General features: G+C 38.0%; 2 protein-coding genes and 2 long non-coding RNA genes across 14 annotated transcripts; 3 read left to right on the plus strand and 1 right to left on the minus strand.

Moving 5' to 3' along the window:
• The first annotated feature begins 160,101 nt into the window (after positions 1-160,101).
• On the plus strand, positions 160,102-573,654 carry CACNA2D1 (calcium voltage-gated channel auxiliary subunit alpha2delta 1). 2 transcript variants are annotated; one of them, XM_064504936.1, is made up of 39 exons: positions 160,102-160,625; positions 216,481-216,562; positions 235,401-235,517; positions 351,911-351,970; positions 379,637-379,681; positions 401,651-401,780; positions 451,172-451,303; positions 468,919-468,988; positions 469,821-469,871; positions 471,262-471,361; positions 491,746-491,904; positions 495,155-495,259; positions 513,716-513,794; positions 515,876-515,925; positions 517,688-517,777; positions 520,789-520,857; positions 522,720-522,794; positions 523,666-523,740; positions 530,950-531,021; positions 531,804-531,875; positions 536,053-536,114; positions 538,184-538,260; positions 539,479-539,493; positions 540,204-540,264; positions 541,484-541,581; positions 544,756-544,840; positions 545,088-545,150; positions 546,615-546,718; positions 547,890-547,976; positions 548,351-548,418; positions 549,776-549,814; positions 551,110-551,181; positions 551,666-551,818; positions 551,909-551,961; positions 554,517-554,572; positions 554,719-554,848; positions 557,444-557,556; positions 560,577-560,659; positions 569,072-573,654. In XM_064504936.1, the coding sequence occupies exons 1-39, from the start codon at positions 160,531-160,533 to the stop codon at positions 569,186-569,188; spliced, it is 3,264 nt and encodes a 1,087-aa protein (XP_064361006.1). In that variant the 5' UTR covers positions 160,102-160,530; the 3' UTR covers positions 569,189-573,654. The 2 variants fall into 2 exon arrangements, with proteins under 2 accessions (XP_064361006.1, XP_064361013.1); XM_064504943.1 differs by lacking the exon at positions 539,479-539,493.
• A 5,735-nt stretch (positions 573,655-579,389) lies between these two features.
• On the plus strand, positions 579,390-690,919 carry HGF (hepatocyte growth factor). Of its 10 annotated transcripts, XM_064504974.1 has the most exons (20): positions 579,390-579,847; positions 595,853-595,924; positions 605,740-605,962; positions 643,235-643,400; positions 648,244-648,356; positions 648,954-649,068; positions 653,601-653,743; positions 655,480-655,600; positions 660,411-660,529; positions 669,371-669,545; positions 671,488-671,615; positions 673,146-673,248; positions 675,335-675,474; positions 677,594-677,632; positions 678,127-678,223; positions 681,048-681,122; positions 681,718-681,864; positions 682,560-682,666; positions 684,502-684,647; positions 686,842-690,919. In XM_064504974.1, exons 4-20 carry the CDS (start codon positions 643,288-643,290, stop codon positions 687,004-687,006), a joined length of 2,046 nt encoding a protein of 681 aa, XP_064361044.1. In that variant the 5' UTR covers positions 579,390-579,847; positions 595,853-595,924; positions 605,740-605,962; positions 643,235-643,287; the 3' UTR covers positions 687,007-690,919. The 10 variants fall into 10 exon arrangements, 8 of the variants coding, with proteins under 8 accessions (XP_064361044.1, XP_064361051.1, XP_064361055.1 ...); XM_064504981.1 differs by lacking the exon at positions 605,740-605,962; XR_010387280.1 differs by lacking the exons at positions 579,390-579,847; positions 595,853-595,924; positions 605,740-605,962 and adding an exon at positions 631,065-631,197 and having other exon boundaries at positions 686,842-687,085; positions 689,452-690,919.
• Positions 690,920-764,664: 73,745 nt separating this feature from the next.
• On the plus strand, positions 764,665-780,094 carry LOC135328134 (uncharacterized). Its single transcript, XR_010388880.1, has 3 exons — positions 764,665-764,907; positions 767,578-767,698; positions 778,748-780,094. It is a non-coding gene; the product is annotated as an uncharacterized LOC135328134 (long non-coding RNA).
• A 10,503-nt stretch (positions 780,095-790,597) lies between these two features.
• On the minus strand, positions 790,598-822,844 carry LOC135328148 (uncharacterized). The gene is made up of 3 exons (XR_010388894.1): positions 822,520-822,844; positions 802,641-802,700; positions 790,598-791,061 (listed from the first exon to the last, which is right to left on the minus strand). It is a non-coding gene; the product is annotated as an uncharacterized LOC135328148 (long non-coding RNA).
• Positions 822,845-1,058,656: the final 235,812 nt, after the last annotated feature.

A 1,058,656-nucleotide genomic window follows, 5' to 3' on the forward strand; every position in this document is an offset into this window, starting at 1 on the left:
TATTTCCATACCTGATTCAAAATTAATTTATGCAGGACTGAATTTCTCCCACAAACATTTCAAAGAATACAGCAGTCAGAAATTGATGGTTTTAGGCTTTTGTGATGCTCATAGAACAGAGAATTTGAAAGCAAGGCCTGAGGAAGTTTGTAAATGGCTGCATCCTAGTGAGAATATATGAGAATTACTAACTTTTCAGCCAGTAACATCTCAAGACTTACCACACACAAAGAAGATGATTATAAAAATTTGCAAGCTTTTTCATCAATGCAATCTACAGAAAGTAGAGGAGAGTTATTCCTTCTCTTTTGCAGATGAAGAAGCTGAGGCTCAAGGAAGCCGGAAGTCTCTTTCCATAGCTTCAAGCTTCTCTGACATCCTCATCTTTCCTTTGTAAATGATAGGCCTTCCTCAGTTCATTCCTCTAAGAAGAAATGAAATAGGAGAGAATCTAATTTTAACACTGTGTTCTGAAAATCAAATTAATAGAAACTGGAATAAATTTTTGTGTCCAAAGAGAGGAGGACAAAAAGCAAACTCAACTAAAGAGTGGTAAGCACTCATGCTGACAGCAAGTGCCTGGAGCTTGCACTCTGTCTTTGAAGTAGGCTCAGGCTGAGCACATTTGGGTAACTGCTCAGAGCCATTTGTAGTTTCTTCTGTAATTGACAGCAGTAATAATGGGCTCATTTTCATCAATGGCTTTGAGAATTTGGAGCAGCTTTTACAACCTGGGGGCAATTCATTTTTTCTTCATCTTGAGGTTTTGAAAGATGGAATGAAAAGAAATAGCTACTGGAAAGCTAAAACTTAGTTTGTTAGGAGTATATTCTGTTCTCAATCTCATCTACTTTGACCTAGGGCAGAGTAGAAGTTAGTATTATTTTCCTTCAGTCTTTCCTTTATTATAGCTATTGAGCGAGGCAGGCATGCAAACTTTTTAACAGCTTTCTACCAGAGTTCACTTGATGTCATCTTTGTTCAGTTAATCTTGGTGATTTCTGCACACTGCTCCTTCACAGAGGCTTTTTGCCTTTAGATCTGGAGAATATCACACAGACTGGCATTCCTCACCAGATTCACTCCTTATCTCCCATATGCATGCAATTATGGTTCGTCTTAGGTTAACACCATTTATATTTTAGGAGAGAAGGGCAACTCAGAGGCAAAGTTCTACACCATAGACATTTGAATTTAGGTAAGATAAATCCCACTTAGGATGTCGTAACACTCGTCATAAAATTGCAAGCACAGAGAATACTGCAATTTTAGGAGCAAGAGTTCCACCTGATCAGCAGACAAGGGTGCTACAGTTTAATGAAAATTAATGCTGTGCATAATCTATTCCTGACAAGCAAATTGATGTTATATGAAATGTATAAAGTTGTTTGAGGAAAAAATCTCCAAAGCTCTAAACTGGGTTTATTTAACATTTATTCACATGAAATGGATTCCTCTGTGATGTTCAGGGCCCTAGGATAACATCTAAATCTACCTGAAATGAATCCCACTTTCGTTGCTTTACTGAAAGCACAAGATTTCTCTGATAAGCAACTATATGTGCTTTCAATAATTTTTAACATGTTTCTTAGTACATGGTGTAGTGACCAGACAAAAAATATGAACAGCATGCACCCTAAACATTCAGAAACAAGAATAAATAGTCAATATCTTAAAAACAATTTTAACTTTTTAATACAGTTTTTTCTTTAATGATTTTTGAATGCTTTTACTGACAATACTGGAATCAATGCTTCCAAGAGGAACTGTATTACAGCGTTACTAAGAATTTTTCTAAAGAGTAGGCAGTGCGTGCATGCCAGGAAACATAGCATAAAACTTCGAAGGAGCAGTATCTGCTGATGTGCAACATAGCAACATTTATATACACATTTGCATTAGAATAGAACAGCACGTCTGTGCTTTCTCAATAATGTGCTGGGGGAAAAAAAAGTTTATCCTAGCTGCATTAAAAGCTTATTGAAATCAATTAAAAGACTTCTAAGTTAGGTAAAACAAGATTTTCTTAAGTAAAAGCTTATGTTTGGAATAAGAGCTCTTTCTACATTCCTACCATGATGCTTATTAAGATATTCAAGTTCAACATGGTTTTACAGACCATGTTGTTCTGATGCCATGAGACTTCTCAAGCAGTATCAGGGAGGGTGAGATTGGGCTGTATCATTGTCATTAAGCTCTTTTTTCTACAACCTGGCATGATCAACCCAAAAAGTAATTGATTGAGGATGCAGGAAAACAATGCATCTATACAGAAATTCTACAGGGAAATATTAATCATTATAATAAGCTCTCCCAGGTGAGGTTTAATCACATAATATAATCAGTTAAATCATGAAGCAGTTGTTAGTATATAGGTCAACAAAAGAGTCAAGAGAAACAGAAAAAAAAATATTCCATCTGAGTGCTAATGAAGGAGCAATATTCTGAAGTTTGGTGCCTGTTGGAAAAAATATTTCCTTGTAGCACTAAGTTACCCTGAAAAAGTTTTAAGAGTAAATCTTTTCGCATGTTTGGAACAGGCGGAAATAAAGAGCCCTTGCAAAACACATTCTGTATAAATAAAAAAGAAATGTAATTAATATTTGAGAAAAGACCATCAAGTGGTGAAAGAGTTTAGCTGATGGGCTACTAATCACCTTGTCCGAGGGTGAGCGTGGAGCAGAAAAACACACACACATACACACATACACACACACACACACACATACAATGCACAAAAATTCAGCTGATTCAAGTAGTTACTTAGTGTCTCTTCATTTAACATTCAGTCGAGCTACTTCAGACAGTAGCTTAGGTCTGTATCTGCAGATGCTCCAAAAGCCTGGATGAGAGTGCAGGAGCCCAGCCTGAAAGTCATCAGAAACTCCAAACCCTGTTTACGATGAAAAGCCTCTAGAGTGCTATTGTGTTAAAAGAAGGAAGCAATGGTTCACAAAAAGAAAAACTTCCAGAAAGCCACTAAGGAGGACTCCAAGTAGATCAATAAAATATGAAGGTTATTCTTTTAGAAGAACAATAACTACTCGAAAGGACAAATGGCTCATGAAATGCTTGTTCGGTGCTATGTACCAGCTACAGCTACAGGGGTGCAAAAGGCCCTAAGAAAGGGAGAGAGACAGCAAGAAAAAAGCCACTTGCTGCTGTTACTGGAGAAACAAATTCCCCATGAAGCTGCTGCTGTTTGGACAGAAGGAACTGCTGCATCGAAGTGCACTGACTCTGGGCTGCACTACTAATCACCTTGTCCAGTGTGACGGGTGGAGCAGAAAACACACACACACACACACACACACACACACACACACACACACACGCCTGTGCACACGAACACAAACACATGCACACAGAGCTGCTTAAAATGCAGATACGCTTAACCTGGTTACACAGCACAAGCTAGCCACTGTGCAGGTGCAGCATCCTTAACCATGCGGGGATGTTTCGCACGCGTTGCACACGTGTTCTCCCTGGTGCCCAGCGTGCCTCAGCCCAGTCCTACCCAGCTCACAGGGCTGCATCTTGCTGGGACCAGCAATGGAGCCCTTGTGATTTGCGCTCATGCCCTCAGGAGCTCTGATGCAATTAGGTGCTTGTACTCTTGGGGCCTTGGCTATGTGTAGGGAGAAGACAATGCCAGTGACCTGTTTCCCTTCTATTATTACAGTTCCAGCTGGTCAGTGATAACCAGGTTCCCGTGGACCAGGCGACTTCCCGATTCTGCAGCCGCCTGCCGTGGCTGGGCCATCATTCATCGAGGGCTGAGGGTGGGAGCCTCCGCTTGCAGCAGCTCCCCAGCTGGGGCAGAAGGTTATTTACACTCCTAAAGCAAAAATCTGCTGAAATTTGGCTCCTCTGACTTGTCTTTCTCAGCCATTCCTATTTAAATTATTACACTTTAAAGCTAAATATTTGCTGGGAACAGGAGCTTAAATAAATTGTTCTGAATCACCCTTCGTGGAGCACACCACCATAGTGAGTCTAACTTTACTAGACACCTAAATTTAGTGTCCTTAAAGACAGATGCCAGTAACAGACTGAAGTAGCTTTGTGGAGCTCACCCAACAGAACATCAGCCATATCCAGCTCCCTATCAGCCACCAAACCCAGACACTTTAGACTTGTTTTAAACCTTGCATGACAGCAGAGGCTATGGCATTTCTACTGTCACTCAAAATCCAGAATCACTTTGGAACTGATCTTAAAAGCTTAGTTATATAAAATTCCATTTGCGAGGATCAAAAGCTAACCTTGACTATCACAAATTTATGCCACAGATGTTAAGCCTTAATGAAAGTTTAATTAGAATTTTGCTTGTTAAGACAAAAAGTTAAAATGGACATTAAATACATCTCCCTCACTCCAGCCCAGCTGAACTCATGTGTTCAGAAATAGTGGGTGTCCAGAAAGGTGCCTGCAAAATTAACATTAATATGCTTGACCCTCCGTAGATATTCCAGTTTTATTCCTCTGTACTCACACTATTAAGTGATTAGCCTGACAAGGAACCATATCAGGTGCAGATGCAGTGTGGGCTTTTCCAAAATACTGCAGTGGTTTGTAATCAGACATTTCTGAAGAATACTTTTTTTTTAATGTTTGTACTTGATAGTAAAAGTGAGTGACAAAATGGAAACAGCAGTTTTTATGTAGAAGTTGCTGATTTCATTCTGTGCTAATCAGAACAGCGATAATAACTCTAAAAAGCTATTTTTATTTGTAGAACAGGCATGAATTATTATGAAGATACACGGGTGTTCTCAATTTTAATATATACATCTTAATGATAAGCTTGGATCTGTAATACATTTTAAGCAAGGCCGGGAAAACCTTGATTCAAACTTCAAAAGAATATAAAGACTGCTGACTAGGCAACAGCCTAGCGATATGAGGACAAGGAATAAAAGAGTGAGTAACCTCTCTGAGGAAAAATAGTCCCAGCGGCCATATAAATCTGGAGCACTCCCCACAAATACATGCTATTTTTGTTAAGAAAACCACAGGTGGAGACAATGTGACTAAATCTTATGATAATAAAAATATGGTGATAAACTTCTAAAAAATGAAGATTGTGCTAAAATAACAAGCTAAATATAATAATTATCATTTATTTTATGGAAATACTGTATTATGCAGACAGTGTTGTTAAGTTGCATTTATTTTAAATGATGAATGTTACCTAGAAGCCAGTGATATCTTTTATATACATATATATTTATGTAGTTTAAAACAGAGACCAGGAGTAAGCTACAATCTTTTGATCTTTTATTAGGACTTGCGAAATTCTGAAGTTTAACTCTAAAATTAAGTTTCGTGTCAGTGTTTGCTCCTAACATTTCAAAGCTGTTGATTTCACAGTAGGCCGCAGATGGCAGCAGCGGCAGCAGACTTTCCCTCGGGCGTTAGCAATGAAGTTTTCAGACCAAGAGCCACATAGCTATCAAGTCTTGTAGCTTCCCGTAGACTTCAGGGAGAGCAGCTGTACTATCTGATCTCTCGGGACCTCAGTTCTAAGGAAAGAATTAAACAGAAATGTAAAATGGTGGTTTTACCTGAATAAAATGTTCCACAAAAACATTTCTTTAAAAATACTCCCTGTTTAAAAATACTCCTAGTTGTTTTGAAGCCAGCTGTTTACATGCAAAGTGGCATTTTTGGGTGGCAGGAGGTTTTGCAAAACCAGAGGGGAAAAGATACCTTTCCAACATTAACATTACAATATTAACTTCTTATTAATGCTCTCATTTTCATACAGGCCTGGCAACCCAAATGAGAAGGTATTTGTTGAAAGGTTGTATCCCGATACATGCAGTGTTAGTGTGTTGGGGAATCGTCTGGGGCCTCCTCTGCTCAGACAAGATGCTCATGCATGTAGGAGGCTTGCTGGGAAACTAGGGACTGACTGGGTGTGCACCAAAACGCTATTTCTTGTTCAGGGTAGGGCCTGAGGAAGGAAACATTGGTTAAAGTTCTCTCTCCATCTCTCACTTTTCCCATGCTCCGTCTATACCAGAAGTAATTTGGGTGAAGTTCAGACTCAGGCACATTATTATTTTTAATGTTTGTTCTAATTTAAAAAATGTAATAGAGTTTTATTTTTTTAATATGCCGAATATTTTGGATGTATTAATATAATCTTATATATTATTCAATAAAATAATTTTAACAAAAATAATCCCATTTTAAAGCTACAGGAATTGTACTGATAAATATATTAATCTATGATTTTATTTACACGTCACTACTTGAATATTAGCAAACCAGACTCAAAGACATAAATGAAAATCCATTGCTGAAAGAAAGATGAAATTGCTTAAGGATATATTTTTCATCACTGTTTTACTGATGATTCCAGCTAAGTTCAGAAAAAGAACTCTTTGTAATACATAACATTCCCCATCGTTGGATACTGCTGAGTATCTGTGATTTTGTAGAAAGAACTTCCAGTTTCTCAGATGCCTCGGAGACTTGAATATTGTTCTCCTAGGATGCTTTATGCAATTTTGAGCATTAACAGCTGACTGAAAAGGTGAATCTCCTCAAGCAATTTACCAACCTAGAAGTAAGCCTATCTTCTGTCAGGAGGCTGTGAAATGATAAGATATGACTGAAGAAAACCTTCAAAAACAATCAGAAGTTTAAACATAACCTTACAATCCTAACTTTACATTTTTATTTTTAAGCATTTTTTTTCTTTCTTTTTTCTTTTTATAATGTTGTTATCTTCTATCAACATTCATCATGGATCATGACTCTGTAAAAACAGGAGAAAGAGAGGGTGACGACCCAAAAAAGTTTACAGTGTGATATGTATGCTAAAGAGACTTGTTCATGCTGTATCGGCTCCAGAGAGAAGGGGCAATTCAAACAGGTGACTAATACCGCTAATAGTTCAGACCATTTGAGAAGTTAAAAAGAGGTCTTGTGATAGTCTTGCTGCTCAGTACAGTTTTTTAAATACCTAGACCTGACTACAAACAGAAAAAAAGAAAAACATGTATTTGTGAACTGTAGATTATTTTTTCACTTATAAATATACAAGCAATTACATGCAAACATTTTTAAATTTAAATCCTAGATTTCTTTTTACAGAGCAGGTATTAACATTCTGAAATATTCATAAAGGGCTAATTACTGCAGAACCTTTTACATTTTAATAAGAAAACTTGCCCATTACTTCTCACATTAAAAATACTCTCATGTGGGAAGATGTGGGAATAGTCAATACCAGTGTACCAGCAGAAGTCTTAGCTGTCTCATATTAATGCTGCCACATTTGCATTTGGACACAGTAACAACATAACATGAGTCATAAATAACTATATCTTCCAAGAGCTCCCTTTGGACATACATTAGTAAAAGTATACTACATCTTCTTTCAGGTAAGCAGGGACAAAATTTAAGTTATTGATGCAAATGGGGCATATTACGGATCACAGAAATTAGGAACACAGTAGAGTTAATAGTAAAAGGTTGCATGCTTGTCTGCTCCACCAAGGCAAGTTTGTCCATGTGATCATGTAAATTTCTACATAACCAAAATGATGGTGTGACCAACATTTTCTTGCAAAAGTGCTGTTTAACAGGTTTTACCATTAGCATATCCATCCTGACAATCTGCAATTTTAGGTTGGTTTAATTATATCATTTCTACAGCTGCAATAAGCAATATCACTATGTTAATAGACTAGCAGGCGTTATAAAGACATGATACAGACCAGTAGCAATAACTTCTATGTCCAAAAATCATGAATCAGACTCCAGAAAATCATCAGTTTTGTTGTGTATAGGTATTTGCATGTTTCTTCTTTCACCTCCAATATCTTCCCCAGAACTAGAAACAATGAAATTATTTCATGAAGTCCAGAGAATCATACCACTGAGGAATTCATGGGATCATGAGATGGTTGAAGTTGGAAGGGACTTCAGGAGGTTATGGCTGATGTGTCTTGGAGTCTCTGCTGAGCAGGAAGCATGAAACAAATGACTAAGTATGATGAGAAAAATTACGACCTTCTGCTTATGCGGTAACACACACTTTCTCATTTCAAAGCTGAAATTCCTGTTCCTGATTTTCCATGCCTAGTCCTCAACTGTCAGATTTGGATTAGGCCCTTGCATACCCCAGTGAAAGGGGGTAAAGGATTGATTAAGAAAATAAAGGTGAGGAAAAGTCAGTCTCTTTTCACAGTGAACTCCCACTGTAACATTTTATACTCTAAGAGGATGTGTGTAGCTGAACACATCTCCGTGCACAACTGCTTACTGGTGCTTTTCAGAAATTCATGGGCATTTGTTTGGTTTTAACTTCCATTTGGTAAATAACTGCAAATAATAGGTGCCTGCTCCCCAGTCTCGATTGACATCTCATGAACTGCTGGGGGCTCTAGCAATGGAAATGCGCAGGAGGAGGATGGAGAGAGTACTTCAGTATCTCTTTGGCTTTGTTTTACAGGACATTTTATCATTTCTGAGCTAACTCTCCAGCTTGCCAGAAGATGGTGCCAAAACTCCAGAAAAAGAGTTCTGGTCCACAGCGAAGCAGAAAACAGGCCATGGATGAAAATTTTCTTTTTAACAGTTTTATACAGAAATTTAAGTCCAATACATAATCCAGAGTTTGATTAGTTTAGTCAGTTCTTAGAGAATCATTATGTTAGTTTACTGTAGCAAACTTGGATCTATTTAATTTTTAATTCATGCATTGAAATTAGTAAGAGTCCTCTACAGCCAGAAGATTGATCCAAATATCTGCTAGTTCTTATGAACTAATATCAAAATAGCCAGGTATCTATGGGACAAAATATTTTGTAGTGATACATAAGGAAGCATGCTTGATTTCAGGATTAATTTACATCTGTAAAACACTCAGAAAATATACCACTACTTTGGGAAGCTTGGGGACATTCCAGAACCTCCTTTCCTGCAGAATTAACCATTCTTAAAACGAAAATTTTGAATAAGAATAAAAATGGCCCATGTGAATTTCAAATGGTCCAAGTTTTTCCTGTGCCATTTACTTTATTATCCATTTTGGAACGTTTTATCTTAAAAAAAAAAAAAAAAAAAAAAAAAAAAACTCCCTGCTTACTTGTGTTTTGCAGAACTTGAGCAGATACAAGACAAAAATGAAAACTAGTAAGCAGCATTGCCATTTTCCAGATTTTTAGACAAGGACCTGACATAAAAGGAGAAATATAACTGGCAACAATTCTGTCCCTTCCACACCTTAGCAGAACTAAGGTAAGTAGGTGTAAATGCTTTTCAGGCAAACATCTATTCCACGGCACAGCCAGATGGAAAAGGAAATCACTTGTTTTCTGCTTCAGATCAGCTGTATAAAATATGAGAATATTCTTTATATTTTGTAACGTGAGACTGTATTTAGATATATGACTATCAAAGTTACCTAGCAGATTATCTCATTTTTATTGTACCGAAAGACCTCATGATTAACAATCATTTTTAAATCTTCATTTCCTAGACCAAATCAGTGAATTTTCTTTTGAAAATATCTGAAAAAAGTGCTGAGGAGAGGTGGTGCAGAAAACTTACTTTGCACTTACTGAAATTATAGCGGTGCAAGCATTAAAATTTTGGCCATATGTCAGTGCAATACGGTGCACTGAAACATGCTTTTTCTTCTACAAGGAAAGAGGGGTAAATTATCTCAGGGCTCAAATCTGGCCCCTGGGGTTCACAACGATGAGCCTCACTGGTCTCTGGTAAAATGTAGGCTTGCTCAAATGAAGTCTCCTTTCAGTTAGCACTTGGCTTCTAGAACCAGCTCAGAGTTTTCTGTAAATATTAGCCTGTTGGAAAGATCTGTTGCAACACCTGATGAATTTATCAGGCTATTTATTATCTAAGTCTTGCCTAGGCTGAATTTGTTTGGATCTGGTTACAGGTTCTAGCATAAGCTATTTGTGCCCGAAGGGATCTTAGTACCCTCTGATCAAATTGCAGTGCTAAACTAAGCAGTTGAGCTTGCCGGCCAAAGCTGTTTAAGCTCAGTTACAGGAGGAGCCTGAAGTGCCAGTGCACAGTGAGGGGTCAGCCCTCAATGTCCATTTTGTGCAGCCTGAGCCACCTCTGAGCTCAGGCTCCTTGCAGGGCCCAGCTGCCCTCTAGGACGTCTCCTGTCTACTCTGACTCAAGTCAGTTCAATGACACATGTAGGACCTTGAGCTGGGCACAGCATGATCTATCTATGCTGCTTATAAAGTCAAAGAATAGTCGAGAATCGCTGTCTCTTTTCGCCACCAAATGTGCAACAGCTGATTCAAGCAAACTCTTGACTGCAGCGTACTCCAGGCTTAGTATTTCCTTCTGTAACGCTGCCCATGACTGTTTTTTTCTTAAGCAGATGACAGTAGCTGAAGTCTTCTCCAAGGAAACGAGATAATTTCTCAGTAGCACCAATCTAAAGGAATCTACCATCTTCACTAAATTTATTATATATTTTATTCCAACATGCTATTTTTTTCCTCTCAAAATTTTTATTTGGTGGCCAAAGTCAGAAATCTGAGATATTGACAGACCTGAGAAGACAAAATCCAGATACCTTGAAGATAACTGTTCACAGACTTTATTTAGATATTGCAAATTTTGTTGATTGACGGCTTAGAAGTGGTAATTATGTTAATGATGATGTTTTCACAAGTGATGATAAGCATATATATGCATTGTAAGCTTACTGGTCAAAAATTTTTATGTAAGTAAAGGAGTAATAATTATCTTTGATTTTTAGTGAAAACTCACCAGACATACTTAAAGGCATTAATAAGACAAGAGATTCATCCATCCACATTTAGTCATTGTAAATTTGTATCCCTGTAATGTGGTATTGCCACTGTTAGTCATAGCAGTGTCAAGCTTTGTACTGAGTTTACAAGGCCACAGGACTGAGACCTGCCAGGCTTGCTTTGTCTGAACTTTTACTGACCTTCCTGCAGCTTTGTTTTACTTGGTTTAGCTGTGACAGCAATTTCTCTAATTGACCAGGTGTCTAAGGAGGCATATAGTCCTGCTCCAATACCAGAGACCTTGTGGAGAGGAGACAGGATGCGACATAGAGAAGTGCAGGCATAGGCCGATAGAAGATGGGGCACTGGCTGGCACTAGAGTTCCCACACCTATAAACAACTCACCAATGATCAGTTGAAGAAATGAAGACCTAGAGCTGTAAAAAAATCGGGTTTAGGGGTAACAAAGAGAACAAAGAAATCTAACATTTCCTATCTAACACATGTAAAAGTCACCACATACAATAAATTTGGATGTAACGTGGAGCTGCAGATCAACGAAGAAAAAGAAAAGTGCAAAGGCATGTTAGCAAACATAAAAATGACCCCAAGTGCATCCTAGAGTGAGGAACATCATATTTCTCCTGGTGATGGTCTCCAGATGCCAACACCCTGCCATAACACCCCCAATGCCAGAGGAAACTGCCAACTTAGGACCTGGAGGAGCAGTGGAAGGGTGAGCATAACGCCAGGAAAAGAGGTAGAAGCCAAGTGTGCGTATAACAATTTCAACTGAATTGTTACTTTTATTGAGACTTTTTATCTGTATAGAAGTATTCTAACTGTATTATTAGTCTTTCTTTTCCTGTAACAATTAAGACTTCACTTTTGATATATATAAGGTGTGCTTCCTCTTTGCCATAAACAAGATTGTGAGTGCCACACCATCTGCATCTGAATGTATCAGGGGTAGACACTTCTAGAGCTGCTTTGATATGTAAGTGAATAAGCATCTAGATTCCTCTGCTTTGTTCCAGGCATTGCAACTCTGTCACAGTCTCCATGTGACCTTTCTATACCTGTAAAGGAGAAGGTCCAGCACTTTTCTATACTTTGCAGTCTGACAGAGGCAACACTATAATGCTCACTGCTTTCCATTTATATTTTCAGTTTTTCCAAGTTCTGTGGCAGGAGATTGAATAAGACTTCTACTTGCATGATGCAATGTTTCTGTACTTCTCTCAGAGTCTATCAGTATAATCCTAAGCAAGTTTAGTTTATGCTGGAGACTGAATGTCTAGGAGTGAGCTAGAGAGAATAATTGCTGGAGGTAAAGTGCTCTATAAGTCATATTCAGTTACCAAATAATGTACACAATATCACAGTCCCTTTAGTACTTGGATGAACACTCCAAAACAAGACTGTAAAAGGCTACATGATGAAGATGAACATTTCTCACAAAAAAAAAAAAAATCTTTCTTATCTCTAAGTCTTTATCCTCAAAAGAAATGAACAAACTGTATTTCTTCAGCGATCTTAGGAACTAAAATTAATCATTCTACTGGATACCTCAAAATAAAACACAGTAGTGGAACTTTTTAGGGCGTATTGTTATCTTCTTTCCCCCCCCCCCAATAAACTCTAATAAAAATTGCTTCTCTCTTTTCCCTCTTTTCCCTCTAGAAGATGACTACCTTATCATCTCTGTTTCTCTCCTCCTTCCCTGCCCCCATGCTTCTCCTATGATGATATACGGTCTGCTCCACAAGCACAAAACACCTCAGAGATGACCTTACTGATACATGTCTAGTTAAGCAATTATTTTCAACTTCTGCTTAGTGTTAAAATATGCCAAGGCTATCTTAAGCATAAAGAAGGGTGGATTTTAATCCTCAAAATTTTGTCTAATTTTTCCAGCTAAACCAGTTACTCCAGTAAATGATATTATTTTGCATAAAATCCCCCATGCTTGGTAACAAATGCCAGCAAAAGCTATCTTGGTGGATTACTGCTTCTCTCTATGGAAACCAAGCTTTAGTCAAAGGACTTCATCAATTGTTCTGCTCTGGCTCATAGGCATAGGGATTCTTACTGTGCTATTTATGTGAAGAAAGCACATGATATTAACTGAATCGTGATTCAGTCCTGAGATGTGAGGAGAGCATGACTCATTCACACCTGGTATTTTGATGTCTCTTCTACTCAAAACTTACTTGGTTACATGCTGATTTTCATTTGGCTGCTGAGCCTCTGTTTCTAGCACTAGACTATCTCTGGTAAGTTTTCCCTCCAAATATATCATGCTATATTGTCCGAATACATGGTACATTGCCCATTATGGCAGTGGTTGGTATACAACATTCATCTAAACTTGGTCACTGACAGGTGTGTCGCTCAGTTCATTCCTTCATCTCTTTCATAAATGAAAACAATCCTGCTGTAAAGTATGAAATTATTTCCACTTCAAGAACACCAAAAAGGATATTTTTTATGAACTCAAACGGTCCTGGTACTGCAAAGCAGCTGGTGTCTGGTTATCAGCTTTTAATCCTTCAGGCTGGGCTGTACCAGGACCCCAAGCACAGGATGAGAGCAGAGGCCCTGAGAGTACAAGTATAAGATAATACTACTGGTTCAGGGGGCATAATGTAAATCACAAATGTCTAATAATTTAAATAGGAATGGCTGAGAAAGACAAGTCAGAGGAGCCAAATTTCAGCAGATTTTTGCTTTAGGAGTGTAAATAACCTTCTGCCCCAGCTGGGGAGCTGCTGCAAGCGGAGGCTCCCACCCTCAGCCCTCGATGAATGATGGCCCAGCCACGGCAGGCGGCTGCAGAATCGGGAAGTCGCCTGGTCCACGGGAACCTGGTTATCACTGACCAGCTGGAACTGTAATAATAGAAGGGAAACAGGTCACTGGCATTGTCTTCTCCCTACACATAGCCAAGGCCCCAAGAGTACAAGCACCTAATTGCATCAGAGCTCCTGAGGGCATGAGCGCAAATCACAAGGGCTCCATTGCTGGTCCCAGCAAGATGCAGCCCTGTGAGCTGGGTAGGACTGGGCTGAGGCACGCTGGGCACCAGGGAGAACACGTGCATGGTTAAGGATGCTGCACCTGCACAGTGGCTAGCTTGTGCTGTGTAACCAGGTTAAGCGTATCTGCATTTTAAGCAGCTCTGTGTGCATGTGTTTGTGTTCGTGTGCACAGGCGTGTGTGTGTGTGTGTGTGTGTGTGTGTGTTTTCTGCTCCACCCGTCACACTGGACAAGGTGATTAGTAGTGCAGCCCAGAGTCAGTGCACTTGGATGCAGCAGTTCCTTCTGTCCAAACAGCAGCAGCTTCATGGGGAATTTGTTTCTCCAGTAACAGCAGCAAGTGGCTTTTTTCTTGCTGTCTCTCTCCCTTTCTTAGGGCCTTTTGCACCCCTGTAGCTGTAGCTGGTACATAGCACCGAACAAGCATTTCATGAGCCATTTGTCCTTTCGAGTAGTTATTGTTCTTCTAAAAGAATAACCTTCATATTTTATTGATCTACTTGGAGTCCTCCTTAGTAGCTTTCTGGAAGTTTTTCTTTTTGTGAACCATTGCTTCCTTCTTTTAACACAATAGCACTCTAGAGGCTTTTCATCGTAAACAGGGTTTGGAGTTTCTGATGACTTTCAGGCTGGGCTCCTGCACTCTCATCCAGGCTTTTGGAGCATCTGCAGATACAGACCTAAGCTACTGTCTGAAGTAGCTCGACTGAATGTTAAATGAAGAGACACTAAGTAACTACTTGAATCAGCTGAATTTTTGTGCATTGTATGTATTATCCATGCATTTGGAAATGCATCCAAATATCACTAAACAGCTACATAGATAAAACTTTTACATCTGTAACTTGAAAATTATACATATTGAAACTGTCCCAAACTTGGTCAGAATCATCTAAACAAGAGCAGGGTTAACAAATATTTATGATATTTACACACACAGTTTCCATTTCAGAGACCATCTTGGAAAAACTACTTATGAAATTAGATGTGTAAGACCAGTCTGCTAAGTTATCAGCTTACATTTTGCCATTTCAAACAATATTGTCACTTTACATAGATGTTTATGACCATAGACTTTTTCAGAAGAGGGTTAAACCTCTAAATTCTTCTGGGAATACTGGCCAAAGTGAAGAAAGGAATTACATTCACACTAGTAATATTTTTTGGAAAGGGCTGCTTGCTTGGCAACAGTGCATTCTTTTAGAAAATGTGCTATATTTTCCTGGGAAGGATCCTATTGATTTTGGTGAAAATTGAAAAATTGGAAGATGGAAGTGTGGGACCAAAAAAGCTATGGCAAATGATAAGTCCATTCATCACCTAATGGGATTATAATTGCCTATAGATCAAAGAGCTGGAACAATCTGATGGCTTTTAACCCTGCCAAACAGCTCAGTTAAGATTTACTTTTCTCCCAGAAGGGAAGAACAGAAGTAATTTAGCAAATTACAAGTTGTAAATGGCTTAACTATTAGAAGACATAAAGTGGGATGAGAAGGTGGTACACTGGGAAATCATGTGGGGAATAAAAGGATGCAGGGAACTCCTGATGTGTTTAATGAGCTCAGCCTACAGAAGCAATAATATATATGACCCTCCAATAGTTTTGCATCCATACATCTCTCCCTCTAGTCTGAAATATGTTCTCAATTAATTTTTAATGAGACAATGTAATTTAATGATTCCCATTTCAGACATAGCAATCTTTTCTATGCATATATTTGCTAGGAACTATAGTCATGAGACTTTTCTGAGACTTTTCTAGGCCGCTTTTTGTCCATGCACTGCCCATTTGTACACTAGATGGCACTCAACGCTTATCACTCAACCAGCCTACGTCCCCAAACCAAAAAAGAAATGACAGCAAACAGTGAAATAATTACTGAGTCCAGCTTCTTGTTACCCAGGGCTTGAATTGTTGAAGCTGCTAAAGCATTAATGGGAACTGATAACTTTCCCAATTATGCCTGCAGCTGAAGGAAATGCAGAGAAGACCTTGACTACCTTCAGTTAACAGGCAGTATACTTACTACCTCAAATCAGACAAGAGTGAATACCCACGATGTTCAGAGTCCCCTTTAAACACTCTGTGCAAAAGGTAAGCTGAATGTTAACACCATTTACATATCATATGAGTTCTAAGTGTTTTATGGACTTTTAAGCTCTTGTTATTGCATACTTGCATCTATCAGTTCTTTGAGTTTTACTATGTTGGAGCGCAGTGTTACAGAAAAGCTTAGAAGTCCTTAAATTCAGACCACTTTGGTGGATAGTAAGAATACAAAGTAAAATAATAATATTACCGAAAAAAATCTCCTAAGCTTAAATTTCAATGTATGGAGTCCAGAATTCTCACTGACATTCAGGGAACAAAGTTATACTTTAGCAGACACTTCTACCAGACGCAAATAATGAAAAACCAATGGAACTATGAAGAAAACCCTATTTCATATAATGTTTCTTTTTTAAGGGTCTATCCAGAAAAGGCAAGGGGCGAACTCCAAAGCAGGCTTTAGAGCAGAAGACACCAAACTATGACTTTCGCACTGATATGCCATTAATGTGATGTGTGTTCTGGGAAAAGTATGTTAACTTTCTACAACCTAGTTTTCTCAAACATAAAGGAGGAAGGACCCTTTTCTTTTCTTTAGCGCTTTGAGCTCTCAAAGAAAAAATTGATAAGCATCAGTATATATGCATTTAATTATAAAATTCTGCCTTTGTTTCATTGCAGTTAGGTTGATCAGAACACAATCTACCATAAAGCAGGAAAATGCAGAGTTAATGGAGGTATCTCCTATGCTCCTTTTTACCCTTTCCTTTTGGAGTGTATATTTTTCCTTTCATACACAATCATGTTCTTCTTTTCCAAGCACAGTAAGCCTGGGAATGTAGCCAAATTCCGGTTCCCATTAACTTCCAAAGTCACACAGGAGCAAATCTCTACAATCTTTCTCAAGAATAGTGAAAAGTCGTACATGAGCAGCAAAATTATCCACCTAAAGTACCGAGCAGCTGTGTCCCTGGCAAAGTTTTAGAAGCTGGTGTCACATCAGAGCACTGTTCTTGGCTCACATATCTGTCTTTCAAATCACAGAGTCCCTGGCACCCTGTCTCAGACTGGGCTGTGAGTGGGCTCTTGAATCATCATCAGTCATCACAAGCCGCTGCATCCTATGTGCCCGCTAAGATTGCTGCCACTCAACGCAGAGGTAACTTTTACGATCATGAAGTTTGAACCTCTTTGCAGTGAACTCCAGAGGTCAGGGAACAAAGACAGTGTCTAGTCAGTGCTGCACAGTTGTGGGAATACTGTGTAGCATTTTGAAAGGAAAATGCCAAATGGCAATTAAAGTTATCAATTCCTTTTTAACAGTGTCTTCTATCACGCTAAAATTCTCACTGCTATGGACATGATATTCCTACTTACTGACTTCAAAAATTCTGGAAGCTTAGAATTCCCAAGACCTATAACAGAGAAGGAGTGTGCCGTGATCATAATGATGCTCATCAATAGGATTTATACAGATGTACTGATCCAGAATGTCACCTTAATGATATTAATTCTCAGTGAGTCCAGAGGGAAGGTATAACAATTATCAGAGTTGAAATATTTGGATTTTAAAAGGCTAGAGAGTAGAGGCAAAAAGTTCTGGCCACCATTTTAGAGGAAGAACTGAGCATAACCTTCCTCAAAGGATATTCAGGGCAAAAGCTGAGAACTTTAACGTTTCTACACAAAATCTGGATGAAAAACCCTGAGGAAAGATTGGCTAATATACATTTCACAGAAACAAACAACAGATTTGCAGAGATTTATTACTGACTCCATCCTCATACAGGGGGAGAATATTACTCCCTGATCTTGTGACAGAAAGGCATTGCAGGGACAGAGAGACTGTTATCACTTCACACACAGGTAAATCCTAATAGGAGACTTCAATTGCAGTAGTTGATCTGGATCATTAGCACTCCTTGACTGGAAGAGAAACAGACAGTGAGAGAAAAGCTCAGATTTAGATGAAAAGCCAGACATGACTCTTAACTGGTGCTATTAAAGTGAATAGTTGAACAGTTTGCCCCCACACTCCATGAGTTGTTTCACACTGTCACCAGGAAGCAGCACAGATATTACAGTCTTTCTTCCTTTACTATTGGTCCATGCAGAAGCAGATTACAAAGACTGGCGATATTACTCAGTGCTGTTTTTATGCTTAGGAAACTCGGGACTGCACAAATTCCAGTAGAAAACATGCACACTACCAATTTCCCTTTGGTGGTTTACCTTATCAAGGTGCTTAAAATACTCATATACTGTGGGGTCTCAAACATATTCTTTGGCTGCAACACAACTTTTGTTGAACATCGTTAATATGTAGACTGAGTATTGCCAGTCACCCAATGAAGAAAGAAGGCTTAAGAAAATTTTAGATAGCTTTCAGCAGAAACAATCATACTTAAGTATCACTTCCATTCCATTGCAGACTCATTTTTAGAGGAAACAACTTGAGTATGGCGATCAAGTACAAAAGACTGCTTTAGTAGGACTTAAATCCTACCTGCCCACACCCCCAAACTAATGATTTTGACAAACTTCATGGTGCTCTGGTGAAATCACTACACAAAGAGGTTCACCTCTTCCCTGCAGCTTGGAATTGACAGTATAGAGTCTCAAAAGTTAATTAAGCAAAGTATAACAAACATTAATTTTTTCAAAATAATTTTAGAGCTAAATTCTGTTAAAGAATAAAATATGGTTTCTTTGGGCTTCGATTACTTGCTGGATTGGTGAGAGCTTCTCATCAGATTTTCATGAAACTTTCTACTTCTGACATTAAACATTTTTGAAAGTCAAAAATGTTTTGGTGCCTTTTTGATTCTAAGACCTTCTGAAAATATTACTACCTGTGCCAGTGGGGCTGTTATTGAGAAACTTCATACGATATCTCATCAGGTAGCTATCACAAGCTTGGTGTTGCTTTGCTCAACATGTTTTTCTTTCAATAATAATCTACTTAGATGGGAGAGAAACCTTTTTTTAATATTATTATTATGGTTCGAAGAGAGAGCTTTTCCTGAAAGGATAAGTGTCCTTTATTTAAGCCGAACATCCCATAGCAAATCAAATTGTCTTTTTCAAGGAAGTCTCCAGTTTTTTATTGTTAAGGAACAAGTCTAAGTGCAATGCTCTGTCTCCATGTGTGGAAAGTTTCTGGACAGAGTTATTAATACCAATTCTGGCTTCACTGTATTTTATTACTACTGGAGTCTTAAAATAATTTTATTTACACTCTCTTGTGGACTGAAAGCTCTCTACCTGTGCTTTTATTTTGTGATACTCTTTCTGTAGGCAGTTGGAGAGTTTTATTTTCATTTTTATACTCTGTCAACCTCTACTACACATATATACAGCTTAAGCTCTGCTTATCATCTATACAGAGAGCAATAACATATTGTACTGGAAACAGTGGGAACATACAATACTCACACTGTTATTGTGCCTCATCAGTGTGTAACACTATGTTCCAATGAGTGAAATCAGGTTTTAGCACCATGAAGCTTTAACAATTTTAACAAGAATTATTGGACTGAATACTATATAAACACCCTTGTTTCCATTCTACAAACAGTAGAAATTAATTCAAGAGATTGTAAATTTGGTTTAGCTTGTTACTGAAGAAAGAAGAAAAGTGTCCCAACAATTTGTTTTACTGCAACAAGAAAACTAGAATTTAATACCTTCTATTACAGTAAAGTCAGAGAATAGCCACTCTACTTAGCTATTTTAGATTATCTCCAGGCTTTTAAAGCTAAGTACCCGTTATGGTGGGCAGGCCTTTTCTAAAGGAACACCACTCATTTTTTACCCAGACTTATGTTAATTAACAGGCAATTTAGGTGACCACAAATTGCAAGTCCTGCAGATACAGCCATCACAAAGTAAGAGTATGATACATCATGCGTAGGATCAGGGCACTAGAACATTAGAATCGATGTGATCAATACAAGAGAACATACCATCTCTAGTACTTTTATCGGTAAGATTGTAGCTTCTACTTAAGCTTGTGCATCTGTTGGAAAGATAAGTAACCGCATATAATAATCTTTTCGTTAAGTTGTTCCCATGCTTGATTTTATTCAATATTATTTCTAATCTGAATTCATATTCTTTCGTCTTTTTGCATTTGAGTCAACTGCATTATCTGAAGTGAAAAATACCGCGCCATCTTTCTTAGTTACCTATATTAAACATTGCTTCATGCAAATTTATCTGTCTGATGCCTGGAAGGAGATAAACAATTCTGTCTAACATACTCACCTATATTCCTTATACAGGCAGTGGAGAGAAATAGATGCCTGTGAATATCTATGTCGGGAAATCCAGTCCACCCCTCAACTGATGGATGAGAGAAATTAGTCAGTTCCAAATGGTAATTTAGCCTGCTTGTTAAATGCCAACATATTTTCCTGGATACAGGTAAGCAACAGAATAAGACAGGCATTTTGACCCACCTAGGGTCTCGTTTCTCAAACTTTCTTGCTGAAGAAGCACAGACTACAGGGCTGCTCTATAGCATGCAAGCCAGAAGAGCAGGGAAGTGGTATCCTGAGCCTGACAATGACATTGGCACATTTAACCAAGTCAGAGCAGAGTTTGGTCCCTGCCCATACGAACTGCCCTGGGTTTTTTAACCTGATGAAGATCTAAGATATACATGCCTGTTTCAGTGAGTCAGGTTCAAAGCTTTCTGCCTTCTCCAGGCGGCTGTCCCAGCCACAAGTGTTTGAATCGGGTTCTTAATCGGTTCTCCAACCGGCCTTATGTTTCTCGCGTGCCTCACAGGACTGAAGAGTCTTTTCCTGCCCACAGGCAAGCAGGCTGGGAGAAGACAAACTGCAATGTCATCTGGGACTAAAACCTGAGGTTTAGCCCCTCAGGCCTAAGTGGCACCCTAGATGGGATTTAAGAGGGTTAGATATTGTCTAATATAGTTAATGAAAATATGCTCTTTACAGATTGAGGCATGAAAAAGTAAATAAGAGCAAGGACAAGTTATTACCTAAGGGATGGGGAGTCAATGTTGGGGAGCTGCCAGGGGGGCAGGGCCAGGTGTGGCCGCCGGGGCCCATCCCCTCACCCCGAGGAGCCGAGCCCCGGGGGCAGCCAGGGCACCCCTAGGCCCCGCATCAGGCAGCACCGCAGGGATGGGCTGAGGCTGGGCCGGGCTGGGACAGCGAGGCTGGGCCCTGGCAGTAGAGGAGGTGCAGGAAGGTTTTGTGCAGAAAGTCCACATTGTTAAAACAAACCAAAGATACTAGTGGTTACACATGGACAAAAGTTACCTTGGCTCAAAAAGCCAAATGAACATTCAAGGCAGTCCTAAACAGTAGATGTGTGAGCACATTCACTGAAGTCTGTGTCACCATGGAGGTGGTGAAATTGCAGTCTATCAGAAAACAGCAAAGACACCTTTGAGCACGAGAAATGAAATGGCACTTGGCTGGAGTTTATCTGAATCATGACTGGAACAAGGATAATCATCAAAACCTATCACAGGACATAGGAAGGACTAGCTGCACTATAACTCTGGGCTCTTCTGGAAGGAGAAGTTTGGCCAAAGAAGCACTATTCCATGCAACCACATTTAGCTTACTTTTGCCCTCTTTGGGTACTTTGCTACTCCCTACTCATTCAGCACATTGGTTTTCAACCTCTGATCCTTCTGAGAAGCCTGGTAAAGGTAATTAGGACCAACAGGTCTGTTTTCAGTAGGTTTAAATTTATTTTAAAGCAAATGACTCCCATATGAGTAAAAATGTAGGGAGCCGCAAATTGAGAAAAAAAGAAAGTAAAATCATTCTATTAAGGTGCTCAAACAAGAGAGAATTCCTAAAAACAGTGCCTGGGTGCGTTGGAATGGGCTTACAACACAACCAAGCCTTTAAAAAGTATTTAAATTGAGTTAAGTTCACAATCAGGCTTCATCAATACTTAACATGGTTGGTCATTACATAGTTTCATAGAAGTTCATTTAATTGAGTTAGAGTATGATTTTCACCTAACATCTGTCTGTAGACAGGATGCTGTTTCTATCGAAATCCGTGGGATATTGGTTGTTTACCATCTTTAGAAAATGAGGCCAGAGTTTTAGTTAAATTTACTTAATTTTACTTTGGAAAGTGAAGTTATAGTCATGCAACAAAGGTTTAGACCATTCAGCACTGTTCTAGGCTTCGTTTTAATTAGTGCTATATTTTACTTTAAACAATTCCTTGCTTTTAAAGCTTCTAATTTTATAAATATTCTTATTCAGCACAAGTCCAGCACAAATGGCAAAACACTAAAATACTAGATGTTTCTCAAAACAAAGTAGTTGCTCCAGTTGCCTTAAAGTTATTATTGTATTCAATCATATTTATGAAGATATGGTACAGCTATGAAATATAATACAAACAAGGATGCAGTTAAGAACATAGCAAAATAGCTCATTATATTAGCATGACAGTTTCATTACTGTCCTACACCAATTTCACAATCGTAATAAGATATGTAGTAAATTTAAGTTATTTTGAGACTAAAAAACACAGCAGGCTAAAGTTCTGTGTAGCTCTGCAGTTTTTAATTTTTATGAATCATAATATCTTACTTGAAATTTGCATTAAAATAATGCTAAAAGGAAAGAAATAGATTGTGGGACTCTTGTGCATCTAATTTAGGCATCTTTAATGCCTACTTCTTAGGATTAGAACTAATACTACAAAATAATTTCTGTAGGGAGAGAGGGAGGAATTTTTGAAGGCCTCTAGAGAGAGATCTGGTCTGTTTAAGTTTAGGCACTAAAATGATGTAAACTGGCTTTCACCCTAACCAGCCAGACAAAATAGCTAGGAGACACTAGTGCCAGGCAGATGACAATGACCTCTTTTAAGTTATCACAGTATTTTTAGACAAACAGGCAGAGCCATTTGTTCCATAAAGGTCAATTGGTCCATTTAAGGCAAGATCATCCTTACCCAATTAACTCAAAGTATGTATCAGGTATTTATTTTAGGTTTTTATGTGAGGTAGTTGCTTTAAAACTTCAAAAATGGATAATTCATAATCTTTCATGAAAATCATTCCACTGCTTAATTATCTGACTCCTAAGATGTGTTGTCTTCTATATAACCTTATACTTCTTAGCAAAAAGTAAATCGCCTACATTTTGTTTTATCCATACTGTGCATATATCCTGTGTTGGAACTGAGCAGCAAGTGCATGCTCCTGATTATAGAGATTGCAGATACTACTTGGCTATCATCCGATTAGGGAGATTATTTGAGGAGAAAGCGACTTGTCTCCTTTCAGCCAAGATTTGGAGGACAGCTGATAACTGAATATCTCCCTGACAAGCCATGACCTCAGTACATGAGTTGGAAAGGACTTCCAGATCCACCAGCTTAGAGATAGCTTCCACTTTCTTTGAGATTTCTGTTCCAAGTTGTGGGTATCTGTGAAGCCATATCTGGATTTCACTCCCAGAACTCAGGCATCTGAAAGAACTGTCATTTCTTTTTGCTGGGTACTACAGTGTACTAGGTTATTTTCAGAGTTACTTCCATGGTTCCTGGCTACACGGCCAGTGCCTTCAAGACTGTAACACTACAGTTATGTCACTAAACTGAACAGGACCTAAATATTTCCTACTATGCTATCATCTACACTGTTAATTTTTTGGATTAATCCCTGGTGTAGTTTTGGTCCTGGCCATGTAAGAGTCTCTTACAAGGTCCTCCAGCATGTTTGAGGAGTTAGTCTGGACAAAAGACACATGGAGGGTTGAGGCAGCTGCAACGGGGCCACCTTTTTGGAGCACGGGTATGGAGGTGAGCGGTCCCATGTCAGCTGGCTTAGGTGTCAGAGCACTACACCAGACAAATTCTGTTTTTCAGCCTGCTGTTTGTTACTTTGCTTTTTGCGGGGAGTGAGGGTGTTTTACAAGACTCACCCAGCGGACAGAGCACTGGGACTTCCTGGAGCTGAGTTCATTCTCCCGTTCAGCTTCATTTTTGGTATGATATTGATTAAATCAGTTACTCTTCCTACACCACAGGACTTACATCATAAAATGGGGTGATATTCCTTTATTTAACATGTGGTTAACAGGAGTGATTTCCATTCCTGACTGAAAAGAGGAAACCCTATGAGTATCCAGCTGTATAATGAGATAGGGTATTTTTTAAGGTACAAATATATCAAAAAATTTTGATAGGGGGTGGGGATTTGATTCTCTGCTGCTGAGCACATTTTAATAGCTGTAGCTTGTATTAAAAATAAAGTCTGACAGTGGAAAAGATTTTCCACTGAAAACTATGTTCTAAAATGGAGAATTTTCTAAAAGAGAGCTTTGGAAACAAGCAGCTTTGGGGAGAAAACTTGCTCTCATTACACTACAATATCCCTTGTGATTTCTGAGTATGAAACCAATGGGATTCTGTCTGCTGATTTATCCTTTTTTAAGTCTAATTTTTAACATTTTTTTTCCTTTTGTTTCACCAAGGGAATTATTTGAAGCTGCACATTCCTCGCAGCACAGGATTCATTTGCCTGAGAACTTTAGGAGTACAAACCTTACAAAATATAGAAGTATATGAGCTTTTCACAACACTTGTGAACTGAAACCATTAAACATCTGAGTATGCTGTAATCACTGTTATGTCTCCCACATAATGTAGGCATCCTGAGCCAGTTTTAAACTAGCTGAATAGAGAGCCAGTAGTCATTTCTCATGTTTAAGATCTACCTCTGAGAATTCACTTGGAGATCTGCAGCACATCCTGAGATCTATGTTGTCATATTAGACTGCTTCTAGCACCAGCATCACCTACTTTAAAGTTGAGAATGTCTGTAACTGAAGTTAGCTCTGTTCCCAGTTTTCCATAGCAATGCTAATTCTTTTCTGGTACTTTGGGGATCTGGAGCACAAAGAATTGTTGCTTATTAAAAACCCAGCCATCTCTAAATAAAAAATGTAACTAATCACTTGCCCATGGTAATGAATATCCAATCAGGTACATTCATCACTTTCTACCTTATTGTATTTCCCTTTAAACTGAAACATAATACTGTTCTTTAGAGACCTAAAAAGCAGGTTTCTATCAGTGGTTCAGTATAAACTATATACTTATTATGACTAAATGTAGAAGACTCCCTAAAATGTCTGCAGCTTCAAACACACCTGCAAGAGAACTCCTTTGACTGCGGGGAACTCAGTATACGCTGGGGATGAATTTGGTCCTAGGAGCTTAAATCTTGAAGGAAAATCTAAGGGAACCAAGGGAAATCAAGAATATTCAATGAATTCCTGAAGCATGTGCATCCTTTTATTGGGTTGTTTCCTCGGGGTTTATTATGGATGCATAATTTTTTGTTCAAAAAAGGTGTTCAAGATTTTTTTCTTGTAAAAAAAGACAGTCGTACCATGAAGGATTATAAAATTATCATATATATTAATCTGCTGTCAAGTCAGAGATTTCTGCCAAGTTTATAAGATGGTTAAGTAGTAGTTCTCTCTACACACAGTGAATTTGAAATATTTTAGGCTTCAGTGATGATGAGCATCTCAGCTGCAAGATGTTCTGCCACATTCATATACATCTCACATCTCTCCTCTCAGGCTTGTATTCTTCATGGTTGTTATGAGATAACAGCAACCCACCACCAAGTCCTACTGGTGGCAGCCAAAAATCTGGTCCTGACAGTTGCTATGACCAACTAATCAATCTCAAATTATAGTCGGACACTTTCTTACCAGCTACACCAAATACATTACACAAAACACAACGGAGAAAATCACCAAGCTGTGGTCCCTTCACAAGAGTGTATTACAAAGAACTGTTTTTAAATTTTGATTTTCTGTTCCAAACAAATGTTCAGCTCTTCTGTACAGACACTTCAAGAGCTAAGTAAGGAAATCAAACAAAAAGAAGGCAAATATCTGACTCACAAATCTGGTTTACTGAACTAATTTCAAAATGCCAGCTGTGAATTATAAGTGTCCCTAACATGGACATCATCAGCAACAAATACTTTGCTAAGAATGCTGCTAGCACCAGATGTTATTCGTTATAATAGTGGTCACTATAACTAAGCTTTTCTCTGCAGCTTGCAGTGACCCTATCTAATTCAGCCTGCTGGTAGTAGGTTGAACTTTCAGTTACAGCCAAAACAGTGCTTTCATGGCAGTGATCCAATGACATGTTCAATCAAACAGATGCTACTGCTTTGGTGGCCTTTTGGGCGTATTCTTTCCATGCTGAAGCTACTTAGGAGAAAGTGGCCAGATTTTTGTCTGTAACCAGTAAAAGTAGTCATAATACAAATAAAATAATTACAAACTACTTCCAAAGCATCAGCAAGGATACAAATTCAAGTATCCAAGAGTCTAGTGATCTTCCTTTGGCCACAGTATGTATATTCACTGCAATGTAGTATGTAGTATTTATTATACGATCACTTACTATGCTGAATACACCCTCATTTTTGTCCAGAGTAGGTCTTTCCCCAGGCCTCTTACTGAAGCGCAGCACTCCCTCCGTCTCTGTTTCCACATAACCCACGTCACCTGGCTCACAGTCTTCTTTTCCCTGATAGCTCATTCCCGGCTGCGTACTCCTTGTACCTCCAATTGCTTCCTTAGTCCTAACACATAATCACTCTCTCTAACCTTCGTGCTTTTTTCACTTCCCAGCTCTTCGTCCCTTTCTGCTCCCTACAGTATATGTGCAAAGGGGAAAACTGAGACAGATATCTTCCTTTTCCGTGCTTCTATCCAAGCACAGGAAAAGGGGTGACTGTCAACAAATGTGTCTGCTCTCCATTCAAGTGTCCTGAGCTGTATATAGCAGAACATGTAGTGGCCCAGCTCAGACTTCAAGGAGAATCCTGATAATTGAGCAGAGGGCATCTTAAATGAGTCTAAAAAGTTAGAGCAAGTATGTTTTGCAGTTTAAGTAATTTGACCAAACGTGATCATTTTTAAAGCCGTAAGTCAAATTTCTGAATTGAAAAAAACACCCACATGTCACTTACCAAGTTCCTGTTGCTGCAGGGCTCTAGAGTTTTCAAAAGAAGAGATCAATATACTTTCTACCAAGACACTTTTTCTTTGCCTTTTCTCAGAAAGAGCTGAACTCATTTGAGTGAAATTGTCTATAAATAACCAAACTTAACAACAAAACTGAGGCAGATATCCAATGTGACAAAAATCAGTCCAGATAATTAGCTTCTGAAGCAACTGAAAGGGTTTTATTTTAGAAAGTGTCAGGAAAGCAATGGCATTCACCAAGTGATAATGCAGCAAGTGAGATGCACCCACAAGTGCAGAGGGAGTTGGCCGATGTCATTACAAAGCCATTCTCAGTTATCTTTGAAAACTCATGGCAATCAGGAGGTTCCTGGAGAATGGAAGAGAGCAAATGTCACCCCTATCTTCAAGAATGGCAAGAAGGAGGATCTGACTGGTCAGCCTCACCTCAGTCCCTGGGTAGGAGATGGAGTAACTAATCTTGGCTACCATTTCCAGACATGTGAAAGACATGAAGGTGATTGGGAGTAGTCAGTATGGATTACAAGAGGGAAACCACTCTTAAACAACCTGAGTGTCTTATTCAATGAGATTACTTGCTTGGTGTATGGGGGGAAAGCAGTGGAAATTGTTTATCTCAGTTTTAGGAAGGCTTTTGACACTGTCCCACATAACATCCTCATAGACAAGCTGATGAAGTATGGGCTAGAGAAGTGCTCCATGAGGTGGACTGAGAACTGGCTGAACTGCCGGTCTCAAAGGGTTATGATCAGGGGCATGAAGTCCACCCTGAGGTTAGTCTGCAGATCTGGCATAAAGTTATGGTCTGTCTACACAGAGGAACATGGCAGGACTACAGCATGGAGTGCTTATGTTCTGCACAGCACTATGTGGTCTAGAGATTTTAAGACCTGCAAAAAAAGATGAGATTTTCAAAACCATCTAAGAAATTTGGATCTACGCAGTTCTTTTTCTTCTTCTGTAGTTATGTGCTTTCAGTGGTAGAGAGCCAAAAAACTAAATGTGTCTACTAAAACTGAACTATCGTTTCAGAGATCCATAAGCCTTGTGCATCTTTCTGTAGGTTGGTATAAGAGAAAACCGGGATGCAGACAAGACTGAGGAAGCTGAACCACTCTCTGACAGTACCTCTCTTTTTTCCACTGACTGTAGAAGGCACAAAGGCTTATATGAAATGTCTGTATTTTGAGAGAGCTAATCCTAGTACAATGTAAGAGGGTTCTAGTGTTGCAGGTTCATCCCCACTCAGTCTTATAATAAATCGCAGGAAGGTATTACACAGCTTAAGCTATCAATTTAGTAGAATACCAGCCTCACTACCTGAGGCATAGGCATGGTTAAGAAGCAGTGCTTGGCAAAACTAGAATAGCAAAACTTTGGAAAGATTTCAAAATCTTAAGAACTATAGAGAGCTGAACAAAACAGTTCCAATTAATAAATCTTCAATTTTATAATTACATGCACAAAAGTTGCAGGATTCTTTATAATTAGCTGGATAATTTCAATATATTTGTAACTTTCTAGTAGAAATTCCAGGATTTTTTTTTAGCTGAAAATAAAGTTTTTTAACACAAGTGAGCCATGAGAACTGAAGAGTTAAAACCTGACACTTGCAGAAGGAACAGAATCATAGTATCAAAAAAGCATATACCTTAGCAAAACTTCTATATAAATGTTATCAGGATAACAAACTAATCATATTATCTGAAGACATTATCCATAGGTATGATTAGGCAAAAAAGGATTAGGTTATAAAATCATAATGTAATTTGCTTTTATGGCAAAGAAGAAATTTATTCCTGAGCTGGAACTCAGTCTGTTTCACACAAGTCAATATAATAAATGTGAGTATATTCAAAATGAGCAGGAATTGTAAACTATACTATTCTGTATTTTTTATACAACACCTCTAAACAGAGGTTCTCCATTTGTATTATTATTTCATAGTCTTCAGAGGCTGAAACTTTTGTAAGGTCTCCTATTTCCTCTGCATCAGTATGCCAATTAACCATGTCAGTTCTATTAAATAAGAGGATGCTGGACTGAAAAAGCTTAAAGCTTATCTTGGCAAGTAATTGCACAGATTATTGGTTAATCTGCATAATACAATATATCAATGAAAACAGCTTCTTCATGTGACAGTGCTTCATTAGTTATCAGAGATAGATAGTCCAAATCCTGAAGACAAGCCTATCTGCAGACTTCTTGGACTGTCAGTAACATCAACCCATCTCAGTCCTTTTTATTGATAGCATGTGCTCATTCCTGCATTTGTGAGTAAAAGTTATGCACTGGTCTAGTATCTCTGCTAAAAATGAGGGGTAATATAGATATTAGTCCTTTATTAGTCCTTTAACATATCTTGGTATGTATGTTTTACAGAACTATACCAAAAAGGATTTGCTACTTTTACTGGCATATTACTAGTACATGCACACTTTGCAATAGATGTTTATCTAGTATTTGTTATAGAATAAAGGCATAGCAGAAGAACTTCAAAAATACATCATATGTGGCTGAGGTTAAAGTGTGAATATTATAGGATTTCTTCTTTGTCTCAAGAAGTGTCTAGAAAGATAAAGCATACTGTATATCATGAATAAGAGCTTGAAATAAAGGATTTGACTCAGGTCCAACAGACAAAGCTCCTGCAGGAAAGACAAACTGAAAACAGTTGCAAATTAAAGATGAATGGTTTGCTTCTTATATTTATCTGAATTTTTATAGGGTTTAATTTTTTTTAGATTTCTTATTTTCAGTCTACATTTTCTTATGTCTAATTTTATCCAACAGCAGTGCTTTTCCCTTTATGCTTACACTCCTCCAATCTTGGTACAACAATTTTGAACCACTCTTAACCCTAACTTAGTCTAGGATGGCAGTAAGACCTTCTGCTGTGCTAAACTCAATGCACCTGATTAACATCATTTAATTAAGAGGGACTTTGCATGCCACAGAAAGCTATGTGTCCTGGGTGCTATCCTCATAGACAATAGGACAGAAAGAGAACTGTCAGAGAATAGATGGATTTTGTATGATAAGAGACAGATTTTGATGCCCATCCTGGAGAATCAATACTGATGCTGCTTTGAAAACAATGACAGTTCAGGTGCATATGAGACATAAAAGCAATACAAATGGTCCTCAGTTATATAAGCCAAACCATTACACTATGGATCTCTGCATTATTGCATTAAATCAGTGCCCTGAAACTTAAAGCTCTGCTACCTTTTGCCTAACCTAATAACTTTCATTCCTCTCTAGGAAGAATATGAATTCTAATGAAACACTTAGAAAGAACAATGAATAAATCATTGAGTTAATCCCCCTTGATAATGCATTTTCTGAAAAAGTTAATTCTTAATTTCTGTTCACACACACAAAAAATGAAATTTTCTTTTCATTAAAACTAAAATAGCAGATATGAGGAGTTTTTTATTAACACTGATGGCAAGCAATGAGTTTTTAAAGGTTTTTAATGCTGTATTTGCTATCCAAGGTACAAGTAAAACATCCCCCTGGGACTGAGCTGTGATGCTAGCTTACTGGTGATTGTTAGTGACTAAGATTTTATTTTCTCTGTTATATTAAAAAGTAAAGAAGAAATAACAGCACTAACACAAGAGCTCAGGGCTCATTAAAGTGTTCTTTGTTCATGAAATCTAATGAATGTCATTGAGAGTTATAAATATCCAGCAGCAAGTGTAAAAGCAGAAAAGGAAAACTTTTAGCATTCAAATGATCTAAAGAATGTAACAGAAGAAACATTTTATGTCATTGTTTATTTCGATGGGTGTTTCTTGTGTTCAGGTTCAATATCAAACCATCTTATTTAATAGGCACCTAATTTCTTCATAAGAGAACTTAGGCACACATTTACACTGAAGCATTTATATAAATCCATATCAAAATCAAAGGCTTAAAGACACCCAAAAAGTGTGCTCTGAACCCATTGAAAGTAAGGAACTATTTGCATTAATTTAATTAGCTTTCAATAGGTTCTACATCTGTCTAAATGTGTTTGTTATTCCTGTTTTCTATGTCAAAAGTAACATTGATATATTGTTCCCAATGCATTTTTCCATAAAGAAATTCTTCATAGCACACAAAAAAAAGTGATGTAGATTCCACAGCTTCTGCAAGAAAAAATCAAGTAATAAACCTGTATGTGTTTTTATGTATTAGAGAACTCACAAGACCTGTGATACAATATCCCATAGAAAGTATTAAAGATGGATCATTTGAAGCTTCAAAATACAATGCAAGGACTTAGAATTGAAGATTTGAAAGAATATTCTCTCCTTAATTTGCTGTCACTAGAAATTCCTAGTAGAAACCCTTGGTATAATCCAGGTTTCTTCTGGGATTAAGTTGTCTCACATGTAAATATGATAGAAAGTTACAATTAATACTTGAATCTAAATGTCATAATGGAATGAAATGAAGCAGTGAGACCTAGGCATTTTCCTCATCGTTTCTTATATTCCTTTCCTAAGCACCAGCTGCTGGCAACATCTTGAGACAGGACAGTGGGCTTGATGGACCTGTTGTCTGACAGAATATGGCAATTCTGATGTTCTTACCGTCTTATAACAGTGCTCTGCTTTTTGCAAGCAGTGAAGCTTTAAAGTGCAAAAGCAAAGATAGGGGGAAGCTGATTGAATGTATGAAGCATAGCTTATGATAGGGAGGCATGGAAAAAGTAGAATGCATGTGCCTCAGGCAAATGCATGGCCTGGGGCAGCAAAAAGAAAGTATTGTCACTGTAACGCACCATGAAGGGGCACACAGGAGGCTCCCTGGCTCCAGCAAATAGTTCTGTCCTTTGAGACACCTACCTGAAAAAGTGGTGAGTGGCAGGCATACAGTATCCTCCTCCTTCTGGGAGTGACAATGCTTCCACTGAGCACAGTTTGAACATGGTGAAATCCATGGTTCTTGGTTTCAAACGTTATGTTTCTTTCATGCACCTTCCCATTTTTACCTACCCCAATGGGCAGGTATGAATTAATTCCGTTCTGCCCAGTTATATTAAAGCACCTCCTTTTGCCTTTGTGCCTGCTGCTCATAACGTTACACCTAACCGCAATGCCTGTGTAGGATGACACTTCTGGACAAGATGTTACTGGGGAAGTGATATTTCAGAACATGCTATTCAGTTTCTTTAGGCAGTAGTCTGGAAGACAGAAGGTAAAATCCATATATAAAGGAATGTACTTTCTTGTCAATTTAACAAGTTCCCTACAATAATTCATTCTGAATTCATAAAGATTTGAGGTAAAAAAAAAAAAAAATCAGATTATAAAACACAAGTGAGGGAAAATATACTGGAAAATACTAGACCAAAATCTATGTAAGTCTATGTAACTCCATTAAATAAATAGAAGTCCACAAAAAAATCAGTAAAATTTTACTAACAATATAGCATGAATGAAAAGCCTCATTTCAACTGCAGTATATTTGGATACAGGTCATACGTGCATACAACAAAAGACTAAGGTTAACATTACTGAAAATTTAGGGCTAAACCAAATAGGATTCAAATACTGAAACAGCCCTCAAAACCTTTACTGACTGTATAAAAACATAGGTATGTTTTTAGCAAAATATTCATCACTAATTAAATTTCAATTTCCTCCCCTCTCAGAATGGAGGAAATGAACTCTAGCTGCTTTGAATTTATTTTAACCACCAGGATACTGACTGTTCTGAATGTGGTCCCCTAAACAGAAGGCTCTAGAAGTGCTTAACCAGTATCACATTGTTCTGAATACTGCTTAGACTTAAGCATGTGGAGGAGCAGAGCACTGCTTCCTATCAAAGATATGTCAGATACAGCAGGAAAGCACATATAAAACCTTAGCACCTACAAGGCTAGGTTGAACATAGGCATTTCAATTCTACTTCATTGCTACGTTAGGGTTCTTATTTCAGGGTGACATGATCAAGATGACAGACTTGGCTAGTGGCAGAGTCATGAAAAAACTAGGAATTCCTCATTTCCACTCCATTAACCCTCTACTGAAACACATTGCATCTTCTGCAGAAGTGTAATCATATCAGAGGGAATTAGACCTTCTAGCGGCACAGCCTTCTGGCACTTCAGCAAGATGCTCCACACCTCGCACTTGGAGGAGCAGACCAGCAGACAGAAATTTAAACTGAGCATCATCAGAATACATGCCAGCTCATTCTTTCCTATCCATAATGAAGACATCCTAATAAATTGCCCAAATTGAAAATGGGGGTTTCATGAAAAAAGTATTCAGATTCCCATATCTATGGCCAACTGAATCCTTAAGGCTTCATTTCATAATGGCTATATAAAATATTTTCAAGAATCTTTAGAAGCATATTTTAAATTATTCCCTTAAGCCTACTCAGAGCTGCTGTATGATGAATGTGGGAGTTTGAGTGAGAGTAGCTTATATGCCAAGGAGCCCGGGAAGAAAAGAATGACAAAGGACAAATTTAATAATAGGAAAGAGGGGGTTTAGTTAACTTACGCATTCTTACAGTTTCTTTTCTTTAAGCCTGTATAGTGGGCCCATTTTTACTCCCTTACACCTTACCCAAGCAGGCATTACTGGGACTAAAGGAGCCTATTGGGTGTAATTTATACTGCCTTTTGTATCTATTCTCATGACTGTATCTCTTTAAATGGCACTTATAGAATCAACCAAAGCAGTCTACCTGATCAGCAGTGTTTTTAAGATGCTTGTCATCTTGATTTCACAACTGGATAAATTAAAGAACTGCAGTTAAAACATCATTAACCAGGTTACTTTTGCTGTCTCTATGATGCAGACCTAGTTCTGTATTCCTCTAATTACCTTAACTTCTCTATGATTAATATTGTTTTTAAAATGTATTCGTCTTCATTAAATACTGGTATCCACAGAATGATTTCGAATTAGAATGAAATACAGATTTTCACAGACTCTGTCACAGTTCTTCAAAAAGTGCTTAGCAAAGGACAACCATAACTTTTTAAAATCAGTAACAAACCATTGACTCAGCAAGTGAACTCAGAAGTTTACATCAGCATGACTTGATGGGTTACTGCACATCTGTCCCGAAACACCAAAGCTGCAGATCAGGACAGCTATCATTTATGGAAAGATCAGACCTTCCGAAAAAAACCACTCCAAGGGTATATACTGCATGAAGGTAATAAACCAGCTTGACATTAGTAAACAATGTGACATCTGAGGGACATATTAGTCAGCTCAGACTACAACTTCTTTGACTGCTGTCCAACAGGGATAACACAGAGACCTCTTCATACCACTGAGCACTAATTATCTGCTACCAATCTTCTTTGTGATACCAGTTATAAATATTAATATCCTTGTATGTTTTATTCATTTTTCTAAGTAGCAGCTTTAGGATTCTTCTCATTTTATGTGGTGATACTTCACATTTAAAAGTGCTAAGTGAAGTCAAAAAGTCAAGGTGAAATGGTCTCTATATTCGTCGTGAAGGTAAAAGGGAGTCACGTGTTGCAGTTTCTGAACTGATGTGTGCCCCCACCTGTTGACAGATAAGATTCCCACTGTTTCACTGTTATGCTCTCCTTACATCCCTTTGTTTCATCACATAAAGATCAGGTCACCTTTTTTGATCTTCTCTTAATGCAATTATCCTATTGTCCTGATTTTTCCAATATTGTCCCAGTTTTAGATGACACCCTTCACTTCAGGGATACAGATTGTGCATACCTTTCTTTATGGTGAAGTATCACATGTGGTGCCCAATCTTTCAGTTTAAATTCGGGAATCAAGCAGCTAATTCTCTGTTGCTTTTCCTAATACAGTCTTTCCTACCTACACAAATAATATTGTGTCTGACATCTACTTTGCACTCATAGGGTTGAATTCTCCTAACCCAACATCAAGAGGTTAGTCATCTCTAAGTCTAGTTACCTCAGGCTCCCTACACAGGCAATATGCGCCTTGTCAATGGCAAGTCTTTGACCTGTCTTTAAAAGCTTTCTTTGGGCAGGACAAGTCATCTACTGCAGAGTCTATTCTCTTCACTGACTGTAAGGAAAGTGTCAGAAAACAAACTGAGCTTTAAACATATAGCTTAGATGCCTAAGATAGGAGAAATGGATTCCATTCAAGTTGTCTGCATGTACATTTCTGTGAAGGTGGCACTGGAGAATTGAGATTTAATTTCTATTTCAGCTGTGCTCATGAGTCACAGGTGTCCTTGAACAAATCAATCCCCCTTTCTTTACCAAGAAGTATTTTTTGTAGAAGATAAACCAGCATACCGATTTGAGGTGGGGGGAGGAACCTCAGCATGAAAATCTGCAGCTGCCTCTACAGGAGTATTTAACTGCAGAAGAACAAAAGACAGCCAGCATTTCCAAAAATGAGGGATATGTCTCCATAGCTAGGAAAATAGAATACTCAAGGGATAGGAAAAGCTTACATTTTAGTACAGAATAGGCCTGCAGATTTCAGAGTAGGCTGCTCTGTAAACATCTAATGAAGGAATATTAGCTAGTATACAGCTGGTTATGCCCAATCATTCAAGGGCAGGCCAGAAGCAGGTTTCAAAGCTGAAGTAAACCCAGGTCAAGAAGCAAGAAGTTTGGCTTTACAGAGTCTTTGGTCTCTACAGAGTCTTGGTGTTGTTGGAGTCTTTCCTGCAAAGTATTTCCAGACAAAATAACACCATGCAAAGCCAAGGAAAGCTAAGCTAAGCATACAGAATGAACCATGAGAGGGAATCTGCAGCCAACTACCAAGCAAGCAGCTAAGCGCAGTCTCACAAGCGCTGGGAAAGAAGCTATCACTGGCCAATCCAAAGTCCTTTTCAGCTGGGTTGAACTCATTAAGTGTTTAGTTACGAAAGAAACTGCCTGCAACCAAGATGCCAGATGTAGACCTTGTTTGCTTGATGGTGCTGATCAGTGAGCCAGCAATCCTGTCACACAATATACTCCTGAGCTATTTGGTAGGGCATTCTCTCATGGGTAGCTAGAAGGATCGCATGTGGTTTGGGAGTGCTCAGATAAGGTGGTGAAACAAACCGATACAAATGGTGTAGAATCACTTTTCTTGAAGATGCTCCAAGCTGGACATGTTATTCTTCTATTATAAGAAGATTATTCAGGATAATTTGTAACTCAGCGGAATCCTTTCTAAGTTCTGTCTCTACGAAAAAACAAAAAATTCCATGTGACTAATACTTTTGGGAAATATATTTAGACATCATGATCAGTAGCTTGGTTAATCCACTACTCTATGCAGGCAGGTAAGTTCCATAAAATCTTTCCAGTTTCTGTGAAGGCAGTAGTTAAAAGAGTAGCTGTGTATATTGATAGGCTCCATTACATTGGCATCAGAAGCTGAATTACAAGTAGCAGTAAATGCTGAGGGAGAAACATATCTGATTGCCTTCAGTAGTACTTCCATTAAATCTCTAATGGAAAATGCAGACTTCAACTTTAAAATTACATAAACAGTAAGCAAGAGAAGGAGAAATGACTCCAGAAAATCAGTATTTAAAATTCTGTGTGCTGCAGTAAAGAAGGAAAGGTAGGGAGAACTGTGAGCGGGCAGCTCATAATATCAAATTCAGACTACAATGTAATTCTCCTACTCACATTCTGACTAATCTTGCAGAAGTCAATGGCATTATTCACATAATTACTCACCTCTGTATGACTAAGACTACGTAAATCTATTCTAGATGATGAGGAGCAATGGTATAACTCTTCCTGTGGCGCTTACTTCTTCGGTCAAATCTCACACCCTTTTCCAGGGGAAATCTGCCCCTTCTCAAACAAAGCATTAGAAACTGGTGCCCATAGAAGCATCAAGAGGCAGAGGGAGAGTAGTCAGGCAGTTCCTGCAAGGTGCTTGATGGACTAATGACCTTGAGGGCCAGAGAGGCCCATTCATTCTGCATACAGCTCGTGCCACCCCAGCACCTTCTCCCACCCCTTCCAGCCCTCCTGGACTCTGTGTTGCTACAAAGCGTCATGCTACATGCTCGTCTTCTCTGCGCTAACTGCCGGCACTTATCTCCCAGCTAGGGAGTATTGCTAAATGTCAAGAAGGAGTCAAGGGGCTGCCGAGATGACGTCAAGGAAAAGACAGAAATATCAGTTTGTTATAAGTCCAGAGCAGTTCTCAGCCCCCCAAATGTCAATGAAAAAAAAAGTTTTTAAGTCTGAGATATATGTAGATATAAACAAAATCTTTATCTAAAAACATTATTTACACTCCTACAACCTTTGGCATTAAAGGCTGAAGTAAAGTGCTCAGTCTCATATTAGGGCCAAGAGAAATAAGATGGAATTTTTAAATATCTCATTTTAGGTGATATTTAGCAGGAGCAACTGGAAACACAGCAGCATTATTCCACAGAGACAAGTGCACTTCTGAGATGCACAGTTAACCTCAAAGAGAAGGAAACTGTTTATGCTGCCTTTGTTTACTAGGTTCCCTGAGAAGCAAAAATTGGCATGAGGAAAGTACATTGCTCTGATCATTTTAATTAAAGCTTGTAATGCATCAGTGGCTACCTAAAAACAAACATCACTCTCTTCAGCTGTTCTCCCACTCCTCTTTCCCCCAAACAGACACAACACATGGAGTGGATAGAACTTAAGACCTAACGATACACCTCCCTCAGCTATAGTATTTCAGTATTTCAGTATTTCACATGGGCCTGAGCAGATCCAAGAATCATTTTGCCAGGTGGTATTGGCAACAGCAAGGTTTAGGTTCAATCTGTCTGGGAGTCCCTTCAAAAATAAGTAAAATGATGGCATGAGCTCTTTCCTGTAGCCAAGCTTTTTATTCCTGTCTCCTGGCGATTGAAATAAAATTTCCTTGAATAAATGACTAATCAAATTTGTATACAGAAACTCCTCTTTGGCAAAACAGTTGATAAAGACCAGACATAGCTAGCTGTAGTGGAGATTGGTGCCATAATCACAAGCAATCACGGTTAATGCCATGAGCAGTGGCAGACCTGCAGGCTTTATGCCAGACAGCACACATACTTGGGAGTATTTCTCTTTACTCTCTTCCTCTATGTTCCTCCTTAACTCCCTGCCTTTCTCAGGCCCCTTATATTTGAAGGCTCACTGGCCCTTCCCTGACTCCAGTCTCACTGCTTCCCAGACCAAAAATGCATGTGTCATCCTCTACCTGGGTGTTGCAGCCGTCAGTATGCTGCAGGCTGCCCCAGCTCCTGTATGTGAATTTATAGAAGCCAGCTCCTAATATTTGCATTTATATTGTCTATAAAGTATGCACCCACATGTGCACTATCCTCTCTTTCACGTTGGGCTTTACCCAGTAGATGGTCTAGCTGGGTTGCTTCAGGCTGGAAACTAGAAACAAGCCAACTGGAAACTTACTTACAGGAAAAGTCTTGTTAGCATGAAAGAAAACAAGAATAGGAATTCTGCTTCCCTGATCATCTTGATCCTGAGAAAACTGGAAAGACTAAAGAAAAATACCAAACTAGTGCTGAGGAAGTTTATGGAAATAGAACTGGGAAATAGACAATTTGTTGCTTCCTAAGACAGCTAGAGATATCCCTGCCAATATAATAAACCCCATCCTCTCCGAAGTCATGTCTGGTACAAAAAACAAGGAGGTCAGAACGTTTTACATGGGAGCTGAAACTTAGAATAACCTTAGTGTTAATGTGTATACTTCTGTCTTGCCTTGCTGCCCTTTTCTTTATAGATTAGCTGTCAGAAATATTCCAGTGAGTTGTAGAGTAAAATAAATGTGTACAATAATGAAGTGAACAAATAGGAGAGACAGAAGAAGAAACTTTCTTTCCCAAAAGCCCAAACATATATGTTTAGGGGATAAGAACCAACATTTTCATGCAAATATTGCAGCAAACCTAAAGTAAATGTTATGTAGCTAACAGTTTGGGAACATACATGTTGCTTAAGTGCAAATATCCAGAGAAAGGCTTTATCTAACAGTTGTCTTGCTGCCTTCATTACTATATTATACATATAATATAGTATAATATATTACATATGATAAATGTATATAATATAGTATAATATATACTTATATACATGTAATATAATGCACATGCAATATATTATACTAGTATCATGCATAGTTGGTGAATCAGTACATTCATCTGAAATGTAGAGAACAGAGTATGCAAACAAAAATGAAACTTAATGCAAGTAAATTTAACTATATCCACTAATTTATAAAAGCTTTAAACATGATCACTATCCATAATCTAGAAAAATACAGATCCCCATGTTTCTAACAAGATTCCTAGCATTCATACAACTAATCCATATACAATTTATCACAGCACTATGAACCAAAGACCCGAAGCAAAGTCCAGTGACCTCAATGTGAGCTTTTCAAGACTTCAGTTCCACCTGGAAGATTAATGGAATCTGCATCATATCAAGAAATTTTTTTTAAGGCAGGGTTAAGTCAAGCTCCAACAGCAGCAAGATGAAGTGACCTCTTGAGTCTTTTTACTCACTGTCTGTGATCCTGTGCCAAAAGAAGTGAAGAGGAACAGCAAGAGAACCAGAACCTAAAGCATCCCAGGGAAATTTCTTTGATTTCAATGTCAGTGGATACGCTGAGATTTCCCAGCACTAACTCCATGATTGTTTCCTGACATCTGCTTTTAACTATAGTGTGGTAGGGGTGTAGATATGCAACAGTGGTTACAAGACAATTGTAAGACACTGGTTTTAGACATTGTTTACAACTTAGTTAACCATTAAATAGTCAGTCTAAAATTTTTCATTCTGTGAGTCTACCAAAGGCAATTTTGGAGAGAGGATTCCTGCAAAAACAACTCAACTTTTATGCAAATAGGGATAGAGGAAATTATGCTGTTCTGCTTAGACAAAGAAATGTGCAGATCTTTGAGAGCTTAACTACGTCCTCTGCCTGGAAAAGCAACAAAACACCTGACAGAGAATGTGTCCTTGCCTGAGAAATGTTTTAGCATTGTCATGAGATTTTCCCCAAATGTGAATATCTGAGAATCTCTTTGTGTGCAGGCTCAATAAAAAATATAGAGTTCAGCAGAACACCGTATCTGCACTGAACGTGTTCCATCCTAGGACAAGTTTCTGAGGCAGTTAGGAATTAAGCTTTTTTTTCTTTCTTTCTTTCTGAGGAATAATCTAGTGCTGATTGCAGGAAATGAGATGAAGGAGGTCATGTGGGGGTTGCAACAGCCCCAAGGGGGACATGTATCGTAATTCATATGCAAAGGGATATAGAAAAGGTTGCACAGTTAATGTCGGCATTTGAGTATACCACCATAGCATTTTGTTAATTATATGTAATTTCATGTAAATTAGAAACGGGAAGAGCATGTATCTAACTTCTCTCTTCATCAGATCAGGCTGTTCCCATTGTATATTTGTATTTGATTCAGTCTTATTTTAGAGGAATGCAATCTTCTGCTACTTCTCCTAGGAAACATTTTCATATATTAAGAAACCTTGTTTTAAGAAGAGGGGTTTTTTTTCCTCCTCCCTTATTATGCATATTAACTTTTCTTTGTTCCCTTTTCCTCCCTGTGCAGCAAGATCTAAGTGGGATCTTCTGTTCCTGTGCCCTTGCAGAATGCCTGCACCAGAAGGGCTAGTCAGATTGGGCTGGGTGGGCACAGCGTAAAATCAGAGCCAAGGATCTCCAGGTGCCGAATGCCTCAGAAAAAAAATATTCTGTTCATAAGGACAGAGCAGGAGAGAACTGCAGCACCGATCATTGTATAAACTGATTGTTCATGCACCCTTACCGTGCGGGTGAACCACGGAGGCCCATTAGCTGCTAGATGTACTGCGGATTACAGTCTGATAGCCACCAAACACAACAGCTGTCACGTCTAATGCAGCCAGCAAACGACTGTTGGAAAACTGACACCATGCACAGTGGAATCCCCAGCTCCCAGCCCAGTCCATCTTGGTGCATCTTTGCAGCACTCTGAACGATGCTTTCTATTCCTTCATGCTTGATCATTTTATTAAATCCCAGGATTCAAGTGTGGCCAGACCTTCCTGCATTTCAATAGCTCTTATTTATGTTTTCTTCCAAAAAAAAAATGTATTGTAAGGTTGGTTTATTTGCAAGGCAATGTTTAACAAAATAGTATGAGATATATCTGATTAAAAACCCAGCCAACAATAAAGTGATTATCTTTCAGCACAGTGTGTGGTGCCATATGGTGACTGAGCAAGTGGGAAGAACTGATGCTTAATATGCAGCTCCAGTGATTTATGGTTACTGACTTCCTGTAGAAAATGACTGTTTCTTTCATAAAAACCTAATTAGTTTAAAAAGTACACATTTGCAGAGAAAATATATGTTGATAAAGTTGCCAATGCATTTTCCAAATATATTAATGATCTATAAACAGCTCCAGTGGCAGGTGCATTCTGAGCCAGCTGTCTCAATCTGTCCCACTGACCCTGATCAGAAGAGTTTCTTGAAATTACCGTGTGCAGCTGTTTTTTTTTATTATTATTATTTATTATGTTTATGAATTTTATACAATTGCATCAAATCAGGGAATAAATCTGTGAGCAAAAATTATCATTTGACTTTTTTTTTTTTTTCCTGCTGATGACTCAAAGATTTTGTAAAGAAAGAGTTCTAATCTTTCCTAAATTCAGGGTGTTCTTTCTCCTTACAACAGTATAAAAATACAAGACAGCAACCTACAAAACACATGAAGAAGAACTAACACAGTAGTTGCATTTTTTTATCAAGAAAAGTTTATAAGATAATTTATTCACAGAATTACAGTGTTTCTCCTTATTAAATCTATCCAAAACACTTCCTCTCTTATTAGTATAAATCCAAAATAATGCCACTGAATTCTGTGTTAATGGGTATAATTCTGGAAGATAGGTGCCTTAAGAGCCAAAATTAGAGCATATTAAAACTATTCGGAGCCTTTCCACTCACCTGAGTCCTTAATTCCATAAATTCCATGAACAGACATTTGTCTTGAGCAAAAGATATTAGATGATTTCTAATATATATAAAATTCAGTCCTATGGGGTATCACAGTAGGTATTTCCTTTATTTCTGTATATCCTGTTTCAACCCTTTTATATACGTGTTTAATCCCCCTTTTTTATCTTTTGAATGCAATATTGCATAAATGAATTCCTTTCAGTCATTCAGCCTCATGTTAAAGAAAGGCTGGATCTCACAGAGGCCTATAGTGGCTCAAAACATGTATTTCATTTCTCTCTGAAGCTAACAAGCTCAACTGTCCTGTCTCCATCCTCCTCATTCTCGATAGTCTCATTTCTCCTTTTTCCTTTCTCAGAGCTCACTATTTTCTTCTAATTCTTTTTTTCCCCATCTTATTTATTTCAGAGGCTCACCTTCTTGATAGAATAAAACTATTCATCTGTTCTCCCATTTGCTTTTGTTCTCCATCCTTACCTTTTTTTCAGAAAAAAAGTAATCATTCTTTTCACCAGATTATGTACTCAGTTCTTCGCCATGTCTTGTGCATATGTTAGTTTAGTGACACTGTATGGTGACTCTGTTTTCTTGTCTTATCTGCTCTATATTTACCTGCAAACTCTTTGGCATGGGGTTGAGGTAAGGTGTCATGCATATATATGTATTTGTCTTCATAATGACAGTGATGGTTGAAGGTTCTGTATTGCTTTAACACCAGTGTTAAACAGAAATATCTTTACTGAAAATAGCAGTTACACTAAAATTTATATTTGACTCTAATTCAAATTTAAACCCAGGTGGACATGAGAATGAAGACTGGTATACTATAACTGCTGATTCAACTCCACGATAGCGCATACAGCTTCTCAAATGAAGAAAAGCAAGTGAGTGACCTTTCTATTAGCTAAAAAAGAATAGCTATGGGAATTTCTTTCTTCTGCATATATGCAAATCTTTAAGAGAAACTTTAAAAGGAATATGCATTAAGAGGATATCTTACATCACACATATTTGTTTCTTTAGTAATTTATTGCTAAAAATAGTAAAATTTCTAGTTTAATTTGAAAAAAATTATGATTTACAGTCTAGCTTTAACAGCAAATTGCAAATATTTTCACTAGTGTTAAGCAGAATATTAGACTAGATTCAGTTGAATAGTCTGAACTTGGCTTTATTCCTAACAAAAAAAAAAAAAAAAAAAAAAAAAAAAAAAGAAGAAGAAGAAGAAGGAAAATGATTCTCTGCTAACTTTACTTCCAAGGTACTATGGTAATAGAAGTAGTGTTGTGAAAGTAAAATCGTCATGAAGAAGCCCCTGAGAACTCTATGAAATGAGGTTACAAAGAAATAGAAAATAGAGGGAAATTAGTTAATATCAAAGTTTGTTTGGTTTTTTTTTCTGCAAGAGTTAAAAAATGGAGAAAACCAAGATGGAGGCAATGATCTCAGCTGGTGTAGGGGGCAGAATCATATCGGAAGAGAGGACATCAATGTACAGTAAACACGAAAACTGCAAGTTTACAGTGTGAAAGTACGTTCCCTCCTCCTCCAAAATATCCTTTCTTCCCTGGCAGGTTTTGTGGAACAAGTGAGAGGTGCAGGGAAGAAAGCAGGGAGCTCACTGGCATCCCACTTCCACAGGCAATCAGAAAAGGCAACTAAAGTTGTTCCTCTTTGGTTGGGGAGGAAAAACCAGACAGGACAGAGGGTACACAGGACATCGGATGAACTCTGAAATAGACTGGTAAAATCATAGAATAATTTAGGTTGGAGGAAACCACTGGACATCATCTAGTCTGAGCGCTTGCTTAAAGCAGGGCTTAGAGTTGGATCAGATTCCTCAGGGCCTTTGCGCAGTCAAGTTTTGAGTATCTCCAGTCATGGAGATCTTATGCTTCCCTGGGCAACCCATTTTAATGTTTGTCCCTCCTCACTGTGAGCAATTTTTTCTTCATATCTGATCTAAGCTTATGTCAGTGGAAATTAAAGTATCAACAATGATTATTTAACTCAAATATGCTGAAGGAGAGGATTAATTTTGTTATGATTAATAATATTTTCATTGGTTTATAATTAACACGGAAACATGAGATCAGCAAACTTAAACGGAGCCAAAAGCATTAATAAAACAGGGAAGCCAAGCATATTTGGTGATGACAAATTCCAGATCTTTTTCTTGTGGTCTTGAGAAACTGGACATGTTAGCCAAAATAGCACATAGATCAGTCCAGAGATGGCATCCTAAACTTGTCTCTTCCAAAGTACAGTGTGAATACATAGAAATAAGGAATACCACACTTCATCTTAAATTGTGTTGTTGCATTCTGAAGTTAACAGGAAAAAATTACAAGCAATATAAAATAGAAAGCAAAGATTACTTTATTCAACTCAGTTTGACAGGATATTTTTACATAGATATATTTAAATTTCTTAAATTGTATTTTAGGCAAGAGGCTAGTACTAAAATCCTGATTTTTCATAATAGGATTTTTAATGATTATAACTGTTTTATTCTTGACTTTTAGCTCTGATGTCCTAGCTCTAATTATTAAGAAAATGTAGGAAGGGTTGGTTTATTATTACCAGGACAAAGAGGTGATATGATATAAAGGTATGCAAAGTACAGTAGGAACTTTAGAATAATTGTGACCTGCAGACCTGCAGAAAATCAGAAACTATAATATGAAATCGGCAGCTGCTTGTCATTCAGAAAGATGAAAGTGCAAAATAGACAGCCTTATTTCAGCACTGTTCAATAATAAATCAACAGACTAGACATGACTCAGAATCTGCTTATGAATGAGTTGCTTGACATGGAACAAGGAAACACAAGGAAAGGCAAGCGAGAAAAGAAAAAAAGGGGAGAAGAAGGAAAATGGCCTCATCTAGCTTTCTGCTCTATCACTCTCAGACAAATATAAGCAATATTGAATACTTACATTACTGGCAAAAACAGTGTTAAAAAAACATGCTATAATGGACCAGATTATTGAAATCAATAATCAACCAGCTATAAATAGATATAAGTTCATTGCTGATGTAACTACCCCATTATATAGAAAGCTGGTCCCAGACGTATGATTCTCCCGTTACACAAATTTACCACTGCGAATTCTATTGAGTACAGCTAAATATTCCTTATTCTCAGTGATGGCTAGTTTAGTGGGAAGGTAACACGTTCAGCTTGTACCAAAACTACTGGCTGTAGCCAGTATACCGGCTACTGGCAGTATTTTATTTTCCAGTACAAGATGGGCCTGAGTTACAAGTTAAATAGCTATTTAATTTTAAAGAATCTTAAGACCCTTGAATGAATCTTAAGCACATTTGCAGTGTCATATTAGGGTAAATTGTGAAAAGAACAAGTGAGTATGAGATCCAGTGGTATAAAATCCAAACTGGTAATCAAATTTTCAAATGTGTCAAGGTGAAGGAAATCCTAGAGGAGTTTTTCGTGGCATCGGTGCTACTATACATGTCCTGGCTTTGTGTTCCCATCTTGTGATTAAAGAATAATGACAACTGAACAGTGAGAGAAGTATTGAGAGAGAAAGATGAAAGTGAAAAAAGGAAAGGTTTTTGAAATGTAATGGGCTCAATTATGGATCCCAAAAGTACGAGAGTGGAAGCACAAATGAAATAACATAAGTTTAATTTAGAAATGATGACATTAATTGCTTTGTTAAGCCTCTGAGCATGCCCAGGATAAACAAAATGTTTTACATTTAGATTTAATTGGAAGCTCATTAAATTGTTATGTGCAGGATCTGTCACTTGTGAAGCGTTTCATTTAACATTACTTTTCTCAGTCCAGAGTGAGCATAAAGGACTGATCTAGTCAGCACGCTGAGTGCAGACCTGTGCTAGGGTTTGAGTCTAACCATGATGACCAGCCACACTCTGCGGATGCAAGTCTGACAACAACTTGAGATAACTTTTAAAGCATCTGAATGGGGGAAAATTCAGGTCCACAATACCTCTTAGCATACACTCAAGAACACTTTATTTTCAGTGGGGGCTCTACTAGGCATACTGCACCTATAAAGGGAGGGTGATATATCCCTGCCCGTTCTTTTTGGATACCAACATATTTCTATGGATCAGTGAAACTAATTCTGTTAGTCTGAGTCAAAGGTGATGTATTTTTTAAAAAAGCTCTGCAGGCTCTGCAGCTTCCAATATTCCACAAAATTTATAGATAGAAGAGACATCCGTTTTGCTTATCTACAAGAGCCCTAACATCACCTGCCAGGAGGGTGAAGGGAACTGCAGACAAGAGCTCAAGCTGCCCTTATGATGTGTGGTCACTAACCCACAAGAAGCCCACAAGTACCAACAATGATGTGCAAAGTAGAGTCAGAGGACAGACTGTTCATCAGTCTGTAGCCTGATCCTAACCCTCTAACCGTGATCCAGAAGTAGCAAAAACTTCCATTCATCTGAGGGAATTATTAAACTCAGCTCCCATCCTAAACATACGCCTGTGCTTAATTCCCACTGAAATGAGAATTTAAATTGAAATTTGTGCTGTTCAATTAAAAAAAAAAATCTTAAAGGACAAGTGTAGGGCAGATGGTACTCTGGAGAATAATTCCACTTTTTCTCAATTCTTGTATCACTGCCTGCTTTCTCCAGCATAACCTCCAGAAACTAGACCATAATTTGTCCATGCCTTTGGTTATCACCTTCTGTCTTTCCGCACTCCCCTGTCCACCCTCTATAGTACCTGTTCTTTTCCAGCTGTAAATTGCTAACACTATTTCAACAGTAACATCCAATGCCTGCCACTGTTTTGCTCAGTGCTATTTCCCACAGTCATCCAGCTATACAAATCAGAGGAGAAACAAAGCCGGTGGCACTGATTCCAGTGCTCACACTGCCCACCAGAGTTCCTTTCATACTCTTTCTCCTGTTCTTGTATTCACCCAGGATCCCAGAAGAAGACAAGCAGGGAAATCAGGAAGATGCACTGAGTTGGTGTATTGTGTCAAGACAGTGGAACTAGAAGGGCAGCAGTTCAGCTTGTTTCCTCAGGCAAGCATTACTTTTGCTGGGTCTCAAATAATTGAGTTTTGGTTGCCTCTGTGGTGGGTTGCCAGAACTTTAGATTTCTGAGGCATCTGCATGGTTAGCATGATGAGTTGACAGAAAGAGCAGGTGAACGAGCATCCAGTTCTATCATAGCTGACTGGGTAGGGAAAGAAATAGCTCATGTAATTGCATTTGCTAGCTGAAGAGTCATCTCTGTGACGTGGTAGGCCATAGTGTCTGGAGCTAGGCAGCTAGTATGTACTGAGTATCCTGGTGCTAATGCGACTGAAATTGGTGAGTCTCACTGGAGGAGTTATCTGGGAGTGAGTGAGTGCTGAGAAAACATAGGTCTGAAACTGGCAGCAAGTAGTTGGAAATTGTTACAGGAACAGACTCAGGTAGCTATTAGGGATTGGGAAGTCTTAGATCAAAATTATAAGACTCTTGTTTTGTATCTGTGCTTTGCCTTTGTCCCAGAAGAATTTTCCTGGTTGGGATCAGAATATGGAAAAAAATGGATAGTACATATCAATATAGAACAGTTACGAGCAAAACTGAATAATATTTATGACTTTTTTGATGTTGTAAGGGAGAAATAGCAGAAGCCTTTAGTTGTTATTTGGATAATTAATAGTGCCTTTTAGTATTAGTCTATCATTTACAATCAAAAAGAAAGCAATACATTAGGACATTTGAAAACTGAAACAGGTTTTTCTTTTACCTTTTTTTTTCGTTTAGCACATTTATCTTAAGATTTCTTGTGGCTGTTTTCTAGCATGAAAAATAGCCATTTGAACCTCCGTCTTCACGTCTTCATCGTGCAATACTAGTCCACTGGGGGGGGGTGAGACCTTTGTCTCACCTACATAACACAATGAAGGTTTGTCAAAGTAGCAGGAGCAACTCTTGAAGAAGTAGAAATAAGAAAGCCCCAGTAACCATACAGCACAGAGCAGGGTGAAGAGGTTCTTCAAGTCACATATTTTTGATGGGTAATGGCAGGAAAAACTTGTCAGTTAAGACATATTCTTATACTAAGTCTGATAATATCATGATGCTATTTCTTTACACATATCAACTGGAAAAAATGATAGTCCATTTCAAATATTCTTTTTTATCTAAATATTACAAAAATAATGAGCAGCTCATCCAAATGTAACTTTTCTAATTGCAGTATTTCTAATAGTGCACTTGAGCGCTGTTGGAATAATTTATTTCAAGATAAAATTATTTCCTCAGAAATTAGTGAGCCTCAGTTCATCAAAGATTAATTAGACAGGAATCAGATCTGGGCTTGACAGAGTGTGTGCTTTAATGAGATTTCACAACTGTGGATACTTGCATAGACACTACCTAGAGATACTGAGTACAGATTCTATTGGCCTCACTTCTGTGTAAGTCCTTGTTCCTGTGGTCTAGCTATCTGTGAAGACCATAAGGGAAAGTTAATCTCAATGACTTACATGGCCATTAACGTCTGCCTTTGGGACCTACATACTACTGTGAGCTACATCAAATGAAGGCGTTCAAAAGACTGAAACTCAGTCTTTCTTGTGGTGGACCAAATTCAGCGTTTTTTCTGTATACACTTAACTTGTCTTATAACATATTGATAAGAGTTTCTTTTTCACTGTTTTCCTACCTCAGGTGCTCCTTAGAAACTGATTTGTACCATTTAATTATATCTCCCATAGGTAGAATCTTTGCCCTTTTGGATCAGGTTAGGACATAAAGCTTGATCATTTTCCTCCTTTTATCTCAATTTGGCAGGCTTCAACCTCCAAAAGAAAGAGAATGGGTTTCTGCTAAAATTGTATTTAAGACTTTAACAATGGTGAATCAAAAGTGTTTTTGATCTTTCTTTATGATCTGGTTCCTTAAGGTTTTCCATGAGATTTTGCTTAAGGATGGTTAAGAATTTTCCATTTCAGGAAATCCTTTAGATCCCCAGTGAGATGAAGCTCCATGGCATGGCATTTGGTCATTAAGCTACAAATCAGCATGTTAATCAGCACGTGCTTAATGCATATTAGCTCAGATCCTAAGGGGCACCAGACTGTATCTTCTACTGCAATTTGAAGGCTAGAGTTAGCTGAGGGGTTAAGATTTTTGTGTTCCCAATATTGCCGTGTCCTTACACCAGTGACTTGTTCAGGTCAATATACATACAGTGCCAACACCTAGAAACAATAATGAACTTCATGGGCTTCAAGAGCAATCTTTCTTTTCTGCTCCCATTTGACTTCTAGCTATTTTGTTTTATTTACAGTATATATGTCATTTTCCATGGTAAATTAAATTAACAAAGAGGAATTGACTATTATGTATATTTTGAGCTACTTGTTAAAGTCCCATGGCAACACCATTCAACATTTCTTTTGGGGTTATACTAAAATAAGATTTTTTTTTTAAACCTACAGTTGAACACAGGCAGAAAAAAATAGAGATCACAGGCCAAGCAAGAGAGTAAAAGCCTTTGAATATCATAATCCCACCGGAAAACACAATGAAAAATGAGCTGTGCATTTTCTCTATTCCCCCCACCTCCTGTTTTTTAGGGAATGGAATTAGGAATCTCTAGAGGGAAAGAAAAAATTTTGGCAGTGATTTTTCATCCTACAGAACTCACAGAGGAAATGTGCTGCATACAGATTTCTTATCATATTCTTATTTGGAACATTAATTATAATGAAATGTATTTCCCATTATCATGCAAAAAAAAAGCAAGATGTTTGCCACTCATATGTCTGATGTGTTCTGCTACTCTCATAGGAGGTCCTATTTTATTTATCATTAGAAAAGTTTCAAAATCAGTAGCTTAGATGTAACCTACCTGAACAACTGGAAAAGTTCAGATCTTGGTGCTAATTTTCTAAATGACTTTCATCTTTATAAGATTGGGTTAAAACTTTAAGTACCCTCTGTTGAGAAGGATTATATCCAGAGTTAAGCTGTGTTTCTAGCAGCGTCTCCACATCTCTACTTCTTACACTTACCTGAAAATGGTCTGCACACCTGATTCCAAGGCATGGATCAGAAACTTTGCAGTAGGTCGTTATGGAACCTGCTTTGTTATTTTGTTAAAGGATATTGACTGAACTCATCAGATTATGGGTAGTGACCTGTTTAAGCATTTATACTCTAAAGAAATGGGTTTTCCTATTAGCATAGGCATGGCCAGGATTTCTTTCTTTTTTTTTTTTTTCCTGGATACTATTTATAAGACCTGTCTCTACAATGGAGATGAGATGCTAGGAAAAGTTTTAAATTTAGGCACAACACAGTGTTAGACTCTCACTTTTCAGTTTCAAATGTGGCATAGAGATGACATTGGTGTGGCATAGAGTGTAGGAAGGGGAATAATATATCATCTGAAATGAAATACTAATTAATGATAAGATGAAATGAAGACTTTGTAGGAAACAAGCTATTCTCCAGCCACCTCATCATACTAGCCAGGAAGTGTGAGCTGGATTTTTGCTAGAGAAAATATAACTGTGAATTGTGGGGAAGCTTGAGAGGAAGTGGGTAAAGCAATGCAAGAACTTCCAAGAGATTTTCTGCCACCTTGCCCTCCCATGTTTTTCTATCTATCTGCACTAAAGAAGTGATGCAAATAGCAGATCTCTTGAAACTACTAAATGTTAGATGTTTAGATGGGATATTTGAATTTATATTTCAAGACTACAGCAGAATACAAAGCATAAGCAAAGGCAGAGATTTATGGCATGAGAATGAGAAACCTCTTGCATTAATAAAACTTTAGAAGAACTCAAACCCATGCTTCTAACAAAAGTAAAAGCAAGTGTCAAGGACTCTCCAATGGGGAGATTTCCTATTATTGATGTACACATGGTACATATGATTCCCCAGTGTTTGGAGAAGTTACCGGTTTGTGTTTTATGTGCCTTGGTAACAGAACACTACTTGAAGTGACATTTTAAGCTAACAGAAGAAAGCAGGCTTCTTAACAGAAACACATATACATGAATTGTGATATTCTTTCTGTTCACAGAATTCCCGCTGTTTTGCCTTGTTGTACAAAAAAATCTTGCACTGAGTGTGGAAAACCTGATTTTTAGTATATACTGCAGGCAGAGGCAAAGGTACATGAAATCCACTCTCTCACATCTCTTGATCTGATCTGTTCACTCAGATATAACTGTCACTAGCAGTCACCAGCAGTCCCATTCTTTCATTTTTATTTGTTTTCTATTTTCTTTCATGAACCAGGACTGACCTGATAGCATCAGCTCAGTTTAGACAAGGTCCATATCTGTGAATCCTAAATGGAAGGAAGAATTTGCTCCACTTCCAAGTTAGGCATTCTGAGGAACAGAACTTCAATATCACCCCTTTCCTCAGCTGTATGTGTGGCTACTCAAACGTCTTTTCACCCATAGGACACTTTCTGTGAACTTGTATTTAAGCACCGAATTGCTGTGTAAAAGGCACCTTCTGTTTTAAGATTCCCATAAATTATAGCACACAGAAAATCTCCTACTGGAACACCAAGTCTAAATTTTCTGGATTTAGCTGAAGTCTCTTGCCCCGTGTAGTTATGTTGTTGGTGTACCAGCCATGAAGTAGAATGCAACCTCTATAGTGTAACCAGGCTACAAGGCGGACAAGGGGACAATGTAAGAAAGGAATACAAAGAAAGTGGATTTTAAGAAAGGATTAAAAGAATCAGAAATACTGTAGCCAGGATTCTTTCCTTTTTATCGTCCTCACCAAATTTATTTTCTCTGCTAAGGCATTCCTCTAGAAATGATACAACCGCATGTGAAATCAAGACCGGAACAAAATAAAAGGAGAGCAAAAAAGCTAAGCCAAATAAACTCTGGACTGTGAACAGGGAATAAACAGACTCTTCAGAAATCAGTGGCCTGAACCAGAGTCTAATGACTTTCGACTGGCCATTCCAATCAGGAAATTGTTAGTTGCATCTCTAGTTTATTGTATGCTGTTTAATTGCATGATGTTTCTAACATGAGAGAGAAGTGTTTGCAATGAAGAGCCCCCCCCCCATCTTAGTTAAATCTTACTGCATTTTTCTGCCTATTTCCATCATTTTTTGGCTATTTACCATTACTTTATGGCCTGGTCACTATCATGAGCCATGGCCCAGATAGATAGCTGCTAGGTTAGGTCTTCCAATGTACTACAGCTGGCAGCGTTTTGTACATATATACAACAATTACTCATATTTAAGGAAAAATATAATTGCACAGACAATTCCTACTGTATTAATCAAAGAAGTGTGGTTTGTAGTTCTTCTATTTTGACTTAAATATTCAACCATGAGTTGCACTCTTTCTTCACTACAATTATATTTAACACATGAAGATAAAATAACCAGACAACAAGTTGCAATGATTTAAAGAGCTTTTTGCACCAGCTATTCTATAAAATTTTAATGAGTACACACAAAGTGATAGACGTTAATGCATTCTGTAGAGGGCAGACAAATCTGCAGATATTTTTTACAGGACTTCTAGTAGTACATATAGAGTTTATTAAAAACAATATTTTACTGAGGCTTATGAAACTAAACAGCTCCAACATCGTGTCAATATTTTATTGACTAACAGTTTTGAAAAGTTAATTTTCAAAAGAAGCAGTGGGAGGGCCATGACAACTTAAATTCCACAAATGATCTTTCATCTATCAGCATTTGTAAAAGAAGAAAAAGCATTGCTGAAAGGATTTTGTACAATGTCACTGTATGCTATGGCTGGTCAGCCTTGTTGGCCCTAAGAGATACTTGTCAAAAGCTTAGCCATAGGACATACATGGAAGGATAAGGGAAGCAATTTGCAAGCTGGAGATAGAAAGTGTTCGCCACTGCAGGATCTGAATATGCTGCTCAAGAACTACAGTCTTACCAAGCTGATTATATTTAGATTCATGCTTCCCAGCAAACCAAGAAGTCTGACTAGTGCACAAGAACAGTATCACAATAACATGCAAAATGTCTTGCTGTTTAAATTCCATGGTCATGGGATAATAGCAATAATCTTTTTTAAAAGCCTAAACAGCATGGCAGAAACCAAACAGAGAGGGCTGAAAAGTACATTCTGTTTAAACTACTTTAAACTATTTCTGAAATCCATGGGAACGCTTGGATTTTTAAATTGTTATAATTATATCACCCTTTAACACTTTCCTTCTTGTGATCTTGGACAGCACAAGTCCAAACAGCTATTTAAGTTCTATTTTAACATCTGAAATGCACCATGACAACAGCTTTGTAAACTCAGAAAATTGAGAAGGGAAGGTAAACTCCTTCCCTGCCTGAACAGATTCTTCTCTTCAGTAGGCATCACATCCCAAATAGTAGCTTTGACATCTGCACTGTTTGGAGGCCAATATACTGAGTGCCTCATGAAGCAAGTGGCCTGCCAATGGAAATTTCTCCAACTACTGTGCAGACCCCTTATCAACATCCCAACTGCATCCCTGTTGCCCTCTGTGGACAGAATAACTCCCATACTGGCTGAAATGGATTTTAACTAAAAATATTATCCATACAACTTGACTTTAAGAGCCAGATTTGAATCTCTGCCTCTAACATTTTAGTGAATTGGAGACAGTGAAGGGTATATTATTTATATTGACCAGTGGTGACAGGGGTGTTTAGGATAAGTATCAGATTTGCACTTATGTGTATATCCATTAGTTTCACCAGGCAATCAACTACATAAAAATCCAGCATGGATCTAAACTTCTGCAGGAGCAGGAATACTTCTGTTGTGACATGTTCAGATTCCCTGATATATGCAGAGAAGAAGTTGGCTAAGGAACTCATTTTATTTTGCTTGTCTAGGATTTTCCTTCTCTAGGATGTGGTGCAACACACACTAACTAGGACAAATGGCTTAATCTTCTCATCACTGCTTGTCGTTAATTACTTTTAGCTGAATGAACACAAAATGGGCTGTTCAGTTTCAGACAGTATGATTCCCTTCAATTCAAAAGCTAAAATTTACAGGCTGATACAAACTACGCTATATAGTAAGTCTCATGCAGTTGTCTTGATCCAGCAGTACAGCTACAGGATCAGGCCAACACCGAAGAATATGTAACAACCTACGGTCAAATAAATATGCATAATTTTTTTTAAATGAGAAAAGCTGAATCTGAAAAAATTGTCTTCAAAACCTTTTCTTAATTGCTCAATCACTGGATGGTTATGCACCTTTAAAACAATCCTGTTTGGTTTGGTCAGACGCATAGAAAAATCGAAATAGAACTTGTTCTCTATTCAAATATGCTAATTTCCTGAATCATATCATGCACTATATTGGCAGAGGACCAGGAAGTATTCATTTTAATTGCTTTCAAAGAAAAATTTGAAATGAAATTGGTTGATCCTTCAAGTACATTGTAGTAGAGAGAACACATTGTAATGATCTGGATGTTGTACCGTTGGCTAAAACAAAAATGAAAGCTTATGGCAGAGATGTACTTTGAGTTAGACAAAAATATCAAGAAAAAGAAAGGAATTAGATTATGCAGGGCAAAGAACTCAGATCCCAATTCTCTGATCATCATGCTGTGCTCTGATTAGAATCCAAAAAATTGCCTTATTTCATCTTTGCTACTTCATACTGTTATGCTTAGCGGGAAGCCAGCACAGTCACCAGACTAAGCTGGGTCAGCTTTAGCTGTGTGCCAGATTGCATTCAAATAGCTCAAAGAGTATCCCAGTGACCAGCAATCCCTGAAATGTCAGCAGCCTCTGTCAAGCCTCTTTGTTCCCAGATATGACCCAGGTGCTAGAACAGAGCTTGGATTTGATGTAGGCATTATTATTTCAGCTCCATCTACGATATTTCATTTTGACTGTAACCTTTGGATTTCTGGACCTGTTGTGTCATGTCCTTCCCTAGCACTTGTGTGAAATGGAATCATTTTAATTTCTCCATTTAAAACTCTTCTTTGAATTCCTTCTTCAGTCTGCTTTTTCTTTTCTTTTCTCTTTTCTTTTCTTTGCTTTGCTTTGCTTTTTGCCTTTTAAGAACACAGAATTCAAGCCAGAACTTTCTCTTATATCAATTCCAAGTTTAAGAAGATACCCACATATATAAGAAACACAATGGTATCAGCATGCATACCGAAAGTTTGAAGGACAAGAGTCTTTTCCCATGTAAGGAATCTCTCCTTTTATTTACATATGGTATACTGCCAGAGATGGACAGTAACTGGTCACGTTTGTGCTAATCCAAAGAAGTATAAAGAAAGGAAAATATTTAAGCTTTTCATCCCATATGAAATCTTCTGTTCTAGTGCAAAGCCTTCACAATCAACAAGAATCCTTTCACTGATTTTGAGCGGCTATAGACTAGACTTTACTATTTAATTTTAGACCTTTTACATTCCAGTAGAAAGTGCTGAGATAAGATACTTTTTGTCTGAACTGTGATTGAGTATCTACAAGGAGGGGATATTTGTCATAGTTTGAAAATAGCTTCTTAAAGTACTGTAAGCAAGTTTATTCTCTGCTTATTGATCTACTTTAAATTAATGTTATTCAAAATGTTCAGACTGTGGGAACTGTAAAATTTAATTACTCTGGCTGTGGCCAAATATTTCTGGTACAGTGGCAGCTTCAGTCCTAAATTCTGCAATATTCAGCACCTGGTGGCATGATCAAGCAGCGTTCCCAGAAGCCATTAGCACTGTTTTTTTCTTCTAAAATGAGTCTCGGTGGCACTAACTTGGAACAGCCAGTCTCCAGTGAAAATCATGAAAAATGATGTCAGAAAGTACGATGTCAGTCCATCAGGCAACCTTGGTTAACCCACAAATATGCCTCTGATCTGATCACAGCTAGACCATAGAATTTTAATTTTGTATATTATTAATATATATAGCATAAACATGCCCAAAGAACTTCTGAGAACAAACTGTATGCCAGCATTTTTCTTTTTATAAACTTTTGAATAGCTATCAAGTAATAATCATACCCAGTCATTGCACTAGGATGAATTCAAACCAGCTCCTATTTCTTGAATTATCCAGTCTTCCAGCTGCACTTCTTTTGCCTTAAAGAGCAAAATTATTTTTCTTTGCTTACGAAGCCGGTTGTTTTCATTAAACTCTTCTTAATGAAAAACGTCCTTGTCTTAAAAGAGCGGACAAAGCAAACAACTTCTTCTGCACCTCTAGGGACTTTCTATAGGTAGACAGTAAATTTAAAGTGACTACGGTTTGATCAGAGTTTATAGACCCTCTTTTAATAGTTTTCTTCATTGGGTCTTTTTTCCACCTGAGTGCAGGTTTCAAGAACAGTATGTAACTCTTTGACATTGGCAGTGAACTGCTTGTTAATGCGATGCAACAAGGCTTTGTTGTTTAATTCACACTCCCCGATGTACCGAAACACCTCACAACTGGACAACCTAGTACTTCTTGCAGGGCAAAGTCCTTTACTTTTACCGAGCTCCTGATATATTGGTAATGTCAGGCTGTCATGTCACAGAAACTTTTCTCATGTAGAATGACTTCCAGCAAGCATTTCTACTGCTTCTGGTCAAACCCTGCACAGCACTCTGCCATGAATAGCTTCATGCATCCTGCACATTTGCTTCCTGAATTATAGGCTATGCACTGGCCAGCTTCAGATTGCATTTTGATAACTTTTTTGTTAACCAAGGTGGAATTGCCGTGACTGTGTGCATTGCTTTATAGCCCTTATAAATATGTTGAAGACTTATGATTCAATATGGTTATTTTTATCAGCATAGGTTTTAATTCAAGCCATTTACACTCTATAATTTATTCCCATCTGATCTTCATAACAATTTCAATATGCAAAACATTGCCATGCCAATTTATTTTTGAGTATTATGCCTTTGGTGCCTCATCTGAAAATGAGCATTTGAAATACTGAGGATGTACAGAAAGATTCATCAGAATACTGCTTATTAGAGCACATCTGCTTTCCTTCTGAGGAGAGCAGCAGTCTTGTGCCAGTTGCTGCATATCTGTCAACAAGAAGGTCTTCTGTTTGTCTGCACTTCAGGAATACGTAATAGTCAGTTCAGCACATTAAGGTCAGTGAGATTTTCAATATTGGAAGTGGGAGATAAAGGGGTTTTTGGTGGGGGTGGAAGAAGGAGTCAGTAGAAAATAGTCCCCTTGGCTCACAACTTCTTCAATATTGTTATGAAAGGGAGGTTAGTTCCACGAGGCTTTCGTGACACTGTTCCATTACTCATCATAACCTGGCAGTCCTTTTCTGAAAGGATAGTTAATGAGGGTTGCTGTGTGAAGAGCTGTTGCTTGAACACAGTATGAGAGGAACATGATGGAAAACTGCATAACTACTGCTCCTTACAAGACTTTTTAAAGGGTTACTTGTCAGTTCTCATCAACACCCACCAGATTAAATAACATCAACAAAGTCTTGTTTTCATTAATCAACATGCATGATTCATCTTGAAAGAATAATGTGAAACAATATGTTCCTGTAATTATAGTGTAATACAGTACCAGATCTTTATAATCCATAAGCACTTTTTTCCTTGAGTGTTATAAAACAAAATACATACATGTGAGTAAGCAGCCAAGCAAACAGTGAAAACACACAGTACTGGCAATAAAAGTAAATGCTGATAGACACTGTTTTAATATACTGAAATAGCCATGTCAGGCAACTTCTTAGATGGAAAAACACAGCAAAACAAAACAAAAAAGCTGTATAAAGGCTACCTAGAATCCAGTCCACCTATATTTAGGAACATAAAATTAGACAAAAAGGACCTTTCTCTTTCAAAGGTAACTACCTGTCTCTATTGACCATAAAAGGAAATTTAGGATGTTACTAGTACGTGACGTAGAATATACATAATGCTAGATATACAGGATAATGACACTGAATTCCATATCTTCATGCTTCATGAAGTACTAACTCCTCTTCTAGACTCTGCTACTGGGCACATTGCTGACTGTGCCTCGGCTTTCCTATTTGTAGGGACTGACTCTGATGCTGAAGAAACTGTCTACAAAAGCACCATGGAGATGGAGAGGGTGGGTTTTACATAAGACTGTAAAATGCTGTTATGTCGCTAAGAGGATTCTGGTGGCAAAGACAGTGCAAATAGATTCCCTTGGATTCAAGTAAATGCTAGGAAAATATTTAGTCTCAATAAGATAATGAGACCAAGATTGGAGGAAATGGGAAAACCAATTCCTCTAGAAAAAAATCACATTACATTATATACTTCTGCTACTATATTTATGTATAGTGCAGACTTAAAAAGAAAAATCAGAACAAAAGGGAAGCAATACGTGATTGTTTATTCCTGTAATAAAAAGCAATAAAAAGCATCTGCAGTAACTCTTAAGCAACTTCTAAGCCAGAGTGTTGTAAACTGAACAGCTCTGCTCAACTCCCTGACATAATGCCAGGTTACCCCCACAGAAGGTCTAGCCTGTGACGTTTGCATTCTGAATGTTGCATCTTTTTTCTCTCCAGCAGCAGGTGAAAGCAACCTTGCTGTTACTTTGAGTATTGCCACTTCCTAAATAACCCAGAAATTTCAAGAGAAAAAAGATTTTAGATTTCCCTGAACATGTGTACTTTGGAAAAGATAGATGGAAGTATTCCTTACATTTGACCTATCCTTGAAATTTCAGAATTGAAATCCATGTTTTGCATTTTCCACAAGGTGCCACGCTCACAGCAGAGACAATAACCATGCCTGCATGCCCTGCTAGTTGGAATAGCTGGGCTCCAGGAATAGGCCTGAACACTACCGACTCAAACAAATAGATTATAGTTTCTAACTTGAAGGACTGCTACGGCAAATGCTAAAGGACCACTCAGGTGGTCGGAGCTCAGGTGAAGGCTATGTTTGAGGATGATCTAGAGAGTAAACTGTGTTCATCGTAGGTAAATCCAGGTTTGAATTCTGTGTCTACACCCAGCCAAATATGATAGTTGTTTGGAGTTTGGAGCACTTTTCAGCTTTCTAAAACTTGAAACATTCACCTAAGAGCCAGGAGTCAAAGCAGTATGACTATGTCCATCCCTTAATTAATATTCTTTCCTTAGTCATTCTGGTCCTTCGCTCTTGTGTCTGGAAGTCATGCTGGCTGCTTCTGCAGTATTTGCATTGTTTGACTCTGGCCATAGGAAAGAAAGCTAAAGGCTGTATTACTAATATAGGCCAGATCTCTCTTAGTCCAGAGTATTGAGATTATATTTTCTAAATCAACATAATCAAATCTGTGGGTTGTCTGAGTTATCTTTTGGGGAAGACCTTGTACTTATTGTGCACACAGTGAGAAATGACATCAGTCTGCAGGGCTGCCATCATAGTTTGCATGAGGGCAGAAAGGGGAAAGTTAAAATTTGTCCAGTTCCTCTGCTCATTTGTGTGCAAATTTAGTGTACTGCAGGAGATGAATAACCTCTAAAGTAGTAATTGTCAGGTCTGGGATCCCAGGCATTGGCATATTGTGGAGGATTTTGACCTTCATCTGACATATCATAGGTCAACTACTGTCAGAAGCAGACATATTATTCCCATAGCTCCACTCACTTTACAGACAAACAAAAAAGGACAGGATCCTGCCCTAAGGATCTTGCTTCTAAATTGGCTACAATAAGCAACAGATGTCAATAAGGAAAAGACAGAGGGTCATACAGCTAGTTGGAGGTTGCAGTACTGGAACATGTGCAATAATGTCAATAATTTTCTGGATATTTACTGAGCATTCAGGTCTCATGATCAGGCATGTAAATTATAAATTCCAGTGGCTTCTTATAGATGTGTGATGAGTATAAGGATATGGATACAGAAACAATCTGCCAAGAGCAAGCGATGCTGTGGATTTGCAGAACCATCGTTTGCATAGTAAAGTATGAGTATTGTCATATTAACTTCTGTTAAAAAGATTTAGCATTCATTAGGAAATAAGCCACCTAATTTACTAGAAGTTAAAATCTTGCACATGGGCAACTGCTGCAGAGTAGTTAATAGCCTGCAAATCTACGCATGACCTTCCTTATGGCAATTTGAACAGCCATGCTCTAAATAAGCAGTCCCCAGCTTTTACTTTGTGCAACTGAGTACATTTTACTATTTCTTTCCTAACAACTTTAATTCTAGCACTAGAACAAATTCATTTTGGCCTCATTCACACCTCTTATCAAGCTTTCCCTGTGCAGGCATTTTTGTTACAGAGTTCTACTGGCAGAAGTGCTCAGAGAAAGTCAATTTAAAAACTGAATTCTGAAATAATCATGAAAAATGGACAGATTTTGTTCATTTGTTTGTTCTTAAATTTATGTGTGTAACTCTTTTCAACAAAAATATTCAGACAATTTCGAGGAAGAAAAACATTTTGCTGCTTACACAATAAATCTTAACAAGAATTGCTTTCAAAATGAGGGGACCAGAATTTCTAATGAGGAATTTCAGCTTGTTTACTGAAGAATAATTCTACAAATCTGACAATATTTTTCTACAATGGTTCACTAGCTCTAGTGTCATTTCTTCTTCTCTGGTTTTTGATTATTAGAATTATGAATCCCTGGTTTTGTATTATTAGAATTATGTAGTGATATGACCTATTCCCACAAACCCTACAGAAGCTTTCCATCAGCCAAAATACAAGACTAGAGAACCTTGCACACTGGGGCTGGTCCCATTTCAGAATTCACATCGATGCTTTGTCTACTCTACAAAAAAACACACATAGTCTAGAAAACTTACAGAGGAGTTTTAATGATGATTACTACAGCTGCAACACAATTTTTAAAAGTCCTAGACTATTAGAATCCAGGGCAGACTGTACGTAAGATTCACTCAAAAGATTGATGACTCAATTCAGAAAGTTTCAAAAAGATCTAAGTACCGTCTTTATGCCTGGAAACGCTTGCAGCAAAAGCCAGCAGCTCTTAATTTCTATCAGTAACTTACCCTTTAAAGTAGGAATAATACAAATGTGAAGGCACAGCAAATTTTTTGTCACACTTCAGATTTAACTGTCTTCTAGAATCTACATCTTCCCTTAAGGAAACACAGAACAAACGTTTCAGGGAACGGCTTCGTTCAAAGTATCCTAATGAAGCGTAGGCTCTTCCATTAACAAGCAGCTAGTTTAAATCAACCCTCATTGGTAAGCAACTAAAAGCTAGATTCAGAGCCCATTAAAGTAAATGACAGTCTTTCCATTGACTTCAAAGGGTTTTAACTTAGGACTGAAAATCAAAAGCATCAGACATCTGCTGGTGTCTGTTCAGAGGCCAAGATGAAATTAATTATTGTTGTTGGACTGTGTCTTGATACTGAATTTGGAATAGGCAGGAAAATGAGGCAAAGCACTCGCAGTGCCAGTACAGAGGAGAAGACACCAGGAGAAGAACCACTGTTTATGCACCTCAGGAAGGGAAAGCTCCATCTTTCCTTCTTCTCCTTACACTCCAGTGACAATTAGCCTACCCCACCGTGTGAGTGTGGTGATTTAATCCATATACCGTGACATACTATAATGACTATGGGTATCTACAATACACAAGCTAACAAGTTCCCATACGCTACTGACGTACATCAGAGGAGGAACCCCAATTTACTACTGTTTGGATTCTAAATATACACCTGAATTATTACATGCCTAAACTATCATGTAGCTCACATCAGATAGATATTTTCTGGAACCTCTGAGGCTAACCATCTTCAGATAATTTCATAATTCCCCTCTGACATATCATCTTCTGGGACAAGCTTCAGTTACTCCCAACACCCCTGATTTCGGAAGTTGTTTATGCTGCAGCCTACCAGCGTAAGCTTAGAAACCTCAACATTTTATACCCTAGTAGCTGTCCTAATTAGAGTGAACCAGTTAGTGTATAAGAAAAACTGAGAATTTAAGATTTGGAAGTGCCAGGATCCTGCCAAGAAGTCAGCTCTATCTATAAGGATCCACTGGATGTATCCTAAGAGAAAAATATGGGGAAGGAATTCAGTTACAGAATGCAAATTAACATGTAGATGTGCGAAGAGTAGAGCTATATTGGGGCAGAAAGGAATATATAAATAACTGTTAACATCTCATCAGTCATATATTATCCAGACAGTAAAAATAATCTTATAGTTTCAGCTAAAAAAAAAAAAAAAAAAAAGATACACAATCTATCTTTATATACACCCACCTAGCTACCAGGTAATTAGTGTCTGGAGATTGTTTAATAGAACCTAAAATATTTGCAGCAGTAAAGATTTCAATTCCTACACGGATGTAGTATTGCAACATTGGGAAATCAACCAGTTAGTGAATACCAAGCAACATAAGAAGCATTTCCAATAATAAACACAATTAGCAATGTAGATGAGAAATCTATCTGATTTATGGGCTGCATATGCAATTATAACACATTCATAAAATATTACCCACAGAGCAATCCAATACATTTGTTTATCCTTGCTCCCAGATTAAGAAAGTAATGTTGTCAACCAACCAATTGTGGGCATTACAGATTCAAGATTAATTACCATCTGCATGGGACAGATGTTAAATCTTCAATTTCACAGCGAGGCATCTATAGCTTATTTCCCATGGAGTGCTTCTTTCTCTGATCAATAAATGTATCAGCCTCGCTGTTCATCTTGCCACAGAGGTCAGAGGAATGACAGAGGTACATCTGTTTTTGTGTCAAATAAGGGCTGAGGAGATGAATCCTATCCAAGCAGATAAACAGCCCTGCTACAATTGTCCTTCAGTCTTCTACTCAGCTACTGATGATGATTAAGTTTTAAGCACTTGGGAATTTGTAAACGTTAGCATATTAAAAAAAAAAAAAAAAAAAAAAAAAAAAAAAAAAGCAAAATGCAACCTTTTTCAGATTCTCAAACCAGAATTTGTGTCCAAAGTTTTTATGCACTAAGCCTGATTCCCCTCTGCGACTTCAGTTGATTCAATGACTGCCAGTATATATAAGATCAGATTCTGAGGCTATACTCTTTTTCTTATTATTTCACTTTATGTATAAAATAAGAAAGTGAATAGCCTAATTAGCTGTCGTGTTACTGATTGGAGAGTGTTGTCTTTGAAAAAGATGTAATAAATACTATGCTAAATGCACTGTTACTTCACAGAACAACATAGAGGAATCCACTTAAATTAGGACTAGACACAGAGTATTCCAAGACAGCAATCCAGCTTTGCCTAACCGTATTGGTCTCTATAGTCTTTAGATACTTTCCTGTGACTTTGGTAACCTCAGTTCCTGTAACCTGGGTCACCCATGACTGTTTTGAATTGCCTGCTCTGCAAAGATGGGAGCTCTAATGTAATGCTGGTTAGACAGATGGCTGCTTCTGTTAGCTTAAGTCCCCTAGAGATGTCCAAAGAGACAGAAAGAGTCAAGGCTACAATTATCTTCATCTGATGAAGTGGCAGCTTTGCTCACCTCTTGCATATAAGATGAGTTGTCTAGTTCTTCGATTCTTATCAGTCCAAGGAAATGAACCTTTATCTGCACATCCCACAGGAGTGCCCTAACTGCCATGGAGCATCCTGGGTAAAAATGCCTTCCTCCCCTCCTGCTGAAGCCCAGCCACTGTGCAGTCTGGTATGCAACAGTCAGGGAGAGAAGAAAGGGCCTGACAACCGCTGGGGAGGAGAGACTGCCTATCCCTGCCCTTACAAGGGGTTTTAATAAACTCAGCAATGTTCTAATATGAAACACACATTGCTGGAAGGTGGGTTTGAAACCTTACATATCCCTCTACACAAATTCGGGAATTCTTTTCACCGAGGTAATCTGTGGCTAGATCCTCCTTCTACAGCCTGGGCTCTGTCCCCGTGGCTGAGTAGAATCGTTTCACTTTCTGGGCGAGTGACCTGGCTTCAGGACAGCCATCAGCAACATCATCGCTTGCCATCCCACTAAACATGTTCTCAGTGAGCGTTGGCTGTATTTTTTTCCCAAGGGACTGGAGAAGCCAAACATTTCTGCTTAGTTTCTTGTGCTCCCAGAAGTAGATTAAATTGGATCTCTTTGTGAAGATGGAGAGAGGTAGTAAATTCAGAGGACTGGATCTCCTGCAGAGACAGCTGAATAAGGCATTCAAATGTTTGTATTACATTAGGCTGACTGAATTTTCCCGCATGACAATCTGTATCTAAAATTTCTATGAGGCAACACCTACGTTAAGCATAAAAAAAACCAGACATGGGTTTGGATTGAGTTTCAAGTTCTACATGAGAATCTAAGTGCAATAAAAAATAAATTGTGTGGTATATAACATTTACTTTAAAAAAGGATGTTAGCAAGTGCTAAACTATCATGTCACACTGTATAAAGGCAGAATTAAGATTGCACAACTAAATTTTACTTTGAATTTTCATACTTAGTCATTTTATCTATACAGACTGCTAGCACTCCTGCTAGATTGGAAAATATATCCCAATCTTACAAATGGAGATTTCAAGAACAATGTAGATTCAGTAATTTGTCTCACCATTTCAATTACATGTGCACTAACTCTCCCAAGTCCACTACCAGTGAATTACCTTCCAATAATTCCTTTTTATTTCTAAGAGGTGTTTCAGATATACCACTACCATGATTGTGACGAAAAGTTTATTCTGTGCTGAAGACAAACATGCTGTTCTCTCGGGACGTTTTATCTCTTGGACAATGTGTCCAGGAGTGTCTGAGAATCTGGTTTACGCTGGACCTCTTTATCTAATTTCGTTGACAGTGCGCTCTATAAAGATAGGTGCACAGCTGTGCTGCTGGAGATTCATGCAAGAGGAACTCATTGACTTTGAACCCTGTTCTTTCAGTTATATCTTTTTCAGTGCAGAAAGGATAAACATGGCTCTGAATCATTTTACACAATCTGTAGAGAACTTGAAAAATTCACTTATACTCTCAGCCATGAACTATAGGAAAGCCGGCATTGTCCACATAAATATAGTTTCCATTAAGAATAAGCTTTTCTAGCTGCTATTGTTGCAGCAACATTTAAAATGGGAAAAAAGTCAAAAGCTAACACTGCTATTAAAGACCTGTGGGGGGCTGGCAAGAATTTCTGTTGTTGCTTGAGAAAGTTAAGTGGAAGAGAGGAAACAGGCATGAGTGCTATTCTGAAGGAGGGGGAGCCAGAACAAGGCTGAGGACTGACCAGGTTACAAAGACAGTACAAAGCTCTCATACAGAGCCAGGAGCTGCGACAAAGTGAATTAATACACACAACAAAGAGGAGTTTTGATTTGGGAATGGGAACTAAGATTGTTTAGGGTGGATTTCTGTTTTTTTTCTTTTTTCCAATATCCAGAGAACACTGTGAAAAAGTGGTGCTATCATTTTCCTGGCACCAAACTCCAGATGTCTTTTGCACTCATCTTTGGTTATTGTAGGCTCCAGAAGCCAGTTTTAGCAGAGGGTAGTATCCAGTAGTGCCCAGGATCCCTCAGGCACCCTTCTACCTGGTGGAACTGGCAACAGTGATTTTTTTCACTAGGCTCTAAGTCTAGACTTTGTATTGTGAGCATCTGCTCTTCTCCGGCTGAAGACGTGTCATTTGGCAGAAAATAATTAAAAATGCAGAGAGGAAAGAAAAGCACAGGGGGGAAACATGATTCTGCAGCTTAGCAGTACTGACTTAGGAGGAAAGCAGTTTGGAGTTTTAATAAATACTGAATAAGAGAAAGAAAGGCAGCACAATAGGTACAGTGGCAGCACTCATCTCGGGCAGTCCATCCTGGATTCTGGTGTTTGTTTCTGGAACTGCTTCTCTACATCACATATTTACCAAATATCTAATAAAAGGGAGGAGAGTGCCTTCTGTGTGCAGGGCCCAGACTATGGAGATAAGTGGGGGTTTACAGGTGCCCCACAAAGCAACATCTACTCTCTAGCTCTAGACAGTTTTTCCCAGGGAGCACAGAGGTGGCCTTGAACTGTTATTGAAATACTTAGCTTTCTTTTTCATTGTCTTGGGATCTTCTGCTTTTTGTTAGTGTCTCATACAATTTCCAGCTTGCTTCCATGATGCAATTTTTATGAAAAGGAGAAAAGAAGTAATCACCAAGAGAATAAAATAGTGGATGGGTAATGACAAGTGGCAATTACAATAAGGGGACTTGTGGGATGAAGAAAAGAACAAATCTTGAAAAAAAATCAAAAGCAAAAATATATCATCAGCTAGAACTGACAATATGGAGCAAAACCAGCAAATGGACCAAAAGTGGCCTGCTATACATAATTGCTTTAGTTCTAGAATATATTCAGAGCATAGTCCTGTTAATTATGGTTTTACATGTCTCTCTTTGATGTCATGACAAATCTTCTTAAACATGAAAATATTATATTAACCTGTTTTTCTCCCAGGCTGAGGTAAAATATACTGAAATGTCCCATGAGGAACAACTGTGGTGCACAGTATTGGCACTGCTAGAGCTGTGGGCCAGAGGAATGTAATCTAGCCCACAGCAGATACTGGAGAAACGAGGGACTAAGAACCACTACTGTTGTTTTTTGTGTATTGCTTTGAAATATTTTCTGTACCACTAATAGTGGTTCAGAATCTCTACTTTATCCTAACACTTAATCCAAAGAGAATATATTCCCTAGGAAATTAGCCCTAGACTTCATCACTGTCACAGAGAAGTACTTTGCAGTGACAAGGACAGAACATGTGATCCTCCCTTTGTAAACTACAGTCCCTTTTCCTTATCACCCAAAGCACATACCTGAGATAAAATAGAATATTTGTAACTTTTAGAGTATTGTTCTACATGGAGCAAAGCAATGGAACTTTTTCCACAGGTCTTTGCTGGTCATTGTGGTCATTGCATGCAGAACTAGATAGGAACACAGAACAAGTGAGGTCAGTTCCTACTTGGTGTCACTCACCTTAATGCTAAATAGTATCTTTTAGTCTAAGTCTTGGTTCTAGAGCAGCACAAGCAGAATGATTCTCTTCTTGCATGTCGTTTTTGTTGTGAATTCTGTTCTTCAAGTCAAAGTCTTTTTTTTTTTTTTTTTTTTTTTTTTTTTTTTTTTTGCTATTTCTGAAATAGCACAATGAATCATCAGTCTTAATTGGGGGAAAAAAAAGGCTCACCCTCAGTAGAGGAGGATCAAGTCAGGGAACATTTGAACAAACTGGACACATACAAGTCCATGCGACCTGATATGATGCACCCACAAGTGCTGAACAAGCTGGAAAATGTCATTGTGAGGCCACTTTCGATTATCTTTGAAGGTCATGGCAATCAGGAGAGGTTCCTGAGGACTGGAAGACAGCACAGGTCACTCCTATCTTCAAGAATGGTAAGAAGGAGGATCTGAAGAACTACATGCCAGCCATGCCACCTTGATTCTAGGCAACATGATGGAGCAAATTCTCCTGGAAGTCCTTTCCAAGTATATAAAGGACAAGAAGGTGATTGGGACTAGTTAGCATGGTTTTATAAAGGCGAAATCATGTCTGACCAACCTGATAGCCTTCTACAATGAAATAGCTAGGTCAGTGAATGAGGGGAGAGCAGGGGCTGTTGTTTATCTTGACTTCAGCCAGATTTCCAGTGCTGTCTCCCCTAACATCCTCCTATGTTCTAGATAAATGGACAATGAAGTGGACGGAAAACTGGCTGAACTCCTGGATTCAGAGTGTTTTGATCAGTGTCATGAAGTCCAACCAGAGGCTAGTGGTGCACCCCAGAGCCTGATACCAGGGCAAATACTGCTCAACATATTTATTAATGACCCAGATTATGAAAGTGAATGAGTGCACCGTCAGCAAGTCTGCAGATGATATAAAACCAGGAGGAGTGGTGCTGCCATTTAGAGGGACCTCAACAAGCTGGAGAAATGGGCCATCAGGAACTTCATGAAGTTCACCAAAGGGAAATGCCAAGTCCTGCACCTGGGGAGGAATAACTCCATGCATCAGGACATGCCAGCGCCCAACCAGATGGAAAGCAGGTTTGCCAAGAGGGAGCTAGGGGTCCTGGAAAGCAAAAAGTTGGCTGTGAGTCATCAAGGTGCCCTTGTGTCAAAGCAGTCCAACAGCTTCCTGGGCCGCATTAGGAAGAGTTGAAAGAGGTCATCCTTCAGCTCCACTCAGCACTGGCAAGGCCACACCGGGAGTGCTGTGTCCAGTTCTGGGATCCCCAGTACAAGGCAGAGCGAGTCCAGTGAAATGGCACAAAAAAAGGGGGAACTGGAGCATCTCTCACATGAGGAGAGGCTGAGAGAGCTGGGACTACTTAGCCTGGAGAAGGGAAGGCTCAGGGGGAATCTTGTGGGATCTTATAAGACATATAAATATCTGATGGGAGGGAGTGAAGAAGACAGTCAGATTCTTCTCAGTGGGATTCATGGAAAGAATAAGAGGCAGTGGGCCCAAACTGAAATACAGGAAGTTCCACTTAAACCTAACAAAAACTCTTTTACTGTGAGGGGTGGTTGGACACTGGAACAGGCTGCCCAGGGAGGTTGTAGAGTCTCCATCCTTGGAGATATTCAAAACCCAACTGCACACAGCCCTGAGCAACCTGTTCTAGGTGACCCTGCTTTGAGCAGGGTGACCAGACTGGATGATCACCAGAGGCCCCTTCAACCTCAACCATTCTGTGATTCTATGATAAATACAACTGTTATATCCATTATCATTCACAGCAAGAAATACTTAGAAGCACAGATTCATGAGCTAGATCTTTTTCTTATATTATTTCTCTCATTCTGGTATCAGTAGCATCAGGACCCTGGGTTTATTTTTTCTCTGGATGGAAGATTTCTCCTCTTTTATCTGCTCATAACTGCCACTGCTTCTGCAGTCTTTTCTTGTATTTCCCCATATTCACAGCAATATTTCTACTTTTGCTGCTGTGTTTTGCCTCAAATATGGATGATAAATGACTCATAACATTAATCTGCCTTGTAGATTAATAAAGAACTGTGCAGTACCAGAATACCAGGTGGATAGTTTATACCACATAATGAGACAGCAAAGACACTGGAGCAGCAACACTGTAATTTCAAAATGACATGTTTTTGCAAAGTGTATGAACACCAGACAGATACCAATAATCATAGGTAATGAAATCCTGCGGGTACCTTGTTGGAGTCCTCGCCAGTGCAATAACGCCGTAGCCCACAAAGGGGCACCCAGGTGCTTTGTTTAAAACCCTTCTCCTCTAGTGCTTTCTCCTGTGTACCTGCAGACACTTAAACTTCAGAAGTTTCCAGACAAAAGTTTCCTCTCACCATGACACCATTCCCAAGCCTCAGTGAAACTCTAGCCTATGAAAAAACCCTTCAAGTCAGTGGAGTTCATTTGAATACACATTTAATTAATCTCTCTTCATTTATCACCGTGACAACTATGATACAAAAGTAATTTATGGGTGCTGCTTCTTTACAACCCCCCCCGACACTTTTTAGGCTAATGAAACTGAGCAACAACATTAAAAAAAGCAGCCTCGGAGGAAAATTGCCAAGTGCTTATTTGGCCAGAATGTTTATTATAAAAATAACATTACACATGCTCAAATTCTTATCAGTCAGCTGCTGCTTGAATTTGCTCCAGTTCTGATTGGCTGTGGTCTTCTGACTCCCTCTGCTCTTAAAGCAGATCCACACAGACATTGCAATTTTGCCCCCTTCCATTGCTGGAAGTTCAGGTATGATTCAGCTTTTCCAATAACCCCACTGCATTCCCACTTTGCCTAGCAAAGTGCACTTAACATCCGTACGCCGGTCCTTTTTCCAGTAAAATCTATTTGCTGTCTGAGACACTGGAGAAATAGAGAAGGGATGGGACCAGTGTTGAGGCAACCATGATGTTAATGTTATACCCAGCTGATAATAAACCTGAAATTAAAATGGCTTTATAGCGGTTGTACAACATTAAAAAATTCATAATGAATATATGGCTGTGATTGCTGTAGAGTACCTTTGCCAGACCACTCCTTTAACTGGCTAATGGTCTCTGAGAAAGCAGTGGTTTGTCTGCCATATTGCTGAGAGGGGAAAATGGAAAAAATCAGACTCACTCAGCTAATGGAGGGAACGGCACTACTGCGAAGCGGCAGACTCCTAACTGTACATGCGCATACCAGTGATGTTCTGACCGAATGAGGACATCCTGCTTCCCAGACACTGAAGGCACTTCTAGCCTACAATTAACTTTTCATTGTTATGGGTCTACAACTCTGTTAATAAAAGAGAAAAACTATTTAACGATTGGAGGGTGGGCATTAAGGTAACGGCATGGCATCAACTTCTGTGGCTACAAATTTGGCCTGTTAGTTTTAATTCTGCCATTCTCTTCTTTTCATAACAAAGCCTACTACTGTATCTAAAATGACAGCATCTGATAATATGTATTTGTACAGGTTTGACGTCACTTTACAATACTAAAATAGGTATCACATTTCCAATGCTAATTATCCATTACAGCAAGCAACAATAGTTCGGGCTCAAGTTGCCAGCTGTTGATGGAGAATGATAGTCACATGTAAGCAGTATGATTTAAGAGGTTTCATTTGGATTGATGTGTTCCCATCTACCATTGGAACACCATACAAAAAACACTTAACTATCACCTGAGAAACTTGAAATAAAACTGATCAATTTTATCTGTTTTCAAAATAAAATTGTAAGTGGTAAAAATAGTAAGCTTAAAATGGTACATCCACTCCTTTTCGTGTTCTTTTGCAGACTAAAGTATCAAAGATTGTAAGGCTGTATGTGACCAGCAGCATTGCTATGCTTGGAAACCTCTTTGGGAAAAGGGCCATTTTTCACCACCTCAACTTGTATTAAACCATTCAGCATATGCTTACTTAAACTCTTGCTGCAGTGAGATATGAAGTGTCATGAGACTCAGCTGTAAGATAATAGTACACAGTCAAACACATTTGTATCTTGATATGTCTGGTACAATGGAAAGATTTATTATATCCTATCCATTTACTGCACATTGCAGTCAGAGTTGTAATTGGCTAGGATGGCAAGATTTGATTTAAGGCAGTGATTCTATCAGCTTGGGTTTTAGCTAATAGGACATAAGTGGTCCAAACTGCATTATATCTCCCTGTGTTATAGTCTGCCCTAGGTTAACTGCATGCTGCAGTCTCGTCTATTCCTGCCTTTACGTCATTTTCGATGAGGAAATACAGATACATGTTTTTGATCACTCTCCATATTTTTAAGAGAGAAGAATGATATTTCTCAAAGGCTTAACCCAAACTACAAACATTCTCAAATCAATAGCAATTGTTGCGAGGATTACAGCTTCCATTTAACTCACTAAGACATTGGATAGATTACAATGATCAAAGCTAAATATCCTTTGGCATTAGGCTGAGGTCTCTCATTCTGTACTTGCTATAGCCTAATGCAGAAAAATCAAAGAATTAGATGATGAATGAACATTTATGAAGCAAGTAATTAGAAGTATGGTTTATGGCCAGTAGTCGTTAAATGACTTCATTTTTAGATATATGTGATGAACCATATTAGCAGAATGGAGTGTAATGAAAGTAATGAATGCCTAATTCTTTTATGGAAATGAACAATGATGGTTTCAAACAGAATCCAAATTACATAATTGTGCATGAGATCTTTTGCTTGTTTGTTTTTCTGAAGTCAGACCTGTGAACAGTTTTAGACTATATTCCCAATAGCTTTTCCTTCTTCTTTTTTCCTAAGAGACTAGATGACACACAGACAGAGATTTATGTGGAGTTTCATCTCTAACACATTATGGCAGTGATTTGGATCCTTCCCAGGTTGGTAGCAGTCATATATTAATAACATTATCTAGTGGCTTTTTTCAGTCAGTTTCCCAGTTCATTTTCTAGTGGACACGCGTGTGTATGACAGAACTACCAACAGCACTGACACCTTTGCTGGAAGCACAAAAATTCCTCGAAGCTGATGACTGAGGCATGCTGGCGGGACAAGACAGCATTAAACTCGATAACCACAGCAGTTGGTAGCAGCCGCTTAACTGTCTGGTAAGTAAAGAAGCAGGATTCTGCAATTCTTTTACTATTGTATCTTTCAAATGCATGAAAACAAAATATCAACCCAGATGTTTTATGCAATGGGATTCCCAGCCAGTTCCTACCTCTTCTATATTATTATTTCAGGTTAAAACTACAGGCACCTCCTTGCTGTTGCAGGAGCTCTGGTTTATCCAGAGTTTTGTAGACACTTGTGGTTTGAGCTATGGCCAGGGACTCTGGAGATAAAAGTTCAAAATTCCTTGCTATGATGCCAACTTCTCATTTTATCCATGACAAGCCAATTAGTCTCTCAGACTCCTTTTACCATGCGTGGCAGCAGCGCACCATGGTGTGTTTGGGCTACCCAGTCTTCCAGTTCAAGAACTGGCTGTAATGTTCCACAGCTCCCTGCTGGCCCAATATCCAAGTTTCCTTGACATACAGAGCAGAGTCTACAAAGGAGGACAGCATGGAGGTGCTCTCAGGTCCCAAAAGTTAGAGCTAGCCAGAGTTGCAGCTTTTCATTCCTGCTGTGGAAAAAAAGAGCATTTTCCTATTATGCTGCTGTAGAGATTGTGAAACACTCAGATACTGTGGAAGTGGACTCAGAGAGCTCACCTGACACATTAAAAAAGAGCTCAGTTTTGTATAATATTTTAGGGAGTGGTGTTACCAATGCCAAATACAGACACAGCACAAATGTTCAGTTGTGAGACAATGGTCATGCTACACACACAACCTGCTGTCATGCTTGCAAAGACAATGCCAATTTGTTAGGTTCCCTTAGTATCTTTTGGAATCACTGACTTACAGGTTTCTTTCATCACAAGTCTTCATTTCATTAGAAAGAAAATCTAAGCAAGGTGCCTGCCTTACACACCCACCCGAGCTCTCTCCTTCAGCCTTCCTTTCTGCAAAAAGTTGGTATAAGTCTGAAGCAGCACATAGAGTATCTTAGTAAAATAACAGGCATATTACTGGTGTCCTGAGAGAGAAATGTGAGGTTATTTGGTAAAATCGATATTTTAGTGGACTAAGAATACCAAATTTTGGAGGAAACCTCGAATAAACCTTGAAGTTCTCATTGTTTTTAAAAGCTAAGTAAAAGCTTTGTGCTTTCCTTGACCACCTTTCATCAGGATCCAGGCTGCTGTGATGTTTCAGACTTTAAAGGAATGTGAGAGTGTTTATTCTTTACACTTTTTGCTCTTCCAACAAAAACTAATATGTAAAAAAGGTCCATGGGGCTGTGAGTGAAAGGAGACATTGAGCCTTGCATAGCTCTAAGAAGAAGCCACATTTAAAGCTACTTATCTTCAGACACTGATACTTTCAGAAAAATGCCCCTGGCTAGTGGGTTTCTTGCAACTCCCAGTTTAATTCTTCTCATAGAAAGTAAACTTTGAAAGTCGCTCTGCTATTGGGGAAAAGATATTGAAAGCAATAGCTAGATTACTGTGTGTTGGAGGGCAAAAGGGGTCCAGGGGGAAAGCTAGAGAAAAAAAATACCAGTAAAAGTCAATGAAAAAAACAGTACACTTCTAATAATGTTTACCAGGTATCACTGTTCTACCATTCTTTTCAGTCTTTCTCCATAAAAAACTCTTCACAAGGGAATGTTGGGGTGTACACAACAAAAAAGACAAACACAATTTTAAGGAAGATTGTTTGAAAAGAAATGAATAAGAAACATTAAAGGCCCTCAAGGGAATGCTCCAAAGGAACAAATGACTTGTGCAATTCAGGGTATGCAATACTGGCCCATGATAGGCCCTCACAGGGCAAAAGATTGGCCATGTCCTTTTAACAGCAAGATTATGATTTTAAACCTGTACAGGGTTCCTTTATTAGTCTATGAACAAAACCACTCTGGTAAATGGGAAATTTTCTAGTGACTGTGCTGATATTTAAGCTAGGACTGTAACTTTGGCTATTTTTATCACTTCCTTTAATGTGCATGGAGAGATATGTACATTAATAGTAGTAACATACCACAACATTCTTTAAAGTAGTATGTACTGTGTCAGGTAAGTCTGATTGGAAGAAATCATTTTGCTGTTTGTGATTTTAGTTGAGTGGGCAGAGAGAATTCACTTACCAGCCTTTCTACCCAGCAGTGGTGGGAACAAACCTTATAAGTGTATCTGTAACCTCACAGTATCAAGATGTTCCAGCTTTACTTCTAAGTGCAAAAAAGGAAAGTAATTTTTCACATTGAACTCTAACATTTTATTTTGAGGTGCCGGTGAAACTACAGCTGGTACCAGGGATAGCAGTAACTAGTACTTTACTTGCCCTTTAAATTTATACATACGTTGAGGAATAGTTAAGTTGCTGAGCACTGGAACAGCTTGCTCAGGGAGATTGTGGAGCCTCCATCCTTGGAGCTATTCCAAACCTGACTGGACATAGTCCTGAGCAACATGTTACAGGTGACCCCACCTTGAGCAGGGGTGTTGGACTAGATAGTCTCCAGAGATCCCTGCCAACCTGAACCATCCTGTGACTCTGTGAAGAGCCATTGTATAAACAGCTGTGATTTTCAGAGCTAACAGTCTGAAGCCTGGGTTGGTCTTTTGACAATTGAAATCTTTTAGACAGCTTCTCAATTTTTACTACGCAAGTTTCATCTAACACATTCTGAACATCAGTCTCTAATTAGCAAAGGATTTAAGTGAAGATATTTTAGCAGACAAAATTTAGAAGGATAGATCTGGAGAAGATGTATACAATGTATATAAGTGACCAAAATGCAGTTATCCAAATTTGAGATAAGACTTAAAATAAAACAAAGCAAAATTCCAAATATCCTGAGTTTCTAATTAGGCTTGTGGTTGAGAATTTTGTCCTGTAACAAATGTGACCTAAACATTTTAAACCCTACATGTAATTTCTTAGTTGATACTAACGTAATTGTACATTGCTGTCATATAAAAACATGGTCTTATATTACCTATTCATCTGCAATATGCAGTATATTGGGACAACTAACTTTTGACTCTTGACCCCTACTATATAAGTCTGGCTAGTGTGCCCCCTTGCTAGAGGGTCCAGTTGCTGTAACTCATCCATTCAATCATTGTGTTTATGTGCACCAATAAACTAGTTGATATTAGTGCATATGAAACAACGTAGAATCCTGTCCCGAGCAGAACCGTGGAGTTCCTGTCCACGTTTGCCCCAGTGCTGTTGAATGTATGGCTCCTCCCTCCCATAACTTAACTTTGACTCCTTTAGATTCATTCATAGCACCCCATAACATGATTTGTTGTCTCTTATCGTGAGTGTGATGTATTGCTATTTCATCAAAATTTTGATGTGGCCCATCATTCAATGTGTTCCAGGTAGCAAAAGTTTCAGTATATAAACAAGCATTGTTTACAGTGGTTCTGCATTGCATTTAACGTTGCAGGTTTATTGGTGCTTCAGGTAGCTCTGTTATCTAGGATACATTCAGCTTTTGCTTTTCCTTTTCTCCCTTCATCAAAAAGTTAAAAATAGGATTGGCTTTGATGAGGAGCATTTGTTCGAGGGAACTGATTCAAAGACCACAAACGAAAGCTGTCATGCCCCACCTGCAGCTTCATCAAATGTGAGGTGGTCTAATTTGCCAAGTTTCCTAGAGATGTCAGGAATAGCTGCTACTCATTTATGGCTTATAAAGGGCCTTTAATCAAAGCAATATGGGCTCCTGGGGACTAGCACCAATAGCAGGGAAAGGCTGAACTCACTAGGTCTTTATTTATTAGTGTTAGGTTAATAGGTTTTTGAAAAAAATAATATCTGGCTGCTGTAGCTGGAAAGGTTGACAGGATTAGGTATAAGTACAGAAAAGGCTGTACAATAGATATTTGGACAGGAAGTCCACAAAGATGTAGCTCCTGAAACATAAATGATGCAATGATAAATGTCAAATATTGGAACAATATTAAGGAAGAGATTTAATGTCAAATGTCTGTAGGAGGAGAGCCAGATAATGAAAGCATTGAGGTTATGCATAAGGTGTTTCTTCACGTGGCAGTTAAGAGGTATGGACAGAATCAGGAGTGATAATACAAAAATAAATAGAATTAGAAAGAATTGCAGGCTTGTTCAACAATAATGAGTATTGATAACAAACAATGTCTCTGAGATGGGCTTGAAGACTGAGTAACAGGCAATAAGTCTCATGTAGAATTTAGTCTTCCCTTTCCTTGGGAGATTTCAATACAAATCTCTCGTTTCTATTAATATTTCTATTTTCAATGGAAAATTTCAGCATGGAAGCTAAATGCCTAGACAAACCAGACGGACTTTGGTTTTCTGGGAAAAACAACAAAAAATTTGGGAAGATAGGTACCCATGAATATACAGCCCCCAGTATAGAAGACAACTGACAGAGCTTGTATGTGAAGGATATGCAGGCTGACATAAACCATCATCTCACAGTTCAGCAAGTGGCTGTAGGCAAAACCGGTGATACGAGTCTGAGGACAAGCTGTATTGTGAAGGTAAAAGCTTGTGTCTAAAGTGTTACATTAGCTGCAGGTTTTAAAAATGGAAAGCTTATCTATGTCAGCTATGATCTAATTATGATCTGATAGTTAGATGCAGGGCACTTTCATTATCAAAAGAAGAGCTAAGGTGTATCTGGCTGGCTGCTTGTAACTAGGTAATGGATTATTTACATGGGTGACTGCAGCGGTCAGGGGATCATAAGCCAATCATAACAGGATGACTGTGTGCCAGCAAAAGACTAATGAGCATCTGTACACATAATCAGTGGTCTGACTTGAATAGTCATAAAAAGGGACCACAAAAGTTATAGGGACCACACAATCAACAGAACAGAGCTTAAGTGGGGGTACTTCAAGCATTTGCATGAAGGCAAGGAAGTGTCTACAAGACTAGACTACAGGAAAACCTGTGGCACCCCTTTGGGGAAATCAGCATGCTCTGATACCTCTCCAAAGTTCCTGTACACAAATGCACACAGCATGGAGAATAAACAGGAGGAATTAGAGATCTGTGTGCAGTTGCAGGGCTATGATCTCATTGCGATTACAAAGGCATGGTGGGATAGTTCGCATGACTGGACTGCTGCGATGGATGGTTACAGGCTCTTAAGGAAGGACAGGTCAGGAAGGCGAGGTGGGGTCTTTATGTGAGAAAGCAGCTGGAATGTACTGAGCTCTTCCTGGGGGTTGACAATGGGCTAGCTGAGAGCTTATGCGTAAGGATTAAGGGGCAAACTAACATGGGTGACACTGTTGTGGGTGTTTGCTACAGGCTACCTGGATCAAGAAGAAGAAATAGATAAGGCTTTCTACAGAGAGCTGGAAGTAGCCTCATGTTAGCAAGCCCTGGTCCTCGTGGTATAGGACCCTAGAAGGAAGAAGAGTCCAGGAAAGCTGGTTGTTATTCAAGAATGATTCATCCCAATCAGCAAGAAGCCAAGCAAAGGGGGCAGGAGACCTGCATGGATGAGCAAGGAGCTGCTCCTGGCAAAACTCAGATATAAGAAGGAAGTATGTGGAAGGTGGAAGCAGGTAACCTGAGAGGAATATAGGGATGTTGTCCACCCAGACAGGGGCAGGGATGGGGCTAGGAAGTCCAAGGCTCATTTGGAGTTTAATCTGGTGTGGGATGTCAAGGGCATCAAGAAGGGCTTCTGTAAATACATCAGTAACAAAAAGAAGACTAGAAGAAATGTGGGCCCACTGCTGAATGAGGCAGGGGTCCTGGTGACAAAAGATACAGAAAAGGCTGAGGTGCTAAATGCCTTCCTCACCTTGTTTTTACTGCTAAGACCGGCCTTCAGGAATTCCAGGTGACAGAGACCAGGAGGAAAGTCTGGAGAAAGGTAGACTTTCCCTTGGTGTGGAGGAGGATCAGATTAGGGCTCAGTTAAGCAAACTGGACATACACAGGTCCATGGACCCTGATGGGATGCACCCATGAGCACTGAGGGAGCTGGCTGATATCCTTGCTAGGCCACTCTCAGTCATCTTTGAAAGGTCATGGAGAACAAGGGAGGTGCCTGAGGACTGGAAGAAAACAAATGTAACTCCAGTCTTCAAAAGGGGGAAGAAGGAGGACCCAGCAAACTACAGGCCAGGTAGCTTCACCTCAGTTCCTGGGAAGGTGTTGGAACAGCTCATCCTGGGTGCCAATTCCAGGCACTTGAAGGATAAGAAAGTGATCAGGAGTAGTCGGCATGGCAGGGAAAATCATGCAAAGGGGAAATCACGTTTAGCCAACCTGATAGCCTTCTATGAGGGAATGACTTGCTGTGCAGATGAGGAGACAGCAGTGGATGCTCTCTACCTTGACTTCAGTAAGGCTTTCAGCACTGTCTCTCTCCCATAACTCCATAGGCAAGCTGATCGAGTACAGGCTAGATGAGCAGACAGTGAGGTGGATTGAAAACTGGCTGAAAGGCAAAGCACAGAGGGTTGTGATTAGTGGCGCATAGTTGGTGGCCTGTAGCTAGTGGTGTATCCCAGGGCCAATGTTGAGTCCAATGCTGTTCAAATTATTCATCAGTGACCTGGAAGATGGGATAGAGTGCACTCTCAGCAAGTTTGCTGATGATACAAAATTGGGAGGAGTGACTGATACACTAGAAGGCTGTGCTGCCATTCAGAGGGACCTTGATGGGCTGGAGAGACAGGCCGAGAGGAATCTCATGAAGTTCAACAAATGGAAGTGCAGAGTCCTTCATCTAGGGAGGAATAACCCCATGTACCAGTACAGACTGGGGGCTGACCTGCTGGAAAGCAGCTTTGCAGAGAAGGACCGGGGAGTCCTGGTGGACAGCAAGTGAGCCAGCAATGTGCCCCTGTGGCCAAGAAGGCCAATGATATCCTAGGCTGCATTAGGCAGAGCATTGCCAACAGGTTGAGGGAAGTGATCCTTCCTCTCTATGCAGTGCTAGTGAGGCCACACCTGGAGTTCTGTGTCCAGTTCTGGGCTCCCCAGTATAAGAGAAATATAAAGCTACTGGAGTGAGTCCAGCAAAGGGCTACTAAGATGATGAAGGGATTGGAGCACCTCTCACATGAGGAAAGGCTGGGAGAGCTGGGCCTCTTCAGGCCTGCAGAAGAGAAGACTGAGGGGGGATCTTATCAGTGCGTGTAAATATCGGATGGGAGAGTGTAAAGAGGATGGTGCCAGATTATTTTCAGTGGTGCCTAGTGACAGGATGAGAGGAAATGGGCGCAGACTTTTGGAACAGCTCATCACAGGCAGTTCTGTCTGAACATAGGAAAACCTTTTTTACTGTGAGGGTGACTGAGTGCTGGAATAGGTTGCCCAGAGAGGTTGTGGAGCCTCCATCCTTGAAGATATTCAAAAGCTTCCTAGAAAGGGTCCTGGCCCTGCTTGAGCAGAGAGGTTGGACTATATGATCTTCAGAGGTCCCTCCCAACCTCAACCATTCTGTAATTCTTTGAAGGGCACTGCAAAACAGCATATGCAGACTGGAAAATATTCAAGTCTGACATTCTAGGTTTTTTGCATGAGTAGATGAATTAAAGACATGACATTGATAAAACTGGATCATGAGTGTGTGATTAATATGTGGATAAAATAATTCAGAAATCCTTGATTAAGGGGATAAACATACTTTGGAGGAGTCAAAATGTGGAAACATTTTTATTTTGTTGGGATGCTAGAAGAAAGAAGACCGGAAAAGGAAGAGACAGACCATAGGATAGAAAAGAACAGTGGATGGATATGAACTTTTCCATAGTCGCAAGACATTTGGCGCCCAAGTGCTTTCTCCAGGTCATCCTCAGAAAGTAGATTGTCACATTTCTGAAAGTAAAAGTATGAATAAAACATTTTAAAAAACCCAGCTTTTCAGACATTCCTAGGGCAGATAGGCTTTTTCACTTCCAGTGAAGGAGTTCCCACCTGCTAACTTGAGGAAGTCAAGTCCTCCCAGTACTATATTTCAGTCATCTTATCCAAACCATTGACATCAGTCTGGCTTTACTCCAAGACTGCCCTGTTCACATGGTACAATATCTGTTGACAGTCCGGCCTTATCCTCTAACTTTTGAGTGTTTTTTCTTTAGTCTATCTTTAAAGAACATTTCCTGCTTTCTCTTTCCCCCCCCCCCCCTTCAGATTTTTCTTCCCAGGCACCTTCAAACATCTGCTTTACTTATTTGCTCTTTCTCTCTCAGCACAGGATCTCCACATACTCTTATCCAAGACTCCGTTCCATAACAGCTCAAAACAACACCATACTCTTATAAATAGGCCACCAGTTAGTCATCTGCTTTCTCTCATATGAGAAGGAGAAGCTGGGGAATAAAGTAGTTTAGACCTGGGATTTGCACATCTCAAAAGGCCCAATGCATCCTGTGATGTGCCATATGTTTCATATCTAAAATGGAAAGGCCTCCTAAATTTAACTTTTAACCTCTGGATGAGAATGCAGACTCACATACTTAGCAATCTGAGAAAGAAAGGGTTTTATTTTGGTTAAAAAGAAAAAAAAAATCTAGAAAGCTTTTTGTTTGAAGTCTGGTATTAAGGAAAGTTAGAAGTAACAAAGCTATCTTTCAGAGGAGTTTCTTAACACCGCACAGCCTCCAGATGGATTTTAACTTCCAGAACCTGCTACATCAAAAATAATTCATAAGAAAAATAGGTTTGTGCCTTGGAGCTTTCAGTATCAGTTGTGGCAGGATTCCTTTCTGGGAGGTGATGCTATGGAGCTGTAAAGTAAAGCTACTCACTCTAAATTGTGGTAGGGATCAGTCCCATTTCCACTGCTCCCAAAACTGGAAAAAAATGAGCCCTTCTTTTATTCTGTTCTCATCTCATGTACACTAGAGAACCAAGCCTGCTCCTTTCAACACTGTGTAATTTTATATGGATGGTGTCTGCAGCTGTGGACTTTCCTGAGTACATCTGAGCTGCTACAGGAGCTCTAAGACTAGTGCTCTGTTCACCAGGGAGCTTAGACAACCTCTTCTTTCAAAGCCAGCTAGCATCATTATTCACTTTTTAGAGTCTCTGTTCAGGGCTAAATATACCCAACCAGCCAGACCACCATAAAGACTGAGTCTGGAAAACATGTTAAAGTCTGTCCAGGTAGTGAAAGGTTTGTGCAGATGCACCCTGGAAAACTGATTAAATGAAGCACAGGCAGCTTTTCTAAACTTGCTCTCACAGCAAATACAAAAATAAAGCAGAACAGGCTAAGAACTGTCTGTTCTTCTTGCCTGTGCCCTGGTCAGGTTTCCTCATTTCACTTATGGTCAATGCAGTGACAATACAAGCCACTTAGACCCCTTTTGACAAAGTATAGTTGACAGGAATAACTTCTCTGAATTATCCATTGCTTCTAATCTCACATATTGGCATTTGGATTTTTGTTACAACACATTAGCAGTAAAACTCTTAGAAAGTGCTTTGATATTTTCTTTATTTAATTTTTCTTCACAGTGCAAGGACATATTCTGCATATATTCTAAATTATGGAAGAATCAAGAATTGGGCTCTACTAGAGAAAAAATACATAACTAATTTTTTTACTGTACATTTGGATTCCAGATTAGGAAGCCTAGGGCACATTTGCTGGTTAGAAAGCAGGCCTAAGGATTTATGTTCCATCCCCATCTTGCCTTATCATCTTAATGTAACTGTGTCACATAATTTCTATGTATCTATATTCTCCCATCCGTAAAACAGATATGGCAATACTTTTTTCCTTTGCAGGAACATTATGAGATATAACCAATTAATATTATGAAAGTGCCTGAAAGTCACAGAACAAAGATTCTCTTTCAAATCATTATTATTCTCTAAAAGCCTTTTATTTCTCAGTAAGGAACTTGATCTTAACTTCTCCCCTTTCCTCCTCCTCGTCTTTACCCTTCCCACTATGAATTAACGTGTATGCACTGGACAAGAGGTCGGCCAGCATTTTTCAATGCTGTAATCTAACAGAATATGTATACTAGAATCATGGGATAATTCAGGTTGGAAGGACCTCAGGAGGTCATCTAGTCCAGCCTCTACCCCAGGGCCCTGAGTACATCCTTTCTTCAGGCAGGCCTGGCCTGGTCGTGGCCTGCTGATCTGTGCCCTGACCCTGGGCACAACCTGCAGGCAATCATCCAGCCTCGCCTCAGCCCATCCCCATCCCCATCCCCACAGCCCTCCGCCATGGGGCTGGGTCTGACCCCGGTTACACTCTCCAGGCCTGATCCTGACCCCACCCATGGGCAACCACCCAGCCCGGCCTCAGCCCAGCCCCATCTTTAGGAGTGTGCTAATTTTTCTGGACTTTTTACCCTGGCTGCCATCCCCAGCCCAGCTCACTCTGGCAAACACCAAACCTCCCTAGATAACCAGTCAGATTGGCAGATAAGGTCCCCACATCCTGCAGGAGGGAGTCTCCCGCTAATATCACTTGCTTCTTTGTCTTGGTGCTGTGGTAGGCTTGGCTTGCTCTGATATCTCTCCAGACATGGTTTTCTCACTGTTATCTGCTACCAGGGCACTGAACCTATTGTGTAGTTGCACATCTGCAGGTAGACAAGGAGGCTGCCAGGAGTCACAAGCTTCAAGCCTTCTCCATCATGGGAGTCTCCATTTGCTACACAACTGATCTAAGACTCTGGCTGCCTGTTCATCTGTGCAGTTAGGGGTTCAGGCTCTCATCTCTGCAGGGTCTCTGTGAAGGTCCTTTCCAAGCTCTTTTTAATCTTCTCCGATACTCTGCAGTCTGCTTGCTTCCTCCCAATAGTCTTTAACCTGGTGACAGCACCTTACCCAGCACACACCTCCTGTAGGCAAGGCCACCACCTCCACCTGCCCCAGTCCCAGGCACTCCCTGCAGCCCCAGGCTTGTCAAGCTGCATCCTCCCTCTGGAGTTCAGGCTGAGTTGAAGACCCTGATGTGCCCAGGGTGGTTGCTTCAGTGTATGCTGGTGACCATGCCCTGTGGCATATCAGCACCATGGCTGATCAGTCCCATGCAGTCTTCATGCACCTTTTTGCACAAACTGCTGCACAAACTGCTAGCCACTTCTGTTAGCTGCTTCTGCTAGGTGTGCTTTGGGCCTGGTACTTGTATAGCTCCCTCCCTGGCACTAGCTGAATGGGTGTTCGACAGGTCTTTATCTGGAGGCAGCCTTTTCCAGAAGCCTCTCCCACCTGAAGTTCCCAGAAGCTCTATAAGACCTAGAAGCAGAGCCTAGAAACTTGTGTTTTAACTGCAAGTCCCAAGAGTGAACAGCAGCCTGAGTGGTGTCCCTGTATGCAATCTATCACACCGAATGCTGAATCTTCATTTGCAGCCCTTGTTTGCAGTTCTCCCCAAATGCCAGTTAAATAGCAAATAGAAGCCAGACACAGGCACCTCCTGCTCTGTGTGAGGCTTTCCCCAGTGGTTCTCTTCTCACAAGACTACAGGTTCCCTCAAAAGCCTCCAGAGAGCAGCTCACTTAGGTTGTGAAAGCCATTATTGCTACATCTACTTAAAAATCAGGTGACATTGATTTTGTGGTCAAGACTGAACCTTCAATTTATTTAAATTGGTTAATCCCTAAACATATGGTGAGTTTGTTGGTCACAAAGACAGTGATCAGACTCAGTTAAAGATTACAGCTTGACGCCTCTGTTTAAATCCATCTCAGAAGAAACAAATAACTTGTTTATTCCACACATCTTCTAGATAGGCAAAAATTATTCTTTAACCAAGAAAAAATAGTAGGCCTCAGAATTATAAACTTGGTCTCTTTCTACATGACACTCAAGCATCCTAGATATAAATGTGAAAGTAGAAATTCCTCCAGTTCAGAGGTCTTTAAAAACAAGAGTTTTGAGTTCTCTCTTCCTCCTGATTAGAATGTCAGAAATCTTTGCTGGATGGTTAAAAGAAAGGTCTCGTAAAACTGGTAGTTTCTGCACAGGAATATAGAAATAATTATTTGAAGAGCTGAGGAAGGATTTCAGTGTTGAAGGATCATGCAGAGACCTTGTGAAATCTGCCAGTATTTCACATAGTAGGAGGCTAGAAATAGTCATTTGAAGATCTGGCAAAAAATACACTCCCACAATCTCATCATGATTCGATATTTACTGGGAAAAGGAAAGCTTCATCTAACTTAATGCATTGGTTCTATATTATGGGTAGACAAATACCTCCCTCCCCCCCACAATAAAAAATGTGTGCTACTATTTAACAGAAGAACCTCTGAGCATCCAACTCTCATTGAAGTCCCTGGGGAAATTCCCATTAGTGAGCAGGATCATTCATATTTCTTTTTTTAACAGATTAGTGGGTGTTTACATAAAGGCCCTGTAGGCACCATTTAATCTGCATTCACATAGCAAAGGCAAAGCTTAAAAATCCCTGACATTCTTTCTCATTGGTAATTCAGAAGTTTGCTTTGGCAAGCAATAGGTAAGACTGATAGCATTCATCTTTTTCAGAAATTAAACTTCCAGTATTTATTTGTTTAAGATTTATTTTTAACTTATGATTCTAAACATGAACCAAGTATAAACCAATACAACATCTTTTTAAGGCTGTAGACACTCAATTGCAGAGTTTCTGCTGCAGCTCACAGCTTTGCTGAGAAGCCTCAGAAAGAAATTTAGCAAAACTGTTCAACTTCACAGTTACAGTTACAGACCATGTGGGCAGAAGAGAAAGAGTCAAGAATCACATGCTGCTGCTACTTGGGAAATGTTGAGCAGCAACAGAGGAAGACACAGACGAAATTCACAAAATAAGAATGGTCAAAAATCAACTATTGCACCAAAAATCACCTATTTGACCTTCAAAGAGAAGTCTCTGGAGTTTTCTCTTCTAGTTCCTTGCCCATCCATACACCTGCATGCTTACAGACTACCTACAGGTGCCCTGTGTAGAGGAATATGGCTGCATGGTGGGAATAATGTGCTTTGTGCACTCTGGAGGATGTGTTCCAGCTTCTCATAAGGCCGGATTTGCAAGATTGTATTCTGCATGATCCATGGATTTGGTCTTGAGATCAGCCTAGAAGCTGTCTTTAGGACACAGTGCAGAAGAACACAGTGCACCTATCTTCAGCCAGTCGGCTGAAGGAAAAATAGACTATTGATGAACATTCCTCTTATTTTAGTCAAAGGCCTCAGGAAGGGGAAAGTGGCAGAAATCTATCTTTCATCCAGCACCTACAGCAGATGGGCACAAGACCTACAGATAGACAACGGTTTATATTAAAAAAAAAAAAAAAAAAAGAATGTCAAGGATCTTTCAGAAGCTGAGATTTTAGATTATTATTGTTGCGGGGGTTTTTTCCCCAAAAAACCTTATCAGTGTCTTCTATTTCTATCTTTTATCTCTGCTTAGTAAATTTAATTCTGTGAACTGAACCTCACGTACAGGGAATTGGATTGTGGACCTTCTCATCTATAATATGATGATGATGTTGTTTATAATACGATAATGTATGCTATTTCTTTCTGCTCAATATAGAATTTTAAAGCAAATGCAAATTTATGCTGATAGCGAGTATTTTTGTTAACAACTGTTAAACTTTACCTGCCTTTGCAGGCCAGCGCTGGTGGATGTAGACCTCTGAGGCAGAGTGTGGTAGCTGATTACCTGAGCCTTAGCAACCCAGGTAAGTGATGAATGAGGAATGAGACTGGGAGAGAGAAAATCTCATTAAATGAGGGGAGAAAAGAGGCTGTGTATAGTGCTGTGTAGAAAAGAGCTGCAAGTAGTCAGAAAGACCAGCATTATAATGGAAGGGCTGTCATGTGAGGGGACATGAGAGTATGACTTATTCCACATAGTAAAAAAAGGCTGAGAGTAGTTTTGATTTTTTTCTAAAAATACACAGGTGGAGCGAGGGAAGTGAGAAAAGGAGAGTAAATATCATCAGGGGAGAAGAGCTTCACATTCTAACCAGTTCCAATACAGGGATTAATATATAAACTGTCCAAGAATAAATTCAGGCTGACAATTAGAAGAAATCTCTTACAACTATAATGGCAAAAATACTGAAGCCACAGAATGGACTAAAAAAATCTTCAGTCTTAATAAAATAGAATTTGTGGATGGTCTGATTACCAGCAACACAGGAGGAGTGAATGATCCAAAATATTCCATTAATTTCTCTAGGAATGACTGATAGAGCTTCAGGGGAAAACAGCTAGACATACAAAAGTACTAAATGAACTTGTCACCATAGGTCGTATTTCAAAGAAGGAAGATTGAATTTATCCCTCATTTAACCTATATTTCCATCAGTGCAGTTCCTCAGGAAACAAAAAGTCTATTTCTGGGCACACCTGGAACTACCTAAATGGGCAAAAGAGATAAAGTAAGGGGTAATATTTACAAGTTTGTTTACATGCTGTGATTTTTCCTTTCTCAGTGCCCTGGAGCTGGGTGGCTGTCAATGAAGCAAAAACCACAGAGTTCCTGAGCATGTCATGGAAGACATTTTTAGACAAAAGACAAAATTATAGGCTACCTAAGGCAACCAGAAGGTCAAAGCATGTTGAAGAGTTCTTTGTGAGTCACCTGGTTACTTCTAAGTGCCTGAAAAATATCTGTTGTCTTTATGGCTCTTAAACTTTGGAGAGTCACAAATTAAAAATCTTGCTAGATCAGCTGCATAGTCTCATCTGTAGGCATTTTCACTGGATCAGGACATGCGTTAAAAATGTCAAATGCAGAGGGACGAGTAGGAGAGACTATTGCCTCTTGAACCAGGTTTGTAATGACTGTAAAGCAAATTCAGCAAGGGTGTGGAGGCTCCAGCTCGATTCCCCTTCAAGTCTAGGGGTATTTTACATTTAAATGCCCTGCCCCCTTAGGAGGGGGATCAGCCTCTTCAAAATGGATAACTAACTATATATTAGGCCAGAGAGAGTGTATATAACCATAATCTAGTATTCAGGACACCCCTGTGGCAAAGAGAAGACTACCTTCTAACCCGTGCTACAGTCTGAGATTGTGACTGTTGTCAACAAGAAGTTCCAGTGACCGTTCTTTTTCCTACATCCTCAAAGAAAATAAAAGGGTTCACACACATCAGGATGTCTTTAGTGACTGTCCATGCGCATGTCCTAAGTCTGGAGAAAATGTGAGGCACCTGGAGTTAATTAAAAGGGCTTACACCTCCAGTTAACTTCTAACTGGAAATACCTCACCTCTACAGCACACTAAGAGTATGCGCTGAGAGATTTCATACCATGGATGGGAAGACGTGATACCATTTGTTCAAGTGTTTACATGATAAGTCATTTGTATTGCCAAAGTCACTTACCTCAGTCAACAGAGAAGTGCAGGGAAAATTCCCTGGAGTTGCTAGAACTTTTATCAAAAATATATAACTACTCTGGATTCCAGATGACATAAATTCTACAGTGTACACCTCTGTAGAAATAAAATGACCCCTTAAAATCTTAAAGTAGCTATTGATATGTTTTAGCCATATTAAAATTTATGTAATCTAAAATATTTAATCATTAGTATAAATGGTGCTAGGTGGTTCTGATTTCAAACTACAGTGTTTGGTTGAAGCTGTCAGGCATTCTCACATTTTTTTTTTTTTTTTTGCCAGACACAAATCCTTTCAACCTATACATGATAATTATGAGGATTTCTCACATAAGTGCAATAAAAACTGGGACTAGTCCAAGCTTCAGAAGCCTCAGGCACTGTCTTTCATTTGCCAGCTTCTAGCTATTATCCATTAGAAATACATGAGAGGGCTCTGGGAGACAGCTGTACTTGGATTTATTTTTCTGGAGTCTGATGCATCTTTACAGAGGGCATTGGAGTTGGAGGAGGTCAAACAATATGGAGTAATAACGCATTTTGTACCACATCACTGGTACCAACAGCCCTCTTTCCCATTGTGCTGTTAATTATATTTTAGCACAGAAAGGGCCATACAGGCCAAATAGACACTGCTTCAAGTATCCTCTAATAAAGAAAGAAAATATATCACTGCTTACATGATACACATTAACCCTATTGCTTAAAATGGCTCCCATGTTCACTCCCTTGGAATGTGGACATTTCATCATATATCTCCTTTTTCCAATAAGAAGTTTCTAGTCCCAGTTGATAATGTATGGGAAGAACTTATTTTCTATGAGGTTGACTCAATGTGCAGTTTTCACAGCCCTTAAGAGAAAGTTTTGCAGGCCATGTGTTACAACAGAGGAGTGATTTCCTGGCCATGTCCTTCCAGTACAGTGTAAATAACATGGACCAAGAAATGTTTGAACGGACATCAATGTCGCAGGTGCCAGTTGTCTGATTTATTCCCGCTCGGAGGAATGTACTGGCATATATGTGGATAGCAACACCTTGCCAGCTGGCCAGGAGGTGACATCAGCTGCCCTTTCAGACAGATGAATTACACAGTGTGCCTGCCAGAGGACAGACTTTCCAAGAGAAGTACAGGGAAAAAGCACCTCCTGTTTTTCTGACAGTAGTTTTTACTTAATATTTGTTTACAGAATTAACTTTATTGGACCAGCTTATCACCAAAACTATCTTTCTGACACTGCAGTAAGTTACTGGGACTGGATGCTATAAAGCACAGCAATTCACATAGGTATTTGCATTCCCTCTAATGCTGCTGAGCAGAGTATATTTTTCTCAGTGTGGTCATAACACTGTATGTGCAATACGATCTTATTTAATCTCCTTTTTTATAACCCTAGATCACGGGGCCAAAATAAATATCCCTGCCTTCAGGCATCTAAATTAAATAGCCAGGTTTTAAAGCCTATTTAAATGGGCTGAGCACTCATAACTCTAATTGATAGTCATCCACTTGTGAAGGCATGTGACAAAGTCTCAGCTGGCTTTAGGGGACAGAGCTCTGTTAAAACCATCACAGATCACACATCAGCACCAGCCAAGAAGCTGGCAATGCTGATGTAGTGGTTCTCAACACTCACTATAAAAGAATCCCAAATGGGATTTGGGACTCTATGAAAATTGGAGGATCCTATGCAATTTAATCATAAAGAAACTGAGAATGGGTGGACCTAATTTGTTTGCAGACTGAAAATGCACACTCCAGTGTATAGGTAAGGAATGATAAGAATGATATTTAGCTGAGGTTGAATGAAGCTGAATCAGTAAGAAAGGATAAATATTGTGTGAAACAATTCCGCAAGATTTGTAAGACTGCCAGATTAGAAATATAACAATGGCATTCTGATATTATGAGTAGTGGTAACATTTTTTAAAAGCTAGTAGTGTCTTTCTTCTTCATTCCTGGGAAATGTTAGTATAATTGCATCTATTCATTGCTAGAATATGCCCCTTTTCTTCAGGAATGAATTAACAGTGATTTTTTTTTCATGTTTATGGTCTTGTTAATGACCTCCTCTGATTTTCAGTTCATTCTGTCTACAGCAGCTATGTAGTTCGGCACAGGCTCTCTTACAATGCCAATCATATTGTGTGAATATAAGAACTCCATGCTATCTATCCATGCTTTTTTTTTAATGATATGCCTGCAGTTGTGAATGCTCATTGTTCATGCTCTTCGTGCCTTATGCCCTTTAACGCAAGTGTTTAATATATTTCAGCTGAGTGAATTAAAAGCAGAATTAAAGAGAGTGAATGGTAATTTCTGGCTTATCTGGGTGCATCTGATACTTCCCAAATAAGGTACCTGGCTTCTCCAGAGGAGAGAGGAGATTATTTTCCTCCTTTCTAATGCACTAACTCATACATGTGATATTCACAGGCATAAAATCAGATCAATGGTTGGACAGTGTTCCAAGCTGTATAGTCTACTTGAAGTGTAAAGTCTTATTCTAGGAAATTGGGATCTTCTTTGTATATAGAATAGTGAAGGAGCTGCTGGATTTTGTCTCAGATATGTGACTTAGGTAAAAGAGGAAATAAAGCACTGGAATACTTTTACATCTGCATCACTGAAGAAGAAACAGGCATAGCGAAGATGTGATGTGATTTAGAATACAGATGAGGTCTTAGCTCCGCAGTTACAGTAGTTTAAGCTTTTGTCCAAAATTAATTCTTATTCCCCCTTACCTGACGACACCATCTCCATGTCTGAACCATGCCAACACCCTGAGATGGTTTGTCACCAGTTGGAAGTCACCTGGCTTAGAGTGAGTCACCACTGAGGGTTTATTTAAAGTATGTCAGTGGACTTCTCATTGAAGATGAGCAGCTTTCACACAATTAGTTACTGTGACTTTGTTGTGCAAACGTGAGTGAACAGCGGGGGCAGTGCTGTCTTAAAGCACCACAGCTACCAGACCACACTAGTCATGCCCAGAGTTAACGTTCCCATAATACCACCACCTGTTGCTCACCCCAATTAGATATAGGCTTTGCTCAGTCTGCTGGAAACTGAAGGAGCTACTCACAAAATCAACCTCATCAATCCATGCACATGTCACAACTGCTGGACTCCCCAAACTGTGTTTTCTTGCTTTAATTAAAAATATAAATCTGTGTTATACTTCACAGAGGGACACTAGCAACATAAGTCTCTGTCATTTTCCTCTTCACGTAAAATATCAATGTCAGGCTCTGCGATGCAAAGTAGCAAAATACCCAGTGCAGAAGCCATACAAATCTCATCTGGATTCCCAAAGGATTTTGACCCATCCTAGCAAGTACCCTTTAGACTGATTATGTAGCTGTCAATTACATTGCTGTTTCAGGTGCTGAGATTACTTGGACTGTACTCTTTATTACAACCAAAATAAACCCACTGCCGTGGATTGTTTTTTTCTACTAAGCAAATGAATATTGAACATGCATAAGTAATCTAAAGCACTCAATCTTTTTACTCAGTTTTGTCATTGACTTACCTGGTAAATGTGCAAAGTTCAGAGTTGACAACAAATGTACAGCTATAATTCTGCTGTGAGATTGTATAAACATGGCTTTTTGAGTTATGAGATGCAATACTCATTCTGTATGTATTATGAGATTGCATAGCATTAACAGCCTTGGTCTCCATGACAATAACAGCAGAAGATGTTGGATGAAAAAAATGGCTATAAAGAAGATGATTTAAACAAATAAGTATTACAGTACTTTGAAGGCCTGTTTACCTAGCGAAAGTTTTAAATAAGTTGGAAGTAATCAAACTATCATTCTTCCTTCCTTATCTGCTTAGACAACCAGTTTTCTAGGACAGAGACTGACTTTTTCCTACATGTATGTAAGCACCAAGACACTCACAGATGATGGGTCTTATCTGACTGATGTATTTAGCGATCCCTGGACTCCCTTTCTGGAGTGGTGAGGGGTGCTTAAGTGCTTATAGAAACTCCAAAATGTAATGTCAGTCATAAGTAACTGACTATATCACAGCCCCAAAGTCTCCGTTTCTCTCTTCTGGTTGCAAAGATTGCCTCAAGTGTGCAGGTCACCCATAGACACATACTATGAAGTAAGTGAAAGGAACATTAGCCCTGCAGACGGACACAAACTTGCTTGACCAGCCCCTTTCTGGAAGCCACATACCTGTATTTGAATGGTGATTTTAACATTTTTAGTAGGGTAACACAGTTTCCAGCCCCGGTTGATTTAAAGACACGTCAGAAGTGGTTCTGGAATGAGCTCATGCCTATGATATCAAGCGGACTTGTGGATATTTGTATGCTGGGAATTAAGGTTTGTGGGGAGATCCTTAGCGCTATAGCTGTACAAACAAGAAAAATCAATCATTTTGTAACAGGATCATTTCTCAGTCATCCCTCCTGCCCTCAGTTCTTTGTCTTTGAACTTCAGTTCTACCTTGTAGATGAAGTCTTCATTTTCCCTTTCAGAACCACTGGTTCTGTGAAAAACAAAATCTAATGTCAGTAAAAAAAAAATCAAACTCACACCAAATATACAGGTACAGGGTCGATGGTGAAGGCAGGACCAAATAGCTTGTAACAAGGAATTTTGAAAGGAGCCACCAGATGGATGGTAGCTAGCCATGGGTATTTACCCTGTAATAAATAATACGCCTAATTTTTAGCCTTAGTTTTTTGGGTTTTGGCTTTTTTTAATCTACATGGAATGGTCACTGGAAGCATGATCTAGTACTATTACTCCCTCAGCTATCTCACCCAAATGGCATAATTAAAATTTTAGTCACTTTTAAGTTCTTGTTGTTAACTTAGGATCTGAGCTCTTTCTAATCTTTAATATATATCTTCTCCCAGCCCCTCTGTGAGACAAAAAGTGCTATTCTTCTGCCCACCTCTGACATGCCAGCTTGAGCAGTGATTATGGGAACTGCACTAAGTAACTCCTGCCCTGGAGTAGATGCTCCTTGTTTTATTACTTCTCAGCCCTTTTGCTTGGCCTTTTGCAAGAGAGAATAGCAAAAGATCTCAGACAGTGAGACTCAGATTTAAAGACTTCCTTCTTTCTGTAGGCACACTATTAATCAGGAAATTTTCTATTCTGTTTTAACCCCGTTGCTTTCAGACATCCAAACACTGCCTGACAGCAAATAAAAGTATCCCATATGAAACCCCGGTTTATCAGAGCCCTAGTGTGGGGAGCACCTAAATGCTCTGTGTGCACATATTTGCATCAGCAAAGGTGCCTAGATCCAGAAGTGGCTGTGCTGAGTATGCTGGATGGTTAAATACTAAATTCATACCCGAACCCTATACACAGAATGAGCAGTCTTCTCCTGCATCCCTCCTACCTGGCACTCTTCAAGAATGCTCCCCCCTTGAGTCCACCTCAAGATGACAGTGATGTGGCTTCCCACGACATCCTTTATTTAATTGTCCGGTAGTTCGAATATCAGCTTTGGTAAACAACAGACTGAAGCTTCTGGGGACTTTTTTATTTCCCTTTTGAGGAAATGAACCTTTTTACTTTTTTAATTTAATTTCAGATCTGCTTTTGACACAGCATTATTTAAAGGAAAAATATAAAGCTTCATATTTTGAAAATGTGTTCCCTAGTTCTCTTTTCAGAGATTTCACTATTTATTAGAATACAGGTTTTTAATGAAACATTATGTTAGGATAATAGCAGCTGCAATTTATACAGCAGGTGCTCCATTTACACCAAATACAAAATAAATGAGTTAATTTTTCTTTCAGAATAATGCATTTCAAGCACAACCACTATTTCAAACTAGCCATAGGGCATTGTTAGGGAACCCTATTCCTGGATTTCATTAACCAAATAAAACCATTTCAGAAAGAGTAATTGTAATCATTCTGTATTAATAACTGTATTAATAAACATGAAGGCTCAAGATATCTTCAGATGATCATCTCCAGTAAGTACTATTGTGACATTGTCTTTAGCAATTTCCTTTAGAAAAAAAGATAATGCAAAGCAAGGTTATTTTTCATATGCATTGGCAACAAGGCCCTTTGCTGTCTCTCAGCTGGTCATGAACTCTTAATCATAGCTTATTGCAGTATCTTTTACAGTATCTTGGAGATCTCTCTCATCTCAAAATCAAGTTAACGGTTGACTTATTGCAACTAGCACTGAAATATGTGGTAAAAACCAGTAAACCAAAGAGACAAGGAAACATTTTCTCAGATACGTGGTGGGTGTAAAGCTTCCACAAAACAGTGAACTCAATGTCATTTTCAAGTCAAATTCACTATTTTTGTGTTTCATCAGCCATGTGTTCTAAGCAGCCGAACCAAACAGAGTGAAATTGAAACCAGAATGCCAGGTAGTTGCAAAGAAAGATAAAAATCCCTTAAAAGTCCATTAAAAACAGAAATACAATTTTTTTAAGAAGGATATAGAATATGTAAAACATTTCTATCAGCCTGCTTTTCCATGAAACTTTGAGTGATTTCAGTTTTACTACCATTGTTGTGAAAAATGCCTTCCATAGATGATTTTGATTTTTCTTTACAAACATGAATATCTGACACAGATTGTCTCAAACTCAAAGTGTATTGGATTGCATCAAAATACTTCAATTTCCAGGAAATATTTTTTGTATTTCATTTTTTTGAGAAAAAAAATAATATATCCCTGAGGCTTCTTTTCATAATTTCTTTTAAATTTCCGTGTGACAATTGCAGCTACATTTCTCAGATGTTTGCTTATGGGTTCAAAGACACTGTAACAGCTGTTCCTTCCATCTTCACCTAGAGTAAGATGTATGCTACATATCCAGGAAAAACTAAGGCTGTGCTACCAACATCTAAATTACTTATTAAGTCTTCAGTGTGTCAGCTGGGGAATTTGGTGTTCTTCAATCTCTGGGAAATAATCCTCTTTACCAGTCTATGCAAGATCAAAGCTTCCTTGGGCTCAGTTCATGTGGAAACATCAAGATGTGGAACTATCTCTCCAGCTGCCTTGTAGTGTGTGTTATTCCAGCCTCCCACTGTCTCTTAGATGTGAACACACCAAAGAACCTTTCGCAGCTTTCCCCTGCTCAAGAGTAGGTAGGATCACAGGCTGCTTAACGAAGCAAGAAGCCATCTGCATTGAACCCCTATCTCCAAGCAGATGTAAAACTGAGTCACCTCCATCAGTAACTGCATAAAATATGCTGGAGGACATCAGTAATTCACAGAGTTCCCAGAGTAAGATGCTTTATGAGCCCACGTCTCCTATAGAGAGGAGAACCCACCCTGCTTTGCAGCTATCCCCAACCTGGGGTTGAAATCCAATTTTTTTACTTTTCTTAACATTTATTGACAGACAAGTAGCTATCTGTCACTCATCCAATATAACCAGAAGCTGAAAAACTAGACCTGGTTAATTTTGTTCTAAAATGAGAAAACAAGTAAATGGAAAAATGAAATCAAGAGACAGGAGTCTGCACCTACAGTGAACATACTGAAAATTATATCCCAAATGCAAAATCCCTGGTCTATGTTCAAGCATGTGCAAACATCAGCCAATAGTTACAAACTGGAATACAAAAGTGACTCTCATAATCATGCACACACACCAACACACATGCAGGTAAACCACTGGAGACAGAGAAGGTTCTGAGCTTGCACCCTTACCCCAGTGACTTGACATTTGCTCTCTCTTTTCTTACCTTCTCCTTAATCCAAAACCTTGCATTCAGTGCCTGATCCACAAACCTCCTGAAATGAATCTTTTCACTGGTTTTAGTGACATCACATTGGGTGTTTTATGTTTTCCTGACTTCATCCCTCCTTCTCATGTTGTAGCATTTCAGTATTTCTAAGCTTTTACTATATAAGTTTTAATTCCAAGAAATGTATGTCAGCAACCTGAGTTTTAGCAGAGAATACGAATGCATCGCACAGTGTTTATACATAACCATTTCCTGAAGCTGCGTTAAAGCAAAGCCTCCATGCTACCTACGAATTTGCAGACCTATGTGTGTCTATATTTCCAGCACCTGCAGAATTCAATTAGAGGAGAACCTCACTTTTTTCTGTGTTACCATCTCAGGCTTCTACTAGAACAGGAATTTGGCATGATAGCATTACTATCTGCCTCTAACTTTTCTGATAACTCTTACCTATTTTCTCCCAAACATCAGACTTTAATCCAAATGGATCCAGCACAATACTGCAATGAACACTGACACCAAGCTGTCCAAATATTAGAGGAAGCAGGCTCTTCTCATAGGCTTCTCCTTTGACAGTAAAATATGTTAACTTTGTGAGTGCCTGGGTCTATTTATCAGCAAAGATTGTGTTTTATAGTAGAAATGCCACAGATAACAAGATAATGGAATTTGCTATAGAGGAAAATGAAAAAATCTAAGCTGGATAAATGCAGACCCTTTTTTTTATGCTTTCAGAAACTTACTACTATATTTTGAAATTGTCATAGGCCAAAATACAGTATAGGCTAACTGACTGATCCTTCAAATACCTCTGCAAACATGGTTCCTTATATCAGTTTCATGAATACATTTAAGTAGCTTTGGGCACTAAAGTTGAAAACTGATTGAAAGAGGTATTTGAATAATATTTGAACTTACATGTGTAGGGAGTATCTTAAAGGAACTTTCAAGTTTAAAGTGTCCAGTAGAAATCCAAAGGCTTTGTTGCCAAACGGGTATATCCTCTAAATATAATTCAAATTAATATTTTTTAATCATAAGGTGTGTTCCATTTCTTCTATGTATAAGAAATTATGTATATATAATTTCTGTAACCTTCCTGAATATAAAATTTCTGTAACCTTTTCCGCCACAAAGAGAAGCTAGTCAATCTAGAAAAAAAATCATTGTTTCTACAATACAAGTTGCTGTGATTTAATTACTGTACTAGATAAGACAAATGTGTTTGACACATGTGCTAGGCAAAGCTTTGGCTAGTGCATTCATGCATAGCAAGTGGACATCTCCCTTGAGAAGAAATGCATCATTCTGCTCCATTCCTGTTAAAAAAAAAATAGATTTTGTTGTGTCCTAATTAACAGAAACAACAGCAGTTACAGGAGTAGAACATTTCAGCACCTGCTCAGCTGGGGGAAACTGGTGAGAAAGGGTTCATGGCTTTTCAAATTTTAAGGAATAGACAAAGACAATACAAGAAAAAAAGAACCTGATCCAAAGTAAGAACCACTGGAAAGACAAACATTGACTTCAGCAGGCTTTAGATCAGGGTCGAGGAGAATTAATCAAGGAAGTGCAATTTTGAACAGATCATACATACAGTGCTTCAGCAACATTGAAGTCTGTCAGTGATGCCTGCAGAAATTTCTTGAAGAAATAAACACTTTGCTTCAAATGTTCAGAAAAATTTATTTTAGTATCATGTTACAATCTACTTTCCTTTCCCCAAGTGTAAGAAACATTATTTGGTTTAATAAGGATGAGTTAGGGTGAAAGTATCTGTATATTCTTTTTGCCTGGGAATATTTCGTAAATTAATGTCAGTGTCAGGCATTCAAAAACATCTTTAAAAACTGCATTTGAAAACTCATGTTTGTACACAGGTTGAAATGGGAAAGTTCTCATGTAAAGATAGACATTGTAACAGTAGAATACTTTTGGAAGAAACAAGGAGTGGTTTTCTAAGCTAGAGCTGCCAGAGTCTGCAGCAGCACTCGCAGCCTGTAAAGTAGTGTAGGAGCTAGAACACATTCGTGTGAACACAACTGAGCTCCTTTCTCCCAGGACAACTTACTTATTTTTATATAAGTTCTAGTTATTTCAAAAAGATATGACGGAACTGCTGGTCCTGTGGCTGTTCGTGAGGTACAATGCACCTTTATTTATCCAGTTGAATCTCTCAGGGAAGGTCAGCAGCACTTCCCTAGTTTCTGGATCCTAGTTCTGGAGCTAATCTACCAGTGTTGGGTAAATTCTGGTATTGAGGGATCTCTCACATCAGGAAATGAGTCACCTCGTGATTTAAGGCATTGGCTGAGTAGGTCTGGAGGTCTTTCCAATTCAGTGCCACTGTGGTGTGTTACATCCCTGAGGTGTCTTTGGGGAAAGTCTTTTCCTAAAAGCTCACTTCTGGTTGCATCTGCAAGATGCTGCAGGTCACCACGCCTGTGTGGTATTCGACAGGGAAGGGGACTCAATGGGAAATGAAGGCATTTGCACTTATCTGTGTCAGGCCTCATGAAAGAGATTTTAATCTGCACTGTTTTTTTGCAGTGGAACCAATCAGGACTTGCATTTCATGTCCGTACGAACAGAACTTCCCTATACCAGGAGCGGTGATAACAAACTCTCCTGCATTATCCGTAATTTCCTCTCTCCGTACGTCCCTGCTGCATCCTGGGAACAGCGTATACCCTTCCCGATGGCCTCTCGGAAGGTGTGGGGAGGCAGAAAGTGCGGCAGTAGTACAGCCAGCATCTGCGTTGCGTTGCTAGGCAACTCCGGAGAAAGGAAATCCCCAGGCAGGTCGGGCTGCGCAGACACCTGCCCACAGCCCCGCTCCGCTTGTTTAATTAACAACCCGCTCCAGCACAACGAGGCTGGCCGGAGGGTCACCACCACCGATCGATTAGGACCGTATTAAGCAATCCGCCCACCATGTGTTTCCATTTAGTGTTTCAGTGAGCTGGAAACGTGCATCTCCTGAGCTGTGTTTACTCTGGTTGGCTTAATGGGAGGTATCTCAGAGCAAAACATGGACTGATTCCGCTCGCATGTTGCTGGAGCTGAAAGCAAGCTGTCAGATCTGTCTCTTCCCATTACAGATGCATCTTAGGCAGACCATCTTGCATCCACATGAGAAACACAAATAATAACATGGTTTCCCCCAAAAAGAAACTTTAGTATCATTTCATATTGCAAGCGTGCAACTGAAATGTATCTATTTGTTATGTTTGATGGAGAGATAGATGTATAGGTATATACAGGTATAAAACAAAGGAAATCCCTAAGAAAACAATAAGGAGGGTGTACCTGTTCTTTTTTACACTTCCTACTAATGAATACCCTCTGCTCATTGTAGGTATCTGCTGATGTGTAGTATTCTGCTGATGTCTTCTTTTCATATGTTTCCAAATTCCTCGTATTCATCATATCAAGCAAAAGGCCTTGGAACTAGGTTTGCCCAAGTGAAACTCCCCCTTAGAACCAGTGAAGCTTTGATATTATTCCCGGATGTGCCAAGTGCACTCGTTTCCTCAGAGCTCGTACCTGGAGGCTCTGCTCTCTGGAGAGCAGCTATACATCAGACAAATGCTTTGCAAAAAGCTCTGCTCATGGTTCAATGGCAGATTCATTTTTAATATCTGTAAGGTACAACACCTAAAGTAGAATTTCATGTAATCATAGATTTTACTAATTTCCAGAAGCACTGTTTCGGTTGTGAATGAGTTCTTAGCCAGGACCGAATGCACAAAATCACCAACAGAAAGCCGTGTTGTCACACATACATTAGACTCTTTTTTCCCAAACCCTCAAGAGGGTTTTATTGGTGTAGTCTAAGCTGCCAGGCTAAGTTGGAGAGCCTCAGTAAAGACTGTCAGATGGAATAGAAACTAGTAAGAACTAGTGAAGAATGATTTTTAAGTCAGAGGCTGTCTCTTTTTACTTGTATCAGAATACATCCCCTGTAAAAATATTCAAGTTAATGAGCTTTTTCAATGTGATACTGGAGTGAGCTTAGGGTATTGGCAAAAATCTGTAGAAATCCATACTTTTAAAGATAAAGATGAAAACTTTTTTTTTTTTAACATAAAGAAGAGTATCTATTTACCAGAAAGCCCTTTTGTTGACTTTAGCAAATAAACTTTCAGTGTACACAAAGGATACCGCTCGTGTGACCTTTTGGAAATAAAACCTGAAATATCTGTGCCTGGGCACGGAGGTGCCCTATAACAGTACTTCTCATATCTGAAGCCTGAAATGAGCATTGCATTTGCCTGTTAATGAAGGTAGTAAAAAACAGCTATGCAGTCATGGCAAAATGAGCAACAATGCAAAAACAATTTCCCCACCCACCTCTTCAGACTCATTGGATGTATATATAATCTATACTAGCAGTAAGCAAGTAGCAGCCAGAGGCTCCAATTAGTTTAGGGCCCTCACTATGCTAGATATTGTATGAACATAAACAGGAGATATTCTTTGCCTCAAAAAACCTATGATCCAGACACGAGCAACACACAAAGGGGACTGTGGAGAGCGGTGTGGAGGAAGCATGATGAACCTGAGGGCAACTAATTGGAACACAGAACTGCAGAAAAATTATTGGCTGAACATTCAATTGGAAGCCTTAAAGATTTTTTTTTCCATAAAACAAGTGGACAAGAGATACCAATGAATCACTAGCAGCATGTCTACTTAAGCACTCTTATTAAGCTCAGGTATAATGGTGAAGATGGATCTTAAGACAGAAACTCAAGGAGAGTAGGATAATGGTTGTGTCTGTTGTGTCTAATGATTTGGCTGTAAAGGCACAAAATCTAATAAGGCACAAGTTAATCAGCTCACACTATTAGAGAGCTTAACAAGACATAAATGCATGGTGCTGGCAGAATTTCTATAACCAGCTTATACAAATAACATGGGTCGGTGAGGAGAGCTGTGGACAGTTCTCCACACTTAATATTAAGCACTTGCATTGCCTGAGCTAAAAAATCTATCGTAATAATCAGAAAATCATTGCATACCCTTAATTTCTGCGATCAAGCTATTAGAAGGGGAAATAAAAATCAATAAAACAGGAGTTCAGTTCAAAAATATTTACAGTATCTGTGATCTGCAACCATTCCCATGCTGCTGTTTTCCTGGTCATCCTTCTCAGTGTGCCACGGGCTCTGAGCAGAGTCTACCATTCCTGAATCACACTTTCTGACAGCCAGGAGTTGTGTGAGAAGAGACAGACTTATCGTTGCAAAGTCAATGACTTGAATTTTCAAAGACTTCTAGTGAAAGCAGAATATGTTAATGGAAATCTTTGGCTACCTCTTCACAGTTTACCATCTTTTGTGCAACTCCACCAGTGAGTAACCAGCAATGGAAAGGTGACCTGGGAAAACACTTGTATCCTTTCAGCAATGTAAATTTTGTTTAGGAAAAGAAGTCTGTTTTGCAGTTTGAAAAAAACTGAACAGTGACTGGCAAAAGCAGAGCTTTCCAGTACATGTGCAGGCAAGACATTGGTCTGATATGAGGTCTATCTTTGCTAATTAATAAAAGCTCTTGTTATATTTTTTCTGCTTCTTCATCCTATGATACATTTGCTGTTTCTGAGATTCAAAACATTGCGTGAGTCACATTCATAAATATACAGTATAAAGCCTAATGACTTTTCTCACATTTCAAACAACTTTTTTTCTTCTCCAAAGTAAAGCTTTAGTAAGTCACAAAAGGTTATGAGTCACTCAACCTAGAGTTAGGTCATCTAAGTCTAGCCCAGAAAACGTCTTGAGTGAAAATCCTGGTCTCTGTGAGGTAAAAGAAAAAAAAAGGCAGAAAGAAGGAAAGAAGAAAAGTAAAAGATAGGCAGTGGATGAAGGAGAGGGAGAAGAAGAAATACAGTTCAGGAAATTTCCTATTTCAAAACTGTTCTTAAAGAAATTACTTTGTCTCGGAAAAGAAACGGACAAAAAGGGTTTGTGTATCCACTGCTGCTGGAGAATTAAAAAAAAAGAGAAAACACTTATAAAACGTGAGTAGCTTCCCAAGGAAGAACAAAATGTTCCCCGTCTCCTTTTTCACAGGTGGGAGGTTTTTGTCTCCTGTGCCCCCACCATGGCCTTCCTTGTCTTTCCCTGCTCAGCTCCTCTTCTTCGCTCCTCACCTGCTGGTGCACCCAGCGATGGCCCAAGGCAACAAGGACAGGGGACAGCCTGCGAGGAGGAGGTGTGTACAGGGCAGTGGTACTCGAGGATGAGCTGCTGCAGCCAGGGAGGTTTTTATCTGAGCTTTTTATTATTGCCAGGCACCAACACAACTGCCTCAGCTCCCCTTTCTCCTCTTGGGGTCTTTGATGGGAAGTGCGCTGGAAAGCTTCTTACCAAGAGCAGCCCAACTGAAGACAGAAAACAGAATAAACTCTGCGCTGAGGAGTCATCACTCCATCTTTTCTCATCGTGTATTTGACAGACTCACATATACCTGACATGACAGTTGTCTGCAACTCGCAGAGCCATACAGCCAAGGGGAAGGGGGAGGGAGGAAAAAGTGGGATAAATAATGATACATCCCCAATAACAAGGCAGCGGTGTGGAAATCTGTCAAGAAATACACACTGCTGATAATAGGAAGAAAGCAAGGCCTAATCTTATTTATTACAAGACGGGAGTTAACACGTTCTGCTACATGGGAAATAAAGCAGTTCTCTTCGCATGAGCAGAGGTGCCCCTCGATTTGCATAATAGCTGTGCACAGCTTGTGATCGCTTGATCTTCTAGACCCTCCTCTTCTCCTCAGCTGTGTTGTTATCACCCTCTGCTATTATCTTCGTATTTCCCCTGGTTATTATCAGCACGTTACCTTTGCCTTTATGCTGACAATCTACCTGGCAATTTTCTCCTCTCCAGCTGGCTTCCCTCTTTCCTGGGTAAGAAAACTAATGCTCTTCACTCCAAAGTGAATGTCCTATTCATTATTCTCAATGTACTGTGACACAGCAACATGGAATAACAAAAACACCTCCAGTAAATTCTCATCTATTTCTCAGTCATACAGAACAATTAACTGAACAGTACAAGTAGCAACCTGCCTTTAATGGTCCCCAATGAATTTAGTTTTGACTGTGCTTATATTTCACAATTGCCCAGACTTGTGATGTGAATGAACACGTGAGCAAATATTGTTGAATATTATACATTATGATATGCCAGAGAGCACTTCCATTGCACTGCATTCAGGATAGTAACCTGGATAAATCATTTTTCATGGCTAAACAGGCTGAAACAGAATACAGTTAGTGAAAAGAAACTCCTTACTGATTCACGATGCCTGTGTCCTGCAGCCATCTCTATCCATCTGCTCCATAGAGCAGGGCAGTAGAGTGGTAGGCAAGGGAACTCACCTCTTGCCATAGGTTTGTCACCAACCCATTCTGTACCCTCTGTCAGGTCTAGATGAATAAGGGCTTCTTGATGTTACGGTCTGTATATTCTACTTTACCCACAGCGGTACTGAAAATTGTAGCAAGCGGTATCCCCAAAAAATTAAAACAAAACAATACTGGTCTTCAGGAAGCTACTGAGTACTTCATCATGCTTGAGCATCACCTTGAAGCACACACTAATAGGCTGGTCTTCTGGTCTTTCAGTTAAAGATTAAATCTCCTCTCGTCCTTTAAAATTTACCATGACCACATTCTTTCACCTTTTTTTATAAACCCATCAAAATCTGTAGACCTCAGCAAAGACACAGAAACAGTAGCTAGCATTTCTTGTGATTAGAAACTTAAAGTTTTACAAACTTTAGTAAACCGAAGGTCAAGCTAACCATAAAGTCATGGCATGTGAAAAGTAAGTTATGAAAAAGAAAAAACTCAGAGATTAAAAAGCACATATGAACTATCCATCTAAAACCAGTAATCAAAACTAGTAATTAAAGCAGTAAGCAAACCAGCATTATTCACCTTGCTTCTTTATTTAAAACTACAAAATTCTAAGAATTTAAATGAAAATGCTATTGTCAATTTCCATTTGAAAAGAATATATAAGGGGGGTTTAACAGCTTCAGTTTGTTAAAGCCATTTTGTACTCATGGTTAATTAAACACACAAGGACTTCCACTGAGAATCAGGATGTTCTAAATAATATAATAATAATTTGTGTAACCAATTACTGTAAAATAAAACTGGATTATCCAATATGACCTGTCTGGCTTTGGTATTCATAAGTTTAAATCCCATTTAATTAAATCCTCAGGGTACCATATTCAACATAAAAACAACCATGACCTTCTTTCATAATATAAATTTAGTAGCCGTAGTGGGTCAGGAATGAATTTTGGTTCCACAACTGGGTGACTCATTCATCAGAAAATTTTCTAGGCTGTCATCATATTTAAACAACATTATGAGCCAGTTCCTCAGCTGGTGTAAATAGGCTGTTGTAAACTGACTATAATGGTAGTAAAGCTTTCTACCACTGCTCTTTATTGCTAAGCAAAAGAGAACAGAAGAAAATGTAAACATATTTCTTGATTGTAGTGAAGATGAGGTTTATTAAAGATAGCTGTCACTATTCTTTGTCCCCCACCACCTTTTTTTTTCCTTTTAGGGGAGAAGGCTTTTTTCACTGTGAGATTGTATTCTGTGATTTTTTATTAATTAGTGTGATGCTTTCTAGAGCAGCATCAAGGACAGTTGAGAACTTGTCATCTAAAGGTCATGACAATAAACATATTAAATTGGGGAGTGATTTTTCTATGATGGTAGCAATCTACCCACACAAGTTATAATAGTCTTTCCCTTTTTCTGAATTTTTCCCATTCATTTTTAAACCAGCTGTACTCTCTTCTCTGCACAGCAATGACCTGCAAGTATGTTGTCTTCTTATCAGTCAACATATTATATATGTAATTGCTGCATCCATAAAATATAGATTATTTTCTCAAAATAGAAATAGGCAAAATTTACGTACACATGCGCGCACACACACACACAAACAATTTATTATCCAGTTATACAAAATCTTCATCTCCAGTATCTAGGGCTCAATATTGCATTACATAAGTCTCATCATTTGCAGATAACCATAATGAGAGCTGGATCAACCCATTAGTGTGTAATTTCAGCAAATACAATGCTGTGTCCATCATATGATCCATAGGCCCAGATCCGTACCATGATGAATTCATTGCCTTTTTCCGGTGACATCAATGAACTGTTGAAGAGATCCAAAATATACTGTAATTAATAGAGGGGAACAAGGTGTTACACACTAAATAAATAGATTATTAAATAGACTTCATCTACTTTACACATACTTGAAACAGACAAAAAGAGGTTGGACCAAGTAATGACATGAGCATGTAAGAAGGCTGATTATAGATATCTCTCTTTCCTCCTTTTTTCTTCTCATTGCCCTTCTGAGGATGCCTACAGAAGTTTAAATCATAGTTTAAGACCTTGACATTCTACAAATTTAGCAGAAGAATTATGTAAAAAACTACTCAGATTTTTTATTCATCTGCTTTTTTAATGCAAGGAGGAAGTATGTAAGGGAATCACTAATGATGACAGGTCAGACAGTCCGCTGTCCTCAGCATCGGGCAGATACACAAAGCATTTATTGCCATGCAGCCACACAGTTGACATTTCACTCAGAATTTCCACCTTCTTGTAGACTGTCTCTTCAAATATGATTTTGCTAATCAAAAATTATCAACTATTTAACAAGGTTTAAGAGATTTTTCTTTCACAAAAACCACTTTATTCTTTTCTTTTGGACGATTAAGCAATCTACCTGGTTAAACTGTCTTAGTCTTTATTATCCTATTAGCAAATTTACTGTCTATAGAATCCAGTCCCAAAATATGTTCTACCATATAACGGTCCTGTCATGTCAGAAAAAAATAAACCTTTTTTCTTGCTTCTTTTAAAACCTAACCCACAAAAATCTCATTCTTTAGTGGACCTAACTCTTTTGGGACTGGAATGATGGAGCTAGGGAAAATTGCTAGCTACTGCTGTAGACTGAGTCGAAATACGTGCTGCAACCATGAAATTTCAAATACAAGGTAGAAATTCATAAGGAGAAAAAAAATCATAGAAAAGAAGCAAAGGTTCAGTAACAGATGTGTTTTTTATTGTTTTCATATTCAGCCTTTTATGTTAATATAGAAATAAGCACTCTGTGTGCACATCATGTAATCACCTCATAGGGTGAGCAGTTTGTTTCATTACATTAGTTCCTATTTTCATGCTCAGCACATTGATGAGGAGATGAACAAAGCATATATCACTGATTTATAATTTCTGATTTCCAGTGGGGAGTTGTCCGGAAACATTAAATCAAGAGCCACTGAACCATCCTCTTTCTAGTTGTTATTGTTTAATAGATTTTTCCTTTCCCTTCTCACTTTCCCAAGACTTCTTGGTTTTCTTTTTCCGTGGACAGCTTCTGCTAGTTAATTAGCAAACAAATATACATATTTGTTTAAATATATATATACACATACACACTTACATACACATATACATTATATATATATACAAACACATATGGATTTTTTTCAGTAAGATCAAGGAGTTTTGGAAGAGATCCTAAATATATAAACATAATATACACGTGTATATGCACATATATGCATATATATACACATACTTTTTTGCATTATAAATGTTCTTTCTTGTGTTTATAGTAACTATATGTACATCACCAAGGATCAGTTTTGACCACGAAGTACATACTATTTGCAGGTCTTAGAAGAGAGGAGATTTTCCCTTTATCTTTTTTCAGTGTTTCCGTCATTAATCCTTCCCTGGCAATACTTTCCTCTTGCCTGAAAAAAACACAGGAACCTTACTTTACCACTTGAGGGGCCTGTTGTTATCTTAGACACTCCTCCATCCAAGTTGTTGCTATATAGGTAGGTGACTTAAGTGAGCTGCTCTTTATTTGTATTAGTATTTGATTTGTAGGCTATCTTTTAAATTAGATTAGAACAGAAAACACTTCAATCATGCTGGTGTTTCATAGTTACTGTAGGCATTAGCTACGTAACTCTTTCCAGCCACAGTCTTTTAGCCTTCTTGGATAATCTTAAGTACTCAGACACAGCTCACATATAAACCACTTTATGGATAAGTTAGTAGCACTCTCATTTGGCAGAGCCCTTTCTGCTGGTTGTTTTTAAGTGCCTACTCACTTCACCAGATAGAGTAAGAACTCTTGCTCAGGCTGAATACTTATTATTCTTAAAATAACCTCACCATGTGGATAGTGCAATTTGTCCCTAATTAATCTCTTAGCAGGAATTAGCTCCATGCACAAAAATAATACAGTGAAGACATTTCAATATATTATCTGCAAATTACAATCTCTACTGTCTTCCATAGTTTTAGTCTTTTGGTTGAAAATATAGAGGTTAATTATGATGGGAAAATAGGCATCATTCATCAAGAAATGTGTTGAAAATATGTCCTTCCTTTGAAGAATTTCTAGTCACTTTGCAAACATTTATTAACTATGACTTCTTGCACACTTTTGTTTTAGAAAATTTCATTGCTGCTATTGTATATATGAGCAAAAAAGAGAATAAATTTCTTAACTATGATGTCAGTAGCAGATCCAGAGATAGCACCCCTGATTAACTGTGTCGTGAGCCTCATTCTTTAACTTCAAGACTATTCTTGGAGTCTTTAATAATTAATGTTGCAATAGTTCTCTAGATTAATGTCACATTGCAGGTCCTGTCACAAACCACTGTATATGTTTAATGTACATGCATACACGAGCACTTTCTAGGAAGGACAGTAGGACAGTGTCAATAACAAATACTAATAGATTAATATAATGGTATGAATCAGACATGTTTTCTAGGATAGCAGGTGTCACCCCAAGTCCTCTATGTAGGTTAGATAAAGCAACTTAGTTCAAGATGGAAATACCCTGGCTGTCCCATTCTTTGGCCTGTGATGAATAGAAGCTACCACGTGTACCAGCCTGCCAGATTTACATATCAGCTATTGTAAATCTCACATGGGCAAAACAGGGAACAAAATGAAATCATAATATTCACTTTATCTCTTCAGATGAAAGCCAGGTATATTCAGAGGTTTTTCTTTTGTGGTTTGCAATGGTAAGAAGAGAAGCTTAAATAGGCAAAAACACAGGAAAACATAGTTGCAATGAAGTTTTACATTCATGATCGCCGAAGCACATATGTAGTTGTCGTCATTACAGCTCGCAATAACTGCCTACGTATAGTCACAAGTGCTTGGGGTTTACCAGAAGCCAAACAGGCAGATGGATTCTTTGTGTATGTGTCTACATAGTTTTATTCTTACTGCATACCACTGATCAGCCTCCTTCCATCTGCAGTCTGTCTCTCCAAGTGCCGTTTGTCCTTTTCTAAGCCCATAGCAAGCTTTTACAAATACGAGAACAGAAGGGTGAGGTGGTATACAAAGATGTTCTACATCTCTGTACACACTTGCCCAATGTCAGTGGGCATGACAGTGGCTACATATACAAACCCTCGTCATAGTTTATTCTTTATTTCCTGCTTATGTCCTAACTCCTACATTCTCCCCACTGCCTGCATTTTGGCATGTATTGAAATTCAGCTTTGGAATGCACCGGGTAGTGTCCCATAAAGAAACTTGGTTGAAAGAGAATATACGAATGTAAGAATATCCATATTAGGTCAGGCCAGTTGGGTGGCTACTCCAGTAACCTAATCCTAACAGTGGGCACAAGTCTGGCGGACATGACAAGAGCTAGAAGGGTAACAGCATCTGCTACTTCTCCCTAACTAACATTCTCCTGTCCTCCAGGTATTTCCAGTTCAAAGATTTGCTGAGCCAGAGGAAGGTTTTGTCTATTTAGTGAACCCCAATGGATTTCTTTGACGTAAACTTGTTCAGTCTCCCCTCGAATCCACATAAACTTTTCTCATTCAAAATAGCCTTCTGCAAGAACTCCCTCAGGCCTCCTGCATTCTGTGAACAACTATGTCTTCTCAGTTGTCTTGAAGAAACAAAAGGTGGCTTCTATGAGTTTCAGGCGCTCTTGTTTTTCAATTGTAAGAGACTGAAAAATTTTATCTCCACCCACTCTCTTCATAATTTTGTAAACTTATAGCACATCCTGCTCCCATGTCATCTCTTTTCCAGAAGAAGAATCCTAGCTTACTTAAGGGTTCCTTGCGTGGAAGCTGTTACAGACCTTTGATCACTCTTGCCACCTTTCTCTGAACTTTTCTGAGTTCTACTTTATGCATTTGAGATGAGAAGACCAGGACTGCATAAAACATCTTAGGATATGGGTCAACCCATGAATTTATATATAGGGACAGTGATCTCTGTTTTGCTCTCTATTGCTTTTTTAATAATTCTTAACATTTGCTTTATGACAGCTACTGAGTACCATCTGACATTTCAATGCAAATATCTCTCTCAGCCACAAAAGCTTGCTCCTGAATGGCAATGGTCAGCTCACTGCACATCATTTGTATATGAAAGTAGAATTGTCTTTTCTTTTGCTCATCATTTAAGTATGCTGAATTTCATCTGCCATTTTATTGCTCTTTCACTTATCTTATACAGCCCTTCTGCAATTCTTTGCAGTCAGATCTCATACAACCCTGAATAATTTAGTATCATCATTCAACTTTCTTACATCATTGCTCACCCCTTTATGCAGGTCACTGATGACTATATTAAGCAAAATAATCCCCTGAACATATCCCTGAGGAATTCTGCTCCTGACCTCCCTTCACTGATAGAACTGACTATTTACTCCCACCCCTGTTGCCTGTCTTGTAGCCAATTATTTATCCAAGTTATGACCTTTTTTATTTCTTATGCATGGCTGCTTAATATCTAAATCTAGATAGATCATATCAATCAGTTCAGCTTTATCCATATGCTTGTTGACCCTTTCAAAGAACTCCAATAAATTTTCAAGACAGTATTTCCCTTTGCAAAAGCCATGCTGACTTTTCCAAGCTATAGTACATTTACCTTCATGTCCACTAATTCCATTTTTAATTATAGTTTCTCCTGTTTTGCGCAATGCAGACACCAGGTTTACAGGCCAGTAATTCAGCACATCTTCTGGATTATTATTATTTTTTTTTTTGTGTGTTAACTAGAGTCATACTTGCCATCCTCCAGTCTTCAGTTAGCTAGGCAGTTTTAAGCTAGAGTTTACATATCAGTGGTGATAATTCAGCTACTTCATCTCTGAGTTCCTTTGGAACACCTAAATAAACATTACCTGGTCCTAGCAAGTTGTCACTGGTCATTTTGATAGTTAATTTCATAACCTCTCCTACAGTCACTTCAGTATTGAATATCTCCTCTGGAAAGTCCTCTGCAAAGAAGAGACAGTATGAAGAAGTCTGCATCATGAATATGTATAATCAGGACAGTTAGTTACTCCTGATAGATGAGGGAAGTATGCTGTAGAATCCCCTAAAAGGCAGAAAGCTTAGGGGGGCTTGTTTCCTTTTATAGCCACAAAGCCAAGAAGTTTAGCCTTATCTTTCTATTCAATTCAGATACTCGCTATCGATATAACTTGAACCTTTCCATCCACTTATCTATAGGTTATTTAACCTGATATGGCCAACATGTTTTTCTTGAGCATTTTTTGGCATTTCAAGCCTAAGACATGATTTTTTTGCTTCTCCTCCCCTTCCATAGACACCAGATATATAATCAGTTATATCTAGATGAGAAACACTTTTTGTGCCATATGATAACTAGAACTTTCTTTTAACATTTTCTCATCCATTAAAATAGGTTATCTTAAAATACTTCTGCTAAATTCTGCTTGTTCCTCTTATGCAGAAGAACATGGTACATTCTTATGCAAGCAACAAGTAACTGTAGAAGATGAAAACTTGTGAGAAAAATAATAAAGCCTTGTGATAAAATTGTGGTATATGGCAACACTGACAATGTGGAAAGATGATCACAAGCACTTGTAGCCTGCTAGAGCACTTTTCATCAACCTAGCTGCAGTAGCTACTGGTACACTCTGCAGTGAAAGTGGTTTAGCAGGTCTGACATTGCATTTACAATGGGCAAGGTGCTCATTCACACTCAGTTACTGCAGCTGAACTCAGATACCTTAATTCATCCAGCTGTGGTAACCCAATTGCATTTATATGTTTTGAATAAGGAAAACTCTCTCTGACAACAACAACAGCAACAACAACAAATATACATATATATATATATATATATATATTTCATAATTGTTTTTATTGCAAATTCTAATACAATAGAAAACCATCATGGGCTTGGTCTCTGAAGGCCAGCTTGCTTTGTCAGCAGATGTTCTGCAAAGTGGAAGAGGGCAATATATGTGGTAAGCCCCTGTGCTGTTATACTAGTCATTATCTTTCTTTTTACTACACAGCGTTATGCACTCTGAGTTCTCCTCTCATTATAATCTTTTATTCTATTCAACTATAAACTCATTAGGCTCCATCAATAAGACAAGCTGTCCATTTTGTATTGCTCAGCTATCTGAATCTTTGCTAATAATCATCTTTCCTTATTTCACATCCATAAGTCAGCATAAGTAATGTACAACTTCAGCCAGTTTGTATGTCATCATAATTTGGCCATTGGCAAAGTCTGACAGTCTGCATTTTGATCATCCGGCTTAACCAAGCCATCTTTTTTAATATATTTTTTCTATACATTGGTGTTACACACTTGCAGTTAAAACACATAAAATTAAGACTCCATGTTTCATTTTGGAACTAGATGTAATTTTCCTTACAACATACATACATACCCATAACCTATTGTTCTTTATTGCTTTATATACCTCAGAAAATTTAATTGAAAATTCCAGACTGGGTCTCACAGGCTATTATAGTCTTATCCCCTTTACTGTAACAACTAGATTTTAAAAAATGTTATGGGAACTCTTTTTTTTTTTTTTTAATAAGATAATTTCACAGAATTTCTCTTGCTTGTCATAGTATGCATACAAAGCATGGGCATATATATTTATGGATTTGTGTAGGCAATTCTGGCAATTTTGTCACTCACGAACAGGAAAAATAAGGCTATGATTCCAAATGGTGAACCCTTTCATTGTGAAATGGCCATCTGATTCCTTAACGGCAAGACAAGAATAAGAATAAGAAAAATCTCTTTTCTTTTGATATCAACAGGAAGAACAAGGGAAGTGGAATGTTGCTTGTGGTTATATTTCAGAAAACTTTAGAAAAAAATTCCAAAATTTTGGCTTGCTTTACAGATTGCATTTCAAGCTCCTCTATTTTTAAGTAAAAAAAAAAAGCTGATGAAACTCATCAGCAAGTTAAACTTATTTTTAATTTTACTAATAAGTAAATGTAGAATGGCTGGTTCTCACTAAGTGAAATAGTACCCCGCCATGGAATTTATTCTAACTTTCCATAAACACAATATAACCTTAAACTCTTGTACAGGTGGTACCCTTATATTGTCCGGATATTATGCATGAAATACCATGCCAGTGTCCTCAAAAATCACCTCATGCAACATGATATTTTAAAATGTTGTTGGCATATTGCAGGTTTACATTCTGCATGTAATGCAAAATATTCACTATTAATTAAACAATAGATTTAAATGAAACTTCTCTAAATTGTTGCTCACTAGTACTGACTTAACCCACACATACCACACCAATTAATATCATCAGGGGGGCCTAACATCTTGGAGAAGGATATCATAAAGTGAAATAAATCTATGTCTGTAAATTGTAAAAAGAAAGGAGAAGGACAAGAAGGCTTCCACCTTTAGGTAAATCAATGATCTGATATCTTAGAATGTCCAATCTCTAGAAAAGGAAAAGAAAAAAATACGTTCAGTACCTCCCTTCTAGAATGTGACTGGTCTCCTCCAGTCTTTGAAGGAGGCTTGTAAAGAAGAAATGCTCTGTTTTCTGTTTGCACTGCAACTTATATTCAAAGTCCAGAGAAGCTGTGACAGCTGAACGCATCTTTAAAACATCATAAATACTCAATATTTTATTTTTCAGGTTTTTCCTCTTTTACTTTGCTAATTGAGAGACACACCAGCATTTGATTTTAAGCTGTGAAAATATGGTGTACACAGCTATGTGACTGCATGAATTAAAGCTGCTACAGGCAAGGTGTAGGAAGAAATCTTCCCTGTTTTTGACAGTTTCATTAATATACTCACTAAAATATAGTCATCTACAATTTTTGGTAAATAATAATGAATAAATTCATTTTTGTATTGAGAACATTGTCCTACAAATTCCATATCTCAGTTGATGGAAGTAGAGGAATAGCTTCTGGTTAAAAAAAGTCTAAGAAAGAAGGATTATAATTTGTTCTAAGCTATGATTTAGTCATTAGCTAACAGCATGGCTTCAGTAGTAGAATTTAAAACATATAGGTAAAATGCTTGATTAACTTTAGAAAAGTTATTTAGTTTTGGTCATAATGAAATGAAGATCATCTTTTACAGCACTCACAAAGATTATTTATTTCTAATATAAATTATTTTTTGCTCCAGCACCATTTCAATTACTGAGGCTAAACTGTTAATTAACTAATTTGAACTTGATTGCATATCTGTATTGTTTATTTTTACTTAAATACTAGCAAAGCCTTCTCATTGATGGTAGTTATAATTGATTTATTGTTGCTTTTATTTAAATGTTTTAATACAAATATACAAAGGTGATAAAATTACACGTACATCAGTAAGCTTTCAGTGAGTTACATGGACCAAGAACATTTGAGAACCTGTACAGATGGACAGGTCTTTGTGTCTCAAACATCAGACACAAGATTTCAGAGTTTTAGGCAATAATTTACTTCTTTTTATTAAAATATCTCCAGAAGATAGTTTATGGGAATTTTTCCTGAAGCAAGCAGAATGTCTAGATATTAATTACAGAACGAAGAATCAGGCAATGTTTTGTCAGAAATGAATGATATCTGAATTAATCCCATCTAGAATGTTGTACTTCCCACTCTTGGAGCACTTGATTACTGAGGTATGATAACATACTAATGCAAATTATAGCTCAGCTTGTTCAAATGACCCATTATTGGCTGTAAAGAGTGGCTGCTGTGCACCAGGCTTTAATGAAAGAACCTGACATGTAAGTTTTTCCTCCCTAAGATCTGAACATGTTACCAAGTGCCCCAAAGTGTGCAGGAATTCAATTTACACTTCCAAAATTGCACAGAAGATCTCTGTGAACACTTGAGGCCACAGCTGTAATACTTCTGTTTTCTGTAAACCTTCTATTTTCTCTATCACCAAACTGGGAAAGGTTCAGAGCAGTTACTTTGGACACCCAATTTAGGAATAGTGATGTCTAAAAAGATTGGCATATTATCCTGGCCAAATCTCTTGGAGATCCTAAGGTGAGCTCATGAGATGGCAGTGAAATCAATGAAAAGATGCCTTCATCTTTGAAGAGAAATTCAGGTTGTCTCAGATCTTGAATCTCCCTCTTCAGTGAAAGGTATGTGGTACCCAAGCATATGCTGCTGGTCATTTGATGCCTTTTAACTCTTAAAAGTAAACTTTATAGACCTACCTAGCAGGAAGCATTGACTGTCTGACCTTCTGTGGAGCTTAGGTGCCTAAACTTCAGTAGGAATTTGACACATAAGCCTCATCTGTGGCAGCACATTAATCACTTCTGCCCATCTGGCATTGCAGACAGTTGCTCTTTAGGTAAGGACTGATGCACTGTGATGTTAATGAGGTCTCTGGTTATCTAAGCCACCGTGGTGCTGCTGTCCATCGTTTACAAAACAGTATCATAACTGCGACACACCTATGAAGCAAAATGGCTAATTTGGCTAATTCAGTTAGCCAAATCTTATCTCCCATCTTCAGAAAATGCACCCTCTTTGGCACATTAGAGACCCTTATGATGACTTCTGCTGCTTTTGTTCATACCAAACTGCTGCTTCACCTAGAATGCAGGAATCATGCTGATACTACTAATTGCTGGTCAAGTCACTGCCCTTTGAAAGAAAAACATGAGTGATCCCTACACTATTTTTTTTTAATCCAATAACTATCTAATGTAAAATGCATGAACAGTCAGAAACGTGGTCCCATTTAGTAGGGCAGGCTTTCCTTCATCTGCCTATCCTTTCCAGTGGAGTACCTTAAAACAGGAAGAGAAGCTCAACCGCCTGTAGGAATAATTGAAAGTAGGGCCCCAGCTCCATGGAGTAGCTGTAATCACCTGCTACAGATAACACTGTTTTCTGCCCCCACAGGAATTTTGTGGTTTTCAGAATGTTCCCATCACTTCTGTGTTTTGTGCTAAGCTTGACAGCACCAGAATTGAAAGATCGTTCAGAGCACACCTACAAACCTATGCCTTTCATAGAAATTCCTCTTCAGAGAACCTCTTACAGTTCACAACAGAACTGGGAAACAGAGATGCTCAAAACAAAATGTTCAGCCGTTCAAATACATGTAATCGTGAGATAAGATGCTCGAAAAATGTGCATCATGGGGTTAAAAAGACTTCTGAATCTGGTGTCCAAGTCTCAATTTAGGCAGACTGCATGTGGTCTGAGTCTTGCCCTGGACTCTGTTCTTCCTGAGTCCCTCACACGTTGAGTACTTCTCTCTGGAATTTCATACAGCAAATTTTGGGACTGACTGTTCATAAGTTTATTGTTTATTTTGCATGACCTTCTTGTCTCTGCAAGACCTAATATTCACCTTTTTTTTTTTTTTTAATAATAATAAGGTTTTGTGTTCTGGATGTGATTACTAAACAAAAAATATGCAATACTTCTCTAAATTCCACTCTCACATGGAAAAGTGCCACTAAATTCAGCTAGGATCTCAGAAGTCTAAATCAGTGCAAAATTTAATTCTTTCCTTTCTTTATATCCAACATATGTGCCACAACAGGTATTCCACTAAACATTTGTGCCTGGCAGTTTTTGTGTCCTGTGAGTGCAGAATTAGTCAGTGAAGAAGAAAATGAAATCCAGTCTGCACACAGAATAGGAATATTTAAAGTTAAAACAAAGTAGGATAGCTGTTACTTCTGTAGTCTCTACCCTGAATCTGTGCTGCAATCAGTAAACAGCACTTCATGCTTATGTGAACCCTTAGAAACATCCAGCAACCTATGCACATCACCAAATAGCCTCAAGGCCTAGGGTCAGGTTATCCCTCACATGTCACTCAATCATACCAACAAAAGTCTGGGATACAGCTGTTGCAGCCAAGATAAATGGAATAATTGTTTGCATAATAAAAAAGAAAATGTCAATCTCTGATACTTCAGTAGGATGAATTCATGAAGTCTATGGCAGCAGAGCTGAAGACACAAAGACTTACTTTCTGTTTTGTAGATCAAAAAAAAAAAAAAAAGATGAAGAAAGGCACTTAGAGTGCAAGAAGAAACCTTTTAGCAGCTCTTGAGCCAGTCAATATTCCTGGGCTACATGTTTTCTTTTACATCCCATGTGTACTAATGACAGATTAACAAGCCACATAGGTAGAAGTGGGAGTTTGAAGGCCAATTAGATGCTGTGAATTTTCCCAAACGTGTCAAAATAAGAAAAGTGACTGTGCTAAATAACTCAGTGCTGATACACTGCAGAAAATGAGTGATTAATAACCTTCAGTGCTTTTATTTGCTTCCTTGTGGCCTGGTGACATGGCTGCTCTGCACTGTGAAGCAGAGAGGTATATGTGCAACACAGGCAAGACTAGTTAAATATCTTCCAAATCAGTGTTTTATTTTAAGGTAAACATCCAGTCTTCTGCTTAACAATGAATATTCATTCATATGTCATATTAATAAGGGTACCAGAGTCTCTTTCTCACCAAAATAACCAGTTCCTGGCCCCAGCCCTAAAATGATTTCAAGCAAAAGGGAATATTCTGAGATATGTCCTGGTACTGCTCTGTACTGCTTCATACCCATATGCCAAGACAGCGACCACACTTTTGGGCTCCCTCTAATCAGATTGGCTTTGGGAGCCCATAACTGTGGTCATGGGGGATTTTCTGTTTGTGATGTTCTGAAGACATGCATGGCACCTTGATGGATGGCTCCTTTTGCCAACATTTTGTGTATGTAGACAAAAAGCGTACTCATAGCTAAGCATCACAAGTCTCCGCTTCTCCAGGACCAGCACCCGGAGAGAAACTGGGAACTGAATGCCTCAGCTTCATGTTTCACCTCCAGCCTGCCTGGCTCACTAACAGTCACCCTGTAGAGGTAGGAAAGGAAATATGGGGAGGAAAACACTCTCTGGCAGCCCACCAGAAAGCTGGTGTCAATTTTAGTTTTGGCCTGAAGTGTGAAAGTGAAACTGTCAAGAGCTTTTGGGGTAAGATACAACAAGAAAAGATTTATATCAGTTTTTCCAAAAAGATCGATTTCTAGGACTGTCCTTCTACCAAAAAAGAAAAAAAAACAGAAAATTTCCTGTTTCAAGACTGAAAATTCAAAATATGACATGATTTGGAGATTTTTCATTCTGATTTCTACTCCTGTATCTGTGCAATAGCAATGGGTGTCTTCGCCACTGGAAAAGTTTCTATGACCTGGATATGGAGAAATTCCAGTTCAGTGGCAATAATGCTGTAGAAAACCTAACTGTTACAGATCACCTCTCCAAAACTAACACATAAGTGAAAATTTGTTATTGATCTTTGCAGTGTTGGAAGTTTTAATGTCCTTTGAAAGACAGAAAAAAAGGGGGCTTGAAAGACAGGAAAGTCAGGGCACTTGCATTCCGAGTAAAGGTCAAAGGCAAGCCCATTATCCATGCAGTACAGATATGTACTCTATATAACCACGGTTCATGCTTTAAAGTAGCTCACCTGCTTCTAGATATTTTGTAAATTTGGGGGAACTGTGTAAACAGCAACAAGGACTTCTCCTGAATCTTAACACATCCAGCGGTAGAAATATTCCAAAGGTAGCCTTGAACCTCAGCGGGGTGGAGTGGAGGAGGAATGATGAGCTCCCACACTGCAATTTTAATTAGTAGGAAATCAAAGTTGTACATCAGACATAGGATTTTTTCTCTCTCAATCAAAAGGACAGCAGCAAAGTCATCTGCTTTGTGCTAGCAGAGGAAGGGACATTCCCTAAAGAATGCATGATCTAAGAATGCATTTCAAAATAACCATGGCAGTAGCAGAGAAAGAAAAAAAAAAATCTGTGAGAAGTCAGCTTCCACCTGTACTGACTTGGTGAAAGGTGAAAAGGAGGCAAGCAGAATAAAGCCAACACTGTGTCCATATGAAGTTTTCAGGCTGATACTGTCTCCAGAGCTGAATTCGGTATTGGGATTTTGCTGACAGAACTAGGGAAAACACTCTTCTTTTTTATTTGATCTCTCATAAGGAGGAAGAAAAGAGGTCATCTTTTATAATGACTACTGACTTTTTTACTAGAGGCAATGTCCTCACTTAAGATCCCACTTAAATGAGACAATATGTTAAAAGAAAGTTCTTAGATCAGAAGCTTGATACTGTCACTATTTAGAAACATCAAAAGTATAAACCTGCCTGTCTGGGGCCAACTCATAACAAACAAAGCAATAGATTTATGCTGAATGCCTAAAACATCTTCATATTAAAAAGGGTAGAGGGATAAAAAGATCTTTGTAAACAGCAGTAAATGTGAGCTTCAAACCAGAGAAAGGAAATACAAGGTGAGCCAGACACTGTAAATGTCACACATATTTATCTGTAAGGCTTTGCTGCCTATCATTTGCTTTCTGAACCCTACTCTAAGAATAAAAGGGAGTATTTCTGATTGTCAGTGATCTCTTTGACAAAGAAATTTAATGTATTTTTGACAAAAAAACATAATTTAATTTATACGCACCACCCCCACCCCCATGATAGGCCCACTGTTCCACAGAAATTTCCCTGTTTTCACCTTACCTTTTTCTCCCAGGTTTTACCAAATGCTTTGACATTTCTGGGGGCAACTCAGTAATGTTTCTCGTTGATTTTGCTGTAGGGCTAAATCTGGTACAATCTCTCATGAGATTCCTCAGAATGGGCAAGGATAACAAAAAAAAGCAATGTTTTCCATTTGAAAGGCATTATGTGGATGCTTTCTTCAGACTGGAAAGCTCTTCAGCACCACAGAGTGGCCAGTTTGGAATGATATCACACACCCAGGAGCTCCTGGTATCATTCTAAATATCCTAATATAACGCCCTAATGTGATGAAGAAGCAGTTCCACTAATACTACCAGCAGAACAGGTATTTGCCATAATCATGCATTTATGGAGACCTGCTCTTTCCTAGAAGTCTAACATGATGATTTAAATATGACAGCCCAGAAGGAACCATCACAAGTCCTACTCATTTAGGATTGTACAAAGCAATTATCATCAAGTAATGACTATAATATTAAGAAAATATGTTGCTTTTTTGAGCCTAAGGCTAAGTTTACTTATTCATTGTCTGAGACTGAATCTGAAGAAGTCTCCAACATTGATACAGACATTTTAAATACTTTGCTAGGGGCTAATTTTTAAATGACTCACTGATTAATTAGTAGCATCAAAGTGTGGAGCTGTACATCACCTTAGGTATTTACTGACTGCAATGAATAAATCTCATCATATGCTGTGGTAGTATCTTCAGTACTGCGTTGCTGTTGACTACTCTTTGAGTGAAGGCAAAGGACAGTTTTATAAACTAATTGAAATTGTGCACAACAGGACCATAGCAGATGTAGTCTGCAGACTGCCAAATCCCCGTGGTTAAATGGCTGTCTCTTCTCACTCTGCTGAGCATGACGCAGGGTATCACACCCCCTCCAACTTGAACCCCGGCAGCAGGGAGTTTTATGTACATGTTCTGCTACCATTCTCTCTACTCAACACCTCTTCCCCACTGTCATCACCTCATTTCACTTCCTCTTTAGGATTTTGTAATTATTATTCTCCCTGCCTCTACTTCTAACATCTTTACTTTTGTCTTAAGCTGTTTTCTCTTGGAAGACCATGTTTGACTTCTCTGCTCTGCCAACTGTTTCTGGTAAGACAAGAATGAATCCATGAGAATTTAGGGTCAAACAGAACAAAGAAATCCATAGTGAATGCTGAGGGCTTTCTGAAAGATAGGAATAACTCCACGGTTTTAATTCCTAGCAGGCTGTTAGATCCAGGGCATTGGGTTTTCATATGCTATTGGTAACTTTGTGAGTAACATCGAATCTCTCTTTCTGTTCCTGATCTCTCAAAGTCACTTAGCCTTTCTACCTGGGAGAGTGGAAAAAACAGCATAAGGAAGGTAGATCACACTCTGCCTTATCTTTTGCTTTTGGCAGGTACAAAGTCTGGCTGCCAGCCTTTGTCTCTAGGCCTTCAGTCCACTAAATTCTGCCTTGGCAGTGCTACTGGAGATGCAAAGAGAAGACTGTAACTTGATTGACTGCTACCCCATGTCGGCACAGCATCTTCTTGTTGCAAGAAAATAGCATTCTTTTAGTAAAATTAAAAAATCAATGTCAGACTGCAGCCTTTGGGATAGAGCCCAAGTTTGGATTGTAAAAGCTAGGTCAGCCTGGCAAAAGAAAAAAAAAATGTTGGCAGATAATCATAGTTCAGGCCCTGAAAACAGCACCACTCAGACTCATTCATTCATCAGCAAAAACACAAGAGAAGAACACAATTAGACGTCTTCATAGAGCCAAACTAAACTCTGCATGGAAAAAGGTGAAGACTGTCTGTATTTTTTATTGAAACAAAGTGATATATCAAATTAATAAAACTAATTGACATAACTAAACATTCCAAGGATTTCCAATGCCCTTATTATCTTGGTATATGACTATCTCACAATCTTCAATGCCTTTTTGCTTCTAGTATCACTGTGAGACAGTAAAGTATTATTAGCTCCATTTCACAGATGGGAAAGTGAAGCTCAGACAGACTGCTGAGATGGTGTTGGGCCATGCAGTGATACTCAAGCTAGCCTTGAAACAGAAAAGACTATAGTGATAAGTGGTAAGATCTATGGATAATTATTACATGGGCTAGAAGTCATGCAGCTTCCAGGAGTCAAAGTCACATCCTGCCAACATCAAACCACGGATGCAAATAGAGCTAGTCAAGTGCTTGTATAGCATATTGTTTTGTGTGGTGTTAGTGACATAGCACAAATAGTAAGAACAGGGACCTGAACTTGGGTTATGTAAATGAGAGGACTAACATCCTCAATGCTGGACCATCCTTTCTCCTGAGGCGTTGAATAATGCTAATATCACATGATATTGTGGGAAAGGCAGATGCTTTGGAGCTGATCTTGGTCTAACAGCTAGTACATGGTATCAGGAATGATACAGCAGAAGCATGTTAAGAAAATGCTATCTCCTTTTTAAAACTAACATAGAAATAGCATAAAGCTTTAAATAGACTTTCTAAGTTAACCCTTGCTCTACACATCCTGAAGTCATTTGTACCAGTGAGAATGGGGGAAAAAATTACCAGACCAGGATAGTAGCATTTCATACCCACTTTACACTAGTGTAATTGATGACACAGTCACAAAGAGACAGCAAATTAGATCCCCTGTGTGTGTTGTTACATTATTTTCCACACCTGGATGCTAATGGATTCCACATTCAGTCAGTTCACAATGCGAAAGCATATAAAGTACTCTGACGCAGACAACACCATGGAGTTTGCCCTGCAGGGTCAGTTATATTCCAAATAAAATGGGCTGTAGATTTTTTTCAGTGACATTTAGGCCACATTATTTTATTGATTTTCTAACATACAGTCTAGTGAAATCAATGGGCAATTCTGCTTAGTAATCAATGGTACTATCTGGCCATTAGCTTGTATCAGAAGGGAGATCTGGACATCTGATAGACATATCTAATAGTGCAAACATCTCATTACAGCTGTGCAGGTCAAAACACAAAAGTGATGGCCACTTTACCTCCACAGGGAAACACTAATAAAAGAAAAGAAAAGAATGCTGGATTTTTCTTTTTTTTTTTTAGTCACATTATTTCTTAAAGCAGCAAAATCTTTAGAAAGCAAATCTTTAGTGCATTCTTTAAAGAGTAAGCATCATTAAGTTAGGCAATCAGCATTTGCAACATTTGAAATTAGCAAGGAATCCATGGGTGAAACCTTGAACCCATTAAACACCAACTTTTACTGGCTTAATCTTGTGCCCAGGATTTAATTTCCATCTTTCTACTGAAAGAAGTTCTGAAACTAAGCATGGCACACTTTTTACCTTCAGTTAATACTTAAGAAATAGAACTAACAGAGTTCAGTAACCTTAAGAACTGAGCTGATTCACCAGACAGGCTTTGAAGTCACGCCTTGCACAGTCAAACATGTGTGTTTTCAGGACTTGTGATATTTTTAACCATGCTGCTTTCCTTGATCTGTGCAGTTTTCAATTGTTCAGACTTTGTTCGATCGAGCTAAACAGAAAAAAAAGGGCATATGTGTGTTATGGTGTCTTCAAGTGGAAACACAGATAAATCAACTTGCACGGAAGATGAAGACTTTCTGTACAACGTTTCAGGTTTTACGCTTCATAGGGCTAGTCTTTAGGGGGAGCAGCCTAAAGCTTTTAGACAGCTGCTGGAACCAAAGCAAAAAGTTTAAAGCTATCTCAGGTATCTTTAGTCTATATTGCATTAATTTCTGCATGAATATTCCCAGGTTTCACTATGTTTTTGGTATAAAAATAGCTTCTTTTTCACAACATTGTGATTAATCAATGTTTCCAATTTTTGTTGATTCATTAATGCTATTTACCACAACACAAACAGCTTTGGGTGGGCCTGACTAGATGGAATCACTTGATTTACTCATTCTAGGACTGCATTAAGCACCTGTCCTTTGTCTACACCAAACATTTAAGTATTACTGGCTTTTAAGAGAGTTATAGTTCTTATTGGTATCTTCCCTTGACCATGCACTGATCCATTTGAGTACTGACAGCCCTGAGAGCTATTTTGAAACTTCTAGTAGAATTTATAAACTAAAAATATCTACCCCAGTTAACACATTACAAGAAAAAAACCATCAATGATTCACATTTCATCTTGCGCAACAGATAGCAAGGTGGTAGCAGAGTGCCATTTATACTTAGAAGCACAGCAGGTTGAGCATCCAGGTGGCCTACCAGGGAGCACAAGAATAAAGTCTTGTTATTTCTGATTTCTATCTACTTGGGCACGCCATGAGCACTGGTCCTGAGGTGTGTTGTTATGAATCTTTCTTTGTATGCATAATTATGTACTCATTGAAACAGGGACTGGAATCTGGGACTCCAAGCTAGATGCCCTAACATTCTCATTCTCTGTTTCAGTGAATAATTATTTTCATAATAATAATTATATTATGTAAAGTGGAAGACCTTCTCTGATGTCAAGAAGTAGGTCTCCATTTGCTCAAAAACATAAAGCATAAAAGGGTAAAAGAAAAAGAAGTCCTCTAGATACGCAACTCCCCTTTTCTACAGTTTATTTTTCCCCGCAGGTAGGTGAGTTCCTCAATGCCAGGGTAAGACTGGTAGAAACAGTCTGTTCAGTGTTAAGTTGTGTGGTTAAAGGTTAGTCATCACCAATGCAACGGCCTGGCAGGGCTCAGAAGAATAATGCCAGTGCAAATGGGGCATAATGAATGGGATACTCCTAGGGCTATCCAAGGAGAAGGCTTAGAGCATCATACCTGGTGTGAAACCCAACAAGGTGGCTCAACCAAAGACACTCCTTTCCAAGAACGACTTGCAGAATGAAGGGGGTTGCTGCCTGTAGAGGTATAGGATTCATTATGGGATGCAGGGAAAGGGCTTTTGGGGGCAGCATGAAATGTATTATATTTTAGGGGAATTGTGGGAATATGCAAGACAAGATTACAGGATGTGTAGGAGAAGGACCAAAGGCAAGGAAAACTGGGGGTAAAAGTGGATTGGGCAGGAACAAGCACAAGAAAACAGAGCGGAAAGAGATTAAAGGAGCTGGTTGAATGCAAAGGGGTTTCTGGTCAGTATGCTTATCTGGTCTGCCCTGTGCCCGATCGCTGCAGTCTGTCCTATCTTCTTATTTCCATGTGATCTCATGATCCTCTCTGTGTGATGTGTATGTCTGTTGAGAGGTCTAAGTGCCAGCAACTGGAGATGGGGCCACAGATCACAGATGCCCATAGGTCTAGGTGCCAGCAATTACAGAGACTGGAGTGTATGTTCCTAGGGAACCAGGCCTGCATGTGTGAGTGTGTGTGTTTGTATAATTTGCTAGCAAACTTCAAGACAGAGTAGCTGATGAGTAAGATGAGAGGTCTGGGATCCAGCGACTGGAGAGCTACTGGGGCCCAGATACCGGGCAGACCAGGGAGTCTGAGAGCTGGCTGCTTGGGAGATCACAGGTCTGGACCAGCTACTGAAGAGATCTGTTTGTATCTGCATGCATATAATGAGAAGACCTCTGAGTCCCAGCAACTTGAGTAGGGCTACGGGCCTTGGGGACTCATATGTCCCGCTAAAAGCAAGTGAGGACCGGCTACTGGATACGCTGAAAGTTTACAGTCAGCTACTGGCGGGGTCTGTCTTGTCTGTATGTACATGTGCATATACCAGTGGACTTCCATCCTGATCAGCCAGAGAAAGGGAACAGGATCAGGCTGTCTGCACTGTTCATGTTTGTATGGGTGCCATATGCGTTTATGTGGGTGCTGGTATGGCTGGACCTGGGGATACGGGGCCACAGCAGCCTCTTGTCCATTAGGCTGCCAGATTCAGGTGCCTCTAACAATCTGACTGCTTGATATCTCTTCATCTTTCCTTGAAAGCCTGAACAGCTTTCTTTAACCCCTTCTCCCTTTTCCAGAGCCCAGCTCTATAGGCTTTACATTTCCTTTTAACGTCTTTCTTCTGCTTTGCAGAACAGCTGTGTCTCAGACTTACAGAATGGCTGAGGTTGGAAGGAACATCTGGAGAGGAACCTCATCTAGACCAAGACCCCTGCTCAAGCAGGTCACCTAGAGCAGGTTGCCCAGGGCTGTGTCCAGTTGGTTTTGAATATCTCCAAGAGTGGAGGCTCTACAACCTCCCTGGACAACCAGAGAGGACTGAGGACCAGAGGGATCCTCTTCATGGATATAGCACAGGCTATAGCATTGTAATATTGTTGAAATGCCCTCTACCGGAACCATTGCATTTCTAGATGAATGTGGAACGTTGTGGAACAAACTCCATTGTAAATAAGCCACGGTAAAGCCACAGAACCATATACCATATTCATTAAAACAATACATATTTCCAGGTTTATTGCAGTGAGCACAAAATTTGATGTATATGTGTTAACTACTAATCATAAATCTGAATAGTACATCTGATTTATTTGTTCCTATGATGAAAAATAATCACAACATAACCACAAATGAGGTGAAAAAAGAGACAATTTCTTAGCAGGTGAAATTTAGTTTGCTTCCATATATTCAGCTGTGATCATTTACAGCAGCTAAAGTTTGACCCAGCAAGCCAGCTTTGGATTTTCAATTGCATTTGTCACAATACACTCAAGATTTGTTAGTTGTACAGTATCACTCATCATGTTATATGCCATTTCTTTGAAAATGTAAAGGGCTAAAGGGACCATTATGATCATGTAGCTTGACATTCTGCACAGCAATAAGAAACTGTGTGTTTTCCCAAATATTTGATATATTGAGTTTGACCTTAAGCACATATCTTAAAGATTTATTCCGTCTTTATTTAAAAGAAGTCAAGTGGTGGAGAATTTATGAAGTGATGGAGAATTTATGAAACAAACTGACAATCTCTTCCAATGATTAACTTCCATCTCTATTAAAAATATATACCTTTTTCAGTTCGAATAATAACCATATTTAATAGGCAGCCTTTTTCCCAAATGAGTAAGTATCACATGATCAAATAGCTGAATAAATGGCATGTATGTTTGGCTTATTAACTGGATTGTGCATGTTAGAGACCAGCTAATGAATCCATCTGAGAACTATGTCTGCTTAGGAAAAAAATCTCATCAATATTCTCAGCATAAAGGACCAATGTAGGAGTTTCATTAATGTCTCTTTAACTGCTTTCTAATTAGCAAACATGGTGCTTTCCTACGATTTTTCAAAAACTAGTACACAAATGTAATAAAATGTTTTTCAAAAAGAGTAGCAGTGCTTTAAAAAGAAAATCCCCTTGTGCTATAAATAATATGCTGAGAAATAATTGCCAGCTGGGTTTTTAAATGCTTATTTTCAACTGGACAGAGGATGACAGCTATATTTACTCCAAAGAGACAGAATCAGTACAGAACTTCATTGGATCTTTTTCTCCCAAACTCCTTTCTCATGCTGATCCATTTTCTTATATCCCTTTCAGCTCTGACAAAGTACCACACATATTTATTAATGTATATCATGTGTTAAAGAGGCTTAAGATGCCTATTCCAGAAGTGCAAAGGCAATCTGCTGTACATGAAGGGCTAGGGACTTTAACAGTGACTCAGTTAGCCCCTCTTTGAATTAGTGAGCTCATGAGTACTGAAAATTAACCCAAACCCATGTGCAGAGCTTCTTCTGAATGTGTGAGCAAGCTTGGCAACTGCCAGTTGTAGCCTCTGAGACACACAGTAGATGCCCTTTACATAATTGGCCCCAAGAGAGAAAATGCACATTGTCCCTTGGGGGTTTTCCTGTGGGAGTAAAGAAAACATCTGCCCTGAGAGGGTCTTTAAAAATATATATACATATATATATATATATATATATATTTGGTTCAAGTCCAGCAAAAATCTTCAGTTTTATGAAAGGGTAGATATGCTTGGAAATAAATAATATAAAGTAAAAATAGCCATGCTACTGACTTTGAAAGACATTTTGGCTTATTTTACTTAGAGTTTTGAGCAATCTGGCCCTCTGTTTTCCCTCTACCCAACAGGTACTCATCGTTTCTTAGAAAACAATCTATTAATCATTTTCTAACAAGAGCATAAAATTCATATATTGCTAAGCCAGGGTTACTATGAAAATGCAGTTCTAATGATGTATTTGTCCACATGCCAGACATGAAGAAGGCTTTAGGCACATAAACAAAACTTGCATCAGTTTAACCAGCTGAATCCAGAATTGCTACCTAAAAAAAAGAAATACCTACTACTCATTGCCTTCCCGATATAAAAGAAGACTAAACTGACCGCTTCAATTTGACTCAATGATTGTATTAGCATCCACATGTTTAGGTGGTTGGTCCCATCTAAAACCCACCAGAAGCTAAAATCTAGGTGAAACAATTTTACAGTCCTTTAAAGGGTCAGACACAGAAGGCATGTTTAGATCATGATAACACACACTTTTCTACTAAAGCAAGCGGAGCCAGGGCATGAGCATGCAATAATTGTTAAAAATGAACACTATTTAGGCATCGTGCTGTAGATTATACAACCCCCAGCATGTTCCTGACAGGTAGTATGTGGATGAAATTACCCTGTTTTAGGAGGGGAAGAGAATCTAGCCATATGGACATAGGTCCTGCTGCATCACTTGCCAACAGGTTGGAAGGACAGGCTCTGGCCTGTTTGCTTTATTACAATAGATGTAACTAAAAATATTGAACAAATAAATTACAGCAGCCAGAGTCATATTCATTCAAATCAAAGTAAGAGGAATCAGTGATGCCCACTACCTATATCACTTATTACACAGTTGCCCGAAGACTGTGCCTTAGACTCCTATCTTACCTTCAACTTAAGGGATTCAAATGCATATAATTTGCATCCCCCCAAAGTCTTAATCACCAGATGGCTTCAGTGTGCCAATTTCCACTCCTCCCATTGAAACTGGACCTCCTGACCAGCAACAAAAGTAAGATTCATAGGAACAAAATGGAAAGAAGCAAAAAAAAAAGAAAAAAAAATCCAACCCTCTTCAAATGGCCTAATATAGCATTTAGGTCATTCACCTCAGTGAGAGTCCTGAACTCTGGTAACTGTTCCCAGCACTGTTTATACATTTTATATTAGGCAGTCATTGGATAAAATTAAAAATAATTCTGAGAGCAGGAATATGGAATGCAGGCTTCCTATCACTTCTTTGATGAATATCTTAGCGACTAGTCTGTTTTATTTTTAAAATGACTTTAATCCCTAACTTAGCTGGGGTGGAATACTTTGTGTACAGTATATTCCTGCAATGTTTTCTTGGCCAAACAACAGAAATTAGTCATTAGTCATTAATCAAGCTAGCCATTTCGTGCCATGAGGTATTAATTGTGCTGCTTCACTTTTTACACTCTTTTCTTTCCCAGTCAAATAGCGAAGATCGAGACTTTTTGTGCTGTCCTAGACCTTCTTTAGAATATCCCAGTGCTATGACAAGTAGAGCTGCTGAACTATTTTAATGATGGGGACTGTTATAATAAATCACTTAAGTGAAAGGCTGCTATATTGTTTAGTTAAGGAAGAGGTAGAAAGATCACCATTATGAAAAAGAATAAAAACACATTCAAAACATACTTTGTGAATGTTATGCCGAAGAAAATCCTGCTGGTTCATTGTGAGTCCATTAAGATGACGGCATCAGATTTGTGCATTGTTGTGTATGCTTTTCATCCTGTTTAAATATGCTTCTCAATGACTCCATGCATTCAAGCTAAAATGAAAATATTTTACAGGCAATCTCATTCTGCCTGCCAACCGAAGGATCATTGCAAAGATGTACTGATACAGAGTGGCCTCCTTCAACTATTTCTTCTCTCCAGGCCACTTAAGAAATTATCTTCCTCCTTCCTCTCCCCACAATGTTCTTCTTCTAATATCTTTCCCTTTATTTTCTGTAATGTTCCTACTTTGTTCATCTGCAGTGGTTCTGAATGCTAATGAGTTCATTTTTGCTTTAGCATTTTGTGAGGTCAGTTTGTGAGGAGACTGGAATAGACTTTTTAGTTTGAATCCCAGATTATTTAAGGAAACCTTGAACACGGATTCAAGACTCATTGTTGGGGTAGAGAAGAAAAGGAAAATGTAGGTTAAAAAATATTTAACCGGCAAAAAAAATCTAGGGAGGGGGTAGTGACAAAAAATGATGGAGACAGTTCATAGACCCTATAACTTAGGGAGAATAATTTCAGTGCTTATTAGTGTTTGCAAGGCACACATCGATTGTGGTGATGGGGGAGCCCTGTAAGCACCTATGAGCACATGCTTCCAGAGATATTGCCTAAATGCAAGATTTGTCAGGATCACAATGAATTCTCTGTTTTTAATGGACTTTTTTTTCTCTATTCAAAAATAATAAAAGCATGGTGGAAGTTTTCAACTCTGATCATATACATTAATAATTCTTTTTTTTAGTTTGGATTTTAGTGGTCTAACTTACACTTTGCTTGATGAGTACACGTCTTATAGTTTTATCCTCCTCTTCCAGACATCTATCTTCAACAGTATGCACTTAGCTTGAAAAACTGAACTCAAATTGTTTTGAGGACACCTTTCAGGGGTCCTCTAAATATCTTTTACATATATAGTGAAAATTAACAAATTAAACCTCAGCTATTTACCCTGGCAAAAATCAAGAGGCTTACTTTCTTGTATTGATAGTATCACTGTGGTTTGATAAAAAGTTACCTTTCATCACAATGAATTAATAATATCCTGGGAGCTCACTATTCTATTAAGGATAGGTATTACCTCAGTAAGGCAATGCTTAAAGAAGTCTGCACGTTAGCATAGAAATAGTGTTATCATACAAGCCAAGTACATATAAAAGTGGACCTTTCTGTGTGCCCAGGGCAATCTGTGTCTAGACCAAACTCTCCCTGAAGAAAGGAATGTGCTGCCTTAGTTCACGTTTTGGTTGCAAGACTGCACGTGGGTTGTCTACAGAATATAGGACAGAGAAAAGCAGGGAATAGTTGTCAAGTCTGGTGTGCTGTTGTGATTAGAAAAGTATGAGTGCATACCCCATATGGGCTTACCTTACATACAAATGTTCCAGATGCAATTTATTCCTTTGTGTAGACAATATTGAAATAACTCCCCTGAAAATACTGCACCATCACATCACTGGACATATTCCTTTGTGTCCAGTCCCTCTTCCCAAGGCTGCTCTGTTTTGCAGGAAATACTTACGGTCAAATACAGAGTTCAATATGTCTTTATGAAGTGAAATGATGTGACTGCAGAGATTACTTAAGTTTAAATTATTGAAACTTAAATTTTCATTAGTTTAGGGCATTATTGAAACTTAAATTTTCAGTAGTTTAGGGCAATGACTAAATCCTCTTTTAGAGAATTGTGGGCACAAAAACTTCAAGAGTGTGTTTCACAGATGTATTGTCAAGGCAAGGCTTGTTTGGGAGGTTAGTGGAGCACAAAAGCCACATGCCACCATGTACATTTATGTCCACACTCTGTCTCTGTTAATTCACGGCCATTAAGACTATCCTCTAGAGCAAGAATGGGAAGATAAATATTTGTTGTAACCAAACCCACATTATTGGGGAAAAGAAGAGAGATAACAGTAAAATCAAATGGTTTTCAACATATAGAAAATCCAACTGAATGATCCATTTCTCCTCTCTGGCCTTAAAGTCTGTGAAATCTATGCCCAAATAATGACAAATCTGCTTATGGTTTCCTTCCATCACATTCTTACAAGATGGAATGCCCCCCAAATTTTATTTTTGTCTCCACTTAAAATAGAGGCATTTACCAATTATTGCCACATGGTAATATTGAAAGTACTCAACACTTATCTTTATGAGGATAGGAAATAACTTCAGAGGAAATATATCAGAAATCATCAGTGTAGGTGTTAGCTAACACTGACTTTTTCAATTTTTGTACATAAACTTAGGTCCTTAGTCCTAAAATGCTAATAAGTGTCTGTCTCCTCTGTAAGGGCGAAGGAGAGAAACAACACAAGAAACAGAAGAGGGGTCTACGGAGGCCTCCAGAGGGAGAGCCTAGTCATATAAGGCAGGCACTCTAGATATACTATGTTTTCCTCCAGAGGTATTCACAAGGACTTCATTTTTTTGTGTTGCCTGTATAAAGAGCTTAAATACTTAGCTGGAAGAATGCTTTGTTAGATACCTAAAATTTAGGCAAAAATTAAATGTGTAATGTTGATGGAATTTCATCCAGCCCTGTATCTACATGACATTATACAGTTTCAGAGCCAAATGGCTTACAGATACTCTACTAGTCTAAACCAGGAACAAGAGTAATTTCAAAACTTTTAGATTAATCAAATATTGACCTGTAACTAAAAAGCACAATAATCTGTGTATTGATTTCAGAATAGGTGCCAATCAGTAAATCCAACCAACTAATCAATATACATTTTTTGGAACCACTGCTCATTTGTGCTTTATCCTTAAACTCTAATAAAACAACAACAAATCTTTTGCAGATATAAAGCCTATAGTACATTTCATCTGAAGTTTATACCAGGATGTAGGGTCTGTAATATCCTGTAATGTGAAAAAAAATCCCTTTAAAGAATGTCAGCTTACACCTGTATTGGTTAGAAATGTCTTGGCATTATTGCAAATAATATTAATTGTATAGTGGCAACAAAGTGATTTTAAACTTCTTTATAGACCTTTTTAGTGTATAGATTCTTTTTTTTTTAATTTTGTATCTTATTGATGTTATATAACACACAGTATCATATCACTTACATACATATCATTAAATATTTAACAATTTTACAAGGAATAGAAACAAATGTTAACATGGAATACACAGTATGTAAAATGTAACAAACACGGATTGCAAATGGTGCTTAAGTGTGTATGTATTCATGATGCTGGTTTTAGAAATCTTGATAGCTAAACAAGACAGTGTTCAAGCTATACTGTTGGCACTTTTGGTATTATTCGCATCTATTTCATGTGTTTAAGTTGGGTGTGAAATGTATGGAAATTTTTAGGCAGGCAGTGAAGTAGTTCTAAAGTTATATGCCTACCTTCTTCTGCAGCCAGCAGAGAAAGATTTAGAGATTGCTTTTAGATCAACTGAACCTCTCTCTGGAACCCCTCAGAAATGAGGAATGCAGGTTTCTATGTTGCTTTTACAGACATTGATCTCTTCAGAGGAAGAGTTATGCTGATTGATACTGATATTTATGTGAACAATTCTCCTTTAGATTTAACCATATGACAAATTTAGGACGCTCTAATCTTTTATATGTATCTGGGAAAGAATAAAGAGAACATAAAGAGCCTCCCTAAACCATGCGTGAAACAGAGCCCATGGAGGATCAGAGTAGCTATAAATGCCGATGCTTTTCTTTCCCTCAGAGGGTTGGTAATCTATGCCAGTAACAGGGATATAACTCACCGAAACAAAATGCTATGGCCAATCGAGAAACAATGAATTCAGTGATCGACAAATTGAGTCAAAAAGCAGCTAGCTTACTGAACACAAGCACAGTTGTTTCACTGCCCGTATGTGCCTGTGCAACCCGATTGCCTACGCCAGGGAAACCAAAGAACCAACAGTGATGCAAACAAAGCACCACTACGCAGTAAAGAGAGAGCAACAGCAGGTAATCTCAGATATTCACACATCAAAATAGAGAAGCAAGGAATGGTGCCACCCAGATAGTCTGGACAGTTCTCATGGAAAAGAACGTATAATTTCTGTGGGCAGTATTCAGGGGCTTCAGCACCACAATTTGCTGAGGCATAACATCACCGTCCCTTCAAATCTGCCCCTGTCTAACTGAAATTGCTCATGCAGCTTCTCATGGGATTTCTGCAGTCGTTCACATGTTTTTACTGTTTCTTAATGTCATTGCCAATTTGGAACAGTATCTACCACATTCTCTTGGATTACGAGGACCAGTCTTAGGAAACAAATAAATGGACGTATCACTTTGCCCAAAACCCATTTGACTGACAGAAACCAGTGAGATCTAAGTTCAGTTCAAGCTGAAGTTTGGAAGGGGATGGAGAGGTATAACGAACAGTCTTCCTAATAGAAACAAACTGAAAAACACAGTTTTGTCAAATTATGCTTTTCATTTGACTTAATTTTAAAAGTTTTCTTATGAGTATTTCTAAAAGCAGTAGAAGAAATGGAGAGGAAGGATCCTATTTTAATGAAGAAGACAGTAGTTAGGGTAGTCACTGCAAAAATTTAGGTTCAACTCCCTTAGCTGAATGAGGAGATTTAAATTCACAGTTTATATGTAACTGTGCTAACAGCTAGCGCAGGGTGGGCAGCTCCAGTTGAAGAAATATAAATTGGCAAAGGGAGTGAAACTCAAGGAAACCTTTTTCTCACATGAGTAGTCAAAGTCATGCAAGCATGGTCTCTTGCTCTTTGTCAGTGAATATTTTAGTACTTTACACTTCAGTACTTAAAAAAGTCCTGTTTTGCTATACCTCATAGCCTGATGAAGGGAGGAGAGGGAACATGTCTCAGAAGTTCATCGTGATTATCTATCTACTTTGCTTGAACCAAGGTTTCTCAGTACAGGAACGGTGTCCTAACAACCAGGCAAGAGCTAGAACTGTCATACCCTTTCTTTAATTTGTATTTAAGATACTGTGTTCAGTGCTTCCAGACAAACAATCATGGAATGTCATTATAACAATATCTTGAATATATTTGCATGCCAATAAGTATACTCAGAGGGTGCCTATCCTAAGGAAAAAAAGGTACTAACCCACAATTATTGCCATTCGATCTATAAAGGACAATCCCATTCACTGTTATCTTTTCTCTCACTGATGTGCTAATCACTCAGTTGGACAACCAATGCATTGTGCTGAGCAATGAAAACAATATGGTCTTGCCAAGTGCTCTGTTTATAGCCCCTCTGTTAGCTTAATCTAAGACTCCTCCTTAGCTACAACTATAATGGGTGAAAAGTTTTAAGAGCATCCAGAGTATCTTCATCCGGATCCTCGAATTTCATCCTTCTGGTTATTACGGGGCATTGAGGGAGGCAGCTTACACAAATGACAAGTAAACACAGTAACATGGCTACTAGACCATGCATCAAATACTTCTTCATAGCTGCAAAACGTGTCCAAGCCAAACCTTGCTGCTCAGTCAGAAGCTGTCCCTATGCTGCATTCACTGGACATGCAACAGGACAACAAGGTGCACCCCAGCTCCATTCCCTGCATCACTCTTTTCAAATGCAGAGTACACATGAGCTCCCCAGAAAGAAAAGATCCTTTTTTGGCATGTCTACATGTCATGCATTGGGGAGGTACCAGCAACCCAGAAACCACACCTCACAGCTGCTGCTTTTGTCTTTTTCTGTTTTCATTTTAATTCATTTCCAGGGCATTTCAAAACACATGTTCTTTCAGCAGCTGGACTACTGTAAATGTTATGAAGAGTTTAATAGCAGATGCTGCTAGGAGAATATAAAACTTTCTCTCAGAAAACACCAGCCACGTATATTACAGTCTGGCAAAGTGTTATCATCTACATCATAGATCAAATGTTCAGAATGACAGAAGTTGGACTCCTTGAACCTTCCTATACACGCTGCATTATGACAGAATGACAGCTCATCCCCTGAAATTAAACAGCAGGAAAGAAATCAAAAATATCTCACATAGGGTCCTGTCCTGAATTTTATTTTTTGTCATGTTTTTGTGACTTCACTCCAACAAATTCACATCAAATTTGAAAGAAAACCTGAGCAGTGAACCCCAAAGTTTTGATTTATTTTTATGTAATCCATTTCTGGAATAAATCAAAACAAACATCTTCAGTTACTTCACACATACTAGGTGAGGTACTGTAGGTGGACTTAGAGGGCACTTCAATAGGTTATGGTAAATACCATGAAAGTATTGAGGAATTTGGGCTCACATCCTTGATTCCTGGATAACTAGCATTTCTGTTTACATTTTCCTTTCTTTTATGTTTCACTCTTTAAAACACTGATTTCTTTCCAAATTTTAAAGAGCTTCTTTCAATGTTATTAAGGAAATTTACTAGTGGTCTTCTGGAGACTCCAGTTATCTTGAGACATATGTAAATTGTACTAAAATCAGTGGACCTCTCCAGTGTCTTCGAATCAGGACTTTTTAGACTTAACTCATGGACAGTCAAACATGATTGTTAACTAATAGCCCATAGCTTTGTTTGGGGCTCTCTGAGTTTGTCATTAAGGAAGCTTGCCTCTTAGGAAACAGGCAAAATAGAGGATGTTTAATCCTCTTTGCCTAAGCAGAGAACAACATATCAGTACCTTGCACTTTCCATCATACCCAGTTCACACCAGGGGAATTGATTATGCAGCCATTAGACCAAGTTCATTGAACACTGGCCATAAAAAAAGATTCCCCTCTAGGGAACTACATAATCCAAAACAGACTATCTAGTAATTCTCTTAGCTTATGTTCTGGCTTGACCAAAAGAGAAGCCATAGCTTTGATCAGAACATCCCAAGAACTCCAGATTTTTGGTGCAGATGGGTATGCATTCAGCCTTTATAAACCCCCTGGCTTTACACAATGCTGTACCCACTTCATCTTAAAAATCAGTGTCTGAAATGAAGGAGACGGTTGGAAATCACAGATGAGAGGGTGAAGAAAGAGGCACTCAGTATTTTTAAACAAATGTATTAATCATAGCTCAAAAAGGGCTAAGAATGGGTGTCTGCCTGGGGAAGAAGATGACACAGAGTGAAGTATTGGTTTTCTAAATATCTGCTTTTCCAGAGCTCAGAACAACTACTCCATGTGCAAATGTACAGCTGGGATGTGGAGAAAAGAAAGGAAACGGGTATTTTTCCACACTAACACTCTGAAGTAAGCCTACTCATTCTTCTGACGCAGTGGAAGAGTGGGAGACTCACAGAAGCAGGGTGGACGTGTGAATGTGAACCTGTATTAAAATAGCAGTCATCATTAAGTTATCCGTATGCTTCCTAATTAACACAGTTTTTAAAAGAAAATCAAATAGACCTGACAATGCTTTTAAGTATCTGATTATTTACGGCAATTTGTTCATGATGATTTATTTCTCATGTGCTAACTTAGACTGGAGATGCACTGATGAGACTGCTTTATTGCTCCATTTTCAATATATTGTTGTTGAATTTGCAGTCCCACAGCTGGGTGTGATTCCGAGCTGTTCAGTGAAATGAACTTTCAGCTTGGTGTACCAAAAGTCAAAAACAGTTAAAACTTAATCTCTTCTTTAATGTGCATAGACCATTAGCCAAAGAGGAAAGTTCAGTATCATTTATCAGTGGAGTTTACTTTATATACACTGCTTATGCCAGTTTATAACCATATATATACATAGTATAATTTGGAGCACAAAGGGTTTTAGGGCAAGGTAGGTAGGTAGCCTTTGGGAGAGAAAATGAAAACACGAGAAAGATTTAGTTGGGGAGAAAAATTCAGTAAAGAGAGGGGTGGGTTTGAGTTACTTTTAAGCACCTCAAAAGTGATTTATGAGAGAATAAATTAGAGAGACAGATCTGAAATAATGACAAGAATTGAGGCGCTTGTTGGAAGCTGGAACAGAAAAGACAAAAAAGCCATTTACAATTCTGAAAGCAAAAAGGTTGTTTCTGGTAGTTTCCCTACATATTTCAATTATCCTTTCCCTAAAAATTGTTAGGGCTTTCATTTCCCCTCCTTTTTTTTCTTTTTTTCTTTGAAAGAAATGGATTTTTCTAGGCAGTCAACATGGGCAGGAGGATGAACACCTGACTGCTGCTGCTTGGCTGTGCTGGCTGCCCCGCGCACATCACTTTGCCTTCTAGCGCTTTCCTTGCCGAGGCTGTAAGCTCCTCAGGAGAAAAATGGGCCCTTAGCATTCACACAATGCCCAGCACGTCCATGTTGGGGCACATGGGCATGACTACAATACAAATAATAATGCACCTTACTCCCCAGCCAGGAGGGTCTTATCATAATGCTTTATGTTAAAAACTTACTAAAAGCCTTCGCTAGGAAGCTCCTTTACATTCTTTTTTCTTATTCCTGAATTAAACTGGCCAAAAGTAATTGATTTCCATTTAAAGCACTAAAGAGAAATGTTATTTGCATAACATTTCATGAGCACATATTACCAATAAGCAAAATAGTGCAACTAAATAGTTTTGTTTGGGGTTAGTTTAAAAAGAAACGCAATCGTAGCAGTTGTCCAGCTGCCGCATGAAATGAAACTGCATCTATCATCTGCACAAAAGGAGGCAAAAACTACCTACCACTGTATTCCCCTGAAAGCGTGAGTCATAGACCTATTGAGAACAAAATATGGATGTCAGATGGTTAGCCCCTCAGGCTGTCTGGCAACCCGCTTGCTGCTCAGAAAGAGGTAACAGCTGCTTCATATAAGACTAATAAGGATGATAGGAAGGCCTACCCGGCATGCAGGACTCAACACCTGAAGAAAATAGGCAAGGCAGGCAGTGTTTGAACCTCAGAAAACAACAAAATCCTAGCAATGTTTGTGGAAACAACCACTGGGTAGCATTCAGGTATAAAGAACCTTGGTCCACTTTAGTAAGGCTTTTTTTTATTTTTTAATTATGTTTTAAAACCTTTCAAAAATTTAATGCTGTTTTATGGTGTCTATGTTATATTTCTGTTCTCATACTGAGATATATGTCATTTTATATTATATTTATACTACATAAAATATGTCATATTTCTGTTCACATTTAAAAATGAATTGAGAGAACTCAGCAGCCTGCTTTGATTCCAATGAAAGCATGTCTGGCCTCTTTGGTAACCCCACCCTGTTCCTTCAGGAAGACTGTTTGGGAACTCTATGAAGAAAAGAGAGCCAAAGAGCAGAAATCCACCAAAACTCTGTAGGAACTTCAATGCTAGAAGCTTTCAGTTGCAGGAGGTGAAAGCACAGGAGCTGGACCAAAAGTTCCCACTTACTCTAGAACAGAGACTTTATGGTTTTCTTTTCAGGTGCTGAAAGCTAAAAGGTTTGGGACTTTTTCCTCAAAAATATTTTCTTTGGCAGAGAATTTCAGTTGCTAGATCAGACACAAATGATGTCCACCGAAGCATTGATAAGCAAACCAGGGATCAGGAGTAAGTGCAACATGTGGCTGATATGTTGGATTATTTTCAGTGAAAAACACAATTGTGGCAACACTAACAAGAGTTCACAAATGTGCACTGATTTTGCCAAATTCTTTACTCTTTTAAAACACCAATGAAAATATCATATAGGTCTAAGATTGAAAATATCAGGGTGAAAAAAGGAAAGCTTTGATTTTTTTTCCTGTGCAAAATGTTTTTCATTATATTTTTTTTTCAAGAAGAAAAGACCTGAAACTAAAATGTTTTACTGCTGGTCAAATGCAATGTTGTATTTAAGCTGGGTTTTTTGTTGTTTTTGTTTGTTTTGTTTGTTTGTTAATTCTTGATTCCCCAAGAAGCTAAAATCTTGGCTTGACCTAAAAAGGTGGGTTGTTTTTTCCCATTTCAGAACTTTCAGGGGAAATAAAAAAAATCCTTTATTCACACAGCTGTAGCAAGGCAGAGGGGGAGAACTGGATAGCTGATGAGAGGAAACATGCTCAAGTCTTTCTTCTTGAGAGATGCTGCAGCTGATGTACCTCAAGACCTATTATGCCATAGCTGTTTTCTTTCTCTCTCCTCACAAAACAAATACCTTGTCTTCTCTTATCCTTTCTGCTCCCCCTACAAAGAAGCCAAACACAACTGAACATGAGGAAGTGATGTTCTACCCTTGGAAACCAATAACCATTAGATACTTAGACCAGCAAGGACAGAAGCCTTCTGAAGGGTTCATGGGTATTTAGATACAGCTTCAAGTAGCTGTTCACGCATGTAGGAAGTTCTTAATTCAGCCATCTGAGATAGCATGAAAGAATTCACAGATCATCACCAAAACAGCTGGATATTCCTCACTTCTCCAGAAACCTTGATGTAAACAAGGCATCTGGTACAACAGAACCTCTGTTCAGATTCTAGCAGGATACCCAGAGGTCATCTCCAAAACACAAGACTCAGTCCAGATCCAAAGATTTAACCTGCCATTTTCCTGTCCATGGCTTTACTTGTTTTCGGTCAACAGTATCAGGTCTAACAGTAAAATTCAAATCAGCAGAAAGAGTGGTTTCACGACTAATACCCTGGGAAGAGAAGTCTAGAAATAGAAATTTTGACATGCAAGTCTATTGCAGGCTTCCTTCATGATCTCTGGGGAGTCAAACCCTCCTTCCTCAGTCTCTAACCTTAAAAGATGACACTGAATTTTATTTTTTTTACCCTTTGGCTAAAAAAAGTTGTTTTGGAAGTTGTTTGCAGCAGCCGCTATTACAGAATTCCTGACACCGTGCACGTCTAGAGGGTTCCTAAACTGCACCTAAAATATATAACAGCAGACGCCTCATTCAGGTCCAAAACTGGACTTAAGCTCCCTGTCAATGTGTATATGTTTCAGTGTTTAGCTAAAAGCAAGCCCAAATCCTTGGCATTTCACCCATGGCTGACAGAACAAGTAGAAATGGTTAAAATTATTTTCTAGATCTAGGTTATAAAAAGATATTCAATGAAACTGTGTCAAAATCTCACGGAAATAGGGGAGTGTCTTAAATGTCAGAATGCATTTAAATGCTAATGAATGTCTGATTCACATATAAATGAACAAGATAATTTAGGAAATAAAAATGACCTCCCTCCTCCATGCCCTATTGATTATGTGCTTGTAATACCTCAGTGAATAGGATACCACCCACTTCTTTGATCATTATGGATATTCTGAGGTACCAGGCAACTGTCAACATGTGTGTTTCAAATATGCAAGAGCTGCAATGGCTGAAGGGCAAGCTTGTTATCTATTCAGGTAATGAACAGAGTTATAACTGCACTCGTTATATTAGATCCTGGAAGAAATTGAGTATTATCATCTAAGTGATATGACGTGCATTTTTTTTTATAAAAACAGCTTTCCAAAACTTTTCAAAACCTAAATTAGTTAAATGAAGATGGGGGAAAAAATCTCACAGCAATAGCACAAAAATAAAAATATGCCACTCTTGATTAAAAAAATCTATAAAATATTATTTACATTAATTTTTGTTTTAGGAACAGTCAGGTTTATGAGAACACTAGTTATCATCCATGAGTGGTAAGTCCTCTTTTCCTAACTTCCCATCCCAAGCATAGACTGAAGAATTCTTCTGTAGGTTTTATAGAAGAAAGAATTCATCTGGAATTTTACTCCAAAATCATCATTGCAAACAAAACCCGCAACTCTACCGATACTAGAATTCCCATTCTCAAAGAAACAGGCACTTCTGAAAATAATTTGTCTTTGAATCTAGAGAAAGGCTTATATATGCATATTTTTCAATGGTAAAGTCATTTTCCTGCAGGACATTTTTGATGGGTATATGATTTTCCAGTCCAAGCTTACAGGGCTCTCGGGCTACACCATATGAGTTGCTCTGGGGGGACAAAACCATTGCCTCCCCATCAGTCCATAGAGACCCCCAGCTCTGCAGCAGTTTGCCTTCTTTGAGGAATAAGGAAGACCTAAGTCTGCCTCCATATCTGCCCGCTACCATCTTGCAGACTCTTAGACTTGTGTTTCTGTACAGTAGATCATGCAGCACATATAACATTTTCTCAAATACTGTTGAGATCTGGATCAGAAATTTTTCAACGAATAGAAATTTTTCCAGAATTACAGCTCTAGGTAGGCCAAATATAGATATGAATTTAAACTGAACTTGATAAACAGCTTCATCCCTGACAGATAATGTACATTTAAATTTCCGATTTTTCAAATGATTTGTTTCCCACACTCACAAAATTAAACATTTTGATGCTTTGAAACAATGTTCCATTTCCAGTCTTAATTTTATGCTTTGAAATAAAGTTAAAGCTCACATTAAAGCATTTTATTGTTGAGAATAAACAGTGTTTCATTTTAAGTCTTTTTTTGTAAAGAAAAATATTTTTAAGTTGGGTCTAATCAAAATATTTTCCGCTGTTTTTTTCTGCTCAGCTAGTGGATCAAAACTACATTATCTGAACAACTTTGTGATTAAATATGGGATTTTACTGATAGACCCTTTCTTCTTCAAACTTCCTCAGTAGACAAAGCAGAGGCAGGTGTTTCAGTTCCTCAATTAATCCTTGCAGCTTTGATTTCTCCAGATTCTGAGGGTACAGTTTTCAACATCAATCTATTAAAATACACATTCTGATGCAGCATGCAGTCTCGTATAGAGAAGACAGCACGTTTCATGCTAGTTCAGGAAAGGGAAAGAGACTGATCAAAGATATTGCAGTTCTAATCACTTCTTCAGAGCAATCCTAACTTCCCAGGTAGCATCAGAAGTAGCTAGCCTTATCAACGGAAATCAAATTCTTTAGATATGTGTGACCAGCCAGAACTACGTCTTTGGTCTTTCCATGGGAAAGTCAGAAAAGAAGTTGTTTCCAGCACATCTCTAACATGTTGTTCTGCTAAAGGGCAGGATTTATGGGGTTACTAAAACAAACATCAGCCAAAAGCTTTCCCATGTCCCCCAAAGGTAAATTAATGCTAAGAGCATCCTTTTCTCTAGAGCCAAAATCTTCATTTTTGGCACTCTGCAAAATGGAGTGGATGCAGAGTACAAGTCCTCCCAAAGATCATCAGTCATTAACTTCCATCCCACAAAAAATACACTTTGGCCACTGTATCAGAGAGCTGGCTTATGATTCTTAAGACATTAGCACACAGTAGTGCATCATATACAAGAATTATAGCAGCAGCTATCAGCAAGGAGTGAAGTTACTTTTCAGAGCTGAGTATATGCAGATCTGCCTGGATATTTTCCTCCTGCCATAAGTTCTGTGATCTATCTATTTGAATTTCTTCTGAAATTATATGAAAGTTAAACTTAGAAATCAGAACGACAAAAGCAGATTTTTAGAAATGGAGGGTGTTTGACAGATTTTTCTTTTCTCCATCCTCCCCTTTTTTCTTTGATAGTTTTATGCTATTTTGAAGATTAATCTTATAAAACAAAATCTTTGTTCCTTTTCTCCTCCTTTTTCAAAAAAGCCTGTATTTCTGAGTGATAAAGAAATACAAACAAATAGCTTTTCTTTTCTGAACACCAAATATCTGAATTTCAGCAATAATTAATATGTGAAAGTACATATACTACAAATGATCACTATCATCAAATCTGAAGCGAGTGAACATATGGTGGCAGGATAAATCAACACCAAAGCAGTACGAATAACAATGCCAAGTCATTAAGTAAATAGGGAGGAAAGGAAGATAACATTGCATGAAATAACTGATGACAGGATAACATTTGTGAAGAGAGTTTATGTTTAATGATGTTTCCCTTTTCTATGGGGCAACTGAGGGTAACATATGAAGCCAGTGATCTAGATATAATTTGGCTGCATTTTGCTAATTAAGTAGAATAGCTTTTAAAGCAATGGTGAGGAGATCACAGAATACTTAAACACTGCTCTTCAGATTCAGATTAGGGTTGCAGTTCCATGCACAACACCAGCTAAGGTATGGAAGAGGTTAATGTGCTTTTCCCCCATCCCCCTTGCAGCACCCTTCCCCTATTTGCATTCAAGCAAATGGCCCACAGGACTACAGAGAAAGATGCAGCTTGTTAAACCATTGCTGTACTCTCTCAGGACATCTACGACCATAAAGTCATAATAGCATGCTACAGACTGATATCATAACTGACAGACTGCCCTAACACAAGCGCATTGCTGCGGGATTCTGGGCACATCGAATCCCGGGGAATTCAGGAGCTAGGCAAACACATTGCTCCAGTATAGGATGACATTAGAGTGAACGGATCTTGAAGCAGTAGCACATATCAAACACTTTGGATATTAACCCTCTTGAATTTTAATTTGGCACACGGCCAACGATGACTGCCAGCTCCGAGAAGGAGGCGGAGAAAGGATTGATATCAGTTGAAAGGGTGCTGCTTAGGATTGTTTCTCTGGAGATAGAAATAGCATAAAGCTGACGGAGGCAGCTCCAGGGACAAATAACATTCCCTGGTGAAATCTTACAGAAATGGCCTGTACAGTACTTTTACCATGTCACCCAGGGAACAGTGACAGTAGGCAGAGGGTATTCCTATGCAGAAAATTACTGAAGAGCAGTCATAGGAGCAGGAGGCACATTACAAGATCAACATGACAAAGTGAGCAATGAGGGCTTTCCTGAAACAAAGGACAGACTTTTTCTGCACCCTGTCATCAGCTCTCAGGACTAAGGGTAATGCATATGACCTTACACAGGCTGATCACAACAGGCCATCCTAGGTCAGGACCTATTGAGTTACTTGCTTAAGTGCAGGTGATGGAGTTCATTCCAAACGTAGCTACTCTGAGACATTAAATTAATAAAATATAGTATTTATTAAAAGGGCATTATTAAGCTTACAAAGGTTATGAAGTCAGGCATTCAAAAGCTACCACTGCACCCTGAATTCAATCCCCACCCACGTATTTTCTCAAGCTTCACATGACACCCCATTTGCACATCTATAGTAAATTTTATTTACACAATATGCTGTGTATCCTATCTCACTCCAAGCAGTTGGTTTCCACATCTAGTTCAGGCCAGAAAGTAGAGACCACAGGAACCTGCCCTTGAATTTCTCAGAGCAACCTCTAAAGAGAAAACTCAACATCACTCCGCAGCCTTGACATGGAGAGAATGTGTACATTTACTATATAGGGAGGGGTCCTGTGTGCTCTAATCATATAAAGGCACTGGAAGGTTTAGTATGTTCCCTGAGGACAGACCTTCTGGAAATATCTGCTCTTAAGCTTTAGAAAACGTTTACCAAATGTGTCATCTGTGCTTTTCTAAAAGCTTGTAAATTGGCAAAACTTGAGCTGATTTTTTTGAGAATAATAGAAAGTACCTTCCTAGTGCGAAGTCTGCCTCATGCCAAGGTTAATATCCGTGTATGAAAACGTGGGTACACTACTGCACTTCAGATGAAAGGCCACAAGAGGCTTTAAATACAGGAAAAATATTTGTTCCTTTGCCCCAAAAGTTAGTGTTGTTTTGGATGACGTGCTTTCCCCAAAGTTACCTTGAAAGAGCAACTTTCAGGGAAAACTCCCCAAAATGTCACAGTTTATCTACAGTATAATCAATAGAAATGATGTATTTGTTAAGGCGAGCCTTAACAGTAAGCAGATCTGCTAGATCCCTCTCAGACTAAGCAGCACACAACTATAGTGGCAGATAGAGGAATATGTGTCTGTGGAATCAAACACATGGACTCAAAAGCCACCTTATGCGGCCTGATATCCATGACCAAGCTGATGTGTGTTAACAGAGGGCAAGGATTGTCTGCTGGGTGTATATTCAATTACATTTATTTTTCTTTGAAACCTTCAGGTTCTTGTACGCAGAAAACTGCAAACATGGATCAATTGATCTTCCAAGAAATGAAGTCCAGAGAGGCTGTTGCAAAGCCATGCCAGTGATCATTCGCAAAAGCTGCTGGTGGGGATAATTCTTCGTGCAGCTCTGCACTCGCAGCAGACGCATCTTGGTCTTTCTGCTCTGCACTTCTTGTCCCTCCCTTCCAAGGTCCCTGGGCCCGCTGCTTGCAGAGAGAAGCAGCAGCCCTAGGACGCAGGAGCTAAGGCCTACAAGCCCATGCTCTTGCCCCAGGAAAGGTTTTCTCCTGCTTCCGTTGCCTTTTCCCTTGAATGTGCCCTCAGATGTGTTCCCCATACTCAGTGAAGCAAAGCCTTAAGCTTTGTAAATACCTTTACAGGAAAGCAGGGAGCACCTCTCCTCCGCTGTCTGCTGGCTCTCCTCAAAGAGCAGCTCTTCCTCTGTGGAGACAGACCTCTGGGTCATGCACATAGGCACTCTCCTCCAAAAAGGCTGTGGAAATAGCCAAGAAAACTAGTGACTGGCCATTTGCCTCTGACAGTCCCTTCTTTAAAGACATAAATAAGTGGATAAGAAGAAAAACAATGCCTAAATTCTAACTAAAACAATCTGAAACCAACTGAAAAGGTAAGTCCTAGATCCTGCCGAAATGAGCCCAGGTCTCCTCCGTTCCCTGTCAAACTTTATTTCTGCCACAGCTCACATGGATATATAAGTTCTCATTTATTTGCTGCTATTGGGAAACTCCATTAAAAGCTACTCAACAAGCTAGAAATTACCGTAGTCATAACTTAATTTGTCCTCTGGGAAGGGCACTGTCGGCAGGTCAGGTATCCTCAAGTCATGGTGTTAACGAATTTCAGTTGTTAAACTCTTCCTAATGCAATCAGTGTTTGAGCAGGAAACTTGTTAGCGAAAGCCGCAGGTACTGATGAAAGTAGCAAAGAAAATGCACTAAATCAGCATTGTACCAAAATCATACTATTTTCTCTGGCTGGGGGTTGCATTTATATGCGTTTTATGCCTGCAGCTTTACACCAGCTTCATTTCTCTGACTTTCTTGGGCCAAACCTCTTCTCTGCACAAATGTGCTGAGGTGGACGTATGGCCAAACGGGCACTAGTGCTATTGAGCTTTTATGTCATGCCAGGTTTTGTGTTTGTCTGGGAGTAAGTTTAGTTCACTCCTTTGGCCTTGAATTTGGTGAGAATCACACTTTTCTTTCCAAACTTTCTCCTTGATTTCTGCAAAATAAGAGAAAGGTTCATGAAATGCCATTTGCAGATGGGCAGCGTGTGGGAAGAGCAGAGGAGCGAGCCAGGAGCTGGGTTTCCGGGCCGCATCAGGCCCGGCACAGCCACAGCAGCAATGCCAGGGCCCGGTGCCACATACACTTTCTATTATAGGTACCTGCCCTGAAGCATGACAGTCACCTAAAATCCTTCATTTTTTTTCCCCTCTCTCTTTTTTCCTCTTCTTACTTCAGGGTCTTGTATCGATCGGGTTTGTTCTTCGCCCAACAGAAGGCTAGAGGTATCCATCCCCTCTTCTAACCCTGCCATACAACATAACCAAAGATCATCTGAGGGAAAGAGCTGAGTGAATGATGGACTGGGAGGATTCACTGACTGAGAGATAAACAAATAGATGGCTTTGAGTGGAAAAGAAATGCTCAAACTGTGTGGTAAAATTAAAGTTTTTAAAATTTAAATAAATATAAAATTTAAATAAAATATTTCAATCAATTTGGTATTTTAAATTCTTCCATTATATCTTTTTAATTCTATTTCAGCTGCTTGAAAACCAGAGTGTGTGATTTTGCAGTGGAATATTGAAATAAAATGTTGCACACATTCAGAAACCTACTGCTCCTTTTTTCAGGAAAAAAAAATCCAAAACACTTAGCGAATTCAAGCTAATTGTGATAACTGTTTCAGTACTGCATTTGCATTTTTCAGCAGAGTTAATGTTTTTAAATGTAAAATCAAGCCAGTGAGTAGCTGTCTGTGGTCTACCATTTTATTTATGTGGAACAATTTGAAGCATTGGGGGTTTCATGCTTAGCTGGAACAAACCCAAATCTGAAAATTCTTTATGAAGGATAATGTCCCACTCAACACATCCCTCATGACAGACCTTGCTCTGACAGCAGCCGGCTATGAAGGTTATAACGCATGAGGTATTCCTCTAACTTTGGAAAGCAGGGTAGGCACGCAACTCCTCTCTGACCATCTTAACCCTCTGAAACGGAGAGACCTCATCGCCTTTATCGAGGCTTGCATCACTTCACATATCATTAGTTTTAAAAGGAGACAGAGATCGTACATGATATAACTGAATTTAGCAGTCGGACTTCAGTCTGAAAGAATTTCAAATTACAACTGAATTTTAGTTGCTTTTACTTCCATGGTCCAGAAGCTGAGTTAGCATGCAAGCCTACTAAAGGGCTCTTTCCCCAAAACAGTATTGCTGGTAATTTCGTTATTTGAAATCAAAACGTTTAAATAGCCTGCTAGAAGAAATTGGGCTAGAAGACATCAGGCTAACAGACTACTGTTGTAAACTATTTTGCCTTGCCAAATGTCAGAAAAAGAAAGAACTGAACAACTGTGTTTCCCATGGCTTTTTCCACTCCTGATGCCTGTTCAAGAAGACATTGGACAAAAGCGTTATCTGTCTATGTCTAAGCAAGTAAGTGTCAAAAAATAATGTGACCAAACCAGGGTTTGGTTGCTCTATACTTGATGAAAGGGGGGCAGAGGACTTCTGGGGTGGGTAGCTGCACATGGGCTTACTCTCTGGAAAAAGGTAGAGAGAAACAGCCCAGAATATTTTTGGTGTGTCATTAAATTGAGTGGTGAATCAACGATACTAATAAATAATAAGGATGATGGGGAAAAAGCAACTGAAATAGTTTATTCTTGTATCAATCCAAGAAGTAATGCATATTCTTTCTGGCTGTTCCTGTCCTGTGTTCATGAATTTTAAGGGAAAAAGGCTCCTAAACACTAAACATGAAGGAGGCAGATTACAGCAAATGTGCATTCTCTATTAATAGAGAATTTTTACATAATTTCCACTGCCTGGAAAGGCTTAGCAAAGTGATGTATTAGTAAAGAATGGTGTTACTCTTGTTAAGTGAAATACAGGCTCACTGTGGAAGTGAAAATGAGCTGTGAAACTGGTTGGGGCAAAAGGGCAATTGCACTGTTGTTTGTGTGTTTCATGAACTGGAAACAGGCCTTCTCTTTTTGCTCTTATAAACTATTACTGCTCCAATGGTTTTGAGTTCCCCTTTAAATCTTTTCCTGACTAATTTGTGCCCATTCATTCTCGCATCAGCATTGAACATTAACTGAAATGGTTCTTCTCTCTCTTCTGTCTGCATGATTTACTTTTTCAGAGGGAAGTCCTGCTCCTTATTTGCCCTCATTTTGCAAGAGGAAACTACATTTAATCCCAAGAACTCTTCTTAGCACTTGCTGCAATTTGAATGTATCTTCATTGAACACAGTTGGCCAGAAATATATTCCCTATTCAGGACAGGGTCTTATAGGCTATACCTAGATGGCAATGTAAGAAATGGGATTCAAACCCCCATTTTTTCACACTGCAAACTCAGATTGCAACCAAGCACCTTAGAAGAACAATATAAACACACAGAACCAGGTTGCAAGATCATACCTGGTGATTTTGTTTCTATATTACTTTAACTGATCATAGTCATCCTGTGAGGAGCTAACATGTCCAACAATGACATTTTTCTACTTAGTCCTTAAATTCACTGCTTTCTCCTCACCCTCTTACTGCTATCATCAGAGTCATCTTGTCCTTCCTGCCTAGTGTTTGACTCTCGCCTTGTGTTGGCAGTTCCTCTGCGGCATCAGCAAATTTTAACAGAAATTGTTGAAACACATCATGAGCCTAATGAAAATATTACATGGGATAAGTCTCTAAGCTAATATTTAAGGTAATCTTCTCCCCAACATTTTACTCAACTTAACCTTTTTCCCTTTTAAGTCAATTTTTACCCACTTTAAAATTCTTGTACTAATCCCTGACTTCTCTACTTTAGCTAATAATTTCCCTTGTGGAGTTGTGTCAGATGCTCTGTTAAAGTCCAGATAGATTAGGTGCACTTCACTTCCCTTGTCCAGAAAATCAAAGAAAAATACTAGCTTAATCCACCATGATCAAGTCATTGTTAAACCCAGCTGTATTTTATCCCATTTTTTTCTATGTCTTTAATTACTTTCAAAAACTCTTCTGAAGCATCTTATACTACTGAGGTAGTACTGAAACTTTTAGTATTTGTCTTAATTTTAGTTTGATTTTTATCCATTCTTATTTTATTTTAAAACTTCCTGACCTCAGAAACGCAACTTCTTCTGAGCATGTTTTGCTTTCTCCTAGCATGCTTATTTCATACACCAGAATCAGCAAGAAATTCAATCTCCAGGTGGTGGAAAGCTCCAAGTCCATCCATAAGCTCCCTCCTTCATCTGCTAAGAATCCACGTTGCTTCCACCCCAAAAATTCCTGTTGCTTGAATGACCAAAAAGCCTGAGCTGGGTCACTCTTATCACCTTCTGACCAAAGAGTAAGGCATGCTTTCTTTCCAGTGCAAATTCCCCAACAGTATAGATAGAACTAAAGAAAAAAGTAAAGAAAAAAATAGAAAAGAGGAAAGCATATATAACAAGAACAAGTATTTTTTGCATTATTAAATGCTCTACTGAAAAATCAGTCAAATTCTATGGTGTAGAAAAAATATATCAACGTGAATAAAATGCAACAAATTAGACCTGCCACCTGTGCACAGGCAGTTGCACTTGCTGCAAAAGCCATCAGCAAAGCAAGGTCTCTGTAAACAGTGACTCTGCAGCACGTCCTGACCTGGTGCTGAGCAGAGTGTTGCACTGGCGCAGGATCCCAGGGAAATGACAACACATCCCATCGGGAAAAGGACGGCGGGGTGCTCCCCTAAACATTGGATAAAGCAGAATCAGCAACTTTATACCCCTAGTTTTCAGACAGAGATATGAATATATTCATGTCTCTAAATGAAATAATTAACTAGACTGTGCATTTTAAAATCTGTGATATATTTTACAGTCTCATTACTGTTCTTATAGCTGCTGGTTGCTTCATCTAAACTGACTGCATAGCTCTATGGCCAGCATATGCCAGTTTGTGCTCGGCAAGGTTTTAGCAACCTGCCATACCCAACTTTTAATACTTTGCTCCTCAGTACTGATGTCATCTTCTAGTTAATTTTTATGTATGAGCTGAAATGATCTATAACAAAGGAAATTAACCTGTCAGGCTGTTGTACTGGAAGTAGCCTTCAATAGAATAAGCTTATAATCACATTACTCTCTGTTTTGCACACAAACTCTCTACAACAACTCATTTAACAGCATAGAGTTATTTAAAAAAGGTAACAAAATGCCTCTAAAAATACCTCTTGCTAAGCATCTCTCACAAAATAAAATCATATTAGAAAGCCAGATGAAACACAAAATGAATAGATGATATTACAGGACACGAGGTAGTACAATAGTGGGCTAGAATTTTTCACCATTCCCATAATAACCTTGGTGTTTTGGGGTCATAGTGAGCCACTGTAGATTGTATTTGGAATGAAACTATAATTTAAGAATTTTTGAGTTACCAAGAGTTTTACAAAGCAATTTTTAAAGTACTAGAGGAAGAGGAAAATGTTGGGTATTTTTTTTTACCGGTTGTTTGTATTCTTCTTCCTTTCCTTTTGGTTGCTTTTACAAAACAGATTTAAAAAAATACAGAATATTCTTTGAGAAGACTTCTACATTTCCGAGCATTTTGTGGATATTTTGTTTGAAACATTGGAGATTTTTCCAGTTGGAGAAAAAAATAGCTACCCAGCAGATGCACTAGCTATTTCAAAATACTCCCTCCCGCTACTGCAACAGAAAACGGCACTGTTGATTGCCACTGCTTAATATTGTCTCCCACACATTTAGGAAGCCATGATTTTGAGAGTGAAATATCCAGGACAGTTCACTGAAATGAGGCTTGGCATAGAGATTGCTAGCCGGGCTGTAATCACCCTTTGAGCTATAGAGCTTGTAAATCACCTATCAAAACAGGGGAACACATCAATTAATGGGCTACTGGAAACAAATCAAGGACAAGCCTACAGTGTGACATTCTACCAGTTTTATTTTGAATAGACGTGGGGGAAAAGCTGAAATGTTTGGTCACAGCCTTTATTTACCCAATCTGTCTTATATACTATTGCATAATGCTATCACAATATTAATATGCAAATTGCTACTCCAGTAAAAGCCACGCTTTCCCCATTGATTCTCAGTAGAGCTTCAGTTACAAAGAAAAATACTCAGCACTTATATTCCCTTTTCATCTTCAAAACTCTTCTAGTACATTTTAATTAATCCTTTCCCTTTCATTTCCCTGACCCAGCATTCGGTTTTCTGCCTCCTTTCCCCACGCACTCTCAAGGTTACGTCCTCCTTTCAGTGTTTTCCTCAGACTTTTCTTGTTTTCGAAAACGATCTCTCTCTCATCTCTTTTTATGCCTAGAAAGCAGACCTCGGGAGACCGGCCAGACGGAAAGGCCAGACAAGGGCAGGAGAAGTTTCCAAGGTCAAAACCAAACAAAGCCACTCTATTTCCAGGGAATAATGAACAGAGGATCCATCCCCTGCTGCTGCTCCTTCTTCGTAGCAGAGACTCAACTTGGTCAAAGTCATTCTTTGAAGGGGTTTGCAAGGTGTTTTTTTTGATGGACCCAATGCAAGATTTGGTTCAGCTGGCCTAAAGGTAGGTAAAACTGTCATTCCAAAATGCTCCCCTTAAACACTGTGTATTAGGAGCCCTCTTCCTCTAGCTTCTGTTTTCGTATTTTAAGTTATTTCATTATACCATGGGTTGCTATGAATTACCATGTGTTTTAGGTAGATGTTTTGATGATAATTTTAAATACCGGACTATTAATATATGTCAGTGGTTGGGGTGCTATTTACCCTTCTAAGGAAGATTAGGCACAAACGCTGGCACCACTTCTGACCTACTTAAACCAGGATTTAAGGAAGACTCAGGTGGTGCCCAGGGCAACTGCCTATCTGCTTCAAGAGGTTGTATTTCATTCACAGAGCACAGATGGGAGTGTGTAGGACTTGACAGTGGGTTTCCCCTGGTAGGAATAAGGGAAAAAATCATATGGTACTGAACAGTCAACTGCATTTAAAAGTGGGGGAAAGGATTCCTATCTTCTAGAGAATAGATATTTTAAGCAAGATTTTGCATCGTAGCTGTTAAGGGAATGCATGTACCTCAGATTATTATAACTTTCATATGACATTTTAAGGATTATAGTGTGATAAACGGTCACTGCATTTATTTATAGAGAAACAATGATAGTAGTTTTCCAAACTGAAGGGGGCTTCCTTTTTTAGAAAATGTGGATTTTGTTAATAAGCATATTTTCTGTTTCCTTTTTTAGTTTGTTTTTTTTTTTTTTAAGAATGAACACTTAAAAGTGTAAAGACATACTGGAATAATCCTTTGAAATGAAATACTTCAAACTGTTGTTTGAGTTTATCATTTTGAAATATCGAAATAATTCTTGTCTTCTTTTCCCTACCGTATTTCCAAGTTGCAATCTTTTGGAATTTCTTTATCACTAATTGCTTTTATTTTCACTTTGTTTTCTGAATTGAGAGAAGAATATTAAACTGTCTATATCTCCCTTTTTCCAGGAGATTCTATCCGGAAGCTTTCAGAATATTTCTTAATCCACAGCAAATGTTGTTAAAAGACAGAATTTAGAGATGATTAGAAGGTAATAACTGGTGCTCATAGTTTTAACTAACCCATTTTGCTACTGTGCTTGTAAATGTGCTGGGCAGTTGATGTAAAAAAGCTGTATTTCAATTTCAGGAGACATAGCCACATGATTAATTTATAGTTCACATAAAATGAAGCTGGGGACAGACCTAGCTATGCATTTGTACTGCATGCAGTCTGCCTTGATTGGACTTTCCAGACTGTACTAAAAAAGCGCAAACTAGAATTAAACTAAAAGGATCAAGTAAGAGCAAAGATTGCTAGCTTAATTGATTGATTATTTAAGTTCCTTGGGATCTGAAAATCCCAGTGTGCGTTCTGTACTGCTTTGTGTTATTACATTTTGTTTATCTTGTATTGCTCTGGGCTTTAGGTTTTGGGGATGGGAGATGTTCCATTGCCTTTTTTCTTCTTAAAAAAAAAAAATTACTCAATTTACTTTCCCTCACACCTTCTTTAAAGTCTCCTAGTTACTATGGAAACAGCTATTAAACCGGGAGTGGCAGTAATTAATAACATCTGCAAGTGCAAGATGAAGTCTACGACACAGTCAGTCCCAGAACTGGGAGTGGATGGTACCTAGCTGCCCTTTTCGCTTCGCATGGAAGCGCAGACTGCACAGAGCTGATTACAACAAGGGGCCTTGGCACCGTACTGCTGCGGTATGGCTTGTGAAATACTTTGGATAATACAGGAGTCTTAACCAATATGAATAAGTGACATCATTATTATATAGTTTAATATATAATTAGTTGTACTTTACACTTTTCAGACAACAGAAGAATATTCACTAACTGCTAAAATGACAGCAGAAGCTTCAAATGTAACTTCTAAATTCATTTCTTCATTTTAATTATAGAGACAGGGGTTGGTCAGATGTGTGAGCTTACCTATGGCTGCTTTTATCTTTTGACTTTTGACTTTAAAAGTTGAATTGGAATGTTTAAGAACTGCCAATTAAATATTTTAAATAAAACATGAAGAAATGGAGAGAATCCGTCAGCCCTCAGGCTTCACCAGTGAAGGAATATTATAAATATTTATTTATTATTTTATTATTGATTAAGGGTACCTGGCGTAAATTCTACCACGTGCCCCACTAACTTCTCGCATCAGAAACTATGTGCACACAAGAGATTCAAGTTTACCTTAAATCAGTTTTGCAATTGGTGTAAAATGTGTAGAAGACACCAGTATCTGCTTGCAGATATACTGCATCATACACAGACCTAAATGAGGTCTGTCCACACCCTCAACAGAAATAGCAAGTCTTTTGCTCCTAAACCAGCAGAAGCTACATCATGGCCTCAGTGATCTGAGATAATAGTCTCTGTTGACAGGCAAAACATGATAGATGGGGCCCAATCCCAGGTAATGGGACCACTTGGTGTTTGATCCATCACAGCATGGTTACAGCAAACTCATGACCGTCTACAATATGCTCTGCTGATATACTTGAAGACATACTGAATGTACTTTTTTTCTCCTTTTTTTCAGCCCTATTAAGGCTCCAAATTTGCCATCCTTTAACCCTAAAATAAGTGGAAATGTGCACAACAGTATGTGTAGACCAAACACCTTCCCCTTTCTCCTCTTTGTTATCCTTCCCATTTACCTGCACCTCCTCCTTTTCATCACTAAATTTTCCTTCCCTTTAGTGTCTCATCTTTTCCCTTCTCAGTTTCTTCAATTACCTTGTTTCACTTTAGTTTTCCTCATTTTACTCTTTCCCTTCATTTTTTCCAGTTTATCTGCTTTTTATGATACATGAAATCACTGTTTTGACTTATTTCCCATGTCCCATGCATAGCATTCCTTCTTACTTTAAGCTCTTTCCTGTTCTTAACTCTTATTTTTCTTCTGTTCTCTTTCGTTCCTGTTTTTTTTTTCCCTGTCTCTCCCCTGCCCCACATTCCTTCTGAGTTATTTCAGTATTCATTAATAGCTTGCAAGCTGGATCAGATAGGAGATTGATCTCTCCTATCTCAACCACCTATTTTAGGACAGGATGCATGTCTCTGGAGCTGCTGGCTATGTCCAAATGGATCCTTGATCATTAAATCCAAAGGCATGGTAAGGTCGGTGATCCAACACCGGTTGCAGACACTGCTCTGAGAAGCATGGTGCCTCGTGCAGGCACAACACCTGTCCAGACTTACCAGTGCCCAAGTGATTTTCACTATCAGCTGGGAGCACAAGTCACCTGCCCAGCCGTTATTTAATTAAATGCACAATACTTACAGTTGTTACTGGACAAGACAAAAGAAAGTTCTCTTTCCTGAAGGGGCTCCCTCTGCATTCCCCGGTGTGCAGAACGAAAACAGTGATAACTATGATCCCCAAAGTAGGGAGCTGGATGCAAACCTCAGCTAAGCTTTAGCTCTCCTTGTTGAACTTCCAAAAGCAGTGTCTGTGGCTGGCGGCTGTGAGAGCTCATCACCCCTAGGTGATAACATATTTGGTCTCACTGTTGAGGGAATACAAAGTATGGAAGCAGTGCTTCTCCCATTTTGCACCATTTCTAAAGAATCCCAGGAAAATCCAGGGAAAAAAAGACGGTTGTCAGAGCCATGGACAAATGATTACTATTAAAAAGAGAAAAGGAGTTCCAGTTGTTCTGCCAGAGTTCAGGAGATTGGATTCAATTATTTTCTGTCACAGGCTCTTTGTGAGACCTTTTAAACTTTCTGTAATATTGTGCTATATCTGCTAGAATTTTCTCCTTATCTCAGCACTGTGTAGAAGTGTATAATAATAATAGCCAATAGCAGTGTTCAGTTAAGTATTTGAAATAGGTAGACAAGAGACCTATAGAGATGTTAAGTAAGATTGCTTACTTACAATAGGTTATTTTGAAAAAAATGCTTAAATGGTTATTATTCAATATTTATAAAATAACTGCACATCTCTATTCCTACCAGGTCAGTAAAACATTGCATTAGAAGATTAGTCACAAATCAAAAATGAATACACAATGCAAGGACATTTGTTAATGCAAGGACAGTTCTAGCCCAAGTGCTCTGAGGAACAGGATGAACAAAGTTTTATTGTACAAGTATATTTATAGTTAAAATCTCAACAGTAACTTCAGAATGCAGCTTTCCTATCAACTGGTTAGTTAGGTTGGGTAGGTGAACTAGGTGTGAGTTACTGGGGTGACTCCAGCTCACCTGGCTGGAAGTGAAGAAGTTGTTTGCTATGCTTATTCTGGCTGTCGTATCAGAAATCCAACTCTCCCTTTCCAATAGGATACACTATTTCTTAGTGCGAAAAGACTGCAAGACAGAAGATTTCAGGACAGTAGCATTCTCATGTTTAGAAAAGCTTCTGCGGGTGTAAGGATGAATTTTGCAGGGTGAAAATTTGGCTGGGAGAAAATTTGGGAAGAAAATGTGTTATTTAAGAGGTGAAAGAGGATATATGCATATTTTATAATACTTTTAGTTGAAAAAAAAGTGTCTGCTCAAAGATGATGGAAGGGATGGAATAAACCAAGTTAAAATAGACTAGGGGCTGGGAGGAAGACAGACAAGGCTGTACAATAATATCTTGTCATATAAGCCTGTCCTTATATAAAACATGTGTTATTTGTATAGACAGTTCTTAGATGTTATAATTCTGTACAAGCTCAGAACGTACTGTGGTTTAACATTTATAATTGAGGGTTTCCTCCAGCAAGATTACTGACATTTACGGTTTTCTGTGAATGGTGTCACAACATCAATATATGAGATTTACAATGAACATTTCTACTTTACACAGTGGGGCAGAGTACAGTGATGTTTGAATGAGAAAGATCATTTTGCTTCCAAACTCAAAAGCATAATAATAATAATAGCACAAATAGACTGCCTTTCAGATGCAAACTATTATCTCCACTTAGTGCTACAGCGTAGAGGTGCCAGGATCAGTGATAACTGAGTAAACCCTGCATTATGCTGCCTCCTTAAAGGGATAAAGTTTTATCTTTTTGGCACTTCATTTTAAATAATTTTCTTCCCTCTTCACAGAGAGAGTTTTTCTTAAGCTAGGCTTTAAGGTTCAATATTAAACTATCCCACAGTAATTATTGTTTTAACAGCAGCATCAAAAAAAACTTTCACAGTGGGAAAATTCATACTTCCCTACTCTCATCACTAAAATTAAACCTTTTCCTCAAATCTAACAGTAAGAAGAAAAAATAACGCCACACTTAGATCAGGTAGGGAAAGATTTCCTACCAGCTTCAGCACACTTATGCAAATGTCAATAAAGACAGGGATGAGAACAAAATTTTTTTTTTTAATCTTCAGAGTATTGGCAGAATTGGATGTAGCTCACAAAGTTTTAAATAATACGAAGTGATATCCAATTCAAATATGCAAAACAATTCAGCTCACTTGCAGCGGGCCAGATCCTGCATTCCCATCTGGTACAGACTTCAATAAGAGGGTTTTTTTCCCCCTGAAAATAGAATTTGAGATCAGGCTGCCTGCACTCTCTAGTCACCCCCGCATGGCTAAACAGAATAGGAGTTATTTCGTATGCTTACCCCTTCCTGCCCTGTATAGCACGCATGCATAAAAATGATACTATGTGCCAGGAAGAAAAGTGTATTTTGGTGGTGGTGTGGCATTGATTAGGACCTTGTCATACTTTTTAATTTACAGTATTTCAGCAAGCACATTCTGGCTGAAATGAATGACATTGGGGGGGCCTATCCAGCACAGTACTTGTTACCCCAACCACAAAAGCGAAGTGCACTTAGCGTGTTGAAGGTTAGGCTCAGGGACACTAACAGCTACCACTGATTCACCGAATCGAACAACCTCCTGCCGAGAAAACCCCCCAGCCAAGAGTGCCACTTGATCACTATTCGCTGCTCATACGAGTGCTGCAATCACTGCGTATGCTAAGCCTTAACCCGCCACTTCTCTCCCCAAGTTTCATGGCAATGTTGATTACTAAAGGATAAAGTTATCCATGAGCATAAAGCCAGATTAACAAAACTTTGAATCTAGTTTTGATTTAAAATGTTTTGTTCTTTTTCTTTTCCTAATGGTTTACAGACTAAAAACCAAAAGGGGAGGCTGGCTCTTCTGTCTCTCATGCTACGTTTGTGGCAATCTAAATCATTTACGATAATGTAAAAAATATATTCAGAAAATGAGATTAAAGACAAAGGCTTGATCAAGAATTCATACTCCTTACTGATAAACTTAATTTAGAAGAAGCCTTTGATGCAAAATAAATGTTGCATTTTTCAATAATAAATTTTATTTGAGATGTAAGGACCACCAAGGTCAATTTAAAGATTCTCAGAAATTTCAGTAGGTGCAGAGCAAACTTTTTGTAAGACCCCTGTCATTATATTAATGCCCGTCAGTCATCTGCTCCTTCACAGAAAGGTCTCAGTCAGACATGACGGGCAATAAATTTAGAATGAGGTAAAGTTAAGAATGATGAAAGATTTACTTCTGTGGTTTGTCATTCAAGTCCATATTCAAGCACTTAAAAAAGATTTGTCAACCGTAATAGATCTCTAGGAACCTTAGCACAGATAAATTATATCAGCAGTGCAACATTATTGTAAGCAGAAATCAAATATTTAAAATACTGTAAAACATGATTGTATATGGAATGTAATCATCAAATGTTAATAAATTGGTCACTTGGGAGGTTATAATGGCTTTTCAAAATTTCATGATGAAATTAGATTTTTTTTCTAGATTACAGGAATATGAGGAAATACCAAGAATCCTGATTCTGTGAATATTATGTATTAAGTCAACCTTACCATCTCATCAAAGCTAGTGGGAAGTCAGCTGAGTACAATTACTCATATCCATACATGTCTGTGGGATGAGGTCAATATTTGTAAACATTTTGCAACCTTTTTAACTGCCTTGCAAACAAACAGACTTTTAAGGCATAAATAAATACGTGGAAGGAGGAGTGAGTTAATAGTAAGTCATACATTACTCCTGGAGTTTCTGCAATCTTTTCTTCTCTTTGCTTCAGGCTGGCATTGATTTTCTGCATTTCAGACTCAAAAAAATGCAAAAATTCAAAAGTCAGTTCTGAGCTTCACGTAATTTTGAAGGAAAACTGTTATTTGGCTCCGGGTTTTCTCAAAGCTGGGCTCAGGTCCAAGCTTACTTGTAAATCTTGTAAAGCTTGCAGGCTGAACTTGGGCTGCGTATCGGAGATCTGAGCCTTCCCACAAGATTCCCAGAGGTAACCCGTGCTGTGATCCACGTTTCTGTTCCAGTTCAGGCTGCTCCTCATACCTGAATTAGCCTGTTTAGAGCTAACCTGGGCATTTCTCCTCCATGCTGCAGCACAGACATCTTCTCTTATCTTCTTCGTCCCAGAGGTTCAGTGAGCTCCATGCAGACAGGCACTTTCATCTAAGTGGTGTTTGTTGCAGGACTGATACCTTGCTCGGAGTCTTGTTATACAGTTGTAAATATTCAGCATGGTAGTCTTGATACTTCAAGTACTGCTGTATTAAAAATAGAAATGTTTTCTCTAGTATCCTTTTCACATTTCATCTACCATAACAATGTCTTGGTACCGCTGAAAGATTACTGCTTAAGATCTGGACCTTACTGTAGTGGATGGGTGCCACCACACCCATGCATTGCACTGTTGCATTGCTACCATGTTATTGTTGCTAAAATTATTAGTAGTAATAATGATGGCCCTGAGGAGCTCTATAAATGATGAATGCAGCATCACATATGCGGGCGTACAGAAAATTATACTAATGATGAAGAAATTCTTCCTATGTAACCCGGAGCTTCCGGATTTACCAATGGCTTATGTTATCATTCTTGTTGTATCATTATCAGTCTGGCTGGCTACAGCTTGGTAAGCAGCTCGTGGGCCTCTGGGGACCCTGGCGCACAGCTGTGCATGGAGCACGAACACCCTCCCGCGGGGTGCCCCACGCAAGCTCTCGCGTCCTGGGCGACTGCGGCGGCCTGGGGGTGGGGAAGGGCAGAGGGGAGTGTAAGGAGACACCACTGCTTATTCTGAACGAGTGTTGCCAGTGTCATCTCCATCTCTGCATGACCCACTGCGAGGCCGCAGGGGTGCCAGGACACCACTAACAGAGGAACATCTACTTTGAGGACCCCAGTGGAGGTGAGGCACAAAATTGGGCTGACCTTCAGAGTCCTGCAAGAAGCAGATGCAGTGGGGTCTGGGGAACAGTCATATTCCTCACTGAAGTGATTCCCTTCAGATACTGGCTAATGCTACCCCTCCACAGTGTGGGGGACCCAGGAGTGAAGAGACGCCTTAAGCTATACTCTGAGAAGATGACTTGCCGTGGTGTTGGGCAACCTCAACTCCTATGCCTTTCCAGCCTCTCACTTCTGTGCTTTTGCTCCAAACTCTGCCTCAGCACACCAAAAACCTTCCTCCACCTTTTTTTGGCATACTTTCCGTTCTCCTGTCCTGTACTCCACTCTCCCAAGTCTCTCCCCACCTTGCGGTCTCATCTAGATGTGTCCTACGTAAAGGAGTCACCACTCATATACCTCGTGGCACAGGCACGGCAACTTGTGCCTTACACCTGTTTCAGAAAGCAGAGGTACGCACCCGAGCAGTGACAGCCCAGCATCTGCAGCGGGCCAACCTGATGTGGGCAAACCGCGAAGCCTGTGGAGACCCACCCATGCGGGAGGACAGGCACCCTCTGACCGAGCCTGCAGGCTTCAGCACTGCTTCAGAAATTGCTGTTTTGGACTCTCCTCCAAACCCTGCATCCTACGTAACTGCAGGTAGGTGGCTAGGTGAAGACGCTGGCAGTTCTGCCCACCATCTCCAAACTGCCAGCGCCAATCCAGAGACACTACAGGAGAGTGACTACCCCGTTTACAGATTGCAACTGAAATATCGTGCTGGCTTGGAGCCTGGGGAATGTGAACATGTAATTCTCCATTTGCGGAGCTCAGCCTTGGTCCTTCTGTCACCTTTAAAATAGAAATGATAGCACTTTTTGGTTTTACAGAAATAGCTGTGAACTAATACATTCAAGATGAGGAGACCCTCAGATACAATAGGAATGGAAACAGTATGAATACTGGCTCTGTCCTTTTATTTCCACCTGTTGGATTAATTAGCAAAAATGTAGAAAAAAAATCATAATCAAAATTGTCACTGAACTTTAATTGCTTTACTAAATAACCAAGAAATAACTCCCCGGATCACTCTCTCCATTCGTATGGACAATACAGAGCTGCCACCGCGATGGGGTGCGTGACCGCGGGCGAAAGAAAGCCTGGGAGAGGAATCCGCCCGCCGAATTTCCCAAAGAGTCTGAAAATACCACGGGGGTCAGAGCCGCCGTGGGGGCGGGGACGCGCGCCCGGCAGCCCCGGGGCTCCGCGGCGGCGGCTCCTGCGCGGCGGCGGCTTCTGCGCGGGGGCGCCGCCACCCCGCGCCCGCGGCAGCTCCGCCGGGCCGGCGCCGCGCGTGGGGCCGCCTCCGCGGGCACGCGCGGAGCCCAGCGGCGGTCCTCAACCCGAACAGGAAGGGAGCGTCGGGCTTTTTTAAATATATATACACACACACACACACACACATCTATATGTATACATCCATATCTGTGCCATGCACTCCAGATCGGCGGCACACGGATTCCCCCCCGTGCGAGGCTGCTGCCTAAAGGGCGGCCGGCAGCAGGGAGGTGTGGGTGGGGGGGTGGACTAAAATAAGGCACGAAGCGCGTTTAGAAATAGCGGCCGCGCGGCTCGGAGGTGCCGCACGAAGTGCGGGCGCGGCGCTGCGCGGGGCGGCGGCGTGCGGCGGCCGGGAGCGCGGCGCGGCTCCGCGGGGCTCCGCGGCTGCCTCGTCGGGAGCGCGGCTCGCCCGCCCGCCCCCGCGCCGACTTCGCCCCGCTCCCCCGCCGCTCGCCGCAGGGAAGCCGGGAGAAACCTCCCCCCCCGCCTCCTTTCCCCAACTCTTCTTTCCTGCTCTCCCTTCAGGAGCCCCCACCCCCCTCTCTCCCTCCTCCCCGCCCTTCTCCTCCTCTTTCCCGTCTGCAATCAGGGAATAAATCAGGGGAGGACACACGCGCGGAGCGGGCGCGGATCCGTTACAAAAGTCGCGCTGATGGCGGCGGATCGGATGGAGCCGGAGCTGCCGCGGGAGTAGCGCAGAGTCGAGTCGCTCCCTCGCTCGCTTCTCCGCTTCCCCCTCTCCACCCACAGATCTCCATCGTTCCTCCTCCTCCTCCTCCTCCTCCCCACCCCGAGCCGCGCTGCCTCTCCGCGCACCGCCGCGCCTGCGAGGGGGTGGGGGGTGGGCTGGGGGAGGCTTTAAAAACCGCCGGCCCCCCCACCCCCGGCAGTAATTTAATTGAGCGTTATTATTCTCGCCGGCTCGCGAAGGGGGAATCGATCTTCGATCGGGAAGATGGCTGCTGGCTGGCTGCTGGTCTTCAGCCTGACACTTTTCCAGTCCCTGGTGATGAACCGCTCCTCGGAAGGACCCTTCCCTTCCGCCACCACGTAAGTGGCCGCGGCCGCGGGGGCGCGGGGGCGGCGCGGCCGGCGGGAGCGCGGCGCCGGCCGAAACCCCAGTGCCGCGAAATAAAGTGAGTCCTGGAGAGCGGCGGAGGAGGGGGCGGTGGGGCCGCGGCTGCCTCCGCCGGGGAGCGGCCCGGCGGGCGGAGAGGCGCTGCCCCCGCCCCGGCCCCGGCCCGGCCCGCCGCGGGGCGCGGAGCCGCGCTCCGTCTCTAAATATACCCCAACAGTTGGAGCTGGGCTGCGAGGAAAGTTTCGAGTTACACAGAGCCCGCCCCTTCCTCCCGCAAGGGTTATTTCAGTTTGGCCGGAGTTTTAACGCTATTTCTTGGAGGAAAACAAAAAAAAAAAACCCTTAACATTTTTATTTAAAACAATGCAAGAAATCGATGTTCTTGCCTCCCCGAGGCACGCTTGCAAAACAGGCAGGACAGCGCTGCTCTGAGCTGTGCATAGGCGCCTCGGCTCGCTCCCACCTGGACATATTCCAGCGCACACCGCGGCTATTTTGACAGTCCCAGGGTTTGTTTTGGGCACGCGTGTGCTGGGCGGCCGCGTGTGCGCACGCATGGGCGGCCGCGAGCTGCCCTCGCTGCTTGGGGCAGCCCCGCTGCGCGGCGGTGCCCGCCCCGGCGCCAGGGCCGGCGTGGCCGAGCGGGGCTCACCCGAGGCGCCTCTGCGGGGTCTCATGAGCGGCCCTAGTTCGGGCAGCTCGGTGTTGTGCATGGCGGTGAGAAAGAAATCTCTAAAGCACTGCGTACTCATTAGCATGGAAGTGTTGCCCAGAGCAGTGCAAGGATCATGCAATGAAAGGCATGCAATAAAAAAAAGAGGAGGGGGAATAATCCAATATATCATATTTCAGACGCGGCTATAGATTTTTTTTTAATAATAACGAATACTATGGACTAGTGACTGTGTTTTCTTCCTTCTTCTCTTCCTTCTTCCTCACCTTGTATTTTTGGAAGCACTTTAGTCCCTGAATCTGGGTTAAAGCTATCAGTAGGTAACTTTTAAGTGGATGACTCACTTTAATGCATTTTACATTAAAAAAGCGGTGCTAATGGTAGTCTTCCCTATTGTTTAACGCTAGATACAATTTATTGCCCTTGTTCATTATGTGCACAAGGATGAGTTTACAGCAATTACCAGCAATGCATTTTCACCAATTAGTAGTGCTGGTAGGTTGTTATAATTGGATTCAGTTCTGAGTATCGGTTCCATTATGACTCAAAGGGATGCTTGTACTGCTAAATAGAAGAAGGGAATATACAGATAAGTGTAAAATAACCACTTAATATCTTCTAAGTGAATAAATGTAGACATGAAGTGAAAATTATCTTTAAATATTTTTGTTGTAATTTATAGAGATGTGCCATGTGAAAGTAAGAGTGAGAAAATACAAAGCTAGGGCTTTTTAAAATCAGTGCTTTTCATGTGTTTGACCTCCTGCATTTGACTGTTGCCTATTGAATTGGGAAAGTATATTGTACAAAAGTAATCACAATTTATCCTCTATGTATTTATCTAATTTTAAAAGGGAAAGAAATATGGAACATACCAAAATGAAAAAAAGGATTGTATAATTTCAGATAGAACTCTAGATCACTTTTTACTGTAACATTACATAGTATTTCTTTAAGATTTGCATTCTCTCTTCTGTCTGTATTTGCTACTTCTATTCGGAATACCTTTACTGTCCGTCATGATAGTAGAAATTGTCAACAGGGCAACATATTCTTTAACCAAACTCTGATTATAAGGTATACCTATGTTATAGTGACTCAGAATATTGTGTTGTGTTAGTCTATAGCATTTCTGTGTTTCACACCATCTACTTACAGTTAGTGTTCTTTTTTCTCATTACTATTCTACTGAAACACTGTAGAACCAATCTACAGTGCTGTCTATCTTTCATAGTAATGTTTCCCCTTTGAAATTAAATCAAAGTGCAAATAAGATTTGGTTCATTTAGGAGACAGCACAACAGGTTGATAAAGGGAGAGCTGCTTTGCAAAAAGTAATGATGTAACAAGTGAAACGGCCAAGAATCTTGTGGCTCTCTTTCAAGGCTTGATAGTTAGTAGTGTTTTGTTTCCTGCTATTGATTGCGAATAGGGAAGAACAAAGAGAAGTGACACAAACAGGAGTGCTCTTAATGTGAATGATTTTGTATTTTAAGAATATTAAAATTAGGGAAAAACTCAGAAGAGAATGAAAGAGAGAAAGGATATTAACAGTTGAAGAACCAAAGGTTAGCTGATGTTATGTGCTTCGCTGTCTGCTTTTTCCCATTGTTTTCAGTCTATTTTTCTCTTTTATGATTTACTTGAAAAGTTGATTTGAGGCAGCAGTATTGTCCACGTATTTTATGAAAAAATATGCATCTTTAAGGCTAGATAGTCTCTGATTTCATCAACAACTCACTACTGAACAATCACTTTTCCTTCAGTCATCTATTCCTTCTGCATCAGTAAATATTTTTAACATACGCTTTCCCGAAAACATCCAGAATTCCATATCACTGCTAATGCAATAGTATATAAGTATGACATATTTTTAGTAAAAAAATGCTGATGGTTTAAGCAATGCCAGTTTGATAGAATCTCATTCATTTGATTGCTTTTACTTCTCCGGCAAGGCAGAAAGGCTTTGATATATTTACCCAGCAATGTATAGAGAATTTCAAGTGAAGGCATGTGGTGTATGAAATGTGAGTCTTAATCTTTCATTGAAAACCTGAGAAGGTGATATAATCACATTTGTTGCTTCTGGTGTTGAATACTTCAATGCAAATATTGAAGCCTTTCTTTAATGGACTTCTTAATTATAGTAGTAATTATGTCTTGACCTTTAGCTATAATATTTAGCCACCGATCAATATATGTTAGAGATTTAGTTAAACTGTATCATTTTAATTGTATCAGGTATTAGGGATCTGTTGTATTTTAGTGTTTTACAGAATACCATGCTCTTACTTTTAACATCCCAACTCCAAATACTTTAATTATAGGTGCAGCATTGCAGATACTTTGTACTTGTATGAGAATATTGTTTTATATGGTCCTCCTGTCACTATAACTGCACTAACGCTAACACAGTACAACACTGCACTTGTTTCTTTGTAACCACACACACACGCACACGCACTCACCCACTTACCATCCGTATCTATCTAGATTTAAGTAAAAAAATACAATTATGTAAATACATTTTTTGTAACTTTTGTGGTAAAGATAGCATAGGACTCTGGTTTTTACTGTTCTGTTATTTATATTGCACCAAACCAAATAGCCTTGAGTTTAAAAATATATTATAATTATTAAGTATACTTTTGATGTAGTCTATCAGAACAATGTTGGCTTTTTTTTTTGATAATGAGTAACATATAATATAAAGATGTACTTAACTGCTTCCAGAGGATAAGTCTGGCTATTCTGATAAAAAAATAAAACAATGATATTTTGATTTTGACAAACTTAGGGCTGAAGCCTTGTAATATCAATGGTACTGTTCCTGCAGCGACAGTATTCTGGATATAACTTAGTGTTTGTATTTTTTTTTTTCTTAATTTTCCTCCTCTACTTCTTTCGTTACCTTTTATCCTTTTCCCTCCCCTCTACTATCTTTTTCAGTATGTCTGGATTTTAAAAATAGAGACTAAAGTTCTTTGTTATACTCAAGACAGATTTGCTACTTAAAGAAATTGGTATAAAACATCTGAGGATAGATATAATATGCATAGAAATATATATATGCAGGTATTATATATTTATATATATATATGAGTGTGTGTGTGTGTGTGTGTGTGTGTGTATAGACATATAGACATATAGACAGGAAAATCAAGGAATTCTTTAGAAAAAGAAGCTGTGACTTCCCATTTCTTTTTTGTGTGATTCATCCTTACTGTTTTGGAGTCCTTAGGACAACTTGGGGAAGTATCTGTGACTCATAGGAATTAGGGCTCGCACAACTGGGACAGTCATGTTTTTGCTTTCTGCACACGGACCTGACAAGCGTAGGGCTACCACTGATGCAAGTGTCACCGGCTTGGTATATAGCATAACTCTCTATATCAGATCAGTCAGTAGGTAGAAGATATTTATGATGTGTTCTTCTCATACATTCCTGCTGTCATACCTAGGAGTTTTGATACCTCTCATATACATATAATCGCATCTTTTTTAGCATAAGATCTTTAATAGAAGAATGTCAAACTTACGGCTGATGTTAATTAGAAAAGACAGATGCCTTAATGGATTGTAAAATATCAGGTCCTGTCTCATTTGAATATTGTATTTTTCAAGCTATTTAAAAATCTTCACAATTAGGAAAAAAAAATGCCAGCTGAAGCGTATCTCTATGTCAGTGAAGAGGAAAGAAATCCGAAGATGTAATCCACTTAGGGAAGTGCAAAATCACCTCCTTGTGTTTTCTCAGCAGCACATGGCTGCGTATTGGGCATTACACAAGATACCACAGATACTTAAAAAAAGCCCCTATCACTCCAATGCATTTTTCTAGTAGAAACATATTTAAAGATAAGTGTGAAACAGCTTGTTGATTGGTGTCGTTTTCTTTTTGTGAGTGTCTGCACATGTGGTAGTGATAAATGAAAATTATTTGGATCCAGAAAACATTTTTCCATTTTACATATTTTATGAGGTAAATTGTGAATGAATGGGTTTTTATTATTCTGGTTTTCTCTCTTTGTTTCCCTCTTAGATATTTATGCTGGGGCCTTAAAATTGGAAAATTCTATAGATTTAGATTTTATTAGGTATGAAAATTCAGCTGAAAACTTCAAAACAGACACTGGTCATAAGAGACAAAATTTCATTGAAATAAATCAGTGTTGTAGAGGTTCTTGCCATCTTTCATTTTGCAGTGATGCTATTTTCAGAACTGCATTGCTCATACCCTGCAAAATGATTTTATCCAAGAATTCAGCTGCTAGAAGGAGAGCTGGAGCTTGGCAGCACATTAGTTTGAAATGTATTCATTGTTAAATACAAGGCCTGTTGTACAGATCTTAAAAATATTTATCTAGCAGAGCATTTTAAATTGATAGAAGCCTGGTCAAATTATTATTACTTTAATCTTTTGTAACAAAGCAACAAAATGGATTATAGTTGCCCACCGATAACGGTGGTCTGAGCTGCTTATGCCTTTTTTCTTTATTCGTCCCTTTCGTGAGAATCCTTTATCCAAGCTAGTATTATCTTTTAGACCAATGTTTGGCTTAAACTTCTGATTATATAGGTTGCAGTTATATTATATATGTTGCAGTTTTGGAGCATTTTAGTATTTGAAGAGAAAAATGGCTTGGTCAGTTTTAATGTATTGTTGAAAATTACCAAAGCAGAATTGGGCTCCGGACTGTTTTATACTTCTTTGCAGTGATACAAGAGCTTTTGATCCCGGTATGCTTGGAATACGTAGTATTCTTAGTGTGTTTATAAAGGTCTTACGAGAAATGTTGATGTTATGGACTACAGAAAATGTTGTTTTCTAGTGCCTTGTTAAAACATCTGCTTAAGCAGAAGAAAAGATTTACCAGAACATAACACTGGAATGGAATTGTTGGACCATAGCTGTGATTTGTTAAAGCCAGATGACATGCTTTATTTATGACTTTTATAAATACTGAACCAGACTTGCTGGTAGAGAGGATGAAGGCTCTGTGTCCAGGTTGAAAATATCTGTCACGCTTGAAATATGCAGAACTTAGGAAAGACCAGATAATCACTGTATTTCCCCCACCCCTGGGCAACGCCTGTGCTTTGTGTCTTGCATTGCACTTAGTCTACTCCTACGTGAGCTTTTTCATGCCATCTGTGTCAGCTGAAAGACAGGTATCAATGAATATTTAAATGATTTTCATCTGAGATTTCAGCATTGATTTTTCTTGTTGCATCCATTAAAGGGCCTGATCCTATTCAGCTTTTCTCAGACATATATTAGGTAAGGCTCTGTTCTTCAGGATCAGACCCAGAGCTGGATTTTGCAGTAATTGTGCCATTGCTAATTATAGAAATTTAGTCATTGTCATTATGCAGTGTTATGATTTTTTCTTTCATTCCTGATTTACAATAGTAAAAGAGAATAGGACCCAATATTGATTGCAGGATATGTTTTTTATATTAAGATGTACTGTGCAATACATACAGTAGTGATTTAGTGATTATGACGTATGCTTAAGGTGTAAATATGTAGCATTAACAGTGAAAACAGTTCCACCCTCAACTGAACTTGCACCTCATTGATGTCCATGTGTTGGATAGTCTCAATTTAGGGCCAGACTATGCTGCTTGTTCTTAAATTAGGAAGTGCCATTGATATTCTTAGAAAAATTCAGTTAAAGAGCGAAGATTTTCAGACAGTGTCTCAGCACTTTTTAATAGCTAAAGATTAAGGGCGTTTGCCTGCAGCCATTCAGCACAAGCGGGGTTTTCCTCTTCCTCCGCCAGTGCTTCCCAAACAATATTTGATCAATTCTGCGCCTAAGCAAACTCAGCCGTTCACACCTTCCCTCCGCTCAGACTTAGTCAGTATGTTGTCAGGGTGAAATATAAAATATACTCACTCTTTCTCAAGCACCCTGTGCGAAGAACATGGCTCACAACTTAGTAACGTTACAGTAATGATGTTAGGGGAAGGCCGGTGTTGAGAAAAGTTGTGTTGCTCTGTGCTGCGCTCCTCCACACGACACCTGCCCGTGTGCCGGCAGCAAGGAGGTGACAAAGACGGGAAGCCAAGTATTTGTTCCTTGTATAATTTTTGCTGTCTATTTACAAAGATTCTAACAAGTTTATGGAAAAGATTGACATTATTTTGCATCAACAAATCAGTGTGCTTTTGCAGTTAATTACAGTAATTCAAAATCAGACTTTTTTTTTTAATCTGAGGCAGGCCCGAAATACCCATAGTGTATGCATGTGAAGTTATAATATTGCTGACTATTATAAAAAATGCTTTATTGGATTTTTCACCCTCTTCTCTAATTACATTCTCACTCCCTCTCATTTGAGAGTTTGTCAGGAAAAGAAATATAGATTGACTTTGTAACAGATTTTCTACATAGTGGCTTAAACGTTCTACGTTTTTGTAATTTCCTCTGTGAGTTCAGAACCATGAATATTGAATCATGAATGCAAAAAGAAGAGTGTTTTTCTTTTCTTTTTTTTTAATAGCAATCATTTTCTTTATATACCTCATGGAGGTATATATTGGTCCTTTTTTTTTTGGTCTTCATGCATATAAAACTTCACTTGAAGTCCATAGAAGCTGTTGTGAGTAAGGACTGTTAAACTTGTTCATTATAATAAATTCTGATTTGGACCTGATTTCTAAAGTAAATAAGAAATGAAATGGTTGCTGAGTCCAATATCTAGTTTTTATAGCAACCACATGATAAATTCTGTTGATTTTTATTTGTAGGAGAACAGCTAAACTCGGTTCATCTAGCCAACTCAAGTGTTCCTGTTTCCTAGCCCTGTGCGCAGCTCACCACTAGACTGGTCTAACAGCTTAAAACATTCCCCGGCTATATGATCTCCCTCCCTTATCTTTGCTAGGGTTTATTATATTTACAAAGTGTGGACTAAATCTTCTTTCAAGTATTCACATAAATAAAGTTATAAAAGTTCTGTGGGCAGGGGTGGTGGGACTGAGGCCTGAGTCAAGGCATGCCATTTATCTCAGGTGTCACTTTTAATATCGTGCTGCGTTTTTCTTTCTGCACTGAGGCAGTCATAAACTAGCCACTAAATGGGAAGTTTTCTTATTGGAGCGACTGGGAACACGCCACACCTGGCTTGTGTTGACTTATGGTTAGGATATGAAACCCATTGCATAGGAGGAAAGTGAGTCATGGAGGCCATTCTGGTGGAGACGGTGGGAGTGGAACAGTTTCCACTCCAAGCTGGAAGAGTTGTTTGCTGCTATCACAGAAAGGAGGAGAATAATGTAACAAAGATGACGGAAATTAGGAATTACGATGCTTCAGAGGTCAGGCCGTGCGTTTAGGCACAGCGAGGTCTAGAAACAGTGCAGCAACAGCAGCCTCCATGGAAGTGTCCTAGCTGGGGTGTTCCCTGCTCCCTCCAAGCTCCCTCTGATATGGAGAGGGGGCAGTTTGCAGCAAGGCATGACATCGCTTACACCAGCTCCGTTAAGGCTTATGCTATTCCTTTCCCCACTCCTACAGGTGAACAACTTACTCCTGCACACGTAGGATTCAATATCCCATTAGACTAGTCAAAATGCTGGGGGAAAAGTTTGACACTCCATTACAATACAAGCTTTGATTTGCAATATTCAGATGTGGACGACTGGAAAAATGGTTTCTTTCTGAAATGGCTGAACAGACTGTCACAGTAAGTATTTCCCCAGGTGTGGGTCTGACTAGGGCATTTGATAATGTCTTATATACCCTTAATACAGCCCGATACTCCGAGGCAATACTCTTTAATGCTCACCGTGTGAGATTTTTGGGGGCTGTGTTTGGTGAGATTAGTCCAGGAAAGCAGTTGTTTCATGTGCATATGATATGAATGCAGACAGTCTTTCTTGCAGAATAGGACTGAATTGTGTTAGTAGGTTAAATCAGATTAAAATACAATACATAGCGTACTGTTCTTTAGTAAGTATTTAGAATGCTTCCTGAAGGTCCATGTTTTATGTTGGACTCACATGTGGTTTTATTCCTTTTACATGTGGATATAACAAGTCCATTAGATTTTTTTCAAAGACAGATTAAAGTGAAGGGGCATATGTACAGGAACGTATGGCAAGTGAGGGTGGGAACAGGGTACAGGGACGAGTGAGGACTGGTGCACTGTGATCTTCTGTGAAAAGAGTTATCCTTCATTAGGATGGATGCCGCTGAGCGCATATATCCTAATGCAGCAAGTATTTCTTGATCCGAGCCTTCGCTCAAAAAAAAAAAAAAAGAAAAGAATGGAAATAAAAGGGATAATAAGCTTCTTTTCCATACTATTTCTGGTTTTGTTTTCTATGAAATTGTATGAATTGTATATGCCCTGGCCTAGCTCTGCATTATCCGCCTCCCTATGGCCTTGTGTTCTCTCTTGAATTTTGTACTTTAGCTTCCCACACTGATTTCTCTCATCAGTAAAATAGAAAGCAGTGGTATCTTATCATTTAGACAGGCAAGGGTTTATTGTCAAGATTAATTTGTTAGCTAATGCCTGTAAAGCCCTCCGTAGTTGAAAGATGTTGTTAATCTGTTCAGTCTTGTTTATTAAGATGTGTGTTTTCTATATTCCCACCTTGCCTCAGAAACTTGCATGACCAAATCTTTCTTGGGTGGGTAATACTTCTGCTTTACCTGTTCCTCAAGGTTTTCTGGAGAATCTTTGTAGAAGAGGTGCCATCATACGTGCTTCTTTTGATAGCTTGAGGTCTGGGGAGCTGCAAGAAGCTACTCCCCACAATCTGTGCTTCTTGGATGTACACAGATTGTAAAACATAAGCTTAACGGCATTTTTAGAAACTAACAGGAGTCAGCAAAAATCCGCAGACAGTATCATGAGAGAAAGCCAACATATCTGACTCATGCCAACACTGCGTGTTAGTTACACTCTCTTCCACGTTGTGAATCGTTGCTCTCAGCAGTGAAAACAGTTGGGGATGAAGATACCCGGATCCTCTGAAATATGGACTGTGAACATTTTGTTTTTTCTAATTAAAATAGAGGCAATAGGGTGGGTACAATGCTAGCCAAGGACTCGCGACACCTGAGTTCATGAACCTGGTCTGCCTCCCACTTCTCCTGCAAAACTGGCTAGTGCTGCTTTTAATCCTTGTGTTCCCATTTCTAAAATGGGAATGACACCCCGTTGCCATCCTGCCTGAATAAATGTGTTGCCTTTTGCAAGATGTCCCGCTTTTGTGTGAAGGGTGGTCATAGAAGTACATAATATAGTGCTGCTTGGGGGTCTGGTATTGATTTATTTCTGGTTACAGTCTGATAAACATGCCTAGGATTATTATTAGCAATCATTAATTACCTGGTAATCACCAAGGCTGTTAAGATTTCAAGTAGGAATTGCAGAATTTTTATAGCAATTATTTTGACTTGTCCAGTAACAGTAACAACAGAATTTGAGCAGAAATTCAGCAATTTTTTTCAGCAAATTTCAGCAGAATGACTATTTATTTTTCTTTGTTATTTACTAGCCACTTTTTTTTACCTTATCTTCTGGGAGTAGACCTTAAACTGTTTGGAAGATATTTTAGATTACGTAGGTAGATATATAAGCTGGGAGAGGATCGCTAATGCATGCAGGAGCATATCTTAAGGAGATTTCACTGTGCTATACACATGGGGAAAAGCTTTGATGTAACTCAAAGCAGAATCTGATCCTTATAGTCACTTTGAATTGATTAAAAATAAACAAAGGATGAATTGGTTTGTTGCATGACTAAGAATATGTCTTGGATATACTCTAAATGTCTGTGGAAATGATTAGGTACCCAATTTCACCCTTCATCCAATTTTATCAGTGTAATTTCAGCAAAATAAGTATCAGTCCTGTATCATTTAAACCCAAGGTGCAAGGAGGAATCCCTGTAAAATAATTTCTGATTAAACACCTACAGGTTTCGTCCCAAAGGAATGAGTCATCACTGTCAAGACCTGATTGTAAAAATTATATAAAGTAAAATGTAATACATGATTGTATTAGGCTATACAGAGGGGAGTAGTAAGATATTGCGAAGAAACCATGCGTGATATCAGATGTGGTCATTTGTCTTCCTCTTAAATGATAAGCTCTGACATCACTTCGTTGTCTGTGCCCCACTGAGCAAGTGTCCATGCAAAAAGGAACTTCCTAACGTGCCGGAAGGCACGGGAGAATGTTCCCCTAGATTAGGAACAAAGATAATTTTATATACATATGGAAATGTAAAGAAGAAATGCTTCTTCTTTTTAAAATGCTGCGTAGTCTAATAATGTGCAGGATAACTGTAAGTGACTTTCAGAGATTTGTGGAGTTTTGGGGTTTTTTTTGTTTTGTTTTCTTAAGCAATCAGTTTTAGAGCTCAGCACCGCATTTTACAATGGTAGGAATGATAGAAGTCATTTATTTTAACCTCTCATTATGCACAGCTGATTAATTAGTTCACCTTCTGGTATGAAATCTTGATTTTTCAGGTAATTAGGTTTAAAATCGGCAAGAAGTTTAAAGAAAAATACTCATCTTTTCTCGTGAAGATGGGTTTACTCTGAAAGATGCTGTTGGTACTTGATGTGGACATGAAGTGCTGCTCTGATAGCATAGCTGTTTTCATATTAGAAGTACTTGGCCAGTATCTTTACTCCTTTACTATGTAAGTGCTCCTACTCTAGATATACTTTCCCAGTCTTCACAGTTGGGATTAAAAACACATACCACTTCCTTGCATGGATAATGAGAGATACAATTAATAAATGTTCGTAAAGAATATTATAGTAGCTGTATAGAGCAATAGTTTGCCTGCAGATACTTTGCCACTAGTGATTTTTCTGTGCATAGCTCCACTTTGCAGGCCATACAAATACTTAATTCTATGAATAAATGATTTTACACAAAAAATGCTCAATTACACTTATAGATATCCATGCATCTACAGACAGATTTATGCATTCAGTCATGATGCTTTCAGCTTGCCAAGCACAGGTTAAACATCAGTGATTAAATATTTGGTTCTATATATCTAATTACCTAGGGCTGGCTTTCTTTTTACTGAATAGATTTCTATTCTGCAATTGTCCCATTATTCACCATGGAATTAATCTGTTTGAGAATAAAGTGCTAATCCATTTTTAAAAGATCTAAATTAAAAGAAAATTGTCAGGTTGTAAAGCTAAACACTTGAACATTAGGAAATGCAAGACTTTGAAATTGCCTTAATTTGACTCCCTTACACATCTTCATTGTGATCCAGTCTTCAGCTAAAAAATCACCCATTATTGTTTCTGCTGGAAACTCATCTTAATGAGGATATAAACCAGATAACACAAAGGGGCAGAATTATGCTTACATGATAAAATGCAGATATTTTCTAATTTGAGGTATTTGACTTTATGACTTTTATGATTTCCACTTAATAAGATTTCTTTTTTTTTCTGTAGGTAATTATTCAAAATGCAAGTGCTACAGAAATCTTACATGACAGGTGTATTTTGTAGATCACTTTGGTAAAGCTACAGGACCTAGCTTGTCACTGGTAATGAAAAGCTCGTAGTGACTTGCACTGCGTGGAGAGTTTGCTGAAGCATCTGTCTCTGAGGACTGAAAATACGTATTGGCAAAAAGCTAGGCTTTGAACCCAAGGCTATGGTAAAGACACTTCACACAAAAAAATTATTTTTGAAATACGTTTGGATGTTTTCTGTTGGTAGGACATTGTTTCACTGCAAAAGAGGAGTAGGTGGCTGATCCTGTGTTTTTTTATGTTGTGTGACCTCGGTAATTTGTACAGCCCTTCACGAGGCTGGAATTATCTCCTAGCTGGGCTTTTTTTTCTGAAAACAAATATACAGAAAATGTCAGCAGTATACCACAGAAATGTCTGGCACTTGAGTTACCTGAGTGGGCTCTAGTCAAAGACAATGCGAAAAAAAACCCATGCTGCTTGTGTGAGCATCTAGCTCTGCATTTAATCTTGAGGTGAGTTTGGGAGCCACCATATCCAAATTTAAAAGATTGCAGCAGCAGCTGAAATTAAGAATTTTGGTGCATCAGATGCAGACTCCAAACCCTGACACTTAATCATGTGTGTTTGGATAGAATTTAGTCAAGGATTTTTTTAATGCACAAATAGATAACCTGCAAATTGCAGATCATCTGCAAAATGATTCATTCAGAGACTGGTTAAAATCAAGTAGTTCTGTAGTTCCTATAGTGCAACATCTCCACAGTATCTGCAAGGTAATAAAATAAGTGTGTATTATTATTATTATTATTATTATTATTATTATTATTGACTTGCAAAATAACAAATGGCTTTTAGTCCAAAGTATTTTAAAAAGTGTATGATAAGTAGGCAAGTAGAGACTGCATGATGTACATTGTTTTGCTTCTTGTTGGGGAATGGAGCGTCTAATTCAAAGGTAGTTTGGCCAGATTCCAGCTTGTGTTTTGTCACTGCGTAATTTGACGTAGACACACACCCTCCATGTGATACTTGTTTCACCTGGGAAAATTGGATAATGAACTAATGAAGGTTTTCTTGGCTTGTCTGTTTTCAGGATGGCGCAATTATAGAATCTTTATAGCAATCAATGTCTGTCTAAACAAAATCAATGCAAAAATAAGCTTTATTTACAGAGAACTATTGTTATTTTACATTGCTTGTGTAGTTTTCTGAGAGGCTAAAATGATACTGAAACAGTGCAATACAAAATTTTTCAGGAGCCTTAAAAATAGGTTGCTTATTGGCTATTTGAGTTTTCTTTTAACTGAAGTCTTTTACAACTCTTCATGTGCTTCCATATGAGTTTATTGCCTTATCATTGCTAGACTTACTTTTTCTAGAAGAAATATTCAATCTATGCATCTCAGAACTAGATATACTTTGAATTCACATGGTTTGGAAGTTGTAAGTTAGGGTTTGATTAAAGCTGCCAAGCTATTTATTTACAAAAATAAAGCAGGAGTTTCAGGGCCTGCTTTTCTGTTCTTACCAGTTTTCTCTTTCATCTATGAGTTCTTCAAAAGGGCATAGAGAATTGTTTGTACAACTCTTTCAAAATGTAATACACTGCATAAGTGCTGAGTTTTGTTATTATATACCAGAGCATAAGACAAGGATGAATACCGATTGCTATTAGAATTCTGCTAAAGATGAATGCCTATTCAGGGTATCAGCTGCTTCTTCCATTTGCAGAGTTCAACCTACCAATTAAGCTGGGGAAAATTCAGATTAAATATACAAAATGTCTTGACAGCACAACTTGGTGGCTTGCAGAGTCGTTCTCTAAGAGTTTTAGTGGGTGCTTCTAAACCATTAAACGTCTAAATTTGTACTGAAGAGGATTCTGGAAGAGCAAAAGCTCTTTTCTGCATTACATAGGAGCTGGACACTATTTTTTCCATTGCTTAACTCTTTCCTTTCCAACTCTTTGTAGTTTTTAAAAAAATATTTCTTATTTTTACATTCACATTGGGAGATGGAAGTATGGAAAGGTTGCACAATATGGTGCCTCAATAAAACATTGTAGACTTTGAGTTTCAGATTTTTGGATCAAATACTGCTAGTTCATATGAAGCAGTATCACTAATGACTCTGTGGTACGGCATATTTTCTAACTTGATTTTTCAAAGGCTCCTCTCAGTATGAGATTTGTGGCAATTTTGGTATGAGATTTTTTTAAATGCTTCCTTGTATGACCACTTTGTTGCAAACATTCTCTAAAGAAGTACAGGGATGATGACTTATGTCCTCTTTTGTCTCGGGCCATATCTTTTAATGAAATAAAACTTAGCATGGTTGTATGATTTAGCACTCGAGAGAATGGCATAACCCCTGCAACAGATAACATCATTAGTGATAGATAGGACAGAACGGCAGTTTGTCCAAAACTTTGTATAAGGTTCTTAGTGTTCTGTAAATACATATTGTTGTCCTTTAGGACTTCATAACAGTTAGTAATTCTCTCTTAAGGTTCTTTCCCTGGAGATGTTTTTGCATGTGAACATTTCTGTGCTGCCCAGTTTTGGTTCAAATAGTCAAAAAGTAGTAAGACTGGGCACAGGTGGTTTATTATAGGAGCTAGATGCATTAATTTATTACAGTATGTCTAGCGTTGTCCTTTTCTGTTTTCAAACTATGGTCATTTGAAGAGACTTAAATTTCTGCATCTCAGCTTTAATGAATCTTCAACAGCTGTTCACACTGATATGCTTTGTATGCGTACATTGGCATTCCACTGGGTTTGGTGGGAGTAGCACTTGATGTATTTTAACCTCAGATACATGCTTTGGCTTATTTCTATGTGCTAGCAGCATTATTAATACTATATGGTAGTATTGCACTTGCTCGTTACAATGTATGGTAATTACTAGTAGGATATTCTTTAACTGCAGAATTACAATTTATAAAATGCTCATCTACTTCATGGCAAAAGAAAAAAGCATAAAACATATCGAAAAATACATTAAAGTATGCTTCAAACTTAATTTTTTTAAGTCCTTTTATGAAATGCTAATGGCTGTAGGCACATGATGTGGTTATCTTTTGCTTTAGTCAACCAGTCTGTACTATGAATATCATTCCCACTCTGTACCAAGCCAGGCTCAGCAATTTGTTTTGGATCTGATTTTCATCAAGGATTGAATCATTTAATCCTCTGTCTTTTAAGCTATAGGACAAACGCGTGGAAGGTGATTGCAAAATTTGTGTTCTCTTCAGCACAGCCAGAATCTTTTCCTATTCTTTTTAAAGTTATTTGAGTGATATTAAGGCATATGGGCATGCATTGCATGCATGTGTTGATCATATATAGATTTCCTCCACCTACCTCTAGTTCTTCAGTGGGCTGAGTGTAAGTTCATTATCTTCTGCATGTGCTTATATTCATTTTCCGCTTGCCTCTGTATAATTAAAATTAACACCTACATATATGTTAGCTATGTCTGTATGTCACTTAGCAGATAAGCACTGACTAGTGGTTAAAACTCACAACTGATAGGCAAATGATCAGGCTTGCTTTTGAGAAGATACAGTGTTATTTGTGCAGTTGCTGTTTGTGCTGCATGTGCAAACCGAAACCTCCACATTTAGGGGTATTTAAGATCTTTCAGAACTGAGCATTTTCTTTCACCCATCCATGCACATAATGAACCTTTAACAAATATGCAATTCATCTGCTATTGACAGGAAGGCAGGCTTTTTTGTTTGCTTTGCAAGAAAGTAGTAGCTACTGAAACTTAAATTAAGCTTGGTGAGTAATAGATGTAGCTTATTGAACAATGGAGAATACTTAAAGGTCATTAGGTTTCCTCTTCCAAAAAAGAGTGCAAGTAAGCTGGCGATGACTCTTGCATATATTTGTTTGTTTGAAAGGTGACTTTGGTTATTGTGATATGAATCAGAGCGGGTGGAGTCAATTTTAGGTTTCTTTGTTTAGGAATTGGCATGCAGCACTTAGAAAAGGATGCGTGTGTAAAGCGAGACAGAATCATTTTCCCCTCCTTCCTCTGCAGTGCCATTTGTTCATCCCAAATACTGTATAAAACCAAAGATTTCTGCTTATTAGGAGATCCAAAATTCTAAAGGAGTGGCACAAGTCGGGTAGGGAGAAGGAAGTGCCCACATGTTGAAAGCAAGCTACTATTATAGCTGGATTTTGTTCCCTTTTAGATGTATTACTCTTTTATTGTGTCCAGAACTGAAAAAGGAACTGATGCACTTACAATAGGATTTTTTTATTAATTGATTATGTAGCACTGTAACTGCAAACTATGTGTTTTTTCCTTTTATTGCATTTGTGCATGTATCTGAGAATCGCCAGTATAGGAAGAAATACTGTCAGATTAACAGCTTGGATTAAGACAGATGTCACTCAAAGTTGGGATGATCTTTAGTGACATTGATAAGCACAGAGCCGAGTATTTACTGGAGTTCAGTCTGGACTGTAAATGCTGCTGCAATGGCCTCGCGTTTTCTGCTAAGGAGCAGCAGGACGATGGACCCACCTGAAGAGCCCAGGTCTGACATAGTTGGACTGCATCCCGTTCTCAGCATCTTTGTGGCTTCCCGTGGGAAGCTGGAGTCACTGATAACTAATGAGGTCCGTACTGCGTTTAGAGGGCTCTCTGACAGCATGTCACACAACAGCGGGGAAATACAAATAATCAGATTTTTTGCTCTGTTTTCTTCCTTGCTCTTATTGCTTTTATTTTTAGCTCTCTGCTACAAGAGCTGGGTCTCTGGATTGCTTGTTCTGTTGCACACACTTTCTTTTTTTGCTGGCTGTCTCTCTCTGTCTCTTGACAGGTGTAAGGAGGATCCTAAATATAGAAGCTACCCGTCAGTTGGCTTCAGCAATCAGCAAGCACTGATTTAGCATTTCTCTTAACCGACTAAGCTCCAGAAGGATGTTTCTTTTAAATGTCTATACAATTATTTAACTACAAGGTTTCTTTAAGATTATCAGTAAATCAGGTTATGCTAGACTATGAAGAATACCATAAGCAAGCGTGTCTCAGAAACGATAGTTGTCAGGAATGGCTGTAGTGATGTAAGGGAGAGAAAAATGCTTTTTAAAGACCTATATTTGAGCTGTTTAGTTAATGGTGTAATATCTTGTTGGGGAAAACACTGACACTAGAAGAAACAAGCACAGTTTCCACTCTTCAGGTAAAGGAACACATATCTAGCCATAAAAAACCATTTTCCTATGAATCTTTCCTCAGGAGAAGAGACTTAGCTGCAAGTTTGGTGATTAGCTGGGGTTTACTATGCTGCACACAGAAATTAAGTGCATGGTAGGAAATGCAGTTGTAGTGATATCAATGTTTACAGTGCTTAATAAAAGCAGAACAGAATAATTTTTTTCATGATGTACATTTATTTGTGGTTCTGCTGAGGTCAGCACAGTACTGATTCTTCAAGTCAATTGGCCAAATTTAATTCATTATCACTTCAAACAGTTCTAATTAAGATAGCTGAAAAAAGAAATACATCTTTACATTAAAGGTAACTTAAAATTTTTGTGTTAGTCTATATGCAGGAATCTCAAATTCTTTTTCTTCCATGGCCCAATTTCCATTAACTTTCATAGAAATTTTGCACGATCTATAGAGAAGGGAAAGAAATTGGAAAATTCAGTATTAATTGTGGCAAGTGAGTTGGGTTGGATGGAGAACCTCTTTAACAGTGAATATGTTTGATTTTTATGTTTTATGATTGTTACACACCTCTAAAATATTAAGCATTATGTTAAACACAGGAACACAGGTGAAGTCAGTGCCTTTAGTGGATCAACACCTCAGTGGTACTTTTCTCATGATTGCTGTAGTTGCTACATGTGGTCTTCCTAGCTGTGAAAAATTCTGCAGCGAAATATAGCATGGGCTTGTCATTATTCAGTGTGAATCAAACCCCTCGAAAGAAGTAGGAGGGCTGCTAGATGAAAGCAGGGCCTCTGACCCTGAGAAAAGGAAAAAGGGGTTAAGGAAGAAGATGCTTCCAAGGAATGGATGACTCCTCAGGAGAGGAACGAGAGCCCCGGGGATAGGCCTAACTGTCTTGCATAGGTGCAGTTTGGATTTTCAGGTATAAAACTTGAGACAGTCTCTTGTTGAGATTGTCTCAAGTTTTATACCTGAGAATCCCAACTGCCCCTTCCAGGTGTACACTCTTTGGCATTTCACAGATCAGAACTTGAGCGTGCTGAAGCCTAGTGATTTTGGGTAGGTGCTTGAGTTCTTGGGTTCGAGTGAACCTGAACATGCTTGGGTGCAAGTCCGTGAGATCTGAGCATGACTTACAGAAGGAGCAAAACAGAATTGGCATAAGCTGGTAATGCAGCTTTTTGAGCATAGCTGTAGTGGCGTATAAACCAATGGCTGAATACACAATATTCACCAATGGCTGAATATACAATATTTTTGATAGGCAAACACCTGTCTCTGCTGAGGTACAGGCCTCCAGACTGGAAGGCAGAAGTGCATGTTTAAAAACGCATGTGCTAAAGACTAATAATTAGAAGTTTATTCTCTCCTCACTCTCCCAGCCATCATTTTTCAGTGCGGCAATACAGTCTGTGTTCTTGGCCGGAGACCTGGCTAGGTTCTGTCTTCTTTTGACATATCCTTTGCTGAAGACAGTAAGAAGAACTTTTCTGCTGGATTTTACTCTTACCAGGATGGTTTTTCTTAGACAGAAGATGTTGTAGACCCTTCTCACTAGCAGTGATCCTTAGTCATGGTATAGAGGAGTGGTGGTGTGGCCATGGGTGTCCACTGGTCTATGTGGTTTTCTTAGCTGTTTATCCAGGACAGAATCCACATCCTCTGCTTTCACCTTCCTCTTTTCATGATCTCGATACATTTTCTGAATAGGTTAAACATTTGGATCAGATAGAAAGTACCGAACAGGAATTTTTCCATCAAACTCCATGGGCGTTATATCAGGTCCTTATCTGGATTCTGTGAAAATATTTCCATTTTTGTATCTAAAAATAAAAATATAAAAATGTGAAAATACATGAAGCAAAAAAAAAATCATTTAGGAAAACTCATACTAAGACAGCTCCTAGCAAAGGTTAAAAAATATATTTTGGTTGTAAGAATTAGGAAACTACCTTCTAAATTGAAATATTTATTCATTCATTCATTTCTTCCTCTATTTATTTATTTATTTACTGGGATAAAAGTTGGGGATAAGGAACAGTGCCTATAACTGGATTAAGGAAGTAAGAAGGTTAACAAGAGGATGTAAAGGTACTCTGTGGGCAGAATGACTAAGATTGTTAACAAAAATAGAACTACTGGTCTTATTAAATCTTTGGCAGTGTTATGCTTGGAGTGAATGTTTTGGTGCACGTACGTTCAACAAAAGGAATCACTGCGAATCTGTAGCATTAGGTGGATGTGGTTTGCAGTACTGACACTTGTTCCTATAGATACATGTATATATATTTGTCCAAATAAGGAGCGTGGGGACTCTGGAAGCACAATTCTGTAATCTTTTATGATGAAATAGATTCAGGAATAATATTTTGCTTTGTGCTTGGGGTCCGTGATGTGGCTACGGGGTGGCTCTGCTTAGGGCAGGCACTATCTCCCTTCTCTGCTAGTAACCGGAGCCCAGAGAGGAGGGTCGGGTTGCACAGTGCACAAACCTCAGGCTTTTTCAGGCGCTACAGTCTGAGATATAAATCTTGAAAAAAGCACAATCACTTACGATTTTCCTGTGGAGAGCAGCAGCCCTTCATTGTTTTCAAAACAGGCTTGTGACTAACAGCTAGCTGTATAAATAATGGATATCTTGTATCTTATGTGATACATAAGAATTATCCTCTCAAGATGTACTGGTAGTCCCTTAAGCAAACAACGTGTTTATTTTTCAAGGGGCTGGATAGTTTTTAAAAGCCTTTCTTTACTCTCGCTTAACAGTACTTATATTACTAGAATTTGCATTGAAGTAATCTGAGACCTCGTGGGGGACATCAGGCATTTTATCTGTTGCGATGGAAGTAGCGTATGCCCTCATTTGTGAGTTTTAGGCAGTGCTGTTCGGGGTAATGGTGAAGAGAACCCCCTTGCAAGGAGTTGTTCCCATGCTCTTAAATGAAGCGATGTTTTGGTCTTGTATCCTGTAAAATACACTTCTTCATGGTAAAAGTTGCGTGGAAGAGGCCAAACGGGGTGCTGTCAAAGTAAAAGGCTCAGTAAACAGATGGGCAGGATGGCGGTTTTAAGAAGCAGGGAAGAGCTGTGATCCTCATGTCTGAGCGCAAACCTACGCCGTGGCAATTACGTAGTATCATCTTTTCTGTCATTTCTGGCTTAGGGTTCACAGGTTCTCCGAACCTGTAGGTCAGACATATGCCTTCTGTTTTTCTTTCCTTCAAGAAAAAATAAATTTTTAAAGATAGATATTTCTAAGTTTCTCTTTGTGTGGAAGATTTGAGTTAACCTTACATGTTATGAAAATTACTCTTGAATGGAAAACAAACAAACAAACAATCTCTTCTGATAACTATTTTTGTTCTTTCTAAATATTGCCATAACATTACAACAGTCTCCATTAAAACATTCTCCATTCCAGGCTAAAACTGAGATACCTCTACCAACAAAATGGAAGAGTTGGTACGAAAACAAGTCCTCCAGTTTGAAACTTAGATCAGTATTAGGAAGAAAAAACACATCCCTGTGCGCATACAGTGTGTAAGCGTTTTGCAAACATTATGAACTTTGAAGTATGAAAGCTGTCAGTGAAATGGGAGGCACAGCAACAGCCCGGCGCTGATTTATAGCGTTCTCCTGTGGTTTTCCCCCCTCATGTCGGCCTGAGGTCTCAAATGCAGCTGAAACTGTGGCCTCCCCAGACAAAACTTTTCAGGAAAGACTACACTGCCTATTTTTCAGGGCAAATTGTATGGCCTCTGTCCCCTTTGAAACGAGTGTGTGGTGCATGATGTCTTAAACTGAAGTGTCAACGCAAGTTGATAGGGCAGCTGTAAAACAGCGTTAGTGGTGAGCAACAGATAGAAGGGCAGAACAAATTGCAGTATATATGTACTAACTTTATGGACTCTGCTGCTGTGACCAAAAGGGAAACTCAGCGCGGTGAAAGAAAGTGTTGTTTTTTCTGAGTAGTTGTGCACCTGAAACCATCCCTCTGCGTAACCCTGCTTGCAAACTTTCCTGACTGCAGTCATCCAATTTCTAGCTCAAGATTTAATCCCCTGGTGGCTGAAGCATACGAGTTGCAAATCCTCAAGCAGCATGATCCTCTTAAGGGAAAAGTATATATGTCAGGAGAAGTGGCTCTGAGAAGTGCTTAGTGGGGCACCTACTGAGAGATTCCCGACAGAGGCCACCTGTGGTTCATCCAAATACATATGTTTCGTTCATATACCTTGTCGAAGTAACTGTGGGAATGGGATGGAGAGAATTAAAGTGACTCTTACTAGGAGACCGGGGCCACCTGGCAGGGTAACAGCTTGAGGGCTCTAATTTTGCAATTAGTCCTTGTAAGCAGAGTTTTGTAATCTCTTACGAATCACTTGTGCTCAAACTAAGCTTGGGTTGTTTTCTTTAATTAAGAAATGTAATCTAGATTTCCGGAATTGGTAGGAATCTAAAGATATAACTTACATATTTTTACTATTTCTAGGCTCTTGCTTCACACAGAGAAGTCAGCTTCTTAACAGTAATCACACAGCAGCATAAATAGTGCTTCTTATATACGTCCTTTTTGGGAGATTCCCACACCCGTATGTGACCATATTGCAGCAGGCAGCAGATAGTTAAGATATTTCCCCCAGTTTTAGGGCCTATATAAGGACTGCCTAAACTTGCAGCCTTTGCAGTCCAGAACTGTGTAGCTCTCAAAGGATAGCTGAGAAAGGGTGGCAAGGGAGCACAACTTTGTGGTTACTGCACTTCACATATTAGCTTTTGGTGTTGTGCTTTCAACTTTTTAAAGAGAGGCGTCAGAGATTTTTCTTTTCCTATTCCTACCAAAAGGCCCAGAGAGGATCTCTTTGGAGCAGGGCTGATAAAGCACAGCTTAAGCTACATGCCAATATATAGCACTTTATAAACAGTCACCATGTTTTAATGGTTTTTATCAGGACACATTTACTGCTTGTCAAAGTGTCAGCCTGACGACTAAAGGGACTGAAATACGCACAGAATAATAAGAGTTTGGGCAAGACTTGTGTTACCTTCCTTCACCCTCTCCATCAAGGCTTTCTGGCATCAATAAAAGTGTTAATTTTAGAGGCCCCCAACCCCACGGTAGTTCTTGAATCTTTCAAGACCAGCATGTCAGTCCTGGACAGAGCAGAAGTGTTTTAGTGTTACTGCAGAGCAATCACAGCTCCGCTCTGATGGGAACCGCGGGGCGCCTGACGTGCACATGGCCACGTTTGAAGGATGGCCAGAGGCATTCAAAAGACTTGCTGGAAGATGTCACTAGCTGTCTCGCGCTCTCTTTTTTCTTCTTTTTAATGTGGTCTGTCACCTCTTGCAGAAGTGATCTAACTCTACCCGGCCAGATTGGGCTTCTGCCTCTGCTTGCACGGAGAAGCAGGAGGATGTATGTTCCTCCCGAAGGGCTGCTGCTCCCTTCTGCCTGGGCGAAGGAGGTGAATCGGTGGAGGTGGGAGACAGCAACAACCTTGGCTGTCTCCTCCATGCATTTGCAGTAGAGCTTAGCCAGGAAGGGAAGCTGGCAGATCAGATCCTTTCCTGAACCAGGATGTGAGTTACAAAGTTGAATTTCTGCGTTGCTGCTCTGGCCCTGCTGTAATGTTGGGCACCATGACAGTAAGCCAGTCCACCCCTTTCTGTTGCCTGAATGTATGTTTTCCCTCTATAAGGAAGAGGTAGTGGCAATAGCCTAAGTCTGAAGAGGCCTGGGAGCCAACTCCTTCCTCTGGCGCCTTGCAGAAGTCACCTGGTTTCTTTGTCTCTCTCTTCCTACCTGTAAAGAGTTGTCACCTTTTGCTACGCCGGGATGCTGAGTTCATTTCAGATTGTAACGCACTGAGATTTCAAAGGCACTGTGTAAATGTATTTCACAGTCTAATATCTGTTGACAACATATTTTTTAAACCCTCCCTCTCCAACTCCGTTATAACCAACACAAAAAGGAAAGGGTTCACCATGTAGTATTTTTATAGGACTCAAGGTTTTTTTTATTTGTAGCTTAGTGAGGACAGTTAGCTGCCCCTGCAGGAGCAGGGTGGTTGAGGTGATACTAAGCATGGAGATTCACATGCTGGCTGCCACATTTGCTCTGAAACCTCCTCTGGTCTTTTGGCAACTGAAAGAATAAGCACCTTTTCTGCACAGATAAATAAAATCAAGCAAAAGCATTCGGCTCCATTTACTGGTAGACAGCTGCTCATAAAACTAGTGTTGTGGTACCTGGTTCTGGCTTCGCTGACTCGCTGCCCATCACCCTGCTCAGGCGGACGGTGGGCTGGGCAGTTCTTCGGGACGTGCTGCTGTGGCAAGGTCCCTGACGGTCTGCCCTGGGGCAGGATTGGTACGTGGCTGTAAAATTCACTCAAGGGAACGTGGGGGCTAATTTTAATAACGTGTAGTAAATATAATGAGATTAGTTGCAAGCTAACAAGGTGGCAGCTCATTTGATAAGCTTGTAATGTGAGCCTGGATATCGTAATTAATTTACATATCAAAACATTTCTCTGGAAAGTAAAGTCTCATGCAAAAAATGTAGCGGGAGCTTTTTCAGAGTAAAATCCCCCCTCAGTCTGAGTAGCTCAGTAGACTAATTGGAGACTTAGCAGTTAGATCCTGCAGCAAACTGCTCTGATGGAACTTAAGCATTCAGATTTTTTTAGTACAGAATTCAAGAGCCTCTTTATATGAACAGGCTGTTCTGATAGATATTATTATAGGAATCATGTTTCTTGAGTGACTGAGCCATAAATGCAACTCGCCTACCTTTTTGCTTTTGTATTTATACTAAGGGACACCTTTATCACATTTATATTTCAGTTGTCAATAAGACTTTAGCAATTGTAAAGATTACAGTTGCATATCTCTGAAAGTTGAGTTGTGTGAAAAGACTGTGCTAAAAAAATCTAAGAAATGGGAAGAGGGAGGAAGTAAGGAAGGGGGATAGGAGCGTATGAGCACAGCTCTAGAGGTATACAAAAGGCTTCTGATTCTGCACTCCGAGTATGTCAACGTAGCGGTAAAATAGGATAAAAAAAGAACAGGAGAGTACAGGGCCTACAATAGCAAAACTTAAAAAGACTTGTTCAAACAATATCCTGCAAAATTAAATGCAAATTACAATGCTGCAGATTTTAATGTTGAGGTACATCTTTAAGACTGTGGGTTAATGGCAAAGATGACTACTCAGTTCTCATCAGCCACAGTCCATGTCCCCAACCTCCGAACATTTGAACTTCATTATCCCCAAGCAGTTGTCAAACTGTCACCTTTGCATACCCCCAAGGAAGCATAACCAAGTATTAGTTAGCCAGACTGATACAGTCTGTAAATGTGCAGGTCCAGACAGCATATATTTTAGAGCTCTGAAGGGACTGCCCCAGAATCTGTGAAAATTATCTGCTATAACTCCTAGATGTCAGAAGAGATATTTGATATCTGAAGGGAAGAAAAAAGTGCAGAACAGTGGCTGACCTAGGGACATACCAACCAATTAGTCTGTTCTGGAAAAATATGCAAGCCATGTCAGGAGTCGTTACAGAGTCTTTCAGAGGGAGTTATGGAGCTAACCAGAAATATTTGAAAAGATATTTCTCTCATTAAATCTAGTCATTTGTAGCAAAAGAAAATCGAAGAGAGCTCTGATATGAAGATACATAATAAAAGTCTAAAATCATCTGTTTAAGCAATATCAGGTTACCGTCGACATTCAGCAAAGTGGCAAGGGAACGAACTGACCTAACTGCACAGAGAGACTAGAAAAAAGAAGATCTGTTTAATGTGCTGAAACTCATTGTTAACTCATTAAAAAAAAAACTCTTAAAGGAGAGAATGTAAGAAAATATATTAGAAATATTTTTGGGGAAGAGGTATTTGGAAACTGTTAAAAGGCAAAAAAAAAGGGCAAACTTGATATGAGGCAGAAGAGTAGCCCATTATAGGAAACAACACTTCTTCTCAGCAGGAAGAAAAAATTTCTTCCTTAACTGAAAAGAAACATATATATGTGCATCTGTACATTTTTCCAAAGGGAGTCCTTGCTTCTAGAGAGGTCACTATTACATATATTTGAGTTCAGATTTTTGTAAAAATGGCCATTCAGTAAATCTGGAAAAATCAGTCCTCGTTGTGATGTCTTGCATATCCGTGCAGAATAATTAGATACTTTTAAAAGTCTTGATCATATAACCTGAAATTTTGAGATATTAAATGTAGACTTGATGTGGACTTCCCTGTGTGGTATATGTTGTTTCTGTCTGCAACTTCTTAGAAAGGATACGAGTATGAAAGAGCTACGGAAAATAAAAAGGGTTTCTTTTTAAAGATCTAAAAATTGGAGGATAGGTCTCTGAAAGAGGTTAAAACAGCTAAGCTTTTATAGTTGAGAAAAGAGAAGACTGTGGTCATATGGTCATACCTTCAAGGTAGTGATATAAATGGAGGAAGGGACTTGTGCAGTTTCAGAAGAAAGTGGGATAAATGAATGGCTGCGTATTTACAGAAAGGTTTTAGATCGTAAGAGCACATGGAGGATGGAATAAACGGCCAATGGCAAGAGTAGCTTGTAAACACTTATATGTTATGCAAAATAATTGCCAGTGACTATCATTGCCTTTATTATTGTATCAATAGTTTATTTTTCCTAAATCTACACAGTACAAAAGAATTTCTGATCATCTCTGGTAATCCTGAGGACTCTGCATGGGTGCCTGGTAAAAAAATGTTTCACACCGTGCCATCAGCCAGCTGGGCCTTGTTTGCCTGTATCACCATATCACACATTCCCTACTTCTGCTTTTCTTAAACAGAGTGATGATGCCTTGAATCCTCAGGTAACTAAGTCTTTTCTACACATGTTGGTATCCATCTTTCATTTGGTAAGACTGTGCACTTAAACAGGCTTTCTCAATTTTCCTTAGCAAACAATGCTTTTATGTATTTATATGGCATGATGTTCTTTCTTAAAGCAGATGTTTCTTGACCTAGCGTGTAGGAGGAGGATAGTGCATTTATGTATAGAATAGTTCAGTTTTGTTACGTATTAGATGCTGACTGTAGTAAAAGCACCAGTGCTTTGTAGCTTTTGGGATGTAAATAAAGACAGATGCAGTGAAGACATTCCAAAACCTTGCACAAGAGAAGAAAGTACATTTTCTTTTCCTTAGATCTCCTGGTATATCTCATGGAAGAAGCTGTAATTTGAGTTCAAATGAAGAAGTTGGAGGCTTGGTGAGTTGGGATTAGAAAAGTATTCCATGCATAATAAATTACATAGATAATTGGATAAAGAAATGAAAGAGGTGATGGGGAGTCTGCTGGCATCCTTTTCAGCCTGTAAGAGCAAGTTGGGGAAGAAGGGCACTATCACAGGGATGCAAAAATATTTCACAAAATGAAATGAACAGACAAAACCCCTTCCTTCTTTTGAATCACCTACTTGGCCATAATAATAAGAAAAAGTGGAAGACAACATGGGCCTGGGATGATTTATGCTGTTTACGTGATCCCAGCATGACCGTGGTTTAAGCTAACTCTCAGACAATGCCCGAGCATACTTTTGAGCATAGCAAAATGTTCTGTTCTCAGTAAACAAGTTGGAAGTGGTCTCTACTTTGGGAAGAGAAAGAAAATTGAGGTGCATGCATGCAATCAGTGCTTTGCCACTTAGGACAACTGTGCCCCTTGTTCTTAAGAGAGCTGCAGATTCTTATACATTTAGTAAGCGTCCAAATTTCATAGCTTTTGGAGTTCTGCTGCAGTTTAATAACAAAAGCCCTCAAAGATGAATAGATTGCTTTTAGCTCTTCTCTGGCCACAGTGGTCTGCTGAGGGCCAAACACTGGAGTGTTGACTCTGCTTTTATTTGGACTATACCCAGGGAAAGCTTGAATTCAAAGGAGTATTTGCAGAAGGAAGGAAAAGTAAAAAAAAAAAATGTGGAATTCTGTTGCTTTATCGATGAACGAAACAGCACAGCTGGCGCTTCCATGTTTGCTCCTGTACTGGAAAGATAGTTTCAATTTCAGTTTAGTCTATGATGATAACTGCCATCAGCAACCTTCTAAAATCTCAGACAGTGTTTTCTCTGTTGCCCATTTTCTTGAGATGACCTCTATGTAAACATCTTAATAGCCAGTGCAAAGTCTTCTCTTTAGGTTTATCTTTAATATTCTCTTTTTTTCTGATTCTTCAGAAAACTTGACAATGGTTAGTCCAGTGATGTGCTGAGGCACTTACCTGTTACATGGAACAACGTTGCCCTGCTGTGTTCTTAAACTCCCTTATTCGCCTGCTATGTCTTGTCTTTGGTTTTGTAGGTTATAATTTACTTGTGAGATAGACACTCTTTGGGCATGACATAAAGGTGGCATAACTGCATACAGTGGATAGTGATATGGTTTATGGCCTATGAGTATGACTGTGTCACAGAAACAACAACACTAATGATAACAGCCATGTACTTTGGGTGCAGGTGACTATTTTCTATTTGTGCCCTATCTTCTATGTTAGCTCAGCAGGGTAAGAATTAGTTACAGATGACAGTTGGTGCCTTACAGATATTTTGTAACAGAGATTGTATTATCACCACAATAAATCTATCCTAATTTTCCCTAAAGATGTGGATGAAATTCATTCATTGTGAGTTCATGTTGGGATAGTGAAAAGTGGCAGAGTATGCTCTATATGCTGGAGTTATATGTCCTAGATTTGATAATCATATGACCTTACTTTTTTCCTTTCTTGGAAAAATGCTAAAGAAATTAAATTATGAGTACAAGGAGGCTGTTAAGACTTACAGCAGATAGTTTGGGCCTAGACCATACAGCAGAGTGATCACCTAGTTTGACCTTCTGGTTAATGTGAAACCTCATGCAGTAATTTCTGTAGTCAGCACATGACCTCTACTAGGGCTATAGGATTGCATATAATTATAGAATTTCCTGTCCAGTTGCAGTTAAGGACACAGGATTCAGTAAGGGCTCGGACTCGAAGGAAGAAGAGAGCAGCGATTAGTGACATGGAGTAGGCATTTTATTTCCATTCATCTTTAAGTACAGTTTGTCAGGCCAGTCTTGTGTCGAAGAGGCTGAAAGCAAAAAGGCCAATAATCTTCCCTGATTGTTCTTCAGGAAGTCAGAGCCCGAGCGCCATGATGCCTCTACTTATCCCCTCTTTTATTTCTGTCTGTATTTTATTAGCAGATTTTCTTTTGTCTATCACAGTCTCACAGAAGCTTCTTAAATAAGGGCCTTTGCAGGAGGACGATACGAGTTTGCTGTGTCCCGAGATGCAAAATTACCCAGCCTGTGAATGCATCCTTCGTTTTAGCGCGACCTTGGCTGCTGCGCTGGGTGGGCTGCGTGGAAGGGCTGCGTTCTGGTTTCAGCAGTGTCCTGCATGCAGAGTCCTGGGGGTTGGACTCCCAAAGAAAAGAAGAGTCACTATCACAATAGCAAAGCAGTTGTGTAATAATTAATTGAAAAAAATCCTTTGTTTTCTGGAAACAAGGCTTTCTCTGCTTGCTTTTGCTTTCTTTCCAGCTCCCTCCAACTACTCTACAACTAACTCAGTCTTCATGATTCTTTCCTTAGTTTAAAATAAACAAATATATATATAACCACCAATCTAAAATGACATTTGAAGGTGAGCAATCATTTTCTATTTAAAAATGATTGATAGGAAAAGGCAGTTTTTGTCAAACTTCTCAAAAATATTAAACTGCTCTGATAATTGATACTTTTTCCTTTGCATTAAATATAATAGGCCACAACTGGGGAATACAAATAAAAAGCAATGATGCTAGAAAGGAATTAACAGAAGCTTTTAAGAATCTTGTAAGACTTTAAAGCATACAAGATTTTTAAATGTTATTTGAAGGCGAGATGTTAAATTTTCATACTTCCTCAGGTTCTTCAAAGAATAATTAACGTGTGTATGAAGGGCTTGAAAGAAATGTTTAAAGCAAACTATTAGTGTCAGAAGGCTATGTGCAAGGGCTGTCAAGAAATCAATGTCCAGATACGGCATGGTTTTACAACATGGTAATGTATTTTGTGCCATTTTCCTGAGCAGACTGATTTGGCACTTGTCGAAAAATTCCTATATGCCAAATGTGGAAAGTGAAAGAGTTCAGAGTGGTTCAGTGTATGTGCTAGAGAGCACGGTAGTCTTGCGAGTGTGATGAGTAAGAAGATTTGGCTATATCATATGATACGGAAGTGTATTCCACCCTGGGAAGCATGACCACATTAGTCGTCGTAAATCCATGCTAGATTCCAGCATTAATGAGAATGGGAAGGTCTGCATTAACTGTGTCCAGCCCAAAGCAGAAGGCTTGACAGCAAGCCTGGAGAGGGTATGTAGTGCAATTCTCTGAATAGGTAGATCAAGGAGGGAATAGCATTATAGGTTGCATGTCCTTTTGCTTTTTGAAATGATTTGTTCAATCACAGGTTGTGGCATACTGACAGGTCATTCTGGGAGAGAGTTACAGTATCACTCCTTGCAGACCAAGAGGTTGCTGGTTTCTGGGTCTGTTGATTTACGAGCTCTTTGGAATTAATGTCACAAAGACAAAATTAGAGAATAGGGAGCAATGTTCATGCTTATTTTCCTGTAGCAGGTAAAACAGTGGCACAGGTTCTAAAGACAGAAAAAAAAATCATAACGTTCTTAAAGTTTTAACATTCCTGGCTTGGTAATACTCAGCCTTAGGGCTCTGTCCTGGAGGGAGGATTGAATGCCACTCTGTACGAAGGTGAGAGCATGTACCAGATAATCCGCTTGAAGGTCAGCTTCTTAAATACTATCATTAAAAAAAGTTTGTGCCTCTGCTGCAGCATCAAGATTCTCCAAATCTTCCCTGTTGCAGCCCGAAGCCTAACTGTCAACAGGTACAGTGCGAGCAACATATGGTGAGATTGCAATAGAGTAATTTGTTAACAGAATGGTTATTTTGCTTTGAGGTGCAGGTTTCTGGCATGATACTTACTTTTTTTTCTTTTCTTTTTTCTTGTACTCTGGCTTATTAACGAAAAAATCTGCTGAGTTTCTAACATCAGGAATGGATCATTGGATAAAATAGCCTCACTAAGCCAGTCATCGCTTCTCAAGATTTGTAATGCGTATAAGACTTCAAAAAGCTGTAAGCCTGAAGGCCAAATTGTGCTCTCAGCTAACACTTTGCAACCATTAGCACTTAGCTTTTGTTTTTTGCTAAGTGTTCTCATTTACCTCACTGCTGATATATTAGAATTTTATGTCTTTTTGTCTTGCTGGATGTACAAAATCCTCTCCTTGGAGGGTGAAATAATGCCAGACAGTTGTGTTGGAAAAGAGATTTGGGTATTTGCCCATAAGGATACTCTCTGTCAACATGGACTGCATGTACACATGCTTGGCACATGGCAATGCTCTTTTGCAAAAGAAGTGTAAAGCTGATGGAAACATCAGAGTTTTACCTGTGACTGAGAGGTGTTCCTTAGGCTATGACTATATGTGTGGGCAAATGCAAGCACACCTTGCTTGAATACTAAGCTATCCGGCAGCTAGACTCTGCGTAGCCACGTTAGCAATAGCGCTGTGCTGGCTAATAAGCCGTGTGGGAAGCGGGTTATAGTAGCCTGGGTACAATGCAGTGCTACCACCGATTTTAGGCTGGAAATGGCTCTTCTGCAGCCAGCTGGAAGCAGGCAGAAAACACTGAATTTCTCCTGAAGATACACACTTTGACTGATAATCTGTTCTTGCAGGGATGATCTTTTGTACTCCCTGTTTATATAGCCACAAGGCATGGTCCATGGGTTCCCACAAGCTACCGCGGAGGAAATAATTATTCAGAATAAAATTCAGTATCCAGGGCTGGGCGTTTTGCACAACTCCAGAGCAACTTCTTACCAACTTGGGAAGTTGCTTTTCACTACAAGTGTGTGCGATATTTGTCTAAGCCTCCTTTCCCAAGCTTGCCTCTTATTTCCCCTATTTATTTTCAGCATGAAACTCCCTGTAATACTTAGGCCTCTGTTCATATAACTAATCTTCCTGTAACACACACAACCTGCTTCATTATCCAAAAATTATAATCTTTTGATATTTCAGTCTTTTTATCAATACACTGCAGACAGGGAAGTTAGAGTTCTTCACATTTGGAACATGAAAATCAGGTAACTGATCTCCTCATTACTGTATGTAGGAGAAGCTGGTAAGGCTTAAAGTCCTCCCTGTGTTGATTTAAAGGACCCTTCTGGCCATGCAATGCCTTCTTTCTTTTCAAGAAGCAAATTAAGAAACTCATATTTTTAGGTTTTTCCCTATCTGGCAAAGCTTTATTAGCTATAAATTAAAATACAAATTGAACTCATTCTGGCTTTTTAGTGCACCAGTCTAATTTCTTATATATATATAATTTTAACTTAAAGTGTCAGAGATTGCATTAGCAATATTTTTTCTGGCACAAGTAATTTTATGTGTGCTTGAACACCTTTGTACATCTAGTCTTTTTAAAGTGTATTAGAGATCTTCTCTTCTCCATTAAGCTTGTATATCACAGCTCAAACTATGCTCCAAGATGACACTGCTGTGGATTCAGATTACTCTGATTAGCCTAAGAAAATGCAGACTGAAACAGCAGCAAAATTCTGTTCTCTGGTCTGCATTGCAGATCTCTAATGCCTGCAATATAGTCCATCTTTGCAATGGGTTCCTGGTGCCTTCAGTGGAAATGGTGTATGGGATGAGAAATACCTGATGCGTAGATAAATCATATACATTGCAGGTAATAAGAGTAGAAATTTTGCTGTTTTTATTAGCTTGTGCAGGGGAGGTGATGTTGCCATACTTGCTCTTACTTGCTCTATTATTTGTAAATTAAAGCAGCAGTTCTTTAATCAGTTCCACATGGGAAGATGCAAGTTAAATTTCCTTTGTACCTTTTGTGGTTTTCACACAGGCACATGAGATTTCCTATGCAGAACAGTTTGCAGGATTAAGGTCTAAGTTTAACACAAGAAGATATTAAAATGGAATTTTAATATTATAAGACAAAAAATCAGATCCTTATTCTCTGAAAGAGTTGCATGTGGAAAGGTATATTTCTGTGTAACCCTCCCACCCCACACACATCAACAGGAGGTTTGTGCATAGCAATAGCACACACAGATTAAAAAGAAATTCAGACATTAATTCACTGAGTACCTTTTAGAAACACTCCTCAACTACAACACAGCTCTGGTAGGGACTAAAGGCTCTGGGATGAGCTTATATATTGCTCTTGGGCCTATGGGCAGGGCAGTATGGTGTGGTGGAGACCCTAGGTGAGGCTGATCAGAGCCATTAAGGCCTGTTAGTGCACTCAGGGCCGTGAAAGAAAATTGGCTGGACTACCAGGCTGAAAGGGTAAAAAACAGTGGTTTGACATCTAGTTGGTGACTGATAACAAGTGGAGTACACCAGGGGATGATAGTGGGGCTGATATTGTTCAGTATCTTCTTCATCGACAACCTGTATGATGAGCCACAGTACATCCTCAGCAAATTGAAAGGTGATACTAAATCAGGCAGGGTGGTTGACGTACTGAATGGCAGAGCTTCAATCCATAAACACCTTGTGAAATTTAAGGACTGAGCCAACAGAAACCTTATGGGTGTTAACAAGGAGACACGCAAAGCTCTTCACCCATGATGGCATAACCGCATGCATCAGAACAGGCTGGGACCTGGCTGGAAGAGTAACAGCCCCGCTGAAAGCAGCTGGAGATGAGGGTGCAGGTCAAACTGAAAATGAGCCCAAAGTGCCCCTGCTTAGCAGATAAGGTAGGCTTTCCACTGGTTACATCAGCATCAACATGGACAGCAGATGGAGTGAAGGAAGTTCTTACCCTCCTTATTGTACAGAGACTCATAGACAGTGCATTCATTAATAAAACCTAATTTATTGGTTCTTTGCATAGGATAATTCTCTCATGGGGAGTCAAATATCTCAAACAGGCTAGTCAGCCACTGTCCAGATGGTGACGGGGGTCCTTGTTGCAAGACTCCTTGCAGTGCTGTTTCATCCAGGTAGGGTGAGACTCGCTGAACTGCTGCCCTGCTGAATTCTTACATACAGCTGGCCAGCAGTCCTACACGACCACTCCAGAGCCTGTGGGATCCGTTGCTGTAAGTTATCTTAAACGATATACAGAACATCTCCTGATTATCTTCACTATGTACAAAATATTGTCCTTCATGTTCATTTCTTCACCTGCAGGAACAGTTTCTTTTGACCGTTTACAAATATTCAGTGTACAATTTGGTTGATTTTGCAGCAGGACCCACCTAGGGGAGTTTCTGAAATGGACATATTCTTCACTCGGGATGTTAATCAACACAGTGACATGTACAAATTATTCTAGGTGCAGTGGGAGCTGCATAAGGGGAATCTTCAAGACTGGCCAAAATTCCCACCTTCTCAGTACGGGCAGAGAAGGGACCGTGACCACAAATTGATGCTAGGAAAGTTCAGGTAGGACATTAAGGAAAAAAAAAAATCACCGAGAGCATAGTGCAGCTGTGGATCAGGTCACCCACAGACAGAAGTTCTGCATTTTCCATCTTCAGTGGTTTCCAAGACTTGGCCAGGTAAAGCCAAGCTGTGCTGATGTAGTGCTGCAACAGACCCACTTTGAGCAGGAGGTTGAACTAGCTGACTTCCATAGATCCCTTCCTACAAACGTTTCTATCAGTCTATTGAAATAAAACTAAATTTTACATATACCTTTTCTGACTGAAGGAGCTCTCAAATCTAAAAATAACATTTTGCCCATATACAGCCTGATAAAAAGAATAAATTAGCTCTCTATATAAATACCTAGACAAATAAACTTTCCTTTTTTAGATTGATAATGAGCCTGAAGAATTTCAGTTATAAAATTATGTTCATAGTGCTTGATGTATTGACGAATTAGGCAGTACATTCTTGTCTCCAACTATTGTGCTAGTACCACAGAATGACACAGTTATTCCAATACTTCAGAAAAGCTTTTTTGATTATCCATTTTCTTACCAGTAGTTGAATGCATTTTGATTTACTTCTGATTTGATGAGATGACTGCAGTGAAGCCCATCATTGTGAAAATAAATGATAAAGGGATAAAGCACACTTAAAAATCAATTCTTTACGTGGCAAATTATTTTACAGTGATCTCAGTTTATAAAAGAATTGCTCTTTGTAAATGAAGAAGGAATAGTGTTTGAAATTCTCATGACTGAGAAAGGGAATACAAATATTATTGCAAAAGCTCACTGAGTTCAGCATTTTAGTTCAGAGCAGGAGTATACATGTTGGATTCGCATTGCAGAGTGATCCTGGTGCACACAGATTTGATTCCAGGTGAAATTAAACTGTAAGATGTGCTTCGAGAACATGACTAATATTCTCTAGCTGCTCACAGGCGTTCAGTCCATGGCACCAAACTAAAGTTAGTCCAAAGTAAAATCCTGAAAATGCACCTGGATTGGACATTTTGTCCTTAGCACCAACCGTTTGGCTTCCTGCATTTGCTCCTGTTCGTAATATGGGCATAGCTTCTTTTTCAGCAATGTTATTCAAGACATTGGCTACCCGCATTAAGTTTTCCTTGGGAAAATCCTGACCTTACTGACATCAGTGAGCGTTTTGGCACTAATGACAAACTCAGCAAGTTTTCCTCCCTCCTACCCTCTCCTTTGTGAGTGTTTCCTTGCAATTGCTGTGATTTGGAGATCTAGCATTTTATGGAAGACACTTGGTGTTTGTAGAGGAACCGGACCATGATAAAGAGGGAAAGAACCAAGTCCCTTAACGTCTTTTCTTTCATTACTGAATTATTCCATTCCCCTGTCCATTCTTCAAGTACCCATTTTTCATTGTGGTACTGCAACTGGAGCTCATCAAATTCCCCCAAAGAATTTCAAGTAGAAGCTGCAGTTACTGTTCAGATGCTTCCAGAGTGTCGGGCTTCATATTTCTGGATGACATTGCTCTGTGTGGTGTAGTGTATATGCTGGTGCGAGGCGTTTTGACTGTTGAACGTTAACGTTCAGAGGCCCATGTTGAACATTGTAGGTATGTGCCGTGAGTTTCCTCAGCTGCTTCCCTATTAAGTTGTGCAATTTTAATGTGTTTGTGTCATGAGTTAGAGTGGCTTTTTACTTAAACTAATTGATGATATAAAGTCATGGAAGTAATTGCAATCATGAAGATGGTAGATAATCAATAAAACTGGACAGGCAGTAAAAATATTTTATAGCTGCTTGACATCTTTTGGAAATAGAGCTGTGTGAAAAAGAAACCATGGACTTGCTTTCAGATAGCAAGCAGCAACAGTTCTGGGTCTCTGTACTACCACTTTTTTGTTACTCTTTCTCCTTTCGCTTTGTTAAAAACTGAGTTTATAGGGAGGATGTAAATGGTTAGCTTTGGTTGGAGCACATGTAAATTCGCTGGAGTCTTTTCAAAAAAGTCATGTTTTTAAAAAAATATAAATAATTTCTCAAAATATCTTCTAGTAATTCATTTTTTCTAAAGGCTTCGTTCAGTTCAATGGATAGAATCACATTAAGCCCTTAGTGAGATTATTTACCGTAAGAGTTTTTTCCTGATTAATAGGCTTAGCTGAATGCAATATGTCACAGCATCCACTTTTTTCTTTGCTTAAGGCTAAAAACAATGTTACGTGAGTCTGAAAAATACTGTCTAACATATGTGTGCCACTCAAGTAGCAGGAGCTTGAGTGTATGGCTGATTAAACAGTTAAACAGTAGATGATTGCTACACTATGTATAGCCACAGCAGTGACTATCAAAGGACTAACACAAGTCTACACGGGCCACCTGTAGCAGAGGATGTGCAGACCAAGAAACATCCAAATATGGCAGTTGAAAATACATAGCACAAATACAACACATGCTGTTTGCTAGTGACTGGAGCTTGAGAGCGTGTTTAGCATATGGCTGAAACAATAAACTAAATAAAAAAGTGTGTGCTAGGAGATGAGAACTGCTGGAAGAATGCATGATCTCATGTGTGAGGAACTTGATAAATGCATATAAAGTAGAGCCATAGTATGGATTCTTTGGATTCAAGCTACAAGACAGCTGACCCCTCCACTTTGCCTATTGTTGGGCTTCTTCACTGTGCTGTGAATAGAAAAAGCCCTCTGTGAGAAAGGCAATGTTAAATCTTACAGCAATGCAAGGTGAGGAATTTGTCCCTGGAAGAGGTGTGAGTAGGTAACAGCTTTCGGGCAGCCAGCTGTGACTAGTGCATGGGACCCCCTGGCTGAGAGGTGACCTAGTTCCCGAGAAGCTCCGAGCCGCTTGTCCATGGCACGACATGGCCTAGCGGCCAGTGGAAGAGAGGAGCCGGCGGTTTGTGGGAGAGGCAAAGCCTGGAGGGAACAGGTAGCATCTGTCTTAGTCCATTATCGGGTAGCTTTAGAAAAGAATAATAGCTTCTCATTTATCTATAAGCGCATGCCAAGCTGTTGGCTTGCCTTTCAAGGTTTTAAATGCTTTGTTGATCAATATCAGTTTTTCACACAGTATAGTATATACGGTATACTAGTAGGACTTGGTTTTCTATCATGTCCTGTCACTCTTAATTCTGGTAGCTGCTAAAACTGATCAATTTATACCAGCATAAAATGAGCAAAGCAATGTAGAACGAGATTCCTGTTATAATGCATCAAGTTAGTGCTGCAGATCTGGGCGGAAGTGCAGAAGTATAACTGCTCTGGGTGGTTCAATAATTTTCCTTGTTCTTTCTCCCTGAGTTTTAGGGGTGAGGAAGGGTTAGGGATTTGCAAGACCAAGCTATCTATTTCTGCTCACCCTTTCTTACCCCAAAGTCTGGTGAACCAAAGACAAGGATGATGATTCTTTTCACGGTTCTGCCATGATCTCCTTTATGATTTTGGCAGGTCACTTGTAATTCATTTAGCCTTTCAGGAAACACCGTTTTGGAGCATGTAGTGTTGACAACAGCCTGATAAGCATAACAAAGAGGGTGGTCCCTTTCACTTGTCTGGGTGACTGATAACAAATAAAGGGCAGTTTCAGATTTCATAGGTCACTTGCTTTTTTCTTTTAGGAACAAAACAAATTTGCCCACTTTCCCTCCCCAAGACCCTTACAAATAGACTGTGTAAATGATGATGTGACTCCTGTTGTGCTGACACACTTCTTGCATTGGCATTTGAAAGGAGATGGTAAAAGTCAAAAGTCGATGCAGTAAGTGTGCACTTGCTAAGGGAAAGAGGGTTTTGGATGGTGCAAGAGAGGATCTAAAATTGTCCCATCAGAACTGGAGGAGAGAGAATTTTACAATCTTACCCTGACAATGAATATCAACTTTTTTTTGTTTTTTTTGCTTACTAGTGCAGAACATGCTACTTGATTAATCTGTATTTAGCAACTGCCAAGAATATGCTAACTGAGCAACCAATACCTTGTTTGTGTAGGAAAGTCAATAGCCATCAGATCATTCTACAGTGCGATCTAATATACATTCTCAATATCTCATTATGTTCTTCTATTACAAAAAGAGTGTGTGTGTGGAGTAATCTTTTGTATTTTGATAGTTAAGTTTATAAACACAGACATTTTATTTCATCTAACACCGTGTATTTAGGACATAGATCCACTTTTGTGGATAACATTAATACTGTCTTCTGCCTTGGCCTTTTTGTGGCACATCATTGTTTTGCTTCCATTTTGTTCTACTGTACCAAGAACTGGTTTTAGCTGTCTCAAAAAAGGATTGCTAGAGAGTGGTAGATGGTGAAAATATATCTATATTTTTTGCCATGCAAGCTGGTCAGTGAGATGCATTTTTCTCCCAGCATCTGATGGTGTTGTTTTTATACAGCAAATGAAGAGAAGCCCATCTCTGATGAGTGCTGCTCATAAACTACAGTTTAGAAATGTCTTATTTCATGTTCACAATATGAAAGTAATTTATTCAGAGAAACAGAAGAGGTATAAAAGATTTATGCACAATTAGCAGTTTAACTTGAGTAGAAATGTCAACATTTTTTCCCCAAATGCTCTTCCTTGAAAGTACTCTCCTCTTTCCCTTGGAGGATATACAGTAGCCTATATAAATCAAAGTATTAAGTTGATTAAATATTAAACATGGATTCTAAACTTTAATAAAAGTGGTCTGTTACCTTCGTAAGACTGAAAGCTCTCTCATCCTTCTTATCCACAGTATAATCTGTTGTACTGCATTCAGCAGATCCCAAATAGCACTGCGCTCTCTTACTGTGTATGAGAAGAGATTATGTTTCAGAGACAGGCTTAGCAGGGGGTATAAATGGATCACATTTTGATTGTACTACTTCGTTGGGTGCTATGGGCCTTTTAACATCAGTTGATCTCACAGTGCTTTCCAGCTAGCCCTCCAAGAGTCCTCCTGATGGCTCGCAGAGAAAAGGCATGCTAATCCTGCAGGTGAGGACGGTGGTGGTCCAACACCTCTGACTTTTTTTAGACTCACTTATACCCACACAGCTCAGGTGGTCGTAAGTGTGCTGGACTGGCCTAGACTCAAACTCTTCCTTGACTGTAAGAGGGGGATTTTGTTGAGAGAGGCAGGTTAAAAATTTAGTGCAGGTATCTTTTCTTTTGCAAAACAACCTTGGGGATTTAGACACTTGTGAAAGCTCTTGTACTATTTGCCTCATGATACTATTCTTAGGTGCAGCTCAGAAAACCCAAGTCAGGCACTTGACTTCCACGTGTAGTCAATGGAGAGGGGCAGGAACTTTCAAAGAGGCAATTTAGAGAACCTGTGGTGAGCACCTAGAGCACGTCACATAAATATCCCTCAGATATTTCTCAGATCCCTCAGAGATCCCTACACAATAGAGACTGGGTATACAGATCCTTTAGGCATTTAAAAAAAATCTCAGCGCAGGAAAATATTCAGAGACTTCGTTCATACTCCCAGGCCCTGAGCCTGGAAAGTTATAGTGAGGACATAGTCTATATCTCTAGAATTAATCATGTAACAGAACACTAAAGGTGTATGGCTTAAACGAGCTAGTCATATAATAAATGATAAACCTACTTTGACATCAGGTGTATGCACACAACCCCCCCCCCCCACCACCTGCCACTGATTAACCTTCAGACAGCAAAATCAGCACAGAGGTTTGTTGTCTTTGCTTCCTCCTGAAGCCTGGCTAATACTTCATGGGTAAAGGACTGTGACCAACTCCCTCGAATAACCCAGATAAAGCCAAGTCAAATTAAAATGTTACTGAATATTGCATTTTAAGTGTAAATAGGTTCTAAATCACACTCTTGAATTTGAGAAATGATTCGTGATTTCTGAATGCTGTTCTTTAGCTGCCTTTGCCACCAACAAGAGATTAGGGGAAATGACAGAGGGAGTAGAATACTATTATTTGTATTCATAAAGGAATTCAGTGGAACTTATTTCTTGGCATGTGGAAATGGCTCAGAAGATGTTTGTCAGGTTGTGTGGCTTCAAATCACCCTTGAGGATCTGGCCCTGTTTGGATCCCATCTGCTACATTGTCTAATAAAATGTCTGTAACCCAAGAAAGAAAAAAAGAAAAAAGAGGACTTTCCAATGCACCTCTGAAGCATTAATCAGTAACTGGGATGTAAGATATGGGAAATGGGACAGGCATTGGTTTTAAAGCTGGCTTTGTGATCACAGCATAATCAACAAGTTCTTATTTGGAGTACAGTCTGACCTTTTTTCTATGCAGTCTAACTAGAATCTTTGACAAAATTTGGATAATGGGTTAGTGCTGCTTGAAGGTAATTTTATTTGACTTACACATGGTGTGAAAGGTGCTTTGGTTACTATTATTTCAATAGATATACCTCTGTGCAAGAGAGTATTTTGAAACAAGCACCTTACCATGCCCTGAGGTTTATTTTAGTTTGCATGCAAGAAAGAACTTTGATGCAGAAACTACTAGTCTATGTATTTTCCTACTTGGTCTCTTCTTTTCCATTTAAAACTTTTTTTGGGGGGGATGAGGGGGAGTGCAGCATTTACCTTGAAAAACCATCTTTGCTTCATGCAGCTCTCAGTCAACAGTGGACTCATTGCATTACATGGGACTAGTTTAAGCCAAGCACTAGATGTTTTTGTCACTAAGGAAGAGAAACCAAGGTGTTGTCTAAAGGTCCAAAGTGCAAGTAGCATATACACAGAGATTTACAGTCTGAGCGCAGAGCTTTTTCTGTAGTGTTTTAACATGTCATATGCAGACAAAAGGAAGACATAATCCTTATGAGGAAGAAAAGTGTACTCACTACGGCTGTTAGTGGATGACTGGCAAAGGAATGGTTGTACTGGTTAAGAGCTATTTCTACAGTGAACGTGAGAACAAAGTTGTACCAAAGTTTTTCCGTGTTAAGTTTCCCTTCCATCTGGGGAATTTTACACGTTAGGATATGTCAGGGCATTTAATATATCCTTGTAATTTGGTAGGTTGTCACAGCAAAATTGTATTATGGTCATGCCAACGAAGAGAAATTCAGAAGTTGCACCTAGTTTAAAAGGTGCCTTCATCTTTCTCTAGTGATCTTGACAGCCTTTTCACTGAGCTGGTTGGGAACTGCCTTGGGTAGCATTTTATACATAAAATTAAAGAAATAAAGTTGAAATGCTCTCAGTCAGGGATATCTGTCTAAATTAAGCAATACAGGTTTTTTTAGTTTGTGCAGTAAACTTGTCCCTTCATTTCAATCCCTGCCAGGTCTTGCTCTCTTCTGCTTACTAACAGTCATCCAGGCCTAAATGAATGCAACATGATCCTGCAGAGCTGACATTTTCCCTCTGCCTCTATAACATTTTAAAGTCTTTTTTCCTGGCTTCTTAGGCTCTTTTCTCAGTTTCTTCTTTTCATTTGCCTGCATACTTCATATCACCCCTGCTAAATGCTCTTTAGTCACCTCTGATGACCCAGGTTGGACCCAAGAGGTCTTTTGCTTGCCGCAGCATAGGGCACAGCAGCCTTTAGTGAGGTGTCTGGAGGTGGAGGCTGGCTTGTGTTATTTGCATGATCAGATGCAAATTACCATTGCTGTTTCAATTTGAAAACCTTTACTTTTTATTTTTTTTATTTTTTTAAGGAAATCACTCCTTTTCTTGACTAGTATCAGTGAATCTGAAATTATATATTAAACTGTTGGTAGCACCCCCCCTTCAGAACAGCTATCACCATTGGTTTGGATTAACATTTTTCTTAATGAAATACTATTTATGGCTCTGTATTTGGAAACCCCCCCAGCACTTTATACTGGGAAACAGAAACAGAAAGATGCGCTGGAAAAGGGAATGAAATGCACTCTTGCGATTTATCTATTTTGCATAACACAGAGAGGAATTACTTTTGCGACTGACTTTTTTTCTTTGCTCACTGTAGTGACTGCTAGAGATACTGATTTAATCAACCAACCATGCAAGTGCTATGATTGTGATTCAGATCGTTGTGAAGCAAACAAATGTTTCGCAGTAAATTGCCAAGGGATACCAACTACTCTGCTCTGTTTTTACTCAAATAGATTGTCTTTTAAGCAGCTGCCTCATAAAAAGCCTTTGCTATGTATGGACCTTTAATCAAAATGTCACTAAAGCCTGAGTTCTGGTATGCTTCATTTGAAACACATCCAATACTCTTATTTATTAAATTGTCCAGTGTCGATTCTAGCCACCATTAACCCTAGTAAGCAAAGATGGATGAGTGAGTGACAAAAAGCTTGTGTCAGAGCTCAGATCAGTTGTGCGTGTGTGATGTCTTGATCTATTTGTACATCCCTCTCGGGGGACCATCGGGCAATGAAGTTCACCCATTTTAAGCACAGCCCTCCCTGTATGCTCTGATTTGATAGGAGAATGGGTAATTCCTGGTAATGACTACTACAGCTGTTCAATTATATTGCATTGTATTGATGCTTAATTAGAGAATGTGTTGAAATTAGGGAAGGGGACAAGTGGAAGAGGGGAGGGTTAGCTCCCAAATAAATGTCAAACACTTCCTTAATAGCCTGTCTTTTTAATGTGCATTGAATACACTGACAAGCATTGTGGCCTCCTGACCTGAGAGCATTTACCCCAGCCTGAGAAAGGAGAGCAAAGCCTCTTTGAGAAGGCATTGTTTTAAAGCTGAATTACATTTAATGTCATTCTTGTTCAGATTTACTGTGAACTGACCCTTACTGCCCTTTGGCCCCCTGTGCACAGCTGGAAACCATTTCTGTGCTGGAGCTTCCTGAATCAAACACATGCAGTCTCACCAGCCGGGCTCTCGAAAGCAGCGCCCAAGCATCAGGAGAGCTGGCTTAAAGTCTTGAAAGTTAAAAACATACTGTTATGTTTCTGAGATTTTTATAAGTTGTGACCTATTTGTAAGTTTTTTTTTTCTTCTTCCCTCTCTCTTATAAAGAAAGAAGCTGAGACTTTCACGTATGCCCAGTAATGGCATTTAGTATATTCCTTCCATCTCCAGCTTCTGGAGCTTCTGCAGATTTAAGAAAATGCTACGTATCATTATCAGAGCATCATAATAGAAATACTAGCCTGGTGAAGCTGTGCCTGACTTAATTGGCCTGTGTAGCCTGGCAATAGCTATTACAAAAGGTTAATTTTGTAATGTGGGGGATTTGGATATAATTTTGGCTGGTGCTCGCTTTTTACAGGGTAATTGTATTCATTTTTTTTCCTGGAAGTTAACAGTATGCTTTCACTTCTGATATACAGTTGGTCTGTCTAAGACACTGGAGAAACTTAGGCATAATTTTAGTATAACTTGAAGTCCATCCATGCTGCTTTGGCCTGATTCTGTGATGAGGAGTACTGCTCTCCACTAGGCTTGCTAGTGTACCCAGACTTAATGGATTTGGACCTTATGGCATAATGGACAGCTTTCAAATTGGTTTCAAGATGGAAAGCTGCACTGTGTATGGGGACAGATTGAGACTTCCTTAAACAGGAGGAAAAGAGTGCATTGATTATTCGCTCACATTACTGTTTTCCTTCTCAAATAGCCATTGATATGCATGTGCCTCCCAGGAACCACAGCATGCCAGCTGCGCTTCAGCAAGAACTCCGTGCAATTCGGTGCGACTTTGTGGAACGGAAAGAATTTAAAGATAGCATGGCTATTGCTAATTTTGATGCTAATTTCTGTGGAAACTTAATATTCTATGCCACAATCTTTTGCTCATACAATAATCCCTACTTTGCCTCTTTTGTGGTGATATTTTACTTTTTGTTTCGTATGGCAGCACTGAATGCAGATAGTGCCTATCTTTCAGAAGATGGAGTCTATTTAGGTCTTTCCAGAACAAATTCTCCTTATGGTATGACATTAGTGGCATGTTAGGGAGGTGACAGCTTTGCACATTGGAAGTCAGGCTTTGAAAGCAAGAATATATTTGCAAATGAAACAGCTGATTAAGTTGGATGCACAGCTTTCAAGCAATACTCTTTGGAGTACACTGTACAACCAAGATTTCTTAATGTATGTAATAATTTGAAACACTATCATAAATTAGAAAAAGAGGAGAATTACATTGATGGAGTGTGGTTGGAGGCAAGCCTTTTTTTTTTTTTTTTTTTTTTTGACTGCATGGGCTTATCAGAAGGTGGCATTCTGCTGTGATATAATAGATACTTTACTTATGAATCTTTGTCATTATTAAACAAGAGGAATGAACATCACAGAAAATGACATTTTAAAGGAAGTTATAAAAATTGAATCTTGGTGGTGAACGGTTCATGGCTGTGCAGTGTTTAAATGATCATGGCATACTTTTAAAATTACTTTCATACTAAATGACCATTCTATAAACATACATTTTTAATATTCATCATTTCACACAGAACTATTAGAAAGATTCCCACTATACAGTCAAGCCCTGTCTTCCAGAGTACATAAGTACCTGCTTGTCTTTAAATGTGTGCTGCTGAACTCAAGCAAAGCTTTGCTGTTATTCTGTTTTATCTGTAACACTATATCTATCTTTTAAATGTGTATCTCTATATATCTATCTTTTAAAAAGGTAAATGTTTTACCACAAACAGTAGATCAAACTAATGGCAGACTTTAATGAAATGAATGTATCTTTGTTATCCTCATGGTCTGTGTGGTTTATTCAGTATGGAGGGCACACAGCTCTAGTGCGTATATGTAGCTTCTGCAGTCTGGATGCATGAAAACAAGATATTGCTATGGTAATGGCACAAATTACGTGGCTCAGATGAAATTCTCACCCAGCTGGAATTGCTCTAGGAACACACATATGTATGGATGTCCATACAGAAGTACATTTTTGAATATGTTCCTGATTTGTGTGAGCCTCTTCACTTGTTTTCTTTAATCTCTTCACCGGTATCCAATATACCATATTTTAATTTCATTATCCTTTTTTTCCTGAAGCTAAAATATAGTGTTTATTATTTTGTGGAAAAATTATTTTGATATAAATTATAGGTAAAGTATGACTCTGAGATGCTAAATAACTGATAATATCATTTTTTTGCCTAAAATATCTTAATAGAATTGTGAATTTAAACACTTTTTAAAGTTCCATTATGCTGAGATTTACTTCTGAATTATGTTTTTTAAGACTTATTTTTTCTTCCCCAGTCATACAATATAATACAATACAATTGTGTAACATTATACTTTTATTGTATAATGCAATAACAGTGAATAATACTTACCAGCACTTACATATTACTTTTTATAGGGATCAGATTCTCATCCAGGTTCCATTGATACTGGAATAACTGCATTAATCTATGTAGATTGAACTTTGGTCTCCTTTTTACTGAATTCAATATATTATTTTAGTGGAGCAACTGTTTGCACTAGAGTAATGAACCTAATCCAGATAGTACTGGATACTCTTTAAATTAGTGATCAGTGTTGAAGCAAAAAGAGGATAAGAGGTGATTTAGATGCCATTTAGATGCCAACACTAGAAAGAGCAAATATACATTTGTCTCTCTGTCTTTTCGTTTTTGAAGCTCAATTTTTCAGCTACAGAAATGATAACCAGATTTTGATTTTTTTTTAAGGCTAAGCAATAAATTGTATTGGATTTATATCTGATTGTAAAAGCCTTTAATGAAACACATCTAAGAACCAGTGACACTTATTTGAGCCATAAATTTGTTATGTCTTATCTGTTAAACTGTTTTAGTACTATAATTTTTGATAATTAAAACATAAGAATTTTTAAGGAGTTCTTTTTATAGCATATAGTAATTTTGGAGCTTATTCTATTTGTCAGACTTGCATTAAAGATTGAACTTAAATTACTGTTGCACAAAATATCATCTAATAATTTGCATTAGAGGATATTTTTCATGTAATTTGCTGGGAAGCTTTCGACTGCAGAAGACCTTTGGCAAAAAGAAGAGAAATATTTGTGGAACAGAAGCTGTAATTATGAACATGTGTGGCTAGACACCTGTCAACCACTTGGTTTATACAGAACAAGCTTATAAAATAGTATGGCCCAGCCCTGATCCTGGTACTTTAAAGCGAACGCCTGATTTAAGGAATTACTTGGTCACTCCTATAAAACACCTGGCTGGTTTGAACTCTGTTTAATACACTTGCTCAACTGGGAAATGTGGTTACGGATAAAGATGCATAAGGAGACCATATTCAATGGGAGTGACCAGCAATGAGTTGGTCAAGGCGGCTGGGTCAGAGAGCACTGTTCCAGTGGCGACCTTTGAAGCCTTCCGGTGGAGATGTTTAGGTGGGCTGCACTGGCCGTTTTAGATGGAAGGAGGAAGCAAAACAGCCATTCAAGCTCTGCTTCAGGGCTACGGAGGAGATGTCAGAGTTGAAGGAGTTAATTGGGGGAGGATGGAGAAGGGGTTCAGCTTTTCTTGGCACTTGGGCAAACACTGAGCTGGTCATAGTGCCACTCACAGTTGACCATTTCCATCCTTGAGCCTGCCACTGGGCTCTAAGGAGAGGAAAACCATTGCTTAGGACATAGCCAGTCACTGGGCTGTGAAAGATCTGCCCTTCACTTGCCACAAGTGTCACCAGTCAGGGCAGGAACTTAAATCTCTGAAGCTGCTGGCCAAAGCAGGGGCCATTGCTTCTCCCTTTTGTTTGTACAAGTGCTGCTTTACTGGGTTCGTATTTCCGCATTTATCTGTGGTGCCAAGGGATAACTTCAAAGAGCAATTGGTGGAACAGTCATCAGTGAATGCTCCTGAATGCTTGTTCTGCCGAGGGCTAAGATGGAGAGGAACCGTGTTTATGCAAGTAAGAGCTTAGTAAAGGAGTGTTTTGCACTTGTTACATTGTCTTTGGATCTATTTTAAAGAGAGCTTTCATTTCTCTGGCTCACTGGAATATGGTAGGGAGTGTGATATTGGAAAATTGTTGAAGTTTCTGTGATTGGACAGCTTAAACATGTGGAAAAGGAGTCCAAACATTAAGAAGTTTGCTACTGAAAATCAAGTGTATTCCGAAGAGTTTGCAGCCTGCATCGATTCTAAGTAAAGCCATTCTACCAGAATAAGGGTGACAGATATGACCCAGAAATTAGGTCTTACTCCCTGAATGTTTCAGTTTAACAAAAGCAAAATAAGCATTTCAAGTAAAATTTTTACATTTTGAAAAGGGGAATAGCAAAAGGCTCCATCTGGCCTTGGCTATTGGGACCTTTTTAAGTAGGGAAAGTTCTTGCAGACAACGTGGCCAGCAGCCTGTCACATTTGGGCAGTTAATACAGATAAAGAGGGCAAAGAAACAAAGTACTGCTTTTTGTTTAGTTTCTCTTTTTTTTTTTTTCTTTTTTTTTTCTCTCTTGATAACAGAGGAAATGTCTTTGCACATGGTGTAGATGATGCATTTTGTGCAGGCCATCAGAGAGCGTGGCTTCCCAGCTTTCCCCAGTCAGGACAGTAGCTAAGTGCCATGGATTAATCTATGCTTTCCTTTTATTAAGCAAAAGTTGTTCTAAACATTTATAAAAAACTGTGATTAACCAAATAGCTAACAGTGGCTATAGATGCCTATATCATCATCACATGGGGAAAGGCAGGATCTCTAATACTTACAACACAAGCTCTTTTCACTTAAAGTTTCTGAATCTGTAACTTCCTTGGAAATTGCTATATGGCATATATATAGTATTTATACTAAACTGTCAAGAGAAATACTTGTACATTAGCAAACAGCAACAGAACAGATTTCCCAGCAACAGAAAGAGGAGTATCTGAGGAATATATGTAATACTTAATGGTTCAAAACTGCAGAGGTTATAGAATGAGTTGAACATATCTCTAGATGACAGATTTGAAGTTCATGCATTCTATAGCACCTAGTGGAACTGTTAAAAATCCTGTAGCAACATTTGGAAAAATCATTTACTGTAATATCAGCTACTTTCCCTTACTGTGTCTTTATGTCACATCTCAGTTCTCTAACCCTCTTTTGTTCATCTTCGACTACTCAGTGGTTCATGGACTGCTGCTTTATCGAGAGCCTAATCTGATAACCATGGGATTTTAGTGATTTTTGCACTAGTCTTTCCATATCCAATCCTCTGCTCTCCTCGATTTAGACTCAGTGGGATTTAGGCACAATGTATGACAATTTGTTCAGTATTTCACAAAACCTGCCTTTTTTACTCTTTGCAGAGTCTGGTTTTCTGTAAGTCTATCCATTCACCCACATATGTGAAATACAAGTACTGTCAGCTTAATAGGTCATCAAAATATATAGCTGTATTAAAACTCGGTAGTTTTGCAGTAGGAGGTATAAATGCAGCAACACTGGTAATTTCTGTGTAGAAGGTTAGTAATTTGATTGTAATGTATGTTCTTCTTTCACATGCCTTCTATAAATTGTAATAATAGTTTCTATCTGCCTTATAGCGTTGCTTAAGAGGCACAAAGAATGGCTGAGAATCCTGCTTTTATGGTAATTTTGTAGCCTTTCCCCCCTCCTTCCCTGTCAGCAAGAACCCTTCTAAAACACATCTGATTCTGAAAGTGAAGGTTATTCTGAGCAAGAAATAGAGTGGCGTTATTTTGAAAAAAAAATACAGCAAAGCTTGCTCTCTCACTGTTTCTGAGTCAAATCTCATTTATCTTCATTTCTGAAATGCCACTTTTCTTAGGAGCAATGTGATATATGCATTTTTTTTCTTTCTGATAAACTGAGAAATATTGACCTATTTTGGAAACAATTCTCTTTCCTCTTGCTACCTACAGCTTTCATTATTTTAATCGCCATTTTTAGGTGTTCAGATATATACAAGGAACTATTCAAAAATTTGGGCAAAATGTAATCTTAACTGGAGAGGGCCATATGTGGAACACCAGCATACAAAATTGGCAGACTCTGAAGCTGTATACCTGCCCCTTTTATAGACAGTATCCAGGCAGAAGGCAGGTAACGGGCCTTAAATTATTAAGCAGATGTGGTCTACAAAGCCATGGTGTGTAAGTACATGAATCTCCTTTCCTTGAAGTCAGTGGGAAAAAACTGCATGAGTTTCAGTGGGAACAATGTTATGGCCAAGTAGTTCTGTGTGTAGATCTCTCCGTTTCCTTCACTCTTGCACTTGCCCAGCGCTCTGTTTTGCAAGTATGGTTTGGTAAAAAGAGATTTTAATGAAGTTAAAAGAAATATTTGTTAGATTGGCACCATTTACTCTGAGTTCTGCTTGGAGCATGACTTGGGGCACATGTAAAAATCCTCTCACTTTAGAAAATGTAATTATGATGCTAGAAGAAAAAAGATTTCTGTGCCGTCAAAATGGCTGTTAGGCTGGGCTGGATGAAACTGTAATGTGGATGGATGGATGGATGTAGTGTTGTGGCTGTTTCTTCATGAATCTGATCAGAGCCTGGGCCCAGCAGCAGGGCTATACCTTCTCATTCCCCGGGAAACGACCTGTGTCTGTCTGTCCTTAACCTGACAGTCCCCTTAATCTTCAGTCTTTTAGAAATTTCTGCTGAAAGGCACATGGGCACGCTTTGCCTCTAGTCATTGCCTGAAATGGGGAAAACCTTCGTGTGTGTGAGAACAGGGTTAAAATCGATTGGAGGGGGACATCCATCGCACTGTTAGTGCCAAGCTAATAACGTTAGAAACAAGCTAACCTTTTGTACCTCCTCTCTCTTGCTGCCCTTTGCAGAAAAATGGCTGCTGCTTCTTTAAGGCATGGGAGCGCGTGTTTGCTGTGACAGCTTTCCGATTGTTAAATAAACTCTGACCATGAGCAGCTGTCAGACAGATATTGCACTGCAGGCTTCGGTTAAAAGGAGTACCAGACAAGCATTTCAGTGCCCACGGGCTCTGGTTTCATTTTTTCAAAGATGCATGATTTAAAAAAAAAAAAAAAGAAAAAAAAAGAAAAGAAAGGAAAAAAGAAAAGAAAAGGTAATGTGCTTCCTTAACAGAAAAAAAAAAAGTTTACATTTCAAGTGTTCTGCTGAATTTTCCCAATAAAGCTTTGGGGTTTGGCTTTGTCCTGTTCAGAAACAGTCCAAGAGGAGCCTGAAATACCTGAAATACATGCTACAAAGACATGCCTGTCTGCTGCCAAGACTGGAGAAGTGGTGTGTAGAAATATGACATTAGACCTTATAAATAATGCTGGTGGAGTTACTTAAATTCTTGTGGGAAGGAGAGCGTAGTTATACTCAGCTTCCACAGAGTTTTAGAATGCCATTTTATCATTTGTACTTTTAATAGTAGCCTAGAAAAACACTTCCTAAGTTATTCATCTTCATTATGTTGGACCTTGTTGTACTAGCTATTTATTGCACAGGCAGGTAAGAGAAGGTCCAATAGGTTAAGATGAATATGCAAGAATAGGCAAGAAAACAATCTTTTAAGGTAAGCATACAGTCAGTGTTGGAAGGAGCTTGATTACTTACATGGAAGTTACAGCTAGGGAGGGAGATGGTCATTACATTGGAATGAAAGTGGACTTTTCCCCATTCCTTCTAAATATCATCTAACTTAACCTACCTAGAATTGAGCATCTAGCCTAACTGTACTGGGGGTCCTAGACTGGGAATCATTGCTGTCTGGGGCTACATTCGAGGCAATGTAGAGAGATGGGTAGTTCTGCTCACCTTTTTAAGGGTAGAATCAGTCACCCCTAGGGATGCTGTTTCCCAGGACTGTAGCAAAAGCCTAGTTTAAAAACAAACAAACAAACAAAAAACCTCAGTCTAGGTGCCTACCCTTCAAAGATTAAGGTCCTCACCATTCCAGGTTCCTCTCATTCTCAATTTTGGCTGAAGAGCAAACTATTGCTGCCTTAGGGAAAAAAGGGACAGAGAGGGAAATAATAAACAAAGCAATGGCAAATGGAAAAAGTCAATTTAAAAATCAATCCTCCCTGATGTCTTCTATTGACTCTTCTTAGAAACAACACCCAGAATTTTTATAACTGAAGTAGATCATAAAAAAAATTGTGTGTTCAATTATTTATTTTATGCTTTGGAAAACACTTGTGTGTAATGGGTTTCACTGTTTCACCTTTTGTATACCTCATTCTTTCACACAGAAAAACGGAAAACATACAAAAATGGCAGATGATAGCAGGGCCATGGAAGACACTTTCTCAATTCCTTCTCCTTCCAATAGCCACTCATGTAGCTTCCCATGAAAAGGCTCTATTGCTACTGAAGCACTTTACTGTTACTAATTTATTAGCAGTTTATTGTCACTAATCAGCTAGGAGCAGACTGAATTCTTCATAGCTGTTACGGTACCCACTGGTGCCAAAGGGCTTGTCCCAGGAGGCATTTTTTAAATTCCATGTATCACACATTCGTCAGAACTCGCACAATTTTGTGCACATCTTGTTTCTCTATTCTTTGCAGAGAATTAGAGGAGTATTTCATATGCTAGAACTCTTCCTATGAGGATGTTTTTGTCCATTTTTCTTTTGGTTGTTTTTTAAGAAGACAGTTGGGGAGAAAAAAGGAACTGTTGTGTAACTAAGAGCGACAGAGGTTAGAAATTTTTAAAGGTGAGAGAGGAATTATTCAGGACAGTGAATAGGATTAATTGTGAGATAAAGGATGAAAGAAGTAGTGAAGAAATGGTAAAAGGGAGAAATAGGGAACTTTCAATGAGTTCTGACTATGCAGAGTCTCTCAGTAGATATGAAAAAATCTGTTAAATGCTATAAAGCTGTAGAACGTGCGTTGGGCTGTGCTACATGTACACCAGTAGGAAGATGAGTTAGGCAATCGAGGAAGTTGAGATAACCTCTGGCGCCTTGGTTTGGCCTCGGAAGCTGCCTGCCTTAGTCTCAGCACAAGCAGCTTTCGCTTGGGAATTTGCTCCATCTGAAGACGTAACCTTCAGAAAAGCTTCGGGTATTATGTGGATTTCTCCAAGGATGTGTAGCGTTTTAGAGACGTGTGTGTACAGGAGGAGAAAGACTTGCAAAGATTTCAGCCCAAATGCTCTCTTGTACCAGTCTTCCACTGCATAACACAAAGGGGAAGGGTCCGTTAGGGCAGCTGCTGTTATATCTTAACATGACACTGGCTATCAGCTTGCAAGACTGCTGTCTCTGTGCATATTGCAACTGTCTCTGTTATGGCTATAGAAGGTGGTAAAGTTCGCCAGAGGACTATGTGATATGTGGGAGGTTGGAGTTTTTGTTGAATATGACCACTTTGCTTCATGATGTGGTTGTGTATCTGAGATTTGCAGCTGGACGTATCTAATCCATTATCTGATATATCCGATATATATCACTACACACACACACACACACACACACACACACACTTCACTATACTGTTATACTGTTCAGTATAACACGCTTGGTAGAGTGTGGTGTGTTAAGTATACAATATAGCTAACTATATAAAAGGAGATTTATAACAGAACCTTGAAAAATAATTTATAGTTATAATTCTCAAAATAATATGGTTTGGATTGAGGAAAAAAAATAAAATATGCTTATTGAGTCTTCAGATCGTTGTGGATGGAAGTAAAAGGAGAGAAAATGGAAAAAATCTGTGACTTCAACAAATCTTACAAGTATTTTAAGACATTGATTTTTAAGAGGTCTACCAAAAGACTTTTAGAAAAGATTTTAAATAATTCTTTTTTTAAAGTAGGTCCAAGTATAAAAAAAACCCAAAACCTGTAAACAAACAAAAAAGTTTAGGTAAATCTAGAAAATAATAACCTGGGTGAGAAGGTCTCGTCTTGCACAGTCGGTTTGGAACACATAGTGGGTCGGTCAGTGCAACCTCCCAAGATTTCAGAATTATAACTTTTATACAGTGGACATTTTACTGTACCAGTGCTACCTTCTAAATCAAAAACATCAGTGAAACGATGTCCCCTTGTGGGGAAAAAAACCCTTGATTACATAGAGGGAATATGGTGTTGCAGCAGTTTGGTAGAGGGCTGGAATGATCTGTATTCCTGCAAGCTGGAGCCTGTTTACATGACCCAGAGCGCAACTGAAGCACAGGCATTATATGTGGCCACTAGCAATTCTTCTTCCCCCCCGTTTAGCCGAGCCATGGCTCTGACTTGGAGCCAGGCGAATGTCCTGCTTCCCTGTTTCGAAAGGAGGCAGAATCACGGCTCCAGGCCAGAGCCGTTCTGGCTCCAGGGCTGCAGGGCGACTTGGTCTGCACCATCGGCAGCGCTTGAGCCTGTGAAAAACGCAGGGGAATTAATGCGAGCTGGAAATTGCAGGGCTGAGGCATTTAATCCAGTCTCAGCGGTGAAGCAGAGAGGGTTAGCCTTGTGATAGGCCTTTTAGTCATCATTCATAAGTGCAGGGTGCCAGTCTGACACTATCAAACATGGAACAAACCATTAAAATAAGGATGAGATATTTTGTTTATAGTATCTCACGCAAATATTATGCTAATACAAAGTGATATAATGGCAGTCTGGAGGATAAAGTCATGTGTGTAGCTTGAGCAGCAAGGTATTAATCACAGTACCATTCTCTAGTTTGGTTTGTATGTTGCCAGTGAAAAGACCTCAATTCTCAAACCATGGGCTGGGAACGATTGAGATTATTATTACAGCTGATCCACAAAACTTTAAGAGTGTTTTCAGTTAAAACACTGATGATAAAAATGCCTGATGCACTGAGAAAATTTCAAGCATTGACAATCTTCTGAAAAGCTTTTGGCTCTGGGAACAAGATCAATTAAAATTGCTCAGTGATGAATGGGACTAGTGAAATACTTTCAGTCTAAAACTTTTTCTTTTTTTTTTTCATTTCTCTTTTTTTTAAGATTTAATTTTTATGCTGCTGAAGCTCCCAGAATCCAGTGAGGAATTAATGGAAGTGCTGAACAGGCAGTGCAGAATCACTATTTTTAAGCAGAGATTTAGAAGACAGAAGTAAAAGATAGGACACAATAGATGAGAGCATCAAACAAGCCAGGCCAGAAGGCTGGAGAGACAGGGTGAAAACAGTAATATCACAGGCAGAAGTTAGGGTCAATGAGAAACTCAGGTTCTAGCTTGCTAGTTGCGTATGTGTTAGTTATAAGGAATGCATAGCTGTATATATGAGGCACTGTCCTAGGTTTTATGAAACCAGACTTCTGTTTCTTTTCTGCTATAGATTTTTTGTAAAAGCCTCAAAGACACTTTGAACTAAATCTACAAAAAATTCTTGTTTAGTATGTCAGTATATTCTGCCTGTGGTTAACTGTCTTAAAATAGGAACCATCAGAGACAAAGTATTGACCGGGGAGCCACCTAATATTGATTGAAAAGAGAGGTTTGTCTCAAGTCTGGCACCTTTGTAAAACTCAGTACCTTTCTGTCTGGCTAGGTCTTTTTCCTACCTGTGCACACCTTATTTTGGGCTGCCAAAAGGGCTTTCCTGTAGAGAAAACAGCCCCAAATCTCTTTTTGCATTTGGATAGCTAATCACTTTCCTCTGAAGCATGAGGAAGGATCCTTTAAAAAAAAAAAAAAAGAGTTGCCAAGTAGCAACTCCATAGTAGAGACTGTGCCCTTTTAAGATACAGATTATGGTTTAACATAAAATACATTGGTAACTGTGAGGAGGATTAAAATCTGGCCTCCATATTCTTTCTTATTCTTCCAAATTTTCCTTGCTAGAGCAAAAATGGAGAGCCTCTCTTTTTCCTGTGTTTTCTACTTTCATGCATGTAAGCAGTCGGTTCCCCAGTATCAAATTGAGGTCAGGACATTCCTAGGATAGATATTTATGTAGGTGTATGTATATGTTTATGTATCTGTTAGAGATTTCAAAGCAGAGAGCTGTGACAATGACAGGGATGACACGGTAGATGAGTGAGACCAAACTGAGTGGCTAGACAAGCTACATAACCTTCTTTTGTCGCTAGAGTAAACACGTACCTCACTGGGATGAACTTGCACCGTGGCTCCTTTCCTCCTATGCAGTGTGACACAACGTGTAAACTGTTAGAGCCAACACTCTTCCAAAGGGTCAGGTTTTCTGGGCACAGGGAGCAGAGGGCATGCAGCAGCTAATCACTGCCTGTTCCCCAGGGAAAACCAGCAGCTGGGAGCAGACTCTTGTTGCCAAAACAACTCATGCTACCTATACTCGCTGCTGCCTGTCCTGCTGGTTTCTCAGAGCACCTGGGGATGGGCTGCAAGCCAGAAGAATTATCCCGGTTTGTTAGCCTGCTTCCAGTTGCCATTTTTCTCTGCTTGTACTATGTGTTGGCTGTGAGTGGGCTGCAGGCCAGAGAGACTGTCCTAGCAGGCAGCGCATGGGCGTATGGTAGCAGCCTGTGCTGCAGCTAGTAATAGATACCGACAGCATGCTTGATTTTACAGCTGGCTTAGTGTGGTGGCCTCTACAGAAAACTATGTGAGAAGAATCCTGTGGTGGGTGGTAAGTTATGCTCTATAATGGTAGGATCTCAGTAACTGCCAACAGGGAACAGCTAGTGTGATCTATTTTATGATAGGGAGGATGTCTGGAGACCGACTACCAGGCAGACTTCAGCTGATGAAAAGAGAAAGAAAGGAGAAAAAAAAGTGCCTTAGATTTGAGTCAGTGAAAGAGAACACTGTTAGGAAGGATGTACCTTGAGTATTTTGGCCCATTCCAAGGAGATGATTTTTTTATCAAAGACAGTTCTTGTACATTGTATGTTCAGTTATGTCAGTGTTGTCTGACTTTTTGCCCTTTTCTTGTGCTAAATGATTGCATACAACTTCCTCACGTTAGGTTTTTGAAAAGGTAAGAGCTTGTATAAGAGTGAGAAAAGGAAGGTAGAGACTGTGTCTAAACTCAAAGCCATATGAGGGGACTTCACCATCAATCTACCACACGGAAGTTAATCTGTCAGCCTTTATTTGTGTTTGAGATCTTCATAGATATTTGCCATTGATCTGACTGGACATCTCTCTCTCTTTTTGGTTTCTGCAGGATAAAGTCATGGGTAGATAAGATGCAAGAAGACCTTGTAACGTTGGCACGAACGGCAAGTGGAGTGGACCAGCTTGCTGCGGTGAGTTAGACAACACGCCTTAGACTGCAGTAATTAGAGGAGCGAAATGAATGGTGTATATCATCTAGGCATTACAGTTATTTCATCTCAACACAGTAATACATTCTGGGGAATTAAACTTGGTAGTGTTTATTTTCTATAATGTTTACCAAGAGAGAAATGAGTAACAAACATCCATTAATTCACTCTTTTTAATTTTGCAGCACTTGCTTATTGCTAATATTCAATCATCTTTGCAGTAATATGACATAAGATTTACCATTATTACAACATCCTACCTGAAGCAACCTCCTTTATATTATGTGTTTGTCAAATATGGTATCCAGGAAGCAACCATTCAAGGTGATGGAAAATTCTGCTCTCTTTTAAAAGGGGAGACCATTTTCTGACATGTATTCACTGAACTGAGGCAGCCTTTGTTGGTCAGAAGAAATGAAGATGGGTATCAAAACAAGTTTTATTCAGCTATTCTAATTTAACCCAAAATATGTTTCAGGGAAGAACTTAAAATTCTTGTATTATTGAGAAGAGACTTTTGCAGTGTGTTTTATGGATGGAGGCAATATATTAAAAGCACATTTCATGACTGCAGAATTGCAAAGTCACAGTTCAGGAAATGTCAGGATTAGGCTGTCTATGCAACTTTGTATGTATACATCGTGATCCAATATGCAACCACATGATCATGTAGTTCCCTCTCACTTTCCTTGAACAAGTCCCATGCTTCTTTCTGTGAAGCAGTGGATCTGTGGGATGACGGAGGATTGTGTAAGGAAAGGAAGTTTTCCTGTTAGGACAGGAACTGAAGTTATTCTGTCAGCCAACAATAGGCCTTGATTTTTTTTTTTTCCTAAATTTCTTCATCTGCATGGTGATAAACCTGTATTTTTGCATTTTATGAATATTTTTTGGAAAATCCACACGTCATTTTATTATAGCTTGGCCAATAGTGAAGGGATGTTAACGAGCCAGATTCAAGTACTAAAGATCTTGCTCATTTAGATGACTATCCAGAGTACTTGTGCTTAGGCACAAATTACAAAATCAATCTCTCTCTGCCTAAAAAAACACCCCTGAAATCATCCTGGAAAAAATATGCCCCAAGGACAGGCTCACTGAAGTTGATCAGAGCCTTCCAAGTGTTTTTCATTTGGCAGAAAGAATATTAAATTGAGAAAGTCACATCACTTCTAGTGAATGAGGTTGTAGATTGTCTGAAAAAATATTATCTGTCTAGTGTTGTAATGAAGGCAGCTGAGCACTGTGCTGGGGAACTGAACATGAAGCCCTGAGGTTTGGGTTTCAGATGTAATAATCTCTCCAAGTCATCCATGAAGTGAATGACAGCTGTGCATCAAAGCTATTAAGTGTAATATAAGAAACATGCAAAAAAAACCCAGGTCTTAATTTTCTCAAATTTGACACTAAAGGTGTGGTACCTGTGGTACCCAGATCTGTACCTAGCTCACATGTATCCTGTCACAGAAGTCTCTTTCTCTTTGCTGACGAATGAAGAGGCCAGATTACTAGCTCATATGTACATGTTTACATGTAGAGGTTACATGTAGACATCTCAGGTTAGATGAGATCATCGCCAATCTCTTTAGGGAAAGACGGTATTGATGCATACTTGCGAGGCATAAAGGAAGGTCATGGAGATGATTTTGGTTTTGGCGTTTCCTAATATTTGAGTTCTTGATATTAAAACATATTTTAAGGCAGATACTTTAGTTACAGTTTTTAATTTTGGAAAGACCCAAACAAGCTGGAAAAAAAAATCTTTGAATTCTAGCACGAAATATCAGATTGATATGTACATGGATTCTAGCTTAGGTTTTCAGCAACGCAGAAACATCTATCACTTGACCTTTTTGAGGAACTGTAAGGTTATCTCAACATGGAAAGCTGATCAGAATTTTGTAGGTGGATCTCACATCACACAAATCTGATGACAGAGGATGATAAGGCTTGTGGATCATGCAAACCACTCCAGGTTTTGGTGAGGGGTTTCCACTAAAAGAACGAAGTGTCCATTTTGCTCATCTGATCTAGGTGCAAGTCCATTCTGCTCCATACTTGCCATGCCTTTTTTTCTTCACCATCTTCTCATTCAAAATCATACCACTGATTGACCAGTGGACTTCACATTTCTGCTGCACTGGATGGGCTAGCTTTCACCTCGTTGAGACCTACTCTATGTTTCTCTCTCTCTCTGCCTAGCCTATCTGCCTTTGTCCCTTATACAGTCTTCCTGTCCCTCCTTTGAAATTTCTGCCCTAAATTTGTTCCCAGTTCAACATCCCTCCCTGGGCTCTATATTCTGCCTTAGCATTTCCAAACGGTGCTGTCCAAGTGTGTGTGGCCAGCAGCCTTACTGCACCTCTTCTCTTCAGCAGGTGTGCTTCTTTCCCGCTTCTCACCTTTTCCTGCATCTCTAGTTCCATTTCTACTCCTCCTGCCCTCCCAAGTCTCTTCTCTTCTTATTCGTTGCCTGCTGTTTTCCAGTTCACTGGCCCCTAGGTCTGTATCTTGTTTGCTCTCTGTTCGTCATTCAGTTTTCATCTCCTCTCTGTGTGGATCGTTCTGGCTCTTTCCCCACGTGCCTCGACCACAAGCGGGGCAGAGATCACCTGAGAGAAGACAGCAAGTCTGTGTTTTAGCTGCGGAGGATGTATGATGCTGGGTGGGATGCTCGCTAGTTCGCAATACACTTGTGCTTAGGATCCTGGGGATTTAGCTGACAAAACTCTGCGGGGACCTGCACTTGTTTTTCAGGCTAAAAATTTGCTAACTTTGGGAAGTGTTCACCAAGGGAAAAAAAGTATATCTTCAGAAAATCATTAAAGATGTCAGCTTCTTAGTCTAGAGTGTAGGGGCAATAGGGCATTTCAAAGCAAAATGATTTATAGAGAATTTCTAAATTGAGCAAAGCAAAGAACTAATGTCTGAACCATTTTGCTTGGCATTTCCAGAAAACAAAGTATAGTAGAATAAATAACAAAAAGCCAAGAGATTGGTCCTGTCACTCTTTTTTTTTCCCTGTGGAAAATTCTAGTTTAAGTAGATAATATTTGGTAAATTTTCAAGCTGCTAAAAGGTCTTATAATGAGAACTGTTGGGCAAACATAATAATATGTAATGCTAGCGGCTATACTTAAAACATACCACAGTGACATGCAGGCTGAAGAAAATATTGGTCTGTGAATGATGTAGGCAAGTTTCTTTTCAAAAGCTAAAATTTATAGCACACAATGTAAATCACAAGTTATCTCAGTGGGTATTTGCAAGGTGGGTTAAAATATGCTTGTAATCCTAGAATTGAAAGCATGGAAGTGATATGTTTCCATGTAAAATATCCCTGTATATTAAGGCCATTTGTTTGACCTAAATTTTCTTCTGTCTTTCACTAGCCACAAGTTTTAATTAGCTCTCTTCTCCGCAAGGGAGAATGAGAAGCCCTGCAAGGTGTGACCCGTGCAGTCGCTCCCGCTTTCATCTTGTTTACAGGGTATTGTTGTCACTTCCAGATTTCAGAATGACATCTTTTCTTTTTTTTTCCCTCTGCTCACGGCCTATTAATGTTTAGTCAGATCTCTTCTGAAATGAACCACAGTCTTGCAAAAATGGAGATTACAAGAAATTAAAAACAGAATGCTTGTACGCCTGTCACTTTTATTCAAAGAGCTTGTCTTCAGTTGCTCAAGCTGTGAAAATGCTGAACAATTGGACTGAGCTTTCAGCTTTGATTGTGACCCATAACTTCTAGTAGTTCCAGCATTCTTTGGAGCAGGGCTATAGTCTTCATGTTTTTGGAAAACTTCAAAAAAGATTTTTTTGTGTGTGTGGAAAGAATCATTAGTATAAGAATAAGGAGCACATTGTTTCTATTATAAAATAGTTGACATGACTTTTTGTGAGCAGCTGCAGTACCAGAGTGTGTAAGGGTGGAAAGCTACACTTTGGATAGGCAGATTTTAGGACGGAAAAATGTTTCCCATGTTCTAGGGAAAATCTGTTTTGATTTGGCTGAGTGATGAGGGGAAAACTCGTAGCAAGGACATGTAACAGATCATAACCATTTCACAGCCTGGTCCATCTCTCCATGGACTCGGTGGAGGAATCGTACTGATTCAGCTGAAGTTACAGTTTGTGTGCTTCGTACATACATATAGAGATTCCTAAAGTGACGCTGAAGAGAGCTCTCAAAGCTGCTCAGTTTCTGCATTAGTTCTTTGAAAACCAGGGCTTTTTTGGTTAGCTGCTATTCCACACAAGTTTACGGTGTTTCTACCAGGGAAGCCTTGTTGGAGATATCTCAGGGTTCACCAGTGCGATATGCTTGTATGTGAGTTGGATGTCCTTGGCTTTTTGTGCTGCAGCAACTTATACTGCACAGTGGTCCATTCTGGAGAACCATAAGATATTTTGTCTTTTTTCTGGCAATTGTAGAGGGGCATAGGAGGACTGCCAGAGCTCTCCGTTCATGTGATTTTAGATTGGGGAAACTTTTGATCAGAGAGAACGTGAAACTTGCTATGTAATCTGTATTTCCAAAGAGGTAAAGAAATTCAAATCTAAACCACCACTAAACTTCTCTAGCTGGAAATGTCTTAGGTGGAGAAGAGACCTGTTAAGATCAGTACTTGTATAAACGTCTGAATTACTCTGCAGTGCAGAAATAGATATCCGAGAAGAGAATTTTTATATATGTACATAAAATATAGATTTAAGGTGTTTACAATCAATATGTACGCAGTTTGACTGAATCATGTATAAGGAGAGGAATACCCTCGAAGGAGGAGTCCTTCTTCTCTGTTCATTGACAAATATCTTGCAATGACTTGAAATCATAATATTATGCTAATGATTAACCACACTTCCTCTTGCTTTTGGATAGATAATAGAAGTACTATAAACTTAATGATAGAAACTTCCATTAATCACAGCTTTTGAAAACCTCGGTATGGTGAGGACACATGGTAATCTACTCAGGAGTATCCCACATAGTGTTAAAAAAGAGAAATTATTTGGAATTTTTTTTAGTGAATTACTTCAATAGTGAATGTTTCAGAAAATACGAAAATGTTTATGCTGACAGACATTTCACACACTCTTTCTCTTATTAGTAGTAATGATGACAGCAGTAGAATACTTGCAGTAAGCAAATTGCCAAAAAAAGCTTGCACCCCATCGAATTAGGAGCTCTAAATTGAGGCTACGGTTATCCAAACCCTTATCCAAGCAAAACAGTATAACTGGAGTAGAAGGAACAGAGCAAATGGATATGTGTAGGAGTTGGAGAAACAGATGGAAGTTGAGGTTTTACATGGTGCAGAGACAAAACATGATCTTTTATTTATAGATGTGCCTTTATCTCTAGATGATTTTGGCCATACAGAGAGAATCCTGGTCTAACCAATAACAAAGCTCAGATTTTCATTTAGAGCTTTAACTCCAGATCATTATTCCTCTAAATTACTTATGCTAAATTATTGGTTTGGTGGTAGGAATCAACAAGAATAGTAGCAACACTGAAATTTAAGTTCTGCTGTCAGTAAGATGGATCACGTTTAAAATGTAGTTCCTCTTTGTGTCCATAAGTCTTATTTATACTATATGGGAATGGTCTCACAATGGTCTTCCAGAAACAGTTTGTAAGTCTACTTTTAAATACTGCTTTTTTAGATGTTAATTAGGAGTTTAGGCAAGATCTGAGAACTCCAAATTGGATTTATTACTGGTTGTAATACCCTCATCATAGTCCCAGTACTGCAAAGATTGCTTCAACAAGGAAGGAAGTCATAATCCAAGATGCCAAAATACTCAGCTGGTCAAAAATTGGCAGAGCTCCACTGACTTTAGTGGATTACATTGATTTACATTTGCCTAACAACTTCTGTTTTAAATTTCAAGCAGGTAAAAAGTACTTTGGAAAAAAAAATACATAACACATATACAAGAAAGAGGACATATTGCAGTCTCGCTGCTATTGCTGTTGTCCAGATGAAAAGGGTATTGTTGGATACTTTTTATGATTTAATATATCTTTTCTTTTTTCCCCTAAGAAAAAGAAAAGGAAAGTTTATGTGAAGGTGTTGTATATACAACAACTTGGGACTGGCAAGCTGGAGGACAGGATGCCTCTTAATGCCTCTTAACAGACACAGCTTCTTATTACTCTTTGTCCTTTCATGTTAAAAAATTGTGGGGTTTTGGTGGGAAAAAAAAAAGACATGAAATTGTCCTTTCAACTTAGAAAGGTTCATGTGATTTTTGTCCTGTTCATGAACTCTGTGTGTTGTCAGGCATTATGAAGCTGCTGTGGTGTAAATGATATGCAGTCCCTCAGAGCAAATAGGCTTTCAGGAAAAATATGAAGATATAGACAGCCATTTAAAAGATTTTTAAAATACATGTAGCAAAATAAATATAGAGGTAATGAGCATGTACGTGATTTCCTTAACTCTGTTTATCAGTAGACATTCTTTCTTAGTAAATGGAAAAAACCGAGCACAAAGTGCTAAGTTGCTTCTTTACCTATCAACAGTTATTTTGGCATGCTCAAAAAATGGGTGGAGAGCCTACTGAATTACAGAATTAAGTAAATAAGTAGTCACTTTTTTGATAGAAGTATGCTCAGCTTCCAGTTTTACATGGACCTTTCACAGTAAAGGCCCATGACTAACCTAATTGACAGCTCTTTTAATTTAATAAACTACAACAAGTATGCCTCTGATTTGCAGCTCTTAAAATACCTCTAGGGACAGGGCAGGAAGGGGAGGGACCCTCACAGTGCTCAGGAGGATCCCTGGGCAGAGGATTTGCCCGAGAGCGACACACAAGCATGTCTGTTCCAAATTGATTGAAGAGAATCATACTTTGCATAAACACTATATTAAAAATGTGGGTCTGCGTTAAGAGCCTTGACATGACAAATATGCGGGAGCTTCACTGTGACCGCTCTGGCAAAAAATGCCATCTTGTACAGTGTAACCTTTTCAAGCAATGGGATAATTGAATAAAACAGCAGTTAGAGACGCTGTTCCAAGGAAATCTAGTCTCTGAGTCCGTTTCCTTTTTGATACGTAGCTGCAGAAGCAATCCATGCATGATGTTCATGAGGCATGCTGTTATCGCAGTCCCAGGAGCTGTGGAGTCAACCCGTGCAGAGCGACTTGGCCTTTAAATGTTATTCATACTAAGACAGAAGCACAGTTTCTCCCTCCGAAGTGAAACGGAGGTACATATGGATATTTGATATGCGACAATAAGTTCCAGTCGCAGAATCGGTTGACCAACAGCTGTTAGAGTTGTTTTTATTTATTTTATCTCTGGAATTCTGGTTTATAATGATGAGCTCGCTCTTGCCGAAGACGCGGCCGGGGCTGTGCGCAGATGGCGTGAGCTCGCTGCGGCGCTCAGCCTGGCAGCGCGTCCCCAGCCCCGGCTCCTCGGCGCCTCGGATCGGTCCCCGGAGTTTAGTTGAGAGGAGCGATTTGTAAGAGAGACTGGTCTCCGGTTTGCACTACCCTGGAGCGTGAGCATTCAGGAAAGCTTCCTTCTGCCAGAAGGAATTAAAACCTAGCGGTAATTTTCTGTTGGACCGATGACAGATTTCAGCCACGGTGCTGCTCCATTCTAGAGGCTCTGTGGGTAGAAGGAGGCAAGGCACTAAGTTTTTATATGTAGAAACTGTCTCATATACATACACATATGTGTGTATACATATATATACACACACACATATATATGGCCTTGTTCTCTTCATTAACTGTATAGAGATCTGTGTAAAGGGAGGCTTGAATAGCTTTCTTGAACTTAATGTAAAATTTGTTTCTGCTCGTGTCTTACCTACCGTAGTAGGTGGTCTCAAATTTCTGGTTCGAAAGGTGGTGTGTCCGGCAAGTTAGCGGTAAACATTATCGTCCTTCCTGTTTTTCTCTGATACGGATGATATTTAGTTAGGTTGCTTATTATTAAAAGTCATAAAATTAACGGGGTGAATTTGTTGAGGCTTTGTAAACTTTGTAATTATTTATTTTAAAAAAACTAAGCCAATAAAGATAATTGAAATTTCCTTTCTTTTTTTTTTCCCAGCAGCTTTATTTATTTTTCCATTGACTTTATTTATCAGGATGGATTCAGCTTGAATATTCTTTAACCAAATGCAAAGAGATTTGTACCTCATGCTAGTCTCTGATGAACTACCAGATGGACTCAGGGAGTGTATGGCCAGCGTCCAGAATATGCTACATCCATCCTCGTTAAGGTTAAAGTAATGGAGAGTTTTATGATTAAGCAAAAGATACAGAGGAAATGTGCCAACTTGATTTTTTTAAAGAGTGGTTCGGGTTTAAGAATAACATCCCAAATACAATTGGTTTGTGTTTTGCTAAAATTATTTTCTATTGACTTTTCAAGTCTGAATTTCATTTGAATGTTTTGATCGTTACAGATTCTGATTAGTGTGCCACTATTTTGATGCAGAATTTTAAGACAACAACTGACCCATAAAACATGTACATATTCTCTAGTGCTTTAAGAAAATAAAGCAATGCTTAAATAAGTGGAATGCAGGTATCAGGGACTTTCTTATTCAGTCAATAAACTGTGCCACCCAGTAAGGTGCATTGTGGCTGATCTCAAAATTCAGAAAAAAACTGGACCTGTACTTTTCTCCTTTTCTCTCTTTTTGTTGTGCATAATGGAACAAAAGACTAAGACACTTTTTTTAACATCAAACAAAATAGGAATTTTTACCTGTGTAAAATAATGCACCTAAATTTTTAAGCAAAGTACCATTTTGAAATGGAAAAAAAAAGTTTTGAAGCTGCTGAAGCACTTCTTGTAGGCTCATCAGGTTCTTGCTTTCAGTTTGTTTTAATATTTGCTGAAACTACTGATTTCAGGGTGTTTTTAATGAATGGCTCTGGTAGGTCTATGACTGCTGTTTTCTGCAAACTTGCACTTTCTTGTGCATGTTTTTCTAAGGAGCAGAAGGAGAAAAATGTGAAGCAAGGAAGCAGCTTTGTAGATTTTTTGTAGGCCCTCTGTAACATGTGGATAGATTGTTTGCAGGAAATTTGGTGTGGCTGGGTGGACTCAGCATGAGGCCAGTGCTCCGAATGTCTTGAATTCTGTGCACAAATGGGCTATCCTGCACTGCTTACATTTGTGTCTTTTGCCCCATACCCTAAGGCGAGGATGACACTTGACTCTCTGAATAGGGTATGGGGGAGGGAAATTAGGTCAGGATTACTTTTAAAATGTAAACTTACAACTGAAGATTGTTATTAAGGGGTTGGTATAATCACGCTACTGAACACAGGCATTGTATGCATTCATTGAGAAGTTAGAGTCCATTTGCCAAAATTGAATAATGTATGAAAGGGGTTAGACAGATTAGAGATTCCCAAAATACAGAAACATTTTTACAGTACTATATTTACAAAGGTATGTCCCATTTAGGGTATATCACTGCCACCACCATCTCCTATCAACCAAATGCCAAAGCTGCGAGCGTTAAGAATAGAATCCTGTAAAGTAGCTTCTGCTGGGCGTACACATTGCTAACCAATGTCAGGAAAACTAAATCACTTTTGAAAATGCAGACTGGGAAATTTGAAGACACATCTGCAAGTTCTCTCTATAATCCAAATGGAAATTAGGAGCTTGTCAAAACACAGGGAGCCTCATTTATTATTTGCAGATGCTACTGTCCCTCTGCTCCCTGAGCAATAAACTGGCATTTTGAAGAGTTCCTTCTTCAAGCAAGTGAAATCAGCTGTAAGACACTAAGGCTAGGTGGCTCCAATAACAAAGCTTGCTCAGACTCAAGGGAAGGGATGGCCTAATATTACCACAATTTTAATTATTTTTTGATGGTCTGGTAATCCTTGAGCAAAAACACTGTTCTTGGTTCAGTTATAACTTTCCATTGGTTTTAATGCTGATAAAGAACTGTCCTATTCTTGCCTGTCTTGGTGCTTGTGTTCTGAGGTTTTCATAAAAGCAGAGAACAAATTAAGTATCTTCCTTTAAAGGTAATCATTTTACAAGTCCTGTGGTTAGTAAAATACCAAAAAGAATCTGCTAGTGCCCCGTTAATGAAAATAATCTTTGGGAAGAAGGTCAGTAGGCTTTAACAGCATTTGTGGTAAGACAGAATTTCCTCTGAATAGGTGAGTTTGAAAAATGACATAAATGCCCATCTCAAAATATGCCAGATATGCAGAAGAATTGTGAAACATTTCTTCCTATTATTCTTCTTTTGACACAAAAACCATTTACTTGTTGTGCACGTTGTATTTGCTACATGAGTTGGGATTTGTGGGGTTCTCATCCAGTCTTGGCTAAAAGTCAGAGCTAAGAAATAAAAATGCTGTGAAAATGTTTAAATGATGTGCTTTTATTACTTATTCCTGCATTGCTATCACTGTGAAACAAAATAAAATGCCTTACATTACTTTTTTTTTTTTTTTTTTTTTTTTTTTAATATAAGGGGAGTTTTAACTCCCTTGTTGTTAGCAGAGGTAGAAGGCTGAACTCAGGTTTTAGGAAGATTTTAATGCAAAATGACAATTACAACAGCTACTTCTTAATTTTACAGTCCTACAGACTGTATTCTTAATTACCAAGGATCAAAAGTGTCGACACAGACACAGACATCCTGCAGAGTATTGCTGATTTCCTTGGAGTAAGCGCCAGAGTGAGCCAACTGACTCTGGGGCTGATTATGCTCTCGCTGATGTCTACTGAGGCAGAAGTGTTCGGGCTGAAGTTCCCAGCACCTTGCAGATTTGAGCACAACCTGCATGTGTTACTTAAGAATGAACTCTCTCTGATAATTCTTTCCTAATGTGCTCGTCACTCCTATGAGATGTCACGGTTTTCAAAATGTCAGCTGCCCTGTCACTTGTCACCTCAGATCTTTATAGCAGTCAGTGATTAGGGAATTGATTCTGAAAAGCAATAGATGTGGTAAACTATAGGGGCGTTTTTTCCCCTTTGTGTTGTTGCAATGAATTTCAAGAATGGAGGCATCTTGTAAGTTGCTGGGGAGCCTCTGTAACCTTATTTATACCATATATTTAGCAAAAAGTAAGACACATTTAAAGTACTCAGTCTGATTTTTTTTTAACATGCAGGACTTGAGGGAGCAGTTTTAAATGTGTTTCACAATGGATAACGTATGTTTCAAACAAAAGAAACATCTTGTTCCAAAAAATTCTGTCGCGTGTATTGGAAATAGCAAGTATTAGTATAACTTTGGGAATAGGATATGGTAGTGAGAAGGCAGAACCTGTTCCCTCTGGGCAGATGATATAGTTGTTTGTGGCTATACAAAAATTGAGTCCAAGGAAAATATCCACAGTAATAAAAAGTTAGCAATGATAATCACTCAAATGAATTGGAGTGGTTATTTCTATTTTCTAACTTTTCCTGCTCTCAAGATCTCTACTTGTGTTGGGATGTCAGTCAAATGGTTTCCCTTCTCTGCTTTCCTCGAATAAGTGCCACAGGACCTTGTGAGATCATGATGTCACTTCGTGGCATGGATGAAGCCAAAAAATTAAAGTAGCTAATATGTGGGTGTTTTTTAATTAACATTTTATTAGCTATACAAGGTTATTAAAATTGAAACTTTTTGTGACTTTGTAAAATGTGATGCATGTAGTTTTGCTGACAAAACAATGTTATTTTGTCAACATTACCCAAAATTTCAGTTAGAAATGTACTTCCTATTTTTAAGTAGGATGAATTCTTTCTCTCCAGAATGAAATACAAAATTTAACTTTGGGCCAGACTGTATGTTTTTGTTTTGGTTGGGGAGAGGGAGAATGGAGAACAATGAATGAGCTCAGAGCTCAGCAAGAAATCTGGTCTATGTTGAAGCAGATGAAAAAATTACAAAATCTCTTAGTTATTCAAGTAGCTTCATTTCTGTTTGATATTCGGATATGGTTCCTTAGGCAAGGATTTTATTTCAATAAAGGGGCAATTTTGTTTATATTTTGTTTAGAAGCATACAGAAATACTCCATATTAAAATAAATAAACCTCTGGAAGTGCCTATTTCTTTAAATAGCTCTAAAGGTGACCTGGGATGCTTGCTCAGCCTTATGTTTAGAAGTCTCAAAGTTACATAAATCCCATCCTAAGTGTTAGCAAAGAGCAAACAGTTCATCAGTCCTTATTGTTTTTTACACAGTGCACACCTTTGGTGTAGAGTTGCCTCCAAGGCAATGCCCCAAATGGCATGATGGAAGTTAGCTTGAACCTGATGGCTGTGCTGGACCCCGCTGATGTCCTGCAGACACTGCAGTATTTTTGCATAGTCCTCCCCTGCAGTCAGGGCTCTGAATGCTCTTATTAGTTTGAGGGCAGCTCTAGACCTAAACTATTTCTCTACATTCATGATATACTGTGCTGCTGCTAATAGATATTCTGGAGTTTTTGGCATGTAAGGTGTCCATTGCAGAAGTAATGGCGCTGAACTGGGAGTCAGATTAGCTCTTTCACAGCCACAGGAAATAAGCTCAGCTGAATCTGGGGTGGCTTCATGAAGAACCATCCAAGTGTCCATGCAGAGTGTTCTCCAGTTCTTCTAGTTCCAGACACTTATTGATGAGATGATGTAGTTTCCTTTGTGCGGCTTCAACTTGAGTCAGGGAAGGAGAGCAGTTTTTAGCTCTGACTGTGCAGTTTCAAGGGAGCCGTACTATTCCTGAACTTCATCTAGTCCTAGAAACTGCATGTTGGCCAATAGTTCATGTCTAGCAGGATTGTCCCTGTGTCTGTGGCATTGCTAACTTGCAACTTGGAGAGTCCAACCAACTTTTGTGAAGTTGGTTGTATTTTAAATATTTCACATAGAGCTTTGGTCTTCCATAACTAGAGGAGGAACTCTGAACCTTTTTGGTGTGAACAGTGGTGATGATACTGTCTGTGGTTTGCTTTGTGTGTGTAAAAGTGGGGATGATGAAATAGCAGAAGGGAGAGCTGTCTGCCTTGCTGGAGCTGTTGCACATTGTGTCAAGTGGAACCTTTGGAGGGACAGAACCTGAGCCTTCCTTGAGGGCCTTGGAGCATGCTGGAAAGGGTGGAAAACCCTGAACTTCTAGGTCTCAAGGGCAGGCTGAGAGCAGGGAGGGCCAGCTGCTCCTGAGGGCAGGCAAGCTGGGAGCCAAGGGTGACCCCAGCGCAGGCAGTGCCCTCACTGACAAGTGCAGTACCACAAGGACTGGGTGCTAGTAATGGGTCCATCAACAGTCCCAGACATGGCAAGTCATGAACCAGGCCCGGGGTCCATCCAGAGAGCCCGATCAGGAGCAACAGGAGACAGGGCCAGAGACGGAGCTGGAGACAAGGCTACAACATATGTCAGAGGGGTCCATCCAAGAGACAGGTACCTACAGGACAGGGCCAAGGTCCATCCAGGAGGCAGCGACAGATGGGGCTGGAGACAGGTGCATCTACAATACAGCTCTGGCAGGGGCTGATGGCCCTAGGCTGAGCTGAAATCTTTTTTCTTTCTCTTTGGAATTTTTTTGAATTTTTTAAGGACACAGAGAGAACCATGTATGTTTTATGGCAACCAAGGAAGGCCCTGGAAAGCCCTCCCCATGATGGTAGAGTGGGCAGGAAGAGCTTAATTTACAACCCTTTTATTTCAGTTCTGCTCCATTCTGAGTTTTCTTTATTTAATAACTTAATTGCTCTATTTTATAAGCTTTTAAAACCTAGCTCTAAGTACTCCTTGTGTTTTGAGGTAGTCACCTTCAGAAAAGGAAGATCCATCTTGAAGTTGTGGTTGATTTGGGATCCCAAGCGTGGTAACATCTTTGAACTGTAGTTATAGCATTGTGATAATCTCCAGCTGGTCAAGGTTGACTGTAAAGCATTGGTTGTTGCTAGAAGCGTCACCGCAGCGTGTGTGAGCTAAGTGGTCTATGTTACAACTGTGCTGTAGACACTGCGGTGTCGAGATAATACAAACACCAATAGATTTAGCTTTCCGTAGACAAGTATTAATGGCTTTGCTGAGGTGTTTTTTTTCTGTATGCCAAAGCACACTTCAAGGTGGGCAGACATACATTGTGATCGCTTAACATCTGGAATTCTGGGTGTGAGCTTCTGAGGACATCATCTCCTCTGACTTCTGTCATGCAGATATTCCCTGTTGGAACTAAGCTTGGCATGTAGCCACCCGAGACCTCTGTTTGGGGCCTTACCCAGGTTACCCCTGTCCTAAGAAAAGGCTCCTTTGTTTCTTAAATTGGGAAACCGACAGTTAAAAAGAAAAGGCATGCAAAGGATTTCGGTTGTGGTTTAGAATGACTCAACATCAATTCCTGTTCTTTGTTAGCTGGGTAATCTGTGCAAACCATGCCAAGACCACTGGCCATCTGAAACACAGATTGTTTCAGAAACTTGTGTGAGAAGCCAGCTTTTCTGAGTTGTGAAGCGTGAGGGCCACTTAAATGAAATGGCAGTGTTACAGCAGGCCCCAATCACCTGGTTTTAGGTAAGTGACAATGTAGCGAGGTTCATACAATGAACGTGCGTCTTTATTCTCTCCGAGTTTGGACAGAAATGCTTGATTTTCCCTAGCAACCCTTACAGAAAAGGGGGAGAATGTCTCTTTGTAAGCGATTTATAAAGACGTCCTTCAAGACTGAGTGGAGAGAGGCATGTTCTGCTGGGGAATTGGCAGTTTTTCTGATATTTACCACATTCAGCTATTGTTCTTGCTCTTGTGTTGTTTCATGCTAAAGTGATCCTTCCTGCCCTATTCTCTCTCCTAATGCCTTGCAGTTCATTATATCAGAATAAATATTCAGCATTTAGAAAGCAATTTTAATATACTCTTTCCTGAACAGAAAAGTACATGGCTATTGACTTCAGAGGAAAAAAAAATTCACTTGGGCGTGCAATGAGACTTTATTCTGTGAAAAATGGCAGGGTTTTACTGACAATTTGAAGAGCTTTTGTCAACACATTAGTGATTAAAGCACTAAAAGTGATTTCAGATGTAAAAGCTAACAGAAATTTCCATTCGCTTGGTCAAGGCAATTTAATAAAATGTATTCAAACGAGCCCCTTTTACCAAGCCCCAGAGCCTGCCAAGTTGCATTTTGAAAGGCGAATGAGTTCACCTTGGCTGATAAGACCCTTTATGGCTGTTTGAGATCGGCTTTTGCTAACCATGTTTGACTGCTCGATGGGAGGCTTGAGAAGGAAAAGTTTGTTGCAGGATGCCAAGCTCGGAAGCAGGTTTCATTTCCCCTGGCGCGGTTGTTCTGAACCGCCACGGTGCTGCAACCGCATTCAAAGAAACGGGGAGCAGACAGCAAATAAATTATGTAAGCACCTCTTAAATAATTAGTGACTGTTTCTTGCACTGCTCCGTGATAGTTTAGACAGGTCTTACACTTCAGGAAAATAAAGAAGGGAGTTAATACTTCGGAGGTATTTCTCTTCCCTTTTGTTTAGGAGTTTGTGGGATCGATCTTGCGCTGTAGGTAGCAGCAGGGGAGGTAGGTGCTGGGAGCCCTGGCGTGGGGCAAAGTGAAGCGGAGGAGAAGGAGAGTTGGTGACTCAACTCTGTTGGATCTTGTGCAGAATTCAAGGGGTTTGGGGCTTCGTTTTGTTTTGTTTTTTTGAGTCGCTGATAGATACCACCTTCTGAGGCCAACCTCTGAGTCAGGCTTTCTCATTGACAGGACCTGCAATGTCCGTTTTAAAGGTTACATGCTGAAGTATGCACAGGATTCATGTCTGTTTTCTCCTTGTTAAATGACTCAGGCATTTGAGCTATTCTTCTGCAGGTGCAGGAGAAAAAAATGAAAAACTTTCTTTTTTTCCTCGAGAATGCACACCCTAGACCACACTTCAGTGCTCCACAGCTTTCAGACCATTCGATTTGGGAGGTTCAGGAACAACTTTCCTATAGCAATGGGAGTGTGTGAAAAACGTGAGTGGTTTCCAAATGGATTTTATAGGGTCATATGTTTGTTTTGGGGGGGATTAGATATAGGAATGCAGATGGACATTTTCAGTCCAGTTTTTTGAGTGGTTTGGGGGAATTTTGCTCTGTATTGAAAGACTGAGTCCAATGACATTGCCATTGTATTCCTGGTTGGTGGGATACAAAATCATACTTATGTGAATGCATGACTGTGTCACCTTAACTTCTTCTAAGGCTGTTGGATCGCACAAGTCTGTTTCCATTAAGTATTTAAACATGTCTAAGAGTCAGCGCTGCGGCGCATGCCTGGTTGGCGTGGTCCCCAAGTCATCCCTATCATTCATTTCCTCCAAAACTGCATTACTCGAACGCATGCTTGCCTAAGCCACTAGTGCCTATTTTCTTTGCTTGTAGTCTTAAAACTTAATGTTTGTTTATAATATTAAGGGAAAATTTTACTTAAAACAAAATGGCTTTTTTGCAAGAATTACTGCTTTCTCCATTTTTTCCCCCAAATGAAACTCACAAATGAAAAGGAGTTATACTTAATCATTCTTTTCACCACTGAGAAGCAAATGAAAAGCAATGCATGGAAAAATGTGAAAAAAGATAAACCAGGAAAAATCTAGATGAAGAATAAACAGGCATTCCCACAAAGAAAAACAAGTATATACTTTTAAATGAAACTTTTTATTTTTAAAAATTATAGTGAGAGTTAGTCTACAGTTTTCCAGCCTATTTGCAAAATCTTGTGAACGTTTGTTTATAAATTTAGTATCAGTTGATGCAGATATACAACAAACAGGTTTTCATAATGGCTTTCACAGTCACAAATGAAATTTAAAGAATTAGGCAAAGCATTTCACTTCAAAGAATAAAACATGAACACCTGTCAAATGCCCATATTTTAGTGGTTGTCCCTTAGGCGATCAGCATGAATATTGGCCGATGATGGGAAAACCTGGTAGTTTTGCCAAGTTTGATGGTCACTGCAATTTAGATGCTTCTCTGAAATTCTCTAATTCAACTGTTGGAGCTATAAAACTGATTTCAAATCCTGCCTGGCTACTGCAACTGTAAGGCTCTTATCTACAATGGTCGCACTATCATAAAGATTGGTAGTCAATTTAACTTAAAATCCAACTTCTGACTGCACAAATTGTAGGGAGTATTACAAGAAAAAATGTAAGAAATTCTGTATTGTCAGTTGTAGGCTAATTTTCTTTTATTTATAATTTCATTGATTAGTAGCTGGCCTCAGAAGCAATAAGATTTGTGGGTCATGGCTTTTCTTCTAATAGGCTGTAATTCTACTATTATCCTATTTCTTCAGAATAAATGAATACAGGATGCACTAGATATAAACTTCTTGTGTGTCAGTTTTGAAAGCTAAACACCTCCAAAATGTCCAGATTATCATCTGAGTTCGTTAGAAACAGTGTGTTCTTTTGTAGGTGGTTTGTTTCTTGTTTTTTGGGTTTTTTTTGCCCGTGATGCACTGAATTTTAAAAATAATTTTCTCTGTATCTATAATTAAAACATATTCCAATTAGTCAGTTTCTTGTGTAAAGGAATCACGGTATCCCTGGGGGAAAGAAAAAAAACCCCACACTTCAGTGTTGTGAAAATCAGAAGTGATGAAAACCTGTGCTAACTTGGGAGAGACATGCCTGATGCAGTTTATCAGATATAGCTGTCGTTGTTCGAAATCTGTGTTAAAGCTCCACCAGCCCTGAGCGTCGGAGGCAGGGTTTAGCGAGCCCCTTTAAGGCCCCCGCAGCGCTCGCCCCGGGAACCTGGCGGGGCTGGTCGGCTCGCGCTGGTCGGCAGCGGCTCGGTTCCCCGCGCTGGAGCCCGGCCAGCGCATTAGTGCTGGACCTGTTCCTGCGTGTGCCTGGAATCACTTCCCGGGAGACGGCATGGCCCCATCAGGCAGCGTTTCGGAGAGGCACTGCACTTGAGTAAACTCAGGCCATCTGTTGGTTGCATAAATTAGTCTTCCCCATTTGCCCATCTAACCATAAGGTACCCATTTTTTTTTCTTTTGCCAAATAACATATTTTTTCTTTATCCAGTTCTAGCAGGACACACAAATGCATTTTTTTTCCTATTTTTCCTATTTTATTTGTTGTGCTGTGTGCATTTCATTATTGCTGTTTTGTTTAACAAAACATCTCCTTTATATAAGCATCCCCACCAAAGATAATTTTTATTCATGATGCAGACACTATTACAGTTTCTTTTCTTTCTCCTGTCCTGTCCTATCCTGTCCTCTCCCCTTCTCTGCCTTTTTCTTTGTCTCCCTCTGTCTTTCTCTTTGTCTTTCTCTGTTTCATTTTGGTTTTTTTTTCTTCTCTATCTTTTTTCTTGTATTTCTCTTTTTCCTCTTCTCTCCTCATGAACACTAATATGGATATGAATAAATAGATAGGGAACTTAATTGATCCCGTCAGCGTAACTTCATTGATTTTACTTCAAATGGTATGTTGTTCAGCATTCAAGGAAGAATTAAAATCAGCAGTAACTATCTGATTTCAACTTCAGTTGTTTTAAAGGATCTTTGTTTTACATTGCCTTTAGCACTTTATGGCAATCAGATTCCTTGAGCATTCAGAAATTGAATACTTAGTCACCAAAATCAGTCAATTTTGAAGATTTCTTGTATGTTTTTTTAGTGCCACCTTCTACCTGTCAAACAAAAGATGAAGTATGTCTTTCACAAGGCACATTTGGGCTTTTTAACAGATTAGTCTTTCTGAAGATCACCAGTAAGAATTGAGGATTTATTGAAGTCTGTTCTGTCAAGCCACTTTGCTTCTTTTGAATGTCTGCTGCTATTTTGAATTATTTCCTTTTTTTCCTCTTGCAGATCTATTTGAAAAATAGAGATTTGTATACTGTAGAAGCCAACAATCCTCGTCAGCTAGTGGAAATAGCAGCCAGAGACATTGAAAAACTGCTGAGTAACAGATCTAAAGCCTTGGTGGTAAGTACTAGTTGGTTAGGTTTTCTATTTCTCATTCTTTTTAATCCTTTATGTATTACTGAAGCATGTTTTTATTGTTATTTTTGCTGCCTTTGCACTTACGGGCGGCATCAGCCTGATGTGTACAGGACATGACATGTGGAACGATGGCTTGTGACTTCATGGTAGAAAAGGAACTCATTAGTTAGCTGGCGTAGGGCAGATGCTTATAACCGTGATGGACAGATTAGGAACCAAGGCCAAGTAACAAATGAAGGCATAAATAGATGGAAAAATATTCCTCTGTGACATACATGAATGTTTATGGCCTGAAGATCACTGTGCTTTGCAAACAGTAATAATCTTGGGGAAAAAAGGCATGGAGCTTTTTAAAAGGTGGTTTAAACATAATGGTATCTTTGAGGTTAATTTTGGTATTAATGCTGAACAGATCTGTTGATATTTAGTCTCTTTGTCTTCTCAGTTCCCCAGTCTTTCATGGTGGTAGCGGTTAATTCTTCTTCAACAAATGTAGCCATGTGTGAAACACATGATTCATTTCCATAGCTATTCTATTTCTGACTTGCTAATTTAATCTGTATTTCAATCATGTTTTGTATCAGCAAAATTAATCCTGAACTACTGGTGCGAAGACTGTGCTGCATTGAAATCTCATGATTCCTTATGCTTTAAATAACAAGTAGCTACTCTTTCAAAGTGCTTCTGCCAAAGCCTTGCAGATCTATCAGCTAAGATGCCAAACCTGGATAACTGATCCTTATAGCTCCTACTCACAAAATCTTGCATCATTTCAGAGTTTAGGGTGTATGTTAGAAGATACTGACCAAACATGCTTAAGGTATTCGGGATGAATTTGTAATCATGCCTTTTATAGAGTCAGAGCTGTTAGCAATAGGCTTAAAGGACCAAATAGTAGACTGGGATTGCTTGGGGAAATACCTATCTACTTTGGTTTGAAGATGAGTTTGGATGTGTCATTTAAAGCAAAAGAGAGAAGGAGGAGGGATTAACTCACCTAACATGTAGTGCTAGATGTTAAAACTCAGCTGGTTACCCTAAGCTCCTTAATGTTCAGTGGAGCAAAATAGGCACTTCTCATGCAGAACGCACCTGACCTGTTCTAAATAAGACTTTAAAATGGGGTGAACTGCAGCCCAGAAGTACTAATTTCTCTCTTTGATTATTAGAGGAGCCCAAGTGCAGATGTCCATACTGTAGGTGTCTCAGGTTAGGGGAGATGGGTTCCTCCCAAGCAATCCTGTCAGTGCAGTTTCACCCTGCTGAAGTACCAGTCTGGGAGTGAAATTGCTGCTCCATGCTCTGCTGAGGACTGGCCTTCTTAACGCTTAGGACAGAAATGAGAAAGGTCATTTGCTTAGTGAGGTGTCTGTGTGCAGGTACCACCGGAGATGCCCATTTTCTTGCTTTTTGTGCTTAGCACGAGGAATGTTAGTTCACTCTTCCAGTTCCCATAGCTTCCCTGACGTGATGTAAATTGATGTTATTTGCAAAAAAGCTTCTCTGTGTGTGTAAAAAATAGTAATAAATGGGTGTAAAACAAGTTCTCATTTTGTTTTTTTGTAATAACTCAGTGGGTGTGTGTTTACATAGCACTCTGAACTTTTTATTATTCATGCAAAGCGTGATAAATGACTTATAGTCCTTTGTGAATATATCGGTCCAGTTTTCCCCTTTAAAAAAAAAAATACAAAACAACTTTTTGGTCTGCAGAACTTCTCAGATAATTTTAAATGGTCAAGTCAATACTTTCCAAAGGCAAATAAAAAGTCTTCCAAGTATATTAGTGGTTAAAGACATGACTTTAAAACCAATTTGATTATTTGGGGGGATGTGACTCATGACATCTTTAATGGTTGAGGTTGGCATTATTGCCAATGCTGCAGTGTATGTACAATGATCATGGTTTTTAGCTGTGTGCCGTAATTTCAGGATGCGTACAATGATCCTGTGCATTTCAGCCAGACTTCTTCATGGCATTAGTGTCAATCTTGCCACTTCATGCAGGCTGAAATTCATCCAGTGCAGATGGAAATAATTGGTCTTGGTCCCTCCTTTCACACAGTTGAATTTAACTTGCTAAAGGACAAATTCGCTGCAGGACAACTTTTTGGCAATGGTCAGTTATAGCTGCTTCCTAAGAAAACTTCCTTTTGTATCAAAAGCCAGACCTAGCATAATCCATACATCCAAAATTGTAAAACTGGCTCAATGTTGATTAAGCTTTTTAGTATTATTTTCAATATTTTATTTACCTTTTGGTTTCGGATTCAGACATTTTTAGCTGCCATTACGAAGGCTAGCTCTTCTGGGGAGTTCTGCTATTGTTTCTTTAAAGAATGTGTTTACCATGTATATTCATGAATGCAGGGGCTTAGCCTGATTAAAGCAACATAGGGGAGAGGAGGCCAAAATTCCCACTTAAGGGGAAAAATAGCCTTTTATTAATCTCAGTCCTACTCAGAGGTCTTTGCTGGCTCATAGTCTTCATGGTTATTAATTTTAGATCTCTTTGTGTTGGTTTCTTTTGTGCTATCACCTGACCTGAAGAGCTGTGAATGGCTCAGTTATTTGTACTGGCTTTTCTGTTTGCAGGAATCGTGGATTTATATCACAGTGATATTCAGTGACTTCTGATTTTAAACATCCCTCCAGGTCACTTTATGCATTTGTGACACTCACTTGTTATCCAGAAATTTTTTTTTTTTTTTCCCAATGACTACCCTTATGTTTGGATTTTATAAATAATTCAGCTTCACTACCTAATGTTTATCTGAAATATAAGTCTTGTTAAATCTCCTGGGTCACATTTTCTCTGAAGTCAGGAGTGGAGCTGAATAGGACTGATACTAATCACTGCACTTAGGGTTTTACCATTGGGGCTAATATGACTCCAAGTGTTAATTAAGACCTGAATGCTGAAGAGAGGATGATTCAAGAGGAGAATAAATCCTCCAGTAATGCCACGAGGAAGGTGCCAGCGAATGACATCAGCAGTCTCGTTGTTCAGACAGTAGTGAACCCCAGGGACACTGCTGATTTTCCCTAGGCATGCCATGCAAACAATGTTGTGGCAAGGTTACAATAAGCAAATATTAGTGGTGACTTTTCTAACAATATATTGGCTCCCCTTGAGCTGCAAGAGCACCTTTAAATGAAAAATAACTCTTGCATAGCAGAATTATTTGTGTTTCTGTGCACCTTTGTGCTAGAAAAACTATGTAAATATGACTTAGAGGTAATAATATTTCATGGTTCTGTGCATTACACATGAAAGGCTCAGGGCTTCCAAGGTAACTTGGAAGACCTATGTGATTTCATTTCTGAAATATAATAATGCATGTGTGGAAATATTATACTGAAAATCTGGACAGAGGTGACTTTTCCCACTGTAAGGAAAGAAATTATATTGTTATTTTTCCATGCATGGGCATTTATGCTTGGAAGCGGCTTAAAAATGGCTTCATGCATAGCTGAGGAAGGACAAAAGGGAAAGCCCTAATCTGAAGTCGAAGTCGGAGGGACTTCATAGATAGCAAGTACTGGAAAATGTTATCGATAGAAGAAAAGGTTAGGATGGAAAGAAGAGGGGGACTTTTCTAGGGATGTGCTATGGTGGAAGAGTGTAGCTTTGGTAGTGAGGAGTTAGACGAGCAACAGCCTTATATATTCAAGGATGTCCAAGGAAGTGTCGTGGCAGAGCTGGTTGTTGAAAGGGTGTACGTTTCTTTTTTGCATTACTCTTGTTTCATGTTGCGTATTTGCCTGGGCTAACCCCTACTGAACACACAGTGTGATGACATTTGCATATGCAAATGTGCAAGTTCATATTATGTCTCTATGTATCCAGCTGAAAGGGAGTGTACAGACTGTCTGTGCCAGCGGTGAGACCCACATTAGCAGGTTTATAACGGCAGAAGGGTGGGGATTTCATTGAACAGGTATCTTGTAGCAACTAAGGGCAAAAAGTTGTTCTCAGACATTTTTCAGGTGCACAAGCTTCCCCAGGGTATCACCAAAGACTCCGCCTAGTCCGTTGGGCAGTTTGGCACCTAAATTGCTACGTTTCATTGAAGTGGTCCTTTTAAAGTTCCTACCCCACACATGATTGCAGTAGCTTTCATGGAGATATGTAGATCACGCTAGTAAATCATGATCTTTGAGTTCAGCTGGAACGTAAGTAATTTAAACAAAACCTTTTCTATACACAAGAAAGTGAAGGCATGTGTACTTCAAAATTACTGATATTTATTTCATTAGTATTATTAGAAATACTGGACATGGTACATGACAGTAATGTATTCATAGATTGTGATTTGAGGAATTACAAATATTTTCCCTCTGGCTATATATGTATAAAAAAGCCTTTTTAACTCATTAATCTATGAGATAGGCTCACGATATATTTATTAATCATGCAAAATATTACAGAAAGCTGAAGATTTGCAAAGATCCTAAGTTTTGCTTTCATACTTTAAAATTTTAAATATTACATTGATTGTATTTTTTAGAAAAGCAAAATTTAAATGGCCAATGTTTTCCAAAGGGTTGTTTTGGAGTTTTATTTTCCTTTTATCCTTTGTGTTGTGAGGGAAGTGAAGAAAGACTTATCCTAATGTAGTATTAGATCCAATGCCACATCCTAAACGTAGAGGTGCAGCTTTTTTCCTCTTCTACAGTGTGAAGTCATTAGTTTTGCAATCCTTAGCCTTTTTCTGCCCATCTGATCATTAAGTAAGAGGGAGAATCATTAATCTTCTACCTCAGGAAAATCTGCATTTTTGCCTTCTTGCTCATTTTTGTCAATATATTTAAATGAAGGAGAGTAAGCAATTTGGGATCTTTTGCTTAACAAAAAATAAAAGTTAAGAGAGAAAATGAAGAATAAAGAACACAGTCTTTTCAATAATGAACAGTCTTCGTAAGCACAGTCTGCAGAGAATTTTGGACGAAACTGTATCATTAACATCTCGCCTTGGATAAGTTTCCTTTCCATAATTCCACATTATTTACCTTTTCACTACTTATTTGTATGATACTTCGAGATGAATCCTTCTTGTTCTTCTTTCGAAATTCAGATGTACTCTTATTCCCCTGCAAATCCTCTTTTCCACAGAAAAAATACCTCTTTGCAGAAAACCTCAGGGTCAAATCCTTGTTGTCAACACTATAATCTATGGTCAGAGTGCATTTATTAATAATTTTTTGTTCCATTGCTGCCCACAGTCTAAGGGAAAAGCATAATCACATGTGTAAGATAGAAAATACTCAAATTCATTAAAATACATTTTGCTGGAGGATGAGAGAAATTCGTATTTTAACTATCGTATTCTTGCTTGATTTTTTTTTTGTTTTGTTGTGGGATTATTTGTTTTTACTTTTAGCTTTTAAAGTCTTACTTTAAGGTCATTGAGGGAAACATACAAGTTTTACTAAAAAGTCAATACTCTCCGGAGTGTTGGACTTGGGCTACATGCACACCATGCAGGAGTTAGGTGCAATTTTGCACCTCGTTGTCTAGATTTCTTCAGACCTCTCAATTGGAGACCTGGACATCATATCTTCATTGCAGCCTTTAAGCCTTGGCTTCTTTTGCAAACTGAGGCAACTGAGTTTCCATGGAAACTGAGGCACAGATTGTGTGCTAGGAGACAGATTCCCCATATATGATGTTGGGCAATGTCCAAGCTATACAACTCTGCCTGAGAACGAGGCGCTCGGGATGTTTATCTTCTTCCTAGTTCAGATGCAGTTTCAACACAGCTGTGCAACTGTGTGCAGATCCCTTCGTATTTCCCTGACCATCTGAAAGGTGGCTTCAGTGTTTCAAATCAAAATCAAAACCAATTTCAGTATAAAAAGAAGCATCAGGCAAATCGTGATAAATTTGCTTTTTTTTTTTTTTTTCTTGAGATCTTCAAGTGTTCTTACCCTTTTTGACTCGCTTGCCACTTACAGGCGGCGTTAGACAACTGGACTGGAAAAGACTGGAGAAGTTCAGAGAAGGAGAACAGCTGGAATCGTGGTTAGTCTTGCAGGAAGCACCACTTTTGCACATTTTGTTAGTATGGTTTGTTTGTTGGCACATGAGAGGCAGCCCATCATAAGGAAGTGGGGCTTGTCTACAAAAATAATTTCAGGTGTGACTTATTAGGAAGAGGAGATACACATGGATGAAAAAGAGCAAATTGGCAAGAGTAAATTGCTGGTACAGCAGTTGCACCAAGTTTTATCTATGCATGATTATGTGCAGTGTGTACATAAACCTATACAGAGGTTTTATGTTGCATTTCACTCTGACATGCTCATTTTCCCCTCAAATTGTTAGGCCATAGCCATTTACTCTATTTTAATCTTTTTGAAATACTTTATTTTATTTTAACATTCCATTTCAAGCTGGAGGTCGAAAAGGAGTTTTAAAATCTGCTCTTAAATCTTGCGCTATATTAAAAGATACTGAAAATTTCTAGACCCAAGTGAAAATATTACACAAAGTGTGTACCAGCATCACAAAATAAATGGCTTTAACTGTGCCAAAATCCTATATTAAAAATACCATTTTTATAGCAAAATAAACATAAAATAATCTTTTGTCTGCATAAGGACTGCAAGATCATGCATGCTATATGTCTGTATATGACAGTATGTCTTGGTTCTTTACGTTTTTCCATTATGTATTTGGTGGAATTTTACAGAGTTAGGACTCTAGCTCTATTTATGTATTTGCTTTTTATATCTCCATCAATTCTCTATATGCTGAGTAATTCACTGAGGTGGAAAATTTCTACATTTTATTTATGGATGCTGCATGTGAATCTTGAGAATAGACATTCTTGTCTCTTTTCTGCAGCATTATATTTAGATTTCAGTCCATAACTAGAATTAGTAAGCCTAAGGTAATCCAAGTAATAGAAATAGCTAATTTGGATGTGATAAAAACTTTGCAAGTATGTTTACAACTGATACTACACCTTTTTTTTTTTTTTTTTTTTTTTAAAGACTGGCTTAATTGGAAAGTTTTCACATTAGGAAGAAGGTTTTACATATGCTTCTTTAGGCTATAATACCAAGTCAGTCAGCGTGTATGAACTTTGCTTAAATCTCCAGATGTAAATGCAGTCTATTTTGAAAGTCAGTAGTAGTTGCTGAAGCAAATGTGTTTTGGAGTGACAGCTAGTGAGATGTGACACTTACGAAGTCAAACATTTGTCAACTTGTCCACATGTCAGCTGTTGGAATTTGTTTTTACTTGTCTTGCCTTCAGTCTTATTTTATTAACCAAAGTCCAGGTTGTATCCATGCTGCATTATGCCTCAGAGGATAAAGTCACAGAGCTCGCACAGCTTGCAAAACATCACAAAGTCTAGAAAAATAAATCAGAGGTTTTGCAGTGAAAGTTCTTGGCCTGTGTCTGTGTTTTTTTTCTGTGGTTTTCTTGATTTGGCTTCTGCACTTTTCGCATTCTTGTTGACACATACGGAGAGGGTCATCCCTCCCACTTCCCTTATCTTCGTAGATAGCCGTGAGTCACCAGCGTGGTTCCCCTGGACCCGAATGGGAGATAGTGCTGAAGTGGCATCTAGTCCGCTAGCTTAGAGAGGCACCTGCTGCCTCTCCGTCCTGCTAGTGCAGCGCATTGCAGTTGGAGTTGGTAAATGTGGCTGAGATGATGGAAGCTAAAAAGAGCCAGAGGAAAATAGTCTTGTTGGGTGATCAGCTTCACAGTTTAACTTCTCTTTCTCCTTACATGGTGGACTGTCACTGATGTCACAGCTTCTGTGTTGCCTTAGCATTTGGTATGTAGAGAAATCAGGAACACTGAGAGCTGTAGCAGTTCCTTTCTATCCATTTCTATTTATTCATTTGAAAAAAAATTCCCTGACAAAATAGACTTGCATGGCTAATTTTCCAGAGGGGGTGCGTGTGTTTAACTCCCTCTTGGAGATAGTTTGTGTGTTTGTTACAAGCTCGTTCCTTTGCCTAAGACTATGAATGCTCAGATCCCATTTCTGAAAGATGTTCTGCAGGTGCATCGCCTCATCACAGTGAGCATTATCCTAAGCCAGTGGGATGTGCTAGCAGCTGTGAAAGGTGGAATGCTGCTCCAAAGACCTCTTTCTGCTTGCTTTGGTTATGACTTATTTTTTCAGCTGTAGAAGTTAGGATTTAAAAGAAAACAATCTGACCCAAACTGCAACTGTTGCTCTTCTTGGATTTGTCCCAGATTTTGTCTCCAGGGCTTTGCTACCTTCCTTACCTGAGGCTTTCCCTCAGGCAGCTTCTGCTCCTGCAGTTATTTTTGTTTTCCTTGTATGTCCCTCTGCCTGATAGTTGAGAGAACTATTTTTTTTCCCTTGATCTGAGGACATCCACTCTGAACCTCTTCCCAAGGAGCAAGAAACATGTTCACACATTCATAGGTGTTGGACTATTTTCCACCATGGCTAGTTGAAAATTTTATAAAAGTATGATTATCCATGGTAAAATGCATAGTTGTCAAAATTCAAATATTTCATACAAGTAGTTTAAGTTGCTCAGATTTATCTGGTTTAATGTAAGGTTGCCTGTCCCAGCAGGCTTAAGAAGAATGTAAGAGTTTACATACAACACATTGTGAGTGTTGGCTTCTGTACCCCAGTGCTATTTGGCTGGCCCTCCCAAGGCTCCTAATCTTTCCTTCAGCCACCCAGTTCACTGTGTAAATCACAGCAAAACTAAATTTTGTAATTTTAAAATCCTCTGTGAAATGAAAAATTTATTTTCTGAGAGCTCTGTTAAACATTACACTGAAGGACCAAGTCTGAGCGGTGACTTCAGTGGTCCAAACTTGCCTGCACAAGTTACACATGCACTGTTGTTCAGCAGCTGGATACTGTTCCAGTCCCTAAGTCTTGAGTATTTCTTTGCAAGGCCTTTTTCCCAGACCTTGGATAATTTTGTCACTTTTTTCTGAGTCTTCTCATGTCTTTCAGTGTCTTTTCTTTGAGAATGTTCATTCCTGACCATGGTTAGAATTACAGGATTTGTCTCAGTGAAATGAGGATTGAGATACCTGTTTTGTGCCTTTGGCATCTCTTCTTCCCCATTCCCCATATCAAAAGCTTATATTATACTGCTTTGCTATAGTGTCCTACTAACTCAGGTTGAATTGTTCACCTACTTCAACTTCTAAATGCTTTTCAGGGTACCTGTGTTTCAAGATAGAGCCACCGTTTTCTGAATATGTTGTGGAATCCTTATTCCTACATCTATTTCTGATGGTACATTCAACAGTGCGTTTGAGCACTGCGTTTGAGTGGGATTGTCTTAGCCTATGTGCTCTAGATTACTTTGTGTGGCCATCGTACCTTCCTTACTATTTACTGCTGTTAACTACATTGCATCAGTAAAAATTTTTATGATCATATATATATATATATATTATTATATGTATGTTTGCATACCTATAGCTATATCAGGTTTTATATTCACTTCCAAATTTTTGATAATGCTGAATAGCCTGGAGCCTACTATACTTGCTGAATACTGCTGGGCATATCACTGGATAGTAATTTCCTGTTTACTATTTTATGTGATTTGTCTGTTAACTACTTATTTATGCTTTTGATGTGTTTTTTTTATTGGTAATGTGCAGTGCTAAGTATTTCAATAGTACATCATATACTAAGTCAAACATCCTACAGTAGGTTGTGGCAGTTAGGCAACTGTCTCTATTAACTACAACAATTGCATGGAATTAAAAATTGCTCTAAATATTTGTTGAGTACCTGCTATTGTTTGAGCTTCTTTAAGACTTCTAAAATCCAAAGACAACTTACACAGGGTTTTTCTGTCATATTCAAATAAAAAGTCAGGCTTTTGCTTATCATTTATTATCATAAGCTTATCATAAGCTTTTACTTATCATTTATTATTTTTATCTTTCCTTTTTTTTTGCTTTAATATATAAGAATAGGATATGTGTTAAGACTGCTGCTTAAAATAAATAAATAAATAAAGTCTTTTCATGGATCCCCTACAGTATCCTCTGTACCAAGAGGTACCCAGAGACCACAGGCTTAAATGACTATCTTTATTCGCCCACTATGTGAAAGATGGTATTTACTGTAGCACGTAAGTGACATCCCAAGCAGGTACAGCAGCAGGTCCTACATCTCTTATTATTTTACATAGTTTACATATGGAGGGATGGTCTGGTCTACAAATTGCAGCAAGCGTAGTCACTGTGTGTTATTACAGGAAGAGCAAAATACAGAGTTTCTGCAAAGCAGGTTTTCCCACCATAGTCCAGCTGACATGTAGTGTCTCTATAGATTTCCTTAAACAATGATGGCCTCTAGGAAATGTTGCTTTCCATACTACTACGGCCTTAATGGTTGATGTGGTAACAAAGGCCACTGGCCAAAATGTCATATCTTTGTTCTTGTAGTAGACAGAATGCATAAGTAGTATGAACACTTTTTAAAAATAGGATATACAGTCCAAATGACAAGAAGAATGAGTTTTACTTTTTTTATTCTCCTCTCCAAAGAGAATAATATAGAAATATATGACAACTCTTGTGATTTGCACCATTTTCTATTAGAATTATAGAGAGCTTTAATAAATTCTGAAAACATCTGAGTTGTAATTCAGTATCGTTTGCATTTCAGAGGGGGAATTAAAGCACAAATGAAAGTGAAAGCTAGATTATTTGCAATGCAACCGCAAAGGCTGGGTACAAAATTGTCAAGGCGTTGGGTCTCCAGGCTTAGCATGTCACTGTTCTGTGTGCCTGGCAATGCTAACTTTACTAATCAAGGTGTAGTATTGGAAACAGGAGATCTCTTGGGGCAAGGCAGAGATTTTAGCAGGGAACAGGTGTCTGACATGCCCTCTTTCTTTTTTTTTTCTTTTTTTTATAAATGCCTTTGTCACACATATCTTCCTTGCTGCTCCTCTTCTTTCCTTCTCATGCTAGTAAGTAGCTGTAAGGGAGAAATCACAGATTTATCAAGGCCCTGTTCTGCATTGAATCGATGATACTTGTTACTGTTTAAGTATATGAGAGAGCTGATGAAATTTGTACATAAAAGTGGAGCCACTGTGGTCCCCCTGTTTTACCTGGCAGGTAAAGCAGCAAGTTAGGTTTATCAATAGTTTGAAGGTCCAGAAAGAGTATTTTTCCCCTCCAGCAAAATACTAAGTTTTCAGCTTTGTATTTGGTTGAAATCACAGGGTAGTGTATAGAGTAAGAACATAAGAAATGCCGTCCTTGGTTGAAGTAGCCCCCGTAGGCGTTATTCTGTCCCCAACATTGGCAAAAGGAGAGAGTGTGCAACAGGAGCCTGCAAGTGTGGCCACTCTGCCGTTATGCTTTTATACACAATTTTCAGATTACAAATTTTAAAGAGGACATACCTGCCTATTCCCTTCAATAATTATTAATGAACTTATCCATAAATTTGCCTAGTCCCTAACCTGCTTATACTACCTCCTGTAGTAAATGATTGCAAGACCTTACTATCTCTTGGGTGAAAAAGTATTTTCTGCTGTTGGCTCTAGACTGATCTCTGACTAGTTTCAGTGAATGCTCCATAGTCTAGTATTGCCAGATTTGGTATATAAAGTTTTGGCATTCACTTTATTCATTCCCATGATGATTTTGTAAACCTCAACCATATCTGCTGTCAACCTTTTCCTCTTACAAAAAAAAAAAAAAAAAAAAAAAAAAAGTTCTAGCTTTCCTAGTCTCTTTGTAAGGCTGAGTAACTGATACATGACAGCTACCTCCATCCCATTAATTGTTTTATGAAGGTGATTGGATTAGGTGTAGTACAGCAGGTTCTTCTAGCTTGTCTTGGCTATGTTAATAGAATTTGAGTTTTGTAAAGTCTATGAACAGTTGGGCAAATTTCATTTTAATACCACTGCCTCATGTTGGCGACTCAGCAGTTTTGTCTGAAATAAGAAAATATTCACATAGAAAAGCATAAATACTTGTGAATGATGCAATAGTATCTGTTATCTTTATTATGTCTTGTCTTCTTCTCTTTAGAATCAGATTTCTTTGTTATCGTGTCTGTTCCAGTGTTATTTACATTTTCAAAAAGTATTTTCCTATTCCAAAATAAAATAAATTTATATCTAAATAAATGCTATCCAAAACAAAATGTTTTAATTATATTTTGTGTTTTTTTTTTTACTTTGGAGGGAAAGTGTAGTTAAATCTGTTTTTCCTAATGAGAAATCGAAACATTTTGCTAGAGTGAAACTATCCATTTTCTCCAGATGTTTTTTCATTTTTTTCCTGGTCAAATATTTAGTACGACTGAGCTGAATTCAGTCAATTGTCATTGTGAAACCAGAGTGGGATTAAACTAACAAATGTATTATCATTAAAAAAAAGTCCGAGTTTTGACTGATGAAATACGTACATGTAACAGACTAACTTTCAACTTCAGCAGAAAGCTTCTTGCAGTAGGAACCTATTAATTTGCCATAAGGGTATCAGAATCTGATTGCAAGCCCCTTGCAAAGCCTTGTTCTTTGCATATCTAAAAGAAAAAACCCAACACTTTTGGACTGGATGCTGGGCATGTAATTAGAAAATACAACATTCAACCATGGGTAGTTGAATAGTCTTTCCTTTCAAACAATCTTTGTAATTTTTTTCCTTCAGTTTAGGAAATCTTTTCTGAGTGTTTACAGCCATCCAGAACATGCTTATAATGCTTATTATATAGCTGCAGTATCCTTAAGTGCCCTGCAGGAAAGGGTAAAGCTGGGGCTTCGGTAGTGTAACAAACTCTTCCCTGGAACATTGGAGTTTTTCCTGGAGCATTTTGGTAGCCTGGTCTGTGTCAGTTTTCAGGCATGCTGTTAACTGGAAGCCCCAGGAAAGAGGGCAGGTACATCTGGAGCTCTTCCAAGTAAGCTTTAAAGGAATCAGATCACTGCAGCTTGAATCCTTGGGAAACAGCTTGCATGAAGAAGAAATGCCTAATTTCTATCGTCCTCAAAGCATGAAGCAGACCCAAGTAGCACATTCCCCTGGCGTCTTTCTTTGATGGGTTCCTCTCACTCGTCAGTTTTGAGCTGTCCACCGGCTACCTTGCTCATGCCTTTTGGGCTTTCTTTGGGAATTTCCGTGGTACAACACTCCTTAGGGGCAGCTTCTGTCAGCTTTTTTGCAACATTGACTTTTGATGTACTTGTTAGCACACAAGACAAAATTCCCCAGAAACCCAGCCATTTCCTTGCACCATAAGTGTCAGTGGAAAGGCTTAGAAAGCAGGATATGCTGAAAAAGAGCAACATAATGAACTGTTTTGTGCTATTTCCTGAAGGTATAAATTATAGTGTCCTGACTCCTCCTCAGAAGGGCTGGAAATGACGACCACTGGATGCAATGCATCTCACTCCAGTGACTCGGAGCCATGGGAAGCCACTTGGCCCTTCATCTTCTGTGCTTCAGCCATCATCATTGCTCCCTCCTCCAGCCACGACAGCCCTGGGCAGGGTGGCAGCTCCCCAGTTTGCAGGTCCTATTCCAGCTGCAGTGAATGTCTGGCAGCTCCCAGTGCATCTTGCTCTGTATTCATTTACAAGCCACGAAGTCATGGTAAAACACTTGACGCACACTAGCTGGTAGGAAATGAGTAAATAGAAAAAATATATTCAATCTCGTTGTAACAGCTGGGCTTATGAGTAGGAGAGGAGAAAAAGGAAGACGAAGAATGTGTTGAGACTGACACCAATAGGAAAAATCAGGTTCTGCATTTTAGAAGACACCAAAACAAAGAAACAAAGAGCCCAAAAAATCTTAATAATCACAGCTATTCCAAAACAAAGCAACACCACAGAGCAGGAGATTGTTTTGGCTGAATAAATCAAATTATAATTTTACAGCAGTACTTCAGGGCACTCCCTGACCTGGTATAAATCTGCATTACTTCACTTGTATTTCGTTAAGCCTAGAACCAAAAGGGCATAGCATTTGTACAGCTAGATAAAAGACAAGTATGCCTGATTTTAACACCTGACTATCATGGTGGAATCAGAAACGCAGAGTGACCTAGGTAGTGCGCGGTCTGGACGTGAGGCGTGCACCTCCGGAGGACCCGCTTCCCACAGAATGACCTACACAGATGTATCTGAAATCCTCTGTCTGGGTCACTGATGTTTGGATCAATAAGGGTGACACCTTAATTTCATTGGGATCAGAGTCTGGCTGGAATTTTCCAGTTATAATTGGTAGTTAGAGATATTTTAATATTTTTAAAGTTTTTTTTATGTGATTGAGAGAAGATTACATATTTGAAATGTATGTCCAAGAAATTAGGGAACTGGGATCAAAGCTATCTTAAGTCTAAGAGGGTTTATCTCTGTCTCCCACATCTCAAAAGAGTTTCCTGATTACTGGTTACAAGATAGACTGAACAGAAAGACAGTATTCTTCCTCAGTTATTCTTCCATCCTACCAGTGCTTAGGCACTGTGCTAGGAAGGGAGGATTCATGAAACTAGACAAGAGCATGACAAAACAAAACCACCATCAAATAAAATCACCATCAGTAGAAGATGTACAGCACTCGTTCCCAAGGGAGGCATATGAATCCACCATAATGGCTTGAATCTTAGGTTTTATAATATTCAGCTAGATGAAGGTGAAAACCTTTCCCATTAGACTATATGTAAAGTTAACACCATCATTGTCACCTTTATTCTGCAGAACATTTAAGATAAAAGGCAGCTGGTCAAAACATGTACTAGACAGGGTACCTCTGACTCAAGCACTCTAGATGCATCTTTGGATGTTGAATAGCTGCTTCTGCAGTTCTGGAAATGCCCCAAAGCCAGACGTACAGTCACCTGGAGAAATCGCTGGTTAAAAAAGGAGATCTCTGAATTTCAGCTGTCAGCAGAGTCAGGCTGCCAGGGAGTAAGATTTTTTTTTTTCTGTTTGGCAGTTTTTGACTACATTGTTCTGTGTCTTGTTTTAGGGTCTTAATTTCATTTTTTTTTTTTATTTTACTTTTGGGCCTTTATAAATTGTGCCTTTGGTACCTTCCAGGCTGTATTTATGAAATTCTGGGCTAACATTTTGCATAGACAAAACCAGTCAGTTTCTCTCCTGGGTAGAAGAACATGGTCTTTGTCAAATAAAATCACCATCAGAAGATGTAGAGCACGTGCTCCCAAGGTGGGCATGTGGATCCACCAGAATGCTTCAGCAGTTTGCACTGGATTGCAAATGCCAGAGAAAATCAGTTTCATTTAATACTTATAGTAATTTTCAGAATTGTTAAAGAAAAAAAAATGGCAAGTGGTCTCACAAATAAAAGTAATTTAGAAGCCACTGTTACAGATGAGTGCAGAATATAACACAGTCAGACAATGGCAGCGGTCATGATGTCTATTTTAGATATAAGAAAATACAGTTTATATTATAAGATGTTTTCCTTTAATGGTCTGTGCCCTCCATCTCTCTCCCTCCCCCCCCTCCCCCCCAAAAAAAAGATTTCTAGTGTTTTGGGTTTTTTTTTTCAGGCATGCAGCCTAGCCATACATCTAAGTTGGAAGAAATTCATTATGGGAGTTTCTAACAGTGCCTTACCTATGTTTAGTTAAGAGTGACATCATTAGCCTGTTTCAAATTTTTCATTTTTTCATAAGAAGAGAAGTTCTGCCGGTCTTAAGGTTCAGTATATCCTGAGACAGAGATTGCTTTTTTGCAATGGCCTTTTTTTATAGAATGGTTTAGGGATTAAATGCATTTTGAATTCAGCATTTCATATTAAAACTTCAATCACCTGCCACTTGATTATAATTAAAAATGCCCCTAGGCAATAAATTTTGTTCTATGTAAATATGACAGGCATAATTATGGCAAACTTAATTGTTCATATATTCCTAGTTTTTATGTGATGATAAGTTGAATATTAAAATAAGTGAAGAAGTAATTACATTTCCCCCCCCTTTCAAATAATGAAACAAAACAACAAAGTTGGTACTTTTCCTTGATCTTGGGTCCATAATACAATCTCCTGATTCAATAAATTCTGAAATTAATTTCATACCAAAAATACAAAGTTGCTAATTTGCATCCTGTTGAATTACTAAAGAGGAAAAAGTGGCTGTGGTTGGAGGGGATGGCAGGGAGGATTCGAACATGCCGAGGGAACTGTGTTCTCCATCTCATTCCTAACACGGTCACTGCGGTGTTCAGGGGAGCAGAGGAACTACGTTTCCCCCTAGATCCCTGCATTGCCATCTTCTTTACATCCAGCTCTGACGTTGCTAAGGAATAATGCTTATTTTTTCTTTAAGTGCAGTTAACAAACCTGTAATTCATCAGTGGTTATGTTTTGAGAGGAAAACCTGGCATGTTTCTGTGGTGTGATCTGTTACAGATCTCAGCAGGTTCATTAGGAAGGAGATTTTTTTTTTCCCCCCAAGGAGCTAGCAAGGAACGCTTGCCAAAAGCAGAAAGATCAATGAAGATGCTTTAGGTCTTGCCCTGCTGTACAGAAAAACCTTACATAACCCTTCAGATTCAATTTTTGCTTGCACACTGGCTACGGCCAGGCTTCTTCTCCTTTGCTCTTTATGCCTTCCCCAAGTTGGTCTGTGTTACAGCAGCAGTGACTCATTAATGCTCAGTCCAGTGTAAAGTACTAAACAGACAGGCTCTGCTGCTAAATTCAGTAGCTATTCCCCAAATACCTTGTCTGAGTCAGAGCACTGTGGAGCGATAATTTTGTTTCTGCTGGCTCTGTTTGGGAGGATGGCGCAGGAGTGGGAGGCTGTAAGGCTCTTGTTGCTGAGCAGGCAGTGAGCAATCCCCCTTGACGTTTGTTTTGGCTTTTTTTCTTTTTTTAAGGGTTTGCATGTATTTTGGATTTGTCCATATGTATTTATGTTTAAACAGGTCTTTAAAAACATTAATGTGCATGAACAGAAAGTGTTAGCGGAGCATGTTTATCTGTTCTCAAGGTGATAAAAGCAGACTGAATTGAAGTCCTAGGGGTGAATATTTTCAGGTAGATTTCAGGCAGAATCAGTCTTTAGAAACACAGAAGATATTGCTGTGTGCAGCCCATGCGGGCCCACCAAGCGCTTACTCAGCATGTCGAAACTGTGCTCATCCACGGCTTTAGCAGCATTACCAGCCAGACTTTCCATGCGGTCAGCAGAGAAGTCCTTCTCCACCTTCCAACTTTTCATTAGTTGATTTTTCTTTTTTATATACATATCTATACATTGTAATGGGTTATAGGAGAAGTAACCATCAAAGAGCACCTTCACCCACTTCCAACTTTTCATGAGTTGATTTTTCTTTTTTATATACATATATATACTGTGTAATGGACTGTATACCAGAAGAAACCATTGAAGAGCATCTTGAGGACATTACATGAACCATGGAGGCGAGTCAAAGGACTAGCCCATGACATTCTGCAATTCTAGAAGTTTCTCCTCAAATGATACATTTTGTGGGCTTCAGCTGCCCCTGTAAGAAGATGACAGTATATCTAAATTTGTTCCTGTCTTCTTATTGGTTCCAAAACTCTGAAAATACTATGTGTAAATGAAAGTACACAGTAGTAACTTCAAAGTTAAGACTATGATCTGAAAAAGTTTTATTGAGAATATATTTCTGTTTTTTTCTCCACCAATAGAAATCCAGTTGATGTAATTTAAGCCTCAATTACCCTTTTACGTATTCTTTCTTTTTTTTCGGTATCGTCTCTCTGTAAACTATGCACAGCAACCTTAACACTAATTTTTGGTATGTGTCTTATTTTTAGGATATCGTTTTCTAAAACAAGTGCTTACCACAGCCAGCCTTTGTGGTTACTAAGAGAATATGGTAAAGAACTGAACACAGAGGGATGAAAGCAAGGAAAAAAAAATATTACACTGTACAAACTATGGTGTAGGATAACTATAATCATGTGCCATTGTGGTTGGGGGAGTGGAGCATAGTACTGTCATAAGGTGCTTTAACTTTTTGGTTTTATGGTTTTAAACTTTTAATGAAGCATGTTATGTTTTTAACAGTTCTAGCATTTCATCAAAGTGCTTTCTGTATATGCAGTAGCTTCGCTTAAGATGCATATTTGCATAGATAATCATTGCTGTATTGTGGGCAAAGTTTATGGCTGCAAGCTATGTCCCTGATTTTGTGCAGAATTAAGCATGGATTTAGCATGTAAATACTATCACTGACTTCTTTTTTTCTTGAGTCAAAGACTATAGTATGATATGTAACTAATGTAAACTATTTAAAAATACTGTAATAGGGAATATAATAATAAACATCACATAAAATTTGAATAGAGTTATATTCAGGCAGTGAAAAGAATCACAAAGTCACAGAGTGGTTGAGGTTGGAAGGTACCTCTACAGATCATCTAGTCCAACCCCCCTGCTCCCCTGCAAGATAAGATATGTTGTCTGGTTTAACCTAGATTTTGAACTTCCACTAGTTTCTCACTGAAATATCATATTAAATGAGCACAATGTTTGAAATTGTGTGTACGTCTGCCTGAAATTTTAGTGTTTCCTGTTTCTGAGTGTTTTGTGTATCACCCTTTTTAGCCATGGTTGTGAAATTTAGGTTGAGCTACTGCAAAAACTCTTCATTTAATTGGCCCCCATTGATAAGAGTTTAAGGATTTGATCTTTCAAACTCAGTGATCCTGAAAGCAGGTGGGAATGCATTGCATGAAAATTCCTATATAAATATTAGTGCTATTTGCTCTATGACAACAGTGTGCCTGGTTCGTTGCAGTTGCACTGTGCCTAGCGTACAGCAGGCCGGATAATCTGGATAGTTTGCCAGGCCCTTGAACAAGTCCAGCCTGAAGTGGTGAGGGAGTACTTTCAGGACATGGAGGTGACATGTCCTTGCTGTAGCAGATGTTAGGCTTTTTACAGTGATACTAAAGGAGTTCACATGGGATGGAACTAGCACTATTCCGGTTCAGGTTCAGACACATTTGGCAAAACTGAATTAGTGGTTCAGAATTGCGTTTATATATATATATAAAACATATATATATATATGTATGCATATGTATATGTATATATGTACAACATAATCTTTGCAACAGTTTTGAGCTTTGGAGGTTTGAATAAGTTGCTATAAATTGTTCATCGATTTGTTTTCTCCTACCCTTAGCCACATAATAACACAACACATCACAGTGCTTTTCTTTGCCTTTTATTTTTTTTTTCCTCAGAGCTTAATTATACTCTGGATAGTCTCATGAATTATTAGCATCATTCTTGGTTATACTGTTTAGATGAACTACCTCTGTTAAGACTTCTTCATCGTGGTCTCTGCTGCAACAGCAGCTGGGTCAGATATTGGCCATGCATTAGGATTTATAGGAGGGACATGAAGCAGCAGAGATGTGGGAAGGAGATGTGCTTTTGCAGGATGCTTGACTACATGCTCTGATTTATTATTTAGCTGCAAGTTATGTTCAGTTCAGCAGGGGAGCTTTTCTTCCTGCAGTTCCACTGAGATCGCTGTGTGTCAAGTTACTATTGTGCAGTGACTTGGACAACATTCCCGATTGCTTGCCCCCCACTGCATGCTTTCAGCAGAATGTATTTTCACAATGGCTTCAATGACTGCAGAAGACTAGTTTATACTTGTTTTTGTACTCTTTAATACTCATCATGTTCACACGAACATTATACTGCTAATTGTTTCTTTACTGGCTACCATTTGTCAACTTGGAAATCACAGAATCCCATTCTGTTATATAGAATTAAAACTAATGTTATTAAATAGCTGCATAATTAAAAGCTCTCTTACCACTTCACAGTAAACTACCATCTTTTCACATTGCATGTAACTCAGAAAAGGTTTTATCTTTTTTGGTCTGTTTGAATGAGGAACAGGCGAGTGGGTAGGGGAAGCTGTAAGTGCTGATAGAACAAAGTTTTCATTAGGTTCCTGTAAGCAGTGTATTTTGATGGAATGAGTTTATATCAACATATACTAGTGGGATTCCTGAATCTGCAAAAGAGTCTTCTATGCTATGAATAAAAACTGTAATTGTGGTCTAGCTAACCTTGTAAGTCATTAATACATGGGAAAATACAGCTGTCTAAACTAAAATAATAGACATAGAAATATAAAGATTAAAAGCTATTGTAGTTAAAAATTTTCATTACATAGTGAGAGTTGTTGCAGTATCTATTCTTTTCAGTATTATAATGGAATAAAAGTCTCAGCTTTGATTTTTTTAGGCAATTTTTTTTTATCTGCAGTTTTAATGACTGTGATAGAAATGGAACACTTTATAGCAAAAACCAATGGGAAACCTTTGTGGTCAGCAAATAAATTTGATAGGCAATGGCTGGGTGACAGCCTGAAAGCTGTCTGTAGCTGCTTTGTTAGTCCCACTAGTAGTTTTGTGAGAAGGTATTTCAAGGCAGCCCACAGCATAAAAAAGGGGGCTTAATTAACCCTAAAAGACAGGAAAAAATGACTGCAGATACTTTCCAACTTTTTGTAGGTTTTTAAAATGAGACTGATATGCCAGCTGTGTTAGTACTGTCTCGGTTTGTGCTCCTGCTGAGACATCTCTTTGTTCTGGAGTCCAAGTGGACTGCACGTCGTATGTACTGCCTCTTGCAGCTGCCTGCAAGAAAGTCTAATTGCCAGAAACACAAGACAAGCCACAGACAGGTTCATTATTTTTAGCATTCCCCATAAGCTATCCTTTAGGATACTTGGTATTATTTATTAGATGCTGCCTATTCTGGGCTCTATATAAGACTGAGAAAATATGGGATATGATTCATTTTGCTTAAATTAAGATACATAAAAGCTAGTTGTCTAGTCTAAGCTGGGAGTGTGGTTCCGCTGTATCTGCTGGAAAATGGGCACTGCCAGAACGAAGATTCATTTCACTGTCTTTCAGGCCCATTGCTGCTATCTCCTCTTCTGCAGCAGGAAGAAACACATGATCCTTTTAAATTTCTTTACAACTTAGCTGCTTCTTACTCATCTGCCTTGTGGATCATTCTCTTTTATGCCAGCAGTGGCCACTGTTTTGCCAACTGCATTGCTTGCAAACTATTATTCTCTTTGGAAAGCTCAAGCTCCAAGAAATTCAAATACAAATACTAATTCTTGTGTGCACTTGACAGTCTTTCCATCTTGACAAACATTTTAAAGTGGAGAGAAAGAAATAGCAGGCTTCTTTCTCACCATGCTGCAAAATGCAATATTAGTTTTCATTAGTATCGTGATAGGTAATAGGTATCATTTATCCATATAACCTCACTAGACTCAATAGAGATCTATTTTTTCCCATCAATTGCAGACAGAAGTGTAAAATCCTGTCCTACGTGTGCCAGTTTTGTCACTGACCGACCCGAAGGGAGCATTCTCCCACTTCCTTCTTCCTCATTGACTGAAAAATATGATGCAAATTATGATGGCTCAGATCTTCCGCTATTGTTGGCTCCACTTGAATATGCAACTTTCGTGTAGGTCTGGCTCAAGGCACTTTTGGGATGAGATCTTTGTACTTTCTGGATTTTTTTTTTTAAACTTTATGTGAAATTAACAATTTGAGGTGAATTTAAGAGACTGAAAAAGAGAAAGTGGCTCAGATCTGGTCCTCTTCCCTCTAAACTACCGAAGTGTTGAAGAATGATGAATGGTTTGGAGGCTGACTTCATACAGTAGTGTTTTATCCTGAGATCACTTACACATCATTTTCAGCAAATCTTCATCTAAGATGAAGAGACTAACAAAGACCAAAATGAAGGGCCAAAAGCCATTTACCAAGATATAAGCAGTCAGATGTGCAAAAAGTTGCACAGTGGAATTTTCCAAAGCACGTAAGAAAATTAGACCTCGACTACTCCCATTGGCCATGGGAGGAGGTCATCCAAGCTCTTCATATGTTTGTGTGTATATCACCAGATGCTTCTCTATCTTCAGAATCATAAATCTTGGAAATCTGACCCAATCTGCCTACTGTTAAGCACTTCTGTTTTCAAAGCATGAAGAGTTCATTCCCATATCAGAAATACTAACAGTTTTTAGCAATTTGCAATTGCATGTTAATTGAGTAAGCAGACGGAGCCATTGGATGTATCCTCTTCCACTGGTACTGCCTGTGGCATGTGTTACCATCTCAGAGGTAGGGTGAGCTCCGGCAGAGCATTTTGATTTCCAGTCCTGCTCTGACGTAGGTTGGTTTGACCGTCTAGGCAGTGCACTGAAGCATGTTGAACAGACGTTGTGGTCTGAAGAGAGAACCAGACAATAAAATGCACACGCAACCGAGGAGCGTTTGGTGGGAATTCAGCTGTTGGAATTGGAAGGATTAAAACATCCGTAGAGGGGAACCACAACAACAACTGCACCATTAAAAAAAAAGGAAGAAATTATTTCTGGATCTGCCTGAATGAACAGACCTTAGCAGACAGGAGATGAAGCTCTTCCACTGTGTCATGGGCCATCTTGCTATAGCAGGGACAGAGGAAATAGGAGACAGCTGAACCACCACACACTGGTTGATTGGCATGTCAGGCATGGAGGAAGTGCTCTTGAGGCCATGTTCTGGAAGCCTCCCCCAAAAATGTCCATGCTAATCATCAGTGTCCTCAGGTGAAGGCAATATGGTGGTTAAAAAATAAAAATAAAAAAGTGTAGAAGATAGAAATAATAAATAGTAGATCACTTGAAATTAGATGACAGTTTGATGTTTTTGTCCTTGGCCGCCAGGCTGTGTTTCTTATCTTCCTGCATGTTCTCGTGAGCTGGACGTGCTGTGTTGCTCTCTGACACCTGTAGATTGGTCAAACTGACCCAAATCAGCCTAAGGGGCAACATGTTATTATTTTTCTTTGGAGATGGGTGGGTAGGATCAATCTGCACTTTAAAAAAAAATGGAGCAAAGCAAGTTTCTCTAGCCTTTTTTTCCCCTATTGCTTTTCTGTCCATATTTTGCTTTGTTTTTCTCCTCTACTTTTTTTTTTTTTTTTTTTAACCTCCTCTCTCCCCCGATGGCTCTGATAACACACAATTGGGTAGTCTCCAGCCTGGGGAGTCCTGCACCATTTGTATTTTTCATATTGCACAAAATAACCTTCCAGAGTGGATACAGGGAAAAGAGAAGTTAATGTCACCATTTGGATGTTTCTCTTTATTTTAGAGAATAAAGAAGTGAAATGTCATGTTTCCCTAAATGTGGACATGGATTATTTTTCTCTGTGCCTGCTATGAGCTTATCAAATGATGTATTGTGAAGGAGGAGTGATAATTTTCACTCCTGTGGAAATGGCATCAAATGATTTTTGTGGTTTCTGAAAGCTCCTAATACCACAAGCTGCTAATTGATTAAAAAAAAATCGAAGTTGCTATCATTGCAACACATCATGCTTACTTTTAACAATCTTATATGAAGGGGAAAACCTTGAATGTTGCATTACTGAAGCAAAAATCTAATTTCTGGGAAAGAAGGAGCCTTTATTATGATATCAGAGACCTTGAGGCAATGTGTTTACCTTCTGTTCGTGAGAGTCAAGGAGCAGCACTGTCATTAAAAAGAATGAAGTGCATTCAGGCAATTAAAACAACAGTAAGATGTCAATTAAAGAAATTACAGAAAAATATCACACTCTGTCCTCTTGTTCTCTATGGGAATTTAATCTGTAATCTTTTTTTACTAAAGTAAAAGTAACAGAAGAGATTAGCACTTTGCTAACATCAGAGCCTAGCAGGCAAAGAATCCTTTGGCAAAACGACAGAACACTTGATCCTTAAACAGCAATATTTTTATATATCAATGTTGTTTTAAATATGTGTGTAAAATTTGTCTTATGGGTCTCCAAACTGCTGTAAATGGAGAGAAGATGTGCAAAAGACAAGCCAAAAACACAGACTGAAAATAAAGAAGAAACTACAAGAGGAGATAAACAGCAGAGGTGGATTCAGGTGGAAGCAGCAGTTGAGTTGTGTGCAAGGAGAGCAAGGTGCAACTTCAAACAGGCACCTCCAAAAAGAGGGAAAAAAAGAAGAAAGCATGATAGAAATTGATTATTTTGTCCATGTTCATAGTTATCTTCATCCTCTTGTTCTGCCTTTCATAATTGATCAGTGCATGATTCTTTATTAACTTTTCATTACAACTATAAAACTTTTATGATATGGATTGGGGTCTTGGACCTGGAAAGAGAGCTGACTCAATCCATGAATGTTAGAGAGCAAGAACAGACTATAAAATAATTTCTGTCATGGCGCAACGGAGAGGGCTGCATGATGGTTTACCTGGTGATTGGCAATCACGGGATTTACCTGATGACTCTACAGAGTCTACAGAGTCTTAACTTAAAGCGTGCGGAGCTGCTGTGGATTGAAAATCTGATATAGACAAACTGCACTTTGCCCGTCGGAAAGACAAGGGGACACGTAAGACACACTGATTTACTGGGCTGATGTAACCTCCGTTGCGGAGGATGAAAGTGCCGGGAAAGGATTTCCCCTGTTGATGTTTTTCACTTAGGAACTGGGGAGGAAACTACGCCTTATCTGTAACTTATGGATTTTTGATTTAGCTCACCATAATTTGATAAAACTAAACACTAGGTCTAACCGAATATATTCAGAACACAACCTCAATCTGTCATGAAAGGAGACAAAATAGGTGGCATGGCTGTATCTAATTGGTGGAACAGTAAATCTCATTAACTTAAACAGTATGTTAGCCTCTGGCACATTAATTAGTTTTGACCCCTTTTTCAGCAGACAGCAGACACCCAACAAGCGCTTTCTTTCAGTAAACATATTTTGAAGAGGAAGCTTATCTTGATGTATGAAGGTACAAATTGCAAGCCTGATTTGCCATCTACTAGGCAGAACTCCTGACTAAGTCCTCCACTACAGGTTATACCAAGAGCCTAATATATTTCTTTGATATTTCTTTAAATCCTTTGTTGGTTTATCTGTATTTTGTATACAAAAAGCTAGTAACTCGCTAAAAGCTGAGAAAATGAGTACTAGAAAAAGCAATAAAATATTAAACGTTCTAGTCTCTATTGATTTCTGAAGCGAGGACTATAAGACTGCAGTTCCTACAGATAAATGTTACTAGGATTTGATATTTCATAACAGTGGGCATATTGGTCCCTCAAGGGAGACCATCTTGTGGGCAAAACATAATTACTCAGGCCTGTTTCTTGCATTCACTTTTTTCTGAATTCAGGAAAACAGAAGGTTTTGCTTGGTTCAGAGCTGAAGTTAAAAGCTGTTGGAAATTTAAAGATATAGAATCACAGAAAGATATTAAAAATGTTCTGGAGACACAAACCACTGTAAATTGGCAGTGAAAACTCCAGCAAGTCTTATGTCTGGCTAGATTTACTGTCAACATAGTTAACTGGTTTCAGGTTTTCTGGAATTTTGCGAAAGAAGCATTACTTCAAATGTAACACTGGACTAGTCTGTGCTCACAAAAGCATCCCTGTACAGTCAAGGCATGTAGTTAATATGAACACAGATTTCTGTTTTAATGCTCATTCTATTCACCAAGACCAGATAGCGGGATTCATGTTTCAGTCTTTTCCTTATCAATGGTTAGCTGAATAACCCTTCTTGCTGGGGTCGAGAATTTAGAGCATATATGACAATTTAGAGCCTTGTTTCCTAGGAAGATTAGGACTTGGATCGCACTGTTTCATCTAATGAAATTCTGGTTTCTGTAATACAAATGTCTACATTAAGGTAGTTGTCTAAGCAAACTTCCCAGGCAGTGGGAAGAAACAACCCTTTGTAGGTCATGAGTCATTTGATAAAGTTTAGACACCTACTTGAAGGTGAGATGGTGAAAGTCTGGACGGCCTCAGGTATAGACCACTGGTAGGATGAATCTCACCTTTCCTGTTTCTCTCCATTTCCCTCTCTTCATCCATTCTGTCCTCTAGTAAGTGGCTGGAAATCAAGAAGAGGGGAAAAATACTGATGGGGCAGTACTGTAGGTGAAAAGGTTAGGAACACACAATATTTGTAGGTTATAGGAAGAGCATAAGCGAGCTAGAAAGTGTAAGTATCTTTCAGTACTAGGACCCTTCATGATGGCTTTGGGGACAGGGATGATTGTCAGGCCTATAAAGTCATGTTTGATTTGTTTGGGCATAAGGAAACTTGTCTTGATTGTTGAGCATTAGTTTTTGATGCAGTCAGTGCTGATTATTGCTGTTTTTACTTTTATCAAAGGTGAAACGTGAGGGCTGATGGCAGAGGTGTTAGAGTTAAGCCTTGGCAAAGTAGCACTGAGAAGAATTAAATTCTAACTGATTTCTTTAAGCATTGCTGTGTTAAGGAAGTGCTCATGTTGCATCTTCCACACCTACTGCATTGCTTTGGTCCTGGCTTGCAGTCTGATCAGATGCCATCTGGGGAAATTCCAGCACATACATGAAATAATATGTTCCTGCTGAATCAATATTAGTTATTAGGGCAAAATCCATTTTATAACATAGTTGAAAAGAAGGAAGGAGGAGAAACTACTGGAAGTGCCTTCCCCCCCCCGCCCCCCCCCCCCCCCCAAAAAAAGCTATAAAACATTATTAAAAATCCCAGAGCACATTTTGTAAGATCAGGATACTTCAATAACTTGATTTAGTCAACTCAGACAAATTCCAGTTTAGGAACTGAACTGTGCTTACCTATTCAAATAATTCCTGCAGTTTTGAAAGAAAAATATATCCTTTACCTTTTCTTATTCTACCCTTAGCTATAATGTCTTAGTGTATTGTGGTAGTGCTGTACATTTCAAAACTTTGTTCTGTTGCAGGAAGTAGCTATATTTCAGTAGTTTGTGAAAATGTTTTGTTTTCAAAGAGAAGGACATATATATATCTGATGTTATTTGTTTACCCTCAAAAGAAAAGGATACACTGTTTTATGCTCCTAGAATTAGTATTGCAATTTTCTGTTGATGAAGGTGACCTTAAAAAATGCTAGTCACCATATGTATCCTACACATCTCATCTGTAATTCTCATCGCTGACCATAAAAGCAGTCCAGTGAATCCCGAGCAGTAAAGGTTCCTACAGCGTTATGAGAAAATAATCAGACTTGCTTTGCACATGTAGCTCTGTATTAAAGGAGTGAATAGAGTAGAACTGATTAAATAAGTGAAATAGTTGTGCAGAGCTAGAGTCGCAGAAGGGCATTAAACTGCAGTACTGTGCAAACGTCATTAAATTCTGGGTCTTTATGTGAATCAACTCTGACGAGATATTCCCCGAGCTGTCTGTGATTTGTCACTTTGTGCCATTGAGAGTATTTGGCCTTTCATCAGTTAAACAGACTGAAGTGTCGCTTTTGGAAGATAATTACAGGTTCTCAATGAAAATGGCAGAGTTAAAGCCTGCTAGATGGTGCTTGTCTCGCTGGAGAGAGTATAAAAGCATACCCAGGCCATGGGCTCTCTGCAGAAGGGCCCCTTCCTGGGCTAATGATACAGCTCCTTGCGGCAGCGATGGATCCGGATAGCAACCTGATGGGAGACGTGCTGTTTTACCTTGTGTGACCAGCTGTGCTCCCCATTCCAGAAGAGCAGCAGAGCTGAGGAGGAAATGTCGAACAATAGGCGGACTCTGCCGACTCTTTTGTGTAGGATCTTTGCATTCAGAATAGCTCTGGTGAAAAGGGGATTTGTTGACTTAGAGATGTTCTGGGAAGTATCCAAAAGTATTATATTCTCCACTGCTCTTTCAGAACGTGGCTCTGAGAGTTACAAACCTCTTGCTGGAGGTCCTTTGTAAAGTCTCATGTTTAATTAAAGTAGTAAGGTTTACATTGCAGCTTAATTGGCATCCCCAGTGAGACATGTCTGTGTGGTGGCTAAAATAATGTGTAGTGCTTGTGTTTAAGTGTTTACCGTAAGTAAAGCCTGTTTTGTTATTGTTTGCATGATCACCCTCTACAGGGTTACAGTTACTGAGCCAAATCTTCAGCTGATGCATAGCAGGGTAAGTTCAAATTAAATTAATGGATCTTTACCAACTTACCCCAGCTCATGATCTTGCCCATAAAATGCAGGAATATTAAAGGGTATGTACGGAGGACTTAACACTTTCAAAGCAGCATGCTGATCTCTTTATATTTGTAATTATATTAATTTATAATTATCTCATTAGGAATTGGATCCTTGAATCGAAAAGCTGTATATGTTCCATTTTTGAATTAAAGAGGAAACTTCTTTTTTTGTTGTTTTAATTATTTCTTACAATTTGTGGGACAGTGGAGGATGCACGGTGGTGTTGAGAGCCTGTTGTTGAAACAAATGTGGAGAGCTAGAGAAACTGTCACGCTGCAGGAGTGTCCAGCAAAATCCTCTATAGGATTGAGCACTTGTCTACTGATTGATATATATTAATCATTTACCAGCACTGTTTGCTTTTAGAAAACTTATACAAATATAATATGAAAGAGAAATGAATCAGTACAGAAATGGCAAGTTCACAAAGAGAGAATCTGGGAGCCAACGATTAGCATCTTTTCAGAAAACTTATTAAAATGCAGGAGGGACAAGAAAAAAAAGACGAGAAGTGGAATCAAAAGAATCGTCACCAGGATGAGTTGGTTGCACATTTCTGGTGCTAATGCTGGCTAAAGACTTCTCACTTCTGGAGAAGCAGACGAGAAGTTCCCTTTGTGAGCACACATCAGATGGCAGCAGAATCGCAAGCAATGTGATTAGTTCGACAAGTTGTCGATTCTCACAGACTCTCTGCTCAGGCAGGGAGCATTGATGGGTTTTGTGTGGGGAAGACAGATGTTCTCTTTACACTCTGTAAGCGAGATAATAAAAGTTCCCTGTCATATGCCAACCTGCATTGGAGCAAACCCAAAAAGAGATAATAATGTGCTGCCACTGCCACTGCTTCTGGTTCTTTTGTGCAAGACATTGGAAGGCACAAGAAAGGGGATCTAAAAATAATAACAGATGCAGAGGCTTTGTGCTACAGAACTGTATTAGTGCTACAGGAGCCTTTACTTTTTATTTTATGGTATTGCTTGTTTCACTTCTGATTATTTTGGAGGACATGTTATAAAAATATTCATTATGGAGAAATGTGCAATGCAGCATATCAGGATAAGAAAACTAGGCAATAAAAAAATTCTACTCTGTTCATGTTAAATTGTTTAGCAGGGTTTTCCACTGACAAGCTGTTAGATCAACCCGAAATAATGAAAGTGCATATGATGAAGGGAGAGAAGAGAAAGGGCAGCATTTAGAGCCAGGCAGTGCTAATTGGTTTGAATTGGCAGTGAAACATTTGCATTCAGAAAAGAGTAAATGCCATTTTAAATCCATACCTAATGCCAGCTCAACTCAAGCTTTGAATCTAATTACCTTAGAAGTTTTTGTTGAATTCATATTTGATTCTCCAGCATTGGGATCTGTTTCTGTAGATTTACTTTTGGGTTGGAGCCAAAACTGCAAGGAGTCTGTGGGCCTGGGTCTCATTTGGATGCGTGCTGCAGCTCACAGGAGCAGCTGTTTTGCAAGACACGTGCCCAAGTTTTCAGAAATTTTATGAAAACAAGTGATTGTATGTGGATTGTCTTTTTGGGCTGAGATCTTAAGATTAAGTGAAATCTTAAATTAGCCAAATTTTAACATTTTTTATTTTAGATCTAATTCTGACTTAATGAGGAAACCTCAAACTGGAAATCTGGAACTAGTTTGTCTTGTTGAACAAGAGGATTAGTCACAAAATTGCTCTTCTGAGCAATGTGGGGACATTCTGGAAAACCCTTCAGTATTAGAGAATTAAAACCAATGGAAAATCACTGGACACTTGAGAGATCATCTGCTGGTAATTTAGGCCTTTGTTTTGCCTCTTCTTTAGCTCCTACAGATTTTAGGCTGTAACTTAGCTCATGGATGCAGGATATCGGCAAAGACATAGTACCCAATGAAGAGAAAGTTGCAGACATGATGCTCTGTTGCTGGAATTCGTATGAGGCTGTATGAACCTAAAAAAATGAAAAATGAAAGTCAAATTTGTAGGTTTCATTACAATACAGAAGGAGCATGAAAAAAATGAAATGATAAAGGACTCCAACACCCTGATATTAAAGACCTTTACAATAAATTAACACATGGTGCTCTGCCTCCGAAAACAGCAGAGAAACATGTTTTGGGACAATCTGTAGTAATTTTTTCAACAGCACTTAAAGCTGGTTTGTCAAAAGCAGTATGAGAAGCTTAACTTCTGTTGACTTGTTATGTGACTTTAGGCTCTGTAACAAAAAATGGGATGCAGAGTTTCTGCAAACTGTACTCTGTCTTCAAGTGTACACTGTAAAATCTGTGTTCAGTAAGATTGCATTAAAAAGCTACTTTTTGCCATATTGATTTAGAAGTCAGCCTTCTTTTAGGTTTGAAAAACTTCAATTTCATACACAGATTTAGGTAGAACATGCACCCCAAAATCTTTATTGCTGAGTTCAACTGGGCTGTCTCATATGCAAAGCATTCAGTGCGAAATATTAGAGCCTCTGGCCTTTCCTACAGGCGTGATTTCAATACCAAAATAAACTCTTTCTCTTTGATTAACTTACTCAGAGATTCTGACTGTTCAATTAATAGTTCAGGAAGAAGTAATTCAGCAGTCAGTAGAAGCTCTTAATTCTGCATCCATGTTTGGTGATTTACATTGCTGACAAATTGTAAAAATTGTTTTTCAGTATCTGGTTTTGACACATTTATTATGTCTTGGTTTCTTTTTGATTTTTTGTTTGTTTGTTTTGGTCTTTTTTGAAAACAATTAATTATTTGATCATGACCACAGTAGCATATAAGGTGAGTGGACAAATCCCATTTTTACATACCAGCTTCGAACTGTGCCTTGCCACAGAAAGTTTCTCCTTGATGCCAAGCAATCTCTTAAACCAGTCAGTCCTCTGACAGTCAATCACGGATTATCATTTTCTGTGAGTTACCTATTTTACTTTACACAAATACTTGCTTACAGCAGGATAATGAAGTTTAGGAATCTCGAACTCTGCTTAGGGCTCTATAGGGAAATGTGTTCTTGTAGGTAGAGAGTCTTTTACTTAATTACCTCCAAATAAAATTGCCATGTATCCTTTCACTCTTCTTGTCCTTTTTTTTGTTTTTCTTTCTCTCCCCCTTAACCTGCCTCCTCATTGCATTCCTGTTTTCCTGGCATAGTAAGTCCTGCCTTCAACTCATAGTCTTTTCATTCTAGCCTGAGTCCTCATTATCAGGAGGAACTTCTGGAGATTTCCCTTCATGTCTCCATCAGCAGTTCCCAATCTTCTGGCTGGCTTCTCATCTCATCTTAATTTTACCTTTTTCCCAGCCTTTTGTTAGAAGGCTGTTTATCTTTTTTGCTGGTCTTCTGCCACTGTTTCCTGTCCTGGAGATTTCCATCCTTTCTATCTCTTTCTACTTTTCTACCGGTCTGAATCTTTCCCCTCTTGGTACCCTTTCCTCCGTCAGTTCTCATTTCTTCCCTATGCTGCTCCCACAATAAAGGATGAGAATGCCATATATCTGTATAATTGCTGCTTTGAAACCTAGACCTTTTTGGCTTTTCTTCCTGGGACTGAATGAGCAGTTTCTAGATGAAATATTTCTGTTATATACCAAGTACCTCTATGTCACAGGCACTATCGAATCATAGAAATATTGGTAGGAAAGGACTTCTGGAGGTCATCTCATCCTAATTTGAGCTCCTGCTCAAAGTAGGACTGTTGCCAGCTCTAGACCAGGTCATCTGTGATTTTACCTGCTCAAGTCTTGAAAATCTCCAAGGATGGAGACTCAAGAGCTTCTCGTGGTGACCTGATCCAGAGCTGCACTACCCTCTTGGTGATTTTTTCCCCATTAATGTCCAACCTGAACTCTTTTAGCTGCAAATTGTAGCCACTGGCTAGTGGCTAGTGGCTAGTATATTGTCTGCCAATACTAAGACTCTGGTCTTTTTATCCCCTTCAGATAGTTGTAGGCTGTTACTAGATTACCCCTTCGCCTCTCCTTTGCTTTGGACTAAACAGCCACAACCTTTCTTTCTGTGTCATGTGCTCTAGGCCTGTGACCATCTTGATAGCCCTCTTCTGAACTCTTCCTAATTTCTCAATATCCCTCTTGAGCTGGGGAGCCTAAAGTTGGATACAGTATTCCAGATGCAGCCTCACCAATGCTGAGTAGAGGGGGGTAAGAACTTCACTCTGTCTGCTGGCCACCTTGCTCCTAGTGTAGTCAGCAGACTGCATGCCCTTTTTGTGATGAGATCCCAGTGCTGGCTCATGTTCAGCTTAGCACCCAGGTCCTTTTCTGCACAGCCGGTCATCTCCCAGCCTGTTCTGCTGCGTGGGATTATCCTGCCCCAGGAGAAGAACTTTGCACTTCCCCTTGTTGATTCACAGGAGGTTTCTGTTGGCTCAGTCCTCAAGTTTCTCAAGGTCTCTCTGGATTGAAGCTCTTGCCATTCAATATGTAAGCCACTCTGCCTACTTTAGTATCACCTTTGCATTTGCTGAGGATGTACTGTGTCTCATTGTCCAGGTTGTCAGTGAAGATATTGAACAACAGCAACCCCACTATTGATGGCTCGGGTGCTCCGCTTGTTACCAGCCACCAACTACAGATCAAGCCATTGATTACTACCCTTTTAGCCTGGCAGTCCATCTCCTTCCTGCGCAGTAATATGGTACAACTTTGTCTCTTTTCTTCACTCTAATTTTCTGTTTTTTAGGAGGGAAAAAAAGTTCAAAATCCCCATGGAGAAGGGAAGGAAAGTTCAAAGAATTTTTGAAGAGAAGATGTGAGAGACAGGAAGCAAAGCCCTAAATCCTGTCGTTCCACTGCTGTTAAGAAGAGTGATAAATACATACATTCACTTTTCAAGAGATCAAGTAGACACAAGATTTATTATTTTTCATTGACAATAAAGACATTTTTCAAGGTAGCATCTGTTTCATTTCCACAGCTGATCAAGAGTCTATTAGCAAAAAGCTCCATAAAAATTTTGTTCAGGAACAGCTGTATTTTGCCAGAATATTTAAATAAATAAATGCCCCCAAAGAGAGTAAGCTTTAGGTTGCATTTGAATAGAAATGTGGGAATTCATAGAGGAAAAAATATTGTATTGTTGGCCTCATTGATCCATGGTCTTTCACTTAATATTTTTGCTGTGTCCATCCTGTTCTCTAATTCTTAATGATATTATTGATCCAAAGAGCAACCTTGTCAAAAAAATCCTCTTCCCCCCAGCCCTTCCCTGCAAAAGCAGGCTAGACTAATATTAACTTCTTTATCGCTGCATCCAGTTTATTCTTCATTTTCAATTTGATTCCTTATCCTTTAGATTTCAAAATTTCCCTTCTGTTCTTTCCTAAATGATGTATATCTCTTGTTTGCATTCCCTTTGTTGCATTTTCTTGTCATTACCTAAACTTTCAGTCCTTGACTCTATTTTTGAGATTTCTATGTGTCATAACACTTTTTAGCTCTGTTAATAAAGAAGAGTCATTCAGTATGCCAAGCTCCTCAAGCATTAAGGGAAATTGCTGCCATGCAAGACTGCTCATGCTGGAGAGTAAACTAGGACACTTCCTATGATTTTTTTCTTGCTCTCATGAAAGGCTGGATGGGAACAGCGTCACTGTTCTTGTTTCAGTACTAGTCTATGATCAGTGAGATCTTCGAACGCTCCATAGAGAAGGTTAGTTATCTCTAAGACCTGGAGTTCACCTAGTCACAGACGATACGGGTATCTCACACTTAAAATAAAGCAACAGTAATACACTAGAATGTGATCCTGTTACTAATGCAGTATCAATCGATTTTGCTAAGCTTCAATGCTTGTTTACTCTTCAGGTTGTAAGTTAATGCCCAGCAGACTCTGTTATTTGAATTATTGATAGAGCATTTTGTTCAATGTAAGAATTCAAACCCAGTTTTGAATCGGGATGGTAAGAGAATGCCCTCTGCTTATTCTCAGGGTGTCATTGTGAATATGTAGCTTGGAATTTAATATCAAAATATAAGTGATTTTGCTTCAGCTTTATCAAATTTACAAATGAATGAGATTATTAAATATGAAGTTAACAAGGAAGCATTTGTCTTGCGCCTGACTCAACAGCCTCCCTGTCCATGGCGTATGAGAGCTTTCCAGATTGCAGCAGTGTCCAAGGTGGCTTTCACAGCAAAGAATGTAGTGTCTCACAGCCAGACTCTAAGTTGCAAACTCAGCCCATTATTTCCTTTTTCTCTGAGTGCAGAGTTGAACATGTTGTCTCTTCCAAACAATAAAAATCAACCTTATGATTTCACTCTTGAAGGACAAAACTCCGGTTTTGAGTCTAAAAGGGACCTTTATGATTCTGTGGTCCTACCCCAGCTCATAACACAGGCTTTAGGAGTTCCCTTAACATTTCTCAAATAAAGTTCACAGGTACAGGCCAAGACTATCCTGCAGAATGTGTCCCAGCTACAGGCTACATTTATTGTGGCATTATGCAAAAAGAATGAACCTAAGACTGAAGCGAGAACTTTTGGAGTCAAATTAAGGCTTGATTAAGCCTTCTAATTTGCAGTCTGAACTGTTTATAGACACCAGTTAAGTAACTGATGAAAAAGAAACACATTTTTCTTCAATATGTTGATGTCTAATGAACCTGCCAGAAGGACTCTGTACCTCATGGTGCAGGATTTACTAGATGAGGCACGTGGGGGTGGATGTCAGGTGGATTCATGACTTTGTTTGTGTGTTTACTCTTTTTAATATATTTTTTGGTTTATGACATGAATAGATGTGGGAATTAATACCTTCTCAATGAACTAGAATAGCTTCTTAGTGAGCACACATAATTGTGTGCACATTCTTTAGTAGGCACATGAACTTAAAAACAGAATTTATTTACTTACGACGCCTCAGCCCTCTCTGAGTCAACACTCACTATTCTGACAACCTGAGCTTTAAGTCTCCCCAATTCATGGGCAAGACCCTACAGTCTTTACACAGGCAAAACCCTCCTGAAGTTGCACAGAGCTCTGATAGGATGTTGGCTGTGCCTATGAAACCCTTTCCTCTGTAGTGATAGCTCAGAAACAGCAGAGTTTCTATTATACAACTTGCTATTCACAAATTTGACTATTAATTCCATTCATTTGTACAGGTTTTATTTTATTGATTCATAATTACCTTGCCACTTCTGATATAGTGCTTATTTCTGAAAGAAGTGTGAATGAACTTTCTGATCTTAGCTTTTGTTGTGGCTTCTTTACCTTGTGGTTCTGTGGCTGCTGTCTTTTAACACATGCCAATTTGTGGCTTTGCTTTGGTTCTCAGTTTGGCTTTGCAGTCCGTAAACACTCACTGTTGGGGAGGAGATTATGAAGAAGAACTCATGTCTTCTCACCAATACGAGGAATATACTGTTTGCCAGGCTTACATTTTGTAGGGTGTCTGTGAAGAACCTAGCACAGTAGAAGCTGTCTGATATACATAATAACATTAAAACTATGATGTTCTCTAAGGTATTCTAAGGAACTCTGAAATAAATATTTATATTTTTAAAACAATTTACCTCGATTTTTTTTCTGTTGCCTTTCATTTGGACCATGGACTTGCAAAGAACCAAGTGTGTTGTATGCTATTTTTATGCTTATTAACAGTCCTAATGAAGTCTCTGTGAAAATGGAAGAATATAATTAAATGGAAGCACATATTCATACATGAGCTTTTGTTGAATTGGGACCAACATGTGTAAAAAGAGCACTGGTGCAGTAGTTAGAGCTTTAGCTTCGGTCACAAGTAATGTCGGTTGAAGATCTTGCATTCCTTCAGACCTTTTGTGTGACTTCAGTCTACTTACTTAGGGTAAGGTTCATCTTATTTAAAGTTGTCTAAGTAGGTGTTTCTCTAAATTTGTTGCATCTCCCTTCCTCTTTAGAAATTGAAGAGAGATGGGTACCTCCAGGGAATATCTGGGAGTGCCTTCTCTTTCCATAGTGAGAACATGGATAGCTAGTTCAGACTAGGCACCTAATATTTATGCAGTTGAAGACTCATCCATTGGATTTTCTGTCTGATTCATTATAACTATCCTGGAAGTGTGGACAAATTAAGTCTTAGGGTGTACCATCTCTGTCATGTTCCTTATTTTCAGTGATCTTAAGTGGAATGCGGGGGCAACCCATGTGGTACACAAACTGGCAGAAACTTGTGGTGTGCCCTGTGCTTCGAAATGCATTGGAAGATGTCCTTGTGTGTGGTGTAAACATCTGACTACATCACACTGAGCCTTGTCTGGCCATTGTCATACCGATGCCAAGTGATTAGTGCTTGGTGAACAAGAAAACCTGATCTTGCTTGAACAGAAATCCCAAGGAGATGTGATTTGAAAGTGATCTGAGTTTCTAGTCTTCAGGGTGCTCCTGGGACTAGCCAGGTCAAGTATAGACGTTTTTGTTCTGCGTTAGCTCATATCTAAAGTGAAAATACTCTTTTGTGTTTACTTCACAAGGCTTTGGGGTAGATGAGGGTGTTCAGGATTCAGTCACATTGGCCACACCTAGCTTGGGCACAGGTGTGTGATGTGACTCCTTTTTGGCCTGTGTATCCAGTTCCCTTCCTGCAGACGCCAAAGAGTTTGTAGGGAGTGGGCCAGCGGCAGGCTTGTAGGTCTGGCCCCTGTGCAAGGCGGGATATGTGCCCACACCGAAACACCCGGAATTGCATCTGGAAACAGGAGCTCAGAAAGGTGCCTTGTCAGCAGCTCCAATTACTCTAGTGATGGGCCACATATACCACAAGACTTCTCAAGAGTAAACAAGCGCAACGTGTATATTTCTGTGGCTTTTAGTGACTATCGCGTTATTTGAACATAAGATAAACAAGAGAAGTCAAAATATGTGGTCTCAGATGAGCTGTGTCTCTTGAACAAAATGCACTGCATTCTGCACTGCAGGCAATTCCCATACGCTTCTGATTACTAATTAAGTAATAAAATTGTGGCAATTTATCATTATCTCACATAAAATACCATTACGACAGTTTTGACAAAACGCGCTTTGGCCTGTCTAACAGTGTGGGCTGAATTCTACAACTCGAGTTCTAAAATTAGAAGCGTGGAAGCCCACGAGCACTGTATATGGTATCAGTATACAATAGTATTTCAGGAAGGGATCCAGACAAACCAAATAGCTGCCATTCAAAATAAATCTCAGGGAGTTTGGATGAAAGCCATAGCAAGTTTGGATTGCTCATTATTTTTTGAAAGAAGTTTTAGAAAGAAAAGTATTAATATGCGCAATACAAATCCAACCCCAAAGGTCACAGAGAGTTTGCAATTTGCAAGTGCTTTAGGAATAGTTGTTAAAGATTGGCAAGGAGGAGGGGTAGGAAGTGTCAGTAGGAGAAATAGGGCTGTAGTGCTAATGAGCAGATGCTCTGCTGCCTATTGAGAGACCTCCTTGCAATTAAAAAATAGTTGTAGGTAGGAGGAGATCATTCAGCTGTCTATGTGCTGTCAGTTTTACCTTGACCAGCTTGTTGTATGACAGATGCATTTTTATTTAACCGAAGGGAAAAAAAGGGGGGGGGGGAAAGAGCCCTTGGTAGCTAGCGGCCAATGTGGCAGCAATGTTATGTGTAGCAGAAGAGTGAGACCTGGGTTCAAAGGGAGCTGCAGGACATCTCTTCTGTTGGTGTCCTTCACATGGTGACAGATAATGATCTCCCACAGATGTGCTGGCTCATCTGTATATAAGGGAATGTGGGCGTTACCTTTAGGAGTGGAGAGAGTGGCAGCTCCCATCTCACCTCTTCAGGCATGGAGTTGTCGCAGAAAAGAGGAGTAGCAAGTATTTGATTTCCTAGCCTTTTCAAAGAGGAGATATAAAGAGCAAGCATCAAAAGCAGAGATGCTGCTGTAGCTCCTTACCCTTCCTTTTCAGTCGGGGGCAATGTGCAGGTGATGGGGACCCTCCTTTGCGCGGGAGAGTCGTGCAGCCCGAGTAATTCACTTAGAGCCGCAGTATGTCTCGCTTACGCGAGGCGCTTTGCTGGGGGGAAGGTGGGTGGGAAAGAAACGGCTTGTAGAACTATTGTCTCCAGCTCCAGCTTTGTGTGTAATTCTGTCATTTTTGTTAGAGCAACACTGAGAGGTTTTAGGAGCAGGTGCATCTTGCATAGGCGGAAGAGCTTAGTAGGAAGAGCTCAGTTGCTGCAGGCATTATTTGATCCAGCATATGCACTTTTCCCCTCTCTGGCCCCCTACCCTTTCTTTATTCCTCTCCAGGTTAGGGGGCTTACAGCATAATTAGAAATTGAATTATTTATGAAGAGTCATTAAAGTGGGTGGCTTGCAGATTAGTCAAAGGCAGCATACATGTGACATGAAACTGCTTTTTTCTCCCCTTCTTTTGCTCATGCTGACTGCACAGAAACCTAGATAAAGCTTTTGAGCCTTGGAACAAAAAACAAGTGTTCTGTGATATTACCTGTGTGTGTGCAAGTACCCATCTGAGTGTTTGGGAAAACTGAAAATACGGTGGACATCAGCCAAGGGAAGGGTATTTTGAGAAAACAAAGGGAAAGGATAGACTCATTATGCAGCTTTGGAAATTAAAAAAAATGTAATTTCTCTGTCAACTAGAGGAGTTTAGGAGCCTAATGAAATTTAAAATCAGTGGGAGCTCATTTAATAGCTGTAAGTCATATAGTATTTACTAATATTATGAGGAGTCTATCTAAAAGTAACATAGGAGGCCTTTATTTATATCCTGCCCTGATACGAAGGACATATCTCTAAGTAGATAAGATCTGTATCTCTAATCAATGAGATCCAAGACAAAAGAAGTTAAGCCTTTTAACTGCACTGCTATTTTTGTCTTTGTAAATCTTACTTTAGAGGAGGAACTCTGAGAAACACACATCCACACCACTGAAATTAGTCTCCTTCTCTCCGGCTTTTCACTTGTTTTCAAGTGCAGTTCTAGGTGCTGATATTTGTCCTTTCAAAGCTAGTTCTTTACAGTGTGAGAAACTCTGCTTTTCACTGCGATCTGTGGTGAATTCAGGTCATCTAAATTACTGAAGCTAGCAGCCCCTATATATTATTAAAGGTGCTTGTGACACTAATAATAGATTTACTGGATTTGTGTGTATGATGAGGAGATGGAAAGGAAGCAAGAATTATTTTTTTCTTCCAATCTTTGGAGCAAATAACTTTCCAGATATCTGAATGTTTTTGAAGTGCATTCTTATGCTCTGAGCTTACTGAAGGCTAATAATCATCACTGAATATGGTTATGCAAGAGCTGAGGTCCTTTACAAAAGGTGCTCTTATTGTCAAATTTTCAGTTTCATCATCCTGGCAAATAATAGCAGTCCATCCCTACATGCAACACTGGAGGAAAGGAGTGAACAGTGTACCTGTTAGCTCTGTGTTCAGAGGGACATAGAAAATTCATAGTAGCATCTTGAAAATAAGTGAATTCCCTGAAATGAGCTTTCTTCCACATGAATTTTGGCTACAGATTTTCTGTTTTCCTCAGTTGTCAAATGAGATAACCTAATACATATCATGCAATAAATAATTCAAATTCAAGACAGACTTTTGAAGTGGTAGACGTCACTGGCAGACATTTTAGTTATCTATTTTTCAAATAATAGCATCAAGCTGCTCTTGCATCTTTGTACAATAATTATTTTTATATAAGCATAGTACTGGAAAAGTAGTCACATTACCAGTATAAGAATAAAAAGAGGAAAAATTAGGTAGTGACAGAAGGAAGAAGTACAAGGAAAGACCAGTAGGGTGTTCTAAAAAGTAATTGGTAATTTAGGGGAAATTTTCAAAGTGTTTTGTTTTTTGAATGAAAGTTCAAATCTTCCATATAGATTATATGTTATCCCTTTTATTCCAGTAGCCTCAATTTTTTGTTGCTGAGCTATGTAAATAAAGTATGTTGTCCATACTAGTAATTCTTTAAATATGGCACACTTACTCATGTGCCCAACAAAGTAATAACATATATACATAAAAAAGGGCTTGTAGTTTTCATTCCGCTCTTTTGAGGTCGTTCCTCTCTTCCTAACTTAGACTTCTTTGATATGTTTCTTTCCATGACCATGCCAATAGAAGTGGATGGTTACTAGCGGATATTAGGAAGGATGCTAAGTGCTGCTTAATAGGATGCAATGTTAGGCATCTCAGGGGATAACTGCAGAGGCATGAATTTCATCACTCTTCCACAGTTTGGGATATGACCTACAACATCTTTTTCCAACACTTCTCTTGGTTCCATGCTGGTTTTTCTGTGTAAGAGTAAACAAGCTTCTTCACTGCTCTGTGCTTTATCCACAGGATGATTCTTTTATGTGTAGAGAGCTTTGGGTTCTACAGATGAAAAGGCACTAAATGAATACTAAGCATGAGGACGTTGTTATTTTACCATTGTGTAAATTGAAGGACATGAACATCAATGGCACTTTACTCTCTTCTGTTTTTCTGGTCTAGCAAATAGCATATAATTCATGAATTCTTGTCCTCGTTACGGATAATGCCAACATTTCTATGTTGTAGTCTTATATTTTTAAATGATTCCTACAATCTGTCAAATCCATTTAGGTACATCCCACATTTGCTTTTATTTATCTACAAAGTGGAGCCTCTTTATTCATTACATTTTGGCTGCCAACATGGGTGGAAACCATCCTAAGATGTATATGAATTTAAATGGCAACAGAATGACTGGCACTAGATATGTGTTTTTAGTGTCAAGGCTATGGTAATGTATATCATTAGTTGTTAAACATAGTCTGCTGTCGGCTCGGCGCCAGTGTGCTGTCTTGTGCGCAGTGCCAACCCTTCCTGGGAGCCTAGTATGTTCTTTAGTTCAACTGCGCATTTTCTCAGTTGTATCTGCAGGAATGAGACACCAAATGTGGTGATACAAAATAACTTCTGAACCATGTTAGTGCTGTATTCGAGTTTAACATGAACATCTGTCTTGCTTTAGGCCAGGTAAGTCGCCATTTTATCTTCCTTTTGGCTTCATGGGGCATAACCCATCCTAAATGAGAAAACGGTAGTAAAAGCATCCCTAAATTCTCCAAAAAGGATGGGTAATCAGATGCAGAGAAAAAGAAAGGCAGTTTCCCAGAAAATGTTGAAATAATTTATTCCCTCTACGGGAGTAGTTAGGAGATGAGACTGAATGGTGAGTCTGAGTTTCAGATTGTTTTCCACCTATTTCCAGGGACAGCTCTGTGCTGCCTCTCACTGTGGGCAGTGGTGAGGTTACAATCTGGCTCTTTCTAGCCTATAGATATATTGCCTACACTAAAATAGAAGATCTTGGAAGAAGACTTTGAGTGCTGTTTCCAGACATGAACATGTGAAGTGAAAACTTGCAGTTCCATAATGCGACTTGTTTTTTGATGCAGAAGTATTCTACCATTGTGAATTAAAATTTGTGTATACTTATGTGTATCTGTATATATACACATACATTTTATATAGATTAGATATAGATATAGATATATGCATTTGCTTTTACCCACTATAAAATTAATCTGAAGCACATTGCATTCAAGGAAATGTGAGACAACTTGGCTGAGACAGATAGTTACAACTTTGATCCCAAAAGGGAGAGGACAATTAACAGTAAGTTACAGTTCAAACTCTAGAGTATCTATTGATGGGAAATAGGCCTGCAGGAAAGAGGGTGAACTGACTAGAATAATGTATAATAATCCAATAATAAAATCCAGTATTATTTATCAGATTAGAGTATTTCAGTTTATTGTATTGTACAGGGAGATGGTTGTCCTTATCCCCTCCTGTCTCTGCAGAAGTGCTACTATGAGTTACCGGACCCAAAGTTTAGAACAGACAGCATAAAAATACATAAATAAGTGCAAGTTCATAAAGGTAATATTTGATGACTCTGTTGGTCATTCCTTGATAACTCTTTTTCATTTGCTCAGTGAGAGAACCCCAAAGTCACCCCATGGTTTTCATGTTGCTATTTATTTTAATGATCTTTGGATGTAGATTGAACTGTATTGCCTATAGTTCCCTTCCATCTCTCTATAAAGAGGAAGGTTCCATTTCCAAGAGGAAATGTTGGACATATATTCTAGACGCTAGAAAAGGGACCTCAATCCTGTCATAAGATCCATAGCCCTCACAATTTAAATATGACAGGCTAAGTGTCACTTCTGTCTAATGGCATTAAGACATGTGCTACCCATCTCTCCAAAATGCCTTCAGATGATTTAGTAACTAGTGAGGACTTTGCATAAAAGTAATCATTGAAACAACTACAAATAAAGCTAATCAAAATGTATAAACCTTTTTTGATTTCCAAATGCTCATCACAAGCTATTCCCCTGCATTACAGCCGTGCTCATGCTGAGCAGTAGTCTGCACTCGGTGAGGGGAAGCCCATGCCCCAGGGATTCACTGCGCCTGTGCATGGGAAGGGGATTTCCATGGTGCAGAACCTCATGCAGGTCTAGCAACAGTGACCACAAGCAGGAGTCCCATTTAATGGGGGACCAAGGGCAAAAGAGGATTTCAAGAAAGTGGCCTAGTCAGACTGATAGAGCCTGCAGGATGCTTCCTTGGGACCCGAAGGCTTTGCTCCATTGGCCTGGGAGAAGATCAGGAATGGCTGATGTTAGGTCCGTTTTGGGGCTTGCTTGCTTGTTTGTTTGCTGCTGCTTTTGTTTTGACTTAAACATTTATTCTTAAAACTTCGGATGCTTTTGTCAACTATGCATGGGTGATGGATAATTTTGTGTTTCCTCAGTGCCCCAGAGTCCTCAGAAGATTTGAGAATTCCTACTTCCTCCAAAGGCTTCCTATTGGACTTTGGGCAAGTCGCTTGCTCTGTGTTTGGGTTTCACTCAGTTGGAATAGCATTTTCTTGCCTTGCAGGATGGGTTAATGGGGCACTTCTGCCGCACAAGGCCACGTGAATACCTACAGAGGAATGCCTGATATCTTTTGGAATTGTGCCCGGGTCTTAGTTCAGTGTTAATTTAGTGTAGTGAGTTCCACCAGCTAATTATCTGTTGAGTGAAAATGTATTATGCATCAAATGTGTTTCACTGGGGGGGCTGTAAAGTGACACATTTAGACTTAGCTTTGCAATTTAGGACTTTTGAGTATTTCCCTTTGGAGCCTTAGTTTTGCTGTGACATCTGTTTCGCTGTGTTTTGTTTTCAGATGTTTCTCTGTAGTAGTTTGTAAAGCCTGTGTGATTTCTCAGAATGAAAAGTGCAAGTAAAGCAACATGTTTTTGCCTTTCACTAAGCATTTAATTTTTATAGAGTTTTTGCCTAGGAGATAAACAATTTTTTTATTTCTCAAGATTTTCCTGCACTACCTGAAGGCATCTGGAGCTTGTATATAGGGAACTCACCGAGACTATTTGCATGAGCCATTTGTGGCCAAAGATTCTTGCTATGTGATTGTGAGTTTGGGAGAAAATTTCAGCCTTCATAGATAGTTAAAACATGTTTTACCTGCTTTAGTAAGCTAACTTTTTTGTCTGTTCTAACTTACTTCTTTGTTCCTGGTAGCTACCTTTATTTTCAGGTTATGTTGTTATATATTGTATATATTATATTATGTGTTTCCACATACCCCAAATGGAACTGAATGCAGAAGACTACTTTTACTGGAAGATATTAATGAATATCAGTTGAACAGTTGAGGCCTTAAGTGTAGTACTTAGTCAGGACTTTGGTTTTCATAGCAAAAAGAAGTAAAACTTCTGCACAGGTGTGAACAAACTGTAAACACAAGGAAAATGCAAAATGTTGCTTTTTCTGCAAGGAAATATATATATGTGAGACTGGATGACAATATGCAATAATGAAGGTGCTAAATAAATAAAGCAATGTCAGGTTTCAGGATGAAAGATCAGTAGGCACCATCACACATAAGCATGAGCATCGGTCTGCAGATGCACCTGATGCACAGGCGACTAGTGATGTGGCAAGAGCCAAATGCTCTACACCATCTTGACACTCCTATGAAATATAAACATTTAGCAGGACTTGAAAATAGCCTGCAAAATGGAAAAGGGAAGGTAACAATTATTCTTATTTTACAGTGCACTGCACAATGTAATTAGTACAGTCTATTTTGAGATCCTGTGGACTTAACACTAAACTAATTAAATAGTGTTTAAGACAAAATGGCTGTGTTAAGGAGTTTGGCATTGGTAAACTGTGCTTGGATCTCTCAATGTAATAAATTACTATCGATCCATTAGTGCACATGGACATGTGCACCCTTGGGCATGGATGATTGTCTTCAGCCAATAAAAGCACGCTATGGAAAGCTTTTAAGGAGATACACTGTCTTTTATTAGGTCAGATGATAAACTAAAAAATGTGGAATGCCTTCTGATCCATGGCTTGCTTTCTCCTCCCAGATGTATAGGCTAAGTTTCAGGTTACCATGTTTGCCAGCTCTTGCTTGGGCCCCTGCCTCTTAAATGTGTGCCTGCAACCATTCGCACCCGAAGAGGAGGAATGGAAAGTACCGTTACGTGGGATACCTCATAGCCACTAGGATGGCACACAGTGTTGGGACATACAGGTTCACTCCTCTGCTTCGTGGGACTCAGCAGGCTGGATCACAAATGAGCGGGTAGGTAGGCTCTCAGGATACGCTTCATCTGGGCAAAGCGTGCAGCTTGCTAGAGAAGACAGGAGAGCCAATGACGCAAGAAAGTTAAATTGCGTAGACTGTATTTCCTTTGAGAGGTCTTTAGTTGCAGATGTCTTCTTTGACTGTGGAATGACCTCTGGGAGAAATGTTGGCTCTCCCGTCCCTTCTGAACAGTCCACATTTATAAGGTTACAACAAGGCAAGCCTAAATTGTGGGTGGGTTGGATTCCATCCAGGAGTTTTATACACATATATAGGTATATGCATAGACATAAAATCTTCCAAGATGAAGGAGTTGTCTTCTTTCTTACACAGATTTAGCTTTATTGCTGAGTAGAGGTTAGATGATTTGCTATGTGCATTAAGGAACATAAAAATAGAACTATTTCTGAATCCAGTAGAGAAGATTAAAAACAAACAAACAAACAAAAATAAAATTTGCAGACTTTTTTTTAATTTGTGCTAGGAAGGATGAATGACATGGCAGGAAAACTTTAATTAAGCCAAAACATAGATTACATTTTCAGCACTCAAAAGTATTATTTACTGCGTTTTATATCTTCTGCAGTGCATGTATAACTGTTTGCACTGTGAATGCTGTAGAGCATGTGGTTCATCACCATCTCTGTTAGTATATGGTCTTATACAAGTCAGATTTGATTATCAGTTTGGTATCTGTACTGAATGAAGAGCAATACACAACTTCATTTCTCCTGGAGGAGAAGAGGGAGGACACTAAGTTTTGATGTCACACAGCTGTATGGACTATGCATTTTGCTTTGTCTGTGGTATATAGTTCTGTTGGCGATTATCAGAAGCCAAGGTTTTGCTTTGTGTATTTATCAGCTATAAAATTGCTTTTTCCACTGGAAAAGAGCATGGTCAACATTCTGGAGCACACTGATCATGACAGTTTTATTTGCAACTATGAAGCTGCACAGTGGTGTTCACTGATGAGGAAATCTAGCTCTTCAAAATTTCCTTGTGCATATCCTCTGTCAAATCAGAAAGCAGGATTAGATTACCCTACACTTAAAGTTAAAAACAGTCCTTGAATATTGTGTTGAAACAGGATTTTACAGACCTGTTTCTTGACTTACAAGCATGAGATTTTATTCCTACTCGTGCTAGAGGTTTTTTTTTTTCCTTTTTATTATGGTGTTAGTTCTGAAACTTCTATTATTTAAGATATAAGGTTCCAGAAGGAAGTCACTTTACGCTACTGTAGTGCATGAAGGGGAGAAGGTGCGCCCTCCAAAAAATTAACAGATAGTGATGCTAACATTTTATATTGCATTTTATTTCATATGTGCTCTGGCAGTTGATAGTGTCACTTCTGCTTTCTAAAAGCTATCATAATTACAGTGTAAAATGTCTGTTTGGACATAAAATATGTTTTCCAAGTTGCAAAATACTGAGGGAAATAAACAATCCACACTGGTTTATAGAATTTATCTTTTTTCTTTTTTTTTTTTTTTTTTTGCTAGGATTCTTCCATGACCTTTGTTGATAGTCATCTCTGTTGAAAGAGGGAAGTGTCTTTGAATCAGATTAGTGGTAAAGTCTGAAAGACTGTTTCCACTCAGTTATCCTAACAAAGACTTTAAAGTTTCACCAAAAGAAAAAATTACAGCAAGAGATGAAAGGCCTCCTGATGTAAATATAGAGGGGCAATTTAACATGGAGAGAAACGTCTGAAAATGTACTGACAGCAAGAGCTCCACAGCACTAGAGGTGTCTCTTCTTAAAGCAGCTTTAAAAGTTCCTCAATGAAAAATAAGCAGCTGCATTTTATGGTTTATTTAAAACTATTACGAGGTCTCAGAGCCCTGGCTTATTAATTCCTCCACTTGTATTAACCGTAAGTGCAGTAACTGTTAAAAGGGGTTAAATTTTAGGTTTGTGTTTAGCCTTTCAAAGCCCAGTACTGATAGAACTATTTTCATAGAACCTATCAAAATATTAATTAAAAGCTTTTTCCCTTTTGCTACATCTTTTGATTTAAGCGTTCCCATGAAGTCTTTGCAGTTCAAATGCGGCAGCAGCTTGCAGAAGAACAGAGAAATGAAAGGAAATGCAAACAAACGAGGATAGTTTCATCCATAATCAGGACTTGCAGAGTAGATGAACAAAAATAAGGATCCCATCTGGCAGTTGGGCCTGTCTACACACAGAAAAGTCAATATTTGTTCAGATTTAGCTACAGCAGCATTAATTGTACTTTCCAGTTTTACATTTGACACTGAATACTTTCCAACCAATTTGATTTGAAATAAGGACTGTCTGGACGTACCTAGAGTTTAAAGAAAAACTGACAGCCAGGAGTGACCTATCTAAAATTAATTAGTGCTCTCATTCTGTATCACGGTCAGTATGTGTCCATCTAACAGAAATGTTGCCAGGTCCAATTATCTCTAATTGGCAGTTCAGCTGACTGTGAAAAACAAGGCTAAGGATTTAGGCACCCACCCTGCTCTCATTAACATAGAGAACAAAAATGCTAAAAAATACTAGAAATGAGACAGAAGAATAATACAAAGAGAAGTCTGTATCCCTGTATTGCCTCCAGGCAGTCGACTGAGGAGCTGATGGGGTGAAATAAGGATTGTTGTGCTCCTAGCAGACCAGCCCAATGCCTGACTTGCAGGAAATCAAAGACCTGGAACAGTGAAGCTGTGTGTGAAATTCTTCATAAAATGGATTAGCAAAAGGAAATTATTATAACTTGGCACCTAAAGCTTTCTTTAGTGATATAGAATGGAAACTGTTGAAAAAGAGTTGCAGTTCCCATGGTGCATACAGGAAACCTATAGATTTTGTGAACTGAGATAAGAAATACCTTTTTTGGGGGGAGAGAAGATTTCTCTTCCTTTCTATATATAAAAAAATAGCAAAAGAAGCTGCAAAATAATTACAAATGGGCTGGACAGTGGCTTTGCACTGAGACAGATACCCTTGCATTGTACAAGAAATGAATCTGTCTGTATAACAAAGGGCACAGGCAATGCTTATATTTCATTGCTCCTTTTCCTTTTCCCTCTGGCAGGACTATTTAATTAGTGTATAGTGGAACTCTCTGCACTTTAGAACTTAACCTCTTCTCATTGAAACGGGGATACTGTGACTGCTCAGCATTGCAGCTGGCTCTTCTACCTGCAAATCTATGCCATATTTCCCTTCATATTAAATAACCATTTTCCCTTGTCATTAACAATATGAAAAAACGATCCTTTGTTTCTGTGAAAGCTCCACATACTGCGGCTACCATGTATTCTGCATTACCACGCTGACAAGGGACAAAATGTTTTTCTTGAAGGAAGGAAAAGAACAAAAGAGGATTTTTCCTCAATACTTGCAATGTGTTGGCATCTTTCATCACGATAAATTTTATACATCACTTGGTCTCTGCAAACTGGTTTGTCCGTGCTAATTCCAAGGCTGCAGATGCCTTCTGACTGCTTGTTGGAGGGATCACACCCAGCCATCACCTGGGTGAACTGTCGTGGTTGCACGAGTCTACTTATTCCACTACAAGAAGTAGGAGCTGTCACACGAAGCTATTATGAAGCTATCAGATAACAGGCTGTATTGGAAAAAGGAAGTGGGTTTTGACACAGCATGGCTGTAGGTCTCTGCAGGTGCTTTCAGGTTGCACTTAACGGTGACAAGCAAGTTTATAAGGAAAACGCCGTCAAGACTCTTGAACAGGGAAGCAACATGTGTGGCTCAGGAATTGCATGAATGGAAAATTACTGAAGGTCGTGAAAGTATCCTTGTTTGCTTGCCTTATTTTATATTCCTGTCTGGATATCCTCTTTTGCTTGCTGCCAGAGAAAAGATATTAAACCAGCTAGACTCTGTACAACTGTGTGTCTGTTTGTCAGGTGGGCCCAGGGCATGGTTGCATTGTACAGTAGGTGGACAGTTGAACAATATGTTCAAAGCCAGAAGGTCTCCTGCTCCTCAGCTGAGTTCCCTGTTTGTTGGGCTTCAGGATCACGTTCGCTCTTCATTCCTTCCCTGAGCACAATATAAATTCAATTGTTTTCTACAAACTGGAAAAAATTAGAAGGACGATATTCTCATTCCCATCACTATCTGATCCTGAGTAGGTGATTGAAGCCTTAGGTGATTGCTTAGGGCGCTTTGCAGGCAGGGACATGAGTTTGGATCTCCTTTGGCCAGCCCGGACTTAGGACTAGCACTTGGAGTGAACAGGCGACCCAGCGATCTGTCCTGCCGGCAGTGGCATCAGTGAAAGCGGAGCTTGGAAAGAAAAGAATGGCCCCTCTCATCCCATGGCAGCTTTCTGCTGGCTGCTGTGGATCCACTAAGAAATGCTTAATAGTTGGCCAAGTTTCTTCCACTACTTTTTCTTAAATGTTTTTGTAGAAATGTAGCATGTTGCATTGCCTAAAGTCAACAGAAATGCTGCAGAGATACAGAGATGTTGTCAAAGTGACTATCTAGTGCAACAAATTTTGAGCGATCTCTCTAAGTTTGCTGGATGTGGAATGAGATAAGCATAAACAAGGATTATAACCTGTATTTCTAACAGAAAAGAAAATCTGTTATGAGCAATCCTTTTCTTTTTTTTCTTTTTCCTGGTGAGATTGATGGAATCAATAAGCAGCAACTGTAATGCGCTTGATGTAGCAATGCATCAGATATTGTGTCTCATGCATCCTTAGTTGCAAAATTAATTACAGTTGGCTTACGCGTTTTCATGCCATTACAAAATGAGTACATGACCACAAACAAAGGCTAATGATGAAAGGCAATGGGCCAGAACCATTGCTTACATAGACTGGTGCAAGTTCTTAAAACTCAGTGAAATTTTCCTCTGTTTGCACCAAGAGTAAATTTGGCCAACAATGTCAAACTGTGGAGAGATGGCTAAAGAAATATCACAGGGGAGATTTTAAGTTAGGCCTGGATTAACATCATCATTAATGATCTGGGAGAAGGAGGTAGTCAGCAGGTTCATTAAATTTGCATGTGTTACAAAGCTTGATTTCAAATACCTTTCAAGGCATAAAATCACAAAGGGGCAGAAGGAAACTTGACAAAACAAAACAAAACAAATAAATAAACTAACAAAATTTGGGTCAGCAAAATGTAGGTTGATAAATGTAGCGATTAATATTCTGAATTACAGTGCAGGAAGGAGAAGCCTGGATAATGCTGACAGAGACAAAGACTTTTTGTATCATGAAGGAAAAAAAAAGTAACAAATCATTTTTATGCTCTTTTAGTGGGATCATACCACTGATACACTTCCTTAAACAGAGATACACATTATATAGACTTTTGGGCATACTCAAATATTGAGAGATTAGAAATAATTCAAAGAAATACCTATAAATGCACTAATGAAGTTAAGTGAGAATGGGTTGATTTAATAGTGGAGGGTTAAAAAAATCTGTACAAAGTACCCAAGCCAAATGGTATTTTCAGGGAGGGGTTAAGATGCGGGGGAATACTGCTGCGTGCGTGTGAAAATTGCAGGAGTGTGCTGAGGGTGATGCTGTGGGGTATATCTGGATTTAGGGGAATGACATTACAAGATAGAATTCAGATTGAGCGTAAGGAAAATATCTTGGAAATAAAATCTTTTAGTCTGGGAAATAATTTCCCCAAGGACATTTCTGGGTATTTTAGCCTCTTTAGTATAGCCGTCTTCCCAAACCCCTGAGGGATAGGCCAGAGCTAGTATCCCCATTTACATGACGGGGCATTAAGGATGCTGGCTAACACCGCTGCTGAGCTGTAGGGGCGCGCTGCTGCTGCCCGGGGACAGCCCAGCCCTCCCGCGTCCCTGGAAGAGAGGACGTGCCTTGAAAATGCCTCCAGCTGCAAAGAGAAGTGAGCAGAGGCTTTTTTGCAAAGGGCAGGCTGAAAGTAAGGCCATTTGTATTTATTGCATCACCCCCAAATAATAACTGCTCTATTTTTCATCTTCTTTCCCAGTGTTGAGGATCTGGTGACTTTATTATAATTTGCCGTGTAGGAAGCAGTTATCTTAAAGTACTAGCTATATTGAAAGGCTGCTTTGCTTTAAATGTGCCCTTGCAATGTCCCACTTAGCTGTTTGAATAATCGCTTTTATTGGAACAGAGCAGGAAAATACATGGCTTTTTCTTCATTAATCATGCTGAAATTACTTATAAATGCTTCAGAAGAAAGCCATCAGTTAGTATTTCTTTTCGCAGAAGAATCTTAGGAGTATGAAGATTTTTGCAGGCAATATATTTCTTCATTAGTATCTTCTGTTTGGTGGTGGCCTCTTCAACTGATGTAGTGAATTCAGTGAGTCCTCCTAATTTGTCTGCTGATTTCAGTTTAATTAATTTTCTTACTAAGTTTTCAGTAGTGGATGTATCGAGGAAGTGGTGATGTAAGTCAGAGATAAAATTCCTGCTTCAGATAGCTTGAGTAAATTGGTAGATCAAAGCAGCAGCTATTACTCACTATCTTCTAGTTTTTTTAAATAAAATTACTTTTTTTTTGCCATAATATGATCCTTGAAGCCTGTGAAATTGTGTATGCCAACTTTCTAAATTACACTTTAAAATAATGTAATTACTGTATCAGGAATGACAACTCCGGAGACCTCTGTTTGCAGAAGAGGCTCAGCGCCTGCGTCTCAGCAGTGTGCCGTGCCAGCAGAAGGAGCCAGCGTTGTGAGGTGCTGTAACTGGTTCTCTGTTCTCGTTCAAAAACGTTAGCGTGACCACAATATTGGAAGTAATCAGAGGAATGGAAATGTCAGCGCCGAAAGACGCTGCGTGCAGGAACAAGAGTCTTTTGGTGAAGACCTGCTTTTCTGCCAGACATCCTGTGTTTCATGATTAAGCCAATTGACTTAATCACTTTATGCTGCTGAAAAATTGGGTAATTATATTTCTCTTTCCATCTTTTTTGAGATAGTAAGCTTTTCACAGTAGGCAGTGTCATTTGCCATGTGTTTGTTCTGGTTGAGACTGAAACTGTTTGGGGATCTCCAGATGATACTGTAATATAGATAATTGACCAAAAGGCTTGTTTCCTGTTGGCAGCAGCCTGCCGGCAGAAACTCTAGCATACAAAAAAATAGTTGCAGTTTTGTCTTTCTGTTGTTTTTTTAAACAAACAAATAATAAAAAAAACTGGTGAAAGATAGTCATTAAAAATGGTGTAATTAAGTGTAGAATGTTAATATAGAAGACCTGAAATAAAAATCCGTGACTACAAGTGTAAAAGATAGCAGTGTGCACAGCAAGCATTCAGCAAAGCATGTGTGCTCTAAGAGTTGCTAGGTGAACTTGTAGAGCCTAATCTCAGGAGAACAGTCCAAGCAGCTCCCACCTGCTCTTCCTAAGAATCCCTTTGCACTGTTTGTGCCAAATTTTCAGAAAAAAACCAGATTGTGCACAGGCCTTCAGACTGCACATTTGGTGCCTGTTCTGTAGTCGCCATCTTAGTTTAGCTGACTGTATAAATGTGCATCGCTGATGCCAAAGGCACCTTAGGCTATAAAATCAGTTTCTTTCTTGCCTAGTTTCCTTGTAGACACGTTTCCTGCATTTTTGGCTGCTCGCTGAGTTAACTGTAACAAATTCATCGGTTGAATCCAGGTCTTCAGAATGTTGGCAACAGATACTGCCTCATAAATGATGATCATTCAAAATAGCTGCTGTATGATCCAGGGAAGGCAGCAATATACTCCTGATCGGAGAGCAATAAAACACTAATTGATGAATAAACTAAAGGGATGAATAGCAACATAAAGCATGAACATCCTGGAAGTAAGATAGATGCATACATCTTAAGGAACCTTAAGAATCAGCTGAGAAAACGTCTGGTCTAGTGGTAATACTTTTTAACATATCTTTAAATAATGGATTTAAATAATGTATCTTTAAATAATGGATTGCAGGAGTCTGGAGGAGCGCTGACATTTTTTCACAATCCATAAAAGCAAACTAAATGACTTGCTGAACTTGGTACTACCAGTCATGCAGCAGTGGAAGTCATGATCCTGTGTTCGGCTGACAAAGGTTCGGTCTGCTTTAGCCAGGAAGTGCAATACCAGCAGATCGGTAGGTCAAAGAAGCTGATTGATGGCCTACATCTACAATATCTGCTTTTTTTTGTTTGTTTTTTTTAGCTTCAGACTGGATTTAGTGTGGTCCTTTGAACTGAATGTGCCCATGGTAAATGTGTTCCTCCAGGCATGAAGGGTATGAGGAGCTCTGGAGAGGACGAGCTAGTGATGCTGCACAGGATATAGAGATCAGAGTAGACAGGCAGTTCAAAGCCGCCTTCCCCTCTTTCAGCTCCTTTGCAGCTGTTCAGATGGCCCCTTCTGGCTTTAAACTCTGGGGAACATATTAAAGTAGCGGAAAGGATTGTTATCAGTATTACTACTTTTGTTTATACAAGAAGTCTGTCTATCGGCAGTGCTAAATGCAAGTGCCGAGCTGTAACTGCAGATGCGCGAGGCATTTCAGCACAGAATCTGTTCTTTAGGTCAGTTGTGAAGTCAAATCTAACATGATGATAAACTCTTTAAAATAGACAGTCTATTGGTTACGCCATATGGCTGCTGCGAAGTGATAGTGATGTTGAGAGCAGGCACATGGAGAAAAGTATGTCTATCAAAAGTTACTGAGACTGTCAGAAAAGGCAGACTGTGCATCAATTACAGATCGACAGAAAAAACATTCTATACAGATCACATTATGGTACATCCATAGTATAATTAACTTATGCTACAGCATTAATTTATTCATTTTATACTGAACTAGCAGTAAGAGTTTTCATTCTAACTTTAGAGCATTTAGAAATGCTCTCTTTGCCTTTTCAATTTTTATTCATTTGCCTTTTCTTTGTAAAAACAAGGTATAACAAGGTAATAACTAGATCATATTGTGATCCCATAACACTTCACCACACCTATGCTAGCGAGAAAGACTTAATACTTGAATAATAGATCTTTAATGAATCTGTGATGGGTGCTATCAGAAATAGCATTCAGTTAGTACTGGGCACTAGAAGACAGGATTTCTCTACAATGGAAATTTTCATTTAATACATTTGTAAATAGAAAATCTATGTGGTAATTACTTTTAGGTGAATTCCAGAAGATTGTCATTTTGCCAGCTTAATTTTGTATTTAAACAAATCTGTTACTTAGAATAGGAAGTATTTGTGGTCTCCTAACTCTGTGGTGGTTGCTTATGGTTTTCATGGTGGGTAGTGCTGTTACATATTTAAAAAATAGAGCGGTTACAGGCTATTTTAGGTAGATCAGAGACAAAAGAGGCTGCACATTGCAGACAGAATTCTGCTGTGAAAAAAGGAGCTTTTAATCTGCAAATACAGTGTAATGTCTATTCCGGGGTTAGTTGCTGCTTTGCTCACTGAGGCAGATGGTGTGAATTGCTTTAAATAGGTGGTGGAATTAAAGTGACAAGAGTAATTTACGCTACCTGAGGTTCTGTTTGCTCCTTTGAAATGAGGAGATGCTCTGCTGAAGTCCTTGAAGACTGCTCGAATTGGGAATGTATCAGGATCTACCTCAAATACATTTCGTAGCTAACATACGCTGGTCCTGAAATGCAGGGGATTTGCACTGCCTGCTACTCATAACATTTCATCCGCAAGCTGTGGTCGTAGCAAAGCATGCCTTAGGCTCAAATGGGCTGGATTGCCCAACTAACTCGAGTCCATGCTGTTTTAAGCACTTGGCCCTCATAGTTAAAGCATGTATGTTGGAGCAAACAAATTCTATTGTAGCTGAATTCCTATCTGGAAAAAGTGGTGTGGGCAAGGAAATGCACAAAAAACAATTCATCCTTCTTTTTATTCCTCAAAGAGGAGCAGAAAGCTGTTGCTTGAGCACTCTTTCCTCAAGCATCTTTCCCAGTAAATTACAGAGTTTCTCTGGCACGCCACATGTATCATTAAGCACTCCGTGCATCTCCCAGTGCTGCTCCAGCCAGTCATCAGATTAATCGACATTATATTTATAGATGCACGACAGGAGTCAAAGGTTTAGCTCAGATCACTAAATTAAGGGTGTTCATCTGTACACTCAGTTTTCTCATACCTTTTCTCGTCTTCTTGTGCTGCCATTATATTCAGGCATTTAAATGCTAATCCAGGGACCCAAATGACTGGTAGTTAACCAGCTGCACTTGGTATGAACTGTTATATCAAAGAGAGGGCAGGGCTTGGAAGTGTGCCTGCGTGCTCGCGGCGGGGCCCGGGGCTGGGCACCTCACACCAGGAAGCAGCATCCTGCAGGAGTCAGGTCAGCATCCTCCCTTCGGTCCAGGCGTCAGACCGAACTCTTAGCCAGAGCTGTCGGTTCAAGGCAATAGCTGATCGGGGCGTCCCCAGAACACCAGGGGGAAGATGGATATGACTGATCCTATGAGCAGATACCCCTCCCTCTGTGGTTAGATCTAAGGAGGACTTAGAGCTCCCGGTTTGTGGAAAGAGATGCGGAAGGCAACACAGATTCATGCACGGGCCTACCTGCACCGCAGCAGCTCGCCAGAGCACGTAAAAATGAAGCAGGGACTCGCTTCTGCCCCAGTTCTCCCCATCATGTGAGCCTTCACATGACAGCGTGCTCTTTCCAAATCGACCTGCAGACGTTATTTTCAGGAGTCTCCCGCAGCTCCCCCGGGGACCTTCCCCTAGTGGTTTTACTCTTCCTGTGCTTCGCTCCCATCTTCTGACCCACTGAATTCTGTTGCGAACAGCCCATACCGCTAGCAAAAGGTGTGGAAGGTGCAAAAGTAAGGTAGTGCAAAGAAGCAAGTGCTGTTCAGGGTGAGAAGCAGCATGTAATCTGGATTGTTTTCCCTTCTCCTGCATGCACGTCGGTGTGAGCGATACTACCTAACTGCGTAGGTACACAGGAACAACGCGCGATGCCACTGTTGTTAACTATTAATTATCTATTAATTTTTACTTGGTCATTTTTTTCTGGGCTTTACAGAAGACTTCATAGGACCTTTGGGCCTTTTCGATAGTGCTCTAGATAAGCAAGATACGGTTAGGAAATTCTCATGAGGGTTTTACCCTCTGCTCTCTTTCTGCATACTTTACTTTCTGTAAAAAGCTTGGTCACGGCTGTTAGCGGACAACATCTATTCTGCGGTCAGGGCATGTCGGCTAAGCCCGAGTCCCGCAGCCCCGAAAAACAGATAGGAAGCAAAAGCAGCTTCCTGATCCCGCCGAGGCGTCAGGGCTGCAGGCGCCAGAGAGACGGCTCCCATCTCGCCGGACGAGCCGAGGTGCCAGCGTGGCAAGAGGCGGTGGTGGGAGCTGCGACGGAGCTGCTATGCTCGGTGCTGAGCCGAGAGGGCTCCTCCGGGTGAGAAGGCTCTGTTGCATTTTAGGAATCCTTCAGGATGGAAAAACGTGAGAAAACACTGCATGTGAAAATGAGAGGGCAGGGTTTTTTCTTTCTTTTATTCAAGCCCCAAAGGGAGTCCGCTAAAGGAGAAATTTGGGAAAAAGGAGGTGATGGTTCACATTCTCCAGCATATATTAACTTCCTTTCAGTAAAATATTTTGACAATATAGGTATGTCTAAACCCTGTTGCTCTGTATATATGTAGCTAATTTGGGACATACAGCAAAAAATCGCTGCAGAAGGGAGGTTTCTAGGTAATTTATTTCAGATTTTTTTTTCCTGTTTTCTGCTAAAAAATAGCTAGGTAGGGAAGGATGTCTTTCATGTAAAATGAAACAGTGATGGAGTTCCCCCCACAGAATGCAAGAGGTGAGTTTGAAACCTCTCAAGATGAGGAAAAAGATCAGCGTGGTCTCATTCTGTGTGCGTGCCCTAGCTACTAGCACAAGGAGGGCTCCAGGTTTACCTTGCTTTGCTTTTTGAAGGAGCGTGAAGGCTAACACTGCATTTTGCACCACATCTGAGCCTCCAGGTATGTGTTAGGCGTCCTCTGAGAATGGCTACCAGGTCTATCCACCCGAGAGGACTGAAAAATGAACTAGTGTCTGGATTTTGCTTAGGTTTGTGTGTGAGGTAGGTGTCAAACTTCTTGCTGTTGTCAAGACCATGGTATTTCTTGGTATGTCCAGAAGCTAAACTTGAGCAGCTTATTAATTGTACATATCTCCAAAGAGAGGTAGCCAAAAAAGTGGATTTCAGGAGACTCAAGACTCCATTTCAGTCCTTCCCTGGGTACTCCCCTCCTCTATGACTCCGCTTCCGCCTCTATTAAAATTGGCTAATAGTATCTGCGTCATGGAGGATTTCCAAGTCCAAATTAATTAAGTCTGAAAAGCATGTTGAGAAATTCAGATGGAAAGCACTATATAACTGCACTAGTATAATTATATAGTGCATAAGTGATCCAAGTACCAGAGAAGTGGAACACGAAAGAACAGCTAAATTTATCCTAGAAAATGGGTTCAGCAGTTCAGCGTTCAGATTTAGATCAGTAGAGCAGCCTCACTGCTGTTAAAAGCTATGTAATCAGCTAATTTTGGCTGATGTACTATCAGTTGTTGTGAAGTGCGGTTTTGTGTGTGTTGTACTTGTTAATTAAAAGACATTTTAGCAAACAATTAACATGTATATATATTTTAAGTTCTCTAAATAAAACATTTATTGCTTTATTTCAATTAAACTTTTAAATTCAGTTAATATATTGCACTTGTATGTTATACAATTCATACAAAGACCATAGCACTGATAGAAAAGATCACAGCATTGATAAAATATTTTTAGAGTATTGAGGTGAACTGCTTTGCACAAATTCTGCACACTGCAAATGAAAACTCAGAAAATTCTTAAAATCCCCCTGATGGTATGCAAAGATTGGGCTGTGAGTAGAATTTTTAATCATTTGCATTTTTCACTACCAAAGTGTCATGTAAATAAGTGCCAGTGTGATCTGCTAGGTACACATGTCCCGGAGGTATACCAGTGTGTTATGTTATTTCCAAATTTTGGGTTTATGGGCGCTTGTGCAAACTGGGATTTTATATCTTACCCTGTGCCTAGGGAACAAATTGTGTTAGCTGACAGCGGTGTTGCCTATGGTTTTCCTGATGTCACTAGCCTAAGAAATCTTAAAACTTTTACCATCTGATTCTTTTAAATGACAGTAACCCCTTTAGAGAAGGAGATCATGTAGGTATCTAGAAGTCAGAGGTGCTGGAACATTATGCATGATGCCCAGAACCATGGTCTAAAAAGCAAATTATGAAAACAACCACCCAACCTGTTCCCAAAAAAGTATTCACAGCCAAATTTTCAGTTAGTGTGAACTGTGCTAGCACTGTTGCAAGCAATGGAGAGACGGTGATTTATAGCGGTGGTACATCTGGCCCAGGGAGCTAAGGCAGGAGCATCAAGTCCTTCCAACCCCTTTTCATAGTAGTAGCAAGCAGAAGAAAGGTCTGTGCTCAGCTGATCGCTGGGTGTCTGGATGAGTGCAGAGTGACAGCCCGAAGGACTTCGCCTTATGGTGAATGACGCTACGGGGCATTACTTCAGCCAAACAAAAGCGTCTGGCCTGAAAAAGAAATTGAGTCCTACCCAAAGAGATGCTGTCCTGTTCGAGGGTTATGTGTGGGGATGGAAATTAGCCCACTGCATAACGTGAAGCGCATGGTGTTCTCAGTGCTGCTGTTTAAGAGGCACTTACTCCTTATTGCTTGCAGTAATTAAAAATACTATATATTTTAGAACTCTACAAGCGCAATTCATTTTATAATATGTTGACGATGGTCAGAATTCTTGCGCTCTTAAATCCCAAAGGACTTGTGTTATTGGATGATGTAGTGGATGCTGGGTTTTAAGTGCTAAAATAAATGCTGCAATTACTGTGGGGTAATGAAAGGGATGCGTGGTTAAGTTTTACTCTGTTTGAGCTCTCGCTGGTGTATGCTTGTTACACGGGAGAGAAGCACAGAACGGTGCTACCGCTGCTCCTTCGTACTCCTGAAATCAGCTTTTCTTTTTCCTACCAGATGCTGACAAATCAGGTAGAAATGTTGGAGTACTCACCTAAAAAGTGATTTCAAATAAAATCCGTACTGAGACACTGGTAGTAATGAAGCCTGCTGGAGAAAAGAAAAAATCATGAAAGATAAGAATAATAAAATTGAAAATGAAATAATTTAGTATTTTTAAGTCTTTGGCTGGCTGGTACTCAGTGGAATGGGTGTTTAAGGATTTCACCGCATTAAATTTTCAAAAAGGAAATCTTTTCTACTGTTCTAAATTATAACTTAATGTATAAAATTGAAAATAACATGTTACTTTTCAAGATAAAGGCATTACAGCCCTATGAGCCCTAGGTGGAAAGTTTCTAACTGAGGCTATTTATTTGAAAAATTTATAATGAGCGTATTTCAATTATAACACATTGGTGAGCATAATTCATAGCCATTTTTTAAATCAAGCGGCTAGAGGCTGGATTTGACTGCTTTCCATGCGGCTGCACGTACGTATTTACTGATGTTAATTAATAATAATAGTAATAAGTTTGTTTCTTTGTTAGGGATTTTCTTAACAGATTGAATCCCTGGTTTTGTTCTGTGTCTCTCCGTATAAATGTCAAGGCTGCTGCTTTATTCCCCGCTGCTGTAAGCAGAGACGGCCGGCCCTCTGCCGGCTGAGCACCCAGCCTCGCCGGAGAGATGCGACAGCACGCAGGGATGGGGCGGCGGGGAGGCAGCGCTCTACCGTAGAGATATCCTTCGGGTCACTCTTTAACCATTGCGAAAGTGGAAATTTGTCTGGTTTGGGTTTTTTTGGTTTTTTTTTGTTTGTTTGTTTGGTTTTCCGGTTTTAAATTAATTGCTCTTTTGGCTTGTCACTGGGCTTCTGCCAGGCTGAGCGTTAGAGACGGAGGGAGCCGCTGGCTCCCGGGCTTTGGCTGCGGGTCCGCGGCCGCCTCGGAGACCCCGGCGCTGCGGCTGCAGCCCGCCCGGCGCCCGGCACTCGGCACCCGGCACCCGGCACCCGGGGCCGCAGCCGGCAGGTGGCGCTGCAGGAACGGAGCGAGCGCTCGGGCCAAGCGCTGCTGCCCCGGCCCTGCCCCGGCCCTGCCCAGGCCCTGCTGCCCCGGCCCTGCCGCCCCGGCCCTGCCCCAGCCCTGCCCCGGCCCTGCCCCGGCCCTGCTGCCCCAGCCCTGCTGCCCCAGCCCTGCCCCGGCCCTGCTGCCCCAGCCCTGCCGCCCCAGCCCTGCCCCGGCCCTGCTGCCCCAGCCCTGCTGCCCCAGCCCTGCCCCGGCCCTGCCGCCCCGGCCCTGCCCCAGCCCTGCCCCGGCCCTGCCGCCCCAGCCCTGCTGCCCCGGCCCTGCCCCAGCCCTGCTGCCCCAGCCCTGCTGCCCCGGCCCTGCCCTGGCCCTGCCCCGGCCCTGCTGCCCCGGCCCTGCTGCCCCGGCCCTGCTGCCCCGGCCCTGTCTCAGCCCTGCCGCCAGCAGCCACTTTGCTCAGCTTCTGGTCACTGCACGCTTTGTCCCACTGAAGTTCCTCCTGATACAAATAACTCTAACCACTTACCAATATCTCAGCTGAGAAATAAGAATTTCTTTTTTTTTTCTTTCTTCCCCTGAAGAGTTAAATTCTGTCAGACTCTTTCCTCAACACTCAAGGTGTAAATCACTGTGTATGTTCAGTGTCCAGCTGCCTTTTTCAAGCTCCAGGGCAGTGGAGGCCTAATAAACCCAGGTCGCTGAGTATTGCCTGTGTTACCTTACTAGCATTGTATACCCTGTTGACTCAGGAGCTGTACAAATTGGAAGCTAAAATGAAGACGCTTTTCCCAGTTGCTTAAGATAAAGGATAACTGATGGAATGCAAGGGATCAGTGAGCCAGTGTCCTTCAGCACAGTGGGAGGTTGTCTGAGGATGCTGGCAGAGCCTAACTGTTACTGTTACCAGTGGTTTTTTTTTTTTTTTTTTTTTTTTTTTTGCTTGTTTTTACAGAAAGAAAGAAGTTTGGGTCTTGTTTTGCCCAGTGGAATTGAGCAGATTGTCAGTCACCTACCAAAAGCTTTTAGTTTGGACAAGTAGTGGGTATGCAATAAGAAATGAGTCTGTGAATCATCAACTTAGTAGTTGAGCGTATCGCGGATGGTGGAATTTGCAGCTACAGATGATCTTACCTTCAGATAAGATATACAGGATATATAAAAAACAGGTCCAAAGTCAGAGCACTACATAATGTCCATAAAAGTCCTGCATAAAAATGCCAGGGTTCTGCTAAACGTGATGCAGTAGAGGTCAAAGCAATGGGAGGAGAGCTGGGAAAGGACAGGATCAGAGAAAATGAGACAGAAAACACTTCCGAGAGAACCTTCTGTGATAGAGGTGATATGTCCAAAAGATGAGGTCTGCGTATGGATTCTCAAGTTTAGCTAGTGAGATTATTAGGAAAGTTAATGATGCTATTGTCATTGTATTACAAAGAACAAGTCTGATTACAGATGGCCAATCCTCTTATTAATGAATTGTGCTTAGCTCACATGATATATTTTCTTTTCATGCTCAAAATTGAGAGTTCGGAGTCTGTAATGGATATTCCTGCAGCCCATATTCTTGAAAAACTTGGCAAGGTTAGACAAGGCAAGACATCCAGGGAGATACGTATTTGTAAGTGATGAAAAAGACAGAGAGAGTTTGGAAACTGGAGAATTCATAGGTGGTTACTGGCCGCCACTGACCCAGGAAAGATTGGCACATGATAACACAGCGAGACAGCCAAATTGGGAGTTACTCTGGCTTGAGGTCATGGCAAGAGATGACTCTTGCCCTAGCTTTGCCTGCCAGAGTAAGAGTCATTTCTAGCCCTGTACTTTCTTTTCTTTAGATATAGATATATATTTCAAGGTGTGAACCTGTCTAGGAAATAAGTTCCTGAAAATGGTATTTTGATGCAAAAGTATGTTATGGAGAAAAAGCTATGAAAAAGGAACTCTCTAGATACCACTGTTTTATTTGCATGCAGCTTGAAAATAAGGGCAGATTAATATTAATCAAATTATATCCTTGCATCTGAAAATTAGGTGTTTTGACTGGGGTATGCTGGACATATATCCCCAAATAATTGTTCCTATTTAATAAGTTACCGTAATACTCGAAATTCTGGATTTTTTCTTTACAAATTTCTCACCCTCATGTCTTTCAGTGTGTGTAAGCTACCATCATGGACGATCAGTTCAGGGACTCATTTCTTTTATGTTTCATGTAAGAAGAGGTGTTTGGCCTTCATTGTGAATACCGTATCTCAACTCAGAATCCAGATTTTCAGATAAGTTCAAAAGCAGGGACTTAGTGTGTTTCAAAATAAGCCTTTTCCCAGGAAACTGCTAAAGAGCTAGGAGTGAAGGGTTTTATATTTTTGTGAGATTAATCAGAAATATTTTGTTAATAAGCTGCTGTAAAGCCTGCTTTGGATAGAAAATTGTCCAAATAATCTAAACAGATTTCACTGTGTGTTTGAAACATTTTTATCATTGATATTATGCAAATTTAATGTTAAAACTGGACTCGGGGATCTGCTGATGAATCAATGATTGGTTTTACAAAGAAGCAATTTGTGAAGCAACAAATGGCATGAAAGATAAAATCAACATCTGTCAATCCTGTAACTAGTCTTATGATTTATAAAAACAAACAACCCATTAAGTCTTCAATAGAAATTTAGGAAATCCCTATTAGTTAACAGAGATGTGCTGTGGTTTGAGGCAAATGCCTAGTTAAGAAGATGCAAAATGCCATTGATAACACACAGTGTATTAACCTGATCGATCAAAGCAGCCCCACGGCTGGTAGGTGTTTTCTTCTCAGAAGCTCTGGTAAAATGCCTCACGAGAGCAGGGAGGCTAAGCCTCAAATAAAGGCCAAAAAAGTTAAATTTGGAATGTGAACTAAACAATGCCTTACTGGAAGGGTCTGACCGAATTTTGCTGTTCTAAACTCACCCCATCAGTCTTGGCTGTAAGTTCATCCTCTTTTTTGAGCTGTCAAAACTCCTCAGTCATTAAAGCAAGAGACATTTATCATTTTACTGTTACACATATTTTTCTAATTTTTTGTATTAGTCATCAAACTTGTGGCAAAGCTTTATGAATGCTGATGTGTTTATGTATTTCTTTTTACGTGATATCGTGCTTACATTTCGCTAGTTAATATGCCTTTAGAGAAGATGCAAGGAGATGTGATACAGGTTTTTTTTGCTGTCGGTGTGTTTATTTTGATAACAACAGTCAGGCCTGGGTACGCAGAAGATACAACTAACTCCTGCTGAGAAGGAGAGGACCACAATTCTTACTCTTCATTGTAAAACAAAATTATCCCTAAAATGATAATGCCAAAATTGCATGTCAGAATCACCAAAAACGAATAATGCCTCCTAAAAATCACAGCTGCTTTTCCAGTTGTCCATATAAATTTCTAGAAGTATTATGGAGATGGGAAATTTTAGTTGCCTTTATTTTCTCTTGGGTAACAGCAGACTATTGAAATGGGAACTTTATGCAAACCTGCGCTGCTTTCAGTGAAACTTCCAGCAGAAATTTAATGAAATGTCTGGCCAGAGAAGACACTCTGAAGTGAGTAGTACATCCACAGTTTATTTGCTGCAGTGAAGCCGAGGTTTTGCATGATCTGCCTAAGCAAAGCAAGAGACATGAACTGTGTTATCTTACAACACAGAGCGATATTTTCTCAGAATAGCCTCTTTGCCTCCAACAGTTTGCAAGCCAGGGATTTCCCTGGTCACAGATGGTTTTAATTGCATTAATAACCCTCAGTAGATTTGCTTTCCATGAATATGTCTAGTCTGCTCTAACCATATGTAAAGTTTTAGCTCTCACAATAATCTGAGACAGGTTCTGCAGTCTGTGTTGTGTGAAGAAGCATCTGCTTTTCCTTGTTTTGAGCTGGTCCCTGTAAACTTGTACTGGAAGAGTCAGAGATCAAACAACCTCTATTCATTCTTTCTGTGCCAGTCATATTTTATAGGCTACTAACGTGAGTCCCCTCAGGGATCTCTTTTCCAAGTTGATAATAATGCCTAAGAAATTGAATTTTATAGGAGTAACCCTAAAATTATGTTCTCTAATGTGACAGCTTATACTTGCCTTGAATTTTCCTTTGTTTCTGTTCGTAAGCATATTTTGCATAGTGTTGGGTCTGAGGCTCACTGAGGTGTCATATAATGTCTGGTTTTAGTTTGAAACCAGACTTGTGCATGTGCCTTTATTAAATATGTTGCTTTTTTGTCTTAATAGATGTTGTAAAGCACTTCAAAGTTGACTGATAGAATGAGCTACGTAATCGGCCTCAAAATAAATGTAAGATGTTTCAGCAATATATATTTGTTATAATTATATCTAGGAGTTTATTTGGGAGATGCTTAGGTGCTTTAATGATAGAGTGGTTGTCTGGGGAAATAGGCAGATATAAAAAAAGAGGAGAGAATTCGTAATAAAAACAACAACAACAAAAAAACCCAGTCCCCAGGTAGCATCTACTCAGCAGGGCCACTAGTTCATGGGCTGAGTTATAACTGACAGCCCAGGATTCGTCATCTGTTGTAAAGTGATGTTGCTGTACGTGTCTGGATAACACTGCTGACTTGAAACTACACAAGTGAGAATAAAACTAGTATAAAATTTGGATGGAAATCAATTGAAATTAGAAGCGATGGCACAGAGTTTCAAAAGCTAATCTCTAGATTATTATTATTATTTTTGATTTAGTGTGGATGAGGGATACAATGAAAGAAGACTGTTCCTCAGATCTCATCTTAACCCTGTGGAGAGTTACTTCAATAGCGCTCTGTTTTATGCTTCAGGGTGCAGCCCGATGTAAAGACTGAAAGCTCACAAATTGCATTGGTTTGTCTGTGGTTTGCTACAGCTTTATTAACAGGGGCAATATGTTATTTTCCTGAGTCTTCCTTTGCCCCCTGACAGGTTTTTAAAGGGTACAACACATCCTTTCCAAAGGACACACTGAACCTGAGCAGCAGAACTAGGGCTGAAAATATACTGGGTATTTGTGGTGACATGGGCCCTGATTAAGATTGAAAGCCCCTCCTGATCACTGTGATATATGCCAGGAGCTAACATGAGTATGTTTTGGGGTTATTTTAAATTGTAGAGGTGATAGACCAAAGGCAGAAAGAAAAAGAGATACAGAAAAGTGATCCCCAAGCATGCCACTAGTTTAGTATTATGTCCCTCTTTTGGTGCTGTCGATGGTTTCATACTTTAGGGTTGTCCATCATACGCCGGGGAGTTTAGTGTCCTGTGCCCAGCACGCTCATCTGCTGTGTGGAAGAAAAAGGAGGTTTCTTGTGAAAAGGAGAAGCTGTTACTGTTAGAAAAAAATTCACTGCGTGAGCATCACAGAGCACCCAAGGAGCAGCTCCTGACTTGGCAGTTCGAAGCTATGCATCATTGTCAAGGAGCAGGGGAAAATTAAATTAATTGATACAGTCTTTCATTTAGAGTTAAACTTAATAGGCAATTTCTTCTCGCTATGAGCATATGTTATTTACTAGTTTTGTGTTTCCAGTGTTTTGTCAGCCTCACATCACCTGATCTTACTGAGAAGAAGCTAAATTTAAATTCTAACTACTCGTCTAAGAGTTCTCTGTCCGGTTTACTCAGATATAATTATAAAAGATCAAGGAATGAAAAGCCAAATTTAAAAGCCTACACAACATTTTTTTTCTAATCTCTGGCAATTATAACTAATATCAAGTTAAATCTCTTACATTCATATGCCTTAGTCATTAAAAAAAAAAAGAAAATTTTGTTTTTGATAAAGAAAGCGAATGGGCAATGTATCATGTAGTGACAGGCTGTGAAGAGCATCAAGTGCCTGAGGAAGTTTAGAAACAACCGAGGAACATGGAATTATTTAATGGGATAATAAAGGAAGAGAAGAACAATAGCTTGGGGACAAAGTGGACAAGGAATGTTACTTTTTTCAGAAAGTGAATCATCTTCCCTTTCATTTTTAATTATCAAGGATGAATAGTATGTCTGGTTTTATCACAGCTGAATACAAATCCTGTGGTGATGGGGAATTTTATTTATAATGAGTACTTTAGTTCCTACGCCACAGTATCAATTTTTGCGTGGTTCTGGTTACATAATATTTCAGGATTCTCTGATTAAGCCATTATTAAGCCTATTTTGTGAGGCTTGATTCATCTTCAGCACTGATTCTGCCTCTGAATTGAGGCTATTGTCACAGCTATCCTCATTTGTCCCGAGATTTGTTTCATGCGATAAGTAGTGTTGGCAAACTAATATATGTGTTTTTAAACAGCCCGATTCAGTGGTATTACAGTGCTACACAAAAATAAGCTTAAGGCAAAAATTAATCATAAAAATAACTCCTCATCGTAAAAATAACATAACTTGTTCAAAATAGTCCTAGCTTATGTCATGGAAAACTGTCAGATATTACTTAGTTCATCTCCTCATGATGAATGAAACTTTGGTTGACTCAAAGTTAAAAAATAAAAAATAAAAGAAATCCTTCTTCCTTTTTATGTAACTCAATTAAAAGAGGATAATTAAAGGGCTTTATTGTCCCCTAAAAGAGAATAATTAAAAGGCTTCATTGTCCCCTAAAACTCATAATCCCTACTTACACGTGGGTAAACCCCATGGTGTCCTTCCGGTGGACAAACTGAAGCGCCAGGAGCTTACGTGATGTGATGAGGGTCAGGAAGGCAGAATTTGGTGTTTTAGTTTCCATCCTTATATTCGATGTGTTTTTCTTGTTAAAGAGGTGCGTTGCTAAAATGAAGCAATACCATCCTGCAACTCTACTGAAGCCAGTATTATTAAAAGCATTCATAAAATCATCAAGTACTTCTTGACACAGGTTTCAACACTGCACCTTCTTAGTGTCTTCTTTTGGAGGGTATTGAAACTGCGTATTTTGAGTCCCAAGTAGAATATCAAAAGACGGATTATCATTTCATAGAGTAAATTGCTAAAAGCATATTTGAAATCTCTAATTTCTGATTATCAATCCAAATACTTGTTTTGTACAAAGTGATTTTTAATCTTACTCCAACTCCTTTTGGATAGGCAGCAGTCAACATTAAAGTCTTCCTTCCTCTTCCAAGTCTGTAAAAGTTGAATAAACCAACATCCAGAAACTCCAAACCTTATTCTTCAACAGAGTTGCTTCACAACAACAGTTTCACAGGTGATGTTAATCAGGCCACAGACAAAAGTTAGTGTTTCATATCTTTAGAAAAACTGGTTGGTTACAGAAAGGTTTTTCCTTATGTTTTTCTCTTATATGGATGGAAAAATATAACGAGCCTAGGGTGTGAAATTACCGAGGAAAAGGTAACGTATACTACAGTAACTACCCAGTTGCACAGTCTTAGCCCAGTTTTCCTTACTTGATCACATAGTTTTAACCTAAAGGCTGAATAGTGTCACCTGTAGTAGGATCTTACCAAGGGCAGGGTTTGAAGCAGGGGAATCTGCTCTCATGCTATAGGTTGTACATTGATCCCATAGATGGATAGTTCATTTATGTTCCTAGATACCCAGCACAGATACGGTTATTTTCTTCAGAGCATGAGAATGAAACACAGGAAGAAAAGTTTAGCTTGTCTTATAACTATTTCCTCCACCTTAAGGTTTGCTACCTAGATATTTATAAACTTATCCAAATGAATGCCTACTACTCATCTGTAGAAAGAAACATCTTCCTTATCCAACAGAGTATTGCTGTTTTCCCTACTGTCCAATGTTATTGGGAAACAATTATCCAAAGGATTAATCTTATCACAAAACTTGCTGTTAAAGCAACAGATCCATTTACTCTTTTCAAAGCTGGCATAGTGCCAATGAAACTCGTGCTATATAAAATTGGAAGCCTGCATAGGGAAGCTATCTAATGGATAAAATGCGTTTATGCTGAAAACCATTCTCCTTCCCATGCTTCGTGAGCTCTGGAACAATGTCATTAATTATCTTGGCTAATTCCCTCCCCTAGTATCTCAATTTGGTCTTTCGTGCTTCATAAACCATGCCATACGTTCCTGTAGTACTTGCACACTGTCTAGCTTAATCTCCTTTTGGTAATTATTCTCGTATGCATTGCCAAGGTCTGGATTTGATTAGCTGACTGATTAAAATATTTATTTGTCAAACCATATTCACGCCTACCATGTATTTTCTACCTGTGTGTTATATGAGAAATATGAAAGTGTGGAAGCCAGCGAAGTATTGAACACAGGCAGAAAAGCAGAGACTTTGGTGTCACTTGCTGCTTTTGAAAATTGGGCAGTAGATACTAACAGGCAAATCCGAAGCTACTCCTTTCTTGCCAGGACTTGGTATGCTGCCTAGATGTAGAGCTTGCTGTTTGATACAATTGTAATGCTAAAGCTCCTATGACTGCAAAAGAAAAGCTACTGCTGCTCTTTGCAGGATTTAACCTGGAGTACCGCAGGGTGATGGTGCCACCCTCATCTGATATAAAGGGCATTGAATAAAATCGCCATTGCCATAAAATTGGGAGGTATGTTTTTTTCTAAAGCCGTATTTTTTTCATTTAACCATCAGATGACTAGCTGTTGTAGAGATCCAAAGGATTTTGGCTCTACCAAGTAAACCACTGAGAACTCTTACAGATTTTATATAAACTAGATATTCATTTGAAAATGGTTTATAAAATGTCTTCCAGCTTTCTTTATACATGTATTCTTCCTTGATTTTAAAAACTGTTCACATTAACATCACAATTTGTAGAAAGAGGAATATTCAAAATATTCAATACTCAAAACAAAAAATACGAAAAACTGAAAATTGCTTGCACTGTGTTTTCCAGCCACATTGCTTTCATTTTAAGATCTGATGCGCCAATATTCACCAGGGTTTGCCTGCCAGAAAGTTGGCCTGAGGAAGGATTGTTCCGCTCTGATGTTGTACGGTCTTCAAGTGTTTGGCCTTGATATTTGTTTAAACTTGACAAATGTTACCCTTTGGTATATCCCAGAGAGACTATTTCAAATTATCTGTTTCGTATGATACATAGTTAAGATAGATAGAAATTCGGTGTCTGATGATACAGAAAGAAAGCAAAACCTATTAAGTGTTTTCAACTTCGAACTTACCCAAAAGCATTAGATATTTAAAGTTTCATGAGCCATACCCATCTTTGCCTTCCTTAGAAACAGAATGATTTAGGGTGGAAGGCAACTCAGGAGGATATCTGGTCTAACCCCTGCTCAAAGCAGAGGTTATGAATACAAATTGGAGATAGAGATGAATAGCTAATTAACAATTTGCCAACGGATTACCGAGTGTGATCGTCGTTCTCTCAGTCAAGTACCTAATCTATTATCAGGTGATAATGGATTAAGGAGAAAGTTGTTAATCTTTTTAACATTTCGATAAATTCACTCAGTTCCCAAAGAGCAACATGACTGTGTTCAGATGTACAGTTCAGTATGAGATTTAAATGAGGAAGGGACATGCTGAAGGGGAAGAGTTAGGTGTTCCTGCCTGTTTACTTACTATCCGAGTTGTCCTTGCTATTATCATACAGAATTGGGAAATCTGGCTTAGAATATTCTGATGCAAATAGAATTACAACTCTCAGCCAAAGTGAAGGGATTTTTTTAAGGTTTCTTTCAACTTTGGGTAGACTTTTTGCTTAAAAAAAAAAGCTCAGTATTCCCTATTGTTTGGAGAATTACTGCACAAAGATCTAAAATTACTAGCAATTCTGAAATCATCTTTCTCATGTTTTTATTATCAGTTGCTCTTCTGATTATGATATAATGAAAAATATTGTGGAGGATTGTATCTTGAAGTAAGAAATGATTAATCTAAATAATAAGGAGATCATATTTTAATAGCTTTTAGAGTTACTTGGGAAATCTCGTTGCTTAAATAATGCATCATGAAAGTAAGTCCAAAAGCAATGTTGTGAATATGTTCAAAGTTGTGAATTTAATATACTGAGAGACATTAATTTATTATCTTTTATAATTTATCAATTATTCCTTCCCAATCGATATGTAGACATATATATTTAAAATTATTTGCATGACTAACATTTGTATATATTATTGTACTGGTACTAGGCTTACTTCATTAACAAACACTTTGTTTTCTTCTTCAGTGTTTACATTTCCATGTTTTAAGAACAAATCAAAAATTGGCGTGAAAGAAATTAAAGTTGAATTAAATTAAATTAAATTAAATTTAAAAAGAATTAAAGTTGTTGTAGCTGGTATCATTAAAAGAGAAATCATTTAAAAATGGATAGTTCTGAATTCCCATGTATGAGCATTGCCTTTTTCTTGAACTTTTGCCCAGTTCAGCAGTTGTTACAAGACCCATCGAAAGTATAAAAGCAATTTCTTAAAAGAATATTAAAAGTGTAATAGGATTTACTACGTTCCATGTTGAAGTCACAGTGCTTATGTTGGGCAGTGCTTGAATGAGAAATAATCTTCCAGAACTGAGTAATCAGGTTATGCCTGTTTCTTGCTCTGCTGTGTCAGGGATCTGCAACAGAAGTGTGTGGCTTATCAGTTTGGAGTAACACTTGTGATCTGTGACTATCTTAGGGCATAGTGCAGAAGATACAGTAGTATGAAAAATCTCTTACATATTGTGTATTACAGAATTCTACATGCAGAGTGCTCTTTGACTTGGTGGAGTTTCCTGAACTATATTTTAACAGATTTAAGATTTTTGGGTTTGGCCTTTAGTTAGCTTGGAGCTGTGATTCATAGAAGTTGAGCAAAAACAAATTATTTGTTAAATACAGTATACTGAATTATTCATTTCGGATATGTAAATAACTATTTCTATTCATAAATCTATTGAAGAATAATCATTTCTGAGAATTCATGTACTAAATAAGTGCATAAAACCAGGTATTTCGGTATGGGAGTGGTTCAGAAACTGGTTGCCACAAGAGTTCTCTTTGTGACTGACAGCTCGAATCATAGGATGCTCCCTGTGCTTCCTAACTAGATAAGTGCAGGTTTTTTTCACCAGGGCATATTGCATAGCAAGTGATAAGACACTTCCAGTATGAACAGTGTTTGCTTAAATGGAATTTGCAGCACTTCTGAAATTTGCCAGCATGCCCACTGCCACTGCCACCCCAATGCCAAATTTAAAATTTATTAAAAAATACAAGCTGAAACTCACACAGTTTACATGTGACCATGTAACTGGTTAGTATTTTGTTTCACCTAGATATTCTTTTAAGGCTAGCTTCAATGTAGTTTTGACTGCTCAGTCTTAGGCTAGCAAACTTAAGATGTTTGACTATATGACTAATTCCATTCATAGTAATAGAATAGTCATATTATAAAATTAAACAAGGCATAAGGGTTTTTCCAGCAGGAGCCCCAGAACTGACCTTTGGGTAAGTACTCAACAGCTTGTTGAGACTAACTTACAGTGAAGGCATCCCCAGGTTACTCTCAGAGTGTACCTGTGTTTTGTGAACTTCTTTAATTGGAAAGCTTTTCATTTCCACTGTGCCCTCTGGGAAATCTAAATTTTCACTTGAATATCTCCAGTGGAGAAATGGGGTCTCGTTTCTCATTGTAAATCTTGGTTAGTTTTATCATGCTGAGCATACGGTGCAGTGAGTAAAGCAGATAGCCTTGCGGAGAAGTAGAGTGGCAGCATGATGGATAACAAGCTGCTCTGGGATGAAGGACACTGTTTCAGATGTGTGTGAAATACTGTGTGGGCATCTGGGATCAGGTAGGCCCAGTTTTATTTCCCTGTTCCTCCCAAATGTGAGAGTGAATGGTTGCAAAAAGAAAAAAAAAAAAAAAAAAAGCAGTTTTAAAACCAGTTAGTCACCATGAATGTTTCCTTAATTCCATATCCTTTGCTTATTCAAGATTCAGATCATCGATAGGGACTTTCAGACCGACTAAACTGTGACCAAGGAAATGTTCTTTCAGAAATGGTGTTCACATCAGGGTTCTTTTCGAAAACTTGCTCTGCAGCTTTTCTCTGAACCCTTCCACCTTTTTGCATTAACTTTTTTTAAATTTTTAATGGAAGAACCATATATGCTATTTAAACATTAGTCACACCACTGATATACACACACATAACATCATTTCATTTGTATGTTAAATATCACTCTATTAGCAATCTTGTGTTGGTCTACTTTGTTGTTGCTTCTTGGGAATCCTTACCAAGTTGGTTGTAAGCAAAGTCCTTTTGCTCATCTTGCTTTGGCCTATCTGAAGAGATAGATGAAGATACTAAGCAGTATCAGTTGACTGAAGATTTTACTACCAGACCCATTTTTAATTAAAGTTGCTTGAGATCTCATGATGCAAGAATCTATACAGTTACTTATAACTATAATCAACTACTATTGAAATTTTGCACGTGACATCTTTGAGAATTTGAATGTTCTCTCATGTTTTTGATGATATTGTTTACCTAGGAATAAAAGTAGAGATTACTTCTACCTGTTAAAAAACATTTCTGAGCCTTTTCATTTCAATAATTACGACACCTTGATGCTTTTTTCTGGGCCCTTAAAATTTGGTGTGGAATATCCTTCATATCTGGGATTAGTTTCAAAGCTCCCCTGGAAAAAGAATTGTAGGAGACCACAGTACTAGATACTTGACCAAATAGTATCACATAGATCAACATTTACATTTGAATAGAGTGCTTTTATTTGGGGATTTTCTAATTTGTGAGACACTGATTTTGTAATTTCTCTCTCCTATGTATATATGTATACATATTTAGAGATAACAAGAATCACAGGAAAATTCAGGTAGATGCTGTCGCCAGTATCACTGAAATTTGTATCCACTGAAGGAGGCCAGTTTAGCATTTGAAAATATGCCTGTTGATAAATGAAGTCATACGGGACTGGTGACTGAAAACAGATAAACACAGATGCGATAGGACCTTGAGCTGGATAGGTCTTTGCGATGGATATCTTGACCTTCTCCTACAGTATGCTCCCCAAAGAAAACCAAAAGACTTCTAAACTTGAAAAAGTCAAACTTCATATGTGTAAACAGTAAAAAATTAACTTTTTTAGCAGGAATAAGAGGTTTCTAAACAACTTTTCCCCTGCCTGCTTTGCCCCTACAAGCAAGTCCTTGCTTCTGTGCTTGGTTGCAACTAACTCAGTGTCATCTTGAGTTGCAGCACAGCAAGCTCTGAGTCTCTTCTGGTTCCTAAAACGTTTGTTCAGTCTGTGAGGCCTGAGAGTCTTCTCCATGCTTCTTACTGAAGTTTCACAGCCTCTTCTGGAGCGTTCAGGACCACTCTTTAATGCCTGCTTCACTTGGTGGTCTCCCCTTGAACACTTCTCACTCTGAGCATCTCTCCCCTTGAGCCTGCTCAGCAGGTGCCATGGAGGAGCATCGTTATCATCTCTCTGGTGGTTCTACCTCACCCGTCTTGTTAAAGGAGGTTAAGGCCTAAAAACAAGAATGCCCAGAGCCATGGAATGGGTTATGCTGAGCTGCTTATGGAGGTTGTTATGTAGAGGCAGGTGGAAAGGAGCTTTTGGGAGGTTAGTGAAGAAGAGTATTTAATTTGGGGGTGGCAGGGCTTCTTTTGGGGACTGCAGAAGTGTAAGAGATCCAAGCTTTCTTAATTTTTTTCACATTTTATTTGCGATGCATTTTTTGTATTCTAAAATATAGTGATCCTCTGGAAGTAAAAAGTGAGTACTTTTTGAGTAGGCCTATTTTTTTCAAGGCAATGTTAATCTGATTGTGTTTTTAGGTCCACTAGTGTAAGTCTAGGGGGCCCAAAGAAGCGGATGGTTTCAATAATACAGAACCTGGCTGGGCAAAGTCTAATTGTTATTTTTATGCCTATAGGGCAAGATCTGTGGATGATACTGAATGCTTCAGCTCTATTGACTTCAGTGAATGTCAGACTATAAACTCCTAAGTGAAATCAATGGAGTTATGGTAGGATATACACAGGGGATTTCACTCAGTGAGTTTAAATGTACTCAATAGCCTTTTACTGCTGAATGTTTAAACTTGTGTGAATTTGTTATTAGACTTCTGCCTTATGCATTTTTCTAAAATGCTTACTGATATGGATTAAGATGCAGTATGATGATCAGTTTTTTATTTTTTTGGTGCATGCTAATTGGTATTTGAATATTGGAGCTACAGTATTATACTTGCAGTCATTTTATTTATTGAAATAAGATCTCAATTAAGTTCTGTTGATTTACTTTCAGTATTTCTGATGGTGTTGGTTGGGAAATAAGTCATTGTTTTTTTCCCCAGATTAAGACTATTATACACTGAAAACTGTCGGTACGGTACAGTATTTTATTTGCCAGCCTTCCTTCTGCCCACCTTCACTTTGATCACTAATCTTTTAAACCTTTCTTGCTTTTTAATCTGCAAGATTGAATGATAACTATCTATTTCTTCTCTTCCCTTGCTCAGCTTTCTCTTGTTACTCAAATACTTCAATTTTTATTGTTGAAACTTTTTTCTTATTGCTTTTTGGCCTAATGGGCTTCCTTGCTGTCATTCACCTTGCTTTTCTTCTGTCTGTCAGAAATGCTTTTGTCAGTCTGAGGTCTAAGGTTGTAAAAAATCCTCTCCTCAGCTATTCATAGTTCTGCTAACAATTTCTTATTATAGCTGGAGTATGGGGCGAAAAGCCTATCACGACCACTTCTTCACTTCTTTATGTGACCATCTGCAGAGCTTAGCTAGTGCAACAGCAAAGGAGTACACAGCTGGTGAAGAGCTGCAGAAAATTAGTTTTTGGTGGTGCAAGAAAGGAACCTAGCGTAAGAGGCATAATTCCTACCTGCGATCTTGGTTGGTCGCGCAGCAGCGACGGATGGTTGTGAGGCTCCAGGTACTCTCGTGGGTCTATTTGCAGTAGGATGGGTGCTAAGCAATGTAAGTAAATGTACTGTCATGTATTCTCAGTTGCTTGTTGACATTCCTTGCAAACAAGTCTTTGGCTTGAAGAGAAGAAGGAAGGTTTGGTTTATGTTCTCTGAGGAGAATATTTCTTTTCAGGCTTGTTTGACATTTTTAAACCTTGACAGCTCCTTTAAGAGTATTTTGTACCAGCACTGTGAGAGAGTGAGTTGGGAAATTTTGTGTGACAGGTTAAAGTGGGACATTTGGGGCAAAATGAAATCGGAGTGTTTCAGTGAATGTGTGACACTTTTGTCATAGAGGTTCATAGTAACTCAGTAATTATATGATCCATTTCTGCTTATGAGACTAAAAGAGGTCTTTCACTGTTTCTATAAAGCTACCAGATAATGGATTTATAAATTTAAACTCACTTTATAGATGTGCTTTTATTATACATTTTATCCTTTTATTTCTGTGTTTAAATAGGGAATTGCATGATTTTCCTAGAAGGTTAGAATTTTACTATGACCATTCTAGCAACATATCCAAAACACTTTACTAAATTCAGAATAGAGTATGGTACCTGTTCAAAGTTTTTAGTTTCATGTTAAAAAAAATAAGAATATTACAAGTGCATGACAGTGTTGATTCTGGCACCTAGGAAACAATGAAGACTAAATGTAGACTGTGTATGACTCTCTTTTACCTGATGCCTGTTGTTTGAGACTGCTACACTGCTTTCTCTGATAGTGCTGTAAGGTAAAGCATGATATTATCAACATTTTCATTACGAAAAGTTGCATTTTAATTTTTCGTTCTTATAGAGAAAAGCTTGTAAAATATTTCATTTTTTAGTTAGAGGATGAGAAGGATATGTTCAAAAATAAAACTGCTTTCTTGGTGTCAACTCATACACATATGGAACTTGGTACATGTATGTCCTCCTCTGCCATTTCACAGCAGCTTTCCGTGACACAGTGAATTCCACATCGAAACATCTTTCACCTGTCTTCCAGAATCCTTTAAACTTGTAGCTAGCAGTCAAGACACAAGCAAATTTATGTCTTTTGGGCTAAATTAGCAGCCAGCCACCGAGGCTGATTTGTCTTGAAAAATCCATAAATTAAAGAATAAATTAATAATTAAATTAATACTAATAATCATGAGAATAAATTAAATTAATCCATAAATTAAAGACTGATCCCCATAACAAGAGGTAGTACTAGGAAAGAAATACCACCGGACTGCCATTCACACTTTTTGATGTTTCAAGTGAAAAAGGTGAATGAATGACCCCAAGTAGTGTTAAAAGTCATCTATGCAATAGGATGTCTTCAATTTCCAAAAAAAACACCATTAATATTTCATATTTCTTTGGCATACAACCTATTTTGCATAGATGGCAGCTGTAGGTTCAAAACAGCATTATATCTCCTCTACTGTCACTATAGTTTAGCAGGTAAATAATGCATGAAGTAAGAAGAGTTGACAAGGCAGATGGTAATGATATATTGGTTCAAAAGTCTTGTCTCTTTGAAAGTACCTGAGTATGAATTACATGAGACCTGTTATTTATTTTGTATTACTGTTCAGTATGTTCGTCGATACAGTATATAATTGTCTTAAGGAATTTACAGCTGGGGGGTGCAGAAGACAAGTAGCTTAGTAAAGTTAAAAAATCCTAATATTCGTATATATGCACGAACAGAAACACTTGCAAACATTTCGGCTGAAAATTGTGAGAAGTATTAATCCTCACTCTTTAGCACACCAGATCAAGGATTTATGTCTAGGAAATCAAATGTTCTTTGATATCCTATGCCGAATTGCCCAATTCAGTCTAGGTGTGATACTAAAAACCACTCCAGTCTTCTATGGCTCATTCGCCCATTTCTGAAGGTTGGCTGCCTGTCTAGCTGCGGTATTAATATCCTTTGAGATGGTGTTTTTTATCCAGAAGGCATCCTAGGAACCTTGACTAAGTAACAAAGAACGTCCTGACAGGTGGAGTTATGCAAAGGCAGTGCTGATAGTCTACATCTGTCAGCATTTTTGCATAATATGACATCTGATAGAAATGCTGGCGGACAAAAACCGATACAGCACCTAGCACAATAAACTGTTTGTGCTCAGATACAGCAATGGGGATAACAGTGGGTATACAGTGGCCATGGAGCAATCGAGGGGGGCAGAAATACCAGGAGCAGACTCCTCCTGTTCATCCTCTCCATTTGTCAAAGGTGGTAGGATCTTTTTGTGACTTAAATTTTTAAAAATCGTCCTATCCCCGTCCATTGCTCACAGTCTGCTTAACCCGTAAAGGTTAATCTCTTGAGCTAGTTTTGGTTACTAGATCACTCTCTGTAGCAACACCTGCATACCTTAACTAAGCCAACATATTTTATATTATATCTGGCAGCTTATTTAATTACTGGTCAGGCATCACTTTTTAATACTGCAGCCAAGCAAAAAGGTAGTTATTCCAGCAGCATTTTTAACATGAGGCTGAGGTATCCGAGCTTCCCTGGAGAACTCTTAGAGCCAGGGCTGGCCAATAAATAGCAGCAGCTCTGCTGCAGCCTGAGGTATTGACAGATGCTTCAGACCGGACGCTTTATCCGCAGTACCTGCTGCGAATAGAAAATCACGAAGGACCGATAGGCCATTCTTTCGTTATGAGTAAGCTGTGCTGATTTTCTTCCTGTCTTTTAATAGGAGATTGTGAGGCAATTCTTCCCTATCTCCACAGTTGTTTTTAACCTTTTTCGCCTCAAGATGTACAAGATACACCACTGACTTACTAGGATTACTGTATTCAGCAATGCAGTGTGTGTAATTCATTACACTGACATCAATTTGCATCTAAGAAAGAAAACCATTTCCTTAACCCAAAGAAGCAGAAAGTAGCAATAGTGCCAGTAGGAATGTGGCAGGACCAAACAGGATGTGACCCAACACAGTAGAGGGGATTAGGCCATTCATGACTGTAATAGAGACTGTCCGCAGTATTCAGACCAAATAAAATAAGACAATAGACTATATCACACAATGGGTATGTGGAGTTGTTCTTTGTAACTGTAAAAAATAAAAATTGTAAAAATACAAAAAAACCTTTACTGTAGAGCCTCCTAGGGAATCGGGATTTCCACTGTGTGTTATGTGCTCTACAAATACTGAGCAAACATACTTCTTCTCAAAAGAACTGACAATACAGGATTGATTCGGCACTGTATCTTTTCCTGATTTCAAGATCTGCTTTGCAGGAAGTATGAGGTAGTGTGGAAGCGTGTACTTAAACCCTATAGACTCCAAAGACATATTAGCATACACTTCTGTTGAGTAGGGAGGGGATGGAAAGGAAAAAAAAACCAAAAACTTTATTTAATGGAGAATGGAGAACTTGGTGAAGGAGCTTCAGGAAGCATGAAGTATAAAATTCAGATGTTTTCAGACTGCGTGAGTATCCGGCACTCTCGTTGCATGCAAGCCCTGGGGAGCTCGTGCCACTCAGACAGCTCTGCATTGGAACTCAGACAGCTGCTAAGGAAAATGACTTTTCCTCTTCCTTCTCAAATCTGTTTTAGCATCTTTATTTATTTATGGCCCGAGTTAGAAAGAGACTAAGTTCGGTTACATTCCCCATTATTGAGAAGAGCATTCTTGCTGTAAAACGTGAAGTCCTCGGGCTGGCCTGGCGGTGGTTGGTCCACCTCAGTTGAATGAGTTAATAACAGTGCCTGGTTTAGGAAAACTGTACACGTGTTGGCACGCTCTGCAAGTCATCTGCAGCTGCTTTTTACTATTGTGCGTGTATATGATGCCATTGTCAAGACATTGATTCATTATCCAGCTTAATGGCCATTCCTAATGTGATTTGCAGTTTAATGCCAAAAGTTATAGCATCAATATGTTCCAACAGAATAAACAGGTTGGAATTAGCCTCAAATGTATATTGAGTTAAAACAGAACATAAGAAGTGTTTAATAGAACTGGAGCCGTTTCTGTAGTGGACTGATTCTGGTTTGTGTGGAGAAGCTTGCAGAAACTGTGATGTTTGAGGCACCAGGATGGTTGTAAGATGATTCATTTCCTGGAATATTTGTAGTGCATTTATCTGTTACAAAGAAGTGCATATATATGTTACAAAGAAGATTGAGAGAGTAAGATAAATGCAGTGTCCACTGTCCACTCAGTGCTTTCCCATTCAGCAAGATACAGTCATAAAATGCTTTGTTTTCTTTTTCTGATAAATTAACCATCAATTTGGGTGAAACAATCATATATTTATATAATATATATATGAATATACATCATATATATATATAAATATTTTCTCGCTTGAAACAATCTTATATTTTCTGACATCTAAACCAGATCCTTAAAAATACCATCATGTGATTGCAGAATAACAGCATAAGAATAGACCATGGTAAAGAGCTACATTATGTTAAAGGAAAGATTAGTAGGGACACATAAAGGCGTCTTTGCTCTTGTTGTTGTTGCCTTTTAGTTCTAGTTTACATGCACAAAATTCCACTCTACCAAATGAGACTTGAAAGTTACATTCATTGGTGTAAAAACTTGACAGTAAAAATTGCTCTGTGAAATACTATAATTTGGAAAACTGATAAATATAATACCATGTATAGTTATAATTACTCATCTTTTCTTCCAAAGGAAAGTAAATTTGGCTTCTGTCACCTGGAATTTGTTCCAATCACTGGCAAGTGACAGGTCTCAGGGAGATTTTCCTGTTAAAAACACATTTTTTCTTTGCAAATAGTTACAGGAAACTCAGAGGTCTAAGCTACTGAGTCTCCTGTGGCAACATTATCATGTAGAATGGAAATACCTTTTTCAGTGTCAAAATCCAGTTGTATCCGATATCTTCTGTTCTGATTCCAAAAGGGATTTTTTTTTAACAGAAGGAGCATTTGGCAGCAGTCAGATTGACCTGGTACATTTTCCCAAGGTTCAAAAGAGCTGCAGCTTCCATTAGCTCAAGAATTAGTAGTGCAATTAATAGGTAGGATTAGTAGTGCAAACAGTAATCTTAGGGCAGAGCTGGGATATTTCTCTTTTATAAAATGTTTGTAAAGATTTAGGAAGGGGAGCTTTATATTTTAGATGCGTTTCAGCATCTGCTAATTTGCATCGTTTGCGAGTGCCATGAGTGAAGAGGTTCATGAATACACCAGTATGCCGAGATGTCAACCGTGTTGCCTGGCCTGCTTTGAACCAAGACCTTTCTATCTTTAAAGACTCGTCCTGGATGGCAGCTGATTGTGTGACGGAGACTCATTTAGGAGATTTGGATGTTGAATGGTTGAGTAGGAGCAATGCACTTCTACATCTGACAGGCTGGGACTGGGTTACAGGAGCTCTGGCTGGGGCACTGGCGTTTCCATGTTGCATGTTAGGCCTGGGGATCCAGCGAGGGACAGAGGCACAGTTAATTAGGGCTCTGACGAGCAGTCGCAGCAGAAGTGCCGAAGAGACACATGAAAGTAAAACAATGAAAGAAAACAAGCTCTTTGGAAGTAAGATGGTGCTGGCAAAGCGTGCGTGTAACCGGAGCTGCTTGTGCTGCTGGGTTTGGGCAGAGGGTAGAGCTGCGGGAAGGCCTCTCCTCGGGCGTGCAGGTGGCGCGGCATGGCGTTGAGAGGCTGCCGCGTGGAGTCGGCCGGCAAGCAGCACCCAAAAGCGCGGGTCTGGCTGCTGCGGGAGGTGCCGCGTGCGACTCGGAGAGCTGCCACGTGAACAGCAGCAAATCCTTTAATCACTCTCCCTTTAAAGTGCCAGAGCCTTGAACATATTAATAGTTGAGCACTGATTTTCAGGAGATAATTGAACGTGCTGGGTAGCTAGGAGTCCCAAGGCAAGGTAAAAAAAGTGTTTAACTGTACCCTTGAGGTCAATTATTAGGTAACACTTACTTATGAGCAGTTTAGTGTCATTAACTATTTCAAATAACTCCGCTGAGTGCCTGTGCGGAAGGACGCTGCTGCCAGTCAAAAGCTGCGTGCACAGAGCTGAGAACAGACTGTAAGGGCAAAAGAGCCGAATATGGTAAGATGGAGAGGAGAAAGACCTGTTTGCCCACATAAAAGCAACTGGATGAGCAAACTGTCAAATAAAGAAAAGCCTTTACTTTTCTCCTTTATCGCATGTTACACGATTCGACAGGGAGGATTTACATGTTCCTGAAGATGAATACCATGAATATTTTCAGCCACACTTTTCATGAATATGGAAAACTGGCTGTGCTTTTATTGCTGTACTCATAAAATATGCATCTGCTGAGTTTCTGTTTTCACAGCATGAAATATGGGTTGGAACTTGGAATTATTTCAGGTATTTTTTTTAGAGGTTTTTTTTTTCTTTTAATAAGGTGTTTTAATGTAATGATTTTGAAGGTGAATCCTGTCATGGCTAGTTATGGAAGAAGTTGCCTGTAGAAGAAGCATTTGCTGCTTCGTTTGCCCTCTTGCCAGTTATCTCATGACTTCAGAGTGAAACGCTTGCACCTCTCTTGCAGGCTGGGGAAATCGGGCTGTTTCTTGACATGATGACGTTGTCTTGTCTGCCTTCAAAACATTTAGCAGACTACTTAGTTTTCAAAAGCTTAGGTAGATGTAAACCTTGGGAAACGGAAAAGAGGAATGTTTGAGGAAGCACTAATGTCATACCAAAGAAAAAAAGAAAAGCATATCTGAAAGGTAACATAAATATTTTTATTGCTTAGTATTCTATGCCTGAAAATACTATTATATTGATATATCACCATTTAATGTATCACAAAGAGGAGCAGTAGTATTAGATAAGTAGAGTTACACACCCAGAATATTTTCCAGTGAGGTTTCTTCATTGCCTTTTAAAATCCTTGCTTTGAAACAAATGAGCTTCTAAAAAGTGTGAATTTTTTAAACGCTATAGCACCCTTTTTCCCTGTGGTGTATAGTTGTGGAGCCACAATATTAACGATACTACTCATACCCAGTGTGTATTGTTCATTTATGATTTTGAAATTAAATGACATTAAATCTTCACATTCAGTTGCTGCTGAAAGGTCCTATGTTGTATCATTAAGTGCCTTTTGTAAGACTGTCTGTTTTGACAGTGCAATGAATAAGAGAAATTAGATTAATTTCTTCTATGAAATGTCTATTTGGAAAGTTTGCTTTTGCTAAAAATGAATGTATAATATTTGCCATAGTAGTGATAGTTAACATAATTTTACACATAATTTGCTGTGAGTATTCTGTACATATGCTTGGTCTGAAACTCATGTTTGAGTTTGAGACAGGCTTCAGTGTTGTGCTGTTGTATTAGATCCATAAATATTATCAGTAAGATTTTCAAAAGAACAAAAGTAAATAAGGAGTACAAATTTTTCAGGAAGTTCAAGGAACTGGTCCATAAAGTTTTAATTGGGATAAATAGCAGATGTGTGTCTCACAGCTCTTCCGTACAATGGAAGGTGAGTCACAAAGTTACTGCCAAAGCCTCTATCTTTGAAAACTTCTCTTTTTTTCTCCAGATTATTCCAATATTTTTGACATTTCAAACTTTGATTTTAGTTTTATTTTAATTTTTATGAGGAACATATTGTAATTGTTGGAATTTATTAGTTAACCTCATGCAACATGCATTTATTCCTTCTGCAGTGTCAGGGGTTTTTTGCTAGCTTGTGTAATGAATTTATTTTCTTGAAGGGTTCAAAGTCAAAAAATCTTTATTCAATTCAACAAACCAGGTATTTTAAGAGTGGGGGAAGAGGGAGGTGATTTCTTAAAACAGTATTACTCATGGAAGGTACATACTAAGTGACAAGTATGGTTTCCTTGAAACTTTTTGCTTAATGTAAATTTTGAACAAATGGGGGAGTGTTTATTGCAATGCAGATTCTTTCATTTTCAGCATATAGTTGAAATTTTCCACTGAAAAAGGACAAGAAGTAATAGAGAAAAAATGCAACAAGAGAAATTGTGATTAGGTATTAGGAAAACCAATTTTAACAAGAAAGGTGGTCAATAGTGGAAGAGATTCCTGGATGCATTTTGGACTCTTCCTCTTGGAGAGGAATCCAAGGGCAGTGGGGTAGGAACACCAGCTGCCTGATTGAACTGCATAGCTGGCCCTGCTTTGAATGGGCACAGGAGCAGGTGACCACCAGAGGTCCCTTCCAACCTGAACTATTTTATGCATCCTGAAATCAGTGTCAGGAATTGAATGAGGATGAGGTGCCTCTTATATTTTATCAAAAATATAAGTTATCTTAAAAGAAAACTGAATCTTAATAAGAAGTACTTCTCACACCTGGAAAGGAACCATTAGCCATGGTGAGGAAAAACATGTCAAACACAAAGACAGGAGTAAAAAAATAAATAGATGTTATCACAACAGTTTCTGCCTTTCAGAGTTGAGCTCAAGATAGTCTGTTTTGTAACATCCATAGATGGCAATTAAAGAAAAGAATGAGGAAGGATAAAGTCCATAGATTCCATTAACAGAGAAGGTATGATATGTTGACAATAAATCAATAGTTATTTTAGACGTTAAAAACAACAAAGGAAATGTTCAGAGAATGACTCCTTTTAGTGGAAGAAAATGACAAATGGTCTCAGATTAATGACAAATGTCAAATTGTCATTAGGAAAAAGTAAATTTTGAAGGCATAGATCAATACTACGTCTTACACTCACAAAGCAGAAAATCTGGAATCAAAGTTAAACTGTCAGGAGATATGAATCTCTCAAAATACAGAAAATACACAGGAAAAGACCCAAATACTGTGATTCTGTCCTAGAGTGGTATCCTTAAAGAAAAGCAGAGATTTGTGTTCTTATTCATCCTAGCCACAGGGAGGCAATCTTTATCTTCATGGACTGACAATCATCCCTTTCAAGAAGAACAAAACTAGGGATCCACATGTGGAAGAGGAGCGGGATTTAAGCAATGCCTGTGCGCTCTTGCAGAGAGATGTTGGCTTCTGTCTGTAGGCTTCTATCTAGAACCGTTATTGGCACTCGGGGGAGATCCAGCTTCACTTGTGGATCTCCGAAGTCACTCTGGAGAGCTGCTCAGCTCGCTGTTAGGTGGATGCCTTCGTTTAGGTCTTGACTCCATTGACTATAGTGATGTGGGCTCTGCTGACAGAAGAGGAAGGTAAACACCTCAAACACGGTATCTGAACCTGAAGCTAAATGCCACCCTTTGTGATGCATAGTGTCTTATTCTGAAGATAGTGTCATTTCAAAGTTTAAGTAGGGAACTATCAGATATAAAGACAGCAATGCTTCCCAATGATTTTCTTTATGACCATTTACAGCATAGTAAGAAGTTAGACATGTAATGTTTTGTTGCAAACATTTTCCTGTAAAACAGACAAAAGGTTTTTACTGAGGAGATGAGAGAGACTGGGACTGTTCAGCTTGCTAAAAAATAGGACTGAGGTGGTTGTGAAAGTGGTGTTGGGAAGCCGATTGAAATATATGAAATCATGACTGATATGGAGAAGAAGAGTTTGAAATGATATGATATTTCTTAAAACATAGGAACTAGGAAGCACCAAATGAATTTTTTGTGTGAGTTTTATTTAAAACAAGCAAAAGATACTTTTGTATTTCTTTCAGAGAACATAGTTAAATTGTAGCCTGTTGTGGATGTCAAAATACAAATGCATTAAAAAAATCTGTTCTATCAGGGACTATTAAACGTGGTGATGGAGATATAAATTCTAGATGAGGAGGTTCACTCCTGTCAGAGGCAGGTTCTGGGCTAGAGCAACCTTTCTGCTAACCAGTACACACCTTCGACATTTCCTATCAAACAATAATTCTTCATCATTTAATTAGGAATGCAACTAAACTGTCTTTAAAAAGAACAAATTCTTTAATAAGAATCTTTTATAAGAACACATACAGGAGAAATGTAAAGCTGACTGCAGACATGAAACACTAGCAAATCTGTGTAGGATTTATCTAGGTGAATAAAGGAGGAAAAAAGCTGTTCATAATTGGGTGGAACAGGGAAAGGACAGGACTGTGGAAAGAGAATCATACATGTATTTTTCTGTGAATGTGAATTTTTGAAATACACAGTATTTTAATATGTCAGTAATTCATGGGACTCAGGTACTTGTGTTAAAATGCCGCAGAAGTGTTCCTCAAATAAAATAAAATGCTATAAGGATTTTGAAGGTGCACATTGCAGAAACGGATACAGATATTTGTTGCTTTGAGAAATTTTAACCATTTTCTCTGAATTTCTTCCTTACATTTGAATCAGGCTGCAGTGTTTTAAATTTTTAAACAGAAGTTGTTTAGCCATTTCCAGGAACAAAGCCGAAGCACAGAAAAAGCTATTTTTGTCCTCAAGTTGGAAATAGTTGAGAATTTGTCTTTGAATCCTTTCCTCTCATGGTTTTAGAATGGAAACTAGTGCTGTAGGGAAGCATGGCGTTCGAATGTGCCTGGTGCTATCCTTGTGCAAATCTAATAAGTGACACAGAACCAATAGAGATGATTACTTATTTTTGAGCAGCACTACACAGTCATGCTGGGGTATGTCTAACTCCTAGATGTGACCAAGCTGTCCAAAAAGAGACTCTTCTTCAGCCTCAGGTCTTCCTGCCTGCTTTGGGCTCGGTTTGAAGGAGGTACCCAAAGTCCAAGCCTGTAGAGTTTCTTTCTACATCTCTTACGCCGCTTAGTGACACCAAAGCATGTGAAAAAGAGCATCCTAGAAAGATTAATTTGGGTGTTAGTTGATTTTGGGTGGTCCTTTGACATCCTTTCTTTTGTTTGTAGTGATATATGCAATGTCAAAGCAATCTTAAAGTTTATTAATATCTCATCTGAGTGTATTAAGTTTTTTTGTCATAATGCCTGTTGGTTTCTCGTTCTTTATAGGTCAGCGTGGTCACAGCATCAGCATCTTTTCCAAGTGAACATATAAACTACTAGTATTTGAAATTCCTTTCTTCCTTCACTTACAAGAATGCTATACTGTACATGTCAGACATACACATCTTTCTTTTGCTGTTTCCTGTCTTATATTCCACCCTGCAATCACTTATACCTACGCTTAAATGTAAGCTTGCCATTCATCAGTTGAAAGTCAGTTGGAGGTTGCTGCTTCACTCACATTTCAAAATGCAAATTATTAAGAACTCAGATTGATAGAATTAATAGCAAAATAATATAGAACTTTTTAAAAAATGAACTATGCTAGGATTTATATTGTTTCATATACAACATTTTATAACATTCATCATCCTTGCATAGCTAAAACAAAATGATATATAGAAACATCACCCTCAGAATGGTGGAAAGTGCCTATTTTTAGGCTTGATAGATCATGAAATATATATTCAATCTGCTACTGGTATCGAAAATAATACACTGGCCTTTTTTAAGCAATATATTCCAAATTTTGATGGTGAAACTTTTGGTCATTAGCTTGTTTTTACTTAGATAATTGCTTATTTTAAACCATATAACATCTAATTGACATTTCTGAAGAGTTTTGAATATTATTTTAGTTTCAGGAGATACAGATTACTGAGCAGAGAGAAGGTAAATGGTCAGAGGCATTTGAAATTAGTTCATCAAATACTGTATCAGCATGGTGAATAAATCTGAGAATGACACAGGATGTAATAACATTTAATTCAGTTCTCAAGAAAGGAAATTTATGGGTGAAAACATATTTGTTCGGATATTTTTTATGCTTGCCTATTTACACACTATTTCGTCCAGAAAGACCTAGCTTGCTCAGTGTATAGTGTGGGTCTATGAGGGAACAAATACAGTTTTATGCTCTTTTCTCAGTTCTTTGAGTTCTTGATTGGGCAACCTAAATATTGTTGTTATTCTAACACTGTAAATCATGAGCAATGAATATTCTGAGTTGGAGCTTTTTAACTACAATGTGTCTTTTGAATAACATTGGCCAAATTAACAAACGTTAGCGAAAGGTGGTAAGGGAGAGGAAGAGTGATGTCCAGGAGCACACCTAGTGCATACCAACCTCTAAGGGGCATTCAGTCCACCGGACTAAAGCTAGCTCAGAGTCAACACCCTCAACACGTATGGTGGCATTGGAGGACCTCACCACCAACTGCTCCTGCTACAGATGGAGGTTCTTGACATACAAGGTTATTTGCTAATATAGACATAGGACTACAGAGGGAGGTTCCTTAATAAATGTCAACGGTTTGAAGGGTCCTCCACAAAATAACGGCCATATAAAGCTAGCCAAAAATTCTCCTCTTGGGTACTTGTGGTAAAAACAGCTCCATGTTCAGCTATTCATTACATACTTTGGTTTCAAAACTGCACTGTAGCTGCAGTTACATGCAATAGGAATTCAAAAACAAAATGAAAAGACCCAATAATAATTTATGAAATAAATACATAAATATATGTATTTTTTAGTAAGGCAAAACTTTATTGAATTTTTCATGTGTTTTGAAAACTGGGATTTTGCTAGTGTGCAGCTAGAGGGAGAAACTTGGATTCTTTTCCCATAGGACACAAAATTGAAGTGAAGCTAGGAGAAAAAATGATGTCAAGGTATAATTTCCAGAACTCTAGCTTTCTGAGCACTGGAAATAGTACCCTTAATACTCAGGCTTGTTTAGAGGTTTTGGGCCTTTTAACTGAGAATTCGAAGTTGTTAAAAGCAAGGTGTGTTAAAGTGATCTCCAGCACTAACTTGGCAGATGGGAGTAACATGACACAACTAGCTGGTTCATTGGCCTACGGACTTAGACAAGAGTGGGAATGGTGAGCGTGTGGAGAGTCCAGGCCAAGAGAGCTTTTTACATTATACAGTAACACAAGTTCATTTTTGATTTTGTATGCACTTGATACATGTGTAAATGTGTTATTAATACTGAAGTAAAGTAAATAAGTACTTCATGAAGTGGGATGACAGAGCAGTAGATTGATGCTGCAAACTATCTTGTATGTAGTATTCTCCTTTTTTTTTTTTTTTAATCCTCTCTGTTGGTGGGTAAGAGGAATTAAAATAAAGAACATCTTTGTTATTGGACAAAGGCAACCAAAAGGGGAGGGAATGTATTGAGTGGAAACAGCTGGGAAATGACAGAGTCAGGAGCACAATAATAGAAATTTGTTCCCATGTGAAGTGACCTTTTTTAATAAATTTCCTTTTCACTGGAACTCCAAGAATTTTGTAGCCTTGGTTAGACTAAGATAAGATTTCTGTTGAATGTTTTTCTTTTCTGCTATGTGCTAACCGTATTTGCGGCATTGTTTTGGGAGGTACAGTTTCCCATCCTTGGCATTTCTAGATTTGTGGTAGTAAAATGAGTAGTAAAACCAAAAATATGTAATGTAATGTAAGTTTGCTTTGCTGTAAAACTGTGTTTGTTATGGAAGCATAATTCTCATAACTGTGTTAGGAGTGGGAAAAAAAGGCAGAAATAGACCACTTTAGCACTAGCGAAATAATAACCCACACTTGGCCTCGTTAATGCGTGACTGGAGCAGTGGCAGGATATTTCTCTTTGACTGCGAGCTGTAACAGCCCCCGTAAGAGCCGTGCTGGCACGCAGTCTGATGGGTTTGTTAGCTCTAGGATCCATTTTCTTTAAGCTCTTAGGAGCAAGGAAACAAAAACCAATCTGTTTGTGCACTGCTTCGTATTCATGTACTTTCTCCTCTCGGAGGCTTGACTGACAGCCTGGGCATCCGCTGCCCAACGTCCTCCCGCCAAGTCGGTGACCTCAATTCACCTGTCGTTCCCGTCCATCATGTCAGCGGGGCTTTTTGTGGGTGCCCACGATTCACACGCTGCTTTGTGCTATGATGAATTACCCTCTTGGGAAGTTTCAGATGTCTTAATCCTAGTCTGACAGAAAACTCTGCGAGGAATAATCGACAAGCCCCGATGCTGAATGCAAGTCGATCAGCGGATGCAGATTTTTGACAGCTTTCACTGAACCGAGAGTAGCAAGAGAGCATGCTCCCAGCGCTACTGAACGGTTTCCATTCCTCATTTTAATTTCCATTGGATGCTTTTCTGCTAAGAAATTGCATGCAGCAGGGGATGGAGATTCATTATGACTTTTATCCTCAATTGCTTTCCTGATAAACAAAATCTATCATTAAGGAAAACAATTATAGTGAATTTATTATAATTTAATCTCACCCTGGCCTCATTCTCCATCCATGTACGTTAAGAAAGGAGAACTTTGTTGTGAGAAAAATCAGTAGCATTCAAAAGTGTGTTCCCACTGACAGTGCCACGTGCCCACGTGCGGTTTGGCATTTAAAGCAAGGCTAACTCCTAGGGTTCACGAAGCTACGCAGAGATAGAGAGTGGGGAATAAAGACACTGTGTTTTCTTATATTGACAGCTTAGGACCAGCCAGAATTGCACTGTATGGTGAGCTGACGGTTTGCAACCAATTATTTTCTAAAAAGAAATGTGGAAGAAAAGGGAATGAGCAGAGGCTAACCTTCATTCCCTACATCCGTGCCATGCCGTTAGCATTAGTGGTGGGGTAGCTCTGACTATATACCCACTGTCTGCGCTTCCCTGGAGTTTGTCGGGTGCTTTAGCACGTGGTGTGGCCCTCGGATCGAAACTTGAGGGGAAACACAGGCGTGCTCCCGTGGTTCCCAACGCGAGCAGGTTTGCAGGTGCCCAGAAGGATTTGTCTGCAGCATTATTTGAGTTTGCTGTTTCTGGAAACCAAAGCCGGGTGCTTTGAGCTTGCCAGAGTTTCAGGAGTCACTCCTTAACAGCAAACAGAGAACAAATTTTGTTTAGAAAATCACAGACTTTGGGGGAGAAAAAGAAGATAAAATGTCAAAAGCATTTCTAGAATGGATATAACACTAAAACTGCTTTTTAGGTGTTCTGGTGTGCCAGCTAGCTGGAGCAGAAGGGAAAAGAAACAGAATAAAATTAATTGTGTATTCTGTAGTATATCACCTTCGTATCATCCCTTTCAGTTACTTGGAAGTAAATGATACTGTTTCTGCCCAAGTGTCCCCTTAATGTCCTTCGCCACACCTGGAAGGCCTAAAATTTTAGACAGGCATGTTCTGTGTATGGAAACTAGTGAGGAATGTCTCTTCTCATTTCATAGCAAGGAGGGTGAAGGGAAGTTCGTATTTATTTCTGTAATAATGCCAGAGGGAAGAGGCTGCTGCTTTTAAACTGCTCTGCACGGAAGGGTGAGATGCGGGAATCGGTGCAGAATACATTATAGCGCTTAGCCCTGCCAAGGCACAAAATAACTTTCAGGTGTAGGTAAGTCTTACTGTCACAGGCATATTTGCAATTTTTTTCTCTATTCTGAATCTAGCTGAGTCTTTTCTTTCACAGTTAGTCCTTTAACTGAGATTTGAGGATCTGTGGTCTGAGTTCTTGTTTTCTCTGATCTGGAGGAGAAGTTTGACCTGTGGATACCTTTGTCTAAAATGTGTATTTACTTTCCCCTTTTCTTTCTCCCTTTCTCCCTTTCTCCCTTTCTCCCTTTTTCCCATTCTCTTTTTCCTTTAATTCTTTTTCGGGCCAATAATTCTACTGTGGATCTGAGAAACCATTTCCTGATAACATTGTTGTCCTTTCAGTAAAAGCTCTTGGTTCAGAAGTGCTGTTTTTGAATTAAGAAAAAATAATACTGTTAAAGGATTCCTTACCCACTTGGGTTGTAGCTGAATTACTGCTGTGCTGATATTTAATTCCAAATATGCACAGCCTCCCTAAAGGAGGTTTGAAGTACAGTAGGTTACTAAACGAAAACAATTCTCTTGGGGTTTAATGCTAGTTACAAAGCTCGTTACAGGCAGTCTTTAAAAATATATTACGTTTTCAATTAAAAGATTCTAGATACGTATGCTTACTAAGTAGACAGTCATTAGCGGATATAAAAGAAAGGTAAGGCCATTAAAGTCTAAATCCTGTAACGCTGAGACCGAAGGTTTAATGTCACGTTTTGCTCTTTCTTGCTATTTTCTCGCATAAGTTGCCTCTTGCATTTAGGCTGAGGCTGCTGTCAAAACCGAGCAGCAGAAGCAAATTCTCATCTTCTGAACTGTCAGCTGCTGCTTTAATTAAGCTACAAAGCAGCTCTCGTCTAAAGCGAAAATGGTAGGTGTCTCTTCTCACCCCGCAGATCCAAGGCTCGCATTGACAGCATAAAGTCGGGCTGTTGCCAGTTCTGTAGTACTGGGCCATGTAGGTTAGACGGTTGGAGGCAGTGTGTGTGTGTGTGTGTGTGTGTGTGTGTGTGTGAGAGAGAGAGAGAACAGTTTGGATAGTAAATGGTAAGGACTTGAGAAGAGCTCTGACTCCACTGTGCTTTTGCTAATGGGCAGCTCAGTGTGCATGGGGATGTTTGGAGCAATGTTACTTAAATATTTCTTGAATATACTTTGGAATATGAATCCCAGTTTTATTTATCTGTAACTGTGACTCACTTTTCGTATTTCGTAAAGAGGCATGGGTGAATAGATTTCAAGACTGCACAATTAAAGAAAGGTCAAAGAGTAGGAATAGATTAACACTTTATTTTCTGAAAATGTCCTTGGAGCTGTGTGCTGACTTTTTGCCCATCTCCGTATGTGACACTGAGCAAGGAAGTGCAGAAACGTGTCTTACTGTGCATTTGAAAACAGGTCATCTGAGGGATAAAATACTTCATTGAAAATTAGGAGAAAAAGAAAGAAGACAAAAAATGAAGAAGCACCTGGGTCTGCTGGTGGAAAGGGCTCCCCCTTTCCCCAGCCCCCCCACCTCTCCCAGGGACACAGAAGCTGCCAGCAAAGCCTGACCTTGGTAATATCTTCTAAGATGGCACTCTGAGGTGGCATTTAAGTGCTCAATGTCTTAATTAAGGAGAGCAATTAATAAGCATGATGGCATTTATTTTAATGTGTAATTACAGAAAATCACATTATATAGTTAAGAACACAATATTTAGGTTTTATTCTTTTAATTATGATTTAAACGGTTTCCCCCTCCCCCAAAAACTCCCCACCTCTTTATTGGTAGCATAAAATCAATGCAACTGAAACCTAAAGGCTTCTTTGTAAGCACATTTTTACTCTGGTGAAAAAATACTACAAAAAATCATTGTCTCTCCAAAACAAAATGAAAGGCAGCTTCAAAACAGAAAGTAGCTATCTCCTTAAAAAAAAATGTATTTATAATGTGTTTGGCTTTCGAGTTTTAGCTTTTAATTAGCTTGTATGTTTTTTCACACTAAATTATTTACAGGATTTTTCATGTCTCATATCAATTTAAATGGAGGGGGAATTAAGTAGGGCATATATAATGAGTTTTAAATAACTGAGGGGAAATCAGTTCAGCTCAGTTTGTGCTGTTAGCTAAGTTGCAATTCAGGATGTGCTCTAATATTGTGTTTGAACCCCTATTCTGTAGGGATTTCTAGCAGTGCTGTCCCAGTATGTGAAAGCTTCATCTGTGCAGAAAGGGTTTGCTTTGTATTGCTGCGTCCCAATTCCGCAGTGATTTCTGTGGCAAAGATAAAAAATCAGGTCGCACGATTGGTAATGAGACTGAGCAGGTCTGCTATAGTAACAAATAATAGGTTTCTGGACAGTATGGAACAGTTTGGTAGCATAGATTGGCAAGGAGTATTTTGGATGTGCATAAGAGTACGACTTGTTTGTAGAGGTGACCATAAAACCAGATTTCACAACCTGTTCAAGTACTAAATAGCTGTTAGTCTCTCAAAAGCAAATACATTAACATATATATGCCATCTCAGATAGAAAAGACATTGTATGCACGTGAACACATACAATTTATTGAATCCTTACGGCGAATACTAAATCCTCATATGCCGAGTGATGATAGATATCTAAATGAAGATTATGAAATTATTAGAGTAGATAAGGGGCAAAACAGAATAATAGTAGTGTAGGTGAGATTGATACTTCCATAAATCTTTTTTTTTTTCCCCCACAGTAAGTTTCCTGATGATGTGGACTGATCTGAAATTGAGGAATTCAGTACTTTTGCACTGAAATTACCCTGTAAGCTGATGCCTGTTCTCCAGCAATGATTTTGAGTGCTTTGTCTCAGACAAGATTTCTCTTTGGCCCAGAATTCAAATAGTGTTACATAGTTATATATAGCACAGGTCTATAATGCAGAACGATTGATTTTGATCAAAATTGTACTGAGGGAGGAAAGGTTTTGTAGTGGCCAACTTTTTGGGCCTCTGTTCTGCCACAGACTTCCCCAGGTTGGTGCCGTTTAGGTTTTTCATGGACCTGGGGTTCATCTTATCCTTTAAAGAGCTGGGACTTCAAGCTGTTACTGAGCTCTGGTGAATCTAGCAGCAAAATTAAGGATATTACAGTTCTGTGTTTGTCCTTTTTCTGTCAGAAATCATTGTCCCGTAACAGAAAAAGTTGACGTGTGCTCATACATCAGCTTTTTAATTCTACGATCTGGTGCGCTAGCTAGAAGTGCTGGAAAAGACAAGTTTGCTATAAAATGCTGGGCTTGCAAAATCTTGCAGCTAGGGTGATTAATGGTCCTGAGGCACTTACATACCATGGAAATGTGGGACAAGTAAATTCATGAGATGAAGATGTTCTGTTCATGTATTTCACCATCTGTATATCGTTTCCTAAATTGTTTGGTATTGGAGGAGGAGAAGTTTACACGTAAAGCTTGCCCCGTCCCAGTACGTGTCATGGGTACTTCCTTCTCTTTTTCATGTTCTGCGAGATTTGGCTTAAGTCAAACTTCTGGGAAAGAATAAGTTTGGATCAGAATAAAATTGTTTATAGATGCCATGTAGCTCTAATAAATCCCACTGGTTTTTAATAATTTACCTGGATCTTTAGGAGCAGGCGTGAGATGACTATCTGATTGCTGCATCTTCTCAGAAGGTTTGCATCCCTCTTCTGACTATTCGGGCTTTGCACAAGTAACATATTTTGCTTAGGAATGATGATATTGTCCAATCAGTCAGTGCTATTTCCAAGATAATGCTAAGAAAAAAATAAAAACAAAGAAAGACATCTCTTGTTTAATCAGATACCTGCTATGTTAAGAGTGAGCAGTTTGGCACAATGTGGCATGAATCCTATTAAAAACAAATCTGACAACTTGACTGTTGAAAAAGAAGAAAGCACGTTATTTCTCTGACACCATCAAATGTGCTATACCTGGAAAGAGCTTTTTTTTTTTGCAAAATAAACATTTCAAGTATTATTAACAAGTTCAACTTCCTACTCCAAACTGAAATATTTTTTTATTATTTTTTTTCCCTGAGACTTTTGACTTGGTTTATGCTAAAATGGTGGGATAATAATACTGAAAACCTTCTGTTTTCAGAATCTTCCTACCTGTAAAAGACTCTGATGTGCCTCTAAGAAAGAAGTATTGCTAAATAGAAAAAAATATTCTTATGAAGAAAGAAATATTCTTATGTCCAGAATCATTAGTCATTCACTCTTGTGATTTTCTTGCATAGGTAATGTATGTATAATGTATAGCCTACTATTAATGTATACAAATGAGAATGATGGTTCGAGCACTGGTCAGGTGAGCTCACTATAACTGTTATAGCTCAAGTTGTCAAAAATGTATGATGACTGATTATAGCTATATCAAACTTCTTGACTCCTTACATGTTGAGAAGAACCTTCTGACATCCGGATTTAGAAATTCCATTATAATCTGAGCAATTTCAAATAAATACAGAATTTGGAAAATGGCAATGGGGCTAATCTGGTATCATTCCCCATGCATGGTGCTCATTTTGTAAAAGTTTTTGTTCCTGCTAGACAATGGAAGAACAGTCTCTACCAGAAAATGAAGAATTTCAATAAAATAGGCCTTTTGTATGAGAAAGTGAGAAAATCATGTCGTAGTGTTGCATACAAATTTCTTTTTAAGGCCCTCTTTTTCTGTTCCATGATTTGGATCAGTTCTTCCCAGACGTGGTCGTGCCTGGATGTGAATATTTTTCTCAAATATGAGCAAAGCTAGTCCAGCTACTTCTGAAGTAGGAGGTAGAGGAAAGGCAGACTTTCCCCTGCTTTGGGGCATGCTTTGTAAGGCTGGCAGGAGGCGGCCTGCTTTGGTATTAGTGGATCAGGGTGGAGATGAAAGGTAGAAAAAGCGTGAGATACCACCTTGATAACTTGCTGAGGTGTCTGGGTCAAATCCTCCTCTCTGCTTGATTCACAGAAATTAGGCACCGTGGCAGTTTCGTATAGTACCTAAGGTCTCTTTAAGATGTGCTCTTATTTCAGGAGACTCTCGGTCTGGTATCTGGCATGACGATGAGCATGATGCTTTTAGGCCGAACTGCATCAGGGTTCTTGATGATTCCAGATGTAAAACTCTCAGAAGATGAAGCTTGCTTTCTACTTACCCTTTTTACTTTTCAAATTTCTCCTTCCCATGTTTTCTTTGTCCTTGAGGTTTGCTTTTTCCTTGAGGTTTTCTTGAAGTTAAAAACACAGAAAATAAGAACTAATCAGTTAATCAGTCAGTTGAGCAATCCAGAAAAAAAAAAGAAAGCACTACTCTAAAGAAGGCATTTCTCTGGATTATATGTGCTGCCCCAAAATCATGCTGTGTGGAAACTATTTATGTTATAGATGATACTTTTTTTTGCATTAGTTACATCATATTTATTTACTTGAGGAAGCATTCAGAGCAAGAGATGTGTACTCCAAACATAAATTTTGTAAAATGGGCATATGGTTTATGAGACAATTTTAACTTAGCTATGTAAACATAAAACATTCCAGTTTGTTTTCTGTAAGCTCAGTTTGACATATGTGGTATATGACAGTGCTATATTCTGCTGCTTACATAGCATACAGTGTCTGTAAAACTCATGCACAAAATGTGAAAGTCAGTCTCCCTTCTGCAGCATTTTTGTTAGGACAGCGAACATCGACTGTGCTTTTTGCCTTTGCTTCCTGTTACATGATCATCGAGGCTGTGATCTTGCCAACAAGTTCGTGCTTCTGTGTGCAGCCTCCTGCATTTCTCTTGGGTAGCTACAGTCTGCCCGAGGGATCGAGACCCACAGCAGCGTTGCATGTGAGCAGCTTCTCTTGGAACTGTAGCTATAAAAAATCATAAGTTGACAGAAGCAGCCACCTTGGGGGTTTTTTGGTACCTTTTTTGGTACTTGGGAGTTTGGCTGCCAGCTACTGCATGGAAAGGTTGGGTGAGAGACCTGGGGGCCAGCAGAGGTGATGGGGAGGGATACAGTGTGTGTCCAGGCGGCCGGTGGAGTGCTTGCTACCTTTTCGGATAGATCCCAGAAGAACTCTTTGTTACGCTGATACCTGTCACCATTACACGTCTGTCTGTACCTGCTAATATTTCCAGTTCCAAAGGGAAAACAATAATAAAAATCAGCTAGATCCCTCAAAATTATTAAAGCAGCTTTATAAGCTCAAGCTTTATAAGCCTGAGATAAATCTAAAGAAGAGAAAAGTCCCATCCCGTCCTATCCCCCTGACCAGTATTAGGGCATATCTGAATTTTTCTTCTGCTTTTTTCCTATGGAGGATGAGATACACATTGAACAGCTGAGAAGAACGCCAGCGATAAGAATCTGTTTTGGCAACTTGACAAATAATAGTAATAAACATCTTAAAATGCAGTTTAGATTTTTAATTTATTAAATAATGTTAATTTTCCTCCTTTTTCATCTCTTACAACCTCTACCCTACATGACTGGCCTGTGCAGTCAGGAATTCAGCTGGCGAGGAATGGTCTTTCATAACCCAAATCTCCAAATAATTACATTATCATAAGATATAATGCAGAAGATGCAGGAGGGGGTCCCTGTTGTCACTGGTGCCTAGCTCCTTATGGAGGTGATTTGCTCTTTTTCATAATTCCCTATGCCCCATGTTCAAGTTTGTTAAAACCATCTGATCGTAGGACACAGGGGAAGAGTTGAGTATATGATTAAATATAGCTCTGGTTTGATTTAGTAAGGCTCTAAAGTTAGGGTTTATTTGCTTGAAGCTTTTGTTCTGTAGGCAGATGAATGTGTTTTCCTGTCATTTGTGGGAACATTAACTTACAGTGAAGCAAAAGTTCTTGTGTGATGCAGCATGTTTTCAGCCAAGATGAAGCTGTGCTTTTATCACAAAATTATGCAGTATGGATGCCTAAATCTAGAGGCTGGTTTTATGCAAGAGAGTAAGGTGCTTCTCTCCTTATCACCAGGAGTTACTTTCTAGTTCCAGGGGTAGAAGCCCAAAATGTCAATGCTGTCGATGACCTAAAAGGGTGCAGGAAGTGTCTGATTTCCCAAATCGTAATGTTTTGTATGGCTGGGGTGGAGCCCAGAGGACTCTGCCTTTGCACTCAGAGAAATTAATTTAGTTATCTCTTTTGCAGGATTCCTTAGAAATATAATCCAGACAAAATCCTAAGGAAGGAATATTCTGTAGATTTTAAGAAAATCACAAACTTTTAACAATTGTTTTAGTCTTTCAGTTTCCTCTCAGATCTCTAAATGAGAGATTGGGATTGTGACTGGTGACAATTCCTTCAGCCGTTTCTGCCATCGGATGTGCCAGGTCAGCCGCGCCGTGGAAGGACGTCCTCCCCGGGGGCAGGTCTGGGGGGTTGTTAAGAGCAGTGCAGGTCACTTGTGCTCAGAGGCACCATGCTGAGTGAGCTGGATCCACCATCCAGCCTGGCACAGCTGCTGCAGTCTTTTACTTTAAGATATACTTGTGCTATGACATTCTTGACACACCCATTTGGTTTCTCTTTTTCATAATAATGCTTTAATCTTTTGTGTTACCTTTTGCCCTTCACAGTTTCATTCTGATGATAACTTTCAGTAAGTAGCTCCAGCTGGAATGAAAGAAAACACCGCTTTTTTGGAGGTGCTAGGTTTGTGGGTATAATTCAGTATTTTTTCTTTATAGAAAAGAGGCATACAAAACTAAAAAAAAAAAAAAAAGAACAAAGTAACACCAGATGTGGAAGCAACATGAGGAAAACAGGAAATCTTGAGATGGGCTAATACTTCTTGATTGTATTCTTTGAGTTCGAAGGTGGTGATTAGATTTTCGTACACAGAAAAGTGTGAGACATCCTAATTAAACACCTTTTGCTGGAAGCCATCCTCGATAAACCCAAACCACTTGTAGTAGCTCTCACATGTGTTACCTCTGAGGCTAATGCTAGAAAAGTCTCTTAACCCCCCCCCCTCCCACCGCCCAGGTTAGAAGGAAATTGTAATTTGAGTGTTGATTCAAGTGTGTACATTGTAGACTTTTTCATTGCTCACTAGGAGAGTCAATCAATATAGTTTAAGCATAACTAGAGGTAAGGTATAAACTCATAGAAAGGGGAAAAATCCCTGGAAGGAAAAGGATAGATTTGCCCAGAGGAGAAATCTTATGTACGGCCTGAGGTTTACCTAGTGCCTGACATTAATATTTTGTGTGACTTTGGTCAGATCATTTGACCTTTCTGCTCTCTGTTCCTTAATACGTGAAATAGGATTGACAAAACTTACTTCACAATGGTTGTGTAAGGCTATTAGAAGATATAGCAATGACAGTATGCTTTTTAAACTTAAAAACAATGCTTTTTCCATATATGAGGCCAGTTTTTAGATCCTAGGGTAAGGTTTTATCTGCTGTATGACATAGCCGTGACAAGAGGTGCTGAAGAGCAGGACTAGACTGCAACAAAGCATGGCCACTGATGAACGCTGAGCCTAGATGAAAAATATCTCTAGTTACAAATTTCATGATCTCATACATATGGCGCTTGAGGAAGTAAGAAGGAAATTTCAACAAAAGTAGCGAAAGTCCTCACTTGAACTGTAGAGGGGTCAGGATTTCAGCCGAAGAGGATGGCTCTTTGGAGTGAACTTGGTGACCTTGAGAGATATTTATATATCTGCTGAAAGGCTTTGCCTATTAAGAAGGATCTTTTAATAGCCCTCCCTGGGGGTGTAACATTAAGATAGTTACATAAAGCCTGTGAGCCTGTACTGTAGGTGGAACTGGGCCTAGATGGGAAATGACCTCTGCAACTGGTTGTGATACAGCTCCAGCAGCAGTTGCCTTGCAACTTCCTCCCATGTCTGAAAAACACAGGAGGATACGGCAGAGGCTAAATGGACTGAGGTGAGGTAAAGACACCATTTTAAACACTCACCTCTTAAATTTTTGCCTACTTTTCTCTTTTGAGCTATTTTTTTTTCCACCTTAGGATCTCAAAGAGTTTTCTGTAAGAAGATGGGAAAAGAGTAGACCCCATCTAGTCCTTTCTAGAAGGGAAATCAGTGGCCAAGGAGGTGAATTGTTTTTACCATCACATAAATACATATGAAAGTTAAAAGTTTAATCTGTTGGGATGGAAATAAAAGGTCAAGGATGCTGTGTTTCCTTTAAAAAAAAGTGGGAAAGTTTAGAGATGTTTTAAATAGAATTAGAAGAATGATTATAAGCAATGGTTATGCTCCATGTTGTAAGAAAGAAGTGAAGGAGATTTGGGCTTCTCACAAGTGAAATGACAGAGTACCTGTTTGGCAGAAAGAACATAGATCATCAGAAGGGAGAGGGATTTATGGGCTGTAAGTATAAAAATGGTTATTAACGTGTGATTGATAGGAGACCGACTGTACGGGTAGAAGCAGAAGAGGTAAAGAAGGAGCTCTGAGGAAAAGGGAGAGAAGGAAGGAGAAAAAAGTCAGAAAAATTAGGGAGAAATAACTATGAGAAAATGAATTTTGAGATTTATGAAGGAAAAATGGTTCAAATAGGTTTGAAAGGTCAGTACTGGCAGAAAGTGTTGAATGATCAGGTATTACAATTTGACCAGAAAAAAATGGTTAGGTAATTGAAACAGCTTACTGGAAGGTGGAATCTGTAAACCAGATGATAAAGAGTTGAAATGAAGGATGGAAACTTCAAAGGATAGATACAGCTGGTTTTCTTAGGACATTTGGAGAAGAAGGGCACAACATAAACTGGTTAATAATTTAAGAGCAAGAGAAAGGTGTTGAGATTTGTTTTCTTTTTAACAGGAAGAAGCAAAATAATCACTGAAATGAGAAAAAATTGGCAAGAATTTTGGTTGCAGGGAGGAGTGAGAAGAAGGGTGGCAAAAGAGGTTCAACGGGGCAGATGATGGGCTCTGCAAGCCAAAAAGCTTGTGAAAGGGACAGCAGGCAAGAAAAAGCCAATTTGCCTGCAGTTCCCATTAGTCTGGCTTCAGCTTGTTAAGTAGAAGCTGGGCTTTTTAATAAATCCTGTGCCAAATTAACACTGGGAGGAATTGATTTATGTAAAGCCATTTGAAATGAGTAGTTGTTATGGTCTATGCCCTTTTTAATGCATACCTGAACATACAAGACAACAAAAATTCCAGAAATAGGCAACAAACCATACATACACAAAGAGATAGAATAGGATTTTCTCAGAAGACAGCAACAACTACCCATTTTTTGCTATTCTACATCCTTCAGCCTGCATTTATAATAAAAGCTGGTCATTTATAATGGAATCGGAGAGTCAGTGAATCTCAGCCTTTGTGTGGAATTAAATTTGTGTTGGAGACTTCTCATGGAAAAAAGCCCATTTTCAGATATTTCCTCTAAGTCCTCATAGCTTATTCCTGACTATGCCTACCAGGGACAGAAAAAGCATTATATGGATTTGGAAAAGAAGGACTGAGGAATCTTAGTGATATCCTAAATGTATTACAATTTTGTTCAATTTGCCTTGGGGATAATGAGTTTTAAAACTACACACTAATACTTTATACAATATTTTTAAAAGGGGGAATTTGGGGAAAGTTGATGAAGTTTAATCCCCATTAGAGTGCTTCACTTTTCTACATATGTGATTGATAGCCAGCAGTTACTATTGTCTTTTAGTAATTAATCTCCTTTGTGCCACAGACCAGCTCTTTTGTGCTGAAACAATTTATTCATATTTTGTGAAATTAGATATTGGCCCACATTCAGAGAAAACTAATTGGTAAACTGATCTTGTTTTTTTAAGGTGAGATAACATTGAAACCATTTTTCGGTGATGAATCATAAGGCTTTGTTCTAGGAAGCAGTAGGAAATTAAGTAGGATTTGAAGAGTGAACTTGCTTACCTCCTCTGTATTCAAAAACTGCCCATGGCACTTTTGACCGGTGTTTCTGTAATTAGTTCAGCATCCCTAACAATTTTATGCATAACCATAATGCAGAATAACTTCAGCTGTGGCTAATATGCTTGTACTTGTTAACGAGCATAGCTGGGTTAAGAGAAGAGAAACAGAAGTGGGGATTCTGAATTTTTATAGTTAGTCCCAGGGTTACCTGTATTTTTAACTGTGATTGTTTAAAGCTGAGCATATAAATGGTCCTAGAAGCTGAAATCTGAATTATTCTTTCCATCCGAGTTTTGTAATATTCAGAGCCGTGCTAGTCAAAGCTTTCTTTCTCTCTGAGCCCATGAAGTTAAATGCCATGTTGCATAGTAGTGCCAGCTTCAAGGGAGGCGCAGCAGATAGTCCAGCCCTGGGTTATCTCACATAATGGTTGGGGCACTACCATGGCAGAATGAGCCTGGGGAGGGAACTGAAATCCTAGTCCTGGCAGCATGCTTCAGTTGTAGACTAAAATCTAAAAAAGAGGCAATATTACTACCATAATTTTAAACCCAAAGTGTGTGATCTGTTCATAGCTTCCCTACAGAGCTAAAGGGATGGCATCTGCCCTAACGTCTGAGGTTCAGAAGAAGATGGGATTTTAGACACTCTCGTGCTTTTCATGTCCTGCCAGCTATTTATAATGCTTCCCTACTTAGTGTGAAGATCTTTCAGATTGCTTTTCTAAGGTGTACAATATCCTCATGCACGATAGAGACAGTTTAGGTGCTTAGCTTTGATTTCAAGTATAGGATCCAGGACCCTAAAACTTAAGTGTTGCTCTAACTTGTACTCACCTAAGTCTTTTTAAGCCTCAGGTAAAATTCTTTGAACAAGGAGTTTACCAAAAACGAAACCAAAAAAAATAAAAAGAGAAAAGGAGAAGGGCTTTCATAAAGAATGTATGATAATTGGTGGAAAAAAATGACTGACAAAAATAAATGGAGAGAAAATATCTTCTAAGTAGATGTGTGTGTTATAGGCAGGCCACTTAAGACAGGTGCACAAGCCTGTTAAATTTATAGGGACAAGTCCTTAAACTGTTTGCAACCCTTTAGAGCAGAGAAAGTCAGGTTGCTGGTACAATGAAATTTTATCTGACATCGTATAGCTAATCAGTGGAGTCGTCTGCACATCTGTGATAGCAAAATCTTGAAAAGCTTTTATCTGCAAACATTATTTTTTTTCTGCAGTTCCTTCTAGCATCTTGGAAAACTGCTGACTTGCTGTACGCTTTTAAAAGAGGCAGTGAGGAAGACAAGGCATGGCAATACGGTCCATTTGAAATGGATTATTTTAGAAAAGTAGTGATGTCAGTTTTGCTGTTAATGACATATAGGCATGATTTAGGTAAAAGGTTTTGCTAAACTGAAAAAAAAGAAAAAGCTAAAGCAAAAAGATAGTATAATAAATAGTTCAAGCTATTGCTATCAGCAGCTCTCCCTCTCTGTCTCATTTTTTAATTTGGGGTCAAGCTTGGGTGCTTGCAAGTTCCCTTGGAGAGGGAAAGTTGTTTAGAGAAACCCTGACCACACTGGACTTCTGCAATTAATAGATTTTATAGTCACAGATTATTTTCCTACAGTCCCTTACAGTTCCAGATTATTTTCATTTACATCAGTGAAATAAGCTTTGGATTATCCAGTTTTGACTCGCGTGACGTTTCCCCAAGGGGAAGGCCAGCACAGGTGTTGACCGAGACGAAATTTTGGTCTGTTTTCAGTATGGTCATCTTAATAACATAATAGCATTTTTCTGAGAAGAAAAGAAAACATTTTTTACTATTTGCCAGGAGAAGGGCATTTTCCTTTCCACTCAATTTTCTATAGGACCCTCAGTTAAACAACTCTTTATTTCTTTTGACTAAAATTACTGCCATCAGGGAAATGCTGCCTGAAAATAGCATGCAGTTTTAATATACAATTTGTTTCTGCTGTTGCCAAGAGTAACATGTTTCCTTGGCTCTTACCCGCTGACTGTTGATGAGATCAATTTGATTATTCAGCAGCTATAGCCTACCACCTGCTCCAGTTTTTTCCTTGACATGCAAAGCTGTTAATATGTTGTCTGCCTTGTTAAGGCCACATTTGTTATTCAGCCATGTTTAAAAACAGAAAAATAATCTTGGGGAAGTGGATTCATTTTTAAACAGGCTTTAATCAGTCACATTCAGAGTGATGCCAGTTTATACTGTCTGAGAGTCTGGGAGAAGATAGAGCTTTTTTCAGGTTCATGTTACCGTTCCACCATTCGAGCTCTGGATTTTATTATGAATAAGGTTGCATATTATGTAGACCCATTTCTGAAAATGCTAATGCAGACTTCGCGTTATCTCGGTTTTATTATAAATCATTAACTACTTTGGACTTTGCCATGTTGTCTTAGGTTATGAATGTGTCCTAATTAAATAAAATCCTTTACTCACATCCTCCAAATGAGGCGGTGGTAATGAGTCCCATTCATTCGTGTTATCTGTTCAACTTCTGGATTTTGTTCCTTTTTCATGTAAATACCTATGTGATTTTAACGGAGCTTAAAGCTGTTTCTGATGACGCAGCCAAAAGAGACAGGTGACTAGTCTGTGTTCTTCAGCAGAGCTTTTAACTTAGCAACTTTCTGCTGAAATTCTTTTGGAATTACAACAATATCATCTCTAAGTGTGCTTTGTAGCACACAGTGTAGGAGGAAATCCAGAATGCAGTGGTTCCTACCTGGTTATTCTCTGCTTCCATGAACTGCATTAACTAGCAGTATACCGTAACTTTTAACCAAGAAATAGGCAACTATTTCTTTGAATTTGAATGAAATCTTGAGACAGTATTCCTGAGCTTGTATAAAACTATAGTATTCTTTTAAATCTGCTTTTCAGTTTGATTGGAAGATGTTGCTGTTGTATTTGAACTACTGTTGCATCCTCTGTTTATTTAAATGTAGCTGCCTTCATTAGTGTTTTTCTTGTATAAATAAGATTGCAGACTATATGAATGCATTCTTCTCCCTGTCCTTAGTAAGGATGCTTTTATGTGAGTTGATCTTTTTTCTCTGATACTTTATTTCTCTTCGTTAGAGCATTGAAAGTAAGCAGAGGTGTGTGTATTTCAGTGCCTGTTCTGATGTGGACTCTCATCAGGTTTGTTGATTGCAATGTAACCGCTAACATGTATAAATTTTAAATATTTTATTTTATTTTATTTTATTTTATTTTATTTTGTTCTGTTTTGTTTTATTTTGTTTTATTTTTTACTAGAACCAGAGTCAGCAGATATTACAGTGAAGCAGGCTGAACTGCAACCATGTCAATTTTTTTTAGGTTAGCAGAAAATTAGAGTGTTGAAATTTTAGAAAACTTGTTTAGGATCAGAGTAATTTTGCTATTTCCAAAGGATATATTTGTAGTCATGATTTCTATTCCCCAGGTTGTTAAGTACTACACATATACTATAGTTGAAAAATCAGGGTGACAAGGCATGCCTACGCAGTATATGTGCCATCTTCTAATCATGGATGTGAAGGTAGAAGCTCAGCTGTAAAGCTTAAAAGGTTTTGCTACAGCAGCCGGGGAATTGTAGCTGGTAGTGTTATGCAATTTGTGATTTGTCAGAGCAGTTGGCAAATTCAATCTAATGGTTTCAGCCTTTGTCCTTCACTTTGAGCTTGTTTAAAAATCTAACACTAATGCAGCTTGCGTTTAAGGTGTATGAATTACGAGAGTGAAAATGTAATAAGAAACTGTAAGGGTTTGAAACCTCTGCAAATGAGAAGGATAAATTGTATGTTAAAAGAAATGGTCTTTTACTTATTGTATAAACCATTCTAGGAAAATTTCACTGCTAGATGTCAAGATGGATTTGACAGACTATTTCTTATTCCTTTTTTCTGCTCATTTTTCTTCATGACTTTATCTACAGTTCTTTCTATCTTACCCTCTTGTCTACTGAAATGTTTTTGGCAGTATCAAGTTGTCATAATATTGCAGTTCTTCAAATCTCCTGATTCCACACATCCTATAAATATATTCTGACTTGCAAGCTGAACCGCCTCCCTCCCTCCCTCTCCCCATCCATGTGTAAAGTGTAAAATTAAAGAAAGAAAATTTCTCTACCTTCCGATATGAGGAAGGTAGTTCTCTGTTGCTGCTCAGTAATAGCCAAAAAGTGATATTTTGTAGACTCACTTTGCAGCATATTAAACTTGTGTTAATACTTTTTCAAGGGTTGGACAACCATGTGCCCCAGTCATGAAAGACTATGTTGTGGTTCCTCTGTCCATCATTATTGAAAAATTCTTAAATACACATTTATAATCTTAAATGTATGTTTGACTACTTGAAAATTTCTAGATTCAAATCTCCTACTTTCTGCTTATACATTCTTCATATCCCATTTTCATCTGTAGGTAATTCTGCAGTCCAAGTCAAAAGCCCTTTCCTTTCCTGAGAAATTCAGATGAAAGCAATGAAGTCATACCCTACTACCATGGCATGCTTTTCAGTGAACATCCGATGCAAAGTCTATGCAAAGTCTATGTATATACATGCATCATGTATATACATGAAACAACATCATTAAGAAGGAAGCTCTTTTTAATTGCACTTTGCATTCTCATTTTTTGATGTGCTTTTTTCTGTGATGTTCCCAAGATTTTCCTTATTGCATGGCTCCTAGCCTGTTTAAATACTTGAGTTTTCCGTTTTGAAAAGGGACCTAAGAAAAAACACTTATTACAAGTATTTCTTTTTTTCCCACCTCAAAAGAGTTTGAACTTAATTCTCATGAATTAATTCTCATATGAGAATGGACCAAATCAAGGCATATACATACTTTTTTGCTTATGATTTTCCCTAAATAATGCAAAGCACAGCAATACTACAGAAGAAAAATTAAGATGATACAATGCAAAGGGTTATGTCAGATTACTAACTCAGACTACCTAATCCAGCCTGCTGTCTATGCAGATAATCTATAATTTTATAATGGCTTCATATCTCTCCTCTTGTATGTATGCATTTCTTTCAGCTCCTAAAATTTGACATTTTAGCTTGACATTTGAGTTAAACAGACCTGAAATTTATTTAAAATCTGAACAAGGGAGTCTATAGTGAAAATACTACTGCCCAAATGGCATCTTTTAAGTGAGAGCAACGTGAGAGAAGTGCATCTTGAACAGGTACCCAGAGAAGATGCCTTCTGCTTTCCCTGGGGAAACTAGGGTTTCTGGGCATGGAGGCAGGAATAGTTATCGCCTTAAATGTGTGGGTAGAAACTCAGATGGGTCTCTGCAGATGTTCAAAAGAATTTTCTTTTTCCTTCCAGAAAATAGAAGAGAAATTCTATATCTTTAAACACTTTTTCCCTCCCAGAAACAGGTATTCCATATTGTCTTAGGAAGATTCAATTGTTTCTTATTTCTTTTATTTTTTGAAAAAAAAAATAATATTTCTTTGTTTTTAGTAAAAGGGAAAATGTACAGAGACCTCTAAATCAATAGTGCTATATTTAAGAGTACGGCACATTTAAGAATAATTGACTTCTGATTAATGCCCTGTTTATTGTGACTGGAGCTACAGAGTATGTAAGGTTCTCTTGCTGGTGCAGATTAGCAGAAATCATTCAGCAAGCCCATGCAACCTGAAGACACTTCTGGCTCCCAGTGCAAATATATGGTGCTTTAACCCTTGAACAATGATCACATCACCTTCGTGATCAAGAGAAAGAAAGAAACCGTAGCTGCCTGTACCAACCTCTTGACCTTTTAATAGCTCTTGACATCAGGACTATGTTCTCAGAGTATCAAAGGGGAAGGGAAGAACAGACCTTTAGAGAATTTTAGGCTTCTAAAAATGTTAAGTACCTTGTTTGACTTTCAGAAGTGCCCATGGCACTTCTTAATTCATATGGTCTGTGTTCTTCAGATGGAAAGTGTTGGAGAGGAAGGGAGAGATCTCAGAGCGGAGTGTTTCATGAGAGTTGGGCTTGACCCGGATGGCCCAATGGTGTAACTCTGTGAGTCCCCCCATCTTGGGCTCCCTTCTCGTTCTCGGGCACCTTCCTTCCCCAACCTGCCGTGCATTTTCGGGGCTCTTGGCTGAGACGAGTTCTGATCCTGAGCCGCTTGGAATAGAGAAAGGGGGGAGAAGCATATACACTCTATTGACTTTACTCATTGAAAAATATTATATATATCTGTACATATATAATATATATACATATATATACACTCAAATTTGGGCTACTCTGCCTAATTTGTTGTTTAAACAATGAGCTGATTGTATCTTTTTGGAGTGTATATGAAATTATCTTAATATTCTGGGACTGATTTCCACGGGCTTTTCCATAAATGACACTACAAACATTCTTAAAGCTAAATTTTTAAAGCCACATTACATCAGTTTTCTTGTTTTACAATCACTGAAGAGAAGAATTTGAGACTTGATATGACTACAACTTTTTATTATACACTGAAAATTGGCACTTTCTACTTAAGGCACAGTCTATACTTGGAGATTTCCTAACTTTTCATCCTAGATGAATATCAAATGTGGAGCAGTGACAACTGGCTGTAAAAAGAATTGATTGTACTGAATTGCATCAAATAGTAGTATACTATATCTAAAAGACTGTTTTAGCACTATTTTAGAAGGAGTACTAGCACTGTGTCACTTTTGCTGTACTTTATTTAATAATGCATGTAGCATCAGCAAAATTCTTAAATCTACATATTAAGAGAAAGGAAGAAATAGGACAGAACAGCTCTTTCTTTCTATTTCATGCCTTAGAGAAGGAACTCTTATGTAGCGCAAAAAAAATTACTGTGCCAAATGGACTTTGTTTTTATCCACTTTGACTTTTCTCGTATTATCAGTTTTGCAGAAGACAGATTGTTTCACCTGGTAGTTTAGATGTCAAAGGCCAGTTGTGCAATGCATTCATTTGTGGTATTAGGGTATTTCATTTTTTCCTGTTGAAATCAATATGATTATTCATGTCAGAAGGTGTTGACTTCACCTGCAATATTGTAATCTCAAGCACTCTCAGGCAGATTTGTATTCTCATTTAACTTCTGTCCTTATTTAGATCAATGTCCTAACTGCTTCTAGATCTCCCTCAGTGGAGTTGCAAAACCTCTACAGGAGTAAAAATTTTCTGTGGAAAATCAGTCTGATCTTTTGCTCATTTAATTAAACCATATGAACAAAGATTGTCTTGAAACATAAGAGAAGTTGTTCAGTACATTTATTAACAGATACTCTGCAGAAATCTTTCAGAGTCATATATCCTGTATTTCTTTCAAAGCCATATTTCTAAATTTATGGAAGATAATCAAATTCCTACATTGTATTTTATTAGCCAATGTGACAGCCTCATGTTGGACATGAGGTCATCTTGTTACAAAAACTGATTAAGAAGGTCTGAGATATAATTGCTATTTATGTGAATAAAGCAGAAATGGCTTGGAATTAGACAAGATACACAAGATTAGATACACAAAATATGTAAATTAGCTTTCTGTTAATAGTTTAATTAAAGCTGAGGTTTGCAGTCCGCATTTGGATTAGAACATAATTGCAGCAACTTGTCACGATGGGGCCATAGGAAATGTAAAGTTTGGTAATGGAAGACAAAATTTGAGGCATTCTTTTAAATTTTGGTCAAGAGTACAACAACTTTTTTTTTAATTGGATTAATTGCTGATTGTATTAGATTCTGCATAAATTTAGGTCAGTAATTACATGAAGAGTGCCTTGGTGAAGCGCACCGTATGGGCAGCCCTCTACGTGCCCTTTTTTCTTATGAATATGACTCATCTGCTGTTTCAGATGACAAAGGTGAAGCTGTGGGTCCAGACAGTAGCTGGGGAATGTATCACATAGGGCCTATGGTGAATATAGGGGATCAATTATAAACAAACTCGTTGTCTGTGACCTTATGTGCTTCCGATGTCCTCGTTATCAGACCATAGATCAGATTGTCAGCATGAGGCACAGCAGATCCTGGAGCAGAGAGAGGCCATGGCTCTGCAGTGTAAATACATGAAATATAGCCCTGCTGCTGCTCAGCACGAGGCAGGAACCAACTGTCAGTCACGATATAGAAAATCTTAAGAAATCATGTATGCAAAGAAGGCAAATTTGGCCATGCTCCTAATATGCTTATTCTATCTTTGTCAACTTAATGGTAAAAAAAAAAAAAAAAAAAAAAAATAGTAATATCTGCACAGCATGAATCCTCTTAGCTTGTAATTCTTTGAACAATTGCTGCAAAATTACTTTAGCAAATGTTTTTTAGCATAACAACTTTCAATCTTAATGTGCCTGGTTACATGCTGTATAGATGCAAAGCATTTTATGACTTTTACCTCACATTCAATGAAATGAAGTTGAGAAAATACAATGCAGTGACCATCATTTACATTACTGTGCCCTGGTTTCTTCCATGCAAGGTTTCTCTGCCGTAGAGATCAATTATATCGCCTTTAAAGAGTTGTTACATGTACAATATACTTGTGCTAAAAGGCTCGGTTTTCCCCCGTCCTATTAATTTTGCCCGGCATACTTTCCTGTACTGAAAAATCAGGCATTGCATAATACAAGTGCATTCACTGACTCTCATTTTTTGTAACAGTAATTGTGGGATATCACAAATAATAAAAATGTAACCAAGTGGTCAGGTATTATTTATAAGACTTAGGACACTATGCAAAAAGAAAAGGCTATGTCTAGGCAGGTGAGAGGGGATATGGCATCAAGTAAGAAATTTCATGCAGATTCCCAGAAATGACCATAATATATTTCTTGTTTTACACTACTCTTGTGTCTGTTCCACTGCGTCATATTAGTGTAAGGGTTGTAACTGGGGTCCTGCAGAGCTAAATTAGAGGGCTTTTCCCATTTGTATTAGAATTATTTTTTTCTAGCCAGACTAGAAACAAAACAGGGCCAGACGGAGATCTGTCACTGAGTCTTGCTAATAACTGATGCTCACTAAGCTTGACCTAGCAGTGCCTGTCTCTGACATAATGGTTTTACTGTCCAAAGTCTACTGTTTGTTATCGTCATCATCCAAAAATCCCCACTGTAGAAGCTAAAAAACCATAATTTCTCCTGTAAACAGTTAGTTCAGTGGAGAAGAGTGTATAAACCAGAACTGTGTATTAACATGCACTGTTAGACTTTTTACACTGTTGCAATTCTACTTTAAAATTATGCTTTTATTTCCACAATTCCAAGAGGAAATGCCTAAATGGGGGTGTATGATCTGTGCTCCAATGAGCTGTGTAAGTATTGAAATTCTGATTACACTTCTACTGAGCATTATGAGAAAAAGTGATATTTAAATAATGGAATACAGCAATACATAGGAGAACAGTTTTTTGCTGAAGCAGGAAAATACGGATTACCTTGGAAATTTATGTACTCAAGTGTTAGCGATCAAAATATTTTCAAAAGCAAAAATAACAATAATAAAAAAACCCTTTGGTTACAGTTTAAATCATCAAAATCAGGTCTGTGTTGGTGGCTCAGGTGTAAAACACGCTTATAAGGTTGGGACCTACTTGCCAAAGTGAGCAGCTAGGGTTATGTGCTGCAGATCCATCAGACCTAGATCAGCTTTTGTGCCGATGATAGTTATGAATGGCCACACTCGAGAGAGGTCATATAGCAAATATCATTATAGCAGTTACAGGCATATAGGTAAACTGTCCCTGTTAACTCCCCCCCCACACACACACACACTGAGTGTATGGAAATAAAAAGCATGGCAAAAATAACACCCTATTTAATATTTATATTTCAGATGCATATATGAAAACCATGGTATGAAACCTCTGTTAGAGACACCACTTGGTAATGGCTTTGATACTGTTCCTGCATGAACAGGATCGAGTAGTTAGCTCATACTTCAATATCAGGACTTGAAGTTCATGGTATATTTCTTTATTGTTCTATGCAAGTTTGATGTTAGTAATTCTTTTTTTTTAAACAAACTTAAAATACTGATTCCATGGAATTTTTAGAAAGCTTTGTGAAGCTACTGAAGTCTAATAACTCTCAGCTTACACATTTTATAATAGCTTAATGTATCAAGGGGTAGTCAAATATTATTTTCTAGATAAAATACTTAAGAAGAGTGGGAAGCACAAAAAGATTGATTTCATTGTACTGAATATAATTGTAACAGGGCCATTAACTGACGGGATTCGTGCTGGCTGGGAGGAGATAAAGATATGGCATATGCGGACAAAAAATGAAGGGTGGAAGATGAATAGGCCTTCTGGGGAGCTGATCTTTACACATCAGATAAGATCCTGCAGGTCGCTCGCCTGCAGGCTCTGCTATATCAAAGGCTGCCTCTCCGAGACAGGGACGTACACCCTGAATCGGGGGACGAGACCTTTAAAACAGGCAGTTTTGAGATTGACAGTCGGGCAGTTGGGTTGTGGGGTGGGTTTTTTTGGTTATCATCTTTTGTAATCCCTTTAAAACTTAAAGGAAACTTCATAGGAAAGCAGAATAAATAAGATCTGGATCTCTTTGGATCTTTCTATTTTTTGCAGTAGCTATTTTGCTTTAAAGGTAACAAATCTCCTCGACAGATTAAAGGAAACCTTACTGGCAGGGAACTCTTCTTTCAAAGTTTGATTAAAACACATAGTTGTGGGCAGTGGCAGTCTTTCAAAGGTTAATTATTCTCTTATTAGTGATCAAAGTGTTCTGGAAGTTCCTGGAGGTAACGCACTCAGAAGCACAGGTATTTAGAAAACAGTAAGGAAGAGAGCCCTTTTCATTCATTTAAAAAAAAAAAAGAAAAAAAAAAAGTAGAAATAGTTCAATTTCATCTAGGAACATTTATTAAACCAAACCTTGTTTAATCACAGTGTTTTGAAGTATCTTAAATTCAGTGTCAGGTACTGTGTCAACAGCATTGGCTGTCTAGCATCAACCCTTTTGATCTCTCTTACATACAAACATCATCTCGCAGATCTCTGTCAGGCATCCTCCGAAAGCATAGCAAAAACATTAAAGCATTCTTTTCTTTTTTTTAGCCTTTGCAGCCTTCCCTTTCTCATCATATTTTCTCTATTTACACACTCTCTATCTAAAAAGATAACGTTCACTGATCCTGCGTTAAAGGCCTGGAAGTGCTTCACAGCTTCACAACAGGCGTACAGAGAGCTAAACGGAGGCCGGTGGTGAGAACCGATTACAGCGTCATGTGCAGGAACGTTATTTTGCATGTCGGTTTAGATCTTAAACACAAAAATATCCACCTCAGCATTTTAGTATTTGCTAGAGAGACCCATAGGGAGCTGCAGTGGGTCATGGTGTTACAGAAGGTGTTGCATTATTAAACCTTCGTTGTAACGAAAGCGCAAATGTGAAGTCTTAGCTGTCAGCCTGCTGTTGTGGCCTTCTCCAGAGTCTGCCATCAAAACAGGGAGGCCAGACCTGGCATCTGCATACCTCAAAAGGAAGCAGACATAGCTTCTTTGAGAGGTGAAAAATTAATCTCTCCCTATGTAACAGTAAGGGCACAGGTAACTTGAATTTGCTTCACAATCTAGCTATTTTTGATCTAGGAGTCCTGACTTCTTACTCGCGCTCTTAACGACGCATTTGCTCTATGGCACAGCGAGCGTCTCAGGCGTTTGGCTGCATGCTTTTCTAGCAGGAAACTCTCTCTCCTTGCATAGAAACATGTTAACCTTGCATAGAAACATGGAAACATCTTAACTTCATTAAAAAAAAAAAAAAAAGTATATATATATTTTAAGACTCTTTCATTATCTTTCCGAAAAATATCAAAGGTATTGCACAGGGCAGAATTAATTTGTTTTTGCATGCACAACCTTCCTATCCGTTTACCTGTATCTTTTAAAATGCACTCTTGAAAATGAAATCCTTGCGTAATCTGTGTCCTTGTGATGGCCTGCACGTAAAGGCTGATGGGGAGTCTGCTGGTGGAGGTGGGCTGAGCAATCAGAGCGCTGTAATGTACTGATCATTGGGAAACTTCCCCTTGCGTTTTCTGCGTATATACCAGATGTAGCTGTAGAATTACAGGCCTGTGCAGTTGCCGGAATATAAGGGGAAAATATAATATTTATCTTCATGTCATTAAATGACTTGTTCTTGTGAACACTGTCAGCTACAGCTACAGATTCCTCTTAGTCCTGACTGAAAACCATTATGCTATTGATCATTTTACAGTATTTATGGGAACCGTTGATGGAAAAAACTATCTGTTCCTGGCTAGACTTTAATTCTATCTCTGACATAGGATGCTGGACAAATAATTTAGGCCTACATTTTCAAAACTGGCCAGGAGTTTGAGTCATCATAGTTATAAAAGGCATTTAGAGTCTCTGCACTTCTTGTTGACTTTGGCTGTTGGATAAGTTTTGGAAAATGGGTCTAATAAATTATGGAATAGAGCAGAATGCAGCTTCTTTAGTTATGTAGTGAACAAGACATCATATAGCTATATCAGCATGTCACCGTGCCTTGTGTAGTTAGGCCTGGTTACTTGGCTACCTTTGACAGAGCTCTGTAAGCATACCCCTAATGACTACTACTAGTTTCAGGAGCTATTTTTAAGCAGCATAGAAATTGTGTGTAGTGTTATTTAGCAGGTTATTTAGATACCTATCCAAACTCTTAAACCTGACTGAAAAATTTGAGAAGAATAAGAACGCAGTATTTCTTCTTTGAGGAATATTCTTTTTTCTCCATTTGAGAGAGAAAAGAGAGAGATTTATGTCCTTCCTTGCTTTTAGCATTTTTGCTGTATAGTGCAGATGAGCTCAGGAATATAACAACTTTTCAAGAAGAAATTCAGGTTTGGCTGCAGTTCATTCAGTGTCAAATTCTTGGTGCTGTTAATGCTCCTTATACATTTTTCTTCATAATCCATTTATCAGTATGCACATTTGGGTCCTACTGCCTTTTGTAGGAAACAGTTGCAGTTCACTGGGTACTTCCAGTAATGAAGCAGACTGTGAGAAGTCTAAGGCAGTTGCACCTACGTACACGTGTAGTAAATGTCCTATCTCGCTTTGTTACAGTCTGGCAAAACTTGACTTAATCGGCTATAAATCATTAGGGCATAGGCTAAAATTGGATGCAGAACTGGCTATACTGAGTGAACAAATTAGATGTACAAGATTGTTTTGGTGTGTTATAAAGAACTGAAAATCCTATAGGTATCTGTAGGAATCTATTTGTCCAGTCGGGACAAGGGAAAATTATGCTATGCTTTGTTCCAGAGTAATCCATCAGGTTATAGTAGGATTGTTTTTCTTTTGTGGCTCTGGTACCTGGCTAGTTTGGAGGGTACCTGTGGTTGGGAATGCCTGTAAGATACTAATAATTTTCCATTAGCTCAGAATCATTCGAACTGACAATAAAGCAAATGAGTGGACACAGTTATCTTCTTGCAGCAAAGCGTACAAATTTTTTTATAGGATGCTTGCAAATAAAAAAGAAAGGAAAAGGTCCTAAGTTTTGCTCTGTGAAGTGCATCAACCTGTAAGTTGTTAGAGGGAAGACAGACCGCCCTCATGGGACCAGACCCCGTCGTAGCTGATACCCTGTGCTGGGGCTGAGATGAGATGCTGACAGCACCATCTCTGCGATTTCAGCTTACGTGAACTTTCTGGTCATCCTTATTTTGGTTGTTTGGGAGAATGACAGTTGACTCAACTGAAAATGTGACTAAGACCACCAGTTCCTTTTGTGTAGGCATTGATCTGAATACTAAAAGGAGCGTGAGGCCCACAGTGGATATATATCATTACACAGTAAAGCATTTTCTTCCCTAGTTATCTAGTGGACACAGAAAGGCTATTTCTATTAAAAAGGGACCATGGTTCCTCATAAACAGTTGCTTTTTTTTTTTTGTAGGCTATAAAATAGTTCGGTTTTCAAAGTAAGTTGCTCGAAAATTAGCATATGGGCTGTGTTCAGATCAGGTAGCTGCTTTTTGGGAGAGCGAGTTTTCCTGCTTCAAGGATGGGTGCCTGCCTCGAGGGCTGTGGTGATGGGGATGCCCTGGAGAGCTTGTTCTCCAGCTCAGGAGAACAAGCATTATATTTGGAAACATGGCAGGTTTTATTTGCAAAATTTTAGCTAACTCCTCATAAGCATATACAAATAGTTATTTTTCAAAGGTTTAAAATTTTGTATGGGGAAACACGTCACCAACACCGCAGTTGTGTTTGTGCTCTCAGGAGAAGGCTTTGAAGGAGAATCATCTGATCTCCTCATTCACTTGTTTTGCTTCCTGTGGAGCAGTCTCGGAGTAGAATTCTTTCAAAGTAAATTAAACTGGAAAAATGCCCTCTAGGAGCATACTTGATGCTCTCCAACGGCTAATGCACATTCCGTCCATGGGACCAGACTACAGCTAGTCCAAATTAATGAGTTTTTATGGGTCGCTAGTAATCACAGGGGCTGTCAGTACAGCCTGTAATTGAAGCTAAATAATGTAATGGGAAAATAAATATCTGTAATACAATGTTTTAAGATTCTAATAAATACTGGTGTATTGGATGGTAAATTAAATTAATATACATACTGAAGGTGTTATGCATGTTAGGAGAAAGGATTTTCAGAAGGGTATTGATTGATTTTTGAACTTACCTAGAACTCCTTAAGTGAAATTAGTTTTAGGATTAAGCTTTGTAATGCATGATTGCTGTGTTTACATAAGCAAATAAAATAATATAAAAAAATCCCTTTTTGAGAATGTATGGTGCATCTTTACTCAAATCTGTATTAATTCAAAGTAACTGCAAAAGAACATAGATGATATATAGAAAACTATACTGAGAAAACATATATATGGAGAAATTAAAAAAGAAATACTTTACTATATGACAAATCAGTAGGATTAAATAAAAATAGTGAACACCAAGATGACTGATAACTGGACAGTCTGTTTCCCTAAAATACGTATTAGTAGATAATTAATTAGAAACCGCTTATTTATACACATATATTTATATGTTTGTTCTACTCTGTATATTCAATTCATTTATTATACAATCATTTTACAGAAATGTACAACGGTGAAAAGATGAAAATAAACAACTTGTTTGTGTGTATGAAAAAGGAAGGAATTTACACATGTAAAATGTGTAAATCAAAATTCATTCATTCTCCAGGCGAAGCAGAATGAACTGGTTGCCTACTTTAGTTTGCATTAGTAGTCAGAACGCATAAAGTTTACCCACTTGGACTTCTAAATGTGCTGAACTTTATGATTAAAAACAGCGACCTTAATGTTTTAGGTGCTTTTCAGATTGCACGTAGGTGTCTTTAAAAGCCTTCTCAGTGATCTCTTAAAAAGTTTAGTGTTTTATGAAGACTGAGGAGAGAAAAACAGATGAGCAGTGGAAGCATTCTGTGTTAGGATCCGTATAACGGCTGTGCCTTCTCCATCTGATGTTAACAATATCATGTGCAGCCGTTATCAATCTAAGAATCAGCAGAAAGTCCATTTTATTCTCTATTGTTTGCATGTGCCTTTTTAAGCCACGTATTAAAGAAACTAAAACTTATGTCCTTTTCTTCTTTGGTCTTCAGCGCCTTGCTAAAGAAGCAGAGAAATATCAAGCATCACATCAGTGGAGGGATGAGTTTGGGGTAAGTTTCACCTTTTCTCCTTTTACCTTCTCAGAATTTTTCTCTTTGAAATGGTAACTATATTCTTAAAAATATGCTGTTTATAAATCCATCACAAAAGGAATCATTGCCTGTGAACCTGTGTTTTATTTTACTTAGTAAACAGAGCTTCCGTCTGGGTCTCCAGTGAATAAAGTGGGTTTTCCCCTTCATAAGCTCCTAGAGAGCTTCACAGGCTCAGTGATATAGCTCTGAGGGGTACCCAAGACGTCTGTTTGTTTTGAGATGTAAGGAATAATTGCAGAGAAGGCATCTGAGTGATAGCTACTATCGGTAAAATGTGTGTGCTCCTCCAAGCGCTGGAACATAGAATCAGAGAATTGATTTTTAACAAGTTTTTGTTTACGTGGTGGAGAAAAATCAGAAAAAAACCATAATACAGAAGGTTTTTGTACATCTACGTGATGTTGCATACTAAAAGTCATAGACTTTTTAAAAAATCCTCTTTTAATACTTTAATGACTGTGTCTCTTCTCGGCAATATTCTAGCACTGCTAGAAGAGACCTTAACCTGGTCAGATGCTGAGCCATGCTCTTCAGTCATTTCAGACCTTATTGAAAGACAAGTGAGATTATTGCAAAATGTACAACATTAATTCTTTTATATGGTTCAAATCAAATTAATACTGTGTTGCATGACTATAAGCCTGTTAATTTTAGGCTACAGTTCCCTGCTAAGTGTCAGAGTCATTTATTATGCCTTCATTACCTGTTCTTTCAGAAATAAAAGCAGATGGTACTTTTATCTGTTGCTGCTACAAACCTAGACTCTGCCTGCGCATATCCTGGAATAATACAGGCACACCATTAAATACACAATGTGTTTTTTGAGATGTCCCTTCTGATGCCGTGCTCCTCAGACACTTTAACATGGAGATCTGCAGAAACACTCCTAAGGTCAGGCCAAATTCAGATAGAAGTGGTTGGCATCTAGGAGTGCAGAGAAGGTCTGGGCACAGCCAGCATGGTTTTAAGTGAGATCTATGCACAGGCACAGCTTCAATACGTGATATAACACAGAATGCCTGTTCCATAGGGATGCAGTAATAAGAATGCTGCAGCGACCTTTCTACTAGAAAAAAGCCTGCAGTTTTGATGGACTCTGTGCAGAGCAGTATGAATATTATCAGATGCTCTTTCTAATGATTTGCTTTCTGTTACTGTAGACACTGGCATCACATAAACAACACTGTCCCGACTTTTTGCTTTTCTTTCTGCCCTTCACCTCCAGTAGACATCACTCAGACCAGAGAAATTTCTGATCTCATCGGAATTCATTGCCAAGGAGAGATCTCAAAGTAATTTTGAAATGTGATTTTATATTAATGTGTGTGGCTCAGGCAATGACTGTGGTTAGAATAAAAAAACTGTGCAGTTAGATTTATAATAAAGTAACTGCAAACCAATCTTGTGCTTTAGTATTTTGAATTTGGATGAGAACACTATGCAGCATGTAATAACCTTGACATTAGGTTATGCAATTAAATTTCGAATAAATGTATTAAGCTTCTTATAATTTAATTTGTTCCATTTTTGCCAGAAGTAATCTTTCTTCTATTCTGGCCTACTTTTTAGAAAATGCCTGTTCAAATTAGTTTGCACACAGATCTTTCCGATAAACTTAATTTTCCCTGGAAGATTTATTCTCCTAATGGCTGGGATGGAAAATAGAATATGTACTGTAAAGCTTTCCGTGGTCGATGGTTCTTAATGTACTCCCGGTAGCGTTGTGAATGGTCTGCTATCATGTTGCATGAGGTTTATTTCTTTTCCAGGAGTTGTTTTTGGGTGGTGAAAGCCCTTCAAACTCTGTTGTGTATGAGTCATAAGAGAAAGACACTCTTTGGGACAGGCTGTTTCTGCTTCTAATTAGTTCACAGGCAGCAATGTCCTTGATAGTCAGATTGCAGCGCAGCGATCGCCTATGGAGTTTTAGGGAGAAGATATCACAAACAAACAAACAAGACCAAAAGGTTCCTTCTAGGGAAGTCCATATGGGCTGGCTTCAGTGCGACAAATGGGAAAGAGGAAGGGCAAAGAGGGCTGGCTTTAGCGCTGCCGTCTACCCAGGGCTGCCAGGGCTGTGTTAATCAGATGACTGCGAGAACATCGCTACTAACAACCTATTCTGAATGTGAGTGTTTATACACAAATGCCCAGATTGCAGCCAAAAAAAGTTTGTAAGATTTTACTCAGCAGGTTAGAGTCACAGTGTAACAAAAAATCAGTATCCTGATAAGGTGTTTTTAAATTAGCTAGTGTGGGAAAAAGCTGTGAAGGTCCAGATTTGATGCTGCAGTCTCACTTTTGTTAATTCAGCTAATAATTTCCTGTAAAGGCTGTCAGAACTTGTGAAATGAGAGAATTTATTTGATTTTTAGGAAAACAAATAGTTGCAACTAAAATGCTGAGAAAAATACAACTTCACATCCATAAAAGATCCCATTTTCCTCCTAATTGCAACTATTTCAAGAAGACCAAGCAAACAAAAACATAAAAATTAAAACTTAAATAGCTAAAGGAAGCTTTACCGAATTTTAAGACTTTTTTTTATATGGTCTTGGTTTTAGTTAAATCAGTTTGTTCATAATCACCAAAACCAAAAATAGCTATGAACATAGACATCTCCAATATGAATGTGAACCTGGGAAAGTGTGGCCCAGCAACTTGCCGGCCCATGACTATCTGGTGTTAGTTTAAGGATTCTCATATTCCTATTCTGTGATCACCATCTTGTACATCTTTCTAAATACACAGACTAACTCTGGGTGCTATACATTTGTGTTCATACACACACACACACACACTCTTTAAAATAAATGAATACTGTTGAATATATGTTGAATGTCTTGAAATCAAAAGGAAAATAAAAACCTAAAAAGAGTGAGGAGTGTGTTTTATATTTTTTTACCTTAATTTTTGGGTAGCTAACTGAAGTAAAGATTATAATGTTGTTTACTGTTTTGCATGAGCAAATATCAAAGTAATTTTGGTAATGTGAATAATTACTACAAAAAGTGCAAAACAATTGAAAGGAATATTAAGGAAACTGAATGTTTTCTGCATTAAAAATCGCAATTTTTATTAGCATTGGTTTGTAAAATATGTTGTTTCCTGATTAAAGGCTGCTCCAATTAAAGTATGTGATCCACAGTTTATCTCTAAGGCTCTAAAATAATACTTATCTATTACAAAAAATATTAGGTCTGTAGAGAATATTTGTGAAGTTTATGAAGGCAAATCCAAAGTACTTAACTGCAGGCAAATAAAGAAATGCTATTCTCTGCTCCCTGCTCCATCAGCATTGCACAACTCCCTAGCTGCATATATACAGCTGAAGAAATAAAAACTACTTAAGTACTTTTAGATTAATGCAGTTATAAATCAAATATACGAAACAATATTTCTAAATAGAACAGCCTTGTCAGTTTGAATTTCCTCGTATTCTGAAGAGCTAAAGGATGGTATTTTTGACACTTGTGATGGTCCAATTATTTTGCTGGAGTACAGATGCACGAAAAAATTTGTGTGTGTGAATTGGAAGGAGGAGGGGAGAATTCTGCACGAAATAATTACTGTTATTCCCCAAGTGAAGCTTCTACAATTACATTTGATACCACACTTGATTGCATGGAAATGGTTGGTTAACTAAACCAATTTTGTTTCCAATTGGGTTGCAATATTAATTGTACTTACACATGTATAAACATAAGGAATCTCATTTGTATTTTAACAAGGTGAATCTTTATGCATGGCCTGTTAGCATCCACTTATTTATATGGAGACCGAAACTCAGACTTTTAGGAATTAATTATCACATTAAAAAGCCACATGAAAAAGTCTTTCAATATATATTATCTTTTAAGCAATGGTATTGTTTTATATTCTTCTGGGTAAGTGTTGATTCCCTGAATCCTCCAGTTTCTGAGACAGCATTTACTGCTACAGACCTGTGTGTGTACAATGTAGGCTTACAAGTGAGACAGGAGGTCATGGAAATATTACTTTTGAATTTTGATTTTTTTTTTAACTACGCATATGGGGCGCATAAAAGCATAGTGAAAAGTTGCTCAGGAAAGAAGTGAAGGACAAAAAGAATAACTGAGGTGAAAGAAGTCCTCCTTCACAAGGGGTGATCCACAGAAGTGACCCAAGAGGTGATGCACAAGAGCAGAGCAGGAGCAGGCATCTCTCATTGCTTGACCTCTCCTGTAGGTTGAAGCTTTGAGTCTCCAGGACTGTCTGTAATTCATCATGGATGTTACAACAACACTAAAACACTGTATTGTAAAAGCTTCAAGTCAGAAAACAAGCAAAAAACCCACTTGCCAGCTTTAATACTCCTTTGTTCTAAAGTGGCAGTATACTAAATATATTTAATATCTTTTGAAAGAGGGGAAGACTTAGACATTCAGGGAAGGAAATCATTAAGGATATTATTTTCCCCTCATGCCTTCATAGAAAGGATACAGCTCTCATAAATTGTACTTCTAATAGTCCTCTTCAGGGCAAGGAATGTGGGAGATGATAGTCCTCAGATTTGGCTCCAGCCCCCGGGAGCAGAGTGGCAGTCCCACCGGGCAGAGAGGTGCTGAGACCTTCCCAGTGGAGTGATCCATACTGAGTTATTTCATGAAAGTATCTATAGCACCAAGCATAGCTTCATGCAATGTTCTGATCCAAAGCCCAGTTTAAGAAAAAAAAAAAGAACCTTTGATTCGTTTTGGGTGAGGCCTCATGCTTCTAAAGCATATGTGACTTGGAAGAAGAAACATACAGCATGATTGATTTGAATTGACAGGCAGATGGTCAAGGTCTTCGGGAGGATAATATTTTCTTCTCTGAAGGGCTGTGTGCCACCTTCACTTACGTGGCATCTAGCTTTGATTTGTGCATAATTTAAATGAAATGTGCCATCTATCTCACTGCAAGGATATGAAATCAGCTTTTGTCTGTCAGTGACTGTATGCACTTTGGCATCTTTTCACTCAGGGGACAGAGCTGTGTATATGCCGGGTAGGCTGTAGAAAGGTGAGGTGCAGAGGAAATAAAAATGAATCATGAAGTACTGAAAGTGGGTGGTTTCACAGGTTGTTTTGATGTTTACCTGATTCTTACCTAAATAACCCGCATCTCTTCCATTTGAAAAATGAACAGCATTTTCTGCAGGAATTTGCATTTCTACAAGTTTTTCAATAGTGCTTTCTCAAACGAGGACAGGAGACACAGCAGTTACAGCAATTTCATCACTCCTAGGCTGAAATAAAGTAGCTTATTTTTATTCCTTTTTGTGGTTTTTAGCTAAAACTTTTCCCCATTAAAAACAAAATTGACTTCAATTCCTACTATATTTCAAGCAGTCTTACCTTGCCTTCCTAGGATTTGCACAGTTAGCAAGAAGTTCACCGTGAACATGACCATGCTGAAGCCTGTCCAGGGGAGTGTGACATAGTTGTCATCGTATGAGTGCCAAATTTGTCTGGCATTCCCTCCTGGGAACAGGATCTCATTGTCCAGCTCTCTGTCTCCAGGATTTTATCCCTAATACTGAGATTCTAATTTTCACAAAGACTTGCAGATGCCCTCTGCATTGCAACTTTTTAGGAGACACTAGTTAGATACAAGAAACATGTACAGAGGGTAAAAAAACTACAGCTCATGAGAAGACAACTTTTTTAAGGGCAATGACTCTTGCTAGCTTGCTTGGAGTCTGCAGCTGGAAGAAGGTGGGCTCCATCTGTGCTGACAACGGGAGGGTTTCCTGAGGCTCATCATGCCAAGATCCTCGGAAGTGCCCAGAAGGATTGGCTTGGTGCCTTTGCTCTTATAATTCCCTAGTCTTTCTCTGGTGACTCTTGATCAATTTTATCTAGAAATCATAGGCTCCTTCGCAAATCAGTGTTGCTGTAGGGGACTTCTTCCATGCACTCGTAGAAGATCTGTATTATGGGTTAGTGCGACTGATCACTTAAGCCTATAATCCTTGATTTTTTCACCCGTAGGAATTTTAATCCAAGATGGAATTTGTTAAAGGGGAAAGTATGAAGGCAAACACTAGCTTTACATTCAGAATGGAGATTATATATAAGCAGGGATCTTAGATGGGTAACTATAATAAATAAATAAAATAATAAATATATAAAACCAGTTTTTCTAACAGATCTTTTGGTCTTTGTATTTTCGTTATTTATGCTAGCTCGTCTCGTAATATGTTTACATTTAGTTTAGGAGCGTAACTCTAATATAAATCGTTGCAAGAATCTCATCAATGCAGCAAAGTAGTTCACTGGCAGGGAACATGCCAAAAAAGCTTTTAGGATAGAGAGATGAAACACCTTCAATCACTGTTGAATCTTTCAAGCATTCCATTTTCTATGAAAAATCAAATACGTTAAAAGATGTCTCATATTCTTTCTACTTATTGACCAGGCAACTCATTAAAAATTGTGCTGCTTCTGAAAAAAGCAGGGAGGAGGGAAGGAGCAAAAAAAAGGAAAAAAAAAGAAAAAAGGTGTGATTTCTTATTATTAAGACACCATACATATGCATTATCACCTTCTTTTTGAATGATTCTTTAATGTGCGTTCTGAGCAAACATCTTATTAAAAGCAAGATGTACTATTGTACTCAATTTATTAACACCCTGCAGGTTCTTTAGTTTACAGTAGAGAAGTGCCGTATGTTAAGAAAAGCTCTCTGCAGACTGCTGTTGTATGTATTTTCTCAGAGTCTTCGCTGACTTTGTTACACAGTTAGATGAAGATAATTACTTTTTTTCATTCTATATTTCACCTTCAAATTCAATTTCTGATATAAATTTGTGATAAGTAGTTCTTAGCATAGTTTTGCTACCTTAGATCAGTAAGTAAAGTAAATTAAAAATTGAGTTTTTAAAAGTTTTATATTAAGGATGCCTTTGTCACAACTCATCATCTGTAGAAAATAATAATAATAATAATAATAAAGCTTAACTTGGCAGTTGGAAGGTTTAGGTATTTTAATGTTCATAATTAGAAATGTCATGAAATAGCATGACAAAAAAGAATAAAAAAGAAAAAGAAGACCAAACCTAATGGCTTAAGAAGCAAAATATTTACCTTCTCCAGACAGTGTGTACTTAAATGATACCAAGAGCTGATGTGCCAATAGTGACTTGTGTAGAGGTTGAAAACAGGAAACATTTGATGGCTGTAACAGTTTGCAGTAGCTACACGGTAGAAAGGTTAATGAGAATTTCATTCTCAATTGACTTTAAAATGACCTCAGAGCAGTCCTGCCGGATGCCTACTGCTAACAGCCACCATTTGCACCAGGGATTTGGGAATTCTTGTCCTTCCACTTCCCTGTGCAAAGTATGCTTCTGTTTTTCATGGAATTTAAACAAATGATGAAATTCTGACTTTTCTATGCTCTGAAGATGAACATTGTGTCACTCAAGTAATGACGGGTGTTTCTGAGGACTTGCCGCAAAGCAAGAGATGGGTGTAATGCAGAGTGGAGAGACTTTTCAGTAAGCAATCTGTTAATGTTCTCCTACTTTCTACAAAGAAACAATAAAAAAGAAAATCTACCTGATTTGACCAGAAATGTGGTCTGTTAAGTATTTCTTTCCTTTTCTCTGGTTCACTTTTGCTATCAGCGATGAGCAAATAAGGACTGTATAAATGCATACGCAAGCAACGCTAGGTCGCATCGGAGTGATATTAGGACTTCAGCAAGTCTGAACAGCTCTAGGCTGACTCTGCGGCTGCCTCTAATTTATGTGTTTGTAGAAAACACTACCATTCTGTCTTCTGCGTGCTATTTGATATTCCCAAACTATACTTTCACTGAAGCACTCTACATTGTAACTGTCTTGAAAATTTTAAAAATAAATATAAATATATGAGTATGCTAATCCAAAACAGATCCTTGCTTTTAAAAATGGATGAATAATCCCTGATGAATAATTAATTCAAGCAGGATTTTCTTCTTAGTCCTGTGAGTATTACGACTTCTCAAGAGAGGAACTTCAGTTTTACATTTCTTAAGAGTTACACATGGGAATGGTAAAACTAAAGAGCCTGGCCCTATTGAGATGCTTCGGTGCCTGCACATAATTCTAGTGTTTTTTCCTGATAAAACTTTTATGTATAATTTTTCTATCTAAAAAGTGAAAGAAGACTTTCAGCAAAAAAAAGTTTTCTACCAGACTCTGAGATCTCTATATAGGCCAGTTTAATTTTACTGAATTTACTCTGGGTGTAGTAGTTTAATTTATTTCTAGGCTTAACATATTTTGAAATATGCGTTGGTGAAGTACATACTCTTGCCATAGCGCTTCCACACCTTTAAGGAGAAATATTACTGTTTTATTTTAATTGTATATAGAGGCATTTTGTGCTATGGTTGCATTACTGAAATAATGTATGAGTGAAAAACTTGGGTGTGCTTTCTTTTGCTGAAGAATACCAGGAGAAGAAACCCCAGGCTGGATTAAGGCTCAGCATTTGTTTCTAGAATGTTTTGCATAAATTTGCTAATCTCTAGTGATGGATCATTTCTATTTCTTCTGCCGATAGCTCACTTGGAAAGGGGATGATTTCCTTATTATAGGGGAGCATAGGGCATACGAGATTTACTTCCAAATGCTTACATTTTCTCTCTCTCTTTCTCTTTCTTTTTTTGTCAAGATATCTCTGCCTCAAAGCTTTCCTTGAGCAGAATTCGATTCATAACGTTTGATATTGGGGAAAACGCCGTAAGCCCTAGCACAGCATATCTATAGCACTGCTGAGCAACACTCTGAAAATTAACTACAGTCTTCTTTGGCTAAGATATTTGTCAAATGTATCTGTAAAGATTTGCTGATAAAATTGCTCCCTAAGACTTTCAACTAACTGAAATCATGTTTTGAGATTATATATTTGAGTCTGGAAGCTGCTGTGCTGCTTTCCAAAGTGTGAATAGTAAAAAGGAAAATTGGTGAATAATGCTGGAGAGGAGGATCACAGATCAGTTAGATAGCTTTTGAATAGAGCCTGGGACTTGCCTGAAGCCTTAGCTCGTTCAGTGCTTTCCAGCCCCTGCAAAGAGCAGCAGGGAAGAAAAGGCAGAGGGCCCACGATGCCAGCAAAACTACTGTGACCGGCTTTTATGGGAGAGGTGACAGAAGCAATCTCGAATCTGTGTTTCCCTCTACTTTAACCCAGGGGACGCCTTGCTTCTGACGCATGCACGCATCTTTTACAAGGGATGATGCATATGTCTGGCAAAAAAGAATCGTGTTAGAGTTCTGCTGGGATTCTTCTTCTCCTTCCAGTATTTTATTTTCCCACAGCTGGAGGCATTTGGCCATTAGATGGGTTGGGTCAAGTTTTCTGAAGGCTTTGAATTTGCTTATGAATATCCAAAATTTTGTCTGCTTTTCTCTGGTTCTGTGGTGTTCATGAGAGTGAGGGCTGGGCTGCCTGGGGGAACCACTCTTGTTGGGTGTGCGCTTCATACACAGAAGGGAACAGAGTTGTACCTTTGACTCCCTGAGGCACTAAGAAATATGTTTATGATAAAATCTCAACTCAGTCTCTAAAGTCTACATCTATACTGTTGAATAAAACAAATCTAGCGTCCTGGTTCTGGCACCAGGTGGCACAGAGTGGCAGGGTTCAGACTAGACCTGGTCTTGTGACTCCTTTCAGTGCTACCGGTGAGTCCCTAAGCCATAATTTGTGTGTGTGTGTGCGTGTCTGTGTGTGTGCGCGCATGTGTTTTTCTGCTCAAAATTTCTGAAATAACCTGAAGAAAGTGGTGCAGCTTATAAAAAAGTATTTTCACGGCATGGAACTCGGGGGTGTGCATGCTTCAGGTGCTAAATCCGTTACATCATGTAAGAGTATTTTAGGGTACAAAACTTGTTGAGATGATGTTGGAGGAGTGTAGAAAGCAAGGCAGAGCACAGCCTGGTGGAATCAGTGAATAGGTGAGGTTGGAAGGGACCTCTGGAGACTGTCTAGTCCAATCCACTTGGTCAAAGCAGGATCAGCTAGAGCAGATTGCCAAGTACCGTGTCCAGTGGAGTTCTGAATATCTCCAAGGATGGAGACTCCACAACCTCTCCAGGTGACCTGTTCCACTGTTCAACCACCCTCACAGTGAGGAAGTGTTCTGGCATTCCCTGTGTCTCAGTTTGTGCCCGTTGCCTTTCATCCCGTCACTGGGCACCACTGAAAAGAGTCTGGCCCCAGCCTCCCATCAAATATTTATAAGCATTGATAGGATCCCCTCTGAGCCTCCTCTTCTCCAGGCTGAACAGTCCCACCTCTCTCAGTCTCTCCTCATGTGAGAGGTGCTCCAGTCCCTTCATCATCCCTGTGGCCCTTCGCTGGGCTCGCCCCTGTTTATCCATGCTTTTCTTGTCCTGGGGCACCCAGCACTAGACCCAGCACTCCAGGTGTGGCCTCACCAGGGCTGAGTAAAAGGGAAGGATCACCTCCCTCGACCTGCTGGCTGCCTAATGCAGCCCAGGATATTGTTGGCCTCCTTGGCCATGAGGGGACATTGCTGGCTCATGGTCAACTTGTCCCCCGGGACCTACCAGGTCCTGCTCTGCAGAGCTACTTTCCAGCAGGTCATCCCCCAGCCTGTACTGGTGCAGCAAGTTATTCTTCCCCAGCTGCTGGACACTTCACCTGCCTTTGCTGAACTTCATGAGGTTCCTCTCTGCCCACCTCTCCCACCTGCCGAGGTCCCTCTGAATGGCAGCGCAGTTATCTTGTCTGCACAGTCTGAGAGTGGTCCCTGGGACATGCGATGCCACATCTGGGCCCTGCTCAGGCGAGGGCTAGCAGTCACCAGCTGCAGCCCTCCGAGGGAGTGGGCTAGCACACCCAATGTGGGTGATCAGCAGTGTATGCTCAGGATCGGTCTCTGCTTTATTTTTAAGAATGCATCACCACAGATGATAAAACATGTGCTGTCCTAAAACCTACCATGGTTAGTGATCAGTAAACAGCCTGCATCAAGAACAAACACTGAGGAATGCTTTTTAAAGAGAAAACACATTTACGTTAGAGCAATATGCATAGACCAGTTATGAATAAATTTAACTTGAAAATTGGAAGAAGAAAGGTGGAAGGGAGAATCCATCAGTTTAATGAGTTTCTCAGACAGTCTTCCAATAGCGATAGAGCAAACATCCCACTACTTTTATGAAAAGAATTATGACATGATTATGACTTATGATATTGTTATAAATTATGAATACTACTTTTATGAAAAAAGAATTATGACATGGGCAGCGAGACTGGATTTCCTCTCCAGATTCGTATCAGTAAGTTTTACTGACAAAAGAATATATCACCGAAGTGGTTACATGCTAGTAAGAGTACAGCACTGCAAATCCATAGATTTAATTGAACTTGGGGCATGTTTGTCAAGTATAGGATGCACTTAAAATCAAGTCATTCAGATCATCAAGTCATGTATAAATTGATGAGGAAATACTGAAAGAAATAACTGAATATGTCAAAAACTTTCATCTCTGCCTGGAAGCTCTTCAGTATTATATGTGCAAGAGTTTTGAAGGCTTTAGTACGGAACAAGACAAATCGTTCTCCTATTGCTTTAAGATAGAAAGATTTAAAGCTTATACATTTCTGAAATACTGGCTATGCTTTTTCCTGTTGTTTTTCAGTGTTACTAAGCAGGAATGAGGATATATATTAAGAATCAGACAAAGCATGAGCTTAAACTAGTCCTGGTGAAAAGGGTGGAAGGTATGTGTATGCATATATAAATTAGATAAATATTCCTCTGCATATGTGTATATAAACATACATACACAGTCATATATGTGTGTGTATATGTGCATATATGTGGATATATATGCACACACAGAAATTCATCTAATGTGTGTATATTTATGTCTATAAACAGGTGCATACTATTAGATGACCCTCTGTTTTGCACATCTGCAAGGGACCAAAGCTGGTGGCGCCAGGTACCTTGAGAATACAAGCAGTTAAACCAGTATGTGCCAATTCCTTTGAAGTTTCACCCCTGTCATGTTTTAAAACCGAGAATTATTAGAACAGAAATGAAGACACAAACTGAGAAAACATAATGCATGATTTCAGCGAGCTCAGTGTGAACAACGTCTGTGTGGAGCACAGCAGGGAAGGCGTCCCGGCCTTTGCCGCCAGCTGGCACAGTTGGCTTGTGTTTTCGCTGCCCTGGTATCCATGATGTTTTGAGTATGTGTGTCCTTTATTTTCAATTCATTGTGCCCACAGAATGAACAGACTGTGCTGACCGCATCAGAATATTGTTTTTATAGCATAATGCTGATAACATGTGGCAGCATGACATAGGTATTTAGGGACATTTGTGGCACACGACCTGTTGAAATAGCGTTGGAGGAGCTTTGCAGGCAGACAGAACCTAAGCTAATATGGTTTGTGCCCATGCAGTTTTCCAGAGCTGTGGGAGTTACGAGCCCACCACCTTCAGCATACTTCCTGAAGCACTACACAATAACAACAACAGACGCTTGGGTAAGGTGGATAGTGAAGTTTGTACCCTGAACCGTGTGAAGAAAAGCAGGGTGGGTATGAAAAGAGGGATGAAAGAGTGCCAGGAAATTTAATCTGATGCCGAAGCGGTCGTTGATGGGGAAGGTGTTGGCATGACGGCTCTCTTGTAACTCTGTCTCCTGCCTTCCTCCACAGTTTTTCCTTTTATGTCTCTTCTGGATGTGAACATGGCTTCATCCTTGACAAGACACTTCTTTCCTTCTTCCTTCCTCGTCAGCATGAATTTCCTGTGTTCCTGTATCCCTTTTTATTTCAGCAATTGTGATTTCTTTCTCTTTGGCTTTTTGAAATCTCAGTTCACATTTCTGTAATGTTGTATACTAGTGCTATTGAGGAGAGCAAAGATTAAGTAGTCCTCAAGCATCATAGGATACATTTTGCAAAAAAAAAAAGATGGATTTATTTCTTCAAACTCAATTTAGAATACTCTTTTAATATACCCTTTCCACTTTCTTTTTTATTCTCTTCTTTATTTTGTTCTTTTAGTGTTGCTCTCTCTTTTAAGTTGCTTTTTTGGTTAGGCATGCAGGAGCTTTCTGGCTGCCTGTCTCTTTTCATCAAGTGTCTCTCTTAATTTCAGTCTTTACGGTGGATCGATCTTTCTTGTGTTTAAAGTATCTTTTTCCATTGGCTCTTTTCTTGCATCTCTTATTCACCTGTCTGTTATTTGCCTATCTGTCCACCCTGATTTTTGGAAAAAAAAGATGAGTTTCAAAGGAGTGCTGGCAAGACAAAAATTTTAAACTAAATTATGCAGAACAGAAGGGCCCAAATATACACACGTTACCACGGATTTAAAGGAGAGAGCTAAAATGCTGTGGAATTTAATAGCTCTCTGCCTTGAATAAGAATTATGGGTTGTTAAAGTATTTCCGAAGTTTGTTGGAAGGTGTGTGAATCCACGACAGGCTGATTCCTTCTCATGCCAGTTGTTAAAAGGAGGCAAAACAGGCAATGACAGCACTGATGATTTTACATAGCCATATATAAATTCATATCTGCATATTCAAAGTACATAAAGCTGCTATAGCGTTAGTATGTGGCAGTTGTTATCAAATGTGGGCTCTTGCCTGACGTTATTATTACAGGGTGTATAACAATGACTTCTTATCCCTATTTTACAGAAAGAAAAAAAAAGTTACAGGATTTCTCCAAAATGAAAAAAAAGAAAGAACACAGCAAGGCTGAAAAGTCCACAGTCCTTGCCTCTGTTTCTCTGTACAGTTCCAGATTAATTGCCAAACAAAAATTAGGAAACAAGCCATAATGCATTTTAACAACATGAATTTCTAATCTTGTTTTTTTTAAAATTCTTTATAAAACTTTGCATTCAAACATCTGTTTTTTAATTTTATTTTTTTCTCAATTTTTAGTATCAAATAAATAAATCTAATTTGCCAAAATTATCTGAAATTACAGGGTGACTAAAGAAAAAAATGAATCTTTTTTTCTCTAGATATCCTGGACTGCTCTGTTTAGTTTATTGCTGAACTATCTGAATATCTTGCAAAAAAGCATCGAAGGGTCTAGCTAGCATCTCTGTCTCTGTATCCCCTGCTTCCAAAGAGTAGTTTGGTAGCTTGTACCTGCCTTTCACAGTACTAAGTAAAAAAAATAAAAAAGAAAAACAGAGTTTTGCTATGTCTAGAAAATAACAGGACTGGATGGTGAAAAGAAGTCATATTTTTCACTGTTAAAAAAGAATATAAAGTCTATTGAAACTATCCGCATTGTCAAGAGATACGTGAGGTTGTCACTAGTTTGTGGTTGTGATGGTGCAAACTTTCATTTAAGCGCCATGCCCGGCTAACAGACCTCAGCTAGCTCCCTCTTCATCTGGGTATTTCTTTGCATTTTGTTCTGTAGCCATCCCCAAAGCAGCAAATAAATTGCAGATAAAAGTCTCTACTGCGATCTGTGAGAGAACAGTGAGAAAATACAAATAATTTTACATTTCTCAAGCCTCATAACTAGCTGTTCACAGTAGCCATCAGAGATTTAGCATCATTTAAAGTAAAGCCTTAACAAAGTGGGCAAGGTTTATATCTGTAAGAAGAGCCCCATTAAAATAAGTTCAAGTCAGTATGCCCGATGTGTTTGGTATGTGCATGAACCAAAACAGTGTCAAAAGAAGGCATGGCCTGAAATTCTTTGAACTTCTTTCCCTTTTGGAAAGGTACTTTCCACACTAAGGAGGAAATAGAGGCATTTGGGAGTTTTTTTCTCATCTTTCTGCAAATTTTCTAACATTAGTTTTAGCAATGCCTTTGGTTTAGATGCAGTATAACATTTTTATATATGTTTGTGTCTCTTACGGCTTTCTGTGGAAAGACCGTGTGATTGAGTAAACCAGGTGAAGACTTAATGCAGACAGGGAAAAAAGAATCAAATGCTTTTAAAAATTGTATTTAAAAGATACCATTAACTTTGACTAACAAGTCAATGCCAGGGGTGACACTGGTATGATCCAAAGTTTGGATCAGACTCTCATAATTTATGTATGAAAACTCGTTTGCCCTATGTTCATGCATAGCTGTAAAGCTAATGCTAAGCCAAAAATCCTGTGTGTTTAATTTTTCTATGGAAATACAGAAAGTTATACGCTCTTTGTAAATTAGTTTTACATATGGAAAAAGAGGAAAGAAAGAGATGCATAAATCCCTCAGCTGCTGCTGCTGCAGTTTAAAGAAAATTATACAAAATGCTAGCAGTTTTTCTGGTATAGTGAGCTTTTTAAAAGACATGAATCTGGTTTGAAGGTTTTTGCTTAGAATTTAATTACCCTGAATTTGTGTAATAGATTCCTTGCCATATGCTGTTTTTTTTGTTTGTTTGTTTTTGTTTTGTTTTTTGTGAAGAGATAAATAGAGAAGGAAATTTCTGTTTCTGTGGAACTGTTTCAGCTCTTGGACATGTTCTCTAAGTTTATGTATGTATGTAAATGTAAAAATAGCTTGTCTTACATAATGTTTTCATCTTTCATTTCAAAGCATTTTTCAAAAAGTAAGAAAACATACGTTTTGTAGGAATTGATATTCCTTAGAAAAAAGTGTTTATAAGAATTAAATCTCTATTTTTGTGTGTGTGTGAAAATGTTAATGATTTGACAGAAGGAGGAAAGAAACAATATTGATTTGGTTTTGTTTGATAGTGTAATTTCAGTAAGGAAAACAAATATTTATTTTTACATTTTGTTAACTTTTTATGCAGAATATAAAGATTGCTTCTATATATTGCATACAACAATTTAATAGAATAAACTGAATGGATGGAGCAAGAAATACAAATTGATGCATTTGCATGGAACCAAAGCGAGTATGTTGAATTAATGCCGTTGCTTTTTCCTTGTTGTTTGCTGGAACAGACATATTCATAAGTAAATTTTATCCTCCTGTTTAAATTCTTTGCTTCGTAAGAATTATATCATAGTCTTCATGATCATATGATAGTTTACTAACTTCTAGGATTTCTGAGAACTAATCCATCTATCAGTCTGCTCATTATAATATCAAGGTTAAGAATAATTATGAGCACTGATATTTCAAAATTTCTGCAACTTATTGCATATGTCTATTGCCTTATTTTTATTTTTTTCCTAATATTAGCTGTTGTTGTGGCTTGATTAACTGTGTGTGCTTCCAACATAGGAGCTCAAGTAATGGCTTAAAAATACAGTGTGCAGACTTTGAAAAGAAATTTAAGGAAGGTATTCTGGTATAAAAATTAGGCTTTTTGTATCATCTGACCTGTTCTGTCAATGGATTTCCATTAGTTGCAGTGTGAGCTGGATGAGATTTCTTGTGAATAAATTGCTTCAACATTTATTTTTATTATATTTTTATTATTATAAAATTATTATAATAAACAGATTATTTTCATGGTAGGACTGTGGATTTGAAAGGGAGAATAACCTTGTTTATGGAATAATAATGGCAATTTTATGGTCAGAAGTAAAAATCCTCTTTAGGAATATGCCCTATATTTTATATACTGGATCATAATTACTTAAATAGAAAAGCTGGTTTCAGTTTCTTATGGCCATCAACTGCTTAATACATTACAAAGCCAGAGGGACTATTATGGTAATATAAATTTAGTTGTGTAATACTGGCAGTTGTGCCTTGTGGAGTTCATTTTTGTGTAGTCTATTCTTTATACATTTTATATTACTTGGCTAACATTTGATAGAAAGAAAAGCTGAAAGCAGGTCAGGGTTTCTCCGTTGAGAGTCCTTGTCTCCTTTCATGGTCTAGCCATACTTTCCATTAGTTTTGTTTCTGCTCAATGCTAATTGGTTTTAACAGCTTTTGAGCAGGTCCATGTGTTGCCTAAGTAAATATGCATCTGCGTGCAAAAATGATACAAGTACCATTTAAAAAAAAATTAGAGGCATTTATCCTCAGCTTCTAAGTTCTGGAGTTTGAGTTGATGAAGCAAAGTATATCCCTGGGAAAGCTGTAGCTGACTGCTATCTCAGTGCACAGGGGGTTTTGGATAAGCCTTGGGAGATACCTGGTGCCCTGAGTCATAAATTTGGATAACCTGGATGCCAACCTCTTGGGTTTTTACTGCACGGCAGTGTCGCATGCCTAAACGCTAGGCATTGGGCTGTCCACTTCTTTGATTTCATCCCCTTAATATGTGTTTCTCCATGTCTCTGCTGCTCTTCAGCCCCCAAGGTGAAGATGTGTTTAGAGGTTGGTCTTGCCTGATTTTGCATCTCTTGCCACCTCTTGCTAGTGCTTGCTCTGTCTCAAGCTTCATCTCTTAATGAATTAGTTTATGAGCATTCAAGATCTGTTGCTTCACAACTGTTAGTGGCTCAGAAACAGGTAATACAGTTTTAATGGTAGCATGTTGCTCGATTCCTTTGAAATGTTTTGTAACCATTGATTTTAACATTCCTAAACATGATCTCTCCAGCTGGCTATAGTCATTATAACTCTTTTCATAAGGATCATTGAGAAGTATGTTACCTTGCTGTCTAAGTGTTCAGAACTGGCACGATAGTTATAATTCTTGGCCACCGCTCTATCACGTCTCCGTCAAGGCAACAGCGCTCTACCATTTGCACTAGAGCCTACTACTCTGCCTAGTAGCACAGTAGCTGTGTCACAAGTGTAAACGCATTTTCTTAGAGGTAAATCGTTTATAGGTTTACACATTATTTGGCAAAAAAATCACCTCCCCCAAGGTTGCTAAAGATCTGTTGGAGCTGGAGAACTGGCACATTTTCCATAGGCAGTTATGATAGTGCAAGAGTTGTAATAAATGCAGCCTAGTTCATTACATTCTAACCCCTATCTAAGATGAATTCAGAAAGCCAGTGACAGTGTCCTGCAAATCTGATTTAAATATCATGTTCAAATTGTTTAACTAGACTTATGTACTGTAATGATCCCAGCATTTACAATCTATATAAAATCTGCGTTCAGTTTAGACAATTTCTGTTTTATTTTTATTTTTGTGTTCTGCCAACAACCAAAGAAAATAATGCTAAATAAACTAAGTTAAAATAAAAATATGTTAAGGCTTTCATTAAGTGGATAGGATAGTGTGATATAGAGGTTAATTAGCTGCTAATATATTCATGTCATTTTCCCACCTGGAAATCTGCTTTGTAACCAATTGCATTTTGCCTTATAAGAAGAATCCCTACGCAGTTTGTTGTGCTTTGAAGAAGTTACTATGATGAGAAAATTAGCAGTTTCCTGAAGCTTTTGGAAGAATATATTTACCAAAAAACCCCAAAAGGATTTAAAATTTTTTCTCTCTCAAAATTGTCTCTGCTTATTTTGCCTTTAATTTACTGGTGTGGAGGAGGGATACATGAGATAGATGTGTACATCTATGTTTGTATATAACCATTTCTTTAAATTTACTGTTAGTCTCCTTTTCGTGTTTTTTTTTTTTTTTTTTTTTTTTTTGCCATGCCCATTTGTGATGCCGTTTTGCTATTATAAGAGTTTATAAAATCTTAAGCTTTTTGTCATTCTTTGGGAGGATGCTAAGAATATGAGCGGGGCTTGGCTGGTAGGAGGAGAGGGAGAGAAGGATATCTGTAATCGTTACCTTTCCTTTCCCTCCCACCAGGACAGGCCAGCGGGATGTTGTAAATCTTTCTACTTTCTAGTGGGAGTGGATATTGATTTTGGAGTTGGTATCCGGTGGGACTATAATCATATTATTCATGGCTTCCCATTCGTAATGTGAAAAATATGTCCACAGAGGGCCTATTCCAAAGCTCTTCTCTTGACTTCAACAAGTTTCAGTTTGGACTGCAATCAAATGGTGGGAAAAAGTCTTTGGAGCACACAGCCTGAAGGGAATTGTGTGCAAAATTGTGGTGTCTACCATGCGGCAAACAGCATCCAGAACAGTCTTCTTAAAAAATAAAAAATAAAAAGAGGATTGAAATCATTTCAATGCTGTTTTCAAATGGCTGCAGGGTTAGAAAGTGGAGTAATCAATTCTCAAACCATGGAGATGATAGAAGAGCGAGAGCCTCTGGGAAGATTTGTGTTAGGGGCGGCTGCCCATCACTGGAGCCCAGGGCTCGGGACTCCTCTGTGGGGAGACACTTGGAGACTTGGAGAGACTTGGCCTTGCTAACATCTGAATCCTTCTTTTTGACACACAGAGCTGTCCTTTTGATCGCCCCCTTTTAGAGGTGGAAATAACTGCCCACCCAAGGTTTCCCTTCTGAATCTTACCGTAGATGTGCTGTTCCTGGCTGGTAGTTTCGTGCTGGGGAAGGATAAGAAAGTAAGCAAATAATGCATAGTGTTTCAAAAAGGAATAATTGCTTTTTATTTAAGAGAAAGCCAAAAGCAAAACAACGCAAGATAGCTTACAGACTGCCAAAAAAGCATCAGTCTGTCCCAAAACAAAGCCTCTTGCTCTCTTTCACTTCTCTCTTTGAAAGCTATGAGTGAAAGTATATTTTCAGAAATGTGAGATTTCCCCATCTGCTGAGAAGAGGCAGACTTCCTCACTTAGACATGCTGAAAATAAATGAACAAAATCAGAAAGCTTTTCCACATTTACGCTGGGCTGCCAAGAGGTGCCCATGTCCTTCTTTCCAGGCGATTGTAGACTTGTGCTGCTTACCTTGCTAAACTTACCTCTTCTCGGAAAAAGAAAACACAACAATTCTTTGTGGAAATGTGTACTTTGACATGTTAGCTTAATCAGGGCAGAGTTGCATTCACTAGTCTTTTATTGTTAATGTCTCTGTGGCGAACAGATGAATGAATTTTTTGCCTTAAACATTTCTTGGTGCATGGGGTGCAGGCAGGCCACAACCCCGAACAAGCCATCTGTCCCTGGCGGAAACAGGACTGGGCTGCTGCGACCCCCCGAGATGGTCTCCCTGCGACCACCCGGGACACACCGAGCCTGCACTGAACGAGACCACAATCGGGCAGAGACTTTGGGATCTGGACTGTAAATTATTGTCCATTTTTAGCACAACTTCTATAAAACTTGCTTGGCATGAGTGGCTAAATTTGCTGAAGCCTTAGGCCGCACTCCCTAGTTCAGTGAGAAAGGGCCCCAGAGCTGGTGCAGGCGGGAATGATAAGGGAGTTACCAGCAATTTGCATTCCTGTGCACTGCTGAAACAGTGCTAATTGCTGGAGTTATCACCTTCTTTGTCAGGACCTTGAGAGATGATGGCGGGACCCAAGAATGGAGACACACCTGTCAGCAGAAACGGCAACAGTAAACGGCCTACCTAGGGACAGTGAGGAGACCCAATAAGGAGCAGGAGACCCCAGACCCAAATATTACTATTGGTCTGAACTACCATGTGAGAGGTGGGAAACTTAATTTGAAAAAGCTATAATTGCCGAGGGATTTCTTTGTTTGGCCCCTCTCTCTCGTCCCTGGCCCCTCGTCCCTCGTCGGAGGCACCCAGCTTGAGCTGTAATTCGATTGGAGTCAGCGGAACATCATCAGCCTCAGAGTGGTGGTAGCTAGCTGCTTCTCTCCTTTTCCAACTTTCTCTATCTTTCCCCCTTACCCTTGTTCTGTTCCTCTCTTCCCTTCGCCTCCCCTTCGCCTTCCCCCCACCACCACCACCTCTTCTCTCCACTTCGTGGAAAATAAAGTTAAAAGGTTGTACGATATTTGACCGGTTTTAGCGTCTTAATCTCGTCCTTGGGATCGTAACAAAACCCTCCCGATATTGGATCGGGACAGTCTCTTATGTCGGAGTTTCAGTTCAGCGTGGACGTGAGCAATAACAGGAGGTGGCAGGTTGCATAACCAGACTGAGGCAGGTAGTTCAATAATGTTAGGGTACAAAGAGCGTTAACAGTATTTATTCAAAAAAGAAATGTACTCTGTAACAGTTCTATGCAGAGCTCTAAAAGGCTGAAAGTATAGAATGGTATGCTTTTGGTATGTGTCCCCGTATACAAGCGCTGGGACAGGCTGAGCTGTAGCTGTGGGGTAGTGTATGGTTAATCTTTGGCTATGCATGAGCATAGCTGCACTTTCAGCTTTGCTGTAGCTCTATACTTCAAGAAGAAATTTTTATTTTAGTTAGCTAAAACAAGAACTATTCTGTGCCATAATCAACTATAGCCGAGGTTAACAGCAATGTTTTAAAGTCTCTTGAGTCTTCATTCCTACATGAAGTATTTTGCCTTTGGAATTTTGCAATAAAAGATGCTTCACTGGTTGTTGCACTTGATGGGTGTGTAATTCCCCATCACATGGAAAAAAAAAATCACCAAAGTTGGAAATAGTTAATACAGAAAGATTTAACTAGTGTTGCTAGTGGATAAATTAACAAAAAATCCACCATATTATTACAGGTTATCTTCATGTCTAACAGAGATTACCTTTTGATATCGGGACATTGAGCTGTAGGATGCCTTTATGCAGAAATTATTCCTGGAGTATGTTTTATTGTTTCACAAGAACACACAAGAGCTCTATAGCTTCTGCTTCAGGTGTTTGTTTGTCTGACGAGTATTTCTCATCAGCCTGGGGGTTGTATTACCTTTATCTTGACACATTCAATGACTTCTGTCTTTTAATCCTACAGTCAGGTTGCAGTAAATATTTAAAATAAATTCTTAATTTTTTCGTGAAGTTAAGTATCATCCTGACAGCTGAAGCAGTTTAGTTATGTTATAAGAGTTCTTATGGTGAAAATGATATGAAGATTGAGTTCTGTTTGAAATAGAAAGGTTTTTCCTGTTCTTCACTAGTACAGTTTGTATCATCAATTCCAGAGACTATTTGAAGACAGCAGTAATCTTTTTAGTAATCCTTTATATTTTTATAGAGCATATGCAGCAAAAAAACAACCAAACAAACAAAACCCACCCTGATATCAACATAAAGCATTTCTGCTATTCAGCTAAAATTAAAAAAAAAAAATGTCAAATGGTATTGTTAATTGCTTTGAGGCAGACTGACAGAAATATTTCAGTTTCTAAAAGACATCAGATTTGTGCCAACTGCACAGATATACGCTTTGCTACTTCCAATTTTTCTAAGTAAACATAGAATGTAATAGAATATGGACAGTGGGAAAAAACAAACAAACAAAAACCCACTTATGAACCTTGTAATAAAATAACATAGTTTTCTCCTGTGCTTTGTGCATGAAATAAAACCAAACATCTCACTCGGTTTTACTGATTATAATTTACATAAGATAAATTAAATCAAGTATGGTTAAACTCAGCATCTGAAGGGATACTGTCACGGGTGAAAAGGAACGCTACGGGGAATGGGCACAGCCCAGCCTGGGCTGGTGGGACGCATGCCAGTCTTTGCATCCAGGCTCAAATCCCTCAGTTTTGGTGTCAAGGACTTGAAAATGTATTCCTCATATAGTATATTTTTTATTTTGAATCTGTATTTCTACATTAACATTATCTAAGTTATCCTTTTATGTCAGGATTGCATGTTTTAGTCACTGTCAGCCAAGTGTGCAGATGAATAAATAGCTTTTTTTTGGTATTCTAATGGGTATTAATCAGTCAGTTCAGTCCATTTGAGAATGGCCAAATGTCTTTCTCAGGAAAACAATAATTTTGAAGGTTCCCAGAGAAATAAACTGTAGATGAACACTAAATAAGTTTATCTTTCTCGCCTTTTTAAAAAAGTGTATTTTATGAAAAAGAACTTTAATCCTCTTTATATTTTTGTCTATAATTGTCACCTTCATCTTTTCATTCCTGTTATTAGTCTTAGTAGAAGCTTGGGGAATGCCTTCCAGGCAAATCCAGGCAGAATGGGCTTTGCATAAATTGTAGGGCAGACCTGGAATTTTTTCATTAGTGTATGAAATTCAGAATTGTGGGAAACTAGTTCTTTAATAAATGATATTTCTGGGAAAAAACCATCGAACACAAGTGATTCATACCGCCACATTATGGGTAATGTAAATATGAGAGTATTTCTAGATTGGGATGTTGTTGAACTGTTTTACATTTGTCAAGTTTTTGTCAAACGTAGTTGGATTTTTTAAGATTCTGTTTGAGTCCTCTTTCAAGATCCTGTTTTAACTGCACTTTTCAACCCATTTCTTACAACACATGTTCAGACACAGTAATTCCCTCTAGTTTACTATATTGCTGGACTTTATGTTCAGTCTAAAGGTAGGAGGTAAATCAGCATTTCTGCTCATAGGAACTGAAGGAAAAAATCTTATTAACTGCTAATGTTTTTTTTTTATTCTACCTGTGACATTTCATTTATGTAAAATCGTAAAGCTATAATAAAAACAGGTTGTTGTAGTTGGCACTCTCTCTTTTTTTCCCCATTTGAGAAGTAGGCAAGCTTTTATTCCCTAAAATTGTATGGTTTAGAAACAGAAGTAATTTTTTATTTGTGGTAGGCCACATTTAGCTTTCTTTTCTGGAGAGTCTAATTGTGCCTTAAACTGCATGTCATACAATAAGAAGGATTAAACTAAAACTAGATGGCTTATTTGTCCTTTTACCTAAGGGTAGTGGAATGAACATTTCTTTATCCACACAGTCTTCTCGAAGGGGAGACAAGACAATGTTTGCTAAAATTAAAACAGATATATTTTACCAACACTTCATGAAAAAGTATTTATTAGCTTTTGTAGAAATTTACAGTGGTTTGTCCTCCAAGTGTTCAGCTATTCAATATGTCTGTGAAAGAAGAGATAAAAGTGTATTATTTGGTATTTTCTTACTTCATTCTTGGCAATAGGATTCCTAATTCTTTCACTAATGTTCTGTGTGTTTTCAAAGGGTTTGGGACTAAATTGTGAAAAGGCAGAGGTACTCAATGCTTTCTGCACCTTGGTTTTTACTGGTAAGACTGGCCATCAGGAATCCCAAGCCCCTGAGAGCAGAGGGAAGTCTGGAGCAAGGAAGGCTTGATGGAGGAGGATCAGATTAGGGGAGGGCAGTAGATATTGTTTACTTTGACTTTAGTAAGGTGTTTGCCACTGTCTCCCATAATGTCCTCACAGACAGGCTGATGAAGTATGGGCTAAATAAGTGGTCAGTGAGATGGGTTGAAAACTGGCTGAACTGTCAGGCTCAAAGGGTTGTGATCAGTGACACAAAGTCCAGCTTTGGATCTTGTCACTAGTGGTGTCCCCCAGGGGTCGATACTGGGGCCAATACTGTTTAACATCATCATTAATGACCTGGATGATGGGACTGAAGGAACCCTCAGCAGGTTTGCTGATGACACTAAACTGGGAGGAGTAGCTGATGCACTGGATGGTTGTGCTGCCATTCAGAGGGACCTGGACAGGTGGGAGAGATGGGCAGAGAGGAACCTCATGAAGTTCAGCAAAGGCAGGTGAAGTGTCCAGCAGCTGGGGAGGAATAACCTGCTGCACCAGTACAGGCTGGGGATGACCTGCTGGAAAGTAGCTCTGCAGAGCAGGACTTGGTAGGTCCCGGGGGACAAGTTGACCATGAGCCAGCAATGTCCCCTCATGGCCAAGGAGGCCAACAATATCCTGGGCTGCATTAGGCAGCCAGCAGGTCGAGGGAGGTGATCCTTCCCTTTTACTCAGCCCTGGTGAGGCCACACCTGGAGTGCTGGGTCTAGTGCTGGGTGCCCCAGGACAAGAAAAGCATGGATAAACAGGGGCGAGCCCAGCGAAGGGCCACAGGGATGATGAAGGGACTGGAGCACTTCTCACATGAGGAGAGACTGAGAGAGGTGGGACTGTTCAGCCTGGAGAAGAGGAGGCTCAGAGGGGATTCTATCAGTGTGACAGGATGACAGACAAAGGGCACAAATTGAAACACAGGGAGCTCCTCTTGAATAAAAGAAAACACTTCTTCCCTGTGAGGGTGGTCAAACACTGGAACAAGTTGTCCAGAGAGGTTGTGGAGTCTCCATTCATGTCCAGAAACTGTCCGGACACAGTCCTGGGCAACCTGCTCTACGCAGCTCTGCTTGAGCAGGGAGGTTGGTCCAGATGATCTCCAGACATCTCTTCCAACCCCAACTATTCTGTGGTTCTGTGATTTAAAATTGTGCTCCAAACTTGTATCTCGAATTCTAAGAATTTATTTTTAAATTGAACCATGTGAAAGTAAATACTGTCTGCACATTTTTCCACTTGAAGGAGAAAAGCTGATAGGCTGCAAACTGATTAAATAGTCGCTAGAAGTAGCTGTGCTTCTTGCTGAGCTATAACTACCTGCAGATACACCACATGCAGATACAGGGATCTACCATTGCGTGGTGCATTTACAGCAGCAAGGCACTGTGTGTCTGCATATATGCACTACTTGCATTCTTGCATCCAAAACAAGCCTGATACAGTCCATAACATCAACCTGAAGGAAATCATAAATATGTTTAATGTTTGTAATATGTTTTGGTTTCCCCCCCTTTTTTTTTGACTCTACCTGCGGAACAAAACAAAACAATCCTGGTATTTATCACTACTAGCAGGGTAACTGTGATATATATTGCCTCCTTTTGGTTGCTTTAAAACATTTTATATAAAATGCCAAGATGTTAAGGCAAATAAATTGTTTTAAATCAAAGAAAATTCAAAGAAAATTGGTCTTAATTTCAGATTCACATGCTAATAATTTTGCAATACTGTGAAAGCGTGGAGGGAGAAGGATTATTAGCATAGGATAGGACAGGACAGAACATAACAGAATAGCGAAAAATAGAATAGGGAGATAACAGAATAGTCAATATAACAATATAACAAATATAACAATAAATTGGCCTTCAATATATAATATTCATTTGCTGTTCATATCCTGGTCAGATACTGAAACTGTTTGCTTTGAAAGGAGAATTCGGAACAATGTCAACTATCCTTTTGCGATGTATAAATTTTGCAAGCATGTAAAACCACCAATACTATGTTAAAGTTTCTAATTCATACCTATGGTCTGCTGAAGTCATTTCTTCCATAAACACACCTTCAGGACTGTTCTGCTAATTCCCTTCAGTGATGAACTGAAGTGCTAATGAACATAATGAATATTTGCTTTTCTCTCTCACAGCATTATTGTATGGAAAAAAAAAAGAAAGAGAGAGAGACTGGGGTATTCATGTTATGTCTTAGGCTTGCTGAAAAAGTATGCAATATTCCCTGATGGCAGGGTGCTATAGAAGTGTGTAACAATAGGAAGGTTCAAATTCTTTGTGTCAAGGAGTTAATAAATAACTAAACTACTTGCCTGGGAACCAGCAACAAAGCAATTTGTTCTTGTCATCTAGAAGTGGTTAAATTATGAAAAATTGTCCTCTATAGCTTTAGCCGATCTGTGAATCTAATTTGTGAACTGTACAGCATTCAGTGTGTTGTAGCTCTGTGTAGCTCATATTTTCTATATTAGGAGCAGTGAAATATGACCGATGTCACTTTTTGTTAATGGATTATAAAGGTAATATCTCCAGGCAGGATAATGGACTACAAGACATGTATAGCCTAAAAATGTATCTATCTAATTTATTTTTGGAGGTTTATTTTAATTAACTTCTAAATGTGTCTTGTTCCTGAAACATACTACTTTAATAGGTTATTTTAAAAATATTATTTAGTCCAGTAGAGTTAGATAGCGGTGCTAGATTAGATCAGTTAAAACACACTAAAATCTAAAAGAAAGGGGAAAATACAATTGTGAAAATAGAGAATGCTTTTGTTCACGCTCTACGAAATGGAATTGCATGCACAGAGGACAATGTTGAAAACCCTGTGCATTAAGTGGTACTACGACCAGGTATACTGTTGGGGCAAACCTGAGGAGTGGGAATGGGGTGGGGGAAATGAGCTGATACACTGATGAAAGCCAGTACAAGAGAAGACTTACTAGAATTGTGCTTACATGGAAACATTCCTTTTTTAAATGAAATCGCTATAGAGAAAGAATATATATGTTATATCCAGATAAATACACCTATTTTGCTTTTTCCTGGTCCCATTTTCCTCCAACAGAAGCTTCCAGGGAAAGATTTCCAGGGGAGCAGTTCTAGGAGGTATGGTGAGAGGGTTCTTCCCATTTCCTTGTCTTCTGAACTGAAATTATTTTTCTTTTTCTTAGCTTTTTTTTTTTTCTTAATAAGACAGATCATCTTGTGATGAAAGCATTTGTGCTAGCATTTGCAGTTAGCACCACTCCCAGTTGGATTCTGAGCATTTTTAACTGTTGCTTGTCAAATAATCACTTTTTTTTTTTTTTTTTTTTTTTTTTTTGGACTGGACTTGCAGTACAGTTTTTTCCATACACAACCATGTACAAAGTAAAGAGGACCCAAGTGAAGCAAGAACTAGCTTTGGTGTCTAATGGGGAAAGGAGTTTGCTCCTTTGCCCTCAGCACACTGTGGGCTCTGGTTTAGTTATCCAGCTGTTGGTATGAAAGCAGTTGTATGGAGAAAAGAGCATGGGAAGGGCTAAACGCAATAATGAGCATAAACTTTAGTAAAGGTCTGATTCTGTTACAATTTTGAAGAGAATACATAAAGGAGTGCAGATTTACCTGCAACTATGTGTTTTAGTACAAATTATTGGTTGTGATCTTTATCCATTACTTTTAAACTAACAGAATTCCTTTCTTTTTTTCACAGAATAACGATATAATCTACTACAACGCAAAAGATGATCAGAGCGATGTAAGTAGTAAATTTCCTTTTGTTCCATTGCTTAAATTGTAAGAAAATATAAAGGGATTGAAAAGTTTAATCAAACTCAAAGACTATCAGTCAAATATTTCACAGCAATAAGAAAATAAGAAGCTTCTTAAAAAATTTCCTAGAGAACCAGATTATATATTTTAATTCTAAAGGTCTGGTTTCTCTCATTTAGTCTTCTGAGCTACTGATCAGGGAATGTGTTGGGAGAAAAAAATATGATCCATACACAGTATCATTCATGTCTTGAAATGCAATAAAATCGTAATTATAGGACTGGAGAATCAAAATGATAAGTGTGAAGAGTTTACTGTAAGAAACAATTTTCTGGCCCCATTTTCTAAGCTCTTATTTCCTAGTTCTGCGTTTGCTGTAAGAATTCTTTAACATGAGTGAAAAGCAGATGTAAAATGTTACTGAATAACTATTTGCATCCACTTTCTGATCATTCACATTAATATAATAAGATTTGGGCCAATGGAAAATCCACTCCAAAGTTTTAGATAAAATGCATGGTATTTTAATGCCAAGTTCTAATAAAACTCTTGCTTTAAGTGATTCGAAGTTTCCTATCCTGGCTTTAACTATTAAAAATCTTAATGTCTTCTGGGAAGAAGACAAGTTATCTTCACCATCACTTGAAATAATACAACTGCTTGTCTTCATTATAGATTTAATTTATAAAACCATTGAGAAGATATTGTAAATGTATTAATCAGAGGTATCAGCATGCTTCATTTGCACTTTTTAATCAAGTATTCTTTAGAGATTGATGGCATCAATACTGTACTTGATGCTTCTGCTGTAAAGCAATTAAAGAAGATGCATAGATCATGTCAAGCAGAACTATTTGATATGTTTATATAGAACTAAGAGTACTGGGATTCAGGTACAAGAAACAAACCTACTATCCAAAGTTTTAAAGCTTGTGTGCCCTAAGTGATATTAACTAAAACTGGCCTAAATTTGAAAGCTATTCATCTCTTTTTATTGAATTCGCTAGGATTTTCAGGATTTTCGTAAAAATGCCAGCCACTTCAGAGAACAACATTTCTTTTGTTTACCAAGCTTAAATATTGTATTTGGAGTCTAAATATATCATATAGCTATGGTACTATTTTGGAATGTTAATTGAATTAGAAGTTTTAAATCCTGGGATTGCAAACTTCTCTACCGTTTCTGCCATATATAGTGTCAGAACTACTTTTTAAGAAGGCAACATAGTGTTATTTAAGCCTGCTTTAATGGGTTTCTAGCCTTATAAACCTGGTTGTTTGCACTCCTTATTTGTCTTATTGAGAAAAAATTCAGGCAGTTGCAAAGGTGAATAGCAGTAACCAATGTCTAGTCTGGATTTTTGCATCTTTAGTTTGCTTGGGGCTTTCCAGGTGAATTAATTAGTGAATTAATCATATAAGCAGAAGCAGAGGAATTTAAACTGGATGTTGCTCTAAGTTTTGCATAGATATTTTTGCTTAGTGGACAAAAGTTTTAGAGATATCAGTTGCATGCACTTTTTACAATATAAGAATATAGCATTGAGACTCTGGTTCTAGTGAACTGCAGGTATGTCAAAGTAATCGATTACTTTTCTTTGCTTCATAACAGTCCACAAATGTTAAAGAAGGAGAAGGCAAAGGGAGTGCTTTCTGTCTGTGGACATTTTTTCTTTTATTCTACTTACTTCTTTCCAAGGTTAGATAACAGTATGAATGGAAGAGATTTCAAGGAAGTGTAGGACTGTGAAGTCTGGTTGCTCTGAGAATGTGCTTTCTGTCTGCCATTTCAGCTTGTTTGGTTAGCATGATCAGAAGTTTTTTTGCCTGCATTGAAAGCAAATATTTTGACTTAAATAGATGCCAGTAGGTCCCCCAGGAGTTCTGATTAGACCATGAAAAGAGAGGCCAGTCTCACATTTCTCTGCCACTGACACCTGATCAGTTCAGCACATCTGCTAAGGGCTGGATTTGTTCAACCTAGATAAATTCATCTAATTCTGTTTCTTGCTATTCTGTAACAGTGAAATTCCATAATAATGCTAAACTTTATCCTCCTTAAGTTGCAATACAGATGCTAATTATAAACTAAGATTCTTTCTTATGTTGCTGTAAATCAGTAGTTCAGTTGTTATAGAACAAGAGACAATTAGAACAAGAACAACTAATTTAGAGATGTAATTGTATATGTAGATTTAGATCCCTTTAAAAGGCCAAATATTTTAGGAATCACTAATGTGCACCTCCTAAAAAGGCTCTCCACTGTCTTGCGTTTTTCACTTTACATTTTTTTATGCAAATACTTCTTTAAAAGTCTAATATGTAGCAATAGTTTTCCTTCATCAGTAAAGGTAAGATTCATCAAGTAAGTGTAGAATATGAATCCAAGAACAGCTTGTGTTTTAACTGTAGCAGTTCTTTGGGAATAGAAAGTTGTGGGCATGTGGCATGCTTACTGATGATTTTCATCTCATAAAGGTGGTTATAAAATTAGCTAATTTTTTTCTTGAAGGACATTTTGGATGTGAAAATAGCTGTATTTTTTGTGCTCTATTGTTGTGATCAGTGACTCTGACTTTAAAGAAGAAAAAGTAAGTATGAGATGCTCAGAAATCTAGTACTGAGATTTAGTTGAGCAGACCTGCATCCAAGTCTAAATTCTGTATGCAAACACTGTAGACTGTTCTCCCCTGTTCCTGCCTCAACAGCAGTGGTGGATTTCTACTTCCAGATCCGTTCCTTCCAACTCCCTCTCTTCTATAACTTTAAAATAAGATTGTGTGATTACAAAGCACTGCTTTGACAGCCCTTGGTGGCTTGTCATAAACTGCAGCACAAACGTCTACAGTGAAGGATACAAATGCATTGGAAGACAAGGAATCCCATTTTAAAACCGTCTCAGAGAAACAAAGGATTATGCTCACATGGATCTGTGATTTAACTTGTATCCTTGACTTTACTTGTATTCCTCTTCCAGACCTGATTTAGGCCACTTTATTGTGGGAACTCCTGTTGCCTTCTGTTCACTTTACTTCCTCAGTTCTTATACCTGTAGAGGAACTCCTCTTGAAGCATGGGTGAAATCTCTTTACTCTAGTTTAGTTTATTTAATTGATTTACCTGTTACAATAGGATTCTGTTATTTTGCAGGAGCATAATGGTCGACCTGCCCAGACCTGCTACTTACTCTATTTCTACATGATTTTTCAAAGATTTTACATCTCCACAATTTTTTTTTCTATAAGCTGTGTGAAAAATAATTTCCCATTTATGAGATTTAATATTGGTGTGCCTTTTATGTGCCTGGCTTCCCTTAAAAGCGTTATCGCTGTTGTACTGATATATTTCCTGTAGATTTCCTGTACATTTCAAGGTTATATTTGTAGTTTCTTCAATATCCAGTATGTTAAATTGAAAATTTTTGCCTATTCTTGTAAAACTTATCTTGGTATGAATCCTCACTTGCCCCTCCAATCCCCTGTGTATAAAAAGAATCTAGATTTAGAGCTCCAAAACATTTAGCATTCTTTCAGTGATGGTAGGGAAATACGGAGAAATGGAGAGGCTACCAGGCATTTGTGGGAGAGAGAAGATAGATATTCATAAAGGTTGATTTTGTCCTAGAAGGCCAATCTCTGTAGGGTCCTTCTGTAGTTGACAGAGAAGCTTGCCTACAGCACATCTAATGATGGTCATGCTGTAAATTGCCCTTTGGAGTAACCTTCCTCTGCCAACCAAAGAGGGAGGATAGGAAAATTATTGGTCCTTTAGCTAATAGTAAAGTCTTTAACAGCTTAGTTTTCCGCCAAACTGTTGACCTTGTGAATAAGTAGCGGTGTGCCCAGGCCTTGCAGACACTCACAGGCCTCGCTGTCTCTGTCCAGGTTGGTGGGGGAGTTTATTAGATCAGAATTTATCCATGTACCTAGAGAGAATATTTTTATATCTCTGTTAATACTGGGATACTCCTTAGCCTGCTTGGCTGGTGGAACTGAGACCTTACTGGTTTTCAATGAGAATGCACGAATATTTCATACAAAGCTACTATAGCTTTCCAAACGGCCTCCATGGCATATGTTGCGTGCTGTCCCTTTTGCTGTCCATAGACGCATGATCCAGTCCCATGGCTCTGGTTCCATGACTGCCACCATTCATCTTCCCTTTTGGTTAATACAGTTTATCGTAACCACTATCTTCTTATGGTGGTCAGTGGAGTTACTACCATTTACTGTGTCAGTTCAACCTTTCTTCCCTTGCTCTTAATAATGCTTCCTTCTCTGACTCCTCCATGGAGGGAAGCCCTCTCTCTGTGGTGCCTCATCATTCTTCATTGATTTGTTTACTTGGCTTCTTCTTAATGATTTTTTTCCTGAATTTAAACTCTTCTCTTTTGTTTAATTAATTCCTTTTCTTCTCATTTTTGTGCCACATTGCTTTGCTTTGCTGAGCTGTCGTTTACTTCAGGTAAAACATTGTTCTATGAGATTTTAACAAGTGATTCAAAAGTAAAGCTCTATCTTATACATACTTTTACTTAAATAAAACTGCAAATATTTTAGTAGTGGAAACTTTAGCAATGAATACAGGTAAGAGAATTTAGGTGGCATCTTTTTGTGTAGAGAGATTTTACTAGAATCACCCGGACACATTAGCTAGTAAAACTTACATAGTCTTTTGCCATCCATTCTCTGCTGTCTCTGACAAGTTCATACTTTATGCAGTTGCATGCTCTGACTCTTAAATACTATATCTATAAGTAAAAGTAGGAATAATTAGGAGCAGTAATTTAGTTACTAAAATTAGATATCTAAGGTTAAGCTAGTCATTGTGGATACATCTAGAGAGCTATTCTGTTTATTCTGAGATAGGTGTCTCTGGGCAGATGGATCACTTCCAGGTGTCTGTTTCTCTCTGTTGACCAAGTGCCTATAATGAACCTTTTAGATCTTATTTAGTTGTTCAAAGTATTAGAATAAATTTATCATACTCATAGGTCCTGTCTTCCAGTCTTTCTTTGTCTCCACTCACCCCTTTAAAAATACGATTTCCTTCTGTTCCTTTTTTATCAGAAGAACATTGCTCTAATGTAAATTATGTGTGTTTTCTTCTGGTGTATGTTAATATTCTCCAGTACAGTTTGCTTTCCTTCTTCCTGTTCTTGTACCGTATTCATTCATTCTCTCTCGTTCTCCATCTGCTGTCTAGAGGAGCCTTTTTGAATCTAATTACTTTGTTTGCTTGGATTAAAAAAAAAAAAAAAAGCTTGTGAAGACCAATCATTCTGCGGTCTTTGGATTTCTCAGGTAAAACAATCAATCTCTAACCCTTCAGTTCATCAATCAGTAATACATCTTTTGTACTCTTTATCCTACGACAGCAATTAGATTCTACTTGCTTATTTCCCCCCACAGCACTGTAATATGTGAGCACTTCATGGGAATTAATGAGTTTTATCCTCAAAACAAGGTAGGAGGTATTATATACACATTTTTCATTTCACATAGGAAGACAATGGCCAAACTAGTAATTTAATGCAGGTCTCTTAGGTTTTCATTCACTGTCCTGCTCCCTGAACCCTTCCTGTGTGATATATTGCAGTCTGTCGTACACTTTAATTTGCAGGTGTCAACTATTCTGTGCTATGACTCTTTTGTACAAATGATGCAGTGCCTTTTTTGGACAGGTGAGTGGTACCACATCAGGATGCCCTTTCCCATAAGTTTTAATATTGCTTTCCCAGTTTATCCCATTTTCTCTTCTCGTCCTTTATACTCCATCCTATTTATAGTCACCTTTGCCCCACTGTTCAGTCCTTTTCTCTTTTTTATACTGGTCTCCATTTTATTACTGGTCATTTCATACCTTCTTTATAGATCTTTTCTAAATATAATTTTTCTATTTCCATGTGCTCAGATATTCCACTCCTCCACTGTGAACTGAATTGCTCCATTGCTTAGTTTTGATTCTTCCTTGATTCCTTTCTTAGTGTTTCTCTTGTCTCCTTTTTCCATCTTGCTCCTTTTCTACCTTTTAGTGTAATTTCAAGTCATGTTTTTATAAACTCTTCCCCGTACAAAATACGGCAATCTAAGGAAAAAAGGAAAAAAAAAATAGAGACTTAACTGAAAAACAAACTTTTCTTTAAAATTTAGTTTATCTTATACGACAATAGCCATGCCTCCTTGGAAGTTTACAGCATCTCTTCAGGTCTTCCTCATTAAGCTTTAATTGAGAACAGTCAATTGCATCTCCTGGCAATAGACAGGTCCCTAGTTAATGCAAGTGATTTATCAGAGAAGATTTCCTTCACACAGTCCCATGTTGGATGGCAGTCATGACTGATAGAGCAGTTCTCCAGTGCAGTTGTTAACTGTTTATTAGTAAGTGGCATTAGCATTTTTTATTATTGTTTTATTTTACTGAGTTAACATGTAGGCTCTAGAGTTATGGGTCCGTTTAGGAACTGAGTAGGTACTTGCATAAAATGTGAATTAAATATGTGACGAGGGCTAATGTGTGAGTTCTATCTGTAGGGAAGCAGTCTGGAGCATGCCTATAGCTAATTGTTTTAAATATGAAATACAGTTTTTTATTTCTTTATAAAACTTGTAGGGAGGAATCTTTTAAAACTGATATGCTGTCTTTGCCACATGGCTTACATGGTATTCCTAATTTAGTGACTACTTGTTATGCAGGGACAATATATGGAACATTAGCTCTGTTCCAGATTAAAACTGCAGCATAAATGCAGTTAGTTTTGTAAATACTAATGATGCAAAATAAAGGTGCATCTACAGCAAGTTTAAAATCATTGTGAAACTACAAAAGGAGGATTAGGTTTCAATGTAGACATGATTTCTAAAAATGACTGGTGTCACATACCACAGTTACGGGCATATAATGTGTGATGCCTCAGATGGGGAGCATATGAAGTGATTGTAATAGCCTTTTGTCTGCTCCTTTGTGAGTGTTTTCTAGACCACCCTAATCCTATTTGGGATATGCGGGTAAACTGTAACCTATTCTCTTTCCGTCCACCAGATGACACCACTTTAAAATAGGGAGCTAAGAGAATTTATTTTTTTCTTTAGTAATGGTTTATGGTACCAAGTATTGCAAAACTGGATTTGATTTGCAGCTTTTAATTGCAATTTAATTACAATTTTTAATTACAATTTACAATGAACTTAACAAAGAGATATACAACAATGTTAAAGACGCAATCTGCGCCTACTCCAAATTTGATACCTAGTGCTTTATAGTTTTCTGGTGCAAGTGACCAAGAATGAATTTAAATTTGGGCTGAATTAGAATCCTTGCAGTGTATATATTCTAATGCAGTGATTTATTAGAAAGATTTATTAGTTTATTGCTCAGTTAAGTGAGAAGTAGAGGTGATTGAATCAAGTGAGAGTTAAGATCACTATCAGTCCAAACTTTTAACCTTTCATATTTTATTACATTTGTTTATGAAAGACAGAAAGCAAGCTGTGGTTTCCTGAAAACCATACCAGCAAATAACGCTAAGCTCTTGTCTCCCTCGAACATCCCAGTGTCTTGCTGAGCTCAGACCAAAAAGGCCTGACTTTTTTTTCTTCTGCCAGGACTCTGAGGGATTTGCTACCTTTTCTCCCCATAACATACTATGAGAAATGCTAGAATGATTTGATTTGATTTGTTTTTTGAGCAAACAAGTCCAGTACATTATGTATTTTGTGGTTGGGCAGGAGAAAGGAAGGGCTGCCTCAGCAAGTCCATGTCCCAGGAGCTGCATGTTGGGTCAGGCGGAGCCCTAGGGAGGGAGATGGCACCTGAACATGCTCCTCTGGGAGATGGGTCCAGAGCTGGCCAGGGCAGATGGGGGGACTGCGGGGATCAAGTCTCGAAGGCGAGAGGTGTAAAGAGACACTTCTAGAAACTGCAAGGGTGGTGATGGGTTTCTGCAAATCCAGCAACTGGACTGAAAAGGAAAACCAAAGAGAAGGATCTGCCTTGACAGTACAAAAAAGCAAGGGGAATTTGTTTTAACTGTTATGACTTGTCCAGCAGATTTGAGCTTCCTCTAGTTTTAAGAGGGTTTTTTTTAAACCTTATTCTGGTAATATTTCTGGTAATATTTAACCTTAGAAATCTCCCTGGTGTCTTCACAGATGCTAACATTAGAAAAGACTTCCATTCATTGCTTTGACTGGCTTTGCATCCCATCATGCAAATTACAAGATCAACATCCTACCATCTGCTTTATAGCTAATATGTTTTGGACGTTATCCCTGTCTATGTGATAACAGGTGGGATTCATGTCATCCAGTCTTTCTGGAGTCAAAGCTACTCAATTTTCAACCTCTTATAGAGAGTGAAGAGTAGGCACTTCTGGTGGGAAATGTGTCTCACATAATTTAGGATGAGATTAACTGCCAGTCCCTAGAAGACTTAGACTGTTTTTACACTGGGGGAGCCTAGTGAGGATACAGGACAGCTGACTTCTTTGTCTAAAATTGTGTGATGTGATTATTCCCTCTGCTTTCATTGTATGACAACAACTAATATGGTTTGATGTTAAAACATCACATGTAGGTACGTGAAGTGGATGCAGCCACAATTAGGATGTGTTATGTTCCCTTTGATCTTCTCTTTGCCCTTTATTTCTTTGATGCTTAAAAATTTGCTAAAATGAATCATAATGAATTTACCTCAGGTATTCTCATTTATGATGATTAAGTGGGCAAAATGTGTTTCAAGCGTATTAGAAAGTGTAGTTAGATGTGTTGGCAATAACTGTAGTACATTCACCATCCCCATGTCGCCTTCCCGTTAAACAGGAGAACAGTTAGATGTTCATAATTCTTTATTGTGGAGTAACTGAGAAAACCTTTTCTGTTTATGGAGGCTCACCTTGGTATTACATAAAAGTTACTGAATAAAGTTCATGTGGTTGTGACTGTTATCAGTGTAAAAAAAAAAAAAGCTAGGTAGACTTTTGCCTTATTTCATTCTCAAGAAGGCACCAACATGCAGTCTCTGTAGTTACAGCAAGTCTATTTAGTGATTATATATTTGCTGCTGTTGCTCACATGTGTGAGGTGCAGCTATTTTTAGATTACTTTTGTTCTCCTGCACTCACTAGGGTTTTTTTCAGCAGGACAACACATTGCAAATATCTGATGAAATAATATTTACATATATTCACATATCTAGTTCTCATATTTTCTATTTGAAGTTGCATCTTTTGATGGCAAGTGGACGAATTAGGCCTGTGAAAATTCCCTCGGAAAGGACCGTTCCGCACTTGTTTTAGAGGATAGTTTGTGCATTCTTGGGCATCATTACACTGAAACTGGCTAATGACAGAGCATTGTAAATAGGCTGAAATGTCACACAGGAAAGAGGAATGATGTTCGAAGAAATTTTGAATATTGGCTCTGCAACAAATTGTGCTGCACTTGTGCTACAATTATTCTGACGCTGAGGGATAAGACGTGGGTTTTATTGTGGGTTTTTTTTTTTTCTCCCTTTCTTGCTTTAACTGGTATTAGCTGCACAGACAAATGCCCTATTCTAGCCTTTTTTCGATAGACAAGGAAGCCATTTGGCAGGCTAGTTTGTCCCATTAGACTCATTTAAGCTGTAAGAGCAAAAGAACGTTTGTGCTAGTATAAATTATATCTTCCATTACGAAAGGCTGTCGGGGTAGGACTGTTTATATACTTACACAGTGAATACTTCTAAAGCCCTAAAGAAGTTTCATTAGAACAGGAACTTCTAATCTGTAAAAGAATGTGTATTTTTCAATTATATTTTTATTAAGATGTATTTTGAATATTAATCGATATTTTTGGTACCAGCAGGTGGTACCTGGAATTAGTCATTAAGTCTATAATACATTTAAAATGTTATGAAATGGAATGGGATAGATTTGATAGATTGCCATAGATGTCCTAACCTTTTCCATTTTCAGAAAATATTTCCTGATTGTTGCACTTTTTGATTCCTTAGAGTACTCCAAGCCTTTGGGCTTCCCAAATGTACAACACATTCAGAGGTGTTACTCCTATAAAGTGTTACATTCGAAACTTCTTAGGTCATATTTATTTTACTGCATAAGCTGTGAGAATTTCCATTTGAATTAATCTGTTTGAAAATGAACATGTATAAAACATTTTCTGCTCTTAGAAGGTGGATCCATATTTTCACATTTTATAAAGCAAAATACTTTTGGGGTGTTGTATCTCTCATACCACAGTATATAACAGAAGTCATGCTTATGGTTAATGTATTATACACTTGCCACTGTAGTGAAGATGAGAAAAAAAAATCCTGTTACAAGATATTACCTATAGTCCATGGGGAGCAGGACTCAGCAGGCAAGCCATATTTTTCTGTCCTTGCTCTCGCATCTACTCTTTCTTCATCCTTTTTATACATGAGAACTTACTGTTCCACTTCTAGTAACTTCCTGGTAATTTGACTTCGTGTTTTTTAGGAAAGTGCATACTCCAGTGTTTCTATGTGTACTTCCCACATTCACATTTGGAATCTAGTATTGTTGTTTTTAGCAGTGTGGTTGGGATGACTATGTGAATTAATACCATTCCTTGGAAAACTGGCATTTGACCTGACCATGAGTGTATGATTGACATTGACTACTTTAGCACCAAGACTTTTGGGGTTGTTCACTGAGGTACATGTGCCTTTTACCCACTGGCACTGGGAGACATGCCAGCTCTTTCCATTTCATGGTCTTGCAGAAAAACTTGAGTCCAACCCATAGGGAGAAAAGACGTTGTGCTTACTGCTGAAATTATAATGATCTCATTGCCACAGGGAGCAGGTGTTCTTACTTTTCTTTGAGTATTCTGGGTAAAATACTAGGTGCCAGGTTTCTATTCCTTTATTCAAATCTGTGCAGGTCTTCTCCCCATCGAATGTATGTTTGAGGCTGCAATGAAAAATACATGATAAGGAAATATGAGACTGCCCCAGAGCTACCTCCTACCTGTGAAACAGTTATGGAATAATAATCGTGAAAGCGATACTGTAGTTGTCAGTCTCCTAAAAAGATGAGGATGTTCTTAATGCAGAGAATCCTACCTTGAAGGCAAGTTTGCACACAAGAGCAGTGCTTGAAGTCTCCCCGTGGAGGCTAAGTTTATGCCTCACCAGAGATCAAAATTCAGCCCTAAAGCTAGTGATTCATCAGTTTAATAGAAAACTTCTTCCTTTGGGATATTTCTTACTTGTATCAAATGCATGAATGTAAACAACTGCAGTGAATGCAGTATAATTGTTTACTGCTGAATAAAAGCAACTCCAAAAGCTGGACTTGTTATAGAATATTGATAGTATTTGAAGCAGTAGTTTTTGGAAAGCACTTTATTGCCCAATTCTAGATAAAAATGTTGTGTTTTAATGTTTTGATGTGTCACTTTGAGATGTTCCAGTCATACTGAGTTTTGTTAAATGATATAAAACAAAATGATTCACTTAATATGACATCTTTATAAGGTTGATCTAAGGTGATAGTATGCTTTGAAAATTGCAAGTCATATCAAGAAGCCGGGAATAGAGCATTTAAAATATGTTAATAAGTTTTAAAATTTAGACTGAAGATAGCTAAATCAGCAAATAAACTTTGAGTCATGTTATTGAGTGTGAGAAGGAAAAAAAAATGTGCTGGTAGGTGTGTCCTCTGTGGTTCTGCTGATCTGCACCTTACTTATGATACCTAATGGAATAAATGACCACATGGACCCTTCATCGTATGTATGGCTCAGATAAAAAGTAAATATTGTGACTATATTTTGGAAAACTACAAAATTGACTTTGTTATTCAGTTTGTAGATGAGGCAAAGGAGACATGCTGGAATCCGCATTTGGTGAACTTTATGAAAGTTATTATTAATTGAGCAGGAGTTTAATGTATAATGTTGCTTTCCTCACAAGTCCTGAAATGCTACTTTTCTTGGAGATGCAATATCATATTGGTTTGCTTGGAGATATTTTCAGAATAGTTTATGATTCTGAATATATCCCCAAGCAGAAAATATGTACATTGTAGTGCTTCGGGGTATTCAGTGAGTTCCTGTGGTTTAAGTCATCTGAAATGCCATTCCTCGCCTGTTTCTGCCTTGCCTCTGGCTCTCCAAATGCGAATGTTTCTGAACTGGCCAATGTCATCAGCAAAAAGCTGGATCAGTTTTCCTGGTCTTTCCATGCATCTGTTCCCGACATGCTCTGCCTCTATTGTTTTTGGAGAGTTGGTGGAGAAACACTAGATTGAAGAAGACAACCATATCCAGTAAAACACATGTAGTTTGTAGATGTTTATACGTTGGTGATCAACCTACTCTGTGAAGTATGAGGCTATCTTATTATATCCAGTGTTATCCTCTTCTGCAGTTCTGTCTGCATTAGCATCTCTAGCTTCAGGTAATTGCCATAAATGAGGCAAAGCAGCAGACTTGAAACTTCTTTTTTTTTTTTCATGCGAGGTCACTTACACTGTAGTACTGCACAGGAGCCATGTCTTTCCAGATATGGGCTGAACAGGAAGCAAGGTGGTTTATCTTCAGAAATACTTCTTGCCCACAAGCTGGGGGAAGGTCATCTGTGCTTCTGTTTCTTCAGTTGTGTTCTCTCAGATGACTTCCGGTGTTTCAGCGGTTTTAGTGCTGTTGTAGGAAAAGGTGCTTCCAGCTAATTGAGCAGCTCTCCTTTACTGTATGTGTTGCAAGTAATTTCACTGTAACTCAGTGCAGAGTCCAGACCTCAAACTTTCAAACTAGGCTTCAGCTGACCTTTGTGAAAGGTCAGGGTTTTTTTTTCCTGACTTTTTAAGAGTTCTCACAGCATCTTAAAGCTGACCTATTTGTTCTCCCCCACACTCCTTTTTTTCCTTTTTCTTTCTACTGACAGACCTCTCTTGGACAGACTATTCTTCTAAAATTCCCCTCTGTGGCATTCTTCTAACTTATTACATTTTTACATTTTCACCATAAAACTTATTTTTAAGACCATATAATTATTATAACATACTATTCTGGCAGCTTATTCAAATTATTATACAGTGTTTTGTCTACACGGAGAGTTTATGCTCTATATGTAACCCAGAAGTCAGTGCAAGGGTTAGTTAGTGTTACCTACTGTTTTTTTATCTACCGAGATACTGCTGGCATTTAATTACATGAAAAGGTATAGCATATTTATGTCAGCATGAATTAGTAAATAAAGTTTATATAGTGTCCTGAGCCCCCTTGGTGTTAAATAGGAGAATCACAGGAGAATTTAGATGAGGAGCGGCTTCTGGAGCTCATTCAGTCCAACCTCAAGGCAGAGCTTCAGAGTTATTAATGCAAGAAGAAAGAGCAGCAACCAAATAGTATTCTGCAGAATGTAAAAAACCTGGCCTCTAACCAGCGAGCCTGCTGAGAACAATGATGTGCTGTGAAACAGGATCAGTTGATGGCTTAGGAAACCATGGCAAAGACAACTGGATCAGATAAAAAAAAAATCAAATTAATTAAATGTTCACATTCAGTGTGTATTATTACTAATTCCCAATGAAATATTAAGATGATTTAACAGTTCTTACTTTCTAGGGATCTGATCTTTAATCAGACGTAGGGGTGGTGAAAGGTAGAGAGTATAATTCATTCCAATAAAAGCAAGATTAGCCCTAGTTTGAAGTTCAGTTGGATGTTATATGAAAAACCTAAGTTATCCAAAGCACATTTTAGTCTTGAAACTGTGGAAGACCAAGTATTTTCAGGGACTTTTAGCAATAGTGGATGTATTTTGTTTTAAATTTTATTACATCTGTCTGAGTACTCCGGCGGGATATGAATACCATGATTTGAAGGAGGCTATGAACTTTAAAGGCAGTGGGATTTTTTTTGTTAAGTAAGTGACTGAGCCATTTCTGAACTGCTCATAACATTTAAATCAGTTAGAATAAGGTGTGCTTCTGTTCTAATATAACCATATATTCATAGCATTGCCTAATGACATCATCTTATCCAGTCAAGCCACTATCAAGGTCAGATAAGTCTAGTGCTAAAATAGAGTTATATCCAATAGGGGCTGGCAGGAATTCATAGCAAACACCCCATTTTTTGCCAGCAAGGTCTGCCTTCAGCCTTCTAGGCGCATGAGCACACCTAAACTGATCAGGCAAGTCCATGGGACCAGATGGGATGGATCTGAGGGGGCTGAGGGAGCTGGCTGATGTCAGTATGAGGCTGCTTTCCATCATCTGTGAAATGCTGTGGAGACTAGGAGAGGTTCCTGATGATTGGAAAAAGAAAAAAAAAGGCACATTTATCTTTAAGAAGATATATATTTAAACACATAAGAGAGATTTCAAATATGTGTATGAATTTAAGTGCTATTGTAGTTGAGAAAATTGGAGAAAGTGGAAATGAATTTTTACATATTAATGTTATTAGAGCAGTCTTTATTTACCTTTGCTGCGAAGGTCATCTGTAATCTAAGAATGAGAAAAGAACATAACTAGCCATTCTTTTCTGATTTTTAAATAAGAAATAGAAGGTTTCAACACATAATGACTCCAGCTCACTAAAGTATTGTTTCAGTTTTGTAAAAGACAAGCTGATTGCATAGGTAACTTTAAAATAATTAAGTTAATCTCCAATGTGCTTAGGTGATTTCAGATGTTCAGCCCCTCATCCTTCAGTCCCATCTAGCCTCTGAGCCTTAAGCTGTCAGTACACCAGCAGAATACAGGCTTCTCTTTGCCTTTTCAAATCACAGCCACATACTGTGGCTCGATAGCCTTGGGCCCACTGCCGCAAGCAGCAGGTCTCCCTGAACCCAGGGGGGACTGGAGGACTGGTTACAGGAGGACACTGATCCTGGCTAAGTTTCCTGGTGGACCTCAAGGAGATTAAGGAATGGCCTTGCGTACAAGGTGGACTAACAAGTTCTCTCTGGCAAGTGAAACAGGAATTTGAATTTTTATCCTCAGTTTGAAAGTGTAAACCTTAGCATATGTGTACTCCAGCCCCCATGGAAAAGCATCAGTTGTATGTGCCTGAATTTTTAGTGTGTTGTGTTTCCATGTTCTGCCCCATTTGGACCACTGCTCTACCACAGAATTCCTTCTTTAATACCTGACCAACCATACGGTGATTACTTTTCTCTCTGAGAAATTATTCATCATGCTGTTCAAAACAGCATGTCTCCTTCATTCTCCTCTCTGCAAAAATCTGATAAAAGTTTTATTTAGTAAGGTGTGAGACATATCTACAAAATGGAAAGATAAGTGCTACGGATATGCTTCTAATAAAAATGTTACCTGTGCTTTTAACTTTTTTCTTGACAACTATGGGCTGTCATTACAAATTCAAAATACCTGTTCTAATTTTATTAGTTCCTTTATTACTATCTTTATATCTTAAGCTTTTTAGCTTATTAGCTAAATGATTCAATTTCTTTTATCTTCATAATTTTTTTTCCTTTTGGAACCAGAAATGAAGAAAATAATTGTATTATTATTAGTAACCTAAACTCCCTGAATCTTGGTTACTTAAGGTGTACTCATAGATATAAGTTCAATGCCTCAAAGCAGCAGCAGAAGTTGAATATCGATTTCCATAAACTCAGGTTTATGTTTTGAAACACTCTCCTACTGATGAAAATAGGAAAACCCAGTCCTTTTTGTCTGCTTCTCTAAGGTGTAATTTGCAGAACTGCTATAACAGGGCCAGAGTTGGTTAGTCCTTACATTTGATAAGTGAAATACATCAAGGATTCATTTATTCAAGAAACCATATGTTTCATGATGCAGTGAAGTTTGGTGAGTAGGTCAGGATGCAAAGAAAAAGAAAACACGATTATATTTGGGATGTAGAACAGTTTCATGTGTCTCTAGAGGTTCTAATCAGAAGCTGTGAACCATGAATATTGGATAATTGAATGTGTAAAACAGGTTTTGAACAGTCCCTAAAAAACGATATATAGTTGTAGATAGACAGGGACAAGTCTGTAAGCAGGCGTGTAGAAACTGTTATCAACGAAGGGTAGTTTGCATTCAGAAAAATGACTAAAGAGGCAAATAAATGCTTTTAAATTACCTTGGCCACCTCTCAAAGTTGTAAACATTTTTTTTTTTTTTAAACTTATTTCCAGAAACCAGCTGCCACTTTGGAGGAGTACAGAAACACTAAAACCAACTCATGCACCAACTCATTCCATAAATGGCCATTGAACATGACACAATAACAGTTCTGCAAATGGAAAACTATTTAGCTAACTCTTAAGCTATCCAGACCCTACACACTCTTATATTTAACACCTTGAAGTCATCTTACAGATTAAGTAAGAATATTGAAGTTTTAATCCAAGTGTTTTCTTATTTTATTTATCACTGTTTTGGTCGAGTTTTGTCATTAAGAGCCTGGAGTGGATGGAAGGATGTCACTTCATTCAAAATCATAATGCAGCTGAATAAGCACTGCAGTGCCCCACTGACACACAAACAAAAAGTGAAATGAACTGTTTTTACCTCTGTCACAACCACCTAAATGAACATGGTAATTTGCCAGCAAATAGAAAATGGCATATATAGAAAGGAAATGAAAAGTTATCAGTAGGCCCTGCATTCATTAAACTATCTAAAATGCTATCAAAAAGTACTCTGGCTATTCGAAATGTGTTCTGGCTGCCTTTTCCAAATGGACTTCCCTCTGTCTTGTCCTTAGAAGAGGGCTCCCGTCCTTTGTGTGCTGCAGGCGTCATTGCTGAGCAATGGGCTTCAAGCAGCATCACATTTTCCTCCCCGTCAGCCCCAGCTGCAAGGCTTTAATGAGACCACGAGGAGGGCTGGAGGGGTGAGTGTATAGTGCTGGTGGATTACTTTCCTGGGGGAAGAAAAAGCAGCAAAGGTTATTTTGAGTAAGGAACTGAATGAAGAAATAAATCTATTCTTATATTGTGTATGATAGTATTCATCTGTACAGGGTAGGCCTGGGAGTGGACTAAAAGAAGCACAGGCAGTAAGACTCTGTTGTTTAAAAAATCATGTTTAGAAATTTAAAGAGCTGGTCAGAAACCGAGGGGGAACAGAACACTGCAGAAGAAAATGTGGAAACTTCAGGAAATCCATGAGGAAAGACAAAAGATAATGACAGAGGAAGGAATCTGGCTTGCCTAAAACCCTAATGGTTCCAATGCATCTCTGCATTCATCCTCTACAATACTGCTGATATGCAGGAACAGTGTGGTTTTATGAAAAACACATTCCCTAGACACTAGAGCAGGGCAAAATACTAGCAGCCAATTCCTTTCTATTTCACCTAAGCGTGAAAGCAGGCAGGTACCATCATATCTTTCTGAATATCTGTTTAGCAGTTAACAAGAAGAAATCTACCTTTTATCCTTTTGTCCCTTTGTGAAATGGGGCCTGATATTTGAGTAGCTCGTATGTCTTTTCTGAAAACAGTCTGTGTTAAGAAAAAACTGAAGGGTTGCTTCTCTTCTGTTGATTTTTTTCCATTGATGACCCTTTTTAAGTGAAAGCTCAGTCTTTCTGACCTTGAACCAGCTGCAAGAAGTGAAAAAGAATTTGTTTATATTTATGGAAAAAAAATTTCTAATTTCAAGATTTCAAAATTTCTAATTTTCAACTAAAAGAAAATTTACTAGTAGAAATATAAAATCCACCCATCTGCCTATTGCCATCATGATGAAAAATGATGTGCAAAGGAGTCAGATATTGAAGCATTTACTGCTGTGAAATGGGCAGCTAAACTATGTCAGAGTTTCCAGAAATGGTTTTGTTTTGCTCTAATGGCAGCTTGCTTTCCTATGCACATCTTCCAGAGGGACTTTGTGGCATAAAGCTTCCAGGTACCTCATGGACATGAATTAATTTATGCTCACAAAACCCTTGAGAGAGAAGTTGCATTATTTCTGCTATGTATTTGGCTTACAAAATCAGAGGTTAATGATCCCAGTGACTGGCGAGCAACTTCCAGTTTGTTTCAGATGAAGCTGTAAGTGATTTGGCCAAGGTCACAGAGAACATCTATGGAAGAATCCACTTTACCGAATCTTAGCTGCTATATCACTTTCCCTTTATTCTGATGGTGAACTGTAGGCACATGAAAAAATACTCTATTTATTCAAGATAATGCCTTAAAATGGCACAAATGTGAACTGAAAAGAGAAATGGATTTTATCTGCCTCACAAGGGAGGGAGAAATTGGTCAGGAGATTCATTTCAGAGAAATGAGTGAGTTATTTTGCTGACTGCCAGTGGTAGGTAACAATGTAATTCAATAAGCGAAGGCCAGGTTTGAATAGATAGAAAATTAATCTTCAGCCACTGTCTCCTGTGGGATTTTCCTGCGCCAATATTGATTGCATTTCAGATCCTGACTTGACAAAGAAATTGGTTGGAGTTAGATTTTAATTGTATTCACCTGCCAGATTACTTTCCTTCAAAATATGTGTTACTTTTCTAAAAGCAAAGTTTAACTGAGTATTAAAAGTGTAGCAACCAATGCAGCAATCTACTTAGCCTTTGGTAGAAATATCAGACTTATATCATTACAAACGTTGCATTTTCTTTTATTCGTTTTCCTTTTTTTTTTAATAAGATTTTTTTACTTGTCGTTTGTACTTTTAACAACTGAAAACTACAGAATTCTTACTGAAGGTAGAAAGATCTATAACAACTAGTGGATGTTGAAGGCCAGGCACAGCATTAGTTTTGCTGGTCAGGAAGCGGAGTCCTAGGTGAGTGCAACACTAACTTACCTATAGTGCTGCCCATATTTGCCTCTTGCATTCAGAACTAGTTCAGACACCTTTAGATTTAATAGTAAAATTCATGTGGTGTGAAGGGACCTTTGTCATTTGAGGTATCTGGGTTGCTGGGGCAGACAGACAGATGGTTTCAATGTCAGGTTCACAAAATACTCCCAGAAAAGGTCAACAGTAGGGATGTAAAAACTTCTAAGGCATTTTATGTAGTTCTATTAGTTCTATGTAGTTCTATTACCTGGAATGAAATTAAAATACCTAGAAGAAGAAAGGTGACAATTTTATGGTCAGATGCTGAATTTCCACAGGATTTTCAACCAAAAATCTCAGTATACAGTAGCAGCAAAACTTCTGTGCAGGACCAGCTAGGATGGATATACCCTGCTTTTTTCTTACTGCCTCCCAAGTATTTCTGGTGGAAATTTACTTGGGAAAAATCTCATGACAGCTCCTCATTCTGGTGCTTTATTGTGATAATGTGGCTTGGCGGTCCCCAGCATTCTTTTCCGAAGGGTTCTGTGAAAGCATCGAGCGGGTGTAATTGCTGGCGCTAATTCCAGAAATTAATTAGAGTGTTAGGCTTTTTTAATCAAACGGTTTGCAGGCATGAGAGGAATTTTCTCACGTTAACAATCAATTGTTGAGATCACATTTGCAGAATCAGACAAACTCATTACTTCGAACAGCATGAAGCCGGAAGATAACTTAGGAGAAGAACTCCAAAATTTGCTTTATGTTAGATAACATTTCAGACCAGGAAAAAAATTATCCTGTTTGAACATTTAGAAAAGAAATGTAAAAATTGAGCCAAATTACATTGTCTGAAGCTATCATAATGTTGTGTCATCTCAAATCACAAAACAGCTATAAACTGTTACTGATTTTGTCTCTAGTTTACCCATTTAAAAGTGAGCTGTAACAGTGTTACTTTCTTGCTGAGTTACAATTGACTCCCATTATCCTTTTAAAATACAGTGAGTGGTATTCTGTATCAAAGCATTTCAGGCTGTGCTGTACAAGTATTTCCCATTTTTCTAATCCAAGTTCAAAGCTAGAGCAGCACTTTCTTAGTAGCATCTAAATGCAAAAGTCTGATATTCAGAAGTCCCCTAGCAACCTGCAAACATCAGGTACTTTACACATTACATCAGTTTATATTATTTCGCAACATAAATACCTGGAATTTGCCTGATAATACAGTTAGGACAGAGGAAATACCTACAGTATCATCTCAGTTTGGATCAGGAATGCAGTGAATCTGGTTGTCCCACTTACTGTGTTTCACAGAGCCTGCAAACTGGATTCATTTCAAATGAAACCAAATGAGAAAATGTGTTTGTCTTGATAAAGGCCATACAGTCCATGGGACCAGCTACAACTATTCTGAATTATAACCTCTAAAATGCATTTCTCTGGGTTTTCCACCAGCTATTTCATTCAGAATACTTGTTTGTGCCAGACTATGCTGACAAATGTTGACATAGCAAAAATGGTAGAACCATTTCTGCATCCTTTTATTGAACAAATTGAACTTTTTAGCAGAAGATACAGCAGCTGTGCTGTATAAAAATAGCCATTATTGAGTGTTCACCTTCTTTTCTTCCAGAAGTTTAATAGACTTGCATTGTGAGACTCAGCTCGCCTAATTCAAGGCAGCTGTGTTGCAGGTATCTGCACCTAAGCTAATTGCCCTAGGCTATCCTTAGAGTCAATGGAAACAAGGAGGCACATCTCAGTCATGATTCATCTCATGGGACAATAGGTATGCAATTAAGATGGGATGAATTGCACTTTAAAAGCACCTAGTTCTCTTTATTAACTATAAGGGTAGTCTGGCATGATCAGCTTAGCTGTAGACAGCTGTGCTGTGGAAGACAGTAGTGGTTACTGGTTAGATGAAATCTGCCCTTGGTGTTCCCCAAGGGAACCACCTCCTTGAAACCCCTCTGAAATCGCTGCTTACTCCCGGCAGCGTCGGAGCCCAGTGTGACATTTGTCTGAGCTCCTGTGATGAAGCAGATGAGGAAACTGCATTTTGATTAGATTACTTTGTGGGTGACTTAAAATTTTAGTTGTCTGTACTTTGATAGTGGAAAACAGACATGGTGGAAGTCTACAAATAGCTTTAACAAACAAATGCTTGGCTGATCAGACAGATGTTTCTTTGTCTGTACTGTTTTTCAGAACATAACAAAATTTCAAAAAACTGATGACTCTGCAGTATTAAAAATATCCTTATAATTGCATGAAACTGTTGGCCTAAGTAATTATTTGGTATCGTGGTTGATTCATTATTGGTTTAGGTGGCCGTCTGAGCGTGCAGTGAGGCTGGCTGTTGGCTGCAGCTGAGGTAGATGAAGGTAATGCCTTCATCTTCACTGCCTCCTGCTTTCCACACTTCAGGGGTTGTAGCTGAGTTAGAAAAAGCTGCGCTTTTCCAAATTTTTGAAAAATAGTCTAGAAGAGTGGAGTGGATTGGAAGGAAGCAGGAAGCTATGATGCTGGCAGACGTGGCAGCATGGTAACCTGAGCCAGGCAGGCTGTAGTGAGCGCTTAAGTTTTTGGGAACCTTTCCATCCAGTCAGTTGTGGCTGGAAAAGTACATGAGTTTTTATCAAGACTTTTCAATAACATAAACCAATGACCAAAACCTATTAAAGTGAGAAGTTCTAAAAAGGCTTTATTTCCATTTCTGTGTCTTGATGTGTACCACTATTGGTCAAAAACCTATTTATGAAATGTACATTAATGATATAACTTTAAAGTTTGTGATCTACTATATAATCAACAGGAGGAAAACTGAGATATACGATATTTATCCTTTTAAGATTCAGTACAAATTATTATATGTAATAAAAGTATATGTACATGCCTAACATTGTGGGTGTAAAAATTCCATGTGCTTGTGAAATTTAAGTGTATAAGGTGTTAGGCTCTCATTTTCTTTGCTGCAGCTGTTCATTTCACTGAGTTGTACTGGGTAACTTGTAATTCATAATGAATTAAATGCAAGTTATTTTGGATCTGGAGAAAATGAGTTTGTTTATAGACAAATGCAAAATTTTAGCTATTAAAGAAAGACTGAATCTGTTATGTAAATAGAAGCAAACGTGAATGGAATTGTTTTTAGCATACTTTGTAATATTTTGACCTGTACATGTCTTTCTTTAAAAAGCCTGAAAAGAATGATACTGAATCTGGCAGCCAGAGAATCAGACCAATATTTGAAGAGGATCCTGTTTTCCGCCGGCAAACTTCTTACCAACATGCAGCAGTCCACATACCAACAGATATTTATGAAGGCTGTAAGTAGCATGTGAACAAAATGATTTCATTATAATAGTAAGCTTATTATTTGTGTCCTGTTCTTAAAAACAAATAAGCTCCAAAACAATTTTTTAACTCTGCTTTTAGCACAGGTATGTTGAGATTTTTTTTTTTTCCTTAAAACACTTCAGAAACATGCTGTATTAGGGATATGATTCATCTTAGGAACTAGTGGAAGCCATATTTTGGTATATATTGAACAGAAAAAGGTTCACTGAAGATATTGAAGATAAAGGTTCATTAGGGAAGGGCCTGAATTTCAGAAATGGAATTGGAGGTGAAACTAAACTCTTAAATATTCCAGTTTTCTCATCCATTCTTTATGCTGTTTTCTCATTTAATATGAAATATTCTTTACAGCTCTCTGCATATGGTTTTGGACTCAGGCAAAGATGAATACTGAAAAAATCCTTATGTACCCAAAAGTATATACTTTTCAAGTAAATAACACGCCACAGAAGGTGGTAGTACTTACATTGCATGCAGTGCGTTTCCAGAGCTGTAGTAACAGTCTTTAGCAGAGAATTTACATAATATCTTTTTAAAGTGTCAAAATTTAAATCTATACATACAAAATGAGGATTCTTTAATAGTAACAGAATTCCAAAAGTCACTGCTTAAGTTGTCTTTCAGATGAAAGTAACTTCTTGTCTTCTGTGCTTGTCATAAAGAAAAAATTACTGTCTGCTAAGAAGACTTTTTAGCACTCAAAATGGCTACATAATTTCTTTTTTTAAAAGGAGAGGAAAAGAGGAAATAGCATCTGTACTTTTAAGTTCTGTTTTTTAGGGTGCCAATTCCAAGTCTGCAGTCTTTCTCTTTCAAAATCTCATCAGCAAGAAAGACACCTTAATGTGACCTGAGCTCTTTAAAATTCATGGCCACCATGATGTGCTGCTTCTATAAGTGACAAAGAAGTGAAAGTGGAAATGTCAGTATGATGGGGCAAAGAATCATAGTAGCTGGTTGTAATCTCATACAGTGTGCTTGAATGACACAGACCTAGAGGATTATTCTGGGATTCTGGCTTTAATAAGTGGTAACATGCACTTTATTTGCAGGATAAAAGGGAAAAGACAGGCCATTCCCTTTGCTTTTATTTGAAGAGTATTGATACATTGCTGCTAAACTGTTATAAAACTTGCATGACATCATTAGGATATTTTTTTAAATACCGTGTGAACTTTGATATAAGGTTGTCATCATAACAGTACTTAAAAAGTTTTGTCCTTGCATTAAATTTAACATTTTAGATAGTGTATCTTAAAAACAATCGTCTCTCATAAAAATATATATTAGGTAGTTTTACTGATGTACGGTCCATTAACCTAAAAATAAAGACAGACTATGACTTCCATAGAAAGGTACTATCTTAGTATCTAATCAAATGATTATAAAAGATGAAAAATTGAGTTTCTTGAGAGAGGTAGCTGCATGTGCAATATATATGGCTCATGAGAAATTCATGATTCTCTGGGACTGGCTGTCATATTAACTGCCAGGGAAGTGGACGGCCTGAACGACCAGTGATTTAGACCCAAAGAACAGGAATAAAAATGCATCAACTTTAATTCTGTTTCTGCAAAAGCTCCCGATAGGATAACAACTGGGTAACTTTTACTTACCAAGTTACAGATGGAGTTTTCAGAGTTAACAACTTGCGAATACCTAAAAATTGGAGATTTCATACCAATAAACACATAGTCGTCAGCAGGTTTATTTTACAGCAGCAAAGTTCAAGTGCACCTCCAAGCCAGTAAGCAGCTTGGGATGCAGATTTCTGAAACTAGAGGTTGATTTTCTTTTCACGAGCAATTTTATCTGCAGGCATTTTTTTTTAACTTACAATCCTGAAGAGTGATAACATGTCGCGAACACTGATATTGTCATTTTTTTCCCTGTTCATGTGAGTTAAACTGTCACTTTTTGATAGAGTTCTCAGTGCCTACTATAGCAGAAAGCAGTTGTACATTTTGACAATAGTTTGATTTGCCGTTCCTTGACTGCACCACAGTCTGCTGGCGAACACTTAAAAAGAGATATTACAACAAATGCTTCTGCAAAACCGGGGATCAGACACAATTTACAGCTTTTAGAGCTCCAAAGTGAGGATTTTCCTGAGTGAATTACACCTTGGAAAGCAGATTTTATTTTTCCGCCCTTGTTGCCTATGTTTTGCAGGATGCCAAAAGAAAAAGAGTTGTTCTGTGGATCTCATAGAACAGTTTTCAATGATATTTGAATTCCCTCTTCTTTGAGACTGGCGTTCAATGCTGTTGCCTGCTACAGTACCAGGTCATTGTCACCAGAGGAGAGGGACAATTGCAGTGAGAGCCAGCAACTCAAATCTGAATTTTCACTTGGATCTGCTAATCACAATTCAAATCACGTTATTTATTTTCTTGCTGTCCCTAGCTGGGAATTTTGGAATGACTGACTCTTAGGCAATATCTTCTCTATGGCGGTCTTATTTCTTTTTTTCCCCTGCTCAGTTTTCATTTTTATTGGTGGTTATTATTTATGATTCCTAAAATAAACATCAAATGCAGAATTTCTGTAATATGAAATTCTGAATGTATGGATCCATCCTCCTTCTGGCTTGTGAAACTGGAACAGGGGATTAGCCAATAAATCCCTAATGGTGTGTCACCTGTTTAAACCTGGCAAAGTAGGATGTGCTGTAAAAATAGTATTCGTTGCCTTCCTGCATATTTGGTGATGTGCTTATTTTGAAATGCAGTGATGAGCTTTTTGTGAAACAGCCCCTTTTATTTTATCATAGAAATATGTGACGAATCATTACTTAATATCCATTCATTAACATCTAGATTATTACTTTGTGGCTCAGTCGAATGCAGAAAGAAATACTACAAAAATGATCTTTACTTTCTTCTCTGCATCTGGTGTCAAAATCTCAGTAGGGACAAGGAAAAGCCGAGGGAGTTTGTTTATTTGCCTGCATCTGAGGATTACAGTCGCACTCTAGGAGAGGTCGACCCAAACCAAACGAGCCCCAATCAGCCTTTTACTGGAGTATATTTCCAGACTCCCATTTAGAGCTTGAAATAAAATCAATCTGCTGCTGAAAGCGGAGCAGCCCCTGGGGTCAGCTCTCCACCACGTGCCCTGGGAATTTGTCAGGCATCTTCTACTAATAATGGCCAAATTTTCATGTCTGAATCCCCTCTGAAACTGTATCCTGCTCGTCCCTAGGCAGGACACGGGCGTGAGAGGTAACCTGCCCATGGGCACCCGGCATTGCCCTGCCTGCTGGCAGCACATGGTGCCTGATGCTGATCGCTGCTAAGCACTAAGGTGCTGGGCAAAGCACACAAGCAAGCACTGCCTTTTTTTTTTTCGCTCTGTTCCTGCTTGGCTTCCTCTGAATCAGAAGTTTAAATGTTATTTCCGCCTGTCACAATTTAGCTTGTGTTAGGGTTGATTGAAGGGCCGGATTGGCGGCGCTTATATGCAGAGCGCGGTGTCTCCAGCGTGATGACATCTCTTTGGACACGTCTGGACAGATACCAACAAACGGAAATGATTTCCCCTGCCCAGAGTTTATCAGACCATTCGTAAATAAAGTTGTGATTAATTGGTGGTTCATTTAACTTAATGATTTAGAAAAAAATAATACATGCTGTTTGTTCATCTCGTCCTCTTAGTGGGATGGCAATCAAAATTTTGCTCTCCTTAAAACCTCCTCAGTGTGTATTATTTTTTGATAGCAAGCTTGCCAGTGAGCATCAGGTTTTACCTTTGTAACAGTGTGTCATTTGCAAATTAATGTTCGGCTGCTGATTTCTTGACACAGTAGTCCTCGGTTCTGGGAGGCAATCAAAGCTTTTAAGAATAACTTGAAATACTGTTGTTTTGATGCTACAGCAATTTTTATTATACTCTTTGACCGGAATTGCTATACTATCCAACAATTACTGAAAATCTGGGGTATGTCAGACCAGAAGCTTATTGGGAAGAAACATTCTTTGAGAAGAAACTTGGAAATGTTGCAAATAAAGTCATTGGAGCAGAAATACCCTCCTGCCCCTTCCTCTCCCCTCTCCCTCCCCCCCAAAAAGAAACAGGAAAAAATGCATTGTCTTTTGCTCTTGAAATGTCGTATGTGTAGATAACAAATAAGGCTTATTCAGGAAGCTGTATATTGATAAAGGGTTTTTGTAAATATTTTGGAGTGTTACATCAGCGTCTCTTAAAAAAGCAAAGGAGCAGTAAAACTTTTTTGTGTTTCACTGTCCTTAGTTTAAAGAGCAATACGGTGGCTTTTTTTTTTTCCCCACATACAAGCAGTTTTTTTTCTTTGGAATTAATTGTTTTCATAGCTTAAAATTAATGCTGTTCAATTCATATATTGATGATAGCTGAGAACCTGAAGCTTATAATTTTTCCCATGTTTTCTTCTAAAGGATAAACAAATACTGCTGTTTTACTAAAGCTGAAATTGAGAGGTTTTTTTTTTTTTGGACTCTTGATTGATTGTTTCTTCATGTTCACATCTCTGAATTTGGAGACACCTTTTGCTTTGGAAATAGAAGTTGGGTTACAACATTGTGTATATCTCATGCAGCTGGCATGTGAGATTACTGTTTGTTCTTATTTATTTTTTAATATTTTCAATGATTTTAATCAGTGAGCTATTTGTGGGGGGAAAAAAAATGTAATGAGTGAAGTAGATCTTTAAACAAATTCTCCATCAGCCTATTTTAAATACCAAACACTATGGCTTGGGGTAAGTATAAAGCAAATGTTAGTTCCAGCTAAGTCCCCATGTGCTACTAGCCTGACTGGCTGCTTTCAGTATTAAACCTGGAAGGAAAATACTGAAGCATAAACCTAAGCAAAGAACCTCAGGGTCAGTATTACTTTTATGTTCTGAAAATTATGATCTCATATTATTATTTTTATACGAGGAGATTACTAAAGCTCCCTGAAAGAAAATCTTTTTAAAACAAGCCAGCAGAAAGAAATAGCTTTTTTAACTCAATGAAAATGTTTGTTGCTGTCAGAATTCAGAAGGCCAAACAACTTTGACAGTGTCCTCCGTCATCACTTTGGTACTTGAATTACACTGGTTTTATTGGATGGTCTAGCATATTCACCTGATGTTATGTTTACTATGACTTCCATCTTAAATTATCAAATTTAAGATGATAAGGTAGGATGAAAAAAAAGATCTGAGCTTAATCGCTCCTTGAAATTGCTAACTACTCCTTGAAACTGTGTCAAGAGAAGCTAATCTTGTATATTAGTCTTAGATAGCAAAACTCAACAAAAAAATACCAAACCTATGGTATTTTCTGTTTTCCTAAGTTATTTTTGAAGATAATTTCTGTTTCTAAGCTCTTAGAGACGAACTCAATGTTGTAAGTTAAAGACAAGAAAATGTGCTGCTGTATTGTCTTCTTTGCTGAAACAAAAATTTGATAGCAGTACATTTGTTAACTGCAGATAGAGTTAGACCATTTTGATATTTCTGTAGCATATGCATCCATTTGCTTTTCTGTTGACATAGAGAACCAAGAGGTGCAAGAATTATGACACTAGAAGAACAGAAAATACAGGAGCATGACTCTAGTGGTTTGTGTCTTCTGCTGAAAAGACAAGGGGACTTTCGTTTTGATTCCTGTCTGTAAATTGTTGCAGTGTTGTATATCAGGTGGTCACTGAGGAAAGGAAAATGGAAATCATCTTGAGAACAAGTACCAAAACCCACTCTGGTCTCTGCTGGAGAATATCTAGCAGTTCTAGAAGCCCCTTGACAGTGATACTACAGGCATTCATCCATTTTTCCCTATATTCCTGGCATATTTGAAATCTGTAGTAAGAGTGGTTATTTGCTCAAATTGTGAATGTTTGTGTTTCACCACTCTGGCCTGTATCGTGCCTTGGCACAGGTCCTGCAAGAATACAAGTCTGAAGAGTCTTAGGTTGCATTGCATCTTCAGCCCAGCTGTAGCAGATAAGCTGGTATATTTTGGAGGTCTCAGCTGTTTTTTCAGATATAATAATCAGTCTGTGTGTGTGTGTATATATATATTTCTATATATATAGTCTGTGTGTGTGTGTACATTTTCTATATGTGTGTTTATGATTTAGTCACCAGTGAAAGAACTGGTAAAGTGTATAATATTTTGAAGGTATCAGTTGCAGTAAGAAATTATCAGGTAGGTTGCTTTAACCCTATGTTAATGATGCATTACAAAAATATTATAATGCCATATTCTAGCTTTGAATATTTATGAACGTGTTTTGTTCAGGACTGGTTATCCCAGACTATCTGATCATTAAAATATAGCTTATGGTTATTCATTGGAAAAGAAATTGTTGAAAAATCTAAAATAAAACTTACTTTTGTTATAATTCTAATTATTGTTCCAGACCCAAGTAGTCTTACCTTAAGCATTTGGAGCAGAATTCTGAAATGTTTCTGGAAAAGAAAGCAGGAGAATTGTCATTTTCAGAAGTAACTTTAGAAGCTCACTCCTGTAGCTTTTCAGTAAGATTTAATCTTCTAAACACCAATTTCTTATGAAAGTGGGACTACTGGAATATTTTACCTCTGAATTTACAGAAGTTTATTTGAAGTGAATCTAGAATTAGCCTTTTGAAAGCCACTTACTGTTGATTTTAATTGTTGTCTGTTGTATGTACTAGTGGGATAGGAGACACTGAAAGAAGAGTTTATGAATTGCTCTTATTTAGAAACATAGGGAAAAAGGTGTACAAAAAAGTAACTTGTTTGTAAAACATGCAGAGTAGCTTTGGGGATAAGTTTTGACTTCTACTAGGTTTTGCTATTTGCTTAAAGATGGAAAGAAGAAATAGTTATTTTTACTTTACTTCTCTATCCTGTGTTTTATGTTAAAGAGTTTTCTTAACTCGCACTTCAAGTATTTTTGCAGTGTAGATCTATCTTTTAAGATTCCATTGATCTATATTGAAAGATGTCTTATTACTTCTCAGGTCTTTAAGGAAAATCTCTGATAATTTTGCCTTTCTGTGTGGTAATCTCGTAACGTGAAGTCAGTGAATAAGAGCACTGTACTGCTATATAAAAGGCAGAAAATTTGGGCCAATTCTTATTCCTTCTGATGTAACACACAGTGAAAGAAGAAAACAAATCAAGAAGTTGACCATGAAAAAAGGAGAGGCAGACGTCCAATGGTGCTGAAATTCCTGACAAGGTTATATGAAAGGTTCATAACCCATGGCATTTCTGTGCTTCAACACCATATAGCCTGTAAAAGATAGAGCTTGTTTCCAAAATGTGGTAGATGGAGGAGACTTTCTTTCTAAAGCTCTGTGTGAACAGCCAAATATGATTCTCTTATATTTATAAATACAGATTATAAGTGTGACTTTAACTTTCATCTTCTAAGTTCTAGATGAATGCCGTAACTCGTATATGGAAAAAGGAATCGGAGGGAAGATAAATGGGAGGTAAAGGAAGGATCTGTTTTTCTTTCTCAGCTCTTAAATCAAATCAGTTTGTATAACTTGGGGAAATTTAAACACCAAACTGTTCTTTTAACCAAGAATTCATCTGCATATGTCTCTAATATACCATAGTCTTCCTAAATACTCAAAGGATATGGTCTACTACTTGGTTAATCTTTTGAACATCATGGTGAGAGGTGAAAAGTCATACCAGAAGCCAAACTGGTGATAAATGGTTAAACTGGTTATTATGGTTCTGGCTTCAATAAAATAGAAAACCCTAAAATGAAGAGAATTTTCAGAGCACATTTTCCCAAAGTTCTTTAGTTTTGAAAACCCAGGGATTTAGGCAGAATGGTGGCAAAACACCTCCATGTTCTATCTTTTTACTGTATAATGTTAATCCTTAATTTGCATGGTTGATAATAAAATATGTGAAAAATAATTTTCTGGTAAATTAAATGGTGATTATCATTATGATTCCATGTGGTTATCATTATGATTCCATGTGGCTTTCATTGCATATTTATTGACCATCAAATCTGGTATCTATCCAGAATTATCTTGTACATTAACGTGAGTCTCAAGATTCCAGTGTTTGTTAGGCTGCTTAACTGAGTAATAAATGTTTAAGCTGTGCATAGTGCCAAAATCTGTTTTGGAGGCCAGATGATTACTGCTGTTCCTCAGATCTCTTTCCATTGCTTCTGCAATATTTTTCTCTTGTGCACAGCTTGGAATACCAATTAGTATTGAATCCTCTTGTACCAAGAGGGGAAATTTGGCTCTGCAGCAAGGTTGGCAGTGTTCTGGTAAAGACAGCTAACACTGGCATTTGCATTTTAAAATACAGACTGCAAAGCAGACTACTCTGAATATCAGTAGATCTTTAATTATTGGATATATGGGAAAAAAAAGATATTCAAACACAGGCCTTGTTGAGAGAGCAATTGATTCTGTTGCGTGAGATTCTCTGTACGTAGGAACCAGTGCAAGGATTCCTCATTTCATAAATCTTGCTCAGCTTTTCAAAACAGGTTGGTATGGCGTGTCTATGTTATCCAAGCCTTGTATTTGTCTCCGTGGAGGGCAAAGTGTCATCTTAGACCTTTGTTCAGCTACATCACTTAGAAGCTTGAGTGGATGTGAGTTGTGGCAACTGTGGTCTCAAATCTGCTATACAGTAAGGAAAAATCATCAGCAGGTTCCTCTGGCTTTCTGTGAGTGTATATGACATATAAGTCCTTTTGTAGGATTACTTGTACAAAGATAGATAGATCCCTGTCTTTGTTTAATCATTTTGTCAGGCCTGTGCCTAGAGAACTCTAAGGGCATATGGAAGGAAGTATTTGTTATATTTGCAAGCTTAGAACAGCAGGAAATGTTTGGACATGTTTCATTCTCGTCTCATAAGTAGATATGATGAGGTAAATTGGCTATTAGAAAAAAGTGTTCTAGGATTGCTTTATGTAATTAATAACTACGAAGTGCTTATGCAAGAGCTTTATGGAAAAAATGTTACGTCTAGGGGAGCTTAAAACATGATTTAAGTGGGAGTGTGAGAGGTTTGGAGATATTACTTGGTGACTTGCTCTTCAGAATAGTTCAGGAGTCTGTTATTCCCCTCACTGCCCCCAGCAAGCATGTTTCCTTTCTTATTTCATACTCTGTTGGCATATTAAATTGAAGTATATTGAGATGTTCACATCTCAATTCACATGAGATGTAGGAGAAGAGGAAGGAGTGGAGAAGGGAAGAAGCATGGCCTCTACCCTTTTCTTTTCTTTCTCTCTTCTCACACAAGCTGCCAGCTCGCTCTGGGTGTCATGGATATAACCTCTGCTACCCTCTCCAGAGCTAAAACAAGTGTGCAGGCAAGTTTTACCTCTACCCCTGCATTTCATCTCCTGATGTTGTCCAGGATGAACGTGCAAGTGGAAGCATAGCACGAAGTTGCGCAAGTCCTTAAAGATGAGGGAAAACTGTTTTAAACTCAATATATTGTAGAATAGGTAAAATAACTACTATATATTGCTAAGATTGAGGGCCTTGATGCATACATAAGCTCTATTAACACCAAAAATAGTATATTACTATATGAAGCATTTGTGTTGTTCCTTCCTGGGCCCACACCAGCTGTAAGTAAAGAAGTGCAAGGTTTTCCCTTGGAAAGGGTATTCGTTTTCAGCTTTGAAATACAAAAAAGCTTCCTTGAACTTAGTGAAATCTTTTATTAATACTTTGACCAAAATTCATAATCCATAGCACTCTTAACACCATGCAGATGTAGCTTAAAGTCTGTGGTTACTACTTATGTATTTAGTGTTACATGACTCACTGGTTTAGCTGGTCTGCTTCATCCCTTTTCCCATATAAAATCATTTCCTGTCAAAGACATTAGAAAGGAACAATCTGTAATTTAGTAATAAGGTGCTGCTCTGGCAAAACATAAATCACAGAATTTTTCCTGTTATTGAGGAGTATTCTGTGAAGTTTGGACAGTGTAATTAGAATGCAGACATTTCTATTTAAAACACACACACGCGCACACACACACACACACACACACACGCACGCACACTCAAATAATTAATAATACCCAAGTATTAATTTTCAGTTTGTACTGTATTCAGATGTCCGTTTGAGAATAGATTATATTTTGTTGTATTTTCTTCTCTTGTGCCTCATGTAGATATCTTGCATCGGTTAATTTGAAATTCAGGTTAGATAGATTGTTATGTTTTTATGATGTTATTGAATTAGTATAAAAATATCTTGGTTGCTTCTCTGTGTCAAAACTTGTGTTCTGCCAAACTAGATATGGTTATTTTTCTGTCTGACACTGCTGCCTTTCAGACTTCTGTTTCCATCAGTAATAATGCATTGGTTTCATTTGTTTTCTTCCTTGCCTTCCCTGGGGTCTCTTCATCCTTTAGTCTGTAGGTACCCAATTTCTTCCTTCTTTTGCATCAAATTCAGCCCTAGAAATTACTTAGTAATTACAGTCTTACAGATTTTATTACATTCCCTTTGGGATCCTTTTAAGGCTCAAATGCGGATATATTTTATAACCAACACATGATGCATGCTTCTGTTTGTTGCATTAGCTCTTGTCCTCCATCCTAACAAGAAGCCCACGCTCCTCATCTAGTTCTTTTCTCCAGATGGAGTTCAGATCACTCCAAAGCTCTGTCCATCCTTTCTTTTTCTTTCTGATGATAATTTTGACTTCTCTTTTCCATTTCATATCTGTTCATTCTCGTTTTTTCATGGGTTCTGGTCTGTCGACTGCGTCTTCCTCTTTTCCACTTAAATTTGCATCTCATCCATTTTTTTTCCCCCTCTTGCATACGCTTTATGATTGTTTTTCTCATTGCGTAGTGGGAATTCCAGCTTCCTCAGCTCTGTTCCTCCCCCAGGAGTCAATATCTTCCTCTGCTTCATCCTTACAGTCATGATTTCTTAACCATTCGCCATCTTATTCAGGACTTTTCCTTCTGATCCTCCTGCTCAGCAAACATCTGCAAATTTTTAGTTGTCTGTTCTCTGCCTTGCTTTCTTATCACCTTTAGGATTTCACTGTTTCTCCAAGTGCATCTCTAGTCATTTTTCATCTTTCTATCACAAAATATTTCATACATAAATAGCTTTTGTCATGGTTCTGCTCAAGATAATGCACATCTTGCAGCCTTGGCATCCTGTCATCTTCAGTGTGTCCTTTCCCCCGGGAGTCCCCTCTCATATGCTTCATTAGCCAATATTTTTCTCTGGTTTTTATTCCACTGCTTTAAATAAGAAAGGTTGAAAGCTTACAAACTTGCTGAACTCTCCTTTTTCTGGTAGCTTTTCTGCTTCTCATTTGGTTTTCAATAGTAGTTGATTATTTTCCAGGATATAACTCCTTTGAAACTAAATATTGACAATTTTTAAACAAGGTATTCTAAAATCTAAACCAGTTCTTATTCTTTTCTGTCTTCCTGCATAAAAATATTTGTCAACTTTGCCTCCTCAGTATATTTTTCAATGGAAAAATGTGCTGGAAAAAATAATAGCGCATTATCATTGGCTATGTTTACATCGTGTTATACCTGACTTCTGAGCTGGTTTAACATAACTGAATAAACTATATATGTATTAAAGTGGGTTTGTGTTTGAACTATCTTGTTTCTCAGCGGAATTTCTGAACTCAGATGCAAAACTTCATTGAGACCATTATCTGCCAATTCTACTGGAGTTAACTCCTATCTGTCAGACCTCCTTCATGTAATGCACATTTTTTTCCACTTGTGTATTAAAAAAAAAAAAATCTCAAGCAGCTGTTCTAAAGTGAGATGAGGGCTTTTTCTTCAATCAGCACTACAATGTTAAAGTCTTAATTCCTCTAATAAATGGGGACGTACATCTCATTGCAAGTCAACTTTCAACTTGCAGTTTATTTATTTAAAAGGTTTTATTTTGTACAGCTGGAAATGTGATTCCTTAAAACAATTATCTGGGTAACTGTTCATTCGGTAGGGGTTTTTCACTGTAAGTTATTTACATTTTCTAACATTCTGGCCTCTTCCTGTGAAGCACTGAGTGTCCTTGATATCCATTTATTTCCAGTAGCATTTAAGAGCAGCCACGACCATTCAGGTCAGTCGCTTAGTTTGTAGTGGGGAAAAATAAATCATCACTGATCACAGGAAAAGAGTGTGTGGGGGGGAAGACCTTCTAGACCTTGGCCGTCTCAGCTGGTGCTTGAAAATCAAAGGCGCACTTGGGTAGCTCAGCATGATGGGTATAGCAAGTGACAGACCACTCGGAGCTGAAGGAAAGAAGATAATGAAATCTTAAATTAGAATAGCTTCCAAAACGGGCTGACATAACAGCTCAAAACAAATTAAAAAACGTCACATAGATCTTAGCAAATGGGAAGAAGAAACAAGGGTTGGGAATGCAAGACGACAGGTAAATTTGTAGAGACTTGCAATTTATACATGGATACATTATTGCATAAGCTTGTTTCCAGAGAGGCCAGAGTTCTCTGAGTTTGTGTTAGGTGTCTATTTGAAGTTCCTAAGAGACTGTAGTGTCAGTTGGTATCTTCTGTTTTGTACATACCCAACAGGGTGCAAACAGACTTTTGTAACAGCCCTGTATCAGGAACAGATATATGCAATTATTCATGTTCTTATGACTCTTTATGGAGGAGCAGTACTGAAATTGCTTGCCAGAAGTATCCAAATAGGATTACATGAACCTTGCCCGCAGTTTAAAACCCTTTCTTGGGACAGTAGGAGAGGCAAGATACAAGAAGGAATGAGTGAGTAGGGACTACTGAGCTGGGGGAGGACCAGGTAATTTGGTTTACTGTTTCCTAGACAATTTTTCTTCTGGTGATAAGCAGAGACTTGGTTGTCTGAGCTGTTGCTTTGCTTTATTTGAAATCCAAATTGTAAGAGTGAACATGTTACTGTGACTTTGATTCAGGTTCTCACAGTCAGCCTGGACAGATCAAATATGTACTTTGTGCATTGTGTCAGTGTCATTTCATTTAATCCGAATGTGAACACCCAGTGCCTTGGGCAACATACTGAATATCCAATATTATCAGTTTTATTATTAATTTCTCAAAGGCTTCAAATAAGAGCATGAGCACATTTGGCTCCAAGTTTTATTCTCTGTAGTTCAATGGAACCAGGTTTTCACCTTCCCTTCCTCTGCATAGAGATGCTTCAAAATTACAGTGTCTGAATGAGACACTTTTAATGTAGAAATAACTGTGTGATGGGCAGTTCATATCCTGGAAATACAGTGCCCTGCTCCTGTAAGTGATCAACCCTGCCCTGCCCTGCCCTGCTCTTCGATTCCCTCTGCTTTACAAACCTAAAACACTTTAGCTTCAAACTAGTTGGATTTGTTTGTCATTACCACTTGAAAGTTTTCTTGAATCCTATTACTCTGATGGCTAAAGATGTGAATAAAATTGGATTTAGAACCATTTCCCTTAGAGTAAAATGGAAATATAATCGGTAAGATCATTGTGTTGTATCATTATTTCTCGGAGAAAGAGCCAATTGCTCATTGAAATGTAAATAGTATAATATTCTGGCATCAGCAATCTTGATACTAATGATATTTGAGAAAATTTCACTGTTTGTGGTAATGCCTGTGACACTATCTCATATCATCATGTGGTGACTGAGTTGTATAATAATAGTATCAACAGATTAAAAGGTTCTACTGTGATGTCTATCGTTGGTAGTTATAAAGTGCCACTACATTTATAAACATCATTCATTGAATATTTATTTTCATTATCCAATGATTGCAAATAATCTTAGTGAATACATATTTGAATCCTGGAGAACTTTGATAAAAATCTGGATGTATAGATTACTTACCTATATTTTTCAGAGTAATATGTTCACAGAAGATGAATAAAGTAGGTAAAACAAGCAGCATAAAATTGCAATTCTGTAAGGTCTTTGTCTGCAAGTCTTTATTTGTCACTATATTATACTTAGTCTTGCTGATTGTTGTGTATCTCTGGAAGGCTTTTGGTGTATCATGACTAGTTTTCAATTTCCTAATCAAGTGACATGCTTCCCTTGCCTTTTCCTACAATATCTGTGGCTTGATCTAAATGTTGGTCTCATCAATCTTAACTGCACAGTGTTGCTTCCATTACTGAGGTCTCCTTGCATATTAAGGTAGGTTGGCCATGCTGTATGAATAGCATTACCTTTTGGGTAGTTGCTCATTTAGAACAGTTGCAGTAATGTAGATTCGGTTGGATATTTCAATTATCTGTCTTTCAGGTGTTGCTGAACCCTGGTGGGTTCATTGAGAAGTGCCTTCCAGTTTGTACTTTTGGCAGTATTTTGCCCAGGAATAACCACAGGTCAAGTATATAGTTTATCTTACCATGTTTTCATACTGGGCATAATTCTATACTTGACTTTGTTAGGAAACCTGAAGCTGTAGATAAAGAGAGTATTAATTAGTTCAGGCTTCCCTTTATCATGTTGAAGTACAAGATAATTGTATCTTGACTTTAGCTGGGCTGACATTTCACCTGAAGCATCTAAATAAACAAAATTGATGCTAATATTTCCATCCTAACATATAAGCTACTTTTCATATGAACATTTGATACACTGATGTCAGTATGACGGCAGTCACATTTGTAGTTAAAAATGTAACAGGAAAGGAATGAAAAAATGCTACAATAATTTTAAAAATAGCACATTACAATTAAATTGTTGGATCCTTTGTGGTAGCAAAATAATAGGAAAACCAATTGATTTCCTGTTGACAACTTCTAAATGAGAAGGAATTGTGTCCTGGAAATTCCATTAGTTCCAACTCAAATATAATAGCATGGACAGTGAATAAATGAGATTTCATTGAAGGATGCCTACTCTATATTTAGAAGAGATTGGCTGAGAGATATAGAGTGTAGCCATTAAATTATTTCTTTATAACTGTAAATTTCATTTCCTGCATACTCACCAACATGAGAAATTTACACTGCCTAACCATGAAAATCTTTCTTGATTTGAAAATCTGACGGGAATGTGGAAGCTGCATTTTGACATACAGGCTAGATAGTTGCAACATTTATCTTTAGGTTATGTAGATGGCTGTTTACGTGATTTTAATGGTATTGCTTTTTTTCCTGAAATTAATAATGTCTTTTTTCCACACACGCAAAATGTACTTATGTGTCCACACATTAAGTAATGCTAGTCCATTTGCATAAATATGTTTGCCCAGGATCTGGTGAACACAGCTTTTTTTTTATCATGCTGTGGGCTTTGATGAATTGCAGGTCTTGCTTGTGATGGACTTGGTCTTCTTTTTTTTTTTTTCCTTTGGAGAATAACTTCCAAAAATCTTTTAATTTTTAACTTAAAGATTAATTAGTTGATAAAGTTATATGTAAAAAATGCCTTCTTATGGTTATTTATGATGCATAATCATAATACATTTTTATAATACATACATAACCATTTTCATAATACATACATAACCATAATACATTTTTCCTGATTGCCCACTCTCCGTATATACCTCAGAACTGGTGCTGATTGCCATGTGCGAAGAATCTGCCAGGTCAAACTACAGCACTCGATCATGTTGTGGCTGCTATTTGAAGATGGAAGGAAAAAAAGAAGTGTAAAAGAAAACATTATTTAAAAATAACTGTCATTAGGATTAGAAATTCTCTTATGTATGGTAGTTATTGCATGAACCTCTGTGTTCCTACACGTGGAACAACTTTCTATAAGTAGAAAGAAGTCTGTATGTTGATAGTGTGTTCTCTGAGAGTAATGGGGTATTTGATGGTGTCTTGGCTTTTTGTGTCTAGAACGAAGATTCACAGTTTGCAGACTGTTCTTTTACAAGAGGAGTTGTAATTCTATGTAGATTAGTTGTTTGCAGTTAATGATAAGCTAACATGAAATGTTTTGATTTAGAAAGGGCTTACAGGGCTAGGTTTCATTACAAGCACCTAGTAAGTTGTTGGATTCTTCTGCAAAACATATTGCTAGGACTTCTTGTGTAAGACAGCTAAAATTCAGGAATGTAGAGAAGCAAAATGCTGCAAGGAACTGCGTGCATCACAGGTTCCAGTTTCCCTTTATCCCCAACATCATCCTTGTCTCTTTAAGCATGTCTCCTTGTGTGAGGAGCATTACACCACTGAATAGCTAGCAAGGTACAAACCTGTGCAGGTCAGCAGGGAAGCTCTTCATGCATCCAGAAGTCACACACCCCGGACTACCAGGGAACAGTGCTCCAGGAATAATTGACACCTGGGAGAGGACAGCGACTCCCTTGGAGCCTTTTTACTCCACAGGTAGGACCCAACTGGGGATGTGACGGATGGGTTGCTTTCTCCCAGAGGCATGCATTTGAACAACCCAAAATTTTGAGCAGCCCCAAACCTACGTAACCAAATGTAATACCATGCTCAAGCACAGAGAGGGTGAGGGCTTAATCTCTTGAACTGTTTTAATAGCCACATGCAGCTCAGGGGCCATGGGTTTAGCCACTCGCCATAGCTTTGCTGTTCTCTGACCACTCTTATCTATAAAAAGACTAGAAGAGAGACGCATGAAATTTCTTTATGTGTGCATATAATAGATCAAATAGCTGTAAATATTCTTGTACTATAAAATAAATGCAATGGCTTGTCTGCAGTCAATAAGCTGCACGATGCTGAGGTGTCGCTGCCTCTCCTGCTGATCTTTAAAGTAATAGTGGTGGTCTCTTCCCTTGTGAATGCCTGGCATCAAGTCAAAAAGTTATGACAGCCAAATAGCATCCATTCTTGAATTAAAGATATGTAATACAGGGATTACTAGTTAGTTGGTTAAGAATTTCAGAAAAGCAGAAGGTGCTCAAATTTCCTCAAACAAATTGGATATGGAGTTACCTACAGGTTACCAGGCTGACAGCTTGGCTTACCGTGGGGAAAGTCTTGATCACTTGGGCTGTTTTTTTCTTTTTTTTCCCTTTTTATTGAAGATGAGCTTAGAAAACAGCGTTTAGTCTTTTAGGCAGGCTTTGCTGTATATAGATGTCTGAGATCATGCTGATCTAATAGAAAGTCACAGGATAATGGTCTCTTGCCACTAGCTTAAGTGCAAGGTGAAATGGAAACATTTATTTTCCAGATGAGACATTGATTCAGTAACAGCATCCTATTACTGCAAATTGCTGTTATCGAAGTTCACGTTCTGCTCCCCTCGGAGCAGCTCGCCGTGGTCAACAGGAGCTGCAAGCGCTAGCAGCTTCACCGCGCCAAATTCTGCTTGGCTGAGACAACCGACTTGTTATCCAAGTCATATTCCACACTTAGAGGGACCATAAAATCACAGTTGTTAGAGCTGAGGGGCCTGATTTTGAATTTTTTTTTTTTGGTTTATTTTCTTTGCTTTGTTTTTTTTGGTTTATTTTCTTTGCTTTGTTTTTAAACAAGTGGGGAAAATGCGGCTCTGGAAATGATAAGAGAACAGATTTGTCCACTACAACCCGTCCCATGCTGCTATCTGTTGCCTTAATAAGACTTCTGTTGTATGCTGTAGCAAATTCCTGTTGCTTTATTATAGAAGTTATGAAATTCTTTTTCTTCATTTTGTAACTCTTTTTTTAAATGGAATTTTTCTTCAATCTTTCATTACTGACTGATCCTCTTTTGTAGAAGCTGGGTTAAGGGGGAGAGCAGTTTTGAGCTTGTAGGACTCTTCCTTGGAGACTGGTAACTGGTGTCTTGGATTGTTTGAAACACCCATATTGAAGTGTGGTGAAATATGCAATAAATAAATACATTTATATTGTAAACGGATCCACAAAATCCAGGGAATCTAAGAAAAACAGTTTTTTCACCTGTAATGTGGAAAATAAGTTCTTTAGTTGAGGTAGTTTTTCTTTCTGTGATTTCCGAGAGATTCTTTGCGCATTTTGTTCAGCGTTAGAGTATTGAAAATTATCAGCACCATTAGGAAATACAAAGTCAAAAGACATTAATGGGACTGAGGAGATAACAGCAACTAAAGTAAAATAAATCATAGCCAAAAATAGGCATGTCGTACAACATCTAAACCTTAACTTCTGTGGGTTGGTAATCAGCCGTTATCAGATTTCCTTCTAAGTTAAAGGAGATCTCATAGATAACCAAAGAAAAAAAGATGATTGTTTTTTTATTCTGAAAGCAGTGTAGCTTCTTGATGTAGAAATTATATGTTTCCATTAACTTGTTAATTTCTCTGATCGTAAAAACCTGGAGACATCCTTTTGGGCCCAACTCCAAGTAAATGCAGATCACTTCAGGTAATGTAATCCAAAGTCCTGAAAAGCTAACGGTTCTGTTGTCCTTTATAACAAAATCAAAGAGACTTTCTACATTGCTAAATGTTTTTGAGAAACAGTCCCATGAAAGACTTGTTTACCCCCCCCCTCCCTCAAGAAAGTGGGGGAGGGCATTTTTTAACAAAGATTTGGGGGTGTTTACCTTCTATGCTAGATTTTGGGATTTTATTTCCTGCCTACTCAGCTTAGAAACAACTCTTCAATTTTAGAATATTCTTTTCTAACTATTTCCTAATGCCACTTCTTGAATACATTTTCATAATGCATTTTTCTGAAACACCAGGAACTTCTGTGGAAATACGTAAATTAATGGTAATCACACAATTTAAATTCTAAATGGTGCACAAGTGGAACTAGTTGATGCTCTTTTTAGAGATCTAGTTTACATACATTTATTCAGGTTAATAGAAAATGCAGCTGTATACATTTTGTGTTAATTAGTCTGAAAGGAATTTTGTATTGGAGTAACATTTACATGAAGAAGAAATATATAAGTTATTTTTTATGCAGCTTAGGTTTTTATTTTAACACAGATAACACATTTCTCTCTTTTTTTTTTCTCTTGATGAGGGTTTTATGGCTAACACCATCAAAAAGGCTGAAAAGGGGAAAGCACGTAAAAGTACACAAAAATAAGTGGGGAAATTGCCGTCTCTGCCATGAAAAGCACACCATCAATCTCCTGGTCAATTAGCACTGCATCAGGAAGCATTCTTCAGATGCCCTTCAGAGTATGGATTTGTCTCCGCTTTGTAAATTAGTAATGGGATTTGAAGTATCAGAAGTCTGTTCGTCTTCAGTGTGTGGCAGGGTCGGAAGGATTTCTCTCCTAGTGGTTTCTGAGACCTGGCCTGACACACACTCTTTTGATCTCAGATACTTATCTGAGCTGTCAGGATCTCATGGAGATTCCCAAGACAGACGGGGGAAGAGCTGAGATCTGCGTTTGGCTAATTTATAAAATCCATTAAGAAGTCAGATGAAGGGACAACTTTGCTTTCATTTTATCTGCGTTTGCTGCTTTTATGCCGTCATTTCTGAATATCTCTAAATGTACGTGCAGATTATAACTATAAGAATTCAAAACTGAATTATTTCATTTAGCCGCTGGACTAAAATGTTTAAATTGCATAAAAATAAATAGTCAAAAAAGGGAAGTTTCCTCACAGGAAAAAAGCCAAAGGATCAAATATATGCTTCTCTTTTCACAGGATAAGGGTTCTAGACAAAGATCAGTAACCTTTTGCTTTGATGAATGAAAGAATTCACTAGAATCCTATATTAAAAGGGAAAAGGAAAAAAAAAAAACCTCCTTGACTTGCAGCAACATGTTTGTAAAGTTAATGATAAATGCATTAGTCAAATTCCCTCTGAAGCCCTGATTAACTGTTAATTTAACTATCTATACCCCTTTCATGTCATCCTTAAAAGAGATATTACTGTTGTAATGGTCTGTTTCTAGACATTCTTTTGAAATATCGTAGAGAACGCATTAAATATTGAAACAAAACTTCGGCAATCTTTGTAAAGCAGCAAACGTAAAGTTTTTAACTAGGTTCCCTCCAGCACTATTCATTCTAAAAACAAAAAAAAGTGAACTACCCTCTAATGCAGGGCAGCTTCAAATCTGAGCTTGTACTGTGGTAAATCAGCTTCTAGTTGATCCAAAAGAAGACTATCCCCCTACACTTACCTTATCCTCGCAATGTAATTCCCTATACATACTCTGATATATCAGTCATGCCGTATTTTTCATCATGAAGGGAAGGTTCGGGCTTCTGCTGATATTTCCTTCCCTAAATCTCTAAAATTAACCCTTTGGGCATTTTTTCAGAGTTGGGAACACACATTTAAAAGTATCTGTGTTTATATATTTGAGAAAAAATCTTGTTCTCGAGGCCCGTAGACTCATGGTGCTTCTGCCTGGTGGTTACAGGGTGCAGGCTCGTTCCCTTTCGTTCTGCTATCGTTTACTGGCCATTAGCATCGCATTTTTGGAAAAGCCAATATTACATGAAGTGTTAGTCAGTAATAGCGAGGTATAGCGTCTCAAAAGGAAGGAAGGGTCTACTTTTAAATGATGCTGTTTCAGCACTTCAGAAAAAGCTTAATTTTGATCAAAACCATTTGTATCATATTTCCATTCCTTCTTCTGCGAGAAACTGAGTGAGACGATAGACGTCCCTGGGAGCATGGCCGGTCTCAGTGTTTGCAGGCCTCTGGAGATGATGTGTAGGGTGATTATGCCCAAAGCCCCAGCAATAGTAAACAAAATCCAAAATCTGTCCGTGATACAACTCATATGAAGAGCAAGGCTGTGCCACAGATTCAAATGTTACATGTTGTCACTGCAAACCTTTCCAGACAAAATATCACCTTACAGCTTTGGGGTCTGTTAATCACAGAAAAACAAACAATCCCTCCCCCCCCAAACTTAATTTGGAGGGATTCGGTAGTAGCATTATTTTTTATATCTTGCGCAGTTTTTTAAGAGAAAAGAGGTGGGCTTGTAGTTAGGATGCTGGAAAGGGTTTCAGGATTTGGGGGTGTGATTACTTGCTCAGTGCAGCTGAACTTAAATGGATGCCACCTTTTTTCCCTGTCAGGGGCTAAAACACCTTGATTTTTCTCTTACAAAGAACAAAAAATTATTTAAAATGGAAATGTTTCCTTTGGGTCGTACCTGGACTCTGCAGTCACGATGCAATACTAGTTTTGAAATCCGGACTGTGGTGGCCTGTCTGAGAAGCAGGGGCTCTGTACCGAGCGCTGCCGCCTGCCCTGGCCGCTGCGGGGACAGGAAGGATCAGAGCGTCAACACAGCTGGTAAATTGCCCAATTTGACAGCATCGGTTGCAGAAAAGCTGTAATAAAATGTCAAGATAAACTATAATTAACATATAGGCATGAATAAAGTACATTAAACCGTGACTGCAAATATTTCAAAGGTGGTGTTTGGGACACAAGCTGGTGCAGAGCAGTGGGTGACCTGCGTTATCCTGGCACCCTGGTGAGCAGCAGTCCTCTCCCCCCTCCTGTGCATCTTGCTGGACAAAGCAAGTGAAGCTGCTTTCAGACTCTTCTTTCCTGCTTTTCTTCTTTCTTTCTTTCTTTTTTTTTTTTTTTTTTGATAACCCTTGAAGATGTACTCATCAGCCCTCCTTCTGGTGCAAATTCCTCTTTTTTGAATATGAATGGCTGTGTAACCTCACCAGTCCTATGTGCAGCGACAGCAATGCTTCCTTACGTCGACTAGAAATGCTCTCCTTCAAACACTTTAAGATCAAATTTGCCTTTTTATGATGAAGTCACATTGATTGTAGCTTCTGTTTCTACATGCTCATTTACAGCAGTTGAGAAGCTTTATCTGTGGATTCCTGGCAGGGGGGAGGGGGGCAAAGGGGGGAGAATTTAAAAATAAGGTTGCTAGGAGAAAAAAAAATAGTTATATATTTGACAGCTTTCACTTTTAGTTTAATTTCATAGCATTTGACCCAGCGGTCATACCCAAAACATTTCTTCCTGATGCTGAGGAACTGTGTTATTTGTTCTCCCTTTTGTGAGAGGGCTAGATCTGTACTTGCAAAATAAAGGTATGGGCATGCAAACACATTAGAAGGCTGTAACTGTCTGTATGCATGCTCTGCTCCACTACACATCTGAGATCATTTACCTTTTGCAGAGAGGATTAAGCAGTGTAGCATTGGCCATGGGAAAACCACATATGAAAGCAGATTTACTTTCTGGTAACTTTGCTTTGTCTGTACGCTAAGTAAGCATTGTCTTAAAGCAGGATTTTATCCATACACAGGCTATTTATCAGTGTATGTTTCTCAAATGGGATGTATTATTTAATATCGAAAAGCTGCAAATATACTATACTCCACCCCATCAGAGGCTTTATTTTTTTTGCTTTCCGTGCTTTAATAACTAGTAAGGCAGTACATATTAGCAACCTATAAAATACTTTTTTTTAATTACCTCTCCCCATTTACTTTAAATTAAAAAAAAAAAGAAAAATGCCTAACTATAACTATTTTAGATGTCACCAATGGATAATGTGTCTCTTAGTAAGCTTCATGGAAGACCATACCTCATTCTGAGCTTTCAACTGCTTTCTAGAAGATTTTTATCAAAAGATTGATGACCATTAAGGGACAACTTACTGTGATTCTCTTAAGGAGACAAAATGCATTTCTCTTTCCCACTAACCAGAGCAGGAGTCTTTCATAGAGTGGAATGGTATGTGTATCTCGAGCCACTATGTAAACGTCTGGTTTTTGCTCTGAGATATAATTTTGTTCAGGCGTAGTATTACTGTATCAATTGGTAGAATGTTTAACGAATGTAACTAAAAGGAGTTCTTTAGCAAGAGTGTGTTTAATATTTTGCATAGTTCACTTGTGTTTTTCTCCAATTCAAAAAAGAGCAAATATGCTTGAAATTTCCTGAGGCAGCATAATTCACTGCCCACATACTAATTTTTACTGGGGTAGTTCATAAAATGCGACCGCATTGCAGAAAAGTCCCCTTTGAAGCTACTGTAGCTTCAAATGTAAGTAAGCCCTAAGTAGCCCTGCATGTCTCCTAACTTATACCAATAAATTTGTTCCTGTTATTTCTACATCACAATCAAACTAATCTTTTCATTGTGATTAGGTCAATAATTATTGATCACTTAGTCATTGAGCATAGCTGTTGAGTGCTGTTAGGAATGAAGGTGCAAGCTGATAGTGAAGAGCTATTTCTTTTTATTTAAGTAATTTTTCTAGGGAGGTAGAGCAAATACACAATAATTTCTGAAGATTAAGGAATTTTGATTTCAATTTCTGGGCAAAGCACTTCCATCAATACTTTCCACCAGTAGTAAACTTAAGAGCTGAGTAGAGTGTCAATGCCAGAGCTAACGTGGGCCACAAGAAGTGAGTGGGAGAGATTGCCTGTCCTTTATTCCCACACTAACAGTACATTTACTAAAGCAGCATGTGAAGTGGAAAATGTTGCCAGTTTACGTAAAAACCTATTTAGTACCACTGGCTAATGGCAGCTTTCCAGGAAACAGTTCAAAGCAGGGCAAGCATATAGCCTTAATACTCTTCCAGTCTACTGAAATTTGTGGCTGGGGGGCATCCTGACTGGGGTTGATGCCTTTTCATTTAATATTCCTCAGCAGATTTGTTTTTTTCTTTTTTGTATGGGTAACTTTTTGAAGCTTTGTAAAATCAGTCTCTGCAACCTAGGGTGGCAAAGGATTATGTATCGTGCAAAGAATTACCGCCTTTTCTTTTTCACCTGACACTGGTAGTTTCACTTGATGTCTCCTAATTCTTGTATTAAAAGAGACAGAAAGTATTTGTTCTGTGTTTACCTTTTCCAGAACTCTTGCCATTTTATAGCCTTCTTTTATATACTGTCCCGGGGTTATAAGGCTTCCCCCCATGGTGAGAGAGTTCATATCAATTCAACTCTTCAGTATATGAAAACCATCTTCAGTATATGAAGACCATTTTATACCTTTTATCCTTTTTGTTATCTTTCATTCCTGAATGACTCTAAGTTGAGCCTTCACAGTAAAGAAGATGGCAAAAGAAACACCATATCAGTTTGAGCTGTTTTCAGCTCTGGCATCTGGTTTATCCCTTAGCCTCAGCATGAGTAACAAAAGAGTCAGCAAGAACACTGAAGTGTATCACAAAGAGCAACAGCCTTGCCTGCTTGCTTTCTCTTGCTTTGGGTGCTATTTGGAAGGAAGGGAAAGCAGAACAGTAATAGAATAATAATAATAATATCCAATTATTCAAATATGTAATAATCTAAAACTACTATTAAGAACATAGTAAAAAAAAATATTCATCGGGAGGTATAAAATCTTCCTCAATCATCCACAGAGGAGTGAAATGGTAAGAGTAGCCTAAAATAGTCTCAATGTGCAATGGTACTAGTAAGTCTTCTCTGCTAAAACACTTTTCTCTGTCCTCAGTTTGCCTAGTCTTTCTCATATCTGCATTTCTCATACTGCAGCTGAATATCATCCTGTGGTTAAGCATATGCTTAAATTGTTTTCCTTCTTTGCTACGTTTACTTGATTAATCCTGACTTACAGGAAAAGTTTTTATTATTGTTTCCAGTGATCGTAGTGTTCTGTCCCCAAATTTACAGATTCATGATACTGCTTCATATTAGATGGCCATTTTATGTTTTGTTTTGTATAATATTCCAGAATGACCTTTATCCAGAACCCTGTATTTTCACACTAAACACTGTGGATTTTGCCTTTACCTTAGATACTGTAAATTCTGTTGTCCTTTCTGAATTTTAGCAAATACCCTTGCAGTACGCTATGATTCATCAAATTTATTAAAAGCTGAGGCAAATAATTTATTCAGCACTTGGGCCATATCCATTATCTGTAATCTCTGTTCTACCAGCAACGTGTGGCAGCTCCATTCTTCCCTTTGTGTTTACGTGACTAGGTATGTGGCTACTTATATTTTCTCTAAGAGTAAATTTTAGAGAAGTCTGTTTTTTAACAGTCTGGACTTTTTCCAATATCTTCTAAGTTCTAAGACATAATTCTGCTCACTAACCAGTCCCTTCCTACATTCTTGGTATGCTGTTTAATATGCTTACTTGTCTGTTTTCCTCCTGAAATGCATATTGTAAATATTATTTATGCTTTCCAGTTAATCTGATTTAATGTTCCTTCTCTAGACTTTGAGTCTTTCAGTTCAGCTATTTTTCTTAATTTCCTTATTTTGTTTCTTTTTGTTCCTCTTGATATTTTAGGATTAAAATGAGCCATTTTTTAATCATTATCCCCAAAATCATTCCTGTGAGCAGCAATTTTGCAAAACCCTTGATCTTTGCAAAAAGTGATTGCAATGGGACTCAGACTTGGGCACCGCCCTGAGGTAGATGCTCCTCCTACCTTTTAATCTCCAAAGTTATGTTTACTTAGAAAACAGAAGTGGCTAATTACAGTGAAGTAACTAGATTTGCTGGATGAGACCAAGAAGGTAAGAGCTGTGAAAACAAATCTCTCCTCCACCCTATATGTCCATTCCTCTTGTTCTGCTCTCCAGTCTAGCTACTTCTAGGATATTTTTGGTCCAAATAGTCTGGACCCAGGCCCCTCTGCACAGGTGGGAGATCTCCTTCTCTGCACCAGTTGTTTCTGGAGGTTGTCTTTGCATCTGCTCGTCACTGCAGGCAAATCCCGAGCTCCTTCCAGGAGCCCCTTGGCTGCCTTCCCCCTTGAAGCAGTTCCCCCGAGAGCTTGTTGCCTCCTTCCTCCGCGGACCCCTGCCGTATTCAAGGTCGTTTCCAAGCTGCGCGTGCTCGGATGCTGATGGGAAAGAGCAGTCTTGCCTTTCTCCCCGAGCATTTGTCCTGAGCTTGAGCACAGCAGTTCGGAGACAGCGTCCTCTCCGCTTTGCAGTTAGCCCATGTTTAGCAGGTGATGCAGCACCTGGCAGTGGTGAAGAAACAATCTGTCGCATAAACCTAAAATCACATCTTCTCTTATTTTCCTTATTGAGTATTTGGTAAAGAAATCTATCTTCTGGTTGAAAAAATATCTGAGTCTTTTCATTAGTTGTGGATTTTCTCAGGGAGGGAATTACATATGTCCTATAATAGCATGATTTTCACTGTTACCTATTTCTTTTTACAGAGATCACTCTCCATATACAAATGTGACACTGAGTGCCTTTAACACACCTCAGCGGTTCCTATCTGAGGCCTTTTTACTTTAACGTCTAACAATATTTTCACCCAGCGGATTGCAGAAAAAAGAATGAGATCGTATAAATAAAACATTTTTAATCATTTTACTACAGATATAATGCTATGACATTATATATATATATTTAATATATATGGATATGGCACAGTTGATGTGCTGACTACCTTTCTGTTTGGTACTCCCAGGTATTTCTTCTCAACAGCGCTGCATTTGTCTCATTTCTGTCTCTGTGTTTTTGCATAAGGTGTGGAGGCCATACAAGCGTCTCATGTCTTACCCTTTTAGCTGACTTAGGCAACTCTGTTGCAGCTTTCCTCACTAATTCTTTGAGTCTCTTAAAAGCTTCCCCCCCATCCCCAACATGCACACACATGGGCACATGCGCACACACACACACACACACGCACACACACTTTTTATGCTTATTATGGTGAGACATCACACAATCTTCTTGATAACATCAATTTCTGAGCTTTTTTTTTTTCTTTCTATGGACAAGAAGCCTTTTTCTGAGGATTGCCTGCATCTCCACTGCTTTGAGCACCTTTTGTCACCTGACACACTCGCTTTCAATCTGCGTGAGGGAGGTTCAAGCTGAATTATTTATTCCACTCTGAAAAATAATCAGTAGCCTTTCTCCTGCTGTCACTGGGCTCTTCTTTGACGCTGTATATTGTGGTTCCCAGGAGGCAGGATGCCTGTTTGATCTGTGGAACTGCTTTTATAATAAGCCTGTCTGTTATTCTTAGGACTGTATTCCTGAAGACTTTTAGTGGTGCTAGTGTGACTTTCTGGTTTTCTCTTTTCCAGTCTTTCATCTAATTACATCATGCTGACATCTCTCTCTCAAATATTGAAAGAAATATTGTCTTACGCCGTCTGTGAGGAATTATGTTATCTTCGGGTCCTCTTGGACTGGCTGCCCATTTCTCTTTTGTTTTCATCATTTGACACATTTTTTTTTCCTTCCTGTCTTTGAAGACAGCAAATTTATACTGTAGCTTTTTCACTAGCTGTTCTTCCTCTGCCTTGTTTCTGCCGTTACCTTCTTGCGCTGATTGCCCATACATCACGGAGCCCTTTGGCTCGGCTGCTCTGGCACGAGCTGTTTGATGTCCAGTCTCCTTCCCTCTTCCTTCCATCACACCCTCCGATTCCGCCTGGCACTAATTGCCCTTCTTGCTGAGATTTCCAGTCCTTGGTTTTCTCGGGCCTAATTGTTTATGAAGAAAGACAATTCCACTTACAGTAGCTGGAAATGTGGTGACTTAGAAGCAGCAGCAATTTTCACTTATTATCAAAGAACACAAAATACCATTTGATTCTTTGCTGCATAAGTAACAGTACTGGCAGGCACATTATAATAAATAGCACACTTTGCTTGCTCACACCAAACAAGAAGTAACACAGAAAAATTGCCCAAATGGCATTCCAGTGCTGGCTTCTGTATGGAAATTAATGCTTCGAGTTTCCACTGCAGATGGATCAGATGAACCGTACAGAGTGCTTACTAGTGTGTCAAATCTCTGAAAAGCACCTGCAAACAAGATAACCGTGTTCCACTTGGAATAAAAGCAGGTGCATATTCTTACAGTGCCCTGTTTATTACTTTTATTTATTTATGGTGCTTATCACTGAACTACTGTCAGGTAACTTTTTTTCTGCGATGACAGTACAAGATGGAGCATTATTATCTTTATCCCCAGCTTTGCACATTAGAAACATACCTAACTCTGATGCCTCTGATGGTTAGTTACTGCTCTAAGACCAGAAACCCCTGTTCTGATTCCAAGTCTTTTACCATGAGATGATGATGAAGAGTGCTCGTGAGCTATGCTCACATGAGCAACTGGTGGGATATACTCTAAAGATTAAATGTAATAGGGCTGCGCAGTGATACAGATGACTGTACTTTTACTTTTTTAGACATTGGTGTGTTGTGATGCTAAAAATAGTTTTTTAATGCTTTTGGGGATTTTGAACATAAACCTAGAATGCATTCAGATGTGTTTTGCCATACGTGTTTTTTCTTTTTTTCAGTTTCAAAAACAATTTCTGATGTTAGCCTCAAAAAATGCTGATGCATTGAAATTGCTGCATTGTTATATTCCCTTGGAAAAAAATTGCTCCTGATATTTGTGTGTAGGTGTAGGACTTAGAACCCACACACTTGCACCTGACTCGTGTTACAGAATAATGCCAATTTAAGGTGCCATGTGCAGCATGTGAGCCATCAACAGCTGGTAATTAATTACAAGACATTTAGGAGGATCTGGACCAATTTTTTGCCAGCATCTGTACAGCAGTGTTATCTTTGCTGTATTGATTGATACACCATTCTTTTTACACTGGCCAGACACTTCTGTGGCTTTTTCATTAAAAACCGTTGTTCATGGCTATAGGTTGGGTTCATTATTTCTATGCTGTTTTTTCTTATAAAAGTGTATCTAATACAGCCCAGTAAACCATTAGGAAAATTGTTTCATTATGAATAATTATTTTCTACTGTTTTTTGAAATGTATTAACTAGAGGAACTACTGATTCTGGTAATTGCTAGGATTGCTTGTTGAATTGATTTTGTTTCTGTAGATAACATGGTTAAAGGAAGGCATTATTGGCAAGATAATGGTTTCTTTGCAGGACAGACCATGCCTAGTCTATGAAATTTCTTCTTTTCGTGGAAATGAATCATTCCCTAATATTCTGCTGTTCATGGATTTCCCATAACCTGGAAGAGTTGTCTGTTTGTTCCTTTAGGGTTCCAACTTTATCAGAGTCTTTTCTTTCTTTTAGTACACTTCTACTAACTTCATGTTTGTGAACTGGTATTATAAGTTGACTATTACCCAAGAGATCTGAATATTCATACTTCAAAGTAAAAAAGGAAAACCCCACTGGGCTGCAGTCTCGAGATCCTGTGTGATGCCAGAATTGCATTGTGCGAGTTAAAAGACAATTCAGAATCAAATCTGTTGCTTTGGGGAGTTGATTAATTTAGGGGTGGGGGGAATTCAAGAGTGATCTTTCAGTGAATAGATACTTAAAATTTTGTCTTTGACTTGTTTTAAAGTGTCACGCTGCACTTTTTTGTAATATGGGAAGAAGTGCTGTGATCAAACAGTGACGCAGGGTGCTGCATCCCTCCTTCAACAACTGTCGGTAGAAAATTTGATGCTATGTCTCCTGCTTTCAGGAAAATACCAGCGAAATGAGGATTTGAACCTTTGGCTAGAGCTTTCCCACTCTGTCGCTGTACTTCCCCCAACTGCCTGTTGTTTTCTCTGCAGTAAATGGCTCAAAATTAACTTCCACAAAAGTTATATCTAGCCAGACTGGCCTTTGCTCTGTCTTGCGGTATCACTTGTAGCCTGGGGAGGATTGCGCCTGCTCCAACTTTTCTTACAGCCTGTCTGTGTTGCTTGCAGATTGAAAGTTTTGAGCTCTCTGCATTTCCACTCGGGACATGTTTTTTGTCCCTTTTAGCCTGAAATGGAGCCAAGCTACTATATGTAGGTAAATAGCCTGTTTGAGGGTCAGCTCATTATTATGGCCCATTTGTGCTGAAAGATTGATTTCTGGCTTTTGTGCGTGCGAGTGTATGAGATAAATTTACACAAGTATGGTGTTTCATTTTATTTTTACTCTCACCAAAATCAGTGGGATAGTTTAAGGTGTAGACAGTGTAAGTAAGGATAGGAAAATATGATCCAAGATTGCCATGAATTTAAAACTGTAAAAGGCACTGACCAAAGTCACCAATGCATTTCAAAACTGTCCTTCTGAGCTGTTAATGATCATGTTGAAATCAAATCTTGAAGATGGTTTTAGCTATAGAAAAGCTGCAATGTGGAGAAAGGCCATGGAGTAGCAAGGTGAGCACTTCAATATAAAAGTGAACGTGATGCATATGAAAATGATAAGGAGGTGGAAAGCTGTTACTTGGAAAAGATCAATACAAAAAAATTCAATAGAAGCTGACAAGAGAAGTGAGACACGTTTGCTTGAATAAGATGAATATCAAATAGGAATAGTATCTGGCAAGTGAGGTGAAAGATTGCTTCTTGCAGGAGATCAATATAAAAACAAATGCAATGCAAACAACAAAGAAATGGAAGATTCTTTCAAGAATAAGATTAGCATGAAAATATGTACAGTACACAAAAGCCTAGGAAAATACAGATCATTGCATCAGAAAGATCAAGGCATATGATAATACATGTAGAAGTATAAACAGCAGTACTGTTGAGTATTTGCTACTTTTACTATTGTGCTTCTAACTTTTTTTGAATCAGTCGTTCAGAAATGCTGTTATTTCTATAATGCCAATAATTCCCCTTTTTAAACGGCTTTTGAAAACAGAGTGGCGTTTCCCAAGCCCGGTGGCTTGTGTAATGCCTCACCGTTCCCTGCGTAAGCTCTAGCACTGGAGGAGGGTGTCAGTTAAGTCCTAAAGCATGATCATCTCTTATGTTACTGCAGCAGAACTGGTGAAGGAGATGGTGGGTGAGCTGTGCCCTTAATCTGGGCAGCCTCTACCACAAATAGGTGTTTCTGAAAAGCTTCAGTACCTGCCCTCCATATTCCTACCAAAATATTTAGCTTCTAGTTTCTAATTCACCAGCAATGGAGCTCTGGCAGAGCCTTCACAGCAATGAAGCCTGCTGTATCTACACGTTCCTGCAAGACCTCAGAAAGTAAATCTGCGACACCCAAATTCTCACTAGAATCAGTTTCCCCCCCTCAAATTTGTTATGTATCCTATAAAGTGTAGTATTGCTCAGCCAGTCCTGGTTCTTTATAAAATTATTTCAGGCCAAATTACTCTTTTTTTTTCTTTTATTGTTAATAGCCTTGTAAAGGACTGACAATAAATGAATATATTTTTGAATTCAAAAAGGAGCTGTGTTTGTTACACTTCTAAGGAGGGTGGAGGAGACATAAACAAAAAGCAATAAAAAAATCAAGACAGAATTAAGTACGATTCAAGGAATTATGTGTCCAAGGAAACTTTGTCCTCTTGATGGAGGCTTTGTCCTGTTTGTATTTTGAAGACTTATTTCTTGCATTACTTACTCAAAATACTTAGAGGCAGATGCTTCACAGAAATATTATTTCCCTAATGAATACATCTTTAATTCCACAGTGAACTTTATCATCAAGACAGAGATATGTTTAAAGACTCATTATCTGCTAAAAGTAAACACTTCCTTCCACGGAGCCTAAGAAATGTATTTACTGTCCTCTCCCAAAACTAAATCTTCTGAAATGCTCCGTGGTCATCAGAGACTTTCTGAAACTTTCTAAGTGCTGCAGCAGACCTGCAATTCACCTGCCTTATTTTACAACACAATAAAGAGAAATTTCAGCATCCTGGTGGGTGGCCTGAGTTCAAAGCCTGGGGCTCAGTTCTGCCCCAAAGCTCCATCATTTGGCCAGAAGAGCAGCAGCTTCCTCACTGAGGTGACTGGACATCTGCACTGCTGAAACCTCAGTGAGCGGCTAATCGGCACCAAACTGAATTCGTTCTTTATCTCTTAAGATTGGAGTTATAATAGCACTTAGATTTCTTTACTACTTCCTTAGGTAAGCTGTTTGGTTCGTGATCTTTCATTGATGAACCATAAGCATTTTTTGTGCATTAAGGTCCTTAAAGTTTCCCAAGACATATTACTTGAGTGTTTGTTTTCAGTGCTTGATTTCATATGCAGGTTACTTGGTTGAACAGGGAAGCAGATAACCATTGTCATGATGTAGTGGTCTAAAAAAAAGCCAACCAAAATCCCTGCCTTAGGGTTTGTCCCGTTCCTCTTTCAGATATATCCTGCAGACCTATTGCATTGTTTCCAATACTTAGGCTAATGTAATGCTAATTAAATCAGTGCATAAAGTCATTGTATGAAATGATGAATTTGATCCTGAATTCATATCCAAGGAAACTCTGAAGGTCAGCATATTTGAATGAGAAAGGAATAAAATTTGGGGGTGTGGTCATCATTGGACTTTTGTGTGTGTGGCTTAATGAAGTTGTAATTAATCCTCAAATATATATATTTAAGGATTTAGATTATTTTCATCCACTGCGATGTATGCATATGTATGCCAATGGAAAATTTCATTAAATGAAGCTAAATGTTTGAGCGTGTGGGTGTGGGTGCATATACATATATACATATATATGTGTACCCATTTATACGTATATACACATATATATCTATGAAACCCTGAGGTAGGACAGAGACGGTATTCATGCAATACGCGGCCTGGTCTTCTGTATTGAGAAGCCAGAATTGTATTTTCTTCCACAGTGACCACACAGAAGGTGGTCAGATAAACGAAACAAGTTTAGCTACATATGGCCATTTTAGGAGTTAAGCCTAACATGATGATGGCAAAGCTGTTGTTAATTCAGTACCTTTTCCTCTAGTTGAGTTATCAAATATTGTCTTCTGCTAGACACATCATGTATGTGTAGGCTTATGTGCTGCTGACGTGTTACACTGATCCAAGCAATGAGCTCGTATGGGTTTTCTCTCCCCTTGCTTTTTGCAAGATTTTTTTGAGCTAATCGGGGTATGTTTCAATACTAAATTAAAGTTTTCTAAAGAGGGCAGTGGTAAGCTCTGCTGCTTGGTGGGCTTTTTCACAGAGAAAACAAACTCTTCTGGTTGAATATTTGTCTTTTATACCTAACAGCATGTTGTTAAGTGTATACACTGACAGCTCCAGGCACAGAGCAAGATTGCAAGCAAGATATAACTGGCTGGAACAGCTAGGAGAAGCCTAGAGTAGAACCAAAGTGATACGCAGCTTGGGGGAAAATGAAACTACTGTTCAGTTCAGCTACTTCCGACTCGAGTGTGAGAAGGGCAGTTTTTTGTTGTCAAAAACATAGGTTCAGCTGAGATCTTGTTTATTCTCCATGTAACTAGATATAGTATAACCACGTAAGTCTATAACTATTGAACTATATAATTTGCCAATCTATGTAATTATTGCATAATTTGCCAATCTATGTAATTATTGCAGGGAAGGGAGGTGTTATGTACATTTTCAGATATTGCGTTGTAGTTTTGGCCAGCTTCGTGAGTCCTGTGCTGATTCTACCATACAGATCCCCTTTCTTGTGCAGTTCAGTGTTTTTTTCCTGGACAAGGTTTTTAAAAATTCAAGAATTTATTTTTAATTACTTTTGCCTTCATAAGATTATTTTAAACTACCTATTTTTCCATTTTCATGCACGTGTTCTAGAACTAAACTATAAATCTGCTCTTTGTATTATTAATCTTTGTCTCAAAGCATTAAAGTAGCTTCCCAGGCTCATTGGTGCACAGGACTCATTCTACGAGTCAAATCCTGACCCAAAATTCAGTTATTTTTGTAGAAAGTATCATGTTTTGTTTAAGTATGTGTAAGAGTTGTATCTTTAATTTTCACCTCATTTCTAACACAGGAATGTGTTGTGTCATATTGATGTGAAGCACATGGGTGCTGCTTGTATTGTTATCCTTGACATAATTTTATTTAGTCAGAAATGGCATCAGTTGAAAGGTAATTAATAATTTTGTGTCACCCAAGTGAGCTGGACCAAGAATAAAATGTAGGAAATACATGCAATGGTTCTGAACATAGATTAAAAATTAAAAATGAGTTTGTATTATTTGTTTTAATTTTCAAGTCTTCTTGTTTGAGTATATATGTATATAAACTAATAAGCCTTTTGGGGATGGCTCTTTACATTAGGTGAGAGCTAAAGGCGCTAAACTGCAGTCCAACCACTGCATCATTTTGACAGTCAGCTGCAAGCTTGAATATATGTTTCTAAATGGACAAATGCTGATTTTTATTCTTTCCTGAACAGTAGCTCCATAAAGAGCCTTGTGACATTTGAATCATTCTTTTTTTCTTCTTTTGACCTGAATATAACTTTGCTTCTTTCTAAGCCAGAAGCAGCTGAATATTTGTAATGTGTTTAGCTACAAATGATAGCTCTTGTATGCATGTGCTTTTTTACAGGCTTGTACGTGTTTGTTGATGGTTGCTGGTGGAAATGGCACAAAATATATGGTTTGCCAAGTATCTTTCTTTGTGCTTCTCTGCAAGCAGCTCTGTTTAGGGTGGTCAAATGGGGTTAATGTTTTATTTCTCTTTTCACTTCTGAATAAACAGTGTAAAGTTTTGAGCTAATTTTATAAATTGCTTTCTGCATGTCTTGCAAGAATTAATTTTGACTTACTGCCTTGAAATGTCTCATTCATTTCTTGCAATTTTTGATCTCTCCCCCTTTTTTTGAGGTATGTTTCTTTTTCTCATTTTTTGTATTTAACTGCATGGCTGTGCAGAACACACCTTTGCTGCTAATTTGTCTCCAGTGTCCGTCCATATCTACAGCAAAAGTGTCCTTGCACCACTTTGCCTGTCGTCGTTCCATTTCTAGTCAATGCAATTACTTCCCGCTTTCAAATTAAGGAGTAATTTGATCGGACTTCTCTGTCACAGAAAACAGGGAATGGGAGGCTAGAGGCAGACGGACATTAAGCAGTTGTTTTTATTTGACTAAAACATGGAAAAGGACAGTGGGTAATTGAAGGATATGGCACAGTTTTGCAATAGTCAGCTCCTGAAACCACCTTTTCTTGTTCTGCTGCCAGTCTGGTCCTTCACACAGAGATACTCCTACTCCCCTACTCTTGTTTGCCTTAATCATTACGTTACATCTTAATTTTCATTTTAGATCCTTCAAGACATAAAAGATTCCTGCCTATGTGATTAGACAGTACTTAGCAAAACAAAATCATAATACAAATAATACATTAATAAGCAGCCGATTGTGGCAAATTACTTAGCAATGGCATTTCTCTTTCCTCATGCCCTGCCTTAGGGACGAGGGTCTCCTGAGCACACGCCTGCTTGCTTGTCTGCCGTTTCGGCTGGTCGTGCGCTGCCAGGAAGGGTGGCTGCCTCTTTGACAGCCTGTTATTCACTGTTTCCTCACATTCAGGCTGTCTCTGCTCGTGCTTTGCTACTGCATTAGCTGCCCTGCAAGGGGGAAGGGGAAAGAGTTTCTCCCTGCGCAGAGATACCTGGGGAGCGCTCGCTGGGACATTTGACTGCTAGTGCCCAAAATCCAGCTTTTTGAGAAACAAATTGTATCTTTGGCTGGTCCTATAACATGTCTTTCAGGGTTTATCCCTGCTTTTTGGTCTGAAGCTACTTTGTAGGAGTCAGTCATCCATAACATTTGTACCATTCAGGGTTTTTTGGTTCTGTGTTGCAGATAGCAGAAGGAATAAAATAAAATTTTCTGGGTTGGTTTCTGCAAAAATAGAAGGGTCTTACTAAAAATGGATGAGTAGGTCTTAAAAACTTATTTTTTTTATTTCTTGACTCTAAATATATAAATCTTTTCAAAATTCTGTCAGTGATCAGGCATCTGAAAATGTAAAATAAAAGATATTATATAAAAAAGTGATTTTTGTTTGATTGCTCTGCAAGCATCAATCGATGTTCCAATTGCTTGACTGATGCTAAGAAAAAAAAATAACACTTGCTTACATTTGTCTCTCTCTGTATTGCTTTCTGTGTTAATTTACAATTGCAAAATGCTAACCAGATACTGAGTTGCGTTAAGACAAATATCAATATATAAAGTACATTCATCATGAATTTGCTTTTACACCAAGACACTAGATTGTGTCAAGAAATCATTCAAAATACCTTCAAGACATTAAGGACAAGCTTTAGTTGTTACTTAAATGTGACAATGAAGTTAAGAATATATAATTGTTCCCCTACTGTAGCTGAGGAGCTGAGGCTTAGTAAGATTAAAAGTTAAAAAAAGGTTAAAAGCACATAGATCAAAGCAGCTTAGTCCAATGACTTCAGTGTTGTTACATCAGTTTATGTCAGCGGGGGGCACAACTCTGGTTTCTTTACTACTTGTCTCATTTTCTGAAGCACTGCTATATGCATAAAGCATGTACAGGACCTATTAAAGTATAACTCTGGTACGGAGTGCTGTCCGATCCCTAAAGTGCCATTATTGCTTAGCTTTGCTTTACGCTTCTCGTTTCTTCATGGTGAAGGAAATATTTATAAAATCAGGGTCAGATTTTTGGCTGGTATACATGGTGGTATTGTATCAGTGAAAATATGGCAATTTGTAGCAGCTGGGAATCTGTCCATTACATATTATTTTACCAAGAAAGCAATGCTCTTAGATAAGAAGCTGCGTTGTTACATACATACTCTTAGTTGTTGTGTGTCTAAAAACATATATATTTTCTTTGTTTTATCATGCTCAGGCCCATTTAGGTGAAATTGAGTGTCCTCCCCTGTCAGTTATGGCAGCTAATACAGACATAGTTGGATCCAGCCACATTTGCTGCTGAAGATGACTGGGGCAATGAAAATCACAGGATGACATTTTGCTCTAGTCAAAATGACTCTCTTGAGTATAGAGCTAAGTATGATGTGTTGGCTGTATACTTTTTATCACTGAAAGTCCATTTTTTTCCTCAGCTATCTAGTTTGTATGACCCTTTGTAATCGTTTCAGGAGACTAGGGCTGGATCTGAGCTGGATCTGCCTACGTTAGCATTTTAGCTGGGATTGGGAGTGACGTAGAGGCGTCGCAGAGCGTGCCAGCTGGACGCCCTTCAGATGTGGCCCTCTCAGAGTGGATCTGACCTGCTTCAACTGCAAATGTGCATTCTGTCTGCAGGACAGATTAAATGTAGGAGAAAGTAAAACCTCCAAGACATGTTCAATGGGAGCTTCACAGCCCCAGCACCAGCAGTCTCACTGAACGAGCCTGTGTCCGTTGCCTTGCACGGCTTGCTGGTGGTGAAGCCAATACAACCAGAACAGTGTTAGAGGAACAAGGCAATGAGTTTCTGAGTTAGGATAAGTCTTCTGTTGCTTCATACACTCTTTTTTTTACAAATTGATCTGAAGATCTGCTAGGTGTCTCCTTTTCCTTTTTTGAAACAGTTCTCGAAATAGGTCACCAGCAGATTTGGGCCCTCATTTCCCTGGGTTATGTCCTGAATTGATGCAGCTTGTCACAGCAACATGAGAATTAGCAGGTGCTAAGCTCCTGGCTCTCGGTGTTGCATCCTTCATTTATCGAATATGAAGGTTAAGTGTGTGTGGAAATGCCTGTAAGTCTGAAGTTTGTTGTATTTCACTGTGTGGTATGGCTCCTTATTAAAGACTTATATTAAACCCAGATTCATATTAATGTCTTTCTCCTTATCCTACGGAATGTGGTACTCTGCCCTCACTCCCTGACTTTGTTTGAAAGTAACTATTTAACATACTATATTGACTTGAGAGATCTTTGACATATACTCCTAACCGTTTTGGTTCCAGATGCTTTTTTTTACTTCTGTTCACTTGTTCCGTCTGTGTCTGTTTTTCCTGAAGACATTGGTCTCTTCCTATTATTTAGAATGATTTATGCATAAACATTTAGAAAATTCAAACTCAGCAGCTCTGGTTTTAAAAATTCTGCTTATGCAGATCTACTTATTCCACATTATTACTATACTAACTAATTCATGAATGATTATGGCCTTCGGATTTAAATATGGAAAGCTAAAGCAGCTGAAGTTTAGTGCAGTTTAAATTATCTCAAAATAGAGTATACAAGGTGGTATGATTTCTTTGTTCGTCTCATTCTGGTAGTTTAAACCATTTTGTGCAACTTTACTACCTCCTCCTGGGGTTTTATGTAATCACAAACTAAGCAAATGAAAAATGAGGAGACCTCCGGGAAACACACGGTTGTAAAATGTGTTTCTGTTTGAACGCCGTTTGTACAACACAGAGAGAGCTGCTGTATTGATTAAAACAAGTTTAGGTGAATCCTGAGAGAGTACGTCACAGCATGGAAGTAGACACAAAAGCTTTACAGGAGCTGAATTTTACTGCATTTATGAAGATCCTTTTGAGTCTGTCATTATTTCAAAGGTATTTTGATTTTACAAAGTGATTTTCAAGTTCTTGCTCATCTGCTTTGAAAGCTAAAGTGCTAAGTCCTGGCTCCTGGTTCTGTGATCTGCTCACTGCACCAGCCTGGCAGCCTGGGGCATATGGAGGGAGCAGCTGAGCACTGCAGGGTAGGCAGCGTGTTTGAAGACGGAGGATGAAATCACTTCGCACCACGGTAGGGGAGTTCTGCCATTACCTTTGGGGAGGCCAGGATTCACCCGAGCAGTGGGATTCAGTGGGGCGTCTTGGAAGGATGAGACTGTGAAGCCGTACCTTGTTCCTCGTAGATTAATGATATAGATTAAGTAAAAGAAACACATCTTTTTCTTCTGTAAAGATATGCAAAAAGTCTTTATTTATAGCAAGAAATCTTAGCAGTGTCTTCAGAGAGAGAAGGAAAAGCTCTCTTGCAGAGGCAGCTAGCTTTGAACCATATAACCTGTCTCGTACCGTACAGACTCCTTTCCTCTTTAAGGAAGAGTTATATTAATATTCCCTGTACATAACCTTGAAAATAATACAAAAGCAAGCTTAATTAACAGTCAAGGTACAATACCTATGGCGATGTCACGCTGTAGGTGGATGATTTCTATTTCAGCTTTATATTCTGTTTCCAGGAAGGCATAATGCAGTAGCCTATGAGACCCATGTTCCAGCTATTGGAGGGAGAAGAGACTTCTTCCTCAGGTAGCTGAATTTTAGAAAATATCCATCATCTTCAAATTTCTGTCAGGCAAATTTCTCCAGGGAGAGAAGACAGTGGCACAACCTTTGGCCAAAAGCAAGGAGAAAAAAAGAAAGGAGGTGGAAATTTCATTATTTTAAGTCTGCAAAACTCTTCCGTGAGGTGGCTGGAATATTGACAGGGAGCAGGGGCTGTCACCTCTGTGCTAGCTCAGGTGATGAAACGAACTTGGTCTCATCATCATTTTTCTCACGTTTCCCACTTGTGCATTGTATTCCCCTCACACTCGGTGTGTCTTGGATTTCTGTTGCCAGAGATGCATTTAGATAGATTAAACCAGTCTGCTCATTTCCCTGCCATTCATTAAACTTTCATTTACATGGGGATTAGATTAGAATCCATTAGCCAAATCCACCGTACCATTTTAATATTTATAAAAATGCCCTAAACCTTAGAAAAAAACCTTCTTGTCTATGATAAATGTGAATATATATTTAATTTTATTTATTTTCTATTTTAGGTGTGTGTGCATTCATGTAATAAAAATTTTACCGTAGTTTATTTGCAAGCATTTAATATTCATTATTTAAAAATTAATAAGAAAAGCTGTTTTACTGCTAGTTCTTGTGCTTCGTTAAGTCTGTATAAAGCTGTTGTTTGTAGTTACTGAACTTCAGCTTTTAAAAGGACCTTTTCTTTATTTGTAACAGAGCATGGTATATCAGAATTGGATTGGAAACACCTTTAGGGTCCTCCTATCCAGTTCTTAAGCTAGCTAGTCCCTGTCATTCCTTTACTGAACTGATCAAGCTCAGTCTTAAAAGCAGAGGAAGGTCTGGCCTCTTTGCTCAGTTCTCCTATCAGAAGTTCACTCTAAGGCCTTCTGCTCTAGAAAAGACCTCCTAATTTCCAGCTCTGTTTTATTCTTAGCTAGGTTATACCCATTTGTTATTGTGCAGCACCATCCTTATGCTGACATACCCTTTCCAGAACTGCTCTTTTTTACAGGCTAAATGAGTCAGGCTCTTTGTCTCCTCTCAGAAGAGAGCTATTCTTTGTCACCAGTTATCTTAGTGGCTCTTTTCAGCACTTTTTCTGCTTACAGTTCATCTCTTTGGCATAATGGACAGCACAGATTGTCTGCAGTATTCCAGACAAGGTGTCAAGCGATCTTTATATTACTGTACAGACACATCTTTATTTTTGTGGGAGATACTTGTGCTTTCCAACTTACTAGGACTGGGAAATTGTAAGAACTTCATAATAGGTGTTCTGTATAAAAATTAACTTGCGATAGCATCCATTTCCAAATTAACTGACTTTTCAGACCAGAAGTAATTGTATTGGGAATGAGCAAAATATTTAAAATACGTTGCAGAAAGCATGAGGTAAGACAGACCGTATTTTTGGATGAGATGGCCTGTTTCCAGTTCATTTATGGCAGGTCAAAAATGTGTTTCTGTATGTTCCAGAATTTTCTTATTTCTAGTATCTTTTTCCCTCTAACTTACCCCAGCTACTGCTTAGGGTTTACTGATCTTGTAAGGTGCCCTAATGACTAGAAAGTAATTGAAATGGTGGACCCTCCCAGACTGAAGACAAAGTTGAATAAATTATACCAAAAAAGATTTCTAGACAGTTTTTTGATTGCTTTAGTTTGTTTTGTTAACACCTAATTAGCATTTTTGTAGAGAGAAGTCTTTACTGAAGATCAAGCATATCTCTATAGTAGTTTAGTTTGATATATCCTTTGAAATGCTAATAAAAATTAGAGCAAAGTGAGGGAAGAACAAAGTTAACGAATAATATAGCTATGAGTATTTTTAAGTGGATGTTTTGTTGATATTTAATCCCTGATATCTTCATAAAAAATGCAACAAATTTTTAAAATGAAACTTCATCTGTTTTTAAAGAAGAAATTATTTTAAAGTAGAGGCCTGTAAAAATTAATAATAAATGTTAAGAAATGAGGAAGTGTTATTATTGCAGAATACATGGGGTTGGAAGAGATGTCTGGAGATCATCTGGACCAACCCCCCTGCTCAAGCAGGGTCACTTAGAGCATGTTGCCCAGGACCATGTCCGGACAGCTTTTGAATATCTCCCAGGATGGAGACTCCACAAGCTCTCTGGGCAACCTGTTTGGTGTTTTGACCACCCTCATGGTAAAAAAGTGTTTTCTTATGCTCAAGTGAAATTCCCTGTGTTCCAGTTTGTGCCCATTGCCTCTCATCCTGTCACTGGGCACCACTAAGAAGAGTCTGGCCCCATACTCTTTATACCCTCCCGTCAGATATTTATACACATTGATAAGATTCCCCCTGAGCCTCCTCTTCTCCAGGCTGTACAGTCCCAGCTTTCTCAGCCTCTACTCCTATGAGAGGTACTCCAGTCCCTTCACCATCTTCGTGGCCCTTTGCTGGACTCACCCCAGTATATCCATGGCTTTCCTGTACTGGGGCGCCCAGCACTGGATCCAGAACTCCAGCTGTGGCCTCACTAGGGCTGAGTAGAGGGGAAAGATCATCTCTCTTGACCTTCTGGCAACACTCTTCCTAATGCAGCCCAGGATACTGTTGGCCTTCTTTTCCATGACGATGCATTGCTGGCCCATGTTCAACTTGTTGTCCACAAAGACCCCCGGGTCCTTCTCTGCAGAGCTGCTTTCCAGCAGGTCAGCCCCCAGCTCGTACTGCTGCAGGGGGTTATTCCTCCCTAGGTGCAGGACTCTTCGCTTGCCTTTGTTGAGCTTCATGAGGTTCCTCTCTGCCTATCTCTCTAGCCTGTCCAGGTCCCTCTGAATGACAACACAACCATCCAGTGCATCAGCAACTCCTCCCAGTTTAATGTCATCCGCAAGCTTGCTGAAGGTGCATTCGGTCCCATCATCCAGGTTATAAATGAAGTTGTCAAACAATGTTGGATCCAGTATCACCGCCTGTGGGACACCATTAGTGACTGACTACTTGAATCATTCTGTTTCTTGCTTTACGTAGGTTCTCATACTGTGGTTAGCTCCACAAAATCTGAAATTCCTCCAGAACTTCCCTAAGCAACCTGACTCACATCTTTCATATATTATGTGTCTCCTTACCCTCTTTACTGAGAAAAAAATAAAATAAAATAACTGGAGCACTGTGTGATTGGTTTTGATGTTTAGCTGTTATGCTTTGATATTAGGGGAAGCAAAGTAAAAAGCACTGTCCATCCTTTAGAACTTAGAAAATTCACAAATAACATAAGCAACAATAGGACACAGTATACTAATAAGAGCATCTTTTCTATTTTATAGTGAGATGAATAACTTTCTAAAAACTATGTGCTGAAGATTTCACAACTCTACCTTTTATTAACTCTTTGTTGAGCTGTAATAGAAGCTTAATTCCATCTTCTGTTCTTGACATTTTTATTTTCATTTCCTTCTCCTTTTAATGAGATTTAGTGTGCTGTTCTAGCTATCAGCATGTGGCAGCTAAACCAGTCAGCATACATCACATGGCATTGCCAATTAATTTACTTGATTTGACATAGACACAACAGTATGCTAGACTTCAGTGACTTCTTCAGAGACTCATTTATAGAAGTGTCTGGGACATAATGTCAGATATCTAATGGGGAGTAGAGAAGTTGTTCAGTTAAAGGAGAAAAGGGAAAAGTAGATGGCACTTTATCATTTTATGCTTTTAATTACTACTGTAAAATATTTACTCTATAAAAATGTATTTCAGCAGATGTTGAAATTATTTGGTTTGCTTGCTTTTGTGTATGTTAGAAACCAAATTATATATAGTATATATAGTATGCATATATATATACACACACACATATATATACACACATATATATACACACACACACTCTGTTTCTTACACAACATTGGCTGCATACTACCTGAAAAATTCTAATTATCCAGTAATATTAAAGTTGATCATGGTAGGAAATACAATAAAGCAAGGTTTTGCAACTGATTTATATTTACAAGATCAAGCAAAGCATCACTTAAAACAATGACTTATCCAATTAGAAATCCCACTATGTGATAGTTATTTGCTGTTAACTTTTTAGACTGTTTTTTATTTTCCTCCTGTGCCTTAAATGAAAAGAATAAACTTCCTTTCCATTTCTTAGAACATTCTTGTTTTGATAAGACTAGACAGAGCCTATTTAATTTGTATTGTTTCCCCTTTTCTAATTCTTTACTTTGCAAAGTATGTAGATAATTTCTAATATAGTTAGCCTACACACAGTAAGAGTCCTTTCAAATCAGCTGATAGATACTTTCAAAACTAAGCACAAGTTATTACAATGTTTATAACTAATCTGATGAATTTGGCATTCTGGAATATATGCACAAGCTATACTTAAAACATGCAGTTCTGTAGATAAACGTTCATATGATCCACACATATGTATCTAAGAGGTGCCTGACAGTTTACTACAAAAGTATGTTACCAAAAAAGTTGGAGTCAGTTAAGAAAAAGCTCAGGGCAGAAGAAATTCACTTATGCAGCACATGTGGCAAAAATCATTTTCTATGTAGTTATTAGATGTGTATATATATGTATATAATTAGATGTTTGTTTTGGGTTTACAGAAGCACTTTTTATCTACATAGAGCCTGATATTAACCTTCAACAAATTAAATATGAAAGGAGCATTAACATTAAAAATACAGATCATCACAATCCTCTTGCTCTGTCCCTTTCAAAGGATAAAATATCATAATTAGTTCATAGGCTTTCATTATTTATTGTTATTGTCTATAAATTGGCAGGTTGTTAGGTGTGAAAAAAGTGAGGTGTATCTAAAGTTAGTATTCTGTATATACCTTTGAAAAATGGTTGGTAGCAGGATATTTCTTGGCTAGTACTTTGGCGTTTGTGAACATTTCTGTGTTAATGGACAGTGTTGCTTGAGGTCAAGTCTGTAGAGATGATAATGTTTTCTTAGAAAAATAATAAATAAAGGAAATCTTCTAGAGTATTTTGAATATCAAGGTGCAGGCTTTGGATGGGTTTCTGCATTCAGCGATAGAACTATGCTGCTGTGAAGCAAAAATGCAAGATTCATGAGGCTGGGAAGAAAACAAGAGAGACAGCAGAACATACGAGTTACAGTGTGATGCTGCGACAAGCAGCTCCTCTGCTTTGGTCTTATTCTAGGATTATGTCAGGTTTTCTTAATCCAATAATTACTTGCGTAATAAAAAAACAACTTAAGAGCACTACTTGGATCTTCTTTTTGAGACCTCATGTTTCCTCTTTCTGGAGGACTGTGCGCTCTGCTACTTTAAGTCGATGGCAGTGCATCCTTTGCAGCTCTGAGAGGTGGGATAAAACACTCCCCAGGTCCAAGACATCTCTATTACTCTCCTCAAACTGATTTTTGATGAGATGTGGAGGTTTTTGGATGACTGTTTTGAGTTGAATACTTTCCTGTGGTATTCCGTGCAAAGCCTAAGTGTCTAAATTCAGACTCCCAGTTCCACTCAGGGGAACAGTTACCAAGGAGATAGTATTTAATTTGGAAGCACTTAAATCTTTCATTGGCTCTGGCCTTTTGCTTATGCTAAACTTTGCATAAAATAGATGACTTAAACCATGCATCCAAATTTGAAGGGTTGAAGTTCAAGCTGCTAACAGAATTGTTCTTTAAAATGACTATATTTGGGAATCTAGAAAATGAATATATATGAGCCAGTACAACCATCTAATACAAAATATTCATGGCTTTTTGAAATTTATGGGAGACCATTCCTTCTCAGTCCAACATGAGTAAAATTTTCCAGTGACAGTTGAGAGTTTGTAACACTATATTTAATTTAACATAAACTGGAAGGAAAGTAAGCTTGAAAAATTGAGTAAAGCAGACAAGTTGTAAAGAAGGCTACTTTGCGCCTTCGGTAGAATATCTATAATACCTGAAAATTATCGGTACAGACAGAAGCCTGTCAATGCACACACATAAAAAACTGTGCTTGCAAATATATGCTTCCTCTCTGCCCATTTAAATACCCTAATGTTTGACTGCAAATATATGTTTTATTCATAACAATAGCTGGGCAATGTTGTCTTTAAAGAATTCAATGAGTCAACTTCCTTAAACAGGATATGGAGCTGTAATACTTTCCATACAGTAAAAGGCCATTAATGAGGTGCAGAGCTGGGCCCTTCTGCTCTCCCTGGTGTGCCTATAGCTGCTTCACCAGGGAATGGTAGCTGTCATATTTTCGGCTGTAGTAAATAGCTCCCAGGATTTTCAAATAAAGTTACACTCTGCCTTATATGCAGGCCAGGGCCTATACATTGAATAAATCATCAGAAGTGTGTTCTTCCATTTCTTCTAAAGAGAGAGCAATAGTGCTCTCTCTATTTTATTGATTGCATTTGCAGGGGAAAATTGAATCTGTGCCTTGTCAAGGCCTCTGAATCTTGTGTCATAAAGAACAGAAGAAAAGAAAAAGATGGATGGAGTTCAGTGGGATTAGCCAGAAAGAATCATGTTGCCTATTGTGCCATGACGAATTTCATTTTTTCATCCTACCCATGTCAAGTGAAAGGTAGCAGTTGAAGTACTTTGAAGAAGCAATCTTCAAAGACTTCTTTTAGCAGAATTGGAAATAAGCTTATTGGAGAGTTATCTCAAACTAGATTTTCTGCCAATTATCAGTCAAAAACTTTTTCCTGTGCAGAGGTTAACTCAAAGGGAAAGGTAAGTGCTTCTAGAATATACAGCACCTCAGTAAGTGTGGCAATAATGCCTCTAAACATTTCTGTTTTACTAAGATCCATTTTTTAAATAACAGAAAAACAAGTGAAATTCTCACTTATCACGTGAATCCAATAGAAATTCATGTCTTCAAATTAGGGTATTCTGAGAGGTGATACGCTCTTAACTATGAGCTAGTCAAAGTAGCACTGCATTGACTTAAATGTACATATTAAGAATCATGATATCTTAGGAAGAACTACTTAAAAAATTGTTATTGCTGTTTGTGATGTTTTTATTTGCTTTTCTTCGGATGGCAAGTTTCAAATCTATCGCTGTAGGCTTTAAACCAGAATCAGGTATTGGTTTGAAATTGCCTACTACCAGAGATACTGCATTCAAAAAAGTAGGGGAACTGATTTTTGCTTGCCTTTTAAAGTCCGGAGTGTATTCTTTTGCAGAAGCAAAGAGGCACTAAATGCTGCAGATAAAGACATGGGGAAATAAATGATTAATGCTAAAATTCCTAACAACTGTTACCTCATTTATTGTCCACTGGATTAGTTAACACAAATTGGATGTACTCTACGTGCAAGTAACTAATGGCAAAAAACAGAAACAAACTAACAGAAAAGCAAGCAAGCTTCAACTGCAGATAGCAAAGTACTCCAGAAATAATTGTTTTAATGATCATACAATGAGCTATTTACAAAGCATTCCTATCCAATAAATTATGTGTTTGTTCCAAGTATGGGACAAGTTATTTTTGTGAAGATAAGAACATTAATTAAGAGGAAGCTGATGTGTATTGAAGCTTACAATTATGCTGTTAAAATTTATTTTCAAAATGGGACTGAGGTACTTAACTATTGATTTCTGGAGTTCAGGAAGATGTGTTTTTTGGTATGGGGGAATAGATACATTACATACTGTTAGTAGCTTTTCCTCACATTTTATTCATATTACTCATGTGTGGACATTCTGCTCTTCTTCTTTATGTTGAGTTGTGCATTGTTATCTTTATTTTCAGTCATTTAGACTTGATACAATATTTTTTCACGGCTGCAAGTCTTTGGGTTTTCTAGGATGTTTATCTTTTTTAAAAAGTCTCTGAGAGAGATTTGGAGAGAGAGAGGAGGAGGAGAAGGGGGAGGAACTGGGACATAAATAAGAAAATAAAACTCTTGACACTGGGGCATCACTTCTCCACAAATATTACAAATAGGATCTAGGGAGATGTATTTCTTGCTTTATAGCCTAATCTCGACAAGTCTAACAAAGTGCTGAAATTATCTCCTTAGTTCCTCATTTTTTATATATGTATGTGTGTGAGATATATATGTTTGGACTATATTACAAAGACTCCCTTTGCAACAATATCTGTAAATGTATAGTAATATGTTTGATATATCTTAATATTTAATATAGTTTATTCATTTGTAAGACTTATTGTCTGAAGGAAATACTCTCTTTAGAAATATTGTATTCCATTTCATATCAGAGAAGGCAGTTTCAGGGGATGCATAGCCAGAGATTTAGAAAAGCAATTATGAGCATGATTAACTTAAAATATATTTTTTTCCCTGATTAAATGTTTTGCTGAATAGGAGTATCATTGGTCTGAGCAACCTGGTAAAGTCACTACCAGATTTGGGGCTAGGGATTTCCATCCTCCAAGTTTCAGTTCCATGGCTTAGCTGAAGACCACCTTTTTCTATCCGGTGTCACGTAGAACGGTATTTTTCAGATGGGGAGGGGACTGCAATCTAAGTCAGGTCACAAGGCCAGATAGATGCATTTGTTTATGTTTTGATGGGGCTTGGGAATCCATGGAGGACCCTGAAACCCAAATGTTTTGTCAGTGGGAAAAGCTGCTGTCTCTCAGGTGCCTTTGGTGTCCTAATCTCCAACACCCTGAATTTCATTGGGAGCCATAGGCTTGCACTTGCATTGGGCCAAGTGCCGTAAATCAGGTGAGGAAACAGTGCCATGGAGCAAACAAAATTAAAGCACAAAAGGAAATTCTTGTCTCAGTAAGTAAACGACAAAGCTTCTAATAACTTCATGGAGCCACTTTGGGAAGTCAAAGGAAAGAAAGTCAAATTTCGAAGAATTTAGAAAGATGGTATATAATGCTTAATTACACAGTAGATCAAACTGGTTCTAAAAGACATAATAGAATAGTTATCATTTTAAAATGATAATTAAGTTATTATGGTACTTAAGGGAGTTATTCCTCTTTCTCAAGTAAACATATATATTTTTATAATTGCCTACTTGACAAAGAGACAGGTATATAGTAAAGCTTATTGGTTACAGGAAATCTCAAGAGTTAGAAATTGTATGTGATATTTCTATATAAAGCTGTATCTTCAGAGAGTAATATTCTCTTAAAACTTCTTCGAAAAACAGATAAACCTTTCTCCAAAACACATGGTGTAGCAATTTTCTCCTTAACCTTTAAAAACAAGCCTATAAAATTCAATGTTACCATCTCATTTCTTTAGTACCTACAACAACCATACTTTGGAAATAGGCTATCAAATGTTAACTTTTAACCTGTCCTTATTTTTATTGTTTCTGTTTTTTCACAGTGATAATGGGCTAGAAAGTAGACATAGATACAGAATTTTGTACCCTGATGCCACTGATCTGCCTTAAGCTTGAAGTGTTTTCTTACAGCTTGACTTGTCTATTTGCAAGAGAACTGAAACTTCTTCCATGCAATACTAAAGCATAAGCAGTGTCTAAATTACAATATGGCTTTTCTTAGGATTTGTGTCTACATCTTCAGCTGTTTTGAAATGTTTTTTTTTCCCCTCTAGCTCTCATTTCACTCTCAGTGATCACTGTATCACTATTATTCTAGGTGTTTCAGAAATGTTACTTATAATGCCATTGGGCAACACAAAGGAAAGAATCAGTGACCCAACCAACAAAAGAAAAAAACCCTTGCTCTTTCTAATTAACTGAATGCCAGCTGTTGCCTGACATGAATAAGATTTTTTTCAAAGTTAATGAGATCTTTACAGCTGATTAAATCATGGGGAAAAGCATGGTTATCTGTACCATAATAAAATTTCATTATTTGTTCAACTGATTATTACTGTAGCAGTGTTCATTGGCTGTAGAGCAAGGCTCCCATCATCTCTTTTTCACAGACTCGTAGGGCGTGTTAAAATGTATATTTGCGTGGTTAACACAAGCATCAGCTGCGAATATAAATTTCTGCCTACCTGGCCACTTAATGTTTAACTGATCATGCTTAAGAATATGAATGTCCTTGTATTTTCAGCTCATTGGGAAACTGACCCAGCTCATAAATATTAATGTTCACTCTGCTGGTCATTCCGTAAGTGATCACGTCTATAAACGTGAAGGTCTTGTCAGCATGCAGTAATGCGTGCTGTTGTGCGTGCTGCTCCCACCTTAATTTTACCATTCTGATGCTCATTGTTGCCTTTTTCCCACAGAATCCACTTACAGCATCCTTTCTGAACAGGAAAACTCTGTTAGCTTTTCTAAAAGACTCATCTACTTTTGTTGGCATCATTCTAGTCTTTCTTCTTGCAGCATGGTGTGACTAATCGAAATACCACCTTTACATACTTGCATTTACTTTTCTATGTCTGGGAAGTACAACTCGAATGACATCTCAGAAAAAAATATTTATCAAAGATATTGAATATGCAAATAAACCAACAGTTATGGCATGTAAATAATGCATTGGGAGGAAGAGAGTGTAAGGAGCTTAAAACTGCCAAGAAAGAGGAGTGTGTTCCCTTAAATTTCCTTAAGTCTTTGTTGATGCGTTAAACAAAATGTTATGACCATCTGCAACAATTTAGTTTTCTCTTTGTAGTCATTGCTACTTGTCTGAAGATGTAACTGAGTAATATCAAATATGTTTTTTCTTTGACAGCGACGATAGTATTAAATGAACTCAACTGGACAGCAGCCTTGGATGATGTGTTCAAGAGGAACAGAGAAGAAGACCCCACCTTGCTATGGCAGGTTTTTGGTAGTGCAACTGGCCTCGCCAGGTATTATCCAGGTAACTGAAGTCTTCTAAAAAACTGTCCTACAGTACTGAAATGCAGTCACACATTTCCTGAAAAAATTCTAAATGATTCACAAGCAATAAAAGATAACCAAAGATAGCTTTCTCCTATAACTGGGCTTTCCATATATGAGAAATAACTCAAAATCTGTGACGTTATTCTGGTATGAAGGGAGAAAAACTGGATATGGAGTATATAGTTAGGTGCATCCTTTGCAGTAGAAGGAACAGTGGACAATGTTCTTTGAAAAGCTAAATATTTACATATTATTTTGATTGTTATGTAGAGAAGCACTTGAATATTTTCCAGTGAGTTTTTTTTTTTTACCTGTCTAGTTTCAAAAATAGCAGATCAGTAACTAAACAGACAATCTTTGTGTTAAAGTCAGTGAAAATACAACTGCACAATGCTGTGTTTACTTCCTGCAGAATCCACAATCTCTGACAATTATGATTTTACCATTAGAGCTAAGGTCAATGAATACAACTCGATTATTTCAACCAGCATCTGTTCCACCTGTCGAAGCATCCCATTACTGAATCACAGCAATTAATTTAAATAGGGGTATAGTTTAATGAATTTAGGCCATCCGTACTCTGAATTAATATATTTGACATGCACCACCAAAGGGAAGGCTTGTTTTGTGCTAGGCGTACTGCCTCCACGGCTGCTGTTCTGGAGGAGTGATGTTGTTAGCAGGGACAGAACAGTGTGACCGCCAGACACAAGCTAATTGTGTGCGCTGCCTTCTATCTGTCTTACCCACAACTGGTTAAGGAAGAACGTGGGATTCTTTCCCTTCTGTTATAGATTTCTGATGTTTCTGAGGATGAAGAAGATTATTTTAAAGCTGTTAACCATGTCATTAACCCAATTGCTAACACTGCCAGAGAAGCTGCCTTAGGCTAGTTTTGAGGAAGAAATACTTCACAGTACTTGAATCCTGTTTGTATTATTGGCTAGAGGTCAATGAAATAAGTACAGTGAGATGTTGGCAGAAAAACAATATTGAAAATGCTAATTTCAGATTTTATTTATTTCAAAGGTTTCTCCTTCAATGCTTGTGAGATCTATTAGTACTATGTTTGAGGTCACCATTTATCACCACTTATTATATAGTGATGTTTTTCAAGTGCTGGGAAAGAAGTGTTTCTAATACATTTCTGTGACAAACTCTAGAAAATTCATTTTCATGTATAAAATTATCTTTTATATTACTGAAAAGTTTATTCTTATGTTCTTATATCTAGCTAACCTATATATTCGGTTATTTACCAACACAACACAGGAGCCTCAATCTTTATATAGTTGTCCTCAGAACACATCTATAAAATAGGAAAAGGTTGTTTTTTCCTATTTTGCAGGTGGATATGTTGCCTGTATATACTCCATCTAAATACAAATTTATGATTAGTATAAAACCAAGATCCTCAAACTTGCTGCTGAGTGGCTGCCTAGTCCTCTCAGGACCTAACTTGCATTAGAATTTTAGTTATAAACTGGACCATTTCCATATGTCCATATTTCCATATTTCCAATTACTGAAGGCTTAAGTTAGGTAGACCAACTTCAAATTTAAGTAATTTAGTTTTCTTTGAATTCATTAGAAAGTGGAAAAATATGTGTTTTGGTAAGTATGAGGAGATGACTGCATCACCAGGCAACCGAAATACCTCAAAAATCAGATCCCAGGTTCATTTGCTCAAGCTCCCATGGCAAAATATCTGTCATGACAGAACTACAAAAGATGGTGCTGAACAAAAAACAGTGCAGTTTGTTACATCATTTTCCTACTTTGAAAAAGATATCTGCATAGCAAAACAAGGATTCTGCATATGCATAATATATAGCAGTAGCTACAACATATTATTCTTTTATTTGTGCATAGAGTCAAGATAAAAATGACATGGTCCTGCTTCCACCTAGTAATAGTAAAGTACTCATTTCAGCTGAGAAAGGGTTGGGGTTGACACAAAACAGTAGTTGCATGAATATTGAATACAACTGAATGAAAATACTGATTCTAGGTTAATACCAGTATAATTGGCAAAAAGCATGAGATGTGTGGTCCACTTCCTTCAAGGATGCTGCAGATAGGCGTAGTGTTGTATGTCATTTAACTAGTCGTCACTATTGTTATGTTTAGCCAGTAAAATATGATTCCTTGGTATATCCTACCTGAGTAATTCCCCGACTCTTAAATTTTACACATGCACAGAGTAATGTGGAGCAGTTTGATGGCGATCTTAAGTTGTATATGTGTTTTTCTGTGCTTCTTCTCCTTCCCAGTTCCTGTTTATAGCTTAAATTGGTAAGGCTTTGATTAAGTCTTTCTGCACGTTTGTCCATCTTTCTCTTTTTCTTACTTTGCTGAGACCTATCTGACACACACAGATGTTCTGGAAATGAAATCAAGTTTCATATAGTTGACTGGATGCTTTTCATATTTACTTTTTGAAAATGATTTTATTATATTGTAAAAATTTGCTTAATTATATTAGCCTTAGGTAAGCCTGCTGCAAAAGGGTGATTTTCTCCATAGTGATGATATTTGTGAAGGATTTGGACTTATCAAAAATCAAAAGTAAAATAAAGCTGTTTGAATTATTAGCTGCAATATATCCACTGTCTTGTCTCTCCAGAAAATCGATCTTTAGGTATCTCTGAGCTATAGAGGATGTCTTCAATCACAGGGTTCTTGAACTAATGTTTTTATCTGATAATATCCCACTTCCTTGAGTAATTGGATGGTATATCACTTCTGTCCTAATAGGCTCTTAGGCTGTCCTTATCACCATGGTAACCAATAGCATTAAGGGATCATTCTGTGAGTGACTCCGTGGGTGGAAAGTATGTGTGAAATATTAGATTATTTTTCTATTACATGTATCCTGTTGTTTCCTGTGTGCATGCTGTTGCCGTCACTTTTGGGCACTCCTCTAGCATCACAGATAGGATCTTTTATAATTTTCAACAGTGCTTTGTCTGACTCTTAGATGTCTGACTCTCCTCTATAACAACGGGACAAGACAGATGTCCGGCTACAACCAGGTCGAGACGCACAGTATTTAGACCAGTCTCTTTCCTCAGACTTTTTTCTTTGTAGACTCTAGCAAGTGGTATTAGAGTTAAATTGTATATTAATTAGATGCAGCAGAATGAGAATAGGAAGCTCCCTCTTACTTGAAATAAATAACATCTGGATTTATTTGTTTATTAGTATTAGATAGAGGAAGTAATAGAAACAAAGTTTTCACTTCCTTTATTGTTATGATGTAATTAGTCTATCAAATATTTGTTAGTCCAAATGTCATTTTTATTTAGGAGAAAGTCACATTCTATGTGAAATGTTATCTTAGGGGGCTTCTTGATGTTTTATTTGTTTTATTTATTTATTTATTTTTGAGAAGAAGAATGTATGTAATACAGGCAAGCTAGATTTAGAAAGATACATATGCAGATAGATGGTTACAGATATATAAGAAAGTTAGGTATTAGAAAGATATATGGAAACACAGATCTATCTGTCTTCTTCCATATCTGCAGTGACAGCAGAATCACTGCAAGGGGGTCTGTACAGCAGGGATGTGTACAGCAGCTTCCTACCTTTACCTTACAAGATGCCCCAATAGAAACATTAAAACCTGCATTGAGATCCACTTCTGCCATTATAAATTAATAGATTATTTGCTTCATTTTGTTTGTTAACTATTTTTCCCTAGAAGATACTCAGCACAGCTTTCGTTTTGAAATGTCAAGATAGAAATGGCAGAGAAGAACCCACAATGCAGGATACTTCCATGGGCCTTAAGCCTTATTTTCCACATTTTTCAATTAGAGCCTTAATCAGCTTGATAGACTCACTCTATGCTAAGCTTTTCCTTCATCTAATTACTTAACAAAGTGTGTCTTGACTAAAATAATTTTATAGATTAGAGAGAGCACTTAGTGTCAGCACTTCTGTTAGTTTAAACAGCAACATACTTGTGAAGAGAAATGCTATTCTCTATTTTTCCTCTGTTAGCACTATCTCATCATTCCCTGAGAACCATTGACTTCATCCTTATAGTAGATATTTACAAAATATTTCAAGAATGTTTTATGTGAGTTTCTGATGCATAGATGTTCCACTGTTAATGAAAAAAAACATGTATTTTTTGCGTAGCTTGCATCTATGTGGTATTAGATAGAGTGATGATGGTTGACCGTAGTGCGTTGAACCATTACTTTAATAAATCTTGATTATCGTTCTGGCTGGAGAATCATATTAGGGAGCATTTGAACCATCTGGACATACACAGTCTATGGGACCTGATGGGATGCACCTGCGACTGCTGGGGTAGCTGGCCGATGTCACCGCAAGGCCACTCTCGATTATCTTTGAAAGGTCATGGTGACTGGGAGAGGTGCCTGAGGACTGGAAGAAAGCAAATGTCACCAGTATCTTCAAAAAGGTCAAGAAGAAGGATCCAGAGAACTGCAGGCCAGTCACCCTCACCTGGATCCCCAGGAAGGTGATGCAGCAACTAATCCTGGAAACAATTTCCAAATGTATTAAGGACAAAAAGGTGATTGGGAGTAGTCAGCATAGATTTATGAAGGGGAAATCATGCCTGACCAACCTGATAGCCTTCTACAGCAAGATGACAGGCTCTGTGGATGAGGGGAGAGCTGTGGATGTTTATTTTGACTTCAGTAAGTCTTTTGACGCTGTCTCCAATAATGGCCTTATAGGCAAACTTAAGTTTGGACTAGATATGTGGTCACTGAGGTGGATCGGAAACTGGCTGTACTGCTGGGTTCACAGGGTTGTGAACAGCAGCACAAAGTCCATATGGAGGCCAGTAACTGGTCAAGGATTGATGCTGGGGTCAGTGCTTTTCAACATCTTACTAATGACCTGGATGATGGGACCAAGTGCACCCTCAGCAAGTTTGCAGATGATACCATACTGGAAGGAGTGACTGATACACCTGATTCAGAGAGACCCCAACAGGCTGAAGAAATGGGCTGACAGGAACCTCATGACGTTCAGCAAAGGGAAATGCCAAGTCCTTCACCTGGCGAGGAATTAACTCCTTGCACCAGTACAGGCTGGGGGCTGACCAACTGGAGAGCAGATTTTCAGAAAAGGACCTGGAGATCCTGGTGGACGACAGGTTGAGCTAGCAATGTGCCATTGTGGCAAAGGCACACAGCGTCCTTGACTGCACTAGGCAGAGTGCTGCCAGCATTTTAAGGCAGGTGCTCCTTCCCCTCTGCTTTGCCTTGGTGAGATAACATCTGTGTGTAGTTTTGGGCTCCCCAGTGCAAGCAACACATGGATATACTGGGGTGAGTCCAGTGGAGGGCCACAAAGATGATGAGGGAACTAGAGCATCTCTCATATGAGGAGAGTCTGAAAGAGATGGGGTTCTTCATCCTGGAGATTAGAAGATTCAGGAGGCTCTTTTATCAGTGTGTATAAAAATCTAAGGGGAACAGAGAGAAAAGAGGATAGAGCCAGACTCTTCTCAGTGGTATCACAAGAGGCAGTGGGCACAAACTGAAATACAGGGAATTCCATTTAAACAGAAGCAAAAGCCTTTTTTTTTTTTTTTTTTCCCCCAATGAAAACACTGGAGCAGGATTGCCCAAAGAGGCTGTGAAGTGTCCTTCCTTGAAGATATTCAAACCTCAACTGGACACAGTCCTTTCCCCTCCGAACACTGCTGCAGACTTGTCACTGAACATCCCTGAATCACTTTGTTCTAAAATGTGGAAGAGTGTTTCCTGAGAGCACCCCCGGCCAGCTCACCCATTTCATCTGTGATCCTGCAGTCAGTTTCATCTAACAATATCAAATATAGTGGTCAGGTTATGTGTTGAGAAATGATAACTGTCGCTCCAAGGGACTAGCGACTGCTGGGCAGCAATGGAGGACACAACCAATTAATTGATTAGCCAGCACAAAGGTACCCACACAGAGATACCTTTCCTACTTATTCCCATTTTGTAGAATAACGGTCAGTTCAGAGGTAAGTGTAGCGAATGCTTGTTTTAGAAAGTAGGCTTTTATTTTAATTATTATTTTCTTTAATTTACATGTTAATGGATGGAAAGAGAAGGTTGAAGAAGTTGCACATATTGGGACCTCGTGGTGCATGCAGCGTTTCTGCCGGGGTCAGCGCCACGTGTCAGCCCGACAAGCCCATAGTGAGGAGGCAGCTCTGAGGGCAAGCCAGGAGGTCCAGCCCGTGGGTCAGGGCCAGCAGAGTGCAAGGCTTGGACATGCAAACAGCATAGCTCAGGCAAGGAACAAGGGCCTGGGCTTAAATGCAGCTACCAAGCCAAGGGGCAGAAGCATCTGTGAGGTTTCTCACAATTTTTTCCCCCTTTCCTCTCCCCACAGCAGTCTGATCCAGGCTACACGGCTGAGCCGTGTAAACGTGGCCTCGAACGCAGGCACCAGACCCCGGGGAGGCTGCAGAGCCTCCTGCTGCATGCAGGGATCCGACTGCTTCACATTTAAGGAACAGACTGATTTCATAAGCCACAGAAACAAGCAGATTTGTGTGGGACTGCAATTTATACCTCAATCTCTTATGTTTTCCTCTCATTATTACCCTCTTGCTCAGACTGGGAAATGTTTGCTGATATAAAGAAGCGACAGACAACTTCCTTCTCCTCAGTAATTAACTGCATTGGCTGGCTTATTGAAGGAAGACTCTATAATTTTTTTTTGTCCTTTTCGTCCACCTGCGCGGAAACCAGGTGATAGCACGGAGTGGCTGTTGTTTGCAGTCTATTTGAAAATTGATATATCTGATCTAATGAAGTTAGCCTGCAAGTCCTTATAATTCTGCATAATGGCAAGGTTCTCTTCAAGCCACAACTGACCATTTCATCTGTCATTAAACATATAAACAGTACTAATTTATTTAAAAATGTGAAGCATTGCAGGTTCAATATAAAATATACAGATCTCCAGGGGTTATGTTAGATATTTTCTGAAGATTTCATCCAGATGTTATGACATCAAAAATTCTAACAGCAACATGCTTGCTAAAATATGTGATGGTAGCAGAGTGACTGGTGAGATTGTCAAGCCATTAAAATCAAATGTCTCAGACATTTTAAGTGATTTTTATACCTAAATCGTTCTTTTTCTATGAATTACAATGTCTGACCTCCATTTCTTTCATGGTTTTGCAGGAATATTTTTGTTTCGTAAGGAATGCCATGCATACATTGATTAGCCCTTTGGTGGCTGACACTGTTGCACATGATTTTACCATCCCACCCACAAAACTGCAACTAAAGAGTTTTCAAACATGAGAAAATAAGTTTTGAGTTTCTTCTTCTAGTTCTAGAAACTGGTATATGGACAGAATATAGCTTTTAAAATAGCACTTGCATACTGCTGGCATAGGGTTTGACTAGTTCTTGATGCAAAATTAAAACCAGAAACGTGTCAATGTTTTAGTAAAATCATCAAAATTGCCAATTAATTCCAATCCAAATGGAATTTGAAAAGATATAAAATTGGAAGTATCTCAACACAATGTTTTACTATTCAAAACTTTCATTTCTGGAGTGCTTTAAAAGAACAGAAGACGAAGAGGCAGGCTGAAATAGTGGTGAAGGAGGAGCAGCCCATGGTTTGTTCTTCCTCCACAGCGACTGGGCCACTACCACAATGCAGAAAACGCAGCAGTGGGTTGATCTGCTGCCTTTGTGTCACCACTGGAGAAGTGATTCTGGGATACATCAGTCTCTTGGTCTTCCCTGCCAGTGTTGCCTACTGCCCAGCATTGTCAGAGCCACCCGGCAGCAGAGGAGGGATGGACAAGGCAATAGACTTCCTGCACGGCTTGGAGTTGGGCAGCCATGGGATAATAGGTATCTTTCTCACTCACAGCTGCTGTTTTCCAGAGGGTAAGATTCATCCCATCAAATGGGATGGCTCAATTTTAGCCATTTAAAATCAAGGTGTGTTTGGGCTCTCTTTAGGCGCCAAAGGAATATGGTTATTCTCAGATGATACAATCGTCCAGGTAGGCACCTGCCTAAAAGAGATGAAATGGATGACTACTCTGGAAGGGTGTATCTCATCACCAGATATGGACTATCTAATAGAGGATGCCTGATGCAGATTAACTTTTTAAAAGGTAAAATTAACTGAGAATAATCCCTAATATAGTTCAGGGTTTGTTTTTCTTTTATAAGGTTGTTTCCAAAGTGATTTTTCTTAGATGGCAGGAGTCCATGCAAAATTTTAACTTTTTTCTTTTCTTTTAATCTTGAATTAGTTTGTCACAAACAGGGAATGGTGGGGTTTAAGCCCACCTACTTTTCCTCCTATAATCACTTCCCTGGGGGCTGGTGCATGTAGACTGTACATAGACAGAAAGGTGCTTCTGTGTAGATCAGATTACAGATTAAATTTATGATTAACCAGAGCACTGTGGACAAATTCGTTACCCCAAAATAAATTGAATTATTTAAAATAGTTTAATATAGTTTGACGGATGTTAAATTATTTACATTTTGTAAGGCAACTATCTGGCTAATTTTACTGCTAGGTGTAAGAAAGCAGCTTTTTTGAAGGAACAATTTATGATCAAAATTTTGGCAGGCTACTTGGAGGTGTAGGTGCAAACCAGCCAGTTCCTCTTTTAATCTTGAAATCCTTCTTAAAATTGCAGAGCTAATGGGGATTATAATTGTTAATCAATTCTTCATTATAACCCTGCAATGGAAAGCACATTATTTTTACTTTAGTAATTACTAGCTAAACAGATTTAAAAAACACTTTGTATTTTTGTGACTTTTGCCAGAGACCATATTAATCACCTCCTCACCTGTCTGTTTATTGTGTTTTGTAAGGATAAGTTCCTTAGTAAAGGATGTATTTTGTTTTGGACTGCAGACAGCCTAACCAGTGCATTTATTTGCAGCTAAATATGACATAGAATCTTTCTAGACATAGCAATAAATAAGCTTAAGAAAACTTGGCTGCAAAGACTTACTAGAGTAAAAAAACCACACTCTTGATTTAGATGAATGTTTAGTATGAAACACTATTTGGTCAGCAACACCAGATCTATTATTCTCTCAGGGAAAATATGAAATAATATTTGCCACAGTGTAATACTAGAAAGGGTATTCCTGAAATGAGTAGTCTCAGATTCCAGTTAGTAGGTTTTATTTAGCAATAACCTTAACATGGTGACATATGAATAGTTTCAGTATCCTTTAAGGAGAATTGTTGATTATAGTTGCTATGTGGCAGAATATTTGCAGTTTTAGGAGAGCATTATGTCTGCAGCAGCGTGCAGAGGATGGCAGTGTGCCATGCCAGGTCAAGATCAGAAAAGCTGAGGCAATCACTAACAAAAATAAAACTGAAAAAGTAGTACTGTCCTGTCTCAAATGTTCCACATCCTTGAATCTTCACACCTCCTCCAGAGATGTAACAAGGGGGCTGCAGGAACTCAGACTTACACCTCACTGTCCCCAGGCAATGCCTCCGGCAACTCCCGCTCTCGCCGGCTGTGGCACAGCTCTGTGACTTATCCCTGGTTTCTTCAAACAGGAAAAATCAGCCTCCAGCCAGCAGCTCCATGACCTTCTCCTCTCACGTAACCCAGATGGACATCTGTATCCTCAGCATTTGACCATACCCCTGTTAGAGAAGGAGGCAGAGGCGGGAACGGGGAAGGGAACAGATAGAGGAGGGCTTTGTTTTGGTGCAGCCCTGGTTCCTACAGCTGTGGGAAAGCCAGTAAAAAGTGAAGTGCTGCAATATCAACTTCCTCGGTGAATGCGAGGGCCTTTGTGCTAATGAGGAAAGATAGTATATTCTTGCCAGTAAGGTCCTAAAGAGACTGAATCTTTACCAGACTTTCAGGTGAACTAGATACGAAGCAGCATTTCAAGATGTGGATGATCCTGTTATTTATGGAGATACATCTTTGTTGATGTGAAAAGTATTGAATTAAAATAGCAAGGTAGCTGTAAAGTGTAGGTCCCTCCTTAGCTAAATAAATAGATGCTGAACAAGACTGTAGTTTTGGAACTAGGTGTCTGCATAGTAGACTTAATTCTTACTTTAAGCACATATGACTTAATCATGCATAGAGATCTGTCTTAAGCTCATCTGCCTCCTCATCTCCACAGGTATGTCTGTATTAGTAAACAGAACAAGCCAGAGTTTTATTAGCATTCTTCCAGACAGTCCCGTGGTAGGATTCAAGGGTCAGCACATGCTAGCAGCCTTTCCTGATGGGCAGCACTGCGCCAGTTCTGGTTTCCTCCATCCTCCATAGTCCTCCTACACTATTGCAGCAGGCTTCATGTTCTCAAGCACACCTTAATGCTCTTGTGCTTTATGGCAGGACGTGTGACACACACGCACATCTTTCATCCTGTAAACACCCTCTGATGGGCCACAGTGCAACCTTCCTGTTGCTTCAGATATTTTGAACTGAAAAATTGAAAAACATAAGGCTGAAGGGCTGAGAGGAGACGCAAAGCCAACTGCTTTGTAATGTGGACGTGAGATTAGTTCCCACCATTACTTTATTTATCAGTATAAAGTTCTTTGTCCCTTACTAAATATATGCCTAACCATTTTTTTTAGCCATATTTTTCACCGTTTTCTGTTCCTTTTTTTCTGTGTACTAGGCTTGATTTTAGCCTTACTTTGTTTCTCTCTCTAGTAAGTGTAATATGATGGGAACTTTACATTCCTCACGCCAGCACTTTACTAGGATGTTTGGCTCCTCTTGTGTAGTTAGAGCTTACTAGAAACTAAATGGAGAAATGTAGAGGTAAGGAAAAGAGAACGCTGAAGTTGATTATCCAGAGGAATACTTTTGCCCATAAAGTCTTCTGAAATCCTTTGATTAAATATAGACAGAAAAGAGCTAGTATTATCTCATTCCCTTAATGAAAAAAAAAAATCTTAAACATCTTCCCAGATGTCAGCAAAGCAGGTTTCACTCAACTGCTGGAGCACTCCCTGCTTAGACAAACTAATAATGCACCAGCTTTAAAAATCAATTTCTAATAACATAAAATGGTATCTCTCCAAATGAAGCACTTGCTGTGCACAGCTGCTCTTGTGTTAACCATTAATGCCAAGCAATAGTATTGCTGCCATGATATTGAACTCCCCAAAGAAAGTCATTACTGAAGCAGATAAGAGACTAGAGAGTCTAAAAAATCCATACAAAATGAATCAAAAGCTTTGAAAAACTAAGGACTTCACTTTTTTTTTTCAAAAGGTTTTCTGATTATTTTCATAGCTGATAGTTCCTGCTGAGAATTGAACATTCAAAGGAGGCTTTAGTGTACGAAGATAAAAAAACCTTTCCAAGTAATTTAGCTTATAAATTCTCAATCAGTGCAATTAGTCCAAAAGTTGGACCTTTATTCTTTTTGCATTGAAATAAGTCTCTTTAAGCATTATTCACTTTTTCTTTTCTTGACATCTGAGAAGAAAAGGTATGATCTGCACTGCTTATGGTCTTACCATAATCATCATATGGAAAATCTTACAACATGTTTAGTTGGGCTTCATTTCTTGAAAGCTGTTGTGCTGAATTTTGTAGTTGTGCAGATCCCTCAGTCACAGGATTGCATGCTATTTCTAGTGAGTTAGTGAACATTGCAGCCAGCATTTGAAGTTTATACCATCTGAGTCTTTGTGATACAAATTGAAATCTCCAGAATTTGCACTTATGAGAAAACAAAAAACACTGTGTTGTTGCTTTCGTACCTGTCCTCCTCAAGATTTAAGGATACTCCAGCCTGTTTTGGGAGAATAGTTAGTTCAGATGAAGCAAAAAATTTATGGAAGATGAAATTCAGTTTATATATTGAGAGGCAGAGATATTTGACTTTGATATAACAAAAATACATTTTGAGGCTAATTTTATGTTGCGGCATGCAGTATATGTCACATATTCAAATTGCTTTCCTTTTTTTTTTGGTGTGTTTTAGGTCTGCATGTTAGGACCATATAGTAATGGATTTGGGATCCTAGTAATGGAATACTCATAAAAAAACTCAGTGGTAGACTGATTGGGATTGAAATATAGCCCAGCAGTCTGTTGTCCATAACATGGGCAATGAATTCGGAAAACCTCTGCGAGATGACTCTGCTCTCTTTTCTGCATAGCGAAGGTGCTATAAAAGTTAGAGATGACATTGCACAGTGCTCTCTTTTCTTAGATAGATTTTACCTGAAGATAATTTGAGCTCTCGGCAATTCTAAGTCATTGTCTGAATAAAATACTTGAGAAGTAGCTGCAAACAGCCAAATTGGCCAGGATGAGTCTCTGTTCTGGGGCGGACAGTATCTATTCATCCAGCAGTCAGCTTTATGATATAAGTAACTTGTGTCTTGGGTATAGCAGTGCAAAGCACTTCATGATGGTTAATATTAATGGCTATTAAAGTTATGTCTATTTATTATTTTTATTTACCATGTCTCATCACTTTTCATCTTTTATTGAAAAATAACTGAGCAATTCTACGAAGCTGCTGCTGCCACCAATCTTCGCTACTTCCTTCAGAGTAGTAAGCTGAGGAATAAGGCATTTCCCGGGCAGTGTGGGCTATCGCATACTTAAATGCAAATTTGTTGACATGATTTCTCTAAAAGATTAGAAGAAATATTAAAAAGAAAACAGGTGCAAAGGACAAACTGCAGGTTGCGCCTCAAACTTTGTTCCATCTGAGGAAGACTTTACTGCATCTGGCACTGGGGACTAAGTTTATGGATGCCTATATTTATGCCTATATTTATGGATATTTCGAATGTACATATAATCTTTTTTTCTTGAAAGACAACAACATAAAATTCAACTTCAACAAATATTTGTTTGCCTGACCTAGTAAATGCTGTATTGATGTGATTGCCTAGTAGCCCTTCTGAGATGGAAATATAACGAAGTTTGAGTCAGAATAAGATGTATTTGCTAAGTGGGATGTGTGTAGCAGGTGGATAGCAATTCTTACCTGAAGATTTCTATTCTATGCATGCTTCGCATTCGAGCAGTCAAGGCTTCAGCCCATCTGCGGCAGTTTAGACCTGCACCAGGTCTAGGCCTCTTTCTCCAGGTATATTAGGAGGATGTAAAGTTCATAGTTCACCTGCGCCTCTTTGTTTCTTCCTGGTGCGTTCTTAAACCAATGGAGCAGGGCAGATGTGCTCCAGGTCCCACTGAGCAGTATTACCTGTGCCACTGTGTTATGCCAGCATCATCCAATGAATTAGAAATGGGCAGATGTAGTCAAGGTCTCACTTACCTGAGCAGTACTTTCATTTAGACTTCATCCGGTGACAACATAAACTGTCTTGAGTGTGTGATCAACAGAACAAAGGATTTCCACCCTACATGGGCACAGGTAAAAAAGTAGCATAACTTCCTCTTGCTTGAAATATAGCCAGACCTACATCTGCATAAGGCAAAGAGCAGAAGGGGTATCAAGCCAAATGAATAATTTATAAAATATCAGATCTAACCATATGCCAAACAGGAAAATCATCAAAGAAGAACATAACTAAAGCATAATGTATGCAACAGAGGACTGTGTAGTGCTGACATAGTTCAAAGATAATAGTATGCAACAGTGAAACGCATGCTGGAGCTGACATCTCCAAGAAAGTCTGGAAGCCAAATTCCAAGGCATCTGATTAAAATGCATGTTTTAAACAATAGGTTATATAAGTGTGACCATAAATCTCAAAATCATTGATCTTCAATTTTACTGTTTTAGGAAAATTTGTTAATTTTTTTGTGTATTTCATATTTACTTTCATCTCAGGCATTATAGTGGCCTTAGTCAGTACCCAGTTTCACCAGATGGCTTTAGAGCGTGTTCTATATACAGGCCAATGGTAATGCATGCTTTCCAGAGGTGAACGTCTAATCACTTTCTATATTGTTATAAATCTGTAATTACTTATTTTTGCATTGAGAGCATTCGTCATCTTTTGAAATTGGTAAAACATGAAATCAGGGTAAATTAAAATTAGATCATTGGAGATCAAATGTCCTATGGGAATTTTAGTTTCCCAGTAATGGTGATTTCAATAAGATCCTTAAATAGTCAGAATGTATCCAAAACCAGTGAATAGATTTGAGACCATTCAAAGCCATCTAAAATTAAAGTGCAAATCCAGAGAGATAGCTTAGGATGAGTGAGTAATTTAGTCATGTTGATTCTTGAGGATGAAGTGGGATTTCAGCACTTCCTTGGTGTGAATGAAATTTTAGCTAGTAAGCGCTGAGTCCTTATTTGTTCAGTCATGCAGACACTTGCTACCAGATTATATTTACTGTTGTAGAAAACATCATAAAAATCAATAGAACTACTTCTGTCAGTAAACATTACTTTTCTTAATTACTGTTTGCATGATCCAACTTCAATTAATATCTGATGAAAATTTCCACAGTCACAGTGTAAATGCAGTAAATTTTGCTCCCATGGAAACTCCAGTATGCAGGTGCTCGTTATGTTTACCTAAATTGAAGATACTGTATTAATTACAAAAAACTTCATCTTGACACGTGGGACAGAAAATTATTCCAAAACAGCTGTTTTAAAGGAGTGTAATAAGATAATGTTGTTAAAGACCTTCTCCAGAACTCTCTGAAGCTGAGGACAGTCTTTCCATGCCTGTGCATATTGAAGAGGGACACGCAAGTTAAAGAGAAGTCATAGAATTTAACTGTTGTGTTTACCATTCAGTCTAGCTCACAAAATGAAAAATTGCATATTGTCATTTACACTAATCTGAAAAGTCATAGGTAGGCTATTAGTTGTGTCCTGATTTTTTTTTTTTTTTAATCCCACAATTTATTCTGTGATCCTTTAGAAAGGTATGATTGGACCATTCTAATAGTTCACAGTATAATGGATCAAGCTCTGGGACTGTCTTCCCTACCAATGTGCTATTTAGCTTACTAATATAGATATAGCCAGAAGAGATAGTTTGGACTTTGTTGCAATCCAAGAAGCTATTGAAAAAGTGAGAGCATGACTGAGTTGCTTGAGTCTTCAGGGGAAGGACCTGCTCTGAAGAGTTCATCAGAAAGGGGATTTGTTTTCAAGTGTTTCATTTTACTGTATCGCACCCAGAAGTTTTGAGTAAAAGAATATAAAAAACATAAAAGAATATATTTTTCTAGTTTGTATTCCAGTAAAAACTAGCTTTTGCTATTCAGAGTCTTTTGGTGCTTTTTGGAAATGCTAGGAAAGGCATCTCAAAGTTTGTTGTTTTGGATTTCCTCTAAAAATATAAGTTAATGTTAATTTTGCCACTTTATGTTTCTGAAAGATTTGACACATTATATTTGGGTTAAATGACCTGATTCTGATGTGTATTCTATGTATGTAACTGGGGTTGACCTCAGGGATATTAAGTGCCTACCTGTCAGGTGTTATTAAGTCAGTATACATTTATGTTGCTCATATTGTCCACTCTTACCCAGATAAAATGTAATCTTAACCTGCGTTTCTGTAAGTGTAAGCTCAGAATTCAGAAATGCCAGGTTGTAATTCAGAATAGTATGTAAAGTTAGTCACGCTGTTATCTTCTTGAAGGTTATGATATCAAATAAATTAGATCTAAATGATGGTTTTCAGAGGATAATTTCTGTAATTTAGATGACTGATTCCATTTTAAATACAGAGGAGGTCAGTTACCACTGTTTTAGCAGAATATGTTGATGTTAGAAGCACTCCACTTCAGTTCCTGCAAGTTGTCTCTGAATTCATTTGCTTGGATAATGCAGTTCAGGAGCTGGACTTGTCTTTTATATGAACTCAATATGACCACTAAAAAAAATGTTTTAATTCACTAATTAGTGGAGATTGTTCAGAGTTACTGTCACCCTAGCAATGTAAATTATATTTTACTGTTGTTTTGCAATAAATCCAGATGGATATATTCAGATAATTGAAGTTCTCAATTTATTAAGACTGTCCTAGAAATGGGTTGATTAAGAGGGACAGAATTGATAGGGCATAGCCTTTTTTTGGATGCTACTGGAAAGCTTAAAAGTTTGGCTGAAGATACAGCTATGTTGGCCAGTATTTTGATTTACATTTGTTGTTCTACCTAAAGTGCTCATAATGCAAACTGAAATCTGTACATTCAGTGCATATTTTTCAAGTCTCGGGGAGTGTATTTGAAGGAAGGATTTTCAGGTAGAATTTCAATAGATGAATTTGTCTAGAAAGACACAAATACTCCATGATTAAATGTAGCCAATGATAATTCTTATTCTCTCCAGGGCATTTGATTCATAAAATATGGGTATATTTAACTTGGATATATCTAAGTAATGATACTTAAATTACTAAAAAGAAAAGATACAGACCAGTCTCAAAAACTCTATTCTCTTTGTTCTGGGAATTGCAAAGTCCTTTATCATCCTTATTTGACCCCAAAGCACCTTGGATGGTCTAGACTGAGTTCTTATCCAATGCTGGCCATAGACTTCGAGGCTCTTCTGATATGCAAAAGTATGTGATGTTTTTTGTTGGCATTATACTGATAAATGTCTTGGTGGTTATGCTCCCTTGAAATGTTCCAGTTACTTATGTGCTTACTCAGGTGACGGCCACTTACTGAAGGGTTCATTTAGTCAAATCCCAGTTAGGCAGCTACTCTAAGCTACTGGCTCTTTTTACATTCAAGGAGAGAGAATCATAATTCTTCCCATTTGTTTGAGATGGCTGTGTATTTAGGAAGAATCACCCTGGAGGTGCCTGTATCTCTCTCCATTTACTAGACAGAAAGATGCTGAACATCAGGAGATAGCTCTCCTGATGCTGTTAGTGTACAGTGAGAAAGGAAATTACAGAATATTATTTCATTTCATGTAACTTTTCGCATTTTTATTTCTGTTCGTTAAGCTGTCAGATGTTTTTGAAAGGTTCATTTTGTTTTTCAGTAATGAAAAGATGGTTGCTTTTGTTGAAAATTATGGTAAATCTTAGATTAAATACTTAGAAAAGGTTATTCATCTTCCCTTTTTCTTTACATACACACTAATATCTTCATCTTGTGTTATTTTCAGGAAAGGTTATACTTTCATGGCTCTTCTCTAGTTTGGGGTTTTAGGCCAAGATGTCTTGAGTCAGAGAATAAATTTTTAGATGCAAAACTGCGCTTTATAGTAGCACTGTATTACTATATATAACATTAATTAATTAATTAAGTCTTTTTAAAATAAAGTACTTTCTTGTTCTAAAAAATATTTCGTATCACAGAATGGTTAGTTGAAATGGTGGTTCCATTAAAGTCATTGGTCAATTGTAGTCAATAAATATTTTCTTCAACAGGATTTTGTCCTTTAAAACCTTCATTATAGTTCTATTCTATTATATTCTATTATGTGCTCATAAAAATACGTGTGTGTGTGTGTGTGTGTATGTATACATACATATTTGAAAAATAGGTTGCTAAAATACAGACCTTGATTACCTATACAAAATGCTGATATTTATGCAGAGCCTGTGACATTGATACATTATATTTTTAAGCATTTAAAATACTTTAGAAAATTTTCAATTTATTTTACACATTTTTTTTTTACTTTTTTAGCTTCTCCATGGGTAGATAAAAGTCGAACTCCAAACAAAATAGACCTGTATGATGTTCGCAGAAGACCATGGTAAGCTCTCTTTAAAGCACTTTAAAGCAAATACATCTCTCTTTCTAGATAAGTTTTTAAAGAAAATATTTTCTAATTATTATTTACAGCCAATCTTCCTCACTTTTAAATATTGTTGCTTTCTTTTTCAAATCAGTTAATTGTTCTCAATAGACAATATTTGCCTTACACTCTTCGTTATGCAATATCCAGTATACTATATAATACTGTTGCATTACACAGGCTTTTCATTAGGAGGATGACTATGAGGACAAGGCAATTAAATACTTTGGTTTAGTGCCAAAATCAAATGTAATTCAGATTATCAGACTGAACCATTCTTCTAGACTTTTACAAATGTTTACAAATATGTCTCACTGTTTTAGACTAACACAGTGATCACCAGACCTCGAAGAGAGAGAGAACACTCTGCAGGCGATGCTCTTGCTTAGTATTGCTTCTAAGGATTTTTGTCTGTTAGTCTCTCAAGACATAATGCATACTGATAGTGGGATTCGTACTACTGCAATGTACTCTTTATATGGACAAAATATCTTTCCCTAAGCTGGGCTGATGCAGTAATTCACCTGTCATCAAGATCTTTATCTCTGAAACTAACCCTTTTCAGTTATCAACATCTGAAATTAATGATTTTTGGTCATTACGTATTAGTTCCAGTTTTTCCCATTGCTGTTGGAACTTTAGTTTAATTAGAAGAATTAATAAGGGAAAATGATGGCACATGGTTTTTTACTAGATCCGATAGGAGGATGCTGTTGGTTCAGCTGGACTTGGTTCAGAGCTCACAGAGTCTCTTGGATCAAACATAACAAATCTATCTTTTTTATTTCAGGTATATCCAAGGAGCTGCCTCTCCCAAAGACATGCTTATTTTAGTTGATGCGTAAGTGTTTAATGAGTAGATATTGACTTTGGAGAGAAAGAAAGTATTTTATATCTATTGCACAAATCTGTACATGCTGAAAAAGGGGGAGAGAATTAGGAAGCCCTTATATACAAGCATGAAAAATCTTGGATATGAACAAAATAACTACACAGGAAAAAATAGTTCCAAAAAGTGCCAAAGAAACCTGAAAGTTGTTTAAACTGTACACAAGGAAGTATTTTTGAATCAATTTGATATTGTTCTGCTTTCAGCCTCTTAATTACTAATCAGTGGGAAATTTTTCATGTGCATGCCAGAATTTGTTGTAAAACACGAAAACAAAAACAAATTACTAGAAGCATGGAAATGTATTTAATCATAATTTAATGAGCCCAAAGGATGAGAATTTATGCAGACTTTTCATGTTTTACCTTACACATTTAAATATTGCCAAGTTCAGTTTCTGTAGAACATTAATCCCTAAGCAATATAAATTATTTTAATGGATAGATATAGCTTATACTTCTACATAAATGTGAAACACAAACAAAATAGGAGGAGAATTTGTGTGTTTTAGTAAAGGTTGCACTTTGTCAGTATAGCCCTCTTTGTTTGTCCTTATTGACCAGTTATTTAAATTGGGTTATTCTGTAAGGACAGAAAAGAATAATGTTGTGACATGGTATGACAAATTTGCAGCTGCTGTTGCTGATTTCCTATAAAAACTCAGACCATGTTTGGTATTTATACTGAGAGATTTATTCCATGTAGTATAGAAATTGAGCAAAGAAATTCAAAAAAACTCTTGTTGCCTTGTCAAAGCTTCCTGTGTTTAGCTAATGTCGAGGGACTGAAGGAGGCATTGAACTCGATGTGTCAAACAGATTGCTTTATGCTGGAAAAAATTCTCAGTAAGAGAATTTGCATTTAGTGCTTTTAAATTTAGTCAAGTGCTTCCATATCAGAAGTGGGTTTTATCAACATTTGTTATTTCTGTGCTTCAATTTAGGTCTTGTCTTGAATCAAACAAGCTGCCGTTTAGGTATCTGAAATTGTAAAGCTGTAAATCTATGTATAGGAGTACAAAATGCTGTGATAATGTATCAGTTGAATGTGATAAACTCTTTAGATTTCTTGAAATGAAAATGAGCAAATGATGTATCACCATAACTTCATCTGAGCCACAAAACTGTGGCTTTGAATGTCAGTATTGGACTTTATTTCTTATTGTTTTAGTGTGAAATCACTAATGGTGAGTTGGGGCTATTGTAGCACTTCAAGAGAATTATTGAATATTTGAGTGTGAAAGTTGCTGAGAGCGTTGGTTTGTGCATTCTATTTTCATTTTACCTTTTAAATGCAATTCATTAAAGTTATGTTTTTTTCTTATTCTGTGGATTTCTGTTAGGAGTGGGAGTGTCAGTGGATTGACACTGAAGCTGATCCGCACCTCTGTCATTGAGATGTTAGAGACCTTGTCTGATGATGACTTTGTGAATGTAGTTTCAGTGAGTATCTGCTCTTTCAACAAAGTTTGCATTGTCAACAAAGCCACAAACAAACTATTTTCAATGCCAGATATGAGGGACTGGAGTATTAAGCTACTAAGAGACTTAAAAACTATTAAAAATTATCATGTTTGGCTAAATATTTTCTTGTAAAGTGTAATGAAAATCATATATTCACTGGTATATATACATTTGAATGACGAGCTAATCAGCTACAATAGCGCAGTAGTCAAAGCAAAGTCACTTAAACAAACTTCTAGGTAGCCAACTTCTCCTTTCCAATGTATAATTCTGGTATGTGTAATGCATCTTCTAATTGCTTGGTACATGCAAATGCTGTTGAAATAATTGGTTATTCCCCGGTGCAATATTGTAATGTGAGAGTTTATTTTTGGAGAAAGAATGATACAGGGAAGGGAAGGGGAAGTCTCTTTTTCCAGACTGTAGACATTTGAGTTGCTTATCTTAATTGATGCACTGTAACCGAAGATGTACAGCCGTATGCCACCGAAGAGGTGTTCCTGATAAGTTCAACAGTTGGCAATTTGATGGGCTGCAAAGTAATTTTTCTCATAATAAGTAATGCAATAAAGGGAGGAATCCATGCATGGTCTTAAAAAATACACACAATTTACATGCAGAGGGACAGAATATGTGATGTGCAGGTCGGAGAGCCAGGAGGAGGGTTGTAAGGATTATCAGATGGAGGAGAGGCTGGCTTTTTGGAGGGTGGCTTTTCAGCAGCTGAGATCTTTCAGTACATGACATAATCTGACACGTCAGTACTGCACGTAAGTACTACACTTTAAACTTGAGTACTAGGCTTAAAACTTCAGTTTCTTTAAAATAGAGTTTTAGAGCAATTCTTTAAAATAGAGTGTTTTGGAACAGCATTTCAGTCTTTTTAGTACTTGCCTGGAATTTAAAACCCAAATTGCCATTTTTCAAAAAGGAGAAAGGCAAAGTAAAATAGATCTGGGGAAGGGGGGAGCTAATATGGACAACTTTTAGTTTTTGAAGGTTCATACCTTGAATGTCATGGTCTAGCCTCAGGCAGTTTTTTTTTTTTTTTTTTTTTTTTTTTTTTTTTTAAGCTGTTCAACTGTAAAGCTTTGAGTCTAAGGATTTGGCATGGGAACACTGACATACCCTTAATGACAAGAAACAGTCTGTGCTCTGAGTAACTCTGCAGTGATTTTGGAGGCAATTTTGGACTTCTATAGATGTGTGGTAGCTAGCCTGCAGGGAGAAAAACCTGAAATATCACTATCAGAAATCTCTTTGAACACCGCTTATTGCTTCCTCTTTTGCTGTCAGTCTAACTAAACCTCTCTCCTAGCTGTAGAGAAGAGCTTTTATTTGCAATGGCATTTCCTTTGTTAAAGTTTTTAATAGTGGATTAGATGATTTTCTTTAGTCTAAGTTTCAGTGAAAAAAAGTGAAGCTAACATTTGTATTAAAGGAAAATAAGCTTTTCAGTAGTGACATTAGAGAGCTGAAATCTTGTTAGGTTCACTATTAAAAAAAAAAAAAAAAAAAAGGCTCTACTCCCAAACTGATGGAAATTGATTACTGCCTTCAATGGCGCTATGTCAGTTTTTGCCATAGGAAGATCTGGACCCCAGCTACCTCCTGATTTACAGAGCTTTCCAAACTCTTTCCTTCATTTACTCCCAGCTGACCAGAAATGGTGCATCTTAGCACTGAGGCTGAGGTAATAAGCCCTGCTTAGAGCCAGAGCGTAGTTAGCTAAGATTCAGCATTATTCTATGGAGGCCCCAAGATTTTGGATTGTATCAAAAGAAGACTAGAAATACTTGAGTATTTTCCACAGTTTGGTTTGTAACTTGTAATATGTAAGGAACTTTCTTCTTTGACTGTCAAATATTTGAGTTGAGAACTAAAGAGGACTTTTTTTTATTATACTGTGTACCTCTTCAGGGGAAGGTGGCACTCAGAAGTATACATACAAAAACATGGCAGCTCTAAATATTTTATGCAGTGCAATTTGGTGTTGTGCATTTATGATTTAAAACTCCATATTAAATCCTTTCAATATTGCAATTCCTCTTGTATAACCTATGTTTTAATGTATTTAAATGACTGTTATTTATTGGAGTTGTAGGAAAGACTGTGTTTGTCTTCTAACATTTTCTTTCTGTGACAGAAAATATGCTACAAATGGAAATAAATGATTGTACTGCTACTTGGCATTCTTTAGGCAATAAAAGTAAGTGGAGGAAACTTAGTTATTTTTTAAGTTTTCTCAGTTTTTCCACAGTCCAACCAAAGCCTCAAACCAGCACAAGAGATGACACTACTTTAGAAGCTGACATAGTGACACAGTATTATTTGTTCTCAGGTTTATTCATAGAAGCATATACACATGCATAACTCTTATAAAGTGTTATCCACTGCAAAGTTGATGTTAGTTGCTGTACTTCTTAATTCTTTCATGTATGCTGTTCTATTTTTAAGTATCTTGACACTTTAGGTGAAACATAATACATTAGAACTGTCATAATTCTGATCAATCGGATCTTTGAAAATGATATATATAATTTTAAGAGGATTTCTTAGCGAGAGTGAAATCTCATCTTTAAGCAGTATTAAATTCTTCACTTTATTGCTGAATTTTTCCCCATTTATCCTTGTTCATATACCCTTGGAGAAAAGCCTGATGATTTATAGGTTGTTGTACAGTGTTAACAGGCAGCTGATTCATTAATTTTTATCTAACCCTAAAATAGTCTCAGTATGTCTTTTTGAAATGATCTGAGGATCGTGGAGGAATAAGGGTTCATATACAAAAGGGTCATCATTATTCTACAAATAATATTCCATGACTAGTAATACCGTTTAAATGAAGTTCATCTCCAGTACTTCCTTCATAAAACCAACCCCCAAAATAACAACTTAAAAATTTTGATCTAGGTGAAAGAAATGTATGTTTGTTTAATATGTTTCATGTTATTGCTTAAGAACATTTTCTCCTGAAGCACGCTAGTATTAGTCATCAATGCCTAATTAAAAAGTTGAAAAAAAATAGGTGGTAATTTTCAGTTAACACAATATTAGTGGATTGATATATGAACACTAGCAATAGTTGGAGGTTATCTACAATTTTTCTTTCCCTCCTGGACCTTTTGGCCAAGAAAGCAACAGTTGTTTTATGGCTTGTTAGATTTAATAAGCATAGAGTATTTAGTAATGAGGTTTTGAGTTAACTAGAGAGCTGTTCTACGGCTAACCTCTGCCAAGATGTTGTCCCACAAAACACATATGTATGGTGATTCATGCCCACAAATGAGAGACATGGATTTAAGCTTGTGTCAATCATTTCTAGAAAGTGACAGGGTGATTTAATAAACCATGCTTGATGTATGGAGAAATGCTGGGGTACAACAAGCTTAAAAGTGATGTGCTAAAATACATTAGTTCTCCTGATTTAATATAATTCTTACAGTTATTTCCAGGGAGAAAGGGTTGAATGAACTATTAAGTCACATAAAGACTGCCAGGGGTTAATATGTCATGATTTCCCATGGGATTTGCATTTTTCTTATCTGAAGTGCTGCGCTTTGTTGCAGAAAGGAAACCTGCTGTTAGAAAGAGCTTAAATGTATGAGTAATACAGCTGTTTTCCCACTAATCCGGTTATATGCTTTGATAGCAGTAAGTGGTAGATGATAGGGGCAGCAATTCCATCCCAGCACGCTATGATTTAGTGACTTGGTTTCAAATGTTGACACAGAGAATGTAATTTGTTTATGATGGTGTGTAGGCTGCAGCTCGCAGGAGAAATGTATTTCAGCTTCAAGTCTGTAGAGGCGGGGAAACCGCACAAAGGAAAATGCTAGCGTACAACAGCAGACATGGTAAAGGTCAGGAGCTAGAGGACTGCTTAGACTCACTCAGCCTTTGTAAAATCCAAACTGCTGCTTACTGTTCAGGAACTGGAAATTAGATGTTATGAGCATACTAGTGATAACAGAGTCCAGGTCTCGGGAGATCGAAAGCTCATCTCCAGCTCTTGTGTGGTTCTTGTGTGTGGACTAAAAGCAGAGGGAAGGGTGAATTGTTTTCCAAGAAAAGAACTATTTATCCAGGCAATCAAATTAGTGTTGGGGCTCATCAAAGTAATCTAAGGAATATACGTTGCCTTTTTCCACTGGTTTTGAACTGCAAATTACTTGATGTGTAATTCCCACAAGTCAGTGGTTGCCAAACTGTTCATTTGCATCCCTCACTCCCAAGTTAATACTAGCTTTATGCCTTCCTAATCACAATATTATTATGATATGATTAACCTAATGCCAACAGAAACGTTTAGTAAAGAGCTTTTCCATGTATCAAAGAGATCCTTTCCTTTTCAGCTGCCTGTTCCCTCCTGTATTCCACGCTTCAAATTACACTTATATTCTCTTAGATCCAGGGAAACACTCCCTCCTTTTCCCTCCTTAGGAAATACTTTCTTAAGTGTGTCTGAAAACTTGGAAAACACAGCATGGGTGGAGACCTTAGCTGGAAGCGCTACTGAAGGGAGCAGGGTGCTAGAGCTTGCAACCTGTAACATGTTAAGCGTGTGCTTTCTTTGCTAGAAGTTTTAGATTTGTATGAGTGTATTTTATTTGCTTATGTTCAATTGGCAAAGCTTCCAGATTTTTTTGTTTGTTTTAAAGTTAACTTTGGCAGCTTCCTTCACGTTTTGTGAGATTTGTAGGTGCATTGATGAAACAGAGCTTGTGAACAAGGTGTATTGAAAATTTAGTATTCAAATGCTGCATTACTAATAATTTCAGGTAGACCTATGCTAGATATCTTTGTAAATATATGTATGGGGAATATCTCCGAAGGACCTGTTTAGCAGATGTAATGATGATGTGTATTCTGCAAATAACAAAGGAGGCAATTTAGGGACCTGGTAAAAATTTGGGAACTGTGGAAAGCCAGCAATTGTTAAAAGTTGTAAAGAATTTTCTTTCTTAATGGAATGAAGGAGAGTAGGAATAGTGGCAAGAAAGACTCTAGGATCAACAACATCATGAAATTTTTGCCTGCTCATAGAATTACAGTTTTATTTTTATTCCTCTGTAAAAAAAAGAAAGCTGAAAAAAGAGTCAATGACACTATCTTAAAGTATTTCAGGTGGAGTTGGAGTAGTGAGGAAGATTAGCATAGGAGGATTTTGTATTACTTAGCTCTTTGAAATGAGGTTAATTGATGTCAACGAAAGGCCGATCCTTAGAAAAGCAGGTTTGTATCAAGAAAAAGTTTTCCTGCAGTCTTTGCCTGACATGATGAATCATAAAGGCTGGTGCAGCTTCAGTGACATGGCTGGAGACAGCTTTCCATCTAAATAGTATATGAGTTGATGATTCACTTTCTTGGCAGGTAGGCGATAAATATTTGAACTCAAATTTTGAATATTTGTCTCCTTTATTCTGGCTGAATACTGATACATAAATGTGTATAGTATCACTAATTTAATGGAAAAGAGATTGGCTCAGATTTTACAAAACGATTGTAGGTGCCTTCTGTCAGGACAGAGGGTGGTTTACAGTTGATTGCTTGATTCAGGAAAGCATCGTCTCAGAGTCCTGAATGAGTCATCTGAGAAGCTGGATGTCAGACATACTCTCAAACTCACAACATTTGATTTTTGGTTTTTGTCTGCTTTAGAGTGTATAAATAAAGAGGCTGAGAACTGAATTCATCACAGGCAAGAAGTGCTGTCAGTGGGGAAAGCTCTTGCATCCATAAAGACTCAAAACTGTCAGTTAAAGGCATTACAGGAATCACCAGCTGAAGCTCGATAAATTTGAGTGGTAAATAAATAGTTAATATGCTTGCATACTGCATCAAATTGCAAAGAAAGATTCTTGTTGTCTTCATATCAATATTTAATGCTTTCCTGGAAGATGAACTTCAAGCAAGCGTCTACCACTAAACATAATCGTTAAGGTCTATTGCAGGAGCAGCCATGGGAATTTGAAGGGCCAGTGATATGCGGGTGGTGAGACAGTGTGCGAGAGGTCAGACCAGATTATCTCATTGCCCTTTTTGGCCTCAAATCAAGATTACATAAAGGTCTGTTTTGTTTTGGTTTGTGTGTTGTTTATTTTTTTCTCTCTGAATTAAACGTTTATCCGCAGTAGTTGTTTATCATCCTCCTTAGTTACTAATGGACTGGAAACTACTTCATCATCCTTGTGTGATATGAATACATTAGCCTTCATCTTTCTAAATAGGGAACATTTACCACATACTTTTGTTTTTTCTCTGTATACTCAACAGTTTAGCCGTATCGATCTAGCAACAGACGTGTTTCATTGTTAGGCTTTCTCTTATCCCTAATGTACTTAAAACTTCCATATTATCTTCAGTTTAACCAGCAGTAAAACTGAATAGCAAGCGGTTGTATAAGCAGACAAACACAGAATAATCCGTGATAAAGAGCTGCAGATGAAGTGTCACTTTGCTATCCCACTGATAAATACTCCCTATGATGCTTGCTTACAAATGTTGGTAATATTTGGGTTGAAATATTATGCCAATATCTAAGACCAATAACGACGGTGGTTCAGGGTAAAATCTCGTATGCTGTCTCTGAAAATTACTGCTGGCACTAGAGACCGTCTCCAAGGGCCGCGTTGGCATGCCCGGTTCAGAACTGTGCTCAAGCTAAGGAGCCCTAGGAAAAGTAGAGGCAGCCAGATTCCACACACCAGCAACTCACACTGCTATGCAAAGACCCTCCAAACATACCCAATCTATTGCTATGAAAACTATTTTGTCCCAATATCTCATTTAAACTGATCATTATGCAGCTACACATAATCCTGAGAAAAGTTTAGAAGATAAAGTTGTCTTTTTGTGTAGGTTACAAAATAATAACCAAGCCATCTGAATTTAGGGATTTGTTTCTTTATACATGTACTATTTCTGCCCACAACAAATGATCTGGGTTTTTTTTGTAAGTGTATCTATAAGATGCTTCACAAGAAGAAACAAAATACATTCATTTTTGCTCATAACTGTGAGATCTCTTCAAGCATGATTTATGGGTGAGGGCTCTTTCTGAAAGCACAAACACTTCAAAGCTATAATTCCAACAACTCGTGTTAGAATTCTTCTCATCTAATTTTAACTATCTAAAAGTTAAGTATCTCCTATAAGTTATTGCCTACAGTACAGTTACTGGAGGGAAATGAAAATCACCTCCAGAGGACTATTCATCTTGACTATGTAAGACACACTCAGGATGAATCACACCTTGGAGTGCCTCGACCAGTGTCTTGGACTGGACTTCCAATTTAAAAATGACTAAAGTTAGATGAGCTGAATCCTACTATTTCTGCTCTGTTGAGAAAGCATAAAGGAGTCAGTGAGAATGGAACAAATTTGAAAACAAAGGCAAGTATTTAAGGATGAGATTAGGAACTTAAGTTTTATACTTTTCTTTTCTTCTGTTGTGTTACTGTTTGTTTTGTTAGCATATCAGCTAAGTTTTCATGATTGTTTTATTAACTGTAACTGTTGTTTGCTATGGAAGAAAAATGTCCGAAAGGTATGTAAGAGAGAAAAAGAAATGGAAAGTGTTGGAAAAGGAAAAAGGCAAAGCTTAAAACAAGATCTGCCTCATTTTAGGTTTGTCACAAAGTGCTGATTCTAGGGAAGAGTGTTCTTGAGTGGATGAAGAGCCAAAGGAAGCGGAAATTAGACACTGAAATTCTAATTTCGGATGTCAGGAACAGGGATGTTGCTGGAAATTGTACAATTATAATTCTAGATGTGTAGGAAAGCCACCTCTATTCCCTCTTTGGGGGATTGCTTTGGGAATCAATACAGATTTTTATTGTCTCCTCTTCTAGTTATCAAGTGTCAACAAGTCAGACTTCTAACAGCAGATGGCACCAGCTTCTGTGCTTTCCAGATTACCCTGTCTTCCTATTAGCAGTATATAAAATGGGATGATAACTCTACCTCATGGTTCCCCTGGTTCCTAAATGTTTGCTCTTTCCGGTTTCTTAACTTTTAGCACAATACAGGTCTCACTAGGGAGAGCCCTGCCATGGTAGCCATATCCTCAGTCCCGTGAATTTTTGTGGCACATCAGTTCTCAGTCAGAGGCTGGACACCCGTTTTGAAGGCTGCTTTCCAGCCGGAGACAGCTCTCACGGGGGCAGAGGTGTCAGTGTAACCAAAACTTTGCTGTGCTGTTCGGGCACGTGGTCTTTAGCGCGATGGCCGCGCTCTTTACCTGCTCTGAAGAGGCTGGGAAGGGACAGGGAATCTCACCCATGTGGTGAGATGTTAGCTCGGTGTGACTTTGAGGGAGCCCTGAGCTGAGACAAGCACAGGTGAAATCCTCCCCGACTCCTCGCGCCTCGCGCTTTGAAGACTCCCGTTTTCCCAGCCCGCCTCACGGGTGGTTATGCTCCCCCAGTTACCATGTGCGACTCTCTCTCGTGATTTGGTGCCATGGCTCGCCGTTCGTCCTAGTCCCACACCCAGTGTGGCAGCCAATGTATTTCCAGAGAATCTTGTTTCTGGATAATCGAGGCAAGAGCTGAGTGCTCAAACCTTGGTCTGATCTTTTTGGACTCGCCAAGAGTGCTTCAATCTCAAAACAGCTTGTGTTTGACTGAACGAAGGCAGAGCGACACGTTACGCAGGTTGTAGCAATACTGAGAACAGCGGGTTTTCTGGGAGAGGTGCTGAAGTTTAGAGTGCATCCACGGTGAAATTTTTGGTAGAGTTCAGGAACACATGGCATACATATTTCTATACATATTAACGTATCATGGTATCATGAAAGGACCATGAATTAATTCATCTTGCTAGGAGACCCACGGCCCAAGCTGACATCCGCCGCTGCCACTCGAAGACGTGCAGCAGCCAGTCTGACCTTCTGGGCTTAGCGCTAATCCTTTTGCGCTTGCTTTGCTTTCAGTTGTGTGCAGGTAATTAAATTGATTGAAAAGCTTAACAAAGTTAACAGAGCAGCTTTTGGCTCAGTATTTGTTCCTTTCCCAAAGATTTATCTCATTTTGTGTTGCAATGATTTCTTCATCATATATTTCATGGCCTATTTGTTACATCGTTACTGAACACGGCTACCTCTGAGCCTTCAAGGTCCTTTTGGCAAATTTAGTATTAAGCATTTTTTGCAGCTTAGATCTACATGCATTCCCTCCATAATATATATGTATCTCTATCACCATGAAAACAAAAGGAAAATATGATGCATTTCAAATTTTGAGAAACACCACTATTACAAATTGATATGTTATCTTAATGTTATTTCATCCTATACTTGAAATATCAATTATAAAATACACGGGTGCTCCTACTAAGCACTAGAATTAGGTTTTTACATTTTCTTTACAAAGCATATGTAGAGTTATGCTATGTAGCTGAAGACTAGCTCTATGTAAGTCATAGGATAGGAGAAAGCGGTTATTGTATAGCAAGATACAAATGCTGAACTTTAACACTGCATATTATATTTTTGCCATGTCAAATTGCAAACCTTTATTCCTTGAACTGCCTCAATTTTTTCACTGTTGTACTGAGATACGTGGCGATAAAACTTTGCAGATTGCTTTCTTACTATTCTCTAAATGGCTCCTGATAAATATTTATAATATTCTCTCACTGCTGAAATATAGATTGTAACTGGCCTTATTCAACATTCAGTTATTCTTGGGATTAACCCTAAAATCCTATTACAGAGCCTACGGCAGCGGGGAAAAAAAGGAAAAGAAAGCAGTGAAGCTGGATTTCGTTAGGAGACGAAAGCCTGATGAAATCAGATCTTTTTCACTATTGCTCATTTAATATGTATAGATACAACTGGGTCACCAAGCTGATTTAGCCATGAGGTAGAAGTAGCATAGCAACAAACCCCAGTAGATTGAAAATCAGCAGTGCTAGTATCTGATTAGATCTTCGGCAAGCTGACCATATTTTCCTCAGTTTTCAGTATTCCCAAAGTAATATTTCTGATTTATTCAGCTATCGTGATAACACTATTTAAAATGGATGAGTTGTGTCTCTGTAGCAAGTTAAAGTATAATTACTGCTCTGTCCAAGTTTATCTGATTTTCTGTATATGCTAAAGGTTTCTGAATGTTTGAAAATATACATAGATTTTAAGACAGTTTCTTATTTAATGTCAGTTTTTTGGGGTTTTTTTTTTTTTAGTTTGTTAAATACCATTTCAGGCGATTCTGATTAGACATGTTTAATCAGTAAATGTTAGTAAACTGTCGGATGAGTGAAGAGTATCTTTAGGGAGTTAGCAAGTAAATTGGAATAATCTGAATTTTTAGTTTGACTTGGTGTTAAACAGTAGGTAAATAAGATTGTTATCACTTGTAGAGTGTTTGGAAAGGCAGAAAGATATTTAGACAGAGGGTTGACTGAGAAATGTTAACTTTTTACAGCTTTCCCTATCGTGAGTATTGTAAACATGGTTTGTGAAGCCACTGGAAATTCAGATGCTTGTTTTGCTAATAAGGATCCTTTGTAGGGAAAAATAGAAGATGTCTGTCCTCCCAGAGCTGGGATCTCCTGTGTTCAGCATTGGGAATTATTTTTTTCTGATATTTTGGTTTTAATATTCCTAAATTCTTTGACTCATTTGGCACACAAGAATTTAATTGCTCTAACTTTAATGAGAAAAATTTGCCATTCGCAGAAAGTGCTAATGACCCCCGCCAAAATTGTAAATTTTCCATGTAAAATAACATTTGTGAGACCATGTCAAATTTTTTATTGTAGTGCCACCTAGTGACTAAAGCCCGAAAAGTTTTTAAAACTTTTATTAATTTACTGGGTTTGACTCATTTGTATTGTTGCGTTTTGCAGTAATGAGATCATTTGCAAAAGATTTTGTTCTGTGAAAATTGAGCCTCATGCTTGCCTCAACTTCTTTTTCTGAGGATTTGCATTCATACATGCTTACTGCCATCCTTGCTGAGGATCATAGCATTCCTCAGTGGGTGAGCATTTTGCCCAGATTGCATCAGATACATAGATAGCATAGATGAACTAGTTTTCTTGATCGTGTCATAAAAACAATTATATATATATAAATACATATCTACATATATATATGTGTATATATATATATGTATAAATACATCAGATACAGCAGAAGAAGTTTTCTTGATCGTCAGAAACTCTAATAAGCAGTTTCTGATCAAGACAAATGAATGCCAAGCATAAAACTCCTTATAGCCTTTCTTCCAAATGCTGATGTTTGTGATGCCCCTGTTGATGTTGCCTACTTGTTTGCTGGTCCTACCATTATCAATAATGTTAATTCTAAGTTCAATGAAGTGGATTCTTTGGGTTTCCTTATAACAAAAGAAGAGAGTCAATTTAAATATTTTGCTTGTATTTAAAATAATACTATACATATATTTGCCGAAAGAAGGATCAACATTGGTTTGTAGATTTAAAGCCTTTAAAATTCTGTGGAGGTATAGGTAGACAGGTAGGTAGGTAAGCAGGTAAATAGATATAAGAGAATTTGAAACACACATCTAATTATACATCACCTGTGAAATCAAAGATTTTTCTCTGGCAGTGCTGTATTATTCGGAATGAATGTCATTAGCTGGGTGTGCATTTTGAAGACGTTTTAGGGAAAAGAGCTTTTTAGGAGAATTTATGCTTTAAGAGTTAGTGCCCTATTTGCCCTTGTGGTTAACATAGGATATAGTAAAATAACAAATATTAAGTTGAAAGGCAAATTTGAAGACAAAGGACATGGAAAAGGCAAGAGCATAGTCTAATACTGGGGAATTAAGGCTTCTAGCTCCATCCTTGCCTTTGATTCACCTGATTTCTTCCCTGTTGGTTCACTTTTCTCACCAATAAAATGAGAACAGTTTTCGGCTATTTCACAAGGAGTCCGAGATACTCAGTCATGTTTGCAAAGATCTGTGATGCTAAAGTGTGGATATCCCAGGGAGTTACATGCTATGTGTTACTTGCTAAATCTTGCCAGCCTGGGAGGGGTTGACTGTTACCTACAAAAGAGATTTATCAAAAAAATTCCCAATAGGCAAGACAGTTTGTACCTGTTCAGTAGTTAACATATGGAACTGAATCTAGTTCCAGGAAGAATATATAAATATAATATTATACATGTTTTCCTTCTTCTCATCTCTTTTGTTCGCTACTTTTCCCAACTGTTTTTCAGCTTTGACCTTTCTATTTATCTACCTCAAATACTTTTCAGTCCTTGTATATCCCCTTTCTTGCCATCCATTTGAATCACTTAGAGTCATCCAAATACTGATCCTTTCTTCCCTTCATTTTGCAGCCTTCCTGCCTGAGTTTTTCTTTTGTTTATTTGTCTCCTAATACCCTCTTAAAGAAAGCACTTGCCTAGAGAGTCTCTTGTTGCTATTTGTTTCAGGTTTCCCATCATATCCCCCAAGCATATCCACAAGAATGGAAAGAGGCAGAGGAACTAAATCCACATCTCTGTACCTCTTCCCCTGAAGCCTCTCATATCCTGGTGTTAGGGTAGGAGTTTTAATGATTTTAAAGGAGGATGCTCATAGTGAAAGCAGGTCCTGGTTCTGGAGAAGCAGGTCTCCAGGTTCTGGAGAAAAGGAGGCTTTTAGCAGTGTAGAGGTAACTCTTCTGGCAGCAGCAGAGGGTCTGAGAGCACCAGCCCTTCCTCCCGTCCCTTGGTTTAACCCTGGGGGCACTGTGGCTTGCAGCGCAGTGGGGGGCTGCGTACCCACAGGGAGGGGAAGGGTCTCTAATGCTTCAACACTTGACTGCGGTTCTGTATAATTTTCCACTGGTTTTGCAAATTGATGCTTCTCTGAGTGGAAGGATAATGGCAAAGTCCTTGTAAGACTGTAGGATTATGTTTCTACTTCTGACCTTCGTGAGGGTGACAAGGTTCAAGCAGCATTAAATTCAGAACTCTCTGTTTCAGTTTTGTGTTGAGTTGAATTGAACTTACCGGCAAGTTATTGAATTGCCTGATATATGGCCAGTTTGAAGTCAGCTGAGATAAATTCTCTAACACTCTAAGCCTGCCTCAGCCGCAGGCTGGGTGTCCCTGCCCCACATCGGTGAGGAGGAGGTCAGCATTTCCTCAGACCTGAGGATTTTTCTGTGAGGTCCCAAAGGCAGACACTGCAAAAGGGCAGAAATAATTTGGGCAGGGAGAAATCATCTGGTGAAAAATAGAGCTAGTTTCTATAGCTCGTTATATAATAACAAGATAAATCTCATGGTATTAATACTTCATGATACTTTAAAATAAAAAGCTATGATTATCCAGTTTTCCATGATTTCCAATATACTATTTGTCTTAGCTCAGATATAGGAGTAAGCATTTTAAATAATTGAGAAAGCAGAAGCTGTCACTGGTGGTGACATACCGTATGGGTGGCTTTAGATTTTAACAACTGAATTGTTTGCTTTCAAATGTCATCTGTTGTTGTATAAATGACTCATTGAGCCCATGGCATAGTACACAGATTCCGTTTAGGTTTCTTTTTATCACAATAGCATTTTTATAATATATATTTATCTTTACTGCAATTATTCAGGAGGAAATGCCAGTCTGACAAATACCCAACTGACATGTTTGCTACAGATACATTGAAAATACTATTTTAAAGAAAGTATAGACTGTAATTACCTTAATTTTAAATCTCTGAGAGGACTTAATTTTTCAAGAAGAATAATATAGATATGGACTTTCCAAAGCGACAACTCATTTTTGAGATCATGCATGTTATTTCTTCCAGGTAGGTACTAAGTGATTGACTATATGGTTAGATGCTTTTCAAGAAATCATCCAAAACTAAGTAAGCATTATTGTGGTTCTTAGGAGATAACCAGTAATTCTCCAAGGCTTATTGAAGTATTTTTGCTTTTGCTGTCTTAATGTGCGAAAAATTTTTCATGCCGCTATCGCTTGTGTAGTTCACATGAGCATAATTGGAAGCCGGCTCAGTGGGATGCTTCTTGCTCGATTCAAAGTTCTGAGTAGTGGCAGTATTTGTGCTGTTGTCGACTGATTATAGAGCAAAATTATTTTAGCACTGGGTAGCGGGAATGACAAGCCAATTTTAAGGGCAGTCTGTAGGCTTTTGCACTTGAAATCCTGCTGTTATTTCAGAGCTCTATTGGAGTTCAAATTAATTAAATGTAACCCTGAATTTTGTCCGCTCCCTCTGGATATTTTTGTCAGTCACATTTCAACCTTCAGGCGCTTGCCTTCACCTCCTAGCAAGCAGGTAAATGTTCATTTTGGAGGATTATTTTTCCATCTACTGATTCCTTTATCTAATAAAAAACTCTTCCCACTTTGTTGACTGATGTCAACATAAATATAGATTGATGTATTTCAGATGGCTGGCTCATGTATTTTCTTAATTAAATTAAGCATTTGCAATCTTTTGTTGATCTAATTCTCTCTTATACAAATGTGTTATTTCTCTCCTCCATTTTACATCAGCCTTTGTCTGTCCATAGACACAGCTATTTTCACCTTGACTGTTTTTCTTTGTTCCGTTTCCATCATGTGTAAGCACAGCACAGTTTACTTGTTAGCTGTTTAAAGAGTTTGAGTGAGAATTCCTGTCCATTTTTATAATGTAAATTTTGTATGCATGAGTACCAGTGCACGTGCTAGGTGTCTGACCTCCACTGAAATAGTTATCCTCATACCATGTGCAGGAATGGTAGCAAGATTTTTTGATTTGGAATTTAATGTTGGTGACATTTCAGGGAGAAATTAATACTTGTTACTAAATTTTCACTTGAACACCTAAGCCTCTATGCAACTGTGGCCTGAGGCACAATATGCATTGACCATAAGACTGAGTTTATGGTTACATGTAAATTAGCTCATTAAATAATTTGCATAAAATGTCATAGATGAAGCAGAACGCTGTTTTCACTCTTCTTCAAAGGAAATTGGATTTTTTAGAGCAGAGCTACCTGCCTGACTGTTTTTGTTCTGCTTTCCAAGTGCAAGATTTGTACTGTAATACCATCTCACAATTAGAATTCATTTTCAGACTGTATATTTTTAAAATTACTTTACTTGAGTAATTTTCCCATCATGGTTACAAAATTAGGTCAAGGCAAGCAGAAATAATTTCACAGCACAATAATGTTTTTACTCTCACATGATCCATGTACCTAATAATCATAGAGTGATTCACTGGTTACTTTTATAAGAAATACCATTAAGTGTGTCAGTGCTTTGCATCAAAGTGAATTTATTTTAAAAATTCTGTGAGCATTTTGTGGTTTTGCTGTGTGGGCAAAACATGTTGTGCTGCTTGTATAAGCACAGCAAATTAGAATCACCAAAACAAGATATGGAGGAGAAAAAGAAAAATGAATGACAGTAATTTGAGTTTGGGAAAAGAGCTCTTATAAAAGACAAGAGCTTCAGAGTCATGCAAATATGAATGTTAAGGGTCCAGCTGGGAGTCATACATTTTAATCACAGCAGAGGATCCACCCTACCAATATTCTAGTCTGGGGAATGTGGGATAGGTCAAAGGAGTCCTCACACTGAAAATTCATTTCCAGGCAATCCAATCCCATATATTTATTTATTTTAAAGATGGTAACTCTTAAGCTTGCATTGTGGCACCGGAAAAACTGGAAAATATTTTTCCTCTTCATTATCTCATCCCGTTTTCATACTTTTCTTACTGCAAAAAGTTTTGAGGCATGATAATACATCTATAGCTGTGGGTTTTTTGAAAATTAAGCGCTGATGAATGGAGAATTATGAAAATAAATAAGCAACCTTTGTCATATCATCCTGCACAACTGGTTCTTTTGTAGAATGCCTGATTAAATCCAGCAGTGTAGAATGGGTTTTCAAAGTTAAAGCCCTTGTTCATGCTTTTGCATTTTTTTAGAAATGTTCCTTGTGAAGCCTAGGGAGCTGCATATTGGCAGAAAGGAGGACATAAAACTTAGTGTAAAGTCATTTGAGAATAACTTGTTCCCACAGATTATAATGGCCTGGGGAGCACTGCTGTAAAATGAGACAGAATAATAACTCTCCTTATTAATTAGAAAGAAATATGAAGATTCTTATATAGGTATTCTCATAAAGTGTATCTCTGCCTAGCACAAATCAATACCATTTTTTAGCAAATAAATACTGTAGGAAAACAGGAAATGTACCATGAAACAATATCAATATCTTGCCAAAAGGCAGTATTAAACCATGAGGAATGAGCAAAAGTAAGCTCCCTGGAAAAATAAATGCAACATGAAGATGACAAAGTACTAGCTTAGCTCTAAACAGCTTAATGCTCAAAATCAAAATAGTGGGTTTGCTTGTCCAAGTTTTGTGTTCATATAGGAATGGCTGGTGATATAGCAGTGATATTGGAAGATGAGGCAAATTCGTGCTTTGGAGTCTTTGCTTCATGGGGCACTTTGACATATGCATTTGCAAGAATAAGAAATTATGTGTGGAATCATTAAGGACCCAGAAGTACTCAGTATAGCAACAACTGTCATAATAGTGTCTGGATTTGGACAGTTATACCCAGGCAAAATATAGTTACAGCTCTGCGGCTATGTTCAAGGGACTGGAACAAGCTAGGAGAAGCCTGCTGCTGAGGATGATGCCCTGCTCTGTTGGTCATATGTGCTATAAGCTGTGCTATGTTTGCCGCTTTACAGTTACACCTACTAAGTCAATGGCAGGAGCCCCATTGATTAAAGAAGATATTTGATTTGTTTGATTTAAATCATTAGTAGTTCATACTTTGGATGGTCCTGAATGCCGGGGGCATGCATATGTACATATCTAATTTCACTGAACTCTAAAGTGACAATTTTCTGGATTTAAAAATAAATACAACAAACCATGGTGCTATTGTTACATTGCTACAGTCAGCGTTAAAAAGGCCCACAGTGTTTCTCAGATGAAAAAAGTGTGTCTGGCGTTCTCAGAAGTAGCCAAGATATTCCCAATTCTATTTTACAAGCACAAGTTATAAAGAAGGAATGTAAAAATGCCCTTTGCACTCTCCATCTGTTTCGGAAAGCCTAGCTGGTGCTGCTTCTCAGTACTTGGTATTTATACTGGAGGTGTAAGAGTAGCTACTTCTGTTTTATCAAGCTTACCTCTCCTGTAAGCTTTCCCAAGCTACCTATTATACAACCTCAAGAAGGTTTTCTTCCCTCAAACCTGAAATCTCCTCCCAAAGTTAAAACCTTCTCTGGCTTTCCGATTCTTTTATTATAACAATAATAATAGTAATAATAATAATATTTTTTTCTCCTAAGGCACAAACTGTTTATTTCTTTACGATACGTGTTATTTCTGACACTGCTCAGGCCTTGCAGGATGATTCTTCTTGCCTTATGCATGACTTGCCCATGGTTTGTACCTTCATATTGGCCAGTCCCTATATGACAGTCTTAAGTTTTGTACCACTGCTATTTATGGTGTCACTGTACTAAAAGATCAGTGGGTTTCTACATGTAATTTTGTGAAGTTTCATCACTCTACCCTTGTTGTCACATTGCTTCCTTGGTATGTGTTACAGAAACAATAAACTGTGCAATATGTATAAAATGAAATTAAATTTCTTCCAAGGTTTTTAATAGGTAGCAGCAACTAAGTTTCTGTGGTGAACAGTGAGGATAAAACAATATTTAATAACCATTTATTAAGTGAACTTCATTTATGCTCTCTGCTGAAAGACACAAATAGCATTTGATCCTATAGTAAAAATCTCATGCCATATTTGAATTTATAACAAGTTAAATTTAACAGGCACAGCCAAATGTAACTCCGGCACCCGCGTTCTTGGTTTTGCAACCTGATCACCTTTTGTTATAGTTTCGCCCGCCTAATTCACGTGAATGTATAAACACACGCGTCTCTCCATTCCCATCCCGAGGGTCTTCTCCACCTCGGCGGTCCAGCCGGGCCGTGGTGCAGCCCGCAGCCAGCAGCCAGAGCGAGGGCAAGGCTGCTTCATTTCTCAGGTTGCTTCTTGTGACAGTCAGGTGAGGAAATGCAACGTTCCCTGAAGTGTTTATCTATATCGCATTAGAAGATCCGTGGGTAAAACGCTTAAACGTGTCAGAAGAAAGCAACCTGACAAAAGGGCTCTTCTGTCTTGTCACCACACTAGAATATTAAGCTTAGTTTGCAATGGCACTAAGAAATAAAACTTGGCTAGGAACATCAATTTTCCGTCCAAAGTGGAAATTAGGTTTTCAGTATTGCCTGTGGAGGTTAAAAAGAATCTGTACTTGGGGGCTAAAGAATATAAGCTGCCGTGGCGCTGATTTTTCGCTGTCTAGCGCTTGTGCTTGAAACACAGGTCCTGTTGACCCTCAGTTGCACACTAAGCAATTGAACCTGCTAATCAAACCTCCAAGTCTGAAGTCAGGCATCTGGAAAATCATAGAATAACTAATGTAAAAGTGCTACTAGACAAGAGCCAAATGACATTATGGGTGTTCCATGTGCTTGAACAATTATAAAGTTGTCTGGGAATAATACATTTTTGCAGCAAATCTGAGGCAGCACCTTTGTTCTGCGCTGCATTTCCGTGATTAGGTTCTCGCGATACCTCTCTACCTTCTGTCTTTTATAGATGGATGTTTGGATTTCCTGACCTGTTAGACATTGAATCATTTATGCTTTCCATATGTACACAGTTCTCAATGCTTTTTTTCTTGTAGAAGTCTTCTTTGCTTTAATATCTCTATTTATTAATCACCACTGCCTGATATAAGAATAATATTGGTGACTTACTTTTAGTGGAATTATTTTTGACCACAAATATAGTACAGGATTGGAGCATTGAATTATTTTTCTGTAGTACAGTTTAATTCAAATCTGTCCTGTGTATTTTAGAAATATAGTATAAATGTTAATTTTAAATTGCTTTATTGTTATTTATTATTATGCATGAAGTTAATAGAAAGTCATAGCGGAGTGCTAATCTGAGCAGTTATTGAAATCTCTGACCTTATTTTCCTTCACATCTGCAGTGCAGTTGAACTAATGAGCAGTGTGGAGACTTAAACCTACCAGGCCTGATTTTTATGTTATTTTCAGGCTTTTCACCAGGCTGACAGAATAAAGAAATTGCACTTACATTTACTTTCGCTAAAGACCTTTAATCAAGGAGAGACATAATAATCTGTTTTCAGGTGAAACATGAATTAGGATGTCAGGATTTAAGTGCCTTTTACTGAGATGAAGTTTTACAGAGATTTGGTCATGTTATTTGCCAGTGAGAAAAAAGCCCACAGAAGAAATCTGGATAGGCAAGGCAGTTTAAAAAAATGTCCAAGATAATATATATTTTTGTTAATATTTCTCAACTGAATATTAAATGAAAATCACCATGTTGTAGTTTAAAAGAGGTTTTCATTCAAATAGTGTTCAGTGCAGTTTATGCACAATAATGTGCACTTTTATCCGAGACTGCAGGTGGACTCGTATGTGCTGCAGCTTTTTTTTTTTTAAGTCTCATCTTTGACTGCAGTCAGATAGATACAGAGATAGGTAGGGAGTGAAACATATATCTGCATCTTTCTCTCTCTCTGCCGTGATATATATATTTACATATATATGTATGTGTCTGTTTTTATATAGCGACAAATTTTGAAGCAATCCTACAGTGATTTCTACCTGGAGAGGAGAAATTTTCCACATACAAATTTTTCTATGTATATTTTTAAGTACTGTCATAGTCTTGTATGAATGGTAGAAATTGGCACATAGTAGTCTTTGTGGGGATTGGAGAGCTCAAAAATTTATGTTCTCAGTACACAAATTTATAATGTTCTCTTTTATCTACAGCTATACCCTCACTTTATTCCTTTGTCCCAAGAGTATATTTTCTTTTGTACAAGCTATATTTAGTAATTGATTATGATCTGCAAGGTTGATTGTGAAATTAAAGGCTTCTGGCTATACTAACCCATACAATATGGAAGTCACCTGATAATTTAGCCAACATTTTTCACTGTTAAAAAAAATTAAATATACATTTTCCCTTGTTTTTGCTTTATTTCCCTTAACTCTGTGTTTCTTAATTCCATAAAAGCTTGAAACAAAATTTGTGGGAGATTTTCCACTGTTTTATTGTGGGGGTTTTTGGTTTACAACAAAGAGTAAAGGACCATATGTCTGCTTTTATTAGGTTTATACCCAAATTTGAAATCTCCAGATGCTAGTGGACATCCTGAATGCAGTGCAAATGAGTATCCAGGTGTCCCGTTCTTCATCTCATGGATCAAGGAAACATCCTAAGTACTCAGCAAAGAAAAATGAATGAACCGTACATCACTGACTTTAATGCTATTTTCTATTTATTTTGCAGTTTAACAATAACGCGCAGAACGTGAGTTGCTTTAATCATCTTGTCCAAGCTAACGTGAGGAACAAGAAGAAGCTGAAAGAAGCAGTGTATAAAATCTCTGCTAAAGGAATTACTGATTATAAGAAAGGCTTTAGCTATGCTTTCGAACAGCTGCTAAATGTAAGTATGAAAGTTGTCTCTCCCTGCTGTAAAGCGCAGTAGTAGACCTCTGATGTCCAAATGGCCACTGCATGCTCCTCCATCAGCAGTGATAATCAGCTGAGTGACAAACAATTCAATGCCTTTATTTAGCAAATAAATATATCCCAACAACACCCTTTTTTCCTTGCAGACCCCCCAGCAGCCTGATAGGTTGCTAAGATTTGGGAATAAATTTGTTTTCCACTATGTTATACTGTTTTTACTTCATTCACTTGGCTAGTTTTTCATTTTTACATGCAATTCTCAGTTGTCACTTAGCTATGGTAGTGGCTGGTCTACAGGTAGTTTTTAAACAGAAAGCTCTGTTATGTTAATTACTATTTCAGTTATAGTATCTCCTAATGTTAAGTAATGCTAATATACCTAATGTTCTCCGATGTTCAGTTAGTGTATAATTTTATATTCATTTTATTTCATATTTCATGAATAGACCATGGCTTGGACAGGACAGAGAAGCGCAAATAAGTTGATAGAGGGGATTTTGGGTAGCTGAGATTATTCTAATTCTTTTCTTCCTCTCAAATATAAAATGATTAGTTTCATCAAAAATTGAATGTGTTGTCTTAATGTTTTAATTACATTGCACTTTCTAGTTGGTACCCAAGCACTAGCTTTCTGGTTAGTAATAATGTGACCTGCACACCACAAATACTGGGTTTTTTATCAGTCATTTTAGAATAGTTTATATATGTTTAAAATACATCTCTACATTACACCTTCATAAAGACTGCAGATTGGATTTTCACTTTAGTATACATAAAGTTATACCAATTTACAGAAGCTAGGGATCTAGCTTAATAAGTAAGATGTCTGTTCATTTTTGATTTCTTCTTTTTATTTCCATAATGTCTCTCAGAGGAGAGACGGATTCTGGCCGCTTTCCTGACATTGGATATGCAGCCTGGGCATAGAGCTGGCTGACAAATTTCTAACTAGGGAAATCTGGATGGAGAAAAAGAAAATACAATATTTTCAAAACATTTTCTCACCACATCTTTCGCCTAGCAGAGGGGTTTGGTGGGGAAATGATTGCCTGCCCTCTACTGATGGCTAGGTGAAACTGCAAATAGGATTTTAGAAGCTTTTAAAAGACTTTTATCAAGTGCAAGAGAGGGCTAAAATTAGGCTTAGAGAACTTAGGCTTAGTTCCAACTCGTGTTCTTCTGTGGTTTGAGCTAATAAGCCAGTTTGGAGATTTTGTGCTGGGAAGCTGATGTATAGGCATGTGTTGTCTTCTGCAGGGTCTGTTCTGGGAGGGCAGAGATGGCCATTGGGTGGTGGGGCAGACTCTTTGGAAAATGATGGAATTACTGCATCAGGTTTTGCAAAATCTCTTCTGTTCAAGCCCTTAGCCAGTATCTCCATCATTATGGAAGTGAGGAAAAAAAGAAAATCTGTTGCAAAGGCCATCTTGCCTTCTGCTTGATCACTCATAAAGGACTGATCTGTTATAGGTTCTTTGACCAGGATGCAAAATTTTTATAGTGGGGGAACATCATGCAAAATTTTGTTTATTCATCTTCAGATCTGTAACACAGCTTAGAGTCTAAAATTTTGGAATTTTTTTCATGACATCTCTTTAGTTTCTACACAGTGCAGTGTAAGTAAAAGCCAAGCTGTATATAGCAGGAGGTATAGAGAAGAAAGTACTGCATTCTTCTGGTGCTATCTAAGCACATGCTGAGTAAACCACCAGAAAAATCCTAGTTTAATCCATTAGAATGAAGACTAGATCGAGTTCAAATTTTGTTTAAAACAGCTGTCCTTTTAAAATCAATAAGACAAGTTATATAAGACAAGCAGGCTTTGGTCCCTTCTATGTCATTGCCTTTGTGTCCCTCTTGATTTTATTTTGGCCTATATATTAAATCACTACAAATGTAGGTGAGTTTATTTATGAAGTATCTCGCTCTACTTTTATTACTTTTTTAATATCGAAAGGGCTGCAGCCCAAAGCAGTATATTGTAGGTTATATCTCTTGAGCAAAAAGTGGTCATAAATTATTTATTTCTAAATGAAACACAGAATGCTGATGCGATGGGAGGGAGTGCGTTGATTTCAAGCTTTTTTTATTTGTTGTTGCATGTAAGAAAATCTTTGGACTTCTTTTTTTCAAATGGTTAAATAAATATTCAGTTAATACTGAACTACCAGTGCAAAACATCTCTTAAATATAAAGACTGCAAAGAAAGTTCATGTGCTATAATCTGCTGAGAGCGTTCTGGAAGCATGGAGCTGCTGCGTTCAGGAGCATCGGGTAGTGCTTGAGGGCCTGGCGTTAGCTCTGTGATCTTTTCTGATGGTGGAAAAACAAGGACTCAATCAGAGAGTAGGATGAAAAGTAACTAAGGGAGGTGGGATCATCTCAGCTGACCTCCCAAGTTAGTCATTTATTCTATCAGATGGTAAAGATCCTTTCCAAAAGCAGGAGAGAATTAGGTACTTTGCAAGCATGACCCTTGCAGGAAAAACAACAACAATAACAACAAAACCAACAAGGAATTACAGGAGAGGAATATTGAGCTGATTTTAAGGAAAATTGACAAAAACAAAAAAAACACAGAAACACTTCTAAGTTCACTGTGTTTGATAGTTTCTGTGAGTAAGAGTCCAACAGAAAAAAGCGGAGGTGTTGCATATGAATTTTTGTTAGTTCATTAGAGGTTCATTGGTCCCAAATTTCCACAGGGGTAGTTAGGATGGAAAAAGGAAGATAAAAGCGTTAGGAGGCCCTCCCTCAGTTGAGGCACAGTTGAGGCTCAGAGCTCCTGTTGGATAGCACATGACGGGTGACCTGATAGGCAGGAACCAGCCAACCACTCTGCATGTCAGTGGAGGTGGCATAGACTAGATGGGCAGTCCTCTGCGTTGGGCCAGATCTCAAATGTGTCCTCTTTGACTCTCAAGGAATGGAAAAATATTTTTTTTGTTTGGCCTGGGTTTTCATTCAGTGTTGTAGCGGTCAAGACCAAACAAGAACATCTCAATGACGTGAAGGCAAAATATCAAATTAGAAAAACTGTCTTGAGGAAGTTACTGGATGAAACCCTAGAAGACTTTAGAATTTTTGTCATTGATCCCAAGAGTGCTGGAATTTTACCTATAATGTTAAAGTCGTAAGCAGGTTGATGTGGAAGGTATCATATATACCCTTTGTTATTTGTTATAGCCTGAAATAATAAATGCTTCTCTTTGTATCTCCTACAGCACAGTGTCTCTAGAGCTAACTGCAATAAGATTATCATGTTGTTTACGGATGGTGGTGAAGAAAGAGCACAAGAAATTTTCCACAAATATAATGAAGACAAAAAAGTAAGTGATATATAAAAGATTTTACCATAAAATAAAATAAAATAAAATCAGCACAAACAAGAATGTTTTAGGCTGGAAGTAAAAGCATTTTTGGCATGTGTATAAAATACCTTTTAAAACCTATTAGCATTGAACCTTAGGCCACTTAAAGCTTTCTCAATCTATAACATTTCTCTGAAAAGATAATAAAATTTATTTAATATTTTATACCTTGTTACTCATTGATGCCAAGTGGTACAAAAGCATGCTGTGAGCCACAAAGAATTAGACTTTTTAATGAGACTGGTCTCATTATTATCCTTGCATTATCCATCAAAAAGCATGAGTAAATGACTATATGTATGTGAGTGTGTGTATACATGTATGTGTGTACATATATATTTAGATATAGATGTATCCCCTCACTGTGAAAATTTCTATGTGTTTTTGTAGTTCATCAGGCAAACAAAACCTGATCTCGAGGTTATAATCTGAAGCTGAGCAAATAACTCTCAAATATGCTTAGAAGATTTATCACTTTTTAAAGGAAACTTAAATATGACCTGGGTTCATATTAAAACCGAGCATTCACCTTTCCTAATATTTGGGGATGCGCCTGTAGCTGTCTTTCTTCGCAAAAGCAGCTACAAGTTAGATCACAATTCACCAAGACACTAAAGCAGTTGCCATGGGTGCTTATAACTAAAGCAGTGGCAGCATTTCATTGTAAGTCCTCATACACTTGAATTAATCCCTTTGAAAGGGGAACTAGGAATGCAGACACGATTTCCATCTCCACCAGTGACTCACTGTGCGACCTTGGACAGTCTCTCTGCGCCTGCTCCATGCTCGTGTTCCAGGTAGAATGACATGGCTGGGGTCGGTTGACCTTTGTGTCTGAGCTGAAAGTATTTTTTAAACTGACAATTAATTAGATGGAAGATCTGAAAACATGGCAACTCACTGTATGGCACACATGGCTGTATTGTGAAAATATATGCAGAGGTTCCTCTTCAGATTTGAACTTGGTAGCTTTTATTATAATGAGTGCCATCAGCTAAAGGAAAGCTACGCATAAGGGGGAAGATGTATGATTCATTTCTTATTATTTTCCATTTATTTCTCTATGTTAGCAGGAAAGTATAATAAGATATCGGAAGAAACACATTTGTAGTCTTACTAGCATCGTGCTTGACAATCATTTATTCAGGGAAGTATGATGAACTTAGGATTTACATTCTTGCTTTCTTGTTACTTCTAGCAAATGAAGGCTTAGGCTTTTTGCTGTATGCAAAAACGCATGGGTGATAATGGTCACTGCTTGGATTTCTGTTTATATTAAAGTGTGTCTTCTTATATAATTAAGTGTAATGGAAAACTTCTTTCACTTCATTAATTTATATATATCTAAAATACAAATGTCAGTAGGCAACTACATTTTTGTTCCTTGTCTAATAAAGTGCCCAGTTGCTTGATGCCATCCCTTACTGCTTTTCTTCAGGGTGACTTTGGAAATACAAGGAATACTAAGAAAGTTTTTTGCAGGTGTACTTTGAAGGACCATTCACTTTCTCCTTGAATAAACTTTATACTTTTCAATCAGTAAAAATCCTTGTGCTCTTGAAGGAGAATTTGTGGTAGCAAAATAAAATTTTTTTTTTTAGAAGGAAAATCTCTAAAGAGAGTGAAACAGCATTTAATATTAGTAAATTAAGCTTTATAAATTATAATAGCTCCCTGACAATCTTTTGCAACATTCTAGTATTTCTGAAAATAAGACTAATATAAAATATGTTTGTGAACCTAGTCTCCTGTTGAGAATACACTTGATCCCAGAATGATAACATGTGTGCTTTCTTGTTTCTCCTCTCTGTGTAACTTAATTTAATCCAGTGGAGCATAATAATACCATGACTGACAGACATATTCTAACATTAAAAATAAATGTATACTTTTAATTTTGCAAAGTAATAGTCACGGACAGTTAAGTTGCCTTCTTAGATTGCATAATAGTAAGCTTTCATAGGCGAAGTGATAGGAAACATAAAGACATGGGGATCTAGGTTCTGGTGTCCTTATTGCAGTTTGGTTATACTTTTTTCCACAAATAGTCTGTTGATTGTGAGAGGGCTAGTTTTATAATTATTTGTAGCAGTACTATTCACCATGAGTCAGGTATTAAAGAGAGTTTCCTGTGTTTTACAGTTGTAGCACTCCACAGTGTCAGTGTGTATCTGTTAACCTCTTTTCTTGCCCGGTCTGCATTTGTTTGATCACTTTTCTCTGTGCTTTGCATGCAGAATATAAAAGATGAATCTTTATTATCTTACTGATTCACAGTCAGTCACTTCTCATCTTAGATACACAGTGTCATAAATTTACGTTTTTTTTTCCTTTCAGTTCAAAGTGAAGACCATCCATTCAAATCTATTAATCCTTGTTTTGAGCTAAAATTGCTTCAGCTCTCAGAATAGGTTGTTCATGGTAGTTACTTTGTAATTCATTGGCATGAAAGGGGATTAAATAAGTTTGTCCAGTCAGACAACATGACTTAGTTACACTTGTTTAGAGTGCCCTTAGTGCAACCTTCAAGTTGAGAAGTGAAGGAATGCAATAAACAATAATAATAATAAAAAATACTAAAAGAATAGCCTAGAAGATAGAGGCAGGAAAATTGTCCTGTTAAATTAGTGGGTTACATCCCTTTCAGCTGGTGTACAGATATATTTAAAGTAGCTTTCTGTCTCTACAAATCACTTAAACTATGAATGTGAAGATTTTTATAAAACAAATAAAACAATATTTTGAGGAGGAACATTTCTAGTTTTTCATCTGTTTGAAGTTGAAAGTCACAATTGTGTCTCACCTTTGCATGCCTTTTTCCTGTAATAAAGCCAGATTTTATTGTCACAGATTGCAAGTATATGCTGTGCGTGATATTTAAAAATTGGCTTATTTACCTTTATGGTGGCATTTGGGGTTGTTGCACTGAACGTGTGAAATACCATGCACATGGCTAATTTCAGGAATGAGGGTGGTAAATTTTCATTTTATTTGCACTCATGCTACAGATGGCTTCACTGAAGATAGCAATATAAATTTAATTGAAACGTAGGCACAGGAGGTGTTCTCCATCCTGAGAATTTTGAACTCAGATTGAAAGTAGAAAACCAGCTATGGCTCTTTGGAGCATATTGTGCACCCTGAAATATGCATATTGAAGGATTGCTCAACTCACGTGGGTAGGAGAAGACCTTAAACATCCCTCATGCACTTCAGGTTGTTTGTTTGAAGGTTTTTGGTGGAGGCGGAGGTTGGTGTTATTTGCTGGTTTCAGGCGGGCGGAGAAGCCTAGGGCAGATCACACATCGCGTTCCCACAGAATCATCTGTAAGATTAATACAACCTCATCTGCTAACGGTATAATCTGAGAGGAAATAGTACACAGGAGAGTTTTTTAACAGCTCTGTTCCATTAAAAATATTTGTATGTGGTGGGCACAGACCTGTTATGGAGGTACAGGTCCTATGTGAAACGTGCTGAAACTCCCCTTGGAAACTGTTACACCTGGTAATGACCTTTTCCAAAGTGGGACAGAATCAGCACATCGGAAGAATGATATATGAGAAAGCACTTGCAAAACTTTCTTATAAAAGCAATTCCCTCTGCTGTTGTTATCCAAAGGGGGAACCGTTGAGTTTATTGGTCTGAATCCCTTTTTGCACAACTACAAGTCAATTTAACACGTGATAGTTGTGCTACTGTGTGTTAATCTAGGCAACGGCATATGAATCATTCTGGAGAAGCCTGAAAGCTTTCATCTCCACTACCAACAACCATTAAAAAAGTGCATGACATTTCCACTTGGGGTAGCCATGGGACTCTGACCTGTGTCAGCCTGAATAAATGTAACTTTCTACGCTTACTCGTAGAGCTGAAAATAGAAACACCATCCTTCTCAACACTGATATCGACTGTTAATAGTGTTTAACAGCTGTCCAAGTGTGCTCCAGCAGTGCTTGCATTTCTATGTGCAATAGACTTGCTACATGGGATATAACATAAAGTACTGAAATTAAGGGTTGAAATGAGCAAAATTCTGATTTATATATGAAAGACGTGTAGTTTGCTAGCTATAATAGCAAAAATTTTAAGCTAAGTTTTAAGCTTTCTATATATTAGGTTGTTCTCTGGGTTCTCTACTTTTCATTAGCTTTCTGTGGTCTTTGGACAGCCAGAAGCTAGGACATTTCTCATTTCTGCTCATCAGTCACCCTGCGTGGTGAATTGTAATGTAGTGATAGTACAGGAACTCTCAAGTGAGAAAAATCTCCAGCTTGCCAGTTACACTTGTATTACCACCATGAAGCTCAGCAGCACCGATATCTGGATCAGCCCTTTCACTGTCAGGTCATTAGAGAAAATTCTTCTGACAGAAGGCTACCTTCGAAGATTAGGAAAAGCCAGCTAGGTATGTAGAGTAACTGCAGAGGGAGATAATTCAGAATTGTTTCTCCTCCAATTGCAGATAGTCTTCTAAAAATGGAACCAGTCTATGGTCATCTAATGGACAACAGCAGCATGAATGATGTATCTTGTCAGGCTAAAATGCCTTTCTCTCCTCAATGAAGGAGAAGGCCTATTTAAAAACAAAAAATGCATCATATTTTTGGAAGCATCTGCCTTTATTCTGAAGAGCTAGAGAGAAAAGAAATGGCAAATATAATTACTAAGACCAAAACCAGCCTTTGCAATGTGCCATTATTGTCGTTGTTGTATTCTGCTTGTTTTCTATAATTCTCTCTCTTCAATCGGACTGAAGGTTTTACATCCATAATCACTTCTATCCTAAAAGTGTGTCATCTTCCAGATACTAATTTTAATTCATTAAATGTACTGTGATACTCAGAACTGGAAAAGCTAAAACATTCTGGGTGAAACTTGGATCAGTAATCAGAAATTTTGTAATCCATTTCTTTTTCTTTTTTTTTTTTCCAAAGTAAAAGTGAAAACTGTGTTAGTAGAGGACTCACTGCAGGCATATCTTAAGGCAAATTACCTAATTTTTATCTCTTTGTTAGCTCCACTTACTTAATGAAGGACTTACAATATATCCACTGTCCCAGCATCTAGGTTCTGGACATAGATTAAAGACATTAAATTGATTAAATAATCCATATAAGTAGTCTTCCTCCTGTGACATTCATTATCCAGAAATACTTCAGCAGTTCAGTTGCACAATGCTAAACTGTTTGAGGTCCTGAGTGTGCAAATCTAAACAATAGCATTTTTTTTTTCCAGATATGACATTAAGCATACTTTTTTTCCCCATAAACCTAAATTTTGAGCCACAGTTACCTCTCAGTGTGTGAAATCCTCTTCCCCAGTGGGGAATCAGAGGTTGGTGATTTTTAGGATACCTTTTCATTTCCAAAAATGTTTATATAAAGTCCTTTTAGCAATCTTATCTCAAGATACACCTCCATCACATGCCCGTGCCGTGGCAACTCTGCTGGGTTAGACCAGACTGGCACAGCCTTTCCCAGGCTGTTTCCTGGCTGACCCCTTTACCTTTAGGCCATATCATCCCTTCTAAATTATTTCTTAAAGGCTGGAATAAGGGACTTACTATATGATTCGTTGTATTTCTTGTCCCTTTTTCACCCGTTTTTCCCCTCCACTGACAAGTGCCTCCTGCTGTTCCGTACATGCGCCCAAGCGGGACATCGCAGACCGAGGAGGCATGGCAGCTAGTGCAGGGGGGCAGCCGGGCGATTATTGTGGGGAGAAGGTCAGCATGCACAAGAGCCTTTTCATGCCTGTGTCCACAGGGTGCCCGGTGTTGATACCGAACTTCTGTTTATGCTGTGGTTTCATTATCTGCGTGAGCCAGCACGGGATACCACGTGGCATTTTTATCTGCTGTGCAAGATCAAATCCACATGGTGGTGCTGAGAACTGCAGAAGCCTAATAAAAGTTTTAATATAGTTTTGCTGAAAAATAATCTTATCGGTCATATTAGAGTCATCCGTACCTGTTCCATAAAACCCAAGTGACAGCTTGTTTCATTCAAATTTGGCAGGGAGGAGGCTATTCGATACTTTCATTTCTGTGGGTCTTCAGTTCCAAACCACTTCATTAATGGTGATTGATTCAAGGTCTCGCACGCAGGTCAGTGCTGCAGGTGGCCTAAATTGATTAATCAAGGCAACAGGAATAGGATACCGCTTAATATAGAAAGTAAATTATGTTTGTTTGGGAATGAAAACAGAGAGTCAGACTGCATTTTACTTATTTATACAAACAAAATGCTCCATATGGCAGAGCTGGTTGAGGTTAGAGCTCAGAAGATAGGTTCAGTGACCGTCTGCCCACATACTAACCATGGGCTCATTCTTGTGGATTTATGATTGCAGGGCAATGAAGTGGGAGCTGGTTGTATTCTTCTGTAATTAAAGAATAGGACTGGGACTTTCTGCGATGGGTATGATCAATGTAATACCTAGGCCATGCATGATGATGTTTGCGTAATGCCTTCTTTAAAGTATCCGGTTCCACAGTTTTCTTGGGTGTTTGTTTTCCTGTTTCACCATCTACCTGTTTAGAAAGTTTTACCAAAACTTCTTTATGGCAAAATAAGCTTACAGTTTTTGTTTGTTTGTTTGTTTCCCTCTCCCCCCTTTTTTCTTTACAGTAGTCACAGAGAATAATTAATTCTTGTCATAATTTCCTCTTACATTTTAGGAGATCATTCTTATGTTGTTATCCTTGTTCTCCTTCCCAGGCTTTGTCTTTTCAACTAAACAAACTCCTTTCTTTCAGATTCTCATAAAATACATCTTAAATTCTTTTCATTCTTTTTGCCCTCTTCCATTGTATATAAAGTTATGCTATCTATACCTCTCCTAAAACATGCTTTGGAACAATTACAGATGGAACTTGAATGATGTCAAGAGAATAAACTATTTTCTGTGATTTTTCTTCATACAGAACTTAGGTAAATGCATCATAATTTGCCTTTTTTGAACAGCACCATATTATTGCACCATATTTGTTTTTTCCACATACTGCTGCTTTTTATAGGTATCCTTCAATTTTAGTTTATGCATTTGTTTCTCTTTTCTAAGGTTTTTCATCTTACATTGCATTAGGCAGTTTTCTCTTGTACATTTAGTGTATTCCTCTTCATGATTGCCAGCTTTCTTTTAATCCTTTATTCTTTAGATTATCTTCCCAAGAGACCCAACTAGCTACTCCTCTGAGTCTGCTCAAGTCTGTCTTTATGAAATCTTATCCTTGTTCTACTGCTGTCACACCTTTCTTTCCTCAAAATAAAAGCCACTCCTTGCTTTTTGCCCCGTATTAGCTTTTTCCTTCCAGATTTTCGGTTAATTCCCCCTTAGAATTCGAAAAAAAATCTGTCAGCTTTTACCATTTATCAGCTTTTACCATTTTGAGAATTGTTTTCTGTTCATAGAGAAGCAAAACTGAGCAACAGAGAAGAATGAGTATGATTATGATGATTAAAAGATGCTTTTCTTTAAATCTACCTGTTGTATAATCATGATGCTTATGCTTGTATATTGACCAAGGCTTGAGTTGTAGAAAGACTGACCTTACACCTTTGACGTAAAGGTGCAAATTTATGGAGAGAAAGTGTAGGATTTGTCCAATTAATAGAATAAATCATGTCTGATGCCAGCCTAGTACAACTGAATATGATGCATTAAAAAAAAAAAAAAAAAAAAAGATCTGTTAGACAGTAAAACTTGATAGAAATCTTAGTTTCTAAAGGGCGACTGAACCAACTGGCAGATGAATGTTGAGCACCACCTCTCTTTTTTTAAGGTGGGATGGGACATACTTGGATGTGAAGAGTTGCCAATATACTGGGGAAAAAAAAGACAGAAATATTTTGGAGGCTTCATACTGCAGCTTAAAGGAAGAAGTTACCGAGTGGGAATCTCTGTAGGAAGCAAGTGAATAATGGCACAGCAGAGGCAGATGGTAGCACAAGATGCATGTATGTAGCAGTGTAAGCAGGTGACAGGTTCAGAAGGAAATGAAAAATTCAAGAAACAAAGTTACATCCCATTCAGAGAACAAGAAGGATGTGTTCATGTATTCAGGCAGTGTGACAGAGGAAACGGATATGAAATGGGAAGTGAGATAGCATAAGTGTAGATGTACAGTAGAGGTCACTTAAGCAAGTAGGAACCCTGTGCTGCTTAAACGTGGACTGTTACAGATTGCTTCAGAGGTGGTAAGAGAGAGTTGCTTTTTATAGGAAGGAGAGCACATCAGTACCTGAGACAGGAGAGCACCGTCTGAGAAATCTTACTGAGAATAAGAATTATTATATGTAATTTAGAAAGCCTCGAATCAAAGTAGTGGAAGAAAGTAAACTAATATCAGAAGTATATGGGATGTTTTAAGTAAATGGGGAAAAAAAGTGAGGAAATAGTTTTTAACTTCAACATCATTGAAGTGGAGACAACACAAATACATCCCTAGTTTAAGAAATAAAATAGAGTCAAAAAAGGAGAGGGAGAACTGGAACAGCACTACCAGAAAGTAAAATTAAAGAGGTGCAAACCTTTTTCTTATATTTAATACTTAAAAATGTTTGGTGCTGGATGATGATTAAACTTTTGTTTCTCGGTCTTAACCACAGACTGGTGTCTACACATTTGACAGTGTATGGAGGTCTTACTAACCAGATTTTAGTGCTATGAGGTGTTCAGTTTCTGATTTAACCCTCCTTTCTCTCACTGGTGAAGAAATATGTTGCCCCCCCCCCCCCCCCCGGTGCTTAATAAGTAATACTGTACTGCAGCAAGTTAAGAATCTGTTCACTCCTGCAGATTAGAAATGTCAACAGAAAGGTGATCCCATTTTGAAAGAATGTTTTTTTCAGTGATGTTACTAACTTTTCAGCTCATACACATAGAATACTGAAACCTGGTGAAGATATGGCAGTTTACAAACTTTTCCAAATTTTTCTTTCCAAATTTTTACTTCTCTTGCAAAATACAGTGTTTTTCCAAAATATTTTGGTTTTGACCAAGAAAAAAAAAATCACCTCTAAGGTAAGGGATGGGTGTTCTGGTGAGAAACAAAGAAAATGCTCTAGCCCACTTAGAATATGACTGTCTCAGATCCAAAATCCTGATTAGTCCCAGACAAAAAGCTAACACCTGCTTTTATATGTTTCTTTTCTTTCTTATCCCAGGGGAATGATAGAGTCACAATCTTTAATTTTTTGGCTATACAGAAATAGACTATACAGAATAGAATAACCTTAATCGAAGACTGAGGTACTAATCTTGCAATCTTGTAGTTACATGGTTATGGAAAATGATACTCAAGTCTTAGCTTTTAATTATTGAGTTTTTCACAAATATTTTTATGGGTCTTATTTTTGTTCCTAAAAAGGGACAGAGAAAAAAATTCAAAACCTGAGCGTTTTCTGTAACAGCAAATATATATACTCATAGAGTCATTAATGTGTGATGTATCTCATTTGTTCTGGTTTTATATTCAACCTCTGTGTTTGAAGTTGGTAATTTTAGTTGAAGTCATACTCAAGTTAGTCCTGTGTCAAATTCAGGATTGCAGTGTTTCAGTGTTTTCAGCATATTCAGTGTTTTCAGTGGTTTAGGTAGGACTTCTGTGCTTCATAGTCTCATTAATAGTCTGCTAACAAGACTTTTAATCCATACTGGCCAAGGAACCTGAAGTGCATCCTGAGAAGATTTTCTTTTCAATATTTCTACCTTCATTTTTAGTGATTCTTTTTAATAGGAAAGAATTTGGCTTATTTACTAATGATTTTAGAAGAAGAGATGTGAACCTCTTTCCCAGCGCTGTTTCAATCTTAGCTGGTAGAGGCTATTTTATCAAAAAAAAAAAAAGCTCTAAGGCAATATCTTTCCTGTGGTAACTCTCTCTGTAAGAAGCATATCGATAAACAAGGTTGAACAGCTTTTTTCATTAAAAGGATAGATTTTGTGGGAGATGATTAAAATTCAGTTACCTCCCATCATAGAAGATTGAAATATGGCTTATAGCTTGTCACCTAAAAGTTCCGCTCTTACTGTTACAACCTGTTCAATACATCAGGGCTACAAACAACCCTCACAGCAAAGTGCAGGACAGTTTTATCTGTGAATTGTGTGTAGGATCAGTTCTATTCTTTTTATTATTATTTTCCAGAAATTTAAGCTTATTTAGCTGATAACAGAAGAAATGAAAAAAAAAAAAGTATCATTCAGTGTAGGAGGGAAATGTGACATGGCTAATTTCATTATCTTTAAACCATCCATGGGTAGACGGTATCTATAAATTTACATGTATATAACATACACGTAGAGCATCTTAGAAAGTCCTGAGCGTCCAGGTGCAGTCTTGCAAGAACTCGTGCGATAAGCTCGCATGCACAGTGACTGCGTTAAAGGCTAACTGCGAAGGACAGTCTGTAATACAAGGTCACGGCTCCTCACCCCCGCGAGGAGATTTGCCAGGCGTGGACAGCAGGCATCGTCAGCACAGAGCGGTGTGCCAGGAGCAGCGCTTTACCTGCAAGCAGAGACAAGGTCGGGTTGCGCAGACCAGTGGTGCAGTGGCGAGTTTCCAGTGCTACACAATAGTCACGGTCATTTTCCCTAAAAATAAGGAAAGACAACTGAACTTGAAGCTGTTTCATCCTTAAATCTCCCTCTCTTGAGATCATACTAGGATGCTGTTCTGTTCCCAGGGCAATCTCCAGGAAATGGGCCGTGGACAAGGGAAAAAGTGCCTTCACCTATTTAGTCGGAATAGCCCTTCTCAAGCTCATTAAGTCGTTTTCCTTAGAATTTCTCATTATTTGTCATGTTCCTTAAAGTCGTAGTTCTGTTATTCTGTGGAGATCTGTCCACTGTAAAATTAGACTTGAACTTTGTGTAACTGATAATTCCAGAGAGGAAGATTTCCTGTAAAAGGGTTCTGCTGGGAAATGAGAGTTTCCAATGGCCCTTCCCTTTCCCCCCATCCTCTTTCCCCTTCTAATACAACTTTTTGGCATTTCAAACAACTTGGTTTCAGTCAGTGTTTTCCACACTGTCAGAAATGGATTAATGAGAGTAGAAAACAGAGAGTAATGATACAAAGGCCATAGGACACTATTTGCAAAGAGAGAACGTTTGCATGAATAAAAAAAACTAGTCGTTGTGGAGTACCTGAGGAAAACTAGTGTTTGAAACATTCGCCTTTTAAAGACAGAATATATTCAATGGAATTGAATAAAATTCCTTTAAATACTTAGCTAGTATTTGTAATTTTTATTCCCCAGGGCTTTTGAGACCAAAAAAAAAGAAGAAGAGAAGGCATAGTGCCACAATATGAACCATAAATATCTATGTAATTAATCTGGTCATTTCCAACTGGTTACCTACCTCCAAATATTGGTTTGACTATCAAAGAAAAACCTAAGAGGCCGCACGCTTTTAATCCAGAACACAGAGGAGCGACAAACCCTAGTTCGCCCACCTCAGAGTCCCTAGCTGGGTGTATGGCTTTGTGTTAGGAAACTTTAAAGCAGGCTGCGGGGCTTGTTTGCCATCCTAGTCATGCATTATAGATTATCCTAGTCCTAGTTATGGATTGAAAAGACTTTTAAGTGGAGAGAATATGGAGGGGAAGGGATGGAGCACAAAGCAATTTACTTTGTCAACCCTTTTGTTCCAGACATGGGCCACCAAATTTACAAGGAACTCCTCAAAAAAGGTTTTTTTGTCTGTTTTTTGGGGGGCAATGATAAATCCTGAGTGTCAGGGAGAATTAGCCCTGGGAAAGGAGGGATTTGTTTGTTTTTAATTTCTACAAAGAAATTGTATTATTAACATAACCGAGGAAGGAAACAAATGAAGCGAGTAAACAGAACCCGGGAAGTCAAACTAAGGCGTTCATCAGTTGAACTGTCAGGAAGAGGATAGTGTAATTTCTTCCTTTGAAGGAGGGCTAGGAGTGCAGAAGACTACTTTAGGGGCATTTGGGGCTCTCCTAGGTAAAATCTATCTCTGCCTTTTACCAGGATCATCATCTGTTAGTGTAAATGTCTTAAGGCACCACCTATACTAGTAAATTAGATAGCCGAGGCATGGCTTGGACACTGTCCTGCCATCATATATCTGTTTCCCTGCTAGTGTGTCCCCTGGGAGGGTTTTCCGCCTGTGCCAATGGCACAGCCCCAGGCAAGGTGCTGGGACTGCTCCCAGGAGGCAGCAAGCAAAGCGGCAGAGGGAAGAAGCAACAGTTCAGCTTGTTTGTATTTGGGCAGTGCTGTCACGGTTGCTCTTTAGGCCCAATTTTTTGGTAGTGTAGGCATAGCCAAATTGACTCTAAAACTTCAAGCCTTTCTTTGTGAGATCCTACTGTTATTTTTGAAAGCAGAGCTTTTCTCTTCTTTATCCCTTTTCTTGAGATCGATACCGTATAACACAACAGAGCTGATTTGTACCTACGTCTGGAAACCTGTGAGATTAAAAACTTCAGCTCACATAGGCAAACAGTGCATACAGAAGGAATAGCAACCTTATTGTCATACAATATTTGTACATTAAGTTATCAACAGCCTACAGAATTGGATAATTCAGTTCTTTGATAATTTTGACTCATCAAAGATCAAGTCTAAACTAGGTAAGGACTTTAAGGATAACTCACATGAGTGGGTTATCAATTAAATTAGAGACAATTCAACAGAGGCAGATTAACATGTATCAGCAGGGCATTTACTCTGGTACTTTTACCCCACATAAGTAAGGTCACACAGCAGGGAGAGGCATCGTCTGTTAGCCCTCTCCTGTGTCAGCAATGAGGAGCTGCAGTTCCACAAGGGGGCACTAAGAAGATGGAATAAGATGTGTGTATAACAGAAACTTTTTTGTTAGTTCTGTGAGAGTGTTAATTGTGAAATTGCTCAATTTGTTACACTGTAATAGTGTTTTCAACCTAGGTACTAGAAAATATCCCCATTTTCATGCATGTAGGGCAACAAAAAAGCCAGACAAAAATACTTTTTTTTTTGCATTTCCAGAATATTTCACAGTTCTCAAAACATATTTTAAAAATTAATAGCATTTGCTTTAGAGGCTTCTTCAGGGAACAGAGCTTTCATTGTGTGCCTGTGTTCTGAAGACTTTAGCTCCTTCGGTGCAGTACTTGTGTATAACTACACCACACATCATTGCTCTTGGATGTGTTATCCCAACATATTAGGACCATCAAAAGTTCTTGAACGCATGTTAGCAGTATAATTTAGGGTCATATCCAAAGCAGGTGAAGATCTCAGATTCTCCAATAATCTCCAGCCAGGTAGCAAACTTCTTTCTTTCTTTTTCTTTTTTAAAGCTAGGATTAACATCGGACTATAATGTGAACTGACTTTTAGAGTGCCATTATTTCTTTCTATATTAGACTATAATTATGAAGACTACAATTAGACTATGAATTCATGATTTGGCATTGGAGCTTGAAGTTTGAGGTTAAATTATAGTGAATGAGAGATATTAATGCTAGAGAAAACTGCAGATACACATAGAAAGTCTGGGAGAAATAATTCCTTGTGGATAAATGGCTGCAAAAGTAGCTTCAAGGACCTACTCTAGTAATCTTTAAACACATGTTTCAGTTAAAGCAATTTTCCTTTGATTCCAGGGGGATTTCTTGCATGGTTATATGCCTTGCTGAATCTGAGATTAAGGGTCAATTATGAAAACACCTGAGTAGATGTTTTCTCAAATACCTTCATACTTTCTTTATGCCTATAAATTCAAAGAAGTCCAACCTGTGATTTTCTTTTGCATCTAAATATTATCATTTGAGAGCTACAATCTTATTCTGTTTCCCATGTTCTTTTTGCCCCAAGTCTATACATATTTTAGGAAAGTACCCAAAGCAGGAGGCAGACCCTAACATGGGCTTAGATATCAAAAATAAAATTTGGTACATTTTCTTTGTTGTATTGTGCCACTGAAAAGTGGCACACTCAATGCCTGCCTTCATCTTGAATTTTCCTAACTTGACATAAAATTTGAGTTCTGTATTTTGAGTCCTTTGTTGCCTGTAGACCTTCACAAGATTTAGCAGCTGATTCGGTTTTGTACTCTGCTCCTAAGATTATCTCTGTGTTTTGCCCAATTATTGGTAGATGTAAAATGCATAAGCAGTCCCAGAATTATGGAGAAAAACCCAAGTGTCCTACCTCCTAGTTAAACGCTAAATGTCCTTGAGCCTGATATTCAGCAGTTGGAGTTATGAATTTGCTCAAACTGAGAGATGTGAACGCAGACACCTTTTGTCTCACCATTAAACTCTCATTTAGAAGGTTAGAGGCACCACTGTCAAAGTCGTTTTGAAAAGGGCAAACCCTCTTCAGTCCTTCACAAGAAACCGTTTACTCTTCGTGTCGTAGGAGTGACTCACACAGCTGTGTCCATGCTACCAAGCTGCGGAGGGCCAGGGTGCAGGCTGGAGAAGTGGCCGCAGTTCTCCATACCATGTAATTCAATGGTATGGTTCTTGCCTGTGGTCCTCAGCTCTTCTGAACAATGTCCTGATTCAGTTTGGGGGTAGCACGAGCTGTTCCCAGAAGAAGTTATTCATGAGACCACCCAGTGCAGGGGTGGAATGGGGAGGGAGGACGGCAAGATAATTTAGCTATGGAGCTGTGAGCTGTGCTGTGCCGCTTGCCCTCCAGGGCTGAGAAATAAGGGATTATGTCCCATTTTATTTACTGTCTAAACATAGCCTAACGGACCCTAAAAGTTCCCTCTAGTACATCACTGTGAGTCTTACGCCTGCTGGTAAACACAGAACTTTTCTCCCTCTCATCCCTCTCCTTACTAATAAAACAAAGCTACTGTGTTTTTATAGATATAACCTAAATGGCTTGGGACTGTTTCCCGTGAAGTCCTGGCTCCAGCACAGACGAGCATGGGCCAGAATTCAGATGAAACTCTGCATTTGATGTTTCTTAGTGGCAATTCTAAGTGGTTTCCTAATTTCCTAATATGTCCTCGGTTTAAACTGGTCATAATTGCCTTCTGATCTCAGCTAGTTCAGAGCAGAATCTGAAGTTTTCTTCAACTTTTTTTTTTCCCCCTCCACTTAGGGAGCTATGCCCACAGATGTAAACACAGTGAGGAAACACATGCACTCAGAAGTTTAACAGTGGCCGTTTGAAAACCACATAACATTCCCCTGACCTGCAGTAGAAAAGTACCAAAATGATGAAGTGGTTTGGAAAGCTATACTTACAAGGGATTTAGAAGATGGAGTGTATAACAGCATGCAAAAAAAGCAGTTTTATGATTTTATTCAGAAAAATAAGCTTAATTGGTATATTGTCCTCTTTTTTTTTTTTCTTTTTTCAGAAGTGTGCCTAGGAAATACAAACCACACACAATTTTTCCATATATCCAATAATCTATTTAAACACATTAATTGGAAAAATAATTTCCAGGGTCATGCTGGAATTACTGAGTTCTTCTTCTTTATTGCAACTTGTCTTGGTCAGTAGTAAAAGAGATAATCTCTGGATCTTTACCTTCAGTTAAAATGATCTGATTAAAATATTCTGAAATCGGTCATCTACTACTGTGTTATTTCTGCGTGTCATCATAACAACTGAGGTTGCATGATTTGCTGAGATCAGTTTTGGACTCTTTTTTTGGGGGGGCCTAGTGGTAGAAAAAAATTTATTCTTCCTATTTTCAATGGTAGTCGTAAAATGGTGGGATTCATCTTTGGAGAGCTCTCTGTAAGGAAAAGGTACAGACAGATTCGTCTCAGTCCCTTGGCTGACTTTGGGTCCTGTCACAGAAAAGGTTAGCACCGAGCATGGTTTTTGCTAAAACTGGCTGGTTTCATTTGACTTGCTGACTCATTTTTCCAGCTGGTCCGTCAGTCTACTCAATTCCAGAAGAGACAATGGGAAAAAGAAAACTCTTTTGAGCGTCCCACCCTTTTGCCAAGCCAAGCAACAATTAAAAACTCCAATTTACATTGCAGTTCTTTATCTCTGTTAATTACCCGAGGAACAGTAAATCAGATGTGTTGTCCTCTGCTTGTTGTCAGTAATTTAAATTCTAGATTTTTTATAGATTAGCTGCAGATTTTACATGCTGCTTCTTTTCCCTAAATTACATATCATTTCACAATTTGAATCCAACACAGTGTTTCGTTTTTACATTTGAGACCAAATGCTAGACAGTCCCGTCTAATTGACTCATGGGTTTTATACACGTACAAGCACACCACTGTGACTGTTTATGATTTGCTTAATTAGCCACTTCCAATTCTGTTAAAAGAGACATCAAGTCACTCAGCTATCTTAGTAATACTTTTTAGTGGATTTTGGTCTTATTTCACCATCATCTTGAAGAAGAATATAATTTGAAGGAACACTAAGTTGTAACAGTTGTGAGTCCAGAAAAGAACAGAAATGTAATAGGGACCTTGTGAGCTGAGAGGTATTGATAGAAAATAACACTGTGATATTCAACTTGGAAAAAATGTATGGTGATTAAATGGAAACAGAAAGATCCATTAGAAGGGTTATGGCTGACACTTTGCGAAAGAGGTCAAGGACAAATGGGCGATGGCAAATATGACTTGAATTTACAAGGTGATACAGCAATAAAAAAGCAAATGAGATACAGACATATCAGCTGACATCATGTAACTGCTATCAGTACTGATATTTTCAAGGTAATGGAAGGTTTTTTTCATCTGCCTCTATACATATGAGCTATGGGAGGAAAATTTTACCACATCACACATGTGCAATCATTCCCATACTTGTTTGTGCAACTAGAACTATAAAGGGCTTGAGTCATTACTCAGGGAGGACCCTGTAGGTCATAGTTTTAGTAGAGCTTCAAATTTTGCCTTTAGTAAAAAGAGAAAGAAAAACTGATTTAGTAATCAGTGCAATAGGCGTTGATTTAGTAATCAGTGCAATAGGCGTTAGTTACATTCATTCAGCTTTTAGGTGCAGAAACAGGGTTTGCACATATAAAGCAGATCAAAAGGTGTTGCTAATTAAAAATGGCATGCAGCACAAAGCTTTATTTGCCCTTCTTGCATATAGGGGTCAACACTAATAAAGTTTCACCAATTGCTAGCTGCTGACTGATGATCCGGAGCTATTCTGCAGCTCTTGGTTAATATATAAGCTCCAATTTTGTCACACAATTTCGCTTACTTATCTGACAAATGAAGGTCTACCTTAGCACATGCTAAATAATATGAAAACCAAGCAGCGATCAGTAAGCAGTTCATGAGTAGGGTCTGCAACTTTACATTGTGACTATTATTTAAAGAAAACATTAATTTATTATTCAATTATAGCCTGTTTGCAAATTAAGTGTAATATGTTTTAATTTTCAACATAGTCATCAAAATCCCCCAAAAGGAATTCATACTGTGATTTCGTACTGTGATCTATGTTTGGTAAAGTGAAATGGTAAAGAAACAGATGCCTGAAAAGGAAAGGCAGTCTGATCCTGGGCCATTTCTTATAAAGGAACCAATAATAATAATGAGCTTATTAAATCTGGTGGGAAAATATTTTTCCCACCTTTTAAAGGATTGTTCAGCTTGTGAGCAAAATGTTCAGAAGGAAGCTGAAACATAACATTTGTAATGTTTCTGTGTCTTGTAGGAATTGTCATCTGTGTACAAAATTACTTTTTCTTTGTTTTTATGTTTCTAACTTAAATCAGACAAATTGCATGGAAAACAATTTCAGCTGAAAACTCTGGTTTCTATCAAAAACTTAGACAGAATCTTTGTGAATTCTTCTGGAACCAGGACACCCTCAATTACAGAGATAGATTGGGGTTGCATTGGCCAAACAGAACAGAAAAATGCTCACAAAACACATAACTTGAATAAATATCCAGAGCTTAAACCTGAAAGTCCTTCCACAGAATTCTGTTGATCTAATTTAGTGGTCAGAGCAAAAGGAGAATTTGTTTCCAGTAGTATTTGAAAATTTCATACCTTTTTTTCCCTGAAATCATTTTATAACCTGAAAAATTTTATTTTGCATTGCTTTGAATCCTGCATCTAACACTGATAAGAGGTTATGTCAACTAATTTAATGAAACTCTGAAGCTATAATTAACACCCTAGGAAAAAATTCTGTAAATGCTTCATAGAGAATAACCAAAGTAAGAGCTTTAAAATATCAAAGATTTATTAAAGAATGTTCCTCCTATGAGTTTTCCTACTTCATGTGCCAAAATATTCGATAGGAATACATAAAATATCACTATACTGGTGTATCTATTATAGTGATATAAACCAGGAATTTTACATTTTTCTTTTACTGTTCGACTGTGTCAAAAACCCAGGTATCATTAACTTGAGAGTAACAGCTAATTAATGACAGGTAGTAAAGCTATATGCATTATTTTTTTCAATTTGCATAGGTACGTGTGTTCACATTTTCTGTTGGTCAACATAATTATGACAAAGGACCCATACAGTGGATGGCCTGTGAAAATAAAGGTACTGTGCAGTTCTTTGAGCTTATGCTTGGCTAGAGCTTTGAATAGGCAATAGCTTAAATATTCTGTAAATATTACAGATTTTTCAGCCTGATTTTTAGTTTTATTGTATTTTTGAATGAACATTCCAAATATATGTGTGTGTGTGAGTATGCAAGCTTACTTTATTACTTTATTTAAAACTTTATATTATAAGAAAGATGTGATCAGAGCATTACTTCTCTCTAATAACAATATGATGTTATGGTTCAATTTTGAGAATTATTGTTGATTTTTACTCTGATATCTTTCTTTATGTGGAAAAGAAGAAAAAGTATATATTTTAAAAAAAGGAGAAAGCAAGGAAGTGAAATACTTTCTCTTAAACTTTCTACAGGAAAAATGTGGACAGAAGCATTTAGAAAGAGTGTGAGAAAGAGGTACAGGTCTGGGAAAAGACATATAAAGAATATAAAGCTAGTATTGTCTTGAACAGCTTATGGTATAATTGTGGTGCAAGAGATAAGAAATAAATACAGAGAAACAGAAAAGAGAGGAATTATTAGACAATCTTGTTTAACATTTTAAATAGAGCAGTTTCTGGGACTGACTGAAAATGTGAAAGTACTTGTTTAAAAATTCAGTAAGAAGCAAGAGGTGAGAGGTAGGACAGGTTACAAAGGCCTTGAAAATGAAGACAGCTGGGGAAGAAGAGGCATGAAGATAAGATAAATCACAGATAATATGTAGAAAAATCCGTAGCCTATATGAATAGCCTGAATATCATAACTACTTGATTTCTTTAGTAAGCTGACATAAACTATTCAGAAGACACTACAACTTAATGCAGAGTAAGAGTAGATGTGACAAAATTAAAAGATAAGTAGAAAGACTAAAAGGCCTTTTTCACTCTATTTATAGGTATGAATTGCATTCAGTGACAACATTGTAATTCCTAAGTTTATTTTGTGAATTCTTGTGGGACCAGGACTCCCCTTCTGACTCCTACATTTATTGTGTGAGAAGTGCCTTTTGTGATCATAAAAGATCAGCAGATTGTGTTGTCAGATAACTACAGAAAATCAAAGTGTTGTGTTTTGAACAGAGCATTTTAAATAAAATCTCTGCATCTCAAAATACAGCATGCATGTAAACTCCATTGTTTTAAAACAAGTTAAGACCAGCTGGCTTAAAGCCTAACCATCTATGTCATCTTGTTATTCTAGCTAAATGGTCATATTCAACTTTCCAAAATTAATGTGATTGTTTGTTTGCCTATCCAAATAAGCAAAGTGTTATTTAACTTTTCCTTAATCAAAACATTTAATTTATAATCAAGTCACATGTTGTTTAAGGCAAAGTAAGTGATTAACCTCAGCACTTCTACCTCTCCAGTCCTCCCCACTTCTTTCTGGTTTGACTTACTAATTCATGTTGTCTGAAACTAGATCTCAGATGCAGGATCAGGAGTGCTTTATATCTGTCTTTTCATTGCTGCTTGCAGTAGAACTTCAAGTCTTTTTGGTGCATACTATTAGTTTAATTCAGACAAATATGTAATGATATCATTACTGAATGAAGATGTTTCTGATGTTTTGTTAGAAAAATATCAGTTAGAATTTTTCATTCTTTTCACACAGTGCCTTATATTTTTATGCTATGAGCGCCAATATTGTGGCTGACTATATAGGTATAGTTGTATTCCTATATGCATTCAGCATATATTTATATTGCTGTCACAGTGTATTATAATATGACCATTAAATATGGTTGTACTTCAGAATAAATGGGAATTCAGGAGTACAATTCAGTACATTATCTCAGCTTTAAAAAAAAAAAAAAAAAAAAAAAAAAACAGCCAAAAGAAACACATTATACACTGTCATTGCTTAAGAATAGCTAGCCCAGCCTAAATGGTGTAGTGTGGTGACCCAACGTATGTGGCCATGCATTGCTGTGGCATCTAATAAAAAATTCTTCCATTCATAAGCATGATAGTTTTCATAAAATTTTAATTGGAATTTACAAGCTAAATTAATTTCCTCCAGATGAAGAGCCTAGCACCATCATATAGTAAGATATTATTTCTGTTCTAAATTTTAGGTTATTATTATGAAATTCCTTCTATTGGAGCAATAAGAATAAACACCCAGGTAAGTGTGCTTGCAGAATGTAGATACAGTTGTAACACAAAGAACTGGAGTAATTTCTGTTCTTAAATACATTGCAACTTGACACCTCCATTTGAATAAATTAAATATTAAGATACACTACGTTAAGAACAGAGAAAAATTGAAGGCTTTCTTTTACGTAGGAGGAATTATTCTGTAAAAGCTTTTTAATTTATTTTCTCTTTTCAGTAGTTGCAGTGAGTCAATGTACAGTGTGTTCCCTGTCCCAGTATCCCGCTGGCCCACAGTGGCTTGTGTGCATACTGGCCATGCTGGTCCACACAGGCATACTGGTGCTCACGTGCGTACTGGCCATGCTGGTGCATGTGTGCATACTGGTGCTTGCGTGCATACTGGTCACACTGGCAGCCGCTAGAGTGGGCTGACCACGTGCACACAGCATAGTCCTTGGAGTGATCCCTACCTGTCCTGCAGACCTGGGTATCTTCTCACTCACAGGTGTCCTAACATACCATGGAAACCACATACAGGACTTGCCCCTTCTCTGCATAAGGACTACGTTTGGGGCTCAGTTTTCCTCCTGGTCTTACGAGTCCACTTTGATCCTTGGACACTTCAGCAATTTTTATAAAGCTCTCTAATAATTTTTCCTGTTTAGACATTCATAGGCTCTTCCTGCCATGCTTGTGTTTCCTGTAGCATCATCGCAGGGGGTTGTATTATGTGGAGAAGGCTGCAGGGCTGTGTGAGGGCATAACCCTGCAAAAATATCATAGCATTCAGCTGGAAACAGACAGGGACCCGGCACAATCCTGCTTATTGGAGAGGTTCCTGGATGGATCCGGCCAGTCTGGGGAGAGACGCAGCTGTTCTCCCGCGAAAAGGATGCAGGAGCAATTTGGCAGACATGAGTGTAGATAATTAAGGGCACAGGACCCTGGGATTATATGGTGTGACCTCAACTGACAGTGTAGATGAACATACATTCTTTCTCGTTGTCTGAAAGTCCATGTATTCATACGTCCAGAAAAGCAAAGAAATACCATGGCAGTAGCTATGTCCTTCCAAGGCCAGGCATGACATTTTTGGCACAAAATATTTAGGCTTGAATAAAAGTCCTTTGATTCTGTTGCACTCTTCCAGGTAGTGTCTGGCAACAGGAAATATTACTAATATCTTAAGACAAATATGAAAAATTGAAGACTGAAATAAGTTTCATGGCATCCCCTCACAAACCAAACCAGAAGTCTGACATCTCATCAGACCACCAGCCTTATCCGTACTCTGGAACTAAAGGAAGACAGGGACTACACAATTTTAAATGTTTAAGTTTTTGTGTCAATAGAAGTTACACAAGTTCCTGCTGTAGAAGATGAACATACCTGTTAACCACCCACCCTCCACTGCCTGCTGCCTCTTCTGGGTTGATGGTTCTGGGACCTAGTTGTAATTTCACTATTAGCAATTAATTTTTGAACAGAAATAATTTTAATTCTCACTTCTTGAAAAGAAAACAGTAGTTATATATCTGTAAGGTCCATTTGACTGGCAAACTGACTCTGAAATACAAGAATTGCCTTGGCAATAGGTACTGCACACTGGAGACCGAGTTGTTGGCAAGTACAATTTTAAAGAAATGTTTAAATGAATTATTATATTACTGTTGGATTTTTACGTTAATTCTCTTTTCATTGTATTCATTTCATTAGTGTTTATTTTTTATGCTGTTTCTGGACTTCTATCTAATAACTACTTCTGATGAGTTTTTTACACTTTTTGGCAGGAATATCTGGATGTTTTGGGAAGACCAATGGTTTTAGCTGGAGAGAAAGCCAAACAGGTCCAGTGGACAAATGTCTATCTGGATGCTCTGGTACGATCTGTAATTATTTCTGGTAAAGTAAAAATCTTTGTATGCGAAAGGCATAGCAAGTCCATAACCAGAAGAACTGTCAAAATGATAAAGCAGGTATTTGGTTTACAAATATAGAAGAGAATATTTTTAAAATAAAGAATTTATCCATAGATTTCCATTATCGACAGTCCTGAAGACTCAATTTTCTACAATCCCAAACATAATATTTTTGCATTTCTAGTATCTGTACACAGTAGAGGAACTTTTCTGAACAGCTCATACCAACATGCTGGTGGTCATTGCTTTCATCTCTTATCCTCATAATCCTTAATCTTAACCAGAGAAACATAATTTATTCTACACACAGATCTTTAAGTGTAGGTCACGGCTGTCCTCACACTAACAAAAGAAAAAGAAAACTTCCATCAGTTATGAAATGGGAACTTTTTCTTTTTTTTCCTGTTTTTTTTTTTTTTAAAGTATACCTGGCAAAATGAAATTTGTCAATGATACCAGGTGTCTGTACAGATTTTGTACTCAGATACTCAGATCTTTAAAGTATCAAAGTTATTGCAATTACTTGATTGCTTAAGGTAAGGATTGCTTTAATTGGACACTGTATATAATGGGGAAATAAACAAAAAGATAGAAGAAGCACTTTCCTTGCTGCTGAATTTATCACTTTGGTCTTGTTAAAACAAACATATTCAGGAAACTACGAAATGCCAAGTATTATTAGCAGCAATCCAGACTGTTGCTTTAGATAACCTTGCTCTGAGTACTTCTAACTAGGCAAAAATTGCTGTAAAATGGTCATCCGAAATCATGTATTTATGCAAGTTCACATGGTCATCTAATGTCATGTCAAAACCCACTTCTTCCTGTCAGCATTACTGTAAAATTTTTATCAACACATCATAGAGCAGAACATGACACAGAGGAACCAATTTTTCTTTCTTTGGAATTTCAATGGCCAGAAGTTCATTAACCACAGTTTCTTGGTTGCTGTTGAGGTTCTTACTGGAAGCATAAAGGATGTTATGAGGAAAGTTCATATGTTCTGTGCATATCCTGTTCTAAAGCCAAAGCTCAGTCTGTGGCCCGGGGTGGAAAGAGATCTATTTAACTAAGCAAAACGAGAGTGATACCTGCACTCATCTCTCCTACTGCTTTACATTTTCAGTGGGTTAATTCAAAGCCTTTTCTGCAAGCTTTTCTGTGTGTTGTGTGTGTGTGTGTGTATATGTATATATACACGTGTGAATACATACATATACATATATACATATAGAGAGAGAGGTTCTTTCTACTAATACATTTATTGACTAAAGACCAGTGCAAGCTAATAGCTGAGATAAAAGCTGAAATGGGTGGACTTTGTCTTCACAGATGTGAAGGCCAAGGTGGGTGTAATCCACTTTTGGTCCTTTTCTGATTACTAGATTTAGCTGTGAGAGGGACTAATTTGTCAAAATGTTTCTTTATCTTAAATTCCATAAAGCAACCTCATGTAAGGTTTGCCACTCTTGCTTGTGACTCCCTGCAATTTCTTCTATCCTTTTTATCTTACTGGGTTGGATGCTAAAATAATGCAAAATGTATTACATGAAGTCACATTATAATTCACCCTAGGTGAGACATTCACTTTTCTTGAAAACTGGTTTAAGGTTCAGGTGCAGTTATGAAATCCTGAAGGCTTATGCTCGTTTGAGGCTGTCTTTCAAAACTGTCTCTAATAATTGGGCAATTCGCACCTTTTCCCACCCTTAGCCTTCAGAGTTCATTAACAGTGTTGTTCTGGGCTTAGTTTCTGCCAGACAACCCCATAATTTTCAGATGTTTTTATGTTTTCCAGTTATTCATAATTTATTTGCAATTATTATTTTCAAACTGTCCTCTCTAGCTACAGATTTTTGGAGGGAAGTCCCTCCTTTCCCTGATTCTTACCTGCCCTGTTTCATTATGTACCTCTTTAATGCTCTTCCTCTCGAATAGCTTTCCTTATCTTTCCTTCTGATTCATTTCTAGTTCTTTCTTTTCTTATTTGTCTAAAAAGTCCACTTCTTGTCTTCACCTTGCTCATTGTAACCTTGCTGACTCTGATCTCATCACCCTTCATTTGGTATACAAACTTAAGCTCATGAAAGATGGATTAAAGTTGGAACAGGTGCTACAGGAGTGGGAATACGGAGAATTTATTTTGTTAAAGGGATTAATAAAGTGTATTAGCTGATTTTATTCTAATGAAACAAAGGCAGAGAGGTGATATGAATCCTCACTAAAAATGCATCAGAGGAATAAGCATCAATAAGGGAAAAGAATTTTTGAAGCTGAAAAGAAACATTAGCACTAAAAAGGTATAATTGCCTGTGGACAATTTAGGCTGGAAAACAAACCTTTTTTGGCTATCTAAACATATGGTTTTCTGGATCAGATTATCAGTAGGTGTTGTCACTGTTAATAAATGTAAGTCAAATTTCTTATATTCTCCCAAGTAAGTGCAAATTCTTGACTGCAGTGCCTAGCAGAAGAGTCTATGTAATTTTGCAGAGCCGATACTGGACATTATTACAAGTCATTGGAAAGTGGTGGTGATATTTCTGTTGATTTTTTCTATGTTACCTCTGTCTGTATGTATTTGTTACCTTCCTATGTACTATCTTTAAGTTTGGTTTGGCTTTCCCTTTTTCTTCTTTTTTCTACTAACTGAAGTTCTTAGTACAGGGAGGACTATAAGTATTAATGTATTTTCATTTAGGTCTTATTAAACTATTATGTCCTCAATTGTTGCACACCATCCATTTTTTAAAAGCAATTTATTATTCTTATGCTTCTACACAAAAAAATGTAGTCTCAACTTTCTACACGTAATTAGTATTATTATTTTTCCTTTTTACAAACTGAAAATCAAGACTGCAATCTAGAGTTTGGCTACAGAAGTCCCTGGGTTGTTTTAATATCTAATAGTTCAATATTTGTGATTAAACTAAAAAGTCTTCTCTTGCCCTCTGTATGTGATTATTTCCTAGGAGCTGGGCCTTGTGATCACTGGAACTCTGCCTGTCTTCAATCTAACGAGAGAACAAAATGGGAAAATAGTAAGCTGTTACTTATAGCAAAAATGCTTGCACTTATTCCAATTGAAAGTGATTCTGTACTTCTTGAGAAATGTGTAATTGCGTGGAAAGCTTTCTACCTATTGTTTTTGTGCAACCGAAACAAACGGGTCATCTCTAGTTATCTGGGAAGCGCCTGGGAACCAGGAAACGCAGCTCGCCCTGCCGTAGCGCTGGGTTCCAGTGCCTTGTGTCCCCTGATCTGCCCGTGTGACCTCGGGGCAGCGGGACTGCGTTAAGCACTCAGTAGAGGGGAAAGCAGATGATAATATTATTTAGGCCTTTCCAAGAGAGGAAGCCCAAGTAAAGTTATTCTTTTTAAACATAGTCTTTGAAGATATGACATTTCAGGGGAAAAGGCAATGATTTGGGACTTTAAATGCATTGGTTATAATGATTACAGAAAATATCATTCTGTGTACAGATTAAAATCTGTATTAAAATATTAAAGTAAGTATTAAATAAATAGAATTGTATTAAATTATATTAAATAAATATGATTCCCCATCCCTATTACCATTTGATGTGGAACCAAAATATTTATTTGCAAAATCAGAATGCTACTTATTTAAAATCAGGCTTAGAATATGTTTTATAGTATATAATAAAATCCTATACATTTGATGTGATATTCCTGTTCATTCAGGTCATCTATTACATCTATTACATTGATTTACTGAAACCTGGGATACAAATGTGTTTTCATAATACAGTTACCCCTTAAAGAAGCAAAGAATGCAAAAGTTTAGCCAAGATACTCTTTGATTATGTTTCTCAGAGATTACATAGCCTCAGAATGATTAAATACAAGTTTGATCAGTACCATTTCTTTTATTTGCTTTCAGAAAACTTCTCTTAGTTTCCTATTAAAAAACGTTTTCATAACCTTATCTACAAGATAATGCCTGGAATTCACTGAATCTGTTGTATGAGAAGTAAAACAGCCCCAGTCTAGGAGGAACTGGAACAGAGAAAAATCTGAATCTGCTCCTGTTATGTTTCTACCTGAACTTTATGGTGCACACTACATGATGCATCTTCCAACATATATTCCAAATTTTTTTTTATATGGAGGAGGAGGAATTGAGGTGATACTATCTAAATGGCTGGCCCTCCTTTGCTGTGTAGGGGAAAAAAAAGTACATGTGAAGAAATTCCTCGAGTTCCTCATTTCAAATGCTGATGATTAGTATAGTCACTTTTTGTTGTTTGTTTTAAATTAATCATTACACCATAGCCAAAAGAGATTTATTGTTTTTGATCTCAGTTGTGAGACCAGCTTAATGAGGGTGCAGTAGTAGTACTATTTTATTGCAGTTTGGCAAACAGTACTTATAACGGTAACATACATTTTCACTGGTTTTTGTTCTTACATTTGTTGTTTCCATGAAAGGCAACATAAGATTATTAGCAATGCAGCCCATTTGCTCCACCATTTATAGAGCCTCATATAATTAATGTCCGTTGCTTGTTGCTATTAGCATTCCAGAATATTTCCCTCTGAAAATAATTTTGTTTATAGGTTTTGATAGAATAAAGACCTTGAAGTCCAAGCATCTGCATGATCACTTTCTTTTATTCAAGAGAGGCTGTAATGAGTGTAGTAACAGATATTCACTTTGATAAGCAATTTGCGTATTCTGTACTGAATCCTGAATATAGTCAATATCATTTTGAATCCTTTTGGATATTGTTCAAACTATTCAAAAGAGAAAGATAAGTAAATGTACAACTTTTTAACTAGTATCTGGCATACATATGATGAAGGCAAAATTAAGACTCTTGCAGTTATTCTGCATTGTAAATGTGTCAGACATATTCTAACATTTTGGAATCTTGTCCAGAATCAGCTGATTCTTGGAGTAATGGGGGTTGATGTCTCTCTGGAGGATATTAAAAAACTGACACCCCGATTTACGGTGAGTTACTTTTGTTGGTGGGTTCTCTTTGTGTATGATTACTTTGCGTGCTCTTTCTTAAGCCATACAGTAATGACTGGAAACAAGTCAAAACAACTCCAAGCTTCACTTCATATGTTCTTTTCCATTGTTGTAGATTTTGTACCCAGTAGATTTTTGTACCTCCCCAGTACAAGAAATACATTGGCATACTGGACATACTGGAGTCCAGTGCAAAGCTACTGAGATGGCTAAGGGCCATATGGGTGGTGCCATACAAGAAGCTGAGAGAGATGGGTTTGTTCAGACTGAAGAAGAAGAGAAAAGGAGGAGTGTAATTTTACATTCCTCACCTACCCAATGGGAGGTTATGGAGAAGATGGACCTAGACTCTTCTTGGAAGTTTTGTAAAAACAAAAGTTTTGCAAAAGACAAGAGGCAATCAACATAGTTGTGTTAAGGGAAATTCCAACTGGAAATAAGGAAAAGAAAGAAAGAAAAAAAAACATTGTGAAAACACAGATCACTCAAACACTGGGGCAGGTTGTCCAGAGAGGCTGTGGAATCTCCATGCTCAGAGGTATTCAAAGTGCACCTTTTGCAACCTTGCCTGATTTTGAGGTTAGCTCTAATTTTGAAGTTAGCTCAGCTTTCAGTAGAGGGTGGAACCATATGACCTCCAGAAGGTCTCATCAGCCTAAGCTATTCTCTGAGTTTATGATTATAAAAGAGTAAACCTTCAAAAATAAATTTTCTAGATTAGTACCTCACATATTTCATAATGCCTGAGGCAGTTTATTTTCCGTATTCCAACCATTGTTGGAAAACAATTTTATAATCTTTCTTTATTGCTAGGAGTCATATAATGCTAAACAATCCTTCTTTCTTTCAGCTTTGCCCAAATGGATACTATTTTGCAATTGACCCTAATGGGTATGTGCTACTTCATCCCAATCTCCAACCAAAGGTATGAAAAAATCTTCTAATTTAAGCCACTATTGTGTGGGAATATTGTCAGAACTAACAGAAACATCTAAGATCTGCCTAAAGTGCCAGTTCTTGGTTTTGGGGGTGGCAAGAATGTTGCATGTTTGTCTCCTGTGGAATTTGGTTTTAAATAAAATAAGAAAAGTGTATATTTCACACATATACATATATATGTGAAATATGTAGATTAATGTACATATTCATAAGACAAGAACTAGGGATAGCTGCACTGTCTTTCTGAAGTAATTCTTGTGGTATGTTACAAGATACACTGGAAGCAAACTGAGGAGTTTATTAGTGAACATGTTCATTTTGTGATGCTTTTTCTTTTCAGAAATTGGAACTTTCATACTAACAAAACTTCAGAAATCAGAGGCAAAGAAAGACTAGTTTACTTGTCTTTTTATATGTGTTTCTTTGCTTATTTTCTTTTTACCAGAGCTTAAACCTGGGCTACAGATCTGAGTGGATCTAGCCAAGAACTCAGTATCCTAGAGTGCTAGATTTTTAGCAGTTCTGCTTGAGCAAGGTGTTTCAGCTGTGAAATCTGTATCTATATCTGATTAGGATGCAATTTTTCCTGAAGTTCAGGAAAGCTTAAAACCAAGATTTCAGTTTGATTTCATCTCCATTAACTGCAGTCCTAACCTTGTAGAGCCTGCCTCAGTACATGTGTCTCCTCATACAAGTTTTCTTGTTTTGAAGAGACTTTTCAACATGAATGAATTCAATTTTTTCCCAAACCATAACTTTAAGATCAATTTTAGCTAAGGATTTCTCCATATAAACCCATTTTCTATTTATCAGAATATTTCAAAATGCTTTTATTTAAATTCCATACTTTCAGCAAGTCTTGTCCCACGGCGGGGTCCATAGCATATGAATGCATCATTCTATAAGAAACAAAGTTTCCAGCCATGAGTCACTGACCTCTTGGCTGTGCAACTGTCCTCTCTTTTCCCTTCATCAGAAGGTTGTATCATAGCTACAAGAGGGATATCAGATCCCCTTTTTCAGTACTTCATCATGTTTAACTGTCATAGACAGGCAGAGAAAACAATGATGCAAGCAATGAGCTACATATTGTAGTGATGGATTTAATTCTCAAGCCAGGGGCAGTCAGCTTTATGAATATGCCCTGTGAATTAATTTCCTGGTGAAGTAATGAATATGTTTGAAATCTTTTGCCAAGTATCTAACAAGGTGTGTGTGTGTGGGGGGGGGGGGGGGGGAGAGGTAAAGTCCTTTTGAAGAAGAGAAAGAATTATTCAGTCCTAAATATTGATGAAATAATATTTCAGTTTTGTCTGTATTTCTGCAGTGTGACTGATTTTGAAAGTACCCTTTTAAAAAGAAGAATAAAGGAAAAGAAGGATTTTACATAGGTTTCATAATTATATATATTACATATATTTTTATAGGTTTAATAATTTACAGGCACTTCAGTTTTTGCAAATATGCATTAGGTCTTGACAATACATGAAGAAAAGTGGCAGTTTCAATTTGGTGATTTAGCTTGCTGAATTATCCTCAAGCAAATAATTGCATCATTATTGACTGAATCTTTTCTTCATTAGAGTTTATTGGGAACTCAGAGGATGGAGAGTGATTTATTACCTTTTCCTTATGTGACAAGGAAAAGAGCCCTGTGTTCACAGAAGGAATACAAATTGAAGCAATATAGTTGTCTTGTTTTAGGCACAATCGCGTGAGGAGCTGATGGATGTGGATTCTGTTAATCTCACATGTGCTGTTATTCTGCAGCATAAGCTAATAACCTTAGAGAATAGAGAACTCAGCTTGTCCCAGCTAAATCTGTGCAAAGAGTGAGCTACCTTATTAGGAGACTAATTGCCGCAGTTTCTCCGCATACTTTTTTATTTAAAAGGATTTAGAAGTCCACAGATGCTTTCAGATGCTTCTCTAATGTTTGATTTGGAATATGTTTAATAAAGGGTATTTTATAAGTGATACATTATGTTTTATGTCTTAGAATAATGTCTAAATGTAATATTAAGCATATGCATTATTATTATTGTTATTGTTGTTATTAACAGTTACACAGACTAGACTTTTTCACTCCCAGTTTGTTTGGGGTGGTGCATGCTATTCAGACTGATACAAGAACTACGTTTTAAAACTAAGGTACACTACAAAGACGGATGTATTTAGACCTCATGGACTTTCTTTAACATGTCATATTAATTGTAGTTGAAACTCCTGGTAGCTGTTAACATATTAACTAACAACATCTTAACCCTCTTTGCCAGCAATTTTTCAGTAGATGTAAACTAAAACATAACTACGTCTTTACCTTTGAAGAGGTGAGGATGTATTAAACTGCCAATAGTTCCTTCTTCCGAATGCCTTCTGCTTTCCTTCTTGAAATCTGTCACCTGAAATCAAAACTGGTTCAACACAATTAACATTTTGAGAAATTTTATTGCAGTCTCGTCTCGCAAAAAAGCCCCTTGAAACTCAGAGCTTGTTAAGTTGGTTACACAACCGACAAAATTTAACAAAAGGCAGGTTCAAAAGCAGATTAAAAATGTTAAGAATTTTCCTATCATGTTTGTATTTGTGCATGGAAACTACATCAAAGCATAATATAGGAAGCCTTTTTAGACTTTCAGTTTAATATAGTTTTAAACTACTTAAAATAAGCATTTTTATATAATAAATAACCCAAGTTAATTGTACTGGTGGATTAGTTATACTACTTTTTAAAATAAATATTTAATTTCACATTTTTCTGTCAATTTTTTATGTGTGTGAGCATGTTTCCCCATTGTCCTGAGAGAGAACAGCTGGATATCCCACCAAATAAATGTAGTCACTGAAATAAGTGGAGTTAGTTTGCATTGAGCATGTCTTAACAAGATTAATTTTAGATTGGATTTGAAAATAGTAAATAGCTCAATTTCTGGATCTCTTCTAAAGATTGACATCCCCTCCTTGTTTTTCATTACAGTTCTGATCCAAATCCTCGTATTATTAACTATAAAAATCCAGATGCCTTCAGTAGGGTCCAGTATTTTGTCTTATGGTGTATTTTTTAGAAAGAAAACTAAGAGGAGAGCTAGTTTTAAGAAAAGAAATAACAGTCAATAAAAAGTGACACTTTTTCTGTATTACAGTTCTGGCAGAATATGTGGGATGAAGAGCTCTGTTAACTTAATTCACATTGTTTTGCATATGCCTGTTTTCTGTTTGCCTAGACAAACCCTGTAACTCTGACAAAGAGCTCAAACTCTTGGTCAAAATGAGCTTCCAGGAAAGTGCACGCTGGACGTTACAATGTTGAGGGAAGACTTCAGTTCTATAAGCGGGCTGTTTACTAACAGTGTAAAAATATAAATTATTGCTTTTTTGTTACTTCAGCATATTGGTGTGGGCATACCAAAAGTTAATTTGAGAAAAAGGAGACCCAATGTACAGGTAACTTTGGATGGAGGTGATTAGTGCATTAGAGTGCATAGATCTGGAAATACAATTAGAAAGCTTCTGCCCTGCTTACTAGGAAAAATCTAACTAGGGAACTGTTTCCTCTGACAAACAGCTTCCAAAGCATGAAGCTTGCATCCTTCTGTGTTGAAATAATAGAAGACATATTATTGGCGGTAGCGAAGGGCGTCCTGTTAAATTATGGTGCTTTACTAATAGGTGCTAATTAGAGCTGCGCTGTAAAAATTATTCTTCAGATTTTGAAAAGAATTTGAAGACTGGAAAAAAAAAGAGACTACTTGTGCTAGCTTTGCTTGCATAAACCCAAATCCAGAAGATCGTTTGTATGACTTTTTTACCAAGCGTTCTGGTGCAGTGTATGCTGTATAACTTTACAGAACTTGAATGTGCTGTTCAGTCTTCTCTGTGGAAGTCGGAGCACGTGTTTCATCTGTTATTTACAGCAGGTTTCTCTGATTAGCGAGCCCAGCTCCACTGAGGATTAACTGCCGCCAACCCCAGCAGGGAAAAGGCAATTAATAACGTTTATGTAATGCAGTCCCTGGGCAGAAAACACTTAAGGAAAACAGAAAAATCGTTAAAGGAATAGATTAGCTATGTAAATAGCAAAATAACAAAATTAAATACAGTACACCATGTTAATGACTCACACCTACGGGAATATATAGCAGGGTGTTAAGATGCAGCAGCCAGCGGCTTGCATAGCAACACCAGTAAAAGCATGGTGTGAAGTCCTGCTCCCATCCAAGTCAGTGATTTGCTGAGTCCAGCGGCCGTGTTCACACAGCGCCCAGAAGGCCATCTCCGCACTAGATTCCCGTTTCACGCGCCAGGAAAGTGGCACCGGGCCATAGGCAATCCCAGCTTTCTGAGCCCAGTGCCTGGGGCTGTGCAACCCTGGCAGCGCGCTGGGCTCTTGCCCGCCCGCGGCTGCTCTTGCACCTCCCTCCTGTGCCCAGCATTTTGCTGCTTTCTCAAATCAGCCCAATCAGACATTACCATCAGGTATTAAAAAAGCCTAATGGCCCCTATCTTCATCCGCACGCCAGGTATGAGTAAGAGCGAGGCTCCTGCACCCCACAGCAAGGAAGGGAGATGCCTTCCACAGCATTTGTGAGAATACTGACCCCCAAAGCCTCCAGTCGGGACATTTTAATGAACTTATTTTTATGTTGCTGCACCAGTTCTTTCTTTCTTTGTTTCCTTCTTGATTTGTCGTTGAAGTAATAGATCTTTGCCTTTATTTGTCATGCTAGAAATGGATCGCGCTCTCTTTATTTGCATGCTTCATTTGCTAGTGATTTACTGCTGTTCTGTTTTATGAAGCTGTGCTGGTAAATGTAGTGGTGTTGTGCTTCTTTTAGTCATGTTGTGTGCATGACTGGATAAAGAGAAGAGCAAACTGAGCAGTAAGTTTGTTTCTTCGTGGCTTGGAATAAATCCCACAAAATGGCAACCTAGGAAGAGAAAATGCTGGAGCCCAAATACTGGTAAATACTCATTCTTTGGAGAAAAAGTGGGGGAAAATAGTCTTCCCTTTAAAGTACTGGGCTAGGAATTAAGTTTTCTATTCTAATCTGCAACAGATTTTGTTGTGCCTCAGGCACATCACATAATCTGTCTGTTTATGCTTAGTTTCCTCATCTATAAAAAAGCATTAATAAGTACCTTATAAAGAATGTGTGGTGATATAAAATAACTCTGACCATAAACTATAAGGATCAGTTAACGTGTATTTGAATTTTGACAGACTGTTAAAGTTGACTGTTTTCTCTTTGGGACTCCTTAACTATGGCTAACCCAGGTTATCATTTGAAATAAATATTTGACCTTGATTTGATGTGATGGCTTTTTTTTTCTTTTTATTACCATTTCTTTTCTTCTTTGTTCCTTTGTGTGTTGGAATGGAATGTGAACTTCACAAATGCCACTTCTGCCATGGTAATGCCTTCATGCATGCTGTTTGGGTTTGACCATGCTATTCATTATCCATTGCATGTAAGAAAATGTATTTTTTAATTTATTTTTACATTTTAGCCTTTCACTATTTATTTTAAGAGTTTGGTTTTGTTGGGGGAAAAAATGCACTGAATAACAAAAGATAAATTGCACTGAATATTTACAGTATGTATCTTAGTGTTGTTATATTAAAGTTACTAGTTTTATCTATCCTATATAAATAAGAACATACAAATTCCTTTGCAGTTATCAGTAGAGAGTTAGAAAAAAAATAGTTAGAATCTTCTGTTTGAAGTATTTCCAGTGCATATTTTCTTTCTGAGAATACTTTTTGCTCGTAGTAGACAATAACTCCTACTTGCTAAGAAAGTGAAAAATGGTTCCTCAAAAATATAAAGGAATAATCTTGTATCCTTTTATACTATTCTATATTAAAGCCTTGTAAATATGGACTATTACCTGAAGGCATCTTTCACCAGCTATTCAGGACTTGATTTTCTCAACTAAAAGTAAACTAGAAGTAAAAACTAGAAGTTAATATGTAAAATTGTGATTAAAGGAATGTCCTGCTTGCATTGTTTGGTAGAACAGTCACGTGTATATTTGTCATGCAGCCATTGCCAAAGTATGTTGTCTAACCCTAATGACTGTCATCTATCAGGATAACAAGAATACAGTCATGGTTTTGAAAGAAGGGTCTTCAGTCTACTCAATAAATACGTTATCATAGCTGAATCCCTGAAATCCCCTAAAAGACGCTATTATCACAAATTACGGTAGTCTTGAAAGAGTAGTATTAGCCAATAACAAAGTTTGTGTTGCTAATCAATCATACCAAAACCAGTGCTGAGCTACTGATCTGAAACTAGGCCTTGAGATACTGTCATATATGAAATGTCCTGTTATACAAAACAAATTATTTTCAGTCAGAATAAAGCACTACCAGATCACATTTCAATGATTAAAATAATAGACTCCCATACTCCATTTTCTCAAAGACTTGAATTGCATGGGTCCATTAAGTAACTATTGAGTGAGGAGGATTGAGGATTTTTACACTGCAGTTAAGAACAGGTAGCAATATATGGTCATAATATAAAGTCCGTGGAGCTTAGACAAAATTCCTTTAAAAAAATGAGTCAGGCTCCTAAAGACTCATGAGGAAGATGGCTTTGCCCAGCACAGCGGACGGGAGCCGAGTCCATGAGGTCTCCATCTCTTCACCTGAGCTAGCAACATGTTGAAAACTCAGAGGTGCTCCAGGCAGTCCTGCAATGCCGACCATAAACATGATGTTTCGTTTGTTATAATGAACAAATACATTACTGTAATGGCTGCCTCTGTAAATCTTGAACCCCAGTCTGGCAAGCGTGCAGTCTGCTTTTGGCAAAATTGTGTCAGAGTGCAGTTGCCCCGCCTTCCCAGTCAACCTTCCCTTCTCCCACCCTCCCAGTGTGCGACTTGCACAAACCAGCCGCTCCCCGACACCAGCACTGCCTGTGACAGACTATGGGCAGACACGAGCCGTTGGCATTAATCTAATTTTCACTTGCCCAATTACCCTCTCCATTCAACAAAATGAAATAAATGCAAAAGGGCCACTAGTAATTCATTACGCTGTAAGGGATTAAAGATAGAAGGGTAAGTAAGCCTGTTTAAATAGCTTACTTTGAAATGAGGGGATTAGAGTGACTTCCAGCAACCTATTTGTGACGTTACAATACGCCGTGTTGATTATTTGACCCTTTAATATCTTCTGCTTCAGAACCCTAAATCCCAGGAGCCTGTTACGCTGGATTTTCTAGATGCTGAGTTGGAAAATGATATTAAAGTTGAGGTGAGACGAGCTGGTTACTGATTACCTGTTGCTGCATGTATTATTTCTCTGCATAATCACAGCAAAGTGGCAAATGTTCTAGATTCTGAATGGGAATCTGCTTCATTATAAATTTTAGTCTGAAATTGTTCAAGATCATGAGATTATAGGGAGATGAAGTTCTAATGAAAATGTTCTGAAAATTATTTTGAGTCCCAATGTTCTTCATAGGTGAAGACAATGGATTTTAGTCCTCTCATTTTGAAAGATACCATAGATGCTATTTAAATAATAAGTATTGATTTTCTTTGCTAGGTGGGGATTCCTGTTTTGCTTTCTTTTATAAAACTTTTCAAAGCAAATAAAGTTATATAAAATGCTCACAGCAATGTGATTTCCTATCTATCTTTCCCAGCTACAACAGATTGAAGCTAAAAGACACATGTGCTGGAAAGCACTAGAAATGCTAGACAAAACTCATTCTTCATACCCCCCCAAATCATATTCACTCTAATACCAAATGTCAGGGGTATACTTTATATGATGGTCTTGCTATGCAAAGTGAATTGGTGCTTCATAAGTCTAATAGTTCAGTATGTATTTGTATAAAACAAGTTCTATTTTCTAATTAGAAAAATCAGAAAATAATAAACTTTTTTTTAAAAGCTATGACTTTCAAATGCATTACTGTTTTTGAATTTCTATCATTGAAAATATTAATTATGTTATAAGGAACACTAGTTCTAATTTTTTTGCTTCTGTTTGTCTTTTGTTTTTTTTGTTGTTGTTCTTCTTTCCTATAGATTCGGAAAAAAATGATAGATGGAGAAAGTGGAGAAAAAACATTTGAAACATTGGTCAAGTCACAAGATGAGGTAAGAAAGGAACACAGGCCCTATCCCATTTATAGGAAAAAAACAGAAACAGAAAAATAATATGAAATGGTGAAAAGGTGTTCATTTTGTAATGTCATTTTATATTTTTCCTCCTAGATTTCCTTTTTTTACTTGATTATAGTAAGCAGAATTGTGTACATATTAAGAGAGAGGTTTGTTTCTCAGTTTCTTTGGTTCATCATTAATGAGGCAGCTGTTGATGAGGTCTTACATTCTGCTCCCCAAGAAGCAGACCCAGCCTCCTTCTTTACACGAATCCCAAAACAAAATACATAATTCGCTTAGGGAGGTGGATGAGGATGGGACTGTTAGTTTATATTTTGGTTCAATGGGAACAAATTAGTGGGAAAAATTTTGTTATAACATGAAGACTGTAAATGAAGACCACTGGGGATTAGCAGATTTATCTTATATTATGTACTTGTGTTTTCTAAATAACTCGTCTGGTTCTTTTAATTTCCTTTTCCAAAATCTTCATTCCTGACGAAGATTGCTCCTAGTTTGCTCTAGTAATCCAGAGGTGCTTCCTAGTAATAGGAAATAGTCAAATTTGATATGTACCCTTGCATGTATGCTCTTACTAAGGTCCCTAAGAACAAATGATTGATGTGGAGAAGTTATGCCCCATCGGTACAGTTCCACAGCAACCTTCTGAGGTTGATCCATTCTGAAATAGCTTGAGAGGGCTAGTTTAACATTTTATCAGAAGAAACATGAAGAGAACATAAAAAGTAAACATCAAACAAACAGTACACAACCTTTGTGTATACATGCACACTGTAACAGTACCAAGCAGAGTTGTTAGAGCATGTGCAGTTAATTTTTCCTGTGTAGTATTAGCTGCCCTGTTGGTCTCCTGTAACCTTGCTGTCTCCAACAGTTCTATGTTTATACTTAAATGGCAAAATGCTCCAGGAAAAAGAAATATTCTCATGAGGCATATGCTACAGAATCCAATTGAGTTAAATTGATAGGAAGTCAGAATAAGTCCTCGGAGGGTTTTTTTTTTTTTATTCTGCTTAAAAACATGAATTCAATACTTATATTTGATTCAACATCTATTAGACATCAGTGACTCTTAAACTCTGCTTTAAATCTTGGTCAGATTACACCAAGTTACCCCAATACCGAGCAGTTCCTGTTACCAGTCCTCCAAATCAGTTTTGCATGAGATGAGGGAAGAGTCTTATAAACTTATTTTGGTACCAAAAAAACCCCCAAAACCAAAACCATAGCCCCACTCTATTTTTGTATTAAATGCAATAGAAACTTACTTGGGGGGTGAAAATCAATGGCAATGTCCATGTTATCTTTGGTAGATGAAGCTGAAAATGAAGTTGAATTTTCTGAAACATATCTCATGTCAATTCATGCACACTATGGTTTGGCAGTGTCAAATTCATGGTCACTAGCTTCCACCACAGACCTTTGGGAGTATACTTTTGTCACCTGAGTGGCTATGCATGTCTCGTGACTGTCCTCCAGTCTCTTAGTGCCCACCCTGAATTTGATCAAGCATGGTGGTGGTGGTGGTGGAATTTGAAAGGAGTGCTGCTGCGAACAGGAAGCCATACTCAAGATCTTCATAACTGTGCAAATCCATGAGAGGCATCTTTCATCCCTGAGTTGTGGGCATCACTGAGGATATCAACGGCTTTACTTGCCATGCAGACTGATAAAATTTATATAGCAGTCTGCTCTCTGCTAACAAGATTATGACTTTGTTGCAGAAATGCTGCTATAGAATATTTTTGCAGAGTCTTTGAGATGCCGTGGACACTGAGAAATAGGCTGGTGGGACACGTGAAGTTTGCATCTGCAGGAGTTATGACCTCTTCATCCTGCACCAGACTGTCAGTCTAAATGGGGGCCTGTGTTGTATGCTGTGTACCTTCTAATATCCCCACTCAGAAACTGCAGAACTTCATCGGCTATCTAGCCTCAACTTCAGCACAAGCAGAGAAATGTGACTGCAGATGATTTTTTGCTAAAAGATGATCATCATCATGTAACCATGTAGGCAGCAGAGTCATCCTTTCCTACTGCAGCCTCTATGAGGGAAATGGATTTAACTCCCATGAAGGAAGGGAAATCTCAAACCTTTCCTATATGCTTACATTGCCCGGGTACAAAGCACACCCATAAGTTACAGTCCTTGTGTCTGCAGAGCCTTGTGATTGCATTAAACTGTATTTAAATAGGTAATATCAAATCTCTTCTTCCCAGATGTGCCCAATCAAAGGCAAAATCAAAGGTGAGAGGGAACTTAACTCTCACCTTCCCTCTCCTTGTGGCCCCAGATTTCTTCCTCTGCTCTGAGCCCTGGGAGAGAAGAAGGGAGCAGCCAGAGACTGCTGCTAGTGTTGGTGGCTTCAAGCCCCAGCACCAGGCTGCTGGAGCCACAGTAGTGCTGCTCTGACTGTGGGCTGTGCGTGGGCCATGCATACTAAAGACTTGATGACTTCATGTATTCCCTTATAAAAAGGGCTGATGTGGTCAGTTGCTCTGAGCTGACAGTTGCAGTCTTGGGGCTTGAAATTAATGTCCTGTTTGTTTTGCTTTGTAGACTAAGGTTGCATTGCTTTCCTTTTGCGTTGTAGCTGGCCCAAGCAGTGTCCTGGGCGACGACCGCACAGAGATGGGGCTCGCAGCAGGCGTGGGTGGGATGTGCTGGAGTCTCCCAGGGCCACGGGGGCTTTCCAGCTCTCAGAGGAGATGCCATAGCAGTGAAAGTGTTGTCGCATCCAGGCAGCCGGGGTGGGCGGTGGTGACGGGTCCCAAAAATTGCAGTGACGTAGGTGGTGCTCTTTGGCATTGACCACCCGAGGGTGAGATGCTGTGAGACGGCTCAGTGACAACACAGGCGGAGGTAAATGGGACCAGACGTAGGAGGAGGTGTGATCTGCTGAGTTGTCTTTGAGAAAATGTAATCATAAAGTTACAGCTGTGTTATTAAATATAAATCGACTTAGATAGGAATCTGTTCAGCCATCTCTTTACCTTAAATACTAAATATATCAGAACATTAGCCACTGATACAAACTTTTTTTCTTTTTAATGACTATCAAATTATTTACACCTGTCTTGCTGTGCTGAAAAAGCAGCAGCTAGGTAGTGAGAGGGTATCAAATCTTAAATGTCCTAAAAAGACATCTTTTCTTCATAACCATGCTCATTTCTACATTTTTATTTTAGTACAGGGAAAGAAAGAATGTAGACATACACCTGTGGTACCTTTCCCTGTTATTTGTAATGTTGCAGGGCAACAGCTGCACAGACTTTATTTCAGGAATACTTATAAAACTTTGACTGTAAAAGAATAATATGCTGCAGCTGGCATAAACCAGTAATTTTCAACTTACAAAACCGAGTAAAACTATTTCAGCCAGGTGCATCAATAATGATTAAATCAATAGGGAGCTGTGGGACTGTGTCTGTCTTGTCATTTTTTACACCGAAAGAAAATGAATGGTTAAGTTTATCTTAGTGTATTAAGTTATTAAAAAAAAAAAAAAGCCACTTATTTCCATGATAAATTTTACACAAACGAAAGACCCTCCTAATGAGATTAGTAACACATGTAAGTTTAGCATGGAGATAAATGCTTATACAGTCAGGACTATCTGGCTATGCCTACAGATATGAGTTGAGTGTACATTTAGTCACTAGTACTGCAATATAGAAAGGAAAGGCAAAAGGTTTTGTTGTGAAAAGGTTGCTTAGAAAGGCTTACTTTTATAACTGAGTTTTTGTCGTTGTTTAACTGCAAAATGATCCATAAAGGAGATAACATCTTTTATCTAATTTAAAGCAAAGAGGAAAAGGTTTGTATAGGCTGGGCTAATGAATGTAAAAAGGAAAATAATAAGTCATGTTTATGTCTGATTTTGTTTAAATTTGTATTTGAGATTTTTTTAATGTTTGATAAGAAAGATGCAGAGCATTCTTTTGCATTATATAATTTTGGCGATTGTTTAAAAAAAGCAATTGCAGCTCAACTCATACTTTCAATGAAATAATAGATAATAAATAAATCCCAGTTAATAAATAACCCCAATAGATTTGTACTGGATTTTACACTATTTCTTAATGGAAGGAAGTGATTGTTGAACCTTGAGAGTTAATAATTTCTTCCTTCACCAATGTTGCTTTGTAGAGATATATTGATAAAGGAAACAGAACATATACATGGACTGCTGTGAATGGCACTGATTACAGGTAACTGATTTCTCTTCTCTGGCTGCTTTTGTTTAATCTAAGATCCTTTCTGTTTATTTTGGTTAATATTTTTGGTGCTACATTTGCTGTACTAGCTAAATCAGGAAGGCAATGAGCAAATCAGATCACCTTGCATTGAGGCCTGCAGGCTTTCCTGGGCTCGCTTAAACCTTTATTGCTCAGGATTGTTGCTGTGTCTCAGGACCAGCCCGAGCCGTCCACCCAGCTGCTCAGAGTCACCACTGCTGCATCTCAGTAGGCGGATAGGAGGAGCATATGATTTGTGTTAAGAATCTTAGTTTGTCCCCTACTTTCTGTGTCACAGTATAACTTTTTTTTTAACCACACAAGTCTGTGATATCAGAGGGAAAGTGGCAACTTGATATCATCTGGAAGAAATAAAGGTTTACCACGTCCCAGAAAAGTTAAACTCCTCTAGCTCAAAACTAAGCATCTCTAGCGGGTAGTAAAACTGAATCTACTTTCTGTGTCTTTGGTGTCCAGTTTGGGTTGCAGGACCTTGCCAATCTGAGCATACTGTCATTAAAAAAGACACTGTTGGTGTAGTAATTTAGATGCATAATGCAGAATTAAAAACAAGGATTTTCATTGCTATACATATATGGTGTTTTAGAGAAGTAATATTTTTATTGTGGTAGTCACAGTAGTCCTCAGTCGCACTGGCTTCTCTTTGCTGCTGTGCGCTGTACAGACATACAACCAGTGAGAGTGCAGATGTTAGTTGTAGGAAAAAACAAACAAAATTTGTTTTAACAAGTGAATGTAAATGTAGGACTTTATTCAGGGTCCTGTTTTTATTCTAAATTGCTTCTGTCTTTATATTCAGTAAGAAAAGAAGTTTATTTTTTAATCATGGTATTCCATCTAGCAATCAGTAAAGAAACACATTTGATTTATATGACTTCTTAGTTCCTACTAAGCTTCCTGGCATGAGATACAGCAATAAATCCATTAAGTCACACTGCAGCAAGCCCATTAAATATAAAATTATAGATTTTAGTTAGCAATTTCTGTTAGCAATAACTGTTAATGACAGGTAAACTGCTACTGATTTCCCTGGAGGAGAATCGGTAGAAGGCTATCACTAAAAATTCAGCAGTCTCACTTACATTCTGTTTAAATGGCAAATGTATTGTTAAAGGTCATCCCTTTTATGGTCCAGTTGTGCAACTTGTTTTAATGTTAATTCCTGTAGCTATCCATTAGAACCCATTGCAGTTCTATATTCATGAAAACTGAGTGCAAATATTAAGACTGTGATGTGGAAGATGATGATACATCTCTGATGATGATTTGTACCTGCTGCCCTTCACATACCTACCTTGTTAGAGCTAACCTGTCATACATGTGTATTGAATTTAGTGGTGGAAAGAAGCCCTGTAATTAGTAAATGCATATATATATAAACTGAAAGGAGTTACATCGTAAATGCATTGCAAATCTTAAAATGTTGTTATGCAGTGATGTTCAAAGGTTATTAGTGGTGACTGCATCATTCAGGAAAACATTTTGCTTCTTAAAGGTAATGTGAATTCAAGTACTGCAAGATGCCTTTCATAATACATACCAGTAGCTGTCTTGTTAGTAACAGGACAATCAGTCATCATATGCTGCTTGCACATCAGCGCAGTTCTATGTACTGTTTTTTACAGTTAATGACCACTTTGACATGTATTACATTGTGATGCCAAATGTGATGAAGATACAAGAAATCTTGTAGGTTACTATTTGGAATAGGTCCATAAAGGAAATTCCTTGCTTACTGATAAAGAAGTGCATTTATGCCTACATGAATAAATAGGAATGGAAATAAACACTGTGAACTTCAATACTGGTATGAACCTACTTGTATCTATTAGAAAATATGGGGCTAGAGTGTCACCATATGACATGTCATCTCACAATAATCCAGCTTTCAAAGTTCTTAATTGCTTTCAAAGTTGTTAATTGCTTTCAAAGCACATAACTGCTTCAAATAGCATAAGGGTTCTCCATTAAATTGTTTATGTCTTCATTTTTTGTTTATACTTGTCTCATTTCTGTTGCAGTTTGGCATTGGTATTGCCATCATACAGCTTTTATTATATTAAAGCCAAAATAGAAGAACCAATAACTCAAGCCAGATGTAAGTACTATGAAGGTTGCCTGGTTTTGTCGAGTATTGCCAAATGTCAGATTTACTTGAAAATGCAATGTTTAAAATTCATAGAATTTGTGGAATTCACTAGTGTTATCATGATGTACCCAAAATCTGCAGCAATGATTCTAATCCATTGTAACATGCAAGGTACAGGAGATATTCTACCTAGCTAGAATATGTGCAGGTACCCCGTTTTTGCTGGCAACCCCTTCCCCCTTGCTCTGTACCTGTAGAATCATTGCTTTGTGTATCCTCTGTTGCTGTCATTTTAAGGGTCTGGATACTAATACTCTCATTGTATTAGCTAAATGTTATGATTTGGATGGTAGTAGCAAAGCTTCTTTTGTTATTTTTGCAGCAATTACAGTGCCACATATAGCAAATTACCTCTGATGCCCTTTAGAAATAGATTAGTGAGAAAGTGCTGTTTGGTTTGGCTTGCAGCTGCTTTTTTATGTTGCACTTTACAAATAGTTTTAGTGGATGTTTGCGATATAATTTTGGATTAGACTAATTTCAAGCCATTTGCAGATTCTGGAGAGATAATGGCAAATGATACTTGTGAGTATTCAAAAGCTTTTTGTTTATTAGATGTAGTTTAGCTGTAATCTGAATAGGCAAAATAGAACCCATCACATCCTTTTAATTTTATCCAGGTTTTACAATAAACCTGACCAAATATGTAGATAAGTACAAAGTTAGAAAAGCATTATGAAGCTCTTTGACAGGCTCTTAGTTTGGAGGAGACTTGATTGGCAGTAAATCACTGTCCTCTTCCATCACCTCCTGGATATGAGACAGAATATAGCAAGTTTTTACTAACAAGTGAATTTGTGTTATTTATTTTGTAGCTTTGTCAAATAGTGAGTAGCTTAAAATTAACTTTCAGTGAATGAATGTGGTTCTCTTTATGGATTAGATCATCTGGTTTTGCACTTATGCCAATATAACCTGCAAAACAGACCCTTGAAATAGCCACAGTATATAGAAGGTACTTGAGAAATAATTGGCAAGGACGTATTCTTCAGTCTTTAGAGATGTTTGTCTTTTTTCCAGACTACAGCTGTACATAAATTGAACCTTTGATCTATCTATGCACAATATTTTTATTCAAGGGGCTGTTTGAATAAAATATTGGTTTGTGACCCCTTTTGCTTTACCCTGTTTTTTTCTGTTTCCCTGCTTTCTCTTTCTGATGGATAGTGGCAATCAAAAAGGGCAAGTATATTCTTGTTGCTCAATTTCCTTCTGTTTACTACAGTTGATATTTTTTCACTTGTATTTCTATTCCTACTGGACATTCTCCTCTGTATTCGTCATCTCAGGATTTCTCCCATTATCATTGGATACCATAGCAATAGAAAGGGAAAAAAAGAAAAAAAAAAAAGATATAAAGTGCTTTTCTGTTTTCATACACATTTCAGTATGTGGCTAATCTCTAATCCTTGTTTGTCTGGTCCTATCGTCTGGTGTTCAGTGACACCAGCTTTTTAAAGCCGTTATTTTCAGTAGCATTTAAAGTGATTTTTATGAAGATGAGTTTGTAAAACCAATCGCTGAAAATACTGTAAACAATGATTTACCATGGTGTTCTAACTGTTCAATTTCCCAAATATTTCTTTGTATCAGACTGTAATTCTAATGAAAATGTGCCACACATTTTCATGTTTTCATGTTAATTAAATGTCATGTCTAAATAAATTGTTACAGAAACATTATTGTTGTCAGATGTGTTTTATACAATAAAGTAATTTTTTCCCACATTCTGAAATACTGACAGCTATACAGTATAGTAGTGAGAATTTATTCCAAAATAAATATTTATTTCTAAATTCATGGATGCATGCAAAAGTTAGCCAAATAATTCAAGAAAAAAAATGACAGTGAGCCCAGGTTACTTATCTGACATTTTCTCTTCATCTTTTTAGACTCGGAAACACTGAAGCTTGATCATTTTGATGAAGCTGGCTATACGTTTATAGCACCAAGGTTGGTCAATTTGCCAAGAGTAACCATTATTTCAGCAGTAAATAGGAAATTTGATCAGGTTAAAGACATTTAAGAAACATGGACTTGACCAATAAAATTTAGTTTTGATGAAAGAAATACTAAGTAAAAAGCAATGATTAAACTCATGTTTTCTAAGATAAATCTTTTTTTCTTGCTAGAGTGTAAATAGCATCCTCAGACTCTGATTGTTTTTAAATTAATGAGAGATCTGTAAAATCTGACCTGTCGTGGTCTTTTGATATTTTTAACAGATATCTTATATACCTCTGTTCATTTCTTGTGGCTGTGACTTTTAAGATTTTATTACTTTATACCTTAGCTTCTCTTTTGTAAAGGGGGTACCATAATACCCACTTCTTCAGTTTTTTTTTTTTTTTTTAATTTAAGGATAAAGAGTGTTAAAGCTGTTATTAAATATGTTTTTACTATCATCATCATCCTCTCCATCACTTTAGGCTGAATTAATTTTTGATTCACTGAACAGAAAGATTCAGTGGGTCATTGAAAATTGATTAAGTGCAATATTTCTGTGAGTTTTCTTGTGGATTTGTGCAGTCCTGATTGCCCTTGTAAATGCATGTTTGTTAAGGGAAACATACTAGGAAGAATAGTTCTGAAAAAATAAGTTCCTTTGAAAGATAGTTATGATAAATAATGGAACCTTCAAGATTAATCTAGAATTGTTCTTGTTTCTTATCTTACAAATTTCTGTATCCTGCTAAATTTATACTCTTTAGATTGATTCCTATGTAATACATACTCCTCTATCTTCAAATGTATTCTTAGCCTAACTATTTAATTTCTCTGAAGGACGGAAGTTACTGATAACCAGTTGTGTCAGTTAGTGGTTGCCACCAAGTTATTAACTGTTAAACTGACCTACATGAACAAACCCTGTTTGTACCTGTGATATCCTGTTGGTTCTCTGTGCAGAGACATGGTAGACATGGTAGAACTTCTGTTAGAACTTCTGTAGGCTGGATCACTTTTGGGAATCCCCGATTTCACCAACCAGTGGAGAGGGCTAAGATGGAAAATGAGTCTGTGATAGCTGGGTTAAATATCCCTCTGCAGATCTGTGGAGGAACTCTTCTCTGTTTCTTTGGTTAGGGTCCTACAGTCCTGCTTGAACTTTGGAATATCTGAGCTTCAGTAGCATATTAAACAAAGCTGACAAGACTTTTTTGTTATTTTTCAGAGAATACTGTAATGATGTAAAAAAATCAGAAAACAATACTGAATTTCTATTAAATTTCAATGAATTTATTGATAGAAATACTCCAAGCAGTCCTTCATGTAAGTATTCTTCTTGATTCACTGAAATTATGCCTTTAGGAAAATACTTATTTGTAAATGAGATAGTCAAAATGACAACTTACATGTCCAAGTCCATGATTTGGAGTTTTATCTTTACTGGTTTTTCTTCTTAATAGAATTACATGTAGCACTGGATTTCTCTACCCAAAGTTGAGATTCTAGAATGAGTTTGCAGTTTTCTGGGTTCGTTTAGAAATGATTGCAGGTCATTATGCCTGCAGTGTTGGCCATGCTTCCCTGCAGCATTATATTCTAGCAGCAGTCAAATGGCAGTTAGTTTTCCTGCACTCCAAAAAATTTTGAATTCATGGTGTTCTTCTTGAGCAAATCAGCTGAAGTAAGTCTCGAGAAGACTTTAAAATCTCTTAATGAAATATTCTGTGTGATTTCTTGTCAGTTTGTATAACCAAAATAACTAAATAAAATAACCAAAACAGCCAATAAGCAAATAAAGATAAGAAAATTCTATTACTGGTTCACAAATTTTTTAAAGTGATCTCACTTGGGCTTGAGTGATTGAAGATCACAGCTGAATGTAACCGCTGCAGCGGTTAGCACTGGGCTTTGGGGTGGTACTCACGTATTGAAATTGGGCCCTAAACCCTCTTTACAATGAACAAGGAAAGCTAGGCATTTGGACAAACAATCAGTAATGAGTTAATATGCTGTTTTTCATGAAGAGTTCAATGGCTGGATTTGTTTACTTATATATACAACTCTCATTAGCGGTATTAAAAACTTTTAAACAATTGGATTTTTTTTTCTTGCTTTCCCCAAGACTTTTTGACATGTTGCTCTTAGGAACCACTGATCAACTTGAGGGGGAGACCAGGCCTTCTTGTGTAGTACTTTTCATCCAGAAAAAAATATCATAAGAATGTCTTTGCTAGACCATATAACTGAAGGGATGTATACTTAGATATGAAATCTTCTTACAGTGAAACTGTCTTATAAGGCTATTTTTTTAATTGTTTTTCTATACAGTGATCACACTGGTTGACAAATCACTGTCTGACTGAAATTTTATTGACTCCCTTAACTCAGTCTTGGAAATGAAAGCATTCATTTCAAATGACTAAACTGGTTAATAAATGAAAACTCTAGCTTAATATTCAGCACCAGTTTTATAAACTAGTTTGAGGATACATTTAATGATAATGTAGTGTACACTAGGGCTTAGTAAATAATTATGCAAAAATACCAAATTTTTGCTAGGTTTCATTTTGGAATTTACAATAAAATTCCCATTTTTCCTTTCTTTTTTCCTAATAACTCTAAATTACTTTAAAATACTCTCTTGAAAAAGTAAACAAACAGTATTGACAGAAGGAAGCAGTGGCTATGGAAATTATCCTTAGCTAAAAAGGCTTTTCGCAGGGAATAACCAACATAATCCCTAAATTGAAACGATATATATAGTATATAATTTTAATGACTGTTATTTTTTTATAACATCTAACCTTATCCACTTATTAGTCAAGAAGTCTAAGTTAGTCATCAGTCAGCTACCTCTGTAGCTACTGAGGGGACAGTAAGAGCAATGCACCCTGCATGTCTTAGACATCTGCTTTATGTAAGCAAGTATCACTTTCGAGAGAGATATGGAATACAGGGAGATCCTAAACTGAAGGCACAGCTAACAAAATATTGGGTGTCCGGATTAGCAGAGATAAATATCACTCTGAGGGACATATATTGATATTTACATTTGGATAGAGTTTCCATTTAATTTCTAGGAAAATGTGGATGCAGCAAGGCCCTCCAAATCTGATCCGTGGGATAATTGGCAGGGCTTTGTCATTTGTTTCAGCTGAAGAAATATTTTTAAAACAGTACCCTGAACATATGTTGCCTACTGTACCACGGCAGTGTGCAGGTGAATGGGCAGGTGGGTCTGGGGCATTAGATACAGCTTAACAGGCTGACTTGGCAAAGTAATGTCCATATCTTAATTAGAATTAAATTAACATGCAAAACAGTGACTCATGCTGGTAGATCAGAGCTCATAGCTCTGTGTGTAGCATGCTTAAGTATTCAAGTTTCAGTTGGTTTTATCAAAAAACTTTTTTGCTAAGGCTTACAAAACTTTTTAATACCCAGATATTGTATTCATCAATTTGTTCTGGGAAAGCAGTTTGAATTAGGGTGGTTTTTATTAAAGCATCAGTCTGACTTTCCTGGAATCTGAAACTTGGGGTGAAACTCAGGGCATGTCATGGATCTGTATGAAGCAAAAGTGGAAAGGTTTTTTTGTGCCTTTTTATTTTTCCCCAGAAGGAGTTTTCAATCCCTTTGCAGGGCAGAGCTGGTGGAGTTTTACACAGGTCAGATTCGGGGCTGTAGCTTCCAGTCATGGTTCTGACACTGATTTGCTGTGTGACATTGAGTCCAAGTGCCAGATTTTTCCTTTACGTTATTCAGTTCCAATTTAGCCTTGCTTTTTCCTATTTAGTCTTGCCTTTCCACAGCGATAAAATGGATATTTAACTACGTACTTTCTTCAGTTGACTGTTTCAAGAACTTTCTTGTGCAAAGTGGTACCAAGAAGGATGCTTGAGAAGCACTGACCTCAAAACTTTTGTTCAAGGTTACTTAAAAAGGACATACCTGTCTAAGTTACTTATTCAAAATTAGTTTATTTCCCTGTGCCCATTTTTGGGTAGAAGACAATATATTTTTGAGAGGCCAGTACTTAATTGAGTTAAATAAATTTATATTGTGGTTGAATTATCTCCATTACTATAATGTGTAAGGATCAGCACTCAATGTAAGAGTTAAGTGTTGTTTAATTGCATGCTTTGAGAAACTGAGATGACAAATGTTTGAATGAAAGTGTGCTTTGAAATAGAGTTAATTTCCAAATTCAATCCAGGGGCCTTACTAAATTGGCACCTTTTCCCTTAAACAATTTGCTTATTCCTACAATGCAAAGATAGTTTTATAGAATACAATGAGAGAAAAGCTTAAATGAAGCCAACAATTACAGAACAGTCTGTTTAACAGTAAATATTTGAAATAACTTGAAGTTAATCCAAGAGAAGTGGCCCAATTTTCAGAGGCAGTAGCATCTTGATGACTTGGAATTTCATTTTAACAATTTAATAAAACTCAGTGTCGTACGGTTTCAGATAAGTGTTTTAACTCTTTTGCTAGGTAATACTGATATGGTCATTAGAGTTTTGCTGGATGCAGGATTTACAAATGACCTTGCCCAAAATTATTGGAGTAAGCTGTCATTGTAAGTATAATTTTCATTTGCTGTGATTTTTTTTAAATGAATTTCAAAATTTGAAAAATTATTTCTAGTAATTTGCTAATAAAGCAGTACATGTATGTACACATAATATATGTAATGTACTGTACATAAAATGTTTACACAGGGTAGATATTTAATTCATAGTTATGTACTTAAATAGCAACCCTTGACATGGGAACTTGTAAGAATTCCAGGTAGTTTTCATTTTAAATCTTATTTTTCTTTATAGTGATGGAGTTGTTGCACAATTTGTTGTTACGGATGGTGGAATTACTAGAGTGTTCCCCAAAAGGTAAGAATTTGTTATAAAATAATATAATATGAAGATAAATTTTGAAACCTCTAAAGGTGCAATGTTAAATGGCTGTTGCACGTACAACTGGAATAACTGGGAATTGCAAAGGCACCTTCACGGAAACTCTTTGTCTTTCCATCATGTTCTGCTGTGTGGTATAGGGGAGTACTGCAACGTCAGAAACACTACTGACATCGTAGGAGTGACATGGTTCATCTTACTTCTGAAGTTCTCCCCCCTGGTTTACCAGCCTGCCTTATAAACTGTTATAGATTAGATGCTTATAGATTCCAGGTCAGTAGCGTGCTATGCAAATGCGAAGATATATTCGTACAGAGGAGTCCATGGCATCACTTCTGAAAATCCTTCCCTGACGGTGCATAGTGTAGCAGCAGCGGTGAATCCTAGCTAGCTACAGATTTTTAACCCTGCTGGAGTTGCTATGTAAAAATAAATAAATAAATAAAAACTCTTCTGAGGTTGTAGTAAGAACGTGGCAAAGGAAGTGTTAATGACATGATTTAATGTATGGGATACCTGTGCTTAGAAAATGCTGCTGTTAGTGGTACAGATTGAGGGTATTCTCTCGTGGTGTGGTTAGTGCGTGTGTACCACGCACAGCTCGGTCCTTTCCAAAGCAGGCCATCCCGACCCACGGTCCTCATCAGCATGGAGTGAGCGGCGGTCGAAAGAGCACCCCTGTGCGAGGAGGGTGGCCGTGTTACCTCCTCGCCGCTGCCAAGTGTGCCAAAGCCCGGCGGGCTGGCAGACCGCTAAGGTCCTAGAGCAGCAGGCAGTTTTCTTCAGACTAAGGGGAGTGGACCATATGGTCCAGGGACTTCGAGAGAGAAAAGGTGTCATTAAAAGTGTGTCATTACCAGAGAGAGGAAAGGGGATTGTGAAACGGTTCCTGCTACCAGCTAAACACGCGGCTTCGGTGACTGGGAATAGTGAGGGCACCTGTATTGACATACTGGTGTATGGCAAATTTATCTATTTTCTTAGGTTATTTTGTATGTTTCACCAAAATGAGGGATTCACAATGGGTTTTTCTCCACAAATCAGTTTATTTTTTGTTTTGTTGTTACGAGTGGTATAAAATCTTCTGGGATGCAAATTTCTTAAGAAATAGTATGTGGTATAAAGGTTCGCTTATATTTTGTTCTAACTAATGTTGCAGTTGTATTCGTCTAAATGTATCTGAAAATGATGAGACGTGGTCCATGTTGTTCGAAGAATATTCTTGTCTTTTTTTTTTCAAAGTTTTTGTTTTACTAATTATAGCTGGCTATTAAATCAATGGAAGCTGAGATTTTTACAAAATGTAGGCATCTAAGCATCATCTGAAGACTATTATAAATGAAGCTCATTATTTCCAGTTGTGAAACCTAAATACCTTGTGCAGCGCAGTTTAAATGAGAAGCTAACTACGTTTTTTCAATTACAATTTTTTGTATGTAGGGCAGGAGAAGATTGGTTGGAAAATGCTGAAACTTATGAAGTCAGCTTCTATAAACGGAGCTTAGATAATGACAACTATATTTTCACAGCTCCATACTACAACAGTAAGTCATCACTGTTTTGAAATTTTCAAAGCTAGTTCGTCCAATATAAGTAAATTTATGGGAGTTTTCCTTGCCAGTTAAGCTCCCTGGCCAAGGTTGCAGAATTACAAAGCGTGACATTTTGTAAGAAAAACAAGCCTGGGGCATCGCCTGTTATTAAAGAAAAAGCACTTAACAGGGCACTAAACAAGGGAAATAATATCCTCTCTGATGTCCCTATATGCTCAGAATTAGCAAAGCCGAGAAGATATGCATAATTTTCATTTATTATCCTCGGACAATGGTTTCCATAGATATTTCGGCAAAATTATTTTAAAGGAAAGGAAAGAAAATCGCACTCAGGGAGAATAACAGTGTCTAACCTTTGCTTCTGAATTCTGTTTCCAATTGGTGTTTTTCACCAAAAATGGTTCTCTGCCCTACTCTGAGACTTAAAACCTATATATGCACAACAATAAATGGATTAGCAAGAAGAGGCTCGTTACTGATGTGAGCAGCATTAACCCTGCCAAGCTCCTCTAAAAGCAGATGCTACCACAAATGACTTTGTCCTCCCTTAAAACATGAGATCTTTTCTTGCTGTTATTTCATATTTATTTATTACTTCTTTTTTTCAATAAACTATTAACAAGGTAGTTAAATAAATTCCCTGAAGCCCTTGTTGCTTCTCAGAGAGCCTCAGGGAATGTACTTTTAACTTGCTTTTTCATACTAAGTAGTGCTGAAAACAGGCTGAAGTCTGTCAAAGTAGTAATTGTCAGCTAGTGAGTGGTGTCAGTGTACTCGGTATTGAAAAATACACAGATGCCAGCGTGATAAAATCTTTGGCTCCGATCCTGGTTTTAATAGAGCTGCTCACATGTAAAGTTATTCATGGCTATGTTTGCTGAAAAAAGGCAACACTAAGTGTATGAAACAGTGAAACCATGTGCCAAAAGTGAATGAAGAAAAGTAAACAAAATTATTTCTCTTAGGCATCCAGGTGTTAGTGATCTGAGCTATTACAGGTGATAAGTGTGAAGGACAGTTGGGCCAGTGTTTTTAAATAAAGATTTTGGGGAACAATAGCCGGTATTTGAATAATAAGTAATTTCAATTTCAGAGAAAGAGGCTTTTATATCATGCTAACCTCCTATTTTTTTTTTTTTCTTCCTCCTTTCCCTACTCTCAGAAAGTGGTGCTAATAGCTATGAAACAGGGATTATGGTAAGCAAGGCTGTGGAGATAACAATTAATGGGAAACTTCTGAAACCTGCAGGTAAGGTAGAACAGTGCTGAAATGCTAAATGCAGGGGTGGTTTTGTTGTTGCTCCACAGTGGGGTCAGTTAGAAATTTAATTGACATTTCAAAGGAGCTTCAGTTTATATAACATTCTATTCTCTGAGACTGTTCTGTTTTTATTAATGAAAATCCAGTCAAATATCTGGCTGTGTTGCAGTGAGAATACTTAATTTATTAGTCTCATGAAGGGTCTTCATGGCCAGGTAACTGAGCAAAACTAATTTTTATTCTTGTTTCCAGTTTAAGAAGTTATATTTATTATAAAACTTTTTACTTCTTTAGGATTCTACAGTTACCTTTTTTTCTTTTTTTCATTTTACTAAAAAAGACTTTTATGTATCTCTTGTTAGTTGTTGGAATAAAAATTGATGCAACCAGCTGGATGGAAAATTTCACAAAAACCACAATCAAAAGCCTGGTAAGCAATTGACCAAGTCTTTTTTGAACTTTATTTGCATTTCTCAAAGCTTCAGATGCAGATAAGTCTAGCAGCTCTTTGTGCCAGGGTCATACCGACGCGTAGTTGCCAAGTAGTTGTGGGACTTGAATTATCTAAATGCACAAAAAAATCTATATTGAAACAGGCTGTATTTTGTTTGTCTTGCCTTCATAATTATAGTACATGGATAAAGACAAAGAGGAATGACATATTCTAGGCAGCAGGCTCCCTGTTCTCATCATGCTGTTACAGTGAATAAAATCTGCAGAAGAATTGGTTTCAAAAAACTGAAAAAAAATAGATCTACTTTTATTTAATACAGAGGATATACAAGCAGTGATTGTAAAGATTTATACTGCAAGCAATATCACAGCATTTTAGCAAAACTTAAAGAAATAAGTGCTTAACCCTTTCATTCCTTAAATCTAATGTTTAGGTGGAAATGGGAAGGAGAAAAAGAAGGAAGGAAAACTAAGGAATTATTTAGTGTCTTTGGAAAGGAAAGGCATGAAATGGAGATGATTATGGGACAGCTGGATGGGGCGCTGTTGCTTGGTTTCTTGTGTACTACTGGAATCGATACCTCTGTCTGGCCAGTGCAAGCATCAAAGCTGTGTATCAGCTGGTGAGCCAAGTGCATCTACTGCAGTGTCAGAGCACCTAAGGACAAAAACACATATCTGAGAGAGTAATATCTCAGAATTAGTTTGGGATGAGCAACTGCAGAGGTATCTGGTAGCTGTTTAGCTCAGGACATAACGCAAGGAAACAGTCAATCCCTGTGTGTATATATGTATTGTGTACATATATTGCAAGAAAGAGAGAGAAATGTTAGTGAACAGAGCCACAGAAATCAACTGAAGGTGAGGGGCTTCCTTATCCCATGGGATTCCCATGCTTTGAGATTTGTGAAACTTGCTGATCTCTTTATGGTCAAAAAAGAAATGTGACCACATGTTTTCTAGTCTTTTCTTACATCCCCAAAACGCAGGCAAATGGATGTGTTCTTTTCCTTCTGCTTTATATTCACAACAGTGACATCCTGACAAGTCCCCTGAACTGTAATACATTAAAATCTATTTATCTGTCATATAGGATTCTCAGTGACTTGATGAAAGGCACTAGGGATTGTGCTGTTGCTAATTACTGAATACAAGTTGTTCAAACAGATGCTTCACGATAAATCACACACACACATACCCGCCCTCTAAGGTAGATTAAGACATAGATACTGAAAATCAGATCACTTTGTCTTGCCTTGATTGATAAACATCCCTGAGCAATGCAGTGTCTTTTGAAATATTTTTGTGAAAATTACTGTGCTTCTGTTTTTTAGTGCAACAGTGAAATCTGTGGCTGTGAAAGAAACAGTATGGTAAGAGTATGTTTAATTTATAAATATCTGGTGGATAATGAAAAATCACTCCTACTCTATCTGGACCACTGGCCACTGTTCTATCATGATATTTTCTGAGGCTTATAATCAGAAATGATTTTACAAAAAAATTTGTTAGTCATTTGTGTGTTGAGGAAAATGAAGATTAGGAGGGGAGGGAATAAAAGAGGGAGCAAAAGTCAGATGGAGTGGTTGTTGCGAAAGTCATTGCAATAATGTTATGAGAACTACAGAGAAGAAAAAAATATAAAGAATAGGAGCAATAGAGAATGATGTGAAGAAAAAAACATGAGAAAAGATAGTGGTAATTTTAAAAGCAAGAGGTGAATCACGAGGAAAGGGAATGATTAAAAAAGAAGAAAAACAGTTCTGAGGAAAAAAAAGAAAAACTAAAATAAGAGTACCTTAGAGAAAGATAAATGCAAACTAAAAAGCACCAGAGTACCTGTTGTGCCCTTCAACAGCCATTAGTCATCTTCCTTTCTTCTGTTTCCTGCCGGTTCAGGATTTTGGGATCCCATAGCTCTGCTAGCACTCAGGAGAGCAGGGCTTGGAGAGGTATCACAGTATCAGTTTCTGCCATGTGCTTAAAAGCTTTCTCCGCTCAAGTCTCTGGGATTTTTTTTTCTTTTGTGGAGTTTGAAGAATGAATGTTAAACGCAGGAGTTAGCGCAAAAAGAGTACTGTGGGAGGTTATCTACGTGGCCTCACCAGTACCCCTGTGGTCTCTGCCTACGAGGATGTTCTACAAAGTGCAAAGCCTAAGTGGCCAGTGGGCTTCCCAGCCCTGCACCTGAACCTGGCAGAAACCCACTGCAGACCTAGGCAAGGCTGACATGCACAGAAATGTGAAAATAATAATGAATAGCAAGTAGAGACTCTGTCTTTAGGACTGCTGCCATTAAAAGCTGCAAATGGAAAAGGTTGTTAAGCATGGCTGAAAGCACATCAGAAGTTGTAGTCCGTTATTATGAGTTAAGACTCAATATTGTGAGGTTTAATAAGGATATTGCACTCCTAGAGCTAACAAAGACTTTACACAACAGCTTTTATGAAATTAAGCCACAGTTAAGCCTTTAATCTGTACAAACTTTTATAATACTGATAATGCTACTTATAATTTAACGCTGGCCCATAGCAATGGGTTTGTCATTTAGCCTGAGCCACATAGATTTGAAGATACTTCTGAAGTGTTGAATAAACAAGAGTTTCTCACAGATGTGTTGTCCTTACAAATCCTTCCTGCAAAACATGTTTTTACGTTCTTATAATAGCACGTGGACTGTGTTATCCTTGATGATGGTGGATTTCTTCTGATGTCAAATAGAGATGAATATACCCAACAGGTATGTATATTTTTAAGTACAGTTAGGAAATGCAACAGGGAGTCATTTTACAACAAAAAGTAGCATATCACTCTCAGCTTGTCCTAAGAATAGATGCTTCATTTATATATTTTGTGCTCATCAGAATTTGGAAAAATGGGTCAGAGATTGGAAAAAACATGTCTGAATCATTAAAAAAATAATAATAATCCCATCAATATGGGTGATCATATGCCAGTGCTCAGCCCTGGTCCTCAGCTCTGTTGCAGGGTAGATTTAGCTGTAGGCTTTAGCCAATTATCATGTAATTTAAAAGATTTTAATCTGTATCCCCAGCTATTGGGAAAGAAATAATCAGAGAAACAGGTATATAGACAGCACAACTGAAGGAGTTTCCTTAGAAAAAAACTAGTGAAAAAATTTCAGAGTTGTGGTTTTTTTGTAGACATATAAGAAGAATATTCAGAAGTCCTGTAACTTCTTTCCTTGTACTTTCCCACATCAGATTGGAAGATTCTTTGGAGAAATTGACCCTGGCCTGATGCGAAACCTGATTAACATGTCCTTATATGCCTTTAACAAGTCTTACGACTATCAGTCTGTCTGTGATCCAGAAGAAGAACCCAAACAAGGAGCTGGACTTCGTTCTGCTTATGTGGTCAGTAGTCCCTTGTGAGGTTAGTGACGTTCCCTGAATAGTGTACAGTTGTCTATGCCAATAACACAATCTTTACTCTTTTTTTCCCAGCCTACAATAACAGATATTTTGCATTTAGGATGGTGGGCTTCAGCAGCTGCCTGGTAAGTGTTTAGGAAATCTATGTATCAAAACTATAGTTATTCAGTAGATGGAGACTTACTTAGTCTTTTTTATTTTTTTTCTTTTAAAACTTAGCTGAACCTCTAGTTTGTGCAGTTAGTTATATCCCCAAACTCCTTTGAAAATTCAATATTAAATCTACAAATTTTAAACTGTTCGTGCCAGGTTTTGTAATTGTGTGCTCCAACACTTCAGGAAGTAAGTTAGACTGATATATTTGTCCAAGTCTGCTTGACAAGTGTGAAGGTTCAGATGAAATTCTTCCATTCAGAATTATTGGTTCCCTGTTTCAGAATACTTTCTTTACTTTCTTCTAGCAAGTAGTCTTAAGAAAATAGGTTTTTGCTCTTCAGTGAATATCATTTTATGTGAACACATACATGATGTGAACACATACAGGCTATCGCAAAGTGTAAAGAAGTCTTGTTCAGAATGCCAGATAACCAATACATTGTTTGGTTGCACATTTAGTTAGTGCTTCCCATGTAAATTATAAGCTGATTCTTTGAAACAAAATGTGAAAAGCACTACTGAACTATTTTAAGGAAGCAAACATATATAAAGCAATACATTTTGAAGTTTCCCCTTTTCCTGTGCTCAGAAAAGCTTTTATATGCACACACACACACATGTATAAACACTTTGTATAATCCTCTAGTAATAGGTCCTACTGTTTTTTACATATTTCTGAAAAAAGCATGGTGATATATTTGAACTGTTGTGATGTTTTAGAATTAACCTTGGGAGATGCACGATTGCACCAGTATTAAGTTTATTTTTCACTGTCACAATCCTGGATGCATCTTAACACGAAAGATCCATTTGGAAACTTTTCTTTTGACTTTGCTTCATGCATGATTAATCATAGCCACAGAAATAATTTTGCTTATTTCAGAGCCATGTAGATAGGCCCCCATCAGCTACTTACCCCAACACCAAATCGGAGTAAACTCATTGAGAATGGTGTGATACTTTGGCAGTGGTGTGAATTGCACCCTTGGAGGCTGTCTCATGGCGCTGATTTTTTTTATAGTAATTACCAAGCTGGAATAAGTTACCTACTTCCTCCTGGATTTAAGAGTTAAAATGTATAGCAGCTGAACAGATATGTATTAATTATCTCATAGATAGCACTACGAAGACTCTATGCTGTTTTTTATTGTTGGTTACATTTTGTTAACAGCAACAACTAAGATTTTGGTTTTCTCAAACAACAACAAACCTCAAAAAAACCTGAAGATGGGCAGTAATCCAGGAGAGAAACTTGAGCTCTTCTCAAGAAGAGAAACTTTAGTTTATCAGTGTTCAAGTCAGACTCAGGGGTCTGGACTCAATTTAGACCTGAGGTTTATTTTGCATGATGTTTAACTTGAAAGTGCCACATAAAAGTATTTCTATGGACATGTTTTTAATGGAGTCTAGGTCAGAAGCAGGCAGAGAAGGCCATGAAGTAAGCAGAGTGAAAAGGACTGACCAAAAATGGATTCAGTGAGGCACCTGGCAAAAGCAAATGCAGAGAAATAGGAGAAACCAGGCTAAAGAAAACTATAATGTTTCAGGCCATAATATGGAATTAAAGAGTGAGTGATAATTTGCAAAGCTTATATGGGATACATCAGCCTTTGGTTAAGAGAGTACGCATTGTTTCTCCTTTGCGCCCTTTCAACTCAGAAGATTTGACGCAGTTCTGCCTTTTTTCCTCGTTCGCTGTGAATACTGTGGTAGACCGTGAGGAGGGGCTAGGTGAGGACTGCTGCCCTCTGTCAGCACATGGACTCGCTGCTGAGTGGCGTTACGTCTCTTCTCACCCACCGAGGCTGGTGCACTGTCCAGCTGCTGATGCAAGGCACAAGGCTGTGGGAATGACTCCAGTGCTCCTTCAAGCTCTACCTCAGCTGGAAAGATGACAGGCAGATTCAGCTTCTTTACATATATACCATGCTAGCGTAGGAGAAAAGTAAATAATCCTGGAGGTTGAACAGAGCCATATGCTCCCTTCCACCTGCAGTGCAGGCGTTAGAACTGAAGGTAATGGGAAGAGATTGGGTCGTTTTTGAAGGCAGCAGCAAAGCTGTGAAGGCAAGAAGTTATAACTTAAGAAAGTTTAAGCAGAAGTAGTGAGTCAAAGAACCTCACTAGTGGTTCCTGTTTTGACAGGCTGGTAGCGTAGAAGGGAGCCGTGCATTTGGCAAGCCAGTACTTGCTTCAAGTAAATAAAATAAGAAAAATGTGATCATGAATGGAGAAAAATAATTTGACATAAATGATGGTCTGTAAGTGTAAATGTTTTGGCAGCATCTAGGAAGAAAATATAGTCCATACCTCAAGAGCAAGAATAGAGACAATTTTAAAAGTTGCCAGTGCAGTGATACCTTTATAATATACTTGTGATATACCAGTATTCATCTCCTTCACAGCAATTTAATAAGCTTTAGTCGGTGCAAAGTACCTAACTCAGGGGCATTTTCTTCAAGAGCCAGTAAAATACAGAGTAGACAAAGATCATTTAACAAATGCATTGTTTTTCTGTGTTCAGGTCTATCTTACAGCAGCTGTTTTTGAGCCTGACTTTTCCACGTTTCCTTGAGGCAGGTAAGTCAAGAAACTGTTAAAGAGTCACCTTTGAGTGAAGTAGAAGGTAAGAAGCTAGGTGGGGGGCCATTTTGGGTCTCCCCATTGCAGCTGTAATTTTAAAATGCCATTATTTGTTTATTTACTTATTTTCTTCTTTCTGTCAGCTGATATGGAAGATGATGATTTTGGTGCTGCCCTGCCTAAAACAAGCTGCATCACTGAGCAAACTCAGTATTTCTTTGAAAATGATGATAAATCTTTTGGTGGCATTGTAGACTGTATAAACTGCTCCAGGTAACTTGTATTCAATATAAATAATAGCTTTTGGACATTCATTTATTTTAGAAAAGTTAATCCCACTACTACAAGAACAAAAAATTACATTTTGATTTAATTATATCAAACTTGCTTAAGCAAGACAGTATATAGAAGTAGTATATAGGGAGTACAGAGGAATACAGTAGTATATAGGAAGTACAGTATACAGTATATAGGGATAAACTGCATTCTCTTTACATTTGTATTTTTATGAGAATAAATTTCAATTTCTATTTGTGTTAGAATAAATCTGAATAGTAACTGGGCTATCAAAGAAACATTTTAGTTAAATTTTTGTTTTCCAGTGGTCGTCTTATATGTATTCTTTCGCTATATATATATAGTTTGTATATACTTCATCAAAATATATCTTATTTCTATTATAATTTGTTTTCTTTTAATCTATTACGTGAACATTGGGGGAGGGTCTGAACTATTCAGAAGGAGATGATGCTCATTAATTTGGTTATGTATTGGAATTTTTAATGGGCTAAAAGTTTGTATTATTAAACTTCAAATTCACCTTGTAGTCAAGAGTGCTGATGATTTAACAGCAGATACAAACTATATCCACTTCAGTATTCATCAGTCTCTGAGGGTACTGTTAGAAGCCTTGGAAATATAATCCACTTTGAGTAATCAAATTGATGGATTTCCTAAAGATGATACCCCCCCCCCCACAAGGCTTTCTAAAGATATTTTAAAACCTCCCTTTCAGCAAAATTATAATTCAGTTTAAAATTCATATGCAAATGTTTAAAAAATGCTAAAAGCAAAGACACCTGTGGTATTCCATATGAATAGGTATTATACTCTGTGCAAATGTGAAGTCTAGCCTGCATTTGCAAGCTGGGAAGATTTCAGCAAAGTAAGACAGGACAAGTGAAGCTGATGCTATTTTAAGTCAAATATTGCTGCGTGTTTCTAGCTATAATAGCTGTGCTATTACAGTGAAGCCAGGAAAATGCACGAAGCAGGAGAAGGCCTGAAATGCAGTGTGTGTCTTATCCAGCAAACCTTGCGGTTTTGTTTTGTAGGTAAAAGGATGATCCTTCAGGCTTCATGTGCCTGTTCAAGAGGGTGTTTAATGTTAGGTTAAAGCCTTCATAGACTTCTGAAATATAGCAACTTGGACATGATTCTGTGTTTCACAAAAGAGCCTGTTGGATGAAGTCTTTACATATACTAGCAGTTTCTGAAAATGTCTTAGAAATTGAAATCTGAGTGTTATAATGATTTCAAACTCCTTGAAGGCGATAGTTCAAGGCAGGAAAGCCAGGCAGAAAGCCCTTGCAGAGTGGTGCACACGGCCTCTCCCGGACGCCCAGCCGTTCCTTCCCACGGCCGTCCGCCTCCTGCACGTGGCCGGAGCAGCTGTGCTGTGTCACCGGCTTGTGCAGCGAACTGATTACACTTATTTATTTATTTATTTATTTATTTATTTATTTGGGGAGTTTTCAGAGGAGTTCTTCAGTTTACTGTAAGATTTCAGAAATGAAATGTGCAAAACCGGTGTAGTGGGATGGGAATTAGTATGAATGGGTGATTTAAGCTGGTTAAAGCATCCAGATCTGTAATCACAGGATCAGTTATTGAATTAGTAGAGGTATTTTGTCCTGTCATTGGACTCAGTCAGTGATAGGAACTAATCTGTGAAATTTCAGAAATAATCAAAACAATTCCCATCTAAGCAATCAAAACTCTGCCTATGCAGGCCGGTATGTAAGACCTATATAAAAAGAATTGCTGGTCACTTCATATGTGTATAAAAATGTACTTAGAATCCATTAAATGCAGTTAAGCTGTTACAGTGTCCTGAATTTATCTTCCTGTAGAAGTTAAAACATATTTTCTTAATAGCTAAGAAATATTACCATTGTTTCTCTGCTCACTGAAAGGTCTGTCTGCCTCTTCTGTAGAGGCAGTAGTAGTTTAAATAGTACATGAAAATCAGTCCTTGAAAATCCAGAAATAATATTACCCTTAGTGTCTATGTCATAACTCAGGAAGTTTAGTATCTACAGCTTAAAGATATAATGCTGCAGACAGTTATTTATAAATTGTTGAGAACAACCCTACTAACTAAAAGGCATTTTGTGTAATTATATATAAACAAACATGCAACAGATATATATCCTATATTCAGTACACATACTCTAAAACCTCTTCCTCTTCCTTCTTACAAATGGGTTTATTTATTTATTTATTTATTTTCCTTACAGTGTTATGGTGTTTCTTACAGTGTTCTTACAGGAAGAAGCGATGCTGAACTCATCTTATGTCACAGTGCAGCTACTGCTTTAGCAGCATGGAGCTAGCTGTTCTGTCATTTGAAGTCATTCTATGCTCTTTTCCATTTTTTTTCCACTAAGAAGTCTAGTCAAAAGAGAGAACCATGTAAATGTCAAATAGATTACAATGTTTCTCACTGTTCACTAATAAAAAAAGATCAACAGTAGCCAGCAGATTGAATCTGAAACTGGGTGACTTTTTATTCCAATAATGCATGTCCTTCCCAAGTACGGCTTTCCTTGTTTTATTTAAACCTATCTTTTCTTGGCATTTTTCCAGACTTTACCATGCAGAGAAGATTTCAAACACCAATCTAGTATTCATTATTAGTGACAGCCAACTGCTGTGCCGCTCCTGTGACCCAAAGCCACTGATGCAAGCAGAGAAGCCGGGTATCCTTTACAATCAGGTTATTTGGTAGTGTGGACTGATGTTTGGCTATGACATACTGGAATATATTTGGAAAAAATGGCCCTTCTATGTATATATTAGCAGCGTACGTGTCATTGGAGAGCCTGAGGCAGCAGATATTTGTGGATGATGGCAAACATTGCGGTACGGAGCAAGGCTGCTTCTTGGGGGGAACCTACACAGGCTGTAGAAATGAGCTCACAGGAACTTAAGGAAGCTTCCAGAAGTCAGATGCAAAGTCCTGGATCTGGGCTAGAATAACGCCATGCAACAGGGCGGGCTGGGGGCTGAGTGGCTAGAAAACAGCTTTGCAGCAAAGGACCTGTGGCAGATGGCAAGTTGGACACAAGCTGGCAGCGTGCCCTTGCAGCCAAGAAGGCAAGCTGTGTCCTGGGCTGTGTTAGCGAGCATCCAGCCAGCAAGGCCAGGGAAGTGGTTCTTCCAATTCAGCACTTAGGAAGAGGAGGCAAAGGGATGTCCGTCTAGAGAAATAAAAAAGAACAACTCCAAGAAAAGGGTGTTTGGTTGCAAAAAGGCCAAGAATGCTGCACTGTTGCCTGCAGCACCCAGGCAAAGTGATTGAGGCACTTCAGCATGTACTTACACTTACTGCCAGTGGAAACTGCTTTAATCATCAAAGACGAGAGTTTATCCGGCTGCTGCTGTACGATTCCTTCCGAACTGCCTGGAGACCTATTACAGCACAGTCAGGCTCAGCATTTTCCAAACATGCTCCTTGCTGTGTTTGCCAGATAGAGACCCTGCAGCACATGCATTAAAATTACAATCATATGAAGGGTTGTTTTAACTTAAAGCAACCTGCATACCAATCTATGCCCCTACCCTGTTCACTCCACTTAGTTACGTAGAGGATGGTGATGGAAATACAATAAAATGAACATATACTTGTTCTAGGTGGATAGAAATTCACATCAATTCATCTATGACTTCTATGTATTCTTGAGGGTAGCATGGAGGAGATAGGAATTTGAATCTTAATTTGGTTCATTATGCCAGAACATTAAAAAAATAATAATAATACTATGGTCAGTAAATGTTTGGCCATGTCAGGAAGTTGAGATAGCCTGCTCCCTGAAAGTGAAGCAGGTGACGGTAGAGAAGACTGTATCTCTTGGGCACAAGCAATACGTTCATTGTCACATTAATACAACGGGAAATCCACCCACGCTTGGGCTGCCAAGGGGTTACGTCGAGGTGGAAGCAGCAGCCCTGTCATCACAGAGCCGTGTAAGCGCAGCCTTGTGTTCTAACCGGCTTTAGTCCGTGATGGTTTGATTAGCAGTTGCTACTGTCTGAATTTATGGACAAGACTTGCTACAGAAAATGAAGCACGGTTAATGGGAAATGGACACATTACTTGCATTTCCTGGTGCGGCCTTAACCTTCCAAAGAGCAGTAAATGACCTCAGGTGGCAACCAGAGCAGCTGGGTGGGCTTATATTGACTAAATGAACTATTTTACTTTCTTTTTCAACTATGCAGCATTAAGCTAACCTCTCTTTTCTATAACCAAGGGACATTGTAAAATGCAGATGTAGCATAACATCACACCAATAGGCAGAGTGACCTTTGGGTGCTATTTGGATGTTTATTATTAGGCTCTGCTTCCTTCTGGCTGTGCACACGGTCTTTTAGAGTATTTCTGCGTTTTGACTTGTCTTTCATCTAGGCCCCCACAGAGGAAAGGGGAGATAAGTCTGATAAACTCTGAATGAAGACAGAAATAGGTCACTGAACTATAAAACTAAATTCCATGCCCTCTTGTCTTCTCCTCCACTGGGCAACTCCATTCACTGCAATAAATTTGCTGTGATATTCCACCATTACTGTACAAATGGGATTGTTTTGAGTAAAAGTTAGAGCTATTTAAGATATATAGAAGTTTTAAAGTGTTCAGCGGTTTTAAGAAGCTGTAGCCTAGATTGAATATGTGTACCACTGACAGTAGGACTGATAAAAAGCTTAATGTACAGATTGGGAACATAAGCAGGTTTCATCAGAAGACTGTTTTACAGAGTTTGCTAAATGAGTGCATTTCAGGTGAGCTGCAATGACTTGTGTGCCTTGATAGCATGTGGCAAATATGAACTAGAGTATTTATGTTTAAATATCAGCAATTACAGACCTCAGAGACTTGTTAATGTATTACCTCACATTTACAGTGAGCTGATAGCACGTTGGGTGATGTGCACTGCTCCTGTTTCTATCACTGTTCTGCCGTTAGAGTTTGGAGAGTATTTTTTTTCTGTCTCCCTTCATAACTGAAACGCTAATGAGATCTAATTAGGTTATATATCACTTAATCTCAATGTATGCAGCACCTTACACGAACTGGGATGATCTTGTCTATGACGTCCAGGTGCTATTATTTTTTTTATATATATGTGTACACACACACACACACTAAAACAAGTAGCTCTTATAGGCCTTCAACAGTACTCCCATATCCTTCAGTGCAATCTTCAGCATGTACATACCATTACTTGTCCAAATAGGCTTCCTGTCTTTTATTCTACTTTACTGTACTTCATTTTACCAGAATAATTCAATAGTAACAAACCGTATTACTCACTCAACCCAAGAAAGCATTGTAGCAGGCTTACTATTTCATCAAATATTTTTTGTGATGTTTATGTAATATTAGTGAAAGTAATATAAAATGTTTTTAAAAACAGCTTTTATTTTAATTTTGTGTATTGCTTTTGAAAGTATTGGTTTTGCAAAGATATGCTGAATATTTCTTAATTTTCTTTATTAAAGAAGCAGCAGACAAAGAGTATTTGATTTCTATTACTCTGGTGGTTTGGTTTGCTTTGGTTTTCTTTTATTTAGACAGGAAACTGAAACTATGGATGTTTATTTCAGTGCTACCTGAACTATCATAAAGCTTCTCTTTTCTGACAAAGATAAAAGCAGACTGTTAATCCCAGTAATGTATTGTGCAACTAAAACCAGTCATGCTCCTTAACCAGAGAAACAGATGAAGGGCCAAATCCTTGTGAAATGGTTAAACAACCTAGATACAGAAAAGGGCCTGATGTCTGTTTTGATGAAGCCAAACAGGTAAAATTGAACTTGTAAGACTTTCGGACTACCTTTTAAAACAGTTGCAGAGGTGGTTTAGAAGAGCAGTGAAATCTGTGTTTAAATGTATCTCGATATCTCGTAACCCTATCTATCACTAAACATTCACTCTAAACCATAGTCACTCTATTTCAAGTATCCCATGATTAACATAAAATTAACAGCTGCTTTCTTATCTGCCTTTCCTATAACCATTGCACTTTCATGCATGATTCCCAGTGAAAAAATATCAACAAGCATAAAGCTGATGATCTGCACAGAGTGCTGTCAGGATCAATTCTTCTTTTATATTGGCAAGTAATTAGATGATAATCCTGGTTTAGAAGTAGAATCGTTTTATTAGTGGTTCCAGATATTATTTAATGCGTTCTGTGGTATCTGGTTTAGAATGTTGTTTTCTCTTTGAAATGCTGCAAATGTGTCATGATACTAGGCCAAATTCTTAACACGTATAAAACTACATTTCTTTTCTGAAACCAGCAAAGCTATTTGGCTTTAGCCTTCCCTGTATTGTATACACTGTTATAGTTTTAGAGCAGGAAAAATGGTAACTTTCCCAGATATGATGCAGTTTATTTTGAATAGAACTTCTCCCTTACCTTTCAAAATCCTGTTGAATTGAAGCTGTTCAGAGCAAATTTCAGGACAGAGAGTACTGAACAGGGAAGTATCTTCAATTATATAAAATAATTTATTTAAAAATGCATTTGTAATGCCTGGTCCCATTTCTGCAAAGAAGAATTTCTGCTAAAGAAAGATTGCCCACAACTTTTAATGAAGTTGGCCAAGAGCACTTGCTCTAACTGCTCTATACCATGTTTTGATACAGTATATTCTCTTCTCTTCTTTAATGAGGCATAATGATTGAGATGTCTGTTGTGTTTAAAAACTCCCAAACAGTTGGCATTAAATTCATTTTTCTAGTAATCAATTTATTTTAAAAAAGGACCAACAAGGTTAAAGAAAGTTGAAAAACTATCCTACAGCTATTTGGCCATTGTAAATATTCTGAACCCTTCAGATATCAGTCCGGATACTATTGTGTGTGAAAGTGCAATTCTTGCTCACTAGCTTGATGTGCTAATCAGTGTGTAAGCCATGTGTTTTGTAACAGTGGACTATTTTGGTTAAGTTTATTTGCAATATTTGCTGTGAATCTCTTGCTCTTGGGTGGATGCTTTCACATTAACTCTGCTAACTGCCAGCAAACTGCATGATATCTCATCTTGTATGTCTTTTTTTCTGTGTTTTCTTTCCTTTCCTCTACTTGCTACTTTGCCTGTTATTAATAGGATCAGCCTATATGCACAACGAGTCGTGCCTCTGCCATGACGTCCGCTCCTATCTTCATTTTTCTGCAAGTTTTCATGTGGTGTGGATGGTCAGTTACTTTCTCTAATTTTTTGTTTTGTTCTTGGCTTAAAAATTTAGCAGACTTTTTTACTAAGTAAGCATACAAAAGAAAACAGAATCAAGCAAGTCCCAAAAGCAACAATCTGGAGCAAATTACTGTTGCAATATTAAGAGGAATTGAATATGAAGAAAGCCTGTCTTGAGCCTTATAAATCAGAATTATAGAACACGATGGCCTCTCTGATAGCAAATACAGCGGCACAAGAACCTGTAGGGTTTCTGGGGCTGGCTCTTCAGGATCGTGTGTGTGCAAACTGAGTCTTTGTCTTTCCCTTTGTGACTTCAAAACACTTTTCCCTTGTTAACCCTTGTCCTTGTTAAAAAGAAATGGAAGAAGAAGAAAGTTTTCTACATAGAAATAATCAAAGTTACAAAGTAATGGGAAGAGAATATAATACCTGTGAAAGTAAAGCTGGGCCTAGGGAGAGTGTAGCTGAGTGCTTTGTGTAAGAATAACTGAAACATCGCTATAGAGAACAGTAAGGAGTCTTCACTGCATTTGAGTTCATGCAAATGTTAATGGTAAAAAATAACAATGTGCGTTGATTAGGTTATTAAACTATGAATTCAGAAAATTCTTAGTTTTACTTTCTAATTTATTGAGACCTAAACATATTCAACTACAACAGATTTTTTTTTCTTCTAAGGAAATACATGAATACATATGTCAAACCTGAAGTTCAGCTAGTGAAAAGACTCAGGGGTTCCTTTAAAAAAAATAAAAAAAAAATCCTTGACATTTTTCTCCATGTTATGTTTAATGGTCTGGGAACTTGCACTGCTGTGATAGTGACAGGTATGCAAAAGAATTGCTGATCTAATGAGAATAAAGGGTCAAAAAACCCATTTTCTTTGACCTTGTTTGTTGGAGGGGGTTTCTAATCAATATAACTACTCAGAAAACCACTAGAGGGAGGTACTAACATATCTATCCTGGTAAGGCTGACAGTCAGAAGCACAGATGGAACCTTATAGGTGACTTCTCGGAGTTAGTGTAGTACAATATTACAAATCATAACAAATTAAAACAGTTCTCATTATCTTTAAATTTTGGGGAAGGTTCAATTAATTTTACTTAAGTACCAATGAAAAACCTGGTCTTCTGTGCAATAGCTATAACTGAGTAATTCTGAAGTTTCATATTCTGTGTTAAATGATCTGATTTCTAGCAAACCTAGGAGCTTGCACAGACATGGCACAAGGTTTTAAGGAAGGGTGAAAGTTCCTTCCCCCAAACCAGTGATATCTGACATTCAAATCTAAAAGATTAACATCTGATACTCTTACTTTAGCAGTTTGCTCTGCAAGTAACCTTCTTTTAATTAAAAAGCTACTACCTAATGTACATAACGCAGCAGAGATTCACCTTGAACTGAATTCTTAATGCCCATAATGGTCTTTCTGCTCAAGAATGCAAACCAAAATGCTTAACAGGTGGAAACCCATGAAGCATTATTTTAGCTGATAGACTTTTGGCAGCAGAAAGTTATACAGGTTATTTTGTTCATCCATACTGTTTTTAATAACTTTGCGATATTGGTATCAGGATTTCACTGGACATTAATCCATGTAGTTTTATTAAAGTCACTGAAGCCAACACAGATATAAACCAGCAGATCAGGTTCGATAACCACAGCTTTTTCTTTTCATCAGGCATAACAATATAGTCTTATCAACCCCTTGAACAGGTTGTTCCTACTTTGTACCTGCACACTGTTCTTGTTTGCCATATCTTATAATAAAGAGAAGAACTCTACAAGTTTTCCTGCCCTTCTGGGAATGTCTTTCTTCCATCACCTCCCAGTGATGTCAGTGGGGGCTTTGAGAGTGATTAGCACCATGGATGACTGTACGCCTCTGGAGGGGGCTGGATGTATCCCCAGTCTATCTGTGCATAGCTGTGTCGCTTTGACTCTGTTGTGTGGTAGTCCAGATGATAGGAAGTGATAGAACATATAAGAAAGACTATGCATGGAAACTGAAATCTCCTAAGTACAAATAAAGGTATTTTCCTTCCAATGTAAAGCGGTTATAATATGCACTTATAAAAGGTATAACTTTGGTATACAGGTAACCAGCTGATAACAAAGGTCAGATTAGCAGCTCTTTGGCACAGAGATCTCTGTTTTATTCTTTTATAGTCAGTGTAGCACATGGGCTCTGATATGTGATTCAGGTTTCAAGACATACAACTTACTTAGTTGCAGAGTGCCTCTAAAGGGATAACAACTATGTGTACAGGTTTATGCATGTATGTGTATATACATGTATATGTACTTGTGTGTGTGCGTGTCTTTGAAATTATATACTGGTATTGCCTTCCAGTAAGATTTGATAATTAGCAATGAATGTGTGGTTTTGATGCTTAGCAACAAATGTATGGTTTTATAAAAGCATTAATTTCTCCCCTGGAAGTACTGAATAATTTTCAGTGTGTGATGTTGTAAAATATCCCTCTCTGGAGTTATTGCAGTAAAGCATGACATGAAGAAGATGACATTGGGATTTGACACTTCTCCATTTTAAATATCTGAGGAAATTTTACGTGTGACTTGTTAATGCAAGAAATTTCTAATATGCTATTGCTAAAAAGGAACCGTGTAAAGAGGATTCTTTCCAGTGAAGAGAAGTCACATACAGAATGTCATTTTGAAGATAACAATAAAAAGGCATCCCAAACCAATCTGTTAATACTTAGAGTTTCTGAGCATATGTAGTAGCAACTAATGTAATGGGTTGGAAAAGTTCAGTGGAAGTGGTTGCTGTCTAATTGCACTGGCAGATGTGAAGATGACAGTGAAAATGATGCTGTCTAATTTATTATAAGGAATTTCATGAGATTAGAGTTAAGGTTTATAGGAAACTGCTTACAAGTTTTCTTAAAGCTGAAGAACTAGCAAGTGTTTTCAAATAAGACATTTTGAAGACCATTCAAAACTGAGGTTTCACTGAATCTGATTCTGTTCTCATCCAAAATAATGATGTATTCCACTCACTTCTGTAAAATGGTTGATTTTTTGAATTTAGGTAAATTAGGATGTAATCAATCTTTCTTCTTTTTCCTTTTGACATTTTTGTGATTTTTTTCACCACACTGAAAACATGCAAGAATACTGAGAATTACAATGTGCGCTGCCGGGGTGAGGGAAGGAATTAATTTAGATAGTATTCAGTATACCTTCCTTGCCCTACTGTTTTTGTCTTGGATTAGGGGACACCCACCCACCCACCCCTTCTGTGTGAGGTTTGCAAGACATTCTCTATTGCTGTGAAGTACTGAATTTTTTTAAAAACTGGTCTGGGTAGTTATATAGTGAGGATGGAAGATATTAAAATATTTTCAATCCAGCAGGACTGTTAACCATACTATAACAGTTGAATTTAAAATTTGTGCACATCAAACATAATGTAGTTCAAAAAAATCTCAGCAAGTAAATGGAAAGTCCCTCCTCCCCTCCCTCCCTTCCCCCCAAAGTACATATACTGGAAGAGTTAATTCATCAGTATAATCTACCTAATATTTGATCTAACGCAGAGGTCATGTGAAAGCTGAATACTGTATAATTCTCGAGATGGAAATCCATCTAGACCCTCTGTATCCAAGCCAGACGGTGTTTTCACTGTGGTGTTATTTTCCCCTTCCTATTATGCAAAGATTTGCTTTAAGACCTACAGCTTTCTTCTTACTTGCTCTCCAGACATCTTCCCTCTGTTTTGGACAATACTAAATTTCATGTTTATGTCTAGCCTGTTTCTTCCAATATGACTCTGTTGTGTAATTTGAGTGGTAGAAGTCTTAAGTACCAAGAGGCAGCACTGAGCACTGTTCACTGAGTTCAAATGAGGAGAAACCTGTACTGATGATTCTTTTCCTAATGGTAGTCCCTGTGAGGAAGAAGCAGCAGGGTTATTTTTAGGTGTTGAGAATAGAAATAAAACTACATGACAAGACACAATGCAGATGCAAAGAAGCAATGGAGCCAAACTAAACAAACCAGGAAGTTCAGTGCATCTTCAAATCTTAGCATCTCACTCCAAATTTGGTGCAGGAAAGTTCACTTATGACTTCCTTGCTGACTGGAAACCTTAGGATTTTTGAACTTATAGAGTGCAATCAACTAAACAAGCCTATGTCAAAATTATAGAAGTAAATAACAAAGCTAACAGATGGCAGAGACATGTCTGGACAATGGCTACTGTTGATAGAGAACAGCAGCTAATCTGAGACATTTACTTTAAGACTAAATTAGATTATTATTTGTTTTTAGAAGAACAACTTGAATATTTTTTTCCAATCCAAATTTCTTCATCCAAGTTTCCATCCAAGTTTCTTCAGGACTGTTGGTGAATGTTATCATTCCTTACTGAATCTAATTTGTCTGCTCGCTGTGATTTCCTGTATATTTACTTCAAGCTGATCTAGTTCCTCTGAACTATCTGCTTGGAAAAATATGTCAGGTGTGGTGGGAATCTCACAGAAGTCGTCATCCCTAAAGACTGGAACAAAGAATTCATTTAAATCTTCTGCTACACCCTTATCACAGAAATTCTTTTTTACACCTCTGTCATCAAGCAGTTACACTACTTCGGTATCTGGCTTCCTGCTTATGATTTATTCAAAAATTTTTTTACCATCATTTTGCCCTCACTTTGCAGGGAGGTTATCATATTCTTTATCAGCCCTCTTAATTTCCTGTTTATATTTAATATGCCATTTTAATGGGCTTTTGTGTTCTCCTCATTTCAGTAAATTTTTTGTTTCTTAAATGCTGACCTTCTCCCTGTGACAGCCTGCTTAGTCACCGTACTGATTGATGCAGGGTTTTTTTGTTTTATTTTGGCTTAGATTTGGGGTTTCGTTTGTTTATTTGTTTGTTTTTTCATTTTAATTGTGGCATTCATTTTACCCAGGCTTCCAATGCAATACAACCTTTGGAATTCTATGGTGGTCTTGCTGTTTAGGCTGCTTCTTTCAGGGTTTTATTCCAGTTTTTTTTTTCTTTTATTTTTTCCTGTTTTTTTAACTGTTTGCCTAATTTTCATGTATTTCCCTTTCTTGAAATTGTGTATCTTTTGTGTTGGATTTATTTGGCCTGATCTCTCACAGAATAATGTTAAGTCCAGTTGCATTGTGGTCTTTACGATGGAGCAGTTCTCCGCTAGTAATTTTTGAAGTGGGTCCTGTGCACCACTCAAGGTTCAAAACACCTATTCTTTTGTTATAGGAGGCAGTCACTTATTAGACTCTGAAATTTCTTCCCCCCAGGGTTTCCATTACACTTTCCTTTTCTTTCAATACTTTTATGCTATTACACTTCATATTATCCTTTATAGGCCGTGCCCCTCTCCCACTGATGTCCTACACTATCACTCTTATAAAGTTGGTAGCCTGACCTTGCTCTATCCTACTTATTCTTCTCCTTCCACCAGGTCTCTGAGATGTCTGTTACACTGGGATGATCATTTGATGACCAGTGTCTTAATTCGCCCATTCTATTTTTACATTCCTACGTACAGAAGCACTTGGAAGTTTTGCTTAAGGATGTGCCAATAACTGATGGTGTCGTAAAGGAGCCTTCCTTATTTATTCTGATTGCACTGTTTTATTCTTTTCCTGGCCTTTTCAAAGGCACATTGAATATTAGTTATATCTGCCTCAGGGGCATGTCAGTCTGAACCAGGCGCTGTTCCATGCCCTTTGGCTTTCCTCTGCTTTCTATTTTAAATATTCCCCTGCAACCTTTGTAATTTCCGTGCCAGCAGCCCAGCTCTGTTACAGCTAAGGTGCAGCCTACCCTTCCTGCACATGTTCCTACTGTTCAGAAAGTTTCCCCAGTTCCTAATAAGCTTAAGTCCCTCCCTGCCTTGATCACTGTCTCGTCCTTGGAGACGCTGGATCTCTTGGTGCAAATAAATGGAAAATGTCTCATTACAGTACAGGTGTAGAATACCGCAAAAACAAGTGGAAGTTCAAATGCTCTCAGCCCACAGATCTGCTCATGGATCTGGGACTCAGAGGACAGACCATAGCAGGGGATGGCTGGAACATTTCCCTGGAGTTCTGGACAGTGAAATGTAGATTATGTCCATCTTGAGAAATAATAGAACATTAAGATGTTAAAGACTCAAGGACTTGTATCAAATGTATTTCAGCCACACTAATGAATATAAGTCCATGATGCAAAAGACACCATGTATTATAGGCAAAATATGGCCAAATAACAGCAGCTAATGGTAAAGGAGAAAGGGAAAAAGGCTGATGTAATCCAAGAGCTCTGATTCCTTGATGGCATAATGAAGTTAGATCTACTGGTGTGTGACAGAGCAGCGCACCTCGCAGCAAGCCCTCAAACTGCCTCAGGAGTGTCTTGTCTACAGATGTCACAAAAGGTGTACAAAAAGCCTGTATAAAATTTGGTTCTTACACTGGAATGCAGCATCAGAGACAGAAGGGAATTTCATTCTTTTTGATTGTATCTGTAGCTGTAAAGTATATTCTTTTTAATGTGTGACCATGTCGATCTAATAGGCGTGAATATAGTCTTGTATTTGTTTTCTTAGCTTGAGAAGTTATCTGTTCTTCCATCTTTCCTTGCATTAAAGTGATACTCAAAATCCTGAAGTTAATGTAATGCTAAGGAGCATAGATGTGGTTTTTCAGGGCTCCCAGGCATAATTTGTATTATTTCTTGTTTGATTGTGTAACCATCCTGTCTAGTTCATAAGTGACTGCAGTAACTCTGTAAGTATTTAATCTTTCCATATTTACAGTTATTGTAATAATGCCACTCTCTGTATCAAACATTAGACAAGCTTCCAAGAACTATTTTGATGTTATTTTAGGCAAAATGATGTATTGGACACTAAAATGAGTGCTTCAAGGATAGTTCAAAATTTTTTAAGTCTAAAATATAGATTATTTCTCAGGAAATATGTTTGTAATTAATGTTAAATTATTTCTTCTTTTCTTGTCAACAGGAAGATTCAGCTGACTGCGGTGGTGTCTCTGGTCTGAGTCCATCACTGTGGTCGATGGTAGGAATTCAGTTTGTCCTACTTTGGCTGTTATCTGGCAGCAGACACTCCCAGTTATGACCTTGCTAAACCAAAACCTGCATAACTTAATGAAGACCTGGACAAAATGATAGCCTCAATTTCATTTTAAAAGGGTCAGCTATTCAGACAGCAGAAGAACAGCAATGCTTGTGTCTGGTTATCACTCTTTGTGAGACTCATAAAGGCACCCACAGTGGCTGCATGTTGGAGTGTCAGATCCTTAAATTTGTGTGAATGCTGCATCATCTATGCCATCTGAACAGAATTCTGTACGTGCTTCATTGGGGAATCTCAGATTTTTGTTTGTTTGCTGGTGTAATATTGATGACTTCATGTAAAAGGGCTCCCCTTAAAATAGCTTATATATATAATTTTCATTTATTTTAATCTTTGGATTTTCTTGAAGATCTTATATTCTTTTACATGAACATTTGTTTTATATATATATATATATATTAAAAAAAAAAAAGTACTGCCCCGATATACTTTACTAGTACCATGATGGCTGCTTTGAACATCAGTTTTGTCCAAATCAGTTAAGTGAAATGAAAATATTGCCTAGTCTTCATCAGAAGTTTATCAGCATTGACATGCTTTATGATGAGTGGTTTATTTTCCAAAATTAATCACAACGGGTAGCCAGCCAAGTTTGGTAAGTTCATAAATTGTTGGTTAAAAAAAAAAGAAAGGGAGAAATTACTGTATTTAGAAATATAAAGGTGCTTGAGAGCTTAACTGAAAAGCGATTTTGTTCTTGAACTTTGTCATCTATCAGAAAAATGTTAATTTCAATGTAATAATCACCTTCTCTTCACAATGCAGTTATATATAATGCTAGTCAAAGCCTTCAAATGCTCAGACAAAATGCTTGTGAATAAAAAAAAAAGTCTTTGTGATTATTGAACGTTGGTTTCCAAGGGTATTTTGCATGATGATGATGATGCTACGTTATTGTTTTTCAGTTTGTTTTCTTTGATGGTAGAGTATAGTCCATTGAAAAGGTAACTGAGTGATTCTTTTGTTGTGTGAGAAACTGATCATTGCAATGTGTTGCAATCAAATCATATTAAATTATATTATTAAACAGAGCTCTGAATATACTGTGCAATGAAAAACCTAAGAAAATAGGGAAAATTTAGCTATCGTAGCAAAAGGGTTGAGGTGAATTTTTTACAAAATAGCGCTCTCATATGAAAATCTGTGTACAGATATTTTCAGTATATAAAAATCAGATTTGACACATTTATTTTTGAAGTTATATGTTCTGTAAGGTTCATATCAGGTTCCCCCTTTGTTTCCTTTATATAAAAACATCTATAATGTTAAAACTTTTTCTGTTGCTGTATATTGTTGGAAATAGCAAATTTAACAGAGCCAATCACCTGGTTGCTAGAATTAGAACAAGATCTAAACAAATGGGGAGCCTTGAATCTCTATGTATGCACATTGATACTTGATTGTGAATAATAATTTTAAAAGTTGTTTTTATACAACCTCATTGGTGATACAGATTGGTGCAGTAAATTGCAATATGACAGTGTAGCATAGTGTTGATGCAGAATATGATTTGCGCTTTTTTCTAGTTTTCAGAACTAAACAGTATTGCAAGACAGCTAAACCAATGAATGTGCAACTCTGCTGATATTGTACAATTTTGCTAACAACTGCAATATGCAAATATTAACATGGCACAATACACTAGCTCTTTAAAAAAGTAAGAAAATGCAAAGCATTGGTATGTATATGCTGGCAACTGATATCATTTTGATCTTGTCAAAAGCTTAAAGAAATAATCGGGCATGCATTAATATCCAATGAAAACTGAAGAAGCTACTCAAAGCCATGGCATGGCTTGAAAGATCAAATGTCTACTATAGCTGTACCCATGGTTGGGTCATTATTTTTCTCATATACCTTGGTTCCAGCTATGTATTTTCTCATGTTCGGGACTACAGTAAGATAAAGCAGTAAAAAAGCCCCACAGATCTTTCTTTGGGGGGTGGAGGGGATCAAATTTAGCTTTTTAAAATTATCTCAAGTCATGGGATTAAAAGTACAATTGACTGTGTTGGATGACTCCAGGGCTTCCTTCAGAAAAGCAAGTTAATTTGAGTAACAGAGGTGAAGATAATCTTGGAGCTCTTCCTTCCAGTCACATTACTATACCTCTCTTCACCCCATCGCCGATACCACCTGATAAAACAATTAGTCTGAGTCTCTCTAATGCTGAGGCAGTATCCTAGTGTTTTCTTTAATATCCTCAGCTGAATTCCTATGGGGAAAGCAAGTTTTATAGGATTAGGCCAATACTTACTACACTCATAGCTCTTACTCTAAGATTACTTAAACTATGTATTAGTTTGGATTTTGCTCTTTTAATTACTCGGAAGCTTGTAGGAATATTAGTATGTTATAGTTTTTCACTTAGCTTCCCAAAAGAAACCCTTCGTGGAAAAGTAGCATTACTTACATTTCAGAAGAATTTGCTCACAGGGGTGAGCCCCATCCTGAGTTACTTCATGAAGATCTGGTTAGAGTTTGGAGGCATAAAGAAAGCTGGCGCAAGGCCGTGCTGCTCCAGAAGACAGCTGGGGCTTTGGTGTTCACCCCATGTCCTTCTGGAGCACTCAGGCAAGGCAGGAGGGAGAATCTTTGTTCCTCTCCTGCTCCCTCCTCTAATACCTGAAGAACTATGTTTCTGTATACACACCCTAGTTTTCTACCAATAAAACCTGTCTGTTGCGATAAAAAGCTCAGGATTTGGCCCTCCTGGGGGGTTTAGTACTGTGCCCATAAAATTCAGTACTTTCAATACAAAAGAAATGAAGTTTTGACTTCTGTTTTCAGAAAACTAATCGTATTGTAGCCAAATGATATCTAAAAGTTCCAGATTTCTTAAAATGCCCTCCCTGTGTACCTACAAAACACAACACACCAGAAGGCAAAGGCAATGTGAACATTAGCTATGTCAAAAAGACCAGTCTGTTAGAAATAACTTCTGGGAGCAGATCCGTATTCTTATGCAGAAGAGCGCTCTTACTCTCGTGTAATGCATAGTAGTCATCTTCTCTTGTTTGTTAGAGAAGAAACTTGATCCTGGGCTTTCAGTTTGGACATTTTCAAATTACAATATGCTATAATTAAAAAAAAAGAAATCACATAATAAGCTATGCTGATATTTGCTTAGAACCTTTAAATAGCATTAAGGGATAAATTGTTTCAACTGTTTTAGTTTACGCAGCTTTTAGTACGCCTGACAAATAACCACCATGAAGGCTGTGACAGCCTGGTACTATACAACACATGGTCTTAGGACTTAACATGAAAGGTTTCTTTCTGATTTTTTCATTTAAACAACCAGCATTACTGCCAAAACACTGACCGTGGTCCATATTTGTAACAGGTTTTTAACATGACATAGCAGGTTTGATTGACAAGATTTTTAGGTCCTGTACCTTTGAGACTTTAGTATGATCTTTTTTCATGTTTCTAATGCTTGAGGCTTTACTGCTTAACTTGACAAAAAACAGTGTTGCTGCCATTTGTAAGTTTTCTTATAACGTTCCTTTTACTAACGTAAAAAACTGGCCTTACTGGGTTCAAATAGGCAGTATCCCTTTTAAGTGACCTTTGCAACCCAAGTGTTACTTGCTGTGGTTGAGAGTTTTTCAGTACCATTTAAAAGACATTGAGACCTTTTGTTCCCATTAACACCGAAGCTCAGAGAGCGTACTTACTATGTCTTAATTTCAAAACGCAACCTCAATCCCGCTGCTTCTAAAATTCAGATCCTGGTTATCAAGAAGTGTGTGAATGCCTACAAGGCACTGCAAAGCTCTGCGATGTTTTCTGAATGTCTGCTGAAGGCGGATTATTAATAACTCCTTTCTTAGTAAAAATTTTCCCCAGCTTCATTGGACGTTCAAGCCTTTAACAAAGGCCAACCTTTTCTTTTTTTTCTTCTTCATACCACAATGTTAATATTGTTAATATTCATTGTACACTACTGTAAAAAGAGTAAAACAAAGTGTCTGCAAACAATTCAAGAGTTTTGAAAAGTTAGCCTGGCCCTCGTCCCAGCTACTCGCATCCGTGCTGTTTATGGTTTAAAAGAAAAATAGCGTCTTGGAGAAATCGTTTCGCTGAGGCTAAAGAGATACTGTCTTGTTCAGATGCCATGAAATTGCGGTTGTGACAACGCTGTCCTCTCTCCTCGTGTCGTATGGAACGTCTGGGTCATGCTTTTGGGGTGTTTTTATTGAAATGCTCGGTGTGCGCTCCTGCAGAAGAGGCTTGGCTTGCTCTCATGAGGCAGGCGGGTCTTTCTCCCTTTTCTTGTGTTCTCTTGACACTTTTGTGGAACTTGACAAGCCTGGAAAAAAACAATTTTTTTGTAAAAATTTGTACAATAATGTTATAAAAAATTTATAATCCTCAAACTGTTGTGTAATTCTTGTGCAAAAACAGTATATTCAGAATAAAAGTTTATCATTGAAAATCAATAACTACTCTGGCTGTTTGTGGTGTATAATAATAATGTGGGGCCTACAGAATTGCTGAAGTGTATTTTTGCGTTTGTCGAAAAATCGCACCAGAGAGCCTAAAAGAGATTTGCCAACTTTCAGGGAGTTTTTAAAGAAAGACGTTGTAACCACTGAAGCGCTGAGGTGCTGCTTCAGGCGGCGCGCGGCGCTGCCGATCACCGCCCGGAGATCACCGCCCGGAGACGGCGGGCCCCCACCAGGTTAAACACTGCCGGGTAGCTACGTGATTAACCCCGCATGCTGAGCTAGTTGTATCATGTTCTCTGTGTGCCGACTGCCGCTGAGACAGAGAAATAAAGAAACCCCCAAATCCCTTCCCAGCGCACGTTTAATTTAAATTTGGTGTTACGATATGTTATCTATTAAGCACCAAGGGTGAACACTTCCCCCCCCCCCCCCCCCCCCATTTCTGAGCTCTACAGGCTCCTTTGATTCAGCAGTTCAGCCTGGGAGCGGCTGCGCTGCAGTGAGACTCTGCACTAGTCCCCGGTGCAAATCATGCCAGACTACACTTGGCCTGTCTTATCACATTATTTTGAGAGATGACTTCACGTTGTCCAACGCAGCGCTTTTGCTGCTAACCATCTACGAAAATCACAAAGTTATATAACAGTGATGTTATAAAAATCCTTCACTGTCACATCTATTAGCCCAGGGCTCCTTGCAATGCTCGACTGAACAAAAAGCACACCCAAAGCGGTACAGCGTTTTCGCTGCCTGTTGCAAAAGACATTGGAAAGAGTGTGTCCCTTTCCAATAGGCTATTATAAGATTTTTTTTGCAGGAGAATGAATTTTAGATAGATTCTAACAGTGTTTCTTCTATTTTATATATATACACGTACAAATACCTATATGTATGTGTGTGTGTGTATATGTGTGTGTGTATATATATATATATATATCCACACATGCGCGCGCGCGCACACACACACACACATTTCTCTGATTTCCTGATTCGGACTATCACATTCCCAGAGGCTGACTCTTCTTTTTGAAAACTTTTCCAGAAACGCAGAAGTGCCCCTTTTGATAAAGCACCTATACCTTTGTTTCTTTGGGGTTTTGAACCTCTGTTTTCTTGTATCACACTATCCAAGTTACATCCCATTTAACAGTATAGTTATTTGAACTTGCAAGTACAAGTGTTTCCCTTGGGGAGCTGGTAAACATGATGGCTGTGGTTTGACTCACCTAACTTTCGTCGCCTAAAATTAGTCATATGAGTTCACTTCTCAGGGAAAAGAGTTTGGGGACTTGCTGTCCAAGCCATTGCCCCTGCCCAGATTTTGACCATCTGCCTTAAAGATCTGAAAATGGATTCTTAAGAATGAAGCTTCTACTTCAGTTTTAGTAGTATGCCTTTGCAAAGAGAGACATCCTCACATTAGGCAAAGCTGCATCTGCTGCTTTTTACATTATTTTCATGCCATTTTTAATGGCTTCGTGGTGTTATTAGTTTCTGACAGCTGGTTTTCAAAAGGATATGTGAAATATAGGACTTCAGTGGTATTCAGTCTTCCTCTTCAAGATAACCTTGCAATCATTTTTCGGTCACTGAATTAGCTATTTCATAAACAAAATAAAATGCATGGAATTTGGAATGGGAGAGATTTCAGAATTTCCATTTTAACTTTTGTTGCTTTAACCCAGACTCTTCTTATGATCTCAGCCTACACTTGTGGCTTAATTATTTAAAAATAAATGTTCTTGCTATTATAATACACACACACACACACACACACACACACACACACACACACACTATAGTCTAGGACAAGAGTCTGGGAAGGGTAATTAACATGCTTGGAATACTGACTAATCATTAGTACTAAGTTATGGTATGTGTGGTTAACATGTATTATTCCACTAAACTATTTTGAGAGTCCAAGCAGTTAATACTATGGTAGGGGTTAGTCAGTTTGTCATATAAGCCTTTATACTTTCAGGAATCATTTAGTTGTAAGAGAAAACTACAGGCAACTAAAATTCACCCCTGCCTGGAAAGTTACAGTAATCCTTAATTTTAAGGGCCTGGAAATTAGGACTGTTCTCCTATGCTGGTTACCTGTTGTCTGTGCAAGGGAAAAGAGGCTGCAGGATTTCCTTTTGGCATCTTTCTAGAATTCCAATATGGGAAATAACATGACACATGAAACCTTTGAGAACCTGGTACTAAATCATGGGCAGCTCCAAGATTCAGCTCCAGGATAAGACTATATTCAGGCTACATGACTAAGTGTCTAGGCTCCTAGGCTGCTCTGTGGACATCCAGTCATTATAACCAGGGGAGCATATTCAGATGACCAGCCAGGAGAGGACTGGTTGCGGCTGCAGTTGCAAATGCGATCTTTCTGTTAAAATTGAGGCACTAGGATGCTAAAAAAGGGAAAAACACACCAGGCATTGCAGGCATTGTATGAATTCAAAACCTGACTTCTAGGACCACCTAGTTCCTAGGACCAAGATCTGGGCTGAGTAGATTCTACTTAAGCCATGTGATATTTAGGCCCCAACTTGCAGGGAAATGCTGTAGACTTACTGCTGCCTTAACTGCCATTGCTGTACAGTCTTAGAGGACAGAACTCCAGGTCCTGAGCGAAACTGGTGGCTGTCTTGCCATCAGTAGAAAAATATGTAGTCTTTTCTTTTTCTTTTCTTTTAGAAAAGATTATCTCTCTGGTAGGGCATGAGGAAAAACAGAGAGATAGCTATGTGAATAGCTTTAAGTTCTAGAGTCATCTAGAGGGGTTTGGTATTTCTACCTAGGTAAATGGCAGTTGTCTGTAGAATTCTGAAGATCAGGTGTTGTGCATTTAGGGACCCAAATTTTGCCAAAGTCACATTTTACGCCTTAAGTACTCTGATTTGGGATTCTGAAGTTGACCAAAATTTCTCAGATACTGTTGATTATGGTATTTATGCCATTAAATCAGCAGGGGAGTTTTTTGTTTGTTTTTGTTTATTCATTTTGTTTTGGGCATTTTGTACTTATGTCTGATTCGACTCTTGCAAATCACATAGCGTCATACCTTAAAATGCATCCTTAATTTTCAGAGAATGAAAAGTTTCCTTAGCTACAATGAAAGCAGTCAGTGCTTAAAGCTAAGCACTTAGTACTACGTAGGATTGAGCCCAGTCTTTGGTTTTGGTAGACTATTTTATTGCTTGGAAAATATATTGTTAATAAAGTCGACCAAAAATTCCATACCCATTAGTGACTGTATCTAAATTCGCATAATCCTATAGCTAGGGCACTGACATGGAAGTTCAAGGTGATAAGTTACTTCTTTTGAGGACCACCTAGACATGGCTTTAACAGTCAGCTCGCGGTCTGGTTAAGAAAGTTCTCCTGTTGAGCCTAACTCACTGTGCAACCAGAAATGCAAGGATAACATTGCCCAGAGGAAAACAGATAGGAAAGCACTAGTATTGTAACAGTCTGCAGAGAAGGGCCCATCTGGCACCACGATAATGCCTCCTGCTCTCCGTGAGGTGCATCTGCTTGGCTGAGAGCCCTCCTGAGGGTGCTGGTACTGCCTGGTGGTTCTCTAGTGGTGTCTGGGCAAGAGCTGTGTGCTGGAAGAGCGAAAAAACCTGGCTGCCTCTCTCTCTCTTTCTCCCCCCCTTTTTCTCTCTCTCTATTAATAGCAGGGAACCCAATGAGCTGGATCGTACCTGAGTTTCAGATGTCTAAAATTTCAGTGAGAAAAATGTGCAAATTAGGCAACTAAGTTAGGATGGTTTCCCCACTGCTCGCACATTTCTTGGGGAAGATGGGTGTTAAACAAAGATTTTGAGGTGTTTAGTTTTGTTCGAGAATGTAAGTATACACAGGGACACACATATTTCTCTGCCTTTTACCTACTATCCGTGGGTTTCTAGTAATCTCCTAGTGTGCCTTTGCTTTCACAAGGTCAAATAGTCCTGCTGTGCTTTTCTGTGCCAGATGACACAAGTAGGAGCGTGCTTTAAAGCAGCCTGTGTGTCAGACTTCCTTTGTAGAGCCTCAAGGAGAGTCTACAGTGTGATATTTCATTTTCTAGAGTCTATACTTGAGTAAAATGTCTTAAATAGAAACTAGTCTTGATCCGAATGAAAACATATCCTGAGGATTGCACAGATAGATACCCTAATTGTTTCCAGAAGAGATTGCCTCATGTAAAGTGATATTCTGTTACTAGAACCTTTTTTCCCCCCCTTTTTTATATTTCTTTTCTAATAGCTATTTTAAAATTACATAATAATGTGGAAAGCTGTATTTTATAGCTCAGCTGTATTCACCCTGCTGTAACTAAGACCGTGGACTGCCTTCACCATAGCTGAGGCTTTTGCCTGCAATTCAGGATTTACACAGTCCAGTGGATCCCAGAATCCAGTTCCAAAACAGTACAATTGATGACAAAGTTAATGGTGAAATTTTTTTTAGATTTTTCTTTTTTTTGTAATAAAAGCCCCCAACAGATTAAAAATCCTTTTAAAAGTAACAATAAATCACGCACAAATTAATTGATTTCCATTAGGAAATACACAATATATTCATTGATTCAGACAGTTAGTATCTTTATGAGCTGTTTTTTTCCAAGTTTATATTGTGCATGTAATGAGCCTATATAGCCTATACCAAAAATAAAGCCAAACTGTAGTTCATTTTATAAGTGCAGAACATGGAATGAGTGTGGTAATGGACATAGCCTTTCTCCAATACATAGAGAATCTGTTATTAAAACTATATGGAATTCAGTGGCTATAGCTTTTTAGGATGTCAGACATACCTAACTTTAATTATTGGTAAGTTGAAATTCACAGTTCCTGAACCAAATAGTTAATTTCAATTCCTCGCAAATCAAAAGGGCAAAGAGATTAGATCAGTGTATCAGTGAGCTTGTATTTAAATTATATGTAGATACTCAGCTTCTTGCCACAGTGTTGATGGTGATGGATGAAGTCTCTACCTAAAGCTTAGAGTCTAAAGTTAAACACTTTGGGTTTGTCCTGTATTGTTTTTGGTATTCTGACTTTAATTTAGTAATGCACTTGAGGAAGTGTCTGAATTTTCAAGACTGCCAAGCATTTGCATGTCAGAGAAGAAACTGGTTAGGGGGATTGAAGTATTAACCACTTCTGAAAAGCAGACATCTTTTATTAAGGAGACAAACCTCTTTTTAGGAAAGTTAACCAGGCAGGAAGAGGTAATTACTCTTTTGCTAGGATGATGGTGACAAGAAGTGTAAAAATAGTGAGCAATGTGAGAATGCAAGGCTGTGAGATGTCAGACTTCTGCATGGAGGAAGCATATGGACAAGCTGACACTCCGTGGAGCTTTTGCTGATACTCGGTGAGGAGTCTCTCCACATCCCATCATTTATGAGTGACAATCGTTCTCTGCCACATGCACATCCATCACATGTGCTTTTTCCACATTCACATCCATCTCGTGTGCTTTCTCGTCCTTTCTCACCCATGCAGGCTGCTAGCAGATGCCAACCCTGTGCTCAGGCAGTGCAGCTAAGGTGGCACTCACAAGGCTTGCATCTCTCAAAAACTGCTATGCACGAGTGCACACCACCACTAGCCTGACCCTCTGTATTTCATGGTATTACTTGCTGTTGGTCAGAGGAAGTCCTAACAGATGAAATACATAATTAAAGCCACGAATAATTTGAAAAGTATTTCTAGAGTGTCTGGATATAGTTTTGCATGGAGTAGTACAATCTTTGGCAGTGCCAGCTGATTGCCTTTTGGAAACATAGTGTCTAGTGTCCTGAAATAAATTTGCTTAGCTTTTGCTTATGTAAAAATGCTCAACTTCATGACCACATCCGTAAAGAACCGAGATGTTATAGATGTCTAACTTGCATTCGTATAAAATAGAGACAGATGCAGCTCTTGGAAAACAAACTATAAAGTCATCTGAATATTTTTTAAGTGACTTCACTGATGTTTTGTCTTAGGTTTTTTAGGATTCATGATTAATATTTTCAAAGGTGATTCATCTTCCATCTTGTGTTCCCCTATTGTTGACCTAACCTTAAGAAAACATGATAGAGCTTAAGAAGAAAGAACATTTGCTGAAACTCTCATTTTTGCATATTTCTATTGGTAAAACATCACTTGCTGTCCACGGATATTAGAAGAAACTTAGAAAATTAGAAGTAAGTATATATTCTTTATTCTTTATTCTTTTTTCCTCCAAGCAGAGCAGCAAATCTGAATAATTCTCACATTTTTATTATAATACTGTTTAATACTGGCTGATATCATTATTTATTGAGTGGACAGCCACTGATTCTCCTTTTGTTTCAGAAACAGTGACTGACAGAGCTAGAATATAAGTAGCAGGCACTTTCTCTACCTCTTTTGTATTAGTAATAGTAGGTTATAACAATTAAAAGACACAAGTCTCTTCTTCATTTCTGTCTGTGGAAATTCAAGAAACATTTGTCTTTAAAATAGAAGTGTTATTTATGGAAAAGATTTCTGAGGTTTCTGGTATTACCATCTGGTTGCTCCCCCAAACAATCATTTGGTGGATTGTCTGAAAACCATAGAACTGAAGCACTTCCTTTAAATTTAGCATTTGTTTCACTATACTAGTGGGAGGAACACTACACATGCATAAAGCCAAGTATGTGCTTAGACACTTTCACTGAATAAAAGTATTTAACAGCTCATATATTGATGCCTACAGTGGGAGTTCTATTATGCCTTCTTTCAAAGCTACTTTATGCTTAAGATATCACAGTTAATTTTATCTTTTGCAATTTCAGAGTTGGATATATTCATGCTTTAAAAAAAATGAAAAAAATACCATTTTGAGAATTGTTACTTTACACTCTTAAACTAAAAGCTATTGCAATTTTCCTCATGCAAAAAGTGTGTTTGCCAAGAGGGTTCTTGATCTGTTATTTCAACAAATGGCAACATTATCAGTAAACTCCTATTTAAAACACTACGATATCTCCTGTGTATATCATATGCGACATTTGGTGATTCATTCTCCTTAAATCAAACCTTCACAGGGAAATGGAGTGACTACTAAAAATATGATGATACATTGTGACTATTGTTCTTTGTAAGAATTCCATATTCATATTGCAAAGATAGCAAAGATAATGCTGCAAGCCATATTCCTGCCTCTTCCAAAGCAGTTTGTCTCTAATACTTACTAAGTAATAAATGCACTTCGGTCTGTATGAAATACAGAATTGAGATGTAGTCCGCAAATCAAGGCTGATAAATTATTGCTCTAAAAATTAAAAATAAATTTAATTGATTTAAATTTAATTGCAGTGTGAGGAAAGCTGATGATGTGTCCAGCAACTCCTCTGTGAAGTCAGGCTCTTTCCAAACAGATCAGTCATGCTTGTGACTTGCTAGATATAAGAACGACAGTGAAGTAACTCTTCTGGTTTAAAATACTATTTTTTTAGAAGAGGAACTGCTAAATATAGAGACAACTGCACTTAACATTTAAAAAGGCTGAGGCACAATAAAATCTGTGAAGTCGATCCATAGAGAAAAGGCCGTTGCACTCTGTGTGGGCCCACGGGCCACTTCTGGGTGTGCACCCCCCTTATTTTCCCAGCGCGCTTTTTACTGGCAAGTGGGAGCTTTGGGCAACGCGGCCGCCAAGGCCCCTCCTCAGCCCTCGGATCTGCGCCGAGCAAGGGGAGCAATTGCGATGGAGGCTGAATGAGCAGCATATGGGACACCTGGGTTTTATTGCGTGTTGCATCATTATTGACAAATCATAATTGTTTTCCAGTTGTTGGGCTTGTTGAAGTTCGCTTTTGTGGATATTTCCCAGCTGTGTGAGTTGATATTGAGTTTATTTGTAATTTTGGGGTGAGGAAAGAAGTCAGTAATTCCATTAGATAAAGTCACGTTCAGTATTCAGAATTTGTATTTCCCACAAAAGAATAAGCAGTATTCATGGGGAAAAGGTAAACTTTGATCTCTTGGATTCCCCAGGTTTTTAACCATCTGTCAAAGACTCCAAACTAGAGGCCCAGGTTTTCTTTTTACACGTATAAAAGAAAGTAAATATCCCGCAAAATCTAATAGGCCATGAAGTTTAAGACACATTCAGCTGGTCAGAATGGCCTCTAGTCTTCTCAGCTTTCTAATGAATGAGGGGAAAAGCTCGAAAGTGCCTTAAGTATCAGGACAGATGTGGAATATTTTGTTTAACCTTTCCTTATCAGCATCACAGCCTCTTTTCAGAGTTATCAGCTGAAATGGTTTTGCAATCTGATTTGTGTGTTGTGCCCTAAAATGTGGGCCTGCCCCTCACCAGTCCCAGAGAAGACAATTCTACCTCTTGATAAATGTAAACTTTCAAATTCAAATATAAGCAATTTATGGTGTTAAACCAATCAGCTCAGACAAATACCGAGCCAAAATGTCCACAGCCTAATACCAGGCATGATTGTTTTCATGACCGTTAATCAGCTAAAAAACATATATATTAAATGCAGGAACAAGTACTCTCCATTTTCAATCCTTTATTGTCCATCCACAAATGCAAATGTCTGGGTCAGTTATCTAGGATAAGTTAATTCTCCCCTTGAATGATATTCACAGTACCTTAATCTGATAAAAGTAAAATGTGAAAAGAAAAAAAAAAAAAAAGGTTTGAGGTTCTCTTTTATTCAGTAATTTGGTTTAGGAACCTTTAAAGTTCACTTCATTCCCATTTTTCTGTGAGGGAAAGAAGTTTTTTAAAAAAAGGAAAGTTGAGGTTCTCAGATCCCAGGTGCTGTTTTTCTTAAATCAAGAAATATTGGGAGACTCCTGATAGAAGACAATAATTGGCAAAATCGCTTCTTTTTTTTCTTTCTTTCTTCATTTTTGTCCTCGTGGGCTTCATGCACCTGCACATAGTACGCTGGTTCTTCAGCAGCTGTACTTGGTAGTGTAAGTGCTGCCTGTCACTATAACATATGCTGCATGCGTCACAAGAATCTGCAAGCTGTTTGGCGATTCATATAGTTTTTCAGAACACTTTTCCAGCAAATAAATAAATATATATTTCATAAGCACAGAGCAGCATTTACAATCAGTGCTAAAAGGATGAGGGTAGGATAATATATTTCATATGTCTCTCTCTTTTTCTATCAGTGACTCTTTTTGACTGTGAGACCTATAAAAACGGATTAGTGTTAGATTTTTATTACTCAAGTACACACTGAAATTCAATACCCCCTTTTCCTCCATACAAAACCATAGGCCTAAAGTGGTCAGGGTCTTTGTTTAAAGTACAAGGAAGATGCAAATATGAGACAGAAGTAAAAATGTCATGACAATGTATAAATAAATAATGAATATATGAGATCAGTATCCTGCAAACTTAGGGCACATGAGCATCTCGTGTGAGCCATCCTGCTGACTTCAGTGGAAAGCTCATGTGAGTCGTTTTATAATCTAAACAAGAATTTTTGCATTAGACGCAGGAATAACTTTAAAGTACATCATTTGCTTCTCTCTCTCTTTGAGGAATGCATTCTCTTGCATAAGAGAAATTAAGGTCATATTTCAGGTCAGAGCATGCCCCTTCTTAAAAGTTCTTGCACTGAGATAATAATAATAATAATAATAATAATAATAATAATAATAAAGGATTTCTATTTCTCTTGTACACTTCCCAGATCACTGCTCCTGGTACAGGTAGATACCTGCATTTCATTATTCCTTCAGTAGCTATTCATTTGCATTTCCTTGTGAAGGTCAGATGTGAGTAAAATTAGCATTAAATATCACATCAGCCTGGAATGCAATGATGTTTTAAACAACAGCTTACTTATGGTTTTGCCTATGGTGAAACAGAGTAAAAATGTTCGTACTGAACATGGGAACTTCAGTATGTGAGAGAGAAACAAAGAATGGGATGAGCTTTACTTCTTATTTCCTCTGAACACCCTGACAAAAACACAATAAGACCTTATTTAAGCCGGAAAGGACCGTGACAACAGTTATGAGTCAATAATAACTTCCCTGGCTCAGAAGGACAGTTAGTGCTAACCTGTTAAATGGATGTGCTGATAGAAGCAACTAGGACGGATCTGGTGATGCCCTTGCTGTCTCCCCTGTTGTCTTCCAGGCCCAGACTATAACTTCTGTCTTTCTCATTTGAGTGTTATGTAGTGTGGACCTTTAGTTTTTGTTCCAATCCTGTGCTGATAATTTATCCTATTGATAGGGAAGAAAAGGACATGTATGTACGTAACAAAATGGGATTCTTATTCATGCACTAGCTTAGTGTTTCTGAGTGCTTTTTCAGTGTAATACTAATTATTTAATCCAACTTGTGCAGAACTTCCGTCTTATTTACTCTCTTAAATTTTGGACGAGATTTTTATCTCCTTCCAGATTTGTATCTATGCTGGCAGGTTTTGACCTTGCTACTGTGTTTTCCAAGCTGTAGCAACAAAGGCACTGCTCCAGAGTGCTAGTGTAGGACTTGGAAATGATGTGTGTGAGATCTGTGTATGGTTGAGTTCACACGATCCACTACCAACAGTGAAAACTTGGCAGGGGCTGCCCATGTCTGTAACACCAATAACTGATACATCCTTACAAACCCAAGCTTTATAAATACAGTTTGGACTGAAGTGGATACTGTAGGGTATGTCAGAAGTATTGAAGAGGACTGATTTCTGGAGGTTAGAATGGGTGGGGGAATTCGCCTACATAAGGGTTATATCCCCATCTGTAACCGAACTGCAGCTGAGTAGAACATGGGAGGACTTAGTCACTTTAACATTCTGCTAACACAACCCAGCTCACCACAGGGCTACAGTAGGTCAGAAGCTGTCAGTGTGGGCTTCACAACCACAAATATTCGTCCCTTCTAATTGTGGTTAATTCAACAGCAAGGCTAGTTTAGGCAAAGAGCTTACACAGTAAAGCCTAAAAAAAACATTATCCTAGATTAGAGCAAATTTCCCCATGCCATTAGCTATGGCTCACCACAGGCTAAGGACTTTGGCTAGAGAGTTTGGAAGCACCTCGACAGTAGGAGCACATTCACGAAACTGCTTCTCCGGGCTTGTAATGCCAGGCAAAATCTTGACAAGAGGACAATTCTCTAGTTACTTTGTGGAGTCAGAATGAATCCAAAAATGAGGCTGGCAGATGGACCAAGCTGCAAATGCCAATTGCAAAGCCCCTTGGATGTGGGGTATGTGAGATATATCTCCATACTTTGCAACTTTGATCCCCTCTCTATTTAAAACTGGCCTAAGGGAAGAAAACAGAGAAACCTAGTCCATAACATGCCAAAAAGCAACTGTGTTGCTTTGCATGGCTAAACATGGCTACACCGCAAAAGTTCAATCAATGTTTTGCAGGTGACTGGCCCAAAAGACTATAATACACCCTCTGGCTTTAAAATCTATGGGTTATATTCTTAGCTTGTGTTCACTACTCAGCTGAGGCAAAATATATCTCCCTGAGAATCTGCTGGCATTTGCCAGCAGCTAATTACTCCTTTTTCTTTCTTCTTTCTTTTTTTCCCCTCTCATTTTGCACTGGAGTGTAACTTCTGTCTGGTTTCACACTTGGTGGTGAGACGGTGAAATCCCTGCCCACAGGGCAGTCACTTGGTAACTGGTGGAAGGCATGTTGCATCCTACTTTATTTTTGTGCTGAAAATATGTACAGGAATTGCAGACTAAACTCACAAGCACCTTCCTAGCAGCACTACTTGGGCCTGAGGCTGAATTTAGTCTAAGAGATTTAGCAGCAATAGATGGGCAGTGATACTAAGGGATCGTGTCATGGACTAGGTCCATTTACCTCCCCCAGGTATTACGAATGAAAGAGGCTAAGCAGGCAGCTCTGCTAAGTTGTTTCAGATGTATGCCGTAGGAATAAACACTTGTGGTGTGACATTCATGCCAGATGTTGTATTGTTGGCTTCAGGCAAACTGTGTAAAGCAAGTTTATATGAGCTGTGCATATTAAATATTATCTTTGATAAAAATGGACAAGGCCATAAACCAGAGACCTACAAATTTATACATTTATTTTAAGGCTGGATGAGTAAGTGCATGTTATTTGCATCTGTTAAGAATCCTGATAAGAAGCTCTCTATACTCCATACCTTTAGTCAAAGCTATTTGCCCTCCCCATTATCAAGAACGACTGAGTCGGTCATTAAAAATGGAAACTCTTAGCATCCCAGGCATCTCCAGTGCCCTGGAGATATCGAAGGCTGAGAGATGATGGCAGGGAGTAGAAAACAAAAGAAGTGTGGAAGGGTAGGGAAAGAAAAAAATGGCTTTGACAGCTTACTTGGCAATGACCCATTTTAACATTAAACCAGGCTTCATATATGAGCTATGCAGGAACACAGACTCTGTCGGTGGAAGTCATTATAGCTTCATTGGAGTCCATAGTTAGCTGTATCAGGACTTAGGGATCTTAATCATAAATTTGATTTCAAAGTAAAACTCAAAACTCTTTTGTTTTCCTGATTTTAGATCACCAGTTGTAAAGCTATGAAAATTTCCTAAAAGCTCCTGAAAAAAAGTTCTTAGTTTTCAGTCCTTGGCCATTGGTTTTTGTATGTGTTTAGATATCTGCCTGGAAAAAAAAAGAAAGCTACAAGGATAATTTGATTTCTCTGCTGTTTATTTTGAATTCAAACCCACTATGAACTTTTGAAATGTAAATTCAATAAACCAGCACTTAGAGCTCTTTGTAGATACACAGTCTAGTTTACAGACGCTTCTAATGTTAACTGTTTATTCTGTACATGGTATAAAGCTAAGAAAGGCAAGGTGACTGATGTTTAGCCATGACATACGGACAGAATTTTGTCTTCCTTTGCCTTAGATAAAGGCATATATATCTTTGTAAAGGTATATAGGTATCAAAATCTTTGGCAAAATTGAGGTACATAAACTTAGCCAAAGTTTTCTGAAAGTTAAAAAGGCTGAGCTTTGGTTTCAGTCATAAGTAAAGCGTAGCTCTGAATCTTATTTCTCTGCCAGGAACCATATAAACTTCTATTTATTTATTTTTTCTTAAAGAACAAAATTTTCCCTTTATTCTTTTCCATAATTGAATACTTATTGGAAAAAAAGTGGGGTTTTTTTCATATGTACTCATCAAATTAATTAATTAATTAAAAGCTAAGTCAAGGAAAATCTTGAGATTCCTGATTATTAGGTCCTTAGGAATCTGCATGTAGCTACACTGCTTACGTAGCAGAGGGTTACTTACAACTACAGTTTTACCCACAGACCCGCACTCCATGGTCTCATAGGCAAGCTCAGGGGTAGATGAGCGGACAGTGAGGTGGACTGAGGACTGGCTGAAAGGCAGAGCTCAGAGCGTTGTGATTAGTGGCACAAAGTCTAGCTGGAGGCCTGTAGCTAGCAGTGTCCCCCAGGGGTTCAGAGGTTAAACCACTTTTCCAAAGGGCCAATTTCTGTCCGCTTTTCTCAAACTGAATTCGTATGACCAGCCCTGAAGTAAAGCACTGCTCATTGTAAGGCTAGTAGATCTGGCCTTCACTATTTATGCCGAGCCCTGTGAGGTGCTTTGCAGAGCTTTCTCTCTGGGAATCTGACAACACCTACATCAGAATACGTCTACACAGTAAGGAAAACCAATTATGCACATAAAGTGATTAGGGATTTTGCTCCTTTCCTCTTGCTGCCAGATGCTATCATAACCTATTCCTTCATGTAAGAAGAATGAAAAGTAAGATGTTACAGGTGATAACACTACTACTCTGTGAAATCAGTTGTAAAGGAATATTCTGGAGTGTCTCTGCTCGTATCATGTGATGCTTTAATTATATTTCCTGCCCTCACAAGCTGACTGTCAAAAGATGTCTACTTAAAGCTTCTCATATAAAACGTAGAAAAGTGAAATAGCAAAAATAGTACAGCTTCATGAAATAGAATGGGATTATGTTATTGGTGGGGAGCTGTGGAGCCACAGAAGGTTAAGGGTAATGGAGGTGATATGTATTTTGTAGAATCTGAGCCTTTTTTTTCCTGAAAAGGACTTTTCATTAAAAGGTAGACAAGATTTTGCTGCAGAGTATTTATGCAAGTGAGCTCCTAATGCCTTCAAAACATTCTGAGCATGGTTGAAGACTGTTGCTGCTACCAAACATAAAACCTACTTTTCAAGGAAAATGTGAGGAAATGGCATCTGAGGGTAACTGAGACTTGTCTAGAGAGGATGGAGGCACAGAGAATGTAAGGACCTCTCTCTAACCATCAACATATTACAAGAACAGAGTGGGTCTTGCTTATCCTTTTTTTGGAAAAAGAAGTAGAGATGCCTATCTTCTGGAGGAGATCCCACTGCCATAAAACTGTTTTGATTTATTTCTGAGGTGTCTAATTCTGCTTTTTAATTGCTCGGTCAAGATTACTGGATCTAATTCCAGGAGTCTGATACCTGAGAAGAAGTCACAGTAGTACCCACATCTTTTTCCTCTCTTGGCCTTAGACTCTTGAATTTCCCATCTTTACAATGGGAATAATTCTGTTTCCTTTAAAGAAGCTCCAGAGAAAAGCTGAGCAGTTTTGTAATTCAAAGGCACAAGGTGGGATCCATCTCACCTAACTTTGCATGCCTATGTTGTCTCCTGTTAAACTAGATAATCTATTTTCTGTCTATGATCAATCAAACAGGTTCTTTTAGATATTTTTCATCTGATGTTTAGAGCCCTTCTTTAGGATGAGATGAACATCACTCTAGCAATGTCTATTTCTGCCTATAAAAGGGGTAGAGAAAACTAGCTCAGATACAGACTTTCCCATTGTAGACTTCGATATACGGTCAGATTAATCCCATTCAGGATGCCTGGCTCAGCCACAGATCTCCTGTGGGATCTTTGGCAAAAGACCTATTGTTCCACGTCCATTCCCCACATGTAAATCACACACTCATCACGATTGTACTGTTACCCTCTGCCTGACTTCTCTGTTTAGACTGGAGGTTGGCCAGGGCAGATGACTGTCTTGTATTAACTGAAGCCTCAATCCTACTTGGAGCTATGAAGTGCTGCACTGATTACAATAATTTGTAATGCTGTACTATTGGTCCATTAACATCTGTAAAAACACCTTGAAGAAGTGCTTTGCTGAGAACGATTCAGAGTTAAAATAGTGAGAAAAACTAAAGGCATATGTTATACAGAAGATGGTGAGAGAAGAGCTGATGGGGAAGTGTAGCTCAAAGTGCTCACTATGTAGTTCTGTAGTCAAAGAAGTACAACCTTTAGTTCAGCTTTATGGTAAATAGCTTTAGGCCTACCTAGGACCTGTCTCCTAAGGATCTTTATCCTTCAGCAGTGGGATGTGCTTGAAAAATATGAATTATTGAGCTCTGTAAAGGTAGTACAGACAGGAAAGCTAAGGTAGATTAAAAAAAAAAAAAAAAAAAAGGAAAAGGCTGCTCTCTGGAGTTCTTCTCCCAAGATGGACCTTTCCTACAGTTTGGAATTTATTAAGATAACAAGGCAAATCCTTCTATTTTCCAAAAAGGAACAAATCTCCTAACCAACAATAAATTAATTTTACTAATTTTTGTGGATGGACATACAGTTTCTTTATTCATTCTTCAAAATACAGCATTCAAAACCTGATTGATTTGTCAAAGATTTATTTATTTTTTGATGTGAATGAGGCACTATCTTGCCAAGATCTGAATTATTTAAAACAGGATAAAAACACATGTGGGATTTCTGCTTTAATCAATGTCAGTTCCCTCTGTTCTGCAAAGGGATTTTCTAAGGGTTAGTGTACATTTTGTATTGTCATTATTAATTTCTTCTCTATATAAACTGGATAAAATTGCTATTGAAGTAAGGCTCATATTGCACTCCAAGCTTATATGTCTCTAACACTTCTTTCCCTTTAGTTCTCCTAAGAGTTTTAATAAGAAGCTTTAAATACTAGGTTGTATGGTTTCCAAAAGCAGCCAAAAAACTCCAGACGAAACAAATGAACCCTGAACCTTCCCTGTATCATTTCCTATCAGTTCAGTGAGAAACAGAGCTAATGGTGCTAATGGAGCTGCCGACAAATGCCTCATAGCTTATAAAACTTCCTGTCCTAAGTGAGGGGGCCCTTTTTGGTATAACATGGATAAAGCAGGGTGTGAGAAAGTTTACACCATGTGATGGAGCACGATGAAGAGATACCCAGTCCTTGGCAAGCTAACACTTAGTCTGATGCTTGTTCAGGCAAGAACAACACGCCCTTCATTTCTTTTCCAATAAATTTTATATTAAGGTGGCCTCTTTATATATGGAGCCCGACCTTGTAGTGTATTTTGAACTGCTTTGGATTAAGCTGGATCCTTAAGCAACCCCAAGAGCTTCAGTTCCTCCAGGATTGATCATAGTGCAATGAATGGTGATTTGGGATTTAGAGGTTGGATAGAGATGCCCAGTAACAACGAACCGATGCCTTTAGCAAATCATAGTATTATGCAGGCAATAATCCTCAAGCTATCAATCCTATCAATACCTATTGGACTTTAAGAATCTTTTTTTACACCTCCACTTCTCTTACAACAGTGTAACTGAAGCAAAGAGACACTAACTATCTCCAAGAAAAGAAAGAAGCAGCAAATCTCTCAAATCCTGTGCTAATACAGATTTGCTGAGCCAGCTTTCACTTTTCTGAATGGCCACCACTGTAGTGTTGGCTTAAATCCATACTGAAAAGAGATTTGGGAGCTGGCTTTAAAAAGTATTTTTGAAACAAAAAAGAAATGCTGAAAATGCATTATTTTTCTAAAAAGTCATTCATGCATAGCTGAGAAACTCCAACCGCACATTTTAAGCAGACAAAAAAATTATTCTTAGGAAGTATTTTTAATATTGTGATTTATCTGTTTTGTTTGATATTTCAGTCTTACTGCTTTGGATTTTCAATTAAAAATTATTAAAAAAAATAGTCAATGATAGTTCCATGGGCCTTTCTTGTTTAAATAGCTACTTTCAAAGAGAAGTGTATCTGGTGAAATAGTTGTAGTAGCTATCCTAATTAGAGTTACAACATTTTCAGTACATAGCTAATTGTTTTAAGAAGGTCGTTTTTCTCTCAACAAATGTTTAGTTCTTTTCTCCGATACTCCCCAAGTCAATGAAGAAAGAAAAAGGAGGAAACCAAAGCTCCCCCAAATTATCAGGTTTATCCTTTTCTAGGATAAACTCCTTGCAGAAGGGAAGCCTGTTCTGGAAAAGTAATACCTCAGAAGGCAGGTGTGAATTCCCTCATTATGTCTTGTTTACGCCTTTAAAAATCTTCAGAACTGGTATAAAGAATGTAAACAAAATTAAGTTTTGCTACTGGCGCATCTAATCTAAGGTTAGATAATCTGTCCCATTAAGTTTTAAGATGGAAATAGTGAAGAGGACAGAACTAGTCCATTCTGAAAGAGTTTAAGTGGGTTGTGAGGTGTAAGTGGAGAGTACTTCAGGGTGATACTTTTTCAGTATTGCTTGGTGTGGGGCTTTGGGACAGGGCTTGTGGGTCTAGGATCAGGCCAATTTTTATCACATTAAGATTTAGGCATTAAATACATGGTGGCCTTTTTTTTTTTTTTTTTAATTTCAATTCTGGACTTTGTCCCTCACTTTAATCTAAATTTTGCTTTAGATGTCTGAAAGGTCAGACTGATGTATTTCAGTGAGACTTTGTGGATCTGATCCTGAGTCCTTTAGTTAATTGATTGCATCTCTTCCTGTTGCAGAAACTTCAGCTTTCTCTACCAACTAAATGCTCCTTTGAAAAATCTATGAAAAAGGAGAACTTACCTGAATAAGTGAGAGCAAGGCAGCAGTCCCTCAGCTCTCAAGACAGAAGAGGGAATTTTGTTTGGCAACAACGTTTCTAGACTGCATAAATGTATTTCAGTTTTGATGGTTTTGGTCTTTTTTTGTTGTTGTTGTTATTATTTTTTTTTCTTACCCTACTAATAAGTCTCTAAAGAACTCAAAAATGTAAAGTAAAATGACAAATAACTAAGATTTAATTCATTAATTCTCAGTATTTTCTTACATACTTTTGTGTTGACTAAAATGGATTACTTAAACTGATTTAATACAAAATCTCAGTAATATAATACTCTTTTTTACCTTAAGAACAACATTTTTTCTCTCTGTTTTTCTTTGTTTTCTTTTTTTTTGGTCATACATTTCCGTAAATCAAGATGTCTCAGAGCTGGAAATTTGCAGTTGTTTAGGCATAAGTAATTGTATTTACAGCCAAAGTACAGCTATCTCATTATTCAGGTCAAAAGTCAATTTATTTATAATACAAAACATTTGAAAACTGACATCTGTTCTTGAGATACACAGAACTTCTGAATTGACGTCAATGATGTAACCACACACAAAAAATGTTTCCGGTGAATTTCCGTAGTGTTTTTATCTGAATGATAACTCAGCTCAATATATTGTAGTTTACTTGCTTTTCTTCATTTTACACAATGGTGTGAAAGGGCAAATTTCAAAAATGCTCAGTAGTCATAAACTACCTAAGCCTAGTTATCTTCATGTTATGAGGGTCTCTTTTGGGAACTAGGAACAGGTATGATAGGCACTTCTGAAAAATTCTCCTTTTCTGTGGAAGCTGAAACTTTGAAATCTGGATTCACTTGAAAACTGGGCTGTAAATGGATAGAGGTATGCTTTCAGATGGTCCCATGCTTTTCAAATGGTAAACTGCTGGCAGCAGCAGCTATTTGATTTCTCTAAGCAACGAGTAGACTCCTGGAAGATTTCTGGCAACACTTCAATCTGCAATTTTCAATTTTTTTTGTAGTATGAAAGATATCTCAAGAGAATCACTTATAGCACCTACTGCAGCAGTCTAAAGTGCAGATTATTTCTCTTTTGATTCCATACTTGCAAAACATCCCTCCAGGAATTTCTCATATGAAAAAGAATCATTAAGAAAGCATGTAACTTTTTCTCAGCTATCTTTGGGGTGTTTATCCCCAAGAAGCCTATAAGCATTGAAGTTTTCTGGGGCCATTAGCAACAGCTCAATGTCTACAAATTAAGGATCTTTCATATAACTATATAAAAAAAGTAATGACTGTGAAAAGGCTTGAAACTGGAAATTTGAGCTTAATTTTGAAATGTGTGTGTGTGACAAATTCTGGAGGCATTTTGGTTTCTCAACTGCCATTTATAAACTTATCTCTAAACCTAAAGAACCTATCTATGATGCTGAGTAACTCAGAGTTAGGAATGACCCAAAACCCTGAGATATTTATTTTGTCCTCTCTAGTTAATGATCTCACCATTGGTTAACCAAGCTTGGTACAGTTGCTTTATCACCATCCTACTACTTAAGGCTGGGAAGTACCATTAGATCATCTAGTCCAGCCTGCTCTCTAAACAAGGGCCAGCTCTTCTTTCAGTTACTCTTTCATTCAGTTTTGGAACTGAGGTTCTAAGAAGTTTGAAAGCTTTTAGTCAATGTGGCTTTTACTTATTGGTAGCAGACCTCGTAGCAGAATTCTTGTTTTGTTCCATAAGTGATGGAAGACTGATTACCTAGGGATTTATATCCTGCCTCAATAGCCTCATATGAACCATATGAACCCCACAGCCAGCCAAGAAATTGTGTGGTTAACCCAGACCTAAACATAGACTGTTCCAGACCTGTATATATAGTGGGATTAGTCCAGACCTATAGGCAGGCATGGCTGGTCAGTCCAGAAGGATGATTACTCTGCATGGGATAGTCACTCTGCACTGACTAAGAATGCAGCTTCTGCCCGTCTTGCCTGTACTGGGAGCACCTCTCTCTCTCCCTTTCTGGCTCCCTCTGCCTTCTTATGTGCTCCTGATTTTCACAAAACTTGCAGAAATCTAACTGTTTTTGGAACATCTGGGCAATGTAGTTGGAATTGGACAATGTTCAACACTTCTGAGAGGGGCTGATGGCCAGACAGACAAATAAATAAACTACGTGGTTGCAAAAGCCTCGTTTCTTAAGGCAGTCATTACTGAAGAAATTATCTTAAGGTAATCGGAATGTTAGGTATTATACTTACATACCCCTTGTTGTTTTGCAACAGACATACAAAATGTCATCTAATTGTGAATTTTTATGGCCCTGTTCTGCCTCACTGAATCTCTTTCCTACTCACATAGAATCTAAACTATTTCACTGCAATGGAGGAAAATTTGAGGAAAATTTTAAAAAGTTCAGTTAAGCGATATAACACAAAGAACCAAATCTTGATGTCTTTCATTCTATCTTAGTCTGTGACTGGAAGCAATCTTCAAAATGGACCTTAGAAAAGTCAACTTGAGTTAGTCCACTTGAGTTAGTCCACTTGAGTTGCACTATAAATTTGATCATTAGACAATGAATTTGTCAATTAACAATAATTACATATTTGTCAGTAAACCTGCTTTTACGTAAGGTTGTGTAATATCAGCAGGCAGTCCTCTTATAAGGATAAATGCAGCTTTCACTTCAACAAAATAAATTATACTAAGAAACAAGTTTCCTTGTTCTCTTTAGGAACATAAGACTAGACCTCAGAGTGACCTCAAGTAGTGACACAGAGGCTGGCTAATGTGCAGTATCACTACGAGTTCAGGTGATGCCTGATGAAGAATATTGCTCTTCAGTTCTTCAGGACATATTACTGTGAGAGAGAAAAGCAAAGTTGGCTGTTGGTCAAATGAATGGGAATAGTTCTTTTTGATTTTTTTTTCCTGGAAAATATATGAAGCACTCAACTGCCTTAATCACAATGTTCCCAACAAATCTAACTAGTGTTTGAAAAATGAGCTTCAAATCTAAACTTTTAAATTTGTCGAAATTTGTCTGAATAGATGTTCTATCTAAGAACATTAGGACATCAGAAAAATGTGCTAAAGGAAGAAGGACAGGACACAGAAAAGGTGAATATGAAAGGCTAGAAGTTAGAAGAAAGTTTTCAACTGCTAGCACAATGAGATTTGAAGATAACTTCTAATAAGATTGTGGTGGCATGACAATGTGGTTATTTTTAATATGTTGATAGAAAGAACTGTATAATATTGTTTTCTGTAATAGAGAAGCTCTGGGCTTGATGATCAAGAAAGTAAGTGCCTTGCAGCTCTGTGCCTTGTGGTTTGGACCACTCCTATTCATTTTAATGGAAATTACATGCCTAATTACTAAAATAATTTTGAAAACGTGTTTTATTGTTTGAAGACTGTACAGGAAGTTTAGAGAATGTGTTGGGTTGACAGATAAATCTCTCTGTGTGTTAGACACCAATCAACAAGTGTGAAACTTTTGAACCAACATTTTTAAAACCGGATGGCTAGAACTAGAATAGTAGATCCATATTTAGGCAATTATTTGAGTTACTTATCGGAAGCGCAAACTTTTAAACTAATGGTTTCCATAGAAAAGGAAAGGTAAGTAAACATCATTCAGAAGTTTCTATGCCTTCGAAGAGCAAGATCCTGAGCATCATAGGCAGAACTCAATAATAGTAATATAATATCCTTTATGCCATGTTATGTAACCTGATAGAAAGGACAATATATTACTTTTCATTGGTTTTCATTCAAAATTCTGTTCTACTTTCCATTGCATGGATGGAATTTATTAACTTTCCTACACTTATCTCACAAAGTGAGGGTGTCATTTTTGAAGCTGGCTGCCCCTGGTGCAGATACTAGAGGCTAAAGGACTGTCTCTGCCTCTCCCTCCCCTACTGCTAATGCCTCTTCAGTAAAATGAAACAAGCATTTGTTTTTCATTCATGTTTGCAATTAGTTTAACTACATAGGGAGGAGGGATTCACACAAACAAATACTGATACAATCGAGACTCTAGAATGAAACATGAACATCTGAGTGCTATAGCTTTATACACTGCTAGTTTACAGGAAATAAAATAGGAAATAAATAAAGAAATATTTAACAAAAGATCTCTTAGCAGGAAGTGGTTTCTCAGCAAACTGCAGACATTTTTATTTTTTTAACACAAACACCAGACTGGATGTGCTGTGATGCATTATTATGTATTTAAGATTCACATTCCCCTTTCACCTCTTCTTCCTGCACACGGATAATTCTCAGTATCTTCCTTTAGCTGGAAGGGGCAAATTAGGTGGCTTACTTCTACAATTGAACCTACTATTATTTTTTTGTCCAGCTGGTGTGCCATGGGCAGTCTGTCTCCATCTGTTCCCCATTTCAAGAAGACATCATTAACTCCACTACTCTGGTAAGCTGAATGAAATAAAACATGGCAAAGAAGAAGTTCCTTTCAAATTCTTTTAAAAATCCCCTATGTCTGTGGAACAGACATGCTTTATTGAGCAAGTTTCAGAGCAGTACTGTGATTTACTGCAATTTCAGCTCACACTAAGTCTACATTAAATCACCAATATATGTGATGTCAAGGTGAATGTGGAGATGGAAGGAAAATCAGAATATATATAAATTTTTGGAATTTAAAGATAAGGGATTTAAGCATGTGCAGTAGCAAATCACTTTAAGAAAGTTACATGTTAGTGCAATGGTCAGGTAGTAAGATTTTGTTGGTAGTTGCCAGCTTTTGGAGTCTGCAATATATGGTCTTTACGTGGTCATAGGTGAAGAAAGTCTGCCTTAGCCAAGAGCCCAAAGTGGCTAGCTGAGCAGCCTGGACCTCACTCTAGTAAGTTCTACCACAAGAATTTGTCATACATTCTGTATTGAAAATGGTCTTTAAGGAATCTGTTTTGCAGTCTCAAAGCCAGCCGGGATTTGGGTGAACATAGAGGGTAACTCATCTGAGAATGACAGAATCACTTCAAGATTCATACCCGTGTGGCTATAGGAATTCATCTTGGGCAGTTACCTACAGATGAGAGAGGAGAGAGCAAGTGGCTAGATAGAGATTTGCTTTCAACTTTTCAATCCGCCTTTCTGGATAGGATGGTATTTATGAGGTCTGAGTTAACAGCAATACTAGATTATGAAGCAAAAAGGCAGCTTTTAATAAAGGAAAGGAAAATAGGAGTATCTAGCTCTACCTCAGTTCTCTGATACAGTAAAGAGTGGTGCTATGGCTGCTTGTTAGTGGCCTCAGGACACTTCTGCACAGATTGATTACATTTTTTGTAATAATTACCAAGTGAATTTGGGGCAAAAAAAACCCCTAAATCATACCTGGCATTCATTTACCTCATCAGTTATTTGATCTTGAAGATCTTTATTCAGAGAATAAGGTCTTGGAAGAAAGAACAGTTATCTATATCATGTAATTGTTCCTAGTGAGCAGGTAGGCCCATAATGAAAATAAAAGGTTATGTTAAAAAATAAAATTTTCCCCAGTTAATGTTAGAGGTGTATAGTGTAGTCATCTACATCTGAGATAATTACTCCATGCTCCTTTCATAAATAAAGGAAAAACAGCACAATTCCTCTGACTGTTTTAGATACCCACATTATGATAAAATGAATAGTGACTCTGACATGCCTGCTTCTTTCCATTGACCATAAAGGGACCCTAGATTAATAGCTTAGATGCAGTCACCAAAACTTAGTAAAATGAATCACACCTAAATTTCTTAACGTCTTGCATTCTTACATATGGTAAAGAAGAGTGAAGGCAAAATATAATCATTTATGTGAAACAGATAATAGAAATTTCTTATTTTATTAGTTGTTTATTCTTCATGCTTGAAAAACAGTATTTGCTAATATCACAGTTGATATCACACTTGAATATTTGCTATCACTGTTAGATATAGAGAATAAAAATACATTTAAATTATCTAACCAAAAGAAAAAGAGCAGGAACTAAGCTCAGAGAAAAATAGTTGTAGTTTCTGAAGGTGGTGATTAGTCATCAACAGTATTCTGCCCTTGGAAGAATGATTAGGAAGTGAAAGTGCAATCCAGGGTATTGCAGCCACCCAGAAAAACAACCAGACAAGATCAAGTGATATGACCTGACTGTGTCTGTGTCCTTTCAAAACAGTTTCTTTGTTTTTGTCTGTTGTAATTGTCCTTAAGAATGTGTTACTGTTTAAGATGAATCTGTGAAAGGATCCTCATTGCATAGTAGAGCATACAACTGCAGCCAAAGAGTCTATCAGTTTGTTCTGATCTTTCACTTGAGTGAAACCCAAGAAAAGCCTTTATTCTTGTTATCTATTGTGTGCCCAGGAAATTGCTAGGAGTCCCACAAAAAAATGATTCAAAGAATATGTCATTTACATTCAACATGTCATAAGCCAGAAATTCATGAGGGGAGAGGAAAGCATGACAATGAGATCATACAATTACCCAGCAGAAGAACATAGGAAAATGGTCCTATTTATTTCTCATCTTTATCTTTGCAATTTCTTGCCTTCTTACATTTTTTGTAGGTAAGATGGAAGAAAGTTTTTAAAAGTAATTTGAATGAAACCAGTGAGTTGGTCTGTTTTGCTAACAAAATGTCTGCGAACACAAGGAACAAGCATGAGGACAACCACAGAGTTTAAAGAATATAGAGACTGATGTGAAATCAGCAGGGAATATACAGGGCTATGTGATGTATGGACTGGAGAGTAAGAAGAGGTGCTGGAATGATGTGTTGGATGCATCAGACAGAGGGGATGGTTGTTGCAGAAGTTTCTGGGGGCTCCTAAAACCTAAAAGACATGTCAAGAGTGTATAAATAATAGGGAAAAAAAGGGGGGGGCTAAAGTTAGATTGCTGAGGAGGAAGAAAGGACAAAATTTGCTCCAGCATGGATGATGGTAGATGGAAAGAAAAAAAAAAAGTCTGAAGATGATTTTAAGCAACAATTACATGGGTGTCAAGCAATAAGAGAACACAAATAATTAGCTGTGACTATTGAAGGAGGTAGTGTAGGCACCTTGCCTTGGTCATATTGGACTTAAAGGTAAGTTATTCTAGAGATATCAAGGTAATAGTATGAATAAGACTGAAACTCTGAGGACAACTCTGCAGTATAGAAGTATAAATTATGAATAGTTAGTCTAGACAAGGCAGACAAAAATCCACATAAATGAATAAGCAAGTAAACATGGAAAAGGGGGAGTCCTGATGTAATGGCCTCTAATGAGGAAAGAGAGCTACCAATGGGGCTGCTGACAGAGCAGCTAGAGAAATGAGCAGTGAAGAACAATCATGGGAGCCAGGGAGAAACCGTCTGCCAAGTAGAAGGGAAATGACTAAATGCATCGAGGACAACAGGAAGATCAAATAGGCCATGAGCCAAGATGGAAAAAGAAAGCTAGAGGGAAGCTACCATGGCTCATGTACTGATTTGAACGGTTATTCTGCAGTGAAGACAGCAACTGAAGATGCTATAAGCACTCCAAGATTTAGAAGAAAAAACAAAGATAAGACAGATCCCATAAACCTTCTCATACAGGACAGTAAGCCTTCACAGACTTTTCATTATTATCTTTAGTATTTGTTTGCAAATTTTCTTCTCCTGACCTGTGCACTACTGATTTAGTGTACAGGGATTCTCTGTTCCAGCAGTTTCTCACCACTATGTGCAAGGATTGTCTCACTTCATGAAGGTAACTTTTTATACTTGTAGGCAATCCTCTTGGGTTGCTAGTGGATCATTTACACATCTGAGAATGTTGTTAGGAAGCTCCTGAGGTGGAATGGGATTCCATCCAGCTTTAGCAACTACCTGCTGCTCTTATTTCTTATGGCAGGCTCCTGGGAGTTGCACAACTGCCTATTAGCAAGCTGATGATGGAAGGAACAGCTGTAAATCTCACATGTAATGATAAGCTTGATGCTCTTAAATTAGCTAGAGAGGAATAACTTGAACATTTAAAAACAGACCTTGAACCAGGATCTTTTTACAGGTTAATGCCACCAGCAAGACAACAGTGATTGTAAGCTCTAAGCATTCCTCAGTTCTTTCTTACGGTTCTCCACCTTTCTTGAAATCAGATAATCCAAATGTCAAGCCGATTTACCACACTGTTTCAAGTATGATTTTAAATTTTTCTGTTGATCAGCTGGATGATCTTTCAGAAGTCATGTGCTCCGCTGATTCACTGGAGTTTGTAGCTATTTTCTTATGCAAAGTCACCTAAACTTATTTATTCTAGAAAACAAGTGAAAAGTAAAAGGAATGAATACACTAAGGAGGCAAAACAAGAATAGTTACTTAGGGAGGATGTCAAAGAAGAAACAACAGAATGAGGAGGAAGGAAGAATAAGGCAGCTGGGTCAGCAGATGGGAAAAAAAGAGAACAACATACCAAAGGAGACTCTGCTGTAGTGCCGACAGGATCTCTAAAAGACAGGCTGAAGTGAAGAGAACATGCTGGGAAAGGAAAAATGAGGGAATGAAATAGAAGAAAGCTTGATGCACAGAAAGTAAAACTTTGTCTCCCTTGTAGTCTTTGACAAAAAGCCAGGAATCTACCTGAAGGACCAGGCAGACACCGACTGAGGGAGAAATGAACAACATACCTGGCAAGACAAATTGCAATATTCTAATCATCCTTACAAGCGTGAAGGGACAAGAGTGAAAGAAGTGACCTCTATTTTTTGCTGTTTCATCTGTTGGTCTTACTCACAAGTCAAAACTAATAGGTGGGCTTGATCTCATCTAACGTTAGAAGTCTGCATCTGAGTTAATTTTTAGCATATGCAGCATTAAGTGCTCTGTCTCTGGCACTCAATCACGAAGTAATCTACAACCGTAATTCTGGGACCCTGGAGAACTGTGGGCACATACAAAAGGACCTGAAAGTCTTGGATGAAAACTCCATTCACAATATACAAAAAGCTGTGTCTACACTAATGTGAACTTCAGAGTCAGTTTTAGTGTATCTCTGGATCTGGTCTAAGCTTAAGAACGAATCATGTGGGAGATCTCTCCTAGGCCTAGCATACTTAAAATACTTCTTCCTTTTGGCAGTGAAAGGATTTCTTATAGTGGAGACTCAGTCTACAAATAGTGATACCCTATGTGGGACATGCCAGGAAACAGAAGCAAAAAAATGAATTTTAAAACACATAAGAAGCAAGAACCCATAGGAGAGCAATATAAATTTAGTAGTCCTATTTTCGTTTTCAAAAGGCATCAGTGTGGACTGTTAATTGCTCTGAGCAGACAGACAATTAGTGAGAGAGTACATGGAGTACTCATTTCACTTAATACTCAGCCTATTCATTTACTGCAGAAACACAACTTATATGAAAATGTGAAAATGTCAAATGTGATATAAGGGCTAAACATTACTAGTAATCACTTTTTATTAATATCTAGACTCCTATATCTGGACTTCAATGATGAACTATGTGAAAACAAACTTGCAACAGGTAGAGCATCGCAGCTCTCTGTGAAAAGGCGAGGCAGCCAACACGGCACGATCCTGGTGCTTGCAAAGCCGGTTTCTATTCTTGGTGTCCTATTGCTACTACCAGCTGTGAAGTCACTGCCTCCTTTCTCTTTCAAATAATCAGAGCACAAGCTTTACAAAACAGGTATCTGCACCATTTCTAGGGCAGTGCTGCCTGATTTTTACTGAGGTCTATGCAGGACTTTGTAACATTGACAAATGTGCTCCCACCACAAAGTGGTGCAGGTTCATTCCCTCTCCCCCTGACGCTTCAGTCTCTGACTTTTATATCCCAGTTATTCATATAACTTAAACATGCACCTGAGTAAATTTTGATGGGACTTCTCACGTGCTTAAACATTAGGCAAATATTTAAATGATGTCTGGGGTTAGGCCTCTATTTAATTGGCCTGCTCTGTTCACCGGTTCTGTATGAAACATTTCTAATACAATTCAATTGCAAGAATAAATGGCTTGCAGCATGTATTAAAAAGAAGGAGAGGAAAATGTCACCAAGGGAAATTAGAGCACCAAATGTCTTTTTCCTTTGGTGCTTTTTTCTTATGAAGCTTGTACTCGGATTGATGGCTTGCTGTACCTTTTCATTGCTTTGGTTTGGAGCAGCCATGTGCAGTGCTTTCCAAATTTAAACATGAAACAGGTGATCCTCTGATTTTTGTTACCCCTCTCCAAAAAAGTAAAGTGACTGAACAGCCTAGTCTGACATCTACAGTGTCCCTTAGAGAGATGATTCCTGACCTACCGTGTCGCGGGGAATATTAAAGATGGAAGGGCACCTTGAATCCTCTCACTTTTATTTCTCTGTTCATTTGCTTTTTGAAATGGGTGACCTTTTACTAGTTCGCTATCTGTTTTTATGGTTTCTGCTACTCTTGGTGTTTTTACAATAGAGCAGTGGCATAATCACTGAAGAGGGAAAAAAATGAGAACAGCTAAAATACTGCTCTGTTTTCTACAACTGTCCCAACAGTGTCTTTGCTAGAACAGAAAGGAGCAAAACTCAACTGCAGCAATGCTGCCAATCAACAAGCACAGACAGCTAACGGGTCGCGTTGTAACAGCTACTGCATCATCTTCATGATACTGCCTTGGCTACTTTCAGGTCAAACTATAGAATAAATGAGTTTAAGCAGATAACTTACCCCCCCCCCCCAAAAAATGTTTGTGTCGTGAGACAGGTTACAACATTTAGAGTTGAAATGTATTGACAAGCTAGTATACAATGTTTAGTTAGAACAGTTGGCTTTCAAAGCAAAACATACATGCTGCTCAGAGTATCTGTGCAAGAACTCCACTAATTAATCATGTTAATCGTTGACTTTTTCTGATCCCAAAGCAAAAAAAAAAAAAAAAAAAAAAAAAAAAAGGCCTATTTTCTTAAGCAAAGTGATCGTAAGTGATATGTCCTTAGTGGAATACATGTGGCACCACTATACTTACAGAAATATAACAGAAATATAACTGTAAAAGTAATTCTTTTTTTTTTAATAGGCATAAACAGTTTTGCATCGAATGCCCATATTAAGAATGTCTCTTGTTAATGCCATTTTAATCCTGGTTTAAGTCTTGCTTACTTCACTGGTAAATTGGTGTCATTAGTGTTGCTCACCTGCTGTTAAGAAAACACAAATTATAATGTTGAAAAGAGAGGTCAAAGAGAGGTCAAAGACCAACTGAAGTCATCCCAGTCACGGATTCTTGCCATGGTGAAATTTTACCGGTAATAATGCAAATAGAGATATGATTAATGGCATATGCAGTTGCCTCAGGAGAAGGCTACTTATGTTCTTATAAACAGGAAAACAAGATTTTAGCTAGTGTCCACAGTCTATCTTCAAAATGTTCTGTAAAACAGCACATTTTCTAGCTTCATCCAACTCCAGCTATGAAAAAACCCCAAACCCACAATTGTGCTTTCCTCCACTCTTGCACAATGTCACCACAAGTCTTAGTGCCACTCTGGTCATGCTTCCTCGAGGTCATCAGAGCTGCCCTTAAGACTCAACATGAAAGTGTGTAGAAACTGGTGAAGCTGTGATGCTTGTAGCTGTCTGTGATCTGCCTGCGAATGCCCAGGGGAGCGAACAGTTTTCACTGGGGTAGGGTTTAATATTCCACTAGATAATGGAGACCAGAATCTGGTCCAGATGCTCAGATTTTTGGCTGAAGTTCTTCAAGTTCGTATTATTAAAATTCCACCATAATTCTGTTTTCTTTTGAGACACAACCCGCTGGCACACTTTTTTGTATGGTGAATCAGTGTGATAACCAAGCTGGAAAATTATTTTCTATTAATGTGAAAATAGTCACAGAGGTGGCATCTTCTCAAACCTTCATGGAAAAACAGAACAACTTAGCATTCCTATCTGTCTTCAGGATGACTAATCAGCAGGCTAATGAGGCTAGCGAACTGCCAGTTTTCCTTTGGGTTTTCAAGGTAGGCAAAGGGAAAGTCAGTGCAGTTCAAATATTACTCTTCATTTTCTTTTTTTCCTTTGAAAATTCTATTACAAAAACATATAGGCACATACATACATGCATCTATGGCTACTAAATACAACAGTTAGAACATAGATCATATATAACTGAATAAAAGCTCTTCTTCGACAGTTGTCTTGCAAGCTCATCTTTTCATATGTTATTAAGAACTCCTCTACTACAACAGGATATGATTTTGTCTTTGATGCATTTGATACATATGCATAGTGTTTTGTGATACATGTATATTTTTGTGTACTTACACTACTTTCATTTTCATCATGCATTTCTAACCACAGGGAGGATTTATTGTAAAAGATTTGGTCTTTCAGACGTTAATATGTCAAAGTGTGTAAAGTGGTTAGGTCCAATGAAGAATAGATTTGACAAGGCCGAGTTTCCATTTGCAGATATTTGTAGTGATCCTATCATAGCATTCCTCTTAAGCATAAACGCATGTACTGTCTGCATGTGCTTGACTGTCTTTTCAGCTTATATACAAGGTCTGTATCTTTTGTCTTTATCTTTACACACTGGAAAATACTTTTCAGTATTCAGTTTTCCTATTTCTTTTCTGAATGTTCTTACTTTAAAATAATACTACCTTTTTAAATACATATATATATTCAAGAACAGATACATTAGAATTAGTGTTCAGAAACTACAGTTGTACAGCATAGATTCAAAAGTTTTTTAAGATAAGTATATTTCAAAATGTTTTTTTTTCCATTTAACTGTTTAAAAATGGGCATTTCCTAATACAAAGTTGTAATATTAAGTATGTTTATAGTTTATGTGTTACTGAAATACAAAGGTCTTAGTGAGGAAACAATTTAGAAATAATATTATAATTTGGTTCTAAACAACTCTTTTATATCCTTTTCTCACAAATTTTGCCAAAAATGCTCTGGTGTATTATCTCCTACTTTAACTATGGTCTGCATAAGTATTTCTAAGACTGTATAAAATAAACTGGGAACAGAATAAAGCCTTAAACAAGCTAATTTTTTTAAAAAAAGAAAGAAAGAGAAAAGGAGAAAACCTTAATCCTAAGAGTCTTCATCAGGCAATTTTCAAATCATGTAGCTGGTTTTGTCTGGAACAGGACTGTACATTGCAGTACAGTGTCAACTATTTTCAAGTCATGTTGAAACTTTTAAACCTCAGCTATTTATTGGGCTGACTTTTTCTTAAAAAAGTCACAAGATGTGGAAATTTTTTAATAAAGGGGAAAAAAACCTATATGTATATATAGTTTTCAATTCTCATCAAGACCTCACTTACACTGGCCATAAAATATTGCCTTTTGGAGCACAGATCAACTATAGTGAAAGAGGTGGGATATTATATCCAAGACGGAAATGTTCCACTAAGATAGGATGATCTGAACAATAAATACCATAACTGATTTAATTTTGAAAGTCTTTTTACTTGCTGAAGTGTGTTTAAGAAAAGAAAGGAGACATCAGCTTAGGCTTGCGGTGTTCTTTTTTTTTTTTTCCTAGAAAAAAAAAAATCCTGTCTATTTAGCTGCACATTGGAAGAAGAATCTCCCGTGGAGTCAGACTGTCCCCAACATAAATATTTTCCCTGCTAAAGGATTTCTGTCTGTGACATGCTACCAAACTACTGCAATTTGTTTGCTGGATAGACCTTTCCTTTGCATTTGAGGTGCAAAGGTGCATAGGGGTGAAGGTCTGGAGGCAGAGTTAGCAGTTCCCTCTGTTAAGGCGCCAAAGACACAAATTTGAGCTTTGCTCTGGGCTTGCTCCTCAGCTGTATAAGGTTATTGGGAAGGAGTCGAAGGTGACATTAACCACATCAATCTCTGTTTCCCGTGCCTGTAGGAATTCCATAGGTGCCCCATAACCATCCTGGCCTGGTAGGCAACCTCTACTAGCATAGTCTTTCTTTGATGAAGCAAAAAGGAAGGATTTGGACTTTGGATGAAGAACACAGTGTCCCTATGGGTGTTTTATATTTCTGTGTCGGTATTTGGTATAGTGAAATAGAACAAGAGGCCATATCAGCCTCCTCTGGGTTTCCCAGCTACTCCATGCTGCCAGCGGGAGAAAAACATGCTGTGGCAGCCTTGGGCCTCTCCTGCTTCCACAGGATGGATATATGCTAAATTTCTCAACTTCATTCTATCCCAGTGACAGATTCACAGTTGAACTGTAAATTGAATCTTGGATTTTCTTTCTCTTTTGTCCCTTCTCAGAGATTTCTCCACCTCTCCCCCCTGCCCTGCCCCACAGAAGGAACAAAGGAGGACGCAGGAGAACACGCTGCTAACACCTGCTGGGACAGACAAAGCCGAGCTGACTTTGTACCTTGCATGTAACACCTCCAAGAATTCAACCCATACTGTCTAAGAATTTTTATTTCCATTTACATATGATTCGTCTTATAGGCTTCTCTTGCTAATGATTGATAGCAACATGGTAAGCATATGAGTTTAGGAAGAAAAAAAATACAGTTTGTGAAGAGGAAATTGTTCAAACAGTATGAAACTGCCAATCTAAATTTAAATGTGCCCTTTAAACATATCCATTCTCTCCACCTCTCCTTTGCAAGTGCTGTAAATGTGTCACTTCTGTTTTCTGTAGTTTCAGACTCTTCATATCTCTTAATAGACTCTGATGGAAGTATCCCACTAGCTCTTCTACCCTTTTTCAACATGTCCAGTGAAGCTGGGTTTACAAAAACCAGCATAAAATTGAAAAACTGCTATTTTCATAACCATATCTCTTGCCAGTTTTCACTTCTGGTCTCAATTTATTCCATGCAGCTTACTTTAATAACAATAACAAAGCTTTTTGATATGCATAATAAGTTTTTTAAAATCCTCTTTTAAAGAAATAGGCTAAAAATTTCCAAATGCAGCTTTTAATTCCTGGTGCAGTGATGATTTAAGCATCCAAATTAAGACATGTGAGAGCTTATTTTAAAGGTGCTGAGCATCAGCAACTCTGAGTTCTAGAGCTTGAAAGCTCAGTGCAGCCAAAGGATCAAGCAGGCACGTATGAGCAGTGCCAAATCGGAGACTTCTTTGGAAAATTTAGCCTGGTTTCTTAAGGGTGAAATCGCGGTCCTTCAAAATCAGTAACAAATCTCCCAATGCCTTCAATAGGCTAGGATTTCACTCTTTATATTTTATAGGAAAAACAAGTAACATCATACAGAAGTTTCTCTTTTATGATTTTCTTGATGTTTGCTCAACCCTGGTTTCCTTTTAGGTAGGAAAAATCATGGTTTTCATTTAAATTCCATAAAAACAAATAAACAGTAGCTTAATTATGAGGGTGGATGGGATGTTTCACAACACTTAACTAATGTAGTAAAGCACCAAGTGTTTGAAAAAACATTTTTAAAGCTCAGAAAACTTCAAGCTCTAGTGTGTTTGCTCCTCCCTGTTCCCAACAATCCTGGAGTTGCTAATTTTACAGTACAAATGAGAAACTGATGACAATCTCTAGTAAAGTAGTTTCCATTTATTTTGGCAGATGTCAATGGCAGTACTATAGGATAACACTTAACTGCTTTATATGTTACACTTTTTAGGTGCTTCAGGGTGAGATACATGCAAGATGCCTGTGAGATACATGGTGCCTACAAACCAATTGACCTCTTCACAATCACTTGAGAATTGTATCTCGTGTCGTAATTGTTCATAAATGTCTTATGTTTGCATAAAACAAACATGCGAACGTGTGTGCCTATAACTGAGCACACTATGAAAATACTTTATAAAATATTTTCACTGAATACATCCTTAAAGATCACAAATCATGATTCAGAAACAGAAAATAATTGATAATATGAAAACTGAAACACAAACACTGTATTATTTTTAAATTAATAGACAGTCCATTGGTCTTTAGTTGTACTACTCAGTTGAAAATAGACTGTACAATGTGCTAAATAAGCTCTGAATCCCAGGAAATCCCACTGAGTGTTAAATATTTTTCTCTTCTACAGTTATGACATGTCTGAAAATTTTATGGTGCTGTCAGTTCAAAGACTGGATATATGGTTTAGGTGTTCTCATCCTTCCACTAGCCCGTTTCTTAAACTGTAAAATAAGAATTGGCCTTGATAGGGTTTATTAGCATAAAGATATGACTCTTTCCTTTTGACATATACACACACGTGCCATCTACGCTGACTTATCTTCCCTAATAAGACTAGGCATGGAAAGGAGGACTTAAGCTCCCTGATGACTCAGTTTAGGAATGAGAGCAACCAAGAACAATGTTGGTAAACTAGGTTCCTTATATGGAGGAAGATAATGGTCCAGCAGCTGTTCTTTGGAAGAGCAGAATAGGTTGTTTTTTGTTTTTTGTTTTTTTGGAATTATGCTACTTATCTTCTGTCTAATAGTCAGAGATTTGGGTACAGGTCTCCCTTTTCCCTGAAGGAGTTGGTGCCTGTGGTACTTAGGTTACAGTTCTTGAAATTCTTTTGGTGCATTGGTGAGGGACCATCAGAGCAACACCAGCAGCTGGACAATCGGAGCTTTATACGCTCCTCTGATGGTTTGCTCACTAAGACAGCAGCCTTTTTAGAGTACAGTTGTCCTTTAAGGGAAGGAAGAGAGAATTGGTGCTCCCTTATTTCAGTGGCTGGTTGTTTTCAGATGGGTTGGTGAAGCTGTCTGTGGCTGAATGGTTCCAGTTACAGAGGTTCAGAAGACAGGGAGCCTCTGACCAACCTGCCCAGGGCACAGCACTGGTTTCCATTTTAGACTGCAAGATTAGTTTTAGAAAATTGGCCTTCGACAGCTAGCAAATATAAAATATCAAGGGAGTATGGAAGAGACTTTTTCCTTGCTCTCTGGCTAGAGGTTGTGTTTTTGTCTGAGCTTGCCAGAGTGTCAAATTGCTCTTTTGCAAAGTACACTTATCACCATGCAATATCAATAGTAAATTTAAGTCATGATGTTAAATTCATTTTTTACCAGATTTTTAACCAATCAATATTCCATGGACGTTTCTAGAAAATGAAGGACAGCACTGGCCTATTGTATTTTAGCTGGTTCTGCTCTTGGACACTGTAGGTTTGTTTCCAGGATTTTGCAAGTCTCTTAGTAGACAGAGTGAATCCTTACCTACCCACCTGTCACTTCTGTGTACATAATGTGCTTAGAAAATATGTTGCGCTATTCCACTTTACCTTTTGCCTGGCAGTACTCCTGAGGCATCTGCTCTCAGATCAAGGGAACACTGAAAGACCTTAAATTTGATCTCTCAGACAGCTGTGCTAATTTAACTAAAGGGGCTACAAGAGGGGATGGAGAGGAATCTATAAAATATTTGGCTGACATTTGAAAAAAGAGATAGGATGTTTTCTTGTTAACCTTTAGAGCAACCCATTACATAAATTGTGACAATGTTCTCAGATTAAATGAGACTGTATTCAGGCTTAACTCTAGATTTATCACTCCAGCAAATGAATTCTACTGTAAAGTCTGGCAATATATCTCTTAAAGAATGCTATTTATCTCACTGGGGAAGCAGAGTGCTGATAAATAAGAAGCACGGCCTTTTGGATGAAACATTGTAAAGATGGTCTGGAAAGAAGATTCAAGAGCATTGCTTTCCTCCAGCAATGTAGGAGTCTTCCATGGAATATATCAATTAAAATTTTAGATTTCTTATAACACCTATGTAAATGTTACATGATAACCAAAAGTACCTAAGAAATGTTACCTTTTGATAAGATTTTTTTATTATGGGGATCATAATTACATGGAAAATGCATGTGCACAGAATTCAGTGGTGGATATTCAATGGTAGCTTCAATCTCTAGTTATCTTTCTGTTCATTCTGAATGAGTAAATATCAGCAGTATACGTCTACAAGAGAAAGCTGGAGGTAAAACTGACATTTTAAATCATTTGATTTTAAAATCTCCTAAAATTAAAACAACTACAATGCAATGTCTGGATTTCTAAGGTATTAAAACTAAATCCTGCACTAGTTTTTAAGTAGTGAGAATTTCTGTGTGCTTATTCAAATGCTGAGTCACAATATGAGAAGCTGAAATAAAGATCTCTGACTGAGATCTGAAATGCCTTTGTACATCTTTAAGAAGAGAGTAGAAAAAGTTATGAAAATGCTGTGCAAAAGTATGAAATATTATCAGAGATAGTCAGTTATAAATAAAATATAAAAATAAATAAATTATAGTTATAAATAGTTTCTGGTTTCCTGAAATTAGTTGTTCAATTTATGCAAAATTTGATTAAAGAAAAGGATCAATAAATTTGTTATTAATAAGCCTAGGACAATGAATACTAACCTTGATTCTAATAGAACTAATTTTGGGAACATAATCAGTGAATGTAAAAAGAAAAGATTTTCAGTGCTAGCTCCTAACCTGTACTGAGAAAGCCTTTTTGAGTTAGTGAAACTTTCAAAGGAAAGAGTATATATTCATTGTAATGTTCCCCAAGAAGGATCCTGATTACACAATGGATAAAATATCAGAATTGTTATAAAGACTATAAGTTTCAATCTGTGATTGAATTACTCATGAGAGTAAAACCTACTCGCCTGAATAAAGCAACAAATGGTTCTTCCTTATAGGGTAACATTTATTTTCAGTAAGATTCTGTGCTCTGGGGGAATTGAACTGACCAGAAAGCAGAAGTACATAATGCTACTAGTCCCCCACACTAATTTTGTTGAAGGTTGCAGTGTTTTCTTATTTTATCTTTATTTACTGTAGAAAGTTTGTTGGGTGATGGTGACTAATAGCTGAACATCTGGATGCAGTGACCTTTAAGAGTCTTTAGTCATTACTGTGCCCAATTAAACTCAGTATCAACAGAAGTGCTTGCATTTTGACTGGACTAGTATAAATCACTTTGCAAATAGATTGTGCAAACAGGGGGAAGTATTACCAGCCTGCGCTCATTCCCCTCTAAATGACTTCAGTAGGATGGGTCAGGAGCTAAGGATTTGTTTTGTTTTTTTCTTTCCCAAGTACAAACTTCTAGAATTAAGGAAATTAATTAATGAAGTTAACAGGACTAAATACCTCAAGAACTTGAATGGGGAACATGACTGGAATTTATTTAAGTCAAATGTCCAAAAATTATCTGGCACTCACATCTTGTGTAGAGAGGAAAAGCTTGTAAGGAAACTTTTTAGAGACTGAACTGGTAAACTGCCATCTCATAAAAAGGATATTAGGGGTAAACAGAGAGCCTATGTGAAATGGAAAAGCAGACTGATCATTAAAGAAAGCTACATTTTAAAGGTCAAAAAGTGCAGGGACAAAGTGAGAATTGCCAAAAGTCAAGCTGAGCTTGCCTTTACAAAGGAAATTAAAACAAGTGGGTAAAAGGCTCTTTTAGTAACATCAGAAACTTGCCCCAGCCCCGGCATCGGGCACTGACATGGGTCGGGGCCACGGGGGTCGGAGGCCCGTGACTGGGCAGGGTAGGGGCAGGGCCGCGGTAGCGCGGGAGCCACTGAAGTCAGGAGGACTGCTAAGCATCTTTCCAGACCTTTAAGAAAACTGACTCATGAAACTAATGTGGCAAGAAATACTAACATATCTGTCAAGCTGAAGGTTGTCTTACATAACCAGAAGCTAAACAATGTAGAGCATATATTTAAACAGGAGAAAAATGAGATCTTAGGAGGCTCTGGAACAACTGCTTGACCTTCATAATATAGAAGACTTTTGAAGACACCTGGAGGAAAAACTTGACAATTAACAGAAAACGGAATTATACTCAATGAGTTTATCAAGGTTATCATAAAAATACTGTTGGCATAATCATGCCATGCCAACAAGAACTTTTAGAAGTCTCTTGGTTTTCAAGACAACAAAAATATTGAAAGAGCATTTGGTATTATGGCACATAGGAAGATATTACTTGAGATGGAAATTCTACTACAGTAAAATGGATTACACATTGGCAAAGAGAAGATAACAACAGGCAGTGATGAAGGAAATGATCAGGATAGAGAAGTGAAATTCTGTGGAACTACTACTGCCTAGTATTTTCATTAGTGACTATAGAATAAAAAGTAGACATGTTCTAATGGAGCTTGTTAATGACATAATATTAGGAGATACTGGGTGTATGTAAGTTGAATGTCACATTACACTATGTAGCCACCAAAAGTTCCAGTCCTTGAATTGTTTGTATTGATGACCTACCTGCAACACATCATGGCCCCCTTCTGGCCCAGATATCTGAAAATCAAAGCTTGGCAGTGAGGAGGCTGCTGTGTGCATTGGTCTTGACCTGAAGTTGGGTTAGGAAAACTGTAATATCAAGCAGTTTGAGTATAAATATTGTCATTATAAGCACTGAAGGGATAGGAATAAAATGAAATTCAACAGTACACTGTGACACGTGTGGGTCTCCTAACAAAGAATTCTCCTATAGGCTGGGAATTCATCACTCATAAATGACAGAAGAGGAGAAAGATCAGGTGCTGAAATTTAGGCTGCATGAATACCACTTAAAAGAATTTAGTTTATTTATCCTGGTAAAATACAGAGATATTACGGTTCTCTGGTAATGCATCTCTATTAATATCATGAAGGCAGGAAAGGGTTCTAAGCTGGGCTGCATTTCTAATACAAGAAATTGGCCATGATTACCCTAGAGCATGGAAATAAAAGCCTAACTATATAAAGATTTCTAAGCATCAGAGCAATAAAATTCTCCAATATCTTTCCAGTGGGAATAAGAAAGCAAAAATCTAGTTAATTTTAAGATGTATATAAATCAGTTTATAAAGAAAGTGTACTACTACAGTAGGTCTCTCCTAATCTACACTCCTACAAGCCAATTTGCACGTTTTATTTTTACTTAATTTTTATTTTTTTCTTCGTCAATTTTTTCTCAACATTTCTGTATTAAAAGATGGTCAGATGTGACTTCTTAGGCTCTTCAACGACACAAACTTTCTGCAAATTCATGTGACTAGACTCATCATTGCCCTTCCTTCTACCACTTTTTCTTGATTTTGCATTGGGTGCCCTCCGGGGCATGCCAAGGGAACCTTTTTACTGCTTTGTAGTGCAGATCATTTCTCCAAACAGAATGATGTCTTTTGCATTGTCATTCTTTACTTTGTTTTTGATATATAAAAGAAAAAAAAATACATATAGGTAGATTGTCTAGAGATGAAAACTATATTGTTTCATTCTTTAAGGAGAAGAAGAAACCCGTAACAGATACATAGAGGTAGGCTGTTTAGTATTTATACATCATAAATCCTAGCAAAACTTACATGATTCTTTTAATCTGTCTGCAGTATTAAGTAGTATTAATGGAAATGAAAATAATCGTGCATTCAGTCTGCTATCTTTGGCAGCAGTAAAGCTAACAGGGTGAAGGAATTCATATACAAAATGCCTGAAAAGTTTGAAGGACTAAAGGAAAGAACAAGAATTATATATCTGCCAGTTGGCTAAAAACCATGTTATTTGGGATCATAGATACCTCAAGTGTTTGAAACTCTGCAAGGGAGAAAGAATATTTAGAAGGATGCAAAAGTTTGTCTGTAAAAAAAAAAAAGAAAAAAAAGGCATGTTACTCCAAAACCAAAACCTGGCTTTCTTACAAGGCCAAATGTGAAGCAATGTGTAGCTGAGTAGCTCAACAACTGAGTAGCCCTAGGATTCATATTGCGACTTTAAGAGCCGTACTCTGCATTTCAGTTTTACTTTCTGCTTTCTGTTCTTCTGCGAAGGGCACACAGCCCTACACTTAGGCACGCGTACTGTCCTTGTACATGCAGGCACAGCTTTTCTGCCTCATGAGCTGCTGAGTGGCAGGCATATCTCATTTCCTCTCCACTTCCCTCCACCTTGCCTTTATTGTATTGGCAGGTTATAGTGAGTGGTCATAGCAGACTCATGGGTTATGTCTAAACTGATCTGCGTGTGTGAATGCAATGTCTGTCAAGATATAGATTCCTGGTAATTCAGATTAGTGAGTGGGGTTGGGCAATGTAGTAGCTCTGATCTGATCCTAGTTCCTGGGTGTTATTGTCTGGAAACCAGGGGCTGAAAGAAGGAAGATGATTTGTACCGGTCATGGAATCAGTGTTCATTAAACTGGAGGAAGCAAGTATTTCATTGTTTGGGTGGTATCTATTCTTATGAATTGTCTGTGAGTCATATGGTCCTTGTTAGTTTTCCCCTCCATTTTGTTCAAACTTTGCTGCAAAGAACATGGAGTTTCTTTCTCATTTCTAAAATATTTGTAAGCTATTTGCTGGAGAAGTAAGAGAACTTTTTAAGAGTAATTTTTAATTTTTTTTAAAAAATACTTTGCTGTGTTTATGGTGTAACATGCAACAAAATAATCAAACTTTTGATAGCATCATTTATACAAGAAGGAACTCAGCTCAAGATTCAGATACCTAATTTTAGGTGACTATAAGACAGAGGTCTACCTACAAGCTGGATGTTTAAGATTCCATCACAGTCAGTGGAGACCTAGTTTATTCAGATCACCCTAATGCAGACATTAAATTTGGTTAGCTGACTAGTTTTGCAGACTCCACGGACTGCACTGCCAAAGGACTTCATTCAGTTGCCTACACATTGGTGGCTAGTGCAATCAGAGATGCTGCAGAGTATCTGAGATAGCTGCATGGGATTAGCAGACATCGCAAAAGACTTATTGGAGAACCATTCCCTCTTGTATTAGCAGCTAGAGGTACAGTAGGATACATAGGGGCATATCAAATGATGTAGATGTCCGTCTATGTTTGGAAACATTATTGTATTTAGCTCTACATTTGCAATAATTATAATGAGTTTAGCCACATACAGATACTTACAAGTAGACACACGAATTCAGGTGTCTATATCTGGATCCTCAAGTTAGTTAGGCTTTCTGGATTTCTTCAAGAACTGTAACTCCACCTTGAATAGCCAAACTTCGGTATCTTGGAGGGGATAAAGGATATTGTCCCACAGATTAAGTGACCACAAGGGACAGATGTATAAAAGAATCCTTAATCATTAGTGAGCTGTTGTAATGAAGAAGAAAAAGTTTGAGAGAAACAAAAATGTGATTAAAAAAGTAGTAATAGAAAGAGACGTGGAATAATACCCTCTCACAATGGACAAACTTTACAAGCATTTGCAGATTGTCAGATTTCCTTTAAATTAAATCATCCATAAAGTGCTATTGTAAATAAATATGGTTAAAAATTAGTCCTTAGGTTGTAAAGTGGTTGTAGAGTGAAAGATAAAACAATATATTCAAGCATTTAATTCATTAAGATACATCTGTAAGCAAAACTAAAGAAGTTTATAACTTTTTTGTAAATATTCTTGATTAATAGGTACATAAAAAATAATAGTTAATCTCATAATCTTATCTTGCTTTTCTTATAAAAATCAGCAGAAAGGAAATTAACTGCAGTGATTACTGACCCAATTATATATAATCTATATATCAACCATTTTCTCAAGCCTCTGCCTGGCTCAAACTAGCACTGATAAGCCTTCTTCTCCACCGCCTTTCAATAGACCATTTGGCCTCCTCCTTTTCTCTTTCTGTTTTTCCCTCCTTAAGTTTCTATGGTCTTATTGGGACTAATTGGCAGTAAGTATCTTACTCCTTTTTCACCCAGTCTGTGACTTCCCCCTTCAGATATTCCCAACTCACCTGTGGAAATAAAAGAAAGAGAGCACCATTATTGAATATCACAATGAAAGAGATGAACTCTGCGAGTGATCTTAAGCAGGGGAGAAAAATTACACCTAACTAATATTATCAAAGACAAAATGTGAGAAAGACATAAAAATCAGAGCAATAGTTGGTTTCGAGTGATGTTGGTTTGTATGCTACATTGAAGTAACCTGATTTATACCCTCCAGAGAAACGGACTCCAGGGGAGGCCAGGCTCTGCAAAGGAGCTCTCTCTGCATAAGTTTATAAAAGCTACACCAGCAGGCAGAGCACAGATCTGTGCTGTTGAGGACCCTCTCAAGGGCAGACTCCCGCGATGAGCCATGCAGGCCACTGGCTTGCAAGTGTGGTCTCTCTCAGCCGTGGCTGGAACATTTCTCCTTGCAGAACGCAAAGCCTCATGCCTCAGGGAGCCTCGCAGATTAAAATGCTGTTAGACACGTCCAGATACGCCCTCTCTGAGGCAGCTCTGTGCACGGGAATTAGCTCAGAAATATGGCATGCCTTTCCCACGGAAAGGAAGTGCTCTCTAAGAGGGGTGTAAACATAGCCATAGACTCAAAAAGCAATTTAGAGATTCAGATGAAACGGAAAAATGCAGGCAGGCTCAGCGAAACAGCATGGTCTCCACCTCACACATATACTCCAAGTTGGTCAAGGAGGGATTTGCACTTCTGACATTTAAATCAATTGATGGATTTTACCCTAAAGATACATCAATCCAGAAACAGGTTAGTGCTGAGTGTTAATGGTAACATCATAAAACAAAAAAAGAAATCTTTCTGAAATGGCCCTCTGTGCAAGCATTAGATTATCACACATTCCTTAAAAAGTCTGCAGCAATTTGCTATGCCTAAGAGGAGCTATGTTCCCATTTACTGCATGTTTCAGCAATGGCAGTCACTCAGATCCTGTACTGTATATTAGTTATCTTCTTCCTTATGTGTTATTCTCAAAGAAAGAAAGAACATGTCATAAAATACTATGCATTATCAGTGGTGACAATAGCAAATAGAAGCTGCAAGGCAGTATGATGTATTTACCTTTGACTGTACAATTCTCGGTTTGGTTTTAACAAATTAGCTTCTCAGAAATTTGCTCATCTGAGCAGCAGCTGTTTACCATATGGATAAAAACTGTATTTGGCAAACGGGATCATTTCCTCATGCCCATCTGATTTTCATGTACAGTCATATATCTGAGTGTTTAAGGAAGAAGTTTGCTGGTCTACCGAGGATGGTTCAGCTGAGAAATATTTGTTTTGACTCCCAGTTTTCTTTTTCTTTTTTTTTTTTTTCAAGAAGTTTCTACTCCTACAGAAAACTTAAAATGAAACAAAACAGAAAAGCCTTAAAACCAAAACATCATAAAAACCTGAGAAAAACTACAGACAGAAGAAAAGTGAAGGAGAAATATTTTTTAATCTTAATAAAATAAGCCAATATTCTTGATGAAATTCTGGCTTCAAGGAGGCAAAAGTAGTTATATTTCTTGTATCTTCTAAATATTTGACCACTGTGAACGAAATCAATAATTCAATTATGAAAAAAGTGAAGATGATGATTGCAAGTAGCAATAATAGCAGTAATACTTTAAAATGTTGGCAGGAAGCTTCCCAATTTACTGAGTGATGGTTTGAGTCTGTTTAACAGGATTATGCAAATATAAAGAAGAAATACTCTTTCTCTGAATGGGTTATAATCCTAACATGATTTTTAATAGTTGTAGACTTCTAGCACTGCTCATGCAAAGCTGTCACAGCAGATTTTATGCTTTTAATGAATGAACAGAGCCTCACAACACCTTCTGGATATTATGGGTAAGAATTATCGCAACTAGTAACTAAAGCAAGTGAGATTAAGAAATTTATTCATGGACATAATGCATATCCAGATTTACATATTATGTTCACATGTTCCCATATGGAGTCCTCCACTCACAACACAAAGCACGGAACATCAGAGAGATAATAGATACATAAAAATTGGATAATGCATAATTGTGGATTTATCTGTATCTTTGCTGCACTATCCTCATGACCAACACTGGTTTCACTGACCTTCTGAACCCTTTGCTCATGAGTTATTAATCAGAACCATAATTATGCAGGAAATTATTTTGTAATATTCTAAGAAATTTTCTACATTTCTAGACTTTTGCTGTCTTTGATGAAATGTCAAAATCTTATATTTTGGGGGATCTTATATTTAAAATATATTGAGTTGCATCACATTAAATGGTTTATTATAGTTTAGTTCTATTTTATTTTATAATTCTTTCTGTTACATATTAATTTAAGTTAAAATATCTAGAAGACTTCAAACTGGAAGATGATATTTTAAATCCTGATATCTATCAAAAAGTTCAGATTGTTTTATAATTTCAGAACTCTTCAAAAATAGAACAGAGACTTGTAGAATATATACTTTCTTCAGTTTTGGTTTGATGGAACACTATTTTCTGATTTTAAAATGTTTGGCCTGCAAATTCCCAGTCTGTTCTAATTAATGCTCATGGTTCAGTAAGCAGGTTGATATAACTTCTATATATACTCTAGATATTAGCAACAGAGGTAGTTTCTATATTGATCACATTTTGGAAGTTTAATGTGTTCAAAATAACATTCTGAATTGTTCATATAAATGTTTTGAATCTTGTCCTAGATTTTATCCTTCTCTCTTTAGAGGTCCATGCATTTATCTATGTTTCTTGTCATCAGTAGTGATAAATCCAAAAAAGAATGTAAAAGGTAAGAACTGCAGCATCTAGTTTTTTAGGAAGCTAGTCCACTAAGAAGAATCCATAACCCAGAGTTGGATGACTGAGCTGTTTAGACAAATGTAAAAAGTTACATCGCACACCAGATTGCAAAGATTCCCTTAGCTACTTCTAGTCATGCTGATACATTCCCATAACAGAAGGGCAATCTGGAGATACTACAGCTGGCCCTTGATGTAATACATACATGCTACTGTGGTGCTGTGCCCGACAGCCTCACCTTAACCTCAGCAGGTATAATTAGCTCAAATCCAGCACAGGAGTGCTATACCTCCCCTATTTCTAGCTCCAGAAATAGAAAGGTGCCATCTTGGAGATATCTTTACCATATATCAATATAGATGTAGTGAACCTGGATGTTGAATCAAGACTTGCATACAGCAAGCCAACAGGAGAAGCTTTAGCATAGGGATTCATCCATGTTCCCCTCCAGAGTCAAATTCTTGAGTCACATCTCCTTTTTAAGTATCAGGGAACTAGAACTCTTATGAGAAACAATATGCATTTCAAACAAATATTGAAATATTGCAGTGAACATCCTTCTTTTCTTTTACAGTGGGGTGCATAGGCAGTAGCGCTGAACAATCTACTCACTCAGGAAGTAAAAGCTAATGGTTTGCTGCTCTCCAGTTTTCAACCCCATACCTGCTGCTTGCCAAAAAAAAAATATTCTAAGATAAATGTCTAAGATGGTTTGTTTCTGAGGCACAGTCTTCCTCAGAAGCCATGTCACTGTACAGCACAGAATTCAGATGCCCTTGGGGGAACAGCTAGTGCCAGACCCTCACAGTCACATAGGTAGGGTGGAAGAGTCCTATGTTCTGGCCTCACTTCTCAGATATATTTATATTCCCTCCATCTAATTTAAGTGTAATCTAAGATTGTTCCTTCTCAGCTGATTCTTAGTTACCCAATAAATCATGTGGATTTGTTTCATTCTTTCACCTGATGAGAGCAAATTCCTTTCTGCTACCATGGTAGCTTGAAGAGGAAGGGTGAGGAGAGTTGCCTTGGTTCATCTGGGGTTTCAGCTGGGAAGGCTGAGGTACATCATCAGGATGAGGTGGCATTCTCATCTAGACCTCTGAGACTCTATGCTTTTGAAGAGAAAGTTGTTACAGATTCATTTTTTGAGGCCTCTAGCTCTGATGTTGCACTTTAGGCATGTTCTGGGAATATCTATTCTTCTCTAGTTATTTCCATGCCTTGCAAAGGGATATCAGTAAGAGTAGGCAGTCAGCAAGAGCAAAGCTGATCAGATATCAAGAGATCTGAGTGGGTAGAGAAAGAAAATTCTACTATATAGGAACATGGGAGATAAAAGGGAAGGTATCTAGGGAGTAGAAGACAGCTATACTTCATGTAAAAGTCAAATGATTTAAGGGATATTAGTCGCTGACAATTTAAGACTTAAGAATCTTCATTTCAAGTTGTTGAGTTCCAAGCTGGACTGAAGCATGAATGCGGTACCAAGGCAGCCTGTTATCTGTCTTTCAAAGTGGAATCTGAAGTCTGTGCTAAGTTTTCTACAAATGCCTGAGTATTCTGTGTTACATCATAAAAATATGAATTTGGCAGTCCCATGTGGGTCCACTGCTTTCAGGATGATTTGCTGGTTCAATAGCATTAGAATGAAACAATTCCTGCCCTTTTTCCACTTCCTGCCTTACCATATGTATTCCATTAATTGTTAGCCACTTTTCTTATTATCCTCCTCATCTGTTAATTCCATTCTCCTCATAATAAAAATTGATGAATTTTAGTTAAGGGTGGATATGTTAAGGACACTGAGAAAGGTATGCATCTGACCAGCAGAAAGCATATACTTCCAAGGTACTTTTAGGGCAACCATCATCTTGTTCTAAAGTACCAGTCAGATTAACTGTGCCACAAAGTACCTATTTGTTTCCATCAGTGCTACAGGGAAGGCTAGATTGATTAGCTCAGACATAATTGTCAAAAAACATAACTATCTAGTGCTAGATGAAGTGAATACCACCCAAACTGAATAGCTAGGTAGAAGTTCAAGGTCCACATAAACACTCCCATTGGGAAAGAGGCTGTAGCGAGGAGTCATTATCTGTTTTATTCAGTCTGTTCATAGTCAGTCAACACACCTATGCCATGTTACATGGTGATTTGGCACATGCTTTTTTTCTGAGCTCACCACTGAGTGTCGGTACCTGTGGGAGGTGGCCGGATCTGAAGGTAGTACAGGAGGCAACCAAGACACATGCACCCAGTAAGCTGGCTGTTGTGGTAAGGCTGGAGGGCTACAAGACAGAAATATGTAGGAACATGGTGGAAATATGGGATACAATGCGGTAGAAATACAGTGTGTGTCAATCAGAAATACACATTTCCCCACCTATTTTATGACTGGATCACAAGTGTCAATGATTTGCCTCCTATCTTGCAATATTTTTACACACACCCTGGACGCTAGAAGTTATCTGAAAGTTTTCCTGTATTCCGTATTTTCACTTGTGGTTTCCTGATGTATACATAAAAAATGTCTTTCATACTGAGTTTGTGGGTAGGCAGCCTTCCATTCCAAACACAGATGGTACATCTGCATTGATTATTTAGACACTTTAAGTGGTACACTTTCTTACAACCCGCTGTAACTACAGTTTTTCCTCTTTGACATATTAAATTTGGATGTGATACAGTGACTGTTTTGTTTAAAAAACAAGTACATTTGTGCTCTATTACCTAGTTAAAAAACAAACAAACAACTACTATAATGCTTCACTGCAGTTGTTTTTCTCTAGCAGCTATCTACAGAGATTTTTCCCCTACCAAGAAAGCTGTGTCATTGTGTTGTTGTTCATTTAGCATGTGGACAACCTTAGTTTAAACTGTGTGGTGCACCTTGGAAAAATGCTTTTCCTTCCTGTTGCAATTATGACATAGTCGATTAAGTGCTCATTTCACCATGACTCCTACTTTACTGGAATTCTTAGCTGCTCAGTGATCTTTCATTCTCATTTTGAATGTTATTTTTTTCCTGTCCTGCCTTTCTTTTTTTTGAATGACATCACAAAACCTAGCTGTTCATTCAGACTGGATTTTACAAAGCTGAGACCTGTATTTAACTAATTTTGCTGGGTCTTACCTCAGGAAAAACTTAAATGGGTTTTCCATTTCACTTATTTGATCAACAGTTTATTTATTATTCTGGAGTCAGTCTTTTGAATTGCCTTCTTCATTTTCATAAAAATAGTCTCATATGCCTAGACCCTCCAAAAATTCTTTTGAATAAGTATAGAAGTATGAGTAGTGCCGTAGATTTAAATGGGAGATAGCAAAGGATTTAAATTTGTTAACATGCTTTATTAGCTTTTTAGATTTGTGTCACACACAACAACAATGAATTTCCATTATTGATGATGAAGAATGAAATCTAGAACAAAGGTCTGTGTTGTACTTCTATTAAAATGCTGTGGAGCAAACATTCATGAGAATTAGGATCTCAAGTAGGCTTTTATATGCTTTTTTGCACCCAGGTTTGTATGTAAAAGAGAGTGACTATAAGCAAAATCTAGAAAACTTTGGACTTGCAACAATTTTTCTGGACTGCCTTTTGGCTTGTAGAGCTCTGTAGAGTTTATATGGTGCTGCATGCTTGGGGGGGTGTATTCTGGATTATTGCTCTTGCTGTATGCCTTCAGATGTGGTCCTTGCAATGAACGCAAAAGCTGGTCTCCAGGGTTACCCTACAGCTTTTAACCTTCCTGCAACAAGAGACTCTTGAAAGTGCAGATTTAATAGGCTGCTGTTCATCATGCCAGGACTCTGTCTGCACTAAACGGACATGCCGTTATTCCTTAACCTCCTGAAAAAGTCTGTTTGAAAATCTGTTGCACTTTGAAGCAGCATTTTCTCCAGTTCTACTGTAACATTAGATTTCAGCAATCACTCAGGTGTCTGCAATGTCAGGAAAGAAAGCAATTAACAAATCACTGTATGCCTTCTAAAATGCCTACTGGCTGGTGTTATAATTATTAAATTTTGCCACCTGATTCATGACACTTTGTTAATATTTTATTCTAGTGCTTGTTTTTAGGGCAAAACATAATTCATAATTATTAGCCTATATATATTTTTTAAATTGACAATAGATGAAAGACTACTGTAGTTGTGTGGGTTTTATACATAATTTCAAGTGGAGAGAAAGAAAGTGACAAAGAGACAGAAAGAGAAAGAAAGATAGTAAAAGAGAGAAATAGAAAGTAAGAAAGAGAATGAGAAAAGAGGGAAAGAGAGAGTTAAAAGAAAGAAAAGAAAGAAAAATAAAGAGGAGGAAGGAAGAACAGAAGGCAAGAGGGAAGGAAAGAGAGAACCAGAGAGAAAAAGAAAAAAAAAGAAGGAAGGGGAAAAGGAAAAAGAAAAAGGGAAGAAAAGAAAAATAATAAATTGAAAGCCATATACGCTACCTGTCAACTACTGGCAATGAGGCGTATAAGTGGTTTACCAGAGTAATCAGTGCTCAAAGTTTTAAAAAATGTGATATACAGCATTCATAATTATGTCATCTGTTAAAATTTGAAAGATTATTTCCAGATATAGAGTCAACTTTTTACACCAGTCCTTTCAATAGTACTACACGGGACATCCTTGGGATAAGATACAAACTGGTTGTAGCTAGTACGATTGCTGGAAAACTAATACCAGATTTTTTTTTTCCTACAGAAACTATAAGAAAAATAGCTTAAAAGTTGCGCATCTCAATCTGGGTAACAAATCTCCTATTTTGTGTGGGTCCTCAGCTCATGTTCACAGTGATTTATTTGAAGCCCTTCCATAACTGAAGGACCTATGCATAAAATAATCTAAGGCAAAAATAAAAGCAATTTGTTATTGCTCCTTAATATGTTAATTGAAACCACATTGCTTGATATACTGGGAATAACTGAAGAAATATGTTAGAATAATAAAATTTAGGTAATCAGATGTGAGGCATGGAAATCTACGTATTTTCAGATGTGATGGTTTCATTTTCTTATTCAAAAATAGTTTGTACAAGTGTTTACATGAAATTCAAGCAAAGAATGGAGGGTTTTTTTTCCTTAGTGAAAAGTAGAAAAAATGTAAAACCAATCATTTGTTGTTCCATAGTATATGAAAAAAAAATAATTTCCCTGGCTGTTATATGTGAAATGTTTTGTATTAGTCATTAAAAACAACTCAACAGAAATGTATATTTGAAAATTCCCTGTCCAGTTCAAATTTAGCTCATATTTATGTTTGTCTGAGTGGTACTTGCACCAGAATCATGTTAGATAGCACAAAGAGAGAGGAGAGACATAAATCATTGTGAAGATAATTTTATAGTGACAAAAATTGGATGAACAGCAAATATTGACGTATAGCAATACTTCTCAGAAAGTATCACTGCAAATTCTTTCTGTTTTTATACTTTTCTCTAAATGATCAGACTGCCATCAGATAAAGTTTCTAGTCTACATCCATTTTTCTTCCAACCCAGTCTATATTCTTAAATTAAAAGTCAGAATTACTATTTAAGGGAGGTAAATATATAATGACTATTAGTCTGTTTATTGCTATTTTATGAAAGCCTTCAACATAACATAACTTGCAGCAATGGTATAAAGTAGGAGATATCTGTCCCAGTTTAAGATAGATCACAATTGGTTTTCAGCAGGGGGGGCGGGGGGGAATTCCATAAAGTTTATTGTGTGTTGCTACTGCAGATGCATTTGTTGTTTTTATGTCTATTCATATCAATCTGAATTTATTAAGAAGATAATTTTATGTAAGAATCAGGTCAGGTTCTTAGATGTTGTCATAATACAGTCATAGGTAGATTTATTTATCTTGAACTTCAATGCTGATCAAAAATATTGGAACAGACCGTTGTGCTAGCTTGCTTAACAGTAATGTTTCAAATGCAAGAACTTTAACTAGCGAGTTTCATTTTGGACATGAAGAATGGGGTCAAAACTCTGGGAAAGCAGAGCAAAGCTGATGCACATGAAACGATTTCTTCTTGTCATTGAAGAAGCAGACATCTTTAGTATTGTAGCTTCAGATCAGAGTCATCTAAATTCTGCTTCAATCTTATTTGTGCTGCATAAGTTGGTAATGAAATCCACAGCAGGAAGAAAAGATGCCAAAGCAAGAGTGTACTCTGTCAGTTATCCCTTCTGGCTGATGTGCAGTGAGCCTAACCGTCCATGCTCAAATTTCACCTCTAAGAGGAAAAAAAAGAAAAAAGAAAGCCTGGCAATGATTAATGTTTATGTAAAATGGGGATCAGATATTTACTAAAAATACATACTATAGTGTTGACATATGGAATATGAAGAATAGCATAAAAAAAGCAAGTGAATATGGTTTAATGGCACAGCAAAAACAGAGGAATTACATTGTTCTCGGTGTCATTTCTGTACTATTATGTCAGTACCTGCGGTCAGATCTTTAAGGGGGGAAAAAACTGTGTTGAAAAAGGTTTCTCTTTACAGAGAGAGAAACAGCTAAGAAACCTAACAGTTTGCTCTAGTCTTCCTCTGAGAGTTCCTGTCCTGATTCTGCAGCCACATGTCTCTTTTCCCTACTTGACTATTTTCCAGTAGCTGCATTACAAAGCTCATATCCCAAACAAGGAGACTTTGATTCAAATAAAGTACCCAACAGCTTGTTCTTGAAAAGAGTTCAAGCTGAGATCCCTTTTCTGATAACACCTTTTCTGATGGCGTGGCAAGCCTTCTGTCTCTGGGGTTACTAACCTTAAATCAGGGGAGATCAGTGCTTTATGGCCATCAGTTGTGAGATCTTTTCGCTGTTTGTGTTTTCTCTGAGCTGCTATTAATATGCCCTTGTGTCCGAGAGATTGCAAGCAAACTGATGAATCCCCATTTAGGTTTCTTTCTAAAACCTTTAGCAGCACCCTGGGTAGAAGTTCTCCTCTTTGATACGAAATCCTAGAGAATTTACTCATGACAAGCAAGTTCTGGAAGGCCTCAGTCTCTGCAATTCAGAGGCCCAACGCTTTCGTCTCTGGGTTTTCAAATTGCTCCAATTATTCCCTAATGTACGATTCGCAGCCAAAGTCCAGCCCAATTTTATTCTTTGTTTCTCTAAGCATCATGGAAATATATTTAAAATTGTTTATCAGTCTGAGAGATATCAATAGTAATTTTTATTGCAACGCCTCATTTTTTAAACCTCAGTACAGTTTTTGGTAGGGTCTCCTCAGCACCCCTCAATCATGTTTCCTTTACAGAAGTATCATACTGGAAGACAAGGACCCTTTGCTGTCTGCCAGCTATTTCGCCAGCTATATGCGTGTTAGAGAGAACCTGTTTTAAACTTTTTTTCCAAGTAAGAGTACACGTTTAAACTGAACAAAACAATATATGGATTTACATTAATTTTCCTGCATTGTTTCTGTCAAAATGCCTGGAAATCTTTTGGGGGAAGCACAATGTTTTTTGGTAAGTAAAATGTTTCTATATATGATTAAAAATGATGGTTTGATTTGGAATTCTTCAAGATTGTTAAAATAAGAAACATTGCTGGAAATCAAAAAATGCTTTGTGAAATCCAATTTTTTTTTCAAGTTTGGGATTTAATAAGTAAAAACACCCGAGAAATCTGAAAAAAATTCTCTCAGTTTTAGTGTTCAGCCAGTTAAAAGAAAATTAATTTGTGAAGGTATACTCTGTGTGGTTTTTAGTTAAGTATTCTCTTCATTTTAATGACTTAAAAAAGGTCTAAATGATCTGTCAAAGTTTCAGAAGTAAGACTTACTGCATTGTCAAGATCACATATTTACAAACCTTGGCTCAAGTATTGAAATCATGAAACTGGTTTAAAAAGCAGGAGATTTTAAAATCAGTGGGGATTTTCTTAAAGGTTGAATATTTTGAGTTCCTATTGTCCAGCTTTCCCAACAACAAGAAAGACTAGAAACACACTTAAAAGTAAATGCGTCAAAATAGTTTTCCTTGGATAATGACTTAGCTTCATAAATTTCATAATTCATAACTATTCAAAGGAATGAAGGCTTTCTAAATAAAATAAAACAAAACAGCTGGAAAAAGGCAGGTCTGAAGACAGAGTGATAACCACAGATGAATATGGCCAAACACTTGATTTTCAGCCTACATTGACATAGAGAATTTATCTTCTAGCAAGCATGACAAAGCACGTTTCCATTTGTTAAAAATGAAATGCTTATGGAAAAGCACAAATATGTACATATTTGAATAGTTAAATAGTAAGAGAGCAACTATCCGCAGAGAAGTAACTCAGTAACTGTGGCATGTAAATTAAAGGGCTTCTGGGGCTATTGCTTAATATGAAATTATTCAGCTTCTGTTTGTTTTTCTAATGGTCAGTACCACAGCTTGGTTTTTGTAGATAAAGGTCAAAGAGAGGTTCATTTATTCTTACATTCTTGCAAGAAATAATCTATTGTAAAGATTTTTGCAGATCAAATTAGGCCCTGAGTGATACAGGCAAAGTATATGAGAATTGATTTAACAGTGCTGTCAATGATGTTTATTCTTTCAAGACTGTCTTGGCATTCCAGAGAATAATAGAAGAGGAAACAAAGAAACAAATTTAAACAAAAAGTTTAAAGTCCTCAGTAAATATAAGTAAACTCTGAGCACGCACAAGGAACAGTTTTGCTGAATAGTATGAGTGATTTTTTTGCTTTATAGAGCAGAAGGGTCTGTGCCTAAAACATATAGCTACAATGTGGTACATTTCAAACAACTTCACATCGATGTTAATGGGAATTTGTACAAAAATAACTATTTTTGCATGTGATTTTGTTTGAAGGATTTGATTCCCTGTAAATAAAGGATTTAGGAGTTGAAAAGACTGGCAATTTGTTGGGGTACTTCCTACAAACAGCAACATGGTGGGTATAGATTCTTGCATTTCTATTTTTTTTTCCAAAAACATTGGAAATAAATAGTCTTTTTTCCAAACTAATCTTGAGAGACTGTGTTATCATCAGCTGCTGTGGGGTACCGTGTCATAAATGGCTAAAATGGCTTTTATACTAGAACTTAAAAATTGCTTTCTTATTTATCGTATCTGTTCTTATTTAGCATATAATGTGTCTTTAAAAAAGCAGCTACAATATGTCTTACACAGGAAAACCAGAAAGGATTAATGTAAGTGAAGGAGTGCAAGGATGAACCTTGGATTATCTGAGCAGTGTTCAGAGTGCAGATCCATGAGTCTGGGTGCAGGGAGAATGGTGAATTCAGGGTGGAACCGAGCACAACCTTATCACTTGAATTCCTGTCCCTTTTTAACCTCAGCAACTTTGAACCCATACTTGTCATTCCCCAGGAGCATGCACCAGTGTATAAGGTGATTATTCAGTTTGTGTAGCATTTCATACGATTTTGCATGGTTTGTGTTTGACAGTGCTTAGGCAAGGTGCAAAGCCTCTTTGCAAAAGCCTGTTTTGGGGTAGAAGAAGGTCAAGCTCTATGGGTTCAAATCAAGCCATATCGTGCCTTACGCCTGCAAATCCAGATAATAGCCCACAAGTCCAGATAATAGCCCCTGACCCATCTTTATTTATAAGTTATGAGACAGGCTGAAGGAATAGGAAGTTGTTTTTTTTTTTTTTAAAGCTGAACACCTTTGGCAATTAAATCCACGTGGGGTTTCATCTGTGAATGGCAGCCTTGCAGAGGGGACTACCTCAGAACTGTAGGTTGGTGCCTCCATCCGAGAGGGAGGTGTGACTTGCCTTCATCCTTGCGTTTCCCTGCAGGCTAGTCACTGAAAATCCCCATCTGAGCTGCCAAACTCTCCCAGTCCACTGTGTGGGAGAGCAAACACTTGGCCGATGTGGTGAATTCACCCTCTGGGACCAGCAGCTCACTGCAACATTTAGCATGATGACATGTAAAATCTTTTTGGCTGAATCTAAAATGACGGACTCTGGGGGAACTTTTGAGCTTTCTCATTCAACTAGACACATCAATCCCTGCCCTAGGATGTCTTTATCCTCTTGTTCCCTCTCTTCCTTTCCGCCTCCCCCCATCTGCCTCTGTGTGTTCGTGGAGCAGCCGGGGGGACAGGCTGGAAATGTGCCACGGGTCTGGCCATGGCTCCGACCAAGGGGCCTGCGGAGGCATCGTGACTCGGAGCTGTGACCTGTACTCATTGCTCTGCTTAAACTGAGCCTGCCTGAACGTGGGCCTGAGTAACCAACCCTGTCTTGGGTCTCCTTAGAGCCCAGCCCTACAGCTGAAAGGAGATTTGGATATGGTGCTGCCTCTCCCAATCCAGTCTTTCCTGTTCCTAGTCTCACGCTTGGTTTATACAAAAGACAATAAAAACAGATCCTGCTTGAAATGTGAAGTGTAATTGCTCAGTTTAACCTTTACTTCTTAGGCAACTTGAGACTTTTTTATCAGTCAGCTCAGTGTTGAATAATAATTATTACATGATCTTGCTTATTTTACTGGGCTTAATGTCCAGTAAGACCCTAACAGAAGGAGTGATGCATACACTGAGTAAGCCAGGAGTCTGGATGGTTGATTTTGAACACAATAGGTGATTCATACGACAGATGTTGGGGCGTTTAGAAAAGTTTTCCTTTAAAGCTACTTGTGACTTACTATTACTCTGCGTGTGTGTGTGTGTTTGTGTGTGTGTGAAGACTGCTGCCAAAGCTGTGAATATCTAGCATTTCTGAATTGCAAATTACATCTGAAAAACATATCTAAGCGTGGTTATGGTCAGAAAAGGGAATACAAAAATAGCAGTTTCTGTGTATTTGGTCATGTCTGCTTACTTTTCCAACCAAAATAAAGCTTTTCAAACTTTTACTCATGTAGGGAGTCCGGAGCCAATACATCTTTGGTAAAGTGTGCAGTGACTCCTTTCTTCTTGGGTATTGTCTACAGGAATGTTATGCTACTTTCCTAAGGCAGCACTACATTGATTTGAAAATCAGGTTATCAGGGCGAGTTTGCAAAGCTGCCAAAAAAACCAGAAGCCAAACCAAACCAAACAACAACAAAAAAACCCTAAAAACCCTTGAACCTTAAGCCCCAAAAAGAGAAAAAAGAAAAAGATTTATAGGTTTGAAAGCATGCCCTCAGGAGGTCAAAAACAATAACAGAATATTCTTGCATAAACCCTACAACTTTTGGTTATCTTATTAAGCTCTTTTTTTAGCTTCTCTGCTTGCAGACCGAAACTTGATATGGAATTCTTTTAGACAACATAGGCATGAAATACAATTTTTCCAGGCTTTCTTCATATTGAATTTCATTTCAAGGTAAAAATTGATTGAACAAAGTAAAATATTATGCTTCAGTTGTAAAATACATGGGGCAGGAAGACAGAGAAAAAAGTGTCGTACCACATTTCCCTGTATATGATGTGGGACCAAAGAGCATTGTCAGTTCCCAGATCCAGATGCAAGGCTTTGTCTTGCCTGCATGGGAATATAGGATCTGAAAAGCCCCTTTTCCCCATCTAATCTCCCTCTGTCCCTGGTCCCCCCACTCCCTGTGCCCTGGTTTTCACTGTGGGGAAATATTTAGTAGGGCACACGTAAAAAGTGGAGGTGTTCTCCTGCAGGTCCCCAAAAATGGACAAGTGGAGAACCAGGACTATGGAATTGCACCTGCCTTGCATATTATATGCAGCCAAAGAAGTTTATGCCCACGACTTGAGTGCTCAGGCAGAACTGCAAGTACCTCCTGAATAATATACAGGAATATGTATTAATAGCAGGAATCCACATAGCAAAATATTTCCTCCATTAAGGAATGTCCTATTCCTCATGAGACACAGTAGAAATTCTCCTAAAATTCAAGAGAAGTCTCACTACAGTCCAAATACTCCTTTCAGGGAAGTCAGTGGCCAAAAAAAAAAAAAAAAAAAAAAAAAAAAGGCTTTAATGGTGCATGATTTTGTGCTTTATAGAAAAAATAAAAGGTCACTCATCACATGCATGGACACCAAGTCAAATGCATCTGGTTTAACAGAATGTGGCTATTTGGGGCTCAGCATGGTGTTACGACTACTTTTGTTGCTTGTTATTAACATGTATGTCTGTCTTAAAGAGAGAGAAAAACACAAAGAAAAACTAAGTGTGAAATCCATGAAATCTAGAAAAAAAGATAGCAGCATCTATTAGTTGCAGTGGGCAAGGATTTCACACAAGGTCATTGGTCAGTGATGCATTTTCTATGTTCTCAGATTGTGCATCTCTAAGGAGCTCCAGTAAATAGAATTTTATTCTTGAGAGAAGAACAAGAACAGCCAAAAATGTAGAAATAGTTTTCATTCTGCAGATTTCAGAAAGACTTTTTTTCTTCCATTTAAATCTTTTTCCCCAAAATGTCAAATGTTCAAAATATTTTGTTCACAGTCTCTTTCAACTCCTTTCTGTCCCTTTTCTTTTCTTTCCCTCACCAAGACAGTAATTCCCAAATGGGAATTTTATGTTTTGCTGCTGGCATAAATAGGGTGAGGGGAAAAAATAAAGATATATTTTGGGAATGTAGGAAAAAAATGAATAAAAAGTTTCAATGAACACTTGTGGCTTGGAAGAATCCCATTTTTGAGAGAAACTTTTATTCAGAGGTGTTTATCAGCAGCACGGCTAGTAAGTATGGGCAAGGGAGGCTGGGCTGGGGAAGGAGAGCCATTTTTTGACTCATGTGGCTCAGGCACATGTGCAGGTCTCTGGTTTATTTGTGGGAAAAGGAGGGAATTAGGGGTTCCCACTGCATGTGTTGTCACACTCATGCTACAGACAGCAGGTAGGTGCCTGGGACGAGGGAATAATCTAAAATTAAGACAGAACTTTTACTAAAGTGATTATTTTTGAACACTCGCATGTCATGAAGGCCATTCTTTTGACTTCAAACCCACACCGATGCTGTTTTTCCCACGAAGTTAGAATGAAGTGCACTAGAGCGACCACGACTGCTTCGCCTGAGACAGAAGAGCAGGCGCTGCTTCGGCCCGAAGTTTGTCTCCACCGAAAGATGCCGGGCCAGCTGATACTTGACCTTTAGCTTCCCCAGAGTTGCCACAGTTTTAGGGAAGCGGCGCTTGTCAGATGGCCAGGCAGTGTGATGGGAAGGCCGGGCTGCCGGCCGGGGGCGGGCGGGGGATGCGCAGGGCAGGTAGTGGGGGATGATGCTCTTCGGGGTCGGCGGACAGATGAGTTTCCTGACCGGGGACCTGGAGCAGGTGGGGAGCGGCGGGGGGGGGGGGGGGGGTGCAGGGCTGCCGGTCCCGGCTGCAGAGGGGCCGGGGCGGCCAGAGCGGGGCCGCAGGGAGGCGGCGGGAGCGGGGCCGGGCGGGAGCCCCCTCCCCGGGCTGGCTGGCTGCAGGGCGGAGAGGAGCAGCTTCTGCTCCGCGGCGGGGAGGGGAGGGGGAGAGGAGGCAGAGAGGGGATGTTGTTAAACAGTTTCTTACCGTAAGAGGGAGTTGGGACCCAGATCTTTCCAGTTAATCACACAACAAACTTAGATCATCGCAATAAAAAGCAGCGCGGCTCACTCTGCCTCCTCTAGTGACCGCCTGTGCGCGGGTCCTCCCGAGGCGCCAGCTCCGCTCCTGCTCCCCGCCAGCCGCGGGGGGCCGGCGGCACCATGCGCGCCCGCAGACTGCTGCCAGCCCTGCTGCTCCACCAGCTGCTGCTTCTGCCCGCCGCCATCCCGCCGGCAGGTTAGTTCTCCCGTCCCTTTGCCAGCGACCCCCGCCTCCCCCCGCGCCTCGCAGCTGCACCCTCCGCCTCTCCGCGCGGGTGCCCGCGGGTGCCCGCGTAGGGGCAGCGCACGGCAGAGCCTGCGGCGGGGCAGCGGGACCGGCCGGCTGCGCAGCGCTGCCCCGCTACCTGCCGCCGCAGCCGTGCGCGCAGCGGCGGCGGGGGCAGCGCACAGGCGGGCCGGGACCCGCGCTCCGCGGCGGCTGGCGCAGCTGCGGGCGGCGCTGCGCGGAGCCCCGGGACAGCCTCGGCTCTCGGCTCTCGGCTCCCGCCCCTCGGCGCGGAGCGGCGCGGTAGGTGCGCTGCGGCGGCGCCGCACGCCGGCGTGTGGTGCGGCCGGTGACAAGCCGCGCTGCGCGCCCGGCGGAGCTTCCGCGGCCCGGGCTTCGCAGGGCGGCGCGGCAGGGCTGGGGATGCTGAGGGGTCGCCGCTGCCCTCCGCCTCCCTCCACCTGACGTGGCGCCCGGGGTCTCGGACGGGGCGACCTGGAGGAGCCGGGAGCCGGGCGGCAGTCTGCACTGCCCAGAGGTGCTCCCAGCCCGTCCCGGGGCGTCGGGGAACATCTGCCCCTCATTTCCAAGCAGCAGGACAAATGTTAAATTACACAAGATGACAGGGAATACCCAAAACACATAATAGCATGTCGCTGAAAGGGAATGTTCCTGCTGAAGTTTAGCGGCACGAACATACTATTTCCAGACTGAAATGACTGTAATTTCTTTAGAGGCTCCTGATGAAATCCGGGGGGAAGGAACAGACAATAAGTAATCAACTGCTGGAAGCTCTTTAGCTGAATTTCTTTCCTGAAGTGTACCCCTTGGACTGGATATCTGAAGAGCTAGCTCTGTATTGCTCTTGGCCCTCTGGGGAGATGTTTGAGGAAAAAAAGTTTGCAAAGGTTTCTACAAACTTTTCCTTCCTTCCTTCCACCAACATTGTTAGGGTCAGACCTTTGCACAGACAGAAACAAAGGACAGTCACAATTGAGGGAAAGGATGTGCCAGGAGGGACAGAGGGACGGTGGCCACAGCTAGGGCAGGCACACACAGTGCCTGGCGCCTTGGGACAATGTCTGAAGCATCCAGTGCTGTGTGGGGCAGCTGAGGTTGATGGTTTCAAAGAAAGAGCTACACTTTCTAGTTAGAACATCAATATTTTGAAACAGGATTTCATGGAATATTCTGTGATCTGAGCAGGCAAGTCAAAGAAAAAAAAAAAAAGACTGGCAGCAGCATCATGGGAAGTAAAACTTGTCACTTTTCTTCTACAGTAAGAGCCTTTGTAAGATGCTGAACATTTCATGAGAACCTCTGCTCCCATGAATGTAGTTTTGTGGGGCACTCTTGGCAGGTGATGTACAGATACACTATGCGAATATTCTTCTCTGAACTCCTTTTCCATGTACATTGCAATTTCCATTCTATGGACATGTGACCTCTGAAAAGTGATGACTAGAGCTGGCTAGGAATTTTCAGAGGAAATGTTTTTTTTTAGCGGAAAGTGCTGACCCATCAAAACTTTTCACATAAATAATTCCTTTTAAACAGAAACTTTCTTTGGCATGGTTCCCCCAAATCCAATGAAAGAAAAATCTCCAGCAAGAGGTGCTTACAGCAGCTTGGGGTACCAGCTATTGGAAAACCCTCACCTGGGATGGAGACTCATCAACTGATGGGCTAGTTTAAAAAAAGTAGAACAAACTCCCAAAACTTTCTTAGTCTGTTGGAGCTTTGTATAACTATTCAGATATTCAGTGGGCCAAAGCAGCAGAAACTGGTCTAGAGCCTGCTTCATAAGAAGCTAGGTCATGCTTACTCTCTTGGTAGTCAGGACTCTTATCTTGAATGAAAAAATAATCCTTGTTGTCCCTGACTGTAGGCTCTTAGCACTGGTCTGTAGTTTCCCAAGCTCAATGAATATTTAATCTATCTAATACTCCAGCAGGATAAATTGAGAGACAGCCTCACTACCCTCAGGATCGGCAGACTGAGGGTCTACCGATGGACTGTTGAGCTACCATGGGCTATTGAGGTGGTTCATCAGGATGGTTCACCATGATGAGAAAAAAAATCAGGTTTCTTCAGATTGTCTCACAGATTAGAAGTCTTGTTTTGCGGCCAACTTTCACGGTGACAGTTTCATGGCAACATTCCCTTCTTAAACTTTCCTTCTTCATCCACCTTAATATTAATCAATCCTATCTTCCCTATGGGCAAAGAAAGATGATTCTTACCACACGCTTCCATTGTGCTTACCTTGCTTTTTAAAATATATAATCTTCAACAAAAGTGTCTGCATTTGTACAAAGCAGGCAAAAGGAAGTCCTACCATCCATTTCTGAAAATATTTTGGTGGCTTTTGAAACATGCATGGTATCCGTTATACATGATTTTGAGTTGTTTTTACTGGGGTGTTTTTAAGATAGTTTGCACATTTCCAAAAGATATGTGAGTATTTTTATTATTTTTATATATGAAAAAACAAGCTAAGTGATGAATGCGGAATTCAAAAATAGAAAAAAAAAAGTAATTTGCTAACTCGTGCCAATACCTTTCCACTGTTCTGTCAAAGCTGATGTTGAATGTACCTAACAATGAGTATTATTTCTTCTGTAAATGGATCTTTTAGGTCTGGAATCCTATGTCCTAAGTTCTGTATGAAGACAATGTCCTATGTTGCTGAGTTTGCTGACTACTGCATGTTGGGTTATATTAATGTGTGTATATATAATGTAAAGAAAAATGAGGGTGAAGAAACAGCAAGAAATTTTCATGTCAGCAAGCTGTCCACACTAGCAAAATATGAATTTCTTTTTAATATACAAAAGATAAGATGATGATTCCTGAAAGAGATAAATGTGCAAGGTTCCTGTAGGCTCATTATCAATATCCTGTAAGTCTCTGTCACTTGCATCAAGAAATTATCTGTAGCTAATAATTTTATCAGGAAGTTTTCTTCCTTGTTCAGATATTCTTAGTACTGAGTATTCTTAGAGAGTATCTCTTTAATAATGTTAATCTAGAGAGACTAAATCTGACTTTTATGAAAACAAAAAGTAGATCGGTATATTGAAAAAGAATGAATATGAACGATTTATTTATATTAAAGATACGTTTTTACGTGAAAAGACTGTCAGCCAAGTGTGTTTCTTTAGTCAACTTTCTTAGCACTTTCTATAGTTCAGATGATCTGAAGCAGTTGCTAATGAAGATGTGGGAGCTGCATTTAGTTCCTATAAATAACAATTGCTTAAAAAAAAATCCCATAGCCAAAATCGATGCACGAATGTTGTGTATTCCTGTGGTCTGCATAGCTACGTGTATTTTAAAAGTCTGATGTGATTTATACTTCCCCATCCCAGCTGTAGATAATCATTATACTATATACCGTCAACAATGCAAAATGATCCTCCGCCAGTTGAAAGACTGTATTCCTTCTGTTTAATGGAATCCTTTTGGTGTGCAGTGCCAAGGCTGCTTGTTTTGCTCTCGTATGTAATACAGCACTTACCCTTCTTAACAGATTTTCTGTTTCTATTAATGCCATTTTCCTAAGCAACATAGCGGGAGAGCACCATGTTGAAAGACATGAGATTAAAATGTTGCATAAAACTGTGGAAAATTATGCACCAAAGTCAAAGGAAGGAAAGCCTCTTATTGGAGGAGCTCATCTGTCATTATTGTAATACTTCAGCTGAGGCCAGAGTTGGACGGGAAATGCACATTTTCCCTCAGAGCGCGTAATATCTCCCCTTGGATCTCCATGCTGAGCAGGACGCTTTGCCACTGAAGCGTTGCAGACCTTTCCAAGGAGTGCGAGGGTAGATCTGAAAGTAGGATATCCAGGCCCATGGACTGGTAAAAGCTTTCGACGGAGAGGGGAGGGTTGCCTCCACATTTTGTAATTGCTCGGTTTGAACGAGTCAAGGAGTTTCACATTTTCCGTATTAACCACGAGGCAGGGGCAGGGGCAGAGGCTACGAAGCAGTGCGAGGGTGAGAAAGGATCGACCTCCTTGCTTGCTGGGGAATCACAAACGTTAGCGGTAGGGTTGTCATCCTCCGAACGGGAGCAAAGTTTGTACTTTGCAACATGGAAATAGGTCAGCTACAAAGCATTGGGAGCGGGTGAAGGCATCCTTGTCTTACCCCTTCTTCTTATGGCGGTTTGTGGCGGGGGGTAGCAGAGCTGTCCCTGCTACCTACTGATGTATGGAGAGACAGAGTGAGGAGCCTGCTCCAGATTTGCCCCATAGGTAGGCAAAATCTAGCTGTTAATTGGCTTGGGGGCCTCTAACCATGCACTGTGTGATGAGCCAAGCCATACTTTGCTCCTTGGCTCTGAGCACCCGGCTGGGAACTGGCTGCTCCCTCTGTCTCTCCTTTCTACCTCTGACTCCTTCCCTCCGCCAGCACCACTGTATTTACTGGTACATAAGGCGAGCAGCAAGGCTATCATTGCTGCCCTCTGCGGCCTGCCCCGCGTTGCTCTGCCCGCATCCTGGCCATGCTCTCTCCCTCGCTCCAAGCAGCCGAGAGCCCGGGGCAGAAGGAGCGCGCGAAGCCCAGTTTGTGCTGGAGGAGGCACCACGTGTGCACAGGCTGCAGAACGCAGTGTGAAAGAGCGGGATTCACTTCTAATGCAAAATGCATAAGGATACAAACCTTGCAAGGGAAGATCCTCTCAATAATTTAGCCAGAGGTTAGATGCAGCAAGGCAGTGTACAAACTGCAGAACATTTGTTTCTGCCAACGGGTCCCAGCATCCTGCTGAGCAGATAACCTCTTCTTGGATGAAGAAGAGCTGTCCTTTTGCATCTACTGTCCAATTTTAGAGCATATTTTCAGTTGTTAACATTATCTTTAGTTTCTCGAGCTTCACGCTGAGTATAGGAGAGGGTTACAAAGAAAGGGCTTAGCAAAAATGTTAAGTTGGGTCCAAGTAAAATGGCAATCTTTGCAGCTGCTGAGGAGGGGCATGCGTGCATGCGTGTGTGTAAGCATGTGGTAATACACAACGTAAAACAAAGAAGAAACATCTTTTTGCATTTCCTGCTGAACAACTGGACTGAAAACCATTGTAAAAATAAGAGGGAAAAAAGACAATATATTTATTTCACACAATTTTCCAAATTTTCACAATTTTTACATGATGACTCTTTGGCCAAGAAAATAATTTCCAGAAATTAAAATAATCACATAATCCTCCAGATACCTTTCTGGGAAGCTATTTAATTGTGACAAGCTAGAGATTCATCTTTGTACAGCTGGTTTTATTTTCGTGACTTTCCATCTATACAGCTGACTGCAGTTTTTTAGGGTATGGTTGGTAAACTTATTTCACGCCAAATTATTATCCTGTATAAATAACTGCATTAAACTTAATCTGGCATCTAAGCCTATTCAGTCTACAAAGTTCTTGAGCACATTTCAGAATTGTTGCGGTTTCTCGCTATGTTGGTCTTCTTTTCTTTTCTTTTCTTTTCTTTTCTTTTCTTTTCTTTTCTTTTCTTTTCTTTTCTTTTCTTTTCTTTTCTTTTCTTTTCTTTTCTTTTCTTTTCTTTTCTTTTCTTTTCTTTTCTTTTCCCAAATGAGAAATCTTGCTTTATTTCAAACTCTACTCAGTGACTTTTCTTCTTACACAAGCTTTGCCAAAGGCATTTACTCTGTACATATAATTAAGCATACTCTATTTATTATTTTAACTTTAAATTGTCACTATTTACACTGAGATAAGCATTCGGCTTCCATATCTCTTTTGAAATGTGTTTTACAACACTGTGATAACCCATATTTTTGCTTTGTACATTTTATTGCATTCTAACAAATGTTTGTTAGTTTATTTGTATCCCTTGAGGTGAAGCATGAACATGTTTGCTTGGGTATTACCTTGCAATTTTGGTTGAGTATGGTGTTTCCTGATAAAAATGTTTGCTGTTTTACTGTGTTAAACTGCATTTTCTTACATTTATTTCAAATGTAGTTAGTTTTTTTTGTTTTTTGTTTTTTTTTTTTTCCGGAGGTTTTTCGTATGATGGCAGAGTTCTGATCTCTCTCTCTTTTTTTTTCTCCTGAGTTTTAAATCAGATAAAATTCAACTCTAGTGTTTCTTTCTTTTTTTCCAGTACATTTGGGAAATTCAGTTTACTTTGGCTTGCAGCGATGAATGTTCTTTGCAAAATTAAATGAATATCTAATCTCATTTTGACCTTCTGACCTGGCTATCAGTTATAACACAAATAAGTCAATCTCTAATTAGCCCATCTGTTAATTGCTTAAGGTCAGGTGACTTCGTTTCATTACAAACATAGTGTAAAATATGAAACAGAAGTCTAACACAGTGACTGGTATTCAGGAAAGGGACTATGTCTCTTCCTTGCATTCTTATGTGATTGAAAATTTATGAAATATTTGTATTGCTTCATGTAACCATTTTTCTTCACAGGAATGTATTTTAATTCTTCAGAGTCTCTGGCTTCCTATACACAGTGCGTGGAGAATTTCCTGCTTTTCATTTTTTTCCCCAATACTACTTCATTTTGGATGTGGTAGCACTACTTGGAAGAACTGAAAATGATTCCTGCAGATATCTGACAGTATGCTCTAGTCTAAGGAATTTAAGCATTTTCTTTTTCTTTTTTCTCAAAGATTTAGTTTAGCTCTGACATTATCCAACAAACACATAATGCACAGTGCTGGTGTGTGACTGTTCATATTATTTTCAAAACTGATAATTAAAAAGGTCTTTTTTTCCTTTCATAGTATGAAGGCCCATATCCAGCTGACATAAGTAGCTATCACAGTAAAAGAAAAATCTTTCATTACCCTGGGTGGTTGAAAGGATAGCGCAACAAAACAAACAAACACTTAGGAAAATATCAAAGTTCTAAAAGATTAGCTGTAATCCAGCTTTGTAAATGTAAGCAAACAAAATCAGGAAATAGGCCCAATATCAAAATAACAAGATTTCTTCAAAGATAGTGACTTAAGCATAAAATTTTGTGTTTATAGTTATTTATCTCCTGAGTTGGAAAATTTGGTGCTACGTTTTTATGTGTTTGTGTTGTGTAATAGAGGCACGCAAAATTAGAAAGAAAGGAATAAGACTTCTCTCATCACAAGGCCTCATGCTATATTTCTTTAAGAAAGGATTAACTATTGCATAGGCTAGAGTGAAATGTGGAAACCTTGTAAGCTGACATGCTGAATGCATCACTACCCTTGTTTAATAAAAGCCTCACAGAGTCTATGACAAGTCAGTAAAAGCATGGAGATTAGTCTGGGGGAGATAGCCAGTATGCTCCAGTTGCGTTTTGTGAGATTACAACTCTTAAGTCTAAATATACATCTACATTAGAAAAAGCTAGGCGACTGGAGGAAGGAGAAAGGGGTTACCAGTGAGTAGATAACATGAGATAAATTCATTGTAAAATTTTGCTACAGAAAATACAAGCAGTGTTTTGATCTCATTATAATGGGCAAAGGTAATCTTTGGGCTTGTTAATGTCTTGTGTGGTTGGGTTTGGTTACTAACACAACAGTATCATTTTGGATATATATATATATATATATGTATTTACTACAGAAGGGGTAATGCAAAAACAAACCCTTTCTGTGGTTTTTAATAAGCCCTGAGAATCTGAAACTTGCCTTGCTTAGGTATTTGAGCTATGAATGGCCTAAAACTATATTTATACTCTCGTGTAGCTTGGTATCAGACCTATTTTCTACTACGTATGAGCTTTTCAGTAAGCTGTAATAACCACACCACAAATGTAATAACATTTTGAATACAGTTTTGAGTTGAGGTATAAAATATATTCAAATAGTTTCAGATGTGAGTGATGTGGTGGTAGGGGAACTGAAAGCCCTTTTTGGTGCCACAGGCCCAGAAGAGAAAAAGGAAACGATATTGCTGCCATTTTCCCAGCAGCCCTGTGGTAAGAAGATACCTGGAGAGTGAGAGAGCTCAAAGTACAAATACAAGAGATACAAGAGATTCAAACGCATTTCTCTTGTTTGTCAGGAAAGTGTCTTAATCTCCATGATACTGAATATCATAGGGTGCGTTACTCAGTTGTTGCTGTTAGACCTATTCTACTTTATATAAAATAGTTACTATTGCAGTTAAGTAGCATCTAGAATACAGGTACCTCAAGCTCCCAGCGAATTTCTCACTAGAAGTCTGCAGAATGATATTTTTCCTCGTCTGTGGTATTTGAGTATTTGCCATAGACTGGAACTGCTCCAAGAAAAGGTGCTAAGGGAAATCTTCCCCACCCAGGGAGAAGATAAAGAGTATATACAGCTAGGGGTTGTTCCTGTTGAAGAAAAAATGTTGCTTCACATTTGACTGGATTATTTTGTATTTGAATCGGCTGCCATTATTTTCAATAGTAAACTGAATGTCAGATTTCCTTAGTAACATGATTGCTAAATACATGAAAAATCAGAAGATATAACCCACAAAATAACCAAAAGTCTTGGCTGACCAAAGTTTAGGAAACTGGAATAAATGGCGATCACAAATTAGCAGTATTAGTTACAGCGTGCTGCATGATAGTCTTTCATATAGGACATTTCTAGGGCATTCTTTTATTTAAGAATTTAATAATAAAAGCACTTAATTTGAAGTAAAAATAAAAGCTCAATTATTTTTATTTCTTTTTTATTGTTGGAGACATAAAATTCATGCCTTGCATTATTCTGATGGTTCTAACAGATTCACACCAAGGATGCATTTGGCCCTTTGCCTTTTGGATTACAGGCAAAGTCATGGAATATTATTGTTTGGAAGCTAAAGTAAATCAGGCTGTTATGAATTGCTAAATGCAACATCAAACCCATAATCCTCTTTAGACAACTGCTCAGAAAAAAAGAATTGAGCACAACTGTGACCCATGTTTTTCAGGCTGAAAAAAATTTCTTTATTTTCTTTTTATCATATTCTTGCCTGATGGCTGATGAGCATTTAAGAGGCTGTTATCATAAGGAATTAAGATAATGACACTTATCAGTGGAGGGGAAATGTTATCATCAGGAAATGAAAGAAAATACTTTGATATTTCTGTAAAGATTCTTACCTCCATTTGACATAAAAATCTTGGCTGAGACAACATAGAAATAACAGAGAGCTCTTGTAAGATAATAGATTAAGACATTTACCACAAAAGCTTTATGGAAGGCTTGCTTTTTTTGTGGTCGTCTTAAGTAGCAGATGCAGTATTTATTGCAGCACTTTGGCTTTATCATAGGTACAGCAAAAAAATTTTAAAAAGCATCTTCAGTATAGACACAATGGCTTTCAGTGGTATGCTGCTAATACTTGAAGCCATAGATTCCTCATAATGTTTCCCTAAACGTTATGATTCACTTTAGGTGCATATACACTTAGCAATGTACAATGCTAGGCTGGAAAACCCTAAAATTGAGGCTATGTCTCCCTAACACACCACTAAACCTACTAACACTTCATCTTTTAATCAAAAGCTTCTTCATATAATAATAACACAGATTTGGAGGGAAATTAATAAATTTATTTTTCTGAAAATGTCTGTAGTTTGAATTAAAAATATGAACTATTGAGCATAGAGGAGTAGCATATTCATGCTCAGCAGTTTGAAAAAGAGGAGAAAAGGATAGGGTAAGGATTTTTTTATAGGTGCTTTGCAGCAGAGATGTTCTATTCCTGTGATTTTTTAATAGCTGAAGCTTGATGAAATCCAGTATAAATGTCTGCCATGCATTTTTAGGTGTTCTTGGGATAACTCACCACTGAGAGGTGTGATTTAGCTGAGTCCAGTGAAAAAGTGAACTCATGTAATGATAGGGATGGAAGTTCTGCAAAGGGAACGCCCTTAAGCCCTCTTTGGCTTTACAATACGTGCAGCCGTCGGGAGCTCATTCACAGCTGGGGGAACCTCCTCTGTTGCTGCCTTGCTGTTTACGGAGTTATTCTGAACCTCTGCACAGAGTGCACCAAACAAAAATTTATTAACCTAAGTGCACTTTGTACTTGGACGAGGAATTATTTATTCAGGATAATGGAATGTGAGGTTGAGAATTCATATATTTTCAGAACTCTGGCAGAATTCAATAAACTGATGCTGAGCATTCAGGTTCTGTCATTGCTGCAGACAGCCATGGAAACTGTTACATGAAAAGAAGCTATGAGAAATAGTGACTATTCGCTATTTGGTAAATTAGAGAGAGATTGATTCACCTAACCTTACCTGCTTAAATGTTACCCAACTAATCCAAACAGATCCTCTGGGATCCTCGAGTGAAATAATAGAAACATCTCCAAAGACCAGTTTATCCTCCCTGTTAATCATCTGTCTTAGAACAGGGAAAATCCCTCCCCGGAGGTACTCGTGTGCCTCCATGGACTGCGGAGCAGTCTGGACCATCTGACAGGTCACCCAGCACTAAACATTGGGACAATGAACTGGACCCTAACATTTTGCACTGAACCAATGGAAACTTTATGCTAACTTTTTGTCCATCTTCACATGCTGGATTGTTGAAAATGTACTTTTCACATAGAGGCATTGATTTCTATAAAAACATATATATACATAGTGGGAAAACGGTATTTTTTTCTCGTAGAACAAATATGGTGTTTTCTTGCAAAAGTGAGGGACCTTTGCTTCTTGCACTTTAACCAAACATCTCTAGCCAGCCTTCCCCGCCGCAGTTTATACTGGCCCTTTTGACAGAGACAGGGAAATCAGATCAGTGTTTTCCTTTTTGTAGAAATCTCTGCAACAGTACACGCTCTTACTACCATGCTATGACCTCTCTCTCCCCTCATCTTCTTTTCTTTGGGTTGATGACTTTAATTCATTCACGCCTAAACTGGACACAACACTCGCACTGTGTCTTCACTGGAGCGCAGTGCAGACAAATGATTATTTTGTGGATCTTCCAGGCTCCAGTTTCATTCACAAGTTGTGATTAAAAGTTTGCTCAGCTAAGAACAGTTTATCACATTCTGACTGCGATTCTCTATAACATGTAGACCCTTTTCTCTCAAACTGTTGCCTGGTGAGTTGTCCATCCTCCACTTCTTAGTCTGATTACACCAATCTGAGAACAGAAACTGAACTTGATTCAATTGCAAAACACCCTTTTCTTTCAGTTCTTAACTCCATTTTGCCTTTCCAAAGAAGACCTTTGTTCATCCTTTTCACTTCTTTTTTCTTTTTTACAATCCTTTTCAGAAAAAAATACAAAAAATAAAAAAAAATACCTCATAGATTTCTGTTAATACAAAATTCTGTTTGAAATGAGTTCTGCTGTATTTCAGAAGAGTCAGGTTTTTGAGAGTGGGGATCACCATCTAAGAGTAATCAATTCTTCCCATATTTCTGCTTGTGCCTTATTTTTGTGAATTTCTCTATGCTTTAGGTACCAATATTTCTATAATTCCTTAATATATGCTATTCATCATGAATGCCATCTTGCCTGTACTCTTCTTTACAGTGTTTGTTTTCTTTTTCTTGTTGACCTTTTTTTAGAGGGCAAAGGAAAGAGGAGAAATCCTCTTCATGATTTCAAAAAAACAGGAGAGATGATGCTCATTAAAGTAAACAAATCACTGGAAGTAAAAACCAAGCTGTTAAATACCACGGAGCAGTGTGCCAAGAGATGCAGCAGGAACAAAGGCCTTTCATTCACTTGCAAGTAAGTTATGTATCTCTATTATTATTTTTTTTCCTAATATGACCACTATAATACTCTCTGGCCAAATGTCTCTCTATAATTGATATCAGCGGCAGCTTGTACTGAGGGCAATCTAAAGTTCTTGCATTTTTCATTTCTGTGATCTTGTTCTACCTGTCCGGGGAGTATCAGTCCTTACTGAAGCCTTAATCTGAGCTGTTCTGTCTTCTCAACTTGTCCAGTCCGTAATCTTTTCCATGATATATCTGAAAAAAATGTACTTGTATTAAGATGTGGATGACTTGTGCTACACTGTAGCCTTCGGTGAACATTTCTGAGATTTTTATATCTCTTATAAATGGTTATTGTTACACATCACAGCTGCAGTATTTCAGCACCACTTCAGACCATATTCTGCCTTCATGCTTTGCACATTACTCCCACTGAAGTTGGTGGGAATTTCACACATGGAATACAGATATATGCACGGCTGAAATTCACTGCCAAGTCCTACGAATGTGATACAATGGAATCAAACCTTTTGGGCTGCACAATCATGGCAAATATATGATAGCAGTTCTGCAGCATCTGCTGTCTCTTATGAACACATCATGCAGCTGATTGCTTGTCTGCCTAGTACATATTCTCTACTATTTTTTGGAACAAACCACTATTATTTTTCCTATGTACTAGACTTGAATTATCCCTCTGGCCTCTCTTAGTCTGTACCATTAGCAAAATATGAAAGGACACGAATGCAGAAGGATGTTTGAGAGAATGGATGGCTTCTGTACTGGTGAGTACTGCACCAGATGTGAGCCTGATCTCGAAACACACAAAAATTTTGCCTCTCGTTACAAAGGGAAGCTAGATCAAATGTGATAACAAGACGCTTCCTAGGCAGAGAAGATCCTCCACTATAATTTAATCCTTCTTTAAGCCTTTAATTCAAGTGTTGCAAGATCTAGTTTGTATCATTTTGTACCTTGACTATGTATTTACATGTGTAATTAATAAGTGGAGTTTGCTTATTACTGTTAGAACATATTTTCCAGGCACTAATATTTTTCACATGGTGACTGAGTAGGGGCTGACTCCTCTTCCCACTGGCAGAACTTCCACTGACGTCATTGCCAAGGGGATCAGGTTGTTCTCGATGCGGCGAAAGATCCTTGAGCTCTGATGGTCAGCAGCGAGGAGTGTTATTAAATGAGGTTTCACAGGATAAAAAGAAAAATTCTGAATGATGCCAGGCATGCAACAATTCTAAATTCCAACGTCTGCTTAGGAAAATTGTTTCAAGCCTCTTCTAGTTGTAGCTGCTCTGGTTGGTATGTTATATGTTCTGAAAATAAAAAGTAAGTTAATATGGTTGTTGATTTCCCTCTACTTGAATAATAATCCAGAACCTCTTTTTTCCCCCCTTTGTTACTTTCTCATTCATGAAGAATTTTCCATTGAGACAGTAACCGTTCATTAAGGGGCAAACTCTCTCTGCCGTAATCAGTCAATAAAAGAATATAGAGGAGCCACGAAGGAATTTGCGAACAAAGTTTGGAGGAATCTTATTCACAGACAGCAATAGGTCTTGTAACTATTTTGCACTGGAGACAGAAAAGAATTGCAAGTCTGACTGCTCATACACTGAATTTCCAATTTTCCCCTACACTGTTTTAAAAGGAAAGGATGGCAGGAGAGGTGGAGGGGATTCATTTTTCATGCTGTCACTATGCAGCAGAAGAGGAGAGATTCTCTGTATCTGTGAGCATTCTCGTGGTTTCACATCTGGCCCCAAATGAGTCCTCTTATAATATGTATAGTTCTTCGATGCTACTGTAATGGCATATTTGGCAAGTATTCCCTTTTAAAGGAATCAGTGATCACTAATGTTTCTTGTTTCTTGTTAGGACCCCCAGTCTTTCGCTTTCCACCAGTATATGATTGCCACAAGGTGAAACTTGTTGCCAATATAAATTAAAACCAATTAATTTAATGTTTGCTGTGGGTGCAAGCTAAAATCAGAAGAGAAGTGACATAAAATGACATTTTAAAAACTTGAAATATGTGATTGGATTTTATCTTTGTTTATGGAAATTTTCATTGCTTGATTGTGATGCCCCATAACCATGTAGTATCTCTCTACCACTTGGGTCATAGCACTGGTGTTTTCTTTCATTCTCTGGATTCAGATTCAGTTTGTTTAAGTATTACTATCAAATGGAAGAGAAATATATTGTAACACAGTTATGACAATAGCAGTGGGAGCAGCAACAGCTTGGTCTGTGCCCTGCGAGCCACCAAAGCAGCAAGCGGGTCAAGCCTTGGCCAGTCTCTTTCTCTGCCGGAAAGTAGCAAAGTGGCAGATCTCAGGAACTACAGACCTATATAGGATTAATTACTCCTTATCTTCTAGAAAAAAGGAGTAAGACAGCTTTTGATTTATTTATCTTTTTTTTTCTCATGCTTGGATATAAATTATGAATGTGGATTATATTTTGTAATCATTAATCCTTTCTCTTTTTAAGATATGCCATTTCTCAGAGCTGGCCTTTCTTCTTTTCCCTTATTCTCCCTTTTGCACACATCTTGATCATCTCAAATATGTGTTACAAGACTCTTATCTAGACCTGTTTATCCTTCATGACACTGTTCCTAAAATTTCCTCATGAAAATCTCCCTTAGATTAATTTACTGTGTCTTTTTGACTTTATGACTACCTGTGCATCATTATCTGCCTTCCTAATCAGCTTTATTAACTCGCTGCCACGCTACTCCTGTTCCTTCCTTTCAGCGCAGTCCATATTTCCCAATGTTTTCCCTCAGTCATCCTTAGAGCTTTTCCTTACATTTCTCATGGATGAGAAAAATTCCATGAAAAAGAACATACTACTATTTTACCGGCTATGCAGATGACTGCTGCAGACATGTCACTTCCTTACCTACAAAGCTCTGCCTGCCTTCTTATTCTCTGTTATTTTCTTGCTCTTTGGAATGCCTTTTACTTTATATTTGTGCAGAATGGGATTCCAGTACACACCATGGGATTCCAGTATCAGATCAGAAACTCTACCGACTATCTCAGTACAAATAGCAACAACAAAAAATGTTGTGATCGGCAGTATCAGTAGAAAAAAGTCCAAGAATTTGCTTAAATATGTTGACTTTGGAAGTGTAAAAACCCTCTGGATTTGGGTCCAAGAAAAGATTGTTAGAAACTTTTATGTGGAGAAGTAGCTGAAGCCAAACTGGAAGGAAACCAAGAAGCAACTGAAAGGCAAAAACTAAAAGAAATGTTTGTAAACAGTGTATTCTGCATTCCCACTTTAGGAGGAGGAAGGGAAAGGAGAATGTAATTGGAAAGGCAGGAAAGGTCAAGGATATTTTTGTGAAGATGGAGTTGGAGAGACTTGGACACGCTCACATTTTGAGAACTAGCCAGCGGAGAACAGAAGGCTGAACAAAGGCAGAAGGATGAAGGTTAGCAGGTTGGAAACATTTGGAGTCAACAGAGTAGAGAGAGCAGTTGGATGAAAAATCTGTTTGGTGATGGAAAAGATAATGAAGAGGATGTTTGAAAGAGAGACAAGTGGGGAGGTTGGATAGGATCTTGTAATATTTTTAATTGAAGCCAGCAAGATCTTACACAGAAAAGTCTTGTGTGGTTAAAGGGGAATTAAATGGAAACCAAAGAGCTTTGTGTTGGAGATGCAGAGTTGTTTAGCTAATAATACGGCAGGGCCAAAATATGGATGTAGTGTAGAAAACCTGTGTGTCCTTTGGATGTCATTAAGCAGTGTTAAAATGCCTTCACAGGCTAGAGCAAAACAGCTGAGAACATTTGGGATGACTGATGGCTGACAGTGAGGACAGACTTCGTGGTGGGGTAAAGGTGATAGTTTCATGTGGGTAATGTATTATTTGATTCTCCTGAAAAACTAGGGGAAAATGAATTTTAAGTAGTTTCTTATTATGCTCTTTTTCTTACAGGAATATCTGCCTCCACTCCACAGCCCTCCACCCCCAGTCCACTGGACTTTGCAGTCCAGCAAAACGTTTGGTGTGGATAAATGTATTTCATTTAATTCTGTGGGTTTTTTAATCCTTAAAATATTTTACCTACGTTTAAAGATATTCTTTTCAAAATGTTGCTGGGAAAAAAAAGTCTATACATTTCATCAAAAATACTGAAAGTAAATATTTTTACTTTTCTGATTTCTGTTTATCTTTCTCCCACTCTCTCCCCCCACAAAAATTGACTGGATTTAGCACACATTGTTCTCCATCCTTGAAAGCAGTTAAAAATGAGAGAGAAAAGAAAACAAAAGCACAGCAAGGACAAGCTTTAGGTACACTATCACAGTTTAGACTATTCGCAAAAATAAAAATAGTCTTGCTTTCAAATAGCTGTGTTGTTCCAGGCAAGACACAGACTCCTTGTGCTTCAATTTTCATCTAGCCATCAGTGTGAGATACTTCACTATTTCACAGGAAAGCAAAGAAGCACAGCAAAGAAGATGCTTTTGAGTCTTCTTTTTTTTTCCCCCAGAAAATGGCTCAACTGGGGACAAAATGCTGTCTCAGTCACATTTATCTCACTTTTAAAATAGAGATATTTAATGACAAGGGAACTCTTAGATTAGCGTGAACAACCAAGCTGGTATTTAATGTACTGGACACATCAATTTAATTTCTTTGTTTCTTTCTTCTTGTCAGCACAGTCGTGGCTTTAAATACTAATTTGGGCTGTTTCTCTGCCTTTCCCAGTAAAAATAAATCTGATGTCATTGCATGCTCCTTGGCAAGCCATGTGTCATTATTACAAACCACACAGAGATTTTTTTTCTCATCCAGATTTTCTTTGCAGGGCCTTTGCTTATGACAGAGTAACAAAACGATGCCATTGGTTATCCTTCACCAGCCTGACAAATGGTGTGAGAAAGAAGCAAGACCACGCGTTTGATCTGTATGAGAAGAAGGGTAACTGATTTATTTACTCGTTTTGTTTTTCCAGCCATGGAGGGAAAAATAGCTGAGGTCAGTCAATGACTTTTATAGGGTAGATGCATCCTGGGCATAGGATGTTTAATACACTCCGAAGACCGTGTCTCATGATGCTTTTTACAAATATCTTTTATCTTTGCTGTCATATGAGCACAATGTTGGTCTATATATTTCGCTTGCCTCAGTGTTTCAACCTATATGTCTGCCTCTCATCACTTATACTAGTCTGATTTGCTACTTCAGTATACTAATTAAAAGCTCAGTCCCATGAATTATTGGTATTGACTTAATATTGCTTTTATTTACCTCACTGATGTGTGTAGGAGTTAAGTTCTCAATCATGGACTTTTAGTAGGATTTTCAGTAGCTTTTTAGGGCAAGTTACTGACTATTATTATTATTTTTTTAAAGAAGCAAGAATTCTTGTGGAAAATGGAACAATATTTTGAATCATGGTATCTGTAAAGACTATCAGAAGCATTTTTTTCTTTAATTTAAAGACTGTGGATAAGCTAAACAAATTTATAAAACATTTAGCCAAACTCCTAATTTTTACCCGCTTTCTTTCAATAGACTATGTCAGGAATTGTATTATTGGAAAAGGCGCGAGCTACAAAGGGACGATATCCGTAACCAAAAGCGGGATCCAGTGCCAGGCCTGGAACTCCATGATCCCCCACGAGCACAGGTAAGCATTCAGGAGCAGAGACAGCTCTCTCAGAGCACAGTTTGACTTATTAGCAGACAAAGAATTTATGAGAAAACTGACCTTAAACAACAAAATCCCTTAGGTGTATTTTTGCCTTTCCCCCAAAGCTGCCATTCTCCACATCCTAGAAAATCCTTACCTTCTCAGGCTTTCTCCAGAGAGGTCTCTCTTAATGCCAGCATGTATGTCTGCATCCCTTCCTCTCCTTCCCCCTCTCCTTTTTTTTTTTTTTTTTTTTTTTTTCTGTTTATATCCTTTTGATCTCTCAACTCCTTGCCATAGTGAAACAGCTGTGTTACTTCAGCTTGGGGTCTGGAAAGTTATCACTGTTTCCTAACTGACTCCTAGGAAATACGTCTTTTTTTAAAAATGCAATGTAGGAAGGTAGGGATATTAGTCCACCTATTTGATTCATACATGATTTTTGTTACTATACTTTGCATAGGTACCATTCATTTGCTATTATTCGTGGCATATTTCAAACTTTACAAAGCACTTCGAATAGGTGACAAGTACAGAGAAAGGACTAAGCAGATGAATGAAGTCCTTCCCTTCAGTTCATGCAAGCAATAACTCACGGGAAATGGAGCAGCTGTGGGCTTTAACTTTTGAGTTTAAGGCCTGATACAGAGGAACCAAGACGATATCAACACTGCGGACAGGGTCCAGAGTAGCCCTATGAGTCCTCCCACCCGCAAGCCTCCCATCCATGCTGCTGACTTTTACTCTTGACTCACAGCATCAACCCTTGGGTAGGAAGAACCAGGCTGGAGATCGCTAGTGAGGGACTGGGCTATACACTGCTCAGGCTTGTCCAGACCAAATCTATCCAGAGGGCAAAGTGAGGGCTTGGAACAACGTTAAAAGGACAAAGGATGCTTGGGTTCTCTCTTTGTACAGTGCGGTACAGAGCTGAGCCTCAGGCAGCCCCAAATGCGAGCTTGATGGCTCATAATATACATGGTAGTGAGTTTGATTTTCAGTGTGGGAACAGATTTGTGCTTAATTGTGAGTATATGCGAAATGTGATCAGCTCACACTGCAATGGCCTGCTGACTCTCTGCACCTTGAAATATTGTACAGTTTTAATCTTTTGTAAGTGAAAGAATTCTCAGTAATTACTGCCTAACCAGGAATGAGCATTTGATTTTGTATGATATATATGTGTTTTTATGTAATAAGAGAAAGATGTGTATGAGAGTATATATTATGTATCACTATCTTGCATTTTTAATATATAGCATATATAGCTTTATCTAATAAATTTGGGCAGCCACTCTTCTATGATGCATTTTATGGGAATGACTTTTCTCCTGCCTTGCCCAATAAGATTAATTTTTAAAAGGTCACTGGATAAATGAGGTGGCTGCATGCTAATTTTGTTTTTCAACATCAGAAAATATGATTTCATCATTAGAGACATGAGGGAAATGGGAAGAAGCAAACAGTAGTAGTGTGTTTGGAACTTATTAGAATGAAAGGCTTAGATTTTTAAGTCATTTTTTGCAACATCTGATTATCACAAAATGCCATTTGGAAAATAAATCCCTTTTTTGTATTCAAGGAAGAAAGGTACTTTACTGATTTCTCACAATCTTGCCAGCAAAATTAGAAATAACTTCAGACTTTAAATTTTTCTTTGGATTTATCGAATTATATTTTTTAATTAATTTGTATTCCAGTAGAATCAGGAGACTCTGATCGACCTTGGGATTCCATTCTTTCCTCACCATCCCAGTACAGATTACAAGATACATTTTTGTGCTCTTTAGAATTTATTAACTAAATGGCTAGAGCCAATATAAAAAGGGTCAAAGAAAGAGGTTCAAAGAGTGGAACAATATCCTGAAACCTTTTTTTGAGTTTCACGGTGACTTTTGTTGTGCTTGAATCTGCTTTTGCCATTACTCTTACTGGCATGAATTTCTGGCTTTCTTCTTTCCTTAGCTAATACAGTTGAATTAAACTAGTTCACTCTTTTAGGAGTGTCTCTTTTTTGCATTTCTGGATGGGTCTTTTCTGTGTCTCATCTTTTCCTTTCCCAAGAGTGTTGCTTCAGTACCTGTTGAAGCCATTTATATATCTGACCTATCTTGAGTCTCTCATGCTATTCACTAGGAAAGACTTCTTAGTTTTTTAGTGTTCCGACAGACTATCTAAGGTTATTTGAGATCATTTTTTCCTGTGTTTTCTGATGATCATCATTTCTGTGCAGAAAGATTTTCCAGCAGGAGAATAAAATTTTCTAATGTGGAGTGACATATCACATTAAAACATACACAAGTTGTAATGCCCCATCAGAAAAGTTTGTGTAGTGGCCTATAGCTAAAATATTTCAAGAGATTTATATTTTAAGACTACAGAGGAAAAACAGAAGCAACAATTTCATGGGCAATAGTGATGACAGAAAAGTTATTCTCTTCAAGGGCCAAAAATAAGAAAATCACTTTTAAGTACTGCTTTCACATTGCCTTGACTAGAACCACGATGTGATTAGCAGAGGTATTTTCCACTTCAGTTAGTTCAAAGATTTCATTAACTAGAATAAAACATGATCAAAATGTCACACATAGGAGTTTTCTTTCTTTCTTTTTTTATTCATTCATAACATAGAATTTGCCAAGGAGAGCAGGAACTTGTGATTTTGTATATAAATTATATCAGTGCTTGTGTATATAGACTGTTCCAAGTGCTTAGTTCAGTTTCCTGAGCTAAAAATGTATACATTCTTCTAAAGGAAGCTAGGTGAAATTTTATGCCTTTTTCTTCACCAGATTATAGATGTGTTCAAATTCCTTTGATGATTAAAAAAAAAAAAAAAACCAAAAAAACCCAAATCCATAATAAATTAATGGGCATTTTCAGGATTAAAAATGTGTTTTATTTGTGATATTTCAGTCAGAATTTAAACATACTGAAGAAAAAACTGGAACAATTTCTTAAAAGCTTAAAAATGAAATAAATTTATTAAGCTGAATTGCAAGTTGTGCATGATCCTTATGTGTTTCCCCCAACTTTTCAGTTTGCCCCTCCCTGCAAAAGTTCTTCATGGAACTGAGCATAATGCTGAATTTAGTGTGGTTTTTCACTGTAGAGACTTAGTTTAAGCACCACTGCAAAGAAACCGCTGGTGACGTGACGCTGGGTATGTCTGCAATATGCAGACTGACTGTGGTGATGAGCTCTTGCAGCATGGGAAAAATGAACCAGCTCGGGGATCGGGCTCCTTAGCAGGGAGTTAGCTATTCTGTAGTTCAAGGGGGAAAATAGCTATTATGACTTTTCTGTATAAAAATAAATGCATACATACATCTGTCTCTCTATATATATCTGTGTGTGTACATGTGTGTGGGGGTGTGTCTAGAGGTAAGAAAGTAATTTTATAGACAGAATACATGAAGAGATAAAACCTTGGCCCTGGAGTGTTCGTATTTGACAAACTGGGCATAGGCAGCAAAATATCACAGTGAAAATGTATTATAGGCCAAAGATATAATATCCACAAACATTTCTATTCAGTCCCTAAAGAAGAACAAAGTGCTTAGCTTGGGCCTGGGAACCCCAGATCCAAGGGGAAAATGCTGAAGGATATCGTTATTTGGTAGCCCCTTACGCCAAAAGCAAGAGATCTTTGTTTAGATACAGCAATTGTAATGAAACGATGAATTGAGTTTTGTCAGCTAGGTTGCTATTAAATGACCTAATTTGTTTGGTAGCAATGATGAGTGCAGACCCTCAGGGTGACACAGCGGGGCTTGTGGCAGAACATGAATCCAGGCAGCAGAAGTGGGATCTGGGGCAAGTTTTATGCTGAAATGCAAAACAGCATATGGCTTCCGGCAGTACCGTGCAGCTCGGTCGCGCTCTCCTGTGATACTACAGGCTCCCACGTGTGTACACAGCACAGCCAGCCTGACCCCGCTGTCACACTGGCTGTGCTCATGCAAGCTCCCACGTGCCGCTGAGCCTTTCCTTGCTCCCTCGCGGAGTTGGTGGCTGGGAGTGATGAGCATGTCCCCATGCTCAGTGCGGGCTGAGGGGTGGGGAAGGGGTTTTTCTGCTGTATCCAATGGATGTACAGCAAGTGCTGCCACATGTGCCTGTGCTGCATATGAAGAGCCGGGCCAAGATGTCCGTGTGCATTTCCCAGGGCCATGCGAGCAGTTGCACGCTCATGAAGGGGAGCAGCGAGGGCTGGCAGGGAGTGTGCTCCTGCCTCCGGCTCCGCAGATGATCGCTGGCTCTCAAGTGCCCAAGGGGTGGGAGTAAAACTTTCTAGAGCAAGCTATGGGCCAGATGAACTGTCCCAGACTTTGGCCATTGATTGAGTAATCCCAGCTGAAGATGTGTATTTGTGTATGAACAGCTATTTGGGTGTGTGCTTTTGTGTAGGCAGGGTGGAGGGAGAAGCAAGCAGAACTGTGATTGCTTGTAACTGTTTATGAAAATAGTATGATTAACGCTGAAGTTTGCATGCTCTTATACTGTAATGATTGTCATTTTAAAACTAGCTTTTTGCCTTCGAGCTATCGGGGTAAAGACCTGCGGGAAAACTACTGTCGAAACCCCCGAGGGGAAGAGGGAGGGCCATGGTGTTTTACCACCAGCCCAGAGACGCGCCACGAAGTCTGCGACATCCCCCTCTGCTCAGAAGGTAACCCGGCACGGCTCCCGCTCTAGACTTGCGTTTTTTGTATTGAAAACACGGACAAGGAACTTTTACTAGTTTTAGTGATGCTTGCACAGGAAGGAAAGAATAGGTGATTTCTCAGTAGGAATGACTCATTTAGCAAGAAAAGCAAAGTTGTTAAAGAAAGAGAAGATCTTTTTATATATTCTAATACATCTGGAAAACTTGAAAAAACTTTCAGGCCCATCGACTTTCAGATCGCAGAGAAACTGGAACAATGAAGCTGTACTGATCACACAAACGAGACCTGTTTCTTCACTGACTAGTCTGCAGTGAATTCATTAATCACTTCTGTATTGCTACTTGATAAAATCTTCTAGTGTTGCGCCATGGCAAAATCAACTTTTCTTCATTATCATGAAGATATTGATACTGAATTAGAGGACAAGTGCTCATACTAAACATCTGCTTTGTCTTTCAAACAGATACTTTAAATAAGCAATTTGTTTTACAAATCCAGTCCCATTCTACTTACAAGTTGCAGAATCTGAACAATGGCATTTAACATGCACCATCATGTTTTTTTGACTTTTATCGCCTCTTAACCTCCAAACTAAGCTTTTATATCTTGCTAATCAGCCAATTCAGTTCCAGTCAATCAACTCATTTACATTCTCAGGATGGGCGGCCTTTAATTTCCTAGCTAATGTGTTGTGTGTAATAGCTGTGCAGTGCTGGGAAAAGAAAAGGGAATGGAAGGAGGGAGGAAAAGATTTACAAGGAGCTGGAAAATTTATTGAGAGATAACATTTAAAGATCAATTTAACTGAACTTCAAATGAGACAAAACCTGGAGGTCACTGCAAGATCAAGACTTCGGTAGTGGATGTTTTGATTTTCTAAGTGATATTTAATTACAATTAGTTGAAACGGGGCTGACACTTGAGAAATTTGTCTGCAGTTAATTATAGTGAATTTATTTCATATTTTAGGACCTCTCATCCTAAATTTTGTAGCACATATTATACAACAGTGATTTCTTACCACTTCAGTAACTTTTGCCCACTTTCCCCCCACTCACACTTTCTCAAAGCAAGGCTGAAAATGTATCATAGTTTAAGCTGCCAAAAAGAATTAGTTTCAAAAAGAAACAGCATTATACATAGCTGAAGGTGCTGGGAACTTAAAGAGGCAGACTGTACTTCCTTCAATTTGTGATGCAACCATTATTCTGGACTTAAACTTTTACTATCTTTATGCAACTCTGTATGACTTAGAGTGATTTAGAATTATGAATAGTCCTTAACTAGAAGGTATCACTTCAAAAAAACAAAAACAAAAACAAAACACAAACCCTCAAATGTGTGTGTCTGTCTATACTATCATCAATCAGCAACAACATTTTTGGCTTGGTAGGGCAGCCCATTAGAGATTAGCATCAGAACTCTAGCAAACCGGTATGATAGGTAAGATAAAATGCAGCTAGGACCCTGAATGTCTTTAGCAGCTCACATTTAGCTGCTTCCAAACGATAAATGTTGTATAAAGGGGTACCAAATTTAAGCATCTGGCTTAGATCTAAGAATGAGATGCAATTGTGTTCCAAAGGTCATTTCCCATCCCAAGGAACCCTGATTTAAAAAGATAGCATTTTTTTATAACTCTCTAGGTTGCTTTGAATTTATTACATGAGTTTCTTTTGTGCTGGGAGTCACCAGTGTTATAAATGACTACTACATTTTTCTTTTTCCCCATCCCTAGTTGAATGCATGACCTGTAATGGAGAAAGTTACAGAGGACCAATGGACCACACTGAGTCGGGCAAGGAGTGTCAGCGCTGGGATCTGCAGAGGCCACACAAGCACAAATTTCGTCCAGAGAGGTAACCCCCTCCTCACTCCCAAACAAATCCACACAGTGATCACTTGAAAATTACACATCCACAGGAACCAGTTGGGCTAAATCAGCATTAGCTCAACCAAAATTAATGGAGTTTACCAATGTTCGTTGTCTGAGGATCTGGCCCCTGGTGTGTGCAGGCTGGCTACAGCCACAATGCAGATGTGGGACAGGGGCTGGGGACTATTCTGTACAGCTGTGGCTACATCACGTGGCTGTGTTGTACTATGAAGTACACGTGCTGCATTAGTTGATCAAGATTTCCTCCCTAGCACCATCACCTCTGGATGTTTCTGTATATGTTATTATACAGCTTCAGTCAACTTAAAATACCTCTATAATGATAAATAGTAATTAAAAGTTGCCTATTTGACATTAACATGTTCTTAACAAATTCAGTGAGATTAAACTTGCAACATTAACAAGTCAGCGAATGTTCATTTCTGAAAGAGGGAATAGCTTTAGAGCTGTAGCTGGTCTTCTATTGCAGTCATGTGCAAGTATCCAGTCTGTTTGCCCAAAATGTTAAAATTATTGTTGCATGGTCTTTTTTTCTTTTTCAGTCTGGAAAAACAATTCATAATTAAGTTTAGCATTTTATATACATGGATTTAGGGCTTAGTCTTTTTTTCTTTTTCTTTTTCTTTTTTTTTAATTTAGACATAGGTGTATAATGCCAGAAGATGAGTCAGAAATAGTAAATTGCAGTCTGGTTAGGATTTGCCCTGGAGGGTAAAATTCACCCGACTGCAAAGGGTCATCTATAACACTCCCTTCTGGAAGGATTCTGTGTGGGGGTTTAGGCCACACAGGAGGGCCTTTTCATCTCTCTTAAACTGGACTAAGGTTTCATTTTGGTTTTACTTCTGTATTTTGGATTAGCTCCATTTATGAAATTGATTGAATAAACTTCAGCTGCCTCAGAGAAAGACTGCAAGAATCAGTAATCTCAGAATGTTTAAGGCCTTTCCCTGAAAGTATATTAATAAATTTTGAATTCCACTAACACCACTAAAATCCTAATTTTTATACGCAGGAGTATGGTATTCATAGATTTTAGAAAGTCTGATTATTAAGCAAAATATTAAGGATCTGTAATACTGGAGTTTATGTGATATCTTTTTCCTTTTTGACTCATATGATCTGCTCCATGAAGAGTAGCAGGCTCTCCCATAGTTCTGCTACAATAAATATTTCCTACTAGCAGACTGGGACTGAAGACAATCTGTTTCTGAGTTTTGCCATGGACTTGCTGTGCAGTCTAGAATAACTCACAAAAAGAATTTTGTTCCTTAGCAATTAAACTTTTATAGAGCTTTTGAGTACAATCAGTAATCATTTTACTGTCATCAGGAAAAAAAAATTTCTTTTAATATTGGATTGTTCACAAAATGACTTGCAGGACTAGCTGCAGTCTCAGTAATGATCATCTTCTTAAAAGTTTTCCTTCAAAAAATTTCTTCTTGAGAATCTCCGGACTTTAAAAAAAGTTTTGTTATTAAAAAGCAACCCATACAGATTATACTAATATGTGTATGCTTTCAGAAATTTAGCTTGTGTTGAGGATATTTATAATACACTGGTCTTAATTAAGTTCATGGAATGGCCACCAAAGAAGGTGGCAATTATACTTTGATTACATTAGCTCTTAATTTTTTTTATTTTTTTATATAGTGTTTAAGTTGTAAATAAGAGAGGAGGTCTGGAACAAATGATCCATTAAAGTACAGCAATCTCCAGGGAGGCTTATAAATATGGGCTCACTATATTATCAAGTGGTAATGTGAATTGCCTGGAAACCAGGAAGGACTAGTACAGCTGGGCGGATTTAATCCTATTTGCATTAGTGGATTCATTAATTGCTGTGATGGAGGAAGAGGTAAAACCACTAATCTTTTCAAAGGCTCCACAATCTACCTGCTGTTGGACATCAGGGGGTTGAACTAGATGATCTCCAGAGGTCTTTTCCAGCCTTAGCTATTCTGTGATTCTGTGAATGCTTTCGGCCCAGGGTGAATACATCTCCCTTTTTCTTTTGTTATCTCAGTGAATCATTCCAGATTTCTTCCCTTCAGAGGTCAATTACTGAAGAAAACTGGTAATTGCCCTCCCAAAACAACAGCTATAATGGGTTTTTAGCTATGAGTGGCTGCAGAATTGTATTCTGAAGCTCTGATTCCCTAGCGTTCTCTTCACTGTCAGGATTTTGCCTAGGCGTGGGAACAAGACCACTGAGGAGAATGGCTTAGAGAGTCATAAAAGAGCATGGAGAAACAGCAGTTCTCTCCTCTTCCACTCATATTTTCTACTCAAAATCAAACACATTGTGGATATAGGCTCTTATTGCTTGGAAGAAAGCAAGGATGAAATGTAATGCAACAGTTTAATATCTGTAGGTATCTTTTTATTAAAATACTCTTTTTTATACCTCTGGTATAAAAAAATTATTTTATGTAAAATCAGGTTTGCAGTCCTGAATATCTTTTAGAACAAAAAGGAGGGGAAAAAAAGTATTTGTGAAGTATGAATTTCAGATGCTAAATTTCAGTTTAGTCCCAGCAGAGCTAGAGATCAGTGTCTGTCTCTTTAAAGAGAATAAATGTTATCTCTTTGTCTAACTTTTTTTCTTCCTAGAAGCAGAGAAAAAAAAACCTCTTAATTTTGACACCAGATGTATATCTTAATGATTCATTTCAGCTTCTGCAGTGAAATACAGCTACTGCTGTTTCAAGGAGAGAAAAAAAAATAGAGAAAGAAATGTATAGAGTTATGAAAGAACTTGGTAACTGAGGACTCTTTGTTGGGTTCAGGGATGAGATTTGGGCCTGAGTGTATTGACAGGGAGGAATATTCAGAGCAGATGGACCAGGCTCTCAGAAAGTCCTCCACAGTTTCACTGCTGAGAGCAGTTTGAAGTCTCATTATTCATCTTACCCCTAATATTTGTGGCTTTAAAAGTGCTAGTTGGCCCTTTTCTATACTGAGGGCTACTGTTCTGTTTGCATGCGTGGGAGGACTCCAAAGGGACTTCTTTTCCTGTATCTTCCCTGCCTGAACTTAGAACATTCATATCAGTTTTGAACCTTGTGCCACACCAGCCATCCACTAATTTATTACTCATGCTGACTCTCTTAAAGGGCACGTAGATAAAACAGGTGGTAAAAATAGAGTTCATGGAGACTGCTCCATTCAATGAAGATGGCCAAAGCTTGATCCTAGAAGAATTGTCATGCATATGCTTAAGTTTCAGCTAGCAAATAATACAGTTTGGCAGAATGCATACTTACATACAGTGCTGAGGACATGTCATTCAGTGCTATGCAAGATATCTGCCTTCTAGAAAGTGAATTATTTCCATATCCCATTGATATGAGAGATACAACTGCACAGACCCAACCATTTGTGGGCTCACCTTGGTTACTGGGTAGTGCCATGGATTCTCCAGTGCTACGTGACATGGCACAGGTGCTGCTGACTTCAAAGCCCATCACTGCCAACTTCTGTCCAAAGCCACTTCACTTCCTGCCACATTGTTAGGCCACAAAGTGTTTGCTTGTGGAATTCTTGCACGGTCTGGCCATTTACAGTTTCTCTCTTACCTAGCAGAAAACAGCATTATAGAAGAACTGGTGACAGAGAAGTGCAGTTGCTAGCGCTGCTAGATCTGAAACTACCACATTCTCAACTGCCCTTGAGTTCTTATTTTTGTGTGGTTTCTCCTTGGGTTTCTTTGGAATTCTACTTTAATCCTCATATACATGAAGGAGCTTGATTTTTCCCAAGCAATGGGAGATCAAATTTCAAATGTACGAGTAGACTTTGGGATGACTGTGTGATACAAAAAGCATCCTAGCAAAAACACATGCTTTTAAATCATATTTTCCTCTGCTTGTGAGAAGCACATCTGCTTGCAGTTGTAAATGGGTTTGGGTTCCCAGGTAGTTGACTTCATTCTCTTACATACTTTTCATGTTTCCCTCAGGGGAAAATCTATTTTTTTGTTTCTCTTCCAAACATGTTTTGATAAAAAAAGAAAACCAAGACAATTTGTATTCATCAGAAGAAAAAAAAGTATACATTTATCTTCTACTTTTCAAGTTTTTAGTTGTTCATATGGCTCATTTAGACAAAAAGAGCATCCTTATCTTGAACCTCTGCCTGACTGCCCAGTAATGGCAGTAGGAACGTGGAAACAATTAAATGGCAAAATAGTTTCAAACCTTGATGAGATAAAGAGAGATGGTCCCCCCCCCCCCCCCCCCGCAAGCTGGAAATGAGGGCGTGACCTAGAATGAGTTCTATTATGAAAATGGAGCTATCATTAGTAGCAAAGCTATTCAAAACAGCTTCCAGTTTGAACTCAGGGCTGTTGCACTAAAGAACCTGTTTTCTTAATGAGTCCAGCTGCCTGGCAGTGTTTATATAATGCACACTTAATTGGGCTGTTTGAAAAAAATGAGTGGCTTTAGAGTCTGGCCATCAGTTGACAGACACGAGAGCAAGAGTTTAGCAATTAGCAGAGTTACCCCATCCGGTGGCCTGTGCATTAACACAGCAGGGGATCCCCTCTGCAGAGGACTGATTCTGCTGCATGCTTGCAAGGAGATTTTATGTTAGTAACTTTCTAATAGCATTAAAGCATGTCTGAATCCATCTCTCAGGATCAGACCACAGGTTAATAGGAGCTGGTTCTCATTTGCCTCTGCTGAAGACTGTCCTTTGCATACCTTGTACATGCCTGTGTAGTATTGCCAGGAAGACTTGCTTGACACGTTTCTTGCTGTGGTTTGCAGATATCCTGACAAGGGCTTTGATGATAATTACTGCCGCAATCCTGATGGCAAGCTGAGACCGTGGTGCTACACTCTTGACCCTAACACCCCCTGGGAGTTCTGTGCAATTAAAACGTGTGGTGAGTTCAAGCAAAATTTATTACTTCCTTTTCCTTTCCAAAATCTGGACATAAGCAATTAATTTATTTCATACTGCAACTGCAAGATGGTGGCTTTTATTGTCCGCATTGAACTGTCCCCATGCCATCTCCCAGATGGGGAATTGTGATGAAGTGGTATCAAGGTATACAGATACTGGACGACCACTTTGGACAGAGCTGTAGGTCAGATTTTTTAGAGTATTTACCATTTAATGTCATGTTCTATATTCAAAGTCCAGCAAGAGCTAGGAGCAGGAGCAGGAGCTAACTGCAGTTGTAGATCTGAATGCTGTGTTGTCCTGAAAGCTAAGTGTCTTAAATGAACAACAGAGGGAGAGCGAGGAAGGAAAAGTTGTTGAACATCTCTTGAAAACTTGGGTGAATCAGTTTTACTACTGTTTCATGGGAACACGGTGGCAGAGGCAGATGGTAGTATTCAGTTTTGCAGCGGGACATTTTAATGAGGAAACCAAGATTTGCATCCCTGAAATTCCTCGCCTCATTCGCAGCTTGTGTCCTGTGTAAAAAATGAGATGTGGGATCAACAGGTGATAGTCTCCTCTGCTATCTCCTTCCCTTCTCTTTGAGGGATTTGGGGCATTGTGGATTCTGTGCACTTAATGAGCTGCGGTCCTGTGAAAGGACCAATATGTAAACACAAAATTCAAGGCCTTCTTCTAATACCTCATGAGTTTTCCTCATTTGCAGAACTCAAAACATTTTGTTAAAAACATCTTGAGATCAAACACAATTTCTGAACACAAGGTTTTGACAGAACACCTACAGCAGGAGCCTGTCTGCTCCTTGTGCCCCAGCCCTGTGTCAGAGCTGCAAGAGGAACCTTCTGAAACTACTCAGTGAAACTTAGAATTTGCTATTAGCTGATGAGGTCATGAAAAAGTCAGCTCCTCTTAGATCAGCAAAATTTGGGAAACTACAAATTTCTTTGTTGTTCTTCTCCAATTTTGACCAAAATTAATTATTAAAAAAAACCCAAACCCTTAAAATCAGATATTCTGCTTTCCATCTAGATCAAAGTGTGACTTCAGCAGGTTTATGCCATTGTAAAATTCATTTGGCTCTTCTAGGAGGAAACTAGAGAAAGAGAATAGATTTATTAAAAAGAATCTTCTTTTAAGTTCATCTGGAAGTTAATTTACATGAGAATTCAAAAAAGAAAAAGAAATGGAAAAAGAAAGATAAGAGAAAAAAGTTAATTTTTATGTTTTCTTTAATTTTCAGAGTTCTCTTTCTTGTGTTGGTTACCTGTTTTTTTGGTTGGTTCGTTTGTTTAAACCAAGATAAGCCATTGTTAGGGTGATTCAAATCTAGTGAAAATAGAAACTGTTGTGGATCTTATGCAAAGTATGCTTCCATAAAGTAACTCAGTATTTTTCCTATAATGCTTGGAGATATACATATATATATATATATACGCACACACACACACACACACACACACACACACACACATATATATGTATTGGAGGAAGAGAAGGGGGAATGGCTCCAACATGAACAATTATATGCAAGCAAGTGGGGTATGTAGAGGAGTAAGAATGGGTTTCTTCATCTTCACTCTGGAATTCTTATCAAACGAGATCACAGTGTGTCTTCCATTTCCCCTATCAATAGGTCAGAATACTCTGTCCTTGCTTATGCTTGGTTTAGGTCACTGTAATGTCTTGGGGTGTCAGTCACCTCCTGTTGGGTAGTCACTTGTTAGAAATCCGAAGGCTGAGTACAGATATTCTTCACGCACTTTCTGATGGTGAGTAATTGGGCTGTCTCTGCACTACCATGTTTCATTGTAAATCCAGTGTCAGGTAGTTAAAATTAGCAAAGTTTTTTAATTGTAAAAAGTTTGGAAAATTTGTCACTTTGAGTGGGTCTGTAATTAGGTTCTGCAGAGACAGAAGACTCTTAACAGGACATTACTGCTTGTTCTGTGTTAGAGACCCATTAGGTCATGCTGTGCTGATACAATACTAATTCACATAATCATATCTGGAGTTTTTGGTGACCTGAACATTTAAGTTTAACATTTCCCTGTTAAGAACATAGTCTAGTGCAGCAATATAATTGAATTGTCTTTCAAATCTGTTAATTAATTTGGTAATTTGGGGTTGGTTGTTTTTTCTTACTAAGCTGTGCTTCCTACATCTCTTTAAACAGTAGATAACACATGAATCATATGTATATATTATAATAGAGTGCTTCTTTTCCCCTAGTAGAAGTGATTTTATTACTAAAATAAAAATATTCCTCTGTTACAACTGACTGTTTCTCAAATGCAACTTTTATAAACCTTTATCCTTTGGCATTTCCTGAGCTGATGTGTCAGTGTTCTGAGGATTCACATCTGGCTTTGTTGGTCACGTAAGCTTATAGTCCATGTAACTCCCAGCATTTACAGCCTGACCTAAGTTTTATAAAATCATTGGCTAGGAGATCTCTTGCAAACTACTGCAATATCATCTCTATCTACATGAGTCATAATTATATTTGAGTCCTGAAGATAAAGTAATCCCAATACTGAAATGACTAAAATTAATACGGGGGGAAAAAAAAGCCCTCCAAGGTAATGGTTTTAATGTTGTGATGAAAAACTTTTTTAGGAAGAAGTTGACAGTATTAAGTGTAAATTCTTTACTCTTCAAGCAGAAAGTATGTTTCTCACCTGCTAGTGGGGATCCCAAAGACCATTTGGGGTTTCAGTGGCTGCTCTGTTTTTGAAGCTGCAGCTCTGTGCAAATTCAGTATCCTAAAAGAGAGAGCATCATGAGTTACATGTCTTTACGGCTTTGTGGTTTGGATTCTTACGTAGTTTTTTATTTCCTACCCTGAGGACTGTTTATATATTTTACAAGATATATTAATTAGAAAAAGTACTTTGCAAATCCAAAGTCCTTGGATCATGTACAAAAACGTAGGTGTCCTCTCTTCAGGGAAGTGACCACAAGGCAGCATGCTGCTTGTGGCTTTTGCTACATATCATAAGCGCCAGTATACTCTATAGCCAAAATGCTGACAACAGCTCATATACAAAATTTTAGGCAAAAAAGTCAGTGGAAGGAAGCATTCAGAAAATAAATATGTTTCTAAGACTGAGGAGACAGGAGGGCATTGTAATTTTATTTCCAAGCACAGAAGGCAGCATAAAACATGGTGGCTTACAGCCAGAGCTGTGTGAAAGAGATGACAGGAGCAATTAGGGATTAGAGATGGCTCAAGCTGCAAAAATTGGATCTGGATTAAGACTTCAGGGACCTCAGGACTGGTTTGAAGTTGCTCACATATGTGTCTGTGGTTTTGGCTTGAGAAAATTTTTAGTTAGAAGAGAGGATAAAAGGGCAACTAAAACAGTAATAAGAAGTGTAGGATGAGATGAAGAAATGGAAGCAGTGATAGCAAACGTGAAAAAGAAAATGACTATTACTTTGGCATGGATGGTGATATGGACTATGGGGAAGATAGGAATGGGGAGCTAATATCTGCTTAGAAAAAAAAGAAAAAAAAAAAGAAAAAGGATATAGTTAGCAGCACGACTATGAAAGAGCTGTAGAGGAGAGATGTGTTGAGGCCCGAAAGGCAGGAAGCTACCTATATGGGCCATTTGAGAGCTGCAGAGCTACATGAGATTATTTTGGCAAGGACAGTGTCTGCTGCCTACCTGATTTGCAACAATCCCAGCTGATTTTACTACGAATTTCCCACTTGCTGTCAATACTTGTGGGCAGCAGCTGGGGGTGACCGGAGACCTAAAACACCTGAGAGAATCCCATAATGGTCTGGAGTTGATGGGAGAGAGCAAAAGAGGGGAATAAAAAGACAGCAAAACTGAAAATCTGGACATAAAATGAAATGTGGTAGTGCACCTAGAGTGTTTGGAAAGGTGAAGAACATCCATTACTCAACTTTTAGAAGCAGAAATTTCAACTGTCCATTTGAATGTGAAATTCTGGTTTGAGTTATTTGTTGAATCAAAGTCTATAAACAAATAAAAGTCTCATTCAGTTTAAGCTTAATATTTACATAAGATAAAGCTATTTATAGAATGCATTCAGTGAGAAGAGGCTGATACTTAGTAGTTGATAAAGTGTTACCTTCCATCTTGTTTTACAATGAGGCATAGCAGAGGTTTAGCAATTGTGCATGTAACTTCATTATTTTACATTTCTTCATAAAGGATCTTTTTTAGATCCTTTTCCTCATTTCTATCATAGCTTTTAAATTGAGATGTAAGAGGTCCACTGAACCTGCAGATAAGCCTAATGGTGAAAACTTGGATCCCAATCAAGATTTTGAACAGATTAAATCCCAAAATTATTTGGATTTAAAGATTAGTTATACAGATTGGTACAACTTAGAAATCTCTCTCTGTGTTCCAGGCCAAATGAGCTGCAGGGGTGCAGGTTTTAGGCCACACTATGTTCCTCAACGTAGTCTAGTCACTCCAGTCTCTCATTAGCATTTGAAGGATCGCATGGATCATGTTCAATGTGTAATTTGCTGGTTTTAGAACAGCTCCTTCACTGGCTTAGGTACTCTTTTTCTTTCAAAATCTACCTTATATGATTGTTCATTAAAAATCAGGGCAAATTTTCTTTCATTGACTGACATCCTAAGAAAGAGATGATATCTGTATAAGTAAAAGTAGAATTTTTGTTGGTGAAGTCATTTAGGATGTAGTCCTAAATTTAGTCATTAGTTTTCCATTCTATGTTTTTTTCCAAAAATACATAGCTAGTATTACTATGAAAGAACATGAATACTCAAGCAAAATCCCTGCCTTCATTTAAGTCAGTAGGAGTTTTGCCATTGACCTAAAATTGGGGCAGGATTTACTTCTGGGTCATTAAAGTTAAAGATAGAAATAGTACCCTCACTAGTTCCTTCAGCTGTAGAATTCTTCAGGAGAAAAATGCCTCAAAGTTCCTGCTGATTCCCTCATGCTGACATTATTGTGAGAACCAGAACTGAAGAGACTATCTTTAGCTTTACACATGAAGCTCAGGATAATGTTTTTATCTCTTTACTCAAGCATCTACAAATGTATTATCTGCCTTGTATTAGTAAAGTTGTTTATTTAGAGGTATCATAATATGGAAAGTCTTATGGAAATAGGACACCTTTGCATTATTGGATTTTGGCTGGTGACCTGATGATGAATGTGTGAAGGTACATATAATTCTAACATGAAATCCTTAAGCAGCTGTCCTAATTAATTTGAGTAAAGAAAAAAATTACACTGAAGTTCAAAAGTAGCAAAATGCTGATGATAATTGCTAAATTCTCCTGTTAATGAAATTTCATAGGTAACAATAATAACAGGCATTTAATTAATAAATCACAAATGAACTTTTTGTATAATACTATTTTTGTTTCACCTGCTTAAGGAGCGTTTTTTTGCTCAGTTTAGAACTTTGCAAGCTAAACGTGAGCAAAAAAGGTACTTCTAATATGGAATTCAAGTGTTATTAAAGTACATAATTAGTGAGGATTGCTTATTGAACTTCAAATTCATCTACTGACTTGATTCATAATGGCTTTCTCAGTGAAAAAAGCCCTAAGAATTGCAGCCCATTATTTGTATTTTAGGGGAATTGCTAGGATAAGGATGGGAATTCAGACTTGCTGATGTGTATCTTCATCTGGTGTGCACCTTTTAAGAGAACTAGTGAGTGAGCTCTCAGGAGCTGAGCTATGGCCCTCCTTCACCGGAGATCTGTATACCTTGTGCTGATGCTCAGAGTTATTGCGCCTTAGAGAAGCAGCTGTGTGGATGACAGGAGTACTGAGTCTCAAGGACCCATGAAGTTAACTATATAAGTTGTAGGCCTAGCCGGGGCACTTTAAATTTGGCAACTGCTCTATGGTTTGCAGTGCTCAACAGCATCTCTGTAATGCCTGATGAGGTCTGCTGTGCACGTCCCTTGGCATATCCAGCCCATCCCTCACGTCAGAAAGAGAATGGGGAGACCATTCCCATAGCATCTGTTCTTGGAAAACACTGCCTGAATAAAGGGTTTGTTTGTTTGTTTGTTTGTTATGATCATTTCTGGACCTTCTCTGAGGGTTAAGAGCCAGAATGGGAGAGATTACTTTGGAGAGCACAAGCACCAGTGGACTGCTAAAGAGGATGGTTAATTCCTGAGATGTAACCAGTTAAATGTCAGAAATATTTTGGCGTCTCATTTTTCAAGTTTAAAAAATAGAAGTTTGTAGAAAATGCAGGCCATACAGCATGACAAAACTGTGGAGGGTTCTGTGGACCTTTTTGAATTATAGAATTGCATTATTAATTCAAATAAAAACTAATATTTTAGTCATCCTCCTCATCACTGACATGTTATTAGAATAATGGTAACTGAGAGCTGCCACAGAGTAGTAGTAGCTGATCCATCATGCCTGGAGGATTCTGAGACTATTTCATTCTTAGCCATTATAGTATAAGGCCTCCTAGCAGTGGCTTGGTTGTGCAAGTAGTCATGCTAAAGTTAAAGTTTCGTTTGTCTGTCTAGATGTTCCTTAAACAGAGCTTTTTGATATATATAAAAGTGAGATAAATTTGATCTGTAGATAGACATCACTGTCTGGATGCATGATGTTAGGTTTAGGGATGAGCTGTTTATCTGTAGATTTGACAAGAAGGTACACATTAAGAAATAACTCTGTGGCCTCACTTAAATTAATTGGTGTATTAATTATTTCCGGACTGTGATTTAAAATAAATAGTTACGTCAATGCAAAAATGCATAAGTGTTTTCCATAGTATAACAGAGTATGGAGCAGGTGTATTATACCATTTCATTACAGTTTAAATATTAACTTCTTCTGTATTAAACTCTTTGTATAAGGCTTAATGTGTATAAGATAATCCTAGCTCTTATTAAGCTGAATTTTTGTGTATTATTATTATTTAAGAAGACTTTTTGCTAGAGTTCTATGGTTAGAACTTATTCCTTATGCATTTAAGGAATATTATGCAGTAAGGATGCTTTATGTACGATGAAATTTATCCATGTGGGTGACTCATTTTTTCCAGTTTGAACACCATATCTATTTCATTTTTTAATAAAAGTGATGCATACATTTTTGGAAAAGGTTAATATAATTCACTTGAATGTGGTATTACGATGCTCAGTCTAATGAGTTTAAGAGCTCTCTTAGAATATATTTCCAGTTTGTTTTCATACATTAGTGATGATGGAAAGCTGAAATACACAGCTGTGTATTTCCCTAATACACACACATTTCTCTTTTTGTTGTCCAGTTATTTATAAAGTGAATAACAATGACTAAAAATATAGTTGTTTGCCACAAGTCCTTTTGACGACTCCACCAGAAAGGGTGTAGTTTGCCAGGCTGCAGAAGCCGGTTTGCGATACTTCCAGTGAAACGTCCTTTCGACTTTGGAATCAGCTTGGAATTCACAATCCCGTTGAAACAGGACAACCTTTGCAGATGAAGTGCCTTGGGAAGCAAGGACAGGAAATTAATTTGACCATGAATGACTAGTGTAAAAACATCAACCAGATGAAGAGAAAAAGGGAAATTTTCTCCAGCACAGAGAAATGTAAAATACAACTGCACAACTTGATGTTATCAATCTGACATGGAAGTGATCAGTAATGTAAAAGATTAGAAAACAAATAATCCAAACCCAGCTGTTATGACATTTGGTTTCCTTGAGACTCATTTTCTTTGCAAGATCATAAAACTGGCTGAAGTTACTAGGAATTAACCATACTATGAATAAAACACATGAATACTGTTCTAATCACTGGACCATTAGAAGAAAAGTAATTTTAAAACTTTAATGTACTTATTGCTGGCAAGAAATACTTGATAAGGTAACTAATAAAATTAGTCTCATGAACAATAGCAATTGCCAACAGATGGACAGTTTCTTACAAAAATATTAACTTGTAAGGTTTTGGGAACATTGTAGAGACATTGCTCTTACTTCAGTCTGATTAGTTTTGTACTATTTTGTATATATCTGATGCAATATCTGTGCAATTAATTGCCGATTATGGATATTGCATAAGAAATAAAAAAAAGACTTTCAAGCAATGTGAATGAGTCATCGCAGAAACCACTGTTTTTCTGAACTTAGTTCAAGACAGCCCACACCAAGATGAATGCAGAGCATGTCAACATCTGCAAAAGATCTTGAGTCTGATGAATTTGTTGGTCTTTAAAACATTTGTCTCTCTGTAGAGAATACTGATCTTTGATTTCCAAAAGCTTGGCAATTTTTTTCTCTAACTATATGAAGCATGAAAAGAGAAGCTTCAGGGAGGATTTAGGACATCACTTAATAGTAGGATTTATCAATTTTCATTAATTTCTGCTTGCTTTCCCATCACTGATATTCTGGGAATTCTTTGGAGAAAAACAGTAGGGTTCTAATCCTGCAAATGTATTACCATGTTTAACAGTGTGAACATGGGTGGTCACTGAACTGTGTGAAGCTAAGCAAATGAAAGAATATTAGTTGAACTGGAAACAGTAACTAAGAATATCTTGATGTTCAACATTATAGAATAGGCCAGATATCTCACTAAACAGGAATTCTTAAATATTGTAGACATTTTAGGTTCTTGGCCTAAAGAATCCAGTAACTGTTCTGATCTCATGGGCATTGTAACTGTGAAAAGGAGAAAATTATTCTTGTAAAGAATTCAGCTTGACAATTTCACCAAAAGACTCAAATTGCCACAAGTTGAACTACAATATAGATTTCAAACCTGACACCTCAAGCCAGTCTCAGTCTTAAGAGAGCAGGACAGCAATTCTCCTCTCCCTCTACAGATCCGAGCGTTGTGAACAGCACGGACGCAGTGGCCGAGACGTCGGTGTGCAGCCAGGGCCAAGGCGAGGGCTACCGTGGCACCGTTAACACCATATGGAGTGGAGTCCAGTGCCAGCGGTGGGACTCCCAGTTCCCTCACCAGCACAACATCACTCCAGAAAACTTCAAGTGCAAGTGAGTAGATGGATGCAGGTATTACTGCAGTGGCTGAAGAGCAATTCCTGCAATTTAGAAATGCCTTTCACCAAAGTATGTCATGTGGCCACCATCCCTCACTCTGCGACCTGATACATCTACTGTACTTGATGATGCTGAAAGTTATCTGAATTTGGGAAAAATCAACTGTGTTTTTTTTTTTTCCCTAAACTTTTTCTTCAAGCACATATTCACCATTTAATTGATTGTGAAGTGTATGGAAGTTTTCCAGACTGTGACCTAATCCCAGTAGCGCTGGTACATTACAATTGTTTTTCTTTCTCAGAGGCGAGTACTTGTTAGTAGTTTTGAAGCTGACTTTAACCTAATGTGTCTTCCCCCATTTTAGCTACGTGTAATCTTATTGACAAGACTGGACATTTATAATATTTGACCACACTTCTTTTATTTTGCATCCTTTCAGAGTTTTTTCTGTCTCATTACTAAATGTATTTCTACTCCCCTGAATAGGACCCTTTTTGCCTGGATGATCACTGGTCATCTAAACTTCCCCTGCACTTAATAAAAAGAGAGGAATACTCCCAGCACATGAATCGCCTACTTATTTTTGACATATTCCTTAATCATATTCTTCAGAAGCCTTCACTGAGCATAAAGGAAACCTAGGCAACCAGCAGGAGACCAAGGCCCAGTTTAAACTAAATAAGTTTTAGATGGCTAAATATCAGGCTGGCCTTGTGCCTGAATTTAAAGTTATGGTTTTGTGATATAAAGAAAAGATTCCAATCAGAGTTCTGATTATGTCTCTAATAACAGCTTGTTTGAGCAAAACAGGTTTGTTGCCTTAATCCCTTCACTGTTATTGTCAGGCTTATGGATCGAAGATTGTTCGTAATAACACAACTAATGAAAAGGTAGCAATAATTAACAATAATCATTGTAAAAGAAAACAGGACTGGCTCCAAACTTCCTCTGTTAGTCTCAGGACCTTCCTGAGACTGGAAGTTAGTGCTTTAGCCTGATCGCACAGGATTTTCTCAGAGAAACTACCGCTTAAACCACTTTGTTTTGTACCTATGTAACACTACTGTATGATTAGGCCTTTGTGCAGTTTTAGCAGAGTAGTTAAAGTATTAGGGCTGTTTCTTCAGCGGCCACTTGAGAGCGTAGCGGCTACTCAGGCCAACAGCTCTAGCGAAATCAGCAGGATCATTTGTGTGAATCTTCAAAGCTCCTGTGAGTAACGATTAGTGTATCATGCTCATCCTTTCTATAGTCAGTTATCGGTAAATGCTGCTGGTGGAAAAAAGTAGTGAGATATGGAATTGCACAGAGCAACTGTCAGGAGATGGGAAAATAAAACTTACATTTGAGAGTTTTGACTACTTAATTTGAGCTGTGAGAGACATTTAAAGACGCTCCCTTGTGGCTAACTTTTACTCTAAAGGTAATACACGTATTGAATTGCAATATACATTTTTTCATATTCCATGACTCAGTTTCTTAAATGAATCACTGACAATCTACAGGACTCCGTATCTCTAAGCTCAAGAGAACAATTCAAAGTACCAGGAATTTTAAGTACTCTGGTAATGTTTGTATTTGAAAGCACATGTAATGGATTGCAGGTGTAACCAGTGCCACTTTGCATTCAAATTTTGATTAAGATTCCTGAATAAAAATAAACTATATTGAAAATATTGTTAATCTTCAAATGAAATCTTATAGCCAGTCAAAACAAAGGTCCACTGAAAATGAATTCCCATAACTACATTCTTGTTACAATTACTATATTTTACCAGACACTGTACTGGCTCCTCATCTCTCTGCACTTGACACTGGTCAGTAACATACAGACCTTAAGGAGCCTATATTATTGCTAATTCATAATAAAAAGTGATAGCATGCATCAGTGGTTTTAGGTTAGCCCTGCTGTAAGCTAATGTATTTGTTTTTATAGGGATTTGAGGGAGAACTACTGCCGAAATCCAGATGGATCTGAATCACCCTGGTGTTTTACTACTGACCCAAACATCCGGATTGGTTATTGCTCCCAGATTCCTAAGTGTGATGTATCAAATGAACAAGGTAACAGAGGGAGAGGAGGTAACGCGATTTTAAGTGAATTTCCAAATGGCAGATAGGCAGTCCTGAAAACAGGAGAAGCTCATCTCAGTACATCTGCATTACACCTGTGTAGTCCCGCCTCTGCTTGATTTGCATACTTGGGATTCACCACAGTGTGAATGAGATTCATTTCTCAGTCCATATTTCAATTCCAACAGGGAAAGCAGCAGCAAAGATTTGTTATTGGATCTGATCTTTAGACAAGGTGAATCTGCAAGTTGGTTTATATTAGCTGGAGATCTATTCCGTAGTCTTTCTTAAAACGAAAGACCTGTTCCAGAGCTGAGATGATTTCTCATGATTTCTTGGTTGATAGTCTTCTTATAACTGCATATGAGGCCACCAAATATGATGTTTTTCTCATACAGCGCATTGACTAAAAGAAGCTGAGCTGAAACAACCATAGGCAACTTCCCACATAGCCTTTTAGCATGAAGTAGTTGCATAGGTCTGTAAAGTCCACTCCAAGGCTTCAGGTAAATATTTCCATGCTTTTTCCCATTAGGTCTCAGCACTACTCTAGTGATTATTATTGTCTCCTGAGAACTGATGTCAATCATAGAATAAAATGAGGCTCAAACTTCCTATTAAAGCTACTTTAGAGTAGCTTTAATATAATTAAAGATTAATTAAGATAATAAATATTAAGATAATAAATAATAACTTTATTTTATCTTTAAATTTTACCCAATTTACCTCTTAAGATTTGAAATAGTTGCAGTTGCGAGAGCTCTGTCAGAGCAAGGATTCAGCTTTACCTTTCATTCTGTTTTTTTTTTAAGTATCAATTATCAAAAAGTAAAAACACTGATGAACGTGAAATGAAACACTTTATACAAAAAGTCCTTATACTAATGATCATTTTAAACAATCCTCTTGAAAAGTCTCAAAAAGGCTTGTGATAAAGGGTTATGAATTAAACATGACTTCTGCTGCAGTGAAAAGGCAAGTTTTTGAATTGCATTAAAATTAAAGTCATGTTGATTTTTTGATTTTGCCCAAGTAGAACTTAAATTTGGATTTATATAGTGCTACCAGTTTCCAGACTCCACACTAAGGTGTATTGCTTTTTCCCAAACAGACTTAGAGCACCTTGTTTTGGGGGAGGGAGGAATAATTTTTTTTTTGCTTTTTTATAAAGCACCTCCTGACAACTTTTAGAATATTCTGTATGAGCCATGTAAATTAACCATAAACAAACTATTTATGAAGGAAAAATTCCCAACTTATGTAGGACAAAAGGTAAATTTAAAAGGCAGCTACATTAAGAAAGTAGGCCTCAATCAGGGAATTATGTATCTAAATTTGAAAGCTTTCTCCCATTTTCTTTCTGGTTTGATTTCTACTGGTGTCTGATTTATATTATGTAGTGTTTGATAAATGTAACACTTGTATTTAATTATCTGGATTAGTGATGGAAAGGAAGAGTTTTCTTTTCAATGTTGCACAATCCCCTTCTACTTTTTTTTTGTCTCAACCTTCTTTTTTCAGACTGTTATCGTGGAAATGGAAAGAGTTACATGGGGAATTTATCCAAGACAAGATTTGGGCTAACTTGCTCCACATGGGACAAGAATATTGAAGACTTACGTAGGTGTGTACACACAAAACAGAAAGAGATGGTTCAGTGACTCCTGAATAAATACTGCCTCCAGATGGCATCACTTTTTCTTCTGCAGAGGTTCTAAAATAGCCCCTTATTCCCTAGGGCTCTTAGGTTTTTTATTTTTTTTCTCTTTTCAATGTTTAAATATATTACACAACATGTCTTTGTTCAGGCTAACCACTAATTGCAGGCTTTGAGACGTTTCTTAACATTTAGTTTACTGGCCTAGTTTACCCCATCTCTGTCCTTTAAAGTTTTTTTTTTTTCTATGAGGGGGATAGAAGGAACACAGCAGAAGAAGGTCATGTTACATTTGCTCCTCATTTACGTTTTCCTTTTTCAAGATACTGAACATAATAAAGCTCTGAGCAATGTAACGTGATCATAGCTGAACCTCCTTCGAGCAGGAGGTTGGACTAGAGACCTCCTGAGGTCTCTTCTGACTTGGGTAGAGTAGAGTCTATGATCTAATGCCATTGACATCAGATGCCATTAAAGCAACCTGCAATTTCTACTGCTCATCATTGCTTTGGCTTCCTATTCAAGCAGTGGGAATGACAAGTTAGTTTAAAATATTTGTTAAGGTAAAAATGAACCAGTAGTCCAGAGGGTGTTGTGAGTTTCCAAGACTGTTTCAAACAGGTCAGGATTCTCCAGGCTGGCTCTGCTTGTTCCGAAGGAAAGATTAATGTTTCAGGAATAACAGGAAGGATGACTTTCAGACAACAGACAAAGATACTGAGTCATCAAAAATTGCACTTTGTCTGAGATGTCACTCACATTACTGACACAAATAAAAAAAGTTTTCTGTTCTAACAGAAAACTAACAGTTTTCTAACTAGAGAGTTATGAAATTTATTCCTCTGCACCTCGTTTCTGAAGTCGATGTGGCTATCTCTGTCCTGCCTTCAGTGCCTTCACTTGACTTGGGACTCACGATCACCACAGTCACAGTGCCCTATGAACTAGCCATCGCCCTTTGGGACTGCCTGTCCCCGATTCCTGCTGCGGGCTTGGTGGTCAGTCAGTTGACGGCACGTAGCCTGCCCTCAGGGGAGCTGCGTTACGAGAGGCAGAGGTCAGAGGCACTGTCTCAGATCAGCAGCTGGACTGTATGTGGTTTCCCCTACACAGTTAGGACAGGAGATAGCATACATACTCCAGTCTGCTATCCACCTAAGGGGACTATGAAGGGGGCTATAATCCGTAAGCTCATGACTTCTGGGAGCTCTGTTAAGTCCTTAGTGAGCTGTGATGCGACAGCTTGAACCATCTGAATGCTTGATGCAATTGCATTAATATCATCTCAGCCTTTTTTCCCCTTACTTCCATATTTTTTTCCATCTGGGAAGTTCTGCGTCACTCCAGAGGTTAATCCAGCTATGGATGTGCTATGAGGAGTGCCATGGTTGGTTATGAGCTAAGATGACGGTAGAGCTGTAAAATAAAAAGCTTGTATGCTCCTGTCTGACAGGCCAGAAATAACCAGCTTTCTCCATTTAAGATTCTCAGCCTCAGACCTTCACCTTAAAATTAAATGCCCCATGGAGAGTTACAACCTGAGTGATCTATCACTGTAGTTCTTCTGAGCTGTTCATCCTTCTCCTTGTCTCCTGCTCAGTCTTTTTATCTTTCTCACATTTGTCCTTCCTTTGCCAGCTGTATCCAGGGCCGATTCAGTGCTCCCCTTCCGCTCACTGTTCACCTGCAGCGAGAGGGTACCTGTGTCCCCAGAACAGGCCTACAGAATTGCTGCATGCAACACAGACACTTTTCCAATCAGTTTAAAAAGCCCTCTCTAGGTTATCTAGGGATTTCAGCTCCAGGGAGAGGTCTGGAAAACTCCCAGCTGTCCAGTGGACACAGTGCTTAAAATACCAACCAGAGGAAACTTGGACCCAGATCCAGCAAATATTTGGGTCTCTATTCTCTTTGATTTTAACCAGCCCTAAACCCTGACCTGTAGGCTTCTCAATCAGATGATATTACAATGCAGAGCATAGCAACACTTAACCTCTGAAAATTTGGGCTATAGTATAAAGCTTTTCAGCACTTTGAATTTTTTTCCCTGTAGGCATATACCAATATTCAGAGAACCAGATGTTAGTAAACTGAAGAAAAACTATTGCCGCAATCCAGATGATGATGCTCATGGTCCCTGGTGTTACACAGATGATCCTCTTGTTCCCTGGGATTACTGCCCTATTTCTCGGTGTGAGTACTCAGTGTGCCTTGGGCATTGCCAACTGTGCAGTCTCAGTGAAGCCATGGTGTCATATGCATGTGTATACCCTTTGGCTGTCACTCGTGGCAGCAGAAAATGTGTAATTCTACGAAGAATCAATTGTGCCTGACTGAGAAGGAACAGACAAAAGCTGCTTGTGCAATATATGTACAAGGGGTCCTTTTCCTTGACCAGCTTGGGGATTTTAAGGCTTATTTACGCAGCAGGAGCATAAAAAGGCTATTAAAAATGGTCAAACATTTTCCAACAGATCTAACTTTCAAATGATGGCTGGAAGGACACAAAGAATTGTCTACTGGTCAGAATACTGGCAATGGCCTTAAGAAACCCAGGGACAGTTATCTTTTATGTTAAAACTTCATAGTTTCTTTGCATGTTCTATACTTGTTTGTAAAATGAGGATAAATCACTATATATATATATATACATCTGTATATATTTATATACACTGATGTGTATATGTGTTACATAGACTAGATTCTATTTCAGATGTTTATGGGATGATTTAAATCCTAGAAACAATTAGGAACATCATTCCGCTAAAGTTGTCTGTTAAAGAAAAAGAAAGACAGAATAGCTTAAATAAATTTTTTTTAAAAATCGTAAGGGACTGGGTGATTAACAGAAGTGAAGTGGAAAAAGAATCATACAGAAGAATATGAATTCATAGTTAAGATGTTGCTCTTCAATTCGTACTTCAAAAGCAGAGTGCTGTGTATCCTGGGAGGTTATTTAAATGGTAAATCAGGTTTTTGAATGCATGCCTGTGATCTCTAGAGGTCAAAAATAATGTTACATTCATTCCTAGCAGCAGTATGCTGCACTTCCTCATAGTCTGAGCTGCAGCAGCTCTAGGAGGTGATATTTGAAGTCTCAGGTGATTTTTGTCATCTATGTGGAGAGTAAACACAATGTGCAAAAGGTTATTTGTGTCAGTTTAGATGAAGCACAATAGCTGAAGAAATATAAACTCTGTTCACTTACTCTGAGTTCATTATCTGAATCTATGAATTTCTAAGGAAATATTCACTGCAACCATTTGTAGGGTTATGGCAGTGGTGAGTATTGTGATTTCCTGATTCAAACTCTGGGACTGGAATATGTCTAGTTCACAACCCTAACTTGTGTAGACTAGTTCTAAACTTTTAGTAGCTTATCTGGGTAGTGCTAACAGCTTAATGGATACAGACAAAGTACTGGCAGCTACCAAGTACTTATCCAGTGCCTGTAGCTGGTCTGATCAAGCTGCACTATATCTATCTATCTATCTATCTATATCTCTATATCTCTATATATTCATATATCCATAAAACTATATATCTATATATCTATCTGTATGTCTATACATCTGTATATGTTATATGTATATATAACAACCTATACTATTGTGTTAGATTTCCGTCAGTAACCATATGAGACCAGTTTTAAGTTTGCCTGTGCAAATTTTCAGGAGCTACAAACATACCTCTGGCTCATACCAGTGGGACACACGGCAGACCGCTTCACTGAAGGCAAAAGTTTTCAACAACATTTAAGGAGACTTACTCTAACTGCATTTTGACTTGGACTAGAGGGTAGAACCAAACCAGATCTTGGAGAATACATTTTGATCAGGATAAGCTTTTGCTGATAGCAACATACAAGAACTGCTGAATTTTCAAAGGTTTTTAAGGAAATAAAGAACTTTCACTAGAGATGGTTTGGATTTCATCACGTGACTTCTATAGTTCCTGCAAACTTACAAAAAAAATCACAACTCCATTTTTAACATTGGCTTTTCTGAATGGAAGATGTAAATTGAACATGACAGGTAGTCTGATGCATTCAAAACTCAGCCAAGAAGAAAAATACTCGAAATTCCTGTTGCAAAATGATTAATTCTATTCCATTCTATTGGAAGGAAATTCTGCCTTCTTGTTAATCCTTACCAAATTGTGCCCTACAGCCTAATCAAAAATCATTGAAGCTTTAAACTTTGTGAATTGTTAAAATTAGCAATATGCCATTTTCTAGTTTATTGTGGCCCTGTTCAATTTTTAGATGCCTTTTAATTTTTCTGTCTTATGGATGTCTTATGTATCTGTCTAGGTGAAGGTGATACAACTCCTATCACAACCAATTTAGATGGTAAGTAAGTTTGCAAATGTACTGTGTGTTGTATGTATTGCATCCTCTAAGACTAGCCATTCTTTTCAGATTAGGAAGCAAGAAAAAGATCAATTAAAGATACAAAATAACATATAGCTTGGTAAAAATCACTTTTACAAAAGGAAAATTTAGAATTCCTTGATTTGCCAATAGCTTTCTTAACTATATTTTCACCTTCTTGTCTTGCAAGTGGTGAGATATGGTAATGGTTTTCAATGTTTGTTTTATAACGATGTGAATCTCCATAATAAACCAAATTAAATATGTGTATTTTAGAATCCCCCATAAATACTGATATAGACTGAATTCAGCTTCACTGAAGTAGTTTGAATTCTTTAGAAATAAATTTTATTAGTTCAAGAAAGAAAGCCCTATCCATGATAAATATTGACCTTCTTGTGGTCCTTATGTGCAACTGTACAGGTTTCCTACCGCTGTTTTTAGTAAAATGTGATCTCTGGACCTGCTTTCAGATACTGTCATTCCTTGTGCCTCAACAAAACAGGTGAGAGTTGTAAATGGAAACCCAACACAGACTAACAAAGGATGGATGGTTAGTCTGACATACAGGTAACTATCACTTTGCACAGAAACAAGACAATACATCTCATAGGATATTTGTTTTTGGAACAATAGAAAAAATTAACCACAATAATTTTACATCTATGTTTCATTTAAATCCTGTAAAAGTATAAAATAGCATTTCTGGAACATCTGGTGATTTCTCTTTGTCAATGAAATGGGTATATGTTCATTATTGCTAACTTACAAGTAAGAGCTTGTAAAGCATACATAGACTTCTCCTCTTTTGATTAACTGCTGCAGATCTTTTCACATCACTGGCTTAGTGTCCAGAATTAAACTTTGTGTGTGTGTGTGTGAGAGACACTGTTACAAGAAAATTGAGCTTCATATCAATACTTGCATTTTAACAGCAGTACATTTATCTGTAAACTGCAGCAGTACATTTATCTGTAAACTGCTGGATTCAGGATTTATACCCGTGTCAAATTTAATTTTCTGCTCTTATCATTGCATGCAATTGAAATTTAGTTTGTACTGAAAAATAAGTGGAAACTATAAGGAAATCCTTTCCATCCTGTAAAACAAGAGCCTAACGCGTACTGCTGGAAATGTTTATTATGTTATGCAAGATCTTACTTTGTTACCATATAAAAGCCAGAACACAGAATTCTGCTTCTTCTGTTCATTACTGTTTGGTTCATAACTCATCAGCTAGACTGAAGTGTGAATCATTAATGGATAACAGGAAATATCTCATGCATGAGTCCTGTGTCTTCTACCATGGGAAAAAAAAATCTTTTGTCTGGTAATACAGACTAAAGTACAGCTCGATACTATCAGCTTGTGATTTGTCATTTGAAGTTCCTTTTAAAACCATGCTGTCAGATAGGTCCTAACTGAAAAATTAGTGTAAAAGGAAAGATTAAAAGCATCATTTCTGCGTTACTTTCCATGAACTGAAGAAATTTTGAGGGTTCTCCACATCCTTGATAATCTGTACATTTTATGGCCTTGGATCAGAACTAGACCTTTCTAGAAGCATAGAGGATGGCCCAGAAAGAGGCCTTTATCTAAAGGAATATCATTCTATTCTTGAAGTAGATACCTAGATAGGCAGGCTGAATCACTCTCTGGAAATATTTATTTTTCCACTATTATATAGGCCTTGATGGCTGAAGAACTATTAGATAGGTAAAGAGAATTGTACTTGGATACCTAAAATTTAAATAGCTGATGCTAAATTAATTGAACCTGGGCTTTGTGCTGTGCTACAGAATTTCATCAAGAAAATGAGTTTTTAAATGCTCATATATTCTTGTATGAAAGAGGGATTCCTGAAATACTTCAGCAGCAAAATGTATATTCCATGTATTGCATGTGGGCATAAGAATGTATTTTTATTCTGTATTGTTGCAAAGGAATCAAATGCAATGTAGTCTGAAACAAAATTTTAATGATTCCAGAACTTTTAATGGAGAGGTGGAGAGTTTCATAAATGAATCCTAATCTTTGTTCAGCAAAACCTAAGCACACATCTCAAAAATGCAACTGTCATGCCTGAATGGTAAAGGCTTAGTGGTGCTTACAAACTTGGGTTCCTATTTGGCAGCTGAGGCCCACTCCTAAATGTTAAATAAATCAATGACATACAACATCACATTCTCATATATTGGATATAAATTCTATTATCAGATATAATTAAGTAAATTTGGAGGAATTCCATCTATTTCAGAGAGTCTACTCTGGATGTGGGCCATATTTAAATGAGAACTTTAATCTTCGTATGTGCACTGGTCAATCTTCTCAAGCAGATGGTGCAATCTTGTAAACAGCTATATCAAAATAATATGCATGAACACGCATTTGCACTCCTGTTTATGACATTCTTATAATAAAACTGGGCAGTCTAGATTTAAAAAAAATTGCAGCTTTTTGGATGAGATATTTTGTTCCTCAGCTAAAACACAACTGAAAAAAAAGAAAAGAAAAGGGCTAGAGTCTGTTATTCTGCTGTCTTTGAACTGCATATGAAGTCTGGGTTCCTTCCAGTAGTACTCTGAAAAGCTGTGAACATTTGTGTGATTTGAATTTATAAATCGTGAGATTTTAAGCTCTGCCCAAATTGCTGACAATTCTGATTCACTTTCCAAAGAGCAGCAGAAAATAAATGTGATTTTGGAGGCACAAAGAAGGAAACTAATTAATCTACATTCCACACACTTCTTTATTCCTGAAAGAACTGTCATGTTTAATTGTTCGACTTTTCCTTGATATATTATGCTGCAGTTTTTCTATAATCACACGTAGGATGTCATACATTGCAGATTGTTTCCAACTGAAGTATGTGGAGACTGAAATCTCATAGGACTGGTAATCACACAGAAAGTCTCCACCTTGAGGTCAATGCTTTGAATAATATCTACTTGAGTAATGACCAAGTGTTGGTTACATCTGGTGGCAGTTTGGGGGCTTGCTTGAAAATTTCAGTCCAGTTCCTACTACAAAGAAGTCCACTTTTTTTTTTTTTTTTTTTTTTTTTTTTTTTTAATGTAGTTCCCTTATTAAAGATCCAACTCTGAAACCAGCAAATGAACAGAGTAGCCAAATTTCTCTTTCATCTTCTGGGCTATACACTTTGGAGCAAACCTCTGTGAAGCCATGTTGCTGTGTTGAAACTGTAGTGCAAAGGGACAGAGATGAATTTTTGGGGTGCTGTCAATCAGCTGCTTTTCACTGGCACTAATGCATTGAAAAATGTGTGGGAAGTATATAAATGAAAGCTAGCAGTGAAAATACTTTTAGAGTTTTTGACTGAGTAGAAACAAACACCATTACTTTCTTCTGTTTTTTTTCTCTCCCCCCCCCCCAGGAATAAACATATCTGTGGAGGTTCTTTGATAAAGGAAGACTGGGTTCTAACGGCAAGACAGTGTTTCCCTTCTCGGTACAGTAGTCTGTAGCTTTACAATATTGAAATACATGTATTTTCTGTTAGCAGCACAACACTTTTTGCGTTTAAATGCAGCAGATTTCCCTCCTGTCTGGCTCCAATAGTGCTCTTCTGATGTAAAAAGTCCTGTGGGACCTTGGTATTTTCTATTATTATTGCTGTTAATCTAAAAGATCTCTGGCTATTTTATAGAAGTATGAGTATGTTTTCCAACTGCAGTGGCTAGACAATTGTCTCTTTATGAAAATAATCTCATGCTTCTGCTGAACAGGACTGAATAAAATAGAAATCTTGGGCAAATCTCAAAAAACATGAAGGTTCATACTGTCCAAGGATCTAAATGTTTGGATGCTATTAGGAAGCAAAAATTACATTTTAGGAACAGTTAAAGATAAAATTATGTAGTGGCTTCAGCCCAAAAACTTACATCTGAACATGTTGATTTTGGAAAAGCAATTGGCAGTCTAGACCCCTTTCTACTGAAGAGTATTAGTTAAGATCTTTTAGCATAATGATATTAAGGAGAGGGCGTTTTTGTGTTATTTTATTATGCACTCAACAAAAGCCTAACCAGCTTTGTCTCATTTAGGTACAAAGATTTGAAAGATTATGAAGCCTGGCTTGGAGTCCATAATATCAAAGGAAGGGGAGAGGAGAAGCATAAACAAGTTCTGAACATCTCCCAGTTGGTCTATGGGCCTGAAGGGTCAGATTTGGTCTTACTGAAACTTAGCAGGTTAGTTGCTACTATCGCTACCTCCAGGATTTTCAACTCATGAGATTCTTCCTAAATAAGAATTGCAAATTCAGTTCTCTGCTCTTGCAATACTGCAGATGACATCTCTATAGGGTAACTTCCAGTTGGAAAAAGATAAATAATCTTGTTCACGTCAGCTGTTTCTGGGCACTTCCCCAGCATACAGCATGAATATTTTAAGTGGCTGTTTTTCAATTGATATATGCAGAAATGCAGGCTCATCTACCTTACTTAGAAAACAGATGCTACCACTTTTTTTCCCGATAAGCAGGTTTAGCTAAAAAAAAAAAAAAAAAGTATATGCTTTTAATTTATAGAATAAGCACCAGATTGTAACTGAGATCTTTGTGTATATATGAACTTTTAAACTATCTCCACGTTATCAAACTATTTATTCAAATGAAACGCCACCATTACTTACTTTTAAGAGGAAAACCCAATTTAAATAGCATGAAAGTGGTGACAGTGTTTCAAGAAATCTTTTGACAATTCACAGCTGTAACACAAAAAATAGGTAGAAAGATCTACTGTATTCTCCAAAGAGGGAAATGAAAGAAAGAAAATTGGCACAGTTTTTAATTGTGGTCTATAATAGATTTTAATGTAAATCTTAAGATACATTTTGGAATGCCAAGTAAAATTCATCATATCTATTATTTGTTTTCTCTTTTCAGACCTGCCATATTGACAAATTTTGTAGATATAATACGATTGCCCATTTCTGGGTGCACCATTCCAGAGAAGACCACTTGCAGTGTTTATGGATGGGGATACACTGGATGTAAGAAACAATTTTTATAAATTAAATGAATATGTTGACAGCTTGCTTCTTCCTTTTGTCATTATAGGTGAGGCTACTGATACTGCCGAATGCTGGGGTTGTCCAACAATTTTTATTATAAAGAGCAATTTTGATTTTTTATAATTTTGTAAAGCTTTAATTATTTTAGCTAAGATCATTCAATGTGAAATATTTTCTATCAGCCCATCCTTTTTTTTTTTTTTTTTTTCGGTGACAGGCGAAATGATTCAAACATTTCAAAGTACTAACTAGAAAAAATATATTGTTCTTGTTAAAAAAATCTGGCAGGATTGTTTGGAAGAGTTCTAACACTTTTTTGGAAAAATCTGAATCATCTATTTGAATAGTTTCTTTCTGCATCCCAAAGCAGGCAGCCTTATGGAAAAAAAAAAAGAAAAAAAAACTAATATAGAATCATGGAATTAAAGACATTATTACAATTAACATACACAAAGGCAGTGAATTAAGGACACATAGGCAGCCTGAAGTCTGGTGTTTCCCAACTTTTGCGTACTTGACTTTGCAACCTTACTAATGTTTATTAAACACAGGTTTTGCGTGAACTAAATACAAATATGTGGGAGAACAGACATTTATTTAGTCTGGTAAATAATATATCTGGCTAATTATGTGTTGATGATAAAGTTAATAGCTGCCAGTTGACAATAATTACTCCAACAATTATTGTGCTCAAATGTCGTTTTGTCGGAGCGAGCAGCAGCCGCGCGGTCCTGCTGCTCTGCAAGCGCAGGAGGAACTCGCCTGCAGTTCGGAGCCTCTCTTCCTTGTCCCCGTTGCTTCACATTTCTTTGTGGGTGGCAAGTAATCTGTCCCAGCCCTCTCCCAGATGACTGCCTTTGATGTTCGTTGTGTCAGCCTTCTCCAGGGATGGGGCCGCAGCGCTGCAGCACAGTGCAGCGGCGCGGGCGAGAGCCGATGATGGGATCTGCAGGATTGTAGCGTTATGTAATGACATATAGGCGTAGCGTCTGTCATCCAAGGTTTTTGCATGGTATTTTATGTACTACTCAGGATAATCCTCCAAACATCCCAGGCAGGGAAGGAAGAAGTGTTACATCCATTTTTTTTCCTTTTATTCAGAGAAACAGGATAAATCATTCAGTGCAGGGCCAGGCTGGCACTTTCTACTGCTGCCGTGCAGAGATTGGGCAAGTCCAGGCCTCCTGTTTATCTTCACAGCTCGTACAGGCCATCTCTTGACATGCCGAACAAGAGCGAGCTCCACGGGGCTCCTGCTTCCTGACCTTCTCGCTGGCGAATGGAGGCTGCACAAAGCTGTGGCACTGCCCTTGCAGGCACAAAGTCATTGAGAGCAGCCCTGTGCTGCTACCGTGCTTTCCAAGTCATGCGTCCTTCCCCAGGCCATGGGTGGCATTGCTGCACATCAACCCCTGTTTAAGGCAAGGAGTAAAATCCACGTGCTGCTGGTGGGAGCAACACTTGTGCTGGCATTTTCGTTCTCACTTTTTTCTCATTTCTGTGACGTTCCAAGGCCAGCTGGTGCTGGACTGCAGAACAAACCCAGTTATCTAGTCCTTTCTCCTACTACCAAAAACCTTTCCAGGTATGCTCAGAGACCTAGACGTGCACACCAAACACATTTCTTCTAAATCTTACTTGTAACAAATATAAGAAATCTAAAAGAAAAATGTGTGTTAACAGTGAGAATGGAAGAAAATAGGAACACTGGAGAGAAAGCAGAATAACTGAAGCAACATAAATTGAATGAAACTCTATCCTCAATATTTTTGCTAATAAAGAATAACCAGGTTTCATTCTGTTTTCAATCCTAGTAATTCATTATGATGGCCTTCTCCGGGCAGCAAATCTGTTTATTTTGGGAAATGAGAAATGCAACCAATATCTCAAAGGGAAGATCACTGTGAATGAGTCAGAAATCTGTGCTGCAGCTGAAACCATTGGTGCTGGGCCTTGTGAGGTAAATAGCATGCCTGCTAAGAATATATTAAGAGCCGTCAACTTTGCTGTTTCTTTCTCAGAAATAATTTATTAGGGTTTTCCCTAATTATCCTCTCTGCATTAAACTTGTACACAAAAAACGTATATAAATCCTTATGCATTGGAAACTGAATTGTCTTCTCAGTGCTCTCTTTTCTACTAGAGCATAGGAAGAAGTTCTTTGCCTCAATTACTCTATACTACCATACCAGTAAAGGACTTGCATGCCTGTTAAACATATTCATGTGCCTAAACACTTTGCTAGACTGAGATAAAATGATGTTCAGTATAATAGTAGCTAAAGTGGGCTGTGTGCTAGTAACAGTAGTTTATTTTGATTGAGCAGAAAACAAAGACTGGAGCAAATTTGACTACTTAGGTACATGAAGATTTGCATGCAAAATGCAAAAAAAAAAAAAAACTTTCATAGCATAAAGCTATGAAAGGAGGAGAAAGATACAAAAGACATACAGAGTTCAGTGTTAAGTCAGGAAGCTGTAGCATTTGGTCTCCTTAACCAAGGCTGAGTCAACACTCAGGACAGCAGAATTACTTCAGTGATGGTGTTATTTGATAGAGATTTTTTTGCTTGGGACTAATTTGGTGATGAAGAAAAGAGGGCTGAGGAGAAATATTGTAAATCATTTATAGCAGAAAAATATCATTTTTTTGTGGAAAATCTGCCTCATGAAGTGATGTCTGGAAGAAAAGCAGGCATTAGTATTAGTGTGCATTTAATATTCGGAGTAAAAAAGATGGTTTCCTAATACTGATGTTAATCAAACAGTGAAGTTTTCCCTACTCATGGGCAGGGGAAATCGTGAGGAAAGCACGTCTTCCTAAGGTTGAGGCATGTTCCATTTATTATTAATCTTTCACAGGATCATTTTATTATTGCAAAGCATTTTCTTCAAAATTAAATATTTAATCAAAATGAGCTCTTAGACATGTTAAGGTTTATAAATGAAACAGCTGCATGGAAGTCTGCTGGGGATCCTGTACTTTGTTTTCCCCTGCAAGAAGAAATGGGCTGAATTAATATTAGTAATCAGTCTTAATCATTGGATAGTTTCCTGCTCCCTGACTTTCCCTTTGAAGCCTCCTTCCTCAGTAAAGAATAGGCAGAGAAGCAAAATCAGACTGTCAGGTGAAACTCCACTCTTCAAAATGTTTTATGAGCAGCTTTGATGATACTGACATAGTTCATTGCTCATGTGGGAATTAATCTGCAGTCAGTGAGAAAAAGAAGCAAATAAAGGTCAAGCATTGTTGTTTCTCTGGTGATATGGAGAGAATACAACACTAATTGTCAGCTTTTATTTTTTTGAAAGAACGTCTCATGGTCTGATACAAACAATGTCTACTTTTGTTTTCAGTTTGCTAGATCCAGTCTAAGTTTTGCCTAGCTTAATACTGCAATATCTATGTCCAGGTCCTAAATCTATATGAATGTAATTTAATTTAATGTTTTAATCTAACTTAAACTGAATTAATAGATTTTAGTGCTAAATAAGACTTTGATCTAAGTTGGCCTTACACCAGATTTCTGCTTAATATAGTGAATATATATATATATGGATGCCTAATACATTGGTGCCTACCGGTGTCATTCATTCAGAATAACGAACATAGATATTTTAACTAATTATGGCCCTTTCACTGCAAAACATTATCAGTTCTGTGTGTTTTTTTTCCCTTCCCCCGGCCTGCCAAAACATATAGATTCTCATCCTAGGGTCTTACGAGATGATTGACTGATAGACGGATAGTGACCCTGGCTCTGTCAATGCTCTTTCATCCAAAACCTGTTATCACAACAAAGAGGGTTCAGCTGATTGTCTGGCTTATATGAACATAAACAAATATTACACTTGCCAGGTAGCTGAAAGAGGACAGTGAGATCACTGGTATGTGGTAGTTGGAAGTCATTAGAATTGCAGAGAAAGAAAGATCATATGGCTGAATTCGAGTATGAACCAACTGAAGATCAAAGGACAATCATGATGTTGCCTTATATAAGTTCTGATTTTAAAAAGAAGTAGCTGATTTCATCCTATGGCAAGACTGGGTACTGCCTGCTCATGGAGCTAGGTCCTACCCCGGCAACAGGAGACAGGTGGGAGCTGTGTCTTGTAGCATTTTCAGAAGTGACGTTCTTTGTATTTTTTTCTTAGAGAGATTATGGTGGTCCCTTGGTTTGTGAACAAAACAGGGTGAAGATTGTAGTGGGTGTGATTGTTCCTGGCCGCGGATGCGCCATCCGAAATCGTCCCGGGATTTTTGTTCGGGTGGCGTTTTACTCCAAGTGGATACGCAAGATTCTGCTGACGTACAGATGAGTCGCAACTGAATGCCCTGCACACCTCAACAACTGCCATTCACAGAAAGATTTCGGACAGCGTGAAATTGATGTATAATGTAAAGATCAACAATTTTTAACTACTTGATAGTCAAGTTTGTTGAGCTTTTAATATTTATGGGTGTTTTTTGGTGTTTTTTGTCTATCAGTGTTGTTTTATAAATTTTGGAGTGTCTTACAGTATATGCAAGTATGGTGACATATCTCCTGAAGATACTTGAATGGGTAAACAATTTTGCAAAGATCTTATTGCTGGATGGTAAATGGTTTTGTAGAAATAGATCATATGACCTCTTTTATGCTGCTCTTCAGATTATCTTAGAAGGAGAAAGAAACAATAGTTTTGTTTAACACAGCTTATTCTTTCTATGAGCCATATATTTCTCTCCATATGTGACAAAAGACCTATTGAGAGAAACATGTATCAGTCAAGGACAGCGTATATGATCCTATTCCTCTTCCCACATTATGAGAAGTTAAAAGTTGGAATGTTTCATTAAAAAACAGTCTCTTTAAAAGTTATCTTTTCATTGTTGACCAACTTTGCACAGCAGAGCTCTCATAGCTGTCAACATCCCTTCTTTTACATAGAGTTTATAGACTCTAGTTCTGTACTTGGTCCCTTCAGTGCATACATGGTCCCCTAAGGGCTATCTCAAGAAACCCTCTGGGTGAGGGAAGAGACATAGCAGTGGATTGGTTGGAAAATTATCAGTCATTTGTTTAAAGGAAGTCCCAGAAATAACTGTGAATTTACAGCACTAAGTGTGTTTCATAGGATTTGAAAAATTAATCCTGATTATCTACTGACAGATATTTTTGTCATTAAAAGAAATTTCAATCACATGCCCAAATCTTTCTCAAAAGACACATTTTATAAATTCTGTTGATTCTAGTTAAAGCAGAAAAAGGGACAGCTGAATCTGGCCCCTTGCTGAAAGGCTTAATGATGAGAAAATATAAGATACCATAATCGTCTTTTCAGAGACATCAGATCTTTAATAAAATCCTACAAAAAATTTGTCAAAATATATCCTTCGTATAATTCCTTTCAGGGTAATAAAGTTATTGCAGGGATTGATATGATCTTGTGTGTAACATGGAAAACATCACTAATAGTTTCGTAGCTTGGGTTTCCTGTCTATATGCAGAACCATCATTTTCCTTTCTACTGATGGGGAAAGAGAACAAATAATCAGCATCTATGAAAAGTATTTTTTCTCCTTTAGACCTTTGCTTATATGGGTGGAAGCATTATACAGTTAGCAGATGGCAATGTTTCATTATAGGTACCACCAATTACCCTATAATTTCTGGAAAATTGATAAAACATATATCCAATTGTTATTTTTACTACTGTACATGTAATTGCATAAGTAACTGCACTGTTACTAAGTTTGTGAGCTATGTAATTGTATATATTTTCAGTAGCAAATTGTAAGGTATGTACCATATCTAACTGCATAGCCACTAAAACTGACATCATGGTGTAGACATATAAAAGAACGACTCATTACATTCAGATGATGCATGATTGAATTCTGCCCAAGCAGAAAGTAACCACGTAAGGGGAGCTGCCTTGGGAGACAGCCCTGATGTCGACTCACCAAATTATTTTCTTCAGCAGTGCACTTTGACTTCAGTGGGACTTAAATATGCTTACATATCCTGGTGAGCTGGGATGAGTTTCAGCCCATGCTTAAGTGGCTTACTGAGATTGATGTTGAGCATCCAAAAGATTCTACTGGCACATGGAAAGAAGCATTTCAGTAAGCAGAGCTTCTGAAATCCCTTCTGATGTAAATAGACTCCTTGGACAAGATGCGACTTCTCTGTACAGGGGATCTGAGGTTGTGGATGCTACATGGATAGTCTGTCTTGATCTCTTCTGGCTGCCTCTGAAGGCTTTCTGCTCCTTTTGGTCTCTCTTATTCACCAGGCCAGAACAGGGCAGGATTTAGCCTGTTGTATTTACAGTTCATTATTGCCATGTATGTAAAGAGTATATTCTTACTATACACTGACTATATCTTATTGAAGGGATTGACTTTTTAAGAGAGACTTTTAAAAACTCCAAGTGAGTTTTGTTTTCAGTCACAAGTAGAATGTGGATAAAATATACGATTCCATGTTCACTCTTTGTATTCTAAGAATTGTTATGTGCTCACTGTACTATATTTGCAGGCATTTTGTTATGTCTATCTAAAAAATTGAATCCTAAAGTATTTTAGTTATAAGCTTCTGCTGTGCAGAAGACTGTGATTTTTATATATATATATATATATATATATGATAAAAATACTGTTTTTTGTTAGACAATGTGTAAGGATTTTTACCTGTTTGTTCTGGGCAGTGCCTCAGTAAAATAAGTTGTGCAGAGTTGATGCTCCAGAACTTAACATGTTTGTATGCACTTGCTTATCAGGTGCTCTTGCTCCCCCCGTCTTAGTATGGAAGGCGCATGAGACTCTGGAAAGCAAGGGAAGAGAAGAATAATGGTATGTGGTAATGAATTTGTACTTCATTTATTCCTGAGAATATTTCTTGTTGGTACCAATGGTACCGTAGCAGGCAACTGTTATAACTACAGGATTCTCTTAAAAAAGGACGCTCTATAGATATTTCTTCATTTTTCTGACATTTTTCTTTCTGTAACGAAAGAGGAACTTGTTCTAGTGCCCATCTAAATTGCTGGAAAGCCTCTTATTGACTTCAGGGGGATTTGGAATTTACTTTGTATATTTGATTTTTTTCATATTAAAAGAGAGTAATTGAGTGAGAAGGCTACAGACCTCAAATTCTTATCTGAGGACATTTTGAAACCCCATTGTTTCATCTTTATTTTCTTTGCTGCAACTAGCCCATGGAGTCTGAAAAGTGCAATAACTGGATACAAAATTTCAGAATTAAGACCTAAGACCTCACTGCACCACAGAAGTTAATTTGACTTTATGATTGATTTTCTCTGGGCATTGGAACTGGCTGATAGTTCTTCCTTTCATTAATGATTTTTTTTTTCCCTAAAAGAACATTTTTCCCCATCTCTTTTTCTCTCATAAACCTCATGACCCTCGGAGAAGCTATAGCTCTCATTGGAAATGTACTGATCTAGATTTTTGCTGCTGCTGCTGAAATCTTTGTCTCTAGTTTAAGATTACAATTCTCCGAGGCATCCTGCAGACCTCTCCCGCGGGCAATGCCAATGTACTTGACAGAGCTACTTACACAAGTTAGAGTTTTCAGACGAGGGTCCAAATTTATCTCTGAGGGTCGGAATCTAGTCAGGCAAAATGTCCCTTGAAGTTAGTGAATGTGATTGTCAAAAGAATTGGGGCTGAAATTTGCTCAGTGCTTTTCCCTATGGCCGTGCACTGAACTGCTTGTAACCTTGCATGTCAAAAAGCACACGGATTCTGGACTCCACGGCAAGCACAACAGCAGGCCAGGCTTTATTTCCATGCTTTTGGAAGGCTGGTTTTAAACCAGCTGACTCCCTCTGGAACCTGTATAAAACCTATTGGATTGATTAAGTGTTGTTTCCTTATCAATTATTTTCTTCCTCCTTCATGTGCACTGGTATATTATTGTTTTATAAATGTTGGGGCTGCTGGCAGGAACTAACATGGCTTTTCACCCTAAACTTTTGCAGTGTTCCTTTTTAAATGCACTCTTGGGCATTTATGCATGGCGTTGGATCCAACTTCAGGGAGCTGTCTGGGGAATTCAGTGTATGATAAAAGTATGTTTTTGTATTTAAGTGGGAAAAAATGTTCCCACTAGATACAACTAGCTGAATGCCTAATAAGAAGGGAACACTGTGGTTATAACTTGTAATACAAACATTCTGTAATTAACTGCATCTTCATTAGTTAATAAAGTTGGTATTTTTGTAACCTTGTTTACTCTTATTATTCTTAATAAAGTATTTTATAAAAAACAGTGACCTAATCAGTATTATATTTCTTATCTAAGATTTGGAACTCTATTACTAGGGGCAGAAATAGCTGTGCCTTGGAAAAATGGGCAACTCCCAATCCTAATTTCAGTGAAGGATTTTAGAGTACAGAGCAAGGAGGACTGTCACTGGTCACCCCTCCTTCATGCATCTGATAGCAATACTACGCAGAAAATGGAAAACACAGCCAAATCCAATATCTGGTCCTGCTGAGCTGACTGAGACCTTCCTGCTGGAATTCCACACAGAAAAAGACCTAAGCATATTGTGGGGAGAGAAAATTTGGAATGGAAGTGTTGATTAACCTAAACAAGGGCTCATTCAGCATTTGCCAAGAGGCTTATAACTTCTTACAACTTTATTATCAGAGGCTTGGCATTTTAACTATTTCTTTTCATGTACTTAATTACATTTCAGGAAAGGGGTCCCCTGACTATGCCACTTAATACTACTGGTGGAACATAAGCAGATGCAAAAGGGAACAACACCTTGCACAAACCTAGGAGCTATTGCTGCTGCCACTACTGCCGTTGTTATCAAAACCAAATAATGGAGCTAGTTAGCAAAAAAGAAAACAAGGAAACCCCTTACTACTAGATTAGTGCCTTTGTCCACTGTTTTCATTCTATGCAAGGGACAGTAAGTTCATTACTTGGTTTTCAGTATTCAGCCCAAAATTCAAAGTTCTAAGCATTTTTGGTTACACTGGAATTTTAATGAGTTAAATCTGCATTTGCTAGCACCTCCACTTATAATAAATATGAAAGACAGTGAATCATTTTTCAAATAATCTCATGAATGGAGTGTTTGAAGTCTGATTCTGAATCTTCCCTGGTATACATGTTTTCCTTTTTGTTTGTAGACCAAAAACAGGGATTTTCTAGTTGATGCATAAAATCAGTGGATTTTATCAGGAACTACTGAAATGTATGGGAAATTTGCCAAAAACTTCAACAATGCAGGAACACTTCCAAAGTTATACAGAACTAGAAATATTCCGTATGTCAAAAGCATATCTTATTACAGTTTTACATTTGAAGTGTTAAGGATGTTCAGGTGAACTTCCTAAGAGCTGTGAGAATTAACTGCTTGCACAATGATTTGCACAACAGAGATCTACAAAGAGTCATTGCCTGCATATTAAATTCTCCTGTTATGGCTTTATCTTTTGTAGTTACAAGAAGGCTGTACTCTATAGATGAAAAATGATGAAAACCTGCATAGATGCTCAGTGCTTGTTTTCTGCACTTTGTTATTTAACAAGGCCCATGTAAACAGAGCAGGACATTTAGCAGAGTTCAGTTGTGTATCAATCCTGCCTTCAAAGCACCGATTTCTGGACAGCTATGTTCCAATAAAAACCACTTGCAATAAATAGGAAAGAAAACAGCTGGGAGGAAAAAGGCAAACCATAAAAAAGTTAATACCAAAGTAAGCCCTAAAATGAACAGATTTTTTTTTTAATGTGGTCTCAGTTTTTGTAATATTGGATATACAGTGTGAAAAGCTGCAGTAGAATAGCTTAGTAGCTTTACCTTTGCTAAAACCGATTCAGTTTGGTTCAGAACACTTTCGAAGGGACAAGGACTTCTCCATATGGATGCAGAGGGTAGAGAAGCAAGTTGTGCTTCTGGGTCTGAGGGCCTGATCCCACTTGCATTGAAATCACTGCCAAAAGTCCCTCTAGGGTAATGGGTAAGGTTTTGCCTTGAATAATATGTGAGTTTATAGCATCTAATCCAGTTCAGATGATATTAACTGAAGCTTTTCCCAGCTGCTTTTCTTTCTTTGAGGATTAATGTCAGCATGATACACAAAGTGGGGAAACATGCATTTATATCAACATTGCTGTTGTTAGAAACCCTGTCAACAATAGTCTCATGTCTTGGGTGTAAATGTGCCATCTGCTGTTCATCCATGAGTTTAACAGTACTATAACTTCGCATAGCAGTTGCATAACAAGTCAATGTTTCTGCTGGTAAAGCCTCCATGTAGCCTTAATTTTTGCTGTTGAGCATGTTCGGATATGACTCTGAAGAATACCTATAATGAGTGAAAACTCACTGCAGTCCTGGAGCGTTCACAGGCATCAGCCTGCAAATTCTCCATGCTCGTGTACTGACCCTCCATCAGGTACGTTAACATCAGGGGCAGGGCTGTGCTGGTCAGCTAAACACACCACAAGCACCTTCCAAACCGGCAAGGGCTTGTTTCCCCAGAGAGGTGCTCTGCAGTCCTCGGTACCAAATGCACAGCCTGAGACTTGATGCTGCTGAGCACAAGAGCACAGATTACACACATGCGCGCGCATAAACACATACACACACACACACACACACACACACACACACACACACACACACACACAGAGATGCCTTCGCAGTGTTTTCTAGATGGCTAATTCACGACTGCTTTTGGCTATATGTTATATGATCCACATGGATCCTTCAAGAGAAGGACTGCAGCCTGGGATTTTCCCTGTGCCTCCAAGCTGCATGAGCTAGAGGAAGAAAGGTGTACCTACCAGGAGCAGTTATCCCACTTCTAATAACCAAGCATGATAAGTGTAAACTTAGTGGTGACAACTGCCTACGTGAATTTTTCAAACCCAGAATTTACATATTTATGATGGCAGACCTCTGTAGTTCAGAGGAAAGAAGCCTAAACTTCAGTGATTACGTCCCACCTTTATCCTCAGATGGCTTTGTCAGCTATTCCTTGTCAGGCCTGACTCCCACTGTACTTTGGCTATTGGTGTAACTGAACGGTGCTGGTGTCGCTATGGTCTGCACAGATGATGCACCGAACAGAGCTCCTTTGCCCATGCTTCACATGAGCTCGATCCAAACCAACCTGCTCATTTTTACACAGTGGCAGCCCATTTATGTGTGTGTGCATGTGTGTGTGTTTATATACATATAGATATTTTGCCTAAAGGAATACTTCAACCCTGTCAGTGATGTTTGCTGTCCTGGAAGCAGACAAGTAGATCTGATTAATATTCAGCGAACTCTATACTGGTTTGGACTCATCAATACAACTCCACCGTGCATGTCAAGGCCCTCAAAGTTAGGTACTAAAAAGCTCAGCCTTGTCTCTTATGAAGCCCGAACCTTCTTGGGAATCAATACAGATCATCTGCATCCACAGTGCTTACCAAAATGCTGCACATTCTGGATGTTTTTTTTCCATGTTATTCTACCTTAATTTTGTTTGCTATCACTGATTGCAGGCCTTGCACTTAAAGCTGGCTTTGGGCACTTCTTTATACGTGTACACACGTATCCATTGCCTTTCCATTCAGGAATCAAATGCTTTGAGATTTGTGGCACACATTATTACTGCCTGTGGTAAATACAGGTAGTTTTCTCCAAAGAAAGCAAATCCTTTCCCTGTAGAAACTTGCTTCCTTACTAGAACTCTTTCTGGGCTCTCATCTTAACTGATTTGGCTATGAGTTTCTTCTGTTACCACACCGATGAGTTTTCCAGGCTTGCTCGCCTTTTTATCTTAACAGAGAAACCAGGCTGTATTTATAAACAGTGTTTCTTAATCCCCTCGGTTGCCACATGGTGGTAATGACTCAATAGTTCATATAACACGCTAGCAATAATCCCCGAGTATTAGTTCCTTTAACTTTCTACCAAAGCTTTTCATTTAGTCATGTCTCCCTGCCTGGTTTACGCACGTGCTTAAAACAATATATGCTTTTCACTTTTCTTAGCTGGCCTTTGCATTAAAGCTACTCCAGAATTTTCTTATCAGAAGGTTTTTCCATCATGACATGCAGATCTTACCAGCTCAGTCTGCAAGAACATGTCAGTTCTGCTGGTATGCTTGACAGAGACCAGGCCGGTTTCCAACTGGAATCTATTTGTTTCCCCTCCAGCTTGCTTGCCTACCTCCCCAGCCTCCCTCTCTGTGAAGCTGCCTCTGAGAAAGTTACAGGCTTGTGTGCCTGCCTATTTGGCTATGAATGTTGCATTCCCTTTTAAAAGTGGCAGCAGAGTTTGCCACCCTTCCCCCTCTGCCAGTGACAGGGCTGGCTCCTGGGAGCTGCTCCTGGCAATTACAGCTCAAACCTCTCCATGCTAAGGAGCACAGAGGTTGTTTCCCATCTTCCTGGCAAATTCTTCACTGTATAAAATATTCCTCCCTTTTAAAGGAGTTCCTAACAAAACTCAGGTGGGAATTTGTGAAGCTAACTTGTAAAGCTTCAGCAACCGAAACCTGCAGAAGGACATCTCACTTGGACATAAAACAATAGTTTCAGATACACCTGCCTTTAAATATCAAGAGTAAATTTAAAGGTATATTGTCTTACTATAAAAGGGTCTTGGCATTCCCATGTTCCCTGAATGGTTATTTTGGACACCTAACAGGAGTCTGTGGACTCTCAGAAAGGGGTGCTGGGGGAGCAGCAGTGCCTGCGTGGCCGGCAGCACCATGAGATCCAAGGGACTTCTCAACGCTCCTGACGGACAAAGACGCAAACTCTGTTTCTTCTGTTGTGGGTTTTCTTGCTTATTTTCTATTCTGTTTTGTTTGTTTGTTACTTTATTATTCTATTTTAATGCTGACAAAAGGAAAATAAACTGGGAAGAGTAAGACTGGTGCAAGTGATGTGTTTGGACTGTCTGCTGGGTAAGATTTATGGCCTGCTAAAGACAGCTTTTTGGAGTGTTCTTCTTTTCACTCCTTTCTTGGCAGCTTTCTCTGCCTCCTTAGTTGTCCGAAGACACTTCACTTTCTCTATTTGGAAAGTGCTTTCCTTGTTATCTTCTCTGCACGGGTGGAAGTGATGAAGTCACTTTGTCTCTCTCCTGCCCCCACGTTGCTGTCTGTTGCCCTCGGCTCAGATTCAGCAATGCTACTGAACACCTTCACCGCAACATTTTCTTTCTGCAAAGTACAGAGCAAAGACTACTTGGGCATGCACTGAAGAAGAATGAAATAGAGCAAATACATTGAGCTGAGTGACATTTCTACAGCACTTGCCTTCCCTTCTCTAGAGCATGAGTGTAAAGACAGTGCTCTGGGACGTGTGAGAGAGGAAAGAAGAATCCCTCAAGACAAGAAAAAAGAATAAAAGCATTTAGAAAAGGTTGTTGTTTGTATTCTAGGCTTTCTATTGCTCTTCAAGATGGAGTATTGCCTGGGCATGAGTATTGAATGGAAGCCTGGCTTGTGATAGAGAAGTTCTGTACAGATGAAGGAGAAAATTTTTTTAAGGCAGTTCTAGGTGTGAGAAAGCAGGGCAAAATCACCTGAAGTCCCAGGCTGTAGGACTGGCTTATGAGATAAATGAAAGCAACTTAGGAACCGTATAGCTTCATAGCTACAGCTCACGAGAGTCTCATGTCCCTGTCTTCAGGTCTCTTTCACTGGGAGATCCACCTGGGGATTGAGATTCAACTTTCTGCATGAAATTTCAGCAAGCAAGGGCTCTACGGAAATCATTCAGAAGCTTGCCACTCACTTTCCTGCGGTCAGCACTTAGCTCATGGAGCTTAAAACTGCGGTTTTAATAGCTGCCATGGACAGATAGGAAAAGTAGCTTAAACTAATTCGTGTCTGCATATGCATTTACTCAGTCTTTTAACTCTAGCTATGGAGATGGAGATCAGGGAGAGAGACCATTAACAAATAATTCTCCTGCAGGCAACATCCTTCCTATTTCTTTTCTGATTTCACACATTCATTGAAAGTAGAAATTTACTGCAAATAGAAAACAAACAAAGTGCTCCAAACCAGGCCATATAAGAACTTCACTCAGAAACACTCTTTTCAAGACATAGGGTCTATAAAACTCCTACCAAAAAAATACTGTATACCATCATTTTTTAGTAAACCTGACAGGAAGTCAAAACTTCAAAGATTCTTCTGTAAGGCACTGCCAACTCACTGTAGTGGAAGCCAGAAGAAATTTATTTATCTGTTTATTTGACTAAGAAGAAAGAAACCAAAGCATATTTTGCTTCAACAGTACAGGGCAATTACAATGTTACTAGTTGCTTGTCTGCTCAACTTCCCTTCAGGCCTTTCTAATGTTTTGTTTTACATTCAAAACAAGAAAAATATCAGATCCTATGAAAAGATATTATTTCATAGAATATAGGATCAGCTAATCTAAAAAAAGATCTTTAAGTGCATGACATCTTTAAAGCATTTTAAGTAGAACAAAATTGTCCAGTACCTCACATTGCTGAGAACTATCCTTGCATAGATGATTTTTGCACAATCAAGATTATATGCCTGCAATCTGGTGCAAAGATGGAGTTGCAAAGACAGATTTTCCAAAGGACATCCCAATTAGAAGTATATGGAGACTTCAGTCCTTGTTCCAGTAGAATAAATAATATCAAGTAGAATGATTACAGGAAATTTCTTGTTATAGGAGATACTGTCATCTTCATTAACGCTTATTGTAACAGGTGGTAGAGGGTTGGTCAGTCAGTTATGCCATATAAGATGGATGATACTACTGATACATATTCTCTTCTCTATAGTTAGAATCACTGTGGGAAACAGTGAAATGATGATGTGAAGAATAAAAATATTCTATAATATCCCAAGTTCAGGCTCAGCAGCAGAGTTCGTCTTCATTGAGTCACTGTGATGATGAAGAACTGCTATAAATTTCATCAACTGTTGTCTTCACAGTAGTTTTGCATTGTTATGTAGCAGTGAAAACCAGCTGGCAAATCTTGCCCGAGATGTTTCATTTGATTAATCCTTGTGTCTGGGCAGATGCAGTATATTCTCTCAAACCCTAACAGTAAAAAACTAAGATATTCAGAAACTGGGCAATCACGATATGGTGTTACTCAGATGAGATTTAAACTTTGCAGCAGATGTTAAATATGCAATGTGTAGGTAAGTTGCTTAAGCTAACTTAAAAGGCTTATTTTTTAACACTTATTTAAGTGTTAACCTGTGTAGGTAGTTAGCTGAGTGAGGAAATCGTAACTAGAGCTGCTTAGGAATATTTTGATAACATAGACTTTCACAGAATAAAGCTTCTTGGGTCTAGTGCCAGATCTCTTGTCAAAACCAAGAAGAGACAGAGGTGCCCGCTGTAGGTGTTAAATACCCTTAGAACATATTAAATACCTTTACTGATGCACATGTATGGTTTAGGACTGGTATGCATGGTCTGGGACTGTTTTCATTGTCCTTGACATCTGGAAGTGTTGTCCAGGTTAATTTTCCACAATTGTTCATCTGACATCCGCCCACACTGCACGTGCACAGTTCAAGTTGGGCACTGGAATATGTTTGGAAATCTTTGCCATTTTCTCCATCTGATGTGTCCCAAATGCACTTAAGTCACTAATCACGCACAGATGAATAAGCCCAGGGCAGCTGGTCTTCTGCTTCCAGATGCTGAACTCCATGTGCATGTGCTATACAGTGGATTAGAGTGTATTTCATCTTGCAAATATTATAGCCTTATGGAGATGACAGTGAAGTTTCTGTCCTGAACCTGGAAGAAAAGCTACTTGATAACTGGTTATCTTGTTCTCCTTTTCTGTGAAAAGGCACCAAAGGGTCCTGGGATCCTTGCAGTGCAGAATTGGAAAAAAAATGTTGATATCTCAGAAATGTCTGTAGTATAGAAAAAATATTTCCTCCAGATTGTAATGCTAGCCGGGTAAAGCCTTGGTAGCTGGGAGAGGGCAAGAACTAAAAGTGGAGGGTTTTTTATTAGGAAATCTTTGATGCAAATCTTAACATAAGTGCTTTTGGAGATGGTGCGTGAGAGAGAGCGGTCAGTTTATCCTGTACAAATAGCTAAATAAGATAACTAATGCCTGAAGTTTCATCCAACTTAAACATTCCACAGCAGAAAAGACCATACTGCTAGCAAGAGGCGAATCTGTACATGCTACTGTCATGCTGTGCAGTTTTTTGCTATTCAAATTCTGTCATAATGTTCAAAGTATTGAGAAAGAAACTCATGCAGAGACAACTAAATTTACCCATAAAAATTCAGCCAAAATAGGTAGGTTATACAACTTCTAATGTATTTAGCACCATAATATCAACATGAATAGATAACACAACCATTTAGGCCCCAATTCAGGACAATATTTAAACATATGCTTAAGTTCAAGTATCAACTTAAAGTCCTGTTGACAAGTGCCTTCCTTTGAAGGCATGAATAATCCAGTGAAACACAAAGCATTGTGACTTGGGTTGAATGTAGGTAAGGATTCTAAGGGCAAGTCGTTTATACAATACCTAAGCCAGGAACACCATAAACATAAAAAACAGTTTCAAAATTGACATAAACAATGTTAATGGCTCCTTTTCTTCTGTTTTTAAAAATACAACTTTAACTGACATACAAAGACTCAATAACTGGAAAAATACAGGAGAGGACATAGTGAAATTTGCTTCTAGTTTTACCACAGTTTGTGTAACCCTTATGAAAATAAAGGAGGTGTTGGTGTTTAGATCTGCCAAGTCTTCAGAGTGTTCTTATATGTCTTTGGCAGTTGAAAATTAATACAGAGAAATTTTTAATATGGTTGCATTTTAATGGCATTTAGTCCAAATACTTCAGAGTCTGTGGGGAACACCTCTAACTGGCCTGTGCTCTGGAGCTGAATTTAGAGTGTATATCTCTGTAACATCTATATTACTTGTCTAGACACATCTCTTAGGATTCAAAATTACAAATGACAGATTGTATACCAGATGTGACATTTATTTGATAGAATATAGAGATATATTTATAACATGATGATAAATATATCTGATACGTGCTTCATCTAAGATTGGAATGAAGTCCAAAAAATTCACATGTGTCAGGGTCAAAACCTATTTATGATTACATTACTGAATACAAGTATATGTGTATATATACAAAAGCCCCAAATCTTGGCTTTCCAAATTTCTGTGAATTAAAATCTGGTCTATCCTTGGAAGGAATTCTGAAGATTAAAAAAATATGTTTGCTAAGACTTGAAGGAAAAGCTGTACTACAATAATTCAGTCACCTGAATTATTTGATCAAGCCAATTTAACTGTATTCAAGAAATTATGCTAAGTCATTTAGTGACGCTCAATTACATGGCTCTACAAACAGGGCAATCAGTTTAAGATTATCATGGCAGTTTTGTGGATTAAAAACAAATGTTGAAAATAAGCGGAGGATTCACAAGGAAGAGTTTAATTCCATGTCCTAGAGGACATGCTCCTTGATAGAGGATAAACAAGGTACTAAATAGTCCTTTACCACCAACATCTGTATCAGTTCTTAATATCTGGTAAACATTTTTTTAATGACAATATAGATTATTATCTTTTCCTGTCTGTGGTTTTCCAATAGTCACTCCATGTGTGACTGGCCATCTGGGCCCTGTGGCCTCACTGTCCCTGCCCTCTCCATCAAAAAAAGTCAAAAGAAAATTGTTTGGAGCTTCCTAAACTTAATGTTTTGTTTCAGAAATCCTCCATTTTTAACAAATATCTTTAATCTTAATTCAGTCATAATTGCATCTAATTCTAATAAAATCACTTCCTTCTTTTGCTTTGAGTTCAACTGGAGTTCAGTGGTGAAAAGTCCTTTATAACAGCTCTGTACTTCAAAGTGCTCTACATTGTCATCTTGTGAATCTTTGGAAGGCCAGTGATTATCAAGCATAAAGATAATATTTTTTAAATATCTTTCAGAGAAATAGTAATGTACCATCACTATTTTTTTTTTTTATTCTTTCACTTTGAAAGTGACTACAACATCAGATAGTATTAATGTTTAAAATGGTTATAGATAGTTCAGGATACTGAAGCATTTCCATTTCACATCAGGCTGTTTTTACAGAAGACTTACCAGAATAGTTTCTATATTGTCAAATGACCTGAACACGATGGTTGCTGTATCTACCTCACGATGAAACGGACACATTTTGTATAGCAGCTATGCACAAAAGTTTGGTACAGGGACTGAAGTATACCATGTCGAATTTAAAGTGTCAGGGAAATTCTAAGGAGCTAGAATGCATCTAACATTGAAAGTTGGCAAAGATTTTGCACAGTTTAACACAAGCTGTTCTTTTCTAATATCATAGTGACAGTTTCATATAAATGACATTTTGTGAGTAATAAAATGACAAATACATCATTAAAATTAGAGACAGATTGTTAAATGATTAGACTACAAGTATCTTGGTTTTTTTCTTTCTTCTTGCACATGCATATTTCATCTTGCTGAAAAATTGTATGCCAGTGTTGTTCAGATTGCCAGATATTAAAATGAGTATTAAAATTCATTCAGTTCTACCATGCAACAGCTCTTAGAGAAGGAGAAAATCAGCACTGATTTTTTTTTTCTAGTGTCCTTGAACAATTACCTCAAACTCTGTTCTGCAAGTTCTTAGACATGTGAAGGGACCACGTATGTGTTGGGGTCTGGTACATGCATAGTAAAGTAATTGCACAACTGTGGAAAGGCCTGTTTTTCTTTGTGAGCTTTAAAATATGAATTCTTCTTTAAAGCTCAGGTTAGACCATGAAAGGCTATTGTTAGAAAGCTTGGTCTCAGCCTTTGCGTGTGACTAATACATCAGAAGGTTTAAAGAACAAACCAGTCAAATCACATGCACACAGATAATAAGCAAGAGATAAGTAAAAAAGCCAAATAAAATAGACTCATCTAAGAAAACAGGCTGGCAAAGCATGTTTTCAAAATAAAACTAATCACATAGCTCTTTCGAAGGACTTCTAAAGAAGTTATTCATAGAGGGATGTGCCCGGAAAGATTTGTAATAGGATTGTCAACATTCCATAGTATAAGAATATGATTTTCTTTTGGGCTGTGGGCTGATATAGTTTATCAAGTGTAAGAAATGATATTAATTGTATAATAATTTAGGAAGAGTTTCTTTATTGTCCTGTTTAAAACCTACAGGAGTCTACTGATTTCAGGAAATATTTCCAAAGGTATCTAATATCAAGAGCTCCCAATGGCATCAATACTGAAAAAGAAGCCATTAAACCCATATTCAAAATATAGTCCAATTCCTTCTTCATTTCAATGAAATTTCATCTTTCATGACTACATTCAAGACTTCACAGATTTATCATAAATTTATTTAAACTTATAGTGTAATATGTCTATAGCCCATGTCGTAACAGTAAGCAAGATGTTGTTCTGTAAACAGGAAATAAAGAAGTCTGGTTTCCTATGGAAATCCTATCAGATATTTTCCCTTAAATATCTTCCACTGTAGTAACACCAAATCTGCCTCACTGAGCAACAGGGAGTAGTGATACAAGTGGTCTGCAGCTCTCCTTCCAGCTGTCTGATTTCACAAAGCTTGTGGAAACACAATTGCCTAGAGACTCCTACCCTTCCTTCAAATTGAATTTTGACCAGTGGACTCACAAGTTGCTAGAAAAGGATGGATAGGCAGATAGCTGGACAATGGGCATTATTATTCTGTGAGACTTGTTTCCTTAGGAAATCCATCTAAAAATACATACGAAATCTTCAAAATATTTGTGCAGTTTTTGTTCAGTTCAGTCTCATGGAGCCAGCAATTTTGCTTACCGTAGGCTACTCGCATATTCTGCAAAACTTACCATTTTGTAGAATATGCAAAGACAGAACTTAAATGGAAAACAAGTGTTGTCCAAAGCCTCTGAATTTGTTAGAAAATGTTAGAAATGCCATTTGTTTATCTGTTAGTGATCTGTTAACCCCTAGTCCTCTTTTACAATAACACTGAAACATCTTTTACTGGGGAAAATAATGGGCATCTTACCAGGCAGCCTTCTTTGAGGTGTTTCAGCAGAAATGAGCAGAAACTCATCTTAAAATTACTGAGAACAGGATAAAGGAGCTGAAAAATTCTGTTTGGCCTTTTCTCTGGCAAAACCTCATGTTCGTCTGCTGAGCTTATATATTCTGACAGTAATGGCAGCCTGCTAAACTCGCAGTGAAACTGTTTCTCTCTTTGATGAGTTTGCCAGCTGTTAAAAGGAAGGGAGGATTCCAGCAAATTGACCATAGGTAAATATGCACATCTTGTGCAGACCAGGGCTCTTTAGGTAAGACTACACCTTTTTGTAAATGAGTTGTAGAAATGAATAATTATCGGACTTGGCCAAGGCATAGTGTTTGTAATCATCTGCAGGAGTGCAAAGGTCAGAGATACAGTGCATGAAACTGTCTTTAGGCCAAAGGCACAAGTGTGAGATACTGTACTGAAAAAAGTTGTAGGTTCCTACAAGGTTCCTCCAAGGAAGGACTGAGTGCCCTTGGCTTCAGCTAAAGCAATGAGGACCTCACTCCGTAGAATAATCTGATTAAGCATGTACTATTTTCTCCTCTTCTGAAATGAGTATGTGCACATTAACATCTGTAAATGTCAGACAAGTGATCTGCAGTACTGAGCAGTCTCAGCTCAAATCTGTCTAATGCATGCCTTGTCTTAGTCAAGAAGCAGATGCTTTCTGTGGTCCTATAAAACAGTACATTTTAATGATGAATGGGGGAGTTTATAGTTCCAATTACTCTTGTCTCCTTTGAAGCAGGAAAACTGGCAGCCCCTTATCTAGACTTTAACAGGTTGAGATAAACCTTGATAGCAAAAAGTATCTGGATTGTCAGAGCTTTTAGCTACAGTAAACTACTTAAACTAAAAGCAGCTGTTAGTCAGAAAAGAACAATACTCATTCATTTGTAAGATGTTCTGTAGTTGCTGGAATACTGTTTAATGAGGTTTTTCTTCAAATGAGACTCTTGTAAAAAATCTAAGTTACACACACAGACACAGACACACACACACACACTGATATAAAGCACACAATGTTTGGAGAAACCCTGTTTGGCTAACACACGGTAGTCATTTGGATGCAATGATCCGTGGAGATCGCTGTGTTCAGAAAACTATAGTTTAGTTCCAGCAATATAGCAGTGAGATTGCACTCATTGTTATGAAAATGTTATTATTGTCTCTGCAGATCTATTATTCCCATGTGATGTCTGGAACAGTAAAACTATCCTCAGTGAGAAGTACTATTTTGTCTGTTTTTTTTCATTTTATTATTATTATTATTATTATAAAATATATTAAAATTATGTGGGCAGTAAAAACTTGTGTCTTTTGAACCATTACCAATGTATTTCACTGTCTTTCATAAGACTATGATTCTGGTTCTTGTACTGTGTTGATGCCAAGTTTCTATAAAGCTTTCTGGTGTAAATTTAAGCTTGTGTTTTAGTTAATATGTCACACAGGGAAAGATACTAATTCAATTTGTACTATATCTTGAATGTACTCACTTTGTTTATAAAACACTGTTCAGCAGTTTTAAAATTCTGTGTGGACCTGTTTGGTTGAGAATGAAGCCTCCTGTATTTAAGAAATATCTCCCCCAGGTCTCTGAAAATATCTATATCATGTACATTGTCTCCAAGTTTTCCAAATCAGTCTCCTTGAAATACAAATAAGCAAATCTACAGGACCAGAGCCTTAGCGGACATACAGTAGCACAGTCCCTCTGATATCAGTGTAAAAGTGATATCAATTAAAATCCTGACTTCTAACTGCAAGAATCTCAGTTCTGCTTGACTTCACCTTCATTTTTGTGTGGTTTCTATGCAAAGCCCAGTTCTGTACTCAAACCTCAATGAACTTTGCTTGGATTACAGCCTATTTTCCCTCAAAAATCAGCTTGGACATTCTTGAAATTCAGCCTGTATTCAGGCTGTATTTCCTACAACCAACTCTGATATTTAAATTTGTAATGACAAGGTGATGCCAGTGATCTTTTGTGGGATTTCCATATTAGTTCATTACTGGTTGCAAGGCAGCGGTGGGGACTTAGTGACTGTGGGATAGAAGGCAAAGATTAGACTGCAGGAGACATCTGGTTTAGAAAGGTTACCATTATTGTAGGGTAACCTCCCTCCGACTTATCCAAACACTTTTGTCAAAGGGTGACCATAACTAAGCAGTCATAAAGAAACAGTATTTGCCTTCTGGTTTGTTTGTGTGAAGGCTTCAATGACCAGAACTTTGAATCTCTGGATTCAACTGTGAATATGAATCCGAAAGAAATAAATTCTATCAACTGAGAGTTAGAAATTTATAGTTCATGGAAAGACGAGGTCTAACCTTACTCTTTCCCTCATATATAAGCATAAAAGCAGACTTGCCTATTTGGATTCCAGGCAGGTTTTCCTGTTTTCATTTTTAGTTTCATATTTGTGCCATGGCTTATGTTGGGACCTGTCAGGTTAATCCACAGCTGTGAACTTCCTTTCCAGTCAGGGAGCTTGAGCTTCTCATGAATCAAAGGCTGGAGTTCCTTCTTTCAGGATTTCCTGTTCAGTAATGTAATGTGGCAGTATCTAGTCCCTCCAGTTTAGGTACTGGTTTATTTCCAGTTTGAAGTTCTGGGCCCCTGAAAGGGGAAGAAAGGATATCTGAGTCCTCAAATGTAGCTTCCTGCATTCCTTGAGCACTTGCAAAAAGAAATAAGCATTTCTGAGATCTGCAGATGGAGTTCCAGTCTTAGCCTAAGTCAACCTAAATCACATGCCTGCTTCCATGGCCTCTATATGGAGCTTAGGTACCTCCAGGGAACAGACCAGTCTGTTTAGGTTACATGTCTACCCTTTTCCAGGGAGAATATGGTGAAATAACAGGAAATGTTTGTCTCTTCCATTCACTTGGGATGAACTCTACAAACCTCTCTGTGCAGCAGTGGAAATCTCCAAATCTGCAAAATGAGTAAGTCTCCATATCTGCAGAACTTTAGGCTCTGCTGAGGAGTTAATCTACCGCCCAACAGAGTGCTTTAACCCCTGAGGCCATGGCTTGCTGTAGCTATACCACTATGCATGCATGAAGCACTGGGCCAGTCAGTGAGCATATGAATGGTACCTAACCTACCTATAGGTATCTGTCCTCTATCAGACAAAGTTAGCTGCAATTTTGACAGTATAAAACTTTGGAGTTTCTCAAGAACATTAAGAAAGACTTCACATGAGAGACTTCCCTTTAAACTGGATTGCAATAGAGCTTTAGCTTGAATTTAAAAGACTGTCATCTCCTCAGAAGAAGCACTTGTGATCAGCTAAAGGTAAACTTTAAGGCTATGCAGGGATGCAGTTCATGAATGCAAGACTGAGCTGCCCTAGAAAGTAAACTTCATGTTTAGGGTGTGATAGGCGGTAGATATCTAAGTCCCAACTGTGATGGGATTTATGTCAATAGCATTTCATTTGCTTTGTTTGTCCAGTGTCTCCAGCACTGGATGACATTATGGTGCTCCTATGGGAGAGGGAATAGAACTGCTGCCTCTGTCCTCCCTGAAGAGAAATCTGATGTTGGTGGATATAACACATCTTGTTAGCTGGGAATGGATGATGAATATAGGTGCATCAAAGGATATTAATGAACAGGCAAAATCTAGCTGTCCAGGTTTTATACATTGCATAACTTGAACAAGTTATATATTCCATCCTGTGCCACAGTTCTCCGGTTGCCGGTGAAGTAAGAGAACCTCACATATCAAGATTGCTGAGAGAGTGAAACCTAATTTAAAAATATGGCTAATAAGTATGATCTGTAGAGAAAATCTAGACAAACCAGTGACTTTTAATATAAATATGAATACTGTATTGTAAAACTTTATTTTGCAATGTTTTTGTTGCTATAATGCCAGAGATTCTGAACCTGCCAGAGCCAATCAGATTTGACGAGAACATTAACTTGGTTAGTGGCCAGAAAATAGGTGTCAACATCAAACCTCATTAGATTTTCCTGAAATGTATTGAAATTGAAGTTTATATTATGCCATGTATAATTAGACAGTTACTGTAATTATTCTAATTTATTTCACATCAAGACTTTTACATTGCATCCTTTTAAGACAAGAACTGAAATCTCCTATGCCCCAAGGCAGATCAAAACAAGATTTGTCATGTCCTATCAGTCTAGAGGACAATCAACATTTGTATCTGTCCTCTGATAACAGCCAGCTCCCGATGCCTCAAAAGATAACACAACTTCAGCAGAACACTGAATGCTTGTAGATGACATCCGCACAATGGAAAGGGCTAGTCTCTGATTTTTCTAAAGGGTCATTTAATTAAAGTAATCATTTATTCATTTCTAAGCTAATTATTAACTGAGTCCATCGTGAAGTTTCCTTCAATTATGTCCCTGTGAAAAATGATTCTGCACAACTGAATAACTGAGTTGAATGTTTGGGGCTTAAACTGTTTCTTTAAAGTAGAAAGGTTTTTCTATCTGTCATCCTTGCATACACAGCCTGCTTTCTGAAAGGATTTTTGACAGGCTTAAGCTGACTGGATTTGTGTATTCAATTCATGTACACAGCGGGGCACAGAATCTGCAGGCAGCTTCAGAGCTCTGAGGCCAGTGGATCAAAAAGACAGTAATGAAAATATTGCTTTCCTAATGAAATCAGATAAGCTGAGGGAAGGCATATATGTTGAGTAGGCAGATGTCATTTTTTATTTATTGTATTTTCTACTGCAAATTCCTGTGTTTGCTGTCTGTCTGGATGTCTTTAGTGAATTCTAGCTCAAAATCTGTTTCTTTACAGATTTTGGCCATTGCGGTCTGTTTGAACCAACTTTGAAGGTAATTTTTCTCATAAGACCCTCTTCTCTTGCAGTGATTCAAAACACTTAACTCTACAGTTATTGGGGAAAGCTTCTGTATTCTGGGTCCATTAGCTGTTAAATTTCCTGTTTGCCATTTTCTGAGGTATCTTGAAGGATTTCTTCTAACAGTTCATGTTGTTCTGTATTTTCAGACATGGTTCATTTCAGGTAGGAAGTTTGTTAAGGAAATTATTGCAAAGATTTCCACACAATCTGGATTCTAATTTTATCATCATAATTGAGACACCTCAACCCATATAGAAATCCATGGAGTACTAACGGGCAACTAATGCTTTTGCAACTTACTACAAGGAAACACGCTTTTCCTGGAAATGCTAAAATGGGATATACATTATCAGCCAACTCTCAATTCATAATAAGAAGAGCATACCACTCATTCTTCCTCCTGTTTCTACAATCTATTTGCTAATTTTTGCTTTATCTACTACCAAAAGTTCTTGTGCATTTCTTTCTTTTTGGGTAGAGGATCTTCAGTGATGTACTGGCCTTCATGTAATTAGTATATCAAGGTTATCCATAAAATAGTGTAGAGTCATTTTACACTAGGAAGAACACATGATTTTTGAGAATGGAAGGATTACAGAAAAGAATGAAGCATAAGGTTAGCAATACTCCAGATTTATATGGTCATTTTGTATGGTCATTCACTATGATAATGTGATAATAATCGTCAGTAGATAAACTAATCACTGATACCTGAGGTTTTAAGTGTTACATAAAACAAAGTATGCATTCAGATATTAATCTATTTATGCAATGGAGATGCTGAGATCACACCTTAGCTCTTAAAGAACTCTTAAGCTCTCAAGCAAAGTTAGGCTCTGCTTCACAGTCTATTATTCAAAGAAAAAAAAAAGACAAAAAACTATTCTGTTGAAATGTCTATCAAAATATTCTAACAAAATGTTAGCTGTGGTTGAGAGATATATCTTCTCAAGCAATACGCTTTTCAAATCATAGTAGTACTAGCCTGATCAGAAGAGGCAGAAGGTGATACCCCAAAGCACTTTTATGCAGTGCCCTGATTCTGGGAACATGGCTCCAATGAAACTTAGAAACCGTAAAGATACTTCAGTGGTTGAGGAAACAATTCCCTAGCACAGCAGTAACATAGAGAGGACCCAAAAGCAGACAAAACTTGTCTTCTACTTGGGACTGTCATGGGAGGATGTGTCAAAGCAGTGCTAGATCAAAAATGGATATATTGCAAGTAGAAAGAGGAATACACATATCATCCAGTGTTACAATAACTAGAAGTTGCAGTATAAACTATACCCATAAGCTAGAGCATTCTTTCTCTTACCAGTAGAGCAGGTACTGTGGCACCACTTCTGATCTCCACAATACTGTTTTCCCTGTTGTGCTGACTCTGTTCCACCATCATGACAAAGGAAGAGCCCATTCCTGCCTCTTCTTTACCTTCCACTTCTTGTAATTTGACAAAAGGGCACAACCTGCTTACAGAACATTTCTTGCTTATGGAAACCAGATTTCATAAACATGAGCTCTGCAGGAGTGTAGAGGAATAAATAGGTGAATGATTTTGATGATTCATAACTTTTTAATCTATAATCAGATTTGAGGACAGCAATGGGAGTGCTCTTTGACTGCAGCCTTGTTGGTCATATCAAACAATAAATGAAATCCTTGTCCTGTTCATGGTATGCTGGCCCTTGCATTGCCTAACCCTTTGCCTTTGATTAAGTATAGTTCTAATGGCAATTACGCCAGACTGGATGTCTAAACATTTCTTCGGTAATTAGAAACAAATAGTCATACAAACCAGGACTGAGAAAGTGTCATCACTGCAGTTTATCTCTTGTAAAAACAAATTCTTACTGCTTTGTCCCAGTGTTCCTCTCGAAGTATCAGAGCATGATATGAACTTTGTTCAGTGAAGTTCCACAGTGACTCCATGGGAAAAATGAATGGTCTGCTGAGCCATTTGTCATTAGCTCCGGATACCAAAAGAACAAGGGCTTATCTGGAACAGGAATCCTGGTTCCAAGCTCCTTACTTTAATTCCCTTCTTTTTCATGGCATCTCTTATAATGGAGACTTAGGAAATTAGCGGCAAAGAAACTTTTGTTGTTTGGTCCCTCCTTTTTCTTCTTTTTTAACTGTGTAAGTCTTTTCACAGAGCTGTCAGGAACTGAGATAATGTGCTGCTCAATGGCAAATGATGTAAAGAGAAAATTATCCCCAAACAAGTGTTTGTATCCACAACTATGTCAGTTTTTGCAAACTGTAATATTAATGTAATATTATCATTTCTACAATACCTTGCTCTTGTTATACAGCTTCTAATTAGACTTCGGTTACATTGTAGCCATGTTTTCACACTTGCTTGCTCAGCCCTCAGGGCAAAATATCCTCACCTTCTACTTAACTTAGTCTGTTTTCATTTTGTGAAAATTAGGACAGCTTCAGTAGGTCGCCTTGAGAAAAATCTGTGGTCTCTCTCTCCCTTTAAGCCATCTCTCCAAAGAGTTTACTACTTAGCACATTTGCTACTTATTTCTTAGCTCTACTTCAATGTAAAGGAAGTTAATTCAAACCTTACCATGAGACAGTGTGATAAAAAGCTGACTGCTCTGTCATCTGAGTGATCAAATAGAAAAAAAGTGTTTGTGTAGAGGAAGGGCCACCCTTCTTCCTCCTGTAGCCTCCCTGAGGTCTTGCATGTACGCCAGACATTCCCACCGGATGAGATGCCACAGCTTGGGAACTCCTATTTTGAGAAACCAACAAGAGTTAAGTATGAGGTAGCTGCTAAGCTACAATATTATTGCATTAATATTATTGTATTAATTTGCAATATTTTACTCAAATTGAGTACATACCTTAAAACAGAATTCTCAGGACTTCACAAGGAAAATTCAGGAACTGAAAGAGTTTAGGGACTTATCTGGGAATTTTGGAAAGTGACTGGTTTGGACTAGACCCTTATATTTAAGTTGGTTAAAGTTAAATGAGATGAGTTCACTTAAACCACTAACAGTTTTAAGTAGGAGTTTAATTTAAATGCTAGTCTGCTTTGTGAGTCAGGCCAAAGTGCCTATCTGTTATGATTTAGATATTTGAGACCTTCTAGGGACTAGATCATTGGAGAATACTCAGATGGCTGAATCCTCAAATTCTCATCTAGCTGCTGAGAAAAGCCCTTCTGAGAAAGTTCAAAAACTTGAGTGACTTTTCAGCTTATCTGTTCCACACCCTTTTCATATTATCATAGTAGCACAAGAGGAGGATTCCTCATTAGTTAAATGGACTGTCTTAGATTAAAGGTTAGTTGCGGAAGGGAGGTCCATCATCAGCTAATTTGTTTTTCTGCCCGGCAGGCCATTCTGCTGTGGAAAAACCATAAGCCCACAGTATAATGGCATTACTGTCTGGTATTCGTAATTCTAGCTGCTCAGTCGTCTTTCTTCAAAATTCATCTGCTCATTATTTGTTGAAGCCAACTTTATTTTTTCTGCAAGATGCAACAATAAGTAAACAACATATGTTGTTGATTTAAAGAATTAACAAGAGTGTTTTTTCAGGCTAAGAAATCTTGTCTGTTGAATGTGGGCTATATACTTTCTGCTTTTGCTAATTTCTCCTACTTCTAAGCCAAGCCAGTGTTTGCATTCAGAAGCAGACAAGGACTTAGATGTTAATTACACAAGTACTTTGAGTTACAAATTTGTCCTTATAAATATATATTACATATATGCACACAAAGTCCTTTCTTCTTAATACGTCAGTCACTGCAGAAATAGCACTAGCACAAACATTTGTTTTAATCTTTAGGAAACCATTGTGTATTGCCAGATAAGTTGAAATTCTTATTTTCTGCACTAGAGTATGGTTTCATCCCTAGATTAGTGACACAATCTGTAGTATACATGATTTATATATACTCTAATAGCAACCAGCAGCTTGAGCCTGCTCTTACTGACATTGCTTTTAGTATTGCAGAACCCAAATAGTGTCACATTTACCTGCAGGGATTCCAGGCATGTTGTAAATATTCTATAAATGTCATAATAGAAACATAGCTCTTGTATTATGCCCAACTATGCTCCATATTGAAGATTTTTTCACTAAAATCAGTAAAGAATATTTAGATAAAAAAACAAGAGCAAAAGTAAAAGTGTGACTTTACTGTATGCTCAGTCTTTTCCGTAGATCTTACCTGTCTACACAGTTTGCAGGAAAAAGTTTAAATCACATATTTACTAATATTCTCCACCTCTTTCTTTGCCCAAATGGTTCTTTGACTTGGAAGAACATTTATGTGAATATACTGTTTGTGTATGTGTGCCTCTAAATCTTAACCCACAGGAATATTTGCACACAGAATAGCATTAAATATCAGTACTCATTTATATGTTAAATAGTCTTCCAGACAGGAGATAGAACCACGTGAGACTTAACCGACCAACCACAAAGCATGAGTAAGGCATACTGAGTCACATAAATATTCAGACTGAGAAGCTGGCAAACAATTAGGGTCTGATAATCGCTTAATCAAAAGTAGAAAAGAAGTTAAAACTGAAGAATCATTAAAAAATCTCATTTAGTAAAATTAACCTATACCCTGGCATTTCACAAGCGCTTTGCTAAATTTCTCAATTTGCTTAATGTCAAACTTCCATTTTTCTCAGTGCTCACAGTCATGCGCTTTATCAGTAAAGTATTTTCATGGCTTTACAGAGAATGTACTGCTGTCCTCTGCTAGCACTATAAATCCTTGTATGGCAAAGCATATCCTTCTAGATACAGTTTTGGATACACTCTATTTGAGACTTACTGCGTGAATTCAGAGCTCTACAGTACAATATATGATGCATGGTATTTCATTCACTGTGCATCTTTTTTTGGAATAGGCAGATACACTGAATAAATTCATGGAGGAGATGCTATTTGTTTAGTATTTATTCTTCAAAGTATTAGTGAAGACACATATCTATATTCAATACCCCTACACTATGATGACAAAGTGTCAAAATGCTTGGAAGAGAAAAAAACAATACAGTGTCTATTCAAATCCTATATTGCTCATTAGACACCGATACACCTCGTATGTAGGATCTGCAAAATAAAAGCGAAATATGTGTAGCAGTAATTATAAAAAGGGTGTCATGGAGTTGCAGTAAAGCTTCCAGAAACAAAGAAATGAGACAGTAAATAGTACAATTATTGTATTATCGTTGCAAGTATTGTATGATTCATTACTCATACTCACAGGTAGGAAAATTTTGAAATATGAACTTACAATTTCAAATAGTTTAAGATGAATGTATTTATGTAAATCCTGATCACCAAAAACATATTTTCAGTATGTGAATTAATAACAAATGCTTGATTCAAATGGGGCTGGCCCACAGAAAATCAGAGAACAGAAATAGTCTCATTTCTCCAGTTTAATCAACTATTCTACATTTTCACATTATGTGCACACTAAGTATTATTCACTTAAATTACACAATCATCACGTAAAAATCAGTTCTTTTTTGTTATATATATTCTCTGTGGACATCGTGCATTTAAACGATACCTACTCATTTGTATAGGATTCTGTCAATTATTTGTACATAATGTAGACCGCATTCCATTGTCTCCATCTACTCAATTATTTCTAAGTTTTTTTGACATCTTGTCTACAAAGACCTGTCTGAAATCAGGCATCTGCTTTTGATTAGAATCAGTTGTGATTTACACATATCAACTTCTAATCTTGCTTTAGTCACTGGACCTTCGTGTGGTCACTAGTCCCTACTGGCTGAATGATTTCTAATTTGATTATCCTGCATTAGTCACCATCTACCAGATGTAGACATGAAAAATTTCCCAGTAGGTTTATAAAGTCATTTATGACAGGAAACAATTTTTCAGTGTATTCATCACTTCTGTCTCCATCACGCCATTTATTTCAACAAAGAGTTTTTGAAATGTAACACTAAAAAAGGTGAAATCATGCAACTCCATCTATAACTGTAGTGATGATGTCTACAAGTTCTTCATATAGCTAAAGCTTAGCTGGGTTGTTCGCTAAGAGGTAACTTTTTTTATTTTGCTGCATCATTGGCTCTAACTTCTATATACATCTGTTTTCATTTGTAGCTATCTAATGATAATTGTATTTGTGAATACATTAAATTTCAGTGGTTATTCACAGACTCATGGATTATTCTCTCCTTGTGGTATGTGACTAGCTGCCAGCCATGCTATGCTGGCCACATTATGTTAACACTATATTAGTTGATAGTCACATTTCGTCCTTATTTGATTATTGACACTAAAAATAAAGGCTAGACTAATGGATAACAGAAACCAGATATTTTATTCATGAGCAGGTGTCCTTATTGAGATAGAACTCTGATATTTTTCTGTAAGGGAATACCTTTATTAGGGAAACTGATATAGTTCAAAAAAAAAAAAAATAGACAGGATTTTCAGCACAGAAGCCCTTCTTCAGGTCTGAAATGGAGCAATCTTCAAAGCCAGGAAGCAATTGTTCTGAGGTTTACTAGAAATGTTATCAGTTAGACCATTTGGGAGAAAAGACTGTTAGCACCTGTGGAGTAAAGATGGAAGTATTTGCATGGAAACAAGGGATAAGTTAGCTAAATTCTGTGAGAAAGAAAAAGAGAGAGGCAGGTGACAATACCTATGGGACATGGAAGAGCAAGAAATATAATGTGTCATGATGTTCATGTGAAACATATTCATTTTACAAATGCTTATGAGAGGTGAAAACAAACAAAATATAAAATTTGGTAAACAGGAAACTATGGGATATAATAAAAGCTGAAATATGTGGAAGAAAAAAAGTCATTGTGTCCAATCTCCGGTAGGTTTTAGTCACCATATCATTTAAAGTTTTGGAGCAGATTCTCAGACACATTATGGCCTTTAGACTACAAGTATAATAATAATAATTATTTTTTAATGCAGGACAGAATCACAGATGATAAGAATATAAAGGCATAAGAGTTTTTTGTAGCTGTTTTGGGATCAGTTTAAATGCTTTGTTGAGGGAGCACTACTGTTGAAGAGGAAAGTCACTTACCACAACATCTAGCTACAAATGGTTCAGCAAGACCTACAATTTATTTTGGAGCTCTCTACATGGGAATAAATTCTAGTTATTTCCCAGTTGAACTACTTACCTACCGTACCTCTGTTACCTGCAATAACAATTGCACAACTAATCTGAGTATTTCTTCTGGATCTTGCAACTTGCCATGAAAATACACTCCAAAATATCTGTTTCAGTCTGCCAATAGACTTGCAAATTAGGTTCTGCAGTCGTAAGACCTACGAGTATTTTTCTATTGGGTACTTTCTCAGAGTATGGCTGGTACTGTAACCCGCTTCTGGATGACTGCTGAGGCTTCAAAACTGATGAGGAAATTATGCTGTAATGTCCAGTCCCTTGTTTAGTCCATTATAATTCAGAGCTTGTGTGTCATCCCTTCCCGATATAGCTGAAACTCTGAAGCAACATCAGAGGACCGTTCATGTTAAGGTTCATCAGAGTCTGTGTTTCATCATTGTTCATGACTTCAGTAGCTGGATTTCCAATTTTATATTTAAATCTAATCTTTTGTCTTGACGAACTTTAAACATGACTGATGTTTAAAACAAACTCAACTAAATACATTTTTTTCATGCTCACAAGTGAAAAATCCATGTAAAAATGCTTTGGATACACCCTTTCAATTTCTTCAGCTGCTGACAAGTGTGAGAACCATAAGAGGTTCTCAGCAAGACAAAGCCAGAGCAGATTAATACCTGCCAGTACTAATCCGCACTGATCTGGGAAGAGATAGAGAGGAGCTAGTAACATCCCAAAGCTTAGAGGTGTCCTGTATTTGAACATATACTAAAGAACATGAGAAAAATAGATCGTTTCATATAAATAATCAAAAAAACCCCTATTTTTAACCAATAACTGAACTGAAATCTTGGAAATTCTGCTTATACTTCTGCAAACCTTAGCTAGACAAACAGTTCTATCTTATATGACTTCTCACTGATTATCATAATTTGTACTGAATGGAGCAGATTATAGAAAACATGCTAAAGGAGGAGACCTAAGGAATGCCCAATGCACATCTGGTTTGCAAAGAATTCTGTTTTAAAAGTACTATTCATTAAAAATATTTATATTCATCAAATCTTGATCAAAAAAGAATGCAAGTAGTACACATCAGTGGATACAAGTGTGTGCTTTTTAAATGTGATAAATATGATGTATTAAAAATTTAGTAGACATGTAACATTTCAGCTTAAGCCCAAGGTATCTAGCTAGAAATGCTAGCAATAAGTATAAATTTATGGAAAAAAATATGAAATAATAAAACTTGTTACTAAATGGATCTATTAAAGGAACTTAAACTCAATAGTATAATAGGAATGAACTCTTTCGCAATCATCCAGTTATTCGCATGCACATATAGCCTTGCAACTAAGACAGTGAGTGTTGAAGCACCATGCTGAAACATGTCCATAGTTACTGTATATTCATTAAATAAGCAATAGGCATTGTGCCCTTTCTGATTTTAGTTTAAAATCAGTATCATCAGAAATTAACTCAGCTATTTACATTTACAATGGAATACAACTATATCTCTTTCATTTGTTTTTCCTAAAGACCTCAAATATTACTGCTGTTATTTTTGTTAACACTTAGTACTTGTTTTAACTAGCATAGGACCTCTCCATATGGATTAGGATCCCTCCAACAATCTGTTCTTTTTTCTTGTCAGGAAGTGTGTGGATAATTACTGTCCCATTCATAGGAGAACTCACTATAAGCTGTTCAGCTATTTCAGCTGAGAAAAGACCATTTGATGATCTACTAAGGGCTATGTAGTTGACTCATGACTGGGTCTTGAGTTGAATGAAATGAATATTTAAAAAAAAATATTAATCTTTACTTTTGATCCAAGGAGGACAAGTTGTACCTTACAGCCAGGACTTTTCAAATATCAGGTCTGAAATCCTGTCAGGCCATTCAAAATTTCTTTTTCTCACTTGAAGAAAGTTATTTCACCTGTTTTTTTCTGGAATACTTTATTCCCTGGTGTGTATCTAAAGAATTACACCAAAGCAGGCTGACCTGAAAGCAATCATTGTGTGGATTTTGTTGAATGTCTGCATCAAGGCAGACTTAGAATTAGGTTTTATGAAGTTTAAAATTCAGTGTGATGAAGGGGGAGGAAGGGAAAGATAGAGTGGGCAGAAACAGTGATGTCATGCCCACTCTGAGATCTTTTCCTGGGTAGACACAAGACATTGCCCAAAGAAAAATTTTGCATATATGTGCTTTTGTAAAATCTTTCCCTTTTATTGAAACAATGCAGTACTAAGGAAAAAAAAAGAACCCCCAAGCAAGTGTCAAAATAGTCCTAAGCACTTGAACTTTGACTGTTTGTTTTGGGGATGGAGTCAGTCTGAGAGGACAAAGTTGAATGGTAAGCAGGCACATTATGCTTTTTGGTCTGCCTAATTAAGGCATGGAGAAAGCTGATCACTTATAACAAGGATTTCTATTCTTATTTCTTCCTTATTTATAATAAACTCGCATAAACTCTTATGACGGACCAAGCAGAAGTCCCTGTCTCTGAGAAATCTGTTCAGGTACACTATATTTTGCTGGACCTTGTGGCAACTCTCCATTCTTCACGTTTTTATGTCCCACGGTAGTAGAATACCTTGACCAGTGTAAGGTTCAGAATTCGCTGGGCATGTTTGGCTTTGAATTCCACACTTTATTTTGATATAAGACAATTAAGCATTGCCTAAAGCAAGGAGATGATTACATCTTTTTCTTTCAGAGGTACATTGGTAAAAGCACAAGGTGGCCTGCTCTTGGAAGGCTTTTCTGTTTATTATCATACTCAGCGCTAGCTCATATTTCTGTTTGCTTCTCCATGGGCCACTTTGAGTAAAGTAGATAAGTATTTACTCCGTGATCTACAGCTCAGGCATATTTCCTTACTTAAGAGCTGACTGAATCTGAGCTGAAATCTGACATGTGGTTTATTTTAATGGGAAATTTCTTTTGTTTCATCATGGTATTTGTCATCTTAAAGTAACTGCAAATTGTACTCTTATACATTCTCTCTCTTGTGTGGGATTTCCCCTGTGACGGGAAAAAATACCAGAATGTCATGAAATATGAGCACTGAAAGGGAACACCTTTTCTTAATCTCCAGCAGTTTCAAACACAAAGTAATAGCATCCCAGAAACAAGACAGTCAGGCTGTTACCAAAATATGTCTTTTTCTTTACTTTGATATAGCAGAGGCAGAATACTTGGCTGCTCCAAGATATAACTAGAAAAAGTGATCACTCCTGCAAAAGTATGTCAACATTTTCAAACATAGGTCATTTTCATCTGTTTTGAGGCACATAAATAATATTTCCTGCTTTTCAGGCTTGTTTCTCTAGACATAAACAGCAAAGTGGTCATTGCTCAGCACCTAGGAAAATCAGGACACATTTCAAGACATTACCTGGCTTGTGGGTGACAGGTTTTGAGAACGGGTTTCAGGGGCCTGAACGAGATTATAGGCTCTGGAAGCTTGACATACGTAAATCAATTGATTGACAGAAATACTTAACGTCTATAATACTGACTTAATGACTTACTGACTTGTTTCGTGTGAGGCTGGACTTGCCAATCAAGTGAGTAGGAAAGTACATTCTGCAAAAGCTAATGACTCTCCTACATTCTCTGACAGCGATACAAGAATATCATTCTCTTAGTGAAGAAAATTGCCATTTTCTAAAACATTGATCAGTCATTCACTAAGAATCTAATTCCCTGATAAATTGCAGTTAGAATTAGAAAAATCCTTCTAGAAATGAGCATCCTAGAAGGCAGTGCGGAGAAAAATCTCTTTTTGCTTCATCCCCTCATCAGGCAAATGATTTTTTTTATATGGAGAAAAGCACATGCCATCCTGAAATCTTGCACAAGAGAAGGGCAGTGGTGTGCTAGCAGCAGCCTGGGACAAACAGGGAATGATGGGGGCTGATGGCAGACCTTACCATACAGACTGGAACCAACAGAGAAAAAATAGTGATCGGCCATCTGAAAGGGCAATGGTCTTATGTTATTTAGTGACATTATAGCTTAATTAAACCTCTTGCATTTGTCTCTTTTTTTCAGAATGGTCAAGGAAAGTGCATTTCTTATCCTTTGAAAGTGTTTAGTTCCCATGTTTAGGACAACACTTCTGTTCAGGGCATTGTACCTCCTCACTTTTTCTAATGAATGCGGTATCTCCAGGTTAATGTCTTCTATCTTATTTTTATGTGCTAAATGGTACTACTTCCTATTTCAGAGCTGTCTGTATTCAACAGTTTTTGTAGAATGATCTGTATACAGGTACTACATAACAGCTGGAATAAAATACAGTGCATAAATATATGATGAAGAAATGCTAAAAAGTACATTTTCTGCTTAGCTTATTGGCTCTTCTCTACAAAAATATGACAAAATCCTCATTGTGCTTTTAGCTGAATTCTTTATAAACTGTGACTATTTTTCCTTTTAATAGTATATTTCTGTAGTCTAATGCCAAAGAAAATCGATAATAAATGAATACATTTTCAATATTTCATTCATATTATTCAAATATAGCATGCTGAAAAAAAGTGGGCTAAAAATAAAACTAAAATCTGAAAAATTTCATGTGTGGAAATATCTGTTACACATTTTTAACATGCTGAAACTTGATGTTGTTGGCAATTTCAAGTCTTAACAATTATCAGCAATGACTTCAGCTTCTTTCATGGTGTAGAGATCATAGTTTCCTTCTGTTTCTAAATAACTTCCCACCTTCATTCTTACCCTTTTTCTTTTCTTTTTTTTTTTAATAAAGCCAAATTAATGTAAAGCTAATCTGTGATCCAGATTCATTCTACTTAATTTTAAGGATGGAACTGAGTATGCCTAAGTAAGAAACCTGGGTGGCCAAGGGAAAGAGTGAGATATTTCCAGAGAGAGAAATGTAGTTGTGTATGGACTGATTTGACCTAAAATAGTTGTCCATTTCTCTTTATGGGAATAGCCTAAGGGATGAATATGGATGTAGATATCATATGGAAGATACAGGTCCAAGTAACAAATTAAGTTGGATGAAAATCATCACTGAATTGTCGCCTCTGAACACAGGGGTGATGTACCTCAGGAACTGTGCTCAGGGTGGTGGGAACTCACTGGAAACTGTGGCAAAAGTTAAGAACATTAAGACATCTGTTTTGAGTCAGATTGAAAACTCATCTACGCCAGTATCATATTGTTGATAGTGGCCAGTAGATACTTTGGGAACTGCACAGCCATGCAGCTTCCAGACATCTCTGGTTGGGGATTTCTTGAACTGAAGATTGCACCACATCATCAGGTTTATTAGCTTTTGATGGATCTTCCATTCATTAATTTGCTTAATGTGTTTTTGAACCCATTTACACTTCTGGCAATGAAAGTAATCTGCAGCAGTGAGTTCCACAATATAATGAGGTGTTATGTGAAAAAGTACTTCCCTTTATTTCTTTTAAACCTTCTGCCTGATAATTCTCCTTGGTGCTTTCTCATTCTTGTGTTATAAGATACAGTGAATGATTATTCCCCAGTCACCTTTTCCAGCTCATTCATAATTTTACAACCTATCAAATCACCCTTAGTTCTCTCTTTTTGTGAGAGGAGTTCTAGTCTATTTAAAATCTTCTCATATGGAAAGCATTCCTTACCTCTCTTCATCCTTTTCACAGCTCTCTCTATCTTTACAAGTTCTACCATATCTTTTTTGAGAGGGGGATAGGCAGTGCCTCATGCAGAATGGAAGGCCTGTGTTTGCCATGGATTTCTATATTGGTACAAAGTTTCTTATTCTGTCTTTATTAGCATTCTGTTTTCCTCTGATTGCTGTTGATCATTGAACTGATATTTCTAGAGAAATAGCAATGGTGACCCAAAGATCCCTTTACTGATTGAGAGTAGTTTATTTAGAGTCTATCATGACATAAAGTACTTAGGCTTTCTTTTCCCATGTTAATTACTTTGTATTTATCAGCACTTAATTTTCATTTGACTTTTTAATACCCAGTCATGCACTATCATAAGATCTATCTATAACTTTTTTGCAGTCAGTTTCTGTCATGACCGCCTTGAATAGGTTTACAACAACAAATTTTTTGTGTCACTTCACCCCAGGTCATTCATGTTTAACAACATGCCTTGAAGCACAGATCCTCATGGGTTACCACTGGTAACATCTTTCCTCCTTATTTATTCCTACTATTTGTTTCCCAACTTTTAACCAGTTATTAATCCATGAGAAGGCCTTTCCTGTTATTTAAAAACTCTGGTGAGGACCTTTCTAAAACATTTTTGAAAATACAGATTTGGTATATTAAATCACCTGTAACCCTTATTTCTCTCAAATGTTCTACAGTGAAACATGATTTCTCCCACCAAAACTCATGCTAAGTATTCCCTATTATATCATATCTATTTATGTGTCTATTAATTCTATTGATTGGTAGAGTCCAACTGCTTTGTTTAGGACAAAAGAGAGTTAATAGTATGCAGTTTCCTGGATTTGCCCTGACAGATTCTTTGAAAACTCACTATTACATTACACCCTCAGTCTCCTGGTATCTAAGCTGATTTGAGCAATTTCATACTTCTGACAAATTTAAATATAATCTGATTTTGAATTTTCAAGGGAAAGCTATCTGACTTTCTTCACTTTATCAATGATAAAAAAAATCAGCAGAACCCTAAAACTCATCTATGGACATTTCAGTCTGAGTTATTTCCTTGGACTTGTCTGCCGTAAGAAAAGGCTCAGCGTCAGCGCTTACCTAAGTTCCTCTGTAGTGAACACCAGCACAAATGATTCACTTCTGCTACGCCTCTGTCTTATTGAAGTGCTGCTTTTATACCTTTTATATCACCTGTCAAGCCTAAAGACAAACTGACATGCTTCTGGCTTTTGATATGTTTAAAGAAGTTTTATCAGTTGTTTTTATTCCTTGTGCAATTGTTGACCAGAGTGATTTTTGGCCTACCTTATTCTAGACTTGCCAAAGTTGATGCTCTATTCCACGTTCCCTGCTTGAGAGCATCTTCCACTCCTTGAGGAATTCCTTTCTGTTTGTAATACCTTATGTTACTCTCCTGGGACAGCTTTCTGTGAATCTTTTAAAGTGTCTTTGGATAGATGGTACATGCTTCTCCTGAGTCTTTGTCACACTGTTTTAAGACAATTTCTTTGCCACCTGTAAACAGTTGGTGGCAGAGCGCTCAGGAGGCAGACATAGTTAATAACACATTTGAAGAAAGGAAAGATTTTGTATTATAGATACTCAAATGGTTCACCGCATCTGAGATTAGGATTCAGAGCTTGGAAAATTCTCAAAGCCATCCCTCTCAAAACAAATCAAGATCAAACAGTAACATAAAAAAAAAGTCATTAACAAGGAGTGCGACATTTGAAGGATTGTTCCAGGTCATATGGAATCTGAGTTCAATGTTGCCTAATACCAAAATAGCAAGATCTTATCTTTTATTTTTCAAGGAAATCTTCACTAATTTATTGGAGGCAAAAAAAGGAATATGACCCTCTACCCTGGAGATCGATAAAGTCAGGAGTGCAAGTAGAAACCTTTATTTTAGTTCCTTCCTCAAGGTTGTTTATGCATTTTATCCAAGGAGGCATTATGTAAAACACAGGAAAAAAATGGCAATGTAGATTCTTCTCAGGTGAGCAGTTTGCTCTCAGACTTGGAGGACTAAGTTTCTTTGCTCTGGCTCCAGACAGAAGCTGTTCCAAATGCTTCAGCAGGAGGACTGGGAAACATCTTTGAGTCTAGTAGTTGAGACTGTCTTCTTGAAAAAGCAAAATGCATATTAAAGTTCATTTTTTGAGGACCTTTGAAATCATGTTTCTTGCACTCTGAGTGGATCATCTAGCAGTGAGGTAAACATCAAAAAAAGAATAAAAGTCGTTCTTCTCCAGTAACTGTCCTTCTGAATGAATGCCCATGGCTTCTTTATTTTCAGGAGAAATCAGTACTTCAAAGAAGAACTATATGTTTTCTGAGCCTCAGAATTGGGACTTTCAAGATATAAGTTTTTGCAATGGTTATATGAAACATTTAACATAATGTCTTTTATTTCAGTTGGTATTTCTGTGTGCTAATCAAAAATATGGAATGAATACTTGATATGTAGGATTAAGGGACCGTTTTTCAGTTTGGAATGGATATTTCCAGTGCAGCAGGGAACATAACTTGCTTATGAGTAACTCATGTTACTCTTATTAAATAAAATTAAATGTACTTTTACAGTGAAAAAGACAGCCACAACTGATTTTTCCTGTCCTGTGATTTCAGAATAACATTTCTCAGCAGATTACTCATTTTCCCTAAATATCTTCTTCAGGATGAAGCTGAATGAGGCCAAATCCTACTTTATGCAAGTACTGCATTTGACTCAGTGGCATTGTTTGGACTAAAGAAGTGAAAAATATTTAGCCATTTGGTAGGCAGAAAATATATTTCTTCTATGTCAAAAACGGCTATAAGTTTTGCTGTATAATAATAACGCTTTACATTTTATTAGGGGACAAAACGTTAAACATGAGGAACTTTTTTTTTCTTTGTAATTAGAACAAGATGGTTTCACCTAGTTAACTGTCATGAGCCAAAATGTAAACATGTTCCAGTTTCCATTTTGTATGGAATATCATGATTTCAGTATGAATTGGCTTCAGAAGTCTGAAGTAGTAAAGTCCCAAAATTAGTATGAACAAACTAAAAGGAAGAATATTTTAACTTTAACGATCTCTTGTTCCCTACGTGGGCCTTTTCCTTCAGGAAGGACAATGAGTTCTACAAGTTCCAGCTGCTGAGTTTTGGACTTACTCTTCTTTTTAAGATCTTTTCCACTCTACTCTTTTGAAGGACTTCAGCCAGGAATCTAGATCTTCCTATAACAAGTGTTAAAACAGACAATTAAGATATAAGGTTTAATTTTCAGAAATGTTTAGAACTGCCTAAGTTCAATGCTCTATGAATCAAGAGTTTGTATTTTCTTCAATTTTATTGAATTTCAGTAAGAGTTAGGATGCTGATTCAACTTAGCACCGCCCTGCCTAAAATTCAGGTACCACAACTGCATGGGTGGCATTCAAAATACCAAGCTGGATACCTACTCTCTTTCCTTTGTATTCAGTTGGAGACAGCACCAAGCCAGTTAGCAGGAAATGCCAAAGACAGCAGTTTATTTGTGAATCCTGCATCATAGTCTTTTGTTGTACACCTTTAGGTTGCACTAAAGAACTCTACAAAACTACAGTTTAGTGCTTGAAACCCTCTTCTGGGCTTATGTGCTGATTTTTTGTTTTTGTCTCTAATGTTGTTTGTGGAGTGGTTCTCTCCATCTAACATGAGGTCAGACCATTCCCACCAGTCTTTCTATGGCCAGCCTTTTTTTCCTTAGAAGTGACTATTCTAATGAATATCTAGAGGGAATCCTGTGTGCTGGTAGCCTCCCCTTTTTACAGTGGAGCTGGTTCAAAATAAAGGATTTCATAATCACAGCAAGGGGAAGGAAGCCTTACTCTGCAATTAAGTGGTTAGAGAGAAGAATGACTGGAGGCTTGCAGATGCAAACTGTTTTAGAGCAAGCTGCAGCATTTCTGTTCAGGATCTCTTAGGAAGATGTTAAACACCTGGCTCTGGAGAAAGATCTAGGATACGGATTTCAAGCAGAGAGATGTAAAACTCCTGTGACTACAGGATTTTTGTTTGCTCATTATACAATCAAGATTACACTTTCAGGATTATTGTTCAGAGGCATCTGGCTCCCTCCTTTGAATATTTTTATTCAGTCTATATCATCCTGCTGAATGTGCAAAGCAAGCTGGTTGTATCTTGCTTTAAGTTCCTAATCTTATTCTCCTGTGTCACTGAAGATTATTATTATTGGAATGCAGGCCCTGCCACAGACCACCCACTGAACAAGTCTTCCCTGGTTGGAAGGGTGAAGAAGAAGGGTGAAGAAAGAGAATTTTGGACAAGCAGCAGGAGACTACCGCCCAACATTTCCAGATCTAGAAAAATCTCTCTAGCTCTTTCTGAAAACAATAAAAATAACTGTGCACGGGACTCAGTTGTTCAATATTCAGTGTCTAGCATCATCCCCGTTGTCTGTGGGAATCCTGCTTGGTCCAGAGTTTCTGTCCCAGAGGAAAGTAGGTCTCCGATAGGTCCTGTGGCATTGCATTTTCTGCAGTGTTACGTGGTACTAGCAGTGAAGTCCGCCACATATGGCTCCAAATTGTCGATTTCCTTCCAATAATCCCACACAACGTATCTGGAAGTAGAATTGGTTTCACATTTCAAAGATATAGATGTTACTTTACTAAAAAATGTCTTTTTGTATAGGGACCAGAGTTTTATTCTCCTTACTGTAAAAGGAAGACAAATTTTCATCCCTTTAGTTTACACTGCCTCATAGTAGTAGTAATTTTAGAAAATACCAATGTAACAATCCCATAAATGGCAGTTCGGGGTTTGAATCAGCAGAGTTGTGCTGTATGAGGAAGTTGTTCATGAACTAACCCGGATTTATACTCTAAGAGGCACCCACTGAACTTTTTCCACATGAGCTCCTGTCACCTGCACATTCAGGCAGGAGGTATCTCTCCACTGTTGTGCATTGCTATCTGCATCCCAGAAGGATACTGTTGGACAAGCTGTTTATTGGATACATGTCTTTCTTATGTCAAACAGTTAATGCGTTAAGTGGTTGATTTATGCTTTGAGGCCTGCAAGTTTGAATTTTTATATATGTTTTAAGCTTGTGTGCTCTTTCATTTTCTTGTATCTTTAATCTTCTATTATTTGAGCCTGTTATATAATCACAGATTTAATTTATCAGTTTTGCTGCCTGGCTTTAAAGCTATACCACACAAAAAAAGAAGGAACTATAAAGAGTAGGTATATTGATATAAAACAATTTTCCCTGAAATCCTGTGTGCGTACAGCATGATTCATTTCACAGCTGTGACTAAAGCCTGGACTTTCTTAGTATACACAGTCTCTAAACAGTGCATGTATGTATTTACACGTAATAAAACAAAGAAAACAGCACCGAGTTTACTTGGCTAAGAACAAGTATTGCCTCAGTCTAATATCTGAAAGTGCCCAGGGACAGGCTATAGCTTCTAGCTTTGTAATATGATAATTTGATGGTCTACCAATCTTTTTTTCTTTTTTCTTTATCCTGTTATAATCCTAGGCAGACATTTAATTCACATATAGTCCATAGTACTAAAAGCATGTGTGTTTGTTTGTAATATAACTATCAGCAGGATGCAATAGATACAGTGTCTTTTAATTTTATTTTAGTCTTTGAGTAGTCAGGAAACTGGTTTCAAACAGTTATTTCACAAAATGATTTATAGAACAAGAATACAATGCTTTTTAATTTATCTCAGTTCATTCTATTTATTTAACTTAGTGATAAGAACAAGAGTACATTTGTAGCATGCATTTTTTATAGAATCACAGAATCAGAACAGCTGTTGTTGGAATATCTCCAAGGATGGAGACTCCACAACCTCTCTGAGTAACCTGTTCCAGTGTTCGACCACCTTCAAAGTAAAAAAGCTTTTCCTATGTTCAGATGGAACTTCCTGTGTTTCAGTTTGTGCCCATTGCCTCTTGTCCTGTCCCTGCACACCACTAGAAAGAGTCTGGCTCCATCTTCTTAACACCATCCCTTCAGATATTTGTAAGCATTCATAAGATCTATCTCCAAGCCTTCTCTTCTCCAGGATGGGGAATGGGGACAATACTGTTTAACATCTTCGTTAATGACCTGGATGATGGGACTGAACACACCCTCAGCAAGTTTGCAGGTGATACAAAACTGGGAGGAGTGGCTGATACACCAGATAGTTGTGCTGCTATTCAGAGGGACTTCAACATACTGGAGGAATGGGCCAACATGAACCTCATAAAGCTCAACAAAAGGAATTGCCAACTTCCATCTGAACATGGGGAAAAACTTTTTTATTGTGGAGGTGGTCAAACACTGGAACTGGTTGCCCAGAGAGATTGTGGAGTCTTCATCCTTGGAGACATTCAAAAGCTGTCTTGACAGGGTCCTGGAAAGCCTGCTCTAGATGACCCTGCTTGAACAGAGGGTTGTACCAGATGATCTCCAGAGGTCCTTTCCAACAACAGCTATTCTGTGATTCTGTGAACTGGATCAGTTACATGGAGCTGACAGATATGATGCAAGCCTTACAGGGCATTCATATCCTTCTGACTGTTGGAGGCAAGATGGGATATTCTGGAGTATCTCCCATGACACTGACTGCCTATCTGAATCCTATCCCTGAATAAGTGTCCAGATTCCATTGACTAGATCTTTATTTACAACACTCACACTCTCTGCCAGTATGTAGATGTTTAAATGTCTGTTAGCTGGATTTCAGCCTAGAAGTTTTCTCTGCTTCTCTGCCCCAATGACTGTCATGTATCACACATTCTCATAACATGCCCTGTGTACATTTGCACAACATCCTTTCCATCTACTTCTTTTTCAGGGACCAGATTTTTAAAAGTATCAAGTGATAACTTGATATCAAGTGATACTTTTTTAAAAGTGTCAAGTGAAACGTAAATTTCATGTAACTTGTCTCTTCTGTCAAGCTCAAAGGGGCATTAGTAAATTGACGTAAGTAGACACAGCCAGTCCATATTAACCCAGTGGGCTGGTGACAGACCCTAGGAGAAGACCAAAGTCTCCAGAATCCCTGCGAGTACTCTACTAACACACCTAGTCAGCTCGTAAGTGCTTCAGTCACTTTGCATGCCTGAAGCTTCCAAGTTCTATGTTATGTAAGGTAATTCTGGAAATCCCACTCACTGTGTTTATCACAAAATTTCATCTTTTCTTAGTGAAAGCTATTTACTTTCTTGCCTTTTCTCTGTTCCAAGTTCATTTATGTAATACTTCGATAGATCAGTATCTAGTTAGCATAGATATCCATGGATTTAATGAATCCTATAATGACTACTTGTATTATCAAAAAAGAGAAAACAACATGAAAATTAAAATTGCTGTCTGTCTCCCTGGGCTACTTGTTATCAGTTCAGAAGATCTTTAGCTGTTCGCAAAAAGTCTGAAATTTTGTTCAGAGAAGAAACCAGAGTGATCCACTGACTACGTGAGAGCTCCCTTTCCTCTCTCCTTCTTTTCCTCCTCCTCCCCATTACTCTCCTCATGCACCCTTGGCCATCTTAAAATGTTTCTTTTCTTTTGGAAGTTCAAAATAAATGATGGATAGGAACATGTCATTTGGCTGCCCTGTCTCAGTCTCTCTTCCTGGTAACTATTTTTCCACTGTTCTTAGGAAGTCTGAGGCATGCATGTGTTGGTGAGTGCTGTCGTAACCAGTCACTCTACATCTGTGGGTTATAGTCCTGGAATTATGCAGCTGTCCTGAGGCTACGTTGTGTTTCTATCTTGCTAAGAAAAGGCAGCTCCAATTCTGACATAACCTAGCCACCGAGTACCTGACTTTGCAGCTTAATGCGATTTTAATGTTTTTCTGATGACAATATTGCATATAAAAACACGTGGGTATCTTACTGACCTCACTTGAGAGTGTGCTTGACAGCTTTTCAACAAGGCCTGAAGGGAAAATTCCCACCTCTCAAGTAAGTATTTAAAGTTCTATTCACATTGGATTCCATCTTGCTCTTTGAACAGCCTCAGTGATTTTATAGTTACCTGACATGAACAAAGGAGACAGAATACGATCCTAGGCAAACGTGTGAGCATGTGTGTGTGACAGAGAGAAAAAAAGAGGAAAAGATGCTGGAATCATTTTTCTGAAACTGGAGCCTTAAATGACTATGTTTTTAGCATTCCTATCTACAGTGGAAATCCTTTCCCTACAGTCAATCCAAAGCCTATTCAAGTCAATAGATTTTGGATCTTTGTCATCTGCAGCTATGGCATACAAACAAAACAAACTACTATCAGTCGTAATATGACCTAAGTATTTGCAGCCCCTTAGCAAGAAATATCTGGCTTTGGGTCATTTCAAGGAGCTTACTGAAGTGTTTGTTTAAACCGTGTTTTGTTTCTAAGCAATTTCATATAATGGAAGCAGCAGAACATAGAAGTTCACATCCAGTTGTTTTGACTGCCTCATGCAGCAGCAGGTTTCAATACAGTTTTGAAACAAACATTTTCCTGCCTCTCTAATATTAATAGGTAAGTTTAACTGCATTTTGAGATATGCAGAAATTCACTAGATGTCCAAACAAAAAATGTGATTTGTACTTGAAAACATTCAAAGGAAATGTTACATGTTGAGCTGGCAGGAGCTGCTGTTGCTTTCTTGAAACACTGGTTAGGACTTGGCTCATTCTGTTTCATTTTGTCCAAGTGCTTGAGATCTGCGGAAACGAGGCCTTGAATATATCATTAATCTTAGTTATGAAAGTGTAGATATTCCAAGAAAGAAATAAAAAAACCTTAGGATTTGGAGAAAAAAACTCATCAGCTTCAGTTTGTCCTCTATCTGCTGTAAATTCTTGGGGTAGTTCCTCACTTCTAACTGAGAGGGACTACTGGAAGTGAACATCTTTAGTATCTGAGCGATCCAAAAAGAAAGAGGATATGGCATCCCTACTTTGTTCCTGGTTAACATAAAGTGGTCAAAGGGTTCCCAAAGAAATGGAGAATAAGCTGCACTTTATTAGTTTTCTGACTGTAATAACAGAGAGACTAGCCCTGTATAAATTCTATTTGAAATATCCTTTCTCGTAAGCTGTGCTGTCATTGGAGATTTGACCTTTTGAAGAAAATTGTGATAAAGACTTGTGTATTACATAATGAGAGATATAACATAAAAAAACCATTAAGAAATTGGTTAACGATAGGGGGAGTAAAACGAGTTACTAAAAATAAGAGGACTGAAGCCTCTGACAAACCTAGTGGTGGTGGTGGTTTAAGACGGTCTCTCTATCTAAGTTTTTACCCTACCGCCTTGCTGGACAATCTGAAAAGGGGTGACAAGGAAAATGTGTGTTTGCACCTCTGAAGCTACAAGCAGTGGAGTTGCACCAATGTGTCTGCACTGAGGCATAAACATGTTTGCTTCTGTTATACCTGATCCTGTTGTATAACTTCTGGCAGAAAAACAAAGCAGAAGGATGAGAGGTTTATGTCGAAGGATGAGAGGTTTATGCCTTAAACTGATGCAGCTGCTTGCTTTGGTGCATAGGAATCAGTGTCTGAATAAGATGTTCAGCTGGAATACAGAATTAGTGCTGCCAGGAAGAATTTCTTAAGAGTGAATTTCAGTTTAGTTGCTGTGTTAGACTAGTCAACAAAATTTGCACAAGGATGTCACTGTCTTCTTCTAACTTTGGGAAGGGTTTTTCTCATTTGTTCCATTCTTTTCATTTTATAGTGGTTCCTAAGGTCACATCTGATCTTGTATTTATCACTAGCTTGGTGAATTTCAATAAGATCAAGCCTGTTGCTACAGAACTAATCTGAGCTGACGATCCTGTTGCTGTTGGCAAGAAAAAAATCTTACAGAATTGCTGGCAGCTCCCAAGAATTCAGCATTGACTCGAGTGAGTTCTGGATTTACTTTCCTCTCAATCACTTAAATACAATTCTGATTAGTAACTTCATTGGGCCAAGTCAGATTTGGAATCTGTATTCATTCCATGCTTGTAGCTTCCAAAATATCTTTTTTTTACAAAAGACATATCATAAGCATGGCAAAGTAGAGCATGCTCCTATTCCATTGCTACCTACTTCATTAAAGAAACCTTTAATAAGTTTATACAGCAGTGACAACAGAAGTAGATAGAAGTCCCTTTAATGAACCATGGTTCTACAAGCCCTCAAGCCCTTCAGGGCTTTTTACTGTTTAAAAATATAGAATAGTTTTACAGTTACAGTTTATTAGTAAGAAATGACCTAGAACAGACTAAGCTAGACTATGCCATTGCTGTTCAATCCTGACAAAGGGACTTGAATCTTTCATTGAGAGAAAAGGGAAAAAATGGGAACCTTACCTCCCCTGCGTGCCTCCGAGAAGCCTTCCTTTGTTTAATACAGTAGTCTTCTGCCTCATGCATCCTGTTAATTCCATTCTACAGAAACTGCATTTATAAATGTAAGCTTTCAAAGTATCAAGGATGTATGTGAAATCCTTTAAAATATTATATTAAAAGAAGGTCATATTTCATGTCTCAAGAAAAGCAAGCAAATTATCTAACAGTGCTTATCTATGTCTTTTTTTGGGGGGTGCTGGAATCATTACAAATACCACCATATTCAATTTTGAAACAGATGTAAGAAAACATGAACTGATATTCTAATGAAGCATCTTCTCCATAGGGAAAGAAAGCACCTTATAACCAATATTTTTGATTTTCCCCCCAAATCCATGTGTACTGATCCTAAATTTACTGGAGGAAGATGTGAATGATGATACCTTTTCTACAAAACCCTTTTACTTTGTAACTGGTGAAGTATGACTGACAAGAGCTTTCTGTCAGGAAAAAAAGAACAGCCTGCCTTACGTCAGAGACGTACATCAGGCCTTTTAAGAAATAACTCAGGGACTCTCCAAGGACAGGACCTAGGGGGTGTCCTTGGGCAAGCAGGCTTTCTGACCTGCCTTATGTCAATCACATGTATGGTTTTAGCATTTAGGAACAAGTATAGCTGGGTTTCCCCTAGAGTACAAAAGCTGGCCATGGCGGTGCTATTGAAAATAAATCAGGTATAGAAAGCAAAATTTGATCATTAGCTATGATCCATTTGACCCAGGGACGATTCTTCAGTGTCTCCAATTCCAGTGAGGTAATACACTGTGAAAGTCTTGAAATCCTCCAATACCCTTCTGCTAACGCATCTCAACCCTGGGAGACCTAGTCCCATACACAGGAGAACAGACTGCATGAGCTCTCAGACTTTGACCTATCAATGAGAATGCTCACAAAAAGGCTGCCAATTAGCTAGTACTAACTGGAGTGAGGCATATCTTCATTCCTTGACATCAGAGTTAGAAACTGAGAACTAATTGCTTAGAAACAGAGATGAATTAATTATTTTTCTGGTTTACTAATTTAATTTATAATAGTTATGTTTTTTTCATGTTAGCACATAGACTGAGTCTGTCATTATAATATTCCACATGTATATGGAAAGCCACATCAATAGCTTCCCAGTATTGTTAATATTACTGTATTATTATCTTAGAAACAGTTCAGGACAGAATCTAATCAATGAACATCAATTAAATTTATGCTGAATGGAAATGAGGCCTTCTGTCCATTAATACTAGAGGTATAGTTAAGGATCACTTTGAAATGGTTTAAAATAGCAGTTTCTCTTTTTCTGCAAAAATATATATTGAGATTGATTAGTGTCAGTCAGAACTCAGTAACTATTAAGGTGATAATTAAAGTTGTCATTGGCTTGTCAGTGATGCAGAAAATAGATAAGAAAACCTTAGAGTGAGGCTAGGGTTAAGTTTCCAAATTCCTTCAGATTAGCTTTCATGCGATTTCCAATGCAAAGGTTAAGATAAGTACTTGAATTTTGAATAATGCATTCCTGTTGAACTGAACTTCTGAAATATTTTTGAAAACATAGCTTTAGCAGAGCATGAAACAAGAGATAATTGTCTGCATTGGTCATATTTTACTGTAGAACCGATGCACATTATTTGAAAGAAAACAGTGTTTATTTTTGTTTTACAGCCAAAATAGATATTAATGAGAATTATCCAGCTTTTCACTCAATCTACAGAGTTTTGGCTACAGACAAGAGTCTTGAAAATGGTGACAGATTGATGGTATAGGGACTAATTTATCATTTTAACTTGCACTATGACTGAAAAAATTGCTACATGCAATTATAAGTAAGCCTCTCTTGTTAAAGCATTATAGAGACAGAGCAAATAGGAGTTTCCAGGAAAGCTGACAATATAGAAGTACAGGCATGCTGTATACTCACATTAATAAAGGAAACCAACCTACTCAGACACGTGCATTATCAGTCACCAGAGTGACTTAGGTAAAGATTTCTAGAGTATTAAAGTTTAGAATAGAATTATTCTTTAAGAGAATTATTTCTTCCTTCCTTCATGTCCTTAATTCTGAGATGCCATTGGTGATAGTGGCAACTAAGAGATGCAAACTATTCAAAAAATCTCATTTCATCCAGTAAAAAAGACATTCACATTAGTGAATCACAAAATCACAGAATCACAGAGCAGTTGAGTTTGGAAGGGACCTCTGGAGATCATCTGTTCTAACCCCTCCTGCTCAAGCAGGGTCACCTAGAGCACGTTGCCCAGGATTCCGTCCAGGTGGCTTTTGAATATCTCCAAGGATGGAGACTCCATAGCCTCTCCTGGCAACCTGTTCCAGTGCTCTGTCACCCTCACTGTAAAGAAGTTTTTCCTCACATTCAGATGGAACTGCCTGTGTTTCAGTTTGTGCCTGGAGCCTCTCGTCCTATCGCTGGGCACCACTGAAAAGAGTCTGGCCCCATCTTCTCTACACGCTCCCTTCAGATACTTATACCCATTGATAAGATCCTCCTTGAGCCTTCTCTTCTCCAAGCTGAACAGGCCCTGCTCTCCCAGCCTTTCCTCATAGGAAAGATGCTCTGGTCCCTGCATCATCTTAGTGAATGCAAAACTCAGATGGCAAAACTCCAGTTTTGGAGGAAAAGAAATTACTGTTTTCTCTTAAGAGTAAATAAGCTTTTTAGATAGACTGTTTCCTTCACATTCTGTTAATGTGACTGGAAATAAACCTGCCAGAGGTATTCAAGCAAGATTAAAAGCAACAGGTGAGATTCAAGTAGTGTTATCTCCTATTTGTTTCCCGTTCCACAGAGAGTGTTTGACTTAGATACTTTAAGTCCAATATTGTCTATTTCTATTTATAAATGATAAGATTTTTGTTTCTAAAGAAGGACTTTCAGATTCAGGAGATTAAAGTTCATTTAGCATTTAAGAGATAAATTAAGTCAGTACTGCAACAGTTTTTCATTATAAAAAGTAGTGATTGGCTGGTTCAGAAGTTGAAAATACCATGAGGAAAGCTCAAGGCACTAATCTCCTTTGTGACAGTGACAATTTCCAGAGCTGTTTAATATTACTAAATGTTCTCACGTATTTGAAAAAAAGAAGCACTTCATATGGACAGAATCCAAAAAACTCATGGTTCTTGAAATTTAAAAAGCATTTTGTTAGGTTCATTCTTTTATTCTAGTAGGTAATCTTATACTTTGTGGCCAAAAGTAGATTGCAGGTTGATTTTAGCAGGTGTTTATTGTCACCAAAATTCAGCAGAACTGGGAAAATATACCCTGAAGAGTTGGGGCTAAGGAACTGCCCTAGGCAGTTGCCAAAATGTCATCTCTATTGAACAGATATGAGATTTGTCTCCTTTCTTCAGCACACTTCTTTGAACCCCAGATGTCCTTTCCTGTTTCTAAAACATCATTATAAAACTGATGTTGATTCTGTATGTTTTGAATCCAGCCACTCATGCTTCTTACATCATCTCTCACATATCTATTTTAATCTGGACATCTTCTGCCAACTAAGCTCTTACTGTACTTTAGTGTCCTATGTTGCAAAAAAATTATTTTTTTTTCCAGCTTCTTTAATATTTCTGTTTTCAGATCTACAGCATTTAAACCTTGATTCAATATTTTCTTGATTTTGTTTCAAGGATAAAATTATTATTTTCTCAGCACATTCTTAACTTTAAATATTTAATTTCTTGAGTGCTGAAGATTCTTTACTGTTTTGATAAAATAGACTTTAGCAACAATTCTAAGTACCAAAATAATTTTGAGCAAGAACAAATTCCACTGTTTTCAACTGCTCACCTGTTTTTGTGCTTTGCTGCACTAAGGCCAACAAAGATTTCACATAAAAAACAAAATGACAATACTAGTGTGAAAATGTTTTTTGGTTTATGCTGACAAATATTTCAAAAAAGACATTAATGTAATATAGTAGGCCTCTGGCTAGTTTCCACTTCAAAACACTCCCTAAAAGAACTTCTGACCAATATTCAACTTTGAGCTTGGAAGTGATATAAAGCAGCTGTGCTGATACTAGACTATCTGAAAACTTTTCAACTGTGCAAGAACCTTAGTTGTCATGGTGGGTGTGCAGTACAAGCACCTGCTCTATTCTTTGTCAATGTTTGAAGCGTCTCCTTTTCTGTCTTAGAACTTCTGGTGGATGTTATCTAGACTACTGCTAAGGAAGTTCTTTAATTTCTGCATTTAACATATACTCTTTGCAAGACATTCTGAAATTGATTTTTCAATAAGAGACTGAGCCTTTTTTTTTTTTTTTTAATGAAATCATAGTCTGCCCTTCTCAAGTACCTGGAACAGTTAATATTGACACCATAACAGCATCATGATAGAAACCAGTATAATATGAATTGCTCTTGCTAAGATCTTGCTAATACGGTCTTGCTAATTTCCCTTTCTTCAAAAAAAAAACAAAAAAACAAAAAAACCCCAAAAAACAGACATAGCTAGCATTATGCTTTTCAGGCTCTTTGACAATCCTGAGAAGCCCAAAGTCTATACAGTGCCCGTGTAAGCGAGAGACACCAGAAATGTTGATATTCTCTTCTACACATTAATAATATTTATGAATAATGTGATAATGAATAATGTTTATGAATAACGTAATAATATTTATGAATAATGTGAATGTAATTCAAGTTTTTTTATTGGAAAGTTACCACTGAATTTTCAGGTTTATTCAATAGAGCAGTATGATATAAATAAAAGTATGCAAGCAAGATAAAATATGACCTTTTATAAAATATGACCTTTAGTAAATCTTGTGTTGCTTTTTGTTTTAGGTCAGTAAAACTGAAATGATACCACCAATAGAAAAATGCATGTAATATGACATGAAAACACATCATACTGCATGCTATATGACAGCTAAAGATAAGTGAGCCATGCAAGCTGTTTCCATGACTTATGTCTCATCATGCCTGTTTATATGGTTCTTTGAGAGAAATTAGGTCTAGTCAGATGAAATTGGAGTAGCTTCAATCTTCTCAGGTGGAGTACTGTGGAACTAAGGCTCTGGAAATCACCCATGCCAAGATGAGAGTTAACATACGTGGCTTCTGCATAACCCCTCCCTTCGCAGCCACTTTTCAAAACACGTCCTGGTTGTATCTCCCCTGTGCTAGCTGTGCTGGGAGCAAGGGGTACTGGATCTGTCTGAACAAGTGCCTTGGCCTCCCTTTCTAAGTATTAAGCCAATCTTCTGTAGTAGCCAGCGTAGATTTGGCTTGGAGAGCTTTTCTAGGGTGCAAAGGACAAATATTCTGTGCAACTCTTACTATAGTCTCTTTATGTTTTATTTGCATGATACAGATGGTCTTTGTGAATTGGTAAATATAATACTTTATGCACAGCTTCAGCTAACTCTTCTGCTGCCACAAAAGGAGCATGTTTATCTAGGTGGACAGAATGTTTGTTTAATGACACAAAACAAGCGAATGCCTTACAGTAAGTAGCACCTGACTTGGTGGACCAGAACCATGGTGTGTCAGGTGTCCTAGGGCACAAAATGGCCTCAGATCCACAGAATACAATCTAGGGTAAGAAACAGATGGCTACAGGCACATGGTAAATCGTATGGAAACACTATAACAAGGCTGTTCATCATGGTAGTCAGCAGACAAATTATCTGTAGAGATTTTTAGCTAAAGGGGAATTTTAAGGAGAGGAATGGAGGTGGATAATGAGGTAGCCATGCAAATGTTTTAAATGACAAATAACAGGGCTGGAATGAGCCTTGCTAGAGTTGTTTAAAGTGAAGGCTCTTTCATCTACTCTGAAGTGGGTAAGGACGAACATCTTCATTTGTGATAGGCACCTGGTCCATACGAGCTTCTAATTCTTGTTCTGTTTTTTACTTTGCTTTCTGAGAGGTCTTAAGGTAAAGCAATCGGCGTGAAAAGTAGTATTTTTGGAATTCATGAAATTTAGTAAATCAGTGACTTTTGCTCTCAGTATCTTAGCTGACTCGTTTACTTGGTATGCAACTGGAACACAGAGTAGACTGTCACTTTTATACTACATATGGCTATGGTTGGACAAGGATATTTATCTATGTTTGGACGATGAACTTGATTCATTTTTCATCTTGGAGTTAAATAAATTCAACTTCTTTTGTTAATTTCACTGAAGTCAATTAATGTTTGTTGGCTTTTGTCTAATAACTATAGATCTTCATTGCTGGCTACTTTAATGTGTTGCATATTCATATGCACATAAAATCAGACCTTTCAAAAAATCAAGGAAGCAGTTCACTGACATTAGACAATCTTGGCTCAAAGTAATTTGTCCTATTTGTTGTTTTATTGTCTAGGCATTTCAGTATTGATTCCTGCAAGATATACCCCTTTGGCAATTTGTCCACACAGTTCTTGTAAGAGCTCCATATTCTGAAGAAACTCTTGAAACAAGTGCTAAGACATGCCGAAAATATTGTTCTGCATAATCAACAGAGTTGCATGCTTGGTCATCTGATTTTTCTTTGGACATGTCCAAAATCCATCCATGAGGAAGATTAGTGCTAAACAGATGCTATTTAAGCACTCTTTGAAAGCAGGAGCTGCTGAGAGGCAGGACTTCTCTGAATTACCTGACTTACTGATATGACTGCACAGCTTTTGGTTCCCAAGCGAGGGTTGATGGCCTCTGTGCAGTGCTCCATTACACAACATCGACATGCCCTTTTCTATCCTCCTCCCTGAGAAAACTCAGAGTTAAATGGAAGGCATTAGCTAAATTAGGTAAACATTAGGGTGTTCACTCATCAGCGTGGATCCATCAGAATGGATCTTTGGCTACTTACAGTTGTGAATGACTGAAAATATCAATTACACTAATCACTGTTTTATAAAATAATTACTCTTCATTTACTTCCCCCCCCCCCAAATCATTAGAATAGTAGTGTAGCGAAAAGTGGGCAGAATTCTCTGTTTGAATGTAACTTTCTGATTCCAGTGGGACTTCTGTAGGTATGTGAGAGCATCCTACTGAACACATTATAGGATCAGGATCTCCTCTCCACCCACTCTGGAAATCCATCTAGCATTTCTAGCTGGTGTTAGTTATCCTGTAACCTTCAAAGAGTGTAAAATGCTACTGACCCTGGAGATTTTACTTCTTTCACATCATATATTCCTAACCTTTCTTCTCTTGACCTCATCAGTCCAAGAGCTGAATTGTGAAGCTCACAGTGCTTTCGTGAAAATGCTTTGGCCCGCAGCAGAATGATGTTTGATATCTAAGTCTAAGGATGCCTAATGATGGCTAAGCCTAAAGATGTGCTCTTAAAATTCTGTCGAAGGCAATGACCTCATTTGAAAACTTTCCATGTTGTCCCATAGGAAGGGAGACTAAAAGTTGAAGAGACATACGTTTTCTTGTATGTGACACTGGCTTCAGAAATGTATTTGTCTGAACTATGCTAGCTTGAACAGATGCCTAATAGACATCTGATACTGTTCATCATCCTGCTTGCTCACAGGTCAAAAATGTAAATCAGCATGTAAGATCAGCATGTAAAATACCATGTATTTCTATAAAAAAATTCAGTGAGTGCAGAGACATCTTGGTTGTCTATAGAATTATAGTCTGTGAATGAAATCTATATCTATAAAACCTATCTAACTCTATAAAACTGCACACATTTTCTTCCAAATTATTTAACATTTAAGTGTATTAGGAATAAAAGAAAACTTTTTATTTATTTAGACCCATTGCTAGATGGAGAAGGTTTTTTTTTTATTCTAATGTAGAAAAGGTAGGTACATTTAATACGTATTTCTGTTCTGTATTTGAAAAGCAGAAACCTCATTTGCATGCAGCTGCAGAAGGTTGAGAATTTTTTTGACAAAAATTCTTATTTTTTAAGACAAGAAATTATTATTGACATAAGCACAGTAACCTTCATTGGAGAACAGTAACTCAGGTCCACAACAGAATTTTGAAGTGAACCAAAAGAAGAAATTTCCACCCTAAGACAGCCAGTCCCTAGACAGGGAAATCAGTGGGGATGCAGGTGTTATACAAGTTCTTGTTAAACTGCAAATTAATGTTAAATTGGGTCTTTCAATTTTACAGAGAAATGTAGTAACCAAACAGAAACAGAAATAAGTATATGGCCTGCATATATTATAATAGCATTACTCTTCTTTTGAGCCAAGAACTTTATTTATTCTTATCCAGTTCAAGCAAAATAACACACCAGCCTATTGAGGCTGACTAGTCCTACCTAAGCAAGGTCACCTTCATGGTGTTTTTCTGGTAATCACATTTGTATAAAGACAGATTTTCTTCTGCTACCATGTAATTTTGAACAGTAGAGCATAGAAATAGGAAACAGATTTTCTTCTGTATTAAAAAATCCTAAGACTCAAGAATTGTAAAGTAAAATGATTTATAGTTCTGAGCATTATTGAAAATTAATGTTATAAAATAAGATGGTTTGGAAACATAAAACTGAAAATTTAACAGGATCCGCAGTCCTTCTGAAGTTTAGAAATAGATCATTAGATAGGCGTTGTTTACGTGATCTGTCCTCATATGATTAATATCAGCTCACAGTATGTTATTTTCAAAGAGTACATTCTAAAAAGGCAGAAGAAAAAAAAATCATGTTGCCCATTTAACCATTTTGTTTTTCAGTTTTCTCTGCTGCATTCTTTAGCTAATACAACTGCATTCTTTTTACTGGATCCAGATAATGAATGATTTATAAAACCTCTGAACCAGCTCTGGATTATGAAATCGACCCTGAACTAAGACTACAAAATGATCTGTAAACAATGTTTCTTCCAAAAAGACATTTTCTTTGTTAAACTCTTCCTATTTCTTATTATTGATTTTAAAGAAGAATTTTGCTTTAAGAAATATTATGAAATCAAAGTCCTGTGGTGAAGAGTGTTAGACAATAGGAGCAGCAAATCTTCAGAAAGAGTTTACTCAAAAAAAAATTTCCACCGCCCCTTTTCCTATACAAAAACAAAGATTAAATACAATTACAGTGCTCACACTTGAAAGACTTTCTGTTGATTTCATTAGGGTTCAGATCCAGTCGTAAGACATTTAATGCTAGATTTAAATGGAAAAAGGTGCTTAGTTCTGCCGAAGACCTGATGTACTACAGAATAAAGCTCTATCATAACAGAAGCTCCTCGCTAGGGCAATACAAGACAATCCAAAGAAGTGTGTGAAATGCAACACTGTCAGGCCTGTAGACATGGAGAAGTAGACACATGGGGAGAAACAATTCATTGAATTTTAGACGTTTATTATGTAGATGTCTAGTTTGAGCTAAGTAAGCCTTATTTATATGCCGTGGAGTAAAATAGGCATTTTAAAAATATATAACCTATTTATTGGGTGAATCACATCCTAGGAATGCCTATTTCTTTTCATTAACTCTAATGGGAGCTAGTTAAGGCATAGTCATCTTCATGGAGGTATTAAGTATTGTGCAAGTGTACCATCCCATGTATCCTCCGAGGCAAAACTGAAGATGTTGTTTCTACAGGATCTCACTAGGAACAGGAAGAGGATGAAAGAATGTTTTATGGCTGATGAGAGGAGAGGGAAAAATTATAAATATTTTCAGAAAAGATATATAAATTTATAATATGGCTTTGCTGTTCTAGTTTATATGGGTTCTTATATCATATTAATTGCTCTGGTAACTATGTACCTGTCAGGCATTGTTTTAGCTGACACAGCTAAAATGTCCCAGTGTGGTTGTCTAAAGTTCTACCTCAGGAAAGGAGCTATACAGTGGAATTTTTTAGGCTGTTAGTAACATATATCTCCCCTGAGACTATGTGAAGGGAGGCAGGCATCTGATAAGAGTCTGTCCTGACTGAGGCCTGGAGTATGGGCTTTTTTCAGTGTTTTCCCTTTTCAAAGCAATTGGCACCTTTCAAGTTATCATAGCAGGACCAGTCTACAGGCAATTTTGTCGCTGGTCTATACGCATGATTCCTGACTGCATAGCTGTGTGCAGCCACTTGTACCACATTTAGATGACTGAGCAGGAAAGCTGGATGCATTCCTCCAGGAAGGACTATGACTCCTTCTTGCAACTCCTGAGGAACAGAAAGTCTCCATTCCTCAGTTTTCCATATTGCTGGTTCAACCACTCAAGCTTTGAGAATTTCATACCGAAATGACTACAGATATGTATCAATTACAAGCTTAAGTTCCAGGTTCTGTACTTGTATATCAACCACACTGATGGTTGATCATCTTTTGTACCTGCATATCAGTCAGCAATGAGGGGAATAACTCATGGGGAGAGAAGAGACTGGTGGTCACCTAATGCTCTGTAAAGGCAGTAGTGAAAGCCTTGAGGATTAAGGCTGCCAGATTCTTACTGGAAAGCAGTCTGCAAGAGCTTAAACACTTTTTGCAAAGGCAGGGCTGGCTATCCTGGGACATGATCCCAAAATCTGTGGCTTAGGGCAGTGGTCTCTTGAGGCACCCAGATTTTGGACTCATACATCAGATTTTGCAATTAAGCTTTTGTCAAATTCACTGTGGCTCTCAGTTGTATAACAGTGACAAGAACATCAAATTCATAGAAAAGTTAGATAGTCCTGGGGATGAGCTTGTTTTAGTAATACTATATTTTGTTTTTTCCTAAATAAAAGTTCTCCATAGTTTCTGATTTGCCTACAAGAGTGAAAAAAGTCTTTCATACTGAACTTCATACTGCCCCTGAATTTCCTTTAAACAGAGGTCTGTTCTTCATTCTGCTGAAGCATTTATTCATATACAGAAATGTCACAGAATTATATACTTAAGTCTCATGGTGATGACCAATTACAAGAAAAAAATTGAATGACAGTTGAGAAGTACAACTTGCATGCAAAATTTCAGCCCAAATTAAAGAAAGTTTGAAGAAGGCAATTTTTTTTTGCAAAAAAATCCTATTTCTTTTTTGCATTTTAGCATTTTGAGATGGTAATTGCTGTTAAAGAGACAAAAACAAAACAAAAACAAATAAACCTCCTAAATCATGCACTGACACAATCACAGTAAAAATCCAGACTATAAAGGATAAACATAAAAATCCCTTCTTAGTTGTGTAAGTTCCTACTGCATCCTGCTTTTGGAATTACTGCACTGAAAAATGTTTAACCACATAGTAAATGGCCAGTGCAGTAGTGTCAAAATCCATGATTACACTGTGCAACATGTACATTTTTTTCTTTTTCTCTTCATTAATATATTAATAAACGAACAAGTTGAATGCTTTATTTTTTATCACTTTTACAAATACTAAAAAAGGCACAGTTTCATTAGCATGTCATGTACAAATCATCATCACAATTTAATCAATAGTTACTTGTCCTTTTCTATTCTTAAACCTTTAGAATGAGGCACAGTATGAAAAGTTGATATATAGATTATTTACACTCTGCATAGTGCACACCAACAACATTAGTTTTTAGAAATCCAGATAGTGTTAGGTCTTAGCTTGTTCTTTCCTGTCTTACATACAAGATTTCAAAGGAAGGTATACTAAACATGGGAAAAAAGATAAGCCAGAAGAGAAATACGGGAAGCCATTTAAAAAGTATCAAGGTAAGAATAAAGAGGAAAGAACGAGTATGAAGAAATGGAAGGGAGAAGTGTAGAAAAACAAGAAAAATGGCTAGGCAGCTGGGATGGAGGCACATGTTTAATAATTTTAGTAGGGTACTTCCAGAAAAATGTCTTGTATCTATAGCTATTTATCTTGATTATTTTTGTAATGGAACATAATGCTATGGTGGCTGAACTTACCATGCCTGTGCTCCAGTCTTCAAATTTCTGGCACTTTTCGGATCTTGTTTTCTATAATGTTAGCCTCCAAGAAGACACTATGTGTTTTGCTGAGCTAAGGTTCCCCACACACACACACTTTTTTCCAGCTTCCATTCAGAATCCATCAGACTTAGAATTATATGGTTAGCTTATAATACAATTTTATTTTATAGGAAAAAAAAAATTCTTGCATAAATTCTGGCCAGGACAAATGGATGTAGGAACACTCCCAAAGCATATGGGTTAAATTAGCGCCTGCTGAGTTGCAGTGCCAGCATTTGTCTGATTTAATGACATGATTTTAAATAATTGGAGGGGAATCTTGAGCATCCTCCATGTGAGTTTCTGATGGATTAATTTTATACAGAGACCCAAGGAACATTTGGGACCACTAGTGTGAATGTGTTTCTGTTGGTTAACAGTGAATAATTGGCCTAGTTTCTCTTCCCATTTCTTCCTTGGGAAAACATAATTAATTCAACAGTGCGGGCCAGTGGTATGTATGCATAGCATTGCCACAGACCTTAATAATAAGGATAACCTCTGGAGCAAGGAAAGCAGGTCAGATGGTGAGGGACAGGTCAGGCAACAAGGCTAGATCAATAAGAAACAGCTTGATCAAGTTCAATCTATTACCCCTTCTTAGGCCAGGGATATTTATAAGTATGTATGATTTATTAACAAATAAGCACTAATACCAAAGTAAAAGAATATTAGGGGTGACATTTTAGACACTGATCATGCTTCTGGGGTCTAAGAGAGAAAATAAGAGGAGAAAGTCTGATTTTCATACTGCCTGAGGAGTACCTCCAGATAGACAAAACATAATCTCAATGTTATTTTCAATGATTACTTCAAAATTATTCAGCATATTATTTTGCCTTCAACAAGAATCACTTTTGTTTCATAGTCTTAGATGATGTCTGGTTTTAAATGGGTGCTTTTCAAACTGTTTAGACTAATCAAATAAAATCAATTATTTGATATTCTCTTTTGTTTAACTTAGTGTATGGGAATGAAGATGTAAATATGGAGTTTCAGTTACATAACGGAGATCAGATTCTGGCCCAAAACTTAGTTTATGAAAATATTGTAGAGGAATGTATATGTATACATCAGCCATCAGGAGTCATTTAGGAAATGGAAGTGAATAATCAGAACTTAAACTCAAGTTTCATTTATATAATAAATGTGGGGTTTTTTTTTCAACTTGGTATGTTTTTTGGTTAAAATGTCATCATTTTTACTATCTAAAGGGAATATACCAAACTGACAAAAAACTAGAGGATGTGCTGGCTGGCAGTGCAGATTTCAGATTAACAGCAGTTGACAGAGATGCTGGAGACAAAGTGAACTATAAATTTATGGAGATTTATAGAAGCTTTTCTATAAATGAAGGTAATGAAGAAATAGGTGCAGTTGTATTTTGACATCACTTTTATTTCATAGAAACAGAATAGTGGATCTATACTACACTTACACTATAGATATACAACATTGTTTTTAGGATATGGAAATCTGGGACTGTGAAAGTGAGTGCATACATCATCCAACCAAAATTCAGAATGGAATGCAATCTACAATGCAGTAATTGCAATGACAATAGCTTTTGTTGACAGTTAGCTCATTTTAAGCTCCTTGCCCCCTATACTTCTTGAATATAAATGCAGTAGCCCCAGCTCAGTCTGGGTTACCCAGCCAATTATTCATCCAGCTTCTTGAGTAGGTTTCCTAACTTGTAGTGACTTCCTGTGTAGCTTAGCTTCATGACAAAAAGTGCCTGGATCCTTTTTAAAAAAGATATCACAGACTTTTCTAATATTAATCAAACCTTTTATTAGCATTTGAAGGTCTAAAACAAAATGAGGTGTGCCCAGTCTTGCTGTGTACCTGTACAGTGTTTCTGTGCTTCAGATCAGAGGATGAAGTACTAAAATCTATAAAAATGTGGCGGCAAAACTCCGGATGGTTACTGACTGCTGTGTTCTGCCAGAGGGAAATATTTAGCTCATGAGTTGAGGAGAATTCTTAGACTTGAGTTGAACAATTGAAACCTATAATTCCTAGTCTGCAAGATTTTACATTTCTTGAAAAAAATAAGGTATCCTGACAAAAAATCATTGTGACTTATTCAGTAAATAATTCTAACTTTTCATATTGCAATTTACTTATAGATTGTGAGGAGTATCTCATTCTTATATTTTTCAAATCGGTTTCTCTTTACTTGTGTCTGACTAGTGAAATGAAGTAATGAAAGAAATTAAAATGAGCAGAAGTTTTCCATTTTCCAAGTGAAATCATGAAAAATTTCTGAGTGAAATCACTTCAATCTCAGAAATATTTTTCACAGAAAATTTTAGGAAAATTAATTTCTAAATTTCTAAAACTTTTCAATGCAAACAGAATGATCTTTCATTGCTTTAAAAATGTGTTGGCAAAACTGTTTTGACCAATTGTACTCATGAATAATAGCGACCTCAATATGACCACTTGCATCAATTTCATTTATCTGAACATATAGAAGGTAAATCAGCCTATTAAGGCCAAATACTGTTTTTATTTACACTTGCTTCCACCTCGAAGGGAAAAAAAAACCTGTTAGCAGTACTTTCACAAGTGTTAAAGCCAGAGATGACTATTACAGTCAGCTGTGCTCAGTTTTTTTCTTTAACACAGTCCAAACTAGGAAGACAGGGCAATGAGAGCAGTCCAGATTCTGACCTCAACTGTCTGACTTGATTTTCAGAAGAGTTGAATACTCTAAGTGTAAGCTGAAGTCAGCTGGCCTTGCAGCTGTTTGGTTTGCTTGCCATTCAGCCCATTGGCCTGAAAATTAAGAAAACAGCATTAAGCTGGCTGGTGAAGAAAATCATTCATTATCAAAAATAATACAGGGGTATTACTTTTATCTGAATAATGGCTTGACCTACTTTTTTTTAAGAAAGAGCATACAATATAGCTATTTTATTTTGGAATATACCATCACGAAGCTAAAGCTGAAGTTTTATTTTATATTAAATAGTAATATTCATATTACCATATCCAGGATAATATAGACTTGAAAGGAAAACACCATCCAGTCTCTGAGGTTGTCAAAAGACAGTTGTGACAGAGACAAAACATGTCTTCTCATTTTACTGGGCTGTTTCACATGGTACATCTTTCCAGGAGTGTGAAAGTCTATTTTCTACAAGGAACATTATAAAATCAGTTATTAATGTATTGTTTAACATTCTTTGACTACTAGAACTGGTGAGGTGAGAGAATACATTCCCACAGCTGGGATCCAGAACAACTTATTGGAGCATTGAAATCTGCAGGGTTTATTACCTGCTGCTTTCATGGTACAGTGGCAGTGCACGTAGGAGACCTTCAGTTACACTGGGTAAATATATGGTGGCTAACAGCCCATCATAAGTTCATGAAACTGGCAGACTCATAATAAACTTGATAGAGAAGTAAACGATTGCCTAATTACTAGGCTTCACTGCCTTGACTCTATACTAGCGGAGACACTGTCCTACTGCTTTTTTGAATGTCCCACGACCCCTTTTAACTCCCAAAGACTGGAGTCCAAAAACCCATGAGTAGTTCCTCAACTCAGTGTTCATGTTTTATCTTCATTTTTTAAGTATATGCATTGTTAAGAATAGCTTGAATTATTATAATTTCAGTGAAGATTATGATGCTTTTTTGCACTTTTTTCTTTGTGTTCTCTTTCCTCCACCCTCAGCAAGCACAATGAAGTGACTTGAAATAGCTGTCCATGTGCAGAACAGCCCTTCACAAAGTAACTCCCTACTAGATTAAATGAAGAAATGAAGTTGTTGCCATCAGTATCAGCCATATCCCTGTTCTCCACTTTCTCTCTAGTATCATATGGGAAGGTGTCTACAAATTTATTGGGCCATGGGAGGGTGGAGCCATGCTATGCCTAATCTACTGATGTAGAAGGTCCTGCAAGGATTTTTTCCAAAGTCTAGAGACAATTTTGCATGGATCCTTTGCATTCTTAATTAGTCCCAGGACTAGATCTCAGATGTGCATAGCAATTTTTTTTTTTCTCATTCTGGAAATGCAACCTGAGGAATTCAATGTCAATAAGCACATATTTGCAGAACAGAAAGCCCTTCAAAATGAATCCCAAATTAAAACCCTAAGTACAAATTAAATTGATATTCAAACAGTACCATGGAGGCCAGGTTCATTTCAGTTAGATTACTTTAGTTGATAAGAAAAATACTAAAAGGATAGTGAATAACTGCAGATAGAGTCAACTGATTCATGTCTTGAGTTATATTTCCAGACCCCTTCACACACACAAGCTACGTGTTAAACAAACCAAATATTCCTGTTTCCATATTTAACTCGAATCTAAAAAATGTATTACAAAACAAAATCTGTGTGGATTTTAGCTCAGGGCGAAAAACAGATACATACATTGCAAAAAATTTCCTGGCATGTTTAATGGTTGCATAGATCACAAGAGGCTGTTCTCAAGCGATTGAACAGAAAAAAGTCACCTATTTTATTGACTTGGAAAAAACTTCTGGTTACATGCTTACTATTAAATTTCCCTCTCTTCGAAAGAGGAAGCAGTAAATAAGCACTGCCAAGATCCGAAGCAGTACTTAGCAGTCAGTGTAGCCTAAATATGCTTTTCCTTATGTGAACTGGCATATGATATTAAACTAATTCAAATCACCAAAAGAGGCCTTTTCCCATTTCAGTGGTCTCCGAGTCTTGCATTCTGCTTTCTTTGCAGTTCCGTACTGGGTACCTCAAGACAAGTTTTAAAATTAGGTACCTTGAGATTGCAGTTTACCTGGCCCTTGGACTACGAAGACCTTGCTGCTCTTCATCAGAGGGCTTGAGAAGTCTGAGGCTGTGATAGCAACAGAATGCATTTTACCACTGCAAAAGCACTTGCTACTTCAAAGGATGTAGATGATAATCCTCCTCTTTCTTTTCAGGAATTTTGCGTGTCAAGTGTAGCGGACAGATGTGTGAACTTTTGCCTTAAACATTTCTTGGTACATAAGGTGCAAGCAAACCATAACCCCGAACAAGCCATCTGTCCCCAGCGGAAACAGGACTGAGCTGCTGCGACCCCTGAAATGGTCTCCCTGCGACCACCCAGGACACACCGAGCCTGCGCTGAACCAGACCACGATCGGGCAGAGACTTTGGGACCTGGACTGTAAATTATTGTCCGTTTTTAGCACAACTTCTATAAAACGTGCTTAGTATGAGTAGCTAAATTTGCTGGAGCCTTAGGCCGCACTCCCTAGTTCAGTGAGAAAGGGCCCCAGAGCTGGTGCAGGCGGGAATGATAAGGGCGTTACCAGCAATTTGCATTCCTGTGCACTGCTGAAACAGTGCTAATTGCTGGAGTTATCACCTTCTTTGTCAGGACCTTGAGAGATGATGGCGGGACCCAAGAATGGAGACACACCTGTCAGCAGAAACGGCAACAGTAAACGGCCTACCTAGGGACAGTGAGGAGACCCAATAAGGAGCAGGAGACCCCAGACCCAAATATTACTATTGGTCTGAACTACCACGTGGAGGGTGGGAAACTTAATTTGAAAAAGCTATAATTGCCAGGGATTTCTTTGTTTGGGGTCCCTTGTCGGAGGCACCCAGCTTGAGCTGTAATTCGAATGCAGTCAGCGGAACATCATCGGCCTTGGAGTGGTGGTACCTAGTTTCTTTTCTCCTTTTCCCACTTTCTCTAGCTTTTCCCCTTGCCCTTGTTCACCTCTTCCCTTTTTCCCTTTGCCTCCCCTTCGCCTTCCCTCCCCCCCCACCTTTTCTCCCCACTTCGTGGAAAATAAAGTTAAAAGGTTGCATGATATTGGACTGGTTTTAGCGTCTTAATCTCATCCTTGGGATCGTAACGAAACCCCCTGATATTGGATCGGGACATCAAGTGCCACACCAAAATCAGTTGGAATGTCATCACACATGAACATTGCATTTTACATCGAGTATTCTTGTGAAAATTGGAAAAATAGCAAGAAAACACATGGCTTAGCTGTGTAAGACAGAGACTATTTTTCCTTCCAGTTCACTGAGAGCCAATCACAGCAGATGGAATTCATAATCCCCTAGGTCTGGGTTTACCACTAATTTAGAGTGACAGTCTCAAGCCAAACCCTAGTGTTTCTTTAATTGTTCAGTTAGCTTCACTGGCAAAGCAGTCTGCAATGGAGAATCTCCCTCCGGAGCCCTGCAGTTTGTTCCACCAGGTCACAGTCATTGCTCAGTTGTGGTAGATCTAGCCCACTATGGTCTTTCCAAAGGGGAAACACACCATCTTATCTATCCTTTTCTTACTGGCTCTTTCTCCTCAACCCTCATAGCTGGGATATACCTTAGATGAACAGCAGCTATGGAAAGGACTAAGTTTCAAGTGAATCTTGATCATGTATTTTGCTCTTTCTTAGTTCTTTTTTCTTTGTTATGCTGCTTCCAATTTTGTAATCAAGTGTCTGGCATTACTTTTCTGATGAAGAAGTATCCTTTATTCTTTTCCTTTCTTTTTTCTTTTTTTTTTTTTTTTTCTCCTTGATAATAAAAATGATCCTATTGTGATTTGGGTGCTCCTTTCTTTAGTGCTGATTTGTTTACAGATATTCATTCTGGCTGCAGGCAGATTGTTGGTGTGCCACAGTGTCAAACACAGTTTGGGTGTCCCAGGAAATGATTCCTTCACCCAGCTGCCAGGGCCCACTGGTGACATCAGATGTCAGTGCAGTGACCTACTGCGGCCAGAAATGTCAATCTTGTGACAGTTGCAAATCAATGTGCTTTTAATGACCTCATACATCTGGGAAATAAACTGTGATTTCAAGAGCACTCATGTAATGTTTATGAATATAAAGGTTGCAGTTTTGAGTGACAGTCAAATGAAATAATTACTTTTTCTTTCTATTTTAAATGAATCACTCACCCACTATATTTGCTTTAGTTATATTTTCCAGGTGGAAAGTGTGTCAAAAATTGTATTATCCTACTGGTATGCTTATAAGATGGACCAATCCCACTGCTGTCAATAGCTTTCTGAATGTCTTCAAGCATAAAGTGTTGCCCTGCTCAAAACAGTTTGTCTTGGAGTCTTCCTAGTCACCCTCAAGTGTGAAGGTAGAGATGGAACAGACCCCAGTAACCTTCTCACCTATGATTTAATGCTTGGTGAGTCTTCTGACTGAGCAGTTACTCTACCTACTAATGAAATTAAAATAAGTACTTCTGTCATATTGCCTGATTTATGGTGACATTTGCAGGTAAATAAATAAAGCCTGTGCTGCTTATCTTTCACTCATGAGAACAACTCATGACTCCACTAGGGATGCTGTTCAAGGTGATGAAAGAAGTACTGGAAATACTCCACATACTGGAAAAGGTTTGTTTGAATGAAGGATGGGAGTGCTGAGCTCTTTTAACTTTTTCAGTAATTGCACAGTTTTTCTTGGGAATGAGCAAGCACTTTCCTTTCAAAGGATTCCTCAGCAGTGACTGTGCAGACATTTGCCTTGCGTCCAAAGCCTGCAACAGTCAATTAAATAGAATATCTATGGACTGTTCTTCTTTAAATAATTCTGTCACAGTCTCGCCCTTTGACTTTCTTTAAGCTCTGCCCAACTAATAATACATTTTGGATAAATACCACTATTAACTGCTGAGCAATTTTTTCTGTGTCTTGAACCTCCTGTGGAAGTTGATTTCCTCTTATCTAGAACCAATTTCAAACCAAAGCAATATCTTAGAACGATCTCAGACCAGCAGGTGCTATCTGGGCCAGTCGCTCTCTGTGAAGTCTAAGGTCCATACTGGCAAATACAACAGGCTCATCTACTTGCCATCTACCAATGGCAAATAAAACAGGATTCTTCTCTGGCCTGGAGGCCAAACACCTCGGCATAGCTTACATCTGAGCTTTGACGCTCTTCCCCCAACCTCCAAAATGGCACGGCCACATCCAGACTGCCCCTGGCTTGTGGTATTCCCCAAAACGTGCCTGGCCATGGTCTGGGAAAGCTCATGCTGGTGTGGACCCAAACCGTACTGGGGGTAGTTTATTGAACAGGATACCTGGCTGTGGGCCGGTGATCTAGCCTCTGCCCTGCATCTGGGTGATTTACCTACATACTGATGCAGCCTAATTGTCTGGAAGGTGCAAAACTGAAGTACAAAGCCATTTTGCATGTGTGAGAGGAATATAAAAACCAGGCAACGTTCTTTAACCCTTTGTCACTGGCAGGGAACATAAGAAGATAATCTGATTCCAATTACATTCATAAGACACAAAAAATTCACTCCCAGGCAGGAAACTCACAGCCCATTTCCAGCTTTAAGCAAAATGTCATGGCTAACTTATAAACTGCTTAAAAATGGCTTTATATAATGAAAGTGCTGACAGACCTTTAATTATATCCGTGAATGTGACTATATAGCAGAATAATTTTGAATTCTTCTTTGATTCTTGAGGTCTGAAGCAATTTTAATTCACTGTGAAGTGACATCTACCAGAGTACCAGTGTGAGGCACTTTATTTTAATATTTAACATATGGAATTACAAACTGATCATTTCCTAAATGTCCATAACTTTTGCGCTGACTGCAAATTAATCCATTAAATTAAATGTATTAGCATTAATACCAAATGGATTCATGTAACTATGGAACACAGGGAATAATATATTATTAATCCTACTGATTTTTGCAGAACATATTCTACATGCTAATTATCATTATGGTGGCAGCCAAATCTATTTAATGTTGCATACTGCTTGAAGGTATGAGGTCTTTCTTCAGACCATTATAATTTTTCCAAACGTCAACAATTTGTTGCAAGCATGCCCTGTCAAGCATCTGCCTAAGTCTGATGGATTTTGTCTTTCTTCTTTGCTTTCTGCCTTTTTATAATTTAACTGTTACAAGTAAGCCAGTTAAAGTCACTGAAACTTAAATAATATAAAGATGTGATAAATTAGGGACTTATGTATACCATTAAGCATCAGTCCAGCAAAGAATTTTATATTTATCTAATGTCATGCCATGTAAATAATCCAGCTGATTCTAATACACATTTATGCTTTGAGAAATAAAATACGTCTATGTCTATCTTTGTAGAAGAAAAGACCTTACTGTCCATATTAGCAATGTAGGGATTTCAGTTTAATAGAATAAAAGTAAGAAGTATGAGCTTTCATGCATGTCAGATATAACTTAGATGCAAGGAGAGAGCTCTAAAATATGTTTCTATATGCATAATAATATTTAGTGTGTCTCAAAATCCAGTATGAATCCTATTTAAAATAACGTGCACGCTCTAGATGCCTGACTAAATATGAATTTATTTAATTTATTATCATAGATTGTATCTAAATATTTAAATTATGATCTGATACTTTTCCAAGGATGCAGTTTAAGCACACTGATGATCTTATGTATCTGAAGGAAGGATGCTACCACAAAGTGGTCACTTGTAATTCTTGGAAATAATTAGAAGATATAGGTTATACTACTTTGCAGTTAAAATATGTATATGCTCAAAGCGCTTGTAGAAATGGTTATGCAAAGTTTTTCTAGTGTGAAATATAACACTTTCTTAAAAAAAAACAAAAAAAAAAACCCTGAAATTTCATACCAGATCCTCTTGTTTAGCTGAATGGAACATCCTTTTCTCTTAAAGTTTCTTGGTAAAGTAGAAAATTCACTTTCCCCTACGTAGGGACATTTCTATGAACCACGTACCCAGAGATGAGCTGTAGCTATTGATAGCAAGACAATGTTTTTAGCTAACATAAACAATTCCACTTACGTCAAAGGGAAAAACTATATTTCCATCTTGACAAATATTGCAACTACTACTGATGTCAAGAGGGGTGATTTCCATGATGTTGGTAGAGATATATTCATTTATTACACCTTTAAGTAAAATGAGCAGCAAAAATAATTAATGTATAGCTCCAGAAGCCCCAAAGGCTTCTGTATTGGTGGGAAAGCAAAATAAAAGGATAACTCACAAATTAAGTGCAAAGTCCTTCTATACTCACTAAAAGAACATTAAATTAAATGTAATCACCTTTTTTTGGCTTAATAATCTTTGGGTCAAGTCACTAATTCATCTTGTTTTAGACTTTTCCTGATGCATTTGCCCAGGAATAATACACTATGCTCCCACATAGTTCACAAAAAACTTAGATGTAAAGGGATTTTTTTTTTCTCTCCAGTAGAACCATAATATAAGGCAGTTCTCAACTCCTGAGGAATAGATAGAAAATAACAGTGCAAAAGCCAAACATCAGGAATCAATAGAAATTATTTCTTTAGTTTTACAATACTCTGCCTGCCTCCTAGTGAACATATAAATTGATTTTTTATATATATATAGATTATTAAAGCTGACCTTACATGTCCATACATAATTAGGAGCAAATCATCCATTAGTTGAATGCAGCATATTCCTATGCGGGGACTGCTTTGATTTAGACTAGGTAAATGGATCTGGACAGAGTGCAATTGTTGGAGAATTTAGGGCACATTGGGGTCCCTTCTGATGACGAGTGCAGGCTGAGAGGTTAAAATGTTAACGCTGAGCTGCCGAAACTCTGGCACCATTAGACTCATTAAAACAGAGTGTCACAGAAAGAACTGGGCTTAACCTTGTGCTGAAGCTGAGCAGGCTCCACAGCTGTCAAGCAGAATCTCTCCCTGGAGAGCAAAACAGGCTCGTGCTGTGCGGGAAGGTACTGTATACAAGTGTCAGTACAGGAGATGTGACGTGTTTGGAGAAATGCATAAAAGTACACAGGGGAGCACAACAGCAGGAGATAAATAACTGTTCTCCTTTCAGAGCTGCTTAGGAGCAGCAAAGGGTTTTTTGTGTGTTTATTTTTGTTTTGGAGGAAGGTTTGTTCTGTGGTTTGCATCGTCCTATCTTCCAGTATTGATAATCATAAATTGACTTGCATTTCCACCATTTTTGGAAAAATGATTTGTGTTAATTTACAGGCTTCAAGGCCTTGCACAAACCTGTTTAGTGTTTTTGAGCCACACAGACTCCCTGTTTGGGAGAGTCATGCTTGGAAATGAGGACTGGCCACTCAATAACATGAAGCACACTGCTTCTGGATGCAATTTAGGAAACCCCTCTTGAGTTTTCTGTGGCGTCTGATACAGACACTATTCATTCTTGAAGGTCCGCACAAGTTAATGTAATGGAGTAAACTGAACATAAAACACTTGAAATTTTTTGTCAGTCTTTCCATTGTGTATCTAATTGTATCAATAATTGATGGTCTAAAAATCTGTGAATTGAAGATCATTCAATGTCACATTAGACATTTTGCATCCTATCCTGTATTTATAAAGGTAAAATAGAAATCTGTTTCACAAAAAATATGCATTTATTTACTCTGCCGGATTCATAAAGATTTTAACTGGAATGGGCAGTGAAACAAAATCTTAGATTCTGTCACAGCTACAGTAGTAGATATGAATAAGGACATCAAACCTGATCCCATCAGGCAGAAGGTAGCCTTTGATCACAGTCAATGGTTGCAATCAATGTTCTGATAAATGAAATTATTTGTATATTCCAGCTTATAATGGTGTAAGCACCAAAAAAACCTTCTGATGTCATATAATAACCAGAAAAGAATACTAAAACTTTGGAAGGTAGTATGATGTAGGACCACAAGTAGATCTGATGAATATGAATGCAGTCTCCTGAAGTTCTATGTTTTCATGTTTTTATAAGGAACAAAACTAGCTTTATTGATACAGAGTGAGCAACACAATAAGAGGAGCCACTGAAAAAAAATCTTACTTACAAAGATGCATTATACACCATTGGATTATTAAAAACACTGTTTTGTTCAAATAAAGGATTATGTGTGTGAAAACTACAGTTTCAGTAATGTGATATTATACTGTAGACTGAAAAAAATATTATGTAGAATGTTATTCCTTCTTCTCTATTTTCGGAGTATACAGGAGGAACAATTTCATATATGTGCCCATAGACATATGTAGATGCACATCACTGGCTCAGATACCATGCGTGTACACACATACTAAGGACAGATTATACAGGTACCCCATGAATATAAAATGAAGTAGATATTAACATTCAAACTAAAATAAAAGGAAGTATTTTAAAGATTTTAGTCATATTCTACAAAAATACAGTAATATTTGCTATACAAAAGAAAATGTAACCCAGGGAACACATTCCCCATGACCATTTTTTAGTTTAGCAAAACATAATCATATATTTCATAGCATCGCATAGTCCTTTTCTAGTATTTCAGTGTGTCTACTCTCATAGCAAACTACTGCCTAAAGAACAGATCATAAGTGAGCTTTGGGACAGCATAACACGAACAATACAATTTCACTATTGCAAATCATACAGTTGATTAAAACTCAACGGTCCAGCTTCAGACCAAGCTGAAAATACCTTTTCACCAAAGTCAGTTGAGTTATGCAGATTAAATGAAGTGAGTATCTGCCGCTATGATTGAAAGCTGTGAAAAAAGCAGTCTACTGTAATATAATAATGTTATTTATGAGCAACTTTTCATGAAAAATAGCAGGATGTCAGCTTAGCAGGGCAGGGACAAAATACTGAAAGAAAATACAGACAAGGCAGAAGCAGCATATGCTAAAGCATGGAAACAGGATGCTCAGGGAGGTTGGGCAATCACTGGAGATCCTAAAAACCAAGCTGCACCCAAGCAAACAGATCCTAGAAGTCTCCTACTTTGAGCAGGAGCTTGAACTAGATGACATCCAGATATCCCTCCCAATCTATTTTTTTTTGTGATTTTCCATTATTCAGTGTTGTTTATAAATAAACATTTTTTTAAAAGAATTATAACAAATGCTTATAAATAAAAGTATCATCCCACAGGGTTAGGAACAAGTATAATTTTATTTAATGTGAAAGAAATTAAGCTACACTTTGCCCTTAAGTAGTCATGACTCTTCCTACTTTTTATTACTGCTTGTAAATTTTCTTTTAATGCCATAAAGCAAAATCTGTTTCTTTGTATGTCTAGTTACAGATTTTGAAGTGAAATTTTCTGCTCTTGTGACTTCTCTTTTTAACAGCTCCATGTAATATAAATCAAGAATATTTTTACATTAAATGACCAAGCACATTCTGTATTTACTTTTATCTTATCTTTTAAAGCAAAAATATCCATTCAGTGTTTCTCAAGCGTTTCAAAACAGTGATGCCTCTTGGCTCATCTGCCTTGGTCTCATCTGTCTTGCATATAGCATAGTTCCGCCAAAAGCTGTATATGGGACATGGGGGTAATGGGTGTCTTCATATGTAAGAACTGATGCTTCTGTCCTGGAGGTGCTGAGATGCTGCCAGTACATAAAGCAGCAAGCAATTTCTAGCTCATACAAACATTTGAACCTGTGATTACAGCTCCTTTTGTTTTTCTGTCCCTTTTCCCCTTGGTCTGCCTGAAAAGAGCAATGAGACATAAAGACAAAATGATTTAACAGTGCCACAAAAGGAGCTCATGCCACTTTTCCGCTCCTCTGCTGCTCCCTGTCCCCTCTCCAGGTCTGTACTTAATACATCATCAAGCTATACTACACAGGCTTTATACAACCTGCCTTAGCTCTCTAAGAGTGCTTCGAGTCTGCTGTGGGCCTGAGCTTCAAAGCAGAGGTAGCTCACAGATTGAGAGAGACAAATTGCTTTAGAGATCTATATTGAGAAGTTTGAATTCCACAGAAGTCTTGTGCCTGGGCTGAAGAACTGGTAAGAGCTGTAGGCTTCAGAGGGCCTCCCAGAGGAAGTAACAACCCAAGCAAGCGACTGCTTAGAGCCAGGAAACAAGCTGGATACAGGCAGTTATTCATGCAGAAAGCAAGCCCTCCTGGTGTGGCCCCTCCGACAACTTTCCACGTCAGAAAGTGGAAAGACATTATAGATGTTAAACACTCAAATTTATTTTATAAGTTGTATGCTAAAGTTAGATATTTATGATTTCATCTCATAGAACCTATGCTGTCTCCCAAAGCCAGTTCAAGGCAGTGGTAATCTTTTCATCGACTACGCTGGATTTCAGGCCTCACAGATATAGCTGGCCCTCGAGGTGGAGTTTCAGTCGCTTAATTTTGGCTGCAGTCTAGAACTTTGCGTCTGAGCCAGTCCTCCCAGGTTCTGCTTCGAGTAAGAGGAGAGAAATACGTCAGATGAGTCTTACCCCAAAAAGGAATTCCTTTAGACACCTCCATTACGATAGATCTGGCTACTCTTATTAATCTTAATAATCAAACTGATTATTAAGGAAGCCTGGAGAAAATGCTCATGTGTGGATGCCCACCATTTGATCAAGTAAATCCTGCTCTGGTGAGACAGCTACAGCACTGCTGAAGTGGAATTCAGCTATAGCCAACACTTCTTGCTGAGAAGCAAGAAAAAGTGGCCCATTTGAAACACTCCGTTACCACTGTTTCTGATCATTTAAAACTAGATTTCATATTTCTGTACTCCACTCAAGTCTGGGATATAAACATACTTCCAAACTTTAAGAAGGTCCCACCCATAATTATAGCTTTCTGGTACTATAATCTGTTTTTTGTTCTTTTTTTTTTAAATTCTTGTCACATTTGAAGAATAATATTCACAGCTTTGTGGTTATGGAATGACATTTGCGGGTCGCCAGCAGAAATTACTTATTGCTTTGCATACTTCGACATCACAACATTATTCCCTAACTAGCTCCAGTCCTTGTTTAAATCCTAGTGCTGTAGAAATGATGGTGACACTGTCTCAGGCAGGGAACACATTTGTCTGGAAAATCCTGCCCCTTCCTCCCCCCGAAAAGAAACCCAAAACAAAAATCAGAAAGGGAGGGAATATGTGACTGGTAATATCACTCAGAAACAATGCTGATGTATATTTATAGACATCATTAAGACTGACATAGGCCACTGCCAATGAAGTTCTTAATGGGACAAGTAAGGTCTACTATCCTGATATGTTTACATATTCCTAACTTGCAGCTCATGTTAGAAGTCTCTGATCTTCCTATTTCAAGTTAAAGTTTACTCTTTAAAAATAACAAAGAGTGCAGAGTGAAGGCTGGGGTTTATTTCATACCGTTCTTTGCTTGCTGAGCTATGATTCACCCTCATAAATGTTTGCTTTAGTTTGGGGACTCCAGATGTTTACTTCCCTCTAGTGAGCACAGCAGTGAAACAAAGACTTGGAGAGGAAAGTTTTGTGATCAGTGAGTGGGGCTGGCCACCTGTTGTTTAATTATTACGATTACTTGGTCACAGGCTATGTTGCAGTTCTGTTTAAAAAAAGATTAATAAACTTTAAATGAAGTTTTATCAAGTCCTAGATGTCCGTAAAAGAGTCTATCACACTTTCCACTGCTGGGCTTCTGATATTCAACAAGACGTAACAGCCATGTTTGCAATGTCTCTATACATCTCACCCTTTATATAACTTATCGGCAGAACTTTAATATGAAATCTAATTTCAACTTCAATATTTTTTGTGAAATATCATTCAATTTACATACTGGAATTTCATTAACAGTTATCTTTACTGAGGCATTCATACTTCTTTTTTATACATTCATAATTTTTTAGATGTTGTCTCCTTTCCATTATTTTTCTGGTTAAGGAGAACTATTTTGTATGATGACTTCAGAATCCTGCCTCATCTTTTGGTCACATTGCCCTTCCAGTAAGTTTTGCCACTTTTGCTCTCAAAAATTTTATTGTATTTCTGGGTAGTCATGTGATCAGATTTCATGAGCCCTCTGCATGTTCAGTAGACATACATGTTTTTAATACATTTTAAGTAATAGTTTTACTTTTGTATTTTCTGATTTTATTTAGTGGACATGTTTTAAAAATATGGGCTTGACACTCAGTTATGCGAAGATCATTTTATAAATGCACTACATTGCAGAAGCTTCTTTACCAGACTCAAATTATAAAAAGTGCTGTATGTATACACATGTACAAAGCTCAATGGCTAAAAACCAGCCAAGTGCAGAAGGACAGCATTAGAGATAAATGCACCACTTTTTTTTGCATTTACCTTATTTTCAGATCTGAAATGAGCTATATAGTCCTTTTTTTGGTTCTCTGCACAAGGCTGAATTCCACTGCATTAGAGTAAATATGATTGTTTAAATGCATTATACATTCCATTCTCAGCTATGATGGTGAAAATGTTCTTTCGATAGACACTATTAACAGGTTTCCAAGCAGTATATTAGTCTTTATCTTCCAGACATTTGTGATCTTCATGTAGGAAAGGCATTCTTGTAAATGTGATTTGCCTCTCTGAGTTATTTTAATCAACTTGCCAGCCAGAAACTGGAAAGCTACCATGATGCTGGGAGCATCCCTTAATGCAGACTGAGTAAGATTCAGAAATGAAAATACGATTTCTGTAAAAGAAAATTACACAACATGCCCACCCACTATTAAGGAATCCTTTGACCTCAGAGTGTTTCAAGTCTCATCCCAATCAAGCAAGCAGAAGTTGTAGCCAAGTCATGTGCTAAACACAAAATCGACATTGAAGCAGCCTGCCAGAAGCTCTTTGAGACAAGCAAAATATTGTAGATTTCCAGGAAGGAAAGTACATGTATATTTTCAAAAAGGGGAAAGCCAAATTAAAACTAACTTTCCATTTAGCAATGAAGCATGTCTCTGGACAAAGTGTGTGAACAAGTAACACTGTGTAAGTGTGAACAAACAAAAGAGGTGAGCGTGTGATGGACTACGTGGACTATTCAGCAGCATGTGGGAAGGACTGGTTATTTAACATAGGTGCAAACAAACATAAAAGGCTCCAGCCAACATACACAACATACTGATATCATCAGTGACACAGATGAAGGGACAGAGTGCCTCCTCAGCAAGTTTGCTGGGAGGAGTGGCTGATACACCAGAGGGCTGTGCTGCCATTCAGAGGGACCTTGACAGGCTGGAGAGATGGGTGGAGAGGAACCTCATGGAGTTCAACGAAGGGAAGTACAGAGTCCTTCACTTAGGGAGGAATAGTCCCGTGCACCAGTACAGGCTGGGGGCTGACCTGCTGGAAAGCAGCTCTGCAGAAAAGGACCTGGGGGTCCTGGTAGACAACAGATTGACCGTAAGCCAGGATTCTGCCCTTGTGCCCAAGAAGGCCAATGGTACCTTGGGTTACATCAGGCAGAGCATTGCCAGCAGATCGAGGGAGGTGAACATCCCCCTCTGCTCAGCCCTGGTGAGGCCACACCTGGAGTGCTGTTTCCAGTTCTGGGCTCCCCAATACAAGAGAGACATGCAGTTATTGAAGTGAGTCCAGCGGAGGACTACTAAGACAATGAAGGGACTGGAGCATCTCTCCTATTAGGAAAAGCTGGGAGAGCAGGGCCTGTTCAGCTTGGAGAAGAAAAGGCTCAAGGAGGATCTTATCAATGGGTATAAGTATCTGAAGGGAGTGTGTAGAGAAGATGGGGCCAGACTCTTTTCAGTGGTGCCCAGCGATAGGACGAGAGGCTCCAGGCACAAACTGAAACACAGGCAGTTTTGTCGAACATGAGGAAAAACTTCTTTACAGTGAGGGTGACAGAGCACTGGAACAGGTTGCCCGGAGAGGTTTTGGATTCTCCATCCTGAGAGATATTCAAAAGCCACCTCGACAGGATCCTGGGCATCATGCTCCAGGTGATCCTGCTTGAGCAGGGAGATTGGACTAGATGATCTCCAGAGGTCCCTTCCAGCCTCAACCATTCTGTGATTCTGTGATTCTGTGTGACACGAGCTTAACCTAGAGTGAAGGGTCCTCTATGCTTTAGATGACTAATTATCATCGAAGGAAGAGTATTTAACTTATACAGAAATAGAAAAGTTTGAAGAAAACAGCACAGTAAAGCAAGAAAGTGGATCATGAGAAGTTATACGTAATAAATCTAAGAACAGAAATATCAAGGAGTACTTTGCTGAGAAATACCAAGCCCCAAACCAGTTATAATTACCTCTGTAGTAATACAGCAATACAACAATACAGCAGAGCTAATAACAAGTTTTCCAAGAGAAATCTTGAAAAAGGTAGATTTTTAATCTGGTTACTTGTTTGTAAAACCATACAGAAAATAAGGAGCGGAAGGGCATGAAAAAGCGAAGTTGTGAGATGAAGGATGGGAAAGTACAGCTGAAAAGAGAGACCTCTGCCACACTTCTCATAGGCACTGTGCAATATATCATGCTGCTAATTTTTTGGGGGAGGGCAGAGGGTAACTGAAATAGCTTCTGTGTATTGTTACCAGTAATAAATTTGAATACTGCATCAAGATGACACAGCAGTCCTCAGACATAAAATTTTTTGATTACAGTCCCTCAAATCTCTGAAATATGTGGCTAAACTTTCCATACCCAGATGCAACAAACACTCCGCCAGTGTTTACACTGCAAATGCAATAGAAAATGTTGATCTGCTGTGATCTATCCTGTTGGTCTTTATTAAATGAATTGTGAATTCTTCATAGGCCACCTAATAATGAAAACAGTTGGAGCAGAGGCTTCCGGACATTTAGCTATGAGTGGGACAGGACAAATGTATTTGTAAAAACAAAACCTTTCAAACCCACCGACATTTTCCTGGAGGTTGTTAGCTGTGTACACCTTGGCTGATCATTGTTCCCTAAAACAGTGAAGGAAGCATTCACTAGCTCCAGGATCCTGAAGGTGCAAAAATGTTGGGAAAAGGAGCCTGCGTAAATCTGAGGCCTCCTCTTGTCTTTGGATATAACAGCAGTGGGTCACTTTGCTTAGTAAGCAAAAAGTATACAGGTACAAGCTTAATTAAAAATATGAGACTATCCTGAAGGCACTGATTTTAGGATGGGAAGATGAATCACTCTCTGAATATACCTGCACAGCTAAAGAAAGCTTAGATGATGAGATTATATTAATGTCTGAATTTTAAAGAAGCAAAACTAGACATTTTAAGCCCCTGGTGATAAAATTTACATCTTATTGCAATTTTATTTTTTTCCTTCTAAGAATAGAGGTATGCTCCCCAGCTAGTTTAGCCCTGCAGTTCACAGACCTGCTTGATTTAGCTGATGCCCACTCTTCTGACATTATAACACATTGCCATCACTCACTGTATGTTTATTGAGCAAAACAGTCAAAAACAATCCTGTGAGAACTTTGAACCAGTTTTCTTCCTGCCTATAAAGGAACCTACAGTTACAAACAATTAATTTATTTGTATATGCTGTGTAAATGCAAACCAATCATTCAGAAAAAATTGGCAATATGTACACATTGATTAAAGGGTCTATTTGCCTTTTAAGTGCAAATAGATATCTGTTGACTATTGTAATCATTTTAGAAACTACATTTTTTGAGAAAATATTTATCTGATATGCACTGTGAATCATATGTGTCTTTGAAATGGATTTTGAAATACTTTCACAACCAAACATGTGATTTTAAATTGGAAAAAATGAATTGTCACCAGAACACATTCTTCATTCTTAAATTCTAGGCTTAGAAGTAGAAATGAACCTAAACTGAAACCAAATATGCAAAAAAAAATTGTTTGGTAAAATGCAGATTTATCTCTGAACTGGCTTTTGTTTGTATAAGGGTCAAAAGAAATAAACTGTGTCTGAATATGTCTGATACACTTTAAGTTAATGATGTGGTAGAATAAAGGATAGTGGTGAATATGAATGGAGGAGTTCAGTTCTGTATAAAGTTTTCAGACCTGTAGTTTGCAATTAATGGTAGAAACCCTACTGCTTTTATCTATACAGCTTGGGCCTTTTGTGGCAAAGTGCCTTTTACATTTGGCACAGAAAATGTGTAGCAGACTACGTGAATCTGAGGGTAAGGAGAGCTATTTTGATTCCACTATGCTGTGCTGGCAACTACAAAATTCAGGGCAGATTTTGCTGTTTTGTTAATAGATTTTATTGCGACCATTCACAGCTTCATGGCTCACCCACTGTTCTTTATTCTACCACGTCATTAATTTAAACTATATCAATCTTTATGTAAATACGGATTGATTGTATTATATTTTGTTTCTAAATTAAAGAGAAATCCCAAGGAAAGAGTAGGCAGCTTTATTTACCTTAGTAAATCGTTTAATGGAGTATTTAATAAGATAAGCATTCAAAACCATTTTCCTGTTTACATCATTACGGGGAAAGACTAGCTGAGTGGTCCTGATTTAATTCATTTCTTTTAATTGAGAACAGACTATAAAGATGTAGAGATTCCCAGGCAGACTGACTGACAGGTCCTTTCTTCTAACACCTTTGTAACCCATGTAACATTAGCTCTCTACAAAGCATTAAAAGTCTGTAGCTGACAGGACACATTTTAGGGCTTATCGCTGGCGGTTGCCTTTGAAAACTAATCCAGGGTGATACATACCAACGAGCGAGTAGTAATTCACGCCTTTACCACAGTCCTTTTTATATGAATACTGTTTTAGTTCTGTGCTATTAGGGACAATTAATTAAAAGCAGAATTTACCTTTTCCTTGATAGCCTTTGGCAAATGCTTGGTAAGGTATATTCCAGAAATTAGGATGTATAAGCAGACCACACGTGAGGCGTGTTTAGCAAAATTAGTATGTTATTCTACCTGGTAATAGGAAACGCAATGAAGCATGGCAAAGCGTAGTTCTCTGCCAAGTGTAATTTGGCTCGCGTCCCTGGAATATTATGTGCAAACCTAGACAACAGGAGAAGCATCGTAGAAGGAAAGAGTAGCTAATAAACAGCGGTTTGTTGTTTGTTGTTACTGTTGAAATGGTTTGTGCACTGCAGTGGAAAAAAGTAGATAAGAGAGCATGTAAGGGGTTTTGTTTGTTTGTTTTCATCCATTTAAATTTGAGTGTTTCTGTAAAAGCTGCTGGTAGATCCCTGCCCTTTGTAACTTAACTGCTGTAGAGATGTGTTAGAAAATATTAATAACCCCATAAACCATCAGGTAAATTTAAGTTTCCAGCATCACTGAAGCTAATGATCATTATTCACAACACCCGAAAAGGAAAAACACTGTTAAATCTTAGTTCACCCCCTTCTTCCCACTCTTCTCAGTGATTTGCAGGTCTTCTTGAGAGTGCTGCCATCCATCCAAAGCACAGCAAACAAAATTGGGGATCATTACAATCACACATTATCTGGCAAACTTACTGCCTCAGGTGAAAGTTTGCACCTGGATGCATTCACAGGTTTGTATCAGATACTTATTCATACAGTTTTTACCTTAATAAAGATCTGAAACTTCAGCAATGGACATAATGGAAGATGTCTGTTTTTAACTGATTTTTTTAGAGCTAAACTATGAGTGGTAACCTTGTATTTGCTGTGGGAGATATGGGGAAACCATCAATATTAGTATTTTTCATTCATAATATCTTTCAAATGAAGTAGTCTAACCCTAGGCCAATAATACAGTATTGCCACTGCTTGTGTCAGGCCACGGGCTTTGCACTGAGTTTGCAAGTCCTGAAGGCCGAGGCTTGCCAGACACACGTTGTCTGAACCTGTCACGACCTGCCTGTAGCTTTGCTTTCACTTGGCTTAGCTGTAACAGCAATTTTCCTTCTGACCAGCTGGCTACGGCTAATTTGTTTTACATATGCTTATCACTGTATGGTGCAACCATAGTTTCATAGAGACTGCAGCAAGCAGCACTTACTCTCTGCAGCGTGAGCCATTTACAACTCCAGCACAGGGACGTGGGCATAGAAACCCCGGCCGGGTGCCACAGCTGAGGCCTTGTGGAGCAGCGATCCAGGACGCGGCATGGAGGAGTGCGGGCGTGCGGTGATAAGAGATGGGGCGCTGGCTGGCACGGGAGACCCTGCGGCTATAAACAACTCATCAGTGGTCAGTTAAAGAAATGCAGACGTGGAATTTGACAAAACTGGTTTAGGGACAACAAAGAGAGCAAAAAAAAAAAAAAAGTCCAACATATGGAAAGGGAACCACATATAGTAAATTCAGAGGTAGCATGGACAGTGGACCAAAGAAGAAAAAGAGAAGTGCAAATATGTGTTAGCAAACATATAAAAATGACCCCAAGTGGATCCTAAATTGAGAAAGAAGAAACCACCAACCTCAGCATCATATTCTCTTCGCTGGCGGCAGCAAAGGACTCCAAACAACGTGCTGTGACTTTCTTCCTTCCCCACCACCACCAGACTAACGCCGCCAACCTTGGCATCCCAAGGAGCAGGACAAGGGTGAGTCTAACACCAGGAAAAGGGCTAGAAACTAGGAAATGCCTGTGTAACAATTTTAAATGCATTACTATTATTATGATTATTATTATTAAGACTTTTCCTGTTTAGAAGTATTCGTTTTTTATAACTTTTTTTTTTCTTTATTTTTCTGCAGTAATTAGATCTGGACTAATAATGATTCTTGTATTGGTCTGTTCAGATTTCCATTAAACTAACAATAAGTTATCTGCTTTATATACGAGAGTTTTCTCCTCTTTGCCCATAAACAAGATTTTGAGCATAAAGATAAAAACAAAATATCTTAAGCCACAAATATCAAGCATTTGCTACCAGCAAATTCTAGCATGTGAGGAAAAAGGATGAAATAATACATTAGAGGATACAACCAGGAAAGTGTTGTTATGTGAAAAACCTTTAAGTATTGCCCAGTTTATCAATATTTATTCATGGACACTATTCACGGCCAGGATCTCTGACTTCCAAAGGCCAAGCTCAGACTGATACTCTTGTCCATACTGACCTCTTTGCTGAGAATTTGTAGGAATTTGAAATCAATAGGCATAGCTGTGAGTTTATCTGTGCTAATTAAAGGTTATATACCCTAACATATATAGCTGCTTTCTTTTCTGGATATCATTCTAAATATGTATTTTTTTTCAATCAATGGCAACTGCAGATAATTACTAATTCGTAATGTCAGCTAGTAAGATGATGATTTGACATATGTGTGTGCATGCATGTTTATGAGTTATGTAGTCATGTGTCTGTGCAGGGAGTTAACTGGATGTTGGAGAAATGGAAGATGGAAATGCAACTCAGCTTGTACTAGTAAATAGTTTATTTTTTTGTTTTATAGGATGTGAATGACAAACCTCCTGTCTGTAGTCTGGCATATACAATAATGTATTTAACAGCTAAGAGCCCTTTTTCTCCGTTGGAATGTTTGGATAAAGATTCACGTAATCAGTTTAGTTACTCTATTATGAGAAAAAATAGTGGCATACATCTGTTATTTGTTACTCTCTATTACTCTAGAAAAGTTCTAAGACAGAAGTAAAAATTTAAATGTTAGGATACTAGGTGTGCAGTGAATCCCATCAGCTTAGAAACTAGCTGAACCATGTGATAAAACTAAAAAAATTGGAATTTCATCTTCTATTTTTTGTCCTTAGTCTACAGCCTCATGATTTTCAGGCAACACAAATAATTGGTTCACATTTCTCCTTTGGCAACTGGTTACTTTCCAGCATGATGCATTTTGAGCAATTCACGATATCACACTTACAGCCACTGACTGAAGTGACTGTGGCAGTAGATGGGAAAAAAGCTATCCAGCTGACCACAATAGCAATGTGTTAATATCTTTAATTCCTAGCACTGCTATTCCTCTTACTATTAACATCAACACAATAGCAGCTGCAGTAAGTGCTACATTTAGTGCTTGTTTTTCTTTGAATCAGTGTCAGACTTTTTCTATAGAAATCAGAGAGTATATGAAAATTCCAGTGTGGATTATCTGCAAGTGCCAAAGAAAGATGTGTTGTCTTCGCTTTTCTTCTGTTCCCCAACCCAGATGAGTTTCCTACATCTTACTGGTTAGCATCTTATTCTGTTAGTGCCCATTCAATACTATTCAATATTTGTGAAGAGAACAGAAACTGATTTTTTTTCTTCATTTAAACTTATGAATGCACTTTGCTGATATAAGATCATAGTTTGTCTGTGATCTCATAAAATAAGAATAAAGATGTTTTTAAAAACGTGATCTGGTTCCCTGAATTATGGGCCTAAGAATCACACGGGGGGGCGGGGGGGAGGCTTTGAAAGCAATACAGGATGTTCCTATCTTCTGTATTTTCTTCTGTGGATGTTTATTTCACAATAGTTGATATATAGGAAATATATAGCATACAGGAAATATATTCCTACATATTTAGTATATAGGAAGTATACTATGGCAACTGTATTCCTAATTAAGATACTTTTTTTTTTTTTGGCTAAAATTAAATGAGAAGACTCTAGAGCAAATTCTCAGGATTCCTATAAATACGTTGGTAGGGAATTTGACGATTCAGTAGTGTGGGTCTTACTGGCTTAGTTTCAGACTTAAGAAATTAAGAGGAAAGCCATGTTATCTTGTAGACTTCTCTGTCTTGGATAAGATGTAAACCAGGAACTGTTTTTTTCTTTAGAGAAAATATACCAATTCTTGCAAGAATTTGAAGTTTAACATCAGTATCCTTGCCAAATTTCTGTATGGATGATAACGTTGTACCTCTATGTATTTCTCTCCATGTTCTGCTAGGTATCACATTCACCTTCTTGTCATTGCCTACACTTCTGTCAGAGAATACTAATAGCGTATTTATAAGTAGATTTCAAATAGCTTTCAAATCCTTCCTTCAGCTGCCTTTTTACTGAAGAATCAGGAGAAAATGTTAGATTCTTCCTCATGCAGTAAAGCATTTTAATGAAACACCCTAAACAGATTGCTTAGCCCATGGGTGTGTGTCTGCACACTGTCTGTGTGTACACATAAATATAGCTAGATAGTTATAGTTATTTTACCTTGCTCTTGTCAGTCAGTCTCTGCTGGTTTTTCACTGTATTTGTCGCTCTTTGCCTATCTTATTTTTATAGCTGGCTCATCTGCGTCTTTCTTATAAACAGAGAGAAACTTTCTGGTTACTGATTCCAATAGCACCGATGATACTTTGATGCCAACTGCAGTATTCAAGGCATGAATTTGCCCATGTACCAGAAAGCAGAACCTGCCAGATGGAAAAACATGGTAAGCAACCATTTGTTGTTTGTTCTTCATTAGACCAGTTCCATGAACAAATGTAGCATTCAGTTAGGCACCAAAATTTGTGGCAATTTGCCCAAAGGAAAAATTCAGAGTGCCTAGGTATCTACAGAACACAGAGGCATGACCAACATCTGAAAACTGTGCACCTCTTGCAGGTTGCAACCAAGCTACCTAACAGCAAATGATAAACAGAATTATATATTATCCTGTGCCTTGCCACACATGCACCTAGTTCTGGTATACCTACAGGTCCAGGCCTGAGTTTCTATAATTGTTCTTTGAAGGAACTGAGTAGAGTTTGCTCTTTTCTAACTGCAGCAACTTAAGACAACAGTTTCTCCACTTATTTTGAAAAAGTTAACCTAGTAAACAAGCAGATTAATAAATTACCTGGCAATTGTGGTGCCTAGGACTTGCAACATCCACACAACTCCATATTTAGCAACTGGATGCTGGTAGGAGACAAAGTGTGTTGGACCTAGGACATCATGAAGGGGTTTGGTGTCTTGCTCTAGGACATCATGGGAAAAAAACAGAAACCTCCTTCCCTTTTAACATGTATGACTTCTGAATCTGGTCCCTAGGGAACTTTGCTCCAGGATAGGAGCATGGCTGTTAGCAGCTCAGGCCAAGGCAGCCCTGAACGTGGGCATGGGGAGAGCTGTGGGAGTTTGGGATCTTCCAGGATTCAATAGTCAATACATGTGGGCATGGGAATCACAGTTTTGGACCTACCTCTTCAAGTCCACCTCAGCACTTTTTCAACTGCTGAAGTCCTTCTTGGGACTGAGGCTGAAATGCTTTTGCAGTCATCCAGGGAGTGAACTGAAAGACTCACAAAGCATCCAGTGGAACTGCCTCAGGCCCCATCCCCTATGGAATCAGTGAATTTATCTTTCCTGTACAGTATAGTTATTTCAGGCTATGTTCTTGAGATACACTGTTCCCAGGGTAACTTTCCCTTTATTATGACCTGTCCAAATTTCTAAAAATAATACAATCCTGAGCAAGATAGCCAGCTAAGTAATTAAGTTGTGAAGCCAGGAAATCAAATTAAAATGCCACAGCTATAAGGAGCTCTGAGTGTCAGGACAGTTGAAGACCAGACATAACAGATGGTAACTCTCTCAATCTTTTAATTTTATTGTTCTAGAGACATAATATTGAAATAAATCTCTCTCTCTCTCTCTCTCTCTCTCTCTCTCTCTCTCTCTCTCACACACACACACACACACACACACACACACAGAGTTACAGACATCCCCAGTAAGAGTTCAAAAACATTGTTAATTCAGTCTTCTGCTCATCTCCAGACAATTATTTCAGTACCATGACAAGAGAGTAGTGACTGTTGCAGCTACAGAATCACTCTTAGTAGGTTATTTGCCCCCTTTTGTCCAAAATGTCTGTGTAAAAGATCAAATCACTATATGCTGCAAGAATGGAGAAAAATAGCATGTAACTGTTAAAGTCTGTTCATCAGAAAATTTCTTCTTTCACAGTGGTTGTGAATTTTCACTCCTCAGAGCTTCAATGAGTGAGTGACCATCTTCATTCCGTTATTTCACAGAACTGGGAGAAAATTTTCTGTGTAGAAGAGGAAAAATATCTAGGGCTATTCAGAGAGCATCTGATGAAATGTTATGGTATTACTCTCTGAACTAGTTCATGGCTATATGAGCAACGTAGCCTGTGTCGAGCGCCAGCACCGCGTGCTCAGCCTGGCGGCTCCGGGAGGGGCTCCTTGGGGGCTGCTTCCATGGTAGTGGCCACGCAGCCCACTGACACCAGCGCTGCATCAGGTTTGCGACAAACGAATGGCTTCGGGAAACAAACAGCTCTTTGAAGAAAAATAAAATAAAATTTTCAGAAACCTCACTGACAAGATTGGCGGTATTGGAATTAAGACAATTAGATGCTGAACAAGGTGGGATGCACATGACCGAGAGCGAAGGGAAAACGAACCAGAATGCCTATGCGATCAGACAGAAAATAGGAATTAGTATCTGATACTCAGCAAGCCAAATAGTATGGAATATATCACCAGATGAACCAGAAAAATATTACAGGGTCAGATCTGACGGGCACCTTCTCCGGGGCGTGCAGATCAGCGGGCTCTCCGTAACTGTCTCCGGGAAGGTGTGCAGGGCGGTCTGTCACCGCGTGGAAGCAGAGGACAAAGTAGGTTTGCTTCTTAAACACCTCTGAGCAATGACGAAATGAAAAACTGATGAACACGCATGAAACTAATAATGAGTTAAAAAATGTAGACATTAATTTTATAATAGAAAAGATACAGCAGCCATCATGAGGAAAACATATTTTATACCTCATTGTGAGAGAGAAAGCTGAGCTAATAAGTTTGCAAGACTATGACTGCCTAGGGACCTGCAATCATGCTCTTATTATATTCAGTATGGGCATCCCTATCTGGTAATGTTTAATATAAAGGGTATTTTTCTGAAGAAAAAGCAAAGAAAGAAGGAGCTGACTGAAAGAGATTTTATAATAGAAAATGTAAAGACTTTCTCACATGGCTGAAAACACATTGTTCCAAAACCAAGAGAAGAAAAGAAAATTCATCCTATTCTCTGGAAAGGTAAAGGTTAAGGAAAAGTAGAGTGATAAAAAAGGTAAAACAACTGGGAAAGGAAATAGAGTAATCTGATATGATATTTAGAAGCTGTAAAATAAAGAGAGAGGAGGAGAGAGGAAGGGAGGAAGGAAGAAAAAGGAAAAAGAAAAGAGAGAAAGAAAGAGGGAGGAAGGAAGGAAGAGGAAGAAAGATGGCAAAGCAGGCAGGCAGGAAGGAAGAAGAAAAAGACAGGGCATGGTGAAGGAAAATGATTTTAGAGTTTAAAAATTTTAGTAATGGTAATGGACTGTTACTGGATGGAGATGATGGCGATCATCAGTGTTGCAGATATTTTCTATAAATATTTCTGTTCTGTATTTGGAAAGAAGTAGGATGACGTACTTATGAGACTAAAGTAGTACTTTCCAGTCTGCTGGTAGCTCATTATGAAAAAAACACAATTACAGGGAATTAACATTTTAAAAACATAATATTAATCCCTCTATTGACACCACTGGGGATCTAGACAATCCGTTAGTGGCCCAGGTTAATTTACATGCAACATTCAGAGGCATTGAGTTAGGACTTCAAATTTAAAGGAATGTAAAAGTTAAGTTACAGCTGAAAAAATGCAGGCACTCAAGCTGTGCTGACACACAGGGTTGCTCCAAAAAGCACTGCTGCCTGCGACGTTGCAATGAAGCAGCTTTGGCTGCAGAGAGATGGATGGTTTGAATGGAAAGAAGGAGACATCCCCTTAGTCAGCCCGTGTGTCGTGGCAAGGACTTTGTGGGGGCTCTGTGTGACCAGTAACAGTAGCTGCCCCCATAAATGGTGGAAGGCCAATTAAAGTACTTCCAAATCAAATTCAAACTAAAATTTGGGATATTAAATTTAAATTTTCTTTACATCTGTGAGAAATGGGGGGAAATGGTGAAAGTTGAGCAACATTATTGGTAAAATCTGACTGGCCTGAACGGAAGACTTCTTCGTTTCTGGAGAGAATATAGTTGCAAATTTTTGCTGTAGCTCAAATGGTTGCTACAGGTAGCTGGGAAGGGTTCTGTGGCCTCTAGTATGCAAGCGCTGGTGGAGTCAGTATTTTCTGAGCCTTTCCGAAGGACCGCATGGTTGTTGTTGTCGAGGACTGTGGTTTAACAAGCCAGGTAAGCCTTGCACCTCTTTGGTGTGCAGAATTACGGCATTGCCACTAAAACATTTGGAGAATGAGCACAGGAGAGCACACTGAACGGTTTAAGGACTGCCTGCCAGAGCCAAAGAGAAGTTGTTGATGTGCTGTCATCTATGGGAAAGGAAATTCGTAATGAGCTTTCAGATGGAAGGATGGCCAAATATTCAGCACTCTCCTCAATTATCTGAAATGATATACAATTAAACAGAATTCACAGATGACACCAAAGTTGGCAGGATGGTGGGAGACAGAAGATAGAATAGCTGTATCCAGAGATCTAGCTTTCCTAGTGGTATCCATTTAACAAAATACCTTTTAGACTGCTAAATACAAAGTGATACATTGGGAAAGAATGAGAGTGTCTGACCTGCAGAAGCAGTGACTCTATCCTAGTGTCTCTAAATGACTATCATGGTGGAAAACATAAAATCACTACAGCACAGATGACCGTAACATGAAAGTTAGTCCAATTCTTAAATGTATTTATGGAGACATAATCAACAGAGTGAAGAGAGGTATTTTCCTTCTGTACACATTGCAGCAGCACAGTGCCTATGTTTTGATGTTCAACTTTTTTAAAGGACGATAAAACACCAAGAAATGTAGAAAAGAAATTATTCTAGTGGTTGAAGAAAATAACTTAATCGAAAGACTTCCATTTTGCAAAAAGAGGAGACTTAAGGCAACAATTACAGAAAGTTGACTTAATTACAGTGCCTGAATACCTTCAAGAAAATAAATACTGAGCACTATTCAGGTCTTGTGAAAATCTAGAAAGTTATGAAAACAAAACAAAAAACTGGGAAATTGAAACCTGATCTCCTTAATTTAGGTATAAGGCCTAGACAATTTAACTGTGTGATTAACTGAAGGTGAAAAGTATGAGGAAAGCAGAACATTCTCAGATTCTCTTAATCAAACTGCATGGTTTTCTAGATGATATATTTCAGTAAAATATAACTTATTGATACAATAAATAATTAAGTCAAATTAAATAATTAAGTCAAACATAAGGATCCCAAAATAGCACTATTTGAAATTAATATGGGAAGCTATTATGATTTTTTTCATAAAAAAGTCTACATATCTCTGTCTGAATAAAAAGCAAAAGATGGCCTACTGTTTGCAGTTTGTTGCAGTACATATTATGAAGACCCTTTAGGACTTAGACTCACTGAATTAAGCCAATAATTATTTCTCAGGAATATTACAACTTGCGACATGATGTTATTTGGCTCCAGATTTACTTTTATATTTATGCTGCATATCTGACATAACAAAGTTGATCAAAATAATTTTCAGAATCTTAAAATATATTTTGCTTCTGTTTATAAAATATCTCTGTAATCCATATATTCATTATTATTTTGATGTTAGCTGATGCAATATTTAAATATTTAAATGTTAAAAGCTGACCAAAATGACACAACGCTTTAAACCTTAGTGCAAATTTCTAAATTATTTTCCCCTAAATTACTTCAGTTTTAGTTTTAGTTTTAGCACTCACACAGTGAATGTCACACTGCAAGACTGGATATGCTCTATAGATAATGTTTAACGGTATGCTACACTACCATCTTCTGGAAAGAGATGAAAATAGGGTTTTAACTGGTTAAAATCTAAACTATTTTTTTGTGTTTTCTTCATCACTTGTAGACCATATGCTGACATTTTCCAAAGTCAATAGCAGTTTTCTCCAAACAGGATAAAAACAAAATATTAAGATTTTACCTTGTGTATTTAAACAATACAGTTGTTCAAGAGGGAATTTTTCTTTCCTCACTTTGTCCTGTACTTCAAGTTATGATTCTCGACATTTTAAGACTCATTAACAAATTACTTTCACAACAAATGAAAGTCTGTCCACATTAAGAAAACTTTGCAGTAAAGGGCCCTCATTTCATCAGTTGAAATTCAGAATCAAGTTCTTTTCATATTGTCATTAAAATCAGCCTAGAAAGCAAAATTCATGCTGCATCCAAAGTTTCAGAAAATTCCAGTAATTGTATCCAAGCTTGTGGGTTGGCTTCTTACAGAGAGAAGGTTGTTTGTGAAGGTCAGTCCTGGGAGCTGAGCGGCTGGATTTTAGTGTAGTAAGCCAAAAAGAGAAACATTTTTGGATCAGATAAAGCAATGAAGTGACTGCAACCAAAACTGTAACAGGCTTCTTCTGAAATTAAAAGTTCTGTCCTAAGTTACAGAAGAAAAACAGGTTTATCAGGTTCCCTGTGAAGACATGAGGCAGTATAGTCCTGGTATTAATGATTCTAGTATTTCACCTTCTAAGTACTGAATATTTTATAGGAGACTGTTTTTAGAAAATAGTTTATGTAATATGATAAAACTCTCTTTTTTAGGGCATGTTTTATTTATGGGCATCTTTCTTTTGCAAAGAATGAAATGGACAGGTCTGAGCTTGTTAGTATAATCCCATAATCCCCCTTGGCTGCTCATTAGTAATCATTAGATGGGTGGATATAAATAGATTAATGTGTAATACCCAGATTTGTGTTTTATCGCTGATTTTCAGGTATAGTTCTATTCTTATAATTTCTGTGAGTTATACCGGATTCATCCAAAACTTTATATACAAACACCAGGTAACACATAATGCTACTTTTCATGCTGAGGTTGATCATCCTTTAAACTGTGATATTGATTAGCAAATGGGACAAACCACGGTGCATTCAGAGCTAGTAACCTATAAATGCAGTATACTGAATTCTTTTGGGAAATGTTTACTCTAGGAATTTGTATCCTAGAAGACAGTAACAGGAGAGGTATTATCTAAAGAACTATATAGTGAACTGTGAAAAAAAATTCTTTGCCTTGAATCAGTGAGAGTACCAGATTAGATGTCTGAAGAAGTTAAACTGTTTAGGTTACCTTAAGGGAAAACAAAACTTTAGAAAGACTGATAAGCATGTAGATCTACAAAACACAAAGACAAAAATATTTAAAATTATGACTGTTTTACTATGGCCATCTGTGCTACTTCTGCTTTCTGTATTTCTCATTTCCTGTTCGAATTGCAAACTAAGGTAGCTAGTGAGGAAGGAAAAATATATATATATATTTATTTATACTTTCTAATTCGCATATTTCATAGTTTCAAAGTCCAAAGATAATACTCTACTAAAAAATGTAGTGATGTTTTCTGTAGGATATATGCTTTATTTTTTCTGGTTTTGATGTATGAGGAAGGAAGTATGGACAGGTATCCTCTTTCGGCTGATATTTGAGTAGAATTTTGTGCCTGTGTTCATTACCTTAATGTGGAAATAACCCACTGATAAGTTAGAAAGTCAGTATGGTAACTGCAGTGCAGTTAGGCAGATTTAACAAGGGCATGGGAGAAGAGAAGACTGCAAAGATGATAAAAAGTCTGTGAAAGTTAAATGACTGAAAGGTTATCTGAATTGCGAAAACAATGGTATTTGATGACAATGTTTTGGTGTTCATTAATCACAATTTAAAGAGTTTTCTTTGAAAATTTGGGGTTTGTACTTAAATTTTGCTTCACCAAGGACTAGAAATGAATTTATTTTAAAAACAGGAAATGTTCAAGTAATCGTAACACCAAATACTCTAGAGAGTTACATATAAACTACAAGATAATTTAGAATGAGTAGGAGAACATTCTTTATCTAATTTAAGCTACAAGGGAAATTCTAAGCAGGTACAATATTTTAATTAGACTGAGCTGTATCAATTCATTCCAAAAACAAATACATCCATCACAGAATCACAGAGTGGTTGAGGTTGGAAGGCACCTCTGGAGATCATCTAGTCCAACCCCTTTGCTCAGGCAGGGTCACCTGGAGCACGTTGCCCAGGGTTGTGTCCAAGGAAGGAGAATCCACAACCTCTCTGGGCAACCTGTTCCAGTGCTCTGTCACCCTCATTGTAAAGAAGTTTTTCCTCATCCATCTCTCTCTGTTTCTATTTGCAAATGCTTTAATGATCTATATACTTGGCTGTTTCACTGTGATTTTTTTTTACAGTGAATATGTGCTATTACTGTTATCCTACATATTTGAACTGTATAAGTCATGTGGCATTTTGCTTGTTCCTTTACTAAGGATTTCCATAACTACTCAGACAAAATTTATCTTCCAGAACTGAATTTCTGTAAAAGTTGGCCATTATTACTTTTAAGTTGATTTCTAAGATTCTGAATCTATTAATACTCAACTGCTTGCTGTTCGAATTAATTGAACATGCAAGGATCATGAAGATAATCAAATGAAAATTTATATTTGGATTCACTTGAGCACTCACAGAAAAAGTATTCTTATTACAGCCCCAGACGTAATGGAATGTGTCTAGGACACTTGGCTTAACAAGACGTAGTCCTGTAGAAAGGTCAAGGGATTTTTAGTGATTACATAGTTAGAATGAGGTAAAATGGTTGTTTTCAGAATGTGCTTATATGTATCTTCCTTCATTTTTATGATTGATGTGCCAGGTAGGAAGAAAAAAACCCCAAACCCTAGTCTCATATTTTTTGCATTACCAAGTAAATGACTTTGTGCTGGGTTGAATCTCACTTTACCAGAACATTGGCTTTTTGCATTATTAACTGTAACAGCAATCCTGGTTTGGATATGCCTATATCCTTACCCTGGCATAGCTTTTTTTTTTTTTTTTTTTTTTTTTTTTCCCCCCCAAAAGGTAAGATTTTCCTTAAGTTTTCATTGCAGTGTATTTCAATTCATACTATTAAGGGTGAGTAAATTAGGAAGAGGTAGAAATCAGTAAGGGTAAAAATTAAGATCATACTTCTGGAAAGATTAAAACAATTCCCATTAATTTAAAACTACCATTCACCTGTACATCCACAGATAGGTACACTGACTTCACTAAAACTATTTGTGTTAAGACTTTATCAGTGATGCTACAAGTCTAATGAGTATTTTGATGATGAAAATTTTATGGATCTGGCTTTATCATAAAAATGAATGATATCAATGTGCTAATGAAAGAGGAATTTATACATAATTTTTTACATTGTTCTGTGAAAACTCAACATTCAAGTTTAGTTTTCTTGTATTGTTCTAAAAAGCAATAAAAACATGTTTTGTGAACAGGTGACATACAAAAACAAAGAAACAAAACATGACTGAGTGATAATTTGTATATGTAGTGTTATGGGACTCTCGCTACTGTTCTGGAATATCTTGAATCTACAAGAAAAAACATGTCTCAATAGTTGTTTAATATTCCAAAAAATATACATATATATATATATACACACATATTTTACCTTAGAAAAATTCATGCAAATGAAATTCCATTGAAGTTATACACCAAGCCAGCAATATTGCCAGCAAATCCTATTGTGGGTATACAAACAAATGTTAAATTGGTCTTTTTATGACACAAAAGATGGATCTCTTATTTTCAGAAAAAATATCTTGCATGGCAGCCATTACTTTTCTTTGAAAAAAGCTCAATATTCAACAGAATTATTAAGCTGACCAGAAATGTAAAATATGCAAGTATTTATAAATTTAGATCAGAGTAAACAAATTATTTAGAGAAAGATGGAGATTATCCAAAATATTTTAATTAGTTGAAAGAGAAGGAGTAGGCCACTTTTGAAAGGCAATCATAACTAAAAGAGAGGGAAAATGAAGACTGAGACCAGCAGAGATGGAAAATGAGTATTTTCCTTTCAAACTGTGGCACAGCACAGCAAATAATTAAAAATCTATGAAAAATTCACCTGAAATAAAAAAAGAAACTGTTTCATTTTACAATTCTGGACCATGCCATATTAGTGTATGCAATGCTATTTTTACGGGTATAGAGTGTGGTCTCCCCTGAACCCAATAACACTGTCAGCTAATAAGACTAATGCTGTACTAGTCCCAGACATGCTCCACACATGTGTGTGATCTGTGTCCACATTACCCTGGCCTTGGAAAAGCACGAGGTTCAGCCTGGATCCCTTTACTACCAGTGGGGGGTTTCTTTACTGCTGTCTACGCACATGTCTGTGGTTTGGAGGTTAGCCTGGGAGACCTGGGTGTGATCCCTACTTGGAAAGGTCAAATCATCTGTGCTTCGGTTCCTCATCTATAAAACAGAAACGACAGCACTGTCCCACTTTATAGGAGTGCTACAAGGCTGAATGTGCTCATGTTTGCTTCTTAAGGTACTCAGAGACTGTGATTATAAGGGGGCTCTGATGGGAATTAGATAAAATGCTATCTGATGTTAGGTGGTGCACAGTCATACAATGAACAGGTAGAGGGCGAAAAGGCAAAAGAAAGACAAAAAACACTTTTCATTTGTTTTCAAATTTTTTAAAACACATTAGCAAGTAAGATGTTGAAGTTAATAGTGCAGCACATTTAGTATCAATGTCCTAAAAAATCACCCCTCTGAAGTTTAATTGTCCAGGGAAGAGCCATTCAATAATTGTAAATTAATTTTGAAATTTTTGATTGAGTGGTTTAATACTTTATAACCTTTGCAGAGAAGCAAGACCAGAAAGCAACAGTAGAACAGGCCAAAAATTATAAGCTAGAACAGTTTATAGGTAGAAAATGCTGGCCTTGTAACATTCAGAAGTATCATAAGAATGTAATTTGTGGATTTATAAAAACATTTGGATAAGGATGAAGTGATTCCTTTTGACTTCATTGTTTTAATTTTAATTGAAAATTAAATATTTCAAAATACTTAATATTATAGAAAAAAACAAATATTTTATCTTTCAACCAAAACCAAAATTCAGAATTTTCAGAGTTTCAAAATCCTCTCTTTGGCAAGGAGGGGATAGTGTCTGTTCTAATTGGTGTTGTGTATAATAATATGTGTGATGAAAATACATACCTCCTGTTTTCACAAAAGCACTGTAACAGTACAGGCTCAGAATTTACGTTCTTAATGCTTTTTGGATCTTTACTGGGCAGACATTTTTCAGTAGATCACTTGACTCACTAAAGGAAGCAAAATTTACAGGCATGTATTGATGTTAGTGGTGTTCGCTGATAGATGGAAAAAAAATCTTGGATGGTTATAAAAGTCTGTTTGTTATTATCTACCAAAGGCAATTTATGTGAGGAAAACAGAACAGGGGTTTCCACTCCAGGAGTTACTCTTCTTTATGGGGGGGATGGAGGAAAGAAATGTTATATTTAGAAATGTGTAATTTAGTGACAGTTATTTATTTTTCTCCTACCCTTCAGTAATTTAGGAAGAAATGCTGTAGATTCCGGTAAAATATAACATTAATATGAGAACTCTTTTTCAGGTAACTCTTTACAAGCTTCATCTGATACTGGATGAAATTAGGAAACTCAAAATACAGTCTGTTTATATTAAATATGGATATCGAGGTATCTCACTCAACGTCACCATCATTACATGAAGAAATCTTTTTCCGATGAACTGTGTTCCACACACACAGTTTACGAGCATAGCTGGCTCCTTCTGGGCTCTGGCTCTCTCTACCTTTCTCTGTATTTTGCATTCCCATGGATAAGAATGAACCTTTATTTTATTCTTGGCTCTCCCAAGAATGGCGTGAGGAGAAGCTTGACTTTTGCCCTTCAGTGTCTCCACCTCCATCCAACAACAAGAGCAGATGTCACAGGCACGTGCTAGTTTTCAGCCATCCCTTTTATATCTTAACAATTTTCATCTCTGAACTTACTCATTCCCAAGAGTCAATAAAGAGTGGTTAAGCAGCAGGAGTAGTTATGGGAAAGAAGAAGAGAGAGAGCAGATGTCAGCAATTAAATCTGGATCATATTTAAAATCTCACTTGCCTCTTGTGGCGCTCAAATCTCAATTGTTCTCTTCACAGCCACAGCCCAATGGTTTTATTTTTCTTACATCAGCCCTAAGTGCAGCTCGGAGAGGAGGATGAGTGAGGAGGTTGCTCAGCGGTGGGTTCTGGTCCACGTTACCCAGAGCGACCTCCCTTGGACGGGAGCTCCCAAACGGCAGGCTGAATACTTCATCGGAGGGAAACAAACACGGTGGGAGCAAAAATGTAGGATAAGAGGGAAAAATAAAATGATCAGGAAAAACTCAGAAGCAAACTGAAAAACTGGGAAGAAGGATCTGTGGTCTGTGGTTAGGCTAAATGCCAGACACGGCTCGCCCTCGCGCCGGGGAGGCAGGCAGCTCCGACCGCGGGGCCTGAGAAGCAGGTGAGGCTTGTCTTCAGCCTGGCCACCAGATGACACTAGCGAACTACAAATGATTTTTTTTCACAAAAGGCGGCAAGAACAACCTGACTGCTTTGGGTGCATTCGAGGCATTTTTGCATAGTCTGTAGGCTCCTTTTGCAGAGGGAGCAATGAGATTAGTTTTTAGCCACTTTGAAATACATGTGTGTATGATAGCACAATTAAATCTCAGTTAAGCTTAGTTTTGATGACTTTAATAATTCTCTATCCAAGTTTTGCATTAGCCTTTCATTGTGGGAAACTTTTATCCATCGTGAACTTTGCCTGACTGGTCTTGGTAAATTTATTTCGTGTTTTTGCTAAGAATTGCACAAAATCCGCTTGGAAATGTTAACAGGATTTACGTTTTAAATTGCAGCTCCTGTTTGCTTCCATTCTAGATGACATACTGCATAGAGTAACACATAACAATAACACAGTAATTAATAATTAAAAACATTAATACTTAATTTTCAATGCTATGAATATTTCAGCTGTGATATTCTTGTTTGCATTTAGCTTTAGCAAAAGAAATGTAGTACCTATTTAAAGGTAAAACTTGTGTAATACAGGTGTGGGACCATACGGCAAGATGCCCACAAAGAATATTCAATATTGAATACATTCAACAACAAAAATCCAGATCTTCTCTGTTCAGTCTGAAAGTAAGCTATACTGACAAAAACTAGATACTAGCTTTCTGTTATACACAGGAGCAGGAGGAACAGACATAATTTAAATGCAGTACCTTGAATGCTTTAAATCAGACTTCAAATGTTATTTCAGACTTAAATAATGTATTGGTGATAATTTTGCAAATATTAGTAGCTGTTGATACACACATACTACTTTGTTTCCTCAAAACGATTGACTAAATGCCAAAAGCAGATCAATAGCAATACTAACTGTATGGTTTGTACAACTGGGTCTTGGTCTCCTTCATTAAACAAACAGATGCTTGATAAATCATTCTGTGTTAACATTCAGCACGCTCTTTCAGTGACCATTTGAGCAGGATTTCCTTTTTGTCCTTCCCTTACATTTAACAATTGCAGGTTTTTGCTCTTTAAAACTAGGTTATGTTTTAAATGAAATGATTGGGATAAATCTGCACAAGGTTTTTGCTGGTTATTTGCCATTGGAGCTATTTTTCCAACAGGATATTGAGTTTTATTTAGAAGGAAAATTTTTGGAATGTGTCTGCTTTCTGCAGACAATTTAATCTTTTATTTTTGTTGGAAGGAGAGGACACCTGACAGCTGAAAAGCTTTTGGCTGAAAACAGACCAAAGAAAAGCTCTGGAAATGCCCTGCAGTCGCTTACCTCATCTGTCCCAGTCAGACTGCCTCTCCCGTAACGCGCCGCAGTCACGGGACTCCCTCCATGCACCACCACCATCAGCAGGACAGAGGCGTTCAGCGCTGGGGAGGTAGTTTGATGGCAAAGCCAGAGAAAGGGGCAGAAAAAGAACTTCTATAAAACCCCAAGGGAGAACTTGCAAGGAAAATTTTTGGTTTCAGGTTTGTGAGGAATACTGAATACTCTCAGATGTTTTTTTCTACATCTTTTGCACAGAAAAAAACCCAAGTGGTTTCTGGACTATTCCATGCATTGATTTACAGTGCCCTCCCTTGCACAGAAAAATTCAAGTGGCACGGGCATCAAAACACATCGCTCATTTTTAAATGATGCTCATGCTTGGAGTTGAAAAACTTGCAGTTCAGATTTTTTGCCAAGTCTAAAAGGGAGCTACGTCTGAGATATCGCCAGGGCCCCACGTGGCCAGGGGCTCCCAGAGGCAGCGGGGGCTCCACCGAGGCTTCTTCCAGCTCCAAGAGCACCAGGGCCAGCAGAACCTCTCAGCCAGGGCCGGGGGGGGGGGCTGCATGTAGGGTCCTTCCAGCTCCGGCCCTTCCTGAGGCCAGTCGTTTGCATCATGCCTTTCCCAGGCACGTGGGATAACCAGAGCACAGCTCCTGCGAGCACACTCCTCACCTAGCTCTCTGGCCACAGTGCTACTCTGCCTGCCCACCCCTCCATCACTCCCATGTGCTGGGTCCTGTGGTAGGGAAGAAGGGATATGGATATGCTTATGGATATGGATATTGAAATATGGAGGGCCACCTGCAGATTTGGGCCATAGAGATCCTGGAGGCTGAAGAAGGCTGGGCTTGAGACGGTCTCTGTGCCATTAGTGAGGCTAAACGCATCAGCAGCAGCGCTATAGATGAGTTCAACTTGTCTATCAGAGCTTTTCGGGACTTCCAGATTTTGCAGCCTAAAAATATGAAGAAAACTAATTGCAGCAATATATACAAGGCATTAGGATCTTATAGGTCGCACAACTGCGAGGTAACGTACACCGACACGGACACATTTGCCTGTGCAAAATGCCCGTAGCCCTTCTTGATGAGCCGCAGTGACTAGGGGAGCACAAAAAGATGTGGGAAGCCGAGGGTGGAAGCACTGAATCACTCCCAGATCGCACCAAAGCCCTGGGCGGCTTGCAGAAGCGGAGTCACTTCTCGAAGAGGGGAGCGGGGCCGAGGCACCCGTCGGTGTGGGTGGCCTGGGACGCAGGCGAAAAGGAAGGGGGAAGGCCGGGTGCCAAGCCCCACGAGCATGCGGGAAGCTGCCTGCTACATTGGGAATTGGGGCAACCCTTACGTGCGAAAAGCACCCGGAAGTTTTGTGTTTGCCTGTCAGTCAGGCTCAAATTTATCTTTTACTTTGCCAGGAATTCTCCCTTTTTACTAATTGTGTTTATCTCCTCCATAAGACTGCTCGCTTCTGCTTCCTTGATGTTGTGGGTTTATTTTTAGCTCTAACTCTAACCCTTCCTCCCCTAAACCACAGGACCGCTCACCTAAAACCGTCCTTATGGCAGCCACTTGCAGGTAAATGCTTTCCCTTTAGCCCTCAGCCAGAACTAGTATGATTTCATCCATTTACGGCTAACAAATGCCATCTAGTGGTTATTCGTGATAGTGCTTAATTTAACCTCTAATAAAATACACTAGCTTAACGTTGAATGGCATTTTAAAATCGTAAATAGTTATCACAGGAAAGCAGACGGGATACTCGGTCGGATTATACTGTTGCTAGCTATACTGCTTTTGGAGGACTGAGACGCAAACTCATTTTGATGTGGTTGTATCACTGTGAGATACCTCCTTATCAGCTATACCGGTTATGGAATCATTGCTACAAATCAAGTTATCAAAACTTTGTTCCTTTTTCAACATCAAAACATATGTCCACTATTAAAAGTTTCTTTATATTTCACACTAGTTTTTTAACTCCTTCAAGTAAATACTATGATTCACAGACATGTTTCCATTTTATTAAAAACATTAGTGAGTCAGACATTCATCTACTGCAAATTCTTGAAATTAAAACAATTTACAAAAGCAAGGATTTTATTAAGCCATGAACAGCTTCTAAAATATAAAAGACTATATACAAGACATACAATAGCTAGAAAATCAGTGGACTGCAGAGGAGATTACAGAGGTTTATAAAGTCATGAACAGTACTGGGGTTAACTTATGGGGAGAAGTTACTATTTCTCTGGACACACAAACGATCAAGTAGAAAGTTTTAAAGTAGTACACTTTCATACTGCACATAATAAATTGTGGGACAAATTGCCATCAGATTCACAAGTACGAATGAGATAAAAAGGAGATTAGACAAATTCATAGGCAGTAGATCCATTCTATGAAGATCACCTGAATATGATGTCTAGTTCAGAATTTCACACAGTGCTGAAAGTGGGTAGAGTTTGCAAGATGAAAAATCAGCCTATATTTGTCTCACTTTCCATATTTTTTCCTTAAGAGATAGGTTACTCACCAGCATCTGGTAAAAGATTCTGGGACTTTGATTCAGCTCTGTATGTCAATTCTGATAACCTTACCTGGCTCAAAGATATTTCAGTGTTAGCTGATTTATGATAAAATTTTTCCTAGCTCTACGTTTCCTAAATTATATGTAGACAGTCCTTTAACAGGAAGTACCACATATGTGCAGTTTTTACACAACATATACACTGTATATCCACTCATTCATTATAATTCTGCCCTCTTCCACATTTCCCCCTTTTTATTTGTCATTCCTTTTTTATGTTGTCATTCATCACCTTTCTGGCTTGTCTGAACAGACTGAAGTGCTCTTCACACTGAGATTAAAATCTCATTTGCACAACTATGGTGTGTGAACAACGTGATTAAATAAAATGAGTTTGCCTATTGCTAGTTGGTGTGCAATAAACAGGAGAGAACAGAGATCGTAAGTAAACTACTCTGAGGTTTGCCCTTTGCAGCCAGTCCAATGAATCACTTTTCACATACCATGAAGAGCATCTGCCAGGTGAATGGGGGTGAATGATGAAGCTCATGAGCTGGTTCATTGCAGCTCATGGTATGTTAACGCTAAAGAGAAACAGACTTTGAGAGGTTTCTCTGTCTCAATTTATCCTAAAGTATCTTGCATTCCTATGTAATGAAGTTAATTTTAAAACACAACCAAATTGCTGAATGGGGAATAACAGTGCGACCATGTTACCAACGATTGCAGGGAGGATGCAGTCACTCACAGCAATGTGGCAGAACATACATTGCTGGGGACTTGGAAAAAGCCACTAAAGCCTGCAGAGGTAGTAGCTGTCAGGGACCTGTCTCACTAAAACCTTAACAGTGCATTCAGCAGCCTTTCTGGTTCCCTGAGGATGACACCTTGGAAAGTGAGCACAGCCTTCAGGTTGTTTTAGCTTCTAGTGTGCAATCAAAAATGCAGAGGGCTAATCCAAGGGAACTAGTGGTAGCAGCAGTGATTTGGCAGCTCTTTTTTGCTTTGGGGGTAGCTATTTGGGGGTAGCAGTACCTTTGACTGTACAAACATTGTATTGCTGTTTAATAGGACACATTGAAGCAACAACCTATAATAACTTAGAATTTGAGCACCTCTCCATAAATAATTTACAGAAGAATCAGAAGCTGCTGTGATATTAAACGTACCACAAAAACTAAGAGATGTTTTCAGTATAAAAGCTATAGGTGAGAACATTGCAATTTAGGTTAGCAAGGCCCAGATGTGGTCTCTCTTACACCATGAAACAGCACAGAAGAGCTCCCTCCTCAGACATTTTTTCCTCTGCATGCATGCTCAGTCTCTTCTTAGAGAACATGGGTGAAGGAAGGATCTCATATACTAAATTCTCCCATGACTGGAGTCCAGCAGTCCAGGCCATCTACTCTGCCTCTTCTTAAATAAAATGTAGTAGGTTCTTCCCCGCTTGATGGAAAATTTTGCCGAGTGCTAATTAAAAGAATTTTGGTCTAGGGAAATGGATTTGTGTTTGAGGTGTCAATAGTACCCACTGTTAAACAGCAGATTAAAGAGCATAACCCAGAAGAAGAAATGGAGGTTTAAAGCTCATTTGAGCCTTGAAAGGTTTGAAACTTTCATCTGCTGTGTCCTAGCAAAATGCCTAGCTACAGTGAGAGAAGGTGCATACACCATTTCCTCTTTGAAGGCTGGGTGACTGGGCAGAGATGCATTGGTAGATAAGAGCAACCTACTTTTCTCTGTCAACTTCATGGGGAATTTTGCTAGGGTATTCCAGTCTTTCTCTCCCTTGCAACAGACCTTTTTAAATATTTGGGTAGCTCTGTGCGCAAGTCATGTATTGCTTGTTAGAAACACTATGTCTGGACCAGCTAGCTCTAGGCTGCTCTCCCTTAATTTCTAATCACTTTCTAACTCTTGCCACACTTTTATGCTTTTCCAGTATTCCCGAGCCAGTCTGAAGGGAGGAATAATGTTTTGTAGTTGCACAGTCTTTTGCCCTCAAGGTAGCAAAGGAAAAGTCAGGGACTACCTTGGGGTAATCTACCTGACTCAGCTGTAGGACAGCACTGACTTACCTTTTCCAGGGATACTAAAAATGAATACAAATCCTTTTCTCTAGATTTTTTTTTGACATATTGACTATTCTACCATATATATATATATGGTATATATATATGTATAATCATGAGATTTCTCAGGAATGCGAAGTTTCTACACTAAATATTGCCTGGAAAAGAGTGATTGATGCATTTCTACTTTAAATATACTAAACAGTTCATGGGTTAAAAGGATAACATAATAAATGCATTTCACAAACTCACACTTACCCAGCTGTTTATATTCTGGTCTGTAGAAGAAACAAAATCTGATTAATAGAGCTACTCTGGTAGTTTTCATATTAACTGATCAAATCCTCTTTTCTAGACATGAATGTCATAACAGAACTTAAATGTATATTTTACAAAGTTGTCCTGAATTTTATAGCAGAATTGGGGTCACTTAATGAACTGTATTAGAATTTCTATTCCATTTGGCCTGCATAACTCTAGAAACACACTTTTACAATATGTGCTCTGTACTTATCTCCATTTACCTTTGGCAAGGTTAAATTTGTATAAAGTTGTTATACTATACACAATGAAGTAAAAAACATAGAAGCAGAAATATATCAGGTAAGTAGTTACATTTATGGTAACTGATTTTCCATATATTTAGATGGATGCACACACTCTAAACCAAATGAGGGATTTCAAGAACCTTGAAAAATTAATCATCCCTTAGACTTTGGTTCTCAAAGGACAAACTGACAGTTAAAAGTCTGGCCACATCTGTTGATTTCATTCAAGTGTATACACTGTCATACTGTACTGTGACTAATGAAATAAGACATGATGAGTCAATGCATCTGGTGAAAAGAATGAAAATAATGTGATTCTCAGCATTATGTTTAAGACATGTTGATTTTTGAATGTGAAGGATATAAAAGAGCTGCAGAACACTGTAAAAAATGAACGGTGACTTGAAATACTTTTGTGATTTGAGTATGAAAAGTGGAATGGAGTGGGAGTTTCTAGGAAGGAGTGCCTTGAAGGATATTTTACATTAAGTTAAATTTTATCTGATACATGTCTCAGAGCAGGGATCAACAGCTGAGATTCTACAGGTAGGGGGGAACGAGCAATATTTTAAAAGCATTGTAACATGTCCATTCCTGCTCTGGCAAAATGTCATCATAAAAATGTCTTAAAAAAAAATGAACTCTGAAGGGAGAGGGGACACATTTTAAAAGTAACAGCTACCATTAATGACTCTGCAAGCTCACTTTAGGTAAATGTATTTCAGATACCAGTCCTCAAATTTCCTGTAAAGGTAGGAAGGATGTAGTAATACTTGTACCTTCAAGGATATTTTTAGGGAAAGATAACACTTTATAACACTCTATAACAGATTCAGGTGCTGACATGGAATAGAGAAATGTAATAAAAGGAAAACCTGTCCACCAGATGCAATAACAAATTCCAAAAACATACTGTGGAACATACATGAGTAGGGGTCAGTATCTCAAAGCCCATACAGACATATGGGATGGAAGATTAAAGCCCATAAACTGAGATAATAGGAGCTTTGAAGATGAAGAACAAAGGAGAGGCAGAAGGCACAAGGACATTTAAAGCATTTTAGCAGAACTATTTTTAAATCAAGTTGTAAAACTGTTGAAGCCAAAACAATATATTTGCTCATCATGAACAGGCTGAGTTTAGCGTTCTTTAAAACTCCTTTGACTGAACTAGCAAAAAGTTTTATTTTAATAATAGCTGTAAGAGCTCTAGATTTGTATTTTAAAAGGGATTCTTAGCTGAGAAAATTTATCACCACACAGAAACAGGAGAGAACAGTTTGAATGTGCATCCATATACATACATGGATACAGCATGGTTAAGCATAATTTGGGAAACTGGTAATTAGTACAGATTTTTCCTATTCATAAAAGAAACCACTTGTCCACTGAAGCGCAGTTAAGTACATAGACACAGAGTGGTTCCTTGTCCTCTCTGGCTAAGTGCAGAGTATGTGATGTTGTTTCAGTGCTGCTACATTGGGGGGCTGTAAAGTCTGATAATTCAGGATTTTTCTGGGCTGCTATGCAGTACTTTCTATGCTTGTTCTATACAAGTTGTAAATTACCAAATTTGAATAGCCTTTAAACCACTTTTAAGACTGTAAATGAGAATTATGAAAACTTTTTTCATATCTTCAAGGTTCAGGGACTACTTTAATGAAATGCCACATGAGTGTTTTCTTTCATTAAGTATATAATGCAACATTTTGTGTTTTTTTTTTTTTATATATATCTTAAAGAAGCATCTGCTGCAATTTCTAATGTTGGTTCAGTGTTAGAGAACAGCTGTGTGTATGCTTGCTGGTGAATCTCTAGGAAATAGATTGATGAGCCATGGCTGGGACTGACCAGCTTGATGTAAATCTTGATCAAAATCTGCACGACAGTTTAACAAGACTTGAAACCATGCAGTGAATAGCTACCTGATTATTGAATTAAGGCAGTAGTCTTATGAAAGGCAGAGAATGTGATCATGTTGTTGAAGACTTCATCATCTTACCTGTGAGTAATGAGGATGAACCGGGTTGCACAAGTTCTAAGTGTAGCAGCTTACAGATTTGCAGTGCTTTGCTTTTCCTCTTTAGCATTTTTAATACTGTTTGTCAGATTTTACATACATGCACATCTGTGTTTTACAGGGGTGTATCTTATTAAATGTATACACACACACACACACACACACACACACACACACACATTTTTGGAGGTGACCATATATTTGAGTATATATATGGTTAAGTTTTTAGTGAAGAGGACCTTTCAGTTTAAAAGAAATTGTAGCCCTCAGGGATGGGGAAACCTGCAGTGTTGGAGATACTATCTCTGGGCTTAAAAACAAACCAAAGTCTTGCTCACTGATGTAATTTAAACAGCACAAAAAATGGGCTCAGGACAATAATGTTTTGGCTCTCTGAAGACTCCTTGAAGTTTCAGCTGATACTTTTCACTTCCTTCCTCAGCTCTGTTCTTTAAAAGAATTTAAGGGTTGTTAGATACCAAAAGCACATGGAGGGAGAAATTTCAGTGAAAGAAATAATAACCTAGACATCAAACAGCATGTTTTGTCAATGTATCTTTATCATATCACAAAGAGGTTTAGAGTTATTATTAATCAGTTTTAGTGAGGTCATAAAAGCACTGACCAGAGAAATGATTTATCCCTAGTCGTCCAATGGCAGAATCAAAATCGAGGAGTCCAAGGTGTTCAAGCCAATATGCAACATATCTTGTGTGCCTCCTATATCAGTTGTAAAAGGCTCATGGTAGAACATGAAAGTTGCTAAATAAATATTAAATCATACAATTTAAAATATCTTTCTTCTAGCTCATACATAGTACTCGGGGATAGAGGTTCCTGCTTTATACATGCTTCAAGCATAAGGGAACCATCTTGAGCACTAGCCTGATGTTTCTCCAAGAGAAATAAATTAGCACATCTCTTTATCCCCCTTATGCAGTGATGACCTCTAAATGATTGTTTTTAATAGGACATTCTTATTTGTTGCATGCCAACGTTGCATCATATTGAAAGCATCTGTTAAGACTGCCATGTCTTTAAACCTCTTGTAATTTGAAATTACGAGTACTGTGGTCTTCAGAAAAATCATGAGAGGTAAGAGTTGTATGAAAGTTCATAAATTTCATATAATCTCTGAGCTCTGGCATATTTATTTAAATATAATGTAAAGCTTAAGCAGTGTTGTAGACACACACACAAAGTGAGATCATTTTTAAAAGAATAATTTGTTACAAAATGTACATGCACTAGGGTACTTTATGAATTGAATAAGCTCTAGTTTCAACCATGAAGATAAGCTATTCATTCCAGATGAGGAGTTCTTACTCTGATTTCAAACGTTACTTCTGATGTGCCTGCAAGTGGCTGTGCCCTCTCTTGTGAGCACTATCTGATAGAGGACATCAGCTGAGTGCTCCTGTCCTACTGCTACAGCTCCACCCTCACCAACACCCCTGCTGCCAGAAACAATTCTGATCCTCACTTTTTATTAATTTTTCAAAGCTATTTCTCCCCCAGTGACCTTTTGATAGCTGTGTTTCTCCAAGGTCAGCTAGGCTATAGCTCCACATACCTTTTTTCTGGAGAAATGACTGATTTTAGAGACTTTTTTTTCTGTCTGTTCATCTTTGGTTGCAATTTACTGCACCCATGAGTCACACTGATGAATTGAAGCAAACCAATCAGCAAAGCGACACCTGCTAAAAAAACAAAATGCCATAGAAAAAAACACCTCCCCAGTACAGTTTGCAGCATGGCAACTCAAATGAGGCAGTAAACTGCAGCCCAGAGTGGCAGTGAGCCATTGGAGCTGAGAACAGGCAGGAATGTTGAATATCGACTGTAAAACTGTACCTTTAAAAGTCAAAATCAGGTTGAAGTAGTTGACTGAGAAAATTTTGATGCAAGACAGGAATCCGCAGGAAATTTGCTAATTCAGAACTTGAGCATTTTGGGCCTGAGCACAAATTTCTTTCTTATAAAATTTATATAGTAGCGAGAAGTAGGAAGAGCCTTCATTCTGTTTCTCAGTGGATTGCTCTGACAGACTTCCTTAGAGCAGAGAAGAGGGAAAGCCAGCAAACTCACTGAAGATTTAATTTATCAGAAATGGTTCAACAAAACGGACCCTATAAAAAATTCCTAAAATGGACAGGTCTGAAGCTCACTTATGTATAGCCCAGCTGCTAGTACTAACAGAGGTCAAATTTTGTTTGTTTTCAGTATGTTTCCTTGAATAGTTATTAGTCTTTGTCTATATTTTTTGGCTATGACTCTATTTTCTTAGCTCAGGTTAATCTAACACATCATTTTTCTTACAGTTTCTTTAAACCCCCCCCCCCCCAACTGACATTTAAAAGACATGGTATTTGAAACTTTTTTCTTTGGGCCACTTTGCTAAATTGCTTCAGAAAAAATAAATAGAAACATAGTATGCTATGTTATGAGTAGTGTAAATTTATTTATACGAAATTATGTATTATTGGGGGGGGGGGGACCCAGCAAGCCATATCCTTAGCTGCTGTAACACATTAGAGCTCCACTGAAGGTACACTGGTTTATGCTGCTGAGGATCTGGCGTGAAAGGCTGATTACATGGTCCAGACACATTTTTGAGATTTCACTTATTAAGAATAATGGCTTTTAGACCAGCACTAGTGAGAGACAGGGTGCTATTATGAATGAAGAAGCACCTAGGATCCTGTCATTCTTCATTTGACATCGTCTCACTTCTGCTGCTGATTTGCTAGGTGATATTGGGTCTGGTGCTTAAAACGCTTATGGCAGACTGGAGGCTGGGTTCACAGCAAAGTGTGGATTTTGAGGCAAAGCACACGGTTTGTCGGACGATGCAGGAGCCCACGTTGTAAAGATCTGCATCTCAGCCAGCCATCTGGAGCATCCTAGAAAATAAACAAACAGGAACAGAAACTCATAGGCATGGATCATTCATCTTGAGGCAGGCATTTGAGATGGCCCCCGTCAAACATGTGCTGACGGAGCTGGGTATCTCCCCTCTGACTGCACCTGGAGCCTGGAGTGACTGGACCAGCTGTAGATACCAGTTACCCTGAGCTGGAGTAGGAAGTGAATCCCATGCTGACGGTCCCAAGGATAAGTGTCTGTAAGGTGCCTGGGAGCTGAATTCACTTCAAGGCCAAATTCGTCCATTTTATATCATTCTTAGTTCTTCCCATTCACTAGGTGGGAGCGAGCTTAACCGCAATGCAGTACACGACCAGTGTACATGATGCCCAAATTAACTAATAAGGAATGCTGTGAGGAGGGTATGTCTGAAACTCTCGCTTAAACTTATGTGTTCCTGTGTCACCAGGATTCAGAGACTGAAAGAGCTTCCCGCAGTTTTGCTGAGTATTTTTTCCTTCTTAAAACAACTTAGGAGGAAACACTTTCTCAGCAGCAATTACAGCATTTGTGCATAAAGTCAGTGCTCTAAGCTACTCCCTCTTCTTGTATCTTATTAGAGTACATCCATACAAGTACTTCTTGCATATGAAAAAAGGTGGATAGGGTGACTGGGACGAAATAAAACATTCAAATGGCTTCTATCTCTTCAGTTTGTCAAAGCTGAGTCACCATATATCTAGAAATGAAATATTCCCAGGCTCGGAGGGGGAGCATGATGAACTGTGGCAGATTTTTTGAATTCTGGCTCCTTAATGTATTGGGAGATTAAACAGCAATTGGATAGAAAGACATATTTCAGGACACACATTAGCACCTTAGCTTCTACCCAGGTCCCCACATACCTCCACTTGAAGGTCTTTTGGCAATATATTATATTATGATTTAAATCTATCAGTGCACATTGGCTAAGTATTTTAGCATTGAGCTGATTCAGTGCAGATAGGAAAGCAAGAGGAAACTGCAAGAACTTACAAGAAGCTGTGAAGGAGATTCAACATCTGGAACTCCTTTCTTTGAATCATTTATAAATCAATTTTACATTAATATGATGTCAAGATCCTGGGTGATGTCTTTCAAGAGAGGAGACTATGATACTGAACCTATCATGTTTAGTTCTTGACTATTTATGATGCTATGATAAGCAAACTAATTTAATATGCTCACCAGATTCCTACAGATGGACCTCATAGGTCCGTCTTCTCTCCTCTCCTCTCATTCCACCTCCATCTCATTGTGCTGTATTTTTTCATGTAACTCTCCTGTTACTGTGCATGAACTGCACATGGGTCACTTCAGCCCCTTCGTATGGCCTCATTCTGACAATAGCCCAGCCTCACTCCTTTGTCACCATGCTTTGGTAGCAATGTCCAAGGGGTACAAGCTTAGGAAGGCCAGAAGAGAGTCAACTACTTAAAACCAAGATAAGCATTTTTCGGGGGAAATGAACCATAAAGCACCAATGATTTTGTTAACTCCCTGGTGCTCCCTTCTCTCCAGTGTGGATAAATACAAGTGAAACCCTTGCCCCTCTGCAGTGGCATAAGACACTGCTAGAGCTTCTTGGTAACAGCACTTTCATAAATCTAAGACACTCAAAAACTGCCTCCTTGACTCTTAATCTCTGCTTTTGTGAGAGGCTTGCAGTGCCTCTGGCTATGGCTTTTAATTGTCTCAGAGCAGTTTCTGGGACAGCCACTGCTAAGATTAGCTTATAGCCATGTTTCTCTGCCAGCAGTTGCAGCACCTTAGTGGCTAGTGCAAGGATTCTTGTGTATGTCTCGTTTATTCATGTATCTCGGCTGATTTGTCTTAAATTTTTTTAGAGCTATTGAATGTGCCATATAATAGCCATGAAAGGCCAGTTTCTCTTGTCCTTCTCCAGGCAATTTAAGCTTTACAGCTGCAATTTATTAAAAAGGAGGAAAAAAAACTTTATGTTGTACTATCTTTCTCCAACTCCCTCTATAATAAGAAAGATTTTCTTGAAAGTTGGTGCCTGAACCCAGTGCATGTGGTTAAGAGTCTGTTTCATGTGTTAGATTTTTGTGCACAAAACCTGTATGACCTGCACATTATTGTAGAGCTTATGGGGATGCAATCAAGTTCTGTTTCACAATACAAGCATGCAGCTCCCACAGTTGTCTGTGGTGATCTCCAAACTAGTATCCAAGGAGCAGATTTTGGTCTGTAGATATGTGGGTTTAGCTCATACGTATTTCTCAATTTCTCTTTTTGATAAAAACAGTATTAAAAAGAGAACAACCCAATTTCTCCAATTTTATATAACCAAAACAGAATGGTACAAATTAGCATCATGTTTTCCCTGAGTATTGAGTTTACCAAATCCTGAGATTAAAGAAAAGAATCTCTAATGGAATTTTTATATCTAATGTCTGAATTTTATTACAGTAATCAAACAGAATGTGCAGATTCACAACAAGCCATATAAAAACCAACAGAAGTTGGATAGAACATTTAAGTCATCAACTCTGTAGAAACATTCACAATATTAATTATGTTTTAATACCATTTTCCCCTTAGGAGTGGATACAATGTCCCCATAAACCACATACACAGAACTTCAGCAAACCTTTTTCATTACACTATTGCACTCAGCCCAAAATGATTTTATCCATGCTTAAAATTAAATACATCTTTTATTTAGCTTCCAAACATAAACATTTAATGGAAAGAATTTCTAAAGAGAGCAGCTAAATAAAACAGTGTAGTTTCATTTTACAGAGTGTTTTTTATTAAAAAATACTATATATCAAATGCCTTTACAGACTTCAACAATGAACTCAGAGCTGAGTCCTACTCCCACTCAAGGAAAAGGTAGGGTTGTGTTAGTATCTATGCTTGAAAGGATGACAGTTATATAAATACTGTAAATGTAACTGTATAGTCAGATAGTACTGCCTCAGGATGGTTCCTTTTCCCCAGATGAGTTTGTCATGGCCTGCCACTGACTTTTTATACCTATTGTAGCTTCCCCCTATTAAGCCATTCATTTTTAAGGTGCTAGTCTGTACCATGCTTCTGCAGATGCCTCCTCGCTCTCCCATAAAAGCTGAGCTCTGGCACTGTCTGGGCATCCTGCACCCCAGTCCCACTGTGAGTTGAATCCATGTTACCCTTGCAGCTCCCAGACAGCATCCCTCATTTTTGCTGCAGGTTCCCGTTCAGTTTATTCCTGGAAGTGAAAACACCTGGCATGAAGTCACACAGTATTCTGTCCATTTATAAAACGATTGCAACTATCATTCTGTTGTAACTAAAACAAGAACAAACTTCAGAGGAAGCTTTCTTTGCAGGGACCTTGCGAAAAGTATTACTGCAGACTCATCTGAAGGAGCTCTCTTATTTGTTGCTTTCCAACATTTCACAGCCAAACCAGCTACTGAAAATAACAGAGATTTGCTGAACAACCTGTTTCTGACACCTGTAAACACCAAAATCAAAACCCTTCATCTTGCCAGTAACTTTGCCTTCCAGAAGTATAGAAGAGCTTATAGAAGTTTTAACTATGCAACAGGCAATCTTGTTAATAGAAGAATCTGATCATAGCTATTTCATGCTCTTTTACTTCTTTCCACATACTGAGTTTTTTTCTCGCTGTGCTTCTACATCAATACCCTCTACTGAAAAGCTGTTAGCTAATACATAAAGTTCAAAGGAAACATCTAAAAGGATCTTGCCACTCCTGAGGGTCCTTGCTTATTGGAAATACTAAGAAATGCAAGACAAATGCTAGAAACATAACTGCCTTGCAGATATATCTCTGCAGGAGTACAGAAGTCCAGCATGTTCAGGAAGTACAATTTTATTATTGGAGTTTAACTGATTGTTATCTGATCATTAGAAGGAAAACTTATGACCATCAGATTAAATTTGAACTTAAACCCGTGACTGAATATATCTCCCAGTTGTAATATTGCCAATAAATGCAGGGACTTGGATCATATTCTGAGGATTAAAAAGCACAGTTGGAAAGAGGATGGAAAGCCTGCTGAAGCAGGAGACAACTCCCACGAGGCTTTCTTACATTTTTTGAAGACTCTCAAGGCACTGAATCCATGTGAGCTGGGAGCTGAGTGCAATAGATGAGACTGTCCACTTAAGAAAACGGGACAACCTGAGTAGAACTAAAAGGACAGAAGGGGATAGAGGAAGAGAGCCAACTGGTAGGAGAAAATGGCCAGAAGAGGTATCTGATGCTGAGTGAAGAGGAGAAAGAAAATGAAAAATGTTATCTAGAGCCAGGTGGGAAAGGGTGGTCAGGGAAGTGTCAAGGATAGTGTTATTCAAATTTTAGCTTGTAAACATAATCTGGTTTTACCATTTTGTACTGTAGGATTGCCAGCTGCAATCACAAGAGAAAGCTGCTAATCCTGCTTATGTCTGATTTGTAGCATCCAGCTAAAGCAAGAGCATAAAAATGCTCTCAGTCAGGCTCAAAACTCAGGTACCTGAGCATCTTTTAACCCTAAGATTACTTGAGGTGCTGCTCAGTGCAGAATATTAACTTTGTAAAAGGACAGAACAGTCTGCTGCAGAATGGTGATTTTTTCATTATTAAATAACCTATGGTCTGGAAGTAGTTGCAAAGCAGAAAGGAGAATCATTATGGAAAGCACTACTTCTGTGGTAAATAGTGTACTAAGAAAATTAGCTTGTTACTTTTGATTGCATGGCCAAGGCAGAATTCACACACCTGCCTTTCTCCTTTTTCTCCTTTCCCTTATACTGGGATTCAAAGTGTTTGGAGATCAGTCGGCAGTGTACAACAGATCGTAATCCACCCTTTATTTTTAAATGAATATTCTATAAAAGCCACAGTCTTCTCTACAATGAACGTTATTAATAACTAGCCAGATATTCAGAAAGTTGATCTGCTTTCAAGTGAAATTGCTACTGAAATCAAATTTCAAAACATGGTTTGGCTCAACAAAGAATAAGCAATATTCTTAGAGATAGATCCAATAATAATCCTTCATGTTTATAATATTATACTTCAAATATATGGAAAATATTCTCTGAAAACCAAAACCAAAAAAAACATATATAGGAGAACTGAGTTTACCACAAACTTGATTCAGTAACTCATGTTCCATGTTATTCAAAAAGAACAAGCATGAATTGTGAATCAATCCTGAAAATTTAAAGTAGTATGGGTAAATGGTACTGCTTTTCAGATAAAAGAGGGCAACTATTTTTGCAGCAATCTGGTTTTACCACCCTTCAGCTAAACAATATACATTTTTCAATAATGGAGACACTCTGGGAATTTTAAAGCTTTTGTTTCAAAGTTTTTTGATTTTTCTTTTCCCAGAGATGCTGAACATCCACAATTCCAATTAAAGTCAATGGGAGCTGCAAATATAAAATAACAATAAAAACAGGTCTACATATATCTCCTGTGAATAGCTAAGAACAAGCCATTTGGCAAAGTTGGCCAAGACGCTGCAATTGCCAATGAAATCTGAAGAGATTGCACAGAATTTTATATTAAGCCTACAGCACTAAACCAATTTTATGATGATTCTTCCTATGATTGCACTAATATTGTGTTATTCCTGAGTGTAGGGAGAAAATGAGGTTTTTGTACCATTCAATCCCCAGGCAAATTATTCAGGAAGATGGGAAGACTGTGGTCTCTTCTCTTATTATTGTCTTTGTCTCATGCTGGGTAAAGTACAAGATATGCTGCAATCAAAAGTTGAACTGTCAGATTTTTAAAAGAAAGAAAAAAGAAAGACTCCAAGACCTGGGTTTCCCCAGAATTCAAAGTCCACCTAGAATTTTGTTTCCCAATAGCCCATAGAGCCCAAGTGTCTTCATGGTGCCTTCATTTAAGAATTATGCTTTCCTTGAGCCATGGGCTGTGTTTGCAACATGCACACTTTAGCACTTACCTCTCAGGAGGGGAAATTCACCCTTGTTCACCTGGTTGTTCAGTGAAAGATATCTGACTCTGACAACCCACTTACACCATTTGTCTAATATTTTTCTTGATAACTGCAGGAATATAGATTAAAAAGTGTGAGCTTCCTATGCTTAACAGACTGGGGTATAGTAATCTGGGAAGTTTTCAGCAAAAGATTTTTAATCAGAAAATGTAAACTTACAGAAAGTTTATGTAGAAATTGGTATGTTTTTGCAAGATACTTTGCTAAAAATGTCTTTCAGGCATAAAGGAGAAAGTTATATGAAAAAAAGTCAAAAAAAAGAAAGTGCCTCCATACCAGTGCATGTGGCCTCTGGAATGCAGAAGGGTTTGAACCTGTATCTCGCACATCCCGCACTGCTGTCTATCTGCTCAGTTCTTCTCTTGTTCTTCCTCTAGACCAGTGAACAAGCACTTATTCTCGTATATGATCATCTCCAGCAGACAACTTTGATGCATACTTTTAACTTTGTCTGGGGCAGCTTTAATATTTGTTCTGTTCAAGAACACTTGTTAAACAATTTGTCTTATAGCGAGAGCATGTGCACTTTGTCACTTTCTCTGGTTCGTTTTCATCAGCTAAAGCAATAGATTAATGATGTATCAACGCTCCCTCTGCAGGGACCTGACTGTGGGCTTTCTCCATTCTGAGTTAGGGCCCTTGACAACAGGCACTTTTGGCCCTGTACGGAGGGGGGAAATGAGAGAGAACAAGACATCAGCTTTCATTTAAAGCAAAAGAAGTAGAATATTTTAAATCCTGAAAATGCCTGCAGAAGGGAAAATTAATTCACATTTAGTGCAAAAAATTATCTGTGCAATGAATTACCTGGGTAGTATTTGGTTGAATCCTTCTTACATTATTAATATCTTTTGTAGTGTATTGGTGCTCAAATGGAACATAGTATTCCAATAATGGTCTGTCTAATGGCATATATTGCAAAGGTAACTTGTACATAATACTTTGTTATTTAATACATCAGAAAATATTATTTGCTATCTCTAATTTCACATGACATGATAAATACCTTTTATAATTCGTCACAGCCATGAGTTACGTTGAACCACTGCTTTCCCATATGGCACGGTCTGTAGGCTTGGGGTTTCTCCGTGCAATCTGTAGCAGCTGCATGGCATTTGGGCAGCCCAGCTATCATGAAATGCCTCCTCTTCTGGACAACTCGGCTGTACAGTTTAAACTTTTGTCACATCTCCCGAGCTGCTTTTATCAGGTTTATATGATTTAAAGGGAAAGTTCAGGAGGAGAAGGAACTAGATGGCATATTTTGGTATGGGTAGATGATGATTTAAGACCTAGACTGTTCAAAAGTTTTATTCAAATCAATACTCATATCCACTGCAGGAGACCCACTATTGGTGTTTTTCTTATCAATTTTTCAAAAAGGATTCCTACCGTTGTCTTAATGTCACCTCTTAGCCAGGATAATTTAAATTTAAATTTTAAATTCAAATAAATAATCTTGCTTAAAAACAGCACTTAAAAATTAAGGTTTTGGATATGTATGACGATATTCCTCCAAGCACTTTCCATAAGTGGAGTGCTAGCAATGGCATCCAAACTGACAAACATTAGGGATTATATGCTACAGGCAAATAAGTATAGTTTTCTTCCAATTTAGGGGTGTACTGGAAACTAAGGCTAGCTTGCATTCTCGTTCTGGCTCTCGAAGAGTTCCTGCTGCATGCAAAGGACCCTTGTACCGCTTAATCACTGCTACCCAGCACTTCTCTCGAACAAGAAAAAGTACAACAAAAAAGTACAACAAAAAGTGCCTATGGCACTGTGCTAGAAACAGTGCTCCCTGTGATGGGGCCGTATTTATTAGCATGGGGGCAACCCCATAGTGGGGCACCCATACTGTCAATGCCAGCTAGTTGTGCAGCTCTGCACTTTGTAGATGGAGCGGTGTGATCCCACTACCTTTTTACCACCCTCTGTTGCTCAGCATGCCTTTAATTTTCAAATTTTGATATACACCATCAATGCAGTCTGCTGTAGCTTTCCTGTTTATGTCTACTCAGGAACACCTCCTGATCAGCCATCCTCACCCAGATGTAGAAGACGCTGCACTCTTAAGTGCCCTGTTTCACTTTCTCTAGTATAGTTTAGCATTTGCTGTGTGCTACATAATCTTTTTGACATGTGTGAGTGCCGTTGTGTTTGTGTCTGTGAAAGAGCTTAATGAAAAATGAAAGTGTAATCCATATTTGTCCCAAATGTATATAATTTAAGGTCAGAAGCAAAGGGGTATGCTCATCTAGTCCAATCTCCTGCATAACATGGGTCATAAAATTTTACCTTGTAATTCTGTCAGTGTTTTATGCAATGTGCTTTTGGAGGAATTATTCTCAGTGCTGAGAACTTTAAAAAAATTAGACAATTCTTATCCACAAGAATTACTGAGATGTGTGTATGTTAAGTCTTTCCTATCTCAGTATTAAAACTCATAAGTGTTTTCCGGAGAATAAAATATACAAAGTGCAATTAAAGCCTAATAGATTTCTACAGCCGATGTCCTCAATAAAAGAAATTAATTAAAGCTGAGACATATTCAAAAAAGACTCAATTTGCACTGGAAAAAAATCCAGCTAGTTTGTTCCATGAAGCTAAAGATAGAAGAAAATCCACTGTCACACAGCAGTAAACCTACTTAATAAGCAATCTCTTACCAGAATAAACTGTTTAATGTTAGTGTTACTATTTTTATCTTATTATGAGAGGAATTAGATGGAAAAGTCAAGAACAGATTGGAGACTAAAGCCTGCATTGATATTAATGTTTTGTTCAACTAGATTCTTTAATGAGCTGGTTTGTAGGGCTCTCCTTGTAGTATACAATAAATTAATATATAGTGTTCTTTTATTTGTTTTCTCATGTTTATTTCTTTTTACATACTAACAAAGTTGAATGGCAAGGGAGATAGAGCTTAAAATGCAAACATTGCATATTGCCCTGTTGCTCCTTGGGGTTTGAAGCTACCATTTAAGTGAGCGAATAATACGTGGCAAACAAAGCTAGGCATATTTTAACCCATAGCTATTAATCATGTACAAAGGAAGTAAGTGCAATGTTAATAAGTTTTATTAAGTGCAGGACACCTGGTCCAGGCAATATGGGCTGGTAGCTAAGGTGATAAACTGGGAGACAATAGCAGTAGCATTTGCCTTCCACAGAACTGTACAGTCACCTGGGGCAAATAAGCGTTTTGCCTCCTTCTTCCCCTGCACCCTGCCACTGTCTCATTTATTAAGGTGTAGAGTCTCTGGCCTAAGCCATTCCTCCTTGCATTTTTGAAACCCTATTGTGCTGTGCAATCTAAGCTGGAGCTCAGAGGTAACACAAGCAACAGTAACACGTTTTGCAGGAGGTCACTCAAACGCTGTCTAGTGCATGCATGAAATACTGGCAGAGACTTTCTGTCCTGATGTGCAAAGGTGCATGAAGATTGCTACCTGTGATCCTGGAGAAGTGCATATCTCAGATGTCCCATATATAAAATAGCCCACTAGCCATGTTGCTGCCTACAGTGCTCCAAAATAGCCAACGTGTAGCTGGAGCTGTTCAAAAAATGGCTGAAAATATAAGACCAGTCAAAAAGCAGTCATCTTCATATGCAATTTCCTTAAAAAAAAAGTCAGTTGGAAGAAAATTAAATCTGAATAGAAAGTGCAGATTATCCTGGACAGGCATGAAAAGAAAATGAAATAGAAAAAAGGATTAGCATAGCTGAAAACCTCTCCAAACTCCTGTAAAACTAAAACTACTCAGAGCATTAGACAGTGCATCTCCATATAGAAAACAGATGGGCAAAGCCAGCAGAGAAAAAGTCACACAGAAGAGCATAAAAAGAGAGAGACCCTTAGAGCCTAAAGTGGTGGGAAGTCTTTTACTGGCCTGTCTTCTGCCAGAAACTTGACTCACATCCCCTGGGCAGAGCTCTGCAGGGAAGTGCTGCTCTTTTCTTGGGCTGGGAAATGCACAACACCGAGGCCGGTTCTGATGAGTGCTTGTTCAAATGCTGCGATCATCCCGACGCTGCCTCAAAAGGCATGGAAGTCAGACAATATCTTCTGTGCCTTCCCCATCCCCCCAAAATGGTTACTCAGCCTTGTTTTGCTGAAAACTTCTTTATTTTGAGACATTTGGTATCACAGCTAGATGCTATAAGTCTTCCAAAAAGAACCCCTCTCCCTCACCTTTTATATAACTTTTTTCCAGGATCTAAAGCTTCTAAGGACACCAAGGAACAATTAGTAATAATAATAATAATATTAATAAAAGACTTCTTCTGTGCATGACTGACAGTGGTAGGGTCTTCTGCCCACCAAGAGCTAAGTAAGTACATGTTACAGCAAAGCAGTGCTCCATTCTAATACTCTGTCCTGTGGTGACAAAAACCAGATGCTTCAACATAAGAGACAGTGGACAATAGGAATAATTTTACATCCAGAAAGATTTCCTTTTAATCTCTTACATGTAAGACAGTGATTTAAACTTGAAAAGGGAAGTTTTAAAGCCCTTCTAATACTCTCTTTCTTCATCATTAATCATAACAGCTCTGAGTCTTCTTGTGATATGTATAAATGACAAACTCTTTGAATTTTTGTAGGGAGATAAATCTAAGATATCTCCTCTTACATGCCATCAGTAAAGCAGTGATTTGTTGCTTATGTGGAAAAGAAATGAAGGACATTGCACAGTTAGGAAAAATATTAATCAAATTTATCAAAGCCTGTTCAACCTAATTTATAAGGACTGGGCCATCAAACAGCAAGAAGAGACATTGCACATAACAATATAAATCATAATTACATATTATGATTTGCATCACAGAGACATTCAGCTGCAACTAATGGGATCAACTAGAGTCTTTATTTTGAAGAGGATCAGTTCAAATTGCTGAGCTAATGGCTGAAGACTTTTTAAAAACTGGGCTTAAATCTTTAACACACTTTTTGTTATCACTAGTACCTAAATAAAGTAGGGTGAGAACTAAACTCTTACTCCTATTTAGAGTGTCGTAGAAATAACTCTGTTCATATATTGACAATCTCTGTGAAGGAGAAATCTAGGACTAAAATCTAAGACTAAAAAACCACCATAAACAACCAAACAAAAGCTTTTTAATTTTTTCTGTATGATCCTTCTCAGTTACGTATACTTGCACTGAATATCTTCTTCTTGAACAAATCCAGTCAATTAATATAGCTATTAATGGGATATTACTATGGGTAAAGAAGAACCTAGGAACATGACCATAAAGCTAAACTAAGGAATGAGACTGTGAGATTAATTGATTTTTGGTTTAGCAGAAAAAGTAAAAAAATTGAAAAACTTTTTAAAAAAATTGCCTTTTCTTCTGAACAAAATTAAAGCTGTAAGACTGGGTTCAGCTTTGCCTGAAATAAAATAATTCAATAAGGGAGAAAAGCTGTTTTTCCTATTTCTTCTTCACCTCCCAGCTCTCAGCAAACGGCTCACTATAACTCAGACTTCTATAATGTTTATTTATTCACTAATAAAGGGTTCAGAGAAGGGCAGTGGGTGAGAAAGAAGAAGAGAAAGGAGATATAAATATATATTACCTGACTGCCAAGTGTCACAAGAATTCACATTTAGCATGTGGCATTTCCCTCTCTTTAAACCTTGGGAGAAAAAAAAAGGAAAAGAAAGCTTCTTAATTTTGACCATGTGCTTAAATCTCACCGAAGTCAAAAAGACCAGAGGATAAATCAGAGCCTTAAAGAAGTTGCACGGTGAAAGACAGTGGTGGGATCAGCTGGGTGGTTGCTGCAGTATGAAAAAGTAGGTTTTCTCCTCTGATAGTGCCTGTCTCCTGTCATTCTTCTAACTTCAACAGGACCTGGAGGCTGGAAGTTGAGCATCTCCTGCAAAGGGCAACCCCAGCCAGCTCCTCTTGACAGAAGTTTGATACAGAACAGCAAGAGCAAGTCAGGCTGTGCAGATTCTCTACATCTGTTTTAAGCAATTAATCCCCTAGAGGTGACTACACTCACATGCAACTAATTTTACAGTGTGTTAGCTAGAATGTGATTGAGCGAGCAGACTGGAAATTAAGGAAATCTACTATTTATTTTGCAAAAACAAATGAAGAGGCCATTAACCTTCCAATAGAACTGATTATTATGTATGTTTTAAAATATTAGTCCTTGCTCTTGCCCAGAGTCTTGAGAACTGTACAATAGCTGTGGTGACAATCAAGATGATGCTACTTGTCAACACTGAGCCAAGACAGATTATTTTGATGAGGGAATTACAACTTTCCAAACATAAACACGAAACATTATCCCATAAACTCTTAGCCCCTCTTCGTATCAATCAGCTGCAGGTTAGATCACTGTCTTCTCTGGAGAAGACAATCGAGGTCTGTTTCAGAGTGTTTTAACATCATTTCCTACACCTTACTGAAGTGAGAACTTCTTCTTAGAAGTGAGTGGCTAGTAGGGCTTCAATAAAGAACATCAAAGTCCTTGTATTGTCCCTACACCAACTGGGATCTCACACACGCACGCAAAACAAACACCCCCCCCCACCCCCAAAACAAACAAATAAAACTAACAAACAAAAACCATCAATTATATTGCTATGTCTTTATGTTCCTCAGCTTGCATGTACATCTATTTCATAAATCCATTGCCAATGTGTAGATATGACGTATCTTTTAGAAGGCATCATGTGTCACTCTATTCTTATATAAACTTTTGTGCACAGATGTGAATTTTATCAGTGCAAAGTTTCTTTTTAATGACAGCAAAGTGATTATCAAAGCCTCTTTGCTCTGGATTAGCATAAAATGTATGCTAAAAACCATTTTTGGCTAATCAAGTTCAAGTCCCTCTCCCAAGCAAACTGTTGCCATGTTACACCAGTAAGCTGAACCAAACCGAAGTGTCCCACAGGACAAGCACTGCTTTAAAATTATGCTTGGAGTTAAGCAGTGTGCTGACCCTTTGCGAACAAACCCTGGTGCAAAGCAGAGTCAGGATAATGGAGCAAGTATGTGGTTGCCTTTCAAAGTGTAGCTTATGGTAGTTTTTTTTTTTTTATCTGCCTTCTAGCTCCTCATTTCTTCCAAACAGTTTTGCAACTTATTGGCTAGCTTCAGTCATACCTTATGGTATAATACCATAATATCATTAAAAGCTGGTAGGTGAGTAGAGGAGAAATACCCAAATAACGAGTCCCACTGAAGAATTAAATTCTACCCAGAGAAGTCAAGTATATTATTGTAAGGTACTGCAGAAGCTGCATGGGGGAGGACTGTTATGCAGGAAAGTCTTGGGAAACCAGGCTCCATAAATTCTGCTGCTCCTGGAACTACTTGCTTTACTTCCTGGCTCTGTACAAGGCAATTCCCAGGGAAGACACTATTTAGCCACAACTCAATATAAAAGAATCTTATTAGCATCTCACCTGCTACGTATGTGGCCAGACTCTTCTGGCAACACACATTTCTTCTGCATTAGAAAGCTGAACACAAATTCAATCTCCTTCTGGTGTCCCTCACAAGAAAATTTTGGGATGAACTTCATTTATTCATTCGGATAAGCTTTGTAGTCCTGGTTTCAGACAAACCTTCTGCAGGCAGGTGTACTATAAACATTCTAACATTTGACACAGCCAACATACACAGATCTTGACCTTCAAGTTCCTTCTTCTTTTATTTCATCAATTAACCTAAATTTTATGTTTTCATCAATCGGGAAACAGGTGTAGATTTCATCAGCCAAACATATTTAACCCAAAGATAAATTAAACCCACTGTTTCTAAATGGTGGGTTAGTATAAAGAAAGATGTTTAGCTAAGTTATACCTTAAAAATAAAATGATAGTTTAGAACTCAGTATATCTCATCTAATCAGTGCATCTCTGCTAATTGGGTAGACATCGTGACTAGGATACACAGATATATGTATGCGCTCATTTAAAAGGTCAATGGATATAAATAGCTATTGCTGCCTTTAAACATTTGTACCTGCAATAGAAAAAAAAAAGAGAGAGAGAGAGAGAGAGAGAGAGAGAGAGAGAATAGGGCTCATGACCTACTTCTTCTAACTGAAATACCCCCCGGGACATGTAATTCATCGCATTTTAGAAATACCGGCACCTGATGTTCTAAACATCTTGACTCTCTTTCCCTATAGAGTTCTTTTTTATGCCCAAATCTAACGACAAGTTGCTTCCACACTTATCTTCAAAAAGTATCAGACAGTCAGGTCTCTTTCTGCATTTCCTTCCTCATGCCTCTAACCTAAGGAGCTTTTAATCCTCCTCCACCTCCTCAAGCCTTTTACTGACTGTTATAAGAGAAATAATTCTCTTTCTTCAAATCAGGGGTCTGTTTGAACTATTGATGGAAGAGATCTAATTTCCAATGAGCTTTTGCAGTTGCCCAACAGATATATTAACACTTGTTTTGATGGCAGTTCATGCTCTCCAGGTGTCCAGAAAGGCAGTAAACATTGAGATATAGCTTTGTTTGTCAATGGGTTCACTACTCTGGCTGGTGCATTTGTAAGAAAGAACATAATTGTTTGAAGTATTGCAATAAATTAACAGACCCTTTCCCCTATAACTGAAAGACCAGGAAGGAGGTCTGTGCTTAAGGAAGTTTGTCTAGGCATATCCACTCTGGGATAGTTCTTGGATTGCTACAGCATGGTTCAACTGAAAGCTCAAGGCTGAACTGCTTAGCTTGGAGTAAGTACAAGCATGAAGATTTCTGCGGGATATTTTGTCCGACAAAAGGAGTTACCATGAAAACTCATCATACATATCATCTGAAGTGAATAAATACACTCAGGTCAGCTATTCTGCCAGTACAGGAAGGTTTCTTTCACTCTCTCTTAGCTCTTTGCATTCAAGAAGTGTAACACCAAAATAGCACAGGGATAGAGCTTTCATTTAAGGAAAAACATTTTGGGGAAAAGACCATATAAGGCAAATTTCAGCTTTGGAAGATGCAAATATTGTGAAAAGTGAAGGGACATTATGAAAACACAGAACTATAGCATACTTAATGAGTGGCAACACTGATAAGTAGATTACTATGCTTAGAATTATTTGCATGTTTTACAGTGTTCCTGATTTAGAACACGTCATCTCAGAGTACGCTAGATTGCACCAATGATTACGGTATAGTGAGTTCAATATCTTTTTGTGTCAATGGACTATAGGAACTCAAAAAATAAAGCATGCAGAGCTCTTAAAAAAATTAGAATGAAAAAAACCTTGGATAAAATCCAGCTTGGAGATTTATTCCCTCTTTTATGTGAAAAAAGTGAACATTCTTTATGATCCCTCTGGGCAGCATGGTTCTTCAGCCTTGTGAATTTTAATGAGTGTATGAAACTGTACAGATTTGACCAAAATTTATGAACAATGTAAATTTTAAGTTATCATCTACACATACCAAAAAAAATGCCATCTCCTCACCAGTTCCTTCTCACCCTGAACCCCTTTAAATCTTATAAACCTGATAAAAGGAGCTCAGGAGATGTCACAAGTTTAAACTGTTTTTCTGTCATGAGGTCAACGAGATTTCATCTATTTGCAGACAATTTTGTGATTTACAGTTCTCACATTCCAGTCTGGTTCCGACTGTAACAAGGTCCCAGTGACTGTCACATCCATGAGTCACGTTATTAATCCACTGCCAGACTGCGTTTGAACTGCTACACTTGTAAACCAGCCAGCACGAAGCACTCGTCTCTTGCAGACCGTCTGCTGGATCCTTGGTGAGTGCAAACTAACAACATTTCGCAGACTTCAGCACAGTTCCAGCAAAGTGCAGCCACGGACAATCTGCCTCTGCAAATTCCCTCAGTGCATATTTCAACTGCTATTGACTTATTAGGTGCCTAAATTGCAGTAGCATTTAAGTACTGCAGTCTTTATAGACATGCTATAAAGATATTTGATGTCAGTGACAACTGACTGTTTCTTCTACTGCACTCGTTTACAGAAATAAATCAGGAAGAATTCAGTTGGTACATTTAATAACACATTTTAGCAATCAGTTCTACCAGTGTCATCTTACCATCATCTTCTGTACTAATAAGCCATTGAAGTTAATAACAAATTCACTCACTACAACATGGATCTCGAGGCACACAGTCTGATTACATTCCTCTCTTGCATGGAAAGGGTTTAAGTCTTCACTGGCAGACCATGGGCACAAGTATTATCCTAATAAATGCATGAGAATGTGAACCGCACAATTATGTTGCAAATGCATTTTAAAAATCAAATTGTTTTTATAAATAGACTACTGAATCCTGAATTCTGTGACATGACATTAAGAAACAGCAACAAAATTATTGCTCTTAGCCTGGAGAATTTCCAATTTAATAGAATACAGGAAACAATGATGCAGTCAGACAGACAGACAAACAAGGGGCTCTGAGAAAATAATGAGACAAAATCACCCACAGCATATGACAGACTTAGCAAATGCTAGTTTCCTTTTCTATCATGGAGGGAAAATTTAAGGAGGAATTTCAAAGAGCATAACACAACAGCTACATAACTGCTAAATGAAGTTCTGCTAAGCATGAGGGGCAAGACGGGAAAAACACAAAGGCACTTGCTTTGAAATTCAGACAGTTTGAAAACGGGTGTTGAAAGGTGGTAACAAGGGTGAAGATGAAGTTGCTGCTTCTACAGTGACTCAGATGAAAGGAGGGCACTTTCAAATGAAAGGAGGCTGGTGTGGTAGAGCAAACAGCAAGGGATGTCAAAAGTAAGGCAAACTAGCTGGGACGTTGCAATAGCTTTCACAGCAGCATTTGATATAGGATAAGACTGCATTTGTCAAAGCCACAGAAAGGGTGTTTTAAAATAGAAGTGCAAGGTGATGAAAGTCTGTACAAGGGTTTTAGCTGGAAGTGGGCAGGAAAGGCCATATCCCAGAACTGTTGTGCAGAAGGAAGATCAAAACTTTGACTTTGTTTGGATCTAGTGTATAAGTGACCTAACCAGGCAAGATGACCTTTCTGACAGTCAACACAACCTAGAAACAGGTAGCAGTTATCCAGAACTCCATTTTAGCACTCCTGTGCTTGATATTGAGAAAAAGAAAGTGACAATATCATGATTTCAGTTTTGATAGACTGTAGGAGGTTGGAGGAGGTAGGATCAAGCAAAAGGAGGAAAACAGAACTACTACCTGTCCATTCAGAGCATGCAGCTGAATTTGTATTCGTGGAAGGGATTACTCCAGAACAGAGGGCACACAGAGGGAAGAGGGAAGAAAAGAAGCCAGTAGACTGTTTGCAGAAAATGGAAAGGGAAAAGGAGAAAGTTCATCTGAGGTATACAGGAAAAGTCAAGCGGAAAAAGAGACAGCAAAGATTAGACTACCACAGACCAGAGGACAAGTTGTCAAGAAGATAAACAGATATAACAGTACTGAAGACATTGGGGGAACACCAAGGAGGAGGAGATAATATTAGTTGAAAGTTTACTTAAGAATAGATGAGAAAAATTTTGAAAGTGGTCTCTGGGGAGTGGAAGACATTACATATTGCATGAGAAAGATCTAGGTCAGATTTAGGGGATGTGACTCCATAATGACATGGCTAACATGGAGTTTTCTTTTTAGATAAAAATAGATTAGAAAACACATTTAAACAGTCAGTCAAAGGTTAGCAAGAAGAAAGAGGAAAAGCAGGGAAGGAGTGGTCATTGTGGAAGACTGGAATGATAAGGTCTCTGGCATAACCAGGTGGGCTAGAGAGGTATAATGGATGAGAAATATCCACAGGTATACTAGGGCAGAAGAAGATGAAGAGAGCTAGGTGTGTGCCTGTGTGGAAGTCTTGTTACATCCTTTCTAGCCCCTGTGGGAGACAGTCAATGACAGGAATTGGAAGCTGGAGTAGACATACCACCTAAAACTAAAATTGGCAGTTTATTTTGGATGCCCTACACTTGTCCAAATATTGAGTTAAGTACTCACAAGTCTAACTCAAGTTAAAGGAAGCTATTTGTATTCAGGGTGGAATTCTTATCATCAGACATCCACCATCAGCAGGGTAGATGCCCACATTTGAGCTGGTCACCCTCGGCTCCCTTCACAGCCAGTGAAGAGAAATGTGTACCTCTAAGGAACAATTTAGGCTGATTTGTTTTTACTCCCACATTTGGATGAGATGAATTAGTCTATTAGCTCAGTGACTGTAAAGGTGACCTTCGGTAACCATTTCAAACCTCAGTGTTTATGATATAAATATGTGACCTGCTTTTGGTCAGCTGAATTCCACCTTTGGCTTAAGCTTTTTTCTTTTTTTTATTTTTAAACATCATCAAAATAATGACCCTGTCTTTAGTCAGGAATACTCAAAAATCATTTTAGAATTGTTCTGAAATGTCTGAACAAGTCGTGTAGGCTGAAATCACATAAAAATCCACCAGGAGCATGAATTATATTGTATCCTGTTACTGGTAAAATTCTGCAGTCCTAAAGGCATTTATAGTTATTCTGGGTTAAGCCAAGATACCCATGTTAGCACTAATGGTTTCTTTTACATTTGATCATGCTGATGTATCACTTTCTGTGTAAACTCACAGGGAATTAGGTATATGTTTGTCACCCAGCCAGATTGCAGTACACAGAAACCTTACAGCAAAGGACAGTATGCTATTTAATTTTTACTTATATATTTCTTTGTACTAGTAAGAGAGTCATAGTTTTAATTCTGTGTATTTTCATATGTAAAAAAGAATGTGAAAGCTATTAATATTATAATGCAGGCTCCTTCACTATTCCTGTAATGACAGCAGAACAGAAAACTACCTCCATCATATCCCCTCTAACATCTGTTTGCCTTTTTTCATGCATACACATTTGGGACAGATTTCTTAAATGTATTCACCTCTATAACTAATTAGTCAATCATCCCAGAGCCTATAGAAAAAAGGGTAATCTCATGCAAGAGACCTCGGCTGGAGATGATATCAAATAAACATGAATTATGTCAGTTATAAAAAAAAGCAATATCATCCACACTTTCTTTTGGGTGTGTATTTATCATTAACCCCACCATAAGGGCCCAAACTTACTCAGTTTGTAAAAGGAAGGGTTGGAGGTTTCAGATGCTGATGCTCACCTCCAGTCGATCTGTACTTCTGCAAGACCACTGAAATACAGGGAAGGATGGCTCGGCATTGCTCTTTGCACTTGCACGACATACATGACCCATTTATCTCCCTTAGTGCAGGCTAGGATGGCTCTAAGAGTCTTTTAACCAATGACCTGAAAGAAACACATAACTGCTGCAGCAGCCGTGGATTGCTGGACTAGGAGACTATGGCCAGGCCTCCTTGACTCTCTCTGCAAATACTGTACCAAGCCAGTTGTGCTGGCTGTGTGCTGCTAGGAGTGTTGTCATCTAGCTATTTCAGCTAGCTTTCCATCACCAAGAAGCAGCTTTCAGGCCTTTCCAAAGCTCTGCTGTCTTTCTGTTTAGGAGTTAGGCAAAAAGAGCTGAAAGCTTAGACTGGCCTTCTTCATCCCAACACTGTTTAAAAGCACTTCACCTCATTAGTCCAGTATCTGCCAACGCACTGGCATTCTGAAAGGGAATTCTTCTTCCCCATATGTCAAAGAAAGAACAAACACTTCAGACCAAAAAAAAGCTTTAGAATTAGTAACATGTACTCCAATCTGACCCCAAATTTGATCCCACACAGACCTGTGAAGAATTTTCTATTGTCTCTCAAAGTAAAAAACATTAGAATTTATAGAAATATAGGATGCAGGAAACCACAAGAGGGACCATGGGTCTGTCCTTAGTAGTTAGGCACCATAGGATCACTTAGTCAGAAAGCAATGCTCTGACACAAAGAACAGATCTTTATGGAGGATAAGTGACATTACAGCAGTCATAACACCATGCTGTCCTCCACTTCTACAAACCTCACCTAAGCAATCAAACTCTAGACCAACAATAAAAGACTAAAACCTACAACTGTGTGTCACAGGAAAAGATCAGAAGATATTGAAGGTCTCTTCCTTTAACAGGATGGAATTTTTTAAATACAACCCTGGGATGACCCAATAGTCCCTGTTTGTATAATCATAGGGAAAAAAAACCCTCTGGAACCCAAATCTGACAGTTATTTAATCTAGAGTATGCCTCAGGACATATTAAACACGTTTCTATTATAGTTTGATTTACCAGAAGGACAAGAGTACCCTAATCACATCTTTTATCTGTGACTGATTAATATTCACCATATTCCCTCCCAAGCTCTTAATCCTTTTCCATAATATAAGTATTAGAATCATAGAAGCATGGAAAAATTTAGGTTGGAAGGGACCCTGGAGATCTCTGATCCAGGCTCCTGCTTCAAAGGAGGGCCAGCTTCAAGTTTAGATCTAACTGGTCAGGCCCTTACCTAAGCAAGTCTTGAAAATTTCTGAGGACAGAGATTTCACACCCTCTCTGGTCAACCTGATTCACTGGTTAACCTTTCTTGATGAATACAAGGAAAAAAGTTATTACAATCAGAGTTTTTCATGTTGCAAATTGTGACTGCCGCTTCTGGTTTTCTTGCTGTACACTTCTGAGAAGAGTTTTGCTCCATCTTTGCTGCACCTCTAGTTTACACAGCTGAAGAGAGAAACAAATCACCCCTACCATTAGCCTTCTTTTCCCCAGATTAAACAAATTTCGTTTCCTCAGCCTCTTCTCATGTGTCTTATGCTCCAGCCATTTAACATCTCGGTGGCCCTCCACAAGATTCTCCCCAGTTTATCAATATCCCACTCGTACTGGGGAGTGGGTAAGGGGTGACAATACTGGACACAGTATTCCAGATTAAAACTCACAGGTGCTGAGTAGAAGGAAAATCACTTCCCTCAGTCTACTGGCTATGCTCTTTATAATGTAGCCCAGTATGCAGTTAGCCTACACACAGCAAGCACACACTGCTATTTTGGCTTGTTAATCATCAGGACCCTCAAGTCACCTTCATCTGAGCTTCTGCCTACTTAGTCATTCCCCTCCCCTGTTAATGTACAGGGTCAATCAGTCCCAGATGCAGGACTTTGCATTTGCCTTTGCTGGATCCCATGGTGTCCTCTGAAGGGCAGCCCTGAATATGTTAAACAGTATAGACCCAATACACCAACCCCTTAGGAATATCAAAGTAGCTGACACAATTTAGATTTCAAAGAATTGAACACTGTACTCTGAATCTGGCAGGCCAGCCGGTTTTTCATCCACCTTGTCGTCCACCCATGGAGTTCATATTTTCTTTAGTTACAATATGACTACAAGGCAATTATGGGAGACCCTATCAAAAGCCTTACTGAAGTCAATCTATCCTTGCTTCTTCCATTACCCTCAAGTTGCAACGTTATTATTTTTGCTGTCCATATTCATGGTACTGCACTTCATGTTATTAAATTTCATCCTATTTGAATCATTCCAGGAAAGACATCTAATTCTTTTTCTACAGTGACAGGCACCCCTTCAATACTGGCAACAGTTCTAGTTTTTGTACCAACTTCCAGTCTGCATGTATTGTTCCTTACTCATCAGCTAGAAGTTAATTTATTAAGGAAGAGTGATTCTAGACTGTTTCCTAAGGAGCACAACAGGTACACTATTTCAACCTGATATTTCAATTTACCTTAATGCGTTATAGTTTCCTTTTCAGACAAGTTATCTATTTTACAACTCTTTAATAAACAATCATCATAATTACTATACTTAAAATGTCTTGCTTAATTCTAAATTGACTAAATTACAGCATTATCCATTTCTCAGTTTGCTGTCTATAAAAGACATGAAATTATGTCAAAACATGATGCTTTTCATCCAACTTCCTCTTTCTGTCTTGTCCCTGATTATTCTTTCCTTCACAAATTTATTCTAGTTCTTCTGATACCAAGATTAAATAAACAGCTCAGCATTTGTTTTAACGATTTCCTCTCCTACACTCTCCATCCTTCATAAAGGGGCATGATATGTTAAAGATTAAAATGTCTAAACTCTTTGAAATGATGCACAACCTGAAAGAGTGAGAGTCCTGCTTCATATAATGAAGTTTCTTCCTATTCATACCTGTGTACTCCCAGATATATTTCTATGTCATGCAGAATTCTAAAACAGTTAAAATAATTGAGGAACTCTTGTAACCTATAATGATGAAGACATCTACATCTCTAAGCAGTTGATATGAACACCAGAAAAGCCAAAGAAAGAGCTAAACAGAACTATTCCAAGTGTATGACAGACTCTGAGGGATGTGTGTCTAGAGCTTATACGGGCGTTGCTTCCAAAACAGCTCCACCTCTGGTTTCTATTCACACAGGGCTTGCAGAGTGCAGTCCAGGAAGGTCACTTCCTCACTTTTTATTATGTAGCTGCCTACATCTCCCTACACAGCTAAGAAAATATGGATGAACTACCACTATGTTTTAAACAAGCTGGTGAGAAACACTTAAAGTAATGTTAAAAAAAAAAAAAGGATAAAAGAAAAAACAGAGGAAAAGCACTTAAAACAACTTAAAAAATAACAACAAAATAAGGAAGCTGCACAGTGACTAGTTCCTGGGAATGAAGTGAGGTGAACCACATCTCTGAATGTGTAACTGGCCTAAAATGGAAGAAGCACTGTTATCTGTAGAGAATGGCAATGGAAATAGGAGACATGGTAACAGAACCCAAATTCATTTGTATGACGATGCTGTCCAAGTAGTTGACAGAGCAAGTCCTCAAAGCCACAGGTCAAGGGTGTGATATCAAGAAAGCTAGCATGATGGCCAAGTGAGGTAAGGCTAGTAACACATCTATTTATGCTTTAGAAGTGCTGGAAAAGTGCAGTGTGACAGAGGAGAGAACAGTTCTGGTTCTTGGCAGATGTGTGAAATACTGTGTGCTCTACGTGGAACCAGAGAATGCACAATGGACCTCTGAATCCTCCTAGCCAGGGCCCAGACGCTCTCTGAAATAAAAACCGAGACATAGGTCTGGCTGCAAGCATTGGAACTAAGCTGAAAACACATGTGATTACTTGTGTAGGTAACAAGAGAAACTGGAGTATAAAATATACTAGACAGCCAATAAACCTGTCTTACAAACTTCCCTTTGTCCTCAGTCAAGAAAAAAAAAAAAAATCAAACGTAGTTGAACATGAATGCCAAATGTTTAAGAAAAGAAAGACAATTGTTGTTAGATTTTTTCCTCCCCGTGAGAAAGATGGTAAAAAATATTCAAACTATCCAAAGAATTTTCCCAGCTCTATACCCGAACTGTGCTTCCTATAGGCTCCTTTGGAAGTTAGCACATTAAAAGTTTCTTTACACATTACTACCATCTATACATTCTGTAAATTCAGCTGGTAGAGCCTCTCTGCATCATGATCTCCATCAGCACCTTTTTCAACAGGGGAAGTGATCTAAAACCATACCACATTCACTAAATTATAGTCACACAATGATTTGCAAGAGGACATGAGATACTTTCCACAAGAAATAATGCATTTCAGGTTTTAAAGAAGTTCTCTCAACTTTTGTAACACCACACTTTTCCAAAGCAATAGGAATCTATGTGATTTGATATCTACAGGACATTAAATGACAAAATCACAGAATATTTGATGTTGGAGGGGACCTCTGGACATTGGCTTGTTGAACACCCCTGCTCAAAGAGGGATCATCTAGAGCAGGTTGCTCAGGGCCGTGTTCAGCCAGGTTTTGAATATCTCCAAGGATGGAGACTCCACAACCTCTCTAGGTGGCCTGTTCCAGTGTTCAACCACCCTCACATTAAATATATATATATATTTTTTAAATGGGATTTCCTGTATTTCAATTTGAGATCATTGCCTCTTGACTGGTTACTCGCCACCACTGAGAAGGGTTTGGCTCTGTTACCTTTACTCCCCTGTTCAGCTATTTATACACATTGATAAGATCCTCCCTGAATCTTCTCTTCTCCAGGCTTAACAGTCCCAGCTCCTTATTTGGGAGATGCTCCAGTTCCTTTTCAGTCATATTTGCAGCCCTTTGCTGGACTTGCTCCAGTAGCTCCATGTCTCTTGTACTGGGAACCCAGAACTGGGCACGCTACTCCAGATGTGACCTCACCAGTGCTGAGTAGAGAGGAAGGATCTCTTCCCTTGACCTACTGGCAACATTCCACTTAATGCAGCCCAGGAGGCTGTTGGCTTTCTTTGCCACGAGGCACATTGCTGGCTCATGTGCAGCTTGTCCACCAGGACTCCCAAGTCCTTCTTGGCAAAGCTGCTTGGCCCCTGACCAGGTGCACAGGGCTAGTCCTACCCAAGTGCAGGACTTGGCAATTCCCTTTGTTCAGCTTCATAAGTATCCTGTTGGTCCATTTCTCCAGTTTGTCAAGGTCTCTCTGAATGACAGCACCAACTATCTGGTGTATCAAACACACCTCTCAGTTTTGTGTCATCTGTAGACTTGCCGAAGATGCACTCTGTCTCATCATCCAGGTCATTAATGAAGATGTTAAACAGTACTGGCCCCAGTATCATCCCTTGGAGTATACCACTAGCAACAGTCTTCTAGCTGGCCTTCATGTCACTGATGACAACCCTCTGAGCCCAGCAATTTAGCCAGTTTTCACATCACCTCGCTGTCCAATTATCTAGCCCATACTTCATCAGTTTGTTTATAAGGATGTTGTGGGAGACAGTGTCTACAGCCTTGTTAAAGTCAAGACCAAGCTAGTCATCTCATTGTAGAAGGCTATGAGGCCTGCCAGGCATAATTTCCCCTTCATAAATCCATGTTGACCCAATCACCTTTTTGTCCTTAGTATGTTTGGGAATAGTTTCTGGGGAGATTTGCTCCTTCACCTTCCCAGGGACCAGGATGAGGCTCACTTGTCTATAGTTCCCCAGATCCTCTCTCTTGCCTTTTTTGAAGCTGAGTGGCATTTGCTTTCTTCCAGTCCTCAGGAACCTCTCCCAGTCACCATGACCTTTCAAAGATAATTGTGAGTGGCCTTGCAGTGACCTCGGCCAGCTCCCTCAGCACACATGAATGTATTCCATCAGGTCCCATGGACCTTTTGTATGTCCAGATTGTTTAAATGTTCCCTAGCTTGATCCTCCTCCACTGAGGGTAAGTCTTCCTTTCACACTGGTTTCAGGGGTCTGAATTGCTGAAGACCAGTCATACCAGTAAGACTGAGGTGAAGAAAGCACCGAGTATCTTGGCCTTTTCCATGTCCATTTGTCACCCGGCATCCTGCCCCATTTAGGAGAGGGCCCACATTTTTCCTAGCCTTTCTTTAGCTGCTGATATACCTGTAGAAGCCTTTCTTCTTGTCCTTCATGTCCCTCAACAGATTCAACTCCAGATGGGCTCTGACTTTCCTTACCCCATCCCTACATATTCAGACATTGCCCCTATATTGCACCCAAGTCACTTGTGCTTGCTTCCACCTCCTGTATACTTCCTTTTTGTGTTTGAGTTTCTCAGGAGTTCCTTGTTCATCCATGCAGACCTCCTGTCACTCTTGCTTGACTTCCTGCTTGTCAGAACGGACCATTCTTGACCTTGGAGCAGATGATCCTTGAAAATCAACCAGCTGCTCTGGATCTCTCTTCTCTCCAGGGCTAATCTCTTGAAGACCTTGGAGAAGTTCCAGTCATTCTCTTTCTCATCATCTCTGATGCTGTGAAGTCTGCTGACCTTCCCCTGCAGGTTCTTACTTGGCAACACAGATCCTCCACCAATGCACACCTCCTGCAGGCAAGGAGTTCCTCTCCCCCAATCCCAGCAAGAGGCATCCCTACAGCCCCAGGCCTGGAGCACTGCATCTTCCCTTGGGAGCCTGGTCGAGATCAAGGCTTCTGACATTGCAGGGATAGTTGCTCCAACAGGTGCTGGGAACCTTGCCTTGTGCTGCATTTCCACACCATGGCTAAGCACATTTATACTGTTCTTGGCCCTCCTGTATAAATTAATGCTTCCGCCAGCTGTTTCCAGGAACTGTACTCTAGGACAGCAGACCTCTATAGGCCTCTCCCTAGCTGCAAGGGTGCCTGGCCCTCCATTATCAGGAATGAGCCGGAACAAAAGCTCAAAGCATCCTTTGATGCAGAACAACTGACATAGCTTATTAGAAGCTGCTGGAGATTATTGTAAGTCATGGTCTCCTGGAAGGCCATTATCCTTTCCTAGCAGCAGCAGGTGCCCTGAAGTTCTTTAAGGAGTTCCCAGAGTCCTCTGATAATCCCAGAAGTTGTTCCCAGGAGATCTAGAAGATCTCAAAGCAGGACTCAAAAAGTGCTGCACAAACTGCTCTCTCTGTTGGCTGTGCTCTGATGAAGGAGGTGAAGGAGGAACCAGGTGGTAATCTATAACCAAGGCTGCCATCTCTGGAATAGGAACTGATTTACGGATACCTTAAGCTAGAAGTGAACTACTTTTGGATGTGCTGATAGATGCTTGTCCACACTGTAAAATACCTACCAACTCTGACATAAATTTGCTTCTTATCAGGCCAAGGATTAGGAGATGCTAAAAGATGTGTGTACCTCACAAAATTTAGGCCCAGACTTACAGTGTTATTTGTCACACTTTTATACAAGTTCCAAAACTCACCATATCACAAATAATGCACCTCACCTGGTAGTGAGGCAAAGCTGGCCTGACCGATTGAAGGCAGTGTGAGGACAGCAAAAGCAATTACATAGATAGGCAATTATAGAAGAAATGAAGCAAAAAACCTGCCAAACCCAGCCTTGTAATAAATGGGTTCCCCAAAGAAAAAGAGAGTGCTAAGAAGCTAAGGAAAATATTAGGATAAGAACTAAATTCTGTACAGTAAGAACAAAACCTGGGCCACCTTTTGCTTCAGAAGTCCACATAGGATCTGTTGCACCTTCATAGTGATATTCTTCTGGCATTATTCATGCTAAAGACCAACTCAGTTCCAGAAATTAAGCAAGTTGTTTCGAACTTGCCAGGTCATTGCCCGATTTTCCTAGATTTTGCAATGCTATACAAGTTAGTTTGCATGCCATACTATGTAAGCCTTGCTGTAATTACAAGCTGTTGTTTCCACTGTGAAAAGAGAATCTGGCAATGGACAAACATTAGCTCTCAAAGAGCACACTACAGAGCAAGGAGTGATTTCCATACACCGCATGTAGCAGCATAGGCATGAGAGAGGAGTAATCATCTACTTTGGTTTTGTGGATTCAGTTCAGACGCTTAACATTAATGCTCCTCTGTATGTTCAGGCACAGTGCAGAAGAAAAATTCTAAGTATTGTGCTAGATCAAGAATTGTGCATTGTGCAAAAACCAGCCCAGTGCGGTGTTAGTTATTAAAACATTGCCAAGCATCTTGCTCAATCTCACTTGCAAGTCTGAAAAGCTAAAAGACTCTTCTACCATAAGGTCTATCAGAACTGCCAGTGCTCAGCTCCTACTATAATTCCAGGAGAAACAAAGAGGGAGTATTGAGAGCACGAAAAGCAATTGAAACTATGAAAGATTATTTATAATTCCCCAGCATGGAAATGAAATTCAGATTGTCATAATGATTGAATTGTGCTTAGTTTCTGTATTGCTGCACTGATTGGGAATGGCAGCCTGCATATAGCTTTACAAAAAAGCAAAATATTTCTCTTTTTGAATCCTGTGCTTTCAGCAATATAATATATGTATTTTTAAGACGCCTCAGTCCTTATAGGAATTCTGTTTATATTAGGGTTGAAAGGTTTGAAGTGCTTTCTGGATGAATGACTCAAGGGCAGCACTTCCCCTGCTCCTTTGTGTGGCTTCAAAGCAGGCTGGCAAGCCCGGCTGCGGCGAGCATGCGGCGGTCTGCGAGGCGTGTGGGAGGGCTGGGGTGAGCGAGAGAGCAGTTGTTGCTGAAGGAGTGCCAAAAACGCCTGAGTGTTTGCTATTTGACGAGAGAAAAACCTCATCCCCAATTTTTGTGGATGAATAAGCGACATAACCATGTCCAAACTGAGGCAGTTTAACAGCAGCAGCCAGCAGGTTTTTCAGACATACCTGAACTGTGCTCCTGCAGTGTTGAGGTGCACAAAGTACAGCTAAACAAATTAAACTGCTCTCAAAGCCAGTCAGTTAAAAAACAATCTGCAGTATGGATACGCCCTTGGATAAGGTCTTGCTCCTCAACAAGGCACAATTAATGTGCTGTGCTGGAAAATTTTGTTACAGAATTCTTTGGGCAAGTCATCCATGTATCCTCATATCATTTCCCATCTTCAGAGGCATTCACCGGCCTTTCTGCCACATCTCAAGCAGAGACAGCTTCCCTCTCAGAAGTGCATACAGCAGTTAATCCCCTCTATGGGGACACTAACTGCTACCAGAGTACAAATTAGTATTGAGTGCTGAATATTCACATCTGCTGTTAACATCATTAGGAATTTAAGGCCAAATCATCTAACCATGAAAACTGTTTCACAGGTTAAGGCCACCCAGGCTGGGAAAGCATCGGCTGCTCTTTGCATCTATTTGTGTTTGCAGAATAATGTTGGACTCTCCTAACACGGGCTGCTAAATCTGATGCTGAACTGCAGTCCACACTTCCCACTCTGGAGTGTTGCGTTGGGGTTGCTGTAGCAAAACGCATCCAGCCTGAAGAAGGCTGCTGAAGGAAATATGGATGAATATATAAAATGTGCTTCTGAACATAAGTAACTTGCAGCACACTAAAGCCCACTTAAAGTATCCTTTGTGATCAACAGCAGCATTAAGTAGCTCGATAACAGAGAGCACATTCAAGGGAAGAAAAACAGCTGCAAGAAGCAGAAGTTACTGAGGATCCATTAGTGACATTTGGACATAGGTCCAGAGGTACTTGAAATAAAGATGCCTCACAGTTTGTATAAAAGTAAAAGCCATACCAAAAGTGGTTCTGCCCAGTAATGTGTGGATAATCAGGAGCACACAGGTTGTCTAGAGGGAAACTTGTCACTCACCAAGGACTGCTGAATAAGATTATATGAGACATTTAGCTTCCTTCTCTCTCTTGCTCAGTTTAATAAAAAGAATTAGCCAAAGTGAAAGTAAAAAATACTAAAAAAATCTTTACGAACATTATTGTCTCCCTAGCAACTACTGCTAGTTTCATCGTAATTACAGATCTACTTGATCATATCTCAGATGGTGCTTAAGAGTGTAATTCTGTTTGCGTATGTTGGGGGGGGTTACAGGGTTGGGGTTTAAATATCAAAATATTTATTCTTTGAGAGTCCACATCAGGCTCGCTGTAACTCACAGCTGCACGATCACTGGACCCATACTACCTAGGAACTTCAAGGCTGATGTGAGTAACACAGGCTATGATGCAATCACTGCAAAGCACTGGGGTTTTAATCATCTGTTTGTTCTCATCCATGTCAAGTAATTAGCTACATTCATTTGTAAAGGCCACCCCAGAGGTAAACGATGCAAACAAAGGGTGGAAAAGCATTTCAAAGTTAAAGAGTCAGACTAAGCAGCAAACCTGTTTTCTAGGACAGCAGTGAATTAAGAGCTCAGAGAAAACTCAATTTCCCAGAATTTCCTTCACTCTCATGGTGGTTCACCAGTTCCCTGGACACAAGCTCCTTTGTGTCTGGCCTAACCACTGTCTTCCTTTCGCCATTCAGGGAATCCCCGTTCACTCCAGTAACGTGGAGTGGGCGTCTGGTCCTCGGCGCTCAGCTCCACCAGCTGCTGCATGAGCAACACCTCTCTGACCTCCAGCTTTCCCACGAGGCTCTTCAACTTTGTCCTCAGCATAGTACTTCCTTTCCTCACTTGCTTAATAGGATACTATATTGAACTTAGAGTGTTTTTGTGTTTGTTTGTTTTTGTGTTTGTGGGTTTTGGTTCTGTGGCCCTGCTTCGCAAATACCAAAAAACCCATGTTTTGTGGTGCAAATGGAAGCTCACAGCTACTTACCTGGGGCTTCACATAAGGGCAGGATTGGTCCCGGCCAATGACCTTGAGCCAATTTTTCTTGTATCCCTACTTGCAATGCTCTTGATGAGCTACTCTAAGCCTAGTGGTGTGGTATTTTCAGAGGGGAAAGCTGACCCCTTCATTTTTTAAAGAAACTCTATAATTACAGAATGAGCAGGGACTTACTTCTATGGCAGATTGCTGCTCCTGCTAAATGTTATCAAATTTTGTATATATATTTGTTTATTATGTGACTCTAAGCTACAGATTATTTATCTCAAATCAAACAATTAAGGCACAAATGGTAAGACCTATGTATGAAGTTGAGTTTTCAGGTGAAAACTGGGCAAGCAATCAAGGAATGCTCATATATTGTCTTAGAAGTGCATTCAAATTTCATTTCAGTCATTACCTCCTCCATACGTTATTTTCTCTGACATCTTTTTAATAAGCCATTTCTAAACTATCAGTTAATACAGTAAGTTGAAACTCTTCTTCATGCAGGAAGGTAAAAAAGTCCTGCTCCTGTCAACTTTATTTTAAATAACCTTTTTTGAACTATCATTGTCTTCTTCTGGATTGAGACCGAAGTTATGAAAAACCTGTTTAGAAGAAATTTTCTTGTATGGTAGCATGACATCAAAGTTGTTTTCTAAAATATTTATTGTGATAAGTTTAGATGGAATTGTTTTCTTTCTCCCTCATGCCTCCAGACTTCCCCCAGACAAATGGATTTTCTAGGGGCCTTAAAGACTTATTCCATCTTCCCTTAACACCTCATTTCCTGTAATATGTATCTGTAACCTTTGAGTCTGAACCTTCAATATTTTTAATTCAAATAAATATGGAATTAGAGATTTTATTATCCAGAACTGACTGATAGTTAGGAAGGAAAAGGAAGAAATACTCATATCAATAATACTGTCATGGCCTTAATATTCATACCAGACCACATATAGAAATATATTTTTTTCTGTGAGCACAATGTGTATGTTCATATTAGAACAGTTAAAGCCCAAGTAGGTTAACAAAGTGGCATCAGCCAGGGTTAAGCTAGACTAAACCCCCTGTATCGCCTCCTTCATTGCCACTGTTGTTTGGGAAGTTGGCTGCATGTCGACAGGGTTGGCAGTATCAGGCAGGAGATCTAGGAGACCAGACACGTTGTACTAGTCAACACACAAGGATGAATTCACCATAGGTGCAATATCATGCTGATGTTACTCGTAGAGCTTCAACATCACAATTGGCTCAAGCTAATCAAAGCCAACCAAAAGGAAGTTACCTTCCTCTAGTGCCGGCACTTGAGTTTGCACAGCCAAGTCAGTTCTAGGCAGATACTGGCTGGGTCGGAAACTGCCCCCAGCAAAACAAAACAAAACAAAACAAAACAAAATAAAACAAAAGATGAATGGTCAACAGAAAAAGTTCTGCAGTAAGATGATTGTGCAACCACAGTAGCTGAAGGGGCAAGAGGAAGAACCAGGCTATAGTTAATATAGAAACCACCTCCTACTTACCAGATCTGAGACATGCAGGATGTTGTTGTCTCTGACTCCTTTGCAAGGAAGAAAAAGCTGTCTCTGGGCTTCCCATATATTATGTTCTTTCCTTTCTCCTATCTGCTACATGTGACGTGTATGTGGAAACCTCAGTGCAGACAGAATCTGGGTAGAATTCAACACTGGAATGGTCAGAAGAAGAAAAAAAAAGTGAAGTTTCTTTAACTGAGACATTTAGGAAAAGAAAGAGAACAGTCAGGAGTAAAGGGCTTGGGGAAGGTAACCAGACAGGCAGAAGATTTAGTGCCAGTTTCATATCTGGCTGTAATATGCTACGTTTCCTCACATAAAAAGATAAAAATTGTTTAGATCCATAGCTGTGTAAGGCAGGATAACTGTCATGGGTAGGGAAAGGAAGTGAAGTTTATTTTTATAAGGTGAAGATAGAGTCTGTTTCAAATTTATGTACTTCCCAAAATGGGACTTTCCACACACCTGTGTAAATCTAACTTTAGGTGTGAGAATCATACTTTTGACAGATTTTCTCAGAATGGGTTCCAAGGCACCTGGGGAGTTGGGTTGGACTGATGCTTTAGGGGATCACAGTTGTATATTAAATATGAAGTCCCCAAAGCTTTTTGTATCACTAGAAATGATTTTTTTTCTTCTTTTATTTAAAACTGAAATTTTATTATTTATCTCTTATTTAAACTAGAAGATGTAAATGATGAAGAAGGATAGAAAATTTTGCAGGTTAAAAGAAAGCCTTTGTAGATAGGTACGGTTTTAGAGAGAAAGCCATTGATGTGATAAATAGCTTTCCTTACATTAGCAAGCAGTTTTGATTATTCAAAACAGCCAAACAATGATAGAATTAAGTACTACATTACCTTCTCAGAAACATTACATATCTTCAGTCTGGTCTTGATCTGAGATTACTGGCAGTGAACACATGCACATTTTACATATTATTTTGTGTATATTCATTTTAATATCTATATAACTATCACTACAGATAAGGCCATCACATAATGAAAAAACATTTTCTTCCTATTCTTTTAATTAATGCATGTATCAATGTGAATATGCTAGATAGCTAAAATCAAATTCAGAATCTGAAAAAAATCCCCAGCAAAGTAGTTACTTTTGCATTATTTGATTAATATCATGGGCTAAATTCCTCTCTGCAGAACCCTCCTCCCCTCAGTTGTAGAGTGAAATTTGGAAGAGAATTTGGCCTATTATGGTTAACACATGAGACAAGATTTTAAGACAAACATTTGTGGAAAATTCAGGCACCAGGTGTTCAATAACTATATATATAAACAATCAGGATTAGTGAAAATGCCATTTAGGGCTAGAGAGCCCTTTACGGGGGAGAAAAGCAGGGAAAAAATGCACTTAAGTCTCTGTTCAGCCTTAGGACAGCCACAATATATTTGTGTCTCTGTGCTCTTTTAAAATTTAGCCATCATTAACTCTTGACTTTTTTGGGCCTTCACTTTAACTGGATGAGCTAGAAAATTGCACATACACTATTAATTGACTGATAGTTTGATGCTTAACTTGAATAGTCCATTTGCCTAAGTAATTCTGTTTGATCCAAGGTGAGAGAAAGGCCTAGGAACAGAATCCAAGGCAGTTATGATCTAGAGAACTTAAGCATATGTATGGATGGCCCCTTCCAGACAGCTTGAATTAAAATGTCAGAGAGTCAAGCAGCAGAGCAGAAGTTAATGAATTGAAAACAGAGTCATTAAAGCTATCTCGTTGAAGTAGTTTCATAGCGTTCCTTGCTGTGTGTAACCATGTCAAGCACTGTTAGAAAGGACTCAGAGCTGAGGTATATACATATTGAGTTCTCATTTCAGCCAGCCTGGTAGAGGTGACTAATAAGGTTTTGTTAGATGAATTAGATCCTAGCTTTGTTAAATACATGAAAATGTGGCCTTCAACAGATTAATGTTTAAAGCACCTTTAAGTTGAGTGGGTGTCACATAAAAGAAGCAAATGTCTTGAAAACACCTTAGGGATTGATCGGTTACTTGGTTGTTTTCTGAGCAAAATTAACCGAGATAAGGTAATTTCCAAGGAAAACTTTTCTTTTTATTTTTTTAAAGTAGCACTGCATTATACATTGTAGATGAGTGAACAACTTTTTTTTCTGGAAAGTCAGGAAGATCTTAAGCCAGGCAGGAGATAATTTTTTCAGGATCTGTTTAACGAGCATTTAATAAGACTAGAGATTTTAGCCTGCTTACTGGTTAGTTTTTGGTTTACATTGCAAACACCCATTGCTGATTCGGAAGCCCAGCAGACAGAGCCCTCAGCTCAGAGTGGAGATTCCTGTGGTCCTAACTTAAGCTATTTTTGTCACTGTACTTGCTTGAATACCACAGATGTTTCCTCAGGTTTCTGCATCATTGTTCAAACCTGTTATGAAGTGCTGGCAATCTGCAGTAGGTCTGTGTGGCCTGTGCCTACACTAAATCCAAGTCAGCTAGATGTGCTAAATATCCACCTGGGGAGAGGCGCTGTGTGTTTCCTATATGCTCATGTTCTTGAACCATAGGTTTCCGCTTTTTTAAAAATAATACTTTTGCGGGGGGCAGAGGGGAGAAAGGCTTTAGGGATGCCAAACTTCACCAACATTCATGGATCTTCAAACAGTGGTGGTTGAGCTGATTAGTGAAAACATCTGTAAGTTAAATTCTGAGATGCTGTTTTCAATCTGGCTGAAACCAGAAACTATTGGGAATCTAGTGTGAAGGTTTAAGATTCACAGCTCAAAATCCAAAGCACACACATTTGTCTAAGTATCTAAATGGAAATATTTGAAACCAACAGATTGCCACCATCAGCCTTTTCATGTTTAGGGTAATAGAATTTTCCAATTTAATATAGGCTTAATTTATGAGATAGAGGCACATTATGCACTGTACAGCCCAACCATAAGATGAGCATAAGGGATAGCATTTTATTTTTATTTTATTCCTGAATGTGCCTTTAGTCTGCTTTCACTTCATGTGCAGTCTCATCACTTAGAACAGTCAAGAAGTACGCAAACATTTGCAGTAGAATAAGCCAGTGGGTGACTGGGGCATCTGATTATACTCCTGAAGGTCAAAGTAAAAGGAGAAATTGAAACTCCAAGTGATGCTGATATCTGAGTAGGGTTGGTAAGTACTACACTACTGCAAAGAAGAGGGATAAAGAGCTAACCCCATTTCACTGAGTAAAAACAGATTAAAAGTATAATCATTTGTATTTTGTTCAACGATATCATGGATAGGATGACTTTAGAAATGTTAGGATAAAATGATTTTCCTTTTCGAATAAGCTTTTGGAAAAGTTACAAGAAAGACTCTTCTTTTCTAATCGACCTTGTTCCCTTTGCTGCATGTAATATTAAGTCAAGTGGAAGTCTTACATACCCAAAACAACTGAAGAGTATACAAATTAATACAGCTGCAATCTACAGTATAGTCAGAGTCTTAAGGTAAGTTGATACAGAGGTGTAAAGAAAGAAGACCATTTCTGATCATGTTTACTCATACACATGTGCACAGTGTACCACTCACCTAAGAGGATAATCTCTTGGGGAGGTTCATATGAATAACATTAACAGAACAGACTCCAAAAATTTATCTGAGCCAGTTTTGTCACCCCTAAATCCGTAATCAACTGCATGAAAAAACACTGTCTGTTGGGAAATGTAACTAGTTTCTTTCCATATGACCCTGACTGTCCACTAGGAAGCACAGACAATCTGATGGAAAGATGGCACACTGGAATTTAAAAACATTTTCCCACAGTTGAACAGCTTATGAATCATAGGTTACCTTATCAAGCACAGTTCTGCTTTTAGCCTAGTTCAATACAAAATCTGACTGGCTCCTGAACTATGGACATCACAGGAAACATGCTCTCTCCAGAAGCTGTACTGTGTGTTTGATTGCACAAGACCTTTTTAAGTTTCATTTTCATCTAGCTTCTTTCTTGCTACAAAAATCATGACAATATTTTCAGATCTCAGACTAAACGAATTACTCAAGCAAGATTTGTTTTTTCCCTTTGGAGTGCTGGCTAGCTTGTCCAGTGGCCAGATAAATCCAAATAGCCTGAGAAATTGCCTAACTGCATGCTTTCCAGAGATAAGCTTACCTTAACTTTCTTTAAATTCAAAACCCATTTTCACAGTCTCTTTCAAGCTATAATGACAATCTCTAAAACTGAAAAAGGATCCAGTTCTTATGCCCTCACTGAGTTAAAGGTAATCTTTGCCTGTACAGTGGTGACCTCAGAGATAGGCATAAGTTTATCTAAACCACAAAATGAATATGAGCAAAAAAATACGCACAAATTTAGTGGAGAAAGCTTTACACACGGAGCAAGCAGAATGTTATGGGTCTGAAAGTCCTTTTTCTACCTGCTCTGATCCTGTAGGACAGGAAATATACAGAAAATAAGTAGAAGCTGTAGCTAATAAAGCTTGTCCTTAGACTGAAATTCAGGCCTTGATCTTTGCAAATGAGGGTTAATTCCAAAAGTTTATTTCCAAGTAAGGTTGTTCAATGGTTTATACGGTATAGGATGCTTTATGTGGATCAGTAGTTTGAAGGTCATGGTGTTACTCACCTTAATTCACTCTCATTTTCAACAGATGATGATGGCTGGTAACTTTAAGATTTTTATGCAAAGAAGATACACTATTTATGAAGTCTGGCACTGCCATGCAGGAAAAGAAATAAGATAACATATATATTTAGGAAAAACAAGCACTGGTCACAAATACATTGCTTGGGATTTTGTTTTTTTTGTTTTTTTTTTTTTTACATCATTCTGTAAAATTATTGTGAATCTTAGCCTTTTTGCAGTACACTAAAGGGTTAACAGTGAATCCTAGATTGAAGTACAAAAATACTTGGTTAATGCCAATGTTTTACTCTAAGTATGTTTGTGTTTTGAGGAAACAGTTCAAATTCAGCTTTGATTTAACTTCACTGGTTTCTTTGGTACTATGGGAGAATTAAGTTACTAATTTAATTTCCTAATTGGCACCTCTAATTACCACACTGCCAGATCCAGCATAACATTCCAAAATCTAATACCAGAGGACATTGAGGTATACATTCATTTAGGGACTGGCGCTGATTATTTATGGCTTGGCTCTGATCCCATTATGGTTGATGTTAAAACTGAATTAAAGTGGATGCAACATTCAGGCTTTTATGTTGCAGCAGCCTCAAGTGTTATGGCCTCCCTCCATCTGACCACCAGGAGGATAAACAAAATCTAACATTGATAGCAAAGTATAAATAGGTTTTCTTCTACACATGAAACTAAAAGAAATTCTCCTTGTTTCTTCTATCAAGAGGTGTAATACCCACGCAGAAAGAATCTACTGATGGTAACAAATTATATGACGGTTCAATGTTTTGGTGGGTACTAGGCGAATGGAGCAAGGCGGGTAGTTAGCCAACTGAAAAGGAATGGAAAGGACGTTGATGAAAAAAAACGAAGGATTCAGACAGTGAAGTTCAGTGTGGAGTGAAGCTCAGCCCAGCTGAAAAAAATGTAATCAAAAGAGGAAACACTTGGATAACAGAAAAAGCAGAGCAAGCACTGTTAAACCATAAAAAAGCTTTGTGATGCCATTACCATCTACTGTCATTCAGGTTTACTTCTAGAACTAAATTTTTGGTGGAGGAGGTTAATAAGCCTAAAAATTCAAAGCAAAACCTAGCCACAAATGGTTTCAGAGAGTTTGCAAATCCCCACTTGGACAATAAAGACACCAAAGTCTCATCCCTAGATTCTTTTTCACTGCTGTGACAAAATGATGTCACATGGTATTAGTATGTAAAGTGCAAAATAAATTTAAACTTCTTGGAAGATGAGAACCGAGAATGAATTATGTTTATTCTAGAAGTATGCAGGCAATATTTCTTTTTTATTGTGCATATTTTGATGAATGAAAAGTGCATTACTTTTAATTTATACCTATAATACTTACTTTACTTCATCAGCAGTGTGGAAGAGAATGAATTGCTGCAAATTAAGAAATCATTCTCTGAAGTGCAAAGCAAAAGTTGGCTCACTTTGGGGCTCACTATTCATGAACCATAGAGCCTTTCCAAGATACCTGCCTCAATTGACTCCCTTTAAGCATTAAGCATAGTCCATAAATTCTATTTCAAAGTTTAAATTTACAATGGATTCCATTCATAAAACTGTCATGGTAGGTTTTCTGGGAGCACTTCACACTAAAGTGCAGAACGCTTCCAAACTGAGTAAAAGCTGAACTGTTCATACATATCAAAGCTTTCTTCTTTATAGACGGCCAACTTGCCATTGGACCCTTGGAGCGAAGGAGGGGGGAGAAGTGTTAGCTCAGAAGTGCCAGACTACAATGAAACTTGTTCATAAAAAAGTTGATCTATGCTCTTTACTGTCTGTTCAGAATCCATTTTAAGAACGTGACCTAACTCCCATCGAAGTCAACAGACTTTAGTGGGAGTGGGAATGTGCCATATGTCTGAAAAGGAGCTCTTCTCTTCTCTGGCATGAGGCAATGCTACTTGTGAGTGGGAGTTTAGAGCGCAGGGCAGAAGGAAAGAAATTTCTGCCCTATTTAATTTTCTCTTTGCTATTGTATTGAAAAATGTAACCCATTTCCTGCCTTGAAAAATATTCCTATTTGGCTAATTCTTAGCTGATATAAACTGGCACGGCTGCTCCTTTCATAGAGCTTTGGTGGATCCTGGTTTGTTTGAACCCTGGTCCTTCATACTAAGCAGAACAGGAGATATACAGTGTACAGACAGGGTAGAGGTCACCACTCAACAGCTATATTCCAGTCCCCTTAATGCATTGAATTTCTTTTTTTTTTCCTTGAGAAATTTCAGTCCATTTCCTGTGACTGTTTGATGCTCCCTTTTTCTTTTTTGACAAAAATGTTAGAAAAAATGATGACTAGAACCAGCAAATACTAGCAGTAAACAAAACCAGCAATAACTGTGCAAATTGAAATTGAAATAAAACATGCAAATGTTTATATTAGAACCCAGATTTCCACTGATGTAATCACAGTGGAAATATGAGACTTGTATAATGTGGCTTACCAAATATTATCAACATAAATTAACTTTTGAAATTCTAGTGTAGGTCAAGATTGTTATTTTCCAGCTTCTCTTTGATCAAGGAAAATTGAAGTGCCTCCTTTGACTAGACTACCCACGTTGTCAATCACAAACAGAGCTAGGAAAAAGCTTGGCTTAAATCAGTCTAAATATACTCTGATAAAATAGAGTAGCTTTATAAATTTTTGTTTTTTGCAGACGTAAACTGTATAAAACACTATCATATTACTCTTACAAGGATTTGATAATTATGAGAACTTTCATAAAGTATAGCCATGCAGAGTTTATCTGAAAGTAATGAGAACTTTATAGGAATATGTTCCTGAGAATGAGATCTTTGTAGGAACTTGCAGAATCCAAAATCAGAAGTCTGCAGCTGCATTAGGCATTCCCTTGTCAAGTCAGTGACATTTGAAAAATGATGCCAGGGCCCTCTGTTTCAAACAGGAATGAATGGCTCACAAAGAATTTTTTCTACCTGTGCCTGCTAAACACCCCACCACCCTCCTTAAACACTTAGTCATTTTTGCAAAAGGTCTGTAATAAAATCTTTTTGTTGTTTTTGTTGGCATACAATAGACTCTTTTCTCCAATGTGAAATGGATGTCTTTGAGGAACACAAACTATGTATGCGCATACCAGCATACTTAACTCTTAACATGTATTTATTGTCCCATCCTTCTCCGACAGGGATTTCTAGATTTTGCTTTTTTAATTCTGATGGGAAAGTTTTAGTCCTCATTCATGAGTAGTGCTATTGGGTTTTATCTTACATATTAATTAATAAAAGAAGGATCAAACTCAACTCCTCTCCTCAAAAAACTGCATCATATTCTCCCATTATGTCTTCTAAGTATTGCTACTGAATCCAGGAGGAAAAAGACCTTGGCAGTGAAGAGAAGTATCTTGTTGATGCTCTCTGTCCATATGGCAGACAATGGAATCAGTAGAAGGACGCACAAAGACAGGAAGAAAAGTATCTGCAGGAAGAAGTTTTGATGTAGATGTTTTGTAACACACTCTGCAAGGTATGTGTGCTAGAGAAGAAAGATAAATGCAGCTACTTTGTTCTTAAATGGGGAAGTGATGACATTTCTTCTGGTCTTGAGGGTGTTTTGAGCCATAAATCCCTGTGCATTGAATAGATAATCATTACTCCTAGATCGAGACTTAGAAGACCTGAAATCTATCTGTTCCAGTACTCAATATTTGCTTTTGCTTACACATTACCTTCAAATTCTTTCTCTTCTTTTTAAAACCATTTTTTACTGCTTTTAATTTTTTACATTCCCTAAAGTTTGTAGTGTCTATCACATAATCATATTTTTAAATAATGCTGCAACTTAGGCTCTTGGGAGAAGTATGTAAGTCTTTTTTTTTTCTTTTTTTAATGATTATGAGTCAGAGTGCTTGTATATGTGCATGTGTTTTATTTAGTGTGTTGAATTAAAATGACATTATCACAGCAGTTATAGGATGGAAGCATCTCTTCTGTTCAAGCCCTTCTCCCTAAAAGGCAATGTATTGTCCTCTAAACAGAGGGTAGATCAGACAGAAAGTTGTTACATTCCATCTGAACAAAAAAACTCATACAGTTTTTTTTCATACAAAATGCCATTCCTGCTTTTCCTAAATATCATCTTGGTTATGTCTCAACATCTGTCATCTGCAGATGATTTTATGTATACGGAGAATGTAAGAGGTCTTGTTATCTGAATTAGTGCATTAATGCACCCAGAGCTACTTTAATGTTTTGCTGGCAGACTATCTTTAAATTCAGCATATTTTTTCACTGAGCTATGCCTGTCAGGCATGGATTTTCCCGGCCATTGACAGACTTTTTCAAGAGCAATATGCAGTGTTGCTTTATTTGTAGCTTCACTGTTCACTTTTCCTCTGATGTGGGTGCAAAACCAGTCTAAACTTCTGGAGCGTTCCTGGCTCAGCAAAGCATGTAAGTACACGCGCAGTTGTAAGTAGGAGCTTCAGTTCTACTATTTTTAATTATCTTTAAATAAATACTTTGACTGAGCAATGAGTGTCGAATGTAAGCAGTTTGCTGGTCCTAGACCAAGGGAGCAGAATTCTGCTCTAATGTTTTACCTTCTTCAATCAAAGCGGAAATATTCAGCTGAACTCTTTGTTTGTTTGTTTTTAAATGATCTCTGGATTTGCCCCATGACAAACCTTAGTAAAAGGATAGGGACAACAAAATTACTTCAAAATGCTATGTTACATTTTACCTTTAAAGTGCAAAATCCTGTAAATGTAAAATGGGTATATCTTACATATTTGGGAGCTTACTTGCCAAGTAATGAGTTGCCTGCTTACTATAAAATGAAGCCTAGTCTATAACACTGCACTCCATATAAGTTTTCAGTGACAGAGTCCAAACTGCCAAACTATAATTTAGAACACGATACAGCTCTTGTTTAATCTACTAAGTTTTTCACTCAGTCAAATGCAAAACTTATTCTTCTGAGACCAATCATCTACATAAAAAGAGTCTCCTCAAATGACAGAGTAACTATGGCTTCCAGTCAGCACTGCAATAAAGTGGACAGTTGCAAATTAGTTGACCCAAAATGAAGCAATAGTTCAAAATTATTATTTTTGAGCTTTACATTCCACAAAAATATCTTGTATTTTGATTCTTTGTCCTGCCATGAAGGAAATGAATTTGAAAACTGAGTGAGAATGCCATCTCATCCTGAGTTATAATTTTCATTCTTCCTTGGTAAAAGCAGACCTCATGCACAAGTTTTCTCTCTCTGGCCTTCCTCATCCATCATCAGCTGTAGCAAATACAGAAGCAAATTACGACTCAAATACCACAGTCATTAATCACAGGCAGTATTTTAACTGAACACACATTTTGGCACTTAAGAGATAGATGGATTAACAAAATAGCAGAACTGTGATTGAAAACTACAGATCAAGAGCTCTGTAGCCCCATAATCCCAGGATTCCACATGCTAAAATGCCTTAACTTCATCAGAAATATTCTCAGTTTACACTCCTGCACATGGAATAGAAAAAGTCATGGAAAGTGACTGTAAGCTTAAGAGAAGCTTAAAGGACTGTGAGAAGAATGAAAAGTAGGAACATTTAAATATGTTTATCAACAAGATTAGTTAGTAAAGAGTTCATGAAAGTGTTAAAAAAAGTCCCAGTAAGAGTTTTTATGCTGAATTTGGAGACCAAATTCAGTCATTAGAAGAAAGAGGGAGGATTTCAGTCCTGCTTTCTGTGTCAATCAGAATGTAACCTTAACTATTGAGTCACTACTGATGCCTCCATAATTTTTGAAGGATGCCAAACTCCACAGCTGCAGTCACACTGAGTCTTTGTCTTCCTCCTAAATTGACAGGATAAACTGAAGAACAGAGTGATTCTCTTTGCCATTGCATAGCTCACTCTGAACTGGCTGTGGATTGTTTTGATAAAAATGTCCATCTTAAGAACAATGTTTATTTTCCAGCCCATTTCCTCTGGATTTCTTTTTATTGATTTATAGGCTTTCTAACTGAACTTACGGCAAAGACATAGGTCATTTTATGACTTCAAGCAATATAGTTAAGGCTGAGCAATAAAATATTCTAAAATGAGACAAACCTTCTCTATCTCTGTTTTCCTTGGATCATCTCTTGCCTCTTGGAAGCCTAGTAAGAAAGCAACTTAAACACTGTGTTAACTGCATATTATCACAATGCATAGGATACATTTTATTTTAACTTAAGCTATAACAAATCCCATGGCTTACTTGATTTGGGAAAATCTTGAGGTTTGCCTGTAAACTTCAGCTGGAAAGGGTGGACTCCCTTGCTTATCTAGGAGCCTGGGAGTACTTTTTGTCATGTATATCTCAATAGCATTTGCAATATCATATCAGGCTCTGAGCCTCACTGCGCTAGAGTGCACAGCCCCATTAGCAGATAAGGGCTACATCCAGGCAGCTCAGCTTCTAGTCGAAGCTGGTAGAACACATTTGAAGTAACAAATTATGGTTAGGAGCATAAGAATAATGTCCTGAGATTAAGGAATGATAGATTTTTCAAATTCACAAGTCTAGATTAAGTCTGTACTTGTGGGAACGCCCTTCAAATGCTGTAGAAAGGGCTGATGCTGGCTCAGTAGGTGGCACTATTCCCTCAAAATCAATACGAGGCTGTTTCTTGGCCAGGTGTTTTGGGCACTGAGGTAGTTTTCTGTTGAAAATTGTTGAAAAGAGTTTTCTGTTGATAATTGGTATAATTTGGAGTCCAACCATTGTGATCATTAAAGATACTGCGTGTTTAGGAAAAGATATGTAATTTTGCCTCACTTTGCTCAGTAAATAGCAAAGCAGTACAATAACAGTATTTCGTTTTGTTCTTTTTCTACATATAATATTCCTTTCCATTTCTCGTCCTAAATTTGCATGCATTCTTGTGTCACTGCGGGTTGATTTGGTTGAATAGTCAAGCTTGATATTTCAATTTTACTGCAAAATATCCAATTTTTTTTTTTCACTAAAGCCTGATGTTTCCAGGCTTTAATTAACAACAAACAAAAACTCATTATGAAGTCAGACCAAAACTCCCACAGCCTATCAGGATTTTCTTTAAAAATAATTTGTGAAATAGAAGTAATAAAAAGATATCCGTATGCAACTGAGCCATCTGTTACATTTCCAGAAACTTAACATTCACTAAGTACCTTTAAAATAGCATATTCACTAAGAAAGTATGATAACTGTAAATAACTGGTAAAAACTTGTATACTTGAAAGCATCATTGGTAGATACCAGTTGTTCCAGGACTGCAAACTTTCTTCAAGTATCTGGAATCAGTATTAGAGTTCGATTAACAAACTAAGTATTTCGAAGCAACTTTTGTAGCTCCCTTTGCAGTGCACAGTGTTTCACACTGTAATCAAGTAAATATTTTTAATGTTAAAAATATCATCTATAACAAGGTCTTCCTGAACTTCACAGTCAGTGTATGGTGTGGATACAGTGTACAGTGCACAACTTAAGATAAATGTTGCCCCTAACTTAATAGGTACTTTCAGAACCTAAAAAAGCTCAAAAAATGTATCTATTTTAATTTGCAATAGCTCACTTAGGCTAAAGTTTTAGGTACGTAATACACCTTCAGATAAAGAAAACTACAGAGGATTCTTAAATTTCTTTGAAAAATAAAATAAAGAATAATTAAACCAAACAGGCAATTTCAATAGTTAAATTTTTATTTAAAGGTTACGAACAATTCAGGAAAGATTTTCCAGTAAATGGTTTCTATAATCAACCTGTTAGCACTACTCTGCTCACTAGAGTATCAACATATCCTTTTTCATTCCAGAAGAGATTAAAATTTTTAATCTGGCACATTTTTTTCTGAAGTGCTTTTAAGAAAGTAAAGTTGCACGATAAAATAGGAGCAATATTGGAATGCTTGATCCTTTAATTGCAACTGTTTATTTTTCCATTTTGTAATCCAAGTATTCAGGCACTTTACAGCTTACATGCAGATTTTGCTTGTAAAATAAACCATCACATGTGCAACCTATCACACTGAAAGTGAATGAAGCTTTATGGTAACTTTGGGGTGGGGGGGGTTATGACACAGAGAAAAGCCCACGACTACACTGGTTTTACAGATTGTTAACAGTTGCCATTTGAGTTCTTCTTAATGGATAACACCCAATAATTATTTTGCTTTCCACTGTGCCTGCAATCCGATATCTGCAAGAAATCTTTAATCTAACAGTCAGCTTAAAATCCTCACTAAAATATTAAAGAAGAGAAAGGATAATAAAGCATCTAGTGTTTCTTAAAGCCATATACCGTTATTTTTAATGTCCTATACTTCAAGGTAGCTCCAGTTTACAAGAAGCATTAACTGCATTAGCTCAGTTTTGGTTTAACTGTATAAATATGGCAAAATATGGCATGTTTCACAAACATCAAGTGTGCTAAATTCATGATTATTTTTGTGATAAAATGGCAAATTCAACCTAAGGGCAGAATTTGCAAAATTCTTCAGCTCTTGCCTACCTCCTTCCCCATTAAATTAAATGGTTCTGAGCTTAATGTTTGCTAAAGAAATGTAACAAACAACCCAGACAAACGGAACCTAGAAGTTTAATTGATTCTTACTTCCCATATTAATTTTCTGAACCTCAGGTATCTTTGTGAAGAAAAGGTAATCATTTCCCAGTTGAAACGGGAAATTTGCCATCAGTTTTAATCTTCCAAACCACTCTTCTCATACAGTTTAGGACAGCATGGAGTGTATCTATCTCCTTGGCAATGCACATTTACTCTCTAAAACATATAATGTTTGCCTAATTTGAAATCCTCAGAAAATCTTTGTAAAATGAAGCAAAAATTGAGTAACATAAAACAAAGCAGTGTATGTCTGAGGCACAGGATCTTCTATTTGTCTTTTTTTTTTTTTCCACTTTCATCCTGTTGTGCTTACTTATTATGTTCACTTACCATTCAATAAACTCTCCTTTCTCTAATTTTCCATTTCTCTCTGGTAATCTCTGTGATGAGTAGTTGTTACTTGCTGTTTTACTGCCACTTTTCAGCCCGGCATCTCATGGTAATGTTTGTTGCCTTTTTCCAAAAGTGTTTATGTTATCACTATTGTTACACTAATGGACTTGTTGCTATCTCTAGCTGATATATTTCTTTCTACTTCCAAAATTCATTGAGAAGTCTCTACAGTTACTGTAAAGATTGCTTGATAATGCTGCATATATTAATTTTTCCCACACTTCCTATTATAAAACAGTACAATATTTATAATTTTGCCAGATTGTAATAGGTTGATCTGAAATGTTTCATTTTGGGGTCTGGTACGTGCTGGGCCTTAGTCCGTGCTTGAATTCCAGAATGTCTCAGGTGCTTCCAAGAGCTGTGCCAGGAGAAATATATTGTTTTGCTGGTATAGTGATTCCATTGATTTCCATTCCATTGGTTTTTACTATGAAAAGCTCTAGTGTTTTCATGCTTTGTCACAAGTACATGGCATCTGGCAGAGAGCAATGCTTAGTGCCAGCACATATTTCGACTTTATTAGGTAAATTTTTTGAAATATCACATACAGTTTGAGCACACTTCAGCTCTTTGTGGTCTCCATTTGGAATCAGTTTGTAGATGCACTGACCCAGAGTGATCAGGCAACAAGATCCCAAGGCTGGGAAATGAAGCAGTAGCTTCCACTGTGTGCGTGATGAGGACATCTGGAAAAACGTTGAAAGGGGAATATCTGTATGTAATGCTAACCAAAGTTTTCTAAAAAATAGTAATAATAAAAAAGACACACATGATTATTCCACCAAAAAATTCTGAATGTGCAGGTATTTGTCTCTCCAAAAAGAACCCAGGTAAAGAACATAGTTTCTTCTGCTCTGTCATGTAAAAATCAAGACGTAATAAAAGAACGTTGCAGGGAGGGAAAATTCGCCTTGGGCTTCAGTGATATATGTCTGATTCTTGTGGGAACTATGGTTTTTCTCTGGAAAAGGATGGCTTTTTCTCATTTGGGGTTTTGGAAGTCCACCATATAGCAAAGTAGTCAACAGAAATCTGAAGCAAATGCCGCCTTCAAAACGAGCACTTTTGTCATTTGACCATTTCACATTACCTGCAGGGACTAAATTCACTTTCAGGTAGACTGAGAGATACCTGGTTTTGTTTGTTGACTATATAAAAGAAAAAGTTACTGCTCATCTTGGACCCAGATATCCGGCTTCTACATCATACCTCTCAAAAGCCTCACAGGTCCTCTTGGGTAACCAAAAAGGCCTATTAAATAAAAGCAGCTCCTCTGCTGGCACAACAGTGCTTGGGAAATGGGTAGTCTTAGCGGATTTCCAGACAGCTGGCTTTGGCAGAGGAGAAAACTGGACTTAGACTAATTTTCATATTCTGAAAAGTAATCAAAAGTAAGTGCAGGCTCAAAAGGCCCATAATGGAGAACAGGTGGGTGAAACTGTGTGCTTCCTATTACAATTCATTCACACTAAGTGATTCTGCACATTTGAAGAGGAAACTAGCTGATATTTTAAGAAAATGTAACAAAAAGTCTTTCCCCCCCCCCTCTTACTTCACAGAATTATTTTTAAATTTAATTTATGTGGAGTTCCAGAACTTGCTAAATATAAGTGTTGTCTGATTAAAAAGGTCCATAATATTAAACAATCCTTTAAATTGATTTTTGCAGATTTTTTTGACCTCTTCCACATTGCTCAATAATTATTCTGATATTTCTCCATCAAAACAGAAGTGGGTAAAAAGGTATTAGGCAGGGAGGAACTAAATAAACATGAAGCTGTCCGTAGCCTTGGCCCACTCAGTCTATACACGGCTGGCAGAATGGACTTGCAGGTTTGTTCATCTTGTACTTTGGTTATCTATCATTATTACAGGAATTTCCTCATCAGACTGATCTGGAAAGAGATATTTTACACTTTGGTCCCTGGAATTTTGCCATATCTTCCAAATAAGACATTCAAAAATCAAAGTATGAGATTGTATTTAAATGCACCAGTTATAATTTTTTTTTTTAAGAGTAATCGGGAATTTTAGCTATTATATTATTTGGAACTAGCATGTAAATAAGCATATGATATTGTTCTCAGTAAAACAGTGCCGTTCATATCTGACTGATAGTGCATGTGGTTCAGTTTTGCAAACTATGGATGGTATTTTGAATTTAAAAAAGTCTGTTTCTTCATTTGCAAACACAGGTTTAGTGTCTTACAAAGAACAAGGAGACATGATTTTTTCCACCTAATGAGTGAATCAATCCAGCTCTGACTGATATATTATGATTGTAATTTGGCTTCCATGAATTTTGGAAATTTACTCTTTTTTTCCCCCAAGAATTAAGACAGTGGTAAGCACCTCTGTTTTGTGTATGCTACATCTTTTCTCTAACTTCAAACCAACAGGCAGCTGCATTCATACACTGAGGATTTTAAGCAGAACACTACTTAATTTTCTCAAATTTTGTACATGAGTATTATAAAAACTAATATGCTGTTGTACTGAAAAACAGATCTATGAAATAGGCCTCTGGGAATATCTTAAAACATCATAGACATTGATAAAAAGTCAGGAGAAAACTCTGCCTCAGTTGAAAATATCTTGTTGAAAACACACGTCTCATCTTACGTCTGAGGATAAAGGTCTTTGCTAAAGAGTGAGTAACTTATACACTGATTGTTACAAATAGCGTGTGTAATGCCATGTGCTGTGCTTTATAAAACTTATGCAAACTACCCGTCTATAGTAGACAGTGGAAACTCTGTTAGAATGAAATGTGCTATGAATGGAGTTCAGTGTTGGAAGCCAGTTCAAAGAAACTTTATCTAAGCAAACTGGAATGGCAGATTTCCTTGCAGTTTTACAGCAATTATTAGGCATATGCCAAGCTGCCCAAGAAAACCTGTAGTACCTTTGATATGAGGTAACACAAATATCAGTCTCCTTTATTTGGGAAGGTTTAGTAGTATGAAAATATTTTTTTTGTATGCTGAACCTTTCTCTAAAACCTTTTTCCACACAATTACTCTTTGCCCTTAGGCAGAAACTTTAAATATTCCTGAATTTAAACACTCTAGTTGGCCTGTTAACAAAAAAAGAACTAAAGAATAAAAGAAAAGTTTATCAAGTGCCCATGATTATAAGCCTTAATAAATCCTATGGAATCATGTTCTTAGAATCATTACTTCCAAAAACAACAGCAAAACACTGCATCAATTGGATTAAAAAAAAAAAAAAAAAAAAAAAAAAAGAAAACACAAACTTAATAAATCCTTTTCTTGGTGAAGTTATTATGAGCTGAATTCATGAATGAATCTATATGTGGGTGATATTTATCACTTTAAGAGAATAATCCATGTTGAAGTGTTCCATCAGATTTAACAAATTGCCAAAACAACCTTGTAAGTAAAAAACTTCAGTACTAATACTTCCATTTCTCCCCCATGGTGAGGGGTGAATGGAGATGATTTTTCCAGTCCCACACAGGGAGCAATGGAAAACTGCTCCTAGAATATTGAATCTAATTCTGCATTCCATCAACATGCAGAATTTCCTACAACAAAAGAGCACATCCCACCAGTATCTACCTCTCGACTCTTTGTAGGATCCATAATACATATTGCCTCTTTTGGAGCACCTGTGCATCTCATCTAAAGTGACTAGAAACAAATTGTAGCAATTTTAAAACAAGTTCTGCAATTTTCACTCCTGATCAAAGATAAATGAGGACAGAGTGGGAACAGAGCTATCTGTTTAATGTGTACAGGGATCACTCACTGCCAACCAAGAGGTAAGCAATAAGCATCCTCCTCCCAGTCCATATTAGTGAGGTTTGTAAATCCAAACATTAAATGCAGGATTTCAGTGCTACATCTCATGTGAGTTGAATATTACAAACGTTAAAGAATGTTGAAAAATAATGTTTTAAAGGAGCCATTTATCCACTAAGACTGTGGGAAAGGTTAGACAGAATTCAGCAGTTCTCTTCATATCTTAACTCAAAACAGGATTTGTGGATCTGTGGATGAGAAAAAAAAAGCAATATGTGACATCTCATTTCTGTAGATCAGAAAATAAAGCTTACAGTCTGAATGAGTGAGACTCATATCACCTAGTTGTGGATGTCTGTCATTGAACACGTTAAGTCCAAGTTACAGTAGACTCCTTTTATAGACTGGGGAGGGAAATGGATACCATGAAGAGCAATTCTACCATGTCAGGTCAGAAGTCCCCTTTTGAAGGTCTTTTTTTCTCTCCATTGACTACAAATGATGAACATAACATTTAGCTCAGACTTAGGAATCTAATTTCTGGATGCTCAAGTGAAGTCCTGAGCAGGTGAATTCTGCTCAAGTGTCCATATGTTTTTCCATAATCTCCCTTCTTGCTTAAGTGAATTGTGCTGCCTCTGCCAGCCACCCAACAACTGTTAGTAGTAAATCTGTTTTAAATGTGTAATAGATCCATGGAAGAATGATTAACATATGAAGAAGTCTGCAAATAGACCTTAACAGACCCTTATCTGTAGTCTTCAGACATCAGCTACTTCCAAAGCTGGAGGAATCTCTGCATGGTATTACACAAAGGCAATGCTGGCTCACTCTTCCTGCCTCAGGTGAAGAGCTAAACTTAGTAATCTGAACAATATTTTCTGGGTGCATTCTATAGGATTTGGACTCATAATTAAATAAGCCTATCTCATGATGAATTAATTCCAGTATAGGTGGCCTTAGTATTTTAATATGTTCCATTACCTTCTCCTTCCTAATACGTCATTTGAATCATGGAAAATTTTTGTAAGATGTCTCTACAGACTCTTTAAAATAGGCAAAATGAAAAATTGTATTTCTTCTATACTGTATTGTATTTTCCTATTAAAAATCACGTTTTGTGGTGGTAAAAGCAGGCAGAACTCCTCTGAAGTCAATAGACAAGTATCAGTTCATCTCTGCATAGACTTTGGTCTCACAGTCCTAACAAAAACTCTGTAAATCATAGTGAGTAAAACCAGACTGTTTGATATGATAGTGCAGTGCCCTCTTAGTAGTTACATTCTCTTTCATGTAGATGTTCTTGCTAGTACAATTTAATATCAGCTCCAGTTTTCTCTCTGAGTTATTCAAGCCTTTCAGACTTAATGCAGCACAGCCCAGTTGCAAACACACACATGTCTTGTAGTATATAAAAGACATTTTATTAAGTCACATAATGTTTGTAGGCAAGCAAGCCAGTCTCTTTAAGAGCCTCGTACCTGATAATTCATGCAGTCAGCACATATGCAACATCTGTTCCTATAAAGATTTAATACCTCATCCTCACAGAATTTGGATCTCATTGTTCCTAAAGGAAGTTAAAAGCAGGGAAGTAGAAAACTGCATGAGTGCAAAAAATAAAAGCATGTGGGTTTTACAAATAACAGATATTTGTTGGTGAACTTTACAGAGTCAGGTCTTAATTAGACCAGGCAGATTTATAAAGCCAGAGTAACCCTTGTGCAGAAGGCAGAAACTCAATGAAGTGCATCTCTCGATATATTCCCTTGAGATTATCCTCCTTGTGGAAAGAACAACAACAACAAAAAATCAGTTTCCTCTATCTGCAATTTTTATTCCTGTAAAAAACAGAAAAATCAGTACAGAGACCCTTGTACATTTACAATGCTTACTGACACTGTTTTTGCCACATGCACATGGCTGTAAACCTCTCTGCTAGCTGATGCCTGTAGAACTTCCCCCATTAGAGGTTACTTGACAACACAAAGGCGGTTGCATCCTAACCTACAGCAGTTTCATCAGCATCAGCATGCATGACAGGAGAAAGTTTAGCAGTCAAGAAAGAGAGGAAAAATGATTTCTCCCAGGACAGTTGTTCCCACTTTGTTCCTTCCCAGTAAGCAGATCAGTGATTTACAGAAATCAGACTAACAGGTGCTGTAGAGTCTGTCTTCAGGTAAGTTTGGCTGATGACTAATTTCCTTCTGATGATTCCATTTATAAAGAGCAATGGGCAATCATGAAAGCTCAGGATCTGTTACGGAATTCATAGTATCACATAAGAAAAAATATGGAAAATGTGAAACATATTTTTTCTGTGTTTCATAATGTTAAGATTCCTCACAACCAGAACTTTTCAGGCTTTGCAGAACACTGTTGCTCAGTAGAAAGGATTGTAATGGAAAGCCTAATTCCTCAATAAAAACGGTTTCAGGTATGTCAGATTCCTCATCCCTCATTCCATTTCTCCATCATCCCTCCTTTTGACAAGTTTCTGCAAGCTCACAAGCCTACAGTTACAGTGATCTGTGCTTTAAACATCCTCAGAAAAAAATGGGCTCCATGTAACCAATATGTGGTTGATGATGAAGTACAATTTCAGCAGATTCGTTATCAGTGGATCACTAAAAAGTAGGATACAGTGAATTACGGTGACTTGAAAACTAGTACCTGTAGAAGCATTCAGGTTTGTTTCCATCTAGTGCCTATTTTTATTTAAGTTTCTGCTGTCATCATGTCTAACATAAATGCTGCCCTTTACTTCTGCTTTATCAATGGCTTGGTCTCTTGCTATTTAAGTGTATAATACTGTTACTACACACTTATTTTGGATAGCACTGCAGTGGTAAGTGGTTTGAAATCCTGAAACAGAAAGTGATCAATATGTGGACTGGACATTTCTGAAGGTATTCTGGGATCTTTGAATGCAAACAGTCAGGACAATTTGTATGTACCTTTCATCCAAAAGGCAGCAAACTGAGATCATCAGCTAATGCAAGTCAGCAGAACCCTATAGAATTTGGTAGAGCTCTGCTGATTCACAGCTGTAGACAATCCGCATAATCATGTTGTCACACATAATAGTTATATTATGTTCTCATAATTATTCCTATAGCTGGACAAAAATGGCTTTCCTGTCCCACAAGAATGTTAGTGCATTTAGAATTGTCCTATTCCATGCTAGAACAAGCCTAAGACTAGGGCTGCATGTATAGCATTTTTGTTTGGTTCAGATACAGTTGGCAAATGAAACAAATTTTTGTGGCATTTTCAGACAATCATAACAATTTGTTTTGGGTTGAATTAAATGTTTCCTTCAACTTGAAACAAATTGCTCTGTTCAGTTCTAACCCATTTTAAATAAAAACAAATGAAAGCTAAGAGGGCTGTTCCTTAAGACACTCACTCATTAGGGTCTTAAATTCCCTGTCCAGCTCTGGCAGACAGACGGTTCTGCCCGCCCAGGAGAATCTCAGTCAGGTTCTGAGACTAGCAAGCAGTTTTATATGACATGTGATAGCTTCATAGCTTCTCTGCCCTCCTCCCTTCCTCCCTTGAAAACTTCCTAATCCTGCGATATAGGGCCTTGAACGCAGGGCAGAAGACCTGAATTTTATCTGTCCCTCAAAGTCAGGACCAGATGGCACATGAACACTGGGTTCCAGCATCTGGATTCCCTGAACACTGAATTCTTTGGCTCTTAAGAAATGGATGATATTTGTTAGATAGTATATAAAAAAAAAAATTGGAGCCATTTAGAGGTATGCTGGAATCTCTGCTTTTCTAGCTATTTAGACTATGCAACAAGCAACCTCTACAGGAAAGAGAATTGGTCAGTGGGTCATAAAGCCTACTTGTGGTGGGGAGATTCAAGTTCAAGTCTTTGCTTTTGTATTGCTTTTCCCATTTTTATACAAAGGGGAATAGCTCCATTAGAAGAGTCCTTTAAAATAAAAGGCTACTTTAAAGGAGACTGAGCAGTTAATTGTCATCATAGTCTTTATTCGATAAATACCCTTAGTGATTTGCTAGCACTTTTATAATCTGGAAAAACTGTTCCTTACAGTATTGACACACATAGGTAAAACAGAATCAGAATATCAACATGATCCTTGCTCTACCAGACTTTGCTTCAAAATCCTCTGTTATTTCCTACATACTGCATTAAATCAAAGTCTTGCATAGCTGGAAAGTTTTCCAGGCCTTATACACTAGACAATAACTGGCCATCCGTGGTTTTTCCAGCAACAAAGTAATTGCCAAACCAGACTGGCAACCTTTCAAATCATGACAACTATCCCTAAAGGAGCAATGATCCTCATGCCTGCGCTCCCAGAGAACTAGGGTAAACTTGTTGCAAAAATTCAAAAATCTGTGAATACTTTATGGCAACTACCAACCATCCCAGAACTGTTTCTTGAAATGATTCTATCATTTGGCACTTGTGATACCAGAAATGCTATTGCTCCTGGTCACTGAATATTTACTGTGCAAATCAGCCCTGTGGGGTCAATGAAGTCCAGCAGACAGAAAAGAATCTTTTTTTTTTTTAATTCTAAAACTAGTTAATGAAGTTGGAATGCTTGTGCAAGATCTATGCTTTTGGAAGAATAAAAAAAAAGAATAGAAAGATTTTCTTGAAACACCTAAATTAGAGGATGCGGGGAAAAAAAGGAAGGAAAAAAAAGAAAATAAAAGCTTGGGATGCTCAGTTCCTATTGCTCCCTGATTGCTATGCTGATAGCTCTTAATTCTCTACAACATTTTGCAGTGACTCCTTCCCAGGATGCTGGCTCTCCGGGAGGTCACACGTCCTCTTTAAAGCAGCAGAATGTTCAAGCTGGCACACCGAGATAGGCAGTAAATGCACCATTTTCTGCCACAGTCATGGCTTAATTATAAGAGGAGAAAAAAATATATATTTTTAGAAGAATCTTTATATGGACCTTACCGATTTCTCTTCTCAATGTTATCCTAATATTTTGATTAAACTCCCAGTTCTCATATTCCTTCCTCTCGATTTCATCAGTGCTATGCAATATGCTGGCATTTTCTCTGCTGAGAGAAGCAGTGACTCGCCTGCCTGAAGAACTTTGTGAAACTGAGTTAGTGCTGACTGATCTAGCACTTCGTTGTTTGAGAAAATACTGAGCTTTCCCAACATGGGAAAATTGGCTTTTGTCTTCAAAGTCTGATTCTCCTACTTGCCTGAGGCTCAAAGTCTACTGCTTTTAAGGCGCAATATGACGTGAATATTTTCAAAGCTATTAAGAGAGGAAGTATGTATAGACTAGTGCTGTAGAGGGAATTAAAAAGTGTTTGCTTTATACCTGGGATTAGATTCATGTTATGTAATTTCAGCTTTCAAATTCTAGGTTGGTTGTTTAGGTTTGCTGAACAGTCTGCAGTGCAACAGCTTGGCACCACTGGGGGTGAGCCATTCTCCTTGTATTGGACTACTTACTTTAGATATCTCTCTTTCAGGCAAGTACAGCTTGATGTTTTAGATGATTTCTATATACTTTGTATTTTTAACAACTATTGTTCTCAACAGATGCTTATAGAAAACAGATTTCTAAAAATGGTATATTGAGAATGCATTAAGAATGCTGAAACAATGCTGTGGATGCTGAACTGTGGCTGGTAAAATTTCTGGTGACAGATCAGCTTCTTCTAAGACTTCATGAATATTGGTCTTCTTAAAGTTTTTTTTTGACCTTATAAATAGAATTTTCATAATATACCTAAGCTGACTTTGATGTTAATAATTTCATCTGTAAGCTTTGGAACACTCTGTTCTGTGAATTTACTCATTTAATCAGCAGCTGGAAATCTATATACTGTTCAGTGTGTGTATGCACATCTGTCTTTTCACAGCTATAACCTGCTACATATTTTTATATATATTCTTATATGATGAGTAAGTGATACAGTGACCACTTCTCTTTGATTCTAACTGCTGCAGAAATTTGGAAGTAGATTAATTTCTGGTTAGTATCTCTAATGTTGTGATCCACTATTCCAGCTTCATCTGTATGAAATGAAATGCAAGATCATTTAATACTTGTTGTAAATTTTTTGATGATAGCCTTCAAATTGAGCTCAGGGAAAGCGTATTGCCCTCTAATGTGTTATAGATTTAATATTAAGAGCACTTTGGGTGGTGTTCTAAGATTATAAGGACTGCAATACAATCATAGCATTTTTTCCTTATGACTGTATTTACTTAGCTATGTGATGCTTAAGAATGGTCCTTGGAGGCATTTGCTGATATCTGTAGTTACTGTTCTTTTGAACCCTGCCCTTGCTGGAATACGTGCATTTGTATTACAATAGCAGTAACTAACTATAGCACAGCTGATAACTCACTGGTTTGAAAATAACCGTAATGTTCCAGATTTTGTAGTAGTAACACAAAAGTCAATTACAGGCAGTCAGCAGTGTCTTCACCTCTCTGCTATTTAGACCAATAGGACTGTGAGAAATGGATGGGCAGAAATAGTTATTTCATTATAACTGATCTTAAGAAATCTTTAAAATGGGGAAAGAGTGCAGATATAAATACTTCTCAGGAAACCAGAATTTGTCCAAAAAAAAAAAAGTTTCATATTGCTCAGAATGTTTCATTTAATCTTGAGTTTTTGCAGCTTTGGGGGAAATTAATTTTGACTTGGGCATTTTGACCTGTAATTTTATACAGTCACCACTCCTATTTGATTGTAATTTGTGAAGAAAAATAGAATGGGGTTACTTGAAGTTTGATTTTTCCCTCATGCTGCAGTTTAAAAACCTTTCTTCTCTATTTGAAATGAAACCTTTGCAGTAATAGTTTAACATATTCTCAATAGTCTTTAGTAATTGGCACTGAGACTCAGCTCTGGGAAGTTGCACAGTGTTCACTGTGGTGAACTATGTTTCTACTCTGTTACAGTTACGCATGTTCACTATGATACAATGTATTATAAAAAAATCACAATTTAATATGGGGAGGGAGAATTAAAAATAAAATGAAAAGATTTTAAATAGCATACCAAAAATTTAATCACAGTTGTCTAATTTGCATATTTATAGAGTTCTATTTATGATCCATATATTCCTTGCAATGAGGTATATTATTTTGATTGGGAAATAAAAAAGAAAAATTGAATTCTACCATTCTAGTTTATTAATAAAATTAAAGGGTTCTGATCTGCATCCCATATTCCACTAAATAGTCTTGGGGAAAAAAAAAAAAAGGAACATTTTCTTTCCATAATGATTTTCACTCTACGAAGGCCATAGAACTAGCAATAAACAGGTGAGAGTTCCTATTCTTTCACTCAGCACTCTCTCTGCCACTTCTGATGTTCACCGCATTTTCTAAACTGTTTTCCTAAACCTTTATTTTTATTCCATGTAACCGCCTATGTTCTTTTCTGTATGAAACCTTTACCAACTATTCATTCCTCACGGTAATCTATTTCTAACATAATGGCTAAAATAAACAAGGCAAAAATATCAATCAGATATATTGAAAGGTTAGACCATGCTGTCAGTTTGTGAGATCCACCAGCATCATCGGACCTGAATGCCGTGGACCCTGTACACCCTACATGGGATCTAACACGCATACACTGTGCAGCTGATCTGCGTAGGCATAGCAGTCATATCAACTTCTGTTGACAGCTGTCAACATGCAGGGCAACAAATGACTGCCAGAATTACTAGTATTGGCAGGAACAGAGCCAGCACACTGTTTTTGGCTTAAACAGATGTTTCAGCAGGCTGCAATTATACAATATCTCATTGATTAAACATCTAACCTATGCATCCCTCCTACGATTTTAATTCTGTCCTTGACTGCAATGTTGGCTCAATTAGATTATAATCTCTGTAGGGCAGAAAATTTGGGGATTTATTTAGGAAAGGAAGACCAAATACATTGGTAGGCCCACCAAACTAATAAATGCTCATTATAATTGTACAGAGAAAGTAAATAATGAAGTCATGGTTAGACGTGTCAGCAAAAGTCCTAGCAATCTTTACTCATGTCTTGCAGTACATCCTCTCCTGACTCAAAGCTGGGGAAAGCATCAAGAAACCTAATCCTGTCTAATTTAAAATATTTCTAAGCAGTATGCCATTATCCATCTGGATTTCAGCACTTCGTGACCTCCAAGACACAGTGGGGATGGAAATGTTAAGAAGTTGCATTTTCCAGCTATTTTTCTCTCTGTTTAGATACTTTGCCAATGATGGAACCCAAGCACCTGTTCCCATTTCATAGCTTAGTGGGAATGGGCAAGAGTATAGAGGAAAGCCAATACTTACACGAAATTTATTTGTAGATTAATGTGCCATAATAATTTATTTGTCATTCCTAAATGTTTTTCCTCAAAAAATTATTATTGATCTGCCTATAGTTAGGCATAACTCCCTCGGAAGTTTATGATCACTGATGAACATTTTACTTTAGTGAATATTCAACCCTTTTTAGTCTCTGTAGTTATAAGTGCATTCTTTATACAAGGATCTCAGTGGGGGAGGAATGCTGGAATTTTTTGCTGGAGTGCTTTTAAAGCAAATGTGCCTTGAGCTGTTATGGATAAAAGGTGTTTGTTAAATTACTTGATGTTACAAATACCTGAAAATTGAGTGGATGACTGATTTAATTGCAGTTGTCAGACTGGTTTTAAAAGTGTGTTTTTTCTTTTTGTTCTCTGTCTCAGGTTTACAGAACAGTTGGATTCCGAACATAAAGAAATGTGTCTGAATGTACTAATCACAAAACAGAGTTTCTGGCTAAGCCAAGGCATGTTGTCAAGATGAAGTGCTGCATAATTTTCTGAATACTCAATCTGGCCAATGCGCCTTGATTTTAAGTAGCAGCACCCCTGTTTCAGTCCTTGCTGTTTTTTGAACAGAAACATCTAAAAATTGTGGCACAGTGTCTTGCTTTCATACATGAGGCTAATACAAATAGGAAAAACAGTGAATGGCTTGGTATCGTAAGTGTTAAGCTGAGCATCCTCTCCCTAGTCTCCAAATCCTACCAACTTCAGGGGGTCCATCACACTCACTGCAGCATGGTTTCACTGAAGCTCACGGTTCTAGAGGAAAAGCATTTAGTTCAGCACTTTGAATATGGCTTGCTTAAATGTGATCCTGTGTTAAGCAGACAAATCAACACAGCTATGCCATCAGAGTGCCAAAGTCCTACTGCTCTCCTTGATTTAAACCTGCATCGTTCAGGGTTTTAGTTAGGTAATGCTAATGCGCAAAGTGCCGCTCTAAGCACTCATATAACAAGTCAGCCATCTACAGAGAGATTTCTGATAGTAAAACATGCTAGGCACTGAAATTTCTGCTTAAAGATATCAAGGTATAGCTAGGCACTTGTTTCATTATTTGAACTTCTCTGTCTCTTCTGCTGAAGCTGTGCCAGTTGTCCTTTCTGTACAATATTTTCAGATTTAATGAGATGGAGAAAATCTGGATCTTTAGGCAACTTACCATGAAGAATCCTGTTCTATTTCTCTTTCCTGTGAATGCTGTAGCATTTTAAAGAAAGCAGGGCAGCTGTAATTGGAGAGTCCATGGAAAAAAACTACCCTAATAGCACAAAATACCCTTTAGCTGTGAATCTGAATCTTTCAGAAAGCTACAAATGGGTGAGATGAATCCTTAAACAAAGTTTCATGAATAGGTAATCTTCCGCAAGCCTTTGAGTCATGATGTCTAAATTAAATTAACTTTTTCCTGTGCTTTGATAATAACTTAAGACAGTGCACTGTCAATTGCAGTGGCTGTACTGATGAGTGGTAACTCATTAACTGAGTGGTTATTTGATTGGGGTTTTTTAATCATCTGCCCATCTCCTAAATTTTTTTCCTGACCCCTTTGAAAATGATGTCCTTGCATCACAAATCTCCTAAACCCTGTTTTTAAACACTCACTAAAATGAAAGTTCCCTATTGATTTTAATGGGCTTTGGATCAGTCCCATGAATAATAAGGAAAGGCTGTGATGTCTTTCATATGCTTTACCACTAGGAAGCAAAGACAATTGTCTTCATACACAGTGTGCTTGTATTGCTTGGTCTTTAGCCCTCAGTTAGATGATATTGTTGTTTGGCATCAAAACAGAGTTCAGAAGAAGAGAAATAAAACAAAATGAAAAAGCTTATAGGAAAACATTTACTGAAGCACAATTTAGTCTTAAATTTGCTTTTGTTACACCACGTAGGCTTGTATCGGCAGGAATGTATGTATTGGCTAAGTCCTGAACTGACAGGTCTTTCTAGGTTTCACATAAAATGACAAGAAGATGCCAGGAAACAACAGACACTTCTACAACTTCAGATATCATTAAATAGCACTGCCTAAAATGAGCAGGGCTCAGAACAGCTCTCCAGTTAACTTTCCCAGAAATGAAAATGGTAAGTCTTGCTGTCCAAGACTCTGCCCCAGAAGTTACCGAAGGGCTTGTTCTGACTTCAGTGAGATCTGGATAAACTTGTGAGAAACAGTTTTAATTGTGCAAGGAACAGGTAGCATGCTTGCTGTACCTGTTCTGGAAACAGCCTTATGGATGTGCCCTGCTGCCGTTGCTTAAATACAGTTATAACACAACAGACAGGGAAACTTGGTTTTAATATTATATGTGGGGATATAAAAATGGTTGTTGTTCATACACGATGGTGGTTTCTGAGTCTGACTCTTAAAGGGCAATAAAAATGATGCTAATTGGTAAGAAAAAATGGTACATACATTCAAAAACCCACTAATTGATTACATCCGTAGAAAAGTTCTAACAAAAGAAAGAGGAAAAATACATATTTCACCCAAATTCATAATAGGTACAAATTCAGACAGAACTTATTTACATTATTCTTTATTTCTATTTAAAAGCTTTATTATTTATCACAAATTTAAAGCAGGGTTTTATGTAGCATATCACGTTTGAATTGGCATCACAACATGTTGTACTGTGTTTCTGGCGTCAGAAGTTATTCCTGACTCCCGTCTCAACATTTCCTAAGGTTTTCATGAAGTACTTGATTGTCATAAGTAATCACTAATTTTGCTGTTTCTGCACCACAGTCATTAGATCACAGGCCCACAAATTCTGGACTCTTCCTACTGAGGCTCACTTTACTCTGTCTGCCTGGTGAAGTGCCCGGCAGAACTGCTGCATTCTCTGCTAGCAGTGAATGAGTACAAGGAGTACAGAGAAAAGCTGGAAAATATTTTTTGAAGTATGAAGAGTTTTCTGAAAGAAAGCAGCAAAAGGAGAGAAGAAAAGAGCAAAGAAAGGTAGTATAAAATCTAAGCCCAGCGTAAAACGTTTTCCCCACAAAAAGAAGGGAGAAAGCTGCTTGTGAGTATTTATATTTTGAATTGAAAGGAAAGAATTTTCCTATTAAACTTTCTTTCTTTTCATCCAAATATTTCAAAGATGAGTTTCTCTCCAGCTTGAATGTCTATTTGTTTATAACCGAATAAGCATATGGTAGGGTGGAAAAGCTAAAGACCATTGAACTGTCTTGGTGTGATGCTGGCTTTCTCTCCTCCCCAAGGTGAGAGCAGGTCTTCTCTCCCCATGCAGATGGTTTGCCAAACCTAGGCCTTGCAATCTGACCACTGGCCTTGAAAGCCAAGCTAGCTTGCATAATGTGCCCATTGCTGCAGACATTATGGACTAGTAACAGGCCTCACGAGCTGTCTGCCTGGGGGCAAACAGCACTTTGCCTTCAAAGGTACCTGAGTGAGTATATACAGAGCAAATCTACAGAGAGCAAGAAAAGGAAATTAAATGCTTATGGAAATATTTGCTTCTGGCTGTCACAGCACACATGAGGTATTTCACCATGTGATATGATTGCCAGATTGCAGGGGAATGGTAATAAATAGTGAGGTCAGGGCAGAAGCCTGTGGACAGCTTCCTGCATGGGATCTGAAATGCTGAAAATTTGCCCATGTGTTTGCTCCCATTTGCATGTACTGACAGTCCTCCATGTAGGTGCAGGCAACAGTACTCAACAAATATAAGTAGAGAAGGAATCCCCCTACAAAACATGACTGGCCTTGAGCCTGACGAAACTCATGAGACTGCAGGAAGCTCAGGGCATGGGGAACCAGCCTTGCATGCCTTAGGAGGAACCTTCAGTCTTCACTAACTGAATGCTATATCTTTCTTAACTTTGCTTTATTGGCTTTAAAACATACGGATGTTTGATAATATATTATTCATAAAGGATTAGTAAAGTTCTCCATCTGGACCTTTACACAGCATAGAAATCTGGATCCAACACACCAGCTGTGGGAGTTAGTTTCCTGGAGCTGAGTAAGTGGCGATCACATCTTCCTTTGGCCTCTGTAGGCCTTTCTTGGGACTCCTGTCTCTCAGTAGCAGTGAGATTATCCTGCTGAGCACCACAACACCCCTGGAATGAGTGCTGAGCTCCCTGCCCCAGTGAGAGCACACACTTTCTCTGAGCTTCAGCCTCTTGAGCATTTTGGGTTTGTAAGTCATCTTTCAGAGGGATATTAGTTGAACTGATGTAGGTTAAAAGACACACAGGATGTATCTATATCTGTGCTAATAAAATAAACAGGATGATGGCATTGAAAAGTGACCTGGCCTCAGAAAATTCAAGCTTATAAATTGTTATTGAGGTCCCAAGCATAGTCTTTGTCTCCAGCCAACTCTCCCAGGCAAAGTTTGGGTATGACTGGGGGGATAGCACAAGGCAGAGACTGTTCCCAATAACCTCTGTCTGTTGAGAGGCAAGGTTATTCATCAATGTGGACAAGAACCATGTCACACCATGTCAGTCATATTAATGAATGGCCCTCTTTATTTTCTGACGTTGATGTAGCCACGAGATCATTATCTCTTGTTCAGCTTTCTCACTTGACTTCTAGTCAGCCTTGTCAGTTAGTCAAAGCCTATGATGCAAGTCCAGAAAGTATGTTATAAAGGTTAAAAAAAAAAAAAAAAAAAAAAAAAAGGAGAAAGAGAGAGAGAGAAAATGAAACAAAACAGCCAGGCTGTCACCCTGTAAGACCCAGAGAAGCTTAAAAATACAGATGCAATACAGAAGAAGCCAGTCCCTAGTAGCCCATCAGTTAGTGCCCATTAGGGAAGTTCTGTGAAGTCAAAATTAATAGAAAAAGGCTTTCTATAACAATTATAGTTAAAACGTTAATCATCCATAACCTCAAAGATTTTTTAAAGTTAAAGTTATTACTAAAGTTAAGTTTTGACTTAGTTGTGAACTAAACTGCACTCTTCTAATAGTTATCTGCACTGGAAGATAACTATGTCAGGATTCAAGGCTCTCGGTACAATCAATGGAGAGAGACAAGTGCCTCTAGAGGCCAACCTGGAGAACCTGAATTAGGAGCCTAACTACTGCCAAAATAAAATATGGTGATCACCTTCTACTGAGTCTTGCAAAGGCCTCTACAGAGTGAGAATTTCTCCCCACTTTGTGTCCATCCATCAAGGGCTCCATTTTTTTTTTTTTAATCATGTATGTTTTCAATGTCTCATTTAAAATATACCTCATAAAAAGATTTCAACTTTTGCAAGCACATTTATTACAGGGAAATCAATGACTGGCTCAAGATCTAATTTCTGATTCATTTGAAGGATTTGAATTTTTTTCAAGACTTGAAGCTTTTCTGCAGTTTTTTATAGAATTTGTTCTTCACAAACCAAGATAGTAAAGTCTCCGGTGAGGACAGGAACCTAGAAAAAGACAATCAATAATATTTCTTGAGACATTATTACTATATTTTCAGTCAAATGTTCAAGGGGTTCTACAGATAAACCAAAAATAAGAAACCTTCAAAGTCTTCTTGTAGAGTAGAGATTTTATAATTTACAGTGTAATATTCCTGAATAACAAAGACATCTTTGTGTGGTTAAAGGTTAAAAGCTTTGACACACCAAAAAGTTCATGACTGGGCTATATGAGAGATAATCTTTTTGTGTCTGAATTTTCTCATGGATGGGAATGAAATGTCTTAGGCAATGGAGACAGAATATTAATAAAAAATATTTAAAGAATATTATGAAATTTCCTATTTTTCCCTTTGCTTTTTTGATGGGGGCTTTATAAATCTAGCTGTATACGCTAGCACAAAAAAAAATCTAGCTTCTTTTTTGGTCAAGGGACAGAGATATGAGTCATGAAAAGCAAGATTTATTGATCTATCAGAAACTTTCAGTTTAAATTTTCTCTTGTCAAATTCTTTCAAAGTAACTGAATCTGCATGTAATTGCACATAGCCCTGAAAAGTGCAGCTTAGTCTGACTAATTTAATTCACTGCCTTTCTGCCAAGGTTCTGGTGTGTGGCTTTGCTGTAATAAACACAAATCTTGTGTTGTCTTATCCCAGTCTCTCCTGTTTGATTTACTATTTTAATGTATCAGTGACAAACAGCAATAATATAGTCCTTGCAATACTTGAGCATACTGTCCAATTATTGACATATCACCTAGAAGTGTGAGCTGACACATAGCCTCTTTTAAAAAATGTCCACTGAGCTGTGCATTTCCATAAAATATGTTTCAAAACCACAGAAAAATAAAATTTTAATAATGAAATAGGCAGCTGGTCTGTGAAACTGGTGTTCATATCAGCTTGAGCTGAGATGGCCAAGAATGCCAGTGTCACTGAGCAGCATGGAAAACTCCCGAGGTCTGGCTCCCCGCCATGGGGGCAACCCCACATCCATGCACACCATCCTTGGAGCTCTGGCTTTAAAAAACAGAGTTTGAGAGCTCTGTCATCCGAACTTCAGCCAGGATTGGCTTTTTTGTTATGGGAACCTGCCTGCAGGGTCAGGAGCTAAGCCCCAGCTGGAGCAAGACTCGCCTCGCTCCAAGGAAAAAAATCATGAAAACTCTAGTGAGCTCTGGAGCTACAGATCTTGTAATGCCTGGTCCCTGACTCTGGGGCAGATAGATTGATAGTTTTGGCTCAGTATATTGCCCCTATTTTCCAGACGGCTCTGCCAAATAGGCCAGGTATTTCAGCTCTACGGATTTATGGGAGATTTGCTTGATGAATGAGGCTTTGTCTCCATCTAAAAGGGTCTGGCAATATGATGCCTTCTATGGAGGCACTCAGTCTGCCAGGGAAGTGTTCATTTAAGCACGTAAACTGGGTGAATTTAGACATTAACACTTAACAGCTTAGCAAAACCTTACCTAACATCTTTATTTGATCCTTAAGGCCTTAGGTTTCAGAAAAAGACTTCTTCTGCAACCTAAACTTGTGCTAGTGAATGTGTTCAGTAGTATCTTTGCTGAGCTACACCCATACAGGGCTATCTCCTGCCTAGTCCCTGACCTAATCCTTGTCGGAAGCTGAGTATTGCTAGACATAACAGCAAAAGTGATTTGCTTTGCTGCATGGTTGCGGTGATAGTATTACTGTGGCTAGGACATTTCCCTCAGAAGCAGAAGAGCTGAAGTCTAGATGTTCCTCAGCCTGTGAAGTTTTTGATCCTAAAATTTCATGTAGGAAAATGTTGTAATCACCAGACTACATAGTATAACAGACCAGCACACCCTTATATCAAGTCCTACACTCAAAAGGAGAGAATGGTTAAAAGATGCCTGGATGCAGTACAGAGGTCAGAGCACGCAGGTGGGAGCGGGGTGGCAAATGGTTCTGCTGCCGAGATTATTCTTCAGAATGGGCTGAAATAAAATATATAAGTGACATATAAAGCAGAATTTCAGGACACACTACTGAGAACCGAGTACCTCAAACCTAGTGTTAGACAGCCAGGGTTCCTCTGAGTTGCCTGTTCTACTTCATGAAATTTTCTTTTGGCAAAACGATATTTATTCTGCTGTTGATAGAGCTTCCTAATTGGAGTAAATTATACCAAAAAAGGCCTTTTTTGTTAGCATACTAATGCTTTCACTCAGGCTTTTGCTGAAGGAATCAGAATGAAGAAGAGATCAGAGTCCTGCTCAGTATAACATGCTTTAACAAAACCTTATGATTTGGACCACCTCTGAACTTTTCTTTTGTTTTGAGCTTTGGTTTCTTTACTACTGCCATTTTATTTAAAGTGCTGTGTTCTCCCTCATTCTGATCCTTAACCTCAGACAGACTTTGCAAAACCTGTTCAAATACTCACACACATACCTGTTTGCATGAGAGTTCACAGTATTTTCACATTCTGGAAATCTCCTTGTGAACAAATATTTGCTTGTACAACAGTTCTCAAAAGGTGAATAAAAGAAGTTAAGAGCGTTATCAAAGCAAATACATGTGGCGCCTGGTACATGAATGTTTATGATCACATTTTTGCAGGATAGAGCCAAGGCTAACAGGGTTTCAGCACAATGCACACAACTCCACTGCTACAGAGTCAAAGATATGCATTACTTTGAAAAGCAGCAGAGTATCACTATTCCTGCAGTTCTCTGGATGACATCTTAGCCCTGCTAAATGTAGTGGCAACTCTCCTACTTCCTGACATCAGGAGTAATTTCATCCATCCAAACATTATTCCATTCTTTAGTGACACCTTATTCTCAGGACAGACGTCCTCAGGTTTGCTTGGAGAGTTTGTTGAAAACAAACAAACAAAAAACTAGAACTGGCGTAGACTTTTTCCAGCCACGTTCCAGTGCAAAGCCGCAGAAGTCAAGAGAACAACTTGTCCCGACTCAGAGGGCTTTCAGCCAGCCACTGAAGGTCTCCACTGTATCTGAAAGAGATTAGCAGTGGAAGAACTAGGCCAGTTTTATTTTATCTTTTTAATAAAGTTGAATGCTCCAGAGGAAATGTTCAAATTCAGATATTAAGTTTCACCCAGACTAAAGGTAAAGAGCTGAGATGAGCTTGAAATCACACACCTAGCCAGTACAGTACACTTAATGGCTCATGATGTAGTCTGTCCCTGATAATGTCTGCAGCATTAGGAACCAACCTACCCATACGGACACTCTTCTCTGACAGCAGAGGAAGTGTTTCGTCCAGCTACGCCTCTGTGTTCCCACCCGTTCTCATCTAGATTCTGGCAAAAATAGATAAATACATTACCAAACCCAAATATCTCCAATCAGGCAGGTAGCAGGTGGTCAAATAGCTACAAAACAGAGTGTATTACCTGGAAAATCACACAATTTAGGAAGATCAGAAAGTATTAATGATGGCGATCAGTAACCATTCATCCTTTCTTTTTCTCTTGAGAAAGTATTTCCAGACAAGTAAGAACCCAAATTAGTGGAAAAAAATAGTTTTCCCCATGGGAAAAAGGAGCACGGGGTAAAGAAATTGGCAAAAATTTTAAAAAGGCAAAAGGAAAAAAAAAGAGAGATTCCAAAGCCCAGCTTTCCTCTGGCTCCCCACAACTCTCAGTGAGTTTTTTGGTTTGTTTGTTTTTTGTTCTTTTTTCCCCAGGTATGTCTATGCTGAAAATCCAGGCTTGGGTGCTGCTGCACCCAGGCTTTCAGCAGCTGCACATGGGCTTTGAGGGACCAGGTGACAACTCCAGACTCAAAGCCAACGCAATAGCAAGAGCATCGTGGACCCAGCCTGAGCCTGCAGCGGGCCGATGGGCACAGGGAGCACTGACAGAAGGTAAACTGTATTAGCTCTGATCAGATGCTAAAGTGACGTAGTAATTACTCATTATAGTAGTTACTCGAGGAGATAGTTCTCACTCTTTCAGCAAGCTGATGTCCTTTTCTCCAGCCACATCTGTTCATAACAATAATTACAGGGCACATTAGTAAATGTACCCTGTATGTTGCAAGCTGTACAGCATTGGCAATATTAGCTTTCATATGAGCTTTACTCATTGGATAGTCTATTGATTAATTGGGTGATGTTTGTTTAGTCAAAAATACATATTTTTTTTCATAGCCTTTACTCAGGCAAACTCTGATACTTTAAAAGAACTTTATTGAATGAAGAACATTTGCACCTCTGGGTAAAACTAATAATTTTGATCCAACTACCACATGGCCTGATTAAAACAAGGCTGCATTCATATATCAAGGTTAAACCAGGAGATACAAACAAGAACAAACATCCCACTAAAGTCGGTGGGAATTTTACCTTCTCAAAGAGGAGATCGCAGATGGGAAAATAATTTTAGCTGTTCATTAACTCAGACTTCGGCCAAGTCAAAGTCAGGCAACATTTTGAGCAAAACTTCCCGCTCAAACGGGATTTGTAACACAGCACATCTTCAAGGGATTCACAGTCTTTCTGATTACACGGTGAGCCATGGAGGTACAAGGTTTGATGGTTATTAAAATACATTCTTTGGGTTTTAAAAGCTGGTGCTTGACCACAAAGAAGCTGACAGCAGTGTCCAAGCAGAAGCCTGCTCTGAGTCATTACAGTTTGGCTGGAAACCCCATTTGGTGCTGAGGGACTGTCTCTTACCGGTGACCTTCCTTCTGCGAGGAGGCTGCTTGCTCAGCAAGGCTACGGGTGCGGTTGTAGATGGGCTGTCACGGATAACCCCAGACCTCTCCATTGTTTTTTATACTCCCTCCTCCCTTTAATCCACCACAACTTTGCTGTTCATTTTTCACGCTGCCCCATTTTTCGGTGAATATTTTCTCCCTGTTCCTCTTTCTACTTGAATCAACTTTTCCAAACCACTGAGACGGCTGGCTAGGAACAGATTTGAAATAAGGTGAATATATCACCATAAATATTGCAAATCGACTGAGCTTGCACAAGCATGTTGCAATGCCAGAACTATGTGATTTCTGAAGGGATGCCCTTTTTTCTATACCATGAATACAACCACTTCTTAGAGCCACTAACCTAAATATCCACGATTTTACATTAAGCCAGTGCTCTAAATACAATGTATTATGCTCCTGACAGTGACTTGAAATACAAGAACAAAATAATTACTAAAAATTGCCTAAAAGACAAATGTGGAAAAAATCTACACACACACCCTCCAGCACTATGTTTGAGTACTTGTTACTCAAATTTTACAGGCATTTTTTAGGACCTCTATGGCTATCCTTTAATTCTGCATTTGTCCATCTCTGCTTAAAACGAAGTGTGGAGAGGAGCTCTTGTTTTAGCAGGCCATGTGCAGAGCCTGAAATTTGTGGCAGGCACATGCTGGGCTATTTTTATTAAAGAAACAGCAGAATCCATGGCATGCAATGATAAATGCTTATCCTTGCACATTCTTAGAGCAGAAATTAAAAGAAACAGGACAGCAAAACCAGCAGCTAATTCACCTGCCTAGAAAGAAAGCTACAACTTTGAGCAAGCAGTAGAAACAGGTCCAAGTCTGCCCTCCCTTATACCTATTTGAGTTAATGGGATTGCACTTGTGTAAATGAGAGCAGAACTGGGCTTGTAAACTTCAAAAGGCTGACAATAGCAAACAGGAAAAAAAGAAGAAATGAAAAAGCAAACAAGGCCATGTGGAATGAATCTAACACATCCCTTCGCAGTGAGAACACTCAGCAGTCCATTTTATTTATTCAGATCAAATGCAGATTGTGAGATATATAGACTATGTGAGGATAGGGTGGGAAAGTGAAAATGTTCAAATAAAAGCATTACTTTGGCACTGCTGCTGGGATTAACGTGGGTTATGTAAAGAGCGCATTTGAGACTGGCACTAAAACTCTCATTAACTAAGCAGGTTCACAGGGATGAGCTTATTATGACAACCCTTATATTGAGGGAAAGAAAATATAAAATCAGGGCTTATATTTTCATATGAAATAATCAAACATTTTACTGAAAGCACTTAATTCAGACAGAACACTTAGTTTTGAAAGAGAATAGGAATCTGTCTGTTAAAACCCCCAATAATGATAATAATAATTTTAAAAAGCAAAATACAAATATAGCAAGGAAAATAACTTGAATTTTTCAGTTGTCTCTCAAGTACTTCATGGATTATAAGCAGTTAAACCCTACAGCAGCTATATAGGACATGGGAGTCATGGAAGTAAGTTAGTCCAGATTCATACATATATTTATTTTTAATGGTGAAAACCATGGCTCAGTAAGGTTTCTCAAGGTCAAAAGGAATTTATAGATGAAACATTTGCAGAAAATCCAAAACTACTTGCTTGGTACGGTGCTGTTCTGTAATCACAGAATCGCTTCCTATTTGCCTGATTGCCGAAGGGAAATTTCTACATCCGAAAATCTCCTCAGGGATAGCAGAGCTCTCCAGTTACTCCTTCACTGATTAAATTGTAAAAATCAGTTCTAGGTATGAGGAGAAGAGCTCAGAGGGGAAGGAAGGTTAGTTGGGCACAACTGTCCTCAAGGAAGGCTCAACTCTGCAGAAGTACTCAACAGTACCACAACCAGCAGCAAGGGCATTTCTGCCATTTCTGGGTGCTGTCACACCTTCCAACTGGATTATGATTAATAACAGGAAAATTAATTCATGATGGGAAATTTATTTCCCAGATATTTCCCCTTTACTCGTTCATTAATTGTGAGAAAACTGTGCATTTGATACTCTTCCTTTCTGCATATTTGTATATTCAGTGATGAGTTTTAGTAGTTTTGGTCATCTTTTTAGTTAATGGGGAGAAACAGGCACTTCCAGAGAACTATTCATCACATCTGTAGCAATATCTTTATGGGTCTGGTGATTCACCCTTTGAGGTGCTCATTTCATGCCCATTGATTGCAAAGGCAGTCTGGGGTGACTAGCTCACACACAGGCACCACTTAGGCATTTTAAAGGGGAGGAAGGTACAGTTCTGACTTCAGTTACTAAGAACGCTTCTCTAGATCATACTTAAAACTTATTATTTTGCTTATTACTTTCCAAGGAAAAAACAGAAGAGTAGCTGAACTCAGTTATTCAGAAAGTGTGAGTTCTTACATCAGTTTGGAATTATTTGCCCAGTTCTAATTATTTTCTAAGCACAAAATTAGTCCAGAGAAAGTGGATGATAAGCACCAAAAGGGAGGTGAAATTGTGTCACGAAGTTCATAGCAGTTCCAGGAAGAAAGGAGAACCTCCAGAAAGACTATAGAGATAACCCTCCTTATGACTCACAAGAAAGTTGCTTAGTCTGAGGAAATACATAGCATATGTAGAACCTATTTATGTTAGGATCATCCTGTAAATATTTTTGAAGTTTTTTCAGCTAACTGAACTTTAAACCATTTAGAGCCTCTCTGCCAAACTATACAGTTAGAGCAAAGTTATGTTTGCTTGAGAGGAAAAATAATAATAAAAAAAGATATTCTCTTCCTGGCATACTCTGCCAACAGAGTATGATTTTGCTAGTCCATCAAAATCAGGGCTTCACAGTTAGCAATTTGAGATAAGACTGCTCTCTGTAAGCTGTGATTCCTAATTGGAAAAGCATGACATAACCTGGCTTGACTTTCATAAACTCGTAAACTTGAGGGGAGGGTAGAGATTCAATACAAAAAATTGCAAAAGAGCAGGATACAAAATTTTTAATGTCTGTGGGCATGCAGGAGATTTGAAGCTGTTTGGAATCATTTTTTTTTCTTATCTATTTTATTATCACTTGTGATAATAAAGCTTGATCACTGATATCTTTGTACCTCATTTTCGTAAGATGAACACTTGATTTGGCAACCAATTTTTGTGTTCTGGTATAATTTCATAGTGTTGTCAAATTCTTTTATGTTTCTCAACCCATGAGAGCATGACTTCCATTAGAACCAGGCACATTCCTTCATCATTAAAGGGCACTAGTGCCAAAATACTGGAACATCTGAATTATCTCAATATTGTACACAAGCTCTTTTTTAACATTTTGATTTGGAAATGCTTTATTTACTTATTCAGTGTTCTTCCAAATGGTACTAAAAGTCTTCTCCCTGCTGCCTCATACTCAAAAAATCTATCTGTTTCTGTTACAACAGCAAATGTATCTTTTTCCTTAAATTAAGCAGATACTAACCTTGACAAAACACTGAAGTAGATAACTATTTGGAAAGCTTTAAGACAAATCAAGATGTAATATAAATTCAAAATGTACTATAAGTTAGTATAAGTTACATTAATTTAGGTTCCCTATATTTAGTCACCAGAACTCAAGTACAAATTAAAGATAAACCAGGGGGAATTTTCTTATTTAGGGGCTATCTGACACAGTAAATTAAAGCAGGAGGGAAGGCTTAGCGAAGTCTAAGAGCAAGAATAAATTATTTAAAGACATATTCTCTATTGAGAAAATGAAGTAAATATAATCAAAGAAATTACATATTGTCCCTGTAGTAATCTCAGAATGACTTGGCCTCTAAATGATGCAAGATTAGACACACCATCCATCACCCTGGCAGGAACTTGAAGGAAAATTATTTGCAAAATACATATGGATTTGAGTTCTTGCTGATAATAAAAATGGAGCTGTAGAATTCTATACCACTGCTACCCTCCATTTCATTAAGACTCATTTTACGTATTACTCTATAGATTTATATAATTATCTAGAGTTCTGAAGCCATGAGACACTGCTGTGAGTTATAGAAGGTATTTCCTCTATATTCTTTATTTTTTCAGCAAAACACAATGGTAACATTTTTGCTAGGTACTGTATGTATACAATGCCTAAATTGGTATTTATGTCAGAGTTGTATCATTAACTCTTTTTAAATCAAATTAACACTTTCATGTATAGCTTTCATTGTAGCTTTTTCTTTTAAAATTAAATCCAGCTAAGTCGTTCTGAAAGTGGCTGAGAGACCATATACTAAAAAGATCTTTCTTTTTGCGAGAATTAAACTTTATTGCAAGCAGATACTTCTACAACTGCATGCATATTAACACCTACTGCTGATATGGATTGGTAGGAATAAATACGCCTCTACAAATAAGTTTGAATTGTCTTTGCTCCTAGGATAAAAGACGTTCTATAAACATTGTAAAATTAATCAAGATTATTAAATCTAATGTCTCATCCTGACATCTATCTGTTATTTATGGTCATAGCATCATTAGGATTAAGAATAAAATTGAAATATATTACTTTGCCATCTAGGCACTGAAAGTACAAGGTGCCCCTTTTGACTTAAAGGATGAATGATGCAATGTTCATCATTACAAAGCCCATGCCCCATGATAGTAACTATGGTTGGGATGTCATCTTCAAACACTTTGGAAAGTACAGGAACGATGATTCTTTTTTTTTTTTTTTTTTCCCACTTATTTTACATTTGATCAAGCTAAAGCAATACAAAGAAACACACGGTGATCTTTGATCATTCCAAATACTGGTTTGACACCGGGATTGTTTTCACAGTTATATAACATTGATTGGAAAATTAATCAGTATCAGTAACCCAAAAAAAAAAAAAAAAAAAAAATCACAGCCAGGCACAGAAGAAATGATTTGATTACTGTGAGAATCAACAAACATTTTGAGATCAAACATGAATGGAAAAACACCCAAGTATTTTTTAGAAGTCTAGCAACAGAGATACAGAGGTTATTTGAAGTGATTTTGCCATCACCGCACAATGGCTTTGTCTATCTTGAAAGCATATAGCTTGAATTGCCTGGTCTTTACTTAACGAAGCTCAGTGAGAAAGGCCAGCGGGAAAGTAGCATTCAGGTACAAGATTATCTGAAAATCATATTTTAACATTGAATTAAGCTAGCTGAAGTCATATTGTACTACGAGTTTAAGCACTTGAGCTTCAGTAAACACCTCACCTACCACAGGAGGTGGCTCAGGTTTAAAGCATTCCCACAACCAGGAAGTCCTTCAAGACAGACAGTTGGGTAAATAAGTAGGTGTCTGGTTAGGAGCCATATTTGACTTGTACTAAGAGTGTATTGAAGGAGAGCCCGGTGAGTCAGAGGAAGAGATGGGAATAGAACAAGGATCTCCATCCAGGACTGTATCTCATGGATGATATAATTCTCCTTACTCAAGTATACTGACAGCAATACTGCAAAATTATATGTACACACTGATTTGCATGAAATGAAATTAATGTATGATTATTTACCAAGGCGTCTTCTCAGTAAATGTTTAAAATGTTAAATGCCAATGTATTGTTAGAATATGTTATGAGGATACTGGTATGAATCAATGTGGCTAACAAGATTATTTTCCTGGGTGACCGTTCTTCAGTGGCGGTCAGCTGCAATTTGAAAACAACAAAGAATAAGGTAAAAACAAAGAACACTGCTCACATTCAAACCATCAAATCTGGAGTCAGCATATTTCCTTTTTCCTTTCAACCATCTATTCAAATACCAGGGAAGATATCTTTAATAGCCAAAAACATCACAAAATGGTTTGGCAAACTACTCAAATCCTGTCAAAAAGTACATATTTCAAAAATCAAATATTAGTCTCAGAGTATCACAAATTTTCTATCCTAATGTTAAATAAAAATGTCATGTAGGAGTAAGATTTCTTCCAAGAGTTAATACACTGAACTCACCTTGAGCAGACATGCATTAGATCATAAAACTCTCTACCATAAGCAAAGGGGCATTTTATTGAAAATTATGGAGTAAACATTTTTCTTTCAAACCCACATATAATTTTTTAGAGCAGCAACACATTATTAAATTGAAAAGATCCAATAAACAATGATGTCCATGTCTCATAAAATCTGAAACATTTTAAAATATATTGGGAGTGGTTCTTATCTTGTAAGCATTGCTTTATACTTTTTGCGGTTTTAATGCCAGTGATGTCTGCTGACTGTAGGGCCAGCTTGCAGAAAGAGAGGAGAAAGAAAAATATAACCCCTCATTTCTATGCACTTAATATCAGATTTCTAAAAAACTGTGTGATTAGTATGTGGCTCATTGACCAAATTGAAAAACGTGTCCGCTAAAGCAGGCTAAGAACTAGTGTGAACACGCACGTCCTCTTCTGCAGTCTGTGTGGGCTTGCTAATACAAACGACATTTGTGGCCTGCATGTGTTGAAGGCAACGTTCGTTGTTTGATAAATGGCATCAGTGAAATTTTGGGAGGGCAAACCAGATGGTTAGGTAGCTTGGAACAAAGGTCTTTTGTGTCCATGGCCAAGGCACAAGGAATGTATGCTGATAAAAGCTTTTGGTTTATCCCATGTTCTCTGTTAGATCAGAGCAGACTGCATACAGCTTTGGTCTGGTAATCAGATCTTGGCATTTCAAAACTTAAATAATGTTCCTAATAATTCAGTGATAGCACCCATATAATATATTCAGGAATGCATTTGAAGTGAAAAACAGTGTCTTGCAAAAGAGGTAAATGTTGTGCATGCATAACAGATTTTTCTGTATTAATATCCATTAGCAGCAGGTTATTTTGAAATATGGATTCAAGACTAATTGTGACTACAGATCAAACAGGACAGGAATATAGGATATAACCTGGAAAACTGCCTGGTCTTCCTCCAGTTAAATTTAGTTCCCTGCTGTAGCCAGGAATAACAGCCCCAGCAGTTCCATGAGCTGATCTACCTCCATGTTAAAATTTAGGTTTTTGACCACACAACTGTGCTGGAAGTCAAAGACTGTTTTGATGTTTATAAAGCTTTGTTTTTACTACATCCTTTTGCTTGTGCCAGTGTGTGCTTTAGCTTAAATAACTCTCCTCTCTCCTTCAGATAGTTTTCTTTTTTATATATGCATAGGTAGAAATCATTTCCTCTTTTGTCTTTTTTCTGTTAAGAATCTACAGTCCTTTACTCCCCTCTGATATGACAAGCTCCCTTTCTTCCTCCATATCCCAGGAGCCAATATTTGCATCTCCTCTAGTTAGAATTCATTTTCTTGAAGAGAATTACCAGATCTGCCCACAGAGATGTTTGTGGTCATCATGGTCATCTAGTTATTGGATAACAGCTCCACTCTTTCTCTGAAAAGATGATGATTCCCAGTACCGACTGGGTTACATCAATATGGTCTTAATGAGGTTTGAAGTTTCTCATAAGAACTTTAAATAAGATTCTTCTAGAGACTATAAACTGAGAAATTCCTTTAATAGTCTTTTTCCAGCCTGATGCTATCTCCCTCAATCACTGTCTTCCTTGCCCCATCTCTTGTTCAACACTCACTCCCTCTGTTAATCCCTGTCTTCTCCAGTTTCACAAGTAATTTCCGCAGTGCCATTGTATCAAATCCCATACCAAAGTACAGATAGACAAAATCTGCAACATTTCCTTTGGCTTGTAAATGAGTTTCCTTATCAGTGAAGTTACCTTTTCAGAAATCTCTGACAAAATCTACCTTTGGTAAACAAAAGTTGCATTTTATTTCATTTATTATGATCACATGTCTTTAATTATTTCCTTCCTCCACAGCTTGTTCTAATGTCTGCATGTGATTGAGAAATAGGACTAAATTGCTCTTTTCCCCTTTTACTACTCCCATTAGATGTTATAATTTTTGATATGACTGTTTCGTAAACAGACCTTGGTACTGGACCTGTGATTTCACATGGCAGCTGTTTTAGGATTCTGGAATGGAGTTTATTCTGGCTTCTCAGTTTGAGATTGTTTTACCTCTTGCTGCCACTCAAATGTTGTTTTCATTTCCACATTCTCATTTATATTTGCCTTTGACTCTGTACACAAACATCATCTTTCTTACCAAAACCTCCGGTTAAGCATTCCTTTTTCTCTGAGTCCATAACCAGGTTACGCTGATGCTCTATCCCAGTGCACTATAGCTCCTCTTCCCTTTTGTTCCTTCTCTATTTCTATGCCAGCAAATTAGAATTTGTTTTAGTTTAATGTAACAAAATAAAATACAATGAAGTACAAGATAATCTCTGACTAGTGCTGGCTATGAATAATGAGACACTTCACATTACCTTTCATTCTTTCCTTCTTCCTTAATTCTAGTAATTACAAATGTTCCCTGTCACTCAGATGTCCAGTTTCACTTCAGCATTCATTTCAGACTTTCTTTCTCTTTCATTTTTCCTGTTCTCATCACCGAGTTCTGCCAGTTTTACTCCTAAGATTTTATCCACTACTATTAAAAGCTTTTTTTCATGATATAATCATTTGCCACCTCTGTTATTTCCATCTCCACTTCCCTTGTTCTCCTGTCTTGTCTTCCTATAATTATAATCAACTTTTAGCTAAATAAGGCCTCTTCCCACCTAAAGGAAGGGTGTTAACTGACCCTCTCTAGCCATATTTCACAGTTGTTCCTTTGCCTTTCACATCCCATTTTTGTCCTCAACTCTACATAGTTTATCCAACATCTCCACATCTCATCTCCTTTTCTTTGACTTGTCCTTTCCTTTTCTTTCTGCCTTATGTTTGTCCTCTTTACAGCAACTGTTTGTTTTTAACCTGCTCTTTTTGTCCCAAGACCTTACTTTCTCCTTTTGCACGTCTTCTCTACAAATCCAGAGGTTCTCTTCCAGATCATTCTCCTAACCGTAGTTGGGAGATCTATAGATCTCAGCTACTTTTTTGGGGGTAATAACACCAGTAAAACTGTGGTAACATGCACTTCAGTGCATGTCTGAATCACAGGCGGGTTTATGAAGCCTGCATTAAGGTCTATGCTGCTGTGTCTAACTTCAACCACTATCTAAATTAGCTACATTAGAGCATCTATAGACAGCCTCATCTGGAATTACACCAGACCAAAATCAAATAATTTGCTGCTCTCTACATCTGTTACAGACAAAGGAAGAACATCATGTAATTTCTCTAACCAGTATTTTCCCTTCCTCTTCTTCTTCAAGTGCTTTTAAATATCACTCATCAAATTATGACATTAAGTGAAATAATGTCAAATTTTATAGTGTGAACCCTCAATTCTACTGTATATGAGTAATCCTTACAAGGACAGAGTGTGAAAAAGTTTCTGTACTCCACACACATTTTTTGTATTTAAAGAATATTCTTTATATTTAACAAATGAACCTATAGACATTTCCCAAATAAAAACTAGTTCTTAACTAGTTCTCAACTAGAATAGGTACAATAATTGGGAATATCACTGTGAGCTAGAGGTTTGTATCTCCACGTTGCATGGCATAGGTGAGAGACCTGAACATGAAGTGTCCATAGACCAGGTGAATGTTCTGACCACCAGGTTATGGACTAGTGAGGAATAAATCCTATTCCAGCACTAAACAATGAACAAACTATTCAATAGCATTTAATGAGCTCTTCCATTCGGTCTTGAGTCTAATTTTCCATAGTCTGGATGAATGCCCTCACCACATGTCTATAGAGTAAGCAAATATTTCCTTCCTCTTCTTCCCTCACTCTGCCTCCAGGAATATTAAATTATTTATGAAAAATGGGACAGCACCGACAACATAAACTACAATAAACTCATCCATGAAAAGTCCCAGATCTTGTGGTTAGGACTTACTCTGATTCAAGTCCTTCGTCTGAAATAGGCCAGGCAATCTTCCACGTAAGTCCTTAGTCATTTAACCAATAGATCTCTGTCAATTCCTTCTTCTCTATTTCTCTCTCCTTCACTTGCTTGGCCAGAAATTACCTCTTAGTCCAAGGAAAACTTTCCCAATAGAAATTTTATAATTTTATTGATGTTGTTATGTTTCCTTAGGAGGGTTCAAATTTAGCTAACTGGCATTTTCTGTCAAAAAATTGTTTTGGTGGAAAATTCTTGTCCAGAAAGAGTTCGATTAACCAAATGGGACTATTGTTGTCAGTGAAATTTACTTCTATGCATTAGAATTGGCAGGCTTGGGCTGTTTGGTGCTTGCTGACTTCAGGCTGTTCTCTGAAAAATATTCATATTCAAGTATAACTAATTGAATTAATTAGTTAAGTGAATATCATTAATTTAAAATAAGTAACTTCAGATGGTAAACCACTCATATTAGAAAAGGTCAAAATCATAGTTGCATGCATTATTTTGTTCTGGTTATTCTATACGTATTCATTACCATGTAGTCTTTAATTACATGATCTTATGCTATTTATTCTATGCCTCTCTTTATACAAAAAATGGGATGTGTTCATTTAACAAGCAGCTAATCAGCATTATGCATATTCTATGCAGTGTTTACAATGTAGTCCAAGTTGTTTGTGCAAGTCTGATGCACAATTATTAGGAGCTTCCATTAAGGCCAAATTATTAAATTCAGTATGTGTTTTGCCATGGCATTCATCACCCCAGTATCTGAGTTCTTTAGATTTATTTACTAATTTTCACAGCATCCCTGGTCAGCAGGTCAAAAGAATCTATTAATATGAGATGTCTATTAGGTGACTAGTTGATTTTGGGAGCACACACTATGATACAGCACTCTAGCTGTTCAAAGCACACTAAGCACGTCTGCAAATTGCATACCAGAAAATACGGGATGAGCATATAGCAATGTAAAGAACACACAGTCGGTGACATCTGAGGCAAGCCTGACTGAAGTAGGATTCTGACATTAATGTCTCTGTGGCAAATGCAGGCAAGTTTCAAGGCAAAGTTCTGTGCAAACTCTGCTTTGTTTTCCTGCAATTAACCTTTGTTATTCACTACTCATCTTCCACATCTGCAAGAAATGAAGTCAGGCTCCAACATCAGTACAGAGCCCTGACTTACTTTTTTTTAATGAGAGTCATTCAGTGCATTGAATAAGGCATGACGACTTTGGAAAATTTAGTATGTGATTACATACGTAAGGCTGTGTCATACTGAGTTGCACAAGCAATACAAACACTTGAATTTCCTAACTTGGTATTTATTTTAGAGCCCTGATAATGGTCACAGATGTCCCTGAAATGGGACAGGATGAAAGGTCTTCAAATCAATAATAGATGGGCACTATTCACAGTAATAGGAGATCACCAGTGAAATCTTTCAGAGATCTCTGAAAAAGCCAGTGCTGTTCAACATAAATGATTTGCAACGGAGGATGAATGGCAAGGCGACAAAATTTGCATATGTTTGGGGCACTGAAGGTGAAAGCTGACTGTGAAGCTTTGCAGAAAAACCTCACAACACTGGGTATCTGGGGGAAGAAATAGGAAATGAAATTCAATATAGATAAATGTAAATAAACACACATAAAAAACAGTCCTGACTTTACAAGTTCCAAGAGTGGATATGATCTGTTACATGTGGTTAATCTGCAGTTAATAGGTGGAAAGCAAACAGAAGACATTTATTATGCCTCTGCATAATAAGGATGAGGACTCTATTAATAGATAACTCTCCAGCCTCACAAGGAGATGACTGAAGGAGATATGATAGAAATGTGTACAACCATGAGCAGAAGAGAGGGTAAACCGGAAATATTTGTTCACTGTGTGTTCTGTTTCAAGGACCAAAGGCCTTCAAATGAAAATGGGGCAAGGGGAGGTTCAAAATACAAAAGGAAGAGATTTATGTCCACATGACTAGAGTAAAGCACTGGAACTTGCTGCAGAACTCTGTGAATGTTGAAAGTTTACACAGCTTCAAGGTAAATTTTGACAAGTTCATGAAAGAGAAATCCCTTAAAGGCCACAGTAGAGTACAGAGGCATCACTTCTGGCTCAGAAAATCCCCAAACCACAGCACTTGGAGCTTGGAAGAGTCCTGGAGGGAAATGCTGTATACATTTCTGTTCTTCTACTCTTTCATGCTTTGAGAGACAGCTTATTGGACTAGAAGAACAGACCAAATATTTTTCTTTTGTTCTTGGCAGGTTTTTGTGCGTGAGTTTATGCATACATCATACAGAACACACAGACACAAGAACATTTGCATATACAGAAAATGGGGAAGATTCTTTTAAAGTCTTAAGGCGCTTAGATGCTGAATTTTTGTTTAAAAATCAACCATAACTCATAGGTATCCAACCCTGATTTGAAAAAAATAAAATCAGTTTACTATTCTAAACATACTGCCTAGCTGAAGTTTGCCATTGTTGTTTAGTTTTAAGACAAAGATAGTTTTATGACCAAAAAATCACTCCTTTCCATGAGTCAAACAACATATCTGTCAAAGGTTCTGTGTAGAGATGTATGTTTTGGTACAAGGGCATAGTTTTTATATGACCTCCTAACTTTCATCTGTATTTAGCCTTTGACCTAACTTTTGACATTTCAGCTGTCTGTTAGGTCCTAAATTTGTGCCATTGCTGGCCCTTCACCTACTTGACCTGTAGTCTCATAAATTACAGGAGGGCATTTGCAAAATCTTGGGACAAACAGAGAAGTGGAAGTAGTTCCACCAAAACAGCTCCCAGGAAGAGCTGCTCTGTGCTGTATTTTGTCACCTATAGAGGAAAGAAGATATGGACTGGATATTACAGAGTATGTTTTGGCAATCAAATTCAGTGGTCCATTGTGATTACCCCAGCAGGTGCCAAAAGAAACTCAGATTAACTGCCTCTGAACCTTGCTCTTTACAAAAACCGTTGAAACAGCTTTGGGACTAGCAAATTCCTAGATAAGATCCTTAACTCATGTAAATTAGTGGATACATTCTGATCAATAACATTATTTCAAATTCTAGCAGCTGCAAATCTGACTATTTCAATTTAGAGCAACAATTTCCAGTGCTATAATAAAAGCTTACTTTAATGAGGCTCTGAATTTGATTTCCTGCCTCCGATTTCAGAGACCAAGGGGGAGATGAGATACTATTCTCTGGATGCTTTTAGAGAAGGCAAGAAGTAACTAGGCTAGAAGTAACAAAATCACAAACTTTAATTCTGCGTATTCACGTCAGCAGCATCCTACCCAAGAGAAAGCTATGATTTCCGCTCTACAAGAAGTCGTTTTAAATCTAGCTCAGAACTTGTAATATGAGACAGTTATCACATAGCTTTTGGAAATGAATTATTGTTTTGCATCAAGAGATAGCTTCAGCATGTAGGAAATGTTTAGATGCACATATGTATTTATTTACCTAAAATAGCCCATCCTGACCAAGGCTGAAACTCTAAGGAAAGCATGAGGAAAATTATTTTTGTCTATATATGCCCTGCTTCAGCCCTTTGGAGAGAGGCTCTTAAATGTGCAGGAAAAGCTTTTGCCTCTGCAAAGATGGAGTTCATATTAGTTTAAGTAAATAATTCTGTATAATAGGTAGATAAAAGACTTGTAGGTACTAGGGATTTGAGTTTTGACAGATATGAGCATGGCAGCTTGCAAATCCCTTTCTCAGAGATCAGCTAGTTTTTTTTAAAAAAAATGCACACATGTTCTTTCTACTTTTTCAGATATTCCTCACATTTTCATTACGGTTTTTATTTTCATTTCAGTTTCTATGTTTAACTGTTTTTAAATGGGAAAGAAAAAAGAAACCAAAGGAAAATGTGTCTCTGCTACAATAACATGGAAACTAAGCATTGCATTTTGTGCAATAAGCAGCAAAAGGCATCATGTTCATTTTATGATGAGTTAATTACTATTTAAAGATCCACGCTGAAATTAGAACGAAGTCATTTGAAAAGATCCATACATCTCATGTGAGGAAAAAAGTCTGCTATTAACTATCTCATTTTAATAGCTAGTTATTTAAAGATCCACGCTGAAATTAGAACGAAGTCATTTGAAAAGATCCATACATCTCATGTGAGGAAAAAAGTCTGCTATTAACTATCTCATTTTAATAGCTAGTTCTTCTGTCATCTTGGTATAAAGCTCAGCTTGCAAGTAATCTTGCTCATGTCCTTTCGTTTTTTTGCTAACAGGCTTTCAGTAACATTACCTCTTTTTGTTTAGCAAAGTCTAGCTGTAAATTCAAGGTATCAGCTTGAGAAGTTCTAGTTTATTATAGAGCACTAATATGTTTAAGCTACCTTGTAAGGAGTCCGCACTATATATGTTTAAGCTACCTTGTAAGAAGTCCTAGAAGCCTGCTGATCTTCCTGACTGTGTAACGTCACACATCACCAGCAGCATACTTCATTTAGTTTTCTACACCAGTGAGATCGTTTGTCTGTTCAGATTTAAAGTCGGATTAAGCTGTCATTCATGGTGCCTATGCCAGAAAATGATTCCTGTGTGAAACAGTCAGTATATGCTCTATCTTCTGCTATACCCTGTTGGCCGCCAAGCACAGTACCGCCATTGTAACCGGGCACGGGCTCTGCATTAAGCCAACGCCTGTCTCGGCCCTGGGGCTGTCAGGCTTGCTTTGTTTGGGCTTTGCTTACTTTGTTTTAGCTTGTTCAGCTGTAACAGCAGCTGACTAATGACCAAGTGGCTATGATTCAATTTTAGCTGGTTTAGGTTTGTATAATTACATGGTGTAATGCCTATGGCTAATAACTCCAAATTAGACAGGAATGACAAGTCGTTATGCTGCGCAAGAGTGAAGTATTTCTGCGGTGTGACTATGATGCATCTTGAAGGAAGACATGTCTGGGGCCACAGCAGAGGGCCTGGAGATTTGGGCATAGGATGATACCAGTCATCCCAGGGCTATCAATAACTCACCAGTTACTGATAGTGATGCAAACTTAGGAGGTGAACAAAACTGGATTTAGGGAGGGAAAAAATCACAAGGAACAAGTACCTAGCAAATGCAAAATGTATATGTTACGTAAATAGTAAATTCAGGTGTAATGAGGAGTTGTAGACCAATGAAGAAAGGGCAGGGTGTAAAGCATCTTAGACATAAAAATGGTCTCAAGTAGACAGGAAGAAACCATCAACATCAACACTGTGTCCCTTCTGTAAAAAATAAGGAAGAACTCCCCATCATTAACATCACACTCTTCCCAGCAAAGATCTCAGGGTGCTGACAAGTCTTTGCAATCCCCCCTAGACTGAGCTGTTGACCTCAAGATCCAGAGGAACAGTGGAAAGGTGAGCTTAAGACTAGAAATAAAAAGGGGTTGATGCTAGAAGGTTTTTCTGTATAACAACTTTTGAAATGTAGCATTGTTAACAAGATTTATTTTGTATTTGGATGGTATTAGTATAGTGTAACTGGACTAATAATAGCAATAACTGTTTGTTGCATTTTGGTTATATTGTTAGAACTTTTAATTTGACTAACAATAAACTCTTGGCTTCATACATGAGGTGTGGTCCCCTTTAGCCCATAACAAGATTTGGAGTGCAACGCGGTCCAGACACAGGAGATTGACCATTGTTTTTATACTACTAGTTCCCGGCCTCTGGAAATTCCCCAGCTGGGAGCTCGTGCAGCTGGGGCAGTTCAGCATAGCTTTAATTTGCTGTGAATTGCTTATATGACCAGACCAACATCTACACATCCAAACTGGTGTACAAGCTTTTTTCTAAAGCCACTGCATTCCCTCATGCACGTTAGTTTCAGGTAACCAATCCTAAAATACACAAAGTGATAAGGAGCATCAGTGAAGCAAGTTCTTACAAATAAACTCCTCCTTTCTTTTCTCCCCTCTCAGAGCTCTGAAAGAGTGAAGGCTGTTGAAACATTTACATCCTGCTCCCAAAAATGAACAGAGAACTGAAGGAAATTTTGCTCCTAAATACTTTATACTAAACCAGCCATATGGTGGAAACCTGCAAGACTTTAATGATTTCTGTCCACCAGTTCCTATAGGACAAGTACAATTATTCCCATTTTTACAGACAAAGAGCAGAGGTACCCACCTACCTGTATACAGCAAGAAGCTGAACCACAGTGTAAAGATAACTAAATAGTTTTGTCTGCTAATTATTTTCATGTGCTGATTAAGTTGCAGTTGTCCTGGCTTGGCTTCTGTTTTACAAGACACAAGTCGTGCACTGTCTCAGGAAAAAAGAAGGGCTAATCTATCTAAAAACAAAAAAGGAAGCTAGGAGAACCAGGTTTTAACTTGGGCACTTCAATTAAATGTTAAAAGTTATGTGGGACAGCTTCATGCCAAAACCTGGGATCCCGGTATTGGACATAAGTTTCCTTTTCACACACACTCCTCAGGAAATTTCCTTTTTCAGTCACTGACTCTACATAGTGCTTTTCTTTTATATCACTTTCTCTAGCTTTTGCTGTGTATCCATAAGTAGCTTGCTCATCTACCATTTGGATAAAGTAAAAAAAATGGGGGACGGGGGTTACTATAAATTACCGTTTCCTGTGCGAGGAATTTTTTCCAAGTAAAAGCCCAGAGTGCAAGCCAAAAGTTAATTGCTAAATAATAAATGCACTTCATAGGAAAAAAAATAAGGTAAACTTTAAATAGAACTGCCTTCTCTCTAGACTAGTTACACTAGAATTTACAGTACCCTAACACAATTTGTTGTAACATGGGAATCTCTTCATTTTGAAACATTGCCTATATTGTGAAATTGCTCTGAGACTGATACAATCAGTCTCTTGATTAGCAATACCATCTTGCCTTTTTAGTGTCTTAATAATTTTATTTCAAGTAACAACAGTTAAATTAGTACCTGTGATCTTTTGCAGGGAGTTTATGTGGCTTTTCTAAGAATTATGCATTAGAACACTGTTTTTAAAGGGGGCAATAATGACTTCATTGGACTTCTTAAACTATTATAGCCCATGGTATTTGATAAATACTTGATGGTGGTTTAATTTGCTCTGGAGGTATTCTTTTACTTAAACACTAATTTTGTGGGAAATTTTAAGAGATTATTGACTTTGGTGCTTTATATACTTTGACTTTACAGTAAATGCTTTTAAGAGATATCTATATGCTGCCTGATAAGTGCAATAATTATGATCCTGACCTTGCAATACTGAATTTTTTTTCTGTTGGCTTGAATAAGCTCAATAGCAATTGCAAAGTTCACAAGGAAGAATACATTCTGGGTACATATGTACGGGTTTATTCAAGTGAGTCTAAAATCAATTTATCTAACTTTTCCTTACAATGTGCAGGAATAAGGAATGAAGAGGATATAATCACAGAGCAAAAGCAAAGCTTCGGAAATGGCAGGTTATTTGTGAAAATGGAAGAAAAGGAAATTCGATGGAGAAATATCATTCCCTTTATCATCAGGATCTTAAGTGGTGTCAGCAGCCCACTCTTGGAAAACCTAGACTTAGAGAAATTTGGCTTTACTTGACATAATAAAAAGTAATGAGGCAAAAATAAAGAAAATAGAATTCCAGATTGACTATCCAAAATCAAATTCCTTGACAGTGGACTTGAGGTTTTCATTGTGTGGCACTTGGTCAAGTTTTTACTCACTGCTAAGAGTTTCTTAGGGGAAGTCTGTCAATAGGAGGTTACTCTGAGTTAAGAAAGAGCAGATTGCAGCTGGCTTGGACCACACCCTGCTTGCGCCGGAGGAAAGCAAAATCAGTAATGGTCTCCAGCCTAGAAACTGCCCCTTTATGGTAAAGAAAATTGCATGGTATGTGGTTTTAAGTGTTTTCAAGTGTGGCCCCTCAGTTTCTGTTTTGAGATAGCTTCCTCTTGGGTATGGTAAGCAGTGCTGAGATGGTGGTGTACTCTGCGTAAGCAAGAAAAGTGTTAGCATGGTAAGCTGAAGGAGTTAACATGAATTAATTGTTTTGTTTTGGATGTAGTACTATATTAATGATATGTTTTGGAAAGTTTAACCAGATATGAGGATATCTGTGAAGACTGATGGGTGCCACTCTCTGTCCTAATCCCAATTTGAGACTACTTGCTTGGTGTGAAGAGCACAATCCAATTCAGTATTTTTAAAAACATCAAGGTCAAACTGATCTGTTTTGATATTGGTTTACACACTAGAAACCTCTGCTTCTTTATAAGAAAATAGTGATTGTGCTCCCTGAAATAAAACAGGCAGCTCTATTAACGGTTTCTGAGGAGAAGTTTGTAAGACATCTCCTGCTATGTTCAGTAAGGTGTGGAGATATTTTTTGCCTTACTGATAAAAAGGTAAACAGACAGCATGGTGCTTTCTGGCTTTGGTTTCAACATGTGTGTTAAGAGTTACTTTTCCTAGATTCAACACAATCCTCTGAAGAAGAAAAATATGAAATGAGAACCTATGCTGTTTTAGTGGACTGACTTTTTTCAGCCATCCCTATTATCCCCTGGCATGCTTGCTTCTTTGATCTTTTTAAAATGTTCTTTTAACCAGTACTGCTTTTCCCATCGCTCCTTTTTTTTTTTTTTTTTTTTTGGTCTAAAATGCAGATAACTGAAGAAGCGCCATTCTTACTAGAAAAATCTGGCAAGGAGCCAAAGAACTTGTTGACACCGTTGCTTTTGGTTGCTAGAGAGGAGAGAAGAAGCATTAGTTACATCTGTCATTCATTCTGAACGATACTGCATCACTCAAAGATAGAAACAGCAGAAAAGAAGCAGTAATGGAAAACCTTTAATTGATTTCTATTCTTTTTTATTGATGCTTTCAGGAGTGGTTTCTTTGTGGGTAAAGAGAGTGGTAGTCCCTCAGCTGAAATGCCCTGATGCACTGCTCTGTCCATGATACATGAGTAGAGGCAAACAATCTTGTACAGCACCTCTCGTCCCCCATCAGCAGAGTAGCTGGATAAATCAAAAAATAGTAACTTGGACAATGATTATCTTAAATTTCCTGACTGTGCTGCAGAAAGACACCCAGGCCAAAATCAGGCCTCAAGCTCAATTTGCCCCTGCATATATCTGTGAACTCTGAATATTCAGACTAGGTTTACTGTAACTGGTATTAATGGTTTATAAAAGTTGTAGCTTGTGTTCTTTAACTCCTGCTGCTTAATCAAACCAACTGGTGATTGATCTACTGAACATATGCAATCTAGGTCTGCTTTTTTTAGATTTGTAATACATTTTTATTGCAATGGTTTGTAGAAATATAAAATAAGAGAAGTATGTAAAATGATCTCTGTAATGCCACTTTGTTATACTCTCCTTTGAACACACTAAAAGGTCACCAAGGAGCATGATGGAAAAGAGGCCTGTAATTCACAGAGGGTATGATTGATGTATCATGCCTAGAATGTAATCTGAAGTACACGAGATTTAATTTATTCCATGACATACAGCCCAAAAGTTTGTTTTCAGTTTGATCTGAAATAATGAAAATACCTTTGACTATGTTTCCCTTTGCAGCTGCCTTTGATTACTGTAATCCACAATGAAATTAAAAGGCACACTGGATCAAATCACAATATTGGAGAGATAGCTCATTTACAGTAGAGAAGTACAGGCTAGCATATACATGAGAAATATGTTAACTATGCCGACTTATTCCCCCATGCTGCTAGAAGGAGAGGTTATGATTAATAGCTTAAATACCAACGGTTAGGCCCACTCGCCATTCTATCTTATCTCACTGTCTGAAATGGCATGTGGTGTTAATGTGTTAAATATGATATCTTATTTTTCCTATGACCTGTTTTTTTAAGAAGTGACATGTGTATGCACACACAGATATGCAGTGCAGGCAGCCTGCTATTTTCTCGTACAAAGCCTAACACCTTGGATGGGTGGGGTTTTCCTCTTCTAGAACAAAGCTGGGATGTGTGTGTAGCCTATAATTTTTCCTGCTCCCCTGGCTATTTTTCCCTTAGAACATCTTTGTCTCTTATTATAATTATATACTTAGATCAGTTTGGACTATGAAACTGCCATGGTATCGTGAGGCATTTTGGAGGTGGAAGCAACAGGAATGCGGAAGCCTCAGACCGCGTTTGCTCTCTGTTCTGAGAGATGGAGTTCTTTATGTTGGGTTGGCAGGAAGAGACATGGGATTAAATGTGCTTTTCAGCTTCTGTAGAATCACAGTATGTATTTAAAGGTAGGATAAACGGAGCATTTAACTGCTGGCCTTCAGTCAGGCAAAACTGCCACTGAATCCCATTTCTGTTAAGGCAGAAATAGTCCTGTCTTTATCAGGACTTAAGTATTGGGCCTCAAATGTTATTTGCTGCTATTAATTAAGAAATATTCTATTAAATTTATTTTTCTTGAATAGTTTTGTGGTGAAGGCATGTTGCTTGGGAGAATTTGCAAAGAACGGGAAAGTGAACTCTCTAGGACCATGTAAACTTTAGTTTAGGCTAGTGGGGTAGCTGTTGCTGTGTGATCCCCCTGGCACTAAGCATGGTTTAGCATGCTACAATATCACTCATTTGCTTGAAAGCATTCAGTTTTCCTGATGCTTTCTGGGTCATATTTTAAATATTATTTGAAAAAGATATTTTCTATTAAGATCAGTGAGTCGTGGATTTGCTGCTGCAGAGTGCATGGTGGATTTTTTTTTTTTTTTTGATGCCATTTGATGGATAGATTGGGTTTCAGTCTCCTACCTTGGTCTCACCAAGAACGGGGGAACAGAATGAATATTCTGTCACAAATAGCCTGTCTTTCTCAGGGCTGCTCCAGATATAGGACTATGGAGTGATCTTCTTCCACAAGCAGCCTGGTACCTCCAGTGTAACAGTTTTTCTTCACCACACACTTTTCTCACTTCTCTGGGTCTCCTGTTCTATAGCTTGTTTTCTGTGGGCTGACTGGAAACTGAGAAGTCTTTGTGCTCCCCATGAAATGCTACTGAACACTGCTGAAACAGAACTACAGAAAGCAATATTGCCAGCCCAAATATTCAAAAATCCAGTTATTCACCAAAACCACTATGGCCTTTAAAATATGTCATTTTACATTGGAAATGAATTCCAGAACAATATTCTCTTAGGTTACCTTCTATTTATTGAACCCTTTGGATCATGTTTTCATGTTTTGCATTTCGATTATGACAGATAAAACCATGACAGAATGTACTGTTGTGTTCAAAAAGGTATTAATCAATGGCCTGACATCTCACTGGTGGCCAGTATTAAGGTGTATAGCCTGGAGTTGATACTGGGCTCCATATTTTTCAGCATGTCCTCAATAGCCTGGATGATAAAATAGCTTGCATCCTCAGTGAAAGTATGGGTGATACCAAATTATGGTAACAGGTGTATCAATCTACATGGACTTTGAGGCCTGAACTAGCATAAACCTCATGAAGTTCGTCACAGAGAAGTGCAAAGCCCTGCAGTCGGGGCAGAATAATACTCTACGTTAGTACATGGGAATGAAAGGCTGAGAAGCAACTCTACTGAAAAGTACCTGAGTTTTATGGTGAAGGCCAGGCTGAATATGAGTCACAAATGAGGCAGATGGCATACTGGGCTACATTGGACAAAGCCTGACAAGCAGATTGAGAGAAAGTATTATTTCCTTTGATGACAATGTGACCACTCCTGGGATGCTGTGCTCAGTCTGGGGCCCTCCAGTTCCAGAACAATGCCAAGAAGCTGGAGAGGGTCTGGCACAGGGCTACCAAGATGTTGAGAGGCCAAGAGAACATGACCTACAAGGAGAAGCAGAGAGAAGTGTGCTTGTTTAGTCTGGTGAAGAGGAAGCCAAGGAATCATTTAATAGCAGTTCATGACTATTTGAAGACAGTTACAAAGATGACAGAACTAAACAACACTGACAAATTGCAACTTGGGAGGTTCAGACTGATCATCAGGAAAACCTTTTTTGCTGAGAGCAGATCTCCTAGAGTGAGAGGTGAACTCTTGGAGGTTTTGAGAAGTGGCTAGGCAAAGCCACAGCTGACCTGATCTAGTGTTCTTGGTGATACAACACAAAGTAGAACTAGATCACCTCCAAAATTTCTATGATTCTGTGGTTTATTTTCAAGAGCTTCTCTGTGTTTCTTGCACAGTCCATAATTGTAAGGATCAGAGTACTCCCAGAATTTACCCCAAGCAGTCCTGATCAAAAGAAGAGGTTGCTAATCAAAACTATCTAGATGTCAAATACTTCTTGAACAGATTTTAGTTTGACAGAAGGGTTACAGAGGCTCGTTTTTACAGACGTAATTCCTTTGATGTGTCCTGCCAAATAGAGACTAGCTGCAGGAATTCTGGCTTCAGTAAAACATGCAAAGACTTAATCTGTTCTAATGCACCTTCACCTGACAAGTCTCTTAGGACGGTTTTCTGAGAAGGAGAGCAATCAGCTCATACCAAACTTCTAAGTTCAGTCTGTTACAGTTTAGCACATCGTGCCTCCACACATACATTTTTTTGCAGGCCAGAAAGCAAAAACAGAGGTGTGGTGATTATAAGAATGTCTCTCTAAGGTATTATAAGGCACAAAGTACAGCCAAAAAGCCTTCATCATATAATTATCTCACTCTTTTGGTTTGCATATTGCTATATAAAATGCGTTTTAAGAAAAAGTGAAATACAATTATTGTTTTTATTATTATTATTATTTTAATGCAGGAGTGATTCAGTACTCAGTTGAGAATGTTAAAGCAAATAAATCAGCTAGTTTCTGCCAAAGTTCAGTGTTCTCTTTCAAAGATCATCACTAAATGAAATACTTTCTTAATGTAAATACTTGTCACATCAATGGAGTCGTCATTACAATTATTAACAGCTTAAAAAATATTTTTGGCTTATTTCCTCCAAATTCACACTGAACTTCTCTTAGCTAAAGATTCTACTCAGCACTCTTCTCTTTGTTTTTATTCTCAGCAATAGCTTTCTAAAAGCAATGTGTTCTTCTAAAACCTTAAATAACCTATAAAGAAGATGTTGCCCCATGGTTAGTACTTATGGTAGTGTAAGATGTGTTACTGGTGCAAATATCACTTTATACTGATTGCTCATATACTTTTTACAAACCTGACTATAAATATCACTGGACAGTAAATGTCAAAGGGAAATGCTGTGAACTGATTGCCACAGCTGAAAGGGTGAAGGTTTATGTCCTGTGAGGTCAGGTGAGAAGGTCCTGTCTTGCCTAGAATCTTTGATTGAATCAATAGCACTGCCCTCAATCCCCACCCTCCCTCGCCCCCCCCCCCCAAAAAAAAAGCCAATCAGGTAAAAGTTATGAAAGTTTTCTGTGTTGGTTGAAAATGTGCCTGTGAATGTGCGTTACATAGACAGTAGGTCCAAGGGGTTTTTTTAGTTTGTGAATAAGAATTTTATTATCTTGATTTTCCACTGAAAAATGCAACACTGTCTACATTAGCTTATTTCAAAACATCTTTAATTATAAACTTTAATAATTCTGAAGGTTTTTTTTTTTTGTTTTGTAATCACACCTCACTCAGAGAGGTGTTTCTGCTGTGTCAGGGTGGACCTAGTCTGAATCCTATCTGTTATACCTATGCTGTGTGTTTCAACTGCTATGAGCATCTTTTATCCTAATCTTTTGCACAGAGCAATCTGCAGGCAGCCTGACTGAGTGAGTCTGCATATGTATTGTGTTGCCCCATGTTAAGGACTGATGTTAGTGATGTGTATGGATGTGAGGCTGACTTCAGAACTACACAGACTTAAGAGACTTAGGCACATGAGTGGCTAGAGTCATGGTAGCCTTCCTTGTTGCATAGGACAGGATGCTGTATGTTTTTGGAGTATCAGAACCTGATAACAGCAATTTTTTCTCTCTCTGACAGCAGTTCTCTTAGTATTGAGTCCAGGCATTCATATTATGGTGTGACTGCTTATCATGGCAAAATTTCATGCCAAAGCAGCATGTCAAAGCAGGGAGAGGATCCAAAATTCATCCAAAGTAGTACTTTGGTTCTCAGCAATTAGTGTTTGAGAGAGAATTGAGATCCGAATTGAGAAAGACTATAATATGGAAAATGAAAGCTTCAAAAGTAAGGGTAGTCAAAAAGAGGGGGAATGGGAGATACTCTAGGAATAAATCTATGATAAGTCTTCTAAATGGAAGATTAAAAATTGGTACATATTTAATTCTTTCTAAAGTTAAAGAAACTAAGAAGGCTGTGTTTCCATTGGTTTATATGGAATGTAATGATGATAGAAGAGAAAGTATGGGAAAGGGTTTATGAAAATGAGAGTTACCACATCTATGATAGAATGAAAAAAGAAAATCTGGTTTTACTGAAGATGCGAGACCAGACACTTTGCACTACAGACTTTTTTAAAAATGGCATATGAAATAGTAGGTTGATAGAAGATGACCTTAGCAAATCCAGCACCTATATACAAGAAAGGGAAAAACAGGATCTGGACATCTACCAACCCCCTTAATCTGCCTTCAGTAGTCTGTAAAACAAATTTGCAGGAAGAGTTTATCAATGTAGTAGCATTACTGTAGATTAGATAGTCTAATGATAGAAGGGAAAAACTTTGAAGGGAAAAGTAATGTCATTTACTAAATGACAATTAAAGATTTGGAAATAAATGGGAAAGTAGATGTGCTGCAATGTTGGTTTACCAAAGGCATTTGTCCAATATATTTATTGAAAGGACTGATTTTCCAGATAAAAGACATGAAGAAGGTCTTAATCTAAGATAAACAGTTAAAAGGGACAGACAACAATGAGTTGTACTGAATTAGACTGAAAGGGTGTTTCTGAAAAAGTTCTTTAAGATATGGTGTTGGGATCAGCTAAAAATTTCAATAATGAGCTGAGCACAATGAGCAAGACTACTTGTGAATATTAATGGCACAGAATTGAGAAAACTGTCAATACTGAGGACAAAAATCACGGTTTTTTGTTTTGTAGTAAGATGTTCTTTTGGACTTAAGTAATGGAAGTGGAATCATGTACTTACATTACTCACTGTGAAGAAATATGAGACTTACTGTAATTTGAGGCAAAAGGAGTGATAATGAAAGAGTCAGGACAACAAGGAATTGATTTTTCCAAGGAAGATTAAAACTATCTGGCCTGTCCAGCTTGGGAAAGTGAAGGCTGAGAAACAGTATGATTGATTGTACAAATATATGAAGGACTTATACACTTGGATGGGTAAAAGATCATTTAAGCTGAAAGGCAGCAACGCACAGGAAAAATTGTCAATGTTATGTTTGATTAAAAAAGTTCTTAACTGATAGGATGAGGATCTGGAACAGCCTTCTCACATGCATAGTTAGGGGGGAAATGTTAAGAAATTCATTGCATCATTGCCTCTACCTGCAGACTGAACTTAAGGGTTTGTTCTCTTCTACTTGTTTGTTCATAATTCTACTTACTACTTGCTCTGTCAGCTCGAAAAAATGTATGTAAATGTTTACTTACTGAACATGGGTCACTACTGCCACAAGGCTTTCAGCAAGAGTGACTCTATGCAGCAAAGTCATTTTGGGATATAAGCTGCAATCACCAGAAACAGGAGTTATGCACCAGTATTGTCAGGATATCTGTAATTCTGCTTTCTAGGAGTATTTGTTTGTAACCTCCTGGTTTTTTTTACTCTCTTTACTATCGTGGGTTTGCTGTTTTTGCAGAAGGTCACTGACAGTGCCTCAAGTTAAGTGCAGCAGCATGGTGTGCTGCAGCCATCTTTGGCGATGACAGAGTGGGACGAGCAAGACACATGGTCATGATTACACTAATTACTCAGAACTGCGGCAAAAATTTCCTTCATTTCTCAATACTGTCTTCGTGGCTCCCTATCAAAGTGACAGTGTTCTTCCACTCTTACTAAGTGGCACGCCATTAGCTGAACTACAGTCACCGTCTCTTTGCCAGGCAGCCTAGCTGACTCCTTTGTCAAGTATTTCTACACATGTTAAGAGAATCTTTGATTTAAGTGGAATCTTTAAGATATAGAGACTTACTGCTATGGAGTTTCTTTTTATTTATACAGAAATTACACAGTACAGAGTAAAAATAAACAGCTTCCAAAATAATATTTCTGTAATCCCTCATAATGAAAGAAAAATTAACTAAATCTTATGATTACTGCCTTTCAGGTCTCAAACCACTTTGAGTTGGTGTAGTTCAAAGGGGCTGAAGCAGAGGGATTTATTTATTTGTGACCATTTACACAACCAGTTGCTAAATGTTAGCTCAGAGTCACTGTTTGATGGGATAGGCAAGGTAGGGCTTTCCCTAGCTTTTTTCTGCTCAGTATTTTTTTTTCTTCTCTTTTGTGTTATCTGTGTCTACTTTTGCCACTACTTTGGGCAAGCCATTCTTCTTTTAGTGATTCCTCCAGCCCTCTTTTTCTTTGTCACTCCCTTACCAGCAGGTTATTTCTTCTTCACAGAGGAAGAACCCTTTAATTTCTCCCCTCCATGTTCTCAGCACCAGTGAATGGGCTTGGATCACCATGTAATGTCAACCTTTCCAAGGTGTAAATCAATAAGTCTTTGCTGGCCTCATTACTACAGCTCAAAGTTGCACCATCTCAGGATTTAGATCTGCCACACAGCACAGTGAAGGCTCTCCCTCAGTCCCAGGCAAAATCTGGGGAAAGTCTGTAAGAGCGCAGAAAACTGTAGAAGAGAAACTTTTAACTATTGCACTTCTATCTAGTTAAAAATACAGCTCATTCTCAGAGGGCTGCAGCAAAACACTAATTAAACCAGCTAGAGTGCATGAAATGATAACCAGAAGTGGACTGCAAAATATTCTAGAGAATGGACAACCTTGCTGGAGGTTTTCAAAGAAATGTATTAAAAAGCTGTCATAGGGAGGAAAGAGCTAACTCTGAAGTACTCATATTGTGGAGGAGGAATAGCAGAGGTAGATGGATTTATGCTGAACTGCAAGAGGTCTTTCAGAGCTTGTCTGTTATTTAGTCAGCTTGTATGGGGGGGGGGGGTGTCTACATATGTAAAGGACCCCGATTTTCCTGTTAAATTTTAGAATTTTAGTTAGCAAACATTAGCAGGAAGCTTTGCTGCAGTCAGTCACACCCCTTCAGTCTAATCAAGAACCTCTGCCTTGAGCTGTACTGATTACTTTGCCTGAAAGAACTGACATACAGTAGCTTTGACAGATGTAAAGAAAATGTGTTCCATATTGTGCAAAGGTGCTCTGTGTGTGTGTGTGCATTATATAGGTATATCACCTTCTTCTGGGATTGCACGTGGCTAGAAAACCCAGATGTTACATTCACTTTTCCATGAAGTTTTTCTGTTACCGTAGATTAATATACTGGAAATGGTAGACACATTTAGAACCTGGACCAGCACAGTACTTGTAACATATAAGGCAGTACCACTTCCTTGGGAAATGAAGTTTGATATACAGACACTTACATACATATATGTGTGTATACTCATATATGTACACACACATGAACATGTATATTTATATTTATATGTGTGTGTATGCATGTAGGTATATGTTGAACCCAGGCTCAGCAGCCTAATCATACCTTATATTATGATTACTTAATCCTGTGTTAGGATTTTTTGACCATGAGCAGATGTATTTTGTATAGCATTCCTCAGACTAAAGCACATGACCAGGAAATGGGAGACCTGAATATTATGTTCTCAGTCTGAGGTGATTCAAAGTTAGAGTTGCTGTTTCTTAAGGGGAGCAAGCTCTTCATAGCTGGTACAGCTATGGCTGCTATAAGGACATTCAGCAGCTCTCTATTTGAAGAATAGGCCTCTATATCTATGGTTTAGGTGTTCAGGGAGAAGGAAGGATGGATTCTAACTCTGTTCACAATGACATTTATGTATTTAATGTAGTCAAGGTTTAATGAAAAATGCACAAGATGTTTCTAGGAACCAAGTGCCTGGAGAATGCTGGTAGTAGTAGAGAAATTGTGTCCTTCTTGCCTACCATCTGTCTTAACATAAGTTTTCCTTTACTTTCTGCACAATGGCACTGCTTCAGTGGGAGGAGTGGTTTCACTGTAGGCTTCCCTAGGCGCTCTCTGGGCAAGTACAGGGAAACTTTGACTTCAGATCTGAAATTTCTGGGAAGTGTTTTAGACTGGACATGCCCTAATTTCGGTTCTCACTCAGACAATTTAGGCAGCCTGATGCTGAGCAACAACTGTCCCAGAAAACTGAAGTCTGCCATGAGTGAAATGTAAATACTTATAGAAACACAGAACTTTGTCTTACTACTTTGATGAGGTCCTAGTGATCTAAGTTTTACCACCTAAAATGCTGTAACCGCCTTCAGAAGAATATTTTTGATTCACAGACCTGTGGCCCCACACATTTTCGAGACCTTTATCTCTATATCTTTTCAGCAAGACTTTCACCTGCTTAATAGACGTTGCTTTCTGTGTATTAATGACAATGAGTGAATTTCTGATGTATTTCCAGCAATGTTGGAATAATACAAACATGTTCACAATTGTTAAATGCTTTTTTTTTTTTTAATTTCATGCTTTATGTGGTCTATACTATTCAAATGATCGAAAGAAAGAAAATTTGAATATGTTTCTAGTATATACTGATCAAGAAGTTTAAAAATTGCAGGTACCAGAAGTTTTAATGTGCATGGTATAATTTAATGCAGTACCTTCTGAATTTCTTTTGTTGGATTTATCATAAATAAGCTTGTTATATCATGCAGTTTTTGTGGGTGTCTACTTTCCATAAATTGAAGAATAAGTACAAGGTGGCTCATTTTGAATTCATATGTATCACTGTTTCACATTTAAACAAAACCTCTACCTTTTCTATTTACATTTCCTTCTCACTTAAAACAATGCAGCCTGTTTAATTTCACGGGAAAGAAGTAATATGTGCCATTGTAGTACAGCTAGTCTAAAAACAAGAAATAACTTCCAAAGGCTATATATATGACTAATTTAACATTTCTGAACATAAAAAAAAGCTGTGAAAACTTCCTAAACAAATTTCTGTTTTGCAAAAGACTAGTGTTGGAATATTAAATCATAAATAGTAAACATGGACTATTATTATAATTATTATAGTCAATCATATTCTCTCCTTCTCATTTCTCAAGGTATTCTAGAACAAGTGATAAACTACCACATAACAAGGGCCTAGCTTCTTTTGTTTTCTTATCTGGGAATCCAAACAATCCCAATCACTGTAATGGTGCTAAAGCTTAATGCAGTCTGCTCATGGACAGGTAATGATTTATTGTTTTTAAAAAATCTTATATTTGGACTGTAATTTATATAACACTAACTGAAACGAAAGACTTTTGGCAGCTAGCTACTATTCCAGCAAAATGGTCATGTTTAGACTCTCAAAATAGTTTATTTTAGTATGAATATATATTTTTTTAACTTCTTTCTTACAGGATCAATTTATTTATGTTGTTGCATAGATATAAACAAAGCCAGTATTGAAATCTGATGAATCTGCTTTTATAAACATATCTCACATATCTAAATATTCTTTCTTATGGTCCTGGAAAAGTTGGATTGAGTCACATCCACATGTTACTGTCTGTACGAAGAGAGTTTTATATATGTGATTGAAGGCCATAATTTTGGGTAGATTCTTCCTGACTAAATCCTCACTGAAGCTGCAGGAAGCTGGACCCCAGCACTTAACTCTTCTTATGGTTTCTGTCCTGCCAAAGTAAAAGGCAGATAAGAAATGGTCTAAAGGAAAAGAGGAAAAGATCTTTATTGTGGAAAAAAGAAATATGTAGCAGGAAAGATATTACTACCGAAGTCAGATAGCATTTGTTTCTGGGACAGATATGCAAGGTTAAGAACTGAGTACAGAGATCATTTAAGCAAGGTAGGTGACATTTATAAAACTGGAAGGGAATGAGGTAGGCTACAAATTTTAACATCTATCCAACAAAACTACACATTTGAAATGAGAGTTTATTTTTTCTTAGTTTGGAAATGTATTTGTCACAAAGCTTTCCATTTATTGCAATTTTTTGATATTTTAATGTTAACAGAAATAACAAATATGATGATGGTGATATATTTGCATGGTGCTAAATGCTGAATGCTCTTTCAGCAATTCCGATGTTTATCAAAACTGCTAGTAAACCTCTAGCAGTTCCCCCTTACCAGCAGTCCCTCAGCATCCTCCATGATGCCTTCACTTTAGCTGTACAAGAAATCTCTGCAGTTCTATTGCGTGTTCCCATCTCCAAGCTACTGAGCTACTCTGAGATTCTTGCTTGTGTGCTCATAACCCAGTGTTTAGAAGAAAATGACTAGCAGCCATTTTCATACCAGCCACTGAACAGCCTTCAAATGGTATCAAAGCTAGATCCTGGATAGAATACCAGTCTCTGAACTGAGAAGGTCTACCATAGCGAGATCCTGACTAGATCACACAGCGAGCTGGTGACAATGGTGCTTCAGAACCCAAAGCCATGCACCATCCTCTGTGAAGATAGGTAGTCCTCCTTACATCACTTCACTTAAAGTTTCTGCTTGAAAGAGAATGCTTCCTGGTTCTGCTTTTGGCTTTGGGCAGAACTGTCCTCTCTCCTCCTCTGTCCTCCTGGGCTCCAGACCGTGGGAGCTGGGAGCTGGCGGGAGGGTCTCATGTCAGCCAGGCTAGGCTCTTCAGAATGAAACTCTGTTTTTCTGTTTGTTTGTTTGTTTGTTTTAAATGTAGACAAGGAAGGGGACGATTGAGTTAATCTGCTATTTACTGATGCAGTGGTAATTATCTGTGGGATGTGCCCTGCGGGGGTTTGGGTCCTGTTGTGTCCTGTGTTAACTATCCTGGGGTGAGAGGGCAGTGTCATCCTATGGAGCAGGGAAGGCAGTGGAGACACTTTTGCTGTCTGTGAGGAGGCACCTCAGAAACAGTCTAGAGATAGCTCTGCACTTAAATGTCACAACTTAATGCTCTCTGATACAAAGTTAGAAAGCTTCATATGATTCTTTTGTATAGTTCTATTTAATGTGTTGAAAGAAAGATTTACAACTGCTGCAAAATTAGCATTTCTTTTCTATACAGTTACTGGTCAGTGCAGCTTCTGTGCAATCATCTGGCTGCAGTGTAGTCCTCACGGCATTCATGCTTATCCGCCACAGATGTTCTGGCTTCCCATTCTCCTGCCACATTGGCTTCAAGCATCCTATGTCCCTAAAGGATTAAGATATGATACAGAATGGGGTAGGGCCATCTGGGTAGGATGGACTTAAGCCATTGGAGAGGTGAGAAGCCCTAAACACCCTGGGATCCTAAATCAGCTGGGATCCTAAGTCATCTAGGCTGGAGGGGCTGGTGTCCAGGAAACAAGTCACTGGCCAGAGAAACATCTAGTGCTTAGAGGTTCCTTAAACTCAGGATGCTTTCTCAAGATGCAGACCCAGGATATAAATCCAAACACAGCTGTCTGGTCAGAAAGAGGAAACGTGAATTTGTCTGTGGCAGTTTGGTTATTCTTCGTCAATCATAAAGAAGGATTGCAGCACCAAGCAGTTTTTGTAGTCAAAGTATAAAATATCATCTGTATTATTTTCTTAAAAAATGATGTTTTAGTAATAGAGAAAAAAAACTCCACACATTACGAATCTATTCAGTACTGTTGAAGGGATGAGAGGAAAGGTAACACTACTATGTGTTAACTTATTATTGTTTTCATATCAACTAAAAATTTTTTTCTGCAGACATCAGATGTTACATGGTAACATAGAACATTCTTGAGATATCTTGGCAACTTTGATATTTGGCCAAGGCAGGGTTTCTACATCAGTAGTGTTTGGGGGGAAAATGGTACTAATCCGTTTTTTTGAAAAATAACAGGAATAATTAGTGAAACAGTTTATTTGTCATATTTGCTTTACAAATGTCTGAAATGTCAATGAAAACGTTCAGAAAACCTGAAAAGCTTAAGTAGCAAGTTCTGGTGTTACATCAACACACAAAAGTAGCATACAGCAATATATCTTATTATCTGAGTACTGTTCTGTGGGTTTGACATAGTCAGAAGTAAGAAAGGAAAATATGTAAGTTAACTGAAAAAGGTAGCAATTTACACACCTTAAAATTTCCAAAATATATAAAGAAAAATTCATTCTGTGAGCAATATTAATTCAGGTATATCAACAAAAATTTCATCTTCTAAAATTGTATTTTTAATAAAAGGTTTAGTCTCTTGCACAGATTAACATTCCTAAAGTATGAAAGGTTTCCGTTCTGTTTTTGGTGGTTTTGATCCTTTGTAAAATACAAAAGTTATTCTTTACCATGACAAGCCATGCAGCAAACAGGCATGGACCAGAACAATATATGAAAATATATAGAAAAATTTTTTGTGTGTGGCTTTTTTTTTTTTTTTTTTTTTTTAACAAGGAGGAAGTGTGATGCCAAGGGACTTAACTAATAAGCATGGGGAAAATATGGCCGAAAGTTTTATAGTAAAATATTGTATAGATTTAAGTAAAAGTCAGCAGGAAAGATTCCACTTCCGAAACTGAAGAAACCTCTAACTTAGTGTTGTCCATTACATGTAATGTTAATAATGTTAAAGATGTGTCAAGTTAATTAAAAGATTTGTAAAATGCTTCATCCTTCTTTGCATTAGCTGTAACCTGAATTTATTCAGCCCTGGTCCAAAGTCTGCAACTTCTCGGCAAGTATTTTAAGGCTATTTCCTTCCTTTGGAAAGACTGGGAAGTGAGATGGAGATGGCAGGTGTCTGAGTCTTGAGACTACCATGAAAAAGAAATAAATAAAAAGCAGGGAGAATTTTGGGGGAGGAAAAAAAGAACAGGGTGTCACAGATGAAAAATAGCTTAAACTAATGCTGACAGGCAGCAGATAATTGGATGTATGTGTGTGTGAGGGTGAATGTCCAAAACTGAACTTTTGAACTCAAGCAGAAGCTTGCTACTTGCTAACTGCAGCTGGTTCAGGCTGGTTGTAAATTTTGGTAACAGCTGGACTACACAGAAGTGGCATGTCCGGAGTCATCTAATTAATAATGAGACAAGAGAAAGAGCCACTAGTTAGTGGGCTGATCACGTGTTACACTTTTGCACAGAGTATTTTGATTGCAAAAAAACACGGTCTAGAAAGAAGAGGGGGTGTTGAAGAGTTCCCAAAAATAAGCAGTCGTGGGAAGAAGATGAAGGTCAAGTAGAAGGTGAAGATCCTGGCTGGAGGAAAGGTCTAGGAAGTGGGAGAAGATCCTGGAGATCAGGGAGGTGCAGGAGGCAAATGCCTGGGAACACCCATGGACCTTGGCCAGTGAGACCAACATGGCTAACTGTGAGCAGCGACACAGCAGGAGCCACCACGACTTTCTGTCCAAGCTCCCCTGACCGGCAGTCAGAAGTGAGACCAGAAAAGATCAGTAACTTTCACAGTTAAAATGAGCTTTCTTAGTGTTGCAAGCTTTAAAATGCAAGCTTAACTTGAATTTATAGCAATATCATCTTGAATACTTCCTTGTTTAATACTTAGCAAATTACCAAACCAATAGCAGTTAATTTCCTTGAATTAAATAATTTGGAATAAGACTTGGCATGAGATGCATTTTCTGACCTAACCTCAGATGTCTGCAGCATATGAACATCTGACCTTGACTCTTTTGGTTCCCCTGCTCTGTAGCTTTTGTGTAGAAACCAGCACTTTGGGGGAACAATTGATTTCCTTTTCCTACTTTACCTATCGACATTTGTATCAACTGACTGTCACCCGAGAAGCACCATGAAGGGAGCCTCACTCAGGCGCCTGCCTTTAGTAGGATGATTTCCCATGGTATCTGTGCAGCAGATTTCCAAAAATGCAGAAAGCAGGATCCCAGGGCCTGATGAAAAGCAGGCTCTCATATGGACAGACAAAGCAAGGACATACTTATGTACGTTTTATGTCCAGAGAAGAATAACTTCCCTTTTTCAAAGCTCTCAGTAAAAATGTTATGCAATGTCTCTCCCTCTTACCGCTTCATACACGTGTTTCCTCCATTTCTCAAATATCCTCTTGTCCTTCTTAGTCTTTGGGGCATTTGGATGTAGCTCCATACTTATGGTTATTAATGGTCTGAATCAAAATTCAGATAGAGTCAGATTCAGTCTGAATCAAAAATCAAATGCTGCTGGATGCAACATTTCTTCTATTTCTGCTCCTGCCTGCCAGCCCTTGACTTTCTCTAAGCTTCAGTGTCCAACTCTGAGAATCAGGCCATCTTTATCCAGCTTTAAAAAGAAACAGGTGATGTTTTCTTAGCTGAGCTGTGTTAGAATTAAAAATAACCATGTTACATTAAATGAAGTCTTCTGATTTCTGAGGTAATCTAATACACCAAAAAATCATTTGGATTAATGTTTGCAAGGCTAGCTCCAGAACTGCTGACTGTGATCAGCTGTGCATCAGGTCAGGGGCTTTCATTTCTGGCTCTCTCATCTTTAGTCTCTACTCCCAATCTGTTTCTAATGACTTGTTCTTTTTGTTGTTAAGGCTTAAGTCACTCCAGCTATTTAAAGGAACAACTATTTGTAGTATTGCACTTAATATAATACAAATTGATTTTCAAAGATTCACAGGAACAGAACTTTAAAAAATAAAAAAAAATAAAATCTCAGGCCTTGCAGATCATAGTGTTTGCCACCTAAGCAGCGGACAGGAAGATGTTCTGTGATGCCTGTCAAGGGATATTAATATAATCTTTAATACACATTCCTCAGAGTTTTTAGCATTTATAGCAACATAATAAAGCTGAAATTGTTGGAGTTTTTTTGTTTTTTTGTTCCCCCCACCACCACCACCAATCTATAACAGTTCCATTTAACTCAGCGGTCCAGCAGTTAGGGCTCCTACCAGGGTTGTAGGAGGCCCAATTTGAGTTTTTTTCTGTTTCATGTTTCTATGTTTGAAGATGTTTATATCTTGGCTGGAAGGTATGTTTTTTCTGACATGACAAATTTGGGATGGGAGAAACTTCCCACTGCTGTTGAGGAAACTCCTTCCTTTTTTGTGGGTTAATTCTAACCCAATAGGTAATAGGGTAAATTGATTTTTCTGTTTAGAAGCCATATCAAAGTTTTAATGTCCATTACTTAACTTCTGATAAAGCTGCCCAGAATAGAAATAAATCTGAAAGGAGACTGTGTGGAAGATTTAAATGAAATTTAATTTGGTCAATTTTCTTTCAAGAAAGTAAGCATAACTATTTCTCCATTTTGTCTGTCAATGAGAGGCATAACTTTATTTCCTAAAATCTCACTGAAATAAAGTCAGAATTTTTATCTCTGATATGAAACTGAGGTAGAAAGGAAATGGACAGTGGACTGGACTTCAACAGTTCCAAAATGAAAAATTTCATTTTAGAAAGTTTTTATAAGAAATGTTTTCTTTAAAGAACATTTAACAAACTATCTATTCAAAATAGTAATTTCCATTAAAAATACATGATTCAATTAAACAAGTATAAAAGCGTAATGCCTGAAACAAACTAAAACAACACATTCAGTTTGAAACAAACAGCTACTTTTTCCTACATTTAAAAAAACAAGAAAAAAAATCAGTCAGACCCAATCTGACTTTTTGATTTGGCCAAATAAAATATAACAGGAATGAGTGGTCTGTGGTACAGAACTACCACTGGCAATACCATGCTTAGAAAGAGTCTTCTTATGTGGCTCCTCACTGCTTTCCTGCAAGCCAAATTGAGGCTTATATAAGACTTAAATAATTGATTAGCATGAATTTATAGAGGCAGGTTTGAAATTACTGTGCAGACTACAAAAGCAGTGAGGATTTGTGCCAAGCTCTGGTTGTCAAGACAGTTATGTGAACTGAAATAAAAATATCATGTTCAATAGGGATTAAAATGATGTAATGTCCTAGAATGATGTAAAATTTTCTGAAAGCTTTATGCACAAAATAAGTTAAAGGGATGTAGTCATAATTAACTGCCTTTGAAACCATATATTAATACTAAAAAGAATAAATGGAATTCTGGATGACTACTACTATCTGTAAATTCCCCTAATATATGTATCGTAGTTATAATTAAAAACTGACAGGTTTTCAGGAACTTCTCATCAAAATTATTTAACTCCCTGGACACCATTCATTTCAAGCTCTCTGGTCTTTCGCTGTTGCTTGCCTTCACTGCAAAAAAAAAAACCCTTCAATTCCTCAATGTAAAACAGCCTTCAGGTGGGACAGAGATATTCAGAAAATACCTTTGCTGGCTATTTGTATTTTATGGAAAGTAGAGAATTATCTCAATTATTATAAAAGAAAGCCTTTTTTATTGGGAAACAAATAAATCAAAGTCCCTCAACCACTTTTTTTTTTTTTTTTTTTTTTTACACTCACCAATTTCCTTCATTCTGCTAGTTTAATCACTCAGATCCTCCTGCTTATTCCCACTAAACCCAGGCTATACTTGCCCATATTGATTCACTACAAAATAGTTCAAAACAAAAAAAGGGATGTAAATCCCTATAGTGAAGTGCTTGCAGGGCGTTAGAGCTCTGTTACCAGTATTTCACGTGCTGCAATCCTGCTGATACCAGGTTTTGCCCGGGAGAACGGCGCTGTGCTGCGCCCGGTTAATAACTGTGGCTGGAAGGGACACCAGGAGGTGGGTACCGCGGTGGGGATTCTTGTGTCAGAGATTCTTGTACCTTGTATAAGTGGAAGGTGAGCAAAATGTCTCTGGCCCAGCTTAAGGGGATGAAGAAGACAGGCTGGAGAGGACTGCTGAAGGTTGGAGAGGTCCTGTGCAAGGAGAATTGACTATCTGTAGAAGATAAGGAGAAGCTAGTGGAGAAGAATCTGTCAAGAGAGGGCACCAAACCTGAGCGAAAGACAGCACTTCACAGCTCCTGCCTTATAACTGTGGCATCCCAAGGAAGTATTTTTATCTCCAGTAATTAATTTTAGTTTTCTTTGTTTTTGCTTTTGTTTTTCCTGCTCACATTAAAGGATCTATTGATAAACCCTTACTGAATATACCATTATTTAGTATTTTTTGTATCAATTAAGCCAGAAAATGTCTTGACTCTTCCTCTACTCTTGGCTCTCCCATTCCCAATGTTACTTATACAGTGATAGTATTTGGAGTTTCGCGTTTCTCTTTTCCAGGAAAAGCTTCTACCTTCTTATTATTTCTATTTTGTTTGTAACTTTCAAACATCAGGGCCTCACTCCTTGTCAAGACCAGTTGTAAACTTGGTAAACCTGATGCAGCAAATCCTTCTCTCACTTCTTCACCTTGCTGCCTGACATGCTATGGACTTATACCATTACATAAGGAAGGATTTTTGTTTTTTCAGTTCTTCAAATACCAATGTATTGTTCTAACAGTTTTTCCTTTCTGCTGTGTTGGAGTAAGCATATGGGGTCTCAAGGACTTTTTTTTTACAGTGAATGAAAATCAGAGATATAAAGTCTGGGTTTATTTCAAGTACAAACCATTTTTATTTGGCGTCACACATGCCCTGGGAAAGAGATGAAAAAGAGCATGCCAGCCACACTCTTTTTCCAGGATACTTTCTTTTCCAGACACTCAGTACAGGCTTCTCAGGAAGAAACTGCCTCAAGGGCTGAATTCAAACAAAGCTCAAACTGGAAAATCTCTTAGTGCTTATACATCCCTTTTTGTGGAACTTCACTTTACTCAGAGTCCCATGACCACTTCATGTCTTTCCAAGACTGAAATTTATTTGGAACATAATTACAAAAAAAAAAAAAAAAAAAAAAGGCTAAGTATTGACTCAGGCATATGAACTGCTTTGTGTTCAGAGCTCTGCAATACCAGCTTAAGATTGAATTATTAGCTAAGTGAATGCACAGTCACTGAGATACAACAAAAACTACTAGATCCCTCTGCTTCTCTACCACTTGCTAGATTTATTTATTTCACCTTAACTTTACACACCAGTTTTAAGTGGATTCCCTATGTTCCTTTTCTCTTCTGCCCATTAATAAATGAGCATAAAGCAAGGAAGTGCAAAAGGAAAAAGAAGGTATACATTATGGATTAAATTGTACAAACTTCTCATTAATTGTAGAGAGAAACAGTTCAGAAGGAAGAAATAAAGACCTTGATAGTGCCACAATAACCAGGATAGCTCCACGTGCCAAGGGCAGTGCTACAACATTATATGGAGTGCAGCCTATTCTTTCCTCTGAACTCCTGTGCCTCTTGACTTTTTCTAGGCTGCCATGTGCTTTCAGCAAGGACAGGAGACAGATTTCATCCTTCTTTTAGCTTGTAAGAAACACAGAGCATCAGCGTCTTCCTGAGTCTTTCATTTTGTTGAAGTTAATGACAAGTCTGACAAATTACATACATACAGACAATCATGAACAGCTCTTAGAAGATCCTTATAAACACTTCTTTAGTTTGCATTCTCAGTGAAACCTTCACTTTGAGGATTTCCGTATTCTTTTCTAATTGGCACAGAATCATAATCCCTTTCATTGATTTCTCCTTATATTAGAAAATAATAAATAGATCACAGTTTTCCTAAGGATAAGAATGATTTCCAATAAGTGTTGAACAGTTGGACAGCTCTGCTGGAAACAAAGTTGGCCTAAATCTATCCCAGATGTATTCAATCTGACACCAATTGTACAGAACCTTAGAAAACACTTCTTGTGAAGGTCTGCAGGGTTCAACAGTGCTACCTCTTGGGAGTTCTCTGCATTACTGTAACTTTGTTTGACATGGGCCCTACACTGAGCTCATAAATCAGCGCAAAAGGGCATGGTGAAAGGAGATTTTGAATTACTTTGTTGACAGAGATAACCCTTTTCCTGTCATTTCACCACCAAAGTCTATCTCTTTTTTTCTTTAGAAGAACTAGGTTTACCCAGAAACATGTGTAAGGTACTGGCATGTGCATAACGGAGATAGAACTAGTCATGGATTCTGTAAAAGAATCTGGTTATTATCTTCTTGGTGTTTTGTTTAGGAGAGATCACTTAAAAATAATAATAATTTGAAGAATTTCAGGGAAAAGAGATAAAAATAGCTAATAACTGTATTTTCACATGTGAATCTTACAAACTACAGGTTCAGTTTGCTTTCTTTCTATTAAAACTTAGAAGTTTTAGGAATGGGCTACTAAAATGCAACCTTATAGTTAGGTAAATTTTTAGAAAATAACCTTTTAAACATTTTAATCTTCCAAGTACTGTTAAGATTTAAGCTACACACATTGATTCATCTTTCTAGTGCATGTTTTATGGCATTATAATTATGCTTTGTTTCTATAAGGAAAGACCGTATTCTGCTCTTGAGTAACCCAATGTGATAGCTAGGGTGATCGCCATCATCTCTGGTGACACCTTACGCCTCCACAAATATCTTAACTTTGCATATGCTACCAATGTCTTTTATCAGATGACTTGTCTCCTGTTTTATAATCTGATTAAGCATAAATCCAGAAAGTTGATGCTGCTTTACTGGCTTTAAATACTGATGGAATTGCATGTCCTTCGGTTAATATTACTGGATCTTTCTCCTTTAATGGCAGATGTTGGAATTTCAGCCACCTCCCTACACTTACACAGCCTAAGCCTGAGCTGACGGAATTTTGTTAGGTTCAGCGACGGACTCGCTGAAGTTCATTGTCCACAAGGATTTTAGTACTCATTAAACTTCATGCAGTGACAATCAATGCATAAATGCAATGTCAATCTCTGGCTTATTTGTAAAATAAAAGTCAAGAGTGAGAGAATAGGATGGTTTTGTTTATCCATCTGTGTCTTGACTAAGGGCTAGTACTTGCTTCTGTTAAGTGCAGCCAATAGAGAATGGAATACTGCTGTGTTTTACGTGGCTTTAAGAAATAATAATGTGCAGCTGAGGTACTGACGTGTTTTTAGATACATGAACATACATCTTTGAATACATCATTATGGAGTTTATAAAGGTTTTTTGTCCTAACCTTTTGATATCTTGATGCCGCTTATCCAGTAATGCTAGAGCAGAGAGGTGATGGACAGCAAGTTTAATTAATTGAAAAGGTTGGAGGGCCAGCAGCAGGAACTGATTTCTATTTTAGAATAGCTATGACTTTCACTGTTTTAAAATTCACCAGGTAGGTCCTTGCTTCTGGCTAAAACCTGCTAGGTAGAATGTTAGTAGTCTGTGTTTATGTTCCAACAATGTGGTGTCAGAACCGAGGATGCAAACCTTTTTTGTGTAAATACTTGCTGCTGACATCCCTAGAGGGCTCTTTGTATTATTGTTACTGGTATCTGAATTCAGCAACAATGACTATTTTCTTACAATTAATAATGTACTATTAATTCAGCTCCCCAAAAGACAGAAAAAATGAGATAGATTAAAAGACATCTTTTCTCAATTTGCAACACAACCAGCATTTGATTTTTCTTCTGATCCTGCACGTGATTTTCAGGTTCAAAGCACAGTGCTCATTCCAAAGCCTTTTGAGTCAATGTTTCACATAAGTAAAAGATAAAATCTCAGATGCACTGAATTTCTTTTAAACTCACCATGGAGATGAAACAACATTTATTTTTCAGAGGGGCATGCTCAAAAATGTTACCTTCTTAACCCTGGATAGGGCAGAAGTCACGTTGGCTTTGGTTCTGTTACTGTAACATAAACTTTCTGTGTATCGTGGGGTCTGCAATGCTGCAAAAGGAGCAAATCAAAACAGGCATTGGTTAACTGATTATGGTTCATTCAATAAATAAAAAGAACAAGAATAATGCTTGTGAGTTATAATTGATAATATGTGTTTACAATAAAAAATCCTATATAAGGTGCTACTGGCTTCCCCAGTTATTTCTAGTATGCCAGACTCTGCGCATGAATAAATAATGTGGTGCAGATTTGAAATTGCTGTACATCTCTGGTTGTAAACATAGTCATTTAAATATTCTTAATAAATTTTTGGTCTCCCATAGTATGGCAAGCAACTTTTTAATTTAGTATGTTCAGTTCACCACCCCCCCCCAAAAAAAAAAAAAAACAAAAACCCACATTGTTTATAAACTGGGGTGAATTCAGTGAAGGACCACTTAGATGGTTGGGGACTGGAGCTGAGGCTGTGGCAGATGAGCTTGTTCAGCCTGGAGAAGAGGTGGCTTTGGAAGGACCTAACAGCTGCCTCCTGGTGCCTACGAGGAAGTCCAAAGGAAGGCAGAGCCAGGCTCTTCACGGTGGTGCTCGGTGGGAGAGTGAGAGACAAAGAACACGTTGGAACAAAGGAGGTCTGCCTGGATGTACGGGAAAGCTTTTTCATGCTGAGGACAGTCAGGCAGTGGAACAGGCCAAGAAACCAAGAAGAGCATTTCTATAGTTTCCATTCTTACGTGTTTTCTAGACCTGACTGCATAAAGCCCTGAGCAACCCACTATTGCTGGGTCTGTTACATTCATACATTCATTCCTTTGGTATCATTTAATTTTAGAACAACATATACCCCTACATGGAATCAAAACTTCCATTATATATAAGTAATCCTAAATTATGCCTCCAATGCACATATTGGACAGGTTTAATCCTGCTTTAGGAGACTCAAAAAGAGTCAAGGATAAATTTACTCAAATCTGAAGCACAAACTTAAAACCATCTCAGTACAGTGGCTAAAGATTTTACTAGCATGATGGAATAATCACCTACTCTAGGACTAATCAGTTACTCCTAACTCATTAGTTTGGCAGGGACTCCATAAGGGTTACAATAGACTGAATGGAGCCTTTACTGGAGCCTTTTTCCTGAAGAAATGAAAAGTATAATATGCATATCAGTATTTCATCTGGAATAGGTGAAGGATACTTCTGGAGTGGTCTCATTTTTTTATGGCTATACAGCCAGAACATGTGACATGCTCCTGTAGTTGCATTTTGGGGAACTGAGGGAATGAATAAAATGGAAAATGTAGTAAAATATTAATTGTATTTTGTAAAGAATTTGTTGTCCTGGTACTGCTTACTACTAGCTTTTCCCCAGACATGATAGGCACACTGGACTCTCTGCCATGTTGTACTGTTTTTTCCAATAGTCTGTATTGCCTTCTCCATCTGTTTTGGTTGAATGGAAATGTGTATCATCATCCATCATCATAACATGCAGTGAAAAATCCTATATTAACAAGCGCAGATAGTGAAGTTCTCTGTACATGAAAAGAGTGGATTGTGCAAGGACCATACAAAATGCCTGTCACCAGAACTCAGATCAAATTTATATTGTATACATAGTACACCCTGTGTCAAAATAGTACATTTTATGTTCCAGAATTTGTATTCCTTGACCACACTTTCATATGGCCCTCATTAGATTAGTACTCTATTAGTATTTTTAAAATAATATTGTGGATATAAATGTGACATATATATGTATATAATACACATATATATCCCTACTATACATAAATGAAAAGGCTGAAAGGTTTTCTGTTTTATTTTCTGTTTTATTTTCTGAATGATGATATGGGTTTTCTGGGAATAAGTCACGATAAAGGAATTAGTTTTTGGTGGTGGTGGGTTCTTTTGTTTGTTTTTTTAATTTTACTGTGGACTCACTGAGTTTTGCAGTCATTCTTATATGTTGTGTCAGATTTCTCTGAAATATTTTTAAGTTTTATAATGAACACTTATGGAAGCTGTTGTCAATTCCTTGTGAGGTCATTTACGCCTACTGTTTAAACCCTACTGCTTAAACTAAGTACATGTAAATGGAACATATTCCTTTGGGGATTTTAGCTGTTTTGTGTTATCCATTATGTTCTTCTTTTAGAAACTAGGTATACACTATTTTTATTAGTAGTAGGATTTGTAGGGATAGCTAGTTTTTTACTGAACCAACTGACAGAAGAAAAGACGACCTTTCAAGCACACAAGTAATCCTTCATGTTATATAGTTAAGATGCTAACTTAACTTCTTTATAGGATATAGGGGAAAAGAAAAAACACCTGAAAAGTAATAATCATAAAGATATTGTTCCTAAACACAAATCATTGTATCTGCAGCCAATAAAACTCTATTTCATGGAACAATTTTATTTTCTAGCCCTGAAAGTCATTTTCCATTGTTTCTGACCATGTTACAGAAAAATGGGAAATCACCAACCCAATAACTCACCAATATCAACAGCGCTATTCGGTCAAACAGCAGAGGGAAATGCCAGATTCCTGGATTGTCTGCTTAGGAACATTGTCCAGCAGAATCATAGCTGTACGACTACGTCATCGCTGCTACGCTGGTTTAAATCCCCTGTGAACTCTCTGTTTCAGCACAAACATGGCCTTATTCCAGTAATTACTCTGCTCCAGTATAATTATTTCTTTGGATGCGGCGTAATTATCCCAAAATAAAATCACTATTTGGAAAGGGTGTCCACATGGGGAGTTATCTCTTCACAATTGCAGGAATGCAATTACACCACTGTGGTTCTACCGGGCAATGTGCCCATGCAGAAATGCCCCTTAAACACAGCACATGCCCGAAGAACTGCTGTACATACTTACTCCTTTCAGATCCCAACCACTTAATGGATACAATGAAGATTTTTCCTTATGGAACATTTGTTAAAAAAGGCTACTAACTCTGTATACACTGAAGAGAAATAGAAATAAGAGTGAGCCCTTAACAAAAAAAGGAAGAGACAATCATAGTAGAGAGGAATTCAGCCGTAGATTAAGACACTTAAAATTAGACATACATGTGTAAGTGGCTAAACTCCCATTTTAAGCAGCTAATGTCTAGAAAATGCAGTCAGGAAACAATTCAGCTGACTCAGCATTATGATTCAGTAGCCAAAATGGGCATTTAATGACATATGAGATGCTTTAGGATAGCTGTATTGGTCTGTAAAGTCTGGCACCAGACCTCCAGAAAATGTATTCCCTTCTGGAGGCTGCAGGATAAAATGACATCCAGTACATCCAAAATGGCACTAGGCACATATGCAACCAAATCACACCATAGCTCTTGGTGGTCTGTAATGGGAACTGCTATGCAACTGGGACATTCAGATGCACAGAACTGGCAGGAGAATCACTTTCATCTAGAGCAGCAGCCAGAGGCGAAGCAAGATTACTTTGCGCAACTCGAATGACAGCAGATGCTTATGTTTAGGAAAGAAAATCCAGTCTGCAGTTCACTTGTAAACAATTACATTTCTATATCTAATTATTGGTTTCTTTACCTCAAACTAAATGCCAAAAGTATCTACTTTGGGGTGACTTAATAGCTCTCTAAGCTCCATCGTCATATTAATCATGTATTCAACTCAATTGCTTAAATATAGGCCTCCAGTGATATATGAGATGCCTAAGAATATCCTGTATGACCATCAGCTGTTGATGCAGAAGGGCATTGTTTTCTCGTATCTCCTGTACATATCTGCCAGCTCCATGGATATATTCTGAGGGCATTTCAACTGGCACTAGAGGCTTCTCTTCAGGCAACTGAATCAAACCGTAGGTTTTTCACCATCTGTAATGATCTTTTAGATAACTGGGTCATATATAAACACCTATAGATCTTGATCTTGAACTGAATCCCACATTCAAGGGTCAAAGAGAGGGAGCTATATTTTGATTCGTGCTTTGGACATCCAGCAGTGCACTGGAGATGCCTGTAACTGTTTGAGATGCATTTTCATTGACAACTACAAAGCCTCTAAAGTGTGGAGAATATTTCAGAGTTGCTTTTGTGTATCTAATAGCCTGTGTAGAGGAGGACTGATCTGGCACTAGAATGTAACTAGAATCTAGCACTGCTTCATTTACCATACTCATCTATTTACAAAATATTACTGCGGACAACTTCAATAGGCTTCCATAGTTCTTGAGATCAGGAAAATACAAAGCACGGACCATGATTTAGCCCTTTGTTAGTGCGTATAGTGCTTTATTTAGCGTAGAAAGAAAGAAGATTTTCAAAGGAGCAAAGACTTTTTTTTAATATAAATGATTTTTATGGGAGTTGAACCTCTCTCTATGTGTGTACTTTTGCTAATGTCCCTGTAAATTTTAGTGAGTCTTAACAATATACATTTTTCAAATTAGCATTTTAGCTCTTTGTTCCTAATAAAGGAAATATATCCTAGCCAAATAACTCAGTAAAACTCTCAGTTATGGAAAAAACCTGTCACATGGGCAATATTAAACTTACAGGCTATGCTTTTGACTAAAATTGCAGTTGGACTATTTTCTTTTTAGTTATAATACACCTGTGAGCAGTAAACACAGTATTTTTTCTTCTAGTATCTCAGTATACTTGCTGAAAAACAAATCACTATTACACATGCCATGTCACATTTTCAATGTTATATTTCATGTTAAAAAAAAAGAAAAAAACCAGAATTTAGAAATCCAGAAATATAGTTGTGTAAGTTGTAACTGCATGTAGTACTGCAGCTCAGTGATTTTCAGGCTTGGCACCCTATTTACTAAATCAACTGGTATAAAAAATGAATGATTTGCAGCTGATTGTGACTGTTATCTAAATAGTCTTTGTGACATAAAACTCATTATAGCTAATTATAGTACAAGACCATTTGCAACTGTTACCACAAACACAGCAAAAAGAAAATCAAACTTCTTTTGGGGGGACCTGTGCTTCTACTGCTATGATACGAGGGGAAGAAAGCACTGTACCAAAAGCCTCAGTGTGGCATTTGAAGGAAAAGCAAATACACAAAATATTTCTTTCCCTCTCTGTCTGTTTTATACACCACTTCTCTCCAAAAGCCTATTAAATATAGATATTTTATGGAAAAAGAGGCGTAGGTACACATGCTCCATATACCACTGTGTACCATTGCTTAAACTCTTAGTCAAAAAAATAATGTCCAAAATAAGTTATGAGTTAATAAACCCTTGAAAAGGTGAAGATCCTTTATAAACTCTAGTAAGTTTGTCATCAGCACTTTAGCAAAATGCTAGAGGATAGTGTTACTACGTAGAGAGTATGGAGACTCTTTCAATTCAATGCTTCTCCTTAGAAGATCCATAAGTCTGTGTTTCTATTCTCCACCCAACAGAGGGATTTCCTTCATTAAGGACACATTGGGAGGACAAGTATCTGGAGCAGTTAAAGTAGCAAATGCTGCTATTTGTGAGGTGAAAATTAACAGAACTATGGAGGCAATTTTGTCTGTATCTGTGCTGTGATATGGCTGTGCTGCCTTCTAGCATCGCAAAATAGTCAGCATCGTGGTGGAGGGATGTCTGCAGTCCACTGTCTTTATTTCAAAAGCCATTTAAGTTTCTATTATTTTGTTCCTCTCCACACGTTTTCTGCAAAAAAGAAAACATATGTTGCTTCATCCTCAAACGGTATGTGTTCCTACACCATGTGCTATGGAATAAATCCACATCACTTATTGTTTCTAAGAGTCGCATGACTAATCCATCATGCACACACCAATGGAAATTTCACTTCAAATTGTTTAATGGCTTCAGGAAGCCCAGAGAACTTTTGGCTTTTATGGAAACAAACACTACGCGCTGATGATCAGAAATGAAACCCTGAATTCCACGTATTAGAGCCAATGTTTCCCAGCATCAGGGATGGTAAAGCCATGAAGGTAATAGTTGTCTGTGACTCCTTCCTTCATTGTACATCTCTTTTCACACTTACTTATATGTTAGAAAAAATAGAGACTTTTATATATATCTTTATATATATATATATATATATATATATATAAATAGATATCTTTGCATTTTTTTCATAAAACTGGGAGGGAGGAATCAACAGAAATAACATAAATGTTCAAAGAATTCAGCAAAACTCTCTTAGCATGCGCAGGAAAGTCAAATAAAATAGAATGTGAGCAATGTGAAGTCCACCTTATCTTGTAATTGAAATGTACAGCAAATATTTCAAATACTGGGCAGACGTGGAGGGGTGAGGTTTCTGCTCACTTAGGGACTAATAATTAACATTTATCTTGGAAACAACTTCATTACCTTCCTTAAAACTAAGCACCTAAGCTTTGGGAGAAGGAGGTAAATACACAGTGGAGATACGTTTAGTGAAGTTTAACAAAGAAATTATTGTCTGCCAGGTATCAGACCTTTTCTCTCGTTACTTACACTGGCATAGGAGCTGATTCAAAGCAAACTGAAGTTAGAGGAAGTCTTTTCACTTGTTTTCATGGAGTTTTGGTTCATTCAACAGAACAAGGAATGTTGTTTAAATAAATGTAGATACCTTACTGTTAAACTGATAGGAGTTGGAAGAAAACAGACCCCATTGTTCCTCAGCATTCTCTCTATGAGATCAATGTACAACTGGAGATAATTTTCATAGCCCATTTGACCAGCAAGATCCTTTTATTCTTTTCTTCATAGCAGCTGCTTTTCCTTTCCTTTCCTTTCCTTTCCTTTCCTTTCCTTTCCTTTCCTTTCCTTTCCTTTCCTTTCCTTTCCTTTCCTTTCCTTTCCTTTCCTTTCCTTTCCTTTCCTTTCCTTTCCTTTCCTTTCCTTTCCTTTCCTTTCCTTTCCTTTCCTTTCCTTTCCTTTCCTTTCCTTTCCTTTCCTTTCCTTTCCTTTCCTTTCCTTTCCTTTCCTTTCCTTTCCTTTCCTTTCCTTTCTTTTCTTTCTTTTCTTCTTTTCTTTTCTTTTCTTTGCTTTTCTTTTCTTTTTTCTTTTCTTTTTTCTTTCTTTTCTTCTTTTCTTTTCTTTTCTTTTCTTTTTTTTTTCTTTTCTTTTCTTTTCTTTTTTCCCCTCTTGGCAGAGTGATAATCTTTTAACTTATATTAAAAGAAGATGTGAATTTAAATGAATATGGAATTTGTGTGACTGGAAGCCATAGTATAGTCTTTAAGAACAGTACTGGTGCTTACAATTAATTGCAGATTTCTTAATTTATCCTGGGAAAACAAGGTCACATATGTGTATGCTAGGGATGCAGTTTCTGAGTATATCTGTTTAGCAATAATGCTACGAAGAATTAAAAAAATGCAAATTAAGAAGTTCAAAAAGAAGAAATATTTACAAGTTACATTATTATTAGACCTTTCAAGTAGATGATGAAGGCAATATTCCAAAATTTATTGAAAAGAAAGAAGAAAAATCCAGTTATTATACTCTTTATTTCCAGAGTGTTTATGGCCTTATTGTTCTCTATAATGGATTAAAATTAAAGATGCAAAGTTTGGATACAGTTCAGAATTTCTCAGTTTAAAAGGAGGATGTACTGATCCAATATTGTTCTGTAACCAGTGAAAATGTTCCCAATTATATGTCCCAGTTTTAACTAAAGTTTAAACAGTTCATCATCTGAACGCTGAGTTGGATGTTCTCTTAACTATCTTTCAATTTTTTTATCATAGTTGTAAATCAGATATTGCATTTTTATTTCTAAGGGATCTTTCTGAAAGGGTTAAACAACCAAACATCTATCACTGACAAACAATTGGCTGATGCTAGCCATAGAAAAAGTTCTATAAACATTTTTTCAAACCTCTTTTCTTTTCTAAAGTTCCTCAGACTCAATGGACCACTGAAAGCCACTCAGTCAATGTGGTGGTAGCCTGGAAAAAAGGGGCCAGGATCTAGATCTAGCTGTGAAAAATAATTACCCGAGACCAGGGAACCTGCTGTTTGCATGTGTGTTTAGCCATTAAAAAGGTATTACACTCATATTGGTTGTCACTAGACAACACAATGTTCTCTGTGTGCTATGGTATTATACTACCCATAGAGCTCCCATTATAGATGGCCTAAAAAAAGAGACCAGAGGTAGAGCAGGAAGTATAATTCCTTTGTCAGAAAGGAGGCAAGAAGAATATCCTGAGTTTATAAACACAGCATAAAAAAGGCCTCATCTTCTGTTAGGCTTTTATATATTTCTATTTTATAGGCTTATACATATTGTCATAATGCCTGAAAGATACTTTTTGTCTGTAGAGATATTACCTTATTGTAGTCTCTCCTGTTTGATTATTCTTCAAATTCTTTTCTGTCTTCTTCAGCCAAGTGAAACATTAAGGAAACCCCCTTGTTCCCAAAGAAAACAATTGCACCCAACTTTGCTCGAGATGAAGAGTTCTGGGTAAGGTTCTAACCTTTCAAGTACTAATGCATTTAATTAAGTTTATGAGGAATCTTACTGAGTTCATTGTGATTACTTGCACACAAAAAGGAAAATGTATGATGAGCAGTCACAGACGGGCACAGTTTTATAAGAGTCTGTATTGTGTTTCAGCAGAAGCTGCTGGTGACTTTTAGTGAAAAAAAGTCTTAAAATACATTGATGAAAAGTAACTGAAGAGCAGTTGTAAGTTTAAAAGTCCACTATATCATATTTTGAGCTGAATGCAGGATAAAGAACTGGCAGAGGCAAGAAACCAAGAAAAGAGGATGAAACTTAGAAGTGAAACAAAAGCATTTGCTGTTAATTAAGTACTTTTTAGGGAGAACAGGATTTAGCAACCTATCCTGTATGGTCATAGGCCAGACAAACTTTGGGAAGAATGTCTGGGAAAAATCTGAAGGGCTGTAAATAAATGGAAATGCAAGAAAAATATGTATTACAAAAATCTAATAAACGTGCTGCTTTCTATACTTCAGTTAGAGAAAGCACATATTTAAAGATAATTGCTATTTAATATGCCTCATATTTGTTTTTAATTTTTCTTACACCACCAGCCCCCTAATCCTTTTCAGGCTGATGTTTTCATGATTTTTTAAATATTTTCTGTAATGTGTGCAGTTGTAATCTTCCATGTGCTTTTTGTGTGCAAGAGTTGGGATACTGACGTCAAACTATTTCTCAACCTGTCTGAAACAAGTCAGCATTAAGGGTAGGTATTAGAGCATTAAAATAATTTGGTATTCATCTTCCTTTGTGAATAATTCCTTCATAACTTGTACTGCACATATGCATTAGGAAATGACATCACACCATCAAAAGGACATCACATTTGTAAGGTGAGTGATATGTGGGAGGAAAATCAGTGGCACCCTTTTAAAAAAGGAACATATGAAAGCTCTGTCAATGCTGTTTGGCCAAAACAGAAAATTGCTTTTTCTTTTTTTTTTTTTTCAAAATATAATTGCAACAGTTTATCTAGCTGTAGCATTTTCTACCAATTGGACAAATTTATATAAGGATTTCCAAATTATGTAAAACTTCCGTGTTAAAAGAGCCCTTGTATTTGCAAAGAAAGAGAAGCTGCGTCCAAAGCTCCTTTTCCGCAAGTGCCGCTCAGAGATCAAGGGTATATATCCATCTCATGTAACATCCAGCACCCATGTTTTTTGTTTGATATGTTTTTATGCTAGACTTATGCATTCCCTCATGATATCGCTAAATATTGAATTAAGGCATAGCTGAATCCTTGCCTGTTCTTTAATTTCCCGTGGCGCTAGCTCTGATGGGCTTGTCCCCAGGGCCCGAGTCCACGCGCAGGAATTATAAGGCGTTCCACAGCGTGAGCAACCAAGTGACCTGTAACAGCCCATATGTTGTTCCCACATGTTTCTGGAATACTTTGTCCGGCTGCCTCAATGCGCACATTATGCGGGAGACAGCTGGCCAGGCTTCTGAGAAGCAAGCCGAAGCGCATAGCTGCTCTCTTCTGACCCCTTATATACATTGTGCTACCCTGAAAAACACACCTTGGCACTCGGCTTGTCATTGAGCGGACTCGCGGATGGACGGGCTTTTGCTCCCATGCTGAGGGCGAAATGGGGGAAGTTCTTGTGATAAAGTACCATGCGCTGCACAGCAGCACAGGCGGGAAAACATGCGCCGCTCAGGAGGGGATAAAGGCTATTCCCTCTGCGAAGGTTAGCAAAAATTCCAGGAACTAGGATTTTGATCTAATGGCATAGTTTAGGGATCTGCACAAAAACTTGTAAACTAGACCCCAAAATTCTGTTTCCACCTCTGCCACTGGTTTAACACGAATCAGTGGGCCTCATCATGTAATTTGTCTGACCTTCATTGACACATTGATCGCATGGAGGACACCGAGGCCACTGACCTTTGGGAGACTCTTTTTCAGCACTTGCCTAGGTAAGGCTTCAGGCATTTTAATTTCAGAATATTATTTCTATTAAAGTGTTGAGTTTGTTTTTGTTTTACCCCTTTTTCAGAACAGAATGGCAGAAGCTTTTGTGCCTTCACAGCCAGTTTGTAAGTCCATAGGGCAATTTGCCAGTGCTTTCAGAGGGGGATTGGCCAAAGCTGGTTTGCCTTGCCTCAGTTCAGACCAGGTCCCCCCAGCTTTGAATCCCTTCCCACCTCTGCTGTGTCCAGTGCCTTCGGTGACAACTCCTGTCACAGATGTGACCAACTCCGCTTACTCTTTCCCGTTTGTTTAAATATAGCTTTTTAAATCCATTCATTCCCCTCATTGATGACAATATTGAATACACCTTTTCTGGTCACTTTGTATCTTGCCATTTCTGCTTCATGAAATCACCTGCCTAAGTTAATCTATAAGGCATGCACCAAGGACTGTAATGTTATATTTACATTCCACTATGAATGCTCTGGAGAGAATATAAATGATAGAGCCAGTGGTTCAAAACTCAAGAAGTGTGATAACATATACTATTCACTGTTACTGCCCGGTAATTTACTCCAGCTAGGCAGGAAGATATTGTTAGACTATTATACATGGGTTACCTGCTGACCTAATAAATCTCAAATATAAATCTCACAGAATTATAGTAGGATAAAACAAGCTATTATAAAAATAAATAGCATCATAGTCATACATCAAACAAGGACTGCCTCCAGCCGAGATTTAATACACAGGACCAAAGCTCGATACTTATCTGATTTATTTAGCAAATTTAATATGAAGACAGGCTTTCACAGGAATATTCTTTATGATATTTTTCTCTCAGTATCCTTTACCTGTGCCCTTTTTCATTAGCCAGGGACTCAAAATACGACTAAATATTTGCTTTTGTTTATACATAGGGTAGGTTACCGTAGTCCTCTCTCAAATAGAAAAGTATTTGAACACACACACACAAAAAATGCTCTCTACAGCAAAACAAAGAAGCAAGACAGAAAAAAATATTCATTAAGGTGAGGCATTTCAGGATTTTTGCTGAGGGTTCAATACGCTAAGTAGCTCAGCCTATCTAAACAGTACTTAATATTCAGCCACATGCTGGGATTTCAAGGGTATTATTAACTTTCCACCCTTTCATTGTAGTACTGACTTGCTTCATGAAAAGATGCACATCTGCATATTCCAATTACAGTCAAGCACAAGGCGCCCTGGCATCAGTGCGAGCCTTCCCATTGACTTCTACTGATGTTGGCTCAGGCCCTTCTTTGCCTGGATTAATTTTCAAGATGGATTTTAGAAATGTAATAAACAATGAAAATCAACCTCAGTTTTGATACAAAGGGCTATAATTATATCTTAGGAGATGGTGTATTTCCCATAAGCGCTGAAGTGTATTATTCCCTGCAGGTTGCAGGTGCTGCCAAGTATGAAAAAATGCTGATAAAATTCCTGTCTGTTTCAATAATACCAAACCCGAGGTGCTCATACATTCTAAAGCTCACTTTAGCAGCCTTCTTTTTTGGGGGGGGAGTTTGTTTTTTAATCCTTTCTGAGATTATATTTCCCAATTTGGTTAATGGAACATGAAGCCAAAAGAGATGGCAGCAGAAAAGAAGGAAAGCAATGCTGATCTAATGAGCATATGTCTCTAAAATCTAAGCACTCAAATGAACAATGTAATGCATATAAATATGTATATTCATTTTTTTTTTTTGGAGTCATAATTTGATTATGACTTATGACTGTGGGGCTGTAAGCTGGAAACAGGCTGGAATATGATTATTCATTAAGGCTATATTATTATGTCAGTGAAACTGCTGGCATGTAATGGGGTTTGACATGGTAAATGATGATTCCAAAATGTTTCCTCAGTCAAGTCACAGCTTTTGTGCCATTTTAGTAACGCAAACATACAATATTGCCTATTTTAGCTAAACTTAGGGAGAGTTAGATGTCTTTCATTTATTCTCATACTCGGTTTCACTTCCACTTAGAGCTTCTGAAGATGACAAAAAATGGATCATGACACTGATAACTACGATTCTGAAATAAACATTGACTTCAAAATCAAAGAAATGACAGGAAAAATGGGCAGGTCTGAAACATTTATTTTACATATATTATTTTATTGCCGAAGAGACATTTTTGTTATCAAAATGGTCACATCACAGAGTGGAGAACATTTTTACACTGTAATCACAAACAGAAGTTAATTGTGCTAAGTACACCTAGGTGGTTGCCAACGTGAGCTGAGCAATAGGTTCTAGCACTGGTATCAAAAAAATTGATAGGAAAGAGCAGTGCAGAAGTCAGATGACTTTGTTTTAGAGATTTCTGGAGATGGAGAATGGGAAAGGCAGTTCGCCTTGAAGGGGACTGCATTAGCCCTGGAGTGTCGGACACATTTTTACTAAGAGCTAAGAGAACAAAACCTGTTAACAAAGCTAAAATAGCTGGTCAAGGCAGGCCCTGGCATGAGGAGCAGCCAGGAGAGTGATAAGGGGTGGTTAACAGGAGCACAGCAGCTTAAATTGGGTCTCCTATCGGCGAAGATTTGACAGCCCCAGAGTGTGAGTGAGGTATTAGTGTCAGAAGGGGGAAGGAGCCAGCGGTCCCTGCAGTTGCCTCATCAAAGACGTCTGTGAAATGGCATTAGTTACGCATGAGAATCAGGCATTGTATGCTGCTCCGTTTGTGGCTTTGTTAGGTGTTTCTTCTTTTCCCCATTTTATTTTGTTATTCTAATTTTATTAAATATTGTGTATTAAGGCAACAAATTTAAATGGGAAAAATTTCCACATCAGGAACAGAGTGTGTATAGCATTTTTTCCAGGTTTCTGGAAGATTTCAGCCAATGCTTTCTTAGTATCACCTTTACATTTGAATCCAGCCCTTGTTGCTGGCAGTCAAGAAAGTTTATTTCTAGTTAAGTACAATGGAAATATTTGATATGAAATATACATAATCTGTTACATTTTAAGAAATGTATTATTATATCTTTTAAGATAACAAGCTATAACTGTGGAGTAGAATCTTTTATTTCTTGCTTGGATCAATGAAATCTAGGAATTACTGGATAAGACTAGAGTAAATCCAGTCTAAAAGCTTGTTTCTGGCCTGTGTTAGATACTGTAAGAAAGCTGCAGGAGATAGGGCTTATCTAGTATAATCTGACATCACGTTTTATTTTTATCTCAGAGCATTAAAGATTGGTGTATTTCCCTCAAGTAGTCATTTCCTTTGCTTTTGTGATATGTTTTTGTCACTCAGCTCCTTTAATGATTAAAAAAAATAAGACTGATAAACCACACTCTTCAGAACACTTTTCTAAATACTTGACCAACCTTTTGCTATTTTCTGAACTAAATCCTGTTGAACATTATCCTCATCTTTTTTATATCCTAACTTACCCTTTTTTTTGGGGGGGGGGGGGAGTGACACAGGATGACAAAGGCTGACATGGATCCATTAATTTACAGTGGGGCATTAGAATATTCTCTGCGTTCTTGGCCATCCTGTTTCCCAAACATCCTTACATCTCGTTTGCTTTTTAAGCACAGCTCACACTGAGCAGCGAGCTACAGAAATCCCACAATATCCTCTTTACTTTTGAATGATGGTGTGATATTCTGACATAAATGTCTTCATGTAATGCATGTTTATTTTACAACTTTAGTCTTTCCAACATCTGAATACACTGCAGAAAGTAAAATCCAGATTGTAGGAAGTGCTACTGCTGACTTAAGAAGGGTTATATCCTTTTACATTAATCTTTATGGAAACACTGCCCTGATGAAAAGAGACAATCTATGGCTGGATGCTCTGCTTCTCAGATGAGACTCAAAACTAGCAAATAGCCTGAAAGAAATCCTTCTAAAGAAATAGTATACACTGTAAATTTAGCTTTACATTCTCCATGAAGATTGTCTATAGGATTGTTATAACTTTCTCAAATGTAAACAAGAACAACTTCTATTCTCATTTTAACATGTGCTAAACAATACTGTAAGCTTTATATTCAAAGATTTTTCTAATCGGAGCTGACATTTTAAATCATCAAAAAATGAAATTTTCAGCTTTTCATAGAAAGAAAAACAATAAAATATACTGAGTAAAATTTTGTTTTTGAATTGTTGCAGAAGAAATATTTTTTCATTATTTTATGAATGGATCATGAATATCTTCAATATAAGTGTAGTGCTTAATTATGATGGAAGATCACTTCCTAGAAAAAGTGTCTTATTCAGTTCTAGCAGTTGTAGTCATTGGTATAATTTTATTTGATTTTTGAAAGATCTGAGTACTAGAGTAATTTGGAATATCTTCAAAAATGTTGAAGTTTGAACATTAACTGTAGCCTGGAGAGATTTAAACCACAGAAATAAGACACAGACAAGAACTATTCAATGATTCAATGCACATCTCTGCCAGGAAGTATTATTTCTAATGAAGATTTTCCTTATTTTTTATCCCAGTTAGTGATGAATGACCAAAACACCTAGGGCACTACTGCTTCCCTCAGGAACATTTTATATAGCCCAAAGTACTGTCAGAAAGCTTTATCTTTGATTTTATATTTTTAGTTCATTGTTTTAATCTGTTAGTCCAAGTTATCAACTGGTTCATCACTACTAATATTTCCTTTCTTCTCATTACCCATAACTGCTTGTCTATACTCGTTTTCCCTTCATTTTGCTCATATCTTTTCTGTATCTTTGTAGCTGTAGTCAACCAGAGTTTCCTGACAGGAGCAGTTATTGCAAAGTTTCATGATCCCTGTAGAAAATAAGGAAAAAAAATCACATTTGATGTCTTATTATCCCTTCTGGGCAAGTCTACTATACTATTCAGAACATTAAAATTAAGGATTTAAATTATCTCAGTGCTTCTGTGCATGGCTATTTTATGATCTCACTAGTTCAATCAATTAGACATATGCTATGTAAGTTCTTCCATCAACAAAGACTGAAGGCAAGTCATTTTGCAGTACAGTGGTAGTATAGTCTTCCTCATGCCTAGTAATTATAGTTATTGCATTTAAGAAATAAAACAAAGTATGAATTGCAAAAGCTAAAACTATAAAGTTCCACCTAACATTAGTGTTCAAGCATTAAAAACTCCTGTCTTGACGAGTGACTAAAGAATAGATTCCTGCAGTGAAATTCAACAAAGAACTTCTTGAGTTTGAAATGGAAAAGTGTAGTATTTCATCGGCCTGGATGACAACATATAATATTCATAGTTTTCAAACTCAATATGGTTCTCTAATTCAATACAGATGCTGGTAACAAGTCAGTCAGTGTCTAAGTGACACAATTAACATTTTGCTGGTTAGCTAAAAATCTTAATAATTGCTTCACTTATTCATTATGTGCTGATGAATGCAGAAATAGTTACAGATTTAAACTTGACCTTTCCTTTCAGCCATCAGTCATTTGTATTACACAATCGAGTGTGTCACAAGTATGCCTTTCATTTTGAGTATAAGGGTGCAAAGTTTAGCTACAGGATTCTAGTCAAGATTGTTTATTTCTTTAATTATATACGAAATGATGGAGTATTACACATATTACTTTTACGAGATACGCTGCAATGACTGAGAAAACACTCAGTCATGAGAAAACACTCAGTGATTGAGAAAAAGTCTGTCACTTTTCAGAAAACCACTAACAGCAAGATTCAGACTAGCTGGGTTCCGTCTGTGTTGGGACTCATGCAGCATGGAAATGTCCAAAATGTACAGGGTGCCGTTTGCACTTCTAGGGGTACCTAAGGGCTAATATCCTTATTTTGACACACAATTCACACAAAACAGAGGCACAGCCACTGTGTGGGACAGGTCTTAGTTTTGGTCCCAGTTCTTAAGTTTTCGAAACACCAAGTTCCTGGAGGAAGAAACCAACACCTGGCCCTCTCATCCCAGCTGGTTACCCCCTTTCACCGAGTAATGGAGTTGGCCTTCTCTGTGCTTGCCCTTTCTCTGTCCTTAACCATCTTGAGTTCCCCCAAATGGCCAAACTTTAGCAGCTTTGAACAGGAGGTATTGGCATCTTAGCAGTCTGCAACAGAACAGCTGCCTGGGGACGAGCGAGCTGTACCTTTCCAGCTACTCAAAATGGCAACAGTGTTGAAGAAAGCTTCACATTTCCAGGATGTAGGATGTTGGAACTTCCATATTCAGCTGATCTGGAAAGACATATCTGTGCTAATTCCTGTCAAAAAGACTCAGAGTAATTCTGAATTATGAAGGAAGGTTAAGGCTGTTCAGATACTCATAAAGACGACAACACAGACATGTTAACATTCTTTTTTTTTATTATTGACTACTTATAACCAAGTCACTTTGCTGCTGCCAGCACCCTACAGAGATTCCTCAACTCAGCAAGCAGTCAAAAAGAGATATAAGCATCTTGAATCACTCTACGCTGTCCACAAGCAGTACAGAGATCCATACTGAATGCATTTTATGTCCTGATTATCCAGCTGAGATGAGATTATTTATTTGGACATCTAAAATAGACTACCTGATTCGGAGTCTTAATTCTAAGTGTTTTCAGTGTGACCTACTAATAGTCTTATAAAATTCATGTATAATCTTAAGGACTAGAGAAAAGTAGGATTTTAACCTCATATAAAAGTCTTTACTTACATGTTGAGTCTAAGTATGCATAGTTCTAATATATTTTGGGAATATGGGAGGAGACTTCTAATCCTTGCCAGTAATACAGTTTAGGAGAGAAGTGAAGAATGATGTCCTTAAATGAGCCTACAGATACAAAAATAGCATGGAATATTACCCCATCTGAATTACCCAAACAGATTCAAATTGCCCAATTTAAAACTTGTCCAGAAGCCAAGTTTAACATCTCAAGTACTCTTGCAAGCAGAGCAATGAGATTTTTAATGATCAAAGGTGCATGAATTTGTTTTAATGACTTATTCATAGTAAGTCATGCCCCAACACCGTTGTAGGTCACAGTTGCAGTATCAGTTCACAAAGACTTCAACTACTAAAGTGCTCATACTACTTCTTCATCAATAAAATCTTCTCTCTAGAAATATACCAGTCTAAGAAATATTTAGCTTGAAATTGTATGATTATGATGAAGGATCTCTTAAAAGATCTAATTTCTCATCATCTGAGAATTTGCAATGCCTATTTCATTCTGGATGGTTCTGTAGATAGCCACAGATCACACATGGTACAAATACACACATCTACATATACATATGTATCAGCAGAAGATGTTCAACGCAACCTGCATCTCCGCCCCCCACCCCACCTATTCTCCCTTACTTACCTGTTTCCAGCAGGTACTTCTGGTTTAACAGAGAGTAATCACTTGTGTTTCTGTTATCACAGATAACTTCCTTGGCAAGGAAGCCAAAAGTACAGTTAGCAGGAACTCCACCAAATACACTATTGTTTGTGTTTGAACAATAACAGGACATTTTTCTTTTAAAAGAAAGGAGGTAACCTGAATGATTGGATAGACCTATGAGTTTGGCCATTGTAGTTTAGTAATTTCCAGTGTGACAAAAGATGTCAGCAAAAGAATTGTGAATTGCACATGTAAATACATTAGAAATATTTAGCAGGTAAAACACCATTGGCTAGTGAAATACCAGTTCTTTTCAGAGCCAGCTCCTCCTCTCACTGTCTCATATACTGCCTGTCATTAGTATAATATCAAAGAACTATCATTTGTAGTAAAGACAGAATATGAGATCCTTACTCTTTATAAAAGACCGAAAGAAATATTTTATTTCTCTGTAAAGTATTCTGTTTCATACCAGGCAACTGAGAAGAATCTATATTGATTTTAACATAAATTAGAAAGACTTCTTTTATTTGCAGTCTGCAGTGTCCAGTGTCCAGCGGAGGCAGGTTACTTTCATGATCCCTGGCAATGCAGCAGCTACAGTTAGCCTGGAGGCAATTGAACTAGTATTTGTGTGGAGAGTTAACAAGCCACAGGGGACCTGGAACATGAGCAAAGGCATAACCATCACAACAAGCCCATGTTTTCTTATAGCTTGCTTGCTGTTATAAGGTCATAGGCTGTAAAGCTGTGGTTAGCGAGAGAAATTAGTCATGAAAACAGCATAACCCGGTGGGGATTTATAATACGTGAATTAAGTCCAATTTATGTTTGTTTGAAAGAAGCTGGCTTGAAAGAAACGCTTATAGCATCCTAGTGCCACAAGCCTATGTTTGGGAGGGTTTCTTTAAAATGCATCACATTGAGTAATTTCACTTAGAGGATACAACAGTTAAAAAGTAGTAATAATGCCAAAGATTTGACATTCCATTTCAGTCCAGAGAACAGCCACACCTAGTACGAGAAACTATGTTGGCTTCCTGTAAAAGCCACCAACCTTCCTGGCTGCAATTTTTTTCATGGGGTGGTGTCCACTGCTAAAAGCGATGTAGGATTCATCTACATAATTTACAATTACGAAAAGCTCAGCCAGGGTTTAAAACCAACAACATAGCTTGGGGTGTTGGTGCAGCCGCACTGCCAACAGAGTGTCCCAGAAGCACCTATCCCAAGATGATTAGCAGACATAAACACCTGCATTAAATGGGAGTAAAGCAAGAGGCCTCGACTACTTACCTCTAAAGAGCAGAAATGAGGGCTTAGAAAATGAAAGTTGTTACAAAACAGTGGCCTGACACTAGTTCTGTGTCTCAGGCAAATATTAACACAGCAACGCAGCAAGGGAGTGGCTGTCCTTGCCATCACTACAACAGCTGGGGAACAAGAGCTAGGCAGAAAATACCAGCTGAAACCAAGATAAGCAGCTTGTACATTAAAAGTAAGATATAATATGATAGCAGAGAAAATGTCTGGAGAGGTCATTAAGCTGGTTTCCATTTCTTTCTCTGCTGGTTTATGTATGCAGTGGAGTTGCTTCATCTTTGCTCTATGTAAGTTTGCATGTTCTAGCAGCTGTTATGGGGCGCAATTTATGAGGTGAGCCGCAGACACAGTTTTACTGAGCAAAGATACACACAGGCCAAAGGGCATCACCTGTGAGAAGAATTTGAAAGAACTGCTCAGGGTGGTGAAAAGGTGGATTGCAAGGAGACGTCATGAAAAGCTTCAAATAAGTAACAGGTAGTTGCCAAAAGAATGGAAAAAAGCTGTTCTTCACATTCACTGAGGGCAGGACAAAAAGCAACTAGCTGTAGTTGCAGCAGGGACATTGAGATTAAAAGTTAAAGAAAACCTTCTAAAAGAAAAAATAGTTAAACGATGGAATAACTTATCCAAGGAGGTTGCTGAACTTCTAGTACTGAAGTATTTAAGAGTAGACCAGAATAGTACCTTTCAGGAATGGCTTTGGTAAAATCAGACTAGATGACCTATCATGATAATTTCTAGCTCTGTTTTACATTTATCTAGATTTAAGCACAACCAACATCAGGACAAGTAAAAAGTCCGTGCAGAAGATGCAAAATCTCAATTCTCTTCTTTTCCTGGGTCGCAGATGAGTCCCATATCTCTACAATGGGCAAATGTGTGTTCAAAATATGTTCAGCTGCCTGGAATAAAACAGCAACAATGCTGAAAAATCTTTCTTTGCTATCACTAAAGCTACAAGTACCAAGGGCTAGATTACATGAAAGAGAAAGATACTGTAGTATGGCCGTAACAGCAAAGCACAAAGTATGGACAGAAGGTCTTTTTTTGTCATTCTCGGTGGGACTATTCACCACAGAGAAATAAAAATCAGAAGGGCTAACTAGGCCATATACACAGACAATTATTTCATATCTTGCAACTAAGAAGAGTAATCTCTTGTATTGTCATAAATTAATGAACATAGCATTATCTAACAAAGGTCTGAGAAATGCTAATATGCTTTAATAATAGGTGATTAGAATGAAAAAATCCTACTCTTTTGTTTAGTTAATCAGCTAAGTTTAGTTAATCAGCTAAGAGCTACAATAGAGAATATTTTTTCCACAACAAGGTTTTGCTAGCTCATGCTTTTCTATATACAAATAATGCGAAGCAGACAAGATGACTATGATATTTCCAAGTATTTATTTGACAATTTTGTTATTAGCACAAGTTCAGTATATCAGGAATGCATTAATAAATAAAATGCAAATATTTCTCTTGTTAAGGCATTACAATTATTGTTTTCTTTATAAATTTGGATCTCTAGATAAAAAGATTTGAAAGAATGAAAAAAAGCAAAGAGGTCAGAGATGAAAGTTTTTCCTCAAAGCATGAAACAAAATGAATGAGAAAATACAACATTTAGCCTTTGCAAAAAGAAGAAGAAGAAGAAGAAGAAGAAGAAGAAGAAGAAGAAATAATAATGGAACTAAATAGCTCAGATGTTTGATTTATAAGTTTAATATAGCTCTAAATCAAACTATTAGCAAAAGAAACTTAAACTTCTAGTTTGATTATTTTTAAATACCTGGCCAGGAGTCCAGTGGAACATTCCCTGTTGTGCCAGAACTCCTCCCTCCCATGTCCTCTCAGCTTCCCATTTTATTGCAACTGGTATTCACCTTCTTCCCCCTTGCAGTAATGTTGAGGACTTCCTCATTGCCATATTCCTGTAGAAATCATTTTTTATTTCCTTGCAAATGAGACTAGTAATATCAATTTCCTTCTGTAATTCTAGGAAATATTATAATTATAAGGTAATTACCATGTGCTTTGCAATATTGATTCATTTTAATACACTCATAGAAGCTTTAGTGGTTAAACATTATTCATTTTGGTGTCTCTCAGAAATGGGGGCCTCCTGGGTACGTCTGAGTTCATGATGTGAATTGAATAAATAAAGCAGTGAACTTAAATGCTTTAGATAAAGTATATTAGACTTGGAGAGACTTATTCATCACCATTCGGGGAATAGATTGTTACAGAATAATGAAGAGCTTCTTATCTTTACACTATACGGGTTTACTAAAAGCCTAACAGAGATTGACTACGTCTAACTTCCAACAATTTCTTCAAGGAGATTTACCATTCCTATTATGCAACACATTATAGCAAGGTGCTATAGTATATTGACATCCTTGAGTGGTTCAAGAGAAGAGAAGTTATGAGAAATAAAGCTCTTTTCAAATGTAGTGGAACAAACAGAGTTCAAGTTCAGAAGAACTGAGCAAAGGAATGGGCAGCAGTAATCTTAGATACGTGATAATGGTACGACCATGGTCTCCAGATTCAATAATAATAATAAAAAAAAAAACTGTGGAATAAAAGAGAGATTTCAGTAAAGCTTCGGTCAATTTTTATGACTGTAATTCAGTTCCTAGGTCACTATTTCCACTATAAAACTCAATTTTATGGAGGTAAAACAGAATAATCGAAACTGTATGTTTTTCACAAAAATTTCTCATTGAAGAGCTCACATTGGGAGTTTTTCTTACCATCTTTGGGGGGAAAAAAAGACTTTTTGCATAATAAATTAAAATGAAATATGTCATCTTAATTTTTTTTTTAAGTATGTGCTGAGTTTTGCATATAATCTGATTTCCAGTCAAGAAACATCTCAAAAGAAACTTGATATTTGGAAAATCCTGAGCATCCATTGTCTGAAAATCACCCCTTACAAGAGTGCTGACACTGAGAACCTAAAACCTGATAAATTGTGAGTAGTTCAGCCAGCAATTTTTATTACAGATGGTATATTTGCCAGTATGAAGATGTGTTATGTATGCATTTAGTGCCACTGTATGACCCCAGAAAAAGACACTACATTGAAATGGCTAAGCATTTCAAGTGGAGTGTGACTTCATTGACTAAATTTGCATCAGCAGCCTGAACACAAGTAGTGCTATAATGCAATAAAGTTGGGAAGGAGGATATAAGTAAGTTGAGAAAGAGGACTGCTAGGCTCTTTGGATTATAGGCTTATTAACCAAAAGAGTAATTTTGTTTATTACCATATTTTTGTAGAAAATTTAAATCTTGTACTATATCTAGAGTAGAATAACTAGAAAGGAATGGGTATGGTGAGTGGGAGGCCTCAGTCCACTGCCAGGTGGAAATTACATTTTCCCTGGGATGTCCGGCAAGCTTGTCTGCAGCAGCTGAGATGGAGCCAGGTGGTTACCTGGCCTGGGGACAGTACATCATCCTTTCATGTGGGAAATATCATCATATCACATAACCCAGGAGAGAGTGGATATTCCGTATGGCAGTTTCCTCATGCTAGGTATCACTCACTTCTACAGCTGCTTCTGTCCCTGCCAGTATTAAGAGTTTTCTGTCTTAGTCACTAATTGTGACAAATGAAAGTACTGATGGGACTGTAGCATCAGTTCCCTTCTTCTGCTGTCTTGTTTAGTCCTCACTGCTCTTTGATCTGTTGGCTGACTTCAGACCGATTGCTAAAATATGTTATTGATTCGCCTACATACTCCACAACGTTATGTTGCCAGTGATTGCACCTTTTTTCTTTTTGAGGAAAAGACTCATCGGCCTGGAATAACCTCCTTATTAAACTTTATAGAGATTGTTGCAGCAATTTTATTTGGTATGTATTTGAACCTACTGAGGATGGCAAAAGATAATTTGGATGGCAGTTCTTCTTCTGTATTGGTTATCACATGCCATGCTCACAAGATCTTCTCTAAAATAATCGCTGAAATTGCCTTCTATTTGGGCAATGTCATGTGGCCTGAAAATTGGCTGAAGCAGCAAGCAGGGGTGTCCAGCAGAGTACTGCAGGATACAGACCTCAGCTTCCCGAACATCTACAATGAGTTTTACTCATTTTCTCCATGCAGTTGCCAATTAAATTCCCAAAAATACTATGCTAGTCTGAAATGGGAGGTTTAGTGACAGTAGAGAGAAAATAGATATATTTATAAACGCTAGAAATTGGAGATAAAACAAAACCAAAATCCAATCTAGACAAACACAAAAATACCTAGAGAAAACAGTCTAAAAAGCTACTGCTTATTTTTCAGGGTAGCAAGATCAGTAAGCACTTGCAGCAGTGTGATTGTTCAGTCAGTGTAAGTTATATGAATGCTAAGTACGTTGTATGTGGTAATCTTAACAGGTAAGAGATCATTGGAAAATATGCTGATGATGGCATTGCAGAGACAATGAGCAACTTGAAATTGTTATAATGATGTTTAGAGTGGAATTTGGAGACACAAAGGTAGGCATAATGCTCAAAATTGAGTAGTCAGATTAACTAGCCATGACAGAAATATTAGGTAATGGAACAGTTCATTCAGCATTTCTTGAAGTAAAGCTAGCCTTTTTCTTCACAAAGGGATGCATACTGTTGTAAACTTGAAATGCAAATTGGTCAAAACAGAATTCATAACGAAGTGATGAAAAGGATAAAGAATGCTGAAGCTCACTTTACCATAAAATAATATATTTTACGGTCTATTATAAATAAATATCACCTAACTCTCCTCAGAGATTTAGGTCAGCTCTCACATAATGATGTGACAGTGGAGGAAAGAATTAATTTATCTTTGTAGTTGAGGCGGAGTGCTGACAGAAATATGTTCCAGTCCACTCTGAATTGCTAATACAATCGCACAGACACTGAGTCAAAGCACAGGGAGCAATTTTTTTTTCATACGTAACATTACTGATATTATATTTAGACTATTATATAGGACTTGAAAAAAATTGCTGCTGCAACGGTCCGAAACAAGAAATAGTATCTTGTTCTAAATGTAGGATTGTAACCCCATTAGAGGTTTACCAGAGGTGGATGCAGAATAGAATAGCGTTTAAGAGAAAAAAATTAAATGAATGCAAACATATCAAGCATAGCCAATGAACTACCTATGAAACACAGGATTTTTGTGGGTTTCTTTGAGTTAAATTGTAAAATAGACTAAGAATGAGAAATGATATTAAACCAAGACACCTGTACATATATTTTCAAAGGGAAAAGCAACATACTCCTGAAGAGCAATATAGAAATGTTATCACTGGGTAACGGTCACCACTACCTCTTCTTAACTTTTAGAGTATGAACTCTGGGGAAAGTGAAGACAATATAAATCAGTCGACCTAGCTGAAGGTCTTGAGTTTATATATATATTGAGTTTATATATTTATACATCTGTGAGTATGTTTGGTTTTTTTGGTTTTGTTTTGCTTTTCTGATTTCATACCTCTGTTACATTTAACCTCCATAAATGCTGTGAGATTTATAACTGGTGTTTTGGGTCATATTCTTAAAATTCACTTGATTTCCTTTCAGGGCTCTGAATACAAACTCACAATCCTCCATGAACAGCCACCAGCATCCGGAGGCGCCCGGTACCTCTACCATTCACTTGTTTTTCCCCTGTACTGTCCGTGCAGCCTGCAACTCTGGTGCTCTTCTCTCTTACACAGAACAGTTCAAAGGTTTTGAGCCATACAGCGAATGAGTGAGTGAGACTTTTAAACCTAGTTGTTAAAGCACTCCACTGGGAGGAGAAAACTTCGGTTACCATCTTCACTTCAGTGCACATTTATATGTCTGTATATGCAACTATCTTTACATTAAATATTTACCTAACCATTACATTAAGAGCTCAAAACCATGTTTCCCACCTCTGGGAGAAGGGTTGGAGCCACTGGAGGGTCATAATCGCTCTATCTGCTCTCTTGCTCTCACTCACACACACTTTTTTTTTTTTCACTTCTTCCATTTCACAAAGAAATCATTAACAGAGTGCACTTCCAGGTTTTTTCCACATACTCTGTAGTCACATATCTAGGTTATTCTCATGGACAGGAGAGATTTGCAAGGAAAACTGCCATGACTGACACCTGCTTCCTCCTCCTCCTCCCTGCAGACTGGAGATGTCCTGTCCCCTCTGTGCCACGTGGCACTGTCAGGCTGCCACACATTTTGTATTCCCGGTCCCATGAACCTCAATGTCTGACCTTGCCTTCAAAGGAAGAGACAGCGAGCATCCACCATATCATTCTTTTGTGGCCAGATTGGTGTGATATTCTCTGTAATTCTGAGTGCTGATGACCTTTGTTTTGAATTAAGATCAACCAACTTTTGTCCATGTTCAGTGGCCTCATATCAGACCATTAGGAAAACTTATGTGGAGTTCAGGCATGTGACCCATCTCTGAATAATGCAGAACCTGGGCAGAAATGCAACACTAGCCATTCAGCTTAGAGTGTTTTAGTGCTTGAAGGGAACCCTGCAGCCTACAGGGAAGAACTAGCTGACTACGAACATCTCCTGGCTTTTGCAGAGTCTTGAGAACAGGAATTTTTTGTTGGTCTCTGAAACTTAACTGCACATATTCTAATTCTACTTGAATTTAGTCAAAATGTTAACATATTTAATTAATATTAATTTAATTACTTTTAATAATTTTAATGATTTTAACAATTATTTACCTAAATCTCCTTTGAACAAATGGAAATTAAACTTCAAAAATCTTACTACTGTTTCTTTCTTTTAATTTCCTAATTAATAGGTTGACATAGAAAGGATAAAATTATAAATCCTCATGCTGCTACACATATCAGTCATTTATTTAAACACCCAGGATCACTGACTTTGTGTACTAACATATAGAATGAGACAGCAAGGCAGATGATACATTGGAAGCTGCTTCTAATTTTTTCTGCATATAATTTGGGCACCTGTAGAGTAAAACAATCTCATTCTACAACACAAACTCAGATTTCTCTACCAATTCCGTGGGTTTGGCTTATTATCCTGCCTTTTAATGGAAATAGCTTCGTATTTGCCAGTGTTACATTTACTTTGCTGCATGTCGTTATCCCATTTATGAAGCAGGTTCCTGAGTTCTTTGAAGCTTGCTTGTTAAAGACTCTGCTCTCACCTGTGTCTGTCCCTCTCCTCCTCCCTACATACTCAGAGATGAAAGCTAAATGATTAATCAAGATTAAAAGTAGCAGAGGACCAAGAAAAACATGGTGTGCCCAAGAGGGTAGCACTTCATTATTTTTCACACTTAATAATAACGCCTTCTGAAGAGATCACTTTGTGTCCTCCTTTTTAACAACTTCCTCATACCTAGTACTTAAGACAGAGCTTCATGACTTGCAGGTTTCATGTGAACCAGTGACAGGTTATCTGAAAGTTCAAATTAATTATATAGTTCAGCACAACTGCTATTACTCACTTTCTCTGACTTAACTGATGAGTGGCTACCAGTGCTTCTGGACAGGTCACAACAGGATTTATATAGGCACACAGGTGGGGAAAGACACATGTTGCCTCCTGTCTACTGATTTGCAGCAACTGTAGTGTGATGTGTGGACACTATACTCTGACTAAACTTGAAGGACAAGGAAAATAGGGCAAAAGGACCAAACTTGGCTTCTGAGCCAGGTACTCCTGAGCTTATCCTGGCAATATACAAATTTATGATAATGTAACTTTGTTGAATGTATCTTTCATTAATCCTTGATTTTCAATATCTATTCTGAATCTTTATTCTTAAACACACTCATAAAATACGTATCTTTTTTGGTAACAAAAAAAAGTCAAGATTTCATTTGTGCAAAAAGATAACAGTTTGTTTTCAACACAGATAAAAAGATCTTAGGTTCTTAGATTTCAAAATTATGTACAAAAAGAGCTTGTGTTTTATCCAGAAGTAAAAATATATCAAATGTGCAATACTATGAATTCCACTATTGAGGCTATCAGCCATCCTTAAAGTGTTACCACTAAGTTATAATATACAGCTCTAACTATATTAATATTATTAAAAGAAATTCATGCAGCGTGAACACGCATCAGAACCCTACTGTTGTACATCAAAGGATAGCTTCAAGTTTTAATGCTACGGGATAGCTAAGTGCCTAGCTGCATAAGCAGAGTTAGCACACTTTGTCCACATGTTGCATTCCTCTGATTTTTTGGCTGAGTTTTTGTTACTAAAATGCCTTCCAGATGCCATCACTGCTATTACAGATCTAATCCAAGTTTAGAATACCAGAACAGGGTGGGGCAAGGGGGCAAGAGTCCCAGAATCAGTTCTTCAGGGACTGGGCTAATCATTTGGGATCAGTGTTTAAGGCTCTGTCCCACATTTATACTTCATACTAAGATATAAAATCCAAGATGCAAAAGACCTGGTTTATCAGAATTTTATGATGCTTTGATATGTGTTTATACTCTTTTATGATTGAATAGGCCTCCTCACTGAAAAAGAGATCCTGTAATTCTGGTTTATTCAAATAGCAGTAGATAAAAGTAAAAAAGGCACATTTCCTTATAATGGAAATGAAATAAAGAACAGGAGATTTTTTTTTCCTTAGACAATAAAATAAACACTCTATTATACAGTTACTACTTCATTTTCTGTCCTATGAACTGCATTTACAGCTAACCTTTACCAAGATATTAGGCTGATAAGGCAGTTGCATTTCAAAGTGGTATTGTCAGATGACTATATGACTGATGCTGACTCTTGGAAAGAGATGAATAATCCCAGATGTATTTATTCTCACATGAATTCAAAGCAATAGCAATAAATATGTTGCATTTCTAGGCTTTTTAAAGGAACAATGGAAACATTTAACCCATGTAGGTTATATCATGAAAGCATACTGCAGTGTTTCTATATATTCACAGAGGCTGTGCTTCTTTTATAAAATAGTACCATTTTTATGAACAGGAATTACCCTAAAAATATTCTTCTGTGCATACAGAGCAATGCAGAATCAAGCGGTATTTGAAAATGTACTGAACGGTACTGATGAGGCCAATTTCTGCAGGAAAATGCTACATAAAAGAAGGAAAACTATTTTACACATCTTATTCTGAAGCTATATTTTAACGTATAGAAATGTTCTGAGAAAATAAGTCTTCCATTTCTTTACTGCAGTGTGACATTAGGTATCCTTCCTATGTATGATCATAATGTAACTCCCTTCTACTGAAAATACGTAAGATCACTGATTTCTGTCCTAATGTTAAATGACTGCAGACCACACAGATTCAACTCTACTAGGATAGCTGGGGTCATCCAAGGTATAAACAAGCAGAGTCTGAATGCAAGTCCTAATATTTGAGCTATTGCAAGTAAAGCAATGGATCAGATGGCGCCACTTAGTATTTTAGATCAGGCCAGGTAAACAAAGGGAGATATATGGTTTAAGTATTTGTATTTTGTCAAAGGGAGATAGCAAGTAGCACTGAAGAAAAAAAATGATGATACATAACTGTTTGTTTAATGAAAAGTGGTTGAAATGTTTAGTATTGAAATGTTTAGTATAGAAAGAGATGGGAAACCTACCGTTCTGCTGCAGTTTGATTCAGCCAAGCAAGAGGTGAGGACATCTGCCCTCTTTGTCTCAGACTTCTCCCTGATATGACGCTGGTTAAATCGTCTGTTCGTAACACACTGCATTTTAGAGTTTAGAAGATACAGCATTTAAAGATGAATCAACTAAAAAACAAGGCTGCTTGTCCAGAGCCCACTCTAAGTTACTTCAGAGAAATTAAGGCCCAGCCTGAACTCTTAGGTTAAGGTTTAAACTGAATCATTGTTTACTAGAAAACCTATAGAGAGGCAGAGATGTGATGATGTAGATGTTCCCAAATCTTCCAGATCTCGTTTGTAAACTAATGGGGATACTCAAATATAAAAACACTCTCTCAGAGCAATGCAATGTAATGTGTTTAGTGCACTGTGTCACAGTGTATTGACACTAAAAAACCATGAATAAAGCAATAAGGTGAGTTACCTATAACATTCGCTTGGTATTAGGAACATTTGTAAGCTCAGCTTCCTGCTAAACTTTGACCAATAGTAGAAAAAAAATGAGTAATGTTTTCAAAACTTTCTTTGAGAAAATTGCTAAGAAAAGCAGTTAACTGGTTTCACTATTTTCTCTGGAAAAGAGATGGCTACCCCCATCCATACCCAAATTAAGGTGGAAGGGGTTAAGCAGGAGTTAAAAGGTACTGGCTGACCGACAAGTTTGCATGGCTCTGTGAAGCAGTGGGAGGGGTAGACATGTAGGCCTGAACAGAGGGCTAGGATGGGTTTGCATATATAAGCTTTAGTTATCCCCAAATCTCTTCTGGGGCAGGATAGGGGTGGGGGGTTGCTTCAGGAATTGCTCCCCAGCCAGAATGGCATATGTCCTGGCATAGCAGCTTGGTATCTGGACCACACAAAGAGAAAAACCTCTCAGAGTGAATCTGAAGCCCAGGATCAAAGAAACATGGATTTCCTTTTCTGATTGTCTCTCTCCGAATCTCATAACCATGTAGTGGATATTTGGGACTACTGAAAATATAGTATTTATGCTAGCTTTAAACCTATTGCTGGCGATTTCAGGATAACTAGCAAAAAATTTTTATTTCTCTGACTGTTGTAAATCTGAAATCTGGGAGTCACAGCCAGCTCCTCAGAGTTGCAATGTTATGAACCAGTTTAAGAGCTGATCACTTAGGACAATGTTTGGAATAGTTTCCTTTGGCCAGGGTGAACCTGAAGCAGCACAGCATACAGCAGGTTGCTAGGTAGACTGCATGAGAGGTGACCAGCACTGATTTGGCTATTATGCAATATTATATGGTATATCAAACCAGCAAGAGGCCTTTAAAAACTCAGATACACTGCATCAAAAAATAAAATACTATTTCATAATGTATCAGGAAAAATATCAGTCACTAAGCAGCTGCAGATAGTGTGCTAGACTACATAAATGGAACAAAACATTTTTCAGCAAGAAAACTTTCTTGTTCACTACTCAAATATGTTGATTCCGAGACTGTAAGACAAAAAGACAAAAAAGCAAGATGCATCACTTTCACTGTTCTGCTCTCTGCAGAAGAGATTTATTTAATTTCCAGTGTTCATAGAGAACTGCTGATTCACGCTGAGTGGGCTCCATGGAACAGCCCTATGTCCTTAGTTCACCCTTCAGAAAGTGTTAACTCCTTGAACTGCAGTTCTTAGGCATGCTTCTTGTCATCTTGTCATATTATCAGGTTTTATACACATACTTCCTAGCACAAAACAAAGAAATTGTCCTAAATGATAACTCCAAAATAGTTTATTTTCCACATTAAATGAGTCATGTGTTAACACTGGAAACCGGTATCTTGAATCCTTTTACCATTTTGAATATGCCGGCTCTTGCTGACTTTATTATCTAGCAGAAGTATGTGCATCTCATTTCCAGTTCTTAAACTTCTTTTTGAAAACTTAGAACAGCAGTACTTACCTTTCTATTGCTGATGGTCAGCATTACAATGGGAAGCCTGGGTTTTGTAGAGGCTGAGCTCTAATAATCCTGTTTCTGAAAAAGATTCAGAGAACATCTCACTGAATTAAGGTCTCGGTACCTAACTGTAAATACCTATGTTTAAAATGCAGTTGAGGACAATTAAAAGCAGACATTAAATATATATAAGTAAAAGCCAGACATAGAGACTTAGTATAACAATCACAAAGCCTTAGATAGGGGGCATAAAAATTAGGAAAGCAAACTTCCAATCAGCACATAAATTGTAACCTAACAAGTGTCACTGAGAAAGTCACACACGTACCATGCCTGGGCAGGGTGGATAGTGACAGTGAAAAGGTTTCTTTCAAAAAACTTTTGGTGAGTGAAAGAAAACTTGGGAACTGCCAAGTCTGGAGAGAAACTCTAAATGAGTGTTTATGGACTGCTGAAGCGAAAAGGAGCTTTTCCAATTAATTCCTGTTTAATACATGACAGGCAGATGAGGCAAAATAATCTGCCTTCCCTTCACATTTTTTTAATGAAACAATATATAAAGATAGACTTTATTTTTGCTTGTCCTCAGGGTTTGCAGGTTCAACATAATTGAAAAGAGGATTTCCATGGCAAAGAGTTCTCTGAATATTTTTTAAAAGGACATTTAAAAAGCAAACTGTCCTACTGACCATAAGATTGTCAGTAGTATCCTACTGTATTATAGCTTCTGCTAATGGATGCTGTAGTATGAAACTGCTAGTGTAAAAGGCAATAGCTCTGAAAGCAATCACCCTGAAAGTGGTTTGCAAAAAGCTAGAAGAGTGGCAATATTCTCCGTGAGATGAGGTGTAGAAAACCACAAGCAATAAGTGCATTCTTTCTACTTCACTATGTTCTACTTCCTCTCTGTAAGAGTTCTGGATTTGTTACAAGGCTAATGAAAGAAAAAGAAGAAAAAAGAAGAAAGAAAAAAGCTGATTGCCTTTCAAACTTTCAAACAGAAGCTAGCATTTGTCAAAATTTATGGACCACTGGCAACCTAAATTTTTTTTCTTCATTTTTTTTCTTCTTTTTCTATTCTAAAGCCTGGGATGAATCAAGCACGTAACTCTGAAAAAATTCTCATATTCTTGATATCATTTGTAGTTAACACACATACCTTACTATAGTGGAGGCAATGGGGCATGATTTGTGAGATATTTGGACAGAATGATGGATAGTCAGGTTGATAGACATGCTCTTTTATGTTGGGTTTTTTTTTTCCAGATTTAGCCAAAAAGATAAAAAGCAACACAGTGACATACTTGAGTTATTTGGTTTGGACTGATCTTCTTAAGAGTTTAATTTTGCACTGTTCAAGTTAATAGAAGCCCAGACATTAATGGGTTTAAGATCAAGTTCTAATAACATCAACATGTTTTTCATAATCATGTGCACCTTTGGCTGACAGTCATGTTTAATGTTTAAAGGCAGAGCTAAAAAGCCAAAAGAAAAAAAAAACTTTTGTTTTCTTGCAGTATCATTGAAATAGAGTTAATTTTTTTTAATGGGACAAAATACATCTCATTATCTCTGTTTTACAGTTGAGAAAGCAAAAGTGCAATGATACAATAGATCAGTGATTCATTGGGGAAATAGAAGCCTCTTCTGTGGCCAGAATCATCTCTGTCAACTGGCCCACTATAACTGAGAAGTCTTTATGAATTTATATAAAAGCATGTTAGAAATTGTCTTGGTTGCATTACAAGGTGTTCTATAAATGTAGTTTCAGTGCATCACAGCCTCTGAGGTTAAGGATTTAAAAGGCCATGTTTGAGCATGGGCAGCTGGCAGTTTCTAATTGTGCTTTATAATTACGACATTTTCAGACTAGTCCACATATTTAAAACAAGGTAATGATCAATTTATTTGCGAGATGAAGCCATTTTATTAGCACAACAAGTCAGGAAGCAGTTTAAATCTAGCTGCAAGCAAGGTGCTTTAAGAAATGATTTCTCAAGCAAGAGATCAAACAGTGTGGTGCCCTAAGTATACTACAGATCATTGCTCTGACAGAACAAAGTTACTTTAGATAAATATCCCTGCCTAAAATGAGATTTGTTCCTGTCTTACAAAGCTGTTTTATTTACTGTTGGAACAGTTTGTAACTGGAAAAAGACATGGTTGATGCCAGATCATTAATCTAAAGAGACAGCTCTTTTAGAGTCCAAAGTTATGGTACGGTTTATTGAAAGAAGTCAGAAAACTTTGTTGAATGTTCCAACCAAGTCTATTCCTGGGCAGACTTGCTCTGTTTATACTGTCTCAGCATCCCCAGAACCGCCAAGACCAAATCCTCTGACCAGCTCTGATGTGTTGCTCTTACTCTGTTCCTTCATGCCTCGCATGACGGATGGAAGTGAGTAAGAGGGCAAATCTCGGGAGCCTGTCTGTCATGGAGCACCCCATATACGTGGTGTCATTCATACTCCAGACATCCTTGCCTGAGGCAACCTTAGTGTACTAACATCTGTTCCACGTAGCTCTTTCTCTCTCAGGTCCCCAGCACCCTTATGCATGCATGTGCTGCTTTCAGGCTACTTCACCAAAGAATATGGCCTCTCATTTAAAATATGTAGCCACCATGGTAAGCCAGGCATACCAGCAGCCTGTGGACTGCCACCAGAAAAAGAAGAAAATACAAAGGAAGTTTGCTTTTCTGAGTGTGGAGGGAATACATTGGACCTTACAGGTCTAAAAGGAATAATCCCAACAGAGCTATATCTCTGTGAAGATGAATGACTAACTGGTTCAATAGGTCCATAATAGACTGAAGACCAATAATATAAAAATCTGAAAGATATATCAAGTCCATTAGGGGAATAATAAGACAAAGAAAAAGGGAACTACTGCTTTAAGCATCAGATGGTCCAGAAGGTCTTTGGCTATATGCCCATTCTATACGTTCATACCCTCAAGGCACAAACTTCAATACATCCACAGAGTAGAAAGAGTGTCAGAATGCAAGGCTGTGGAGAAGATGATGTTGAAATATTTGGCATATACATGTGGCTGTGGGTCTCCTTTTACCAGAGTAACAGCTTATGACCTTGTCAGGATACGAGAAATTAATATCAGTCCTGGGAAGGAACTGCCATCTCCGTGCACGCACAAATCCTCCTCTTGTTTCCCAAAACCATTTAGCAATCAGGACTTGTTCACTTCCCAGGGCTGATCAAAGTGGCCTCGACAGTATTGCCACCAGTATCATCTGAGAAGCAGAAATAAGGCATTGATATATTTGTTTATTTGTTTGTTTAAGGGCAGGGGCATTCCCTTATGCTGAGAGGATGGAAAAAGGTGTCGCAAGGAAGAACTGAACACATCTCTTGGACACCGACTACACAAGAGGGACAAGGGAAGGTATAATCTCAAACTTTGCTCTAGCACCCTTACTCACTCAGTCTTTTTCTTAGACTCATGGCCTAAGAAGCCTCTGACACTACATGGAGGTTGGGCTGTAGAGAAGAGCTATATCTGTTCATCAGCTGAACGCATCTCAACTCACCACATTCCTCAGTGTAGGCAGAACATTCCTCACCAAAGAATGACTGCTTTATTTTTTTGTTTTTGCACAAAATATTTGTAGACTGGTGTTAGAGATCCTAAGTGGGTCTCATCCTCCTTTCAGGAGAATGACCAGACAAAAGTTGGCATACAGTAACTTCAGTGTGGAAAATCTGGGACAGTTTCCATCAAACATAGAGGATTGCTTGTGGAAGGAGGAGGAATTGATGGAGCAGTATGCCAAGGAACTGCAGTGATTCATTTGACTTGCTTGAACGCTTGCACTAGGAGCATGAGGGGGAAGGAGGACTTGTCAACACCATAAATTCTAGGAAGCAGGAGTTCAACTACTAACATCAGTGGAAAGTCCAAGATTTATTGGCCAAATATGACTCTGACTGTTCCGGAGGTCTTTCCATTGGTGAACCAAGTGAGGTAGTTGCCTCTACAGCTACAGACTGGGGAAATCTGCTGGTTATGGAGATCACCAGCTCAGCAAGACAATTGACAGCCATGGGGATGAGGACACTTATAGCCTTCATTTTTTGTTTATTGTACAGATACATATTGCACAAGCTAAATAAAACTCTTTATTTCTCAGGTGGCTTGAAGGACCAAGACAGAATTTGTCCTGTCCTACATTCTCTGTCTTTCTTTGCATAAGCTGTCATGTGCTAAAGAGGACTTCTGGATGTATTTATTTGAATGGACTATTCCAGTTCTAGATGGGTACAGCAGACAAGAGCAACCTGAAACTCAGTTACCTACCATAGCCTTGATACTGACTTGTCCTGACCGAATAAAACTGGGCTTTCCTGAAGGATCTGGACTGCCCGTTGATTAATGTATGCTGTCTCCAGAAAGGAGGACTGATCCGTATGTAAATGTTTTCTCTCTTTTCTAAAATATTTCAAGGGGCAAGAAGTCCCAGGTTTGCAGGGTGGGCTGATTTGTAAAGTTTACTTCCTCTCAGCAGCCTTTCTATGCTAGGCCAATAAAGTTTGCTTATATTCAACAATGGAAAAAGGTTTTCATACTTGATGACAAGAAAGTATTACAGTAATTTATAACACATGCTTGAACTTCTGACTCAGTGTCTTTTGGGAAGGAAGTCTCTTAGTTCTGTAGTGGCCTTCCCTCTAACCCCAAACTTGCAGCATGCAAGTGCCATTCATCCATGCCCTGTCTCTGCATAAAGCAAATCTCCTCTCAGTGAGTGGCAGCACAGTAACTTTTTGCAGAAGAGAGGATATACCGAGTCACGTGCCAAGGACTGGACAGAGGTTGCAGGAGCTGATCCTGGGATCAGGTAAGGCATGGAACAACAAGAGTCCTTGAAGCAAGCCTTGAAATTCAGATTCAGCTTCCAATCCTAGTTTGTGTGAGGTCTACTTGCTTCCTTAATATATTCAATCCCTTGACTGGGCAAAAAGCCCAAGTTAGAGCTCCAGGAATAGAAGAAAGCTAGTGGAAAACTCTGTGTCTACATGCATGTGTGTGAGTGTGTGCTTGAGAGTGTGTGTGTGTGTGTGTGTGTGTGTTTATGACTGGTAGGACTTTCAAGGAGATGCTCTTCTTCCAGCTGCGGCCCATACACCTAAGGACAATGTGTTAGGAAACAAATTTTTTGCATGGCGGGGAAGGCTTGGAGAGGGAGCAGAGGCTAAACGGAGTAGGAGGTCTTTCGTCCACTGTGCTCACAGGGTTAAAAAAAAAAAAAAAGGCTGGAGAAATGTAGAGGGGAGAGTCGTTTGGACTTTGAGGAGGTTATTTTCAGGAGGTAGTTTCGAGGAGAACAAGCACCAACATGAAGATGCAGTTTAATTTCTTACAGAATAGCACCACTGGAAAGTTCCATTCCTAATCATATTTGCGGATACCATAAATGCCCACTGAGAACTAATAGGGACAGATTAAAAGATTCAAGAGGGCCTTAGCATCTTATAACATTACTGGTATAATTTTCTTTCCATTAATTAGCTGTTTCAAAGAGCCGTGTCCTGGTTAGAACAGGGAAAGCAAAAAGATGGTTTAGCAAAGAAAGATACAATGCATAATTAGAAGGGTTTGGACGGGAACTTGACTTAACAAGGGGAACAATGAGAATAAAGTTCTCATTAATTCACATCACAGGAAACAAAGAGATTTCTTATCTTATAGATAGCTTTCTTATCTTATAGATAGCTGATGATCAAAACAAGGCATCATCAAATGAGGTTACCTACTTTCTAGAGTACATGTGTTCACATCCCAAAACACTATTTCGGTCTGAGATAACTGGCTTCCTTGTTGGCCTGTCATGGCAGAGACCAAGGATCAGTCACAAATGCGAGCTAAATTCTTGTCAGCTCTCTGTAGGAGATCTCTACAGTTTTAGAATTACTCTTTGCTGGGTATGTAATACGTTCATTCTTTCACTACCTCTACTTTTAGAGTAGGTGAGTTGTGATACATATAAATACAGGAAGAAAATTTAATGTTGGTTCATACAGGCTTCTTCCCTGAGCGCAAAACTCATTTACAAATAGTAGCTATATTTTTAATTTGCTGCTTTCTAATTGTTACTTTTAACATTTTCCATATTCATGTATTTGTAAGTTTGGAAAGGTATATTTCCTCACCTACTTCATGTGTCCTTTCATATTCTTAGTACAAATACAGTGCCAGATGTTTGCCACTACATCCTTAAAGATATCAAATAAATAATCAGTGTGTCTTTGCTGTTGCAAAACAAAACAACAAAATCAACTGATTTCAGCAAGACATTATTCCGTTGGCTGAAAGTATATGTATCTTCAGTATACAAACATGTATAACACTCATGTTGATTCATGTTCTCTTAATCTGAAACTCTTAACTGAATCTGAATCTTTCCCAGATGATGGTCATCTTTTTTATCTATATGACCATTGTGCTAGCTAACTTGATATAGTCTTTAATTATTCTTTCTATGATGAAATATTACTGGACTCAATCCCTCCAAGCTGGAATATGTGGACTGTCCTCTCGGTCCATATTCTTTAATCTGTCCAGGTCAGTCATTTAAATACCTTCCAGCACAGATTTCAGGGCACTAGAATACACCTGCCTTCTAAACTTGTCCAGATTTGGATCCCAGTGGAGAAATGGTAATATAATCAACACATGGAAGACTCAGCAGTTTCCCTACGGAAGAAGATGCAAAGGCTGGAGGCCCAAAACTTTGCTGTGCAAAGAGCAGTGGGAGTATGGGGAATCTCCAGCACCTCTGAATCAGACTGGTTCCATCCTTCCTTCCTAACCTTAAGAACATTATTTCCTTCTCTGCCCTGAGGTATAGCTATAAATAATTACAAGTAAACTTTACTTTTCAGAAAGCTATAGACATATATTCTGTGATGCAATATTACCCTCTCTGCATCTATGCAAGTTCACTGCGATCTTCAGCTGGACACCAAATAGATGTTAGTGAACAGAGAGCTCTGCTAATTCCTTGTCCTTTTCTCTGACTGGTCCAGGAAGAATAAAAGCAGGCAAGCACCCCTGCTTGCTCCTCTCTCTCTAGGTTTCTCCCAGTAAAACCCAAACAGCTGTAGGTACCCGTAGTGTACTGTCTCTGTGCTGTGTGCTTGTGACACATTTGTACTGGAGTGAAAAGAAAACATGTTAATCTAATAAATGGCAATTCGAAACAAGTGAAGTAAAACAAATCTTGAAGAAAAGACTTAAGAAAAGAGATTTCACAGGAAAAAAAAACATAGTTTGATAGTTTGCTGATCACTAGAGATTCTTGGGGCATTCAGAATTAAAGATTATAAAGCTATCAATAGTGCAGCTCAATAGCTTCTAAGCAAAAAGCAGTAGCAAAACAGATGCACTATTCCAAGTCTGCAAGCTGCTATAAGGATTTAACTTAGTTGTCTTTTTATAATGTCTTTTGAGACTGAAATTCACAGCTTCTCCATCTTGTTTTTTTGGAATATTTTACCAGAATTAACAGTCCTGCAGCAGCATATCTAGTAGGAGGAGAAAATGCCCCCTACTTAAAAATGCTTAAAGTGTATTTAGAAAAATCCTTACGATTCACTCCAAAGTTTGAGAACAAATGATTATTTTTACAGCATAGCAGACTCACATCAGAGGCTCTGGAGGTTAATGTGCAATGATTCATTGACTACCACAGCTCTTGTTGTCTGTGACACAGATGGAATTAAAAGCATAGACACATCTGGATTAGTTTAATCCTTTCTCAATTATAACAGGAATGAAGGAGACAACTAACTAAACCCATTTTTGTTGTTTTTGAACATACGGAGCTTTTGACCATTCTCCCTGCAAATAACATCTGATCCAAAATATTTCTCATTCTGCATATTAAAATAATATATCCAATTATCTAAAGAGAATAACTAAGGCAAATAAAGAGCTGATAGCTGTAAAACATAGCTATTCATAATAATAATTAACTATTTAAACAAGAAATAAGGCTAGTTTCCTGTTCCTGCTAGTTCTAGTAAAAGGAAAAATTAGATAGCAGTAATACTGACAAGACTGGTTAAAAATTATTCACCCAGTAGATTTGCACTGTTTCTCAGCAGAAGTCTGACCTTTTGGTAGTGAACACTTTCTGTAGGATTTCCCATAAATACGAAAGACTATTTCCTTTTTTTAACCTCCAGAGAAAAGCTGAACTTTTACACAGAAGAAAATGTTAATTTTCTGTAATAATGGTCTAAACTGTGTGAGCATTTGAAGGACTAACATATCTGAACTGGTGAATGGTTGGGATGATCAGCGATTTATTGTAGAATATTTTGAATTATAAAGCTTTTAGAGACTGTTTGTGTCCATGCCTACTGCCATTTAACTCCCTACAAGCAGGACTTTAACCATACTCAATGCAGCAATCTAGAGAGCTCCAAGTAAGTCTTCCACTTCCTGCTAAGTCTTTATTCTCTCCATTCAGGATTACAGAAGTGTCAGTGTCTTCTTTCCCTGAGACATCTTGAATGTGGACATGGGCACATTGCAGCTTGTTCTGAACTTGTCATATTCTGTCTTCCTTGATAACTATCCACCAAGGATATTTAGGATTTTTCAGTATGAGGCAGATGCAGACCTGCAAGGACATATTCCATATGTGTTACACCACTGCCTAGCAAGAACTCCTCAGAGGGAGAATAGTACCACCTAGGTATTGCAGTGGATTCTTCTAAAATTTCATTGGGAGAGAAAGCTCTGTGTAAATTTTTGTTTGAGTGGAGAGAAGAGGTCCTGCAGATATTTTACTGTAGCCAACAAAGGGCAGTGGGCACAAGCTGCAACAGGAGAAGTTCTGACTAGATATTTGGAAAATTTCACAATGAGGCCACTTGAACACTGAAATAGATTGCTCAGAGCAGTTGTGAAATTTCTATCATTGTGGATATTAAAAATTTGTTTGGATAGGATCCTGAGCAACCTGATCAAACTTTGAAGTTGGATCCAGCTTTGAAGCTGGCCTTGCTTTGAAGGGGAAAAATGGGTTTGGACCAGATGACTTGTAGAAATATGTTGCAAGTCAAATTTTTGTGTGATTATATGATTTAGTTCAATTCATAATGACGTGTCATTAATGTAGACTCTGATCAATTCCAGTTACTACAATAACATTGCAACAATATTTCTGCAATTTACAACAAAAATCAATGTGCTTTCTTATGATTGTATCATAATTTTTCTACTGTAGCTCCCACCTCCTCAATAGATGTCAATAATAAAGTTTGAACATGAGCTCTTCCACACCAAAGCACAGCTTGGGGTCATTTTTGTCAAATGCATAACTGAATTAACAAGCTACAGCAATAGGCTGACATCTTTTTTCTGAGTGTAAGTTATAAAGAGAATACCACACTTTGTCATTATATTATCGTTGGAACATTAGCTACAATTATTTTCCTCTTCTATTTTTTAAAGCTTATTAGAATCACATTCCACTACAGATGGAAAAAATCAAATAATCATAACATGAAAAGATTTTAACATAAAGAGTATGTGCTTCATACTTATGAAATAGAAAAGGGAAATTACTAAAAAGTGAGCAGATCTTTCAGACCACTGGGTTTTGTTACATGCTGCAAATAGAGGTTTAAGAAGAATAAACCCACAAATTCCTCTGTGTCTGTGTGTGTGTGTGTGTGTGTGTGTGTGTGTGTGTGTGTTTCTTTTTCGATAAGCGATGCTACTATTATATTATTTATCAATGGGAGTTACAAAAGTGTATTGAAAAATTAAAAGAGTATTTTAGCCAAAATCTCCCACTGAAGTTACTGGCACAGAATCCATTCTGATCAAGTAGCTGACTGATAAATCAAAAATTTGTGTTTTACTTTTCTTATCTTTTATCCACAAGAGTGTAAGGGAAGGGGAATAGATTTGATGATCTAGTGAGCTTCTCAGTAACCTGCAAATTCAGATTCATTAACTTGTTTCTACAAAAGAGCCACATTGTCCCTTTTCACTAGCAAGGAAACTCTCCTACTCTCATGTTCACAATATAATAGTATTATTTAGTGCAAATAAAATCTCTTTAATTACTCTTTTAATTTCCAGAACACTGTAATTGACTTTTGCAGCCAGCTATTTCACATTTTTTATCTTTGCTTTTCCTATAAAGTCTTGACATATTTAAGTTACATTTCTTTTCTTTTCCTAAGCCTTCTTTAAAAACCTTTTCTTTCTTTATCCCAGCCTCCATTTGAACCATATGTTGATGTAACATGTGTTGTGCAATTACTCTACAAAGGACATCCAAAATCCCTCTTCTGTATCCTTGATAACTGCCTGGTATTTAGTACTCCCTGTAGTATTGTGTTTGAGTAAAGCTAACATATTTGCAGCTGGTTTCCCTGTCTGTATCATTTATGCAGATTAGAAACATAAAAAGATTTGGAGTCATGGCACCTGTTGGACTTCACTCTGTATTTATTTGCAGATTGACACTTTTCCATTTGACATGTAATCAGTTTTCTGTTTCAAAATAGTTTCCTTTCCATTGCCACATTTGCTCCCAGATAATTCACTTGCCATCTCTCCTTTCTCTATCAGAAAGCACTGCTCACAACAAAGACATGAATAAGACACACATAGAAAACTTGTGCAGGATGTATGACAGATTTACAACCTTCGGAAGACTTTGCAAAAGAAGTAGTACTAGTGATAGTAATCACTATACTTGTCTTCAATTTTATTTAAAATTGAATTATCATTTTCATATTATTATCTTCACTATTATTCTCAGTATTATCATCACCATTGTAATTATTGTTATTAGTGCTCTCACCAATCTTCTAAAATAAGCGGAACACATAGCAACCAACAGTAGTGATTCATATTTCAAATTATATTATTCATACTATTTTATTCTTCTTATTATAAGAAGTAATGGGGAAATTCAAATGGTTTCGATAGATGCTTTGCTTTGCATATGCAATGAGTGCAAATTCTGATGTATAGTGAAAACTCTTCAGGCAACTTCTTGAAAGCAAATAGTTTGTTCTCCCTGCTCCCACATATCCTTCCCTTTTATAAGCTCCCTAAGTATTCAATTCATTGAAACTTTAAATGATTTTCCAGTTCTGAAAAGGCAGTCTTCATGCAAACTACTGTCAGCGCCTTGCAGCTGGTTCCTGAGGAAGTTTGCTGAGAAACGAGTAAAGAGCACTGCTAGTGAAGAGCCAGCCCAGAGTGGTGACAGGAGCCTTTCCAAATTGATTTAACCCTCCTCAGAGAGCTATCAGAAGGGCTTAATACTCTAAAACCATATTTTCTTAGCTATTAGATGTACGTATCTTTATGTTAGCAAAACGGAGCTGCTGTCAAATTATCTGAGGAGTCTAAAGCAAGTGGACAGTACCAAATTCCTTTGGGCCAGAAGCTGTTGGATTTGAAACAATTAACTTGCTGTATCTTACAGGAATTAATTCTTTCCTCATGCTATTCTATATTTAGCAGAGTTGTAAAACAGTTTGCCTCTGTCTATACTGCTGTGCAGGACACTGCATTAGGGCACCCTGAAAATGACATTTTCTACATATCTCGTACTGCTTAGCTGTTGGAGTCCCTTCAACTCTACCTGTGACAACCATATCTCAGGATATCCTGTCCTCTGTTTGTCTGTTTAGGACATGCTCAAGTATATGCTCTATTTGTGGGTGAGCTTTGGCACTCTTTGGTTGCCCTTGAAACTTTCACAGCTTTCATGTGCCCATAAAGCAGCATCATGAGACTGGGTGACAGTCCTTCCTATCTGATCCTAAATGTCACCTCCTGCAAAAGATGGTGGACTCAGAGTTTAATCTTCCTGCATAAGAAAACTGAAGGTGAGAAGAAGTGTTTGGGAAGTGCCTTGGGCTTCAGAGATAACTGTACACATAGAACCAGCCCCAGGCAAAGGGTACTTCTAGTTAGAACATCATAAAATGTGAAGAATTGGGATGAGAAGCACACGTGCTCTGCTTCAAAACCTCTTTTCTCACCTATTCCAAAGGGTCTTATCAAAACTAGATGGAGCTGGTTAGCACAAAGGATGGTAAATAAAGGTGGGAAACACTGGCTGGATCCTTGAAAACAATTATTCTGTGATATTCATGAAAGATTAGAATGACCTGATCATAGGCCCCAAAATCATGCTCTTATTTTATTTTGGGTAGTCAATTTATGCTTATTTTATATATATATGTATATTTTTATTATTATTCTTTTGCTCTTTTCCTTTTACTAAGATTGCTAGCACTTTCCTTTTTTTTAATATTGAAGTGCAAAATCCACCATGCAGGACTAAGTCTTCCCAGTTTTTGTGCTTGTGCAGAAAATTTTGCATCTGAATATCACAATACAAGCTCACAAACAAAGCAGAGTAGTATTTGAGCTTTTCATTTCTGAGAAAACATTTCAAAATACCCCTGAACAATAGATTGTTCTAGTTCTCATTGACATTCTATAAACATCTAAAATTTGTAGGATAATTTTTAATGACTGGTGTTTTCAACAGCCCTTGTCCATTCAGTTTGTTCGACTTACTTTCTTTTGCTTTTTACATTTGCATATCTGTAATAGGTTTCAGGAGATCATTTATCAAACTTCTTTTTAATTAGCATGACATAGTTTCAAAAATGGGCTTGATTTAAATCTGTTTTTATTGACTCCAGCAAGAAGAAATGTTAGCAATGTGAAGTTCCTACTGTATTTCAGGGCACCATTTAAATAAGAATTATTTTATTAAATTGTATAAATGTTATTAAACTTTATATTAAGCTTGTAGCCAGTTATGTTAGCTCTAAGAAATTATACAAAAAAAGAAATATTCAAGCAAATAAATTTAAGAGGTTAAAAACCACCAACAGTACCTCATATTTGATATAACATCAAATAATGTTATGTTTTCAATAACTTGCTGCCTTAAAATATTCATATTGAGTAAAGATGTGCATATCATTCAACAGAAACTGGGCAGAAGTATCATTTAAGTAGCCGTGAGACAGCAGTGAAATCTACCCACTCTAATCTGCCTCAGCTCTCTCTTGTCCCTGATCACATTATACCAGGAATTAAATTCAGATGCAACGAGCTATTTACTCCAACAAACTCCATGCCAAAAAATCTTAATCTAAAAATACATCTGATTCTATAGTGCCTAATAATAGGATGCAAATGTGATATGTAATATAAAACACTTAAGCTCTTCCTAGTGTAGCACAGATTTTAAACCATATCCCAAGTACATTTTGGGTGTACATATGCTTAATCATGATAAGCAAATATTTTTTGAAAGTCCATGGGCGCTTGACTTCAATGAGGTTTCATGGGGTATAAGTCAGAACAGTACAAGCCCTAGGAGTTTTTATGAGGCATGACTTTCTACGAATTGGAACTTTTATGCAATCCCACTATTTGTTGACTAAACAAAATTAAAAAGAATTATTTTCAGAAGGGCCACTCACCAGTTTTCAAGCAAAGATCTATAGCCAGAAATAAAATATTAGACTAATTTTTTCACACTCACTTACTATGATTAATTTCTTCTGTATAAACTGCAGTTTAAAACACATTGTAGACATTAGAAAAATAAGAGACATCTAGATTTAAATGAATTTGTCATAAAGTCTTCCAGTTCCATAAAGCAATCACCAAAATATTTTTTCACGAAATAACACATTTTTGGAAAATGTAGAAATACTTCAAAGCTCCTTGTCTGTATGCCACCCATTTATAGAAATTGGACTGGTAATTTCTTATTTCAAATACAGTTAGTCAGATTTCTAGAAATGGTGTAGAACTGAAAGAAATTACTCATATTACAGCAGTAATAGTCTTGACTAATGGGGTTTATACTGAAACCACTAGAGCTATGTTGATTTACATCAGGGAGGGATATTGCTCTTATAAACAGTTTGAGTCTCAGTCTTACCAATAGTACATATGCTCAGTTCCAGAAGGGACACTTGTGTTCTTGAAGTGAAACACACAGAAAAATTGGGGCTGTAAAAATAAAAATATTCATGAGAATCATTTTAGAATGTGACATAAAATGGCTTGATTATGGGAATGTGTCAGGATTCTTTGCAGTTAACAAACAGACAATAGACACTCTACATTGTCACTTATGCCATTTCATTCTTTTGAACAAGAATGGGAAACGAGATTTTTAGTCCCTTGAATAAGATAGCAGAAGAATACAGAAATGTTATAAGGGAAACCATGTAAGAAATGATGACTTTGATGGAATTGTGCAGTGAGATTCTACTTAGATTAACCAAGAGGATTTAAAGAATGATATACCAGCCTACACAGAGAAACTGTGGTGGCCCTTAAAGGTGAAATATTGTACAAATCTGTATTTGGGTCCATAGAAAATGGCAACACAGGACCTCAATACTCCATCTCAATGGTAATATCATATAAACTCTATAAACTCTATAAAGTCTATATAAACTAACATTAAACTTTAAAATAAACCTCTATTAAACTTATTTAGCTTATTTTTTCCACTGTTAAAAGGATGTTCCTGGGACACATTTTTCTGATAACTAGACTTTACCTTCTGCTATCCAGCTAAATTTATTAGCAGACAGCTTTTCCTAATTTATACTTCTATTCTTTCCTCAATTATGTCTCCACTCAGCCCTTGCTTTTAGAAGGTGAATAAAATATTTCAGTCTTAAATGATGTAACTGGGTCTCCATTCCTGCTAGTAGACTTTTCTGCATCTATTCCAGGGTAAATCCCTTTCCTCTAGATGGTGAGTTAGCAGCACTCTATGTAGTAGTCCCCTATTCCAAATGAAACCTGGGGAGCAGTCTGTAGAATGACTTCATAGGAATATGGACACTAGAAGAGAGGATTCATGCCATCTCATAGCCAGTTTCCTCATGCGGACAGCTAGCTAAGCAAGACGTGAAGTCCTGCTGCATAGAGCACCTGCCACATAAGTTAGACAGCACTTAAATCACACAGATTGTTCTTGTCCACGTGGCTGTGTCTACATTAGTGCGCAGTGCAGTTCAACAAAATGGATCTATGCAACACCAGCAGGTGCTGAGGGTGCAGTGTCCATACCACAAGCATTTCAAGGGTTAAATTTTAGAATACATCTTGCCTGGTTCCGAAGGCTCTACATGGTGTTTGGAGCATATTAGGAGTCCTTAAGGAGTTTCTCTTCTGGATTCATTTCCTCTGAAAGGAATCTGGTTTCCATGCTTTGAGATCGCTCTAGGATGCAAACCACAGCACCATAAATGAGATAGCCAGGATATTTTCTTCAGATGTGTACTCCTGATTCTCATTAAAATGAGAAAAATAGACCCACCCTTTGTCTCCCTATTCTACAGCAAAGTATTGTAATGGTGTTCATCTTGCCATTGATTCTTGGTAGTATCAGAATTTGTGTTACGCTGGACAGCATAGAATAAAACATATGGGACACTTCTGAAAAATAAAAATCACAATGCTGAACCAGTAATATATTGCTGATGGTTTGAATTAAAATGAATAATGAATACATTCTGGAGTAAAAATATGTGAACAATATTTTTTCTTTGTTTCTCTTTCTCTCTTTACAGGTATGTGATTACTTTGTCTTGATTTGCTTGTAGAAATAGAGTGCTCCTCGTTGGATTTATTCTTTATTTTTCTCTTCATATGATCAACAGCTATTGGTCAACAAGGCAGGGAAGCAGATAATAGACTGTTTTGTTCCAAAGGACATATGCAACTCCTTAAAAAATATATTTAGGTCAACATTGTACCATTTTGACACAAGCCATATGCAAGTAGTGGTATGGATCTGGAGAAGAGTGAAGCTTTTTGGCACCTAAAGTCTTTGGTTTACAGTGGTCCTGTACAGTTTCCAGATTTCCTGGAATTTCTCCTGTTATTCATGCTGATCTAGATGAGGGGAGACATATGGAGATATTATTCTGTGCACTCATCTGAGCTTTCTGATTGAAAATATAGTTACATGTCCACTTGCTCAGGGAAAAGCTGCTATATTTTGATGATTATTGGAAAGCCTAGAAACAACGTGCTTCTTGACCTTTAATCATAAACCTTGCTGCTGGGCCTTTACAGACCTGCTGTGCAAGCATCACCCTTCAATTTTCCTTCTGGCAGGAGACCATTAGAGCATACCTGTGTATTCAGCAGCACAGCAAGATCATCCCAGCTCAGAGAGACACCTGCAATAAACATCAGTGAAGCAGATAATGCTTTGAGACCTTAAAACATTTCCCACAAAATCTTATTTGTTGTGCAGCTTCTACTAACAGACTCTTTAAAGTGCAGTAAATACACTCAGCAAAATATTTTTACGACATATGTGTACACTGTCTCACATTAATCAAGTGTTTCAGCCTTGACTTTCACCATATTGGAAATGTTCAAAAACCACGGACAGTAGCATGCACCAATCTTTCAAACATTCTGGACTGACCTACAGTTTGGAGGGAAAACAGTTCTGTCAAATTATTTGGGAATTCCTCGCTTATTTAGCTTCAATATTTTATATTACTAATGGGGTTTTAAAACAACAGCAAACAGTAAACCAGATTCTGCTCTCAGTTGTGTTAGTCATTAGAAGAAACCTCTTTAAAGTGTTTTGAAATGAATTACTTGAGGTGAAGTTTGAGACCAATAACCCCCATGGCTCTGTATAAATCAAGTGTATATGTATAAAAATTTCAGTCTATGTCAGTATACAGGTGTCTACCCGTCATGTATTGCAATCAGACCTTCTTCTTCTATAGTCTATGACAACAAGATCTGTAGTTCCTACTGTAGCCACAGAAAACAAAAATCATTTTGCATTTCTGAGTGGAGCTGATTTCACACATTTTCTGATTCCTGTCTTGTGAGAGCCACATAAAAAACATGACATTGATGCTGCTTCAGAAATCAAATGGAAAAACCAGCCCACTCCAGCTGAGGGGAGGCTGATTAAGAACTGCCTCTACCTTCAAAAACTGCACACTATGTAACTCACAGCTTCCTCCTACATGAAGGGTCATTGTTAACCTTTTTGACAAATGGTTGCATGGTTGTTTCTAAGTAAACGCATAATTACCACCGAACTCAGTGGAACAAGATACTGTAGTTTTGCTTATGCTCAGAGTTTTCCAGAACAAACATTAAAGTTACTTACAAGACTATTAATGGCAGAAGTTGTCTTTCTTTACAAGAAATGGGTGTTAACTGTTGTGCCTAAGAGACATTTTTCATCCAGCACTGCATTTTGCTAGGAATTATGTCAGGAATTTGCCAGGATTACCATGCTGAATAACTAAAATTTGAATCGATTTGAATTGATTCCTCCATGTTTTTTTTATATTAATCAACATGCCAATAAGCCATAGCTGCTATGTCAACAGAATCAGCTATTGTCATTTACATAATCCTTATATATAAGAAAAAAATACATCTGCCAACTACCTTTTGTACACTGTTGCTCCAAGTCAGATCAATTCATTTTTAATTTCATACATAAAATAATATTAATACAGGTCCATTTAAAATATTCATGGAGTTTAACAGCAATGGTTACCTTCAGATCATCAGGTCTGAAAAACATCAGCTAATAATTTTCTACAAGATCTATAACTTCAGTCTGAACTATCTATTAGAAAGACATCGAGTTTTGACTCTAGAAATGGAAGAAATTAAGAATCTTCAGAGCCCAATAGTAAGCAGCGTCAAAGGGAAGTTGCCTTCACTGTTAAAAATGTTTTCCTTATTTTTAGTTCTAAATAGAGTTAGTAATAAAGAGAAGCTCCAGGAATATTTTTCAGATTTTTTTTTTTTTAAGTCCGCTATTCCTTTGTAACTCAGAGTTTTGGGTGCTTGATTTCCATCTTCTGGGACCAAGCAACACTTCCACTGTGAACAGTCCTTTGATCCAAAATGCCAAGTTTTGAACAAAAAATTGTTTTCAACTATGTGGAAAGAGGAGGCAGGATCTAATTTGCTGCATCATCTTTTAGGTGTGGTTTTGATTGGTCTTATCTTGGCAGTAAGTGTGACACCTTCTTTCCTGATGCTCAAGCACTGTAGTTCTATAATAAATATTCCCTAGCAGTGCTTATAAATTACACTGTGCAATCACACCAAAAAAGCTAACGAGCCCTCATATCATAATATCATGTTCATAAAGCTGTACTTATCAATACTCAAAACATTCTTCTAGTGTAGCGCTCATCTAATACCTCTCCTTGTCACCAAAATGGCTGTTGTCATCCTCATATAAAAACCTGATCTATATGACTATATTATATGAAAAAAGATAGCTTCTAAAAGTTGTTAGGATCAACTAGGCACTCTGTTGATGCCTCAACTGTCTAGAGCAGGGGGCTTCAGAAATAATAGTATCTATAGACCTCTGGCAAAGTCTTTTCATTTCTAAGGGAGCTTTAAATCTTGTCATCTGTTGAATATAAAGTTATTTTACTGCAGGTAAATTTTGTATAGTGGCCATAGCCTGAAATTCTTCTTTTATTAAGTAGCTCACAAAAGTAACAGCTTTGCAACACCTCGTTTGGACAATCTGAGAAAAAAAAAAAAGAAGAAATTCCTAGAAATAATAAGAAAAAAATACCCCACTGTTAACATATGGGAACAGTGTAAACAGCTAAATAATGTGGTGTACATACAGGTTACACTGTAACAGTCACAGAAGCATAAAGGGGTAGAAGAGCTAATTTCCAATGTAGAGCTAAGAATTTGGCCAATATCAGCCATGTTAAAAGGCTGTTGTCTAGGCTGGAAGGAGATCAGGGTGCTGGCTGCCAGACTAACTACAGAAAGAAGTCTTGTGGTAATCTAGCTAGAAACAGCTAGGGTCCAAATCAGAAACCAGACCAGTCTAGGGGGATATCTTTGGAAATAATGTAAGGCAATTTTTGGAGGCTGAATAGAAGGTATATGGGTATCTTAAAGAGCTGAAGTCTCTTGATAGCTTCTGGATTTGATGGTGAGGAAGGAACTCTCATAAAAGATACACTGAAATTCTTGGTCATAGGAAAACTGATGTAAATAAGTTTGCCTGATGGTGATATATATATAAGATCACAGTGGAAGAAATGACTGTGTTATTAGAAACTGGACTGTGCAGCTTGCCACAAATATTCTCTAGCCGGTCTGAACCTTCTAAGTTTGGAGTTTGGCTGGTTTGTGAGCTCTGCATGTTTAGACTTGCCAAAATATATGTTTACTTGCTGGCAATGTGTTCTACATTCTGGGTCAAAACATGGCCTATATAGGTAAGAAAATGCTTTCCTGTGTGCTAGAAATCTCTTGAAGATTTTTTAGAACTCCCGGGCCTGATTTCCCTTCTGCAAACAGTGGAGTAAAACAGGCATAACTCCATGGCAACCAGCAAGAGGAGAGTCAGGCTCCATCTGGAGCTCTGGAAACATGCATGTGATTTTAATAGAAGGGCAAAACTGCTGGATTTAACTAATGTCCAAAAGGAAATGCTGCCAATAACTTCGCAAAATTAATGGCTCTCCATTACCATTTCTCATCTCTGTATTTCTTCTCAGCTATCCCTATCCCTGGAAAGGCTTGAGAGAAGACAAAAGCTTCACAGAATAAACCTAAGGCCAGAAGTTCTTGTTGTGATGGGTTGATAGGATAAAAACCAAATAGACAAATAAAAAAACTCCATTCTGCCAGCATCTAAGACCTACATCATTATGATTTTCTTCTACCCAATGACTTGCTAATCAATTATCTGTCATGACAATCACACTTATCTACAATTTGGGATCCAGTACAAATCAAAATTTGTGAAAAAGAGTTTCTTACAAGAACTCTACTTATTACAGGGACAGCTGCTTCTCCAGCGAGTGAGGTTGTCAGAATGGCGTAAGAGGCTATTTCATATTGACTGCTTTAGTCTCAAATTAACTGAGCAACTTCAAGATCCCTATTCAAAGAACACCGAAAGTTATGAAGTTCTAGTCAAATACAGATTATAAAAGGAAAGCTTACCAGCTAGGAATTCATGTGCTGCCACAGACCAGAAGGGACAACATTTTTATGAAAGTGGTTTTGCAGTCCTCTTAGGGAACTGAAGTGGAAAAATCTGCTAAGCTGGATTCCATGCAAGGACAAAAAGGGTTCTGAGACACTTGCTGTAATTCTGTTTTGTGTTTCCCTGCAGATACTTTGACAGATAAACAAAAACGCATACTACAGCCACAAGTTTTCAAGCTAAATAGATGCAGTTTATGCTAGTGAGTAGAGAAAGTGTAGGTTTAATATAGGAAGTATAAGTTTCAACACACAGCGTATGGACTCCCAAAATCACAAAGAATGTCTTACATTAACACATTAAATGTGTTTCTAAATTTACTTCTTTGTTCTGGGACAGAAGATCAGAGGGCTACATCAGATATCAGATTTAGCAGATCAGATTAGATAGAATAGATCCCTAGCACATTTAGTGTCAGATACATACCAAATTTAAGACTTTGACTATTTTGCTTCATCTCATCTTGTTAATTCTTTCTCCTCTGTAAACTAGATTCTATCCTGGCACATGTTATGTTCCATAGGTAAGGCAGTCTTTTTTTAGATTGCTTAGCCCTGTGTGGTGGTCAGTTTTTAAATTCAACCACTGAACTAGAAAGGGAGTGGAAAAAAAATCAGCATAACAAAATATAAAACTAAATATTTATTTTAAGTTTTGATTCAATGCTTCCTTCCTCCAGGAAAAATGTTTTTTTTTTTCAAAGAAAAATAGTTGAAATGAAAGTCTAGAATTTCCTATTAGTCACAAAAACAGTGGTAGTTGGATTATCTTTTTCCTGTTTCCCTAACAGCCCACTTGCACAGACCATGGAAAGCTAGAATTCAGGTCTCTTCTTTGGATGATCTTCCTTTTCCACAGAAATTCTCCAGACACTAAAGAAGTGCTATGAACCTAATTTTTTTTCTCTTTTTGGTCCCTGCTGTATGTCATACTTAAAGTTATCAACAGCTTGATTCAGACCTCTGTTCTGGATCTAGCAGAGAGCATATTTCATTTGCTTTTCTAAATATGTCAGGTGCCCAGATCAACAGGCCAGCAAATCTCCTAATTGTTCTTATCAGAATTGTTCAGTTTTATATAAAATAAAGTTCTGAGCCAGAAACAGAAAATGAGAGAGATTCCCTTGCCCAGTGGCTGGGACATTCACCTGCAAAGTAGATTCCTGCTTTGTTTTTCCCAAATAACCCATCATGTGGAAGCTGAAGCTTTTTCCTGTGTAGTGGAAGAGAAATGGATATGATTTTCCTCAAACTGAGGAAAGACTATGCATCTCCTGTATCATAGCAGGAGATCCACTGCTTTCATACTACACTACTAAAATTCTGTTATTGAGGAACAGGTAACTGCTAATGTTTCCTGCTCCTGTTGACAAAAAAGTCTATCCAAATGTATTCCAGAAATTGTTTTAACTGTATTTGTGGCAAATAAACTGTTAATAAATAAAGTGGCCCCTGTTGTTTTTTAAAGGCAAAACCCTTTTTTAAAGGCAAAACCCCAGCATGCTTCTACTCAGAAAAAGGCTCTGTAAAATGTTCGTTGTGAGGTTCCGTGTTTAGTGTCTCTAGGGGACTCCAGAGAAAGTTTTCCTTGGTATTTCCTAAGTTTTAGTCCCGGAAACTCTGAAAGTTGCTTTGATTTCTTTCTGACTAAGTCTACTGGGAACACCTTCTTGTCTTTGGTTTCTGCCTTTAGAAACTGAGTAAAACTGAGGGCAGAACATGGTCCCACAGCTGAAACTTTGTTCAAATCAACTGATGATGTGGGACCTGAAACAGAATATGGCTCATTTTCCATAACCATTTGGCTCTGCAAGGACCGAAGGCTCATTTTTGTCACTAACATATTCAGCTGTAAGTGCTTATAAAAAGGTACGTTCAGTCTGAAGGGAAACATTTTCTGGTCACTTCAGTATTCACACCGAGGCTACATTCAAACCCAGACAAACCCAGACCCATGAGGAACAGCTGACAAAGACGGTAATGTGGAGATTGCTCTGACACCAAGGTCCTATCTGGACAGTGACAGGGACAGGGACGGGACGGGAAGGGAAGAAGACATGCAATATTCTTCCATCCACATCAGACAGTGTGAAGAAATCAAGCCAGGAACGAGAAAATGGGAAAGAACTAAGGAAAGCAGAAAGGGCAAGCATACAAGCAGGATACAGAGGTGACCAAAGGGATGAGATGAGAATGAGAATTCATCAGCACGGGAGTAGCTGATCTGAATTTACTTATTTGTTTGTTTGTTTTCTTTGTTTGTTTGTTTGTTTTAAAGAGCTAATACCTTGATGCTTTCAGGTTAACTGAACAGTGATTTCTCTCTGTGTAAACATCCCTGGATCTTACTTGAAAAAATGGTCATTCACAAAAATGCCAGAGTCTGATAAATCTCAGTGTTGTCCTAGCTTTGTTATATTTTAAATTAGTTGAACAGGATGTATCATGGCCCCAGGATCAGATCCAGCAAATCACCAAAGCATATGCTTAATTTTAGGAATAGATTGACTTCTTTGAAGCGACTGTAAATGCTCTCATGTTTAAACAAAAGCACCTGCTAAAGTACTTTGAGAAAAATTGATGCTCTGCTTTTCTTTTGTTCTCCTCTCCATTTTCCAGTTTCCCAAAGTTATTACGTTTGTTATCTGCATTACCAACAGTTGTTAAAATGGGCACATAGGACTGGAATTTATCATGATCTCAATTCCCTGTAAGAATTAAGCAATGTGTAATAGTTTTTTTTCTGTGGGCTTTGTCATTCTGGTACCAGCATTAAACTATCTGAAAGAAACATTAAACTGACACAGATACGCAAGCTAAAATGAATTTGTGAGATAAATGTCAACTATAGAAGTCCAAAATTTGTATTAGAAATCTTTATATGTACATGTTAAACACAGCTTCGCATATGTTGGAATTCAGAAATGTAAAGGGGATTTCTTAAGGGATTCTGTGCTTTGACAAGGTCGAAAGCAGAGAAAAGTGAATTTAGAAGGTATTTACAATTTTTTCCATCTATTTTTCTGCAAATATCAAATCAGTAGCTGTAAACAGTCTTATGATTCTTCTCTCATTTTTGCCAGCTGCAAAAAAAAACCCTATTTCACAAGAGTTTAGTAAAACAGATGAGCTGTAACAACAAAAATTCCCAGAAATACTGCAACCCATCTCTCTCTTTTCTGAGATCTATTGTATGTAGACCATCCACGCTGGTCTAACTTCTTCTTGAAACCTCCCAATGCCAGAGATTCAACAGCTTCATACAGAACGTATTTCTACATTTACCTGTCTCTACCAGAAGAAAGTCTCAGTAAGATCCGGACTAACCTTCCTTACTACAGTGTAGCATGTTATTTCTTTCATGCTCACAACACACATAGAGAATCAGTGATGGTTGTCTTTTATGCTATTCTGGACTAAAAAAGTCTCTGTTCTTTAAGCTTTTTCTTATGAGTCAAGTTTTTCTGGTCACTAATCATCTTGTTGATGCCCACTGTATTGTCTCCGTTTTATTTATTTCAGACCAGTGTTGGTAAGCCTTGCTGCGCTAAGACTGGACAGCCCAGTGACAACTGGGAATTGGCAAACCAAGATGGGAAAAGCAAGGGAGTTAGGAGTGTGTTACAGAATATTAATGGGAGTCACAAAATGAGGATCACAAAGCAAAAAGAAGGGTGAAATCACACAGTCTCCGGAGCCGGGAATCCTTCAGCTCTTCTTTAACTTGCAGCTACAAGGACTATGTTTGGATAGGGATTTTTGCCCTGAAAACTGAAGTCCTGGACTAATTTCCCGATTTTGTTTTACAATTTCTTGTCAACAGCCAAGAAAGGTAGGATTTCTAGTGTGAGGATTGCCTGAATCCTTCTGGGAGCAAATAGAAACTCAAGAATGGGTGGTGGTCAGACTAAGACTTACCCATGCTTACAGGAACTTTACTGATATTGATTCTGGTATGCAAATCTCAGGAACAACAACAACAACAACAACAAATCAGAGTGAGGTTTTTCTTAGTATTGTTAACACCAACAAAGTTGTATAAGCAAAGTCTTATTAAATAGGTGTCAACCACTTTCGCGGCCAATCAAAGAGTTATAGGAGCTTAACACAAGATAGAAATAATTAAAATCAAGGAGTTCATGTGAAGGTTGTCATAAACAGGAAAAAAACATAAACAGTTTTTCAAAGCAACTGGAAGCCAGGTTGCTTTCCATCTGCAATGTTTATTTTGGCTTGGAAGATTTTTTTAAGCAAGCTTTTGAATAAAAACCAAACTGAATGAAAAACAGAAAGCAGTTCTCCCCTAGCTGGTCAGGAGTGTCACAGGGGCCTGGGTTATGACCAAAATGGTTTTTAATGATCATCAGGTTTGAATTTTACAAGAAGTGGCAAATCTCCTGACAGCTGTGATAATGATGCATGTGATTTTCCACAGCAGTGGAATTCCTATTAGCATTATATCAATAATATCTGTCTTTGCATTTGTAATTGAACTCAGCTTTTATTCATCATGGGCTTTGCTCACAAGTTACAGAGAAAAAATGCCTTACAAAATCAGAAGGCTGTTGAGTAAATTCCAGATCTGTAAAATCGTTTGTTTAAAGCCAGAAAAGTTCTTTCAAAGTATTTTAATCACAGAAAGTGTAACAAGCTTTTATTCTTACGGGAGTTATGACACTATACAGTCAGGCCTTATCCCACATCATAGCATGATATTATACATCATCATAGAGTACCTGAAGTTTATATTATTTTGTTTGTGTTGTAGAGCTGGTTAAAAACCAGTAATTAGAATTTTCAAAAACAATTTTCTGTGTGATTTTCTGAGAAAACTATGAGTTCTAAAATAACCAAGTAATAATGTTTCATGGATACCTAAACCATCTTGGCATTTTCATACCAAAAAGCATCAAAAATGCTGAAACTGCTGCATATTTTTGGCTAACGTATACCAAAATAATTCAGTTTTCTATATTTTTGAGGAAAACAGAAATAATTCTTGATCGCGATGAAATCTAGGGTTTGATCTAACATGTGAACTAGAAAATAGTATATGCAATGATTCAAACCACAATAAATAGAAAGTACAAGTTTGAAGAGAAGAAAGCATACATTTTTTTTAGACTCGGAGAGTCTAGTTACCTTCTCTGGCATTTTTTAAATTCCTTGACATTGTCTAGTTGTAAGAAAAATAAATACACACTATATGAGCCTTTAAAGTGGAAAAGCAACTCTGCAGTTACACAGTGTCTTAAAAGCAAAGTTTTTCAGATCTTATATTTTTCCATTTCAGTACTAAGATATAAAGTTCCTTTTTGTCCTATTGTCTATGAATTTCTTCCTGCTATTAGGAGAATATTAATCTTCATGACATATGGAAATTTTCTGTTAATAATCAACGAATATGATTTATTTTTTTAATATATGCATCTTCCAGTGCTCAACAGTTTTCTGAAGCAAATGCATTACCCTGAAATTTAATTAACTATCTTTTTTTTCCACTAATTTTCCTTCTCCAGAAAAGAGGTAACTAGAGTTGCAAAATACAATTTTACTAAAACTTGGATAAATTAATCATGGTTACATTTTGTATTAACATTTAGTAGAGAACAACTTACATGAACTTTATAAATAAAACTTCCTAGCCTTTTTGTGCAGTAAGTTAAATACCTTAAATTATGCAATAAGTTAAACACCTTAATTCACAGTTCAGACGAGCTAAGAATATGCACAGATTCAGTTCCCATTGCTCAGCTGATGAGCAGCAACTCACTAAGATAAAATTCTTTTGAATGTGTGACAAGGCCTGAGGGGATTCTTTCAAGTGGTGCCCAGCTGTAAGCCTTTGCATAGCTTTTTAATTTCATAATGTTTGATACTATTTTTTAGTTTGAAACTTAAAAGATCATACAGTGACGCTGAGCATAAGGAAAATAAATACATATAGAAATATTTCAGGAGTGGAAATGGAATATTCTTATTTTTCCAAAGATAGTCTATTTAGGGATTCATTAAGAATAGCTGGGCTTTTCCACTTTTCCAGACAATTCTCCAGAAAAACATATACTTGCTACAATATGTAGCATCATATCCCAGTGTTCAATGATCCACTAAACATATCCATTTGGAAACAGCAGAAAATACCACTAGATTTATTATAATTACAGTTTCAGCACAAAGTTTCTCACAGTCCTCATGGAATATTGTGTGAAATCCAAAGAGTGATCAATACACTTAGCTGTCTCTACATGAAAACTTAGATTGAAGACATTTGTCAGATCTTTCCAATAAATTTAAAGGCTTTTTTTTTTTTTTTAAGGCACTCATTTGCAGTAAAAGGAGGGAGGGATTTGGAGGGTTAGCTTTTTGCGTACATCTCTGTGCTATATCTTTACAGTCTTACTTGGTCTAATATCCATTTTCTTTGCAGGATAACTCCACACCACTAAATGGCATGGAGTGGTCTCATGTCGTTTCTCTACTTCACCTGCATTCCAAAAGAGGATGCAGCTCTGCAGTGGGCAGAGGGGTTCAAACCAGTGAGAAACTAAGTTTGGATTGGGTCTGGGGAAAAAAAGAACAAAACAACAGACTCCTTTTTTCCTGAACCAAAAAAATTTCTTTCCCTTGATCTTGTTCCCATCTTGGTCCTGAATTACCCTTCAGTAACATTCTCCCAAGCTCTTGGTCTTAATTTACCTCCATGAAGACCCGGCTGTAGAGCAGATTTCTGTCATTGGTGGCTCTTTTTTACCATTTTTTATTTTTTAGTTGGGTGATAAATGGCTTCTAAACCTGATTCAGTCAGATGATGTTCAAGTCTTACATTCTTTTTGACTTGCACTGCATACTTCATGCCAGATTGAAACTGTAGACCCACATAAACTCAGCATAGGTCCTGCTGGGAATTTAGGATGAGTAAGAAGATACTGGTATGTCTGCCAGACTTATGGTCTGGGTTCACTTCAGGGAAATGTTTATATCTCAGCCAGGATAGTCCATGTATACTTCTAACATGTTGTGGTTGCATAAATATTCCACTTGAAGCCATCTCCCAGTGTTTTCCACTGGACAAATTCTGCTACCTCATTACATGTAACATCACTGAAAATAACAGGGTTATTGCAACAATAAAGTTTCATTTCCAGTAAGAATGAAATGTGTCAGCACTCAGCATCCAGTATGTAGAGCATGAGTTTAATAAAATCAGTGTTTTCTTACTGGACTGATGAACTTCTGAAACATTGTGAATCCATTTTGTCTAATGCAAAATGAGATCAAAACTGTTGCCCCCTCCCCAAAAAATGAGAAAAGATTTACTCTGCAAAAAAAGCTGTTTGTAAATTTTCTAATATATTTTTTCAAGAGCAAACAGCAATTTTATAAAAAACAGCATTTTCCACCAAGACATATGCATATCATAAAAATGCATTAAAATAGGATTAATACTCCTCTATTTATATTGTAGTAGAATTTTTCCTATTATTTTAAAATGAAATACATTAATTTTATATTTTAATACTATATAAATATTTTCTACATGTTCACAATCAAAATGAAATATTTCAGATTATAAAAAAAATTAATTCAATGCAAAATGCACTGTTTTTAGCATGTTAGTTGGTACAGAGCAATAATCTTCTTATTTACAGAATGCAAGCATTCGATTCATTTTGTGACCACTCTGTAAAAACAGACTATCATTAAAAATAGAGACACATTAACTATACAATTTCCTGACCATAGGAGTAGGGGATCTTATTTACATGATTAACTCAGATAGATAGTTATAATGTATACAATTATATATGAACAAATTACTGTAGGATCCTTTTCCATTCAGTAAAGCATGACAAGAACTTTATGGGAACAGACCACTGAACACTAAGGTGGCTCAGCAGATTCATACTGTAAAAGCATTTATTTTTCACCATTGACTGCAAAAAAAACCTTAGGGAAACTATGGTCAGAGGCAGATATTTACATTCATCTCACTACAATTGTCTATAGTTTATAGACAAATGCCTATAGCTTACAGAGAAATGATTTTCACTGTATATATCTAATGTACCAGTGCTGGTGCAAAATCTGCAATAATCATGTGATGTCTTCAAAGCTGATTAAACCTATGTTTTAAAAGGCAAATGAACATAGACATTTTATTTTAAAATCATTTATTTTAGAACTTCTGATTGAAATAGTGCACAGGCTAAATGTGTGCACGTATGAGGAAGGAAATATATATATATATAATGAAGTAAATGTGAAAGTATGGAGAAAATATTTATAACGTATTCTTGAAGAAAATATATATCTATAGAAATATGAATATATATAGTATACATATTTTCTTCACAACTGTTGATCTTCAGCAAATCTGTTTACACTAGCCATTTGTTTTAGTCTGTGTGAACTATGAAATGACTGTTATTAAATATAACTCTAACTTCAACAGGATACTTATTGTAGAATAATCACATTCAAAATGTTTATTGAAAACATGTATGTGTATGGAGTTTTGACGATTCTTTTGGAAAACTGTATCTGCTAAATTTCAATGAATGCTTGTTTAAAATCAGCCATTGCATTTTCATACGCATTACTGCCAAGCTCCATATTAGACATACGCGAGCCATGACTGATTCATCTCTCTCATTTTTTGCAGATGTAGGGTACTGCTTATTTTCATATGACAAGGATGTGTTAAAACAAAAGAGAGAATACCACTGGGACAATTATGCCTATGTTAAATGTTAACAATTTATGGCAATGAATCAATTCCCCCTCCCCCCTCCGGAATACTAAAGAGTCTATTTAATATATTCAGTATCTCTCATTAGTTCTACCACGGGTCATACACACATGCTGAAAACCTACTACAACATAATTGCTCTGCTTACCATTCAATATTACACTACACTGTACTAAGCTACACTGTGGGCACATACAAAAAATCAGGATGTTGAAGTTCATTGTCATCCAAAAATGGATGGATAAGTACATCTGATAGTCATAAAAATTGAAACTCTACTGATAACACAAACAAATAAATGGACATTTGTTTTTCTTTACCCATTAAAGTCACTTCCTGATTAAGACAGTCAATGACTCGTAGAAGTGAAGCTTTTATTTTTCACTTTATCAAAAGAAAATATAAATTCCATCTTCTTTTACTCCAAGGTATCTTGCAACTACTTTTCTTACACCATGGAGGAATATACTTCACAACCTTTGAAGCCCTTTTCAAATCTCCCTATACATTCTGCTGCTTTCTTCAAATTTAAGGAAAGGTGGAAAAACAATAAATGAAAAAATTAAGATATGAAAATGTACAGTAATGTCAACGATACTATAGAGGAAGACTGGCTGAACGACTGGTTTGGGTCAAAGTCATTTGAATCAGTATATACAAATAGGCTCTTTGGAGACAGGGATAGAGCTGGTCTGGTTAGTAGGATGTGAATAAACATGGAATAGTTTAATACAATTAATAATTAATAGTTTGGGGAATTGCTTAACTACAGAAAAGCTTAAATTTTTGAGAAATGGTTTGGAGAAGAAATTTTTACTAATATGGGACCTGGATACTGCTTAATTTTAGAGTTGAGATGTCTTCATCAAATAGTTCTCTGTTTTGGTTTTTTTTTTCCTCATAAAGCATGAGAGTCTTACAAAAGAAATACAAAATGTACAAAATAAGCTGACTTCCACTAATAATGGCATAGAATACTTTATGATAGCGTATCATTAATCATTTATCAATAGGTTATTACAGTGTAATTCAAATTTAAATGTAAAGGCAAGAGAAAAAAAAAAAAGAAAAAACAAAAGTAAGGTTTGTCCTTTTAAGGCTCTGATAAATTAAGAAACCAGTAAGGTTTCCAGTACAGTTCCGTACTAACCAGTAAGGTTGATCAGTACACTGGGCTAGAGAACTGAAAGATTTAATTGTGGAGAAGGTTTGGAATATTTCTAAATCAAACATGCACAGGCTGTCTGGAATTAACCTTCCAAGCAAGGACAATAAAACTGAGACAAAGGCTCCCGACCTAACTCCTTGAATCGCAGTAGGATATTAGGAGTGAGCAGAGAATGCTGCATGCGAGAGATCAGGGAGTGTAGGCAAATGATGCCTGAAGCAAACAGCACATTACACAGGAATAAAAACTAATAACAAGTGTTTCTTTAATCATATCAAATAAAAAGAGAGCAAGAGATCAAAACAAAGACAATAGATCATGTTCAAGATGAGTAAGGTTTAAAAATAGTTTTTATACGATCTAGTAATAAATGTTTTGGATTTGCTTCCAGTAAGAATGTTGAGGTAAAATGTGGGAGGCAAAGCAAGTTCGCTAGTAGAATTGAAAATGGAAATTTGATATAAAATGATAAAAACTCAAAAAACTTCATGGAGTCAGAAGAATCACTATCCCTTATTACAGAACGAATGGTCATATACACTTTCATGACAAATATAAGAATTGTAAATAAATCTGTCAAATTTGGGATGAAACCATTTTGTCAAAGAATAGCAAGTATTTAAATATTTTCTTTTTAAACAGAGAAACAAATTGATCCAAGTAGCTGTTGACTAATAAGCTTGAACTTGGAAGGATGCATTGTAAGACATGTTTAAAGAAAACATAATAAAAGACATGAGACTTAACAGAAAATAAATAAAATGTAACAATTTTTCCTTAGGTGGATTATGCCAGATTAATCTAATATCTCATGTATAAATAATTTTACATTTGTTTCTGTAGAAAAAAAAGAACTGCCATTTAGGTGTAACTGATCTAGAATTCAGAAAGACGTGGTAACACATGGAAAAAATGGGGGTTAATCCAAATATTGCAAGGCGATTAAAAACCTAGATGAAGGAAGGTTACCTCAGTGATTCAGGGAATCACTTACAGTCCTAGTTTCCTCTCCCCACACCCCAACATGTATAATCAATAAGCAGACAATCTTTGGCAGTCCTACTGTCCGAGTAGCTCTAGATGTAGCCTGTATCTTCAAAATCCTCTAGAAGTCATGGTGCCTTTTAATTAGCTATTTCTTGGCTCAGTATACACACACACACACACACACACACACAGAAATATATATTTAGCTTGGCTCATGTTCCTCAGCCAAGAGTAAATAAGTTACATGAGTGAATGAGCTATGCTATACATATCTGGAGGAAATTTAAGCAAAGATTTTCATTCTCTGTCTTTATATTTGCAAAATGCTTAATGTGTCCAGAGACATAAGATAGGTAAGCTAGGTAAGACATAACATAAAGAGACACCTTAAAAACACTTCACTGTTTTATTTCTGAATATCATTCACTGACACAAATAAGAAGCTACAATTCACTAGGAAAAGAAGAGGTAATGTACCCGTGAACCATGGTTTACCTCAAAATAGAAGCCAAAAATTTCTCCTAAATGCTTAGCTGATTTTCCTCCTTTTTCTTTTGTTTCTGATTTCCAATAAACTGAATGTGACATACTATGTAAAGAAATATTCCGACAGCTCTTGCCCAGTATCTTCAGCAGTCTTGTTTTCAAAATAAATTTAACTGTTACTTTGCTTCAGATCCTTTTACAGGTTTGGCCTGCAGAGGTTTTCTTACACCTAAAATGGCTGTGGGTGAAAAGGTCAGTCCTTCCAAATCAATGAGCACATTCAACATCTAAAGAGAAATAGTCTGTTAAAAATTCTTGAAGAAACTGGAGAAATCGTTAATTGTTAGACAAGAGGGAATTCAGTTACATGTTCTCAAGTTTTGCTAACGTTCAAGGAAGATCTGATGGCTCCTCTTTGACAGGGAGGCAGCTGAGGTAGCTACTCCAGATAGATTTGATGTTTACTCTTGGTAGACTTCAAGCCATGAGACCTATAAAAAGAATTATGATGTTTCAGCCGTTTTAGTATCAGCGCAGTTGGTATATCTATTCCCCTGCCTTGTTTGATGGAAGCTGGGGGGTTTCAGTTTCGAACCTGGTCATATTTCAAGCACCGGGCGAGCATGCATCAACTCCATAACTCCCCACGTATATAGCTTCATGAGCTAGAGAAATCTGTTTTCTGGCTTGCCTACCAGAGAAACAAGATTTAACTGATGGGAAATGCAGCTAAATGGGCACAAGAAGGAATTAGTTTTTCTGTGACTATGTGGATTTAATTTTAATCTCTCTCAGAGACTCTTACTACAACTATGAATTTATCAGATACTCCTTTTTCACATGCTGTTATAACACTTCTACCATATGCTCTAATGTTCTGAAGTTTGTATGTATTGTCTGAGCAGTGGATTTTTTTTTCAAGAAAGATCTGTGCTGAAGAATTTAGCAAACCAAGTCAAACAAAAATATTACATTTTTACTTCAAAATAATTTAATATTAACAGAAAAATTTGTCTCCAAATAGGCACTTATAAAGATGGTCGTAGAAGTCAATTATTGTATTTAATTATTCACTTCATGAAGGAAGATTTTTTTAAAAAGCCCATGTTTGTTTGAGAGGAAACCCCATGAGTCTTGCAGGTGTCTCCTGCTGAAATCACTTACTTGCATTTAAAGAAAAAATTCAGCCTAATAATATAGATAGTGTGAACTAAAAGGAACAATGTAATCCTTCAGTAAGTCAATGCCCCAGCTGTCATCTAGATGCTAAGTCAAATAAGCTGGGGGAAATTGAAGTCCTCGTGTGTTACGTCAATAGAATTTTTGTAATGCATACAAACAGAATAATTTTAAAGTAGGAATGTAGTACAGAAGTGCTATCATCTTTGTTAAGTAATGCAGATTTCTATTTACTTGTTCTTTAAACAACAGTTATTTTTGTCTGTTACTAATATGAAGAATTTAGTTAGAAGGTCATTCTACTATCTAAATCTGAAAGTCTGCAGGATATGCTTAAAATTCCCACTCTGAAACCAGCATCTTGTTTTAAGAGTATTGGAAGAAGCTGATGAAATAAAGCCAACATATAATCTTTTTTTGTTGTTTCATTTTGTTTGACTGGTGAAGAAATGCTGCACAAAAAGAATTCCCTCAATAAATACATATATGTAAGCTCCCTGGATACAATATAGCAGGTCAATGATCTGGGGAAGGGGTTTTTTTGTTTTGTTTTGTTTTTTTTCTCTCTCACCATCAGTTGTCTGGTTTGTCTCAACATGACCAAAAGAGAGTTTTTGATTTACCTGCTCTCCCCCTAACCTTGTTTTTCTGTCAATATAGTTAACACATGCTCTAAGGTCTGGCTATCACTTTGGTATCATATGTAGATTGCTTTTAGGTCGCCCAGATTTCTACTTCATAATACCTCTAAGTTACAACTTTGGTTCCTTGTACAAATCTTATGCAGCCTCTTTTTATAGATTATATCTCTGTTACTATAATGTCCTGTTGAGTGGCCTTGGAAAGCACAGTCCTGGCTGGTTAATATCCTTCTGCTGCTTCTGTTTGAATCTTTCTGCTCTCTGCCCCTTCTCTAGTCCATCAAACAAAAGCTGAAAGGGGCTTGGGTGAAACCGTGAGGAGGGTTGGGGTTGGCTGTGGAAAGCTTTGAAAACTGAGACCGGGCTCTGGCCTGGCAGGCTTGCCCTCGGGCAGCGAGGACGGGGCAGCACAGTGATTCAGCCTTGGGGATGACTCCTCTCCGGAGCTGATCCTCTTTCTCTCCATCAGCAAAATGGAAAGCCGCTGGCAGCTCGGCTTGAGCGCGTGGTATGAACATGGGGCCTCGCATTAATTTCTAAGGCTTTTCACAATCGGTCTCTATCCTGTATAATTTTAAAAGTCATAATGTATAATTTTAGCAGTCAATAGCACCAGGGTCTGCTATCTATTTAATGAGGCAACTCTCATTCAGTTTTGTGCTATATAGCTCATGATTTCCCATATACTTAAGAAAACTCCTACTAAGCATCCATGATGCTTATGTTTGTGGTTTAATAACAGACCCTGATTCATGCATATTCACAGGTCTAAGCACAGATGAATCAAGCTGAGGATTCGTGTAGAAAAACAGTCATATCAGCGTACGCAGAAGCAGAGGCAGAAGCAGGAATATTATTTAAACCCAGTGGACAACCATGACACCTCAACCACACCACTCCACATTGAAAATCTGGGAGAAATTTTAATGAGAAAACAAAAATATGTTGTGTAATCTCCTAATCAAAGGTTAGCAATCAGATATTTAAGAAATATGTTAAGAAATGATACCGACAATTGAAATGGCCATATGTGTGAGACCCTGTACCACCAATTTCAATAGTAGTTTAGCACTACCTTTCACAGAAGCAAGATCATCCCTTAACAGGTCATCTTAAAAGCTTTGCCTAAATAATCCACTTGTATTTAGTGCATTGATTGCACCGGAAACCAGTGTTTTAGCTCTTAGATGTCATTAAGTGTGTGATCCTAGTAAAGATAGTATAAGTGAAATTGAATGCCCTTTCCCTTGTAAGTTACAGATTAATTGATGCTTTGTGTATATTCAGGATGAATAAATATCTAAAAATTTGATGCCATTAAGGTTGTTGAATATTATCCTGTACTGGAAATACATTGTTTAATTATTTTTGTATGTGGTACAATCTGCAATGTATTTAAATAGGACGATTTAAAAAAAAATGTTCTCAGACTGAATGTGATCTAACTTATAATTATTTTATTTTATTTTATAACTATGGTCTATAGTTGATACAATTTAATTTGGTGACCCACTCATTATTTTTTACATGCTTTATATGCTGAAATGCCACCCACATAGATTTGAAGTTTCTCAGAGGTAAGATCTTTAAGCAAATATGAGAGACAAGTACTGACTGGGAGTACATGATGCAACAGGGATACAAAACAGTTCGTGATTTGTAGCTACGACTGGTAGGTGTTTGATGTCAATAATACTTCAATAAATTGAGTCCCAACTTGTAAAATATGAAATAGCAATAAAAATGCATTTTATTTTGAATTATAGGCTAAATTATTGCAATTTGTCTTATATTCGTAAGGTGACTGAGTTACTAAGAAAAATATCAACACAATAAAGTTAGTTTTGAATTCCAAAAGACCATATTACTGTTCACAAACCTGGGCCTTATTTTTTGGCAAAGACCTGATTTGACCCGGCATAGACTTTTCTTTCAAGTGCCATTCTTTCCCTTAAATAGAATCAACATATTAAGGGCTGTCAACCATATGATTTCTCAGTTGCCTTACTAGATGTTCTTGATGTTTGGTTTTTGTTTCCTATAACCCCAAAATATCTCATAAAAGTTAAAAAAGTTAAAAATTATCCCACCTACAGCACACAGCAAACATATCAGAAGCCTATTTGTCTCTTCCACCAACGTTACAGTGACAAAATCATAACTGATCTTATTAGTAGTAAGACTGATCCAGAAATAGTAACATTAAATCATTAAATTCATATCCATACACCTATGGTTTTACATGAAAATAACTTTTTTTCTTTTCTTTTTTTTGTTTTAGAAATAAGAATGTGCAAAGCATAGCTGTCAAAGCTATAGTAGATCAAACTGAGTGCATGAAAAATGTGGCACTCTGACAAGTTCAACAATTTTATTTACTTCAGCCCCTTTACATCAGTATCTTACATTCTGTTAACAAGATAAACAATGGGAACACAGGCACAGACTTTAGAAGGTGTGGTCTTGGAAGCTGACTTGGAAGGAAATTTGTGGGACTTTTAGTGATATGTGAGTTAAAGCTCCAAGCACAGCTTCAGCAAATCTAAAAATCCTGAGTTACTCATACATTTTCAAATATTCAAACCAGTTTCTTACTTGAAATTCTACCCACTAGAATGGCTTTCCCATTTATTTGAATATCAGTAATGTTATTTCAAATGTAGGAAGTAGAAGAGTGCATGTTTTGAATAACATTTTCGTACTAAACTTCTCTAGCAGCCAGCATAATGAGTTGCTAGCCTACAAGTATGTTTCTTCAAGGACACAGATATAACAAATGTACTAATTTCTGTCTGAAAATGGAATGAAAGAAGATAAAGAAGAAAAAAAATAATTCAAAATGCCATGAATCTCAATTCATAGGATAGATTCAGATGCTAAAGATTAAAGGACTCGATGAAAATTTGACAGCTTTTGAACCAATCTCTACCTAAACTTGTTTTCCTTTGTTTTTTTTATATGTAGATTCTTAAAAAAATATATGGACTCTAAATATATATATATGCATATAAGTACTTCTATGTATGTCATTTACATCTTAGATGTATAGCTATCATAATCATCTACAGCTGTGAATCTATATTTTTCTCAACTGCATATTTCTTACATTTGATTCAGACTGAATGTAGCTAGCCAAAATTCAAGCACTAGAATATATGTGCATGTACACTTATGTAATATCCGTAAACTCGAGTTATATCATGTTTCTTTCAGGTATATGCAGACATCAGGCTTAATATAGTAGAAGCTTGTATAGAAATATATACTGAAAAAAAAAAGTTAAAAAAGAAAAGTAAGTCTACTATACTATGCTGCGGGGAGCAATCAGTCTTTGACACATAACTAAATGACCTGAAGTCTTCTCGTTCTCTAATTTCTACAATATTATTGTCTCTGGTCCAGTAAATGTGTTACAAACTGCATTTGCTATAGCAAATCATCAGACTAAACATTCTGAAAATTAACTAATGATATTAAATGTTTTATAGCCCACCTGTTCACTTCATGAATGACACTTAATAAAAATAGAGCTTCAAAGGAAGAGTAAATAACTTTCTTGGTCTTTCTGTTTAAAATTTACTACCTATTGAGTCTATGAAAATTGATATTTTGAAGTGTCTTTAAAGGATTTAATACAAAATAGAATAAATTAATCTTTCAGTGCAACAAAGATACAATTTGAAGATTTTTCAGCAGTTAATTCTTTTGACTACTTAAAATAGCAAAACATTAATGAAGGCAAAGACATCAAAACAAGTACCGCTAACAAGTCTGGGATAGATTCTGCCATGTTTACTCATGTGAATTGACATTTTTCTTAACTAATACTATTGAAAGTCACCATTTTCATCTACCCAGATGGTCCTTCCGACGAGGAAGGCAGGCTCTAGAGAGAGTGGCTGGTTTATGTCTCACACGAGTGCCTTGGGACTTCAGTGGGATTACACAGGGGAGGGAAAGCTTCCCAGTGTGACTAACGCATTTATGACTGGTCCAGTTCCACTTGGATGTGGCAAATACAGTCACTGTGTAATAACGAGGCCTAAAATGGCATAGTATCCTTATTCAGGAAGTGTGCATACAAGAAGCATACCAAATCCTGAATCATTTCCAGGGAACTGCTCAAGGTGAGCTCACTGACTCACCTCTTTCGCTCGTTATGTTTAATGGTGCACAGCTGACCTTGCATGAATTCTCCTTCTCTTTCGATTACATTATTGCTACTGTTTACTTGCTAGTGTTGCCACATATGTCTCTTCTGTTATTTTTCCTTAGCACAATATAGTACTTTGAGCGTGGACCGAAAACACATTGACATTTTCTTTTTTTGGCTTTGTTGGTTCAAGGGGAAAATAGCCCACCTCATAGCCCTAGCACAAAGATGGACCTGCTGCGTGGCCACTGCCAGCTGTATCTGTGAACGCCAAGGAGGTGAACTACAGAAGGAGAAAGCTGGAAGAAAGGGTTCAAAACTACAGCAGTGGTACAAGTATGTTGATAAAAGATAATTTGGAAAATACCATGCTGTATATTGTCTGTTAATGAAGCAGATGGAAGTTGTTCTTCAGCCTTTCTAAACTCACTTTTAGGACAAAAAGCCAGCTGTATTTTCAGCTGATACAAATTCTTATGGTTTGACTGACTGTGCCAGAGCTGCAAAGACTTTCACAATCTGAGGATAGGATCCAGATTCTGGAACTCCTCAGATAATGGATCATCCTTCTTCAAAAATGTATTCATTAGTGAATTCAGCAGTCTTTAGTGTTTTCATGGGCCCAAATGAGAAAAAGAGGTGTATTCTAGCATTTAATGGGTCGGTAAAATACATAAAATTAACCTGACATCAATCTGGCTGCAACACCAGGGCCGGAATTCTATTCCAGGTTCAAATATTTAAACGTAGGTATCTAAGGGATAGGAGTATATGTCTCAGCTAAGTGTCTAAGTTTCCAATATAATTAATGGAGCCTGGAGAATGATTCCACTGACCAGGTAGAAATGTCTAATTTAGGACAGAATGAATTTTTCTCTATATAACACCGAACAGAGACAGGATTCAGCTGAAAGGTGTCTCAGTAGCATGTCAGGTGATGTAGCATATCCTTTCTGGGCTCCAGCTGCCACTCTAAAAGGGTTCAGGCTTCCTATCTTTATTCTGTTAGATGTGCCGACCTGAGGAGAGGTATGGGAAACACTAGGGCATCTTAAACTGCCAGTATTTAGGTTATTGAATCCTGTCAACGCTGTCCTTTGATTATAATGGGATGTTAGTCACCTAGATCATGGTAGATACCTCGCTCATGCTATAGACATCTACACTGTGGACCCTGCCACAGAGATGTCTGGATATGGAGGTGAATCCTATCCCAAATGTAGTTTTCACATATGGCAACAAATTTCACAGCTGAAAGCTATGCTTACCAATGGGGAAAAAAAACAAACAAACTATTTTTATCAGCACAGTGAATTTGTAATTAAAGTAAAACAATTCTTATTAGGCCTGTTTTAGTCAGCACAGAGACCTGCTCAAAGTGTATTTGAGTACCAATTAAATCCTCAAAATAAAGCTTAAATAAGATTTTAATAATCCATATTTCTGATAGTGATTTACTGAATGGAGGCAGACTTTCTGCTGCATGAATTAGTGTAAACTGAGTTAAATCTCTCAATATCTTGCATCTATACCTTAGCTAAATGTTCTACATTTCCGTTACATGTTATTAATGGAAAATAGAAGCTGTTTTTTTCTCAGTCTCTTGTAACATGTGGTTGTTTAAGATGCACCTTGTAAAAGAAAGATTTTCAAGCTGTTTCTCTCCCCTCCCCGCATAGGAGTTCCTCAGCCATTACAAATAAGAATTAAAAAAGGTGAATAGTTTGACAATGTGGATCTACACTTACAGGTTTTGAGTGCTGTGGTGTTTTTATGACCTTTTATGTTATTACCATTTGAAGGCTATCATTAATAAAAACTTATTTGTCAGATCTGCAACAACTACATTTTATGATTATATTTCTACATAAGCAGATAATAAGCTATTTTGTCAATAGCTGATAAAAAATATGCTATAATCCTTCAAAAAAAGCATATGTTGTAAAGGAATTTAATGTCTTCAACTAATGAGCAGAGAGCTGAGTTAGGCTAGATCTAACTCAGTTACAGTGAAGAAAGTCAACTCCCAAGTGAAGTGCCTGGTTTACAGTGACAGAGGGATTTTGTGCAACTGCATTTATTTTCTAGTCCAAATGTTGGAGGTACTGACATTGCCGCCTCCACAGGTTAGTTTTGCAGAGCCAGTCTTAAGGTCAGCTTTTTTTTTTTTTTTTTTTTTTTTGTAATCATTGCTAATTGTTTGAATTATAATTTCTCCCTACTGATTTTCCCCAGTTTGTTTCATAGAAGATCAATTCATATGTTATTCTGTTTGGTTCAGATAGCCCGTCCCACTCTTCTGTTTCCAGACATATTCTGGATGTTTTCTACAACTTGATAATTAGAAGAAAAGCAGACCTATAAAGAATATGTTGTAAAATCCTATGCAGTATCATAAAACCAGAAAGTAGTATGTTTCACCTTCATATTTTGCTTTTATTCACGAGGAAAGAGGTTAAATCTTTTATCTACTATGAATAAATAAGTAGCCTGCAAAAATTTAAGAACTCTTCTATTTGTTGGACTGCTTCAAACAACTGAAGCCCATTAAAACTGTCGCCAACAGTTCTATGCACGGTCAAGCTTTGCTGACCAGAGCAGAAGAATCGTTAGTGGTCTAAGGAATCCAACAAAAAACAAAAGTGCAACCAGCTGGTGACTGACTACTGACTGACCTAGAGTTTGTACTGAGTCTGTGGGCTTATTTTGCAGTGGTAATTCATCTACACAGTAACATATCCCAAGAGTGAGTATCATTGGCACCTCTGTATCCTTGATCCAGATAATGCACTTTAAATCTGTATTATATATTCCAAATTATACCATTCATACTACTTTATACAAAGCCACCAAATTGGTTAACCAGGAAGAGTTATTGTCATTTTCTGTAAATCTGCCTTTATGTAACAGCACAGGTAATACATGTTACTCATTCTCTCTATACATAATATCGCAATATATGCAATATATAACATATGCCCTCAAAGATCTGATAGTTCTTGTCTTTCAGGGCATGTCCCATTATATTTCCCCCACAGAAAACCCAGCTGCTTTAAAGCAACTCTTTATAGCATGTCCTGGTGACTTGGCCAAAGAATAATGCTTGGAGCTGAAATAAATACATTCTTCAGCTGTCTTAACAGAACAACTTTTGCTAGGGTGTTTTTCATGATTTGTCTGGCTGCCAGATTTTGAACCTTGGTCGTAATCCAGGGTGATGGAGGAAAAGAGAGGCAGCTTTTCTCTCAGGCCAGTAGAGACTCCTGGTGTTCTGTTAATTTACCAAAGAAAGGTACAGCCTCTACAAAACCAAAGTCTAGAACAGTCATATCACCTATGACAAATGCTGAACTTCACAGTCCTTACTGTACAATCTAGTTTATGGCACTAGGGTAGAGAATTGCCCTTAAGAGACGACTCTGAACTTCTAAAACAGCCACTTGTCCCTTCTGCTTTAGCTTTCCTGTGAAAGATTCCTATTTTGTACAGCAGGTTATCCAGGTCACTGGTACTATATGTAGTTTTGCACAAAATATCTCTAGACATATCTAATTATGAAATGCCAATGCTATGTCCACTTCTGATCATCAGCGTTTCATAAAATAATAGCTTCTTTGCTGAGCTGTCTTTTGGGGTGGACTGGCTGGTTCACTTTTAGACAAAACCTAGATATGCTTCTCAGTATAGTTCATTCTGAGGCCTTCTTCCAACTGCAACATTTAATATTAGTCTCAGGCAATAAAAATACCACTCTGGGAAGATGCAATATTATCTTTCATTATGTGATTTGAACTGAACTATATATATGCATAGCATACATACATGTGTGTGTGTATATATATATATACACACACACACAAATAAAAGCAATCTATAGAACAAATGGAATAAATAAAATTAACACTGACATTATCTCTCTCTTATATGGCAAAGTTGCTTGTTAGCCTGTTCACAAAGAAATGAGTAAAAAAGTTTTGAGCTAAAGTCCCGGCATGAGCTATAGCATGAGCTGAAGAATGAAAAGAATTCAATATCCAATGGACCAAGAAAACAGGATCTAAAAAGACATATGTTTCTGTAGCCTATTGACACTGCGTTGTTCTCATTGACACTTTGGGCTAAGTTCTGTTATTATTGCTATGAAGCGATTATATAGTATTACAGAGTAGAAAGTGAAAACTGCCCTGGACTTGTTGTGATGGAATTGTTTCCCGAATCAAATCATCTCATCTTAGGTCATTATCACCTAAACTATTAAATGGAGTTCCAAGTCCAGAACATACAGGAATCTGATTTTATTTCCATTCTAGGCAAAATCTTAAAGGAGAGGAAGGTTCTTAGCTTTGATCAAAGTAACAATGGACACTTTCTGAAAAAGATTTTTAGGTTTAGGGAAAAAATGTTTACATGAATTTGAATATTTAATTTAAAAATAATCCTGAGAATGGAATTAAAAAACCCTGGCTAGTAAATTGGGCTATGTCTATTTAAGGAATATATTAACCTTGTTTACTAGACTCTTGAGTCCAATTAATGTCAGTGATATAAAAAAACACTAGCAAGTGGCATTTTAAGGCTCCCTCACTGCTCCATTTTCCTTTCACAGTGTGGTATATGCTCTGATATTTTAGATCCAAAGCACACTCATGTTACTCATGAAAATGAGCAAAGGAAAACTTAGGCTGAGTATCAAGAAGCATTTTAGCAGTTAGAAGAGCATGGTCTTCTCCGCCACCTGGTATACTTTTTTTACTGAGCAGGCCTTAAAGGGATCCAATACGTAAAGGAAAAGAGAATATCAGTCCCTGAGGGTGGTTCTTGTGCTAGAGATCTGTAATTGGAAGAGTGCTGCCCATTTGGCACCCCACCATTTAGAGTTGGAGGATCAGTCAGGCAGTACAATGATCTTTGAAGAATATGCTCTCTGACCTGCTCCCTCCTCTATCTGATCACACTTCCACTGGAATGCCATGCAACGGATACTGTCCGTTATGCCTCATATGTATCCCACTCTTCTTCGAAAGTTAAAGATGCCTTCTGTGGTAGATGTTCCATGTGATAAAAAACTCTGGCACTTGCAACTAGGCAATGCAACGCCCAAATTTCAGGCCACTGGTCCTGGGAAGAAGCCAGGACCCCAAGTGCTGGACAAAAGCTGGGTTCTGTGAAACAAGATCTGAAATGGCTTGGTTTCTGAGCTGGAAGTGCTCAAGGGCTGAAAAACTCACTTCTGTTTGTGCTTAAGATGTTTGATTAGAGGCTTCAGGAATCTGTCCTTATCCATTTGGGATTCTCATCCTGCAGTCCTCTCCTCCATGAAGCAAGACTTTCTGATCACAGTTGCATCACTTCCAAATGTTATGAGATACTTAAATCACTTACTCTGGGAATGAGAGACTAATGCCATCCAGAAGATAACAGAGTTCAAACACACTGAGCTGAGCACCTGCAGTTATTAGACTTCCATGAGCAGTAGAAGTGTGCTAAATGACAAAAGATTGCTATGGTATAATATTAAGCTATACCTTGCCATCAACTACGTCTCTGGAAAGGAAATGTGTAGCCTCTGAGAAGATCCACAAAATATCTGTGCATTTATTTTAAAGATTTTGTTGAATCACAGCATGCACAATGAAAAAAAGAATATAGAATCAGAGATATATTTAGTTATAGGACCTTTCTGGTAATTTTTCTAAAGTTCAGAGCTTTTTCCCTGCTAAGATTCAAACTGACAACAATGTATTGATTTGCTTAAAATACATTTACAAACTATTTTAGAAAAACCTTGTATTTTGTGATGTTTTCACTTTTTAAAGCAATAATTCCATTATAATAAAACTTACTTGTTTGAGAACCAACCAAATCTTGTTTGGTAAAAGACTATTATTTTGGCAATCAGTGTATTTCAAAGCGTATCTCAGCAGCCAAAAACTACAGCTGAGTATTTGTTAGAACAAATCCTTCTCATGCAAAAGAACAAGCACATATGATATCAATCAAATTCCTGTTTCTTTTAAAGCCCAGCTAAACAAACAAACAAACAAACAGAGTCTTTGATTGTTTGCATCATTATGAAATAGTCTTTACTATATTTTTTAAGTGATTCAGATTCAAAATCAATGGCTTTAAAGGTCTACTTCTACTGATGAGTCTACAGGAGTCAATAAAGAATGACAATATACAAACATACATAAGAATTGGACTATAATGGATGGACAAATGACTTCTGTACAACAGAGAAACACAGATATTTGGAGAAATCCTTCAACAGAACAAGATTATGTCCTTGATCTATCTGGCCACAGGCAGTGACTAAATGAACTGCATCCTCTCTCAGTGACCTCAAAACTAAAAGCACACATAGCATGCACGAGCAGCCTTGGTAGGAAGCAGTCTCTTGTCAAGGAAGATGCTTCTGCTCCCCCTCATTACAGCAGCCCATCAGTAACTAACTGGGTTTTATCGCTTTGGTGCTATGCTACCACAAACCTGTAAAATGCTCTAGTAATATCTGCTGGCTCCAAAGCTCTGTTGACATTATCATAGTGGTATGTAGCTAAATTCAACTTACGAGTTTTAACTGGAGCAGATTGAAGCCTTTTTGCAATGTTTAGAGAATGTGACATTTAATGAGAGAAAGTGAGAGAAAACTGGCATTTTGCCAAGGATGCCAAGAGAAGAAAGAAAAATGTAAAGTGACAGCTGAAAGGAAGGTACACAGCAAGTTTACAGTATGGCTGCCTGCCTACTGCATGTTGTTATTCTTATTCTTAACTACTTTGCCAGTACATAAACATTTACATGTACTTTGACTTATTGCACTGGTCAAAATTGTGAACAAAACTGTGGCGACTGCAGGCCTGCCACAGAGTTACATACCAGGACGCTCACAAGTTTGTGGTGAAAGCATTTGCAAGGTCATTGAAACACCAGGAACAACCTTAAGCCATGAAAAAGGAGAATCTCGTTTTCTTGCTTGCAGTATAAGGCTGTGAGGCCTGGCTGACTACCATTCACTGCAACGTCAAAGGGTGTTCAAGCACACTGCACAGACACTAGTGATCCAACAGTTTTCTTTCACTTCCTTTTCTTATTTATAGGGAAGCACTGTGATTTGTCACTGCAATAATAGATCTTGGAAAGGCCAAAACTTTTATATGATTATTCAGTCTGCTACCGCTGCTCGGGTGAGAATGTTAGAAAGGGTTAAACATTTGAACAACAACTTGAATAAAAATTCCTGCAAATTTACTCTTGGAGCAAGAATGTATTCAAATGCAAACTAGCCTGGCGACAGACAGTTCTCATTTACCAGTATAATCTCATTGGGTTTTTTTTGTTTGGGGTTTTTTGTTTGTTTTTGTTTTTGTTTTCCCTTATCCTAAAGATGCAAAGAGTTATTTTTTCCAAGGAGACTAAATAGAATTTTACCTTCAGGACAGGAAATTGTTTGAAAGAATTAAAAGGAACCAGAGCTGTCTGTTCCTACTTTTAAACATTCTCCGTATTTTTCTGCAGTATCCAATGCACTTAAATGGTTTAGACCCATGTATGCCTGTTCTCTGCCTGTTTGCTGGCGCTCTTCTCTATGCCACCGACTTCCTACACTCAACATCACTCTACTGAACCTTTTCACAGGAGGTTAAAATGAGCAGAAGAGAAATTTCTACAACTCAGATGAGAGCTTGAAAATTTGAATACTGGAAAGAAGTCAAATCAAGATACTATTTTTCTTTCACAGAGGTTCAGAAAAAAACATGTGTTTAAAGAATACATGCATTTAAAGAATGAAATTAGGCACAGTAATAAATTTCAGTGGGAGGCTGTGACTTCAGCTGGGGTGAGTATATGTCCAAATTTCCATTTCTTTCAGGGCTAGTGCCTGCTCTACACCTACCCTCTTCTGTTTCCCACTGAGTCTGTCCATCACAGTCTTTCCAATCAAGTTCCAACCCAAATACTGATTTTGGTGATATTCAGTTAACAAATGGCTATAGATTTTCTTTCTAAAAAAAGAAAAATCCCAATTTTTTGTGATTTTCCAAGGAGATTAAGCTAGCAAAACACACATTTAAATGAAGGGTATTTATGTTCTCTGAATTGGAATGAATACAGCTCAGATTTGCCCTGATAGCTATAATCAGAACGTAGTCCAAATTCCATTGCTATCTCTAGTATTTTTGGCAGAGCAGAGAGTGAATCAGAGACAAAAAACAGGATGCCATCAGGCACATAACTGTTTCTTTTTCTGAATATGTTCACTTAGCCACCAATACCTCATCAGCACAGTAGAACTGGCTAAATGCAATGTTTGCATAACAGAAATGATACAAGTCACATTTTTGTAGCTCATTTATACAATGAGATGTAAAAGATGGGAGCAGTTTCTTCTCTAGCCCCTGCAGGACGACCGTCAGGAACTCTGAGGTGCCATTCCTGGATGGACCACGGACTGAGTAAACTCCTCTGAGTGAGAATGATCCATACTTCTTTGCCTACCCAGGCAAAATACATTGCATAAAATCAGTTTGAATAAAAATTTCTAGATGTTTCAAAGCTGCAGTTCTGTAATGACAACTGAGATGCTTGTGTTAAAGCCTACCAAACCTAGATAGTCATGAAGGCACTTCCTGTAATACAGAGAAGTTTGTAAATTATTTTGTATTTCAAGTGCTATGCCGGGTAAATAAATGCTGCTAAATTGCTAGTCAGTCAGGATCATGTGGAATGTTCATTGCCAGCTCCATGACTTTAAAGCGTAAATCAATAAATATATGCTTGGAGAGAACAGAGTGTGTAAAAATGACACCTGACTCAAAAATAAATGTTTTTGCTTCTTAGCCCACGTGAATGAAAGATAAAGCCAAGCCTAGGATTTGATTTATTCCAGTGAAGGCCTCATCAACATTTGTGTTTTTGTAATTATAGTTAGGTGAAGGTTTAGTATAATTACACATGCACATGGAAAAGTGTAAATACTCATTTGCAAACAATTGCAATGAGGGAAGAACCTGATACTTGCTTAGGTATGACTACTCATCCTCTGAAATTTGTGTATGTATAAAAGTGCTCAGTTAGTCAGGTGAGTACTCAGCACTTTCAGGATTGAGACAGTGTAGATACATGCAGGGGCTGTCCATATCCTTCCTTTGAGAACCTCTGTTATCTGAGGATAAAGCCTTAGCCTACTGTTTGTTCTTCTAAATGCAAACGAAATACTTCAAAAATATATTAAATTGTTAGCTTTGGAGAGAAGAATTACATTTTTCTTACCGTTGAGCAGATAAATTTCCTTGAAATTATCCTAGCAATATTTTGCCTCGCTTACAGACGAACTGTAGAAGGTGGCTCCATGCCTTCAGTAACCGCTCTCTCCTTGACCTTTCCGCTGATACAAGGAGCTGTGGTGGCCATTGACCGGATTCTGGTGGCACCTTTGGAAAGTGTGCGGGACACTTTGGTGCTAGAGTGGGGACTAAAGCAGTCAACTGCTTTCCAGTAAGCCTCCTAAACACTATTAGATACCAATAATTTTTTAGTCGTTATTACCAGCTTGGAACTGATTCAGACAAATAACCCATATTCAATTAACAAACATCTGAGGCATCCAGTCCTCAGGCTCAATAACCTCTCCATGTGTAATCTAAAATATTGAGAACATATTTATAATTTAATACAGTTATTATGATTCTGTGCCAACTATTAGCTCATGCATATAACTTGAAGGCAAGATTATAGAATAGCTAGAATTTATAGAAATGTAAAAGATTTTTTCCCCAGAAAATCCCTAAAAATTACAACTTAGTCCCTTAAAAAAATAATATCTATATTATATTTTTACTGTCATACTGTATTATGTCAGTAATAAGATTTATATTAAAGCAATATAAAATGCAAGAAACACTGCCATCATGTGAGTACATGCATACAAACAGTATGTTTAGCATAACATAGATCAATAGGCTTTTTCCTGCCTGGAACTTCAAAAAAAAATCTATTAAGTACTTAAGGGAACGAATGTGCTAGTTCGACAAAATGCACATTGCACTTTATTTTGCAGAGTTAATTAACAAAACTACAATGATGAATCAAGTGTGGATGTTCAAGGAAAACTGGATTCGTGTTGTGCTCTTGAGAGAAACCTGGGCCCATTTCAAGTCCACAGGAATTTTGCTTTTGATTTTCCTGGGGCCAGGATTTTATCCAATAGCTTTAAGAAAAAAAAAAAAAAAAAAAAAAAGAATGTGGCCTGGCTTTCAGTACTATGGATTGTCATATCGGGATTATGGCGGCAGTAGTACCATTTTGTTGAGGACAGTATTCTAAAGAATCCTAACAATCTAGACATGCATAAAATGCCACAGCTGTTGCATCTGTCTTTACCCAAATATTTTTTCACAACATAGAATACACACTGCATTGTGTGAATTGCCTTTAAATTAGCAGTTGGAAAAAGCACAGCAACTCATTTATAACACATTTTTTATAAGTATAGAACTCACTGACACTTCTTCTAGTTTCCATATCAAAACAATACTTGATCAAGCTTCAGGAAAACTGCAGATTAAAAAGATGGAAAGGGGAACATTCACTGGTTGACATGTTTTCTTTGTACCATAACACTAATAGAGATTATTAAAGACAGAGATATGCTTAATGCATTTAATTATTTGAAACTTTTCTGTATTTATTTTCATTTCTAAATAGTCTTGCATACTGCTGCACACAGCAATCTGAAACTTCTCTGAAAACACATTTTTAAAAGGGTCAAAAATCATATTCATGTTTTAAAAGACATTTTAACCTTGAACTGATGCATTTTCCTAAGAATGCAACCAGTGTATTCAATCCTGCTTTGCACTGTTTATCATAATTTTTCATTTGTCATTTAGCATAAAACACTGTCATATTCCATATATTTCTGTCACTGCTCCCAAATTTACAGTTTACCCAAGTTTTGCTTCTGAAAAGAAATTACTTTTATTATTTGAATTTGAATGTTAACTATACAGAATTTTCAGTTATGTTGAACACTGTTTTTCTTATTACAAAGCTTTTTCCTTAATTCACCACTTTAGAAAGTCACTTTTAACAACATCTGCAATTCAACACGGGAAGCCAGGTGGCTTGATAGAAAGGATTTGCTTCCCTTGAATACTTAAAAATTGACAATAAGCAGTAGCATGGGAAATTGGAATGGGCCCTTTAATTTTCTTTTTTCTTTTTTTTCCATGTTATTCAAGAGTTATTGTCATGACAAGCCTTCTGATTATTGCATTTCATATGAAAAATAGCTGATAGTAGACATCTCAGATTTTCCTGTCATGGTTTGAGTTTGGAAATCCTATTTCTGTTCCTAGACTATTTATCTGTCAAGGCTATATGTAATCTCTCTCAGTCCAAATCTGGAATGAGAGGGTTTGGGGGGTTTTGGGTTTTTTCCCCTTGCATACAGTTGGTCCATAACACCTCCTTTTTTTATTATTCTGTGCTGAATTCACAAAACACAACTTCATTTATTGATCTATTTGGGAAAAACTTTTATACTGTTGTACACAAAGACAGACTGTGTGATGTACATAAATTATCAGCTCAAACTCTTACTGAAGGCTGAAATAAATTTAACATTTTGATTCTCTTTTTTAAAAAAAAGAAAATAGACTGATTTCCATTATAGAATTTCATCCCAAGATCTCAGCATGTTCTCGAAGTTTATCATCTCATTAAATTTCACAGTTACTGTCATTTCAAATATTTCTTGAAGACTGAAGTAGAAGAGGTGAAGGACAGTGTGTCCTAGGGTGCCTGTGATGTGAAAGAGCCTTGAAACACATCATTATTATTGTGCAGCTGGTCACCCACAGCACAAAATGCATCAGATCCACAAATAAATACTTTTGAAACTCATTTTGAAGGAGTTTGTTCAGGCTCCAAAAGAGGCAGCTGGGCTCAGAGGAGCTGATGCAGAGGAGGGTGAGAGGTCTGCACCCTGGTCTGGGATCCTCATCGAGGTCTGGGATCACATGAAAGTCTCCATAATTTGCAAAGGGAAATGTGAAGAACTTTCTGGAGATTAGGAAGGATGTACAGGGTCCAAGCAGAAAAAATATATTGACAAGGAGAGACTACGAGACAGGTAGCAGGACCTGCCAAAGATTTGGTGCAGTACACAGCATCTTCTAAGCCTTACTTAACTTCCAAATTTTTGAGGCTCAGTCCAGTTGCCCACATATAAGATGCCTTATGGTTTCATGGCTGAACTTCAGCTGTTCCTCAGAAGAGACACAGGTTTCCTGCAGATTGTGTTGCATGGCTGTCTCAGGCTCACTAAGGCATCTCAAACAGCAGTAGATGTCTGTGTGTGGGCACCTGAAACAGACCTTTAGGTTCAGATTCAGGTCCAGATTCAGACACATAAAGGTGCTGGCAATGTGTTTGTTCGCAGATGAATTTGGTGTTTAAGCTCCTGACATTGTGTCTACCCATCACGGAGTCTACAGACCTAGTCGGCTCTCCCTAGAGCCGTCGTGTGTCTGACCAGCTCTCCAGACTTCATCAACTATACTGACTAGGGGCCGGATTGGTTGCCCAGATGCACATGTCCAGTGACATTTGGCTCATCCTTGACACCCAGTACAGCTGCATACGACTGGCAGCTAGAAGACCTACAGCAGATCATGCCATTCTGGAGCAGCAGCTGGAAGCCAGGCACAGTAAGCCAGGCCTGGGGCATCTCAAATAGCACACCTATGCTTTAGCAACTGAGTCATCCCTGTGGCTTTCCCTGTTGACTATATTGAGAGCTGAGGCATTTAATTTGCATGCATATATCTGTAGGCATTTAAATTTAAGTATGTCTATTTGCATAGTGACTCCCACCCTTAATGATTCTCCTTTATTATTAGTTAGCAGTACAGTCAAAGCTGTCATTAAGCCTGTTTTTAACCAGGCTGAGCCTACAACCCCACCAGGAGCCTTTTATTCTCCAAAGCTGATCCAAAGCTGCTTACACTGTGGCCCCTTACACTGCAATATTAGCAAGAGTGTCATTTAAGAGCCTTCTCAGAGCTAAGCATAACAAGATCCCCCTTGCTCAGAACTGTCTCTTCCCCCAAGCAGATTGGTGCCCATCAGATGCAGAAGGAATAATGCATCGTATCAGGGTAATGTGAAACAGAAAATGGACAGAGTTCAGCATGCATAGCTGTTCCTTCTCATCTAAGTGACTGCTATGTTCCCTTGAAAGCAGAGTCATCAGTACATTGCAAACATGTACACAGAAATTTTAAAGAGCTTTGCCTCCATATCAATTCGTACTACTCTGAACTTTCACATTTAGAGTTAGATCTGGATATATAAGATAAAAAGTCTTCAAAATCTTTAAACCCTGAGAAGCTGTACGCTGTCATTGCTACTTGCTCTTTTATATAACACTTATGAATAGGGGTTTTTTTTCCCTCTTTATATTTGGAAAACAAGCTGTTCTTTATTATCACGGAATCATAGTTGTGTGAAGAGGTAAATTGCTATGCACTTTTTTAAAAATATATATATAAACCTGCTCAAAAGATTTTAGAATGTTTCCATTTCAGTGAAAGGAGGACTGAAGATGTCACTGACTCCTTTTTTCATTTTTCAGTAACTCGTCTATTCATTATTCTCTGTATTTGCTGTTCAAAAAAATAAAAATCCATCAAGGCAAATAAGCAATACCATGTGGCTTGGCTTGTCCTGTGCTGATGTCAAGCTACATTATGAACAGTAACTGTCTAAGTAAACAGTTTGCAAACAACACTTAAAAGAGCAAAACTCTTTTATACATCATGAATCATCTGAGGGTTGCATTTACACTAATAAATTAAACAGGGCAGGACCCAAGGTTGAGGCACTGGTGCATGGTACTGCTTAATGGTTAACATGCCCTTTGGCATGGTTTTGGCTTGTGCCAGCTGCTATTCTCCCAGATAACTCTGAACACAGAGCTGTTCCCACTAAACAGCATGTATAAGGGTGCTTCATCTTGGGGAATATGAGAGTTTAGCCTTAGAGACACATATTATTGGTGTCTGGTCCATTTTCAAAGGACCCCAGTCTTTTTTTTTTTTTTTTTTTTTTTTTTTTTTTTTTTAATATATAGATGTAATGTAAAGGGAAATCAAAGCTACTTGTGCTGCAAATAATCAGGTTCTTACAAATAAACCTTTGCAGAATCAGCATATGGGTCTTGGTGTCAACTGTAAGTTTGAAAGAAACATTTGAAGGAAACTCAGAAAAAGAGCAAAAGCGCTGCATTTATCAGACAAATCTTTCTCAGTGATAATTTAGCCTATCCTAAGTGTGGTCCTTTGCTTCATTATGAACTATATTTGTTTATCTGAAGACAGAAAATCGTAAGTGTTCCAATGAATTTAATGAGTGAAAATTATACAGCAAAAATGTTAAACATTTACTTATATCATTACGATGGAGGAATGTTGTGCACAGCAGTAAATTTTATATGAAGGAAGTGATTCTAGGGTTTAAAATTTCTTTTTGTCATAAAAATTAATATAAATAAATCTTAATTAAGTCAAGTTCTTGATAATTTGAGTACAATTTAGTGTGGTATCTTGAAATATATTAAAAGCCTCAAGAACTGAAGAAATGAAAATGAGAAATTTGTTTAAAAAACAAAAATGTTGAGTGTATTTAAAATATTCATGGGTGGTGAATGCATTTTGCGCTTTAATGATCCTAGCAGCTGGTTACAACAGCTTCTTCCAGAACAGAGAAGTTCTTCAGTCAGCTGAGTTTTCTTTTTTTTTTCTGCTATAGTCAAAGCTCCTCCAAAATGCTGCCTAAACTTTAGGTAAGTTGAATACATAGCAGTGGAATAAAAGTACAAAAAAGGACATAAATACTATTCATGCTTTCATGTAGAATATTTATAATGATAACTGGGGTTAATCCTAATTCAAACAAAAGAATTGTGTGCACGTAGGTCAAATGTTATGGATTTGTCTGTGTAGCCATGTATTAAACCAGAACAATTTATTCTCTATTCCTGACAATATGGAATAAGGAGGTAACAATAAAATTATCAAATATCATAGTATCCCAGACAAGGGTACTTCTAACAAGAGAATTAAGTAAATTGGGCTACTAACTGCCTCAGGATATTGTGGAGTAAAAATATAGAGATGTATTCCAAAAGGTGTTAGACAAAATCACGAAGGAGTGAAAAATTGAGAGACTATCAAACACAGGGCAACATCTGTATGAGAAGTCGACTAAACCTCCAGCTGTCAGAGGCTCCATGGGCTGGGGAAGAGGCAGTCTATTCTTGCAGTGTTCTTTTATCCTTTCCATAAAATCCGATGGGGTACCGATAAAAATAAGATGGTGAGATAGGCAGACCTGTCATGGAACAGAATAAAGTTGATTTATGCCAATGAAAATGTTCATTACTCACTCGTTGCAGGCCATCAGTTATAGGTTAAAATATGTGTGCCCATTCCTTCTCTTTTAGGCGTAGGAAAATACATGCAAAACATGGTGGAACAGACTCATAAGCCACTTCATATTCAACATATTGATTTTAGATATCTAATAGCTTCATAAATGAAGTGTAAAATGAGATGTTAAATTAAGAAATACATATATAATATATATATTTTTGTACATATATGTATGCATATATGTGTGTGTGTGTGTATGTGTATATATAAATATATATATATATATACACATACACACACACATATATTTTTTATATATATATATACACACCCCATCTGGTGATCCACTCTCTGTGGAGTTGAAGTTTATATTTACCTGACCACTGCTGAAAACATAATAAGCCTGGCCAAAAGAGAGATTGGAGGAAAACTAGAAAAAGTAACAAAAACTATTTTTTTTTTAAATTCATCAGAGCCAGCAGAAGAGTCTACAGAGCCATTGATCATAAACAGAGTCACTTAAGAAAAAGCACTGGTGTTCACTGTGGAAAAAACTATTTAAACCAGAAGCTTTCATTGTAGGCTTTTACTCAGAGCCTCTGCTTAACTGAACTGGGGATGGGAGTCCCGATCGAACTGAACACAGAATATATAAACAAAATCGACAATAAGACAACATCAGAATCAGACACTAGTAGTCACCCAAGAAGTCCAGAGGAACTCTAAAGGGTGAGGTAGCTAAATTACTACCAGCAGTGTGTAACACCCAGTTAAAATTGCCTTGAAATATGATGACTGGAAGGTAGCAAAAGTGACTCTAACTTCTAAGAATGGTTCCAGGATAGTTCTGAAGAGTACAGTCATCCAAGTCTGATATTTGCCCTTACAAAATTATGAGGAACATTAATAAAGATGAGTTTGTGGATAGCTTTCTACGTATGGTCTGCTTATGAAGTGAAGACATATCTTTTACAAAAGGAAGTACTGCCTTAAAAAAAGCTTACAGTATCTTAAAAGTATCTTAAGTATCTTAAGAGCATCTTAAAAGAGACAACAAGCGTGCAGATAAAGGTGATTGTTGACATTGTTCTGCTTGGATATCCAAAGGGTTTTGGCCAAATCCCTCAGCAATGGGTTTTAAGGAAAAAAGAGCAATGCATAAGAAAGTCAGTCCTCACATGGATAAATCATTTGCTAAAAGATGGAAAACAAGGTTGAAACAAATGGTCAGCTCTTGCCACAGAGGGACACAGGTGCATTTCTGCAGCCAGCTGTGCTGAGAGCTGTGATGTTTCACTTATTAATAACTGATTAGAAACAGGACAATCAGTAAGGTAAGAAAGTTTGCTAAGGTTGCTAAACTGTTCGTGAAGTAAAGATGAGGACTGGCTGTAAAGCATTGCAAAAGAACTTTATAAGAATGAGCTATTAGGCAATAAAATGAAAGACAAAATTCAAAACAGAAAAACATAAAATAATACACCTGGGGAAAAAAGATAAATGTCATGTATAAAATGATGGGCTCTGAGTGGACCATTGCAATACTGGTTCTCATAAGTTGTGAGAAGTTGGGGTTATGATTAATAGTGTCATGAAAATTTCATCTCAAAGCTCCACAGAGGCAAATGGGATTAGGAATTGTTGGGAAAGGATTAGAGAACAAAACAGAAAACACAGTATATATTTATCTTAAAAATTGCATGTCTAATCTCCATATCTCCAAAATAATATTAATAGAGCTGGAGAAGGTACAGAGAAGGGCAACAAGATGTGGAATGGCTTCTGTAGGTGGGCCAGGACCCTTTCTGCCTGAAAAAGAGGTGACTTCAGAGGCTACATTTGAAGTCTAAAAAATCATGCAGGTCAGGGGAAAGATGGTTAGGGACAGACTCTTCATGGACTTCCAGGACTAAAACAAGGAAGTGCAAGCAAAGTGAGGAGGAGCCAGGTTGAAAACAAACAAAAAACCTACCACCAACAAAAAAAAGAAGGTGGCACTGCATGCAGTGTGTGGCAGACATGTGGAACTCCACTCCGAAAGGTAGTGTGTATGCTAAAAACTTATAGGACAAACTGGAAAAGTTCGTGAAGGAAAAAAGTCACTGAAAATTGCTAAAGACAGGGAAGCTACATATAGCTTAGAAAATCTCCTGAGCTGAAAACAGAGGCTGGGAGAGTATATAGGGAAGTGACCATATATGCTGGCTGCCTTCTTATTCTTCCCTAGGTTCCCTCTTTACATCCATTGCTGGAGGCAGAACACTGATCAGAATTAACAGGTTTTGGGGGTGAGGGGTGGGCTTCTCTCTTTTTTTTGGTTTGTGTGTTTGTTTGTTTATTTGCTTGATTGATTGTGTTTTACTGTTGCAATTGGACCCAGTGGGAATTTGTGGTTATTTCACTCTTTTTGACTCAGTTACTGGAGCCACTGGCCTAATGTCAAATGCCAGTAAACAGCTATGGAAGTTGTGGAGTAGACCTGAGCTGTGAATACGTCTCTGGAGTATGAAACATTATGTCACAAAAATGAGAAAGGAAATATCAGCAACCCAAATTCCCAAATGGCTGCCTTGTTCCCTCCCCTGCCTCATCCATGAGTTACAGTCCATTCTATGTTGTCAGCTCACTGGAGAACACTGCCAAATAGGTCTCTGTAATTTATCCTACTATCACTGTTGCTGCAAAAAGAATAAAGGATGAAGCTCCCTTAAATTGGGTAACTGCCTTTTCCCTTTGAAAGATTAACTCAAGACTGGATAGTTTTCTGAAAGATGTATTTTGGTTCAGCAAAATATATTAGTTTGACACAGAAATTGCAGGGTGAGATTCTGCAGCCTGTAGCATGCAGGATGTGTCCTTCGTAGGTTTATGAAATGTAAAAACAGACCAGGCAAGCTCTGCTGTCTCTGCTAAAATCATCTTCAGACTGTAAACTGCAGCTAAAAGATAGCAGGAGTTGAGAATACATCTTTTTATAATATTTGATGTATCTAATTTCATCTAGTGTTATTTTCAATTATAAAAAAACACAAATAAAAGAGCAAAAACAAAACAAAAAAACCCCATGGTGTTAGAATTGTAATTGAAACTCAATATTCATAAGCTTTAATATACCTACCAACAAAAATATATCAGAATATATGTTGGAGTTGCAAGACAGATTCTCCAGTTCTGAGTGGTGTTACAATTGTGAGAAAAACTACTAAAAGTTCAAGAACTGCTGGAACATTTTAAAGTGTCATCGGTAAGTATGGATTTAGACGTTTGCATTGTTTCAGCTGAAGGTGTGTCTAAAGATCTGCAACAGTTTGCAAAATAAGTATCTGTACTACATGCAATAACTTTTTCTATATATTGTTAAACTTCACTCATGATTATCTTAATGGAACAGCTTCAAGAATATAGTCATGAAACTCTGTTACAGATTCTTTTAAAGATGTAGGGTATATTCTCTGTCAGTTAGCCAGGCTCTTTCTATTGCAAATGAACAGATGGAAAGCAATTCACTCCAACAAGCAATTCACCCTCTATCTAAGGTAAGGTGAATTGCTTTCTGGACACGCTTGTCTCTTTCCATTGACTAAAGGAGGTGTACGTGGAAAATATTAAAATGTTCCCCTGTTTTCCTTTAAAATGTCTCTCTGCTACATTTTTCCTCATTTTAATGATTATCCTGCACACAAATTGCAGCCAATCAGTTTACGTTAATGTCTGCCTCTGCTGTATTCACCACGTATAGCTCCTGTCAGTTGCCCTAATTATCGATTGGCATACATTTCCCCGGAAGACCTCACAAGCAGCGGAAATTAGAGTCTGCGATTTCTTCCCTGATTTTGAATCCTTTTACTAAGCACATAGTATATGGCTAATTTACTAACTTCTTTGCAGCTCTGCAAAGCTCAAACACACACTAGGAATTTATTTGAAAATATGTTTATAGTTGAACAGATTAATCTAATTTAGTTAATAGAGTGATGAGAGTCTACAGTACTTCTTGCTTGTGCACTAAGCTAACTGCACCTTATGGCTTTTTGTGCTTGGAGGATGCCTTTCATTCTTGCTCAGCATGCCAGTTTTGCTCCCTCCTTCAGCTCCCTTCCCAGAAAGCTACTGCCTCCCATTCACCTTTTCAAGAGTGGGTCCTTTTTCCTGGACCACCTATCTTCATTCATTCTACAGGATAAATACACAAAAGGAATTTGTATTGTACAAAAAAATGTGAAATTACAGCTTTATGAAGTGCATCATTCCTACTTCCTTTGTAGTATTCTGTGTGTCTTGAAATACCAGAATCAGTTCATAAGCTTTTGTGTGGAATGAGTGTGTTTACTTTTTATTTATACCTGTGACCAATACAAAGTATGAAATAAAGGAATTCATGACGTATATCATAATCATCCATATGTCCTTGGAGAGCTTCACTTTCTTTTCCAGTGCTTTTACCAATCCCAGCTTTATTTCATGCAGGCTTCCCTAAGTACCATAAAGAGAATGGCTTTTTGGACTTGGCTAGCTGAAACATATAAATCATGCACACTTCTGAGACTTCCCTCCAGACTTGCACCAGGGAGCATTCTCTGTTGCCTGGGGAAGTAATTTGAATGGATAGCCCATTAGGTCAAATCAAGAGATCCTTTCAGAGTCTGTGATGACGTCACATTAAATTAGGGGACCTTTGAGAGATCCTGGCCTGAGTTTAAAGTCTGGGGGTCTTCTGAGGCTTTGGGGGAGAGGGCAAGGATGAAGTCATCACGCTAGCTCTCATTTCAGAGTTCTAGCTGTGGAAAATTGATTTTAAGAATACAACTTATTTCTCAAAGTCTAATCTTGTTGTTAATGATTATTTTAGAACCCTTAAAACACAGCAAAACAAATGAGAAAAGCTCTTCCCTGTCTCTTTGATGAGAGGAGCACATTCTCATAAGAGAAACTGTTGGACCTTTTTGGCATTACAGGACTCATCTAATGGGTCAGCTTCGGGCAAAGTAGATAGCTGCCTAAGATAGCAGAAATGGGGAGGAAAAAACAAAGCCTGAAGTGGGACAGACTTCTGTGCCCTGGTGCAGCAGTGCTTGGGCTGCTCGGGTTCAGCTGCTTCGGCAGCTCAGCGTGTGCCCAGCTCCCACTCTCCTGGGTGGCTCAGGGCATGAGAGCTGGTGAGGTCCATCAACCCAGCCCACCACACCATGCTCTGCCTTCTCCTGCCACTTTTGCCACCTCAGGGCAATGAGCAACCACAGCAGCAGAGGAGGCAGGCAGCTCGCTCTGGCCATGCTCCTCTCTTCTCTCCTTGGCTGTGCCCTCCTCGGGGCATGCTCTGGCAGGGGGATGGAGGTGAGCACAGAGAGGGCTGCGGCAGGCATTGTCCCTGGGACCTTCTACTCCATCTTCTTCTTCTCTACTCCATCTCTTCTGAGCTTCTAGCCATCCTGCCATGCCTAAGGCACTAGTGTAGTACAGGTTGAGACCCTAAAGCCAGTAAGGCAATTCTGATCTGGCAACAGCACGTTTATGTCGTGCAGCATCTGGACAGAGCAGACTGATACTAGCCTGGGGATAAGTATGTGGCATAGATATAGACTTATATTTCCATATGTCTGCTGAGAGCATGATTTTTTTTTCATTCTTGTATGAAATCTTCTCACTTCATAAGCATTTAAATGAAATGCCAAGGTGTTTATATTTTTTAACTCTTTTCATTGTATTAGGCAATGTCTAGACAAAAAGAAATACTCCTTTAACAGTGGTTAGTTGTAAGTCATGAAAGTTCAGTAATAGTTATAGCAAAAGTATAAGATCTCATAGCTTTCTGTGGGTAGCACTATTAAGCTTCCACTAGCTGATGTTGAGTAAAATGGTTTTCATTCAGCAGGATTAAAATTAGGCACATAAATGTGGTTCTTATGATTGCCCTGTCCTTAGGTCTACAGGAGAGCCAAAAAAGCAGAACAGCTGAGTGAAGTAATACTATAGGATCTTCTACAGTGAGGGAGAGTAAAGAGATGAGATGAGAAAAATCCATTTGAAATTTAATATTACAGGGGAAATATATATATAGCACATATTACTGATGCATGCTTATCACTGTTAGAGAAACAAAATTTGAACTGAAAAGCCGTCTCTGATAAATAACTATTCTCTATTGGTCTCTGTTAGGGCCATGGGAAATTTGGAATTCAGAGCTGATGCAGAATAAGGAGGCAAATCCGTATACCCAAAGCATCTTGGCTCAGATGTTATTAACATTTAACTAGTGATGAGCCCACTGTAGAGAATCTCAATTTCTTGGTAGCCCAGGTTTCAACTTTCAGTGCCTCACTTTGAGAAAAAGGAAAGTCTTTGACAGCACAAGAGCGTTAGCAAAATTAATCAGGTCTATTTTAAGAGAAGATTGCTTCCATCTCCAATGGTGACATTTGTATCCATCCTGCAAAGATTCAATACTCCCAAGGATTCACATTAAATCCCAAAGTAATGCAACTGCAAGGGAAAAAATGCATTTGTAGGTTTTCCCTGTGCACAGTTCAGCATCTGATGAAAAATCTGTTGCTTGTACATGATTGAATGGTATGGCAGAGAAGGAACTCTTCATACCAAATTAAAAATATTTACTCTTATTTTCTTCAATATCATGATTTTGAAGAGGCTGCGATCACGTCAGGAGCTCCTTAGGGCCTTCTGCTTTTCTGTTAGCTCAACCCAGATGCTGTCACAGCCCTACCTGGTTCTCCTCTGCAAGGAAGCAGGTGTTGGGTGCGAACTGACAGACAGGCCCATGTACACTTTCATCCATACCAATATAGAGAAAGAGGAATTGGCTAGCTGCCTAGAACATCTTCACAGACAAAAACATGGACATTTTTTACTGGTAGACCAGAACATGGTCAATAAATACTCTCTGAAAGAGGGGAGACATAGAAGAAGACACTATGTAACATGGCAGTTTAGACACTACATCCTGCACAGTGTTCACTGAAATAGCATAAGGCAGCCACAATCCTTTACCTTCAATCATCCATAGCCACAATCCTTTACCTTCAATCATCCATAATAATAAAATTAAAAAAAAAAATGCATAGCTCCCCTTAACCAATCAATACCACCATCACCCTGTATTTGCTGATATTTTCCAACAGATGGGATTTTAAAAATGCAGATTTGTAAAAGCGTCTTCAAAGGAGTTGGAAAGAGTGATTTGTTCACATACTTTCAAAACTGGAAAGTTTTGTACTGAGACAAAATTTTCCAGACTACAGATGGCATTGGTCTTTCTTGTCTTTTGCTAAACACAGTTCTGAAACCTTTACTTATGTTTGTTACTGCTTTTTTCCCTGTAAATGGTTCCTTTGAGCAATTATATTTCTTCAGCCTTTCCTGAGCATGGTATTATATGTGGCCATGTATAATGCAGCACTGTTTGCCTAACCTCTTCCTGTCTGCTTCTGTTGCATTTTTATTGGAAAGCTTCCAAAAATCTTTGTTAAAACCTGTTCACAATGAAATCAACAGAACACTTGAGCTTTGTTGGAATACTGGTTTGGAAACATGCATGAATAATGAACTCTGTATAGAAACATGTTAAATACAAAACTGAATAAAACAAAACGCATGACTATGGAAGAATAAAGTCACCCAACTAAAGTCCCAAAGATTACAAAATCACACAGGCACTGGAGCTGCCTGCACTTCTAATACAACCAAAACCACAATGCGATGTCAACGAGTAACTCTTGGATTACAACTTTCTGAAGAACATTCAGGCAATAGAGAGAAAATTGTGAATGAAATCAAATGTACAGAAGAAGTGTATGGAACAAATCTCATCAAGCCTCTGTTCAGAGGAAAAACTGAAATACAAACAGTCACTAATTAAAATGTAGCTATGTTACGGATTCTGATTGATCATTCAATCAAGTAATATAGAACAAGACACTGAAACAGAAAGGTTGGGCTAGGAATCTTGAACATTACAATAAATTTGATCAAGCTCTGACTGCCATTAGAAATAAAAGATAATGATTTATAAATGACTCAATGGCCTCTTCAGCTATTCTAAAAAAGTAGCCATATTTACCATTCCCTGGGTAGCATGGCTGTCATCACCAGCCACAACAGCTCTTAGACTTTCTTGGCAACTCACAAGGTATCCAGCGGAAAAGGAAGGACAGGATTCTTCTGATCTAATTTAGCTATCCAAAAGTTAAGCATCTAATCTAGTCTACTCTAGGCACATAGACCTCTCAATACACTGAAACAGGTGTCTTTAAAAAGTCATTCATGGTAACTTAAGCCAAGCATCTAAGAATGTTGAGATAAATAATTATCTGGAGTTGTTGGCATGTCTCTGTTGACCAGAAGGGAGATTATATGGTTAATTCAGACAGGGCAGCAAACTTTTATATGGTCAGAATAAAGTGATGAATGAAACCCACCTGACTATTTGACCTCTCAGCATCTGTCCTGGCTTGCTGCAGGCACAGTGCTGTCTGCTTTCGTCTGAGCAGAACAAATGAGATATTTCATAGGCCCGCAAGTGTTAGTATATCATTACCTAAACGAGATTCTATTTTAGATTAACCCACAGAATCAGTTCCTGCTTTCTCATGTAACCTCACTTCCCATGTAAATAGACGATTGATCCCTCGCTAGGGGAGGTATTCTAATACTACAAGCCAGGAAAAGAAGTCTATCACCTTCTTGAGAGCTTAGAAAAGTAAGAAACAAGCTATAGAGTTTTGTACATTTTCATTTGAAAACAACAATGGAAAAAGCAAGAAATCTATCCAAAAGACCAATATAGTAGTCTAGACAGGAAATAACTAGGGCATGAACCATTATTTTGGCCCTTGATAAAGTAAAAAAATCTGAATTGTTGCGATAGTAAGCATATTCATTATAAATGATCTGGCAGTTGTACCAATAGGAGTAGCAACATTTAGACTAGTGTGAAATCAATGATTCTTAAAGATGAAACATGAATTAGGTGTGAAGAAATGAGCATGAGAAACTCTCTTTGACTTTGCTGGAGCCGGGATTTCCCCTGTGAGTGTAAGCCGTACAGCGTTATAACAGAAGCATTATACATCTGCTTACACTCATTTTACCCAGGTGTGAACTGATTAGGGTCAGATGCATAAATCTTTTTCTAGGAAAAAAATGCATGTGCAGCTTTACCAACTTTCTTTGTTGTTAAGAAATAAATTCTGATATTCTGATTTTTTTTTTTAATGGAACAGTTTCAAATAGCTTCCTTTATAAGAATTTTCTTTTAGTTTATTAGCAATTCAAGATGCTTTGAAAAGTTTGAAATTAAAACAAAACATTTGGTTTTCTCAGTCAGAATGTTGTGACAAATTCAAGAGTTATTTTAGACTTATACTCAGTTAGAAATTTCAAAAAAAGTTTATTTTCCAGAAATACTTCTTTAAAAGTTGGAAGCTGACAATAAACCTCCCAAACATGTTTCTTTTTGTTTCTTTGTAAAAGTTATAGTAGATATAAAGTACTTATTAGCAGCTTATTAGAGCTATCTCAAATTCACTTATTTTTGTTTAATTATTCCACTCTAATGAAATGAATTTTCAGATATAATTCATAATATATATAATATATAATAATTTCAGATATAATTATATGGATGCTTTTTGTATATGTGGAAATAAAACATGAGATTCAGAAAGTAACAAAAAAAAAGTTTGAAAATATTTTAGCTTAAGACTGTGAGACTCTTTATGCACTACTTATTTAACATTTAATGAATCACTTATGTAGGCCTGAAATCCATTTTCTAAAGAAAGGTCACAGTAACAGCAGTTTATAAATATACATTTTGCAGTTAAAGATTAGTTGTACATTGTCCAGAAAGTTCTAAGCAAACACCAGTGTTCTGTGTGCATGTGCATACATCTGTGCAAACCATACAATTGCAGCAGTGACTGAAAGATCTTGCTTTAACTGAAGGCCCAGAAAGTGGGTGTTCTTTTCACAGTAGCAGATGTGTAACTGTGGCCATAACTAACTGTCCCTTGGTTAAGCACTCCCTGACACAGTGTGTCCCTTACCTCCTATGTTACTTCTCTGCTTATCAGCCCTAACAGCAGCCCAATAGACAACCTTAGTTGTATTGGGAGAGAAGGACTCTTAACATCTCCTACGACAAAACTCAATACTCAATATTGGTAGGCTATTTCTTTTAAGACAATGACATATTAGTGGTTCCATAATCATTAATACTGGATCAGTGCACTAAAAAGCAATGGGCATCAGATCTGGATCTGTGTGAGTGCATGATCGCATTTCTGCTGTGGCATGTGTGCCTTGCCAAAGCATGCCATATGGTGCTTGGGCTGGCTTTGTGTAGCTGCAGGAGAACAGATGATACTTGATCTGATCCTGAGTCTGCCAGGACAAAATTACCCTATCAAAATATTTTGAACAGATTTGAACCAGCAGTATGAGCTTGTACCAGTTCAGTACTTAGTGTCGTGTGGCTGCATTTCCTTCAGTCGATTACAAGAAGCTTTAAAACTGTCTTGGGACTACAGCTTGATTTAATCTTGTATGAGAGACAATTTAGTCCTTTGGAAAAGCAGATTATCTTTAATGTTGAGTTTCATACAGCAAAAACACATGAGGCAGAGCGATAGGATCTTTTCATTGTAGAAGTGGAAAAGGACAGAGAACTCTTGATTCAGCCAAGCCACATTTTCATCCAAGACAAAAAGCAAACATAAACTTCAAGGTAGTTGCATGTCCACAATAAGAAAATCAGATTTGAAACCTACACTTCATTTCTTACATTTGATGGCTTTCAGAACTGTATCCAGATTTCTCAGAGATTAGGGAGAAATTTATATTTTTACTTGAAATGATCTGATACTTATAGAGCTTTTGAAAAGAAAATTGTCTCTTTTATTTCTTCTTTTTTTGGGGGGGGGGTGGTTTCTGTGCCTTTGTATTTCTGGCTCTTGTCTAGGCACATAAAAGAATGTCCTGAAATATGCTGAGAGGGCTTTGCTTTCTCTTTATTCAAATTTATTCTTACTCTGTTTTGCAACAGTTAGCATTTGGAAGGACTGGAGAATGAGCACATAGGGACCTGGAATCACATCTGCAGCCCATAGGATGCAATCTCATTTCCTGCGATTTCCAGATCAAAGAAGAATTCTGATTTCTTCTAACTGAGCCTCTAAACTGTTTGGGTTGAGCTACATTAATTTCAAATCATTCCAGTCAATGCTCAAAAGACAATGTAAAATTATTGTTGGATTTCAGATCTTGCATTGCGGAAGAAGCAAGAGAGGAACAGATCACTGCCAGGTAGGACAGGAAATTAAAGTAGACGAAATCTTTACAGAACAAATTTGTCCTAACCACAGCCCAAGTCATTAATTCTTTTTTACTTTTCTAATTATACACACTGTCATTACACTTTATTCTTTTGTTGTTTCACTATTTCCCCATAAAGCCCTTTTTAAGAGATGGAAACATCCGTATAATCAGTTTCTGAAGGGGACATAGCTGCCCAGCAGAGCTTCTGTTAGCTGCTGCTCATTTGCTTCCACTTTTTACTGTTTGGTCCTCTTCTCTGTCTTGTTTATTTAAACATCTTAATGAGCTTGATTTTAGGATCTACATGTTGCCATGTGTGGCAGCAAGCTGGAATTACTCCTTAGGTCATGCGCTGAAGAGTTTAGTCCACAGGGTATGGGTAATGTCTCTGAAATCTAATCCCATTTTAGTTCTTCCAGGTCTTGCATGGCTGACTTCAACTCAACAGTAACAAAAGGTCAACTCAGAAGTCAGAAACTTACAACCTTTAAGTCTTATTTGTCTGGAAACCACAGAACTCTCATTTCTTTCCCAGTCTTGGAAATGAGAAGGCCTATTCAGAAAATCACCTGCTTTACGAAAGACTCATATTCATTTCCCTGTAAAAATATAATTTTGACTCAAAATAGAAACAAATTAAATGGAACTGAGAGGTAAGTTAAAACTAACTGCCACAACTCTTGCTGCTGTGAGCAGACCTATTAACTTCGAGGAGAATGCTCAATGGATTAAGACCTATGGTCAGTAGTCTACCCCGAGGTTTGAAGTGCAGTTGTTGACTCCAGGTGATGCATGGATTGCCCTGTGCTATTGATGGCCTAAGAGCTCGTTTCGCCTTAAAGGAAAAAGCTTGAAGAGTCATTCCTGCTCTGAACTATAGCAACAGGAAATTATAACACTCTTCACTGTTGGTGCAGTTTTTCCACCCAGTGTCTTTGGAGACGGAGGTGAGGTTCCTCTCATCCCTCACCTTTCGTGCTCTTTTGTTCTCGGAGAAATTATAAGGTCAGAGAAACCTGAAAAAATAATATTCGGGGCCTACATGCAAGAAGTAGATGTATGGGATATTATCTCATATTACTCCCATAAATAGGCACACAATTCACCTGTCTATACAGTTTAGGGCACTGTTAGCTTTGACAGGAATAAACCTGAAACTGGATGGGATCCTAGCTTGCACCAGCAGGAAATCCGAGGACTTCAACAAGTTTTAGACCTTGTTCTTTAATCCCCATGTGGAGATCCAGTGAGCCAAAGCAAGGGATGCACACGTCCTTCTGCTGATTTCCCTGGAAGCAGTATGCACACCTGAGGACAGATTTTGCCCACTCGTTATTTCCGTAAATTCTTCCCTAACAGGTTTATTTTCTCCACACTATATGAAAGTTGGCTTTAATTCCCAAGATTTATTGCACAAGGCTTTGTAAGTGCACTCAGGCTTTTGGCAGAACAACATATTTCTAAATAGCTTGAAATAAACAAATAGATAAAATAAATGGCCTTGTATTTTACTGTTACTCTTTTGTTTGCACAGAATACTCAGAGCTATATATTCTTTCCCATTTTATCTTCATTCCTATTTCTTTCACACTACATTTTAAAACATCCATGAAGGAAAGAACAGAAGTTCAATTTGAAAATTGAAACAGCTGTACCAGAAACAGGATAATGTTGCGGTTCACTTCAGTCTTTCTCTCAGAAAAAATTAACACCCTTGCTCTTCTCTCATGCCCATTTAATTTGTAAATTATTTAATTTAATAATTATAAATGATCCTGTCAGATAGAGAAAATCACAGTGGCCCAAACAAATCACAGCCATATTACAGCCTTTTAATTAGAACAAATCACTAGTCACAATTAAAAGTGAATGTCTTTATCAAGAATAAAAGAAGCTTTTATCCTTCACTCATCTCTATATTTAGGAACACATCTGGTCTGTTTTAAATACATTTTTGATGTTAAAAGAGTGGAATCTTTTTGCTAAGTTCTCGTCGGTCTGACAGTCTGTTGCTGAGAGGTTCTGACACGAGCCCTGATCTTGTCATGAACTGCATGGAAGGAGACTCCTACAGAGGCCGAAGGAGCCATTAAAATAATAAGCAAGGGGTGCATATCCACAGAGCGGATGTACAGAAGCTGCCAAAAAAAGAACATGCCATGTCCAAAGCCTCACTACCCTGCTGTGTGGAGATCCTGCAGCTTTTCCTCACCTTGCTAGATTTGGCCTTGGATCTGCATGCTACAAAACACATAAAAGGCATTTGATTTCAATCAGTTCACTACAGAAGAGCTTGACAGGAGCACACCTGAAGCAGACATAGTTTTATTTAGGACATAGTTTGAATACAAGACTGAAGCAGAAGACTATAATGAGAATTAAAGCCTCAGCAAGACCTCTTTAAAGGCTAAGGGCTTTGAGAAGGTGAAGAGATGCAACCCATACGGTGTTAATAAGCATTTGGAGACACCTGCCAGATGTGGAAAAGGAAGCATTTTCCTGCAAGAGCAAGGCAAAGCTGAAGTGAAGATCATATGTGGAAACAGTCCGATCTTATACAAAGTGTGTTTTCTCAGTAGAATAACGCAATTACTCTGTGACAAAAAGTCATTATACCACCTTTAACAATAAGAGAATGTCCAAAAACTGAGGATAAATGGGCTGAGGGATCTTGCCTGGGACTGAATCCCCATACAGCAGTGGGATATTTGCAGGAGGAGGAAAGACAAGAACCGCCTAAAACCCCTGCAGTGAACGCCACAGAAGATCTTGGAGACAGTAGAACACTGGCAATATGATGACAATAAGGGGGGGGGGGGGGAGGGAAATAATATAAAAAAGAAAGAACTTTTTGGCCAGGAAACTCTCATAAGAGGCTTGAAAGTCTGAGAATAGACAGGCTTGAAGGCATGAAGGCAGATATATAGACAGATTATCGCTGTTCTTTTATTTTCAGTCACAAGGAGTACTGCTTCACTGAAGTATTCATGGTGTCACTTTTCTTCATAGAAGCATATATATGTGTATAATAGAACAGGATAATTTAGAGGAAAAATAAGAAAATCTTCAAGAATGTTTATTTAACTAAAATAGATTAGATGTGTGGGTTCATTCTTTCTGCTAGTACTGAAACATATGAACTTTCCTGGATAAAATTTCTTGAACACCTTCCCTTGGGGTAACCAGCTTCAAATGCATGTTGTTATATAAATTCATAAATGTTTATTGCAAATCATTTCCCTCAAATATTTAAAATTAAAGGGTTCTTCCACTGGAAACACCCATTCATCTACTCCTAGCTTAGTCCCAAACTTTGATAGTAAGGAATTTCTGATCGAAAACAAAAACTTGCTTGGTTAAATAGGAAAGTAGTACTATAAACTGTATTGTGATTAACCAGAAAAAAAATGTTCTGTATAATGTAAACAATGGGCCAGGAATATGCAAGACCACACACATGGATAAAATGAACAGAATATTCTCTAATATTCTACATGGTGCTCCCTTTTCCTAGGCCACACAGCTTAATCACTCATCTTTTTATAGGTGGCTCTTATTATCCAAAGCAGTTCTGGACCAACAAAATATTACAAATACTACTGCAGCCAAGGAGGGAAGGTGGAAGGAAAAGTAAGTATGGAATTCTGATCCTGAAACTTTACATTACTCATTCAGGGCTTGTATCCTCTTACAACCAAAGACAGTTTCAGAGTCAAAGCTAAAGACTCTCCAATTGAGAAGCAACCTTCCACCTTTCAGTGTTTTGTTAATTTGTACCAACAGATGAAAATACAAAGCCATCAAAAAATTGAGGAAAAAAAATCTAAAAATGCAAAACAAGAATTTAAAATGTTGAAAAAATATAATATTCTCTTTCACTTTTAGAGGCATGGAGGATACTAACTTTTTTTCATATGTAAACCTCTCTGGAAAACAGTTTTTTAAAAAATAGCACTTTTTTACTGGTAAAAGTGTTACGTATTTATTGTATCTATAATTGTTACACTAATGGCTAACAAAGAGTATATCTTATCTGTAGGATCACAAGATTTTGGAGATGTTTTGAAAACTGCTGTACATTCAGAGGACCTCATTTACCTTGCCAAAGATTAGGCATATATTTATAGCCGTACTTTAAATTTCATTGCAGAGCCCTGCTGTATCTATAAATTCTAAGTGTTCAATGTCAAATCAAAGATCCTATATGCTGCCTTCTTTATACACACAATTTCCATCAGTATTTTGTAGACAACTGAGAAATATATATCAGCTCTGATGATAAAAAAAAGTTGTTATGCATTGGCTGGCATATACTGGAGGTTACATTTTGATCCAGACTCAGAAATCAACAGCTGCGTTAAAAACTTTCATTAATTCTTTCATGATGGAAATACCTAGAACTTATTTTAATTTAACTAGTTTCATAAAAACATAAAAGTTTAATCTTCCTTTGAATTATAGATTCAATCTCCACCATGAATAGGTCCATTTTCCCTCAATGTTCAGTAGGCTTATAGCTTGGCAGTGGTTTAAGAAGGAACATATTACTTTCTGCCCCTTGTCTCTGAAAAGGGAGCACTGAGGACCATCCTGAGATTATTTAGTGAGAACGATAACCTAAAAAATGAATGAGCTACTTTCCAGGGCTGTCAGACCCAGCGCCCTTCTACCATAAAAGGTGACTGAGGAGGAAACGGCGTTTGGGCCACATACTGTCTGCAGCTGAGCCACTTCTCTCAGAAAACTTCTCTGGAAGCCTTACGTAGCAGCCGATATCATGAAACTCTCTCAAATTCAGCATCTGAATATGACCCAAGAGGCATTTAGCCTTAGATGTTCCCCTTATAGTCACAGCACACTAGAGCACAGAGATTACTCTTGCAAAAATCTGCCAAACGGGCAGGAAATTGTGGGGGGAGGCAGGACGGTGGGCAGAGCAGATGGCCCTCTGGATAAGTTAAGCCAAGCTGCACTGAATAAGGGAAGATGATAGGAAAGTTCACTCACTGGCCTTGAGTCCTTCCTTGCCCTTTGCCCACTCTCCATGTTGCATTTTTCTGGATAAGTAATGACACATTTTAATGAATGTTACAGTCAGTTGCTACAATGCCAAGAAGATCAATAGGTATCCTGTAACTTTCTGTATCTTCCACAGATGTGCTTTCAATTATTTATAATATATTACCTGCATTTTATCACAGATAATAATCAGCTATTAACCCCTTGCAAACTCTATATGAAAATAATATAAAGCATGAGAGTTTTCTTTTTTTTTAATCATAAACATAATCTAAAACAGAACAAGATCAGAAAGCAACTGTGGAGATATGTGGGTTTTCCCATTCAGGATAAGGATTCAAGAATATCTCTGAACCTTTCAATAACCAAGCACTGCAAAACAAACTACCAACAGAAGGAAACTAAGCACCACTGCTCTAGATGGTTGCTTTAATTTAGTCTCAGTTATTTTACTGTCCTGAAATTGTCCCTCTTCCTGTACTTTGTTTAAAGTAATTGGTTGAGGTTTATTGATTTCTTTATATAAATTAATTTAGACACTGCAGACCTCAGCATATCACTTGCCAGACCCACTTAGATAAAACTCACACATCGTAGTAAAGCAGTGCTTGAGACCAGGGTTTGCTTTGGCATGATAATTCAGTGTCAGCATTGCCATGTATGTGGTGAACCACAAAGCTCAGCTGGGTTATGCTTGTCTTCTTTTCGATGTTTGATTATACAGTGCAGGACACAAATTGTGGTAGGTCTGTGTGAGTAAGACTGGCTATGTGGAAAGAATGAAAAAAGTGTCTTTACCCATGTTCATAATGTGCTGAGAATCCATCTCTGGGCATAACAGAACATAAACCGAAGTGCTATAGCTACTAACAAGGAAGAAGGTGGAGCACTTTAATAGCTGTTAGAATCCTTAAACAATGTCACTGCATTCCACTACCTGGACCCTAATCCTGTAGGTCAGATCATGGAGATGTTGGCATTAGCCCCGGGGGTCAGGCTCCAGGGCTTCCACGGTGGCAGTTCTTCACTGCAGAAGACAAAGTCCTTGCTGCCTGTGCAGCCCTGGAGCTCAGAAACTACTGTAAGGGAGACAAATCAAGTCTCTTACACTGTCCATTTAAGCCTTTCCTTGCAGTATCATATGCTTTTATTGCATATCACTTTTCTCCCACTTATGAACCCATGTGCTATATAAAGGATCGCAGAATCACAGAATGGTTGGGGCTGACAAGGACCTCTGGAGATCCAACCCCCTGCTCAAGCAGGGTCAGCTATAGTGGGTCACCCAGGACAGTGTCCAGTTGGGTTTTGAATATCTCCAAGGGTTGAGACTCCACAACCTCTTTGGGTAACCTGTTCCAGTGTTCAGCTACCACCACTGCGAAAAAAACCATCTTCTCATGCTCAGAGTGCACTCCTTGTTCAAACAGTCTCCAAGACATATGGATCAGATACATGAGGTCAGGTAGTAATCTATAGTTCCCTCTTGCAAAAGCTGTGCCATGAAGTGGTGCTTCACACTCATATCCTCTACGTGTATGGCTCCTAGCTGCTGTCACTTCATGAACAATTAAATCAGAAGTGTTACCCATTTTATGGCTTTTTTCTCTACTGGAAAAGAATATACCTGTGAAATGCATATATTGTGCCTGAGATGCTCCTGAAAGGAAAAAGACCACATGCAGAACTGTATCAGTCCTTCTGGTGATTACACATCTGGCTGAATAGGGAGGGACAGCTCTGGAAGTGATGACAGCTGTCACAGGGGCCGCACACTCCCAAGCATCACTGGGAGCCACCTCTGCCACTGCTGCTCCCACTGCCCCAGAGGAGAGGGTGAACACCTGGGAGGGATGCCCAGAGGCTGATGAAAGACAAAGGCTGATGCAAAGCCAAGGTTTTGGGAAGCAAAGATTCTGATAAATGTAAAAAAAAATAAATAAATAAAAAAAGGGGAGGGGGGGCAATTGTAACTCAAGGGGAAATAAGTTTTCTTGAAGCTAAATCTCATTGCGGTTCTGAAAAGAGTTAAGTTCTCTAGGGAAGTAACACGTTTAAAGTCTGTCTTGGGGAATGAGTGGAAAAAAATTGACATTGAGGATAAAAAAATATCTGAAGAAAGAAAAAAACAGACAATCAGTAATGAAGAAATCCTTATGAAGGGTCATTTATTAGAGAGAGAAGGAAGGGCTGAGATCAGAATTGTGATCTTAACAAGATCCAGTCCAGGGTGGTATTTCTAAATGGAAAACTTCTGACAGATCGCAGTGGGAAACACAGTCTGAAAACTCTGCTTCCCAAAGGCCCTCATGTGATTTTGATTTGAGAGCATGAACAGTGCTGAACCCAAATGGCAGGACATCTGCCGACTAAAGCCTAAGAGAGTGCTTTCAATTTCCAGAGTCATTTCTCAGCTGCAGTGAATTTCTCTGTAGTTTATAACATTTCTGTTAACTGCTTCTCCTCCATTCTCTAAATATATATGTTAATGCAAAGTTTTAGCAGAGAGTTTCCCTTAATACATATATCTATTTTTGATCAGGCAATTGCAGCTTTGGGCACCACCTCATATTCAGGTTACTAGCTTTGTGAAGCAATGTCTTTGTCCTGTTAATTTGCACACAGTGTGCTTCGCAGTTCTGTGACAAAGTGTGATATTTCCATATATTATGTATGGCATAAAAATGTCTTCCAGTAGGTGACCAGACCGTTTTTTTTTAATTCTATATTGTGATTCCTAAACTGAGACAATGAGATAGGCTTTCAAGTTCATTTCAGCATCTAATTTATGCCTTAACCCAGGCATATGCATCTGCATATATGACATGCTGACGTTTTTATGCTGTAGATGACATACTTCTAAGTCAAAGTTTGTCACAAAATTGTGAAGCATGCTGGCTATAAGTGCTGATAGCACCTAGAAATGCTTATCTGCTCAACAGTTTCTGTTTCATAGGGCGCTTAAAGGAAAGAAACCCAGCATTAATCTTTGCCTTTGGTATCTTCTGATGAGCTTAGCAGTGAGCAGCTGCCGCATTCCTGCTCGCTGCAAACTTGGGCAGATCTGACACTTCCACTAACAGGTGTTTTTGCTCTGCAGATCCTGGGTACTTGCACACAGCCCCCCTCCTCTATCCCTGTCCTTTCCCTCCCTGCCTCCACAGTCCTGCTTTCGTTACTTCGGGGCCAGATGCCAACAGAAATGACAATTCACAAAGGTATCGTTTAACAAGAGAAACAATCAGTGGGAGTCTCCGAAGCCAACAGATGGTTCTCGTTTGCACGGGTGTAATGCCACTAGGTGAGTGGGGCGAGAGGGAACATAGGAAGCGACAGGAGGGTCCGGCTCAGTGTATCAGTGTTTGTGTTTGCTTAACAGCCAATGGCCGGCAGCTAACAGGGACTGTAAATTTTCTGAGACAATCTAATTAAGGCCAAGTCTGAAAGTCCTGGGGAGGGGGTGGGAAGGAGGGGAGGAAGAAAAGGAGAAAGAGGATGAAAAAGAAGAATTGCTGCCCATTGATTTCTAGGGGAAGTCCAAACATACACAGCTTTGCCTTCTTCCTAAAAATTTGGTAAATGGCATTGGGCATCATCTGAACAAAATATCGAGACTGATTCTGACCCATGGGAGTCTGTTCTGTGTCTTCCAGAAGGAATAAGGACAGTTTTTACAGGAGAAGTTGTGACTTCCTTGTATCCAGCAAAGGTGTGCCCATCTCGGTTACATACACATCAGACCTGGTACAGTGGAGTGCCCAAGACCTGCTTGGTGCCTCAGGTCATCATAACTGCAACATAAATGAAAATGGGCACTTTTCTCACATGGTTGTGACAAAGACCCAGAAGAAAGATGGCAGCAGCAATGGCAGGGTGATCTGTCTGTGGTTTACCTCAGATGAGTCTTATGAACATTATCAGTTCATGACTTTTATTTGTTGTCAACTTGCTGGATTTAATAACTATATCTTTGTCCCCCCCCCCCCCTCAAAATCACAAACAAAAACAACTAAGGAAAATACAAGAATATATTTATCAGGTTTTCCCTTGTCAACCACTATCAGAGCATCTGGCCTAATTTTTTCTAAGCCATCAACTTATAAGAAAGCATCTGTTTACCAGCTGGCTCAGTAGCCACCCTAAGCTAATCAGAACGACCTCAGCTGGAACAGGGTTGACCTCCATCAAGTTGAAGAGTTGATTCCTCCAGTGCATACAGATTGTATAATGGTTTTGAACTACGGCCTTAGAAAGCCTTCTTCTGTCCTCTGTATCACACCATATTAGTTCCATAAATTATTTAGGAACGTTGCTACTTCTCTTTCTTTTTAAACCTACCTCTTTAGGCACAACAGAATTGGCTGATTTTCTTTTTGGGAAAGCCATATTCCTATAATACCTTCCTCAGGGGAGGAACGGGCGGGGGGGGGGGGGGGGAGTGTTTAAAGCATTTCTTCACTTACTATTGCCACATTATACATATCCTTTAATTATACTAATAAACATGATAATAGTGGCAAGGGAGAGAGAAGCTTTCACAGAATCTGCCTTGGGATTTATAACAGTTGTGTTTTGTTCTGTGTAGCTGTTCTTTGTATCACAGGGCAGGTTTGCATTCCAGGTGCAGGTTATTTCCTCCTTGACAGAGAAATGAATGGAAATGAAAACAGGACAATGTCCACCTTTGTGCTTATTCATAAATCCTTATGTTCTTGTACAGCAATATTAGATGGGAAAGGAGAGACTGGTAAATTTAGAGATTTCGAGCATGTCTAAGACATCAGCTTGTATTCAGCACCCTTTTCCTGGTGGCTGCTTCCAGACGCTAATCCAATTACTTACAGTTGTGAAAACTTTCAGCCTTAAAGACTTGTGCCCTTTTTCCTGCAAGAACTGACCACATATTTTATTAGGTTTGGGGGGCTGGATCCAGTTATGTGTTAACCTCGTAATTCCCTCTCTCCTCCATTTCGTAGATGATTGGGTGTCTTATAGTGCTAAATGATCACCGTAGTCAGAGTCACAATTCCCCTTCACGGACGCAAAAGGTACGTAAAGGAAAAAGAGTGCAGATTGGCCTTCGAGGTCCCTTAGACACTTGTCTCAGTGCAAAAAAAAAATTGAAAATGGTCAAAAGCTACCAGATCAGAATGACAGTATTTCCAGCCCATTTTGACAGGCACTGCTTGTTGTACAAGGTGTAAAATAGAGAATGGGCCCAGAGTGTGCCCATTTCAGTAACCATCATGGTTTGAGAGTTGCTGCAGCCCATAACCGTCATATGCAGACCACTTTGGTTGTGATTGGTTTGGTTTGATTTTTTGTTGGCATCGTAATATTTTTCTTCCTCTTTTTTTTCAGTTTGATCTAGAAGAAAACTTTTTTACATGAAAGAAATACAAAAAGCAAGTGAGGGAGAGAGGGAAAGAAGGAAAACTGTAAGGAAGGAGGGAAGAAAGAAAAAGCTAATTTCAAGGAATATGCCTCCTTTCAAATAATACCTAATTTTATTAACTGAAAACATAGTTGGAACAGTTAAAAGGATCCTGCAATAACAGATTCAGATAAGATAAGTAACGCAAAATGCAGAAAATGAAAACCAGAAGAAAGTTCAGCATTAAAACCTTTGCTGGCTTTAGCTGGACGTGAAGTGATCTCTTACATTTGTTCTTTCAGTTAATCCTGACTCCCCAAAGATTCTGTTGGTTTTACTGGATAAAAGTTCAGTGAGTCAATGACTTAATGTTGAATCCTGCAGAAGTATGTTGTCATGGTTAGAAAATCTCCACTAGTGGAAAACGCTTCTAAACAAGGGTAACTCCTTTTTTTATTTATTGTTTGAATCTAATCATATGGTTTCCTGCCTTGCACATCTGGTGTTAGATAGTCCGATCTGGAAACGTTAGCTTTTTGCATTGTTAACCCCACCCTGTAGTGTCGGTAAGGACTTGATCCAAATCCCAGTAGGAGTCTTTTCTACTGACTACAGTGGAAATGGATCAGGCCCTCAATGCACTGGAGATTAAGTAGAAAAGTTTTCAGGAAAAATTCTGTTCTGCTGGTAAGGAACCAGGGATTCTTTACTTGAAGCAATTAGTCCTACTTCTGTGTCACAGAAAGCTGCATTTGTCCCTTGGTATTCATTAACCTGTCTCATTGTACTGAGCTTCCTAGCTGCTGTTAAAATGTGATTTATTCAGGACATAAGCAATAGACTTGATGCTTTTATTACATGTTGTTTCATGTTTAACTTGTCTCACACACAGATTTATCTTATCATTTTGTTCCCCTTTAAAAAAACTGCTGAATCTTATCATAGTTAATTAAAGTGAGTTTCTTGAAGGGAAAAAAATAATCGTATTTATGATTATTTGCCAACAATTGTAGCATGGCAATACTAATCTATTATTAATTCTCAATAAATTTACTTTAAAACACCAAATCAGTTATTTCCACTCAGAAAGCTGGAGACAGAGCTACAGCTTCCAGTTGTTCTTCTGTGTGTTACCACACCAATTTTCAAAGTAACAAGAAGTAGTCTACCTTTACAAAGAAATATAGCTGTATGAGCAGTATGCCAGTACTAAACCTGTGCATAAGGACGCAAGTTTAGTTGTTTTTTTGTTTTTGTTTTCTTTTTGTAATTTATTTTTTCCTAGAAACACTATTCATGGTCAAGGTAAGGAACAGGGAGAGACTGTGCTGTCATCCCTGTGGAATTTTGTCAGTGAAGAACAGATCCAGACACCGGCCCTCAATGAATATAAGTTTGGGACAAAGAGCATGAGATTAGCACTATTCCCTTGTTGCGTAACTAGAAGAAATGACTGTTCTTCTGGCAGAATATTTTGACTCAATTTTAAAAGAAAATGTTATGTTTCTATATTACAGAGACCACATATGTCCCATTTGCAAACCTTTCAGCATGGCAGTATGGTGCTATGAAACAAAAATTATTTTCATGTTTACCTGGGCTGCGGTTCAAGAAGACAGAAAACTTGGCTTTAGGGCTCTTTCTATCAGATCCAAAACTCCGTGGCCGCGCGCCACAAAGCACTGATCCAGTATAAACCCACTCTGCTGGTTCAGATTTGTTCAAAACGTTTTGAAGGATTAAACAGTGGGCTGCGTGCTGGACCAGGGAGCATCTGTTCTCGCACAGCCAGTAAAAACCCGTCGTAAAAGCACAAACCCCAGCTAACACTGTTCTTGCTAGTTTGATTTGCACATGTTCTCGCTTAGATTTGTGCTGCCGCTGAGTGATCTAGCGTTGTCCCAAAGTGCTATCAATGGCTGTGAAATTACAGGCGCAGGCTGCTCGCTGTCCACAATTATCACTTAACAGCTTTGCTTTTCCACCATTACCAACGACTTACGTTCTTTATTCTCTCCCAAATAAACAACCCACATGAACAAAGAATAGCCAAAGTGAGACATCCAGTTAATAATCACATTTGACCAGGCACTCCCTAAAGATATTTAGTAAGGCATCTGACACACCTGAGTCTTCTGAGATTTGTGGCTTGATACATTTGCTTACTTTCATCTTGAAAGGTGCCCATCACTGGGTCCTGAGAATTGAACCGCAAATGTTTGATATAATTCATATAATTCTTCATTGTGGCACATATTAAAAGATTCTGTCACATCATCTACCATATATCCAGCCTCCTGTTATCTCTTGCTGGAATGAAAATGTGCAATTTTCTCCTACAATAAGAAGATCAAAAGCAAGGGTTGCTTTCCAAAACTCCTCTAATTCACAGAACATCTTCCTACCAGTTTCTGTGAGCCTATGGACTCTGGCAACTAGTGAGCAGACAGGAACACCCAAAGTCTTCCACTTACAGACCTCAAATGGAAGGACCATTAGCAAATGTAACCTCTACCAGCTCTGCCTGTGAGGGGGCAATAAAGAGAGAGAGGAGTTTGATTGCGTTGTTTGTGGGACTAGTTTGCTTTGCTGAATTTCTCCCTCCCCCCTACCTTTTTTTTCAACTCTTTAGGATTATAAAGGGTTTGCTTGCAATTTCTTCTTGGGAAACCCAGCAAGCATGTTCAGCTGTTTTTGTAACAGTACTTGAGACTTCACAGAAACTACTGACTCACATTTATCCTTTTTAAAAAAAAAAATTTCACCAGGGGCCAAGCAGGAAAAATAAATTGTGGTTTTAGAATTCAGCCTAGTATTTCACAGCTACACGTCATTTACACTACAAAATGATCTGTTTCATTTATTTTTTCATTTACACTTATCTCACTTCTCCTTTGTCAGATCTCCAGAAATTTTCTTACTATTCCCTCATCATCTTAAAGCTGGAGAAAAGATGATTTTGTAATTTTACTGACTCACCTTAATAAAAGTTTTATCAATAAACTGAGTTTTTTCCTCTCCTACTCCTCTCAATCTATTCTCTGGCAAAATTTTCACAGTTATCTTTTAAAAATTTTCTGCCTCTGCTGCAAACAAGAAGACTGCTGTAGAAGAAAACTGGGAAGTTATGATGTAATATAGTAACATCATAAGAAATATGTAAAATTTTTAGGTTGAAAATGATGTGGACATTTTAACATACCAAAGATTTATTTCAGTCTCCATATTTTGCTGGCATTCCTTTATTCTTTACATGTCATATATGTATTTATGACAGAGTGGTGTGTTACAGAGAAAGTCATTCAGAAATGATTATGTCAGCTCTCAAAGAAAGTGTAGTATGCATGTAGCACTGCATCTAAGATAACAGAGTCATAGTTTATTAATTTAGAAACAGCACAGCTCTCATGTGGTACTACTATTTTGGGACTGAGCTGATACTGCTCTGGGATGCAAAGTGTGGTGCTCTGTGCCTTTCACCCTACTGACTTGATTTGCCTGGCTGTCTCTGGACCACACTGCCTTGTATCTATAGCAGGAATGAAAAGTTACGTCAGGAGATAAATGAGGTTCTTCAATATGTTTTACCAAGAAAGAAAACACTTGTGGTACAGAGAGATTTGTGTACGCAATTTCCCTAAATTCTTATTCTCTTTTAAGAGAGAATTGAGTTTTTTACATAATTCTGCCTGTGTACCTCACTCAGGTTCCTATTTCCTTTCCTGCTTTCTTTTTTTGTTACAGTTTTCCTTGTACCAATTCCTTTGTATTCTTCTCAAAGGAAATTCTTGGAAATTGAGTGATTCCAAGTGATTCCTTTTGGTCGACTGCTGTGCTGGTAATGTAGAATTTTGTACTCTGCTGAATGCATGAAGGGCAGAGAAGGCCCGTGTAACACCCATCTTCTGGCAAAACAATTTTTCTGACTATCTTAATATTAGAGATCACTGTCTCCTCTCTGAATATTTGTCCATTTGAACCTTGATGTTAAGGAAATAAGCATGTCTGTGCATGGAGGTTTCACTATGTAAGCAGGAGTTGCAGGACAGTCCTACGACAAAATCATTCAGTCTGGTCATCTTTTCTCAAGAACAGTCTTCAAAAGCTTGAGCTATAACTTCCTTATTAATTTGAGAACCACGCACAGTCTTTGAACAAACTATTGGAGCTCTTGTGGAATTAGTTCTAATATGTCCATCTGGATAGAAATCCTTGTTAGCTTGTTTTATATAAAGAGATCCATTTAATAATCTCTGGCTGTTGTTTCATGATGACTTTGGAGGCAAAATCAGTGTAAGTCCCTCTTTTTTCCTTCTCCAGCTGCTGATTCCCATCTTCATATCACTTCCTTCCAGTTGGTTCAACTGATGCAACTGTTTGTATGGCTGTGCTGCAATTTGGATAACTTAAACGATCCAGTTTAAAAATAACTGCAAACTGAATAAAGAACTATTTTAACATGGCTTTGCTGCTGAGGCCAGACTATTATGAAAACATGTCTTTTCTGAGCAATAGCTTGACCTTTATGCTTTCCTTAGAGGACACGTGAGTCCAGCATGTTTCTGAATGATTTTCTCTGGTTAAGGAAATACATTAATAACTTCATTATTTCAAGCCTTTAATTTTAACTTCCAAAAAGTCAACTTCCTCAGAGTCTTAGAAAGAAAAACAACAATCTTTTGAAGAAATAGTTTGGTTCACATTGATACCAACGTGCAGCCACTAGGATCCTGAGGAATAACCATGCGTCTATAGTCCACCTGCCTTGAAAGGGTTGTTCATTGTCCACAAGCCCTCTTTAATTCATGATCAGAAAATCAAGATCTATTAGTGAATAGATTACAAAATGAATATGCAGGGTAGGCTGCCCTTTAATACGTGTCAGAAGGACCCTGTGAAGTAGATGGTATTGATGCTTCAACTGCTGCAGGTTGGCAATGCTAATGAGACTGCACAGGTCAGGAAGGGGACTCCTCCAGTGAGGCCATACACAGGGTACCCAGCATCTAAGATGTTAAATGCACCAGAAGGGATGGTTTGTTGTTGTTCTGGCTATCAAAAAGGTTAAAGTTGAAAAATCAATGCAAAATCCTTTAAGCACTTCTACATAGGCTGACAAATGGAGAGTAATGGGTCCTGATCATCACCGTGTTCCTCAAGTCTGCAATCTGCTGCTTGGATTCATTCATATGACTGATTTTGTGCATGTCACATGTAACACCTGCTGCTCTCTGAAGTATTTTGGAGAAAGCCAGGCAATCTGAATACACATTTTTTCCTCGTGACTTCATATTAAATAAAAGCCTGTGACATACAGAACTTCATGTTGTTATAAGCACTGTTCTTGAGTAACAGCCTCTCCCTCTCTCAAGGGGGGACAAAAGTCTGAGCTGGAACCTGGGCTCCAAATATCTCCTAATGTGCTCTTTTTCACAGATTCATGGATAAAATCGTGTCTGTTTTCAATATATCAGATTTGCTGCATTAATGCACTTTTTTTTCCTATAAGCAGCTATACGTTGCTTATAGCAGGAGCTAGAAATAGTGGCTGGAAATACTCGTCATAATAGCAAACATTGGGACAATTCCTGAATGCCTTCCAGAAAATATATACATATATATTTTGTTTATGTTTACAGAAATTGATAATAATAGGAAATAGATAAAGAAATAAATCATGCCTTTGTTATATAGACAAAAAGAACATTAAATCTTCTCTTTCAAAGACAAGCATAATACTGTTTGTAGTCAAAAACACGTGTCTCATCAGCATGTTGCAGTCAGATCAGAAAAACAGTAATGCAAAAATTGTAAGGCCACAAATCCTCTGTGGATTCATTCATAAAGCGTATATGGATGCTTACTTCTCTTCCACCCCTTTTTTTTTTTAAAAAAAAGCGTCACAGCTAGTTTTCATCAACAGAGGTTAAATAAGCCAACAGAAGACTTAACTGTTGCAGTCCCACAGATATAGAGGGAAAAGATTTTATGCCCTTTCTCTCCCTTACTGGTCTGACTGTATAACTATTCTGCATAATAAACTCCTCCTGATCTGTGTAGATGTCCATATATAGTTTCATATACACACTCTCAAATCTCCAACTCATATAGTTTCAAATGGCTGTGTGTGTACATTTAGGGAGAGAGACAGGTCATTAACCATCAATGCATTACAAGCTCAGTGTGATAACTGGGTGTAAGAGCATGTAATAAGTTAGGAACCAGAAAAACATGGATTTTCCTTTGAGAAACACAGATTTGCCCTTTGGGAAATGATGAAAATCCTGTTGTCTTTTAAATCAGACTTGACACAGTAGAAGATGACCTTCATGGAACAAACCAATATTGTCAAAAAGTAGATCAGATAATCTAACTAGGCTTATATATATATATGTTTTAATGACTACAGGAGAACAACTGTATATATGGGGCTAAAGGTTCATGCAGCAAACAGCAGATACCTATAAAAGTATAAGAAAAAGGCATACATGCAACAGTGCTCCCAAGCATTGCCACAGACAGTGTTTAATAATAACTATACCTTTGTGTTTCTAATCACGATTGAGCTCACATGCACTTTGGGGATCCTCAGCACCTTGCTTGCCAACATTTAACACGATATGTGGTAAAGTAGATTCAGATTGATTCTGAATAGGAGATTCAGTAGTTTCAGGTTGCACCTCCATTAGCTTTTGCAAAATTACACCACTGCCTGAACTCAGGGGTGAGCCCATTTCCCCCATGAGCAGTTTTGCTCGCTGCACTCCTGCCACTGAGCCAGGAGTGTGGCTGGAGCAGGACCACGATGGGACCACCGTCTAGCTGGGGTAGTCTGCCCCCTTCCCCCTTGGGGCCGGGTGCCTGAGCTCTTCCAGTGGCCAAGTCCCGGCGAAGCTGTGTCTGCTCTACACTTTGCAGACTGCCCCAGGTGAGCTATGTGCGACACAGCCCACGTGAGGCAGCACCCATTCAAGCTGCATGAGTGACACTGCTCACTTTTACAGCAGGGCGAGAAAGATGCTCGAGTCTCAATCACCAGCATGGCACATCCCATAAAATGCAGCATGTGACTACAAGAGTCTACAACTAGTTACTGAATGCGATACAAGGGGATTGAACAAACAGATGTTCAGGCATCGCAAAGTAGTCCCCCAGATAATGAATCTGGTGGCCAGAATCTTCTGCCCATCATCAGCTTCATTTTCCTTTCTCAGATTCTTCACAGCAATCCTAGTTGTGCTCCACTGCATCTCTGCAGCACAAAATCATTGCAAAGTCAGTGTTTCTCAGCAATGCCACCCAAGAGTATCTGATATATCATGTTCCTGTCTGTGGGTAAGATGTAATTGTTGAATCTATACACTTTTTTTTTTTAATGGCAGCTATTACAATTTGAGCTTTATCCTTGATGTGGTTTAAAAGGCCTAGTACAGACAGCTATCTTATGCATTTAAGATATTTTTTAATTTACCAAGTTAAAATTAATTCTGCTTTATAGGAAACATAAGTGAAGTTTTGTATCCAAGAAGCTAATAAAATCTCTTAAATTGTTTTTTTTTCCTTTTTTAATGACGGTATTTGCTCCAAAAAATTCTTCAGTGGGAACAGATGACTTTAGATAAAAATGCATTTGTGTGTAAACAATATCCAGCCTGTTCTTTTAAAGTGCTGTTCCAAACTGAACTGGTCATAATGCAGGTTCTTGGTGCCTCCCACAGAAATACTTGGCACATATATGATTCACCATGCAGATTTATGTTTAGACAATTTCACTGGTGAAAAGGCAGTTCCACCAACATGAGAAGTTAGTGCTGTGGGGTGCTTGATCACGTCCAAAACTACTTTCAAAGCTTATATCTTGTTAAAGATTCTATGAAAAAGTTGGAAATTCAGGTTTCAGATGCATCTACAGTTTTCACAAGTTTCTGTGTTTATATAATTGATTGAGATTTCAAAAAACATAGGCAAGCAGAATCTGACTGGAAAATCCTTTCCAGTTCCCCTTGTCCTGCTCTGGTTACACAGTCAACGTTAGTAAGAATTTTTTTTAAAAAAAGTTTTTAATATATAGATTATGTTTTTGGCTTGTAAGAGTAGGTATCTTTTAAAGGTACAGTAGCTGAAACTTGCAAGATGTCCTTTGTCCGCTACCATGTAATAAGTGAGGCTTAACTTTTAACTTGGTGTCAACATTAGGAGAAGAAAAAAAAAAAAGATCTGCATATGAAATCTACATTAAAAAACCCTGAACTTGCATGAAAAGGCCTCACAAATGGTGCAGATGTCTCCATATGATACGATTAATTACAGAATCATGCAAAAGTAGATTACAGACAGATCCTGATGGTTTACCCAAAGAGGGCTGTTCTCCAGGGAAATAATTTTCTCTGTGCAGCGTCACTTTGTATTATCCATCCATCATTTGACCATAAATTTCAGCTATCCCCTCAGTGCCAAGTCTATTTTCAAGTTCTGACATTCCTTCTGTGTCATTGCAACTTTGCTTTCCCCAGTAATGTGTTGGCTCTCCATCTGCTAGGCCTACACATGAGGTGGAATGTCAAGTGTGCTTGGGGGTTTTGAGAGGGTTTTTTTTTACCACTTCTTTCTGCCCTTTGCGCTTGCACAGCTGCTCCATTACTTTGCCCGATAAAAGCCTGTGTATTATTGAAGAGGACTGTGGAGAAGCATCTGTGCTGTCCTTCTGCAGCTTGGGTGGGATAGTACTGATCTGAGCTATGTTCTCCTCTTGACCAGGGCAGGGAGGTTTGTAACGGCATTTGGGGTGCTAATTCTTCCCCATTTATTTACTTTCAGGAGGGTACAAGTGTTGTAGCTTTTTTTTTTTTTTTTTTTTTAACATTAAAAGGGAATATTTTATATCTTATAATTTGTGAGAACCTCTGGCCAAAATTCTGCTCCAACTTATTGTGGTATGAATCTGGAATATTTCCACTGAGTTCAAACAAAATGTAACTTTCTGCTCTGCTTTCCTCAGAATGTTCCTCTGGAAAATGCAGCACAATATTATTGTGGTCGGGGCAGCATTTTCTGGCTAGGTAAGTTCTGTTGTGTTGCATGCAGTAGAAGCACGATGTTAAAAGACTTTAACAAAGGGAGGACCCATAGCCTGACTGAAAGATGCCTACAGCTACCTCCCCGAGCATGCCCATTTCACAGAGTTCTCCAAGAGCTTTTTCTTGTGGGATTGAGGAACTCACAGCACGCTTCCTTTCCAGTTCACTGAGTGCTGCCTTGACTGTTCTCGTGGTCTTCTTGCCACTTTCTTGCCTTTGCCACCAGGTTTGGTGTTCTAACAAAATAGGTGTAACACAACCAAACACGAAGCTGTATTGCAGATACCTCCAAAAAGTTGTCCCAGACCAGTTGCACTTGAAAAAGAGGTTTGCATAGCTCAGATAAATGCCAGGGCATGCACCTGAATTTTGTGTACTTACCTCAGCTGAAGCCACACTACTTTGTAAGTTCAGTCATTTACAGTCTTTGTAACTTTGTAAGTTCAGTCATTATTCTCAATGACAAAAGACACATAGGCAAATAAAGGACAAATGAAAGGGAAGCAGACTTTATTTTTCTCGTTTTTATCTGCTTGCTTGTTCTCTAGTATATCCAGCTACTTATTTAGTCATATTCAGTGTAGTCGTCAATCTTTTTTAAAAACAAAAGTTAATTATCTGCCATTGTAAGATAAAGGAGCATCCTCAAAAGGAGCTGAGACACAGGGCATCTTGTTTTTTAACATTGAATAAGAAAGCTGTCGTTGTGCCAGAAAATTAGCTCTGAGTAATTAGTGCTTTTACATTTCCTCCCCCACTACCAAGTCACTGTCAGCAGGACCATCTTCAGTCATCAGAAAAGGCATCTTCTCTTCACTGTGTATCCAGGACCCCTATTCTGGCAATTCGGACCATTAACCCTCATGAAAATAAAGAGAATCCTGACTTCAGTTAGTAGAATGATTTTAGTGTGAAAGTACAGCTGAGTCCTGTGGTAATGTATACTATTGACTTGTCAGCTTTGCTTCTGACATGGTTTTGGCCTGGACCAACCAGCATGATGGCTTGCAATGCCTGGGCTGGTTTTGGAGATTAATTCATGCCAATGACTGTGCTTAAAAGGCAGTTTGGATGAAGCAACATGGTTTTGAGATTAAGGGTTTAGCACATGGATGCCAGCTGTATCATGCCAGTTGGTCTCACAGAGAGGAAATGGTCATTCACCCATTTAATTTATTAGTAGAGGAACTGCCAACAAGAACAGCTAGAACCTGACGGAAAACAAGCAAGATTGCTCCGTTTCTGGCCACAGACTCTGGTCAATTTTTCTTCAGAATTCGATTACACAAAGACTGTGCCATATCTTTCTGCTCAAGTAAGGCCCGTATTCTGTTTCCAAACACTGTAGGCCAATGTACTTAGTGGAAGCAGCCTCTCAGACCCTGTTGTTTCCTCCAAAAATTCTGAAAAGAAAGCCAAAGGTCCAAAACTCTTCTGGATATGAAGAGTTGATTCTGAATCAAGCAGGAAAGAGGAAGTGCCTACCTGGGACAGAAGTGCTCTTTATAGAAGTAAAAATGTGTGAATAAATGCAGCATGTGTATACGTGTGCAATAGGTTTGTGGTAGGTAGCCAAGCTCTTTCATTTTTGGTTACATACAAAGTGCTGTCACAGCACTCAGTATTATTTGCTGGCTCTAGAAAGATGCATCTTTTTGCTTGGTCACTGTTTTGCTAACTCATTTTTTTAATATCTTAGTGCTTCCTCATTATTGTATGTTTAATAATATATAACAAATACTCAATAATGACACCTAGAACATTATTCTTTTAATAGCATTATTGATACCTGTATTTTAGTACAACAGACTTCTCTCAGGTCTTTTGTATCCACAAAAAAGAAATCCTTAGTGTTTTAGTTGGCTAATTAGTTTTTTTACTGGCTTTATTCCCTGCAATGTACCTATAAACTATGCTTCCAGATATAAACTCTTATCTCCCTCCTACTATCCTGGGTGAAAAAAATAAGTCAGGGATAAACAAGAACCCTCAGGAGAACCACTGGAAGGAGGATCTCACAGAATTGGAAACCTTGGAGGGCTTGATTGATTCCCAAACAAACATCAGACTCCTCGCTTCTTAAAGCTTGCATATTTGTCTTCTGGAGGTAAAGTCAACAAAAATTGAAGGCAAACTCCCCCATTATCTAATTTCATGATATTTATACATAGCAGAGAAGATCATGTATCTACTGAATATCTTGAAAGGGTGGGTCTGTTCAGATGGAATGCTCCTTCTTTACCCATTCAAGGGAGAAACAAATCCAGAGATTTTTTCTTTTTTTTTTCCTCTCCAAGATACTTTTGAACAGATCTCAACACATATTTTTTTGCTCAGTTCTGCACCAGTTGGGTAGATTTTTTTTTTTAAGCACATAGCAATTCATTTCTGAGCCTACTTCCTGCTGGCTTATTAAAAGATATACATTTGGCAATTATGTTGTGACATTTTGTTATTATTAGCATTTGGAGGAGAAGAAACAAAATTCGAGCATTTCCCTCAATAAAACTTGAGCAATGATGATGTTTTCATTACTGTTTCCACTGACAGCGGTAACATAAAATCTTAACTCCGAGATACAGGCCTGGCTCCGAAATTCTCACCGGCATCAGTAAAAATGTACTGCTGCCTCACAGGATTTTGTTTTCATCCTTACAACATTCAAGTTCAATTTTGCGGCACTGGCAGAATGACTAGGGAAGCTGCTGGCAGCAGTAACAGGCAGCTGAGGCCCTGCTGCCTCACTGCTCGCCTTCGCCTCCTCTCCTCATGCCAGGGCTGAGGGATGCAACCAAAGCCCTTAGGGTAACACTGACCCAGCACTCGGGGCAGAGGTGCTGAGGAGGAAAGAGGCTGCCTTCTCCATACCCACAGATCATTCCTCAAGTACGGGATATTCCTGGACAGACTCATCCCCCAGAAACCGGGGAAGCTGAAAGCCCTGTTTTTCCAACCTCTACCTGGTTAAGGAACTGCCTGCTTTCTCTGTGCCTGAAAGCTGCCCTGGGAATATATAACTATTTGAATATGGATACATAAATACACACAGACATGCATGTATTTTTTTTCTTAAATTAAAGAAAAATAACATGGCTTCCTGTTATTTCCTATTATACTTCCATAAAGAAGCTGCATAAATAGTCCTATTACCAGCTTTCACACTTGCCCTTTTGCTCTACAAATTGTCTTAACTTAGACCACAGCTAAATCTATTTGGGCTTAATCCTTAACTAGCTGATTTCAGTAAATAAAAACCCTCCCTCTATTTTCAAAAGCAGTTGATTGGGCTCATTCTCTCAATTCCAGGCATTGCTACCATCATCTGGTTCTTCCCTTCACTTTTCAGATTGGCGCATCTTTCTCCCTGCAGCATTTATTTCCTGACTTTCTTTTTGTCTTCTTCATTCATCATTCTTTCCTTACTAACAGCCTTTCCTTTCAGCCTCAGAGCATTACATCCATTTATTTCAATTTCTAACCATAATAAAAACTGTCCATACAAATTAATCTGGATATTTTTAAATAACTCCAACCCACAATGACAAACCACATTAATTAAGCTATTAAGATACCTTAAAAACTCACTACCCAAAGAAATTAAGCTGCTGTGAACATTGGCTTCCACCTCCCTAAATGTCAAAAGGTTTTTTTTTTTTTTTTTCAGGAGAGGATATTACATACAAAATACTCATTTATTTGTCATGCTCTACTTGAGCCATTGTACAGAGATACTTCACCTGTTTGATATCTTCCATCCATCATTTGGACAGTGAGGAATAATCCTTCAACCCTTAAAGCGGTCGCTCCATGCAACTGGAATGCACAGTGCAGGGAACATTCATTGCCTCGGACTGGCACCACTCTGCTTTGTAATATGCCAGCATTTCTGCTGTATTTATCAAGTGTGTGTCAGAGGCAATCCATGGGCAGCAAAAAGGAAGTGGAATATACAAAGTTTTACAACTGATTCATTGAATCTTTTCATCCAGGCAAAAAGTCAGACCCAGCAGCTGAGTTGTATAAAGGCTGATTCAACCCTCACTGACCTCAGAGGAGAGGAGAAAACTTTGCTTTCCAGTCCCTTCTCCCTAGCTGCACTGAGTGCAAACACAGTCACTAATTTTAGACAAAAGTAGAGGCTGGAGTAATGTTCTATAGCTTGAATAAAACCCATTTTTGTTCTGACAGTCAAAATGAAAAAGCTCCTGTTAGAGCAATAAGTTTTTCCAAGATTCATTCTTTCGGATCTCAAGAAATATAAACAGCAGGATAGGCTGAGAATACTACTTTGAAATCTGTGGCATATATACATTTAGAGGTGTGTCTATAGCACTCATTTTAATGCCTGAATATGAAGTCAGATTTGGCAGGAATGGAAAGAAACAGCACTTACAGTAAGCTTGATGGAAGTAGAGGAGGAACTCAACAGCAATTTCAGAGTTTACTTTCTGTCATTCTTAAATTCTTCCCTCTCTTTTTTGACTGTTTCCTTTTTTTATGTTTTTTATGTTTATGTTTTTATGTTATTTTTGGTTTAATTTCTTTTTATTATTATCTTCTATTAGTTTTCTTTTTTTTAACTTCTTCCTCTTGTCTATCTCCTGAGTGCCTTCTTTCCTCCTCACCTGCGTATCTTTAAGATTTGAAGATGAAGGAAACACATAAAGTGACTTAAACATGTCTTTTTCTTTACCTCCACTAATATGTGCTGGATTCAGAAGGTTCAGAATTCATGTTTTTCTTCCTAACAATTTGTGTTGACATTTCACAGTTTTCCTTATTGATTTTCTATGAATTGTGAAAACATTTTTTCCCTCGCATTTTTGGTAGAAAAAATGGAAATTATATATTTAAATACACTTTCATGAGCCAGTTTACACTAGAACTATTTTTGAGACACCCTGGAGATAAATAATGGAGCAAAACAGCAGAGACAGGGAAGAGTGAGGCAATAGTGAAAGCAGATAGCATACAATCCATAGGCCAAAATCGTCATCCGTTAACCTGTAATTCATGAAGAACATAAAGAAAGTAACTAAATACTTGGTTCACAGCCAACAGTCTGCCCAGGTCAAAACATAACTGAGTATATGTTTAGGTAACGAAATGTTTTACTTATAAGACTTTCTTCTCCTTTTTTTTTTCCTGTCAGCAGGAAAACTGAATTATGACAAGATCATTCCTAGTGAGTCCAGCATCTCTTCTGAATATCTATAAAGCTTCTGTCCTAATCTTCGCAGTTGCCTTTATTGTTTAGTGTAACATGATCCATACCCAAGGAAATTTCACTTTCTTATGTGTACTTTACTGGCAAACCTAATCCACATAGAATAGGGAAAATATTACATTAGACCTGCATTTGTTTTTAGTTTCTTTCAAAAGTGCCTGAACATTAAATTTGGAATCACACTGTATATTTTCTATTTGTTAGTTTATAACAAATGATCTTTTAAAATACTTCTGCAATGAAAAAATTACCCCAGAGATAAGAGATTCTGCATGCCACAGCAGAGAGGGTAATGAAATTAATTTCAACAGCAGGCTTAGGAGTGGCACTTAAAAACACAACTTTTTTTGGAAAGTAGGTTTATATATTAAAATTTGATTTTAAGGACATACAAATGCATCATATGAATTAGTTCCACTACCTGGGAAAATGTCCAAAGGCTTATTATCAGCAAGGCAAATTTTTCCTGGACTGACCTCAGGGGAAATGTTACTCACACAAAGATCATCTGCCTAAATACCATCTCTACAGTTCCTTGAATCCTTTCTGTAAAAATATATTTTTGCATGGCATTCATCCATCTCTGAAAAGTCCACATTACAATCAGACCATTTACTACAAAATAAAAATAACGGTTATTACCTGTTTCCTGACTACCTCCGAGAAGCTCAGCCAATCAAGGAGCAAGAGTCAATATTTGATTTAACCACAGACCTCTCAGATCAATACAAAATAACCAAAAGAAGCTCCAAGAAAAGGCTACCTACAAGAAAGAAAGATATAATAAAATCACACTGTGCTAATAAAATTTTCACTGAAGGCAGAGCAAATATTTTAATATCTGTGATGCTCTCTTTGCATTTTCAAACACAGAAAATGGCATCCCCATTTCTCCCAGCTCCATAATTTGTTCTTTTGATGCTTATATTTTGATTTGGCAATGACAATAATTATTGTACCTTTAAGGTGACTCAAGATATTTTACTTGGTACCTCAACTTTTGGAAACAGCTAATTACACTAGGGTGACTTCTTCCATTTCATTTTTTAAAAGCCTTTCATTTTCTTCCTGATTGTGAAAAGCTGGGCAATATATCTCAAACTTTAAAACTTGGAGATAAACAAAAGTATTTCTTGACAAATGAGCCATTCTTACAATTTTGGAACAGGAGCATGATTTTTGTATAACTGGAAGTGGTAAGGCTACTTAAATTTGTAAGCATGAGTTTGGGTCAACCTGTGTGAATAGTATTGCGAGATTATCATTTGGGGGTTGTATACAGAGAGAATTTTAGGTGGCATATCTCTTCCAATTAATTCTTTATTTGGATGCACTGACAAAGCATCTTATTTTGGACTATTTTGGACAAATCCCCTGAGATGCTCATTACGATGGAACCTATACACACCTTTCTCTTCCAGGACTATGAGAGAGAGCTTTCTTGAATCCTTTGCCCTTGGTAGCAATCCAGATTTCTAGGCACAATATAAGCCAATGGAATTAGTTCAGCATTTCACTATTTGTTTGCATAAATGCTTTTCCTGGCCAGTAAACAAGCAGAAGCAGCAACAGAGACAGTTGTCCTTACTTTTGCTACTGACTATGGGCATATTATCTATGAAATCTGTTTCTAATTCATGTTTAGGGATCTGGAAGACATACTGAGGAGTGTTTAAGAAAATTATTTATAAATAAGCATTCTCATTCTTCCAAGCAAAAATCATGATTATTGAGGAATAAATAAATCAATGCACCAGGTAACCAAAAGAACACTGCCGAAACAGTCATTTTCAATTTTTTTTTTCAGTTTTGTTGCCTTGAGGATTCTTCTTACCATTGACTAAACTTTCAGTAATGTGAATTAATGAGATTAAATATTTGAATTTTAAATACTCATAGGGACAAAACTGTACCACCTTTTAACAAGGTCAACTTAAATAATTTTAAAATTATAGGACAAAATCTGTATTTTTTTAACTTTAAAGCAAGCCAGTTTACATACTAAAGCTCTTCATATATAAGCACTAATTTTAGGTGATGAAATCAGAAATTTAGTTGTCAGGATTCCACAATACAGTGCATATTAGCAGGCAATTCATCTGATCTTTCACTTTCTCTGCTAATATTATGCAAATTTCTCTAAAGATATTCTCATAAAAAAGAAAGAAAGAAAGAAAGAAAGAACGCCTTGGTGTGCCGAGGGGCCTGCCAGCAGGAAGGTTACGGTACTGCACATCCAAAACTGTGAGTTGTTCCACAGACTGCTCCAGGTTGCTCCTGTGCTTGAGAACTCAGTGGTGGCCAGGCGTGGTGCTGGCTCTCTCATGTGCTTCACATCAGGAACTGCTCCACTGGTGAGGTGGGTTAGTTGGGCTTGAGCGGACCTTTGGCCGTTGCTTTGATGGGCTTGAATCAAACCAAAAATCAGCAATTAATGACTGTTACCATCACATAGTTGCCTGGCATGCTTCTGTTTATGAAAGAAATGTAATCATCTTATTCCAGGTCACTTGCACTAGGTAGACATTTCTCCTGAAGAAGTGCTAACCCATTTTAAAATCATGGAAGAGGAGTTTTGACCTTAGCTCATGTAGGTTTCCACTACTAAACTGCGTCAGGACATACAGACCATCCAGCTTTCCCGCCCCAATTCTGAATGCAGTGGGCATCTCAAGTACATATTTTGCTTGCAACAGAGTGTATTTTATTATAGCTATTACAGCTGTTCAATGTTTTCCTAATGTTTATTATAATGGAAGCAAATATTTTTATTGAAAATACTTCTTTCCCTTTTAAAAACCTTTTAAATGAGGAAACAATGTTCTACTTTAAATATAAAAATATTTTGGTTTATAGTTTCCTTCCTTCCTTCCTTCTTTCCTTCCTTCTTTCCTTCTTGTATTTTACTGAGCCTTTTTTCTTTTTTTGATTGAAATACCAGTTACGAGTGTAGTATATGTAATTTTTCCTTTTCATAATTAACCTTGGAAGTCTCTATGGAGACACTGTTACAGGTCTTTCCCCCCTACTGAACTGCCTTGGTTCTTCCTTCCTTCTATGTCTCTGAAAATCAGTTACAGATGTCCTGCTAAGGTCTAATTATTGCTAGTTAGCAGGAAGCTGATGGCTATATCAATTTCTCTTGCTCTGCAGAATCCATTTCTCCACAGGTCAAAATTTCTACCTATATAAATCATACTACCAAAAAAAAAAGAAAAAAGAAAAAGGTTGAAGGATTGAACGATCAAGCCCAGACAAGACTGCAGTCCCCTCAAATGAAGTAACATATCTTATATTAGATGCCCAGTATCCCCATGCACTGCGTGTGGAAACTTTGGTACTAGAAAATGAGATCCAAAGCATTTGGCTCTGCAAGTCGGTTTAGCACTGTTGTATGGCTGCCCAGAGCAAGTGAAAAGATAAAAGTGGAAGGCAGCTGAAAATTTTTTTCAATCCTTAGAGCCAGAGTGAGTTGGTGGCAGGTTTTATGCTTTTTAAATTTAATTTTATTTTTTCCTTGTTCCAGGAACATGTGCTGGGAAAAGGTTTTCTTTGCCTTTGTCGTAATTCGTTGGTTACATCATTTGCCCAGAAAGTGAGTAACATAGATTTTTGGGGGGGTTGTTTTGTTTCGTTTCATTTCTTGCTTATGTTCAGGAACTTATTTCACTTTCCAGGAAAGGGCCACAAGTAGCCACCTCCCTCCAAAGCGCTGGCGGGCTGCTGCGGTGCTGCTGCACGCGAAACAGCTCGAGGAGAAGCGTGAAAAAGGAAGCCTGGCTGGCTGGGACGCCGACCTCAGGAGAGCCAGCCCTCGGTCCCAGCTCCCCTCACTAGGGCCGTTCCTGCTTTAACCATCCCTGGTCTGTGGAACAGGGCCAGAAGGAAATAAAAGCTGAGTGTGGATCTCAGAAAACCTTAGCGTGAAGCAGGCTTCACCTCTCTGGCCTCGGACTTCTTACTGCAAGACTTGCACAGCCTTGCAAATAGCCCTCCTGATTATGGTGCTTCTTGGGTCTTCTCATTACCATTTTCTTACTTTCCCCTGTTTCACAGTGAATCTGTTTTTTATATCAGCTTTTTATCAGAACTCAGGGACAGAAGTTTCAGGAGTTTGACAGTTAAATCTTGGAGGTTCACCTCAGAATACTTCCCAGAAAGGAACGTCTGAAAATTATAAACTTTTAAAATCTGGGCCTAGACGTCTTGATTTTCAGCCTTCTGCTTTCACTACTAGATCATGCTTCTGTTACTCTTTCTTCTCAATGCTGAGTCTCAAATGCCTCAGAAGAGGTTAAGGAAGTTTCATCTAATGAGCCCAGTCAAGTGAACTGCACCCAAATAAAAGCAGAAATGGACCTGTAACAAGCACAAAACTATGATGTGACATAACAAGAATTTGGGACCTCATGGTGTCACATTTTGTCCTTACAAAGTGTAGGCTATGGAAATTTATTATTGATGTGTATATAGTATAAATAGCAGGTGAAAAAAATCACATAACTCTTAAGAATAATCTTGTGACACTTAAAAGTCTGTTGATAAAGAAGGAAAATTCTGTTCCAATAGACAACAATATCAGCACAGTGCTGTACTGTTCTACTTCCATTCCGCACGTAGATACGCACCTATTTTTTAAATCTCCTTGTAGCTTTGTTTTTCTTAACCAATTTATTGGCATGTCCCCAGAGCCAGGACTTCAAGCAAGATAGTGATGATTCATTTTGGTGAGGTTCCAAGTAGGTGAATTTAAATGTTACACTTTTGGTCAACATAGACTGAAGTAAGGCAGGGAGAAATCTGAACGTATTTAATCACACAGGGCTGTCAGGCTGCTGAGGAAAGTCATAAACAGTTGAATCCAAGCTTGCACACTGTGCCAAACATTTGTATCTAGGACAGGACTGTACGTTCCACCAGTTTGCTGTGATAGGACTAGTATTACACAGGGAGTTCAGTACAAATAAAAAACCTTTCACAAATGAAGGAGGTTTGGGGCGGGGCGGGGGGGGAACCTTGAACATGCTGCATATTCAGAAAAGGAGGGATGATTATGTCTCCTAATCCAGGACAACTTTGAGCAAAATCTTTTCCTATATGATTCGTTCCAAAAAGAAGCAAGGCAAAGAATTCCTGAGGGACAACTTTTTTCCATCGGATTCACAATAAGACACTTTGAGAGACTGAAAACTGAATTCATTACAATTAACATACATCTTCCACACAGGCAGCAAGATCAGTGTGCAGGGTGGATGTTGGAACACTGTATACCTGTCACGTTGCTAAAAGGTTAGGTAAGTGCAGAAAGGAAATGATACTGCTTTGATGTTATTTTTGGCTCGCATCCCTAGGACTTGGATGAAAAAAGACTGTAATAATATTTTAACCTGTTTATAGGGATTCAAACCCATCTCTCTCAACAGAGTGCCCTAATGGCTGTATGGGCCTGGGAAGGAAGCAGGCTCTGCATGCCCACTGCTGAAATTGTTCCAGGATTTGCTGGTGGAGGGAGGAGAGGTCAGAGAGGCAGATGGGAAACAGATTGCATCCCAGTGGTAAGGCATTAACCTTGGAGAAACACACTCCCTCTGTTAATATTTGCGCTATCGCAGCAAGCCGAAGGAATGCACAGCCTCGCTCCAGACTGCAGTCCCGAGATCTAGGACTGCAGCCCGCTTTCGCTTCGTACCATAACTACTAAAGTTTTGTACCAAGTTAAACCACCAAGTTTAGCAGCTTAAATACTAAGTACAGCACCACACTTTCTCTTAGGCTGTCTGTCTTGGCTACATTTTGATCTTTCGTTTCTTTCAGCAGGAGGGATTAAGTCTGTTCTGAACATTGCCTTTACCCTACAGTCTTGGAGAGGATTTGGGACTCTCTGTACTGAGCAGACAGAGAAACCTGAATCAAGGATCTTCCAGAGGTGAAGCATGAGTGCAAACGCAGCTCAGTGCTAAATAGATCCCTGATAAAGTGCAAGTTTTGCACCTTACTGAGATTTCTGACTCTCCCCATGCAGTGACTGGAGAGCCAGTGAGCTTAATTCAGGGTTTTGGCTCTAATTCAGGGTCCAGGCTCACACTCTTCAGAGTACAGTGTTACTCAGCTCATAGATGCCTCCACCATAGCCCTAAGGTCCTAGTTCAGTAAAGCACTTATGTATAATGTTTGATTAAACATTTCCTGTGTCACAAACTTTATTTTTCTTAGTCTTCAGATCTTCATGGGTTCATTTATTCTGCTAATGTTCATCTTATTTCTAGCTCTGCAATAGGACTTTCACTCTCTTAAGCTGCTTCTGCTGCTATCCTGGTCTTTGGCCAACTCTTAGTTAAATATGGCCAAAGTGATGCAGGTGGCTTAAAATCTATTTAAATTAGTAAATGAATGAAAACTAAAGCAAAATCAACAAACACTTCTCCTTAGCATACAGTATGTTTTCTGTTATCAGACTGTTTAAAATGCAGAATGTCTCTGGTCTGTGTCTTCTATGTCTTGAGCAGCACTCAGTACAAGTAAACAGGGGCATTCAGCAAAAGCTAATCTAAACAGAGTACGCCTTGATTTACTCCAAATCTACTAATTAGAATAAAGACAAGGCTATATTTTTTAAAAAAATCTATGTTCTGACTAGTAAACAACGTCTCTGTGGGCCAAATTCCCTTTCCTTCAATTAGATCTGCATATCATTTCAGCATTCAGATGACCACACACAAATTGCTTTGGTCTAGTGCCCAGATAGTACAGAGGTTTCTTGCAGAAATTCCTTTAAGGAATTTGATTACTGCATTTTCTATCTTGCTTATTTTATTTAAGAAATAAGCTGTGCCATTTTTCTATGAAAACTGCATTTTTTCTAAGGTGATAGTCTTAGTCCAAACTTCTGCAGAAAAGATCTTTCTTTTACTTTAGCTTCCCTTATTGGTATTCTACCAATAAGGTCATCTAATATAATTTTATCCTTTCATTGACTCTGATTAACTTTTCTTTTTCCCCAAAGCTCTGCCCTCTTATGAGACCAAACTTCTGTTGGTGAAAAACAGGTGAAAAACACCATTCATCAACATGAACAGCAACAGATATCCTAAATTTAATGTCAAACCAGATATCTTTAATGATCACTTCAAATTTACCCAATCAGAAAATTGCCTGCTAAATACTTGGAAGTACATTCAAAATCTCATATATTTTAATGTCTGCCAATCTATAGTGTTTGAATTAAAAAGCATAATAATTTTGCACTGGAAAAGTGGCACTGCTTCACAAGTAATGTATAGGTCAACTTAGTATAAGACTGTCTAATTCATTTGATGGTTGACATCTGCATATATTCTAGGACACAAGACCTTTAGTCTAGAAGACTGCGGTTCTTTTTCTCCCTGACCATCTGTAGTCACTTGTGACTTTTAGCCACATTTCTTTGTCTCTGTTTCCACCTCCTTTGCTCGGTTAATCCCTTTTTAGCATGGCACCCAACACAGAACCTCCATTCTACTCTAGTGCAAATGATAATTTAAGCATATCTATCCAAACACATGACAAAAGATACCTGCTACTGAGACTTAGGGACATATATAGATGTAGACATTCATATAGGCATCTCATTCTACTAGTGTTTGATCTTCATTCTTGTTAATTCTAAGAAAAACTGTATCACTCACATATAACTCAAAGAGGTGAACTGTTGCCTAGGATTTGCTGTGGTAAACACTTCTTAATATATTTACTGTTTTCCCCTGCTGTACACACCCTGAACTTAACTATATCCCAAACATGCTATAGTCATTTACGAAACATGTGTTTCGGCTTCCATTCAAAAATGTTTTGGGCTTGAAAACTATACATCTGTAAATCTGATTTAGAAACATCTTTTACCTATTTTATTAAGACAATAGGACAGGCAGCATAGTGACAATTACCTTAGGTTACCCCTCCTGACCTCAGCAAAGTCAGTGGGAGCTTTCTTACGGACTTGATGAAACCAAAATTTTGATCTGGATTATGTCCAGCCTTCGAAGAGACCAGGGAGAGCAGCACCTTCAGTCTCTTTTACATGACTGAGTTCATTAGAGTATGGGGAAAATGAATCCTTTTCCCACAATAAAAGCTCATCTCTTGTCTTTCTGTAGGCACCCTTATGATTCATCTTGGAAAAGATATTGGTATTACCCGAAAAAGCAACGAAAGGCATTAAATATGGAAATAATCACTTCAGCCTGAAGTGTTTTATTTCATGTAATGTCATTCATAACTGAAACAATAGGAAAAGCCACTCATCCTCCTGTGGAATTTCGAGTTCCCACAGTAATGTAGAGCACCTTTTTGCCCCCAAAAGTTTTTACATATTGCTGCAAGATTTTCCATGTCTGTCTTTCTTGCTTAAAGAAGTTACTGTATCTACAGATAACGAAATAATATAACTGAGCTGCCAAAGCCACCTGAATTTGGTGATTATGATGGTAAGGGATTTCAGTTCATTCCCACAGGGTGTAGCATGCACTGCTGTCATGTGGTTAGTGTGGTTAATGACAAATGAAAGCGGTTAATGATAAAGAGCAAATTTTAAAGGACCAAAGGAAAAATCACATAAATCCCAATAACCCAATAAAATCACATTAAAGTTTTAAAAATGTTGTATTCTCGTTTACCCTTTCTCTTCTTTCTTTCTGTACCAAGAGGTCAATCCAAATGACTTTATCATCTTCCTCCTTGTTGACATCTTTCTCAGCTCTGCAGATACCAGCTCCCTTTCTCTCTCATTAAATAACATAATCAAATAAAACCCAAAGCAATTGCTTTCAAGTTGAATTTTGCTGCCTCTGTTTCATGGCTAAAGAAATGCTCCTATACCTAAATCCTTACCTTTTTTTTTTTTTTTTCCTTCACCTGGACTAGTAAAAGATTATCTCTGCCTTGCCTTGCTTAGTAGCATTCAAAGGCATTTTGTTCCATACAAATGTTAGCACCTGACTTCAAGTCTATAGGTTAGGTAAGTGTTTAAAGATTTGTAGTTTATATATTTCTCTTGGTTTCTTTTCTTCTCTCCAAGAAAAATTCACTTAACTGAACTATTTTATACCATTGCTGCATACCATCTGTTCCAAAACCAGTGACTGGCAAACTGTTGAAACATCAAGATTGCCTTTGTAGTGTTTTCCACTTCTTGTCATGCTGGAAGGAGTATGTCCAAAGCAAACCTGCGTACCCTTTAGAGATGCCTAACTTTCAGCCGAGTTGGCTATTCTGAATGTTCTTGCTGGGAATAGGTGCCTAGTTTTAAGAACTGTAGCTTAGCTGTGTTTTTTGAGCAGTTACCTCAGACCTGGACCTCAGAGCTTGGTGCCAACATTATTTAGAAAACGTAGCTTTCAATGCAGTGAGAACACTAAGTGATATTTTATGGCTACAGCTGTACTAAGTAGCAACTGATTTCCAGTGCTGTGCGTTTCCTTTAAAACAAAATACCTTTTTCTTCTTACCTGAGGATGGAGACAAACTGCCCTTCTCCTATTCTCTTGAATGACACGTGCCTGATTTTAATAATTTTTTTATATCTCGGTGGTGTCTAATAAATGGTGGCGCTTTGTGACCTGACAGTTTTATGCAGCAAGAAAAGGAAGATAGACTATGAGGATTTGTTGTTTAAAACCATGTGTGGAAAGGCCTCTAGACTTTTCCAGCTGCATTTGTTTAATAAAAAGGCTACATGTACTAGTTAACATGTCAGTTAATATGTCAGGTACCACAATTATAATCCGTTATGTCAGATATGAAGCAAGTAGACAAACAGTAGAGCCCTACTTTGGAATAAACAGAGATGTTTCTCAAACTTATTGGGAGAGAGTTCCCAAAGAGTTTGGGAACTTCCTTTCATAAAATACTCATTAAATTTTACAATTATGGTATAAGAAAATAAACAGCAAGGGAATGAAGCCTTTTGTCCTCAATTATGGTTTTGATACAGACTGCAGTTTGACTGGTAATTGATTCAAACATGTACCACATATATCTTTAATCAGTTTTAAAGAAAGGAACACAATTTATGAATAACCTATTTGGGGAAAAACATGCTTAAAAATGTTAGCACCAATTTCAAAGGAATCTTATGGAACTGTGCATGCACTAGTACAAAATTTTAGCGGGAATTTTGCTTATTTGACAATTCCTAAAATTATTCTTGTTTAATTAAAGCATGAATTATAAAGGTTATAACAAGAATAGCCACAATAATCATTGAAATATTTATTTCACCTGTGGTCTTGTTAATCCATAGATTTCAAAAGCTCTATAAAGGAGTTATCATTTTTTCTTAGTCAAAAGAGGAGAAACTGAGGCACAGCGTGTCTGCATTTGTTCAAGCTCATTCAACAGACTCAAAATAAAACAGAGCTATCAATCTCTAAAATTAATTGCCATCTAATGGTGCATAAAAACAACTGCTTCAAACTCAGACAATAAACCTCAGCTGCCTAAAATGGAAATTTTATTTCTGTAAAAGTATCTGACCTTTTATCATTTCCACCTTTGGGCTGCATTATCAAGTTCTGACACAGGGATACAACTGGAAGTTGTGAAATAACAAAAATGAAGCTATTTTTGCAGCATTTCCAAACTGAACTGAGGAACAGTCTTAGAAAGCTCCTGAGAGAGCCTATTCTCATAAGATTTGCAGTTCAGTTTTTAGGTGAAAGTGATTTGGATAAACATGAACACAAACCACCGAAACCTTCTGTTTTGTGACTTGTCAGGTGGAGAATTATAGTTAAGTCATAAAGGTATTAGCTACGGAAAGTTCCTTATTAAATAAAAAAAAAAAGCACTGCGGCCAGTCCAAACCAATATAGTTATATTATCTGAACTAACACAATATAATTTTACTGAAACAAAAATATGAGAATGATAGCAACGTGTTTTAGTTCTAACACATTTTGGCAAATGCTAAACACATCAGAATTTAGCAATATGAATTTAGCACCATCAAGTTCAAGCCCCAAATATTTCAAAGCAGCAGGATATATTCTCTTTACATAATTCCTAAGTGAATTATGCTGTTGAACTATAACCAGTTTTTAATAATGTGAGTGAATCTGTTTATAAAATACGTAAAGCCACAGACAAACACTGAAAAATTGTTTAATATTTCTTAGCTTATTTTGAAATGGCAGTTCATTTTTATGTATACAAGAACAAAGAAGAAGAAATACCTGCCACTAAAACTGACATTTACTGAATCCTATCTCATTCATTCATTCTGATCTTTTTATTTTAACCTGAATAACTGCTTAGAACAGCTGTTCCTACCTTAATTCCACTGCAGTCTGAAGCTGGAAGAATAAGAAATTTCATGAGGTAGTACTCTATCCTTTGTGAAGATCCAACAAGTATAACTAAACTGGAATTTTTTGAAATTTGCATGTCTCCAACAATTACAATATAAATAATAGTTACACATAAGCACTGAGAAATGGACCAAGGTCATCAAAGCCATTTTACAATTGTCACATGCAACCACATCATGAAATCTCCTTAATAATTTTGTCCAGTCCCATCCTAAAACCACTTATAGCCCTAACTTTTCCACTGAATGACTGTTTCAAAACATGTTTTTAATGGATATAATCATTTCAATTTCCAGCCTACTTAAATTCACGTACAGTTTGTAGCCATTTATGCTGGGGTTAAGGTTGTCCTTATATTTAAATAACTTCTAGTTACTTCTGGTAACCCAATATTTTTGGTAATGACATGCCCATTCATGACCATCTTCACTTTTTAATGCTAAATGAGCCTTGCTCTTCTATTCACTTTATAAAATGAGATCTCCATTCCGCTGGTTATCCTAGCACCTCTTCTCTTACGTTGCTCTTGAATATGGGCAATTGACTTTTCATACAACATTCCAGATGTGGTCTCAATGGCAGTCATGATATTGCCCTAATATTTCCTTCCCTCTACTGGAAATATCTGATCAAATATATCTTGGGATCATATATGCATTTTTCATTGTTTCAGGATATTGGTGATGAACAGTCATCCAGAAACTGACTTGTATGTGCAGGGCTTTCTCTTCGTCCACCATATACAGCTAATCATTCTTTACTCTGTAGCATAATGACTCTCAACTCATTTGAATTTTATATTATTACATTTTATCCCATTTCTATCACACAAAACCACAAATTATTTTGGTTCTTTGTATATATCATGATGTTTCTCTACGATGATACGTACCAAACTTGTCATCGCTTTTTTTTGGTGAAAATATTGTTAGATCAGCCTCAATACCAATCCTTTTAAAATCTGAATAACTTCTTAACATACTGAGGTTATTTTCAACACATTCCCTTAGTCACCTCCTTAGTTCTCAAAAATATTCTGTATGAATCGCTATTTTCCTTAGTTTAACCAAAAAATTTCTCATGTGTAACCATAACAAATACTATACTGAAGTCCAGATAGGGCACGTCTGCCAGATTTGCTAGTTTAGCAATTAATAAAGCAAATGTCAAATTATACCAGCCCAATCAGCCTTCAGTGAAGCTATGTTGCATACTAGCCTTTTTAATTATCATTATTATTATTATTTTAATTCCTCTTTCCTTAAAAATTGAACTAAGGTCAAAAGCTTTGTTGAACCATGAAAAATGTATTTTCCTTGCTCAAATTTAAGTATGATGTTTGCTTTTCACTGGTAAGATGATATCTTTCTGTAATATAATGAATTTATTTGAAATTCTTGCTCCCCAAGCAAGTTACTGGTGGGGTCAATACTAGTGCTGATCATGCCTAATGTATGCCTAATGTATTTATTAACAATTTAAATGAAGGGATGGAGTGCACAATCAGCAAGTTCATGTAATGATACCAAATTGGGGCAGCAGTTGCACGCTGAAAAATAGGGCTACAGTCCAGAGAGACTACTACAGACTGGAGAAAATGGGCTGACGAAAACTTCGTGAAGTTCAACAAAGACAAATAAAAAGTCCTTGATCTGGAAAGGAACATCCCCATGCAACAGGATGGGCTGGGGGCCACAGGCCAAAAAGTTATTTTGTGGAGAAGGACCTGGGGGTCCTGCATGCTTCAGCAGTGTGTTCTTGTGGTGAAGGCAGCAACCACGTCCTGGGCTGTATCAACAAAAGTGCAGCCAGCAGGTCCTGGGAGGTGATGCTTCCCCACTGTCTGGCACTTGGGCAACCACATCTGGGGTGCTGTGTCCTGTTTTGGGCTCTCCGATACAGTGAAGATATTGGCAAACTGGAGGGAGTGCAGTGGAGGGCGCAAGAAGGCCAAAGCATTGGGGCACCTCGAGGCTGCGAGAACAAACTGAAATATAGGAAATTCCACTTATGCATAAAGGAAAGTTTTTTTGCCGCGACGGTGGTCAAACACTAGAAGAGGCTGCTCAGAGAAGTTGTGAAATCTCCATTCTTGGAGACATTAAAAACTCAACTGAACAAGTACCTGAACAGCCTGATCTGAACTGGCCCTGTTTTGAGCAGGGAGCTGGACCAGATTACCCTTAGAGGTCCCTTCCAGTCTAGATAATTCTGTGAGTCTGTGAACAAACTGGAAATGTTGGAAATTATTACCTAGATATATGTTATCCAGAAAATTCAACACCTTGTTTGCACTATTTAGACCAGAGTCATAAAGGGCAATACTGCATTTACTCTTGTTGTTTCTCCTCCTCATTAGCTAATAAGTATCACTACTGCATAATGTAAGCTGCAATTGATTTCCATTTGTTTCAGTGGACCTTCAGTGAGTCCTTAGTGCTCGCACTTGCCTCACTAAAAGTCAACAGCAAAAAACGATCAACAGAAATGGGACTGGATTTCAAAAAGTATTTCCTTAGTTACAGCAACTGTGTTCTCCAAACATAGCAGTTTCACACACTGTCAGTAAAATTTCTCACTATGAATACATAACAGCAAAGAAATGGTTTTATACACGCATCTATACACTATATATGTATACAATGTGTGTGTGTATATATATGTACATGTATACGCAGAAAAGTGCTACTACTATTGTATAAAACAATGTATTGGAAATAAGTGCTGTGCTATTGATCAACAAAACACATTTTCTGTAAAGGAGAAAGTAGAGACCTAGGTACATCGTCTTTCTTCCTTCAGCATATAGTAAACACAAACATTTCTATTTAGAAATATGAATTTATGGCTTGATGTGGAAATGTCATTGAAGGTTTGACAAATGAGTTAAACCACAGGCTGAAGATGGAATGCTATTTTCTAAGCAAAGTTTTATGAAAGCAAATAATTTTGTTTTCTTGTATTTAGTTAGCCTACGCTAAAGCTTGACATTTTCTAGCTGTGTGAACCAACAAATCTTTCTACTTTATGGATTTTTAGAGTTCTGTTACTGTGAAAACTGTTTTCCTTTCCATTCTTCTCACTTACATAGTGTCCATCAATTTGATGTTTATACACACACACATATATATGGAGAAAAAACATGAAATATATAGTTTTGTACTGATATCTCAGATTTGTTCCGCGAGTGGACAATGAGGTTCCTCACAAAAGGTGCCTGTACAGTTTACAATAATCTACTGTGCAAGTGAATTACATTATTCTGCCAAACAGTTTTCTTATGGTGAAATTGTAGTGTCCATAGTTGGGAGGCTGGAAAAGGGCTGCTATTTCAAAATAACACCCCATCTTGAGAACGCTGAACCCTTGAACTCTGCTCTAGTGATGTCTAGGCCATGACTGAGCAGCATTTCAAATAGGCTTTCTATATCACACTCGCATGGATGAAAAATCAGTAACTCTTCCCAAGCTATACCGAATTTTATTGCTTCAGATTCTGGAAGCTGGCTATTCTGGGGATTCTTTTTAAGGTTTCTATTGTTTCCTCTCCTCTGAGCATAACACTGAACTAGTATTAACCTCCTCTTCCACTGCCAAGCCTATAGGCAGCTTCTGCAGAATTGTATGGGCCATGTAAAATAATCATCTTTTTTTTCTGGTAACAACAGATTTTTTTTACTCCACTTCACCTTCTTAAGTCTGTCTTCTTCATCCCCTGGTGCATACATAGACATTTTGAGGTCTGGAAATACCGCATCTGTCTCAGACTCTAGTTGCTCAGATGGAGCTTGGAAGATCTTTCTGCTGGCGTTGAGCCTATAGGTTTCCCAAATGCTTTCATATTCAGCTCAGCATGACTGCTTTTCTCTTTTAACATATTTTCATATGCCTTTCATTAATTTTATTGAAAGAGAAAAAAATAAGAATTTAGAATTGAGATTCAGTTAAAAATAGAGTTTGGGTTCAATTTTGATTTATATACAAAGTTCAGATGCTTCCCTGAATACTCAGTATTTGAATCTAGGTTGTGAATGAGGACTAGTTATGGCTCTTCGTTATATCAATAAAATTAGAATATCCCTTCAAATGGTTTCTTGTATTTGAATGACAAAGGAAAGTCAGATTTTGCATCTTGAACTCTTTGAATAAAATAGGTGTTCTGTAACTATGCAGAGACCAAAGAAACTGAAAATTTGGAACTCAGGGTTGAAGATTAGATTCTTTGCTCCTCCCCTAAATATTTCAGGTTGTTAATTTGTGATCTTTCCAAGTCTGGATTCAAATTGAGAACTAAGCTTGAACTGTGTGGGAAACACGGATTCAAGGAAGCTTACCTGTTACTATTTTTAATCCAAAATACAATAAATAATTAAGAGAAATGAAAGTTAAAAAAGTCATTGGAAATACAGGAGCATAAAAAAAATATTCATTTAAAATAATACTCAGCTTTTTACTCGGTGAGTCTAAACCTGAGACACTGTCGCTTTTTGTCTTTTTTTTTTTTTTTTTAATTTTCATGTAGTTTTCACTGCTAGCCAGAAGTTGCAGCATAGTTGTCCTATCCAAATCTTGGAAACGACACAGTACACTTCTCTTGTGAGAAATTGCTAAGAGATCTTTGCACACTCAAAAGGCCCAAATAGCTCTTATTTAACACTAAAAAACATGTTATCTTTGAGAATTTTTTTTTCTGAAAAATTAAAAAACTTTAAAGTTTTGTTTCTTATCAGTCTTACTGGAAAAAAAAACAGTACCAACCATACAGAGATAATACTATTCCTTTTCCTTTAAGAAAAGAAGATGCATTCAAAAATGCAAAGTACCCTTTCTATTTCTGTCTTGCACTGACTTTCTCACAGTCTCTCACTTATTAAAATTAATGGCGATATGAAGCCTTGTGATCTCCAACAACACTTACAGAGAGGTCTGTTGCTGTCTCCCTACTCCGCGCTGAGGCGGCCCTCCTGTTCTGCACTCCAGTTCATTAGAAATGGTGATGCAGCTCGAAAAAAAACAATTAGGAATCCCCTTACCAACCATTCCCCTTTCTTCTCCATTTCCAAAACCAAGCCCCAGTGAAATCAAAACTTGCTAAAGGCTCGGAATGTTCTTAATTTCTCTTAAACATATACATATATATTTAATTTTGCCTATTTCCACCCCTGAAAAAATCCATAAGAAAATGGAATTGGCAAAACAGCCTGAAGGAAGACATGCTTGAGGTATTTTCAGCTCGGCTACAAGCAATAACGAGCTAAAAATCTCACAGGTCCATTTGCACAAGGACAGTGATATTCAGCGCATATGTCTTAATAGGTTTTCTACGTCTGCTCTAATTACCTTTTCTGTATAGTCAATAGAAATAAATAGGTAGGGCGTGAGTCATCTGACTTACGTTAGCTTTTTGCTTTACGAAGAAATTAATTGATCCCTAAGTTTCTATTCTTCTTCAAAGATTACAAACAGACCTCAGTTAACCAGTTCAGGTAGAAAGGTGCAGCTGTGGAATTAAATCCCACTCAGACTCTCTGCATTATTGCTCAGGTAGCGGCATACGTGTTGGCCTCGGTGTTGTGACAGCAGGACTGAGCCTACCAACTTAATGACGGTTTTGAAATCTCTACATTACTCTGCAATGTGTAATACGTATAAACGATTTCCAGACAAGCTTTGCAGTTTAAATTATCTGGAATTTGATACTCTGTCCTTACGGGGTGAAACCTCACCCCCATGATATCTTTTCCATTGACCTAAGTCAGTTGGCCACGTAATGCTCATGCTTGTGACTTTTTCTATCTATTCAAATTGAATGATAGCTTCTACTGTAATTAAGAATTCTTTTCTTTTCAGTAAAATTCTCTGTATTGTGAGCAAGTTTCAAAACTGATCATTCCATTTTTAGGTGGGTTAATTCTGAACAGACCAATGTTTAGATTTCCATCCTCTCTCAGTAAGATCTTTGCCTTTAGAAAGACTGTTAAATCTATGGGGGGTTTTCTGCCAACTGACAAGCCAGCCTTCTCCCTCCCTCACAGTTTTGTCTGAAGTAGGATTTTTTATTTGTTTGCTTAAAGGAAAGAGAGAGAGAGAGAGAGAAAAAAAAAAAGCTTGGGCTTTTTATCACTTGCATATCCATTACTGTTATCAGGTTGAGTCAGATCAATTTTTTACTTCAGGTGTTGAGCTATATTTACTACCTTCCAGGGAAATGCCACAATGGTTAGATCATGGTTATTCTGTCATTCAGTGTTATTAATATGTTCTTTTGACATGTTTTATCTTGTACAATTTATGAAATATTTAGAAAAGGGAAACCATACCCAGGGAATGCAGTAATGTTTATCCTAACAAATCATTCTCCTTGGTCTTGTGTTCTATTTAAAATGAAATAGCTGAAATGCAAGAGGCACAAGAAGAACCATCTCAAAAAAGCCAATGGCATAAAGGTAAAAGCATTTTCCTGAAAGACTAAAAATCCCAATTTAAATTTCTGTCGGAGAGTGAAAGGCCCTGGGAGTCGTATCCCAGTGATAAAAGAGGAAGCCTGCAAAGCACTGCCTCCGTCACAGCATTACAGATCTGGCCTTGACTTTTTACAGAAGAAAACAGTTAGTGAACCTGGGTCTGAGTAGCTTTGGGATCAACAGCATTATAATTTTCAAGGAATGAAGTATTTACAGGTCCACACAGAATCACAGAGTGGTTGAGGTTGGAAGGGACCTCTGGAGACCATCTAGTCCAACCCCTCTGCTCAAGCAGGGTCACCTACAGCACATTGCATAGGATCACATCCAGGTCGGTTTTGAATATCTCCAGAGAAGGAGACTCCACAGCCTCTCTGGGCAACCTGTTCCAGTGCTCTGTCACCCTCAAGTGTGTTCACACTTCTACATACTGTTCCCAGCTTTTGTCTGACATTCAGTTGTTGAAATATGCTACTTCTTAGAGAAATGCCTGACATCCAAAGATCCCCTTGAGACCTTTATTTCAGAGTACATCAGTTTTCGGCTGGGCCAGTTGAAATTTCAGGGATCCAGTTCTTCCGAAGTTTCGAGTTCTCTTCCTAAATACAGGTAGCCAGAATGGAGCAACCTGAAAGAAAGATATCTTTTTACAACCCCATCTTAAATACATTACTGCTATATTTACTGTGCTAAATGCTTCTGTGTAGGCAGTGGTCCCTGATTCCCCAAGCCAGCTGATGCAGCATGGTTTGTAAACATGCTCACGCCTGTGAAACCACACTACAGAGCACTTGGGAGACTCTCACCTCTCTGACTTCATATGTTGCTCCTGTTCCCCTAAGACATAGCTACTATATGTGTGGGATTTTTCAGTGCAAAGTGCAAGAAATAACAGTAGAGCTGTTTTGCAGGGAGGATGTAGGGATGCAGGCTCACTGGGATAGCATGGAAACACTGTGTAGCATAAAGGGAGCCAAACCTGGTGCAGTTTCATCTATATTGTTTTTTGGAGCTTTTTAAATCCTTTTTTGGAGCACACTATTTTCAGAATTCTACCCAGGTTTTGTCTCAGAGAAAACTATTTGACGCACTCTGAAAGAAAGCTCAGCACTAAACTAGTATATACATAGTGTGAATTATCACAGACAAGGTTACGGAAGTGAACTGTGCAGGAAAATTGATTGATAGCATAGACTTCCCTAACTTTCCTATCCCAAATCATGTCTCTGGGGGAATTACTTCATTTTTGTCTGGTATCCTGGCTCTAGATAACTCATTCTTTCAACTTAACTGTATCCAGGATGACATAGGATGCATTTTTTGCAGTATCGTTCATAATATTTTACAACATAGAACTGCATCACTTCATGAATCCGTATGTAAATCCACATCTTTCCCCACATTATCACAGGTATGTCTTCGAATAAGGTCCTCTTTTATATGGCACTCCTGGGTGCTATTGACAAAATTACAGTCTAGTTAGCTTCCCTTTCTAAGAGCATACGTTTGTCTGACATTCATTCCCCACAGCTCTGCTAAGCTCAGAGGGGAGGGACTTGACTCCAGAGCCACACCTCAGCATAGACACCTACATACAATGCTGCTGTGCCCTAGATACCTAAATTGCAATTAGGTGATTTAGGCAGTATGGTCAGTAAAGTCTAGGAAACGATTCAGCTCACGATATTGTAGATACCCACACTCAGTCAGCTGCTTCTTTCTCTAAACTCTGGTGCCTGTATCGAGTGAATCTTCATGGAGCCTAATGGGAGCTTAAATGCCTAACTCATGTGTAGGCACCTAAATCAGACTTCTGAACCTGGAGCTTAAGTCCACTCAAGATGTCCTCTTTCTGCCTAATAACAATAAAATAATTTTATTTTATTATTTCTCCCCCAAAAGAACTTTCCTTCAGGCAGTACTTCAGACTTCATTAGAAAAAAATTCCTGAATTTTGCATGACTAGTTTGTATTAATGGGAGACAAACTTTCGAGGATCTTTTTTCTTCCCTAGTTTGAATTTGTCTACTTTTAGCTTTGCTTTGCCAATCATTCTTGTTTTGCCTATTTCTGCATACTTAAATAAACCTTCTCACTAGATATATCTTATGACAAAATTATTAGTCAAGTATCCTATTCAAATCTTAATTTTTGCCATCTGCAACCTGCATTTCTTAAATATTTTTCCCATTGTATCTGTAAGACACCTCCTGAATAATGCAAAGGTGCTTGATTAAAAGTATCTATGCCAAGTTATTATCAGTTATAGACTAAATCAGTGTCAAATGATATAGACTAAATCAGTGTCAAATGAAATCAAACACAGACAATTTTCCATTGATTAAATGAGCACAAATGGTCCTTCATTTGTGTTACAGTTATTTTAGCACTAGCTTGACCCCTGCTGCTTTAAGGTTAAATAACAAGAAAATGAAAGTGTGCGTAAGAGGCTTCCCTTTATTTCCACTTCCTCCCCCTGCACAGCAATGGGATGAAGATATAGACAGAGATTGGTAGTACCTCCATACTAATTCTGCAGAATTTTGCGCTGGCCAGACCCAAACCTCGTCCAATCTGTAAGCTACGAGGAAGCGTATCATTGCACCTCAGCGATAACTCTAGAGCTTCGGTTGAGCTCAGTGGATTTGGTGCAGCACTGTGCTAGCATAGCTAGCCAGCTGACGCATCGGAGCTGGCTCACGTCCACTTACCCTGGAGTACAGACAAAACAAGTTCAAGCCTATCTGCACATGTTCGTAAAAGCCAGCCCACCGCTACACAGCCTAAAGAGGAAGGGAGTGGCTCGGGCTGAAAGCTAGACCCACACTTCCTACCTAAAAAAGGAAAGGAAGCTGAGTATTTTGGAAAAAAAGAAAAGTTATGTCTTGTTTGATGACACAATACGCAGAGAGTTGCGCAAGGAATTTGCCTTTCAGAGAGGTATGGAGCTGCACTTGCCCTAATAGAGAACCAATGCTAAATGGCACAGATAATCCCTCAGGGTATGCTTCCTGCATTAGCCTTTGAGCCCCCATTAGGTCAGCCAGATGTGAAAGGAAAGAGAAAACACTTGGGGGAAAAAGAAAGAAAAGCAAGGCAATGTGCATACGTATTTGGCTCCGTATTTCTCCCACATGAGCACTGCAATTTTATTTCTTTCAGGTAGGAAGAAAATCTGTTAACAATTTAACTTCATGTGTCTCATCCTTGTGAATTCATTTTTATTCCCAGTAATGGCTGAATTTATAATAAACAGATCTTATATATATATTTTTTGAATTTCAGGTCAACATTTAGGTTTTGACTTTTAATTTTCCAGCCAAGTTAAACTAAGTTCACAGGAAAAGTGTTATCTATATTACCAAGAGAATGACAAACAAAATTATATCTCTGGGAGAGATACATAATAATTCAATCTTACCTCGCTTGTGTAAAAGTGATGCTACCTTTATATGTGTGAATGCATAGAAACTCTATGAAGAAATTCCAGCTTCTGAGGGACAGAGAGTGGCTGGAAGAGCCTAGCATTTATCAGAGAGTCTAACAGCTTGTCATACATTTTTGTAGTTAAAAAATAATCACACAGGAAGATAGAACTATTAGAATAATAGACAGAAACATGACCTGGAACCAATTTTCATGTTTTCATTCTGATTTCCTATGTATCATCTCTTATCTTATGTTCCTATACATAAGATACATTGGTACTCATGAACAGTAATCCTCTCCAGAACTTGCTGGAGCCAAATGCCAAACCCATGCTAGGAACCACATACTTTTCTAAAGCATACTAGCTAACCTGCAGGAATTTTCTTTCCAGAGAAAAAAAGCTAATGATCAGCCTTCTTTTTACAGATATCCAGCATAAAACAAAAAGTAACTGTCTTGAAGTCAGCTGAGATACATGCTGTATAACCAATGGGAGAAGAGATACAAAGCTTATTTTGCATGACTTCTGTGACTGGAAAGATTAAAGCAAACTATTTATCATCATTTTCTTAGTATTAAATATGAATAAAATGAAGTGAAGATTACTTGATCAAATTCCTTTTAATTTACAAGTATGTCTTTACTCTCTGCGTCAGTGAAGTCATTGTTCAAAGTTAAACCTCATCTCTGAGCTTTCCTTTGTTTGCAGTAAGGTATTTTGTCCCCCTAGTGCCAGACCACGATCTGCTTCACTGTCTCTCAGTTCAAGACAAGATTTTAAACATCACTTAGTCATATAAACAGAAGACAGAAAGAGAGATAAAATGGTAAGCTCAGTAGTAATAAAAATATTGCAAAACCTTCCCGCATACTCAAAAGTCTTGTACAACTCAGAGAGGTAGGGCTGTACGAGCATCCTCATTTTATGAGAGGAGGGCAAAGGCACTTTGTCTGACACACTGCCAAACCTGGCCAAGAGAAATCTTTAAATCGCCAACAGCAGTGTTTAAGAGGAACCAGAACATCTCAATCCAAGCCTGTGATCTAGAAAACCATAGCTTAACTGCCTCCTAATTGTGGAGGTGCCTCATTCCAGACATTTCCTGCTGTTGGACTGCAGCGTTTCTTACCTACAGTATTGCCTTTGGGTGTTTTCATAACTGCCCAAATTCGGCAGACTGCTGACCAATTTAACCAACCTCTAATCAGGATCCAGAAATAAAGCACACTCTGGCCCTACAGTCTAAATGACAGGATACAGGTGCATTTTCAGAGCAAATCAACTGCAAAATCACCAGATCCTGAATCTCACAAAATGCAGCTGTAGCCACTTCCATTTTTATGTAAAGCCAGAGTCAGGAAACCGATTTTCCTAGGCTAGACAAACCACCAGCAGAAAGCTGAGCCTATTTGAACTCTCTCTTCATCCCGAAAGAATTCAAATTGCATTTCTGAAGATTGGCCTTACCCAGATATCCGGTGAGGCTAGGGACTGGAGGACTAGAGTTGCCAGACCTGTCTGGGTTTATGCTTGGATCACAGTAGACCTTTCTCCTCCAAACTTGCTGTAAACTAGGCAGCTGTGATATGTATTGTCTTCTCATGGATATCTTAGAAGTCTAGAGAGGAAAAGGCGTATTTTCCTTCAGTCCTCCACAAAGCCCTCATTGTGCAGCAAAGAATGAAAGATTCAGGGGAACAGAGAAGAAAGAGAAAAACAGTGAGAGCATGACATGGTGATCTAAGGGTCAGAGCATAATGCAGGAGGGCTCTTGGCTCAAGCACCTACATGTATTCTCTTACCTACTCTGTTTCTTACATTTTTCACCCCAAAACTGGCAGATTTGTCATGTGGTGTGAAAAATTGTCCCAACTCTGTTCTAGCAAATTTCCTACTCAGAGCCTATAGCTATTGATTTAAGCAGAACATTGAGAGCTCTGTGATACGGGTTTAATTCCCCTCAGACAAATGAGAGTCTAAAACCCAGTATTCCCATTTCTGGGGAAGTTGCTTCAGCATAATACCTTCCACAATAACTGCTCTAGACCCAGATTTTTCAAAACTGACATTGGAGTCAAGCTCTTCCAGTAATGACTTCTTCCCACTCACAGGGCAATTGGTTTCACAGCCGAAGTACAACTGCCCTGTGCCAATGATCCTTGAGAGAAGATTCTAGCAGTATGTGTTTTGGATAATAAGAAAAGCATAAGACCTAGACAGAGGCAAGATTTCTGCTGTTCCAGTCTTTACGTCATTTTCCAATGGCATGTACGGTTGTTTTGCACCAAATCCCAAGCACCTAACATAGAATTCTGACCTCATTTTCTTGACCAGATACCTAAAAACAGGACGCTGCAACATTCAACATCCTTACTGAATGAGTTCAGGCTGACATAAGGAATCTGAAGCAAGCAGTGAATTGAAATTTCGGTGCTCATTTGTAAGCATTGCACCATTGAACCAGCAGCTCAGTAAAAGAGCTTCTCTCTTTGGTCAAGGCTTAGAGTTCACGGCTTTCAGTAAACCCAGTAGTGTCATATTAAATAAAAACCGTCCTTTCACCTTTTTTAGCACCTTTGGCTGGCTCTAAAATAAAATCTGAAAGACTATGAGATTAACATCAGACTTAACCTTTGATTTCAAATCTCACATCAGTGTCAAACTTTTTCAGTAACAACTTCCTGCATTAATTACTTTAAAAGTGGCATAGTTGAAAGAATTGTGTCATGATTAGTTTCTTTATAAGTAGTGTTTAGAATACAGAGAACTGAATTAACTGTTTCTACTAAATACACTTTTATTTTTCTTGTTGGAAATGTATCATTAAATTTCTCAGGAACATTAGTTATTCATTAACACATTTTAAATGTGCTAAATGATTATAGAACTTGTCATAGGCCATATATGTCCATATTTGGATTCAGCCGAAAAAATCACACCATAGTGCATTTAATATGTGCTTTGCTAGCAATTTTATGTAATGTTTTATATCCCACATTATATCTCTTTACATCAAAATGTAAATGAATTTTGCAATGTCTCATTGATACATATTACTATGTAATGTCTCAACGATACTACAAAATTTCTTTACATTTCATGTATTCTTTTATCAAGTAAGTGCGGATTTTACATCTTATAAAAACAGGAGGCATCTAGTATGTCCAAATTCAAAAAAATAGCCACAGTTCATGCTATCACAGGTATATGAGTAATAGCTAAAGAGATATTTTAAATTGCTAATAAGCAAAAATAACTTTGGAACATTAAGGCTTAAAATGGATAGGATATTATTTGCTATCCCTTGCCTTACTTAATATGTTATTTTATAATATTAAACTTACCATTTTGGAGAACAAAAATTATATTTAGCAACATTAAAATTAACCAAATTAATATTAAAAACTGATTTGTCCTACATATGCACTTATAATTTCCTCATAATACAAATTGGATTTGCATTAGTCTACCAATATGACAACACATTGACAATAGTAGCAATCTTTAAATAGTTCCTTCCAACTGAATTTTTCCACATTTTATAGAAAATTGATCATCTGTCCACTTTAGAGAGGGTGTAGCCAAGGAGCTAGGAAGAGAGACTACAAAGTCAAAAGTGGACCATATTTCTGAGATATCGTGGTAGCTTTTGTTCTGCTCAGTAAAACTCCAAGGATATGATTAATTTTTCATTTTTGAATTTGCTTTTTATAAATAATTCTGCATGAACCCAAAGATCAAAGTGAAATGCATACCATACAGATGCATAGACATCTATTGAAATGTTTAACTAAAATTTATTCTTACTTGAGATAGTAAGTTTAACACTCTTTAATAAGGAGGCTAATATAGTTGATGAGTTAGGTTTTTATCTAGGTTACATTTTATACCGATAAAAAAATATTTGTCTACATAAACTATAAATACATAAACTATATTTAGAAATAGTTTTAAGTGAGCAATGAAGTAACCAAATAATTAGCTAATCTATCATTATAGATTGCTGTAGGTCAAATGGTTGTTTGTAATCACAATTTGCATCCAGCAGTTACACTTTTTACTGATATTCTTAAACTTATCTATGAACATTGTATTCATGTATAAAGATATTTGCAATCCTAATAATCCCCTCTTACAACTTTATAAGAAATTTATAAATGGTGGCTTACTGGAAAATGTGATTGTATTTGGATAAGTAGATTTAAAATTTTTAAGGTCTACATTTGCTTTCATTTATATTGATGTAACTGACATATTCTCCTTGCTTCAGCAGTTTAAATTGGTTGCTTGTAAACACTACTGAGATTATACTTTTGTTTATATTTTTACCATGCAGAATTTTTATGAGGTTTTATAATGTTCATACTACTCTCCAACAGGAAATAATATACAAATATTTAAAGATAATTTCTATGAAACAGTCATATAAAGCATTCTTATAAGTATACATAAAAGCCTTAAAAAACTCAAAAGTATAAACAGAAAAATAGTATATTCAAGAACTTGCTAAAATTGAATATTTTGCCCATTTCTGTTATATTTTTAGTATGAAAAACAGTCTACTTAGAAACAAGGACTCAAAAAAAATCTATTTTGAGATTGTTATTGTTTCAAATTTTTATCATGAATATATAACTGATACCAATATCACAAAGAAATATAAATAAAAAGATTTTAAAGGACACCCCACCCTTTCTTTTCCATAAAAGTGCTGCAAATTTATTCCCTATAGCATATCTCTACTAGCTTTAAGTTGGCCAAATTCAAAATTATAGGACTTCTTTTTTCTTCAGTAATTTCTTTTGAAATAAAAATGAGACCATAGTCAAAAGTATTTAATCAGTTTTTTAAATAAAATATCTTATGGAGATTGGCTTTGAAAGCGGTGTGTCATTGTAATTTTCTCCTTGACTACGGTTTCACAAAGACAAAAAAAGAACAAAAATAGAACTGAACAGAGTTTCATGTTCAGTCCATAAAATTGCAACTTAATCTGTCTTTTTCCAAGTGCAGAACTTAAGAAAACTGTGCAGAAATCCCAGGTTTGGCAAACAGTCAGAAGTTACACGCGTGTGATCAGGAAAACCACCCTTTCCAAAGGTAGAGAGACAAAATGTAAAACTGATGTTTCCCATCCACTCTGTATGGCTGTGGTAAAATCAATTTTGTCTAAATAGAGGAACTTGAAATTCCCCTGAATTAAGCAGTTGACTTTTCATTACCTTCTGGAAGTGCCACTGGGCAAAACTGTCTCTTGAGCCGACCCAAAAAGCAGGATTCAGCTTTGCATTCAGCCACAGGCTTCCCACTGCGGCCTAACTCCATAACGCTACCAGTGCTCATGAGTGTAGGTTTTGCTCTCGGGTACAGGCCAATAAAAATCAGTGCACTAGCTGGGTACACAACATTTACTGCAAGAATCAGTCACTTTTTATTCTCTCATCCTTATGTCTTTGCATGAATTTAAAAGAGTATAATGGGGGCTTTAATAAGTGATTTGATCAGTTCATAAGATGATAAAGTTGTTCGATACAGTGATTTGCTGCCATATAACAAGGGTCAACAAGTTGAAGGTGTCTGAAATAACAATAACTTATGGATAACCTTTCCAGGTTTCCAAGTTTTCTAGAAATTACATCAAGATTTATCACTAATACTCTCAAGCAAAATGGGATTCTGGCCACTGTTGGGCATAATTTATTCTCCACAGAGATCTGCAAATACTGAGGAAAAATTATAACAAATAAAAAATGCATTTTTTAAACCCCAAGAATTATCAGGAATAGGATAAAAACAAGAACAAATAGAGTGTTTTAAAATGCTTTATCAAGTTTCTTTTCCCACTCTTTGTCCCTAAACTGTCCACCCTTACTCTTATTCCTGGGTTCTGTGAAAGCTTATTTTTAACAATTTTTAAAATAAACTTGAGATTTTGGACCATGTTTTATAAATAAGTTGTCTCAGTTGTCTTGCCAGGTTTTCAAATATGCATCATTAGAACTATGTCTACTACACTTTGTTTTAAGGAACATTTATAAAGACTGGAATCAACACTATTTCTCTTTTGTCACTCCTGGAAAGAAAAGTTAAAATATCCATTTAATGGAGCATATTTGAAAGACTTCTTTGTCTGAAGGGTGACGGTTTTTAAAGGCAATTTCTTAAAAAAAAATTTAGTCACTCACAGCCATGTGCAAAATGGTAATGATAAATCTAAAATGTCATTTTCAAAGACACTGGTTAGACAAAGAGTTGCCTGTTCTTTCGTGTTATGTCTGTGATAGTCAAGGCAGTTTTTACTTCTTGTTTTTGGTTGAGATTTCAATCAGCTATTTTTTATTGTATATATCATACCCATAATTCTAATAAGCTCCAGACCTCTGAATTGGCAATAGTTTTCTAAACAACACAAACAAAAGACAACATCATTGCAAGATACTCAGTAAGTTTGGAATGATTCAGATCCAGCTATTCTACTGAATGATTATGGTCAAACCTAGCTGGAGAGCAGCTAATTTATTTTCTACTGTGAATTCTTTATAATCAGAAACCTCTGCTTTGGTACTTCTGTACTTTTACATTAGCTGTCCTCTGTAACAGATTCTAACAACATTTGTGCATGTTAATGTTGAGAAGTTTTGGTAGTGCTTTTCTTGGAAATTAGGCCGACTCAGCCTTAGTTTTAATGCTAAAGAAAATTGGCATGTCATTGACAGATCACACTGATATATATATTGTAAACAGAAGAGTGCTAGAGAATATTTACACTTCTGCTAAAAGGTAATAACCAGCCAGGAATGAAGTTAGGTAAAGAACTATCAGGTCAAACAGAAAAGACTTGAACTTGTTTTGCTAAAGAAAATTGGCATGTCATTGACAGATCACACTGATATATATATTGTAAACAGAAGAGTGCTAGAGAATATTTACACTTCTGCTAAAAGGTAATAACCAGCCAGGAATGAAGTTAGGTAAAGAACTATCAGGTCAAACAGAAAAGACTTGAACTTGTTTTCATATTCATCTGTAAGGGTTTCTCCTTTCTGCCAACATGCCTCACAGCTTACAGATATCTCAGTGCTATTTCTATTATTCTTGTTTCAGCTTCCTCCACTTGAATAATAAATCTCAAAACAAGACAGCTTGCAAGTACTGATGGTTTAATCCAGTGAAGCACTGAGCTCCCTGTTGTAGGTACTGGGAGGCCAGCATGTCTCTTCTAGTATTTATGGAGCTGAGGGAGGCCTTTAGATACCGAACAATGAAAATTCAGGGTCCTTAGTATGTCACCAGAGGTACTGGGAATCTTCAGAATTTAGATCCAAACTTATGTTACGAAATTACTTCTTGCAATAAAACACAAGCTGTAGCAGATGGATTTGTTAGGTTTTTTGTTTTGCTTTCTATGGTACATCAGTGCCACTAAACAGCTCAAAGCAGCCCAACAACAGTTAGCAGACCCTGTATGTGTGACAGAAACACCACAGTCCAGTTTTTATGATTTCTGAGACATGGCCATGAGAAATAAAATATGCCCAGCTCACTGCTGAGTGAATCTGAACTGGCTGCTCACAGCTGGATATTTCAAAGGAGCCAGGAGAACCTCTGTAAAGGTTCCCCCGGGCAGAAAAGCAGGAAGACCCAGTCTGTCATTCTCTGGTGCAGTGCATGATGTAGGCACAGTTCTCCAAATGCCAGTGCAATTCTTGACTTGGTCCTCTGAGGGATGCAGAAGTGCTTCTCAGTAGTCTCTTCTCCCTACTCCTTGATGAGGGTAACATGACTAATTTCTTAACTTTTGGATTTCCTCTGCTGGGAAGGGCCCGGATGCATCTCTCTTGTCCCCCTCCCTTACCACATCTCTGGAAAGGGTAAGCCAAACAGGCAATTATAGTCAGAGAGGGAAATGAGATATTTTTAGGGATTTAAGCTAGATTTGTTAGCAGGATCAGTATTCACTAATTACCCAAGAGAAGCCCATGGAAGAAAAATATAGAAATATGCAGAATACATGAAATGGGTTCCCAAGAGAGGGATTTGATGCAGGCTCTATGCACAATACTGTACAGATAAAACAAGAATAAATACATGCAGCACCAAGGATCAAAGGTCAGGTTTATAGTACCTTTTTGTTAGGGATATACAGAAACAGATGAATGCCTAGTAGCCTACAAATGCCTAGTAGGATTTTCTTGTCTCCCAATGAAATCAGGGTAGCTCAGACATTTCTGAAAATCCCACCAAGTGCCTTGGTGGCAGCTGTGTGTGCATGTATGTACCTTTAAAAATATAGCTATCAGCTAAACCATCAATCCAGAAAAGGAAGATAGTAATGAACAAATCATTGCAATTCTCATCACAGTTCCTATCTCACCCAGGAAAAGTAACAAAGCATAAATATGAAAAATAGAACATTACAATTTTAAGAGTTTATGAGGACACTAAGAATTTCACACCTGTGTTTTGGATACAAGCCTCTGTGTTCTACTCCAAAAAAGAGAGAAAATCCAAACCAGAAATACCAAAACATCAAAGCACTTGTTATTTTCTTAAAGCTGTGATTAACATTCGGTAAACTTAGCTGACCTGACAAAGTCCAGCACAGCAACAGAAGCCTATTGTGATCCTATTTACTATAACACGTGGCATTTTTCCAGTTTGCACTACCGGTAAAAAGTTTCAGCATGTATGTCACTGTTCTTTCCTGGGTATGTCATGCCCAGGATCCCCTTGCGTCGGCTGGATACGCAATTTGACGCTGTGCTCTTTCAGTTAGCCTTCAAAGTTCCCAACCCAAACAAAAAGACACCGCTTGCATCATAAATTCAGTGACTCATACCAGAAAATCAGGCTTCCTCTTTATCTGGACCTTGAACAACTGGCTTGACCCAAGATGTAACAAATGTTTGCAGAGGAAAAAAAAGCAGCTATTTCCCTTAAGTAGCAGCAGAGCTGGTAATAACAGATGTCAGTTTAAGTGAGTTAACAGGGTCATGGGACCATCTACATTTCGTTTGACATTTGAGTTTTTGAAGTTCCACGTAGCTTTTAAACAAATGCACTTTTGTAGTAGGAAAGAAGGGAAGAAAACTCCAACAACCTTTATACAAAGTAATAGATCTTTTAGTTAAGGGAATTCAAAAATCTCACTCCTGTATGTTGGAAACGCCGTGCCTGACTATACATAAATGGGCTGTCAAAGCACAGGAAGCAAGCAAACTAGAAGATATTGCAAACATAATAATTGGTATTGTTTTTAATCTAGGCAGATACCAATGTTTCGGATATTAAATTTTATTTTTAAGCTGCTCTTCTTACTTCATTTTTTTTTTCCTTGGGAAGCTCTTCAGTGTTACCAAATCAAATTTCCTGGCTTAAAAATAAAATAATAGTATCTCTCTCTTCTTGTCCCCAGACTTAGCTAATGCCCTGCATGTTTAATCTGCGTGCTTCCTCACTCATGCATTGCCAATATTCAGAAATATTCTGCAGACACATTTCTTTCCCTCTATTACCCTTGTAATCTTCCTCTGTGTACACCTGTACAACCCCACTATTTTCATGTTACAGCCTCTGCTACGCCTGTGCCAAGTTACTCAGGATAATGGCCATGCCATAGCAACATAGATAAAGAAGCATTTTATTTATAAAAAACAGCTGTAAATCAGCCCTCTTCAGTCAGTGCTGAAATCACCATGAAAATCTCAGACCTAAGAACATAAAAATATAATGCCAACAGCAGAATGTAAAATATTACATAGATTATTCATGTCAACTCAATGCAACAAAACTACATTGGCAACCATAAAATGTTGCAAAAGTAAAGTATGAAGAGATAACCCTCTGTTCTTTATTAATCAGAGACAAGAACATGCTACCTAAAATGTGGTTTCACTAGAAATTACTAATCAATTTCTGGAATAGAAGGGGATTCAGTGAAAATTAAGTCCTTAGCAATAAAAAAGACAGGAACTATCAAAAAGAACTTTAACTTCCATATATCACTGTGATTTGTCATGGCGAACCAAATACAACCACGAAAGAGAAATGAGCCTTAGGTAATCCACAGCTTTCTGCCAGACATTTTGCAGAATTCACCTGGTCAAGAGCAAGATTTATTGGGGGGGGGGGGGGGGGGGCGGGGGGAACAACTAAAATCTGTTGCATTCCTGCCAGACAGATGGGAACTGATTTAGTAGAAATATAATCTGACATATCTTCCAAATCTTTTTTCTTTTTTTTTTTTTTTTTTCAAGGGCTGCCTGGTACAGACAACTGTCTTTGTAACTGTTAATAAAAACAACTCAAGCTTGAAAGTTCAAAACTATATCAATACCTGCTGCCAACACACAGAAGTGAGGAATGTAAGTGTTAGTCACAGCAGTGGAGTAAGGGGGCAACGTAAAACCTCTCCTTTTTGTTCACACCCCGGCATTCTTCGCACTTGAGCCCAGACTGTCATGGAAACACATGCTGAGTCAGACACGGGAAGGCTGCCGGGAGCTCGCCGCTGCCCACAGGGGAGAGTTGCACTAGCAGAAATCCACAGTAATCCCACTGTCTTTGATGGAATAACTATGCCTATATCTGGGCTTGCTGAGAGATTTTGGCCTGAAATATCTTAGAATTTATTTCTGTAGTCAAAGGATTCCTGAGATGGCTTCTAAAGAAGGTTGGTTTTTTTCTTCTTCAATAACTGCAGCCATTTCCCAATATTTTAGTGTATCATGGCAGTGTCTAATTCAGGAGAGCTTTTCAGTTCTCCAGATGTCATGTGAAATATATATCTGTGTCCATGATCCAGACAGATTAGGAAGGCTCTGAAAATCATACTCAGACCTCATCAGGGCAAGCTGACATCATCCTATTGGACTTGCTGACTGCACTGTCTACGCTGTCAAGATGCTCAGAGCTGCAAACACGGGAGATATATCCCATCACCTGCAAATTTTATAGATCCTTTTATAAGCACATAGGAAAAATCTGTCAGTACTTTGGAAAAAAAAATGTGATTTAATTCCTTTCCTCCTTGAATTATAGGAAAGTTCAGTAAGTGACTTTCCTTTTGCTGAGAGGCTTCCTCCTCCCTCGTAAGCGCTCTTCTTTCCAACATGCCCTCCCCAAAACTTCTGAAGCATTTTTATGAGCTCTGTAACAAAAGATTTTTCTCATCCTTCCATATTGAAAATACATAATATCTACTGTCACAGGTTATGCTTCTAAGCCATTTAGTGAAATCTGTTTACAGATACATTTATTTGATACATCAGAAACTTTACTTACTGGGTCACTTATACATAGCTAGTACATTACATTTAATAGTTATCTAGCACAGGTCAGCCTTGTAGCATTCTCAGGATTTCTGTTTTATTGTAATGCACCCACATATAGGGTATGAAACATGAATCATTTTGACTTTGCACATTACTTTCCTGGGAGGAGAACTGAAAAATATAGCATCCACATAAAACCAGAGAGAAACCAGAGAGAAAATGTAGGCACCGCTACAGACAGTACTTTCACTTTTAGTTGGAATCTGCCAAGGACCGTCAGGCCAACATCTCTGTTCTTGCTAATCATCAATTTGGTTAAGTGCAAAGCTCTGCAATTTTGCAAAACTTTAGATGTTGCAGGAGTGTTTTCACTTACCAAGATCAGACCTTGAGTAAATTATGGGGTACTTAATAATGGCAAATGACCAGCTTTATGTCTCATCCAGCTTTCTGGATCATCATCAAACTACCACTAACAAAGAGAAGAGAGTAACACCAATTTAATTGCAAAGTTTGTAGAAGAGTTATTTATTATTCTTCATTTTCAGAGCTCCTGTATGACTGCCTGCTGTATGAGTCAATATGCCCAGGCACGTTATGCTAGATTTCTGCATTAAATTGATCCTTGTAAGACAATACAATCAAATGCAAGAAAAGGAATCCCCTTACAGACTTTCCATGTGGAAAATTTTCAGGTCAGACATGTTTAAACACAAAAAATCTCTGGTTTACACCTCTGCTTTTCACTAAGTTCCAGACAACTGGGAAATCCACACATTTTGATGGCAGCATCACTGCAGGTAAATAAATCTAAGCCATGTCTTTTGTGATAGTCTTCATTGCATATCAGAACAACCATACCGGGTCAAGAGTCCACCTAGCCCAGTAATGTCTCCAAAGATGTTCACCTGTGGACATGGAAGAAAGATGAGAATGAGGAAAAGCAGGTATGATATTTCATCACTAATATTCTGCCTCCAGTTATTTTCAGAATTATTTTCTAAGTGCTTGTCCAGTCTGTCTGTGAAGCTACATAAATACTTTGCAAACACTTCCGTAGTTGATAAAACCTGTTGCATGAAGAACCACTTTGTTTTGTTTGCTTTGAAACTACTACTAGATTACAGTAGTACAGATGGTCCTTCTCTTGTACTGGAAAAAACATGAACAAATCTTCCCTCTATGGCTCTCTACATTGTTTTGTAGATCTTTGTCATATCTGTTCTAAGTTTTCTCTTTTCCAAGCTGAGAAGGCCCAAACTTCCCCACTGTTCCTTGCATGAAAGCTGCTCTATACCTTTGTTCAACCTTATTGCCCTTGTTCCTTTCTTCTAAGACGACAGAAGCATAAAAGCACACAGATGAACCACTGACTCATACAGTAGCATTATTATGGGTTTTGTTTCTCTATGTTTTTGGTTTCTTTTCCTAACAATTCCTGACATTAATTTGCTTTTTTGATGACTGCCAAGCTCGGACATGATGTTTTTATAGAACTACTGTATCAGTGAGATAAAAGAATTATAAGCCTAGTTCTGTGTAATTTAAACCTGTGAGACTTTATTCAAAGTAGTGATGTACTAAGCAGTTGTGATAATAACTACAGTGGTGGTTCAGTAGCACTTTCATTGTTGAATTTAGCTGTCTTGTTCCAGTGATGAGACAGGAAACATTCGGCTGACAAAGGAGCTAACGTTTACAGCAGCTCTGATCCTGCAGTCATCATGCCTGGCTGTACTCAGGTGTGGCTTTATGAAGAGGATAAGGAAGCATCAAACTTCCTGACTAATAACGGCTAGGATATGGTGGGCTTCTGTGAGACATTGGTACAGTTATGTGGCCTCCTCCTTTGCAGCTGCCCTAGCTGCATGCTCTCTATGAAGTCCCAAGAGCTAATTTCTGCCTCTGTGTGTGAGACATAGGAGGAAAACAACAGTATTTCTGGCATTATGAAACTCTTGCAGGCCTGCTGAAACAAAAGCTTAGTCAAAAATTGGGACTGAGACTTAGAAGTTCAACATAAAAATTTCTGCGCTTGTGCTAACTGTTGTAAAATAGCCACGGTGACGCATTAATGAGGCACAGGAAAGCATGTTTTCATATGACTAATTTCTGGGCATTGCAGAACCACTCTGGTAAAGTCACTGGCTTCCTATGTGCCACAAAAGTTGGGGGTTTTGCTCGTGAAAAAATGTACTTATTCCAAAAACTGTCTCACTCACCACTGAAACACTATGCCTGAATTCAGTGTTACATCTGCACCAAATAGCAGCCACAGTGGAAATATCTCCCATTTTGTGCTCACATATTTTTTGACTAATGGAAGCATAATTTTTTGCTGTTTCCCAGAATCATTGGTCTTCTTAGATGAATTAGAATTGAGGAACAAGGGAGGGTAAATGCTTGCTCTTGGTGTAAGAAAGAATGGAGATAAGATCTGAATTCTGAATATTTCATCACTCAGCTTTCAGTTCCTCTTCATATGGCTCCTGCAAAGCTCCCAACACGAGCTTTTGGCAGGGATTCCCATCCCCATGCATAGTGTATGCAATGTTATCACTCCTTGTTAGATCCTGTTGATTCACTTGGGTTTCAACGTAACTCAGGATGGATACTTGACAGCTTAAAGGGAGACCAGGGACATACTTTCTACTTTGACGAGTAAAGTGTAAATATTATAATACATGGTGTAAAGACTTTTATTCAGGTATAGAAAATATAGTCCTGGGAATATGAACTCTGAATTAGGCAAAATATAAATGAAGGATGAAAAAGTTCACAGTACTGTAAAAATAAAGTAAGTGCGAAGAGTAATTGCCATGCTCCTTGTTAATGCCAGCATTTAAATTGTGGGTGACTGCTTTTAAAGTAGTGTGAGAAACAGCAACAAGGCCAGGTTGGATAGCTAGCTTTAAATGGCAAGCCAGAATAAGGTGTAGTTGGAGCAGAAGATCAAAGAGAAGGACTCATAGCAATTGTATGCTGTGCTGGCTACCAGCACAGGAAGCCACAGTAAAGGCAACCAAGTCAAAGTCACAGTACAATTACTTGAAAAAAAAAAATGAATACAGTGTGTCCTTGCCTGGCATTCAGATGTGTCTGTACACTCTGGAACTCAGGCTGGAAGTGAACTCCTATTAGCAGGAAAAGTAGAGAGAGAAGCCATAAAATGCTTTGCAGATCTGGTTGTCTTTATCTTCATTAATGAATCTAGCCAACCCAGTGAATCTACTCCAATGTGTAAATGCTTCATCAAATCATATAGGAAATGGAGGAGAAAGAGGGAAGAGAAACAAACGATGGAGTGAAAAAATCTGTTGACAGCTGAACAGATGATTAGACTTTTGGGGTTCCCCCCCCCCCCCAGTTGTATTAAATATCAGTTACTAGGTCTCTTGCATTGCCGAATAATTATTTTCTCCACAAAACTGTTTTAGATCAGTACTTTCACAGAATAAAAGGCCAGAAGGATTCATTATGACAGTCTACTCTGGCCTTCTGCAGAACCGCAGAACCCAGGTCTGAGGATTTCTCTAAATTGACTTTTATTTCATGACTGTATGCAGAGACTCGTTAATGTATGCAGGACTCCGATACACCGAGACAAATCTGGTTTTTGATTCTTTGTGGGCTTTACGATTGACTTGATTGTATGTACAGATATTGCTGATAAATAAACATAAGCCATAGCAAACAGCAGAGACTGAGTCACACAATCTTCAAGCAATATTATGCTAATCTACTGTGACAGTAAAGATACAGGCTGCATCTTCACCTACTTTCTCCTGGAGTTACAAAGAACCCTGGGTTCCTGATCTGCCAAGCATTTAAACTGGCACCTAATCATACACACCAGCTCCACTTTCTAAACCAAATGCCTAATTCTCCTTTGCATGGAAGTAGGGAACCGTTCCTGGGTGATTCAGTATAGACGGAGCTACAGCAAATTTTGTATGTGTTAGCATGTACCATAAGACATTTGTTTGGTTAGACTGTTGTCAGTGGTATCATGCATTTTCTGTTTACCCCAGAAGATTTGTTTGCAAACACTGCTGAAAAAGTCAGCCAAGTTTAATATACTGTATATTCTCCTGATGATACAACATACATCATCACGACAACTATTTCCCGCATGCCTAATTAGCATGCCCTCGTGGGCTTTAAAATCTTGCCAGTGCTGTTAAGTAATTGAAGGTTTGATATTTGCAACTCTTTCCTTTCTGGGTAGAGCTTGTGTGAGCACTCTCATTGACTTCAGGGAGACTGCTGTGAGTTATTCAATGCTAATCAGGATTTTATCGTGGGCATCTGCCATTAGACAATGTCAGGATCTGCAGAAGGCACACTGTTTTCTGTGGTGGGCATAAATACAACGAACATAAAATTGAAGAAAACTCAATTTGTCATTAGTAAATTGGCACATATATAAGGTGCCAATGCTACAGCTAGTGCATTAATTCGTGTGCATTTTGGCAAAAGGCCAAGTGTGCAAGGTGCGAAGTTTCAGGTAGGTACATTATCTTGTCATATTCCACTTGACTATTTCAGATTCCACATTTCCTCTTCACTTTTTTAAATTTTTATTTCCTTACTTTCCCTGCCTTTTAAAACTTCTTGTAGTTAGGATATGTGAACAACTTGTTTTTTTCCGAAAGCTCCAAAATGCCACGTTCACTTCCAAGCCTGTTTCTCTTCTCAGACAGCAGCGCAGTGCAACGCTGCCAAATCCAAACTTGTGGGCTAGATGCCTTGTTTAACAAAAGTAACCTGAAACTCTGCAAGCTTTGTATAATGCTAACATCTGCATTTATTCAACTGTAAATTGTATGCACGAGGCCAGCTCCTAGCTGGTGTAAACAAATATAGATTCTCTGAAGTCAGCGAGGATTGCCTGCGCTTATACGGGCTAAACATATGGTGTACATTCATTAGTTCACTTCCCTTACACAAAGCTGGTCAGATTGCCAGTGAGGTATTCATTCATAGACTACTCTTACATCTTCCTTTTCTAAAAATTAAAACCTTAAATTATAAGTTCAAAATATATATCATGGGGCCTACATATCTGGGCTCAGCTCAGGGATGTGCCGAGGCAGTTTTGTCTGATAAAAACGGTTCTTGAAATCATCACTGATTCTTAAATTTTCCATTTAAAAAAAGAATTCTCGAAAGTTCGACTTTCTGCCACAGCTGTCTATTTGTACAAAAATTGGACAACCTCCTTCTCCTCCCCTCCATGCCCGCTGAGTCTTGGATGCAGAAATCCTCTCCTGCTGTGTGCGGAGGGAAAACCCTGTTTGCTCCCTGTCCCACATCCTGTCCTTAGCTTTACCTCATGGACACTAGGCCATGCCCAGATCCAGCTGAAAACTGGCATGGAAGAGCAAATGGAAGCAGAAAACAGAAAAGCCCAAGGGGGATGGGTCAAACAGCCGTCTCCACTGCATACGCGAAGACAGAGCCAGTTTCTGCTCACAGGAGCACGCTGAAAGGAGGGAGGCAGTGGTGCAAAATTGAAGCAAGGAAATTCCAGCTCGACGTGAGGAAAGTCTTCACTGCCAGAGCGCTTAGGTGCAGGAGCAGGCTGCCCAGAGGCTGCAGCATCTAAATCTGTGGCGATTTTTAAAACCTGACTGGATAAGGAGCAATCTGATCTAACTCTGAAGTTGGATTTAACTTCAAAGTTGGTCCTGCTTTGAGCAGGGGTTGGAACGAGGTGGCCTCCTGCAACCCCTTCCAACCAAAATCCTTCCGTCTTTCCGTGATTTAGCTCACTTTTCAGGTGCCACCAGTGTAGAAAACAGACAATTCCAGCGACTGCAGCTGCGTTAACACAGCTGTAATTTGCAACAAAATTGATGTGCTCCTGTACTATTGCATTATAATTTTTTTCATTGCAGCTGACCCCTCCCCAGCAGATGCCAATCTAATTTTTCTCTGATTCTCTGATAAAATCTAGAATTGAGGCAAAAAAAAAAGAATGAGAAAATACTTTCAGCTGTTTGCTGTAGAATATCACTTTCCTGATCTACCAGCTTTGATATTTTGGAAGATTTTTCCGTTTAATTCTCAGAGAGAAATTTCTGAAGTAAAATATAGACTTTTGATTACAGCAATGTGACATTATTACAAAAAATGGAACATTTTAGTAGCTGAGTTTGTCTGTACATATTAAATAACAAAAAGTATTTGATTGTTTTGATAGCAAAGATTTAAAAATAAAGTTTTATGGGCCATTCTGTTTTGATGTATGTTAAATATCTATAAATGTTACTAAAACATACTTTATATTTCTATCTTCACTAGAGTTTATGATAACTAGACATTAGATTTGTAAATTTCTGTACAAACTGTACTTAACTTTTTTACTCTGGATTCTCCCCAATGCTATTATTTGAAGTTTATGTTTTATAGATACTGGGAAAGATATCCCCAAAAAGGAAATGAAATGATGAAAGGAAATCCAAAGTTAATGTTTTTTTGTTTTCCTCATGTTACTACATCCTAGATAAAAAAAACAACTACTGTTTGGCATGTTTGGAAGGATATCTGGGAATACAACGCATAAAAATATACACTGAAAGCAGCTAATCTGTGTACACATTTTGTGTTCCTGATAAGAAATTACTAAACCCACATATGGAAATCATGTTACTCACTTATTGTGATTGTTCAGAGGTGACATAAAAAATAAAATATTAAATCTTTCTCTTTTGATTGCAATTTACATCTGCTTGCACCTGTGTAAACCACCAAACGAGGTTTAAAGTGGTCAGTGGCTAGGACCAAAATACCTCCTCAGTAGTAAAGATACTTTTAAAAGATTATTGTCAAAAATTAGTTTCTAGCACTGGAAAAGAAAATTAGTATCTTCAAATGTATGCGAAGTGAATGTGTATTTTAACAGCAACTAAGAAATCACCATCTTCTCAAAGACGTAGAGTCTGACAACCTATTTGTAATGAAAAAAGCATTCAGCAACTTCAACCCCATTTTCTTTTCATGCAACTTCTGTGAATAGACTTGCTTTTCAAGAATGCCTTCATTATTCAAAACTATTTTAACCAGTCATGACCCAAGGATGAAGATAAGCTGGAGTGAGTCCTGAGGCCATTCGAGGTGGCTCACAAATATCCATTTGCACTTTAAAAGAATATTTTCACATATCAGAATTGTTCTTTGAATGCTCACTGACAGAGTTTGAAAGATTAAAAAAATACTCTGGGTAAATGTTCTTTTTCTGTGATATCCCTTTCCATTTTAACTAGATTGCTAAACATGTTTCTTCTTCATTTGAAAGGATGCCTCATCCAAATACAGCGTGTGTGCGACACTGGCTCAGACAAGGTAGATTTGTACATCAAAAGCAAAACTATGTTCTGATGCTACTGAATCTTCTGCTGAAGAAGAGCTTAAAAACTCCTCAATGTTTGCTTTGAGCTATGTAATGCATTAGTTTTAAGATTCCGCCTAAAGGCAATATAGGATCAGGTGAAGTACAGATGTTGAGAAGCAGATCCTGTCTGAAAAGTTAACTAGTCAAATAGAGGAGCTAGAGAAAGCATGGGGCAATGGCATCCTGTTGCATCCTTTTATATGGGAAGTCAAGTTATGGCTCATAGGAATTACCAAGGTCACAGAAGAAACTTAGAGCAGAGTCATGCACCTATTT

This window comes from Dromaius novaehollandiae, chromosome 1 (assembly GCF_036370855.1).
Source record: "Dromaius novaehollandiae isolate bDroNov1 chromosome 1, bDroNov1.hap1, whole genome shotgun sequence".
NCBI classification, from domain to species: domain Eukaryota; kingdom Metazoa; phylum Chordata; class Aves; order Casuariiformes; family Dromaiidae; genus Dromaius; species Dromaius novaehollandiae.

Excerpts from the sequence above, each read along its gene's own strand:
- CACNA2D1 (XM_064504936.1), top strand. The coding sequence starts at position 160,531 with ATGGCTGCTGGCTGGCTGCTGGTCTTCAGCCTGACACTTTTCCAGTCC. Across the intron at positions 160,626-216,480 it reads CCCTTCCCTTCCGCCACCAC|GATAAAGTCATGGGTAGATA; the intron begins GTAAGTGGCCGC and ends TGGTTTCTGCAG. Across the intron at positions 513,795-515,875 it reads GATGGCCTGTGAAAATAAAG|GTTATTATTATGAAATTCCT; the intron begins GTACTGTGCAGT and ends TCTAAATTTTAG.
- HGF (XM_064504946.1), top strand. The coding sequence starts at position 631,080 with ATGGGAAGGCCGGGCTGCCGGCCGGGGGCGGGCGGGGGATGCGCAGGG. Across the intron at positions 631,198-643,234 it reads TGACCGGGGACCTGGAGCAG|AGGGCAAAGGAAAGAGGAGA; the intron begins GTGGGGAGCGGC and ends ACCTTTTTTTAG. Across the intron at positions 678,224-681,047 it reads ATGGTTAGTCTGACATACAG|GAATAAACATATCTGTGGAG; the intron begins GTAACTATCACT and ends CCCCCCCCCCAG.